Source organism: Myotis myotis, unplaced genomic scaffold (genome assembly GCF_014108235.1).
Source record: "Myotis myotis isolate mMyoMyo1 unplaced genomic scaffold, mMyoMyo1.p scaffold_m19_p_9, whole genome shotgun sequence".
Taxonomy (NCBI): Eukaryota; Metazoa; Chordata; class Mammalia; order Chiroptera; family Vespertilionidae; genus Myotis; species Myotis myotis.
This window is the reverse complement of record NW_023416401.1, coordinates 68,312,514-69,465,946: the sequence shown is the minus strand read 5'-3', so window position 1 is coordinate 69,465,946 and position 1,153,433 is coordinate 68,312,514. Positions and strand designations below refer to the sequence as shown.

Here is a 1,153,433-nt window from a genome sequence, read left to right as displayed (position 1 = left end):
GTGTGTTTGGGGGGATTTAAACTGAGACAGACATGTGACAGCACTGGTATAGTAAAAGGCAGGTTCAATTAAGAAACTCCATTTCCTATATGTTTCCAGTTTCCCATGTAGGATCAGGCTTAATCAATCTATATAGAAAACTTAGGTAGCTTCAAATCTACGTTGGGTGTTCAGATTTATTCTTTAAAAGGTAGAAAGCAAGTGCTGCTCTCAAAACTGCTCTCCCTCCAGGAGGAAAATAAAAAGGATAAAAATGAAATGCATTTAATTTCAACAAGCATGCATGTGCATGAAACTGTTCCTCAAAATAGCTGGTAAAAGACGTGTTGCTATTTTAAAGTCAGAAGGTTTGGATTTGCTTTAGGCATCTTTTAGTATGTAGGGATTTATGGTGCACTAGTTTCAGGTTAGAAAATTAGGGTTGCAAACATACTGTGGTTTCAGTGTCCTCCATCCTTTCAGAATTGTGTAGTACACAGGTACCCAGTGTGGGAGATGTGGGTGGGTTGGGAAGGTAGGAGGAAGGAATGAAGGTACCAAGAAAACAGGTCCAACTCTCTGTCTTCATTTGTAACAGACTTAAAAGCAGGCCTGCATGCTGAGCACCGCAGAAACACCAGACATTTGTTGGTGGGGGGCAGAGGGGGGGGGGCGGGGATCCTCTGGGAACACAGTCCTTGAGGGGAGAAAAGGCTTCATAAAAACAGGATGCAAACACTGTCATTTGCCCTGCCAGCAACTTCTCTCTTCATTTGCAGTTGTAGAAGGAAACATCCACCACGCTGAAGCCTCAGTCAGCTGTAAAAACAATGTGTTGTAACCTGATACTTATGTTTGTGAAAATGGAGCTGCATCCCAGACAGTCCGGATTCTGCAGTCTTGTATACAAAGCCCCCAGAGAGCCTTCTGTGACCTTGGGGGAGTGCAGACGGCTAATGAGACATCCTCACTTTCGCAATTTAATTTTTCTTCAAGAACCCAAGCCAGAGTTGGATGAGTTTCCATCCAGCTTTTGGAGGGGAAAACAAAAAATGAATTAATGAAGCTTATCAGACAGTCTTTAAAACATGTAACATCAGCCCTTTATTATGATATAATATCAGCCAACACTCGCTTCATTTTCCCTGGGAGGAATTGACTTGGAGATGCTGATCATGGGAGAAGTAGTTTGTTGTCTCACCCACACACTCAAGCAATTTAAATCTGGTCTCTGAGAGACCTGACATCATGAAGGGAAATTGTGTTCAGGTCTTCCAATCAATGAAAACATTACCTCAACACTGCTCAGCTTACACACCACCATGATTGCTCCCTTTCCCTGAAGCACCAAACTTTATGGAAGAAAAATTATTGCTTCAGTGCTCCACCACCTAATATTTTCTTAACACTAAGATCTCGTCTCACAGACACTGTTCTTTGGAAGGTCACCAAGGACCTCACCTTCTCCAACCCAATAAGCATTTTTCAGCCTTGATGGACAGCACCATTGAACACCACCTACCCACCTCTCCTATTCAGAAGCCTTGTTTTCTTGCCTTTTGTTGACATGGTGCTTCTATCTTTTCTGTGCATCCTCTCAGCTATTCCCTGTGGTTATTCTCAAAGGGTTTTTTCTTCCAACCTCCTATTCTTTATATTCATTCTCTCAACACACATCCATTCCCATATTTTCAGCCATTACCTCCCTGATAGCTGGAGGGTCAGCACAGTCTTGCCTAATGAAGTAACTTTGATGGTGGAATCCCCAGTGCCATGGTCGGCAAACTGCGGCTCGCGAGCCACATGCGGCTCTTTGGCCCCTTGAGTGTGGCTCTTCCACAAAATACCACGTGCGGGCGCGCACGTACAGTGCGATTGAAACTTCGTGGCCCATGCACAGAAGTCAGTATTTTGTGGAAGAGCCACACTCAAGGGGCCAAAGAGCTGCATGTGGCTTGCGAGCCGCAGTTTGCGGAGCCGCAGCTTGCTGACCACTGCCCCAGTGGAACATGGTGAAGCAGGACATTAAAAGGAACTTGACACCCTAGTGACTTTGTTGGAGCCACCGTATCTGTTTTGCTCTGTCCACCTCCTGATTTCTTCTACATGCTAGAATAAACCATTGTTATTGTGGGTTTTCTGTTATATGCAACAGAATCTAATTTACATAATAAAAATGGGTATAATAATGCCTTTTCATAAAGTCAGTGTAAGATTTACATGACATAATACAGGTCATGTACCCAGTTCATGTGCCTAGCCAGGCATAGCCTAGGTGGTCAAAATATTATAGATATTATTATTAGCTCTATGCCTACATTTTCAGTGTTACGGTGCATCATACTACAGAATTCCAACTATATTCAAAGCAAATCCCTTCCAAAACCAACTCCTACTCCTGATTGCCTTAGTCTTTGGTTTATGACGTGCCTAATCTCTTATTAATCAAGGTTTTGATTCTCCTCATTCTTTTCCTACTAATATTGAATCAAATGCTAAATTCTATTGATCTAATCCTTCAAATTTTCTTCAATTAATTCCCTCACTTTTATATTTTCCCTGAAAACTTCCTGGGTGAAACTTTCATTATTACCTACTCAAAATATTGCATTCATTCACTCAGTTGTTTTCCCACTTCCTGGGTGCCTTCCTACTCCTAATTATCTTACAGAAACCCTGACATGAATCTTCCAGAAACACTGCTCTGATTTTGGTAGGACTCTGATTAAAAACCAGAGTGGTTTGTCATTGCCATTGAGTTAGACAACACACTCCTCAGCCTGGCACTTGAGACCCCAACCTATCTTGCAACTCTCATCTCTACCTTCTTTTATGCCAATCAATCTAGACTCTTTGATTTTCATTTTTCCTTCCTTCCTTCCTTCCTTCCTTCCTTCCTTCCTTCCTTCCTTCCTTCCTTCCTTCCTTCCTTCCTTCCTTCCTTCCTTCCTTCCTTCCTTTTTTTCAAAGCAAAACTTTTTTAAAAGAATATGTTTGTATTGATTTTCTTTTTTAGAGAGAGGGGAAGGGAGAGGGATAGAGAGATGGAAACCTCAATGAGAGGGAAACCTGCCTCCTGCACGCCCCTCACTGGGAATCAAACTGGGGACCTCTTGGTTCATGGGTAGATGCTCAACCATTGAGCCACATTGACTGGGCCAATTTGCTTTCTTAATTCTGTTGCTTGGCTCATGTTTCACTTACCCAGAATGTCCTCTTCCTACTCCAGCCCCTACATGTCAATATCTTTGGTAACTTTTAAAGCTCCACAGCAGTACTATCATTCCTGGAAGTCCTCCTTCCTAAAGAGATGTGATTTCCCCTTTACTCTAAGCACTTTGTTCCTCTCTGATGGTGCTTGTGCTCTACTGCTTTACAGAGGTGCTTCTCAAATTCTAGGGAGCATCACAGTCACCTGGAAGACGTATGAAAATACAGGTTACTGGACCCAACTCCCACAGATTCAGCTTTAGAAGGTCTGGGGTGGGATCTGAGAATCTGCATTTCTAACTACATCTCAGGTGATGCTGATGCTGTCGGCCTGAGGACCACACATTGAGAACTGCTTTCTAGTTATGGGGACTCATTCTCCCACCACATTGTAAACTTTTTGACAATATGGCTTACTCTAATCCTTGTATTTTCTGAAGCTCTCAGCACACAGCAGATACTTAAATATTTATTTAAATGAAATTGAATAGAACAAAAGGCCAAATTTCTGCTTTTGAAGTTGGCACTGACCCTTTGGAATTATGTTACATTGTTGGCCTCCATCATCCAGAAAGAACACATTTAAGTGCTTTTGCTGAGAGCACAGCCAAACCCCTCCTGGTCTTTGCTGTCATCCTTTGGCTGGGGAAGTGGGATCACAGCCTGTGGTAGGAGAAACTTCAGGCACTGAGGGCAGTGACAGGCCAGGAACTCAGGAAAAGCAGTAGTTGAAGGGCTCTCCCAAAGGAATAAAATGACAGAAGTTCAACATTTGGGAATTTAAGTATGAAGATTGCCATGGCAAGGTAACAACAGAGTTCAAATCTCTAATCATACCTGGAGAGAGGCAGGTAAAGAGTCCCCTCCCCATACTTTCATTCCCTTTTAAGCTTTTAAATGCTTCAGAAGCAAGTCACTCTAAATTCGGGTTGTGCTTCTAATTACTCTTCTTCTTATTCTCAGAATGTTCTTTAGAACTAACATGGTTTTTACGAAAGAAAATTAATTGCAGCTTTTCTTGGTTTGGAAATGTGGGAACTGGCTATTCTGGCAAATTCATGTCCTGTTTTCCTCCTATGTGTAGATAACAGATGATTTTCTCCTTCTGCTGTCTATTCACTTATCCAGTCAGGGCATATTTTCAGGAGGGTGAAAGGAAATTTTGCATATGGGCAGTGTTGTGAAATGACAAGAAAATAAAGAACAAGTCAGCCAAAGGAGAAAAACACACACATGGCAGTCATCCCCCAAAGACCTTTGCTCTTAGCTTTCATATTTCATGTCATACGTCTCATGAAATAAATCTACAGAAAAAACGAAGGATAGATGGAGAGCTTTATAAGAAAGGATCTATATCAAATATGGATATTTCTTATTTTAAAGAGGCAAGTTTATGAAGCCCAGATGCTGCATTAAAAACATCACACCTGTGCATCATCATTTTCCAGCAGAGGCACAGATGGCACCTTTTCACATGCACCGCTGCCAACATAGTCAGTGCATTCAGTTGATTGCCCAGCCCCATCATGACTCCAAGTTTACATGGGTAGGGGCATGTTGGTTGAGTTAACCCAGAGACCCTCGGGAAACTGCATCGCATGGGGCCCTGACATTACTATTTTATAATATTTTCTTCCTTGAGGAAGCAGATAGGCTTGCCAGACCCTGACTTTTATCTACTGTTTTTGAGTAAGGTACCCCGGGGCTTCCTGCCACAGACCTACAGTGATGGAGAGAAGCGCGCTATGCCTGTAGACCTTCTGTGGAGGCTCTTGTTTGTTTAAACAACCTGATTCCTTGTTTTTTATTTTTATTTTTTATGTTCCTGGAAATTGGAGAGATGTTTATCTTTTTTTGTTCCAGTGGAGTTAAAAATTATGATGGATGTCATGAAGGGCCCACAATTTATATCCTGAGTAAAAAAACCCCACAAACAAACAAAAAAACCAGAGCGAAAATACACTGTGACCACCACCAGCATCGCCCTCACCTGGCTGTTGGAAGGGATGGCCTGGGGACAGTAGCAGAAATTCTGCTTCCTCGGGGGAAATTACTGTGGTCTTCCGGGGCAACATACCAGCCTGGAGGGCCCAGCAGAATCCCACTCAAGGAAGGCACCAGGTAACTACTAACTAGGAAGCATTTCTAAGTAAACTAAAGGGAGAATGGAATTGCTTGCCGGCCTATCTCATGTTGTCCTGCAATGTCTGCTTCACTGCGATAAAACAAAACTGGCCAGAGAGCATACCCTTGGCCCTAGGGCATGTCACAGGCTAGCATTTATTTGCCACTTTAATTCTTGCTTCCTAGGCTTACTGATTTCTCCGGCAGTGATAGGCACTTACCATTTTCAATATTTCACAACTGTGCTATCCTCTGGCTGTTAACGAAGAGCTGTCAGTCCTTTGAAAAGCACCGTATTCTCATTTCTCAGCCCTTCCTATACCCGTGCCCTTTGCGGTGTTGCTTTACAGCTTCCATGTCAAGAGGTTGAGCCTATTTCCCTGGCCTTTCGTTCTGGTTTAATCCATGTGACTTGCTTTGGCCAATGGGATATGAACACATGTGACTTGAGCAGAGGCTTGAGAAAGAGCTTCCTCGTTTCCACGGTGGTTTGGTCTGCTGTCTTCATGCGCCTGTTCCCAGTTATCCCGCTGCAGAATGAGTGACATACAGAGCAGAGCTGAGCTAATCCACTTGTTCTATGTCAGTGGTTCTCAACCTTCCTTATGCCGAGACCCTTTAATACAGTTCCTCATGTTGTGGTGACCCCCAACCATAAAATTATTTCGTTGCTACTTCATAGCTGTAATTTTGCTACTGTTATGAATCGTAATGTAAATATCTGATATGCAGGATGTATTTTCATTGTTACAAATTGAACATAATTAAAGCATAGTGATTAATCACAAAAACAATATGTAATTATATATGTGTTTTCTGATGATCTTAGGTGACCCCTGTGAAAGGGTTGTTTGACCCCCAAAGGGGTTGCAACCCACAGGTTGAGAACTGCTGATTTAGATCATTCTTTCCTAGCTGTAATCACAATCTGTACTTAGTCTATTTAGTTATTTGCTTCTTTGTTGGCTTCCTTCCTAGTTAGAATGTAAAATTGTCATAGACAAGCTCTTGATTTTCTTTTCTTTCTTTTCTTTTCTTTTCTTTTCTTTTCTTTTCTTTTCTTTCCTTTTTTCCTTATTTTCACTGATAGGTTAAAACTGGAGGACTCCTTTACACACACACACACACACACACACACACACTACATGTAATAAGTATTTGTGTGTATATGGCAATGAGTCCTTTAACTTCACATACATATGTAATACATATGCAATGTATACCTATGTGTATAATGTACCTATATATGTAATGAGTCTTTTATTTGTAATCTAACATGCATATATATATCCAATTTACTCTTCAGAATCTTGCATTACATAAAAATATAAATTAAAAATCTTTTTATAACCTCAGGTATAGGCTGACCTCATCCCTAAAGTTGTATAGTATCCCTTTGTCTGGATGTTCCATAATTTATTTAGCCAGTGTGACTTGTACTAAGACTGTTCCCATTTTTCTGATGAGGCAACAGGGACTGAGGGGGACAGTTTGCTGAAGCCAGACAATTTTGGACTTGGTGTCTGAGTCCCAGTGGGGCAGCGTGGGCCTGGCACTCTGGGGGGATATGCACAGGTGGAGGCGGGTGTGTCGGGGGTGGGGGTTCAGTTCCTGTTGCTGTTGTACTTCTTGACCTGTGGCTTTCTGTTGATGATCCTCTCTCCAACCAATCCTTCTCCCAACAGTTGAACAAGAGGATGTTTGTCAGTGGTTTTCAGAAGGCAGTGCTCACAAAACCACCTGGACGTCTTATTAACATGCAGATTGCTGGGCCCCACCCCAGAGATTCTCACACAGCAAATCTGGGCTGGGGCTGATTTCTGCATTTCAAACAAGTTCTCAGGAGGTGCTGATACTTTAAGTCTTTATTAAACCCCTACTGAATGCCAGCTACATGACAGGCATTATGGGGGGAAAATAAACACAATGCGGGGGCTTCACTCATGAAGATTTAAGAATTTAGTTGGTGAAAACTACATGTGTCACAAAAACACAAATTTTCAGTGCGAGGAAGACTGAGATAAGTGCCAAAGGGAGTCTTTAATTAGAAACAAGTTCTGGGGAAAAAAACCCACACCACTCTACTTAATGCAAATGATAGGATTTTTGGCATCTACTTATTGAATATCAATTTTGTTAATAAAACCTTCTTTCCTCGTTTTAGCTGGTGCAGAATTAGCGTTCTCCCAGAACTGATGGATGGCTGACTTGAACTTCTGCTTGCTGATCCATCACTTAGCTAAGACTGTTTCAAGAGCCACGTTGACATAAAGGGAGGCTATTTTAGGTGGGGTCCTTAGAGATGAGCCTGCGATAAGGATTCTTGTGCAGGTGATTTATTTAGGGAGAGCTCTCAGGAGGAACCTGTGACAGGGTGAGGGAAGCAGAAGAGGGCGGGGCAGGAGAGGAAGGAGGATGTGGTTTCAAACATAACCTCAGCCTGGGGCTGGTCCATCTTGAGTCAGGGGGCTGTCCTCTAGTACCCCAATATCAGTCAATCACTGATGGGATATTGCCCTTGGGGTGAGGTACCTACCTTTGGCACTTTCAGTAGAATCTTGCAGTCCAAGGGCCCCTCCATCGTGGTTCACTAGTTTCCTGACTTTCCGCCATTTCCACCTGGATTCCCAGAGTCTTTGTAAAAACACATTTTTTCTTGGTTTACTTAGCAAGCATGTATTGCCCACATAGTCTAGGCTCTAGGGTACTTGTGAGGTCCTTTTAGGACCTTAACTTCTCTGTTTCAAAGCCCGCAGTGACATCATTTGATGATGAAATGTGCCTGCTGGCAACAGGGACAACCCTGGCACTTCCTCTCCAGGGTCGCACACCTGAGATTGAGCCAGTGGAGATGTAATACTGGACTTTAGTCTGGCCTCTCCAACCTTGCTCCACACTGCAGTCGGGAGGATCTGCAATAAGGGAAGTCTGAGCACTTTACTCTCATGTGAAATCTTTAAGGTGCCCAATCACTCACCCTGTTTTGGTCTGTAAGATTCTTCATGCTCACATATCTGCTACCTCATCTCTCACCCCTCCTTAAGCTCAAGGAATGCTGACATGTCCAGGCCTTAGGCTGTTGTAGTACACTGAATAACGGCCACCCAGAGATGTTAGTCCTATCCCCAGAGACTGTTAATCTTACCTTATAAGGAAAAATGGTCTTCGCAGATGTGATCGTTAAGGGTCTTTATTTTTTTTTAATCCTCACCTGAGGATATTTTTTCATTGATTTTTAGAGAGAGTGGGAGAGGGAAAGACAGAGAGAAATATCGATGTGAGGGAAACATCGATTGGTTGCCTCCTGCACGAGCCCTAATCAGGGCCCGGGCCTGGGAGGAGCCTGCAACTGAGGTACATGCCCTTGACCGGACTAGAACCCAGGACCCTTCGGTTTGCAGACTGATGCTCTATTCACTGAATCAAACCAGCTAGGGCAAGGGTCTTAAGATAGAGATATTATCCTAGATTATCCAGGTGTGTCTTAAATGAAATCACAAGTGTATTATAAGACACGCAGAAGAGAAGGTGCTGGCTGTAAAGATGGAAGCAGAGGTTGATTTGGCCACAAGCCAAGGAGTGAGGGCAGCCATCAGAAGCTGAAAAGGACAGGTTCTTCCCTAGAGCTTCCAGAGGAAGCTTGGCTCTGTCAACACCTTGATTTCAGACTTCTAACCTTCAGAACACTGAGAGAATGAAGTTCTGTTGTTTTAAGCCACCCAATTGTGATCATTTGTTACAGCAGCCACAGAAACTTATATAGTTGTGATATCACCTCTTTCAAGAATTACCTGGCCTCCTTCTCCCACAACACATACTTTATCAGGACGATTCCTCTATTTGCAGCTCACATGCCACCTCCTCCAGGTAGCCTCCTGATCTCCTCCCACCACCTCCAGGTTCCAGTCTGTGTAGGCACTCCTCCTCTGTTTCCCACTGCTCCTCTTCCATTGCTTCTTCCCATTCCTTTGTATGACCCTTTGTAGTCAGTCTCCACGTTGGATTCTAAATCCCGTAGGGCCCTATTCATTTTTGTGGTCCCTGGGTTTGGCACAATGCTGAGTGCAAAGTGGCTTCTTGGTGAGTATTTGTTTCTTGCCACGAAGAGGAGGTAGATGCTGCCGGTCAGTGGTTAAAGGGGAGCTCTGGGGGCCTGTGAAGCCTCTCATCACTGGCCAAAACTGGCGGTACCTGAGTGGACGGCAGCTCTCTTGGCTGGGTGCCATGTGCAGGCTTGTCTGCTGTGAACCTGCTTCTCAAGCCCTCCAGCCCAGCCAGCTCTGAAGCTTTCTGGGGCCTCAGGCTTAGGGGGGCCCCTTCGGCTTTGTGTCTACAGAGCCTGTTTATTTTCTGCTCGGTTTTTAAAAATATTCTCCTCCTCTCTCCTGTCTCCTCTCCTGCCTCTCAAACAGCAGTGATGCACAACCTCAAAGGCTGCTCCCTTTTTGCCTTATTTTTAGGAGCCACATGATTTCCCTCATTATCGCCTTAGGGCTAGACGGGAGTTGGCCTGCGGCGTTTTACTCTCCTGGGGCCAAGCTGGCAGTGCAGAGCAAGTGGCAGTTCAATAAACTGGGGGTTGTGTTAGTGTCCTAGTAGTCTGGTTGCTCAGAGGAGGTAGTGGCTAAACATGGGATTTGAAAAGTAGGGATTGGCTTCAGCTAGAGTTTTTAAAATTTTTCTGCAAATTCGCTTCCCAGCTCAGACTTCCTGGACAACATTTGCAGTCAAATTAAACAGTACCTCTTAAAGCCTGACAGCTTTATATTAGCCTCCAAGGAAGGTAGATAATTATTTTTGTCTACTATTATTATTTTTAAAAAATGAAGTTTATTGGGATGACATTGGTTAATAGGATCACATAGGCTTCAGGTATACTTTTTTTTTTTTGAACACTAGGTAGAGGGTTCCAGGGTGGGGTTGGTGTTGTATTTTCTCCCCTTTATACTGTATAGAAGCCACTGTGATGTTGTTATTATGAAACCTGGACTTTGTGTGTGTGTGGGGGGGGGAGGGGGGAGCTCAATGATTTATTAACAGAGTAGCTGAATTAGTTATTTATTGCTGCGTAGAAAACGGTCCCAAAGCTTAGCAGCTTAAAACAAGCATTTATTATCTCACAAAGTTTCTGAGAACCAGGATGTGGGAGCAACATGTTCTGTTTCAGGGTCTCTCATGAAGTTGAATCAAAATGTTAGCTGGGCTATGGAATTCTTTAGAAGGGGCTGGAGCAAGCATGTCAAACTCGCGGCCCGTGGGCCACCTGCCTTGTTAATTGGCCCATGTTAGCCTTTGAGTTTGACATGTTTGGGCTGGAGCAGGGGTCCTCAAACTACGGCCCGCGGGCCACATGCGGCCCGCCGAAAACATCTATCTGGCTCGCCGGGGGTTTTTGCCGCTACTGTGTGCATAGCAATTTGTTCATAGTTTTTTTTTAAATTACAGTCTGGCCCTCCAACAGTCTGAGGGACAGTGAACTGGCCCCCTGTTTAAAAAGTTTGAGGACCCCTGGGCTGGAGGATCTGCTTCCAAAAAGGCTTATTCATAAGCTCATTGGCTAAAGGCCTCTGTTCTTTGCCACTAGACCTCCCTATGGGGCTGCTTGAGTGCCCTTAGAACATGGAAGCTGGCTTCTCCCACAGCAAGTGATCTGAGAGAAAAAAAGGGAGAAGTACAAGGCTTTTGATAACCTAGTCTGAGAAGTTACATGCTGTCACTTGTGCTGTATCTATTCTTAGGAGTGAGTCATTAAGCCCACACTTAAGGGGAAGAGAATTAGGCTTCACCTGTTAGAGGGAGTGTCAAAGGATTGCAGAGATATTTTAAACCACCCGAGTGGCTTTTCTTCAAATAGCTCCTGAGAGGGCAAACAATCATTGTTACGCTGTAGAGAAAATACCGCCTGCTATTTGAAAGTTCTGCTGAGAGGTTGTAAGACATGGAAGTCTTACATTACAATCATTGGAATAGTGAGAAAATAATAGCATTAACAGTGAAAATAACACTTATGGAGATGGGTGAGGGGGTAGTCTGCTCTCTTGGGGAATAGGGAGAAGAATTTGGGAAGGGTAGGGAATACCACTGGCTTCAGTTTAGTACCTTTAGTTTATTAATATATACAATATTAACTAGCTATCTCACTGTGCTCCTAGATCCAACAATTCAGCACCACATACCAGACAAAATCCTTGCCTTCAAGAATTCGAGACAGATGGAGCAGAGATGTCCCAGTTAAGCTGCCCCAGCCCAGCCCAGCCCAGCCCAGACAGAACCCCACCTGCATACATGCATGAGAGAGCCCAGCAGAACCACCCAGCTGAGGTCTGCTGAACCCTGCAGAAATGTGAGACATTCATATTTATTGTAGGCCACTGAGCTTGTGGGACTTCTTGTTATGCAGCAATAGTAACTGATACAAGTTTACAGTGCCATGAAAAAGACAAATATAAAGTTGAATTTTGCAATGTAATATGATACATATCACACTTGAAGATTGAATGGGGTGTTCTGAGAAGAATGAGAAGGAAGTGCTAAGTCTACCTCAGAGTGATCAGGGAAGTCAAAGACTTCAGCTGATGCCTACCTAAAGTCCTAGAGATGAGCAGGTATTTACCAGAAAGTGGTGGAGACTCAGTTTGGGGCAGAGAAAGCTTATCCTTTTCAGGTAACTGCAAGCATCATAGTAAACTAGGGAGCAGTGGCAATGGATGGGCCACAATTGTTGGCAGCCACTGGCTCATGGATAGCTTCACATGTCCTGCTAACGAGTTTGCTCCTGATCATTTTGTTGTTGTTAATCCTTACCTGAGGATATTTTAAAATTGATTTTTAGAGAGGGTATAAGGGAAGGTGGGGGAGAGAAACATCAATGTGAGAACACATAGATTGGTTGCTTCCTGCACGTGCCCCTGACTAGGGTTTGGGGATCAAACCTGCAACCCAACTATGTGCCCTTGACCGGGAATAAAAGCAAAGGAGACTGAGAAAGTGAAGCCAGAGCGTAAGAGAAGAGCCAGAGGAAAGTGGTTTCACATAAAACAAGAAGTGTCTTATGGCCAGGCTGCCACAAACTGTCAGCAGTCCCCAGCCCGCAGCCACTCTGCTCATGCTTCTCAAATCCTCTCTCGGGCTGCGGGCCTGCTGAGACCTACAGTGTTGTTGTTTTTTTGTTTGTTTGTTTTGTTTTTAATACTACTAAAGGGGAAGAATATTAGCATGTGCCCTCTCTCTCTTTTCTTTCATAATGCATTCTTGTACTGGCGCTCCCTCCTTCGCCATTTCACCCTCCCGTCCCTTTTTCCTGCTCCCTGGAATCACACTCCCAAATAAACTACTTGGACTTATGCCTTTATCTCAGGCTTTGTTTTATGAGGCACCAGCCTGTTGCACCCCCTAATTCAGCCCCTGGGGGAGGGGAAAGCATCTCCAAGGCACTCCTAAGGTTCTTCTTGGCTTGAAATCCTTGCTCTGGAATAAAGTTGTGTTGAGATAGTTTGTTGGGATCTCTTGAGCTGAGCAGTCTATTTGCATTTAAGGTGCATAAATGAAAGTTCAGTGGGCAGAGATCCAAATGGGCCATTGTCATGTCCAAATCAATAGGTATGGGAAGCAGAGTGGATTTTCAGTGGAGAGGTATAAAAGCTCCAGCCACTTAGAGAATCTATTTGGCCTAGTTTGGAGTTTTGCCCTGCATAACCATTAAGAGTATGAGCTTAGGTCTCTAGGGCTTTCTATCTCCACAGCCTCTGAAAGTTTAAAAACGCACACCATTAGCACTTGCCTCATTTTTCCTAAACTGGGTGGTTGTCACGGTTCCTTTAAAGAAGTAAGACAGTGCGTTGGAAGATAGCACTCACCTCCCACACCCCCACTCCCCCACACACCCAAGATACATCTTGTGTATACTTAAGCTGTCTCTAACACACATAATTTCTTTCTCACTCCTGAGTAATCAGTCTTTTTTATCCTCCTAGCAAAGAGAACAGTATATCTTTGTACAGAAAATATTGGAAGGAAAGGAAAATAAAAGAAAGCCCCCCCCCCCCACACACACACACCTACTCCCTGAAATTTCAGTGTAAATTCCCACAAAATAGCAACAAATAAAAGATGGCAGGGAAAAATCACAGTCTAGAACAACTGTGGGCAAACTATGGCCCGAGGGCCGGATCCAGCCCGTTTGAAATGAATAAAACTAAAAAAAAAAAAAAAAAAAAAAGACCGTACCCTTTTATGTAATGATGTTTACTTTGAATTGATATTAGTTCACACAAACACTCCATCCATGCTTTTGTTCCGGCCCTCCGGTCCAGTTTAAGAACCCATTGTGGCCCTCGAGTCAAAAAGTTTGCCCACCCCTGGTCTAGAATAAGGGTATTTGTCAAGTGTTGAGGATCCAGTTCTATTTTGAACATTTTGAAATGTTTTCTTTCAAGTTCAGTTGTTTAGGGGTTAATGATGGTGCTGAAACCCTGTTGCTTTGAACAGGAGGGATTAGTTTCATTATTTCCGGATTAAGGTCAGTCTATGGAGAGGCTGCCACAATCTGTCAGCAGTCCGCAGTTCCACACTCACTCTGCTCATGCTTCTCAAATCCTCTCTTGGGCTGCTGAGCCTTACAATTTTTCTTCGAATACCACTAACAGGGAGGAATATTAGCATGTTGCCCACTCTAAGACACAGAGAGCTCCCCCTAACCTTTGCTTTCCATAGGACTCCAAGGCCACAGAGGAGAGAGTTCCACAGGCCTGTTTGAGGTTATGGTAGATTCATTGTGAATATAGTCATACTAGAGGCCCAGTGCACGATTAAAATCGTGCGAGGAGGTGCCCCGCCGCCCACCGTGCAAGGAGGCACCCTGCAAGCAGCCGGGACCCATGCCTGACTCACAGTGTCCCCCAGCCCCCCTGCCTGTGTCCACTCCAGGACCGCCCGAGCCCCCGCGCCAGCTTGGGCAGGCCCCTCGTCTCTGTCTCTGTCTCTGCTCGGGGCCTCACCTGTGCGCACAACCTCCTCATGTCCGATCATGACCCGTTCGGCGTCCCAGCCTAATTTGCATATTCTCTCTCTCTCTCTCTCTCTCTCTCTCTCTCTCTCTCTCTCTATATATATATATATATATATATACATATATATATATATATAATTCACCCCTCTCTGTATCCACACCCTTGATAATATGACTTTGAAGTTTTTTTTCAATAAGTGGTGGAGAGTATTGCCCTGTTTTGAGTCTGAACTAGTATTGTCACTTGTTTTGGCCACTAGAAAGTGGTAGGCATGATGAGCTTAGAGGAAGTTTTGCATGCTTCCACTATCTTCCTTGGGATTTTCCTGACTTTGCCATGAGAATAAATCTAGGTTGCATTGCTGAAGAATGAGAGTCAACCGAGAGAAGAGGTGAGGGGCTTTGACCAATGGTTGGCCAACTCTTACAGGCTAAGCCGCCCAGCTGACATGCAGTTGACTAAGTAACGCGAGGAGCTCAGCCAAGACCAGAACTGCCAGCCAAGCCTAGTTCAAAATGCCAAACTGCAGAACTACAAGCTAAATAAACATTCATTGCTTTAAGTCACCATGTTTTGGGGTGGTTTGTTTCATAGTTATAGCTAACTGTTACAGAAGTTTCATAGCTTCCACCATATTTCTTAGATCATTTGCCTGGTCTGCCTTATCTTTAACAATATTGGCAGCAGTGAAAACAATAGGTAACATTAGGATAGAGTGTACAACTCATTTGGTTCTCACAATATCTAGGAAATAATTCCTATTTTAGACATGACTGACAGCAAAAACAGTGTTAATGCCCTTGACTTTTGTGACATTAGGGTAAAAGAGAGATGAACTTTAATGGTGACAAATTTAGCACATCAACTGCTACAGTTTGGTACATGGAGGTACTTGGTTGTTGATTGGTAGATTTTTTTAATGCATTTTTTTGGCTAATCCTTACTGGAGGATACTTTTCTATTGATATTTAGAGAGAGTGGAAGGGAGGGAGAGAGACAGAGAGAGAGAGAGAGAAATATCAATGTGAGAGAGACACATCTATTGGTTGCAACCAGAGCTGGGGGTCGAGCTTAAAACCAAGGTACATGCCCTTGACCAGAATTAAACCTGGGACCCTTCAGTCCATGGGCTGAAGCTCTATCCACTGAGCAAAACAGGCTAGGGCAGTTGATTGGCAGATTTAACAAAGGCATGAAACATATTTGATGTGGAAATAATGTGCTTAAACTAAGATGAAATTTAGTGAGTGCATCTTGTATGCATGTATGCAGTGAGTGAATTCTCTCATTAGAAGTGGCAAGGAACATCTGCTTCTATCTCTGATGGTGTTGATTGTGTTTTCTTTCACTTTAATTATCATGTTGGTGGCACATATGATTTACAAGGAATTTTAATGAACATTATCCTAGTAGATGTTCTTAACCATCCAGTGAAATAGGCAAGGCAAGCATCATTTTAAACATTTGCTTAGACATATATAGACTAAAGCTCAGGAAAGTATCAAGATTCCTGGTTGAATTCTCTTCCCATAGCACACCTTGCCACCCTTTAGTTCATAACTTTGTGGGAGGCAACATATTGCCTTTTACTAGAAGCTTTGTTTCTCCCACCATCGGTTGGGGAGGGTGTCATGGTGCATGAGCAGCAGAAGCTGAAACTCACCGATGAAGGTCAGTGGGCTCAGGCAATAGTTGGTATTGCTTTGCATGCAGTTCCTTGCTTACCACTGAGGGATGCCAGTTTTTAAATGCAGGCGGTAGGAATAAAGGAGCATTTCCTTGACTAAGGATGGGTCCAAATAATGCTGGGAAGGAGGTGGAAGGCAGCACATTTCCCTATGTTGGTGTTTTGGGGGAGATGCTCAGAGGCTGGCCTCTAGCTTATCAGAAAGTATTGCCTAAGGTAAGGCTTCCTCAGAAGCAAACCTTCAAGCAAGAATTTGGGAACAAATGGTTTGAGAAGAGATTCTAGGAAACATAAGTAGTGAGGTGGGAATGACACAGAGGAGAAAAGACAGTTGATAAAGACAGTGATAATCATCAGGCAAGTGATCTTGTGAGAAACTGGAGGCTGAGTCTGCTGGGGGCATTCTGGGAGACAATGTAGAACACACACCTAAAGCTATCCAACCTGGGCCCAAGCAAACTGGGTATCCGCTCACTCATCCCCATCCATCCTGGCTGAGGACTGCTTCCAGGGGTATTAAAACGTCAGCCTTTCTGCTGTTCCCAGCCCCAAGGCAGAGAAGTACAGGGTTCTTCTGTGCAACAACCTTTTGTGAGTGGAGGTAAGTGCTCAGAGGATGTGGGCCAGAGCACCAGCAGTGCCCAGCAGAAGGATTATGGTGGATGTTTTTCTTGAGTTGTTTGTGGAAAGAGGATCATGAACTCAAATCAGTAAAGCCCCTATGGCAAGAGCCTGGAGAAGCTAAGAATGGGTGTAACGGTGGGTAGGGAACATCAGCTGGTGGCACCCTGTTTGGGGGTGGAACTCTAGAATGTTCCATACTCATCCTGGAAATAACATGGGCTCTATGGTTAAATGACTATTAGATAGTTTACTTTTCTTTTGTTTCCTTGTTTCCCAAAATCTCCTACATTCTAGGAGACTGATTTGAGTTTCTAAAGCCTAGATGGAGAACCCGAGGTATATCACTAACCTACTCGAAGGTAAATTACTAAGTTGATGATTATACAAAGACCACTTAGAGCAAGAATTCCTACATCTTGGACCATGAAGTCAACACTTTCAATTCTCCTAAGAAAGTGTGACTTGATATTCATCCTTTGCACGCTGTTTCATCCTCTAAACTTGCCTCCCTGCTTGGGCCAAGGACTTTGCAAGTCTCTTCTGAACAAGGGGGAAAACTTTAAACCGGTATTGACTGAGTTGCAGAGGAGGAACCCCAGGGGCATTACTAAGTGAAAAAATATAAGTAGCTTGTACATTGTTTCATCAATCCTGGCTCCTGCTCCCCAAATGCATTCACTCTGGACATATCATTTTAGTCACCCCCAAACTTGAAGAATTCTCTGCTTAAACTTACTTCATCTGTGAGGTCTTTCCCCATCACTCTATTTTAAAATAACACCCTCTCTCCTATGTCCTCCACTGTTTATCCCCTTCATTGTTCTACATTTCTCTTTGACACTTACCATCTGATATACTTTATATTTTACTTGTTGGTTTATCTATCTCCCCCCAGCTTGAGTGTAAGTTCAATGAATGCAGGGAATTCACAGCCTCTCCAGTCCCCCTCGCCCCCCCCCCCCCCCCCCCCCACGATGCTCTCAATTCTCAGGACCTGGCATAGAAGCTCAGAAAATGTTTCACAAATTAATAAATGAATGATGAAAAGCAGGTTCACCAAGGCCTCCTGCTAAGAAGTCCAGTACATTTGTCTTTGCTGTTCTTTGTGAAGCCAAATAGTATATCCTGGAGTTTCCTGTTTGAATTGAGAGAGGCACCATCCTGAATTTATTTTTTAGGCTTCTCTATAGCTTTATACACATTGGGTTTGAATCATGCCTACATTACTTACTAGCTGGGATAACTTGTTTAACTAAAGTACTAATATCTTCTGCAAAATGGGCTATCATGCCCATTTTACAGAGTTTTTAAGAGGGTTTAATGAATCTAACTAAATAAGGCACTTAACATAGCACCCGGCATGGATTGGATGATTACAAAATATGAATTTTCTTTTCTTTCTCTTAATTTCCATTGCAATTATCAATCTACTGACAAAGCACTGAGACAAAGATTAGGGAAAGGTGGTCAAATCAGATGTGGGAAGGATGTGGAAGAAGGATAGCAGAAACGAGAATGGAAAGGCAGACAGAGGGAAGGACTCTGTTACTAGGACCCAGGGCTACATTCCCCGTCTGGTCTTTTGTAGAAGGGCCATGGAAGAGGGAGATGGAAGATTTAGCTCTTACAGTGTTCCTCCTCATTATATTTCTAATGTACTTCCGGAGTTGGCACATTATGCAGAGCTGATTCATCCCCGGGGAATATGTTCTCCTTTAGCCAAAAGGAGCTGACTGCATTAGAGCTGGAGTTGAATGAACTCAATTATCAAAGAAATATGCTTCAGAATGAATTATGTGATGGATCTTCAAGCAGAATGCCCATATCTTACCTTTCTTGTATCCAGTGTGGGATTTTAATTACTCAGACGATGAGGCGAAGGAGGTAATGGTGGTGTTGGTGAAGGTGGTGAAAGAGATGGAGGTGGAGGCAATGGTGGTGATGGCAATGGTGATGAAGGTGATAATGGTAATTGGGAAGGTAACGGTGATAAAGGTGGAGGTGGTGGAGGTGCTATTTAAGATGGAAAGGTAGCAAGAGGCAGAAGAAAGGTGAAGGTGGTGGTAGTCGAGGCAGTGATTATGGTGGAGGTACAGGTACTACAGGTAATGGTGATGCTGGTGGAAGTGTTGGTGGCAGAGACAATGATGGTGGAAAAAATGATAGTGATGTTAAGAAAATTGAAAACACATGTCCACACAAAAACTTATATATATGAGTGTTCATAGCAGCACAATTCAGAATAGCCAAAAAGCAAAAGTAATTCCAATGTCCATTGATGGATGAATGGATAAACAAAATGTGTTTTCCATATAATATTATTTGGCCATAAAAAGGAATGAAGCTCTGGTATATGTTTCAACGTGGATGAACTTGAAAACATTATGCTAAATATAAGAAGCTGGTCACAAAGGATCACATATTGTCTAATTCCATTATATGAAATGTTCAAAATAGGCAAATCTATAGAGACAGAACATAAAGTAGTGGTTGCCTACGGCTGGGGAATGTGGGATGGGAGTAATGGCTAATAGGAATCAGGTTTCTTTTTGGGATGACATTATTCTAAACTTAGATTGTACAACTCTGAGTATACTAAACACCATTGAATAATATATTTTAAATAGGTGACCTGTATCATAGGTCAAAAAGCTGTTAAAAAGTTGGGGCAGCAGTGGTGGTGGTTGTGGAGGGCTCAATTTTGGTGGGAGTATATTGGGTGGAGGAAGGAAGAGTAAGAGTTGATTGACAACTAATATTCCTAAATCTATGTAGGGCCAAGTCTGAGCACCACAGATTTTTTTCCATTCTTTTTTCTGTTTTCTGGAAAACTATATATCCTCCCACAGCCAACACTGAATCTACACACACGGATTTCTGAAAAAGATTATAAAAATCAAGCCACATTCCAACTGCCATTGAAATTGTATCTAAAGGAGACACGTTCGTTTTTTCCTTGCAGTGTCCTCAGCACACAGAATTGGCTTTTTAGGAGCAATCGGACAGGGGAGCCAGGTCTCCTCTTCCTGTGTGAGTGCAAAGTCAGATGGGGTCCATGAAAAAGTGAAAGCAGACATTTGGTGTCTATAATTTTTAATAATTTTAAACTAGCTACAAAATGTCAATCACTTCACAAACTGACAGAGGAGACAGAAGGAATTTAATATTACATGCTATAATGATATTTATCTCACAGTTTATATTTCATTCATTTATATTATTTTTTAAAGGTTTATCAGCTACTAAACATCTCAGCAATTTGGTGTGCATAGCTCTAGATTAAGCAACAGAGAACTGTACTGATAACAAATCACAGGGAAAACAGTGATTAGTAAGAGTCAGCCTTATAAAATTTACATCTCCACACTGTTTCACAGCAAGATTGCTTTCTCCAAAACACAGCCTTCAAAAGCAGAAAACAAACCCTATATTACAATCATTTGACATAGTTTCAGCCAAATGTTTATTTTGCTGGAAATGATAAAATGGTGAGTGTGTCAAATTCATCTTTTTAAAAAATTCTTTTTTTTAAAAAGGATGATGATGATTAATAAGTCTCTATATTGACAGAAAGAAAGTGACACTACTGCAGTTTTGCTGGTATAAATTAATCTTGACAGTCTCGATACTGAACATGCTTTGCTGTTTTGTTGTTGCTGTTGTTGCATGTGTGTGTGTGTTTTCATCAGTATGCTACTGTCATGGAAAGATTTTATTAAGTAGGAATCTAAACTCTATTTAGTTCTCATGCATAAATGCATAAATCACATCACTTTTAGTGCAATGCCTGTTATGTAATTCCACATTTGTCTAATCGTGAAATCATAAAGACAGATGACAGCCAGGAGGAACCAAAGACAGCAAATTTTGAGTTTCAGAGCCCAACACCCAAAGAAAGGACCGTGGCAGTAGCTCTGTGGAATGTCACAGTTTTACAAGAACAATACTCTGTATTGAAAGAATCAACAGCACATTGAGCATTCCTTAATTGTTGTCATTCAGCAAACGCCACTGAGGAGAAAAAAAGAAAAATGAAACCCAAGACATCTTACATTGGGAGTTAGAGCCACCAAATGACCACTATATACAACCTTTGGAAAGAGAGAGACTCAGAAAGAACAAAAGACAATATTTTTGGGAAGTTAATGGATGAAACAAGACAACATTTACAATGGAGATGGACTTGTGTGTGTATGTATGTAGACCTACTAGGTAATACCATGAGAAAAGCATGAAGGTGCTATCTTGCCCGACAGCATTTGGAAGAGAACACAGGTGGGCACATTTAACCGCTCCCCAGCATCTTTGTTGCACGTTGGTTGGCCTCATCAATTCTGGTTTTGTTGGAATCAGCCTGGGAAAAAGAGAAAGAAAAGAAAATTGAGGTTACCCATGAACATTTCATTCATCCTTGTAGGTCTAGTTCAAATGCCCCCTTTTGGGTGAAGGCATCTTGAAACTTCAATCAGAATTGATGATCCCTTTGTTTGTGTTCCCAGTCATTGCTTATGACTGTAAGTGGACATGGTCATAGAAACTTGATCTTAGGTCTCATGACTGTTTTCCTCACCAGAGAGTGTCCTTTTGAATACAGAGTTATATCATTTATTTTTCTCTCCTGAAATGGTACCTGATGACTTCTACGGTAGGCAGTCACAACTGTTGGATTGAGTTGGATTACTACCACTAGTGTTGTTGGGTTCAAATCATGGATAATTTATTAGTAGTGTCACTTTGAGTAAATTACTTAACATGATGGGGCCTCAGCTTTCTCATCTTTAAGCCAGGGGCAATAAAGACTACAGCTAATGAGAATGAGTGTCTACTATGTTTCATGCATCCAATTTTGGTAACATCAAGACTGACATCATCTATGAGGTGTATACAGTATTGTTATTAGCTCCTTTTTCCAAGTGAGAAAACCAGGAAGAGAAGATTTAGGCAGTTTGTCTAAAGTTGTAAGTCCCCTTAAATGGGGACACCAGAGTCAAATGCAAGCAGCCTAGAGTCTGAATCCACACTGCCTATCACTATGTTGCTCATTTTACTTCTTAGGTTTGCTGTGAGGATGAACTGCATTTATACACATAATGTGCTTAGAACAAGGTTTTGCACGAATTAAGTGCTTGATACAGCTTATCTTGCTGTTATTGTTATTTGGTGAAAATTTGGCTTGCTTTTGAGATGTCTAATAACTTTTCATCCCTATTTCTGAAGATTCACTCCTATGAGTTTGATAACTGACTTATTTAAAAATGGATACATTTACCATAATTTTGTACCTAGATAAATCTCCTCACTGCTTGAGTTAGCTTTGCTGAACAAACAGAATGAAACCCAGGGCTGCTACCAAGCTAGACCTTTAAACACCAGAAAATAAATTATTTCTAACATCACTGAGAAACATATGAGGCAGCAAGTAGAAGCAAAGACAAAGATTCCAGGAAAACTGACCTGTTTTTCTATCAATAGTATTTATTCAATGATTACTGGTTTTGCATCTACTACTGTGTTTGGTGAGTTCCAATTTCTATCAAATTGGGTCTTCTTTATTCAGTTTAATTGTGAATTCCTAGGACACTAGAGTTATCCATATTCAAATAGCAGTTTGTGAGTGGAAATATAAATATTTCTAGGTTATTCATAACTCTGAATTATCTGGCAATGATTCCCTACCATATGTTTGGATTATCAAGAGTTGACTTTCAAAACAAGTGAGAGCATTAATTTTCCTTGATTGTTTTGATCTATAGACTCATATTTTTGGCCTAGGGTTCCTAATTTGGAAAATGATATTCTCTCCTATTTTACTTGGCTCTCAAATCTTCTTTCTTCAGCTACAAATCCTATCAGAAACAATGACACTTGGATACAAAGGAAAATTACAGGCTCAGACCAATGTGCAATGCTTCTGCAGGTTGAATTAAACTATTTTTCCCAGCCTGAACTCTGAGAAAAGCTCAAATGAAAAAAAAAATTATCCATTTCAAAATAGGTAGCATTTCTGGAGGCAAATGTTCTAGGACCTTTTGCATTAAAAATGCACTAGTGAGCTTCGCATGGTGGGGCAAGAGGATAATTTGAAGTAGAGGACAAGGCCACTCTGGATATCTTTAAAGGATTTGGAAGGAGCTGGAACAGACCTGTGTTCAATGAGCATCTGAATTCCACTTAATTCTTTCTGAAACATATCAATATTCCAGCCCATATGATATCTGACACAAAGGGTACCATTTTATTATTGGTGTAACAGAAGTAGTACTTTCTCCAAAAAAATCTTGAGATAACCTTCTCTTAGGTGTCTTCCTGGTATTTGGAGAATGCCCTGTGTTTTTCTATTTATACTAGAGGCCCAATGCACAAAATTCATGTGAGGGGCTCAGCCCTCTCAGCCCCAGCTTCATCCGGAAGGTTGTCCGGAAGGTTGTTCGGCTGTCTGGTCTAATTAGCATATTTTGCTTTTATTATTATAGATGCTTTAGAACTGTGTTTATGGAATCCAGCCCACTCATCTTCATATTTCTATTTAGAAGATCCTGAACTTGCTGGCATGCCCAAGATTTGCCTTTGTGGGAAAGCCAAGATGCCCACTGGAAAGCCAGTAAGAGAATTAGAAGGCACTATTTAGCCCACCCTTCTGAACACTCTGGAAATCTCAACTTCAGACCATGGCAGATAGTTTTTAGGCCACAGCTGAGACTTGCAGAACTGGAGGCTCATTACCCATCATGGCAGTCAGTTCTGATCCCAGGTTTGAACTATTCTCTTATTATCTTTCAGATAAGAAGACCAGGTCACAAAGCAGGAAAACCCTGTTGGACCCAAGATCTTAGTTTTCAAACACCATGTTTGCTAGTTGATAGGAGAATCTGAGGAGTGCTAAGGCAGCCTCACTATATTTCACCGGGTGTGACATCTACCACTGACAACTTTATTTATTTATTTTTTTAAATATATTTTTATTGATTTCAGAGAGGAAGGGAGAGGGAGAGGGAGAGAGAGGTAGAAACATCAATGATGAGAGAGAATCATTGACCAGCTGTCTCCTGTAAGCCCCATACTGGGGATCAAGCCTGCAACCTGAGCATGTACCCTTAACGTAATCGAACCCAGGCCCCTTCAGTCTCCAGGCTGATGCTCTATCCACTGAGCCAGACTGGCTAGGGCTCACTGATAACTGTAAACTGAAGTTTGAATATAAGTTTTTCCTTGACAACAACTCCATAAAATATCTGATATAATCTTGCCCCATTTTAGTTTTCTGAAAGAATGGTGCCTTTTTAACCTTATAATAGTTTATACAAGAGTGGGCAAAAGTAGGTTTACAGTTGTGAGTTCACATAACAGTTTATTCTTGTAGTATTTATTATTGTATTACTTTCCATACAAATGACTGTAAACCTACTTTTGCCTACCTGCATATATAAATATCCTAAATTAGAAAGCAAGGTTTTTTAAAAAGGCAAAGTAATTTCTTGACAGCCCTTGGGGATATAGTGAATATTGCTTTGTTTTGAATTCCCAAAATTTCATTATTAATCCAGATGATAAGAAAGGATCATTACCGATGGAATTGAATGAAGGTTGTTGTTGGGGTCATGAGAGAATATGAGAGAGATATCATAAAATTCTCTTTACTTCTACCATGTGATTTTAATTTAATCTTAGTTATGGGAGAGACCTTTGCACAACATTTCCTATTAACAGAAATTCAAACATACATGAGAAGGTGAAAGTCTGTTAATAATTGTGAAGCCCATATAACATGTATCATTTCAGGGCCATGCTGAGTTAAAGTGGGTTCTAACTAAGTCATGTCCAGATTGTAATTAGTTGGGGTTTGGGCGGGGGGGAAGCTAGTTATTCAAAGGCAACTAGACCCCTCCCCACTTCTTAAGCAATTCAGCATTCAAGGAACAATACAAACCATAATGGCTATTTCCCATCATGACTTTGGATTAAACCATGTAGCTTCATATGTCTTTGTCCTTGTGGTAAATTGGGCCCAGAATGACAGGGTTTCCCTGAAGAATAAAGCTAGAATTGCAAAGTAGCAGAATTAAAGTGCCACTTGCCTTTCCAGGAACACTTTGCCGTGCTTCAAGTCCAATTCTATCCATAAAGGTTGACCCCTCTCTCTCAGTATAAGTTCTCCTCTGGAACGCTAATTGAGTTAGAGATACATTATCCCCCTACATCTTTGAGTGAATTGAGTCCATGAATAGAAAATGACTACTTGTTTTTTCAAACCATTTTTCTGTTGGAAGGCAGTTCAGCAATTACTTCTTAGTTTATTTTTCTGGGCCATAATGGGTTAGGTCAGTTTGTGTTAGCTCCAGTGCTTTTTGAAGCTCTCAATATCATTCTAAAATCTATTGATTTGCTCAGCCTTAAAAGCTTCAGCATATCAAAGGCTCGAAGCAATGGTAAATATGTCATGACTTGTAAAAGTAAGTAAAGCACAAGCATTTTGCAAACCAGCACTGACATTTGTGTAGCTCAATATTGATCAGGCAAAATATTATGCAGTTAGATACTTTCAGTATGGAGCCCTTAGAATACAACAAGGCAAAGTGTTTCCTTTATGTCTACTCATTCCTTTTTCCAATCAGTGGAGACTGCTGGGGTAGTAAGAAACTGAGTATTTAGCCTTATGATTCAAGAGATCTCAAAAACATCCTTCTCTGTTCATCAAAGTAGAATGACTTGTTAAAAGGAAATTCAGGGGCTCAGGTGGAAAACTTCAATATCTTCCAGGGAATAAACTTATGCATTTTAAGATCAGCCAACTAGAATTGACATACAATTATGATTAAACCTTTAATGTGTCTATTTCTTTTCTTTTGAGTTCGGGTATTTTAAGAGATTTTAAGCATTAATCAAGATTCTACTGATTGGGGAGGGTTGAAATACAAGGATATAGAAACAATGTCAGATTTATATAATGTGGAATATTAGGTTTTGGTATCCTTTTTTAAAACCTTGTGGAATATTAGGTTTTGGTGTCCTTTTTATAAAGACTTTCCAATGTTTCTTTCTCTTCCCTTCTAATCTCAAGCCCCCAGACCCACCCCTTCCCATTCTAGCCTTGCCGCTCTTCCTTAAGCCTCTTGGTGACCCTATGGGCTCAGTCATAGAGCCATATCTGGTGTCCTTGTGTGAATTCAATCTTGTCACATTATGTTCCTCACTTTGAAATCTGGACATGTTTATTGTTGGACTGGAAATGGAATCTGAGCCTTTTAGAACTATCATTAAAACTTTGGCATTTATAGCAACAAAATCTCAGATATATGCCGAAGCAATTTCTTTACTGATACAGTTCCTAGGGCACTTGAAACTAATGAGAAAATGAACAAATGGGACTACATCAAAATAAAAACTTCTGCACAGCAAAAGAAATGATCAACAAAACAACAAGAAAGCCCACTGCGTGGGAAAACATATTTGCCAACGTCATATCTGATTAAGGGCCTAATCTCCAAAATTTACAGGGAACTCATACAACTTAACAAAAAGAAGATAAACAATCCAATCAAAAATGGGCAAAGGATCTAAATAGACACCTTTCAATCCAATCAAAAATGGGCAAAGGATCTAAATAGACACCTTTCAAAAGAGGACATTCAGAAAGCCAAGAGACATATGAAAACATGCTCAAAGTCACTAATCATCTGAGAGATGCAAATCAAAACAACAATGAGGTACTATCTCACACCTGTCAGACTGGCTATCATCAACAAATCAACAAACGACAAGTGCTGATGAGGATGTGGAGAAAAAGGAACATTCGTGCACTGCTGGTGGGAATGCAGACTGGTGCAGCCACTGTGGAAGACAGTATGGAGTTTCCTCAAAAAACTAAAAATGGAACTCCCATTTGACCCCGTGATCCCACTTCTAGGAGTATATCCCAAGAAACCAGAAACACCAATCAGAAAGGTTATGTGTACCCATATGTTCATAGCAGCAAATTCACCATAGCTAAGACCTGAAAACAGCCTAAGTGCCCATCAGTAGATGAATGGATTAGAAGACTGTGGTACATCTACACGATGGAATACTATGCTGCTGTAAAAAAGAAGGAATGCTTACCATTTGCAACGGCATGGATGGAACTGGAGAGCATTATGCTAAGTGAAATAAGCCAGTCAATGAAGGAAAAATACCACATGATCTCACTCATTCATGGATAATAAAGACCATTATAAACTTATGAACAATAATAGATACAGAGGCAGAGCTGCCTCAAACTCATTGTCAAACTGCAGCGGGAAGGCCGGGGAGGGTTGGGGGGCAGGAGGGAGGGGGGTAAGAGATCAACCAAAGGACTTGTATGCATGCATGTAAGCATAACCAATGGACATAAGACACTGGGGGGTGGGGGAGGCCAGGAGATTGTCAAGGGCGGGGGGAAAAAAGGACACATATGTAATACCCTTTGTAATACTTTAAGCAATAATACAATAAAAAATAATAATAATATTTAAAAAAACAAAAAAACTTTGGCAATTATAAAAATCAAAGCTTATATTCATCTTCTGCCGAAACTAAAATAATTATTGTTTTCCTCATTTCCTGATTTTATTCCTAAATCATATCCACTGACTAGTTCCTAACCATCCTTTAAAACTCAGCTCAAGTTCAATTCTTTTTTTTTTTTTCCAGATTTTCCCATCCTCTGAACCTGGAAATCTTCCTTCATCTAACTTTCTTAGCATTTTATGCGTGGCGCTCTCAGTGAATTACATTTTCTGTGGCAGTAAATTCATCTGGAGGCTAACCGTCTTTCCTTGGCTGTGAGTTTCTTGGCAGATGGATGGTATCTTTCTCATCTTTATATGTTCTGTGATGCTGAGCACACTGCTGGAAATAGAGGTGCCCTGAGGAATATCTGCTAGATTAAATTCTATCTTCTACTTACTTATCTGTTGCTGAATTTTTGTCTACCAGTGTGTCTGAATCCAATGCCATGGTTTGAGGGTCTCATTATGCCCTTCACACTTTCTCAGTTTAGTTCAGAAGTAATGAACAATGAAAACTTGCTGACTGCCACATGCTTACCTTCTCCATGATCCTGTCGATCTGGCGATTCTGTGTATCGATTTCATTGCCCATATCCAGGGCCATATGACGGAGGTTTCCAATGATGCCGCTCACCTGCTCCAGGTTTTCATCCATTTCATTTTCTCGGGCATCATTTGTTACCCTGGGAGTGAAACAGCAATTTTTAGTGGGTAAGGATGAGAAAAAAACAAAACACCTTGAATATCAAGGATCCAAACCTTAGGAAAAAAATCTATTGACCTCTAGATATCAGTCTTATCTACCTGAAATCTCCATTCAATATGATAACATGATTTAGCTTTTATACATTAGAAAGGAATTTTTATTTATTTTATTGTATTAGAAAACAATTTTAAAATGCATTTTAAACCCTTGAATTTCCATTTTTAAAGAATTTCGATTATTAAATAGATTACCTGTTAAATTTCCACCAACACATTATTTTCTCCCTTCAAATATTTGCCCCAATTTTCATCTTTAAAAAAGAAAATTATTTTTAGTTGGGATGTTTCTTGGTCAGAGAATGAAGATGGAACTAGTTAGAAACTATATTTTTCTTTCTGAAATGTCAACCCAAATCTCCAAGAGTCAAATTCAAAATGAGAGAAAAGCTCATTGCATGAAATCAGTAAATTTCTCTGCTCATCTTCTTCCCTATTTGGGACCAACATCAATGGGAAGAGTAATGTTCATTTCAATCTGCCCCTTAATCCCACTTGCTCCCCAGAACTCCACAGGGAACTACTTGTTCAAGATGACTTTTATTTGCTCAGATTTCAATGCTATGGGTTTTTTGGTGGCATTGTGAATGGATGATTTCAAGCGAAAACAACTGTGCTAAAAGGTTTTGTTCCTGTTTGAGTGGGGAGAAATGAGTAGGTTCTCAAAGTGCCTTACCATCTTGCCATTTCTTTTTTCTATAGCTCAGCTTGAAAGTAAAAAAGCAGTGAAACAGTAACTCTTTATTGCAAATGGTAGGTACTTACTCCAGAATATTCTGACTAAATAACATTTTCCCAGTACAGATGGTGATGGGCTAAAAATGATCAGAGGGCTTAAAATCCTCCCCCCATAATAACTCCCAATGCAGACTAGCCTGCTAAGTGTTTGAAAGAAACCCAGTCCAGAGAAATGAAAGGGGGGACTTCCTAGCTTTTTTAGAAGAGAAGCTTATTTAAATGATCATCAACAGCTAAGGCATATTAGTACTTCCCATTCAGTGTTCTCAGCCCTGATTAGGCATTTTCTAAAAACCTGCAGATGCCTGGTTCCCCTTTCTAGAGCTTCTGATCCAATTGGTGTGGATTAGGTCCAGGCACTTGTATTTTTAAAAAAAATCTCCTTCAGTCATTCTAATATGCAGCCAGGACTGAGACCTCCATCTAGTTTCCCTGGGAGCAGGGAGAAATAGGAATAGAATTGCCACCTGTGAGGCTCAGGTAGATATCTAGACCTTATACCTAAGTGAGAGTGACCTGTCACTTGAACCTGGGTTACTGGTGGGCAACATTAGTGGCCTGGGTGAAGATAACTGTACAAGCAACTACCCTAGTTGCTGCTGAGTCCTGGTATAGTAGCCTATAAAAAGAGATCGTTTTGTTTTTTTCTTTGCAACACCTGGAATATTTGTTACTGTATTTGTTTTCTGGTCTCCTGAAAGCTGAGTTCTGTGTAGTTGGCAGATCTGTGTAATTTAAGATTTTTAAAAATTGATATTTAAGTTGGCTTTTGCTTCCAGATCTCAAAGGAAATGATTAATAAGAAGCCAGGTGTGCTCATTATTGTCTCTTTGCCTAGATCTGTTCCCTGACCGTTTCTCTCTGCCCCAAGAGGCTGACCTCTCTACAACGGTATCACCCAGGTTTTCTCACCTTCTGACTTCCAGAGGGCGTTGCAAATGGCCAGTGAGTGACTGGAAGGCAAGAGGAGGGAGAGGTTGGCACACCTATTGCCTGGCAGTGGCTGCATTTCTCTACCCACAGCTATCACTCTTGTTGGGTTCTGATAACAGCTCTCTTCTGTCCTGTCAGGACTCTTCCTGCTATTGCTAATCCATAAGTGCTTTACCATTACTTGTCATTAACCCTGTCCACACCTCTGTAACCAGCCTCTTTAATAAGCTCTGTTCAATTAAACTCATGGAATGAGGTGCCTGTTTGCTGCTCATGTGATCATGTGACTTGCTCTGTCTGGTGAGATTTTGGCAAATATGACACAAGCAAAGGCTTGATAAGTGCTTGTGAATTGGAGCCTGCCCCTTAAAATGCTTTCACCACCATGTAAGACTCCTGAGCTGTTCTGCTGGAGAGACGACATGAGAACAGAGGCGCTCTGCTGACATCCCCTGCCAACCCTAGCAGATGTGACAGCCGCAAACAAACGAGTAGACCATGTTGCATCATTCCACACCCAGTTGCCTATAATGAATGAACCTAGGCTCTTGAAGAAATACCCAACCAACATACAGATTCATAAGTAATAAAATGGGTGTTGTTTAAAGAACCGTTCAGTTTGGGGTTGTTTGTTACTCATAAATAGACAACTGTTACAGTGTTGGCTGTGCAAGGCTCACCTGCGGATAAAGCCACCGCTAATGGCCATCTGCTCCCGTTCGTCCACCACACGAGCAGGCTGGCTGGCCACCACTCCATCCTGATTGTTGCCCCAGGCTTTTTTGTAAGCATCACTTGACTTAAGCCTATGCAAAAAAGAGGGTGAGTGACAAGGCAAGATGGTGGAACGTCAAGCTCACAGCAACGGTTATCTCTTCAAGCCAAGAACCGAACCAAGCGAATGAGTTTTAAGTTGAGGCATTAGAGAATACCGATATATCATAATATGGACCCAAACAGTTGGCCACCACCATGCCTCAGCTACTCAGCATTTCATGTCCAATTGAGTCAATTGCAATTGTCAAGACTGTAACCTTTGCCCGCAATTTGTTCTTGTTTTGGCATGTTTTGGTAGTTTAGTTAGATTTAAGACAAGGATTAAGGTAGCTGGAGGACATTCAGTTCTATTTCAGTGACATGGTTATATTTTGAGACACAAAACACACAGGAAAACATACTGGCAGACAGACACAAAACAAGACTGCCAAGTAGAGTGTGTACATCACACCACAGCAACACACTGTCATCAAGAAAAACATACTCAACCAAGTTTTTACACACTATCATGCAGAATTCCGTTTAATTTCTCCCCCCCTCCCCACCCCCAACACATGTGCGGAACTAACCATTCCAACTCTGCATGAAGGACATAAAGGATTGGTGGTTGGCCAAGGGTGACGGTCTCTGAGTTGCCTCTAGCATGATCTGAATTAGATAATATATCGGTACTTCCAAACAGTCACCATACATCCAGAGTTGATGTACAAACCTTTGTCCACAGAGACAAAAAGTAAAAGAGGCGTAGTGAAATGAATGCAGGAAAATAGAAGAGAGAACAAGCCATCTAGCACCAAAAAGGGAAATCCCTCTACGTCTTCTTCATGCACCAGCTACAGGCATGAGTAGAAAGTGAAGCATTCTCATTTAAGCCAAACTACTCCAGAAGTTGACCATTCTCGAAAAAGGCACTAGCAGGGCAGTAATAGCCTTCATGAGGATTTGAAACGCAGTTTCAATAGCTTCTTTGTCGGGCTCAAGAGCGGGGTGGGAGTGAGTACAAACTCCTACTTCAAACTATCCTGGGATGTGGCAGGGGGAGTGGTCTGGAACTAGTGTGGCCTCCATGGGCCATATTTCACTGAGCTGCCTTGGAGAGAAACTTAAAATCCAGGCATACCTGTTGTGCCCAATAGGAACATGTGCAGCATATTTTGGTGGGTGTGTTGTTATTTAAGGCAATCAAAGATGTTTTTAGGTTCTTTGCATAGTAGAAACCACACTTTTTAGTCCAAAAAAATAAAAGAACTTCCTTTGGTCCCATTTTCACAATTTCTATTAAAGATATTTAATCCCCCACCCCCCATTTTTACTTCAGAGAACCACAGCCATCTGTAGCCCTAATATTAATATTTGCAGATTGGGGATCAAACAACCCTGGAGACAAATTAGAAAACTATACAAATGAACCCTCAGTAGCTCCCACAATCTAGCGTAGAGCCCTTAGAGCAGTCAAAATTTACTGCGCTAAAGAACCGTGGGCCCAGTGGGACAGGATGCAAAAACTAATGGAGCTTAGCATCTGGTTTTGCTTTTTTCCCCACTCCCTATCCCCTCCCTCCTCACATTAAAAGAAGTTACATGGACCTGGTGATGTTTTCTGCTATGTAAATGTCTGATATACCATCTTTGGCAAAGTCAAGAGGGTAGGAAGGTTTGCGTTTCTGAAAGAAGGCAAATCACTGCACTCACAATGCTGCACATAGACTCACATAACTGCCGTACATCTATCATAATCCTTCGAAACATGCCGAGACAGGGCGAAGCCCCCAGAGAGTCCAGGGCACCACCAGACACTGCATTGTGACACATGGTTTTTACAGCATTATTTACACACAATAGGGAACACTTCGGTCAAGCTTTGAAGCTCAGTGAGGGTCTCTTGTGCAATAAGGAATTGGTGCCAACTAATATGTGGAATTCACAGGGGCCATCATCTCATTCAAACATTAGAATACATCCTGGGGGTGGGGGCCTGCCTCCACCCTTTCTCCACACACAGTTAGTTGATGAATGGGAAAAATGTATCTTTTGGAATTATCACAAAACAGGTGTAAATCTCACCTGGTGGCAAGTAGCCACTAAAGACTATACAGTTAAATCTTGACTAACTGGAATACTTTGAAATGAGTCATTTTGGTGAATTATATAACTTTCTCCATTAACAGTGGGCCATGGAGGAAAATTTTGTTTCAGGGGTGATTGTTGATTATCAGTTGGATTCTTGAGCCACTTTCCTGTCTTTGTCTTAGGGTAGTGAACGTGATTGAATCTTTTATTGATTATGTTTTCTCTTGATGTATCTGATGGCCTTTACTCTGAAGATCAATCAACTCATTGTTTGGTCTTCTTAGATGTGGAAGTTATAGAATGGAGACTGAGTGTGAGAATCCAAACTACCTAGATTGCCCATTTTCAATCCCTGATGTGATTCCTCCCTCCCCCCGGCCCCCTCCCCCCAATTTGTTCATTTGTCTCTTTTTGCCAGAAATGGAAGGAAGCAAAAATATAAATACATCTGAGGGTTCCAGTTAGCTAGATTCCAGTTAATCAGGCTTTACTGTAAATCATTCTCTTTTTTAAAAAAGGTTTGAAATTATTTGTAAATCGAGCCCCTCCCCCTCCTAAACAGGAAGTGGGATATTTTAAATCAGCCTCAAAGTTTAAAGGATGTGAATGGTCATATAATCAGCTAGAAATGACATCGATTTCTATTCTAAAAGTTAGGACCAGGAGAGTTTGTAGGAAAAAAGGTTTCTGTTCAAAGGGAAATGGGAGGGGTGAGGGAGATCAGGTAATGGGTTTAATTTTCCAAATGCATGTTGGACAACCCACTCATGCATTTTTTCCCACTGCTAGTCAAATGAAACTATCTTCCAGAACCCTCATTTTCAGGTTCCTTCTGTTGCAAACCTTTATAACCACATGTCACATTTCTGCTACATTCCAAAAAAGCGTTGCAGAACCTTGAGAACAGTTGAATGTTTTGTGATGTTGTGCATGCAAAATCTACACATTTCAACATTTTGGCCAGTGTACAGGTAGATCTTCCAAGAGGAGGAATTTGGGAGGGATGGGTCCAATTTGGGTAAGGCTTGAGCACTTCTTGCTGAAGGACTCCTCGCCTCTGCCTTGAATATAATCGTGGCATCTCTTGTCTAATCGCTGATCAGGTTTGGCAACTGGCGGGCAGTTGAAAGGGTGAATCATTGTCACAGACTATTTTATAGAATGCTTACTTGGGCCAAATTACCTGTCTTTTGCTTCTGAAAAGTCAACCCTTGATATATGTGCATCTCCTCTCCAAATTTACCTCCAGTCTATTTTAAATCTGCAATTTTGGCTTTTGGGGTTGGGAGAAAAGAAAATTCATTGGGTGTCTCTTTCTTGAGGCTAGTCTCTGTGTCAAAGTACACTTTCTGGAAAATGTTGAAATGTTCGTCTATAAAAGTTGCTGACAGTGAAGCTTTCACTGTAGTATGCCTGATTTTTAATGCATAGACAGTAACTCCCACTAATATCATCTAGGCTATGAGATGAATGCATTGGAGACGGTATTGATCTGTTCTGCATGCCACATGCTCATCCTGCCTTTGTGCCTGGCGGGAATGAGCTTGTCAAGGCTTGGAGATGGGCCTTGGGAAACCAAAGCTTCAGGCAGGCAGGCAGCACCTACTTGTTACAGGGACACACACAAAGCCCGCAGAATTTTCCTAGGTCCGTCAAATTCTTTTCTGCTTCTTTCATGTCCTTATTGATTTGGTCCATCCCTTCCTCAATGCGTTCCAGTTGTTCTGATTAAATACAAGTATTTTATCCCCACAGAATGAAGCAGATGGAAAAGGACAAAGAAAAAAAAGACAAAACTTCAGACATTCACTTTGACATTAAAAAAAGGAAAAGAAAGAAAGAAAGAAAAACTGGACGCCACAGATTAGAGCTGGTACCCAGTACCTACTTGTTACAAGGACATATGAAAAGGCCACAGCATTTCCCTAAATCTTTTAAATTTTTCTCGGCCTCCTTCATGTCTTGGTTGATATGGTTCATGCCTTCTTCGACACGATCGAGTTGTTCTGGTTAGGACAAAGGGATGACAGTGTGGAATGAATTTTTTGGGGGGGTTTCCAACACAACATGAGAAATGACTACGTGAAACAGAATTTGAAAGAGAAAGATATTACAATGCATTGTCTGAGAGGATGCATTGCTGTCAACTGTTTCGGGCTGCCCTACACAGGCATGGGTGGAAGGAAACGAACAAAAAGAATGCTCAAAATAGTTTGCAATTCAGACATGACAGGATGGGGTAGGTAGGCCTGTTTGATTCTGAATATCCAGGAAAAAAAACACAGCGATTCACTTACTCAAATGCCAGTGAAATCCAAGAGAATGAAAAACGGTGTTATGTTAGGCATTCAGATTTAATGCTACTAGACAAAGTATTTGTTTCAACCTTAAAAATGTCTCTATCTTGATTTTAAGCATCCTCAACCAAATAAGGTTAGGAAGTAGGATCCATCTTTTTTCTTTGGGGAAAATAATAACTAAAGTGATAATTAGCAATGGTTTCCAGATCTCCCCCTCCCCGCACCAACCCCCAACCCCCCCAGCAGTGGCCATCTAGCCAAAGGCAGCACAGGGGCAGCTCTCAGTTTTGAATACTTAATTCATAGCAATTCACAGAAGATATAAAAATGGCACCATCAGCACACAATGTTACAAGTACTGGGACATTTCAATTCATCCTCTCATCCTATGACTTACTTTGCTATTAAGGCTTTGGAAGGCATTTTACATCTCTGCCCCCTGATCTCCCTTTCTCTACCATGGGGGACATGCTAGATCCCAATTGCTGGCAGAAAGCAGGGAAAATGAGTGCATGAGTCTTTGGAGGAGTGATGGATGGGAACATAGAACAGTACTGAGTCATCGCTGCCAGCAAAACTGACCTTGGTGTATGAGAGACATAGATCAATAGCCATGGAAGCGAATTGTGCTTCTAGGTTGCCAGAGTTACATACACGAACTTGGTTAATTTTTCAAAAATTGTGTCACCAAATTGAGTCAACTACAAATTCAATGAAAGGATTTTTAAAACAGCTTTTAAGACCATTACAGGAAGGCAGAAATTGGTTGTCCAATTACAAAACCTAATTATCCTTCCTTTCCTCTTTTCATCTATACTTGCATGCAAGCATGCCTATGCTTCCGGGAATAAGGGCAGGATTAGAATTAAACTGATAACTACATTTCTGGTCTATAGGCATAAATACTCACTTAAAAACAATTTCACATTAAATGGTACAGTGGAATTATCATCCTGAAAAACAAAGGTTCATTAGTGACCCAAACTGAGGAGACTGTCCATTTGGAAAACAAGAGCCTGTTGTTTTCTCTTTTGTGAGGTTGAAGAACAGAATTCAGATGATTAGGGATGTGCTGTTTCTGCTATGCTTTTCACATGACCAATAAAAACAAAATTTCAATGTTCTTCAGCATTGAATAGTTGGAAGAATAACAGTGTAGTACTGGCGACCTTTTGCTGAATAAATACAGATATAGTAAGAGGGTCTTTAAGAAAATCCTAAAAAAAAGGCCAAAAAAGAAAAAAAAAAAAGCAATTCTGTACATCCCAGAAGATTTTGTACTGTTTAAAAGAATTCATTCCAATTTCCTTTTAAAAATGCAATAAATTAGTTTGTAGGTCAAATTAACTAATAAATGAAAAGATTGATGAGGGGGAACCAATCAACATCATCAAAAGAAAAGCCATGTTAAGTTCAGATGAAAACAGGGGTACCAAGTCCCAATGGGATACTTGCTAATGGCTTCCTGGTATGCCGGGTTGAGATGAGATTGAAGGAGAGTCTGGGCTCAGAGGGAAAAAAGCCTGTTGGACTCAATTAATGACAGCTGAAGTACATACAGATTTGTATTTGCTCTTAATCAGAATATTAACTCTCTGACTCTATTTCAGGAGCCCCACTCATTGTGCCTTCTGGGGTTGGGAGATAACAGAAAAATTGGTCCACCAGCATTGGGCTTCTGAAGTAAATAATTCAAAATAAAGATAAAAACAAGTGGGTCCAAATCCATAGTCTGAGAGCTGGGTCCTGCCATGGCTGCTGGCTTGCTCGGCAAGGTCATAGCTAAGAGAGGAATCTGAAGTGCTTTCAGAAAAGTTGATTCAGAAAACTATTTTATTACTAGCTATATTGGTTGAGTATATCTTTATACACAATTGTTAAGTCAAACACTTAATTTAAAAAATATTATGGAACCATTTTCTCACAGATGATTCTAATATTAATTTTTAGGGTGTACTGAATTATATTTCTGGATATGTTAGGCGTATTGTGACTTCATAGCACACTAATACTTTCTATGAAGACATTTCTAGGGAAATGCTTGAAAATAACCGATATCCTCACTCCATTCTGAGGAGCACAGCAGCATCTCGGGAGCTGGTGCAATGTATTGTCCAGGGCTGACTGCTCCTTCCCTCCCTAAGTTTGCTTTCTGGCTTGTTTCTCTTTATTTTTGTAGCTGGGGAGGAGAATAACATTTTGGGTCAGAAGAGGTATTCCAGGAGATAACACTATTTAGATAACACTTGTTGGGGCAAGAACTTGAACTTTCTTCTGTCATGTTTGGATGACTGGTGATTTGTGATGGATCCACCGATGGCAGGATACTCAGGGATCCAAGTTTAGACATCTATTCTACTAATCTTACTTAAGTAAGGCATTATGGGGCCTTTAGAATCCTTAACCTGATCAGAAATAGTGGAAGAACAGCAAACTATCAATGCTATTGGCCAGTATGCAAGCCTTCATGAGTATATCCAGTTAGAAGATAGATGCTGCCTGTACGATTTTCATTTTGCATTGATGAGCATATGGAAACCATTTAAATAAATTTAAATAACCACATGTGGCTGCCGCATTGGACAGTTGCAGCTTTAGTCATTCATTTCATATTTGTGAGTGGACTTTAGCAAGAGGGATGTTCTCTCAAATGCTACCTTGTAGTGTCATGCACCTTTTCAGAAAGTCAGCAAGTGCTCGGAATGAGGCTTGACTTCGCCTTTACTCTTCCAGGCAGCAGTTAATAATTTTACCATTTAGAGTTGACCCCATGGGATTTCCTCAAGAGCTGCAGCTTCAGCATCAAAACAAACATAGAACCCAGCAAAGACCACCAAAAGGAACAAGAGATAAGGAAGTGAAAGGTTAAGCCATCCCACATTAGTGTTAAGGTTGTTCCATGGGAATTTCTCTTGGAGAAAAGAAAAGTCCCAGGACTCAGGACATTTCCAGGGCCGTCTGTCATGCTCCTTGGTGTCTCCTGATACCTGGGTATAAAACAAGAGTCCAGTAAGAAATATCTGAGTGCAGCCGTATAGCTGGACAACCTGGGATGGTTCTTCAGAAGGATGGCTGTTTCCAGAGACTCCTGTGCAGCTGCAGGATTGAAAGGGCCAACACCTTTGGTGTTCAGGCTTAGACAGAAGTACTAGAGCATCACTGGAGAGAAATTTTAAAGCAGTTACTGATCTAAACAACTAAACACAGCATATGCAGAATTAAAATGCACTTATGATGGCAGTGAAGACAGTTGTTGCCTTATGCTCATTTGTCATTTTAAAAGGTGCTCATCTCCTATTACAGTATAAATGGAATGTGTGAAGTACATTTAACTGAGGAATTCAGCAGTTACTGTGGTGTAGCCATATTCCTAAGAATAATATATTTTTGCATTTGTATGACAATTTCGACAATGTTTTTCTCTATATTTTTTTCATCAAAGTACAATGAACTTTGCAACTCAAGTAAGCATGCTAGTACCTTTCTCTCTTGTTGATGTCAGATGTTATATGTTATTTTCCATGTTTTTATGTCAGTGCTTTATAGTTAGGGGGGATAAGAGAAATTTTCCTACACTTTTGCCCAACCTTTCCTCCTACTGCAATGCTCCCTTTCCCATCCCTTCACATACAAATTATTAACTACAGAGTTAATAAGGTGGAACTCCTAATTACTTAAATGTGTATGTATCACCTTAGCTCTGGAAATGAGGTACCATTCTTCTATATGGGCATCTACTGCTTAATTTAAAAACAAACAAACAGTGTTTTGATGCATCCCGAGTTTCAAAGTCTGGACCACTGTTACAGAGATCAAGCCAGTAAATCTTACAATTATAGCAAATTCACTGGGGTAGTTCTGAAGACTGCCACCATCATTTCCTCAAAATACAATCCCATTAGACTCCTTTATTTGCATATATATATTTTGACAATTTGTATATCAAAATTGGGGGGGGGAGCTTTGGGGTTGATTTTCAAAAAACTTTTTTTCTTGATTTTTATGGATTGATTAGTGCATGTTTATTGAAACATTTGAATACAAGTAAATAATATAGAACGTAAGTCCTTACATGACAGCCATGAGGGTTTGCCCCTCAGATGTCCCTTTACCAGGGATCCTGCTGGGAGGAGTGTAATTAGCGGACACCTCCAGCTGCTGCACCTTTGGAATCTGCCACAGCATTTACATGGAAGCCATGCTCTTCCCAGGATGCTTCTTGCCAATGGCTGAGCACAGTGGGTTTACTAGAGCTGAGGCATTCCTGCCCAACATGAGGCTGTTCTCTGGGGAGTCTTTGCCCCTGGGCTTCACATCCACCTGGCTGAGATGTTCTCAGAGCAGAACTGCATTTGAGACCCTTCCTACCCAATCCTGATTCCTCCCTTCTCTTCTCTTGTGTCAGATCCACATCATAATCAGAAGGCTCTCCCTGCCTACTCTTCCTCCCTCTTTCCTTGACCCATCTTCCCAGAGGACCCCAAAGATACACCTTTCCTCAGACCCTGCCTGTCCACCAGCCCTGTAATTAATGATTGCAGAATATGCATTTGTTATGGTCATACCATGATTCATTTGGTTGGTCTCCCCACTGACAAAGAGTTGGGCTGTTTCCAGTTTTATATGATGACAGGTAAGGCATGTAAATTTTTCTTTATATAATTGTCAATGTACGCCTGTAGTGTACAATGCTGAGTGGAATGCTTTGGTCAAAGATGGGTGCACTTCACAATTTGAAGATATTATCAAATTACTCTTCAAACATTTGTTATTAGTCTGTAGTGCCCATCTGTAGAATGAGAGTTTTTGTTTTCCCAACATATTCACAGCATTGGTCATTATACATTTTAAATATTTGGGTCAGTCTGCTACAGAATGGTACCTCATTGTTGCTGTTGCATGAAGCATGGTTTCATATGTCTATTTGTAAACTGATGGTTTATAATTTACATCCATTTTTATTTTAGTTTTTGCTCTTTTCATTGATGATATGCAAAGGCTCTCTGATTTTAGAAAAATGCTTTATGTCTCTTACCAGCATGGCAAAATTTTTCCCAGCTTGAGCTTTATGCTAGAGTTTATTTATAGTACCCCATAAACAAAGATAAAAATATAAAACATTCTTAACAACTTACTTACAAGTGTATTTATGATCTCCAAAACACACTTGTGAATAAGTTGTTGTGAGCTTTATATTTTTATCTTTGACACCATAAAGCATTTTTGTGATTCTGAAGAATTTTCTAATTCTTTCATAAAGTATGAATAAAAATTTTCTTAAAAATTGTTTATTATGATAAGAATTCAGAATGAAATCAGGTAACTAACTTGTGGCTTAAATGAAACAAATCATCACTGTAAGACTACCCATATTGAGACAAGGAAAAAGTTTGGTATTATCCTTCTTCATTCCACCTTAGAGATGCTATACTAAAATGTTGGCCCTCTGATTTTCATTGTTTCTAGAATCCCCATAATTTTAAAAACAGGTCTAATATTTCAATTGGTTCAATTTTCCATTTTCCTATGATCTTCCCAGTTATTTAAAGCATCCCCATAATGATTTGGAAATCAAAACTGCCAGCTACTGAATTAGGATGATCAAAGGAAATGGATGGTGTGATATATATATAACGAATAATTAGAAGAAAATAAAATTTATCAAAAAGAGTGGGAATAAGGGGAATAAGAAAATTCTCACACTGTCCAAAATACTGTCATTTAAAAAATCAACCACACAAATAGTTTTTGCTTTAAAAAATCTGTTACCCTACCATATATAACAGGGAGAGTAGTGCTATTCATTTAGTCATGAGGGCCTCAACATTTCCATACATTTACCTTTACAATCTTTTCAATAGAAAAGGAAGACAAGATGATGAAAACGCTAAAATCTTCACATTCATCTATGTGTTTAACGTGTGGGAAAATGTCCACCTGTGTCTGCACAATTTTTTTAATGCACTTTATTCAGACGAGAAATTGTTCTTACTGAAGAAATCTCAACTTACCTCCTTGTTCATCCAACATAACCAAAGTCCTGATACCAGCATCTTTACTCTATATTCCAATAATGGTAGCAAAGTTGAAAAAGAGTTAGAGAGAAAAGAGAGAAAGATAAATCAGTAAAGGGGATAATTAGCTCTATTAGAAATGGAAAATGAAGAAGGTCCCAAGAAAAAGAGGGAGGAAATATGGCAAGAGTTTAGGGGCTCAGGAGGGACTCAGAGGAATGGGTTACCTATGGACTTGCTCTATCAGGGATCCTCAGGTATAAGAGGGAGATATAGTTCCATGTAGATAGGGCTTGGCACAAAATTGGAATACACATACTTAATATTATACTGGGATTTTATATTGGGAAATAAAAACACCTGCAGTTTTCATAACATCAACCACGGAAAGCTAATCTTACAAAATCTAGACTAAATCTTCTTCTCTGGCCTGATGTATCAGAAAGTCTCCATCAGCGAATTGGGTGGCGTAGGGGGGAATGCCACATGGGGAGGATGTGTAAGAATCTTGGGGGCAAGATTTTTAGGTTTATCAAAGGAAAAAATTGCTTCACAGAGGTTGAGAAATACAGCTCAGAAGGAAACTCACTCTTCTGTGAGATTTAGAAAAGGATTGGCAGATGAGGAATAAGGGTCATTCTCATAAAATAAGGATTTCAGAACAATCTAAAATAAATCTATTTCTTATTTCAGGTGAAATCCGAATTTCTTTATTCTGAAGCACAATTCTGCACTGTAATGCAGTATGAGAAAATAATTCATTCATGAGCTTTCTTGCAGTTCTTTATTACAGCTCTCAATGGAAGTAAAGACCTTCCGTTCCACCGGGTAACTGTTAATAAGTATAAAATGGCATTGCTTACAGTTTGAATGAATTGTTTTGTTTTGTTTTTCATGGAAAGCTCCTGTGTCTCCTAGAACATAATCTAAAATTAGCCATCTCTTATAGCCCCATTTATTTTCTACTGACTTATTTTAAATAAGAAAGAGAGAGATGTTAGTGGAGGTCAACAGAGGATTTTTAAAAATAGTATTTTAACAATTCAATTCTAATAGTGCTTCCAAAAATTAAATAAAACACTAAAAGTGATTTCTGTGAGCTTTTATAATTGCCCATCTCAGAGAATGGGTCCAGCTAACTCTCCCAGACACCGAAGCCTGCTTTGCTTTTAAAAATAGTTGGATAGGCTTCAGTTGTGAAATCAGGACGCAGTCTGGAGAGTGACAGCTCAGGAGGACTTCAGGGGTCAGGATCAGCACAGATTCTAGAGCCAGACTCTGCCCTGGAAACCTACTGATTTCATTTCTTAGCTGTGAGACCTCAGGCAAATGCCTTAATTGCTCTGTGCTTTAGTTCTCTCATTTGCCATATATAATAATAGTTATTACGTCATTGAGTTGTTGTGGGAATTGAATGAGTTAATATGTGGCATGTGGTAGGTTCGGGCCTGGTCTATATTTAGCATTACTGAAGTGTTTATAAAATAAATACCTTCAGAAGATGCATCTAGAGCAGGATATCTAGGCAACCTAAAAATAACATCATTACCCACTAGCATCAGAAGCTTCTAGACCACTACTTCTCACACTTAAATGTGCACATGAGTCCCCTGTTTAGGAAATACCTTGTTAAAATGTGGATCCTGATTCACTAGGACTGGAGAAAGCCTGAGATTTTTGCATTTCTAACAAGCTCACCTGTGCTGATGCTGCTGGTGTGAGGATTGAGCAGCAGGATTCCAGGCCCCAGAAGACATTTCAAAATCTCTTTCTTAAATGTGTTGTGAATGGACATTCATCTACACTAGCCTGTATTTGAATGATTTCTATGCCTTTTACTGCAAATGTTAGCCATTATGTATGATAAGAAATTTTAAAAAGCAGATGGCTTATTCAGGCATATGGATGTGACAATGCAAGTTCTGGTGAGCCGAAGAGGCATCTCAGAGCATCAACTCAAGGCTGTGCATAAGATTCTGGTTCCATTCTATTGGGGACAGTGGGTGGGAAATAGGTTAGTGATTTCAGTTTGGCCAGTTCTCATCTGTTTATACTTTTTTGATATGTTATTATACCCTTTATTTTATACTAGAGGCCCAGTGCACAAAAATTTGTGCACTCAGTGGGGGGGGGAGGGGGGGGTCCCTCAGCCCGGCCTGTGCCCATTCACAGTCCAGGACCCCTTGGGGGATTTCCACCTGTCAACTTAGGCCCACTCCCCGGGGGATCAGGCCTAAGTAAGCTTGCAGTCAGATATCCTTCTGGCAGCCAGGGAGCCCTCGGGGGATGTCCGACTAAAGGCTTAGGCCCCCAAGGTCTCGGGTCTAAACCATTAGTTGGACATTCTTAGTGCTGCCATGGAGGTGGGAGAGGCTCCTGCCACCACCACTGTGCTGGCCAGCCATGAGCCAGCTTCTGGCTGAGTGGCACTCCCCATATGGAAGTGCACTGACCACCAGGGGGCAGCTCCTACATTGAGTGTCTGCCCCCTGGTGGCCAGTGCGCATCATCGCAACCGGTCATTCTGCCGTTCAGTCAATGTGCATATTAGCCTTTTATTATTATTATATAGGATGTCCCTATTTCCCCCCTTTTGCCCCCTCTACCCAGCTCTTGCCCCCCACTTCTCTCTGGCCATCACCATCCTGTTGTCTGTGTCCATGGGTTGTGCATATATTTTCTTTGGCTAATCCCTTCTTTAAATTCACTTCTTTAAATTTGTATTTTCAGATAAGTGCTTATAACTGAACTATTACATATTTTGTATTATATCATTTAGAATTAAGATAATTTTTAATTGAACCCTTGTAAATTTTAGCACAATTTAATAAATTATGCTAGAAGCAATTAGGAGATTTTTCATGTAATGCATACACATTTCAATTAATATTTTATTTATTTTTGATTTTTTAATATTTTAATTTGAAATAATCTCATACATGTAAAAAAACCTATAAAATACTACAGCATATTATATATACCCTTCACCCAATTTCTTAGGTGTTAATAATTTAAACATAACCATAATACAACTAACAAAATTTGGAATATATTTTTCTTATAATCTCTTTAATGTTACTTAATCCATTTACTTTGTTTTTGCTAATCTTCATCCAAGGATATTTTCCCATTGAATTTTAGAGAGAGTGAAGGGAAAGGGAGAGACACATTGTTTGGTTGCCTCCTGCACATGCTTTGATAGGGACTGGGGATCAAGCCAGCAACTGTGGTACATGCCCTTGACTGGAATCGAACCTGGGACCCTTCAGTTGTGCTCTTACTCAGCCAGCAGCTAGTTATGAGACTGAGAGAGTCGCCTGGCCTTTCGGGATGTTTCTCCATCTTTAAGATAAGGGTAGCGATGCCATATAACATTGGTGATTAGTAGGTTGTTTCATTCACTCCCTTGCTCACTCATTCATTCATTCATTCACTCACTCACTCACTAAGAGTTTATTGAGCCTCCATTCTGCTCCAGGCACTAAGGATAAGAGGTAGGTAGACAAATGCATGGCTTCTCAATTGTGCTTCACAGTGAGAGACAATCTGGTCAGGTGGGAGGAGCGGGGATCCGGGAGTCAGTTACTCTGAATCTAGACTTACCTTTAAAATTTTGTTTCTAGAATCATCTATTCTGTTTCTCAGCTTTCCCAGCTTTTGATGGTAATAGCAATAGCTCCTTCACTTCCCAGACTACTCAGGAGGATAAAATGAGCTATGGAATGTAAAAGGCTTCTACAAATTCAACTCCATGGGAGACTGGTTCAAAAAGGAGTACATTAAGAAAAGGGACTTCATTTATAAAGACTCTCAATCAGTTTAGAATGAGTTGCTTTTATTTTTATTTGTTTTCTTAGATCCTTCTATTTGCGTGTGTGTGTGTGTGTGTGTGTGTGTGTGTGTGTGTGTAATTCTCAAGGCAAAAAAGGAAATATAGTATGGTGGACAGGAAGTTAGGTGCTGTGCATAATAATTCACTCTGGAATCAGGTAGACCTGAACTTTAATTTCATCTCTGCCATTTGTGTTTGTGTGACTCATGCAAGTTATGTAAGCAGTGTGTACCTCCATTTCTTCCTTGGTAAAATGGAGATCAAAATGCTGTAGTTATACACAGATTTTTGATAGCACAGGAGGTAGGTGCCTCTAACCTCGGCATTGTTCAAGGGTCAACTGTAGTCGTGAAAAGTGGCTACAGGGATTGAGTGAGATAATACATGCTTAATGACGATAGCTTTCAGCACAGTACCTGGCACATAGTAGGCTCTCAATAAATATTAGAGTGTACACGTGGCTTCACTGTTCTGCTGACAGCTTTTATCAAAATGACTGGATTGTTCTTTGCAAGAGAGAAGGGCAGGCCTGGGGGCAATATCTCAGGGGAGGCAGAACATTATTTTCTCCTCTTCCTTAGAGATTATTATGTTTTAATAGCTGAGAATGAGAGGAGGCGGTTCTATTTTTGTCTTAGTTCAATTCTTGGTTTCTATTTGAAGTTGCTGGGGTAATTGTCAAAAGCAGGGCAGTTTGAGATGTGGGGGATTTTTTTTTCCATTCCTCCCCTCTCTATGTTTCCCCCCCCTCTTTTTGCAGATGAACTAAAATCATGTTTGTGGAACATTTAAAAGTCTTTCTTTTGTCATTCTGAGATGCTTTCCCCCAAATCCAATACATGTGAGCTGAAACTAGCAGAGGCCAGGCACTCTAACTGCCAGAATTCTCAAAGACCCACGTCTGCCTGACTGGGCACAGCTTCCCAGCCTGAATTTTCCACCTTAGCAGAAAGTCTGCCCTAACACAGCCATCACTGTGGAATGCTTATTCTCTTCTTGTGCCCAATGTGTCTCAAAATATAAATTGGCATAAAAGAAAAGATGCTAAAACAGACCTGAAATGTTGGGAAGCCCCGAGGCACCACTCCAGGCTCTTGAACCAGCCTGCCTTAAAGCAGTGTGGCTTTTCCCAGGCTGAGTTTTCAGAGCCCAAGGCATTCATGTGTAGACTGCTTTTAGTGTTCGCAGAGTTAATATTTTTGTCTAGAATCAAATATTCCCTCCTTTAGGATGCACTCATGACTCTCCTACCAGAAGTAATCATTGCCTCCTCTATGCTCTTAAGGCAGGTATGACCTTGAATTTGGAGAGCTCTTTGTATAGCTCTTTTCCTGCACGACCTAAATTTTTTTCTTCTCTCTCACCCCCAGGGTTAGACATTCCATACATATTTGCTGAAATGCATCCATCAAAAGAGACAGTACCTCCAGGAGGGAAACAAGTGCTCTATCATTTGTAACCTTTTTACTTGTGTATGGCATTCAGCTCTTCTGAACTTTCCCCACTGACCGCTGTGTAACTTTACATCATCCTTAATGCTAATGTGGCTTCTACTAAAAACCAAGCCACACAACTCTGTTACATCCTCCCGTCTGTGAAAAATGGCACAGCCAGACATTCCACAGCAAGTGATACTGTTTGCCTTAGGGAGACATCATGAGCTTAGTAACCTTTCCTGTCTTTGAGACTGAATCTCAATAGGAATCCTGCTCAATTCAAATTAGATAGCATTGATGCATTTTGGGATCGTGGGCAAGATCCTGGTATTTTAATGCTAGGGTTTTCTAAATCATTTCTGCCCTTGATGAATATTTAATGCTGGTTCTCTTCAAAGAGAATTTCCTTTTTGATTGAAAAGCAGAAAATCATCTGAATAGCCAATGCCCTAGACATAAGAGGTGTTTGACATACACATAAAATAACCCAGGAGGAAGTAAGAACAAGTCAGTCTAGTCTAATCATGGCTTGCTTATCATTTTCCAAGGATGGAAAGGCTAAGAGCCTCCTATTGTTCATTGGAGGAGGGAGAGAGCTTCCATCTGTTTTGCTCCTTTGTTCTAAAGAATAACTTCATGCCTGATCAAGAAACACTTTAGGAGAAACAAACAGGTATGATTTGAGAATCTTACTTCAACCAATAGAGCTTTTAAGATTCGTTTCCCGCAGAGTAAATCGGAGCAGACACTCCTTTTTGAAAACCGGTGGACACTGTCTGAGATTTAAGACCCAAACAAGGTGTCTGCGGCCCAAACATTCTGCTGGGTGAGGGGCAGGTTCAAAGTGGTGCGTTCTGATGCATTTGCTCCCGCACATCCCATGTTTTGGGAAGTGTCTTGACATTGCACGGGTAAGCAAGTTGGAGATAGTTCTGCTACTTTAGAGATTGACTTCATTGTGCATGCATGTAAGTAAAACATTGAAAAACGAGCTTAGAGGCTGTGGTTGAAGGTGATAAAGACGTATCAGGATAATTATGTCAGCAGACCTCGGGGGTCCCTTCAGGTCAATGTCAGAGCTCACACAGAAAATGTTCCTAAGGTTTGTCCTTTCGCTTGCTCTCAGATTGAGGAACAATCAGTCTATTCCTAAAGCCTCTCCAGCACTCCTGGATGTAGGTTATCTGCCTCCTCCTTGGTCTTCAAGTATTTCTGCATGAATGGTGTTCCCAGGAGAGAGCAAACAACAACTTCTCTTCATTTAGAGAGCAAAGGCTGCTTTCCTATGCTGATGAGGACCCCTTAAGGGCCTGCCTCCCTGTGGGTGCCAATTTGTGCTACACTGTAGGCTCTGTCATTTTTTGGTGATAACAGACTTTATTAAATCCACCTCCCTGCCCTTCCCAAGTGTCCTAGGAGCTCCTAGTTATCACCTCTCCCTGCTCCTCCGGTGGCAATTCACATCTAACCATGATATTTCATTCCTAGCTAAAGCTGAAGAAATAAGGGACGATGTTGGCTCCTTTGGAGTGACAGGCAGTTGCCCTTCCTGTTAGCCTGGGAAAATTTATCTTTTTTCCCCTTTCATCTCATTGTATAAGCAATTTACAGTGGTATCAGGAGAGTTGGCTCATTTAATTATTCTGCTACAGAGCCTCCAAGATCTCTAAAAATGATAACCACACATGAATTTACACATTGCTTATCACTTTCAAACCATAGCTAAAGCAGCATCTTACTGAATAAAAACTATTAGGCTTATTTTATTTATTTAAATAAAAATAACCCACCCTATTCTTTTTCCATTTTATCTCTCCCAAAGGGCATGTTCAATTAATCCTTTTATTCTTCCTGGTTGACTGCTGCTCTCCCAAATTGGAACCAGTGAGTTTTATTGCAAATGGCCTTTTGATTCCATAATTGCTATCTGACCTATTTTACCCATTTAAGAATAGTTTTTGGGAATTCATTAACCATGCTTTGCAAATGGATGTTTAATCCAGAGTCAGGGATATAAAAAAATCTTCTATTTTTACATTATTGGTCTTAATATTTCACCCTTATTAAAGAATTATCCTTTTATTTCATGAATTTTATTTTCCCCCCTCTTATATCATGCATTTTAGTGCCTGAGTCCAAACATAAAAATTTCTGAAAATGTTATATGTATCGGGGGTACATATTTTAAAAAGTCACATATGTGGCTGAAGACAGAAGAGGATGTCAAGATTAGATGCAACTTAAAGGCATCAAAGTCATTACAAATAGTTTTTGATGCAGATCATTCCTTTGTATATTAAAAGTCACTCTGATTTGTTTTAATTGGGAGCATTTACTCAAAAATAACTGTCCATCTCTGCTTCTCAGATTGTAAAGGTAGTCCGGGCTGGGAGGTGGTACTTTGATGACTACCTGGCAACTTCAATATAGCATCTCCCTCATTATATGGCTTCCAGGTAGGCTCCGTTAACACCAGAATCAATCAGCACAGGGGAAGGCAGGAGGGCCCAGGGAAAGAATATGTCAGCCAGTGGGATCAGTTTATCATACAATATGGTCACTCCTTACCTCTTCAACCAGTTGCAGCATACGACGGGTGCTTTCGAGTGACTAAGACAAAAAAAAACAAAAACCACACATAAATATTATAAGTGCAGGATCTAGAGGTCTTGGAAAATCAGAATTACATTCTTCCCTTGAGAAACACAAAGGATTACTATTACATATTCTTTTATATTTGTAACTGAAACACAAAAGGTCTTCCCATTTCCAATCTCTTTCCTTATTATGTAGGCATTCTACATAATAAGATTCCCTAAAGCAATTACATTGCAGCTGATCTTCATACAATCAAAACCATATGAAGCTGATCTTGATATCAGACAAAGTAATCTGGAAAAGATAATTTTTCATGTGCAGGCTGCATGAAAAGTGATCTCAAATACTCAGAGGACTAACTTGACCACCCTGGAATGGGAATATTGAATTTTAAGCACAAATATAATTCTTTCATGAGTTGAGATGAATCTAACATTGAGGTTTTTGGTTTTTTTTATAAAGCCCCTAGAAACACAATTGGAAGTTCTTATCAATACAAATTAAACTGATGCCATAGGGTGAAAAAAATCAAGCATGTTTGAAATAACCAGCCCATAGGAGGCAGCTATAATAATTATCTTCATCCTCAGATAAGAAAAAAAATGAGATGGGAAGTCTGGTCCCTCAGGCACAGTGTTGTCACTTTTTTCTCAGTTCTTTTCAGACTACTAGAATCTAACAGTCAGTGTGATGTCTCAAAGCGGTGCTTTTAACTGACAAACTTATTTTGGACAAGATTCTGTAGAAACGAAGAATGTTAACTTTCCTGGAAGAGCTGTGAGCAGCCTGCTTTTCAAAATAGAATGGCTGTAAGCAGTGCATGCTAGCAAATGTTTCACATCTGGCCCTCCAGAAAAAAAAAAATGAATATATGTGATTTAAGTTTATAAAGATGAATAGCACAAAATTTACAAATAATAATAAAATGTACAATACTCTTTATTATAAATTCCACATAACCAATTGATTCTACAGAAAGCTTCTGTTGATTTGTGCCAAGCTCTGTGCCCATAACTAAGTACAGGTAGAACAAGATGGTTCTGACATGAACGCTGGTTGATATTTTCATTTACCAATGATGCAAGAGACTTCTTTGCTGAAGAGAATCATAGTTCTCAAATACTAGAAGGTTTTTTTAATCTTTCGTGGTATTCATCATGTAATAGTTGCACATGTACACATTTTTAAGTTTAATCTGCATTATTAAGATTTTCTTCCCTTTCTTAAATCTAGATAATCAACAAAACAATAAATCCATCCCTGATTTGTAGTGTTTGTAGATTCCCACAGTAGAAATACTCTCACGTGTCTGATTTCTAAGTATATCTTGGTGTCACTGATTATGAACTTGGCGAAGGTTATAGTAATGCACCATTACAGACCCCAAACATGTCAAGAACTTTGAAAGCATAGATAGTAGTCAAAAATAGTAAAATGATTAGGAAGTGATGAGTCTTGAGTATGACCTCTGATTTTAATATAATTTATTTAGTTGTCAGTTTATGCAATTCAATTTTAATACCAGCTTTCAAAGTTCCAGAAAATGTAACAATCAGCTCTCAGAATTGAGCCTGCTCCAGCAGACTAGTGGTGTGTGTGTGTGTGTGTGTGTTTATTTTAATTGAGATATTAGAATAAACCCCATCCCTCACCTCATCAGCCAGCTGGTCGGCCCTTCTCTGCATCTCCTCCAGCTCATTGCGCATATCAGCGTCTTCAGCCATGGTAATGGTGAGGGGTGGCTGGGTGCCTGGGACGGGGTGTCAGTGATGGGTTTGGCCACCCAACCTGGGAAAAAGCAGATTTTAACATGTGAGAGCTTATATGTGTATGTGCAGAAATAGACCATATAAATGCCCCACACTCTGTCTCCGTGACTCAGTCATCTTTTGAGCTGGAAGCCATATTCAAACAGGGGTCAAGAGAATTATGCTGTTTTTCCAAAAGAAGCCATAAATGCATACTTGCCAGCTTTACCATGGAGGTAGATATCTACTTACAAGTATTTTTTTAAAAATATATTTTATTGACTTTTTACAGAGAGGAAGGGAGAGAGATAGAGAGTTAGAAACATCGATGAGAGAGAAACATCGATTAGCTGCCTCCTGCACATCTCCTACTGGGGATGTGCCTGCAACCCAGGTACATGCCCTTGACCGGAATCGAACCTGGGACCTTTCAGTCCGCAGGCTGACGCTCTATCCCCTGAGCCAAACCGTTTTCGGCTGCAAGTATTTTTTGAGACACAGATCACGTAAGAGTTAGGAATGATTGGATGGAGGGAATTGGTTCTGGGTTAATATACTTTTAAACTCACATCTATTTATTTTTATTTTTAACAGTTTTATTGAAGTTTAATTGGCATACAATAAATTCCACATATTTCAAGTGTGTAATTTGAGAAGTTTTGACACACACACACACACACACACACACACACACACACGTGTGTGTGTGTGTGTGTGTGTGTGTGTGTGTGTGAATCATTACCACAATTAAGGAAATGAACATATCTATCACCCCCAACTACCTTATCCCAGGCTGAAATAACTACATATATGCTTCTGTCACTAAAAGTTAGTTTGCATTTCCAAAAATTTTATATAAATGGAGTAATGCAGTATGCACTATTTTTTGTCTCATTTCTTTCACTTAGCATCATTATTTTGAGATTCATTCATGTTGTAGCATGTATTAATAGTTCATTCTTTTTTGTTGCTGAGTAGTATTCCATTGTATGTACAGGCATTTAGAAGGCAAAAGGCAGTCTTTTTCAATTTCTGTCAGAGATTTCCCAGAGGGATTATATGGGTGTGCACAACTATTTTCCAAAGTGGGATGGGTTCTTGGCCCTGAAATGTGACCAGCCCATTTATTGGTCACTCTCTTGAAATCCTCTATGGTACAAATTACAGGTAGCCTGACTGAGCTACCGCCAAGCCAACCAGCCCACCTCCTTCCATTCCTACCTTCCTTAACCTCCCATCCTTCCTTCTGCACTTCCTTCCTTCTCAAATATATATTGTGTGTCTATAATATGCCAGCCAGGTCAGTGTTAAGCACTAAAAATATGGTGATGAATGAGGCAGGCATTCCACTGCTGTCACAGAACTACAGTCTAATCAGGAAGATGGGAGTGAAATACGGAAATTAGATTACTCAGTGTGAAGCTAATTATATTTGGGGACATTCCATGGGTACCCATGGGTCACAGCAGGCTTCCCTAAGGAAGTCATGTCCCAGGAATGGTCATAAGACAGAAGGGTTCAAGAAGATAACTACTTGGTGTGATAAAAATGTCTCTGTGAGTAGCACAATTGTAGAAGGCGTGGGCTCCAGTCTTGTGGCTGAGATGGCCCACATGTAACAGAATTTACTCTCCCTCCTCCATGGTAGATCATAGCCTTTGGAAAATGGCTGCCCAGTTGGAAATTGCATTTCTAGTCCTCAATGTAAGGAAGTCGTGCCATGTGGCTAGAGATGGTTTATGAGTTGTAATCAAAATACTGTGTGGACCTGCCAGACTAAAGCAATCAGAAGCAGCCATCCCATCTACACTCTTGCTTTCCCTTTTTGCCAGCAAAAATAGGGCCCTGGAGGATGGCCAGGCCATGACTCAGCAGTAACTTGGGTCCTATAATCCACACCTCCAAGAAACTTGATAGTTGACCAGGAAGACCTGGACCTTCCTATGAGGTGACAAGGCACTTCTGTTGTGCTACACTGCTCAAATGTGAGGGTTTTGTTTTGTTATAGCAGCTGGAGTTGCACTAACTAACAAAGGCCTAGAGGAACTTAACATGGAATAGAGGCATTGCCCAGAAATATGATTCCCTAACCAAAAAACACACTTATATTTGTCCTTCCATTGAAAACTGAAGCTGAGAGAGGAAATTAGATTTAGAGCTTTGGGGCAATACCATGTTTATCATTATTATTTTTATTATTGCTGTTATGATTTCTATGAGAAGCACTTGCAAAAATACAATGAAAACTCTTCATCAAAAAAAATCAGGAACATCCTCATTGGAAGGCAAGGAAGCCAGCGTTCACAGAGAAAGGCCCTGGATGGGAGCCTCTCCCAGGCCCACTGATCCAGCGCTTTCCTGGCAGCTCGGGTTGAATTTCTCTGGAATTTTAACCGAGAACATATTATTAGAATCTTTCACATTTATCACTCTTGTGAAGTCACTCAGACTATTCAGAATTCCTGGGTAGGAAGGATCCTAAAGTAAAACTTGTTTGGAAATGGTAGATTTCACATTCTTTTGTACCCAGCAATTCTTGGGCAGAGCATCAGATATAAAATCATAGTAAAAAAAAAAAAGAAGAAGAAGAAAGCATCAGGGCTATAGTCTACTCGTGGTATTAAAAAAAAAGGAGTAAGTTTATGTTAGGTTAGTTTTATGGGTAGTCATTTAAAACATCGACTGAGCATCATACCGTGAGCCTGCTAATTTTGCACACCTATTCTGGTCACCAGATTATGTAGTTATGATGTGATGTAGAGCTTTAAGTGCTTTGTGTTTTGCTTAAATACAGTTCTCCATTTTAGAAGTTGGGGATCTAGGAAACAGAAACTGGAAAGAATTTACACCAAATCATTCTTTGATCTTGAGATGAGCAGAAGCACAATTCCGATGTTCTCCTGAGTGACTGGGGTCTACCCTCCAGAAAGAAACGGTGGATCATGGAAACAATGATCAGACTGTGGGCTGGAACTTAGTGGAGTGGGTAAGGGCCCTGCATGTCAGAAAGTCCTACTTGGTGCTGTGGGCTCTGGCACTCAGTTGCTGGGTGACTCTGGGCAAGTCTATCACTGTCTCTGAGCTTCAGTTTTCGCAACAGGGCAAATAATACCAGTCTCACAGGCTTGTTGAGGGGAATGTATTATAGAAAGTTCTGATTTACCTTGTTTGTAAGGATGTGGGGGTTTAATATTTATAAAGACTTGCTCATTCTGGACAAGCCTGTATTCTTTGCTAAGAGTGGAACAAATCCATTATTTATTAATTAGCTTTCCTTCACTAATGGCTGGGCAGGAAGCATGCTGAGTACCCATGGAAGCCTGAAACCAGGGAAACCAGCAGAGTGCCTGAGCCTCCAGTCCCCCCTCCTGGGATTAGCACGCGGAACAAGAGTGTCTTCTCGCCCTGTTCTCCAGCTTTGCATTTTGCTGCTAGTTCCTTGGTGGAACTTCTTCCTTCAATAAACAGGTCAGGTTATTAGAAGGCAGAAGTCTGCGTGCTTTCAGACCTGTAATACTGTTGCAATTTCCCACCCTCCAGGTCTATTTGCTGATGGATGCTCCCTCACACACGCTCTCTTCTCTCTCATTCTCTCTGGTTTCATGTCTTTCCTTGGCAATCTCCTCTCAGAGTTGCTATTCTCAGATCTGAAGGACAGCTATTGGGCCCCTTGGCTTCAAGCTGCAACACCCTGTGAGGATCTGGCTGATGGGCAGTTGGGGAGATGGCAGAGAAGCCACGTGGCAAATACCTTTGTTTTTACCATTTTCATGGTTCCCCCAGAGGCCCCCACACCTTTGTCCTGCTCTAAAGTGTGGGAGTATGTCTGAGATTTGGGAGGAAGGCTGATGAGTCTGGCAGATCTCAAATGCACAGCGTTTCAAAGCTAGAAAAGCAATATCCCTTCTCCTACTAAGAATGAGGGACAGCAGGCATGGAGCACACACCTGGACCCTCTGTTGGGATGTTTACCGCTAGTGTTGGGCAACTTGTCCCACAAAACCAAAACCCAAGCATATTAACATTCTCAGAGACAGCACTTAATGGTAATTTCAGAGGCTGAAAGGATCTTAGTAATGAATGGCATTTATTATCTAGGCGATGTGGAACAGTTGACTCATATAAAGTGCATTAAACCTCCTTCCTGTGTGTTGCCCAAGCTGGGAGTGTGGCCCCAGCCAGCAAAGCCTGCTGAGTAAACGAGGAAATAAGAAGCAGAGCCACTCAAAACTATCCCCCCGGGGCTCTGATGTAAGACAATCTCCCATCCATTAAGGGCCCAACAGTATTCTATTAATTATTTCAAATCACCATTGTTCAGGGGTCTGGCCCCTAGTAGGTGTTCAATTTATGCTAATTGGCTTATTGAATGAAGGCTGAATGAACTGTTCTGACACCCCCCAGTGGCATTTAATGTTCCCACATCAGCAGTTTTCCTTGTGTGGTTTAGGGCAGTGCTTCTAAAACTTCAAGAGGCATCAGAGTCCTTGGAAACCTTGTGAGAATAGATTGCTGGGTCCCACTCCCAAAGACTTTGAGTCAGTGCTCTGATACGAGGTGAGATTCGGCATTTCTAACAAGCTCCTGGATGCTGCTGATACTGCTGGTCCATAGATCGCACGTTGAGAGGCTCCTACCTATAGGACCCCCTATCTCCTGGAATGTCAATGTGTCATCAGGTGAGATGGAGAGGTTCTGTGGTCAGATAGAGTGAGGAAACAGTGGGCTCTACTAGGAGTGCTTCAGGGAACCATGTCAAAAGCCAGCTCACTGCCTGTTTTTGTACTAGCCATGAGCAAAGGGTGGTTTTACATTTTTAAGTGGTTAAAAAGACTCAAAGAAGAATACTTCATACATGTGAAAATTATATCAAATTCCAGTTTCAGGGTCCATTGGAGCACACCCATGGCCATTGGCTTCCCTATGGTCAATGGCTCCTTTTATTTTTGGTCAATTGATTTATTTTTTTTTTTTCAATTACAGTTGACATACAGTGTTATATTAATTTTTAGTGTACAACATAGTAATCAGACATTTATATAATTTATGAGGTGGTCACCCTGAGAAGTCTAGTAGTCATCTAACTTGTCAATAGCCCCTTTCAGGCTACAATGGCAGAGTTGAGTGGTTGCAAGAGACCAACATAACCCTCCAAGCTGAAATATTTACTTTCTGGTTCTATACAGAAAATGTTTACTGATCCCTGGGCTCAATAAACTTAAACAGAAATCCTTAAAGCATTCCTTATCAGACTTTCATATCCACGAAGCATCGAGTTTTTCCTGTAGACAGACACAATGGGTAGTATTTTTTTCCCCTCTGTCTGGATTTGACTGTAGAATTCCCTTTTCATGGGGCTTTCCATGATGGAGCTTATGTTTCCTGAACCATATTGTAAAACAAGAAATGATGCATGGAGTAAAATATAAAAACAAATTTGCCTTTGATGGACTATTCCTACTTCAGGACTGCAAACCAGATCTAATCCATGTTATCAAAGGCAAGGTTCTGGGGTGCCCATACAGGCCTCACAAAGATCCCCAATTTCCATGACCAGCTGCAGACCAAGGTTCTCAGCCCCAGATGTAGCATTGGACTGTTTGCATCACACGCAGAAACATCTGAGGTCTGTCACTGTTGAGGTATGTGGTACAAAGTGAGCAGGCTTCAGCTACTCCTTGATGTCAGGCATAATCTCTAATGTTGCATCCAAATTCATTTGAGACCCACAATGAACACAGAGCAGATGGATTGCAGAGAGGACACTTTCTCCATCCTCAAGGGCCTTATTTATTTACATACTTTAGGCTTTCTCAGTGCAGAGTCTGAACTCAAATACAAGGTTAAGACCTAGGAAGAAGTGGTGAGAGTGGCTACAAGAAGTGTGTGTTTTTGATATGCCAGGTGTACAGAGGCATAGATGGCTATTTTTCTGGGAACATTGGCCTTTATCCCAAGCTCCATAGGGCAGGAAGTCTTGGGGAAGGTGTAATTCTCTCTATGTTTCACCTTTTAACTATGAAAACAAACCAGCAAACTAATCTCCAGTTCTTTTTTTCTTGTCTTTATTCTTATTTTTACTTCTCTTTTCTTCCTAAGAGGTATTATGGTGTTGTTCTTTTTATATATTCTTGTATAAAAGATTGGTTTTTTTTTGCATTTTTCTTGTTTTGGGTACAGTATTGCTATAAATTGTCTTCTATGTGTTACTGTGGCCCTATCTATAGTTTTGAAATATATTATGGCTTTTGTTATTTATTTTTAAATAGCTTTGCATTCTATTTTTAACTAGAGACCCATTGCACGAAGAGATTCGTGCAATAGGCCTTCCCTTCCCCTGGTTGCCGGCACCGGTTTTCCTCTGGCACCCGGGCCCCAGGCCTTTGCTCTGGCCGCAGTGGAGAAGCCAAACCTCTTCAGCCTTCAGTCTTTGCTCCGTGCCTGCGTATGCAAATTAACCGCCATCTTTGTTGGGCTAATTTACATACTCATCCGATTGGCTGGTGGGCGTTGTGGAGTGACACCAATTTGCATGTTTCTCTTTTATTAGTGTAGACTTCCTTTTATTAACAGTGAAGATTAGTATTGCACCTGTATACCCCATTTCACTATGTTGTTATGTTACACAAATTTGGCCAAACTCAAGGGATGGAGATATACATCTTAGACCTATCCCTTTCATCTTCAGAAAACAAGCCCAAACAACAGTACACCAGTATTATGCATCGAAGCTGTGGGAACTCTCATTTGCCTCATGACAAAGAATCTAACAATGGGGCAGTGGCCTGATTACTCTAAGTTTTCATCCTCACCTTCTAGAAGGAGCCAGCACTTGGGTGTCTGGAGGCAGGAGCTAATTATCTCTTTCCCTGACTGTAATGCTATGAGAAATGTGATCAAGGATGGGCCTAGTGCTTTATTTTCACTGAACAAAATCTCTCCTTGAAGTTAATGGAACTATAAGACCCAAAGTGCCTATTTTAAGGGAATAGTGAAGCACAGCAACAGCTGCTGACACAAGTCCCGAAAATTCCCCAAGTGCACTGGGAGCATTTTCTATTCTGAAGAATAAGAATTCGCCCCAGGTTTGTAGCAGCCTTTCTCGACTAAGAAAAATCAGCTGCATTTGTTCCAACAGTCTATGTCACATATATTTTGTTGTCAAAATTTTATGCGCAATGAAAGTCATTTATTGAGAACTAGCTATTTAATAAGAATCAAACCAGGAGCTTTATATAAAACTGGGGGTTTGTATAGAACCCCAAACCTTTGCTACTCCAAATGTGGTCACCAGACCAGCAGTGTCAGCCTCACCTGGGAGCTCAAGCTCCACTGCACACCTTGCACACCTACTGGATCAGATCACCTTGCACAAGCATCAGAAGTTTGAGAACTGCTGCTCTAAGCCACATTATCTCCACAATAAGCAGGAAAAGAATGAAATACAACTTGACTTGATAACCAACCAAAGTCACAGAGCTGGTCAGCAGAACAGGCTGAGTGTCACCCCTTGGGAGCCTGACTCTGTGCCTGTACATCCGCTACTGCACCGCAGGCCATTAGGTCACTCTGCCCACTCAACACGACCTGCAGGCTTCCAGCAGCATTTGCTTCTCAAGCAGCCTGAAAGCTCCATCGGCCATGGCTCTGAATGTCTTGCAACAGTGTCCTGTTGTAGGGGGTGGACACACTGGTTGATTTTCATGAGACAAAGTCTTTCACCCAGAAAACAAAGGGAAGATGTTTATTAGAAAATGCATCCTGGAGATTTTCCATCTTCCCCAAATAGCTGTTTGTGAAGTCTAAGACTTGATGTTTAAGATCATCAGAGTTCAAAAGGGAGAAGACACTGAGGACTTTGAGTATTGGAGACTGGACAGATTGTGCTGATACATTCTTCTTCCTCTGAGAATGAGGATAATTAAAGGGCATGTCTTAATGCTAAACTAAGGTCCAGAGCAAAGGATAATTTTAGAAGGTAACAGGTAGCAAGGTTCTGTTTATGCTTCTGTTAAAAATGGCCATTTCTTAAATATGCTGTGTCTGTGGTTGTGTTAGACCTTTAACGTGTGGGCTGGACTTAGCTTCCTGCTCTTCTGTTTGAACATTCTTGTGCATGAAATTCAACCTCCTTCTCTTTTCATAGTGGAAACTACTGGTTTTAATAATGTTCATGGTTGAATTGAAAGGTTATCTTTCAAATATGAAGACTAAATGGCTCATGAATGACTGATTTACTATCTTATATCTATGTTATGCCCATTGTCTGGTTTATGGATAAATCACAAGTGCTCACAGCAGGACTTCTCAGTAGCATGGTCTGAGGTGTCCTTGCATCTAAACCTTTTTAGTTGTCTGTTAAAATGCAGATACCCCATCACACCACCTATGGAAAGAGACCTATGAAGGTGGGACTGAAATTCACATTTTTAACAATGACCACAAGTCCTTCTTATGTCCCAGAATAGGAGGATTTGTGCACAGCATCATGTAGGGTGAAAGGGCTTTCCAAGTATCCTATAGGAAACTGGTAATCCTATGATAAAATCATCAAGAAATGCAAGCACATGGTTTTAGGAAGCTATCTTTAAAAAAGTTTTTATTGATTTTTTAGAGAGAGAGGAAGGGAGAGAGACAGAGAGATAGAAACATCACTGAGAAACATCAACGACAGGCTGCCTCCTGCACGACCCCCATAGGAGATCAAGCCCGCAACCTGGGCATGTGCCCTGACTAGGAATCAAACCAGTGGCCTTTTGGTTCCCGGGTCTATGCTCACCACTGAGCTACACCAGCCGGGCTAGGAGGCCATGTTGATCTGAGGTGGCAACCTTCTTTTCTCTCCACCATATACTTTTATTTGATGTCATAGTATGTACCATGTCAAATCGTACATACTCACTGATGTCATAGTATGTTTCATGTTAAAAACACCATGAATGCATTTCTCATAGGAAAATTAGGCTTAAGAACCATTACAAATGACAGGTATTTCAACCAGCTCACAGAAGTGTCATCATCGCCTTCAGTGTCTCCGAGGGGAGGCACTGACCACCATTAGAGCCTAATTCCTTTCAAGCTTGGTTTATTTATTTTCTAAACCACCACACCCCACCCCATTCCTAAATGGGACTTTACATTTGGATATATAAACGTATACAGTCCTGATCTAGTTCCTTTTGAGAAGGGAAGTCTGACTTCCCCAAAGAGTCCCTGGGCTATTCTGGGATTGATGACAGCATAGCTGACAGGCGGCTTTGGCTTGGTTTTTGTGTTTTAGGGACCTGGGTCCAGGGTGGCCTGGCATTTCAATGCAGCTAGCTTTGGCATCTTGTAATTACAACAGGGCAGCCAGCCACAACCAACACTGATTATGCCTAAATTCCCCCTTTTCAAAAATGCCAATGTTGCCTTTGTCTGTTTTGCAAATGTGGCCAAATGGGTATTTAGCACTGAGGTTTGTATTATGCAACAGTTCCTGATTGTTTACTTGGAGCAGAAGCAAGGAGGACTCGCTGACCAGGAGAGAGGGAAGGGCAGAACCGAACCTCAGCTCATTTACCCTGATCATAGTCAAAGCAAGCAAGTAATCGCTTCATCCACTTAGACAATATTTACTGAGTGCTACTGTGAGTGCAGCCACATCTGGCTCACAACTGGAGTGGACTGGCTGCCCCTACAGGATGGCCGGAGGGAGGGGCTTTGGCTAGAAGCCTTTTGCTTTCGGGTCTCCTCCTCCAACTTGCCTAGGAGAGAACTGATAAAAATGTTTGTATTCCAAGGTTCCTGGGAGAAGAGAGATATTGTGTTGGACTAACACTCAGCCACATGAAAAACAAGTTTTTCATTGCTCCCTAAATACATGATTCCACACAGGAGTGCATGAACAGACAGAATCCAAGACCAAGCAGAAAGACCCTCTCTTTCATTGAAACAAATGCTTTCTGAGCCCACAGACCAAGTCAACAGCGAGAGGAAAGTAGCTATATATTCAGTAGTGGATGCTGTTGTGTTCTGCTCGCATCCTGGGATCTCCTCACTGCTCCATGAGGTCTTCCCCCGTTTCTGCATACTCTACTCCTGACTTACACCCGTGATTCTCTTTGTAAGAACACCCTAGGGCCATGGTCGGCAAACTGTGGCTCGCGAGCCACATGCGGCTCTTTGGCCCCTTGAGTGTGGCTCTTCCTAATCCTTAGGAGTACCCTAATTAAGTTAATAACAGTGTATCTACCTATATAGTTTAGGTTTAAAAATTTAGCTCTCAAAAGAAATTTCAATCGTTGTACTGTTGATATTTGGCTCTGTTGACTAATGAGTTTGCTGACCACTGACCTAGGGCCACTTCTCTGATCCATGGAGCGCTGCAAGTACTTGGGTTTCTCCAGGGCAGACCCATAGCTGGCAGCTAACTGGCACAGGAGTACAGAACCCAGATTTTTTTTTTTTGGCCTTAAAGTGAGACACACCTTTGAGGTGTAATGGACACTCCAAAGGTCCTCTTGGAGTCATACCAAAGCTAGGACCTCACCCCCATTGCCCCATTGCCTGGCTTCCTCTCCATCTTGCAGTCCTACTTCTCTCTTCCCTTTTCTGTTTTTTTCCTGGGAGCACATCCTTAATAAGTCACTTGCATGCGGATCATTACCTAATTGAGTTTTGGCATTTTTTGTTGTTTTTGCCTTTCTTCTGGAACATGATGAACAAACAGCATAATAGGTAAATGAGGTTGATAACCATGACCTCTATTCTAGAAAATGTACACATGGTGAAGACACCCAAGGCCAGGTCCTCTATATCCTGGACCCATTATCTTTGTGAATAGTTTATCCAAAACCCTAGGCTCCTTGTGCCTTCATCACAATGCAAGCATAAACGCACACCAAGTTATTAATTTACTTAATCATTTAAAAATTGATTTCAGTGAACTCATGATTCATGCTTAACCTCATTCTAAGTAATAATATCTATAAAATCAGATTTTTAAATGTTATGTTTTCTTCAAATACATTAAAATAGATATACAACTGCCCTAGCCAGTTTGGCCTGTGGGCTGAAGAGCCCTGGGTTCTATTCCAGTCAAGGGCACATGCCCAGGTTGTGGGCTCGATCCCCAGTAGGATGTGCCAGAGGCAGCCAATCAATGATTCCCTCTCATCATTGATGTTTCTATCTCTCTTTCCCTTTCCCTTCCTCTCTGAAATCAATAAAAATCTACAAAAAAATAGATAACTAATAACTTTGAACAAACAAACTTTATTATCCTCTTAAATTCATTTGGTGAACCATCAAGGGTTTGTGTGTGTGCATGTGTGTGTGCGTGCGTGCGGGCGTGTGTATGTTGTTGGTCCAGGACTATGCCATTGGCCTAAGAATTAAATTTGGCTCTTCATTCTGTCAGGGTTAGGGAATTCTCTTGGCCACTGATTCTCACCTGGAGAGCTTGTTAAAACTCAGCTTGTGGTTGCAGTAAGTGATTCTGGGGTGGGGTCTGATATTTGCATTTCTAAAAAATTCTCAAGTGATTCAGGGAACACACTTTAAAAACCGTTACTCTTATCTTCTCTGGTTATGAGGTCACCTTAATACTATAATATTGTATTTTCTCTGGATAAGCCTTTTATGCAAGCTGCTTCCCAGAATCTCTGAAGGAACAGAAAGCTGGAACTTCATTGTGTTGGTAGAACAGGTTGCCCAGCTAGGATTGTAATAAACACTTGCATGGAGAGAATTCATCCTGAACTTGTTTTCCTTATTAAAAGAAATACCTAATTTCAAAGTCATGGGAGAGGAGACCTACAAATGTCATCTACTGTAACTACTGGAGGCTGCAGATACCTACTAAGTAATTACTGAGATAAGCAGCGGACAATTCGCAGCAGACTCCAAGGAACAAAGCCAACAACATGGGGAGAAAGTTGTATGAAAATAGAGTTTAGTTCAACAAAGAACCTTGAAGAGATCTGTCCAAATTTGGGTTGGAAGCCTTAGATGGTGTGAGTTCCTGTTCTTGGAAATATCCAAGGAATGGCTAGTGGCCTCTAGTGGTTGAGATTTACTAACGAGAAGGGCTCTGTGAAGGAAGTCAAGGTGTATTTATGGTGCTGATGCCACAAGTCTAGGTCCCCACATAAGAGTAGGTTCTTTGTAGCCATGGGAATTGAGATTTCCTGAGTAACTGGGGCAAATCCTTTAACACAACTCCTCAATATCCACTTCTCCCACAGGCAGATGTAGAGGTAAGAATCTTGATGGAGTTAACTCTGCCCTTTTGTCCCTTTTGGGAAAGGTTTGCTGTACAGGAAACAATGCCATCTGCTTCTTGATTTCCATTGTGGTTGGAAACAAGAAGAATATTCCCTAAGTGGACAAACTCCCAGGAACTAGCTGACTCACTTGCAAAGTCTGCTTCATAGAGGCGAGTGAACCAAAAATGCCACCCTACCATCATTTCTCAGATTCATCTAATGATCTCATATCAAGCAACGCAGGCATTCATCCTGGCCTTTATTTTCACTTTTGATGGAGATAATTCTTATTTTTTGGCCTTAGATAACAGTTCTTCTATGTCTCTCATTGAAGCAACCAGGACCTACAAACACAATTCCACTCCAAAGAAACTCATCATGCACCAACTTACTAAGTAATTATGCTACAAAACTGACAAAAACATTACTTGCTCTAGAAATGAATTCCCTGCAGGGTTTCTTAAATAGCAAAGCTGCTAGCTTACATTCTAGCATTTTATAGATCATTAAATATTTGACAAAGAGAGTGGGAACAAAAAAATTTAAAAGTCTAGCCAAAGTGTCAGGAGTCCCAGCTGATGGCAGGAGAGCTCCAATTGATGTTAAAGGGTCTCTGAAGTGATTGTGTAGGTCAACGAGAACAGAAGACTGATTTGTAAAATTGGATTTACTCAACTCTCCAGTTGCTTAAGATGAGTAACTGGTGTGACTGTAACCACCCCAGTGTATAAATCTGGCTTCTCCAGTTACTCAGTTTGGCATTTGCTATCATTAATATGGAGTGGATTTAAAAAGCACTTTGGATTAGACTTTGTGCACAGAGGGCCTGGGGAATTTTACAAACCACACAGAGAGCATGTACTGAGAACATCAGAAAGAGGGAAGCTTTCTGTGGCCAAATGGTAAGGTGATCATGCTGGATAAATTTCCTCTCATTGTGAGTGTTCTGTGTTCTTCTAACATTGAATGTGTGTTTGATCATCGGGTAGTTTCAAGGTGCAATTACAAAAAAGTGAAAACATGACTGGTAAAAATATACAGTGAATACTAGGTATATGTCAAAGATTTAACTCATTACTGAGGAAACCAACAAATGATAAAGCTAGTTCAAAGGAAATCTCTCTATATAAAAGCCTAAGTAACCATTATGTCCGAACAACTGGTCGACCAGTCACTATGACATGCACTGACCACCAGGGGACAGATACTCAATGCAGGAGCTGCTCCCTGGTGGTCAGTGTGCTCCCACAACGGGAGTGCTGCTCAGCTGGCTGACCTATCCTGGCAGCCCACCAGCCCCGGGGCAGCCACTCACTCCCTCAGTAGTCATGCAGGTCCAAACATTCACTCCATCAGTAGTCCTGCAGGTCCAATCTCCGGAGAACAGGCCAGGCACCGATGGACCAGCACTGCTGGCACAATCCTGATAGTGCCACTGGCCTCCTGGAAGTCGGCCTCAGGCACCGCAGCTGCTTCCCCTCCCTAGAAGCTCCGCAAGGAAGAAACGATATAAAAGTGGCTGCCAGGTGGCTCCCAACAACTGGCATAAATGTCAGCAGGATGGATTCGGATCCCGGCCTGGCAAGGGCACCCCACTGCCTGCCTGGAGGGCTGATCGCATCCTGGCCCCTCATCCCCTCAGGACGGGCATCAGATGCAGAGCTCATGGCTGGCAAGTGCTGTTGCTGCACCAGCATGAGCCTCTCCCAATTAGGACTGACTGGGCACGAGCCTGTGGCAGGCACAGTGGGACCGGGATAAGGCGGAGCGGCATTGGACTGCCGGTTTTAGCCCAATCCCCCACAGGCCACACTGAGGGACCCCACCTGTGCACAAATTCATGCACCGGGCCTCTAGTTCATATATAAAATAATAAAGATGTAATATGCAAATGGTCATTACACCGTGAAGTGTAACGACTGACCACATAACGACTGGATCACGGATCAGCAGGAGGGTGGGGCAGTGAGCTACGAGCAGGCAGCAGAGAGATCCAGGAGGGGGCAGGGCAGTGGGCAGACAGCTACAGGAGGGCAGTGGAGAGCTACAGGAGCGGGCAGGGCAGCAAGCTATGGGGGGTGCGGGGGGGGGGCGGGGGGGGGGCGTAGGGAGCTACAGGAGGTCAGGGCAGCAGGCGGAGAGCTACTGGAGGGCGACGCGAGCTACTGGCAAGATACTGGCGCACAGATTCATGTGCAGGGCTACTAGTATATAATAATTCTGAAATGAGATTGATAAATTAGATACAAAACTGCTTAATATTTTCTGGGACAAAAAAACCCCAACCCTATAACCTCTATAGTTATCTTTTCTACCAGACAGAAAGCACTTAAAATTTTAGCACACAAAAATCTCCAAGTTATCCAACATGTAACTTCGCAGGGTCTGGAGCCTGATCAAAAGTGAATAGTTGCAGCTCTAACTGGTTTGGCTCAGTGGATAGAGCATGGACCCACAGCCTGAAGGGTCCTGGGTTTGATTCTGGTCAAGGGCATGTACCTTGGTTGTGGGCTCAATCCCCAATAGGGGCATGCAGGAGGTACTATTTTTTCATCAATGTTTCTAATTCTCTATCACTCTACTCTCCCATCCTCTCTGTAAAATCAAGAAAAAATTTATATATATATATATATATATATATATATATATATATATATATAATTTATAATGTGAATAGTTGCAAAATAAAGAGAATTATATAATTTTTGGATGAATCCCTTAGACATGTATCCAGCCTTTTTGCTTTATTTTCAAGTTTAGGATAATTTTTCTTTTTTAAATAATATTTATTTTATTTTATTTTATATTTCCCCATCACCCTTTGGATAATTTCCTTAATAACAGAAACAGGTGAGATTTTCCCTGGACACTACGCCATGGAATTTGGTAACAGTCACCAGGCAAACTTCTGCTTTGGAAGGCTGAGTGGATATTCATGCTTCTCCTAGTGTGTTTAGTGAAGACTTAAGAAAACCTTATTTCCACGGTTATTGAATCTGAGGAGGGGACACATTAAAAATCTCGTGGGGAGCTTTAAAAAATCTACATGGCCAGGTAACAGCCCAGACCAAATCAATGAAAATCTCTGAGAATGGGTCCCAGGCAGCAGTATATTTTAAAGTTCTTCAGGTGATTCTAATATGCACCAAGACTGAGAAGCATTGTACTACTTAGAATCATATATGTGTATATGTATGTATGTATGTACATAAATGTATTTTTATGTGTGTATATATATATATATATACACATACATACAGGGTATCCCCAAAAAATATATATACACTTTAACAGCTGATAGTTCAATTTTGAAAATGAAATGTATTTTACTAAACACTGCCTTTATAATTATTCAAAATTTGAGAATATGTGTATGTGTAATGTTTTTATTTTACGGTTAACTACATTTAAAAATTTTCATTAATCATTAAATATTGCTCAAATGCCATTTTTAAAGACTGTTATGTTTGATCATGTAAAGATATTATGATTTATTTGGCTAATCTTATTCCTGGATTTTTAATTCTGTTTTCTTTTTTCTTCTTTTTTCTGTCATTATAAGTTAACTGCCATGTACATGTTTATACAAAACCTTTATCTACATCTTGGATTGTTTCCTTACAATGCATTTCTGGGAGTGGAAATTTACAGGTCAAAGAAAATAATTGTTTTTTTTTTATATATATTTTATTGATTTTTTACAGAGAGGAAGGGAGAGAGATAGAGAGTTAGAAACATCGATGAGAGAGAAACGTCGATCAGCCACCTTCTGCACATCTCCCACTGGGGATGTGCCCGCAACCCAGGTACATGCCCTTGACTGGAATCAAACCTAGGACCCTTCAGTCCGCAGGCCGATGCTCTATCCACCGAGCCAAACCGGTTTCGGCGAAAATAATTGTTTTAATGACATCTGAGATATATTACTAAAATATATACTTTCTAACTAATGATTTCATCAATTTTTATTTATAAAATATTTGTATATCCCAAGAACAGTTAAAATTTATTTCTAGTCTTTCTCAGTGGTCATTTTTATGTAACATTTTAATCTAGCTAATATATTATATAAAATGTAATAATATAAAGTGTAACATTTTAATCTAGCTTATATACATTTTAGATGTATATAAGGAAAGAGCTAAAACTAATTTGTTATTTTTCCAAACAGGCCCTTTCCTCAACATCATTTGTGGAATAATTCATAGCTTCTCCATTAGTTTGTGATGCAAAGAAGTTGACGATACAATATGTAGATTAGTTAAGTGTACTTTGTAATAGTAAAGAATCACAGAAGCACATGAGAAAGGTTGAGACTAGGAAAAACTATGTTGAGCGTATTCTTGTCATGACTTTTTTAACCACTACCATTTCCTAGAGCAGTGATGGCGAACCTTTTGAGCTCAGCGTGTCAGCATTTTGAAAAACCCTAACTTAACTCTGGTGTCGTGTCACATATAGAAATTTTTTGATATTTGCAGCCATAGTAAAACAAAGACTTATATTTTTGATATTTATTTTATATACTTAAATGCCATTTAACAAAGAAAAATCAACCAAAAAAATGAGTTCGCGTGTCACCTCTGACACGCGTGTCATAGGTTCGCCATCACTGTCCTACAGCTTTCTAGTTCTGGTTTTAACTCTCACTCACTTAAAGAACTCTTAGGTGCTGGAAAACAACTCAAAGCTCATCCTCTCTAAGATGGCTTTAATCTTTCCTCAAGCAGCTTGTAGCTTTGCCAATAACAACCCTGCCTAAATCCGTCGGTTCTACTTTAAATATTCACCTCTGTAATATTGGTTATACCCTTGCATTACCTATGAGTAAAGATTTTTCTACATAATGTCCCAGATAGACTTATTATCAATTCTGAATTAGTGGGATCCATTTTTATATAAGTATATGTTTAGTTTTTATATTATTTCCATAATTATTAAAGTCTCATAGTTCTGTGCTTAAAAGCCCTATTTAAAATCATTAAATGAAGCCTGAAGTTGTCAAAGCCACATTATCCAAGGAAAAGGAGACCAGAAATTTTAATTATGCTCAAGGAAACAGAAACATTTTCAATGAACCCAGGACACAGTTCTTCTCCCTCCTACTAAGTTTTTTAATGAGTTGTGCTCCATTAGCACTACTACTGTTTATCCGCTTTGTTGAGTCTGAGAAATTGTTATTGTGCCTCTCTGATTGCCAGGTATCATACAAACAGTAGTGATTGCGTGTTACAAAGAGGGACAGCTGACTTCAGTGAATTTCCACCCACAACCTTGAAAAGGCAGAGAAAGATGTGTGTGTGTGTGTGTGTGTTACTATTCCAGACACTGAGGGGAACTTATCCTGACTCCACCCTCTTCAACCCAGCCTGTCTTGGTTAAGGGGTTAACTTTTTACTTGAAGGATACATGCAAGGTGGTGGGCAAGAATTAAGGGTGTCATCTATGTCTAGGGGAGCCAGCATCACTTGATGGCCCTATAAGCAATCAAACTTTTAAGTGCTTTCCAGCATCAAAGAGTCCATGTGAAACCATTCTAACTTCTGAAAACCTGGCTGGTTGGTGGTCACGGTCATTACACTCACTGAAGGGCTCACTTGGACTTTGTAATCCAGAAAACTCAAATAGGCAGACTTTTAGATTTTCTCTTACCTTTCTCAAAGGCCAGCCTATGGGTTGCCCTGATACCTCTGGGGAAAGGATGCCTTGATGTCTAGAAGCCCAGTCCCTGCCATGGCTGAGCTGGAGGAAGAAGCTGAGGGTACCTTTCCTGAGGTCAGTGAGGCACAGAGCAGGCTGCCTCTGTTTTGGGAGAAGTTTCTGAGGCTTTAGGACAGCCCAGTGCTTGGAAAAAAGCTTCCAGACTCCAGGCAGGCCTGACTGGATCACACCACATTTTGGGGCCATGATTACTTCCCTTGGAAGATTCTAAATGCTTCTTCCTCCACCCCCTGCAAGTGTCTGGGCTTCCTATCCTGCTTCTTTTGCCCCCGCAGTGCTCACAGAGCAAGTAGCTCAAGATGGGGCCAATGGCTCAGCGCAAGCCCTGGCTGTATAGGAACTTCAAAGCAGGAGCCTCCTCCTCCGTTTAGAGCCCCACAAGCTCTCGGCAGAGACACACGTCTCTCCTGGCTGTGAGAACGGAGGGAAAAGGAGGTGGTCCTAGGCTGGCCTCTCCCAGGATCCAACTCTGAGCCAAGAATCTGTGTGCAGGGTGTTTCTTAGGGAGACCAGGGAGGGAGTGGAGGAAGTAGGTAAACAAAGAAGAAGCCAAGCAAACCACGCTTACACTGCAGGGAGCTCTGGAGTGTAAAACGCACCTCAAGGCTGGAGAGCTGGGATTTTAGACTCCCTCCCACATCAGTCAGTTATTGGTGAAAGCCACTGACTGTGGCAAGGGCACAAAAACTCTCAGGCATCGCTGATTGTCTGTACGGGTGATACAATCTGCCATGGTGTTACACACAGGCAGGCCTCTGTGTGGGTAGAGTCATAGGCTGCCTTTAGCAGCAGCACCTGCGGAAGCTGTGCAAGGGGCTGGTAAAAGGGACCCAAGGGGACCCCATGGGGGTCCCGCAGTGCCTGTTATAGAAACTCTCTGGGGACAGATTTTCTTGTAGCTCTGGGCTGAGCATACTCCAGAACTAGAGAGGAGCCATCTTGCCAAAAGCAGGTGGTAAGCCATCTGTGGGCTCTGTGGGAACACAAAGGCACATCCTGCTTAGGGAACACTGCCAGTCAGCAGGGTGGAAGGCCTGGCCAGGTCACCCTGAAACCTGTCTGGTCAGGCCCTTTGTGGACATCCACACCTTTTCTCCAAGGTATGTGTGTGACATGCTGATCACAGGACGTTTTTGTCATAAACTGTACATGCAGCTGTCAGACAACTCGTGTAAGTACCCCAGATACACCTTTAGAGTTACCATTGAATGACACCCAGAGAGGGATTATTCTGCAAATACAAATCACATTCTCCACCCTCATCACTCTGAGAAGTTTAACAACACCCCTTAGTCTTGCTAAATGTCCGAGACCTTCGGCTGCTCAGCCACTCATTCAAAGACACTAATAATAATAAAATGATCAGAGTGTTTAGTGTCTGCCAAAGTTGGGATCTGAAGTCAGAAAACCTGAATCCAGGGTCTTCACCACTGACCACAAAGTTAGAGTATGGTGGACATGCAGCCCTTAGCACTCAGGAATGGATTCTGGATGTGAAGAAGCCAGATTTCCCCCAGGATTTGGTTCAGGCCTGCTGGTGAGTGAATTCTAGTTTAAGAGTTAGATCCTATTTTGGTCCTCACTTACTCCTCTCACAGTTTATAGGTGAGGATTGAAATATAAGGCAAAGAAAAGTGACTTGGCCAAGATCACACAGTTCTTAGAATCCTTAGCACCTCATTCTTGGTCAATGGTCTTTCTACCCACCATATTGTCTCATTGACCTCATTCTTGGTCAATGGTCTTTCTACCCACCATATTGTCTATCTTCTTCCTTAGAAACAACAATGAAAAAGTTAACACTTACTAGATCCTTAGTATAATATGCATCAGGTGCTTTGCTAAGCACTCCATATGCATTATTTTACTTAATCCTAGTTATATGCCTATGACATAGGAATATACTGTTATCTTCTTTTTCTCTTTTTCAGATGGAGAATCTGAGCTTCAGGGAGATTTAAATATTTTGCCCAATGCTATACAGTTAGCTGTGGCCAAAACCTAAATCTCTTTTATTTTAGATTCAATTGCTTTAATTAGTGTCAAAAAATTATCCCAAACTGGGAACTAAAGCAAAAGAATGACAGTCCTTTTATACCCTACTGGATCATTGTCTAATTGGCTCACCCAATGATTATGCAATATCTAGGGGAAAGTGCTTTTGTTTGGCTTACTATTCTCTCTCTCTCTCTCTCTCTCTCTCTCTCTCTCTCTCTCAGCTTTATTGAGTCATCATTGATAGACAATAAACGAGCATTTTAACATGTATAATCTGATACATTTTGTCATATGTACATCACCATGAAACCATAACCACAATCAAGGTAAGAAATATATCCATCACCTCTAAAGTTGTTACTATTTACTCTTAATTAGAGGCCAGGTTGTCAAGTCTGATGTTACTTTATAGGAGATTGAGTATATATGGTTTTTGTCCAGTGCAGATGCAAATGATTTCTCTTTGGTAGAAAAGATAATCCCAAGTGTTACAGTTTTATTGCCTTATAGAACATTAATCAGTTTCATACTTAACTGAACAAGCTTATTTTAACATTCCTTTCCTATTATCTATATAAATCTTTGTTCCTTAATACTCTGTGGATGAGCTTGACCAGCCTACTGGTTTTCTCACTAACAGTGTAAATGAACCTTTGACATATACTCACTATATGTTGATAGAAGAATCATGTTTTAACTCTTTGGAAATTCAGCTTTGCCGATACCGAGTTTGTGGGTGTGTCTCAGAATGTGTTGATGTATCCCTGTGTCCCCAGTCTCTTCCAGAGAGCAAATCAGAGCACATATTGCCTTACCCACCTAAGGATGGTAAAGCTCTAGATGGTTCTAGAAGGTCATGGCAGCCATGTTAGAAAGCAAGTTTGTGATTCTTACTCTTTCTTACTTGGCACGTACTGGTGGAGGGCCCTGGCAAACAAGAGTAAACAGAGAAGTTGCGCCTTGAGTCTCTCCAGGTTCCTGTTGTTTCCATTCCCTCAGATTTGAGATTTCTTTTTTTCTAGCTGCACAAATATCTAAAATTTCCATAAATTCGCTTTCTAGGGGGCAGGTATTATAGGCAAACAGGCTTTTCTTGCCTGAAGTTCACTTAAGCTAGAACCTTACGGGGATTGATGAAAATGGAAGATTTCATGAATAACAAAATGGAAAGACAAAGGCACCCGGGAAAGGTTAACCTACTTTAATCACAAGTGCAAACACAGCTCCTTCAAATAAATTTCCGTGTTCTTCTTTGGAGGTAGCAGCAGGTTTATTTAACATTTTCCAAGGATTCAGATTCATGCCTATTAATCACTGCTCCCTCAGGAGCAAAGCTGATGAAAATTCGTATCTACTTACTTTTACTGTAATCCTCCAAATCCCTGTTATTTCGCTTGCCATAATATCACCTCTCAACTCTTCCCTGCCTTCTTTTTCTGGCCAGCTTCCACCTAGCCTTCCAAAGTCAGCACAAGTATCATCTCCTGGAAGATGCTGGTGGCCTGGGCCAAGGCACCCCCTGTGTGCTCTCAAATGTCTTTCCTAGTAATTCTCAACTCATGCTACACGGGCCTCTTTATGTATGGACATCCTCCTCCCCCATGCTGTGACAGGTCCTTACAGGGTACCCTTTTGGTCCCAGGGGCTAGCACACAGAGACACTGAGTAAATATTTCTGAGGACAAGAATCATAGATCACATTTCTTTAGACTATTTTTTGTTTGACTTGATGTTAGGTCTCAAACTTGAGTAGGCACTCATGTATATGGTGCTTAATCATTTCCTGGAGTTTTCAGCTTCAGTCTTCCTTTGACCATTTAAGGCAATACATTCTCAATTAATACGAACATGTTAATATATATACTGAAGAGTCCAATAGCAATTTAAGAAAACACACACACACTTAATCACTGGCCTCAGTATCATAGAAGGTGAAGTACTGAGGCTTAAGAGTAAAGATAAGCGTTGGAGAAAAGCATTAAGGTTTCCTTTACCGAGAACCTGGAGACCACTCTTGGCTGGTTAGGTGTCACTTTTGTGGGCCTGACTGTAGCCCCATGCAATGTTTACCAGGGAGCTCTGGTTCTAAGCAGATGGAAGGTGATCAAAGTCTCCCGAACATGAAATCATGCACCTGTACCACACATACCTCTACTTTTATAGTCTCAACTAACTCTTTCACGACCTGGACACAGAACAAGCTCTCTTCAAAACCGTTTGTAAATGCTGGTTGCAAAATAAGTTTTAGAAGTGGTTTTCTGAAGAAAATGAGTTCCCTAATTAAGAAACTATTGTTTCTAAGAATAACTATAGAATTAGAGATCTTGAAAAGGTCATAGAAGTGGAAGTCAGTATTTTGTTTTGCCTTCTTCAAGAAGAATGTTGATGCCCTAGCCAGTGGTCGGCAAACTTATTAGTCAACAGAGCCAAATATCAACAGTACAACGATTGAAATTTCTTTTGAGAGCCAGATTTTTTATACTTAAACTATATAGGTAGGTACATTGTTATTAACTTAATTAGGGTACTCCTAAGGCTTAGGAAGAGCTACACTCAAGGGGCCAAAGAGCCGCATGTGGCTTTCGAGCCGCAGGTTGTCGACCACGGTAGCCAGTTTGGCTCAGTAGTTAGAGTGTCGGCCGGTGGACTGAAGGGTCATGGGTTTGATTCCAGTCAAGGGCATGTACCTGGATTGCAGGCTCGATCCCTGACCAGGGCCATGCGGGAGGCAACCAATCAATGTTTCTCCCTCTCTCTGACTCTCCCTCTCCCTTCCACTCTCTGAAAATCAATGGGAAAAAATATGTTCTGGTGAGGATTAAAAAAAAAGAAGAAGGATGTTAGCTAAAGGATTGCTGGTTGGAGTGTGGTCCAGGACTCACAGCATCCTTTGGCTTCCCCAGGAAACTGGTTAGACATGCAAATTCATGAGCACCACCCTAGATCTGCTGAACTGGAGGCCCTGAGGGTGTAGCCCAGGAATTTATGTTGTAACAGGCTTTCCATGTGATTCCGATGATCAGTAGATTGAGAACATGCAGATTTAAAATTTTCCAGAGGGCCAGCTGTCCTCCTTGAAAGCAACATATTTATCTCCACAGAGTTCTCAGTAGACTAGGCTTCTAAAAATTTAGCCCATAAAAATCACCAGGATAACTTGTTAAAACACAGATTCTTGGGCTTCAACCTTAGAGATTCTAGGTTTGGTGGGGCTTACAAATTAGCATTTCTATCAAGTGGTTCTATTGGTCCCTCGACCACAATTAAAGCAATGATGACAGACATCCAGAAGCTGTGAGCTAACCCTACATGGCTACAAAGCTACACCGCATCTGGTCAGAACATCATGAAGGCTTGCTGATCACAAGGAGGTTTACCTTTTCCTTGTATGAAACCCAGCGAAATATTAGCAGCCTCTTTGCTGTTTAAAATAGCATAGAGTCCTTTACAGCAGGTTCCTTTCTGAAGCTTCAAAAGGCAAAATCTTTGTGTATTTTTTCTTTACGATCTTTTTTTGATGAGGACAATCACTTATATATCAGTATGTAGAGGCTCCTGGGTGCAGGGCTTATAACACTGCCCATCCCAGGGCTTCCCAGTGAGAGCCCCTCCCCAAGGAAGTAAATGAATGAATGAGCGAGTGAGTGGGTGAATGACTGCTATCTCACAGGAGTGCCCAACTCTCAGAGAGGCTGCATCTAAATTCTGAACGGCCTTCTTAAGCAGCAGAGCCACACCAGAAGAAAAGCATGGGCTACAAAATGAGGTGAAAATTGCCCGTGCTCACTGTTTTCCATGAGAGCAAACTGGAAAAGGGGTATAACACAAAACTGGTCAGCAGTGTGTCCATAGCCTACTCACTGAAGCTCCCCAAACCTCTGTCCTTTCATCTGTGAAGCAGAATTAACGGTACATACCTAATGCTGCTGTGAACACAGCTACTCAGTGTAGTTCACAAACGAGCAGCATAGGTATCACCTGGGAGTCTGTTAGAAATGCAAACTCTCAGGCCTCACCCAGACCGCCTGGATCATGCTATTTGGAGGTGGACTTCAGAAATCTGTGTTTGAATAAGCCCTCTGGGAGATTCTCACAAACACTAGAGTTTGAGTAACACAGAATATGAGGGCCGATAGTCGATTTTCATGGTCAAGATCTGTTTGAGGAATAAGTTTGCACTGCTTTAAATGCTGGCTCCACTACTAACCTGCTGTGTGACCTCAGGTTTGATGTTTATCCTCTCTGTGCCTCATTTTCCTCGTCTCAAAAATGATTGCTGTTGTAAGGGTTAGATGAGTCAATACATGTAAAGCAGTTAGCAGAAGGCTTGCCATGTAGAGCTCCACAGATGATACTGGTTATTTAAATATACGTAGAAACAAAGCCAATGTTATATCATCTATAATAATAAAAGCAGAATATGCAAACTAGACCGGACAGCCAAACGTCCTTCCTGACGTCCTTCTGAACAAAGCCGTGGCAGCTGCGAGGGCTGAAGGCAGGCAGCCATGGCAGCTGGCAGCAGCTGCGGTGACTTCCCCTGATTGGCCCGGTCACCTCCCACAGAGGGAGGCCAGACTACAGCTTAGGACAGTGGTCCTTAAACTATGGCCCGTGGGCCACATGCAAATACAAATATTGTATTTGTTTCTGTTTTGTTTTTTTACTTCAAAATAAGATATGTGCAGTGTGCATAGGAATTTGTTCATAGTTTTTTTTTAAACTATAGTCCGGCCCTCCAACAGTCTGAGGGACAGTGAACTGGCCCCCTGTTTAAAAAGTTTGAGGACCCCTGGCTTAGGATCTGGCTTAAGCTGTCAGAAAGACATCCCCTGAGGGCTCCTGGACTGTAGAGGGGGCAGGCTGGACTGAGGGACCCCAAACCCCATGCACAAATATTCATGCACCAGGCCTCTAGTATGTATAATAATTATCTATAATTAGTGCCTCTGGGCCATAAGATCAGGATTGATTATTTTTTCTTTTTTATACTTTACACACTTCTTTGGAAATTACTACATAAATTGCTTTAATGACCAGAAGGAACACTATCAAATTATTTGCATTGAAAAAGGGAAAGTATTAACTGTTAGATGAGGTACTGTGGTTGGCTATGGAATATTTTATGGATCCTCATGGGTCTCCCTGCATCCATGCCCTTATCCTTACAGTAAGCATACCTTTTATTGGCTTCTGTATATACATGTGTGTTTGTTCATTCCCATGCAATCAATCCCTATGGGCCTCATTACCCATGGGCATAGGCTCAGGATGATTGCCTGAATGGAGGTGTTCTCCATCCCTCCTTGATCCAGGCAACCACTAGGTGAACAAACCCAGGCTACCATCATTGATCCTGAGACAGACAATGTGGAACAGAAATAAGTCATCTTAGTTAAGGCCACTCTAGACCAACTAGCTCCCAGCTAACCCACCATCTGACCACGGAGTGAACTCAACCAAGACTGGAAAACCTGCCCAGCTGAGCTCAGCCAAATTGCTGATTTGCAGACTCAAGAGCTAAATAAATGAATGTTATCTGAAGCTACTAAGGGGGGTTATTTGTTACCTAGCAAAAGCTAACTGATATAGTGGGTATACTTTAGGAGTGCTGTAGTGCTATTATCCTGTTCTTTTCTCCACATCCAGCAGTGGAATTTCTTTTCACTCTTTTATGTTAAGCATTTTACAGACAGCTGGACTATCAGTGTGAGTAAGCAGCAGGCAGCAAGTAGAGCAGAAGCAAAGCATGCTTGGAAGGCACGTCCGTAATGAAAGGTGCTGCCTCCCCATCCTTTAATAAAAGAAGATAGGCGCAGAGGGGAAGAAAAACCTGACTTAATATAAATGCTTCATATAGCATCTCCAGAACAACCAGCAATCCTGTTCTTAGTTTGTTTCTCTGTTGAAGCTGAAATTTATTTCCAGTTTAATGTCTATCTTGGTCTGAACGGGAATGCTAAAGATGTGGGCTGGGACAGGAAGAGTGTAGTTGGTAAACAAGTGTTGTCATCCATTTCATTTAAGGATCCTGAGAGAAACTGATGTAGGGCTGGACCCACTGATCTGACCAAGTGATTATTGATGATACTACTGTCTACTCTGCTAATGGCCATCAATTAATGAGAGCCCAGATGCAAAACTAAGGTGTTCTCTGGAACTCTAAAGAGTAAGAAAGACCCTAGCCTTAGCCAGTGAGAAATTATCTATTCTTTTCTAACTTGTGGGATATATGGGTTTAAATGAGATGAATTAGCACCATGGCTAATACACAACAACCTTATTATCATTACCTGTGTTTCATACATGAAGAAACTGAGGAAAAGAAACATTGCATAGCTTCCCCCTAGATCTGAGGCCTGAGTTCCCCCCATTAACCTTTAAGATAGAACTCAACCAGGTGTCAGGACAGTGCCTGGGACATGGTAGGTGCTCAATAAATACCGTCTACCTGGCCAGGTGAGCTCTAGCAAGGATGCTGCCCCTGGGGGGTTATGAACACTCCTGGAGAATCAATATTAGTGATAAGTATTTATGTTTTCTCCTCTTCTGTTCCTATCTTTCCACTTCAAGGGACACTTTCTGGATTTCAAAGGGACCATAAAATTCTTTACAGCTTAAAAGTGGCCATTAGGTAGGAAGTTTAGGAGACTGTGTGGCAAGTGAGTTTTCCCAGAAAACGTGCAGTTTTCACTCAGGTTCTGTAGGTGAAGGGTGGTTGGGTATTGATGGACATTCTGCAGAAGGTGGGTGGTAAAATCACCACCCTCACCTGCCATTGTCACAGTGGCTTGCCTTTCTTTCTTTCTTCTGTATAAGATGTTTTAGCCAAACATCAACCTTTCGTGCGCTTATTCAGTCTTTGTTGCTAAGAAGAATCTTGCAAGTGCAATTTGGTCTCCTTCCCTCTCAATAAATAGGTCAGCCCTTTTTATCTCTTTCCTTCCATGTCCTATCCCTACCCCCACATAATGTACAGATGTGCACAGAACACACGTGCCCACTATCTTTTATTTGCTCTATACCAGGAAAATACAATATGGCACTCTGAAATAGAATGGGTCAGAACCAGCTCCGAACCACATGCCCAGTGAAACTGTTGGGATTCTGAGTTTTCCCAGCAGGCTTCAGACAGAAGTGGGGTCAATATATTCAAGTGTACGATGAGTTCCAGTGAGCGTCACTAACCACACCGATGGTCAAGGACACTCGTTCCCTGGGCTTTGAACTCACAGGTGTCGGTAATGGTATGTTTAAAATTTGAATCATGATGTGAATTAACACACCCTTATTCCTCCTCAAGTTTGGAAACAGAAAAATGCTTTTATATGGGGACGAGATGAAGCAAAGGAAAGGACATAGCTGATGATTTACAGGTGCTCTTGAACTCTCAAATTTGGATGCAATTTCAAATATGTAATAAGTCACAGCACATTACCATGAGTCTGTTTAATTATAAGTTCATTTAAAAACACGTACTGAACATATACTGTGTGGGAATTTTCAGTGTGTGTATGTGTAAAAGAGGGATAAGGTAGCACTCCTGTCACCAAGAAGTTTGCAGTTGAGTTCAGATGCAAGAATATGGATCTAGGGCCTGGCTGGTGTTGCTCAGTGGTTGAGCGTTGACCTATAAACCAGGAGGTCATAGTTCAATTCCGGGTCAGGGCACATGTTGGGTTGTGGGTTTGATCCCCAGAAGGGGGCATTCAGGAAGCAGTTGATCAGTGATTTTCTCTCATCATTGATGTTCCTATCTCTCTTTCCCTCTCCAGTCCTCTCTCTGAAATCAATAAAACATATTAAATAAAAAAGAATATGGATTTGCAAACCTAACTGCAATACTTTGAAACCCACACTGTCAGAAACAATATTTATTTTAGACTCCTAAATCCCAGTGAACATTCATCCTCCCGAAACATAATTGGATAGCATCTAAATCCTCACAATCAGAATTTTCTTTTGCATTACCAACCCCTGACACAAAAGCGAAGGAGGGTGAATTGCTTAAGTTTTGAAGAGAAAGCACGAGGATGTATTTGGTCCAGATCCTCTTACGCTGACCTTCAGTTCCAATTATTGAAAGAGGTGTCCTATCCCTTCCATCTCCCTATAATCAAAGACACGCTTCATTTTCCCAAGGACACGTTCAGAAACTGAAAACACAAGAGACAAAGTGAGAGAGAGAACTTTCTGTGGAAAGGATAGATAATGTCTGCTGGCTTTGGGGGAACCAGGAGGTTCTTTAATTTTTCCAAACACTCCAGTTCTCTTTCCCCTACCCCTGTCCCCAACTTGCCTTGTATAAGCTTGCCCAAGATTTCACAGATGTTTGCCCTACAGGGCTTCCCTACCCTGACCAGGCAAAGCCCCTTTCAAAGACTCTCCCAGTACTGGACCACTTGGTGTAGCATAGTGGTTATGAGCATGGACTCTGAAGTCAGACTGGCTCAGTTCAAATCCTGGCTCTGCCAATTCACTGGCTGTGTGCATTTAGGCAAGCTACTATGCCTCAGTTTCTTGTCAGGAAAATGAGGACAATAATAGTTCATACCTCATAGGCTTTTTGTAAAGAGTAAGTAAGTAAATATGAAAATGATTAGAACACGGCCTGATACAGAGTAAATGCTAAATAAGTGTTCACTTACTAAATAAACACTGTGGAGTGAGTTGCTCAATATGCCCCTCTCAAATCTAAGTTCCAACTTTCTGCTTTATGACATTGGGTGCATTATTGAGGCAGTAGATACCTCATACACAAGGCTGGAGTAAGGAAGGCATTACTGCTACTACTATTGTTACTATTATTGGTAGTTAACATGTATAGAATGTTTGTTCTCTGTCCAGCAATGTGTTCAAAACTTTGTAGACATTAACTAATTTAATCCTTGCAATCATGCTTAGCAATAGGTTCTCTATTGATACCCATTTCTTAGGTGAGGAAACTGAGGCTCAGAAGGAACTAAATAACCTGCCCAACATAACATAGTTTGGATGTGCTGGTTCATTCCCAGGGGATCTGAAGAGTATTCAAAGTCCTGGATCATTTGAGAAAGTTTGCACAAAAGTGACTGGGAACTAAGGCAAAGAGATCAGGTCAGAATGGTGGCTGTAAAAATGTGTCCCTCAGATTGAGCTTGAGCTTGATTATGACCTCCTTACACACACACACACACACACACACACACACACACACACACACACCTTGAGGGTGGGCTAGACTCAGTGACACACCTCCAAAGTTTAGAGTATGGAAGAGAAAAGTAACTTCACAGTAGAGAGACCTGGTGAACACCAGTCCTACCCTGGACAAGTAGTAAACTAGAACATCACCAGTGATGTCATATGACTTTGCTGTTTCCCCTGACATGAGGTGACAAGTAGGGCACTTCACTTCTGCCATATCCTTTCTAAAAAACCATAGCCCTACTGATAAGAATAACGATAGGCAAACCCCGATGGGGAGACATTCTATAGGGCCCCAAGCCAAAGCTCCTCAATAATGTCAAGGTCATGAAAGAGAAAGATGGAGAAACTGCCACAGGCCACAGGAGACGGGGGGACATAACAACTAAATGCAATGTGGTACCTGAATTGGAACCAGAAGCAGGAATAGATCACCAATGGAAAAGCTGGTGGAACCCAAATAAAAACTGGACTTTGATAATAGTAATAAACTAATGTCGATTTCCTAGTTGTGACAAATGAACCATGATAATTTAAGGTGTTAACCATGGGGGAAATTGGATGAGAGGTATACTGTCTTTGGATGAAAGGTATATCATCTTTGCAACTTTGATGCAAACCTAAAATTACTCAAAAACAAAAAGCTTAGTAAAAAATGCCCTCAGGCTCAGCTGGCATGGCTCAGTGGTTGAACACTGACCTATGAACCAAGAGGTCATGGTTCAATTCTGATCAAGGGCACATGCCTGGGTTGTGGGCTCAATCCCCAGTATAGGTCCTGCAGGGGGCAGCCGATCAGTGATTCTCTCTCATCATTGATGTTTCTATCTCTCTTCCCTCTCCCTTCCTCTCTGAAATCAATAAATATACATATATTTTAAATGCCCTCAGAAATAGAGATTTGATTGGTTTAGGATATGGCCTGGGCTTTGGAATTTTTATAAGATCCTAGGAGACTCTGATGTATTGACAAATCTTGGAAACCACTGATCTACATTCTTAAGAGCTACACAGCTGAGAAGGGCACCAGGGGCCAATTTGTTCAGGTGGTCTGTCTGAGCCACGGTTCCTTCTTGTGGTCGCAGTGCAGGGGTTCCTCCTGGGGCAGCTCTCCCTGGGAATAGGCCACATTTACTCTCAGAATCAGAATCAGATCTCTTTGGTGGGACACTCTAAAGCACTGGTTAGGTGGGCCTAATCCTAATTCCCTTTTATGTTGGCTAAATAGATATCCAGATGTAACCTTTATGGAATCAAACTAAACTGGAGTCACTTATGTCAGGGACAAAGGAGAGGGTCAACACAGGCACATAAAGGAAACTTAACCTAACCTTTTGCGAAGGTACAGCTCTTCTCAAAATTCAGAAAAGGACACCAGCCAGTCCCCAAACTCCACATCTGTTCACACCATCTCTGAACACCCTCGCTCCCCTGACTCAGCTACTCTGATCCAAATAGAGAAGAAAATCACTTGGCAACCAATCAGGTGAAAAACCCAAATAAAATATCCCTTAGTCTGTAAGCAACTCTGAACTTGTTGCTCCCATAGCCTCGAGTTTCCCGACTTGCAGGCTGAATACCTTGAAATAAACTCCTCTTGCTGCTGGTTTATTCAGAGTGCAGAGCTTGGGTGTTGACACCTTCCAGCACGCAATGAATTTATTCCTGAGAAGCTGAGTGAATGGAACACCCATAAATCAATTCCTATTTTCAGTGCATAGTGGGAGCTATTTAAAGGTGTTTTGAAGAGAACCTGTGGGCAATGAAGTTCCTCCTGTAACAGACCTCCCATGTTAGCTCATTTAATTTATTTTTAAAATTTTGGATCCAATGTTTTCTTGCAATGGGGCATTGCATAGTCTAGTCATCCCTCTTCCCTCACTCAGGAAGGTCATGGCTACTATAAAGGATGCTGGAGATGCACTGCCCAGACCCCTGTTACACTGTGCTGGCAGGTGCACCAGTTCCCCAGATGCTGGGCTTGCTCTGGCTCAGTGTATACCTGTGACTTTTCCTGACACCTGCCCGTGGTTGACAGGCCCCACTGCCACTGAGATCCCTGGGAGTTTACATGCCCGTGCACTCCAGGCTGGCCAACGACAGACAGATACAGGGCTACCTCCTTTTCTCAAGGCAGGACGAACTGTGATCCAATTTGTAGTCTGGAGCTCCTCCTGGGATCAGGCTGAGGCTGGTCCCCAACTGAGTCCACATCCTTGCTGGGATTTCCCCTGCCCCATCCTGCTTTGGTCACGTTTTTATTGGCTGACCTGCGAATCCTTCCTCAGGGAATCACTTGCACATGAATCCCACTGCAACCAGGGAATGTGACTTAAGTCAGCGTAGGGTTCTCTGATGGCCCAACCTGATGCTGCTTACCCACTGGCCACCCCTTACTAGCTAGGAGCCCCTGAGTAAGTCACATCATCTCCCCTGGTCCACATTTATTCATTCATAGCCAAACTCAGAAGCTGCAATTTCTCCTACTGGGCTCCCGGTTTCCACTCTTGCTCCACCACAATCCAGAGTGACCTTGTGAAATGATTAAAGTAGATCAAACCAATCCCCTTCTTAAAACTCTCCTCCCAGCCTGGCCAGCATGGCTCAGTGGTTGAGTGTTGACCTATGAACCAGGAGGTCACAGTTTGATTCCGGGCAGGGTACATGCCCAGGTTGCAGGTTTGATCCCCAGTGTGGGATGTGCAGGAAGCAGCCAATCAATGATTCTTTCATCATTGATGTTTCTACCTCTCTCCCTCAACGTTCTTCTCTGAAATTAATAGAAACATTAAAAAAAACAAAAACAAAACAAAACCCTCCTGCAATGCTCTTCAAACAAAAGCCAGCCTCTCCAGGCCATGCCGGTCTGGTCCTCCCTAACTTTCTGGTCTCATTTCACACCACCTTTCTCCTGTCCACTTCCCTCCAACAACATGGTCCCACTGCGTCCTACAAACACACCAACTTCGCTCCCTTGGTCCCTTCCCTTCAGGAGCTCACCTGTCATCTCCTCAGAGGCCTGCTTTGATCTCGTCTCCCATTAACACATTGCCTTAGTTTAATCTCCTGCTTAGCCTCATCCCCATCTGATATTGTTCTTGTCTGTCTTTTGGTTTGTTCGATATCTGTCTCCTCCCACTAAAATGTTATCTCCACAAAAGGAGTTCTTGCCCAACAAGTTCACCCCTGTTATCTCAGTGACTAGAGCAGCACTAAGCATGGAGTAGAATCTGCTCAGTGGATGCTCAGTTAGTACGTGGTAAATGACAGAGGAGGGAGGGAGAATTGACGGCTGCTTCAGGCTTCAGCTCTGCATGATGAGGATCCAGTGTTGAACCCACCTGCTGCCTTCTGAGCCAGGAGGCATTGCCAGGCTGCCTGTGATGCACAGAACAAAGACACCACCCTTGCCCCCTGATTGCTCCCCCAACCCAGGCAGCCTGCTCCCTTGAGGTCTGCCTCAATCCCTGTCTTTCTGGCCAAGGCCTTTGCTGCTCCTTTTTGGCTCAAGGCAGTCCAGCTTTGTCAGGGCTCAGTATGCTGAGGGCCCCGCAGTCCACACTGGCCTCCCTTGAGCTGGGTGGGCAGCCCCAGCCCTTTTGCTGGGCTCCATGAAAGCTCAGGGAGCCTTAGGGCATCCCCATTACCCCCAGCAGCTGCTTCACAGCAGTGTTTCTGTAGCTCATGTCAGGGACCCCCCAGAGTCTGAGGTGATTGCTGGCTGCACACAGTGATGGCTGACTCCACACAGTGATGAGGCCACTCGCCTCGCTCCCTGGGACACTAACTGCAAACACTGGAAGCTGAATGCTCTAGAGGCCCCTGCCTGCTCTTCCAGAGCTCTGCGGGCCTCCTCTCTTCTGGGACAATGATTGTGGATTGAGGCAATCAGGCTAGAAAAATGCCCACGGCACCAACTCAGGCTGGTGGGTGGATCTGCAAACATCAAAATTACCCAGTTCAGAAGGAGGCCAGGCCGGTGAGAAATGGTTATTATGGAGGCCTCTGATTGTGGGGCGTGGATCTAGGTGCCCTCTAGGGTCGGAGCACCTGGATAGCTGAAGGAGGTGGAACTGGGCTTTCTCCAGTGTGGGGGACGAATTCTAAGATAGCTCCTAAGGTTCCCACCCCTGGGGCCCAAGCTCTGTGTATGATCTCCTCCCCTGGAGAGTGGGTGACACCTATGAATGTGACAGGATGTGATGAGGTTATGTTATGAGAAAAGATGATGGGATTCCGCATGTGTAATTAAGGTCTCTAATTAGTTGATTTTGAGATAATCAAAAGGGAGATTCCCTGGGGTGGGCCTGACCTAATCAGGAGGGACCTGGCCCTTCTTGCAAAAATCAGTGGGGCATTTGACAAGAAACTGAAGGGGTCCGTGGCTGAGAGTCGGCCAGGAAACGGCCCTCAGTCCTTCCATGCGAGGAACTGAACTCTGCCAACAACCTGAATGAACTTGGAAGTGAACCTCAGGCTCCAGATGAGAAAACAGCCCTGCTGGCCCCTGGAGTCCAACCTGTGAGCCCCTGAGCAGAGAGCCCTGCCAGGCTGTGCCCAGACGCACAACCCATGGAAATTGTGAGACAATAAATGTGTGTTGCTTTAAGCTACTAGGTCTGCAGTAATATTGTTGCATAGCAATAGAGAGGGAATACACCTGGGTTCCAGAACGGCCCCTGTGGGTTCCCGGTGCTGCCTCTCTGAAATCCGAGGGCTTCTACCCGCCTTGTCTCCCTCTGCTCCTCTACTTCAGGAAGGCCAATGGGTATTGTGAGTAGCGTGGGGGCTCTACCTAACAAGCGCTTATTTAACAAGGTCGCAGCAGTGTCCTTACGTGTGAGTAAGAGCTTTGAGTTGGAGGCTTCCCAACATTTCTTGCAGCTCAACATTCCATGATTCCAGGATGTAGCCTCACACATGAGAGCACAGAGATGGCAGAGTAGATCAAAGCACCTAGAGTTGGGATCTAAGAAGGAATAAAAACTAGGTCTGAATGACAGATGACCCCTACTCTTCCGTCTCCATTAAAACACTGTGGATTTTGTCCCTGAGTATTTGGACCCATGGTATAAAACATACTCTCTCTGATCTTTACCGGGGCCTTTCCATCGAAGACTTCAGCCCCATTCTTTTAGTTCTTTCCATTACAGCTTTATTTTCTGTTTTGTCCTGGGAGAGCTGGAGAGAATTGGCCACTCACCGATACTGGCTTCAGAGCACCAGAGGTGGCATCGATGCTCTATTGATATTGTTGTTCAAAATGACAGTATGATGCTCATGAAGTCAGATCTATCGTCTGTAAAGTGGAGCTGTGCAGCACTGCTTTGCGTCCCACCCACTCCCTTTGATATATATGGTTTGCCACCTGGCAGCTGAAGTTCTGTGTTTACTGCTGCGGTACCTTCTCTGAGACTGTGAGAGCTGCCGCCTCCCTCCCACTCCTGTGGAACTAATTATTCCTTCTCTTGGTCCTTACCGTGTGCCACTTTATTTTAAAAATACTCACAACAGTAAATTGGGACTTCCATTTTGTTCTGATGCTTAAACACAAATCAGTGGGTTCTATTTTCATTGAGCTCACAGGTGAAATCAGCCTTAACGTCACAAGATGCCACAAAGAGATAGTTCTCTGATTCCTTCAGGAGGATACCGAGGTGGCAGAACCTGCCAAAGCACCTGACAGATGCTGGCTGGAGGAGCACAGCTCATGCATGGGTGGGTGTGAGTTGGAGGATGTTTAAGGACCCAGTGATTCAAAGATGCAGAGCTTGGAGAAAGTGGTCATAGTGCTCAGGGTATTGGGGCCTGGAGGACGTGAGGGACAACCCACTGCCCTGAGAGAGTGTTCGGACACCAAAGGGACAGAAGTTAATTCTCTGGATCCAACTTGAGAACCACAGATACAGGGACAAGAGAAACAAAGAGGAGGAGGGTTCTGGAGAAATGGTGGGGCAGGGGCTGGGCATGGTTGGGCTTTCTCTCAAGTCAGCAGAATAGACTCTCCACCTAGTTGGGGCGGTGATTACAGTGGACGGAACTTGGTCTTGACGATGGGTCTAGAATCTCAGTTCTGCCCTTTCCAAGCTGAGGGACTTAGGTAATTTACTTAACCTCCATCTTAGTTTTCTCAGCTGCAAAATAAAACTATGTTGCAGGTTGTCATGGGGGTCAAATGAGATGATATACTCCAAAACCTTAGCTTAGCGCCTGGCACATGGGTGCTGAATAAATGGTACCCAGTAGGAGCCCAGTGAACATGTGTTGGAACATATGCTGACATATATGAATGCACCAAAGCTGGAGACAGCTGTTGTGATGCTCGGAGTGTCTGGAGATGACAGTTTGCAAAATTGTAGCAGCCATTCTCGAAGCTCTACCTACATCTCCTTGACACCCACCTTTCCTGTATATTCTGAGGGCCTCTACTGCAAGCACCTACCACTCACTCACTGCCTTAGGGAGTTCTCCAATCTTGGGAGTAGGCCTGGCCTTACACAGGGCTGGGTACCAGTTTACACCTCTTAGCCACTGAAGGATGGAAGTTGGTGAATAAATAGCCCGGATTCCCTTGGGGTGGAGCAATTCAGGAGTGAGCCTCAGCAGGTGGTAACCTGCTCAAGAATGCCCCCTGTATTGGCTTCCTTCCCATCCGTGTAGCTTCCCTGCTTACCTACCAGAGCTTCCTCGGATCATCTCTCAAATAAAACAAGTGCATTTGTCCTTCTCTCAGGTCTGCTTCTGGGAGGACCCAACTAAAGGATAATTTAGAAGCCTTTAATTTCATTTGCTTTGGGAGCTCAGTAAACTGAAGCTGGTGCAGTGTCTGAAAGAGTGGACAGTTCTTCTGCCCAGGTTCTGACCTTAAGGAGTCTGCTCACTGATATCTAAAGTGAGTTGAGAAAATATACAGCTAGGATTCAGAATGTTCTTTGGAAGTGCCCAGCTAGGCAGCGGGGTGAGTCAGACATCCCCTGCTAATCTGTGGAAGAGCTAAGACGGAGGCTCTGGTGGGGCCTGCCGCAAGGCCCCAGTACCGGTGCCTGGCTTGTTATCCATGGCCCAGCAGCACAGTTGAAAAGCCTTCAGGGTTTTTTCCACTGCCTCCTCCCTTGGGCTCCCATTTCCAAAGTGCTCACTGGGCAGAGAGCTGGCAGAGAATTGTTTCTGCCATTATGGGGAGCTCTTGCAACTAGAGGACAAAACAGGGTTTGCTTAAACAGTGGGCACTTCTGCAAGGACAGAGAAAAAATTCAAATAAAGTTGTCCTCACTAAGACAAGTCCAAGTGAAATTTCATATAAAGAAACATCATCACAAAGCAGTAAGAAGCTGACGTGTGTTTTTTCCCAGTTTGAATCTAGAAAGGCTTATTCACTTTCAATATTCAAAGAAAAAAATTTCTCTTTGACTCTCCCCTGAATTTACCAGACATCTGGATCTGTGATTGCTTAGCTTGGAGAGATGCAGAGAGGTGTTCCTCTTGACCCAAGGATACCTTAAACTTAGACCCTAAGTCTCCACGTTTGGCTGGAAAAGAAATTGGAAGGCCTATGGCAGTACGGTAATGAAAACCCATCCTTAGTCCCCTGGGTTGTGGAATTTAGTGGAAGTTATGATGCACCAGGATGGACAACCAGAATCTAGTCCCCAGCCTGTGGTATGTGGAGGGGCTTTCTCTGACTTAAGCTTCCAAGATCGTTGGGGGCTGTGGTAGATTTCTTTTCTCTTTTCTCTTTTCTTTTTTCTTTTTTGCAAAAATGGCCCTAATAATTCCTCTCTCAGTATTCATAATCTTGGGTGGCCCCTCTCACACTGACTATGTGCTTGGCCATATGACTTACTTTGGCCAATGAGACAATAGCAAATGTGACCTAAATAGACTTGAAAGTGCTTACACATTGGAGAGTGCCCTCTCTTGCTGTTCTTGGATGATGAGAGACATGCGGTCTAATCACTCCTGTCACCCTAGCCGAAAGCCAGCACCAATCTCCATTCATGGACCAAGAAGACCCCAGTCAACCTATCAACTGACTGAAGAACCACCTACTGAATTCATAGAACCAGTAGCAATAAGAAATTGAATGGTAGCTATTCAAGCCACTAAGTTTTAGGGTAATAGCTAGGAAATCCGGATGCAGGTTTTTTTGTTGTATAACAAGTGATGTATTTTACTTTATACATTAAAAATATCACTATGAAAAGAGACCTATAGGCTTTATCAAACTGCCAGTAGGGTCCATTGGAAAAAGCAAAAAGCTAACTATATTCAGATTAAAATATTTTAAACTTGGTTGATTTATTTTAGTGCCTATTTGCCCAATTCTATCTCTCAAAATATTAACATAACTTATGAAGACAACTGTAGGAAAAAGTTGTGGCAAAATAACCCAGGAAACTTCTAGTTGTATCTGATTCTGGTTGTACCTGATTGTTTGGTAAGTGATCTGATAAAAATTCAGTCTCTGTATATAAGACTTTTTTTTTTTTTAAGTCACCAGCTTGTTGCATCCAAAAGAGGCACCTCAATTATGATCAAGGGGTCCTTGCCTGCTCCACCCAGAGGCCAACTCTGATCTATTTGGTCAGGGCTGTGAGTAGATCTAGGAGGAAAACAAAAAAAAAACATAAAGGAGACACTCATGTGAGACTTACTTCTAATTTAATAATACACAAAAGCTTTATTCAGGAAACCAATGTTAAAAACAAGCTCAAAACAAAAGAAAGAAAAATCAGACTCCCAAAATGCTAGAGAAAGAAGGGACTAGAGCAAGTGGAATGAGAACATGGCCTTGAACCTGAATTTTCTGGTCTAGAAAAAATATCTTGTAGCCTAACAGCTTCTTTGCGCCCACTTCCTCTTTTAGGGTCTGTGTGCCTTCCTGCAACCTGTCCTTCAATCAGATGCCAACTCTTTATGTTTACCTCCTCATTGGATCAAAAATGACTTGGCTTTCTCCTGGGTCTTTTTGGTGATTGATGGAAAGAGGAACTCCAGTCAATGAATGCAGAGGCGGGAGGCTCTCCTTTTATTCCCTCTCCTTACTTCACTCCTTTTCCCACCCCTTATTGTGTCCAATAAAATTTGTAGCAAATTCAATATTATGGTTGGCTGAGGCAAGGACTTACTGTTACACTCATATTTCCCCCCACTGGGCCACATACCAGTATGTCCTTATAAAGCCCACATGGAACACAGCCTAATAGCTATAGTAGGAACTAGATAGAAGGACGAGTTACAGGCTTAAAGGGAACTTCACCACTTAGTTAACTATCCTGTATCAATATCCTTGGTTTGGCTCTCATTTTTGAGTTCATCAGCCTAAAGAGGCCATAAGTGCCCAGCTCATCAGGATATCCGTGCATATAGCAAGGTCACGCTAAGAGGCAAAGTGAGCCAAAGGAGGAAAAACTTGGACCAGAGGACCATAATCCTCAATTTCTGCCACTGTGGGCTGTTTGGGTTTCATAGAGTCACTTTCTCTTACTGTACCCTGAAGCTATAAGTGCTCCAGGTTTTGAAATCTGAGAGAAAAATGAGAAGATAATGGGAAATCATACCTGTATTATTTAGACCAAGGTCCAATTTATGTTTCTTGCTGATACACAATAGAATCAAGTGCCAAGGTTCTAATAAAGGTACAGAGTGAGTGGGAAATCAAAATCACTGGGCCTTCAGGTGATTTAGTCTCTGCTTAAATGCCATTTCTCAGAAAGGCCTTCTCCCAGGACCCTCTCTAAGTCAGCACTCTACTCTCTTGAGGTAATTACTATCAGTGTACATGTATACATTAAAAAATAAATGTATTTTTCATCATCATATACTGTGTTTTTGTTGCTCGAATGAATTTTATTATTTCTTCAAGGTTCTTCACATACGTACACCTTAAGAGATATCAAGTAGGCATAACATGTTCTCAAAAAATTAGGGTTGGCACGCAGAAGAATTTTGAGTCAGAGATTTTGCTGGTTTTGGCACGCACTCACAAAAAGGTTGCCCACCCCTAACCGAAGGTGCTCTAGCTCTTCTGTCTTACTGAATATATCTCTGTAGCCCTTTCTCCTTTGGTGAATCCCAATGTCTAGGTATGAAGTAGGATTAGGAGTAGGAAGAGCAGGCTGATTCTGGCTGCTGGTCCCAACCTTTTTTTTCCAATCAGGCTTTAACAAAAAGCCTGATTTTCTTCTTCTTTTTATCACTTACCGCGTCTATGTATCAGTAGGTTCAAGGAGGGAGTAGCAGTGGTGATTATCTCCTTGGAATCTTTGGTAGAACCTTGACCAAGTAGTATCCTCTCTAGTCAAGTGTGGAAAATAACAGTCACCACTTAGGAGGTTGCTGTAGAAATTAAATATAACACTAGCCACAATAGACAGGAATATAATAACTAGCACATGGTCGATGCTCAAAAGTGCTCTCTTGTCTTGTAGGCCTGGATTTGCATGAAATGTCCCCAAAGCAGAATTTTAGGTCACTGCTGCAAACAGAATTCTTTTCTGTTTGCTTCAGAATTCTTTTCCAACTATGAAGTGAAATCATTCTGTAAATGTGGCTTAGGAGCGTACATTTTTCAGTTCATATAGCTAGCCGATGCAGGTTTTATATTTTATATTTATATAAATAAAGCTAAAGGCTCTGAATGACATGATACATGTAGGAGACTGACTGTGAGAAAGTCTGTGTTTGCACCTCTCTGTCTGCATATTGTATGCAGGTATAAGAACACGCATGTGCATACACAATATTTAATAAGGAACCCAACCCTCCCCCACAAACCTTAACACAAAGCTGAATACAAAATGAAGCTAACAGATGCAGCTTTAATAATGCTTCACTAAATAGCTTACGGCAAATTTATTTTTCTTAAGCTAAAGAATAGCAGGACATTTTGCTTATCATCTCTTAACTACTCGAGGGCCTTAAAAACCCAAGGCATTGAGCAAAAGGAGGCTAGTGTTTAGTTGAACAATAACCAAGCCTCTTTGGTCTCCAAATGTTATCCTGAGAACTATGAGGCCATTCCCAGAGATACTATTCAAAGGCATTTTAAAAATCCTTCCTCAAATAGAAAAATCAGAGACTATTAACACATTTTCCCATTTTATCATGCATGCTGCTCAAGCTAAAAAAGTAATGTGATTCCAAGACTTGTTGTTTCTTAAAGCAAAGTCAATATCAGAAAATGAAGCATCGAGCCCCCACGTAACCTGTAATGAGGAACATTGGAAATCTGGCAAATGGCAGATAATGACACATGATAGCAACAGTCCCTTTCTCTCTCCCAGAATGGGGCAGGTAACAGTACTTCACTAGCATCAGCTCATTTAGGTTTCATGACAAACATGTGACATATACGTGACAGCTACTTTCTTTTTTACAGATGTGAAAACTGAGGCTTGGTTCAGGTTAGGGTCATACTGTTGAAGTGGCAGAGATGAGCTAGGTATTCACCCATCTGACTCTCAATCTAGGGCTCAATGAGCTTGTCTGGATACTGAGTCACTCATACTATCATATCTGACCTGACTTTTCAGCCCAGAGGACCAAGTTCTTTGGATTTTGCCATCTCATGTTCTACATGCTAGGGGTATGCTTTCTATTAGAAAATCTCAATGGATTGTGCACACCTCACTGAAAAACTCATGGGGTAGTGGGGAACAACATGGATGTTGTAGTCGGAAAGACAAGAATTCCAAACTCTTTTAAGGTTGCCATAAAAATTAAACGAGATAATGTATGTGAAGGGCCTAGTAGGGCATACCATAGACATTCAATAAGTTAATTACTTTCTTTCTTATGGTTATAAGTAATATCTTCATTCTAAGCTGAGAAAGCAGGGTGCAGAATAACCGACCAGTGGTTTTAGACTTGGTTCAAGAGAAGAACCGGGAAAAAGAAATGCAGAATTCAATGTTTACTTGGTGATAGCTTTTTCTTAAGGCTAAATGGATCTATAAAGGAACTGTTAAACATACGTAGTTTAAAAAAGATAAATGGGACTGACTTAGCATATCAACTAGGTTTATTTTTCTCTCCTAGGCAAAGAGGCACTGGATATTTTTTGGGGAAAAAGTTGGAGATTGATGTGTTTGGAAAGCAGGGTGACTCTGGTCTCAGGGGGGCACGTAAGAGACTCTTTTTCTTACATGCTGTCATCAGTAAAGGACAGAAGCACTAATCCAAGCCTACAGGCATGAAAAATCATCTCCCAAGTTCAAAATGTGTGACTAGTTTAAATATAGGAAGTGATGTGGAGGCTGAGACCAGATGGTCATTTGCTAGAATCTACCATTTTAGCAGGAAAATAAGCTTATTCTTCAAGTATAAAATGGGCCATCTTGGAGGACAAGGTGAGGTGAGTCAGCAAAAAGTGCAAACTCTCCATTTAAGATACGAGAAATAGGCAACTTTGTGAGGAAACAAAATCAGTTCAACAACAAAACCCAAACACAGAAGTAAAGATCAGTGAATTGTTGTAAGTTTCCCCTTCGATGGATCAGAATTCAACTTTTATTGCCTAAGATGATCGAATGTATTTTTTCCAGACCAAAGAAAACAATTCATAAACCCTAGTGCAGCTGTCACTCAGCATCAATTTGGTGCAGACATGGGAATGCACTTTGAGTTCCTCTGAATGGTTGTTAAAACATTTAAAAGGAAACATTACTGGAATGTCCTTTAAACAGGATTTTCTCCCATCCCTTTTTGGGCATACAGATTTGTTCTTATCAGTTCGTCACTAGTGACGCCAACCTCCATGAGTCAGCAGGAAGAAAATCAGCTAGGATCTCCTCTGGTAACATCAAGCCATACTCTGGAAAAGATGCTGACATCTGCAGTAGAAATGGAGCTGTAGCAAGAAGAACATGGCTTTTTGGAAACATGTGAATTAATTCACATGGGACGATGAATCTAATTAATATCATACTGCCGGTTGCTAGCCTCTGACCTTTAAAACTCCTAGGCTTTAAAACTTCCTCCTCTCCTCATCCTTTGTGCTTAAAGCTGTTTTGAAATGCTATTTTGCAACACACCCTCATCCTCCAGATTTGATTAGTTTTTGAGCTGGCTACTAATATCATGTAATTCAGGTCATATGGAAATGTTACTTTTTAAGTATGTAAGGGCTCACAGATTCTATAAAAGCTTCTGTTTTCTCTTTTCTAAAGTAACAGAGGAAGGAAAAGGAGTGAGGAAATAGCAGCTAGTAAATCACTTTAATTCAGACTTAAAGTGGCTATAGGAGATGATCAAAGGGGGTACAGAAAGGAATAAAAAAAGAGTTAATTAGATGAAAAAAAGAATGATACAATGTTTAGGAAAGTTGTAGAGAAAAGTCTGTGCCAGACAGCAATGAATCTGATTGAGAAGGGTGGGAGATCCCCAAAGCACTGATGACTCAGGGCAGGGCTGTGGGGGAAAAGACAGGACTTCTTAGGGTCGACCAGAAAGAAGACTCCAGAGAGATGATGGCAAAGCAATTATTGGGGGGGGGGGGGGGGGGGAGAGAGAGAGAGAGAGAGAGAGAGAGAGAGAGAGAGAGAGAGAGAGACTTTGAGTAAGAGAGAGGCTGTGGGTGTAATTAATATTATGTTGGGGGAGGGAGTCTGGTCAGTTCCGAAAGCAGTACTAAGGCAGTGCCAGATGAGACCATCAGGGCACCGGACCTACACCTATCCGTTTTCAGCACTGATTTCCCTGACTTCTGAATGGTAGGAATACTAGAAACCATTAGTCCAGTTCTGCCATTCCACAGATGAAGAAACTGAGTTCAACAGTGGTTGAGTGACTTATTTAAAGATGGTGTAATTCCAAAACAGGAAATTACAAGCAGTTGCTTCAGCACTAGAACCAGGTCTCCTGACTCTTGATCAGCATCCTTTGCCATCACACCCTGCTGCCCAATTGAGGGAGAAAAGATGCTGCAAAAAAAAAAAAAGAAAAGAAAAAGAAAAAATCACGTCCATTCTCTGTGCCTCCTTTTACCAAAGTGAAAAATGTGAATGATGCAAGAGGTAGCACAGTATGTAGTTAAAAGCTTAGCCTCTGGAGTCAGAGTGGTTGCATTTAAATCCTGGCTCCACTCTGTGATCAGGCTCTACATAGCCTTTCTCTGCCTCAGCTTCCCTATCTGTAAAATAAAAATAATAACAGTACCCTGACTACAAGGTTGTTATGAGATTCAGTGAGCTAGTACAGGTAAAAGCTTTCAGAATTAGGGCTCGCTCTTCTCCCCCACAGGCCTACTCTGATTAGTCACTGCTTTAGATATATCTGTCCTTCTAAATCAGATTTATGGCTTACTAAATGTTACCTGATATTATATATAAACTCATACAACTATAGTTGGCATCATTCATTTAGATATCAGAAACTGCTTTGTCTTTTATATTGAGTGAAGTGCTATGAGATCCCTGAGGAAAAAATGATGTAGAAATGAGCTGCTACAATCATTACAGTAATAACAGCAATTTTGAAGAGTTCAAAGTGAAGTTGGGGATCTCTGGAAATTTCTCTTAAGTCTCTTTCCTCCTGTAGGACTAATTAAAAAAACAACAACACACACACCTCTTTGTCTACTCTTCATGTCCTAGCTTCCTCATTGCTATGCCACATCTCCTCCCTCCCTCTTAACTAGATTTGAAAAGCCCTCTGCACTCAGTATAACACCACCAGTGTGACCTCCTATAAAGCATCAAAGGTCACTACCTCCAGATTTCCCCCAGGGAGTCGCTTGAAAATCACAACGTTATCCTAAGGATGTCTTTTCTGCAAGCATTTTGGTAAAGAACAGATGAGTATAGTCCCTTGACACCTGAGAGCCAGAATTGAAATAGGAACAAGATTTATGTCTGCAATTGCCATTTCTTCCTCGACACAAAGTCATTGACTATTTTGGCTCAGCAGTTCCATCAGCATTTGGAATTCTGAAGCTCTGCTGTGAGAGTAAAAGATTAAAAGGGAAATGGGTACGGTTCAGACCTCACGCTAGCCCTTAAGAAAGGGTAATCAGCCAATGTCAGCAAGGATGGTAGGAAAAGAAATAGTATAAATGCTCATTTCACCTCTGTCTTCCCAAATTTTACTATAGTATCTAATTTTTTTTTCCAGTTTTAGCCACTTGGGGCTGTTTCTATGTATCATGATGCCTGAAACATACACAGGAAAACTGGTATATATTTTTTATCCATCCAGTCAGTGTAGCATACTCAGAAGGTACAAGAGAGTGTTATGCATAATTATTATTCAAGTGCACCTTCTGGGTACCCCTTATCACTAGATTCCTGACCTGCTTTTAAGTCTCTTTGGTAGGTGCTCATCTTGAATAATTTGTTTTAGTTAGTAATGGAAAATTGAAACTTATAATTAACTTCTGGGAAGGACATATAAGTCTATCTGCATATCCTGAAGAATGATCCTAAAAGATGCCTAAATGAGGACCGATTATTTTTTAAAATTAATTATCCCTTATGATTGCTTCCCTCTATTTCTGGAAGAATGCCAAGTTAATCCACTCTCTCAGTAACAACTCCTAGATATTAAAAAAGAGCTGATTACTTTGTTACATCAGCTTCTGCTCAGGAATCAACTTTAGAGGATAAAGTACCAAATCCTGAGCTTGGCATTCAAGGCCTTCCACAGAAGGCTCCAGCTTTTCATTCCAGCACATTCCCCTACACAAGCTTCACACTCCACCCAAATGGATGGGCATTTTTAGGGTTTGCTGACCATAACTTGGGCTTGCCTAACTTCAGCTCTGTCTATGATGTAACTTTTACTTAGCAGACCTCCTCCTCCTCTCTTTAGTTTCCAAAAGCCAGCTTAAGTCCTGCCTCCTTTCTCACATCATAGTAGTCATCTGTCCATATAAACATGAGACTTTATATCCTCCAGGGGGTTCATTTATGTATCTGGTGCTCACTGACTGATCAATAGCTTCCTGTCAGGTTGGTCCCTGCTGACAAGGGATGACATTGCAGAAACGTATCTAGCACAGAGGCTGTAAACACCAATTTTCTTATCTTTATAGCATTGCAAAGCAGTTCCATGACGTGAGAAAAATAGTTCATTCATAGTACATCATCCAAAAATCAGGTTTATCTATTTTATCCTTCATCTCTCTCAACTTATTTCTCAAATTATCTCTCATTTCTACTAATCATCAAAACCTAATGTTCTGCTAAGGCCAGTTGCTACAGGAAGAGGTTCTATTGGCAGAAACATCAATCTTTTGGTTGATAACCATCACTCCAGGCTTAACTCGAAGAGCTTAGCAATGTCTTTAGACAAGCTAATTAAGGGGCAGTTTATATTGTGTTTGTGCATGTGTGGTTGCACAAGTTTAACAAAGTAAAAATAAAATTGTGAATTCTTGGGAGATTTTATTATGGAGAGGTTAAGGAGATTATTGTTTTGTATTCTGAATGCTAAGGTGGTAGTGCAGAAAATGCCAATAAACAAAAAAGCAGGTACCATTCGAGGGTCTGCGTGAATGTTTCCTGGCATATCCCTATGTCCATCTGCCCCTGCCTCTTCTCTTCATATTGCTCAGAATTTTAAAAATTTAAAACAAGAAATCTCTTGATTTTTTTCCCCTGAATTTTATCAATAATGTAAATGTTAAATTGATGCTTCAATTATGTTTTCCTTTAATTTCTCAGTAAGCTATTCTAGAACTAGCTCGATAATTGTGCACATCGCCACTTCCTCCCAGATCTGTGCCCTTTGCCAGCTTCACTGCAGTCTTCTACCTCCGCACCCCCTCCTGCCCCCGCACTCCAGTCCTCCACTAGCAAACAAACCCAGTGGTAATTACTAATGTCCAAGCACGTAATTCCGGCAGCACTAGGCTTCTTCATTTGACGCAACTACGCAGGGAGCTGTCTGGACATGCAGCATAAAGTCGAAGCTTTCTGATAACTCCTACCCACCTTCTCTCCCCTCTTCCCATCACTAAGGCACAGTTGTTTATTTCATCTGCATACTGAAGAGTTATAAAAACGATTCCATGTAGTTATATACTGTTGAATAATAATTTTACACCCATTTATAATCACAAATCAATACATACATGGAAGCACATGGTTACTCATAAAAATAATTATAAAACACTAGGAAATAAATAGCCAAGAGAAAGTACCTTCTCTATGTGGACAGGGCATTTGAGCATTTCTAGTATACAAATAAATGGAGTTATAACTAACCAAACACAATCCAAGACCTTGAAGCTTTTCAGGAGATCATAATGGCATTTCTTCAATGCGTTGTATATGTCCTTACATAATATACTATTACTCTTATTTAACAACTACTCACATAGTACAATTTTGCTCCTGATCATTATATGCACACTTTAACTGTATAAAACAGCTGGAAATATCCCTGTGATAATTTGTGTTCACTAAGAGGCTCCAAGTCTCAGAGTAGACAATGGTTAAAGTACTTATCACCGGCCTCAGCAAAACCCCGCAGTGCTATAACAGAAACTGCAGTAGATCTGTAGGTCAGAGTAAAATTTCAGTCTAACACCATGGTCCTTTCACATTACCATGAAGGACACAGTTAGATTCTCCCAAGGAAAACCAGACTTAGTGTTGTCAAAATCAGAAACTATCACCTGAGATAACCAATGTCCATAGAAAATACTTCCACTCACTCTGAAACCATGGCCAAAGAGGTTAAATGTATATCCTCTAAGATCTGCAATATTTCTCAGAGATGTATTTTTTGGCTATGTGATTGGGTTCATGCCTACGTATAAACATGGGGGAAAAGGAAAAGGATGAGGGGTTCATTCTTAAAGTTGATTCTGCTTAGTTAAACTACCCCCATATTTTTGTCAAATAGAAATATGTATGGAGATACAGCTCTCCTATAAGCAAATCCTATTGGCATCTTCCTGTATCCCTCATTTATGCCTACCAAAGTCTATACACAGATCTACTCTGTGCTAAAACAAAAACAAACGAAAACCTTGATATTTAACTGGATAAATGAAGATTTTTTTTTTCAAAATGTGTTTATTACATATCTAAAAAAGGGAAACAGGGCCACACATAAAATTTCCATAAGTGGACTATTTATTTATTTATTTATTTATTTATTTATTTATTTATTTATTTATTTTTGAAGCTATGCAGGAACTGAGGGGATGAGAGAGCAGGTAATTGACTGCAAAGGAGTACCTGTGGGCAGGATTTATTTTTTCTTTCTTTCTTTTTACCTACTACTTCTGCTTTATTAGGGAGTCTCTGTAAGACACAGGTCTGAGAGAGGCAATTTGGCCCGCAGCCCAGCAAGCAATCTAGTGCTGCCTGGCCAGGCATCTCTGCAGTAGATGCAACACTGAGGCCGGATCGCTGTCCGCGGTGCTGAAAGGTCGAGGGACCCAGAGCCGTCCCTTGGTGTTGCTGTCCAGGGTACTGAGTGAGGTCGTCCGCAGTCCCCAAGGCAGCCCACCCCCGCCAGCTCTCCGAAGAACCCTCCCACCCAGCACGACCCGCCCGCCTCCCGCCAGCCCACAGCTGACAAGGAGCAGGCGGCATAAATCAAGTCCGTAGGGCATGGAGGCTGCTGCCGCTGCTGCTGCTGCGGCTCAGCTTGCCCGGGGCGGGAACTCCCCTTTCTGCTTTCGCCTCCTCAGCGTCCACACCCTGCCTTTCCCCCAATTCGTCCCTGGGTAATAGCGCCCTAACATCAACAGTCATACTAATAGGGTCAAAACGACAGGGTTTGTTTATTTTGGCCTACAGAAAAGAAGAAAAAAAACCCCAACAGCCTAAACATCTCTGAAAACTGCATCGCAAAATGGAAGAGAGGACCCTACTGCTGTTTCAAAAGAGTAAGTTATTATTTAGTACGTATCCTTGCGCTTCCTCCGAATCGCTCCATCAGCAGTGTCTCCGTTCATCTCTTCCCCAAGCAGCTCACCTAGAAAACACTTTAAAAAGCCCCAGGCAGGAGTCTTGCCAGACGCGCACACACGGAATACCGCACCCTAGGTGCACAAATACTTGTATTTGCCCAAGTTCACTTGGTCTGCCCAGCTACAGACCCCTGTGGGTCTGCCGCCATCCAGCCAGATCCACGACCTGGGGAGTGGGCTCCTTACCTTGGCTTCTCCCGAGGGTGGTGTTCTCCCGGACCCTGCAGGTTGCAAGTGTGGAGGAGCCACCAGGCTGGGAGAGAAGGAAAGACAGCGCCTGACCTCCCTGAGGTTTCGTCTTCAGTGCAACGTGAGCTCTGCCCTCATCAAAGATGGCCGTTCCTTTTGACGTCAGCAGCTTTTAATAGCCACCTCCTGGAGGGGCGGAGAAGCGTGTTAGGGGGAGGGCGGGGGGAGGGCCGAGCCTGGGGGCGGGAGGAGGGGAGCCGCACGGTGCCCAGCGCTAGACTCAGCTCCCCGTGCACTGTACTGCAAACCTTTGTATTTTCGTCTTTTATAAACAACCGAATGGGAGATTCTTATAAGTCCATTTTAACAGCCGGTCTCCGGACAAACACGTTTATCTCGCGGCTGGTTTTCTGATATTCTTTGTGCATGTGCTATTTATGTATGCGTATGTAATGTGTGTATATGAGATATATGTATGTACGTATGCGATATATATGTGATTATATATAAAAAATTTCCCGTGGTGAGTTGAGTCTTTGGTTGAGTCACAGAAGCGGGGCGGCGGGGCGGGTGGGGGGGGGGGGAGGTGGGCGCAGAGGAGGAGTAGAAGGCGAGGGCTGGTGGGGGGTGGGGGGTGGCGGGCGGAGGTGTGAACATTTCCACTGCAATTTCTTTTTTCTAAAAGAGAGGGTCCAAAGGGGCATTCCTGTCAACCATCACCAGCTCCAAATATGGACAGGCTACGTAGGTTGCTATTTTTATGAGTGATTTTTTTTCTTGTTATCAAAGCAGCGTCGGAGGCTTGGAGTTCGTGTTAATGTAGTCAGTAAGGGAGGGAGACTCGCGCACGTTATTTTAAAGTACGTCAGAGCAGTTATCACTGGGCGATGTCAAATGAGTTGGGGGGAGGGGGAGGGAAGAGTAGTTAACCCCAACAAAGTGTGTTTGCTGGAGTTCAAGGACGAAGAGTTGAGAGTTGTTTGCGGAGGGCAAAACAGATGAAGCTGTTTTCGGTTGAATTTGCAATCAGAACCTAGGTTTTAATGTGAGGTTTCTTAGGAATAGTCTACAGAGGCGCGTACACGCCTAATAGAACCGTCCAGACTTCCGGGGGAATGCTGAGGGCTGCGGGTGCAAGGATCGCTGGGACGCTACAAAATTCTGGTAGTTCGTTCAAACCTGGGTACTAGTCGAGGCTGGCTTGGGGACCCCCAGATGCTCAAAACAGGGCGTGGGGAGAAAGCCTACTTGCGTGGTCATATGACAGATTAAAATAATAATCATAAAGCAATAATCCTAACTGCCCTTCCTTGTTGCGCCCTAGGCGCCTAGGGAGAGGGGGTTATGCAAATAGTTCCCCTGTGGCAGCCTCTTGGATGAGTCACAGGTGTTTGGGAGGCTGCCGCGGGGTTCTCCACGGGGAGGGCGGGCTGGGAAGCGCGTGGGAGGTGGGGGACCTCGGCTGAGGAACTGCTTGTACTTTTCCGGGAAGGATGTGATTAGAAGTCGTGTCTTGCAGTGTTGAAACTTGGACTCTTTTAGGCAATGGAAAATCCTTGTCTCCACCCCTCCCTTCTCCATCCCCAACTCTCTCTCTCTCTCTCTCTCTCTCTCTCTCTCTCTCTCTCTCTCTCTCTCTCCACACACACACACACACACACACACACACACACACACACACTCACTTGCTGGCTTGAGAACCAAGCTTAGCCTTTTAATTGCTCACTATAAGAGGGAGAGAGAGTAGAGTGGGAGGGAAGGAGGGAGGGGGAGAGGGAGAGAGACAATAAGAATAAATCTCAGGAAAGGAGGAAAGCAGAGTTGTAAAAGGGTTGGGGAGGATAGAGCAAGCAGATCTATAAAAATTTAATAAAGGATGCCTTTAATTGAAATAAATAGAAGGCATTGTTTCATAAAGATTCCCTGACCCAAAGGGTATTTGAAATATTAATGTTTTCAATAATAATTAACAAATAATGTTTGAATTTTTATTAAAACTGGATTCCTAAAATAAGGCATGCTGCTGAAATTTGTTTGCTTAAATATTCATTAAACATTTAAGATTCTTAGACAATAAAGAACAAAACCTGCAAGGTCCTTAGACACGTAATGGCTAATAAAACTTCTAGTTATAGTTCTTACTTTCATTATGAAGCAAACTGGAATGGGTGAAGTGTCCAATACAATGTTACTACATCCTTTGTAGTCAGGATTTTTTCCCCCTAAAATTTGTCACTTTTTTGACATGTGGAAGCTTGGGGGGAATAAGCCTGCAGTGGGGGAGAAATAAAACATATTTATGGCCCTCAGATTGAAAGCTTTGTGAAGGAATGGAGGAGGTGGGGGATTTTCCAGAATTAAAAAAAAAGTTACTACGTCAGTGATGTATTTTCATCCTGCAGGCAAAAGATGTATGGCAGCCACCGGGGAGAACTGGCTCGGTATTCTGAGTTTTTAACTGCTGATGCCCCACACTGACATCTTTAAAAATTACAGATAAGAGGAGAGAGGCGGATTCAAAGCATCACAGAAAATACTACAGGCCTTACAGGATTATCTCATGGTGGCTGCAGCATTTTGCATCCTCCTGTGCTTGTGTTAAAAATGTGAGAGGTTCTTTATCTTGTTCTGGGAGAGGGAGCAGGCTAATTTGAGAAACATAAACATTGGATAAGTATAAGTCTACTAAGGGTGGCAAGATAGCCCTAAATCTATTCTTTAATATAATAAGTCTTTATTATATTTAATATAATGAGTCCTTCTCTTGCCTTGGAGAGAATGCTTGTTTTTAAAAAAAACAAAACCCATAGTCATTCTTGCCATTAGGGAACCAGCAGATTCATGTTATTCAGGGTCTATAAATCCCTAAATCCTACAGAGAAAGAAGGTGATGAAAAATTTGCTCAGAAATGATTCAGCTGCCTGTGAGTTATTTCTACAAAGAACCAGCATGCAGAGTAACTAATGCTTAGGAACTCATTTGATGAGTAATGAGAAAATTACCTGCTCTGCTGGATGGATATTTACACTATGCTAATTCAATCTCTGAAAGCTTTTTCTGGTATACCATGCCCCAAAGTAATATAGCTCTAGGTCCAAAATATTTAATTGGTATTTCCCAGGTAAGGTGCAAGGTTCATAGTTGAATAAATAATTACATCTTTATGAAGAAGAACAATAAAATATATAATTTGTAAAATACCGTACGATCTCTCCAAAGTCAATTTGAAAGTAGTTTAGAAAGAGCCCAACTCAGAAACCCCCTCTCCAAGGCCCTCCTTTGGAGCATGCCTGGTACCCTGTGACAATATTTCAACACTGTTAGGGCACAGGACGTGGGCAGAAGGATATAAAATTTAACAGATCAATTGTTTTGATTCCTTGGTTTGCTTTCCACATGGCTTGTTTGCCTCTTTCTCTTTATAGTTCTTCCATCCTTTACCCCAGTCCCGCCCCCATTTATTGATAATGACCTAATAGCACCCATCAAAAGCATAAATGCTTTAGATACAAACTCCCCAGGTTGTCTCTGTTCCCTGAAGCCTCTGAGGTAGGGACATATCTTGTGAGAGGTAGAACGACCACCAGGAATATTTGTTTCTGTTTCTGGCTTGTTGTGTTGAGGGGAAAAATATAAGATGGCACACCCAGAATTTTAAATAACACTTCGTTCTTTACTAAGAACTGCATGGTAGGAAGGAAGGAGAAGAGTGCTCAGCAGCCAAGTGCTTCCACATTCCTGTTCCTTAATGCATCAAATTATAGGCTTTTATACAGGAATGCATCTGAGGACCACTGTGATGCTGAGACATGCCTGTGGTCAAGTAGGAGGAAAGAACCGTGTGACATTTAGGGATAGAGGGAAGGAGGAAATAGTAGCCAAAATGAGCAAACCTCAAAAAGGCTCTTTGAAAGGGATCACAGCATTCCTTCAATAAGTCTTTTGGAATATTATTAGCTCTGTATCCTCTCTGTACCTCAGTTATCTCAGAGGTAAAATGAGGACAAGGAAACTATGAAGTAATTTAAATCACAATGTCTGTCATGATGAAATATTGGTTAAGGTAAATATATCAATTTGATGAGATTTTTAACATTCTCTAAGTAATGACGTGTGACTGCTTTAATATGGAGGGTGATTTTTGTTGTTGTTAGCTACTAACTAGATATGTATCATTTCATGGCTCTGGACCTTGGTTTCTTCATCTGCATTAACTTAGCTGCCATTTGCTGGCACTGGAATATATTGGAATTTAGGTGAAACAGAGGGGGGCATACAGAATTAGGTTAAACAACCTGACCAAGGGCACAGCTAATACATGGTATGGCTGGAATTTGAACAGCAGTGTCCAAGTTCATAATCACTATGCTTTAGTGAGGACTCTTCCAGCCCCTCAGACTCATCCCCTCTATATTAGCTAGAATTCTCCAAAGAAACAGAGCCAATAAAATTTCTCTCCCCCTCTTTTCTCTCTGAAATACAAAGAGGTTTATTATAAGGAATTGGCTCATGTGATTATGGAGACAGGCAAGTCTTAAGATCTGCAGGGTGAGTGGGCAAGCTGGAGACCCAGGAGAGCTGATGGTGGTGTCGTTCCAGTCCAAAGGCCAGCAGGCTCAAGACCCGGGAAGAGCATTTGTTTCAATTTGAATCTGAAGGAAAAAGCCAGTGTTCCAGTTTAAAGGCTGTCAGGCAAGAGGAACTTTCTCTTGCCTTGGGGAGAATCAGCCTTTTTATTCTATTTAGGCCTTTAGCTGACTGGATGAGGCCCACCATATTAGGGAGGGCAATCTGCTTTACTCACTCTACTGATTTAAATATTAACCCATCCAAAGACACCCTCACAGAAGCACCCAGAATAATTTTTGACCAAATATCTGGGCAGCTGGCCCAGTCAAGTTGACATAAAATTAACTATCACAGCTTCACATTACAGTTAACCTCTCTGCTTCAACATATTGTGGTTTGTGTATGACTTTTTTCATTAGTAGCTTTAGGGGTCCTTTGTTAATGGGATGAGTTTATAGGACACTGACCACAAGGCTTTGTTGAGGTGAATTCCAAGAGAGGGATCTATTCTGGAAACGTGGTTACCTGGAGTAAACAGAAGCATCATATTCAAAGGAAAAGAGTTCCATGTGTAATCAAGGAGGGAATTCAGAGATCAATACCTAATAAGGAGCATAAATAAGAATTGGGTCAGCAATTGCATGAAAAAATATCCGAGGGACTCAGCCAGGAGTCATAACAGAACAACCATGTTGACCACTGGTTTTGAGGGAATGATATGAGATCTTAAGTAGGAATTGATTCCAAGGGCCAACAACTCCAGCAGTGAAAACCAGGCTGAGATGGGTTGAGGTGAATAGTTCAGGATTTTGGCTGGAAATCAAGCAAGAATATCTGGGACTATTCTATTAGTGTTGGCTATGAAGGGCAGGACAGTTCTGCCAGCTAACAGGCACCAGGCTGGGCAAGGCACACTCTAATATCTCAGCAGATAGCATCAATGATTTCATGGTCCCATTCAATGAGCTTTCATCTATTTTAACCTCTGGCTTCACCTGACACTCTGTACCAATCATTCCATTTCTTATTACTCTATCAGGTGTCCTCACTTCTCTTTCTCTCTATTATTGTTGGCTCTTCATTTTCCATAGCAGATGGGTTGAAGCAGAAAAATTGTGATGCTTAGCAGGTTAAGTTAGACATTTCCCTGAGCCAACAAGCCCTCTGAGAGTTCCATATGTCCATGGAACAGGTCCTGACTGTCCACCATGAAACTTCTGTACTCTAAGCCAAAGGGAAGAGTATCGAACAGCTCATAATTATACAGCCCTGTACAGATTCTAAAGCACTGTCATACACATGATCTCATTTTATTCTCACAATTCTCTGAGGTATGTATAAAAATAATCATTATTTTAAATTCCAATTAATATGTGAACATTCTGATTAATTTTCCAGACTCCTGTACTGACCAGATACACCAAGGGAACCAATGTCCCATTCCTTCCTTCACATTGTTGCCTTAAAAGAACCTGCCCTAGCCAGTTTGGCTCAGTGGATAGAATGTCGGCCTGGGGACTGAAGGGTCCCAGGTTCAATTCTGGTCAAGGGCATGTACCTTGGTTGTGGGCACATCCCCAGTAGGGAGTGTGCAGGAGGCAGCTGGTCAATGTTTCTCTTTCATTGATGTTTCTAACTCTCTATCCCTCTCCCTTCCTCTCTGTAAAAAAATCAATAAAATATAGTTTTTTAAAAAATTGAAAGAACCTGATCCAGGCCCCTGAGTTTAACCATCACTTATATATGTATGATTGTTAATTATATATTTCCACTCCCATCTTCTCTCATGAGCTTCAGAATCATATTCCTAGCTTCTTACTAAGTACTGTCATCTGAAGGCTCAAGGCATCTCAGTTGATTTCCTCTACTCTTCTCTTCTTACATTTGCAATGAACAATCTCACTAGGAGTCCCATTTACTAAACTAGCGCTTAAAAACATCTTAGTTTCATTCTCTCTTTTTTTGGCTTCTCTTCATCTCCATACTCTCATTTCATGGTGATTTCATCCAAATCTAGAACCTCAAATAGCATCTATGTGTTAATGTATAATAATAAAAGTGTAATATGCTAATTAGACTGGACATCCTTCTGGACGTCCTTCCGGATGAAGCGGTGGCTGGGAGGGAAGCCTGTGCTGGCAGCTGGGGGAAGGAAGGCCTACTCTTGCAAGTATTTCATGCATCGGGCCTCTAGTAATCTCACACTTACATATTCAGTCCTGATTTATCTCCTGAACTCAGCTTGTATATCCAAGTTCCTACTCAATAACTGCACTGAAATATAAAGCAAATATGGATGTGCAACCTACCATATATGAAGTAGAATTTGTGGCTTTTAACTCCAAAATGGCTCCCCTTCCCAGTATTACCTACATTAGTAAATGGCAGCTAGTTCCTCAAGGGTGAAAATCTTGTCTTATTTCACTGATCTCTTTCACATGCACATCCAACCCTTAACAAAATTGCTCTATTTTCAATACATTTTTCTAAGTCTAACCACTTCTCTACCTTAGTTTAAGCCACCATTGTGTCTTATTTGGGCTATAATAGTAGCCTCTGAATTTGTCTTCTATTTCCTATTTTGCCATGTAGCTGCCACAATAATGCTTTAAAAAGACAAGTCTTCCTCAAAAATGTTTAATGGCTCTTATAACACGTAGAAATCCTTGTCTTAACCTACAAGCTCAGGCTCCTGGCCACCTCTCCAAACTCATTTCCTAATACCTACTTACCTCTGTAATGATCACGTTGGCCTGTGTTGTTAATTGTACAATCAATCTCACTCCCACCTCAGGACCTTGGCATTTTTATTAACTTTACCTGAAACATTGTTCCCCAGACTTCTCATGTCTCACTGCTACTCAAATGCTACTCTTTTCAAAGGAGTCTTCTGCAATCTAAACTAGCTAAACCTGCTCATTTCTCTTACCGGAATTACTTTTTTTCATAGAACTTTTCTCATTTTGAGATTATATATTTGTTTATATATTTTATCTATAGCTTATTCCAAAGGCAACAATTTTCAATGACATTAGCTTTTCCTTTTGGGTAAATCCTTTTCGTTTCTAAATAATATGCTGACATTGCTAATTCTTGACTTATAAAACGGACTATCATTTAACTTCCTATTATGGTAGATTGCCGGGAGCGGGTCCATCCTTGCTGTTTCAAGGGACCTGGCATATATGGCATACTGTTCTTAATATGTTTGCTCACCTTCTTGGCACTATGTGTTTTAACCAAGGTCTCTGAGAAAGGTTGTTTCCCCAGGTAGGGATTTTCCCCTGAAGTTAGGGAGGGAATAAAACCTCTTAACTAAGTGCCAGGCGGGTAATTAATCACTTTAACTATGAACAATCATGCTTAAGCTACATAATCTTTACTCCCTGGAATGGAGATAAGAAACGCCCTAACCTTTGTAATAGAGATTGATAGGATTGAATCAACTGGTATAAATACAGATGTAATAAGACAGCAAGACACAGAACTTAGAATACAGAACCAAGAGAGACAGAACCTAGGCTCAGAACCTACACAGAACGTTCTCTAGAGACAGAAGAACTTCGCTGGAGAGAACATGGCAAAAGATCCTGGACAGAAACTGGCCTCAGAACCTAGAGACAGAACCTAGCGAGAGAACATGGCAAAAGATCCTGGACTGAACCTGACTACAGAAATTGGCAAGAGAACCTGACTAGAACCTAGTGACAGAACCTGGCTGGAGAACCTAGCAAGACAACATGGACACAGAACCTGGCTGGAGATCCTAAGCAGAACTTCGCTGGAGATCCAGACCAGAACTTGGCTGGAGATCCTGGCTAGAGATCCTGGCTAGGCTGCTGATCAACTGAACGCTGTCTCTGTGTCTTTCCTTCTTCGCCGACTCCATCCACACCTTTGGGGACCCCTGGACCTGCTGGGGTGGGACCCCAGCATATGGCGCCCGAACAGGGACCCCTAGGTAAGCCCCACTCTCAGGATGGATAGGACTCCACCGTAGGAAGAGGGTGGATAGTCTTCACCGACTCCGTCCACACCTTTGGGGACCCCTGGACCTGCTGGGGTTGGACCCCAGCAGTAGATGATAATCAAGCTTTCCTATATCATTTCTTTTTCTTTGAATCATCCTTTTTAATACCAGGACTTGTTAAATAATCACTCAGCCATTAATATGATGCAGTTAAGTATTTTTCACTGATGAGTTAGTACCACATAATAAATGTTTCTTCTTTTGAATGATTTTCCACTTTCTTTGGGGAAGATTTAAGAACCTCTATAGAGGAGAAGAGGATGGTTGCTTACAAAGAAACATGAATCACACCAATATCAGACTTCTCATCAGCAAATCCAAATGGTAGAGGGCAATGGAATAAGTCTTCAAACATTGGAAGAAAAATAAATTTTAGTCTATACATTTATACCCAGCCAAAATGTTAATAAAGAATGAAGGACAAAATAAAGACATGTCCAAACATACACAGACTCAGGAGGTTTACTTTTTATGCATTCTGTCTGCAAATAAAAACATTTTCCGTGGATTGTATCTCAGCAAAGACAATAACTCACAAAAGACTCCACAAAATGTAGGGAGACAAGGAATTTAGTAAATATTAGAACTAATGTAGAATTTCTTTCCTAAAATAAAAACTAGGAAGCGAGTATGAAAATAAATCAGTTCAGCCCTTGCCGGTTTGGCTCAGTGGATAGAGCATGGGCCTGTGGACTGAAGGGACTCGGGTTTAATTCCAGTCAAGGGCATGTAACTCGGTTGCAGGCTCCTCCCCAGCCGGGCCTTGGTTGGACTGCGTGCAGGAGGCAACCAATTGATGTGTTTTCCTCACATCAATATTTCCCTCTGTCTTTCCACTCTCTCTAAAAAAATCAATGGAAAATCGTCCTTGGGTGAGGATTAAATAAATAAATAAGTTTGAATTAGAGTAGTATTTATATAATCATAATGCTGTAAATGCGATTTATTGATTTTTAAAGTTTACAGTCAAGCTGAGGATAAGCACAAAAGATAATGACCTTTACCTAATGTAATCTAAATGTTATGAGGCCTAACATATAAAAGTGGTGGTAGAATTCTCATAATGTGCTAGTTAAAAGAGGTTGCTGGGGAGGGTTCAAAATGAACAGGTGTTATTTAATGTAAATACCCCAATTTACTCATTAGACATGGTAAAGGTTTAAGAGAATTTGCATAAAGTTGATAGAAGAAACAAATAAAGTTTAATTATATTATGTGACTATAATAAAGTTATATATATTATTATAAAATTAGCCAACTGAAAACCAAAGGTTTGTGCCTTCAAATAAGAGAGAAATAGTCAATTAGATCATGTTCTAATCTTTAAAAGAGAGCTAATGCATATTACCTAAAATTGGCAAATCAAGAAATAGAAGTATACCATTTAAAATTAAAATTATAAACACCAAGAAGAACCTAAAACTGAAATGTTTAAAGATGGTCACTTTGGGGAAGGATAAAGACTAAAATGCATGATTTTATTAATTTTTTTCATGAAACTGTATTAATCTTCTAAAAAAAATAAAACAAGAAAAACATGAGAAAAAATGAATCACCAAGTAGAGAATACCAATAAAGAGATTGATATTATTTTAACAAATTGAATAGGAATGAAAGAGAGCTCAGCCAGGACTTGTGTGGGGTCAGCAAAATTGAGACATGGGGCAGCTTTGTATTTTAAGACTATTTTGCTTGTAAGTTATAGAAATCCAAATCATAATAATTTAGGCACAAAGGGAACATAATGGCTCACATAATTAAAAGTCTGGGATCAGGTCTGGCTTCAAGAAAGTTTGGATTTAGGTGTTCAAACAATGTCATTGAAAATTTATCTCTTGTCATCTATGTGTTGACTTCACTCTCAGATAGATTCCACCAGCTGTGCTCAACAGCAGAAAAAAAATGCCACTTTCCCAATAGTGGGAAATTCCTGACTACTTTTTACATTGGCCAGGACTGGGCCCTGCGCTCCTTCCATAACCAATCACTGTGGCTTGAAGGCTATTGTGCTCTAATTGGCTAGCCTGGGTCAGAACCATGATAAGTCCTATCCAAAATACATGGACTGGGAGTGGGAGAAGGAGTTCTCTCAAACAAAATTCAGAATGAGCTAAACAAGAAGGGGAATGAATTCTGAACAAGAAAAAAAAATAACAAATGCTCATTCCAGACAGTGGGCCAATTGATCAACTGAAGGTATTTAAAGCTTGTGTGGGAAGTCAGAGGCTCAGCAAGGAGCTGAGACTTGAAGGATTAACTAACCTGTGAGAGCAAGTCTGACTGCAGATGCTATTCCAACGGTGTTTCCCTATTGTGTTTCTTGCTAAAGTAGTGCTTCTCAGATTCTGATTTGGGATACCTGGGGAAAAGTTCAAGAGCCTGCATTCCTAACAAGCTATGGAAGTGATAGTGATGCTGCTGGCTCATGGACCACATTCTGATGTGGGGTTGTGCTGAAGTATCAGGACATTGCCATTCAATCATCTCCAGCTGTGGTGAATTCACCATCTTGATTGCCCTTCTCTTGAAATGGTGGGGTTGGAAGGCTCTGAGTGCCCTTAGTAGGCTCTGTCCTGCTAGCAATCACCTCTCTCGGGATAGCATGGGGATGGAGGCAGCCTTGCTAGTCAGAATAATGGACCTCCCCATTTCCCTACTCCAGGCCTGCACTGGTTTAAAGCATTGGACCAAAGGAGATTCTGGCTTGGGGTTCAGGGAATATTAGTTAGCAGGCCGATAATCACCATTTTGCTCAATAAAGAACCAGAGAGTACTCTACTTCTTGCTACTTATTTATAGCTCTTTGGCTATAAACTAGAGAGTTTTGCCAATCCCCTGATGACTGCAGTTTCATGAGTGGGCCATGCTGAGGCCAATTCAAATCAGCAGAACTGCTCAGTTGACCCACAGGTTAATGAGCCATACCAAATGGCTATTGTTATGATCCACTGAGTTTTGAAGAGGTGTATAATACTGCATTATTGTGACAATAGATTACTAAAAGATTCTGTATATAAATTTGGACAACTTTTTAATTCCCTCTAAGCCTCTGTTTCCTCTGTAAAATGCTGGTAAATTTACAGAATTATGTGAATAGTAAATGATGAGGAAGGTAAAGAACTTAACAGAATATTCCAATAAATGGCAGAATTAGGACTGCAATTTGACCTTCTACAGCTAGTCTTCAAGAAGCTTTATGGAGAAAGAAACTTTCTGGTAGAATTAAGCAATGGTGTGAGTTACAGAAGAGAGAAACATCTTGTGATTTCTGCTTGGTGTCCTATTTTATATTTTCCCTACCAACTTGTAAGTTTCATTTTTCCCTTTTTATAAACGAGGAAACCATGACTCAGAAACATTAGCTGACTTTGTCAGAATCAGACAGCTAATAGAGGAGGCCCTGGAATAAGAAACAACTTAGGTCTTTTCACCCTAATGACCTTGCTCTTTCCTCCAATAAAATCCAGTTCAAACCTTACTGTTTTTATGAAAATATTACATTCAAGACTCCTACTACAGAATAAGAAAATATATGTCACAGCCAAAATTTTCAAACGTTGTTTTTTTATTTTTTCCATTTGATTTAATATTTCTTTTTTCTTTCTAGAATGAGTCTCCCCACCGCCCCCGCCGCCCCCGCCTCCCCCGCTGCTGCCTTCAGATCCTTGTAGTTAAAATTCAAGCAGAAGGCAAGTGACTCAGCAAGTTGGATGTTAATCTTGGTGGTTTATTTATTCTTAAAGGACAAAAGATTATTTTAGCATATCTAGAAAGAAGACAATGAAAATGTTAAGATTTTTATGGGAAAAGCATCTTAGAAACACACAGCTTTTTCTTTCTTTCTTTCTTTCTTTCTTTCTTTCTTTCTTTCTTTCTTTCTTTCTTTCTTTCTTTCTTTCTTTCTTTCTTTCTTCAGGGCAGGAGAAGAGGCCCAAGCTTAGAGCAGACTTTAAATGAACCTCTCTACATATTTTTCTACTCACATGGACAAGGTATTATTTCTTCCTGCATTTAATGCCTATAGGAAATCAGGCCTAGAATAGAATTTGTCAAATTTGATCCCTTGCCTCTAAATCTTGGTCTGACTAGACATAGCATTTCTATTTTTAGTCATAGGAACAAAAGACTCAAAACCCATTGTTTCCATTTTGAACCACATGACCTGGATTTGGATGATGTATTGGTCAGAATGGGCAAGATTATACTGCAATAATAAACACCCTCATGTTCATAATGGCTTAACCTAACAAAAATTTATTATTTTTCAAGCTATTTGTCCAGTTATGATAAGCATGGACTTTCTTCATTATAATCACTGACAGATTTCTACTGATGAGACTCTAGAATGGGCTTCCACGATTGTCAGTGTTGGAAGAAAGGAGGAATCAGCCAAGCCCAGAAACTTAAATGCTTCCACTGGAAGAGACATATGTCACTCCTGCTCATATTTAATTGTGAAAATCAAGTTATCTGGCCTCTCTTACTTTATAGCAGTGGTTCTCAACCTTCCTAATGCCACAACCCTTTAATACAGTTCCTCATGTTGTGGTGACCCCCCAACCATAAAATTATTTTCGTTGCTACTTCATAACTGTAATTTTGCTACTGTTATGAATCATAATGTAAATATCTGATATGCAGGATGTATTTTCATTGTTACAAATTGAACATAATTAAAGCATAGTGATTAATCACAAAAACAATATATAATTATATATGTGTTTTCCGATGGTCTTAGGCGACCACTGTAAAAGGGTCATTTGACCCCCAAAGGGGTCGCGACCCACAGGTTGAGAACCACTGCTTCATAGGGTGGGAAAGTGGAGTCCCCAGTAGAAGTAGAACTAGAGGTTTTACAAACAGTTCTAATAACCAGCCCAGATGTACTTTCTGATGGTCAAGTATGGTCCTTGCCTCTCCTGGGCTAATGATGAAATAGGATCCTGGCCAACTCACTTTCTTCTTGGTTGACTAACTTCTTCCCTTAGAAAAAAATGCAATATCTTAGAGGTAAACATGTATAAGATGGCCATGAGACAGTCTTATGGAGATGTCAAGTTGGTAATGGAATGTATGTCTATTTATAAGTCCAAGCTAGTGCATCAGTTAGCTATTACTGTGTAACAAAGCACATCAAAAGTCAGCAGCTTAAAATAATAACTGTTTTATTAGTTTATATCTCTTCAGGTTGGTGAATTATCCTGGGCCATGCTGGTAGTCCTATTTGGTCCCACCTTTCCCAAATACTTCAGTACTTAGCTGTGAGTTGTCTATGTGGCTTTGCTTCTGGGGGTTGGTTAATTGTCAGATAGTATAATGATCTACATGCTTTTTAAATTCTTAGTGGACTGCCTTGAGCTTGCTCACATGATAGAGGGAAGGTTTCAAGATTAAGCAGATGTTTAAGCTAACAATTTCTACACCATCACTTCCCCAGCATTCTATTGACCAAAGAAAGTTATAAGACCAGTCCAGATTCAGTGGGCAGAGAAATAGACTCCACTTAATAATGGGACCTCTTGCAAAGTCACATTGCAAAGGGGTATGGACACAGAGGGCCATTACTCGGGCCATCAATGCAATTAATTGACTATAGTACAGGTTATAATTTGAGTCTTCAGCATATAGATATATAAGTGAGAACAAATAAGCTTAACTAAAGAGAAAGTGTAGATAAAGAAGAGTCTTAAGAAACTCCAGCATCTGGCCAATGAAATTGGGACCAGAAAAATGCCTTAGAAAGTGAAACAGGAAGTAGAAGTTGTAGAGCATGAATAAATGTTTCTTGGAGGGACAGCCTCATCCTATATAATAAAAGGCTAATATGAAAATAGACCGAATGGCAGAACAACTGGAACAACTGAACAATCAGTCGCTATGACATGCGTTGAACACCGGGGTGTGTGCAGAACATGGCTGGTGGCGGCAGCAGTGGGATGGTGGAGCAGTTGAACGGGGGCACCAAACCAAGGCAGGGCATGGTCGCTGTCATCGGGGTGAGCCTCTGGTGGTTACTGAAAATTCTTTGCTCCCGCACACCGAGGTCCCACCCAGCACTCTTGGTGCCATCAGCATGTGTGGGCGACAGCTGCTGGCCCCAATTGCCCCTCAGGGATTCTCCACCTCCTCCTGCTCCTAAGGGGAGATCAGGCTGGCAGCCGGCTCTTGCACCCACTGCCAGCGCTGGCCCCACTCACACCCACTGCCGGTGCCCCGCGCCAGTTCCTATCGCTTGATGCTATCAGCAGGTGCAAGCAGCGGCTGCCAGCCCTGATTGCCCCGAGGGCTTCTCCACCTACCCTTGCTCCTGAGGAGAGATTGGGGCAGCAGTTGCTACTTGCACCTGTTGATGGCACCAGTCCTGCTCACACCCACTGCCAGTGTCCAGTGCCGATCCCGATCACTTGGCTCTGTCAGCAGGTGTGAGTGGGTCTGGCACCATCAGTGCATGGGAGTGAGGCAGCAGTGGAGGGGCGGTGGGGGGGGGGGGGAGCTCAGAGGATGGCCCAAGACTTGCCCCTGTGCCCATCACAGCCTCGTGACCCACAGTTACTTTTAAGGTGCATGAATTCATGCGCTGGGCCCCTAGTACTTATATAAAGTTAATAACAAGGTATGACAACTCTACAGGTCTTTCTCAAGAGCCCATCACTGAGAATCCTTCAGAAAGATTTTAAAAAGTCAACCCTTTGGTTGGTTAAATAAGTGTTTTCAGTTTTTGAAAAAAAATAATCAAATCATATCTTTATTGTTTGTGTAATATTCCACGTGCATATTGTATTGCAAAAATGATGTTTAAAAAATGCTCACCTCAACTCTCTGGGTTGATACCTGATAATGATTTAGTTTGGTTAAAAATACTAAATGTCTTTTCTTAAGAACTTACTTTTTTATACTAATTTACATATATGTAATATAGTTACATATATTTCTGGACCAAAATTTAGAAAATGAGGTTTGAGAATAAACAAAATAAATTCTTTCTCCTTATAAACAATTTAATCACAATGGATTTTAAAAACGTTAAGTAGTTTTGAAAAACAAATATAATCTTTGTCTTCTATCCCAGCTTAAATGAACCCACAAAATGTAAAAAAGGGACTTTAGTTCTCTGCTTTAGCATACACTGTACTTTATCATAGAACAAAAGAAAATTCAAACAGAGAAATTGCTTTTTGTTATAAATTTATGCTAACAAAAGGTAAGAAGTTTCTTTTGAATAAGGCAATTGAAGAAAAAAGAAATGGAACAGTTAGAAAGAAAAGAAGACCTTGCAGGAATTTAAAGAAAGGTCAGATCAGATAGGAGTGTGCTTGCAAAACTGGAATGGGAACAAATTGGCTGGGTCAAAAAAGACCAAGTAGCTTTTAGAAAATTGGCTGTAGCAATAATCATAGCATCTAAAGTTGGTTTGGGTGATTTAGGGTTGCTGGGGAGGAGGGATGGCAAGAAAGCCCAAATCTTCTTGAAACTTATCTCATACTTTAAGAAAAGTTAAAATAGAAACAGTCCTCATATAACTTATGCAACTAAAGATTTATTATAAACTACATATTCAAGGCCTGTGAGCCTAGTCAATGACTGAACTCTTATAGAGTTGACTAAATTGTCAGGCACTTACGAGGATGCAGTACAAGGACCCTTAATTCAGATAAGAAAACTGAGGGTCAGAGTGATTAAATAATTTGCTGAAGGCTATCTAAACTAACAATAAAGGGGTACAGGGCTGGTCTGAGTTAATCACCTAAAAGTCTAAAGAGACAGGCTTGTGTTTTTGTAGATAAACCATGGGAAATTTGACCTTGTGGAAGATACAGTTGGTATGGATTTTTTTTTTTTTTTCATATTGGACAAGGCCTGTGGCCAGAAACAGTGGGAATGCCAAAGGAAGAGTTTTACAATGGGTGCCAATTTCTGTAAGGATGAGTGCAGCAGTTATTTGTTTTTTTTCCCCAATGGCCACAAATTCTTTGACACCTCTTTCATTGAGAGCTTGGGTTCTACATTGCTTCTCCTAGATCTGGGCTGGCTTGTAACTGTCATCTTAAGCACAGATTGGGGGATTGAGGAGCAAGAATAGAAGCCAGGCCCCCAGTTCAGAGGCTGTTTCTGTCATACAGAATGATGTCAGCTTGGACTGGAGGGGTGACTCTAGAAATAGAAAGAAGTAAAGAAATTCTAACTATATTTTGGAGGTAGAATTAACTGGACTTGGTTATAGAGTGGATGTGGGAAGTTGCCGGAAGCCGGTCCATCCTTGCTGCTTGACACAGTCGCTGCAGGATAGAAACATCTGCACAGCATATGTTTCAAGGGACCTGGCGTATATAGCATACTGTTCTTAATATGTTTGCTCACCTTAGCGCTGTGTGTTTTAACCAAGGTCACCTCTCAGAGAAAGGTTGTTTCCCCAGGTAGGGATTTTTCCCTGAAGTTAGGGAGGGGATGAAACTCCTTAACTAAGTGCCAGGCGGGTAGTTAATCACTTTAACTACAAACAATCATGCTTAAGCTACATAATCTTTACTCCCTGGAATGGAGATAAGAAACGCCCTAACCTTTGTAATAGAAATTGACAGGATTAAAATCAACTGGTATAAATATGGATGTAACCAGACAATAAACAGCAGAACTTCACTGGAGATCCTGACCAGAACTTGGCTAGAGATCCTGGCTAGGCTGCTGATCAACTGAACGCTGTCTCCGTGTCATTCCTTCTTCGCCGACTCCGTCCACACCTTTGGGGACCCCTGGACCCGCTGGGGTTGGACCCCGGCAGGAAGTGATGGCTTGAGCAATTAAATGTTGCTAATTTCCCTAGATGGGAAAAACTACGCATAGAAATAACAAGTCGTATTTCAGCCATGTTCCGTTTGAAATGACTGTGAGATGTGCTAATTTCTACTGGTGTTTGGATATCCAGTGGACAATTGGACCTACAAACCTGGAGCTCATGGGAGTGATCTGAGCTGGATATAGAACTTCTCTTATGATACAAAAATGAGTTTTTGCAACCTGAATTATTTTTATTTTTGACACAGCTATGCTGGCCTTTCTCCAAACCCATGAATCTCAGCGTGCTCTTGGTCTTCCCAATCACTTCAGATTTGGGCTTCTTCTTGCAAAACCAGGGTCATCTTCCTGCATCTCTGTTTTTGTACCTATGAAGATATTTTTTAGCTTTCTCCTTTTGTGAACGAAAGCAAATGCTTACCAGATTTCTGGGCTCTTAGCCACAGCATCAGAAAAAAACAAATCAAGGTCTGTAGCTTATTTAAGCACCATACATTTGCAACTTCACAGCAGCCCTGAGTACTGAGACCCAAAGTCTGAGAAAAAGGTAGTGTCTCTCATGAGTTTCGACTGTTAAGTTCTGTAACCCAATTTGGTGGATTGCATCCATTTTTCAGTCTATAAAAGCCTTAAGGAATGACTGCTCCTCCAGGTCTATTAATTAACTCCCATTGGACTGTAGTGCTGGCTGGTACCCTGCTCCAAAATTCACATTGTCCATCTCAGAATCGCCATTATTTTCCTATTAGGTCATTTCTAGTCCCTCAAACTTATTAGCCTGACCCCATTAAGTCACAGTTTTGGAAAGATACACCTGTCTAACTCCTTTCCTCAGAAATCATTTCCATAATTTCTGCAATCTTTGTAATTGGTCCTTGTCATAGAAAATAAAAAAGGCTTAAAAGAGTAGAAAAGGATGCTTTCCTCCAAGATACACCACACACCTACATGGATCATTCTGGATTCTTCCTTTAGGAATCTTAACTGTGACATGCCCCACTGATAACATGGATCATTCTGGATTCTTCCTTTAGGAATCTTAACTGTGACATGCCCCACTGATAACATGTTGAGGTAGGTTCTATACAATTGGGCAGGGGGAAGTCAGTTAGATAGTGTCAACAATTTTGTATTTTAGAAGACTAGGACAAAATTATTACCAGAGGGAAAAGTAGCATCTTTCACAAATAGCTAAGATCATAAGCTCTGGGGACAGACCAATCTGAGTATATAATCCTAGCCTGACTCTTGACTAACTATCTGACCTTGAGCACAACCATTTAATAGTTTCATAAAATGCTCTTTTTATCTAGATTGTTGCACTTCTAGCTCATCTTTGTCTTCAAGTCTTAACTGAAATGTTCCTCTGTCTGCTCTCTCACCTAGGGAAACCGTCCCCATCTCTGGCTAATAATATCCTTATTCATTCCTCTGTTACCTTCCTTGTACTCATGATATTATTTATAATTGTCTTATTTACAAAGTTTGTTTGTGTGCTTTTATATTTTTCAGTTGCTACTTTATTCCTAGCTCAGAATAGGTGCTCAATTAATGGAATGTCTGAGCAAGACCAAAATTGCCAGCCAGTCTGGTAAGAAAACTCAATCTGATTATTTGCTGTCCTCTGCTGAGCACTATTTGATAGAAATATAATGCAAGCCATTTATGTCATTTTAAATTTTCTAGTCATCACATTAAATAAGTAAAAAAATCACAGATGAAATTAATTTTATAATGTGTTCTATTTCACCCAATACATACAACACATTTTAACAAATAATAAAAATTATGAATGTAAAAATTATATTAACTTTTTTTGTAGTAAGTCTTTGAAATCTGGTATTTGATACTTAGAGTACATCTTAATTCAAATGTTAGATTTTCATAGGAAATCCCTGATCTGTATTTCAATTTCAAAAACTTTATAGTTCAAAAAGTGATTCACATACTGCTATTGTTACAAATAAGCTTAAACATTTTCCAATACTTGAATTAAGCATTTAATGTATGTTTCAATAAATTAAAAAGAAATAAAATTTAAAATTCAGTTTCTAATCGTGGTAGACACATTTCAAGTACTTAATGGTCACCAAGTGGTCGGTGGCTGGCTTGCATATTGCAGCTCTAGACATCTTTGCCAAACTTTTCTCATCGTGTTATCTTATGAAAATGTTTCAGCTTATGTTGTTCCAAAAGGAAGAAGAGGAAGGAACTTGTATACATTCACTGGTGGTGAATGCCAGATAATTTGGCAAATATTTCCTGAATAACACTTTATAATGAGCTTAAGAGGCTGGTTTCCTTGTCCCCATTTCATACATTGGGAAATGGAAAGCTGAGAGAGAGAGAGAAATTGCTGCAAACACACGGCATCTTTCTCTCTCTCCAGTGGTATCCAAAAGAGAAAAAAGTAAGCACACCTTCAGTTTTCTGCCCTGCCCTCCTCATCTCATTCTACACATGACCCCAAACACCTGAGAGCACGCTCAACTTCTTCTGCTCAGGTGCAGGCAACACAATGCAGGCTTTCTGCTTCCCACTCCTTGCAGAGCAGGGGAAGGCTGGTCACAGGTGAGGTTCTATGCCCAAGGAATAAAACTAACTTCCCTCCTTCCCCCTTGAAGGGCACTTGAAGTAGTACTCCTCTTTGAAGGTAAGAAGAGCCTTGCCTTGCCTAACAGCAAAAACTCTCCAGAAAATTAAGATCTTCCCCACTGTTCTATGGGAAAGACAATTTCTTGGGTTGGGCTGGCCTCTGGGAGTGTGGAGACCAATTGGACTTCAATCATTTGAAATCTGCATTCTTCAACTTGCACAACATTCCTTCTCTCCTCTTTTGAAGAAGATAAATTGTATGTTTAAAACAAGTTTAAGGTGACCAGTCATCATCTGTATTCATGTTCTCAGTTTCTCAAAAGAGTTCAGGTGGTAAAAATAATTTTAATGACCTTATAGTCTAAGTTTACTAGTTGCCTCTCAATATACCCTTTTCTCTCTTCCTCAGTGACAGAATACCTTATTATTTTTTAATATATTTTTTATTTTTTTCAGAGAGGAAGTAAGAGGAAGAGATGGAAACATCAATGATAAGAGAGAATGATTGATCGGCTGCCTCCTGCATACCCCCTATGTGGGATCAAGCCAGCAACCCGGGCATGTGCCCTTGACTAGAATTGAACCCAGAACCCTTCAGTCCATGGGCCTATACTCTGATGCTCTATCCACTGAGATAAACAGAATATATTATGTTTAGTTGGCACATGCCCCTCCCATGAGAACAAAGACTATACTTTTTAGCTTTACTGGCAGTTAACCATGATCATGTGACTACATTTTGGGCAATGCAGTGAAGGAAGACATGTGACATGAGGTGGATGGAGTTTCCTGAAAGAAAAAGTCTCTACCTTTCTTCACTTCTTTCTCCAATGCACAGGCTTGAATGCAGAGTTGATGGATGGAATTTTGGTAGCCAGGTTGGATCAGGTGGTAGAGGCCATACAACAAAGATAATGAAGCAGCAAGATAAAAGGAACTTGGGTACTTGGTATCATGGAGTGCCAAACCTGTCCTAAGCTATCTAAATCTAGATTCTCTTTATGCAAGTGTGTATAAACGTGTATCTTCCTTGAGTCACTATTATTTTTCATTTTTTGTCACATGCATCTGCATCTAAATTAAGTCCTAAGTGAAACACACACACATTGAAAGTAGAAGGCATTTATGGAGGTGAGACTTCTGCAATTTAAAAGGCCCAATTAATAAGACTAAACATGGACTAAAAATTAAATGGGAAGTTTGAGGCCCCACTTGCCGTGCTCACTGTTAAGAGGTAGCTGACCTCTAGGCTCATCACCCATATTTATCCAGGATGCAATATACATCCATTAGGTCCTTAGATTCAATTTTGTACCTGAGGATCTCCTTAGCATTTTCCAGAATTTTTATTATTTTATCTTTTTTCCATCTTGATTTCTTTTCTTCCCCTTGTCTCACTCTCACCCACTTTTCTGGGTTCATTTCTACATTAGATTTTCCTGTGTTATTCTTCACAGAGGTGCAGAATGGGACTAATTACCAGGGCGAGTATTTTTCTGGTTAGAGAAGGATGGCACAAGAGTTGAACAGAGAGACAAAAAGACTGGCTTCCTGGAATGTCAGAAAGTGATGTGGAATGTTGGTCTCACTATCCCAGCCTGTTTAATAATGCATAAAAGACACTTGCAAAACGTGAGTGTGTAGGAAAAAGAGCGAAAGAAGTGCCCAAATTGAAAGCAGTGGTTATCCCTTCGGGATGGGGTAGAAGATATAGTACAATTTTTTCTTCTTATATATTTTTGAATTATTTGCTGTTTTTCCCTTAGGATGAGAGTATCTTATTCTACAGTTTGAGAAATGGAAATGACAACATCTCCACAGTCAAGAGGTGCTAAAAATTATAAGGTCATAGAAGCCAAGAAATGTTAAACTTTGCCTCCATCTAAAGGCATGCACAGGCCAAGACCACACTTGAAAACCTTTGCTCCTACTGGATCTGCCCTTGGGCCTTTTAGGAGCTTCTCTTCTGTTTAGTCAATATGAAGGAGTTGTTGCTAGGTAAACAGTCGGAGGAGATCTGGGCCAGGCTGGGGCCACCTACAGACTAAATATCCACAGACTTATACCTACATACTTATGTCAGGTACTGATTCATGAACTCATTTTCACTTTATTATCACACTGTTTTCTGAGCTACCTGAAATACCCAATTCCTCTTAATGGCAGGTATTTTGCTGTTCTTTCTAAGAACCCATTTCTCTGTATGGCGTCATGGTTATTGGATTATTATTGGAGACTGACTGTATTAATACACAGAGATTACCATGCCTCTCTTTCTCCACAGCTTTGGTGAGCAACCGTCCACACTGGACCTGGGCCTCACCATGAGGTGTGTTTGATTAATGAGACAGTAGCCATCTTATTGAAAGAAAATGCTTGAAAAAGTACATTTGCATTTTTGCTTTTTCTCTTGGACCCTTGCACCATGAAGAGAATGTGTCTGAGCTAGCCTGCTGGAAGGATGTGAGAGATCCATGGAGCAGAGCCAAGTCATCCCAGCTGAGGCCATCTTAGATCAGCCAGCTGACAGCCAAGCTGGCAGCTCATAGTGGATACCTGAGCAAGCCCTGCCAAGATCAGCCAAAGCTATCCAGACTTGCTGAACTTGCTAGTGGGACCAGAGGCTGATGAAAAATAATAATTGATTGTTGTTTTATGCCACTAAGTTTTGAGGTGGCTTGTTGCATAGTAATAACCAATTGATTCAGTTGCATACTTCCTCCCTCACCTGCCCCCCTCCCACCTCCTTACCACAACCAGCTCTGCAATTTACCATTTATAGTACTATATCAGTTAGTTTTCTCTGTGTAACAAACAATCCCATTTTTTTTGGGGGGGGGGGGGCTTAAAGCACAACCATTTATACATGATTACTCATGAATCTGTGGGTCAGCTATGGGTTCTGCTGATTTGAGTTGAGCTCATCTGATCTAGTGGGTCTTGCTCATGCATTTGTCATCAACTAGGGGTTTGGAAGGTGCAAGCTGATTTATTTGGGATGATGGGGTCTCTTTTCACATGGTCACACATCATCCAGCAGGCTAGTCTGAGCTTATTCACACGATGGTCAGAGTTCCAGAAGTATGCAATGGTAGCGTGAAAGCACTTTTCAAACCTCTGTTTACATCACGTTTATTCTATCCCATTGACCAAAACAAAACATGGCCAAGCCCAGAGTCAGTATGGAATAGCACTACCAAAAGATGTAGATACAGAGGGGCATGAAAAATTAGGGCCACTAGTACAACTGATCAACCATAGCGACATCACACAAATCAGTTAGTTTTTCTGAGTCTTAGCTTCTTCCTCCAAAAAATGGAGACAGTGATAGTGATAGGTTGAGTTAACCCCTGGTACCTGTGAATGGTACCAGATATAATCGTTAAGATGAGGTCATTAGGGTGAGCCCCAATCCAATATGGCCGGTGTCCTTATAAGAAGAGGAAAACACCATGCGAAAACAGAGACACACAGGGAGAACACCATCTAATGATGAGGGCAGATATTGGCATGATACAGCTGCATGCCCATGAATGCTGAAGATTGACAGCCACAACTAGGAGCTAGGGAGAGGCAAGGAAGAATTCTATCCAGAGTCTCAGAGAGAACATTGTCCTGCCAACACCTGGATTTTAGACTTCTAACCTCCAGAACTGTGAGACAATACATTTCTGTTGTTTTAAGCCACATCATTTGTAGCCCTTTGTTACAGCAGCCCTAAGAAACTAATACCGAGTTCCATAGGACCTCTGGCATAGCTTTTTTCAAGGACCAATGAGAACAGAGACTGCTGATGGTTGGGCTCTAGCCTTATCATAGGTAATATATTCTGAGATAAAGCCAATCCCATTTCATATCGGAGGAAGCTCTGGGAGCAGGGATGAGGTTGTACAGCTGCTGCAGCATCATCAGAACTACCTCACATCTCTGGTTTTAGAGGCCTTGGGGTTTCCAAGGGAGGAAAAAGCCAGCATCCCTTGTCTTGCTGTCAGCCTCCTCCTGGTTAGTGGTCAGCTCTCCAGGCTCCTGATAGATACCTGCCTCCACGGATCCCTGAGCATGGAATGGGGCATGCCAGCAGGGCCTGGGATGTTGCCTTTTGCTGAAGGAGAAGCCCTGAGCTCTGATGGCTGGCTTTGTTCCCAAGTAGCTCTAGCTCCGGAAGACAGAGGCTAAAATTAATCTCCCTTACCTTGTGATTTCTATACTGTGTCCTTCATTCAGACTCATTTATTATACAGGGATCTTGGTCTGGGCATTGCTAGAGGCAATAGTAGCTGCTTTTGCAGCCAAACACGCTGGAGAACGGCTCTCTTCTCCTCTCTTGTAGGAAGTCTCATATCTCCCCAGGCATTTTATGGGGCTAAGAACATGAAAGTGCTCCCAGAATGCACCACCAGATTTCTCCCAGAATTCTCCCTGTTGCCTTGCAGTTCCATAACATTGCTCACTCGGTTCTCTTTGACCAGAGAGGGCTTTCCTACCTTCTCTACCTATAGTAGTGGTTCTTAAACTTGGAGAACCCTTAAAGTGTGGGTCAGAATAGAGAGAGCACAAAGCTTGAGACAAAAGACCCAAGTGTGATATTCATATGGAACACTTAATGTGTGTCTTTGAGCAAGTCACTCAACATCTCTGTACCCTAATATTACTATCAATATTATCTGGTGGAGAGAGTAACTTCATTCTTAGAATCAACTAAGACAGTGAACCTGAAAGTGCTAAATTGTGTAAGTGGCTATTCTACTTAGAAAGAAAAAAAATCATTAATTTATTCCTCCAACTAATAAATATTGGAAGCCTATTTTTACCCAGGTCTCTGCTAGGTGCTGAGAGTAAGGTAGTGAACAACATAGTTGAGGTTTCTACGCTCATAGGTCTTATATTCTAGTAGCAAAAAATAGGCATAATTGCAAATAAATAGATAATTACATGTTATAATGATTGCTAGAAAGAAAGCCAACATACCAACGAACTGGAGAATAATTGAGAAAAGCCATTTGGACTGCTTATTAAACAACATGACAGAGTTAACATCATCTGAGATTGGAAGGCTCTAGTCCTCGATGCCTGGAGTAAAAAAGTAGGCAAGTAGAAGTGTGATAGAGGAAAATGTTTTTTGTTTGTTTGTTTGCTTTACTATATTTCTATAGTATCTTCTGAATTTTCAGTAGATCTATTTGTCTTTCTGTCTTGCTACTCTCTATTCATTGGACAACTGGTATCTACTGGTATATCTTCATGGGAAAGGCAGCCACCCATTAGACAAATGTTGAGGGTCATTGAATTACAAAGGGGGCCTTCTTAAGTCTAAGGAAACAAACATTTAGAAAGCTTGTTTTGGTTGGCAAAAAGAAAAAAATAAATTTAAAAATGTTAAGCATTTCCTTTACATATTAAGAGCAACTGGAGTCTGAACACAGGGTTTCACAATAAAGCAGATGTAGAGATAATTTAGTTTATATTTAAAGAGAAGTTCAATGACAGAAGGGAGAAGATATTTTTCCACCACTAAAAGAGGGGGAGAGAGAGGAACTGAAGGACAAGTGGTCAAATATAAATATACTGGTTCATTTTAGTAGATATAAAAACCTTTTGAAATATGGTTTTAGGGACATTATTATTGAACCGCAAGCATCCATAATTGCCTGCCTCCTTATTGATGATTTTGTTAGGTGTTCATCATTACCTCACACAGTGCATGTGACTAGAGAAACTGAACTGCCCTCTGGTTACAGGGGTGGGGCTTAGTCGAAGCAAATTATGGAACTGTAATCTCAACCCTCTTGATGGCAATTGGTTCAGAAATCCAGGCTTTAACCAATCAGGATATGACATTCTCTGTCCGCTCATTTGTATTGAGTTGGTCCAATCAGACTGAAGGAAAAAACCTTTTAATACAAGTTTACAGAGAAGTTTTCTCCTCTCCCCCATTGATGATGAAGAAAGTAGGCCCCCAGTAGTATTTACAGCCAATTCCTTCCCACGTAGGAAACCAGCTTTGGCATTAGACCAACAATGTGGCTCTCAGAGTGAAGAGACAGAAGGGACTCAAGTCCCAGCTGATATTGCTGAGGTCTTGAACCAACCACCTGTAATACTAAACTTCCCGTTTTGTGATATAATTTTATTTCTTGTTTAATCAGTTAGAGTTAGGCTTCCTGTTATTAAGAGCTAAAAGCGTCCAAGATTATACAATGGTAGAAATAACCAGATTGTTTTGGAGGAGTGCCAGAACAGGGGGAAATTTTTCTCACTTTTCCTAGTAAGAACAGACCTTAGGAACATTTCAAGATTATTATAAGAGTCCGATGCCAACATGGGGAGATGAAGGCAGAAAAGACATGGGCACATGGCATGATGTAGTTAATCGTCAAGAAAGCTTATGACACTTGCTTTAGTCTGAAAATGCTTTATAAGGAATTCAGAATTTCCTGGGTGACCTAGGGGGTAGTGGACACAGGGACTTGTAAGACAGCTGAGGAAGCTGGGTTGTTACACCATTAGGGGACTTTTGCAGTAAAGGGTATGTATATTTTGTAGTAGAGCTCAGCAGGGTGGACCCCTTAGACTAAGGTTGAATGGAAATCATTGCCATGTCCCAGAGGGGAAATATAACAACCAAGACCCAAAGAGAAGGACAATTCAGTAGGGGCAGACTGTGTATTATACAGGACCCATCAGCGTTGATTAGAATTTTACCAGGTGAGGTGAGGTATACCTGAACTTGAGTTCATTGGGAATCAGCAGAGATAAGAATGTAAACTTTTTACCTATACCCAAATTACATACTAGAAAGGATGACCAGGCTGTGAAACTCATGGAGAAAGAAGATATATATATATATATATATATATATATATATATATATATATATACAGTATAGTCTTGATAGGGCATCTGGAATTGGAAGTGATTAATCATTTACCCAAATGAGACTAGATTAATCTGAAAGAGACTAAATTAAACTCATTGTGGTATATTGTAAAATTTGCCCTAATTCTTTCCCCAGGCTGTATCCATTTCCTTTGTCATGTGACCTTATAACTCCTCTTTCTAACAAGGTAGAGTCTGGGGTAAACTCTACTTCCTCACTCCAGGATCTGGAGTTGGTCGTGTGACTTGCTATAGTGAACAGAATGAAACTGAAGAAATATGTCCTTGTTCTAAGTCTACATCTCAAAGACCTGTGTGTTTCCATTTCCTTGCACTCAATGTCTGCCATCAACATGAAAACCTGCCCAGGGTTAAGAGTTGTGTGGAGGAGAGCTAAGTCACCCTGGTCATGCCAGCTGAAGTCATCTTAGATCAGCTGACAGCCCATATGTATTCATTTTCTATTGCCACTGCAACAAATTACCACAATTTTAGTGACTTAAAACAATGCACATTTATTGTTACAGATCTGGAGATCATAAGTCTAAAAGGGGTCCACAGAGCTGCATTCCTTCTGGAGACTATAGATCTTTTCCAGCTTTTAGAGGCTGCCCATATTCTTTGATTTATGGACTCTTTCTCTATCTTCAAAGCCAGCAACATAGCATCTTCTCTCCTGTGTGACCTTCTGCCAATCTATACTAATAAAAGGGTAATATGTTAATTATACTGGGAGACCTTCCAGGAGACCTTCTGGACGTCCTTCCGGACAAAGCCATGGTGGCAGGGCTGAGGCAGAGGCAGTTAGGGATGATCAGGACAGGAGGAGAGGGCAGTTGGGGGCGAGCAGGCAAACAGGGGAGGCAGTTGGGGCAATCAGGCTGGCAAGCAGAGTGGTTAAGGGTGATCAGGCAGGCAGGTGAGCTGTTAGGAGCCAGCGGTCCCGGATTGTGAGAGGGTGCAGGCCGGACTGAGGGACACCCCCCCCCCCGCACGAATTTCATGCACTGGGCCACTAGTCTTTTATAAAAGCTTGCCCAGATAATAAAAAATAATCTCTTCATCTGAAATCTGTAAATTAATTACATTTGCAAAGTTCCCTTAGCAGTGGTTCTCAACCTTCCTCATGCCACGACCCTTTAATACAGTTCCTCATGTTGTGGTGACCCCCAACCATAAAATTATTTTTGTTGCTACTTTATAACTGTAATTTTGCTACTGTTATGAATCATAATGTAAATATCTGATATACTATATGTATTTTCCGATGGTCGCGACCCACAGGTTGAGAACCGCTAAGGTAATATACTCACAGGTTCTGGGGATTAGGACATGGATATTTTTTGTTACCATTATTCTGTCTACCATTCCAGGTATATGACGAAGGTAGACCAAGATCATCAGATACAGATGTGAGAGAAATAAATGCTCATTGTTGTGTGTGACTGGGGTTTTGAGATCATCTGTGATATGGCATTGTCATATAAATTGATAACTGAAACACAGTAGAGATTGAGCTACCTTTAATAGGCAAGTTTCAAATGATATCCTCTCAGTTAAAATGAAAACTACAGTATGAGAACAAAAGAGCAAAGCAAGTTACTTTCCTTTTCTTTTTTCCTTCTACTTTTTTCATTGTAGAAAAAAATAAGAAAAATAAAAAGTACTTCTAATCATATTATTCTGAGATAATTATTATCAATATTTTTGTGCATGTCTATCCAAAAATTTTCAAATATTCAACCCTAAAAATTTCTATTCTGGGACTCTCAATTGAAGATTGACCTGAACTAAGAAATTTCTCCTCCTACCTTAAACATCTAGAAATACCAAAACAAACATATTGGAAAATAATAAGTAAAAGAAGGTCAGAGTTAGTACATTCTAAAATATTGTACTGTTTGGAAGAAGAAGATGCAGAATAAACTGAGATTTCTTTAGATTCAACGAAATTCAGAGACAGGAAAAAGAAGCAAAAGAAAATCTCCCCAATGGAATGCACCAAACCAGATGGCAGGGAGAACTCCAAACATCAATAATACAAACAGATTATGTAAAAGGCAGAGATAATCGAATTGGTTTTAAAAAATATCCACCTATCTGCTCCATCAATTTGCTACTTTCCAGAGAGGCACTGAGAGTAGCAAGACTTAGGAAGGTTAAAAACAAATGGATGGAAAAGCTTTTGATGTATCAGGCCAATACTAGAAGTCTGCTGGCATTGCACATTGCCAATATGGATATGAACAAAGTTACATATACACTGCAGTACTGTTTATACTGGAGACAATTTAAAAATAACCTAAACAGCTATAAAAATGGAAAGGATAAACAGATTATATAATCACATGATGAAATGCTATATAGCAGTTACAATGAATGAATTAGAAGCATATGAATCAGCATAGATTTTTTAAAATGTCAACTGGAAAAATAAATGAAAAAATATTACATTCAGTCTGATAACATTTGTCCATATAAAAACCCAACTCTCTATATTTCTTATATGTATGTGGCAAAATACAAAAATGTGGAGTGGGTTATATAAACCATAGTTATAACAGTCAGTTTGAGAGGGGAAAAGATGAGATGGAGAAATAGAATAAATGAGACATTAGCTTTATCTGTGATATCCTAGTTATTTTCATTAAAAATTCTGAAGGGGTTATAATTAATTAATGTTTGTTTCATCATCCTGTCTAATTTTCTGTTCTAAAAAAAAATGTTAAAGAACAGTTCCTTAAAACAAAGTGAGAGATATTCTCTGTAAGGTCTCCTTCAGTGCCAAAATTCTGATTCTACTGAAATATCTAATATATAAAGGAAAGGAAAAGAAATCCATAGTGCTTTGGAACTTGCAGAAAAATATTGAGCATTGTCTACTATAGAAAAAATTGGGAAAACCTTAAATGTCTGGAAATAAAATTGACACCTACCTTGGGGGAAAATATTAAAGAACTGTTAAATTCATGTTCTTGAAAAATAGTTCATGACATGGCAAAATGTTCACAATAAACTATCAAATTACGTAAGCAAGGTGCAAAAGTACATATACATATATTTACATATGTGCAGATAAAATTGATCTGCTTTGTGTTTGCTGGCGTTATGGGTAGTATAGCTATATTTTCTACAATAAGCATGTGTTACATTTAACTTAAATTTGTGTTTAATTAAAGGGGTTAGCCCTAGCTGGTTTGGCTCAGTGGATAGAGTGTTGGCTTGCGGACTGAAGGGTCCCAGGTTTGATTCCAGTCAGGGGCACATTCCTGGGTTGCGGGCTCAATCCTCAGAAGAGGGCTTTCAGGAGGCAACTGATCAATGATTCCCTCTCATCATTGATGTTTCTATCTCTCTCTCCCTCTCCCTGCCTCTCAGAAATCAATAAAAATGTATTTTAAAAAAAGAAGCCTTTAAAAAAATAAAAATAAAGGGGCTGCTTTCATTGCAATCATGTAAACATAAACATTATGTAGTTAAAAATAATAAAAAGACTGCCTTTTTAAAAATGTACTAAGTGGCAAGTGTTAATATTCCAGCTCATTAGAAATGATTCAGATTCGAGTGTTATTACGTCATTTTCTGCCTCTACCTTTTCACCTACGGACCCATTAGCTGTGGATTCAGGGCAGAGAAAGATAAACCGGCTGATTAAGACAGTTGATGAACCCCGATGTGGCATGTACAGTCCGCACTGCACTCACCTGCCACCAGGATAAGAAGGGTACGGGCCAGTATAGACATTTTTATCTGACAGAGATGTAGATGCTTTTGGGGACTGGTACCGCTTGGTCTCACAGAACATTGTCATCGAGACCACTGTGGGCAGCACGGCATTCGGCCCACGGAGTGCCTCCTCCTGGCTAAGCATCACTGTTTCTGGCCTCGGAATAGGCTTTTCTCAGGGATAGTCTTCCTCTTGGTTTATTTCCTGCCCCACTCAAGATTTTGACATGGGAGAAAAGAATGTTATTTTCATTCAAGGGAAACTGCTTGCTGAGTTTGATGACGCTTCAGCCATCCTGAATAGCAAGCCTGGAACGCTGAGGGCCCAGGAGGTACCGAGGTGAGGCCCCAGTGAAGTTTGGATGTAGGTGATCAACATATTTCAGACAAGAACTCAGTGTGTGGACTGACAACCTTTCTCCATCTCACAGCGCAGATGGTCCCAGGAACCAGTGAAAACAAGTGAAGAGAGGAATCCTGTCTTCTGGCACACAGGTGGCAACCTCCACGTGGTTTGCTCCATTGCTATTGATGATATTTTGGACACTGGTATGTAGATAATAAACAGTATTCAGTGTCTTCATCCTAATAAGCCAGCAGAAAACAAACAGATAACAAGCTGCATTGGGCACCACCGTGCCACTTGGAAACTGGCTTTTGCGTCAGAGGAATTGTCTGAATCACTAAGAGGTTGGCTTGTCCCAGGCTTATCACTAGTTCTAGCTCTTTAAAAACTATCAGCATTTCTTTTTGTCCTTTAGAGACTACGTTTCTTAAATTTGCATGATTCATACACAGAGGTACAGAGGACTTTTGGGATAAAACAAAGCTTGGCTGATTTGCTGCATTTCCTGCGGCCACAGCTTGGGCTGGAAATGAGACTCTGTGCCCAGGAATAGTGGAAAGGGGCACCTGTTCAGTGTCCTGCTTCGGCCTCTCAGCCAAACATCTCTGTGGATACCTGCCAGACTGTTAATTGGTGCCCTCGGAGGGTCCAGCAGCACATGCCCAGGGGCTCTGGCAATTCTTTATTTTTTTAAATATATTTTTATTGATTTCAGAGAGGAAGGGAGAGGAAGAGAGAGACAGAAACATTAATGATGAGAGGGAATCATCGATTGGCTGCCTCCCACATGCCGCCCACTGGGGACCAAGCCCGCAATCCGGACATATGCCCCTGACCAGAATCAAACCTGGGACCCCTGAGTCTGCAGGCCGATGCTCTATACACTGAGCCAAACCAGCCAGAGCTCTGGCAATTCTCAAGAAAGGACGCATTTACCACGCACCTTGTTAAGGCTGACAGCAAGGTTGTTGTTGGAACATCATTATTTCTTCCCTAAGCATTCAAATCATCTTTCTAATGGAAGACTAGATGTTTGGTCTCCTGCAACATGCTGGACTGCTCAGTATAAGTCAGGAGGCTTTATCCTTGGGCACAGATGCACATAACGTGCTGGAAACAATAACCACAAAGCAACCAATCAGTTAAGAGGCTGTCGAGTAGGGACCAATCTTGTTCTCTGTGGTTAAGTCTTAGTATGTTTCCTCAAAGATGTAGTACAGAGGCTTCTCACTGTGTGTGACCCAGAAAACATAGGTCACATCCTCTCCAGATACTTCTCCGAAGTTTCCTGGTAAGAACAACAGTTACAGTTTCTCCCTCTCTTCCCACACATCCCTTTGGGTGTCATGTGACTCACCAATTCCTGATTTCAGACTCTCCAGTATGCCTGCCCACCATGCTGAACATGGAAACTCCCTAGCCAACAGCCAGTCAATTCCAGAAACAGAGCTGTTTAGCTGACCAGAGCTGACTGCAGATACACGAGTGAGCCCAGATGACAGCAGAAGAACCATCCAGTAGACCATAACTCCAATTGCTGATTTATTGCTGAGCCAAATAAATCATTTTTTAGCCATCAAGTTGAGGGGTAATTTGTTATGCAGCAATTGCTAGCTGATATAACTTTCAAAGGAAAAAAAAAAATCCAGTGAGTCAATTACTCTTTATTCACTTGTACCTGCAGACATGGGGCCTGTTTTTCAGGGAACTTTCCTTGACCAAGAAAGCATCGAGTGCATTGTCTTGATGATCTGTTGCCTGCTTTTGTTTGGCCAAATAACTTTTTGTATTATTGTTAAACTGGCTACTTAAAAAACCTCTAAGGACCTGGCTAAAATTTAGTCCAGACATTGTCCCTGTAGCCTATTCATTTATGCCTCGAGCTCTTTCTTATTTAGCTAAGACCGAGCTACTCCTGATGTTCACTGAAGGAAATAATGAAGCAGGACGTGTCTGCCTTTCATGTCTGCAGCCCTCTCCTCTGAGAACTACCATCCTTGAGGGTGGACTGCATCCTTCTGCTGTCTTTGGATACATTCACCATGAACACGGAAACTCACTTGTTTGGTGACCCTTCAGATCAGAACTCTGTTCTCTACATTTCAAGGTAACACCTGGTTATGTAACAGATTAATTCTGCTATAATGTAGCTCCTCATAGAAAACTCAGCTCAGATTGCCTTGAGAGGAAAGGGGGTGGGGGTTTGTTTCTGTTACTGAAGGGTATCTGGCTTCACACGTGTTTTTTATTTGTTATTGTTTAAAGTATTAAAAATAGTAGTACACATGTCTCTCCCTCCCTCCCCCCCACACACACACATGGTTTTAATTAGGTTTCAAGTCTTTTTCACTCCATCAGTAATCTCTCTTTTCCTCGGCGTTGTCTTAATTTACAGGCAGTTTTCTCCATGTGGTGACAAAAATGGCCGCTGGGAGCCCAAGACTCCCACGTTTTCTGCTGAGTAAGTGCAGCCCAAAGAGACGTTTCCCTTCCCAGTAGTTTCATGAGAAGTCTGGAGGCAGATTCTCGTTGGATCTCCTTGTACATAAACTGGTAACCTGCTAGTCCCCGGTTAAGTGTGGTGTGGGAGGTGATGGTGGGGTTAACGTCACTCAATCCAGAGAGAATGAGGCTTTCGAAGTAACATTGGGTGCTGCTACTAGAAAGGAGAACAGATATGGGCAGGCAAAACCAGCAGTTACCAAGGAAGCAGGGGGTTTTCAATCTTTTTGTACATTATGGCCACCTGGGAGGACTTCTAAACAACACCTGCAGAAGTAGGGATTTATTTGGTCAGAGGTGTGGCCTGGGCATCAGTATTAGTTCAAACTCTCCAGGTGGTTCTAGAGCAGCCACGGCAGAGAATCTCAGCATTAGGGATATTAATAGTGAAGTAAGCCTTAACCCCGGGGAATGCCTTGGAGGGCCATGGGCCATGTGGGGGGCGCTGGGTCCAGGGTCCCCGCCTAACAGACTGCATCTCATAGGCAGGGACACTGGAGAAAGCTGGGAGTCAGTGTGGTGCAGTAGCTGTGGCAGCAGACTGGGGTGGGCAGACAGGAAGCTCCAATTGTCCCCCATTCTAAGTATGCTAGCTACCCCCTTCTGTGTGTACAAGCTGCCGGCCCTGATAGCTTTTAGAATTCAATTTTGAGAAATTGTTTGCTCCAGAACGCCAAAAATATCCACTATGACACCCCCAGTTACAGAATGAAAGGTATAAGGTTAGCTACCCTCTCCTCCAAGGTCAAGTGTAGAGACCCTTGGGGGGTCCCTGGCATCATTCTGCCTGATGAGCCCACATCTGACTCCCCCGTACCCATCAGAGGGGTGGGAACAACTATTTCCTTCTTTGCTACTGCAGTGTTTTCTTCCAGCTGGTTGTAGGAGGCAGATGCTCCTCATCTTGCTAGTGAGGAAAAGTTCTGGCCAATCACAAGAAGCCAACTGGAGATTGCAAATGTGGGCATGAGATGGCAAAATCTGTTTTTGGAGCTGCAAGAGACACCCCTCTCGGTGCAGAGCTGCCCCAGAAAGCTCGTTTTTCAGGCAGGCGCTAGCAGTAGCTCAGAGCCCAGGGGTGGGTGGGGGTGTCAGAAGCTGCTGGCTGCCTGGATCTCTGCACCCAGAATTCCACATCTTCCATTACCAGGGTCCAGGCCCTGAACAAACACAAGGTGGGGCTTCTCCCAGAATTTCCCTTTTGGAGAAACCAGCAGGGGAGAACGCTCAGGGACAGGCAGGGGCCGCAGTAGGCAAGGTAATGGATTAGTCCAATCCCTAACATTGATTCCTGCCCTGTCTCCCTTGACTTGGGCCTGTGACAGAGCCTCCCTGAATCTCAGTTTCCTCCTCTGTAAAATGGGGTTCGGGCTACCGGCTGAGAGTCCTCCAGGCTCTGCAAATTCTGAGGTTTTGATAAGAAAGGGTGGGGCCACTGCTTTGCTTTGGGGCCAACTGGTCTTTTGAGGCCAACGGAGTGTTGATGACCCCCCTCATTTTGTTTTAATTTTAAAATGTCTTTATTCACAATAATCACGTTGTTCATTCCTCTTTGCCCTCCTCCTCTTTGGCTTCCTGGACACAGTTCACCTTGGCACTTCCTCAGCCCAGCGAGTTGTGGCTTTCCCTCTTGTTTGCCTCATGCTATTGGTGCCTGGAGAACAAATATAAGCACCCTCATTTTTGAGAGCAAGAGACACCCCCTTTTCTTCCTGTCCTCGGCCCCCCATTATTGTCATTGTAGGAGCATACACACTGGGGAGGATGTCCGACTTGTGTGAGGGGCAGCCAAGCCAAGCCCCCATCTCCTTCCTCGGGCTTTCATTCCGGTGCATTACACACTGGGGCTTATTCTGCACTTAGCAGATATGGAGGCTGAGCTCGCTTCCTTTTTTTTTTTTTTTTTTTTTTTTTTTTTTTTTTTTTGTTCTTTTCTCCTACCCTGTCTCCCTCCTCCGGGTCCTCCCCCTTCCTTCCACTGCGACTGACTGATCCCCCAAGTCACGATGACGTGCCAGGCAGTGTGCCAAGTGCCAGGGCCCCCGACTTCATCAAGGGGTGTATTAGAAAGCTCCGCTCTGAAGGAGTCTCCAGGGGGCAGATGTGGAAATACACAAACAGGGACCACCCAGCGCCCCGAGGGCTCCCGGGGAAATGAACACCGGCTGTTTGGAAAGCCCGCAGGAGGACCCTGCCCCAGGGGATGCCTGGCGGGCGCCCCGCGCCCCTGGAACAGATTGCGGGGGGAGGAGGGTGCGGGGGAGGCACAGCTACAGCCAGCCCGCCAGCCCGCAGCCCCTCCCGGGCCACAGTGAGTCAGGATCCCCGCCTCCCAGCCCGCGTCCGCGGACGAATCAGCGACACGCAACTCACTGCGGCAGAGCCTGCCCGCCCACGCCCGCCCCGTCCCCCACTCCCGCTCCCCGCCTCCCCCCTCCTGCTCCCCACGCTCCTGCCCTCGCCTGTCGCTCGCCCGGGTCTGGCTCCCGACCTTCCGCCCTCTGCACCGAGCGCGGCGCTGGGGCCAGGCCCGGCGGTGCGGTGCCCTCCCTGCTGAAGGGAGGCGAGGGCCCAGACGCAGTGTTCCTTTGCGTCAGGAATGGTGCGCAGGGATGGGGGAGAAACAGAAATGGTGAGACATGACTCAGGGTTCTTGAAGCGGCTAAGACACAGCTGTGCAGAGAGAGGGGTGGGAGGCCAGAAACCTGGGGAGTCTCCACATCTCAAGCACAGGGGCCCTGCTCCAACCCTTAGCTTGAAATTCTGCAGGCAAGTAAGAAGTGGAGTTATAACCTACAGCTCTGCAAATATCAAACTGATGTATTCGGATGCATTCGCACCAAGCATGCGACCCAGAAAAAGGAGATAAGCTCCCCAAACCTTGAGCACCCAAAGAACACTCACTCTGCTGGGCAAGGGCCAAGGGCCTTAACCCCATGGCCTTCCTAGATGACCTTTTGGGGAAAAAAGGCTGGTTGGTGGCTGGAGGGGAATGACAAGCAGCAGCCAAAGGTTCCATCTTAGAAAGCCACCCTGAGCTCCAGGGCCTGCTGATGGGGTCACCAGGTTCCACGGGAACTCCTGCTGTCCTTCCCAAACAGGCTGGTGGTGAAGAAATGGTGCTGCCTGGGCCTCTTGAATGAAAGAGCTACCTCAAGCCCAGATGCGGGTTGTCTGAGATGGGCTTGATTTGTTCAGTAAAGCATATGACTTGGGATCTCAGAGGATGAAAGGGCCGTGGGAAGCCCTCATTGTTTCTCTTGTCCATACCAGTTCGCTTCCAGATGGGGAAAGGGCTGTCCTTCCTTCAAAGAGAAGCCCAAGTCATGCTCCTGGAACCCAAGTCAGTTGATACCGCCTACTCAGATCCCTCCAATGACTTCCCATCCCAAGGCATAACCAGGCCTAAAATCCCTTCCACAATGGGTCCCCTTATTTCCCTCCTCCCCTTCCACTTTCTCCCCTCCCTCAGGACCTTTCCACATGCTGTCCCCTGCACCTGGAACTCTCTTTCCCCAGATATTTATTTCCCTCTACTTTTCTCAAAAGACCATCGAATCCAAAATAGCATCTTGTCCATAGCACCTCTCCTCCCTTCTTTGCAAACCTATTTACTGTTTCATGTCCTCATTATGTGTTTATCATATATCTTCCCTAGAATGTGAGTTCCCTGAGGGCAAGAACTTTGTCTTTGTGGGCTGATTATAGGTGCTCAATATATATTTCTGGAAAGAATGTCAGGATAGGCCAAGGAATTTGCTCAACATCACAGTGGGTTAATGGAACCCCCAGGAGCTGAACCCCCATTACCTTGTCCTAACCCAGACATTTTCTAGTATCTCATGCTCAAGGTAGATATTTGGAAATGACCACAGGATGAAATCAGATGGACAATGGACATCAAGAAAGCTGGGCACCTTTCAAGATGCAGTTTTTAGGGTCCTCCAAAAGCCCAAATGCCCCATTATTCACATTCTGGAATGTGAATATTTATCAAAGTAGTAAGCTCCAATAGATGTTGACAGTTAGTGCATGATGTGTGCGAACCTTTGGTCTTTCCTGACATTTCTTCTTTAGTCACCTTTGAAGGCTTGGCTGGAAGCCAAGGTTTATCGTTTAGGATCTATTTACTGAAGCTCATTCTATTCATTAAGCCTGGAGATATATTTGGAGGAGTAAGTCCAGCCAACTGAACCCAGAATCAGCTCTGTATTGAGGTGTTGAAACAGGGCAATTGGTCCTTTGGGCAAAGGTAGCCATGCTAAGTGACTCATGTGGCCATTTTTTGTTCCTTTTCTTAGCAGTTATTTATTTTCTCATTTAAGTTTGAATATTATAAAGGATGTCTGAGAATTTCCATAGTGATAGTACTTTTTAAAATAGCATGATAAAAAAATAATAATTCCCAGAGTTGGAGGCAGGAAAACTGGGTTTCTGTCTTGATTGCTTTATAAACAGACTCCATGACTCTCTTTGTATTCCAGGTCCTCATTTGAACAGGTAGGACTCTACTTTCTTCCTGAGGCACTGTGGCGAGGGTCAAATGAGGTAGCATGAAATAAAGTGCTTTGTAGGTGCTATAGCTCGAGTGACAAGCATGCTGCTCTTAGAAAAATATTATGAGGGAAATTGAGAATGAAAGTTCATGTTTTGGAGGGCAGCCAGGGAGGAGGCTATTGTAGAAAATACAGTGCATTGGGGCACATTAAGAAAGGGCTTAAGAGCTAAAATGGAAAATTTACAGGTATCAAGAGTCAAGTCTGAAATGACCTAGGGACTCAGGGAAAATGTGATCAGTGAAGACACTGTGATGACTGAATCATAAGGCTGAGAGTTGGAGTGACCAGACAAATAGATGACATTTGATCAAACAGATAAAACAGAGTGGAAGGATAGAGGGAAGGGTAGGACTGGTGCTGGTTCCTATCTTCCTCTGTTCTTTCATTTAGGACTACAGATGGCTCTTCATAACCCTGGGTTCTGCATCCTTGGGTTCAAGCAACCTCAGATCAAAAATATTCCAAAAAATGCTACAATTTTTGCTGACGTGTATACTGTGTGTCTGTACTGAAAATGTATAGACATTTCCTTCTTGTCATTATTTCCGAAACAATACAATATAGCAACTATTTACATAGTGTTTACATTGATACAACACATTAGATATCATAAGTAATCTAGAGATGATTAAAAGTATACAGGAGGTGGTGTGCAGGCTATGTATAAATAGTACCTCATCTATATATATAAAAGGCTAATATGCAAAGTGTCCCCATGGGAATTCAACTGGAAGACTGGGAATTCTATTGCTTGCTATGACATGTGCTGACCACCAGGGGACGGCATGGAACAAAGGGAAGCCCTGGCTAGCAGCTGGAAGGCTCCAATTGGCTCTGATCACTGGCCAAGCATAGGGACCCTACCCGTGCATGAAATTTCGTGCACCGGGCCTCTAGTTTTATATAAGGGACTTGAGCATTCTGATTTTGGTATCCATAGAGGGTCCTGGAACCAGTCTCCAGCAGATACTGAAGAATGACTGACTTCCTGAATGCTGACCAGGTGTTAGGCATAGTCTTTTCATTGTCTCTAGGAAACTGTCCCCAGATAACTGTTGAATAGCCAAGTCCACCTTCTTATAAGTGGGCTGGTATTGGAGCATGAATTATTACCCTAATTTTATAGATGCAGAACTGCTCCCGCACCCAGCTTGGAATGTTGAGTAAAGAACTAGGTGATTTGAACCTCCTAAACACCTAGGAAAGCATGTAATTTTCTACAGCTGGAAACTTGTAGGATTTAGGGAGGCAGAAAAAAAATGTTTTTTCTAGTGCTTTGGAGATTAGGTTACATCCTACAAAGCTGAAATGGCAGAATCAGGCCAAGTGAAATATCTACTCTTTTTTTTTCTTTTTCTTAATCTCTTGGTTAAGAGATTTTTATTTTTTTTAATTTAAATGTTTATTTTTCAATTACAATGTTCTTTCACAAAATACCTACTCTTACCCTTTTATTATCAACTAGGGGTCCAGTACACAAATTCACGCACCTTAAAAGGAACTGTGGGCCGAGAGGCTGCAGTGGGCACATGGGCGGGTCTCGGCCCATCCTCCGAATCCCCGCCCAGCCCCTACCACTGCAGCCCCTAGCCCCCTGTCTGCTGGCAGCCCTGCTCCCACTGCCGCTGCTCCCATGCACTGATGGTGCTGGCCCCGCTTGCACTCGCTGACGGCATGGAGCTTTTAGGGCTGGCACCAGCAGCAGGTGCAAGTGGGGCTGGTGCTGTCGGTGGGTGGGAGCGATGGCTGCTGCCCTGATTGCCCCTCAGGAGCAAGAGGAGGTGGAGAAGCCCTCAGGGGCCATCAGAACTGGCAGAGGGTGCGAGTGGGGCCGTCGCCGGCAGCAGGTGCAAGTGCTGGGTGGGACTGTGGTGTGTGGGAGTATAGAATTTTCAGTAACCACCAGAGGCTTACCCCAATGACAGCAACTAGTACTCCACCTTGGTCTGGCGCCCCCACTGACCTGCTTTACCATCCCACCTGCTGCTGACGCCCACCATGTTCCACGTGCACCCACTGGTGGTCAGCGCACGTCATAGCGACCAGTTGTTCTGTTGTTCTGCCATTCTGTCTATTTGCATATTAGCCTTTTATTATATAGGATAACCTATTCTATGTTTTCTACCAGTTGCCTGCCTCTGGGTTGTCTGTTTTAATGAATAAGCCACTAGAGCAGTGGTTCTCAACCTTCTGGCCCTTTAAATACAGTTCCTCATGTTGTGACCCAACCATAAAATTATTTTTGTTGCTACTTCATAACTGTAATGTTGTTACTGTTATGAATCGTAATGTAAATATCTGATATGCAGGATGGTCTTAGGCGACCCCTGTGAAAGGGTGGTTCGACCGCCAAAGGGGTCGTGACCCACAGGTTGAGAACCGCTGCACTAGAAGATGGGAAATCTGTCTTCCTAGCACACCAAACACCAAGTCAGTATATAAAGAAGCTCATAGAAAGTATTCTCTAATGACAATGCATTTTCACTAACATACTAACTACAAAAATAGACTTCAATGCCTAAAGTTTTCAGTCTTCATTGAATATTCATCTGGCACTTACAATATTCTCCCTTGTTAGATGTACCTTTACCTACCTTATTTTTACATTATTTTTACTAATAGCTCTTCATAACTCTATGATGATACAAATCCTGATATTGAAACCCCTGATAAGTGGTGCCTGGAAGGGAAAAAAAAGTAATGATAACAAAACCTGGCCCCATTTGTATTGAAAATAGGGTATCAGTCAGCTAGTGTTATATGACAAATCTGTCCAAACTCAGTAGTTTCAAATAATGTGGTTTTCTTTCCTTGCTTATATATCAGTGATTGGATCATCTAAATTGGGTTCAGATGGACTTGGCTTAAAGCCGCAGAATGGGTCTATATCTGTACACAGGCCTTTTTACTTGGTACAGCAAGCCAATTTTCATGGATAACCAGAGCATAAAAGTGCGCACCCAAGCCCTAACTGGTTTGGCTCAGTGGATAGAGCGTCGGCCTGCGAACTGAAGGGTCCCAGGTTTGATTCCAGTCAAGGGCATATACCTTGGTTGCGGGCACATCCTCGGTAGGGAGTGTGCAGGAGGCAGCTGAATTGATGTTTCTCTCTCATCAATGTTTCGAACTTTCTATCCCTCTCCCTTTCTCTCTGTAAAAAATCAATAAAATATATTTTTTAAAAAAAGTGTGCACCCAACTAAGTAAGTTTATGTCAAGACTTTGTTGATTCATGCTTACTAACATTTCATAAAGCAAGTCACATTGTCTCCTTCATTATCAATGAAGAAGGGGAAAATATTCTGCCTCTAGTAGAGGAATTGAAAGGTCATGGTTACAAGGAAAGGTGAAGCACTAGTATCAAATAATGCATAAATTAGAATTTAGTTTCTGTATTTGGGATGTTCCCAGAATATGGGAATATAACTTTATTCCACCCCCTGATGTTCTAACTCATTAGAATCAGTTAATCCATGGATTAGGCTGCTCCAGCAGCAATTGGAATTATTCCCCAGTGAAGGCCTTTTGGCTGTTTATTAATTGGTAAATGCTAAATCAGACACATTGCTAGACATAGAACCAAAGAATGTTGTGTTCAAGTCCCAGTAGCACCACTTACTATAATCTGTGTGTCTTTGAGTGGTCACTGAACCTCTCTGAGCCTCCATTTCTTCATCTATAAAATGAGGGTAATAATTCATGTTTTATGTATCTCATAAGGTTATTAAAAAGGTCAAATTAAGTGAGATCATGTGTTTGAGAGTGTTCTGTGCCGGGGTCCAGCCCCAGCAGGTCCAGGGGTTCCCCATAGGTGAGGACGGAGTCAGCGAAGAAGGAATGACACGGAGACAGCGTTCAGCTGATCAGCAGCCCATCCAGGATCTCCAGCCAGGATCTCCAGCCAAGTTCTGGTCTGGATCTCCAGAGAGGTTCTGGTCCGGAGCCCCAGCCAGGTTCTGTAGCCATGCTCCCTCGCTAGGTTCTCCAGCCAGGTTCAGTCCAGGTTCTCCAGCCAGGTTCAGTAACCAGGTTCTAGTCAGGTTCTTTTGTCAATTTCTGTAGTCAGGTTCAGTCCAGGATCTTTTGCCATGTTCTCTCCAGTGAAGTTCTTCTGTCTCTCGAGAATGTTCTGTGTAGGTTCTGTGCCTAGGTTCCGTCTCTCCTGGTTCCGTATTCTAAGTTCTGTCTCTTGCTGTCTTATTGCATCTGTATTTATACCAGTTGATTCAATCCTATCAATCTCTATTACAAAGGTTAGGGCGTTTCTTATCTCCATTCCAGGGAGTAAAGATTAAGTAGCTTAAGCATGATTGTTCGTAGTTAAAGTGATTAATTACCCGCCTGGCACTTAGTTGAGAGGTTTTATTCCCTCCCTAACTTCAGGGGAAAATCCCTACCTGGGGAAACAACCTTTCTCAGAGACCTTGGTTAAAACACATAGTGCCAAGAAGGTGAGCAAACATATTAAGAACAGTATGCCATATATGCCAGGTCCCTTGAAACAGCAAGCATGGACCGGCTCCCGGCAGTTCTGCAAACTGAAAATAACTGTACATTCAGTGTAGTATTATTATTGTTAAAACCTTCTGACAGCTACTGTTTGTAATGAAGATTTTTAGAAGTCCAGGTTCTTATCTAATTTCACTGATTTAGTGACTTTCATTATTGTTATTGTGTCCCCTTAAACTTTGTTCCTGAGGTAGCCAGAACAAAGTATGCATAGTTTGAGTTGGGGGGTGGGATTGTCAAGGTGGAATTACCAGGAAAGGGCAATGGAAAGAGGTGGTAAAGTCAAGAAGAAATTCCGCCCACTTCCTGTTCTGATGAATGCCAGTTCTCCCATCAGTGGCCTTTCTAGGGTCTCAGAGCATAGGATTCTGAAGTCAACATCTTTTGTTGGTGTTTTAGCTTTTCCTCCTGGTTATTTTCCAGTTTCTGTGGAGGTTGGAACATGCTGTGGAAGCCAATGCCAACAGATACAGAATAAGGCACAACTTTGAACAGTGCCTTGTGGTTTCCTTTGCTTTGCTTTCATTTTAGCCATCAAATTCTTGATTTTCATGAATGCAGTTAAAAATACATACTTAATGCCTTAGCCGGTTTGGCTCAGTGGACAGAGCATCAGCCTGCGGACCGAAAGGTCCCAGGTTCAATTCTGGTCAAGGGCATATGCCCAGGTTGTGGGCTCGATTCCCAGTGTGAGGTGTCCAGGAGGCAGCCAATAAATGATTCTCTCATCATTGATGTTCTCTCTCTCTCTCCTTCTCCCTTCCTCTCTGAAATAAATAAAAATATATGTATTTTTAAAAAATACATACTTATTTAACAACCTTAGCAGTCTGCATTATGCATATTCATATCTGGAATGCCATCTGTTCTATCCCTTGGAGTGAGTTGGTTTCTAGGTGTACGCCATCCAACCTCATCCAGGAGGTAGCCTGGGAGTCCATATGGCTTTTGGCATTTCTCTGGCCACACCAGCACCTGGGCTCAGGCCCAGGAAGTGGTTCGAGATTAGGGATGAGCATCACACCAAATGGACTCAGGTTGGATCTTAAGTATGATCTGCCTTTTCTGGCTGTAACTGAAGGGAGAAGGAAAGACCAAGGGATATTTTTTTGTGGTTTCCCAGTGACAAAACTCATTACTGAGAGGTTTTCTCCTCAATGAAGCTATTTAAGAAAGGCCTACATCTCAGGTTTTCTAAGAAATATCCCACAATCGCACATCACATTCAAGGTAGGTTATAGGGTCAAAATGTGAACTTAAGGTAAAACAAACAAGCAAGTGAAACGAAAACTCAAACTAAACCAAAATTAATGGTGGGGCAGTGGATGGAATCAAGATTCCTTAGTTTCAATCCCAACTTGGTCTCTAACTAGCTATGAAGTCTTGATTTGTGCCTCAGTTTCCTCATCTGTGACAGGAGTGAATTGGAACAGATGCCCTTATAGGCCCACCCAGCTTTGTCATCTAAGACCTTCATGCCTTTCCTGTCCGTATTGATAAAATGAAGAGGTTAAACCATTTTTCTCCAAAGGTGCTAACTTTTTTATATCATGATTGTAATTTCTAACAAGAGTGAAATGGAATTGCACTGGGCTCACTGCAAGCCCTGGTGGCCATATGGGTTCTTTGGCAGGAATTTAGGATTAGAAGATGGAAAGGAACACAGAAGAGACATGGACCGTTTCCCATTGGCATTGAAGTGAATGTTTGGTTTAAAATGCCCCAAATAAAAATAAAACAAAGGAGTCCGCATGTTAACACTTTTCACGTAAATAATAGACAACATCTCATTAGTGAGGCCAGTCAGAGAATGCATTATTTAAAAGTGCATTTCTCACCTGTCAGGTACCATTTGGAAAGCAAATGCATGTTTCTGGCAAAGCCCCATGCCTGGTGATGTTTTTCTTAGCATAGAGGGTTTAGGAACTGGGGGAGAGACTATGCAGAGGAGGGAGTGTATCCAGAGATTAAACATGTCTGTGTTGCTCATCTTTCAAGACCACCAATTAATAACTTCAGTGACTCCAATTCTTCCAATGGAAGAATCTAGACAGCTCACTGCCACTGCTTGAGCCCAAGGATCAATGAGCATCCTCTGCACGTTGGAGTGCTTGTGCCTTTACTTCTCTTTCTCTTCTAAAGTCTTCTATCTGGTACACCACCCTCTGTTTGGCCAGCACTGATAGGAAATAACACACTGGCTTACAGGCTTTTGAATTCATAGCTTCTTTCTAGACTGAGTCTATGCCAAAAGGGTCCTTGTATACATCAGTCTGTTTGGGAGTGGAAAGATGAAAATTATGTAAGTTGGACAACTTGTGAAGTGAGTTTTTTAAAGTTACAAGTAGATGTTACTTGTGAATTTTTGCAGACCAGTAGCCTTCGTTTGCTGCTCTGTAAAACGGTGTCTCAGCATGCAAAGACACAGTGCAAGTAATTTACTTAGAAGGTGATGCCAAAAGCCCACAGAGAAGTGACGAAGTGAGACAAGGAAAGGCAGGCACGAGTCTTTGCCAGAAACCTTTTCAAACAAATGAGGCTCAATGCCACTGGGGAACTCTGAGAACCCAGATAGAGAACACATCTCAGAGCTATCCCGAGGGACTGAGGAAGCTGGAGTATTTATCTATGAGCCCCTGCCAGTCACTGGTTGAAGGCTTCCTTGGAGGGATATGAACGACCCTTTGTACTGATATTGTACTAAAGCAGAAGCACTAGAGTAAGCCCTCAGAAGTAGGCATTCAGGAAGGAGAGCATTACAGTGGTAATATCTGGAGGGATATGGGCCTGCACTTGCTACAAATGGACACCGCAAGGAGACTGCATATAACAAATAGGTAAATGTAGATTAAGGTATTAGAATACCCCACTCAAAGTTAAATAATAAAGGAGCGATACTCATTTAAAACCTTCAGGTAAAGCTTGGTCTAGGCCCGTGGTCGGCAAACTGCTGCTCGCGAGCCACATGCGGCTCTTTGGCCCCTTGAGTGTGGCTCTTTCTAAACCTTAGGAGTACCCTAATTAAGTTAATAACAATGTACCTACCTATATAGTTTAAGTTTAAAAAATTTGGCTCTCAAAAGAAATTTCAATCGTTGTACTGTTGATATTTGGCTCTGTTGACTAATGAGTTTGCCGACCACTGGTCTAGGCTCTTCAATGGTTTCTCTTCTGTATTTCTTTGCACCATTTATTATGTGTTGGCTCTTTATCAGTAGTTTCTACCTTCATGGTTACAACATAACTAACAGTAAGCAGCTCCTTGGGACTGCATTTTCTAGGTTCAACATCCAGCCAAGAAGAAAAGGTCCGCTTTCCAAATAACTGAAACAAATCCTGGAATTAAGCTTTTGGGGCTATGATTACCCTGATTAGGGTCATGTTTCCTCCTTTAAACCAATCACTGCGTCCAGGGCCTTCAAGTCTATCAAAATTCTCATCTGAGTTTTTGAAGGGTGGGGGAATGGTGACTATAATTCAAAACACGTGGCTGAGAAATTTAGCCGGTGGGTCAGGAATAGGAAGTAGTTAATACTGAGGCCCTTAAATCTAATAGCCGAGGTGTTTGATAATCTTCAGCAAAAGAGCTAAATCAATAATATTGTATTTCAGCTCCAGCTCCCTGATGTCAGAATCCAGCTGAATGTCCAGTGAGAAAGTGATTAACTGTGTGGTAAGGGGTGGGGGTAGTGGGGGAGGCAGGAAGAAAAAGTAATGGTGAAAAGCTTGGGTCCCAATAGCCACACCAGGGAGCTAAATTCAGACTGTATCTTTGACAACACTAATGCTGGGTAATATTTATTTAGCTGAGCCTAATAAGCAGAGTAAAGAGTCTCATCTCTCAAATTGGCACAGCAAGGGGCCACAGCAGCCAGGGTGCTGATAATTAACAGCGAAATGCCTGGCATGGTCTCTCCCTGCAAGCCCAAGGGATGCCTGGGACTGTTGGGCAAATTCATTTTCCTCTTGCCGGGTGCATTATGGATGGAGCTTGCTGCAGAAAATTCCTGGAGCAGCCAGCTAAGGGCAGAGCAAAATGTCTGCTCTGAGCAGGCAGGCTTGGCTGAGGAGGGCAAACCACCACTTACCTGTGATGAAAGATCACTTACATATTTTGCTTTCTCAATACCCATAAATGTAGACCAATACAGGCAAAGGGGAGTGATATTGTTTTTAGTTCACAAGTGCTGCATTTGAAACAGTAGTTGCAAAATCAAAGACTGTTAAAACTCATTGAACCCTGGAGAGTATGTAGTTCCACCATGTGAAGCCGAGTACAGATGTGTGGTTTGTCTGACCTCACAGTGAGTGCATTGTAGAGCTGATGCAAGAATTCAACACTCCTTTGCACCAGTTCAGTGTCTGAGATCTAACTTGGACTCAGATATTGTTCCCCTTTAATAGCTGAGTCATTTGGTGGAATTCATACCACAAGTCAGTAGATGATGGAAGACTCTAATCCTATTCAGCATTGTCCACAAGTAATTCTGGAAGCTCTCTCTAATGAACTAATAATAGTGGTGATGGGAATGATAGATAATAGTTATTTATCTCTCAAAATGTACCAGGCACTGTGCTAAGTAATTTACATGCATTATTATTTTGAATTTTAATCCTCATAAACTCTTTGATGTGAGTACTATTCCCGTTATATGATGGAGGAAATTGAGGTTGCAGATTTTATGGACTTGCCCAAGAACACAAAATTAGTAAATAGTGGAGCTAGGATCTCATCTCATGTGGTCTCCAAGAGCCGAGCCTACTCCTGTAACCACTACTAACTTTAACTTTTCCTTCTCACTTCTGCCAGTGTTTCAATGACTTCTGCTGGATTTTGCTTCTCCAAAAAGAGATTCTATATAATAAATGATCTGGTATTCTTTCCTTTATCTTTAACCAAAAAGATATAAGTTTTTTGTACTTTGTAGAATTGCTGTTAATGATTTTGGAGATTTGGTATTTCTTTTTAGAGGATTTCAAAACACTGTATTTGCATATTTAAAGACAGTTTTCCAAAGTGTCAGTTCAAAAGAGAGACTTATGAGGATTTGACAATGAAATAATATTCTCTTATTGCTGACTCTGAGCTTTCAGGACTGTGCAGGTTGTATCCCAGAATAAGAGCCGTGAGGGGGCATCTGACCCCACCCAAGGGATCCCCGCCAATCTTCTCATTTTCCCATCCTGATCTGCATGACTTCCAATTCTCCTTCCTCCCGTTCCTCCAGATGGCAGACATCTTTCAGCCTTCTGGCTCCTGCAACTTTTTCTGACTGAATTGAAGCCAATTCCTGAAATCGAACTTCCTCCTCTTCAAAGGGTGTGTATAGCTTCTACAAGGATGAAGCCATCTGACTCCACTGCCTGTTGTCTTCTCTCACAAATGTCCTTATGTGACCTCAGTTTTCCCCCAGCTGCTCCCCAGGGAGAGCTGACGATTGGCTTGACTTGTCTCGAGTTTTCCTGTTGGTCACTTTCTCATCTTAATTCTTGTTTCCTCAACTTCCTCCATAATATCCCACTCTTTTCTACTTTGGGGCATTATTTTAACTTAAGCAGATGGATTAACTCTGATATTTTAAACTTCAAGAAGTTTTAGCAATTACATCACCAAAGAGCAGGCTCAAGGATGACCAAGGAATTGACCGTTCATCTATAGGGTATGGGAGAAATTGCTTAGCATAGAGGAGCAATCCACTACAAAAGAATGGATGATTGAGGTAGAGAGAAGGATCATATAGAACATACCTGAGTCTAGTTTGTACTTTTTTTATGTCCTATCTTAACTTGTTAAGATCTAAATTTGCCTCTTTTCTGTCTTAAAGCAATCACTGTTTTATATGATACACTCTAAGCTTTTCCTACATTATTAATTTAAAAAATTGCCATGCTCCTGTCTCCTAGAAATTTTTAACCTATCTGAATATTTATGAGATGTATAATTGAGCATTTTTCAAAAGTATGAAGAATCAGTTAATGGGGGCTTTTACTGCTCGTTGAGATCACCTTTAAAAAAACAACACACAAATATTTATTCTGCTGAATCTTTTCTTTATCTTCAATATGAGTACTTCTTACTTTCCCTATACATAAGTGTTTATATTTTATTATTTTATTTTTATTTCTTTTATATTGAGTCTTGATGAAATCTATGAGTTATCTCTCTTCAATAAAATGTCCAAATATCACACACACCCACACACACACACACACACACACACACACACACACCATTTTGGCCAAATCTCAAAGTGTCCATTGATGCTCATACCCACAGAAATCCATTCCTCATACTTCTGTCAGACTAACAGTTCCATGAGTGACTAAATCTTACTTTCCTGATCCCTGTCACCCCCAGAATACAAAATAAAGTTCAAAGTCTTTCATGACTATTGTTCAAATTACTCTTTATTTTCATTCATCTTCTGTTCTAACAATGTTTTGTATATTCCTATTTCTTGATGCCTTTGTCAGGCTGTTCTCTTCACTTGGAATGCCTTTACCTCATCTGCACCTTGAAGAATCACATTCACCTTTCTCAGTCCCACTAATGGCACTTTCTGTGAATGTCTCCATTATCTCATCTGACATAGATGACACAAATGCAATCAGGATGCACCTCTCCTTTCTTTAACTTACAACTAACTCCCTAAGGCTTTTCTCTTTGATAGTATTTAGGAGCACGTAAATCTGCAGATTAAATAGAACATTAAAAATAATGTAAAGCTTTTTTTGAGTTTGCCTCATATTATTCATTTATTTATAAACTAGAAGCCCGATGCACAGATTTGTGCACCGGTGGGGTCCCTCGGCCTGACCTGCGCCCTCTCGCAATCCAGGACCCCTAGGGGGAAGTCAGATAGCTGGTTTTGGCCTGATTCCTGCAGGCCCGATCCAGACACGAAGGAGCCCCATCTTGTGCAATGAATATCTGTCCCTGGTGGTCAGTGCACGTCATAGTGACCAGTCACTCGGTCGTTCAGTCACTTAGGCTTTTATATATGTAGATAATAATAAGAATTTAAATTTATTGTCCAACTGTTAGATGCTACGCACTGGTCCAGCCACTGGATCAAAACAGTGAACAATGCAGATAGAGCCTCTGCTCTAATGGACCTTTTTTTCGAGTTTAAAGGGAAAGAGAGTTTATTAATGAAGCAATAAGACAAAAAGAAGGCCAAACCACAGACAGAGCAGCCCCTCCCTAGTGGTATTTACTGTACTCTGATTTACTGTACCCCATTTAATCAAGGGGTAGGGCATTCAAGAAGGGGGATGAATGTTGGAGATATTTCCAAGGAAAGGGGTGGAGACTTCTTGGAAGAGCTCCATTGGCCATATTGTGTCATTGTACGGGCTTTCTGTTTCTGATCTTGGCTGTGTGCGTGTGTTGTTTCATATGCTAATGTATTATAATATGTGTATAATAAGGCTAGGGTTACTACAAGGTGAAATTAGTCACCGTGTTGAATCAAGCTGGTCTTCTGCTGGTTCTAAGCCATAAGTCTGTTGGTCTTACTATCTGGAACTTTATATTGAGAGTAGGAAGACTAGAAATTAGTTAAACAGATATTTACAAATATTGAGTATTTAGAAGAACATTACTTCAAAAAATGAAGTAGAGAATAATTGGGGGGAGAGGAAAAGAACATTATTATTTTCTTAATTGGAATGTCAAAAAAGAATCTCTGACATTTGAATTGAAACCTTAATGGTAAGAAGGATTTGCCAGGTAAAGATGGGGGGCAGGGAGAGAGAATGTGAGGTAGAGGGTACAGCAAGTGCAAAGGTCCTGAGGTGGGAGCTTGCTAAAGCAAAAACAGGCCTGTGGGGGTTGGGAGAGATGTTCTTAGATGAGGTGAGAGAGGAGGAAGGAGTTTAGAATTTCTTTTCAATGACATAGAGATTTCTAGTTCCACAAACTCCTTGAGAACAGATATACATACCTATGTGGCCCAAAATTGTGCTTGGCAAAATAAATAAATGCTGCAAAAAAAGTTTTACAACCAAGTTATTTTGAGCATATTAAGATGCTTCTGATTATAAACTAGAAAAAAGTTGTTTCCTAGGCTATGCAATGAATGTCCAAGGTCACCTTTGGCTAAGATGAAATTTAGCCATTAAGTAACAACCTTTGAATTTCAATTTCCTCCAAGGACCATTGTGGGGACTTTTATGAGTTCCTAACAGTCCTACTTGTCCTGCAACTTCCCATTCATTCCACTTTCTTCAATTCTATTTTATTGCTAAAGTGGTTTGAAGCTTCAGGAGTTTTACAAGCTTCAATCTGCTCTTGGCTTTTTGCCTCCTGACATTCAATTTTCACACCTACTTTTATGAATTCAAGAATGGTATGAGACTGGCTTCCTCTGGTAGCATTTTTTTTTTCTTTCAACACATTTTCAAGCATTACTTATTTAGAAGGCTTTATAAAACATATATGTTCAGCTTAAAGAATAATTACAAAGCAAATACTTGTGTAACCTCTACCTAGGTTAAGAAATAAAATGATGCATTTTAGAAAGTGGAATTTTAGAACTGAAAGCAACCGTTAGGACTAAAATCACCTGGTTTGCACCCCTTTTACAGATGAAAAGCCTAAGGCTTAGAATTGGCAAGTGGTTTTATACAGGCACCCAGCAGTTGCTGACAGACAATCATGAACTCCCTATGAACCCCCATAGAGAACCGGGACCCAGTTTCTTAGACCAGGTTGTCTGGGCTTGAGATAAACATTTTCAGTCTGAATTGAGGGGAGAGGACCATTGTTTCCCTTTCTAGAAGCTCCTGATGAAGGCAACACTCAAGGTGCTTGCTTATTTCATGTTGTTGGATTTTAGCATGGGGTTCTTCCTTTTCTTTTTTATTTTTATCACCAACTTGGCTCATGTTTAGAGTTGATATTTTCTAAATATTATAAGATTCTTTATGAGTAGTGGAATCTCATAAGTGGTTTTACCTCAGTGGGTTTTATTCCAAAGACAGTTTTAGTGGGAAGGGTGGTATGTTATAATCATATCTAATCATTTCCTTAGTAGGGTTGAAATCTGGCCCTGGGTGATTCTAAATCGTTAGCCTTGTTTCTCTTTATGAGCCTAAAGACATTCAGACATTTAAAAAATGCTTTGTGAAGACCTACATACATACATACAGACATACATACATAAATTAGTTAAGTAATTAATTAATTGTAGGTGGAAAGAAGTTCCTAGTCACTGTTAAACTAAAAATAAAAGGCCAAAGTGAGAGGCAGCAAGCATTTATTTGAAATTTTAAAAATAGCTACTTGGGAAGCACTGATTCAGACAGAAGCGCAAATAGTGATACAATTAGGAGATAAAGGAAAAGGTATTTATGAGAAAAGGAAGGGGAGCAATTACATCAATAGAAGGAAGGCTTTTCTGTAGGTGCAGATAAGCTAACATAATGACAGTTATTCTCAAGAATGTTTTTTATTTTCTGTCTGGTAGCCATCAGCCTGGTAGTCATAGTATCTGCTTTTTCATTATTTCTGCCAACAGTTATTTGAGTCTTAGGCGTGGTCCAAAAGTTATTTTGCCCTGTTTTAATATTCCAAAAGCTGGAGGCCTAAGCTGTGTAAGGCTGCTCCTCTGGGATGGCAGCACTGGTTCCCTTTTAAAGGGACTCTCTTTATATTATTTTTTGCACTATTTCCTTCTTTCTTCTAAGTTTGTTATCTTTGGATCTTTTCACATAGTCAAATCAAATGAAAATTGCCATAAAGTTAGTAAAATTGCTATAAAGGTAGTGTTGGTGAGGGGAAAAGTTACAGAGTGAATGTATATTGGTTCAAGGTACTGGTGGTAATGATGGTGAAGAAGGAGGTGGTGAATAGAATGGAGGCGATGTAGGGAAATTTGCTACAAAGGAGTATGTTTCTTGGTAAACTAGTGAAATTTACCATTTCATTCTCCATGCTTCATTTGGGTTATTTCCCCCCCAAAACTGTCTTTCAGTTCACAAATCCTTTCTTCAGCTCTGTCTGTTCTGCTGTTACAATCATTCATTACTTTTTGCTTTGGCTATTGTATCTTTCAGTTCTAGAATTTCATTTTGTTCTTTAAAAAATATTTACAATCCTTGGTCATATTTTTCAACTTTAATTTTTATATAGTAAAATTTAAAGTCTGTTTCTTATATTCATATGTAAATTGCCCCCGTGGTTTACTTTTTGGTTGTCTGAAGTTTTTGATGCTTCTTTTTAATGATCTTCTATTTTTATCTGATTTTATTTAATGTAAGACATTATATTTGAAAAAATATTTGTGGAAGTTATTTCAACCTAGGTTGATGTTATATTCTCTAGAAAGAAATTTTATTTCTTTCTGTCATGTGCCTGGGACTCCAGCAATTTGAGGTCACCATAATCCATTAACAAATTGAAATTATCTGGACAACCCATATGACTCAAAGCTAAACTGTATATGAGAGCTCAGTGACTTTGATTCCAAGTTTTGTCTTCCTGGGACAGTGAGATTAACAAAATCCTTTACTGTCTCTGGGATGCATCTTCCATCTGGGCAAAAAGTGGTTCACCTCTCTGAATTTCCAACTTCCCCTGGATGCTTACTTAACAATTCTTCACTATATTATTTATTATTTTATGCTTTCAAGATGACTTTTAGTATTAATTTTTAAAATATATTTTTCCAGCTTTTTCTAATTGTTCTTAGCAATAATGCTAATCCAAATTACCTTGTCTCCCATTATTAGAGGCAGAAGTCTTGAGCTAGTGTAATTTATAAACTAGTCACATATGTATAAACTTCAGGGGCTGGTTATACACTGGCTAAGAGAACAATATCTGAACTGCCACCTCTCTCAGACATTGTCCTATTTTCTGTTCTTTGGTGATTACCTCTTTTACTCTGACAGCTACTTCCTGCCCTTCTTCTCCTAACTCCTTGCTGAGCCATGTTCACAGATGCAGAACTCTCTTAGCATTACATGACCTGAGCTAGGAGAAAAAAAAAAAAAAGATGTCTGTTAGGGAGGTTAATATGATTTGCTGAATGACCAGTAGAGAAGGTATGAGATTTCAGAAAATGTATGCCTTGGGATCCTGAAAACCAAGCCATTTTCTCTCTAAAAAATGTGAGGTTCAGCTAAAGATTCTTTTTTGTGAGGTTCAGCTAAAGATGCAACTTCCTTTAAACACATGCTTCTTATGGGTTTGAAAATTGGCATATCAATCTGTGAGTACTTGCAAAAGAGGCTTTCTTAATTTTCTTGGATTAAAATTCCTTAAACGCATGAAGAAATTTTTAAATAAACTTTTATTTAAATATAAAATAAATATGGGAACATGCACCCATAAGTGTCATAGGTCACGACCAGCACCCAGAGGCTCTTTCATGTCCCTTTCTGAGTCACTAACCCCTCAAGTGTAACTGCTATTCTGATCTCACACTCTAGATGAATCTGCTTGTTTCTGAACTTTACACATAGAATTATTTAGTATATATTCTAGTGGCTGGTTGTTTCCCTTCTGTCTCTCAACGCTATGTTTGTAGAGTGTGTTAATATCATTGAATGCAGCTGTAAATAATTCATTCTTGTTTTTTATTGTAGTCCCTTGCATAACTATACCACAATTTATTCAGTAATTGAAGACAAATTTTATAAGAGAAATTAAATAGACTATTTGAGGTTACAGAGCTAATGGATGTTTGCCTCAGCATGTACAGCTTTACTTTGCCTCCTCCCTAGTTGTAACATTTCTGAAATCCTCTAATTTCTCCCTTTTGTGTGTGTAAATTCTGAGAATATGTTTCTAGTTATAGATCCATAAGACCAGAATTTACCACCTTCACAGTTTTTGTCATATGAGCCATATCACCAGGGCTCAGTGAAGGAGAGAGAAAGCACTCTAGGTAGTTCAAGCAAAAGATGATTTAATACAGGGAAAGAAGTGCTTACAAAATGGGGGAAGAATGAAAATAAAAGGCACCAGTGGAATTTTGGTTTCAATGTCAAAGTAAATAAAACAAAACAAAACAATGGTTAGCACATTTTCTTCACTTGCTGCCTCCGTAGTCACATCATTCCCATGAGACTGTTGACTACAGAACAAATCTTTGATTCTGTCTCCTGCATGCACTCGAATCTCTCAAAGGTCATAAATCAGCTGCCTCTACTGCAGCAGGACTGCCTCCACCTTATTCTCCCTTATAAAACCCAGGCAACTTCATCTAATGGGTATAATGTAATTCACATCCAGAACCCTAACAGCCAGGGTGTCTAGAAAGTGGAATTTTAAGACTTCCAACCCCTTGGAAAGAAAACAGGAGGTTGAGAGAACCAACCCAAGAATATTCCATTTGTACTCACTTTACAAATTAAAAGTTATTTAAAACGGAGACCTTATATTTATACTATAAATGAAAATCCAGGATCATTTGCCATTAAGAGTAGGTATTTGTCAAAGTAAATGCAAGGACTTTTATTTTATTTTATTTTATTTTATTTTATTTTATTTTATTTTATTTTTTCCTTAAGTTTCCCATAGATATTTTTCCTCACTGAGAAAACAGAGTAATTTTAAAAAGGCTCTTCTCCCAGGTTATCCCCAAACTGCACTGTTTCCCCACTCTGCCGCCCTCTATCCACTTTGTGTGAGCCAAAAGCTAATATTTGCAATTAAACCATAGGTGAGGTCTGAAGTAAATCAGGCTTCTATGCAAGTCATAATCAATACTTTTTTCCCCTGGTGGAGGGATGGAGAGAACCACACAGAACCTCTTGGTCCCACCCACAGTGCACATCAATGCACTTTGGGAAATATTTTATTAGTTATAAGCACCTCAAAGGTGCTTTGATCTCCTTTTTTTCTTAAGTTCAAGGATGGACCTCACATTTCAAAAATCCAACCTGGTGTTACAAATCCAGGAAAGAAAAAAAACAGGAAAGATGACTCAGGGGATTTCAGGGAGTGAAAAAAAGACCAGCCGTCAGTGTAAAGCAGGGCCTGTTGCCTTTGCCGAGGGCGGGCTTGGGGGATCTGGGCTCTCTCCTGCAGACTGAGCCACAAACCCTGGACAAGAATTACCCATTTAACCCAATTCCATGCCTGGTGCTTTGGGTCTATCCTTCCTGTTACCAGCTGACCAAACCCTCCTCTGCCACGGGGACCATAGCTTTCTCCACTTCACCTTGCTCAGCACACCCCCTACCCTTCCATCCCCAACTCGGTTTCATTTTTCCTCAGATTAGTTACTACAAGCTTCATTACATATTACTGCCTGCCTTTCAAAAAGCTCCACGATGGTCTATTTTGTTCACAGAAGAACCTATAGCATCTAGAGCACTGCTTGTTACAAACACTCAACTCCCACTGGTTAAACAAATAAAAATTGGGTGAGTGAGCTCTCAGCCTGCTTGGCTCAGCCAGGCGAATCCCAGAGAGAAGCCCAAACCCAGCTCAGCCTCCCTTCAGACCGTACTGTGTTTCACAGAATGCCAGATGGATCGAAACTATTTACAACAGAATGCACTCAAACTTCAGACCACCTGCACTGCACAGAGGCCTTCATGCTGTTGTAAACTCAATTTTGAGATAACATTGGTAGCTTCCTCTTTTGTGTTAGAGGACGAAGAATTGGGTTGAGACCTGACTCCACCATCTTCTTGATAGCAAGTTACTTTAATTCCCTGAGTTCCCTATAAAATAGGGATGATTTACGTTTTGCTTCATTCACCACTAGTTGTATGGGTCATACAAAATTAGGCACTTATCCATGTATTTCACCACCTGAGAAGCAGTTTGTGAGGGCCTACTATGTGGAAGAACTTTAAATGTCATCTTCTCAGTGTGGTCCTTTACAATCATCTTATGTGACATTTCAGCCCCTCCCTTCTCTCTGCTCATTCTCCTTCTCTGCTTTTATTTTTTTCTCACAAGCGCTTTTATTTTTCTAACTAAATATATACTTTATTAATTTACATTATTTATTATAGGTATCAATTTAATTTTGTATTATTCATCACCCCCTACTAGGTTTAAAGCTCCATGAGAGAGATGATCAAATAATTTTCTTAGTATTTTTTTTTTCTATCCAGGGCCTGCCCCATAGTGGGCGCTTAATAAATAATGTTGAATGAATAAACATCCCATGCTCAGAATATAAGTGCTGATATAAACCAGGCTATCACATAAAACTCAAATTTATTCTTTATTAGAGAAAACTTGCTGAAGAATGTGTGTTTTGTACAGATGGGTTGTACAGAAGGGCTGGAGTTGGGCTGAGAGAACAATTAGGAGGCCAGTACATAATCCAGGCAAGAAATGACAAAGTAAATTAACTCAGTGCCTGTGATTGAAGGAAAAGGGACAGTTGGAAAATATTGGGAATATAGCATTGCAGGCCTTACATGTGAGGTGTGATGGAAAGGTAAAATCTACATCAAATCCCTAGTTTCTGGATGGTACAATTGAGTGGATGATGGTGATGTTTACTGAGATGGGGGTACTGGAGAAGGAATGGTTGTTTGAAGGAAAAGCATGGGGAGAGAATTTGTTGTCAGGTGCCTATGGGACAACAGATGTTCACCAGAAGATTGCATATATAGCTCTGGGTTTAGAAGAAAAATTTCAGCTGGGGATAAAGATTTGAGAGCCAAAACCTTAGGCTCTAAGACCAGCATGCAGAACAGGGAAAAGGGAGGGCCAAGGGGAACACTACAGTTTGGGATAAATGCAAAAAAAGAAGAGTTGAAAAGAGAACTTTGAGCGATCAGAAAAGCAGGAGAAAACCAGGGGAAATGTTTGAAAGTGGGAGAAGCCAACCACATCAGATGTCAGAAGGTATCATGCAGCACAAAGAATGAAATGTTCCCATTGGACTTGGCACATGGAGGGCCAGGTGACAGAACGGACATTCTAACTTGAAATCTGAAGATCCTCACTTGCATTCTCATCCCACCTCTCCATAGATGGAACCACTGGAGAGGCCCCATTATTCTAAAACAGAAGCCTTGTGCATGTTCCATTTGAGACCCCAGAGTTATGCACCTTGGTTGATGGAAAAGGTATTTATTTACTTAAAATATGAGACTACTATGGTTTCCTTCAGGCAAAATGCCCACAATTCCCTTACTTTATTAACGAACATGGTGTGCCTGGAAATTCTGGGTCTAGAGCCAGAAAACCTGGGCTGATCTAGCTTAAGATCTGCTTTGGTGACCTTGAACAACACATAGATTTTTTTTTTTAAATCCTCACCCAAGGATATTCCTCCATTGATTTTTAGAGAGAGTGGAAGAGAGAGGGAAAGACAGAGAGAAATATCAATGTGAGAGAAACACATTGATTGGTTGCTTCCTGCAGGAGCCCTGACCAGGGCCCAGGCCGGGAAGGAGCTTGCAATCGAGGTACGTGCTCTTGACTGAAATTGAACCCAGGACCCTTGGTCCACAGGCCGAAGCTCTATCCACTGACCAAAAACTGGCTGGGGACACATAGAATTTTTTTAAGATTTTGTTTTCCTCATCTATAAAATTATGGGGTTGTTCCCTGGGAAGATGTATCGGGGGTAGGTGAGCAATCTTTTAGCTTTAACATTGTGAATGAAAGAAATTCACAATAGATATTTATTAAAGACCCTGCAAGTATCCAATTTCTGCTGCCTTCCAACAATAATTGTGCTTTTGGACTCATTCTAATTCCTCTCTATACCCTTTCAAGCACATAGCACCTAAACAGTACACAGATCTCTGGAATGTGATCATGACTAATGCAGGAGAATATTTAAGAAGGTGGAACAAACTACAGACTCCTGTATTCCTCTGTCGTAGGCTGCTGGCTATTGTGAAACTGCTAGTGATTTATTTAGTATTCTGGTTGCACAGAAACGAGGTTAAATCATTTCATCGATACTTACGTTTCCCTTTAAAAGTAATTAGCCCAAATAAAGACAATGTTCACCAAGAGTCCTGAAAAGAAAACACAACAATAAAACCAGAAGTCTATGGGTTTTATGGTAAGATTTCTTAAAGGAAGCCAAGACAATTCTGGTATTTATGTTGTGCATTTTCCCAACTAAGATCTTATTATGTTTTGCAAACGTGATTCTAATGCCCGTGATAATTCTCCCTTTGTGACTCTTAAAGCAATGGAGCCAATGAGAATTGAAAACCCTGGTTTCTTTCCAAGGTGGTATTAAAAATGGGGTCTTTGAAGTTCATGTGTTTAACTGTAGTAGATTATTGTTCAGCTTATCTCCACTCCTTCCTCCCAACATCCAAGGGAAGTATGGACTCTCCTGCCCAACAGATATTGGCCTTGACTGCGTCTTGCTCAGGCCAATGGAATGTGGGTGGAAATGACAGTGTCACTGTTGCTTGATATCCTTCTGACATTTGACACTGTTGACTTTCACCTATTTGAAATGATGTCTTATATTGAAGGAGACAATGCATGTTTCTGCTAGTGTTTCTGGAAGCTTCTTCCTCCATTGTGAGAAGGACTTTCCCCCTAGAAACTGCTCCCTTTTCAGCCTGAGTCCCAAAGTTAGACTCATGGAGCAAAATTGCCCCAATGAACCTGCAGACTCAGAGTGGCCCCAGCCAACTTGTAGACTCTGACTCATGAAAATAAATTATTGTCATTGTAAATCTCTGCATTGCAGATTGGTGTATAATGCATCATGATTATGTCAATAGTTAATTGAAAACTGTGTCATTTATAGCATAATAACCTTCCTTGTAGATTCAATGCCCTTTGAGATGTCTCTATAACTACTCTATTCAGGGCCTAATTGACCTGGGCCAAAAATCAAGACAGAGCTGTAATTAGAGAAAAATTGGTTCACATTTTTTTAAAGCTCAGATGTCAATTTTACCTTTATAGCAGATGGCCATTTTTAAGGTCTAAATCTCAACCAAAGACAGTTTTGTCTCCTAGGGATATTTGGTTATGTTTGGATACATTTTGATTGCCATGACTCAGGATGGGGGTCCCGCCCCTGGCATTTAGTTGGTAGAGGCCAACGACACTGCTAACCACTCTACAATGCACAGCTACTCACTCCAAAGAATTATTCAGTGCCAAATGTCAACAGTGTCAAGATTGAAAAGCCCTGGCCTAAGCACATATATCTTTCTCTCAGGGTATATTAAATTTTATATTTGGATAGCAGAGCATTAAAGTTGATATCATTCATTAGGAACAAATAGGAAAACTTGGCCAAGTATATATGTCATGTCAGATAGCCTGAGAAGAAAGCATAATTCTTCTCTTATTTATTTACCCATTAAAAAATGTAAAGCAAAAGTAATTAACTGCTTCCTTTTGAGATTTAAAGACACTTTAATTGAACTTAAATGTCTCCATGAGGCTTTCTGTTTTCACCAGAAATTCAGGAGAATTCTGTACCGCTCAACATCAGAGACCTCGTGATTTACTTATTCATTTACTCTCATTCATTCAAATTATTTATGGAGTACCTGCCATGTGCCAGGCAGGCACTCTTAGGATTTCTCATTCCCAAGATGTCAGGTTTAATTTTGTGTTTGTTTTGTTTTGATTCAAACTGAGTACATAAGAGTGCATGGAAGTTCACATTTATTTTAAAGCACACAAATAGTGAATATAATCTTTCTGCTCACACTGCACCTTTGAACACCTTTTCCTATGTTAGGAGTTTGGAAAGAAAGTAGATCCTACCCCTCACTAGATATATTTGAGAAGCATATTCTCACCTTCTTTATCAGACACAACTATGTAGGACTTTGTATTAGAACCTAGTGGATTTTGGTGAAGGCTAAAGGTAGGTGCAAAAGTTTTAGTGGTAGGATTGTAAGCACAGGTTCACTTTGTAGTGTATTTTATTAAGTATAGTTCATTTCTCAGTGTATTTTATGTTAGTTTCTTTTTTATAAACAAATATTCCATATGCTTTGTTAGTAAAAGCATACCAGCAGATCTGATACCATTCGGTGAATGATGGTGATATTTAAGTAAAGAACAATGGCGACCCCAAGGGAGAACATATTAGGTTGAACCTGAAACTGATGAGCAGCAGGCTTTTGTTCTTCTGAAAGATAAGGAATTTCTGGCAGGCCCAAGGCCCAACTGGGTCCTCAAACATGTCTAACCTAGTGAAAATGTCCCCTGTTCCCACTGCGGATTCCAGAGAGGACTTGGCCAGGGCAGTCTCCAGTCAGGAAAGCTCCTCCCTCCTCACTCTCTTTGCTTTGCTCCTTTGAAGCCACAGTGAAGGACAGCCTGGTGAGCCAGGGTGTGGAGAGCTGAGAACTTGAGCAAGAAGACAGTTCAGGGCCTGACCCCTAGATCTGAAGATGCAGACAATACACAAATGTAGTACTTTCTTAGCCACAACACACTGGAATGTTCAGATCTTTTTGCTAATTCAACTTTGCTGTTTTGGATTCAATCCCAATATCTTCTTCACAGAATGCTTTTTTTGTACCCAGCCACAGAAACAGTAGAAAGCAGCTAGCAAGAAAACAATGGTTTGACATTTAAAGAGAAAATCAAGGGTCACAGTTTTTTGTTGTTTTTGTTTCTTTGAGAAAACATGGTTTCTTCAAAGAGTCCAATGGACTAGAGCAGAAATGTGTGTGGACTCTGGAACCACATTGCTCAAATCCTGATTCTTCTATTTACTCACTGTATGAGCCTGGGGATGTTCCTTCACATCTTCAATATCTCAATTTCCTCATCTATAAAACAGACGCATGTATTCACTCCACACATATGTTCTGACATGTGTCACAACTGGATTCCATATGCTGGAATGGAGCACTGAGTAAACCCAACTAAGTCTTCTGTCCTCATGGTAGAGACAGGTGATAAACAGAGTTATTTGTAACATATTTTAGATTGTGCTAAATGTCATTAAGTCAAATGAAGCAGGGTAGGAGATGGAGAGATGGGGGAAGAGATGGCTACATTACAAAGGGCAGAAAACAAAATGTATTAGAATAGATAAAACACAAGAATAATGGGAAGGAGGTGAACTACACAGTATCAGACAGAGAGAGCAGAAATGCAAATGAAAGTGTGCCCATAAGAAGTGTGCCCATCTACTGGAGTGCTGTATGAATTCCATGGAATAATATGTATAAAATAAGACCATAGAAACTATACCAGGAAGGTTAACTCTGCATGTATCATAGAATCTCAGAGATGAAAGAATGATAAAATTCTTCCCAATCTTCCCCTTATAACGCCGATATCTCTTTAAAAAAAAAGGACCATGGATCTTCTGCTTATCTGTCATGATGAGGCTGTCCTACCTCAGGAAGTAGGGCCTTGCCTCCACTGTTGGGAGGCTTTTGTGTGTGTGTGCGGAAGTTCCTCTGTCCATTGAACTTACATCCTACTCACAGGAACCAAAAAGAACCCACCTGCTGCCTCTTTGGACAATGCCTCCAACATTCGAAATAATTTTCACCTCAGCTCCATCAGCTCCTTCAAGCGTCCTTACTTGTATGGCTTCCAGATTTCTCACACTTTCATTTGATCATTTAAAAAAAAATGCAGCGCAATATGCTCAGTCTGAGACTTGAACCTCCCCCACTCAGAAGCTCCTTCTTAAAAGCAGACTCCCTAGATAAAGAAGAGCCTGTCTACTCTTCTCAGTCTGCGCCTTCCCCTTCCTGCCATCTTGCTTAGGTAGAGCCCCAGCATGCACCAACTTGAATGCACATCTATGGTGATGGATAAGAGAACTAGCTGACTGCCCAGGGCTTCCAGTTTCCTGAACCCTGGGGTGGAGAAGAAAGAAGACAGAGCAGGAAGTGTTGGGGGTGGCGGTGAGTGGAGGTGAATTCAGGAGAGATCTTTCTGCTGTTTTATTAATGAAGCATCAGATCAATAGGATCGGGATAGAACTGATGAGTCACAAGTCCTAGGCACCAATTCCTGTGAGCCAGCCAGTTGGGTTCTGCTATCCAGTCTCAGCTTCTATCCCTGGCAGCTGCCTCATAAAACAAACCATGGTTGCAAAGGTTAGAGGAAGGAGCTTTTATATGTTGTTATTTTCTGCTAGAAAATAATTTCAAGGAGAAATGTGTCCAGTGGTAGATGACTGAGGCCATGCTGTCTTTAGAGCTTACCCGCTATAGAATAGACTCTCCTTGGCATGACTTGTACAATGATGGGCACATTTCATCACTATGGAGCATAGGTTTGGCTTTTAAGCTATGCATTCAATGGAGTTGTGAAGTTCAGTATCATGTTTTTCTGATTAAATTTTTGGACAAATACACATTTTGAGCAGTAGGTAGAAACAGGACATCACAGTAAACAGTCATGTTTTGATCTGTTTATTCATTTGTTTTAGTTTCTCCATTTAAAACAAAAAATTTTAATTCTTAAATTGAATGTGGGAAGGGTGAGTGAAAGAAAGACTGAGTCACCCACCCACACAGGCCTGTAATCACAACTTCAGAGTGATTTATCTGCTTCCCTGGGCTAGTTTGTTAAAGCAGCCACGCCACCGACGTTCATAGGATGCCACTACAGAACTCAATGTACTGGAAGCTGCCAATTGGCTGAGTAACTGCTGAACCATAATGAGCCTGTTTCTCATTGGTTGATTTACTTCACTGACAGGAAGGCTAGACAAGACCAGGAATATTGTGTGGGCAGGTCCATTCCAGGACACCAGGCAGACCGACCTTGAAGCTGTCCAATCCGGGCAAGTCGCCATTTGGGGATCCTGACATCTATAAGAATTTGCAGACTCATCCTACCTGACTCACAGCTTTTGCTGTTGTGGAAAATGGATCTGCAAAATTTTACTGCCTTCTGCAGTTTGCAGACTTTTTTTTTTTTTTCCTTCTAACTCAGTGGAGGTGGGAAATTACTATTCCTTTAGTCTCTGTACCCAGGCAAGGCTTAGTCATTCCTCAGAGGCAAACTCCTGCATGAATATTTTCTTGACCACTGAAGTGCATAATAATCACTCTCTCCCCTAAATGCCTACAGCTTCAATTGTCTAGATCTGTGGGTCTCAAACATCAATGTACTGGGAACCCCCTGGACATTCAATGACAATGCAGGTTCTTATTCGGCAGGTCTGGGGGTGGGGCTGGTGGGGAAGGGCTGAGATTGCATATCTTACAAGCTTTCATGGATCCATTTCTGTGACAATGGAAATGGGCTGTCTATGACCTTGCACATTTCTCCCAATGTATCCGAAGCTTCTTGAGAATGTGTATGCCCTCTTCCTTTTTATCCCCCAACCCCAGCACCTCACACAGAGCTATGCCAACAGGCCGTGCCAATACGTATTTGCAGACTAAAGAAGCTCCTCTATGGCAGAAACTCTGTCAACTCCTCCATGAACACAGTGACTCACATATGACATAAACTGATTAATTATTAATTGAGTGAATGAATGACTTGACTATCTACGAGGCTGCTGAAAGAATAACAAGAAAGGCTAAATCTAAGAAGGATTTTTAAGTTCTGCTTGTCTCAATGAAAAAAATGGGGAAAATATCTATGTAAATTCAGACGATATAGTGCCTGGAGTTAACTGCTTAACATGCTAGTCATGTTGCATCTAACGTATGCATTGCCAAGTCATTTCTGTTCTGAAGATTTTGAAAAACATTTCCACAGTTACAGTAGGGTTTTGAGTGCCTTCGCTGATTGGCCTGCTGTGGGGGCTGAGTGGAGGTGCACAGCAGGGATAGGAAAGAGTAGCATTTTTTCTGCCAAAGCTCCTGGGGAGGTCCAGGGCGGCCAGAGAAGCAGCTAATCCTCCAACAGTGGTTTTTGACATACATTTTTAAATGACGTCTGCCTCCTTCTTTCCTACGACTGGCCCCCCACCAACATACACCCTGACACACAGACCAGTTTTTGACCTTGGCCTGGAAACCCGGCCCTCTTTCTTGCATAGCTTCATCTGCTGGGAGGTTGGGTCAGGGCCCTGGCCGCACACCTGGACCCTGACTGAATGAACAGGCTGTAGCTGTTTGTGGTAGAGGGGTAGTCATCTCCCAACACTGGGGACGGAGAACCATTGACGGCAGAAAGGTGAAATGTAGGGACGTAAGCTGGGCAGCCAAAGAGAACCAGTGAGGCTGAAGATCAAGGGAGTAAGGAGCTAACTGACCTCACACTCCGTGGGGACAACTCAGGACACTCGGTGGTTTTATAGCCCCACAAGCTTCCTCACCCGCCTGAGTAGCTCTCTCACCAGCCTGTGGTACCCCCATACCCTTTGCCTGTTCTGGAACTCCTGCCATGAGATCCATCTTTTTGCCTTAGGAAACAAATCAATGTTGAAAGGCTACTGTTAACTGTATCTTTGACATTTGGCAACTGTGGGGATGGGGGGTGGGGGTGGTAGTAGGTGTCATTGGAGTCTTCCTATGTCAGCACCCAGGCAAGCAGAGCCCTGGGTATTTTTCAGCCTCCCTCTAGCTCAGAGCTGGATTTGAGGGGAGGCCACCGCGACTAGGAAAATGTCATTGCTCTGAGCCCTGAGCCTTGCTGAGCCAGAGTCATCCTGGCTGTGGGACTGTCACAGGCCTCAGGGTCAAGGGGGAGCATCCAGATGTGTTCAGGTCAGGAGAGCAAGTCTGAAACCTGGAGCCACTTCCTGGAGGGGCAGCAAGGGCTGGCAAAACCCTAGGGTCCTCGAACCCTGCCGGTGTATATGGGCATGTCCTGAGCTGACCTGCTTGGTTACTGCACCCAGCCTCCCAGCCAGCTCTGCAGTCTGGCTGCCTTTGTTTGCGGCAGAGCTGTGTCCCCTCTGGCGCAGATGGTGTTGGTGCTCTGTGGGGGCCTGCAGAGGTGCGCAGGGCAGCCTCCAGTCTCCCTGCAGTGAGGGCGCAGGCCAGCTCTGGGATGGCTGCCAACAGCCTCTTGCAGACTGCGTCACAGCACACACCTCTGGCTTTCAGGCAAGGGAGGCGGAAGGCAGCAAAGCCGGGACTTGAAATGTCTCTGGCACTGCTTCCTCCCTCTTTCCCTGCCTCTCTGCTGTGTTATGCAGTTTCTGATTCCTCTTTCTTTCCTCCACCCTGTCCCCTCCTTTCCACGCTGCCACAATTGTGTGCTCTGATGGGTCCTCAGGCAACGTCCAAACAAAGTGACCCAAATCTTAGTGCATCCTTTCAGGACAGAGCTCTCCAGGGAGAAACAGGCTGGTTGACCTAATGACGTGCTAGGCATGCCACTGGGTGTCAGGGTGACATGATGAAAAATCAGAGTTTCCATCTAGAGACCTTTCCCTGGCACAGGACCAGCAGGTGCTCTTGGCTTGTCCAGTTCACCTTTCAGTGCTTTGATTTCCCCATCTGTAAAGAGAACCCTCACCCCTCCCTTCCCTGTTTTATCAGGTCTTGTGAGTATCAAGTGAGATAAGAGGGGGCTTCATAAGCTTTCATGTACAGGGGAATTTCCTGGGGTCTCGTCCAAATGCAGGTCCTGGTTCCACAGGTCCGGGCAGGGCCTGCTATTCTGCATTTCTACCAGGCTCTGAGGTTAATGGACACTGCTGGTGGGACCACTCCAATAGTGGGGGGCTGGTAAGTCAGAGGACAATCTAAACATCACAAGCACCAGGAAACTGGAACATTTTAATTATTTGTATTTGCTATTTTATAAAACACCCCTGCATCTTAAAAGGGTCCTTTACATTTTTAATTCACACTAATGTCATCATTTTAGGCATCTCAGGCAGCTACTAGAGAGAAAACGTGAAGGTGGGAGGAACTGATTGTCCTTTCTGTTGTCGGTGAAGCTGCCTCCTCCTTTCTTCTTCCTTTTTCTTTTCTCTCCCTCCTCCCACAGTCGACACAAAGGCAGATTGTTATTGAAACCTGTGGTCCACAGGTGGCCAAGGGTGTTGGGTCAGATAATGGACAAAAAGAGAGGCTGATCGAAAGCCACTGTTTTCTCAAGAGAAAGGGAATATGTGTGCATCAAAAGGCCTGTGCAAGAATGTTTGTAGCAGCACTACTCATACAGTCAAAGCCGGAAAGAACCTCAATGTCTAGCAGCAGTAAGATAGAATAAATAGATGGTGGTTTATCCATACAATGGAAACACTACAGAACAATAAAAAGAACAAAGTACTATAACATGCTCCCTCCTATGAGAATTTTACAGGCAAAATGATGAGAGGAAAAAAACAGACACAAGAGTATATGCTGTATGAGTCCATTTATGTGAAGTTCAAAAATGGGCAAAGCTAAGTAACAAGGTTTCTTCTTCTTCTTTTTTTTTTAATTAAATCTTTATTGTTCAGATTATTACATTTGTTCCTCTTTTTTTTCCCCCCCATAACTCCCCTCCTCCCAGTTCCCGCCCCACCCTCCGCCCTCACTCCCCACCCACTGTCTTCATCCATAGGTGCACGATTTTTGTCCAGTCTCTTCCCGCATCTCCCACACCCCTTTCCCCCCCAGGAATAGTCAGTCCATTCCCTTTCTATGTCCCTGATTCTATTATAATCAACAGTTCATTCTGTTCATCAGATTATTTATTCACTTGATTCTTAGATTCACTTGTTGATAGATGCATATTTGTTGTTCATAATTTGTATCTTTACCTTTTTCTTCCTCTTCCTCTGCTTAAAGGATACCTTTCAGCATTTCATATAATCCTGGTTTAGTGGTGATGAACTCCTTTAGCTTTTCCTTATCTGTGAAGCTCTTTATCTGACCTTCAATTCTGAATGATAGCTTTGCTGGATAAAGTAATCTTGGTTGTAGGTTCTTGGTATTCATCACTTTGAATATTTCTTGCCACTCCCTTCTGGCCTGCAAAGTTTCTGTTGAGAAATCAGCTGACAGTCGTATGGGTATTCCCTTGTAGGTAACTGAGTTTCTTTCTCTTGCTGTTTTTAAGATTCTCTCTTTATCTTTTGCTCTTGGCATTTTAATGATGATGTGTCTTGGTGTGGTCCTCTTTGGATTCCTTTTGTTTGGGGTTCTCCGCGCTTCTTGGACCTGTAAGTCCATTTCTTTCACCAGGTGGGGGAAGTTTTCTGTCATTATTTCTTCAAATAGGTTTTCAATATCTTGCTCTCTCTCATCTTCTGGCACCCCTATAATTCTGATGTTGGTACGCTTGAAGCTGTCCCAGAGGCTCCTTACACTATCCTCGCATTTTTGGATTCTTTTTTCATTCCGCCCCTCCGGTTGGGTGTTTTTTGCTTCCTCGCATTTCAAATCATTGACTTGATTCTTGCGCTCCTCTGGTCTGCTGTCGGGAGTCTGTATAATATTCGTTATTTCAGTCCGTGTATGCTTAATTTCTGGTTGTTTCCCCAATATAAGATCGAGGGTCACATTAGTTTTCTTGTAGATCTCATTAAGTTTATCGGCGGCTTCTAAACAGTTCTTGAGAGACCTTAAAAGTGTGGTTCTGAACTCTATATCTTCCATTGACAATTTTGTCCTGTTTCTTTGTCTCCGAATTTTGTTATGCTTCCTTGGTGCACCCCCTAGTGGTCTTTGTTCGCAGTCTTATAGTTAAATCTTGATTGTGTAGCTAATTCCAGGGAGGGTTTGACCTCCAGGCCAAGTGGCTATGAGAATCAGCTGTGTCAGCAGTGAGAGAACTTCTGTCCTCTAGGGAGGTGCTAATCTAGCCTTTGCCTGAGGCTATCCGGCAAATGCCTCTGTGCAGGGCTTGGGCGGGTCGGGTCGAACAGGATCAACAGGGTGGGTCGGAGAGAGCAGTTATGGCGGCTCTCAGTCCTGTCCCCAGGGGCTCTGCCTCTCTGAGTCCCAGCACCCGTTGCAAAGCTCAGAGAGAAAGCTGCACTCGCTCTGACCGAAGCCAGACAATCCCGCTTCTCCCGTTTGAGTCTGGGTCCCTAAAGACTCGCCCGGATCTGGAGCTCAGAGTCTGCAACTCCCTCCCGATTGAAAACGCCAACCGCGCCCTCCGCCGCCAGCCAGCTCCGCGCACTCGGCACCTCAGAATTTGACTTCAGCACTGCGCCTCCTCTGAGTGTCCGTATGCGTTTCTCTTTCCTCCTAGTTGTAGGACTTCCACTCAGCCAGCGTTCCTGTAGTTCTGGGTGATGTCCCTTCCGTTTTTTGGTTTCACTTTTGAAATAGTTGTTCAAAGCAGCAAACTCCGGCGTTAACCTATGCCGCCATCTTGGTTCTCCAGGTTTCTTCTTTATGAAGGGGTGGTGTTGACTAGCAATGGGCACGAAGGGGCCTTCTGGGTGTGGCCAGCTCTTTCATGTTGCTCTAAGAGCTTGTACCCCCAATTCACTGAGCTGGATTCTTAAGATTTACATAATTTACTGTATGTTTGCTATAATGCTATAAATAAAGGTTAAAGATACAAAAAAGAGAAAGCCTAGTTCTAATCGTACTCCTGAATTTTGCATTTCTGGGCCCTGCTCTCTCTTTTTTTTCTCTATCCTTTTCACGCCTTTCATAAAATGGAAGCACTGTTGGCTGTATCAGTCAACTTCCCTGATGTGTTCCCTGCTGGCTTCCCAGGTATTTTGTTAGATCAGGGAACAAAAATAGAAGCTGCCATGTCATCACTTCCCTGGGACTGCACAGAAGGCTTCAGGCTGTGTAGTTTGCCACTCACAGGGCCCCCTCTAAGTTCAATGCCTGCTCCTCTCTGCCTCAGGTGCTGTGTCCTCTGGCCACCAGAACCCCTGTTCTCTCCATGGCTCTGAGCTGCAAACCCATCCCAGCAAGTCCAGATAGGTTACACAGAACTGTTTGTAGTTCAATGCTTCTGTCCCATATCTGGCTGTCCCCAAGCAGGGCCTGAAAGTTGTGGGGAATCACTTCATTGTTATCCCAATAACACTGCCTAAAGAACCACTCCCAAACTCACTGTCTTCAAACAACAACCATTATTAGTTCTCAAGGTTATGTGTTAGCTGAGTGTTCCTTCTGCTCTGGTCCAGGCACTGCTTATCTCAGCTGGGCTCTCTTGTGAGTTGGTGGTCAGCTGGAGGGTGATTGCTCCAGGATGGTCTCACGCATGTTTGGTGGTCAGCTGCCTGTTGTCTGGAGGCATGTCCTGATTGGGTCATGAGTCTCTCATCATGTCTCCAGCAAGCTACTCCAGGTATTCACAAGGTGGTAGCTAAGGGTCTGAGAGATAAAGGTACTCGAGTGTTCTGGAGGTCAGGCTTGGGACTGGCAAACCATTCCTTCTGTTCCATTCTATCCATCAAAAGAAGTCACAGACCAGCCCATGTTCAGGGGCTGGGAAACACTCTACCTCTGGATTAGAGGAACTGCCAAATCACATTGCAATGAGTGTGCATACAGGGAGGATTAGAAAAGCAGGGCCGTTTTTTTTTTTTTTTTTTTTTTTAATAATGAATGTACATGTAGCTGGGGCATTAAGACAGTAGCACTGAGAACTGGGCCTTTTCCCTTCTGCAGAGCATCTGTGAGGTAGCAGCTGTCATCCAGGCTTCCCAGGCTTCAGCCTTCGCCCTGCCCCCCCAGTACCAATCAAACCGGTTCTCCAGCCCTCTTTATACATTAGTCCTTGGGGCTCAGCAGGCTGTTTAATTCCCCTGATCAAACAAACGTGTGCAATGTGGGTGAGCATGGAAAGAGAGCAATCTTAAATGTTTCTGCTCATGGGGAGATGTTTTGGGTCAAGTTTCCTAGAAGAGCCTGAAATGGGGATTCTTATCAAGTGATTTGTTGATGGAAGCGTCTCAAGAAAAGGGGAGGGGCTAAGGAGGTGTAGATGTGGTTTCCCCTGGAGCTGTTTTGCTTCCATCTCAGTCCATTATTGGCCCTGGCTGCCCATAGGTGAGCAGTGGCACACATTTCCATTGCTATGGCTCCCATCAGTCTTGTGCAGTTGTCTACAGGAGGATGTAGCTGTGGGCTCTTAACAGTCAACACGCAGAGCAGCTGGGAAATGGGAATGTTGTCCAGGAAGGGGGGGCGTCTACGAGGGACCCCACAGCATTTCCTGCAGAGAGGCACTATGTAGAAAGTGAATTCTGAACTCAGAACTAGAGAAAATTTAGAGGAGGCCTGATAACTGTGTTTAAAAGTTTGATGAGTTGTAATGTCATGTGGAGGAACCCATTCTGCAGGCTGATCTAAGATCCATAATTGGGACTTCCATAGAAGCAGATTTGGGCTTAGCATAAGGGGAAAACTTTGCATAATTAGAGCAATCTGAAGATAAAAAGGAATGCCTTGGGAGTAGTGAATCTCCACAAAATAGGCTCCATTTGGCAGGATGATAGCTTAGGACATTAGTTAGGTTCCGGAAAGACAGAAAGAGATGGTAGCTAGGAACCCACATCCTTGAGTCTTTGATGTTCTGGCCAGAGATTCAAGAAGGAGATGTGCAAAGGGGACATTCACTCAGGGAAAATACACTTTTTCTGTTAATACAGGTCTTCGGCCTCAATCCCCCTTTCATTACCCCCAACTCTGGCTGGCTGGACCACATGCCAACTGAGAGGTAGATGTACGGGACCTTCTTACAGTCAGAGTGAGCCCTGGTGCTCGCATAGCACCAGCTACACAGGAGAAGGGAAAGGTAGGCTCTAAAAGAAAAGCCAAGATAGACCATAAGAAGAAGGCCATTGTGTAAATCCCTCCTAAAGCAATGTCAACCCTAAAAATAAAACAGCTGGTTAATTTACCAGCAAAATGGGCTTATTCAGAGATAGTATAGAAATACAATATGGAGAAGCCAGCTATGGCAAAACCATAGGCAAGCCCAGAGAACAAAGGAGGGCTTGCTTGTATTAGGTTTTGGGAGGAAATTGGGGAGGGTTGTTTTAAACAAAAGTTCATTGGAGAAGAGCAAGAGTTCAAGGTTGTGGCGGCTTCTCATTGGCTGAAAGTGGTGGTTAGTGGGTTTTCCTGGAGCAGAGAGAGCTCTTTCTTCCTTTTCTTAAAAGCAGATGAAATTCCCATGCGATTACAGTAATGTCCTCCCTGTCAAAATGACTCTTATCTTCCCCTTCCGGCTGGTTACGCTGGCTGCACTGAGTGGGACCTGTGGGAGCTGTTCCCCTCCAGGGCTTTCTGACTCCATTTTGAGTGCAGTTTCCTTTATTTATCTTCACAGCAACAAGGTCCATACTGGCTTTGAGTCTGATTGAGATACTGCCCTCAAATATGTGGGTCTTCTCTGTGGGGCTGAAAGCGGTGGAGTTTCTCTTGCCTCCTGTCTGACTATAAAATCAATTTCACAATAAAATTGTTTTCAAAAAGAGCGTCGGCCTGTGGACTGAAGGGTCCCGGGTTCCATTCCGGTCAAGGGCACATGCCTGGGTTGCAGGCTTGATCCCCAGTAGGGGGTGTTCAGGAAGCAACCAATCAAAGATTCTCTCTCATCATTGATGTTTCTCTCTCCTCCCTCTCCCTTCCTCTCTAAAATCAATAAAAATAGATTTAAAAAAAATTTCACTGTCCAGCTGCTCCCCAAATCAACAAAATCAGAATTTCTGCAGGCAAGAGACAGCTATCAGTACTTTTTAATCGTGCCCTCCTCCCCACTCTCAGGTGATTTCATTGTTAATTAAGGTCAAAGACCATTAGGCAGTGGTTCTCAACCTTGGCTGCAATTAGAATCACCTGGGAATCTTTTTAAAATCCTGATTTCTGGGCCCCATCCTCCGGAAATTCTGTTTCTTTGTTTTGGGGTGGGACCACAACATTAGTAACAAAGAAACAGAATTTCCGGAGGATGAGGCCCAGAAATCAGGATTTTAAAAAGATTCCCAGGTGATTCTAATGTGCAGCCAAGGTTGAGAACCACTGTTCTAAGGGCAACAGTTCTCAGACTTTAGTTTACATCAGAATCACCTGGAGCCGTGGTCGGCAAACTGCAGCTCGCGAGCCACATGCGGCTCTTTGGCCCCTTGAGTGTGGCTCTTCCTAAGCCTTAGGAGTACCCTAATTAAGTTAATAACAATGTACCTACCTATATAAAGTTTAAAAAATTTGGCTCTCAAAAGAAATTTCAATCGTTGTACTGTTGATATTTGGCTCTGTTGGCTAATGAGTTTGCTGACCACTGACCTGGAGGGTTTGTTAAAACAGAATACTGTGTTCCACCCTCAGAGATGTAACCAGAGAATCAATAGATCTGGGCTGCCTGTCACTACTTGAGCCAATTGAGCAGAGACAGTGTTGATTCTTATATGAGCGTTTATTCCAATAATGCTGGCAGTATGGGAGAGTAGCAGGTCATCCACAAAAATCTCCTCTGCACCCCACCATAAGCCAACTGCTTATATTGGGTAGAAGGATGAGGATTACATTGGGAAGTAGGCAAAGGGTATGCCAAATGGACATTTTACAGGTAATTCGGGCTGGGGTTTGCAAAGGGCTGGGGGTTTGCAAAGTGGGGGTTTTCAAAGGGCTGGTGCCTCTGGTTTCTGCAACAAGGTTGTTGATTGGCCCATGATAATAGGCAGCTCCTGGATGTGGAGGATGGGCCGCATTTCCAGGTGAGCTCCCAGGTCCCACATGCAACTCCCAGCCAGGTTAGATAGACTGTACTTTCTTTCATCAGAACAAAACAATCACGGTTAACAGAGCATGATTAATATTTCTTACAATGACAGCTGGTCCCCAGTATTCTATTTCTGCCCCTATCGGAGAGTCAGATTCAATAGCTCTGGGATGGGCCTGAGAGTCTACATTTCTAACAATGCTGATGCTGCTGGTGGGAAGACCACACTTGGAGATAACTAGTTTTAGCTTCCACTGTCCCTCGTCCCATCCCACCTTTATCTTTCAGCTGGCTAGGGCCTGGGGGCTGGGAATGGTGGAGAGGAACATCAACCCGTTGGGAAGCTTGATAGGCAGTGATTAGTACCAAGTGACCTCGTTTGTGACTAGAAATACAGCTGGCTGCCGATGTAAGTGGGAGTAGGTTACTTTCTCGGTTAAATTGAAACCTTTGTTGCCGAGAAGAGAATAGTGGCTGATGAAAGTTGAATATATGTCAAAGTAAGTTGATTTAGGAGTACTTCTATAGGATAAAGATATTATTGTTTGGCTTATTTGCAAAGCAAAAATTTTCTGATCAGGAAGTAACACTATGACATGAAACACTCCACAATTAAGTAAAATGAAGTCAGTCAGGGAAAGATAACAAAAGCCATCTTACTCAACTACAGCAGCTCAGCATTATGGCAAATATTACAGTTGGTGCTAACCATTCAGCTTCTAAAAACTTTCCAAGAATGAAAATCATCCAGGGATGAAGCAGTAATAAAGGAAATCTCAAATACAATTGCAAATGTTGCATTTCCTAATTTAATAGGATAACATTTCAAAGTAAAGTCAGCATTTTATAAACATTTTGCCATAATTAGCTCTTATCCAAGTTATTAATCACTCTTTTAAAGTTCTTTGTACTTTTTATTTTCTCTTCTAGCCTTGATGATTCAGTGTCTACAATTAATATTTATTTAGATCTGAAATCATTCATTCTGTGGATAAAAAAAGGACCACATGCTAACTCAGGGAAGGTCTGCACTGGTGGCCTTGCAAACTCAAGAGACCTAAAGTAACCACAAAGGATGGTCTGAAACTAAAACCTTCCATTTAATTTTGATCTTTACTGAGCCTATAGTTTTTTGCATCTAAGATAACATATGTGAGGAATGTCACGGTAAGTTTTAACTTCCCTTTTTCCAGACCCGGCAGGGCACAACCAAATGCACCAGGGCACCTGGAGAGAGACCACAAATTCCTTCATTGTTATTGTTGTCATGTTAATTGTTGACTGTTAACTATCCTGCACCCACCTATGCAAAAACTGTGTCTATCATTTTATTTTTATCCAATCCTCCCTGCCACTTTGCTTTCTCCCGCCTCCCTAATCTATCACCAAGGGATTTCATGTAACATCTCCTCCTTTGATTGTAATGTATAAAACAAGGTGAAAAAACGCCAGTCCAGAGCACTATCTCGATACATTGCCATTCTGCTTCCCGGCAATTGTCGACAGTTTGGCTCAAATAAACTCACAAAAATTCTTTACAGGTTTGAATATTTTTTACGTTAACAATTCCTTCTTTACCAACCCAACTTAGCAGCTCTGTTACTTTTCTACCGATATTCTTTCTCTACTGTTACCAACTGAGCCTTGTTTTTTTTTTTCAGAGCAGCAAAGCGCCCAGCTGAAATCACCCTCTTTTGCAGCTGGACAGTTGGCAGTCCTGGCCAGTGAAATGTGAGGCTGCCAGGAAACCTTTCAGCAGTGGAGGGACCCAGCTCGCAGGTACCTGCTACCCTTGCCTTTCATCATCCTTCTTATCTCATCCTTCCCAACACAGATGAGAGGCCATCCCGTGGCCTCGCAGTGTTACACCTGAGGGCAAAAGCCACTTGCCAATGCTGGCAAGGTAAGAAGGAGCTTGAGATCATGCTAACGTCCTGGTTTTGTAGCATCTTGTGACATAAATAAATAACTTAATTAAAAATTCTTATTTAGACAGACCATCATGGTCCACTTTCTGATTCTTGCAGCCCAAAACAATCCCAACCTGTATATTCATTTACTTCCTTAAAGGAGCCCTTTTGCGGGCAAGAGCAGAGCAGTAACTCTCAGTCTTTAGTGTGCATCGGAGTCATCTGAAGGGCTTGTTGTAAAACAAACATCTGAGTCTCAACCCTAGATATTCTGATTCAGTACATCTGGGGAAAGCCCAGAGAACTTGTATTTTTAACAAGCTCCCAGGGGCTGTCCATGCTGCTGGCCTGGGAACCACACTTGAAAAGCCTGGCGATGGTTTCAATGTGACCCTGCCTCAAGCCAGAGCTTGGACTGGGTGACACTTCAGTGCCTGTTTCTTGAATCCCCTGGTCCTGAGCCTCTGTTACACTGGCCAGAAGGCCTGCGTGTCATCCAGATTCAGCTGCTGGGTGCCGCTGGTCAAACTGGTTGGGTAAATATTTTCAAGACGTTCTAGGTATTCAACAGTGAGTAGAAAAAATCTGTTGTTGGGTCAAACAACTTCATGACATCTTATCTTCCCCTGAAGATACCAGGCTATTTTTCTGGATCCAGTTTATATATGTAGTGAGTTTCAGGCACCAAGAACTTCCTTTTGCTGTATCTGCCTGCTGGGACTCTTTCCCAACACTTACTTGAGGGAACCACTTTTCTCTAATATCATTGAGTTTAGAAGAAGCTCCAGGTGAGCTTGTCTTATCATTCTCCTTTTGAAGACTCTCACTCTGTCTACGAACAATTGCTAACTTTTTAAAGGAGTCAGGGGAGATTAATTTTCTGCAAAAACTGATTTATGGCCATCTCTTCTGAGAGGATGGCCTGAGTCACTTTCCTTGCCTCATGCTCACTGCAGAAATTCAGTGATAAAAACCTTCCTTTACACACAGAAAATGTGTGAGCAAACTTCAAGGTCTTTCCCCTAACGCAGCAATTAATCTTGAGGTTAGATAGGAAAACCAAAAACAGTCTATTTGCAGAGCAGCAAAAAGGGACTCCCCAAAATTGGGTTTATATATATAATTAAATTATGTGTGTGTTTTCCGATGGTCTTAGGTGACCCCTGTGAAAGGGTCGTTCTACCCCCAAAGGGGTCGTGACCCACAGGTTGGAGACCCACAGGTTGAGAACTGCTGCTCTGGAGCCTTTGCCCTTCACGATCCCTGGGATTCCCCAATTAGGGATGAGGCTGACCCTGCTCCGATTATCAGGCCTGAGTGGTTTAAAATGTAAGATGATTTTGTCACTCTGCAGAACAGGACAATAACTATAAAAATAATACATCTACTGTCATTTATTGAGCATCGGTCCCTGTTTTAATGACTGAACCTTGAATTTTTAGGAAGTTATTTAGACCTCCTAATGACTTTGTATGATGAATTCAAGTATTCCTCACATTTTACAGAGGAGTAATCTGGGCAAGGAAAGGGAGCTAACTTGACCTTAATCAGAGCTATTAAAGTGGAGAAGCCAGAAGGCAGAGGTTCAGCAGGCTGACTGCAGAACTATTAACCACTGAGCAAAACAAAACAAACCAAAACAAGAGAAAACAAACAAACAAATAAACAGCCTGCCACAGAGGAGGACTAGTCTCGAAGGTCTTTTTCACTGTTAGACCTATGGAGGATGTTGGGGTGGCATGCTTATGTAAGGAGGAAGTTTTGTGGGGATCAAAATAATTTAGGTGTCTTCAACTTTGACATTAGACAAGAAGAGGTACAGGGCTCATTAAAAATGATAACATGCCTAGTTATTTATCATAATTTTATATGATATAATTATATATGCCAGTGCACATATAAATGTATAAAATAATATAATAGGTATAATTAACCATACATACTATATATGAGATATATAATACATACTGTATTGATTAGAAGGTGTTTTATAAAATGTGATATTTAACGCATGTAGTTCTTATTATAGTTTTATTACGATATTACATTTCCATCAAATTCAGCCAGTTAAAGTGTATAATTCAACAGTTTGTAATATAGTCACGGGTTTGCGCAACCATCACCACTATCTGATTCCAAAACATTTTCATCAACCCCCAAAGAAACTCCATACCCATTAGCTGTCACTCTCTATTCCTTCCTCCCTCCAGTCAGTGTCTGGTAACAACTAATCTACTTTTTGTCTCAATGGAGTCCCCTATTTTGGACATTTCATATAAATGGAGTCATATGTGATGGGCTTCTTTCACTTAGTATAACATTTTCAAGGTTTCTCCATATTTTAGAATGTATTAATATATCATTCCTCTTAATGGCCAAATAACATTGGATTGTATGGATATACCACATTTTGTTTATCTGTTAAATCACCTGATGGACATTTGGGTGGTTTCCACTTTTTGGTGATTATAAACAATGCTGCTATTAGCACTCATGAACAAGTTTTTGTATGAACATATTAAATTTACCTAGATGTGGAATTGCTGAATCATATGGTAACTATGTTTAACTTTTAAGGATCTGCCAGACTATTTTTCAGAAGTTGGCTACTTTAAAATTCCACTGGCAGTGTATGAGGGTTTCAGTTTCTCTACTCTCACTGACGTTTGTTATTGTCTATGTTTTTTTATTCTAGTCATCCATGTGAAGTGGTACCTTATGTAGTTTTGATTTGCATGTAGGTAATGACTAACGAGATTGAGCCTGTTTTCCTGTTCTATCAGACTTCTGTATATCTTCTTTGGAGCAGTGTTTTTTAGATCCTTTGTCCATTTTTAAATTGGTTTGTTTTTCCCTTTGTTGTTGACTTTAAGTGTTGTTTTTTTTTTTAAATATTTTTATTGATTTTTTACAGAGAGGAAGGGAGAGAGATAGAGAGTTAGAAACATCGATGAGAGAGAAACATTGATCAGCTGCCTCCTGCACATCTCCTACTGGGGATGTGCCCGCAACCCAGGTACATGCCCTTGACCGGAATCGAACCCGGGACCTTTCAGTCCGCAGGCCGACGCTCTATCCACTGAGCCAAACCGGTTTCGGCGACTTTAAGTGCTTTTTATGTGGTCTAGTCCCTTTTCAGATATATGATTTGCAAATATTTCCTCCAATTTATGGGTTATCTTTTTATTTTTTTCATGGTATCCTTTGAAGCTCAATAGCTTTTAATTTTGATGAGGTACAAATTATTTATTTTTTTCTTTTCTTACTTATGCTTAGTGTTATATATAAGAAATAATTGCCTAATGCAATGTCACAAGTATTTATGCTTAGGTTCTCTGCTCAGATTGTTATAATTTTATCTCTTACATGTAGATCTTGGGTCTATTTTTACTTCATTTTTACATATGATGTGAGATACAGGTTCAACTTCATTCTTTTGCACGTGGATATCCAGTGGTCTTAGCAGCATTTATTTAAACACTATTCTTTCTCCATTAAATTGTGTTGAAATCCTTGTCAAAAATCAATTGACAATAAATGTAAGAGTTTATTTCTGGGTGGATGTTATTCGATTTAGTAGTTCCTTCTATCTGCTCTGTGACAAAGCACAGGACACGGCTGCTCATTCTGCTGCCATTTTGAATCTCCTCAAGAGTTTATTTCTGGATCCTCAATTTCACTCTATGGATTTCTATCTCAATCCTTATGCCAGCCCCAAATACTCAAGAAGATTACTGTAGCTTTACGGTAGGTTTTGAAATAAAGTGTGAGTTCTCTAAATGTATTCCTCTTTTTTAAGGATTGTTTTAGCTATTCTCAGTTCCTTTCATGTTAATGAGAACTTTAATAAACTTGTCAATTTTTGATAGGGCTTGTTTTTAGTCTGTCGGTCAATTTGAGTATTGCTATCTTAACAACACAGGGTGTCCCAAGAAATAATACACTTTGAATAATTATTAATTCCAATAGGTTAGATCTAAAAAGAAAGAAACATCAATTGAGCTACCAGCTGTTAAAGAGTATATACATTTTGGGGGGATACCCTATATTAAGTCTTCCAATCCATAAATATGAGGTTTCTTTCTACTTATTTAGGTATTCTTTAAATTCTTTCAACAATATTTCATGTTTTTCAGTGTTCAAGTCTTGCATATTTTCACTTAAATTTTGTCTACATTTTTTTGGATGCTATTATAAATGGAATTATCTTCTTAATTTTAGTTTTAGTCTGTTAATTGCTGCTGTATAAAATATAATTGATTTTTAAATATATATTGATTTTCTATTCTACAACATTGGTAAACTTTTCTATTAGTTTTTCTGTGGATTCTTTAGGGTTTTCTATGTACACCTTCAAGTCATCTGCAAATAGAGATAATTTTCTTTCTTTTTTTTTTTCAATCTGAATGTCATTTGTTTGCTTGCTGTATTCCTTTGTTTCTTTGTTTTGGCCTAATTGCTCTGGCTAGAATCTCCAGTATAATGTTGAATAGAAGTAGTGAGAGTCAATCTCTCTTATAATGTTTCTGATCTTGGGGGGAAACTTTTCAGTCCTTTGTTAGTACAATGTTAGCTGTGTGCTTATTATAGATGTTCTTTATCAGATTGAGGAAGTGTTCTTCTTTCCTAGATTGTTCAATATTTTTGTAATAAAAGGGTGTAGACCACAGGGACACCTTCTCTATAGACAGAGGGTGCTCTGTGGGGGAAGAGAAAGGGGGTCTGACCTCACTGATGTGGAAACTGGCAGACCTGATTTTAAAGGTGAGAGAACTTCAGCAGTCTCTTAAACCCTTCTCACCTGCAGTTTTGAACATTGCTATTCCTTCTCTGAAATGCAGCTAGAATTTTATATAAAGCAAAGATTTGATTCTGACACTATTCTGCTTCAATTCCTTCAAGAGGTTCTCTTTGTTTCCAATATAAATCCCAAGTGCCTTAAAATAATAGTCAATGATTCTTTTTTTGCATATTCTGTCTTTTTTCTTGCCACTCTGACTTCTTGCTTCTTGAATATACCTTTCCATCAATGACTCTATAAATGTCCCCTGCTTGGAATGTTCTCCCTTCTCCACTTCCCCACCTCCCAGCTGCCTGCATCGGACAAAGATTTCTCCTCAATCTGAAGTTCTCAGCTTATCCTGAAATTTCCTCCAGGAAAGCTGACTCCTAAACTTCCAGGTGGAGGCTCCTCCCACAGGTTGCCACCTCCCTGCTTACCTGTGTACCCATCAACACTTGTGAGCTAAATTATTGCCTCTGTGAGTTCTGAGAAGGAGGTGGTGATATTTGCTATTCACCCTTGTGTATGACTGTAACACTCAAAATGGGTTCTCACTCGGCAGCATCAGCATCACCTGGGATCTTGTTAAAAGGCAAACTCTTAGGCCTCACCTCAGACCTACTAATGCAGAATATCTGGAGGGGCCCAGGAATCTGCATTCCAGAAACCCTGCAGGTGATTCTTAAATTTTGAGAAGCACTTGTATAGTCAGGTGCCTGGCTACTGGTAGACGATCAGTGAATGAATAAATTTGTAAGTCCTAAAAATACTACTAATAGACTGTAATCTTCATCAGATTACTTAGCTTCATGATTCCCATTGGTAATGCTGACCTCTCATAAGGTTTGGAGAAGCAAATGTGATGGCTTCAGAAAAAGCTCCTGCACAGCATCTGACACACAATAGTTTCTTTTTGCTTGTTTCTTCATTCTTATTTCTAATTCAGCTGACTGCTTGCCAAGGTGGTCCTCAAACCCTCAGCCTGTTTGCAGACCTAGCATTGGGCAAGTTTGGAGTATCCCTACTTATGTTCACAAATCCAAAAAAGGAATAAATAAAATGTGGTTGATAGAAGAGGGTGTTCTCTGGAGTTTGCAGGTGGCCCATCTGATCAGGAATTTGGCCAATTCTGTCAGTTGTTCAGCATATGTAGCAGGATATTGAAATATATTTTTTTTCCCAGCTTCAAGCTACAGGCTAGGTAAGGACCATCATTTTTATTTCTAAAAATATAAAATTTTGGTTATCAGTATTTCTCAATGCCAGCTATAATAATTGCATCTGATCTGTTTAATTTGGGATAATATCTCTCCTACTTTTTTGTTTTGATGTTTTTCTTAAAAGCAAAATAAGACAGGATTTAAAAATTCCTAGGGTGTTTTCTTTGACCACATCTGAAAGCATTCTAGTCTGGTTTCTAAGTTCCTAATGGTTTGAATCAAGGTCTCATTCTCCTTAAATTGTCGTGATCTTGTTGAAGAGGTTCATAATTTCCTTCACATTTATTTGAAATTGAAGGGTCAATTAAAGGCCACGCTAACCAACCCTTAAATCAACTGTATTTCTCAGAGATGTTTCAAAAGGAATTTAAGGGGGTCTAATGGTTAAAAACCCCACAATTCTTTTAAAGGCCCACTTTAATTTAGGCTGAAACCCTTGCTATATGAAAAGCGCTACAAAGAAGGGAGTGGGAACAGTAAGGTGTTTGTGTTCTTCATCAAAGGTGAAAAGAGCAAAAGCAAAGAGGTGGAAAACAATGGAGAAAAGAAATTTGTGGGAGGGTATGCTTGCATAAACTTCGGGCTCCATCAAATCTAGATCCAGCCTTAAGGCTGAGTTTTAACATGTATTTTCAAATGTCATCCTCATAGTACTTATATAATAGCTAGTATTATTTTACAGATAAGAAATTTGATGCATAAAGCTTGTAAGTAACTTGCCCCAGGTCACCTAGCTCTGACTTGTTGGAACCAGGATTCAAACATAGGCATCAAATCCCAAGCTGTGTGCCACCCGTAGGGGGTCTCTAGTCCGGGTTGCATGCATGTGGGCAGGGAAATCAAACCATGGAGGCAGAAGCCAGAGTGGCAATGTTAGCATATTTCTCTTGGCTCTTCTGTATGATTTTCTTTGCACCCACCCTAATTTCTCCAGTCCCAGAGAAGATGGGCTAGATATTTTGGGGGAAGGGAGTTACAGTAAAGTGTTAATTTCAAACAATAGGAAGCACCCAGGCTTTAGCATCAGAGTTGAGTTTTAGAATAAGGAAACGATGGGATGTAGTGGCTCAGGTTTTGCCAAGGGATGACTAGAGGTAGCAGCAATCAGGTTCATTTGTATTTGGAAGATACGAATATGCAGCTTATTATTCTAAGTGGGTAGAAGATGGATATTAGGGCTTTAACCAGGAAAGACGTTGCATCCAAGGATGGACAGACGGCTGTCAAAGGCAGTGGAACAGCTTCAAAGCTCACTACTGAGGCTCACATGGTGCCAAGGAACTGGAAGATGTGGAGGACAAACAGGCCGGGTTGGAAAAGGGGGATTCAAACATGCAACTCCAGGTGAGCCTTCAGGGCCAGCAATGCCCAGAGGCGTGTGGGCGCATTCCCAGCTGTTTCCTGTGTGGTGGTTTTATCCCCAACTAATATGCCAGCTGGCGGTTGTTTTATTTCCTTGTTGACTTTTTTTGCTGCCACCTGGGGAGTCTTAGTAACTGTAAACAAAGATTTAGAACACTAATCAAGTGTTAGGCGCCAATGTGGTTGACTCTGTGCAGGTACTAAAGTCAAGTAACCTGTGAATGAGTAGCTGGCATGGAGGAACGCCAGCCACACCGGCTGGCAGGATGGTGGGGAGCAGGAGGAGGCCATCTGTGAGTGTTGACTGCTAAGGACTCACAAAGCCCCCCCCTCCCCCAAGAATTGTCCTCAACTGATGCCTAGGAAGTTAAACCCCAGTACCCTGCCCCCCACGAGGAGAAACTTAGAGCAATGACTCACTGCACAGAGGTACAAAAGGCCAGGCCCCTTGCCTTAAGAAGGAGACAATTGTGTCAACATTGTGATTTATGCTCCAGAGCCTTTCATGAATCAGCCAAGTTTACTTGGCTTCTCCCCATATCCTGTCTGTTTTCCTGCCTTAGATGCTTTTCCTGAGAGTCCTCCCTCAACATATCATGGTTCATGATTTTCTCTGTCTTGGGCTCTGCCTCTGGGGAATCTGACCTAAGAAGGCACTGAGGGTTTTAGGTCCCCATTTCCACAGCTAATTTTGGCAGGAAGTGGGCAGAGCTTTGAGGCAAGAAGTCCCCAGTGATATGTATTTAGGGTAAAATCTCCAGCTATGTGCATAGATGGGAAATTGAGGGTAGAGGTCGAAGACAAATTATGAGGAGCAGGAGTTAGCTCCCAGGGAAAATGAATGGGTAGAGGATGGATATTAGGGCTTTAAGCAGGAAAGAACAAGTAGAATACTCAGCAAGATAGGGAGACAAACCCAGTCCAGAGCCTGGGTCAGCAAAGCCAGGGAAGAAAATACGATGACTTGTAGGATACACGGAAGTTCAGGGCTCATGTCTGGCTTAACATATTCTTGGTCTGTGAGTGCAAGACCTAGGTATTAATTGGACATGTGAATCTTAGCCAGTTAATCTTCTTTTCTAAACCTCAATTTCTTCATCTGTAAAATGGCATGCATTCAAGTAATTATAACTATTTATTAATTATGTAAATATTATTTTAAGTCATGGTGAGTAGTGGAATTTTTGCCTGCTATGTGGTAGACCTGGATTTCTACATAGGGCTCGCCTATAGATCTAGACTTGGAAAGTAAAGAAATGATAAAGTAGGGGCTGAAATAATGGCCATGAAAGGGCATGGTGATGCTTGTATTGCTGCCCATGGTTCTGATCTGAAGGCCCAGAGCCCTGAGTTGCCAGTTTTGCATCTTCAGAGCCAGTCTTAAGAGGGAGAGGGAGAGGGAGAGGGAGAGGGGGAGGGGGAGGGGGAGGGAGAGGTAGAGGGAGAGGGAGAGGGAGAGGGGGAGGGAGAGGGGAGGGGGAGGGGGAGGGGGGGGGGGGGGGGGGGGGGAGGGAGAGGGAGAGGGAGAGGCAGGGATAGCTGTAAGCCAAAAATCCTCCAGATTTGATCACCCTTCAATCAGAATTGGACCCAAGAGGGACTGTTGGGGACAGCAAGTTGGCCAGTTATTGACTTCCAAGTCTGAAATTGCAAGAGAATTTTTCTTCAGCTTGGCAGACACTACAATCACAATGCCAGAGTCTCAGTATTTAGATCGAGCTGGAAATTCCCAAAGACAAGAGCATCAGGAACTCTCAGCCACTCAAATGCTTTTTCCCTACCGTGGTTGGCAATCCGCGCCGCAGGAGCCACATGCGGCTCTTTGGCCCCTTGAGTATGGCTCTTCCACAAAATACCATGTGTGGGCGTGCACATACAGTGCGATTGAAACTTCATGGCCCATGCGCAGAAGTCGGTATTTTGTGGAAGAGCCACAATCAAGGTGCCAAAGAGCCGCATGTGGCTCGAGAGCCGCAGTTTGCCGAGCCACAGTTTGCCAAGCAGCAGTTTGCAGATCACTGCCCTAGGACAATTCCCTACTCTCTCTCTTAATACAGTGTGATATGGCCCTTACTTTAGGAACAGTTTCCAAGAAGCAGACTTTGAGATAAGAATTCACATGCAACTCAATTTATTAAGGAGGTTCTCTTGGGAAAAACTGGGTGTGAAAAACAGGACAAAGAAAGGAAGACGCCAAGCTGAGTTCCAGCCTCAGCCTGATCTCACAGAGGAGATTGGAATGTAAATTACACCTCAGATTTTGGCCTAAATCCAAAGGGGGGGGAACTGGTCTTTCATTTTCCTGCCCTAGTCAATCATTGGATAAGGTCTACTGTTAAGGACATAAAGTCCCAGGAGCTTCTGTTTCTCAGTAGCTACCCCATTGGCTCAAGTGTGGCTCTCCAAAGGGCATCACAAAAATGGATAATGAGAAGCAAAATACTTAAAAGCCAAGGAAAGGAACACTTTTCCAAAGGGATCCAAGGAAATCTGAGTGGAACACTAATGGCTGGGTTACCACACTTAAGATTAGTTTAAGGGACTGAAAGGGCTAGTCATTTCGGCAAATATGCAGCTTATTGTATATGTTTTTGTATGAAATGAGAGGGCAGAGGATTTAACATTAGAAGATGTGTTAGCCCTGGCTCTGACATATAACTTTGTGACCTTGGGTGAGATACTCAACTTCTTGGTATTATCTGAATTATCTCTAGTTATGTGAAAATACCATTCTTTTACAGACTTAATAGTAAATTAAATTTATCAGCATATTTTACTATATTCTGTACAAACTATTGTCTCTGTACTCCACTCCATTCACTTCTGTCTCTCAGGGTGTTTTCTTCTGCCTAAACTATATTCTTCAGTAGTTACTTCAGTAAAGATCTGTGGGTAATAGTCTCTTTTACTATTTTTGTTTCATCTGGAGTGAATTTATTTCCAGTCATTGATTTTGTTACTATCTTTCTTTGTGTTATTTCTTCACATTATAGGATTTTATTATTGAATGGAGGCTGAGTGCTCTCCCTGTCTCAGTCTCTCCCCCCCCCCACCTTATCTTTTAAAGTCTTACAGATTTATATTTTATCTCCTTTCCCACCACCTCCTAAGAACACTTAGTTCAAAACCAGGTCTTACATCAGTAGTTCAGGGCTTCAAACCAACACTGATATTGGAGTTATTACATATTCAGCTACCAACTCAGCAGTTAAGCCTAAGTCCAGGTTGAAAGACTTTATTTCTTACAGTTTCCTGCTACACAGCTTTATAGAAACAGTAGCTCAGACAGTGGTTTGAAAAGTTTATTTAGCCTCCTTTAATAGATGAGAAAACCTCACACTTCCTTCTCTGATTTCAAAGAGTAAGTTTGAAGAGTGAGTCATTTACTTCCATGGGACACTTGTAGTCTTGCTAGCTTATGGGAACCCAGATTTCTCCATTTGAGATTGAGTCTGCAAACTCAATTCCAGTCACTCCTTCGTGTTCACTTCCATTTCTGGCCTTCAGAGATATTTGTCTCAATTTTTAGGGTGACTATGTCATCTTAAATTTCTCTCTTTAGGTGTCTAATGTCGTATCAGTCAGCTATTGCTGCATAACATGGAATTCCTAAAAACTGAATGGCTTACTATAGTAGTCATAGATTTCCACTCACATTTCTGGGATTTGGCTGGAGTTTGACTAACTTGGGATGGGCTCAGCTGGTCAACTCTGCTTCACCCTGCAGGGAATGAGATGGGGGATTGAAAATCCTGACTTTCTAGGATAAAAAGTCTCCTCTTTGTTCCCCCACTCCCCATTAGCCAAAGAACTAGGGTACCATTGGTGAGTTGTAAATATCAATTCCCTGGGGCACAGAGCTGGGTAGAGAAGGACAGAGGGATCAACAGAGACTATCCAGCACAGGGCCCAAGGGGTGTCAGAGGCAGGTGGCCAATCATGGGAGACAGGGGGCATGGGTAAATAGAAAACCAAGATTCACAAGTCTTAAAAAGGGGTGGTCACTCAAGACAGATTTTGGAAAATCACTCTTTTGGGGCTTTTAGAAATATGCAACTCTTGGGTCAATTGGAAGATACAGAAGCAGAGGGGACATAGTATCTCCAAGTGGGAAAATCCTGTTCCCTTCAAAAGGTTGTCTTGCACTCAAAGAAAACTTGTATGCTTTGGACATTTTATTATTTAGGTCTCCTTAATCTAGTCTTTTGTACTGAAAAGAATGAGAGAAGGGCAATTTTTTTCATTCAGTGGAACCTGGAATAGCAGTGAGAAAAGCTATTGAGTTCCAGTTTGTTACTGTCAAGTTCTGTGACCTTGGAGCCTTCACTTTCCTCCTGCAGATAATGAGGAGGTTGAACCACTTGCCTTTACAACTCTCAGTATTTATGGTGTATAAATGACATTCATGGCACTTGCAGTTTTTTAAATGAAAAAATATTCAACACTGACTGCCCATGTTCTGGTCTCTTCACTGAATCACTCAAACTAATGGGAAAATATTAAAAAACAAAACTATATTTTCTATAAAGTTCTGATAGCTGCCCAAGGAAAAACATGGCTTGATGATGGTAAAATGAAAAGGCTAGACGCTTGTAAATTTAGATTTTCAACATGTATCATGATTTCCTGGCCTCCTGGACATCCCAGTAATTCTCTAGAATTATGCATAATGTGCCTCCTTCCATTTTCTAAGAAATTGTCAGTTTTAAGGTTAGAGTTTGACAATTTATTGGCTTGTCCTGTAGAAATGAACTGGGGGCATCTGGGGCTAGCGTCTTTAATGTGTGTGGTTGGGGCCATAGATGTGAAGCTGCCTCTTATTTATAGCTGAGCAAGCTTAATTGCTGCTTTTCAATCTAAATAGAAAGGCTCTGTTTACTGCTGCTTTTAATTGGAGCGAGCTGGTGAAAAAGCATGCAGGGCCTCCTCAGGAAAGGCAATTCAATGAAAAGCATTTTGTCAATAAATTATTACTGCCATCATGAAAACCTGGCACTGCATTCAAATACAAAGCCAGCAACAGCTCAGCTTCTCCTTTGATGAACCCAGCATAATGCTTTTAAATTTTCTTAATTCATTACCCTTTTCTCCTGTTTTCATAGACTATTAGAGCTGGTGAGGGCATTGTGGGTCTTTTTCATCTCTAGCCTTCACAGTAGAGAGGGAAACCTGAGTTCCCTGTGCAGTGCTAAGACATGATTGTGTCTAGAGCCACAGAAAGTAAATATCATTGGGGAAATCAGAAAGTCAAGCCCCTTTCTTTATGTGCCTGGTTGGAAGAGGATCATAGTGCACACCAGAGCTTTGTTTGGGAGTTCTCTTATTAAGCTCTTCTCAAATGTTTTCTACCAAATGCACCATTTTATCTTCAAATCCCTGGGAATTGAGTATTATAAGATAAAGATCCAAAATCACAAACCCAACCGTGTTCGATGGAAGAAAGCTGCAGAAGGAGGGTCTTTGTGTAGGAAGGCAAGGATAAATGGAGGATTGTATTTTTCAAAAATATCCATGGCACTATTTTTATTTATTTAATTTATTTATTTTTTAATCTTCACCCGAAGATATGTTCACTGACTTTGAGAGAGAGAGAGAGAGAGAGAGAGAGAGAGAGAAAACAGAAAGGTCTATTGGTTTCTCCTTTCCCGGGACGGAACCTAGGCATGACAGAATTGAACCTGATACCTTCTGGTGTATAGGATGAGGCTTCAACCAACTGAGCCACCTGGCCAGGGTGACCATGGCAATATTTTCGGGACCACATGCTCTTGCTACCCTCAATCAGCTTATTTCCCCTTCCCTTAAACCCAGACAGTGTTGATGAATGCCTTGAAGAGTGGAGTGCAACAGAAATAATTTTGAATGACCTTTGAGGTCAGGTCCTAAAAGGCACTATGTGTCCAATGTCTTTCAGGATGCTTGCTCTTAAAACACAGCCACCATATTGTGAGGGAGCCAAAGCCTTGTGGAGAGGCCCCATGTAGGTATTCCACTGAGGTCCCAGCTGACATCCAGAACTGAGTGTGAGTGAGACTTTGAGCTGCTCCCTAACAGAACCTCAGTTTTGTTCAGGTGTCCCATCTTTATGTAGCCCACAGGACTCAGACAATCCCCTCAGCTTCAGGAATAAATCTGACTGGAATGGATCTCACCCTCTTGTCTGCAATTGGTTTATGAAGTCATGTGATGCAGTTCTGGCTAATCATAAGTGATGAGAGATTATTTGGTACCTGTTTGGGGAAGTTCTGCCTTGCTCCTAAAAGTAAGCTATTCTCTCTCTCCACATTAGAATGAAGGTATGTAAATTATAATTGTTCTTGGTGAGAACCAGCCTTAAAAATGAAGCTAACCATGTGAGTAGCAAAGCCAAGAATTGCAGAGAACCTAAGCCTCAGATAATAATATTGGGATGCTAGATCAACTAACTCAGTGGTTCTCAACCTTCCTAATGCCGCGACCCTTTAATACAGTTCCTCATGTTGTGGTGACCCCCAACCATAAAATTATTTTCATTGCTACTTCATAACTGTAATTGTGCTACTGTTATGAATCGTAATGTAAATATCTGATATGCAGGATGTATTTTCATTGTTACAAATTGAACATAATTAAAGCATAGTGATTAATCACAAAAACAATATGTAATTATATATGTGTTTTCCAATGGTCTTAGGTGACCCCTGTGAAAGGGTCATTCCACCCCCAAAGGGGTCGAACGAAACCCACAGGTTGAGAACCGCTGAACTAACTCCTTATTAAATTTCCTATTAAATGAGCGTATACATTCACTCATTTAAAAAGCTACAATATTGCCCCTTATTTTAAGTTTTGCTTTTCAGGTTTCAGTTACCCACAGTCAACCATGGTCTAACAATATTAAATAAAAAATTCCAGAAATAAACAACTGAATAAAGAATTCGTAAGTTTTAAATTGCATGCCATTGAGTAGCATGATGAAATTCTGCAGCATCCCATTCTGTCCTGCTCAGGATGTGAATCACCCCTTTTTATATTGTTTCCGTGCTGGAATGCTACCAACTTATTAACCACTTAGTAGCCAGCTCAGCTATCAGATCAAGTGTCTCCGTATCACAGTGCTTGCACGCAAGTAATATAATTTTACATAATAATGGCTCCAAATTGCAAGATTAATGATGGTGGCAATTCAGATATGCCAAAGAGAAGCTGTGAAGGGCTTCCTTTAAGTAAAAAATTATTTTAAGAAATAAATAAAATTTGTATACTGAGGTTGCTAAGATCTATGATAAGAACAAATCTTGTATTCATAAAATTGTGAAGCAGGAAAAAGAAATTTGTGCTAGTTTTGGTATTGTACCTCAAACTGCAAATGCATCTTATTACATAGGCATTTTATCATCTCACATCCTTGCAAGAAGGTTGAGCATAGTACAATAAGATATTTTGAATGAGGAAGGTCATTTGCATAATTTTTATTACAGTATACTAGAGGCCCGGTGCATGAAATTCTTGCATGGGTAGGGTACCTAGGCCTGGTCGGTAATCAGGGCCTTCCAGCTGCCTGCTGGGGCCTTTCTTCTGGCTGGTCAGGGCCTCCCTTGCCCAGCTGCCGGCTGCTGGCTGGGGCCTTCCTTCATTCTGTGCTGCCCCCTGGTGGTGAGTGCATATCATAGTGAGTGATCGAACTCCCGGTCTCCCAGTCGAACTCCTGAGGGGACACTTTGCATATTAGCCTTATATAGATTGCTATAATTGTTTCATTTTATTAGTAGTTATTGTTGTTAATCTCTTACTGTGCCTAATTTATAAATTAAACTTTATCATAGAAATGTAAGTATAGGAATACCATAGTATATATAGGGTCCGGTATTATTTGTGATTTCAGGCATCCACTGGGGGTGTATTGAAAAAACTAATGGTTGCATAAAGCATCTTAGTATTTCCAAATGCCTCCAATAAAGTAAATAATTCTTACCCTCTACCTCAAAGGTAGCCAAATTTGCTTTATCTCTTCTATTTCTGTCTCCTTAGGCTACAAATGGCCAAATGGTTTCTCTCTTAGATGAGGGACCATGAGATGAACTCTGTGCAGTCTCTCCAAACCAGCCCTTCTTTTCCTCATAGCATTTTGTGTTGTCAAGATTAACTGGGATTTCTTTCATTTGCATAAGGAATCAAGAGATCAACCAAAGAACTTGTATGCATATATGCATAACCCATGGACACAGACAATAGGGTGGTGAAGGCCTGGGGCGGGGGTGGGTCAGATTAGAAGAGGTCAATTGGGGGGGGGGGGAAGGGGGTCATATATAATACTTTCAACAATAAAGATTTTTTAAAAATCATTAAATAGAAGAATTCTCATTTCACTCAAAGATGAAGGGCAATATCTCTTTGCAAACCACATGAAACACATAGGTTTGTTCTGGAAAAGTTCAGAACCCCTTCAAGGTAGAAGATTTTAAAGCCTTGAAAAAGGTATTTATTATAAATCCTATAATCCCTATTTACATAAGGGGAGATGTCCCTCTAGCTATATTTCCAGGAAACATGTTTTTTCTTAGACCAAACTCTGTCCCTGGATTCAGAGGAGTAAGGATAGGTTTTTTTGTTTCTATTCACATCTAGACTACCAGGCATCATCTAGTTTGACTCTGTGAGGGAGGAGCCTAAGCCTTGTACCCTTGATGGTGAGGGTCTGGAGGAAGGGCAAAGACAGCAGTGAGCATGGAGTGACCATCTTTCTTCAGGCACTGTATTAGGCACTATGGGTACATTACCTTAGTTGAGGCTTATGACAATCCTCTGACATTGCTACTGTTATTAGCTTTACTTTATAGACAAAGAAATGAAGATCAGGAAAGGAAAGTATTGTCAAGGGTTACACAAGAAATAAATCAGTGTAACTTCTTGAACCCTACCAAAACTTGATAATTATAGGAGAACAGCATCTTATCCATGCCCTACCCCCACAAAAACACACTTTTTTGAAATTTAAGAAAAAAAAAGAGATGATACAGAAATTTCCTCATAAACATTATAAAGCATTTTGTCTCATTTGTTTTAAATATTTTAAATAAAATGTTAAATATCTTTGACTCTCCCTCACTTTCAACCTCATGCTCACCCTTTCCACTCCTACCTCCAAGGATAAATTTCTACTATAAGTTTAGTGTTTTTCCTTCTAGCCCATTTTTTCATACATTTCAAAGACCTTTCTGGAGGTAGAAAACTTCATTCTCCTTACTGCTTCCTTCCAGGGATTTTGTGAATTCCACTCCTTAGAAAATGCCAGTGACCTGCCTGCCCCATGGTTTATGGTATTGTGCAGTGGCTTTGGTAAGACTGAAGTGGCCACCACTGCTGTGGCAGGCACAATCCTTTGTTCTCAGCTCAGGCTGGTGATTGTTCAAGGACAACTAAGAACATTGCCTGGCATTTTGTTTCCTGAGCCATAAGACAACTTAAAATGATGCCATCTAGTGTCCCAACCTTTGCCAGCAAGAGAACTGAGGCATCACCCCAAATAAAGCAAACAGATTTCTTAAAGTCTTGATTAAAATAACTTAAAACTGAAGCTTGAGATTTTGATCTTTATCACCATTAGACTGTAGGAGATACTGTAAGGGTCTTACCTGTACTTCTCTACCCTTACCTCTTCAGCGCATAGCAGCCAAGCCACCAGCTGCCAGGACCTGCGTTTCATTGCCAAGGACTGCCCTGACCTCTCAAGCTACTTTGTCCAGTGTGAGAGGCTGAATTGATGGGGAATAGTGTCCTCTGGGAGCAGCCTTCAACAAATGACTGATAAGAATTGATGTATAAATATCCTAGCTCCCTCCCTCAGGTAGGATAACAAAAAGGCATGTGTCAAACATTTCGAGAGTTTCCCAGTGGAATTAAGCTCTAGCTGCCCTGCAGGCTAGCTGGCTTGGTTATGCACACTGTACTGGCTGCTTCCCTCTATGTCTTAATCGCCCCTCCTTTATTTCCTTCACTTCCCAAGTAGCCAAGTAAACCATTTGCTTTGGAATCTTTGTCTCAAAGTCTCTTGAACTTAGAAAACTCCTCTGTGATAGATTGTAGAAAGAGCCATAAACCTTTCCCCTTCTCTATATTTGTACATCGTCATGTTATAGAGCAGCAGTTCTCAACCTGTGGGTTGCAACCCCTTTGTCGGTCGAACGACCCTTTCACAGGGGTCGCCTAAGACCATCCTGTATATCAGATACTTACATTATGATTCATAGCAGTAGCAAAATTACAGTTATGAAGTAGCAACGAAAATAATTTTATGGTTGGGGGTCACAACATGAGGAACTGTTTTAAAGGGCCAGATGGTTGAGAACCACGGTTAAAGAGAGTTCTATCAGTAAGTGGCATGGCCTTGGGTCTTGCTCTGGCCAGTAGAATATGGCGGAAGTGATGGCATGCCAGTTCCAAGCCATTGCTTCAAGGGGCCTTGGCCACTTCTGCTTTTTTCTCTCAAAAGACACATGAGCAATAATAAATGATTGCTTTTATAAGCCACTAGGTATTGTGTGATTTGTCGTGCAACATTGATCAGAAATTAACTGATCCAAGCCCCATGTCACATCCATGGGTAAGACCCTCTTGTGTGTATCTCCTGGAATCAGAGTATTGTTTTCCCTGAGGAAAAAGCATCTTCTCAGGCACAGAGAGGTTAAATGACCTTCTCAGCACTGCCCAGCAGAGTGAGGGTGCCAGTTGCTGTCAGTATCCTGGTTTATGCCTTTGCTCAGGGCCTCTGTGCTGAATCACCTTGTCTGGGTTTGCTGCTAGCTGCTGCATTTTCTCTCCTCCACGGCTGTCAGCCGGGCTGCTGGTTTTTTCCAAAGCCCTCTTTTCACAGAACTGTGAGGTAGAAGCCACTGTGCTTTCACGGATTGTGCTGATGACATATATACCTGATAGGGATGCAAGTGCCTGCAGAGCTGGTCTGAGATGGCGAGCTCACCACAAATACTGCAGCTTCTGGATGCGGGAGAATTCATGGTGCTTCAGAGCCAGCAGGATGCAGAGTAAACAGCATCGCTTAGAGTGCGTTCTGATGCTTAATCCTGGCTTTGCTTCTGGTTTCTGAAGTCCCTTTTAGCTCTAAAATGCCAGAATTTGAGGACTGAGTAGAGCTTCATGCAAATGCAAAGCCAAGCAGCCTGGGGTTAGTTGTCTAATTTAATGGAATTCTAGCAGGCTAGAACAGCAGTTCTCAAAGTGGGGTCTCTGAACCTGCCACATCAGCATCACCTGGGAACTTGTTAGAAATGCAAATTCTCAGACTCCATTCCAGACCCTCTGAATCAGAATCTCTTGGGATGGGGCCCAGCAATCTGTATTAACAAGACCTCTAAGGACTTTGAATGCAGGACCAAGTTTGAGAATGACTGATCTAGAGCTGTGTTCTTTCAAATGTGGCTCATGGCATCGGCATCATCTGAGAGCTGGTTAGAGAAGCAGCAGCTCAGCACCACCTCCCCAACCTCCTGAATCAGAGTCTGCATGTAACAAAGACCTGTAGGTAATCTGATCACATCAAAGTTGAGAAGCCCTGGGTGGATTCCTAGTCTTGATCCTTGAAGATTGTGGTTCACTAGATCTGGGGTGGGGCCCAATAATTGACACTTCTAAAGAGCTTCCAGATATTCCTGGTGGTGGAGATTTACCAAAGATCTAGACTTCAGACCAGGCTCAGAATCATGGCCATGACAGACTTTCAGGACAATCAATGTTGCTTTGAACCACTCTGGACAAGCGTGCAGGCTGTACACTGCTCAGCTCCAGGAGCCACCATTCACATAGACTACGAGTCCAAAACCTGAAACCTAAAGCTAAGTAAGATAAGAGGCAGGTGCTGGCTAATGAGTGGGCTTTAGAGGGAACTGGGTTCGAATCCTAACTCTGCCACTTACATAGTTGTGTGATCTTGGCAAATACATTTGACTCTGTGTCTCAGTTTCCTCATCTGTAAGATGGAGATGATCATACCGGCCCCACTAGATGATACACTCAATGGTCAGCATATAAAAGAAGCCCAGCAAATATGCACTCTTCCTTTCAGCCAAGGAAATAGCAAGTGTCATCAGACTCACAGGCTTCTCCTCCTCCTTCAGTCTCCTCCTGGCCAGTGGCCTAATTGCCTGGTTTGGGCAGAAGGCCAGGTGAGAACGATGGGATTTTCTTTTAAGGTTCCCGGGGGTCAGATGAAGGTGATACAGCAATAACTCAGGCTGTTTATGTTAGGAACACTTCCCAAGGCTTTGTAAAAATCAATTCATAAAAATGACCAACGGAGCCAATTTCAAACCACACTGTGGGTTCACCTACCTACTAAAGTCATAAAAGACAATAGCAGTCACTGGTCTTGCCAAAGCTCTGTGATGCCCTGGAGCCCGGAGTCACGTGGAGGCTTTGCGAGGGCACCTTGGCTGGGCAGGCAAGGGATCTGTCCTCCTCCACATAAAGGATCCAGTTAGGCCCTTTGTGTTTTTTTTTTTTTTTAAATCCTCACCTGAGGGTAATTTTCCATTGATTTTTAGAGAGAGGGGTCGGGGGCAGGAGAGAGAAACATCGATATGAGAGACATATGAATTGGTTGCCTCCCACATGTACCCTGACTAGGGGCCAGGACTGAGCCTGTAATGGAGGTATATGCTCTTGGCCTGAATTGAACTTGGGACCCTTCAGTCCATGGGCTGACATTCTGTCCACTGAGCAAAACCGGCCAGGGCCCCTTCCTGGGTTCTCCTGAGAAAAAAGACAGTCCAGGATGCTCTAAAACAAACATAAAGACCAAATTAAAGTATGTATTTGGGGTGAGGGGGAAAGTACAGAGCAGGCAGGGAGATGCTTTTAAAGCTCATTCAATACAAACCAACCAGGCCAATGTTAAGAAGGCAGATGAACCTTGATGGTACCAGAAACTAGACATCCCTAAGTTTGCTTTTTGGATTTTTAGATGAATCAAATAAATAAAAAATAGAAAGGGTCTTTTCTTTCTTTTTAAATTCAGGGCTGGTGGAATTGCTAGGAGGAGGTGGAAACGCCGCTGATTTCAGACGGGAGTTCAGCCTAAGACAGCCACTAGAGGGCCTCGGAGAGCCAGGAAAACTGCATGGTGTTTCCAGCGAGGAGCCCTGAGAGCTGTCAGGTCTGGTCTGGGTTGGTGTTTAGTATGAACCTGATCCCTGAGAACTTTCTCAGAAGGTGTTCACCTTCCCAGGAGAAAGAAGTAGTCAGCTCGGTTAGGGCAGTTAGATAACTAATTTAGCATTTTACTCACTGGTAAATGATTTTTGCATCCATGACCCTGTTCTGTCCTAGGTGTGACAGTAAAGGCGAGGGTCTAGGACTTTTATAAGAGTCTGTAACTGAAAAAAACCTAGTCTTAGGTCTCAGTGGTGGTTATGAAGGACAGGCTTGGCTACTGTGGACTTTAGTACCCCATCACTTCCATTTCTGCCCTAGTAAAAATAAAATAAAAATAAAAACAGCATTTTGCTATGCAAATACAGCTTTGAACAAAGTCCCATTGGGTAAGTAGATTGCCACATATTAATCCATCCTGTATGGAAATTTTAGTGCTATATTGACTGAGGCTTTGCAATGTATGTGGAAGCAGAAACAAAGGTGACTTCTCTATTATTGCTGAAAAACCCTTAAAGTATATAGTAAGACATGATACCTGCCAACTGATGGTTGTTGGTGTCAATTCAACACCAAAAGGGATCCCCAATTTTGGATGTGATGAAGAACGAAACTTGATTCAGTGCAAACAGCTCAGTTGTGACCTAGCACAGCTGTGAGAACAGCATGGCTATGGAACAGCTCAATAGTGTTACAGCTCAATTATGAAGCAGCTCACATGTGGAACAGCCTTATAAAGACAGAAGTCCTCACCCCTGATTGGTCCATCCTCATGCAGATAAAAACTCCAAATTCTCAAAGTTTGATTGGTCCAAAAGGCACTGTCCTGATTGGTCAGAATGGAGTTGCTCTGATTGGTCAGTGAAGATGCTGATAGGGATATAGATGTGAAGCTCCAATTGGATAGGGAAAGCTTCAGTTCTATTGATTGAAATACTATTTCAAGAACTCTTTAAGGGCTGACTCAGATGGAAGGAACACAGTGCAGGCTGGGAGGTCAGCGAGGGAGGTCACTTCACTGAGGTCCCTGAAGTGCAGTTTGTGTGAGAGCTGCGAGGCTCTGTTTTTTAACAATTTGAACCCAGTTAGCCACCAGGATCCGTTCTTAGTAGATATCTTCTTTCTCAGGGACTGCATATCATAGAAGTTTAGAAACGCACCTTTCCTGGAGAGATCTAGAAAACAGGAGCAGCTGAGTAGGAGGACATGTTAGAACATGACCTACCAAGGTATGTTCCAGCCAGAGGAATTGTGGGTCATGGGAACCGTGAGGTCAGAATGTGCACTGTTTCATCTGCCAGCACCTGCCAGGGAAGGCATTCCTCTCCCCACACGCATGCCCCTGCAGCCCTTCCAGCAAGGCATTTGGCTAAGGAGGCCCTTTACCTCCTACCCTCACTCCCACCCCACCACAGCTGGCAGCAGCTTTGTGAGTCAGGAGGATTGGGGTAGGAGAGAGGGGTTCCCTGCAGCAGGATAAGGGTCGCCCCGTTCATGGGTTCACTCTAGGAGAGCTGAGTCCCAGGTAACTTGCAAATGTGGTCTTCTCTTTGCAGAGAGCTTCTGGAAAAGCAAAGAAATAGGTTGGGTTTTAGTATGTTTCTTTGGTTGTAGGAGACATGGATAAAATAAATGAGGTGAAACTGACTGTATTAAGCAATATAATATTTCCCTTTCTGATAGAAATTTCCTAGTGAACCTCTTTTACCCCAGCCTCCCACAAATAAAAGGAGGAACATCTTCCCTGTGAGACACTCTATTGCTGTCTGGATCACTGTTGTCAGCCCCTCTGGCTCCTCTTACTCCAGGTAGTATAATCAGCTACATCAATCCCCCTTCAGGTACTGCCTTCATCTGTCACTCTTTGCTCCCTAGTTCCTATCACATCAAGTCCAAGCAACCTTCCTTGGTTTCCAGGTACAGCCCATCCCTTCTACCTGACACCCATCCTCTCCTGTCTCATCCTGCTGGTCATCTCACCGTCCAGTAAACAGATCCCATATATTGATCCCTCTGGGTGTTTGCACACACTGTTCTCCTTGCTTGGGACACCTTTGTTTCTTTCTGGCAAAGAAGCTGAACCAAAGCTACATTCCTTCCAAAGCGTCTCTTCTGATTACTTAGCCCTTATTGATTATCTCTTCCTTTGAACTCTCACATCTCCCTATAGACACTGAGGGACATAATCTAATACTGTTTGTTTGTTTTTCTCTCACTCTGTTATTTTAGGGAACTTGATTGTGGCTTGACAATTAGATGGCTAGTCCCCAGCAGGGCAACCCCATGCATACATTAGAAACCCAATTAACATTTGCCTGGTTAACTCCCATGCATCCTTCGGATCTTAGATTGAACCTCACTCCTAGGTGCAGCCTCCCCCGTTAGATCCAAATTTACAGTTTTCCCAGAAAACATATCTCTCCTACATAGTACTCCTCAAAGAGATACATTTTTATTTAATTTGTTTTATTTTATTACTCACTCCCTCAGTGTGGGCTGGGACTATGTCTGGTTTTATCTGGTGCCTAGGGCAGTGCTTGGAAGATAGTAGGAACTCTGCAAGTATTTATCTAAATGAATGAGTACTTGTTGGTTGGATGTTGAACTGGAATGTGATATGGACTTCTTGGGGAATTAGGAGAACACAGTTGAGGATGTTAATCTCCTAAGAGGTGGTACCTTTAAGCAAAGTCCTAAATAGAATCTAACAGCAGAGGCTCAGATGAGCCAAATCAACAAAATCATTTTAGGGTCATTATTAGCAACGAGTGACATATTTTCTCAAGGAATTTGTAAGTTGTAAAGTAGTATATTTTCATTGTGGAAATATATAAAATTTAGAAACTTATAAGGATGCAGAGAACAGTAACTACAAGCCCACTACTCTAACAAAGGCTTTAAAAAAAATAATATGTTCTTCTAACATTGGTTTGGTAGGCTATTATTATTATTACTAGAGGCCCGGTGCACAAAAATTCATGCACTCGGGGGGAGGGGGGTCCCTCAGCTCGGCCTGTGCCCTCTCACAGTCTGGGACCCCTCGGGAGATAATGACCTGCTGGCTTAGGCCTGCTCCCAGGTGGCAGAGGGCAGGCCCAATCCCTAGGTGCAGCCCCTGGTTGGGCTCAGAGCAGGGCCGATTGGGGAGTTGGGGCGCCGCCCCCTGTCATACACAGAGCAGGGCGTTCGGGAGGTTGTGATTCCACCCTCAGTCACGCTCAGGGTAGGGCCAATTGGGGGGTTGGGGCACCATCCCCTGTCACACTCAAGGCAGGGTCAATGGGGAGGTTGCGGCACCACCCCCTGTCATGCACACAGCAGGGCCAATCATGGGGTTGGGGCATTTCCCCCGTCACTCACAGAGAAGGGCCCATCAGGGGGATTGGGGCTCTGTACCCTGTCACGCACAGAGCAGGGCCAATCAGGGGGTTGGGGCCCTGTCACACACAGAGCAGGGCCGATCAGGGGGTTGGGGCGCCGCACCCTGTCACACACAGAGCTGCAGGGCGATCAGGGGGTTTGGACTCTGCCCCCTGTCATGCTGATCCCGGTGCCGGGAGGCCTCGCGGCTCCGCTGATCCCGGTGCTGGGAGGCATATTACCCTTTTACTATATAGGGTAGAGGCCTGGTGCATGGGTGGGTGCTGGCTGGTTTGCCCTGAAAGGTGTCCTGGATCAGGGTGGGGGTCCCCACTGGGGTGCCTGGCCAGCCTGGGTGAGGGGATGATGGCTGTTTGCAACTGGTCACACACCCTTTAGGGTGGGGGTCCCCACTGGGGTGCCTGGCCAGTCTGGGTGAGGAGCTGAGGGCTGTTTTCAGGCTGGGGGTGACTGAAGCTCCCAACCACTCCTTTTTTTCTTCTTTTTTTTTAATTCTGGGCCAGCTTTAGCTTTGAGGCTTGGCTCCAGCTCTTAGGCCTCCGCTGCTGAAAGTAGGTTTCTGGCCTTTGCTTACAATGTTGCGATCCTGCTGGCTGAAGCCCAGCAGGTTTCTGGGGTTTTGTTTAGCTTCTATGTTTGCTATATAGTTGCTTGCAGCTCAGAGGCTTGCAGCGGCAGGCGGGGAGGGGAACATTGGAGTCCTCCGTCACTGAAGCAAGCAAGCCTCATGTTAGTTTCAAGCTGCCTGGCTGCCGGCTGCCATCTTGGCTGACAGTTAATTTGCATATTGCCCTGATTAGCCAATGGGAAGCGTAGTGGTCGTACGCCAATTACCATGTTTCTCTTTTATTAGATAGATTGTCTGGGTCATATGGCTGCCCCTAGATGTAGAAAATTCTGGAAACTTGGACATTTCATTTTCTTATGCTCTAAGTATAGAAAGCAAGAAAGAGGGACAGGGAACAGCTGCAATGAAATTCCTTCACCTGCTGTGGCCAAGACTCTCAGTGCCTTGTACCCGCTTAGCTGATAGCTGGTATAGTAGTCAGCTATTACCACAGGCACATTGTATAACGAACGACCCCAAATTTTAGGGGCACATAGTAATAAGCATGTATTATCATGCTCACAGTTTTGCTGATTGGCAGGGTGACTCTGTTCCAAGTGCGTTTCATTCTCTGGAACCAGAATGGTGTGGCAGAAGCATAAGAGGAGTAAGCAGGAAGGTGTGCTGTCTCTTCAGGTGCAGCCACCACTTTTGTCCATATTTCACTGGCCAAAGCAAGCCACATGGGCCCAAAGCAAACTTTTTAATGGAAAAACCGGCAGAGTTACTCGGGGAAGGATGTAGGGATGGGGAGGTGTGAAGTATGGGACACATCCCCCTACCCCAGCTGAGTAATTTAATACATTACCTGTGGGAAGTGGTGGTGGTGCTACCAGGTTATTGTGTATCCCTGCAGAAGACAAATGTGTCTGTAACAGGCAATGGCCTACTGAAGGTCATGCCCAATCAGTGAAGTGACCACAGGGTTATAATTTTAGACCAGGTGTGAGAGAAGGGAGGGATGCAGCAGAGTAGTCCTGTAGGGAAGGCAGAGCATGTTGTACTTTGAGTCACTTGTCATAGGTGGCTTTTACTGATGGAATATATCCAATGAAAAGGCTGCTGAGGCTGTTTCCACCACATAGCCACGTGCCATTATCAGGAGCAGGCAATTCCTAGCCTCAGCCTCCTTATGTGTGCTGGAGTTTTCATACCCCAAGAATGGACCAAATTCTGCTTTACCAGCAGTAATGACTGGATATTCTCCTTTCATTTCTCAAGGAGTCTTTCCCCAGATGATAATAAGAATAGAATTATGAGACAATTCCTCATAATGGTCACAATGCCTGGATTGTTTGTTGTGCCATCATATTAATCAGAGCATCCTGGCAATCCATTTCATTCGATTCTAACACATTCACAGAGGGAAACTGCAATAGAAGCAAACTCTATTTAAGAACATAGTTGTGTCCCTGAAAAATGTGTATATACCGTTTATTTTGAAAGTGGAATTTACTTATTCATTTAATAAACATTATCAGTAGATTATTCATCTTTCTCTGAAGGCCACCTTGACAGGAAGAAGCATATATGAACTCATTTGAGAAATAAATAAATCATCTTTCCTAAGAAAATATATATGGCCGAAACCGGTTTGGCTCAGTGGATAGAGTGTCGGCCTGCGGACTGAAGGGTCCCAGGTTCGATTCCGGTCAGGGGCATGTACCTGGGTTGCAGGCATATCCCCAGTAGGAGATGTGCAGGAGGCAGCTGATCGATGTTTCTCTCTCATCGATGTTTCTAACTCTCTATCTCTCTCCCTTCCTCTCTGTAAAAAATCAATAAAATATATTAAAAAATATATATATATATGACCACATTTTTGCATACTTACCTAATGAATTTATTTTTAGCACTTGTCATCTGCCAGATTATATTGCAAGTATTTCACAAATATAAAATTCTTTAATCTTTATTATAAATGTCTGAGGTGGGTGCTATTATTTCTAATTTACAGATTGAAACTCTGAAGCACAGAATCTTCTTTTTTTAAAAAAAAATTTTAAGCACTCAAAGATCTTTGGACCCAAATAAACAAAAAAACTAAATGATCGTCATCCTGGAAGCTGAAAATTTACAGGTTTAAAAAACCAAAACCAAAACCTTCTTTGTAAATCAGGATTGTAAATATACCCTGTAAAGCATGTGCCAGACATTAGCCTCTTGCTCTCAGGTCCATTCTGCACACTCCCCTGTTCTCTTCCGCACTGCAGGGAGCTCATCTGAAAGCTGCATTTCTCAGACTTCCCAGACAATTGCCTTCTGGCTGGATTCAACCCATGGAAAGCAAGGAGAGAGGAAAGCAAAGGGAAGCCAGGGAGAAGCCAGGGCCTCTCTTTTTTAAGATGCATCATCTTTGGTAGTGGCTTTGTGTCCTCTTTTTTCAGCTCTTGTCAAATGGCCCTTCATTCTATGACATTACATGTACAAATTTAGAAAGTGGACACAAAATCATACTATGAATTATGTATTTATAGATAATATTTTATTTATTTTTTCATAGCTTCCATTGGCTATTCTTTTTTCCCCTATGATTAATTTTATTTTTTAAGTTTTATTTTATTGTTTAAAGTATTACATATAGTATTACATATGTCTCCTTTTTCCCCCATTGACCTCCCCCGGCCACCCCAACACCCCACCCATGCCCTCATGCCCCTAGTGTTTGAGCCCATTGGCTATGCTTATATGCATGCATATATGTCCTTTGGTTGATTTCTTACCCTCACCCCTCACCCCTCCCCTGCCTTCCCACTGAAGTTTGACAGTTTGTTCGATGCTTCTTTGTCTCTGTATCTATTTTTGTTCATCAGTTTATAATGTTCATTATATTCCACAAATGAGTGAGATCCTGTGATATTTATCTTTCTCTGACTTGCTTATTTTGCTTAGCATAAAGTATAAATAATATTTTAAATAGATTATAAGAATACATATTAAAATATAACTATGGTTGATGGAATGGGTCAGGAATACTACTGGGGTTTATGGCTAAAGAGGACCTGATGTACAACTGTAATGAAGATTTTACTTTTTTATAAAACAGAATGAAAGTTCATAATGCAAAGTGTTAATAGCTGTTAATTCCAGATGGTGGAAAAGGAAAGAAAAGAAAAGAAAAAAGAAAAACCACACTTTTATACATTTTTTGGGGGAAAAGAAACACACACACACACACACACACACACACACACATATTCTTACGTAAGTTTTTCCAAGAATTATTTAAATATCATAGCTATTAGTTTTCAGTTGCTACTGCAACAAATCATTGGCTTAATACACGAACTTATTGGCTTAAAACACATTTATTATCTTACAGTCTGGTGGGCAAAAGTCTGACAGGTGTCTCACTGGGTAAAAATGAAGGTGTCAACAGGACAGCAATCCTTTCTGGAGGCTCCAGAAGAAAATATGCTTCTTTGGATTTTCCAGCTTTTCGAAGCCAACCACAGCCCTTGACTTGTGGCCCCTTCCTTCGTTTTCAAAGCCAGCAGGATGAACTGTCTTTGAGCATTCTTCCATAGTCATAGTTATCTCTGCAGCTGGGAAAGGTTCTATGACTTTAAGGACTCGTGCTTAGGTTGGGCCCACCCAGATAATCCCTGATAACTCCTCATCTCAAGATCCTTAACTTAATCACACCTGCAAAGCTCCTTTTGCCATGAAGGTCACATATTCACAGGTTCTAGGAATTGGGATGTGGGCATTTGGGGGGAAAGTGCTACTATTATGGCTACCATGATAGTTTACAGTAGGAAAACATCCTTCCCTTGTAAAGTAAAGGCTTTGTAAACCCCTTGTTCATCTAGGATGCTATATTTCTGAGAACTTTTTATTCAAGTTCAAGTCCACAGCAGTGAGGGTGTTCATCTCTTGATTATGCATAGCTGATCTGGAAATTTGTTATACATTTTTATAATGGAGGACAATGAGAAATCTACAAGCCCATTAAGATGGTTTTTACCAGGATAGCTAGGCAGATCTCAAATTAAAATTATGACAGAGCTGTCTTGTAGAAGTTCCCCAATGAAAAGATAAGCATCATTTGCTCTAATCGTTGCTTTGCTATATTGCAAATTGTTTTGGCTGTAATGACAAATTAATGTGATTCTGTGGGGTATTCATTGGATTGCAGCAGTTCTGCTGAAAACAGGTCAACTTCTTGTGAATCACAATTTTGCTGAACCAGTTCGTTGTCTAGAAACTGGGTCTTGGAACTAATTATTAGAAAGTGTTAATGTTCACTGACCTAGAATAAATAAGCCTTCCTTCTTAGTAGATTAACTTTTCTTTAAGAAAAGAGCTAATGAAATTAAGAACCTCCCAGAGATCACAAATAGACATGAGCTAACAAGTAAAAACAAGAACTTGGTAAGTAATCATGAATACATTCCTGGTCAAGTCTTTCCACATTTCATTGAGCAATTGTACACCGCAAGCATACAAAGAAACAATGCATTAAAAGTTTAAGAATTTGAATTATGTAATCAACTGTCAGAAATACTTAAGCTGCTCTTTCAGTTGATCAAAGGGTAACAGCTTTTCCCCATCATTTTTCAAGCATTTGTAATGCTTTGTTTCTTTATCAGGTAGAAATTGTTCCAAAATTTAAGGTGCAAGAAAAGGGACATTTCTCTGATTTCAGAGCTCAAGTCAAATGTTGCTCATGAAGATAACAAGAAGTCTAATATCCTGTAGTTATTATTTTTTCCAGACTTTTCCTTTTTTTTTTTTTTTTTGAATAGAGGAAACCAGGACAAATGGGGTATGGCTTCTGGGCTGCCAAGATGCATATTACCCATCCCAAATTGGGCCAGTAAATTGTGGACCACTGTGTTGTCAGCACCTGCCTTCTCTAGACCTAGCTGGATACTTTGAACTTCACAACTGCCCACAAGAAAGCATTCCTTTTGTTTTGAACTAATTCCCATGTAGCCTCCCCTTTCTGGGTGCTTGCACTGTTGAGGTACAGTGTGAGATGAGTCTTCTATCCCACCATTCTGAGACAGCCAGCTCCATCCCTGGTTTGGCTTCTCTGCCTGTGAAGTTAAAGGGGAAAACCTCTTTCATTCCACAAGAACTTATTGAATGTTGTCTTAGTCTGGGTTCCCTCAAAAGCAGACCCTGAGCTAAGAATATAAGCGTAAGCCGTTTATTTGGTTGGTGACCCCAGGAAACACTAGTAGGGATGCAGGAAGTGAGACAGGAAAGAAAGGCAGCCATAAGTCAGTTACCAGTATTGGCAACTGGACCTCAAGTCCCCTGGGGGAATTCTGGGAGCCAGCGTAGAAGACCAGAGTTGACTTATAGGGTAGAGAAACTGGGTTGTATATCCACCAGTTTCCAAGGATCAGTGGATGAGGGCTGTCAGAGATTAGTTCCCATTCTGTCCAGTCTACTATGCTGAGGCCAGAGTGGCTTTCTGCTGTCTGGAAGGAAGCCCTCTGGCAAAGAGATGCAGGTATTGGCAGTTGAAAGTAGAGCAAACTCATGCTGCCATGGTAAGGCCTGAGGGCCAGTAATACAAAGTTCTAGCCTAAGTTAGGCATTGACACAGGGCTGAAGAAAAGCCAAATTTCTTCCATCAGCACATAAAGCAGAAGCAGCTATGTTTTGTTGCCTGTGTGCTCAGAATGATGCCAAGTGCTGCAGGGGAAGCAGCAGAAGTAGGAGGGAGGCCTGGTTTCTCCCAGATTTTATTCCCTATGTAGGAAGACAACTCTGACTTTACCATGCAACATAGGCAAATGGACAAAATATGATGGTGCTACTGAAAGAGGGCTTGTGTCAGAACAGCTGCAATTGATAAAAGCTACAGAAACTGTAAAGAAGAAGGAAGTTCCCCCCCACCTCCCACCAGATTTATGGCTTAGAACAGGCAGAGACCAGCTGCACCCTACATGGCAACTAATTTCATCTGATGGTGATCCCTGCTTCATTATCTGCTCATTATAATACATTAGCATACTAAATGATATAATAATCTGAAACATAAAGCCCATATAAGGACACAAAATGGCCCACAGATCACCTCTGAGAAATCTCCATTCCTTACCCAGGAAGATCCTGAATATTCCTCCTCCTTGTTGAAAACTCCACTCCCCAATGAAAGGAACCTTAATAAAGGAAGCCAATTTCATCAAAGGGGGATTTCTCTGTCTGTGGAGTAGCCCATTTTCTGTCTCACAGCTTCACTTATAAACTCACTTTCACTTTAAACTCTGCTGGCTTGTTTTTTTGAATTCTTTCCTGCGCAAAGCCAAGAACCCACAGTGGGTTGAAAACCCTCAGGTCCCTGAACTTCTGGAATGCCTGCATCACTATGGGCATTAGGGGAGGATTGGAATTCTTAGGGAAGGTAGAAAATAAGGGCAGAAACAGAGACAAAGCTCAGATAGTTGGAGGAACAGTGAGAGAGATAGCATTGAGACATAATTAATCTAGCATGTTGGTAGACAATGAACAAGCCCATTAGATTAGAGTTGATGAAACATGTTCAAGAGAAGTGAGAATCTTCAAGCTTGATTGGGTAGGGAAGGGCCAACACAGATGTTTGAAGACAAAACAAAAAAGTCTGGCCCTGACCGGTTTCGCTCAGTGGATAGAGCGTTAGCCTGCGGACTCAAGGGTCCCGGGTTCGATTCTGGTCAAGGGCATGTACCTTGGTTGCAGGCACGTCCCCAGTGGGGAGTGTGCAGTAGGCAGCTGGTCGATGTTTCTGACTCTCTATCCCTCTCCCTTCCTCTGTAAAAAATCAATAAAATATATTTTTAAAAAAAGTCTGGCATTGTTATTGCCCTAGAGATATTAGACGTTGCCTTAAACCCATAATCCCTTTTGAAAAAGTCCACCTATGCTGAAGAAGTGGCCATGTCATGGTAGATGACCCTGCTTCTGAGGCCACATCTGATTGAGAGGGACAGACACCAGACCCCAAATGGTTTTTTGGTGTTATGTTTTGTTTTTCCCCTCTGGCATTTGGACCTAGGGCACTAAGAGACTGAGTTGGTTCTCTATAGAGCCAGGGTAAGAGTTTTGTTCTCTTTGTAAGCCATAGCCATGTGCAAACATATTACACTAGAGTAAAGAATCACAGGGAATATTGAACGATAGCAAAAAAGAGAGGAAAAGTACTGAGAGTATCAGAGAAGATAGACCATGAGTCCCAGCAAGTTAAGGTGACTTTCTAATTCCCCCATGGCTATGGTGCACCTTTGGAATTTAGAGTCTTCTGTAAACTTTCCATTCAAGCTAATTTGAGTGGACTTCTCCTCCCTGGAAATCAAGGACCCTCAACTAAGGCAAATGGTACCCATTAACTTGCATATTGCCAGTGGTCGGTTTTTAAGTCCTATTGGTTGATGTCATACCTGATGATCCCCATAAGAAAGCCTTGAGACCAGAATTATGTTGCAGAGTAAGGGCTTCAGGGAGACCTTGCAGTGGTTCTCAACCTGTGGGTCGCGACCCCTTTGGCAGTCGAACGACCCTTTCACAGGGGTCGTCTAAGACCATCCTGCATATCAGATATTTACATTACAATTCATAACAGTAGCAACATTACAGTTATGAAGTAGCAACAAAAATAATTTTATGGTTGGGTCACAACATAAAAGGCCAGAAGGTTGAGAACCACTGCGAGAGAAGGAATCTTGGTGAATTTAGACTGAATCGGCGGAGCCTGTAGAGGGCGCTGCAGTGGAAGTCCCGCCATCCTCTTTCCTTACCCCCAGGCAAGGGAGCTGGGCTTTCACCCTCTGCTTAGGTGCATGTTCCTGGCAAATGGAGCTAAACTGGGCAGCATCCTTCCCCTCAAGTTGTTTACAGTCTAGGTGAGGGAGATAAGCTTGCAAACACATATAGGCGCCTAGAAAAATGGCTTCGGGGTGATGGAGAATAAGAAAAGCTACACCCAAAGGAAGTACTGTTTGAAAAGTGAGTAATTTAACATCTATATGTCATGTATTCCACCTTCCCCTCACCAACCTCCTAATATATATATATTAGAATCTCAACAACATAAGCATGGCTGATTTTCTCCCAGGAACTTTTTAAAAAAATATCTTCCAGAAAACTGAACTTCCTGAAAAATGGCTGTTGAAGAAAGGAATGTAGTAAGAACCTGGCGGGAGCCCAGTTAATACTCTGCCTTGACTCAAGAAAGAGAAGAGTAAATATCAAACCCAACGTCGATAAAACTTTGTGTGTTTTTCTTTTTCTTTTTCCCCTAAAGGCATGTTTGCTCTTTCAAGGACTAGGAACATATTGTTTAAAGTATTTTTTTGTCCAGAGATCAGGCTGCCAAGAAAGCAGCAGGCATTTGCTTGTGGTATTGGGGTTTTACCCGATGTGACCTCTATTTAGTGCAGGGATTGTGAAGGCTGGACCAGCATCCGCAAGGCTTTCAGGTGTCTTAATGGCTTAATGTTGATAAAACACAGAGCTTTCTCTTTGTAATGAGCAAATGATATGCCCTATGATATTTCATTTTTCACATATGAACAAGTAAGTTTTGATATGAGGAATTCATTATTACTAAAATTTGGCATTTGTACATTTTAAATAGCACAATCTGGGAGTTTGTTGAGAATGGTAATTCAGGATTCCAGTGAAACTTGGCTTGCAGTAAATATTTCACAGCACTTTGAAATGTGCACACAGACAGCTGGTATGAATTCTCACGGGGCCTGAGGAGCACTGAGCAGTGCATCCCTAGTGTGCATCTATAGTTTTTAATTGTTTCTATTCTTGCTTCTTAATTATTTGTCGTCATTAGTTCAAACTCATCCTAAGCTACTTTTTAAAAAATATTTGGTTTATTTTCTTATATGAAAGAATGCTATTTTAGTCTGGATTTCTGCAGAAGTAGACTCTGAGATAAGGATGTGAGTACAAGTTGTTTATCTGGGGGGTGATTTCAGAAGCCCCCGAAAGGTGAGTGGAGAAGTAAGAAAGAGAAGGCAGGAAAATCAATCCAGGGTGTCCTAATGAGCAGAATTGCTGCTGTGGGCAGCTGGGGCTCAGGCCCTGGCGGATTCTGCAGAAACTTTGTGTAACATGCCTCTGTGTCGCCCCACCTGAAAGGTGAGGACTGGGATATTTATCCTATGTTTCCCATGAGACAGTTCTTGAGGGTTGTTTCTGGAGGCATTACTCATACATCTCCAGCCTGCCCTGCAGCCACGGTTGAGCTCTCTGGGAGGCTTTCGGGGGTTGAAACAAGCCTGCCAGTGAGGGGAATCAGAAGATCTAGGCAGGGCACTGGGGATCTGATAGTGTCTGGTTTGGATGCATATTTTCCTGAACTGTATTTGGGGCCCATGGTTTTCTAATCACTTGACTGAAACACTTGTTGCATTCCAACCAGCTATAGAAGCCCATATTGCTAAGTAGTCAGGGGGAGCCTTGTGCAAGGATGTAGTCTTTAAGGGGAAACCCGGAGGATGGGAAGAAGCCAGTCCTGTGAAGAGGAGAGTGGTCTTAAAATCTTCAGCATCAGTTTTCCCATTTAAATTCTGAATGTAGAACAGGAAATGTAAATCTTGGACTGCTTGCAGAGTGATTTTTAGCAATCACATTCTCATTCAGAATAAATTTTTTTAGCTATCTCCTGCAGGATAAACTTCCAAATTTTCCATTTGCTACCATTTTACCATGCACACTCCTTTCCTCTGGTCGGTTTCTCTCTGCTCACCCGATCCCATTTTCACCAATCACTGTTTGGACAATTTTCACCCATCATCCTAGGTTTCTCTAATCCTTTTAGAGTTACAGGGAAATTATAGTTCCTTGGGGGGGGGGGGGGGAAGAGAACATCTTATTTGAGACACAGGAAACCTCAGTCTCCTTTAAAGATGGTGAGGCCAATTCAGACACCTGGGACTGGACTTACTCAAATTGTTCTGGTTATAAGCATTCCCATTTTGTCTTGCCTTCCAGCTAAAAGGTAATTCCACGTCCCTCAAATGCTAATCCTGAAGTGTGTTGTAGGATCTTAATATTCTGGGAGTAACTATGTGGCACTGAGAGGATTTTGATGCATCTGTGCAGAAGGTCTTCTCCAAAGGCCTGAGTCACATCTTTTTTCTTTTCAGCAGGGGTCCTCAAACTTTTTAAACAGGGGGCCAGTTCACTGTCCCTCAGACCGCTGGAAGGCCGGACTATAGTTTACAAAAAAACTATGAACAAATTCCTATGCACACTGCACATATCTTATTTTGAAGTGAAAAAACACAACGGGAACAAATACAATATTTGTATTTGCATGTGGCCCGCGGGCCGTAGTTTGAGGACCCCTGCTTTTCAGTGTCACACACTCCTATGGGACATGTGGCTTATTCCTGAGCATGTTCAGTAAGGAGCATAGAAAGGATACTATAAACTTTAAAGAGTTATGAAGCTCAGGTCTCATATTGTAAATGATTTCTCAAAATCCTCCAGATGGCAACGGCGTCACTTGCCATCACACAATGACAGTGTCCCCGTCCATTATACTCTCCTATCAATGGCCTCTCTGATATTTCTGACTATTAAAAAATCATTTTCTCGCCAAAACCGGTTTGGCTCAGTGGATAGAGCATCGGCCTGCGGACTGAAAGGTCCCAGGTTCGATTCCGGTCAAGGGCATGTACCTGGGTTGCGGGCACATCCCCAGTAGGAGATGTGCTGGAGGCAGCTGATCGATGTTTCTCTCTCATCGATGTTTCTAACTCTATCTCTCTCCCTTCCTCTCTGTAAAAAATCAATAAAATATATTTTTAAAAAAATCATTTTCTCCTACATGTATTTTGAGTTATTTTCTCTGCACATGACTGTTTTCTTCCTCCCAGAGATCCTTCATAATGTGTGTTCCATTTATTGTTTTTCTGTACTATTATGGATTATTTTCATCGATTTTTCTTTCCTTGCAAAGGCTTTACAATGGAAGTAGGCACCTGTAATCAGTTTGTAATTTGATATAAATTTCAATTGCCCTTTATTTATTACCTATTTTTCATATCTAGCAACACAAAATTAGCTCTTAAATGAGGTTGAATGAATAAAAAACTTAAATCATTGCTTTATAAGATCCAACCTAGTCAAACCATATGCAAACTTAAAATATGTGTTAAAGGAATTCTAGGTTTTCTGGTTTTCTTACCCTGTATCTGAAACTTTATATCATCTAAGTTGAATTTGTTTATGTGGTATTGTATAGCAAGAAAGAAAAAAAGTAGTAATACATAAGCATATCTTTATATAACTACAGCAGAGGAAAAAATTTAAAGCTATAAAACCTCTCCACCAATGGTTTGCAGCCTTTAAAAAAATGCTTACAGTGACATCAAACTTCTGGTTCCCTCACAAGGTTATTCAGACCAGTTTCATAAAGTTCCAATGGTTAAAGACAAAAAAGTACTCAGGAGCCAAATTATGGACTATTATAAGTGCTGTTCTAAAAAAAATTTGGGCCCTAACCGGTTTGGCTCAGTGGATGGAGCATCGGCCTGCAGACTGAAGGTCCCAGGTTCAATTCCGGTCAAGGGCATGTACCTTGGTTGCGGGCACATCCCCAGTGGCAGGTGTGCAGGAGGCAGCTGATCGATGTTTCTCTCTCATCGATGTTTCTAACTCTCTATCCCTCTCCCTTCCTCTCTGTAAACAATCAATAATATATATATATATATATATATATATATATATATAAAAATTTGGATAGCTTTTTGTGTCACTCATCTGATTAAGGGAACTCTACAAATAAACCATGTTAGCAACCCAAATGGGAAAAGAAAACAAGTAATATTGAACCTCCATGCCCCCTGGTGCCTATAAAGTCCTCATCCTCTACCCAACATATTTGTTTATCCGGCAAATGTGTATTTAGTTTAGCAACTGTTTCATTGACTTACTATGAATGCCAATGGTTTCATAATAATGTCATTCAGAAGGGATTTATTCCCCTTTCAACCTATAGCCCTGATAAATCACCATGGCATAAGGAGTGTTTTTCTGATTCTTCTGCAGTGGTTCCATTGCCCTAGAAGGATCTTTGAGTTGATTAACCTGAGCCATCAGCTTCCCATGTGTGACGTAGCACAAGTCCCTGTCTTCTGACTTGGAGGATAATGTCAAATTCATATTCAGGTCTAATATGATGATCCCTTTAATGTTGGATCCAAAATATAATCTTATTTGCCTTGTATAACCTCAAATGAAAGGAGATTATTGAGGCGAGTCTTGAGATACTTTCTTAGTAATTTGGTGGGCTTTTAAGGTCAATCTCTAAATGGCATGTGGTAGTTAAGGAATATTCTAAACCTCAATATCTCTAGCGTTCATTATCACCACTGCCTTCACTCAGGTCCTCTTCGTGTCCAACCTGCATAACTGCCATGGCTTATTGTTCCCCTCAGTCTCAGCCTTGCCATGTCTCCCATCTCTTCTCTCCTGCAGCTGGAGTAGCGCTTTTTCTTAAACACACACCTGATTCAGTCACTCTGTTGCTTAATTGCCTCATTGCCTTTTGCATAAAATGCAGACTCATTGTGGAATGCTAAGCCCATGCCAACTTCTCCCTTCTCCTCTCTTGTCCTGATCTTTCTATCCTACGGCCAGGTGGGATTACCTTTAATCCTGGGCAGTGTGTGTTCCCTGCTGATTCTCCACTTCCCTGTCTCTAGCTGCACCATTCCTCAGAGTGAGGCCCTGCTACATCACCTCCAGGAAGCTTGTTCTTCTCCAGGACTCTTTTATCCCAAGCAGAATACGTTTGTGTTCTACCCTGCCAGTTCCATTGCATCCTGAGCTTATCTCAAATGCTAGCACTCATCACTCCTTATTATGGTTTTCTAGTCTGCTAGTACATCCTCCCCATATCTGAAGCTTTTGGCAAGAACAGCTAGATCTTTTACATCTATAACATTGGGATGTAAAACATTGTAGCTGCCCCATGTTGCAAATGCATGATGAGTGCAGGTGCTCCAACTATGATGGGAATAAATATTGGGCACTTTAGAAAATATAAGCATGCTGCTGAGGACCGTTCTACAGAAGACTTCTTTTGAGTGAACTCTGAAGAAGTTAGGTAATGGTTGCTTTTAGTGGAAGGGCTAAAATAAGAATATGGTGATCTCTGATGGTTTTACCCTGGGTTATGTTTTGGTCTTACTTTTTATATTTTCAAAATTCTCTATAAGAAGTCATATAGGTGGTAGTTATAATCAGGAATAAAGTTTAAAAACACACACACACAATATATTGCCCAGCTGGCATGGCTCACTGGTTGAGTGTCAACCTCTGAACCAGGGGTTCAATTCCCGGTCAGAGCACATGCCCGGTTGCAGGCTTGATTCCTAGTGTGGGGTGTGCAGGTGCAGCCAATCAATGATTCTCTCTCATCATTGATGTTTCTATCTCTTTCTCCTTCTCCCTTCCTCTCCGAAATCAATAAAAATATATTTGAAAAAACCCCCAGTATGTTATATTTTGTATTACATTTACCTTTATGGCAAATGTGCAGCGCAAAAGGATGGGGGTAAAAAGATTAACAATGTTTTTCTCTCAGTTGGAAAAATAAATGATTTTATTTCTTCTTTCTTTTAATTTGTCGCTTTTCCCCTGTATGATTATGTATTCTTTTTATAAGAAATAATTTTATTTCAAATAAGTATAAAAGTTAAGTAAATTACATGTTTATTAATTTGGTTAGTCAAATAATTAAACCATCCCTATATACGAGATTACTGAATTTATTCAAATCTTACTGTCAAGTTATTTTAGTATTATTTTGAGAACTCATGGAAAACAATATAAGTATAGAATCTTTTCCTTAGTGAATAAAATATGACTCTGGAAATTGTACATATAACTGGAAACTTCATTTAGAACTTTCAGAAGTAAGTGTGTCCTTGGGGTGGGAGAAGAACCTAAGTCCAATTGTGAGTTATAGAGCTGGTTTTTAATGGAATGTAACTCTATTTCTGTTGCCAAATCTATTATTCTTTAGTACACAATACACTGGAGATTAAGAATCCACATACTAAACAAAAGATCTACCATGAAAAAGTAAAAATAGGCTTAGCCATAACTTATACAGGTGCATATTTATAGGTAGAGTATAAATGTTTGAAAAAATTGCACCAATAAAAAGGAAGAAGCCATTATTATTTTAGAATATTATTTGATTTTCTTCTTTAAAGCCAAATGCTTTGCATTTATTACAGGTTAAAACTAAACACTATTTAAATATTTATCAAACACTAAAGGTTTCTCTGAATTGCATGTAGCAAGAACTGAATAAATCCATTGTTTATGGTATTTATTGAAAAGGAGATTAGGTATATTTTTAGCCATTAAAAGTTTACTTTTGTGAGCAAAGTGAAGTTAAGTTTTTAGAGGGTCTTGGATATTGTCAATTGTCACAATCTGAAAATATGATTTACAAACTTGATCAGTAATTTTCATGTATTAGTAAATGTTATAGTAGATACTTCTAAAGGTAACTTGTATCATTCAATCTTAAGCATGAAAATGAAATCTTGAAAGCTATACAAATGCTATTACTTGAACACAGAAGTCCAATAACACTTACCTGGAAGATGAATGTATTTAGCACTTTATAGTGTGGCAGATAAGGGAGCAATTGCCTAGTATATATTATTCCATTGTCTCCTCACCACAAACCTATGAAGTAAACCTATTAATCAGGATAGGCAACCACCTATAATCTCAGTTGTTTGTAACCCACCTTGTTCACTGATGGGCAGCTCTGCACCTGTTCCATTCCCCCAGGCTGACAGAGTAGCTAGCAGCAAAGGGGAAGGGGAGCTCAGAGATTCTCCCACCTCCAATGCAAAGCTCCGGCCTGGAAATGGGGAACATCACTGCTGCTCACAACTCATTGTTGGAAACCGGTCAGCTGGCACCACCCAACCACCAGGGGCAAGGGCAAGGAGTGCAATCCTTCCGTGCGTCCAGGAGTGGTGGGAACAGGAAATACTTGGCAAACAGTACTAGTCACTGCTATCGTGTGTCCCTATGTTACACACAAGGAAGCAGAATCGGAAAGACGTCAGCCAGCCAAGCCACATAGCTAGTAAGTGTAAGATGCTCTTAAAGAGCTAGGATGGAGCCTGAAGATTCCCACTCTGCCGGGGTGCGTGTCTCAGCATTGCACAGGACTCAGGAATCTGGAGAAGGCTGTGCATAGATTAAATAAGAGTCCAGAGAGGAAATATAATTTTGAAAGGCATTTGGGGGTCAGAGGAGCTTAGCTAAAGGAGCTAAGATCTAAGTTCTAAGTTCTTACGTCTCTTCGTCTCAGGACCCCATGCTTTTTATTTACACAATTTGTCCTGAGGCAGGCAGAGATATACACTTCAAAGCGTATACACAAGCATTGTCAGAATGGGGAAATTAGCCTATGGCTGTTCAGGTGTTTGGCCAGTAAGAGGCAATAACATGTAGATTAAGATGCCCTGAGCTGTCTGGCAGACAACAATCAATTTAATGTATCCTATTCAGGTTTGGGGAAATGCCATCAGCCGTTCCCAACAGGTGACTACATGTGTGACTCAACCCTATTGAGTCCTCAAGTTCCATCAACCTTTTGATGAAACTCTTGAAATTATGACATGCTAGAATTGGCTTCCGGCACCACTCTTTATTCTTCCCTGCAGGGTTCTCACAATCTAGCTCCAGCCTCCCTTTCAACCGCATGCCCAGCTCTCTCCCCCTCACTGCCATCTTTGTGAAAGCCGCTCTGGCTTTTTCCAGCTATTCACCAACCCAGGCTCTTTCCCACTTCAGAGCCTTTGCAGGTGCTTCTTTGTGTCTAGATTGCTTTTCCATCCTTCCCCCGATCTGCTGCTTCTACTCATTCTTTAGATCGGCTGCTTCTTCAGAGAGGTCACCCCTGCCTCCCAACCTAAAACTTCACCCAGTACTTTTCCATTATAACAGTAGTCACAATGTATAATGATATTTTGTTTAATTACTATCTGCAGTGACTATGTTTTGTTCAGCAAAATTAGTAAATTCTTAATATTTATTGAATCAAATGACTGAGTAAATGACTTGTAGTCAATTTATTAATTTATTTATTTTTTTTATTTTTAATCCTCATCCAAGGATATTTTCCCACTGAGTTTTAGGGAGTGGAAGAGAGAGGGAAAGACAGAGGGAAATATCAATGTGAGAGAGAGACACTGGTTGCCTCCTGCATGAGCCCTGAGCCAACCAGGGCTCAGGCCAGGGAGGAGCCTGCAACCAAGGTACATGCCCTTGACCGGTTTTGAACCTGGGACCCTTTGGTCTGCAGGCCAATGCTCTATCCACTGAGCCAAACCTGTGAGGGCAGTCAATTTATGTTTCTCTTCTTTTAAGCTTTGCCAACAACCCCAATGCTATGGATGAAAAAACAGAGATGGGAAAACCAAAAACTATCAGAAAAGTTAGATAAAAATAAAAAATTTGGAGATCAACCGAAGGACTTGTATACATGTATATAAGCCAAACCAATGGACATGGACAACAGGGGGATGGGAGCATGAGTTTGTGTGTGGGGGGGAGGTTGGGGGTTAATGGGGGGGATGAGGACACATTTGTAATACCTTAACTAATAAAAAAACAAACAAACAAAAAAAAAAAATTGTCCTTTTTATTCTGGTAATTTATTTATTTATTTATTTATTTATTTATTTATTTATTTATTTATTTATTTAAAATATTTTTTTTGTCCAAAAGCTTGAAAAAGGCTAACCTTTTTGGATTATTGATTTTTAGAAAGAGGTCTAAAACAAGAGTTTGCTCTCTTTCAGATGATTTCAGTAGGTAGAAAGGGTATAGAAAACCACCAAACCAATGGCTGCACTTGAATCAATAAGTACATTTTACATTATTTTACAGACATTCTTACCAAATGGCTTAGACAATATCATCTGTTCTTGTTTTTTTTTTGTGCATTCCTGCTCACACATATCGAATGAAGTAAAGCCAAAGGCTTTACTAAGCAATGGAAAGAATTTTGTTGTCAGCCAGTTTCTGCTGCTGCGATTCTGAGTCCAGGACCCACAGGAAAATGTAAGGGGCTGTGCTCTCATTTGCATCACAAAACATGTGGCACATTTAGGAATGAGCGCCGCAGGGGTAATTGTAACGCTGCAGAACACATTTATCTGCTGACGTGCTGTCTAGGAACACTGTTTTTATCCTGTTAGTTCTGCCTCCCACCACACCCTCCAAAAAAAGAAAAACTCTTGCAAAGTCCTTTGCAACGAGTATTTGAGACTACTTGTGCCTTGTTTATTTCCAATCCCTTCACTTCTTCAGCATGATTGACAATTTTTTTTGCATATGGGGGTGCTGAGGTGGAGTTGAGGCTTAAATAGGAGAGCAGTGGGGTAAGGGAGCCCTTCAACGGGTGGACACGGATGAGAAGCAGCCATTGAGAAGGCTTGCCTCATACAAATAGGTATGCTGTGAGTGGCAAAAGGGAAAGCTAATAAACTCCAGTGTTACCTGACAAAAGAGGTCCATTAGCCTGGGCTCATCAAAGCCCAGTAAGACATGAACAGGAGTTTGCAGCGAAGAAAGGATTTATTTTTAGGAAGTGGTCCATACTCAGAGACACAGGTGAGTTAATGCTAAAAACCTGGCTCCCCGATGGCTTTCGGGGGATGGGTTATATATGAGAAAAATCATTAGACATGGTGACATGGAGTCAGGGTCATGGTCAGGGTTGTAGTCTCTACTGATTGATTGGCGCTAGGGTAGGGAGTCCTTGCTCAGTGCATCTGGTCCTGATGTCAGCCACGCCACTGCATTTATTGTCTGTGTTTATTTCATTATTTAATTTTTGTGAGGGAATACTTATTTCTCTTCCAACTTCTTTATGAGGGAAGCATCATATTGGGCCCTGCATGTCCTGATGACAAAAACATAACCATCTCCCAAGTTTAGAGACATAGATGGATATTTCATATCATCTTGTTAAAAAAAGTCATTAAATCTATGGAAATCAAATCATCTTTTGTGTGTTAGTTCCTCTCCAAAGACTGACTTACTGAAGATAAAAGGGAAAGACCATCATTATTAATCCCAAATAAAACATACATCACACAATGCTCAACTATTGATCTGGGATAAAAAATCTCCAGTGAGTTTCAGAATATTGATAGAATATTCAGTTCTTCCTTATTGCCCAAATAAAATATGTAACAATAACCTAAGGATCTAAAAATGTTAGCATGAGCTTATTTGACCTGAACAAACTCCCCATCTACCTTTATTTGTAAAATGTCCCCAGGATCCACTGTTAAACACAACTCCAGGAAAAAAAAAAAAGTGCCTTTTATAAATATTTAGAAAATAACAACACAGTTCAATGGACTATTTACTTCAAATTTATGTTCGTGTGTAGAGGCGTCTGAAATATCTTCTTTCTTTTCATGCCACCCTCCTTAAAAACAAACTATAGGCTGAGTGGTTCTCTTAGGCAGACTTCATGGCTACCCAGTGAATTTGTTAAATTGTGAATTCAATAAAAATTGCTAAACTAATTGCACTGGGGTTGATTCATTTGTACCAATTAGACATGACCTTATCCTGTGTGTGGGGTTGAATGCATCCTCTGTCTTGTTTATAATTTTCAATGGTTGATACCACACTTGACTCAGTTTGAAGAAACGGAAACTGCCAGTGGGATTGGTGAATTGCTTTCTCCTTTTAAGTAGCTGCTGAATCAGTCCTCATTGCTGTTCTTGCTCATTCTTTATACTTTAAGAGTGTTTTAGACAAGTTTGAAAGTCTGTAAAAGTTATTTTTCAAAGAGATTACTTGTTATGCAGAATAATCTTCAAGAAGTCACTGTCTAAAACTTTGTACCCAAACCTTGCACCCAAACGCATATCATTTGTAACAGATACTCTTGGTGCTCTACCCAGATCCCCTTTACCATCTGGCTCCTCCATTGTTCAGCTGCTGTGGTTGGTGGCTGCTTTTGGTTCAGAAGGACTGCCTTTGGCTGATGGGAGCCACCTTGCCTCTGTGAGGTTTCTGCCTCCACAAGGGGCTGACCAACGACAGCCAGCCCCTGCCCTCTGGGCAGGCAATCTCTGCGGCACATTTCATTCTCTAGAGCTTCCCATGGAACCAGGCTGAAGCTAACTTTCTCTTCTTCAAGTCCTCTCCCTTTTTTATCCTGCTTCCCTTGTGCCCTTAGAAACTTCTCCTGGGCGTACTCCCTCAGTAATGCGCTTACATAAGAGTCCCCTATCCAGGGCTCTGTTTTGGGGGAGCTCTACCTGAGGCACTGTTTTAAGTACCTAACTATTTAGACTCTAGGATAAATTGTTGGGCTTTGGAGAAAAGAAAAATAAACATTTGGTCTTCTATCCACTAGAATCACTGTGACTGGAGTTAGTAACTTTTCCCATAACAAATGAGTATTACTCTTTTTTTCTGATTATAGAAACTAGATAAAGAACATGTCTACTTGTTTAAATCACTTCACCTGATAGTCTGAAAGTGAATCTGCTTCAAGGAACTTTCATTCTTCTAATTGTCTGGTTCTGTGTCATCATTCCTGTGCTTTTTTTTTTTTCTCCTTACCTTGCAACATGAGGCTGATAGAAGGTTAAAAACAAATCACTTATTGAGCATCAACTATATGGAGGCACCAAACGAGAAGCCTTACAGATATTACTCCATTTCAGTCTCACAGTAGCTCATTAAGGAGCATATTATTATCTCTATAGATCAGTGGTTCTCAACCTTCTGGCCCATTAAATACAGTTCCTCATGTTGTGACCCAACCATAAAATTATTTTTGTTGCTATTTCATAACTGTAATGTTGTTACTGTTATGAATAGTAATGTAAATATCTGATAAGCAAGATGGTCTTAGGCGACCCCTGTGAAAGGGTCGTTCGACTGCCAAAGGGGTCGCGACCCACAGGTTGAGAACCGCTGCTATAGACGATGAAATTGAGACTCAGACACAATTTGTAGCTGATCTATCGCCATCCTGCTAGTAAATGGCAGAGTGAGGATTCAAATCCATGTCTGCTGAATGTAAAAACCACACTCTTAACCAATTCACCAAAGTGTTCACTTAAAGATAAGGACATGTTTAGAGGAGAGTATTTCCTTTTCAAGTTTATCTCTGCATATGCATTTCTGTAATACCTTGTTGGCGCCCCTTTTCCCATACTATGCACTTACCGCCAGCTTCTGTATGCTTTCCAGCCAACAGTTCCCACGATGATGACCCACCAATTCAATTCACTGGATTGCCCTTGAGCACTGGCATAGCCTTACCAGTACCCCTATAGCTTGTAGCTGTAAACTGATGTAGGAATCCAGACGCCCAGTGCCTTTGCCTGTGCTCTGCAGCTCCCCACGGAGTCTTCATAGGAAAGCTCACCCTTGTTTGATTTCTTTCACTTCCCTGTCTTGCTTTAACCCTTTATTCCTCTCTGTTCTCCCTGGGAGCATTTCCTCAACAAACCCCTTACTCTTGAATTCTTGGCTCAATCTCTCCTTCTGAGAGACTCTTAACTAAGTCAAGATATATAAAGGGGGGGAAAGAGGCAAATACTAATAAAACCACTTTAGTATTTTAGACTTCTGGGTCAGGTTGTATTTTTTTTTAATTGTTGTTTATTACAAAGTAATACAAGTTCACTGTAAAAAAGAAAATATGGGTAAACCAAACAATACAATAAAAATCAATTCATAATTCTAAGGCCTCCCCCCCAAATTACTATTTATGTGTGTGGCATATTTACAAATCTGAAATTACTATATATATACTATTTATAATGACTTTTAAAATGAAACTTTGACAGATTAGCTTTTTTATTTTTAAAAATGTATTGGGTGAAACTAAATAATAAAATTATATAGGGTTTAGAAAACAAGTCTATGATATATTATCTGTATATTGTATGTTCCCCATCCCAAGTCAAGTCTCCTTTCATCACCATTTATCTTTTTATGCCAGAAAAATTTCCTCTACAAAATCTCTTTATGCTTATGTAGAATTCTGGAGTATAATTTTTTAAAAATATATTTTATTGATTTTTTACAGAGAGGAAGGGAGAGAGATAGAGAGTTAGAAACATCAATGAGAGAGAAACTTCGATCAGCTGCCTCCTGCACACCCCCTACTGAGGATGTGCCCGCAACCAAGGTACATGCCCTTGACCAGAATCGAACCTGGGACCTTTCAGTCCACAGGCTGACACTCTATCCACTGAGCAAAACCAGCTAGGGCTGGAGTATAATTTTTTGAGGAGGTGGGACCAAGCCCACAGGTAATGTTGATGCTGCTGGTCTATGAACCACTTTTTGAATATCACTGATGGCCTTATAGGGCCACCGAAAAACTTTGACTTTGCTCTGGTTGGGTTTAGTATTAAACTCAGAGAAAAGAGAATTAATACGACTTGACATTATCACTTTCTCTCAGTTTATGTTTGCAAACAGCTGACGGTGACCACAGAACCCTGCTACCTAGAAAACTGGCATTTAGAAAGTACTCACTAGGGTGACAGCAGAAAGCTCTAGCCTCTGAAAATATACTGTGCAGATTCATTTTTTTGGTGTGTTCCTAAATGAAACCATGGGCAGGCATTCTCCCTCAATGTCAGGAGTCCCCTAATTAATTTAGGCAACAAAATATCTTATTCTCAGGAACTAGCTTGAAGGGGCTTCCCCCCGCCTCCCCCCGGCCAAATCTGGGACAATTTGAGGATCAAAATAAATAATGAGATCAAAGGATTATAACCCATTTAATAAAAATGGCAAGCATGAGTCTATGCTGATTTAAACACATAAATAGGGAAGAAGAGGAAGTTCTGCCCAGTGGTAGAGATTCAACCGAGAAATGCAGAATGATCAAATTAGAATATCATGTCATAGCAACCATCACTAGAACACTTATTTCAGGAAGGAATTATCCATAAATGCTAAAATTAGGTGGTGAGAGTTGTGGGACTAAGAGGAAATGTATGTAATTTCAAAGAATCTATCCATGTAAGTACAAAGGGAAAAAGAATAACTTTACAGTAGAGAAATAAGGTAGATACCACTTCAACCAAGGGATTAATTAAGGTTTACAAAGTTTACATCGCATATCAGCATCAGGTGCCTCTTATAAGATGAACTGAGAAACCCTGTGGTATTCCTACCTGAAATGCATCCCCTGAATCTATTCTTGAGCAAATATGAGACAATCAAAATTGAGGGACATTTTACAAAATAATTAGCCTGAATTCTTCTAATATTCCAATGTCATTAAAAACAAAGAAAGATGGATGGACTGTTTCAAGCTACAAGAGGCCAAAGAGATGTGAAAACTGAATGCAGCCCATGGTCTGGGATTTTCTTCTGCTCCATAGAATATTACTGGGACATATAGCAAAACCTGAATAAGGTCTGTGGATTAAATATGTAATTAATTCAAATATTGGTTTCCTAATTGACAATTGTAATATAGTTGTTTTATGGAAAAACATGCTGAAAGTTTACAGGTCTTCAACTGACAAATAGTTCAGAAAAAAAAGTTACACATACACATATGTATATGCAGAGACATAAAGAGAGAAAGTGGATGGTTAATATTTTGGTAATCTGGTTAAAGAATATGCAGGGTTTCTTTGTAAAAATCTTGCAATTTTTCTGTAAATCTGACATTAAGTTAAAATGAAAAAATAAACAGACCAAAAAAACCTCATAAAACAAACAAAATTGAGTTCTAATAGCTAATTTCCAGGCTCCATATTATAATATATATAAGCAACCCCAGTTCAAGCCTGCCTCAGGAGAAGATGGGCATGGTTAGCTTCTTTACTCACTCACCCAGCCTTCTCCTGGACTCACTAGCTGCCTTAAAGGCCTCCACGGGTGACAAATGAGGGAGGGGTTTAAAGGAAAGGGGTTTCATGTATACGGCTGGCAGAGTTGTACCCTGGAGGTGTGCCCTCTGGTAAGGCAGAGTCTAAAGTGGACTCTTGCTGTCAGTGGGCTTTTTGTGGATATTTTTGGAGGCCCTCCCCAGCACTCGTTGTACCTCTTGGTGTGGGTGAGCTAGCTTTTTACTCAGTAGTACACCTCTAGCTGTGGCCAGTTTTATGTCTCAGTTGGGCTGGGCCATAGAACCCAGACATTAGCTGTAGTGTTGCTGTGAAGGAATTATGTACATGCAACTACAATTAGTTGACTTTATGTAAAGGAGATTATCCTTAATAATCGGGGGGTAGAGGGGATCAGTTAAAAGGCCTTAAGAACAGAACTGAGGTTTCCCTGAGGAAGAAGAAATCCCACTTGGAAACTGCAGGGACATCTCTTGTCCAACAGTGTTTACCCTGTCCTTCCTGATGGCTTGTCCTACCAGCCCCCATAATCGTGTAAGTTAACTCCTTGCAATAAATCTCTTTATATCTATCTATCTATCTATCTATCTATCTATCTATCTATCTATCTATCTATCTATCTATCGTCTATCTATCATCTATCTATCCATCCAACCTACTGGTTCTATGTCTCTGGTGGAACCCTGACATAACTCATTTCTAAGTATGATCAGGCCCCAGGCCCAAAAGACATTTTTAAGGTTTTATGGTGGGTCTCTTAAGTTCACCCTTCTCTCTTGCCCCACATATACTTGCCTTAAGGAAAAATCACATATAATATCTAGTCATTCTCTATCATATATATTTTTATGACATCTGGAAATTTTGTCTAAAGTATGAGTATGAAGTATGAAGTAGTGTATGAATACAACTTGCACTACTTCTCAAGTGCTTAAGACCTTGGGGACAAATCCTCTAAGTTGGGGAAATGCTTATTTTGTCGCAGGCGAAAGATAAGAGAATGCGCTTTAAGATATTTGCTAGGGGCCTCAGAATCAGAATACCATAGATGTTGTCTTAGTTTGGGTCCTTACAGAAAGAACCTTGAAACAAGAATTGAGGTGTAAGTATTTGGGAGGTGATCTCAATAAAGACCAGAGGGGTGAAACGAAAGTGAGAAGACAGGGAAGAGAAGGGGGCCAAGGAAGGGTGTGCTATCTCACAAATCTCCACTGTAGGCATCTTGATCTTAGTCCTGCTGGGAGCTCTAGGAATCAGTGAGAACATGCACTTTAGAAGGCTCCCACCAGATGGCAACATACACTGGATCTGTTCAGTCACTTCTTGGGGGCTGCTTCCAGGAGACTCTCATGCCCACATACTTTGGCCCCTACTGTACACATTTAAGTGTCAGAGGCAGCCTTCCAGCATCTGCAATCAGGCCTGAGAATGCTACAACCCCGCAGAGGAGAAATGGGTGAAGCGCTGACAGTGTGCCACAGGTGTCAAAGTTTAGTTACCTCATACACATCACTTATGATGATGCAAACACTTCCCTTAATGGGCTAAAAACTCCCCTTCCCCAATATTAAACTGTTTTAATCAATTCCCAGAATTATATCTTTAGCAAACATAATGGTGGACATTTGGTACATTTTTTGACAATAATGTTATGTTTATAACTAAAATGCCATTTATTCCACTACAGTCTTAAAGGAGATCGGGGGATTTGTCCAGAATGACATGTAATTCATTGCAAAATAAAACACACCTTCTCTAGACAGCTCAGAATATTTATAGTTGTTAAAGCAAAAACAAATGTTTGGTTACAAATACTTAATTTGTGGATTGTTTTGATGGAAATATCTACCTTCTCCAAAGTTTGGTCCCTGGGCCTTGAAATGTTTAACCCAAGACGAAACCTCTGTGATTTAGTTCTTGAAAACAGCTTCCAATGCGCGAGCTTTCTCTGTAATGTTCTTCTGAAAGGGCATCATGAAGTCTTCAAAGTCCACCTCATAAGTGAATCTCTCCCTCTGCAGCTCCCTCTTCCTGATCAGCTCTGCTGTTGTGGCTTCAGGACTCCAGGTCTTAAGTGAAAAATCACCGCCAGAGCAGGTGTAAGTATGACAGCCACACGCATGCTATATCAAGATACTTTTTAATATGGTTAATTCAAAACTATCGAATTTACTTCTAAATCTATTTGAACTTGTCTTTTCCTCTTATATGGCATCAGTGGTTAGATGGGCATCACTATTTTTGGTGCTATTTGGACAACTGAAATGCTCTTTAGTTACCCCTCTGATGACCTTTGGGCCAGCTGCTGTTCATTTTTAGGATGTCAAAACCAGTAATCAATGGAATTAGAAGATCATTTGGGATTACTACCATTATGTCTTATGGAGAAATCAGAATTATTTTCATAGTAGAAGGCAGAGGGAGCTGGTGGTCTCTTTTTCAGCATGGTTTGATGGGCATTTGCAAGACCACTCTTATTCTCCAAAAATGTCTTTACCTGTTTAATTGTAGATGTTTTAGGAAGCTACTGAATAAATCTACTACTAATAATTAAGGCATTGGTGGTGTTGAGTACAAAGAAGGGTTAGGTCTAAGGTACCAAGAAAAAGTATTTATAGCACTTGTTGACTAAATGGTGATAGGGAATGATATTGACCAAAGAAGACTTTAATCTTTCAAGAAAAATTAAAATTTCAATATAGAAATTGTAATCGAGAAAACAAGATACTGGGAGTTAAACAAGTTGGACTTACTGAGTCAGCAAAAGGACACCTTTAAATAGTAACTATGAAAAATAACCTTTGGATATTTGTTTTTGTGTTCTGCATAAAAAGTCTTTGAAAAATGACATCATTAGTTTATGCCACATGATGAAAAATCTTTCCAAAGTACTTACCCTCCGTGGAGTAAATGTGATATTCACTTTCTTGGTATAGCCACTGGTAATCAATGAATTGAGATGAACCACATTATCCTTATGCATTTTCTTTTCCTCCAGTATGGTTGGTACAGTATAAATTGATGAAAGTGGTTCCTGGAAACAAGACAAAAAAAACACACAACTATTAACTCCACAAACCTATATACATTCTAATATTATTTGTTGTTCTACATCTCACTCTGAAGCTAGAAAAATAATTACTACATAAATTATAACTTGAAATGAATAGAATATTATTTTAACTTTGGATAGAGAGAGATGTTTTTTCTTAAGTCTAGTAAATTAGTAATATCAGTGGCAGATCTCATAAGTCTTCAAGATATCCATCCTTGACCTGTGGCCATTCATTGGTCAGAAAGAGGCATTCTTACTGAAATGATAATGGTGCACATAGTAGGAGCTTTAGCTGATTGATCCTCTTTCACCTCTGGTAATCCTTGTTCTTGTCATCTATGATTGTTATTCTCTACTGGCTGCCTATGATCCCTCCACTCCACCCACTTCTACCACCTACATTTGGTAACAATAAAGCATTTTCTTCTTAAATGCCATTCCTCTTTCCATTTGATAATAAAGCTTTTCCTTCTTAAATTTAATTCTTTGTCATGTGTTTGCAAGAATCTCCAGGGATCCTTCTGCTTCCCTAAAAGTTTCTAGCCTAGAAATGCACGTAACGCTTCCCTGCTCATGACAAAGCCTGATGTCTCAGAAATCCCCATAGGCAACAACCTCAACCTTTTCCTGATAGTTCAGAGGCAACTATACCACTCCAGATGAGCAGGATCAGTCAGTGTGGTATTTTAAACCTTCTAGAGTTATACTGTGTGATATCCAAGTTACAAGTGGCCTCATGTTCCAGCGCTCAGCAGTAATCATTAAAATTCCTTGGTGGGGGTGGTTTAAAATGAGTAATGAAGAGTATAAGACCAAAATGAAGGAAAATTATGCTTTACTTCATTCCTCATAAGGGTTATTCTTCTTCCTTTTTGGGCTATCTCATAAAATCTGAATAATTCAGGACTAAAATCTATATATATAAAAGCCTAATATACAAAGTATCCTTTTGTGAGTTCGACCGACCGGGAGTTCAATTGCTCACTATGATGTGTGCAGACCACCAGGGGGCAGTGCGGAACGAAGGGAGGCCCCAGCCGGCAGTCAGGGAAAGGAGGCCATGGCTGGCAGCCAGCAGCCACTAGGGATCCTCCCCATGCAGGAATTTCGTATACTGGGCTTCTAGTATATATATATATATATATATTATACAGATATGCACCTATCCAATACCAGTTTTGTTTTCAACATTCTAATTATATTTGGCTGAATCAATGTGTTTTTTGTGTGGATTCTATGTGCAACAAATATTTCTTAAACTTTTCAGTAGTAGGAATTCCCTTGCTAGATATTTCTTTAAATGTATTGCAAAATGGTGCTGAAAATATAAATTGTCTATTATTTGCCTATGTTGTGTAACAGTATGTAAATAGTACCACTGCCCCGTTCCCCAACAAGGTTTTAAGGCATTCTAGTTACTAATGGGTAATCATTGTTTTTCTTACCTCTTCTTTCTTAATTTCAGAAACTTCAGTTTTCGCTTTAATAGATGGCTTGGGTTTCAAAAGTTTTTGGCTTTCTGTTGGTTTTGGCAAGTTATCTAGCTTTTCTTTAATCAAACCAATTATTCTAGAGTCAGCATATGCCTTTGCAACATCCATGGGAGTGTGCCCTATTTGAAACAAAAATTCAGAGCTATAATAAACAAGTTAATAATAAGTAATGTAGAAAAAATCTTATCTCAGCACAGCAGCCCTAGCATGGGCTAGTAAAGGTGTTTCTAAAGCAAATGGTATGTGTAAGATCACAGAGCTAGATCAAATATTCTCAAAGGTGGCCCCAACTCTAAAATCTTATAATTGCAATTCCATTTACTGGCCAAACAATTTTTTCAAGCATGTTTCTTAAAAAGTTGATAGAAAATATTGGTAGATTACATTTTGAATATCTGATTGCTGGTTCTCATTCCAAGCAGTGACAACTTTCTGTTGTCCTCCCCTTGACATTATGTAAGGAGGTATATTCTAAAAGGTCTGGGGAAATTGATGCTCACAAGTGCTATAATCAGGTGGCTAGGATTTGTGACACCTGTAATGTCCTTGGGCAGGCCTAGCACAATACTACCCATGACTCAGAGGCAGCCTGAAGCAGCCAGAGGTTTAATGTTCTCTGTTCAAAAATAATCCCTCTCTCTCCCTCTCCCATCCTCTCTCTCTTAAATCAAAACATATATTTTTAAAAAAAGAAGTAATGGGCCCTAGCTGGTTTGGCTCAGTGGATAGAGCATCAGCCTACGGACTGAAGGGTCCCACATTCAATTCCAGTCAAGGGTGCATGCCCGGGTTGTGGGTTCAATCTCCAGTAGGGGGTGTGCAGAAGGCAGCCAATCAATGATCCTCTCTCATCATTGGTGTTTCTATCTCTCTTCCTCTCTGAAATTAAAAAAAAAAGAATGGATTCCACTATAAGAAAATGATAACTCTAAGCAAGAAGCTAAAATATTAAATCATGTGATTTTTTATTCTTCACCTGTGATATTTATAAAACAGGCCTTCTGTTTATTTTCTAGAGAGAGCCTCAATTCAGAAATGACTTTGTCTAGCTTTAGAAGGAATCCAAATCCAGAGACTGTAAACTATGCCAATTATTAGAAAACTAGAGGCCCGGTGCACGAAATTCGTGCACTGGGGGTGGGGTTCTCTCAGCCCAGCCTGCCCCTCTCACAGTCCGGGAGCCCTCAGTGGATGTCCTACTGATGGCCACAGTCTGGCAGCAGAGGCTCGGAGCAGGTGTCCCGTGTGTGTGTGTGTGTGTCCCCACTGGGGGTCTTCCTCCAGCCACATTGGAGGCTCAGAGCAGGCACTGTGTGTGTGTGTGTGTGTGTGTGTGTGTGTGTGTGTGTGTGTCTGCTGGGGGCCTGCCCCCAGCCACACCATGGAGGCTTGGAGCAGGAGCCCCTCTGTGTTGATCTCTCAGGCACCTGGCCTCCACTGCATGTTGTACTCTCCCTTGAGCTATGGCCAGGATGGGGGTGCTGCTTGCAAGCCGGGCTTTCCCGCTCCCAGATCTCCATGGCAACCGGGAGCAGGCCCAGCTGGGGGCTGCCCGCAGGCCAGGCTTGCTTTCCTGCTCCCGGATCACCATGGCAACCGGGGAGCAGGGAAAGTTTGGGGCTGCCCGCAGCCTAGGCTTGCTTTCCTGCTCCTGGATCCTCATGGTGACCGGGGAGCAGGGAAAGTTTGGGGCTGCTCGCAGGCTGGGCTTGCTTTCCTGTTCCTGGATCAGGCCCAGTTGGGGGCTGCCTGCAGGCCGGGCTTGCTTTCCTGCTCCCGGATCAGGCCCAGCTGGGGGCTGCCCTCAGGCCAGGCTTGCTTTCCTGCTCCTGGATCCTCATGGCAACCGGGGAGCAGGGAAAGTTTGGGGCTGCTCGCAGGCTGGGCTTGCTTTCCTGCTCCCGGATCAGGCCCAGCTGGGGGCTGCCTACAGGCCGCACTTTTCTACTTACCGATGGCTGGATCACTACAGTGACCCAGGCCCCAGCGGAACTTTCCTGCTCTCCAATAGTCATAGGGTCCTGGCTGGGGGCGGGGCTTAGCAGTGCGGGGCTTAGGCGGCATGGGGGTCCCGGCTGGGGGCTCAGGTGGCACACAGGGGTCCCGGATGGGGGCGGGGCTTATGCCCTGCTGCCCAGGGCTGCACATGGGGCCCAGATGGGAGCTCGCGCTGTCCTGCCCTGCCTGTAGTATAGGATAGAGGCCTGGTGCATGGGTGGGGGCTGGCTGGTTTGCCCTGGAGGGTGATCTGGATCAGGGTGGAGGTCCCGCTTGGGTGCCTGGCCAGCCTGGATGACGGGCTGATGGCTGTTTGCAGCTGGTCACACCCCCTTCAGGGTGGGGGTCTCCACTGGGGTGCCTGGCCAGTCTGGGTGAGGGCCTGAGAGCCGTTTTCAGGCTGGCGGGTGACTGAAGCTCTCAACCTCTCCTTTTTTTCTTTTTATTTTATTTCGGGATTTATTTAGCTTCTATAGCTGTCACTGGAGCTGAGAGCTAGCTCCAGCTCTGAGGGCTAAAAGCAGGTTCTGGGTCTGTTTGGCTTCTATAATTGAAACTCTGTTGCCATCACAGTAGCTCTAAGCTCTGAGGGCGAAGCTAGCTGAAAGCAGGTTTCTAGGTTTGTTTGGCTTCTATAATTGAAACTCTGTTGTCATCACTGCAGCTCTAAGCTCTGAGGCCGAAGCTGGCTGAAAGCAGGTCTCTGGAGCTTGTTTAGCTTCTATAATTGCAACATAGTTGCTTAGAGTGCAGCTCAGAGGCTGGCAGCAGCAGGCGGGGAACATTGGCTTCCTCCGTCACTGGAGCATGCAAGCCTTCTGTTCGCTTTAGCTGCCTGGCTGCCGGCTGCCATCTTGGTTGGCAGTTAATTTGCATATCGCCCTGATTAGCCAATGGGAAGGGTGTCGGGTTTATGGTCAACTTGCATGTTTCTCTTTTATTAGATAGGATGACAGTTAAACAGTGTGATAATTCAAGGTATGACTTGCACACTGGTGAAGTCCACAAACTAAAGCTTATTGGGTCACAATGAAATAAGCACAGGAGTTAAGAGTAAGTACTTGGAAATTTTTATAGCAAATTCATAGAAGAGTTTTCTGTCATTAGATCTAGTAAGACAGTTTGCACTTGTATTTTGTGGGTGTTTTTTTTCTCATTTCATTTTTCTAGTAAATCACTTTTTATTGTATTCTGCAAAACTATCAGTCCAGGAAAGATTGCAACACAAAGAATGAGCCCTTAAACACCAGTGATTTGCAAAGCACTTATGTTTCAGTGGGAAATGTGGTCCTACAAGAATAGAATCAGAAGGGGTTTGGAATTGAACATAAATTCTCATTTTCTAACCATAACCACCAATAATATGTACACCTACCTTTTCTATTTTCCAGCTGGAATTTGGCACCAATATCAAGTAGGTATTTGACAGTATCCAATCTACAGCTCTCAATGGCTCGAAATAAAGGAGTTGAGTTGTTGATTGAAAGTGCTTCTATCGCGGCTCCAGATTGAATGAGAAGTTCAACAATATCTTGTTGGCCTGCATGGCATGCAAAGTGAAGTGGAGTCCACAGGAAATTATCTGTTGCATTAACATTAGCCCTACAAGATAAGATAGATGCACAAGCTAAAAACATGGGTTGTTTCAAGCACTGGAGGCTAAAAATGCTAAGACTTCATAGTTTTATCAACTTGTTCAACTGTAAACCAAGGAAGCTCTGAGTCAAGTTAAACTCTATGTCATGATTTTCTTGGCAAGTGTTCTGCATTATCAGACACTCTTATCTTTGTGTATACCTATACATTTTGTTTAGCTTTAAAAGGCACTTCAGATCCTAGAGGTTATAATTTTGCAAAGGTTAAAATCAAGGAAAAGGAAAAACCTGAATCCAATGAAGATAAAAGCTGACAGGAAATATGAGTTATATTATTCCATTTTGAGTCTATTTCTGCATATATAGTAATAATAATGATACAATTTATCAAGTATGTAATTACTGTGCCAATAAGTGCTTTACATAACTAATTTTATCTTCAATGAATTCTGTGAGCAGAGTCCCATTAGGGCTCCATTGTAAAAATGAGAAAACTGAGGCACAAAAAGGTTAAGAAATTAACCCCAGGTTATTTAGCAATAGTAAAAGAAGGAATTAAACCCAAGTAATTGTTTTAGATTAAAAAGTTAAATGAATCTCAAAGAGAAGGTGGGGGTAGGGGGTTAGGGGTGGGTGGGAAGTGATCAACCAAAGAACTTGTATGAATATATGCATAACCCATGGACACAGACAGTAGTGTGGTGAAGGGCTAGGGTTGGGAGCAGGGCAGGCTAGAAGGGGTCAATGGGGGGGGGGAGGGTATATATGTAATATTTCAACAATAAAGTTTTAAGTTTGAAAAAGCTAAATGAAAATATCATGCTTTGAGGTTTTAAATATATTTATAAATGAACCAAGGGAAAGACTGCTTTTTTTCTGGAGAAGGGTATGAAAATGTTTTTAGTCATTATAGCCAACATCTCACTTATTAGAATTTGTTGGGATTCCCCTATACACACACACACACACACACACACACACACACACACACACACACGCAGATTAAAAAGCGACTCCACATAAAATGAATAAATTCTAGAGATCTGCTGTATAATTATAGTTAATAATACTATATCAGATAGTTAATATTTGTTAAGAGGCTAGACCTCATGTAATATTCTTACCACAATAAATTTTTTTAAGTTTAAAGTAAAATGAAAAGCAACTCCACATCAACTAGGTAAAGATCTGACACTAAATTAACTTTCCTTGTGATACCCAATCAGAACACTTCTTCTACCATCAGAGTGAAAACGTCTTGACTTTCACTTTGTGCATAGTTGTTATTGGCAAACCATCTTCATGTACATACATTCCTATGTTCCCATGAGCTTGGTTTCCCATATAATAATAAGATAGCAGTCTAGGCTTCAGGGGTGAAGCACTTTCTTGTGCTATTAAAATTCTGCAGTTGACTGTATCTTAGCTTTCCTATCACTTTCTTGAAATAGTAAGACTCATGAAAATTTAAACCTCACCCAACCAAAAACATACCCTTTTTCAAGAAGAAACTTGACCACTTCTATGTTTCCACTTGCACAAGCAGTCATTAGCGGTGTTTTGTAATAATTATCCTTCATATCCACTGGTATGCCTGATTCAAACGCCTTTTTCAGAGAAGCTAGGTCTCCTGCCTTGGTGAGAAAGTTAATATTTGAAAATATCTTCCCTGAATCATCAATGTACCAAGCAGAGTCGTCCTGAATGGGATGTTCTGGCGGATGATCCCGATTAAACCGATTGCAATCTGTGACATTCTTGTAGGTTTCAATCATGTAATATGGTGGCCCACCATCACTCCGGCGTGGAAATGCATTGTCAGGGATGACGCAGACTGGGAGGGGTAAAACGAACTTGCCTTTCTTCCCCTTTTTGGCTATTCCTTTTTTCTTTTTCTTAGGCCCATAGGATCCCAAGACATAAGTCTTGCTTAAATATCGGGTTCCCTTAAAAAAATCGTTAATGTTGACCCCTGCTCCCCGTACTTTTTCACTAAGTTGAGCGATGTAGTTCAGCTGATCCGCGGGTATGAAGTCCTGCCTCTCCTCCAGCACTAACACAAAATCTTCCTTGCTGACTGTCCCATCGCCCTTGTCCACAAACGAAAAGGCTTCCCGAAGTACAGCCTCATATTCTACTGACCAGTCATGAAGCCGAAGGGCCCAGAGTGGATTCGGATTTTTGACTCCTGGCTTGGCCAGTTTATTAGCCGTTCTCTCTGCCCGTCGTATTTCTTTGCTTGCTGCTTTGAAGCCGCTTTCCTTAGCCACAGTCCTGGCTGTTTTATGTTCTAAATTCTTCCATTTCAGGTCACATCCTAAAATGTGAAGCATCATTATTATGAATGGTTCCAAGGCACTGGCACAGCTCTAACAAATGACATTCATTCAACTGTTTTTCTAATTTCAAATGCTTAGTCAAAAGTTTGTCCCCAAATTATCATCATCATAATAAAAGGCCAATATGCAAATGGTCATCACACCTTCACGCGTCTTCACGCGTAATGACCAATCAGCAGGAGGCAGGGCTTGATGGGGGACACAAGGCTCCTCTATAATAATAAAAGGATAATATGCTAATTAGACCAGATGTCCTTGTGAATGTCATTCTGGATGTCCTTCCGGCCAGAGGGAAGCTGGTGGAAGGAAGGCATACTCTTGCATGAATTTCATGCATCAGGCCTCTAGTCTATAATAATAAAAGCATAATATGCTAATTAAACCAACTGTCCTTCTGGACGACCTTCCAGCAAAGCTGGGGTTGCAAGGGAAGCCCAGGTCCCAGGTGCCCGCTGGCGGCCGGAGCAAAGCCTGGGTCCTGGGTGCTGGAGGGAAGCCTGGGTGCCAGAGGGAAGCCGGTGCTGGCAGCCAGGGGAAGGAAGGCCTACTCTTGCATGAATTTCATGTATTGGGCCTCTAGTTCATATATAGAGATGAGCACATTTAGACTATTATAATTACAAAGTTAAGCTGTTATTTATTTTGCACTTTACTTTGGTAACTTCTAAGGGAGATATGTTTCCAATTTAGATTATCTGCCCCAAAGGATTAAGACATTAATCTCTATAGATACTATATTAGGATATTTGCTAAGGACTCTTCATGCCAAACAGGAAAAGAGTAAGGGTGACAACTGAATTTGGAAAGCTGGATTCAGGCAGCTTATGTAGGCCCTTAGGCACTCAGAATGCTGAAGGACAGCTGTTTCTTTTGAATGATTATGAATATAAATCAGTATGCAATCTTAAATGATATTTTATCTGTATACTCTGTGAAATTAATGTCATTTATATAGATCTGCTCTTTTTCAGTAAAGCCATGTGAACAACCTAACAGAAAAAAGAAGTAATTTGTTCATCAAGTCTAAAGGATTTCAGTATTATATTTGACCAAGTTATATATTAAAATTCATTTTTTTTGTTTTCTTCCTTAAAATGATGAGACCAACATTACATAAATAAATATAGTTTCTGAATTGATGGTGGTGGTGGGGCTCTACTTATTGCTACCAGGAAGGCAATGTTGTCTATAATAAGTGTCTTGAGGCATTAAAAATCCATTAAGTATATAAATGTCAGACTATGAAGTTCTTCCTAGTGTTTTGATTCTAGAAGACTCTTCGATTGCTTTGCCAAAATCACATGATTAAAAAGTTGTTGCCCAATTAGTATATCTAGCAACCAAATTGTATAGGCAGCTAACATAAAACATGCCTCTCTAACACTTTATAGTTTTATCCCTTGTCAAAAAGAAAATTAATCACTGATGCTTTTCAAGATTAATATTTCCTTTAGTATTGTCAAAAACTAAAAATTTATACTCAAGCTGAAAGTTTATTAGTGATAGAAAAAGTGTATTGAGACAATAAGGATTCTAAAATTTCTATATTGGACAGTTTTAAGAACAGTGACTTATTAGGAAGGGGTCTCAGTAGTAAAATTCCATAACATAATAATTGCATAGTAATTCTGAGTATGCTTTTTTATTTACTGAACATTTTTGCTTATTCAGGGTGTCTGGGGTTATCTACCACCTCCCATTTCACTCCTATATTCACTTCAGCACTATAGATTCAAGGATTATTAAAGCTGTTTAGCTTACTATTTTATTTTCTGTTCCCAGTTTTCTCCTAGTTAGAAACCTTTATGTGGATAAAAGACTAAGACATCTCAGCTTAAAGATCTTAAGGTAGCCCAGCCAGTGTAGCTCAATAGTTGAGCACCAACCCATGAACCAAGTGGTCACTAGTTGATTTCCAGTCAGGGTTTATGCCTGGGTTGTGGGCTTGGGGGCCTGAGGTGGGGCAGAGGGCATGCAGGAGGCAGCCAGGTGATGTTGATGTTGATTTCTCATCTGTTTCTCTCTCCCTCTCCCTTCCTCTGTTTCAAATAATAAATAAATAAATAAATAAACAAACAAACCCATTCATCTGCCCTTCATCTTCACTCTGTGAAGCCTTCCCAAAAGGTCTCTAACCCTTCCACTTGAAGATTCACTGACCCTTTGTTCTGGCCTTCCCAAAGACATGCCTTCCTCCTCTCCTCAGCACTCCTTTTAGAAAACAAATCTGAAGGTATTTTTCCTCCCCTTTTTGACCTGGGAGACTTTGTCTCCTCCTTTATGATTATAACTAAAGACCCATCCATTCCCTTTGTGACTTATGTTCCTCTGTGGGGCTGGTGCTGTAGAACATCAGCAGCCAAAGGCCCATGAAAGGGAAAATTTTCCATGGGGTAGAACTACTCCAAACTCCCTCCCGTGTCAGGACTAGGGGCAAAAGAGGAGGATATTAAGGAAGATAGTTTAACGTGGGAAGAAAGTCAGCCTTTTCAATGAAGTATAGAAGAGACTAAATCGATGTTTACTCAGAAATGAGCATTTTATTGCTAATGGTTTCTTGCTGCTCTGATGGACTTATCTAAGATGTTAAAAGCGGAAATGTAACTGGTAATTCTGCTGCTATGGAATTGAGCCCCCCTCATAGGATCTGGTGACGTGGTTGTACTTCCAAACCCGTTACAGAATTCAGAACGTTTTCAGATGTTTGTTTTAAAACTACAGTCTAGTTTTATGATTCGGCCAGGAAGATAAATCTTTTCTGCATGGCTAGGGAAGGCCTCTGGCATGGCCCAAGCTCTGACCCTTTGCTTTCTATGTGTGTGTGAACAATAGAGTATATGTTTGGTGATGTTTGTCCCAATAAAAAAGCAATAGACATGTTAAAGTTGAAGAAGCTTGTCTCAATCTGGGCAGATGTTTAGTTTTTAGAAATACACTATATTAAAAATGAAATGTCAGAATAAACTGCCGATTATAACAGATTTGAAAACAAGACTCATAAGATGGTTTATGAGGGCAAACATTGCATTTGATATGTTTTCCTTTATTTGTTAAAAGTGTTCATTATTTCGAAGGATGAAGGAGTAATCAGTTAGTACACTATTAGTTATGGCAGCACATTAGACTTATCCTATCTAATAAAAGAGAAACATGGTAATTGGCGTACGACCGCTACCCTTCCCATTGGCTAATCAGGGCGATATGCAAATTAACTGTCAGCCAAGATGGCGGCCGGCAGCCAGGCAGCTTGAAACTAACATGAGGCTTGCTTGCTTCAGTGACGGAGGACTCCAACGTTCCCTGCCTGCCGCTGCAGGCCTCTGAGCTGCAAGCAACTATGTAACAAATATAGAAGCTAAACAAAACCCCAGAAACCTGCCGGGCTTCAGCCAGCCGGATCACAACATTGTAAGTAAAGGCCAGAAACCTACTTTCAGCAGCAGAGGCCTAAGAGCTGAAGCCAAGCCTCAAAGCTAAAGCTGGCCCAGAATAAAAAAAGAAAAAAAGAAAAAAAGGAGCGGTTGGGAGCTTCAGTCACCCCCAGCCTGAAAACAGCCCTCAGCCCCTCACCCAGACTGGCCAGGCACCCCAGTGGGGACCCCCACCCTGAAGGGTGTGTGACCAGCTGCAAACAACCATCATCCCCTCACCCAGGCTGGCCAGGCACCCCAGTGGGGACCCCCACCCTGATCCAGGACACCCTCAGGGCAAACCAGCCGGCACCCACCCATGCACCAGGCCTCTATCCTATATAGTAAAAGGGTAATATGCCTCCTAGCACCAGGATCAGCGTGACAGGGGGCAGTGCCCAAACCCCCTGATTGCCCTGCGGCTCTGTGTGTGACAGGGTGCGGCGCCCCAACCCCCCCCCCCACCCACGGGCCCTGCTCTATGTGTGATGGGGTAGAGCCATAACCTCCCCATTGGCCCTGCCCTGAGTGTGAGAGTGGTGGCACCCCAAACCCCTGATCGGCCCTGCTCTGTGGGTGATAGAGGGCGGCACCCCAACCCCCTGATGGGCCCTGCTCTGTGCGTGACAGGGGGCTGTGCCCCAACCCCCTTATTGGCCCTGCTCTGTGCGTGACAGGGTACAGAGCCCCAACCCCCCTGATGGGCCCTGCTCTGTGAGTGACAGGAAGAAATGCCCCAGCCCCCTGATTGGCCCTGCTCTGTGCATGACGGGGTGGCACCGCAACCTCCCCATTGACCCTGCCTTGAGTGTGACAGGGGATGGTGCCCCAACCCCCAAATCGGCCCTACCCTGAGCATGACTGAGGGTGGAATCACAACCTCCCGATCGCCCTGCTCTGTGTATGACAGGGGGCGGCACCCCAACTCCACAATCGGCCCTGCTCTGAGCCCGACCAGGGGCTGCACCTAGGGATTGGGCCTGCCCTCTGCCACCCGGGAGCAAGCCTAAGCCAGCTGGTGGTTATCTCCCGAGGGGTCCCAGACTGCGAGAGGGCACAGGCCGGGCTGAGGGACCCCCCTCCCCCCGAGTGCACAAATTTTTGTGCACCGGGCCTCTAGTATGTAATATTAGTGACTACGTATGGAATCTCTAGGTCCCAGTGACTTCTGAAATTCTGTGCCCTTGTAAAAAAAAAAAAAAAGCAACAACCCAAAAGCACTTTCTCTGCTCTAATATAGAGTCATAGGACTTTAAGTTTTGCCTATTTCTCAGAAACTGGAAAAAAAGAAAACTACCATACAGTTCAGCAGAATGCTGTCCCATCTCTAACAAAGAATTAAAAATTTTAATGTATATTCAATTAGCATGCAATTAACAAATTGATCCATTTCTTTAAATTTAATTAGTTAATATTATCATTAGGTTATATATAACATAGTTTATAGTCCTAAGTTAACTAAGTTACTTAAAAGCTACAGAAAAAGCTAAAATAATAAATATTATTTACATTTCAAATTTTCCATGAACATTTTCAATTTATTTCATATTTCTCCCTAAAATATTTTCCTCATAATTTCAAATCATTCAGAAGTTATCATTGCACTTGACACAATAGAATATTTTTAATAAAATAATTAAGGATTAAGATTAACAGACATGGTTTCTAGTGCTTGTCCTTGCTTAGATTGATGTTCACATATATTTAAAAAAGGAGTTTAATAACTATAACCATTTTATAATAAGCTGTTGACTCATGATTAGATTTTGAACAATAACCTAAAAATATTTGGGAAAATGGGTTCTTATCACTTTTAAGACCAGACTCCTGAGTTAACAGAAAGTAGAGTAAGAAAATAAATTCAGTTTTCTTTCTATATACATGAGTGGGGTTGGGCTACTGAAAAACATAAGCAACTAACAAGTGACAGGCCCAAATTTCCTACTTATCTACAACATGGATAAACCATAAATACTTTAAGCATAAAATTGCTAGGCAAATTTTACCTCGCTGAGCTATATATTTACAGCAATCTGCAAAACCACCCATGGCAGCATAATGAAGTGGTGTGTTCCCATTCATTCCAATCAGTCCCATATCTCCATTGTAGGCATAAAGAAGCTTCAATATCTGTAAAACAGTGGATAATGTAGGGGAATAGGAATGTACATTTAGTGAATGAAGATTGTTCCTAGACCTGTGCTAGCCAATACATTATGTTAGCCACATGTGATTACTTAAAATTAAATCAAAATGAATTAAATAGAAAATAATCTTAAAAATACAGTTTCACTAGCCATATTTAAAGTACTCAAAAGCCACATGTGGCTACTGTATTGTACTCTATTATACAATACAGACATACAACATTTTTATCGTTGCCAAAATTGCTCTCAAACAACCTTGACGCAGGGGTGGGGAACCTTCTTTCTGTCAAGGGCCATTTGGATATTTATAACATTATTCAAAGGGCCATACAACATTATCAACTTAAAAATTAGCCTGCTATCTTTTGTCCGACACTTAATTAACTCATCCCTAATGCCTTGCCAGGGCCAGACGAAGTGATTTCACAGGCTGGATGTTCCCCACCCCTGGCTAGAGTTTAAGAAACTCTATATTCAGCTGGGGGACTAGCATTTTGGTAAATCTAGGCCATTTTAAAAAGCATCAGACTATGGCAAACATCATCAGAGGAGCAAATTCTTTGCCAAATTAAATTCTATTGTGATGCATATTTTATTGCAGAGAAGAGACTCAATGAAGAAACTAAGGGTAATTATGTTAAAACTCAGAGAAAATTGAGTAAAGAAATTTTTGATATAATTCAGCATTTTAAAAAATAAGGCCATCTTTGGTTCCTTTTTTTTTTTTTTTTTTTTTTTGCTGCAGTGTCAGTGTACCTATGAGATAACCTTTGCTGAAATGTCCAGATAATCAGAATAGAGTTTACAATTTAGGTGCATCATAAGATACACAACATATAATCATGGTGATAAGGGTATGTTGGCATTGTTTTCCCCACAATTAGATCATAATATATTTTGAAGATTCTAATATGTAATGGAGTGCATAAAATACAGTAGACCCAGTAGGCAAAACTTTTAAGTTGTCATAGTTAAGAATACAGAAAAAACACTACTAGTATTAGTCATGTATAAATTAGCAAGCAGATAAAATTGAAGAGCTGTATGTTTTTAAAAATAATGGTTGGTGTAAAATATAATTTTAGAATTATTCAAGGAAATCAAGATAGTAATGCAGAAAAAAACCTGCCTAATTGAACCCACATTAATATTTAAAATTTTTGAGAAAAAGGAGAGAAAATTTTTAGCAACAAATTTTAAAGCGAAGAGTAGATTATTACATCAAAAAAGCCTCCTTTGGCAGCAAAATGTGCAGCCTGATGTCTCTCGTTATCAAATGCATTCACTTCACCTCCTCTTTCCAATATCCCTCGAACCAGTTCTACCACTCCTTCTCTTGCCGATTCCATTAAAGCCGTGCGACCTGTGGCCTGGATATAAAGCAGATGAAATGCTGTTTATGTTAAACGACATATTCGATATAAATATGATCTAAATCCATTTGTCCTTAGAGTCACAGACATGCTTAGTTCTCTACATTTTTATTAGTTTCATGAAACAAATAGGAAAAATGAAGCCAGTGCAATGGGTGAATATCCAAAATGTAGAATTCTAAAGTCAGAGTGGATCACACCAGATGTTCTTGTGAGAAAAATGCAGTTCTTGCAAAGATTGTAGAGCAAAAAGGGGAAAAAATATGCTAAAATTAGATTTTAGGTGTTTTCTATTAAGAAAAAAATCTGATTTTGTCTCAAAATTACAATGAAAACATAAGAAAATTCAATACAATTAGCCAAATGAGAAGAGGGAGAAAAATTAATAAAAAATACAGCATAACTACATATTTTCTTTTCAAAAAGATAAACTTTTATTTGGATTTAGTGATACCTTGTGTATTTTCTATAATGATCTTTTAACATTTATGCATAATAAATACCAATTTTCCAAACATAATTAGGAAAGAAGCTGTAGGATTATGGTAATATAAAGGTATTGAAAGTATATAATCTTAAAGCATTTTGAATAGAAATGAACAGTCTATAAGCTAACAGAATAATTTTGCCATATCTAAATGCTGAAGTTACACTGATAAGACTCTATAATTGAAAAAAAATGAATATTTATAATCACAGGAATAGTCATACTGTGTTGATAGCATTTGGATTGGCTCCTTTTTCCAAAAGTGTCAGGCACATTTCTTTAATATCATGTGCTGCTTCGCAAGCTCTAAGGAACACCGGTTTTCCATCATAGCTACAATTGTTGACGTCTGCGCCATGTTCCAGGGCAATCAATGCACAGCGATAATGCCTCTTAGTAGGTAAAATGCAGTAAAACAAAATACCTGTAGAAAAATAGAATCACCAAAGAATACTTATGAATAGTTTCTATACATTTCAATTAGATAAAAAGGAAAGATAATTTTAAAATCCATAATTAGCTAGTTACAGTGATAGAGCAAAGGCATATCTGTCTTTGTTTTCCCTCTGAAATAAATTGAAACACCAGGATAGAAAAACCAAAAAAGAAACTCAGCTTGTGGTAGGAAACAGTCACAAGCAGGTGTGGCTGAGAGCCTTACCTTCTTCATATTCCGCAAAGCAGTTCAAAGAGAAATTACAAAGTGGGGGTAGAATATGTCCCACATGCTTCTAAGGATCCAGTAAGTATTTTTAATCATTTAAATGTTTGCTTATCCTTTAGAAACAATGTGCAGTGGGTCAAACATCAGTCTCTGGAAAATAGGATGTTAATGGCAGAGAGACTATGGTGGAATAAGCAAAACAGTTTGGCAAGTGGCAGTCAAACTGCGGGATGTGCAAGGTGAACTAGGTTCATTCATGTGGGGAAGATGAGACACTTGCTGCTGGGAGCACAGAATGGGTTCTTTAGAATCAAAGCAATATAGGGCAGTATTAATAAGGGTATGTGTGAGACAAGATTTTATATATGTTTCAAGTTTCATTTGCTACTTCTATCTTTTCCTATGTGATTTGCCATATCATTTTCTCAGACGCTCAACTTCCAGAACCTCGATAAGTTTAATATTAATTTGAATGAGCTCCAATTTTAACCTAACGGCTGTTAATATTTGCTTCAAACACTCACTTGACCTTGTTTCTATTTTCACCTTGATTAGTTTTAATTTTACAATTTTATTATTTTATTTTTCTTAATTGACCTTCCCCCATAATTTTACCATTTTAGATATTTATGCTATACAATTTCTCCACCTGTTTTCCTTGTGATTTTTCTTTTTCACACTCAAGGAGGTAAACATGTTTCATTACAGTGTTTCCCAAAGTGTATTAAACAAAACTCTAGGTAAATAAGATGACATAAGGAAAAACTATTTTATGGTCAAATATATATGGATAATGTCATCATCTTTAGTCTGTCTGACAAATGTGAAATCAACATGCCTAAATATATTTCCTCCAATGTTTCTCCAATGAATTTGACAGTGAAACCAATGTTGCATGTACCACTTATCAACATCCCAGTGATTCAATGGTCTGTGAAACACACTTTGGAAAATGATGTTCAATAGAGCTTTGAGAGGTTCTGTTTTTGTTTTGTTTTGTTTTTAGGATATGACATTTTAAATTACATTGGACCCTGGAATGCATCTGCAGTTTACTTTCTTACGTGGTGCCAGAAAGCAGTTAAATAACTCTTCCTGTCTCTGTCCTCTCCTTTCTCTTAAGCAAGTGACTGTTTGGAGAGAGTTACAAAAATACATTTTGTTCCTGTTAGAAAACATTAACATTATAAAACTGGATTCATTTCTCTACTGTGGGCTGATGATAATGGCTTTGTACTTGATGCAACTCTTTGGGACAAATGATGAAATCTACCAATTTATATTAAGCCTAGTAGTAATTTTCTTAGTGATTTTCGTGAGGTTATGTCAACTTTTGCTGGAACCTGGGGTGATCTGGGCAAGAAGCTCCGGGACCATGGTATTGAGATGGGATGAGGGAGGGGAGCAATGTGGAGGAGTGGGACTGTCTCACCTGAATAATCATAGAAATGCCATGTGTCAATTTGAAGTCCAATTATTTAAAATGACCCTAGAAAGTTGGAGTTTATGCCAGAATCCACCTTAGTCCTTCAGATTTCCAAGTATAACAAACTCCTTTTTACATCAGACTATTAAGAAGAAACAAAATCCTTCTGAAGTCCTAAGTCTAGTACTACTCCCAGTTCTAAACTGTAAAAAAGAATAAGAAATGCTCTCCCTCGTTTGGTCTAAACAATATTTCATAATGAATGATTAGGATGACAATAATATTAATGTGTGTCATTTGAAAATCCTCCATTTAGAAAAACCACCTAACAGATTAATCTAATTTTTTATATGAAAAAACTATCAGATCTGGTTTCCCTTAAGATTTACCTACACCATTTTCAAATTATAGGGAGTTGGTATTCTTAGGTGCAGGAGTAATTCACTTCTAAAGTTGGAAAGCAAAAAACTTCACTTTATTGATTTCTGGCTATAAAAAGGATTGCATCTGCTAGATAGAACGTTGGGGTTTTTACCTTTTCCTTCGTTATCAACTAGAGTCATATCCGCCTTTGCCTTGGCTAATATTTCCATGGACATTTCATGGCCCAGTTCTGCAGCCCTCATTGCCGGAGTACAGCCCATTCGGTCTTTCACATCAGGGTGGGCACCAAGGCTAAGGAGAAAGCTGACCATGTCAGTGTCATTGGAGACCGAGGCTAAGTGCAGAGCACTCTGTCCATCAATAGGATCTGTGAAATTGATTAGTTCAGGGTAACCAAGTCTGGTCAGCTTCTCTATCTGCTTCTTGTCTTTGTTCCGAACACACTGGAGACATTTGTAGATTTGCAGGTTCTCAAGTCTCTTATCTGCTAAAGCCATACTTGACCAACTTCTTGAAAATGCTTTTGTGGACCAAAGCAAATACTAAAGCAGAAACAAACAAACAAAACACACACACAAAAAAACCCATACATACAAAAACAAAACAAAACATGGAACTCAAAGTTAATTATGTCACCTTGATTTTGATTAAATAATAATATTTTAAAGCTTCTCCAAGAAGAGAGGCTGTTTCTTATTATGGAAATAATATATGGAAATATTATTACCATAATTTATTGCAACTGATTTCATGAAAATAGAAGTTACAAAATACAAAAACCTTCAACTAGTATAAAGTTAAAATATTTCAAAACTAATCTTTCATCATAATGAATACTATGTGGTTTTCCTGTTATCTCTAATTTTCCCTCCTTGATGCAAACATCCCATTTACGTATGAACAAGGTGAGGCTAATTAAATTGCCAAGGTAAGGAATTGAGCTCCCCACTATATAGCTCTGTACTAGCATGTCCCCCCAATGTAGAGACCATATGGGTTTTAGTCGTTAAAAAATGTGATAAAGAACATGCAGCGTTTTGAGATGCTCATTCTAAACAGGAATCTACTGTGCTCTGTGAAATACCAAAGAGAGATAGGCAATTCTTTTGTCATCTTATGTGACAATGAGGTAATCTTTTGAACCGAAGGGTAGGCCAGACTAGGCACTCCCAGCATGCTTTCCTCCATATTTTTTTCTGGGGTTGGAGGAACCTGTTATCATATAGGAAAACCATTCAGATGGTGCAGTGGTACTATCATGGACCAAGTCATTGTCACAGCCTCTAATTTGTCTCACTGCTTCCACAACAGCTCTTCTAGTCCAATTTCTATTCAGTCCCCAGAAAAAAAAATATTTTAAAAATGTAGATCAGATAAGATCAGACAAGTTTCCACCTCAACCTTTGGGGCTGCCCCTTTCATCTCCTGTGATCAGAATTGGTCTGCAACCCAGGCTTAGCCTGTGTGAGGGAACACTCTCCCCAGAAACAGTGAATGCCTCAAGAATATGCTAAGAGACATCAGCCAATCAGCATCCCGTGGACCATTCTGCCAGAACTGTATGGAAAGGCAGCTCTTTCTGCTAGTGGTTAAGCAGGGGGGTGTGGGCTGGGGCCGTCACAGAGAGCCTGCAGGAGAGGCTGAGCTGGATGGCAGCAGCTACATCCAGGACCCAGTTGTGCTAGGAATCACCTACCGCTTAAATGTTCAGGGTTGCATGAGCAAAAATACCCTTCCCCAACCTTATTTTGGTAGAAGCCAGTTGGCTGGGTTCCTTGTATTTGCAATGGAAAGATTCAATCTTACTACAAAATCTGAAACTGGACTCTCTTTTCCCTACCACAAACCCGCTCCCTTATCTACACTCCCTATGGCAAAGAGTGGTACCGCTGACCACTTGTTTCCTCTTTAACTGTGTCTTTCTAGGCAACCATAACATCTCCGTGGCCTGTTTCCCTCCTACCTCCCCATCCACTGCTTAGTCTCCTTTGCTGGTTCCCCCTCTTTCTGTTAGAAGCCTAGTTGTTGGAGTACCCAGGGCTAAGCCCTCAGGACCCTTCTCTATTCTCAAACACCCCTCCCTACCCCGTGATCTCATCCAATGTGATGAGATCTTTATTCCAATTTGCAGTTTCTAATTGTTCACTCAAATGTATACAGCCATCTCTGACTCTCCCCAGAGCTCCAAAATTATGTATCTACCAGTCAACTCTTCATTGTCACTTGGATATTTAATAGGCATCAAAAATGTAACACAACTCTTGCTATCACCCAGACTTCCAATAGTTCTCCTCATTTCCAATAATGACATCACTATCCATCTACCTACTCAGGTAAAAAACTAGGAGTTACGCTTTGTTCTTTCTTTCCCTCACAGATCCCCTATTATCCTGTCAACTCTCCCTCCTGACATCAACTTCCAGTGGTACTTTCCTAGGCCAGATCATTGCTATAGCTGCTAATTTGTCTCATTGCTTCCACAACAGCCCTCTATGGCTCATTCTCTATTCAGACCCAGAAACATCTTTTTAAATGTAGATCAGATAACACCAGACAAACGTCTAGCCCAACATTTTAGTATAACTCTTTTTAAACATAAAGAAAAACTGAACACCCATGTATCTACCATTGAGATCCTACCATTAATGCTTGACTTGCTTTATTGCATCTCTATCCATTGTATTTTTCTGATCCATTTCAACATAAATTGCAGACATGTTTCAGCATAGATATCCTTAATTTTTGTTTAATATTTGTTTATAGCTCTTTTTTTAACCTTTTGAATATGCAATGAAATGTATAAGTATTAAGTGTGCCATTCCGTGAGTTTTGAAAAATGGATATATCTATGTAAACCAATCTCCTCTCAAGATATAGAACATTACCTCATGCCAGAACATTCTTTCCAAACCACCTTTTAAAAAAACATTTCGCCCTAACTGGTTTGGCTCAGTGGATAGAGCGTCAGCCTGCAGACTGAAGGGTCTCAGGTTCGATTCCGGTCAAGGGCAATATACCTTGGTTGTGGGCACATCCTCAGTAGGGATTGTGCAGGAGGCAGCTGAATTGTTGTTTCTCTCTCATCAATATTTCTAACTCTCTATTCTTCTCCCTTTCTCTCTGTAAAAATCAATAAAATATATTTTAAAAAAATTTCAATATCTTTCCATTATTATCAGAAAAAACCACACACACTCTGATGACCTATTCAGGTCCCCTCTCCAGACCCTCAGACTTCACTTCAATCTCCCTTGACGTAGTGATCTCCAGCTACACTAGCCTTCTTTCTGTTTATGGAACAAAAGCTCATTCCTGTCTCTGGAATGTCTTGTTCCCTGAGCCTGGAGTGCCCTTTGCTCAGAATTTCCTTTGTTTGGCACTTTTCACCATTAAAACTGATGCCACCATGTAACTTCATTCCTTGGGTTCATTTTCTTCATAATGAAATGAAACATTTCTCTATATAACATTTCTATCAATGTGTATAGATATATTCAATTTATATATTGTGTATCTTCCCCACTAGTATGTAGCCTCCATGCAACAGCAGCTTTATAATGACCACTAGAGGCTCGGTGCATGAAATTCATGCACTTGGGGGCTGGGTGGGGGAGGGGTCCCTCAGCCAGGCCTACACCCTCTCACAGTTCAGGAGCCCTCGGGGAATGTCTGACTGATGGCTTAGCAGGGAGCGGGCCTAAGCCGTCAGTCAGACATCCTTACCACTGCCACAGAGGCAGGAGAGGCTCCCGCCACCACCACTGCACTTTCCAGCTGCACACTGACCACCAGGGGGCAGTTCCTGCATTAAGCATCTGCCCCTTGGTGGTCAGTGCATGGCATAGTGACTGGTCATTCTGCCATCTGTTCAGTTTGCATATTAGCCTTTTATTATATAGGATTACTTCTACACCAGTCAGAACCTGAGGCATATGAGGCATTCAATAAATGTTTACTCAGTAGATAACCAAAACGTTAGAAGACTGAGCAGAGAAAGGAATCAAAAACAATTCCTAGGTTTCTGGCTTGAGCAACTGGCTACCTGTACCTAAGATGGGTAGCTCAGGATGGGGTCCAGATTGGTTAGAGTGTGTAGCTGGTTGAGCTTTGAGCATGCTGAATTAGAATCCACAAGGCAATAGGATGCATAATTCAGGAGAGAAATCTAAGCCTGGTCTATGCGGAATTATGAGGTGGTTGCAGGGAAACATGAGACTGGGTGAGAGCAAAGAGGAGTTTCTTGTGACCATCAACATCAGATGTGTGCTGTTGTCTTGTCCTTCCTTTCTCCTCACTCTTCTGCCTGCTGATTATTCTTTGTGCTTCTTCCTTTCCATCATGTGACTTTTAGTTTTAATGCCCTGTTTGCTGTAGCCCCTCTCTTCCCTTCTAATCTGTTTATAATGTGTGGTGAACTAGGAAACCAGATAAGGAAGCCTATTAGAACCGTGTGTATAAATAGGCCCCCAATAAGTCCTAAACTTCCTCAGAAGTCATCTACTTGACCTCTTCTGCGTGCTTGGTGACATTTATTTTAACTACTATTTATAGCTGGTTTTATTATCAGTCAGATGCTGTTAGGTGCAGTGTCGTCATACTGTACATCCTACACAGAATAAAATATGATGTTCCCCAATAGCTTATTGATTGTACTAAATCAATGCCACCTCATTGGTGTGAACAAAGACTTCCAAATCAGTGACTTCATTGTTGTCTCTGACTGCTTCTTTGGGACGGGACAGCTCCCATCCCAAAGAATTAGCAGCATGTGGCATTATCTAATCAAGCTACCAGAATGATTCAGCAATCTGTGGACTAGTTCTGTGGTTTGTGTCCTTTCCAACTAAAATCCCAAAATGCTGGGGAGAGAACAGTGCCCTATGCACTGTCCTACACAACCAACATCCACTACTGACCAAGAGCCTCACCCCACTGAAGAAAATAAGAGAAATCCTGCCCTCTAGTGCTGGGTTCCTTGTAAATGGTGTAGCATCTTTGATCCTAGGAGAGTCGCCACATATATGCACACCCCAGCATGTTGGGTCTGAAACTCTAAATATGAAAATCTGTGTGTGTGGGCCGGGGGGATATGCAGGTGCATTTTTCCTCTGGGGGAGAGACCCATGGAGCTCATAAACTTCTCAGAGGAGTTTGTGAGATAAAGGTGTTTGTTAGAAAGAGGAATGGAGGGAGACATACTTGGAAGAGTAGAAAGAGTGTAGGAGTGGCGGTGGAGGAATCTATTTTTGTGATCTGTCCTTCTCTGCATTATAATTTATACAAACTGGTTGGACAAACGTGGACAGTTACCTAAGGAGTTTGTGCCTCAGTCTTTTCATCTGTGGAATGGGAATAACTTCACGGGGATGTGTGAAGAGGAAATGCGCTGATTTTGAAAGTACTTAGCAAAGTCTCTCAATACAGGCTCGCTATGAATAATCAAACTTCCCTGGGTCTCAACTCACCCTACCCACATTGGGGGTGTGTGTGTCTTTACTCTCCCTTTCAGTTTTAAGTCTCAGAAGAATCCAGAGGGGAGGGTGGGTAGACTCGAATTTCAAGGGAAAGATGCTAGGGCGGCTCACCTCTCAGTCCTGGGGGTGATCAGGAGCCGCGGATGTCCGACCCCGTTGGGCCGCGACTCCGTTGCGCCTCGGCCTGCAGGGGCGTACGGTGGACCCAGCTCTGGTTCCCTGCTGCCTGGCACCGGCCCCAGCCACGACCTCGGGCTCCCGGAGCCAGGCTTGGGCAGCCAGCGGTGAATGGTGTCCCTTCGGGCAGAGAAGGCGAGCAGGCGCGCGGGGCTGCAGGCAAGGGTGGGTGTGTGTCCATGGGCCCCGGGTCCGCCCAGCACGAGCGGGCGAACAGGTGAGCGCAGGGGGCGGGGCGGGAGCCACCCAGATGGGGTCGATTGTGAGCTTAGGCCACGCCAGGCGCGGTTGCCAAGGCAACCTCCCGGCTACGCGGCGGGGCGGGGCGGGGTTCGTCTCCGCCCACCCCTCCCTGCTAGTCCCGCTGAGAGCCCTTAGTCCCGCCAGGTGGCAGGGTCCCCCGCCAGGATGCCGGGAAACTGGAGGTGGGTTCAACACTCCAAACCTGGTGGACGCAGGGGTGGTGCGCCCAATGCTAAAGTCACCAGGACAGGAGTCCTCCTTTCTTTCATCCTCTTCTCCGACTTCATTAAAAATAATTTAATTAGGAGAGATCAACCAAAGGACTTGTATGAATGCATAAAGCCTAACCAATGGATGCAGACACCAGGGGTGTGAGGGCATGAGTGGGGGGGGATGAGAGTGGGGGTGGGGAGGATAAGGACATATATGTAATACCTTAATCAATAAAGAGAAAAAAATGAAAAAAATAATAATTTAATTAGAAACATAAAGGTCATATAGTAAAATAAAGTAAATAATAAAGTAATCTAAAAAGTAAAATTAAAAAGAAAGGACAATCTATACATATAAAAGGCTGAGTGACCGACTGTACGTCCATCCGACCGTCGACTGACCAACCGGACGCTATGTATGATGCGCACTGGAAATTTAAAACTAAACATTGACTCGCACATGCACAATATTTGTCCCCGTCTGACACTGGCGTCCCATTTAAATGAATTCAAAGACAGTTTCCCGTGATGCCAGCATTTGCGATGACTATTAATAAATCACAAGGACAAACTCTAGACAAAGTAGGAACATTCCTACCTGAACCCCTTTTTGGACATGGTCAGTTATATGTTGCTTTCTCTCGAGTTCGATGAGCGCGTGACGTTAAGTTGTAAATACTTCATCACAAGGGAAATCTGAAAGTGTTTTTGGTCTTAATGTGGTATACAAGGAGATATTAGAATAAGTTTAATCAATTTATCAGTCATTGTTTTTATCAATGTTGTTTTTATATCATGTTTTTGTTGTTTTTATATCATGTTGTTATTGTTTATTTATTAATCAATTTATATACCATTTTCACATACATTTTACTAATTTTCTTTCATCTCTGACACTTCTATTATAGAGAAAGGGCAAATAGCGATATTAAAATATTTCTTCTAACTAATTTCCTTTCAGTGTGCATGGATCCGTGCACCGGGCCACTAGTTATATAATAAAATGAAAAGTGAATCTACTTGTCAGAGATGAATGCTGTAGATTCTTCTACATCTACCCAGAAATTTTCTTTGCATACTCCAGGATGCATATATGCTTAAAAATATTATATACAAACTACAGGCCCGGTGCATGAAATTCGTGCACTGGGTGTGTGTGTGGGGGGGGTGTATCCCTCAGCCCAGCCTGCCCCCTCTCACATACTGGGAGCCCTCAGGCGTTGACCCCCATCACCCTCCAATCGCAGGATTGGCCCCTTGCCCTCATTTCCCCCCATCACTGGTTCTGCCCCCAGCCCAGGCCTTATGCCTCTGGCCCAGGCATCAGGCCTGGGCAGGGGACCCCCAGACCCCTCCGATTGCTGGCTCTGCCCCTTGTCCAGGCCTGATGCCTTGGCCAGAGGCGTAGGCCCCCATTACCCTCCGATCACCTGATTGGCCCCTTGCCCAGGCCTGACGCCTCCGCCAGAGGTGTCAGGCTTGGACAGGGGACCCCCATGTCCCCCCAATCACTGGCTCTAACCCCCGCCCAGGCCTGAGGCCTCTGGCCCAGGAATCATGCCTGGGCAGGGGACCCCCATCTCCCTCTGATCGCTTGCTCCACCCCCCGCCCAAGCCTGACGCCTCTGACCCAGGCTTCAGGCCTGGGCAAGGGGATCATCATATCCCCCCAATCTTCGGCTCCGCCCCCCGCCCAGGCCTGATGCCTCGGCCAGAGGAGTTGACCCTCATCACCCTCCGATCACCAATCACCGGATCGGCCCCTTGACCAGGCCTGAGGCCTCCGGCAGAGATGTCAGGCCTGGGCAGGGGACCCCCAGCTCACCGCAGTTGCAGGCTCCGCCCCTGCCCAGGCCTAACGCCTCTGGCCTAGGCATCCGGCTTGGGCAGCAGGTACCCACAGTGGCAGCAGGGGGGCCGTGATCGCGCGGGCTCCGTCCCTGCCCAGGCCTAACGCCTCTGGCTGAGGCGTCCGGCTCGGGCAGCGGGGGACCCGCAGCTGCAGCAGCCCCGCGATCGTGGGCTCCGCTTTAGGCCCAGGCAAGGGACCCCTAGCTCCCGGGACTGCCAGCTTCGACCATGCCCAGCTCCCATCGCTGGCTCCACCCCTACTTCCTGCTATCACTGGCCAGGGCGGCAAAGGCGCCTGATTCTCCGATCATGGCTGGGGGGCAGGGCAAAGGCGGCCCCCAAGCTCTTAGCTTCCCCCTGGGTTTCCGATCACTGTCAGTAGCAGGGGGCTTCTTCCTGCTTTCCCTTTCGCCTCCCTGCATTGTGCCTACATATGCAAATTAATCACCATCTTGTTGGCAGTTAACTGCCAATCTTAGTTGGCAGTTAATTTGCATATAGCCCTGATTAGCGAATGAAAAGGGTAGCGCCGTACGCCAATTACCATTTTTCTCTTTTATTAGTGTAGATGGGAACAAATATATAAAATATATCATTCTCTTTTCAGGCCTGCAAGTATGCCTTAACACCCCAACCCCCAACATACACACTTTTGGGGAGACAAATTCTTTTTTTAATCTTTTTATTTTATTATTTTTAAATTTATCTTTACTGTTGAAAGTATTGCAGATTTCCCCATTTTTCCTCATTGACCCCTCTAGCCCATAGCCTCCCTCCCCCCTCCCCCCAAGCCCTCACCCTGTTTTGTCTGTGTCCATGGGTTCTGCATATGTGCATATAAATTCTTTGGTTAATTTCTTCCCACCCACCACAACACCCTCCCTTCTCTCTGAATTCAATAGTCTGTTCCATGCTTCTACGTCTCTAAATCTATTTTGTTCATCAGCTTATTTTGTTCTTTAGATTGTACCTATGAGTGAGATCATGTGATACTTGATCATGTCTTTCTCTGACTGGCTTATTTTGCTTAGCATAATACCCTCCAGGTTCCTCCATGCTGCCTCAGGGGGTAAGAGATCCTTCTTTTTTACTGCTCCATAGTATTGGGGAGGCAAGTTCTTAAAGCTTTTATTTATTTTTTATATGGATGTAAAACATGCCTGCTTTTAAAAATAGTATGCAATAGCTTCTGAATAAAAGCAATAGTTCCCTCACTCCATTCTATTCTATTTTCTACCCAGACACTTCGTTTAAAAAAAAAATGTTAAAGACTATTTCATGAACATAGAAGAATACACTGTATTTAGCATAGGGAAGGTATGAGGGAGCAAAGCACAGACACCAGGGCTAAAGAAAATTCAGGCTGCCTCTGCTCTGGGTTCCATGTCTTTCTCCCCAAAACTGTCCTCCTTTTCTTGCCCTCAGAGGTAACCACTATTCTGAATTTTATATTTATCACTCTTCCGCCTTTTAAAAGTGTTTTTGCTTCATAGGAATGCTTCCTTAAAATATGTGTATTTCGTATTGCATGTTTTAAGAATTTATAAACATATGTATTATTTTGATGGTTCTTTTTCTTTCAACATCATATTTTTGAAATGTAACTTTATGTTTAATTATAGTTTCTTTATCTTAACAGCTGAACACTGTTCCGTTATGTTACCATTTCACAATTCCACACCCCCTTTTAAATTCTATTATCGATGGACATTTGAGATGGATATTTGCTAGTAAAAGCAGTGCTGCTATGATCATGTTTGTACATGTCTCTAGATGTACTGGTACAAGTTCAACAATTTCTCTAGGGTACATGCCTTGAAGTGAAATTTCTGGGTCATAGTTAATATCAAGATCATGTGAACAAGCTTTCCAAGTATATATAGCAATTTAGACTCTCATTAACAGTGCATGTCTTAGCTCAAACTTGGTTTTGCCACACTTTAAACTTTTTGCGTATCTAGTGGGTGTAACTTGGCATTTCGTGATTTTATTTTACATGCTCTGATTACTGATTATTAGTTTGAGAGCTTGGTTCCTCAGGGATACTTGAGTGTAACTTTATTGCAAGTCACACCATTCACCCTCAAGTACTTACCACAAAACTCTTTGATTATTTTAACAGAATCAGAAAACTATTTCTTGAATTACTGTCTCTTTGTGTAGGACAAGTCTCACATTTGAATTTGGCTTGTTGACCTAGTGGGGTTGGATAATGAAGAAACGTAAGTCATTCAGGTTACTTGGGTCTCAGTTTGTAAAATCAGGATAATATGAACTGCCCTTAGAAGCCATAAAGGAAGTAGGCATAACAATGCATGATCTCATCTCAGCTCTGGTAGACACATGTGATTGATTCTTCGGGAATGCTTCTATAGATGAATAGTTGTAACACTGTATTAGAGATTTTTCAGTGGATATTAAAGTGATGCTCTTTCTCATTCAGAGACAAAGTTGATAGCAGTGGTAGCATTGTTTAATTCTGGAGAAGGTTCCTAAAGTTGTTCGAGGATCTGGTAGATCTGGGAAGAAACACACCTAGAAGACTGAAGGGAATAGATTAACAATGTGCAAGTTATGCTTGGATGTATCAGAATTGTGGGTGCAAATATTTTGAGAAGTTGGGTAAACATTTGTTAGTTGATTGAGACCTTGGAGATAAGCAAAGCCGTCTGACTCACCCAATGTGGTTTCAGGGAAATTTACTCTCAGTTTCCTGAAAACTCTCTTCGGTGCTATGAGCAGGTAGCTGGAATGTAGCTTCACACACAATAGGTCATTACATTTCATTTCAACCTTTCGGTAGCCTATGGAGGCTAGTTATGCTGAGCTACTTAAATTTACCAACTTCCTACTAAGGAGGAAACAGCCATAACCTTGGTAAAGTTATAGAAATCCTACAAATTAGTAAACAGACACAACCTTTCCCCTCTTTCACCAAGGTTGCAAAAACACTGCAAAGTTTTTTACTTGAACTTTATTTATTTGTTTAATTTGCCCTTAGCCCTTTGGCAGTACAGTTATTCGAACTTGGGCAACACAAAGGAAGAATGGGGGTAAAGGGCAGTAATAGCCACCACTGCTTAAAACGAAGAGAAGTAACAGAAAGGTTTTTGTAGTTCTTACCAACACAAACTAGGAGACAGATAAACACATGGGCTAAATTCTCCCCCAATGATCTAACTTGTGCTTTCATCTTTATCTCGTATTAAATTACATTTTATCTTTAAACTACAACTGTGCCAAGAGTTCGTACATTTAGTACTTCTTACGTTGGCCCCAGACCTCCTGCAAAATGCTTGGTACACAATAGTAATTTTGTTGAATTGCCTCACACATCATTATAAAAATTGTCACTGAAATCCAGTAATAAATGGCATTAGCTACCAGAGCTCTTAAATAAGAATTTACTGGCCTGAAAAGTAGGCCAGAGTTTCATAACAGCAGCTATATTTCTTAATTTAAATGTGAAGATAAGTGAAATATGAATTAGTAACTGGTATAGAATGCTAGTGGCTGATGGTATATTTAATTGTGTCTTTTTAACCAAAATGTTTACTTCATCTTTGGGAAGCATCGTGGTAGTAGCTTTTCTTGCCAATACAGTGATTTTTATAAATTATTAGTGTGAAATTGGGAAAAAAATAAAATGAGTATTAAATATGCAGAAAACAGTTAATTTTGGGAAGACACGTATAAATATCATTTTAACGAACTCCGAGGGGCTCTCAGCATAAGTTGTTTGAACTGCATTTTTGTTTAATTTGTTTCATTAACTATTGTTTGTTAAAAGCACATTGCAAGTGGAGAGACTATGTTGTTATCACTATAAATGTTGTGTTGTGTTTGAGCTGTAGCTGTAACTGTGAATAAAAATATCACACCGGTCAGCCTTCATCCTAAATCATATTATTGAGATTTATGAATGACTCTATAATACATAGCTCATAAAATTAAATGATATATTTGGATATGATAGAAATTCAAAATTGTCTAATGTAGATCCAAATTAAAGAGAAGCTAGGGAAATATAGTCCAATTTCTACATTACTCAGTTGAGGAAACTGCAAGTTAAAAGATTAAGTGATTTATTCAAAGTCATGGAGTTAATTAGTGTCATATTTGGAACTAGAAAGTAGAATGGGATGTAGTAAACATATTCATTATAAGGTATAACTGTTGTAATCATTATTCTTATATTAAAAAATGAAAAAAAAATACATGGATACATGGAAATGAAATGGAGAATTGATCATTATCAATATAATTATTTCGAATGGTTAACTTATACACACAATTCATGTAAAAGTCAACATTGTAGTTTTCTTCTAAGTTAAATGAATACTAGTCCTGGTTTTCCATTGAATAGAAATTAAAAGAGAAAGCCCCCTAGTTATATTATCTAGTTGCTGCCTCTTAAAACATTTAATTTATCCAGTTAATTAGCATCTTTGGTCCTTTAGCTGTTTCCTGTAACTGTGCTGCCTAAAGTTACTTCTTTTGGTAGAGCAAGCAGCTATATGGGACAGATTTTGGTAGTGTTGTGTGGAATGTTGTTTAGGCTGACTTAGTTGAATAAAGTAGGACTTCTTAAACTGTTAATGTACAAGAATCATTGGGAGGGAGGGCCTTGGTAAAAATGCAGATTTTAAAATGCAGGGCCACAAAAATGAAATTAAGGAAACAATTTTATTTACAGTAGCAACAAAAAGAATAATACATTGGAAAATTTTGACAAAAGAAGTGCAAGGTTTGAAACTGAAAACTATAAAACATTGTTGACAGAAATTAAACAAGACCTAAATAAATGGGGAAAAAACTCCATATTATTGGGTTAGAATCCATATAATTAGAATTCATTAATCAATACAATGGATTAATATTGTTAAGACGGCAGTATTCCCCAAATATTTTTCAAAGTCCCAGGTGTCTTTTTGTAAAATTTGGCAGGCTCATCCCAAAATGAATATCGAAATGCAAGGGACTCAGAATGGCCAAAACAATCTCAAAAAAGAACAAAGTTGGAGTAGTAACACTCTAGATTTCAAAACTTACCTCGAAGTTACAGTAAACAAAAGAATGTGATAAAGGTATAATTATGGACATATTGGTCAATGGGATAGAACCAAAAGCCCAGAAATAACCAATATATGTATAATCAATTTATTTTTAATAAGGTTTCCAATTTTTTATTGGGGGGGAATTTTATTTTATTTTATAAATGCTGGAGAAACTGGATATCCATATGGAAAAGAATAAAGTTGGACCTTTACTTCACATCTTATACAAAAAATTAACTCAAAATAGTTCAAAGACCTAAATATAAAAACTAAAACTCTTAGTAAACAACATAAGATTAACTCTTTATAACCTTGGTTGGGCAATGGTTTCTTAGGTATGATACCTAAAGTAAAAGCAACCACAGAAAAAAATAGATTCATTTGTTTTAATAAAAAATTTAAAAAATTTATGCATCATAGGGCACTATCAAGAAAGTGAAAAGACAATCCATGGAATTCGAAGAAAATATTTGCAAATAAGATATCTGGTCAGGTTATAGTATCCAGATGTATAAAGACCTCCAAAACTCAACAATAAAAGACAAGTGACACAATTAAAAAAAATAGATAAAAGATTTTGATCGTCTTCTCCAAAGAAGATAAATGTTCAAGAAGCACATGAAAGGAATATCATTAGTCCTGCAGAAATGCAATCAAAATCACAATAAAACATCACTTCATACTAGGATGTCTATAATCAAAAACATGGACAAAAAGAAGTGTTGGTGAGGGTATGGAAAAGTTGGAACTGCTATGCATTGTTGATGGGAATCTAAAATGGTGCAGCCACTTTGGAAAGTTTAGCACTTTCTCAAACCCTTAAACATGGAGCTATTTATACGACCCAGCAATTTTATTCCTAGTTCTATATCTACAAACATTGAAAACATATGTGAACATTAAAATTTTCATACAACTGTTCATAATAGGCAAAAGATGGAAACAACTCAAATGTCTATCAACTCATGATTGGACAAACACAATGTGATGTACCTATAAAATAAAATGTTCAGTTATGCAAAGGAATAAGGTACTGATTCATGCTATATCATGGATAAACCTTGAAACAATTATTTTAAGTGAAAGAAGCCAGACATAAAAATCAAATCTCATATAATTTTATTTACATAAAATGTCCAGAATAGGCAAATCCATAGAGACAGTAGGTTAGTGGTTGTCTAGGGGTCAGGGAGTAGAGAATGAAGAGTGACTGCTCATGGTCCAGGGTTTTTTTTTTGTGTGTGTGTGTTTTTTTGTGTGTTTTTTTTTTTACTTTTCAATTGCAGTTGACATACAATATTACTATATTATTTTCAGGTGTACAGCAGTGATCATTAGTTTATGAAGTGATCATCCCAGTAAGTCATTTCCATCTGACACCACATATAGTGATTATAATAATATTGATTATATTCCCTCTGCTGTACCTTACATCCCCCATGACTGGTTTTATAACTGGAAGTTTGTACTCCTAAGGATTTCTTTTTGGAGGGATGAAGATATTCTGGAATTAGAAAGCGTTGATGGTTGCACAATGTCATGAATATACCAAAACCCCACTGAATTGTATACTTTAAATGGTTAAATTTGATGGTATGTGAATAATAAAAAGGCAATTCTGGAGTGTGGCCAGCATTCTTAAAGCTCCGGTTTTCTTAAAGCTCCTGGGTGATGTTATGCACCAGGTTCACAAATCACACTTGTTTAGAGTTTAGAGAACTCTTTCCAAGGTCTGGGTAGGGCACACAGCACTCTACTACTCATAATACCAGCAGTGTAGCTGTATTTTGCTGGAAAGGGGCATCCCTCTTATATTCCTATGTTTGAATAGTAACTGAACACCACATCTTGGGTCAATGTCTGATGTACATTTCTCACAAGGGACATGGACCTCCCTCCCTAAGATGGTGTGTATGTTACAAATCTTAGCATTCCACCCACCCTATCCCCTGAGGGTCAATCAGAGTGGGTTCCAGTGGAACAAACATCAGGGGTGTTACATCTGGGAAACTAGACAGTATGTTAGGAACTAAATCAAGCAGGTCCCCATCAGGGAAACAGAAACCATTCAAAGTGTTAAACACAGAGGAAAGTTTGCTAGGAATTGGTTGCATAGGTGGTAGATGAATAAGATGCCAAATGGGATAGTGAGACACCCCAGAATTTGAAACCACTAACATGCTTTGGCTGTTAAATAAAGAGGCTGTATTAACAAAATCCAAGAGCCAGGTCATACCCAGGAAATTGAAAACAGTGAGTCTGTCTCGGTGTCTGGCTGGAGCTGGAAACACAGAGGGGCACAGCTGGAGACACACACAGGTGGGAAGGAGAAGAGAAACACCCTGGCTTCTCCCATACTCCCACCCTGCACATCCCTGTGAGTTGCTATAACAAAAATACCACAGGCTCAGTGGCTTAAAATAAGAAAGTTATTTCTCACGGTTCTGCAGGCTGGGAAATTCAAGGTCATGGAGTTGGCCCATTTGGCTCCAGATGAGAGCTCTCTTCTTAGCTCCCTTCTTGCTGTTTCCTCACAAAGTAGAGAGAAAGCTCATCTCTCTCCTGCTCTTCTTTGAAGGGCACTAATTCCATTCAATTTGGCTCCACTCTTATGACTTAATCGCTTCCCAAAGGCCCCCCCCTCCAAATACCATCACATAAAGGATTAGGGAGGAAACAAACATTCAGTCCTTAGTACTCCAGGACCCAGAAGGGCCTCCCCATGGCTGAAGTTCATTGAAAGCCAGCTAACACATAGCCTGGGAAACAGCCAATGGAGATCAGCCCTCTGAAATGCACAGCCCAGAACAGGGAAAGAAGAGGAAAGGGGTGGATGGAAAATGGACCAAAGACTAGCATAAGGCCTAAGGGAAGAGTATATTTGTCATTATAAATGCCAAGGAATAGCAAAAATAACAAAACCAGAAAACCTGGTTGACAAGCTATTACCCTTCATGCTTCCCAGTTTGGGTTGCAAATTAGAATCACCTGAGAAGGTTTCTAAAATCCCCTGCCAGGCTGCACTCCAGACCAATTACATCAGAATCTCTAGGGCTGGGACCGAAGCATGAATATATATTTTTTAAAACTTCCCAGGAGATACCAATATGCAGCCAATGTTAAGAAAAAACTATTTTAGAAAAAGAGGTGAGGCAGATGATAGTTTATGTATCTTACTATTAGAAATTATATTAGAGGGCCTCCTTTTTCTATGAGCCTGGTATGACAGTAGAGAAATAACTGGAACAAGAGAGGAAAGGAAGGCAATAAGTAGGACAAACAAGAAAAATTCACCAACGGGTTTGTTTTTATGGTGAATGTAACAATTTTTTTATGTTTAAAATATATTTTTGTTGGTTTCAGAGTAAGGGAGAAATAGAAACATCAATGATGAAAGAGACTCATTGATCGGCTGCCTCCTCCCGCACACCTCTCACTGGGGATCGAGCCTGGAACCTGGGCATGTGCCCTGAGTGGGAATCAAACCTTGACTCCTGGTTCATAGGTTGACCACTGAGCCATGCAGGTTGGGAGTGAATGCAATGTTTAGAAAGATATAGAAGAAAAGCCAAGTGTTGAGTTGGCTGGCCATCATAATCAGAGCAGCAATTCAAAGGAAGTGTCTGACTAAGGGAAAGAAAATCATCAGTGTTAGGAAGTGGAAACAAGAGAAGTTAAGGTAATAAAATCAAAAGGAATTAGATCAGCTAAGACATGGCAGATAGAACCACAAAACAAGAAAAGAGGCAGAACTGGAGAGAGTGTTGCCCTCTTTTGACCATAAAAATGAGAGGATCCCAGAGCATAATAGAAAACTTAGAAGTGAGGTCCCATCAATAGACACACTATTTGTGCTGCTTCTGGTTGCCCAGGAAACAGGAATCTCTCCCTCATTCTGACAGTATAATGAGGAAAACCACATGCAAATAACATGCAAATATAGTCACAAATCATTAGCGGTAAAGTCATACCTGGTCCAGGGAGCTTCCTTAGAGAAAGACTAGATAGGAATTGGGATGAGATTTATGTGAGAGGTTGCAAGAAAATGGATTTTTTTACATGTGAAAGCCGGCAGTTGAAGACTCTGTTGAATGCTGGGTAATGAGGAATTGAGCAGGCGGCTGCTTCTCCTGTTGCCTCTTGACGCACCACAAGGGCAAGCTCACCTGGGCATGGAGAACCCAGACAGCAGGGGCTTGGCTGGCTGTCCACTCAGGAAGTGCAAACATTGAGTTTTGATGTAGAAGGAAAAATCACAACATACAAAATTCACCCTGCCCTTCTTAAAATATGTAAATGCCAATTTTTGTTTTGTTCTTACTCAGTTGTCCTGCCTCCCTAGATACTAAAAACTTCTAGTTTTGTATTTAATGCTTTAACATTTTAAAAAATATTGTGAAAGGATTATCTTTACAAATTATCTGTGATATTTGAAGATCCTTTTAAGTACGTTTCACATATTAGGAAAAAAATTTAAATACAGCATTTTACTTTTTGAAGTTTCTGTTTTAGTGATTAAAGCAGAAATTAAAGTGCTTTTATATGTTTTATAGAGTGTTTCTCAAACTTTCTTGTGCAGAAGGATAACCTGGGGATCTTGTTATAGATTCTGCATTTCTAACCAACTCCCAGGTAATTCTGTGGCTGCTGGTGTAAGGACCTCACTTTGAGGGGCAAGATTTCAATTCATTAATAGTAGTTACCAGGAAATATAAATGGTAATTTGGTAGCTAAATGTTGGCCAAATATCATATTTTTGTTTCATGAACTTTTTTCCACTAGTAGAAACAATATGTTTTTGTCAGATTTTCCCTTTGTAAATTACATAGTAATGCATAGTTATAAAAATTCATGTCCTAACCGGTTTGGCTCAGTGAATAGAGCGTCGGCCTGGGGACTGAAGTGTCTCAGGTTCAATTCCGGTCAAGGGCACACGCCTGGGTTGTGGGCTTGATCCCCAGTGGGGGGTGTGCAGGAGGCAGCCAACTGATGATTCTCTCAACATCATTGATGTTTCTATCTCTCTTTCCCTCTCCTTTCCTCCCTGAAATCAATTTAAAAAATCACTAATTACAGATATGATGGAGTAAAAGAAAAATCTATTTTTATTCTCCACCCTTCTCCTCCCTCAGTCTCTCTCCTTTGTAGATAGTAAATACTTTGTAGATAATAAACTATTTGTCTATACAAATAAAAATAAATAGAAATAGTGTAATGAATACATTGGTATTTATTGACAACTTGTATAATGCCACCACAATGCTACCTAATAAATTTACCCAAAAACTCAGCGGTTTACAATGGCCAGCATTTTGTCCTCATGCTTAGGGTCTCAGGCTGATGGCTATTGCCTCATCTTGAACAGGCTTGGCTGGCAGCTCTGGCTCAGGCTCTGCTCCGAGATAGGAACACCAGCGGGGGGCTGGGTTCAGGCTGGCTCCACAGTTCATTCTGAGCCTAAGTTGAAGGGGAAGGAGGAGCAGTTACTTGGGATGTGTCGTTTTCAAAGAGAATCACAATCACCAAGAACATTAGCCCAACATTCAGGTTCCTGTGATGTCTGCAAACCTTGTTCAAAGCAAGTTACGTGGCCAAGTCCAGAGTCAAAGCTGTTCCCTCAGCCCACCCGAAGGCCATGGGAGAAGGGTGTGTTTATAATGACATTAGAAGAAAATGAAGAATTGTGGTGAGTTTTTAGTCTATGAAGCTCCTCTTCTGTGCTCTGTTCAGTCTTCTATCCTCGGTGAAGTCAGCTGTGTTCAAGGCAAATTTTCATACATTGTCCTCTGGCTTTTCCACCAGAAAGCACTGGTGGGAAAAAAGAGGGACAAAACCCATCTCCTCTTTGACTCCACCTTGGTGATGGTCAGAGCAATGACTAACACAAGAGAATAAAAAAAATCCCCAATGGTTTCCATGTGTTCCTACCAGAACAGAGCAGAGCAATTGTTATTTAAGACAGTTTGGTGAGGTCCTTTGTTTATAGGCCAGATACATAAACATGTTGGTTTCTTCCCCAATTTGTTCTTCAGTCACATCCAAGGGGATTTTCATTAAGGAAATCCAATGCCGTTTTGTAGGTTTTTGTCTGCAAATTTAAATAAATAATCTCTATTTCAAAGCTAATTTCAACTGCCTCTAACCCAGTGGTTTTCAACCTTCCTAATGCTGCGACCTTTAATACAGTTCCTCATGTTGTGGTTACCCCCAACCATAAAATTATTTTTGTTGCTACTTCATAACTGTAATTTTGCTACTGTTATGAATCGTAATGGAAATATCTGATATGCAGGTGTATTTTCATTGTTACAAATTGAACATAATTAAAGCATAGTGATTAATCACAAAAACAATATGTAATTATATATGTGTTTTCTGATGGTCTTAGGCAACACCTGTGAAAGGGTTGTTCGACCCCCAAAGGGGTCGCGACCCACAGGTTGAGAACCGCTGCTCTAACCCTTTACTAATAAACTATTCTTTCCACCTAGATTCCAGAAGGAGGTTGTTGCTATTGTTTTTCTCCATGTTGGGGACATTTTGTCCCATGCAAAATAATCAGGGTGCATAGTAGAAGGGTGCCCCAATCTATATATGTCCTCAGCCAACTTCTGGATTCACTATAGCTGTAGTGCTCATCCATCCCCTCCACCTCAACTACACCTTTCTGCTTGCTTCTGTCCTGCACGCAGGCCCCCTGGAAGTGCCATAGGTTTAAGGCTTCCAGGAGTAACCTTCAGTGAGTGAGGAACTGGAGCCAGTGCATAGACACCCAGCTCCTACCACTCAGTGGGGCACACGATCAGAAGGCGTGAGACACCAATGACTTGCTCATACACACACACCGCCTTACCTTCCTTACCTCATGCCCCACTCTGTTATAGCACTTCCTGGGGTCACCTCCCAGATAAATACTTGTGTTCACATCCTTGCCTCAGGGTCAGTTTTTAAAGCAACTCAAACTAAAGTTAACAAGCATAAAACTCAGAGCACCTAACGCGATAAATTTATGGGCAGGTAAGAAGTGTCTGGCAGATGGCATTGCTTTGTCAGGGGTGGCAAATTAAAATAAGTAGGAACCAAATATAAAAAAAATGTGAATAGGAAGACAAACTCCCACCCAGGTGCTGGTCTGTGTTTGAAGCACAGAGGAGGGGGAGTTTGGTTCTCGGCAAGGGCAATGCCGCTGATGTCCTGGTGCCCTGGTGTCCTCTGATCTCCAATCCATTTCTCTTTCTGACTACTTCTTGGTCTGAGTGCCCCTTTCTCTGTCCAGAAGGGACAGATACGATTCTGTGCTCATTATTTCCAGAGCAGATAGATTCTCATTAGACGCATGTACCACTAAGAGCTGGTGTCAGCCACTCTCTTGTGCCCCAGATCAACTCCTCTGGCCTGCCTTTTGACAGCAGCCAGCTTGGTGACAGTGTCTCCTGACAGCACCTTCTGTCAAGGCAACACCTATCTCTTGCTCTCTGTCCTGGAGCTTCTCTTTTGCCATCTCTTAAGATGCGTATGGAATCCATTCAGCGGTTCTAAAGCATGTACAATCCTGGAAGTGCAAGGTTATGAAGACTCCCTGGGGCAACTCTTGACCAAAGGGAGAAGAAAGCGATGGGTCCTTCGGGTGGACAATTTTAAGGTATATTCTATGCAGCTTTTGAGAGCACCCCCTGGAGGATTGAGCCCCCAGTGCCCACTGTTGTTTAGCTTAATAGCTCTTTCCAGTCTTCCATTCCAGTTGTTTGGGATGGAACTGCCTAAAGTAGACTTCCTGAATACACACACTGTGTCCAGCTCAGCTTCCCGGGGAACCAAGTACTGCTTAGGTCCACAGTCCAGAATGGCAAGCTTCCCCTGTTTCTCCTTTTCCCATGGCTCTTCACATACCTGCCCAGTCCAATTACTCTTCTGACACTGTCATCGCCTCACCTTGGCTTCCAATGAACAAAGTGTGGATGCCTAAAAACTAGAGTTTTGCCACTTATTAACTACTCTTAAGGAATTAACCATTTGTAAAGATATGAACAAATGTTTAGAACCCTAATTTCTGGGCTTTCTTATTGAGTTTTGAGAACTCTGATAAGCTCATTTCTCAGCTGATGGTCCTTCTTCATTAATTTTTATCTTTCCTGGAAATGTACAGTATTTATACATATAGATTTAGATTCTGTGGGGACTCATTAATTCATAAAATATTTATTACTATTCATGACATTTGGAAAGTCACTGTTGAGAATACAGAGCAGCTGAGGTGCAGTTGTGAAAATTTAGGGATAATTTGAAGATGAAATAAGGGAAACTTTACAAATAACCAAAGCAAGTAAAATACAGAATGCAATAAGTGTGACAAGTATTGACAAGGTGTTATGGTGAAGAGAGAAATTACATCCAGTCAAAACTGTAAGATAGCAGGGCCTGCACACTGTTCCTCAGTCAGGTAGTGAAGGATGATGCTTCCCCATGCACCACACTGATACCAGCAGAGGCAATGGTCGGCTTTGCCATAATGGCAAAAACGTTCATGTTTGATTAGCTAAGGCATTTTTGAAGAAAAAATTTTCTATTTAATTCTTGAACATTTTAGTGACTCTGTATAGTTAAAGCTCCAAACGTATTTCAGCAAGTGTTAGTATTCTGCCATCGAATAGCTTGTTTATCCGCTTCACAGTTGAGCTTTTAGTTATAAAATCTATCTTTTCTGAGGTTGTAATGTCATAATATGTGCATTTTTGAAGCATTGTGACTCTTCATACCTCCTGGGTATTTCTCTTGTTTATGAGAATGTCATTGTTATTCATGTGTAGATGGCAGTTTGACCTAGAAAGAACAAAACATTAAAAATAATGATTACATAATTCATGCCATCCTTAATGAACTATGTATTGTTTTCTAAGAGCCACAGATGTTATATTACTCATAACAGTCTGTTCACATATTAGTTATGTCACACAAATAACATGTTTGTTAGCTTGACACTCTTAAGCAAATTCTGTGTGTTTCTTTAAATTGAAAAGGTTGGTATTGGGGTATGTTATTGATCTTTGTGTGTGTGTGTGTGTGTGTGTGTGTGTGTACCTATAATATGAAGAGCTAAGCTAGTTGAGGTCTAAAACAGTGATGGCGAACCTTTTGAGCTCGGCGTGTCAGCATTTTGAAAAAGCCTAACTTAACTCTGGTGCCATGTCACATATAGAAATTTTTTGATATTTGCAACCATAGTAAAACAAAGACTTATATTTTTGATATTTATTTTATATATTTAAATGCCATTTAACAAAGAAAAATCAACCAAAAAAATGAGTTCGCGTGTCATAGGTTCGCCATCACTGGTCTAAACCCTTCCTAACAGAGTGTGGGCTTCAAACCAGCAGCATCAACATCACCTACAGGCTTTTAGAAATTCCGAACCCTGGGCCCCTACCTAGAGCTACTGTCTCAGAATCTGCATTTTACCAAGATGGCCAGTGGCTCATGAGGATGTTAAAGTTTGAAAAGCTCTAATCTACTGTTTTCTACAAGTATAATTCTACAAGTTTCAAGAGCTAATTTTGACTTTAATTGCAATAATATCTGTCACATAGGGAACTCTCAAAATGCCTGGTGACTACTTGGGTTTTAGAAAGTGTAAATATATTTGAAATATTAATTTCTAGTAAAGGATTATTGCTCCTCCTCAAACAAGTTCCGTTATAGGTTTAAAAGGATCTTTAATTAAAATAGTACTTTTTCCATGTGCTGATCACTTATGTACTACTGGTTCTCAGGGCAAAGTTTTAGAACCGCTTTAATAGTCACTTATTGGATGTATTTCTTGGAGAGCAAAATAACATCTTTGTATTTGCTCAGATTATTCAGTTATGCCCAATACTATTTTTGAATTTTAAGCTACTTTTTAAAAATAATTTTTTTTCTACCCAGCAGATTGAATAAAGATTGTCATCATTACTCCGGGGGTTGGGAAGGGAAACCAGCCTGATGTAGCATTGGTCAGGATATGAATTGACTGGAACTCTTTGGAGGACACATCTACCAACTTTTCAGTGGGTGGCATACATTTGGACAGAAAAATTTCACTTCAGAAATTTACAGCTGCATTTCCATATGTTTGTGAAAGAATACGTTCTAGAATGTTTACTGAACCTTTTTATATAAACATGAAAACTGGAAATTACCTAGATATCTATCAACACTAGTAAAAAGATACATTGCTGTTCAAGATATGTAATTAGATTTAGATATTTATACAGATTACAAATACAGATTTAGATAATAGATAGATATAGATATAGATATAGATATAGATATAGATATAGATATAGATATAGATATAGATATAGATATAGATATAGATATAGATATAGATATAGATAGGTCTATGCATAAAAAGTGCTAGAAAGGATAAACACCAAGCTTTTCACAGTGGCTGCCTCTGAGAAGTGGTATGGTGGGGAAATGGAGGACATTTTACTTTTCAAGTATCTATTGTTTGATTAAAAACCAAACAGAATAAATCTATACTTTAAAAATAATTACTTTAATGGGCTAATACTTAGGGTTGACCAAGCAAAGCCACACACCATTATCATTACTGCAATCCAAAATTGAACATATGAACCTAAGTTTATAATGTGAGTAAATGGTTTGACCTAAAAATTTTTTAAGTTTTTAATTTCTAATACATTTATCTCAACCTTTTTAAGAAAACCTTCTATGGGCTACAGATTCTTAGCCCTGACCCTTGAAGAGCCTATGGTTTCATGGGAGGAGACAGGAGAATAAAGACAGCCACAACATAAAATTAGTGCTGTGCTGAGGGTATGAAGAAAACAGTATGAGCTCATAGCAGTGGTAGAGACTTATTTTGCCTGAGGTCAGCAGGAAAACCTTCACTAAAATGGAGGTATTTTAGTTTGAAACTTGTTTGTAGTTTATCTAGTAGAGAAAAGAGGACACAAATACATAAAAAAATGAATAAATAAATATCCTGCCCCTGAAAAACTGCCAGGGTGAAGGTAGGGAGGAGTGAACACTCATTGTGTGAAAATTGGAGATAAGACACAAATCATGTATTCATCAATGTCCAGCCACTGACAGGCCATATGGAATCTATTTGGCTTGTTTTAAATGTACTTTCGAATAGACAAAGCAAAACAAATTGTATTTCATTCAGCTAACTTGCTTCTTTCTGAATGAGGATCCTACCTTTTCTAGCCTGTTGTAGAAGGAACAAACTGGTTTGCATTAGTAACTCTCCTGTTGGTGTGATATGCGTGCCCAAACAGTGAGTACCAGACCAGCGTGCTCATGCTCAATTGTGTTATTGGGATGTTTTTTCCAAAATAAATTTGAGTAAATGTTGAAAAACAACAAACAATTCGAATTTTAGAAGTAAAAGAGATTTTGAGTGACGGCCAATGGGGCACCTGGGGAAGTGTTCTAACATCTGAAGCTCCAGAGATAACCTGGTGCAGGCCAGCTTGGATGCTCTGAAGGACTCCCTGACCAACTCAGGATCCACTTTCATGTAGGAACATTGCTCTGGGCTGTCCCCTTCTTTACCTTGGCTTGGCTGCTGACCCCTCGCTAGTCGCCTCTTCCATTAGACTAGACATCACGGCCCTCCCCTTGCTTCCAGATAAACCTTGCCCAGAATCAGGTCTCTGGGCACTGTTCCCCTACTCTTCATCCACGACCACAACCCCCTGACTCCTTGCTCTCCAACCTGTGCACCCTGTCTGCAGTTGTCCCTTTTATTTTTTGTTTTGTTTTGCCATTTGCATTAATAAAAAATAATATAAAATCTCATTTCCCAGTGAGCCAAGAAGATTAAAAATAAAATAAAATATGGATAATACTAGAAAATTCAGACAGTTCAGAAAGAGATGAAATGAAAAGTGAAATTCTCTCTTTTCCCTATAGATTGCTTTCCCCAAAGGGTAAGTATTAAAATTAATTTCTTGTGATGTCCTTCCAGGGGAACTAATGTGTAAATATGCTTTATTCTCTGAGTGGGGTCAACCTTGTCAATTCTATTTTCCAAGACCACCCTCAGTGGCACCCAAATTCTCAACTTACGTGCAGTTTGAAAAATACTTTCTTTAAGTAGTTTTAAGTTCCTCTCTGTTTTTGGTTACTTGCATTTCAAATTTTAATATTGTGTTTCTCCTTTTTTTTTATTAAGTTTTTGGTAAGTTACTATTATATTACTATTTTGCCCCTAGTCACTTGTCTTTCAATTTATTATCATCATCATTATTATTATTATTATTTTTTTTTTTTGCTTTAAGCCTTATTTTCTTACATTTTCTTGGGCTTATTTTGTTATTATTTTCTAATGTTTGATCTTCAGTAGTTAGTTCTTTTGTTTTTACTCTTTCCTGTTAGTTATGTAGGTAGGTAAGGCTATGTATTTTTCCATGCTTTCAGGTTTTAATGTTTATCGTTTTAATTATAATAACTTTCTAGTTACTCTGCAACTACAATTTATTACTTCTTTGATCCCAGATATTTTATGGGAGGAAAACGAAAAATTTCTAGGTAGTTGCACTTTTCTCTTCAGTTTTGGTTATTATTTTTTATATTAATTATTTTTGTGTGTATACACATCTAGAATGTTGTCTATAATATTTCTACTTTTGTTCTAATATATGGAAACATTTTGTTATGTATGAGTATATATGAGATTTTGAATATGTGAGATTAAAATATATTCTTTGTTATAAGAATTAGCATTTATATATTTTTATAATTTTAAGTTCAATTGTTGTTCAGAACTTAAAGTTCTTACACATCAATAATTATTTTTGCTTCCTAGCATTTTTATAGATTATGGTTCTATTTTTTGTTCTATGATGTTTACTGGTTACCATTTTTTGCTACATTGTTTTTTAGGAAAATTTTTGCTGTGAATTAGACTTTTCATCTTTATGTGTTTTGTCTCTTTTAAGCTTCTCTTCTCTGATATTAATATCACACTCTCAACTGCATAGTAATATTTTTCTGGTCGGGATTTTTTCGTTCTTTAAAAGTTTACCCTTTTAGTATTCCTTTACTTTATATCATCTATGTTTTATACAATATGTATTTGCTGCAGTTTACCAAATCCATGATAATATTTTTACTCATTTTAACTTTATAAATTGACATTTTTGAGTGACAGTTATATTTAGGTTCATTTCTGTCATCTTGTCATCTTTTCTGCTTTCAATATTTTGAGTTCAATTCATCGAGCCTTTAAATCTGCAAACTAATATTCTATTTTACTAGGCGTTTTTTGGATTTGGACTTCAATTTGTGGTATAGTCAGTGCTATTTAGAAAAGTTATTTAGCTTCTTCTTTGCCAGTGGCAGAGTCAGACTTATAGTAGCCTCGGGTATAGGACAAAAAAAGGCATTAATTACAGAGGAGTTTCTATGAAAATGTGCTTAAGCCAATGAATTCTACTCAAAATTCTACTCAAAAACCAATGAGAGTTTGAAGAAATCTAGCATGAAAATAGTTACGGTGAAAAAACAAACAAAATTAAAACAAAAGCAAAAAACATTTAGTTCTAAAAAAAAAAAAAAAAAGCATTATCAACATGTGTTAGAGCAGCCCAGAAGTAGTCACTAAGAATACTAAGTTATTACTGCTCAAAAGTTTATGGTTTATGGGTCAGCTGGTTGGGTCTTCTGGTCTCAGTGGGCTCCCTCATGCATCTGTGGCCAGGTGTGGGTCAGGCAGGCAGCTCTGCTGAACTCAGGTGGGCTCTCTCCTATTTTTGGGGGTCAGCTGGCTGAAGGCTGGTCTAGCATGGCCTCAGCTAGGACAGTTGGGCTCCCCTCTGTATGTGCTCTCATGCTCAAGCATTCTGACCAGGGCTTATTCCCAAGGTGCTGGCAGGACTCCAAAAGCGAGCAAAGTTTGAGATCCCTTGAGACCCAGGCTGGGAATTGGCTCACTCTCACTTCTGACATGTTCTATTGGCCTAGCCAAGTCCAAAGGTGAGCCCAGAGTCAGGAGGTGGGAAAACAGATAGTCACATTCTGATGAGAACAGTTGCAAAGAGCATGCAGGGTTGGAGAACGGAAACACTTTGGCAATCGATGTTCCATATGTTACTACTTAGAATTAAAATCCTTTTGCATCCATCTGATGCACCCCACGCTTTCTTAGGGTCTTGATCATTCTTTATTAAAAGAAAGACTATTTCATCACTAAAGAAAAGAAAAGAATGACGTCTATTGTGCAGCAATACATTTGGGGACTCTCATAATGTGCTGCCCTGTGCCTGGAGGTCAGCATTTCCACTTTAAGTTTTGAGCTTGTCTAAACTCTAGAAATACTGAAAATGTTTATATAGTAACTTAGAAACTTTCCAAGAGTTGATACTTTTAAGGCCAAAAATAATTGGACAAATTTAATATTTATTCATGTATTGGCGTTCATAAAACACTATATAATTCTAAAAAGATGGCTTTTATATAGCTGCCAATAGGTCTTATTATAGTCATGGCTATTTTCAACTATTGTTTTTTTTCTCTGAATGATTAATTATATATCTGAAATTTGTGAGCATGTAAACACAGTCCCATGAGTCCATGAAAGTTATATTATTTTTCTCAATCACACTACAAGCACTCTTTAGATAAATAAACCTGGCTATAAAGAGCATAACCCTTAGAAACAAAAAGTCTTTCCAAATATATTTGTCTAAATTTGGCAGGCCTACTTTAGAAACATACGTCGTGTTTTAAAAATCTGTGATTTGATCCTTTGTTCTTGTCATGACTAACAATAACATGAAACCATAGTGTTTCAGAGATATTATTTAGTAAAACTGCTAGAGATCAAAACTAGAGATAAAACATATCCAAAATATATGCATCATCATTTTTTCCTTATTCAGCAAACCATTCACATGTCAAGTGAAATGGGGAATTGGGACATTCTTAAATACTTTAAGAGTGCTAATTGATTGGGTTTTAGTCAGCCTTGAGATATATATTTGAGTAACAAATATATAAATAACATGTAATAAAAAGAAGGGTACAATTTCTTGCTTCAGCAAGTTATCTTCTTTGTGGTCAAATCTATTAGGTAATATTATAAAATAGAAAATTTGAAACAATTATGGTAGCTCATATTATTAAAACCAAATTTAAATAATTAGCTAACTGAGCATCTTTATTATATCCTATTTCTGTCAGTAGTCTTTAAGAAAAATTAATTAAAATGGGAATTCTATTAGCTATTTATTTATAAATGAAAAATTTTGCTCTGCTCTTATTAACACCTGGCTACTAAAGATATATTAAATTAAGTAAATAAACATAGTGAAAGAAAACTCAAACCAACAGAGACTGTAGTCTGGACAAATTATAAATAAGGATATCTATTTTCTGGCTAATATTTTGAATTGTATTTCCATATTTTATCTCATTTATTCAATACAGCAACCTATTTGTCAGTTTGGGCATGTTTTATCAAGTAAACTGTGGACTTGTGTTTCCATGACTTGCCCAAGTTCAGCCAGTCCATGCTGGACCTAGGATGCTGCCCACCCCAAAGCCCCTGTTCTCTCTACCAAGATAGCACTGACATCTGGCCCATCTGTGTACCCTTCTAGGAAGCTGAGCCATCAGTAAAGGGAAATAGAGGAAGGAATTCAAAGAACACACAATGAAACAATTTTCAGCCTTCAAAAACTGCCATAGAAAGGTGGACTTAGCTGCTAACCACACCCACCCCCCTCAGAAAATGGACCCAATTCTTTTAATTGGAGTAACGGGAAATCTCAAAAAGTAGAACATGTGGATTTCAACTCCTATATTAAACTTCACTCTGTTAATGTTAAGCTTGCATTTTATTTCATTTAAAATATGGGCCAATTTATAATATTGATAATGTTATTGGCTACAAAATTTTGTGTTCTATTATGCCTTGTGGATATATTAAATTATTGTTCAGCATATACTCACCCTCTTTATGACCTCCATGGAAGGAGTGTACTTCTTTGCCCCATTGATCTCATGTCATTTTCATTGGCCAAAGGAATGTGACCCAAAGTGACAAAATGACAGTGTGCCAACTCCAAGCCCACACCTTAAGAGTCAACACAAGTGTCGCTCTGTCTTTCTTTTGCTCCTGCCATTGCCATGAGAAGACCATGCCTCAAGTAGCTTCCAGTCCAAGGAGGATGAGGGACCTGTGGACCTGACATGGGCCGAACCTGCAGCTTGGCGCCCCGCCCAGCCATGTCCAGCCTAGATCAGCTGAATCTCAGCCAGCCCATGGTGGAATCGCTGGTGATAAGTGATTAGAAGGCTAAGACTACCAAATTAAGGTATTCACATTACTCTCCTTCAGTGAGTGGGAGCTACAGCAAGTCTTTGGGCATAAAAACAAATGCCCACGTTATATCTTTCCAAGATCATTCTTTCTTGCAGCCATGTGTAAGACAAATACTTCAAATGGGGTCTATTTCTATAGCTCCCACAGGAAAGATAAAACATCATTTCAATTTGGTGCCAGGACTTTAACCTGTAATGAGGCAATATGAGGCTCTGTGAAGAACTCAGGGTTGGAAATTTACCCAAAGAAAATAATGAGCCTTCCCGAACCTCTGGAAATATGGTTGCCACCTAGTTGGGGATTTTTGCAGAAGAACAATTACACAGTAAATGTTCTGCCATTGTTTTTTATTGTCCTTACTTTGGTCTCTCTCTTTTTTCTTTTTTTTTAAAGAATAGTTTACTAGCCCTAACCGGTTTGACTCAGTGGATAGAGCGTTGGCCTGTGGACTAAAAGACTCCAGGTTCATTCTGGTCAAGGGCATATAACTTGTTTGCAGGCACATTCCCAGTAGGGGGTGTGCAGGAGGCAGCTGATAAATGTTTCTCTCTCATCGATGTTTCTAACTCTATCCTCCTCCCTTCCTCTCTGTAAAAAATCAATAAAATATTTTTTAAAAAGAATAGTTTACTAATTTTTAGAGAAAAAGGAAGGGAGAAAAAGATCATCAATGTGAGACTGAAACGTCCATCAGCTGCTTCCTGCACGCCCTGGCCTGCAATCGGGGCCAAGTGCCCTGACTGAGAATTGAACCAGCAACCTTTCGGTGCACATGGTGATGCCCAACCAATTGAACCACACTGGCCAGAGCTACTTTGATCTCTCTTGATAGGAGCCTTCAGTTAATTGTTACATTTTCTTAAAAGTATTTGAATGGCCTTCCTAAGAATTTACAGCATGTGAGATCAAATTAATTATTGACTTGTCTTCTTTAAGACTGAAACCAAATTTGATAAATGTGCTATTAAACCTGTTATGAGTTGTTTTAAATTTATGTAAGAACTGGCAGTACTTATTTGTAGGATTTCTATGCTGGGCTCACCAATATAGAATTTTTCATTATGAAAATCTAGCTAATTACTGGGGACACCCATGGTTATTAGTGCCAAGTACAAAGGAAATGATGGCCAATAAAGATAATTCAATGGTAAAGAGCCTATGGCAGTCATATTCAATTCTGCCCACATGTTATGGTCACCTGAGAATATTTATTAAAAAACATATCAGGGCTTCACCCCTGGTGAAAAAATTATTTTTAAGAGCTTTTGTGGGTGATTTTTACTGTGCAGCCACAGTTGAGAGAGGGCATGTATATTTTATGCCAATTTTTAAAAGCCAAATAATCTGGATAATTTACCTATACAAAATGCCCCATCAAGGGTGCCATTCTTTATAGCCTAGTTATTATATCCAGGTACCACCAACAAAACAACTTTAATTTGTACATTATTATACCTATTGATTTAGAAACTAAATATTATTATTAAATTTTGCTGTTATAATATATTTATTTTTTATTATTGTTTTTAATTGTGATAAAATGCACATAGTATAAAATTTACCATCCTAATCAGTTTTAAGTGTACAGTTCAGTGTCCTTAAGTACAGTTACATTGTTGTATTACCATCACCACCATCCATTCACAGAATTCTCTTTCATTGTGCAAAACTGCATCTTTATACCCATTATATAATAACTCTCTACCACCCAACCCCAATCTCTGGCAACCACCATTCTACTTTCTGTCTCTATAAATTTGACAATTCTATGTACCTCATATAAGGGGAATCATACAGTATTTATCCTTTTCTGACTGGCTTCTTTCACACAACATCATATACTCTCAGTTTATCCATGGTGTAGCATATGCGAGAATTTCCTTCTTTTTTAAGACAATAATATTCATTGTATGCATATTCCACATTTGGTTTATCCACCTTCAATGGACATTTCTAACCTTTGGCAATTGTGATTAATGCTGCTATAAACGTGGGTGTACAAATATATCTTTGAAATATGTCTGCTTTCAATTCTTTTGGGTGTATGCCCAGAAGTAGAACTGCTGGATCATATGGTAGTTCTAGTTTTACTTTTTTGAGGAACCCCCATATTGTTTTCTATAGTGGCTGCATCATTTTACATTCCTTACCAACAGTGCAAAAGGGGTCGAATTTTTTCATGTCTTCACTAACACTTGTTATTCCTGGTGTCAATAGTAGCCATCCTAGTGAGTATAAGGTGGTATCTCACTGTGGTCTTGATTTGTATTTCCCTAATAATTAGTGATGTGGAGCATCTTTTCATGTGCTTACTAATAATTTGTATATCTTCTTTAAATAAATGTCTGTCAACTCCTTTGTCCATTTTAGGATCAGGTGTAGGGTTGTTTGTTTATTTTTAGGTTGTAAAAATTCTTTATATGTTTTGGATATTAACCTCTTATCAGATATAAGATGAACAAATATATTCTTCCATCCCTTGAGTTGCTTATTGAATCTGTTGATTGTGTTTTTTGATGCATGGTTTTTAATTGGGATGACAAGTAGTTAATCTATTTTTACTACTTTTGCCTGTACTTTTGGAGCCACATTCAAGAAATTATTGCAAAACAATCTTTTTACTTTTAGCAGAGTTTGTCTTCTAAGGCACTAAGATGATTTACAACACAAATTAGTTGGATTACCTGGATTAATTTGCTCATTCAAATCAAAGGATATTAATGAATAACATTAAAATTGGAAAACTCTGAGGTTTTATTGAAATTGTAACTTTTGGAAAAGTATTAAATTTATTTAGTTGATTACTTTGTCTGAGGTTTCTAATCAGTGATCTAGTTCATGGATCATTTCAAATTGAAACATAATGGGAACACTTTTGAAGTCTAATTCTATGCATTAGTGTCTCCTAGTTTTGCCAAACTGTCTAGTACAGTGGGTAGCAAAACGCATCTACTCAGTTGACCCTTAAAATACTAAAATATTAGCCCAGGAATGGCTATTGTTATTATTTACACTGTGTGTTCGTTTGTTCATGAGTGAACAAATTGAGATCCTGAAGGAAAAGTACTCTAAGTGATCAATACTGAATACAAAAGACATGCGCTGCTTGTAAAACAACAAAATTTCATGGGTTTAGAGGTTTGGACAGCCTGTCTGAATCACTGGGATAATTGATGCCTCTGGGATGCAGGTGTGTATATGATGTCACTCTTTAATTGTGAGCAGGTGTTGCTATAGGAACATGGGGATACATTTTGGGTCTCTAAGAAAGGTTACTTCAGGAGTCTTTCCTTCAGTTCTATAAATGCTGCTGAAAACTGTCACCTTGTCCCGTGTGTGCTCCCACATCTTGTCCCCCAATTGTTAGCAAGACATTTTGAGAGACCCTAAGAAACCCTCTGTACAAATTGCCATCGTGGCTGACCAAGTTTTGTGTTTCTAATTCTAACTCATTTTATTCTGTAGAGTTTACAGTATTTGAGACCTGAAGAAGCCTTCTAAGTCATTGGGTCCGCACCCCCTTCTTTCAAATGGAAGCTTACAAAGGCAGCAACTTGACACAAATAAACTCCCAAAGTGGGTGTGGCCAAGATCCTATCTGGACTCCCAGATCCAAAAGCTTATATATTTCAGAAATGTCACCAGAAGCAGAAACAAGAAAGGGGGGACAATAGGCATAAGTTCCGGGACTTGAGTTCCCTCCTTGTCTTGCTCTTCCTCAGCCATCCACAAAGTGAGAAAAACTAGGGCTTCTATCACTCTAGCCCCCAAGCCTAGTAACAAAGCCATGGGCCATGGGACCTTCCACGCAGAGCCCTAGGTCCACCTGAGCTGGTTCCACTGCCATCAGATACAGGACAATGAGCCTCTTCCCATTTTTTCCATTTTCAACTCTCTTTGATAAAAGGGGCTTTTCTGTGAAGATTAGGATATTCTAAGTGTTGCTGTTTCCTGTATTCACATACAATTGTATTGATAGGATTGCCAGTTTTCCAAAATGTTCAAATTCATCTGACTTTCCAAATAACAACATCCACTGGAAAATGATTGGACATCTGTGAGAGTCATCTGGGGTTGAATTAAATTTTTGATGTGCTGTGAAATTGGGTCAGGGTGCATTAGAATTATATTTTAATCGTTACGAATGTGCTAATAAGATGCTATTCTTCAGTGCAAATTGGCAACACTCCCAGACTTTGGGAAGCTTAGAAGAAATGAATTTCAAAATTTCTGATTAGCAAATATGTATAAGAAGTCAGAAAAGACAAATTAAGAATCCTCTATTAAAGTCCACCATAAAGCTGAGATTTAACTTAGGAGTTATGATCTTAAATAAGGCCTATTTACACTGAAAAGGGCAACATTGTTTAATGGTATGAGTAGCAACTAGAAAATTCATAAGGAGAGAAGATCCCTTTTCTTCTTAGAATTTGTGAGTCCAGTGAAGTCACTGTGCTTAGTCAACTATTTTCTAGATTGCTTAATAGGGCAAACATAGGACAAAGAGTTGTAGGGACTTACATTTCTATTGGATATTACAGAGAGCTTCTAAACAACAGGCTGTCCTATACAGCTTATGAGAAATGCTTAAGCAGAACCTGGACAGCCATCTTTCAGGAATATTGTAGCAGACATTTCTTAATTGGATAAGAAGTGCACTCAATCACTTTCAAGGTCCTTTTGGCTTTTAAGACTGTGCTGCTACTTTCTATAAAAGAATGCCGAAAGGAATCCTAGCTGAATCTCTCTGATAAAGAACATGTCTTAGAAATGAGTTCTCACATGACAGCATTTAGAATGTGTCAGGCCTAAACCTAGGTTTCTGGAACCCACCCACGGGACAGTCACAGCTTTTGGGTGTAGAAAGGACCTCAAGGGAGCTGCAGGAGCCAGGTGGGGCATGCTACCCCAGTGCCCTGCAGAGCCAGCAGGTGCTGTGGAGGCAGCAGTAAGGTACACACGGGAGGTTGAAGGCAAACCTCAAAGATATTCAAAGTATAAAGCAGTACTGGTTTCTTTTCTTACCGAGTCATTTTCATAGACCCTAATTATTTACATTAGGAGCTGACAGGAGGTAAGAGAGCCCTAGGACACATGGCAAAGACTGTTGCAAGAAATCTTTGTTGGGGTGCAACTGTGGCCCATCGCCCCTGAATGTTTACACAGTCAAGTGTAGCTGATTCTTAAGTATCCAAACACTTACACAAGGCAACATGTTATGTTTGATCATACCCAAGGCTTGCATGTCATGCCCCTTCATCCTTTGTCCATACTTCCCTCTCATACCCTCGCCCCTTCTTCCCTAGGATCCCTGACTTCAGACAGTGTCTCATATTCAGGACTTATTCTTTTGTCACCTCTGAATCAAAATGGACCTAAGCTGTGTCCTTACCCCTCTGGGCCTTCTAGAGAAGTCGCTGAGTAATTAAAATTTAAAGACAAAAAGAAACAAAATCTGTGTAACTCTTCCATGATATTTGCATAATAGCTAAGTTTTCTTAGAATTGAAAAGCCATTTCACAAAAGAATGCTTCTGTAATTGTAAATTCCATGCAGGTAGTTAGCAGGTAGGGGCAATAGTTTAAGGTCTGGATTATATCCCACATCCCACCAGATAAGTCACCCCCTCTACAGCTGTGTATAAATTGGGAAAATATGTAATGGTGAATTATTTTCAAATTCCTTACTACAATCTGTACTCATTCAACAAAACTTATCAGTTTCTCCTGTGAAGCAGTTATTACACTCGAACAAATGCCATGGCTAAAACATGGAAAACATAATTATGCTAAAGTTAATTCATCATTTTCTAAAAGTTTAAGTATATTTTTCTTTCTTGGGCTTTTAGTTTATTTTTTATTTTTGACACATTTTTTTCTATTTCCTTTTTCAGCTTTTTTTTATTGAAAGTTATAGTTATTTAAGGTGCATAACTTGATGTTATACTAATATATATATAGGTAAATTTGTATATATTTAAGGTATATAACTTGATGTTTTGATATACATATATATTGTGAAGTAATCATCACAAGCTAATTAACATATCTATCACCTCACATAGTTACCATTTTCTTCTTTTTTATGCAATTAGAACACAAAATCTACTAAAAGCTTAAGTACTTACTGTCTATGGGACTAAGCTAATTATTTTCCTTATTGAGTAATTTTGCTATTTTTTTGGTAAGAAGTTTATTTAAGTGTTACCTTACATACAGACTGAAACAATTTTTTCAGTTTGTTGGGAAGAAATACTTCAAAAAGTTGAGATGTCAAAAATCCACAAAGCAGTGGAGATGAAATCTGAGGACAAGGGCTTGGTTTAAGAAGTAGTAATCACAATGGCTAAAATGGAATCAATTTACCAGTTTCTTCTGTAAATTGGACAGATATTGTTCTGAGAAAAATGTGTCTATGTACTTTAAAAATATGCAATTATACCATAAAAACCCAAACGCATATTGTGGTCATTTCTCTGACAAGAACTAAGACAAAACTGATCCATTTTCTTCCACTGAACTGAAACAATGAAACAGAAACAAGATACCAGGTAATTCCAAACTAGTCCAGTTTCAGGGTTTGAAGTGTTCTTTTTAGATTACCCTGAAACTTTTTCCTTACAATCTCCACTGTTCACAGGACACTAGACTCAAAAGACAGAAAATCTCCTTTCTGCCATTTCACATGCTCAAACCTTGTTTTTTGTTCCAAGGACTGTGTTGAAAATACACTGTCCACTCGAGAACAGCTACTCTTGCCGCTTGGAGTCCAGGAAAAACAACCCATAGATGGAAGGAACACCATTTTCTCAAACTCTTCTCTTCTCCCAAGCTTTAGTCAAACTGCTAAGAGAAGAGTGAACAGAAGTTTCAACCACCCAACCTGTGTCTAACCAATGCTTGGGAGAGAAAATAACACCGGTAGGACTCCCTGATTTACTGAATAATTGGGACTTTTCAGCTGAAAACAAGAACTGTTTGTAGTCCCCATAGAGGCCGCCAAGTCCATTTTTGAAAAAAGGAAGATAGTGATCAAAAGCATTAGTTTATTTTCCTCTACTGACCTCAATCATGCATGTTACTCATATTATCTTATTCACAAAAGGAGAATTAAACTAAACATTCCACATGCTCACCTTAAAAAATATCTCTTTTACAGAAAAAAAGATACTGGTTGGTATCTTATTCATTGATGAATAAGATGTAACACTATATACAAGTTTTCTTTGTTCAATAGCAGGTATTACTCTGGAGTAGTGAATGTAGAGTTAATGGAACCAGAAGCTTATATGATTTGGGGGCCAGGATATCTTTTTAAAAAGATACCTCTCAGATGGGTAGGTCCGGTGTTCCAGCAAGTCTTCCCATGGGTCTCCTCCACTGCAGAGAGCTCCTCACTCTTTAGAAGAGAGAACCACTCTCCTTGGGCAAGAAGGCCTTTCTCTTGAGGCTGGAAAATGAACAGGAACCATCCTGGAGCTGATTCTCGCTATGTTGCCTGTGAATGGCTTCCAGAAGCATCTCCAGAATCCAGTACCCACATTCTGCCCTTGTTGAAGTCACAGTTTTTTCCCATCTCCCCTTTGAAAATATAGAGAAGGATTAAGATCAAAATACCCGTGGCTGCTATTAAGTAAACAGCATATAGGATAGCAAAAATGCCCAAAGCAAGCATGAGATCCACAATGAAAATGACCAGCTCTGCCCACATGTCTGCACTTCTCTTTATTCGCACAAGATACTTAAAAATCCCAAAAGGCACCCACCCACCAGGCAATTATGCCTTTGTAAGATGTGGGCAGCAAAAAAAAAAAAAAAAAAAAAAAAAAACCAAAGACATTTCCAGACATGCTGAAATATGTTGCAATTCTTCCAAGTATCTACCAGGAAGTCTGTACAATGAAATTTTTGATTTCCCAACTGATACAAAACAGTGGCTAAAGGTAAGGCATGGGCTATTGCTTCACCATAACTGCTCTGATGGGCAAAGCTCATGAGTGAAGGGTTTAAAACTCAAATTATAATGACTTAAAAATTCATTCAAAATTTTATTTTTCATCAGAAACCCAACTATGACAGTGTCCTACATGAGTTAATGTATCATAGCCCTCAGAGAAGTCCAGGAATTTATTTTATCCCCTAAGCGTGTAAGAGATTCACTTGGATTGTAATTTTCAAGGGGTAGGAACACACTAAAGTTATGCATTTATAATATGCAAGACTACTATAGAAATCTGATGTTTCTTGTAAAATTAAAGTGTACCAGTCTAGTATGAAAGGAAAACAAAGTCATTTCAAATATGTAGACTCAGAAAGTTTGCCTTTTTTGCATGTGTTTAAAAAGAAATTACTAGAAGATATAATCCAATAAAATATATTTATTGAAAGAATCAGACTACTTTAAATATTATCTCATAAATTCAACGCTTTGATTTTATAAAGTTGAGAAGTAACATCGTCAGGACAAGAATTCAGATTTTCTATTATAATTGCAATTAAATAAATTTTAATAAAACTAAATTTGCATACATTATTTAATAAAATAAAATGTATATTCAAAATTTCTTCAACATATTATAAAATGAAATTATTTTAGTATTAATTGGAAAAAATATGAGTTTAGTCTTTCATGACAGAGAATGTTTTCAGAGGTCACATTGAGAAAGAAACTTCTTTGTTCCCTTAAGAATTGTTTTTCATCAAAAATGCCTGTAAAATTTTCAGAGGGGTGGACAGAAATGTAACATCAGTATGAACCAATTATCCTTTTAAATTTTCTTCACTGTGATTTTACAAAAGAGAGGAATATATCCCACTTACATTTTTAGTTGTCTTTAATTTCCCATTAGAACTTCTTTTCTTTGGCTAGGATTTTGTTTTCTATTGATATTTGCATACCATGGTCTATGCTAACAGATTAAATTTACCGTGTTCAGGTATTGAGCTCTGTTGGTAAGTTTTAATAAAAATTATTTATTTTAGAAAAATAGGTGTTGATAGGAAAAGTGAGATTGAGTCATTAGAGAACAAAAGATTGAAACATAGGAAGGAATGCAGAAAGGGCTGGGCTCAGAGAAGATTATCGCAAACCTCACCCACTTTACAAGCTTAAAATTGATGTACCTCCATTGTGTGAGACCCTGGGGGCATAAATTGGGATTGTGGCTTTTCATGTCCCTCAGTATAAAAATGAAGATGATTTTAAACGTAGACTGACTTCAGGCTCAAGACCAAAAGGATCAGGGGGATTCTTTCAAAAAACACAAGAATCTTGGGTTCTTATCCTAAAATAGATTTATGTAAAAATCATTAGATCGAGAACTAGTCATAGTAGAGATCAGTGCTTTAATATATAAAGAGGTTTGCTGACATGAATTTTTATTAATGGATAGGACTTTTCTTTATGCAAATCAGATCTTAGTTATGAGCACCAAAAATCACATTCAATTCTTCATTCTAATGTCCCCAAAATATATCTCCAGTTATTTAAAATACATTTTACACCAGCAGCAACCAAGGCTTCAGTCTAATGTGAAACTATTTTGCAGTGACTCATGAAACTAAAATAAATATTTAAAATCTCTTACCTTTCAGATCATCACATCCCATCAGACTCACTATAAATCTCTCCATTTTATACCCTGTAATGACTTGGGCAGAAACATTCTGAATTAAAGGATGCTATGACTTGATTTATGTACATCTGGACTTTCAACCCAATGGCTTCCCAGCACTCTATCAATCTTTATAAGGTCCTAGAAAAGAACTGCAATGCAGTGAGTTAAAAATGAGGCCTGGATTTTTGCCAATATTAAAAGATAAGAAGCTGTGTGACTTGGCCCATGCTGTGTAGCTGGTGAAGGAGTGGTTGCACCTGGTGCTCTGCTGCTTACCCCTTAACTCAATTTTCACATCCTGAAATGATTGCTGCTGAGAAAGGTTGAGAGAAGCTTCAATGCTTGAACTTCTTTAATATATCTTTTATGATGTTAAGATGAAACTGGTAGAGTTTGCTTGAATTTTTACCCTATTAATTTACTCAAATAGGAACCTCCCTAAGCCTAATATAATATAATTCATTGTCTGATAATTGCATTATAGTTTCTAATATTAGATGACTCTTTCTTTCCATAAGGGGATTAAGCCTTCCAAACATATTAACATCAAACTTGGCCATGTGACTTGCTTTGGCCAATTAATATAAGCTAACACCATTAGCTATCTTACTGATCTCAAAAAGCTGCCAAGACTATCAAGTACTTAGAAAGAACTTTATAAAATTTATAAAGTATTGTTTTGTTATTTTATTTTTCACTTTGCTGTACAACATGATTTATTTTGTTTGATTGCAATTCTTTGAGAGGCAACAATAATTTCTTATGGTTAATGGGTTCACTTGATGAGCCCAGTTTCTTCTTGGAAGACCATTGGAGTCAAAAACAATCTGTCTTCACAAATCAGTCTTAAAATGCATGTTGAATGAGGCAAAATTTTTCAGTTTTGTTGATTATTTCTGTCAAATTTTTAATCCCAAAGTGACTTTGTTTTTACACCTGGACCTCTTTTCAAACCATAAAGACTGATTTCACAAAATTAACATTAAGATGATTAATTCATCACAGATAAAAAATAAATGTCAAGAATCCATTTTCCATGCACAAAATGATGCTTTAAAAATTCTTTGCTATTTATTAGCTGTCCATATTGTTCCCCTTTCCTTTAGCATCACTAATGTTCCTTTTGAGAGCTATTTTGAAATTTACAGAACTTTATTGCAAAGTGTCTGTTGTTTTAGTTTAGGAAGTTAAAGGTATTTCATTCTAACTCCCCTCCCCCAAAGATTACTGTGGAGTCATTCTACTATATGATATAGATATCAGATGCACTCACTCTCCTCTATTTTTAAAGACCTTTGTCCCATTGGGTATTATGAATGTGGTTAAGATGTCTTTTCAAGCCAGTTGAGAAATATCAGAAATTTATTGAGTAGATATTATTCCTTGCAATATTCCTATGAAATGGAGATGTTGGCTATAGGTTTGTTCTGGGACACATAAATTGCACACTTCAATTGAACTCAATGAGATAATGATACGTGATGGCTCAAGCTCAAACAGGAGAAATGAAGAAATGACACTGCCATTTATTGAAGCATTCAGAAGCTAGGGATATGTTTTTGTCTTGTGTTCTCTCTCACAAATATTTTCCTCAATAAAGTTCTTCCTCTTGTCATTTTGGGGTATTCTACATAGCAATAGCACCACCTATTGGCATATTCTATCTACTTTATTTGCTGTAATACCTGAAAGATATGGAGAATTAATTTAGTTTACAGCTTCACTTACCAGTTTATCACCTACTCTTGTTTTCTACTGAGTAGCTTTGTTGCGCAGCAGTTTACGGTTAGTTCAATAGCTCACCAGTGTTAAGAGGAAATTTTAAGATAAGCCATTTCTTAGTTCCTAAACTTCCTCTTATTCAAAATAAGTTGTATAAGTGCCATAAATAACAAATTTTTATTGTTCCTCTGTTACAGTATGGTGTGAATAAATGAGCCATCTTAGGAGGCACATAATGTTAACTGTTTAATAACACTGGCTAATTTACTAACCTCATTCAGTTTTATTTTCTTAACCTCAAGTATTGTTTCTGCTTGCAGAAATATACATAATAAACCTAGAGTTATGAGTTCATACTAACTTCTCGTTTGAATGGGACTAGAGTGCATTTGGTACATGTGTGCAATAGAATCTTGGGAGGACTTTAGGAATATGTTACTCCTTTAAAGATCCCATTTGCAAAAGTATGTAAATTCTGCTTTATTTCAATCTTTTTTCTGAATTGTTAAACTGATTGACCAGACAAAATATCAGTCAAGATTTTTTTGAAGTTGGATGTAAAGATCTCCAGACCAAGACTGACTTCCAAAGGAATAATTAAATTGAGTAGTAATAGTTTTACCATAGCTACCTGATGATTGGCTACATAAAAACAAATGACTCTCATGCAATAAGGGATTGATAAATATTTAAATATTTAAAACCTAAGGGAAGGGTAGAAGGAATGAGCACAAGGACTATCAAACCATAATGCGTGTAGGTCAAGGATCCATGTGTATGTGATGTACTAAGAAAGAACTCTTTGGGAAATACCCATAATGATGGGGGTAAAGCAGGATAGCAAGGATGTGCTCTTAAGTAAGGTCTCCAGCCATGGGCAAACTACAGCCCGCGGGCCAGATCCGGCCCGTTTGAAATGAATAAAACTAAAAAAAAAAAAAAAAGACCGTACCCTTTTATGTAATGATGTTTACTTTGAATTTATATCAGTTCACACAAACACTCCATCCATGCTTTTGTTCCGGCCCTCCGGTCCAGTTTAAGAACCCATTGTGGCCCTCGAGTCAAAAAGTTTGCCCACCCCTGGCTCTAGCCTCAGCCCAATCCCATGGGAGAGTTCTGGAGTAGATAAACCATGTCACAAATTTGTGTTTCTCTATCACTGGCTGTCAGTTTGTCCCTGGTTGCATAGGAGAAGACATGACTTCCCTGCCAAGGTACCTCTTACACACTAAGGTCAGTGCTCTGGACGAGGAGCAGCTGCTGGTCGTTGGTGTCTAATATTCACAGCAACTGGAAGATGGGCACTGGGGCTTATCTGGCACACCCGGGTAAAAGGCACCTGGGTGGGCTCTAAAGGTGTGCTTCCGCACTCTGTCATTTTGGTCTTACTTTCATGTTTAAATACATTCAATATTCACCATCAACCATTTATTTAACACTTCTGCTCCTGAGTTTCTTATTTTTATTCAAATCTAAGTTGACTGGACTTCATCCTCAAGGATTTCCTTTTATTTCCAAAGAATTCATGAGCATAACACCTTGTATATTTGAAATGCTTTTCTTGTCTTTACATTGAAAGGACAATTTAGGGTGTGTAAAATTCTTGAGTCCTCCTTTTTTTCTTCTCAGCAGTTTCTAAATATGACTCTAATCTTCTGGTATGGATATTTCCTAAGAGAAGTAGAGAGAAACTTTTTTTCTTGTCGGTCACTGACTTTTCCTACCTGGGATTCCCATGTGGTTTTTGTATCCTTGAACTTCTCTAATTTTATCAGGATATAGGCTGGTGTTTATAGGCAGAGTAATACTCCCCACCCACACACACAAAAGATGCCCACATTCTAATTCCTTGAACCTGTTATTTTAGATGGAAAAGGCATTTAGTAGATGTAATTAAGAACCATGAGATGATGAGATTATCCTAGATTATCCATGTGAGTCTAATTTAAACACAGGGGTCCTTAAAAAGTCAGAGAAGCTGTGAAGATGAAAACTGAATCAGAGAGAAATCTGAAGATGCTCCATTGCTGGCTTTGAAGATAGAGGAAGGGGCCCGGGGCTGTTCTGGTTGGGTGTTTTTTGCTCTGTTATATTCCAAATCAATGATTTTATTCTTGGCTTCATCTACTCTACTGTTGATTCCCTGTAAATTATTCTTCATTTCAGTTAGTGTATCCTTCATTTCTGACTGGTTCTTTTTTACGGTTTTCTTATCTTTTTTTTAAATGCTGTTGAAGTTCTCCATACTAGCAAGTTCAACTACTCTTCTGCTAAGTTCCTCAAGCATCCTTATAACCAGTATTTTGAACTCTGCTCTAGAAGATTGCTTGTCTCTACTTTGCTTAGTTTTGTGTGTTTTTTTTTCCTGAAGTTTTGTTCTGTTCTTTCATATGGGACATGTTTCTTTGTCTCCTCATTTTGGCAGACTCCCCGTGTTTGTTTCTGTGTATTAGGCAGAGCTGCCAGATCTCCCAGGCTTTGTAAAAATGGCCTAATGTGGTAGGTGTCCTTTGAGTCTGGTGACACAACCTCTTTTACCACCCAAACTGGGTACTTCAGTTTTGTGCTCCTTCCACTACCCCCACACCCACCCCCCATGTGGGCTTTGTACACTCTCCTGTTATAGCTGAGCCTTGATTGCTGTTGGCATATCAATGGGAATAATTTACCCTCAGGTCAGTCCCCTACAAGGATTGGCTGTGACCACTATGGAGGATCAGCTGTGCTGAGGCCTACCCCACAGAGCAGGACTTACTTCATCAGGGCTCTAGTGCCTGCTGAGTCTGCGCCTTGAGTGTGTAGCTGCGGAGGTGGTTGGGGCTGTTTTGATGTGGTCTGAAGCTGTCCACCAGTTGTGCTGGCTCTGGGACCTTCTGTGAGGTAAAGATCAAGGTCAGCCACCACCTGTGTTCTGCCAAGGGCCATCCAGCTTGAGCTACAAAGTGATATGCAGCTGCCTGCTAATTATACTGGGATTGGATGTGCCTATGAGAGGTTTACCTGTATAGCTGGCTGCTGCTTGTGGCAAACCTGGGGCCACTCAGAGAGAGGTATGGGGCACACTGAGGCCAGATGCTGCTAGAGAGATTTTAGGAAGTCCTAGACAGGGCAATTGTATGGAAACGGCACTAGAAACTGTTTGGGTGGGCCCTTAAATTTAGTGGGGTGGGCTCTCATGGAATCACCAGGGTGGGACAAACAGTGATAGCCAGGTTGATGGAGACGCAGATATGGCGCTCACCTGTCCTCTCTGTGGGGGAAGGGCTTCCGGAACAGTGGCCTCTGCCAGCACTTTTTTCTGGGAGAAAGCCCCCCAAACTCCTGCCCTGATGCCAGACACTTCAGTTCTTCCCCATATGTTCCTCGTGCCTTTCAAACTGCTATTCCAGTGCTGGAGCTCAGAAAGAGTGAATCAAAGTCCGTGTGTGGGCCCTTTAAAGGAACTGCCTGAGAGTTCAGCAGCTCTCTGTCTCACTCAGCCCCAATTCCCACTGGTTTTTACAGCCAGAAGTTATGGGGACTTCTCTTCCCAGCACTGGAACCCTACAGGGGGACTCATGTGGGCTGAGAACCCTCGCTCCTCAGGGGGACCTCTGCAGCCAAGATATCACTCCTGATTTTTATCTTCCACATGTGGGTGTGGGATCAGCCCATTCTGCATCTCTGCTCCTACCAGTCTCTATGTGGCTTTTTCTTTAAGTCCCTAGTTTTAGGACTTCTATTCAGCTAGACTTCAGGTGGTTCTGAATGATGGTTATCTGTAGCTTAATTGTAATTTTGATATGGTTGAGGGAGGATGCAAGTACCCTTTATCTCTAATTTTTACTTTATATTCCACTTCTAAAAAGAATTTGAGATGACATAGTTTTTAATTATATGAAATAGGTCATTATGAGTAAATATTGATAAAATGGAGGAACTGTTTTATGTTAGCAATGTTCTAGAAACTTGATATGGTATACTTGCTTCAGCAATTATGGTAAACAGGGAAACAAAACTAGACATCTCGTTTTCAGAGAAACTCTTCTAGGAGGAGTTTATATGGCTTCTTATAACAGGAACATCACAAAATGCAATAGGTGTCATTTATAAGCATGGTTTTACAGAAAATGCAGAAACACGTTTCAAATGGCCGTTTCTCATACTGACCTTCAATTAAACCCAAAGTATTAAACTGTGCTTAATGACAACTTTTCTGTGGAGAGCTAAGCTAAAGTAGCCTAAGAGACTAGTTTCTGATATATGAACTCAACATAATGAGAGAGTTTCAAGAATGTAGACTAATGAGGAATTGTCATGTTCCTGACAATTTGGGCCTCAAGTGTCTGCAAACTTACTTGCTACTGGAAGGTTTCCAAGGTCAATAGATTCAAAACTGAACTCCCTCAAATGTGCCAGAAATAAAGGTTTTTATCACTGACTGAAATGTGATCCACAATAAAGTTCATCTATAGATTACTAGGAGATAATGCAGACATATTTTTATGAAAATGAATTTCATAATAGAGAGCTCCCTGCAGAATGCAAGAGAGTCAAAGAAATGATTCCAAGGTATATTTAACCAGGTATGTCTTCTCACCTATCTAGATCATATGTTTTTTATGAGTAAAGTTTGTTCTTATATTTAAATTTATTTTTATTTACCATAATTTAATAATGAAGTCAATGAGTCCAGGACAAATGAGTAAATGAATGAATAAAGACATTGGAAGGTAGGATTTTGCTGGAGTGGGGCCATTGTTGATGGTAGAGATCTATGGAACTAGGAAGATAGATGTGTTGGCTATGTTTTTACTTTCCATCTATTCCCTGCCTTCTCTCCTCTGCTCTGTGACACAGGAAGTTGATCACTCCCAATTGCATTAGCTGCTTCTCTTGTCATCTGTCATCTGGTGTCATTGGCTTTGGCCAATGGGAAGCTCTGCCAGAGATCACTGTGAGAAAAGAGTTCAGAGCATTTCTTCCATACTCACTGTCAGCTCCGGGTTTTCAGTTCTGGAAATGTCTGAGTCCATCAATAATTGTAGCATCCATGTGGCAGCCCATCTTCCTTGGTCCCATTGGTAACATTATCATTGCCCCACATCCTTTCAAATCTATGGGTGATAGTCACTTCCTGCTCTTGCTCGTCTCTGCATGTCTCATCCTTCCTCCTTGGTTCCTTTATGCTGCCCATATTCTATAAATAGTTTCTCCACTGACCACCTGAAGAAAGTGCTGTTTCCTGCTAAGACACTGGCTAAAACAGTAGAAGCTATTTTATTGTAATTAAATATAAATTTGCAATAGATTAATTGTAACAAAGGGAAGTAGCAATGAAGTTAGATATTATTTTAAGATTATATAACTTGGTTGTCTATTTAGAAGATTAAAGTATATCTAAGAATATTTGCTTGGCCACTGTAGAGGTAAAATGTGGGTGGAAGGCTAGATTTAGGTATTGCAATGAAAAGATTAGTGGGAATAAAGATGAAAGCCAGAACTAATGTGTGTGTGTGTGTGTGTGTGTGTGTGTGTGTGAGTCAGAGTAGGTGAAGGGGCAAGAAAATCTAGATATTTGTTTTTCTGAAAAATATGATTAAATAAGTTATTGGATTTTAAGTAGATGTCAGAGTAAGAAACCATATGAACCACTTTTTAAATTCTGTAACTTGTGACAAGGGATTCAGTGGTAAATACTCAATGAGAATTGACTGGTCAGATGGTGGCTACAAAGAGTTAGTGGGTTTTCTTTCACTAGTCAAAATGTACCTGGCTTTCCCTCTCTACTTGGAGCTGCCACTACCATGCCAATCAAAACCACCATTTAGAAGAATTATGAAATAAACAATTTTTTCTTTAAAATTCTCCAACTTCATCTTTCATAGAATGATTCAATCAACAGATCAAGTTAATTGAGGGCTAGAAAGGAGAAGGGTCTTAACATGAAAACATCAGCTATTCTTTCATAGAGTCTGAATCCTTTCTGTGGGGGCAGCCAGGGGCTTCTGCTTGTAATGTTTTATTTGATTCTGAAAGTAAATATAACTAAATATTAACAATAACTAATTTTGGGTGATGACCGTATGGGTGTATGTTCCCGTGTTTTTTGTTGTTGTTGTTGTTGTTTGTTTAATCATATCCAAAACTTCTAATTTATAAAATAAAAGAATAAAAAAGAAGTCAATTATTTGGAAGTGGAAGCAGCTGGGAAAGACCATCACAGAGAAGCAGAGAAGAGCTGAGTCAGGCTGCTGACTGTGCAGAAAAGGAATGCTGTTGGGATTATGCCTGGATCCCTTTGCCGGCTAGAGCAGGGCGCCCATCACCTTTCTTTGCAAGTTTTGGCTGCAAACAGCTCACGGTTGTCCTCTTTTCTGGAGAATTTGCCTCATCCTGCAGTCCCTGAGCTGTGCTGCAGCATGGCGTCATTCAGGTGTGACACCCTTCTCAAGGCCTGAGCGAATGCTGTTGCTATGACCGTGGGCATTCTTATCTGAAATACTTTATTGTTTTCCTATACTTAACATAATGTCAATGAACTTTTTCTGGAAAAGCCCTAACCCAGTGAGTTGGGGGAGAGGGGCAGAATTAGACTTAAAGTAGTTCAAAATGATTCAAAGTAAATCCTACATCCAAAAAGGAAAATATTACTTAGTCTTACAAGATGGCCCCATCTGATCTCAATTGGCTGAGTTTCTTAATATGAAACAAACACACCTATCCCACAATTGAAATGACAACAAAAACAATGTAGAATGCCAAGAACCATGTAATAGCGTGAATCCTTTCCCCTGAAAATGGGAGCGCGACCCCTGATCACCCAGGGACAGCAGACCTGCAATCTGAATGTGAGCTGGGCCCTGCAAGTGAGGGAAGCCACGTGCACAGCACAGTAAAGGAGACGGCACGCATCTGCCAGAGACACATCTGCAGCCTGGATCACGTTACCAAGGGCAGGCCCAGTGCACCTGCCCCCCAGGAGAAGAAAAGCTGTGTCCAAAGGCTCCTCACCTTGCTGCCTGGAAAACCACAGTAGCAACCACATGCAGAAGTCCTTGCTTCTGCCCAGATTCATGCTTATTGTTATATAATTTAAAAGACTAGACCAAATTGTTGGGATTCCCAGTTCCACCATTGACTAGCTACTGTGGGTAAATTACTTAACCTCTCTGGTCCTCCATTCTCTTGAATGTAAATAGGGTTACTGGAAGGCTTCAATGAACCAATGCATTACATGAATCCATATTGGGCATATAGTCAAGGTTAGGGCCTTTTTCCTGAGCTAATGCAAGCTTGGCTTGGTCTTGATGGCAACGCCTGCTGCTCTGTTTGGCCAGCTGTCACCTTCATGTCAAAAGGAACAAGCTGTAGTGACTGCAGAGGTTCCCTAGGCAGAACGCCCCATCCTTTCACACTCACAAACATTCTAGCTTTCACATGCTGCCAACGGCCGTCACGATCCGCAAATGCAGCGTGACTAGGAGTAGAGGCTGAAAGGAGGCTACTTCTGTTTTTGTTTTTTTAAAATCCCATTCCAAATTATTTAATTTCTTAGAAACATTGTTTGAATATATGTCTCACCATTTCAGAGCTTGCAATTGCTTTTGTCCTCCACCTATATATAAAGCAGCATCATCACTAAAGCTTATCGCCAGCAGCGGTTGGAAATAATGTCTTGGAAAGAAATCCAATTCCCTTTGCTTTCTCAGCTCATTCCAAGCAGCTGCATGCTTGTTTGCCTGATATAATACATTTGGTGGCAAACAAACTGGTGGATGTTAGCTCATATAATTTCAGGATATCGTTTCATTAGTGGATCAAGTGGGGACTTGACTGTTTCCCAATTTCTCACCCATTTCCTGACCCCAAATGTATTCTTTTTCTTCATACTTACTTCTTTGCCAGAAATATTTTGACACTTCAACTTCCTAGCATAAATGAGTGATTGAACATACACATTTTCTTGCTCTCCCTCCAAAGCTCTATTAATAAAACAGTAAAACTAATTTTTAAAAAAGAATGAAACTTACGCCCTGGCCAGGTAGCTCAGTTGCTTAGAACATTGTCCCAAAATGCCAAGGTTTGGGTTTGATCCCTGATCAGGGCACATACAAGAATCAACCAATAAATGCATAAAAAGGTGGAAAAGCATTGAAAAAGCTCTCTCTCGCTCTCTCTCTCTCTCTTCCTTCTTCTTCTTCTTCTTCTTCTTCTTCTTCTTCTTCTTCTTCTTCTTCTTCTTCTTCTTCTTCTTCTTCTTCTTCTTCTTTTCTTCTTCTTTTTCTCCTTCTTCTTCTTCTTCTTCTTCTTCTTCTTCTTCTTCTTCTTCTTCTTCTTCTTCTTCTTCTTTTTCTTCTTCTTCTTCTTCTTCTTCTTCTTCTTCTTCTTCTTCTTCTTCTTCTTCTTCTTCTTCTTCTTCTTCTTCTCTCTCTTAAACCTCCTTCCCCCACACAAAACAAGCCCAGCTGGTGTGGCTCAGTGGTTGAGCATTGGCTCATGAACCATCAGGTCATGTTTCTATTTCCAGTCAGGGAACATGCCCCTGTTGCCGGCTCGATGCCCAGTGAGGGGCATGCAGGAGGCAGCCAATCAATGATTCTCTTTCATCATTGATGTTTCTACCCCTCTCTCCTTCTCTCTGAAATCAATTTTAAAAAAAAAACTTTCTAGATAGTACAAATGACAGGAAAGGCAACTATACTATAAAATATTGAAATCTGGAAAATGGCTGGATGAGAGGATCCTGACCTAGAAAACCAAAAACGTTAAATTATAAATCTGAAATAATCCAATTAACACCCCCACTAACCTCCAATAATCTCTGAAATGAGCAATATTAGGTAATCCCAAAAGTAGGTGGGAAGAAGGGGCTAAGATAGAGGATTGGTTGGAAGTCTCTTAAAGATAGTTTATTCCAAGATCCTATTGTCCACTCTATGTAGCTGGGCAATTGCCCTTTTGCATTCTGGTAAAATATAAGGATGTTAGTCTTGGAAGAGGGCAATTGAGAGGTCTCTGGATTGGCAAGGGCTCTAGGCACAATTGGGAGTGGGGTAGATATCACAGTGAAATCAATGAGGTTCAAGGCCTTCTGCTGGCATTACCAGAGCCCAGAGCAAGAGCGCCCACGTGGGCCATGGCTCCTGACCTACTGTCTCTTCTATTCCTACCCTGGTCTCTTGCCTCACTATTAAGGTCCTCAAATAAGCACTGTGTAGACCCAGCCCTCCTGTTCAAGCTCTATTAAATCCACATGAACTGCCTTCCTGGCTCATTCCTCAGTTTTGATGGGGTAGCGTGGGGAGACTTACACTGGTGGGTAGAATTAATAACCCTAAGGAAGACAGGTTGAGAGAAGAGGCCCACACAGTCTCTGGGGGCAGGTTTGAAGTGATTTGGGCAGGAATTCTGAAGCAGGATCTAGAAATGAAGGGCAGGTCCCTTTGACCTTGGGAAGGGCACTCCAGAAAAGGGCTGGAGCAGGGTTCTTTAGAGAATGTTGTCCAGGCTCAAGTAATCAACAGTCTTGTACTGAGTTTAGCATTGAAAGTCTGCAGCCCAGGGAGGTGCTCAGTCCTGGAAGAACCATGGTGGTTGGTCACCCTACCAGGCTTAAGTGTGGTACTGTGTTTGTATACCAAACTTTTCCCCCATTTAATTCCTAGAGTGCTAGCAACAAGGCCTATCTTCCAGGCAGGAAACTAGAAGTCTTCCTCTGGGGAATCTGACCTGCCCAAGAAGAAAGAACTAAAGACTTTGACATTAATGATTTCCCCAGAGAATGCCCTTGAATGCCTCTATAACAACACCCACCCACTAACTCAGAGTATCCAAGCAGCTTTTTGGGACGCAGGCTTAATTATAAGCAGATAGCCAAGGATCAGTAGGCATTGAGGAAATCCTTTGCATGAAAGATTAGGACCAAAAGAAACAGGAAAATTAAAAAAAATACCAGAAACTTTTTAGAGGGTAACATATTGCGCCAGAGGAAGAAATTTTAAAACATCTATATCAGTATCTTCAGAATCATAGAAGAATATATTCATGTACAAAAAACCAATATTACAAAGAGGAATAATAAGTAATAAGGAGATAATAAAAAGAGATTTTAGAAGTGAAGATGTGAGAACAGATAGAAAAATTCCATGGAAGTATTAAAAAATAAAATTAAGAACATCTCCACAAAAGGAAGAATATAAAGACAGAGATAAAAAGTGAGAGAGAGAGAGAGAGAGAGAGAGAGAGAGAGAGAGAGAGAGAGAGAAAGATAGAATAATAGTCCAGAAGATCTTAAAAAAAAAAAGTAAAAAATAAAGGAACTTCAGATAGAAAAATCAGGGGAGCAGAGAGAAGAAAACCATAATTCAAAATATTCTCCAGATGGGAGGGACATAAATTCACAGATTGAAATAACTCAGCACATTGAGTTATTAGGAATAAAAATATTCCTATGCCAAGACACTAGACTAGAGTAATGCCAAAGGTAGAGGATAAAAGGAAGATACTACATGAAGAAAGTCACAATTAAAGGGTAAAAGTTGAGAATGGTCCTGAACTCCTCATGACTAACACTAGAAACTATAGACAAGAAAATGCCTTCAAAATTCCAAAGGAAATTTTTTTTCGACCTACAATTCCATATCGTAGCAATGTGCCGCTTAATGGGAGAAAAGAACATTTTCAGACACACAGGGTCTCTAAAATTGTTCTTCAGGAAGTTTTTGGAGGATGTGTACTGCCAAAGTGAATAAATAAATCCAGAAAAAAAGAGATACAGGGTTTAAGAAACATAGAATCCAATAGAGGGAAGAGATAAAGGGAATCACCAGGGAGGTGTGGATTCACAAGGCACAGGACAAGTCTCCCGATGAAAGCATGCCAGAGGCTTTGGGAGAAATTTATTTGAGAAAATGAAATTCTTGGAATAATAATATATCTGAATATTTAAAGAAGAGATAAAAAGTAATTGCACAGAATTTGGATTTGAGTTGCGAGAAAAAATCCACAAAGAATTAAGGAAACAAAACAGACAATTATTAATTATAAATAAAACTAAAAGTTCGCAAGAAATGGTTTGTTTGTAATTAATTATAGTATATCACATGGATCAGTTGTGGATGGCATTCATATAATAATTATAAGTTGTTCTAACCCAAATTGGGATATGACTGTCCTAAGAGAATGGGGAGAGGGAAAATGGTGCATTTGGTGGGGGATAAGGGAGCAGGAAAATGCTGGAGAGATCATCAGTTTCCATAAAAGTGAGACAATAGATAATGCCCAAGACTAAAAATTAAGAGGGAGCAGTATGAGCACACAATTTTAAGCAAAATGTATGTCTAAAACAAAAAAAAATAGCTGTAAAAGGGTGAAAATACTTGCTTGTTGGAAGAGAACAGTGACCACAAAGTTATGGAGAACTGGTATTTTTCATAACAAATGTTGGAAAATTATTTAAATTATGTACATGTATAACTTCATAAAATTACCATCCTTAAAATAAAAGACATTTTAGGGAATTCTAAGTTATTTAGTAGCTTCCTTTTTAATGTGTATTTTTTTTTCTATTTTAAGTTTTTTATACAACAATTTAAATGTCTTTATTAAATGGATTCAGTGGTATTGATTAAAATAACTGACAGGAGACAATAGTGATCCTGTTTTAGCTTTAGGTTATATGTGTAGTTGATTAAACTGAAAGGAATCCAATAATGCAGTCTTAGCTTTTCATTGGGGAAAGTACAACATTTTTTAATGAAGTGGGAAGTTTGGTTTAATTAGCTTTGTGTTCATGAGATGAATAAACTGCGAAGTTTACTTATTTAGAAGTATAGGAAAATTAGATCTTCTAATTAATAGAATAGTCTGATTTTGTAAGTGTGGTGCATTGATTGCTAAAATGTGCTTAGTTTTTCACTTTTCCTTTATACGTTTTCTATGTAATATAATTTTGTTGCAACTTCCTTTGTTAGGTGGAGTCTATTTTTCCACCCTGGAATCGGGGTTGGCCTTGTGATTTGCTTGGCCAATGGAATGCCATGGAATTCCACACTTTCTCTTGGAAATAAACCTGACTGTTTGATTGAAAATGGGACACAATATGGATGAGAACTCAGTAGCCTTAGCCAAGGTCATGTTAAAACAACCTAGAGCCAAGCATGTGAGGGACCCTGGCTTAGGTCAGCAGAGCTGTCAACTCAACCAACTGTTGCTGTAGAGACAGGAGAAAAACCATCTGAAACCAGAACTGCCTAGCTCAGCTGAGACCTCATGAGCAATAACAAAAGTTTGTTGCATAAGCCATTAAATTTGGGGGTGGTTTGATCACAGTACTAGATAACTGGTACACTGACATACCAACTTGTACCATAAATAAATATTCAACTGCAAATAATTTTAATTTAATTAGAAAAAAATAAAAATACATCCTTAAGAAGAAATTGTCATACACTCTCCAAGCAGGGGAAATAATCCTGACAGACAAGCATTTGTTCTGCTTTCCTAAATATGCACCATCAGGAAGAACAGCCAGAGAGAGCAGAGCTGCCCTGCACTAGGAGAAAAATTGCTTTAGAGTAGGACAGAGGTTAACAAGACTAACTCCTCAATGAACAAAAGTAGAAACAATTCAGAATGGTGAGTGTCCAAGTGGGGATTCCATCAAATGACGGGGATGTTTAAGGTGTAATTTTCAATTATTTTCACTGAGCTATGTAATACCTTCACCCTCACAGCTTATGGTTCCTATGAACTTTCAGAAAAATCTATAATACTTACTCATGCTTTCATGTGACTGGACAGTATATAAGTAATTATGTTAAGGGCAGTAGTAGTAGAATATTGGGGATTAGCTATAATTGTAAGAAATATTAACCATGCTCTGTTAATTGTGATTATTTTGCTCTGATTAAAGAAAGCATATTTTGATCTAGCTGGGAGTTGTACACCTACTCTGGGGCCTGGGGTTTTAGAACTGCCTATTATCGTGCAAAGATTAACAACCTTGTTGCCCAAACCATGGAGTCCCTGAGGCGCAGGCCCCCGGCCTGCATTGTTTGTAATCTATATCCATTGTACCCATTCTTATTCCTTTTGCCTACTTCTCTAGGTAATCTTTGTCTCACCCAACACAAGCAGCTGGTTTATGAAGGGGGGAGGGGGCTGTGTGCAAAGTAGATTTTTGTGGATGACCTGCTGCTCTCCCATACTGCTGGCATTATTGGAATAAACACTTATATATGATTCAACCCTGTCTCAAGTAGTGACAGGCAGCCCAGACCCATTGGTTGTCTGGTTTCAATTATAGATTGTTGCAAATTTTGAATCCAGGTTATTAGTGGTGGGTTGGGGGTGGGGAGTTGGGGAGGTGGTGGGGTGGGAGTGAACATCATGAAAGGGTCAGTGTAAGCAGTTAGAGTTATTAATATAAGGAAGAAAGCAAAATGGAATTAAATAATTTTCATAAACTGGGAAGAGGAACCAATAACAGAACAGAATTTCCATCTAGCTTATTAGTAAACAGACCCATTAACACACTCTGGGGGACTGCCACTTGTCCCCAATGGGGACCGGAAACTTCCTTAGACATGCTGAGGAAATTCCTACTCCAGGCATTTGGGCATGTGCAATGAAAACTAGATGATGTAATGAAACTTTTGGACGTGTGCAACGGTAGTCAGGGTGACGAAATAATGGGGCAGGGCCTAGCATGGTAATAATCAGAAAGATAATTGGATTGGATGAGGGCAGGAAACCTCAATAGAATTTACTGGGGGGAACCTAAGAAATAAAATCATAATTATGAAATCAAAATGGATCAAGTTTCCTTTGCCTGAGATGACTATCAGTTGCAAAAGAAGAAAATATATGTATTTTGGTGCCTGGCTCAGTGGTTAAGCATCGACCTATGAACCAGGAGGTCACAGTTGGATTCCCTGTCAGGGCAATGCTCAGGTTTCCAGCTCCGTGCAGGAGGCAGCTGATCCATGATTCTCTCTCATCATTGATGTTTCTATCTCTTTCCTTTCTCCCTTCCTCTCTGAAGTCAATAAAAATGTATTTTTAAAAAACTATGTATTTGGGTTAACATTTCTGGAAAGTATGTTTATTTATATTGAAGAATTCCAGGGGGTAAAATAAAATCCTATTTGGGAAAATATAATGTTTTGTACATCTGAAGTATTAAATTCTATTAAAGCTCTTTTTCCCTTCATTGCACAAAAGGCAACATTGGCAGCATATTTTGTCAACATCAAATCCCGTGAACAAAGAAAGAGTGCTAAATGATATTTTCATTCATGATGCCATCTTGAATAACATGGTCTTCAAAATTTATCTAGATATTATGGGGAAATAGTAGAATGCTATGAACAACATACATTGGCGAGTAACTAGAGCTGAAGTTTCAGGTGGCAGCTGTAGCTAAAAAAGCTTTTCTGCTGCTGCCCATATCTTGATAGAACTGCAGACCTCCCACCCTCAGTTTAGCAGTTTGTGAAATTTCCCTTGCATCATTGAAATACTCTCTAAGTGGAGCTTTCTTTAAAGACCATCCAGAAGTTACAGCTGGTGTAAAATGCAGCTGATTGGTCCAAATTGCATTTATATAGAGTCCAGAGAGGGCTTTGAATGATTTACTCCAAATTGCCTTAAGTCCTATGGGTCAAGGTGGCAAGAAGAGCTGAGATCCATCAGCCTCTTTCCAAATTCTTTTTTTCATTAATTTTTAAATATGTTTTTATTGGTTTTAGAGAGGGGGGGGGAGAGGAAGAGAGACAAAAACATCAATGCTCACAGAGAATCTTTGATTGGCTGCCTCCTGCATGCCCCCTACTGTGGATTGAGTCTGCAACCCGGACATGTGCCCTGACAGGGAATCGAACCGCGACCTCCTGGTTCATAGGTTAACGATCAACCATTGAGCAACACCGGCCGGGTTTTCTTCCTCTCTCCCCGCCCCAAATTCTATCTAAAATTAGGATAACCAAATAATTTATCACCCACACTGAAACACTTTCCAGAATTAAAAAGGGTGCGAATAATAATTATACTTCAAGTAAACTGAGTCTGTTGGTTGAGGAATAAAGCTAATGGGGATACCAATGAAAGATCTACAATTCTGGAATCCTAGTCCACAGTGAATTTTCATGAAGCTACTGGCCATCATCAAGTCATTGACATTCCACTAATAACACACTGGTCAATGCTGCTCTGGTTTACAGATGCTGATTGTTATTAGTGAAACAGAAATCTTTAGGGGTGAAAAAGACAGGTTTAGGAAATTTTAGAAATTTAGAGGACCATGGAAGAAGCACAGGGCTGCAGAGCCGCAGAAGATGTATTTCCATAGAATAGGGAAACTGAAAAGCTGCAATAGGTACATTTCCATAGAATAAGGGAGCTGAAAAGAGCAAAAGGTCTATATTTACAAAATAAAAGGAGGGAGGGGAGGAAAACCCTCACACATCCCTGTGAGTTTTGACCATTGAGCTCAGAAGTTACTATAGTAACCAGTCTAAGGGAATAGTGACCAATCAGAGGGGATATCAAGGCACAAAGATCTGCAGCCTTTATAAACTGTAGGGAAAAGGAACTCAGTGGGATGCCTCCCCCTCCCCATGTGGGAGTCTGTGCTGTGAGATCCTTTCCCCTTACCCACATGGGAATATGTACTTGTTCTTCAGTAAATTTCCACCTTTGCTATACCACCTTCCATCCGTGATTTTCATTCTTCGATTCCCATGGACAAAGAACCTGGGAACCATTCTGCCCAGGGAGAACACCGCATGTTCTAGTCCAAAAATTCCGCTTTCTTAATATGTGATTGCAAGCTGTGTCAGGCTTTACCTCTGAAGTCAGTTAAATAAATATGTAATATAAATTTTTTTTATACATCTTGATTTTCTACTATTTTTTCCGTAGCAAAGCATTTTTGCCTATACTAAAACTCTACAAGATTAAGTAAGAATAAATTGTTTCTCACTTTTTTTTTTATTTCTACTTGTATACAAGCTATAGCTAGGAAATACTTTGGTTAATCCAACGACTAACCAAAGGATTTTTAAAATGTCTTTACTCTCCTCTCTGCATCTTTTGCATTCTTTTACATTGTATCTTCAAACACCTCATCTGTTTTTCTTTTATAAGCCAGAGAAAATTAAATTATTAAAGAGTCAGTTTAAAATGTCAACAGAAAAATCCTTTTCCTTCCTCTTCATTGATCTTGGGCCTTTTCAAGCCTCATTTTCCAAAAATATATTTGCATAATTCATTTCTATTATCTGGAATGAAATAAGTTGAGTTTGATACTAATATAATGTAATTTTAATAAGGAAATAAAGTCTAAAGTTGTTAGCATTACAGGAAGCTGCTATCCTTGTGACAAATGTTCTGTTCTATGATAACCCCAAACATTGTGCTAATAAGATGCATTAATCAACCAAATATTTATTGATAACCCACATGTCAGCTCACCTTATGATGCAGGGTGATGTGGCTGGTCTCACATATATAATAGTAATAATAATAATAATAATAATAATGTTTTCATTTTAACCTTTCCTTTTGCTATGACAATTATCTGTAACATATTTTTTTGTATTTCCATCCATTTTAGAGATTAACTTATTTTTTTTTTTTTAAATACATTTTATTGATTTTTTACAGAGAGGAAGGGAGAGGGATAGAGAGTCAGAAACATCGATGAGAGAGAAACATCGATCAGCTGCCTCCTGCACACTCCCCACAACGAAGGTACATGCCCTTGACTGGAATCGAACCTGGGACCTTTCAGTCCGCAGGCCAACGCTCTATCCACTGAGCCAAACCAGTCAGGGCCGAGATTAACTTATTAAGAGTTTTTTCCCTCTAGTTTTATACCTATGTGCTGGAATTATCCAGTATATCTTAAACTAAGTGGTTTGACAACTCTTCTAATACATTTCAGAGTAAAGATTTGTGCAAAATAGAACTGGATATATTTCTTTGAAAAAATATTTTCAGTTTTGGATTGCTCCCCTGGGCTTTGATGAGAGCAGGACATTTGCCTGTAATGATAATAGATAATGTCATTTCCAGTGACATCTGGGTTTGGTAACTTAAAGGAGCTAGTGGCTGCAAAGTTTCATTATATGGTTTTCACTCTCAATAAATACTTAGGGCCAAAAATAAATCAGGGTGAGCTGCAGGGAAATCAGGCATCTTATATAAAACAAAATTAAACACAGCTTCATTCACTATTGTTGTTATTAATTTTAAATGTTTAGCACAGTGTCAGTCTGAGGTCATGTTTACTTTCTTAAGGAGTAGCAAAAAAAAAATTCCACACTTTATTGAGATTTTTATTTTAATTCTTTTTGTTAGGTTTCTGACAAGATTTTATTAGATTGGAATTAGCAGCAGCACTCATTAGCACTTACCACGTATTGCCAACAGGAACAGAATGTATCATGGGCAAAGATTGTGTGTGGCGTGGGCAAGCCCTAGGAATAATATTAAGGTTAATTAATTTAACTTGGAAGTTTTGATGATTATCAGACAGATAAATCTCAGAAGACTTCCTAGGCAAGTTTGTAGGCCTCAAGGATATTCTTTTTTTTTTTTTTTATCTTTTTATTTTTTATTTTATTTTTTTTAATTAAATCTTTATTGTTCAGATTATTACATTTGTTCCTCTTTTTCCCCCCCCATAACTCCCCTCCTCCCAGTTCCCGCCCCACCCTCCGCCCTCACTCCCCACCCACTGTCCTCATCCATAGGTACACAATTTTTGTCCAGTCTCTTCCCGAATCTCCCACACCCCTTTCCCCCCCAAGAATAGTCAGTCCATTCCCTTTCTATGTCCCTGATTCTATTATAATCACCAGTTCATTCTGTTCATCAGATTATTTATTCACTTGATTCTTAGATTCACTTGTTGATAGATGCATATTTGTTGTTCATAGTTTGTATCTTTACCTTTTTCTTCCTCTTCCTCTTCTTAAAGGATACCTTTCAGCATTTCATATAATCCTGGTTTGGTGGTGATGGACTCCTTTAGCTTTTCCTTATCTGTGAAGCTCTTTATCTGACCTTCAATTCTGAATGATAGCTTTGCTGGCTAAAGTAATCTTGGTTGTAGGTTCTTGGTATTCATCACTTTGAATATTTCTTGCCACTCCCTTCTGGCCTGCAAAGTTTCTGTTGAGAAATCAGCTGACAGTCGTATGGGTATTCCCTTGTAGGTAACTGAGTTTCTTTCTCTTGCTGTTTTTAAGATTCTCTCTTTATCTTTTGCTCTTGGCATTTTAATTATGATGTGTCTTGGTGTGGTCCTCTTTGGATTCCTTTTGTTTGGGGTTCTCCGCGCTTCTTGGACCTGTAAGTCCATTTCTTTCACCAGGTGGGGGAAGTTTTCTGTCATTATTTCTTCAAATAGGTTTTCAATATCTTGCTCTCTCTCATCTTCTGGCACCCCTATAATTCTGATGTTGGTACGCTTGAAGCTGTCCCAGAGGCTCCTTACACTATCCTCGCATTTTTGGATTCTTTTTTCATTCTGCCCCTCCGGTTGGGTGTTTTTTGCTTCCTCGCATTTCAAATCATTGACTTGATTCTTGCGCTCCTCTGGTCTGCTGTCGGGAGTATGTATAATATTCGTTATTTCAGTCCGTGTATGCTTAATTTCTAGTTGGTTCCCCAACATAACATCGAGGGTCTCATTAGTTTTCTTGTAGATCTCATTAAGTTTATCGGCGGCTTCTAAACAGTTCTTGAGAGACCTTAAAAGTGTGGTTCTGGCCAAAGCCGGTTTGGCTCAGCGGATAGAGCGTCGGCCTGCGGACTGAAAGGTCCCAGGTTCGATTCCAGTCAAGGGCATGTACCTGGGTTGCAGGCACTTCCCCAATGGGGGATGTGCAGGAGGCAGCTGATCGATGTTTCTCTCTCATCGATGTTTCTAACTCTCTCTCTCCCTTCCTCTCTGTAAAAACTCAATAAAATATATTTAAAAAAAAAAAAAAAGTGTGGTTCTGAACTCTATATCTTCCATTGACAATTTTGTCCTGTTTCTTTGTCTCCGCATTTTGTTATGCTTTCTTGGTGCACCCCCTAGTGGTCTTTGTGCGCAGTCTTGTAGTTAAGCCTTGATTGTTGTAGCTAATACCAGGGAGGGTTTGACCTCCAGGCCAAGTGGCTGTGAGAATCAGCTGTGTCTGCAGTGAGAGAACTTCTGTCCTCTAGGGAGGTGCTAATCTAGCCTTTGCCTGAGGCTATCCGGCAAATGCCTCTGTGCAGGGCTTGGGCGGGGCGGGTCGCACAGGATCAACAGGGTGGGCCGGAGAGAGCAGTTATGGTGGCTCTCAGTCCTGTCCCCAGGGGCTCTGCCTCTCTGAGTCCCAGCGACCGCTGCAAGCCTCGGAGAGAAAGCTGCACTAGCTCTGACCGAAGCCAGACAGTCCCGCTTCTCCCGTTTGAGTCTGGGTCCCTAAGGACTCACCCGTATCTGGAACTCAGAGTCTGTGACTCCCTCCTGATTGAAAACGCCAATCGCGCCCTCGGCCGCCAGCCAGCTCCGCGCACTCCGCACCTCAGAATTTGACTTTAGCACTGCATCTCCTCTGAGTGTCCATATGCGTTTCTTTTTCCTCCTCGTTGTAGGACTTCCACTCAACCAGCGTTCCTGTGGTTCTGGGTGATGTCCGTTCCGTCTTTTAGTTTCACTTTTGAAGTAGTTGTTCAAGGCAGCAAACTCCAGCGTTAACCTATGCCGCCATCTTGGTTCTCCCAAGGGATATTCTATGAAGATAATCTGGGAAATTATTGTTGACAGCATGTGAAATGAGGGTTTTAAGGAACAGTATAACAGTCTGAATGAGTGTTGACAGCATTTTCCCTGGTACATCATGTCTTTTTAAATTTAAAGGAGCATTATAACTTGCAATCTAAAAATATTCAGGTGAAAACCAAAGTCTCCCTCTCTCTTAGTTCCATTATCCTGAAGTCATTCTTAACAGTACAGTATATATTATTGCAGAATCATTTTACACATGCACACAAACACATACCGAATCAGCAATGTAGATATTACTGAGGTGTGTGTTTTTTGTTTCTGTTTTTATTTTTGGTAGAGAAATGGGGATGGATAAATTACATATACATTTTCTATTTTTCAAAAATGGCTCTTTCTATTTTTTCTGCAAATTGTTTTTTTTTTTTTTTTTTTACATTTACTAGTTGTCATGAGCCTCTTCCATGTCAGTCCTTATAAATACAGTTTTACCAAAAAATCTGTATAAAATTCCCTAACATAATTGTACAATTTCAATATTGCCTGTATGATGAACATTTAGATTATTTCTAACTGTTATATTAAACCAGAATATAGTAAACTCATATATATATATATATATAGTCTAAGTATTTTTGAAAGAAAGATTACTAGATAAAGTACTGTTGGGTGGAAGAATTTTAAATGTTAATTGACAATAAGAAGTTGCAAGAGAGCATGCAAAAGTCAACAAGAGAGAGGGGACTCTTTGGGGATTTTAACCTCCCGAGATTTCGTGTACATATGATGGGGTCCATCCCCTAGCCAATCCATTATTCCCCAGGCTAGACTGACAGGCAAGCACCTGCCTTACATCACCCCAACTTCACTGCCCATGTGCTCATTTCTCCCTTTGTTCAATCCCTTCCCCCAGTGATCTGCAGGGAATGGAACGGCGGTTTGCTGGGGGGCATGAAACTGCCCAGATACCATGCTGATAATGCCTGGCCTCCCCTTTGCTCTCTTCTTATTATTAATATTAATAACTAGCTAGTTACAATCATAACACTACAATTCAATTCAATTCTGACACTGTCTACCTGTAGTAAGCATCAGACCCCCCCCCCCCCTCCCCGCAAGTTAAGGGCTCAGTCCCACAAGACTGCCCCCCCACTTCAGATACAAATCCAGATCTTTAGTACTTCTGACCACTGGCTATAAATCTGGGGTTCCCTCAACTCCCTTCTTGTGTTTGACAATTTGCTTTTGTGGCTCACAAAACCCAGGGAAGCACTTCCATTACTATTATCCATTCATTATAAAAATATACAACTCAGGAACAGCCAATGAAAATGATGCATAGGGCAAGGTATGGGGGGAGGGGTGCAGAGCTTCTATGCCCTCTTCAGGTGTGCCACTCTCCCAGGATCTCCATGTGCTCACCAACCCAGACCTTCTCCAAGTTCCTTCATTTAGGGTTTTAAATGGAAGCTTTATTACATAGGAATGATTGATCAAATCATTGATCATTGATGATTAAGTCAACCTCCAGTCCCAAGAGGGTCTGAAAGTTCCAACCCTTTAATCATACCTTGGTTCCCTTGGTAACCAGCCCCACCCTTTTGCTACCTAGGATCCCCAGCTGCCAGCCATTTATTAGCATACAAAGACACTTATCATTTCAGAGAATCCAGGGGTTTTGGGAGCTCTGTGATAGGAAATGGGATCAGAGACCCTTGTCTATGTCATATGTGTTTCATTACCATTCATTTCTAAATGTTTTGAAATTCAGCTATATTATAGCATAGGAAAGTGGGAGTCCTGAGAAGGAATCCCTGGTGAGGTGTATTCATAAGAAATACTGAAAACAAACCATTTTATTTCAGGTGTTTAAATGTAAGCGATGGCTATTATCAGTCCTCATCCCTGGAAAAGAAAAGAAGAAAACCTCTGAATGAGTGAAAGGTGACAGGTTAGTGACTCTAAGTCATTTAAACTGTTTTCTGGGAGTGTCACTTGCTCTGGATACCAATCAGACATGAAAAGTTGAGACTTGTTTCACTTTGTTGTTATTAAATAAGAGAATTAAAACCTATTTTATCAAATAATATCAGCTATTTACCTTGATTACAGTAATCTTATCTGATTTCATCTTATAAATGTCACATTGTTTTCCTTGCAATTAAAAAAAAATTTAAATCAAGTGCTGGTTGTCAGACCATTTGTTTTGAGCAGTTTATGCTATTCTTTTACATTAACTACATAGAGATAATCTAATCATAACTAATGAAATTTCAAAATTCTTTCCAGTTTTTCATACATGAGTCTTATTTTATTATTCTCAAAAACAGAACACCAGACTTGACACACACACAAACATATACAAACATATATTTCAAAGGATACTATACTTTCTATCGTATTCATTGCTTCACAAATAATTTCTATTTTAGATATGCTAAATAAATACAAATTAAATAATAAGAAGCAGAACATTGATTTATCTTTTTTATAACTTACCAGGAATTTTTAAATTTTTATCACGTTTTCACTAGTACACCTTACAAGAGCTATTCTAAAATATGGATATTTTGATATGCATTATAACATATCTATTTGTATGGAAAAATTATGTCTCATTTTTTTTCTGATGGATAAGATGGGTTTGGCTGATGATTTTAAAAATGAGGGCCGGCTTTGCCAATTAAGTCACTCAGGGTTCTGATTAGTTCTGATTTTTTATAAAAAAGAAATGTATTAAAGGCAAGTAATATCTTCAGGCATTTTAGAAAAATATTTTATTTTCAAGGCATGTAGAAATTAACACTATTTTGAGGAGGGCTTTGTCAAGTTCATTGCTAATAGAATCATTAAAATAATTTTATGATAGCTTACCATGTGTTTTGGGATATATTTAAAAAGTTCAAATAATTGAATGACATGGCTATAATTAAACTTCCTCCAATGCTGTGTACTTGTTTATGAAAATAAGATTTCACAGTTATTATATATGCAAAAAAGAACAGAAATAGAATCCATGATCAGACTCATGTCCTTATAATAATTAAATATATATGTTTTTCATAAATATTCACAAATATATGAGTTGGGAAATAGTCTCATTGATGTCATTTAGAGGTATAGTTGCAAAAAAACTTTACTTTTATTTGTAATACTTATTTATCAAAATTTGTAATTTGTAATAGACTTGTAATTTTTAAATCAATTATGAATTACCAATAATTGCAGTGTTGTTTCATTACATTTTAAAACATATCAACCTTGATGGTCATCAGCAGTAGAAAAAAAATCAATTTACTATACATATTTTTGGGGTTTTGAAGAATGTCAAATGAACTATAAAAACTTTCAAATATAAAATAAATTATTTTAGGATAAAATTCTGTAGGAGAACCATAATAAAAATTTGATTTCATGCAGTAAAATATATAATGGAAAGATGCTCTCATTGGAAAATTTCTTCTTTTTAATGAGTGATGGTAAATTTCAAAATGCCATTTGTAGTTAGATTCCTTTGGATATACTTAAAATATGATGCAACGGTGTTATTATATCATTGGATTCAATTTAAAATTTATGAGGGGATCAGTTATTTTTCAAAATTAGTTTTGAGATTTAGCAGCAAAACATTTTAAGGCCATTGTCTTGGGACGCCACTGCTAGGGAAACAGGTTTATCTGCGGGCAGCAGAAGGGCCACACAGCATCCCAGCTGCAAGTGGTAAGGATGCTTTGAAGGTAAGGATGGGCCGTGGTAGAAGTCCAGACAAATATCTCAGAAAACTCCTTTGTCATGCTGGCTGCCAGCACAGCTAACCTCTTACCTTGGTTTGCATGGCTCTTATAATACTTCAGTTCCTACAATTCCTGGCTAAGAAAAATTATGCAAAATTGTCCCTTTTGTGTCATGCTAGAGTATTCTTTAACAAGCCTGCCTGAGGTGCACCTCAGGTTCTAGGGACGTGCAGTCCACTGTAAACTTTCTGTCCTGTATCTGAGCTTGTTGCTAGGATAGCCACATGTGTGTCTACTGAGCATTGGAAATATGGTTGATGCAACTAAGAGACATAATTTTTTACTTTATATAAGTTTAATTAATTTAAATTAAGTAGCCACATGCGACTTAGCCACCATATTGGATAGAACAGCTCTAGTATAATGGACTTTAGTTTGAGTTACTATTTACTATTGACTGGGGCCCAGCCTCTCCAAAGTTAAATGTTAACTTCTAAAAGATTGATAAGTTGCAAATGAGTTCTGTCCTGTACTACAGGGCAATAAAACTGTTTTATTGCCCTATAGCGCATTAATTAACAATCTTCTTTCAATATTTCTTCTTTCGCTGACAATATGTGCTTCAATCTTTTAAAGATCTTCTTTTAATCAGCCTTACCATCCTACTTCTGTCAGTAATGGGTTTCTGCTATTAATTGAGACAAGTTCCATATATATTTGTGAGAAAGTAGTGCTTTTGAAGTTTTGAAAATTTTACTCTGATATTGCTTCAAAATTACCAATTACCATTCTTAGTCAATATCTTAATTATTAGATTGAAGGGGGAAATAGGTATCAATTTTGATAGATAACAAATTTTGACAAAATATAATACCTGTTACACCCCCCCCCCACACACACACACACATACCTATTAGTCAACTAGAAGTAGAGAAATTTGCCCTAATTTGACAAAGGATACTCCCAGAAAGATGTGATAATCACTACATGCTAGCTGTAAAAACTTTAAAGTGTATTTAGTAGAATAAATACCTAGAGTCTTATTGACCATTTATAAACCTATAGTTTTATGCAGCTTCATCTAGCTTTCCAATATTCTCACAACATATGAAAGAAGAATGACACCTGACTCTGGTCCTAAAAGCAGGGCCTGAGTGGAGGGCAGGTGGGATGGGTCTAAGGGAAAAGAGCAGAAAGGGGGACATGTGGCTGAAATTCCTTAGGACTTACCTCATTATCCTTTCACACTCAGATAGATTCCACTCTCTCATGCAAATGAACAGGACAGACTAGACCAGCGGTTCTCAACCTTCCTAATGCCGAACCCTTTAATACAGTTCCTCATGTTGTGGTGACCCCCAACCATAAAATTATTTTCGTTGCTACTTCATTACTGTAATTTTGCTACTGTTATGAATCGTAATGTAAATATCTGATATGCAGGATGTATTTTCATTGTTACAAATTGAACATAATTAAAGCATAGTGATTAATCACAAACACAATGTGTAATTATATATGTGTTTTCTGATGGTCTTAGGCGACCCCTGTGAAAGGGTCGTTCAACCCTCAAAGGGGTCGCAACCCACAGGTTGAGAACCACTAGCCTAGACAGTCCTGGAGATTTCCTAAAAATGCCTTTGCTAAGGCCAGAAAGGATACAACTCCTCCTCTGGGTCCCTGCCCCAGTCGCCTCTTCTATGGTCCCCCAACCTCACCTCAATTCTTCCCCATCTCCATCTCCATCTCCATCTCCATCTCCATCTCCATCTCCATCTCCATCTCCATCTCCATCTCCATCCTTCCTCCCACCCTTGATTCCAGGCCCTTTAGGTTAGCTGCTGCTAGTGTTATAATGCTGGCTGCTAGTTACTAACTTCCTCAGAGTGGAATTGGGCATTTCTGGGCTGAAACACTGTTCCATTAGTAAATTCAAAATATTTACATGAGAGGGTAAAGTCCTGCAGGGTTTCACCAATGCTGATTGTAGTTTATAATGTTAAAAACAAGGGAACTGCATGTGCATTACAAGCTAGTGGGAGCCTTGAGTTGTTTGGGGTTGGGAAGTTTCTTAATGATTTAATCCAACTAAATATGGAGTACAAGAGGGGCGAGGTGAGGAGGAAGAAAGAGTGTGAGATTTCATGCCAATATCGTCAACCAGTAAAGACTGTGTTTCATTTCATAGAGGAAATGAGACTTTGATTCTTTGGGGAAAGAAAAAATAGAATTTAGATAGGAAGAAGGCAGAACAAACCATCCCTCAATGGGCATCTGATTGAAAAAACCCACAGATGAAACTAGGAAAGAAAGGAAAAAGCCGCTATGTGGCTGAAGATGAGGTCCATGAGACCAAGCCCGAGGGGGCACATAGGAAATCAGAGGATTACCTGGTAAGGTTAGATACCAACCCTCATTCCTGGAGAAAGGGTTGCACATGCTGTCGGTTAAACTCTGGAGCAGGAGTCTGTACAAGCTGGATAGTAAATATTTTTGGCTTTGCAAGCCATGTGGTCTCTGTTACAACTGGTCAACTCTGTCCTTAGTGCAGGAAAGCAGCCACAGACAATGCATAAACAAATGGGCATAGCTGCATTCCAATAAAAATTTATTTGCAAAAATAGATTGTGGGCCCACAGGCTGTAATCTGCCAACCACTAGCCTAGAAGAAAAATTTTTTACAGTCACTGAGGAATAAGGAAAAGAACTCAAGATGCTCCTGAAATTGAAGACTCCAGTGAATGACGTGCAGGAGAATAATTCCCCAGGAGAAATAAATAAGAGACTTTGAGAAGAGTGATTTTCAACCTTTTTCATCTCATGGCACACATAAACTAATTACTAAAATTCTGCATCACACCAACAAATATATATTTTGCCGATCTGACAAAAAAATAGATATAATTTTTGATTCGCTCACACTGGATGGCTATTGTGTTGGCTGTTGTCATTTTTATTTGACAGTTTAAGGGAAAGAAGTCAGTGCCCCCAACTAAATAGTCAGGTATTGCATGTTTTAAAAATTCTTGTGACCCTCTAGTGAGCCTGCTGTGACATGCCAGTTGAAAATTGCTGCTGTAGAAAGTGCATATATCAAGCTTCTTAGTAGTTGAAAGATTATTCAGACCTATTGGAAGAAGATTCTTTGTGACATATCCAGAAAGCCATGATGTACCAGTATTTCTGGTGTGGAGAATGTGGTTCTCTCAGTCAAAGCAGGCCGGAGCAACGTTCCCTGAAAACTGTGGGATCAATGCTGATTTTCATGCAGGGCCTCATGATTCAGTCATTAATTATACTTTATTGATCAATTGCTCATTGGCCATTTTCTTCAGGCAGTGTTCTTACCATGACGAGATGAGGATAAATGACAACTTAACAGATTTACAAAACTTTAAAAATACCTTAAAATAAATAAAAGTTGTGTCATATGAACAGAAAATTGAAGCACAAAGACTTTTGTTTTGAGGGGCGTAAAAATCAATATACTAAAGTAAATGCTCTCTGAGGAAGAAAGTAGGTAAAGGTTCCAACCAGAATCTTTAAAAAAATGAATAAAATAATAAATGAAATCCTGGTAGAAAGCATACTTGTTTGGGGAAACTTAGGAAGCATAAGACACAAAAGCGAACAAAAAAACGGCAACAAAATCAAACAAACAGAAAAAGGTTTTAGAAGGTGAGGGCTCTACGGAAATATTGCAAATATATTCAAGCAATTCTATAAAATGTTCCAAGTGACAAAAGCCCAATGAAGCTAAATTCAGCAAAATGATGCAGTCTCATCTCTAGCAAGTCCAAGAATAAAAAAATCAAGACCTGCGGGGAGCATGGAGCAGCTTCCTCAGGAAGCAGAAAAGCAGAATTAGGAAAACTCTTCGCTGAAAGAACCACTCAAGTTGCAGTTTATTATCAAACTCAGAAAGACCTCAAGGAACTCTTGTTTATTAAAAAAAAAAAAAAAAAAAAGAGTTTGAAGTTTTGAATAATTGCATTAGGCAGCTGAACTAACTGGAGAATCAACGGAGTGAGAAGCTAAAATAAATCAGGAATGACAGATGATATATATCTGCTGGATATAATCTTTGTTAACAATAGCTGGAAAAGACTGAGGCCATTTCCCATCCACACTGAGTGATGAGGTGTCAACCAGGCAAGAGCTGGAAGAACAAATAAAGAGTATGAGATTTGCTCTCTGCGTTCAGCAAAGCTCTGCTGGAAATGAATGCAAAACCTTGCAGCACAAGGTAGGGATCCTGAAAGCACATAAAGATATGGCTCTGTGAAAGAAGCTGATTCAGGAAAAGAAAAAACGGGCAAAGAAACAGCTAAAGCAATCAGCTGCAGAGGAGATGAAAACTTACAGGCAGAGAATTCAAGAAATGGGGTGATTGGATGGGCAGGGAAGAATGACAGAAAATAAAAATATCCATAAGCAATTCCTGATATAAATAAATAAATAAATAAATAAATAAATAAATAAATAAATAAATAAATCCCATCACTGCTGAAGAACAATGCTTCAAAAACCAGAAACTCTAAAACCAAATCCAGGAAGACTTGATCCCTAAATGGCCTCAAATAAGTAAATAAATAAATCAATGGGCAAACTGCATTGTGCATTAGAATCATATCGCAGGCTTGTTGGAACGAAGATGGCTGAGCCCCAAGACTGAGTTTCTGATTCAGTAGATCTAGGGTGAAGCCTGAAAATGTGCATTTCAACCGTTCTCTGGTTATGATGATGCCACTGGTCTGAGGATCACACTAAGAACTGCATGTTAGAATTGCCTTCCAACTTTTAGACCCATTCACTCAGGATCTCTGTGTGTGGGGCACAGGTATTGCTATTTTTTTTTTTATTTTGCAGCCTCTCAGATGATTCCAACACAACCAAGGCTGAGAACTACTGCAGTGGGCCAAGGGGGTTCTCTCTACCAATTCACTGAAATTGGCAACGTATTACCTCTCATCCCTGATGATGACATTCACCTTTGATGTTTTTCTTTTCTCTTAGAGATTTGTCCAGAAATGAACCAGTCCAACGCATGGGCCTCCACCTAGTCTTAGGGAGTCCTCTGATGTATATCAGTGGAATAGTAACCGCCTCTGTGTGGATTCTGATGAAGCTTCACTGAGAAACTCAAGGAGCCACTTTGATGATAGTTCATGTCTTTAATTCTGGTGCCAGAAGCTGCCACGTCTCCTTCTACCCTCCCCACCTTTCCAGCATGATCTCACCAACAGGAGGAAGCCCATTTGGATTTCTACCTGAAGCCTGGGGAACTCACCTATTTTTTACTCTTCCTTCCACCTCTGTTTTTTGCTGTGCATTTCTTTCCAGACCTAAGTAAATTACCTTATCTTTAACCAGAATAAGAAACTTGCCTTCTGACTCTGTAAGGAAGACTTGGACATTCAAGTTTTAAAATATCCAGACTCTCTTGGTCAACAAAGAGCGTATTATCTTGTCTCAGATCAATACCTCTATCTTTACCCCCCAAACCAAACTCAAGCGGCTCTTTACCTACAGCTTTGCAAGCGCTTTTTCAGCTTCAGGTGTATTAACACCCCCTCCACACATGCATGCACATGCCTGAGCACTCACACACACATGTGCAGACACACATGCACACACCCGCACTGCTCACAGCAAAGGACAAGTCATAGGCTTCTATCAGGCTTTCGGTGTAGGACAATGAATGAACTATTTAAACATTTCACTTGACTCAAATCCTTTATTTTTCACTTTTATTGAGGTACAATTTATGTACAAGAGTAATGCACAACTCTGAAGTACAAAAATTTATGAGTTCTGACAAAATAGAATCAAATAGAACATTTGCATCATCTTAGAAAGTTCTCTTATGTCTTCTCTCAGTTAGTTCAAAAGGCAACCTCTGTCCTGATCTCCATCACCACTTATTAGTTTTGCCTGTTCTTGAACTTCATAGAAATGAAATAACACAGTGTTCTCAGTTGTGTCTGTTTTTTTGCTCAGCATAATGGTTCTGAGATTCATCCATATTGTTGTGTCTCACAAGTTTATTCTTTTATGTTCCTGAGTATTATTTCATTATTTGAATACAACAGAATTTCTCCATTTTTATGTTGATGGTCATTTGGGTTATTTTCAGATTTTGACCGTTATCAATCAAGCTTTATAAAGATTCTTGGACAAGTCCTTTTGTGGACTTATCTTCCATTTTTTGGGGGTGCACTTTGTCCCAGGAGGGCTATAGCATAACCATAATGTTAAACTTAATAAAATAATTTTTGAAGTTGATTGTGCCATTTTGCACTCCAAACAGCAATGTATGAGAGGCCCATAGCTCTACAGCATCACTGACATTTGGTGTGGGTAGTCTTTTTCATTTTAACCATTCTCGTGGGTTTCAAGTAGTAACATTTATTATTTTTGCAGAATTGTTTTTTTCAATGCATGCTGACCTGAAATTATCCATATTTCAGCCAAGTTATTTAATTCTGAAGTTTCTATTTAATTTTTTAGAAGTCTTGTACAGATGGAAATCATCTTTGAGCTGCAGCCTCTTTCTATATTATGACCTGACTCACTTATTTTTAATTATTTAGATCATGTAATTTTAAATAATTTGCAATGTTATGGAAAGAAAATAAATGCCCTGTAAATAAAAAATAATTTAACTATTTTTTCAGAAAAAGAAAGATGGGCTAGAAGAGAAATTAAAACAAAATGAAAATGTTACTTCTTCATTAGACTATTACTAAAATTGTTTTCATTTGTTACTGCTATATATGTTTTGTTTTCTTTCTGTCATTGCATTTTTATTAACTTTTGGCATGATATAAATGTAAAAACATTTTTATAGGTGTTCTGCATAACATAATTGCTCAAAATTTTTGAGAAAAATTGGTATATATAATTTATAGCAGCAATTCTCAAACTTGGGTAAAAATTCATTTTGGTAAAATACAAAGGCCCAGGCCCCCTTTCCTGATTCAAGAAACTTGAGCATGTGTATTCTTTACTAGTTTTTCAGGTGATTCTGAGACACACTCAAGTTAATAATCACTGCTCTAAAAGTATATTCCAGCATGAAAGAAAAGAACATACTAATTATAGTGCAGTTATCAGCAGTGGCCAACAGGTGGCTCACTGGATCACAGCACCATTTAGGGAAATGAGTCATTTGCATATCAAGGCATTTCCCAAGAAATAAGTACTCCAAAGAAAGACTACAGTTATTTCTGAAGAATAATTCTCTTTAATGCTTTTTAATGTATGACTCCTAACAAGTCTTCTAGACACACATGTAGAATGTGAAAATAAAAAGACTAGAATTTTTTATGTTAGCCTGCATTTCCTCTTAATAAAAATCCAGTTCTGTCAAGATAAAATGCTCTGTGCATTATACAGCACTTGACTTCAACTGAGGTCAGGAAGTGATTCACTCTGCCTGGTTTGGGCTCACAAGGATAGGTAGCCTTACAGGCTAACAGTGAGAATTACTTCAAAGATTAAAAAGCTGCCTTGTAGGCTTGGATTTAATTACAACTGATCAATTGCAGTGATTCTGGCTGCAAAGTTAGCTTGCTTTGAGTTTGCTGAAAAAGAACTTGCTTTTTGGAATTGTACGCAGTGTTCTTTTTGGGTGACAGCTAGGCCTGCATGACTGCTTCACGCAAATGCCCCACCCACACCCAGTCAAGATGACAGGGTTCAAAGCAGGCACTGATTTCCCAGACAGAGTTTCAATGCCCAATTCAACTTGGAATTGTTCCATGGTCTCACAATTTCCAAATAAAGGGCTCCAAACAAGCCTGAGGGGTATACTTTTATTCACTGATCATTGGTAAACATTTCCTGAATGCCCACTCTGTGCCAGCTAATGAGTAAGGCCTGAGAGTTAAGACACAAGAGATATCATTTAGACTTGGAGGCAGACAAGAGGTCAACATGCTCTAGTTATGTGATACTCGTCACACCTGTAAGTGATGGGGGGATGCCTATTGTTTTCACTGCCACACCCTTGTGGCCCATCACAGTGCCGAGCCCATGGCATCTACTTAATAAATATTTTCTCAATTATGAACAATGAACAGTTACATAATTCAAAGGATGGAGTACATATAACCTTTGGAGAACTTCCTTTGGGTTAGTTTCCTGCCGGGAACCAATTCCAGCATGTCATAATTTCAAGAGTTTCATCAAAAGGTTCATGAGACTTGGGGACTCAACAGAGTTGAGTCACACATGTAGTCACCTGCATCTGGGAATGGCTAAAGGCATTTCCCCAAACCTGAATAGGAAACTGATTGTGGCTGCCAGATAGTTAAAGGGCATCTTAATCTACATGTTATTGCCTCCTACTGGCCAACCACCTGAACAGCCGTAGGCTAATTCCCCCAAACTGACAATGCTTCTGTACCCTTTGAAACCCAACCCTTTGAAGTGTATTATCTCCACCTTGCCTTAGGATAAATTGTGTTAATAAAAGCAAGGGTCCTAGACAAGGAGGGAGTCTTCAGTTCCTTTAGCTAAATGTCCTCTGACCCCCAATGCCTTTCAAAATTATATCTCGTCTCCAGACCCTTTATTAGTCTCTGGATTCCTATGTCATCTATGCAGAACCTTTTCCAGATTCCTGAACCCTTCTGGATGCTGGGACAAGAACCCCGGCAGTTTCCTTTGATTATGTGTACAGAATAATCTCTACACTTGGGATTTTATAGTGAAACTGACACTTTCCTGCCCACCTTCCCTCACCACTCACTTCTAAGCTATAGGCAATTTACTAAGAACACCTAAGACTCAACACCTGAGGGCTATTTTCCTGGTCTTATATTTACCCAGTTGCTGCCAGAAGTCCCCTAAGAACAGCCTTCAAACCCTGTGACATCCAGGTGTTGGGGGATAAATGCCCCAGTGTTGTTGCTTTACCAGTGCGATAACTAAAGTTGCTTTACACCGTCTCTAAGAGTTCCTCAATGAGATAGAGTTTCTCTAATTGCCCACAGTGGTAACTGGCTAATAAACTAGAGTCTTCCCATTCTCTGCTTCACTTTCCTTTTCCCTGTTGTTGGTTCCTAGAGCAACTCTCAAAGAAAACACTCAAGTCCTTACCTTGGGGTCGACTACTGGGGGGGACTCAACTTAGCAATAAACATAAGCTGTCCACGTGCAGATAGGTGGAGGGGTGGGAGGAGTGTTGGTGATGTGCACAAACATGGAAGCATGGGGGAAATTGAGACCAAATATTGAACAATTGATGGAACATAGGCTACATGGGTTGGAAGTGATGATAAGGGATCTTGTGTGCTAATCTAAAAAAAATCTGCATTGGATAAATACCACAGGATCTCACTCATTTGTGGAATATAATGAACAACATAAGCTGATGAACAAGGACTGATCCAGAGACGGAGAGGCATTGATTGGACTGTCGGGACTTGGAGGGAAGGTAGGGGAGGGTGGGGGTAAGGGGGAAAGATCAACCAAAGGACTTATATGCAAGCATATAGGCCTAACCAATGGACATGGACAACGGGGGGGTGAGGGCATGAGCGGGGGTGGGGGGGGTGGGGGGTAGAGGGTAACGTGGGGACAAGGACACATATGTAATATCTTAATCAATAAAAAATATATTAAAAAAAATCTGCATTTTTTTTAAGGCAGTAGGGATCCACTGAAATATTTTGAAAAGGAGGGAAAGGGAACATTTTATGATCCAGCATAAAGTACAGGCAAATGCAGGTGAGGCTAAAGAGTGAATGAAATAACCCATGACAAGGGGGTACTACTTTTAGAATCTGATAAAAATTACAATCACCTCCACATAAAACTGCACATAAACACATCCACAATTTTGCAAATGAATTTACAGGTGTTCGCTGACCCACTTTAAAGCATAGCATGCATCTCCTTAAGGTTTCTAGAAGAGCAGGTAGGAAGGCCAAACACTGAGTGAGAAGACAAAGAGGATTAAGGAACGGAAGCCTTCAGAACAATCACACTGAAGTGTAGATGGGAATAAAGAGGGTAGAATAAGAAGCTGTCACTGGGACAGGAAAGTGCTCAGAACTGAGTTTTATAGGGTGTTACGGCCAAAGGTGATCCTGAGTGGGGGGGTGAAAGGATTAAGGAAAGACAGACAAGAGAATGAAAGCTGGGTCTTCGGTGGGACGCTGCTCCCTGATGAGGAGACAGCGCCGGCGCCCACAAGCCATGTCTTTATTTTATAGCAGATGACACGAGGCAAAGTAGGGGCGTGATCAAGTTGTTTACAGCATTCTCGTGAGTTCCAACCCTACTCAACTACATGCACTCGAACTCTATCACAAGGCACGTGGGGCCACGAGTTCGGACCATAGGTTCAAGCTTACAACCATAGCTGTTGGCTATAATCGTGCCGGGAGGGCCCTGCCCTCCAGCTGGGACTTGCACGCGGCAATGAGAGGACCCTGTCCTTTCATTAGTCCGAGGCTTGAACCTGGCCAAAACACTGCAGCCGCGCCCCACAACAGGGAAACAACAGAAGATACCCCTGGCTGAGCTACTTTGGATCAGTAGGAGGTGACAGAGAGCATCACTCTCTAGTTCTTCCTTTTGTCGTTCGCACAAACAAGAAAAAATGGTAGTCGTTTGTCAGGACATTTCATGACAGGACACACACCAGATGATATTTAGTTAATAAATGTATTGCTTGGTTCTAACAATGCTAGTTATTTGGTATTTTTTAAGTTAGTTTAAGTTAGTCAATATTTTAAAATAAAGAAATTTCTATATTTTCTTGAAAAAAAAAATCAAAACATGTAGGCCAACAGTCCCAACCAGTTTCCACTGTCTGAGTAGTTGTTGCCCTTGTGGATATTGTACGGGCTCCCTAATTGGCCACAGCTCTTTTACCCACTTACATTACCGGCCTGGCTTCCATAAACCTTTAAATTTTGTGGAGTTTTGTTTGTTTGTTTGTTTGTTTATTATTTTAAGAGTACGTTTATTAAGCTGGGGACAGTGAAACAAGGAAGGACTTACAATAGAAGAAGCAACAGGACAGAGCGAAGGTGGCCTGCTTTGGCTCACTGGGAAGTCAGAGAAAAGGCGACCTTTGAGGCAGGTTGGGGGGGGGGGGCGGGTTAGCCTGGGATGATTTACCACTGACCACTGCTCCTCCCGTTGTGGAGACCCTTAGAGTTTAGGAGATATTGCAAGCCTGAGAGGAAAGAAAGGCATAGATGTGCTCCCTGGAGAGAGAGTGCTAAACTTTTAAATGTTTTAAAAAATATATTTTTTATTGATTTCAGAGAGGAAGGGAGAGGGAGAGAGAGAAACATCAATGATGAGAGAGGATCACTGATCGGCTGCCTCCTGCATACCCCCTAATGTGGATCATGCCCACAACCTAGGCATGTATTCTTGACCAGATTCGAACCCTGGACCCTTTAGTCCATAGGCTGATGCTTTATCCACTAAGTCAGTGGTTCTCAACCTTCTGGCCCTTTAAATACAGTTCCTCATGGTGTGACCCAACCATAAAATTATTTTCGTTGCTACTTCATAACTGTAATGTTGCTACTCTTATGAACTGTAATGTAAATATCTGATATGCAGGATGGTCTTAGGCGACCCCTGTGAAAGGGTCATTCGACCGCCAAAGGGGTCGCGACCCACAGGTTGAGAACCGCTGCACTAAGCCAAACCAGCTACAGCCTCTTGTTCCCTTTTAATCTCCACTTCATTTTCAGACCACATAACATTGGGAGCAAGTTCACATTTTAAGGGGACTAAGAAGAATGAGGGTTAGGTAGGTAGGAATATCAACCTTTTGACCAAATAAATATCAAGATTTTCCTGTCTGTTGCAGCTCTCATCTTAGATATACTTGCACATCTGCAGGCACACCCGCACTCCCATGCACACTCAGTTAGGACTCCCTTAGTCACATTCTCTTCTCCAAGTTGGTTTAACAAGGTACAGTCCCATTTGAGGAAAGAAGCAATTGGACTCCTCATGGAATAACATCACATTCACAGTAGAAAGGAAAGAATAAAAAAAGCAAACCAGTTATTGTCCAGTTGGGATTGTTGGATACCAGATGCTCAGGCAAGTCCACAAAGAGTTTTCAAATTGTCAAGAATAATGTAGAACCTTTTCTGAAATATATCAATCTTTGTCACCAAAATATGTGTTTGTTCCAAACTAAAAACATGCCGACAGCCCTAGCTAGGAAACAAAATTTTCTTGATGGGCTCTCTTACATGTTTTCAGGTAACAACCCCAATCTTGGCAACATGGGTTCCCCCACTCCACTTGAATTTTCTTCACTAAACATGTCACTACATAACTCATTTGTTTGTTTATTATTTGTCCTATCTCCATATCTCTCCTCCACATACCCACAAGGATACAGACACCATGATATTAGACATATTGTCTATTTTGTTCACCTTTCTGTCCTCAGCAACTAACTGGTTTCTAGTATATCATCGGTGTTTAATAAATATTTGCCAAATGAATGCACACGTGATAATGGCAACTTCAAGTGTATGAATTGCAAATGAGAGTTGAGTGCAAGAACACCAATAAATAAAATAAGGATCTTGAAAAGCATTTCCAATATTCAAGGAATATCTTCACCACATTTTTTAATTATTTAGGGGAGTGCCAATATTCTATCTGCTGGATCTACAAGGAACCCTCTTAAAGGCTATTTTCATACATAAAATATATAGGTTTTCTTCCCCTTTTCAATAGAGAGTTTATTCATGCTGCCAAACTAAGCATAAAATATGATGTGCATGTCAAGTGATTAGACACTGAGGGCAGGGAGAAGATATGAAATTGTGTAGGATGAAATCCCAGCAATATCTCTTACCAGCTGTGAGATGTGCCTCACTTAGGGTAAGGCCAGGGTGAGAGGGAGAGAAAATCCAAAATGGCTGAAATAGTACATATTAATTTCTCTCTCATGTGCTCAAAGTGCCACTTCAAGGTCACAAGGGACCCAAGCTCTTCCAACTTTTTGGCTCCAGCATGCTAATGTGTAGCTTTTGTCCTCGAGTTCACCTTGTGGTCCAAGATGGCTGCCACAGCTTAAAACCATTGGAGCAGCGGTTCTCAACCTTCCTAATGCCGCGACCCTTTAATACAGTTCCTCGTGTTGTGGTGACCCCCAATTTCATTGTTACAAATTGAACATAATTAAAGCATAGTGATTAATCACAAAAACAATATGCAATTATATATGTGTTTTCCAATGGTCTTAGGCGACCCCTGTGAAAGGGTCGTTTGACCTCCAAAGGGGTCGCGACCCACAGGTTGAGAACCGCTGCATTGGAAGCTCTTCAAGGCCTAAATAAGGAAGAAAGTCAGAAGGGTCACAGTGCTTATTTCTTTGTTGTTGTTGTTGTTGTTGTTTTTTGTTAATCCTCACACCAGGATATTTTTTTTACATTGTGGCTTTTTTTAGGGAGAGTGATTTTTTTTTTTCAAGGGAGAAAAACATTGATTGGTTGCTTCCTGCACATGCTGTGACCAGGGCTGGGGATCAAACCTGCAACCCAGATACACGCCCTTGACTGGGAAACAAGCCCGAGACCATTTGGTTCTTGGCTGACACTGTCACCAGTGAGCCACACTGGCCAGGACAACAGTGCTTATTTCAAAAATACTTCTCCCCTCATACTCTCAGCTCTGTTTATGCATCTTCGAGTTCTATACTACACTTATGCTTAAATTTCATTGGCGATGCATCAGTCACATGCATACCTAGCTTCAGGAGAGGCTGAGAAAGGCAATTTTTTTTATTGAACTACATTGCCACCCAAAACGGAATTTTGGTTGTGCTGCAAGAGAAGAAATGGTGAACAGATATTGGGTGGCAACTTGTAGTCTTTGACATGCCTCAGGTAAATTCTTTATCTCTTTAAGCCTCTGTTTTCTCATCTGTGAGACAGGAGTAAAAGAATTGTCAAGAGCACTGCATAACATAATGGATATAAATTCTGTGGTACAATGCCTGACAAATAGTAAATATTTTATATAGTTGTTATTGTTATTGTTACCACCCTTGACCTCCAAGAGTGTAGCATTTTCTAGGGGAAACAAGTCAAGCATGGGAAACACATAAATGATAGTGAAATTCAGTAGAGGATGGTGTCTTTAAATCAATAGGGCAGGTGAGTATTACAGATATGAGCAGGGAGCGTGGGGTTGGAGGATTTTAGCTGTGCCCTGTGAAGAAAGCAGGATATAAAAGGAAGAGAAATTAGGTGCCCTGAAATTTCTTCAAAAGTGTTTTTTCAAAAAGCCTTTTTATGCTTGTATAGTAGTCCTCCCTTATCTGTGGGGGATAGATTGAAAGATCCTCAGAGGATGCCTAAAACCACGAATAGTACCAATCCTATATATATTATGTTTTTTTTTTCATACTTACATACACTTTACGAATTTTCGTTGGTATAACTGGGTTGCCAGCATCACCACTCTTGTGTTTGGGGGACATTATTAACTAAAATAAGGGTCCCTTGAACACAGGCACTACAATATGGTGACAATCAATCTAATAACTGAGATGGCTAATAAGTGACTAATGGTGGAATAGCATCTACATCATGGAGAGGCTGGACAAAGGGAGGTACTGTATACATCCTAGGCAGGAGGGAGTGAGTTGGTCTGAGATTTCTTCCACTACTTGGAACAGTTCAAAACTTAAAACTTACAAATTGCTTATTTCTTGAATTTCCATTTAACATTTTCAGACTTTAGTGGACTTTAGGTAGTTGAAACTGCAGAAAGTGAAACTGCAGATAAAGGGGGAGGGGAGGCTACTGTAATTCAGTTTGCTGAAGACAATTAATTAATATGTTGCCATTGATGGGAGTCACATCTTCATTCCAAGCCAGTTAGCAGCCACTCTGTGGTGGGTAGGGAGGAAAGTGCTGTTTTGCTATGTGGGTTTCTCTCTTATTTATTTCACTCTGTAGAAGGCAGGAAAAAAAAGAGACAGTGAAGAAGATTTACCCAAATGGGGAATTTCTTTATGGAAGGCAGCCAGGGGAATAACTCCTATAATTAAGAACCCATAATAAACAGCTGTGAGAGATTCTTACTCTGGTAAATGATTTACGTAGAGCTAGACCAGTGTTGCTCATGTGGTTCAGGGACCAGCAGCATCAGCATCACTGGATGGGTTGTTGGAAGTGCAGATTCTCGGGCTCCACTCCACTTCTGAATTAGAATCTACATTTTATGAGGATCCCCTGCTAATCTGTATGATCTGTTTGAGAATCACTGGTATACAACACACTCCTGCTCTCAAGAACTTAATATTTGGGGAGAAATAAAGCATAAGCCCATTAAAATGAACAAAACAGTGAATGCACAGAACATTTCAAGTGATTCCAGGAGAACAAGGGGCTTGTAATAAACCTATCTGAACATTAAAACTGTGTGCCAACCTGAGAGAATCTCATGAGGAACAGTTACTGTCTTCCTAATATCCCTTTCTTTTTCAAAAAATGGCACCATCTCCCTCTGGTAACTTCTGGCTCTCAATCCATCCACATTGTCCTCATATCATCATGAAAGAAAAGTGGTTTTTCTTAAGTCAGCCAACACTGTTCATTAACACAGGGAGGTTGTACACACCCGCTTGGAGGAGCCTGTTTTTTGAAGAATACTCATTAATTATAGGAGAATTGCCAGGTCTTTGTTGGTGGCTTCTGCTTGCTTTGTTAGCATTGTCTTCATGATGTTCTGCACCACTCCATGTCCCTGCCCCAGCTCCACATGCACATTTTGAGAACTCAAAATGTTGAATTATCACTGTTATAGATCATACCTACACTCAAAACTTACTAGTAATTCAAAGAAAGAAAGACGTCACCAGACACAGGTGAAACATTCATTTCTTGGTAAATCAGAGACTGTGAGACACAGACCCCTCAAAAGACCATCTTTCCCCTTATTTAAATGAATTTTGTTTTCATATTTAACAGAGAAGATTCTTTCTGAGCAATGTATGTGGAAACACCACTCACACATATATCCACTCCCATTTTAGGAAAGCCCACTTTATACTCTGGTAATTACAGTCTACAGTACAACTTTTCATTATTCAGCTTTCTATGACCTAGAAATCCACAAATTCCAGTTTTGTGTACAGTAAGTAATCAAGAGAGACCAGGCACATTCCATGAAAAAAATTTATAGGTAAGAACTCCTTGGTATCATTTCACCAATAAACGCCATTAGTGTGTTTACCTAGTGGTCTTGTCTTCAAATCATTACTACATTTACATGGAGACTTTGACTGAATTCATTATTTCTAGGCTAGAGGCCTGATGCTCAAATTTGTACACCAGTGGGGTCCCTTGGCCTGGCCTATGGGATTAGGCCAAAACTGGCTCTCCAACAGCCCCTGAGGGGTCCCAGATTGTGAGAGGGCTCAGGCCAGTACACAGAACTCCACTAGTGCATGATCGGGGCCCGGGAGGGACGCAGGAGTTTGGCCAGCTGGGGAGGGACCGCAGGAGGGCTCCAGGGTGCGTCCGGCCCATCTTGCTCAGTCCCAATTGGCCCGACCCCAGCAGCAAGCTAACCTACTGGTTGGAGTGTCTGCCTCCCTGGTGGTCAGTGCATGTCATAGCTACTGGTCAACCAGTCGACTCTCTGCCCCCTGGTGGTCAGTGCATGTCATAGTGAGTGGTTGAGCAGCCTTAGCATATCATTAGCATATTACAATTTGATTGGTTGAACAGATGACCGGATGACCAAACACTTAGCATAGTAGGCTTTTATTATAGAGGATATCTTTGCTAAAAAGGGAATGGTTACTGGCATGCTGTTGTTTTTTGCCCCCTAAGAAACCTGCTAGAACTCCTATAATTTTCATTTATCACTCTTAGTTTTGTTACTAATCTAACCCAGAAATCTGCAAGCTTTCTTAACACCATTCACTCCTTTTCCTTCTTTATCCAATAAATCACTATGACCTACATCCTAGATCACTTTTGAACCCATTTTTTTCATTGTCACCATAGTTCCAGCCTTTATAATCTCTCAGCTAAATGTTGTGATAAGCCAGATCTCTTGGTCTATCTGTCCACTTCTTAATCTCTTCTCCCTCCAATTTACTGTCAAAATGGTTTCCAGAGTGATCTTTCTAAAATATACATCTGTTAAGCTGTTCAGCAGCTTCAATGATTCCTGTCTGGCTAGCTCTTGCTGCACTATAAACCACCAGAGACTAAGGGTTTCAATATAACAGTAATTAATTTTTATAGCTCATGAGGCTGGATATGTGCTAATCTCGGATGGGCTTTTTAATGCATCTGAGGGTCAGTAGGGGTGCTTCTCTAGGCTAGTTTAGGTGAGGTAGCTTAGCTGGAGCAACTTTATTCCACGTGTCTCTCAATTCCCTCCTAGGACCAACCAGACTGACCTGAGCATCTCTTTATGGCAATGGTAGCAGCAGAAAAGCACAAGCTCCAATGTGCAAATCCATCCCACACCCCTGTTGGCATATGCCCCCTATTTTCCCAGAGTTAAGGGATATTAACAGGTCATGTCAAATATATATACAGGGAAAAGTAAAATTGGGGCCAATATGCAGTATATCATATCTCCTATCTCCCAAAGGACAAAACCCAGGCGTGACCCTTGTGTAGCCACTGAACATGGGAGCTTTGTGATCTCCATGTTTTCCTCCCAGGTGTTTGACTGTTCCATCCTCAGAGTCGCTCTTGTCGCTGACAAGTTGTATATGTCTAGTTCTTAGCACTCACTGTGGTAGTGTGCTTACAGCTTGGTCTTTTCAATAAGACTAGGAACTCCTTGAGAGCATTATGTCTCCTTCGCGTTCATGTCTCCTGGTTCTGAAGTTGTTTTAAAAATCTTTGTTGCACTTAATTGAATTGAGTAGAAATGAAAGTACATCTCCTAGAATCTGAACACATTTTGTGTTGTATACGATGTTCCTAGCAGTTCTGAGAAATTCAACCAGGTGTCTGAGGAGTTGAGAGGATACCTGGGAAGCAGTTTCCAGTCCCTGAGAAGTTGACTTATTAGAGAAAGGCAGCCCCACTGGTTTGAATCAGTGGTTGAGTGTCGATCTATGAACCAGGAGGTCACCATTTGATTTCTAGTCAGGACACATGCCCAGGCTTCAGGCTCGATCCCTGGTAGGGGGCATGCAGGAGGCAGCCAATCAATGATTCACTCTCATCATTGATGCTTCTATCTCTCTCTCCCTCTGCCTGAAATCAATAAAAGTGAGAAAGAAGAGACTTGGATATCAGGCAGTTTGTACGTCAGGGAACAACATAAGTTTCAATAGCAGAACTCAGGTGCAAATTGGGAACCTGCCCTAGGAAAAACATTTTCAGGGGCCTAGTACCATTCAGGAACAGGGAGGATTTCATCCTAAGCACCAGGGAATTGTGAACATTTCAAATCTCTCCTTTCTGAGATCAAAGGTGGTTCTACAGGACTCAAAGTGGAGTTAAATGACCCTATCTTCGAGAAGAGGAGGCTAGTGGAGAAAACAAACTGACCATTTTCTAGCAATTCTTAGAGCCATGGTTTTTATTAACCTTGTCACCAATAGCATATGGTCCAGTGCCAGGATATAAGATAAGAATCACAAAGTAATAAAGGTATTTGACTGTCTTCTGAATGAATCCCTGGTTGGCCTAGGGGTGAAATATTATCTATATGACATAGTTTGCCAATTCAGTGATAGAGAAAAGAGAAATAAGAAACCTACAAAGGAATACTATGCAGCTGTAAAAAAGAAGGACTTTTATCCTTTGCAACAGCATGGATGGACCTAGAGAGTATTATACTAAGTGAAATAAGCCAGTCAGAGTCTTCCCCCTCCCTTGGCCTTCACCAAACTATTGTACATGTCCATGGGTATGCATGTCTGATCTTTAGGTAATCCCTTCACCTTCTTTATCCAGACACCTTCTTTATCCATCCCCTTGGACACTGGCCATGTACCCATGCTTCTGGTTCGATTTTGTTCTCAGTTTATTTTGTTCATTATATTCCACATACTAGTAAGACCAAGGGGACGGATAAAGAAGGTGTCTGGATAAAGAGGGTGTCTGGATAAAGAAGGTGAAGGGTTTACCTAAAGATCAGACATGCATACCCATGGGCATGTACAATAGTTTGGTGAAGGCCAAGGGAGGGGGAAGACTCTGACTTCTTTCTTAACAATAGGAGATGAAAGGGACAAAAGTTTCCTTTTACTTTGATATGTCCCACTATGTGCCAGACCAGACAAGAGTCACTCCTAAGCTTCTCAAAGATGCCAGTGCCTCCCCTCAACTGTGCATGTCTTCTTGCCTTGGACAATGGCATTTCCTCCAGGCACTATGGGTTTGTGTTCTGATACTCTAGGACCATTCTGGCATGCCAGTCCTCTCTCTTCCTCTCTGTAAAAAAATCAATAAAATATATTAAAAAAATATATTTTTTTTTCAGATTCAAAAAGAGGGAGTGAAAGATAAGGGAGGAGAGGAAAGAAGAGGAAAGAAGAAGGGAGGGGTGGAAAGGAGAGGAGAGGAGAGAAGAGGAGAGGAGGCGGAAGAAGAGGAGAGAGGAAGAAAACTAGGAGGAGAGGAGAGACAGAAACAGAGAGAGAAAAGACCCACTACCCCCCACCAACCCACTGCCACCTCCTTAATATTAAAATTTTTTTAAATAAAAAATGAACCTACAATGAAAAAAAATTTCACACACACACACACACACACACACACACACACACCTCTAAAGAATTTTGATGAGATGACTTATGGTAATATGACCAGCTGGGCTTCCTGAATAATATGTACAAAAAAGAGGAAATAAATCAAAGAGCTTATCAAACTCCCTTTAAATGGTCTAACTTAATTAGTATTATAAAAATATAAAATGGAGTCTCGATAGGAGAGAGGAAAATGCCAATGCTGATAATTGCTCATAATTAAAATAAAACAAATATGGCTATTGAAATCTGCTTACTCAGTTAGTGGATGGGAAAATGGAGTGAGTACCAGATTTTCTATGGGTGAGGACTACTAGTGGCACTCAGAGTCTCTACTCACATGCAATTGGCCAGAACTCATCACATGACTGCAGCCAGCCTACAGGGAGGCAGTGGGATGTAACAAGAACAAAAAAGAGAGAACATGGATACAGGGGAGCACTTGTGGTTTTGGCCACCGGTACATTTCTATTTATCTGCCTTCAGAAATTAGGAGACCATTTCCAGAGCAGGATCATTGCAGGAATTAGCAAGCCCACGTGTATGTACATGACTGCCCCGCATCCTCCATCATGACACCTCCTCCTCTGGCCCATTCATGCGGGGCCACATGGGTTTAAGGGTATGGGGGATCAAGGAGCATAGCAACATGGTAGGGGGAGTAATTGTTTTATTCTTTTTCACTTTAATTTACAGAGGACTGCAGAAGGCCCTTTATGTGTATATACTAGGCGAAGGAATAGAAGAAAAAATGGCCAAATCCCCCTAAAACAAAGGGCTCTTTTCACAAGGCTGAGCAATCTCTCGAGTAACAAGTATTTGGAAGAATAAGGGACGCAATGAATGTGTGCTTTCTCAACATTCTTGGGCAGAGCTCCCTGAAAACAGTCTTGAGCTATTTTCAACCCTTGTTGCTTAACGTTTTTAGAACTATCACTTTGTCCCAAAGTGATGAAAAAATATTCAACAAAATAATGCAAACTATATCATCATATTTGAGTGTCAATATATTTACAGCTTCCTTCCTTAACCAATTCAAATATTAGCTTGCTCCTCCACTCCCACCAAAATTTTGAAATTAATTAAACAAGGGCAGAGAAGTTTTGGTTTAAAGAAGATACTTTACACACTCTTTTACTTTAAAAAATATTTTATTCCATAAAGTTATAATATTTGAGCATATACAAAATGTATTAGGTAATATTTTCAGATACAAATAACCAAATTCTGCCCTGGCCAGTTTGGCTCACTCTGTTTGGACTAATTAAAATGTTTGTATCATCCATATGGGGCATTCTATGAAAAATATACTTAGATTTTTACTTTATTCTTGGTAAACAAGTCAACATCTGTTATCCCAACCAGGCAAGTTTAGCCAGCCATGACACTTCACAACAAATATGTTCAGAAATATATTTATTGTGGAGGCTTTGGAGAACTGGGATAAGCAGCTGGTCGCACCTAATAAGGCTCTCCTTTTCTCTACCTACTCCCAGTAAAAAATTCTCTTTCAAAGAATCATACAGATGAACACAAAAAAGAAAATATTAAAATTATGGAAAAGTCAGGAGAGACTAAGATCACATATATAAGATTTGGCTTTCCTAGATCTGATTTAAACAGATCCATTATTTATTTGATGCAGTATTCAGCAAGATCATTGGGAGATACAAAAACCCGAATCCTTAAGAAAAGTCATTCCTTCTCTTAGGACTGACTAAGGATAAACAATTATATCATGAGACAGTGAAGGGCCTCATATTGTCTGATTGAATTTTCCTTCAGGTGGGCCTGATTAGACATGCGCTGTGTCAAAGTTTATAAAAACTAGCACATAAGCTAAATGAGGACAGGGGTTATGGTTTATTCTGGGAAGGAACACAGGAAACACAAGGGGCACCAGAACGGTTTTGGGGGTGATGGCCATGTTAGCTGCCTTGATTATGGTGATTGTTTTCTGGCGTATACCTATATCAAAATTTACTAAATTATACACTTTAAATATGGACCATTTGTTGTACATCATTTATACCTCAAATAAAGCCATGGATTTTTGAAGTGAGGTTAATCTCAGTAATAGCTAAACAACTTCCAGCAGGAGAGGTATTTGCCTTTGGTAACTCCTCTGCACCCAGGCCTCCAGAGAAAAAGCAAACTTCCTTTTGCAGATATCTAATGAGTGCTCAATACTGACCCAGGCATTGAAAATAAAGAGGACATTTTAAATATAAAGGATCATATGTTAGAATCAGAAACAAAATCCAGCTATCTGCAGAATACATAAGACAGATCTGAAACAGAATAACAGAAAAGTAGGGCAAAAGAATAAGATAGGTAATGCTGATCTTAATTGGAAATCAGAGATCACAGTCTTGCTATCTTCTAAAGTTGAAACTACAGACAAAAGTACTAGATAGGAAAGAGGTTATTTTCTGGCATGACTACATGAGGAGCTGAGGAGCTCTATGGACCTGCTCTCCAGGGAAATTGGTAAAAATTACACACACACACACACACACACACATATTTATTTATTTATTTATTTATTTATTTATTTATTTATTTATTTATTTATATTATACTAGAGGCCCGATGCATGAAATTCATGCAAGAGTAGGCCTTCTTTCCCCTGGCTGCGGCAACATCTTCCCTCTGGCACCCGGGACCCAGGCTTCCCTCACAGCCCTGGCTTTGTCTGGAAGGTCAACCAGTCTAATTAGCATATTACGCTTTTATTATTATAGATATCTTTAAAAATACATTGTAAGAGGATAGGCAAAGGTAGATTTACAGTTGTGAGTACAGGAAACAGAGTTTATTTTTGTATTATTATGTGTTACCTATTATATTATTTATTTGTATTACAACTGTACATATTATATATGTACACCAAATTTATATATATTTATATATATGTAAACATTTAATGTCTCTAGAAGTGGTAAGGGCATACAGCAAGAAATGCCTATTCAAGAAAGTTTACCAAAATTCAGTAAGAACAAGGACCATTCTCTCTTCAGAGCCTAGGTTCCTTGGGTAACAGATTGGGTGGCTGGTATATTTTAAATGATGCCCATCATTTTATTATGGATATAAAGGAGACCCTACACAAGTTTTCTGTCAGCTAAAATTATGAAGAAGGCAACTCTTTTTTTAAAAATCCTTACCTGAGAATATGTTTTTTAAATTGACTTTTAGAGAGAGAGAAAGAGAGAGAGAGGGAGAAAAAAAAACACATATGTGATGTGAGAGAAACATCAATTGGTTGCCTTCCACATATGTGCTACTTGGGATCAAACCCACAACATTTCAAACCCACAAACCATCCTGAAGTGGGGTTTGAAGTACCCTGGGCCCATTATTCTTATGAGTAATATAAATAATATCCAAATAAAGTAGACAAGTGTGTCCAATAAGACTTAAAAAGTGGAGGGTCAGCAGTGAGCAGTGTCAGGAGCACACTGGATAAAATAAGTGGGGATTAGAAAGCAGGAGGTGGGAGAACAAACTAGGGCAGGAGAGATAGGTGGTCTGGCCATAAAAATCCATAAATGAATTTCTCCATGTGCAGTGCATTTTTACTGTTTCCTACTGTGTATCTGTGTGATGGATATGTGCTCACTTGAAAGGCCTGAAATAGGCTGAAGTATGGTAAAATGTCACATGATCTCATAACTCAAATATAGGGAAAAATAAAGTAATCAATACTGGGGGGAGTTCAGATAATGTAGCAGAGGGATAAATGCCTCTGACTGGCTCAGTCTCATGGCTCAGTTTGTAGGCGTATCATCCAGTATACCAAAAAGGTTGCGGGTTCGATTCCTGGTCAAGGCACATACCTGTGTTGAGGAGAACTGGAAAGATTTTATGCTGGAAAGATTTCATGAAGAAAGTAATCATTGTATTAGGCTTTCCTATGCTCAAGAATGGGAATGAGAATATTGGAGAAAGGGGAAAAAAAGGCACCATAGACAGTGGAAGATGCATGAGCAAAGGCACGGAGGTAAGAAAGTTGAAGGCTTGCTAGAGAAAGAGCAAGCTGTTAAATTTTCAGGAGAGTGTAGTAGCACTGAGCTAAAAGTGTGATAAGCAAGGACAAGGAAGAGTTCACAGGTGACTGAGACTTTGAGGCTGGGCAATGGGGTGATAATGGAGCCTCTTAGAGCAGAACTCCTCAAGTGAAAGAATTTAGAGAAAGAAAGCAAAGGGCTAAGGACAGAAGAACACTTTAGAATAAACTCTATAAAGGTGTTTTTTTTTAAAGGCTTAAGATGAAAGTCTCTGAATCAGCAGATCCAAAAAAAAGCAATGGAGATTTTCAAGAAGTACTGGATGAAAAGAAGAGAAATTGCAAAGTGCTGACTGGCACTCCCTCAATAAGCATTCAGTCATCACCTCTGAAGTGACTGGAGCTGTGCCATGAGCTGGATATGAAGAATTATAAGCCAGAGTTCTTACATGCAGTTTATTCTAAAGCAAGAGGGATTAACAAATAAATGGGAAGGAGGAAGTGGAGGTTATTACTCTCCAAAGAAGCACTTAGAGACTCTGAGAAATAAGATGCTGAAAAGCAGGTGGATTTCTAATCTAGAAGACATTTAAGCAGGTTTCCAGACAGGAGAATAAAGCCATGATGAAGAAAAAGCTTACCATGCAAGAGAAGGGTAGGAGAAAAACAATTGATGGAGGGAGAAGAAGGGATGGTTAGCAGGACAGGAAGGCTTGGAGGGAAAGAAAGGTGGGTTAATGCAGAAATTCCTTTGGTGGAGAAAGTGAAAATGGAGAGAGCTAAAATCAAGTGACTGAAATTAATCAAGTTGGGCATCAAATCATCTTCAAAGATGGAGGAGGTGAAGAAGATGGCAGCCCAAGAGAGTGGAAAGTTTTGGCAGAGGATCTCTGAGGAATGTCTTCAAAGATTGTTCTAGATTTTAATCCATCAATCACCAAGTATTTTTGCAGCACCTAGGCTATGCCCAATGAAGTATGAGATATTATATTTCAAGCTTCCAGAGTGCTGGCAATTGCTGCCAAATTGGCAATATCAGCAAATGTTGTAAAATGTGTTCTCTATAGAAGTCACTAATACAAATAAGGCATAACTTAGGATTTAGGTCCGAGGGCACCCAACTTGCTCTCTCTTTCCAAATCATCAGCAGGTTCTGCAGGTTTACCAAAGCATTGGAAGATAGATTTGAGCATTTTAAGTCAACATTATTCATAGCACTACTTCATTGTAACCTGTATGTTGTATGCTTGACTATGAGTCCAAATCCTTAGCTTTTCATTGCAGCTTTCATAGAAATATTCATGGCTTTATACTTAATAAAATATTGTCTAATAAAAAAAAAGATGTAAAGTTATGCATGTGGAGTGTCACAGAAAGTACCATCTTAAATTGAAGTTCAAGGAATGCATGGATCCACAATTAAGATGTGTCAAAAAGAAATTGAAAAATGGGCCAGGAATTGAAAAAGGAAAAAGCATCAAGATAGAGAAAATATGTTTAGAGAAATAGTGAATTTGAAATACTTGAAGCAGGAAATTCAAGAGCAACATCCCTTTAGCATTCACTTTTATAACGTACTCTGATGTCCTCCTGAGGAAGCCTAAGGCTTTCTCTTACTTCCAGAGCATTATTGGCTAAAGTACAGGAGTGCCATGAATTCATGTCCCTAGGAGAGTCCTTCAACCAATAATGGATAGAATTTGGTCTATAAATATTTCAGATTCCTCATCCCCAGATGGGACAATTCAGAGACATGTTCTAACACATCTTTCAGCAGGATGAGCCTCAATTTCCCATAATGATAACTTCTTCATCAACAGATAATGGATTCCTTCCATTCCCTTTCTCACCTCCTTTTTGACTCATTTTCTACATTTGCTTCCCCAAAATAATGACTTGCAGTCAAATCCTTGCCTAAGGTCAGCTTCCAGTGGAACTGAGCCTAACACAGAGAAACCAAATTCCTGTGCAAAAGAGAAAAAAATAAAACTCATTAACATAGACTAGCTTCCTTATAAATCTGGTCTATATCCATTTAAACCGCCATCTACCCAATTCTCTAAAATAAATACCTAACGTTTATCTTTGATACCCCCTCTTCCTCACATCTTATATTCAAATAATCAGCAGGTTCTGAAGGTTTACCTTCTAAATATATCTTACATCTACTTCTCTTCAGCTCTGTTTGCGCAAGGTTACATGAGTCTTTATAATCTTGTTGAATGAATAAAACTAAATCTGGCCCTTTTGGTCACCATAAAAAAGAAGTTTCAAAATAAAGGTTAAGGGTCTTGGTGAAGTGAATGGGTGTCAACTTGAAATAAGCTACTTGGAAGAATGGGAAAGAGAGTAGATACAGATATTTTTGGTAAGGTTTGGAGGGAACTAACTGGATAATAGGCTGACATATTTGGCAAGTCCATAATGTAAGGTGAAGATGGAAGTCAAGGAAATAGGAACAATGCAACTAATATTAAAGATGAAGATAAAAGCTGATGAAAACATGAGATACAGTAGGGCCTTGACTTACGAGTGTCCTGACTAACGAGTTTTTTGAGACACCGGCTGTCTCTCGGCCGATTTTTTGCATTGAGTTGATAGAGTAATTTGAGTTAACGAGCTCCTTAACGAGCTCAGTCTTGGAACGAATTAAACTCGTAAGTCAAGGCCCCACTGTATAGCAAAGAAGTAAAAAAATTTTAACTAGGTCCTGAAGACTACTGTAAATATAGATCTGGGGTCTATGACAATTAAGATTTGGGAAAGGAGATAATTGCAAAGAGGTAAAACCAAGTATCTTTATAGTTAATGTATGATAACTAATGTATTATGCAAGTGAGTTTCATTTGTTTTATTTGGCATAATTCACTTAAGAAAAATTATTGTTGCTGCTCATTAACTTACATTTATTTTCAAGGATCCTGCAAATGAGCCTTTAATGAATTGCTCCAGAATCTGTCCAAACACAAAGTTGTGCTAGCTGGTCTCTTCTTGTTTTCAAAATATTAGAAAGGCAAGTACTGAGAATATTTAAGAAACCTTCCCCCCAGTATGGGAATCACAGCCATAACAAACCTAGAGCTAAAGCACAAGGAAAAAAAGTGATCTTTCAGATCTGTTACAAAGAGCACCCTTGTCTGATTATGATGGAACAGCTCATGTCACGTGGTATAACACCATCTGCTGTCCTTCATCAAATGTCCAGGTGGATTCCATTTCTGGTCTCTAGAAAGATGGTACCAATCAATAGGAAAAAGCTGTCTTTGATTATTCATCACAATCACCCCAGGGGAATTGCAATTTTTTTTTTTTTTTTGGTTTCTACTATCGTTCTTGTCAAGAGACTCGGGTTTTAATTTTAACCATGAAGTCTGCTTCTGAATTTATGAGCAATAACAATACCAATGGTTTCTTTTTCCTTGGGGTTGTTTCTTTTGGTGATAGAAAGGCCTAACTTGGAAATGTTTCTCCTATTCTTTTTCAATATCTTTTACTTAGTTTTCCAAGGAATTATTTATGCTTCCAGCAATTATGGGACTTTAAAATACTTATGTTAGTATGGTTTTAAGAGTACCTCAGATTCAGGAGTCAAATAAAATGGCTTGAGTTGAAAAACCCTCTGTTGAGAAATAAAAATTTATTTAAAAAATTTATGTTTGAGGATTTCTTCAAATGCTGATAGTATTTATATCATCTATTTTTCCAACTGCTTAAAGTTGTATGACCATCTCTATAACTTGCTAGTATCAAAAGGAAAGGAGTCCCTGTAATATCCCAATTTTTACACATTCACAGACTCTCTGTCTCTCTCCTTGGAATAGGTCCATGCTGTTTGCATATTGCATTTTGATTTAACATATTTTATAAGTTGATAAGATTCTTACCTCAGTATAAATTTACGAAGGGTGTAAGGAAAATATTGGTTTTTCTCTTCAGGCCAAATAATTACTAGTTACAAGCTAACACTTTCTTACTAGAGGTTATTTATGTTTTCAATTTTTAAAAATTCACATTGAATATTTTTGAATTTGTGAAGAAAAGAGTGACAGTTGTTCCAAAATCTCTTTCCCCACTTCTCCATTTTGATAGGTCATGTGGCCACTTGGAATAAAGGCCCTTTTTTCAGGCTCCCTTGCAGCTAAGTTTCGTCATGTGACCAAGTTCTGGGCAATATGGTATAAGCAGAGGTAGAATGTGCAACTTCTGATAAGTGCATGGTGTCTCTTTTTCAAAACTTCCTCCTTCCTCTAGGCAGCAGTGAGAGACTGGAGTGGCTGGAGCCCCAGCAGCCATGCTGGGCAATAAGATTACTTTGAGAATAGAAGCTGTGCCTAACAGGGCAGCAAGACAGCAATAGACTAGGTCTCTTTGACCATAGAGCACCATGTTAATTATGGAATGATTGAATTTTTGAATCAGAATTCTTGAATGTGAGCACAAAATAAATTTATATTTTTATAGAATTATTTGGGGATTTTCTATTATTCATAGTCTATTATATATATTTAAAAAATTAGATAGTGTTCTATTAATAAAAGATTCTAGCAGATGTTATTTCCAACCAAGATATAAGTAGTGATATGTACAATTGCAATGGAAATTTTAAAGAAAAATAGTCAGGTCTTTTTTACCCTTACATGAGGATATGTTTATTTATTATTTTTAGACAGAGACAAAGAGAGAGAGAAACATTGATGTGAGAAACATTTGTCAGTTGCATCCCATATGCACCCTGATTGGGGACTGAATCCACAACCTAGGTATGTGCCTTGACAGGGAGTCGAAATTGCAACCTTTTGGTGTATAGGACAATGTTTCAACCAACTGAGCCACCTGGCCAGGGCAGGCAAGATCTTCTTACATAAAGAAAAGACCCAAAGAGAAGAAAGTTTTGTGCATAGTTATCTTTTAAAATTTCTTTTTTAAAGATCCTCTTTAGAGTTCAATTTAATAAAATTGAACTTATATGTAACTAAGCATCAAAAAAATCTTACTTCCAACTGCTAGAACCTGTGATTTTTTGCTGAGCACTTAATCTAACAACAGAACCTGCTCTTGCTGAGGATGGGACGGGCTGGATGTGTTGAGGAATTAAAAAGCATCCCTTAACTCAAGGCCACCCCTGAACCAATGACTGAAAGATCACTTATAAACATCCCAGCTCCTTTGCCCTATCTGATGGATTAACTCAAAGGCATTTGTCTACATTGGTTCCAGTGTCTCCCACTAGGATTAAAGTCCTATCCAGAGTAGTACCAGCTTGATAACACAACCTTTATTGTCTTTCTTTTTTCCTTGCCTCCCTTCCTCATTCTTCTTTCATTGTTTTCTGAGTTCACATCCTAAATAAACTACTGCACATGAATCCCTATCTCAGAGTCTGCTTCTGGGGTACTGGAACTAAGACATAATATTTACATACCATGTGAGTGGGCAGGGGAATGATATAATAACATGACATAATTGCAAAGTAGGCCAAGGAGTGTGTTTCCTCTCTTTTTCTTTCAGTCCTCAATGGTAGAGCAGAGCAAGGCATTAACACATCCAGAAAAAAAAAAAAAAGGTTAGTAAATAATGTACTTGGAAAATACAATCTAAAACATTGGGAAGAGTATGTTCCTACATCCTTTAAATAATTAAGATGAATTGGCTCAGGGTAAAAGCAAGCTACATTAATCTCTTTAGAAAGAGTGTAAACAGGAATCATTGTACTTATTATTTTCCCCCAGTAACTAAAAAGTGTGCAGCTATATAGCAATTATTTAATAAATATTTGTTGAGTAAATGTATGTTAGAGAGAGAAATAGAGTAAAGTTAGCAGATCAGCTAATCATACTATTAGGAAAGGCAAGCTGTGGAGTTAGTGAAGAATTAGCAATACATCTATATATATAAAACCCTAATATGCAAATAGACAGAACAGCAGAACAGCCAAACAACTGGTCGCTATGATGTATGCTGACCACCAGGGGGTGTGCGTGAAACCTGGTAGGTGTCGGCAGCAGGCGGCAGAGTGTGGAACATGGTGGGTGTCGACCGTGGTGGGATGGTGGAGCAGGTGAGCGGGGGTGCCAGACCAAGGCGCGACGCTGGTCGCTGTTATCAGGGTGAGCCTCTGGTGGTTACTGAAAATTCTTTGCTACTGCTCTCCACAGTCCCCCCCGGCACTTGCACCCGCTGCTGGCGCCCAAAACAGGTCCCGATCACTAGGCGCCGTCAGTGAGTGCTAGTAGAGGTTGCTGGCCCTGATTGCCCCTGCGGGCTTCTCCACCTTGCCCTGCTTCTGAGGGGTGATCAGGGCAGCAGCCACCACTTGCACCCACTGCTGGTGCCAGCCCCAATCGCTGCAGGCAGGGGACTGGGGGCCATGGTGGGAGGGGGTGTGAGGATGAGATGAGACCTGCCCCTGTGCCCACCACAGCCTCCCGGCGCACAGTTCCTTTCAAGGTGCACAGATTCGTGCACTGGGCCCCTAGTAACCTAATAAAAGACTTCAAATTAGAGTATGAAAAAATTATAAATCAATTGCAAACCACAAGTCCATAGAAAAAATGGTCCTGAAGAATTTCACATGTTATATCTAAATGGCCAATAAAGAGTTGACAATATGTTTGACTTTGTTAGTCACCAGAGTAATGAAAACTAAAACCATAATGTAATGCCATATTTTTTTAACTGCATTGTTTTAAAATAAAAAGAGAGACAATACCAAGTATTGGCAAATATGTGGAACAACTGGGATTTCCATACCTTCTGGTGGAAAGACAAATTTTTACAACCAGTTTGAAAATTCTCTGGCAATATTTACTGAAGTTCAACATTTACATTCCCTTTGATGCAAAATTTCCACTTGTGCATATATAACCAGCTGAAGTGCATACACACATTCACCAAAAATCATGGATCAAAATACACATAGCAACAATATTGATAATAATCCCAGGCTTGGAACAACCCAGATGTGCATCTATAGAGGAATGAAAACATAAATTGTGGGGTAGTCAGGGGATTATTTTACAGTAATGAAAATGAATGAACTACAACTGCCCACACAACATGCATGACTCTCACAAAAGTAATATTAGAGGGAAAGAAGTCACATATCAAAGAGTACAAACTGTAAGGTTCCAAATTTTTCTATGCTGCTAGAAGTCAGAATGGTAGCTATTCCTGGAAGACACACTGATTTTAAAGAAGCAAGAGGGGGACTACAGTGGTGCTAGTTTTTGCAGCTATCACACAACCACCAACCAGTTTGAGGATTTTCTGGGAGGACTAACACCATTTACCTTGAAGTTTTAGTTATGGTTAATATTTATTGCAGCAAAGGTGAGAGTGCAGAATAACAGAAAAAAAGATAATAGGCAAAGACTAGGGAGGTCAAATGCAGGCTCTCTTGTCTTTCCTCTGCAAGGAATTCATGGATGCATCTTCTCCAGCTGTGAAGTGCAAGGACATGTATGAGATGCCCATGCCCAGGAAAGTCAGCTTGAGTTTTGGGGTCCAAAGTTTCTAAGTGCAGTTTATCACATGCTAGCCATACGACTAGCCATGGTGTGAATCCCAAACCAGACCTGGGGTGCACATTATGAACCTTTATATTTACTTTAACATGCTGGCAACCTGATTTATTTTGACTCATTGCTTTGGGAAAATAAACTAATATCTCTACCCAGTCACTATGTGAACATTCCAGTATTTTAGTTCTCAGAGTTGACCAGGGATCATTACCATGGCTACTGAGATAAATGAAAACTAAGTAAAACCGACCAGCTTCATTAACTCTATTCTCACTAGTAATGTTATCTTTCTGACTCTGGGACTGGTTATATGGGTATATTTATTTTGTGTTTATGTATAAATATTATACTTCAAAGTTTAAAAAAATTAGAAAGTTAGCTATCGAGAGCCATCAATTAGAGCTCAGTTGAGAAAATAAATACTTTTCCCCACATTCTTGTGAGATTACTGAAACCCTGGGAAGTTATCAAAATAACATTAGGAAACTATTAGGGGAATAACAAAAAGAGGGGTAACTCTAAATCTAAATAGATGTCAAGAGAATGAGATGGTTCATGATGTTGAGTTTTAGAATATGTTTAAGTAGGCATATAATAATAAATTTGTAAAGAATTGCATTTGGATGTTTTGGCTATTCTTTAATGTGTTTGAAGTGATCAAAATAACCAAATTTAGAAAAAAAAATTGTAATTTAGATAAATTTTAATAGGAATTTAATTAGTTGCACTAGTTGGGTTCCCCAAGAATCAGACTCTGAGCCAGAGTTTAGTGTTTGGGATGTGTATTAAAGAGTGCCATTGGGACACAACATCTAAGGACCGAAAGGGAGGAAAGTAGGAGAGGGCAGGGGGAGAAAGTGAGAGTAATGCAGACCCAATGAAGCCTTTGTCAGCCCCAGGGAGTTTGGGATCTAGAGTGGTCCTCCAGAGTTGCACCAAATTGGGCTGATGTCTGGGTCTTAATATCCCCACATTGGTCAGTCAGTCATTGTATGTGAGCTGCCCTGGGAAGAACTGTGGCCTGGGACAGGGCAGCTCTCTGTGGCTGAGGCAATCCCTGAAGGTGCTTAGAGCTGCAGGTCTTCTGCCAACCACATTCCCAGGAGCTGGCCAACAAGTTCTTGTTGGAAGGGGGAGCTGGGTGGTGCATCACAGTGTTCGCCACATCAAATTGGTGCTTTAGAATCACCCAGGGGCCTTCGAAGACCCAGATTTTACTCTAGGTAGGAATGGAATAAAGCCAGACACTTTTTTATAAATACATTTCCAACATGATTTGAATGCATAAAAGTTTGATAACTAATTTTTTTTTTTTTTTTTTTTTTTTAGATATTCACTCAAAACCCTTGTATAAAGACTCTGGCCTAGGCCTATGTCCTTTGCTTGTAGAACAACCCTCCTGCCTCAAAGTTCCTTCCTTTGATACTCACAATAACTTCATGAAAAATAGCAGAACTGACATCTGTATTTTGAAGATAAGAAAACTAGCTTAGAAAGCATAAGTGGCATGCCCAAGGTCATATAATTGCTAAATATTACTCAGGCTAAAATTTGCCCATTCCCTCTCTCTCTCTCTCTCTCTCTCTCTCTCTCATACTTAAAATTTACTATTGCATAAATCATATTGTTCTTAAAGTGAAATGAATGGCTTCATCATCCTTCGAAACTTTTCTAATGTTCCTTTAGTGGCTCTTCTTATAAAAATAAAGTTTGTCCTTGTTGTAAAAATAGACTTCCCACTATATTTTATGAAGCATGTATGATCACATGGTGCTGGCTTTGATGCTGGCAACAGCTTTTACTTTAATTCACAATACCAGATACTTAAAAGAAACTGCAATACAGTCTCATCTGTTTTCTTTTCTTTCTTTTTTTTCTTTTCTGAATAAATACTTTCTGGATATTTGTAAGATAGTTGGGTTTTCAAGAAAAAGGAGAGCTTATTAAATAGGTAACTGAGGCTTTAGGTGGCTTCATTGAGGAATGCATCCTAATATATAAAAAGCCAGGGGCTGTCACGACCGAAACAACTGGACGGTCGACCGAACAGCAGGCTGCGTGGGGCGACAAGGCCGGCAGGGGGTTAGTGAGGGATCACCAAACGACTGAACAACAGGCTGCATGGGGTGACCAGGCCAGCGTGGCGGGCCATTTAGGGGTGACCAGGCTGGCGGGGGGGCGGGGGTGCAGTTAGGGGCAAACAGGCCGGCATGGGGAGCAGTAAGGGGTGACCAGGCCAGAGGTGGGGGGGTGCAGTTAGGGGCGATCAGGCAGGCAGGCACGTGAGCAGTTAGGAGCCAGCAGTCCTGGATTGTGAGAGGGATGTTCAACATCCCCCAGGGGTCTCAGATTGGAGAGGGTGCAGGCTAGGCTGAGGGGATCCCTCCCATGCACGAATTTCATGCACCAGGCCTCTAGTTTTAAATAAAAAAGCAAATTAAAGTGAAGATGGGTGGTTTTAACTGTCAAAGAAATTTTGTTTGTTTGTTTTGTGAGCATGTGGTATCTTCTTCAAATCTGATTACCTCTCTGATTCTGTCTAAACCACTAAGTCTGTGCAAAGCAAAGAGGGGTGGCCAATAATCCCTCCAGAAGAATCCATGCTGCTCTCCAAGCTGACAGCTTTACTCAAGGACAAGTGAGCTACAGCCTTTCATCTATCACATGAACAGGGCCCAGGGACCATGACTGAGCTGTTGTAAATACAGTAATGGTGGATGAGTGTGTACTCTATTTCCCATCTTCAACCTCAATATTAAATGATGGTTTGCAAATGAATTGAGGGGTAGCCTTTATTTAGTGGTGTTGATGATGATATTTTTCTTCTTACAGAAAAAATCTGGCATAGATATTCATCAGCATACTGGGATTTCAGCGGAATAGGAATAATTATACACACTTGTGTATAAGCAACTTACACAAGCCAAAGGCCTTAATTGCTTGGCTGGCATGCCTTGTACTTTCTGAGTATATATTATATGTAAACAGTGAATATTTTCATTTTCCAAAATCTGGCATCTCATTCAAAACTCTTAAGCTTGCTTGTTCTGGAGTGAAGTTCAACCGCAATCATTTAAGGGGATTTCATACAAATTTCACTAAACCCGTGACCTTCAAGGTACATAGGTTTCCCTTTCAGAAAAGGGATAGAGCTCACTAAATTGAATAATTTACTGTTACTTAAGGCTACTGGCCCTTACAGCCCAATTCTACCAAACTTCAGCTGTTCTTTTTCACCAATAGAAATCCTCCTTTTCTGCACTGACTTGTAATGTGACCATTATTATATGAGACTAGAGGCCCAGTGCATGAATTTGTGCACCAGTGGGGTCCCTCAGCCTGGCCTGCGGGATCGGGCCAAAACCAGCTCTCCAACATCCCCTGAGGGGTCCCGGATTGCAAGAGGGCACAGGCCAGGCCAAGGGGCCGTGGAGGGACGTGGGAGGTTGGCCAGCTGGGGAGGGGCCACAGGAGGGCTCCAGGGCATGTCCAGCCCGTCTCGCTCAGTCCTTATCTGCCAGACCCCAGCAGCAAGCTAACCTACCAGTTGGAGCATCTGCCCCCTGGTGGTCAGTGCACATCATAGCGAGCGGTTGGGCAGCCTTAGCATATCATTAGCATATTACGCTTTTATTGGTTGAACCGAAGACCAGACACTTAGCATATTAGGCTTTTAAAATATATATATATTTTATTGATTTTTTTTTACAGAGAGGAAGGGAGAGGGATAGAGAGTTAGAAACATTGATGATAGAGAAACATCAATCAGCAGCTGCCTCTTGCACACCCCTACTGGGGATGTGCCCGCAACCAAGGTACATGCCCTTGACCAGAATCGAAACCGGGACCCTTCAGTTTGTAGGCTGACGCTCTATCCACTGAGCCAAACCGGTTAGGGCAGCATATTAGGCTTTTATTATATAGGATTCCTTTATAGATCTGTGTCATTTCTGACCTCTTCTGTTGATGTCTGTTTATTTTGTGTGCTGGTAACAAAATGTTTTAATTTCTATTTTCTTCAGGCCAGGGGTGGGGGGGTGGGTGGGGGAAGACTTACATGAGTATTTGTCAATATGGAAGCTATTGCTCTATTATCTTCTCCAGCACCCTCCTGGTTTTCCACATAATCATCTCTCTCATCTTTGTAGTCGCTTCTTCCTCTATCCACTCCTTTCATATTGGTGTTTGCCTGAGTTCCATGCTTTGACCATTCTCACTTGATATGGATTTCTTAACTAGATTTTCAGCTGAAATCCAACCTGGTATGCCCTCCACACTTCCTTGTTGAGCCTCAGGCTTAATCTTCTTACTGACTCCTTGACTGAGCCCCGGGGGCTTTCTCAGGCCCTATTAAAACTGCTGAGCCATACATCTTCTACTCCAAACCCATTCTTTCTCTTCCATTAACTATCTCTGCTAATAGCACTACCATCTATGAAGTAGACCCACTCAACTGCTTGTAAACCATCCCAATTAATTGTTATCCTTATCACCTACATCCATTTGGATGCAACATCCTCCTGATTCTACTTTTTTGATGCCTGTCAAATCTAGTTTCTTCTTCCCACCCTTACTTCCATTGCCACATTTGAGCCTTTGATTGTGCTTCTCAGAGATACACGAATTGCTTCCTGCCTGGAGTCTTGCTTGATTCCAATGCATTGTTGGGAGAATGATATTTTACAGATATAAAGCTAAGTAGGTCATGCTGAAACTATTGCAGTGTGTCTCCATGACCTCCATGATGGAATCTCAAGTACCAAATTTCAAGTGGCATCAAAAGTCCTTCACCATCCAACCCCTTCCTAGCTCTCCAGACACACTGACTCTGCCCCAGTTTATCTGGCTACTGTATTGGACAATGTAGCATGGAATAGTTCCATTATCACAGAAAGTTCTGTTGGACAGCACTGGTTTAGGAAATGCTCAGTAAGTGTTGGTAAGTTAAAAACATGAATTACCTTTTAATTGAAATTTTTATTGGGGTGGTAATAGATTCACATGTAATTGTAAAAAATAATAGAGAGATGAGTCTACCCCTTTATCTAGTTTTTCCCATTTTCTTGCAAACCTATAGTACAGCGGTTCTCAACCTGTGGGTCTTGACCCCTTTTGGGGTCGAATGACCCCTTTCACAGGGGTCGCCTAAGACCATCGGAAAACACATATACAATTACAAATTTTTTTGTGATTAATCACTATGCTTTAATTATGTTCAATTTGTAACAATGAAAATACATCCTGCATATCAGATATTTACATTACAATTCATAATAGTAGAAAATTACAGTTATGAAGTAGCAACGAAAATAATTTTATGGTTGGGGGTCACCACAACATGAGGAACTGTATTAAAGGGTCGCGGCATTAGGAAGGTTGAGAACCTTCCTAATATTGACATTGATTGATACAATTCACTAACATTATTCAGATAGCTCTGGTTTTACTTGTACTCCTTTCTCTGTATATGTATATTTAGTAAATCATAAGAATATGTTCATGCATTCACCACCATAGTCAAGATACTGACATCAAGACATTTCCATAAGCAGAAGAATCCCTCTTTTGCCCTTTCAAAGTCATACCCACTTCCTTCTGTATCTTTCACCCATTCCCTTAACCCTGTAACCACAAATCTATTCTGCATTCTAAAATGTTGTCATTTAAGCCCGGCCAGCATGGCTCAGGGGTTGAGCATCAACCTATGAACCAGAAGGTCACGGTTCGATACCTGGTCAGGGCATATGCTCAGGTTGCAGTGTGGGTGTGCAGGAGGCAGCTAATCAATGATTCTCTCCCATTATTGATATTTCTATCTCTCTCCCTCTCCCTTCTTCTCTGAAATCAATAAAAATATATTAAAAAATAAAAATAAAATTTTGTCATTTCAAAAATGTTATATAAATGGTATAAAACACTATGTAACCTCCAGGATTGCATTTTCCCCCCTCAGTATAATTCTCTGGAGACTCATGCAGGTTAATGCATGTATCAATAATCTGTTTCTTTTTGTTGCTTTTATTATTCCATGCTATGTGTGTCCAGAGTTTGTTTAACCATGCACCTCTTGAAGAATAGCTAGACTGTTTCCAGACTTTGGCTATTATAAATGAAGCTGCTATGACCATTCTTACACAGGTTTCTGCATGTGACTTTTCATTTCTCTGTGATAAATGCCCAGGAGAGCAATTATCAGGTCATATGGTAATTGCATATTAAGTTTTATAAGAAATTTACCAAACTGTTTTCCAAAATGGCTGTACCATTATTTATACCCACCAGCAACATATGAATTATATGGTTTCTCCTCATATTCACCAGAATTTTGTGTTGTCACTGTTTTTTATTTTAGTCAGTCTGACAGGTACATGGTGATATTTCATTGTAGTTTTAATTTAAATTTTCCTAATGTCTAATAACATTGAACATTTTTCCTCTACTTACTTGCCATTGGTATATCTTCTTCAGTGAAATGTCTGTTCTTGTCTCTTGACCATTTTATAATTGGATTTTAAAATTCTAATTGTTCATTTTGTTAACTGTTGAGTTTTGAATATTCTTTATATATTCTAGATGTAAAAAAATATGCTTTGCAAACATTATCCCCACAGTCTCTGTGTTGGCTCTTTAATAGGGTGCCTGTGCCACTAGCAGACTCCTGTCTCTCCAGGACAGAATCTTGCTGATTTTCACAGCCAGATATTGAGAGCTCACTCTTCCCAGGAGGAAGCCCCCTGCAGCTGAGGTATCCCTCCAGAACCTCAGCTGCCCACCTTTGGGAGTGGGGCCAGCCCTTTTCATGTCTCCACCCTTCTTACCAGTCTAGATGTGGCTTCTTCTGTAGATTCTTCCTTATAAGTCTTCTCTTCAGCTAGTAATTAGTTTAATTCCAGTTTGGTCCTGGGAGGAAGTTTCATTTGTTCTGCTGCCATGTTGGATCTTTTATGTTTTTTTCTAAGAGTTTCATACTTTTACTTCAGGTCCATGATCCATTTTGAGTTAATTTTTGTAACACTCAGCTTGTTTTTGCAACCATAACCACTATCAATCTCCAGAACTTTTTGCTTATCCCAAACTGAATCTCTGTACCAATTAAACAATAATTTCCATTCCCCTTACTTCTCTTGGCCCCTGGTAAACACTATTCTACTTTCTGTCTCCATGAATTTGCCTATTCTATATATCTTATATAAGTGAAACCACACAATATTCGTTCTTTTGAGTTTAGCTTACTTAGCATAATGTGCCTCCACATTGTAGTATTTATCAGAATCTCATTTTTAAGGCTGAATAATATTCTATTGTCTATATAAACTATATTTTATTTATCCATTCATCTGTCAATGAACCTTTGGATTGTTTCAAACTGTTGACGGCTTTAAACAAAGCTGCTGTAATTATTAGTGTGAAAATATCAGTTTAATTCCCACTTTCAATTCTTTAATTATATACTAACAAGTAGAACTGCTGGGTCCTATGGTAATTCTATGTTTAATTTTTTGTAGAATTGCCATACTATTTCCATAGTGACTAAACCATTTTACATTCTCACTGGCAGTACACAAGGATTCTAATTTCTCCACATTTTTGCCAAACACTTCTCTTTTCATATATACAACTCCATCCCAATGGGTGTGGGGTGACATCTCACTGTGGTTTTGATTTGCATTTCCCTGATTAGTGATACTGACCATGTTTTCATGTGCTTTTTGGCCATCTGCATATATTCTTTGGACAACTGTTTATTCTAGTTCTTTGCTCATTTTTAGATTGGATTGTTTGTTTTTTGTTGTTGTTAAATTTTAGGAATTCTTTATATATTCTGCATATCAACCCCTTATCAGATATCATTTGCAAATATTTCTTTCATTTTGTGAGGTTTCTTTTCACTCTGTTGATTGTATCCTTTGCACAGATTTTAATTTTTATGTAGTCCAATTTACCTATTTTTTCTTTTGTTCTCTGTGATTAGGGCATCATAAACAGGAAATCATTGCTGTATTCAACCTCATGATGATTTTGCCCTGTTTTCTTCTAAGATTTTTATAGTTTTAGCACTTATGTTTCTTTTACCCATGTAAAATTAACTCCTGTATTTGGAGTACGGTAAGGTCCAACTTCATTCTTTTATAAATGGATATCCAGTTTTCCCAACAACATTTGGGAAATGTTCTTTATATCTTGGCACCCCTGTAAAAAATCATTTGACATATATGTGAGAATTTTTTTTATGGGCTCTCTATTTTGTTCCATTGGTTTTTATGTCTGTCTTTATGCCAGTAACACATATTTGTTTGTTTGTTTAATATATTTTTATTGATTTCAGAGGGGAAGGGAGAAAGAAACATCAATAATGAGAGAGAATCATTGATTAGCTGCCTTCAGCACACCCCATACTGGGGATTCAGCCAGCAACCCAGGCATGTGCTCTGACCGGGAATCAAACCATGACCTCCTGGTTCATAGGTCGATGCTTAACCACTGAACCATGCTGGCCAGGCCCAGTAACACATGTTTTGATTACTGTAGGTTTGTAGTAAGTTTGAAATCAGGAAATTTGAGTCCTTCAGCTTTGTTCTTTTTGAAAATGGTTTTGGCTATTTGGGTCCTTATGAGATGCCTTATGAATTTCATGATAGTTTTTTTTCCTGTTTCTGCAAAGAAGCCCACAAAACAAAAAAAAACCAAGAAAATGCACACACAAACCCCCACATCTTTAGATTATTATGGATTGCATTGGTAGTACTGACATCTTAATAATACCAAGTCTTTCAGTTCATGAACAGGGGAAGTCTTTTAATTTGTGTATGTCTTCTTGAATTCCTTTCAACAGAGTTTTGTACTTTTCAGTATATAAGTCTTTCACCCCTTTGTTAAATTAATTCCTAAGTATTTTATTATTTTTATATTATTTAAGATGAAATTATTTACCTGATTTCTTTTTTGGGTTTTTCATTGTTAGTGTATAGAAATACAACTGATTTTTGTGTGTTAAATTTATTCCTGCAATCTTGTTGAATTCATCTATTCTAACTTTTTTTTTTTTTTTAATGTGGAATCCTTAGGGGCTTCTACATACAAAATCACATTTTCTGCAAAGAGAGATTTCTGCATCTCCAGTTTGCTTACCTTTATTTCTTTTTCTTGTCTAATTATTCTCACTAGAACGTCCAATGCTGTGTAGAACAGGAGTGACAAAAGTGGGGATCCTCACCTTGTTCCTGATCTTAGAGAAAAAGATCTCAGTCATTCACTATTGAGTATGATGTTAGTTGTGGGAAGGTTCATTTTTATATATCCAATATTTTTAGCGCCATTTGTTGAAAAAGCTAGTCTTTGTCCATTGAATTGTTATTTTCTTACCTTTGTTAACATCAGTTGATTATATTTTATGAGTCCATTTCTAGGTTCTCTATTCAGTTTCATTGATCTGTGTGCCTATTCCTCTGCAAATAGCACTTTTTTTTTTCTTCCTTTTTGTTTATTTTTATTTTATTTTTTTAATTAAATCTTTATTGTTCAGATTATTACATTTGTTCCTCTTTTTTCCCCCCATAACTTCCCTCCTCCCAGTTCCCGCCCCACCCTCTGCCCTCACTCCCCACCCACTGTCCTCTTCCATAGGTGCACGATTTTTGTCCAGTCTCTTCCCGCATCTCCCACACCCCTTTCCCCACCAAGAATAGTCAGTCCATTCCCTTTCTATGTCCCTGATTCTATTATGATCACCAGATTATTTGTTCACTTGATTCTTCGATTCACTTGTTGATAGATGCATGTTTGTTGTTCATAATTTGTATCTTTACCTTTTTCTTCTTCTTCCTCTTCTTAAAGGATACCTTTCAGCATTTCATATAATCCTGGTTTGGTGGTGATGAACTCCTTTAGCTTTTCCTTATCTGTGAAGCTCTTTATCTGACCTTCAGTTCTGAATGATAGCTTTGCTGGATAAAGTAATCTTGGTTGTAGGTTCTTGGTATTCATCACTTTGAATATTTCTTGCCACTCCCTTCTGGCCTGCAAAGTTTCTGTTGAGAAATCAGCTGACAGTCGTATGGGTATTCCCTTGTAGGTAACTGGGTTTCTTTCTCTTGCTGCTTTTAAGATTCTCTCTTTGTCTTTTGCGCTTGGCATTTTAATTATGATGTGTCTTGGTGTGGTCCTCTTTGGATTCCTTTTGTTTGGGGTTCTCTGCGCTTCCTGGACCTGTAAGTCTATTTCTTTCACCAGGTGGGGGAAGTTTTCTGTCATTATTTCTTCAAATAGGTTTTCAATATCTTGCTCTCTCTCATCTTCTGGCACCCCTATAATTCTGATGTTGGTACGCTTGAAGCTGTCCCAGAGGCTCCTTACATTATCTTCGTATTTTCGGATTCTTTTTTCATTTTGCTTTTCCAGTTGGGTGTTTTTTGCTTCTTTGTGTTTTGAATCTTTGACTTGATTCTTGCGCTCCTCTCGTCTGCTGTTGGGTGTCTGTATAATATTCTTTATTTCAGTCAGTGTATGCTTAATTTCTAGTTGGTTCTTTATCATAACATCGAGGGTCTCATTAGATTTCTTGAGGATCTCACTACATTTATCGGCGGCCTCACCAGTCTTTTCGAGGGCCTTACTAAGTTTATCGGCAGCGTCTAGACAGTTCTTGAGAGACCTTAAAAGTGTGGTTTTGAGCTCTATATCTTCCATTTCTGACATTTGCATCCTGTTTCTTTGTCTCCGCATTTTTTTATCTTTTCTTGGTGCACCCCCTAGTGGTCTTTGTGCGCAGTCTTGTAGTTAAGCCTTGATTGTTGTCGGCAATACCGGGGGTGATTTGACCTCCAGGCTCACTGGCTATGAGAGTCCGCTGTGTCTGCAGTGGGAGAGCTTCTGTGCTGGATCTCTAGGGCGGTGCTAATCTAGCCTTTGCCTGAGGCTATCCAGCAAATGGCGCTGCGCAGGGCTTGGGCGGGGCGGGTCCCTGGGGATCTACAGGGCAGGCCGGAGTGGCCAGTTATGGCTGCTCTCAGTCCCGTCCCTAGGGGCTCTGCCTCTCAGAGTCCCAGCAACCGCTGCAAACCTCGGAGAGAAAGCTGCCTTCGAGTTCTGACCGAAGCCAGACAGTCCCGCTTCTCCCGTTTGAGTCTGGGTCCCTAGAGACTCGCCCGGATCTGGAGCTCAGAGTCTGAAACTCCCTCCCGATTGAAAACAACAACCGCGCCCTCCGCCGCCAGCCCGCTCCGTGCGCGCACTCCGCACCTGAGTATTTCACTTCAGCACTGCGGCTCCTCTGAGTCTGGGTATGATATTCTCTTTCCTCCTAGTTGTAGAATTTCCACTCAGCCAGCCTTCCTGTGGTTCTGGATGATGTCTGTTCTGTCCTTTAGTTATATCTCTGAAGTGGTTGTTCCAGGCAGCAATCTCCGGCGTTAACCTATGCCGCCATCTTGGTTTCTCTCCATTTTTTCTTGATTATTATAGCTGTAGAAGTCTTACTATTGGAAAGAGTAATTCTTCCTACCTTATTCTTCTTTGCCAAATTATCTAGCTATTCTAGAGCCCATGCCTTTCCATATAAGTGCTCCAATAAATTTGACTGGAATTTTTATAGAAATTTTAGTAAACATTTAGTTAACTTTGGGGGAAATTGCTATTTTATTATACTTAGTCTTCTAATTCATGAAAAGTATGTCTCTCCATTTCAGGTCTTCTTTGATTTATTTAGTTGTTATCTTATAATTTTCAACATATAGATCATGTACATGTTCCATTAACTGTATACCTAAATATTTCATATTGTTTGGAGCAAATGTAAGTGGTATTGTGTTTTACATTTTATTTTCTGAATGTATAGATCTTGTATTCTACAAGCTTCCTCAATTATTTAGTTTTAGGAATTAAAACTATTTTTTGTAGACATTTTAGCATTTTTTATGTAGACAATAATGTCATTTACAAACAGAGACAGTTTTATTTACTCCTTTTCAATCAAATATATTTTATTTGTTTTTCTTGCTTCATTGCACTGGCTAGAATTTCTAATACTATGTTGAATAAGGTATTGGAAACAGACATGCTAGCCTTGTTCCACATCCTAAAGGAAGAGCATTCAGTCTTTCACTGTTAAGTTTTATGTTAGCTGGGGTTTTTTTTAGACCTTTAAGTCAAATTTTATAATTCCCCCCTATTATTTTCTTGCTGAGAGTTTTAAATCAGAGACATATTAGATTTGTCATGATTTTTTTTCTGCATAAATTGATATAATCCTATTCTTCTTTCTGAGTTTATTAATATGGTAGATTATACTAACTGATTTTTTAAATATTAAACCAGCCCTGTGTTACTGGGGTAAACTTCACATGAGCATCATGTATAATTCTTTTTATACACTGTAAGATTTAGTTTGGTAAATCTTTTTTGAAGATTTTTGCATCTAGGTTCAAAAGACATATTTGCCTGTAGTTTTCTCTTCCCCTATTGTGCTTGTTTAGTGTTACTATCGGGGTAATACCAGCCTGATAAAATAAGTTAGAAAGTATTCCTCTTCTATTTTCTAGGGGAGATTGTGTAAAAGAGGCAAACTCGGGAGCTCCTGGGTGAAATCTCAAATTGGTCCCTGTACAAGGAGGGAAAGGAGAGACCAAAGAAAGATGCTGACAAATCCATTGACTGGTGTCAATGTTAATAAGCAAGGGAGCTTACATACGAGGCTTGTCTTGGGCAGTCACAAGGTCACAAGACATATCGATCTCTGTACACACCCTCCCGAATCTTAAAAGTGTATCTAGAGGCCTTAACTGGGTCCAGATGGTCTCAATAATACGTTACTCTTTCAAGGTTGCATCTTTGAAACTGGCTCCTACTGTGGGAACGATGGGCAGAGGGTACACTCTAAGGACAAGGTAGGGGAAAAGGGGTCTCCAGTTACCCAGATCCAGCTTATGGATCAACAGGGGGTCATGCCCTCTCCATGACCTCCTCCAACAACTCCCAATTGCTGATTACAGGTTATTTTCCCATTTTAAATCTCTGAGCCATGGAGAAAGTCTATTACTTATTTAAAAGTAAAGTTTTTGAATCCCTCTAACAAACCAGTCCTGTTTTGTGTGTTCAAAAGTGATATATTCAATAAATGTATTAGCATGGTAGACAAAGTAATGTATTGCCCAGATCCCTCTTAAGTGAAAGACCAGTCTCTCCAGCTGCAGGGATAAGTGCCTTTGGCTGTTCTCTCCTTCAGGGATTGCCTCAGCTTCAGAGAGCTGCCTTGTCTCAAGTTCATAACCTTCCAAGGCACCTCCTGCAATGACTGATATTAATGTAAAAAGGACTGGATGACTCAAACTATCCCGGAACAACTCTGAAGGGTCACTGTAGCTCCAGAACTCCCTGGAGGGATAGTGGCCAAGACTGTCATTGGCCTGCATCATAGCTGAACTCCTACCACTGCCCACTCTGGCTTCCTGTATCTCCTACACACAGATGTTGATCCTTAGTTACCATCCTGCCTGGTAAACTCTCAAGAAATTACATTATATAAAAAGAAAACCCTTATGACTTAGTGTAATGTAATATTTACAGAAATAGTCTTATTACTCATTTATAATGTTTACCTTGCCTAAATCATAAGTGAATTTGAGGCAACTAACAATAATCATAGTATTTAACCAGTAGGAACAACCACACAAACATAAGCTTTATAACAGTAAAGATATTTTAAGTGATTAGAGCTCAGTATTCCAAAGCAAAATTTTAATTGATACCAATCAATCACAAATAAGCAACACCTCTATAAAGTATTTTCTGGCTTTGCATCTGTGCCAGCACACATAAAAGAAAGTAAAAAATAGAAAATATTTATGCAAATAAAGGTGAGGATGATGTGGTGGGTTTTAGGGCTACTTGTGTGGCTTAGAGAATAAAAGGATGGATTTAAAGACTCCTATTCCTTTAACCAGAAAACAGCATACAATGTACCAGGATATATTTTTCCTTTATATGTAGGAATATTGAGGGAGAAAAGTAATCATTTGTTTATCATATGATTCCTGTTTTCATATGACAGCTACTACACTGAGGGCACTGAGTGAATGGAAAACAAACAAGAGGGAAGTGATATATATTTATAAAAAATATATATATTTCCATTAGTTAGAAAGCAGTTTAGAGTTCCTGAGTATAATAGAGTACCAATAGATACAAACTCTTATTTTTAATCTACTATACAGGTATGGGACCAGACACCCTATCATAACTAGTTCATGAGGGTGCTGTTTGGCATCTGAGGACAGACAAGGGTGTGATTTTCTGTTCCAAGGTTGAAACTCATGACTGGTGTTGTGAGTGTCTCTCTTTCTCTCTCTCGCTTGTAACATAGACAGTGAATACTCTTGACAATTCCAGAGCCTTTGGAGCTTTGGGGGTTGGGAAGAGAGTGAATAACTGGGGGATTTAAGATGAATCACAAGATACTGCAAATCTCAGCTCAAACATCACTCATCAGAAAGACCTGTCAACCCTTGGGACATAATCACTCTGCTCGCATCAGTCTTCTTAGGTGGGCAAACCCAGTCTTAACCACTCCAAGTGCTACAGATTGACCCTTTGATGTCTAGTTTTAGTTTTTGTCCCAGATCAGGAAAGGCAGGGAAACAAGCCAAAGCAAATTGGTTTTGATTTGAGTAGAGGCTCAACTAGCAACTACTGATAGTTTGCTAGTCACCTAGCAAAGGGAGTATAGAGAGGTCAAGGAACCCATATTCCCTTAGGCCTCCAATTCCATCAGTACCCAGTTTGTGCTGGGTGCCCAGAGCCAAGCCCTACTGAGATTCCTCCCAGGGCGAGCACAGCAACCCCGGGGGTGGGCTGTGCGGGGGGAGGGGAGGGAGGGGAGATACCTGAGCTTGTTAGCAGCCACACCTTCTGTGGGCAGGTGGGGCCTCTGTGAATGCCAGAGGCGTTTCTGGGCTGGCTGATTGAAGGATGGCTCCTGGGAGGTCACAGTGTGGGGGGCTCCAGAGTCTTGCCTCTCAGCAGTGGTGGCAGGACCAGGAGCGTCACATCACACGGGAGCTAGTTGGGCTAGAATATCAGGCCCCAGGTCGGACCAACTGAAATCTAACCTGCATGTTCATTCGCCGGCACATTGAAGTTTGAGAAACGCGGTTCTGGGCGGAAGAAGCGCTACGGTAGAGGAAACATCTGCCTCTCAGCCCCGCCCCCTCCCATTCTGAGCTCTGCTCTGAGCAAAGCTCGCCCTGCATTGGTCCTGCACAAAATTTCTGCAAAACCAGAGCGTGTGGGGAGGGGGCGTGCAGGAGCTGCCCCCTCCGGGGAGGGCAGAGGATGGTGCGATTGGATGGGCGAAAGGAGGCTCTCTCCTGCCCCGGCTCCGCGGTGAGTAGACACTCCCCCGACCCTCCCCCGACACCTCTCCACCCCCACCCCCCGCAGCTGCTCCCGCCTGCCTCCCGCCGGCTGCCACGAAAACCCGGAATAGCTGCGTGAGCTCACGGAAAGTCCTCCGAGGGGCGACGCCGGGCAGCTGGGCATGCTCAGTAGCTGGGGGAGGCTGGGGTGGAGAGTAGAAAGCTTTGGATCTGCTCCCCCCACCTCCCAACGGCCTCCCGCACCCTTTGCCCCCAGCCCGTAGTAGTTGCCCAGCGTGCGCCCGTGGACACCGGGAACATGGCGCTCCCAGCCCTGTAGCAGCCCGGGCGGGGAAGGGGATGAGGCACCGCCGCTTCGCTGATAGCCAGCCGCCAGGTAGGCAGGCGCGCCCTGAGGGGCTGCCCGGGTGGATCTGGGCACGGGGAGGGGCGCTTGCGGGGATGTGCATGGCTGAGACCGGGGGCATCTTGCTTTGCCGCGAGAGGATGCGAAGCGGACATCTGTGACAGCGCGCGATTGTGCATCTCCTAGGAGATGTCAAGGGCTGGGGATCCGCTGGCGATCGGGGACCGCCCCCCGCCCCTCTCACACACACCCATGCGCTACCATCCAGACTGGGCTCTCCACGGATCGAATAAAGGATAGTTCCTTTTTGCTGGCTGGTAGGGCTTGGAGGGGAACCCCGGATCCAGTCTTGGTAGTGCGCTGGTCCCCGGACCACTGGCAAGCCCAGTAGCAGTTCTTTGTGTATACAGCCGTGCATGCCCGCCCAGGGGTGCCACGGTGCCTGCATCTCCCAGGGAGTGTTGGACATACTGCCAGGGCAGGATTCCCTTATGGCTTTTGTCTCTTGGCAGGTGTGGACTGCAAGATGCAATGGCTGAGCCTTTATGGGGCTGTGTTTTTCTTTGTTACTCGCGCTGGAGTGTGTGTGTGCGTGGTGGGTTGTAATGGAGAGAGAGAACTTCTGCTCATGGCACGCGTGTGGGCAGAGCATGGAAGAGGATCTCGGTGCCAAACTCTTGTCAAAATTGAGTTCTCTGTGGGCCTCCTGGAGGGTAAACTTGAAAAGTCCAGAGAGAGTGCCCAGTTTGGAGAAGCGTGTTAGCTCTTCTTGAACCCATGCGTGTATATCTGAAGCTTTAAACCTGGGGCAAAGTGAATTCAACATTAGATATCAATTAAAGGGATTTGAAGGACTGGGGGGGGGGGGCTATCAGTGGTGGGCACTTTTAGGCCAAATTAATAAAGAAAAAGAAGTTGACACAACGCCAGAGGAAAGTGTCATAGTTAATAGTTGCTGATAGCTTAGAAGGCTGAATGCACTTCGGGGGCAGTCAGGAAACCTGGCATTCCACAGGGTCTTAGGTAACTCACAGAACCTCTCAGCGCATCCTTTTCTCTGCTGGGGTCTGGTGACATGTAGACACTCTCACCTGAGTCCAGAGGGCTAGATGCTCTTCACAAGCCCTTACCACACTAGAACCTATGAAACTGACACCCCATAATAACAGCCCTGTCACCTTATAGTGGTATATCTGTTATATTCAGCAGTATAACCCAGAGATGGAAATCAATTTAGATTTAGAATATGCTTTTTTTTTTCTTTATAATTTAAAGGATGGCCATCTTTGACTACAAAGTTGAGAGACACTTCTCGCCATACATACAGTATCTATTTTATGGTCTCCTTAGGTAGCAAAAATGAGTCAGTATCATCAAAATGAAATGGGGAATGCTTAAGGAAATTAAACTCATAAATGTCCAATCTGATGATACCTTGACTTGGAATACATATGTGCAAAGCAGATGGAAACAGTACAAGTTGATGACAAGTTCATGGATAGTATTGGTATTAGAATAAAATGTTTCTGTCCCTGTGTGAATGGGTAGAGAATGACTGTACTAGGTCTCTGCAGTTTGTCATTTTGTAAATAAAAGTGAGTTTTAATTGCAGTCATTGAAAACACAGTTTGGCACTGCCTCTCCTTCACCGTGTCAGAGTTTGCTGAACTACTGCAGGTGTGAGAGGCAGGTGTGCTAGGGTGTGGTTTCATCTTGCTAATGAGGCACAGCTGAGTTTGAGCTCTGACTCTCTCGTATTTAGATTTGTGATCTGGGGCAGGCTATTTAACTTTCCCCAGCCTCAGGTTCCTCATCTGTAAAAGAAGGTAGGGAGACTTTAGATAAGTAAGACTTATCTAAATGTATGTGCGTGTGGTGTGTGTGTTACTCATGATATGAACTACCAAGAAAACAGTGGTGACCGTTAAGAGAGGAAGGGAAATGGATGTTATTTAACCTATACTAGGTACCTTGTATCATGCTAGTCTGGTTCAAATATGCAATCTCGTTTAATCTTGCCAATTATATTAGTTTCCTAGGGCTGCCATAACAAATTACCAAAAACGAAGTGGCTTAAAACAAAAACATATTCTCTCACTGTTCTGGAGGCTAGAAGTCCATAATTCAGTGGTTCTCAACCTTCCTAATGCCGCGACCCTTTAATACAGTCCCTCGTGTTGTGGTGACCCCCAACCATAAAATTATTTTCGTGGCTACTTCATAACTGTAATTTTGCTACTGTTATGATTCGTAATGTAAATATCTGATATGCAGGATGTATTTTCATTGTTACAAATTGAACATAATTAAAGCATAGTGATTAATCACAAAAACAATATGTAATTATATATGTGTTTTTCGATGGTCTTAGGCAACCCCTGTGAAAGGTTTGTTCGACCCCCAAAGGGGTCGCGACCCACAGGTTGAGAACCGCCGCCATAATTCAAGGTGCAGCCAAGGCTGTGTGCCCTCTGAAGCCCCTATGGGAGGGCCTTTCTTGCCTCTTCTGGCTTCAGATAGCCCCAGGTGTTCCCTGCCTTGCACCCGCATAACTCCAATCTGTGTTTTTATCTTCACATGGCGGAGCTCCCCCTTTTTATAAAGATACCATTCATATTGGACGAAGGGTCCACCCTAATTCAGTATGACTTCATCTTAACTTCATCACATCTGCAAAGATCCTGTTTTCAAATAAGATCACATTCATAGGTTCTGGTTGGACATGAATTTTGGGGGGACACTATTCAGCCCAGTATGACAACATCCCTAAGATCTGTGTTGGATGACTACTTTATGCTACCCCACCAACACAATGCAAACAAACCAGAAATCTAAATTAAACAGCAAAAATAACAACAGAAACAAAAATACCCCAATATTTAAAAAATATATTTTATTGAATTTTTACAGAGAGGAGAGGAGAGGAGTAGAGAGTTAGAAACATGGATGAGAGAGAAACATCCATCAGTTGCCTCCTGCACACTCCCTACTGGGGGTGTGCCTGCAACCAAGGTACATGCCCTTGACTGGAATCGAGCCTGGGACTCTTCAGTCCGCAGGCTGATAGTCTATCCACTGAGCCAAACAGGTTAGGGCCAAAATTACCCCAATTTTAACACCTTTCTACTCTTTCTTATCCTGGTAAATGGCACTTCTGTTCATGGAGATGCTTTAGCCAGAAACTCAAAAATCATCTTTGATACCTCCATTCCCTTTGTCTTCCACACCCAAAACCATCACACAGTCTGAAACGTCCTGTCTTTCTATTCATATCTCTGAATATATCTTGATAGATTCTTCTTTCCATCCCTACCACCACCACCATCAAACTTCAAGTCCTCATCTCTCCTCTGGATTATTTGTATAGTTTTCTAACAAGACCCCTGGTTCCTTGCTTGGCCCCTCCGATACTTTATCTGTTAATAGAGAGGCTCATGTCAGTCCCTATATAAAATACATCCACTTTCCTCGGACAAATTCCAGAGACCCTCAGAGTCTTGGGTACTTGGCCTACTTGGGTATCTCTTCCTCTTGCTGCTGCCTTCCTGTTCTGCTGTCTGTTTCTTGGATATCCCAGGCACTTGCCCCCTATACTTTGCAATTCAAGCTGTACTCATCCCTTGGGCCTCTTTGATCTCCCTTCCCCATAACCCAAATCTCTCATCGCCCTGCTGCTTTTCTTCCATAGCACTTATTTTTCTATTTATTTGTTTGGCTATTTAATGTCTGTAAGCTCTGTGATGGCAGTTTATTTTGTATCTTACATGTAGAAGATGTTTAATAAATGTTTGGTGAATGAATGAAGGAATGAATACTCTTCCTCATAGCCATTTTTTTTCTGGGCCATTTTAAAGTTCTGATATTTTAGAAAATTTTAAATTTACTATGTTGTATTAAAAGAGCAATTAAGAACCTCATTATGACTTCAAAAGAGCAGTATTCTTGGCTTTAACAAAAGCATCTACTAAGAATTGGTTTTAAGTGAGCAGTTAATAACTGAGTCCAAATATTTTCTAGCAATTGAGGATTTTGTAAAAATATATCAGTCAATCAACAAATATTACAGAAATATTTTGTTGGACATTTATATTTGCCATGGTAGGCCCTAGGAAGACAATGGTGAACTAGACTTTTAGCCTTTTAAAGATTAATAAGTAATAATAATTAATAATCAATAACATTATTTATTAAACTTCTGTTATATCCCAGGTTCTCATTAGTCCCTATCCCTACTTATTGCTATAGATAGCCCTCCAATGTTTCTCAACACAGAGTCTAATAAGATGCACAACAAATATTTGATGAATTGATAATTAGTAGATACTATTATCCTGATATTTTAAAATAGAAAACATGTTTATCTGGGGAAGAGAATCTGCTCATATATATAAGGCCATGCAATTGCTTTCTGAATGTATCTAAGTGGGACCTGTTCTGTTTTAAAAGTCATCCTACCTATTGTCTCTGGGCTTAAAATAAGAGACAGATTGCTGCTTGTATGAGAACATGTTCCTGGTGTCAAAATTCTTAGTAACCAGCTGAATTGTTTGACTTGTCCTGTTTAATCCAAGTGAGAAGTGACAATGTTTCTCATTCAGAGCTCTTTTTGGCAGTTTTGAATAGCAAGACTGAGTGCCTGAGGGCAGTGAATGTGGTTCAACACAGGAACACAGGTTACATTTGGGATTTCTAGGGTGTCCTCAATTTCATGTCATTTTATTTTTTGCATAAGAGGTGATTTTTAAAAACAAAAAAAAATTGCTTAATGCATACGGTTATGTATAACTTTTTACCTAAGTAATGAAAAATCAGACATTGTGTCTTGATTTTGTTTAAAAGCGATAGATACACAATTGAATAAGTTAAAACCTAGAGAAACTAATAAGATATTTTAGTAAGGTAATGGTTATGTAATACATGTTAAAAAACAATGGCTACCCAAAATGCCAGCATTTACCAACTAAAAAATACAATAGAAAATGGTTCTGTCCGTGAATCCACAAAAATATAAATTACCTAGGAAACATAGTAAATGTACATAAAACACTGGGGACTGATAAGAAATATCTAAAGACTTAGGAAACTATACAATTTTACACAGACACATAAAATAAGAAACAAACAAATGAAAATATACCTTATTCTTAGGTAGAAAGATGAAAATGATGAACTGGTTATTTCTCCATGATTAATTAGTTTTATTGAATTGGAATTTGGGAAAACTTGAAAAAATGATTTTAAAATTTGTCTGGAAAAATAACTATATGACAGAAGTCAAGAAAATTTTGCAAAAGAATATATATGGAGTGGGTAAGTAATCTTTCCAGAAATTAAAAAAAAATGATTTGATCATCAAGCTATAATAATAGCAGTATAGTGCTGGTGTAAGAATCAATACATAGCTCAATGGAATAGAATAGCCTGGAAATAGGCTCAGATAGTTTTTGGGTAAAGAAATGTGATGGAAAAGGCATTTTGAAATAAAGAGTATTTGATAAGAGTCAAGGAAATTGGCTAAGTATGTAGAAAACATTCAACTAAGAACTTCTTTTTTTTTTATTGCTTAAAGTAATACAAAGGGTATTACATATGTGTCAATTTTTTCCCCCCGCCCTAGACAGTCCCCTAGCCTCCCCTATCCCCCAGTGTCTTATGTCCATTGGTTATGCTTATATGCATGCATACAAGTCCTTTGGTTGATCTCTTACCCCCCTACCTCCTGTCCCCCAATGCTCCCCGGCCTTCCCGCTGCAGTTTGACAATCTGTTTGAGGCAGCTCTGCCTCTGTATCTATTATTGTTCAAAAGTTTATAATGGTCTCTATTATCCATGAATGAGTGAGATCATGTGGTATTTTTCCTTCATTGACTGGCTTATTTCACTTAGCATAATGCTCTCCAGATCCATCCATGCCGTTGCAAATGAAAAGAGTTCCTTCCTTTTTAGAGCAGCATAGTATTCCATCATGTAGATGTACCACAGTTTTCTAATCCATTCATCTACTGATGGGCACTTAGGCTGTTTCCAGATCTTAGCTATGGTGAATTGTGCTGCTATGAACATAGGGGTGCATATATCCTTTCTGATTGATGTTTCTGGTTTCTTGGGATATATTCCTAGAAGAGGGATCACAGGGTCAAATGGGAGTTCCATTTTCAGTTTTTTGAGGAAACTCCATACTGTCTTCCATAGTGGCTGCACCAGTCTGCATTCCCACCAGCAGTGCACAAGTGTTCTTTTTTCTCCACATCCTGCCCGAACCAATATGCTCAATTAATATTTGACAAAGGAGGCAAGAACATACAATGGAGCCAAGATAGTCTCTTCAATAAATGGTGTTGGGAAAATTGGACAGATATATGCAAGAAAATGAAACTAGACCACCAACTTACACCATACACAAAAATAAACTCAAAATGGATAAAGGACTTAAATGTACGGCAGGAAACCATAAAAATTCTAGAAGAATCCAAAGGCAACAAAATCTCAGACATATGCCGAAGCAATTTCTTCACTGATACAGCTCCTAGGGCACTTGAAACTAAAGAGAAAATGAACAAATGGGACTACTTCAAAATAAAAAGCTTCTGCACAGCAAAAGAAACCATCAACAAAACAACGAGAAAACCCACTGTGTGGGAAAACATATTTGCCAAAGTCATATCTGATAAGGGCCTAATCTCCAAAATTTATAGGGAACTCATACAACTTAAGAAAAGGAAGATAAACAATCCAATCAAAAAATGGGCAAAGGACCTAAATAGACACCTTTCAAAAGAGGACATTCAGAAAGCCAAGAGACATATGAAAACATGCTCAAAGTCACTAATCATCCGAGAGATGCAAATCAAAACAACAATGAGGTACCATCTCACACCTGTCAGACTGGCTATCATCAACAAATCAACAAACGACAGGTGCTGGAGAGGATGTGGAGAAAAAGAACTTCTAATTACATGACTCCCTAAATCAGTGGTTCTCAACCCATAGGTCGCGACCCCTTTGGGGGTCGAATGTCCCTTTCACAGGGGTCACCTAAGACCATCAGAAAACACGTATATAATTACATATGGTTTTTGTGATTATTCACTATGCTTTAATTATGTTCAATTTGTAACAATGAAATTGGGAGTCACCACAACATGAGGAACTGTATTAAAGGGTTGAGGCATTAGGAAGGTTGAGAACCACTGCCCTAGACTGTTCCAAATAAATTGGAACATTCGCCTGCCAAGCAAGAAACAAGGGTAGAAGGAGATATTTAACCATTTCGGGGAAGGGCTTTTTAATATAAAGTTAATGAAAAGAATCACAAAGCAAAAGATAGATTTAAAGATATTTCAAACCTTTTCATGTAGAAAAATATAATTTAAAGCAGAAAACAGTCATGGAGAAAAGTACTGACACCACGAATGACAGAACAGATAGTGTAATAGTTACACTGAACTCTTGCATATTAGTAAGCAGAAAATAACATCCTAATAGAGTTGTTTAAATATCTGAGTAAGTAATTTAAAAGGGAGAAATAAAAAGGCTCATACACATATTTAATAAATATTCCTATTATTAATCACAGAAATGCAAATTAAAACAAAAGTGAGATACTATGCTTCACGTATTAAACAGTGTGTGTGTGTGTGTGTGTGTGTGTGTGTGTGTGTGTGTATAAAATAGTAAGGTACTGGCAAGGATGCAGTGAGAAGGATATTCTCATTAGTACTGGTAGGAGACATACATGATACAACTTTCATGAAAAACAGTTTGAAAATATTTGTGAGAGGCTTTTAAAGTTCAAGTTATTTGACACAACTATTTATCTGGTTTTTTAAAAAATCCAGAGAGAGAGAGAGAGAGAGAGAGAGAGAGACCAGTTGCCTTCCACATGTGCACCCTGTTCTGAATCAAACCTTTCAGTGCACAGGACAACATCCAACCTACTGAGCCACTCAGGTCAGGCTATTTCTCTGGCTTTTAATTTTACTTTTATTTTAGTCTTTGCAGATACAGACAAATTTTATTTATATAATTTGCATAACAGAAACAATAAACTTATGTAACTAAAAATTGGGGGCTGGTTAAAAGTATTCTAAGGTTTCCAAATGATAGACTATTACATAGATGTTGAAATTGATCATTTTGAATATTATGTAATGACGTGGAACAACATTTTAAGTGAAAATAACCAAATGCACGACTGCATTTCAAAATGTGTTTTGTGAAGTGGAAATATCACACAGACATATAAAAACTGGAACCCAAACAAAGTTAAGCAATAGCTGGGTGGTAGGAATATGGATTACTTGTTTTATCCCGTGCCAAATTTTTCAAAATTTAGTCAATGATAACATATTGTTTTATGAAACAGAATAAAACCCCACTATTTTACAAATATGGCAGTGATACACATTCAGGTTGTAATTATTCATTTACGTAACCAACGCTCATTGATTATCTCATGTCAGGGGCTCTGCCAAGTATATCAGCATGAACTTCAGTTTGCATGCAAATGAAAGAAACTGTCTACTAGTATTTTCAGAAAAGAGAATAACTAGAAGGTTGGTTATCAGGTAGCTAATAGAATTGTCAGGATTGAGGGAGATGGGGCAAAAACAATAACAACCATCACCAAAAGACAGGCTCAGAAGCTAAGCAGAACCTAGCCTGTTCCCTGATCTAGATATCAGGAACTAGAGAAATGGCCAAGAACAGCCTACTCAGGGCTGGGCCACAGTCCTCTGGTGGTTATACTTTGGGGCTTGCTCACCATACCCAACCCACTTGGCATCAGAAAGGGGAGGGCACCTTGGTTAGCAGGCCTACTGCCCCTTTTACAATAAAAGAAGCAAGCAAGGTGGGATGGGTGCTAAACAACCCCAACCAGATGAAAACAAAAAGACAAAAATGGTCATTACCCAGAACTTGGAGGTGCACAGGACTGAGTAGCAGCCATCTGTCCCTCCCCTGTAGTGGGAGCAACCACTGAGATGTAGAACACAGATAACACAGAGTTTGAGGTACACGGGACCCCATAGTGCCCCACACAGGAGAAGTTGTTTGCTCCTGGGGTCAGCATGTCATGAGGAAGGTGGCTTTTCAGATCTTCCTGTATGGGCAGGGTTGCAGGGTTTTGGAAGGGGAGATCCCGTTCTCAGGTGAGGCAAGAGCCAATGAACAGATTACGGGGGGGTGGGGGTGGCGGGGGCGGGGAGGAACTGTTTAGCACAAGTAAGAGGTATAGTTTGGAAATAACTGGGGCACTCACGCAAGGTTAGGTTTCTTTTTATTCAGAATTAGCTGACATTTAGCAGGTCCTATAGCAATGTCTGAGTTTAGTCCACCGAGAACACTGGGCTCTTGGTTTAAATAACTGTTGGTCCATAATACTGAAAAATCATCCATGGGCCAGTGTGTATTCTTCCTATAGTTTTCATCCTAAGTAGAAAATATCTGTGGCTAGCCAGGTAATTTAATGCGCAGGTTCGGGTTGCTTTGATAACTGTTTATAAACTTTTCCCAGAGGAGAGAAAACTTGCAAAGGGAAGGGAAAAGGGTAATTATTCTCCTGTTGCACTAAAAACAGAACAGAGAAAATCTTAAGTTACTAAGAGGGGGCCTTGCCGTGGACACTGCATGATAAGGAGCTGAGCTGGGCTACACCCTTCTGTACCTAAGAGCCCCCGTGCCACCTCGGCCCCCTCTGGGTCCTGCTCCACATGCCCAGGACCTTGGACTTCCAAGCTTATAAGGCTCATGGGCCCAAGTAGGGCTGAGGAAAGACTGATAATGGGAGTTTGGACTTACAGATGTTGTAGTCTACACGCAAGTCCCGGAGGCCAGGGTAGAAGGAGCAAGAGGTTGGCTTTCCTTATTTTGTCACGTCTGAAATTCAAGAGTTCTATATTTAAACCTGGCTTCTGGGTTGTTATGAAGGCATATTTGTTAGGCTAGGCACATGGGTCATACTTAATAGTTGTAGCTTGGATTATCATATTTAAATATCTAAGATATATAATAATCAGGACTCCATTTGTGTTCCATTTGTGCTCTTGCCTCCTCGGGTGTTAGAATCAGGCCTGCGTGGGTGGCTGTTTTAGAAAGGCAGCACTCAGTTGTTCACACACACAGACACACGCACTTTAGCTGCTTGTGCAACAGCAATGCCGATTATAAGGAAAGTAGGCTACACTGACATTATAGCTAGCATATTGAACAAGATGTGTTAAGCCCCCCTCCACCTATTTGACCTCTGTATCTTAATTAGTCTTCATAGAGCTCTATAAAATAGGTCATTCAAGGCAATATATCATGCAGGCTAACCAGGGTAACAAAGAGCAATCAAATCCTGGCTCATCTGAATCCCATTGTCCATCAACACTGTGCCTTATGGCAATTCAGTAGGTGAGAAGGGAAGCTTTGTTTGGAGTCCTTTCAACCTTCAATAATTTAAAAATTGCTGGATTAATCAACCCACCTTGACTCTCAAATCCTCTGATTCAGCGTTTCTCTTCATGCAAATTTCCTCATGAAAGGGAAAGTAAATGCATTGACTGCTTGGCTGTGTTCGGTATTATGATTAACTGAATGATCAAAGCCAAAAATCAATATTCGGGGGCTTGTATAAGAAACAAATTTAACTTTCTCTTTAAAACAGATGTCAGTTGTAGGAATGCTTCTGCCAGTTTTCAAAGGCATTGCCATCTGTGCCATTGGTGATGAAAGTAAATTGGCAACGGAGAGTATCTTTGTTTTTCCTTAAAACACTGTTTCATCCCCCAGGCCTCCATTACTCCATTGTCAGGATGATTTTATGCAAACATTATTGGTTCCATCACTCATATAACACATTTTGGGGGAGAGGGGGGGCAAGGGCTCACTCACACATTAGGTCCCAAATATAAGATCTATGATAGATAGATTCAAAAGCTGTTAGCCTCACTTTTCAATTCAAATTCACATTCAAGGTTGACACACTATTTTAGAAACTCTTAGTTATTTTCTGGGTGGAACTTGATCCCTTTCTTCTAAGCGTGGTCATTTGATTTACCCAAATGGATGTGCATAAAACACTGACTTTCTAGCTAATTGTTCTTACTGTCAACTGAGTTGCTCCCTTTCCTGATTTAGCTCCACTGCAATTTACTGACCCAGGGAGAGAACTTCCTGGAAGAGAAGAGTAGAAATGTATGCTTCATTTATTTAAAAGAGAGATTCTTCCCCCAAAGTAAGAACAGTTACTATGTGGGTATGACTTAATCTCTAAATATATAAACACTGATGGAAGAGGGGGATAAAGAAAAAAAAAATGCACCTTACAGAAACTGAATGTAGAGCGATCCTCATCTGTATGGTTTTTAGAAGAATGTTGTTGCTTCTCTAGATTTTAGAGACATAGAAACAAATAGTAAACAGAATTTTCCAATACTATTTGAATCACAGCTGTTCATAACCTGAGTTAAGTAGTGGTTTGTTTTACACTTTCTGAGAGTTTTTAAGATAAGAGCTACTTCCAAATTGTGTCCTATTTTCTTACTGCTCCAGGTAGACTCCACTCTCCCTTGTCCTCACAGCCACGCGCTCCCTAAATCTCATCAACTTAAAACTTTCTCACATGTGCCCTTCCCTGTACCCACTGCCATTCCTCTTAGCATCTCTCAATTAGACCTTGTGTCAACTTACCACCTGTTCTCTTTGTCTTCATTCCAACCCCAAAATGAACATCTGATCATCTGATTATCACCCTCTCATTGAAAAGTTCCTACCCAGATACCATCTCCCCCCCAAAAAAATATTCTTCATGGTTCTGGGTTATCCCCCTTAAAGCATTCATCACGGTGTTTGGCAGATGTTTCTTATTTAACTCCCTTCTTGTACTAGACTCCCTTCTTCTACAGCAGGTATCTTGTATCTTGGTCTTTGTGTTCCCAGTACCTAGCTTTATGCATACACATGCCAGGTCTTTAATGAATGTTTGTGGAAGAATGGATGTTACCTAAGCTAAAAAATGAGCCCATCCCTAGCCAGGTAGCTCAGTTGGCTAGAGCATCATTTTGAAAAACCAAGGTTGTGGGTTTGATTCCTGTTCAGGGCAAATATAAAAATCAACCAATGAATGCATAAATAATGGAACAACAAATCGATGTCTCTCTCTCACTCTCTAATCATAAATAAAAACTTAAAGAAAATGAGCCCAGATGTCAAAGGAAAAGGCCATCGTTTAAAATTCTGGAATGGGAACTATCAGTGATCTAACCTATTTCCTTAGAAAATAAGTTGCACACTAATGTTCATTTTCTACATTATATAAGGAAAGACATGGCAGGGAAAATGCATGCTCTCTGTTCCTGGCTAGAGAAAAAAAAAAATCTAAATATTAGGTAGGGGTATAATGTAGCTATTCTAAGTACACTAAAAAGAGAGAAAGTAATGATGCAAACTATAAGCTCAGAGCAGGTTTTCAAAAAATAGAGTATATAAACTGAGCTTCTTAAAAAAAACTTTAAGAATACATAGTTGATTACTAGATGCAACTTACACCTGGTGCTCTGTTGTCCCACACCTGATATGAATGTGCTTGGTTGGTGGTGTGACCCTTGCTTGAACATCAGCTGAGTTTTATCCTGAAGTTGGGGTTTTATTCAGTTCTGTTCAAGTCTTTGGCACCCTTGCTTCCATAGTAACAGATGCTCTAAAAAATGAAAAACAAAACAAAACAAAACAAAAAGGTGGGAAGGCTTGGGAGGGAAATGAATCAAAGTAAGTGGTTTAAGAAAGGGGTCCCACAATGTAGGACCCAGGGTCTCTTCAGGCTTTTGGTCGTATGAATTTTGGCAGGATTCTCAGAGAAGATTCTAGGATGATAACTGGGAGGATCTTTTTAAAGGCAATTTATAGATTATATGAAAGACATTACTGTGTTTTCTTTAGCTTTGATTCCTGAGGTGGGTACCTATATCGGCATATTAGCCGTCTATACTGGTTGAAAGAAACACTTGCCATCTAGATTCCGCTAACAGCCAGGAATCAAGTAACAACAACTGGAGACTTCTATCTATGAAATATAGTCAAGATATCTTGTCGAAACTGGAAGGTGTAAAACACTGAGTTTTAGTAGGTACTAACATTTGCCGGTGCTAATTAGAGTTTCCAGTCTTGTGGCCTGGATGTTTCTGTTTGCCATGCAGAGTGTGAAATTTCCCTTAAAAATCCAGATTGTGGACATCTCTTTAAAAAAATCATATACACAAATAAAAATTTGACAACACTGACCACGTTTCCTCATGACAACCATCCACTTTGGCTAAGTAGCAGCTGCTGCCACCATAGGCAGGTAATAGAGTTTCACTTTGCCACAATCCACACCACTCCCTGCTGTCTATCATTGGCCCATTTTACATATTTATGTTACCCTCTTAGTCCTTGAAGTCTTTTCAATTTGTAACCTCTACATTAGAGGAGAGGCTTGCTCTTTAGTTTTGGATCATTTTATTCTTATATATTGTTCCTTCTTAATCTACCATTTTCTGAAAATGAGTCAGTTTGTTTAAATATAATAAATAATTTAAAATATAGAGTTTGGGAATATTCGGTGAGAATATTTTCATAGTTCGGCTTCAGTAACTAAAATTTAAAATATTTTTTCAACATTAGATGATTATGAAGAATTTCCTCTTGTGTTTCATTTGAATTAAACTGAAATAGAATAAGAAACCAAAGGGTCTTGAGTTTGCTGGAGGTAGAAATGATTAGAAGTGAAAAGTATGCTATCATATTTCATATGACATTATCATCTGGAAAGTATAAAACATTCAGAATGCAAATATGCCCACAGAAGTGAAGTAGAACCTTATAAATGACATGCATTCTATAGAATGGCTGGCAAAATCTCAAAATCAATATTGGAGTCACCCAGGGCGACTGAGAATAATGATATCACTGTACCTTACTAAAATTAATGAAAAACAAATGAGATAGAAAATTCCAGAGTTGTCCCTAGAGTTTTTATTTCTTGAGCTAGAAGAGTGAGAGATCTTAGGAAGTGGTTCCCCCCTGCCTTTTTTTTTTCAGACCTCAGTTTTATTTGAAACACGGAGTATAGCCCACCCAGTGAAGGGAGCTGTGTTTTTCTCTCTCTCTACACATACCAGGGTATGCAATGACTATAGATCTCACTGTAAAACAGAAAATATTTTTGGTCCTAAGTAAATCACTTAACTGGTAAGATTAAAATCAAGATAATTGGATCTGTCTACTAAGGTGGTATCTGCTTGCTTTTGCTTTGTCCTTTGATAGGCCAGATAAGAAAAATAGGAAACATATTACAATGAGCATTCCCAAGTAATCATTCATTCAACAGACATTCACTGGCACTATGTTGTTTGTTTGGGTTGGCACTTACTCATGTGGAGGCACATTGAAAAACATAGATAAAAACCTCTCCTATGCAAGGAGAGACAGATAATAAATAATAAACATAATAAGTCAGTATATAGAATGTAAGAAGGTGATCTGTACTTTGTAAAAGTAGAATGGCTCATCAGGGAGATCAGAAGTGCTGAGATGATGGCAGGAAAAGCTCAGTTTGAAATAGGGAGGGGAGTGGTCAGGATATGCCTCACTAAGAAGGTGGTATTTGAAGGAGGGAAGGGAACTACCTGTGTTAGAAATACCCTGTGATAGCAATGAGAGAGCATCACAGGCAGAGAACCCAGTGCAAAGGCTTCAAGGTAGAACACCTGGCTATTTGATGAGGTACAAGGAGCAAAGTGAATGAGGGGGCTGCAGAAGGAGGCAAGGTTAGGGGGCTGAGCGATCAGTCAGAAACAGTAGAGAGAAATAAACACCTTGGCCTCTCCTTTGAGCAAGAGGGAGAGATTTGAGAAGAGGACAGGATCTGACAGAGTTCCTAGGAGTCACTTTAGCTTCTCTATTAAGAAGGGGAAAGTATGAAAGCAGGAGACTGATCAGGAAGACATTGCAATAATTTAGATAAGAGATGATGATGGTGATGATGATGATGATGATGAGAGAGAGAGAGAGGGGTGGTGATAGTAAATCAAGGCTCACTCCAAGCTTTTTGGCCTGAGCAACTAGAAGAGAGAAATTACCTTCAGCTAAGGAAGGGAAGATATTGGGAAAAGTAAGTTTCTAGGGGGTAAATCAGCAGTTTAGTTTGGACATTAGAGATTCCAGTGGCTGTCTACTTGCAGTGGAGATGTTGAGTAACTGTATACTGGCAGTTGGAAGTCAGTAAACATCTGGGCGGACACTAACGGGGCTTGCTATATCCATAACTGTTGTTCCCTTAGCATGTTCCTGCAAAACTCTTCAGAAGTTGCAAAAAAATCCCACCTTTTGCTAAATAACTGCGTGCATTAACTGGACCCTATGTTAGTGTAGATAAGGACACCCTATGTCCAATGGGTAAAAGGGCATTGAGCCTGAGTAAGTTGCACTCAAAGTCATTTCCAAATGAATAAGATAATATAACCGCAGGTGCTGAACTGGAGCCTTAGATAATTAAGCATGCAGCTGTTAAATGCAGCTAATGTTGAAAAATAGGACAGAAGTAAGGCTACAATTGACCTTGTGATGAAACAGAAAGGATAAAATATTCCCCAGGAGTAAGTCATTTGCCCATGTGATGCAATTTCATGCTTTTAGGGCACTGGTGAGCCAGTTGATACGCCATCCCCTCCAAGGCATTAATGGAACTCTGTGTCCCAAATACAGCAGTCCTTTAAATATCATCATTTCATTTAATAGTATTTCATTATAATATTGATTAGGAAAAAGATCGATTCCCATCTGGGGCCACTGTCCATTTTGGTTTCCTCTGGGGATCTTGAGTTCCTCCCACATCTCAAAGATGCACGTGAGGTGGATTGGTATGTCCTCCCACATCTCAAAAATGCACGATGGGTGAAATGGTATGTCCTCCCACATCTCAAAGATGCACGTGAGGTGGATTGGTATGTCTAAATTGTCCCAGTCTGAGTGAGTGTGGGTATGTGCATGAGTGCCCCCTGCAATGGAAGGCTTCCTGTCCAAGGTGGGTCCCATCTTGTGAGCTAAGCTGCTGAGTTAGGCTCCAATCACTGGCCACCTACCACTCTGAACTACAATCTGCAGGTTGGAAAATAATGATCTTACTTGTTTTTATTACTTTTTTTTCTTAAGTGTTCATATAGCTCCATTTATTTCAGTGTTTAAATTACAAATGTTTTGAGTCATTTTTAGAAGTTTGGTGATGGTTTTGTGACCATAAATATGTTGTAGGAACTTAACTCATGTTTATATTAATTTGCCTATGATAAAATTGGTTTCACTTATTACACTTAAGATGGAGTCTCCAAAAACATATAGATGACTAGAGGCCCAGTGCATGAACTTTGTACACTGGGGAGGGGGGCTCCCTCAGTCCAGCCTGCACCCTCTCCAATCTAGGAACCCTCAGGGGATGTCCAACTGCCAGTTTAGGCCCGATCCCTAAACTGGCAGTCGAACATCCCTCTCATAATCTGGAACTGCTGGCTCCCAACCACTCGCCTGCCTGCCTGCCTGATTGCCCCTAACCACTTCTTCCTGCCAGCCTAATCACCCTCCAACCACTCCCCTGCCAGCTTGATCGATCCCTAACTGCTCCGCTGCCAGCCCGATTGCCCCCAACTGCCCTCCCCTGCTGGCCTGGTTGCCCCCAACTGCCCTCCCCTGCTGGCCTGGTTGCCCCTAACTGCCCTCCCTTGCAGGCCTGGTCTCCCCTAACTGCCCTCCCCTGCTGGCCTGATTGCCCACAACTGCCCTCCCCTGCTGGTCATCTTGTGGTGGCCATCTTGTGTGAGGGTGTAATGGTCAATTTGCATATCACCTATTTATTATATAAGATGTTAAGTGAGCACTTACTGTAATGTGGCTCCTGCTATGACCATTTTTAGGTGTAGATACTAGAAAGTAGGGAAAGTTGGAGAAAACATAATAAAAGTTATATCTATTGGCATGGATAATAAAATGATTTTAATGAGTTCAAGCCTGCTAGAAACCCCAAACTAAAAATAGTTTTCAATGGAGAAAGAAGAGTGCATAATATGTCTGATGAGAGCAGAGAGACAAGTCTTAGTTATATTTATATCTGTGAATACAGTAAATGTTAGTGAATTTTAACATTGGATGTCAAAATGTACTTGATCAGCAAGAAGTAAGGAATGGATATTGGACAGGCAGTTAGCAGCCTGCAGTGAGATTTAAAAAATAACCCAGATGGTTCCCTTGATGAGAATGTATGAGTAGGATAGTAGGGAAAGTGTTTTAAAATTGGCCATCTGTTTCAAAGAATTGCGGAGCAAGAAGGAGATACAAAGCAGAGGAGGTCATATCAAGATTGCCAGTAAGTTATTTAGGCTTAGCAGGCCCCAAATCATTGTGCTCTTAAAATAATAAGCCTAGCATTTGAGAGATGGGTTTAAGAAAGGAATCATTAATGATATTGCAAGGAGCCCTCTAGACAAACGGATTTTCCATACCAGACAACACCTTGGATACGGGAGTTTCCCACCTGGAATGCCAGAAAGATGTAGAGAATCCTTTCAAAATTTCTGGTGTTCCTAAAGGAATGAAGAGAAGAAATTTGGGAAGAGATATTAGAGTGAGAATAAGAGTGGTCTTGAGTGTCTTTGAATCATCAACACTGAACCCTTTTTTTACCATCTTGATTGCTCTAATTGTTGAACCTGAGAGTTATAGTTTTGCTCTTCCTTAGTCAGGACTTCAGGGCTCACTATTCAATCCTTTTATATTCAGGACCTAAGTATTGTAAAACTTCAAAGAACATCGTTCACATAGTGTAGTTGAGAGAACCGATGATTGATAATCTGGTCCATGTGAATGTTGCCTTCTGGAATGCTATAGTCCACAGCCTGAATGGCCTTCTGCAGTGATTCTGTTTGCATTGTCATTGATTCGGTCCAAACTTTGTGAAATGGATCACCATGCTGTGTTTTCTTTTCTCCTTCTCCCTTCTGACTGTCAGAGGCTTGAGAGAAGAAGCTAGATTTTATGTATTTATAATAAAACATCTCACATGATGCCCTTCACTGAGTTGCTCAATAAATCTTTACAAAATAAATGAGTGAATAATAATGCTGGAACTTGCTGAGACTTAACTGTGTGTTAGCCTCTGTATAAATTATTTTATCTGTGTATGTCCCTTATCCAAACAGTAACTCCATAGAGGTACACATTGCCTTCATTTCTCCTTTCAGGATGTGGAGATGGTGAATAGAAGGTGCATGAGTGGAAACACTGAGTGAAAATAATTCTTTCAAGAATTTTGGTGTGAAGAACTCAAAGAGTTAAGAATAGAAGGTATAACTGAAATAGGATGTTTGGTCAGGGGGAGAGAATTTTATATAAAGACTAGAGGCCCAGTGCATGGATTCGTGCACCAGTGGGGTCCCTCAGCCTGGCCTGTGGGAATTGGGCCAAAACTGGCTTTCTGACATCCCCTGAGGGGTCCTGGATTGCAAGAGGGCAGTTCTTGGGTGATGCACCCCAGAATCGGGCTCCCTCCTCTCTGGTTCCGGTGTGTCACCCAAGAACCGCAGCTGCCAAGTCACCGCAGATTGGCAGCTCCTGCATTGGGCATCTGCCTTCTGGTGGTCAGCGCACATCATAGCTACTGGCTGGTTGGCCGGTTGCTTAGGCTTTTATATATATAGATGGATGGGCTTGGGCATGTTTAAAAGTTGATGGGAAGGATGCAGTTATGAGAAGGAGATGGAACGTGTAGTTGAGAGAACTGATGATTGATAATCATGTAGAGATGAACCCAGAGGACAGAAACATGGAAGAATAGGCAGGAGCCTGTTCTGGAACAAGAGTAAAGGAGAGGATGGGATGGATTCAGGAAAAATTGGTGTTGGAAACCTAAAAGTTTTTGTCTGAAGCCTTTTCATTTTATCTTTAAAGAAGGAGGCAAAGTCATCTGTTTACTTTGAGGAGGAAGGTTGTAGTTTTCCTGCAATGATGATGGGCATTTTTAAGGAGAGTGGAGAAGGTATGACATTATCTCTGCAGAGATTTAGAGAGACCGAGTCAGTCGATTAGAGACCCTAGCATTTCTAGGTACTTCTATCAGTTTATATTAATGAAATCATAGCTGCAAATTAAAGTCTGAGTACTAAAAAATAAATTTGGCCTAATTTAATTAGAATATAAAATAAGAGTGCCTTCTGTACATAAGGGAAATTTGAATTTAAAGAAAGTAGGCTTTTTTTTCTCTTGATTTCTACCTCTTGGTTCATTTTGATGAAAGTTGGCATTAGGAAGAGGATATACTGAGTGCATTCTGTAAGCTAAAGTTGTATTTGTAGCCAGATGCTTTGGAAAGTAGAGAGTGAGTGTCTTCAATGGGATTCTTTTGCTTGAAAGAGACTAAACTTGAAGAGATCCAACTTGAAGTATACAAGAAAACTAGGAATTTATTGACCTGTTGAGCTAAAAAGTCCAGAAATACAACTGGGTCAGGAGCTCAAAAATGTTATCATGGTGCCATTTCTTCCACATGTCTCAGCTCTACATATTTCTCTGTGGGCTTCATTTTCAGAAAGGTTCTTCTACTTTTCTGGACAGATGTCCTTCCTCACCACCTCCTCACTCTGCCACTCTAGGTTTATATCCTACTGATTTCAAAATCGAGTAGAAAATACTCAGGGATTCAAGAATTCCAACAAAAGTCTTAGGAAAGAATTTCAGTAGCTCAGGTATTACTTTTATGGGTCACATGACAGTGCCCATTCCTTGTCTTAGTAGTCTAGCCTGTTGAATGTTCTTATTGCTCTTTGAGTCCAAACCCCTTCCTGGTGTCATAGTCAGAGTGGACTTAACTTTCTCTCAAATCACCCGGACAAGAGTTGGGGGAGAGAGGATTCACACAGATTATCACAAGCAGGAGCAATAGATGTAATCATGAAAAAAAATTTTTCTTAGAGTGGATAACAGTAAAATTGCCTGATGTAATTATAGTATTCTCTACCAAGTTTTCTGGCCCAGTGAAATTTCTCTGGTCACATAGTTTTGGCAACCCTAATTTATTGGACTGTTTGTATGTGAAAATACCTATTTTTCCTAGGAATGAATTAGCAGCTTCCAAAGACACTATACATAGATTCTTTTTCATCATCCTCTTGTGATCGCCACTTTTTATCTTTGTGTCCTAATTTTGCCATTGTACGGCTGCTTCTATTTTGGAACCTTGGTAGGAAATAGATTTGTGTGGACATACTGATTTAGCATGAAATTAAAATGAAAAATCATTAGCATATTTAGAACATCACGTAATGGGAAGAAAATCAGTGATAATTGCCACCTAAATGTTTCTCTGGGAATGAACTTATGTGGATCAGTGGGGACATACTGTCATACCAAACTAACATGAAAAGCATACGTCCAATCTCTCAACTTCTCCTAATATTGTCCTTCTTTGGCTTTCCCATGCAGAGTATGATTTCTCATGATTTAAGTAATTTGGTATCATGTTCCCTGTATAATTTCATGTTTTGTTAGGTCAGGTCAACTTTTGGACAGGAAAAATACTTTTAGTAATTACTGTTATTTTGGCTCTTATTTAGTTTAAGTGATGTCCAATACCTTTGTTTGTATTATTTCTAGTCTTATCTGCCAGTCTATGTTTTATTTGAACAATATACACCTATCAATTTGTTTGAGGTTGGATGTTCATGAGTTCTTAAGAAAGTGGCATACTTAGACTTCTGTTTAATGATTGCCTTCAGACCCTTGGAAACCATAATGTTTCCATTCTTTTTCATGGAATATTATCAGATATATACTTTATGATAATTTCATCTGTCCATTAAGAGATTAAATACTAGTGACTTTAGGAACATCAGTGTCTCTGTGCACCTGTTCAGGTATATTTGCTTTCCCTGATATGTTGTGGGCTATTCGTTCTTGCAGATATGCCCCTTCCTATAAGACTCTGTCCCATGAGCTGCTGTTCTCATGTTAATGGATTGACAATCCTAGATGGTATACCTGTATTTTTCTGTGTATAAGACACCCCCCACTTTTCCAACCCCAAATTAATAAATCAATATTTTAAACATTTTGCTGATTTTCCTCTTAAGGCTTTTTTGGCATCTTAAGGAGTTGTTCTTCCTACTGTCTGATCATACAGTCAGTGGGAGGAGGTCCAAATTGTCTCTTTGCAGCTTTATTTCCATGCTCTTTTGCATAGCTGATCACATTTAGTTTGAATTTTTCAGAGTAAGACGATCGCTTACTGGTATTTACCTTTTTATTTTTTGACATCTTTATGGGCTCAGAATGCTCCAGTTCCTGTTACATCTGCACACTCTCCACCTCCACTTCCAATTACGGCATCAGCTGATGTCAGTAACAATAGGCAGCTATGCACCCGCGTGGCTCCTCCTAGGCTGACTTCCATGTATAAGACGCCCTTGATTTTCAGTCTAAAGATTTTAGAAAAAAAAGTGTCTTATACGTGTAAAAATATGGTGTTTGCTTTCCCTGATATGGTGTGGGTCATTGATTCTTGCCTCCTCCTATAAGATTCTGTTCCACAAACTGCTGTTCCCATGTTAATGGATTGACAATCCTAGATCCCTCTCTTTCCCTTCCTTTTTTTTAAAAAAAATATATTTTACTGATTTTTTACAGAGAGGAAGGGAGAAGGATAGAGTGTTAGAAACATCGATGAGCGAGAAACATCAATCAGCTGCCTTCTGCACACCCCCCACCGGGGATGTGCCCGCAACCAAGGTACATGCCCTTGACCGGAATCGAACCTGGAACCTTTCAGTCTGCAGGCCGACGCTCTATCCACTGAGCCAAACCAGTTAGGGCTCCTTCCCTTCCTTTGACCTCCTTTGGGTTCCCTTCTTGAAAAATCTGTATATCCCTCCACTTCCTCCTCCAGAAAAGATTTAAGTCTTCCTTTCCTTCCAGGAAAACTAATATTTTTCCCCAGAATAATTTTACCTCCAGACCAAAAGGCAGAAAAAGCAAAATTGAATTTGAAGGAAGTGTTTATTCTGAATTTTATTTTTTTCCCAAATAAGTTCAGTCTTCTTTGATTTTTACAACAGAAGCTGAATATTTGTCTTGGAAATGGCAACTGGATTTTATGTGACAAACATAGCTGCTGACCCCAGCTGCTCCAAGACCCGGGAGCCTGCTTGTGTCTGGCCTTCACTTGGTTTGACCTCATTAATTCAGAATTAATAGCTTTGGAATTTGATATAATTCATATGGTTTAACCTGGTGTATAACTCTGTGTGAGCCATGACAGTTAAATAAGAAAAACCTCATTATTACAGAGGCAGTTTGTGTAGTGGGTAAGATGTTGGATTCCAATCCTGTCTGGACCATTATTAGCTGTACAAATTGGTCAAATTTATTAGTTACCCTGAGCAATGATTTCCTAAGCATTAAAAAATAATCATACTCATAGGTTCCTCATTAGGGTTGCTGTGGGTAGTTACCAGCATCCCAAATTCAAAATGTGACTCTGGTTTATTTTCTACACATTTTTCACCATCTGAAATTACCTTGTTCATTTATCTATTTTTTTAAAAATTATCTTTCTCCACCAATAAAACATCTTCTTCACAAGATCAGGGACCTTGTCTATTTTGTTCAACTCTCTGTCTCCCCAGCCTGGAAGAGAACCTGGCACATATAAGGGATGTGCTAAATGAACTAATGAATAAATCATACTTAGCACAGAACAAGACCCTCAGTAGGCACTCAGTAAATGCACATTATTTTATTTGCTAACACCCAAGGCTGTTTTATGTGTGGTCTTGAAAGTCTTTCATTTGGATCATTTTTTTTTTATTGTACAGATTTAAAATCATGGAAATGAAGTTTGAAGCTAGTGGTTTTGAGATTCCACTTCTACCACAAAGGGTTATTATGTTGAATGCTTTATTTGTATATTCTTAAACTCATAGTTTACCATGATTTTGCTTCAGTAAAAGAAATACCAGAGAAGCCAGGAGATGTGCTCAGTCATAAGCAGGTACAGGATGAGAGTTCAGTTGTCCTATCTGCTGTCATTTTTCCCTTGCTGCATGTCTATGTAGTGGCAGTTATAGTGGAATAATGAAACCAGTAATGGTCATGGTGGTCCACCTTTATTTCACTCTTAATATGGCAGATATGCTCACAGTAACACCATAGGTTAGTACTATGGTAATCCCCATACTTCAGATGGTGAAACGGAGGCTTTAGAGAAATTGCTGCACAAGGCCCCTCTGCCACTTCTGAGCTCAGTGAAATCTCTTCAGAGCCTGTCCTCATAACCACAAAGCAATATTGACTGTACACCGCCAATCTCTTGTAATTCAGAACTTCATTAAATCCGACTGCCCTTCACACTCCAGTTACTCAGAACCAGTGAGGGCCACTGCAGTGTGACTTTGGAGCTCCCTGCATGTTGTCCTTGTAAGAGCAGTCTTCACAGTGTCTTATGAGAAGCTATGTGTCTGGCTCAAGGAAGGGAACACCAGAGAAGCAGCTTGTTGGGTTGAGTTGTTTGCGAGTCAGGCAGGAATTATCCTCTGGCATGTGAAATAGAGCTTATTGGCTCTTATTCTCCCTTGTGGAAGTTGGTGGGGCATATTTTTAAAAAGTTTTTTTTTTTTAACATATTTTTATTGATTTCAGAGAGGAAGGGAGAAGGAGAGATAGGTAGGAACGTCAACAATGACAGAATCATTGATTGGCTGCCTCCTGAACGCCCCACACTGGGGATTGAGCCTGCAACTGGGGCATGTGCCCTGACTGGGAATTGAACCTTCTGGTTCATAGGTCAATGCTCTACCACTGAGCCACGCTGGCCAGCTTGGTGAGAATAATTTAAAATTTATTAAGTTTATTGGGGCAACATTGGTTAATAACATTATATCAGTTTCAAGTGTACAATTCTATAATACATCATACTGTGTGCTCACCACCCAAAGTCTAGCCTCCTGCCACCACATATTTGACCACTTTTACTCTCTTCAGCTTTAATTATCATTTCAGTAAGCAGAGAAAGGAAAATTTTCAAATAATAGAAGCAGAAGGAATTGCTACAGTAGACTTTTAATCATAATAAGGACTTATGTTTGAATCACTAGGGGCCACAGTAAGAACAAATAATTCAGGGCGCAGAGAATTATAACAGAAACGGGACCATTACAAAATTATGCCTGCACAGTTACTTGACATGTGATAGTAACTCCTGTTCCATGTCAGAGCTGGGGAGGGTCTGGCTTCAGGGATGGAGCCATGAGTATGGTCTACACCTGAGTGTATGAATTTCCAGAGCAGCTCTAGGAGCGAGAGCTGGCTCAGTAACATCACCTGGACCCCAACGGTATCTTTTTTCCCAAGAAACTTCAAGCACTCCACAGTGCATTTTAGTTATCACTCCTTGCGTTCCTGAGGAATGGTGAAGAGTATTCATAGTGTTGTTTTCAATGCAAATATTAAATCAGATTTATATGGCTAGCAGTATAGATAGCAAAGTAACACACAACTTCCAGGTGGACATCCTCACATCATTGCTGATGCCTACCCAGGTGCTCAAAATGGATTTTTAGGTGATTCTGGCTCCAAGAGTGATTCAGAATAGTGAGATGCTGAATGGGAAGACATTCTAGTAAGAACTTATATTTTTACTTTTTATATATTCCTAAAGAATGACATGATAACCAGCTTTGACTCAATAAATCCAAAAGAACCCTTTAACAAAGTAAACTAAAAATTCAAACTGATAAATCAATAGAGTGGTTTTAGTTGGCAACATTTTTTCTCTTTCTCAATGATTTATAAAATAACTAGAATCCCGGTGAATGAAATTCGTGCACTCAATGATTTATAAAATAACTGGAGGCCCGGCAAATGAAATTCGTGCACTTGGCGGGGGGGTGGGAGGTGGGCGGTTCCCTCAGCCTGGTCTGCACCCTCTCGAAGTCCAGGAGCCCTTAGGGGATGTCTGACTCAGGGTGCAGGCCTGAGCCAGCAGTCAGACATTCTTAGAGCTGATGTGGAGGCAGGAAAGGTTCCTGCCACTGCCACCACGCTTGCCAGCCATGAGCCCAGCTTCTGGCGGAGGGGCGCTCCCCCTGTGGGAGCACACTAACCACCAGGGGGCAGCTCCTGTGTTGAGTGTCTGCCCCTTGGTGGTCAGTGCATGTCACAGTGACTGGTTGTTCTACCGTTCAGCCAATTTGCATATTAGTCTTTTATTATATAGGATGGTGCATCTTGCAGTTCCTGGTATCTTAAATTCAATGAAATATAGTAATATTAACCACAAGCAATTTTTGAAGGTATGCTAAGCACTGTGTTAAGTCCTTTATAGTGATTATATCATTTATTTATTTTTTTTACAGAAATCCCCCCTTATCTTCAGGGGATACATTCCAAGTCCCACAATGGATGTCTGAAATCATAGATAGCACCAACCCCTATATATACTGTTTTTATATATATAGACTTCACTTTAATTTATAAATTACACAGTAAGAGATTAACAACAACAATAATAAAATAGAACAACTGTAACAATAAACTACAATAAAAGTTATGTAAGTGGCGTTGGACCACTATTAAGTAAAATAAAGGTTACTTGAACACAAGCACTGCAATACCACAACAGTCATTCAGATAACTGAGATGGCTACTGAGTGAGTCATGGGCAGGCGTTGTGTACAGTGTGGATACATTGGACAAAGGGATGATTTCACCTCCTGGGATGGGACAGGTGGGATTTCATCATGATACTCAGAATGGTGTATAATTTTAAATGTGTGAATTGTTTATTTCTGGAAGTTTTCATTTAATATTTGCTCAAGGCCACTGTACCTCAAGGGTAACCTACATCCTGACCTATATCAGCATTAACTAAAATTGGAATCATAAGGGAAATCCTCATTTGGCCTTGCTCCTTTTGCTCAGTATTTCATTTGTGAGATTCTTTTGTGTGTTAATATGTAGTAGTTAATTCATTCTCATTGCTATGTAGTAGAGTAGCCCCTCACTTATTTGTGGAGGATAGATGCCAAGATCCCCAATGGATGTCCGAAACTGCAGATAGTTCCAGAGCCTATATATGCTATGTTTCTTTATCTATCTATCTATCTATCTATCTATCTATCTATCTATCTATCTATCTATCTCCTTTGGGGATTTCTTTGTCTACCCATGTTTGATCTCACTGACATATATAGATATTGAGTCGTTCAGTGGCTGCTCCCTGAGTAGCAGTGGCTCCTCGGGCTGTGGTTGCTCCTTGGGCGGTTGTGGTAGCAGCTGCTCCTCTGTTGGTAGCAGGTCCTCTGATGGGTGCTGTTCACAGCTGTTGTGGCTCTTCTGGCTGGTGGAGGGAGGCTTCACACACAGCAGCTGTTCCTCAGACAGAGTGTGTGGTGATCAGGAGGCCGCTGTTGCTTGGATCTGCTTTCTGTGGGGAGAAGCAGGGCTCCTCTGAGTTCACGTAGTCGCGCTGCTTGAGAGCTGTTGTTGCCAGGTTAGTAGCTGGTCTCTGGATGCCGGTAACAGCCACTCAAGATGGCACGGTCTCCGCGGCTGAGCCGGCGCACCTGGAGAGGTTTCAGCCTCAGCCTCTAACCGTTCCCTTTTTCTAGGAGTTCTCTGTCTTTCCTGGCTGCAGACTGTCTCTCAGCTGAATCTCCTCTGCTTATTCGGGCTGTATGTTACCCGTTTCAGCTGCTCGCCCTTATCTGCTCCGGGACAAGGCACCAACACGTCCCTCTAAACCTCTGCCATTTTCTTCCTCTCTATCTATCTATATCTACCTGATAGTTTAATTTATAAATTAGGTACAATAAGAATGAACAACAATAACTAATAATAAAATAGAACAATATACTGTAAGGAATGTGAATGTGGTCTCTCTCTTTCTCTCTGGTAGCCAATATGATAACCTAGAGGGCTACTAAGTGACTAACGGGTGGGTAGAGTATACAGCATGGAGACTCTGGACAAAGGATGATTCACATCCCGGATAAGATGGAGAGGGACAGCACGGGATTTCATCACGCTACTCAGCATGGCATGAAATTTAAAACTATGGATTGTTTATTTCTGGAATTTTAAAAATTAATTTATTTTTTAATCTGAATTTATTGGGGTAACATTGGTTAATAAAATTATGTAGGATTCAGGTGTACAGTTCCTGATATAATAGAGCCATAATAAAAGCTAACATATTTTGATGACTCTATGCCAGGACCTGGTCTAAGAATTTCTTATTTATAAACAAACAAACTAACAAAATGTGAGATCAGTGCTATAATTGCTATAATTTATCCCTGTTATGAAGGTAAGGAAACAGACTGATGGAGATGAAGTCACCTTTTCCACAGTCACCAAGAGGGAAACTGGTGAATCCAGTGTTTGAATGAAGCATTCTGACTCCTTACCCCATGGAGGGTGGGATGTGCAGACGGGATGAAGGATGGCTAGAGGAAGTGCAGTCACTTTTTCCATCACCCACTTCATGTTGTTTCACCAGCTGTGTGAGCATATGTTAACTTTTATACTTTTGAAGGGTTCTTAAACATAATATTTTAAAATTACATGTATTCAGGTGTTGGACTGTATAATGTAAATACATAGATAGACATGATCGGCTGAGTGTCTAGTCATAGAGACCAACTTGGATGACTGAAGCATGGCCCTTAGGTCCTGGGGGGCCCTCCAGCCTCACCATCATGCAGTCTGCACCACTGGTCAGAGTACCACCACTCCCTTTTCCTTTCTCATTCCACATTGTTAGACTTGATAGGTAAATATTACAAACTAGAGGCCCGGTGCACAAAATTCATGCATGGGTAGGGTCCCTAGGCCAGGCTGGGGTCAATCTGTGGGGCAACCGAGGGGGCGATCAGGGGGTCCCTGCTGGCACCTGCCTTGGCCATCCTGGTGCTGCCTGCTCACTGGCCCTGCCCCCTGCCACTGCCATGGGTTACCTCCCTCTGTGGTGTGACCAGTGGGGCAATTGGGGGCCCCCCCGCTCACACCTGCCTTGGCTGGCCGGGGGCCTGAGGGCTTAGGGCAGCTTTTGCATTGAGTGTCTGCCCCCTGGTGGTCAGTGTGCATCATAGTGACCGGTTGTTCTGCTGGTCATTCTGCCTTTTGGTCAATTTACATATTAGGCTTTTATTATATAGGATAGTTTTCTCTATGCCAGAATTGGACTGGCCCACATGGTAATTTTGCACTGGACCATTCTTTATTAGTAAAATGAACCCCAAAAAGCTTTTCTTCCTTCCTTCCTTTTCCTTTCAATTCTAGGAACACATTACTTTTTGGGGGAAGATGGATAGGGAACAAGAGAGAATGATATAAATATCTACATATAAATAATATAGATGTATAGATATGTTTAGCTAGATATTGAAATACAGATTTATTTGTAAAGAGGGGATCATTGGTCAGCATACTATAAATAATCTGGTGCTCATTTTACTCAATTTAAATATTCCACAGTCATTAAAGAGATATTCAAGTAATGCTTAGGCAGCACAGAATATATGAAAATTTGCAGCAAATCATGCAATCTATATAAACTGTTAGGCTGCTTCCTTTGCTGATGTGGCCACCAGATGTGTCCACCAGATGTGTCCTTAGTGAGCTGACTACCATGGTGTTTTCCATATCACTAGAGTTATTTGAAGACTTGCTTCATGAATGTCTGAATGTATATATGTATATAAATGTGTGTGTATATAGTAAAACTTAACTTTGCAAATCTTTTATTTGCCTATGTGAAAAAATGGGGAAACCTGACTTTGCAAGTTCTTATTAGTCTATGTTAAGAAATGGATTACCCATTGCGGTAGTAGCATGTAGAATACTTTTTCAGTTGTTGTTAATCCTCACAAGGATATTTTTTCCATTGATTTTTAGAGAGCAGAAGGGAGAAAGGCAGAGAGGGAGGGAGAGAGACAGAGACAGAGAGAGAGAGAGAGAGAGAGAGAGAGAGAGAGAGAGATCAATGTGTGAGAGACAGAGAGATTTGTTGCCTCCTGCATGCTCCCCAACCAGGGTTGGGGATGGGACCTGCAACCCAAGTACATGACCTTGACCAGGAATCAAACTCATGACCCATCGGTGTGCGAGTAGATGCTATAACCACCGAGAAATACTGGCCAGGGCACAAGTAGAGTACATTTTGCAAGTAGATAATTTTAACAGCTACTGGTCAAAGCATAATTTCAAATTTGGTATCACAGTATTGGAATTATATTTTTATTTATATTTTCTTATTTTTTCTTTTTATTTAATTTATTGGGGTGACACTGGTGAACAAAAGTATACAGGTTTCAGGTGAACAATTCTACAACATATCATTTGTACACTATATTGTGTGTTCACCAGACCAAGTCAAATCTCCTTCTATCAGCATTTATCCCCCCTATCCTCCTCCACCTCCCCCCACTGTATCTCCTACATGAGGTTCATGAGTTTTTTCTCTCTTTTTTCTTTTTGGTCAATATCTCTATCCCCTCCAGCCCCCCAACTCCCACTGAGAGCTGTTAGCCTGCTCTCTATCAGTCTATCTCTGTCTCTTGTTGGTTTAATAGATTCCATATATGAGTGAAATCATATGCTACTTGTCTTTCTCTGACTGGCCTATTTCACTTGCCATAATGATCTCCAGGTCCATGATTTCATAAGATTTCTTTCTTTTTTTAACAGCTTAGTAGTATTCCATTGTGTAAATGTATCACAGATTTCCTGTTCACTCATCTACTGATGGGCACTTGGGCTATTTCCATATGTTGGCTAATGTAAAATAACACTACAATGAACATAGGGGTACATATATTCTTTTGAATTAGTGTTTTGAGTTTCTTTAGATAAATTCCCAGAAGTAGGATTGCTGGGCCATTAGGCAGTTCCATTTTAAATATTTTTAGGTAACTCCATACTGCTTTCCAGAGTGGCTGCACCAATCTGCATTTCCAACAACAGTGTATGAAGGTTCCCTTTTCTCCACATCTTCGTCAACATTTGTTTTTTGTACATTTATTGATGATAGCCATTCTGACAGATGTGAAATGATATCTCATAGTCTATTCAATAAATGGTGTTGGTAAAATTGGATAGATATGTGAAAAAATGAAACTAGATCACCTTCTTACACGATATACAAGAATAAAGTCAAAATAGATTAAAGACTTAAATGTTAGACTCAAAACTATAAAAATTTTAGAAGAAAACACAGGCAGTAAAATCTTGGACATTTCTCATAGCAATATTTTTTCCAATATATCTCCTTGGGCAAGGGAAAAAAACGGAAAAAAAAAACACCCAAAAAAACAAATGGGACTACATCAAACTAAAAAATTTTTGCACAGCAAAGAAAACCATCAACAAAAAGAAAAGACAACCCACTGAATGAGAGAACACACTCACCAATACATTTGATAAGGAGTTACTATCCAAAATTTATAAAGAATTTTTGTAACTCAACACCAAAAAACAATCACTCCAATTAAAAAATGGGTAAAAGTCTTGAATAGATACTTCTTCAAAGAGGACATATGAGAAGATGCTCAATATCTCTAATCATCAGTGCAATGCAGAGTTGGAATTATAAATTGTAGTGTCTGGAGATGTCAAGAAAACAAAGATCTGCTAAATTAACTGTAGTTACATGCTGCCTTTGCCAGATTCTTGGTTTGCCTTGCTGATATGTGTCTTTCTAAAGGAGCAGCTGTCAACTTGGCTACATGCTGGAGTCCCCTGGGGGGCTTTAAAAATACTGATGTCTGGACCCCATTCCAAGTGATCCTGGTTTATGATTCTGAGGTAGGGCTTCAATATCAGGATTTTTGAAAGCCCTCAATGTACAGTGGAGGTTGAAGACCACTGACCAAAAGGTGGTGGAAGCTTCTCTGACCCTGGACTTAACTCTGCTCAAGAAGGGTAAGGTAGTCAAATAAAGCCAGCGAGTCTTGGGAGGAAGCGTCTGTTATTTGAGCATTGGAAGGCAGAGCTGCAGTGTTAGGAAAATGTGTGCAGAATGGAAAGTCAGAGGAAAGATAAATAGGACCACATGGCCAGAGCCCTTCCAAAGTTTGACAACTTAAAAGGATGAGGAGGCTCCCTCAGAACAAATTTCTGACCTGGCAGCCTTTCAAGCAGTTTTTTCCAAAGGGTGCTTTCTGTTCCAGGTGTGGTATGCATTATGATATTAGATAGCCGACAGATAAACTTTAAAAAAAATTCTCACCCAACGACTTTTTGAAAAACTAAATTTAGAAAGAGAGGAAGGGGGAGAGAGAGAGAGAGAGAAAGACAGAAACATGGATGTGAGAGAGAAACATCGATCGGTTGCTTCCCATATGCACCACTGCCAGAGACTGAACACACAATCTAGGTATGTGATCTGACCAGGATCAAACCCATAACCTTTTGATGTGTGGAATGATGCTCTAACCAACTGGGCCATCTGGCCAGGGCACTGACAGATAAACTTTTACACATTGTTAGCAATGATGCAATTATCTAAACATATAAGAGGCACATTAAACTTGTGTTTTCATGAATTTATATTTAATAGGTGAGAATAACTTTAAAAATGAGTCAATTTGAAATTGGTTTAAATAAAATTAAAAATTAATGATTGTACAGGTGCTATGTGACAGAAATAAGGGATGTAGGATATTAATAAAATGTAAGATGTTTGAGAAACATTAGTCCAGTAGAGACAATGCATCTTAAAACATGAAATAACAGCGTGAACACTCCAGAGCTCAGGTTTTCAAATGTGAAGTGACCAAAAATCAGTGTCAAAAGCATTCTAGGGACCTTCGAGTGCACTTTCAGCTGGCTCAAAGACTGGGAAGAGCCTGGACTTCAGCAGTACAAAAACAACAGCAAACAAGCTTGAAGAAATGATGTTCTCAGTGAAACACACACACACACACAAGAAAGGATTACCCTACTTCTAAAGAGACAAATGATAGAAGATAGAGGTAACAGAAGAAGTCAAAACTATTCAAGTCAAAACTGTTAAATTTAAAACTATTCATGTCTGATTTTTCAGCAAGTAGAATGAACTAGAACCCAATCTAAGTCCAACATGGATTAGACAAAGACAAGATCCAACTATATACCCAATTAAATTCCTGATGGGAGGAAAGAAATATTTGCCTGCAAGATCATTTAGTTGTCTCAGCTGTTACTTTTCTTTCTAAAAACAGTGATATTTGTGGCCTCAAGCTCTTATTATCTCTTTTTTAATTTTTTTAAACAAAGGGTGATCCCCCAAATCTGGAATCTGAGTCATCATCATATGAGGCTACCAAAAATATAACAGTTTTTGATTGCCTCAACAGAAAAGTAGTATCAATTGTTCAGCAAAATTACCTGGCCATTTTTCATGGTTAGTTTACCACCCCAGAATCTCTGATTTGGTAGATCTGGTGTGCAGCCCTGAATCTCTGTTTTTATGTAAGAATCGTAGGTGTATCTGGTACATACTTAAAGGTTTAGAACAGAGGTGGAGAATGTCTGGCCCACAAAATCATTTGGTCTGGACCTTCCAAAGCATTAGGGTTGAGTTAATTAAATTTTTGACCAAATATAGCAGGCTAATTTTTAAGGATATAATTTGTATATCCCACAAATGATGCTATAAATATCCAAATGGCCCTTGGCAAAAAAAAAAAAAAAAAAAGTTCCCTACCCCTAATTTAGAATATTGCTTGAGAACTTGGAGGTGATGGAGGTGGTCAGAGCACAAATCTTCCTCCTGGGAACATTTTTAAAACAAATTATTATAAATAATTTAGTCACATACAAGGTCCAAAGAGTAATATAATGAATGATCATATACCCACCACCCGGCATATGAAATAATATAACACTAATTTTAGTTGAAATCATTTTGTGCATTTATCCCCAAATTGCTTTGTCTTCTATCCCCTAGAGATAATTACTCATGTAAGTTTTTAATTATTTGCTTTATTGAGATAGAATTAATATTTTATACAAGTAAAATACACAATTTAGTGATATTGACAGGGTTGTACATCCATCACCACAAGCAGTTTTAGAACATTCACATCACTCTAAACATAAATATAATAATTATTAGCAGTCATTCCTTTATTCCCCACCCCACCAAACTTTTACATCCTAGGCAACCACCAGTCTACTTTCTGTCTGTATGAATTTACCTATTTTGGGCATTCCATATAAATAGGATCACACAATCTATGGTCCTTTGTGATTAACCTTTTTCACTTAGCATAATGTTTTTAAGGTATATCCATGTTATAGCATCTATCAGTATTAAATTCTTTTTGTGATCAAATAATACTCCATTGTATTTTGATTATTCATTTATTAGTTAATGGACATTGGGTTGTTTCCACTTTTTGGCTATTGTGAATAATGCTTCTTCTATGAAAACATGACTACAAATTTTTATGTGAACATAGGTTTTCCATTCTCCTTGGTATATACCTAGAAGTGGAATTGTTAGATCATTTGCACTCTATGTTTAAGTTTTTGAAGAAATGCACCTTTTTGCATTCCCACCACAGTTCCAATTTCTCCATGTTCTTGTCACTTTTTGTTATGATCTATTTGATTCTAGCCATCCTAGTGGGTGTGAAGTGGCATCTCATTGTGTTTTTGATTTTTATGTCACTGATGACTAAAAATATGGAGCATCTCTTCATGTGCTTATTGGACATTTGTATGTCTTCTTTGGAAAAATGTATACTTATTTTTAAATTGGGCATTTGGGAATTCTTATAACTCATTTATTTTAAAAATAAAAGATATGGATATACATATATAAGAGTAATATATCCTATATAATAAAAGGCTAATATGCAAATGGACTGAATGGCAGAACAACTGGTCGCTGTGATATGCACTGACCACCAGGGGGCAGAGGCTCAATGCAGGAGCTGCCCCCTGGTGGTCAGTGTGCTCCCACTGGGGGAGCACTGCTCAGCCAGAAGTTGGGCTCATGGCTGACGAGCGCAGCGGCAGTGGCAAGAGCCTCTCCTGCCTCTGCTGCAGTGCTAAGGATGTCCAACTGACGGCTTGAGGAGTGGGCCTAAGCCATCAGTCAGACATCCCTTGAGGGCTCCTGGACTGTGAGAGGGTGCATGCCGGGCTGAGGGACACCCCCTCCCCCCAAGTGCATGAATTTCATGCAGCAGGCCTCTAATGTATATATATTACATATATATATATATATTCTGGATCCCAGACCATTATCAGATACATGATTTTCAAGTATTTTTTCCCATTTTACAGATTATCTTTTCATTCTCTTATAGTGTCCTTTGCACATAAGTTTTTAAATTTGATGAAGTCAATTTATCTATATTTTTCTTTGGTTGCTTGTGCTTTAGTTGTTGTATCCAAAAAATTATTGTCAAATAGCCTGAGGTCAAGAAGATTTACCCTTTATGTTTTCTTCCAAGGGTTTTATAATTTTCACTCTTACATTTAAGTTTTTGACCCATTTTTTAGTTAAATTTTATATATATAGTGAGAGGTGGTGGAGGTCAAAAATTCTTTTGCATGTAGATATCTAGTCATCTGGCATCATTTGTTGAAGGTACTATTCTTTTCCCCATTGAACTATCTTAGCATCTATATGTTCAACAAAACTGAAATCAGGATCTCAAAGAGAGACCTGTCCTCCTGTGTTATTGCAGCATTATTCACAGTAGCAAATGTATGGAAACCTAAATGTCCACCAACAGATGAATGGATAAAAACAATACGTTATTTATGTACAATGGAATATTATTCCACCTTAAAAGATAAGGAAATCCTGCCATTTGCTACAACATAGACAAACTTGGAAGACATTATGCTATTTGAAATAAGCTAGACATAGAAGAATGAATACTTCATGATCCCACTTATATCAGGAATCTAAAATAGTGAGGGAGAGGGAGACTCGGGGAGGTGTTGGTCAAAGGATATAGAGTTTCATGCATGATAAATAAGTCCTAGGGATATACTGTATTGCATGGTACATAGAGTTAACACTACTCTATTATATCTACTTAAGAATTAAAGAGGGTAGATGTTATGCTAAATGTTATTTTTAAAAAAGAGGGAGGGCACTTTTAGAGGTGATGGTTAAGATTATGGCATTATATATGATGATGATTTCACAGGTGTGTACTTATGATCACGAGACATACCTTAAAAATATACACCCTTTTCTGTATGCAAGCCATGTCTCAATAAAAAAAATATTGGACATGTCAAAACATAAAAGTTTTAATTAAAAAATGAACTGAACATAGAGGTCTGTGTTTTTCTCTGGACTCTCATTTTACTTTCATTGATGTATATGTCTATCTTCCGTGCCTGATTGTAAAGATTACTGGGACGCTGGCTTACTGCATCTACATGGCTGACCTCTGAGATTCAGCAAGTCTGAGAAGGCTCTCAGAAATCTGCATTTATGTGTATAAGTGCCACCATGTGACTGTGCAGTCAAGATAGTGCTTCTCAAACTTCTGTGAACATATGACTCACTAGGACTCTTGTTAAATGCAAAATCTGATTCAGCAGGTCTGGCTTAGGGTCTGAGATTCTGCATTTCTAACAAGTTCCCTGGCGGTGATGATGCTGCTGATCCCCAGACCACACTTATTAGTGACAAGGGCCTAGGCGGTTCCCCACAACAGGGAGGGCCGATAAAGGCAGCGTTAGCTTAATTGTATATATAAATTCTTTCCCATATTAGTCTTTGCCTTTATTTACTTTAACACTACCAAAATGATGAACTTATCCAGTTGGTATATGGTGCCCTTATATGTCAGGTTTGGGGGATGGTTTTAAAGGCTTCAGGATTTTAATTGTGGGTTGCACAGAAAAACAAAACAAAACAGGTGGAGTTAGGACTATTTAATTGAGAAAGGGACTTTTTGGTTCCTGGACAACTTACTAACTATAATGTTTCCATTTATTTTAATTCTTCTTCCTGAAGATGTCTATGGGAAGGTTATTTTTCTCTTATATGTGGTACATTAATGCCAATATAGAAATTGCATCATGTTTTGCTTAAAAATTGGTTTAAATAAATCACAGGTTCTAGATTACATCAATTTTTCCAATATCCACTTGGTCTGCCTTAATTTCAGAAGCTAGAGGCCCAGTGCATGAATTTGTGCACTCAGGGAGGTCCCTCGGCCTGGCCTGTGCCCTCTCACAGACCAGGAGCCCTTGGGGGATGTCTGACTAATGGCTTAGGCCTGCTCCCCTCTGTGGGAGGCAACCCATGGGCCAGCCTCACTCCCTGATTGTCCCTCTACCACCACCACTCACCACCTTCCCCTGATCGATGTCCCTTCCCTCTACCCTCTGGCACCTGCCTTGGCTTGCCTGGCGCCCCTGCTCACCAGCCCCACCCCCCACCGACTGGTCATTCTGCCATTTGGTTAATTTGCACATTAGGCTTTTATTATATAGGATTATGTTTTAATTAGTTGAATGGATGACCGGATCACCAGATGACGGAACACTTACCATATTAGGCTTTTATTATAGGATGGTCTATTTTGAAGGCCATGTGTTATGTTCAGAATCTCCCTAATGTGTTTTCCTTTCTTACTGTTTGCCATAAGTCATCTAAATTGTTTGGATGTGGAATATATCCATTTTCACGGAAAGGGGCATTGCTCCTTTCCTCTCTCAGGAAAGCTGCTGTTGCTTAAGTACTTTGGTGAGCCTTACACTTTACAGTCCTCAAATGTGTGCTGGGCCGTGACCTTGCATATCATTCCATGCTATCTGGGCTTGGTGTCGTAAGTGGTTATTGATTTCCTGGTAAAGGGGTTTTGTAGTTTCTGGCAACTGCTGCTATTAATTCTGGATGTCAATTTCCAGTGAACTCACATTTTTAAAATGAGCATTTCTTGTGCAGTGTTTGCTTTCAGAACAGTGACAATGTTCTAAGTTAAAAGACTTGATCCTTTTGTTTGTCTTTGTCCCTCATTATTCTCTAAATGTTTTAGGAAGCTTTGGTGCTCTTTAAATAATAGTGTCCTAGGGTCACTGGTGATTTCCTGATTTGAACTCTTTTGGGGGGGGGGATGGGCTCTGTATTTAACTTTAAAGTTATTAAATTATTTAATTTTTTGAATAGGACACATTTATATGGTTCAAAAATTAAAACATACAATAATGTGCCGTTAAGGCTTCTTTCTCTGCCCCCATTTATGAAACTACTCCCCCCCCCACATATGTAACCCATGCTAATAACTTCTGGGATGCCCTTCCAGATGCTAACAATGCATATAAAAGATATGTGTATACATTAGTTGCATCCCCATATATACAGCGACGCCTGCATTAAGCATTGTTTATATGACACTGCAGAGCCCCTTGGCCTCACTTGTCTCTTCAGTCACTGAAATGACCGCCAGCTCTTTCTGGCCTCCAACCATCATCTCACAAGTCCAGCCTAGTGCCACCCCATGTTATGCATGAGCCATATGCATTTTGCCTTCTTTGTTTATATCCAAAGCATGGGACTCCATGAGACCCTCCTGAATGCACACACCCAGAATAGGAGCAATTAATGTCCCCCACACAAGGCTAATCTTTGACCGGTGAGAAGCAAGTGGCAGTTAAAAAATTCTTCTCCCAGCCTGACCGTCCTAAGAAGCATTTCTTACGGTTTCTCAGAGAATGGCCCCAGGAGATCAAGAGAAATCAGTCACCCTAGTAGTGACTGGCACTGTAAGCATTTTCGTATTGGCTCCATTTGCTTCCCTGTTTTAGCTCCTCGCCCCTCACTCGTGCTTGCTGAGATCCACTCCCTGGTAAAGTAGCAAGCAGCACACAAACATTTTCCTCAGGGCGTCCTTCTTCACAGCATTTTGGTGGCCTTCAGTTTGAGTTACTTTTATGTGTGGAATTAATTTTAAGTTATCTCAAGGGCTTCAGAATTGAGATGCTTTAATTTATACTGGCCTCTCCTACAACTAGTCTGAAATAATTAGGTTTTATTATAATCAAATGTTGAATTATAAATCTTGCCAATATCACATTTAATTTAAAGGTATTTGAAATCATGGTGGGGATAGAGATTTTTTTTCTAGCTGGCAGACATAGTTTTTCTGGATATATATATATATATATATATATATATATATATATATATATCCATCCATCTATTTTGTTCTTGGGGAACTGAATTTCATAGAAATTTCTCAAATGATTAAGAGCCTCTTTAGGAAGCTTCATCTAAAAAGTTGCTATTTTAAGTACAGAATATTGGATCTTACTATCATGTAAATGAAATGGGCCTGACAGTTGATCTCTAAGAGGGGGGAGCAAAAACAAGACTTCTGGAATGCATCCCACCCATTCCCAGTGCTGCAGGGAAGCCAGGAAGGTTGAGGACAGACCCCACTGCTTTTGGTAAATAGGGAATCAGAATCAACCCTATTGTTAGAGAAATATCAAGGGACCGTGGGAGTGGGTGATACAGAAGGAGATGCCGCAGTAAAAGCTCTGCTTTTGTGGAGCTTGATGATAAAAGGGAGGAAAAGTGGAGGAATGATGAGACAGGGTTTTGGAGAAAATAAAAAATGTTATTTATAACCTAAAAGGAAGTTGAGTGTGTCAGTGCTTGGACTTGTAGCGGGTTGTGTCCCATTGGAAGCTGCCCCTTGGTAGCTGCAGATGGTGGCACTCTTCTTCAGTACAAGTTTAGACACATTCATTTCCCCCCTTTCCTCTTAGCCTTGACTGGATTTGAGACCAACTCTGAATTAGGAGTTTATTCTCAGAGGTACTCTCTCCTCTTTCCCTCTTCTTTAATCCAAGATCAGACTATAATGTTACTCGTCAAAGGTGGCTTATTTTAGTGACCCTCTTCCCTTTATGTAACGTTCCCACCCAAACCTTCTGCCCTCCCACTCCCTCGTGCCCTGGAATAGGCTTCTCTCTCCCCTTTCTTCCTCTTCCCACACTTCACCTCAACCTAAAAACGTATCTTTCCCGGGGCCTCTTTTGCACCATTTGCTCTGTGACAGGCAAACAAATTTGATTATTTGTTTTGTGGACTATGCTGTGGCTTAATCATGGCAGGATCTGCTTTGTCTCTTCACCTCGGTTCTCAATGGCAGAAATTTCCAGTGCAAGCGCAGAACTAGTAGAGAAAGTTTGGGGGCACAGTTAGCTTTGCCTCCGCAAGAGGCAGGCTCTTTTAGCTCTCGTGGGGGAGCAGTTGGGGAGTTGGAGTGGAAAGCTGTGCCGGGGAAGGAAGTTCCTTAAGTTAGATTCTCTGACAGCTGCCTCCTCAACTTCTTCAATCTGATGCTTATTCATCTGCTTGTGTCCTGGGTATGGAGAGGACACCCCCCTTTCCTGATTTGCATCAGCATCCTATTGCAAACCCATGCAATACGATTAGGATTAGGGGGGAATCAGTCTTATTGGTGTCATTCCCGGAGCAGTTTTTTTTTTTTTAATTTAGACATCTGTTTATTTTGTTTTAAAATTAAATCTTTATTGTTCAGATTATTACAGTTGTTCCTCTTTTTTCCCCCCATAACTCCCCTCCACCCAGTTCCCACCCCATCCTCTGCCCATAACTCCCCCCACCCCCACTGTCCTCATCCATAGGTGTACGATTTTTGTCCAGTCTCTTCCCGCACCCCCCACACCCCTTTCCCCCCGAGAATAGTCAGTCCACTCTCTTTCTATGCCCCTGATTCTATTATATTCACCAGTTTATTGTTTATCAGATTATTTATTCACTTGATTTTTAGATTCATTTGTTGATAGCTTTTGACTGATGCCAGCCCATATGGTCCTCAGCCGTGACTTTGTAACGTCTCTGGGGATTAAGGGAGAGGGGATGCTGTATTTCAGCCTGTCCTGGAGCCTCAGCAAGAAGTTCAGGAGACAGCTCCTTGGCTTTCCTGGAGGATTCCTGGTCTTTTCAGTCTTTGCCTCACCACCATATGTGGGGCCAGGAGAGGGGGTTCAGGCATGGTGCCTGCACTATCATGAACCCTGCTTATCCAAGGGAGGTCAAGCCTGCGATGCTCTTGAAGTCACCTTTAATATTAATTCCTAATGATGGCAAGAGTAAAGACTGCATATGCAATGTTTTAGGATAAACAGAAAAAAAATGGCGTAATGGAAGCTTTTTTCATTCCTGGTGGAAGACTTAGAAATCAAGTGAGTCTTTAAACTTAGAGTGTAAGTGCTCACACCTTCAAGGGCCTACTGTTTCACTTTGAGTTGTGAGGGCATCTGGTGTGTATTGCAAATGGAAGAGCAGTTTGATAGCCATCTGTCCCCAAGAAACGCAGCTCTGCCAGCAAGATGAAGCCAAAATGACACCTGCTTGGACCAAGAGTTGTGAATTAGTCATAACTTTCGACACATAGAGTGCTCCCTAAAGAAAGCAGCACGCCAAGCAGAGATTTTACAGAAATGTTCATTTGTACTTGAGTAACCAAGACCTTGCCTTCATACTTCTACAAATAATTGATCCGTTTCGCCTAAATTGCATACCGTGGGCTTTTAATACTCTAGGCCCGTGGTCGGCAAACTGCGGCTCTCGAGCCACATGCGGCTCTTTGGCCCCTTGAGTGTGGCTCTTCCTAAACCTTAGGAGTACCCTAATTAAGTTAATAACAATGTACCTACCTATATAATTTAAGTTTAAAAAATTTGGCTCTCAAAAGAAATTTCAGTCGTACTGTTGATATTTGACTCTGTTGACTAATGAGTTTGCCGACCACTGCTCTAGGCTAAAAAATGCTCTTACAGCCTTCAGTGGCCTTATTTTACCAGATGCATTCCATCCTGGTGATCACATTCTAGTAGAGTCATCTTTGTGAATAGACCAAGGAGAATCCTGAAGACTGGGTTCGGGTCTTTATTCACCTGCACATCCTTTTACATCCTAAGTGTGTGCTTGCTGGTTATTAAAAGCTCGGAGACCCTTGCTGGCTGGCTCAAGGTAAGTTACCCCTCTGATTCAACTGCTCTTCTCACTGCTTGCAGTGATGGGATACTTCTGGAATAAAGCTGAGTCTTGGTGCCTCTTTAATATGTAACACAAGAAGAATAAGAAAAGAGACTTTCAATGATGGATAGAGGCATGCGTAAATTGTCCCAAATATCTAGTTTCCACAAAGGTGAAAGCATGACAGTGGCTTAGATATGAGCAGATCATAAGAGAAGCAGATCACACATGTTTTGTGTGATGCCTTTTATTTTTTTGCAAGGTGAAGGTTTATTTTTGTGCTGCAGCTGCCAGACAATACCTTTTAACATAGGCCACTTTACCTTCATTTCTCATGTTTCCCTCCCCCATTTTGCCCATATTTGCCCCTCTGGGATTTTAACACAACTGAAGGGGGTTAGCAGTTTAGGATTTGGATGGTCATGTGGAATAATTTCACCTTGACCTTGATTTAAAGTTTGTCTGGGTTAGTAATGACTAGAGCATGTGTCCTGACAAGCTTGTTGGAAATCTGTCAGGGTGAGGTTTCTGTAAAAAGAACAGGTGTCTATTGTGACAAACTGCTCACCAGTGATGGATCCTTGCCTTGTTGTTGGACTCACTTTTTCTGTGGTTGCTTGATTGACATCCCTCTGTAATCCTTCATTTGATACATCTCAGAGTTTCTGTGTGTTAGCATCAAAGTCATTGCTACAGCCCTGTAACTAAATATATTAGCCATTACTGGTATAAGATCATAGCCAGTGGAGGCGATGCTTCCTTTAATGTATGTCTGTTTAGTGAAAACAAAGTGAATGTTGTAGTTTTCTTTCCCGTAAATGGCACTGGCTTTGATTTGTGTTTGTACACACACACACACACACACACACACACACACACACACACACGTGTGGTAGAGCCAACTAATTTCCGGCCATTATTAAAAAATGATATACACACAATTGAACAATTTCATTTTAAGAAGTATACTTTACTTCATTTTACTATTATTTATGCTCTTGTGGTTATTTAAATCCATTGTATGTATGTGGAAAATACTATATGATGTTGTGTTACTGGACATCTATTCACAAATCTATTTTAGCAAAATCTATTTTTTGGAGGGGTAGCCAGTGTTAAACATATACTAGCACACCACTGTAAATGTACACACATGCAAGCACACAAACACACACACACATACACATACACATACACACACATCTGCTTATATATGCAAATCCTTCTCATAGCCATGAAGAGTAGGTGTCAATTTTTTATAGATGAAGAAACTAAAACTTAGTTTAAATAATTTCCAAGGGATTGCATTCATGATTCACTTCTCCTAAGTCTCAAAAATTTAAACTAAGAAGTAAGCTTATGGGCAATATTTAGGAAAGACTAAAGCTGTACTGAAATAGAAATAGAAATCAGAGATTTGAAGTAAGTAAGAGACTCTCACAGAGAGCTGTGTGGGAACCTAGGGAGTTGGCATTCCAGATAGAGGGTACAACCTGTGCAAAGGCCTGAAGGTGGGATCATGCTTGCCATTTCTGAGCACAGGAGGGGTACTAGTAAGGCTGGAGTAGAGAATGGGAGGGGGAGAATTTGAAGAGATGAGAGATACAAGGCCAGATGACTAATTGCCTTTATGAAACCAGGCAAGTAACTAACTGTCCTTTCTGTGGCTTGTGTGCCATATTTATATGGTTACAGTAAACTGATGGTAATATATGTGAATTCACTGTAAATAATTGTTAGTAAAACTAAACCATCACTATGGCTCCATCAATGCTCTTTTTGTTTTGACTTAAAAATTATTCTTCTTTAGAATTTGTTCTTGCCACCTGCAGCTGCATGATGAATGATTAGGAAATACTTAAATATACCCCTCAGAAGTACCTATTAGCCTATTTAAAACCTACATAAAATCCACAGTGTAATGCAACTTAAATTCATCTGGAATTACTAGGTTTATCTTCAGTTATCTTACTGACAAAGTGGTAGAATCCCAACAGAACCCTCATTTTCACTTTTCATGTGGCCGGTCTCATGGATCACAAAAGACAAAAAATATATTGAAATATATTCTGTGTTTTGAAAATCCAGGTCTTTTTATTTTTACCAGTCATTCATTACCCATAAAATAGGTTACCAAGTCCCCATATCCACATATAGATTACATAGGTATATCATAGAATATCATAATAATAAAAGGCCAAGGGGCATCACGAGTGAAACAACCAAATGACCAGTCACCATGAGGTGCATGGAGCACCTCTTGGGCCCTCCCTGACGGCCCACAGGCTCCGATCAGCAAGGCAGGCAGGGTAGCAGGCGGGTGGGTGCAGCGAGGTGGGCATGGCTACAAGCGCAGCTGCCAGCATGATGGGTGGATGAGCGGGTCGAGAGTGCCCCCAGGCAGTGGGCAGGTAGGTGGGGCTGCAAGCAAGGTGAGGCTCGAGCAGGTGGGCGGGGCCACACAATTTCACAGGCTGGGCCTCTAGTTATTAGATAAAGGTATAATATAAACATAATGGGCTTCTATGGCTTTGGCAATGTTCTGTTTCTTCTTACATGAGTGTGTTAAATTTATTAAAATTGAATAGGCTTTATAGTTATACTAGCGGCCCGGTGCACAAGAATTTGTGCACTCAGGGGAGGGGGTCCCTCAGCCCGGCCTGTGCCCTCTCGGGGGATGATCACCTGCTGGCTTAGGCCTGCTCCCCGGGGGATTGGACCTAACCTCCTGGCAATCAGACAGCCCTCTGGCAGCCCGGCAGCCCTCAGGGGCTGTCCACTTGCCAGCGGGGAGCAGACCTAAACTGCAGTCAGACATCCTTAGTGCTGCTGAGGAGGCAGGAGAGGCTCCCACCACTACCGCTGTACTGGCAGCCATCAGCCTGGCTTGTGGCTGAGCAGAGCTCCCTGATGTGGGAATGCACTGACCACCAGAGAGCAGCTCCTGCATTGAGCATCTGCCCCCTGGTGGTCAGTGTGTGTCATAGTGACCAGTCATTCCCAGTCCTTCTGCTGTTAGGGTCAGTTTGCATATTACCCTTTTACTATATAGGATAGAGGCCTGGTGCACAGGTGGGGCCAGCTGGTTTGCCCTGAAAGGTGTCCCGGATCAGGGTGGGGGTCCCACTTGGGTGCCTGGCCAGCCTGGGTGAGGGCCTGATGGCTGTTTGCAGCTGGTCACACCCCCTTCAGGGTGGGGGTCCCCACTGGGGTGTCTGGCAGCATGGATGAGGGGCTGATGGCTGTTTTCAGGCTGGCCACACCCCCTTCAGGGTGGGGGTCCCCACTGGGGTGCCTGGCCAGTCTGGGTGAGGGGCTGAGGGCCATTTTCAGGCTGGCCTGCAACTGAAGCTCCCAACCTCTCCCTTTTTTTTTTAATTCTGGGATTTATTTATTTTCTATAATTGAAACTCTGTTGCCGTCACTGGCGCTCCCAGCTCTGAGGCCAAGGTTTGCTGAAAGCAGGTATCTGGGGTTTGTTTAGCTTCTATAACTGAAACATTGTTGCTTCCAGAGCTCAGAGCTGGGCCGCGGCAGGCGGGGAGCCTTGGCTTCCTCCATCACTGGAGCAAGCAAGCCTCATGTTCGCTTCAGCTGCATGGCTGCCAGCCGCCATCTTGGTTGTCAGTTAATTTGCATATCTCACTGATTAGCCAATGGGAAGCATAGTGGAGGTACGGTTAATTACCCTTTTTGTCTTTTATTAGATAGGATTTTGCTAATTTTTCTGTGTGTGTGTTATACTGTAATTTTAAGAAAATGTTTCTTAGAATGAGTAGGTTTCAACAGAAGGGAAATTTTTTCTCTAGTGAAGTAAGGAAGTAAGACACAAAATGAGATGAGGCTAGAGTTAAAATAAATATGGCATGTGTGTGTCACAGAGAGGGGTTGGATCATTCTACAACATGTAGGTGTTCACTGAGTACTTACGTGTCCCAGCTAGAAGATGCTATGGGCTGGGACCCTAAAATCACTCACAATCTACTTCTCCCTTGCCTGCCTCTTTCATCAAAGTTAGAAAGCTCAAATACTCATTTTCTGAGCCTCCCTTCCAGCTGTGTATGACAATCTGAATTTGTTGAGTGGAAAAGCCTTTAAAAGAGATAGATTCAGTGGACATACTCACTAATCCTTCTGTCTTTTTCCTTCTTTTTTCCTTATCCTGCTGGACCCAGAAGCAGGTCAGTGATCTTTCAACCATGATAGGACAAGCATTAGGACAAAGGCCTACATACTAAGAATGGAAGATGGCCCTGGCTGGGTAGGGCAGCTGGTTAGAGGTTTGTCCCGATACACCAAGGTTGTGGGTTCCATCCCTGGTCAGGGCACATACAAGAATCATCCATTGAATGCATGAATAAGTGGGACAAAAAAATCAGTGTTCTCTCTCTCTCCCTCCCTCCTTTTCTTTCTCTCTCTACCTCACTCCCTGCTTTTTTCTCTATGCCTCCCTCCCTCCTTCTCTCTCTCTTTCTCTCAAACATCAATAAAGAAAAGTTAAAAAAAAGGATGGGCAGATGGGAAGAATAAAGTACTATGGATCTGTGCTTCTTATTGGCTGGGGTGTTTGACAGGCAGGTTGGGTAGGTCAGGGATGTGTGGGTCAGAACATTCTAGGACACTATCCTGACCTCGAGGCTGCCTAAAAAATTGCCCTTTGGAAAATACTGACACCATCATCCAAGACATACTACTTTAACAGTTAAGTATTTCTTTTGACATACTGGACATATTCTTGTGAGTGACACATGATCAAATAAACCAGTTTTGTTGATTGCCAACTTTTTCAAAGTTAATTTTTACTGATTCAAATACTTTTCTCCTCACAGGTCTATTTAGTTTTATTCTCTTCAGATGTTAATCTTATGTCATACTAGTCTTGGAGCAATTTTCTATACAATGAAACATTTTCAACATTTCCATATCTGCAGAGAATACATTTTATCTTTACTTAGAGATTTGATAATTTTCCAAGAAAATACTCTCAGAGGGAAATGGAGAGACTGGGAAAGAATTTGATAAACTTGAAAGCTGACAAAACAGACATTGTGATTCTTTCAGTTGAGCTAGCACATTTTATCACAGCCATTTTGAAGCTGTGATATTAAAATTCTTTGCTCACTGTCACTTGTCATCAAACTTTTTTTCTGTTTGCATTTTCTTGTTGCATTTGTGATCATACAAATCATATATTACTGTACTAACACAGAGTGATAATTTAAATAACACAAATATGTTTATATGTTAATTTGCCAAATTTGAAGAGAAAAATTGGTTCAATCTATTTAATTATTATGGGTGAATTTTTATATCCTTTCCTCAAATGATTTATTAAAGTCAGGAATTCTCATAATGATCATAGGATACAGACTGAAAAATATCTAGGGATTGTGATATTTAGTTAAAGCTATAACTTGGTATGTTTCTTGAAAGCCAGAAATACAATGAAAGATAAAGTGAAGCGAATATGATATTAAAACTTACTGAAGTTATTGGACAGGGGTTACTACACTGAAATAAAGAAAATACTTTTTATTTGAAATGAAACTGCATTTAGTTTAATTTAACATGAATTTAATCAAGTTATTTCTGTGTTTGTCAGTAAAGACTAAGAGAGGTTAGTAAAGGAGGATTGTGAAATTCCAAGCGATGGTGTGGCTATGTCTTTTCTCTCTTCATTTTCTCTCTTGCTTTTTGCATATGGTCCTGCCTTCTACTTCACAGAGAATGCAGTCCATCTGTGACTTGCATCTCTCCTTCCCTCCCTCCCATATGGAGGCTCATATATTTATAATATATTTATAACACCTTACTGTAAGCTGTGAGCTCTTAATCTCATCCACTCCCACCTGCTCTTGGACTTTGCATCTCCAGGTGAGCTTCATATTTTGCCGGTCTATGCAAAGTATTTTTTCTTGCCTTCTAATCCTTAATCCACAGGTCGTCGGCCAATGCCTTTCCCCTTGAACAACTGCTCTCTCAAGAAGTTTTCTTCCAGACATTTTGAAGTGCTCATGTATTCTTCCATTCTTTCTCTAGCGTAGGACAAGGTTTATCTCATTCTCCCTTCTCCCAGAACTCCACTAATAGTAAAGTTCTTACTAAAATAAATAAATAAACAAATAAATAAAATAAAAATTCAACAAGTTCATTTTAACCCTCAGTTCACCTGATCTCTGAAGACTCTCTATCACGCCTTTTGGACTTTCTCTCCCCTCATTTCCTTGTAGTTTTCTTCACTCCGTTTAAGGAGATTTTTCTTTGCTTTTGTCCAGGAGTGATTCTTTCCCTCTATAATTGCATCCAGTGCCATGGCTCTCACAATGATCTCTGCAATAGTTATCACTGAATCTGTGTCTTCTAACTATAATCTCTCCCTTCAGCGTCAAGGCTGTATTTCCAACTTGTCTCCATCTGGGTGATATCTTAAAAATACACCCCAAACTAAATTTACCTTCCGCCCTCTCTCATCCTCGAAGCCAGTTTCCCATCCCCACTCCTGCATCTCAGCAGTGGCAGTCCCAAAGCAAAAAAATTAAACTAGTTACTGAATCCTCCTGTAAAAATACAAGAGCATCAGAAATATCCTTTAATTAAAATTTAAACCAGGAAAAATCTGTATTATCTGTATGTTTGGTTAAACCTGAGATTCCTGTGATTGGTTATTGAGAGGACACTGGCATCTGCTATTTCATTTCATTGTTTACCTTTCTTTGGTGAGACTTAAATTATGATTTTATTGTAGAACTGTAGTTGATTGATGTACCCCATTTCTTGCCAAAGTCCTACATTATAAATAATTTGATTCATGCATTGAAGGGCAATTGATATAGTTAGAATAATTTTACAGATGGAGGATTCTTAGCATAATTAAATCTATTAAACTAGGAGATGAAAGCTGTTTTGGCCTTCGGGATCTTTGAGAGTGTCATGTTAAATGAGACCCAACCATCTGAATGTTTCTAACTCTTTTCTTTCTTACAGAGAGTTATAATGTTGAATTATAAATTAAAAATTGAGTCCTAGAGTTAATACATTTAGACTTGATGTAGAATATGTATGTGTGTGTGTGTGTTTATATATATATATATATATATATATATATATATATATATATATGAAATAAATATCATTAGACATTATTTAAACACATTGTCCTAAAACATACACTAGTAGGAAAAAACAAAATAGACTCCTTCCTTTAGAGTAAAGTTAACCCTTGAGTGTTTTACTTATAGGCAGGAATGGAAGAAGGACCTGGTGCCTGAGTCCATACTTCAGATGGGCACTGGGGGGACTTGGATATATTTGCATATGTTAATGATACTTTACTTGAATATATTACTTAGTGCCTCTTACATCAATACTGTGATTTGTCCCATTTTCACAGTTTGGCAAAAAGAAAAAAGTAGACAGCCATGCCTACCCTCTTTAGCATCAGAAGTGCTTAATGATGTGGTTGGGGGCCTCCTTTGAGACAATGTAGTTATCATAGCAGTTAGCGCACTGTAATTCAGTGTCCCCTTAAGAGAATTCTTGTATGTACATAGGGGGAAAATAACAAAGGTGCCAGATGAAAAGAGAATTCTTCAGTATTGGAGTATAGCTGCAATTTAGACCCAATATTTTATCTGAAAGAAATGAATGTGATAATACTTTGTACTTAAAGAAAAACAAAGAATTCCTCTGTAGTTATAGCATTTATCCTTGTGGGAAATGACAGTTGTATGAATTTGGGAAATTATTTTGTGGGGGGAAATGAGGCCATGGGACTCCATACATGCAAAAGCACCACTCAACTTTTGTTGAATCACAAACTAACAAAGGCTTCACCCAGTTGTAGTGAAATGTGATAACATATGAGTGTGTGATGCAGTTTTTGAATTTTCTCAAATATATGTTTTAGGTGTATTTTATATTAAGTAAAAGGCACAGATCTAAATTTTATAGTTCTATGGATTTTCACACATATATAGCTACTAGAGGCCTGGTGCATGAAATTCATGCACTCGGTGGGGGGTCCCTCAGCCAGGCCTGCACCCTCTCACAGTCCGGGAGCCCTTGGGGAATGTCTGACTGATGGCTTAGGCCTGTGTGGGGAGCGGGCCTAAGTTGGCAGTCGGACATCCTTAGCACTGCCGCGGAGGCAGGAGTGGCTCCCACCACTGCCACTGTGCTCACCAGCCATGAGCCTGGCTTCTGGCTGAGTGGCACTCCCCCTGTGGGAGTGCACTGACCACCAGGGGACAGCTCCTGCATTGAGTGTCTGCCCCCAGGTGGTCAGTGAACATAATAGCGACCAGTCAGTCAATTTGCATATTAGCCTTTTATTATATAGGATGAATACCTACATCCCAATCAAGATGGGGCATTATTACCCTGCAATATTATTTATGCCTCATGCTAGTCCTTTACCACCACTCCCAAGGCAATCACCAATCTGATTTCTGTCAACATTCATTAGTTTGTCCTGTTTTAGAAAGTATATACAGCCATGATTATTACTATGCCTCTGAGGTTTATTGGTGTTTATTGCCAGTAGTTCCTTCCTTTTTTCTCTGAGTAGTATCTCATTGTATGAATATACCATAATTTATTTTATCCGTTCATTTGTTGAAGAACATTTGGGCTATTTTTGCTCTTTTTATTATTATGAATAAAGCTTCATCTTTGTTTCTTTTAGGTAAAAGTGGTGATACCACTTTATATTCCCACCAGCAACATGTGAGATGTCCAGCTGCTCTACATCCTCCCTATAATTCAAGAAATAAACAATTCGTATGTTTTAAATTGTGTGCCACTCTGAGTAGCATGATGAAATTTCTCACTGTCCTGCTCCGCTTTGCCAGGGATGTGAATCATCCCTTTGTCCAGTAGCTTCCTTCTGTACACACTACCAGCTCATTAGTCACTTAGAAACCAACCTGGTTATCAGATTAACTGTCTCAGTATTGCAGTGCTTATGTTCAAGTAACTCTTATTTAACTTAATAATGACCCCAAAGTACAAGAGTAATGATGGTGCCCTAACCGGTTTGGCTCAGTGGATACAGCATTGGCCTGTGGACTGAAAGATCCCAGGTTCGATTCCGGTCAAGGGCATGTACCTTGGTTGCAGGCACATCCCCAGTAGGAGGTGTGCAGGAGGCAGCTGATCGATGTTTCTCTTTCATCGATGTTTCTAACTCTCTATCCCTCTCCCTTCCTCTCTGTAAAAATTCAATAAAATATATATATTTTTTAAAAAAGAGTAATGATGGTGGCAATTCCGATATTCCAAAGAGAAGCCATTAGTGTTTCTTTTAGGTGAAATGGTGTGTATGTATAGGACAAAAACATACTATATATAGTGTACTATGGGGACTCTGTAGTGCAAGAGTAATGATGGTGGCAATTCCAATGTTCCAAAGAGAAGCCATAAGTGCTTCCTTTAGGTGAAAAGGTATGTATGTATAGGACAAAACATGGTATATACTAGTATAGGGCTCAGTACTCTCCATGGTTTCAGACATCTACTGGTGGTCTTGGCACATATTCCCCATGGATAAGGGAGGATTACTATAGTAACATCTCTATTGTCACTCCTGGCATCTACTAATTGGCTCTTACCTCCCTCTGCCCTTGCTTGCCACATACTTTTACCTTCTTTTCTTTCTCTGTCCTTTTCATTGCTTCCCAACCACAGTACGCCAATGTGTAATATTCGGACCTGGGCTTTTTCACTTATGAAACCATTTATGAGAAGTGTGACCTCCAGACAAATGAGAGAAGACAGGGAGATGTAATTTACCAGACTCACATGCACTGACTAAGGCTTATCACAAAGAGTTTAAAGAGAAACAATAGGGTTTAAAGAGAATCAGTGCAAGGAAAAGCCCCTTTCTATTATCATTCAGGTGGGTTATGGTGTACTCCCCTGAGCTTTGGGGTGGGTTGTATTCTTTGGGCAAAGCCAGCTCATCTCCTAGACAGATTTCTTGGGTGGTCTTCCATACCTTTTTGAATTCACCACAGCCCTTGTTTGATTTTGAAGGGAGGGGAACCTGATTGCTCAGCATGCTGAGTTACCTATCTTAGTTTGAGGGTTTTTTTTTTTTTTTTTTTTTTTTTTTTTTTTTATAGACACCTGGGGAGTCAGTATAGGCTATGCCTCAGTTTTCCCATGGAATTTTCAGGAAGTTGGGATATTTGTCCAACACTTGCTTGGTTGAGGGCCGCTCTTGGGGTATTAACTCCCTGGTGTGTCCAGCCTGCCTTGCACACAGGCTGAGCACTTCTCCTTGACCCTTGAGCCAAGGGGAGCATATGAGGAAAATCTCTGCTGCTGTCCCCAGGGTGGGCCCAGGGGATATGCATGGGCACTGACAGCATCTGTTTCATTGTTTCTCAAACACCAATGCACATTCACCACATTCACCAGGTACAGAGACAAATGTCTGAAAAGTAATAGTTCTGATTTATTAATTTTCAATGAGAAACATAACCACCAAGAATCCCAAGTATGTGTGAGCTGACAGTGATAGCCTCTCTTTGTGGTCATATCCCAGTGAGAAGCCAGCTTATCTTCACAAGGAGTTTGGGGCTTTCAGAACGGGCGACATGAGCTTTTTGGCTGATGTTATTGAGCTCTGTAGACCAATGGCATCCATCTGTAAGGGGGGATATTTCTTTATGGGGATGGGCTGGCACTCCTGCTAAACCCTTTCTTGGATTTGATTTTTTTCTTTTATAGATATCTTGCTATCATTCTTCTCCTTATACACAATGCAGTTCCTTAGCCACGAGCATTATATTTATAATCATAATCCAATTAAACCTCTCTTGGTCACCTTAATTTAGTTTGGAGGGTCACCAGTAATCTCTTAGTCACAGCTCCAGATGGACACTCTTATTGGTTGCCTTTGGATTTTTAAAAAATTATTTCCTTACCTGAGGTTGAATTTAACTGAGATTCTCTTAAAACTGAGATTCTTTACTGTTAACTTCATGTTGCTTCCTGCAAACCGATAAAACTCAGAGAATTATTGAAGAACAAGTGAGCAATAATTTGTTAAGAAACAAAAAAAAAAAGCATTGCCGCAGCAGATAGGGCATCAGCCTGTGGACCAAAGGGTCCCAGGTTCGATTTCAGTCAAGGGCATGTACCTTGGTTGCAGGCTCCTCCCTGACCTGGGCCCTGGTCAGAGCTCCTGTGCAGGAGGCAACCAATTCATGTGTTTCTCTCACATCGATGTTTCTCTCTCTTTTCCTCTCTCTTCCACGCTCCCTAAAAATCAATGGAAAAATATCCTCAGGTGAGGATTAACAACAACAAAAAAGTCATTGATACCTGCTCATTCCTGACGCTCTGCTATAGAGGAAAGGACCCTGGAGTACATTAGGTTGAACAACATGAAACTGGCAACATTCAACCACTTTGACCTATAAAATGTCCATTTTATGTTTTCAGCTGACATAAAGATAATCTCCCCTTTTAAAAAGTGAGTCAAGATGTTTCCATTATAGCTGTATGGCTTTCAGGCAAATCCTCCCACCTCTGGGTTTTGTTACTACTCATCTGTAAAATGGGTTTGGCTGAAAAAATTCTAAGAAGCTTTTCAAGAATAACTCTCTGGTTATATGACCCTTAAAGGAGACAAGAAGGCTCTCAGAAGTCATTGCTTGGACTGCCACAAGAAATCTTGTTTCAAGAATGTTTGTTCCTTCTTGTTGACATCTTGCTTTCTTATATCTACAATCTCATAGGGAAAAAGTGTGTTCCTAGGTATATGTTTATACTTAGGAGTGCTCCTTGTTCTTTTCCTAATCTTTTTCTAATCTCTTTCCATGTTGTCTTACCCTTAAGACAGCTTTTGTCTGAGTTGTCTGTTCCCATGGCAGCCTTAAATCACAGGGGGCGATCTCTGCTGTTTATCTATCCTTGACAATTTGCTTTTCCATTTACACTAATATCAGAGCCCTCTCTGGCAATGAGGATGCCTTCTCCAGGGCCCTTGTTCCCTGGAGGACCTCACTTTTAACAACTCTTCCACCTCATTGTGGCCCAAAATCCATTGATCTTACCACCTTTTCAATGTCCCTCATTCCTTCATGTCCTCATTTGCCCTCTGTTTCAACTGAGATTCTAGTCTCCCTAATTATAATTGCTCTCTTGCCTATTCTTTGCACAAATGGCCCCTTTCTTGTTCCTATTCACTTGGCAAAAGTGTACCTCTGATTGCATTCAACTCTTCACTCACTTGTTGCCTGCACGCACCCAGCAAAACACAGCTGGAGAAAAATATACTATCATGCTGGCTAGTTTCACTTTACATTCATGACCACAACCACTCATGGGTCCAAGAGCTGCCAGACAGTCTGCTTATATTTCCTGAGTCCATTAAGTCTCCTGTTCTCTTACATAACCATTTCATGCCTTCTCCCCTCTTCTCTCTCATCCTAACTTATAGCTGATGTTCTACTTTTTTTTTTTTTAAATTTAGACATCTGTTTATTTTTTTAAAATTAAATCTTGATTGTTCAGATTATTACATTTGTTCCTCTTTTTCCCTCCCATAACTCCCCTCTTCCCAGTTCCCACCCCACCCTCCGCCCTCACTGCCCACCCACTGTCCTCATCCACAGGTGCACGATTTTTGTCCAGTCTCTTCCCGCATCTCCCACACCCCTTTCCCCCCCAAGAATAGTCAGTCCATTCCCTTTCTATGTCCCTGATTCTATTATAATCACCAGTTCATTCTGTACATCAGATTATTTATTCACTTGATTCTTAGATTCACTTGTTGATAGATGCATATTTGTTGTTCATAATTTGTATCTTTACCTTTTTCTTCCTCTTCCTCTTCTTAAAGGATACCTTTCAGCATTTCATATAATACTGGTTTGGTGGTGATGAACTCCTTTAGTTTTTCCTTATCTGTGAAGCTCTTTATCTGACCTTCAATTCTGAATGATAGCTTTGCTGGATAAAGTAATCTTGGTTGTAGGTTCTTGGTATTCATCACTTTGAATATTTCTTGCCACTCTCTTCTGGCTTGCAAAGTTTCTGTTGAGAAATCTGCTGACAGTCGTATGGGTATTCCCTTGTAGGTAACTGAGTTTCTTTCTCTTGCTGCTTTTAAGATTCTCTCTTTGTCTTTTGCGCTTGGCATTTTAATAATGATGTGTCTTGGTGTGGTCCTATTTGGATTCCTTTTGTTTGGGGTTCTCTGCACTTCCTGAACTTGTAAGTCTATTTCTTTCACCAGGTAGGGGAAGTTTTCTGTCATTATTTCTTCAAATAGGTTTTCAATATCTTGCTCTCTCTCATCTTCTGGCACCCCTATAATTCTGATGTTGGTACGCTTGAAGCTGTCCCAGAGGCTCCTTACACTATCTTTGTATTTTCGGATTCTTTTTTCATTTTGCTTTTCCGGTTGGGTGTTTTTTGCTTCTTCGCTTTTCAAATCTTTGACTTGATTCTTGCACTCCTCTGATCTGCTGTTGGGTGTCTGTATAATATTCTTTTTTAAATATATTTTTTTTATTGATTTTTTACAGAGAGGAAGGGAGAGAGATAGAGAGTCAGAAACATCGATGAGAGAGAAACATCGATCAGCTGCCTCCCGCACATCTCCCACTGGGGATATGCCCGCAACCCAGGTACATGCCCTTGACCGGAATCGAACCTGGGACCTTTCAGTCCACAGGCCGATGCTCTATCCACTGAGCCAAACCGGTTTCGGCTGTATAATATTCTTTATTTCTGTCAGTATATGCTTAATTTCTAGTTGGTTCTTTATCACAACATCAAGGGTCTCATTAGATTTCTTGTAGATCTCATTAAGTTTATTGGCAGTTTCTAGAAAATTATTGAAAGACCTTAAAAGTGCGGTTTTGAGCTCTATATCCTCCATTTCTGTTATATTTCTTTGTCTCCACATTTTTTATGCTTTCTTGGTGCATCCCCTTGTGGTCTTTGTGCGCAGTCTTGTTGTAGTTAAGCCTTGATTGTTGTCGGTAATACTGGGGGTGATTGGACCTCCAGGCCAACTGGCTATGAGAATCAGCTGTGTCTGCAGTGGAAGAACTTCTGTGCTGGATCTCTAGGGCGGTGCTAATCTAGCCTTTGCCTAAGGCTATCCTGAAAATGCCTCTGTGCAGGGCTTGGGCGGGGCGGTTCCCGGGGGATCTACAGGGCAGGGGGGAGGGAGCAGTTATGGCTGCTCTCAGTCTCGTCCCCAGGGGCTCTGCCTCTCAGAGTCCCAGCAACCGCTGGCAAACCTCAGAGAGAAAGCTGCCTTCGAGTTCCGACCGGAGCCAGACAGTCCCGTTTGAGTCTGGATCCCTAGAGACTCGCCCGGATCTGGAGCTCAAAGTTTGAGACTCCCTCCCGATTGAAACAGACAACTGCACCCTCCGCCGCCAGCCCGCTCCGCGCACTCCGCACCTTAGTATTTTACTTCAGCACTGCGCCTCCTCTGAGTCTCGGTATGCTATTCTCTTTCTTCCTAGTTGTAGAACTTCCACTCAGCCAGCCTTCCTGTGGTTCTGGATGATGTCCAATCCGTCTTTTAGTTGTACTTTTGAAGTGGTTGTTTGAGGCAGCAAACTCCAGCATTAACCTATGCCGCCATCTTGGTTTCTCCGACCTATAGCTGATGTTCTTGTTTCCTGTTTCATGAAGACAAGAGAAGCCATCAGAATAGAATACCCCAACGCTCCTCACCATCACACTACTCATCTTGCATCTATAACCATGTTCTCTGCCTTTGTTCCTTTTTCTCAGGATGAACTGTCTATGATCCTCCTAAGGTCCCAGGGTTAAACCTACTTCTTAGGAAGTAGAGCGCCATTCTTTCTGGCCTGCTCTAGTAACTTTCCCACCCATCCTGGTTTACATCACACACATACACTCTCATTTTTTTAAGAAATAAATTATTTTTAAAAAGGGAATTCTCTTGACTTGGACCCTCTGGCTACTCCCCTTTAGAGTAAAACTCCTCAGTAGAATTATTCATACATTTCTGCAGGATCACATCATCCCACAATCTCCTGGTTCTACATTCCTCCACTAGCTACTACTGATTTCTTTGTACCATACTCAGCTTTTCAAGAGCTTCTTCCTCTAGAAATATGTCTTCTCCATACCAAAGGTTATGTCTCATGGGGAATGGCTGGTTAGTGGTTTAAAACAGACGAAGAGCAGAGAAAAAGCAGCCAAACATTTAGAGAAGGGGGAAGCCGTTCCATTTCATCATCTTTGTGTGAAGCATTTCAATTTACTCTGTACCTTAGATATGCTTTCTAGCCCACAGCTGAGCTAAAGGTACATTAAGTCTGTGTAACCAGGCTTGAAGGAAAGCTTGGAGACCATGTGTTCTTTTAAATCACTTTTGCTTGCAATTGTCAGATTCAATTTTAAGGGAAGAGTTTAGAGCATCATTGAAGTATAGCAGAGAAGGAGAGCTAGAGCCAAATCTGATAAAGGGTGTCAAAGTCTTCACCCTGTGGCAAAGAAGTATTTTTAGTGCTGATAGCTAAGGGGCAGAGCATGTCACAGGGCCACCTGCGTACTTATGCAGACTGGCAGGGATGGAGAGGAACTGTTAGAACTCTGCCTTGTATTTTGGTGGCATGTTTTATTCCACAAGCAGACTTTACAGATAATGTTCCCTCCACTGATTGTGAAATAGGGACACTTTAGCACCACACACTTGGAAGCATGTCCTGCTTCGATGTCAATTCATTTATGCCGTGGGTCATCATGTCCCATATGCCTGTATGTTCACTTATCTACTGAATGTTAATTGAGCTAGATTTACTATGTTGTACTTCTGATGAGTCGGAAGTTCAGGCCTAATAAATTATAGCTCTGCTTTCATGCTGTGTTAAGAGGGATGCTTGTCATTGGATTATTTTGAAAATGTTTAAAAATTATAGTTAGGGAGAATTCTGAGAAGGTGTCAGCAGTTTGGGAGGTTTAGTTTATTTTCTTTTAAAACCCTCTTGCAAAAAGAGGACAATTAGGTGGCAAGACTGAAAAACGATGGACATGTTTAGAACAAAACTAGGTGACAAGGCACCCTTGAATCCCAAATATAAATAAGCAGGACAGGGCAAGCCCCTCATCCCCACAAGACCTGCCTAATACCCATCACTGGCAGGAAGAAAAGAGAGGGAAGCCAGGTTGTGGCTAAAGGATGAGAGAATAGGGAAATCTGAAACTAACCAACAGGTGCTCAGTGGAATGCTCAAATATTGCCTGGAAATATGCATTCCTCCTTTATTCATTAAAAAAAAACACCTTTATTGATTGTCTATACTTTGCCAGTTTGAATTTTACAGATGAGAGAGACCTTATCAAACAAGATGAAAAAGGTCTGTCCACTCCTATGTTTATTTTTATGTAGAGCTTTATGTACTAAAAGAAAAAACATATAGACAAATAATTCAGTTTCAGAGGCATATGTGTGCTAGAGAAAATAAAGGAGGGCAACAGGAAGGAATAGGTGACTAGGGTTAGGAAATTTTGTTATTACAGAATAAATAAATAAATCTGAGTAAACAGGTGTGTGTGTCTTAGGGGAACCATTTAATAAATAAAGTGATTGGGATAATTTTTGCTATGGTCTGAATGTTTGTGTCCCTCCCAAACTTCATATGTTGAAATTCTAATAAGCATCAATGATGGTGTTAGTAGGTAGGGTCTTTGGAAAGTTCCTAAACCATGAGGGGGAAGCCCTCATGAATGGGACTGGTGCCTTTAGAAAAGAGGCTCCAGAGAGATGCCTTGGCCTTCCCACCCTGTGAGGGCACATTGAGAAGGTGCCAGCTTGTAAACCAGGAACCTCGCCAAAATGTGACCCTGCTGTGATACCTTGACCTTGGGCTTCCCAACCTCCAGAACTGGGAGCAATAGTTTCCATTGTTTATGAGCTACGAAGTCTGTGGTATTTTGTTACAGCAGCCCAAATGGATTAAGATAACTTCTTTGATTATTTGATGCAATATTGAAAATTATTTACTTAAATAGGTTAATCATTCTGCGTTGAGATCCTGGTATTTACATTTTTTCTTCATGTAATACCAAAGGCTGCCTCCATCGAAGATAAGAATGAATAATTTGGGTGACACAACTATCCCTGGCCAAACAAAAATGATATTTATTATTTCCAAAACAGGAGATCAAGAGGGGTTTCCAAGACCTTGCAGTGGTTTAATCTTGCCTTTGGGGATTCAGTCCTGCTTCCCTCAATGTGTTGATTAAGGTGGCTGCCATGGTTCTCACATAGCCATGTCATAATGTAGGAAGGGAAAGCCATCAGTCTCTTCTCTCTCTCATCTTTCTCTCTTAAAAGATAAAATTGTATTGAAGTGTACATACTGAAAGGTGTACCTATCGTAAGTGAACAGCTTGATATATTTTCACAAACTAAATGCACTTGACATCTAGCAGCCAGATCAAGTAGCAGGATATAATTAGCACCCAAGAAGTCTCTCATAGTTCCCTTTTTCTTAACTACCTTCTCCAAGTGTGACTAGTTGTATAATTTTAAATTTCTAACACCAGAGGTTAATTTTCTCTGTTTTGAATTTTTAAGTGAACCACATACTATGTACTGTCTTGTGTTGACTCCTTTATTGGTGAGATTAACAGCCAGTTTGTGTGTGTGTACTTGCAAATTATTTGCATTGCTTTATAGTATTCTATTATCCATCCTTGAATAAGAACCAGTTTGGGGTAATTGAGACATATGGCCAGCTCCTATTTGCAGCAGGACCTGGGGAAAAAATAGCCAATGATGTGCCATTAAAGCTCTCTGTATGAGGATTCAGGTAGTGGGGCTGATTTATATAGCATTTGCCAGTTTCCCTGGTGTAAATACTCCTGCCTTGGCCAATTTAAGGTATCAATGTTATAGCACCAGCTAGCAAAGCAGCTCTCCTAAACTAGTACCAGTGGGTTCAGGATACCACTAACTCTCATTTTTGCCTTTTGTACTTGAGGTTTGGCTCTTCCAGAAAAGAAGAGGATGGGGGAAGGGTAGAGAAGATTGTTCTATAGACAGAGTTTCTGCATCAACTATTGAGCTATTGCAATTGATAAATTAATACACTACCATTCTAATCTATTGATTTTTGGTAAAATTTTGACTATTAATAAAAATTGGCTTTTAGAGTGTATTAGTTATGCTACACCAGACTTATGCTGTATTAATAAATAACCCCAAATTACAGCAGCTTAACAGTTTATTTCTCATTCATGTTATGTCCACTGTAGCTCAAGCATCTCTCCTGTTCAGTGTTCTCAATGCAATGACTTAGCAGCCCAGAATGCTTCTGGGTTATGACTCCTCATTTCAACACTAAGGCTCCAGGGTCTTTGCTGAAGCAAAGGAAAGAAGATAGGATTTTTTCAAGGATTTATAGGAGCTTCAGCTCAGAAGTGACTTGTCACTTCTACTTATTGGCCAGAACTAGTTACTTGGTCCCTCTGCCACAGAGACCACCCACTCAGTCATTGATATTTTTTTATTATTATTGATTTCAGAGAGAGAAGAAGGAGGTAGAGAGAGAAAAAACAAACACATAGATTTGCTACTCCATCCACCCATGCAATCATTGATTGATTCTTGCATGTGCCCCAATCAGGGATGGAATCTGCCACCTTGGCATATTGGGATGTTGCCATAACCAACTGAACTACCCAGCCAGGGCACCATTTTTTTTTTATTTTTAAAAGGCTCATTCATTTCTACACATTTCTATCCTTGCATGTATCTGAACTATTCTAGAAAATAACTGACACCTATACTCAAAGAATTGTCCACTAGTAATGCATTTTCTCAGAAAATAAAGGAAACTCTTTATTGAGCAATAATGGGATTAAGCCTAATTAAAACTATTTTCTGTATGTGAATTAATTGGACTTTGCTTTCAGTATGCATAATGCTTTAAGCATAATGCTTATTTTGCAAATACCATGCTTAACCTAAGTAAGAGTCATCAATAGATGCTAAAACCACTGGGTTAAAGTTTGTTGGGACAGAGGATATTCACACAGTCTTAAAAGGTCACCTGTAGCCCTAGCCAGTTTGGCTCAGTGGATAGAGCCTTGGCCTATAGATGAAGGGTCCTAGTTTGATTTTCTTCAAGGTCACATACCTCAAGGGCACATACTTGGGTCGTGTGTGGCAGGCAACCAATCTCTCTCTCTCTCTCCCTCTCTCCTTCCCTTTCCTTTCCACTCTCTCTAAAAATTAATGGAAAAATATCCTTGGGTGAGGATTAACAACAACATCAAAAAAGGTCAACTGCAGATTATTTATTACTGACGAAAGGGAAAAGATACCATTAAAATGGGGAGATTTGGAAGACATTGCCTTTTTCAAATTTAATATTGCCAATAATGGAACAAATTGAAACCATGTGCTTCATAAGATGAATTGAGAAAGGATGTAATGTCATCTCCACATTATTTCTGACAAAACTGTTAAATCTGAAGGCAATTGTGAGAAAAAATTGGGCAAACCAAATTGAGTACCATCCTTGAAAAAACTCAGCTGTCCTCTTAAATGTCAATGTCATGAAAGCGAACATAGTGTCCTGGATCAAAGGAACCACAGGAACCATGATGACTAGTGCAGGGTGGTACTGCACTGAACCCTGAAAAATAAAATCAAGCTCTAAAGGACAATATTGGGACAACTTGGAGACTTTGATTATAGACCATATATTAGAAAACAATATTGTATCAGTGTTAAATTTCCAAGATGCACAATCAGTATAGTGTGGTCATGTGGTAGAATGTTTTTATGAGAAATTTGCTGAATACTTATGAGTGAAATGTCATATTTGCAAGTAACTTTCGAAAGATTCCAAAAATGTCTATGCATATATTACATACACATATATGTGTAAGTATCTGTATAATTATGTAACATAAAGAATGATATAAAGAAAGCAAATGTGGCAAAATGTTAAATTTTGAACGTAAGTGAAGATTACATGGACATGAATCTTCTCTTGCAACTTTTCAATAGTTTTGAAATGTTTCAATAAAAAGTTGGGAAAAACTGTACATTCCACTTATTCTGCAGTTTCACAGCTTCATTCTATAATATTCTTGCAAAATGCCCATCTTATTGTGATCAATTTCATGGCATTGATTAATACATATATTTGCCTAGTGATCAGGTAAGAATTGAACTTTTAGAGGAAGGATTCTTAGCAACCACCACCTTACCCTAAAGGTGTCTGAAACGAGGGAAAGATCCCACCCAGAAGCAGAGAAGACCTTCTGTGGGTGGGTTTAATATGGCATCATGCCTGGAATGTGATGAGAAACAATGATGAGGCTAAGTTCCCCCCTTATCATTTCTATCAGTTCAGATCAGCCTGCAATATTACCTGAAACTGGGGGGAAACATCTTCGTCTAATTCTTGAATGACACTAGTGGCACTTCATATGCTTATAGTATAAGGAGAACTCCTTAGCATGATTGGGAGTGCTAAATGAATGAGCTGTCTTTTTAGAACAGGCCCTGTAATTTCATGGGAGGAGTAGCAATGTCAGATGAACTTCAAAAAGAAGCTGAATTCAGATAAATATGCATTTTCTCTAAAACATCAAAAATGTTGAAATTCTGTGCTGGGAACTTCTGGAACACTTTCTGGCCATTCTGTCAGGAGTAGGTTGATGGATTTGTGGAAGCAATATTGACACTTAGTATGCATGTTATGAATCCAAATCCAAATGGGAGCACAGCAAATATGTGTGGGATAGTTTTGCTCAGAGTTGAAAACCAGAGCCATTTTGTTGGTTATTCACAGAATGGATTGTTGATCAAACTAATCATTCAACTCTCAGTAATGGGGATTCTGGTGAGCGGCATGGAGAAATACATGATAATGTTTTAGGATGTTTTCATTATTTTTTTTCATTGTGCTAAAAGTCTAGAATGAGCTTTTTAAGCTTCTCTCTTTTTTCTTTTTCTTTTTGGTTTTACTTTTTGAAACATAAAAAATGAATTTGTCATTGTTTGCAGTAAATATGCCTCAGGTGGCTTGAACACTGTCTGCCAAGCTTCTCACTGAAACCACATGGTAAGGGCATCCAGGCTGTTTGATTGAATTAGATATTTAAATACCTTTCATTCAAGTCCTGGAAAAAATGAGGGTAGGGGAACACCTGTCTGTAGGGGGCAACTTATTAAAGTATAAAGCTGTATACTTACCTAAAAGTTTTTATTTGGCTAAAAGGCTCATAGATGGCTTTTGAATAGAGAATGAGGTGGTTGATCTATATTATGACCTGAATGTAACCTTAGACTTAGAGCTAAAAATGGTCCCCTGGGGTCTTATATGATCCTCTTTTCAATGACTTAACATTCTGTCACCAGGCATCATTGTCTTCCAGCCTCCATGAAATCATTCCCAGCTGCGTTTGGGTAAACATTGTAAAGGCACTACTGTGGGTTTAACCAAGGATCTATGCACAGGACCAGAAGCACCTCCTTTCTTGACCTTGTACAATGGACAGCATCTATGCATCTATGCAATAGACAGGTGTAGTGTTGTATAGAGCAGAGCTACTCAAAATTCAGTTCACAGTCCAGTGGCATCATCTTTACCTGGAAGGTTGTTAGAGATGCTAAGTTATGGGCCCCACCTACTGTGTCAAGTTCTCTTAAGCTGGGGCCCAGGAATGTGTGTTATAAAAAGCTCTCTCAAATAATTTGGTTAAGTCTAACAACCGTAGGCTTCCAACAGGTGTGAGGCAGCAGACAGATAGCTGAACACTTCTCCAAAGATAATCATGACAATCTGTTCACTCTGCCAAAGAAAAGTTGTTTCCCAAAATGCAAAGGGATGAGCACACTTATCTATAAGATATGACTTAGAAATAGCGTCTTAGAAAATGTAAATGTGCTACAAAGTAATTTCCTTAAAACATGGTGTTATTATCAGATATTTAGCAGTGAAAAGAGATAGTAAAATAAAGAGTCAAAGCTAGATTTTGCAGCATCTTGCATAACTCCTATACTCTTTCAATTATTTTTAATGATTTCAGAGAGGGATAGAGAGAGAGATAGAAACATCAATGATGAGAGAGAATCATTGATCAGCTGCCTCCTGCATACCCCCTACTGGGGATCAAGTCTGAAACCCTGTCATGTGCCCTCATCAGTAATTGAACCATGACCTCCTGGTTCATAGGTCAATGCTCAACCACTGACCCACTCTGGGTAGGCCCTTTTGATTTATTTTTTTCAGGGTTTTCCTGTTATAGGACATAGTGTTAGTGAAATCTTTCTCATTTGAATTTTTTTCTATAATGAATGCTTGCTTGTTTTCTCATTAAGAGTTCTTAGAAGCTAAGCAAAGATTACCTTCGTGAGTAACTCCTCAAGGGATTGTGTTGTGACGGGAGTCACAAAGGGTTTGGTCCCTTTGGAAAGCAGATATAGAATTAAACTCAATGATCCCTGGGACCTGGTTCTATATTGAAAAAACTATTGCTACCTTTCTTTTCCTTAGATGTGACCTCCAGGCAAAAGACAAAGTGGACAGTTCATGCAGAAGGGGGCTGTGGACTGGACTGGGGCATTTCTTGTCCTTATTAGAGCAGGGGTTTCTCTTGTCTGGTTGGAACACATTTCATTTTAATAAGCTGATATGTTCATTTTAGTTCAGTGTATGCGAAGCCCTGAATTGTAGCATGGGCTGATCTTTGTGGTATAAATACTCTCACCAAGGGGCCAGTTTCAAGCTACCAATGTGAGGTCAGTGGAGTGAAGCTGGGACAGTCAGCCTCACTATGCTACGCCAGCTCACACTGCCTAGAGTCCTATGAGATTAAATAAAGTAGAAATTGTGCTGTCGCTTAGTGGACATGGATAGAAGGAAGGGGTCATTGTTGATGCACAGGCTTGCCATTGGGGAAGGAGACAGATCTATTTGTCTTCAGTAGGTGAGCAATATTCTTGTGTCTGACCCTATTCCTTTCCAAGTGAATGTGTTGGCCCCTGTGTTTGTGTTAACAGTATGATGATTTCACCACAAAACATAAGGCCAGGAAGGATATTACACCTCACGTTTGGGATACATGACTTAGCAACATTCTTATTTCCAGCTAGTATAACCAAAATATTATCATTCCCACATACAGACAGTGTACAAATTATTAATGAGATACTTTACTTTTTTGACCCAAATCTTTGAAATTTGTGTGCATTTTACATTTAACAGCACATCTCCCATCTCAATTCAAACTACCCACTTTTCAAGTACTCATTGGCCACATGGGGTTAGTATTCTGGGCAGTATAGTCTAGGAATGTCCCTGTGTTTGACTTACTGTTTACTGTATTTGGGGACATGCATCAGTTGCTCTCCAAGTAAACCACACAAATTAATTCTACCCAGTATGTCAAGGAACCAAATACATAGTTCAAGTTTTAACCCAACTGATGCTTTCTTTCCTCAACTAGATTATGTTCCTTTGATTTCTCAGGACATAAAACTTGGGGCAAGCTATCTTCTGCTTATTTTACAGAAATATTTTGTTTATAGATATTTTGACAACTTTAATATTTTAAGTGTCTTTGACAATGTATTTGCTGCTGTTTTTGTTATCTATCAGAAAAGAGTTTTACTAGTAAAAATTGGGTTCTGATATATTCTCTTTTCTTTTTTAAATTGAGATATATTTGATATATTTGATATATTTGATATATTTAACATACTAGTTTCAGATATACAACATAGTGACTTGATACCTGTATGTCTCAGTTACAATTTTTTTCTTGTGATGAGAACTTTTAAGATCTACTTTCTTAGCAATTTTCAAGCACACAATACAATGGTATTAACTATGGCCACCAGGCTGTATATTGCATTACCCACTTTTTCTTTCTTTCTTCACCCACCAAATATTTCTTGAACACCCTTGGCCAGGCACAGTTATAGGCCCTGTGGCCCTTCAGTGAAGAGACAAAGGCTCTATCTTCATAGAGTTTACATTTTGATGGAAAAGGTCAACAGTATACAGAACAGCATATAAATATTTACAAATGCCATGAAGAACAGGTTTTTTAAAATGACTTTATTGATTGATTGATTGATTGATTAATCTCAGAGAGAGGAAGTGAGAGGGAGAGATAGAAACATCAATGATGAGAGAGAATCATCAATCAACTGCCTCCTGCATGCCCCCTACTGGGGATGGAGACAGCAACCAGGGCATGTACCCAACCAGGAATCGAACCTGACCTCCTGGTTCATAGGTTGATGCTCAACCACTGAGCTACACCAGCCTGGCATGACTTTATTTATTTTTTTTTTAGAGCAGTTTTAGATTTACAGCAAAATTAAGAGGAAGGTACCAGAGATTGTGCATATATCCCTGCACATGCACAATCTCCCCATTATCAGTATCTCCTACCAGAGTGGTACAATTGTTGCAATGGGTAAACCTACATCAGTACATCATAATCACCCAAAGTCCGTAGTTTACATCAAGAAAAACAGGTACTTAACAAATATTTTCACAATGTGTTATCAAGCTTTATCTTACTTTAATCAAATCTAATACCATATGCAAAAATAAATAAGTTGGATTGTGGTTATTTAAAATTCTCTTTTAAAAAAGAATTTCTCACTTTTCAGCTCAAGGCTCCTCTCATTATAGAGAGCCTTGATTTAGATTCTTTCTTTGAACTAATTTACAGGGGACTTCTGGGGATATAGCTATACTGTGAAATGAGTTACAGTGAGTCTGGTTAGCAGGATATCTGCATTAGCGTATGTTGCCTCCCCGGGTGCCTAGTTGATGGACAGCTCACACATCATACTTCCCCGCGGGCTGTCAGATGCATGGGGGAATCACTGTTTGTGCCTCCAATTGGTGTAAACTTTAAAGACCTTAGAAAAGTTGCTGGCAGCAGGGTGGGTCAAAGACTTTACATTTATTGGAGTTGCTAATGTGAACAAGGCTCTGCTTTCTGTGTTTGTTAAGGTCGTCTTATTCATTGGATGAACTGTGAAAGCATTTAATAATTTAAAGACAATATTTTCACAGCATAATTGACTTTTGAGACACTACAGAAAACATGTTAACTTGAAGCAAAGGTACTTGCGAAGGCTTTACTGCAGCTGATTGCATATGCAGGGTATTTCCGGGGTTATAATATATTATGTGAGGAAGATGATCTCAGTAGGGTTTAACTGACTAAGTATAAAATAGTGTTTTATTACAAAATAATTGACTTTCATGGGTGTGGGTATTTAATTTGGCTATTAGAATCATGCTAATGTAACTGTAATTGAAAATATTATATTAACTTTTTAAACATCTTTAACACATCAGATTGGGTCAGTGCTTGAGATCATACATTTTGTTTTCACCGATTTAATTTTCTGGGATATATTGCTTCCTGAAACTTCTGAAGCCATTTCCCAGTAGACAAAGGTGGTTATTGAGTCCCTTACTATGCATCTAATTTCTTAATTTTCAATGTGAATACAATAGAACTGATGGTGGCTATCTTAAGCAAAAAAAATTATTGGAAAGATAGTGGAACTAAGAGAATTGATAGACGTGTTAAGTCTCAGGCTTTGCAAATAGGCAGGAGCCAAGGACATTCTAGGGGCAACTTAGGTTGGGGGTCCCTTGAAGCAGAGCCTGAAACGGAAATTCTTCTGCAGATGACTTACTGAGGGAATGTTCTCTGGAGAAAGATGTAAGGATGTGAGAGTTACAGGATAGGGCAGGAAATGGAGTCAAGCAAAAATAAAGGTTCAAGTGAAATTTAGCCTCAGCTTGATTCCACCAGGAGTTCTAGAATTTAAATATCATTAGAGCGTTTTTCCATCTTCATTCAAAGGGCCAGGCTTTTGTGCTCCTGTATCTGTATGGACTGCCTCTGGATGGAGATAAGCCTCCAGTCAGTGATGTCCTGCTAAAGTGGCTTTTTTGGGGGAGGGAGTTACCAGCTCTATAGCATTTGCCAACTTCCATGGTGTAAATACTCCCCCATCATGGGCTCTTTCAAGCTACCAATGTGAAGTGACTGGAAGTGGAGTTGGGAAGAAATTTCACAGTAAGTTCGAATGAGCTAGTAGGAGCTGGTTCCAGGAAATCACTGCTTCCAGGCATCCCCTGGAGAGGGGGAGTCCTGTCTGTTGAGGGCAGTTCTTTGGAAAAAAGGGCCACCTGTAAACTGTTATCAGACAAAACTCACAGCAACTGGGAATAGGTACCCTGTCCCATGAACAAAGATCTGGGAACTATCTACTAGAGGCCGATGTGACATAGAGAACGTGGCGAGCATCACACAGTAGGAACAGGACTGTCAGCAGGCAGGCTCCCCCCGAGGAAGCCATCACTAACTGCTGTTGTATCACTCACTCAATATGTGGAGTCCTTGAGAAGGTATATGTTGGTCCTGCCTAAGTTACATACCTGCCCTTGGTCGTACCAGGAAGGTGTGAGGAAAGCTTTAGTCCACTGTGCTTCGGTCGTAGAAAGGAAGCACGAACTCTACAAGACCATATAAAATTTTGTTATGCCACAAAAGGACCTAAGGAACTCTTACTGATGGGAAGTATGGGCACTATAGCATTGTCAATAAACGAACATCCAGCCTAAGAAAAAGCCTTATAAGAATATATTTGAGCCAAACTGATGACAATTGCTGGGAAGTTTTACAGCTTATTTTATATATTAGAATCAAAGGAGGAGACGTAATGGGTGGTACATGAAATCATTGGTGGTAGATTAAGGGGGTGGCAGAAAACAAAGCAGGGAAATTTCTGAGATTGGATAAAAAGTTAAACAGAGAGACACATACTTCTTTTACATTCATGGGTACAAGATAATTAACATGTACAGCATGGAGCCAATGGTATGAGGGAACAAGATAACAAAGAAGGGTTCTGTGATCTTGTGGTGCTCCTACATTCCTAAGATATGTTATCTTAGATGCAATAAGACAAAAGAAAGGCTCACTTTTGAGGTAAAGATTGGCCTTTGTCAAGGAAGCTACAGGCCTTGGATGTGACTACCCACATGACTCACTTTTAGTTAGGAAGTTTTAATTTCAGGCCATCCTACGTGATTACTTTGTCTCTGAGTGTATAAGGCCCACCATGGTGGCCTCCCTTGAGCTTGTCAGGTTTAGTATGTGGCCCCTTTTTCATCCACTGCATCAATGGCAATTGTAACAAAAGGAACTAACATTTATTTTTACTTAATGCCAGTAGTTACTTGCCAGCAACTGTAGCTACTCTATATACTGTGGCAGAAACTGTTGTTTGCTTCCCCACCAACCTTTGTCCAAAACTTCCTCCTTGGTGGCAGACTCCTAATACCATTAAAGAAGCTAAAATATGCCAGATGTCAGTTTTCCCAAGATCCTTTGCACATAAGACATAGGCACATGACCCAATTCTGGCCAATGGGTCCTGAGGAAAGGTTTTTTGGGAAATGAGCCTTCTGTGGAAAGAGTTAGCTTGCTTATAAAATCAGGAAAACTCCAGCACCTTTTCTTCCTGCTCTGAATGAAGTCATGTCAGAACATGATGCTTGGAACTATGGTAGACATTTTGTGATAGTGAGAGGAAAGCCAAGAAAATCCCAGAAAATCTTACTTGCAGCCCTGATGTTGTACTATTAGATGAACTTGAAACCACCTGCTTGTGGTGTCATTATTACACGAGACTTTAAACACTTCTATTATTTATTCTCCTTTTATATGGGGGTTCAGTTATTTGATATACTTATTTTATGTTATTTCATGTCACAGTATCCTGTAAGGGGGTATGTTTTCATTTTCATTTCCTATGTAGAGAAGCTGAAGCAAAAGTCATTAAGTGACTTGACAGGTATGACAAAGTTCAGACTTTTAGTTCTGACTCCAGAGGCTGAGATTTTTTCTCTATACCAGACTACTTTCTTAAATATTAGCATTTCCTGTTGACTGTATTCTATATGATATGAACCTCTCAGTTCTTCTTGCTTTGTCACTGGTTACTGGTTACCATGAAACCTGAGTTATCCAGGAATCAGTCTTGTAGAACTATCAGGCCAACAGTGAGGATCACATCTCTTTAGGAACAAAACCATCCCTGACAATAAAGAAACAACCTATAAATATCAAATTGCATTAGAAGAGCTTCAAACGAGTTTTGGCAGCGACTTTCAACTCAGCTGTGATCCAGGCAAGAGAAATGCTAATTCATAGAAGAGAGTTTTAGGTTTTAGAGTAAGGAGGCCTTCACTGCTCAGTACTTCCCAGAATTCATGGTTAAAATGAGGAAGTTTTGTTACTTGGTGGGAAAGCTCTCACTTTTATAGAAAACCCAATACACCAGAATGGCAAACTACTCTATTAATCTAGCAATAAGTAACCTTTCTATACCTGAACACGAATTTATTAACTGCTGTCCTCTCTTCTTTGATTTTTGATCTTGGTTATGTCTTCATTGCAGACTTAAAAAGTCCCCTTTCCTTGTCTATGGTAGTCAAGATAATTTAGGTGGGAACCAGAGCAGCAGATATTCCCTCTGAACACAAACCCAAATGTAGTATAAAAATGTTTAGATAACATATTGCTGATGACAGTTGTTAACATAAAAATGAAAACGCATTGGAGAAAGCATTGCCAGACATATGACTGAAATATCTGTGGCTAGAACTTGAGTTACATAGAGAAGGGATTCAATGACTGAAATGAATTTTAGGTGCTACTCGCACACCAGCTGATAGTTCAGTACCTGCCCCTACTCTACACACCCTAAGGTTATGACATGACTCCTTTTTCATCACATCCACATTTTCTGCCTTCAGGAAAGTTTGTAAGAATCTAACTTTTCTTCAATCTTTTTCTTGTTCATTTCACTTGAATCCATGGTGAGATTAAACTGAAACAATATTCTGAGACTTTGAGATTTGACTATGGAATTTTCCTTTCTGATTTTATGTTGCATCCCCCATGAACTATTGATGGGTGGAAAAGATAAAAGACTATGAGCATATCTATCTTTTAGGCATTATGCTAGGTGGATCAGAGTAAGGGGAACCTAAAAACCACAGAGCCCTCCTCTTTGGCCATACAAAAGATTGAGATGGCAATCAATCCTGTATTTTATTTTTGTTGATGAGTAAACTGGTACAAAGAGGTGAGGTAACCTGTCCAAGGACACATTATGGCCCAAGTACTTATCTCTCTGGTCCTTCTCCCATAGCAATCTCTTCTACAACAGTCTTCAAATAGCACTGTAACAGAGGGAAATGCTGGCTCTCTCTAACACTGTCTTAATTCTAGCCTGCATTTCTCTGGGGCCTTCAGGGGAACAGCTCCTGCTAGAGATATGCTAATTATTACAAGAATTTTGCTTGAGTCTTGAACATTTGGCAAAGATTCGCAGGAGCCTGAGACTGGACTAATGTCAGAAGGTGTCATGGGACTGGGGAGGTGGAGGAGACAAAGAGATTTAGAGATTCTGTACTCTTCCTGCAATTTCTACTGGTGCCTAGGATTCACAAAGTTCCTGCCCTGCCCTACCCATTGTTTCTTCTCTTGACAAAACAAGCCAGAATTCTGGGCTCTCTTAAGATTGATTTTTGGAAGCTCTGAGGCTAGTCCCCCACCTTCTCAAACTGGCGCATTCTTTACCAATAAACTGTTTCTTACTCCAAACTCTGACTTTCATTGGCTTTTAGAAGCGTTAGGCACACAAATCTTGAATCAGTAATAGTACCTATTTGGGACCTTTTTTTTCAATAGGCCTTGGCAAACTATGAAAAATATGATATGCTCTTCATGATTTTTAAATTGGGGTTTCCTTTTATGGAGGGTCACTTTTCATGAAATGATCCAGTGATCCAGTTAAGAGAAGCAGATAAGTGTGTGTGTGTGTGTGTGTGTGTGTGTGTGTGTGTGTGTGTAATGGCTTTACTTGGTAAAATAGTGGATAACTCTGTTAATTGACACCCAGATATTAAATATATATGTATCATATATATATGTATCATATACATATCATATATATATATATATATATATATATATATATATATATATACATACATACATCCCACGTTCAAAGGCTGTTAAATTGCATTGTTTACCCATATCTTCAGAAAAAAATCACTTCTACTGTTGTGATAAACAACCCGCTTCCCTATTTACAATGGTCTGGCCCTCTAGCAACTTCAGTGTGAAATTATAGCTAATTTGCCTACAAATGTCAGGTGGTCATAATAATCTGGCCACTCAGTGTGTGTGTGTGTATATACACATATATATGCTTCTCTGTGAAACTAGGCAGCATGTAAACTACTGCATTCTTGCTTGGCAAAATTAAAGGAATTTATCAGACAAGGGTTGGCAAAACTAGGTTTATAGTTGTAATACCAATTAATAAGTAATACAAGAATAAACTCTGTGTTTCATGTACTCACAACTGTAAACCTTCTTTTGCCCACCACTTACATTTCCTGGTCTGTCATACATCAATACTGACATATCCACCAATGATACATTATGCTCAAGTAACATGACCTTTCTCTGATTATAAGAAATATTACCTGAGGGCTATGTATAGAATAAAAAAAAACAAATCCAAAAATTTTTGTCTGGGTGTTGCACACTTTTTTTTTAATTAATATATTTTTATTGATTTCAGAGAGGAAGGAAGAAGGAGAGAGAGACAGAAACATCAATGATGAGAGAGAATCATTGACCGGCTGCCTCCTGAAAAGCCCCCTACTGGGGATCGAGCCCACAAACCAGGCACGTGCCCTTGACTGGAATTGAACCCGGGACCCTTCAGTCTCCGGGCCGATGCTCTATCCACTGAGCCAAACCAGGCAGGGCATGGGTGTTGCACTTTTATATTTTATAAATATAATTGACTAGAGGCCCGGTGCACAAAAATTTGTGCACTCGGGGGAAGGGGGTCCTTCAGCCCGGCCTGTGCCCTCTCCCAGTCTGGGACCCCTCAGGGGATGACCACCTGCTGGCTTAGGCCTGCTCCCGGGGGGATTGGGCCTAAGATGGCAATCAGACATCCCTCTGGCAGCCCGGCAACCCTTGGGGGATTTCCACTTGCCAGCGGGGAGCAGGCCTAAACTGCAGTTAGACATCCTTAGTGCTGCTGAGGAGGTAGGAGAGGCTCCCACTACCACCGCTGTACTGCCGGCCATCAGCCTGGCTTGTGGCTGAGCAGAGTTCCCCCATGTGGGAGTGCACTGACCACCAGAGGGCAGCTCCTGCATTGAGCGTCTGCCCCCTGGTGGTCAGTGTGTGTCATAGTGACCAGTCATTCCCAGTCTTTCTGCTGTTAGGGTCAGTTTGCATATTACCCTTATACTATATAGGATAGAGGCCTGGTGCACGGGTGGAGGCCGGCTGGTTTGCCCTGAAGGGTGTCTTGGATCAGGGTGGGGGTCCTGCTTGGGTGTCTGGCAGCGTGGATGAGGGGCTGATGGCTGTTTGCAGCTGGTCACACCCCCTTCAGGGGTGGGGTCCTGCTTGGGTGCCTGGCCAGCCTGGATGAGGGATGATGGCTGTTTGCAGCTGGTCACACCCCCTTCAGGGTGGGCATTCCCACTGGGGTGCCTGGCCAGCCTGGATGAGGGGATGATGGCTGTTTGCAGCTGGTCACACCCCCTTCATGGTGGGGGTCCCCACTGGGGTGCCTGGCCAGTCTGGGTGAGGGGCTGAGGGCCGTTTTCAGGCTGGTGGGTGACTGAAGCTCCCAACCTCTCCTTTTTTTCTTTTTTTTCCCCCTGGGATTTATTTACCTTCTATGGCTGTCACTGGAACTGAGAGCTGGCTTTAGCTCTGAGGCTTGGCTCCAGCTCTGAGACCTCGGCTGCTGAAAGCAGGTATCTGGGTTTGTTTGGGTTCTATAATTGTAACACTGTTGTGGTCCTGCTCGCTCCAGCTCTGACAGCTGAAAGCATGTTTCTGGGGTTTAACTTCTATAATTGCAACATAGTTATTTAGAGTGCAAGCTCAGAGGCCGGCAACGGCAGGCGAGGAATCTTGGCTTCCTCTATCACTTGAGCAAGCAAGCCTCCTGTTTGCTTCAGCTGCCTGGCTGCTGGCTGCCATCGTGGTTGGCAGTTAATTTGTATATCTCGCTGATTAGCCAATGGGAAGGGTAGCGAAGTTATGGCTAATTATCATGTTTCTCTATTATTAGATATGATTATTTGCTTTCCCATTGTAATAATAGGGTATTGCTGTGTAACACACTATACCTCAAAAATTAGTGATTTAAAACAAGCAGCATTAATTTCGCTCACTGGTCTTCAGGTTGTCTGGGCAGCTATGTAGATCTAGGCTGTGCTTGGTTGTTTTTAGCTGTTGGCTCTTATTGTGTGAGGTCAGCTGGAGATCAGCTTGGGTTTGGCTGGTTTAGGATACCCTTTGCTAGGATGTTGGGATGACTGGGGTCTCTTTCCATATAATGTATCATATTCCAGAAGACTAGTCAGTGTTTTCTCATGGGGGTGGCAGGGTTCTGGAAGCTACAAGGGTTTGTTGTTTTTTAATCCTCACCCAAGGATATTTTTCCACTGATTTTTAGAGAGAGTGGAAGGAAGAGGGAGAGACAGAGATGGAGAAACATTGATATGAGAGAGACACATCTATTGGTTGCCTCCCATATACTCCCTGACCAGGGCCGGGAGATTGAGGCTAAAACCCATGTACTTGCCCATGACTGGAATCACACCCAGGACCCTTCAGTCAGTGGTCTGATGCTCTCTCCACTGAGCCAAACCCACTAGGGCTACAAGGCTTTTTTAAACCCAGAACTGGCTCAGTGTTGCTTCTACTCCATTCAGTTAGCCAAAGCAAGTATATATACAAGCCAGAATCAAGGGATGAGGAAACAGACTCTACCTCCTGATGAGAAGAGCTGCATTGTCATTGCTAAGGGCTTGGATACAGGGAGTGGTGGAAAAGTGGTGGTTATTTTGCAGTTCTCCACATGCTGATTCCCCATGTTGAATCAGGCAACAATTTTTATCTGTTCTGTGGCTAACATATTTTTTAATTCACCCAACTCTCACTACCACTAACCCAAGCCACTATGTCACCTGATTGACTACCGTAGCTCCCTAACTTATCTACCTACTAGTAAATCCATTCTTGGTCATCTCTAATCTGTTCTCTATACAACAGGCATAGAGATCCTTAAAAAAATAGAAATCATCTCTTTTCACTTCTCACTCTTAGAATAAGTCTATACTCTCTTCTGTACCTGAAATGTCCCACAGTGATCTGACTTCTGCCCAGCACTAGCCTTACCTGCTTTCTGTAAAGTCCTGGAGTGTATCAAGCCCATTTTGCCTCAGGGACTTTGTAATTTCTGGACCCTCTTCCTGGTATATTCTTTTTCCAACTTTCATATTATTTATTTCTTCTCATACAACCACTTCTCGCAGAGGGTCCTTAACCACCTATGTCAGGTAGGACTCTACCTTCTTATCATATTGCTTTGCATACTTAATTATACTGTATGGTTTTTAGTTTACAGTTTATTGCCTATCTCACCAGAATGTGTGCCTTAAAAAATCGAAGATAGTATGTGATTATGCATGCCATTATACATAGTAGTCACTTAATTATTGTTTGTTGATCTCCTACAGAGCAGGCTTCTAAATAAAATGTTTACTAAATAACAAAACTGAGGAATATTTATAACCTTTTGTGTATTTATTTTCCACATTCTTATGGCCATATTCTCAGTTACACATAATAAATATTGATCGTGACAAATAATCTTTTATTATGGAAATGGAATCAGGATGGTCTAAAGAACTAAAAGTTGATGCATCTGATGCTCCATATCTTGTGAAGCCATTTACAAAAGAAATATATAATATGTTTCTCAATTAATACAATGCAAGTAAACACTTTCAGAAAGGGGTCTTTTCCAGATAAAGGCCCCAGTACTCAGAGCCTCATTTCCCAATTGGAGAAGAGAGCTCTCTGAAATTGAATTTTATTCATGCTTGAGAGAGAAATGAAATCTCTCCATCATGAAAAATTGGTATCAGGTGCTTTTGATTTCCTTTTATCAGCTGCTAATCAGAAGGGATGAGAGGAGAGAAGCAAGCTAATGAAGAAGCCAGTCATTTCATAGGCGGTTGTATTGTGGGAAGCTTTGTGATTGTTAACTAGATGATGGCCTTGGGAAATACATCGTGAGAGGGAGAAATGGAAGGGGAAGTGGTATATTGCAAATCTCCCTAGGTGGATTACATCTAAATGTGTTTATGCTAAAATGTTTTCAGTCATAAGAAATAGGTTTTGAACAAGAGACATCTGGTGTTTTGAAGATGCTAGAGGACCTTTTTCCTTATAGGTCTGCTGTATATTAGTAATGATTTGTATCTATACATTAGTAATTATATATCTCTTAACATGAATAGTTTAGAGACATGGCGATGTACATTTGTAATTTGAAAGGCTGCCGAAAAGCTGCAGTACCTTTGGGGAGAACTCCTTCCTTTCAGAGTCGTTAGAAGTCAGGGAAGCTTGACACTCAGTTTCCCAGCCTCCTTTGCAGCTAGGGCACAGGCTTGGGCAATCAGATAAAAGTACCCTGGACTATGATGTAAAGAAGCAGAGCACAAGAGAAGCTGTTTTATTGGTAGACCTAAGTATTTGGAAGTTGGGGGTCATAGGATCAATAGAAACTAAAATGGTGGTGGCTTGTTAAGCTATGTGACAACACAAATATGTCCTCATGGACAGACTGGGTGGAATTCTAGTCATGGCCCATTTTAGCCTTCCTTGCCTCTCCCTGGTTCTTTTTCCAGGGTTCCCAGCAGTGCTGAGTTACCTACTACCCTTCCAATAAATCCTTTTACTCTTCAATAAGCAAGGTCACTTTTTGTTGCTTACAGAGAAGAACCATGACTAACTCAATCTTATAGAAAATGCTAATCATTCAGTGAGTAGTTCTATGTCCTCAAAAATATACAGCCCCTTAAATGATTAGCATAATCATATGTTAATGTTGCCCAGCACCATGCAAATAATGAGATTCTTATTTAGGAGGATTTAAAAGTTTTGTTACATTGGTTTCCCAATTCTTTCATTAAAGTTAGAACTAATTTTTTTTCTTTTTTTTTTAAATTAAATCTTTATTGTTCAGATTATTACATTTGTTCCTCTTTTTTGCCCCCATAACTCCCCTCCTCCCAGTTCCCGCCCCACCCTCCGCCCTCACTCCCCACCCACTGTCCTCATCCATAGGTGCACGATTTTTGTCCAGTCTCTTCCCGCATCTCCCACACCCCTTTCCCCCCCAAGAATAGTCAGTCCATTCCCTTTCTATGTCCTTGATTCTATTATAATCACCAGTTCATTCTGTTCATCAGATTATTTATTCACTTGATTCTTAGATTCACTTGTTGATAGATGCATATTTGTTGTTCATAATTTGTATCTTTACCTTTTTCTTCTTCTTCCTCTTCTTAAAGGATACCTTTCTGCATTTCATATAATCCTGGTTTGGTGGTGATGAACTCCTTTAGCTTTTCCTTATCTGTGAAGCTCTTTATCTGACCTTCAATTCTGAATGATAGCTTTGCTGGATAAAGTAATCTTGGTTGTAGGTTCTTGGTATTCATCACTTTGAATATTTCTTGCCACTCCCTTCTGGCCTGCAAAGTTTCTGTTGAGAAATCAGCTGACAGTCGTATGGGTATTCCCTTGTAGGTAACTGACTGTCTTTCTCTTGCTGCTTTTAAGATTCTCTCTTTGTCTTTTGCTCTTGGCATTTTAATTATGATGTGTCTTGGTGTGATTCTCTTTGGATTCCTTTTGTTTGGGGTTCTCTGCGCTTCTTGGACCTGTAAGTCTATTTCTTTCACCAGGTAGGGGAAGTTTTCTGTCATTATTTCTTCAAATAGGTTTTCAATATCTTGCTCTCTCTCATCTTCTGGCACCCCTATAATTCTGATGTTGGTATGCTTGAAGCTGTCCCAGAGGCTCTTTACACTATCTTCATATTTTCGGATTCTTTTTTTCATTTTGCTTTTCCGGTTGGGTGTTTTTTGCTTCTTTGCATTTCAAATCTTTGACTTGATTCTTGCGCTCCTCTGGTCTGCTGTTGGGAGTCTGTATAGTATTCTTTATTTCAGTCGGTGTATGCTTAATTTCTAGTTGGTTCTTTATCACAACATCGAGGGTCTCATTAGATTTCTTGAGGATCTCATTAAGTTTATCGGCGGCTTCTAGACAGTTCTTGAGAGACCTTAAAAGTGTGGTTCTGAACTCTATATCTTCCATTGACAATTTTGTCCTGTTTCTTTGTCTGCATTTTGTTATGCTTTCTTGGTGCACCCCCTAGTGGTCTTTGTGCGCAGTCTTGTAGTTAAGCCTTGATTGTTGTAGCTAATACTAGGGGGGATTTGACCTCCAGGCCAAGTGGCTGTGAGAATCAGCTGTGTCTGCAGTGAGAGAACTTCTGTCCTCTAGGGAGGTGCTAATCTGGCGTTTACCTGAGGCTATCGGGCAAATGCCTCTGTGCAGGGCTTGGGCGGGGCAGGTGGGTCGCACTGGATCAAACAGGGCAGCTGGAGCAAGCAGTTATTGCTGCTCTCAGTTCCGTCCCTAGGGGCTCTGCCTCTCTGAGTCCCAGCAACCACTGCAAACCTCAGAAAGAAAGCTGCACTCGCTCCTACCGAAGCCAGACAGTCCTGCTTCTCCCGTTTGAGTCTGGGTCCCTAAAGACTCGCCCGTATCTGGAGCTCAGAGTCTGCGACTCCCTCCCGATTGAAAACGCCAACTGCGCCCTCAGCCACCAGCCCGTGCCCTCAGCCACCAGCCTGCTCCGCATGCACTCCGCACCTCAGTATTTGACTTCAGCACTGCGCCTCCTCTGAGTGTCGGTATGCGTTTCTCTTTCCTCCTAGTTGTAGGACTTCCACTCAGCCAGCGTTCCTGTGGTTCTGGGTGATGTCCGTCCGTCTTTTAGTTTCACTTTTGAAATGGTTTTTTGAGGCAGCAAACTCCGGCGTTAACCTATGCCACCATCTTGGTTCTCCAGAACTAATTTTTGAACTAGGTTCTCTTTAGTCAATGTTATGCTTTACTCTGTCTTTTAAAAAATGATGTCATTTTAAAAAAGATATGGCTTTATTAAATGGAATTAGTCTATTTAATAATTTTCTACTAGCATGATTATTCTCACTGTATGTTTTGGGGGTGTAACAGGGAGTCAAACAATTGCTATGGCCACCAAGAAAGTAATTCCCTCTGGTAGACAGTGTGGGCAGAAACTGATAAAGGTTAATGTGTTAAATAAGTGAAGATCTGTGTGGCTCAACAATTATTTGTTTATCTAAAATATTTTATTGGATAGTTGCTGAAAGCCAGGAATTGTAAAGCACTGGAGAGTCATAACTAAATAATGTTTGAGTAATTCTTTAATAAATACAGCTCTCACCCGGCCCGGTGGCTCAGGGTTGAGCATCGACCCATGAACGAAAAGGTCACAGTTCAATTCTCGGTCCAGGCACATGCCCTGGTTGCAGTTGTGGGCTCAATCCCCAGTAGAGGGTGTGCAGGAGGCAGCTGATCGAGATCAATGATTCTCATCATTGATGTTTCTATCTCTCTCTTCCACTCCCTTCTTCTCTCTGAAATCAATAAAAACCTTTAAAAAAGAAAAGAAATACAGCTCTTAAGAGCTTATAGTCTAGGACAATGGCACTCCAAGTATGGTCCATGAACCTGTGCCAATCTGCTGACTGTTTGTTACTGGTCAACAGTGGACTAAGCGACTTGTGCAGAACACCTGTCATTCCTCACATGGCTTAGTCCAGCTGATGTTTCTCTAGTTTAAGGGTTTGTTTTGTTTTTTGAGAAAGTGACTTAATTTACACCTTTGTGGAAGTTCTTTATCTTGTCACTGATCATAACAAATACTTTGTATTATTAGGTACTTTGTAATTTAAAATGGAACAGCAAAATATGACCTCACATTAGCATTCATTTCAAAGCAAACATTTAAATTACTTATTTTAGAGCCCTCATTTATGATCTTCTTCCCAGAAGTGAACTCCGGACATGTGTTAGCATATACAAACTGTTCTAGATCTTGTCAGGTTTGCGAAAACATCAAAGATAACCATGGTCATCAAGATTTTTCAGCCTCAGAAGAAGGAAAAGACATGAAAACAATTGTATACATTCAAATGCCAAAAATGGTTGAAAACTCCAGAGTGTTTTTAATGAGAATTAAAGCTCTGTCTGTACTCTATTTTAAATAAATATTCGATCAGTTAACTGTTATATTATTCATCTCAGTTTTATATATGTGTGTGTGAGTTAATAGATCTCAATAAATCTTTAAAAGTCATTTCCCCCTGATGAAGGGAGAATTAAAAGGTATTTGTAGATAAGAATAATCATAATGATAATAAAATTAGATGTTCGATTTTTTGTGAATAGCTAAGGGGTTATTTCCTAATATTTTTAATCATTCATTCAAATAAAGCACCAGATCTAAAAACTAAAAATGTTTTGATCACAGTTAAACTAGAGACAGCCAAAATTAACCTGCAGTATTGGAGGACAGAAGAGGAGTTATTTGTGGCAGGGATAGTGGCAGGGAGAGGGCATGAGAGAAACTTCCAGGTGCTGGAAATGTTCTAGGCCTGGGCTATCTAATATGGCAGCTACCAGTCACTGTTGCTACTTAAATGTAAATTAAAATAAATACAATTAAAAATTAAGTTCCTCATTTGTACTAGCTACATTTGTCATGCTCAGTGACACTGGTGAATAAATTGGGTAGTGTATAATTATATTATCCTGTGGAACCTTTCCATCATGGCAGAGTCCTATTGGCTGGTGCCATGTTACATCATGGTCTGGGTTGTAACTGAGTGTACAGATATGTCAATATTCATTGTGTGGTACACTTAAGATTTGTGTACTTATCGTAGTAAGTTATTTGTCAACTTGAAAGGTATATAAAGAAAAATTAGATATTTGGTTCTGTCTGCTTTTCTTCTTCAGCTAAAGGGATGTCTGTGTCTCTTTTGGGCACTGGGAAGCCTGGGCAGGGACTTAGTCAATAAAAAGAAGATGTATTCTGAGACCTGTACCGCCATGGCAGAGTTGGCCCTCCATGGGGCAGATGTCAAAAGTGTGTGGGGAAGGGCAGGGCAAGGCAGGGGCTGCCTCGAGTCCACCAGCCAAAAGGGGGTGCCAGGGACGCCAAGTAAAATAATAATGTCAGTCTTTGGAAGATCATTACCAGAGAAGGGAAGATTTATTCTCTACGTGGGAGATCAGAAAGTTTTGGAAATACTTTTTATTCATGTTGGGTTTGCTCTCGTCATTTTAAAACCTTGCTCCTGCTTAATGCAGGTGATCTCTTTATCACTGATTTCTGGGGCGGGGACAGAAGCTGGGAAAAGCCAGTGAGAAAACAATATACTCTATTAAACTATATTCAGTTTCTTTTTTCTTATGGTTTTTAGATTGACAGATCCCCCTACGTTTCCCCCCTCATATTTTTCAGGTTTGGAGGATTTTAGCAGAGTTAACTAATGTTTTAGTCTTGATCGATGCAAGGCCTATTACACAAATGCAGTCCAGGGACCAGCAGCATGGATTTCACCCAGAGCTTGTTATCAGGCCCCGCCCCGCACCCACAAAGCCAGCACCTGCCTTTGAAAAGATTTGTGTGCACCTTGCAGCTAGAGGAGTGCTGATATAGGATCTAAAATTAATGGATGTATATACTATAGGGCACTCAGAACACTGCATAACTACACTAACTAATGAGACTGATTATTTTGTTGCCCAGGATCCCAGATGAATTATAGATATTAGATTGGCCATCTATTGTCTGATAAATGTAACAGCTGTAGAGGGCGGTCTCCTTCTTTTGGGATTTTGCATCTCACAAAGAAACCAAGTTCCCAAGGTTGAAGTCCATTTTCTTATAACTGCATGCAGGCTGTCAAATGTATTTTATATTAAAAGTGAAAATTGCTTTTTGATGTTGTGTCACTCAGAGTGAAAAATGACATATAAAAAGATAAGTGTACCATTTTAAGACTTTGACTAAGGCAATGGCAATTTAATAAGATGGCAATTTAATAAGAAATAACTTGGTATTGACAGCTTTCAATTAATCTCTGTAAGAAGAAAAGAATGAATAGTCCCGAATGTCAGATAATTAATGTTACTTATAGTTAGCTTTGTAAGGTATGTTCTGCTTACTTTTGACTGGGGATGACTTTATTTTAAATCAAATACTGAGCCCCTAGCTGGTTTGCCTCAGTGGCTAGTATCGGCCTAGGGACTGAAGGGTCCCAGGTTCGATTCCGGTCAAGGGCACATGCCTGGGTTGCAGGCTCAGTGCAACCGATCAATGATTCTCTCTCATCATTGATGTTTCTATCTCTCTTTCTCTCTCTCTCCTCCATCCTCTCTGAAATCAATACAAATATATTTTTAAAAAATAAATAAACCAAATACTGAGGACATACTCTGATAACCTGACCTGGAAGGAACAAAGAGCCTGTCTAGCTTCCACTTTATTCCCATCAACCTGCTATTGAAACTTCTTCAGCAGCTCACCCATAGGCAAATAAATTGTGCATTCCCAGAAAGGCCTCTCAAAATAGCTGCAATGAGCTGATTTTGCTCAAATCACAGATGCGTGGAAAGTAAAACTTGATACTGAGAGTTATGTGGGAAAGAAATGAGAACTAATGCTGGGTGCCATGGATGTGCAACTCATTAAACCCAAAGGCAAGATGGAGATAACTTTGAGTGTGTTTGGAACACCATCCAAGAAGGTCATTCCACCACACTAGCTCATACGTATAAAGGAGCTCGGCTGTGGTGTTGCCTGTTTTCAGGGACATAGTGAAAATTCTCTGCCAGTCTTTTATCCAATCAATAACCTACTATGTACACATTTAGTAATCCAGCATGACGTTGATGATTTTTCCCCCAAATTTAATGTGTTAATATTTTATCCATTCATTGAACATGTTTTATATTTATTGATACTTCAGAGAGATAGATAGATGATAGATAGATAGATAGACAGATAGATAAGCATTGATCAGTTGCATCAGTTGCGTTTCACAGATGCTCCTACCAAGGATCTACCTGGCAACTTGGGTGTGAGCCCTGATCAGAAATTGAACCCGTCACTTTTTGTTGTACCAGATGACGCTCCAACCAACACTGTCAGGGCTCATTGGACATATTTTAAATGTTCACAAAGAACTATATACTGGAGATGTTAATGCATAGAGAAGTCCTTGATTTAAATGAGCTTATATGGTGCAGCTTTTATATAAAGAGCACAGGCCACGTGGCCGATTGAATGAGCTAAAGCAAAATTATTTAGAAAAAGCCATATCACTTTCTCAATTTTTTTTGTTTCTATTTAATAAACTCTAATGTTTCAGAACACCTAAAGATGTATGTATTAAATTCCTGTGAGTGCTGTAACCAATTACCACAGACTTGGTGGCTAAAAACAGTGGAAGTTGGTGTTCTCACAGTTCTGAAGGCCAGAAATGTGAATCAGTATCAAGAGGCTGAAATTAAGGCGTCAGCAGGGCACACCCCCTCCTGAGGTTCTAGGGGAGGATTTGTTCCCTACCTCTTCCAGCTTCTGGTGGCTGCCAGCATTCCTTGACTTGTGCCTACATCACCCCAGTCTTCAAGGCCAGCATCTTCAAATCTCTCTCTTCACATCACCTTCTCCTCTGGGTGTTTAATCTCTCTGTCTATCTCTCTTAGTAAGGACACATGCCATGGCATTTACAACCACCTGGCTAATTCAGGATAACCTCCCCATCTCAAGATCCTTAACCTGATCACATCTGCAAAGTATCTTCCATATAAGGTAACATTCGCAGGTGCCAGGAATGAGAATGTAGATATCTTTTAGGGGCCATTTCTCAGCCTACCACCGACTTCAAGGAATCAAGGCATTACCCTTTAAAATGTTACTTATTCTTTAAAAATAGATATTGTAGCTAACACATCCTCCCACAAAGGATCATGGACCTTACCCAACATCAAGTTTACTAATTAATGAAGAATCTGATGAAAACATAAGCACAATCTCAGCATCCCAACACCTGTGGGCCATGAACCTCTGATGCAACTTCCTAAAACTCCCTTTTTTGCCCTGGAATGCATTTTGGCTTAGGAATAAGCAACAAATGCTACCTAAAGGTGTGACACAAGTTAGTTCAGGTGAAGCCATTTAGATTTAGGGCTTCTCATGTTTTTATATTTTATTAATCACACAGGTGGAGAGCGAGTCTATATGTTCATTCCCAGCAAGCTGTATCTGGTAAGTCCATAAATTCCAGGTCAATTGTATAAAGTCATCAAGGCAGACCAGAAGAAAACTGCTAGAACCTTAGATGAGAAGTTCCTGGGTTATCTTGCCGCTAATGAGTCCCATCCCAGTGTTTACAAAGGAGGTCTGGTCTTGTCAAGGTCAGTACTTCCTTGGGGATGCCCTAAAGAGGGAGGGAGAAAGGAAGGTTTGACCCAGGGTTAATTCTCTTTTTTCCACAAGTGAATTATGTTTTAGTTTTAGAGAGCATTTATTTAACACTATATCCAGATATTAGTGGCACTTTTGAAACCTTATTCTGTAGAAATGAAGTGCATAAATAAATCTATAAAAATAAAATTATTTCCTTCAATCCATTGTGAAATGACTGTGTGTGTGTGTGTGTGTGTGTGTGTGTGTGTGTTTCTACAACAGGCGTATAGAACAAACAGAGATGAAAGGAAACTATATAACAGCATAATGTCTGCTGTTTGAACAGAGCTTGGTATATTTGCTTATACTGAAGATGCCTCAGGGACTTCAGCTAAGAGAATGATCATCAGTGTGTGTAATTTATTTATGGGATATTTAGATGCCTTTATTGCACGAGATTGAAAACAATTAAATCCTACTTCTATCTGATGAATGAAAGAGTGACTTGAATAGAATAATGGGGCTCCTACTTTTATTAAATGGGCAGACCTGCCTTGGTTTCACAGTTAACCTTTGTTACAAGACAATAATCAAAGTAAGATGGCTTTCTCTTTCGCTTTTTATTTATTTGGCTTTTGCATGGAAGAAACAGTGTATACTTGGCACCTGATATTTCCAGTGCCATCTGTCTGTTGGTTTCCTTGCTGTGAACAGATCCACAGCCTCATGTGGGTGTGGGGAGGAAATCATTATTCGAATCTTTTCTAAGAAGGTCAACTCTGTGTGGCTTCTGAATGCCCTTGGGGCATGAAGGTTGGATGACACATTGCTTTATTCGGCTCTCCTTGCTCTGTGCCTTAAGAAGACCTGCTCATCATAGGGCCATTGCTGCCCTCCAACCTCCCTTTATATCTTTTAAAGGTAGGATTTAAAGTAAGGGCAAAAGGACAGAATCTCCAAGTGGCTACTTCTAATGTTGGCCTGACATTTTTCAAAGTACTGCTTTCAGGAAAGGAAAGAGGGAGGATTTTTTTTTCTTTGCTGGATCTTTGGGATCCTACTTAGTGTTACCTGAAGTGCGTATACTACTATCAAAGATGTCATACAAGATCTTAGGAGATACCCAGGTGTTAACTAGTAGCCTTATCACTACCCCAGCAAAGACCTTCACCCTTAGCACTGTGCTTATGATAGAGCCTGGTGTTTTGTAGGGCATGTTAGGGTTTTTAAAGCAATTTTATAGATATTATCACATTTTCTCCTCCAGAATAACCCTCTGAAGTAGACGGGCCAGACATTAATCTTGAATTTATAGATGAGAAAATTGAGGCTAAGAGAGGTCAAGTAACTTGCTCTAAGTCCTGTCATTCTTTTTTTTTTTTCTTTTTTAAAATATATTTTATTGATTTTTTACAGAGAGGAAGGGAGAGAGATAGAGAGTTAGAAACATCGATGCGAGAGAAACATCGATCAGCTGCCTCCTGCACATCCCCCACTGGGGAAGTGCCCACAACCCAGGTACATGCCCTTGACCGGAATCGAACCTGGGACCTTTCAGTCTGGAGGCCGATGCTCTATCCACTGAGCCAAACCGGTTTCGGCAATCCTATCATTCTTAATCGACAGAGTGGAGCTAGAGTTCATTGCTCCAGAAGCTTAATTCTTATTGTCAGCTGAGATAGACACACATTCCTTCAGGGACCTCCTGGGTAATATAATTGAGTAAGCTTGGGAGGGGGAAGGAAAGAGTGGTGGGTTCAGAGGTGATCTAACAAAGTGTGAACAATTTTTAAGGTATTGTGTTGTCAGTCTTTTTTTCCCTCTGTCTCTGCTTCCCTCCTTCCATTCTCTGTCAGTAAGACTGGAACCCTACTGGGTCTCAAGGAGCCATACATTTGTCACTGCTATCTTTCAACTTTGCAGACAGTTTGAAAGATAAGTAAAGTTGCAGACAATTTGAAAGATAAAGAAAGATAAAGAAAGATAAAGGGTAGTTTAGCAGGGGACCTTGCATAAATAAGGTTAACTAGAGGCCAATTGGGGGTAGCATTTGGCAGTGCAGTCTGTGATAGATATGTCCAAGGAGACCTGGGCAAGATCTGGAATGGTCAGTCGAAGGCCTTGTGTTGATTCCATTGCAAAAGGGTGAACCATACTGGGACGTGAGAGACCATCTAGTGAAACTCTCATTTTCAAGCATTTTAGGGAGTGTAGGTGTTACAGCACTTAACTACTTCTGCAATAATGCTGCATAAAACACACCACCCCTCAGTAGCTTATTTCAATAAATGTTTATGGCTCATGAGTCTTACATCAGCCAGGGCACAGCTCTGCATCTCTGCTGATCTTGGCTTGTCTGGGCTCACTTATATATCTGCTCTTGGCAGACAGTTGGCTGATCTAGTCTGGCCCTGGCTGGGGAGACTGGGACAACTCTGTGCAGCTCCCTTTGTCTCACCCTCCAGCAGGCTAACCCAGGCATATCCTCAAGAGTACAGCGGCAGAGCAAGAGCAGAAGAGGAAACAGACAAGGTCTCCAAAGACCTAGCCTTGGAGTAGTAAGCCACTGTTCTGTTGGACAAAGCACATCACATGGGGTGGAGAAATATACCTCACCTTTTTGTGAGCAACTCCAAAAATCACATGGCAAGAGGTATGGGTAGGAGGATAGTAATTACTAAATATGAGAGGCAGTCATGCGCTTGCACTGGTCGGTACTCAGCTGAATATGTTCTACAAATCTCTGGAGTTTGTCTTCTCTTTTTCTCTCTCTGCCTCCCCCTCCCTGTCCCCTACCCCCTCTCCTCTCCCTCGCTGGTACTCTATCCTGACAACTCCAGCTGCTTTGGTCTCTCAGCTCAGTCTATACAACTCAGGACATCTGTTGATTCTCTCCTGGGGTCCCCTCTCCTGTATAAAAGCCTAGAAAACTCCCTCTTGAGCCTCAGTTTTCTTATGTGAGAAAAATCAAAGTACCTAGAGCCAGTCAGTAGGGTTGTTTTGGAAGAATGATGTATCTATACAGCAGAGGAATATAAATGTAAATTCCATTTTCCTTATATAGTATTATATATTATATAATTTCCTCAAGATTAATTTTGAGAAATGGCAGTTCACTCACCAATCCTGAGTCCACCCCTGGAAGGCTCATTTCTCCCATTCGTTGTTCCATGGCTCCCGGATTTTATAGTGTCTTCTCACCAGCTGTGCTTGCCCCAGGCTGGTTAGCTCTACGCTTTCTTCATTTCTACAATACACTTGTCATTCTAAGGGGATATTTGCTAGCAGACTTTACTAAAGATTCACAGAGAGAAATTGTAGCAGACAATGAGAGAAAACTTTAAATTCAGTGTTAGTTATTAACATTTGTACCTGCACCAGAAATCCTCAGCCACAGGGGAGTTCTCTCTGGCTGTGTGCTGTCTTGTTGGACTTGTCTTGGCCAGGTCCTGGGATTCTCTCCCACTCCTACCTTCTGCCCTCTAGTTTGTCTCTCTGTGTCCCTTCTTCTCTCATCATCCTTTTTCTGATCTATCCAGTTGCTTACTTACTATTCCCAAATTTCTTTTACTCTTTCATAGAGGCCAGACTAGCTGTCTGCCTTATCCCTGCTTTACCTTTGGCCTACTTTTGCATAAATAGGCATTAAGTGTAGTGCTTCTGTTAAAAAAATATCTAAAACTTTCTCCAGGTTTCCATCTTTCCTAATACAAATACAACAAACAACAACAACAAACACACACACAAAATAACACTGTCATATGCTTTGTGATTACATGTTTCTTATAATATATCTGAGATCAATTTCATGGTCAGGGATGCCCTCAGTAGTGTTAAAGGGAGACATTCCCCTGTTACAATAGGAAATCTAATAGAAGCTTTCTAACCAACCTGTTTGTCCATGGTGGTCTTTGGAAGGATTTCCATTTTTGTTAAAAGGAGAACCATCCTCATGTAAATGACTCTACTTTAGTAAGTCATTCAAAATCTGTTTGATAAAACCAGTGTAGGAATTCTTGGTGCAAACAGTTTTGCTTTCGCCTCTTTTACCACAGTGGTGTGTGTAAAAAGGGGCAATTCTGATGAAGTGGGTGGGAAACTTCCTGTAGTCTCGCCAGTCTTTCAAACAGGCCATCAGATTAATAACAATGATAGGCAATGTCATATTCGCCATCTCAACATCAATGCCCATTGCCTTCACAACTTTGATCCTAGTACGTAAGCATATATTCATTTGTTTAGTTGCTTGCAAACCATCTTCTTTACTAAACTGTTACTTTTGTGAGGCTAAAGGATATGTTTGATTCATGTACAATTCAATTGTCTGTGCTGAACCCAATGTCTGCCCTTTTAAGCACTTGATAAGTGTTTATTGTTGAATCTAGTTCCGAGAAAGTATGTTCTTTTAAACACAAAGTAAAGCCCAGTAAAATACAACCAAAGGATTATGTTTATCAGCCAGTACCAATATTATTACTGAGTAAGAGGTAGAAGATGTCTCTTTCAAATTATACTACTGTTCTAGGGTTATTAATAAGTAAAGCTGGTAAGTTATGTCTTTATGCATCTCTTTTTAAATAAGAGAGCATTAAAAAGCTTTGAGCTGACTGGAAGAAAATGTGTTCACACAGAAGTGTGTTATGAGAGATGTGGGTGTGAGTGTGCATGGAAGGAGGAGGACATGAGAGAAGTCACTGATAGATGAGCCCCTGAACTCAGAACAACCTTGTGTAGGTGGCTGTGTAGGAGAGGAGAAGTGTGTGGGTACATATGTACCAAGTAGCATTATATGGTCTATTGGAGGAGTTAGATCTACAAGAGAGCCTATGTGAGTTTATATCACCAAGACTTGGATTAATACTTATGTTAGTATAAGCACAGAGGATACATGTAGACTGAAAATATCAACCATGTCTTCGGTGCTGGGATACTGAGTGAGGTGGGGTTTTTTTGTTTGTTTGTTTTATTTTTTTCTACTTTGTGCTTCATAAGTTTTTCTATTTTTTCTTACAATGAACAATATATAATCAGAGAGATTTTAAAGGCATAGCTTTTGTCATGTATATTTGGTGAAAACTATTTGTTTTGCAACCTCATAGAATGCAAATTAAAAGCTACTCTAAGAAGCACACACTGTAAGTATTGCTGAGCTGTCAGGTCAATTTGACAGCCTTAAGGCTTGCAATGTTTTATTGATGTTAGGGTACATAAGCTAATTTAAAAATAAATACTTTTACTTAAAAATTTCTAGAAAAGTATTTTTTAAATTTTTTGCACAGCACCAATTTTTTGTCTAGAGGTTTTATGGCTTATGAACTTGCAACTTTCTATTTGACCTAATGACTCTATAGATATTTTTAATGAGCTCATTTGACTATGGAGAAAATCCTTATATGTCAATTTTTAATGTAAATGAAACACATTATAAAGACTAATAATTAGCTGATTATAAAATTATGCTATTAATTTTGACATTTTGCAGTCATTTCAAGCTCTATATTATTGTGTTTTATTTTCCATGGTGCTGAATATATATGTGTTTCATCATTTGCTTGGGATGTTTACAGCTTAATGGATTTTATTGTGGCATACATTAGTGTCCCAACAATTTTTCTACCTGCAAAATAATTGAGTTATAAATGAGACAATTTCCAATGATATATTCCTCTGCACTGCAAAGTCTCTGCTTTAAAACTGACATATTTAAAAACTAAAAACCCAACTAGGTGGTTTCAACTTTTGTATTGCTAATATAACTTCTATAAAATTCTTTTCAGAAAAAATGATGTAATCTATTATATCTGAAATCTCATTCTTTTCTTCTTTGATTACTGTCATTCCTAAGATCTTGAAATCATACAGCAAATCATAGATTTACAATACCCAATATGGGAACCAGATATGGCTATGGAGAACATGAAATGTGGTTACTCCAAATTGAGATGTGCTGTAAGCATTAAATACACACCGGATTTCAAAGATCTATTATGGAAAAATTTCATTCTCAATGAATCAGAATATTTCATTGGTACATGTTTCTATTATATTTTGGCTACATTGGGTTAAGTAAAATATTTTATTAAAGTTAATTTTACCTCTTTTTACCTTTTTAATGCAGCTATTAGAAAATTTTAAATTACATATGTGACTGATATTGGCGATTCACATTTATATTGCACCGTTGGTCAGTGCTGCTTTAGAGCTTGCTTCTTGTTCAAGGAGATTTGTTCTACCCAAATTTGTTGATGAATGAAGCCCTCATTCCTTGTATACAACATCAAGACTTGACAAATTAGTATCCACCAGACTCTGCCATGATGTCAGTGTCCACTGGACCTCATCAAGGTATTTCTTGCTGTGTATTGTAGGACAGTAACTTTCCTTGTCCTGACCTTTGGGTTTTGTTTTCGGGGAATATTTCCTATCAACTATTGACACACATAAATCCCAGTTACTTTTTAGTGGGTGAAGCTGTGTCCTTATTGTGCCATGCCAGCACAGCCAAGGGTTCCGTGAGCCTGAGGAGGGGTGGTGAAGGATTAAAGAAAAGACAGACAAAGAGAATATAGCTGGGGCTTGGTGGATCTCCTGTGCCTGGATGAGGCCACAGAGAAGGATCCCACCAGCAAGCTGAGGCTTTATTTTATAATCAGAGAAAAACAAGGTAGTGGTCAACATAGTTACAGTGTTCTTGTGAGTTTCACTTGTTTTGGAATCTCCCACAGCCCATTAGCTACCCAGGAAGGATCTGGGAGGCAGCCACAAAGTCAAGCTTAATTATGCTAAGAGGGCTCTGCCCGCTAAGCTGGGACTTGTTTGTGGCTCTGCCACAAGTCAATCCGAGGCTTAACTCTAGAGACGCTCCCTACACTTATATAATAGATCAAGGATTAGCACAGAAAGCCAGATGACAGGAATGAGAAGTCAGCAATCAAGAGCTTAATGAAATAGACAATCACTTGCTTGGGCTAACAGTGGTTGCTGGTGTCTGCAGTTTATTTTTTTTTTAAATATATTTTATTGATTTTTTACAGAGAGGAAGGGAGAGGGATAGAGAGTTAGAAACATTGATGAGAGAGAAGCATCGATCAGCTGCCTCCTGCACACCCCCCTACTGGGGATGTGCCTGCAACCAAGGTACATGCCCTTGACTGGAGTCGAACCTGGGACCCTTTAGTCTCCAGGCCAACGCTCTATCCAGTCAGCCAAACCAGCCAGGGCGCAGTTTAATGTGGATGTGCATGTATATTCATCCCTAGGGATTCGGCGTGTCATGTTGGAACACACTCCCATCATCATATATTTTCCAGATTTCTTTAAGACCTTTTACCTTTTACTAAGAATGAATCTTCAGAGCCTACAATTCTTTTAAGCATGCACATATTTTTACTTTTTTTGTTAAAGGTTTGTGATGCAGAATGAAATAATAAATACATAAATTGAAAGCATGGGCTCGATATTCTTAAATTTCTTATGTAACAAAGGTGATTATAAAGTATAGGTCTCTATAGAAGAAGTGTCTCTTTTTCATTTTTTCCAAAAACATAGCAGTACAGTGCCAGTTATAAATTGAAGTAACCTTCCTTGTGGTAATTTTACTGATGAAAGTTGTTATTTTATTTTAAAACTAAAGGCCCAGTGCACGAATTCATGCACCAGTGGGGTCCCTCAGTCTGGCCTGCGGGATCGGGCTGAAACCAGCTCTCTGACATCCTTTGAGGGGTCCCGGATTGCAAGAGGATGCAGGCCAGGCCGAGGGATCTCACTGGTGCATGATCGGGGCCAGAGAGGGACTCAGGAGTTTGGCCAGCCAGGGAGGGACTGTGGGAGGGCTCCAGGGCATGTCGGGCTGTCTCACTTAGTCCTGATCTGCCAGATCCCAACAGTAAGCTAACCTATTGGTCAGAGCGTCTGCCTCCTGGTGGTCAGTGCACATCATAGCAAGTGGTTGAGTGGCCTTAGCAAATCATTAGCATACTAGAAGCCCTGTGCACAAAAATTTGTGCACTGGCGGGGGGGTGGGGGTCCCTCAGCCCAACCTGTGCCCTCTCACAGTCTGGGACCCCTCGGGAGATAACCACCTCCTGGCTTAGGCCCGCTCCCCTGGTGGCAGATGGCACGCCCGATCCCGCGGTGTCTGCCCCGTCTCCCACAGTTGCAGATGGCAGGCCCGGATCCCAAGCTGGGTTGGGCAGCCGCTCAGATAGTGCTGCCGCCTGCCCCTCCCGCCCCGCCGCACACACCACAGGCCCGGATCCCACACTGGGCTGGGCGGAGGCTTGGGATTGCGCTGCCGCCCACCCCGGGCCACACACGGCAGGCCAGGATCTTGTGCTGGGGCGGCCAGCAGCTAGGGATCACGCTGCTGCCAGCCCCAGGCAGTGTGGCGCAGCAGGATTTGCCTGCAGTATGCAAATTAGCCACCATCTTTGTTGGCAGTTAATTTGCATATCACGCTGATTAGCCAATGGGAGGCATAGTGAAGGTATGGTCAATTACCATGTTTGTCTATTATTAGATAGGATTATGCTTTGATTGGTTGAATGGATGACCATATGACTGGACACATATTAGGCTTTTATTATATAGGATAATAATTATAAAAGGGTCAAATTCATTTGTAGTAGTTTTATTGGAGTTACGAACTATTAATAGCTTTTATTTATTTTAATTGATAAGTTGTCACATATTTTAATCTTCACTATGTTAATAATTATTTAAGTCTGCTATGATATATGTGTCACTATTTTACATGTACATTATTTTGACTGTGTTTGAAAGAATGTTATTAGTGTTTGAAACTTCAAATCTCTTTCTATAGCCATATATGTATGTATGTGAAAGGAATAGTATAAAGGATTTCCACATTTTCTCTAACAATGGTTGAAGCTAGATTTATACTGCTTTTTTTATAAAAGAAATGTTTCATCTTTAAAGGGATTTCATCAAACATTTAGCAGCACTTGACAATATAGGGAGTCTAGCATGAACTCAATAAGCTTAAAATGCTCTAAAAACATCATTTTAGTTATTTATTAGGTCTCCCATGGGTATTTTCACCGCTGTCCTGAGCCACAGGTTTCCAGCTCAGGTGGTTTGGGTATAATATGAGTTTACCAAGTAAAATATATAACTGTCCTTTCATATGCCCCTTTAATAAATCCACTAAAAAAAGTTAATGAGCCTCAAAGTACAAAGTGAGATAGAAAGATCATATTTCTTTCTCTTTCTAAAACGTGTGGCTGTTTTGTAGAAGTCACACATTAGGTGGCACAGGGATAAGGCAGGTGACATAAGTGGCTGCCACATAATGAGTTGGGATTATGAAAAAGTAAACAGCTCATGCCCTTTATATGTCATTTAAGAATCCTATTTGGTAGCAAGTAAGACAGACTAAAAGTAAGAGTGTTTTCGGAAAATGGCTTTTTTCTTTCCTATAAAAGATGACTTTAGGCAGAAAGTCTCAGGCCATAGTGGTGACTTCATGGCCATCAGAGATACAGGATTTATACACTACATAGCAGATCACCATAGTGTCATAAACAAGAAGAATGTACTAGTACTCATAGGTCTACATACAAGCTGGGAGAATTTTCTGATCTTGCCTGGTGTTTCATCATTCTCTAGCTTGAAATATTCCATGTATCAGGGAAGGTTTCTGAGAGAGTAAACCCTCAGGGCCAGTTGAGGTCTAGGTTCAGAACTGATACTCTGTCACTTCTGCCACATTCTCTTGGCCAAGTCAAGTCCTAAGGCCAGCTCATATTAAAAGGATTGGAAAACAGGCTCCACATCTTGATATTACAAACTGCATCAATAAAACAAGGTAGCTTAGAAAATTAGGCCACAGCAAGTCTACCACAATTTTCTTCTACTTGAAGAGAGGATGGATGCATGCCTTCTTTCTTACCTCAGGATGACTGCTGTAACTCCAGCCAGCACCTTGAATTTCCAGGCAAGAAGCATTAGAAAGGGAGAAGGCAGATAGGGGTCATGTCTACCCTCTGACCTATCTAATGAGCTTTCCTTAAAGTCTCACTGAAACACGTATGCTTATATATTACTGACCACTCCTGGAAATGAGAGAATAGGAAGTCTAGCCTTATATCTGAAACCTTGTGCCCAAAAAAAGTCAATTTCTGATGCTCTGGAATCCAATGGTGAGTCAATAACCAACAGTATCAGACATACTAACCACAGGACCCAACTTCTATTTTACTTTAATTATTGGACAGTGTTATCAAACATCCTGACTTTTCAAAATACTCCACAAATACAGAAATGTTATATGAAACCTCCTGTATTTTATATATTAGCGCCTAATTCAAACACTTTTAAAATTTATTTTTAATATTATTAATTAATTTATATTTAACATACCTTTATTATTGAAAGTATTACAGATTTCTCTCCGCCCCCCCCCCCCCCCCGGCCTCCTTCCCAGGCTTTCGCCACACTATCATCTGTGTCCATTGGTTATGCATATCCTATATAATAAAGAGCTAATATGCTAATTAGACCAAACAGCAGAACGTCCATCCGGATGACCTTCCGGATGAAACCAGGGCTGCGAGGGCCGAGCCCCTTGCACGAATTTCATGCATTGGGCCTCTAGTCTATATATATATAAAAGCCTAAGTGACCTTTACGACCAGTCGGTATGACATGCACTGACCACCAGGGGGCAGATGCTCAACACAGGAGCTGTCCCCTAGTGGTCAGTTCACTCCCACAGCTAACCTCTGTATCTGGCCAACCTCCCGCAGTCCCTCCCTCAGGCCGGCCCGATCGCTGGCCAGGCTGAGGGACCCCACCTGTGTACGAATTTGTGCACTGGGCCTCTACTATGCATATAAATTCTTTGGTTAATCTCTTCCTGCCCCCCTGCTGTTCCCTCTGAGATTCTTCAATCTGTTGCATGCTTTTGTTCATCAGTTTATTTTGTTCATTAGATTCCACATATAAGTGAGATCATATGATACTTGTCTTTCTCTCACTGGTTTATTTTGCTTAGCATAATACTCTTTAGGTCCCTCTATACTACCTCAAAGGGGTAAAAGATCCTTTTTTTACTGCTGCATAGTATTCCATGGTGTAAATGTATCACATCCTTTTCATCTACTCATCTACTGATGGGCACTTGGGCTGCTTCCAGATCTTAGCTATTGTAAATAACGCTACTATATATTTAATAGTTATTTTGAAATAATTTTAGACCTATAGAGAATTTTGCAAAAATAGTATAGTACCCGCACAGTCTTTGTCCGTAATGTTAACATTTTACATAACCATATAAAATGATCAAAAATAGGACTTTAAAAATGTATAAGGCTATAAACCAGGAGTTGGCAAGCTTTTTCTGTAAAGGGCCAATAGTAACTATTTTAGGTGATTGTCACTACTACTTAACTCTATCATTGAAGCACAAAAACAGTCACAGACAACATATAAACACAGGAGAGTATCAGTGTTTCAATAAACTTTATATACAAAAATAGGTGACTGGCCATATATGACCCATGAGCTGTAATTTGCCAATTCATAATATAAACTAAGTGAAAGGCCTTACTTGGTTTTATCAGTTTTCCCATTAGTTCCTTTTCTGTTTAATCCAAGATCCCAAATTTCATTGAATTGTCATGTCCCCTTAGTCACCCCCAGTCTAAGACAGTTACTCATTCTTTTCTTATCTTTCCTGAACTTGATGCTTTTGGAGTGTATTAGTCAGTTATTGTGTAGAATATCCTTGAATTTTGATTTGTCTAATGCTTTCTCATGATTAAATTGTGACAATGCACAAATACAGCTGTATATGCATGAGTTAGTCTACATACATATCTGGGAGCTAGATATGCTCTTTGCTACTGGGATATCATTGATTTTAGGCTTGTTTCCTAACTCTGACTGCTAAACAAACCTAAAATCAATGACACCCCAGTAGCAAAGAGCATACCTAGCTCCCAGATTGAGATTTCTAAATCCCATTCCCTAATGAAAGGAACCAGGGCTCCTTGGAGGCATAGTTGATTCCGTGGCTGGGACAGGGAAAATATGAATTGCCCAGAATATTTATGTTGTCAGAAAGTAAGATAGCACTCACAAAAAGAACAAGAGTGTGTCTAAAGGACACGTGAACCCATCTGAAAGAGTTCCCAATGGCCAAAACTGAGGCAAGTTGAGCAACAAAATATGTAATGAGTTTTGGATTATAACCCCTAGAATAAAATAAATATCCCCAATACTTGAAAGAATTCCAACTAAATACATGGAATTAAATAAATTCCAATGAAAGAATGGGAGGAAATAAAAAATATCATTAGACAAATGCCGCCGTAATAATTGTTACAGACACAATCCACTGAAGGTTGCTAAAACCAGTGGGCTAAGGTTTGTGGGGAACAAGATATTTACATCCTCTGAAGAGTTTGTGGGAAGGACCAAGTTGCACACCAAGGCTGGCTTCCGCCATCACCACGCTTGGGATTGGGCCAGCAAAAGGCCCAAGGGACCCCAAGATCCTGCTTTGCCTGCCAGCTGTCTGCTACACTCAGTCCCTGAAAGAGCCTCTGCTAGTGCTCGAGTTGCATGAGGAAGTTTCTCAGTGAGTCACCAGGTAGGGGTGAGTGGTTTTTAAGAGGTTGATGCAGGTTCCAACTTGGTGCCAGTGCTGGGTCTGAGGCCACTCAGCAAAAGTCCCCGGGAACACCAAGTCTAGTTGCCATCCATCAGGTGTCCACAGGGGAGTTGATGGGGTGGGGTCTCAGGCAGTTATCAAGGTGAGGCCAGCAGAGTTTATCTGACCCAAACAGACCAAGATTTGGCCCTGTGACAGGAGGGATCTGCACCAGTCTGGCATGCAAGGGAAAAATGGTCCCATCCTAGAGCCACACAACTCAGTCTGTCCCAGATTCTGCCCAGAATTTCTCCACAGGTAGGGGCCACCAGCAGTTGGGAGGATGGGGCTTCTTGGAGCCTGGAAAGTAGGTTTAGTGGATCTCAATTTTACAGGAAAGTGAGGTGACTGGCCCGCCCCACAGCCACACAACTCAGTTACTGACACCACTGAGTCTGCTTGGACCTCTGCTTCCTCGTTCAGACAGCTGACTCCCCAACAACTGTGTGAGCTCCACAGGAAAGGATGACAGGGAGACCAGAGGGTGGGGCTAATGCAGTCCCCCAGGCTGATGCCACATGAAGAGGAGTGCTCTACCTAAGAAAGATGGTGTCTGCGATGTGGGAGAGGGACTCAGCACAGGGATCTTGTGGCTGACCCTTCAGCTCTCTCTCCAGCACCACAAACTCCCTTATCTTCTCAAACGATTCTAGTCCACTCTGCCTTTCCTCTGCCAGAGCCCAGGGTGAGTGGCTGTGAATAAGATTTTGTGTGCTGGCCTTTTAAGAGGGTGCTTGTGTCTCTAGCCAACTCCCATCTCTCCCTGATAGACGGAATTCCCACTGATTGCACAGCCAGGTGTTATGTGGGCACCTCTTTCTAACTCTGGTGCTCTGGGCTGGGGAGCCTGGCAAGGAGTTGAGACCCCACGCTCCTCAGGGGGAACCTCTGCAGCAGAGATAGCCCTTCAGAATCTCAACTGCCTCCTGTGGGTGCAGGGCCAGCCCTTGTTGCATCTCTGCCCTTCCTACCAGTCTTGATTTGACTTCCTCTGTAAATCCTTGATTATAAGGCTTGTTTTCATCTAGTAGTCAGTTGGTTATTCAGATTGATTATTGTATATTTTAGTGGTAATTCCAGTATTGTTCTTGGAGATGAGGGTAGCTTCCATTTACTCCACCACTACCTTTGATCTCAAATTTTTCCTCATTCTTTAATAAATAAATATAAAGATGGTATTAAAAGGTTCCATTTCTTAAACAATCAAAGCAAGGAAGTTTAATTTCTCCTTGTTTTTTTTTTTAATACATTTTTTATTGATTTCAGATAGGAAGGGAGAGGGAGAGAGAGATAAAAACACCAATGATGAGAGAGAATCCTTGATCGGCTGCCTCCCGCACACTCCTTGGCCGGAATCAAACCTGGGACCTTTCAGTCTATAGGCCGATGCTCTATCAACTGAACCAAACCAGCTAGGGCTCCTTGTTTTAATGATACCTTCAGAATGGTATGTTCAAACCTTGTTCACTTTGTAAACAAACTTTTTGTGAATCTTTGCAACTACAGTTTAGCATATTTAACATGTTGATATGACCATGTTGCAAGGCTTAAGAGGCTTTATAAAAGTCTGACTTCCTCCGTACACATTATAGCTGAAGCTGCAGGGTATGGAGCAAGTCCTTGTGCATGAGGCTGGATCAGTGAAGACATGAGGGAGGGGCGTTAGAGAACACCTGGAAGCTATTGCTACTTTGGGATGACTAGCAAAACTGAACTGTAATGGAAATTGACTTCACAACACATAAATATGTCCCACTAATTAGAGATCCAGAAACACCTCTAACTTAAGTTTTCTTTCAGCTAGAGCCCCAGAATAGCTGTAGCCACCCCAACTCCACGCAACACCTAGAAAGCATGATGTAGAAAGTTGGAATGCAGAGACAGCTGTCTTAACCAGTTGTTGTTAAAATATCTTACATTTTCCCATATCTTAAAAATATATAACCGTGTGAACATTTTGTAAGGTCCTGCCCAACGTTGATGCCCGTGAACACGTGAGTGGCTTCATGATACATTTATCTCTGCTCCTTAACATGCAGGAAAAATATCAGAAGCAAAGTCAATGAGGACATTGATGACAAATCAGTAGCTGAGTGTTGGCAATTCAAAGAGACCCTGAAATCTTACACTTGAGAGAAGATTCTCAAATTTGCAAATAATCCTTAAAAAGATCATACTCCAGGACCAAAAACTTTAATAAACCTTTAAGCTATGAATTAATTTTTTTTTAGTCAATCAGGCCAGCTTTTTCTTGAAAGAGGCCTGTGCAGGTTAGGGAGCCTAGGTTCTGTGGTTCATTCATTTGTTTATAATTCAGGTTCTGTTACTAATTTTTATCTACCTGAGCCCATGGACTTGATGTTCAGACCCCCACTTAGGAATCTTTGCTTTAAAGAGGGGAGTGATTATAAGAATGGACTCCATGGTAGCCCCTCCTCTCTCTGTCTGTCTTTCTCTCTTCCCCTGTCTCCCCACCATTCCTTTAGCTCCCCCTCTGTCTTTGGAAATCTAAGCTCAGCAGGATCAGCATGGACAGGTACAGATTCATTGAAGTGAAGATTAGAGACACTTCATGTTCCAGAGATATCATCACCAGGTTTAGAGCAGTTATCTTTTACTGGTTTCTGTACCAGATTAACTTTAAGTTAATTTCTGTATAACTCAAACACGTAGGAATTAAAATAACTTTTCTGAACCTAAATGTTGTGTCGTGATTCAGAGTTTCTGAAGTTCTTACACACACATCATCTCACTTAATCCTTTAAAAATTGGGTGGGTATGTGCTATCATGTGAGTACATGCTGTTGTCACCTTGGGTTCACAATGAGGAAGCTCAGATACAGAATGGTTTAGTCAATCAAGTTTAAAAAGCAAGTACATACCAATAGAGTTAGAACCTGGGGCAGCTAGCAAATAAAAATTTTAAGTGCCTTTTCTATTCAACCAGAAAACCAGTATATCCACACTTAATTGTTCACTTGGTTTTTCAATACAAGGAACAGTTACTCCTAAAATGTAAGCCAATATGTTACAAACTGCTCTTCCGGATGAAAAGAGCATTAATGTGAGAGCATTACCACTAGTTTACCATCCCAAAAGGCTAAATTCTTTCTTTGTCTCAAGGGGAATGTCTCATAGAGGCATGATAGCTAAACAGGGTATTTTCCTGTAGGAAGAGGTGAGATTCTTTTTAAAAATCAAGTTTCATTATTATTTGAAAAGAAAAACAAAATAGTTCTCAACCCATATGCTAGGAAATCCACAGACAGCAAGTTCGGTAGGTTCCTAAGAAGGTTCCCTAGAGAGAATTCACTGTCGTCGACAAGTGCATAAATAATTACTGCAAAATGAAGTCCCATGTGTCACAGTTATCTTGTTCCGAATGGATCCATTTTGAGTGGATTAGGGTTTCGACTGCCCCAAAGTTATTTATTCAAATTTTTAGTGTTTCTGTGATGTTGCTTTCTCCCATGGAAGCAGAACATACCTTATTCCAACCCTGAGGACAGAGGAAGGGATGCTGAGCTCTGGCTGTAAATATTTTATTATAGAGAGAGACAAAGATCACAGAGGGGCAGGCAAGTAGCAGGAAACAAATGTGATGTTGTTTCCAATTCCTCGGAGGAGGTTTATATTAAACTGTCTCTGACGGCTTGTTCTCTGCTTGGCTTTTACTCTGTCAAACCTGGTAATGAAACCCTTTGTGTATCTAGGGTTTGCCTATCAGAAGCGGAGCACAGCCTCTGGCTGAGGGTCTAGAATTTCCCACATTGTAAAGTATACACAAAGAGAAAGCTATTATAAAAACGGCACAGCGCTGAAGTAGTATTTTCAAGAAAGATGGTCCATATTAATTTCTTTTTGAAAGATTCCATTTTAGTAAGAATAATAAAAAGGTTAAAAGCTAAATTGTGTATTAGGTCTTCTCCATAAAACTCATTTTTCCTCCTCTTACCCGCATTATGTCAGGGTTGTTGGAAGACTTTAACCTAGACAGTTCAGCATCTGTCATGATTTTATACCCATTCTGGAGTTCATTTGGCCAGAACTCAATATTAATGAGGCCATGGACAGAGCCTATTCTGAGAGAGAGAGAGAGAGAGAGAGAGAGAGAGAGAGAGAGAGAGAGAAGTTTTGTTTTTCTAACATAATAACGCAGACCACATATCAAACCTATCATTCACAAATTTGCATCTCTGAGTACAAAGGGAAGTGGATAAAAGGGTGAATATGCAACAAACATTTTAAGATTGCATGACTGATGGGCCCCATTTCATCCTGGGTCTATAACTCCTTAAAATGTATCTGCATCAGATGTTCATCCTTGAATGTGTGTGTGTGGGGGAAATGTGTGTCGGGTCTAAACCAGTGGTTTCCAACATGGGACACACACCCTATAGGGGGGCAATTTGATTTTTAAGGGGGGCAATTCGAGAATGAGTTATTAACAGTGAATTTTTTGCATTTCTTATTATTCTAGGGGCCTCATATACAGTATATAAATATATATTGTGGCATATTTAAGCATTTCTGTTCTCTATTATATGTTTTGAAACTTAATTTGCTATTTTTTCATATCACTTCATATTATTATTATTTTTTAATAATTTCTTCCTCAGTACTTCAACTGTCCTTTTGTTCTTTTATTTCTCTCTTTCATGGATGCCATGTTCTTTGAAAGCTTAGACCAAGTTAATGGCCTTTTAGGCTTCCTCCACATGAATAGAGTTCACTTTTTGAATAATAAGAATTATATGTCACAGGCTGGGGAAGGGGGCAGGACATCAGGACTTTAGAGATGCTTAGGTGGGGCATGACCAATAAAAGGTTGGGAAACACTGGTCCAAACTATTTGTACTTTATGGTTGATGGTAACTCTCTGTTCTGTCGTACATAGTAGAATCTTAGAGTTTTTTAGTAATTTACCAGTGAGCCCAGTAATATATGCATATCTCAGAGTCAGGTGCCATTTGTAATGAAGTTCTTGTTTTTCTGTTTAAGCTGATGATCAAGGTGTCCAGTATTGAGGGGCTGGTTTATCAGAGAATCTATGGGGAAAAAATGTACAAAATGGCATAGACTTATGTATGAAGAAGTTAGTTGTGTTTCTTTGATAGGGATATCTCTGTTCTTATAACACACAAATCACAGCTCCAGAGATGCTTATTTTGCTGGTAAGTCAAAATGTGGGTGAAGTATAATTTTTTCAAATTATGCACAGGTGACAGGTCATGCTTTTAGGTTTTAAGAGTTAAACCAGTTATCTAAAGTGCTCCTTGGGTTGCTTTGTAATTAATAAAAACAAGAGCCTACATTTTATACTATTCGTTATTGGCCAGGAACTTTACATAGGCCATTTTCACTTTATCTCCAAATAGTGTGCCTCTCCAGTTTTCAGATGAATTGCCCCAAACCATTAAGCTAGTATAAGTTGGAGCCACATCTGTCAATTCTAAATCTAACCCCTTTTTCATAAAGGTTAGAAATATTAAATATTGTTAACATTACATATGAAATTCAATTGGCATTTGCACCTCATATTAAGATGTACTTTATTAATAGATTAAGAATGGTATAGCTATTATCTGAACACAGCCTCCTGAATACTCAGATTGCTATATTTTAAGTCAGTAGTGGCAATGAGGTTCTATCAGAGATATGTAGATAATGGTTTCTTAGTGGAATGTTTAAAGAGAAAGAAATTTGACAAGAGAGTTTTAATGATGATCTAGATAGATATTAAAGTAAGTTGATGGCATTTGATTTATTATTAACTTGGTTATTTATAGAATAAATAGAAAATTAAAAGTAATGCTAATTCTTGCAAAATAAACTCAAACAAATATTGGTTAATTCTATATAAAGTGTAATAATAGTGTTATTAATAAAATATAAAAATAAGATGCATTCATTTCATTTTGTTTTTCTGGATCAAGATTATTTTTGTAAAATGTATTAAATTATGTTATTGTTATGCAGTAGACCCATATGGCTACATCAATCTTGAAATTGTATTTCTTGACAAGGTGACTTCTCTTCTGATATTCTGAAATATATGAAGAGACTATCATAGGACTTTAAAAGAAAAGTATGTCTATATTTTAGCTGATTTGGAACTAAGTTTTTATTTTGTTTCCAATTATAGTTGACATCCAATATTATATTAGTTTCAGGTTTATAGTATAGTGGTTAGACATTTATAACTTACAAAGTGATGCCCCCAATAAGTCTTGTACCCACCTGACACCATACATCGTTATTACAATGTTACTGACTATATTGTCCATTCTGTACTTTCCATCCCAGTGACTATTTTGTAAGTGCAAATTTGTACTTCTTAGTGCCTTCACCTTTTTCACACATCCCCCCATCTGGCAACCCATTTTGAACTAAATTAAAAGCGCATAAGACTGAGCTTTCAGAATCACTCTCCTAAGATTTCTTGTTACGTACACACGACGTTGCGTGTAAGCAAGTCCTACTGATCTTAGCAATGGTAGTTTGACACATAGGACAGGCTTTTAAGAAGGTGATTTACTAACAAGTTCCTTTCCATGAACTACAAATAAATCGAGGTTAAATATAACCACTTTGCCATACTGAGAAGTAAACTTAATGGGAAAATCTTTGCAAACACTTTAAAACACAAATCTGCTTTAAAATTAGAATTCCCATGGAACTCTTAAATATTTTTAAATGCACTAGAAAGTAGATACTTAAAGTGTAAAGCCTTCACTTTTTATGTCACAGAGTATTGGCATTTTTGCAGAAAATGCCAGTCTGCTAAGTGTGTACATTGTGCCTACAGTTAACCGATGCATATAATAAAATAAAAGCAGGTATTTCTTATTATGATCTAAGGAGAAAAATGGAACTGTCTCCTGGGAGCAGTTTGAGTTTTCCCATAGTGAATAGGTGGACTATAAACCTATAATTATTTTCGGGAAAGTTTCTGTGCACTTGTCTGAAAATTGGATGAGCAATGATTAATATCAGGAAGAAGAAAAGAACTAGGACCTGGAATGTGTCCTTTTAATAGGTTAGGAGAAAATAAGTGCTTTCAATTCTTGGACCTTTTATAAACCCATAAAATCTGGATTTAGTCTCTTTCTACCCTATCCATAGTATTTGTTATTTACTCATTTAAATAGTAGTGCTGTGCTGAACTAGAAGCAAAGTTGGGAACTTATGGATCTACATATAACCTTGATTCAGCCAATGTGCATACAGTCTATCTTTATTATTTACTAGAGGCCCGATGCACGAAATTCATGCAAGAGTAGGCCTTCCTTCTCCTGGCTGCCGGCAGAGGCTTCCCTCTGGCACCCAGGACCCAGGCTTCCCTCACAGCCCCGGCTTCATCTGGAAGGTCGTCCAGAAGGACATCTAGTCTAATTAGCATATTATACTTTTATTATTCTAGATGGATTTTTATTTGCAAATTCACCTTCTCAGGTTATTTGCATGCCTGTGCTTTTTGTTGGTGATTCTGCTGTTTGAAATGGCTCCCTAGCCTAGTGCTGAAGGGTTGCCTAGTGTTCTAACTGAAAGGAGGCTGTGGTGTGCCTTACAGAGAGAATATATGTCTTAGATAAGTTTCATTCAGGCATGCATTATAGTGCTGTTGGCTGTGAGTTGAATGTTAATGAATCAACAATATATTAAATAAGGTGTCTTTCAAAAGAAACACATATAAAACCACAAACCAAGGTTATATATTAGTCCATTGATAGAAATTTAGGGGCCAGAGACGAGCAGAAACTTAATCCCAGTTTCCCCTAAAAGCAGTGGCTCAGTGTTTTTGGCAACCATAGAACATAGCTACTGCAGACAATGAGACGTGACTGTATTAAACATGTGTGACTGCAAGTCAGTGGACTAGGCCCCAGAGATTCAGGGACCAAGAGAACAGTTCCCATCCCCATGGGGCTCCCCATGTTGGAGACATGGACTCGCTGTGGGACAACTGGAGAAAGATGCAGGCAAGGTGCTGAGGAGAGTCTCACACTGCCTGGCTGTGGTCAGGTAATGATATACAGAGCAGTAGCTGGACGCCAGAGGAAGTGATAGAGACAGTTTGGAAAGGATGTACAGCATGCAGGAGAATGTGCTGTAAATGAGGTCATATGTTTATTTTTAAACTGAGCATAATGTTGGCGGGGTTCTGACTCATGGAGGTACCATGTTGTTACAGAAATACACTGTGGCAAAATGCTTCCACCTCTTGCCAAAATGGACACGGGGGAAAAATGAAGAACACTGAAGAGCTCCACCGAAGAGTTGCACAACACAAATAGTAGCCACACTCCTCTGGAGTCCGATTCATCCACAGCCATCGTAAAAAGGTAGGGGAATAAATTATGCTATCGTTTTGCCTTTTAAAATTTTATTGTAAAGTTTGCATATATACCACAGTGGAATAGTATTCGACCATAAAAAAGAAAGAAACTTGTCTGTTTATGACATTGATGGACCTTAAGAGCATTATGCTAAGTAAAATAAGTCAGACTGAGAAACACAAATACCATATGATCTCACTTAAATGTGGAATCTAAAAAAAAATAATAACATTTTTAAAAACTGAACTCATAGATAACAGAGAACAGATTGGTGGATGCCAGAGGCAGGGGAGGGCATAAGGGGTGGGCCAAATGGCTAAAGGGGGTCAAAAGTTACAAACTTCATAAAGTGAAGTATTTCCTGGTATGTAATATACAGTATGGTGACCATCTATAATAATCTATAATAATAAAAGCATAATATGTTAATTAGACCAGACAGCAGAACGACCTTCTGGACGTCCTTCTGGGTGAAGCCGCTGAGACGGAGGCCGAGGCTGAGACGGTTAGGGGCAATCAGGAAGGCAGGCAGAGTGGTTAGGGGCAATCAGGAAGGCAGGTGAGCAGTTAGGGGCAGTTAGGCAGGCAGGTGAGTGGTTAGGAGCCAGCTGTCCCGTATTGCGAGAGGGATGTCTGACTTCCGATTTAGGCCCGATCCTGGGACTAAACCGGCAGTTGGGCATCCCCTGAGGGGTTCTGGATTGCAAGAAGATGCAGACCAGGCTGAGGGACACCCTCCACCCCCCATACATGAATTTCATGCACCAGGCCTCTAGTAGTTAATAATAGCAGGCTGTGTATTTGGAGGTTGCTAAGAGAGTGTATCTTAAAAGTTGTCATCACAAGAAAAAAGAGTTGTAACTATGTGTGGTGAGGGATGTTAACTAGACTTATTGTGATTACTTCACAGTATATACAAATATCAAATCGTTATGTCATACATCTGAAACAAATATAATGTTATATGTCAATTATATCTCAATAAAAAAAGAAAAATATGCAATAGCAAACAAGCAGAAAAATACATTTATTTATTCAACAAATATTTATTGGGTGACTTCTATGTGCCTGCAAATTGTTCTAAGCACTAGGGATATGAGAGTGAACAAAAAAAAGGCAAGGTTGTGGCCTTGAAGGAGCTGACAGTCTAGTGGAAGGAGAAGAGTAAGTAAATAAATGCCAAAAAATTGGAAATCCATGCAGACATTAATAAAGTTTATTAACATGGTGTACAGATAATGAGATAGTGGGTGATTGGGGCTACTTTAGTTCAGGGGTCAGAGAAAGCCACTCAGATAATTTTGAGCTGAGAGTTGAATGATGAAGAAGAGCCAGCTGAGTCAAGGTGTGAAGATCGGACACTTTATGTGCCATGAACCAGGATCTGGATGGATATGTTCAAGGCTCAAAAAGCAGACCTGTATTGCTTTGAGATGGGATTTGCAGAAGCATGAGGTAGGAGATGACATTGGCGAGCCCTTGAGATGTGAAGTTCATTTGACTTCAAAGGAGATAGAACCCTTGGAGAGGCATTAGCTGCCGCCTACCTAGGAGATAATGCAGTTGGCTTAGGGACGTGTCGTTGGGGATAGATGGATTTCGAATATATTTTGCATCTACTTCAGGTAGGTTAAACTAGATAACTGCCAATGCTTTCTATGAATCCCCAACATAATTCTGATTGTCATATGATATGTATGCTGTTCATTTGTGTGTCAATATACAATACTCAAATGGTAATTTACTTTGCTGTTTGAAAGAACAGCTTATGGTGTATATGTTTGTGGCCTTGCTTTTGAAACTTAGAGGGGGTTGATGTCAAATTGTGAAAAGAAATAAAATTATTCCCTGAAACCTCGTGTTCTAGGCAAGTTGTCTTATAACACCTGGCAACTGGAGCCTTCCAGAAGCTGTTGCAACTCCTCTCCTCCTCATTGCCTGGTTTCTCACTTCTGAGAACATTGTTGCCCAGAAGAGGAGAGGTAGGCAGTGTGAAGGGTGTTCTTCCTGATAAGAAACCTGTGAGTAAGTATTTCAAGGACTAGAGCAGTGGTTCTCAACTTTCTGGCCCTTTAAATACAGTTCCTCATGTTGTGACCCAACCATAAAATTATTTTCGTTGCTACTTCATAACTGTAATGTTGCTACTGTTATGAATCATAATGTAAATATCTGATATGAGGATGGTCGTTCGACCTCCAAAGGGGTCGCGACCCACAGGTTGAGAACCGCTGGGCTAGAGGTTTAGACTTTAAGACTGAAACTTTATATTGGATTATTCCTAGGTGGGACATTGAGGGAAAAACTAAAATACTACTTAAAATTGGTGTTTTAAAAAGACAAGAATATGTGGATTTAACAATGTTGGCCAGAGAAACTAATCCCCCCCACAGTGAGGGCTTCCTATGCTGAAGTATGTGCCCATTGTACAAGAGGAGGGGTCAGAGGATAAGGAATTAGGTGATGACCTTAGCAGGTCGCACCAAGATTTTAATAATCCAGCAACCTTTGTTGGAACATAAAACAACCACAATGTTTTTGTTCAGAAAAATTTTCATAACTCAGCCAAACAACATTTTAAGAGCCCTGCTTTCCAGTTCTGACAACTTTCTGAAATAGCTGTAAATTGGGGTGCTATACCAACCCTCCCTCCCTTTACCCCAGGCCCTATAAAAAGGCTTTGGTTGTCAGAAACCAGCCTCAGTGCAGCGATTCTACAGTGTCAGGCAATTGAAAAACATGTAAAGCTGTGATAAAGGCAAAGGATAAAGAATAAGGTACATCAGGAAAAAGCAAGTCTGGCAAACATCAGAGAGGACTGAGGCTTGCTGGTACAGCTCCCAGGGTCCTTTCTCCATCACACACTTCATTTTCTGGTCACGAACCACCGAAATACATGTGCGACACCTTCGTCTCAGGGGAGCCAAGGCTCAAGCTCACTGAGGGGCATTTTATATCTCACAGCTCCAGTAGCTAAAAGCAGGCTTTGTGAATAGGTAAACAGGTTCAAACCATCAATCCATATAGTTTCAATAAACAGTGTAGACAAGCTGGTGCAGGATGCCTCTGGGGGGATTTGGGACTTTTAACAGCATATTGTAAATCACTAGCTGGTGCATTTCACTTCTGTCTTGGCCAAGAATCAATACCGTGGTTCCAGGTGCCCTTTAAGGTAAGCACAGAGGTACCCAAGATCAACTGCAATTTAACCCTCTCTTCACATATTCAGAGAATTGAGCCATGTGAATACATATGAGAAGACCTAAAAATGTTGTACCATATTCTTGATTGGTCTTGTCATATACTAGGTTGGATACAACCTTTTGATTAGCTGGGGAGATCATTAAAAGGCTAGGAAGAAGTAATTTGACTCTGGGGCAACAAGGATAAAATAAAACAGAAAGAGTAGTAGTGTCGTAGGTTGGATTCCATACAATCAGATGGTAAGACAAAATATTTGAATATTATTTGGAAGTTAATGCCAGTATGCTTTTGTAGGGAGTGGAGATGTGAGATGGAAAAAGAGAGGAGATAGAAAAGGTGCATTGTCACTGCTGTAACCAAGAGGAGCATAACAACTCCCAGGTATTTGTCATCTACCATATATGTAGACCAAGGGGACTCCAGCAACCAGGGGAAGCTCTTAGGCAAAGAGTCCTGAGTATTTGCCATTGGAAGCCACCATCAGGTCAGCATGCACAGAAATTATAAATTCCAAGGGGATATGGGTGCAACACCTGTAGTTTCTGCTATAAGAAGTGTTACAACAACAATGCTGATAATCAAGATCATGTCCCTAGAGCTGTTGTTTATTGAGTAACTGTAAGCCATGTGCTATACTAAATGCTTATGTGCATTTTATCATTTAATTCTTACTTGTTGAGCATTCACTCTATGCCAAGTTGAGGGAGGTGGGGATATATATCTTATCACTACAGTCCTGCAGCATATCCTATTCTAGTCTTCAGTTTATAGATGAGCAGATAAGGTCAAGCAAGGTTATCCTATTTCTCTGGAATAACACATATAGGAAACAGAATTGGGATTCAAGCTCTGGTGTGCCTCCAAAATCATCCCTTGGGCATCATTGTAACCCTTAATTAAGTAATTAATTATTGATATTTATTCTGATTGAAGAGTTGGCAGTTGCTACTTATATTTTTTTCCCTATTCTCAAGGAGCTCACACATTTGTGGAAGAGAAAGACAGGAAAATGTGTAGTGATGTAAGGGCTATAATGGAAGTATGCTATACTAGTAGCTGTCAGTAGAATCAAGAAAGGGATGATTAGTTGGTGCTGCCTAACAAGGTAACACCATGACTTAGTGGCTCAAAACAATAAGCATTATTGCTTATGAGTCATGGGTTAAATTGAGAAGGTCTCATCTGGCCAGGTTTTTGACAGATCTTAGCCAGGTTCACTCATTCATTTGCAATCAGCAGAACATTGGCTGGAGGACTGAATAGTCTACATGATTAGACATAGCTAAGCTCATTTCTCCAGCAGGCTCAGTTCTCCAGCAGACTAGGTTTCTTCACACAGTGGCCAAAGAAGGTTTAAGAGAGTGAACTAGCCTTAGACAGTTTGGCTCAGTGGATAGAACGTCGGTCTGAGGATTGAAGGGTCCCAGGTTTGATTCCATCAAGAGCACATACCTGGGTTGCTGGCTCAATCCGGGCCCTGGTTGGGGCACATGTGGAAGGCAATCAATCTATGTGTCTTTCTCACATTGAAGTTTCTCTCTGTCTCTCCCCCTCCCTTCCACTCTCTCTAAAAATCAATGGGAAAATATCCTCCAATGAGGATTAACGAGAGAGAGAGAGAGAGAGAGAGAGAGAGAGAGAGAGGAGAGAACAAAAGTGTGCAAGCTTCTTGAGGCCTAAGCTTAGAACAATTACTTCTGCAGCATTATATAGGCAAAGGAAATCACAGGACTACCTGGAAATAGATTCTCCACCTCTAGGTGAGAGGAGCTTCAGGGTCACATTTCAGAAGGACATTGAGCAAGAAAAGGAAGATCTAGGTTGCAGTCTACCAAGAATAGAAACATCCAGATTAAAGTTCATGGGGTGAGTAGGTGTTCCCGAGCCAGAAAAAGTAGAAAGCCATGTAAGGCAAGAAAGAAGTATGTTCAAACACAGAAACATAATGTCCCATAATGCTGTCAGGTGACTTGGCAATTAAGGCACATAGTGGTGAGGGAAAGAGAAGGGTCAAGCACCATGAGATAACAAGAAATATATAAAACTAGAGGCCTGGTGCACAAAATTCATGCATGGGCCTCAGCCCAGCCTGCACCCTCTCGAAATCCAGGACCCCTCGGGGGATGTACGACTGCTGGTTTAGGCCCAATCCCTGTGGGCCTAAACCGATAGTTGGACATCCCTCTCGCAATCCGAGACCGCTGACTCCTAACTGCTTGCCTGCCTGCCTGATCACCCCTAACCACTCACCTGCCTGCCTGACCACCCCTAACCACTTGCCTGCCTGATCACCCTTAACCGCTCGCCTGCCTGCCTGATCGCCCCTAACTACTCGCCTGCCTGCCTGATCGCCCCTAATTGCCTCTGCCTCAGCCCCTGCTGATGCGGCTTCATCCAGAAGGATGGCCATAATGACATCCGGAAGGTCTTTGGCTCTGGTATAATTAGCATATTATGCTTTTATTATTATAAATGTACAAGAATTCAGGAAAATAAATGTTAACTTGCAGGCAGAATAATATGCTTATGAAAAGGTGATAAGCAAATGGAAAGATAAATGAGCGAATGGTTGGGTGGACAGATTACTGTACCAGTATGGTTAAGATTTTTCTCTTATGAAAGGATTTGTAGGATTTCATAAAGGAAAAGAGGGAAGAGAGATGGAGGGGAGGGATGGAAGAAGGAACTACTCTGGAGAAAAAAGTGAGTTTAAGAGGCAGAGCAGCATTGAGCAGACCGTCAAACTACAGTGGGAACCCTGGGGAAGGTTGGAGGGGGGGCGTTGGAGATCAACCGAAGGACTTGTATGCATGCATATGAGAATAACCAAAGGACACAAGACACTGGGGGGTGGGGGAGGCCGGGGAATGTCAAGGGGGGGAAAAAGGAGACATGTGTAATACTCTTTGTAATACTTTAAGAAATAAAAATAAATAAATAAATGTATTTTTCATCATCAAAAAAAAAAAAAAAAGAGTGGGTCTAAATGCAAGGATTTCAGCCTCTGTGTTGGTGGCTTCAGGAAGGTAATGCAAAGGTGCAGATTACGTGATTAAGATCTTTCTGTGTGAGGCACCTTCCGTGAACAGGCTAAACATAGTGAGTGGGTTTCTGTGGGAACCTACCAAGGATTTTTGCATTATGGTCCCATACTGAAATTCCAAGGCTCTGGACTCTCACAAGACCAAGTTTATGGGGCAGGTTTTTATTTGGGTCTGTGCACATGCAATTCCATCGGGATGTGTATGTGAAATGGTAATTTTCAGTTTATGGATTATTTTCACTCTGAGACTGAATTGTGTGAATTAAATAGGAGCCTTATTGTACAGATTTCCTAAGTGACTTTTACTGTTCTCCTGGCCCTGCGTTTGAAGTATGATGTGCTCCCAGGTCACCAGGTGCAGCAGATTTTAGTCTGAGGCTGAACAGACTGACATTAGCATCTCCGGCTCCCTGGAGGCAAAATGGGAACTTGACTGCAGAAATAAATGCTGGCAAGACCCGAGAATGGAGAACCCGGGCCCAAATAGCCACTGTTGTTGGAAATGTTGGTGACTCTTTGTTCGCTATTTCTAAAAAGTGAGATAAAGATGGCACTTTTTAAAGAGGTAAAGTAAACAAACAAAAACACATAGCTAAAGGTAAATAAAAGTTAAAGCCAATAGCAAAGATACAAAATCCAGTGAACACTTTCTAGGAACCTAATCATTGATTAGTTTATTAGTTCTTCTTTGGAGAGCATATGCCTTCCCATTCCATTTCCCTACCTCCCCTCCAAAGATAACCATTATCCTAAGTTTGTGTCAATTCCTGGCTTAAAAAAGAAGCAAACATGAACATGTTATTAATTTTTGCTTCCTTTTGAGCTTTATGATAATGATCTCATATTCATATAGTTTGCAGATTTGCTCATTTCACTGAACACTTATGTGTCTAAAGTTCACCTATGTTTCTACATATAGCTGTAGTTCATGTTTCAGCTAAATAATATCCCATTGTGTGACTATATCACAATTTATTTATTCTCCTGTAAATAGACATTTCTATCGTTTCCATTTTCTGTATTATGAAAATACTATGATCATTTGTTTTTATATCTCCCGGTGCCCGTGCAGCTGTTTTTCAGGTTTACATAGACAGAAAGGGGTTGCTAGGATATGAGATAGGCAGGTGACCAATCATCCCAGTTTTCCTAGATCTGAGGAGTTTCCTAGTTTCCAAGATATTTAGTGCTGAGCAGTCACCATAAATAAGTGTGTGCTCAACTCTTTCCCAAAGACTTGGTAGCAATTTACACTCCCAACTAGCAGTAGGTGGGAATTCCCCTTGAGAGCCATTCTCCCTGTGCATGGCGTTCTCAATATCTGAATTTTTGCCACTCAATTGAGTGTGAAATGGTATCTCACCACGACTTGAGTTCCCTGGTTGCTAATGAGGTTCTGTATCTCTTCGTGTTTTGTTCTCCTTTTGTGTTATCTTGCCTGTGAAATAGCTTCTGTGTCGTCTTTCTGTTGGGTTGTTTTGTCAGGCACATCGTATGCACCTCTCATGCTCCCCTGGCATCACCGGCACCTAGAACAGGGCTTGTCAACAGTAGCACTAATGACGTTTTGGACGGAGTAATTTTTTGTGTGGGGACTATCCTGTGCATCATAGTATGTTTAGCATTATCTTTGGTTTCTACTCACTACTTGCCAGTAGCTTCTCCAGTTGTGACAACAAAAAAATATCTTTATTCATATGTCGCCCTGGGGGACAAAATTGTACCTGGTTGAGAGCTGCTGACAAAGATCCTTAGCAGCTTGTCCTGTGAGAGAGAGCAGTAAAGCAAATGCATTCCCTCTCCGTGTTTCTCTCTGATGGCCCATTCCAAAGTGTATGTCCCTGTACAGCAGTGGTTCTCAACCTTGGCTGCACATTAGAATCACCTGGGAATCTTTTTCAAATCCTGATTTCTGGGCCTCATCCTCTGGAAATTCTGTTGTTGTTTTTTTGTTTCTAATGTTGTGGCCCCACCCCATAACAAAGAAACAGAATTTCCGGAGGATGAGGCCCAGAAATCAGGATTTGAAAAATATTCCCAGGTGATTCTAATGTGCAGCCAAGGTTGAGAACCACTGCTGTACAGCATGCCTAGAGGTGTCCCATGTCATTTAGCAGATGCATTTGATGGCCTACTGACTGTGTTTCTTCATGTCTTAGGCAATGCTGTGGTCAAGATAGTAACACATCACCTTGTTTTGCTTTCTGTCCTTCCCTGCCTCATTTCCTTTCTTGTCTTTCTCCAACCTTAAGATTGCATATTCTAGTTAAAGCATTAGCACTTAATGCTTGCCTCCGGGTCCGTTTCCTAGGGAAACTGAGCTAAAAGAAATGGTTGTAGAAAGGATACCCTGTGGATTTTGGAACTGATTTACTAACCTGTCTGAAAGCGGTAGTGACCACAGTGTGTACATGCATGCACGTGAATGGGTGGTAAATTGGAATGAAACAGCATCACAATTATTTAAGCTCTCACCTGTAGTAAATTGAGATATGACTTAAGTGGAAGGTCAGGTGCTGGGAGATCTAGTAGCTGCAGTTTACAATGAATATAAACTATGAATATAAATGATCATTGCAATGATGATTGGGGAGTAGGGTGACTACTCTCCTCCTTTCTTTTGACCTACAACAAAAAAGTTAGGTGGAGGGTAGTTAATTGCCAACTTCAGGCCTGCTCTGAAAGCCAGAGGTCATCTGTGGCAGCTTTTTATTTAAATTGAGGTAACAGGGGTTTACAGCGTTCAGATGTACAACATTATCATTTGACATTTGTGCTTTCCAACAAAAGGTGGTAGTTTCCATCCATCACCATACTCTATGGCAGCTTTGAAAGAGATGTGTCTCTGGTCATTGCAGGGCAGACTGTGATGAAATCCAGGCCCAGGATCCACTTTAAGGTTGGCAGAGCTGCAAAGGAGACCGCACAGCTTTCTAAGGTCTCCGATGTCAAACTCATGGCCCTGACAAGGATGCTGAGACCTAGGTTGAGTTCATGGGCTCAATGATATTGAGAACCTTGAGTTCCTAAATTCCCCTAAACCATCTTAGAAGACAGGAGCAATGCTTTCTCCCCTGACAGAGGAACAGCCTCCCTCACCTGATGGCTTAAGAGCAGGTGCCTCATAAGATGATTCTTATTCTCCTTAAGACATTTTCTGCTACTCCCAATTGCTCCAAAAGAAGTATCTAGCAGAAGAAATATCATATCAGCCCTTGTCCAGGAAGAAGTTGCTTACCCATTGAAAAATGGAAGTACCTGGCTGATATGTGCCATCAGAGCCCACATGAGAGTGGACTTGGAATGTATTTGGGGGAAGGCAAAATATACTAAAGATGGGTCAGAGATGATTTATTGATACAGGGGCCCTCACTCATAAGTCAAGATTCAATCGATTTGTCAATGACACTTGATAGTTTTTTAGGATGGTTATTTGAAGCCTGTATGCTTTGATAACCCATAGCAAATGGAGAAGACAATTCCACAACTTCTTTGACACAGCCTTGAAAAAGGGGTCAGATGGCCTAGGGAAGAGAGTTAGAATGGATGTTAGGATGGTTTTAGGTACAATCTCAGAACCTATCACTTGAGTATGTGCCTAACTGACTGTGAAGGCCCAGAGGACATTTCATTCCTCAAAACAGTAAAGTGTTCTCTGGAGAGGGCTGTTGGCTCCTTTGAAAAACTAAAGGCTGTCATCAGTAGATGTTTAGAGATGCTGGGAGTTGAGCTTCCTGGTATTGCTGGAGCTTCCTAGTATTGCTACTCAGAGACTGAGTAGTAGCACTACTGTTAGTGATAAAGCAGACTTTACTACCATAATCGGTAGCAAATTTAAAGTGCCACTCAGGGTTCCCTGGAGTACAAAGATCAACAATGGCTCAGAGAGCCTGGAAATCTTTGCAACAAAATAATTGTATGGCTGATTGGGATGCTGCACAATTTGAATAATCAGAAGAGAAAAAAAATCCGGAAAATATGACCATGGAATATCCTTGTCCCTTCCCACGTTCCCACATCTAACTCACTTCACAGATGGCAAAGGAATCATGACAGTCAGCTCATGTTCATCTTTATTCCATTTTTAGTAATTTTTACACTTTATACATTATTATTTTGTATTTATCTGCTACTTATAAGACACGAAGTACCATGATGTAGAAGCCAGTTTGTTAACTTTTATTATTGGTGATGTTTTTCCTTGTGTGGTAGCTAATGCTTGATTATATATGTGGGAATCCTTAGGGCCTAAATTGGGGATGTTTTTATGGAGAGTATTGCTTTGTTTCCTATAAATAGAGTCAGGGGTAACTTTCACCTTCTTTCAAAGTTCCATTCCAGGTCCTGTCTCTCAGGCTTGCTTAATTGCCCTGCCTTACTTTGGGAAGGGTCTAAGGCCAGGTCTCTGGATTAGTGTTGTTATCGCCACGTTCCCTTAGGTCTCTCCTGCCTTTTGCATTAGTTTATTCTCTCAATGGGTTCTCCGGTTCCATTTCTCTCTCATGTATTTTGGTGGGTCAAGGGATGTTCAGATAGTTCCTTGACAATCTAGTGACCTCATTTTTCATTTTAAAAATGTATCCGGGATATATTTGTATTTTAGCATAAGGAATCTTCAGATTATCTAGACTGCATAATATCAAAATGAAGTCACTTTGGCTCCCTCCTAACATCTTTGGCAGCATGAAAATTACTAAATGCAGTTAGAAACTGCCCAGTGCACCAATCATAATGGAATTGGGTTTGGTCCAGGAAGTATTTAATTGAACAGATCAGAAGGACTGCTTTTCTCACTGTCAAATATCCTGCTCACATGGTTAATAGATTTTATCAGAATGCTGAGCCTGTGGGTGCATATCCTGAGTGAAGTTTCCCCAGTGAAGCAAGCTCAGCTGGCTCTTCTTTCCATGCATTTCCTCTTGGACATTTAACGCTGAGACTCAACATATGCTGAGCTGTCCCTCTTACTTCAGCCTTTTATTGGAAGCAGGCTAGTCTATAGTACTTTTTAGAACAATCTCCTCATATTTCATACTTTGAGATCTAAAAAGACAACTTCTTAACAAACACTCTCATCTTTGGTATTGCCAAGTTCCTGTATTTTCAATGAGAGAAATGTGAATGAACTTGACTGACAAGTCATGGCGTTCTCATGCCCACAGAGACCAAGCAGTATAAAAAGCAGTACGTGGTGGTGGGAACTGTGTAAACAGGGAAAGCTATGCCTTTCGAAATGCAGTGGCACTTAACCCAAGTCTGTTATTTCTTGATGGGAATGTAGCGCAGGTTGACTAGATGTCTAATTTTTTTAAAGAGAAACTAGAAAGCTGGATTTTTTGATATTATATCTGCCATTTTTTAAACATTGATTTATTTAAAATAAACAAAAATATTCAAGCAACAAAGAACCCGATTGTGTAATGAATCAAAAAACATTTGTAGGCAACCTGCAAACTTAATTTACCCTGCAGACAGGTTCAAATAAACGACATGTAGCTTGCGATTGATGAGTTTCAGAAAGTAAATCCTATCTGCATGGCAATTTGATTATTGTGTGTCAAAGAAAATAACTTTTATGTCTTATTTTTGCTTTTGCTTTCTGGGTTTTTTGCTTGGTGTTTTTTTTCTCCTTAGTAAAACTTACAAGCCTAATGGATACTATATTGACTAAAGCTACAGGCACAGCAAAGATTCTGTGTGTGTAACATGGAAACAACTTAGACTCTCAACAAAACTACGCTATGACTCATCCATAGACCCCCTAGGTTTATATCCAAGAAAAATTAGTGCATAACGAATCTATTTATAACAATCCCAAACTGAAAAAACGCCAAATGTTCAACAACAAAAGAATGATAAACAAATATTGGTTTATTCATTCACTGGAATACCTGCAACAATAAAGAGAGCACACTATTGATACAACACCATGGATGAATCTCACAGACATTATGTTGAGCCAAAGAAGCCAGACACATAAAAGTATGTATGTGTGACTCCATTTGCATGGCATTCAAGAATAGACAAAACTATATTATGGTTTGAAAACTGGAAAAAATACTAGTTTATGGTGCTAGAACTCTAGAGGGTGCACAGAAGATTTATAGGGTGTGGGCAGTGGTCTGTCTCAGGAGGCAGGGGGTGGTTTGATGGCTGTAAACAGTGCAGTGGGGATTTCTGAATTCTATGTGCAATAAATAGTACATAAATAACTCAATGGGCAGCCATGGTTGGTACAGTGAGTTTGAAGCTCAGGGATGACCTCTGAGCAACTTAAAGGAGGTTTCCAAGCATCCCTGTTATCACAGGTGTGAGAGAACTGGGAGCTTGAAAGTTGGTTCTTCCCATTCTTCCCCAGCATGCAATGTCTCCATGGCAAATACACATGTGTATGGAGATGAAGGCATTCTGCTTCCTCTTTCTGGCTGGCATGATAGTCCAATTTATTCAAGTCTTCCAGGTTCTCCACGTATGAAATAGGAGTTCTTTTAACTATCATAGACATGTAGAGCTTTTTAGAAACCCTAAAAACTTGAAAGAGTGGAGCTTTGGGGAGCTTTACTGTTTATACTGGTCCCATACCTTTCCCTGCAGTATCCCAATCTCTGCACATTAAAAAAAAATCATAGCAGACAAACCTTTTCCCCTTCATTTACATAGATATTTCTTTAAAGTTCTCTAAATAGACTTAGGGGAGGAAAATAGGTACCACAATCTGTTTCTCTGCTACTTCTCATGCCCCAGGACAAGTGCAGCCCCAACAGGAAGCAACTGGGATGGACCATCAGAGATCCCAGCCTGTTTGGCACCTGTTCTTCATGGCAGAATGTGGGCCAAGGAGAAAGTGTCTGCAGTGGAAACCAAAGGAGTAACTGAAGAAGTGGAAGCATGTGCTGAGCCCTTAAGCCTGTAAAGGCTTTTAAGGATACAGTCAAGACTGTGCATTCCAAACACGTGTAGGTGGTCCTAGTTGCTTATTGCAGCTTCTTGCTTACGTGGCATGAAATATGAGAGCCTGCGCTCTGGTTGAAATACAGGGGACACAGAGAAGGCTGTTGTGTTGTCACAGCCCACGGCTGACACTCTCACCTCTTCCTAATGGCTTTGTTCCTAATGGAAGGTTTTAGTCCTGTCCTCCCAATAGTGCTCAAAACATAAAACTACTCAGAATCTCTAGAGAGCACTTACCTTGCTCATCTATACCTTAAGAAAAGATAGGGAAAATTAGAAGATGGTTTCGTGTCAACTTCCAATTATTTTATGTGTGTGTTTTAAAGGCACATTAAATTTCATGACAGTAACCTTCATGGGAAGTTTGGCATTTTATTTTATGAAATTTTCATTTGGCAGAATCAAATGTACCTGACCTGGGAGTCAGGTGACCTCAGTCATATTTGGCTGCCTCCCTTTCAGGCTGCAATGCAGTGTTGAGCTCCCTTCTTAATGTTTCCGAGTACAGAGTGAAGCAAAGTGAAAACACCTCCTCTGCTTATTCCTAAAAAAGTGGAAAGTGTGATGTCAGTGGAAAGTCTGATCATTATTACCCCTGTGCTTAGGAAGCATAGCAAATGTCATGTCTGCAAACATTTCTTGGATGAAGTTCTTTTTGATTTTTGCAACTAGTGTTTTCATTTCTATTGGAAAGGGAAGTGAATGTCTTCAGGTATGGAAGGATAACTAAAGAGCATGGATTTTAATGGGGGAAGAGGAGATATACAGCTTCTCTTTCTGGCTGCCCAAATGGCACTAAAATCCATGGAGTTGTTTTATTTCTAAAATAGAAATTAGTACCTACCACCACGATTTACTTAAGAGGAGAGTTGTAAACATCAAAAGAAATCATATGTGAAAGGCTGTAGAAGTAGAAAGTGGGGACATGCAGCTAGGGTTTAGACAATTTTTTTCTTCTCTTCTTAGAAAGGTTTATAAGCAATCTGTTGACGTTCAGAAAAGATTAATCAAGCCACTTATCCAACTCGCCATACTATTTGATTTGATATCTTCTTTTATGAATCCAGATAATAGAGTAAGTAGCAAAGGCATTGCGCATGTCAATTGATTACAGTGGTCAAACAGTTCTCACCCCATGGGCTATTGTCAAGCACTTGGAAACGCTTGATGGCCAATGTTTAATTGTATCAATGTTGGCTATCACTTGTAAAAACATAATTTATTGTTCAAACCAGGATTAGTTTGAGAATAAATGAGAGAGCTATTAATATTTATTCCCAGAAAAGTAGGACTGTTCTGGGCCAACAAATATTGTTTAAAAGCTTCCCTTTTAAGTCAACTCATAATTATGTCTAATATGCTTTAAGCACTAAGCTAAGTGTGAGAAAGATTTTAAAAACCCACAATCAAACTAAGTGTATACCATGGTTCTAGTCTTCAAGAAGCCATTGTCTATATGGCAAGAGAAAGCTTATGAAATTCAATGATGCAAAAATAACAAATGAAAGGCATCATGTTAGCAAGTGTTGGATTGAGTGGGGTAGAAGTTAGGAGACTTAGGCATGAATGTGAAGACTCAGACAACCCTGAGTCTCTGAGGAACTTTTCTGGGAGGGGAAGACTTTCACTGGTTGGGGAAGACGGGTGGAGAAAGCAGGCTGGGAGGCATTGCAGGCAAACAGAATAGCCTGGATAAACACAAAAATAGCTGGCTTTCCATGGCTGTGTATAAAAGGCAGAGGGAAGAGGGCTATAAAGGAATTTTTAAAAGATAACATCTATTCTTTCAACAAATATTTATTGAGCACCTCTAATATTATAGGCAGTGTCCTAAATGCTAGGGATTTAGCAGTGAACCAAGCAAAATCCTCACCCTTGTGGGGCATATCTAAAATCTGCATCTCACCCTAGCTGGTTTGGCTCAGTGGATAGATTGTTGGCCTGCAGACTGAAGGGTCCTGGGTTCAATTCCAGTCAAGGGCACATGCATGGGTTGCAGCTCAATCCCCAGTGGGGGAGCGACCAATCAATGATATTCTCTCATCATTGATGTTTCTATCTCTCTCTCCCTCTCCATTCTTCTCTGAAATCAATAAAAATATATTTTAAAAATAAATAAAATCTGCATCTCTTCCATGTGAACTTTTAGATGGCAAGACTTCTTTTGACAAGAAGGGGAATTCTACTTAAGAAGGAAACAGAATGACTCAGCTCATTTTTTGTTAAAACAATAAGGGAAATCCAGCAATTAAGCTAACTGGTCTTCTAAACCAAGATCTGAGAAATGGAGAAGGGTTGATCAAGCATCCATCCATTCATTCAACGAACATTTGTTATGAACCTACTAGGTGTCTGGCACAGTGTTATGAGCTGGAGGTACCCCAAAAGAAACAGAGGAAACTCCCTGCTCTGAGGAGATATTCATGTGATGAAATTGGGTCTCCCATATTATATATCTTGAGCAAAGAAATGAATATTGTTAAAGAATAAAGGTTCTTCAAGCACCTCTTTATATATTCACTTGATTCATACAGAGCAGATAAGGGGAAAGCAGTTATTTCCCTATAATACAATTTTTTTTTTCTCTGATTATTTCTGTGTGGGCCCAAGTCTTTGCTTTTGCAAATTTAATAGATGCCTATGGCAATTGGGAATCATCAGTAAACAAAACAAAATCTGTCTCCCACATGTCTGTTGCAGAGGGTATGAGACCATTGTGCCATGGGAGGTCTCATTGGGAATGTGTGAGATGGTAACCTGACCATGAGGTTACCCCCCACCCAATGCTTCTGCTTCTGACAGGACAGTATATTTATAACATTGTACTGTAGAGCTAATGTCATTGTATAAAAAAGAAATAACCGTGCTATTCCCAGGATTCTGGAGCACACATCAAAAGCACAGAAACACAGATTGTTAGTCCTAGTCCTCAGAGGTTCTGATTCTGCGGTAGGGTCGGGAATTTGTAATTTTAAAAATCCTAGGGGATGCCTATGTGAAAAGTCCAGAAGCTACATGAGGAGACCCACTGCATTATTCTTTAAATATGTGGCAGTTATGTAACTATGAAATAGGCTGATCTTATATATGTAAATTATATTTATGAAGGAGGCCATTGTATTCCAGGAACTGTCTATGACTGGGTTGCCCAATATGACAGCCACTAGCCACATGAGGCTCTTTAAAAAAAATATATATATATATATTTTATTGATTTTTTACAGAGAGGAAAGGAGAGGGATAGAGAGCTAGAAACATCGATGAGAGAGAAACATCAATTAGCTGCCTCCTGCACACTCCCTACTGGGGATGTACCTGCAACCAAGGTACATGCCCTTGACCGGAATCGAACCTGGGACCCTTCAGTCCACCGGCCGACGCTCTATCCACTGAGCCAAAGCAGTTAGGGCCACATGTGGCTCTTGAAATGTGGCTAGTGCCATCGGTCCAAATAAAAATATTTTGGATCTTTTACATTAAATAAAATATATTAAAATTAATGTCACCTGATTTGTTTTTAGTTTTAAATTTGAATGAGCATATGTGGCTTGCATTATATTTCTACTGGACAACACTGGTCTATAGAGTTTTTTTAAATGTATGTGCTGAGGGTTTGGGTATCTTTTATTTCTTTTTTTTTTTTTTTTTTTTTTAGAGGTTGTGGTTTCAATCCCTGGTCAGGGCATATGTAAGAATCAACCAATGAATGCATGAATAAGTGTAATAACAAATTGACATCTCTCTCTCTTTCGCCCCTTCCCTCTCTCTTCCTCTCTAAAAATCAACAAATTAACTTTTTAGAAAATTTACCAGCAGAGAAAAAGTAGATATTTTGCTTTCTATGTAAATGATGGTATACGTTTTAACTATGCCCTTTTTATTCAGTTTGTTTTGAATAATAGTTCGCAAGAAAATATTAGCTAGAAAGACTCTTTCAATGGATGCTTGACCATCTCCAGACCTGAACTGCTATAGCTGATGGATCAGTTTCTCTAGAGTTTTTTTTTTTTTTTTTTAGTTCCTTGGAATTGCTAAGATATGCTGTCCTTCAGGAGCTAAGGCTAGAAAGCCATTGAATTTCCCTCCTCTGGATGCATTTGGACCCTGTTTGCAATACACATAAATCTGATACAGATGGTTGTATATCTAAGCTTCAGAGAATATATACATGACCTTGGTGGAGAGAAAGACTTAAAACAGGACACATAAAGTAATAGAAATAATGCAAATATATCTAAATTGGACTAATTAAAAATTGAGTACATGTGTTCATCAAAAGCATGATTAAGATATTGTAAGAAAATCATAGTGTATGAAAATATTTGCATACATATATATTCAACAAGGAACTTTTATCTAGAATTTACAAATAACTCCATCAAATGAGTAAGGAAAAGGGAGATAATGCAATGGGAAAATGGACAAGGGTCTTGAGCAGCTACTTCACAAAAGAGAATATCCAAATGGCCAATGCATGTGAAAGAGGCTCAGACGCATTAGTTATGAGAGAAATGCAAAATAAAACCACACCCCCTCTTAGGGATCTAGCCTGCAACCCAGGCATGTGCCCTGACTGGAAATCAAACTGGTGACCTCTCAGTGCATGCTCTGACACTCAACCAGTGAGCCACACTGGCCAGGCTCAGTTCATCTTATTTATTTTAAATTCCTCATTAAACATATATCACTGCAAATAAATAATGTAACCACTGAATTATAGAACTTTAAAGTTTAAATAGTGCATTCTATATGCAATTAGATATCATGTAGCTAATAGATCTTTCATGATTTAACCTGTCCTGAAACACATAAAAAATACAGGTTCTTGATGTCAGGCATGGTCTATACATGATGGGATTTGAAATATCAATGATCCCAAATATTTGACAATCATAAATTTATACAACAGTCATCTAGTTATTTGCATTAGATTAAAACTATACATTATATAGAGGCATTACTTTAGAAAATATAATTTGTTCATTACAGCTGATTCAAAATCCTTCATGAGTGAGTGCACTGATATATTCTTCATAGGAAGTTGGTCCTAATGTATCTACACTAATAAAAGAGAAACATGGTAATTGGCGTACAACCGCTACCCTTTTCATTGGCTAATCAGCGAGATATGCAAATTAACTGTCAGCCAAGATGGCAGGCGGGAGCCAGGCAGCTTGAAACTAACATGAGGCTTGGTTGCCTCAGTGATGGAGGAACCAACGTTCCCCGCCTGCGGCTGCAGGCCTCTGAGCGGGCAGTTTAAGAAACTCTGTAACAAATACCGCCAGACTTCAGCCAGCAGATTCGCAACAGTGTAAGCAAAGGCCAGAAACCTACTTTCAGGCGGAGGTCTAAGAGCTGGAGCCAAGCCTCAAGGTAAAGCTGGCCCAGAATAAAAAAGAAAAAAAAGAAAAAAAGGAGCAGTTGGGAGCTTCAGTCACCCCCAGCCTGAAAACAGCCCTCAGCCCCTCACCCAGACTGGCCAGGCACCCCAGTGGGGACCCCCACCCTGAAGGATGTGTGACCAGCTGCTAACAGTCATCATCCCCTCACCCAGGCTGGCCAGGCACCCCAGTGGGGACCCCCACCCTGAAGGGTGTGTGACCAGCTGCAAACAGCCATCATCCCCTCACCCAGGCTGGCCAGGCACCCCAGTGGGGACCCCCACCCTGATCCAGGACACCCTTCAGGGCAAACCAGCCAGCCCCACCCATGCACCAGGCCTCTACCCTATATAGCAAAAGGGTAATATGCCTACCAGCACTAGGATCAGCAGAGCCATGAGGCCTCGCGGCACCGGGATAAGCGTGACAGGGGGCAGCGCCCAAACCCCCTGATGGCCCTGCGGCTCTGTGTGTGACAGGGGGCGGGGCCACAACCTCCCTATCCACCCTGCTCTGTTCATGACAGAGGAAGGCGCCCCAACCCCCTGATCAGCCCTGCTCTGTGCCTGATAGGGGGGAGCTCCCCAACCCCCCCCGCCCCCACGGGCCCTGCTCTGTGTGTGACTGGGTAGAGCTATAACCTCCCCATCGGCCCTGCCCTGAGTGTGAGAGTGGCGGTGCCCCAACCCCCTGATGGGCCCTGCTCTGTGCGTGACGGGGTGGCGCCGCAACCTCCCCATCGACCCTGCCTTGAGTGTGACAGGGGACGGTGCCCCAACCCCCCAATCTGCCCTACCCTGATCGTGACTGAGGGTGGCATCACAACCTCCCAATCTCCCTGCTCTGTGCATGACAGGGGGCGACGCCCCAACTCCCCAATTGGCCCTGCTCTGAGCCCGACCAGGGGCTGCACCTAGGGATTGGGCCTGCCCTCTGCCACCCGGGAGCAGGCCTAAGCCAGCAGGTCGTTATCTCCCGAGGGGTCCCAGACTGTGAGAGGGCACAGGCCGGGCTGAGGGACCCCCCCTCCCCCCTGAGTGCACAAATTTTTGTGCACTGGGCCTCTAGTATTTTTATAAAGTACTAATGAGCTAAAAGTTATATGACTGAAAAGTTATGTGACTGATTTATTCAAATGCATTTTTTGGTTTTAGTTTATAAGTGTATGATTGCATTGTGGTAACATATTATCTACACATGACTACTTTGAAATGCTACATTACTGACAAGTTTCCATAATTTAATGTGTTATATGGCCCTTTGAGTTAGAAATGACTGTAATGAACTGTTCTTTGGCTTTATTAAGATTGCACATTGAAGACTGAGAGAGAGAGAGAGAGAGAGAGAGAGAGAGAGAGAGAGAGAGAGAGAGAGAGAGGCGCACACAGACAAGGAGAGAGGAAAAGATGGAAATGGAGGGGTAAAGGAGAGATTGAAAGATAATGGAATAGAGAGAAAGAGAGAGAAATGACTACGTCCTCATTTCTACATTGATTTCCTCATTCAGGAGAATTAAAAAGTCAAATCAATCTCCTTGCCATACTATTTCAGAGCATCACTTGCAGAGCATTAAAGTTTTATCTCACTCTTAGATTATCAAGAATAATGTTAGATTTACGAAGAATGAGGCTTTTATTCCTTTTCTGAAAAAGGAATATCAATTACCTTCACAAATGGTCAATTACACTCTCTCCTTATAAAGGACTCATTTGTCATTCATGAGACCAGATGTTAATTCTCTCAAATTGCATGGTGCATTGACTAAGGTAGAAATATGTTATGGGATTGATCTCCGATTTGCTGGTAAGGGAGGAAGTAGCATTGCTTCTGTTAGTAAACCTATGAGACAGACTTTTGGGGGGTGTGTGTGTGTGTGTGTTGGAGTGTTGGGGGGAGAGGGAGAAAGTATTTCCTTTTTTTTTTTTTTTTATGAAGAACTAATCAGGTGTCTGCCAGGTTCACACAGTTGCTAAGTTGGTATTGACCCCTGGAAAACTCACACTCTCTCTAGGATAACAACCAGGCTCCCAGTTTCAGAGCTCTGTCAATACCACACACGCCTAAATCTTTCCAAATGCCATAATTACACATTTCCAATGTTTTAATATATATTTTACAACTACGTAAAAAGGCATCATGAGTTCATAAGAACTAAGATTATGATTAATTCTCAATGTTTTTTAGGCCCCTCCTCAAAACAACTATATAAATGAAGTTAAATCAGCTACTTTAAAAAATCACTGAGTTGGAGTCCCTTAGTTACCAAATACCTTCATTTTAGTCATATTATATGGAAGTGTATCCATGGAATAAAACAGCCTAACTTCCAATTGAAATAAAATTATGATCGACTCTTAATAGGTAAATCCCTACCCAGGTCTAGCTGGTTTGTCTCAGTGGATAGAGTGTCAGCCTGTGGACTGAAGGATCCTGGGTTGGATTACAGTCAAGGGCATATACCCGGGTTGTGGACTCAACCTCCAGTAGGGGGTGTGCAGGAGGTAGCTGATCAATGATTGTCTTTCATCATTGATGTTTCTATCTCTCTCTCCCTCTTCCTTCCTCTCTGAAATAAATAAAAATATTTTTTAAAAGAAAGAAAATAGTGCCTTAAAAAAAATGCCTACCCATACAGTGGCAACTTGGTGTCTTTATATTTCTGAATCATGTTCTAGAACTGTATTTCCCTTTTATTGTGGAAGATGTTATCCAAACAAGTAATTTAAGAAGGGGAATGCAACAATGATCTTTAACTTCCTGGTTGTTTTCACACAAGGAATGTGGCTTTGGTATTATTTTTACTTTAATGTCAAGTTAGGTGTAATACTAGGGAAAACAGGTCCTGTTATCTGGCAGTTTCATTTTACACTAGAGGCCCGGTACACAACATTCATGCACCTGGGGGAGGGGAGTCCCTCAGCCTGGCCTGCTCCCTCTCACAGTCCAGGACCCCTCGGGGGATTTCTGACTGCCACAAAGGCGTGAGAGGCTCCCACCACCGCCACTGTGCTCGCCAGCCATGAGCCTGGCTTCTGGCTGAGCAGCGCTCCCCCTGTGGGAGTGCACTGACCACCAGGGGGCAGCTCATGCATCAGTGCGCATCATAGTGACTGATCATTCTGCTGTTTAGTTGATTTGCATATTAGCCTTTTATTCTATAGGACTAGAGGCCCGATGCACAAAATTCGTACAAGGGGCTCAGACCTTACAGCCATCGTGGCTTGCCTCAGCCCTTGCAGCGGCAGCTTTATTCAGAAGGCCATCCGACTGTCCAGTCTAATTAGCATATTATGCTTTTATTATTATAGATGATATTTTTTAAATATGCTCAAGAACTCTAGTAGAATGAATGATTACTAAATATTACTTTCCTGCGAGGATATATAATAGAGTTTGAACAATGAGCGATACATGGGCATGGGCAGGTTCAGTGATTTCTTTGCACATGAACTTAAACTTGATTGTGTATAGCAATATTGGCTTAGCAATCTTAGAGGCTTTTAGAGGGAAGGATTAGCAGCCCCATTTTAAGGGAAGGCACAATTGGGATTTGGGATCACCTTTCAAATCTTTTGAAAAAAAGTATTGTTTTCAAAGATAAAAACTAATGACCCCAAATTAAAGTGTTTATATAAATAAAATAAAATGTCTTAAAATGAAGACTGAATATGAGGTTCTGTTAAGAATCTTGTCATGAAATGAGCAAAATTCTTTGGATATGAAGACTATAAGAGGACCTGTTCTGTGCATATACTTGTGGTTTCATTTTTTTCCTTTCCTTGTAAATAATAGAATGAGATTTGTGACTTAATTTGTGAATCTTAATTATTAAAATTAGATGATCTTTTATAACTTAGTGTGACCAGAAATCTGTGGTGTCTTCACAAATTTTTGTCCAGAACAGGAAAGGAGATCCATGTAAAAGAACCTATCTTTGCAGTGGTTATAGAAAATTATGTGGTTTCCCATTTAAACCCTACCAAATGCGGCCATTCAATCAACATGCTACTGATTGGATGGGTGCTTGAGAGATGATCATAAGTCCTTTTCTGTCCATGCAGTCTATGATGTTGGTGACAGAGTTCCCTGAGGCCTTTTGGAGGACTTGTAACTCCAAGGACAGTATCTCTTCTCTACACCCACTCTTCCTTTCCTCACCTTTGCCACCACCGTCTGAGTGCATGTTCCCCAGTTCGTTGTAACTCTTTGGGTTTTCCCTTGGTGACTCAGGTTCCCCTGTATTTGAAACATCTACAAGTTCGTTTCTTCTTAGGCATGTCTGAGCGTATGTTCCTGTGAGGCAGCTGTAGGGCACACAAATGCTGTTAATGCCCTGCTTGTATCCCTGTGGCTTTTTTCTGGATACAACGCCCCTAGGTGGGGGGCTGACAGAAGTGGGGAAGAACTAATACCCCTGGGAGCATCTCTCGGCCAAGGATGGATAAGAGTTGATGGATTAATACTGCAGCTTCCTAGCTCCTGGGTGAGATGTAGGGGACAGGGGTGTGAGACAATGCTGAAGCAACTTTTTCTTTGTCTTCCAGGGGTCCTTAGCAGGACTGACACCCAGTTGCCCACAGCAGTAACTTGCACATAAACTCAGCTTCCTTGGTGGCCTCCCTTTCCCTGAGTCATTATCCTGCTCCCCTTGCTTCCTGGGACTACCTTGCATATAAACTACTTACACTCAAATCCTTATCCTAGAGGCTTCCTCCTGGGGGAACCCAACCTCAAAAACCTATTTCTCATTTCAAAGATAATATGATATGTCATATCAACCTTGTATTTTATTCCACCATCTGAGCAGCCACCGCAAACGGCCAGGGGCTGCTTTAGACCTGCTATTATCAGCCTGCCCTCCACAGGACTCTGGCTGCCATCAGCGTTCCTCCTTCCATGAGCACAGCTCGGCTGTGTCTTTCTGACCAGGGTCACACTACTGACAAACTTCTATCAACTGACCAAGTGTTTCACTTATAAATAGCCTCCTATTTATATGATACTATGGCTGACTCACTGGGCCAAGAGGACAGTTTATGGAGGGTGGAATCAGATGTGCTATTTCAAAGATCTAGTATAGAGAACGTTGTGCTCAAATAAAGGGGGGGGGGGACATTTGCATAGAAAGACCCCTGTAAGCTCTTACAGCCCACAGGCCTAGAAATGGCCTAGAAGCTCAGATGTGTTCTAGTTATCTCTACACATGACTATACTTATGCACATATTCATGTGTGTGCATAGAAATACCCAAGAGAGATTTGGCTGTTTAAACTATCGTCACCCTAAGTCCCAATGTATTTCAAGCCCAAAAGGAACAATCATGGGATACAAGGGATCCAAAGGTCATTTTGGATAAAGACTTAGAACCTGAACAATCAGTTTATCTAGTGCAAGTTACCAAAGATAGCTTCTGCAAGCCAGCTTGCAGGCTGCCCCTTGCTTGTCGGAAGCTTCACTGCTAGGTTCCAAATCAGGAACCGCTTGAAGCATGAAGCTGGGGAAAGGCCTAATTGTTGGTTGGATGAAGTTGCAAGGGAGGTTACAGAACCCAAGAGAGAGAGAGAGATAGACAGATATAGACACAAAGGAAGGAGAGGGCTAAAGAAAGAGAAACAATTAAGAGTCTGTTTAAAATCAACTGAATGTCCATCTGCTATTGAACTTCATGGTAACACCGATTACAGGTCATTGGTGTTTGCCTGAGTGGCTAACCAGGCTGACCCCAGGATGCAGGGAAGCAGAGGACTGGCGAGTTTCTTCTGCATCCCGACTTCCTCCTCGTTCTGAAGCGGGGCGTGAGGCCTGGGATGTGGCAGACAGAACCCCCCGCGGCTTCCGCAGAGGAGGGTGTCTACAGAGCAGTGACACCTCCTGACTCAGAAGACAAATGAAGCAGCACCTGAGAGGAGGGATATGCAACGATAGCCCTTCATTATAAGAAGCAAAGGCAACACAGGCTCCTGGGAACAGTGGGGAATATCACTTGGGTATCAAAGAAGTAGTGAGTCTGCGGGAACTATTTTCTAAGGATTCAGTAGCACATCTTCAGTGAAGGGACTGAGTCTGCGCTTTCACTACACCTGCAGGGATGGGGCGTGTCTTCCATGGACACAGCGGTACTTGATACCCACTTGAGACTGGCATCACTTGGCAATCATCATTGTGTAGGACTGACTAGGAAAATGGTTAAAATTTAGATAGCATTCGTATTTGCCCGGCAAAGTTGCTTTCAGATGATAACACTTTTAATATTGACCCTTGGTAGTTATTTGCTGATGAGGAAACTGAGGCAAGACGATCCAGGGAAGAAACCCCAACCGTGAGAGCCCGGTGCCCGCCTGGATAGAGGAGCTGCCAGCAGAACTGGGGACGCCCTGAGGGAGGGTTGGTTACCAATCGAGTAAACACAGGCATCTTCTCTCTGTTCCTAAAAGACTTGGAATCATCTCAGTTCTCTTCTGAAGAAGCTGCTCAAGTTCAAAGAGAATGTGCTATCATGTCCTAAATGCTACAAAGTGCGCGCGCATGTGCACGCGTGTGTGTATGTGTGTGTGTGGGGGGGGGGGGGGGGGGACAAAATTTTAAGCAAGACATTTCCCTCTGGCTCTTCCTGAGCTCTCAGAAGTCTAGTTTGGAAGCAGGAAGCCAGCAAAGTCTGCCCTCTGCCAGCTCTACATTCTTTCCCCTCCCATACCCTTGGTTCCCACCATGGCTGTGCTTCCACCTCCCCAAAGACACCAACTTCGTCTCCCCTTGGTGTCTGTTTAAATATTTGGAACACCCTGATCCAAGTCCCTGCTGTCCCAGCACCCCAGATCCACATACCCCATCTCAGCTCAGACTTCACTGATCCAACCCTTGGTTTCAGAACAGATTCTCTCTCTCTCTCTCTCTCTCTCTCTCTCTCTCTCTCTCTCTCTCTCTCTCTCACACACACACACACATTCACACACACACAAACACACACACACACTCACACACACACTCATAGGCACATACTTATCCCTCCCAGGCTTCTCTTCATCCAAGCACTCATCACTCTACTTCAATCATATAATTATTTGTTTGACTGCTCATGAGGACAAAGACCCTATTATGTGTATCAAGATATTCTAAGTCCTGGGTGCATGGTAGAAGCAGCATAAATGTTTGTTGAATGGATAAGTGGCCCATCTAAGTGACCCAGAAAATATATTTGGCCACATCTGGAGCCAGTTTGCTGCATTTGAAATTAATCGCCATACACTTATATGTCTAGCCCTAGGCCTTTGAAAAACATGAAACCTGGGGAAATTCTAACCCGATGACTCTCCTGCGTAGCCCGCGGTTAATGCGGATGACATAAAGTAACATTTTCAGCAACGGAGGAAATCAGAATTTAAAATGGCATGGTGAAATCGGGAGTGTCAGAATAAAGTCAATGAAGAAAAGCACAAGGAACTGAGAAACAGTTTGTGAGATGGCAAATGATAACCCGCAGGTAGAAGTGCCATTCGATACCATCCAGTAGGGATGACGTGACTGAAGCTTCCAGGGAAAATATGTAGACTTGCTGTGTGCAGGAGCTGGGCTCTGAGCACCACCCGCACACACTGAGCCTTTCCGCTGCTTCCGGCTGCCAGCTGTTGCAGCTCCGGGGCTGGTGGCTCTCTTTTCCACGCTGAGCAAAGCCGTACAGCCTGGGGACAGGATAGCCTGGCGGTTCCGGTGAATTCACATCCCCAGGAGTAGCTCTCCACCCACGGATCTCTCAGCGGGGGACAGACAGCCCCTTCACCCCTTAGGTGAAATCATTCTGAGGCACATTTTACTCTTTTCCTGAGTTGAGGATGGAGCCTCAGTCGCATGCCATTTTAACTGGTTAACTAACTCAGCCCTAATGATCTATCTTCCCCTGCACATAACACTCCCTACTTCCCTAATAGTGGTCCCTGTACTTCCCCGGTAAACTCCTTGCACCTAATCCTTGCCTCAAGGGCAATCTCTAATTTCAAGCATGCATCAGTCAGGGCACAGGTAAGAGAGAATTCACTTCAAGTGGTTCAGGAAGACACTTCAGTGCAAGGAAGGGTTAAGGAAGCCAGCAATGGATAGTGAGGCCCCCAGGGACTGGCAACAGCATGAAGCTGTTATTGTCCCTAGGCCTTAAGGGACAAGGAGTGCAAGTGTTTTGTTCAGGCACTGTGATCCTGGAGGAATACAGCTACTTACACAGGCGAAGTGCCAAAGCAGGAAGGAAGAAGGATAAAAATACCCCAACTTGTGTCTCCTCCTGCCCTCCTGTCATCCACCAGTGTCTCCCCCAGGGCCAGACCCATCCAGACACCAGTCACTAAGGGAGTCTGGCCAAGTGGTCCACAAGGGTCAGCCTCCTAGGACAGAGAAGGGCAGATATCGGATTTGGTAGAGCACACAGAGAATAAACAGCTCACATGGTAGTCCTACTTATCACATTTGCAGGGGTTCTCAACATGTGGGTCGAGACCCCTTTGGGGGTCGAATGACCCTTTCACAGGGGTCGCCTAAGACCGTTGGAAAACACATATATAATTACATATTGTTTTTGTGATTAATCACTATGCTTTAATTATGTTCAATTTGTAACAATGAAATTGCGGGTCACCACAACATGAGGAACTGTATTAAAGGGTCGCGGCATTAGGAAGGTTGAGAACCACTGCATTAGAGTGTCGGCTCCTGCTGATACCATGTCAGATTCTGAGTTCTATTACTGAAGAACTAAAGGGGCCTTTCTTAGCCACTATAGAGCTGACTTAAAAGTTAAGGCATTAAGCCCTGGCTGGTGTGGCTCAGTTGGTTGGAGTGTTGCCCCATACACCAAAAGGTGGCGGGTTCATTTCCCAATCAGGGCCCATACCTAGTTTGTGGGTTTGATCCCCAGCCCTGGTCAGGAGGCAACCAATCGATGTTTCTCTCTCTCTCTCTCTCTCTCTCTCTCTCTCTCTCTCTCTCTCTCTCTCTCTCTCCCTGCCTCTCTCTCTCTCTCTTTCTCCTTCTCTCTCTTTTGCTCTTATAATCATTGAACATGTCCTTGGTAAGGTTTAAAAAAATTGGTTAAACTCAGTGGTTCTCAACCTTCTGGCCCTTTAAATACAGTTCCTCATGTTGTGACCCCAACCATAAAATCATTTTCGTTGCTACCTCATAACTGTAATTTTGCTACCGTTATGAATCGTAATGTAAATATCTGATATGCAGGATGGTCTTAGGCGACCCCTGTGAAAGGGTTGCTCGACCACCAAAGGGATCGCGACCCACAGGTTGAGAACCGCTGGGTTAAAGCATTAAGACCCATTAAGGAAAAATCAAGGCTCATTTAGAAAAAAAAAAAAAATCTGAAAGATCAATTAATATTGTCCATTGCATGTAGCAATAGTTTGCTAATCAAAGAAATGGGTTCCAACGTAATAGATTTTTTAATCGAAAACTTCAGGGGTAAGATGGAAGTAACTCAGGCAGAATGGGGCTGCACTTCAGAGCATAGATGGTACAATTGATAGGAGAAATGTTCAGTAAGTAAGTAGAAGCAGAAGGAGCGTTAACAGCCGGCCTTTACTGAGCACTTACTATGTGCCAGACACTATGTGAGGAGCACCATAAGCATTACCTCTTGAAGTTCCCAAAACAGCCCAATTGCATGGACATTATTGTCTCCTTTGAGTTGACTTGCTAGGGCTGCCGTATCAAAGTATCACAAACTGGGTGGGTGTCTTAAACAACAGAGATTTATTGTCTTAAGTTCTGGGGCCCAGAATTCTCTGAGATGAAGGTGTCAGCAGGGTTGGTTCCCTTTGAGAGCTGGGAGGGAAAAGCTGTCCCAGGACTGTGGTGGTTGCCTGGTAATCTTTGACATTCCTTGGCTTCTAGTTCCCTTTCTTCCTCTTTACTTGGTGTTTGCTCTGTATGTGTGTTTGTGTCCAAATTTCTATTTTCTGGGACACCAGTTGTATTGTATTAGGGCCCACACTACTAACCCCATTTTAATTGATTACATCTGTAACAACCTTATTTCCAAGTAAGGTCATATTCTGAGGCACTGGGATTAGGTCTTCCAACATATAAATTTTTGGGGGGGGACACAATTGAACCCATAATACCATTGTCAGATGAGAAAATGGTGTCAGCAAGAATTTAAGTAGCGTAAAAGTTGCCCAACTAGAATTTTTTCCTTTATTTTTATTGTTGATGCTATTAAACGCTATCCAGTGTGCTGTAAAGCCACATTTGTCAGAAGCATGAGGCCAGTGTTAGGGAGAGGCCAGGACAGAGTCAGATTGAGATTAGAGATATTAGGACCAAGCTGTCCCCAAGGAGGAGAGAGATCAGATGCAGGGCTGGAGGGAAGTATGTGTCTGCAGAGCCTGAGAAGGAAGGAAAAAGTCAAGTTAAACCCTCTGTACAGCAGCTCTTCCAAGAGAGAGGGTTGTCTGTCATGGCATGCATGCTCCCCACCCCTCCCCATCCCAAATGTCCCCAAATTGCCATCAGGTCTGGTTTATAGTCAGGAAAAGAAAACAACTACCTATTTACTGGAAAATGGGGAAACTTCATACTTTAAGAGGCTTAAAAAACTAATACCTGCTTGAAGAGACACTGGACATGCACATTTGGTCATCAGTTTTTGATAGGGATGGAGAACAGTGGTGTATTTATAGGAAGCAACAGAGGCCATTTGGGATGCTGAGTGAATGTCCCTGGGAGGGGGGAGAAGAGGGTCAGCATATTGCTTAGCAAACCTATATGCCCAGATGATTCATAAAAAAATAAAACTGACACGTTGCCAATAGCTCCCTTTCTGCACATTTCCAACCCTTGGGTGCTGCCCTTCCTGGGAGCCTTCCATGCCCCCATGACTTCCATATCTTCAGTGCCTTCTGATTTAGTCGGAGTAGGCAAATCACTGTAATGAACAGCTTCAAAACTCCCATTGGCTTGACGCAATAGGTGTTGGTTTAGCCTTCATTTCCTAGTCGCACACAGGAGTTCTGGTCCAACAGCCTCTGTATACTCACTCGGGAACCAGAATCCTTAGAGACTGTCCCAGGCTCACGTAACTGGTACAAGTGGCAAAGCTGTGACCCAAACCCAGGCAGTCTATTTCCAGGGAGTAAATGTACACTTAACAATCTGCAGACCCTGGCTCCAGCCTCTCTGTAAGGGTAGCTGCCTAACTTCTATTACAAAAAAAAAATCTAAATTCCCTGTGGCCTGGGACAGTAAAAGTGTATTTCTCACTGATATCACAATCCATTGTGAATGGTCCTGGTTGGCAGCCTTCCTCATGCTCTATGGGGACCTGGGCTGCTTCTGTCTTGAAGTCTACTTGTTTTTCTATCTAACATATGAGGGAAAAGAGAGAGCTGAGAATCACTCAGGGGAATTTTATGGGTCATGCCTGGAAGTGAGATAAATCAATTATCACCCATATTTTATTGGCCTGAACCTAATCGCATGACCAACCCTAACTGCAAGCGTGGCTGAGAAGTGGAATCTAAGGGTGTGCCCAAGAGAAAAAGGAAACAGCTTCTGTCACAACTGAAAATCTCAGAGCAGACATGTCAAAAAAAACAAACAAAACATAGGTGGAACATAGACCCCCTACGTTCCACAGTATCTGGTAAGGAACCTTTATTTGGTCCCCATTAATGGAAACTAGATTTCAGCTACAAACACAGGCAGCTTTGCTTTCTGAAGTTTCCGAGAAATAAAAATGATCGTCAACATGAATGAGTTCGTTTATGGGCACTTTATTCTCAAGAGAATGGCAAATTGAGGCCTCTGTGTAAAAATATAATTATTCACAGAGTGTGGAAACAGAATGGGAGGCAGGAGCCTAAATTGTAGCATGAGTTATTTTTGGTTAAATAGAAGTTTGAGAGAAAATGTGACTATTTGAACAGAATTCCTCAGTAGGTTTGGGAAAGCTCTAGACGTTTCTAAGAACAATGTAGGATAAAATCAGCCCCTAAAAGGAAGACTATCAGCTTTGCTGTTAGCGCTCAAGTCCTGTGGTTGCAATTTACTTACGAATGGAGTTTTAAATGCTGCACCCTAATGTCTGGCATGGAGGTGTAAATATCAGCCCTGCAGGAGCTTCCACAGAATCCATAAAGCTACCTCCTAGAGCTTGAAGGCAGTTGGGAATTTTTACTTAATCCACAGATCCTTCCTCTACAACATTATCTTCACAATGGCTGAGGAGCTGTGCAGGAGATGGTAACCATCTCGTTGCCTCCTGCAAAGGGAGTATGTTGCGATAGAATTCCTTTCTTAAACCTGTTTATGAACATGAGGGACCTCAAGAACATAATGTGGCGCAGACTGTGGGACTCAGCTCCGTGTGTTTCCTGCTTTTTCAGGACCTTGGGTCCTCAAGTTTGTTCAAGTTTGAATTCCCCAGACTAATAAGACTATGGACATTTTCAGTTCAATGTCTGTGCCTTTGGGCCACTGCTCTATGCATGACGTTTGAGTTCTGGGATTTGTAGTTTTTCTGCATCAGTAAATGCCTTGGGAGGAAATGAAGCTCAGAATGTCACCTTATGTACATCCTTCTCTCCAACATCCTGGCCTCCCTAGTGCTGGCTGCTTTCGTAGCCTTCTGGTGCCTGTGAACATAATTTTGAAAAAAATTGTTAAGCTTTACTAGTGTTTTAGGTGGAAGAGTTTGTAGTTTACCCTTTCTAGAAATGCAAATTCAAAAAAAAAGAGTAGATTTTAATAGTGGAATTCTAACCACAGGGAAAGGTCAATGGTAAAAGGTCAATGGCAAGTTTCCAAGGGAAACTTACCTGGAATTTTCAAATCACGCCCTGTCGATGCCCAGTAATTCTGTTTATCTGCCCAGCCATCCTGGCTTCAATTTCCTCATGTACCATTAAAAGAAATCCACATAATAAAACTCTATAAACCTTTAAAAAAAAGCAATAGAATAGTTAGATACTACATGATTTATTCTAAAATATTTATTATGTACCATTAGTATGCTAGCAAAATACAATATGCATATTGGTTATTAAAATTAAACACCGCCAGCTTTCTTTGATCTTGGAAAATTTTAGGTCTGGCATTTCTAAGCATTAGGCCTTGGTAACAAAGAAGGGGGTGGAATCTTCACTCTGCTAATTTACCGCCTGTGTAACCATGTCCATTACTTCATTCCACTGTGTCTTAGATATCTTTTTAGTAGCCTAGCCCAGCCAGTGTAGCTCAGTGGTTGAGTGTTGACCTATGAACCAAGAGGCCATGATTTGATTCCAGGTCAGGGCACATGCCAGGGTTGCAGGCCTATTCCCATTGTGGTGGGTTCAAGAGGCAGCTGACCAATGATTCTCTCTCATCATTGATGTTTCTGTCTCTTCCCCCTTCTCCCTTCCTCTCTGACATCAATAAAAATATATTAAAAAATAAATAAGCCCTAGCCGGTTTGACTCAGTGAATAGAGCATCCACTTGTGGGCGTAAGGGTCCCGGGTTCGATTCCAGTCAAGGGCATGTATCTCTGTTGCAGGCTCAACACTGATATTTCTCTCTGTCTTTCCCTCTCTCTTCCACTCTCTCTAAAAATAAATGGAAAATATCCTCAGGCAAGGATATAAATAAATAAATAAATAAATAAATAAATAAATAAAATGCCAAAATGGTATTAACCTTTAGAAGCCTACGTGTGGTCACACAGCCCTGCCTGATGCTGTCATGTCTAAGACTGCCCACTCCCAAACATTCAAACTGGAACTAGGGAGAAGAGTCCCAGCCTGAACCTCTCAGTCCTCTACTCTGCCATCCCTTCCTGTAAGGCTGAGTGCCCGGCTGGGGTTGGAGTTCAGAAACCAAGGCAGGAACATGAAGCATGTTATTAGAATGCCAAGGCACATGAGATTTGTCTGAGGAGAGAGTTTAAGTGCTGCGCAAAACCTGAACTTCATATTGATTAAAGTAGAATATATTACTAAATGAAAGGCAATATTCTTTATGATTAAAAAAAAAGTGCCCCTCCCCCTTGGAAAAAAATATCATTTTGATGTGTCCCTAAGGATGTGGCTCTCAGTTTGTTTAGGAAGGTATATTTGTTTCCTCTGTCTTCAGATATTCTTCAGTGGTAAAATGTTAGAGTCCCTGAAACATTTGCCACCCATTCTTTAATTTTATTGCTAGAATATCAGCTGTGCATTGAGTACCTAAAATTTGCACTGGCTCAGTTGGAGTATCATCTTCCCTCACACCAAATGGTCATGGGTTTGATTGCTAGTCAGGGCACCTACCCAGGTTGCAGGTTTGATCTCCAGTCCAGTACGGGTGCATATGGGAGGCCAGTCGGAATGTGTATGGGAGGCAACCGATTGATGTTTTTCTCTCACATCAATGTTTCTCTCTCCCTCTTTCTCTCCCTTCTTCTCTCTCTAAAATCAATAAAAAAATAAAATTTTATCAGCTGAAAGTAAATACATCTGCAATACATAAAATATAAAAGTAACATAATATATAAATATTTTGAATATTACCAAATATTATAAAGCTGTGAAAAAAATTGTGAGAGTAATTAACATCTTTTTTTGCCTCCTGGGAAATGAATCTTCACCAATTAGCATGATTTTATTTGCAACGGAAAGACTGTGTTTCATATATATGTCTCTGTGTATACTGATCTACCCTTTCAATCATCTCCAAAAGGCTTTCTTTTATTTGTTGCTTTTGAAAGAATTTTCATATTGAAAAGAAAGGTAAGAATTTAGAACACGTCCTTTTCTTCTTCAACCTCTCCTGCCCAACCATGTTTTCCTTTTCTTTCATGCTTATAGAAAAATGATGTCAGTAATGTTCACACACTTCCCAGAAAAAGGATCTATTGGATACTCTCCTATTTTTCTTTCTGGGGAGACAGTAATCACAGTCTATTAGGTCCTTCAACATTGACAAATTATAAAATTTTTAAATTATCACGTGTGGTATTTTAGTCACATAAAAGATGTGGATTAACCCAATTTTCAATAATTCATATGTTGCTTAAAGCAGTTATTTGTTTCATTGTCTTGCTTTACTAATTTATACTTAAAGCTGTGTTGCAAGGAAGTGTTATAGAATTGGAAAATAAACATTGCTCATAGCAAGTTGTCATCAAATAGCCTTGTGACTAACAAAATAAGCAGCAAGACACATGGTATCGGTTGACTCATTTGTTCATTACTCACAAATATTTTGGATGGTTGTATAGGTGTTTTCTTCTTTAAAAGCATTTCTTCCTCTGGTAAATTTTATTTTACTGGTAAAATGTGAACTGAATAATGTAAACAGAATGGGGAAGAAATGAATGTTGGGAATGATGAATTATTGACCTGTTGAGTGTTGTATCCATTCATTTATTCAATATTATATTGAAATGGTGAACAGATATTTAAAAGCACCTACTATGTGCCATGCCGTATGCTAAGCACCATTGGTCCTATTTGCTCATTCAATTTCAAATAGAATCTTTTGTCATTGCCAAGTGTCACAGCCCCTCATTTTTGTCATTCTTGCATCAGAAAACAGTGGCCTCATGCATCTTTGGATGTTCAGCTAGGCTGTTTTGATTCCTCCCTCTCTGTATTTCATTTTTTGTCACCTGTATTCAGTTTCACTTAAGAATCTCCCAGGATCTCCATATCCTGGATCATGCTCAATTTGAGGAAACATATTTGATTAATTTAGTGCTTACAATTTTTAAATGTATCCTTTTCTTCCAGGAACTGGAGTTCCTACTTAGGAAGAAGTATGTGGGGATAGTGTAAGTGCCACCCCTCTTCCAGGTCCTCAGTGCCGTTACTGGTGAATGCTGCCTGCCAAAAGCTCACAGCTGGCCCCTTCTCTGAAGAATTACGCTCAGCCAATGGAAGCATCTCCCCCAAGATGCTACACTCACAGGCAATGATTGACACTGGAGTACAACAAGTTGATCCCCTTGTTGGGAGGCAACTAATGCTCCAGGGCTCTCCCTGGAATAGGCTGAGACCAGACTCCAGCTGAACCCACATCCTTGCTGTGCTCCTAGCCCTGCTTACGCTGCTGCCCCGAGAGCATTCCCTCAGTAAATCATAATTAGCCCAACTCCTGTGCCAGGCTCTGCTTCTGCTTCTAGGAACCCAACCGATAACAGCAAGAATGATGCTGGGTTTTTCCACCCTCTGTCTGCCAGACTAGAATGTCCTAGCTTCTTCCACATGACCTTCCTCATATTCAAATATCAGACTCAATTAGAGTCAATGCCAAAGCAGACTCAGCAGCAATACCCAGTGAGGGAGAACCTGAAACAGGGGCATGTAAGAAAAAGCAATTCTTTTTTACTTCTTCTTCTCCTCTTACTCCTCCTCCTCCTCCTCCTCCTTATTAATCTTCACCTGAGGTTATTTTTCCCATTGCTTTTTAGAGAGAGTTGAAAGGAGGGATGGAGGGAGAGAGGGAGAGAGGAACATCAATGTGAGAGAGACACATCAATTGGTTGCCTCCGGTACACACCCCAACCAGTGCCAGGAATTGAACCTGCAGCCAAGGTAGGTGTCCTTGACGGGGGATCAAACCTGTGACTCTTTGGTGCCAAGGCTGATGTTCTAACCACTGAACCATTCGAGCCAGGGTGAAAAAGCAATCCTTTTAGAATTAATCCTCAGGTTCACTAACTCTAGGAGCCATGGAGTCTCGAGGTGTTTGTTTGGAAGGAAGGAAGGTTCAGTTCCACACACATGTGTTAAATCTATGTCTCTTAGTGAACAGACTTTCTCAGGTTTAGGTTAGCTCAGGAAAAAGGGTGAGAAGTCACGGTTAGAATTGTGGGTCTCAGGAATATCTAAACATAGTGACCATGGTGAAAGCAGACTTAGAGCTAGTCCTGCCCATCAGGAGCTGCGGGCTTTGTGCAACTCCTCAGCAAGACCTCGCCTTCCTTATTCTATTGCTGCTGCCCCACTTCCTGCCCGTTTTGAAGCTTTTCTTCCATTTTCCAATTGACCTGGGGCCACTATGCTATGCAGGTCCTACTATAGCACAACAAATCTTACAGCATTACTTGGGTCCTATTTGCATGCTAACTATCAGAATCTCCCAGATTTCTGACTCCAAACCCATGTCTCCAGTTTAGCCCAGTTTAACTTTTCTCACCAGATTTGAAGTTACTAATTGGCCAGCTTATAGATAGACAGCACAGGGGTCAGTAGGCCTCCCAGCAGTGCCTGGGGTTGGTGGGGGAACTCACACAGTAAACAACAATTAGGTGCCCATTCAGTAGGACTGAGAGTGGAGGCAAATTGCCCAGAAGGGATCTATGGGCAGAGATGTCCCATAAATTTGTAACACACTTTGCTGATGGGTAAGTAGGAGCCAGACAGGAGTTTTTAACTTGATTATTGTAAGAGCAGATATTTGGGAAAGTGGGGAGGCAGATAAAGTGCCATTAAATCAATCAGGGAAATTGTAGGGGAGTAATTTTCACTATTATTGACCTCCTCTCAGATAACCTATAATTCCCAGCCTTTAGAGAGCCACTAGTTCTCTGTAGTGTGTTAGCCACGAGCCCCATGTAGTTATTGACGGTTACTAAAATTAATTCAAATGAAATAGAATTAAAGATTCAGTGCCTCAGTCTCACTGACACATTTTGATGCTCTATAGCCATATGTGGCTCATGGCTCTTCCACTGACAGCTCGGATAGCGCATATATATATATCTATATATATATATATATATAGATATATATATTCTATATCTATATCTATATCTATATATATATCTATATATATCTATATATATATATATATATCTATATCTATATCTATATATATATATATATGTATATATATATATATATATATATCATCGGAGAAGGTCCTATTGAGCAGAGTTTTTATAAAAGGTTATTGTTTTTATTTAAGGGAGGGATTTGAGAGGCTCATTTCTTTGGAGTTCTTTTTCTCTTTTCCAATAAATATGATAATAAACACACTTTGCGTCTCTTTCCTGGAAACACGTTATGGACGTGGTGCCAGATTCCTTCCATCTGTTGTCACAGGAAGGACAACTGGGATTTTGTAGTTATTTTAAATGCAATAAGATGTCCAATGCAGTGAAAACACTCTGTGTCCATCTGTGTTAGAATTTTCTTCTTGCCCAGGTAGTTATCCCTTTTGTGTGGGGAGTGGCTCTGCACAGAGGTAAACAGATAGAGAAAGGGAGTGGACATTATCCTCATGGGTCGCTGGAATCAGTACTCAAAGAGCAAGTGTTCCAGAGACAAGACATGGATGCTGCTAATCTCTCAAGGCATGAACCAGAACCTCTGGCACAGTCCCTATTGGCAGCCCAGATTTAAGGGGTGCAGAATTTTAATCTGCATCTGAATAGGAGGAGTGACACAAATTGTAGCCAAGTTTACTCTATCGTATCCAGTGCCTGGCCAACAAGGAGAATATGATAGCATGGTTAAGAATGTGGAAGACTAGCTCTGTAACTGGTTAGCTGTGAGGCTTTCACTTCTTCGTCTCCTCATCTAAAAACTAAAAATAGTGATAATATGTATTACTGTCTCATGGAGTTGTGCTAACGGTAAATATGATAAGCAACACAACCTACAGATACAGATACAGATATGCATGCTAAGTACTAAAAAATGTTTGCTGTTATCTGTACTTGATATTTTAGAGAGAGAAAGGGAGAGAGAAACATTGATGGGAGAGAAACATTGATTGCCTCTTGCACACCTCCACTGGGGATCAAGCCTGCTATCCAGGCATGTGCCCTGACTAGGAATTGAACTGGCAACCTTTCAGCGCATGGGAAAACACCCAACACACTGAGCCACACTGGCTGGCTGGACTATCTGTAGTTTTGTAAAGTTCCTCTGAGCCCTAGCCAGTTTGTGTCAGTGAATAAAGCATTAGCCTGTGGACCAAAGGGGCCTGGGTTTGATTCAGGTCAAGGGCATGTACCCTGGTTGCAAGCTACTCCCCGGCTCAGACTGGGGTTGCGGGGCACTTACAGGAAGCAGCCAATCAATGTGTTTCTCTCACATCGATATTTCTGTCTTTCACTCTTTAAAAATCACTGGAAAAACATCCTCGGGTAAAGATTAAAGTTTATCTGAGGTTATGGTGGGGACTGGGAAGGGGATATGATATTCAGGAGTAAGCAGCCTCTTGGAGAATAAAAAAAATGAGTCTCACTGATTAGGCAACATAGTCCATAATCCAAAACTTACCATTTCCCGCTAGGTTTTGCTTTTGCTGAAGAGATTTTCTCAAAATGCCCATAGTATGGAAGACCGATGCATGTCCTCTCATTCCTTCTCCTTACTCTTACTGGGCTTCTGTTTGCCATTAGTAGCTTCCTGTGGAAAGTTAGGATGCTGTGTCATACTTGTTTCAGTACAGAGGATGGCAAACTTCAAGTATATGACTCAAGTTATTCTCTCTAAAGGGACACATGTGCATAAGTGTATTGTCTCTGTTAAATTATATTGGATTACTTTTCATTTGTGTTATTCTAAGAAATAGTGCTGAACTCTACTTTTTCTCTTCCTCCTTAGCTCATTTATAAATAAAGCACTTTCTTAGCAAGTTAGTTAAAGGTTAAGATGCTGTAATATAGAGTCTCAAACATAAAATGTGTTCAACAAAATAGATATTTATTTCTCTCTTCTTAATAGCCTAGGCATGGATGTAAGCTCTCCTCCGCCACATAATTCAGGAATCCAATCTGAGAGCCATCCTTAAGATTGGTTTCTAACATTCTTCTAATGCTCACCATTTCCAAGCAGTGGGAAGAAATCCAGGGCAAGCATCTCTACATCTTGAAGATGACCTAGAAGTTATACACATACTTTTATTAATCATTTAGTCACATGGCCACAGGAAGTAGTAAGGAGAATTATAGTTTCTAGCCAAGCATTCATATGGCTACAAAGAAGGGATCTGAGGGTGGTTTTGATTGGAAGGGGGGACGTGGGGACACAATTGTAGACCACATTTGTTGCTGCTCAGTAAGATAACTCAACCTTTGAATAACTGACACACAATGATGACTATTCAGTCAGTTGTTCTTCCACACCTTTCAAGTTGTACCATAAAGATGTGCCTCCCATGTGCCGGGGTTCTTATTCCAGCATCTAGAAGGGTTCAGCAATGGTTAGAAGGCTGGGTGTAACTTAAAGAGTCCTCAGAGAGGAAGCATAATTTTGAAAGGTATTTGGGGGTCTGAGGAGCTTAGCTAAAAGGAACTAAGATCTCTTCGGCTCAGGACCCCATCCTTTTTATTAACACAAATTGTCCTGAGGCGAGGTAGAGATATACACTTCAAAGAGGTACGGTTTCATTTACAGAGTCAGAATAGGGAGAATTAGCCTATGGCTGTTCAGGTGTTTGGCCAGTAGGAGGCAATAACATGTAGATTAAGATGCCCTGAGCTGTTTGGCAGCAAACAATCATCCCTTTTCAGGTTTGAGGAAATGCCATCAGCCATTCCCAACAGGTGACAACATATGTGACTCAGCCCTTGTTGAGTCCCCAAGTTCCATCAACCTTTTGATGAAACTCTTGCAATTATGACATGCTGGAATTGGCTTCTGGCACCCATGCCCATTTTTTAAGAGATTCTTTAATAAAATAATTTGACATTTATGGGTCAGTGCTCTGTCTCAGTGAATATTTGTCTGATTTTAAACGTCCTTTAGCCATGTATTTATGAGGCTACGATACATAACATGAAGCTGGAAGCTACATACCATTTTTTATCAACAATAACTATCATCCATGCATGATTATTGCCGTTGGCACTGCCCCGGATACTAGATGATAACTGTAGAAGAACATGGGAGAAATAATTAAAAAGAATAGCAGCAACAACAGCAAATACTCCCTTTGTTCTTTTGAGAATGAAATTATATTCCCTGAGATTTAAAGATTCCTAGACAAGTTCCATTGTCTGACCAAAACGTTTGTTTCTGGATAGGTTATGCCATAATAGTGACAATTTCCAAACACTTTTAATATACATCTTATTGATTTTCAAAGTCCCAAAGCATCAAAGAATCACAGGATTTTAGAGCTGAATCAGGTCTTGGAAAACCACCGGAGGGTGAAGAATCCCTTGTGGTCACTTGGCCCAAGTACAAAAGAGGGTGTCAATGCACTGAACTATTTGGAGAGACAAGGGGAAATGCTGAGCTTCTTTAAGTTTGGATTAAAGTGTTGCACGTTGGTTGGGATCTACAGATTTTCTCTTCCAAGCATTGCTCAGATGGCATAATTCAGTTCCAGAGAGGAGTCTTCAGTCCAAGTCAAGAGTTCCGACATGTTGTCCGGTGACCTTGATGGAAGGTACTTTTCTGCCTGCGTCTGACCTACTTATAAATTCTCTGATCATAGGATAAAGTACAAAGTCATTTGTATCTGCCTTTTTGCAATCAGCATGACAATTGTGAAGTTTATTAAACTTTTCTTGATAGTTCCTTCTCATTTGCCATATAGCATTCCATTGTAGGAAAATACCACAATTTATTTATGCATTCTATTGCGGAGGGGCACATGGATAACTCCCAGTTTGGACTCTTGAACAAGTAGGCAATGAAAGAGAAGTCATATAAAAGAGAAGACATGCAAAGCAATGGCTTAAATGCTTTTTTTTATTCAAAAAGCTCTCCTCTTCTACTAAAGGAATATATTTTAAACTGACCCTCTCAGTGGTATTGTAGGTTGCCTACCTTTACTTCAGAGCTCAGAGAAAGCCCGCTGGATAAGGTTCCAGAGTGCAGCTCTGCCTTACATTTGAAAAGGGAAGGGCAGTCTTTGCTGAGTTTATGTATTTCAGAATTCAGACATTATAGAAAGTAGGAACAATAAGCCTCTTTTCCATTTTAAAAGAGCCAGAAATGCCACCATTCTCCAACAAACCTACTCAAATTAATAAATTGGAGAGGAAATGCATTTTGGCATTTTTTTAAAAGATTTGAATTTCAAAAGGTTATTATTATGCATAACTGAGAGAGGGAAATGACAATGCTATTTAAATAACCCTCACTAGAACTTCACTCTAAGTCAGTGGTTCCCAACCTTCCTGATGCCGCCACCCTTTAATACAGTTCCTCATGTTGTGGTGACCCCCAATTTCATTGTTACAAATTGAACATAATTAAAGCATAGTGATTAATCACAAAACAACATGTAATTAAAGATGTGTTTTCCGATGGTCTTAGGCGACCCCTGTGAAAGGGTCGTTCGACCCCCAAAGGGGTCGCGACCCACAGGTTGAGAACCGCTGCTCTAAGTACATTTTAGACACAGTTTCAAAATGCAGACAGAAATTAGAAGTTACTATCTGGTCAATATTTCCTTCCAACCTCACATAGGAGGTTGCTTCATAGTAACACACAGCTTCTCTAGACTAAAATCAAGGTTTGGTGAAAACAAAACATTGCCTCAAACCACTGATCTTACCATTGCACTGGTTTTTTTTGCTGTGTTTTTCTTCTTCGAGTAATTTAAATTTTAAAGAAGCAAAACATCTGATATCCTATATCACAATAAAATCAATCTTCTAAGGAAGACCAAATTTGCTTTTTGAAAGCAATGGTAAAAGAGGGAAATGATCCAGGCTTTCTGAAAGCCAAATTGCCAGTATTTAAACATTTTAAACGTATACACTGTTACAGGCTGAACTGTACCCCTAATTCATATATTGACGTTCTAACTGCCCATACCTTAGAGTGTGACTGTATTTGATGATAGCCTTTAGGGGTATTTAAGTTAAAATGAGGTCATTAATGTGGATCTTACTCCATATGGTTGGTGTCATTATAAGAAGAAGGCATTCAGCACACAGACAGGTACAAAGGGAAGGCCACGTGAAGACAGAAGATGGCCATCTACGAGCCAAGGGGAGAGGCCTCAGAAAAAACTAACCCTACTGGCACCTTGATCTCAGACTGTGAGCCTCTAGAACTGTGAGGAAATAAATTCCAGCTATATAAGCCACCCAGCTTGTGGTACTTTTATGTGGCAGCCCTAACAAATATATACATATGCTTTTCACCACATGATTTCCATGCCGTCTGACATTCTATGCCACAGAACTGCTCATATTTATGCAGAATGATGCATTCACCAGGACTCTCACTGTGTGTTGTTTTTAAGAGTAAAAAAACACCCTCTTAAATGTTCATTAGTAAAGGATTCAATAAAGGAATTATAGTACATTATATTTTTAAAATGCTAATGCTTTTAAAAAGCAAGTATTGCCCTAGCTGGGTGGCTCAGTTGGTTGGAGCATTGCCCGGTACACTAGAAGGTTTCAGGTTTGATTCCCCGTCAGGGCACATACCTAGGTTGTGGGTTTGATCTCTGGTTGGGGCGCTTATGAGAGGTGGCAGATCAATGTTTTCCTCTCACATTTATATTTCTCTCTTTCTCTAAAAATCAATCAAAACATATCCTCAGGATTTTTCTTTTTCTTTTTTTTTTTTTTTGAAGAAAAAAGGTATTGATATGTGTTGTAATATGGAAGATAGCCAAGGTGTTTTGTGTTTGTGTGTGGTTTTTATTTCTATTTTTAAACAGCTAAAATAGGTTAAATGACACAAAAATTTAATCCCATACAGTTTACATAGTGTTGTCATGTTTATGTATGCATACACAAACAGGGAAAGGTCCAGGTCTGGGGTTTTGCAGTGAGAACCGGTGTGATATTCTGTATGCTTCTTTGTTGTTTGAACTGCCCACACTCATGTTCATGCATCACTTCTGTAATTGTGAAATAGTATTCTTTTAGCAGAGTGGTTACACAAGGGGCTGTGGAGAATGTAAGAACGGAGGGATTCTAGGGTTCAAAAGTGGCCTCCCCGAGGAAGTGGCATCTGATCTAAGACCAGAAGGGAAACTTAGAGTGAGGGTTGCGATAAGAGGGGGCACTGGTCCAAGGGGAGGCAGAAGTTGGAGGGACAGAGGGCCTTTAAGGTAATGGAGGTGACTAAGGACATAAAGCTTAATGAGGGGAGAGGAAGTGAAGTAGTTAGAGAGGTATGCAAGGAGTGTACTCAGGGAGCCCTGTGAGCTGTGATAAGGAGTTTGTTTTTAAGGTCAATGAGAAGTCATAGTAAAGGCTTAGGAGAGAGAGAGCAGTATGCAATCATATTCACATTTTAGGAAGATTAGCGTGCCTGGAGGGTGGAGGGCTACTGGAAGGGGGGCAAGTTTAGTTGAAGGAATACTTAGCTAAAAGACTTTGTAGTGAAGAACGATGGTGGTGGCACAGTAGTGACAGTGGGTGTGGTAGACATAATAGTAGCCCCCTCCAGATGTCTGTGTCCTAATTACTAAAGTCTGTGAATATGTTAGGTGACATTGCAAAGGGGGATTAGGATTGCAGGAGGATTTATAGGTGCTAATAAACTGACTTTGCGATAGGGAAATTATACAAATTGGGCACCGTGTACTCACAAGTGTCCTGAAAAGTAGATGAGCCAAACAGAAGAGGAGGGTTAGGCAGAGATGTGTATAAGGAACCATAGTGATGCTGGCTTTGAAAGTGGAGGAAGGGTCCAAAGCCAAGGAATGCAGGTGGCCTCTAGAAACTGGAAAAGGTGAGGATTGGGTTCTCCCTTAGAGCCTCTGGGGAGCTATGCTGATGACTTGATATTCACCCAGTGAGAGCCGTGACAGACTTCTGAACTTTAGAATGTATAATAATAAAAGGGAAATATGGTAATTAAACCACACAGCCGAATGACCTTCTGGAGGTCCAGACGTCCTTCCTGACAAAGCTGGGGCCCGAGGGAAACCAGCCCGGGTCCCGGGTGCCTGCCAGCGAATGGAGGAGGGAAGCCCGGCTCCTGGGTGCCAGAGGGAAGCTGGTGCTGGCAGCCAGGGTAAGGAAGGTCTACTCTTGCATGAATTTTCATGCATAGGGCCTCTAGTTGTACTGTAATAAATTATGTTGTCTACACAGCTACATTTGTCGTAATTTGTTACAGCAGCAGTAGGAAACTAATACAGTGGGAATTCTGACATATAGATGTAGTGGACATTTGAGGAGCAGAATGGACAGGAATTGGCAGTGATTGGGTTTGCAGAATCATAGAGAAGGTGAAGTCAAAGTGGAGTCCCAGAATTGGCTTCAGCAATTTGATGCAACATGGCCTTTACAGTAAGATTGAGATATCTAGAGAAAGAACAGGTGGAACAAGTAGGAAGATCATGATTCAATTTTTGCAGATGCTGAGTTTCAAAAGTGGAAAGAATCCAAGAAGAGACCAATCTGAAGCTCAGGAGAGGAGTCTGGGCTGTATCTCCATATCTGGGTCATTGGCATGAGGAGGAACTAAACTTGTGCTATAGGATAAGGCCTGGTGAAGTAGGACTGTTTGTAACATTTAACACATTTTTATTCAATTGTTTTTTAAATTTATTTTTATTGTTGAGAGTATTATAGATGTCTCCTATTTCCCCATCTTAACCCTCCTTCAACCAGCTCCCACCCCATCCCAGATCTTCACCACACTATTGTCTGTGTCCATGGGCTATGCTAATCTATACTAATAAAGAGCTAATATGCTAATGGTCGGGACGCTGTAACAGGTAACAACCAGACCCTTTAGCATATTAGTTGGGGTGTTGCTCTGGAGATGGGGCGTAAGCGGGGAGGCGCCCGGAGGAGGTGGGACCATCCCGTGCTGGGGAGGCAGGGGTGAGAGCCCATAGCACCCCCCTCACCAGTCCTTCGCCACCTACTGCTGGCACCAGTCCTTCGCCACCTACCGCGGCCCACCTGCCAGGGGAAGGAGCACAGTGCAGCAGGCATAAATATGTAAAACAACAAATAATCTCTCTTTTCTCTCTCTCTCTCTCTCTCTCTCTCTCTCTCTCTCTCTCTCTCTCTCTCTCCCGCCCCCACCCTCCTTCCCTTCCTCTTTCTCTCTAAAACCAATAAATGAAAATTTTTTTAAAAAAAAGAAGCAATGAAGCAAGGAGTCAAGATTGAAGGCTGAGTTCAAATCCAAAGGATAGAAATCAGAAGCCAGAGACAAATACACAATAGGAGAAAAGGGCTCTAGCTGTTGAGAAGACAGGTGCAGCTGGATCACAAATGTGTGCCATACAAATGGGGACCGGGTACAAGAGTGACCTTTACTGGTCCATCATGCTTTGAAGCAGGTTTTCTGGAGTGGGAAACACCTGGTTCGAACCAGTGACTAACCCAGGGGTGGGCAAACTTTTTGACTCGAGGACCACAATGGGTTCTTAAACTGGACCGGAGGGCCGGAACAAAAGCATGGATGGAGTGTTTGTGTGAACTAATACAAATTCAAAGTAAACATCATTACATAAAAGGGAACGGTCTTTTTTTTTTTTTAGTTTTATTCATTTCAAACGGGCCGGATCCGGCCTGCGGGCCGTAGTTTGCCCACGGCTGGACTAACCCATGGGTGATGTTCAGGGGCCATAAAGGGAAACCAGGTCATTTACATCTTTTTGGATATGATGACATTATTTTTCTTAGAAAACAACTTTATTTTTAGGTTATATTATGAACCGATCTGAGGTGTTTAATGTTTTCCTCTGAATCCCAAATGTGTGATGTATCCTGTATAATAAAGAGGTAATATGCAAATTGACTGTCATGCCCTTGCACAAAATAGCCACCCTCATGTGGTCAAAGATGGCCGTCCCCATGTGGTCACAAGATGACTGCCACAAGATGGCCGGCAGGGGAGGGCAGTTGTGGGCAATCAGGCTATCAGGGAAGGGCAGTTGGGGAGGACCAGGCTTGCAGGGGAGGGCAGTTAGGGGTGACCGGGCCAGCAGGGGAGGGCAGTTGGGGGCAATAGGGCCAGCAGGGGAGCAGTTAGGTATTGATCAGGTTGGCAGGGGAGTGGTTGGGGGGTGATCAGCCTGGCAGGCAGAAGCAGTTAGGAGCAATCAGGCAGGTAGGCAGGCGAGAGGTTGGGAGCCAGCAGTCCCGGATTGTGAGAGGGATGTTCGACTGCTGGTTTAGGGATCGGGCCTAAACCGGCAGTTGGACATCCCCTGAGGGGGTCCCAGATTGGAGAGGGTGCAGGCTGGGCTGAGGGACAACGCCCCCCCCCAACCCCCAGTGCACGAATTTTGTGCACCAAGCCTCTAGTATTATATATTACCTAAAAGCAACATAACTAAAAGCCTGGTGAATTTTTGTTCCTGATTCTGAGACTATGATAGATGTATATCTGAGCAATGACATCTCAACAAGGAGGCAGTGTGGTTGGTGCCATCCCCACTGCAGTACAGTTCCTCAGAGTTATCTTTCTTCTACCAATGACAGGCCTATCATTAAGCCTAAATTATCTGAATACAAGAAGGTATTTCAGAAGTACTTAAATATCCATTATTACATTTACCACGTCCTTCGAAATAGATCTGAGGGTAAGAAAAGAAAAATCTCCTCATGAGGGAGTCAGTGAGAAAAGAATCACTCCTGAGATGTACATTAAAGGCACCATTTTTAATTCTGTGCTCATATTCTAAGAAGCCAGCTGTCCAGCTAGCTGAAAACTTTACTAGTCTAGTAATTGCATCTAGACTATAGAAGTAATTATAAGGCTTGCAAGTGTACCCCTAAGTTGTTGTCAGTGCCAAAGCTTAGTGATTTGAAGGTGAGAGGGAATATGAACAAAAAGATTGTCTACTAGACTAGCTCCAGCTCTGTTCATCTGGTCTCTGTCCCATCCCATCCTAAACATGGCCCCTCTCTGCCAAATATTTCCTCCCATGCACTCAAAGCTCCTGAAGTATGTCAACCTAAGAAACATCTAAACCTGTAGATAATTTTTATGTTTATTTGAGCCAAATTGATGGCATACTTTGGGTAACAAGATCTCAAATGCTCTGGAGAGTAACTGGTATGCAGTTTCTTTTATGCATCTGAAATTAAAGAGGTGACATAAGGAAGATTACATGAAGGTGGGAGAACACAAGGTGGGATAGAATTACAGGTTAATTAAGATTATAGACTCCCTTGCCCTGGCCGGTTTGGCTCAGTGGATAGAGCGTCAGACTGCAGACTGAAGGGTCCCATGTTCGATTGTGGTCAAGGGCACATGCCTTGGTTGCAGGCTCCTCCAGGCCCTGGTTGGAGGCAACCAATTGATGTGTTTTTCTCACATTGATTTTCTCTTTGTCTCTCCCTCTCTTTTCCACTCTCTCTAAAAATCAATGGAAAAATATCCCTGGGTGAGGAATAAAAAAAAAAAGATTATAGACTCTTTTGAGGTTGTCCACTTTAGGAGAGATCTGAAAAGAGACATTTTCAAAGATGTGTTAACCTGGAGGCACAGAAACAATGGACACCATTTACTTGAGGCAAAGATAAGTCCTTACTAAAGAAGTTATACCTACGGCATGGCTGCCACATAATGGCCTGCCCAGTTGGGAATTTATTATTAGATCACCCCAGGAGGTTACTTTCCAGAGAAACCCATTTTTTACCCATGAGTATATCCTTATTCTCATTAGTATTATTATAAACTGTGCTCAACATAAAATTCACCATTGAACCATTTTTAAGTGTGCAGTTCAATGGCTTAAGTATACATACATTGTTGTGCAACCATCACCACCATCCATCTTCAGAACCTTTTCATTTTCCCAAACTGAAACTCATTGAACAGTAAGTCCCCACTTCTTCCTCCTTCCAGCCTCTGGCAATACCATTCTCCTTTCTGTCTCTGTGACTCAGCTGAGTTACACCACTCCATGAATTTGACTACTTTAGATACTTCATATAAGTAGAATCATACAATATTTGTCCCTTTGTGTCTGATTATTTTACTTAGCATAGTATCTTAAAGACTCATCCATGTTGTAGCATGTGTCCCAGATAATTTTTTGATAATTTCGAGTACACTGGAAAGCTAATACCTTTGAATTTATATACCGTAGCCCAAACTCCATTCAAAATCCCTGATGAGCATGCCAACACTGGGAAAAGTACAGATATTTTCCATCAGTGTATCACTGCTCTTACTAACTATTCCAACACTATAAATTAATAAGGAATGCCAGAAGTCTTAAAAATATGTAGTTACCAGGCATTTATATAAGAAGGTAGCCTTTGAGCAAGAAAGTTGAAAATGGAATTCAGAGTCCTGAAATTGACTTCTTGAGGAGAAAAAAAAATGCTAGTGGCTATTTTCCGGGCCAGTAAGCATGTTGCAGTCAGGAGGAGTTTTAATATCTACCTGAAAACCACTTCATTTTCTGTGTAAACATGAAGAACGTTCTTATCAGTTCTCCCCCCACATGCTTGTGATGGTGAATATTATGTGTCAACTTGACTGGCTAAGGGATGCCCAGATAGCTGCTAAACATTATTACTGTGTGTATCTGTGAGGATGTTTCTAGAAGAGACTGGCATTTGATTTGGTGAACTGAATAAAGCAGATGACACTCCCCATCATGGGTGGGCATCCTCTGATTCCTTGGAGGGCCCAAATAGAACAAAAAGAGAAAGGAAAGATGAATTTGCTCTCTCCCTGCTTGAACTGAGACATCCGTCCTCTGCCCTTGGACTTTGATGCTCCTGGTTCTCATGTTTTCAGACTCAGAACCAAACTGACACCATTACCCCTGATTCTCAGAACTATGGTCTCAGCTGAATTAACTACTATCTTTTCTGGTTCTCCAGATGGTAGATGGCAGATCATGGGACATCTTGGCCAACATAACCACATTAGCCAATTCCTATACTAAGTCCTGTTGGCTGTGTTTCTTGGGAGAACCCTGATTTATACAATGCTTATCCCATAAGCTGAGGACCTGTGGCTAGGAGACATTCTAGAGAGTCGAGAAATAGGGGACATTTGTTTATGTTTTACCTGTCATATGCAGTTTCTTTCCATGCCTCCATCTGCTCATCCAATTATAAATCCCTTTCAGTGGATTTAGCTGCCACAGAATTAGGTAAGTTTGAAAACACTCGAAACCTATAGCAAGTAATATAGAATAGAACAAGGGTGAAAAGGGTACAGGATTAGAAATCTACCCATTATTCTAATGAACCTTAATGAACATTCAGACTTTCAACTGCCACTTCTCACCAAAATGGGCTAGTGCCATTTGGAAGCTGCAATCATCATCTGAACATCAATCTATTGGGTGGATTTTTAGTTTTATTTGAATATATTAGTATTCTGATGTATGTTAATTTTAACAAGTGCTTTGCTTTCAATTGATTTGAAAATATTTTAGGACATAAAATACCACAGATGGTTTACAAAACAAGTGTAAGAAATCTTGTGGTTCCCTGACCTGCCCGTGATAACTCCAAGTTCTGCTTTCCAGAAGCCACCATATGTTTTTTCAGTTTGGGCCCTTTTTTTCCCCATTTTTTTACATATGGGCCCAAGTATATGTACACAGCTATATAAAATGTAGGACTCTCCATCCTTTTATTTTCTGCTGCAATAGATAGAATTTAGCTTTATTAATGTTATCTGTCCACTTTCTCTATTTTTTCAATATAATTCTTTTGGCTATTTTTGGTTATAGCAGTAAATGGTCCTTATGTTTTGTGATTTTTGTCACTGCTTACTGATGAGCCAAGAATTATATTATGATTATCTTGTCTTTCTATTCCAGTTTTTGGTTTTCTCAAAGTTTGTCTTTCTCTTTTTGTTGTAATGGGCTTCTTTAGAATAATCTTTTTTTTTTTTTTTAAGAGCTTACATCTTGCAAGGTGACATTCGTTTTGTTGTTCATCTTCAAATTGCCTGCTGCTTTGTGCTATCACACAGGCTCTAGAAGCCCCCTACCCATCCACCCAACCAGCCTACCTGTGCATCCCAGGCTGGTTCCAAGTACATGATTATTGATTTTGCCTAAAATTCACTGGAAGTGAATGTAATCTCATACTGATGATGAAATTTAACAGTCATACCAGCCCTTAAGAATCAAGTCTGGAGTTAGGTGAAATTCATTGGGGGTAGTCTAGGGAGGCGGGATAAAGAAAAGCAGGGAAATCTCTGAGATTGGATAAGAAGTAAAGCTGATAGGCACATAACTCTTCTACATTGGTGGGTACAGGATAGTTAACAACTAGCATTTACAGCACATAGAGATGGTTTGCAGAGAACAAGATAACAATGAGGGATTCTGTGCTCTGGTGGGAGATTCTGCCCCAGGAGGCTGACTTCCAAAGGTATGTTATTTTAGATGCAATATGACAATAGGCTCAGTTAAGTAGAGATCAACCTTTGTCAAGGAAAGTACTGGCCTAGGACATGACTACCGGCCATGACTCGCTTTTAGTTAGGAAGTTTTCATTTCAGACCATGTGGTTAGTTTAGGTCTCTGAGTGTGTAAGGCTGCCATGCTGGCCTGCCCTGAGCTTGTCAGGGTTAGTATGTGGCCCCTTTTCCATCCACACTATCAAATGGTTCTGGAGGGTCTGCTGGAACTCAGGAGCGGGATGAGGTATTCCATGCCCTGGGTTTGTATGGATGCTAAACAGCAAGGGTCTTCTGTGTTACAGGTTCTCCTCTAGCCTTCCCTGCTCAGTGACAGAGGTCTACTGAGTCTCAGAAAAACGGTCAACATGTCCAGAGAGACACGACAGGAGCCAAGAAACCTCCAGAATCTCACAGTTCCCTTGTTCGAGCCAACCTGTATTTCTAGGGGAGCAAGGTTTTCTAGGAAGGGCAGGGATGTGTCCAAGAGAGAAGACAGACGCAGGGCAGCAACATGTCACCCAGTGATGAAGAGCAGGTACTTGGAGGTTCTGAGTGTCCGGCTTTGCCAGTGTCTAACCCGGGCTCTGAGCTTCTGTGAAATGGAGATATGATAGTAACACCTCTTGTGCAGAAAAGAGTTGACACAGCCGGCCCGGGACTGCTAGCTAAGAAACACCTATTTGCTTGGTGGGCCCTTGGCTGGCATCGGGGAACTTGGGGTTAGGAGGGGAGGGCTCCCATCATTCCCTGATAAGAATGGCTCACTGAGGCTGAACAGTTTCTGCAGACTGTACAGTTTATGCTGAACCCCTGCTTTCCTTCTGGAGTCGGAAGTTTTGGCACAGACCAGGCAGACAGTGCCTATGTGACACGTCCCCAGTTAAGTCATCAGCACCTAGCCCAGTGATGGCGAACCTATGACACGCGTGTCAGAGGTGACATGCGAACTCATTTTTTTGGTTGATTTTTCTTTGTTAAATGGCATTTACATACATAAAATAAATATCAAAAATATAAGTCTTTGTTTTACCACGGTTGCAAATAGCAAAAAATTTCTATATGTGACACGGCACCAGAGTTAAGTTCGGGTTTTTCAAAATGCTGACACGCCGAGCTCAAAAGATTCGCCATCACGGACCTAGCCTCTATGAGCTTCCCTGGCAGACCTCATTCCACACGTGCTATCACCATTCAGGGCTGGAGGCATTAGTCCCGTCCCGTGTGAGTCCACGGGAGAGAACCCTTGCGAGCTGTGCCTGCCTCCCTCCAGACTCGTCCCACACACCCTTTCCCATCACCGGTTTTGCTCTCTGTCCTTTCACTGTAATAAATCACAGCCATGAACATGACCATACGCTGGGTCCTGTGAGTTCTCTGAGCAAATGAAACCTGGGTGGTGTTGGGGACCCCAAATCAAGGGCTGTGGTGAATTTTCAGTGAGGTCATACACACTGGACATTTCACACCATGAAGTGAGGTCATACACACTGGACATTTCGCACCATGAAGTGAGGTCATACACACTGGACATTTCGCACCATGAAGTGAGGTCATACACACTGGACATTTTGCACCATGAAGTGAGGTCATACACACTGGACATTTTGCACCATGCCAGGAAGAGGCAGAGTCACATCAGAGAGAAGGAAGCATCCCCCAAGCAGGTCTTCACTGCCCTGCAATGTGTCCCTCTGCCCTGCGGAGCTAAAAAGCACCAGGACTTTGTCCACCTTTCCCCTGAGTGTGGGGTCCTCACTGCTCTCAGAGTAATGGCCATCCCTGGGGGCTGCCACTACAGCGTGGAGAGTCTCTCTCTGCATTTAGTGTGAGCTTCACAGGATTGTTGCTGTAGGAGTTGGAACTGTTGTATATTTTCCTTTTCACTTGCTTCCTCTATAACTCTTTAACTCAAACTTATTGGACTGTTGAACGGTATTTGTTAGCATTTAGGTTTCAGGTGGATAGGATCACAGAATGCAACATAGGTAAATTAATTCAGCTGTGGGTTTCCTCACTACAAGTGTCTTATTGAAAAACAAGATCAATATTAATTCATTAATATTTTCTTTTTTATACTCTCACTTGAATGGCATAGCAACCACTGGGAAATTCATAATCAGGAAGGGGACAGTAAGGCATTTCTGTTCTGGCTCTAAAATCACTTGGCTTAGCATTTTCAGTGCTTGCTCGGGTATGAATGCGTGCAAAAGAACTCTTCTAAAATGATTTTTCTAAATTGTTGTTTTAAAAACGATGGTCATAAAGTTTACTTAAATGTCAAGTGGACTCAGCCAACACATGACCAAATTATATTTTCCAATGTATTTTTATTTTCACTAAATACACGGAGAGATGGTATACAGAGCCACTTGCTTATTTGGTATAATTTCCTGGCCACTAAAAACATTGCAGGCCCTCAACCACCGTGACAGGAGTGTAATAGCCAAGACTCTTCTGAGGTAACAGGATTGTATAACAGCTAATATAACCACTGGATTGGACGTTGTTACTTGACACTGTGAAGCAGCAAAAACAAAGAGAAAAATGGGATAATAATCAGGTTTTTGCATTCTTCCGACAGTTAGCTTTTTCCCATGCAACAATTTACTCCAAAGTATAATGACCTAAAGCAAAGCCACTTATTTGTGCCCTGATTCTGTAGGTCGGTACTTTGAGTCCAGCTCGTCTGGGTGGCTCTTCTGCTGGTTTGCGTGGGCTACTAGTGGCCAGCTGCTGCCCCCCGGGCTGGTGGCTGCTGGCCTGACGGGTGCCGGGCCACATGGTCTGTCATCTCCCACAGGATGACCTGTCTCTCATGCTGGCAATGGCTCCCAGAGCAGCAGGAGGGAAAGCCCCCAAGTGCAAGCACGTTTCATCCTAGTGTCACTGTGGTTTCAGTTGTCCCATGGGCTACAGCAAGTTACATGCCCTGAAAACCCAACTTTCATTATTTTGTAGCTGGTATATAGAGGAACTACTGAAAAGATGTAACTCTGGACAAATTAATCATTTCTCTGTGGTCTTCTGCTGGCAACAGATAAACAGCTGCCTCTTTTCTGTTTGCCTTCCTCAGGTCTTTGCATCATGTTTGGAAAGAAAAAGAAAAAGATTGAAATATCTGGTCCGTCCAACTTTGAACACAGGGTTCACACAGGGTTTGACCCACAGGAACAGAAATTCACCGGCCTGCCGCAGCAGTGGCATAGTCTGTTGGCAGACACGGCCAACAGGCCGAAGCCCATGGTGGACCCGTCATGCATCACACCCATCCAGCTGGCTCCCATGAAGGTATGACGAGGATTTGGCTTTAAGTTGACTTAAGAAGCAGGTTGTCACTTGATGAAGTGTCTCATCTTTAAAGGCAAAGTATAAGATGCCTACGCAGTGTATTTGTTTTTAAATATCCACAGATTAGCCATAATTATTTTTCAATGATTATAATGCTCACCACTTACTGTAAATTGCAGCACATGCAAAGGATCCTCAGCTTTTACATGTGAGATTTTTTTTTTAAATCAGACACATAAAATACAATCACAATATCGGAAATGTTTATTGCACTTCAAGTGATGTTTGCTAATCTTTATATTGAAGAATATTACCCACCCCTTCTGGCAATAACTTTTGATTAAACATTATATTAGACAATCTTTTGTTGTTTTGCATTTGCCCTCGGAATGTTTGAAATCTTATATAAAATTTAGTATTAATGTATTTTAAAATAAATAATTTCATACATATGCATATATACACACATATACAGGTTTTATATATGTAATCATATATATTTACACATGTATGCATGCATATATGTTCAAATTTGTTGCTATACTCTAAGAAACAGCTATTTTAAATAAAAGTGAATCTTTTGAGTCATGGAATAAGATATAATTACCCTAAAGAAATTGCTAGTAGATTTTTGGCAAGAAATTGTCAGGAAAATAATTGTGTTAAAGCAGAACTCAGATCCAATAAATTTCAGGTACACTAAGTTTCTACAGAGAAAATTCAGCCATTGCAGTTTTCTTCTATACCTCAGAATAAGAATTCCATAGATCATCAAGTAATTGCCCCAAAAGCTCCCTAGGGTAGTTAAACATTTCTGAATTTTTCATTATGCTATCCCAACAGATCAGATTCTATTCTATATCTCTTGCTCATTATATTAGTAGACATCTGAGCAACATGAATACCTTATTCTATGTTAACATGAATATTAACTAGATGGTATTTAAATGATAGGCAAATCAAAAGTGGATGCATTCTTTTAAAGGATGCAAAGTAGGATCATAGTTAATAAATTATGGGACAAGCTTATTTATAAGGTGTCATCTGAGCTGACTAAATTAGAATTGCAATTCCGTTATTTGTGCATCATCTTGGTCATTTTGCTCTGGTATTGAATATGTGAGTATGTTCTACCTAAAGATCAATGCAGAGTCTTCTGATTCTGTATCTTGTAAATTTCATTTTCTGATAGGGTTTTGAAACTTTTTAAGCCAGATAAATGTAAAATATACAAAGATGGATATTTGAAAAGATAAATCTTTAGGAACAAAAGGACCTTCCATTTTAAACAGGTATTGATTGAGAGTTAATAGAAACTGACTAATTAACCAACTCTACTGGTTAATAATAGGAAATATCTTACTATTTGAGCATGTCACCCCTCTCCCCCCAAGAGAAGGCTCATGCTTAATTAATGACCACATAATAGGGTGGGCCACATATGAAAAGAAGTAGGGATTGGAGAGAATTTCCTTTTTTGGTTTCATTAGTTTTCCCATATCCCAAGTTTTTATAAAAACTAGAAAATGGAGTGTTCAGTATACCCAGAAAAGTCCTCTGCTCTTGGTCATCATGATAAAGGGAAAATGCCCAAATAACTACCTTGAGTACAGTTATCATTTGATGAGGAACATTCTAGAAGGATAGAACATTCTAGAGTCTTAGGGTAACATTCTAGCTGAAGGCCCAGGATAAGTGCTCTCTTTTAGAGAGCATGTTTATTATTGGGTGAGGACAGGGTATCATTTATTTTACCATAGTTTTTCACTTGTCCAGGCCATAACAGGTCCTGGCGAGCAGTGAAGGAGGAAGCTCAGTGATAATCCATAGTGCTCAGTGGACGTAGTACTTAAAAGGACCACTTAGCTCATTTTTTCCATCTTCTGGATGAGCTGGCTTATTATCCTCTATGACAGAATTTAAAAGCCCCACTGAGAGTTGGAGCAAGGTTTGCTAAGTGCTGAGTTCCTGAGCCCCATGATGCTCTTACTCACTTATCGCTTTCTACCCCTAATGCCAAATGTGTGAGCATCCAGTCTGTATGACATGAAAATATTTGTTATAGATGCTTAAATGCCATCTGGGGGATGACTGGAAAATACATCTTGAGTATAGATCCAGTCCTGTATTTCTGCAAATGGGACTTCAGACACAGTTTTTACCTGTGGGAAAAAAAAATAAAACCAAAAAAGAAATGACAAACAATGGTCAACTAGGTTGAAATTCCCCCCAGAAAGAGTAGAGTTACTCAAATGCTTTTAACTGTACCATATACTCTCACCAAACTTCTTCAGACTGGTCCTCTGTCTCTCTCCAAATCCCATGAGTGCAGTTAGCACTGTTGGCAGCTCTTGGACACATTGGTGGTTCCAGAGAATCCTATTGACTCGACCAGCCTCTTAGAAAAGGGAAAGTAAAATGTTTAAGGGGCCAAACTATACCATGTAGATTGGATGATCCCACTGTTTGGAAGTGTCTTCTCTGGAGAAATTGTCCAAGTCACTGAGAATTACATATTATAGACCATGCAGAATATATATATCAGAAGCTAGAACAATCATTGAAATAAGAAGCTATGAATTAATCAACAGAAAGGAGTATACACATAGAATTGTGCAGATTTAAAGCCATTTTGGCACAGTTATTTAAGTTAGGTAGAACCAACAATTCTAATTTGGTCCAGTTGTCCTTATTTAAAAGGAACAAGGAGCTCTGGATGGTTTTGCTCAGTGGATAGAGCGTCGGCCTGTGGACTGAAGGGTCCCAGGTTAAATTCCGGTCAAGGGCATATACCTTGGTTGCGGACACATCCCCAGTAGGGCGTGTACAGGAGGCAGCTGGTCGTTGTTTATCTCATCGATGTTTCCAACTCCCTATCTCTCTCCCTTCCTCTCTGTAAAAAAATCAATAAAATATATTTTTTAAAAATAAAATAAAATGAAAGGAACAAGGAAAAATGAGACAAGAGATCATGACATAAAAGCAGTCAATGGAAGAAGGGTACAATGCCTTATGTCTTGGCCAAATGCCAGTTTTCCAATATTTGTGAGCTTCAGACAGGCTGGTTCTGAATGGAAATCTGCGATTGCAACCAACTCTCTCTTCTATATTGACTTGGGTTTTCAGCTGTTCCTATTCAGAATTTTCTTTAAATTGCATGTCATATGACTTTATTTTGTAGTTGTGGAGGACTCAGGGCCTTCTGCAGAGTCTTTCATTATGCGCGTGATCCACAGTTTTCTCAAGTGAAGTAGGCAGAACATTTAAACAGGAAGTGTCAATGAAAGTGTGCACCAAGAAGCAAATGAGTAAATGCCCAAATGCGTGCTGCTCACCTGTCTCCAGGGTGGCCTGGCCGCTCCTTGGGCTGATGGTATGTGAAGTTAAACAGCAAACCTCCAGATCACAAGCTTCTCTCCCGACTTCTGTTGGTTTCTCCCTGAGTGGCCTGTCCTGACCTCCTATCAGCTGAACTTGTCAAATGAGGATGGTGGTGCTTTGATAACTGAAAAATTCTATATAAAAGGAGATGATACTGTTAGGAGTGCCTTATTTGCCCCAGCGCTTCTCCACTGGCAGGGGTGACCTAACTGAAAATAACCCTTCTAAATCAAAAGAAAAAGCATGCGGCTCTCTCTGTGACTCCCACACATGTGTGGAACTTGAAAGATTTAATTTTACTCTCATTTAGCATCTTATAGAAATTGGGGCACTAAGATGGCCACTGTAGGCTTCTTTGTGGCACTGTCAAATCCTAGAATTTTTGTCATTTTTGTCTTGTATTAGTAAATATAAGCATTATATTGTTGCCTCTGTATAAACTAGTGAGAAGGCAATTCATCAATACTTTGATCACTTTCAAGCAGCACATCACTGTCCAAGTGTTTGAATGCTCCTGCTATTACCAATAACATTAAAACTTCCATGAAAAAAAAAACTGTGCCTGAGATGGCATGAACCTAAGCATTTTCTATCATCACATAATCCACTTCCTTTTGAGAATCTTTGTATTAGTTTTTCATTGCTGCATAACAAATTACCACAAACCTCATGGCTTAAAGGAATATGCATTTATTATCTCACAGTTTCCCTGAGTCTGGAGTGGAGGCTGGCTTAACTGGGTCCCTCTGTTCAAGGGCTCCCAGACTGCCATCAGCTGGGCTGCACTGCCCTCTGGAGGCGTGACTGGGGAAGCATCCACTTCCCAGTTCCTCTAGGCTGTGGGCGGAATTCACTTCCTCTCTGTGGAACTCAGAGTAGCTTGCTTCTTCAAGGCCACGGGAGAGCAAGAGCCACTCTGCTTGGAGTCTTATGTATTCACCATAACAGAATCACAAAATGATATCCCAGTACTGATGCTGTATCATGTAGAACATAGCCAGCCATGGGAGTGACAGCCCATCACCTCTGCCATGTCCTATTGGTTAGATTAGAAGCAAGCACAGGTCCTGCCCTTGCTAATAGAAAGGGGATTACTCAAAGCTGGGAGCACCAGCAGGGGGCGTCACCCTAGGGCTTGTCCATTCTGCTCCCCATTGTCTCTCCCACACGCAAGATACATCAACCCTAGGCTCCCTGAGTGTCATCCCATGAGGGCAAAGGTGGGGAACTTCTGGCCTGCAGGCCATATAAGGCTCACGAAATCATTTGGTCTGGCCCTGCCAAGGCAACTGCGGTGAAACTTGAAATTCAATAAATCTAGGAGCTTTTATCATAGCAACATATATTTATATTAAGTGAATGATGTTATAAATATCTAAACAGTCCTTGGCAGAGAAAGAAAAAAAAAAAGGGTCCCACCCTTGCATTAGGGCAGTGGTTCTCAACCTTGGCTGCACATTAGAATCACCTGGGAATCTTTTTCAAATCCTGATTTCTGGGCCTCATCCTCCAGAAATTCTGTTTCTTTGTTACTAATGTTGTGGCCCCACCTCCATAACAAAGAAACAGAATTTCCGGAGGATGAGGCCCAGAAATCAGGATTTGAAAAAGATTCCCAGGTGATTCTAATGTGCAGCCAAGGTTGAGAACCACTACGTTAGGGCATCATCATAAAGTAAAATTGGGGTCAGGTGTGGATAAAGGGCTTGTGTGTGATCTACCAATCACAGCTGCTGGGGCACAGTTACTCTCCAGCTGTGGACCTGTGTGAAACTACAGTGCTGAGCATCTGCCTCCAGCCCTCCCAACATGAGATGGTAGGGCAGACATAGGGTAATAGTTGCAGACACTCCAGTCAAAACAGGGGAAATGAAAGGTAAAAAGGAGTCGCCGGTCCAGAGCCCTTGTGAAACCCAGGCTGGCGAATGTTGCGAGCCCCTCAATTAGGAGTCAAGGCTCAGGAATAACCTCTGTGGTTCAGGCTCCATCCTCTGGATTCTTGGTTCTGCTCTTCTTTTTCATGAAAGGTAGCCTGTGTTCGCAGCAGAGTGGTGCTACCGGCCTGCTTTCCATTGCCGGGAGAACTTGAGGGGTCTGAGAGCCTCCTTATGTTTTGTAATATCTGTCCCTTGCAGTCCAAGCTAGCAAAGTTTCTATTTAACCAACTTCTCAGTGACTTTGTAAACCTTGTGTGGACTTCACCGTGGTTCACTCCGTTAGGCAAGAGCAATAGCCACTGATGTGTTTCAGATAAACCCTCTGTCCTTGGCCTCCTGCTGAGATGCCCCTCAGCTCCCTAGAGCAAGGGTGGGCAACCTTTTTGTGAGTGCGTGCCAAAACCAGCAAAATCTCTGACTCAAAATTCTTCTGCGTGCCAACCCTAATTTTTTGAGAACATGTTACACCTTTTTGGTATCTCTCTTAAGGTGTACCTTGTGAAGAACCTTGAAGAAATAATAACATTTATTTGAGCGACAAAAACACAGTATATGATGATGAAAATTACATTTATTTTTTAATGTATACATGTACACTGATAGTCCGACAGAAAACTTTATGACTCCATTTGATATTATCAGTGGGACTTTTGCTGCTGCATCACTGATGACAGAGATTTTACATCAGGTTTATATTTCGTGACCTTCAGAGATATGCACGAGCTACTACTTTCATCCGTCAGGCTACTCCTATTACTAGACTTAACAAAATTCATCACTGAGAACAAAGATTCACAATTGTAAATGAAAGATAATACGAGAGGGTTTCTTGTGCCAGCAAAAGTTACTGGCGTGCCAGGTTTGGCACGTGTGCCAGGGGTCGCCCACCCCTGCCCTAGAGGTTCTCTGGATGCACTGAGATCTGTGAGGTACACCCTTCATTCCTTACAGGCCTCTGTGTGATGGCCTTATCTGAACTTTGGTCTTTCTGAGTTTTAGCATCTGTACCTTCACACCCGTGGAACATGCTTTCCTGAGAGGCAGCTCTTCATTTTTGCATCTTTGCCATCTGGAGAAGCTCAGAATTTTTTGAGACATGAGATTCTGGTTTCTTTTTTTTAAATTGTAAGTTCTTCCTTCAATTAATCTCTCTCCTCCTGCAATTACTGTAAGCAGTAAGAACCAGGCAGCGCCTGCCACGCTTTTCCTGGAAATCTCCTTAGATATGTGGACATGTTTATCACTTCCAGTTTCTGCTTTCCACAGAACTCCAGGAGACAATTCTGCCAAACTTTCTGCCACCACAGAGCAAGGACCCCCTTCCTCCACTTACCAATAACATGTTCCTCATTTGCTTCTGAGCCTCACCATCGGCATCCTCAAAGTCCAGATTTCTACTAAGAGTCTGCTCATGGCAATTATGACTTTCTCTACCATGTTCCTCCAAATTCCTTCAGCCTCTACTCACTTCCTGGTTACAAACACTCCTGTGTTATGAACCGCATGTGTCTTTCCAAAATTCATATGTTGAAGCCCCAACCCCCGTGTGACTACACTTGGAGATGGGCCTTTAAGAGGCAATTAAGGTTAAACAAGGTCATAAAGCTGGAGCCCTAACCCTATAGGACTGATGTCCTTACAAGAAGAGGAAGAGACACCAGGGGCAGGCGGTCACAGAGAAAAGATCGTGTGAGGACATGGCAAGAAGACGGTCATCTGTAAGGCAAGGAAGAGAGGTCCTAGAAGAAACAACCCCACTGACATCTTAATCTTGGACTTCCACCTTCCAGACTATAAGAAATAAATCTCTGTTGTTAAGCCACCCAGTGCAGTAGCCATAGCCAGCTAATGCACATGTGTTTAGGTATTTGTTACAGCAGCACCCCACTTCCAGGTACCAAAATGCTTAACAAGTTACCATAAATTCAACAAATTATAACAACACACATTGTAGTTTTCAGAGGTCAGGAGTCAAGCACAGTTTAGCTGCATTCTCTGCTCAGACTCTCACAAGGCTGAGAACAAGCTGTCAGCTGAGCTGCCTTCCATCTGAGGGCTCAACTGGAGAAGAGTTGGCTTCGAAGCTCATTTAGGTTATTGGCAGAATTAACTTCCATGTGGCTTTGAGGGAATCGAGTACTGAGACCAGGAAGGAAGGGAGGTCAAGAAAGGGTGTGTTAATGAACAGTAACTGCTGTGGGCAGCTGGTGCCCAGCTCTGGTGTGAATGCCCTAAGGGACTTTGTAGAACGCACCTCAGACTTGTCCCAGGAGGGAAGCCAGGGCATCTGTCACTTCCCATCCCTCACTGGCTGCAGGTTGCTCCCAGGAATTAATTTCTTGGTAAAATCCACCTGCCCCACCTTTGACCAAGCATTCCCCAGCAGCTAGAAAACACTTTAAGGTAGAGAGAATCAGAAAACCTTCAGCAGGGACAGGCACTAGCTGCAGGTGACCTCCAGAGTGGGCTGAGGGGATACAGGTACAGCATCAATAGAAACTCCTATCAGTGTAGCAGCAGCTTTCGTTTTGTCATCAAATATTGATTGTGAACCTACTACATTCCAGGCAATGAAGCTATAGAGGAAAACGATGTTTGGACCCATCTCTACAGAGCACACAAGCTAGTGGGGGAGAGGGATTTGTACAGACCAACAAAATATAATAAACTAGAGACCCAGTGCACGAAATTTATGCACTTGGGGGGTGCCCCTCAGCCCAGCCTACGCCCTCTCGCAGTCTGGGAGCCCTCGGGGGATGTCCTACTGATGGCTTAGCCCTGCCCCCCATGGGGAGCGAGCCTAAGCCATCAGTCAGACATCCTTAGCACTGCCATGGAGGTAGGAGAAGCTCCTGCCACCGCCACTGCGCTTGCCAGCCTTGAGCCCGGCTTCTGGCTGGGCAGTGCTTCCCCTGTGGGAGCGCACTGACCACCAAGGAGAAGCTCCTGCATTGAGCATCTTCCCCCTTGTGGTCAGTGTGTGTCATAGCGACCAGTCATTCCACTGTTTGGTCTATTTGCTTATTAGCCTTTTATTATATAGGATGTTACAATAGAATAGAGAACACAATTGAATATATAAGCACTTTGTTGTGAAAGCTTTGAGAGCGGAATGGCTACACTTCTTAGAAAATTTAGAGAAGGTATAACTTTGGATTTTAACACATTGTATGCGGGAAACGTATTTATACGTTTTACATATTTATACGTTCTACATATTTATACGTTCTACCAGTGTAGTAGAGTGCGGAACACGTATTAATACGTTTTTTAGACTAGCGGTAGAATGCGGATGACATATAAATACGTAAACTAAAGTTATCGTAATTTTACTGAACGTTGCCATTTGCGCAAAAAATTAGCAAAAATGGCCCACGCCACCTATAAGCGCGCGATAAAAACTACCTGCAAACAATGTGTTAAAAGAATGCAGTCTTATTTTCATACCTGATGTAAGGATACCCCGAGATCAGGAAATAATTGTACCCAGAGACAGTGACAGTGTCTTGCTTAAAAGCCCTCTGGACCCACACTCTCCAAGATCAATCTCAAATTGTGGTTCTTCTTCCTGTTCCAGATATTGGACCTTGTGCAAGTTACTCAACCTCTGCCTGCTTACTTCCTAGTCTGTTTAAAGTGGATATAATAGTACTACTCATAGGGCTGGTGTGAGGACTAAACAGCCTAATACATGTACAATATTCGTGGGCAATACAGTTTTTAAAAATGAAACAAACCTGATGATCGCAAATACAAAGTATAATAAAAATGGCCTTTTTTAGGACGAGAACAATGTTTTGGGTTTGCTTTCTCTCACAATATAACAAAGACTGTATGTGGATGTCTCAATCTATACATATAAAAGCCTAAATGACCAGCCGACTGGCCAATCGGCTGACCGGCTGGTAGCTATGATGAGCACTGACCACCAGGAGGCAGACACTCTACACAGGAGGGGAAACCACAGGCATGGAAACATGGAACAGACTGATAAATCTCAGAGGGAAGGGGGGAGGGGGAGGGTCGGGATGGGGGAGGGGGAGAGCTGGGAGAGATTAACCAAAGATCTTCTATGCATACAGAGGCCTGGTGCACAGATTCATGCACCGGTGGGGTCCCTTGGCCTGGCCTGTGGGGATCGGGCCAAAACCAGCTCTCTGACATCCCTCGAGGGTGCAGGCCAGGCCAAGGGACCCCTAGTTGTATAATAACTCTCAAAGTTATATAAAATGTGAGTTCTCAAAGTTGGGTCTCTGAGAGCAGCAGAGACCAGCAAACACCGCAGATCTCTTGCACTCAGGGGTGCTTTCATGTGTAAGTTTCCTCAGGGCAGGTTTCCAATGATTTCCTTCACCTCAGACCTGCAGGATGCTGCAGGCCATTCCTTCCACCATGAAACAGGTGCCAGAGGAATGGCCCCTCCGTCAGCAGCGCCTGTGACATTGGCAGCCCACCCCTCCCTGCCTCCTCATCTTTGCTAGATCTGCGAGCTGTTAGGCTGAGAAGCCCCATCTGCTGGAAACCCCAAGCCAACTTCCCTTCCTGAAGGCTGCAGGGGTGGGAAGTGGGTGTTTTGTGTGTTTTTTTTACAAAAAACAACGCAAAGGAGAGATGCACATAGAAACAGGTTTCTTCAAAACTGCAATGTAGGGCAGGGAACCGGAGAAGGAGCAAAGTATAATAATACCTTCTCCCAAAATGAAACTCTCTGGTATGTTCAACAAATATTTTTATCCATAGAGGCAAATGTGCTCCTTTGGGAAATTATTTGTAATAATCTTTAAATTTTAAAGTATCTTTTAAAAATCTTTACCCGAGGACATGTTTTCATAACCTTTAATTATTTTCAGTGTGTAAGAGTAATACTTAAAATATAGGAAACTATATTTTAAAAGGAAGATCAATCGAATCTCCACTGTCCTCTGTTGATTTTTTTAAAATATGTTTTTATTGATTTGAGATAGAGAGGATGGGAGAGAGATAGAGAGATAGAAACATCGATGAGAGAGAACCATCCATCTGCTGCCTCCTGCATGCCCCCTACTGAGGATCAAGCCCACAACCCAAGCATGTGCCCTGACCAGGAATGAACCAGTGACCTCTTGGTTCATGGGTCGATGCTCAAAAAACTGAGCCAGCCTAGCCAGGCTCCACTGTTGAATTTTGATGTACTTTCTTCCATTATTTAAACACTCACAAACACACACACACACACACACACACACACACACACCCCACACATACACGAAGAGAAGAGCAAGATTGATTACGATGTCTGTACAGTTTTTATTTCATTTTTTTCACCTAATGCTATAGTTCCCAAACTTTCTTGGTTCAAAGCACCCATTGTCTCAGTATTCATCACAGCCCCTCCTAGGAAAAAAGGAATAGTTAACCTTTACATTTATTAAGTAGTTCAATCCAAACAATTTAATAAATATTTAACAATTATACACATAAATTGAGATTTTAAATTTTTGTCATTTTTAAAAAAAATCCTAATAAAATAAGCACATCTGTTGGGCACTGCACACCTTCTTCAGCCTTGGAGCCAGGTTGGGTAACACACCCTCATTTCCTGTTCCACATTGATTTTTACACAGAACTTTTTTTGTCATGACAACTGCCAAATGCTTCATTCACTGATGTCATTAAAAGGCAAGTGGTGCAATTGAATGTAGAAATTTGAAATACCTTGAGCTGGTGATTTACAAGTTATCTGACAGAGGTTAGCTATTGCTGTTTCCTTCAAAAATTGAAATTACTCTGCCACCCCCTGTGCATTCCCTGTGCATTCCTCTGGGGCACCTGGGCTTACAGTTTGAGAACCATGAACCTACATGTTGTCACATTGCCTGCAACATTGTTTTAGTGGCAACATTAGGACAGATGTGCTATGATTTGAAAACCCTTTATGGTTGGGAATTTTATTGATTAATAGTTCATTTTTTTATTGATAAATTCAGTATCTTCAAAGGGTAAGAAGTTCCATTCCTTTATGTAAAAATGGGATTTTGAATGCACAATTGCTGCCCATTGTTATTTGGCCTGTTTATATTTCCATCTTGCAGTTTGAGAGCCTAGTTCGCCAGTGGCACCTATGGTCTTGAATGCTGATTCCACCATCCCATCTTCATGGTTTCGATTCACTTTTAAGAACAATGAGCCTAAAACAGGAAAACATTTTTAGCCCATCAGCTATGCTTCAAGTTTCCAAGCGAATGAATAAAAACAAAGCTGAGGAATTGACAAGACTGTAAATTAGCAACAACTAAAGAGAAATTAACCTAGAACACACACACACAAAATGCAGACAGTTAAAAATAGTCAATTTCCAGCCCATCCAGTGTTGCTAAGTGGTTGAGTGTTGACCCATGAACCATGAGGTCAGGGTTCGGTCAGGGTTCGGTCAGGGCACATGGCTGGGTTCGATCCCCAGTGTGGGGCTTGCAGGAGGCAGCCAATCAGTAATTCTCTCTCTTCCCTAATGTTTCTATCTCTCTCTCCCTTTTCCTTCCTCTCTTTGAAATCAATAAAAAGATATTTTTTTAAAATAGCCAACTTCTAAAAACTCTTATTTTTTGATAATTTTCCACTGCAAACCTGGGCTCTGTACCATCCCTTACCCCACTGGTGAGCTTGGCTCTGCAAGGGAAGACATCAGTGTTTTCTTGCATGGTTCCCTTTCTGCCTTCTGCATTCCTTTTAAAGAGACCCACATTCACTATCTGTTCTTCCATTTCAGGCCACTTTGTCTCCACAAATGCCTGCCATGGGCCAAGCCCAGTGCCCTGTGCTGGGGGCACAGCAGTGAATAACTGAGGCCTGAGGCCTTCCTTCCGGGAACATTTACTGGGGAGGGAAAGTAAATGTAGATGTGACCCGGAGTTATCAGTGTGGAGGGTTATGAAGGGGAAAATAAAGGTATGGTGGGACAGCGGCGAGTCCTTGTTAACATTTCTGCTCTCAGTACCCACCTAGTTGTCATGACAAAACTTCCTGCCATGTTCACTGCACTGAAAGGTGTCGGTTTCATTCCATTTCATCCTTGGACAATGAGTAAACAACTGCATCAGAAGAAAGGTGGCTGACGTAACGGAGAATCAAGAACTGAGGCATTATGAACAAAAATAGATACAGAGGCAGAGCTGCCTCAAACAGACTGTCAAACTGCAGTGGGAAGGCTGGGGAGGGGAGGGGGGCAGAAGGGGGGCGAGGTAAGCAACTGAAGGACTTGTATGCATGCATATAAGCATAACCAATGGACATAAGACACTGTGAGGTAGGGGAGGCCAGGGGATTGTCAAGGGTGGGGGAAAAAAGGAGACATATGTAATACCCTTTGTAATACTTTAAGCAATAAAACTAAAAAAAAAGAAGAAGAAGAAGAAAAAAGAACTGAGACAGTTTGACAACTGGTGGGGAATGTTGGTAATCTCTGTCAAACTCAGGGAGGGAGGTACAGGATGGCGTTCCTCAGTGACTGAATGGCTGCCCAGTAGGAGGGGCATTTAGGATTCCTTCTAGGAGTCCCCTGGAAGGAAAAATAGCAAGGGCTGTGCAGAGAAAGCACACACAGGCCGCAGTACTGTGGAGAACATGAAGCTGTGTGTTCTCTAGCAATCGAAGGGACTGACTTGGAAAGCATTGGGATCCTCTCATTAGGGATATTCCAATATTGACCCAATTACACATAAAAGGCACCTGGACACAGTAGGTGGGGCAGGAGTAAAAGCCAAGAAGGGCTGGAGTAGAGAAGTGGGTCAGGGTTTTGTTGCCTGAGTGGTTGAGGACACCCATGAGAGGTGGGAGTATTGGAGGGAGTGGGATGGGGGTTGAGGTATGAGAAGTGTGGCCATGGTTTGGCAGTTGTGTCTCCTTCAAGGAGAAGTCAGGAAAGAATGAAATTGGTTTTCAATTATATCTTGCCAAGTCCTAGATGACATGCAAGATTATTAAGGTTGAATATAGCTATGCTTTTTTTCTCCCAAACTTTTTTTCTCCTTCTTCTTTCCTCTCTGGTCTATCAAAGGTGAAACAATAAAGAATAGAGTCTACCTTCTATAATTCTGCTCAAAGTTTTCGTCCTGAAACATATGCTATGTCATGAATATATTCATTTATCTAAGCTTTCTTTAATTTGCATGTGTGTTCTTCTTATAGAACTGTGCCTGTCACCAGGCAGGTACTCAATAAATATTTGATGATTGTACTCATTCAAATCCACTCCAGCCCATAATCGTTTGTCATGTATATTAACATATGTCTCAGCAATAACCCTGGGTAGGGGAATATTAACATAGAAAATACTGTGGCCACATTGAGCAAAGCTGTGCTTCTTCAATCTGATTATAATGTGGCAGGCGGATAAAACTGGGGTTTCCTGATGTTTTTTATACATGTATATAAAGTAACTTTAAACTTTATGCAATAGGCATCTACTTCATTCATTAAGCCATACAGTATTTGCTATATTATCTACTGCTTCGTCTGGTGTTTTATTGACTTGTTCCTTCATTCTTGATAGTGTCAAGCCTTGTGCTTACGATAGAGTATTCTGCCATCTAGTGGGCTTGAGGCCACATTACAAGCATACTCATCTTTTATACAGTGGGTTTACTTCTCATTACATTAATACTAGAGGCCCAGTGCCCAGATTCGTGCACTGGTGGGGTCCCTCAGCCTGGCCTGCCCCCTCTTGCAATCTGTGGCCTGCCTCCTCTTGCAATCTGGGGGTATGTCAGACTGCTGGTTTTGGCTGATCCCCAAGGGGTGTAGCAGTGCGGGAAGTGGCAGGCAGCCAGGGAGGAGCCCAAGCCAGGGCCAAGTGCTGCTCCCGCTCATCCCGGCCCCACTGTACCTGCTACTGCCACCCACCACTCCGTAGCACTGCCACAGAGGCAGGAGAGTCTCATGCTGCTACAGCTGTGCTTGCCAGCTGCGAGCCCAGCTTCTGACTGGGTGGTGCTCCTGCAGTGAGAGCACACTGACCACCAGAAGGCAGCTCCTGTGTTGAGTGTCTGCCCCCTGGTGGTCAGTGCATGTCATAGTGACTGATTGACAGGTCATTTGGCCATTCGGTTGCTTAGGCTTTTACATATATATATATATATATATATATATATAGAGAGAGAGAGAGAGAGAGAGAGAGAGAGAGAGAGAGAGAGAGAGAGAGAGAGACTAGAGGCCCAGTGCACGAAATTCATGCACAGGTACGGTACCTAGCGGCTGCCACTGCTGGCTGCTGGCCAGGGCCTTCCTTCGTTCTACGCCACCGCCCTGGTGGCCAGCACACGTCATAGTGAGCCATCAAACTCCCCATCAGTCGAACTCCCAAGGGGACACTTTGCATATTAGGCTTTTATATATATAGATTAGCTCAACTGAAGAAAAATAGTGGCATAGATTTTTAAGATTTGACATTTTCTTTCATGGTGGTTTTTCAATTTTGGGACACAATTTATATGTTTAAATTTCTCTTTGATGCTTTATCACTAAAACATTAAATTTTTCACTTTTTTTTTCCTGATTTGGTAAAAAAGCCCATCTCATCCTTTCAAACTGAGTAAATCTGAGGCTGTTTCCTCATTTTTTTAAGTAAGGCTTTAACTGTATCAGCTATTTCTAATGCCATCCCACAGAAAAATCATCTGAGAAGAATTACTTAAAAATACAGATTTCCAGGGCTCAATTCCCCAGAGTTGATTCAGTGTCTTTGAGAACTACCTATACTCATAGTACTGCACTAATAGGTTTCTTTCCCTTGGTTTCAGCTTTAAATTCTGGCTTTGTCAAGAAAAATGCAAAGGTGCCACCTAGCGTCCCTGAATGGTTCGTGCAGCCTCACTTACAATTAACTAAATGGATGGTGGGTGGTGCCACATCAGATAAGAACATATTGAAGCTTTAACTTGTCAGTGTTTCCAGTAATAAATGCAATCAAATTTGCATTTAATTAGGGAAGCCGCTGCCGTGGTGAGAGAAGCAAATGTTAACCATCAGCTCACTTGGAATAATTGGTTTGATCTCCCTTTTGATTTATGACTTGACCTTTTCCTGAACTCGGTTATGTCCTCTCAGCCTTGCGTCTGAATCACACACAATTGCAGTAGTTTGGCTTTTTGCAGTTGTCTATATTTTCACACAATTCTAGGAAGACCCAAGTAAAGAAATGAAAGAAAAGACTTTTGCAGAGAAAAATGATCATTTCTAACCCCTTCCCATTTCCACTGGCAATAAGCAACAGACTGTTAAGGAATTCAACGATATTCCACCTCCACCCACCATCCACCACCCACCTGGACTTCTATCCTTAGCTTCTGACTGCCCACAGAAAGCCAGGCCGTCAGGCTCCCGAGGAAGGAGGCATGCTTTTCTTGGGTCCCGGGCCTTGTTTGGGCGCTGCACCCCAGCCTATCACCTACTGTACCGGAGACCTCGATTCCCACAGTGCCGGCCACAGGCCACATTGTGCTAAGCGCAGAAGACCCAGGAAGCATATTGTTCATGGATCCCCAAGAAATAACCCAGAGGACTGGCTGTGAAAGTCATGGGTTTATCAGGACATTCATGCACACAGGGGTTGACCCGCTGACACTGCTCTTTTGCGCCACCAAACCTTTCCCACTAGGAGGTTTTATAGAGCACAGAGAACAGAGAAAAGGGGGCACGCAGGGGCAGGGGATGGGCCCCTGTGCAAGCTGTGTGAGATCAAAACACTGGCTGATTACATCCGGGCTCACAGCTACAAGCAATTTCTCTTTGGCCCTTCTTAGACAAAGTTGCTGGCTAGGTGCCCAGGGTCTCACATTCTGCTTACAGGTGGCCTTCCCTAGATTCCCACAGGGTGGGAGGGGACTTGGAGCATGGGAAGTGGTCCCCATCCCCGTTTACCACACAGGCCAGCAGCTGCAACATCCCCGGGAGCATGTAAGATGCAGAATCTCAGGCCCAACCCAGACATGCTGAATCAGGCGCTTAACAAGACAAAGAGGATATGCATGTGCACACTGACGTTTAAGACACACCGTCCTAGTGAACACAAGGTTTAACTCTGATGTCCTTCCCAATGGGCTGCTTTCCCTTGCTGGGTGCCCAAGAGGGTAAACTAGTCCGGGAAGATGGGCCCCAGGCAGATCTGGCTTTGGCATCAGAACCTGTCACATGATTTGGGCTCACTCCTTAATCTCTCTCCATCTCTGGCTCCTGGCTGGAATATGGGAACTATTGATACTAACTTCAGGGAGATGTTGTGGGCTGACATATGTAAAGCACCCAGCATGGTGCCTGCCTCATAGACTGTCCTTGGTTAATATTAGTTCCTTTCTCTACCCACTCCCTCCAGGTAAAAGCATGGTTGAGTATAGTTTCAGCCTTGCTTGGTGTGGTGATTTTTAAAACTGTCCCTACTGTTTTGTGGACACTTCTCCTGCCAGAGGTGTCCTTGACTTGGGCAGGGCTTCTGATTCCCCCATAACCAGGAGAACATGGAAGAAGTATCCTGCGGACCCTCAAAACTGGGTGAGGAATGGCCAGGCAGCTTCCTTTCGCCTGGCTCTCCAGGATGCTCGCTCTGGGGAAAGCCCCACTGTGTAAAGAGCCACCATACTGCGGAGGCCTTGTGTAGGTAGGTGCTTGGTGGACAGCCCAGCTGAGCTCCCAGCCAACAGTCACCATCAACTACCAGCCCCGCGTGTGAGCTTTGGGAATGTCCAGTCCCTTGTGCCTGCAGCCCTAGCCAACATGAGACTACAATTGTGGACAACTGCCGACCTCTTCCCAAAGACCTGACCCTGGGGGGAAGGGAGGGGTGGGGAGGCTCATTGATGCAGCAACAGTACCTGAAACACACTTTGGTATTCTTTCACTTAATTCCTTCAACAAAGGACCTAGGCCAGGAGTCAACATACTATCCTTACCTGCCAAATCTAGCCTGCCATCTGCTTTTTGTGTTTGTTTAATAGACTATTTTTAGAGCTGTTTTAGGTTTTCAGCAAAATTGAGAAGGTACAGAGATTTCTCATATACCCTCACATATACACAGCCTTCCCCACTATCAACATCCCCCACAATCTATAAAGCTACACTGACACATTATTACCACACAAGCCCATAGTTTACATTAGAGTTCACACTTGGTGGTGTATATTCTATGGATTCTGACAAATGTACAACGACACATACAGTCTAGTTTCACATCCCTAAATATCCTCTGTGCTCCACCTATTCATTCCTCCCTCTTCCCTAAACCCTGCTGACCACTGATCCTTTTACCATCTCTATAGATTTGCCTTTTCCAGAATCCTATATAATAAAAGCCCAGCGACCGAAACAGTGGAACAGACCATAATGACCAGAGACCAGAACAACTGTGGCCCCTCACCCCTGCTGGCCCTGCCCCCCAGCAGGGACTCCCCACCCCGATCAAAGGTGTGGCTGTCCTGCAAACCGCCTGCCAGCCCCTCGCCCCGGCCAGCCCCACCCACCAGCAGGGACCTCCACCCCTATTCAGGGCCCCCATCAGGGCAGGCTGGCCAGCCCCCACCTGTGCACTGGGCCTTTAGCCTATATAATAGAAGGGTAATATGCAAATTGACCCTAACGGCAGAATGACAAGAACAACCACTCGTCCAGTCACTATGAGGTGCACTGACCACCTCTTGGTCCCTTCCCCCAGTTGTCAGGCTCCGATTGCCCAATGGCAAGTGGGGAACTGGGGTGGGTGGTCGGGGGGGGGGGGGGCAGGGCTGGCAAGTGGGTGGAACGACCAACCTCTCAGTTCCTCCCTCCAGCCAGCAGGCTCCAATCACTCAATGGTGAATGGGGAATTGGGGGTGGGTGGCAGCGAGGGGGCGGGGGGCCAATTGCGGGCAGCCAGGGAAGATGACCCTGATTGCAGTCAAGGCCTAGGGACCTTACCTGTGCACAAATTTCATGCGCCAGGCCTCTAGTATCTTATAATTAAAGAGTTCAGTATGTAGCCCTTTCAGATGAGCTTCTTTCACTTAATAATGTGCATTTAAGTTTCCCCCATATTTTTCCTGGCTTGATAACTCATTTATATTTTTGGCACTGAATGATGTTCCACTGTCTGGATGTGCCACTGTTTATCCAGTCACCTACTGAAGGACACCTGGGCTGTTTCCAAGTTTTGGTAATTATAAATAAAGCTGCTGCAAATATTCACGTGCAGGTTTTTGTGTGGCCATAAGTCTTAAACTCATATGGGTAACCTGCTGCATCAGATGGCCAAAGTATGTTTCGTTTTTTAAAAAACTGCCAAAGTGTCTTCCAAAGTGCCTGCACCATTTTGCATTCTCCCCAACCCACCACCACCACAGTGAGTGAGAGTTCCTATTGCTCCACATCCTCATCAGCATTTGGTGATGTCAGTGTTTTGGAATCCATTCCAATGGGTGTGTAGTAGTATCTCATTGTTGTTTTAATTTGCAATTCCCTGATGACATATAATGTTGTGCATCTTTTCATATGTTTATTTACCATCTGCATATCTTCTTCACTGAGGTGTTTGTTAAGATCTTTTGCAAATATTTTCTTCCAGGTTGTGGCTGGTCTTCTCATTCTCTTGACAGTGTCTTTCACAGATCAGAGGCTTTTAATTTTAATGAAGTTCAGCTTATCCATTATTTTTTTCATGGATGGAGCCTTTTGTGTTGTATTTCATAAGTCATCTCCATACTCCAGGTTCTCTAGACTTTTCCCTATGTTATCTTCTAGGAGTTTTATGGTTTTGCATTTTACATTTAGGTCTACAATACATTTTGAGTTCATTTTCGTGAAAGATATAAGGTTTGTTTCTAGATTTATTTATTTATATTTTGCATATGGATGACCAATTGTTCCAGCACCTTTTGTTGAAGTGGCTAATTTTTCTTCTTCGTACTGTCCATTGTCAAAGATCAGTTGACTGTATTTATGGGGGTCTGTTTCTGGGCTCCCTAATTTGTTCCAGTGATGTATTTCTCCACATTTTTGCCAATATTACACTGTATTGATCACGATAGCTCTACAAAAAGTCTTGGGGCTGGGTAGTGTCAATCCTTTGACTTTCTTCTTCTTCAAATTCTGTTGCTATTCTGGGTCTTTTGCCTCTCCAAATAAACTTCAGAATCATTTACCAATATTCACAAAATAACTTGCTGGGATTTTTATTAGAATTGCATTGAGTCTATAGATCAGGCTTGGAAGAACATCTTGACAATACTGAGTCTATCTCTGAGCGTGGGCTATCTCTCCATTTATTTGTTCTTTTTATGTTTCTTTCATCAGAGTTTTATAGTTTTCCTCATACATATCTAATACCTATTTTGTTAGATTTATACTTAAGTATTTAATATAAGAGAATGTTAATGTAAATGGTATTGTGTTTCTCATTTCAAATGCCACTTGTTCATTGCTGGAATATAGGAAAGTGACTTCTGTATATTAACTATATACCATGCAACTTGGGAGAGTTTGGGGTTGATTCTTTTGGATTGTATGCACAGATAATTATGTCATCTGGAAATGAAGACAGTTTTATTTTTTTCATTCCCCATCAGTGTACCTTTTGTTTACTTTTCTTGTCTTATTGTCATACTTGACTTCCAATAAGATATTGGAAAGCAGTGGTAAGAAGGGACAACCTTGCCTTGTTTCTGATCTTAGCAGGAAAGCATCTAGTTTCTCACCATCAAGTGTGATGTTAAGTGGAAGTTTTCTGTAGATGCTGTTTATCCAGTTGAGGAAGATCCCCTCTATGCCTCATTTGCTGAGAGTTTTTATTCTGAATGGGTGTTGGATTTTGTCAAGTGCTTTTTCTGCAACTACTTGATACGATTGTATGATTTTTCTTAATTAACCTGTTCATGTGATGGATTACATTCATTGATTTTCTAATAGTGAACCAGCCTTTAAGGCGCTGTCCTTCAAAGACGAGTTACAGGAACTGGTCGTTGGAAGCAGAGCACACAGGAGTCCGGGTAGAAATGCCTGGGAACTGTACAAGAGACCCAGTGGATCCAAGAAGATTACCAGCAATGTCTGCTACAAAGACTGAAGGGGCGATTACCAGACCAAAGGGAAATAGCCTAGGATCTTATAAATATGCCAGCACTTTATATCTACCTATTTGTAGTTCAAATATCAGGCATATTTTTTGTGTTCTGTCCAGGTAAATATAATAAATATATGATGCTAGCAGAATTCTGCAAGCACACTGCACCATGCAAGCTGGCTCTCCAGTCAGGGAATAGCAAAACAACACCCCACTTGCAGAAGTTTTGTTTGAGAAAGCAGGAATAATCGACAGCATAGGCCTCGTGTGTGAAGCTGCATTGCAAATCTACCTGGGGCAGCATATAAGGGAAGTGTCTAATAATAGTCTGAATATCTGCTGGCACAGGCTAATTCTTCCATTCCTTTGGTATCCTCCACAGTGGCTGGCCTGATCTGAATACAGTCAATGTAGAAACAGTTGTAGAGTTTATGAGACCGCTGTACATACTAGGTTTGCTGTATAGCAGGGTGCCGATTTCACCCTGTAATAAGATGACTTTTATTATAACCCTAAGCAACTGCAGTTGCTTTTGTCTATCTCCAACACAAGGGGGCAGACTCGAGTCTTTTTGAAATTTGTGATTCTTACACAACAACGGCTATGACTAATTTTTAAAGCAAGCAAAACAAAGAAACAAAACCTACTACACTTGGCTACCTCAAAGGAACATTGCCATCTGATATTTTACTTCTTCCATCATCATGTACTAATTACAAACCTTCTGTGGACTGGATTTAAATGTGTTAGTATCCATCTGTCCTATCTGTTTCTTTCTACTCCATTTGGGACAATTTTGGAGGATTCATTTGAATTTTAAACAGGAAGATATACTATCCGTGTCAAAGATCCATTGGCTAATCTAGGGCTACAGCTTCCACATTCCTAGAATAAAAAATGTGCCAAAATTAGTCATGTTTTAATGTGTTCTTGTTTTGTTAGTGTGAAATCTTTCAGTGGCCAAATGCAGAAAAGCCCTGACGTCCCTGCCTCTGGTGGCTTTGACCGCTGGTGGCGAAGGGCTGGCTTCGGAGTTCATGGACCTCGGCTAGTTTGCCCAGGGTGATTCCCTCACCATAAACACCTTCTCGCCATGCAGAAGGATAGGAATGGTTTGCATCGTGCCTGCTCGGCCCCTTGTGGTGTCTTAACCTGGAAAATATCAGATGTTTTCACACATAGGCTTTGGGCTTGGATATGTGGCCACCTACACAGGGTTAATGTGCTTCTCTGATTCTCTTCAGTCTGGAAGGAGGTGGCATTAGCTCAGCTGCTTAGGGTGGCACGAGAGGGCTCCAATGCAGGTGACCTCTCCATTTGACTCATTCTCAGGGCTCATACTGTACCTGAAAGCCAAGTAATCAGCTGGCAAATGACAGCCACTGTCCGGGCCTGGGGAAGTGAAGGCGTCTCTGCATTACCATGGAGATCAGGGAGAGCAGAATCCCTCCTGCCCACCAGCACCTAGAGGTGGCCAGGACCCAGTTACACAAAGCCTGGGTCCGGCTATAGAGGGAAGCTCTTCTCAGGTCCTGGGAAGGGAACGGAATCCATACTTTCTGGACAGTGGCTGTAACATGGTGAAGAAGAAGCATCGAGTTTGCTAATGCTGTAGATGTTTCGCTTTATTCTTCATCACACTGCATATCCTCCATTGTTGGCGTTTTCCCTCCCTGCTTTCTCACTCTCATTTCTATTACCCGTGGCATCAGATGAAGGAGTCGCAGCTGGACAGTGTAATTTATTAGGGTTGTCAGAACCCATCCAGCACAGGTAATGGAACACAGCGGACGTGGACCTGTCCAGCGATACAGATTTCATCTGAATGATTCAAACAGTCTTTCTGTAGCTTCCTGCATGTGAATTCGTTTTAGAGCCCCCCATTAATCTTGCTTTCATAAGAAAATATGTGCACATTACCCACATTTCTCCTTTTAAAAATACCCTGTCAGGGTTTGCAGAGAAGATATTTGATATTTAAAATATTTTTCCTCTGATTTTGAAAACGAGATTGAAAATCTAGGAAAAGGAACTTGGCCGGTGTGGCTCAGCGGTTGAGTGTCGACCCAGAGGTGTCTGGTTTGAGTCTTGGTCAGGGCACATGCCTGGGTTATGGGTTCAATTCCCAGTAGGGGGCATGCAGGAGGGAGCTGATCAATGATGTTCCTCTCTTATTATGTTCTTCTCTTACCGATGTTTCTATCTCTCCCTCTCCTTTCCTTCCTCTCTAAAATTCAATAAAAACATATGAAAAATCTAGTAAAAGGACATGACTTGGGATGAAGAGTGTCTGAATGCCTCCTCCTCATAGGAACAACAGAACTGTCTGATCAGTTCACATCCTTGGCACTTCCACACTGTCTCCCAGGACTGCTGGGCCGTCCTCTGAGATCAGGCTTCCTCTCGTCTAAAGCATTCGTGGAAAGCTCTTTACTTTTCATTTCTATTTCCAATAGTTTCAATTTTATGGAAAAGTTGTAAGTACCATATAAAGAACTCTGTCCTGAATCTGGTGAGATTATGTTGTTACCCAGGGCTCCATCACTTCCAAACACCATAGTGTGTGTTTCCTACTAAAGAGGAGCAACTTCTGTATAGCCCCATGTCACCCCTAGATCAGGACATCAGCAATGAGACCAATAGGCCAGTAAGGTTCTGCAGTGTCCCAGCAGCGGCCTAACAGCTAAGGCTCCAACGGAAAGCACTGGTTGTGTATACTTGCCATGTCTCTTTGGTCCCCTTAAGTCTGGATTTGGTCCTCAGACTTACTTTGTCTTTCTTGACCTTGGCACTTCCACAGAGTGCAGGCCAGTCATTGAGTTGAACGTCCCTCATTTGGTTTTGTCTGCTGCTTCCTCATAACTGGGTTCAGGTGATGCATCTTTATAAGCCTCTCAGAGGGTCAGTTTCGATGTGCCCCATTGCTGGTGGCGCACACTGTGATCACTCATCAAAGGTGGTGCCTGCCAGTCTTCTCCACTGTAATTAATAATAATTATTATTGGAGGGGGAGGTAGTTTGAGAATATGAAATATAGTTCTTCATTTTTAAAACATGCATGAGCAAAATTTAGTTAATTTTCTTAACAGGCTTGGCTTTTTAAGCTTTTTATTCCTGATGCATGTTGAGGGAAGTGAACGCTTGGTGTCTCTGTGTTTCTTATTCTCTCAGGCTGCAGGCCCTACTTGCCCTCACTTCCACTGTTTAAAAGTTTTGACATTTAACATATATAGAGAAAGATGCACAAGTCATAAATGAACAGCCCAACAAGTTTCACAAATGGAACACTCTGTGTTAAAAAAAAAATCGCCACAGTATTACCCCACTCTAGCAGATGCCCATTTTGTGTCCACTTCTGTTCTCAGTCACCCCCAAAGGTAACACAATCTATCATAGTTCTGGCCAGTTTCTGAACTTTAATGGAATGGTACAAAATCTGCTCTATTGGGCCTGACTTCTTTCAGTCAACATTATGGTTATAAGATTCATCCTATCAGCATCACTCTATACAATTGTCACTGTTGTCTTTCCCAAGCCGCCAACCAGATTTGGGGTCTTTTATTCCTTTGTTTGTTCAACAAACAGCTACAGAGCATCCAGAACATTAGGCAGAGACTAGCAGTGATGAACACACCTTGGACCATCTGGCCTGTCTACAGTCTCTCCACTTGTAACTCAATGGGGAAGCAACAGTGGTTGTCCACGCTGTATCTGGCACTGTCCCAGGTGCTGACACATACCCTGTCTCACTTGATCCTCCCTCCAGTCAATCTAGGAATACATCATTATGTGTATAATACAGTCAAGGAGTCTGATGCTTAGACAGGGGCTTCTGCAGTTTGTATCTGGCCATAGAATTAATAGGTGGCAGAGCAAACACTTAAACCTACATCCATCTGTGTGTGAGGCCCCTATAGCAGTCACACAGATGCCCTGTTTCATGTGCTCTGGATGCTCCTCAGTCTACCTGCAGCACTGGTGGACTGATTCCATGCTCTGTGTCCAAGGCCTTCCTCTGACATGACAGGTCAGCCCAGAAATGCCAAGGTATTAACTCCCCCAGAGACAATCCTTAACCAACAGGGAAAGGAAGTTGCTGGGTGAATACGTTCACTTCTCTGTCCCTCAGGGGGATAATTCTGATGTGCATTTTGTGTGCATCCACAGAGGGCCCTGCTGGACTGAGCCCTGGTGCCCCACAGGGCTCAGCTCATTAATGCACCCATGTTGGATTTCTCCCATTTCCATTGCACTTTCCTAAATCTCACATGGTTTCCTGGAATCTCCTCCCAAATAAAGAACCTGCACTACATCCTTCCTTGGGGTCTGTTTTCAGGAGAAACCAAATTAGGACACACCTGTTCTCGCTGCAGTTCCCTGTGATGGGATGCCTAATGCTTACAAACAGCATACATTCCAGATTATACCCCAGTGGTTAGCTGTATGAACGCTGAGTGTCCTCCCTCCCACAGAATGCCTGGCCTTCAGCACTCAGTGCCCCATGGAGGAGAAGTACAGTGTCCAGACATCCAATCACCTTGTTCTCTTCTCTCCAACAGGGTGCCTAAGGAGAGAGGAGGAAAGGGTGGAGTTTGGTGTGTGGGTGGCAAAGAGGCTGAGTGATCAGATCCGAGAGACTCACACAGTAGGAGGATCATCAGAGGTCCCAAGTTTGGATGCAACAGTTTTGAATAGGGATTTATAACTGTTTAATAGCAAAAGCTTTGAATCTAAAGAAACCTGGCTTCAAACTTGTTCCTCCACCTAAACTAGCTGTGTGACTTTGACTGTGTTGCTTACCCCCTTCCATATGTCAGTTTTCTCATGTCCTGTGGTGGTGATAATCTTGCCAATTCTATAGGGTTGTTGAGTAGATTAAATTTGAAAATTTTATCTCAGGAGATAGATCATTTTTAAGAATTTAGCAATGTGCCATAACTGGTTTGGCTCAGTGGATAGAGCATCAGCCTACGGACTGAAGGGTCCCAGGTTCGATTCCAGTCAAGGGCATGTACCTTGGTTGTGGGCACATCCCCAGTAGGAGGTGTGCAGGAGGCAGCTGATTGATGTTTCTCTCTCATCAATGTTTCTAACTCTCTATCTCTCTCCCTTCCTCTCTGTAAAAAATCAATAAAATATATTTTTTAAAAATAAATAAAAAGTTAAAAAGGATCAAAAATTAAAAAAAATAATTTAGCAATGTGAATGTGCTGGTAAGACATGGACTCTGTAGTCACATGGCGTGGGTTCAGATACATGGCTTTTCTACTTACTGTCTCAGGCCTCAGCTTCTATATCTGTAAAATGGGGATAATGAGAATTCAGGCCTCATAGAGTTGTTAGGAAGATTACACATAGAAAAACAGAGAGCGGGGAAGGAGAGAGGGAGAGAAAACTTTAAATAGTGGATAGCAGATCAAAAGCACGATGTTATCCATAAATCTAGGAAAAGCAACTTGAATCTGAAGCTGTTTGGAGACAGGGCAGGCGCAGTCATGGATTATGGGTCCAGACAGTTTGGACTAACTAACATGTAGGAGGGACATTAGCTGACCAAGAAGAAAAATGCGAAAAGATAGACCTGAATTTTCCCCTAGGCAGAAGCCCTGGGTGAGTTGGAAACCAGGCAGGGAGAGGTCAAAACTCTTAGATGTCAGGAGGTGCTGATTCTCTAATTAAAGTAGTACAGAATGTAAGGCCTTGGGGAATGAGACCATGTACGTAGGAGGGATTCGCAGAGGCAGGAGGAAGAAAACAGAGGAGATAGAGTTGAATAGACATAAAACAAGATGTGTTCCTCTTCCCCACCAGGTAAACCTAGCTGCTGCTTATATGTCCTTCCTCCCCCCCTGGAAGCACTTCCCAGGAGAGAACATACGTTGCATCTCTCCCTAAGAGCTCCATCTACCCAGAAAGCTATCATGTTATTAGACAGGTAGCTTAGAGGAGGTTTGGCTGCTTCTCTGTCTAGAGGCAGCTGTGATATGCCCTCTGCAGGCCTCCGTGCCATGCCTACCAGCTTGCTATGCTCTAAGATGCTTCTGTATTGAAAGTTGTCCCACCCAGTTTCCTGGGTTTTGTGCCAAGACAAAATGGGGCAAAATAAATCAACTTGGCTTTCCCATCAAAGGCACCTCTGTCTCAACCATCTGTGATGTAGAGGGACAGGGATTAAAATGCATGACTGATGATACATGTTTTTGTTTCATTTGCTTGCTTTTCGTTTTGTTGTGATGTTTTCTGGTTAAAGACTAGATGAATTAAATGTATGTATTTTTGCCTGCACAAGCTCTATTCTGTATACACTCAGGCAAGATGAAGTCCGTGGGTTAAGTTCAAATTATTCCCTAAGAGGAAACCTGACTTTGGTTGATAAAGAGGGTCCCTTCTGTATCTTGCTCAGATGTTGTGGTCACATTTGACCGATTTTGAGTAGCTCTGAAACTCAGCTCTGTCAATATTGAATGTAAACCAAGATTTTTACTAGCTACCAATCTATCATGGAAAAGTCCTGCAGTGCAATATGATAAGCATAGAATGAAATACAAAAGGAACCTTTAGATTCTCAGGACCTGATTGGCAAATCAGCCTAAATCTCTATCCATAAATGTGATGGTGGGTGAGGATCTATACTAGGCACATCTCAGACACCAAAAGGGCTCTTCTCCACCTGAATACAATGGGGCCAGTCACAGGCAATGTTATTCTTTAGATTGTACATTAGGGAAGTTAGGAGCAAGGGTTCTGAATTCAGACATTCTTGGAATTTTATCCTGACTGTATTAGTCAACTATGGTGGCAAATATGCTGCATAACAAACAACCCCTAAAAATGTCGTGTAATATTTTTCTTGCTCATGGGTCTGCAGGTTGGTAGGGTCACTCTTTTTCAATCTTCAGGACAGCTGAAGTTGGCTTCAGGTTTTAGGTTGGGTTCAAGTCTCTTCTAGATGCCGCTTAGGATGATTCTTGAATGAGCAAGTGCCCAGAGCAGGCTCTTTTCAGGGAAGATGGCAAGAACTCAGAGGACCAAGCCAAACAATGCAAGCACATAAGAGCTTTTGCTGTGTATGTTCACCAACTTTCCAATAGCCAAAGTAAGACACATGTCCAACTCAAAGTCAATGGATCAAGGTTTATATGCCACATACTCTCTGAGAAGCACAAAAGTCACATGCAAAGGCTTGAATTTATAATCATCACAGGGAAGGGGGTTAAGAATTGAAGCAATCATTTATTCTACTACAACCACTAACAACCTACAGAACCTTAGACAATCATTGTAATTCTCTTTTCTCATTTGTAAAATGAGGCATAATAATACTTGGCTCCTGGAACTGTTGGGAAGATTAAAAGAGTTAGAGGATAGCACACAGTGGGTGATTAAAGAGTCACTTGATTGTTTTGGGGCCCCTTTCATCCTAATTTCTTTTTCCCTGACATCCCATCAGTAGCAGTACCTCCCTCCCCAAATTCCTTAATTATTTTGCTTGGCCTCCTCTCACTTCCATGAGTGATTCAAATTATTATACTTGCACATGAAGTTAGGGCAATGTGAATATCTTTGCAGACTCTCTTTTGTCGTCAGACTATGAGAAAGATTAATTGAGATCCAAGTATGAGCTTTTTGGTTGTGAGGCCCCATTTATAAATGAGGCCTCATACAATACACACCTCCACTTTACCCTCCAGCTTAAATATAAGGCAGAGCTCTGAAAGCTGATATTGACCCGGCCTACTGCAGGGAGGATAACTTCCACACACTTAACACCTGCCAGTACTGGGTCAGAGTGGGGCCGCTGACCTCTAGAAGTGAAGTTCTGGGTTCTTGTCACATGGAAGTAGAAGAATACATAAGTCAGGTAGAAGAATGCATAAGCCATACAAGAATATACTAGAAAGACTGTGGGGGGGGGGGGGAGGAAGCAATTACCCTTGAGCCATGCCTGTGCCCTAACTTTTCTCCTTCCTCCCTTATCAGGTAAGTCATTGTCCCTGTTCCCTGTCACATGCAGACAAGTGAGTAGGGGAGATAAGAGAGGACAAAAGCATTATTCCAGTGAAGACCCTTCATGGGAACAAGAGGACAGGGGAGAAGTAGTTTCCCTGATGATCTGTTTTACAAATAAGGAAGGTTAGTTCCTTTCTGGGAACTTTCTAGCCAGTGGAGAAATCGGTAGGTTTAGAGTCAGTGGTCTGGTCTCCTATCAATAAAGGATCAAGTTATCTATTATCACAAGTAAGGTTGTGTAACAAAGCACTTCAAAGTTAAAGAGTTTAAAACCCAGCCCAAACTACAAAACAGCACTGAAGGAAACTTCAAGAGGACATAAATAAATGGAAAGACATCCAGTGTTAGTGGATTGAAAGACTTATTTATAGATTTATTTACATATTCAATTCAATCCATATCAATATCTCAATGATGTTTATTTGCAGACGTAGAAAAATCCATCCTCAAATTCATATAAAATCTCAAGGGACATCAAGTAGCCAAGACATTCTTCAAAAAGAACAAAGTTGGAGGATTCATACTTCCTGATTTCAAAATTTACTACAATAATAATAACTAAACCAATATGGAGTTGGCATGATAAACATCTAGACAGAATCTAGAGCCCAAAACAAACTAGCATATGTGATCAGGTGATTTCTGACAAGGGTTCCAAGACCATTCATTGGGGAAAGGATAACACTTTCAACAAATGGTGCTGGAGAAACTGGGTGATATACATTGCAAAAGAATGAATTTGCACCCTTCCCTTATTACAATATACATAGGAATGAACTCAATTTGAATCAAGACCTAAATATAAAAGCTAAAACTATAAAACTCAGAAGAAAACGTAGGGAGGACACTTTGTAACATTAGATTTGGTAATGATTTCTTGGATATGACACTCAAACCGTAGACACCAAAAAAAGAAAAATCAATAAATTGAACTTTGTCAAAATTTAAAAATTTGTGTATCAAAGAACACTACCAAGAGAATGGAAGTCCAAGCCACAGAAGGGAGGGAATATTTTCAAATCAAATATCTGATAAGGTGTTAATATCCAGAACTCCTACAATTCAACAGCATAAATCAACAACTCAATTCAGCAATAGGCAAGGGACTTGAATAGACATTCTCCAAAGAAGATATATAAGTAAGTGCTTGAAAAACTGCCCAACATCACTAGTCACTGGGGAAATGCAAATGCAAATCAAAACCACTATGAGATCCCACTTCACATCCATTGGGATAGCTATTATTTTAAAACATTATTATAGTGGGAAATAAATGTTCCAGTGATGTGGTGAAGTTGGAACCCTCGTGCACTGCTGATGGGAATGTACTCTGATGCAGCTGCTGTGGAAAACAGTTTTGTGGTTCCTTAAAAGTTAAACAGACTTGCCGTATGACCCAGGATTCCACTTATGGCTATGCACTCAAAATAATTGAAAGCAGGGATTCAGATACTTGAACACCAGTGTTCACAGTAGTGTTAATCACAATAACCAAAAGGTAATCAACAGATGACAGGAAAAAATATGGATGAACTTTGAAAACATTATGCTAAGTGAAAGAAGCCAGACACAGGGACAAATATTATATGATTCCACTTACATAAGGGACCAAGAAGAGGCAAATTCACAGAGACAGAAAGTAAATTAGTGGTTCCTAGAAAATGGGGGGTGGTGGAGGGAGAGTTATTTTTAATGGGTACTGTTTCTGTTTGAGACTATGAAAATGTTCTGGAAATACATAATGGTGATGGTTGCACAACAGTGTGAATGTACCTAATGCCACTGAATTATATATTTAAACGTAGTTAAAATGGTTAATGGTATGTAATACCTTACCATGATATTTTTTAATAGCTCTTAAAACAGTAAGCACTTGTTGTTCCTCAAAATTCTGCAAATTTAGGCTGCGCTCAGCTGGCATGTCTTCCAGTCTCATCTGGACTCACTCATGCCTGTATGTATACTCAACTGCTGAGAGGGCCGGAGGCAGGCTGGGCAAGGATGGCCTCAGCTGGGCTCACCCGGATCTGCTCCACGAGTGTGTCATCATTCCCCAAGCCAGCCCCGGCTTGTTCGCATGGCAGCTGGGCAGGGTCAAAGCTGCACCACCTCTAGAGTTGGGGGGTCAAATAGGCACGACATCACTTTGTGTGCATTCTCTTGGCCAGAGCAAGTCCTGTGGTCAAAGCCACACAAACAACTGAAATTTGCTTAAGCAAACTGATATTTAATGGCTAAATTAAAAAAAAAATTAAGTGATGATAGGAAACTTTGCATAATTACTAAAATGCCCATTTATAGAGACGATAAATAGAACCAAACGTCTAACCACAAGGCTATGTCAGTTTAAAATAAGTTTAGCCATAAAGAAAATCTAAAACGAACTCAAAGATAAGGCTTGGCCATACCCCTGCTTGTATTTCATGCTGACGCATCCTTTATGGGCAAAAGCAGATGGAGGGTTTAATGATTAGCACAATTCAGGAGCAGCCTGCCACCCACGACTCATCTCTAGTGAGTTTCCACTCACATAATGTCCCTTGCTCTTCCCACAGCAAGGATTCCCACTGCCCACCACAGGCACACAAGCCTTTCACCCTCCAGCTGGCAGCTTCACCTGCGCTGGTACCAAGGGGCCCAGGTTCTAGCTCTTTATGTCTCCTTTCTTCTGCATCTCCCTGCTCTAGCCTGGGTGGAGGAGAGGGGTGCATAGATGAAGTGGGCTCCTTAATCTAGGACGGTCAGCAGCCCTGGCTTATCTCAGATCCTGCAGCTGGCCAGCCCAAGCTTGTTCATCTGGGAGGAGCAGGGGACAGAGAGGGTGGCAATTAGCAAGGCTTCTTGCAGACCAGACAAAGAATGGCTATAAGGTCATTTCTGCCACTTTCTTTTGTGTATGCAGGCCATCCCAGGTTCAAGATTCTACTACCTCCCAATACAAAGACCTACTAAATCATGTGGCATGGCAAGGGGGAGTAATTGTGCCTATTCCACAGGCAATCTATCACAGAGACTAATACCAAACTGCATTGCTTGGCCCCTATGTCAGTGGTCGGCGAACTGCGGCTCGCAAGCCACATGCGGTTCTTTGGCCCCTTGAGTGTGGCCATGAAGTTTCAATCGCACTGTACGTGCACGCCCGCATGTGGTATTTTGTGGATGAGCCACACTCAGGGGCCGCAGTTTGCCGACCACTGCCCTATGTAATACATTTTAGTGAATGTGCCTTCTTTTACTCCCTGCATGAGTTTATATCTCACCCTGAACTATGGAAAAATACATTTGTTCATACATGGTCAGCTCTACGGATACCCTAAAATCAAGCTGGGATGACCAGTTCCATTCAAAGGTCTCGGTGCTCTGTCTCAGGCGTTAGGTGCTCAATATCATTTTTTCTACCAGCACATTATCAGTGCATGTCGGGTTCATATCTCAAATTGCTCCTTGGTATCTCTGAAGCTGCTGTGGATGTCCTGGGCTCCATGGCCATAGCCAGTTATGAAGAATTAGCCTGGGCATACTTGATGGAAATACTAAGATAAAGTGTGCCCCTGCTTATTCTCTTTTATTTCTGGTCTGCTTTCGAATTCTGGATCCACTATAATCGTTATTATGATATATTCGTTAAGGTACTTCCAGCTGCTACATCTCAGTAAATAAGCTCAACAAAATACCTGGTAGGAGTGTATTTCTCAATCACTACACAGCCAATGTGGGTTTTCGCTGGGCCCTGGCATCCCCTTAGCACTGAGAGTATCCTGCTAGATCTTATCCATCCTGCTAGAGAGAAGAAAAGGGATTCTTTGTAACTTTGTCCAGGAACGTGATGCACATCTCATCCTGCTCAAATCCCATGGGTGAGAATTGGTCCTGTGGTCCATCTAGACGCAAGAGTTCTGGGAAATGTGGCTTCTGGCTGGGGGTGGGGGAGTGGGGAGAGCACAGACCTTTGGTGGTCACCTCATAGCATATTGCCACATTGAGTAAAAGTACTGATATCTATGCCCCATAGGGGAAGAGAAGGAAACCCTGTTTTAGTTCATTTTTATTTTTTATTGTACAATGTATCAGTGTTTAGAAAAGGTATATTGGTTACCTCTTGTGTCACATTTTTTAGACTCACCTTTTTCACTCTGGCCATTGCTGAGGCAACTGCTACTCACCTCAGTCTCACCATTTGCCTCTGCTTTGGGGCAGGGCAATCTCTTTACTGCCACCCTCTGGGACACCTGTGGGTGTCCCTCAGCCATTCTGAGGCAGGGGGTTGGAGGCAGGTTGATAACTACGTCCATGTTCATTCCCTTGAGCTCTGAGACTCATTCTTCACAGCTTTTCAAAACACTGAGCCCTGATTGTCCACAGATAATCAGCTGGATAATTCCCCCTTGAACAGGCTTCCCTCCTTCCTGCTGCACCCTCATCCCTGTTCCTGGACCTCACTTTCCAAAATATACTACTCACATGCAGGCCATTGTCTTGCTCTGCTTTGAGGAACCCAGGCTAGGTCAGATGAATATGGCACATGGAAAGCTTGGAGAATAATATGAAATGCTATTTATTAACTACCCAAGTTAAGAAACATATTGTGGACTCTTGTCTCATGTATCTCAGAGATCTCCCTGCGCTTAGAAATGATTTTTTGTTTGACTAAATGAGTAAATTAATGAGTGGAAATACTAATGCAGACATCATTGTTCCCTAGACACTGAACCGAGAAACAGCCAGCAAACAGTAGCTAAATTTCCAACTACGGCATTCGCAGTCTCCAATGGACTTTTAACGCAAACATAAAATACTTTGGTCAAACTGCCTTGAGTTGACTTCAGCCTGGACACCTCACATCCCAAGCAACAAGAACCAGGGCTATGAACTGCCCACATTTGCTTTGCCCAGTTAACAGTAAATAGAAAGTCGCCTTCAGGGATTGTCCATCTATGGAACTGACCAATACTAGTAAATGTGCTGAATTCTCTGCACTTTAAGAAGCAGAGAAAATGGCAAACACTAGAACATTTTCCAATTAACTTAACGAGGAAATCTTGATTTCGAGGAAATTTAGAAAACCTTTCTTAAATACATCCTACTTTTTTTGTAATTTGCGTAGAACATAATAATTTTAGTTAGTAAAGGAGTTGGTTTCTTTAGATTCCACATAATTGACATGATTATGCGATTTATTTAAAAGGGTCTTAATGGTTAGAAATCCACACCACCACCTCCACTCTGAGATATCCTGCCCTAAGTCTCATATTTTCCTGGAATATGTGATTCTCAATTATTCACCCAATTCATCCCACCCCCTATGGTTACCAAAAAAAGTGGTATGTAGAACATGGAAAGAAAACAGAAGATCTGAGGTCTTTGGGTTTTAAAAAAGCCAGCCACCAGTAAGTCTTTCTTCCCATAAGGATCCAAGCATATCAAGTGTGTTCGTTTGCTGTGATTATGTTCCCAGCTGTTTCCAGCCACATTCTTTCCTAAAAACAAGGGAATTCGTTGCCCGCAAACAGGGCAAGAGTTTAGATAAATTGTTAAAAGCAGATACTTTCTGAGAGAGTCCTGGTTTATTCTCGAGTCATGGGACTAATTTAGCTTATTGACCTCCTGGCAAGTGTTTACCCAGAAAGACAAAATGAAACACATTCTGGAGGATGGTGGAAGATACTGTTTTTGAAAAAGAAATGTGAGGTCTTATTAGGGCAAAGCTGTTAATTACACACTCCGTTATTGTCAAGGTTGATACAGCCTGTGAGAGCAGAGGCATTTTTTCATCTCTTCCTGGGAACAAGGGGAGACAGCTGTTCTTAGGGACTGATCCATTATAGCTTATCACCAGCCGACAGCCCGAGGAAGGAGCGCCATGAAATATGTCCACTGTCACCGGGAGCCAGAACAGATGCCGAGCCAGTCCATGCACAATGGAAAGACAGTGAGAACCGTGGCGTCCAACTCAGATAGATTGGGTTACATTGATTCTTTGTAGTGCCTGGCTGTTCTGCAGCATGAAATTCACTGATCCTCTTGCAGTTATTCTATTATTGATCTCTATAAAACTGCACAATCTTGCTTTAATAAGCATCCGATACTGACAGTAATAAATAGTGGTTCTTACATTTTGAAGCCTGGTTAAACTATGTTGTAAAATTTTGCACGTTTAGATTTCATGAATACCGGTCTGCCACTTCTGGTTCCTTAAAGGGGAGGCCACGCCAGAGAAACAAATATTGCCTCCGCTCTCCTTTAACTGGTCTTCCTGATTAAATAAGGCTATTAGACCCTTCTTTTTAAAAACCCAGGGGGTGGGGCATGTCAACAATTTATGTCTAATAAACACTTACATCATGCAAGCCCCTTCTTCCTAACACTGACTTAATGGTTTTCATTGCAAGAGGGAATGGCATGTGCTTCTTAAGAGTGATCCATTTATACTGTCAGTAAACATTTCAAACACTAAAAAGGAGATTCAAGAAAAACCATGCCTCAGTACACTATGCTTTGGTTTCTTTGATTTTTTTAAAATTATAGATAAAATTTTCTTCTTTTCAAATGCCTGCAACCACACCTCCCTCCTATGGTACTTGGGTTTTACTCATGAATAATTCTGAGATTCAGAGCTTCACAGTAAGATCATGATGGTACAGAAGCAGGAGTTCCAACATGGTGAAATCTGTTACAGTCTTCATTTGGGTTAAACATAATAAATATTACACCTTCATAGGAAACAGGAAACTTAAACAGTATGGCTCCCAACAGCCAACTATAACATCATATAATATTAACATAATATGTATCTATATATTCAACACTGTATGTACATATTAAAATATATTTAACACTATACTCTTTCTATATATAAAATATAAAATCCCACTATACTGAAAAAGCAATCTCAGTCTAACATTTTCATTATGAAAGTAATCCTGATTGTAGAAATTCTGGGAAATACAATAACCCTATTAAGTTAACAGTGACCAGCAGACAAGCTGGGTTGTTGCCTGGGAGCTTGTTTGAGATCCAGAACCTCAGGCCCCCTCCTGAGACCAATTGGATTAGAATCTGCCTTCAACAGAATCTCCAGGTAATTTGTTTGCACATTAAAGTTTGAAAAGTACCTGTCTAAAATATAAATCACCCTAATCTCCCCACTTAGAGATGACTACTTACAATATTTTACTGCATTTCTATTAACCTTTATATATATATATATATATGGTTTCAATACTGAGACTCTAACTTTGTTAATATTTGTGACTCAGACTTTACATTTTTAAAAAGATAACAGAGTGTTGATCATGATTTGAAACTATTTCATTGTTTTAGATCTAATGAGTAGTATTGAATATATATTAACAGTTGTAATTATTTTGAAGTACATCTGTTTAGATTTAAGACATTTGTATCTAAAATTACTAATAATCATTTTTAAAGTCTTCTACATCAATTATCCTTTTACATTCAAAATATGAAGGTGAGATTTATTTCTTCTACATGTTGCTTGCAACTTCTTTTTTTACCTAAATTATTATCAGCCTAATTTAAAAGTAAATTTTACCCATAAAATTGTTAAATAATTACCATTTATTAGTACTTACTGTATGCCAAGAATCATGCCTGCTTTTCACACAAATTATTTCATTGAATCATCAAAATAATGCTATGAGATAAGGGTTTGTTCTTACCATTTTATGTATTAAGAAACCAAGGCTTTAAAACATTAAGTAAGTTGCTCAATATCATATTGCTATGAGCCTAAGATTCAAAACAAAGATAACAAATATTACATTGTTTTTTAAAAATGTTTTTTCCCCTCAGTGGATAGTCTTTATTTTTTTTTTCTTAATAGCATTTAGTTCATAACAATACTAATATTTCTTCTTCCACATTATAAATATAAAGAATTTATATTTATAAATATAAACAAGTATAAAGAATTCTATTTATGAAGTTTACCACTATAATTTTGTATATGAACTCAACATACTTCTCTGGATGGTGGGAATGCAGACTGATGCAGCCATTATGGAAAACAGTATGGTGTATCCTCAAAAAACTAAATGTGGAACTGCCATTTGACTAATCTCACTTCTAGGATTATATTCTAAGAAACATGAAACACCAATCAGAAAGAATGTATGCACCCCTATGTTCATAGCAACGCAATTTACAATAGCTAAGATCTGGAAACAGCCCAAGTGCAGTAGATGAATGGATAAAAAAGCTGTGGTATATTTACACCATGAAATGCTATGCAGCAGTAAAAAAGAAGGCTCTCTTACCCTTTGAGACAGCATGGAAGGACCTGGAGTAATTATGCTAAGTGAAATAAGCCAGACAGAGAAATGCAAGCATTACATGATCTCACTCATATACAGAATCAAATGAACAAAATAAACTAACAAACAAAATAGATCCAGAGTCATAGAAGTATGGAACAAACTGTTGAATCTCAGAGGGAAGGGGGGAGTGGGTGAGTGGATGGGTGAGTGGGAAGAGATCAACAAACAAACTTATATGCATATATATGCACTAGGGGCCCAGTGCACAAATTTGTGCACCTTGAAAGGAACTATGGGCCACTGTGGGCACAGGGACGGGTCTTGGCCAGTCCTCTGTGCCCCTTCCCAGCCCCTCCTGCCATGGCCCCCAGTCCTCTGTCTGTTGGTAGCCCTGCTCCTGCTGCCACCGCTCCCATGCGCTGTTGGCACTGGCTCTGCTAGCACCTGCTGACAGTGGTCATTGACCCATTTTTGATGGGCTATGATATCACACATCAAACCTTTGCATTGCCAACTGGTGCTAATTTCTTTAGCTCAAGAGCCTGAAGAGAACCTTGGGAAGAAAGCTAGACTGGGAGAAAGTGGACTTGGGTTTCAATCCCAGGTCTGTGTCATACCAGTTGGCAAAGTCAACTGAGTCAGTTTTGCTCAGTAAAAGGAGAAGATGACCTAGATGATCTCTAGATTCCTTCTACCATTAAGATACTGGAAATGATTCTGTGGTCCTAGACCTGAATATTTCACGTATGCAGAGGTGGGAAACATGAAGGTAGACAGAAAAGATTAATTGAAATGCTAAGACAGATAGCATTTAGAGAAATGATTTTTCCCCCCTAGGATATAGACCCAAAGATAACATTAAATATGAAAAATTCTAATATAGTTAACTATTATTTGGCAAGTTCAGAGTCGGTCTGGATAATATTTTTTGTAGAAGGATTTTTTCAAATAGTCTGATAATTCAGAAGATACTTAAAGATGTTGGCATACCTTACAGTCATTGTTCATGTGGCCCATCAGTTAACACAGATGCCTGGGATGAAAAATGCCAGAAAGCTGCCATGAATTTCTTATGTCATTTTCTTTGCGTAACCTGCCTATTGTTCATAAGAGAGAATAAGAATATGCACAGGGTAATTTCTATCCAGAATTCTGGCTAAAAAGACTTTTAGATGATATGCTGTGATATAAACAAACTGATGCTATTTTCTTAAAAATCCCTGCAAATAATAGCGAAGAGGAGACCAACCGTTTAAAACCACAGAGAGTAACAGTACATATGTCTAAGAGGGTTTGGAGAACATCCTGAGCAAATAGAAAGAGAGGTTGTAAACAGGTAAAATACACCTGAAATGCAATAGGAAGCTGCTCAAATAGATATGATATTTTTGAGGGTGAATTATTAGCATTCATATTTAATGCATTAAAAGATGCCCATTTCATCTTTTCCCCTTCCTGGGCTGCTCACTCTTCCCTATTCACATTTATTATTCCTCTACATTTATCTGTTGGGGTGAGCATGAAACATTGCTGCTCTGAGAAAATGATGTTATAGTTGGCTGTTGGGAGCCATACTGTTTAACGGTTTCCTGTTTCCTATGAAGGTGTAATATTTATTATGTTTAACCAAAATGAAGACTGTATCAGATTTCACCATGTTGGAACTCCTGCTTCTGTATTGTTTGTTAGTTTATTTTGTTCATTTGATTCCATATATGAGATCATGTAATGCTTGTATTTCTCTGTCTGGCTTATTTCACTTAGCATAATTACTCCAGGTCCTTCCATGCTGTCTCAAAGGGTAAGAGAGCCTTCTTTTTCACTGCTGCATATCATTCCATGGTGTAAATATACCACAGCTTTTTTATCCATTCATCTACTGATGGGCACTTGGGCTGTTTCCAGATCTTAGCTATTGTAAATTGCGTTGCTATGAACATAGGGGTGCATACATTCTTTCTGATTGGTGTTTCGTGTTTCTTAGAATATATTATTAGAAGTGAGAGTACTTGGTCAAAGCAGCACACACACACACACACACACACACACACACACACACACACATACACATACACACATACATATACCACTGTCTGGGGAAGGCTCCAACAGAATATCACTAACTTTGGCAATCAGCCAATCAATTTATACCCTCCCATATACAACCACAACATATATAATGGGACACTATTCAGTGATAAAAAGTAATCATGAAAAAATATGCCATTAATTCACAGAAAAACCTGGATAAACCTTAAATGCCTTATGCTAAGTGAAAGAAGACAGACCAAAAGTCTCCAGAGTGTGTAATTTCATTCATATAATATTCCAGAAGAGGCAAAACAACAAGGATGCAAAAAAAGACCAGTGATACCAAGGGTTTTAGAAGGTAGTGTCTGACTAAGGGAAGCTCAGGAGATTTGAGGTTAGCAGGGGAACTAATCTGTATGGCACTGTAATGGTGAATACATGATGCTTTGTATTTGTCAATACCCCCAGAACTTTCCAGCACAAAGAGCGCACTGATGCATGCATTTTTTAAGTCGACCAGAAGATCAGAGGATCCCAGGATGGAATGCAGACTGTGACCGCCCCCCCCCCCCCCCAAAAAAAAATAAAAATCTAACTATTACCTATATCTGACTGACATAATATCATTCAAGGGAGTGTGGGGGAAAAGTAACTTTGGTAAACAGTGCTTTGAATGGAAACTGTAAGACTAAAGTAAAAAAGAACTCTATATAAGAACTATACTCTGGCTGGCGGTTGTTTCCCATGCTGGTATGGGTCAATATTCTGAAGCTGCTGTACATGTATACTGGGATTGAATAAGTAAATGAATAACAGGTGGTGAGATCCAGGTTTTTCACTGTCAGAACCGGGGGGAGGGGCAGTTACAGATAAGGGGAAAGCTAGAATGAACCATGCGGTACTAGACTAGGTTCAGAGACAATAGTATAAATTCATGTTTAGCTTAATATAGACACAGATAGGTAGATATAACTATAGAAGTGTGCATTTACCTGTGTAAGTATACATGTATACATTTCCTCATCATGTGCATGAGAGGGCCAGGGAGCTATGACACACCCGGCATCCAGATTCTAGTTTCTAATATCATTCTCCAATTACAAGGCTCCTTGGGATAATGGCTGATTTTAGGGCAAAGCAGGGACAATACAAGTTAAGCCTTGAGAATATTAGAGTGCCAGAAAGTAAGAAATATTCAAAAAAAAAAGAAAGAAAAGGATGGGGGACTTGTCAAAGTGACATAGCAGCCAGCCTTAGAGAATTCTCAATAACCAAAGATGGAACCATTTGAGCAACAACACAAGTAACATAGCATTGGCTTATAACCCAAAATATAAGATAAGTATCCATGATTCCATTCATATTAATACAAATACATGATTGAATAAATAAGCAAATATGGAGAATAGATAAGACCCTTGTGCATAAGAATTCAAAATACCTTCCTCTTAAGGGCTTGGCTCCTCTTCCCTTGAGTATGGGCTGCACTGTCTTACTTCCAAAGAGTGAAATATGGAAAGGGCGTGGGATAATGTAACTTCACAGTATGGAAAACTGGCAGACACTACCTCAGCCAGGTGATCAAGGTCAGCATCATCAGTGATAAGTCATGTTGGTGCTGTGTACCCTGGATATGATGTAATGAAACTGGTTCATTACTTTGTGGTCTTCCTCCTCAAAACCAATAACCCCTGTGTAATCATGAGCAAAACTTCCGACACCCTCAATTGAGGGACATTCTGCAAAATACCTGACCAGTACTTCTTAAAACTGTCAAGGTCATCAAAAACACGGCAAGTCTGAAATTTTGTCACAGACCAAAGGAGACATGACAAATATATGTAATGACATGTACTGGGCAGGACCCTAGAACACTAGGAAAAAGGTGAATGAAATCTGCATCAATTGTGGAGTTTAGTTAATAGCAATGCAAGGTATTAGCAATGGGGAAACTGGGTGAAGGATGTGAGAACTCTATCCTCTTTGCAACTACTCTGTTAATCTAAAACTATTCAAAAATTAAAAGTTTATTCAAAGGAAAATGGTAGAGACCAAAAGTATTAGTCCAGGGCTAATTTGGAGAATGGGACAAGACCTTGTCTTTCACTATATATCCATAGTGAAATGGATATATATGTCCATTTCAGAGAGGAAGGGAGAGGGAGAGAGAGATAGAAACATCAATGATGAGAAATTATCTTTGATCTGCTGCCTCCTGCATGCCCCACACTGGGGATCAAGCATGCAATCGTATGTGCCCTGACTGGGAATTGACCGTGACCTCCTGGTTCATAGGTCGATGCTCAACCACTGAGCCATACCAGCTGGGCCATTATGTATAGTTTTATAAGCACTGATCTAGGAAAACATTTTCTGGATAATTTTGGCTCTTTCCCCAGTTTAAAATCTTCTTTCTATTGTACTGACTGAGATGGTGTTGAACTCCTTGCTATTTGCTCAAAGACATTTTTATCTTAAAATCCTGGAAGTCTGAAGTCACGACACTTTGTTCTTTGTTCTTTTGTCCACCCCCACAATATTTTGCTGCAAACCTTGTCATCATCAAGGTGCAGCCCACTGGCTTTGTAAGTGGTTTGTGACTTCCTTCTGTTCCTGGGATTCCGGTTCTATTTAGGTCCATTAAAGGAAGCATGTGGGCTTCACAATTTGTCACCAAGATTCAGGTACACCTACCTCATTACCAAGCCCCCAAAATTCAGGGATAATGCTACACAGAATTGTGGCCATAACAAGTATTGCAGTTATCCTATCTAATAAAAGAGAAACATGGTAATTGGCGTATGACCGCTACCCTTCCCATTGGCTAATCAGCAAGATATGCAAATTAACTGCCAGCCAAGATGGTGGCCGGCAGCCAGGCAGCTTGAAACTAACATGAGGCTTGCTTGCTTCAGTGACGGAGGACTCCAACGTTCCCCGCCTGCCTTGCAGGCCTCTGAGCCTGCAGTTTAAGAAACATTGTAATGAATATAGAAGCTAAATAAAACCCCAGAAACCAGATTTCAGTGAGCCAGGATCTCAGAGCTGGAGTTGATACAGAGTTTCGATTATAGAACCGAAACAAACCAGATACCTGCTTTCAGGAGCGGAGGCCTAAGAGCTGGAGCCTCAGAGCTGAAGCTGGCCCAGAATAAAAAAAGAAAAAGAAAAAAAGGAGCGGTTGGGAGCTTCCGTCACCCGCCAGCCTGAAAACAGCCCTCAGCCCCTCATCCAGGCTGGCCAGGCACCCCAGTGGGGACCCCCACCCTGATCCAGGACACCCTTCAGGGCAAACCAGCCGGCCCCACCCATGCACCAGGCCTCTATCCTATATAGTAAAAGGGTAATATGCCTCCCAGCACCAGGATCAGCGGAGCCGAGAGGCCTCCCAGCACCAGGATCAGCGTGACAGGGAGCAGCCCCCAAATCCCCTGATCGCCCTGTGGCTCTGTGTATGACAGGGGGTGGGGCCACAACCTCCCTATCAGCCCTGCTCTGTTCGTGACAGGGGAAGGCGCCCCAACCTCCTGATCAGCCCTGCTCTGTGCCTGATACGGGGGAGCTCCCAAACCCCCGATTGCCTTGTGGCTCTGTGTGTGACAGGGTGCGGCGCCCCAACCCCCCCCCCCAATGGGCCCTGCTCTGTGTGTGACGGGGTAGAGCCATAACCTCCCCATAGGCCCTGCCTTGAGTGTGACAGTGGCAACGCCCCAACCCCCTGATCGGCCCTGCTCTGTGGGTGATACAGGGCAGTGCCCCACCCCCACCCCCTCACGGCCCCTACTCTGTGTGTGATGGGGTAGATAGAGCCATAACCTCCCCATCGGCCCTGCACTGAGTGTGACAGTGGCAGCGCCCCAACCCCCTGATTGGCCCTGCTCTGTGGGTGATAGAGGGCGGCGCCCCAACCCCCTGATCCGCGCTGCTCTGTGTGTGACAGGGGGCAGTGCCCCAACTCCCCTATTGCCCCTACTCTGTGAGTGACAGGGGGGAGCTCCTCAACCCCCTGATGGGCCCTGCTCTGTGCGTGACAGGGGGGAGCTCCCCAACCCCCTGATGGGCCCTGCTCTGTGCGTGACAGGGGGGAGCTCCCCAACCACCTGATCAACCCTGCTCTGTGCGTGGCAGGGTATAGAGCCCCAACCCCCCTGATGGGCCCTGCTCTGTGCTTTACAGTGGGCAGCACCCCAACCCCCTGAGCGGCCCTGCTCTGTGCGTGACAGGGGGTGGTGCCACAACCTCCCTATCGACCCTGCCTTGAGTGTGACAGGGGGCGGTGCCCCAACCCCACAATTGGCCCTACCCTGAGCATGACTGAGGGTGGCATTGCAACCTCCCAATCCGCCCTGCTCTGTGCATGACAGGGGGTGGTGCCCCAACTCCCCAATCGGCTCTGCTCTGAGCCCGACCAAGGGCTGCACCTAGGGATTGGGCCTGCCCTCTGCCACCCGGGAGCAGGCCTAAGCCAGCAGGTCGTTATCTCCTGAGGGGTCCCAGACTGCGAGAGGGCACAGGCCAGGCTGAGGGGCCCCCCTTCCCCCCCCAAGTGCACAAATTTTTGTGCTCCGGGCCTCTAGTCTAATCTAATAAAAGAGAAACATGCAAATTGACCATAACTCCACTACACCCACAAGCCACACCCACAAGCCAATCAGGAGCAAATATGCAAATTAGCCCAGCTAAGATGGTGGCAGCCACAGAGCTGGAGTGAGCAGGAAGCTTGGGTTGCCCCGGTGATGGAGGAAGCCAAGCTTCCCGCCTGCCCTGCCGGCCCTGAGCTCCACTCAAGGCTACAAAGTTTCAATTATAGAAGATAAATAAATCCCAGATACCTGCTTCCCTCCGCTCAAGGAGGTGCTGAAAAAAAAAAAAAAGAAAAATGGAGGGGCTGGGAGCTTGGGTCACCGGAGGCCGTGGCCAGCCTGCAAACAGCCATCAGCCCCTCACCCAGGCTGGCCAGGCACCCCAGTGGGGACGCCCACCCTGAAGGGGAGCAGGCCTAAGCCAGCAGGTGGACATCCCCCGAGGGGTCCCAGACTGCGAGAGGCTGGGCTGAGGAACCCCCCCAAGTGCACAAATTTTTGTGCTCTGGGCCTCTAGTATACTTAATAAAACATCACATTTGATCATGAATTAAATCACATGAGTGATTTTCACGCTGCTCCCTGTTTACAGTTCAGAAAGTTCCGTTTTCTTCTAGAAAATCGAATAACTTCAATTGTTATGCGTCTCCCACGAAAAGGTAAAAAATAAAAAGTTCAAAATTTCTGGGTGTGCTAATATTCAAGTAACAATGTTTACTGGGTTTGCAAATAATCTGGATAATGAATATAAAAACATAATAAAACTCATTTTACAACCAAACAATTATAGACTGTTAAAATTATAACACCAGCTTTTTGTTAGGTGGTTAGGGTTGATTATTTAAGCGGAGGGATTGCCCATGAACTGGTAAATAAGATAATGCTAGCCAAAAATAGTCTCCTAAATGGCTTTCTTTTCCATTTTCCCCTTCATTCTTATTGTTGGCACTATTGCAAATGTCCTCATTTCCCCCCAACTTGCCCCCCTCCATGAAATGGTTTTTGATGTTTAATTGATCTTTCTGTTGAGATAGGTAAGGAAAGTTTTACAATTTGAGATTATTATTTAAATATTTTATTTCATCACTGAAGTCAATCAACAGTTTTTTTGGTTTTTAATTTTTTAAGTTTTTTTGTTGGTTTGTTTTGTTGGTCCTCACCTGAGGATATTTTTCCATTGATTTTTAGGGAGAGTGGAAGAGAGAGGGAAAGACAGAGAAACATGGATGTGAGAGAAACACAGACTGGTTGCCTCCTGCATGCGCCTGGACTAAGGCCCTGGCCCGGCAGGAGCCTGAAACCAAAGTATGTGCCCTTGACTGGAATCAAACCCGGGATCCTTTGGTCCGGAGGCCAAAGCTCTATCCACGGAGTCAAACCGGCTAGGGCTTTAAATCATTTTTAATGAAACGTTCCTCTGGGGTCTGTTTTCCTCTGGTTTAAATTGGATGGGGTGGCATGGGATTCCGCCACCAATTGTTTGCTTTAAACAGTATTCCCTTTATTTTTCCCAGACAATCGTTCGAGGAAACAAACCCTGCCAGGAATCCTCCATCAACGGCCTCCTGGAGGATTTCGACAACATCTCGGTGACCCGCTCCAACTCCCTAAGGAAGGAGAGCCCGCCCACCCCGGACCAGGGCGCCGCGGGCCATGGCCCAGGCCACCGGGAAGAGAACGGCTTCATCACCTTCTCACAGTATTCCAGCGAATCCGACACCACCGCCGACTACTCCACCGACAGGTACCGCGACAAGAGTCTCTATGGAGACGATCTGGATCCGTTTTATAAAGGCAGCCATGCGGCCAAGCAGAATGGGCACGTGATGAAAATGAAGCACGGGGAAGCCTACTATTCTGACATGAAGCCTCTGAAATCCGACCTGGCCCGGTTCCCCATCGATTATCACACACACTTGGACTCACTGAGCAAACCCAGTGACTACAGTGACCTCAAGTGGGAGTACCAGAGAGCCTCGAGCAGCTCGCCTCTGGATTACCCGTTCCAATTCACGCCTTCCAGAACTGCAGGGACCGGCGGCTGCTCCAAGGAGAGCCTGGCCTACAGCGAGAGCGAATGGGGGCCCAGCCTGGATGACTACGACCGGAGGCCGAAGTCATCGTACCTGAATCAGACCAGCCCGCAGCCCGCCATGCGGCAGAGGTCCAGGTCGGGCTCGGGGCTCCAGGAACCGATGATGCCCTTCGGAGCAAGTGCATTTAAAACCCACCCCCAGGGACACTCGTACAACTCCTACACCTACCCTCGTTTGTCCGAGCCCACAATGTGCATTGCCAAGGTAACGTCCTCTGCCTCCTTGCCTCCAGAGTGAGGGACCCTCCACCAAGGTGGTGAGAGCACCGCCTTCTTATATAGTCAGATTCTCAAGTGCTGGGTTGCCTTGTAAGTGAGAATCCATATGGAAATTCTGATTTCCATCCCCCAGCCCCGAGAGCCGAAAATTTAGGGCAAGACACGTTTATTCATTAAAGTAAAGGTCTGTGGGGAATCGTCTATGGGGTTTCTAGTTAAAAGGCAAAAAATCGTGTTTATTTGAAAGAGAACCTAGTACAACATGAGCACATTGCATTTATCGTAACGTCTCTGTGAAGGAGTATATGATTGTAGATCGTTAGATGGAATAATACAGTGGTTCCTGCATTCTGAAAAAAATGTATGTGGCTCTGCTGAAAAGGAAAAAAAAAATCAGGATAATGCGGTAAGTTTTTAGTAAAGTTAATTTTATTCCACCTGAGGGACAATTCTTCATTTGAGAGTATGTTCTTTCTATTATTGTTGTCTTGAAATATCTTTTTTTGTTTGTTTTAAATTTGGGGATGATAGATAGAAGCTGGTTGCTGGGCCTTTTTCTGTGCTTTTTATTTTCTTTTGTTTTGTTGTAACTCCTTTGTTGGTTAGAAAGTAAGTTTAAATGTCAGCTGCTGCAAATTCTCTTTGAAATTTGGGGACCACTGTTGTAGCAGTTCCTGAACCTGAACGTACTCACTTGGAAAAATACCTTGGAGAGTGTGCAAGTGGTTTATTTTCCCATGGTAGCTTAGAAATGCTTTTGCTACCTCAGCTGTATGGCGAAGTGAAAATGGGGCATTTGGTGGTGGGCTGTGGATTCCATAGAGGTCTCAGACTAGTTGAGAGGGACATGACTTCTAGTAGCGTGATCATGTATGCTGTACCAAATGCTCTCTCTTCAGCAGCTTGATGGGAGGCGAGCCCTTGGGGGATGTCCCCTTAGGGGATGTCCGACTGCTTGTTTTATTGATTGTAGATAGTCAATATTTATCTTTGCTTACTATTTCTCATAAACCCAACCCAATGTGTTGAAGTCATTTAGGGACATGCTAGTAGTGACTTTAACCATACTTTAGAGAGAGAAAAAGAAACAACAACAGAAAAAACTCTCACTTTAGTTTCCAATACATAAAATGAGAAACAAAGAACTGAAATATATACATCTAGTTAAAATTTAAATATTGAGAATGTTTTTCATCTCATTATGTGAGTTATTTGAACTCCCATGATCAAGGTATCATGACTGCCTTTACTTCTTATGTTCTTACCAGGGCAATTGTTGGAAAAGAGGTCTTTCTAATTGACCAACACAGAAAGCTCATACACATGATGTATGAGATAGTTTATTAGATTTCCTGTGCATATCACTCACCTGAGGGAACCCCTTTGTAGTTCTAGAGTGAAATAAGGGAATCAACACATTCCATACCTGAACCTGGTAATGTCCGCAGGTTTTGAACAGCAGTGGTTACTTTATGTAACAGTAAAGAATGTTTTTCAGCTTCACTGAGGTATAATTGACAAAATTTAAAGATAATTAATATTTACAACATGATGATTTGATATATGTAAACATTGTGAAATTATTCTCTTCCGACATAATTAAGACATCCATCACCTTACATACTTACTTTTATCAGGGGGCGAACATTTAAGTTCTAATCTCTTTGCAGATTTAATTACACAGTAGAATTCTATCATCATCATGTTATACATTAGGTCCTCAGACCTCATTCATCTTATTACTAAAGATTTGTACCCTTTACCAACTTCTCCTTCCTCACCCTTGTCTCTGACAATCACTTTTCTATTCTCTGTTTTGATTTCTACCTTTTTTTTAAAAAAGATTCTACATATAAGTAATATTTCACTTATCACAATGTCTGGCTGGTACTCTCATTTATTGCAAATGGCAGAATTATTTCTTCTCTTTTAAGGCTGAATAATATTCTATTGTATATATATTTTCTTGATCCACATTTTATTGAACCATTCATCTGTTTATGGACACATGACTTGTTTCCATACCTTGACTATTGTTAATAGTGCATTGGTCATGGGGGTATAGTTATCTCTTCCACATAAAGATGGTGTTTCCTTTGAATATATATCCAGAAGTGGTAGTTTTATTTTTAATTTCTTGAAAACCTTTATTCTAGTTCCCATAGTGGCTGTACCAGTTTACATTCCCATCAATAGTTACAATGGTACTTTCCCCCCACATCCTTGCTAGCATTTTAAATCTCTTGTCTATGTGATAATGGCTATTCTAACAACTGAAAGATATCTCATTGTGGTTTTGATTTATAGTTTCCTGATGATTCTGGTATTTGTCATTAGTGATGAAGAGCACCTTTTTATGTATCTGTTGGAGATGTGTATGTCTTCTTTAGAAAAATGTCTATTCAGATTCTTTGCCCATTTTTTTTAAGTTGGGTTATTTGTGGGTTTTGTGGTATGTGTGTTTTTCTAGCTGATTGTTTGAATTACTTGTATATTTTGGATACAAATATCAGATATTTGTATCAGATATTTGGTTTTATCTTTATCAGGTATGTGGTTTACAAATACTTTCTCCCATTCCATAGGTTGCCTTTTCATTTTTGTTGGTAGTTTCCTCTGCAGAGCAAAACTTTTTTAGTTTAATTTAGTCCCAGTTTATTTTTGCTTTTGTTGCCTTTTCCTTTGGTGCTAAATCCAAAAAGTTATTGCCAAGACCAATGTTGAGAAGCTTGTCCCCTGTGTTTTCTTGTAGGAGCTTTATGATTTCAGGTCTTACATTCAAGTCTTTAACCCATTTTTAGTTGATGTTGTGTAGGTTATAAGATTAGGGTCCAGTTTTATTTATTTTTTTTACACAGGGCTAATCAGTTTTCCCAGCATTATTTATTGAACAGACTATTTTTTCCCCATTGCATATTCTTATATCCTTTATCATAAATTAATTGACCATATTTCTGGGCTCTCTATTTATTACACTGATCTATGTGTCTGTTTTTATGCCAACTATACTGTTTTGATTATTCTTACTTTGTAATATAGTTTGAAATCAAGAAATGTGACACCTCCAGTTCTTTCTCAGGATTATTTTGGCTATTTTGGATCAAATATGATTTGTGTATGTGTGTGTGTGCGGGGGGGCGGGGGGGGTTCATGTTCACATTTCCAATAATAAGAAAAAGCACAAATCTCATGTAAATCTCCAGATAGAGCAAAAATGAGGTGTGTGTGGGCGTGTATTTGACATGAGTTTGACAACATTTGGCCAAATTGAAAAAAAATACTGTTAACCCACAATTTAAAAAAAAACACACAAAACCCTCCTCCAGTATGTTCTACCTACCTAATTTTTCTATTAATGTAACAGGAATCGAGGATGTTATGACATCCGTAGATATTGGCATACATCTTCCTATTTTTGAGTGATTTGCTGGGGCTTAAGCAAAAATTAAGAAAATATAAAACTAGCTCTGGCTGGATGGCTCAGCATCACCCTGTGCACCAAAAGTTTGCAGGTTCGATTCTGGGTCAGGGCACATATCCAGGCTGTGAGTTCAAACCCCAATCAGGGCACCTACAGGAGGCAACCAATCAATGTTTCTCTCTCTCTCATCCCCTCTTTCTCTCAAATCAATAAAAAAAAAACAAACCCGCATATCCTTATATGCATAACTCATGGACACAGACAATAATGAGCTGAAAGACTATGAGGGGTTGAGACAGGGTGGAGGGAGGCAAAGAGGGAAAAGTGAGGGACATCTGTAATAGAATCAACAATAAGAAAAAGCACAACATATCCTCCGGTGAGGATTTACAAAGGAAATATGAAGCCACACAAAAGCCATGTAGTACCATTCAGCCCTCAGAACTATCAAAAGGGCCACATGTGGAGGGAGAACACTTTCCACCCTCCCCTGCAGGCAAGTCTGCCTCATAGGGAGGGAAAATGGCTGGAGATATTGTCCACATGCATTTGTTTTTGCTCATTCTGATGCTCTCCAGGCACCAAGCAGCTGCCGGCTAGAGTGTCTTGTCTGGCTCAGCACATCCATTTGCTGCTCTGTCTCCATTTGAAGCCCCCAACAAAATCACAGCTCTGCCAGTTCTGAGCACTCTCTGTGCTGCCTTGCACCACGCAGCCCTATGAAGCAGGCTCTCTTGCCCTCTTCATCCAGATGAGGCTTTGAGAGGCTCAACAACAGCTGGGTCAGTCAGCTCAGAGCAGAGCTGGGACCCAGCTTTCTAGGCTCAGCCCCTTCACCCACATTGGCTACATCCCTGAATGGCATAGGAATAGCGTCTGTGGGCACCACGCCTCACAGGCTCCTTTTGACACCTGCAGCAATGAGGTTCCCTTGGGTTGCATCGTCCTGTCTTACTCTATAGCGGGATTTCTCAATCTCGACACTATGCACGTTTAGGGCCTGATAATTCTTTGTTGTGGGGGGCTGTCCTGGGCACAGTAGGGTGTTTAGTAGCATCCCTCACTTGTAATAGCCAAAATGTCTCCAGACACTGCCGAATGTCCCAGGGGGGCAGGCGGAGCAAACGCAGCCCTAGTTGAGAACAACTGTTCTATGGCTCCTGCTTCTCCAGGACTTTTTGGCAGCTAAGGCTCCCAGAGTTTGAGTCCTGATATTGAACCTTATAACTGGGTGGATAAACTGCTTGCCTGTGCCTCTACTTCTTTATCTATACAATGGGGATAAAGAGCATCCCTGTCTTATCATGCGTGCGAGGGTTAAGTCAGTAATGCACAGAGCCTATGTGCATCAGTCTATGTGTGCAGTAGGTGGATGGATGGCGGCTGTGATGTGCTGCTGAGGGTGACTCCATGCTAGCACTGTGCTAAGCATCCTGTAGACAGTAACCAAGTTAGAAGAACTTAAGCTCATCTCTTTTACCATCAAAAAGCTGAGACAGTCCAGCGGTGTTGCTCAGTAACTGAGCATCGTTCTATGATCCAGGAGGTCACAGGTTTATTCATTTCTTTAAATTACTAGGGTTTGCCTATTTGTAGAGACCATAAGCCTCTTGTCTGAACTCTCTCGGAGTGAGCTTGCCGTATGTTTTGTAAGGCAGGGAAGGGCATGACTCTTCCAACTCTGTGTCATAAGGTGTAAATTCCTATGTGCCTAAGTAGGAATCCAATGTCATGGTGTGGGAGACTGGCTTGCAAAAAACACTAAATATGGTGAATGACTTTCTGCTCTATGCAGTTTGGAAATCCAGCAATTGCCTGACCATCCGGAACTTCACTTACTTCCTAAGCATCCTGCATCAGGGTCTTCAGTAGATGCCTTAAAGCATTAGCCCACCCCCCCCCACCACCACTCCCCCCCCGCCCCCCCCCCCCCCCCCCCCACACACACACACCGCTAGGTCCAGAACAATCCAGCCACGGCCTCCCTGTCACTGGTACAGAAGGCCACAGTGACAAATAGATGCTGAAGCAGGATTTTCCCCCCTTTCTTTTCTTTCTCCCCCCTCCCCCCACCAACCCGATTTTTCCAGCCTTGGCATAAAATGGTCAAATGATGTTCTACTGCAGAATTCAATTTCACAGTTCAGTTAGGTCCTTGATTACACTGCCAAATTCAGATTAATGTGCATTTAACTAACATGGATCAGGGGAATTCTGGCTGACAGCCAGCTGTAATCAGAGCTATTGATAGCTGTGTGGAGTTTTATGCCCTGTCCACCGCTGGTGAAATTGATTGATTAAATGAATTCATTGCTATAATTACGTTTAATTTTGATACATCACAAGCCTGTGTCTGACCCTACCCTTGGAGAGATCGTGTGCATTGTGGAAGGGTAGTTTGGCAGCGCTGTTAACTGGGAATTATTTACTTCCATGTAAAACAGCCTTTGGTTTTTGTTTTTGTCCTTCTTACTTTTTGATTGGGTTTGAATAGATCCATGAAAAAGCACAGTTCTTTAAGAATTCATTTATATGGTATACTAAAAGGCCCCAGGAAACTAAACAATGAATGGATGTCATTAGCCATTTCAGAGAGAAAGGAAACCAAGACTGCTTGCGCATTCTTTCAGCATTTTAAAAGGTCCCTGTAGGGAGAATTCCTTCTCGGAAGGTATCCGATTTTCAATGACAATTAGTGGCCTTGGAACAGCAGCTAAGCAGTTAAGCAGCCTGGGTGATAATTTGCCCAAATGATCCAGCCTTCTCTTAGCACATCTTGCCATATGGAAACCCCTCTCAGAAGTATGCAGACCATGGGCTCATTTCTCTGAAGTTACTTTATCACCAAACTGCAGGGCTGCTCTCTTCGAAGGCATGGGGAATAGACTTCCTAGTCTCTCTTCATTGTTTTCAGTCCTGCGCAGCAGATTCCCACCCCTGCTCTGGTTCCTGTGCCTTTGCAATAGGTCTTCAAAGGTAAATTACTTGCTTAGATCTTTTGGAAATGGTTTGGGGTGCAGATGGTGGGAGGTCCATTGGATTCGTTTATGAAATATCTGTACCTTTTGCTCATCCAAGTCCACTGCATTGTGGAATTCATCCCCACATCTCTCTCACAATACTATAGGCCTGCTCATATGGACTCCACATATACTCCATTTTTTTCTTGAATATACTACAGGTTGTAGAAAAAGTTGCATAGTTCAAGCTTTATACCTTCGCAAGTCTTTCTTACATGCACGGATGTGTGTGTATGTGCAAGACAGTATCAATGGACAAATTCATCCTTTATGTTTCACTCACTTTCAAATATTGGATATCATGGGAAAGACCATTTAGAGCAGGACAATTAAATAATTCTAACAGTTTAAGAACCATGTAAGAGCCAGGAAGCCTTGCTACAAAAGAAAGCTTGGGCTTTCTTTTTTGGAAGAATCCACAGAAGAATGTTTGGACATTATTGTAGCTGAACATAGCATTCTGCCCTGGCCAAAGCAGAAACGAAAGCGGTGGATTATACACATAGAGGACCATTTCAGTTTGCTCTGATGATTATTCTTTTTGTATATTTTGAGCTTATTTCTCTAAGCCAAGACTGTTTAAAAACAAACAAACAAAAAAAACCCACAACACTCAGGGTCTCTTCATCCTGGGAGCACACATATGGCTTTCCCTTCCTCTCCACGCCCCCTCCCCCGCCCCCCACCCACCACTGCATGTTACCATTAGCTTTCCTCACTCCCAAGCTGTAAGGGCCCTTCCTTTACCTCCATAACTTGTTCCCTAAGCCCATTTCTTGTATAAATTACTTATTCTACCTCTGTAAGGTACCCAATAAATGTTCTCTTGCAAAACAAAACAAAACAAAAAATCAAACAACTTAATTTTTCTTACATCTCCCTCCTCCCTCCTCCATCATTTTCTGGCCCAGTTGTTGCATTCTGCTCCAGGCTTCTTAGACATCTGGGCCCCAGTGAAACACCCTAACAGGCTTTAGTCCTGTAGTTGTCACTCCACTCTGCGCCCACCTCTGTCCTGTCCCTCTCCACTTTCTGATCGTATCAAAGGCCCAGGTCCTAAAGTAGCACTGTCTGGATTTGAATTCTAACTCTACTTAGCTTTGAGAACTTTGCAGGGCCTACTTAAACCCATCGTGCCTCAGTTTTCTCATCTGTGAAACGGAACAATTATGGGGCCCATCTCATTGTGTAACTTGAGGTTTAAATGCAACCATGTACATAAAGTGCTTGGAACAACTCCTGGAACATGGAAAGCACTCAGCAAATGTCAAGTATCATTATCATCGATAGAATTCTATCCATCCTGCAAGAATAGACTTCTAATAGAGAATTTGGTTTATGGAAGGGGCCCAATAAAAGACCCCTGCAACTTACTAAAGAGGGAGTGTCCAGCCGTGAATATACACATCGAGGAAGTGACAGCTAATGGTAGAAGTGCCAAGGCAGGGAAGAAAGCATGTCAGTATTCCAAGCACGTGGGACATCTAGATACCCTCCCACTGGGAGGAAAGGACTGACCTGAGCAAAAGAACGGGGTGGTGTATGTAATCTTAGGGCTATAGGGCCACGTGCCTTGTATTACTTGGGAGCAGTTTCCCCTCCCTGAGCCTCAGTTTTGTCAACAATAACATGGAATAAATTGTTCCTGCTTGATGGTCAGAGTAAAAAGGAATGAGGCCTGCCACAAATGTGCTAGCCAGCAATACTTGCCATCATGAATCCCACATTTGGGTCATCAAGACCCAACTGAAGACATGGGTCAGCGACATGGTGACCACGAAAAGGGTCACTCATGCATTTCTCCTTCACAAAGTCAGCTGTTTACCCACCATCTCCTTGAATGGATGAAAGCCAGCAGGGAAGATCACATGTTCCTGCAGTCTAGACAAGCAGTCTATTGTCCTTTGATGAGCACACCTCAAGTTTGGTTCAAAAAATTGTCTCTTGTGATAGTGGTTGCTTCTCATCCATCGCTTTTCAAGACTCTGCAGCAGGCATGAAACACAATAGCACTGTTTTGTCTCACAGACCTAATTTCAAAGACATTTAGCTCCCAGCGAATGACTCTGCATTCTGTCTGACTAAAAAGTGTCCCATTCACGCAGATAGGAGTCTCTTCTTTATGCCACATGCCTGCTGTTAACCTAGATCCTGACAATGCTGCTGATGCTCAGTAAAGAAGAAAGGCGGCCCAGTGCAGTGTGGAGTAGTGTTTGTGATTCCTAAAGGATGCAATTTCTTTATTTTTTTTAAAAAATATTTTTATTGATACATATATCAATATATATATTTTGTATATCTATATCTATATATATACACACACACACACATTTAGAGAGAGGAAGGGAGAAGTGAGACAGATAGAAACATTGATGTGAGAGAAACATTGACCAGCTGCCTCCCATACACCCCCTACTGGGGATTAAGCCTGCAACTTCGGCATGTGCCCCTAATCAGGAATCTAACCAGCAGCCTAGTGGTATACTGGCTGATGTTCAACCACTGAGCAACACCGGCCAGGCCAATTTCTTTAATTTTAATATATCTTGCCCTGGCCAGGTGGGTCAGTTGGTTGGAGTATTGTTCTATACACAGAAAAGTTGCCGGTTAGGTTCCCAGTCAGGGCACATGCCTAGGTTGCCGGTTCAATCCTCAGCCCTGGTTGGGGCATGTGTGGGAGGAAACTAATTGATGTTTCTCTCTTCTTCTCCTTCTTCTTCTTCTTCTTCTTCTTCTTCTTCTTCTTCTTCTTCTTCTTCTTCTTCTTCTTCTTCTTCTTCTTCTTCTAAATATCAATAAATATGTCCTCAAGTGAGGCTTTAAAAACATATATATATATATATATATATATATATATATATATATATGTATGTATTATAAGTGATCCAGACTTGTGGGGAATGAATTCACTTTTGCTTAAAGTAGAGGAAGAAATCTCCCAAGGAGACACTAGAAGATGATGGCATTTGATGGTTCCCAGGACAACTTTTCAAAATAAAAGTAATACACCCCTCTTCCGTTCACACACTTGCCTGTGACTAGCCTAGGCTTGGCTAATCTCAAGCTTAGTTTGTAGAAAGAACCCAATTATTTATTTTATACTAAAATTTTATTTCCCCTACAGTCATCACATATATGCACCAGTTTTCCTTGTGTATGGCCAAAATCCAGGGACTTAGAAAAAAATCAGCTTGCTTTTGAATATAGCATTTTAATTATAATACAACATTTCATATATTGTAATTAAAGGAACCTCTGTGATTGTTTTGAGGGTTAATGTATAAGAATATATATCACTAGTACCTTGTACATCTTCAATAAGTGCTAGCTATTTTATTAATATTGTAATTACTATTTACTTTTTCTTTCATTCCCATTGCTGTGCTGAGCACTTTATATAATACCACCACCTAGAATATATTGATGTGTATTCAATACTTCAGAGTTCACCTACGGAAGTAGGAATTATTCTTATTACTACCATCTTACAGATGAGAAAACTGAAGTACAGGGAATTTAAATAACTTGCATAATGTCACACAACTTCTAAATGGCAGGAAAAAGATTTCGAGCCCAGGGTGTGTTTTCTTAAACACTCGGATGCTCTAGGTTGCCCCAGTTAAGCCTCATAAAAGCCCTGTGAGGGAGATATTATGATCCCCATTTTACAAATGAGGAAACTGAAGCTCAGAGAGACTAAGATTTGACTAAAGCCATCAGAGTCAGAATTCAGCCCTAACATGTATGTCCCTTAAAAGCATGTGTTCTCTCTGCTCTGCAGTCAGGACAGGACATGGCTTAGCAGCTCCCTGGACTCTGCTGCTGGGTGGGAGGCTGTCTGAGAGCAGGACTCACCTGCGAGGGTGTTCTCCAGGCAGGGAAGGCTGCATTACCAGCTGTGCATCAGGGTGGTACTGTTGTGTGGGGTCATGAACGGAAGAACTGAGAATGGTGCTATGGTAGCAATTTTTAAAAAAATATTTTTATTGGTTTCAGAGAAGAAAAAAGAGGGAGAGAGAGATAGAAACATCAATGATGAAAGAGAATCATTGATTGCCTGCCTCCTACACACCCCAGACTGGGGATCGAGCCTGCAACCTGGGCATGTGCCCTGACCAGGAATCGAGCCGTGACTTCCTGGTTCATAGTTGACGCTCAAACCCTGAGCCATGCCAGCCAGGCCATGGTAGCAATTTTAAGGAGCCCACTGTGTGCAGATCTTGCTCCCTGATTTGTGGAATAGGCTTCTAGTCATGCTGTGTGATGGCACAGGAGCTTGGGACATCAGCCTTTCTCCAGATGACCACCATGCTACCAGATCCAGTGAGCAACATGCCCCAGTCTACTTGACTTCTCAGTAGCAGTCAGCATGCTTCATTACTCTTTTCTTCTCAAAATACTTCCCTCCCTTGGCTCCAGGGCACCCTAGTCCCTTACTTTCTTTCCTATGTCACTGGCCACTCCTTCTCCTGATCTTTCTGAACGTTGGAGTCCTTGGACCTTCTCTTACACATTCAACAACATGGTTTGTAATGCCAACTAAATACTGATCAGATTCATGTCTTTAGTGGCAACACTTTTCTGAACTCAGGCATGTCTAAGTCACCTAAGTGACATCTCCACATGGATGCTTACTTAATAACTCTCTCAAACTTAACATGATCCTAACATAACTCTGTTTCCCTCCATGTATTAGGTATCTATTGCTGCGTAACAAACTATCCCCAAATGTAATGGCTTAAAGCAACAATAAGCTCTTCTTATTTCACATACTCTTTGTGCACCAGGTCTCCATGGCTAGGTTAGCTGGGTGATTTTTGTCCTGAGGTTGGAATCAAGATGTCAACCAGGGCTGCAGTCACCTGAGGCTAGACTGGAGCTGGAGGATCACTTCCAAGATGACTCACATGGCTGCTGGCAGGAGGCCTCAGTCTACCTGGTTCTTGGCAGGAGACTTTGCCACTTAGACCTCTCAATAGGATTCTTGAGTGTTCTCATGACATGCCAGCTAGAGAAAGCCAGAGCAAGTGACCCAAGAGAAAAGGTCAAGAAACCATGTGACTTTTTTGGCCTCAGAAGGCACTTACTACCATTCCCATCATATTCTGGGATGACACCAGGATATAAATGTCAGGAGACAGGGATCATTGGGAGCCATCATGGAGACTGATTACCACACCCCCAAACCTATTCCTGTCCCTGTGCTTCTCAAATCATTAAATGGCCTGTTTTTCAGGCCAAAGTCCTGGGAGTCATCCCTGATTCTTTTCTTTCAGATTCTAATTCAATCCATAGCAACTCCTGTCAGCTCTTTCTTCAGACTTACGCTGGATCCCACCTCTCTTCACCCCTTCTATAGGACCTACCCTAATCTTAGCCCACATTGACTAGCTTACTGCAGTCAATTGCTGTTTCCACTCCTACCACCAAAGTCTCTTCTCCAGCATCCAGAGTCAAGATCATGCTGCTCCTCTCTGCTCTGCAACCTCCAGTGGCTCCCACCTAGCTCAGAAAATTGGCCAGCATCCTTTCCATGGTCTTCTGGCTCTTGGCTACTTCTCTGTTATTCTTCCAAACTGTCTCCCTCTCCACTTCAGGAGAGCCTCCATGTTGTTCCTCGAGACTACATGTGCCTCAGAAATCCTACTTATGCTCCTCCTTCGGGCTGGATCGCGCCCCCCCGCCCCCACACACATTCGTGGGGCTTGTTCCTTCACTTCAACCAGTTTCTGCTTGAATGGCACCCCTCAGGGAAGAAAGCACTTTCCTGTCCAATATGGCACCTCATTCCTCTCAACCTTCTCACTCTGCTTTATTTTTCTTCATATCACTTATCACGACTGGACCACATACTGTTTATGTATTGGTTTACTTATTAATTGTCTCCTTCTCTAGAATATAAGCTCCAGGAGAGCAGAAATACCATGCATTTTTATTATAACTGGACCTTCTCAATGTACCTGCAATAATGCCTAGCTCATCATAGTTGCTGGAATAAATGAATCAATGAATGTACTGACTGGGAGCAATTAATCCATCTAGAAGAGTGCCACCCAATAGAACTTCCTGCAGTGATGGAAATCTATCTGTGCTGCTGATGCAGTGACTGTTAAAAAATGCTTAAAATGTAGCTAATATGACTAGGAAATTGAATTTTTATCTTAATTTCATTTCATTTATATTGATTTTAATTAAATAGCCACATGTGGTCAGTAGCCACCATATTAAAGTAGACCTAGATCTTTGGGGTGGATGCGGTGAGGAGGTATGTAAATGTTATTCCATGTACATCCCAGTAGAGTGGTGAAGACTTTCTGAGGCACTGTGTTAAGAAGGAGCCTGAGGTCCCATCAACAAACCTTTGAGCATCTTCTATGTATCTGGCACTGTGTTGTCACCAGGATCTTACAGAAAGAGTTCATTGATCACTTTCTGCCCTGAGCCATGAGGTGATCGCAGTATGATGTGGTATATTTCCCATCCCCTCATCTCAATCACTCCACGGGTGACTAGAGCTCCTTCTGATCCCCGAAACAGGGTGATTGCTGGAACCTATACTTAGTGTCATACAAGCCTCTCTCTGGCTTTCCCTACCCCTGCTGTGTCTGTCCTCCCCATTCTCCTGCAAATTCCCTTAATCCACTCTTCAAATCAGACTGGAATGTTCTTTGCTGTTGTCTCTTTGAGGGCTGACCAAATTTCTCTTTCACGCACAACTCCCTGCAAACTTTGGTTATTCTCAACTCTATTGTACTTATTTAGTGAGAACATTGCATATGTTTAGCTTAATGCTATACACTAGCCTCCCTTATCCATGGTTTTACTTTCTGTGGTTTCAGTTGTCAACCACTGCCTGAAAATATTTAATGGAAAATTCCAGAGGTAAACAACTTATAAATTTTAAGTTGAACACTATTCTGAGTAGTATGATGAAATCTCATGCCATCCCACTCTGTCCCACCAGGGACATGAATCATCTCTCTGTCCAGTGTCTCCAGGCTGTATATTCCGCTGCTCCCATTAGTCACTTAGTAGCTGTCCTGGTTATCAGATCAACTGTCTCAATATCACAGTGCTTATGTCCAAGTAACCTTTACTTTACTTAGTAAGGAACCCAAAGTGCAAGAGTAGTGATGCTGCAGTTTGAATATACCAAAGAGAAGCTGTAAATTTTTTTTTTAAGTAAAATGGTATGTATGTATGTATGTATAGGAGAAAACAGTAAATGTTGTGGTCTGTACTATCCAGGGCTTTAGGCATGTATCCTTGGAATGTGAGGGGAGACTACAATATAAAAGCTTTCAATAAGGAGCCATGTTTTCCCTTTTATATACATGCTAGGTTATGTATGTGAATAGTATATAGTACCCTTTAGTATGGGAATTCAGGAAGGGGTGTGTGTGTGTGTGTGTGTGTGTGTGTGTGTGTGTGTGTGTACAGAGAGAGATATTTTAAGGGATTGGTTTATGTTATTGTGACGGCTGGAAAGTCTATCTTGTTGACTGGTTGGCAGGCTAGAAATTCTGGTGGGAATTGATGTAGTTTTGGGTCCAAGGGCCATCTAGATAAAAAAATCCCTCCTCTTTGGGTGACCTCAAACTTTTCTCTTAAAGCCTTCAGTTGATCAGATGCAGCCCATCCACTTAAGGAGAGTAATCTGTTTTACTCAGTCTACTGATTTAAATGTTAATCACATCTTAGATTACCTTTACTGTAACATTGAGGCTGGTGTTTGACCAAGCAGCTGGGTACTATAGCCTAGCCAAGCTCAAACATAAAATTAACCATCATACTTTTTATAAAACTTGGTTATAAAAATTCATCTTTTATTGGTATTTTCCTCTCTCCTGTCTCACTTCATAACTCCAGAGATCGTGTCCCACTCGCTACTTGCATTCCAATCCTGTCCTCAGAGTCTGCTTCTGGGGAATTTGATAGGGAAAGGGAAAGAAAGAGGCTCGATGGGGGGATTGGAAGTCAGATAAAAGGTGGGAGCAGGGATGATCGGGGCCTTGAAAGGTAAGCCTCACCCATGACCAGGTGTGCAGTGGCGCTCTTCATTCAGACCAGCTGTGTGTTAGCTCCCTAACCACTGGTTGTGGCATTCAGATGTAACAGGCGGATATTCTCCATCCCTGTCTGTCTCCCCAGGTGGATTACGATCGAGCACAGATGGTTCTCAGCCCTCCACTGTCAGGGTCCGACACCTACCCCAGGGGCCCCGCCAAACTACCTCAAAGTCAAAGCAAAGCGGGCTATTCCTCAAGCAGCCACCAGTACCCATCTGGGTACCACAAAGCCACCCTGTACCACCACCCCTCCCTACAGACCAGCTCACAGTACATCTCCACCGCTTCTTACCTGAGCTCTCTCAGCATCTCATCCAGCACCTACCCCCCACCCAGCTGGGGCTCCTCCTCAGACCAGCAGCCCTCTAGGGTGTCCCACGAACAGTTTCGGGCTGCCCTGCAACTGGTGGTCAGCCCAGGAGACCCCAGGGAGTACTTGGACAACTTTATCAAAATCGGGGAAGGGTCGACCGGCATCGTGTGCATCGCCACCGAGAAACACACAGGGAAACAAGTTGCAGTGAAGAAAATGGACCTTCGAAAGCAGCAGAGGCGAGAGCTGCTTTTTAATGAGGTAGATGGCATGTCCAGATCATCCTTTCTCACTTACATAACACTTATTTCCCATTTCAAAAATAGTACATGTACATGTTAGGACATTAGAAAACAGTGAAAATATAAAGTAAAATAATAACGTCCCCCATAATCCTTCCCTCTGGTCTCTTTCTATGCACGTATGGCTGCTACCTTTAGGAGGTACTTCGTGTGTATAAGCCACTGTGCCAAGCATTGATCTGGTGTGATTCTCCCAACTCTGTGAAACAGAAAGATGTCATCACCATAGCAACAAGGAAATCTGGACTCACATTAGTTAAATGGCTAGCCCACAGTCATACAGCAGGTTGATGTCAGATTCTAAAGCCTCATGCTACTCTATGTAGGTAGATAGACACTGAGTGGCCAGATTATTATGACCACCCCATCAGTACAATGAAGTGAATTAGTTATTCAAATAATAATAATAATAATAATAATAATAATAAAACCTTGAGAATATTTGCTTAGGAAGTTTTCAATATTCAGTAATTTTGGAAGTGTCAATGAAGTACTGATGGGGTGGTCATAATTTGGCCACTCAGTGTATATTTTACATTCCATGTTCTTTGGAGCCAATTTTTTTTTACACCACAATAAACAAAGGTGAGTTTAACAATGGACTAACTATCACTCCTTAGGAACTTTAAAACGTTTTTTCCTAACTGTAGGGATAATGATTTTTTCCTATAGAATATACAGAAAATATATTTTTAAAAGCCTCATAATTCTACAACCAATAAATATTCCATGCTAATATTTCAGTATTTTCTTTCTATATTTTTTTCTACTTAGATAAATGGTATATCATTTCCAGAGCGTTTGAACCAATTTGGACTTCACCAATAATCCTGTTTTACCCTCACTAGCATTGGATGCTATCTTGTTATCTCTGTTAATCTGATAGACATGAATAAATCTTACTGCTTTAACATGTTATTACTAGTGAAGCTGAGTCTATTTTTAAATTTTTACAGTCCATATTTATATTTTTATATTGACTTGATGGCCTTTGCACCATTTTCAATTAGAGTGGTAGCACTTGTCCTACTGATTTGTAAGAAATCTTGATACATTAAGAAATTAACCCTTTCTATCTATTTGTTGCACCTATTTTTTCACTTTCTTATTTTATCTTTTAAACTTGCTTATCACTTGAGAGCTCCCAAATGTACATAGGTAGGAAAAATGAACACTTGTGTCCAGGGACAAAACATTTTGGAGTGTTTAATGATTTTATAGGGAGTCTTGAAGAGAGAGATGAGCTTTTGTAGATGAGAAATCTAAGTCTTAAAGATATCAAGTCAGGATTCCAATGTTAGATAACATGTCAGTCTTTAGCAAAGAATGTACCACCTACACATAGCTCTCAGAACAATAAACAGACACTATAAACAGGCAATCAGCTGCGACTTTGGAGTCTTCAGTGGTGGCTCATGTGAAGCCACCAGCACCCCACAGATCTCCAGCTCCCAAGGTGTTCATTTCCTTCCCATGCTCTGAGCCTCACAGACAAGCACCAGGTGAGTCGGCTTCACCTTCTTCCCAGTCCACAATTCCTGATTTTTGAAATGTATTTCTTGCAATGCTGGAACAGACAGGGCAAATACGATTTCATATAAACAACTCTATAATTTATTATTCAATGCTAATTCCAAAAATGTCACCGGAAGCAGCCACAGGGCAGCAATTCCTGGAAGCTTTCTCCAGCAAACAAATTCTAGTTAGCCTTTTGATGCCTAAGCCATATTTGTTTTTACCTTCAAGATCCATCCTCTATATTCAGCCCAATCCTCTCTCAAATTCAACCCAGACCTTCTCCCAAGAAGTGAAGTTTGGCCCAGCCGGTGTGGCTCAGTGGTTGAGTGTGGACTTATGAACCAAGAGGTCATGGTCCCCGGTCAGGGCACAAGCCGAGGTTGTGGGCTCAATCCCCAGTAGGGAACATGCAAGAGGCAGCCGATCAATGATTCTCATTATTGATATTCCTCTCTCTCCCTTCCTCTCTGAAATCAATAAAAATATATTTAAAAAAAATTTTTAAGTTGTTATCAAGTGGCCCCACCCCTAGTAACTGTTTACTTCATTCACTTGTGAGACGCACCATTTACTCACTTAGCCATGAGTTAGTGATACTTTACCAGGTTAACCAACCATAGGATATGGACGGTTCCTTCCAAAGGAGATCCTTAGGGATATCTTACCACATCCCCCCAGAACAGGCAGCTCAGCCTCCTCTGTGGATGCAACCTTTGTCCTGGTTCTGCCTATTCTCACTCCTTATTCTCCCTAACCCCCCGCCCCCCAATGCCTGGTTGACTTTCCATTTTCTCTAAATTTGCTGACTTGATTGCCTTTATTTCTAATAGCAACTCTCAATCTATTGTACTCACAGCACAAATGTCACCCTAAGCGAACTGGAAGCCACATTTTACTGTCACAAGTCAAAAAGTCTCTTTCCATTTGCCCAGGTTGTTATAATGCGGGATTACCACCATGACAATGTGGTTGACATGTACAACAGCTATCTTGTCAGTGACGAGCTCTGGGTGGTCATGGAATTTCTAGAAGGTGGTGCCTTGACAGACATCGTCACTCATACCAGGTAAGTTTTTTTATTATTATTATTATCCAGGCAAGCAATGCAAGATATTTGTTATTCTCCTCCAGGGTGAAGCCACAATGACTATCCTATGAACTCTTCATAAATTTTAAGCACTTTGAAATCAAGATCATGACTACCCTCTTCCTCTATATTCCCCAGGTGCCTATTATAATATCCTGTATATATAGTTCATTCATTCAATTAACACTCTCCTTTTCCTCCAGAAGTTCATTAATACCCATTGATTTTAAAAATCACCAAGCTGCCGAGAATGAAGTTTTGGTGACTAATAGTAGAATTTTACATTTCTACATAGATATCTAAAACTAAGTTCCATTCTCCTGAGTTGTCATGCCATTGCTAGGTGTTGATACACCAAGCGTACCTGGAGAAGGAAGGGGAGGTGGGAGATCAAAGTTTTATGTCATAATAGCAAACCTATATAACACAGAAAATTTCTTCAATTCTGTTTTTAAAGAGTCTTGCAAGTAGTTAATTACCATTGTAATTACCTGCTATGTACTTCCCTGATATGACAGTTGTGGTCATTTCATCAAGTGTTTATCCATCATTTTAATGTATCGGGCTGTTTCCGATATGCTGGTATACAAAAGACACAAAGAATAAGGCTGAGAACCATTCCCTCAAGGAAGTCACAGATTAGAAACAAATACTTTACTACCTGTGCAGAATTAGAAAGATGTATGTAGACAGCATAGAAGAATTCCTGACTGTCTCTATCAGGGAGTATCAATAAAGATTTCTAAAAAAACCCAAAAAACAAAAAAAGGGGGGGATATCTGAGATGGGTTTTGAGAGATAAATAGTTCACTAAGACAGAAAGTGGGAGAAAAAGGACATTGAAGTCAGAAGAAAGAGTATATGCTAAGGCAGTGCTTCTCAAATTTTAATATGCAAACCACCTGAGGATCGTATTAAACGACAGACCCTGATTCAGTGTGGAGAGAAGTAATGCTCTGCATTCTATAAAGCTCCCAGGCGATGCCCAAGCTGTTCATTCATGTACCGCATTTGGAGAAGCGATGTTCTAAGGAACAGATAAAAAATGTTACATTTGGGAAACTTTAAGTTTAGTCTTGCTGGTAAGTAAAGTGCCAAAGTGTTAAGAGGATAGTCATGAAGGAGAGGCATTGGATATAAGCTAATTTCACTGAAATGGCACCCAAATCATTAGTGAATCCAGATGAAAACAAAAGGGGGAATGCAAACAAGCATTGGGAAACCCTGTGAAGAAAATATATGCTACTGTTTCTCCATTAAAATGAGGTAAAATTTCGATTATGATGTCTGCAGTTCTCTGGCTGCAGTAGACCATCTCAAAACCAAAGGACACTGAAGCTTTTCCACCAACATTTCAGTGGGCAGACTCTACAGTATAGCCATTGACATGCCCATCCACAAAATACATAAGATCATCTTAATTTGCAGAAACAAATATACTGAAGTGACCTAAGAACAAGACAGATGTGACTTACATATAAAACAACTAGAGGCCCAGTGCACGAAATTAGTGTACGGGGGGCCGGGGGGCCGGGGGGCGAGGGAAGGGGTCCATCATCCCAGATTGCGAGAGGGGACATGCCAAGCAAAGGGACCCCACCAGTGCAACAGTACACAATCGGGGCCGGGGAGGGACATGGGAGGTTGGCTAGCCTCCCATGGGAGGGACCGTGGGAGGGCTCCGGGGTGTGTCTGGTCCATCTTGCTCAGTCCCAATAGCTGGACCCCAGCAGCAAGCTAACCTACTGGTCAGAGCATCTGCCCCCTGATGGTCAGTGCACATCATAGCGACTGATCAACCGGTTGACTGTCTGCCCCTGGTGGTTAGTGTAGGTCATAGCAAGCAGTTGAGCGGCCTTAGCATTTCATTAGCATATTATGTTTTGATTGGTTGAATAGCTGACCAGACAACTGGACACTTAGCATATTGGGCTTTTATTAAATAGGATTAATAAAAAATATATCTAAAAGAGAGGCTTTCTTTCTTGCCCTAGGGATCTTCCGATGGCGATCCATGTCTCTAGAGTTCTCCCTTGGTTAAGGTTCTTTTCAATCCCTATTTTGTATCAAATGAAAAAACTCAGATACATTCTGTCAAGGAAGTCCCAGGTTAGAAATAACTACCTCATAGCACCCGTGCAATCTCCTCTGAAACCAGACACCTTCTTCAGAGGGGGACAGCCATGATATGTGGGAGCACAGGTCTGGTGCTGTGCTTGCCTTTCTCATTCCCATGGCCCATCTATTACAGGATCATTCATTCACACTCAATTGTTAGGAACTAACTTAGCAGGTTCAATGTCCTTGACAGAAGGACCTGGAGCATAAGAAACCTCCAGTTCCCGGAGGAAGATGAGGGAGGGCTAGTGAGAGGCAGGGCGAGTCTCATAGATCCAAAGGCCACTTTGCCTGAGTCCAGCCTTGGTGAGAACCATGGTTGTTCCCATTTCCAAGGTAAGTAAAAATAGACCCAAGGATATTAAAGGACTTGCTCAAGGTCACCTAGCAGATACACCTGGAACCTTGGTGCTATTCAGTGCACTCCCTCTGCAGGACCCAGGAGGTTTGGCAATACCTAAGGAATTACCTAGAGGTGCACATGGTAGTGTATTTGCAGTAATGACCCAAAAACCAGCAAATGGGGGTCTCTTGCCCTTGGCTTATATTTGGCCCCTGGCATCCTGGTACCCAGCCTTAGGTTCTGCAAATCAGATGCCAACGACTTCATTTTCTTTGCCTATAGGTTTTTCAGGCATGGGCTGGTTCACTAGAACTCAAGAGAGCTGCCTCTTTTGATCATGTCAAGGATGTTCTTAAATCTGTCCTTGTTCCTTAAATGTTGTTTCCTTTTTAGAATGAATGAAGAACAGATCGCTACTGTGTGTCTGTCGGTTCTGAGAGCTCTCTCCTACCTTCACAACCAAGGAGTCATTCACAGGGACATAAAGAGTGACTCCATCCTCCTGACAAGCGATGGGCGGGTAAGATCTTCCTGTTTGGCCCCTCCATGCTTTGCCTTGTCACTTTGCCTGTCTTAGGTATTGTTCTCCTATGAACACTTCTTATAACACTAATTTTTTAGTCACAAGTCGCCCACTGCCCTTCCCAGAAGGCTTACAAAAAGGAAATTACCATCCTCTGTGTCATCCTGTTAGTCAGAATTACCTGTGACTTGAATTTGATGGATAGTTTTTCACCTTAACAATGAGTATAGAAACTATAGAATTTTTTTTCCATGCTCCTGTTTTTGTTGGCAGAGACCTTTTGTAGGGCTTTGTCCACCCTATTTCATGACTATGCGTGTTTGCAGTATCCATCAGAATTCCTGCAAGAAACAGACGTCAAACTGCAGTGGACAATTTGAGTGGAGCATTTGATAAGGTGTGGGCAGATGCAGAAAAGTGAGGGATGAGAAAAGCGCATGAGGATTAGTGTGGTGCTCAAGAATGGAGCACCACTCTTATCGGAAGGGGTGAGGTGGGAACTGGTTACTAGAACCTGGAAATAGAGGTTGTTGTGTGAAGAGGGATGCATGGCAGGAGTCTGATCTTTGGTGGAAGCCAGACCACAGGGAACCTGCCGGATGGGAGCTGGGGTACAAGGACCCCAACCTCCCTCTGTTCCTAATGTTCAGTCTCCTGTTGGTGCTACCTATTGGCAAAAGCAAATCAGAGGTCATCCATGCAGTCAACACAGGTTGGCCTCCCAGGGCTCAGAGAAGGTAGGAGAATAGTTCTAGAAGGACACGTGGAAGATTATTCATCACACTAGCATCTCTCCAGCCCCAGATTTCTGCATTTCTCATCACTGCAACCTACTCAAGGGATACTGGTGAAACGCACCAGCTCACCATGGTACAAATGAACACAGAATTCCACAGCCAAGAAAAGAATGAGTTGATATTCCAAGGAAGGCTGAAATGGAAGTTTCGAGGTATAGATTTCCACTATTTAGGTCCTTTTAACCTCCCTGAAACTTCCACCAGAGGTAATAGTTCTGGGATGAATGTCCCTTAATAACCTGTCTGTTAAAACCCAGCAAGCTTAGCCATGTGGAAAACATTCATGTCACATGAGAATTTGCCCATGAATGGTCAGAGGGACACTAGTAAGTCAAGGCCCCACTGTAATTCCAAGTCAGCGTATGAGCTGACCTCAATTGGGACAGCTCATCTCTGCACCAAAAGTGGCATCAGCTGAGCTCACTTTTTATTTGTGACCAGTCTGCAGTTGACAGCTTCACGCATTTGCTTGGCGCTTGGCTGGTACTCAGCCAGGGCAGTGGAGGTAACGGCTTGGCATCACTCATCTCCCAGTAGACTAGGCCAGCCCTATTCATGTGCTGCCTGTGGCAAGGTTCCCAAGAGCAGCACGACAGGCAGGCCCAATGCACACACGAGTTTGAACCCTCCACTTGCATCATGTTTGCTAATGTCTCTTTAGTCAAAGTAAGTCACACAGTCAAGCCTAGACGTAAGGGTTGGGAGATGTTCAATGCCATTAACCCTTAGAGAAATGCAGATGAAAACTAGAAGATACCACCACACATTTATAAAGATGGCTACAGTAAAAAATAGCGACAACTCCGCCTACTTATACATGGCTGGTGGGAATGTAACATGGCACAGCCACTCTCAAAAACATTTGGCACTACCTTTCAAAACTAATGGTGGACTTGTCATGTGACATACACTTCAGAGCAATGTAAACTTATTTCTTCACATAAACTTGCACACAAATGTTTGCAGCATTTTTATTCAAAATAACCCCCACCAAGAAACTGCCCAAATGTCCTTGAAAGGGTGAATGGTTAAACAGACTGTAGTATATCTGTACTATAGAATACCACTCAGCAAAAAAAAAAAAAAAAAAAAAAAAAAAGGAATGAGTAAATGGATACTTGATGAACCTCAAGGAAATTATGCTGAGTGGGAAAAAAAGCCAATCTAAAGGATACACACTGCATAATTTCATGTATGTGACCTTCATGAAATAACATAATTATAGAAATGTACATCAAATTAGCAGTTGCCAGGGTTTAGGGATTAGGAGTATGTGACTCTACAGGGGCCGCACCAGGGAGTCTTATGGTTTTGGTACAGTTGGATACTTGATTGTAGTCATGATTATGCAAGGCTACAATGTAATAAAATTATGGAATATATAAACACATACATATACTACATACACTCATGAGTTCAGATATAATTGATGAAATCTGAATAAGCTCTAGGGACTGTACCAACATCAATTTCTTGGTGTTGATATTGAGCTATCTATAATAATAAAATCATAATTTGCTAATTAGACTGGATGTCCTTCCGGATGACCTTCCGGATGAAGCCAGGGCCGCAAGGGAAACCCAGGTCCCGGGTGCCAGAAGGAATCCAGTGCCGGCAGCCAGGGGAAGGAAGGCCTACTTTTGCACGAATTTCATGCATCGGGCCTCTAGTAGTTGTATAAGATACTAACATTAGGGAGGGTTGGGTGCACATTTCTTTGCTACCTTCTAATTATCCTATATAATAAAGAGGTAATATGCAAATTGACCATCACTCTAACACACAAGCTGACCGCCCCCATGTGGTCAAAGATGGCCTGCAGGGGAAAGCAGTTGTGGGCAACCAGGCCAGCAGGGGAGGGCAGTAGGGGGCAACCAGGCCTGCAGAGGAGGGAAGTTAGGGGTGACCAAGCCTGCAGGGGAGGGCAGTTGGGGGTGACCAGGCTGGAAGGGGAGGGCAGTGGGGGGGACCAGGCTTGCAGGGGAGGGCAGTTAGGGGTGACCGGGTCAGCAAGGGAGGGCAGTTGGGGGCGATTAGGCTGGCAGAGGAGCAGTTAGGCATCGATCAGGCTTGCAGGGGAGTGGTTAGGGCAGGGGTGGGCAAACTTTTTGACTCGAGGGCCACAATGGGTTCTTAAACTGGAATGGAGGGCCAGAACAAAAGCATGGATGGAGTGTTTGTGAACCAATATAAATGCAAAGTAAACATCATTACATAAAAGGGTACGGTCTTTTTTTTTTTTTTAGTTTTATTCATTTCAAACGGGCCGGATCCAGCCCGCGGGCCATAGTTTGCCCACGGCTGGGTTAGGGGGTGATCAGGCTGGCAGGAAGAAGCAATTAGGGGCAATCAAGCAGGCAGGCAAGAGAGCGGTTGGGAGCCAGCAGTCCTGGATTGTGAGAGGGATGTCCTCCTGGCCCCACAAGGATCAGGCCTAAACGGGCAATCAGATATTCCCCAAGGGGTCCCAGATTGAAGAAGGTGCAGGCTAGGTTGAGGGACCCCCCCCCCCAGTGCATGAATTTCATGCACTGGGCCTCTATTTTCAAAAAAATAAAATAAAATAAATAAAGACAGTGAAATTGTTCAGATTTAAAAGGATAAATTCTTTTTAGCCTCTTCAGAGATCTGAAGGGAAATTATTTGCTATCAACTGTAAGTAAATCATTCACTATTTTTCCATGGCAGAAATAATATCTAGTGAATTACTAATTTGTCTTAAGCAAGGGGAATGTGGTGTTTGGGGTTTTATGGGGGAAATAAATAGCATGTCACAGAGTGGTTTCAAGAATTACATGAAGTAATTTGTGTAAAACCATCAGAAGTAAGGGAGAGGGCAGTCCCCACCCCACCCTTGCAATTAAGCGTTGAGTAAATTCATCCATAATCTGCCCTTGGCTTGGGACTTGCATTTGAGAGATGATACTCAAGGGCCACTAGACAGTGAGTGATTAACTTTTATCAAATTCATTGGCTGGAATGAAATTCAAACCTATCAAGGCCAGTGCACCTATTGAAAAGGGACACACACAAGTGATTATGGTCTTTTTTTTTTAACTATGAATTGATGGCCACAATTTAAAAATTGGGAGGTTTCCTATGAAATTTCAGATTCCTGTCTTCCCTACAAACAAAGTATCTGACAACAGAGCTTGAATTCTCCGTGGCGGTGACGGAGGTGGCGTGATGAGGGTGAGCACTTGAAGCAGACACTGCGGGTCCCCCACCCATGACTTCCTATGTCAGTGCTCACTAGCTCCACCTCCAAATGCCACCTGCATCTCTTTCCCTGGCCTCCATTATCTGCTTTTCTACCTCAAAGCAGGCTGGAAATTCCAGGGAATTAACATCAACACTCCCAGGAACAGCCCAGACATGGATGATGGGAGTTGGTTTATAAAAACCACAGGCCTTGCCTTTGGATGGAATAGCTCTGAGGCACATGTCCTCCACCATCTCCCAGACTTCCTCAGCAGGATTGAGATTTAATTCACACTGTGGTAACTTGCTTGGTAATGACTTAACCCTTGACTGACTGCCTTTCCTTCCCTGCTGTACTTCTCCATTTCACCACTAGTGTCCCCTGTACCTCCCCAGCACTGAATCCTTGACTTGGGGTGTGTTTTGTGGGAACCCAAATTAACATAATGTCCAGAGACAATGCACCATGTCTGCATGCTCTCTCCCACAGGATTTGAAGGGAGGGAAAGGGATAGGTAAGGGGCATAGACTGGCAACCAGCACTTTATGACTGCCCCACGCCCTCTTAACTACACCCCTGACAATCAGCTGGAAGTCAGTGTCTCTTTACCAAGGCGTGTACCCCTGTTGTCCACTGTCTCCACATGGGCCATTTAATTCATTGATATTATTTGCCTGGCTCCCTTAGACATTTGAGTTTTTTGTCTCTCAAATAACTAGAATTGTATAATTAGAGGAAGACCTGATGGTTATTTCCCAAATGATCTTCTTAAAGAGATTTGGGCATGTTAAATCACTTTTTTAAAAAAATACATTTATTCTGTATTTTAACTTGCATCTGTCATAATTACTGGTGTTCCTTATTTGTGTAGATACAAGTTACTGACTAGTGTCCTTCCATCCTGAAAAGCTCACTTAGTATTTCGTGTAGGGCTGGTTGTGTAGTAACAAATTAAATGCATGCCTTTCCAATACTCTGATGTATACCCAACCTCTGGCTGTGCCCCCTTCCCTGCCACTCCAAAGAGGTTACTTTTCCTAATGCAGGAAGCACAGCAGGAGAAGTCAGGAGACTCGGGTTTGAGTCTTTAATGCTGTTGTGCAGTATCGGGCAAGTTTCTACTGCTCTCTGCGCTCTGTCAAATGGCAGAGGGACTGGGTGAGGCCCCGTGCTGTTCCAGCTTAGCCACTGTGCTGCCCTCCCTCTCTTCTTGGGGTTGGCAGCTGAAGAAGTGGGCCTTAAGCTGGGGGCATCATCATCGGTCTGGCCCCTTCTGTTACCTCTCTGTTCCTCTGTCCCTGGGTCATTGCTCTTCTTAAAATGGTTCTCAAACTTTAGTGAACACCCAAACCTCTGGGCCCCACCTCCTGAGATTCTAATTCAGTCATCTTGGGTGGTACCCAAGAATCTGCATCTCTAACACATTTCCAGGGGGTGCTGACGCTGCACACTGGGTACCATTGCATTATATGAAGCCCTCAGGAGCCAGGCTCCATGCAAAAGCATCCATGCAAAAACCTGGAGCAGATGCAAATTTTTAAAAAAATTTATTTATTAAATGTATTGGGATGACATTGGTCAACATGAACCTATGCAAAATCCTGGAGCAGATGCAAAAAAAAAATTAATTTATTTATTAAATGTATTGGGGTGACAGTGGTCAACATGAATATATAGGTTTCAGGTGTGGGTTTCTATGTTATAAGATGTGTATATTGCACCATGTACCCACCACCCAAAATCAGATCTTCTCCTATCACCATATAAGTGAAATCATATAGCTCTCAGCTTTTTCTGACTGACTTATTTCACTTAGCATAATGTTATCAAGATCCATTCCTGTTGTTGCAAATGGTGCTATTTCATCCTTCCTCGTGGCTGAGCAGTATTCCATTGTGTATATGTACCTCATCTTCTTTATCCAGTCCTCTATCGCAGGGTGCTTTGGCTGTTTCCATCTCTTGGCCACCGTGAATAATCCTGCAATGAACATAGGGATGCATATATCTTTGTAAATACACACCTGATTTCGAGTTTTTTGGGTATATACCCAGGAGAGGGATTGCTGGGTCATATGGTAGCTCTGGTCTTCATTTTTTGAGGAATTGCCAGGCTGCTTTCCATAGTGGTTGTATAATCTACATTCCCATCAGCAGTGAATGAGGGCTCTCATTTTTTCACAACCTCCCCAGCACTTGTTGTTGCTTGTCTTGTTGATAATGGGCAGTCTAACTGGTGTGAGATGGTATCTCATTGTAGTTTTGATTTGTATTTCTCTAATTGCCAGTGAGTTGAACATTTTTTTCATATATCTATTGGCTGTTCATACGTCTTCTTGAGAGAGGTGTATTTTTAGGTCCTCTGCCCACTTTTTGATTGGGTTGTTTGCTTTTTGGTGTTGTTTTATGAGTTCTTTATATATTTTGGAAATTGAAAGCTTTGCTGGAGCTACTGTTTGCAAATATCATCTCCCTGTTGGCTGCCTCTGTTTTGTTTCTTTGTACAAAAACTAATTCAAAATGGATCAAAGACCCAAAGCAATAAGTTACATAGAAGAAAATATAGGTACCAAACTTATGGACCTTGGTCATAGAGAACATTTTATGAACTTGACCCCAAAGGCAAAGGCAGTAAAGGCAAATATAAATGAAGGGAACTGTATCTTCTGCACCACAAGAACTGTGTATGCAATTTACAGAATGTGGGTTTACCTTCTGTTGTAAACCTGTAGCTATCTTGTGAATAGGCTCTTTTGCCCCACCTTCCATATTTTTGTGGGGCCTCTGATTCCCAGCCAGGACACATGGAGATGGATAGGATCTCAGGTTTAAACAGCAGCTTTCTCTGAGCTCTAAGCTCTAGTTCGATGTCTGGCCCCCATGGAATAAGCTCCATCTCCTCCTTTTAGGGGGCAGACAGTGTGCTAGTTACAGTTCTCTTAGCCTAACTGCATTAGTGGGACTAAGATGGTTTCTTAGGTAGACACATTGTACAATAAAATGAGGCTCAGCTTAGAGTCTATGCGATTTGCTTTTAAGATCTGCTTACAATGCCTTATTATAGTCATTAGTTGAGTTCTCATTATCTACTTGCAGATTTATTTGGACGAATGTTGTGTGTAATTATGTTCTTTTAGAAAATTTTCTCTTTTATGTACTTGGATGAGTAAAAAAAAAAATTATGCAGAAGCACTTACACTCCTACAACAGAACAGGCCTAGCTTTCCAAGTGCCGAGTTTCTATTTCTCATCTTACATTTTGTCAGGGAGATAATTACTAGTCTGGCAGGTTTGGGGTCCCTTTTTATGTCCGGAAAGAGAAAACCACTCTAGAGATAGTGACATTAAAGACTGCCAATACCAAAATGCAAATGCATTCACCTCCTTAATTATGTCGATCTCTTAAATTTACAGGCAAATAAAATGTATTGGCCAAATTGTTCCTCCTCTTCCATCTGTGTAGTAGGGTTACAAATTTACTTATTCTCAAGCTTTGGAAATAACTGCACACACAGGCACACACACAATTATAATTTCATTGATTTAAAAAACTAACCTAGACTTCTAAACAAAACTCCATGTACTAGATTTTTTTAAAAAATCTTTTAAATTTCAATCAGTTAGGCTTGGTATGCTTAAATATTTAAATTGCCTATCAAAGTTCACCCACATTATTATAAGGTTTAAGTGCTACCTTTAAAACCTCAGTCTTTAAAACCACCTACTATCTCTTCACTCCTAGAACCCCCATCTTTCTCAAGTTAGTTCTGGGAGAATTAGGGACAAATGTGGATTATGGGACCTCAGGGTGAAGTAGATAGACTATCTTCTTGTTCCACTCTGGTCCCTGCCTTGACAAAACTGGCCTATTCTGCTACCTGGAAAAGTGACCACTGAGGATTAACAGGTTCCATCAACTGCTGGGCTTTTCAAGCGAGTGCCTCTGTTGTACCTCACAACTCCAGCCTCCTGCCACAAGACTTGAAAGCCATCCTTGGAACTGCCTCCTCATGTCAACCATAGACTTGAGCTGGGCACTTCCCTATTCCCTCACAGATTTGGTGGAGCTTCTGGATTCTTGCACACTACACAAAGATCCTCTCCTTTGTTTCTGTGGGGGTGTATGCTATTCAGATATTTAATGACCAAAACAGCTGCCTTAAATAAGTTAATGATAATTTCATGGGAACTGGTAACATTGCTTCAGATTCACTTCCACCCACTCGCTTCATGGAGGTCATATTGGGCATAGCCAAGGCTGCTGTTCAACTAGCATTCACTAGTATATTTATATTCATTATTAAAATATTGCAATATTTTCATGCTTATTGGTTAAAGTCCACCGTTTCAAGCCATTGGAGTATCTGACCCCCTTTGCCTCATTAAGTATAGTAATGCTCCAAGATAACTTCAGGATACCATTTAACTTTATGTCTAGATTCTGATTGGTCTAGACGAAGATGGTTAGTAAATACTTTGAATATTGCCTCTGAAGACAGATGCATGTGGCTTCTCCTCTTCCTTCTTTGTGTGGGGATTTACACTATTCAGACAGATCTGAAGCCCACCATCATCTGTTGGAGTGGTGGGAAGTGGTGTATAATAAAGAGTTGAGGCCTGACATAATCAAATTGCTGCTCTTTTGTTCTCTTCTGCAAATCATCCCAGGCTAAAAGGGATGATTTAAAAAAGTAGTAATTTTTACTTCTCTGAATTGTAGACTCTTTTTAAAACAGGGCAACATGGATTATAGACCAACTGCTGTGGCCCAGAGCTCTCTTCTTCATACCACAGGGAAATCTGTGTTTGGCTCTTGATGTATCAAAGCAATTGATAAAATCATCTCTCCACTAAACCAGCTTTCTCTAGCACGTATCTGAAGTAATCTAATCTCCTTCCACTCCAAACCACACCACACTGACATTGGCCTGATTAAGGAGAAGGTCATGAATAAGGAAATGGAAGAAGAAAAAAACATATTAATAATTTCCAAAACATTACCCTAATTCATCTGTGATTTAACTTTGATTATAGAAACAGCTGTCTTCAATAAGTAAATCAATGATAATAGAGCACCAATGTGTCTATTATATGACCTGCTATCATATATATGTGTGTGGGTGTGTCAATATAAAATCAAATCTATCTAGTAGCATGTGTTTTTAGTATCTACTACATTCTCAGCTCTTGAGGCTTCACAAGTGAAAGGCAGAGCTGTTGCCCTTGAGGAATATCTTTTCTATCCAGAGGGACAAAAATCAGCATCAGAAAACAATTCAAGATTGAGTGCTGAGTTCTCTCAGATTTGGAAAGGGAGAGATCAATATAGGCTCCTGAGAACAATTTTGGGGCAAGTGGACTTTTAGGTATGCATAAGGATTGAATATGCTTTCTCACTAAGATGAGGAAAGAGCAAAAATATCTCCTCTCACCAATCCTTTTTAACATCATATTAGAAGTACTAGCTAATGCAATAAGACAAGAAAAAATAAATGTGTATACACATTCACAGCTAATAGCTTAATTTTGAAAATGAAATGCATTTTAATAAACACTGCCTTTATAATTATTCAAAATGTGTATAAACACTTTTTTTGGACACCCTATATATGCAGATTTGGAAAAAAGAAATAAAATTAATTTTGTTCATAGGTGATGAAAACCCAAAAGAATCAACAAGAAAAAACCCTGAAACTAATAAACAATTATGTCAAGGTTTCAGGATATATGGTTAATATACAGAAGTCACTTTCCTATATTCTAGCAATGAATAAGTGGAATTTGAAATTTAAAAACAAACAATGCTATTTGCATACTTAGGTATAAATCTAACAAAATATATACTTGCTCTATATGTACAAAACTGATTAATGAAATCAAAGAACAAATCAATGGAGAGATATTCCATGTTTGTGGTTAGGAAGAGTCAATATTGTCAAGTTGCAGCTCTTCCCAACTTAATCTATAAATTCAATGCAATCCCAGTCAAAATACCAGCAGTTATTTTATGATATTCACAAACAAATTTGAAGGTTTATACAGAGAGACAAAAGATCAATACAATATATAGCAAACAAATATTGAAGAATAAGAACAAAAATCTCAAGACTAACACTACCCACCTTCAGGGACAATGCCACACTGTCAACTTTCTAGGTGGTATTGGCAAAAGAACACATAAATAGACCAATGGAACAAAATAAAGGGCCCAGAAATATGCCCAAAAAATTATATTCAGCTAATTTTTGACAAGAGAGTAAAGGCAATACAATGAAGGAAAGATGGTCTTTTCAACAAATGGTGTGGAAAAACTGGATATGCACATGCAAAAATTAAATCTAGACACAGGTGTTATAGCCTTCACCAAAATTAACCCCATATGAAAACATAAACTAGATGAAGTATAGGTTTAGAATGGAGGAGAGAGATCTGCATTAAGCATGGGAGGCAAAAGTGTGTCCAGCGAAAGTATGTAAAAAGAGAAGAGGTGAGAGTTTGGACCTGAACCCTAGGTAGCCCAATATTTAAGGTGTAGGCAGCAGATGTAGAGCCAGAGAAAAGGCTGATGTGCACATTGGTAACTTTGTCATGAACAAAGGAGGAAAACAAAAAGAAAAGGGGAGCCAATATTTAAAGCATCCTCTGTAAATTAGGTCTTACGATAATTCACATACAGAAATCAGTTTGGTTATTTGAATCTCTCATGCTACTGTAGAAAGCTAAATGTGTTCAATGCAAAAGAATCTTACCTGCAGCAACAGTTTGTACAAAACTCTCACTGAGGATAGCAATTTACTTAAACTTCATCTGTTACATTGAAGTTGTGTGTTTGAATTTTAACGAATTTGTTGCTTTTAGTATATTTAATGTGTCATTTTTTTTGGTTTCATTATTTTATGAAAGATATAAGCAGCAGGAGTTTAAAGATTTAAACTCTCATGGTGGGGCCATGAGAGTTTTTCTACTAAAATGTCTCATGCTTTCCCAATAAAAGGGTCTGACAACCCCTCTGCCAAAAGTGTTCCCAGGGCCTATTAATGAGACTGTTTTGTTTTCAGTGTGAAAGTTTCTATATATTTCTACTTCTCTGAGCCAGTATTTTTAAGCTTGTTGCTTTCTTTTCCTTTCCAGATAAAGTTATCTGACTTTGGTTTCTGTGCTCAAGTTTCCAAAGAGGTACCGAAGAGGAAATCATTGGTTGGCACTCCCTACTGGATGGCACCTGAAGTGATTTCTAGGCTACCTTATGGGACGGAGGTAAGGGGATGGCATCGATTGAGAGAAGCAGGGCTTGGATAGGCTCAGGGATATAGTAGCTCTGAGGGTGTTAATGACCAGAGGCAATCAGGGTGATGACCTTTGATTCTACACGAGACCCCCATTCACTGGACTTGTTACAGAGTAGGTTGTGGCATAGAGAATGACCAGCACTGAGAATATTGCCACAACACAGACCAAGAGGAGTTTATTGAGATCCTACCATGGACACTGGCAGAAATTGATTCAAACTCTGACCCCACCCTCGGTGGCAGGCAGACACAGAGCAAGGTAACGCAACTAGAAAAGTGGCCGGATACACACACAGATGAGCAGGTGTGATGATTCAATGGCTAGAGGATCAGAGAAAGCTCCACAAAATGGAGGTAATAATTGGATGAACAATAATGTTTTCTCGTTGAAAAAAATCGCATAGGAATATGACATTTCAAAATATGGCACAATTTCTCTTTCCTCTGGAATGGAAACAATTGCTCATTATTTCTTAAGGGATCAGGCTTAGCCACATGACAACAGGGGACCTTCTGGAGAGGGACTAGTATGAGTAGAAGCTCTGGAGCATGCAAGGGAACACACACAGCAAGGAGCTCAGTCCTGGGCTGGCTGTGTTCCCACATGTTATGGTGCAGAAGGTGATCCTAAGAGAGGAGAAGGGTAGAAGAAGTGGCGTGGCTCATGGGCTGAGGCGATCGGCATAAGCTAAGGTGGGCTCTGCTCTCTTTCCCTGTTTGCTTGCCCTTGGATGAGCATTCAGCTTATTTTTCTCACTGTGGTCCCAAGAGCATAAATTCTCATTGAAGGTCACTGCAAAGGTGCAAACAAGAATGCAGCTCCCTGATAAGCGGTGTGATGAGGCTGTAACAGGGATTTATGGCACAGCTAGGGCTCCCCATTGTCCTGGCTCCCCATTCTTTACTCAGAAAAAATCGCTTGTCATAGCCTCCTTTTCTTTTCTCCATTTCCTGAAAATGGTTTTATAAAACAGGGCTTTGTGCCTGCTGCTTCAAGATGATAAGATGCAAAAGAAAGAACCCCAAAGTGTATGTGTGGGGGAGAACTATTTTTTAAAATCAAATCAATACAAGAATTAGAATATATTGTGTTGTGCAATGTAGCTTTTTGCAGTTTGTTATGAATATGTCCAAAACTCTTATTTTTTTTACAGTTTAAATGTAACTTTCCTCTCTATGTTCAGAACAAAACTTTGCATGTTCTTTTCGCCTGCCCTGGTAGACAGTTAACCACCAAAGTCAATGGGGTAAAGAAATAAAGTTCAAAGCCTCAGAATGTTAGGACACTCACGTGTACCTAATTATCAGAGTCTTCACTGAATCTGAAAAGCATGGGAGGGTGGGGCTAAGGGGGAAAGATCAACCAAAGGACTTGTATGCATGCATATAAACATAAGCAATGGATACTGACACCGGGGGATGAGGGCATGAGTGGAGGGGCGGGGGGGACAATGGGAGGATAAGGACACATTTGTAATATCTTAATCAATAAAGGGGGGGGGGAGCAAATGAAGTCTGTTAGCAAATACTTGGTAACAGTGATTCAGCCAGTGAGTCTGTGTTGGAAATGTTGGGATATTATAAAAAAACACATAGACTGGGCAGTGGTTGAGTGTTGACCTATGAACCAGAAGGTCACAGTTAGATTCCTGTTTAGGGCACAAGCCTGGGCTGCAGCTCAATCCCTAGTGTGGGGCATGCAGGAGGCAGCTGATCAATGATTCTTTCTCATCATTCATGTTTCTATCTCTCTCTCCCTATCCCTTCCTCTCTGAAATTAATAAAAATATATTTTTAAAAAACCACATTAATTTATGAATAAATATAAATCTATTTGGTTCCCTGGACACATCCAACATTGCAAAACATTCTCCTTGCCTGAAATAACTGGTGGGTTGTACCTAACAGGTGGACATCTGGTCTCTGGGGATCATGGTGATAGAAATGATTGATGGCGAGCCCCCCTACTTCAACGAGCCTCCCCTGCAGGCAATGCGGAGGATCCGGGACAGTTTACCTCCTCGAGTGAAGGACCTACACAAGGTGAGAGGCGGCATCTGTTGCTGAAGTTCAAAATCGTTCTTGGCTTTCTCAGTCTCCCTGATGTTGCAAAGACTGGCACATCACCTTCAGGAGTAGATCCTGGTTTATGGGCAGGGACTTTCCATTAGAGTCACTTGGATCCAAATATCTGCTCTCCCTGTTCACTCACTAGCCAAGGGATTCAGCTTCTCCATCTCTGAAGTTCATTTGTAAAGTGGGGCAAGGTTGGTTCCTCTCTCATGGGATTGGCTAGAAGAGGAAACTCAATAGTCCCTCCTTGAGCTCCAGCTACATGCCGGGGACTGTTCTAATTGCTGGGGATATCACAGTGCACAACCCCAGACGTCCTGACTCTCACAGAGCTTGTGTTCTAGTTGGGAAGCCAGATAAACTATATACAAACAAATGGATGAACAAAATAATTTCAGAGATTGGTACCTGCCATGAAGCAAATAAAGCACTGTGATGTGATGGAGTGTGCGGGTGAGGGCACTGGGAGCTCGTTTAGGTTAAAGAGTGAAAGCGGCCCTTTCTGGGGAGGGATCACCCAAACTGGAAAGAAGGAGCAAACCAAGCAAAGGTCTGGGAGAAACATGTCCCAGGCAGAGAGACAAGTGCAAAGTCCCAAGCCGAGATGGAAAGCTTCTATGCTGAGAAAGTGAGCAAAGAGAAAAGATAGTGTCAGAGAGGTAGGCAGGGCTGTACCATGCAGGGCAATGAAGTTCATGGTCAAGGGATGATGTAGTCTTCTTTTCTGTTTTCCAAGCAGGGCCACGCTCAGGAAAAATGATGCTAAGTTGAAGAACCATCACTGAGGTGGCCACCAGTGGGGGCAGGGCTTTCTGAGAGGGTCATTCCACAGCACCAGTACTCTAAACACTGACCCCACAGGCACCTCCCCTCCCATCTCCCTCGCAGCAAAAAGACGGGGGGATGGAGCTGCCTTGTAGGGAGACTAGGAGACTAGTTTGTAATGATAGCATCTCCTCTTCCCTGTCCCCTAAATCTTAGGGAAGAGCCCCAATAGAACTACTCATATACGTTGTGAAGACGAGGCAAAAAGAAAAAAAAAAAGGAGACTGAATTGAACAGGAGGTTGAAACTCTTCATGCATTGGGCTAAGTTTAAATAATGAAATGTGGTTAAAACGGTATGGCATCAAAATAGCCCACACCCACTATAAACGAGTGTGATGTTCTCCAAATTCAAGTATAAGAGCAGCTGTAGTCCAACTGGTCAAAACCTGGAAACTGCCACAGGCCATTTCCCAAATGGACACATAATATGTGGTGTGTGAATACCAGACGGCAATGAGAAGGATAGGACTTTTGCTGCACAGGGCTGAGTCTCACAGACACAATGAAGAATGAAAGAAGCCAGACAGAAAAGTTGACAGTCTATAACTATATGACTCCATTTCTGTAAGGACAAATGCAGGTGAAATTAATTCGTGCCATTGGAGGTCAGGATGGTGGTGAACCTCTGCAGGGAAATGGGTGTTGATGGGAAAGGGGCTTACGGTAGCCTCCTAAAATGAGCAATGTTCTATATTTGTATCGAGATGGAGAGTAAATAGGCGTAAATATATGTTTAAAAAACTGTACTGTGAAATATATACTTGATGTTTACACACGTGAATGTATGTAAGCTGTTCCTCAAAATTAAATGGAAAAAAACTCAAGGGGAAAAATGCTATCCTCATGAAATATCCTTGCAGGAACTTGTTTCTCTTCACAAAAGGGGATTTCACAAAGATCTGATGGTTGTAGTTGTTAGAAAAATAAAACTAGTCTGTGTTTATACCAACTTCATCCAACAAGTATGACCAGCACTGCACATAGTAAGCACTTATAACAACTGCTGTTGCCACTCTTACTGTTATATTTTTATTTAGTAAGTAAATTGTCATTCTTCATTGCATTGCCATTCATTCCTATTATTTCAAACTTGAAGAAGGTAAGGAAAACATCATGTGTTAATAACGGCAATACCTGCTTTTGCTTTCACAACATCTTTCTCCTCAAGCTGATTTTCTGGAATTTGATGATTTTTCTGGGAATTCACTGGGAAACCATTTCAGGGGAAGTGGGTGGGCTCTCTGTGTCAGCCCTCAGGATGGTGTCACTGTTTTCACAGGTTTCTTCCGTGCTCCGGGGATTCCTGGACCTGATGCTGGTGAGGGAGCCCTCTCAGAGAGCCACAGCCCAGGAACTCCTTGGACATCCATTCTTGAAACTGGCAGGTCCGCCTTCTTGCATCGTTCCCCTCATGAGACAGTACAGGCATCACTGAGCAGAGGATCCATACAGGCGACAAAGCCAGAGGAGGACATGAGAATAATTCAGGAGAACATGAGGCAACCACAGAACATGCAAAGGCCTGTGCATTCTAAGCAGCTGATCGGTGGGACAGTGTGATGACCAGCAGGGTTTAACAGACCAGGGCATCTTCTTGTGTCTTAATCGGCATCTCTCCACTGACAGCTGGCATGCTCATTGGGAACACGGCTTTCATAAGTCATCATTATATTTTTCAGCCCTTCATCCAGCAAATCAGAAGGATTCAGTACAAACTCTGTTATGACACATCCTAGCCACATGCAGGGTAACACATAGGATTTTCTATATTGAAAGAATACTTTTCTGGCAAAAAAAAAAAAGGAAGGAAAACAAAAAGCACTTTTTTCTTAATGGTAGCAGTGTAATGTATTTTGCAATGAATTTGTAATTTTTCTGTACGATAGTTTTGATAATTTATAGTACTTTGATGTCGCGTAGCCATTGTATCAGTTGAAGTAATACTTGTTTACTAGCAAGAGTTTGAACAAAGCCTTTCCTACTTTTTTATCCCTTTCAGAGAACCAACGATTCTTAGGAACTTTGAATACTGAATGACTCTCAATCACCGTCAGCTTTAGTAGAATATCTTTCTTATCTTAACAAGTGTCTTATGTGATGGAAGAAGCACTAAGAGTGATGGTGATGGTGGTGCGCATTTCATTTATCCAACCAAAAATAATAAGATTTGAGCCACAGGAGACCACCAAACTACTCTTTGGGATAAAGCTAAAGGTTTGGAAAAATCACATTTCCCTTTAAGGCTGTTAGTCACAAACCAGTGTTTGCCCAACAGGTATTTCCCCCGTGCCCTGTCTCAAATGAGTATGACATCCCCTTGTGGCCAAATTTCCCTCCCAAGGAACAATTTCAGTGCTAGGATCATTGACTGGGACCCCCATGTTGAAGGTTTCAGTAAGGCCGTGAGATTTCCAGTCTCACAAAGGGAAAGGAGCTAGAACAGGGCAGGATGTTTGGTTTCGTTTGTCACTGTTTGAAAACTCTGTATGCTAGCACACCAAACTCTTGTCTGCATTTACCTTCGTCCCGCAGTGTTGATCGCTGTTGTTCATGTATCGTGCTGGAAGCTGAACTGACTCTAGAGGGTGAATTAGGAAGGGTGGGACCTGACTTCAGTGGTGACCATGTTATAATGTGTTTCTGACATAGGAGAGTTGTGCTGCTGACTAGGTCTCCTCAAATGTTGATAGCAGTGAATGACTACTACATTTTGTGTTGCTTGTTGGATGAATTTGCATGTTAACTGTAGGCCAATGTAGATTTGCCTTTAAAACTCTGGAAGAGCTACATAGTCATCATTAGTTTCCATCAATTATGCATCAGACAAAAGCCATTTGTTACCAAACTGGAAAACCAGAGGTTTTTCCTAATGACTTCACATACTGTAACAAATACGAATTTAAATTTGTGAAAATTCTCTGGTTGCTCTAAGCATAATTAAGATTTTTTTGTAATTAATAGGTTGCTAATTATTTATTATAGTTAAAAGGGAAAAAAGGCATAAAATGACTTTCTACTGATTAGATTTTCAGTCTTCCCCAAAACTGGAAATGCCTAACCATAAATAGAATCTGTAATTTTATTTCATAAAACTCAAAAGTCAATGTTTTATGTAAAATATTAAGATATTAATATAAATATGTAAGAATAAAAACAATCTAAATTCAGAAAATGGCAGTCCTAAAAATTCATGGAACAGATTGTATTAATTTAGGCAGGACTATGTAGTAGAAAGAAAAGAAAAAGAAAATCTCTTTTTTAACCAGGACAAATATTAAAACCATTGCAGAAAATAGTGGATTTTGGATTCCAAACATTTTGACAGTGTACTGGAAATTTTTCTGTAATTTTCTTATCACTGGGTATTTTTTAAACTACTTGTTGGGTTTACCGAAAGCTACTGTAGCTTAAGGTTTTGTGAGCACTAACTATTGGCAGAAACTGCACTTGCAAATAAAAATAAATGTTTGCCTTTTTTCTCATTGTTATTAGAAACTACTGATTTTCCCAAGTTTGTTTTCTTGAGTAATCAAGAATGGTTTCATTATGATCTTGGGGAATGCAACTGAGTTGGTATAAAGTTATGTGTAACATCATGATGACATAAGCCAAAGACAAATATTCCCATCCCAGAGGTTACAAAGAATGTAAAACTATGTTGTAGATACCACTATTGAGGAAAAATAATTATTAAATTCTTGAAGACAAGTTCAAGGAAAGTCAGATTCATAGCTAAAGACACCCACTTCATTTCCCTATTCCAAAGATGCTGAACTGATCTAAAGGCTTTTACCAACAACAACAACAACAACAACACATAAAGAGGAGATTTTTTGCATTAAAGAAGGTGTGGTGAGAGGTCTCTAAAAACCTGGAAGGGGGTTTCCCCCTCTCCTTCTTGATTGGGTGACAAAGGAGACATTAACATTTAAAACATGAAGTTGAGAGGGACACTCATCTATAAAGAGTTGATTTCTCATCTAGAAATTTCAGAAGGTGAAAACCCTCAGGGAACAGCCTGAGATAGCATGATGAGAAAGGAGGTAGTATGCCAGGGAAGAAAAAGATGGAGGTAACTTTCCCCAGGCAGGTCCTCAAAGCCATTGCAGGGCATGGAAGGAGACATCAGCTTCCTTTGGTGGTGATGGGCCATGGAAAAAGAACAGGGAACATGGCAACTCATTTAGCTAAGCAATGAGATGCCCAACCTAGATAATGCATTGGAGGTATACACCATGCAGGGAACTAAAGGGAGGTATGGCTGCTTTTCTGCAGGGTGAAGACATCAGGGTAGAGCTGAAACTGATTCTAAAAACTACATGTACCATCTTCATCAAGACCACTCTAAATGACAGAGGATTCAGGCTGACACAAATGAGATGCACACATCTTCTCTTCTTCCAACAGCATCTCCAAAGCAACCAGATGGGTTACCAGAACCTTCCTTCCCAACTGCTCCCTATAATTTTAAGCCATGTGTTAGTATGGGACCCCATGATTTGGAGAAGGGACTTGGAAAGTAGAAAGGGTAATAAGAGCACATATCCTGTTTCCTGCCCCTACCTATCCACTGCTACCTCCTTATCTTTTTCTGATACAAGTTTAGCCCAAGCAAAGGAGAGGGGATTTATTTTAAATTAGAATGAAATTATTTTTTAAAATATATTTTTATTGATTTCAGAGAGGGAGAGAGAAACATCAATGATGAGAGAGAATCATCAATTGGCTGCCTCCAACATACTCCCCTTCCCCCCACTGAAGATCGAGCCTGCAACCCGGGCATGTGCCCAGACCATGATCTCCTGGTTTATAGGTCGATGCTCAACCACTGAGCCATGCTGGCCAGGCATGAAATAATTTTTTAATGGATTAGACAGAATCATGAGTTATGGTTGTTACTCATTACCCACTGGAAGAACACACTTAATAGAAATTACTGGAAAAATAAAATTATTCCATGAAGTTAAGAACTCAAGGAGTTCAGTCAGACTCCTTGCTCAAACTGTTTTTTGTGTTGTTGTTTTTTTTAAAAAAGAGTACTTTGTCATCAAAGAAATGTAATGTGATTCCAGAGAAAAGATAGGTTTGTTCTTAAGTAGGTACAAAATGTACAAATAGAAGCATCTGTGAAAGTGATATAACATCGTACAAATTCAAATTGTGCAGTGAAGTTGGTCAACTTGAGCCTGAAAATGTGTGCATTCTGGAGTTATATTTCCACTCAAATTAATATATCACCTTAATGTAAGTTCTGCCAAAAAGAGAACCAAAGATTTTGACACAAATAATTTATTTGGGAGATGATCCCAGGAAGCTCACTCAGCATGGCAGAGTGGAGAAATCACAAAGAGGAGAGGGAAATTTTTGGGGAAAAATGTTTTAATGAATGGGTTACCACAACGGGTGACTAGGGCTCCCACTGGAGACCTGCTGGGAGAGACATGCTGGATATTTGTCCACCATCTCCCATCCCTCATTGACTGAGAGGTGCTCCCACAGCCTCAACTCCCAGAGCTTCCATCTCGACCTGTACCTGGCAGTTTGCTCCCTCTAATGAAGAGGGAGAGGCATGGGAAGCCGTGGGCATATACAGAAACCGTCACCAGTGACTTTCAGGAAGGGCTGAGATGGGACCCTAACAACATCTCCTACATAAATAAACTTGGTGAAGGACAAAAAGAGGACTCAGGAAAAGAAGAATTACTGATTTCTGGATCAAAATGTACTGCTTTCTTAGCAAAGCTGTTCCTTATCTTGAAGTTTGCTCAGGTAGCAAATGTTTTAAAAATCATGCCTCATCATTGTCAGCATTTAATAAAATGTAAAGCTAGAAAGGACTTCAAGGGCTTATATGATCCATCTTAAATGCACTAACCACGGTTCCCAGTATTAATCATAATACCTGAACACACACACACACACACACACACACACACATTTTGGTTACATGTGGGCAGGGATGTTTACCTAATTTGTTCACTGATATGTCCCTAGCACCCATACCAGGGTCTAGAAAGCACATGCTTAGTACTAACAAATACTTGTTATCTCATTTGTCATATGAACCCTTGTGAGTCTGTCCCAGCAGGAACCTGAAAGGTATGGTCACTTTAAATGACAACTGAGGCAGCCTATAAGCCTGGAGCTCTGAGCCTAATTCCCACCCTAGGCCTTCTTGCCTGTCTGAAGCCTATGGACCATTCTAAGAAAATGGTTTTAAATGCATCAAGTAAAACATGCCAGCTTACAAAGGAAACCAATTAAGGTACAGTTATCAAAATGTTTTAATGTTATGGTTATCAAGCATTAAATAACAATATCTTGGGAAGATCTACCATAATTTCAAAGTAAGGAGTATAAATGACTTTGAGATATCACCAACCAGTGTAATGTAATGATTTCTGTGCATTCTACAGTGGTTTGGTGCCTGTGTTCAGAACTGAGAGAATGCTACCTTCTGTAGGAGTTTAGTAAAAACCAAAGGTGTGATTTTTTCCCATCCAAGTGCATGGACTTCTCCACCTAAGTAGTTTTCTGGCTGGGGGTGGGGAGAAATCCCTGCACATAAACACTCTAAAATCAAAATAAACTGACACAGAAAACTGAATACCAGATTGAAAACCTTTGTGCCAGTCCCATTGGGTCTTTCTTGTGCTTGTATGGCAGGTAAAGTCGGAATAGATGTGTTAAGAATTACGCTAGAAAAATGTCATCAATAATATCTTTTATAGAGCATTTCCAGTGCACCAGGCAATGTGCTAGGGGCTTAATGCCCTGTCATGAATCTGCAAATAACGTTGTAGCCATGGGCATATGAGCTCTATTATCTGATGAGAATATGAGCACAGAGAAGCCCAATAATTTGGCTAATAGCAAAGGATTTAAAAAATATATTTTTTATTGATTTCAGAGAGAAAGGGAGAGAGAGATTGGCTGCCTCCTGCATGCCCCCCACTGGGGATCGAGCCCACAACTGGGCATGTGCTTTGACTGGGAATCAAACCGTGACCTCCTTGTTCATTGGGCGACAGTCAACCCCTGAGCCACACAGGCCGAGCATTAACCAGTTTTCATATTGTTATACAAAATTACCTGGGGAGGGTAATAAACTACAGAGATTCTCACTCAGTCCGGGATGATGTCCTAGAAGTGATGTTTCTTTTTTGGTGGCCCCTGGGATGATGCTGACGCAGGCTGCTAGCAAACTGCACTTTGACACTGACTTAAAGCTGCGCCTGCCTCTTTCTGAGGTGTTTCCTTCAGGGAAGTGTTTGTGCCCGGCGCCAGCCTGGAAGACCTGCAGGTAAAACACCCCAGCGCACCCACACAGCAGGCTGCCTCCACCCCATGCTGCAGCTCATCCCCACCATCTCCCTTCCCATCCTCCACCTTTCTCCGCTGCCTCCCACACCCACGCGGCTTTGCCACCTCTTTGTTCATGGAAAGATTGGGCAATTGGCTAGATGACAGTGGTCATAGTTTAGACTGGAGAACAAAGTCTCCCTTGGCCCCTGAGAAAGCCTCCAGGAAGTTATTTCCCAAGTATAGGGGAACCCTGCAAAGAACCTCACTCAGAATTTAACTGAAACTCATGCTCCCCAATAGAACTTGCAAAAGGTCCCTCCAGCCGGGCAGACCAGCAACCTGACCCAATATCCTTTTGTGCCCAGAGGCATTTGTGTTTAAAACTCCAGTAAAAAATGTAAATGACTGTTAAAGGGATTATTGAGCATTTGTGGTTTGTCCGTTTTCTCTCATCTTTGAGCTTAGGGAGCAACACAGCGAGAGGAGCTACAGCCTCGGCTTGTTCCTGGTATAGTAGCAGCTGTGAAATGCAAAACAGCGACTCTGGCCATGAAAGGACCCAGGACTGAGACGTGGGGGTTGATTCAGTGCCTCTGGACTCCTGGCCTTCCTGCCAGAGATCACTGCCCCTGCCCAAACAGCAGCCTCCCACACCAATTTTGTTTAGTTGATAATGAAGATGAAGACATGGCTGAGAGAAATAAAGTGAGGAGCGAAGAAATCTGGCTGAACCTGAGACCTCATCATATACAGCTAGTTAGAAAAAGATGATGTGATTAATAACAATGATAGTCATAGTACTACGGCTTTTATGCATACTGCATGTTGCAGGTGGAAAAATCAGTCTTAAGTTTGAGATCTAAGATATTTGGATAAGATATTTGGATCCTAGCCTGGCTGGTGTTGCTCAGTGGTTGAGCATCGACCCATGAACCAGGAGGTCACGGTTTGATTCTCAGTCAGGGCAAATGCCCCGATTGTGGGCTTGATCCCCAGTAGGAGGCGTGCAGGAGACAGCCGGTCAATGATTCTCTCTCATCATTGATGTCTCTATCCCTCTCTCCCTCTCCCTCTCTCTGAAATCAATTTAAAAAATAAAGAATAAATAAAATTTGGATCCTAGAAAGATTTAATTAATCAGCTTAGACATAGGGATGTGGCCAAATGACAACTTTCTGAAAAGAGCCAGGTCACTATGTTCTTTTTAGAATGACCTGCGTGTTTGTTGTTTTCTTGTCAATCCTCCAGTATAGACTCTAAGTTGTCAAGTTTACTACTGTATACCCAACACTTAGCCTGCACTCACTCAGTGGGTGCTCAAAAACCGTTGAATAAATGAGTAAATGACTATCAAAACTAATAGAGTCCTATGTTTTGTGAAAGTAAATTTTAAAAAACCACACAAATTTACTGTTGTGAATTAAATATGGAATTTCCAGATGTATGGCTCAAATTTCTGAAAGTTTTCCTGAAGGGGTTACAGAAATTAAGATTAACTTATTGGTACATCTAAGTGTCCATTTGTCCCAAAAATCCTTGGATGATTCCATTAAGTAATGAAGTTTGTAAAAAATTAAAAAAAAAAAGAATGCATGGGATGCTAAAAAGGAAAGGGCTTGTCAAGTTTGGGGCAGGGGGTAATTTGATCACAGATGACAGCAGAATGGAGTAACCCAAGGCATTAAAGGCAGCTCCCTTTCCCTGTGAAACGTGCAACTTTTATGAGAACTTGGGGCTTTTTTCTCACTGATACCAGACAGACACTGAAGAAAGTTGATTCAGAGGGAAAGACTGAGGTTGAAAGACCAGAAACACATGGGTTACAACAGCAACTGGCTGATGTTTATGAAGATTTGCTGGGATCCTGGACTTCTAAGGATGCACAACTGCCAGCAGTTGATGGCTGGAGGGGATGGACTCGTGCTGCCTCTTACGTGGTGGAGACTGCATGGGGGAGGGGGATGTCCACCTTAACATCAGAAGATAGACTTCCTCTTCCCCCACTTAGATCTTCTGAAAAATGATTACTTAGGAAATGAGGGAAATTCAAATAATGATGTCTCAATAAATTACATTTTACTTCAAATAAAACTTCATCTAGGCTACCATGTTCAGTCCTGCTTTTTAATATATTTTTTTGTTGATTTCAGAGAGAAAGGGAGAGGGAGAGAGAGATAGAAACACCAATGATGAGAGAGAATCATCAATAGGCTGCCTCCTGCACATCCCCTACTGGGGATCAAGCCTGCAACCTGGGCATGTGCCCTGAGCAGGAATAGTACTGGTGACCTCTTGGTTTCTGGGTCAATGCTCAACTGTTGAGCCACACCCAGCTGGGCCAGTCTAGCTTTTTATCCAAAGTGAAATACCAAACTCAAGACCAAGAAGCATCAGAGGCAATATCAGACCAATTGTTAAGAGATGTCATCATTAAAATGATGTATAATTGCCAAAGAAATTCATGTTCTGCCACTTGGAAAGGCCCACATCCCCTCCGATGCCTCCTGCCCATCCTTTGCTTTTCCTCCTGCAGAAATGAATACCCCGTCTTCATCATTGCCCTCCCCCCTCTGGATGCCAAAGAAAAAATTTTAGGTTTGTCTTCTTGTTTCAATAAAGCAGCCAAACTTTAGACTGTAGTGTTTTAATTCATTCTGAAAAACAAACTCACATGGATTGATTGATTCTTCAGGTCCCCTTAGTTGGACCTGGCACACTGTGAAGTCCAAACAGCTCTGCAGAGTGGCATTGACCAGGTGCTTGTGCTGCGAAGTCACTGGGTGCAAGTAGCAGTGGAACATTCCCAAAACAATCACTAGACATGCAGAATGCCAGCCAGAAGCATGGGTCACTTTCAGGGGTCTTGCCGCAGGGAGCATGAGGTTGTATTTCGTGTGCATTGACAATTGTGTAGGGTAAGCCAGCTGTGTTCAAGGGACCAAAGCACCCCCATTCCTCTGAACCTAAAGGGGTGTCCTCCCAAAGGGAGTGTCTTTCTAATCTGTAAAGTTTGGGGCCAGATACCCCTCTGACTTTTATGTGTTGCTCCTTCAAGAGTCAAAGCCAAGCCACCATGAGCATGAAAGCTGGCTGACCCCCTCTATTCCCATTCCCCAGCATAGAGAGAAGAACTGCCACTCACCTCCTGCATCCAAAAGAATCCCTCCATCCCTGGGTTTAAGCATGGACGCTGGCCAAGCAAGCCTGGGATACCCAGGACTGCCGGATTGTAGCTATGTTGGTGTATCCCATGTACAAGGTGGTAAAGTGCTTTTGTGTCTCTATCTGATCCAGGTGGGGCACAAGGGTTTGGGGCTGCCTGCCTAATGGCCCCTAGCCCATGTGTTTATATTGGGACCGGTCCCTAGGGATCTGCACCTGGTTGGCAGTCATTTTGTGGTGGATGTGGTAAATCACCAGCGTTACCACAATGACGAGACCCAAGATGAGCCCCAAAATCAGGGGCAAGGTTTCCTCCAACTGTTCCTGTTCATCCACCTGGCATTTATGCTCTGAAATGGAAAAGAAGAAGAAAAGCAGTGAGCTCCTATCCAAAGGCACTAAATCATACATCAAAAATCATACAAAATTTAAAGGCAATGGAGATGAAAATCTCCTTCAAAGAAACTTTGGGAAGACCTATGGGGTGTGTGTGTGTGTGTTTTCAGAAACAATATTTCCCCAACCAACCCTAAGGCTGAATCACAATATTTTTGCATAATATAAAATAAAAATACACCAATTAAATAAGGCAACATTCAGTTATCGAATTCTGGGCAATGTCAACAATATTCAGATGAATGTTTCAATTTTCAGAGTGTCAGAAACAACTACTATCATTTTTATTATTGGTTTGATTGTATAACTTTTTCTTGAAGTATAATGTACACATAGAGAATTGTACACAAATATACAGCTTTAAAAAGTCTAAAAGTACCAAGTGTTGGCAACTATATGAAGCATTTGGAACTGTCATACATCATTGGTGGAAAATGGTACAAACACTTTGTAAAACTGTTTAATGGTTTCTAATCAAGACCAAGAAACCTTCCAGACACAAAAGAGTACATATTGTGTGATGCCATTTATATGACATTAAGAACAGGTAAAACTAATCTATGGTGATTAAAATAATAAAAGTGCTTATATCTGGCAAACAGGACACAAGGGAACTTTCAAATGTGATGGAAATATTCTCTTTCTTGATCTAGGTGAGAGTCACCTGGTTGCAAGTACAGATAAAAATGCATTTTATTAAATACTTTAGATTTGTGCATTTGAATATATGTACATATAGTAAATTTTTAAAAGAAAGTGCAGAGCTTAATGAATTTTCACAAATGAATACCCCATGTAACCAGCACCTAGATCAAAAAAGAAAATGTTACCAGCACACACGGTGATTCAATCTTACTCTCTTAAAATTCAAAAGTTTCATATTCCCAGGTCTCCATTTTCACATAGAACCAGAAAAGCAATTTTGGGGAAACCTGGTGGTCAGAAACTGAGTAGAGGTGACCAGAAGTGCATTCCTAGCAAGCAGTGCATGTTTACTTGAGCTCCTTTGCTCCTTGTGGGTAACGAGTGGCCTTTCACCAAACTTATGAGCCACAACTGGATAAAACAAGCTTTAGATATCTGTTTATAAAGGCCAAGTTCTTAAGTAAAAATGACCCAGTGAGTGCTTATTGCGCAATTACTATGTGCCAGGATGCTCCAGAATCCCTGTTGATACAGTCCTCTCTCTCAACTCACCCGAGACCAATAAAAAGAATCTGGAAAAATCACAGGCAAATATGCAGTTTTCTAAAAGCTCATACTTATCATGCCTGGTTCCTAAATTAATTTTCAGTCCTAAGTACAAAGATTGTCTCTTTTAATCTCCATAACAATCCTATTTTATCTTTGAAGAGAACAATGAACAGAAATGAAATCCCTGGAGTAGGGATTTTGTTAACAAGAAAGGTTGTTTTCCTCACTAAAACACACTGCTGTGCGTGTTATGTTAACACAGATTATGGGGTTTGCTCAATTTCCATGTGCTGGCTGCAAACTCATACTTTGATATTCCTGACAAACCCCCTTCAACCACACCTGAGTTTATATTAATGAGGGACTTTGGGAAGGCCCCTCGGTCACCTAAGGATGGTGGGGCGGGGGTGGGGGGGGCGGAGAGGGGGCGGTGTGCTGGTTGCCAGGAGAACCAGCCCTGTGATTAAAGTGTTGAAACTTTTGGATCCCAAACCCTGATTTCTGGGAGGGGAGAGGCCCTAAAGCAGTGGTTCTCAACCTTCTGGCCCTTTAAATACAGTTCCTCATGTTGTGACCCAACCATAAAATTATTTTCGTTGCTACTTCATAACTGTAATGCTACTACTGTTATGAATCGTAATGTAAATATCTGATATGCAGGATGGTCTTAGGCGACGCCTGTGAAAAGGTTGTTCGACCGCCAAAGGGGTCGCGACCCACAGGTTGAGAACCGGTGCCCTAGAGATTGAGTTCAATCACCAATGGCCCGTGATATAATCAGTCCTGCCTCTGCAATGATACCTCAATAAAATCCCACAAGAACTGGTTTATAGAGCTTTTGGTTGGTGGACACAAGGATATGTAGGGAGAATGGCACACTCAGAGAGGGCATGTGCCCTGACCTTTTATAAATGGGTGATCTAATAGAGTTCTGAGAGCCACTCTAACAAATTTTTCAGACCTGAGGAGAAGGAGGAAACCTCCAATATATAGCAGGTTGGTCAGATTGCTGTCTGAAGGGGGGAGTGGGTAGTCTTGTAAGGCTGAGTTCTTAACCTGTGGGATCTGATCGTATCTCCAGGTGGATCATGTCAGAATTGAGTGGAATTGTAGGACCCCCAGTTAGTGTCAGAAAATTGCTTCGGAAAAAAAAATGGTTGGGGAAAAACCACTAATATTGGATTTGGTGTCAGAATCGTAGTGCCAGATATATTATTCTTAAATAGATAATAATTTTGGTGTAGTTATGAGAAATAACATTTTATATCCCATCTTTTTTCCAGAGGAGAAAAGCACAATGTATTTTGGCATGAATACATTGCCAAATTAAATTACTATTGTGTTTTTTGTTTTTCTTTTCTTTTTTAAAAATTTTATTTCAGGGAGAGGACAAGAGAGCTAGAAACATCAATGATGATAATCATTGATCAGCTGCCTCCTGCATGCCCCCCACTGGAGACTGAGCCCCCAACCAGGGAAGTGCCCTGACCTGGAATCGAACCATGACCTCCTGATTCATGGGTCAATAGTCAACCAATGAGCCACACCAGCCAGGTTGTGTTTTATTTCTTAACAAAGTTTTTGGTTGCGTTAGGGGAAAAAAAACTGAACTAAACACAGCACAGGAAGTGGTTTATAAAGGGAGTATTAAACTATGGACATTTCAAAAATAATCATGGGAAAATAAGAGGATGTCAAAAAGTGTCATGAAAAATACTGAATCCCCCCATCCTTACCCATCTCCTTCCACTAAGAGGTCAAATAAAGGGGAATTCCTGAGCCTGCTATCCCTTATCCACCATTCCAAAACCCACAAAGTTCTGGAAAACAAAAGTACTTTGTTATCACTCATTCACATTTTTCATCGCAAGATACAGATATGTTAATATATTTGATTACAGGGGGCTGCAATCAGAGTCTGGGGTCTTCTTAATACAATGGTCTCTCTTATACATGGGGATATGATATATATATATATATATATATATATATATATATATATATATATATATATATATTCTCCACAATTTTAGACATTCACTGAGGGTCTTGGAACATATATATATGTACCAGAGGCCCGGTGCACCAATTCATACATGGGTGGGGTCCAGCCAGCCAGATTGGGGCTGATCAGGCTGGGCTGGCCAGGAGAAGAGGCCATGGGAAGTTGGTGGGCCGGCCCTGCCCCTTGGTCAAACTCCCAGTCAAACTTCCGGTTGAGGGAACAATTTGAATATTAGCCTTTTATTATATAGGATAATGGTTTTTTCCCTCTAAACACATACCTATAATAAACTGATTTATAAATTAGGCATAGTAAGAGATTAACCACAATAATTAAAAATAGAACAATTATAACAATATACTGTACTAAAGGTTATGTGAATGTGGTCTCCTTTCAAAATACCTTATTATAATGTACTCACCCTTCTTCATGCGATGATGTGGATGATACAATGACTGAGTGTTGAGATGAAGTAAGGTGAAAGACGTGGGCTATAAGGATTACTTGAACACAGGGCTCTGTGATATGCAATAGTCAATGTGATAACCTGAATAGCTACTAAGTGACTAATGGCAGATAATGTAGATATGTTGGACAAAGGGCTGATTCACAGACCAGGTGGGATAAAGTAGGACAGCAAGATAGTTCACCATGCTGCTCAGAGCATTGCACAATTAAAAATTTATGAATTGTTTATTTCTGGAATTTTCCATTTGTATATTTAGACCATGGTTGACCATAGGTAACTGAAATTGTGGAAAGCAAAATCACAGTATATGTTTTCCTAAAATCTACAATATTCTGAAAATTGTCAAAGATTTTAGATGAGAGATTGTGAACCCATAAAGGACTCCCATTTCCCTTTTAGGCTTCAGCCAGTGTTTTCAAACTGCCTCTAACCCATAGGGAAAAAATTTTATATTACAAGTCAAAACTGATGTATCCTATATAATAAAAGGCTAATATGCAAATCGACCCTACGGCAGAACGACTGGTCGCTATGATGCACACTGACCACCAGGGGGCAGACGCTCAATGCAAGAGCTGCCCCCTGGTGGTCAGTGTGCTCCCACAGGGGGGAGCACTGCTCAGCCAGAAGCTGGGCTCACAGCTGGCGAGCGCAGAGGCGGTGGCTGACGGCTCCCGGACTGCAAGAGGGCATAGGCCAGGCTGAGGGACCCCACCCCGAGTGCACGAATTCCGTGCACCAGGCCTCTAGTACATATATAACTAAAACCAGAATTTTACAAAACAATAGTTATCCTTACTTTGTGCTTCAAATAATTTTATACCCTACTCTATTCTCTTTTATTTAAAACAGTGCTGGCACCCAGCCAGCGTGGCTCAGTGCTTGAGCATTGACCTATGAACCAGGAGGTCAGAGGTTGATTCCTGGTCAGGGCATATGCCTGGATTGGGGGGTTTATTCCCCAGTAGGGGCATGCGGGAGGCAGCTGATCAATGATTCTCTCTCATCACTGATGTTTCTATCTCTCCCTCTCTGAAATCAATAAACAAACAAACAAAATAAATAAACAGTGCTGGTCATGACCTACTAAATGGAATTTTCCATTTAATATATTTAGACCATGGATGACCATAGGTTGTAATCATTTTTTGTACTAGTTTGATGAAACTGTAACACCCTTCTTAGAATAATGCTTATAAATGCATAAAAATAAAATATTTAAGGTTATACAAGAAACAGATTATATTGAAATGCAGCTATCAACATATTTTTAAATAATTGGAAAGACAATACTATAGGTACTTTTTGTTAATACGCATGTATGCTGGCTGTGATTTACAAAGTAGTGAGAAGCATAATTATTTGCAAGATCTGTACAAACTACTGTGAGATGAAAATACGATATCTATTTATGACAATGTCACAGGTACTACTGACACTTCTGTGGGTTGTTACCTTCATTTATAATAGAAGGAAATCTTAAATGTTAATTATGCCTCTGTGTGTCAGGAATAGGGCAAGCACAAGAAAGATATGTGTAAACTCTATCCCACCAGCCTGTAAGTTCCCCCAGGCCAGGGTAAGTTTATATCTCCCAGTAATAAGGTATAGCAGATACGGACCATGTCTCGTCCCCTTGGCATTCACCATTGCCACACATTCCCACGAGTTTTGACTACCAGGCGGTTAGACGACTCAGAGTCAATGCCTGTCCCTCCACCCCAGCAGTCACTGGAGAGATTGTTGGCAAGCTGAATTCGTGAGTTTTTATCATGGCTTCTAATATTCCTAGCAGCATGATTGGGAGATGCCACCTAATCTGTGTTTTACCCCGATGGAGTGCATGGGAGTTGGCAGGTAAATGCTGGCCCCCTTCCTTCTTTACCCTTCCCCTCCCAGCTCAGGTGGGATACATGAGGTGGGTCCTATAGCCTCTCCCAGAGGTTCCAGCAGCGTGACCCCAGGTGCCCACAGTAGTAATCTACTCACTGATGGACCTGTGCAGCTGCCTTGCCTTCCTATCTCACTTCTCCAATCCCCTGCCAGTGCTTTCCAGAACCACCTCCTAAGTAAACCACTTGCCCTTACACACTCCCTTGGAATCTGCTTCTGGGGAACCCACACCAAAGCACTGTGTCCCAGTACAGTGCCAGGAACACTAAGGCCAGCAACGTGGCCCTACATCGGGCTCCATATTCCAACCTTCAGCGCAGTTCTCAGTAGTGTTACTATAATAACAGAAATATCTCTCAGATGCTTATACAGGAGTCCCTGAGGAGCAACTACCCAGGGTGACCTGTTTCTTGACTGGGAGGTGCCACACATCCCCCGGGATGAGCATCAGCAAACCCTCGCTGGGTTGGTGGCATGGCAGCTAGCCACGGGGCACCTACTGGGGGTGGCATACAGAGAAAGGTAAGGCTCCTTTATTTCCACTAGAACACAAGCTGTTTTTCCCATAGCTCTGGGTAAAATACAGACCAGGTGGCATCTCCCATTCATGATGTCAGCAGCAACGACAAAAAGCTCATGAGTCCAAGGTACCCGGTGACCTTTCTAAAGGTGCCTTCTGCCTCCCCATGTTGGTTATAGTTGCTGAGCAGAAGCAGCGGAGGCTCTCGGAGGCTAAGAGCACAGGACCTGATACCCAAAGACAGGTTCTGGCCTCAGCCCCAGCAGCCAGGCGGAGTGCAGCATTCACCAATAATTTCACTTCTCCCAGCCTCAGTTTCTCCACTGTAAATGGGGGGGGGGGGGGGGCGGGGCGGCGGGAAGGGGGGGTGTCTCAGTACCTTCTTTACGGGTTGGTTTGCTTGTTTTTTTTTCTCCTCAAAAGAGAATTAAAAAGGAACCAGCCTATATGGGGTACCGTGTAAATGCCTGTGAAACCTGAATTTTTAATAAAGAGGAATAGAGGTACGCTTTGTGTTGCATTATGTTTCTTCTGTCATTATGCATGAAAGTTGCCTTTAGTTCAAGCCATTACAATGCTCAGGCGGATCTCCCCTCCCAGTGCCGCATCCCCCACCCCATCACATACGGGAACCTCCTGGGGCCCTCAAAGGGACACACAAGGAATTAACTGTGGGAGGACAAATTAATCCACCCCAACTGAACAACAGGGGTGCCTTGAACTGCTGGGAGGTAGATGGCACACGAAGTGTATTTGTTATGGAAATGAGTCAATGTGGCTGCCGCATATTGGCCCCTGGGTGGTTTATTTCCCACCGAAGACTGAGATCCATTAGCTGAAAAACCCGCTGGTGCCAAACTCAAATTTTTACACATCCAATTCTTTTTAAAACAGCCCAAACAAGCAGATTTTTAGCCATTTAGAGCCTACCTGCTTCGCATAATAAACCTCAACCAACAGCTGTTACCCATTGATAAGCTAGGGCCTTGTAGCTATATGGCTTGGAGCCTCTTCGCTGCCCCTCAGAGCTCTCCGACCCAGAGACTCCTCACTGTGCTACCCAGTGACAGACATCACCTAGGCACGGTAACCCCCTCTCCAACACTCCTCCCCCTCTGGATGGTGGTCCTTAGGTACCTCCCTCTGGTCAGTCTCATGCTGTGAGGAGCTTCCCTTCTCATGCAACCATGTCCAAGCACCAGTAAAGCTTGTGTGTTACTGCCTCCCATGGTTGTATATTTCCCACAGTACTTCACAGGCCTGGAGCATGGCGGGGTGGGGGGTGGGGTAGGGTCTAGAAACGGAGCACCATGGGCCCTGCCCCAGACCTACTGAGCCGGACTCTGCATGCTAGCAAGATCACTGCAGTTGTACACCTTGCAGCAGATTCGTGTGCGCACTGCAGCTGTAGACCCTGCTGGGCTCAGAGACTTTCGCTGGGGATTGGTGTAGTAACCAAGCTCAGTGCTCCAAAGGGATTTGTGTGATAAAGATGTCAACCCACATTTGGGCTGAGAAAAGCCTCTGCGAGTGTCCACTAATCCACTTCACTGTCCCTTCCTTGTTTTTCTCAGTCTAAGCAGGCAGGTGTGAAATTGCAGGCTGCCAGGTATGCCCCCCTTACACAGGAAAGAGGTTCTTAATTGGAAACCCTGATGCTGTGGGTCTTGCGCACACATGACCAACTGCATGTACACACCCTGCAGTGAGCATACAGATATATGACCAGATTAACCCCCCCACACACACACACACACACACAAACACACACAGGCACACTCCATTCACACTCACACAGCCATCCACAACATGGCCAGGGCCTCCTGAGGGTCTATTCTGGGGAATGGGGACCAAATAAAATGGTCTCTTACAAAACACAGCAGGAGTCTGAGAGGCTCTGGCAAGGAGGAGCCAGGAACAAAAGAGCCCTTACCATACAAAGGCACATCGATCCAGTGAGTGACTCTGAATGGGCCTTGCCTGCTCCCTAAGCTACAAGGCTTAAACCCCAGGGCACCATACAGAAGGGGACATCCTAATTATTACCCAAAGAAGCCTGGTGAGACAGGTGCAATTTTCTTGTGCTTAATATATCTGCATTTAGGAAGTTATATGGGCTTAGGTACAAACACTCCAAGACTGTCACGCCCATCTAGGAACTGGAAGTGAATAAGAAACTGCTTTTCAAACAAAAGATGTCATTAAGTCCATGCCATGAACTTTAGCAGTTTTTAGCAAAGTAGCTCTGGTCCTTATTCAGAATTCAGTTACTCTGACATTGTACACAATTCTAAAAATCTAAACTGAGATTTGATTTCTCAGTGCATGGATGATAATAAGCAACAACTTAGAATTAGCCCAGAGTGGGTAAGGGCAAGGTTTTGGTAAAAAACTAGTAAAAGCAGCAACTACAGCACCAGTAGTAGCAAGAAGTAATGAAGTGCCTAAGAACAGCTGACCAGTAAAAAAACAAAAGGCAATAAAGACTATTGAAAGGACCCATATAAACTCAAAAGCAACTATGTTAGGGACCCTGGGACTGATACTACACAATCCAATATTTTCAGAATAAATTCCTGATCATCAATAATCACAAATCCAATTACATTTAATTATTTTTAATATTTTCAGTTTAAGACAGACATTATTACATGTATAAATAATTCTGTAATCAAACAGATTTTTTTTTTAAAAAAAGTTAAGGTCTTGACACAGAGTTTAGTTTCAATTTTGAAGAAAATACATTAAAAAGGAATAGGCCATCCTTCTGTGAGAACCGTTAAGTGTGGCGCTGCTTTACTAAATCAATTAGATTCTGACTTGCCTGGCATGGAAGCATTTGGAAGTCTCTATTAATTGAGTGCACAGCTTCAGAATATCAATTCAGCCAAAGTTAGCTGGGCATCTGCAATGTGCCAAGCACTGTATTAGGTGCTAAACATACGAAGATGAAAAAGAAGCAGGCCCTTCTCTCAAGAACATAGGAATTCTCAAATGCCTTCTAAATGATCATGTGGTGGTCGGGGGGAGGGGGTGGATCAATTCAGTTTGGTTTGAGTGGGAGGTGCATTTTATGAAAACTGGATTCCTTGGGAAATGACAGTGATTTGTGTGTGACACAGATGGGGACTCCCTAATATCCTGAACATTGGAATAACTGTATTCACCTGGGGAGCCCCAGCCCCAAAAAAGTCATCCATAAAGCGATCAGAATCTCTCCCCATTTGTTAACCACAAGGAGTCAACAGAATATGTACCTGTCTTTAACAACCTCCCCAAAAAAAGAGACAGAGAACAAATGAATTGAAGAATTCACTTGCCCTACATTTGCCCAGTGTAAATTGTGGCTAGACTTGGACAAATTGCAGAATGGTGAGCTCTCTTCATGCCCTGCCTCTGCTGGGAGGCAGAGAACCATGGGAATGGAGATGCCTGAGTGCCCGATGCCCTCTCAGGGGCTAACACAGACGGAGAAGCACATTTCCTCTACAACCCAGAGTGAGCAGGTCTGGGACCCAGGCCTCCCTGGAGCCATGTGGGTATCCCTCCCACATAGTGAGTGCAGGATGGAGGCAGGTCTTCATAATTCTCTTTCTGTGGTCTCCATGCAACCTACACACACACACACACACCCTATTGCATTCTAGCCACACATAAACTTGGACTCATAGTAGTAGAAACTACAGCTGGAAGTGTCGGAGAGAACAATGAGAAACTGAGGCCACAGAAGCAAAGGCCCTTCTCTAACTTATGGCTCTCTGGGTAGCTACCTGAGATTTTTAGCTGCTTTTTGATTGAAAGATTTAAACCAAAAATTGTATATATTTTTTCAAGCTGATTTTCTTACCTCTCTCCCTACCAATGTTCCCCTTTTGGCAAAGGAAAGGAGGAAGGGAAAGGTAAAGAAATAAAGGAAGGGCGAGAAGAATGAAGTGAAGGAGGAAGGGAGAGAGGGAAGAAAAAAGAAAAAGACATTGAAGAAAGTTGGTATGATGCAGTTTACAGCCTTTTGCCTTAGAAAAACATAACAGAAGGAGATACTAGTAGTGTCATGTCAGCCTAGAGGAAAGCCACGCTGCAGCCTGGGACCCTCGGCAGGTCCCCTTCCACATCCATCCTGATGCCAGCCTTCTCTTACCTCCTCTCTTTCTCCTCCCATTACCACCCCCACAACCTACCTTCACTGAAGACAAAATCAGAGATGATATCAAAGGGCTGGATGTGGACTGCAGACAGGATCATGGTGACTGTCTTCTGCGGATCGCTGGAGGTTAGTGAAATGGTCTGCTGAGCCTGACACTCATAGGACTTTCCGGCTGGTGTGACCAAGGCAGAGAGGCGATGTGAGTTGGCTGTGTGCTTCCCAGCTGCGGGGAAGACCAAAGCAGTGGTTAGGCCTCTCTGGCTGGCAGAACCCTCCTGGCTCCTAACCTCCCCAGCCAGGGAAATGGCTCTTGCCTGTCAGCTCCAGACCTTGTCCAACCCTCTGTGCAGCCAGGCAGTGTCACCTCGCCAGAGCTGGGGCTGTGCCTGCGGCATCAGGTGGTGTCAAAAGACAAATGCACCCATTCCTTCATGAGCAGGAGCTCCCTAAACATTCATTTGGAACTTGGGAAAGTTTTGGAATTCCTTTTTAGAAAAGGAGCATGATACCTAAAAACCCAACCCTTTTTACTCTATAAAACCTAACAACGCAGATCCCAAAGACCCAGAACAGTGACTCGGTTTTCCACATTTCACACTGGTCCCCAAAGAATAAAGTATCTTCCTCACAAAGCAGGATTTCTTGTGTCCTGGGCAGACACCCTGGGAAAATGCTTGAATGTGAATTTTTATGAACATAAAAAAATGCCTTTTTTTTTAGTGTGATGATAAAGGGGGAGAGAAGGGAAAGATGACATATATATTCCTTCACGTGATCAGTACAAATCTTTTCTCAGCCCAGGTGCTCAGGTAATCGAAGGCCTCATTATGAATAGATTAGACAACTGAGAAAACCAATCAATACATTTAAATGTGGTCTTTGACAGTGCCTGCAAGTACAAACGTTGCTACTTGAGGAATGGACATTCCTCTGGCCACGATATTTTTGGAGAATCTGGGTGAGTTGTTAAAATGATGGGCAGAAACAGCTCATAAATTAGGCCACGGTTCAGAATGCACTCTGGGGTGGCTTCAGTGGAGGACTGCAGACGGCCGGGCGTGGGAGCCCTGCCGCCCTGCGCAAAAAGATACCGAAGGTATCAGATCCTGACGGGAGCCATACTGCCCCCTTCAAGTTTCAGCGCATGAGAAGGAAAACCCGGGAGCAGAACATTGCGCAGCTTTGTCCTTCCCTGCGCCCCTCTGAAGGACAGATCCTAAGGGGTCGCCCCGAGGCAGCCAGGGGAGGTCAGGCCCTCAGACGGTTCAGAATGCCCTCAGGGGTGCCTGGTTGGCCCTCAGCCCGGATTCCTGGCGCATGTACAGGCCTGAGGTCAGGAGGACCCACTGGCGCTTGCTCTTTCTCTGCGCTGGAGAGCACGCCTGGGAGCGCAAAGCCAGGATCGGTTTCCAGAACATTTCCGAATTTCCTGAGGAATCTGGCCTCCGTGCCTGTGCTTCTGCGGTGTCCGCGCTCCCCCAGGCTCCCTCCCCAGCCCCGCTGACCTCTACTCACCGGTGACTGCGTCTTTAAAATGGGTCTTCTCCGAGGAGTCGTAGACAAACTGGACCTTGCTCAGCCTCCACGTCGCCTCAGGGCCCTTGGAGGTGTTGTGACCTTCCTGCCAGCGGAGAAGGCGCGCATCAATGGCCCCTGCGGCTTCTGGGCGGAGAATCTGAGGGGCGGCCCCTGCCCGCACCCTCCCGGGAAAGTCTGCGCCCCCCTGGGCTCCCAGTTACCTTTACAAACAGCAGTTTGAGCGAGTACGCGCGATCCACCCAGAACACCTGCAGCTCCGACTCGTTGTGGCCACAGCGGCCCTTCACCTCAGCTCCCCGGGTCAGTGAGATTTCAGCCTGTTCCGTGATCAGCTGGGAACACAGACGCCCCGCACCCCCTCAGCGCGCCCGGCCCCAGTGGGGGCTGTAAAGGGCGGCGCGTCCGTACTCCAGGTTGCACGCCTGGGCTCTCCTTTGCGCGCGTGATCCCAGGTCTGGGAACATGCGGTTAGATGCTCTACGTGCAGACCCCGCCGTTAGGGAAGCAGAAAGAGGGGGTTACTTTCAAAGCAGGCAGAGCGAGCAGAAGGCGTTACAAGCCGGAACCCCCATGCAGCATTCGGGAGCAGCCTGCAGGGGCCAAGGGGGCAAGGCAGGCGACCCAGGCCTTCATAGGGCATGGAGGGTGGGTGCCCTTCGCCCCTGGAGCCCTAGGAGCAAGCTGGGAAGGAAAAGGTTCCTTACATCGACATAATTGCTGGCCCACACATCATAAGGGACAATAAATTTGGCTGCAAACTCTGCCATGAGACAGGTCGTCCCATTTTCCCGCACCACAAATATATCTTTTTCAGGGTTAGTGGAAAGGCCTGAGAGATTTTCCACTTCTTGTTCTGCCGTGACTCGAGCCATTGTATCTGCGGGGGGAAAAAATCCTGTGGGTTCCAGGCTCCGTGGTTGGAGATCCTGGTCTGCGGGCTCGGGGGTGACAAAGTTCCCAACGACTGCTGTGCGATCTGTGAGCCTTTTCTCTAACCTAGTGCCAACAAATTCAAGCCCATTGCTGTTAATTAATAATAAAAATAAAATTAAAAATGAAGCCTTTACTCATTTATAGCCATACTGGCTTTTTTTTTTTTTTTATCTTGGGATTTTAAACCAAATCTTTCTTACCAATGCTCTGACCCCACGAACAGGCCGGTACAGCACTCTCTGTGATATGGCATACAGGTGTGTGGCTCTCTGGGGAATTCCTAGCAGGGAAGCCCTCTGCCCCCTCCTTCCACTCCTATCTTCACCTCCACTCCTTCTAAAATACCACGCAAAATGTTATGGGCCACATCTTAAGCTGCGGACTTTATTTACTATGCTGGCCCTATTCTCTGCAAAGAATGTACTCGGCGCTCGCGATCGCCAAAACGTTACTCACGGAACAGCATTAGGAGAACTCGAAGTCTATTCAAGCTGAGAACGGCTCTTCCTCGGAGATCCATGGTTGCCTTGCAGCGAATGAGGCCAGATGTGCTGCAGCAGAGGCCGTCCGAGAGGGAATCCCTTAAAGTCGCGTCTGGAGTGAGCTGGGGTGAGCCAGTGGCGGGGGCGCCGAGAGGGAGGAGGGATGGAGCGCAGCGCGTGCTCTGCAAGCTCTGGGGAGGACTTGGTGTCGGATGCCGCACCCGACCGGCGCAGGCTGAACAGGATTCTGCTCACTGCAGGGGAATGAACAGCGCGGCGAGGGAGCTGTCCAGGGCTGCGAGTGCTGAAAGGAATATGTAGTGTTGCAGGAGTAATTGTGGCTTGGATTGTGCAAAGGGCCAATGAGATTGGGGGCGGGGGTTGAAATTCTCTCTGAGTCTGTTTCCTGTTCGGCAGTTCCATCCGCAAAGATGATTCTGTCCTGAGAAACTTAATGGATTTATTTGATATCCTTACCGAAAACAGTTAGTAGGTGGTGTAGCTATTACAATCACATCACTGTAGTCCTGGCTTCTGAAAATGCATCTGGCTCCTGAAAGAAAATAGTAGAGCACAAATTGTTGCTGCTTTAGGACTGGAGGAGTAGGCAGTAAGTAAGAGGGAAGGAAAATGCTATGGCAACCGTTTCCTGCATTGGGAGACATCTCCTTCTCTTCCCTGCTTGCAATGAGCTCATGGGTTTAAAGTTAAATTGATGCCTCCCCAAACAAGGCTGTCAGTTAATGCAGTATATCCATAGGGCATACTTCCCGTGAGTTCTGCTGTCTGGTTGCATGAGCACTCTGAACTCTAGGGTCATTTACTTACCCTCATTCATTATATTGTATTTACTCTGCCCAGAGAAATGTAAGTGAACCTGAAGTTTGTGGAGGGTTACTTAGGGTCTCTTAGAACAGTAATGTTTCATAGTTACATAAACAAACAACTACAAACACACACACACACTGATATGACTCTTCAGCATCTAGTGGAGCAGAAATAGAAATACTACTGAGCTAACCTTTTTTCTCTCTGTAAATCAGAATCAGAATACAGTTATTTCAGCAACAGACATGCAGTCCTCATCAATTGTAGTGATCTCCAAATATTTTATTTCTTAGAGGGTTTCATTATGTGAATAATCAGTAATATAAGGTCATAAAATAATGATATAAAGGACCATTGTCAAATTTGATACTCCTACAGCTTTAGAAGGCAAGTAAGGGAAGACATACCTTATTATGGTTGTATATATCCTAAAACTAAGGCTCAGATAAATTAAATGACCTTCCTAAATGTCACATGGTCAGTTAGAATTAAAATAGAAAAATCACATGCTTTGACTTTGTAGGGATCATCTTTATTTTTTCTTATATAATACTTTGACTCCAAAATATACCATATTTTTATTTCAGTAAAAATCTTTACTCAGGGACCAAATAACAAGCTGAAATATAAACTCTATCATTAATTCACATTCCTGAAATGTATAGAATGCTGTTTTAAATAAATAAATATTTTGATATAATATTTTCTCTATAATGTCTATATGATTATTTTCTCAAACCTATTCCTCTATTAATAATTAGATACACATTTTTACAGCTTTATTGATATTTTTTAACTCTTTAAAGTACTCTCTTGTGTCAACAAAGAAATTATTTATGCAAGATATGAAGAAAGCCATTTTCAAAGGAATCACCATCTGATATATAAATCAGCTACAATAATTTAACATCTTTATTTTACATCTGTATTTTGATATTTCAGCCAAACATTTTTCAAGAACTTTTCATAAATTATTATATATAAAATAATTGAGGCAAATTGTGATTGATATAAAATCAATTATCATCAGTTGAGAGTGGAAGCTATAAAATGTATATACCTTACAACTTGTCATGTTAGCACTCTGTCATGTTAGCAATTATTATTTTCCTGTAGTTCTGTAAAAACTAGAAAACAATGAGACATATGTAATGAAGCCATTATATTTTCTCTGGCTCTCTCTTTCTCTTCCTCCAGTACTTTAACGAGAAAAGAAATAAATAGATTTCAGTTCAGTTTTCACTATTTTTTATTGTATGGACTTTAGTGTTCCTCATCTTAAAAAATGGCATAATAGCTTATGAGATGGCTGGATAGGCTAGGTGAGCCATCGAATACAAAGCATTCAAAATGAAAGACAAATCAATTTAGCCTGTCAATATTAACTGAATACCTACTACCTACATTATGCTTTGAAAACCTACAGATAAATAAGTACTATTATACAAGGAAGAGAGATATCTGTAAAAGATTATGACAGTTTCTCTTGTAAAACATTATTATAGATATCCTCACTTTATAAGTTGTTAAAAGATCAACTGAATTAATTGATGACTATCTGTTTTAAAAAATAAAATATTAGATGGGAAGTAGCAGTGGTCATTAATGTTAAATTATTTAGCTGATTTATATATCAATGGTGATTCCTTTGAAAATAGTTTCCTTCATATCTGACATAAATAATTTCTTTGTTGACACAAGAGAGTACTTTAAAGAGTTAAAAGAAAAAAAATCAAAGCAACGTTAACCCTTTCTTCCTGGGAGTCTTCAAACCTAATTAATTGACCTTTTAGGTGCTTAATCTTAAACATAGCTAACAATTACCCAATATTTTATTCATTTTATTCCTAGTGATTCTTATGCTGCGATGGGAATTAAATCATTCTACCTACAACTTTCAGCTACACCAATCACACAACTTTCTAATCATCCTTTTGAAAAAAAACAAAACAACAAACTTCAGTTATTTAAATTACCAAAGAGGTGATAAAGGAGCAAAACTTACCATTAAATTATATTTTAAAATAGTAAAAAAGTGTTTCAGAATTTGCTTCATTCTTCATTTCTGGGGCAGGAAAGTATGAGAAACTGATATAAACATGTACATTCATGTGGATGATGGCCGTGTCAGTTTTCATCATTGCTGCTGATGAAATATCAGAGGTGAGTATGACCAAGCAAGTTGGCTTTTGAATCTCCTCTAGAGCCTCTAAGTCACAGCGGTTCTCAACCTGTGGGTCACGACCCCTTTGGCGGTCGAATGACCCTTTCACAGGGGTCGCCTAAGACTATCCTGCATATCAGACATTTACATTACGATTCATAACAGTAGCAACATTACAGTTATGAAGTAGCAATGAAAATAATTTTATGGTTGGGTCACAACATGAGGAACTGTATTTAAAGGGCCAGAAGGTTGAGAACCACTGCAAGACCTTTGAAGGGTTCTCTTCAATTCATGTACTTATTGAATTAGACTTTGTGAATCTCATACCATTCAGTGATTGCTTCTTTATATAAGTGGGGAAAAGTTCCCTGAGTGTGTAAAACTTCAATTTGGATGAGGGAAAAGAAGAAGGTATATGAAGATATGGGTTTGCCTGGCACAAGGTGTACAGCGGTGTTTAGGGAAAGAAAATGTAAGACAGCTAACCCTGGGTGGGATGGAATCAACCAATGAAGGCCACTTGGAGAAGGTGGCCTGAGCACTCTGAGCTCCAGGGGCACCTACTTACCCTTGAAAGAAGTGGGAATATTGTCCTGGTGTGAAAAACAAGGAAGGACAATGCAGATGGAAGAAATATATGTTAAATAAGAGAGTCAGTGCAAAAATGTAACTCTTTATCCTTCCATATTTATCCCATAATACGTTATAGACTACATAACCCCTACTTAACCCATTTATTTGACAATTTACCTACATATGTTTATAAGATTCAAAAGGGTAAATCTAGGCTTTGTTGCAGTTGAAATTTGGCTTGTTGATATTTCAGTCCACAGTGAAATATAAAAATGCATCTGTCCCCACTGTCCCCATTAACACCATCAAGCACACACGTGCGTGTGTGCGGGTTATCTGAAGTTATCTGCACACACACACACACACACACACACACAGAGGGAGGGAGGGAGGAAGGGAGAAAGACTGAGAGAATGAAAGAATATGGAAGCATGCATGGATAACAGAAGAAGGGATAATTTACACTGGACGAGATGCACACAGCTGTTAGGCCAAAATTACTACTTAACAAAACATTTTCTTGTGTTCTGCTTATCACTGAACAATTATTTCATTTAATTTAATCACTGCCTTTGAAACCCTTTCTAGGATAGAAACCCTTTTGGGATAGGAACTGAAAAGTAATAAGTGTATGCAATAATATTTTGTGCATAAATTGCCAAACGCTGGAATATTTGGAAAGATTCAAAAAGCTGATTGCAAAGTGCTAAAATATTTGGAAAGAATCAGAAAATGGAGTTTGGGCCTCCAATACACTCAGCTCATATGTCCTTGATGAAATTTCCCTCATCCTTTCATTTCACTGGCCTCTCCTGCACCCACTTTAATGAAACAAGAGCTGTTTCTGCAATAAGGGTAACAGCAGAGGAAACAAGATGCCAGAAAATATTCCTTTCATTGGCAAAGAGTGTTTATCTTAAATTCTTAGAAAATGTCCTTTCGTGAGTTCATTTAGAATAAATGCCTTCACATGCTGGAATGAAGTGCACTATGTCCAGGTAACAAACCCTGAATAAGCAGGTGGTGAGGCCAGGCCATCACTCCCAAAAAGTTCAATAGTAAAGAAATGAGTTCTCTCTGTCAATCTAGGAATTAGTTTACTGTTCTGATCAGTTTTAAGCTGGTTACCACTAGCTTCAATGTGTAAATTTTTAGGCCATGGAGTCCCATCCTTTCTGCTTTCTTCGCAGGGAGGAAAGTGTTAATTCAGGGCAGAATACCTTTCTGTAAAATAAAAGAGCCAATTGAGAATTTTAAAAAAAAATATTTAAGAAGTATTTTCTTTAAGAAATAACAACTACCTCAATGGGCCTTAGGCTAAGGGAGGCTGTGGCTCATTTAAAATAGTTTGCTACTTGAATTCTGAGGTAATGAAATTCCTTAAAATCTTTTTATGATGTGATACAGGGGTCCCTAGTCCCCAGTTAACTACTCCTTTAATTATCTATTTGAAGTTATCTGCATGTTCACTTAAAGATGTGTTGGAACTAAGGAAAATTGATATTAATTACCCTGGGCGAGGGGGCAGGAGAGAGAGTGGGGTAGCCGGTTTGTTGTGCTTCAAAGGAAGCTTTGCAGGTGCACAGTTGAGGTCCTGAGACGCCCCTGGGTGTTGTGATATTGTAAGCTTGGTTTGTTTCTATGACTGTTTTTGTGACAACATTGCAAGACGCGCCCCCCGCTCCCCCCCCATGAACAGGAAGGGGGAAAGTCTTCAGCATTGGAAAGGGGCTGGCATGGTAACTTAGGGAGCAATATGTTAGTTATGCCTTTATTACTCCACTAGCAACAACTTCTGGGAGGAGTGGCTTCAACATGCCTTTCCTAAAGGATCCCTCCAGGACTACATGTCATACCAGGCATGACCTTAGCTGGGCAGTGTTCTGAGCAATTCCTTTAGTGGGGAGGGGGCAGTGCTGGGAATTCCATTGTTAAAGTGTAGTAGCTCCATGTGCAAGAAGTATTCGCTGGTCAGGATCCACGGCCTGCGGCCTGCGGCGGCGTTACCTTGGGTGGCACCTCGGCAGGTGGGCCTGCTTGCACAGGGCTAGGAGCTTGGAGGGGCGCTGGGGCCGCGGACTCCAGGCCTGCAATTTTCCGCGGGAGCGAATGGAGCTGCGAGACGACCTCAGCCGGGGAAGCCTTCCATGCCTGGCGCCAGGGTGGTCTCGGCGGCACATTCGCGCAGCTGCTCGGGGTTTCGAGGTGGCAGAGCAAACCCCTGCCCTGTTGCAAAGAGGAGGTCCACACCGGCGCCGACGCGGGAAAGGCGGGTCAATCCCGAGGGTGCTGGGTTGATTAAGTTCTGGCTACAGCGACAGGGGCTTTTAAGGACCAGAAAAAGGAGGAAGAAAGCCCCTGGCAGAGCCTTTCTTTGGGGCGCCCACGCCCAGGAAGTCCCCGCAAACCCTGCTTGGGGGCGGGGAGAGTAGGCGTGTGATCCCGCCTCTCCTGACCTCCAGCCTTTTCGGGTCCTGCTCCCGCCCTAAGAAAAGTCAGGCAACTTGGGGTGGGGCTATAGGGTGTTAAACAAGAGAGAGGGAGGAGACCGGTTACAGAGGCATCGCTATCGCTTCTCTCCTTCCCTCTCTCTTTTTCTAGTTTAAACAGCCAGTGCTGTATCACAAGGAAAGGAAATGACCCCGAAGTCTCCAGCGGCCCAGTTTCCAGGACCACAGTCGGGGGGATGCTGCGCTGCAGGCCCAGGGCCTCGCGGGGATCCTGGCCACCAGTGGGTCCTTGGACACCTCCTCCCGGACCCGCGCGAGGTTTTCCAGGAGAATAGGTTCAAGTGAGGCTGAGACCCGAGGCTCAGGGCGCGCCGGCCGCTCCGAGCGCGCGGCCGGGACGAGGCGGCCCCCGCTGGCGGGGTTGGCAGGAGCTCGGGATCTGCGCGGGTTCGGACCCGGGAACCCGGGAACCGGCGGTGAGGAGGTGGACGGACTCTCGGGGCCCCTTCGTAAAGGTCCCTGCTGCCCAGCGAAGCTCTGGCAGGAAGAAGGGGGACTGAAACCTACCCGACGCGGTCTGGCCTTCACGAGGCCCAGGGCCGGGGTTCGGGTTTGGTTTTGATTTTTAATCTGGGAGTTGGGGACTGCAGCGGAGGACATTATGTACCCTAAGTTAAGTCGCAACTGGAAGGAAACCCCAATCATCTATCTTAATGGGGGTCTCCAGCGACAAATAAACGATCCATCTCTCAGCGCCAAGTCCACAGACGCTCACCCCAGGCCCAGGCCTGCACACCGCCGCCCCCTCCGGGGAGCCCCCTTAGGTTGCCTCTCTCGGCTGCCCTGGGTGGCCTGTCCCCGCCTCTTCCCGCCTCTCCCAGGGATTCTAGGCCAGGTAAGGAAGGACTCGGGGAGGCCCCACACCTGAAACACCGTGGAGACCCTCCTGATAGTCTCTTCAAAATAAAACGAACACTAAGTCTCAAAATAAGGAAATGAAAGCACGACATCCAGATTTTTCCTTGGCCACTCCATGTCATCTTTAATTCAAAAGCAAATTCGTGGGTGCCCCAGCCTTGCCCATTCCTGTGAGAGCCCCCAGATCCCTGCCTCCCCAGGTTTGTCTGGGGAGCTGCGCCTCGCCTGGCAGCCCTGGTGGCATCTGTGTGTGGCCTCGCGATCCAAACCTATTTCTTCCCCAATTCTCCCGGGGCCCGTTCTCTTTTTTTGTTTGTTTGTTTTGTTATTTTTTTCCCCTTTTCTTTCAGTTGTCAGCCAAACAGCTCTGTCTGTAGAGGTTGTGGCCACCGCCTCGCCCACAGCCTCTGGACTCAGCAACCCAAGTCAGACAGGCCTTGGGGTCCGGGAGACCAAAGCCACTGGGAGCGATGCACCGCCCGCCCCCTGCCCCCCGGAGGTCGGGGGCCTCGCTGGCTGCCACTGCGCCGCATTCCCGGGGGCCTTGGTGGAGGAGCACAGATGGGGGACGCCTCCGGCGGGCACTGTGGGCCAGCTGATGGATCGTCTCATTTCCAGACTTGATGGGCCGGAACCTGGGCTGGCGGGAGGTGGGGGAAGGGGAGCGCATTGCCCTGTGCGGGGGGCGGGGTGGGCTGGGGGCTCTGGGGGCTGAGTTTTGTCTGTGGGGTGGTGGGCGGCGGTATACATATCACTAAGGAAGGCCCGGGATACCCCACTTCCACTAAGGCGCAGTTATCCCTTTCCCGTGCTCTGTTCCGGGCACCGCGCTGCGTCTCTATCTCGGTCCCGGATAACGGGGGGCTGCGTGCTGCGGGTCCCCGGGCTCCCGGCAGCGCACCGCCTCCTCTTCCCGGGGCTGCGGCGTCCTGCCCTGCCGCGCGGCGCTGTGGGCAGCCTTTCCTGGGGAGGCTGAGAGGACAGGGCTCGGCCTCCACGTGCCTGGGCGGGGGTGGAGGGAAGGGTGAAAGCCGCAGTGCAGGGAGCAAAAAGCCTCCATTCTGGGTGCATCTAAGGTCCGATCCTCGCGGGCAGGGAACATGAGGAAGTCAGCGGGGCTGGAGTTGAGAACCCCAGTGGCGGTGAAGGATGTTGTAGAAAAGTGGGTGGAAAATGCACATTGAAACGCTTGCATCTTGCTGTGCGACCCTCCCGCGTGGCCAAGAAAGCCAGGAGGTCCTGGGGAGGGCTAAGTAGCTTGTCCCTGTCTGGCACCTCAGGCGGGAGTGGGAGGGGGAGAGGAGCCCAGGGACAGCAGGAGGCTGGGCTTGGATGAGAGGACAGCTGACTGGAGAAGGTGGGGTCACTGGGGATCCTGCTTCTGGGTCATAACTGTGAGTTTTTTCTTTTCTTTCAGCTCCTGAAGTTTTCTCAGCAACTGAACTCCCACTCTGCTCCAGGCATTCACCCTGGCCTGGACCTGGGAGGACGCTCAGGGGATCAGGTCTGTGATATCTGGAAACCCAATCTTTACACCTGGGCCAAGCACCCCAACCCCTTCCCACACTCATCCCACTGCTGGGAAAGTCACCACTCTCTAGGGAGTCAAGACAGCGTCCCATGGGTCAGGGCATCTAGACCAAGTGTGGTCCTTGGACAGGAGCACACCTTCTCTTGGATCCTACAGAACCTGAGGGCACACGCAGCGTACTGAATCAGAATCTGCATTTAAAATGGTTCTCCTGGGGTGTGCCTCTACTTTGGAGAAGCCCTGGCCTAATTTAGAGAGCCTAACCTTAGCCACTGCCGACTTGTCCCACTGTGCATTTCCCAGCCTCATCTTCATCATCTATCAAATGGAAGTTGTATTGGAGGTCCTAGGGAACCTCTTATCACACCTGGACCCACTTCACACCAATGACATTAGAATCTCCAGTTGGTGCAGCCCAGGCATCAGTACATTTTTTAAGTGTCCATAGGTGATTCTGACAGCAACCAGGAATAACTAATGGAGAAATAGCCACTTTTACAGATGAGCTCAGATACCACCTGAGCGGTATGCAAGAGAGTGGTATAAAGGTTAAGGCCTCTGGGCCCTGTGGACTGATTCAGTCCGGCTTCAGCAGGTGTGGCCTTGACCAGCTAACAACCTTGCTGGCTCAGTTTCCTTATCTGTAAAATGAAGTTAATAATAATGCCTAGCACATAGGGTGTGGTGCAGACTTAGAGTCAAACATTTAGAATAAAATTTAAGAAATGTTAACTTATAAGGTCAAGTTCCTCAATCTTTCCTTTTAAGCCATAATGGGAAACTACTTATTATCTCACTTCCCTTCCAATCTGCCCCACATTTCAGGGCACAACAGCGTAATCTTGCTTCAATATTTAAACCTATTTAAAAAAAAACACATTTTATACATGATAACTAATAGTTTAAATCATTTAGCAATTTAGTAAACCTGATTGATCCTCAGAGAAAGTTGATTTCTCTACCTCCAATTATTGTATTCCCAGTCCACCTGTTTTAGAAGCATGAATGAAATGTGCTTCCAGTTCTGTGTCTCCCACCACAGCCACTGAATAAAAATCCTGGAGGGCTTGTTCAGAGACAGATGGCAGGACCCCACCCAGAGGTCCTGATTCTGTAGGGTTTGGGGAGGGGCCTAGCAATTGCATATCTAACACCCACCCACACCCACCCCCTTCCAATAATACTGTTGTTTCTGGTCAGAAGGGATCACAGTTTGAGAATCACAATGCTAAATGAATGGTCTGCTTTTGTAGAAATCTCAACAGCAGCACTATCCAATAGAAATATAATTCAAACGACAATTATAAGTTTAACTATTCTGGTAGACACATTTTATTTTTTTATTTATTTTAATTGTAATATATTTGACATGTAACATTATGTAAATTTAAGAGGTATAAGATGTTGATTTGCTACACTTATATATTGTAGCATGATTGCCATTGTAGTGATAGTTAGCACCTCTATTATGTCACATAATTATAATTTCTTTTTTGTGGTGGGAATGATTAAAATATAGTCTCTGGATCTGAAAACTCTATGGTAGATGTGCTTCTCACAGTCTAGTAGTTAACCCAAGTGCTGATAAAGGCTGCACATTTCTTCCTTCCAGGAAGATGAAATTGGAAATAGACCTTGAGAACAGATATTGCTCATTTTTATGTGGCTATAATAATACAGTTCACACATCTCCAGCTATATGTTTATAACATTATACCGTGGTTAATTTTCTGTTTTCCCTGCTAGTTTAAGGACAACTCTGTATTAAATTTATACATCTCCCCAGCACCTATCAAAAGGTCTGAAACATCTTTGTTACTTCCAGGAGTCTCTATTGTCCACCATGTGCATGAAATTAAAATACTTTGCATTCATAATATTTTATAAGGATTTATACATTATTAGTGGTTGAGGAACATTATATAAACAAACATTTATGGGTATTTATCACATACTGTTCTAAATAGATCAATAAGACACTAGGTATTTTTCTGTCTTTATACCTCGATCCTTGCCATTTCTTCTACTGGGAATGCCCTTCTCTCTCCCTCTGCATCCCCATGACTCCATCACTCACCTCCATCCAGTCTGTCTTCAAATATCACTTTATCAATGAGGTTTTCCCAGGACACCCTCTTTCCAGTGCTATCCTCTCTGTCCCCACAGCTATACTCCCCCATCCTTCTTCCTAGTTTGATTCTTTCCCTTATAACATATAACTTTTTAACCTTCTGTATTTCATCAAATCTAAGGTGTTGCATAATTGAGACACACCATTATTTTATGTATTACTAAGAAAGGAAAAATGCTGCCAATTAAGCTATGGTATGTCATTTATTAAAACTCATTCTGACTTCAGGGTATTAAAGTGAAAGACAAACAAACAATAAACACCTTAGGTGGCATAGAATCAACCCAATATAGTACTGCAAAATGCATTCATTTATATTATTTATTATCTGGCCTAATTTCAGTAGAACAAAGATTTCAATCTTCCTTTTTATTTATTGATTTGAGAGATAGAGGAAAAGAGAGAGAGAGATTTGTTGTTCCACTTATTTATGCATTCATTGGTTGATTCTTGTATATGTACCCTGATTGGGGATCAAACCCACAACCTTGCTATATAAAGACGATGCACAAACCAACTGAGCTACCAGGTAGGGCTCTAGTTTGACTTTTTAAAAGAGTCAGAATTTTTTGAAGTATCAGGGAAAGGGCAGTAAGGGGCTTTTAATTTCCTGGACACCGCTTTCTGAGGTCTGAATAAAATAGAGTTTAGAAGTTTTATGTAGCTTTATAAATACTTAAAACAGGAAAGTAACCACTTTTTTGGTGCCTAAGCTTGACCTCTTGTTCTTAGCGGAGCCTGGTGTAGAACAAATGTAGTGTATTTGTTCTCTTTCAGTCCTGTCATGGGATGAGGTCAAGAAGGAGTTAAATGTGCTTTTGAGCCCTAACTGGTTTGGCTCAGTGGATAGAGCCTCGGCCTGTGGACCGAAAGGTCCCAGGTTCAATTCCAGTAAATGTACCTTGGTTGCGGGCACATCCCTAGTGGGAGGTGTGCAGGAAGCAGCTGATCGGTGTGTCTCTCTTATCGATGTTTCTAACTCTCTATCCCTCTCTCTTCCTCTCTGTAAAAAATCAATAAAATCTATTTTTGTAAAAAATGTGCTTTTGACAAAAGGCCAAAGCATTGCAAAAAGTTAATGTTCTGAGAATCAAAGGCCTTTAGGCCAAACTAAAGTTATGGAGCTAATTTTAAAGACTGATTTAGAATTACAGAGTGACATAGCTGGAAAGAGCCACAGAGGAGAATTTCTCCAGTCCAATTCTTGTTCCACGGAGGAGATTGAGGCCTGGAGGGATGAGGTGCTGGGATACATCTTGCCTGCTTCCAGTTTTTACATCCCCACCAGTAAAAATGAAAACAGGGCCTGAGAACGTGTTGCCCTCTTGGCAAGACTCAGCCTCCCTTTCCTATTCCTCAACACTCACAGCTTCACCACCAGCACGCCCCTGGAAACCATGGAGCCAATCCTCATGTGCCCTTTATCCCTGCCTATGCCAGGCACTCCAGGGCCCCGCCCCCAGGTCCTCCTAATACAGCTCTGAAAAATCCCTTACTGACATCATCTCCCATCCCTCCCATCCCTCCCATCTTCTGAAACTCATGATCAGTCCTCAGCAAATTTCCTTAAACCCTCATCTTCCCTGAACATTTCCCTCACCTGTTTGCTCTAACTCTGATCTGGATCTCATATGAAAACACTCCTTTCTGTGCACTCTCAAGAAGGAGCTGTTATCTCCCAAAATCCTGACGCTGGGTCTGAAGTCTGGTGTGTGTCCTCTTTGCTTCTCATTGCTCTTTCTAGACTATTCACTTCTGTACCCTCCCTAAGGCCCCTACTGCCCCAGCTTTGAATTTGATGTCACCAGATTGTAACTCCACTCCTCTTCCTGATATTACCATGCACTGTTGCCGAATCCCAAACCTGGAGCATGTCTCATCTCTGAATATGTTAGCTACTGATTCACTCTCACTCTCTGTCATTCCTACTTATTCATGGTGGTTTCTGTATCCATGGAGATGACTCTCTAACACCATAGCCTCTAACTCATCAAGCTCCTCTCCACTAACGGTCTCATCTGGCATCCTATGTCAGACACTTAATCCATGGTCCAATTTCCTTCCAGTCACTGCTCCATTTCTCTGCTACTCTTCTTAGCACGACTCTTAGAAATAATTCTCTACACTCATTATCTCCGCATTCTCTCTTCCCATTCTCTTGAATCCACTTCATTTTTATTCCCACAGTCCATGCAAGCTGGTCTTGTTGGGGCATGACAGTCTTTTGATGAGTCAACTTGGTTAGGCGAAGGTAGTACATACAACAGTAATTTAAGTGTTCCCGTGGAGATGTTTTGTAGATATGATTGCGGTCCAGAATCAATTTAAGCAAGGGAGACATTTTAGGTGATGAAGGGCCTCATCCAATCAGCTGAAGGCTTTAAGGCTTCTCTACAGAAAAAAAATCTGCCTGTGGAAACATGCTTCAGCCCCTGCCTGTGAGTGACAGCCTGTCTTTCCCAGGAGCCTTTCAAGTTCAGACAACCTAGCTAACCCCGACCCTTGCAGAAGCCAATTCCTCACAACAAATCTCTTAAGATATGTCTCCTTCTGCCTAACATATGTTTCTTTCTGTTCTGTTTGAACCCTAACTGACACATGAGGTTTTTCATAATTTCCAAGTTGCCAAATTCCATGGCAAATCCTTAGGTCTTACGTAACCTATCAGCAGAATTTGACACATTCTTAAGCACTTTCAGAATACTGCACTTCCTGGTGACTCATGGATCACTGACTGTTTCACAGTTCCCTTTGATGATTCCTCCTCAAATGTCCTAAATTTTAAGTTGGAATGCCCAGTCCTCAAACCTCTTCTCTTCTCTTTCCACACTCAGTTGGTTATATTAGTCAGTTTTGTTTCTTTAAATGAAATGTATATGTTGATGATCTCAAAGGTTCACCACAAGTAAATCAACTGCCTAGTCAACATCTCCACTGAAATCTATACTAATAAAAGGGTAATATGCCAAATTGATTGGGTCAACCAGACATCTTCTGGAAGTCTGACTTCCTTCTGGACAGTTAGGAGGTGACCAGGCCAGCAGGGGGGGCAGTTAGGGGGTAACCAGGCTGGTAGGGGGGCAGTTAGGGGGCAACCAGGCCAGCAGGGGGCACTTAGTGGGTGACCAGGCAGGCAGGGGACCAGTTAGGGGGCGATCAGGCCGCAAAGCAGAGGCAGTTAGGGGCAATCAGGCAGGCAAGCATTTAGGAGCCAGCGGTCCCGGATTGCAAGAGGGATGTCCGACTGCTGGTTTAGGCCCCTGCAGGATGTGGCCTAAACAGGCAGTCAGACAGCCCCCAAGGGGTCCCGGATTGGAGAGGGTGCAGGCCAGGCTGAGGGGCCCCCTCCCCCGTGCACAAATTTCATGCACCGGGCCTCTAGTATGTATGTAAAGGCATTTCAAGCTGGACATGTCCATGATAGTTAATTTTATGTGTCTACTTGGCAAGGATATGGTGCCCAGATATTTGGTCAAACATCAAATTAAATGTTGTGAGGTATTTTTTATTTAGATGTGAGCAATATATAATTCATTAGATTTTGAATAAAGCAGATTACCCTTCATAATGTGGGTGGGCCTTATCCAATCACTTGAAGGCCATCAGAGAAAAGAGACTGAGCTTTCTCCCCTGAGAAGGAGGGGATTCTGCCTCCTGACTGTCTTCAGTCTTGAGCTATAGGATCAGCTCTTCCTTGGATCTCCAGCCTGCTGGCACGCCCTGACAATATCATGTGAGTCAATTCCTTAAAATAAATCTCTCTATATATACACACTCTATTGGTTCTGTTTCTCTGGAGAACCCTAATACAATGTCCCAAACCAAAAATTCTAATTTTTTCCTCTGTCCCCTCTCCCTAAAACCTTATTCCTCTCAACCTTCCCCAATACAATTAGCAGCAACTCCAGTTGTTCAGACCAAAAGCTTCTAAACCACCAGTGACTTCTCCAGTTCCCTTCTACCCCACATCCAATTCATCAGCCAATGCTGCCATCTCTCCCTTTAAACCAGACTCCTGACCTGACCATTTCTCATCATGGTTGTTGCTATCTCTCTGGTCTATGCCACCATTACCTCTCATCTAGATAAACAAACAAACAAACAAACAAACCTCCTAGTTAGTCTCCTGTTTCTGCCTTGGCCTTTCTTTATGGTATCAAGAGTGATTCCATAGTATAGGTATGACCATGTCACTCACTCTTCAAAACTCTGAAGTAGCCATTTAATTCAGATGAAAAAGCCAAACCCATAAGGATCTATATGATGTGTCCACTATTACCTCCACTATGGTCACCTTCACCCCCTCACTTACCTCCCATTCTGGACATTTTCCTGCCGCAGGCCTTTTGCTCTTGCTCCCTCTTCTGGAAATGCTCATCAATAAGAATTAAGTTTGGTTGTGAGAGATGGAAAACCCAACACAACTGTGGCTGAAGGAGACAGCAGAGTATTTCTCTCAAAGGAAAGTCCAGGGGTCATGGGTCCAGGACAGGTAGGCTATTCCCTGGTCTCAGAGACTCAGACTTCTCCACTTGGAAAGGCCTTCATTCTCAATGACCCTTCATGGTCCAACTAGCAGGAAAGAGCAAAATGCACAGGAAGAGGTGGGTCAAAGAGACAATTGTGTTTTTTTTGTTGTTTTGTTTTGTTTTTTTGTGTGTTTTGTTTTTTTTTTGAGAGAGGGGGGGAAGGGAGGGGAAGAGACAGAGAGAGAGAGAGAGAGAAGCATCGATGTGAGAGAGACACATCAATTAGCCCCTCCCCCCCAACACATGGCCTGAGCCCACAACCAAGGCACATCCCCCTGACCGGAGTTGAACCCAGAACCTCTTAGTCTGAGGGCCAACTCTCCATCCATTGAGCCAAACCAGCCAGGGTGACAACTGTTGTCTTTTAAAAGTCCTCTAAAGCATCTATGGGACACTTCCCCTGACATTCCATTGACCAGAACATAGTTGCATGATTACACCGTGCTTCAAGGAAACCTAGGAAATGTAGTATTTCCTCTGAGATGCCATGAACCTTACTGAAATTAAGAAGTTCTATTCTTGAAGAAGATGGAGGGAAGGGTATTGGGAGAAATGCCAGAAGTCTCTGTCTCGGTATCTGTTAGAAAGACAAAGATGCCTAGTGTGGCTTGTATAGAGAGGCATGAAATTATATTTGAGAGACTAGGTTGCCAAAATTTCCTCCCATTCTTGTACACTTATGTCACTCCTTCAATCGCAAGGCAGGTCCAGCCAGGTTGCAGTGGCTTGGTGGTTGAACATCGACCTATAAACCAGGAGGTCACAGTTGGATTCCTGGTGAGGACACATGCCTGGGTTTCAGATTTGATCCCCAGTAGAGGACGTGTAGGAGGTAGTGGATCAATTCTTTATAATCATTGTTGTTTCTCTCTCTCTCTCTCTCTCTCTCTCTCTCTCTCTCTCTCTCTCTCTCTCCTTCCTTCCTCTCTGAAATCAATATCTCTATCTCTATCTATCTCTATCTCTATATATCTAATCTATATCTCTATTTATCTATATATCAATATCTGTATCTACATAAGATTATATATAAAGGTGAGAGATAGAAAGATACCGGTCTATGTTCCCTCTCTCCGAGTCTGGGCTGGCTTTGTGACTTGCTTTGACAACAGAATAGGTGAAATAATGAATAAGTTTGACTTAAGCTTTAAGAATACTGGCAGCTTCCCTTGCTTTCTTCTTGAGATTCAGCTGCCAGGAAAATAAGCTTGAAATTGATCATTAAATGCCCAGAGACTAGCTCGGCCAGCATGGCTCAGTGGTGAGCATTGACCTATGAACCAAGAGGTCATGATTTGATTACCAGTCAGGTCACATGCCTGGGTTTCTAGCTTGATCCCCAATAGGGGTCATGCAGGAGGCAGCCAATCTATGGTTCTTTCTCATCATTGATGTTTCTATCTCTCCCTCTCCCTTCCTCTCTGAAATCAATAAATAATGTATTTTTTTTTAAATGCCCAGAGACCAGGTAGAGAGGGAGAAGCCCAGGCAGCCATCCCAGTTGAGCTACCAGACATGTGAGTAAAGCCATGTTGGACATTTCAGCCCCATTTGGGTTGACATTAGCCAATACCAAACAGAGCAGTGAAACTTGTCAGCTGTTCTCCCTCTGAATATTATGAGAAATAATAAATGCTCTTGCTATGAGCACTAAGTTTGGGGATTGTTATGCAACAATAGATAACTGAAATAGTAGGGGCCAGATCATGTGACGCTTCACGCTCAGGAAAGGATTTTGGCTTTTATTTTACTTTAAAGGAAGCATTAGAGGATTTTAAGCAGATTAGTTACATGATACAATTTATACTTAAAGAGAGTCACTGTGCTACTGTGTGGAGAAAGGGTCGTAGTGGCTCAAGAGTAGATGGAAATGAAAGCAGGAGCGTATTACAATTGTCAAAGTGAGACATGACAGTGGCCACAACCATGGGGATTATCCCAGCAGCAGTTTAGAAGTTGTTCCATTCCAGTAAGAGAGGAAGAGCCTATAATACTTACTTATAGATTACACCCAGGGGATGAGAGAAAAAGTAATGAAAGATTATTCTAGAATTTTCACCTTAGGCCGGAGAGATGGTAAATACCATTAGTAACTGAAATATGAAGGAGCAGGTAAAAACCCAGGAATTCTGTGTTGAATGACTTAAGTTTGCTGTACCTATTATGTATCTAAAGGCAGTGTTAAGTGAAGATTGGTGAGGAGGAATTGCTGGACATACAAATTTTTGAGTCTGATTATGAAGGATCCTTCTTGCTACTTCAAGGCTGAGCATCTGTGCCCTGCCCCTTAGTGCAGTGTCCACTTTTTCATAGAAATGCAAATTATTAGTGATCCCAAATATTGGAATTTCACATTGAGAAGTAAATTTAGAAAAGCATCTTGTCCTTGAAACAGTCCCGTGGCGTTCTTGGCACCTGGCACGCACATGCACCGGACCTGGGATGATTAATGGGCAAGATTGTTCATGACCCACTTATGGGCTGTTTCTTCCATTATAAACTGTTTGAAATCTGGAAGGCTGCCTGGATTCCATTTCCACTGGAAACATTACCATAATTTTACTTTTTTAAGTCAACCAACCAACCAACCAAACAAAACAAAACACAAAAAGATGCCACTCAGCCATGTCTCTAGAGTTTTTGTTGTTATTAAAATATAGCACAGATTATGGCATCTGTATATGCTATGTTTTCTGTCCTATTAAATAAAATATATGAGATGGGAAATGAAGATCCAGAACTGGTTAGCTCTCACTGGTTTTGGTGATCAACTTTGATCACTCAAGAGTCACTTATAAATTATTCATGACTTTTATTGATGTTGTCTACATTTCTCATTGTATAGCTTCCAGACTAGAGGATAAGCAGTGAAAGAGAAAAAAAGGGGGCAAATACTAATTGATATTTATTTTTTTAAATATATTTTTTATTGATTTCAGAGGGAGGGAGGAAAGGGGGAGATAGAGAGATCAATGATGAGAGAAAATCATTGATTAGCTGCCTTCTGCACACCCCCTACTGGGGATCAAGTCCACAACTCAGGCATGTGCCCTGACCAGGAATCAAACCAGACCTCCTGATTCATAGGTTGATGCTCATCACTGAGCCATGCCGGCCAGGCAATTAATACTTTTTTTTTCTGATTGACTAATGCAGGGGTGGGCAAACTTTTTGACCGAGGGCCACAATGGGTTCTTAAACTGGACCGGAGGGCCGGAACAAAAGCATGGATGGAGTGTTTGTGTGAACTAATATAAATTCAAAGTAAACATCATTACATAAAAGGGTACGGTCTTTGTTTTCAATAGTTTTATTCATTTCAGATGGGCCGGATCTGGCCTGCGAGCCGTAGTTTGCCCACGGCTGAACTAATGCATTAAGCAAATATCCAGACTCATCTTGTTGCCTGACATTGAGGAGTTAGCTGTCTAATAGGGAAGACAATACACATACATGAACATTTGGCATACTCTGGCAGCGGTGAGTTCAACTTATTTCTTTTAATCAAAATAAGTCTCTTCCCCCGATACCACTAACTGTCCAAGGTAGAGAGGAAGGAAGCCCAGTGCAGCAGACACTCGTGGTGCCCCACCCTTCTCTCCTGTCCTCTGCAGTTTTGGGGCGCGGTCTGATTCATGCTTCCTGACTCAAGCACTTTGGCTTCTTCCCGAAGGGTTTCTCAGTGGCAGGAGCTTGCTCAGCCCTTGTTATGCTGGGGAGTTACTGCTCTCAACAGCAACCCTCACCAAAGAAAGGAAAAAGCCAGAGGATAAATACCCCTTTGAGCCTTTGAACCCTAGCTGGTTTTGCTCAGTGGATGGAGCATAGGCCTGCAGACTGAAGGGTCCCAGGTTTGATTCCCAGTCAAGGGCATGTACCTTGGTTGCAGGCTCAACCCCAGACCCTGGTTGGGGCACGTATGGGGGGCAATACAGAGAGAGAAACGTCTCTCTCACATTAACGTTTCTCTCTCTGTGTCTCTCCCCCTCCCTTCCACTATCTCTAGAAATCAATGGAAAAAAATACCCCTAGGTGAGGATTAACAAACAAACAAACAAAAAAATACCCCATTGATCTCACCCAGGGACAATCCAGAGGTGAGAGCTACACTGTCCCCGGAGTCCCCAGCAGGACTGAGCCCCAGTTGTCCATGGCAGTAACATCGCCCCATAAGTACACCTTTATTTCTCTGCCCTCTGAATCCCTCTCTATGTTGCCTGGAGTCACCTCCCAAATAGAGTACTAGTCTGCTCTTTGGAGGACACACATTGAGATGTCCAGCGTCACTTCTTCCCCTGCTTTCGGACTATTCAATGCCACTGTGAGGGCCTGGGGAGTGGGGAGCCTCCCACCCCCAGTCACAGAGGCCCCTGCAGCTGTTCCTGTCCCAGCAGCATGGGCTGGGCTCCAAGGCAGCACCTTACTCCTAAGAAAGGCTGTAACAGTCAGGCAGTCTTCCCATCGGAGGTTCTGCCGCTGCCCAGAGCCCCTCAAAGCCTGTGTCCTGGAGGGCCCTTTATTGCTTCTCTCCTGAAGCGGGAGAGCTGGGTTCTCACCACCTGGCTCCTCAACTTGGGGCCTACCCATTCCCTTCTCTTCTGTTTACTCAGTGGGTGAGATTGAGAGCCAGCAAACTTCCTCTGCAAAGGGCAAGATGGTCAATACTTCTGACTTCGTGGGTTGGACAGTCTCTGCCTGGTTTAACCCTACTGTTGTCACATGAAAGCAGTCATAGATCAGATGTAAATGGATGGGTGTGGCCTAGTCCCAATACATCTTTATAGACACTGGAGTTTACATTTTATGAGTCAATAAAGTTTTCTTTCCATTTTCCACCAATTACTTAGAAATACAAAAACTATTCTAGCCACCTGGGCTATACAAAAACAGGTAGCAGGTCGGACTTGGCCAGTGGGCCATAATTTGCTAATTCCTAGACTAGACTTTTGAAAGCAAAGTCCTGTTTAGATATTATTATGCTGCTAAACTCCATTTTGATTGGTATTACTTAAATAAAATCTAAATAATGTTAGGAACGTGTTGGATGTACTAGTTCCAACGTGTCATTGACAAATAAATCCTTCTAGGGCAGGGACAATATCCCTTTGCATTTTCCTCAACACACCTCAGGGGGTGGTATGCACAACTTAATTAATAATAGCACCCAAAGCAAAAAGCTGATTATGTGTTCCTTACTGTGCTATGTGCTGTGGGGCTCACTCAATCACTTCCTCATTTGAAGAAGCAATGATAAAACCCACACTAACAGGTTGCCATGATAAGTAAATGACATTGTGTCTGTGATAGTGCTCTGTTAACTGTAATGGTAAAATGTCAGCTGGTATTGTGATCATGGTTTTTAGGTATAAAATATCATCATATTAGGTATAAAATATGATGATCTGTGTCATAGCGCAGTGCTTTTGTGGAGAAGAGACATTTGGAAACTAGAGCATAAATGGGTCCTATCCTTTAATCGTCTGCTGTGGGGCTTTGCGGAAACTTTAAGAGGGGGGGTGGGGTCTCAAAATTTTCCAGGATGAAGTAGCGTGGGGACTATTTCTTGTCCCAAGTTTCCAAGAAAGTAATGTGAGTAAGTAGTATCATTTATAGATAGGTGCAGCCACCTATTTGTTTTTCTTTTAACATAAAAGCAATGATGTTACTATTTTTAACCATCCCCTGGCACCCTCCCTTAATATTTTTTCATTATTCTAACCTATGAAGCAGAACGCTTTTTATGAAATATTAAAGACGGTGGCTCATAAAAATTCATCCCAGAGGCACTACGCAGAAGTTATTATGACATTAAAGATGAAATTATTAAAGTTTGTGCTTGGGATTCTGTTAAATGCCAAGCATAAATGAAAAGTAGAAACACGTGGTCTTCTGATAGACTTACAGAAGTGATGGAGAAGCTATTGAGGGGTTCGGAAGAGGCATCCATAAGACCACCTCAACACTAAAATAATATAGGACCTTCCCTCATCACTCTTCATGATCACACTTCATGTTGATGGTACACATCCTTCAGTATCTTTTGGCCATTGCGATAGTCAGACTGCTTCGAAAGAATGCTAACACCAATAAAGATTTGTTTTCCTTAAGCTGGAAGAGACTGGGTTATTTTTAATTGGCAAGATATTTTTCCTTCTTAATAAAGGAGAATGCAGGATTTGTGTATCATATAAAGTTGTAATAGAAAATAAAATACAACTATGTGTTGTATATCTTAATCCTATTACAATGGCTTCTTTTGGGGGAGATAAGATGTCTAAATACTAAAAGTAATCTGGGATAAAGAAAAAATTGGCTCTGGATAGAACACTGAAATAGAAGTATTTATGGTAGTACAGGAGGATGAAAAGCCAGAGAAGAAATAATCAGAAAAATGGGAAAACAATGAGTAGCTCTCAGAAGCAAAGAAAGGAGTGATAGATTCAGCCAGGTGCTCCACAGATACATGAGCTCACCTGAGCTCCAGGAAGAGCCATTGGATCTGAGGAGGAGACATTTGGAATCTTTGAAGATTAGCAATCCATGCCCTGGCTGGTGTGACTTGGTGGTTAAAGCATCAACCCAAGCACTGAAGAACTTCGGGTTCTTTTCCCCGTCAAGGTCACGCGTACCTGGGTTGCAGGCTCGAGCCCTGTTTGGGAGGCAACCAATAGATGCGTCTCTCTCACATCAATGTTTCTCTCTCTCTCTCTCTCCTTCCCTCCCATCACCCCCTTCCCTCCCTCCACCCCCTCCCTCCCTCCCTCTCTCCATCTCTCCCTCCCACTATCTATAAAAATCAATGGAAAAAATATCCTCCAGTGAGGATTAAAAAATAAAAAGATTGACAATTTAACTGTGGTGCTATTTTAATAACCATAATTTTTCATGGGATGCTGGTGCTGAAAGATATTTAGTCTAACTCCATTATCTTACAGAGAAGGACATTTGGATGGAGCCAGAGAAATTTCACAGAAGCCAATTCAAACTTGTCAGTATGAGCAAAGAAAAACAAGTGTTTCTACACTTGGGAGTCAACCAAATTAGCCTGTTTTGCATCATTTGGGAGGAAAAATGTTTCGGGGGCATGAATAAGCCCCTTTTGAAAGCGATGAAGTGATTACTTATGAAAAAGGCAAAAAGGTGACTGGAAAGCATCCTTGGGAGGAAATACTCTGACAGGTGATTAAGTGTTTTAACTTTTTATTAGAGAAGTTGGAAGTTTAATTTCATTATTGATGAGAACATACTCTTCTCTGCTTTGTTCAGAGGAACACAGAATCAGTTTGTACAAGCATATACAACAATTCAGTTGGTATTTGGTGTCCCAGAATCAGTAATCTGATTGGTTTCGAGACTACCGGCTTTCCTTGCGCTCCTCTCAGCTTTAGCAGCCAGCCGGCTCAATTCCCAGCGGAACACTTTTCATGCGCTGTCTGCAACACCACTACAGCGGGCTGAAAGACCATGCAGATTAACACTGTAGCAAATTGTTTGGATATTTTAACAGACATAAAAAGGTTATTTCCTGATATGAAATTCTGAAAATCTGCATAAATATTTTTGTGTAAAATTAAATTAGTTATGTATTTTTTTTCTGAAACTAGAAGTTAAAGTATCAAGAATGCCCACATAATTCATATACACATATATATAGACTTTTTTTGTTATGCTAAAAGTCTTGAGAGTCAAATTATATTCTGTGCCATACATTTATTTAACCAGTATTGATTTGGCGGTAGGTTAACTGTGTCTGTATGGATAAGTCTTAACTGGTGCTTGTGTATCATGCAAACATAGTTCTAGTAGTCCTGTTTACTAATCTTGTCATGTGGCAATACTTAGATGATCTGCTCTATAACAGTGTCAATTAGGAGTATAAATACTTTATACATGGTCACATTTACAAACGTTTGCCAATACCACTTCACAATCTTGAAGGTGGAATAGTGAATTATAAGAGCTGGAATCGGCTGAAACAATTCCTAGAAAGCAATGTCAGGTGTAAACTTTCTTAGATGTGCCTACCAGAGTTTTCCTTTGAGCACTGATGAGCTTTGGCACAGGTATACTGCTCTATTTTTCTAATAATTTCCACAACTTTCACAGGAAATTAGCTTCTTATGGCATGGTAGAGACATGGCACTTACTGATGAGGTAACTTAGATGTAGAAAAATTCCGCAAAATTATTTGTCTAGCCGATCATCACTTCTGCTGATGAATTTGTCGACAGAGTTTTGTTTTTCTCTCTAGTGCATGCAGTTGCAGTTAAATTGCTAATGCACTATTTTTGCTGCAGCTCAAACATGTCCTAATGCATCACGAAGCAGAGTTGTTAACACCAGGCTCACTTACTTGTGATGGTATTTTGATAGCGAACATGTTTAAGTTGTATTGTCAATGGTTAAACTCTGCCTTACTGGAATGGTAATTTTGGTGGGTTTGTAGCTACTTTTGGTTGGCCAAGGAAATTCAATATGTGAACTAGAAGTATATAAGTCGGTGGTTTCGGGTAACAGCTTGTCTATACATGAAGGGGACAAACACAAAAGACGACTTTCTTCCATGGGCTTTGTGTTTAGATGTTTGGGGGTGAGCTTTTGATGTTGTGGGTTTTGCTGCCTCAGTTTGTGTTCTGGAGTTTCACACAACTGTTGCTGGTCTGCAGTCCATCTCGGCTTCCAATTTCACCATCTGCTGCATCTCCTTCGCCTGTAACATCAGAAACATGGCCTTACATGTGGAAATCGTCTCCCGAAGGCATAGACCATCCCTGGCCTCTCTTCTCCTGTAAATCTGATGCTGTGAGTGGTCTATGAACCATCAGTGTCAGCATCGCCTGAGATCACCTGAGGAAGGCAGAATCATGGATTCTACCCCAGACCTACTGAGTCGGCATCTGCATCTTAATAGGATCCCCAGGATATTTTTATATTCATTAAAGCTTGAGAAGAATTAGTCTACACAGTGCCAGGAAAACCATTTGAAAAGAGGTTGAGCCAGTCACTTGTTATTTAGACTGTGTTGCCTCCAAATGTTTGTTTGCTTTAGTTTCTACAGATTGACATGTTGCCTTGACTGTGCATAGATTATTCGATCACTTTTACAATAAGTATTGCTTATGCATGATTTATTCACAAATAGCCTGAAATTTAATTAAAAGTCCTTCCCTTGGAATCTAACTGATGGAGAAGTTTAGGTGGGAGGATATTGGTTTGGCTGGAGTATCCTGCAAACAGAATGTTCCAGGAGTATGTAGGGTACTTGGAATTCTATTGTCCAAAATCTATCCCTACAACTCTCATTTCTCTGGGATAATTAATTTTTTACCAGTTACCCCAGGAAGCAGGCCATGGTGAGCTCAATCTCATGAATTAAGACTGTCACTAAGAGAACCAGCTGATTTGGGAGGTAGAAAGAAGTCAGATGGGGGCAAGGTTCTGGTGACAAATAATTGATTGGCAATACAAGGAAAAACAATTGGTCCATTTCCATCCATGTATCTTTTGGAGGATTAAAGTTCCCCTCTTCTCTTTTAGTGACACACCACTTTGAAACAAAAGACTTTTAAGAATGGAATCATGGATATATAAAGATATAACTCAGAGGAGGATATTTGAAGTTCTTGATGTTACTATTGATGTCTACTTAGATATTACATATACAAGAAAGTCAGTAGGAGGTTTGGTCAACTCTACAGATCATATTAGGAGTATGTAAATGTACCAAATAAAGTCCTGTATAAAATTAGTTTAACCCATGAGCCATACAGTGATTTTCTATTCTTATTTTTATGTTAAATTAAAATTTCATTTTGGTGAGGATGACTATAACAACACCAAAGAATTATATATTTCTGGTTACATTTGGGATGGATGGTTTCCTCTGCCCAGATATTTTTTATGCTTACAGTATAATAATACTCTAATAGAGAAATGAAGAAATGAAGAAAATATACAAACATGAAACTATGACAAATGGTATTCATAAAAGATGATAGAGAGACATTATCAGTACTAAAAATTAAATATGTTATATTTAGTAAATAGTAATAAAGGATTTCCTATGCTCCTCCCCCTTTAGCATTTAAAGACAAATTGAACACAGTTGAGAAGGAAGAACCATATGGCATTAAAAGATTATTCCAAGAGCAAAGTTCTCATATGAGCAGGGTGACCATTTATTCCCATTTGCCTGGGACAATCCCAGCTTATTTCTATAGTGCTGGCAATTATGAACAGCACCCCTCTTTTATTCTCAAAACTATCCTGGCTCAAACAATCAATTATTTGGTCACCTTACTTATGAAGGGTGATTAAGGTCTTTGGCAGACTGGATCTAGCAGAAAGCATGACAAGAGCCATTGCAGAATGCCATCATATAATGTTCCTGCACACAGACCATAGCTCTCTGTCATTAAAACCACCGATGAACTTTTAGTGGGGTGCTTTAAAAATTAACTCCAGTCATTGTAGTGTTTGTGAAACATCTGAGTCCATGGCCAGGCTTAGTTGTGGTTGGTCCAAGTGATAATGGTTCTTGCTGCCTGGGTATGTCTTCATTACCATGACTTGAGTTTCCCAGTCTGTGATAGGAAATGCTGCTAAAACTCCATCAGAAATAATTCTCTAAAGATTTGGGGCATTTCAGTTTGAATATTACATTAGAAATCCAAGCATGAAAGAATCAAGCTTTGATATCCAAACCCTTGAAATAATAATTCGTTTCTGACCAGGATTCCAGGATGCAAATCATAAATGGAATCTACCCCGAGAATGCTGACGTAGTTGAGAAGGAAAGCAACAACTCGCTGATCAGAATTTCAGGCCTACCTTGAGTTTGGGACACTGCGTGACAGGATTTCAAAAGCTGTTTGTACAAAAATAGTCATGTCAAAATTGAGTCATACATACAAAACAAAGAAAATAAATGAATACTGAAGTGAACTTGAGAAATGAATGCAAAAAAAACCATATACAGAAAAGCAAAAGGCTAAGAATAAAACATGTATACAACCATCAGTGACACTTTCCCCCCCGAGTTGATCTCAACGTAAAAAACAAAAAACAAAATAAACGACCGATGCCTGTTAGCCTGGACTGTGCCTCTCCTCTGTAGCAGTGAGAGGGGGGCTCTCCCTCCAGCGAGATCCCTCACGTCTCCCTATAAAATGTTAGGAATGATGACAAAAACCAACTCTTAAAACTTGGGTGTGAAAGGCATGAAGCTGTTAGTGTTTGAAATGGTACATGTCAAGATGGGGATGTGATGCTGTGTGGTTGGCAGGTCTATGGGGAAACTTAAACAGAACTATGGAGTTTTATTAGTAAATGAATGACTGGCTGACCAAATAGGCAAGGCCTTTAGGTGGCTTTAAAAAGGACATATGAGTTAGGATCCAGAATCAGGACAAAAATATACTAAAACTTGTTTGTTTCTGCCAGTGCCCTCCACATGGGTCTGCCTAACTGAACAGACCCACTTCATGCTTTGCTTTGGGGGAATGGGAGACTTTAAAGGAGCAGGGTCCCAGGGAAGCAGTAAGAAACCTGATAGGGAGGTATTATGGGAGAATGCTAAAATGAATCTGTCTTTGGCTTAGAGACAGAAAGGTCTTGGGGTTTAACAATGGTTTGGGAGATTAATAGGAAAGTTTGTGGGGACAAACTTATCTGGAGGCAGGAACTGTTTTCTGCCAGTGAAATGATTAATTGATTACAGAGGGATCTGTCCTACATGGTTCCAGACCTTGTCTTACAAAAGGAAAAAACGAAGTCACTGTTTGTACCTTCCCCACTGTTTCTGTGAGAGTGCTGTAACATACTGACTAACTGAATTGAGGGCAAAAGATATATACTAGAAAGATCTGATTGACTTTGTTATAGAATAGGCCACCACGTATGTATAGCAAAGCTTAACACAGAAATTTAAGTCCAAATTCCACATCTGTCAGACGCATCAATATATCTTGAATTTCTTTTCACTGAATTTAATTCAATCTCTATCAAACCTCAAGCCTCTTCATGTTCTGCATTTCCCTAAGTCTCAGTGACTCAAAGTTTCATTTGTAGGTGGTAGACATTACTTATAACATATTAAAAGGCATTATATGAATTTTTGGAACAAAAAACCACTATCCTCCCAGTATGATCCAATCAACACAGTTACTACTAATCCAATAATTTAATGCCAGAACTGTGGTATGGTTAGAATTATCCATGTCTTAGGATAAAACTCCAAGTGTTTTTTTTTAATGTACCTTATTTAGCACTGAAACTAAAAAACACTAGGTAATTGTATTCCCTAGCTCTGAAAAACACCATTATTATAGTGACGAGTAATTTTTAGCACATTTACAGTCTTTAGTCAAACTTGTTGCTAAGCAACATAATCATTTCTAAGTCGTTTCTTAATTTAGTTAGCTGAAACATAACCGTGCCTTACCTTCATTGTGCCTTCCTCTAAGGCATCCTTATCCCCACCCAGACCCGATCACTAACGTAGATTCTGATGTTTTGGAAATGGTGGCTTTACCTTTATTCATAGCCCCATTTCCCCAGGGAACATTTCCTGAGAAGTGCTTTAAGAGCAAAAACATAAACCAGGTAATTTGTACCAGAACTTGATGTATCTATGAGTTGGTCAAATGACTTGGACCCATGGGACAATAAACATTGATTGTCCCCCGTGGGGGTCTGTGGACTGTTCATGAAAAGAAGCATTTAGCTGAAAAGGAAATGTGAAACATAACTCAGAAGTATGGTCACGAATCAACCATCTGTCCCCCAAAAGTAAAGAACCTGAAACAAGATGATGAATTTATTTGTTATCCAATTGCAATGTACAATAAAACCAGATTTTATGGTTTTGTTTTACTTTCTCAAAAATATATTTTTTAGCGTAATCCTACATAAGGGTTCTTCAATGGGAGTTATTGGCTCTGAAAAAAAATATAACTTAACTAGGATTGCTTTACTGATTAGAGGAATCAGGAAAGAGCAAGGCAGTGAAAGTAATTTCATCTTTCAAGTTTCTAGACAGAAGGGAACTATCTAGAAATAATAACTTCCAAACAAGCTACACCTAAAGAGTAGAGTTTGAACTGAGACAAATTTAAATTGCTATTGAGGGTCCTCTTGCATTAGAAGCTAGAGGTATTTCTATCAAATTGAAATGAAACTGTGGATGGCTGATGGGCTGGGGCCTGTATGGGATGGATCCCATCTGTACCATGCTTACACATACATGTCTCTAGGTGCTGGGCATATGCCTGATGGCCTAACTCAGTGGTCGGCAAACCACGGCTCGCGAGCCACATGGGGCTCTTTGGCCCCTTGAGTGTGGCTCTTCCACAAAATACCACGTGCGGGTGCGCACATACAGTGCGAAGTTGACTTAAAACTTTAAGTAAAGTTTACTAAATTAATTTTAGGGAATGTTGTGGAGTGGAAGAAGATGTAGTATCGAGGGTTGAGAAAGGTATGTTGAGATGGTTTGGACATATAGAGAGGATGAACGAAAGGAGATAGACGAAACAAGTATACAAGACAAGTGTGGATGGGAGAGTTGGAAGGGGTCGACCTCAGAGAACGTACCTCAATCAGATTGAGGACGTTTTTAGCAAAGGCAAGTTTAGGAGTACCCTAATTAACTTAATAACAAGGTACCTACCTATATAGTTAAGTTTAAAATATTTGGCTCTCAAAAGAAATTTCAATCCTTGTACTGTTGATATTTGGCTCTGTTGACTATTGAGTTTGCCGACCACTGGCCTAACTGAACGGTTGGATTTTGGATAACTTTTTATTCACATGTGCTTCTCCATTTAGTGTTTTGCCTTGCTGGAAAGAAGCACCAAGACTATGGCAACTACTCAGATCAAGTGGTTTCCAGAGTTGTGGTGGCTCATGCCTTTAGGTCCTACCTGTAAGCCCTAGGGAGGCTTTCTAACTGCATTTTTAGGTGGAGGTAGACAATAGGTGGTTTCTCTCATTTGCTTTTAAACATAACATCACTTGCCTCTAGGTTGCAAATGATAAACATATAAATGAAAATAGAGAAACCATTTGTGACCTCTCCTTTTTCCTCCTCTCAGTAATGTCATTCTGAGAACCCCCATAAACTATTTAAATGATGACTTTTGATTCTTTTTTTTTTTCCCACAGCCACATTCCTCTTCCGCTTCAAAAAAGAATGCTTTTTGCTCTAGTTGGATGGGACCAGGAAAACACAGTAAGAGGCACCGCTTTTTTCTAGCCACCTTTCCACGCCACTACCAGACACAAGCATTAGCAGAGTGGTCCTTGTAGGCCATGTGGTCTGTGCCTTCCAAAGCTGGCTGGCTGCCTAGGTCTTTTTACACTTTTTAGGTGAAATACCTGCTCATTCTGCTTCTCTAGGAATTCGAGGTGTTCAAGCTGGACTTTTTTCAACTGATCCATTTCTTTGGACTGTTTCATTGCGAGCTGCAAAACAAAACAAAAAAACAAACACAGTTCTGATAAACTTTTCATTGTTTGTAAATGAGAAATGACTTGCAATTTTACAATTAAAGTGAGAGAGATGATAAGTTTTTAAAAATTAGTCTGAAAATGGGGAAAGTTTAGACCCAAAATTCTTACTGGGGAAATCTCTCCTGCTAAAATCTGAGAAAATAATATTGCATTTTCTATATAAAGTGGTTCCAAATAATTACCTTAAGGACTTTAGAGAATGATCATTTTGAGAATGATCATTTTAGCTTTCAGGATACAGAGAAGCTAGAATGTTTAATGTACAGAAAAATAAAATTAAGCAAATTAGCTACAAGTCTGATATTTAAGCATGAGTTATTGTTTATAGTTTTTTAGGGAAGAATGCCAAGACAATTATAAAATACTTACTCTCTTTCTTTCTTCCAGAAACTTTTTAGTGTTGCTGCTGTTTAACTCCCTGACTCGCCTAAAAGTAATAGGTACAAATAACAGTTGGTATGACCTCGACTTGGATTAAGTAAGAAAGAGTTATATTCCATTTAATTGTCTGGGTAGAACCATCACTTCCTTTTCCTGATTTTTATTGTGAAATTTTGAAACATGAAATGAACAGAGAAAAATATAAAACAAAATGCATACCCATCACTCAGATTAGTCAATATTAATGTTCTGTCATGTTTGCTTCATATTTTGAAAGAAAATAGTGTGACAGATATCACCAAAGCCCCCTTTGTGTTCTTTCTGATTCCCTTCCATTCCTTCCTCTCCCTCCACACATTACCACTCTGCTGATGTTGTTATGGACCTTGTCCAACAAGCTCCCAGGTGCTGCCACTGCTGCCAGTGTATATTATTTTGTATGTTTCCAATTTACCTAAATGGTAAATATCTGGTTTCTCTGTATAACTTATCTCTTAGCCTTGTTTTAGAGACATGGCTGTTTCAGGCTCTTCCATTATTTTCATCTGCTATATGGACATTTCTCATTTATGAATAGACTATAATATTTCCATTTTGCCATTAATAAATAGTAGGTTCTTTCCAAACAATGAAGCTACAATGATCTGGTGCATCAGGCCTTGCAATGCTTGGCACACTAAGCATCTGTTGACCGAAGAAGTGAACAAAGTGTAAGGCATATCTGCTTGTGCGTGCAGCTAAGGCTTCCCTAGATACTCAGACTTGCAGGTTGGAAGGGTATGAACAACTTCTTCTTTCAAAGCAGTGGCCCCAATGTGCACTCCCATTCATACCGTCTGGAGGCTACTCTTCTCCATGTCTTCACCCACGGGTGGTCCCATCACACATTTGCTTTTTTGTCAGTTTGTTGGTTTTGTGAAATGGCATCATGCTGCTGCTTTCACCTGCAGCTCTCTGATTACCGGTGAGGTGGAGTGCTCTTCACGACTGAACAGACCTTGAACTGACTGAATTTCTGTAATAGCTAGAGGTTGATTCGGGTTTTCTTCTTTTCCAGTCAGTTTTGATAGTTCTATTTTTTCTAGGCATTTGTCCATTTCTTGTTTTCAGATTCATTGGCAGTATTATTTATAGTACTTGTTTTTCAAAACTATTGATTATATCTGCAGCTATCTACCCTTTTTATTCTAATGTTACTAATCTGTGCTTTCACTCTATTCCTCTTGCTGGAGGTTTACTGACTTAATGATTTTTTTCCAAATAATAAGCTTTTGCTTCGCAGAGACTATCTATAGCCTCTTAATCTCTTTTTCAATACTTCCTGCTTTTTAATTTATTATTTCTTCCCATCAGAATTTTTTGGGTTCATTCTGTTTTTATAATTTTATATCCTCTTTATTTGAGTGTCTAGTTCAATAATTTTCATTTCTTTAAAAAATTTATACATCTAGGCTATAATTTTCACTCTAAATATTAATTTTGCTACCTTCTTTTTTTTGTGGTGAGAACATTTAAGACCTACTCCCTTAGCAACTTTCAAGTATATAATTCAGTACTGTTAACTACAGTCACCATGCTAGACATAGGTCCCCAGAACGTATTCACCTTATAACTGGAAGCTTTTAATCTTTTAACCCACATCACCCCATTTCCCCCACTCCTCAGCCCCTGGCAACCACCATTCTACTGTTTCTATGAGTTTGGCATTTTTTAGATTCCACATGTAAATGCGATCATAAGAGTATTTGTCTTTCTCCGTCTGCCTTATTTCACTAAACATTATATCCTCAAGGTCTACCCATGCTGTTGCAAATTTGCAGGATTTCCATCTTTTTAATGGCTAAATTACACACACACACACACACACACACACACACACACACACACGTTGATGGACACTTAGGTTGTTTCTATGTCTTGGCTACTGAGAATAAGGCTATAAAGAACATAAAGGTACAGATATCTCCTTCCAGATAGTGGCTTCATTTCCTTTGTATATATAACCAGAAGTGGGGTTGCTGGATCATATGGTAGTTCTCTTTTTCATTTTTTTGAGGAACCTCCAAACTCTTTTCCATAGTGGCTGGCTGTACAGTTGACATTCCTACCAAGGGTACACAGTTCACTTTGCTCCACATGCTTGCCAATACTTACTTGATTTATTGATGACAGCCATTCTAATATGTGTGAGGTGATATTTCATTGTGGTTTTCATTTGTATCTCCCTGATGATTAGTGATATTGAGCACCTTTTCATGTACCTGCTGATCATTTGTATGTCTTCTTTGGAAAAATTATCTTAGGTCCTCTGTCCATTTTTAATTGAATTATTATTATTTTGCTATTGAGTTGCATGAGTTCCTTATATATTTTGGATAATAACACCTTACTGGATATATGGCTTACAAGTATTTTCTTCCATTATGTAGGGCTTCATTTTTGTGATTGTTTTCTTTTGCTGTGCACATTAGCTTCCTTTTGCACATTAATAAATTGTGTTCCCATTGTCATTCAGTTATAAATATTGTGTAATTTCTGTTGAGATGTCTCCTTTAACCCAAGAATAAAAGTTGTTTTCAGCTTCTATATGTCTTTCTTAGCTCTCTGACTATAAAATTTTTAATTTTAATTTAGTTCTTTACATATCCACTTTATTAAGCTACTAAAAATTGAAATTACAAATTCATAACCAGAGAGCTAAGGGAGACATGTAGAAGATAACCAAATGGCACAGAAAAATGGTTCTAGCAAAAACCAGCCATTTCCAGGTGTTTTAGAACTATCTAGATACAAAGTTATAATAAATAAGTATATTAAGTCAGAATTAGAATATTAAATAAAAAACTTTGCTAATTAGGTTACCAGTAACTCAGAATGTAAGATAATTTAAGAACTGGGATTTAAGTGCTATTAATTCCCTCTTTGGGTAACATGGCTGCAGGCACACTACACATTGTAGGTTTGGTTCCAGACCACAGCAATAAAGTGAGGATCACAATAGAGAAAGTCGTAATCTTTTTTGGTGGAGGGCCTTGCCTTCAATTTTTAAAACATGCAACATTTATGAAGCAAAATAAAGTGAAGCACGGTGTGCTGATGTCTTAACACAGAAGTACAAAGGCCAGACACCCTTGGCTCAAAGAGATAAAACCATGTTGCAATATAACTCTAGAGCTTGGGATTGGGCTGAAGAGGTATTCTAGTGGAGAGCATATCCCTGCTCAGCCCCATGCCTGGCCCCTTCTTGCTTCCCCCACTCCCCTTCTCTGAAGATCCCTTCCTCTGTATATCACAGGCATCCAAATTCCTGTCTTGGTCTCTGTTTCTAGAAAACCCAACCTCAGAGAAGGACTTAGGGGGCTTTTTGAGATGATCCTTGTTGTCAATGACAATGTGAGTAAATCAAGGGAAGACAACAGTCCCCCTACATGCTGCTATTCAGAACCGCCCCACCCAGCATGGGCTTGCACCTGAGCAGGTGAGATGCTAGCAGGAGGGCCCACTGGAACATGGGAAGGATATTTTGCCATGTTTCATAAATGAGCACACATATATTGAAAGTAAACTGATTTTACTGGTGGTAGTAAGCAATCAGAAGATGACTGTTCTGTAGTAGTAATACATCTTCATAGCAGTTATAATAGCAGAAGTCTTAGCCAAAACTCACAAGGGTTTTAATATCTCAGATGTGCCTATGTGTGTGCAGGCATACATAAATGTTAAGCCTATGCTATATTCCCGCCGACAGCATTCTCACTTACCTTTCCCGTTCTGCTTTGTTCTTGATAGATTTGTCTTGGCTGATGGCTTTGCTATTTTCCATAGAAATCTTAGCCTGGTGTGCTCTCATTTCCTTGCTTTCCCTATGTATTAAAAATAAACAAATAGGGAGGGAGAGAATGGGGGTTAGTGTTTAATGGCTACGGAGGTTCAGTGGGAGAAGATGAAAAAGTTCTGGAGCTGGATGGTGGTGATGGTGGCACAACAGTGTGAATGCACTTAATGCTACACACTTAAGAGTGGTTAAAATGGTAAGTTTTCTGTTATAGGACTTTAACTAAAATAGAAAAACTTAAAAACAAACAAAAATATTCCACATGTAACCAGGACTAGGTTCACTCTTTTTCCTTCATTATTGAGCTCTTGGAGTTGTTTTATGTCCCATGAAAAGGGGTGAAGGAGCTCCAATTCGTGATCACACTTCTCCCTGAGGACAGTGGGACACCTCTTGGTGAAGTAACAGTGATTGGATGAGAAGAGATACTATGTCCATAAAATACAAGAATTTTCCAGCTTTGCCCCACATTTTTGGGGATCAGATTGCCTTGGGGAGAGAGAGAATGTCCCCACTCTCACAAGGGACCTTCCTGTTTTCTGACAGCCTGTGGGAATGAAGGGAGCCAAATGGTTTCAAATAAGCACAGGAAGTAGGAAAACAGGACGTTTACAGGCGAATGGCCACTGTGTGTGCGAATGCACGTACATGCAGGACAAAGACTCATATCTTCATATTATTAATGTGTACATTAAAGGCATGCAATTTAGAATATAAAAATGAATATCATTAGCAAAGATTCTTTTTCTGGAACCTATGCACAGCTCCTTGAAGCGCTACCTGGAAACTTGTCACCAGGAAGTCGGGTTACCTGAGCTGTGTTTGCTCAGCAAAAGGCATGGTAAACAACCCAAGTGTTCATGAAAGGATGAATGAAAAAAGATGATGTGATTTATCTATATCTATCTATCTACCTACCTATCTATCCATCATCTATCTATCTATCAATTGATATATAAATCAGCCATAAAAATGAAATATCACTATTAGCAACTAAATGGATGGATCTTGAGTATTATGCTAAATGAAATTAAGTCAGAAAAAAAGGACAGAAACCATGTGAATTCACTCATATGCAGACTATCAAACAAAAAGTAACAAAGAAAATAACAAAACAAGCAAAAACAAACTCATAGATACAGACAACAGAACGGTGGTTACCAGAGGGAAGGGGGGTGGGTGGAGGGTGAATTGGGAAAAGGAGCCAAATATATGGTAACTGAGGGAACTAGACTTCATGAAGAGCACGCATAGAGTATACAGATGTTGAGTTATAACCTATATAATGTTATTAACCAATGTTACCTCAAAAAATTTAATTTTTTTAAAAGGAAAGGACAACCTGTAACAGGTTCTTCAGTTGCAGACCTTAGGGCTACAGAGGCAGGAATAGGGCTACAAACTCCTGGGGCCCAGAAAATGGCTCTTTGTAAACCGACCATTTCTTTATTCATTCATTCAATACTGATCAGTATCCAAACACTGCTGTCAGCAGTTAGGATTAATTAACCGAGAACAATAGCGGTGATGGTGAAAAAGAAACACAAACACAGGGTACTTGAGAACAAATTTAAATGCTGCTGTTGCTTTGAAAAACGGCCCTATCACAGATTTAATTTTTAAAGTAAATTAGTAACTAGGAATGGTCTCTTCAAATGACTTCCTAAGTAATGCAAGAATTAATTTTTTTTCTTTTCTTTTGAATGGTTCCTACTGTTGTGGGGTACAATTTTTTTTTTTTTTAGTCAACTACAAAAATCTTTATTTAACTACAAGGAAGATTAGAAAAGAGTGCCATATTCCAGAAGTGTCTTTGAATAGGGTACACACCTAAAACCTGGTATTGCTGCAATGGCCCAAGGCAGACCGATGAATAGACCTTTCTGTATACAGAATTGAGAGGATTTGCAAGGGAAAAAAGAAAAGACAACTTCTAATCCTATACAAAGAGATAGAGTACAGTTGATCTCTGAACAACATGGAATTAAGGGTGCCGACCCCTGTGCTATCCACATATAACTTTGACTCCCCGAAATTTAACTACCAATAGACTGAAAGCCTTACTCATAATATAAACAGTCGGTTAACATATATTTTGCATGCTAATTGTATTTTATACTGTATTCTTACAATCAAGTAAGCCAGAGAAAAGAAAATGTTATTAAGAAAGTCAGAAGTAAAAGAAAATACATTTACACTACTGTATGAATTTATTGAAAAAAACAGGTATAAGTGACCCATACAGTTCAAACCATGTTGTTTAAAGATCACCTGTATTGTAAAATGGTTAGGGTACAGAACATTAATCCACAGGCCCTTATTTGGTTGCCTCAAATGAGGATTGGAAACTATGGCAAAAATACTTCATGCTCTTATGGACGTATCTACCCCTCCAAAATAAGGTGGGGAATTTCATATAACTTATACATTTAGCATTTTTAAAGTTTCTTGTTTGATTTGTTTGTATAATGCCTCTCTCTCCTCCTCTTCCATGTGTATCAACAGGCCCTAACTGTGGCATGGGGTGGGCACTGAGAGAGAAGCAAGTACGCTGCAACAGAGCTGTGATCACAAGAAGTAACTGGCATAAATGTTCTTGGTGTGTGTATGTGTGTGTGTGTTGGGGGGAAGGGGTCTAGCTTATCATTTGTAGGTAGTTGACATGTAATATTCAATTTGCTGAAGCATGGAGAGACCAAAATAAACTCATCCTTAATTGCTGTTTCGTGATTAGGACTATCTTTCTAAAACTCCTAATAATGCAACAGGAGGGACTCTTCACCGTCAGCCACGGAGAGATCAGTCCACTGTTAGCCACGGAGAGATCAGTCCACTGTTAGCCACGGAGAGATCAGTCCACTGTTAGCCACGGAGAGATCAGTCCACTGTTAGCCACGGAGAGATCAGTCCACTGTTAGCCACGGAGAGATCAGTCCACTGTTAGCCACGGAGAGATCAGTCCACTGTTAGCCACGGAGAGATCAGTCCTAGCCTCTCTAGGGGCTTTGCTGGTTGGTCTTTACCTCCTTCTCTTTCTTCTCTTCCTCAGAGACTCCACGTCACTTCCAAAGGCCACTTTGGCGGCGGCAGTGCTCTTCTGGGCTGGATGCTCTTTGTCCTGTCACACCGTTTACTATGGATCACACACTACTTGTCATTTGACTTAGATTCTCATGTGCGTGTTCATATCATAACCCGTGTAAGACCTTGGATGGCAGAGGCCATTTTTTAGAGTATCTCGCTCACATCAGTCCTATGATATGACATACATGAAAGCTCCATAGTACAAGTCAGGTTGATTTTGCCTACTACCTCAACTCACACGTGCAAAATTGGTGTTCTTTCAACACCAGGAGCTCACGCTGGAGATGGCTAGCTCTCCTACCTGTCGTGGGACAGCTTCAGCTGCTGGGTTTGCTGTTCGTGGGCGTTGATCAGGAGCTTCCTCAGCAGCTCACACTGCTGGCTGAGGTGCAGGTCCCGGATTTCCTGCTCCTCGGCGCTGTGGGTGTTGATCATTTCTGACCACTCCTTCGTGTGCTGTGCCACAATCTCTTTGACCTATGTAGGACAGAGGGGAGGGAGCCACCTGGAATTCTCAGATTTCAGGTATGAACAGCAAGCACAATAGGATTCATGCATTTCAGATCCCTCCCACCAGTTTACTTGGTAAGTCAGTGGACACCTATGACCTGCAAAAAATAGGTACCAATCAATGGGAATTAGGACGTCATTGCTTATTTTTAAAAAAAATCAATCACTTTGGCTCTAACTACTTAACGATGACCCATTATTTCACTGCCTAACTTTGCCTATGCTGCTTTACCAGGCCTGTCAGAATCCCCTTCATCACCTCGTGCTTTTCCAGGTTCATGCCACCAGGCCACAGGTCTGAAATGAGGGGGCGGGTTCTCTTATTCCTGGATCATGACTTACTGTGTCCACCCTGCGTCAATGCTCTTTGTAATGTGTTTTACAGCTCCCCTCAGCAAGAGCCAGGGTCCATTTCCCCACCTCCTTGAATCTGGCTGACCTTGTCACGTGCTTTAGTCCTGAGCCAGTAGCAAATGTGATGCAAGAGAGGCTTGAAAAGTGCTCTATCTGGAACCCCAAGGCTGCCCTGTGACTGAACCTGTGCTCCCTGCTGGAAGGTGAGAGGTCATGTAGGAAAAAGCAAGCAGCTGTCAGCTCACCAGCAGGTCTCTGAGGGAGGCCACCAATCCAGCTCGCTGTAGACACATGAGCCGAAATCAGTAGAAAAACCATCCAGTTGAGTATGGCAGCAGAAGCTAACTGGTAGTGGCCAAGGTTTCTACTTTCCTATTTATGCAAAGCATCTAAAAATCCTGGCATGTTGTACGGGCATTAATTCTCAGACATTCCAGTTAAGGAGAATAAGAGAGAATGGGGAACAACTTTCAAAGACACACAGTTTACTGCTTCTATGGAGTTCATGGCAGAACAGACACAGAATAAACAGCAGCAGAGAGAACTTCAGCTCCACCCGTGTGGCTGGCTGTGTGTACAGCAGGGTCACGGGGCTGGATGACAGAACTGCATGCAGACATGGAGGCTGGCTGGTTTGACCAAGTGCCATTGTTGGAAGCTTTCCTTAAGAAGGTTTTTTGTTTGTTTGTTTGTTTGTTTCTGTTTTCATTAACCATTATCACTGGATTAATTATTTATGTTCTTGACTGGAACTTAGCATTCACTTCTCCAAATCGCCACAAATTTAATTCAGGTCTCCCAAGCTCATATTTTCTTGTGTCTTTGAGGAAATATGGGTAATTAGGCTTATCTCTTGGAATATAAACTATTGATTTTTTCTTATCACAAACTTCCACAGCAAAGTTAGGATGGAGTATCAGAGTTACTCAATCCCTTAGTGAAACGGTTTTCTGCCATATGTTTATTGTTACTCCCGTAGGGAAGCATATTCTGTATTTTATACAGTATTTCCTTTTAGTGTATTCATTTATTGTTTAGCTTGATGCCTGAGCCAGAAAACAAACCTTGTTAGCATATTTCTACAGATGAAGGAAAACATGTTCCATGAAATGGCTTTTCTCTTACCCAGTAAGTCTGGGGCCTGGTCCCTTTCCAGTCCCAGGATAATGTTATTTCTGATTTATGCTGTATACCTTGAAAAAAAATCACAAAGTATCTTCTGCAAGTTGCTGCTGTAAAAATAGGCATTTTCTTACCTTAGATTTGTGATCTGATGTCAATGTCTGAATTTTAATTTCTGTTTCTTTTTTCATTTCAAGACAATTATTTCCCCTGAAAATGGAAAATCGCAAATGCGTGCCAGACGTTAGATATTTTCCCATTCCCATGGGCCTTTGCTACAAAGCTTGCTGATGAAGCCAGTTTGTTCATCAGATATGGGCTGCCATGGCTCATTGGGCAACATCAATTTTTCTCGTAATAGATGCATACCTTACACAATTCTATATCGTGATTACTCAATTCAACCACTACACAAAGAGACACTTCAGACCTAACAATTATGTCATTGTTAAGGGTCTGTGGTCAGAGTTTCCATTTTGGTTCCTGCTTTTCCTTGAGCTATTTTTCATTCAATAAAATATTATTTGGGATAAAAACTGGGAAATAGGCCCTCAGCTTTTGAAGTGAATAGTTAATTCTGTCATTTTGGTTGTAAAGCCAGATTTCTGTCTTTGACACATGCCAGTAAGGGAGAAAATAACATTTCTTGGCATATTACGGTGATTTGTGCTTCTTATTCTATTGTGATCAGAAAATATATACCAGGAAATTGCCCAGCAACCATTACTGTTTATTTTAGTGATTATTTTTCCCTTTGAAATATCCATATCATTGCTGAAACCAGAACATGTTCTGACTTTCTTTCTTCAGCATAGATGCTCTGCAGCCTAAGTCAGAAAGTGGCATTGTATTATTCACTGAGTGTGTCTCTGGGAGAAGCATTATTCTAAAAATGCTAGGTATCTCATCAAATCTATTATTTCTTAAAGGCTGGCACTGAGTATGTTTCTCCTCTTGTCTATTATTCAGTAAGCTTGCAGCATTAGATAAACATTCCCCTGACTTAATCCTGGAGTCAAAATCTTTCATAGTAAATGCAAAGATCGGTTTCATTCAAGTTTTCTCTGTGACACAAGGTAAACGTTCTTGAAATCTTAAAAATCAAAAACTGCACTTTTGAGTGCATCAACCTTATTCTTTATTTTCTGGCTATGCAAAATTATTTCTGTAGTTTCAAATCTTCTCAGCTTTATCTTGTCCTTCCTCCCCACCCCCCATTCACCTCCAAGATACTTGAGTGGAAAACACATGAGAGACACAGTTATTCTGTCGTTAACCAACAGCTGTAGAACTCGAACAAAGCTCATCTTTCCTACTTTAATTATTCCTTTCAGCTGTACGAGTCTCTTATTTTCCAGGAATAATTTTTTTAAAATATATTTTTATTGATATCAGAGGAAGCAGGAGAGAGAGATAGAAACATCAATGATAAGAATCATTGATCAGCTGCCTCTTGCATGCCCCCTCCTGGGGATTGAGCCCACAACCTGGGCATGTGGCCTGCAAGGGAATCAAACCATGAGTTCCTGGTTCATGGGTTGATGCTCAACCACTGAGCAACATCGGTCGAGCCAGGAATAATTTTTAATGATGGAAACAGAGCTAGGATAAAGTTCCTCCTTGGCCTAAACAGGCAGCTAAACTATGGAAAAGACAACATATAAAAAGGCAAAGGCTTCTAGAAGGAAATAAACATCATTACCCCTTCTTCTTCATTGCCTTCTCTAGGATTTTCTCATGGGTTGACTTCTCTTTGTCATACTGTGCCACAATTTTGTCAACTTGCGTGCAGTGTAGCTTCTGCATGGTGCTGTGCTCCTGAACAAGAAGGATTGGCAGTTACTAGTTGGACTCAGTGCAGCTGATACACTGTACCCCATGTGTCGCTGGCATCATTTTCACCAGCTTTCCCAGAGAATTGATTTGGAAATCAAGGAGTGATTGAGTCTGGGAACTGGAAGAACTTCCAATGTCCCATGCAACATATAGCAGTCTTTTGTACAGGCGTATCCGCAACAAGGACGTCTCTAGCCTCAGTCGAATGAACATGCCCACCTCAAAAGACAGCTCTGCCCACCACTGGGCAGCACGAACCATCCCGAAGTCCTTTCTCCTGCACATTTATGTCTCCACAGAATTTCCACCCATTCATCTTCGTTCTGCTATCTGAGATAGTCTATTGTCCCTTCCCTACATTGGTCCTCAAATACCCAAGTTCAGTTGCCACATTTCTTTTTTTTAATTATTATTCATTACAGTATAGTTAACATACAATATTATGTTAGTTTTGGATATACAATAGAGTGATTTGACATTTATATACTTTATGAAATTACTACCGTGATAAGTCTAGTAACCATGTGTCACCATACAAAGTTATTACAATATTATTGACTATTTCAGGAGCCATATTTCTTCTCATTTATACGCTAAATATAACTATTCATCATTTGATAATGGCACATTTGGGAAGGTCTTAAAAATCATCATTACAAATGAGAATTGGCTACATAATTGTTTGTTTTTTGTGTTTTTTAAAATCCTATATAATAAAAGGCTAATATGCAAATAGACCCAACGGCAGAATGACCAGTCACTATGACATGCACTGACCCACCAGGAGGGAGACTTTCAATGCAGGAGCTTCCCCCTGGTGGTCAGTGTGCTCCCACAGGGGAAGTGCCACTCAGCCAGAAGCACCACTGATAGGGAGCACAGTAGCAGTGGCAGGAGCCTCTATTGCCTCCATGGCAATGCTAATGACCCCTTGGAGGATGTCCGCCTGTTGGCTTAGGCCTGCTCCCCAGGGAGTGAACTGCCCCCAAGGGCTCCCGGACTGCGAGAGGGTGCAGGCCGGGCGAGGGACCGCCCCCGCCCCCCACCACCACAGTGCATGAATTTTGTGCACCGGGCCTCTAATATATATACATATATACATATATACATATATATGTATGTATTATTTCAGAGAGAAAAAAAACATCAATGATGAGAGAGAATCATTGATTGGCTGCCTCCTGTATACTCCACACTGGGGATTGAACCTGCAACCCGGGCATTTGCCATGACCAGGAATTGAACCATGACCTCCTGATTCATAGGTCAATGCTCAGTCACTGAGCCATGCCGGCTGGGACTTAGTTGTGACTGTCAGCTGATTTCAAATCTCTTTTCACCAGCATTCTTGAGGATGACAGTGCCCAGGAGCTCTGATCTTCAGCCTTACAGATATTTAGCCTATTTCCCCTCTGCTTCATTCAATCACTGAAATTGAGTTTGCAACACTTTGAAAATAAGTATTGCTCTATAAACATTCTTTCCTTCTCATAATTTTCCCACAGCCAGTGACTTATCTGAAATCAGATTTCCTTAGTTGCTCAGCCTCCCGAACCTAGAGGAAATCAGTACAATAAATAATATCCAACTCTAAAATGATACTTGGTATAATATGCTAGTCTTACTCTTGAGAAACTTAGAGAAATAAAATGGCATTTGAGACTGAAATGGATAGAGGTTGTTCAGGCTTTATAACCATGCTCACAGTCATGTCTCCTTTTGCTTATTTTTTTAAGTGAGTGACTTAATTAAATATATGATTTTATTCCTAAGGTAGGCTTGACTTAAAGCAAAACTAATTTATGAACATCTCTAAAAGTTTTGATAGAATATAAATGTGGAAAGGATTTTTAACTTTACCAAGATTTCCTTAATTTCCCAGCCCTGTTAGTAAATTAATGCAAAACTTGATCTACCATTTGTTTATGCATGTATTCTTCAGAAATGCATTGGTACATAAGGTCCCTGCATTGTTTTCTGGTGGATAAACACCTTTGGAAGAAGTCATGGAGAGAATGGTGCTGGATGGGGGAAAGTTCTCAGAACAGGTATTGGCAATGGAGACAATCCAGGTAGTTCAAGGGGATGTTATCTTGCTGTGGATTTGGGGGGTCAAGGAGTTACATGTAATGGTGTCTTGCTTAATTTGTTGTTGGAACAGCAAATAAATCCAGCCATATTATCAATATGTGTGCACTGATACGTTATACATACATTTCACTTAGGGTTTCCTGCAACATGGCATTGGGTTAAGGATTTGGGTTCTTAAGTCACAAATCCTGGGACAAGTCACCTACCCTCTCAGTCTGTTCATCTTTTAACTGGGACAGTGATACCTATTTTATAGGGTTGTTAGGATTAAAAGTAAATATAATATTGCCCAGCTGGTGTGGCTCAGAGGTTGAGCATCTAGCAAATGGTTGGTAGACTGCAAAAAGGGCCACATTTATTCCCCCTCTGTATCCATCCCCCTTTGAAATGTGACCTTGTGACTCTTACTGTCAAGAGACAGAGTCAAATTCTTTGAATCTGGGCCAGCCTATGACTTGCATTAGCCAGGAGAATGAGATGGACTTCCTGGTGTGCCAGTTCTGAGTTGCAGCCTCAAGAAACCCTGTCTGCTTCTGCTTGGTCTCTAGGGACCCTTGCCCCCCTGGACAAGCCTGGACTCCCTGCTAGATTATGAGAGACCACATAGAGCATTGAGGAAGGAGCTCAGCAGAGGTCTTCCTAAGTCAGCCAGCCCTCCGTCCCAAATCGGCCCACCGCCCACCACCAGCCGAACTGGCAGTAACGGCTGATGCACGAATGAACCCAGCTGACACCAGGAGACTCATCCCGCTGATCCAGCCCAAACTGGTGACCCAAAAAATTTTGAGCTAAATTAATGGTTGTTGTTTTAAGTCTATATTCACATATATCTTTCATCGTAGAAGTTGCTTCAGATAAGATGGTGGAAAATGTTAGAAAGTATTACAGACTGAAAAATTACCGAAAGTCTACAGACAGGAAAGTCTAATTATTTGAAAATAATTATTTGCAAAGCCCCATGGCCAATTCAAGTAGATGAAAAGCACTTTAGTTTTAACAACATTAACTAGTTGTATTACTCTGGACAAAGGACTCACCTTTCTGAATTTCATTTTATTCATGTCTAAAATGCAGATAGTATTATGGGATAATATGAGGATTTGAGAATATATGTAAAATGTGTGACACAAAAGTGGCATTAAATAGATGTTAATATTGTTAGTAGTAGTAGTTTTCTATAAAAAATTACAGAATTCAGAGTTCATAAATTACTCTGCCAAAGCAAGCTGAATAAGAGGGGGGCCTCTGTTAATTTAATGTGGGAGAAGCTTACAAGTGTATGATAAGCTTATAATCATACACTTGTAACTTGAACTTCTGCAGTACATGCAGATATGAAAACCAACCCATGAAGTGCATTCCCCTGCTCCGAAATGCTTCTGAAAAGCGTTCTAAAAAGCAACAAACTACACTCATTTTACTGTGGCAATTTAGCTCTGTAACTTTAAAGCCTTCCTCCAAAGAATGCACACTAAACTGTTTAAAAAAAGTCCACTTAGGTGAGATTTAGGCACTTAAAATCTTCCTTTAGGTTTTGTTTTATATTAATGTGGAACTCCCAGAACCTCAAGGTTGTCTTCTGCAAAAAACAAACAAACAAACAAAAAAAACCACAAACAAAAAAATACAAAAAAAAAAACCACCCCAAAACAAAACAACAACAACAAAAAACTCTTATCCGGTTTGCTGGTTATTAAATAATATGAATATTTCCCTAACAACAGCTTGAAGAAACTGAAAGGAATGATACACAATGACATCTAAGGTGGAGAAAAAGAGCCACTAAAGCCACCTCTAAATTATTTCACAGAAAAATAATTTTTCAACTGTTATAGACTAAGTATTTATCCTTCCCCCCTCAAGTCCAGATGTTGAATCCTTAAACCTCAATGCGACAGAATTTGGAGATAGGGGGTGATTAGGCCATGAGGGTGGAGCCCCCATGAATGGGATTAGTGCCCTTATAAGAAGAAACAGGAGAGAGAAGACAGCCCACTCCACCACATGAGGACCCAACAGGAGATCATCTGAAAACAGAAAGGGGACTCTCATCAGATACTGAATCTGCTGCACCTTGATATTGGACTTCCAGCCTCCAGGACTGTGAGAAATAAATGTTTGTGGTCTGAGCCACCTGGTCTGTGGTAGCTTGTTACAGCAGCCCAAGCTCAGACACCATTTTGTCACTTTTCTGACTAAGCAGATAGGTCTGAGTCCATTTAAACTTAAAGGTTTAGATAAGAAATCAGCAGACAACTCTGCTCAATATTATGTAGGTCAAGTTCTAAAGAATTAAGAAACATCCTTCCTTAGTAGCCAGTATATTGACACTGTCTAAACTGGAAATTTTCATAACATCCCATGTGTGCCACTCCATTTGCTTCAATGAGGGGAACTTATTTACTTATTAGAGTATCTAATATCTTACAGAATTATGCAGTTCTAGACTCAGATGATTTGGGTTCAAATACTGGCTCTGCTCCTCCCTAACTCTGGGACATTAGTTCAATTCCTTAATCTCTCTAATCCTTAATTTCCTCACTTGTAAAATGGGGACTTAAATAGAAGTTTACCTTATAGGGTAGAGAGTAATAAATAGATAATACATGTAAAGTGCTGAGCATAGCATCTGGAAAATACTGAGCATGCGAGAATTCTAGCTGCCATTATTGGTGTTATGGTTACTATTAGTCACAGTATATTTTCTGGTCATGCCTCAAAGAAATAATCAATGAGGATGAGGCCAAACACTTTGTTTTCAAATAGCCCAAAAGCCACTGAAATGCCTGACTCAACGACAGAGATCCAATTTAAATGGAGAGAAAAATCCGCTGAATGATGCCTTGCCATATGGGTACTAACTGCATTCCTAATAATTAAGGCCATTCAGGTTGCATTCTCTCTTATTTCCTTTTCTGTTTGATTTCCATATTTCAGGTTGTTGTCAATGACCAACAAAGCTAAAAACACCACTTTAAATAGCTTTGTCTCCAAATAGTCCCAAACTCAATAAAAATCTGTAGCAAGTGGGGATGCAGGGCTTTAGTTTAAAAGATCTCAGAGGTCCTTTTAAGAAATTAAGTTTCTCTTGCTCTCACTGCCTTTTTGGAAGAGGCGGACATTATCCTCCCAGCGACAACAGCTGTGATGGGCCCTACTAGGAAAGGGGGTATTCCGCTTTCTGCCTTTCTCTGTGGGCAGAGACTGGAGAGCAGGAAGGTGCTATGGAGTTTTTCAACTCAGGCGAGAATTACTCATGCCACCTCTTGCTGCTCTCTTCAACTTGCAACTCGCTCTTATAATTTCTATCACTGTCAAAAGACCTCTTTGCATGGATAGAAAGGAAAGAGAACTATATTTCAGACGTAGGTCATCTTACAGAGTTTACATAATAGGGGGAACGTGAGAAGAGCTCCCCCTCTAGGGCTCTTGGTGAGAAGTTGAGTGCCTGCCAGCATCTCCCTCCATGCTCTGTTTCTGCAAACTATTTGCCAACAACCCAGGAAATTTTGGTACCTAGAGTTAAGATTGTGAGCTGGTCTTCAATAGTTAGGCTATGGCCCACTAGTTTAGACAAAGTCATTTCATGAAACAATTTTTAAATGGGTGAAGCTCTGGGATGCCTTTGAAATAACTGTTAAAAAGATAGGTTCCAAATCAGTGACAACAGATCCCAAAGGGATTCTATGTTTTAATTTCATTTCTGACCAGTTAAAATGCACAAATGCTGTCCAGTTGGCTGGTAGTGGTTTCTAAGCAGTGTTCTTGGCTGTGAAGAATTCATTGTTCCATAACACAAAAAAAGTGGCTTTAGGGTTTCATCAGAGAGCTAACAGAAAAAACCCAAACAGGCAAACAAAACTACCCCAAAATATGTATGTACACACAAACTGTACCTTTGCATGCTTCTTCTTTAAAGAATTTAGCTCCTTCTGCTGTTTCTTTAAATGCTTCAAGTAAGCCTGTGACAGAAATAAAGAGGGTCCAAAGTAGGTTTCTGTAGCCACAATGATTACATTGGTGAGAAACGAAGATATACTGATTTCACCAATATGCATAATATGAGAGTCCTTGGAAAATGACCAAGCAATTTTACCTTCATCTGCTTTAAATCTTCTATCCTCACTTGAGGGATAAGTTCAATACCTTAAAAAGAAAAGATTAGACACTGTGTATATTAAAAGTTAGAGAGAATAACTGATGATAGAAAATTCAGTTTTAAAATCTCATCTAAAAGTTTTGAAACAGCTTTACATGTAATGTTATGAATATAAACATTTGAATTTCTTATTACAAATAAATTAACTAGACACAACTGAAATGCTTATTGTCTTAGGTCGGGTTTCCTAGGAGCAGAGCCTAGGACTGGGATTTGAGTGAGCGTGATTTATTGTGGAAAGGCTCTTGGGAGAAAGCCCTAGAGAGAAGCAGGACAGGACAGAGGAAGAAGCCAGGGGATGTTTCCAGCCTGATCCTACAGGTAGCTGCTGAGCATAAATGGCCCTCCAGCCTTTTTCTACCTTCAGGTAAGTAAACTGGGCTCTTGCAACTCCATTTTCATCAGAAGAGGCCTTCAGAGCACTTACAAAACCTTCCAGGCATTTCCAGGCAAAACTCCCACGGTAAGCACAACTCTCCAGGGAGAAACATGCAGCTGTGATCTGCTATCAGCCAATACCCCCAGTGGGGGCGGGGGGGTGGGAGAAGGAAGAGGAGGTGTCAACCCCATGCAGGAAATCTGACCAGGCCCAATGGCATCTATTACAGTTACGCCTATCTTTGCATTTCAAGGCATACCATATCAGTCAATTACTTCTCAACTCTATCCTACCTTCATCATCATCAAAGAATAAAATATTTTTTCAGCTTCTTTTTTGTTTTTTACCACATTTAATTTTAGTATGTAAGCAAAATGCTATTGAGCACAGCAAAGCCTTTAAAATCCAGGAAATAATGAAATCAAACCATTGTATACCAGGATGCTGTCTGGAGGACCTGGAATAATATACTAAGTCATTTTACTCTCTGAGTGATGGTAGGCCAGGGTCGCCACAGCAACCAAAGTTGTAGAAGAATCCCCCAACATGTTCCATCCGGCTTCTAATTTTCATCGTAGGCAAACAAAATGAATGTGCACCCTGTAGCATAATTGATTTAAAATCCCAAAGACTCGGTGTGAGATATTCAAGAAAGATAGGCATCACGTTCTAGGCCAGGGGTGGGCAAACTTTTTGACTCGAGGGCCACAATGGGTTCTTAAACTGGACCGGAGGGCCGGAACAAAAGCATGGATGGAGTGTTTGTGTGAACTAACATAAATTCAAAGTAAACGTCATTACATAAAAGGGTACGGTCTTCTTTTTCAATACTTTTATTCATTTCAAAAGGGCCGGATCCGGCCCGCGGGCCGTAGTTTGCCCACGGCTGTTCTAGGCTCTTGTTTTTAGTTTTATTCATTTTAATCAGATGTGCACATCCAGTGTGAGGGTGGTAAGACTGAAAAGGAGAATCATGGCTGAGATTAAATCAGTCTGTGATCTGTAACATTTTATGATACGGGTGTCAAGGGAATATGAGGCTGCTCTCCTATCTCTTAAGTCTGAGGTCTCAAGCTAATGCTCTGCTTTATTGTGGATAGTTAAGAGGCAGCATAGGGCATAGGAGTGAATCTTGGAAGGTAAGTGTCTATTGTGGGGTATCCAGAGAGAGGGGGGAAGCATTCATGAAATTTAGCGTGTAAAAGTGCTTCCCTAAAAGGACAGTGAATTAAACATCTTCTATTACTATGGGAATTGTGCTCAGTGTAACTAAGGTGCAGGGGGTCTAGCAGATGAAACATAAATGTTGACTCTCTATTAAATAATCAGGGAAATTAAGCAGTTTGCCCAATCCACAAGAAAACATTCTGCTCTTGAGTTTTATGGGACAATGAAAATTGACAAAATTAACAATTCTAAATACCCTCATAAAATACTTTTTAAAAGGAGTCTAAAAGTTCCAGAATAGATAAGGAGCCCAAACAACATTCCTTTACCTTTCTTGGCTTCCATGCCGGACCCCAGGGCGGCCGTGGTGGTTGGTCTGAGCTCCGAGCTGCTCTGCGGGGTCACATTTGTTTTGGCAGTGTTGGCCTTTCCTTTCTTGTCGTTCTTAGACGTGTCGCTGGGCACATCAGCTATGTCACTCTGGAACAGAAGTGTTTATATTATCCCAAGTGAATGCCAGCTCAAGTTCAACTGCCTTGCACATTCTCTATTTTACCGAGTCCAGTCTGTGCCACTTAACTTCTCCCCTGCAACTGTCTCATAGTTGGGTCTTTTCCTGGCAGGAGGAAACATTACAAGGTTTCCTCAGGCTTGAGGCAAAAGAAGAAGCCAAGGAAAGAAGATCCAATTCCTTTATAAGCAGAGTATACCTTCTCTTTTGCTAGCTCTGGAGAGATTGTTGCTTACACTCTAAACTGAGTGTGCCTTAAAATCAAAGAAACAAACAACACATCTGTGCACTGACATGGGAGAAGGTTGGATATAAGACTGTTAAAAAATAACAAAATAATCCATGCCACTTTCATTAATTTACTGAGTTGGGTTGGTTGGTATTTCAATGTATCACAAAAATCACAAAAGCATCGTGTGTGTGTGTGTGTGTGTGTGTGTGTGTGTGTGTGTGTGTGTGTGTTTATTGATTTCAGAGAGGAAGGGAGGAATAGAGAGATAGAAACATCAATGACGAGAGAAAATAACTGATCCACTGCCTCCTACTGAGGATAGAACTGCAACCAGGGTATGTGTCCTGACTGGGAATTGAACTGTGACTTCCTGGTTCATGGTCAACCTATGATCACTGAGCCACATCAGCAAGGCAAAGCATTCTATATTTTAAACAATGGATTTTTATTTTCAATTTGTTTCTAATGGAGAAAGGGTCCCCAGATGTGAGTTAAGCCATGATGAAGAAGTGCGATTTTGAGATGGTGGTCACATTTTATGAAATACAAGTGGCCCGGAGCACAAAATTTGTGCACGGGGGAGGGGGTGTTCCTCAGCCTGGCCTGCACCCTCTCCAATCTCGGACCCCTCAAAGGATGTCCGACTGCCGGTTTACAGGGATTGGGCCTAAACCGGCAGTCGGACATCCCTCTCTCAATCTGGGACTGCTGGCTCCTAACCGCTCACCTGACTGCCTGCCTGCCTGATTGCCCCTAACCACTCTGCCTGCTGGCGTGCTCACCCCCAATTGCCCCCTGCCGCTGGCCTGCTTGCCCCCAAATGCTCCCCCGCCAGCCTGATCACCCGCAACTGCCCCCCTGCTGGCCTGCTCACTCCAAACTGCCCCCCGTCCTGATCACCTCCAACTTACCCCCACTGATGGTCTGCTTGCCCCCAACTGGCTCCCCTGCTGGTCTGATTACCCCCAACGGCTCTGCTCTCCACCAGCCTGATCACCCACAACTGCCCTCCCCTCTTGGCCTCTAATCACCTCTACTTAGGCCCTGCCACTATGGCTTTGTCCAGAAGAACGTCCGGGAGGTCTCCTGGAAGGTCTCCCAGTCTAATTAGCATATTATCCTTTTATTAGTATAGATAGAGGCCTGGTGCACAGGTGGGGGCTGGCTGGTTTGCCCTGAAGGGTGTCCTGGATCAGGGTGGGGGTTCCCTTGGGGCGTGGGGAGGACTGGGCAAGGGGCCTGCGGTGGTTTGCAGGCTGGCCACGCCCCCATGGGGTGAGGGGGTGTGGCCAGCCTGGGTGAGGGGCTGATGGCTGTTGGCACGCTGGCCACACCCCTTTCAGGATGGGGGTCCCCACTGGGGTGCCTGGCCAGCCTGGGTGAGGGGCTGATGGCTGCTTGCAGGCTGGCCAAGACCCCCAGTGGGGCCCTTCATCCCATGGGTGCGTGGTCAGCCTGGGTGAGGGGTTGAGGGCTTTTTGCAGGCTGGCCACACCCCCTTAGGTGTAGGGGTCCCTGCTGGGGTGCCTGACCAGCCTGGGTGAGTGGCTGATGGCTGTTTGCCAGCTGGCCACAGCTCTGGGCAACCCAGGCTCCCAGACCCTCCTTGAGCAGAGGCCACAGTGGCTGGAAGCAGGTATCTGGAATTTATTTATCTTCTATAATTGAAACTTTATAGCCTTGAGCAGAGCCCACAGCCAGCCAGGGCAGGCGGGAAGCTTGGCTTCCTCCATCGCCAGGGGCAACCCAAGCCTCCTCTTCGCTCCAGGTCCATGGCCGCTGCCTTCTTGGTTGGGTTTATTTGCATACTCACTCTTGATTGGCTGGTGGGCATGGCTTGTGGGTGTAGCAGAGGTATGGTAAATTTGCATGTTTCTCTTTTATTAGGTAAGATGCTACCCTCTCACTGACCTTTGAAACATTTTGGTGAATTGATAAATTCCATTTCAAAAACCTTCTTTGAACTTGTTATAGTAATTTATCACTTTGTCTTGCTCTTTTAATCACTGTTGGTCAACTAAACTTCCCCACTTGCTGTCTTTAATTGACTATTGCTACTTACGGTTTCAATGCCCATAGCTCTCATTTGGTCTGCTCTTTTTTCCGTAATTGAAAGAAACTTCTTTGGATCTGATAAAGCATCCACAATATCTGGGGAATAAATAGAACACTGAGCTGTTAATTCTGTTTTACTAAAAAATCCAAGAAAATGCAGCTAATACACTATTCAGAATCCTGGACTCACATTGTGCCCTCTAAGTTCCTTCTCCTAGGACATAAAACAAGTTCATTAAGCAGAGCTATTTGCTGAAAGCAAGAAATAAGTAAGGCCAGATGATTTTCCCTTTGGTTCTCCCCAAATACAGCAGGCAGTACATTGCCTGAGGTTCCTGACTATTTACTTGTGTGACCATGAGCAAGTCAATTAATGTCCCCAGATTTAGTTTCTTAATCTGTAAATTAAAACTGATACTACCCACCCTGCAGGATATGGTGAGAATTCAGTGAGATGATGAATATCAAAAGTACTTGAAGCATAGTAGATGCCACTGGCACGAAGCTGATTTTTAGATAGAGAACACTAATGCATATGTAAAGCCAATTTTGTCCCATGGTAGATAAGCTGAAATATTTCTCCAGTGTTGTTTCAACAATACAGTAAAATTCCATCTTTTATATAAATAACATCATTTGAAGAGTTCCAAGTACTTTCAAATAGAATTTCATATAATTTTGCATAATTTGTTAATACCGTAGAAGGAATGATTATTCTTGTTACCTTAAAACAGTACATAATTTACAAATTTTAAAAGATTATGTTTATCAATTTCCCCCTAGCAGAATCACTTTCCTAATTACATTCATAAGATAAATTTTCTCAGTTAAAATTTTTCTTTTCCCTTTTATAACAGAAAACGTTGTTTTAATAATATAATAAAAATAATATGTTTTAACTATTCAAATATATCACGTGAACAGTGAAGATCTCCTCTCCTGCCAATTCTGTGCTCAGTGGGTAACTGCCACTACCCATCTCTTGTGTTCTTATTCTTTTCAGAACTCCATATGGATTTATAGTATTCTCCACCTATTTTTTTTTTATTTTTAAACTTCACATATCTTAGAAACACTTCCATATCAGCAATACATAAATGCTACATTGTTGCTATTTTTTAAAATATGCTTCTATTGATTTTTTAATAAGTCAATAAAAGAGAGAGAGAGAGAGAGAGAGGGAGAGAGATCAATCAGTTGCTTCTTGCATGCATCTGACCAGGGGTCTAACCCACAATCTGGGGATGTGCCCGGACCAGGAATTGAACCAGCGACCTTTCAGTGCACGGGTGATGCTCACACCGGGCAAGATAAACTACATGATTTTTTAAGGGCTGCTTACATAGTCCATTTTCTGAGTAGCTATAATACCTTTCTAATCCACTTACCTGGCCCACAGCACCCTCTCCCCAGCTTCTTTTATGTCTCTCACATCTTCTACTATATGCTGTCGCTTCTAATAGGCTTCTTTTATTTATTTATTTTTTTAATAAAACACAGGGGAAGGAGGAAGGAAGAAGTCTTTACTCTGGATTTGGGGACTGAAAAATCCTCGTGGCTTTTTGAACCAGCAATCAGGTTTTAAAAGTTTAGGACTACTTGCAGAAAATCTTTCCCACAGAGCAGCATGCATTACTACAATCAAACAACAAAATAACCCCCAATTCCCCAAGTCAAACTCTGATGTGTTCCAGTATAGAAATCACAGCTGTACTTAGAGCCACACGTACAAGCATGCACACATTTCTGAGCCTGGCTCTGGCAATAGCATAATGATGGGCATCCTGAAAGAATGCTATGAGGCAGGTAGTATTAGTATGTTTTCGCTTTAGAGGCGGGGAAATGAGAGGTTTGAGAGGTTCTGTCACTGTCCCAAAGTCACCTGGCCAGTAGTGGAGTCAGTGTTTGAACTGTGGGTTAATTTGATGCAATTGCTCTGCTGTACTGTGTTCATTTCGCTGAACAGACTCTGAGAATACTGAAAATCTTTGTTCTTGGCTTAGTTGGAGTTTATAAAATGTTAATGTATTTATGTTTAAACAAAATCCTGTGACTTGGTCCAGCTTCACATTCCTCCCATTGGTCACCTCGGGAAAACCAAAGGTGGTCTTCTGTGGAATGAGGACTAAGATCTTTTTTGGGGAAATTGAACTCTCTTGTGGATTTGGAAGAAACTCCAGGCACGTTGAGAGTTGAGTTCGATTTAAATCTTTTAGTGATACCAGTCAATATCAATGTTTCAATATTATGTTTCCCTCCCCTTTGAATGATGGTGTAAAATATATCCTTCACAAACATATTTGACAAACTGATAAAAAACATGAAATTATGTTTAAAAATAAGAAAGAACCTTGAAAAGAATCTAACCTGCCCTTTCACTTTTAGTACGAACCCTGAGGCTACCAGGGTTGGCAGCACTGGAGGAACAGGTTTTCTTAAGCCAGTGGTAAAATATTTTATAATCTTGTAATTTGGGGCCACATATATATGTATACTGAAGACCTGATGCACGAAATTCGTGCAAGAGTAGGCCTTCCTTCCCCCGGCTGCTGGCACCGGCTTCCCTCTGGCACCTGGGACCCGGGCTTCCCTCGCAGGCCCGACTTCCTCCGGTCTAATTAGAATATTACACTTTTATTATTATAGATATAGATGTAGATATATACATATATGGATAAAATATATAGATATATGAATATAGATACCATATTCTGAACCCAAATGTTTAATTTACCTCCAAATCCATCAGGCACATATGTTTTAAGCACAATATTGCAGAAAATTGTTGGCAGTGATAATGGTTTATTTCCCTCATTCCGAAGGGATATGTGTCGATAGCCGGCTTGGAGGCCATCCAGTGGGAGAATCCTCTGGCCGATGAGCCTGTTGTTGTCATCGTACACTGCTATCCTCAAGACTGCCAGGTCAGGGAGGATTACCTGCAAATGAAGAATGGTACTTTTCACTGAGTTTAGGAAAGCAGCTCCCAAGAACCACGATTCTAGGAATGAGGATCACATCCACACTGCTCTTCAAGGCCCCTTTATGGTTGAAAATGGACCCATGATCAATCTGCATTCCTAGAGTATGCTGTATAAGCCACAGCGCCCAAGCCATTGAGAAAGGCAATGGGGCAAGTTTCCTGGAAATCACCTCAATGAAAATTTTGGATGGAATGGATGTGAAAGATCACTAGCCCAATCCCTGTCATCTTTCCCAATCCCCAACCATTGAAATGGTTGAAGGAGGCCCTGATAAATAAGTGACTTTCCTTCATCTCAGAGGTAGTCAGCGATAATTGGGCCTGGCTATCGGGACTCTTGACGTCTAATCTGGTGGTCTGTCTGCTACCTGGGCTGCTTCTGGCATCTAATTCTGCCTGTTCTTAAGAATGTAGAGGGGGAGCGGGGGGGGGGGGGGGCAGCAAAAAAAAAAAAAGAATGTAGAAAGTGTCTCTGAAGAAAAGCTTTATGTATAAAATGTAATTTATATATAAATTTGAAGTCTCCCTTTTTTCTTGCATTCCTCAATTTTTAACACATTTCAGGATATTAAGTAGAGTAAGATGGGACAGCTAGAAACATTAACATAGAACCAAGACATCTACTCTTGCCATTCCCAAACTGAATAAATGGACATAAAACCTGAGCTCAGAGAACAGAAACCCTATTCAGATACAAAATAGCAACATTACAAAAGAAAACCCAATGTTTTTTAAAATATATATATATATATTTATTGATTTCAGAGAGAAAGGAAGAGGGAGAATGAGATGGAATCATTAATGATCAGCAGCTTCTTGCATGTCCCCTACTGGGATTCAAGCCTGCAACCTGGGCATTGAATCGTGACCTCCTGGTTCATAGGCTGATGCCCAACCCCTGAGCCACAACTGTCAGGCTGTTTTTTATCAGGAGTGCCTTTTAATTACTAGTAGCTAAGAGCAATCCAGGATATCTGGACTGATTTGAGTACAATGTCTAAAGTTAGATGATATATTGATTGCCTATTTCTGCCTAGGGGTGATCATTTTATTCCAACTCTAATAAGATGAAAAGGCAAAAAGCTAAAATTCAGCCAACTTCAGTCACTCTATTGTTCCTCATGTGATGAATGGAGGTTTATTACCTGTGAGATTACTGCAAAGAATAAAAACAATAACACAGAAAAGGAAACAAAGTGTTTAATATCAATCTACACTAATAAAAGAGAAACATGGTAATTGGCGTACGACCGCTACCCTTCCCATTGGCTAATCAGCGAGATATGCAAATTAACTGTCAGCCAAGATGGCGGCGGGCAGCCAGGCAGCTGAGAACAGGAGGCTTGGTTGCTCCAGCAATGGAGGAAGCCAAGGTTCCCCGTCTGCAGCTGCGGGGCTCTGAGCTCCTGAAGCAACAACTCCAAAAGTTACAATGTTTCAATTATAGAAGCTAAAAGATGGCAGTTAATTTGCATACTCAGGCTCCAAGCAGAGCGAAGCCAAACAGCCCTGAAGCGGCAGGGCAGAGAGGCCTCAGGACCCTGGGATCAGGGGAGCCGAGAGGCCTCAGGACCCTGGGATCAGTGGAGCCGAGAGGCCTCAGGACCCTGGGATCAGGGGAGCCGAGAGGCCTCAGGACCCTGGGATCAGCGGAGCCGAGAGGCCTCAGGACCCTGGGATCAGCGGAGCCGAGAGGCCTCAGGACCCTGGGATCAGCGGAGCCGAGAGGCCTCAGGACCCTGGGATCAGCGGAGCCGAGAGGCCTCAGGACCCTGGGATCAGGGGAGCCGAGAGGCCTCAGGACCCTGGGATCAGGGGAGCCGAGAGGCCTCAGGACCCTGGGATCAGGGGAGCCGAGAGGCCTCAGGACCCTGGGATCAGGGGAGCCGAGAGGCCTCAGGACCCTGGGATCAGGGGAGCCGAGAGGCCTCAGGACCCTGGGATCAGGGGAGCCGAGAGGCCTCAGGACCCTGGGATCAGTGGAGCCGAGAGGCCTCAGGACCCTGGGATCAGGGGAGCCGAGAGGCCTCCCGGCCCGGGATCAGCGGAGCCGAGAGGCCCCCCCAGCCCTGAGATCAGCGGAGCCTCGAGGCCTCAGGACCCCTGGATCAGCGGAGCCAAGAGGCGTCCTAGCCCCAGGATCAGCGGAGCCAAGAGGCGTCCTGGCCCCTGGGTCAGCGGAGCAGCGAGGCCTCCCAGCACCGGGATCAGTGTGACAGGGGGCAGCAACCAAACCCCTGATCGTCCTGCGGGCTCTGGGTGTGACAGGGTGCAGAGCCCCAACCCTCTGATCGGCCCTGCTCTGTGTATGACACGGGGGAGCTTCCCAACCCCCTGATGGGCCCTGCTCTGTGTGTGTGACAGGGGGTGGCGCCGCAACCTCCCTATCGACCCTGCATTGAGTGTGACAGGGGGTGGTGCCCCAACCCCCCAATCGGCCCTACCCTGAGCGTGAATGAGAGTGGCATCGCAACCTCCTGATCCGCCCTGCTCTGTGCATGACAGGGGGCGGTGCCCCAACTCCCCAGTTGGCTCTGCTCTGAGCCTGACCAGGGGCTGCACCTAGGGATTAGGCCTGCCCTCTGCCACCCGGGAGCAGGCCTAATCCAGCAGGTCATTATCTCCCGAGGGGTCCCAGACTGCGAGAGGGCACAGGCCGGGCTGAAGGACCTCCTCTCCCCACCCTGAGTGCACAAATTTTTGTGCACCGGGCCTCTAGTAATAGATAATTTAACTTCAGTATCCAGAATTGGCATTTGTTTCTGGGGCCAGTAATCTATGTATATAAAAGCCTAAGTGACAGGCCAACAGGCTGGTAGCTATGGCATGCACTGACCACCAGGGGGCAGATGCTCAATGCAGGAGCAGAAGCCACAGGCATGGAAACATGGAATAGAGTGATGACTCTCAGAGGGAAGGTGGGGAAGGTGAGAAGAAATTAACCAAAGATCTTGTATGCATACTAGAGGCCTGGTGCACGGATTCGTGCACGGTGGGGTCCCTCGGCCTGGTCTGTGCCCTCTTGCAATTCAGAACCCTCTGGGGGATGTCGGAGAGCTGGTTTCGGCCCGATCTCCACAGGCCAGGCCGGGGGCCCCACTGGTGCACAAATCCGTGCACCAGGCCTCTAGTATCACATATAAAAACCAAGTTTGGTATCTCCATACTCATGAAAACAAAAAGCCTCTGCAGTGAAAGTTCTGAATTTTTAGAACTATGTATCAGGATTACTCATTATGACAAAGAACACTGGCCCAAAGGACAACAGACCCGGCTATAACAAATTGAAAAAAAAAACAGGGAAGAGAGAAAGATCACAGATGTGTATGCAATTTATCCCTCACTCACAGCAGTAGAGCAAGTGATAGTGCGGGGTTTGCATGATAATGGTATTCACATCACAGGGAGAACCTAAATCCCCAAATAACCTGTTTCATTGTCCCTACATCAATCTCCCCTAAACAGCTTTCTGTAAATGAGATGGTCCATTCTGAGGTGAATAATCCCTATGCAATTAAGACAAGAAACCGATTATCTGTGCTGCATGACACACAAATGGAGCAGAAACACCTGGAAATGCTGTGCCTAGAGAAGAAGCAAGAAACCATTTTGGTCAGGATAACAGAAAAAGTGAGAGAAACAGACATTCTTAAAGACGACACAGCTAATGAATGAATTTTTCAATACGTTTTCATTTGACAAGAGAGAAACAAACTGAAAAACAATTACAAGGTTAAAAACTTAATCATAAGAGAATAGCTACGGTTGTTCTTAGGATCAAATTATAGTATTAAAAAAACACCCAAAGTACACAAAGTAGCACATGAAGCACAGACCTGCAGGTAGCAACAGGTATCACATTCTCTGGAGACACAGGACAATACCAACTGCCCCATTTGAAGACATTTATTGGCCTTAATTATAGTGAAACACTACTTGCCCTCCTGGCTAAAGGAACAGTGTAAGTTACCAGCTGCTGCTAGGGCAGGGAAGAACTCTCCCATGTACAATGGTGTCCACAAGCAAGGATGCATTCTCAGCAGATTGCACACCTGGGGCCCAGGCATTGCCACATAGGAGATGGGCTCCTCCAAGAAGCAAAGAAGAGCCAAAAGAAGGATGGGGACAAACAGAAACAATAATCATGACAGCTACAGCACTAACCCATGAGGAGAAGGAAAAAAAAAAGACATTTTGGGTTGAATAATTGTTCTTCTATCATGCAGTGTCTATGCATGAAAACATGGCTCCTAAGGGAGCATAGTGAGTGGCACATTGAAAACGTCCTACCTTCCGAAATACGAATGATTCTTCATTGTAAACTGGATTGAGCCCGTTGTTCATCACCATGCGAGTTCGGAATTCCTTACGTATAGTGTCAGTGGGCAACCCATACATATCCACTTCTACATATGTGCCAATTTTCTTATCTGATAAGAACTGACCTGATATGACCTATAGCAATAGGACAAGAGAGAGGAGTAAAGTCTGTGTAATCATCAGAAGCAAAGAATAATCAAGAAGTAATAATCTCTCTGTTCAACTTTAGAAATTTCAATTATTTATGGAAAGAAGGGCTTCACTCCTTATTAAACAAAAACACTATTAAGCAACTACTCTATGCAAAAAACTATTCTAGGCAGAGGTACTACCCTGGAAAACTGCCTAGAAAAAGAACAAGGGAAATATATATACAAATCACATAATACAAAGAAATAGTGTCCAAGTATCTTCATCTCATCTAAGCGCCCACACCTATGAAAGGAAGTGATGGGTTTAAATGCCCTAAGATCACTTCATAGCTCCAAAATGCTGCCTTACCATACTTTTACTGAATTCTTTTAAAAGTCTTGAAAAGACACACACAGGAAGAAAAGGAATGCCTGTATTCTTTATTGATATTGACACCAGTCAGCTACGTGTTATATATTTGTAAAGACCAGCATTTAATTCTGTTTATTATTATAAAGCTATGGAAAGATGATTTTCCATTTACTTTCTAAATGACTATAGCCATTTATCAGTTTTTTTTCATATTACCCATTATGTAATAATTTTGAAACCGGTTTTTGAGGTATAACTGACATACAATCAACTACATATTTAAAGTGCACCATGATATCAGTTTTGACAAATGAGCACACCTGGGAAACTATTACCACAATTAAGACAACAAACATTTCCATCACCCCCCAAGGTTCCTTTGTGCCCCTTAGCAATCCCTCCCTCCAGCTCTGTCCCCCGGAAACTACTAATTTACTATTTGGTCATTATACCTTAGTTCGTATTTTCTAGAAATTTGTAGAAATGGAATAATACAGTGGGTATTTATGTTCAATTTAGCACAAAGTAAAGAGAGTTTACTTTTTGAGCAGAAAGTAAAGAGAGTTTGCATATATCTCCCATCCTGACACACGCAACCTTCTGTGTTATGGATATTTCTCATCAGAGTGGTACATTTGTTGCATCAATAAACACTGACACACCATTATCACCTAAAGTTCATAGTTTACATTACATTTTCACTCTCGATGTTGGATATTCTATGGATTTGATCAAATGTAACATGATGTGTTCCGCTATTGCAGTGCCATATAGAACAGTTTCACTGCCCTAAAATCCTCTGTGCTCTGCCTATTCCTCCCCCCCACCTCCCCACCCCTCAACACATGGCAACCACCGTTTTGCTTTTTTTCAGGACATCATATAGTTGAAATATACAGTATGCAGCCTTTTAGATTGGCTTCTTCCATTAGTAATGTGTGTTTGTTTCCTTCATGTGTTTTCATGACTCAATAGCTCATTTCCTTTTAGCACTGATTAATAGTTCATTGTCTGGACCACAGGTTTGTTTTGTGTGTTTTTTGTTTTTTTTCATTCCCATACTGAAGGATATCTTGGCTGCTTCCAAATTTTGGCAATTATGAATAAAACTTCTACAAACATCCCTGTGTAGCTTTTTCTTTTTTGACATATTTTTCAATTCATTGAGTAACTACCAAGGAGCATGATTGCTGGATCGCATGATAAAAGCATGTTTAGTTGTGTAAGCAACACCAAACTGCCTTCCAAAGTTGTGGATTCCATTTTGCATTCCCACCAACAATGAATTCGAGTTTCTGTTGCTCCATATCCTCTATTAGGTACTTTTTTATCTCTTGAATTTCACTAAACATAGCTAGTACTTTTACTAGCTGGAAAAAAAAATGTATCTCTTAAGAAAAAAAGGGGGAATTTCAAGTCAAATTTGAGAGCAACACATGGATCTTAACCCTTGACATTAAACATTTCAAATGTGACTTCTTGAGACTTTTCCAGGACCACCTACCTACACATTTATACTGTGCTGTCAAGAGCAGGCACCTTACCTGCACTGAGCAAGTGGCTGCTATCACCCCGTCAACAGGAGTTTCAGAGAAAGGATCAAATGTTCGATCGGGCCGTCTCATGAAATCTGGTTTGAGAAGGTACCTGATGGGACAAAAGCACAGAAGGAATGTATTTTATCAGTTGCATTTACAAACTCTAAAACACTAACTCCTCAGCACACTCAATCCTTCTTTTCCCCATCTCTAGCTTGGGAGCTATGCTTTTAGGCAGATCTAGAGAACATTCCTAAGGATTGAAAAGAATAACCCTGAATAACCCTAAAGAGGAGCAGAGAAGAAGGAATGTTCTCTAGATTCTAGGACCAGGGACACCTAGGACTTCCTGCTGCCACAATTTTCTCTCGGACTTGCTTATGCCATGGACCCCTCCACATACTTGCCCTTATGTGCACAAAATAAAATGGAATGAAAAGCCAATTAAATAAGCTAGAGTTACCAAAACATAGAAAATACATGATATTCTACTTTATTATGTTTTAACTATTGTATTAAATTACGAGATGTAATGGAAAGTTTGATAATTACCATAACTCAAGGTACTACTAAGCATAAAAATAATCTGAAGATCTGTGACAACAGTAATGTTAGAAAATAGCTGTCATTTACATTGGTGACAGAGTCACAGGTGCCACTGATATTACTGTGAGTCGCTGCCTGGGTTAATAATCAAAGGAAATCTGAAATTTCAGTTACAGGTGTGGGGAAATAAAGATGTAATTCTTTCTCTATTTCTAGCCAGGGTAACTAGGTGAGAAAATGAAATAAAAGGTATCCAGATTGGAAAGCAGTAAAACTACGTCTTTTCACAGATGACAAGATCAGGGATATAGAATCTACCAAAGGAATCTACTAAGAACTAGTAAATGAGCTCTTGATAATTTGTGAACAAGGAGCCCTTTGTTTCCATTTTGCATTAGTTCCTGAAAATAAAAAATTAGTTCCATTTTGCAATAGTTCCTGAAAGCTGGTCCTGCCTGATGTTTTCTGACACAGGACATGCATTTGGCACCAGTCTGCATGGTGGACACAGGCACAGGCCTAAGTCCATGGCAAGTGGAGGGTGATTCAGGCAATAGGGCCGTCTGCCCTGTGGAGGTGCCCGGGCAGAGAACCACGTGGCAGGAAGAAGAGGTGGCAGTGTGCACGCTGAACCCAACAGCTGCGGAAACATTTCATCTTGACTGGCTGTTTTTTGTGATGACAAGCAGATATTCAACCAGAGAGGCCAAGAACTTTCTGAGAGTCCATTACAGACGGGATGATACTCCATTGGGTTAGTTTAGAGTTCTGTGGGCAGCAGTTTGGGGTTATTTGCCTTTAGTGCTGCTTGGGGAAAGATGCATGGAGAAAAAAATGGCCACACAGTGTTTTTCAACTCTGTAGAATTTTAACTTTACATTTTCATTTAATCTTTCACCATTTTAGTGGAATTAACATTTCCTATTTTATACTTGCTTCATTGATTTTAGAGTGCTATTTATGACATGCAAACAAATGAAGAGAAGATAAAGCTTTTCTCCTACCTGAATTAAATGCAACTTGCCACCCATCATGTCATCATATATTAAATAAAATTTATTCCTTTATTTGTCCCAGGTAAAATACACATCTTTTAAAAAAATATATTTTTATTGATTTCAGAGAGGAAGGGAAAGGGAGAGATAGAAATATCAATGATGAGAATCATTGATTGGCTGCCTCCTGCATGCCCCCTGCTGGGGGTCAAGCCCGCAACCCAGGCATGTGCCCTTGACTGGAATCAAACCTGGGACCCTTTAGTCTGCAGGCGGATGCTCTGTCCATTGAGCCAAACCAGCTAGGGTTAAATACACATCTTTTTTTAAAATATATTTTTATTGATTTCAAAGAGGAAGGAAAAGGGAGGAGAGAAACATCAATGATGAGAGAACCATTGATCATCTGCCTCCTGCATGCCCTCTACTGGGGATTTAGCCTGCAACCCAGGCATGTGCCCTTGACCAGAATAGAACCTGGGACCCTTCAGTCCGCAGGCTGATCCACTGAGCCAAACCGGCTAGGGCTAAATACACATCTTTCATGTCCAGTTAATGTCCAAATGAGCAGGGATCACTGTCTGTCCTAACTATATCAATTTCTACTATTGAATTTAAAATGAGAAAGTTAAACTCTAGAGTGTGTATGACAAACTGCCTAACTTGTGGTTAAATTAAAAAAACACACACACCTGTAAAACTGGAGATGAAGAATGTATATTTGCAAATGTAATCTATCCAGGGATTTCATTTGTTTCCATCCCATCCCTCAAACCCAGCTTAAGTTCAGCAGTCTCTAATTAAAAATGACATGGTTTCATTATGGCTGTGGTATGGAGAGCCAGAACACAGTGACAACAGTTTAAATCACATTACTCACCCGCACGATCCATTATACTCAAATTTTCCCTGATTCAATTGCATCGCTAAATCTGTCAAGAGACAAAAATAATTTAGCATCTCATCTCCCCAGACAAAGCAGACCTTGATGGGGTGATTTTACACAATGGAAACCAGATCCCGATCCTAGGCCGAAAGGTCTTTTTAATACCGCAAGGTCCTACTGTGTCTGTGTAAACACACAATTCTCACTATGTTGAAATGACCTTGTGTTTAATTTAAATTAAACATATAATGTGTTTTCATAGAGATCATGCTAGCATTGCTTTAAAATTTGAATTTAGGTAGAGTTGAGAGTACAGATGTCCAACATGATAGAGTTGAAGAGGATATGCCTTATGACCCCAGAGGAAGGTTTCCCTGGAAATACCCAGTAGGTTGTGAGTAAATATAAAACTCCATTAAAAAATAAACTAGGTAAGTATCATGTAAAAATCAGTGACTTCAGGAGAATTCTTCTAGCGGGGTCTACACAGGCAGGGCATGGCGTATGGTTTTTCTCTTGTGAGCAGACACAATCTTCATTCTTTCTTTTCAACAGCAAAAAAAATGGGTCAACTGATGAAAAATTTCCTTCTTCAAAATGTTGTGGTTAAACCTAACATTACAGAATAAAACATAAGCTGACCTACTGAATAAACTGCCTTAGGATCATTTCATCCATACAATGGACCCTTTGATAAGTGAGAATATAACATTGTTTTTAGGAAATAAGATTATTTTGTCTCTGCTAGAAACACTCTCAGATTGTCCTGGCACCTGGTCATGGTTTAGTGTAGCAAGGACTGGACTGATGGGCATGCTGCATGACTCCAACTTCCAGTCACTGAGGAGATTCTACCAAAGGGTGGGAAATAGAGTCAGGTCACATTCATGCCAAATGGACGGAAGTCAAAGGACCGTCAATCAGTCCAGACAATAGAAAACACAGTGAAGAGAGATTCTCAAAGTGTGGCAAGCAGATTAGAGAATGAACATGCCCCAAATTGGGAAACATGGGAGGTGCCCTCATATAGCAAAGAACTGAACAAGAAAGCATTGTTGTGCTTTGTTTTACCAATAGTAAGGCCATGCTGTGGAATTAAGCACAAAAAAGAGAATAGGTTTTGTGACATATTTTTCATCTGTTTTAGGTAAGCATCTAGAGCCCATTGCTTTTCTATTTCTAACCTTAAAATTGTGATCCTAGGCTCATCAGCAAACCTCAAAAAACATTAAAATTTGTTTATGCATTTATAGAAGTTCTCTCCTCTCTTTCCAGGAGAGGTGAAATCATATATTTGAAACCTGCCTTTGAGTACACATTGAAGGAATGAATTATACATTATACCTCTAAGAACATACAGCTATTTACACACCATGTCAGCAGTCTACCCCATAATATCATGCACTTTGATGGTGAGGTGCCACGGTGTCATCGATAGCTGCTGAGTGTTAACAGTGGGAAGGTACTTTCCAAAGGAAAAATGAGTCCTAGTAACTATACAAAGATACTTAAATTCTTCACATTTAATTCTTTTTCTGGAAATGAAGATAAATTTGATCCAAGAGAAAAATTAGAAATATTATGGAATAGGGGAAAATGTTTAGCAGAGTAATCATGACATTTACAAAAGGAAATTCCATTTAAATCAAAATATTTTATCTTCTGTCATTGTTTTGTTGCTCTATTTTGAGTTTTTATTTTCTCACCATTACATAAATTCAACACATTGTTTTGCCATATGTCTGCTTCCTTTAAAAAATGCCCACAGCCAAGTGATGGCAACTGTTGGCACCACCCTGTCAGAGGGTTCTCCTGGAATTCGAGGTCACTGGACATCAGCTTTTACCTGGGGTTTGATAGTTCAGGGAAACCATCTGGCAGCCAGCGTTCCAGAAAATCTGAGGCATGTAATTACTGGAATCCACTCGGCCTCCCTTGGGGTAAATGCGACTCATTTGCCTTTTGTTATAACTGTGTAACTTATTAAGGAAAACGGAAACAAAGCTTATTCCGGCAGCAATAAATAAACAACAAAGAACCAAAACAACAAGGTCTAGATCAATAATGACAAACAAACAGAGAGCAAATTTCACATTTGTAAATGATGTTTCAGAGAAAAACCAGCTTGCTTTGTGGATTAAGAAAACAATTCACATTTGGGCACTGGGGTCTTTCACACATAATGTTTTATTATCTCTACAACCACAATTATGCATCAGCCACTTATCTACTTTAGAGATCCCCGTCAAACCAAAGGTGCACCAACCGCTCATTCCATAAGGATACTTCACAAATTCAATCGCATGTGTCTTCAAGTAGCCTAGACCGACTGACTCGTTAAAAGAAGACATGTTATAATGAATGTTGCGTTCTGTAAAGAAAAGCAAAGATGCACTCAGAAACCCTCAAAGAAGGACAGACAAGCAATAAATATAATTACACCCTGAACCATGAGACTTTGCAGGCAGACATTCCATTATCATATCAGTAACTCTTACTTTCATTAACATCCTATGGATAGACAGCTGACTTAAAAAAAAAAAGGGGGGGGATGAATTAAATGTGGAGTCATTAAGCAAATTATATGTACACAATTGCCACACACAGCCACCCATGAAATATGTATATTGGATGATGATGATAATGATGATGATGGCTTCTTTAGCCCAGAAATAATTAGGAAATATTGTAAAATACTTTACACATTTTTGGAGACGATCTTTTGATGAAAAGAGGTTTTATGAAGTATATTTAATGCAAGAGGATATGCTCTTTGAGTGTTAACAAGTCCAGTCCCTCAGAGCCACCTTGTGGCAGACGTAGGGAATGACAACACAAATGCCACCACATGCCAAGGACATGTGGTCTGTGAAACAAAAATAAGGTGAGGTGGAGCAGGCCACATACCCAGAAAAGGAAATGGCAACAAGTCAGAGCACAGCTCATCCGTGTAACAACAGCAAAGCAGACAAAAAAGGCAGTAGCATTTAACCTTTGGTGTTACCTTCAGCCACATGGAAACCTTGAAACTTTACCGGCTGTGCATAGTTGATCATTGTGGACAAATACGGGTGGATATTAGTGGTAGCACCTACATATTTATAAGATGCCATCCATGCCTGCTCATCTTCTACGGTAACCAGGCCCTATGAGCACAGTGAAGGGAACATACATGTTGGTGACTTCAGGACTCACAGGGATATGCTACAGACTTCCTCACTGACAATAATTTACACACACACACACACACACACACACACGCACACACACACACACACACACAGAAAATAAAGACTCTCTCCTGGCTCAATTACAATAAAGCAAGCATGCCACACTCGTGGCCGGCAGGCCGCATGCCTCATTTAAATAAGGCGTGTTAATATACGTTGTAGTTCCAAATAACCCAAAAGGATTATCTTACATTTTTAGGACATTTATTAGATTTTCAAAAGGACTTTAAAATATTCAATAAACTATATTGAGGTTCACAGCAATACTATAAAATATACATAGCAGGTATTAATTATTCTTATTTTCATGACTGGAGGCACAAAGTCAAAACAGTGGCTCCCCAAAGTCAGTGTTCAGCAGGACCACCTGGAGGGCTTTTTAAAACACAAACACTCTTGGGCCCCACCCTCAAGAGTTTCTGATGAAATGAATCTAGGTGGAGGCCCAAGAATTTACATTTCTAACTGGCTTCCAAGCTCCTCTGGGGGTCCTACTTTGCTTAACACTGCTCTAGGATTTAAGCAACATACATAGTAGTTTATGGTTTTTGTTTTTTAAAAAAGCTTATTCTTAATGTAATCTAATAACCTACTACACAGGACACTGTCGTATTAAAATACTGAAATTGTATTATTTTGCATAGAGAAAAAATATTTTAGTTTATTTCTTGGTAAATCAGAAAAAAAAACCAAAAGCCAAAAACCAATGCTTTCAAAAGTGAGCAACGTTTTGTTGAGAATTTTGAAAAGCTAAATTTCCTGCACAGATTGCTACAGGCAGATAAACTGCTTAGGCACATGAATCAGCTCTTTAGTTTTTTTAAAAAAATGGGCTTATCTGATGACTTGACATTCTAAATCATCAAACTGATTTCACAACTAAAAGCCTCAGATAAAAATCAAATAATATAAGTTATTGGTGTGTTTATTTAAATCATTTTTTTTGTATGTGCCAACCCTCCAAATAGGGCAGAGGCCAGTCTGATTTTTTCTTGTGTGTTTAATAATAAGTAACACCAGTATCCTGTGTTCGACACTGGGCTGAACTCCTGCTTGCAATGTCATTATTACATGCACTATGCATTAATCACATGTAGGAGACATTAGAGTCCTACCCACTGACCACCTGAGAAGACTGAGGCCTTGAGGGTTAAAATAACTCAGTCACAGCTACTTAGTTCATAAAAAGCAGTGATCAAAGGCCAACCTGTCCATTGTTTATCCCAATACCTTATGATATTCTAGTACAAGAGAATTTCACAAAATCTTGGGAGAGGATTAGGATCAGACTCATCCATAATTAGTCCAAATTTAATATCTTAAAATCTTCTTACACAGTAAGAAGACAGGGTCTTACTCCAATCTGATAGGAACCCATAGATAACAAGACAGTATTGTCTAAAGCTCTGAAGTGTGGGAATTAAATTACAAGGCAAATTTCTGCCCGTGACTGCCATGTCTCACTATTGTAATAAACCATATACATGTACTAAATAAGATTGCTTTGGTATCAGGAGGAACTCTGAAGAAGGTAAAATAAACTAAAAATAGAACTTTCCTTTCCTTACAATAAAGTCAATATCTAATAATGTCAAATGAGCTTCCAGAATGTGTGCAATATGAAATTAACAATTTCTCAGAAGGCCAGTGTAGCCAGAATGAAGATTTCCTTTCTATTTCACTACAGTATGTACTTGCTGACCAATTATTATTAGGTCATTTGTATTTTCAAAGCCAATGTGTTGATGATCATGTACTCCTGTTGTAGGAATGACACCTCTAATCCAGCTAAGAAAATGCACTAAACACTTATTTTTTTGGAAAATCATCTTATGCATCTGCCCTACTTTTGTGATTTCATTGGGATGTAATCATTTCACTGCTGTGATTATTTCTTTCTATTAAAGACTCTTAAAATTAGATGCATCAAAAGCATGTAAATATTATACCCATAAACTGTAAGCTGGACATTCCATGGGGCAGGGGGAAGAAAGAGCAATAACACGTAGAACATCATGTTCAATATTAGGAGGCCACATATTGTGTCTCGTAATGAAAACAAAATGCACCAGGAAATTATTTTCTTACCTTTTTGTTGTTTTCATGTTCAAGGTCATCAGAAACCTAAATGAAAGAAAGAAAATGATTTGTTTACGTCTCTAAAGAGCAAAATTCCAAATTTGCCAGCTATACATATGCCCATATTTAAATAAATATGGGTAAACTTGTTATTCTACTTATTTGTTAAGATGGGAATTTATCAATGACATATAGCCATGGACAAGAGCAGGTACTGAAAAAATACTGTTTCATAGAGCATAAAAACTCATTCTAATGCTGTCTCCCTCCTTTGCTGACGGTTTTCACCTATTTAGATCCTTCCTAATGGTAATTTAGTTAGTGATTTAGTCGTGGGGCTTGGGAAATAATCAGTGTGGTCACCTCCCCTGACATGTAAAGGGCACTAAGCATGAAAAATCATTCTTCAGCATTCAACATTCATGTCTGTATACTGATAAAGGCTTTATGTAGTAAAGCAGCATAAGGTAAGCACTGAGTGTTCGCAGGGACCCAATAGTCTAAGAGCAGTTGAAATTCTCTATCAGAAAAGATAAGGTATAATAGCAGTATTCCTTCAGTTTTGCTCAGCAGACAGATACCCTCCCATTTTCCTACAGCCAAATGTACCTATCAATTACCTGCATTTCCATCCACTGTCTTCAATAGTTAAGAATCTTTGCTCCAATCAAAGACCACACCTTCAAGTCACCATGATCCCACAGGCAGTTAGCCCCTCTCTCCCCTACAAGACTTAATCTCCCCTCTCTACTTGCACCATTTCCAACAGTTGGCAAACTCCAGCTCATTCATCTTAAAAATAATACCCCCTAGACTCCCCAGGCTACCTTTAACCAGCAGCCCATTTCTTACTCCTCTTTATAGCAAAGCTACTCAAAAGTATAGTTTCTACTCATTCATACCTACTCTAATGGCCCCCACCACTGCATTGAAACTTCATTTTTCCAGATCGGCACTGTTCCCAATCCAGTGGACACTCTTGAGTCTGCTTAGTTATTCAACAGAATCATCAAAATCAATCACTTTGCCAGGTGCTAGGAGGCTGGGGAGCAGTTTGTTGGTCAAAGGATATAAACTTCTAGTTATAAGATGAATACGATCCAAGAATTGAATGTACAGCAGTGACAATAGTTAACAGAATTGTTTTATATACTTGAAAGGTCCTGCAAGAGCAGATCTTAAATGTTCTCACCACATGAATGAAAAGGTAATTATGTGAGGTGATGGATGCGCTAACTAACCTTAAACTTACACAACACAAGGTGGGGCAAAAGTAGGTTTATACTTGTGAGTACATAAAACACAGTTTATTCTTATATTACTGCATTATTTTCCATATGAACAACTGTAAACTTCTTATGCCCCGCCATGTATTATGTCCATTATAGCTCAATAAAGCTAGGGAAAAAGATCAATCACTCGGTCTTTCTCTCAACACTGTTCTCTTGGGTTCCTTGTTCTCATTGCCTGGGTTCACGCCCACTTCTCTGGCTATGCTTTACTATTCTTTACTGGCCCCTCTTCTGTGAGTCTCCTTTCAATAGGACCTCCATTTATGCCTCTTTCCATGAAGCATCTAAATTATTTCCACGGTTTCAATAATATCTTCTAAACTGCAAATTTATCTCTCTAGCCCAACCTCTCTTCCAGTTCTAGATACAAGTGATGATGTTGCTAGTGATGATGATAATGACAATGGTGAAGATGATCCTAAGACTTTTATAGACGTTTCAATGTGCCAGGCACCATTCTACATTCTTTACATATATTAAACCAATTCACTCTTCATCATGGGCCAATTATGACCTTCATTTTTCACATGAAGAAACCAAGTCACTGAGAGATTAAAGAATTTACCAAGGTTATACAGTTAGGAAATAAACCCAGGGTCAGATGTAAATGCTATGTAAACACCTAGAAGGCACCTTAAGTATCTCACAGGCCTCAAACAGCCTGTCTTACTTGAAACTCCTGAATTCTTTCTCTTCCAGTCTTCCCCAAGGTTTACCCAAGTCCTCAAACACAAATCTTAAAGAGTCATCTTGCTTTTCCACTCCCACATCTCTCTCACTTCCCCACATTCAATCCATCAGCAAGATGAGTCATTTTTGCTTCCTCAATAGATCCTGAACCACTCAATCCTCTGTACTTACTCTCCCGTTAAACTCTCAGAGGTCTGGCCTTGTATGACAGCCTAGCCTACCTGCTCTTCCTGCATGCCCTCTGGCTTCCTTCTAAACTCCTCTCCATATGGTAACCATAGTGATTTTAAAAAGCTCCTACTAGGTTACACTGCGCTCTCCTTTAAATATTCTCATTGGCTTCACATTTCACCTAAATTAACATCTGAGTTTCTCACGATGGCCTCCCAAATCCTGCATCATCTAGTTCGCACCTGCATGTGCAATCTCATCTTGTTTCACTCTACCCCTCACTCAGTTCACTCTGGTTACACTGTCTTGGTTGTTACTCTTGTGGTCCCTCTGCAAATAAAGTTATTTTTCTATTTCTGTGCATGTCTGGTTCCTCTTTACCCTCTGGGTTCTGGTTTCCTTATTCCCTCCATATTAGTCTCACTTTTAGTTTCATAATAGCACTTTTCACAAATTATAATCATATAATTGACTGTTTACTTATTTTTTGTCTATTTCCCACTCTCTTCCTATAAACTCCTAACAGACTATACCCTCTATGAGGGCAGAGACTAAGTGTGTTTTTACCTTTCTGGGTTGTTATAGCCTATACTGTGCCTGGCACATAGTAGGTACACAAAAAGTATTTTTCTTGCTGAGTGGTTGGCTAGATGGGAATATTTTTATGATTACTCTACATTAGTAGGGAGATGAGCTATCTATCTAGTAGAGCTGGTTTTTGTAATGAGGGCTTGCTTGTGATGATCAGGGATCATTTTCCTAATGATTTCAACAGGCTCACCTTTGCCACTAGGATGCTGCTGTTATTGTCTCCGTATTTAGTGTGCTGCAGGAATTTTTAAAACATGTGATACCTGACTATTTAGTTGGGGGCACTGCCCTTTTTTCCTTTAGATTGTCAAATAAAGAATGACAATAGCCAACCCAACATCAGCCATCTGGTTGATCAAAATTACACAATACCTATTTTTTTGCCAGCTCAAAACAATACATATATATATATATATATATATATATATATATATATATATATATATATATATATATATCTATGCTGCAGAATTTTAGTTAATTAGTTCCTGTGTGCCATGAGATGAAAAAGGTTGAAAATCACTGACCTACAACAATGCAACAAATGAAAGTGTTTAAAGGATACTGGGTAGCAGTCAATACTAGGGATGGCTAAAGAGTAATTTAAATGTCTTTCCTAACTTAATATTATGTGTATCCTGAGTTCAGATAGTAATCTGGCCACCGGATTTAGAAGAGGAATTATAGGCTACTTTAGTCTCTTGTGTTGGTTACATTTCTAAAATTGTATAAGTAACAGCTGCTGCCTCTTGAGAACTATGAAATAAAGGGGATACCAAAATGCTGACCTTCTTGACACTATTTGCAACAACTTCCTTGTGACCCAAGTCATCAAGTTCACTTCCAAATTTGTATTCAGGATGAGCTTCTTCCTCTTGGTCAACTGCATGAAAGACAAAAGAAATATCCATGAAGCCAAATTACCACCAACCAATCAGACCTTCTTTGTCATCTTGGGGGGAACATGAGCTCTTTTAGAGGAGAAGGAAGCTAAAAGCAAATGAGAACATTGAAATATGCAATTTTTTTCAAATAAAACTCTCACTAAACTCTTAACAAGGAGCATATCTTGTTATTTGTTCTTTCTCTTGCATCTAGCATGGTATTGGACATGATTAATTCTTAATAATGTATTCTTAAGTGAATGATGATTTCCATCCCGTACACTAACCCTAAAAGTGAAAGCCTCAACACCTCAAGAATACCTGTAACTCATAAAAATTATATTTTGGTCTTTCATGAGATCTAGAGAAAAAAAGAAGATACAAGAAGAGGAAAATACATTTGATAATTTTGAAAAAGGAGACAAAAATGTCCACAAGTTATTATGTGACAGAAAAAAGAAAGAAAGAAACAAGACGAGCTTGGAAGGGCTGAATTGCTCCTGTAGGCCACTTGTCAAACCTGGCTAAGGTTTCAAAGGCTCTGAAGTCATTTCTCAGGCTCATTCTAGGGGAGGAGCTAGAAGTGGGGGCTAAATAAAGTGGGAGCACTCAGTCCATGGCCCAGGCTGTAAAAGGAGGCACGGACCCATTGGGTCCATGGCCCAGGAAAGTGACAAGAACTCTGGTACCCACCCAAGTCCATTAGTGGAAAAAAGAATCACTCATTGGAAAAAAATTTGATTAAATTTTAACAGAAATAATCACGAGGGATAGTATAGATGTAGGGAAGTAACTGAGAGGATAGAATAATCCACTTGAATTTCTCTTTAACCCATTGTATGCCATAAGCGTCTGTACAGATCTTCCCCAAACGCCATGAGCATCTATAAAAAAAAAAAAATGTTTTCCCTAAGTGGCAGCCCTTTAAAATCATTTTTCGTGAGTATTTTCAGCTGAAAATATTCAAGAACACCCGAATTGTGAGTAATATATTTATTTTTATAATATTCATTGTGAATTGATTTTTTTAAATTAAATTCAAAATATCGTAGCATGTGGGCATAGTTTCCGTTTTGGATGCGTGGTAGTTAACTGGTTAAAGACTTAGGAATGTCTCACATGCTGGTGTGAGATCTGGATTCCCATGATTCCCTGAAAAGAATTTGCTTAAAATCTAGCCAGAATCCTTGAGGGACCCGTATTGTAAAACAACAGTGAAAAAATTTCTGAGTATGGCCTCACAAGGGAGGTTAGCAGACCCATAACAATTAGAGCTATTTTTCAAAAGCATGTTTAAAATGTTAAAAGCAAAAGGCAAGAACAGGAGTAAATGTAAAACGATTGCACTGATTCAAAGATGCATTTCCCACCCCCACAACATTTTAATATAACTGACATTGCAATGTTTCCTTCAATTGATGGTATTTTAAAATTCATAGAAAGCATTTTTCTTTCTTAGTCCAAATAAAATAGTGGTGTCTTTTAACTGATGTTATATTGGATTTGGAATTTGAGAGACTGCTTAAAGCAAGGTACTATTTCTGGCATGGGATGAAGATGAGGCCATAGAGACACACCCTCCTCTTGTGGAACTGATCTTCTAGTAAGGGGATATTCTCGAGGCAGATGATTAAAATTAAAACAAAACAAAAAACAGTAGGTCATATAGGCTTTGGGCAGGAAAAAGAGAATTTGAAGAGCTAGACTAGGTCTTAATCTAGTCCAGTATCTTCATTTTACAGAAGAAGAAATAGATTCAGATATATGATTTGAGTTGTGAAGCCACAGAGTAAGATGTGGATTAGATTTCTCCAGATTCTTAGCACAATGGTCTTAATGTGACACTAGGTTCCCATGACCCACTGTCTATAACAAACGATTTTGAAACTTCCCACTATCACTATTAAATTTCCATTTCATGTATCTCTAGTTGAACTTGCCTGGCCAGATATAAACTACTTGAATTCAGGGGTATGTTTCATACAAGTAGAGATTTAATAACTACTTTAAAAGAGTTGTATGAATGAATGTTATCATCTCTTGAGTGTGCAAATATGTACAGCCATGTATAGTTCTGATATTCCCCACTGCTTGTCTCACAGTCCTGGGAGTCATGTGTCCTTCTGAATCTAAATCAGGCTAACAAATAGGCACATGCTTGGACTGAGAGCCTTTGCTATTTTCTACAGCCTCCAGGCAGCCTGCCCTCTGGAACTATGCTTGGTTTCCTCTTGCCTGCTGTGTCCAAGTGTTTAAATTAGAGACTCTAGTCATTTGGGTATAGTAAGATCATACTGTGAGGTCAGGGTAATGACAGCCAACTGGTAGACCGACTATGACTATATATTACTGAGGGAACCTAAGAATCAAATATATAACTGGTAAAGCAGAAACCTCTATGCCTTTAAAGAGAAATTCAAATGAATCATTTTATCCTTTCAGTTACTTTCCTACATCTATACTATCCCTCATGATTATTTCTGTTAAAATTTAATCAATCTCAAGCATATTTTGAAATAACATGGGAGCCACTAGAGGCATATTTTTGTCTATAAGAATAATTAACATATTCATAAAAGTTGGGAAAGTACCCTTAAGGGTGATAAGTGGAATCACACTGATCGTCATTTTAGATTAATGTGTGTGTTCAAAAAACCTCACATCTATGACTTTCATCAGTTATATTCTTTCTCCTTAAAATTTTTTTAACAACCATTTTGCATATTTGAGTTTTCTTTGTATTCCTGTATATTAGAAGGGCAGAATTGTAAGGTACAAAAGGAGATAAGGCAATTCTAGAATCGAATCTCAGTCCCACTGCTTACCAGCTATGGAATCATGTCAAAGTGTTGATGTAACATCGATAGTTATTTTTTTGTCTTGTTAGTTTATTCCATTATTCTGCAGTTTGTTTTACTGGATTATAGTATCTAGTAATGCCTTCATGTTTTTGAATACCATCTATGAAGTGTAAGCTAAGAAACTGTTTTTATCTAAGAGTCATCTTTTCGAATTTTGGAAGTATTTTACTGAACTTTTGAACATAGCTCTTTCAATATTTTATTCTTAAATCTTGTTTAGGTTTATTATTTGCAAAAACTTTGAAATAATATAGTAGACATTACAGTAGACTATTTTCCAAAGACAGCTACTGTAACATCTGCCTTCCCACCTGCTCTTCTACAATGTGACCTTCCTGCGCACCCACCTCCTGGAACCTGGGTGGGCACTAAGTCTGATTTGATGTATAGCATAGAGAGGAAGTAATGACGTCCCAGGTCCAGGTGTAGCTTTTAAATAGTTTAGCAGCTTCTGTTTTCTGCTTCTTGGAAAACAAAACAAAACAAAAAAACAGGACCACTGTGCTGTGAGAAGCCCAAACCACATGGAGAGGCCACATGGGGGTGCTTGGTTCAGCAGGCCCAACAGAGCTCCCAGCAGACACAGCTGCCAGCCATGTGAGTGAGCCATCTTAGACAACTGGCCCAACTGAACCTTCTGATGACTTCAGCCCCAGATGTCATCTGTGGGCAACTGCATGAGAAACCTTAGGGAGAACTATCAACCTGAGCCCAGATGACCCACAGAACTGAGGAGATAATAGTGTTGTTTTACGCCTCTAAATTTTGTGGTGATGTGTTACATAGTAATAGGTAAGCATAGCAGGCACTGATTAAATAATATCAGATATCTTTGGCCTTCTAGATCTCCCCTGCCATATAAAGCATATAAAAGTAAGTCATCCTGACTTTTCTCTGGGAGTGAAATTGAACCCACTGTTTGCATGTGTAACATAGACCACAGTTAGAAGTCTTTACTTACTAAGGGGTTATGAATAAGATTAGTTAATTCTTATATCTTTCAAGTTTTTACCTATAATATCAAACTTTCCTACTCTTGTATTTCAGATATTTACATAACAAGTATATAAACATATAACAAGTATATGTTTATTTGATATACTAGAGGCCCGGTGCACAAAATTCATAAATGCGGGGAGCGGAGAGAGGTCCCTCAGCCCGGCCTGCACCCTCTTGAAGTCCGGGAGTCCTTGGGGAATGTTTGACTGACGGCTTAGACTCACTCATTGGGAGCGGGCCTAAGCTGTCAGTCGGATATCCTTAGCATGTCCACGGAGGCATGAGAGGCTCCTGACACCACCACTGTGCCCGCCAGCCATGAGCTTGGCTTCTGGCTGAGAGGGGCTCCCCTTGTGGGAGCACACTGACCACCAGGGGGTAGCTCCTGCATTGAGCAGGATGGGGCCAAAACTGGCTCTCCAAAATCCCCTGAGGGGTCCCGGATTGTAAGAGGGAGCAGGCTAAGGGACCCCACCGGTGCACAATCGGGTCCGGGGAGAGACTCTGGAGGTTGGCCAGCCGGGAAGGGACTGCGGGAGGGCTTCAGGGCATGCCCGGCCCATCTCACTCAGTCCCCATTGGCCGGACCCCAGCAGCAAGCTAACCTATCAGTTGGAGCATCTGCCCCCTGGTGGTCAGTGCATGTCACAGGGAAAGGTTGAGAGGGCTTAGCATATCATTAGCATATTATGCTTTGATTGGTTTAATGGATGACCAGATGACCGGATGACCGGACACTTAGCATATTAGGCTTTTATTACATAGGATAAGTATTTCTAAATTATTTAGCCCAAAGCCACTCTCTAAATCCAAGGCACTGTCTAACCAACAGATACACAGTGCAAGTCCAAATTATTTCGTTAATCAGTTCTCATGCTACATAATGAACAAATAACTTTCTAAACAGCCCACACCTCTCAAGAGGCCCATTAAAACTACATTATGGTTGTTCCCATACGGCCAAAGTAAAGCAGAAGCTAATAGCAAATATTCAAATATGTTAAGCAAGGCTGCCTTTGCTAAAATTATCTACCTGCTCAGATCCAGTGAGCTGGTTATTCTAAGGAATTCGAATTTTAAAACTGGCTTTGAGTTTCCAGTTCATTTTGTGTGTGCACAGAAACCAATCATTTACTTGTGGCTCTTTGCTCACATTCCTGTCCTTTTAACTTGCCTTATTACTATCATCATTAACAAGTTTCTGTGTTTGTTTATAGGAAGGACTGCAAATAGCCTTTTACTCCAACCCCTGCCTCTGATAGCAAGGGCTTTAAAGAGTCTCTGGCTGTGAATTTCTGCTGAACAGCTGAGTGAATTGCACAATAGGAAGGGAGATGACTAAGTAACTAAAATCTGGTGCCCAAGAAAATGGAAAGTAACACTATTTGGAAAAATACCCCAAAATACCAAAAGATGAAGTTTGGTGCATGAACATAGACCTGACTATTAAGAATTAAAATGTCACATTATATAAAAGAATCCACTGAGACAAATTCAATTTTTAATTTAAAAAGTACTTTTGTGACATGACATGTAAATGAAAAACAACAACACACAACTTACCACTTTCTATTTCCTCCTCATTATCATCCTCTAAGATGCTAACTGGAGCAGCAGATTCTCCAGCTTCCATCATGCTTTTCAAAGCTTCGAGCTGTTCTAGAAGGAGAAGGTGCTGGATGTTAAATCACTTATAGAGCCTAGGATTTAAGATTCACACTGAAAAGGAAATAAAAGGGAAAGAAACGCATTGTCTAGGCTCTTCTGGGCTATGCTCCTAAGGCCTCTGTCTCAACCAGTCCTGGTGGATGACCTTAAGGAACATACAACAGTCAGACTCTACACACATGATGAAGAACATGGGTGAACTGCCCACTTTTCAGAGGCGTGAGAGCGGGGCTCAGTCATTGTGAAGGATTCCTTTTAAGTCTTAATAACAAAAGCCCATGATTGGAGGACAATTCAGGTGAAGTGACAGAAAAGAAACATGCACATTGAAGAATGACCAAACTCCAGGAAAGAGTATTTGCCACTGCTATAACCAGAGTTATTACCCTAATACATAAAAACCCTCAGTAAGTCCGTAAGATAAAGACAAAATAATTTTAAAAATGGAAAAAAAGGAGAAATCATAAATGATGATAAAGAAGCTAGTTTTCAAAGACATATAAATAAAAAATTGAAGTATCATTTTCTTCTAGTGTTGAGTACCCAGACTATAAAAATGGCCAACAGCGAGCATTAAGAATAGGGCTTGGAAACAGGCTGTCTTGCATATTATAGTGAGAGTATAACTAGGTACAACTTTTCTGAAAGACAAGATATATCACAGTATAAAATGTGTCTGTGCTTTGACCAACTGACTATAACTGTACAAACTGATTCCAAGGAGAAGGCTGCACAAATGTACAAAATGAGTATTCAGGCATGTTTATCATTGTTGTTTTCATAGTAATGAAAAATCCATCAACTTGGGACTGGTGAAAGGATCGCATATACCACAATAAATTCTGCATTGTGTTTCATACTAGTACATTAAAATTAAAGTCAGTATGTAGATTTACCTTCTACTAAATGTAAATATACTTGGTTGAATTAAAAATAATTTTTGAAATGAGTACACTTCACATGATCCTAGTTTTGTTAAAATGTATGCATATGTCTAAACATGCATGTATGTATGCATGCATCTATAGTATATGTATATATGTGTAAAATATATAATATAGTGCTATTTTATTAGTTTCTTATACTTTTTTGTTGTCTTCACTTTCCAATAGCATCATTGCTTTTGTAATAAAAGAAACCTATAATTAATACAATTAAAATGTTAATTTAGACTACCTATGGAAAAAACACAATGCAACCATACAATATTTGATGCTACTAATATATTGAACTAAGAGATTTGTTGAAAGATAATATTCTAGGAAAATACAGGGGGAGATATCTTTGTAAAATCATTTCTCTTTACCTCTTTACATTCACGCACACATATACATTCACACTTTCACATTTACCTAGGATCCCTAGATATGTATGTATCACATGAGCAAAGTGCAAGGAAAACTTTTCAAAAGGAGTTTAGAGCATATAAAATGACAAAATGCTAGTTCCTTATATTTTGATAAATTTGAAAATGCCTCTTCCGCTTTCTTCTTATTTCTCCTTGGGACCCCTTCAAATTCTGTTATATGAATATGCTTTTCCCACTGCAGAAACGAACTGATGCAGAAACTAAACTTAAATGAAAATGTGGCAACTTAAATGAAAATATGTAACATCACAACTACACCCCCCCCCCCCCCAATCCATGGTTTTAAAACATATTGCATCCTAAACAGCTGAATTGTTGAAACACACAAGGTGTGTATGCACCCATCATAGATGCATGTATTTGACTTACTTTGTTCAACCTCAGGTTTCAGCCGTTTATTTTTGATGAGTATTTTTCTTTTGAGGTCATTGGGGGATGGCAAGGGCCTGCCTGGTTCAAGCTACAGAAAAACAGAAAAGGCTGAATTAGTGATGGGTTGTGCTTCTCCATTCTCATTCCCAGCTCAGAATGATCAGAGGCCTGTGAATTATAGCACTCATATCCACTAGATGGCAGTCAGCACAGTTTTATGATTTCCTTCCCCAATCCCAGTTAACCCACCATATCCAACTTTGTCTTAGACTACTGTGGCAAACTTGACCTCCACACCACCTCCAGGGTATGCAGAGCTGCCCCACCTTCTCCCATGGAGCTGGGTCTGACCTGGGGTGATGTCAGGGAAGGAATTCCTGCCCAAATTCAGGCTTCACCCTTTTTAAATATCTGGTTAAGTGCAAAGAATCATTGTGGCCACTTAGGTCAGAATTGGCTTTCCCAACCATAAGGTCTCCCCCGGTCCCTCCAAGTGTTGGATGGCACAGTAAGCCTCTCTTCTCAGTCTTACCCAACCTCTACACTTGGGACTATAGTTTTGTGGGTTCCATAAGGGTAACAAGAACGGAGTGGTCTTAATTACTGAAATCTGACCTCTATTATGGTTTCATTTGCTTGGATTTATGTCTGCAAAGGAAGTTCCCTTTCTTCTAGTATTACCTCTAATCCATGTAACTTAGTCATCCATTCCCCCATCCATCCATCTATATAACCACCCACCCACCCACTAACCACCCACTCTTATCCATCCATTCAGGCATCCATTCATTTTCAAAACTAATTTTCATACTACTTAATATGCAAGGCACTATGCATTCCTATGTCTGTGTTTCCTCAAATGAAACACTTTGCTAAAATTCTGCTTTTGGGAAGCCTGTTGTAAACTGGTCCACTCCACAGCACTCTCTCTTGAACCTGGATATCTCCGATAAATATTCCACACATCATAGGCCACCTTCTTTTTACTTATGTTGTTACATTTGTGTCCTGTGTCCTACACCCCCACCGAACCCCACCATCGGAAGCTTTTTGATTCAGGGAGCAAGTCTTATTCCCATTTCCATTACCTATGCTTCTCATAACACCTTTGAGGCGTGTGCATATAACTCCACAGAGAACACACTGGTCTTTCCCCCAAAGCAAGCACCTTAGCCCAACTGGAAAATAAAATAAACAGAGGGCCTAGGTGACAAAAAAGTGAGATAAAAAATCAGGGATATTTCTTAGCTTGAATCAGTTTGAGACTAGGGTTAATGCCCCGGTAGTTTATTTGGGAGGCTGCCCCAGGACACTCCAAGAGGAGTAGGAAAGTGATAAAAAGGAGACAGGCAGCCAATCAAGAGTGTGTTCTCAGACAAGTTATCACTCTGGGTGACTGGACAGCGACCCTGCTGGGGAACCCTGGGGAATGGTGGGAAACATGTGCTCGGAGTTATCCCTTCTGAAGAGTGAGGGAGCATGGGGTGGGGGTGTTAATTCTCTGGCACTTCTGGCCTTTCACCCGTATACAGAGCAGGCTCTGGTGACCAGAGCTCTCCCTGGGAGAAAAGCTGCAGACTGGAAGTCAGCTGAAAAGCAAGCCAGTATGCAGAGAAATAGGACACAGCTCATGGACATGCACAGGGCGCCTGGAGCTGTGACTTCAGTAAACTGAAGAGAATCAGGGGGTGGGTGCAAAGGATACAATATCCTTGTCTCCTGCATATTTTTTCTGCTCCCGTAGATCGCTTCTGAAAAAAAACTCATTGTTCAACCACTGGATGTGTTTGCTCACAGGTAACATGAAGCACTTTCCCTCATGTCAGCCATTGTCATGTTCTACTGCCACCTCATGCTACCATGTCTGGGCCCATCAGCTGCTTGTCAAGAGTGGGGCATTTGACCCAGTAATCCCACTTCTATGAATATATCCAAAGAAATCAGAAATACCATTCAGAAAGGATATATGCATCCCTATGTTCATAGCAGCACAATTTACAATAGCTAAGATTTGGAAACAGCCTAAGTGCCTATCAGCAGATGAGTGGATTAAAAAACTGTGGTACACATCTACACAATGGAATACTAAACTGCTGTAAAAAAGAAGGAGGTTTTACCATTTGCAACAGCATGGATGAACCTGGAGAGCATTATGCTAAGCGAAATAATCCAGTCGGAGAAAGATAAATATCACATGATCTCACTCATTATGTGGGATATAATGAACAACATAAACCGATGAACAAAAATAGATCCAGAGACAGAGAAGCATCAAACAGACCATCAAACCTTAGAGGGAAGGCAGGGGAGTGTTAAGGGTGGGGGTGGGGGTGGTAAGAGATCAACAAAAGGACTTGTATGAATGCATATTAGCATAACCAATGGACACAGATACTGGGACGGTGGGGGCTTATCCTGGGGGGTGGGAGTGGCCAGGGAGGGGTCGATGGGGGAAAAAGAAGACATATGTAATACTTTAAACAATAAAAAAAGAAAAAAAAGAATGGAGCAAACTTTTACTACTGTGCTTCGTTTTATACTTTGTCCATTAGCTGTCTTGCTACTCATAAGATCTGTGACAGTGGATTTTAACTACAGGGGTTATGGATCTTTGTAAAAGTGTGATAAACTCTTGGGATGTTTATATTAAAAAAATTGTATGCAATTACAATGAGTTCACAGACCCTACAAAACCCTTGGATGGTCCACAGGTTAACAATTCTTTGTTTGATGAAGAAATTAGCAGGTATAAAAATGAAACGCAAAAGAAGTACATAAAACATTGTCCAAGTATTTATTTTGGAGTTGAGAACTTGAACTTCAGTCTTCTATGACTTCAATCTGTGAACTTCCCGTAGCAACAGGTTCCCAAGGGTGCTGAACCCTGGGTGCACATTTGATTCACCTAAAGAGCTTTTTTTTAAAAAAAACCACCATGCTCAGGCCCGACCTGGATCAATTAAATGAGGATCTCTGAGTGGGGCCCTGGCAAAGGTATTTTTAGCAGTTCCCCAGGTGGTCCTAACAGAAAACTAGAGTTGAGAATGACTGCTGAGTCTAGACCCTTGGCCAGTGGGCACTTTATGAAATTTCAGGACCGAGATCACAGAAACCAAAAGATCCCCAAGATCTGAATTAAATGGAAGCCAAGGTTCATGTTTCTTTCTACACATCTCTCTAAAGCACAATGAAAGCTTTCTGTACCAACAAATTTAAAAAAAAATGAAGATCTTCAGCATTAGTCCGTCAGAACTACTTGACCCCTTAGAAATGAATTTCAAAACAAATTCATTCATGTTAGAAATATGGTTAGCTAAAAATACATACTGGATGTGATTCAAGTGCTTGTTTCAACAGGAGATCCCCAAATAGATCTTCGCAATATTTGGACATCTTGTACTGTTGATATTTGCTGAAAAGAAAGAAATGGCATGTGTGAATTCAAACATCCATTAACTGTCCAAGAAGAAGAAACACTCATTCCTAGGCAATTAAAAACTTCCACTCTACAAAATGCATGACTGTCCGCTTGATGTGCACATAAAAGGTACTGTTATATACCACAAACTTTAACCAGTGTCTTGAAAAAAAAAAAAGAAGATTCCACCCCTGCACTAAGAGCCGAAAAACAGAATTAAAAAAATGTCTCTCAAATTCATGAAGTCTGATTTCAAATATATTGCCAAGTCTTCCAACTCAATGTAACTTTGGGCGTGGTGCCCTGATATTTGCCCTTTTGTTTACAGAAAGCATCTCTAGAACACATTAAGATGACTTAGTTTTGTTTATTTATTTTTTTGGAGGTGAGGAGCAGTAGTAGATTGGGATTTTCTTTCATTTTAGCTTTTGTTTTTATTTTAATCACAAAAGACTGATTATGTGTTGCATAAGACCAAACAAACTATTTGATTATTTAAAAAGATATAGAGCTGGAGTGGAGATGGGGATTAGGAAACAACCCTTAGAGATTTGGAGTAGGATGCACCACTATACCTGCAGTGATTTTCAAAGGAGAGAATTACAGGATATTCAGATGTGACAAATGCCGTTTCCTTGATGGCTTGAATAACATCCTTTGAAAATAAAAGAGTGTTAATGAGAGAGAAGAGCAAAAATTAAGGCACCTGGAACCAACCAGAGACTATTAATTTGAGCTTTTCAGAAAGTCAATTCTGGCAATTCAGGTCCTGAGAACCCATTTACCTTGATACCTCTACAGGTTGAATTCCCCACAGACAGACCCAGATGAAGTTAAGGGTTAGTGATAATCTTTTTCACAACCATCTTTTCCTTCTCCAAAACTATGGTGCTATTAACAGAAGACAGTTCACCTACATGGCAGGCTAGTTCCTGGATCAATAATCTGCCTAGACAGGTTCTGAGGTCACCTGGTGGAATGGTGAGCTTTGGGCACAGCGATTTTCACAACAGATCACTATTCTGCTCCTTTCGCCTTGAGAAGAAATGCGATGATAACAATCTATGAACTGCTGGAAGTCTTTATTGATTTTCTCTGCATCTGGGAATCAGTCTGTGGCTACATTTCATTAATTTGCTGAAGACTCCTGTGAACTGATGTGACATTTACAGTATCCCTTGTTCCGTATTAGCCTGGTGAAGGGGAGGGAGGAGTTAAGCAGCATTCGAGGTTAAACAGGGAGGTGCTCTGGATGCCACTCTCTGAACTGAGGGCTTCGTCACTTAAAACTACTTTGAAAGAGCTGAGCATGTCCCCACCATGATCTCTGGTAACAGATGGCTGCCTCACTCTCTGCTTAGCTTCAGAAAGCATGGCTGCAAACCAATGCTTCTACAAGCAGAGCATCATATTCAGTAAAAATCCCCAACTTCAGTAACCACAGGGCAAGTCCCAACACTTAGTTAATTGGAAAAATCTATAATAATAAAAGGATAATATGCTAATTAGACCGGACATTTTCCGGATGTCCTTCCAGACATCCTTCCTAATGAAGCCAGGGCTGAGGGAAGCCAGCCCAGGTCCCAGGTGCCTGTGGGCGGCTTGAGGGAAGACAACCCGGGCCCCGGGTGCCTGTGGGTGGCCAGAGAAGGGAAACAGTCTGGGTCCTAAGTACCTGCCAGCGGCTGGAGGAGGGAAGCCAGCCAGGGCCACAGGTGCCTGCCGGCAGTCGTAGGAGGGAAGCTCAGGTCCCAGGTGCTAGAGGGAAGCTGGTGCAAGCAGCTCAGGTCCTGGGTGCTGGAGGGAAGCCGGTGCCGGCAGCTGGGGGAGGGAAGGCCTACTCTTGCATGAATTTCGTGCATCGGGCCTCTAGTATTATATAATAGTTATCTGGGGAAGTCCATTTGAAATGAAAATGCCCTAGGTTGGATAATCCTGGAGTATTTTATTGAGTACCCTTATGACCTAGGTGGTCCTTTAGTTATTTTGGCTTAAAGGTTCTTCCCAGGTGAACTGCCTGCAACCTTGACTGTCCACTTGAGCTGGCCAAAGAATTACGCCTTGAGGAAAATCCTGGCTCTATCCATGGGTCCTCCTTTGCTCACCTCCAAGCAGATGGGGTAGGGCCTTCTTTTAAGCTAAGCTTCCTTTCTAGGGTCCTTATTTCTTAAAGGGTCATCAACCCTTCATGTCTGTGCAGACCCATGGCTTCCCACTTGAATATGCTCTTGGTACTTCTCAGGGAGCATATGGCTGAATTCATTGCTGCTCAAAACTCACCAACCCTTGGCTAAGAGAAATGACATGCATGGAGTGCTAGGCATCTGTTTTTAAAAACACCCCTGGTAATTTTCCACAAGTAGGCAGGGTTGACAACCACTGCTCCAGATGTTGCAATAACTATTCTGAGTTACAACAAAATGACAGAGAGCCATGAACCTGACATATTGGCCAACCACAGAATTACAGTTTTACTTGTCTTTTGGCAGGATATCACTGGAACATAGTGAGGAACACTCTAAGACAAGCATGTCAAACTCAAAGGCTAAGATGGGCCAAATAAACAAGGCTTAAGTTTATGTGGGCCACAAAAAACCAAAAGCTTCAATTTTCATAGAAATGTAGGTTTATTTTGATAGAGACATGCTGAATAGAAAGGGCTGAAATAAATGAGTAATTGTTAACATAAAATAATAGAACATAAATTAATAGAATATTAATATTAATATTTTTTCTTGAACATTAACTTACCAGACACTGAATAACTGCACAAATTAATAAGCGTAATGCAAATAAATCTATTTTTCTTATTCTCCAAAAGCGAAATATTTCCTATTGCGCACACCAAACAAGTCTTGGCAATCAGCTGCTAAAATATTTGCTGTAAGTATTAGTGAAGAGAAATGGTACGCCTGCGCTTAAGGTGCGTAAGGGAAATGAAGGCAACACAATTACAGTAATCAGTCATTAGCGAACGTTGTAGTTCATTATTAATAATTATGTTAACAGGATATTATAAAAATTAAGTTACAAAATTTTTATTAAAGCATTTCTTACATACCGTTATATTGGCTGGGTCGCAAAAATATTTGTTGTGGGGTGGCCCATGGGCCGTGAGCTTGACATGCTTGCTCTAAGAAACCCATCTTCAAATCATACATAGAGGTCACCAAAAGGCCATTTTGAGATGCCTATTTTTAAACCTTAGATTTCCCTCTACGAGATTCTCGGGGGGAAATCTCACCTATGGTGTCAGGACTGGGAATAAGTGTGCTTCTTTGGATCCACTGCTCTGTCTGTATTTTGCAAGTCCTGTAAATTATCATGTTGTTCTCCTTCCACTGAATTCTAGAAAGTTTGGAGCCCAATTTGTGGTATGATTTTAGTTTATAGAACTTCCTGACAAGCATTTAAAAACTCTGATCTCACTATCTTATTTTCTTACCCTTTTAGACACTATTTATAATCCATTTTGTTTTCTGTATTCTATTTATCTTTTTATGCCACTTTGAAGTTCTTCAGGAATAATGCAAAGTAAGCAAGCAAAAAAAAAAAAAAAAAAAAAGGAAGAATAGATAAAATCAAAGACTTTTTAAGTTAAGTAGAACCAGGGAAACTCTGCCAGAGAAACCTCATTCTAAGCACTGTCAGCATTTGAAAACAGGAAACGTAACATGAAAGAGACACTAAGTGGAAAAAACATTTTTCTTGTTTCTCCTCAAAACTGGAAGAAAGGAATATGAAGGTAAAATGCTTGAGAAAACAATATTTTGTTGTTTGTTTCCAAGTTACTTATTTCCACAAGAAACAGGAAAGGCTACAGCTAGGCAATTTTAAAACTTACCTTAAAAAGGATATCTGTACACATTGCTTTTCCATGAGTGATTATTGGTTCTTGGTCTTCACCTTTTCCATCCCAACAGTCAAGTTCGACACATCTAGGAACATAGTGAAATTACAATATTGGACCCTACTAATAAAACAGTGTGTGTAAAAATTAAAAGACGCCGAAATAACTTGTTTTCTTATAGAAGTAGAAAATGGAATGAATTGACAGGATTATTTCATGGAGTATGCAAGTTAAAATCACATTATTCTCCTTATCAGTTTGGTGTTAACAAAAAAGGACTGAGATTAAAAGACACTTCAGAGTGATAACTGGTTGCAGTGCAGTTCTGTATGAAATTCTAGTTCTGGCAAAGCTACTATAAAAGACAATTTGGGGACAACTGGGGAAATTTGAATATGGGCTGTATTTTAGTTGATGTTAAAAGAATAATGTTTAAATTTTGTTAGGTGGGATGATGCTGCTTTGACTATAAGAGAAAATGTTCTCATTATTTAAGCAGCTCATACTCAAGTATTCAGAGACAGAAATTCTGATACTATTAATTTCTGTTAAAATATTTCCATACTAAAAAAAAAAAAAAAAAAAAAAAAAAGCAAGTTAAGGAAATAAGATATTGGCTATTGAGAACCAAGAAAAAAATCATAATTTCTTATTTTTCACTTTTAGCATTTTTATCATATTTTAAGCCCCAAACATTTGCCAATTTCTATAAGAGAAAAATAATTTTCAATAATCTTTATTCTCAGAGTATGAAATTTTAGAACGTTAACATTAATGTTAAATTTGCAAATGCCTGTGACCAACTGGAAACAGCATGACTTCCTAAAACATGTATTTTTGGGGGGATAAATTTACAGTAGAAAATATCTGTTGACCCACAGGATGACTCTAGACCAGCCGTGGGCAAACTACGGCCCGTGGGCCGGATCCGGCCTGTTTGAAATGAATAAAACTATTGAAAAAAAAGACCGTACCCTTTTATGTAATGATGTTTACTTGGAATTTATATTAGTTCACACAAACACTCCATCCATGCTTTTGTTCCGGCCCTCCGGTCCAGTTTAAGAACCCATTGTGGCCCTCGAGTCAAAAAGTTTGCCCACCCCTGCTAGACCTTTGTGGAACAGATATTGTGCTCCCTTTCCCGAGGTTAAATGACCACCATATCCATTTAAGAGAAGGACCAATGTCCATTTCACTTTGAGTACTTCTTCTGTTGTTTCAGAGAAAAGTAAAAGGGTGTCATATACAAATGCAGCTGTCCTGAGTGTCTGACCTGCAGCCAGCCAGGAGAACCTGTCTGTACATTTCTACCGAAGACTTCCCGCCGAACTGTCGGCCAGTGAGATAGGTGTTGTGGGAAGAACTGATGAAGTAGTGAGCCAGAGGATGGTCCATTTCTTGGTAAAGTTCTAAACGATCTAGGAAGACGGGGGCGTTTTCATCTGACATCAGATATCTGCAAAATCCATCACTGGATATAAGGCCTAGGGGAGAGAAGAATATCTTACAGACGTGTGGCTTTGCCAAACACACATCTTACATGTTACTCATGGAAGATGAAGCAGCTCAACAGGAGTAAAACCTTCCTCACAATCTCTTTCTCACGAACCTTCATTATTCAGTTCTTGAACAAAATAACACAGTTGCACATTATAAGTAACCTAGTGCATTGCACAAAGAGGTGGTGTCCTGCTTCTATGTGCACGGTGGCAGGGCACACAGTCCCCCGAGTTCAGAGGCACAGCTCCAGGAGATGTGGTGACCAGGGGCCAAGGGGACCTCAGTCTCTTTCTGCCTCTGCCACTCACTCATGATGCTCTGGGGTCTCGGCTTCCTCTCTGTCAAATGGGGAAGTACTGGCTACCCTTCTTTCCAGGACTGTCAGGAATGGTACATGAGAATATGAATAGGAGGCGCTCTAAAAAACTGGAAGGCATTCAACTATAAGGCAGTGTTGTTCTCACCAGGCTGGAGAAGGCCTCTCTGGATTTAAACAATTTAGTTTCCCATTTTATCTAAAAGGCAGGATATGGAACTAGTGAGAAGGGTTTGCAATTGTCTTTGAAATGTGGCCCCAAGAGCCTCTGTTCCTTTCAGTCACGCCTTTCGACACGGGGACAGGACCCCTGGTAACTACAGGAGTGGCGATCAATATTTCTGCGTCTTCTCCTATCCTATCTACCATTGACAGCTTCAGCTTTTTGTGTTTATTTAAGCATTTGAAAGTAACAAAGTGATTTTGAGCTTACTGAGAAGCTTTGCCAGATCTTAACATTTGATCTTATTTGCTCTATATTTTTTAACGAAATACATGATTATGGATGCCTTCGTGGTGCCTTGTGTGCCGCCCCCCTCAGTTCCATTCAATTTCATCTTTCTACTCCAATGTATACATCTACTACCCTAGTTTTTGTGTTTAACACTGCCAAGATGGTTTTGCAACTTTACTACAAATGCATTTATCCAAACAATAGGGAGTTTTAAATGTTTAAAAATGTATATGAAAGATATCCCACGCTTTGCTTTTGCAACTTGCTAGTTTTACTCTATATTTTCTTAGGATTTTTCCAGTTAATGTAGTAGTTCTTGTTCATTTATTTTTCACTGAATAATGTATAGTATGTACAGTAGTCCATATATAAATATGCCACAATTTATTGTTCATTATTCTGTTGATGAATATATACATTATTTCTAATTAGGATTAAAAATTCAACCATAAAAGTGTGCCCCCACCTCCTGGGCACATATATTTATTCTAAGAGCAAGACCTCTTCAAAGCATTGGGATAAATGCAGTGATAGAAAAAACACACAAGCCCCACCTTCATAAAACTCATATAGTATGGGCATGCGAACAAATATATTAACAAATAAATAAAAGTATAATATAATGTCAAGAAAGTGCTAGAAGGAAATAGAAACCAGGTAATGAAAGTGATTAAGCATGACCAAGATGCTGTGTTAGATATGTGGCCAAAAAAAGCTATTCTGAGGAGGTCATGTTTATGCATGGGGAGCAAGCCACATGCACACCTGGCAGAAGGTTCAGCAAGTGCAAAGACCTTTGCAGGAGTGTATGACAAAGGGAAAAGTTGGTGGAAATGAGGTTGCAGAGACAGCCAAAGGCTACCTCAGTTGGACTAAGTACTTTGGAATTTCATTCCAAGTGTGCTGAAGAGTCTTTGGAGGGTTTTGAAGAGTGAAATAACATGATCAGATTTGGTTTAGAAAGATTTACTCTGGCCACTGTGTGGAACATAAATTGTAGGGCACTGAGTAGAAAGGAGAAGACTGGTTACAAGTCAACTGGCATTGTCCAGGGAGAGATGATGTAGGCTCAGAAAGTCTGGTAAATGTGTAGATGAAGAGAACTTATTTGTTTGGAACTTATTTTGCATACAGAACTTGCAGATCCCGCTGATAATTTAGAAATGATATGAAAGAACAAAACAAGTTGAGGATGATTCCAAGAGTTTTGGCTTGAAGAGCTGGGTGAATAATAGTACCAGTTTCTAGGCCGGGAAAGGAACAGGTCTGCGGATGAGAAGAACTAAAACATGATGGATGTGTATCTTTGAAATGCCCATGTAACATTCAAGTGGAGAGTTCTACTACAGGCCGATAGACAGTAGGAGTGGGGAGTTTAATCAGAAAGTCATGTGTGTGTAGAAGAAACTTAAAGCCATTGGGGTGGCTGAGCTCTTCGAAAGAGTGAGTGTAAATGAGCAGAGATCCAGGGACTGAACTTGGACCACTCTAATGTCAGAGCTGGGAAAGAGAAAACCTCTAGGGTCCGTACATGGAAGTGGAGAGGCTGAGCGGTAGGGGAGGTCTACTTTCACTGTACTACTGCCAAAATATTCATCACGATGGCTGTTTGTACCAATTTATGTCCCCAACAGAAATTTATTCAGAATGCCTTTTGTACCACATTCTCAGCCATACTTGATGATAATGACAGATTTTAAAATTTCCATCATCAGTGAAATGATGAAACTGTGCTTTTCTGATGTGTCAATGATAATCTCATAGATGTTTAGGGCCTGAAAGGACTTTAGGAAGAATCAGCGACACACCTCTATCACAACATCTATCATACTACTGAGGAACTGCTCTTTCTTCAGCAGATCCCAACTGCCTTATTCAGCTTTGAATTCCCAGCATCCAGCACGGAGCTTGGTACCAAGTCAACCCTTCACAGACTTTAAGGAGTGAAGGTGGGGGGAGAAAAACTAGTCAAATGACTGCATGAACGCCACCATCTTATAAGCAGGAAAACCAAGGTCCAGAAATATTGTTCCTTGCTCAATTTCACACAGTAAAATCGAGCCACTCTCCTTTTCACTGTAATAAAATGCAAGGTAGAATAAATTACAATTCTCAGAGTATTAATAAGAGAGGTAAGTCATGAAGCAGTCTTGCTGAATATAGGTATTTGAGGCCCTTGCAGCGAGTATAAATATAGGACTACAACCAAGGGAAAACTCAAGTGGACTTGGAAAAATATCAGGGATGAGATCACACATCATGATGGGCCAGACATGCATATAAACAGGTTCTATGTGGGTCCAGAGAATATGTGAACCTTTTGGCCACGTTCACTGAGACACACAATCAAATGAATCCCTGTTCTAAAGAGGAGGAAACTGTAGCCATGATACTCATGAGCACATGGGATGAACAGAACTTGAACCTAGATCTCCCTTCTCTCCATTGAGACAAGGCCGGAAGCACTAGCCCAGGTATCTCAATTGCTCCCTGTCCAGTTATATTACCATCAACCCTCCCCTTATTTGCAGGGTTTTCTCACTGCTATCGAACCAATCTGAAATTTTCTCTCCACGCCTTTCCTTTGTCAAATATTGGAATGGACAACACGTTGTTTCTAAAGTTTTATTGAAGGGGGCAAAAGTTCAAAATCCCCACCAACTTGCTAAATTGATTCCTACTAAAGGTCAAATGAAGGGTGAGAAGGCTTCTCAAATAATGTATTCAATTCCTAGGCTTGGCAAAACAAAAGGGAGAAAAAGAAGGTGTAAATTTTTATAGGAAATTGAATTCTTTTCAAAGATTTGCAAGAGAGATTGTATTTGGCATTTTTACATGTAAGTATTACGTAATACAAGCATTATACAATATAAGAAAGAACATGGGGGAATACCACTGTAATGTGTTGCATATATTCTTGCTTTTGTTAAATAAAGAAAACTCTTTTTTTTTCACTTTTATTACCTTTTTTCTTCAAGTCTTCATCAGGCTCATACATCTCAATGATCTGCATTGCCCTTTTAGCATCATAAAATGGGAATAAAATTTCATTGAGTCGAGGATCTCGTTGATGCTATGATGAGAAAATAACTCCATTTAGGTTAACATTTCTCGCCTTTATGGTGTTACACAATTCAAGCATGTAATATCTAAAACAATATATATTTACAATGTCATATTTATAGTTACAAAGATAGGATTTTACCGTCTTCCTGTCTTTCTCCCTAAAATATACTTTAAAAAACTCCAAATTTGGAAGTACTTGACTGGTTCCCCTCACTGAACTAAATCAAATCAAATCCTTCAAAGTGCTCAATTTTGGAGAATACAGAAATTGGTTTTCCTTCAGAAACTGAAGGCTATGTAATATGCTGTGCATGTCAGCTGTACTGTCCATTTGTTCCTATCCCACAAGTAAGACATTTGGCATAAATGCCTATAAAAAGTGAGGTAAAAAATTTTTTAAAGAAAAGAAAATAATGAAAGCACAAATAAAAAAAAAACACTCCAAAGTAGTTCAAATAGATAATATACTACTTAAAGTGTCAAAACAAAAGCAATAATGAAATCCCCTAAGACAGGCAAATATCATTTCATTTTTAAATCAATAAAAGATTTCATGGGCACTCTGAAAACTTTGTTTTCTTGAGGAAATATTCATCAAAATGAACCAATTTTAGTGATGATGAAAATTAATCAGCACAAGGATATTTACAAGCTATAAACAATATGAAAATATGTATTTAAATATCAGTAGTTCAGAAAGTCTATGAAATCTAACTCAGTTTGGCCTGAGGACATTGTCTGGGCAGAGACTAAGGTACTTAGGAGGGTGGTGATGTCATGCTTTTCCAGTCGCCACTTGGATGCTCGTGGTGGGACATGGGGCACCAGGAGCAATGCTGTTCCCGCAGTCTGTCATTCTACCTTCACAGCAGTGATGAAACAAGTTCAAATCACTGACTCAGCTATAATCCTGTGTGGATGTGTGTGTCTGTGGGTGTGTCTGTGTGTCTGTCTGCCTGTCTGTACTAGTATATTTCTGGAGGCAGCGTGCCCATTAAATTTCCTTATTGTTCTCTGCGACCCCTGGTCATCCACCAAATAAATAAATAAATAAAGCAAACTTCAATGGAATAATGGCAGGCAAGCAGATGGGAGCCAAACCTGCTCAATAGGTAGGACTTTGGCAACAACTCTTTACCCAAATATATGCACAGACTTTGGAAAAGCACTATTGGAAAGTGCTAAGGTAGCTAAGAAACAATGGTTACAAGTTCATGTGGCTTTCCCTTCCCCATTTATTTTGAAGTGATAATTTGAAAAGGGGGTTGCACAGAATGAATGCCTTCGGCCAACAGGACATTTGCTGTACTTTCCTAAAGTACTTGTAGCCTAGCTTGTCCCGGTCCTCCCATCTCCCCTACCGAGTTAAGGGATCGATATCTTTTTTGTCAATTTATCCCAATGAAGCATGCTTCTGCTGCCACCTAAGGAATCACAGCTCACAACAGCTCGCATCATGCATGTGCAAGAGCAGACACTGTCACATCAAAAACAGGCCTTGAGACCACAGAGAAGGAAAGTCACGGGTGTGCAGGGAGACTGTGAGGTGGGCCGTGGAGTGCCAGGCAGGGAAGGCATGGGACCCCTGGTTTAAGAAATGGATGCCGTCATGCAAGTCTACGGCTCGCTATTCTAGGAAATGACAAGCACCACCCTCTGGTGATAATACATTGTTTAAAAGACAAACCAACAAACGAAGAAGAAACTCTCTCTAGGCACATTCCTTCTCCTGCCCATCTCTGTAAATAACCCCATGAAAGAAGATGGATGCCGTTTTAGGTAAAAGGTCCTTTTAGGCCCCACTGTAGTTATCTGCAAGGCTGGCCACTATATTTCTCTCCCTTACTAAAATTAAGTCTTTTGATTTAAAGATATGCTCAATGGTAAATATTCTGCACTCATGGAGATGATGGGGCAAATCCATATAAATTACAGAGTGAAAGGAAGAAGAGATTCAACTAAAGGGGAGAGAAGAGAGAGAGTTAGGGAGAGGAGAGGGAATCTTATGTGCTGTTTACATACACATGCACATATTCTAATGCGGTGTTACCAATAGTGTGATCTGTGAATGGCAACAATGGTACCACCCTCAGCTGGGAGTTTGTTAGAAATGCGAATTCTGGGGCCCCGCCCAGTCCCACCAAATCTGATTCTGGGGGGAGGGAGGACCTGTGAATCTGTTTTTTAACAAACCTTCCAGGTGATTCTGATGGGCTTCAATTTAAGATGTAAAGGTATACCTTTTAACATAATGGGATATCATTTTTTAAAAAGTACCTAAGTTCTACTAGGATAGAAGAATGCTAAATGTTGGAGAGGTCCTCCCAATTAAACCCCATTACAATTTTGTCCCAGGGCATAATTACTAGCACATCCTGCCTACCAGGAAAACCAAGTCCTAAGATGGATATATCATCATCCCCTACTCTACATTACTTGCAAATAATAAAAAAGAGACAGGGAATTGCATTTGTTTTTGCAGCTGCTCCATCAGATGAACATAAACTGTTGCTTTCCCTAAAATCTCCACCTTTCAGAAAGGAAGTACGGATCAATGTGGAGAATCCAAAGGCAAGGAACAAATGCTAAGACTTGCATTAGAGTCACAAAACTATCATTTTTAGATGAAAAAAGAAAACAAAGAGGAGGAAGCTCATTTCTCGGTGATCTCAGAGTAATGAAGTCGCAGAAGAGTCCCATGGGGACATAAGCCCAGGGAGACAAATGCTTCACAGCTCTAAGGGACAGACTATTGGTTTTCAGTTGGGGCTCAGTGAAGCAGGATATCCAGGACATTCACCCCAGGATGCCCAGAGCCTTGCAAAATGAGATCCTAAACAGCTTCCAAAAAATAGGTCATAGAAGGTGCCCAAGTGAATGAAGCATAAATGGACATGGCTTCATCACTATGTCCTTGTTCTTCTTCCTGAGAAAAAGCATCACTGGCTTCAATCCAAGCAGCACTGGGAGATAGATGTTGACGTAAACACAATTCAAAAGAGACATAAAGGAAATAAAGAAATAACTGACAAGAGTAGCTTACTTGTAAGACTATATAACTCCTTCTCTCTCTTTGCCTATACAGTAAAGAATAAAGAGCCCAGCCAGTGTGGCTCAGTGGTTGAGCCTTGACCTATGAACCAGGGGGTCATGTTTCGATTTCTGGTCAGGGCACATGCCTAGGTTGCAGGATCGGTCCCTAGTTGGGGGTTGTGCAGGAGGCAGCCCATCAATGGTTCTCTCTCTCCCTCTCCCTTCCTCTCTGAAATCAATTATATGTATGTAAAATAAAGATAGTGTAAATGGAAAGAGATAAGAGAGCTTGGGTCCTTTCTTACATTCCTTCAACTGAAAAACAAATAAAAAATAAAATTTAAAAATCAGGTTTAGCCCTAATATGATGACATAATGTGTTTAACGCAGGGGAAAGATTACCAGACACAAGAAAATAAAGCTAATTTCTTCTTATTATGAAGGCATAAGGTCTTTTTCTTCTCTTTCTTATTTTAATCTTTCTCTCCTGCTCTCCCTGCATCTCTCAATTCTGCAGACCCTCAGTTGTTATCAACTTCATCAGAAGTAAAATAAAGGATGAAGGTAAAACCAAAATCAATTTAGCTTCTCATTAGGCTAAATCTTCACAGGGAGAGGTGAAAATAACAGGCGCCCGGAGATCTTAATTAGCGCACCCACATCCAGAGAGCCCAGTTGACAGCAGTATCTGACCAGGTGGCAGCTCCTAATAAGTGCCACCCCAGCTCTCCTAGAAGCTAGTTTGCTAGTTCCATAATATAGGCAGAGGAAGTTTTCTTCAGTCTACTGGAAAGGAATAAGAAACATAGCTGTGGCCTGGCCAGTGTTGCTCAGTGGTCGAGTGTTGACCTATGAACCAGAAAGTCAAGGTTCGATTCCTGGTCAGGACACATGCTTGGGTTGTAGGCTCCATCCCCAGTAAGGGGCATGCAGAAGGCAGCCAATCAATGATTCTCTCTTATTGATGTCTCTCTCTCTCTCTCTCTCTCTCTCCCTTCCTTCCTCCCTCCCTCTCTCTCACCCTTCCTCTCTGAAATCAATTAAAAAAAATTTAGGCCTGAGTGGTGGATTTCCACGACAAAATTCATTGTGGCCAGTGACAGAAGGTATATGCTGCTCTCACATTTTTCCCATTCACACAAGGCATTCCAAGGAGGGGCCCAGGTAATTCACTGGGACAGTGCTTCACAAAATTTACCTGCAGGCAAAGCACCCCGGAATCCTGTTAAATGCAGATTCCAATTCCTCAGGACTAGGTGAGGCCCGAGAGTCTGCATTTCTAACAACCTCCCAGAGGATGCCTAAGCTGCATCCACAGACTACACTTGCGGGAGCTATAAACAAGGAGGTACTGAGAAATGGGTGAGGAGCAGGTAAAGCTATTGGGGAAAAGCTAGTAAGTGTCGAATGGCATGGATAGGCAAAAGGTGGTACAAGCCCCTACATAGCAACGAAGGCAATAAATGAAGGATTGTTTCTCCTCCCCTCCCATATTAATATACTTACAGAAAATCTGATGTGAAGAGTAAAGAGATTTACAAGCTGGAAGGTGGTGAGAGGCAGGATGGGCTTTTCTAATAAAATGGAACTTTCCCCTATTCTAATTGGTTAATGCTGGTGTTCATGTCTATTGATTTTTGCTTTCTCGATCATGTCTCCGGTTACCTTTCTAAACTCTCTCATTTAATCAAAGAGTTTTGCAGCTGATAGTCTGCAATATTCAGGGTACACAATCAACAGTAAGAGTAGGACCTAGTCCTTTCATGTTCATGGGACTCATTTATTTTTCCTTGTCTTACTGCATGATCCAGGACTTCTAATACAATATCAAATTCTGGCTTGTTGAGACTGAGGCTAAGGCATTTTGAAAATGTTTAGCTCTAAGCTTTTGGACTCATAGACCCTTACATTCCAATGCCTGCTTCGTTCTGGAGTGAAGCCTGCCTCCTTTCACTGTGGGTTTGGAAGGAGATCTACCTAAGGGATGCTTTTGATTTTATAGAGATGAGAGAGGCAACTCAGAAGGGGACGGTGAAGGAGGAGGCAGAACGTTCCCTAAGCTTGACCAAGCTTCTTCAAGGCGACATTCAGTTCTCCCAGTTGAGTCACTAGGATAGAAAAGGAAGAGATTCACGGCAAACACTGATTAAAAATAAAGGCTTTACAATTTCCTGGACTGTCTTGTAGTCTCCATGACCTCAAGAAATCAGTATAAAATCACACTGATTCCATCAGCCCCACCCCCACAGTAAAGGTGCTTCCTTACTGTTAATGAGAAGCCAAATAGAAGGAAATGACCACTGAGAGCTACTGGCCACTGCAACAGTGACGGATAAAAGCTTACCAAGTCACACGTATTTAAGAAAGAATTTGGATGACAGAGCAAAGAAAGTATGGATGATCATAGCTTTTAAAAGTTAAATGTTATCTACTTAGCCTTATAGGAATGACAAGAGTGATTACTGGGTAGGCCTACAAAAACAATCCATAAAAGGAAAGGCATGAAATAGGAACCCATGAAGGCAGCACCTATCCTCAGACTCAGAATTGCGCAGTGAAATGCACCTTTAATAAAAGGCTGGGTGCCAGCTTCACCCCCATGCCCACAAGAGGCCTTTCGTTAGAAAGTGCCTAATTGATGGTGTGGTCGACTTTCTCCTCTCCACTGAAGTGTTTTCCCCTTTTAGTAGAAAGCATGCTTCCTGCCCATCTCACCAGGATTTAAGATGATCAAACACCCCAACTGCATGAGGAAACTGAGGGACATAGAACAATATATATATTTTTTAAAACAGAGGAGGGAGAAGGGGTTAAAGAAATAAAGGAAAGCAATTTAACTTACGAGCAATGGTGGCAGAAGAATGTGGATAATATCTGGGTAAAGATTCCGAACACAGTATTCACGTGAGAAAAAATGGTGGAGTGCAAAAGCTTAAACTGTTTTCAAGCAAAATGAATATCATATTATACTGAAAGGCTTATGTGAATGTGGGCCTCTGTGTTCATCTATGGGGTACCTTCTCTTTCCTGTATCAGTGCTGTTAGGCTCTGGTAACCGTTTCTCCTAACGTGCAACCCCACATATTGGAAGTCACTGAGCCCTGGCAGGGAAAGAAGAAGGAAGCCCTTCTGCAAAGATGTGATTTCTCTCTGTAAATTGGCAAGTCACAGCCTGCCTGTTGTCTTTTTTGAGGCAATACCTCATGTCTGGCATGATACTGACTTTTCTAACATTTTTCCCTTTATATGGCACAATGGTTAACATAAATTGTTTGAAAATGAAAATATATTGTCCATTTCTCACTTAAACTCTTATTATTCAAGTGTTGGGGGAAAAGTGAATTTTCCTTTTTGTATTTTGCAAGAGCTTCTGCGGGTTTCACTGAAGAGGAAACATTTTTATTTGTCCTTGGAGGGGGGGGGGGGGAGGAAGTTAATTTGAATTGGAATGAAAGTTGCAACCTTTACTTGTCCTACCATATATTTTTTATTCGGCTTAAGCAAATTCTGTCCACCAGTGTTGGTGGTTAAGTGAATCATGTTCTAAAATTAGCCCTGAGAATGTTATAAAAATAAAAAGTAAAAATTTAACCTGTAATCCAGTTGACCTAATATGTACTATATTTTCACCCAGGAAATATAATTGTGCTTGTCAAAATATTCTATTTTGAATCTACAAACTTTTCTTACATGCAATCCATTAAAAGACAAAAATCAAGCTTCCCAGTTCCATGCAAAGATATAAGAAAAAGTTAGCAATGGGGAATCCAACTATATAGTGTGGCAAAGTAAATCCATTCTCTTTCTATTTAATGAGATCAATAGGAAAAACAAAAAAACATAGTACCTTCAATATTGTCTTGCAAAAAAACATAGACACACTTAATTAAATCAATATATCATAAAAAAGTTACACGCACACACAGAGCAATACATCACAGCAAGAAACCAACAAAAAAGCAGTGTGCAAAGCCAACGTGTGGGAAGTGCATGGACACACAAGGGCAGCGGCTGATTTTTGCACCTGGTAAAGCCATAATGAAAAGATCAGCAGGTCAAAAGCAAAGCGAATGAGGGCGAATGATGCGGGCATGCAATGAGGACGCTGGAGGAGGCAAGCCACTGCACACAGACTATATGGAGTTAATGTATGAAAAAGCTTACTTCATTTAGAAAGCTCACTAATTGGTCTACCGTTAAATAATCAGTTTTGTCTCCATTGCTGAAAAGAAATGTATTAGAAAAAGTAAGTTTTTGTATTTGATGCTACAGTATGTACGATTTACATGTTGACAATTATTGATGATAATTCTAAACTTATTTTCTAACCCTGAAGTAGTGGTGCATTCTTAAAATGGCCAGAGACAATGAAAAAAAACCCCAAAACAACAACAAAAACCCCCACAACAACAAAGGAAAAGAAACACTCCCACTAGCTCACAGGAAATTCTGCAATTCTTCTCTAGCATTATCAAAAGACATTATTTTTAAAAAAAAGCAACAACATGTAAGTCATCCATTTGAGATAACTGGAATGAATGAACTTTTCAACAACATAATAACATTCCAAATCAAATCTAGTTAGTTCACATAACAGGTTAATACCTAAAGGAGCAGGTTAAAATTGTAGGCAGTTAGTAAAGCCAATGCAAAGGGGGAAAAAAAAGTTCCAGGTGCTGCCATTAATTTACGTAAAATCTTTAAAAAAAATCAGTAAACTTTTACACAGATAAACTTGGGGGTGAAAATAGAATTCTCACTAGATATCCCTAGATGCTATCAACACACTATCATAAAATAGGATGACAATAAAACTTTCAAAAATCTAAAAGGACAAGGATAATCCTGATGGGACACTTTCTCATAAATGGAACTTACTTACATTTTTTTAAAAAGATCCTCTATATCTGTCCGAGGACAAATCTTTTGTGTCAGTTCATAGAACTTTTCATAAGTAAATGCTGCAGGCTCGATTTCATCATTCTGTAAAGAAGAAAAGTATGTCATAAATCATGGGATATATTTTCTCCTCGGAGGGGAAGAATCTACAGGATTGACCACTTAGGATCCCTGGGCCTCCATCTCTGATTGTTGCTGACAGAAGCCAGAGGCCAACCTCCAGCTGCGGCCAGGCCATCGTCAGAAAGGGCCCGTGGAACTGAGCAGTTCTAGTTACCAGGGGGCCAGCTTGTGTGGCAGACCTCGGCCACAGCTGGGCCTGCTCTAGGAAACACCCCAGAGAACAAATATCAAGAAACATTTCCTTCTTCTCTGCTTGAGGGAGAAGCACAAGAGCCTGACTAAAGGTTGCTGAATAAATCAAGCCTGGAGTTTACTTCTGCGTATGTTGTGAATTTTCCTAAGACCGCAGGAAGAGGCTCAGGACAACCCTATAAGATTTTGCTTTTCATACTGAAATTTATAGTTCAAATAGGAATTTTTAAAAGCAGCAACAGGCTTAAATCTTTCTTGCAGTCAATAAATTAATTGCAGTTCTTTTAAATCTGAAGGGCCATGAACACAAATGGTTTGCGGGGGAAGAGGTGCTTCATAAAACACCGGCCAGCCGTCTAGAAGAACTGAATTTATTAGTCAATTACTCATGCCAACACTGCGCTTGATCGAGGCAATGCTGATGGCGTTCTCTAAAATAAACTTTCCACAGACTGTGCAAGAGCCATTTCCCCTCCTTAATAAAGTGGACAACAACACTTTGAAGTACACTCTCTGAATTTGAAAGCACTGAGGTTAAAATGAGCAGAAAACAAAAGCAAGGAAGGAAAATGAAGGGAAAAGGAAAAGGAGTCTATGGACTGCATCTAATTCTCAATCTAATGGAGATTTTTTTAAATATATATATATGTATGTAATCTGGCTTATTACATATGAGAACAGAAATAAGGAAAATGGTTTTAGGAACACATTATTAAATAAATGAATACCTTATGTTAAGTGAAATAAGTCAGAAAAAGATGAATACTATATCATTTCACTAGCAAACAAAATAAACAAACAAAACAGAAACAAACTCATAGATACAGAGAATAAACTGATGGTTTGCCAGATGGGAGAGTTGGACAGAAAAGGAAGAGTTTCAGAATTACAAACAGGTAGTTACAAAACAGCAACAAAATATAAAGTACAGCATTGGGAATAGAGTCAATAATATTGTAATAAATGTGTCTGGTGCCATGTGGGTACTGGACTTATTGGGGGAATCACCTCATAAGTTATATAAATGTCTAACCATTATGCTGTACACCCGAAATATAATACTGAATGTCAAGTATAAATGAAAAATAAAATAAATTAATTCATACCTTTCCGCTGGGAAGACCTAACTCCTTGAGTGCTTGAAAGATCACCTTTTCTGTCTTCCCCGATGCAAAGGTTCTAGTAATACTAGAGCAGAAAAGAAAAAAAATCAAGGCATTGTTAATTCTGTTTTCTCTGATGCAAAGCTCCAAGTAACACCAGGGATGGTGGGATGGAGGGAGAAGGACAAGGAGAATAAAATTACTTCCCATTTCTAGGTGTGGTTTACTTTCCACACCAGCTCCTGCAGTGCCCTGTGGTGACCAGCTGATTGTGCTGGTGAGGTAACTGGATTCTACGACAGGCTGACACCCCTGCGTGCCTGTGAATACCACAGGCTCTGGGGGATACATACCTTTGGACAAAAATAATGACTCATGTTGACACTGCCAAATTACTCTCTTAGGAAGGAAGAGGGCATGTAGCAGATGGACGATAGCTGTAGAAAAACACCGTGTGTTGACCTCATCTGGGCTTGGGGAAAAGAAGTGGGCCCCTCAGAACTCAGCCCATGCCTGTGAATGCCCTGGCCCTGGTGTCACACTGACTACAGCCGACATGCTCTATCAGCCGTATTTTTTCATGTGTTTGTTTTCTGAGCTAAGCATCCTTGAGCTACTCTGAAACGTCAGCTGCCTCAACGATTGCAGTTTGTTATGTAAGTGATAGGTGTGGGGGAGAGGAGAGGCAGGGGAACAATTATTCCATGTTTCAACAGAATCTTGGCACTACCTCTAGACATGTTATTTTTGAATAATGGTGCAGCCTTTTTAAAATTAAATTTATTGGGGTGACATTGGATAATATGTTCATATAGATTTCAGGTGTGGGTTTCTGTGTTCCAAGAGCTGTATATTGCACTGTGTGCCCAGCCTTTGAACTAGTAGGGTGTGCACTAAGACTAGTACAATGGATGCCACCTCAATGAGCACATTTTCTAATGATGATAAAGATAGAAGAAAAGAGACTCCCTAGGATTAATACATTGGTGACCCTCGGAATGAACGCTACTGAGGAGATGACTTGGTGCCCTGGAATCCACACTGGCTCTGAGCCATGCCTTAGCTGCCCAAGGAGCCTCCATTCACTCCCTGCTTGCTAATTGTCACCATAATAATTTTAACTGTAAATCAGAAGTCCAGCCTCCACTTAAGATAGAGCGTGCTTTCATCTGAGAAGCTTATCTTTAGAACGCCTTGCCTGTGAGCACAAGAGAGTTTGTAGCAGTGCCTCCCTGGTCCCAACCTTGCCCTGTACTCCACCATTCACATTAAGTGGAAGGCCAGCTCCAAATGTAAACAGCGCCACCAGTTAATCCTGATGAGTGGGAGACAGCACCACTTTAACCGTAGAGTACAACTTCCCAAAATAGAATGGGAAGACCTGACTTTAAGTAAATGAATTATTATGTGTTCATTCAAAGCTTTATTGTTTCACACTTGGTCCAAGAATACTTCAAGAGGTATATTTTTAGGAGTGCTTGAGACAACCGTATTCAAATGTAGGGAGGCCTATGAATTCCCTTTAACAAATCTACAGACATGGAAGGGCTTAAGTGTTAGACATCAAGTATGAGGATTTCTACTGTAGAGGGCGCTATTTCCACATTCTCTCACTTCTCTAGAGTTCATGGAATTTATATACTTTAACTTGGGCTGAGAAGTAATCTATCTGACCTTTATAATAAAGGTGTAAAGTAGCTCTTCCCTGTGTATTTTTTTTTTAAAGAATGTGTTAATGGGAGAGCTACAGGCCCCCAGGCAGGATTTGCAATGTCTGGCACTTGTAATGAGGAGGAAACTCTTTGCATAGCAATCTCAGGGTATCTCAGCTAACCAGAGCTTCTGTTAGGTCTGGATAGGCCTGACAAAGGAGATGAAAACTGATTGACATGGTCATGAATGTAGCAGGGACAGGGCTGAGCCTTTCTGATAAAACAAAACCTGGATGTTAGGTAAGGGCTCACGCAAGGAGGAAGGAAAGAGTGTATAGAAACAGAATTTTTTGGCCAGGACTTGGTGAAGTGCCAAGAAATGAAAAGCAGATGCCCAGCTGGTGTGGCTCAGTTGGTTGAGCGTCATCCCATGCACCAAAAGGTGGCGGGTTCGATTGATTCCCAGTCGGGGTATGTACCTAGGTTGTGGGTTAGATCCTGCATTAGGGTGCGAACAGGAGGTAACCAATGAAGTTCGTTCTCTCTCTCTCTCTCTCTCTCTCTCTCTCTCTCTCTCTCTCTCTCTCAAAAATCAATAAAAAATACTTATTTTTTAAAAAAGAAAGTAGAAAAAGAACATCTCATGGGATTAGGAAGGTCCAAGCATTTGTAGGAGATAGAAAACTTGAGAGAGAAATTAGGGTGTCTAGTGCCAGGACAGAGGGAAATAAACAGGAATATATTAGTGAGGGCAAAGTCATGCCCAGTAACATGACTGCGCTGGAGATAATAAAGGCAAGAAGTGGCATATGGACAGAGGGTCTCATTCTCAGGCCACCTTTCCATGAGGGGCCTTGGGCTGGCCAACCTCATCACAGATCTGCTCACCTCATTCCATAAAAGAGAGCAAACCCAGGGTGGAAAGTGGGAGAAAGCAAGTGAACAGAACCATTCCCTGGGGCAGTGCCTTTATTCCCTTTGCTGCAGGCAGCTTTCAGAATCATTCTAGGCCTTAAATGTACTCGCTAGGGGTAAAGGGGTTGTGGTGTGAAGGTGAATTCTTTGAGTTTCCAGTTGCCTCAGAGGCCCAGCAGAAGGCCATTTACCCAGAGTCCTGAGAGAAACACACTTATCACAGGCGGGACCATTTTAGACACCAAACTAGGCATTCCATGGAAACATGAATATAAAGGACTATGATTGAGTCAGCTTTGACAGGCAGCCTCATGCCTACAGAGTACAGCTTAGTGCTTCATAACAAACAGGTGCTCAGTGAGATTTTATTGAATCAAAATAAATCACTTCCCCAAAGGGAATGCCATAAAAGCAAATACCCTTAAGTGGCGCCCAGTCCTACTAGAATCCTGGTTACATTCCCAGGGACCTTACAGGTGACTAAGACACCAATGTTCCTAGAAACGAAGGGAGTCTCACTCTTTCCTTGTCCTCAAAGGGTCCACAATCTATCCAACAGTTTAACACCATCTTCAGGGAGGACTCCTGAAATGCAGCCCTAGCAGAGCCGGACCCTCTCCGTGGGCAGGCTGGGCCGTGGGGACATGGGTGGATTATGTCGAAGACGGGCGGCCACGACCACACATGAGGGTCTCGGCCTTCTTTAACACAGCTGTCCCCTTCCCGACTCCCTCCAGGAGTGCCCACACTACTAGCTGGCTACCCTTTCCCAACTCTCCAGCCACTGCTTCCAACTCCAGGTGACAGAGAATAGGAGATGGCAAAAGAAAACAGCGCCCCCTCCAAAGCTTTGGTCAGAGTGGGAAAACAAGCTGAGTGTGTCTGTCAGCGTGAGAGAAAAGCAGACTGCATGAGATATTATACACAGAAAGAGAAGAGAAGGGAGGGATAAAGTGTTTCTCTCTTTCTTCATTCATCACCCCTGAAACTTCCTGGCTATTACATGTTGATTAGTGCTGAAGAGCAGCGCCGTTCCCAAGCTGTGCACTAAGTGTGAAGGCAGGCCCCTGTAACATTGTGCACACATACCAATACACTAATAGTTTCCATTTTAAAAACGCCAGAATGATAGTGATGAAACGACTTTTTAAAAGTGTTTACTCTTCATAGCCATTAAAACATTCAGAACAATTTCCCCTAGCCCTTGGCGGCTCATCCACCAGGAGATTTATCCGCTTTTTTCTGGCGTGGTATCAACTCTCCATCAACTCCAACCAACTGCCCCCGAATCACAGATGTCCACTGTCAAACACCTGTTAATACTGGCAGCCACCAAAGAGCTCATGTCCAAGAGAGCTACAGAACATGACAAAACATCTCGGCTATTTCTACAAAAAAGGTAATTTCCTATGTGAACATGCTAGATAAAGATCTTTGGAATCAGAAAAAGCTTCCAAGCGTATAACAGCAATGTGATTAGTAGGATGCATGCAAATGAAACCAGAACTGCTGGTTACAAGGGCTCTGATCACAATTTATGTGTTTCATACTTTGTCCATTTCCTGAACCTTATCTGGGAAGAAAATGCAGGAGAGTAAGATATGTAAAAACCGATCCAACTTATATTTCTTTTCTTGACTCTGCTATCTATGTTCTCTGAGTTGGGACTTACTACTTCCATACTAATTTTAAATAAAAAGTCACTATATATTTGCAAGTAGCTGGAGAATGCTGAGATACATTAAAATAATTGTCCTGCTATCGCTCAAAAGAAGAAGGAGTTGTAAATAAAATAAGGGTCAGTGTACAGTGTCTTTGCCAATAACCATCAGTCAAGGATGCTCACAGGACTTTTTATTAACTGTACAGGAGGCATCACATTGACTTGGTAGTAAACTATTAAATAAAAATCAGGGAATCCTACATGTAGCTGTGTAAAGCCTACAACCAATGCTTGAGGCATATAACACTGTAAACCCTCAATAAAAGGTTAAGTAAAAGGAACACTGTCCATGGTCTTTTTCTTTTTTTAAGAGAGAGTTCAAGGGAGAGAGAATGGGAAGAGAGAGAGAGAGAGAGAGAGAGAGAGAGAGAGAGAGAGAAAACACACTCATTGGTTGCTTTCTGCACGAGCAGGACTGGGCTGGGGCTAGAGCCTATAACCCAGGTACATACCCTTGACTGGGAATCGAACCCTTGACACTTTGGTATTCAGGCCAACCAATGCTCTAACCACTTAGCAACACCAGCAAGGGCTGTGTCTATGGTCTCTTTGATGATTTGTATGCTTTTCATTTTCTCATTGATATTTCAGTTGTGTCACATGGATACTTTAGTGCATGACTGTTATAATACATGTAATTAAGAAAAATGATGACCTCTAGGACAATTCTGTTTAATCTGAAAAGAATATGTTGAGAAAGTATGAAGATACTAGTACTCTCATAGTGATGCAGAATGGAAGCTTCCCAGCAGAATGAAGTGTCTGGGCAGAGGAAGGCCTAGAGGAGTCAGAAATGGCCAAGTGTGATCATCAGGCCACTGGGAATATGCCTAACTGAAATGCTGTGCCGGTGGTGACTCCCCTGTAATTCTGGGTTTTACTTGTTGTTGTTGGTTGATTGGTTTCTTTGATAACATGGTGTCCAGAGAAGACATACAAGTGAACCTGAGTCTGGAGATTCCTAGAAGAGCAGGTTGGTATCTGGGGAGCTTGTTTTGGTTGAAGGTTGGGGGCTTAGATTGATGTGTCCAAATATACTCCTGGCCTCACGTGCACAGCAGAGGTTCTGGGGCCAGCCCAACTTCTGGAATTTCCATGAGGTGCTTACCAAAACACCAGCCAAAATGATACCAGAGAGTTTAGTAGAGAATTTCCACGCCTACCATCATAAGAGCTTCCAACTGCGCTCACGGTGGCAAGAAGACAGAGCCGCCCCCTGCCCTGGGCACCGGAGGACCTGCAAAGCCTAGAATGAGAGGCCCTATCCAGAGGCATCCCTTTCCTGAGACAAAGTCCATACTCTGCCACTGCAGGTGCACAATAAACACTTCTTTAATTTTAGCCTGTTGTTGCTAAACTTTACCTGAGGGCACACAGGTGAAATGCATTAAATCTTTAAAACCCATCTATTTGAAGATTTTAAAAATTAATGTTATGTTTCAGATGTTCTTTGACTTATCAAAGTGCAGTAGATGTTGCCATCTGGTTGGAGGAAAAATGCAACTTTTTGTTCATAAAAGGATTTTTACAAACTGAACCTGGCATTTGCTGAAGTGATTCAAGCTCAGCCTCCAGAATGTTTTTGAGTGAAAGCAGTGAACAAGTACTTGGAGGGCTCTCTCTTCGCTCTGGTGTGACGAGGGTGGACACAGGATACGGAAGGACATGCAGAAAGGAGAGACTTACCTCCTCACTGGAATTTTGCCATTTGTGTTGGTCATAAATGCCAATTTCATCCAGCTGGAAAACAACAGGACAGCGCTGTCTTAACGTTTCTTAGGAGGAACAGCTTCAGTCAGGATAAAAGCACTTTACAAGACCGCTCATTCAAACACAACATTTAGTTTGAAAACCAGAGACAATCATGCACTGCGACATGACTTTAGGGTTGTCTGATTTAGCAAATAAAAATAGGGGACTTGGAGTTAAATTTGAATTTCAGACAAACAACAAATGGTTCCTCACTATTAAGTATTGACCAAATGTGCATGGGACATACTTAAACTTAAAAATTTATTTGTTAAAATCTACCACTTGGTATCCCTCTGGGATTTGGATACAGTGAGTTGGACTAAGGCCTGTTTTCTGAATTTCAAAAATACCTCTGGATCCCTGATGGTGTGCTAAACAGCCCATGGGTTCAGTGGTGCTCTTCCAAGTGCTTCTCTTGGCCACGCTCCCCATTTCTCCGTCTCATAAAACAGAGGCTCAGGCCCCAGCAGCGCCCAACTATGGCCCCGGGCACAGGGAGCTATGTATCAGCACACTCAGTCTGGGGACACAGAAGCCAGTGCCCACAGCCCAGAGGACACTCGGGGCATCAACCATTCTGTTCATAGTTCTGGGGCTGTGGGTTTATCATGAGCACCCTGCCAGGTGGCATGATGAGTATAGGTGTGTATTGGTCAACTTCTTCTCCAAGGTCAGGAGCATGGGGGTGGGGAAAGGCTAGTAAGACATTGCCTGGCCACATACGAAGCCTCATTTTCTACTCTGACCCTTTGCTTGATAACAGCCAAGAACAAAGAGGGAAGCAAATGAAACTCACTGTTTCTTGAGGCAGGTCATTGGACTGACGTTGTTGGCCCTGAAGTTGTGTATGATGGATCTCAGGCCGTCTACCCATTGCTAAAAGAAAAGGAAGTGTTCTTGGTGAATAGATCTGCTGAGCTAAGCATGGTTTTGATTAGATAGCCTGTATCCACTTTGTGCAATAATAACATACATTCTTCTTTTATCCCCTTCCTGCCACACAGCCATCTTCATTTTGCATGCTCATTTTTTGTTCATTTTTTAAATTAATGTATTAATTTTTAGAGATAGAGGGAGGGAGGGAGAGATAAAGAGAGAACCATCTATTTGTTGTTTCACTTATTTTTTATGTACTCAATGGTTAATCCTTGTATGTGTCCTGATGGGGGATCGAACCCGCAACATTGGCATACTGGGACAATGTTCTAAGAAACTGAGCTACCTGGCCAGGGCCTGCTCATTTTTTATTCTTTAATAAACAGCTTTCACTCTTTCCGAAAAGATAAATGTGGCATCCACAGTGTCATTAAGCACCGGGTTGTCATGAGGTATGCTGCTCTCTGATTGACTTGTCAAGTCTTCTATTTGCAGTCTGTTTAAATATAAGCCCCTTTTCAATCACTGGCAAGTGTAACAATTTCTAAGCAACATTGCACAATACAAGATGACAATCTTTATCTATTCCCATTCTAGACAAAGAATGCTTCAGGGGTTCATCAACTCTACTGTGTGGTACTATTTCATTCTAAGAGTTTGTTACAGTGCAGCCGGAGTTGCTCAGTGGTTAAGCATCAACTTATGACCAGGAGGTCACAGTTCGATTCCTGGTCAGAACACTTGCCCGGGTTGCGGGCTAGATCCCCAGTGGGAAGTGTGCAGGAGGCAGCCAATCAATGATTCTCTCTTGTCACTGATGTTTCTACCTCTCTCTCCCTCTCTCTTCCTCTCTGCAATTGATAAAAATATTTTCTTTTAAAATATTTTTCATATCTTACTGTCTGTATTTTTTAGCAAAGCCTTAAAAAGTCAACTATGTACTAAGTGCCTGGGTACCCACAGGAGGCAGCGATGTGCTCACATAACTTCTGTCTAAGGGCTTGGACCTCAGCCTTAGTTCACAGCTATCACCCCATGGATCTAAAGGGAAAAATGAAGGAAGATTGTGCACGGCAGGCAGTGAAGGAATGTGGGTCTTTAAAGGACATTTTAATAGAAAAGGCTAGCCTGTATGTTAAGGCCAACTCTGTCCTGGGGCCCATTAACTGTGCCAATGAATGCCAAACCAAGATGCTAACAAGAGTCCCACTCTCGGCAAAGTGCTTCATACCAAATCAACACTGGAGGTGAAAAGAGAACTGGGCTCCCACACAAGCCGGTAGCTTACCTTTCTAGTCTGCCTGCTGAAGCTTTGTGCTGGGCAGGGGAATAGATTGGAATAGATAGTACTATGGATGTACATTCTTCCTGCTCCCTCCAGTATGGTAGCCACTAGCCACACATGCCTGTATAAATCTGAACTGAATAAAAATAAAATTCAGGGCCTCCACTGCACTTGTCCCATTTCAAGTGCTCAAAAGCCAACACTGGGCTAGTGCCTACCATATTGGACAGTGCAAATGCAGGACATTCCGATCACCACAGAAGGATCTACTGCACGTTTTGACACGTCAAATGATTTAGTCACTGTGAGGGCCAGAGGCCATGACTGAGTTCTGTAAGTGTGTGTGTGGTTTTAATTTTAATTGTGGTAAAATATACATAAAAGTTATCATTTCGACCATTTTTAAGTGAATAATTCAGTGGCATTCGTGATATACATTGTGGTGCAACCCTCTCCACCTTCTATCTCCAGAACTCTTTTCATCTTGAAAATCTGAAACTCTGTCCTCTGCAGCCAATAAACAACAACTCCACATTTTCTTCTCCCCCTAGTCCGGTAACCACCATTCTACTGTCTCTATGGATTTACCTCCTATAGGTGGAAGCATATAGTATCTGTCTGTTTGTGATTGGCTTACGTCACTTAGCATAATGTCCCCGTGGTTCATCCATGAAGCACCCTTCCTTTTAAAGGCTGAGTATCATTGCATGGTATGTATATACCACATTTGGTTTATTCCCTCATTTTTCGGGCACTTGGGTTGTTTCCATCTGTTGGCCATTGCAAATAATACTGCTGTGAATGTGAACATAGGTGTGCACATATCTCTTTAAGTTCTTGTTTTCAATTCTTTTGGATATATAGTCAGAAATGGACTTGCTGGGTTATGTGGTAATTCTATTTTTTATTTTTTGAGGGATCACCATACTATTTTCAATGGTAACCGTACCATCTAACAATCCCCACCACAAATGCACAAAGGTTTCAATTTCTCCACCTCCCCACTGACATTTGTATTGTTGTTCTGTTTTTATTTTTTTAAGAGTAGCTATTCCAAAGGATGTGAATCTGAGTTTTTGCTTTTCTCTTTGTGCTCCAATCATACCTAACGACTTTCTGAGGGAGGACTTAAGAGCTCTAAGAGGTAAATTTCCTTTCACACGTAGAAAAGGCCATTTTCTGAGGACTGTGAATAGCACTGAAAGCCTCAGAAAGCATGGTAAGTGAAGTCAGGATTCTGAGGCAGGAGGAAGAAATGAAATAGGAGCATTAAAGAAATGCCTCAATTATTTTCATCATCAGACTTCCCTTCCTCTGTCAGGCTAAATATGTGACTACAACTCCCCGGGGACTATCAAATATCCTGTTATTGGCCCAACAGACCACAGGCTCATACAGAGTTTCCCAAGAGGAGACAGAAAAAGCACAAATAATTCGTTTGGCATTAACTGGGGAGCATTTTCTTAACCTGGAGGCTTGGTATGTGTTCCAAAACACAAAACAAAGTCCATGGTTTCCTAGGACAGAAAAGTGGATAATGTCTGAGACTGTTCACTGTTTTTTTATTTTTTTTCCTGATTGTTCTAATTTAGTTGTTTCTAGAAATAGATTGCAGAAATGCGAGGCTTTAAGGAGGCTTCAATAACTTCCACCCATCTTCTGAAAATACGGTGCTGGTGAAGAATTTTTTTAAATTTTTTATAATTGATTTCAGAGAGGAAGGGAGAAGAAGAGTGGAACAGAAACATCAATGATGAGCAAGAATCATTGATTGGCTGCCTCGTGCACGCCCCCTGCTGAGGATCGAACCTGCAACCTGGGCATGTGCCCTGACTCAGAACCAAACCGTGACCTCCTTGTTCATAGGTCGATGCTCAACCCCTGAGCCACACTGGCTGGGTAAGAATCTTGTCTATTGTGGTGGAAAGGTCCCCGAGAGTGACCTTTAGAGGTCATATCTCCAGTGACAGCACCCATGCTTCAGTTAGTAGGAAATGCCAGGAATCCTCACAAGCCCTAATGTGCCCTGGGAAGATGGTTGCTGCTTCTTTACCTTTATGAAGATGAAAGTGAGGTTAAGGGCCTGGCCCGAGGTGATGGACCTGCTAGCTCGGGGCCCAGAGGCAATCAGAATGCTGTAGGCTGCCCTTCACACTGGGGATATTTTCACTCAATGTCTGTTCACACCTTTCTCCCTGTCAGACCTTTTTTTCTCTCTATTATCTTTCAGGTAATGTACACTTAGCATAGCCAGGCCAAATGGCCATAGGAAATATGGTAAGCATTTAACTTTTTGCTTTGTTTTGTGTTTAACATAAAATAGATGAAATGCCAGCAGGTGTCAGTAGAGCCTGGGAGTTCAGTTGGCAAGTTGTGCCAGGAGTAAACTAGATGCATATCCACTTCTTTGAAAGCTCCCAGATTAAGAGAAGAAAAAAAATAAAGTGACTTAGATGCACTGGCTCCGTGGTGACACACTCATAATATGATTCATATGACACTGGGTGGCTTCTCCCTGGTCCTCCATCCTGCGTGGGCACAGGCAGCCTGGATACTGGGGCCCAGCCCACCAGAACCATTCAGTTCTGGTGCCCGCGTCGGCAGTTTCTGCACTTGTAATTGTTACTGTTATCTCACTGTAATATTTTCCAATTTTGTTTAAATTAACTTAAAGCCTATGTCAGCCATTCTAAGGAGAAGGAAAAAAGGCCCTTCAAAGGACTCCCGAGGGCTTGTGCTGGGCCACTTGGGTGTAAAAGAGTGAGGAACAGGAACTGTCTCGCATTTGCCCCTGGGAACCTTTGACCTCTCCCCTTGCACTCCTTAAACTTATTTTCATCATTTTCCAGGCAAATGGCTGGGCCACAGACTTACCTATGTCCTTTGCCCTCAGAACAGTAGGACTGTCATAGACAAAAAGAATCCCCTTCCCATTAAAATAAATGTATATAATGAGAGATTAAAAAAAAGCTAACCTGAAAAATATAAGAACTTACACAGTGTATAGATCTTAATTTTTTCCCTCTTAAAAACATTAGGTTTTTTTTTTTTTAAGGGTTATAAAAGCAACACTATGTCCCCTTACAGAAAAATGCAAAGCAAAAAAAAAAAAGCATAAAGCAAAAAGTAAACATCACCCCAAATCCCATTAGCAAGTCCTCACTGAACTCGGTGGATTGGTTCTGCAACTTTAAGTGAAAGGACACCTAACAAAACCAGTTTTACCACAGGCTAATTGATACAAATAAGAGTTAAAGTCCCCACGGCATCTCATCAACATTATAACATGAGGACATTGAACAAAATGTCCTGTTATTCAAGGTCCTGCTGTACTGATATTAAGAGATAGCCACTGACATTTTGTCCGTTTAGTCTTGTTCTACACACAGAGATTTGTCCTTTTAAAATAACTATTATTATCATTATTATACAAGTCAGTACCACTTCAACTCAATCTTATCTCTAGATTTTGTTCCAGAAGCATTCTTTTTAGTCTTTAGCTAAAAAAGCATATTGTCAAAGCAAAAATGACACAGACCCCGTGACGCTCTCCAAGTTTGCTAAGTCATTTTCTCCAAAGGGATAAACTCAGTAGCACCCTCCCTAACCTTTTAGTGTCTGGCCCTTTGTTTTCAATGGCGGCCTCTTAACTAAGTGCTCAAAAGTTTAACTAGAGACTTGCCACTTAGGGGACATGCAGCATCAGAATCACCTGGGAATTATTAAAATGCCAATTATCAGGCTCCACCTATTAAATCTGTGTTAGGGCCTGGAACAGAAATCTGTGTTTAAATGAGCTTTGCAAGTGATTCGTTTGCGAATTCGCTAAAAGAAGCTCTGTTCTTACCATTTGCAACAGCATGGATGGACCTGGAGAGCATTATGCTAAGTGAAATAAGCTAGTTGGAGAAAGATAAATATCACATGATCTCATTTATTTGTGGAATATAATGAACAACATAAACTGATGAACAAAAATAGATCCAGAGAAATAGACATAGAAGCATCAAACAGACCATCAACCTCAGAGGGAAGGTGGGGCGGTGGGGGGACGGGGGTGCGAGAAGAGATCAACCAAAGGACTTGTATGCATGCATGCATATAAGCATAACCAATGGACACAGACAGTAGAGGGTGGCAAGGGCATGTACTGGGGGATGGGAGCAGCCAGGGAGAGGTCAATGGGGAAAAAGGAGACAAATGTAATACTTTCAACAATAATAAATTTAAAAAAAAAAGAATCTCTGTTCTAAATCCATGTCACTCAAAGAGGTGGCTCCTAGACCAATAACATCCACATGACCTAGTAGCTGGTTAGAAATGCAGAATCTCAGGTCTCATCCCAGACTCACTGGATCAGAATGTGCATTTAATAAGATCGCTGGTGATTCGTGTGCACACTCCATTTGAGGAGCCCAGGTCTAGAAGATGGAGTCCCTCCAATTTGAAGCATCTCCTTTCATTGCCCACCTAGGAAGATCCAAGTCTGGTTTCTCAGGAAGGTGAAGGTTTCCTACAGTGCCTTCAGTTGGAATATGCAATTCTAGTAAGGACCCACAGTTCCTGATTCGCTCTTCGCTTTTGTCATGTCCCTCCCTCCTATGCTGAACAAATCTGCATTCACTAGAATGGAATGCCTGACCTGCACATTTAGGGGACTGAAGTTGAACTGCTTGAATGTGAAAATTATGAATGGATGGGGCCATCTGCAATATTTTTTTAAAATATATTTTATTGATTTTTTACAGAGAGGAAGGGAGAGGGATAGAGAGCTAGAAACATCGATGAGAGAGAAACATCGATCAGCTGCCTCCTGCACACCCCCCAATGGGATGTGCCCGCAACCAAGGTACATGCCCTTGACTGGAATCGAACCTGGGACCTTGATGTCCGCAGGCTGACGCTCTATCCACTGAGCCAAACCGGTCAGGGCGCCATCTGCAATATTTAGAACATAGGAACTTTTTGGCACCTAGAACCCATAAACCTTGATCCTTGCAAGGTTATTATTATTATTATTTGGTTTCTGTTTAAGTAAGTGTGGGTAAGAAAAAGTCAGGACATATCTCAATTGGCTATGCTTAGGATGCCTAATTGCTCTAACAATTAAATAGTTTTCATCTGCTCAAACAGCATAAACCAGGGATTTATAGAATTTGAAATATAGCCTTCGATCCATTTGAACTGAGTTCTGGTAAGACTGAAGGCCTTCAAAAAGGGAAATAAGACCTATTTCCTTGAACTTGGGACAAACTATGAAACTTTCAAGTAAGATATCCAGTGTCTAAACACTGCAATAAGACAAGATTTGCAACATTTCACAAATCTCCAGGTGAATAATATTTAGTGGAATAACTACATCTTTATAGTAAACTAGAGGCCCGGTGCATGAATTCATGTACATTGAAAGGAAATTAATTAGAAGAAATATTTTAGAGGTCAGGGAGGGACTGTGGGAGGTTGGTTCCAGGGCATGTCTGGCCTGTCTCACCCAGTCTCCATCGGGGCCAATTGGGGCCGGACAGCCGGGACCACAGGAAGTTGGCTGGCTGGCCAATGAGGGACCCTCAGGAGGGCTCCAGGGCATGTCTGGCCCATCTCACCCAGTCTGGATTGGCCGGACCCCAGCAGCAAGCTAACCTACCAGTTGTAGTGTCTGCCCCCTTGTGGTCAGTGTGCATTCATAGTGACTAGTCGAACGGTTGACCAATCGGTTGGACACTTAGCATAGTAGGCCTTTTTCATTTATATAGACAGCTAGTTTTAGGAAGGCATTAAGCTTTTGCACTAAACTGTGAGCATTTGCCACTGAATATAGGCAGTGGCTCGGATTTTAGAGTAAAGACACTGTAGGATGCCCAGCTGGTATGGCTCAGTGGTTGAGAGTCTACCCATGAACCAAGAGGTCACTGGTTCAATTCCCAGTCAGGGCACATGCCCAGGTTTCAGGATCAATCACCAGTGAAGGGAGTGAAAGAGGCAGACAACTGATGATGTTTCTCTCTCATCAATGTTTCTATCTATCCCTCTCCCTTCCTCTCTCTCTAAAAATCAATGAAAAAAATTTTTTTAAAAAAAAGACACTATAGGGAGAACCCAAGATGTTTTCTCTTATGAGCCTATATAAGCAAAGTGAATGAAATCATTTCAGTTCAGTTAGGATAAGGTATTAGTTGATATTAAGTTGTTAATATTTAATTTTGAAGGGAGGCCAAAGGGAAGACACTTCCAGCTGGTGCAGTGTGAAAAGGAAACCGTGGACAGCACTCAGAGACAAGATTAGTAGTTCCCAGAGCCTGCTGTACATCAGAATCCCCTGTGGAGTTTAGAAGACATTTCAGAAGCCTGACTCCACCCCTGGAAATTCACATTAAAATATGAGAGTGGTTGGACCATCAATCTACTTTTTAGACACTGCAGATAATTCTAACATGAATCTATGACTGTGGACCTCTGAAGTAGACCACATACACTAAATTTAGTTTACCCCAGTATTTTTGAAACTCTAATGTGCATTTGGATCACTTGGGGATTATATTAAAGTGCTGATTCACATGCAATAGGTCTAGTGTCTGCATTGGAGAGTCTGTCTTTTTTAAAATACATTTTTATTTATTTCAGAGAAGGAGGGAGAGGAAGAAAGAGATAGAAACATCAATGATGAGAGAAAATCATTGATCGGCCTCCTGCATGCCCCACATTGGGGATTGAGCCGACAATTCGGGCATGTGCCCTGATTGATCTGGAATCGAACCATGACCTCCTGCTTCATAGGTCGACACTCAACCACTGGGCCACATTGGCCGGGCCAGAGATTCTGTATTTTTTACAAGCTTTCAAGAGATGCCATGCAGGCATGTGGGCTTGTCTTTTGTGCCTTGTTCACGCAAGGGTAGCAGGGCTTGTGTGTTATCTCTAGACACTGCGTATCTTCAGTACTACTCAGAAGTCCACCAATGAAACAGCAGTTCTGCTCTTCACTATGCCAGCTATTCTCAAGTGGTTCCTGGATCAGCAGCATGAGCATCACACAGGAGTGTATTAGAAATACCAATTCCCAGGCCCCACCCCAAACCTACAGGATTGGACATTCTGGGGATGGCTCAGCAGCCTGCAATTGAACAGGCCCTCCAGTTGACTCTCCTGCAGCATTCACTGAGTTATGCTGGTACTCGAGCATCTGTCGCTAATCGGAGATAAAGATAATTGAAGAGGGTATAGAGGTAGCCACTGGAGAAAAGACTTGTCTGGTTTTGTTTTTAATCAATTTTATTGAGGTATAATTTATATATAATGAATGGGCCATGAGCTTTTGAGTCAAACTTTTCATATACTCACTAACCACCCTTAGGGTGAGTAATACCAATTGAGACACATTAAATTTTAGATTTTCATTCCCCGTTTGGATTAAAATTCACACACACACACACACACACACACACACACACACACACACACACGCGCGCGCACGCGCGCACATCATTGTTGTGTTAACCTATTTTAGAGAAAGTTCTACGCATTATAAAAGCAATGCTGGCAGCCATTGGGAGGCTGGCTCAAAGGAAGTTTCTGGAGCCACAGAAAACCCAGGAGCTGGTGATGTTGCAGGATCTCACCAGGCAGCAGGAGATGGCCCTGCAGAAGCCTGTTAGAGGTAACAGCTCCCCCTGTTTCAGGAAAGGTAAGCGCAAAATCAGGCCAGGCCAGGACTGGGCTTCCTGGGAGAACACTCACTCAATAATTTGGTACAGAAATAAGACAGAGGTCTCAGAACAAGACAGGTCTCAGGATAAGACGGAAGTCTCAAAACAAGAACTAGAGGACCCATTAAGAACACTAGTCACTTGCGCCAACAATGTGCAGTGATGAGGCCTGAGCACAAGGCTGGAGCTCACACCACAGCAGGAGTACCTGGAGGCTGAGTGCCATCCTAGTGTCTCAGTCCCATGGCTTTTGGCCCAGGTCTGAGGCAGGGCCCAAGGATTCTAAAACCCCAGACGTCAAAGCAGGAGAGTGGAGATTTAGCCAGGACTTGACAACACACAGTACCATTTTGTCCTTTCATCTAGGATGCTAAATCCATTCTAAAATTAAATGGGAGCAGATCTAGCAACAGACCAGTTTTTGCATCATGTTAGGAAGAAAATATAAAAACAACTTTTCTCTTTCATTTCAACTACCTTTTCGTGGCTCTACGCAGGAGAGAGAGAAGTGCAGGTAGAATGTCAGTCTCACAAGGTATCATGTCAGTGTGGCAACCCCCTCATAGCCCTGGGACGGAAGGCAAACAGGCAGCCAATGACAGCGTTCACAGTGAGAACAAATCAGGCAAAGAAACCTGGAAGTCCCCATAACTGCTACTCCAGAAGAGGAAAGTGAGAGATACCATGATGAAGAATTTCACACATAATAAAGGAGCTAAGCATGCAACCCTAGACAAATCCAATTGTGAGACCCAGGATGAAACATTTAATTAAGGAGTGTATGATAATGAATGACCCACAGCAAGCTACCCAAGCTCGTGGTCAACAACGATAGGGATTTGGCAAAAAAAAGAAAAAGAAAAAAATAGGAAAAAAAAAGAATATCAATACAGAGACAAGCCCATAGTAATCTTAAAAGCCCTTGGGAAGTCAATAATAATTTTCATAAAATTTTAAAATCTGAAAGAGAGCAACTGGGACTTTTATTTTCTCTTGACATAGCCTGAGTGTCTTCCAGAAAATACACATTTTTCACCTACTGTTCTCTGTCCACAGAGTAAAGCTGAAGAAGGTTAAAGAAGGAATGTAGTAAGCATCATCTGATTCTTAAATTACCTTCAGAGCATGGCAAATGAGTACTTGGACAGGAAATAAGCTGCCATATATGAGTATGTGAGGCTGTGTTTCAAAGATAGATTTGGATGGGGCTGGATAATATTTATACTTTCCTAGTCAAAATTAGTTTAGTCACTCACAGACAGTCAAAACAGTCTGCCAGCCTGGCTGGTTATCTTGACAACACTGGGTAGTTATGTCAAAAAGGATTTCTAAATAGTTAGAAGAAAGGAGAGGACACTGTGCCTGTCATCACTCAGAAATGGAATGTCCAGTTCCCATACCAGATCTGTTTCTGTTCATTACTATTTCTAAGAGATAATTTTTGCACTGCCCAAGGCACATTTGGCAAGATATTCTGTAACTGTGTTCCATTGGACCTACAGAATCTTGTCCCAAATAACTACATCTCCTTCCAGATATCTACTCTGATCAGCATACTGTTGAAGGATGTGCCACCCAAAAATATGACTCTTGGACACAGAATTATTTTCAGCTCAAGGCATCTGAATTCCTGAAATCCCTTAACTGCATAAAAAACAGAGCCTCCCTAAGAACTCAATTATCTGGCCCTTGGCTGGGTAGCTTAACTCAGTTGGTTAGAGCATCGTCCTATATGCCAAGGTTCAGGTTCAATCCCTGGTCAGGGCACATGCAAGAATCAGCCAATGAATACATCAATACTAGTAAGTGGAACAAAAAATGGATGTTTCTCTCTCTCTCTTTCCCTTCCTCTCTCTAAAATCAATTTTAAAAAACACACAAACTCAATTATCTTAAAATTCCATTCCCCACCACCACCCCCGGACCAACTTTAATCTTCTCTACTGGAAGATAAAAAGTTGGCACCACACCCAAATAGAAAATGACACAAAACTATCATATCTACTATCTCTTCTCTCATATCTACTATCTCGTCTCTCATATCTATCTCTTCTCCTAAGGGTCCATTAATCTTCCCTAAAAATCATTTGCTCTCCCATAAGTGGCCTTTTGCTCCTCTTTCCCCTATTAAGATGCTACATAAACTCAAATGTCACTGCTCCTTTGGGTAGTCAGTTCTTTCTGTAATGCCCCCATGCATGTAAACAAAAATGAGTTAAATTAATAAAAAATAATAAATTTTTATGCTTTTTCTCTTGTCTGCTGTCAGTTTATATTGCAGACCCAGCCGAAGGAATCATACACACAAAGGACATTCAGAATACATTCATGCCTATGTTCACTAGTGCCTACTGACTTTAAATAACAATATGTGATGTTCTTTAGTGCCTCAGAGTTCACAGAGCAGCTCCATTTCTACAAATCCCAGAAATCATTCAAAAAGAAAATGAGGCGTTTTGTTTACTTTACGTAACACTTATTTGGCATCCATTGAAAAACTCTAAAATAACTGAAGAAATTTAAGATCTTGAGAAAATCAAGAGCATCACCCTATGCCAGTCAGAAACCACCAGTTTTGTGAGGATGCATTTTTTGTCTCAACTGTCAAATTTGCAAAATCTTGGTGGGTAAAACATGAATGAACAACCACTGAGTTGAAAAATATTCATGAAGTTGTTTCTTTGGCTGATGCCTGTGCTTATAATCTCTGAGGTCCCAATCCTCCTGACAATGCTGGCAAATTAAGTCATGCAGAAATGAACAGCATTTCCACATGCAGACAAATGCTACCTGCTGAGGCGCTGAGACAGATACAATCAATCAAGGGGCCAACTCCTGCCCAGGTAGCATCAACCTGTTTATTAGCTCAGGCACATCAATCTATATGTAATCCTATAAGCTGAATAGGACTTAATATGAGTTGCTAAAAAAGAATCTAAGCCACTGGATTTGTTTCATTATCTAACTTTCCACCATTTATGGAAAAGTCCCCCCACTTTCCTGTGCGCCCCCAAAAAGGGAAGGGCGAGGGAAGGAAGAAATATGGCAGCAGGAAAACAGAGACAATAAAAATAATGTTTATGGGGAAGATGATAAATGAATGCCTAGATTCCATTTTGATCCATCTGGAAAAATACTGGGCTGAAGAATGCCTCCATGATGTCATTTGCTGACTTTTTCCTGTAAAATAGTCATTCTAAAAGATTTTCATTTGTGTCCCTTCAATAGATCAAAATAAAAATGAATAAAGTTTGTGGAATAGCTGACTAGCCTCCCCCACCCTCTGCTGAAGTTGATATGGAATAGTGACATTTCTCAGAGTGCTACCTACCATAGAGAAACCTATAAGCTTTCTGATCCTTATGTGACCAGGGAACCCCTTTAAATGTGGACTTTTTTTGAGGAATCCATTATGCTACCCATCAATTTAGAAAGTGCTGTTCTTCCCAAGTCTTACATCTCCCACAGATAACAATTTATCTATATAAAACCCTAATATGCAAATCAACTGAATGGCAGAATGACTTGTTGCTATGATGTACACTGACCACCAGGGGGCAGACGCTGAATATAGGTGCTGCCCCCAGCCCACAGGCCCTGACAGGTGGCGGCAGTGGGGAGTGGGGCAGGAGAGCGGGTGGCACCAGGCCAAGACGGGTGCCAGCGGGTGGGGGCCTTCGATCATCCTGCTGCTTGCCCCACAGATTGGCCCTGATCACCGGCCAGGCCTAAGGACCCTACCTATGCAAGAATTTCATGCACCGGGCCTCTAGTATTAAATATTTATCTTAAAAAGTATAGTCAGGTTGCACAATGTTATAGGTGGAAATGGCTGCCCCCCAACCTGAGAGTGGCAGCATAGGGTGGTGGTAGAATTCAGGATCTGGAGTAGATCCAAGGCCCAGGTTCAAAACACCAACTCTGCCACTTACTGGCTGTGTGACCTTGGACAAGTTACTCAACCTCTCTAGGCCAATTTCTTCCTCTGTAAAATGAGGATAATCATACCCATCCCATAAAATTGTTGTGAGACTTAAATGAGAATACATGCCAAGTGTTTTGAGCAGGGTCTGCTATTCAATATAAACTAAAAAAAAACAAAAAACTTCATTGCTGCTGCTCTTGTTATTATGATTATTAGGGATCAGCAAACCTTTTCTTTAAAAAAATTTTTTTAATGTTTTTATTGATTTCAGAGGGAGGAAAGGAGGAGAGAGAGATAGAAACATCAATGATGAGGGAGAATTATTGATCAGCTGCCTCCTGCACATCCCCTACTGGAGATCAAGTCCGAAACCTTAGCATGTGCTCTGACAAGGGAATCGAACCTTGACCTCCTGATTTTGGGGTCGACGCACAACCAACTGAGCCACACAGGCAGGGCAATAAACCTTTTCTATAAAGGACCAGGTAATAAACATTTCAGGCTCTGGAGGCCACATGTGGTTCTATGTTGGTCAGTTTTTATGTCTTATTTTGTTTTCACAACCCTTTCAAATATAAAAGCCATTCCTAGTTCACTGGTCATACAGAATCAGCTGAGGGCTGGTCTGGCCCATGGGCTGCAGTTTTCCAGCCCTTGATTGTAAGATTATTAAATTATTTGCTCCAGATCATAGTGCTTGGAGGCAACAGAGTGTCATCGCAGGTGAGGTGCCCCCCTTTTAAAATTATAACCCCAAGATTAGAAAGCATAAAAACAGGTGCAGGCCTACGTTACGCATATCATGTTCTCGATGGCAGTTTTTGCTAGCAGTAAAAACTGGCACTTTGTGGTACATGGAGAAGCAATTTAAAGCTAGTGACATTTTCCTCTCCCAGGGACCAAAAGGTGAAACCCAAACTTCATATTATGTTTCTGGTGCAATTAGAGTAATTTGTTTTGCATTCCCTTGGTGGAGTCATTTGATAACACTTGCAATTAGGGCAAATGAGCTGCTCTGGGCTGAGCCCAGAACCTAGTGTCTGCATAGGAAACCTGTCAAATTCATGAAACACAACAGTGAGAGGGTAAGAGAGGCCCAGCAATGGAAACATGTCCTTGGTGAAGACCACAGCATCGTGAACAGAAGTGCCCAGGAGGCTGGAAGTTTTCCCAAGAAGCATGAGCTGGTAACACCAGAAAATCAACCTCAAAGGTTGTGGGGATTTATAATTACACTGAGCCCAAGAAAAAAAAAAATTAAAGACCAAGGAAATGCACACGAAGGAATTTTTTCAATTATAAAATACGGTATATTAAACTCTATAAACAGCATGAGCCTAACTGTGCATAAAAGAAAATGGTATGTGCATTAAAAAAGACACATTAAGGTGGTTGGAGTTTGGGGGAAGCTTAATAGACACATTGCTAAACGGGCACAGGGCTTCCTTTAGACGAGGAACAGCATGTTTTTAGAACTAGGTAGAGGTGGTGGTTCTGCAACAGTGTGATTTACCAGATGGCACTGAACTGTTCATTTTAACACGGTTCATTTTATGATTGTGCATTTTACTTCAGTTAAAAAACACTTCAAAAATGTTTTTCACTTCAGTTAAAAAACACACAGAAGGAGGGGCAATGCTCTCTAGAAGGGGTTTATGTTCTTCTTTTTCCTCCTCTGTACTTTCTGGAATGTAGAGGACGGACATGCTCCCCTGTGAGCAATACTCAATGTGCATTTGGAACACATCAATAAAGAGTAAAAATGCATGGTCCGTGCAAAAGCTGACAGTGACTTTGCCAGGATGCTCAGTGCTGCTGCAGGCCAGGGCGCTAAGGCATAGCTCCAGGCTTCTTTCTCGTTTTGATCCTCTCACTATTCCAAGGAACCCTCACTGGTGTTGATGACAAAACTCCCTGAAAACAACAGCTCCAGTTTCCTGAACATGCATTTTGACAAGGTGCTTTACTTTTAGGTAAGTCCAGTGCTAAGAAAAATTGCAGTTGAAATCCATATTCAAATACTTTAGTAGAGGGTTCCAAAGGAAAACAGATAGCTGCTTTCAGAATGCTAAGAGATGCAGAACACAGGGTCGTACAGACCAGGGATGTGCAGACCAGGGCAGGCCCCACAGACAAGCACTGAGGGCCCCCCGGTAGCCAGTGATCGCCTTTGCTCTGTATGATTCCCAGGAGGCCCCATGACATACACATTCCTCATAGGAAATATTTAAACAAATTCATTGTCCCTTCCCCTCTTGTCCCAAAGTAGCCAGGTCCTCAAGTTCTTCTAACTGTATCATCATAATCCTAGGTAATGAAATTTAAAATCTGGTTTCTACCTTTACTTCGTCTCTAACCTCACCCAGAAACAACCTCTCTTGATTCCTCCTTGGGTAACTAGATGAAGCCAAGGACAACTAACTAATTTTCTTGTATTTTGTCTCAGAACCTCTCAAACTTTAATGTGCAAAACAAGAACCTACGGATCTTGTTCAAGTGCAGATTCAGATTCAACAGGTGTGGGTAGGGCCTGAGACCCTGCACTTCTAGCAAGTCCCTGGTGATGATGAAGCTGCTGATCCAGACTACACTTTGAGAAGCAGTGCTCCCACCCACGTGTTATTAACTATACTAGAGGCCCGGTGCACGAATTCATGCATGGGTGGGGCTCCTCAGGGTGGCCTGTGGGGATCGGGCCGAAACCTGCAGTCCAACGGCGCCTGCAGCTCCTACCTGCCGCTCCCACTCATCCCAGCCCCACTGTGCCTGCTGTGGGCTCTCGCCCAATCAGTCCCGATTGGAAGAGGCTCGCGCTGCCATAGCAGCACTCACCAGCCATGAGTCCTGGGTCTGGCGCCCTCCCAAGGTGAGTGGCCTGAGGGATCGGGCTGAAACAGGCTCTATGACATCTCCTGAGGGGTCCAGAATTGTGAAAGGGTGCAGACCAGGCTAAGGGACCCCACCGGTGCATGATTGGGCAGGGGAGGGACCACAGGAGGGCTCCAGGGTGTGCCCGGCCCTGTCTCGCCCAGTCCCTATCGGGGTCAGCTGGCTGGGGAGGGACCACTGGAGGGCTCCAGGAAGTGTCTGGCCCATCTCGCTCAGTCCTGATCCGCTGGACTCCAGCAGCAAGTTCCTACCGGTTGGAACGTCTGTCTCCTGGTGGTCAGTGCATGTCATAGTGAGCAGTTGAGTGGCCTGAGCATATCATTAGCATATTATGCTTTGATTGGTTGAACAGTCGACCATTCACCAGACAACCGGACACTTAGCATATTAGGCTTTTATTTTATAGGATGTCAATCTTCTCAGAATGTAAAGATTGTGGTGCATCCCTCCCACACTGCAGGTCAGACCTCTGTTACCTCTCTAGAATCTTTAGGGCAGATTCCACAAGCATTGTGACTTGGCACTCAAAGCAGGCCACAATTTTAGCCTAATTTGCCAATTTCTCAATGTTTACACTAGTCTTCTCACTGGACCCAACACTGTGAGGTCAACATTCCTCTGCTTTCAAATCTCTGCATGTGTCCTAACTCCCATCGGCACAGCCTTCTCTCTTCTGGTGGACTGTGCACCATAGACATCACCATAATGTGACCAGCAGGCCCTCCTGCTCCTGGGTACAATGTCCTGCTTCTTTGATGGAAATATCTCCCTCCTTTCTCCAACCAGAGAGCCTCCTATCCCAGTAGATGGGCAACTGGCCTGAGGGATGGTGATGGGACTCCCATTAGGCTAACCTGGGACTTTCATCAAGTGTCTTGTCAAAGCAAGTCCCATGTGCTCTCCTGGGCATTCAGAACTTTTTTTTGCAAAAAGATTCCTTAAGTCTTACAGGAGAAAGTAACATCAACAGACACTTGGTACAACTCCCTTCTTTTGCTATTGGGGGATTAAAAGGCCCATATAGTGAAAATGATTTGTCCAAGTTTAGAATTCATCAAAAAATAACTCTTGGATGAAGAACTAAAGGAAATTAAAAAAGGAAGAAACAGGTATTTTGTTTAAAATGACAATGAGGTGAACACATTAAGTAGATATTAGCATTCACCTTAGTAAAGTGCATTCATACTCTATACTGGCTGATCCACAGGCAGGCTTGTCATTTGGCACACAAGTATTTAAGAGACGAATATATCTATCAACCTTTTCATATCAGGAGATTTCATGTAAAAAATCCAGATCTCCAGTATCTCATGGAAAAAGCACTGCTACCACCAAGTTAGCAACCTGAGGTGCATGTTCACATAGCTGGAAAATCGGCTGGAAGTAAGTGGATGTTATTCTCCCTCTACCCTGGGCCACGCACCCCCATGGTTATGTCTATGGGTATGGACACTCAACTCACTCAGTCTACACAGCCTCCTTCTTGTCTTCTCCTGTCACTTTTTCATATTCACATCATCTACCTGCAGGCATCTGAGTTCCCAACTTCTGGTCTAAAGGAATGACAGCTTTTGGTGCTACAAAGATAAAGAAATAATTTCAGAATTCAGAGAGTGCCTGCCACCATGGATGAGACACTGAAGTACTAGATTCTGGGACAGATGGTGTTGCAAGAGTAGGTTGAGAACCAAGGCAGCAAGAGAGATGAAAGGTGGTTGTGGGAGGCCAAGGAGACAAGTTTCACCCACTCCACAGACTCACTGATGAACACAGCCCTCCCAAGACAGAGAGTTGGATGGTCTCTCCATTCAAGCCAGCAAATAAACATATGAACCACGTTATCTCTATTTGGCAAGAAAACACCTGGGTGGGCCAGTGTTTATGAACTTATGAACTCACAACCACTCCTCTGCTTTGATTCATAGCTCTGTCCTTCATAAAGAAAGTGTTTTATGACCCCTCACTGATTTTTTTCACACGAATTCAGAACATTTGAAAGGAAACCAAAATGAAACAAGAAAATGTTAACTTTCAGACTTGGAAACACACACACACACACACACACACACACACACACACACACACTATTAACACACGTACACCATCCCAAACTTGAGCCTCCAAAAAACTGAGGGCTATTGGGGATGGGATGAGAGATGGGAAATTCAGATTTATATTCAGCTAATTAGCATCTAGCAGGCATTGGCTCAGGGGAGCCAGGGCAGCAGATGGGGAAGTTACTGTAAGTTCTTCAAGGCTTCTGCCAGGGAAGCAGGATATAAACGCTCCTACTGACCTTTTTTGCAGGGCAATGGTTCTCAAACTTGAGTGTGCATGGAACAAACCTATCTCTAGAGTCATGGAAACATTCTTTTAAATAGTGCTTTTTGTGTTTTTACTTAGTGAATTCTAATCAACGGCTAGGCTGGTGAAATATACAGGTCTAGAGATTTCCCTGTATGCTGCAGTCAATCAATTTGGTAAAAATTTGTTTTGGGCCCTAACTGGTTTAGCTCAGTGGATAGTGCATCAGCCTGCGGACTGAAAGGTCCCAGGTTCAATTCCGGTCAAGGGCATGTACCTTGGTTGCGGACACATCCCCAGTAGGAAGTGTGCAGGAGGCAGCTGATCGATGTTTCTCTCTCATCGATGTTTCTAACTCTCTATCCCTCTCTCTTCCTCTCTGTAAAAAATCAATAAAATATATTTTTAAAAAATTTGTTTTGGTTCAAAATTGTTGTGCTATTTGGACTAAATCCATTTGTATGCTAAGGCAATGGGACTCAAACTTCATCCAGCATCAGAATTACCTGGGTGAATAACCTGCTAGTTAACACAGATTACTGGACTCCACCCCTAGAATTTCAGATTCGTGAGGTTCCACACCCAGAATATCAGATTCATCAGGCTCTCCCCTCAGAATTTCAGATTTTCCCAAAATGCCAGCAGAGAGAATTTGCCTCTTTAAGAAGCTTTTGGTGAGGCCTCTGGTCTGATCTCCTTGAGTAGCTGCATGCTTGACTATGCGCAGAGGAATTGGTTGAGGAGAGGAAGGCTCTGCAGGGTGTTAGCAAAGCCAGTAGGAGGGATTGACTAAATAGTGAACCTGATTATTTTTCTTTTCTTTTTAAAATATAGTTTATTTCAGAAAGGAAGGGAAAGGGAAAGAGAGAGATAAACATCAATGATAAGAGAATCATTGATGGGCAGCCTCCTGCATGCCCCCTACTGGGGTTCGAGCCCATAACCCAGGCATCTGGCATGACCGGGGATCAAACCCTGAACTCCTGGTTCATCGGTCAATGCTCATCCACTGAGCCATGATGGCCAGGCATGAACTTAATTGTTTTTCAACAAAACAAAGAATAAATCCCTTCTCCAAGAACCATTACAGTAAGCCTTTCACTCAATAGCAAAGCGATTTTGACATTCAGCCCAATATACTAAAGTAAGAATTCATTATCTGTAATAAACTACCCGACTTTATCTTTCTTGTATACAAAAAGAACACACAACATTTTTGTAATTTAATTTCTATAGTAGTTATTCATGCACTTAAGTGATGACTTACTTGGTTACAAAGCATAATTATACAGTTTCCCAAATATTTAAAACCTGCATAAAGTAGAATGAGGAGTCTGGAAATCGCCTAAACTCAATTCAAACCTTTGCATTTTGATACTCTTATTGGCAGCTTATTTTTGTCATCAAAAGGAAATGCAACTTGGTATAAAATAACAGACTTATTTGCGGATATTGTAAATGAGCATTACATTTCAGGCTTATGGACTGTGACTGATTCCAGCTTGCTGTGCAGGGCCAGCTGTAACTTCATGAAAAACATCTGAACCCCTTTTAGCTCCCCAGAGACCGAAACTGTCAAAGCGAGTTGCATTCTGAGATAGAACAAATACATGGGAGAAACTGAGTTGCTTTTCTAACTAAAGGAAGTTAACATGTTCACTATTATTTGCACAGTTTATGGTAACAGAGGGCAAAGAGATAAGCATGGGCCCAGAAAAAAAAAAAAAGCTACATCACAGCTTACAAAAAAATTGGAAAATGCCTTTTCTTGTGGCTGCTTTTATTCATAGGTGTTTTAAGCCACATGACCAATGAGACTCAGCTATTCCCCACAGGCACAATGTGTTTGAGGAAAAAGTGCCAGCAATTTGTTAGCAAGTCCCTTTAACAGAGGGTTTAAGGAGAGGAAATGAGAGCTAAGTTTTGTAACTGAAGTGACAGGAAGAATTTAGGTAAGCAGAAAATAATGATCTAAATTGGAAAGAGGCCAAGACACCAGGGTTAAAGCCTCCAGTCTTGTCCTGGTTCTCAGCAGCTGTCCCACTGCATCCTGAAAACTGACTCTAAAAATAACACCGTGGAATCCCAGGCCTTTCTGACTGTCGCTAACTCACATGTTCTCATTCTTCTTGTCCAAAGATCACCTTCTTAGCTTTCTGAGAGCTAAGCTGTAAAAAACTTGAGGTGTACAGCACTAAGGGTTATACATATTCATCACCTGGGTTAGAATTTGTTGACTCAGTCAACATAAAGAGCTCAATAAAACAGGTATCCATTAAGCACTTATTAAATGTTGAGCATTGACCGTTCTCGATGTTGGGGATGAAGCAAGTGACAAAAACATTGCTCTCCGTCATGTGGAGGGAAGAAGACAACGGATAAGTATATGGTATATAACAGTGGTCAAAGCTATGAAGAAAAATAAAGCAGGATAAGGAGTTAGGAAGTGCTGGGAGTGGGGAAGGTGGGGAGATGGGGAGTTCCCACTAAAGTGATATTCAGCAGAGTTCTGAGAAAATGTGAGGGAGAAAACATACTGGGGAAAGAGTATGTACCAGGCAAAAGGAACAGCACGTGCAAAGTCCCTGAGGTTAGAAGGAAATACAAGGAGGAAAAGGGAGATAAAGATAGAAGGGAAAAGAAATAAGAATCACTTCTTGCAAGGCCTCATTAGCTGTGGAGGGTTTTGAGCAGTGGAGTGATGTGATCTGGATTACATTTTAATAACATGGCTCCAGCTGCTGTTTTGAGACTAGACTTAAAGAGTCAGGCCACGGTCAGGGGAGAAATAATACTTGCTGGATTGTGCTCATGGCGGTGGTGAAAAGCAGCTAGATTCTAGCCCTGGCTGGTTTGGCTCGGTGGATAGAGCATTGGCTTGTGGACTGAAGGGTACTGGGTTTGATTCTGATCAAGGGCACATGCCTAGGTTGCGGGCTCGATCCCCAGTGGGGGGCATACTGGAGGCAGCCGATCAATGATTCTCTCTCATCGCTGATGTTTCTATCTCTCTCTCCCTCTCCCTTCCTCTCTGAAATCAATAAAAATATATTTAAAAAAAAATACAGGTACGTTTGAAAACCAGGAAGTGGGCAAGGTTATCCACATACATGTGTACATACTGAAAAAATTTTCAGTATCTTCATCAAGTGTCCATCAACCAATAGGGCATGCTCTAATATGGCCTATCTAGTTTGGATAGTGAGATTTATACTTATACATCACATGTTAATAAAATATAAAATTTCTAGGAACAGTTCCCAGGAACTGAAACTTTTCATTTCTTCAATAAGAGCAGGCTTACAGAGTATTGAGTTTGAAATGAAAATCCAATACAGAATTATTTTATAGTCCTTACTTTTTTGGCTAGCTAATCTTAAATTTCAGTGGAATTGACACTAGAAAAAAATCTTATCTTTAAGTATATACCCCCTGCCTCCAACATACATACATATACTACCGACTCATGAGTACAGATTTCAGAATATGGTTCCTAAACAAATGTACCAAGACTGATCGCAATCAAACCAGGGAAGGCATGAAAGTTATGGGATTTACTGAATGGAGCCATCTTCCCAGGATGGGACTGGCTTTGGGCATGATTGGAGTGCATAGCATCATGTGAAAATCAGAAGGCCTACTTTTAGGCTGTACTTTGGCCAACCCTGCTGTGTAGTCTTACATAAGTTCTTTTAACCCTTTGACTTCATCTCCTCATCTGAAAAATGAAGAGTTCCATTTCCAGCTCTAAAGTTCTGTGGCTCTGTGATCATACAGCTAACACATGAGAAAGACAGTGCAGGGAGCACTTTCCATGTAATAAACACAATCCTAAGAGCAGAGATTTGGGTATTATTCCTACTTCATCGTCCAAGAAAATGAAGCACAGAGGCAAAATGTGTGTCTAAGTCACACAGCTGAAGAGCAAGGTTTAGAGCCCAGTTAACCTGGTCCCAAAACCCATATTCTTATGCTTATATCTAGTCATACTGGTTTTTTTTTGTAATATGACGAGTTGACAAAAGCCAGGAAACAGGTCTACAGAAGTGTCATTTTGCAAAATTTCAGGTGGCTAAATATCTGGATGTGAGTAACAAGCCTTTTTTCGTGGTTGTCAGCATGGACTTCTAGGACTGAATGTTGCTATGGCAAATAGCAACTAAAAAGGCCTCCACAGCACAGATGCAGGCATGAACTACAAGTAGCAGGAACAATGTTTGTTTAGATCAGCAGGGTTCCAGAAACCATTCAGACTAAGTGTCGATCTGAGCAAAATAATAAAAGAACCTGAAGGCACTGCAAAACCTATTCTCCCAAAGCAGGGGACCTGGAACAACAGCACCACGCCAGCAAAACCACCACAAGCCAAGGCTCTGAGGTCACATGGAGCATCCATTCCTGCTCCAAAGATAAGAGGCCAGCCAGGAGCGTCTCAGAACCCACTGCACTTAGGAGTCACACGAAGATTCTGGATCAATGCGCCTGGTGGGCTTGCGACTTTACTGGGGTGAAGCCCCTGCTGCTGGGCTGTGGCCCACACTCAGAATCTGCAGAACTCAACTCTGCCACCAATTAACGCTGGGTCCAGGGTTAAGTCTTCTAATTTCAGTTTCCTCCAATAATCTTACGTACATTCCCTTCTTGTTCAACACTTTGATGTTTCTAATGATGGCCTTTATCATTCCTCTCTGAACTGAGTCTCTGCTTGTAATATTAACAGGAAAATGAGATGCCTCCTGCATCCCCCAAACCCAGGTCTCAGTAATGGGATAGCAAAGGCTTAGGCCTCTTCACACACATAGAAAGATAATGGGAGCTTTGTTCAGGGGTAAAACACCTTGAAAACAAATAACTTGCAGAAAAGTAACTTAAATTTGAAGCTGTCTATTTCATTAACCAAAATCTCTTTGACACACTCGCTTGCCAGGGCAATGACATGCTGACTATGGAGTTAAAAGATGGGTCATAACCCAATAGTTTAATAACTTATTGGGGATAAGCCTAGATATCTTAAACAACCACACCTGCACTGCCCATCATGGTAGCCACTAGCCATGTGTAGCTACTAAGCACTTGAAATGTAGCTAATTTGAAAACACACATTACATTCCAAAGATTTAGTATTAACAGAAGAATGTAAGATATGTCATTAATAATTTTTTTTATCAATTTCATGTTAAAATGATACTAGGTTGGATGTACTGAGTTAAATAAATTATTTCATTGAAATTAACTTCACTGTTCCTTTTTTACTGGAGTTGTTAGATACAATTAAAAAATTTTTTTTATTGATTTCCAAGAGAGGAAGGGAGAGGGAGAGAGACAGAAACATTAGTGATGAGGGAGAATCATTGATTGGCTGCCTCCTGCACACTCCCTACTGGGGATTAAGCCCACAACCCAGGCATGTGCTCTGACCAGGAATGGAACTGTGACCTCCTGGGGTCACAGGTCGATGCTCAACCACTGAGCCATGCTGGACGAGCACTGCTAAACAAAGGTAAATGTAATCTGTTGCCCGCATTACAGTTCTACTAGGCAGTGCTGATCTAGGTCCTGTCTACTCACACTGTGGTTCTCAGCCAGCAGCATCCTCATCAACTAGGAGAGCGCATTACGAAGGGAGAATTTTGTCCCCACCTCAGACCTAATGAATCAAAATACGCATTTTAACAAAATCCCAGGTGATTCCTGTGCACATGCCAGTTTGAGGCGTCAGGCTGGTATTTCCTGCAGGAGGTATCTGGGTTGTTGATGTACATGAGCGGCATGCTCAACGGGTATTGTGCTTTGCTAATTTTCTATAGCAATATTCCAGCAGGGCAATGGAAACAGTTTTTAAAAATGGAAATATTTAAAAAATATATATAAAAATTATATTATACATAAAATAGTCCCTGTATCACATATATACGTATGGGGGGAGGGAAGGAGGCTGGTTCACTGGGGCTACCTTAGTTACGTCTGGATTTTCGGCCACCATGTAAGTGAAACTGATGTTCACCAGGTCTGTACCGCTGCAGACACAAACTATCCGCCCTTCCAGATCATTTTCTGATTTTCCAACAGCTTCGAGAGCAGCCAGGATTTTGGGGTCCTGTATAGAAATGTACAAATAAGAGGAAATGTGTTAGATCACAGAGCATGGAGGACACAGGTATAAAGAAGTTACATTTGACTAAAATATATATATACACACACATACATACATACATATGGGCAAATGTGTGTGTTTTCTCTAACAGAAATGCATTATTCTGAAACTTGTCACAGTAAAAGCTACTAATACCACACAACTCATTTGGTAAGAAAGGTACTAGAATGTCATTGATGTAGAAAACCAGGTGTGAGGGTCTTTATGAAGGACCTGGAATATGGCAACGGGAGGAAAGGCTCTGACGGGCACTTGACTGCGTCCACAGAGACCATGGGGGTCTCTCCCCAAGGGACAGCCATTGAGGTTTCATACAAATAAGCACAGCAGTGCCAGGACCAGCAAGCCGAGTTATTCAAACATGAGATTGAGTCCTTTAGCCTGGACACAGAGAGGAGTGTGCTCCTCTCCAGAAGCACAGCATCCTCGTTCAGAATGAAGACTGTGCAAGTAAATACAATTAGCAAATAAAATAGTGTCTTTAAAGTCCTTGAAAGGAACTCAGTAGGAAGCACCAATGTAGCTAAGCAGAAATGTTAACTAACACAAAAGAGGATAGCTTTACAAAAAAACAAGTTTAGAACATCATTTTGTTTTGAATATCTAAAAACCTGCAGGGCTCTTATGGAGAAGTGAATAAACACTGTGCTAGAATGTTCTCGAAAAAAAAAGTATTTTAAATTCCTAGTACCACTGTGCAAACAATTTCTTATTCAAACAAATCAGTCGCTGTGAAGACGGCTGATTTATGCACTCTGCCATTTTTTTTCCCATCTCTCAGAGGCCAACCGATCCTTCAAGGTGAGGCAAGGTCCGCACGCACAAGTGCACACATGTGGGACTACCAACACCATTTAAATTTCCACGTCAACCACAGGGCAGTAGTGACTCACTCACTGCTTGCTGAAACAGGGTGGGGGACTTGCAAGTAATTTATTTGGTGTTGATATCATGCCAGGGGCTTTGCTTTTAAGGGTTAATAACATTTCTCATATAACTAACACAATCCAAGTCACCCAACGGTTATAGATGAGAAGATTTCTAAACTGTCTGTTCTTAATTCCCAGTTGGTGATTTGGGGGCAGTAACGGGGGGCAGTGTGAGGTTAAACAGTCAGGAGACCATTTCCATTCGAAGTAAGTCTGCATTTAGAAGACGAGCAAACACCAATCACAGGTACCTTCGGTGTGGCTCCCAACCGAATGCTGTTGATGAGGGAGCATTCTAGCACTTGTCCTTCCTGAAAAGAGGGAACAGAGTACAGCAGTGAGCCTAAATTATGCTAGCTAGACCTATGGCACAGACAGGGTGAAGACAATGCTGATTAGAGTTAGGTAGAAGAGGAAGTAAACAAGAGCAATAATAATTTGTAGCAAACACTCTTTTTCACACACACACACACACACACACACAGGAATGCAACTCTGAATATTTATAAAATATTTACAAAATGCTGTTGCTTTTTTACATATAAAGTGACAAATTTCATTGTATCATTAAATATATGGGTGTATATGAAATATTAAGTGGGAATAATGCTAACTTATATATAACTCCAATGCTACTTTTGTTAAATGCAGCTCAAAGGTTCAGTAAATGTGTCCACTGTGCCATGCACCGAGTTAAGCCCCGCGATGTGACCAGCTGAACGTGTTCTTCATGCACCGTTGAGATTTCAGCTTGAACAGCTTTTTCTGGGAAACCTTTCTAATTCCCACGATTAAATCAGACCTGCCTGTCTTAAGCTCTTGTAGCAGCCTGACCTTTCCTTTCACAACACTCAATGACTTGTACCTTTTTTTTTAATGCCTGACTTTGCTCCTAGCCTGGAATCTATGAGGGCTAGGATGATGGCCTGATCGTCACTGTATTCCCAATGCCTAGCACTGGAATCAAATTCTAAAAATCCTGAATGAATGAATAAACATGGGTCCATACCCTCAAGACGTACTTGTGTACTCATTGAGAAATAAAATGATTTCACCCAGAGAGCAGGAAAGAACAACTTGGTGTTCCCGGGCCATACCTTGCCTTCGCTTTTCCAGGTCAGAAAGAAGCCAAATTCATCCACTTTGAAGAGGCAGTTGGGTTCAAACACAAAAGATTCCTGTTAAAAAGAAAGAAAGATGTTGATCTGCATGACTGACACTATTTTGAATCTAATAAAAATGCAAGTGTCTTTTAGCTTCTAAACCAGGGAAAATGAGAAATCGCCCTTTTGTATCTTAACCACATTTCTTATAATATTATGGAATGGTTTCATTCACATTTGTATCGAGATGACAGACTGATCCATTCCATGAAGCATCCTGCTCTATAGAAACTTTAGGAACAAAATATACTCATGTCCTGAAGGTCACAGGGAAGAAAGTTTCTCTAAGGCCTTGGAAGAAGAGCTCCCAGAAGGAAGGACTCCCTGGTTCTAGCCCATGTTCCCCCACACACCAGAAGGCTCACTGCCGTACCCAATATAATGTCAAAAATCAGGAGATAATTTTTTTGAAAGTCATTTTTTTTCTTTTGGGTCTACACAATTCAGTATTCAGATGTCTACTCAGAAAACTGCCAAGATTTTTGCTGTTATATCCAACCTCGTTTGGTGTCCTGTAAATTAGGACTTGAGCAGCAAGCACTGTGAGCTCCTCACAGGGTAGTCCTAGGACCAGCAACATCAACATCACCTGGGAGCTCGAGTGAACGGTAGAAAGGACTTCAGAGGGACTGAATCAGTCTTTGGAGTGGGGCTAAGAAATCTCTTCCAACAAGTCCTGCAGGTGATTTTTGATGCACAATAACGTTTGAAAACCAGTGCTGTGGACTTTGACATCAGAAATTCTGGTGAATACTACAGAATCAAAATTTAAATCAAGAAAGAATGCTAGCCAAATGCAAGGGTCCCAGAGCAGCGATGTTGTACTTGCCAAAGGACTCCTGGTCTTTGGCAAGAAATCACCATTGTACTCAAGAACAGGAAAATACTTTGTCAATGAGAGAAAAAGGGTGTTCAGGTAGTGAACCCAGATGCCCTCTTGACTTCTGTCTGGATTATACCAAGAATTGGCAACCATGTGTCAACAAATCCACACAATCTTCTCATAATCTAAAAAAACTTGTCCTTGCCATGGCTGATGTGGCTCAGTTGGTTGAGTGCTGTCCCATGAACAGAGAGGTCTCCAGTTCGATTTCTGGTAAGGGCACATGCCCAGGCTGCAGGCTCTATCCCCAGTGGGGGGCATGTAGAAGGCAGCCAATCTATGTTTCTCTCTATCATTGATGTTTTTCTCTCTTTCCTTCTCCTTTCCTTTCTCCCTAAAGCAATAAAAACATATTAAAGAATAAAAAAATAAGAAAAAACTTGTCCTAAATTATTACAACTCCAGCAATAAGGAACCTGTCTGGCAAACACAGATCAAGGCAGTGTCTTGAAACAGAGAGTACTTATAGGATTAAGATTTTTAAAGGCAAGCAGACTCTTAGCTTCACCTGTTAAAACATATCTTTCTAAATTCCAGGGAAGCAGCAAAATGCCTCAAGGTAAAACCAATGTCAAGGCTATGGGCTATCATACAGTGACAGAATTTAGAGTCCTGTAAGCCATAAACAAAGCCAGCCTTCCCATTTGTTTGGGTGGCTTTCTGACAGATGAAGAATTATCATACATATTTCTGTACCAGGCACAGCTAGGCACTGCAGTCATAGCAATGAATAAGATAAAGGAAGGGGCATGGTATGCCCTTGGTCTTTGGAATCCAAACCCATTTCTGATATTTATTTCATTTATTTTCTTCTAGAAAGACCCTTTCTAAATCTCAGAATCCTTGTCCAATAAATGGAAGTATTTACACCTGCCTTTCAGGCTTGTTATGGGAATTCAATGAGATGGTAAATGTACTTAATACATAGTTACAATTCAGCAAGGGGTAGCAAATTACTAACAGTATGAAATTGCCAATATGTGATGTTTTTGATCCACACAGTGGATCTTTTGGATGGCTCAATTTCTTAGGCAAGGCTTGACCCAGAAGTTGACCCTTTAGGTGGGTCATAGAGAACGAGTAGAGGTAGTCCAGGTAAAGCAGGAGGCCATGCTGAGGGAGCAGCCTTTGTAAAGACATGCAGGCTTGTCCTGACACTGAGGACTTCTAAGGAGTTGGTGTTTTTAGAACATATCAAGGGAGTGTCAGGGGGTGAGTCTGGGCACATAAATACTAGACCAGGAGGGTTCTGACCACCATGTAAAAGCTATTAATATTAACCCAAAAGGCCATAGGGAGTCTTATATCATTGCTGGTTAAGAAATGAGAACTATCAACTGATTGAACTATGAGAATTAACATATTTTAGGATACTTCCCATGCACTATTCTAACAGTGCCCAATGTTTGAAAGTATGTCCTGAATTCGTATTTACAAAGTAAGATCACAATGTATCAGCTACCATCATTATTAATTTATGTGTACCCTATCCAATTCCAAATTACGACTTGAAATGATCCATGAAATATATACAATGAACAAGAATGGGTTCCCAACTTATTTTGAGGTAGAACTTTCAGTTTCTTGGCCACTTTAACTGAAATAATGAATAATGATTTTTTTCTTTCTTCCTCTTTCAGTAACGCAATACCCAAAGAGCATATCAACACCACCTTGTAATTTTGATTCCTAACATCCCACTCTTGGACCATATCATATGATCCTTCCAGCACATCGCTTGACAGTCCTCATTTTCCATTATCTGACTTCTTTGATGCTTCCTATTCATTAACCCTCCCAATCTCTTACTTACCATTAGACCTCTCTTTTTACTTCTGTCCCTGTCTAGTTTATTTCCATGATCCAATAGTACAATCACTTCCTCACAAATACCCTCAACTCCTCTGCTTCATTTTCTGTTTTGTTGGCCAAAAAACTAAGAGTCTATCCTATCCATATTTTATCACTGAACGTGATAAAGAAAATAAAAAAAAAAAACTGGATTGTCTGGATTTAGTTTAAATTCAAGATTACAGCATAGGGAATATATTCAATAATATTGTAATGACTATGTATGGTGTCAAGAGAGTACTAGACTTACCAGGGAGATTACTTCATAAGTTATATAAATGCCTAAGCACTGTGCTGTACACCTGAAACTAATATAATTTTGAATGTCAGCTATAATTAAAAAATAAAATAATAATTAATTTGGAAAATTACAAGCTTCAAATGGATAGTCAACAATGACTTTCTACTTTTAACTCTTTCTGAAGAGGTTCCTTACTCTTTGAAAGGACTAATTCACTGCAGCTAATTACTATGGTTTACTGAGTAAAGGAAACCCATCAGATGAGAACTTTTCTCCTTCTTCCTTCCTAATGAAGCATGCTTTCTGCCAACAAAAGTTAATCCTTCCACTTCTGCTCCAGGTTCAATCCTCTTCCAGATTCCATCCTCTTTCACCCACAAAAAAATGTCAGTCCTTTATCACCACCCAACACACATCATTTTTTTCTATTAGGTAATTTCTGACAGTACACAAATATGTTCTAGCTATTCCCACTTCATCCTTCATTTACTACCTCATGTCTCCAATCCATGTTAGGGCATAAGATCTTGAAAAAGATGTGTCTATATCCCCTGTTTCCATTACCTCTCTTCTATACCATCTTTGACCAATTCCATCTGTCTTCCATTTCCTGTAAAACTTCTCTGGCCAAGTTCACCATGACTTTCTCAAAGCCAAATGCAATACACACTTTTCTTACCTCATTTGATCTCTAAGCAGTTGACTATTCCCTTCTTCTTGAAACACTCCAATCTTGTCATCCTGATTGTGTTCCACTCCTTTAATCTTCTTTCCTTCTCTACCCAACTGCTATATGTTCCCTAGGATTTGGTTCTGGGAATTCTCATTTCTACTGTGCTTCTACTTTCATTTGACCTCATGGGATTTGTTGATGACTCCCAAATTTATAATACAAACCAAGTCCTCTCCAAGTTCAAAATTCAGACAGCTAATTCTCTATATGACATCTCTACCCAGATGTTTCAAAATTAATATGTTCATAACTGAAGTATTTATTCCTCTCTCTCTCTCCAAGCCTCTCTATCACAAGACTTTCTTAGCTTAATACATATCACTAGTATCTACCCATTTATTGAAACTAAGTCATCCTTGACTTCCTTCATCATCCCTTTACACTTCCAGTAACAAGTCTATCTTCACAGTAGTTTTCATATGTATTTTATTCCATCTCTACCATCACTACCACCTTGGTGCAAACTATCATTCTCTCTCCCATGTATTGATCTTACTACGTACATTCTTTCCACAGCAGCCAGATTGATTCTTTAAACTTTTAGTCAGTTCATTAAAACCATGCAAATAATTCCCCTCATCCTATCTAATAATAGACAAACATGGTAATTAACCATACCTCCGACACGCTTCCCATTGGCTAATCAGGGCGATATGCAAATTAACTGCCAACCAAGATGGCGGCCGGCAGCCAGGCAGCTGAAGCGAACAGGAGGCTTGCTTGCTGGTGCTGGGCTCTGAGCTTGCACTCTAAGAAACAATGTTGCAATTATAGAAGCTAAACAAACCCCATGCTTTTAGCCAGCCTGCCGAGCTGGAGTTGCAACAGTGTTTCAATTATAGAAGCCAAACAAACCAGATACCTGCTTTCAGCAGCCGAGGTCTCAGAGCTGGAGCTGAGCCTCAGAGCTAAAGCCGGCTCTCAGTTCCAGTGACAGCCATAGAAGGTAAATAAATTCCAGAATAAAAAAAAAGAAAAAAAGGAGAGGTTGGGAGCTTCAGGCACCCGCCAGCCTGAAAACAGCCCTCAGCCCCTCACCCAGACTGGCCAGGCACCCCAGTGGGGACCCCTAACCTGAAGGGAGTGTGACCAGCTGCAAACAGCCATCATCCCCTCATCCAGGCTGGCCAGGCACCCCAGTGGGGACCCCCACCCTGAAGGGGGTGTGACCAACTGCAAACAGCCATCATCCCCTCATCCAGGCTGGCCAGGCACCCGAGTGGGGACCCCAACCCTGAAGGGGTGTGACCAGCTGCAAACAGCCATGATCCCCTCATCCAGGCTGGCCAGGCACCCAAGAGGGACCCCCACCCTGATCCAGGACACCCTTCAGGGCAAACCAGCCAGCCCCCACCAGTGCATCAAGTCTCTATCCTATATAGTAAAAGGGTAATATGCTTCCCAGCACCAGGATCAGCAGAGCAGCGAGGTCTCACTGTCCCTGTGTCAAGTGGAGCCACGAGGCCTCCCAGCACTGGGATCAGCGGAGCCGTGAGGCCTCCTGGCCCCTGGAGCAGCGTGACAGGGGTCAGCGCCCAAACCCCATAATTGCCCTGAGGCTCTGTGTGTGACAGGGGGCGGGACCACAACCTCCCTATCTGCCCTGCTCTGTTCGTGACAGGGGAAGGCGCCCCAACCCCTGATCGGCCCTGCTCTGTGCCTGATAGGGGGGAGCTCCCCAACCCCCTGATCGGCCCTGCTCTGTGTGTGACAGGGTGTAGCGCCCCAACCCCCCCACGGGCCCTGCTCTGTGTGTGACGGGGTGGAGCCGCAACCTCCCCATCGGCCCTGCCCTGAGTGTGACAGAGGGGAGTGCCCTAACTCCCTGACCAGCCCTGCTCTGTGGGTGACAGCGGGCGGTGCCCCAACTCCCCTATCAGCCCTACTCTGTGCGTGACGGGGGAGCTCCCCAACCCTCTTATCGGCCCTGCTCTGTGCATGACAGGGGGTAGTTCCCCAACCCCTTGATTAGCCCTGCTCTGTGTGTGACAGGGTAAGGAGCCCCAACCCCCTGATGGGCCCTGCTCTGTGCATGACAGGGGGCAGCGCCCCAACCCCCTGATTGGCCCTGCTCTGTTCGTGACAGGGGGTGGCGCTGCAACCTTCCCATCGACCCTGCCTTGAGTATGACAGGGTCAGCGCCCCAACTCCCCAATTGGCCCTACCCTGAGCGTGACTGGGGGTGGCATCACAACCTCCCCATCCGCCCTGCTCTTTGCATGACAGGGGGTGGCGCCCCAACTCCCCAATCGGCCCTGCTCTGAGCCTGACCAGGGGCTGCACCTAGGGATTGGGCCTGCCCTCTGCCACCCGGAAGCGGGCCTAAGCCAGCAGGTCGTTATCTCCCGAGGGGTCCCAGACTGTGAGAGGGCACAGGCTGGGCTGAGGGACACCCCCTGTACCCTCCAGTGCACAAATTTTTGTGCACCGGGCCTCTAGTATTTAGATAAAACCCCAACTCCTTTCCATGGCCTGAAAGGTCCTTTATGATATAGCTGCTAGAGAGCTTATCTGATTCTGCTTTCTGATCTTTGTTCACTACAATCATCAGAACCCTTCTCTTTGAACTTCTCAAGTTCTTTCTAGCCTCAAGGCTTTTACACTTGCAGTTCTGCCAGTCCAGAAGTCTCTTCCCAGTGCCGTTAGCATTAGCTGGCTCCTCTTCACCCTATTGGTCATGCCTCAAGTATCCCCCCTCAAAAGAGCTTTTTTTGACCTCCTCAATAGGTCTCTCATCGTATTCTCTATTATATTATCCTGATTATGTCCTTCCTTGCACTGAACAGTCTTTAATTATTTTATTTCTTTGTTTACTGATGTATCACTTGACTCACACACTAGAGTATAACCCCTTTAAGGGGCACAGTCCTTGAAACTTTCTGGTACACATTTGTGTTCCAAGCACCTAGCCTGTCAAAGGCACATTGAAACTAAATTCATGCACTGAGAAATGAAATGAATTTAAAAAAAAAAAAATTCATACCAGGCCAGTATGTAAAACATAAGCAAGAAGTTACTCAAGTCCATGGGGTTGTACCAGGCCCAAAACCCATCAGGGTCAGTCCTTGGAGGGCTGGCAAGCACAGATACACACATACAAAAACAATTTGTTGAGGTTCTCTTCTGGGAGGAAGGTGCACCAGTTTCAAATTCATACGAGTTTATCTTAGAGGTTGGGTATGGCTCTGAGGCACCTCCTGGGAATCCTTACTGGACCAGGAACACTGTTTGAATACATTACAAAGAAGTAATTTTTGACATGGGATAAGAACTCTGGGCAAGGAGATGAAAAATAAGGCAAAATAGCAAAGTAAGGAAAGGGTAAAAGAAGCTTTCAGAAATGCTTGTCGTAAGGCCCCACACAGTGAAAATAGGATGTCAATTCAGCTCTAGGTTTTCTAGCAACAAAAGCAAAAAGGGAAAAGATACTATTACCAGGTGCCCATATAGTTCATAGAGGAAACAGATCAGATGTTAGGAGGGGCAATTGCCAGAAAAGAAATTCCCCAGTGAGACCTTTAAGAAGTTCTGAGCAATTCTCCGTGCAAGGTTTCCAACAAAGCCCACCATGAGCTTGTCAACTGTGACTGGAATATTCTCAGACCAAATGTGTTCAAACTACCCATGAAAATCAGAGAGCAAATCTGAGGGTCTGTGCCAATCAGCTGCAAGGAGCTGAAACACAACCTGTTTAGGTTTCCCTCCACCCCCACTAACAAACAGAAGGACCTGACTCTCTGGTGAGCAAAGACACAGAGTCTCTATTCTTTTTGTGTGTTTTCCTTTACCTAACAGCAGTTTTAAATTTCACACAGATACCTACCGACCACAACTTGGGCTGTGGCCCAGTGACCATGCTGAGGCAATAAGTCCCCTTGTCTGGAAATCTTCTTCCAGACTTGGCAGGGCAAGGGAGAGCATAAAAGGGAGCGGGCTCCTTTTCCTTTGCAAATCTGTGTTTTCCATGAACAAACGGTAACTGAACCCTCTGGTAAGGAACTTCTTCCAGGGGGCTCAGAATTTCAGTTCTCAGATGACTCAGTGAAAATTTGTCACAGTCACACTTTAGAGCTTACGGTCTATCTAGTTCACTCATCCAGCCCAACCTACCTTTCCTCAGGCCACTGGGACAAAGGAGATGAAAGGGACAGGTACTCCTTTGGTGAAACTATAGACAAGTTGGGGGTCAGGGGAGCATTTTGTTTGAGAGAGACTAGAAAACTCACTTTTTCTGGAATCACTGTAGCTAGAAGGTACTTGTGCCTCCAGGGTCCCTGTGCTGAGGGGCCTGGGCCACTATGGGCTTCCTGAGACACTTGCCCTAACACGTGCTACTTCAACACTCTTCAGCATCACAATCTATCTTTCAAAGATCCAAGCTCCTTTCAAAATGACAGACTACATTTTCCCCCTTTATTTCAACTTTAAAAGACATTTGGTTAAATAAAATTGAGTCCCGTTTCTTGTTATAAGGAATGGCAGAGAACCTGGCAAGCAGAATATGCTGACAGAAGACAAGGAAAGTATTTGGGTGGGGTTTCTAGATGATAGGTAATTGATTTCATTTTTTTGATTTGTGGTTATTTCTTACCCTTTCTCTACCACCGTCACCCACATTCATTGTGAATGACTTTATTTTTCTACAGCATCATCAAACAGGGGATAGCCAAGCCTAACAACCAGCTAGGGACAGGGATTTTGGACTAGCTAGTAAACGCATTAACTGCACTTTGTTTAAACGCTAGCTGTTGAGAGGCTCCTTTGTGCTTGTGACTGCCTGAGTAGATCAGGACGTAGACGGGAGTGAAATGCTTGAGGAGTTTCACAGTCCATCACAACACTCCTGCTTTCTGAGAAATAGGATCCTCCAAGGGACACCAGGTCCAGACCTTGTGGTTTATAGTTCCTGGGCTCGAATGCCAGCCTCCTCACCAGGCATCTGCTGGAGAACCTCACCAAGCTTCCTTTTTCCCATTTTAAACTAGGAAAACTGATGCCAACCTCACAGGCTATCAAAATGATCACAACTGAGGTCCCCAGGCCTCAGTACTGGGGACAAGGTCAATGCTGAGGAAGTTGAATAGTTACAAGAAAACATCCCAATTATTATTTGAGGGGTATTGTGCCAGGCATTTCACAAACACTAAATCTCATGGTAGCCCTGCAAGATTTTGGACCAGATCGGCACCGTCCAGTAGATTTTTCAGGATGATGTAACTATGCCAGATGGGTGCAGCCCAACATGGTAGCTATGAGAGCCCCATGGGGCTGATGATGCACTTGAAATGTGCCTAATGCAACAGATGGGGTGCATTTTTAATTTTCATTCATTTCACTTTAATAGTCACATGTGGTTAGTCATTACTGTATTGGACAAGGCAGTTTTAGGGATTAAAATTTTTTTGAAGGAGAGTAAATTCTTTAAAGCCATAGTTGATAAGGAACAGACCTGGGATTCAAACAGGTTTCTCTGACACCAAAGCCTGTGTCTGTTCTACTCTGTCAACCTTGACAGATCCGGTTCCCCTCCGCCTATCACCAACGGATTTTGGGATTGTCAGTAAATGAACACTGCTTTGGCAGGCCCCATCTCTGGGTAAACATGGGGCTCCTTTCCTGGTTTGATAAGAATTGAGTGGAAGAGAAAAGGACCTTGTGAAGGTTGGAGAGAGACAAGTGAAGTCTCAGTTAGGAAAAGGCCCCAGGGGTTTTATCAAGTCTCAGTAACATTATAAACCACTCCCACCAAACCAGACGTGTCTGGTGTGGCCTCAGGACTGGGCAGGCAGGTGGTGTCTGGGAGACAGTTAACCTACAGATCCCAGAGCTCCTGCTTCCATCAGATCCTGGAAGCTAACAGCCCAAGAGGTGCCTCGTGGCCTATTTATTTCAGCTCTTCATTCCAGAGGAATTGGCTAAACTCTGTTTAGCAGAACCTTTTGGATTCTTTACACAAACTTTCCAGTCCGAATAGCAACATTTTTTTCAAGTTAAAACTAAAGCCCTTGGTGATGACACTCTGCCGTCAGGATGATTTATGGACTGCTGTAACAGATGGGCGCAGGTCCTGAAGTTGCTTTTCCCCTCATGGGTATGGTTTCCCCTTGGGAGGATCCAGAATGTTCATTCCATTTGTCAATCTCCCTTCTATTTACAGACCCCCGTGAGATGACTGACACAGGGCTTCTCAGCTGTCCTTCTGAAGAGGAGCAGAAGGGCACTGGCCATGGCCGTGGCCATGACCTTGGTATCCTGGACCCTCCTTATTCGCTATTTACCTTGTGAAGAAACTTGCACACAACACAGAAGCACTTGCAACTTTTGCATCCCTTTCTTTTGCCTTTCATTCTTTGAACAGAGGTCCTTATTGGGTTAAGCTATAAACCCAATTTAATATAGACCCCCCCTCCCCCCCTATAATGCTCAACCAGAACCCACAAGGGATTCTAGTTCTAGATCTAGCTTCCTGAAGAGCAATGCCAAAGGTCTGCTTCTGAACCACTGCACCAGCTGTTACCAGCCAACGGGCACAGTGTTTACTAAGTGCCAGGCAGGGCTCTGAGCACTCTGTACACATTAACTTACCAACCTCCCAACACCCCTGTGAGGGGGGTACTATTATTCTTCCCATTTCACAGAGAAGGCCATCGAGGCATGGGAATGAAGGCCTCACCCAGTACTGTGTAGCTGATGGGGCAGTGCTGGGATTGTTCTCTACACTGAAGTGCACATTTGAGTCACACCTGCTCTGAGACCATAAATGACACAGTGACATTGTGAGGCAGTGGGCCCAGGAGCTGCCTGGCAGTCACGTCTGAAGAAGGCTTTGCTGTTCTTGTCACTGGATGCCAGTAACCATCACTAGGATTAGAAGGGCTTCGGGATGTTTTAGCTCTAATTGCTGCATTTCTGGAGGATTCCCTCCAATGCGCAGACTGTCTTAGTTACTGGGTTGTTAGGAGTGGTGTTTTTCACTACCTCATACACTGTGTCAGAATTTTTTCTCAGATCTTAGGGCTAAGAAAAGGTGTTTTTCCTGATCTGTCGTTTTCCTTGCAACCTGACAGACACTGCAAGTCCCCAAACTGTTTCTCGTGCCTACACTGCTTTGCTACCAAGATCACAAGTGGCCAATCTGCAGCTCATTTATTTCCACTTATGGGACATTCTTGCTACCCACAGAGGGGCTGCCTGTCCATCTTGCCTGTAATTTGATGTGCTTTCATCTTTTTTTCTCCTTTCAGTCTATATCCCTGTGCTATTCATTTTATCTAATAATACATACTTCTGCATTACAGCTCCCTGTGGGCTGTGGAAGAAACACTTATAAATAAGCACAAAAACCATTTCATAAACCCAAGAAACTATTGGGTGTTCTCCAATAGTTTCAGGGTCAGGCAGACCTGATCCAGATGTGACTGGTTACTTACCAGCTTATTTGAGCTTATTTCTTCATTCCAAAAGCAGGAATAACAACATCAACAATAATACCGATCTCACAGGTTACCTCTGGGCATGAGAGTGCTTGATGCATAATATGAACCCAAGAAACTATTAATTATTAATATAATAACACAGTAATAGTAATTATGACGAATGTTGCTAGTATTAATCATCCAAGAAACAAGTGAGAAAAATACCACCATCCCTACCTTACAGATGATGAAACTGACCCTAACTGAGGTGACCAAGTCACCCAAGAGGACACATAATAAGTGGCAGAGCCACATGGACACTGCAGCAGAAAGAACATTTCTGTTACATGGATGCTTGTGATGAGCATTGGTGCCACTGTACACTGATTACTTCTGGTCTAGAATGCAAACTGGAGAGTCTGTGCATAAGGGAGACCCATAGATTATAAATTACTATTGCATTAGACTCGCTAAAAGTTTGGGGAGGTCTGGTTGTGCCTATTCTTCTCTGCCCAGGCCAGCCTCAGTCTGTACATCAGGCACCGGGGAGCCATCAGAACAGCTTAGCCTCTTCCTTCTTCATGGGCATGGTGAGCCTGAGCATAGCAAGCAGTAGTGACCCGAGGAGGTAATCTCTGAGTTGCCTGCTCTGCCCTGAACCTCCCTGACATGGCAGATCACTCTCTGAGGGTGAGGGGACAATCAAGTGAGTCATTCAGCAACTTTTATAGTTGCTAGGCCCACTGTTCATCTTGAGTTCTAAATGCCAGAGAAACAGAAATGACAATGTCTGCTCTCAATCACCAACCAGGAGCATTTAAAGCTCTCATTTCAGCCATGACTGTGAGGTACAGAGAACCCTTATTCTGGTATCAAGTGGAAAGTTTAAATCCACTCATTTCATTCTATTCTCAGCTCAGAAATACAGAATATTAACTTTCCAAGAGGCCTGGCTTGGAAGAGTCTACTGAAAAGCAGCAACAAGAGCAAAGCACATCAGCTTTCCCGATTTTTCAGGCTTTATTTTAAAAGCAACCGAAAGTGGGCCTGATGGCGCTTCTTATTAACAACTTCTCTGACACATCCTTGGCTGTGTGGGAATGTGGTCAGCTCAACAAGGCTTTGGATTTGGGGGAGGAAGGAAGTGCGAGGGCGAGCCACCTGAGAGAGTCAAACTTTATGCTTCCAATGGCTTAGTTTATGGTCATCAATAGTTATGAATTCCCACTTTCTCTTTTACTTCCAGATAAAGACCTTAAATCATTGGGACTTAACTTTTAAAGTCTGCCAGTGTGAGATGCCAAACTCAGTGGCTGTCTCTTTGTCCCTCTCCTATCAGGACATTCTGAGGCCAGCCCTAGCTGCTCAGATTCTGAGAGGACTCCTGTGTTGTAGCAAAATATTGGGACAGGCTCCCTGATACTTGCCATAAGCACTTGAAGAAATTATTCCTAAGATATTTGGCAACTACCTCTCAGCTTAAAGAAAGAAGAACACAGTCAACAAAACATGCCATTAGGAGTTTGTGGTCACTCAAAGTAACTTTCTTGGACAGGAAAACTCATGTTAGTGAAAAGAGTTGCTTTAGCAACTAAAATAAGGAAAAATTAAAGAAGACTAGCGTACTCAGAGCCAGGGAGAAAAAGAAATGTCTTTGTAACAAATATTAAAAATAGATGTCACCTCCTTCCCCTTTCCTTCCCCATACCACCCCAACAATTCTCTGCTTGAGCAAACTTGAATCAGGCTTTTCCAAATATTCTTCCCAATTAGACCTCAACTTTTGGGGTTCAGTGTCTGTCTTTGCAATCAATGCCAAATGATAGCAAGAATCCTGCAAAGTTGGTTTAGCCAGAATCCCCCATCCTCAATATCTGATCACCCCTGATATCTGATCGGGTTCTTCAACCTTCACCATCTCCCAGGTGGGATTTAATCTGCCTTCAGCAAAAAACTGTGAGGCTGGTTTAGCCAAAATCTCCCCTTAACCTTGATGTTTCCTCTTAGTAATTTTCCATCCATTGGCCCCCATCACTCCTTAGCTATAAGTCCCCTTTCCTGGTTGTATTCCGAGTTGAGCTCAACCTCTCTCCCCTTCTGCAAAACCCCACTATAGCAGTCTCCTGGATCCAGCCTTACCATTTTTAAACAAGTGTCATAAATAACATTTTCTTTAACATCCCTTCCCCTCCAAATTCTAAGGACAACAGGAGATGTGCTTTGCAAGTGTGCTTGAAACATGGCAAAGCTGGTAAGTCCTTCTTGTCAGTAAAGCACTTCTAATAGAAGCACAATTCATTCCAGAATATTAAATTTCACTGAGCATGTGATTAGACATATGGTGACACAGAAGACATACAGTAATTGAAGAGGCAGGTCAAGAAAAGAATGTTTTAAGCTATTGCTACATGGAGATGACAGACCATGTTGAATAGAGTTGCTAAAAAGAAAGGAATCACAATGACTTCCATGGACTTTTCCTTGGATATATGCATTTCCACTTAAATAATTCAGCATTTAAAAATGCTTTTCTTCACACTAGCTGTGTGATATGTCATTCCCTTCCTACTTTGTCTTCTTATATAGCTTACATTTAGGCCTCAAAGATATACCATTCCCACTGGCTCTTAGGGCCAATTCTGGCTCTAGCCCTTTTTATTGTGTCTAAACGAAGTAGAGCAATGACTGGGACATTCCCTCAAGAACGACTGCTTCCTTCTAGAAAATTTTGCAGTGAGTGCAGGGTTGGCCTCAGAAAATTGCAGTCCCAAAGACCTAGCATGTGACCATCCTACAAGGGGCTGGGATGGAGTGGTGGGGGAGGTGGATTAGAGAGGGATGCTGCATCAGTTGCGTCATCAAAGAACAGACATTGAGACAGACTTGGAAGTGCAAGAGATTCATCAGGGGCTATGCCTGTGAAAGAGAAAGGGGAGAGGAAGCAGGAGGAGGAAGGAGAGCCTTCAAAGCATCAGGCAGGACTAAAACCTGTGAAAGGAGAGCAGGGAGGAAACAGGATCGGGTAGGAAGGGTCTCAGGCTGCAGTACATCTCTACCAGGTGGAGATGGGTGCCCCAGAGCAAGGCCTGTTCACCAGAGGAGCCTCAAATGGCGCAAGGAAGGATCAGCTCCAATAGCTCTGCCATGGTACTCATTTGCTGGGTTCTGAAGAAGCTGTGGCTGGAGGCAGTCCACTAACCATACTCTAGTGGCAGGTTTCTCTTCGAAGATTTAAGTGCCACACCTCCATGGCTGCTAACCCTTCTCCAGGTCGCCAAAAAGGACCTCCAGGTCCAGTTCCTCAGTACCCTTAAAATTCCTTAGAGATTAGGGACCATTTAAATAACAATAAATTTGAGTCCAAGATATATAACTAAGGATTTGCTAGATCACTGTACCTATTGAGAGATAAATGAATATCTTGCTAGGGATATAGCAGTAAATAAAAACAAAGTCTTGACTCTCATGTCTTATATTCTAGAAAGGGATTTTGACAAGGAACAGAAAACAAGTAATACATCATAAATTGATCAATGTGAATATGAACATCTAAAAAGGTAAGGAGAATATGTGGGTGGATATGTGTACACACAGATTTTTTTAAGTGAGATGATCATGAAGGCCTCTTGGATGAAGTGACTTTGAGCAGAACCGGATGAGGTGAGGCACTGAACCATGAGAACTGAGGATATATGGGGAAAAGCAGTCCAGGGAGGAACTGCAAGTGCAAAGGCTCTGAGGTGGAGTGTGTCTGGTATTTTCAGGGAACACTAATAGGAAAGTGAAGTGAAAGGTCATGTAGGGACTTGTAAGGGGGGCGAGGGGGGGGAAGGGGGACTAGAAAAGAGATAGGAAGCCACTGAAAGTTTAATCCAGAAAAAAAAAAATCCACCTCACTTATCCCTCACAATGGCCCTGCAAGGTAGGTATTATCACTCCAATTTTTCAGACAAGAAGGTTTTGCCTTGTGTTTCATTTAAGACTGGTTCATGATTCCATCTCTTGAGTAGCAAAGACAAAACTAAACCAATTTTGGCTTAACCCCAAATCCGTGCCCTTAACCAACTATGTGTATTTCAAACTCTTCCAGAAAGAGCTCTCTGGAATAGATTTTACTCTAAATACCACTTAGCACAAAACCCCTTTCTTTATTTGTAAATAATATCCCGGCAACTTGACTTTGGTGAGCAAAAATGAGGCTCCTTTTTATACCTCCCAAAGTTTAGAGGACCACTCACCCTTTTAGGTACTTGAGAGAAGAAAACCCACAGCAGAAGAGCAGTGGAGATGCCAGCAAGACAGTCCTTAGGACAATGCTCTAGTAGAAAGAGTATGTCATCCTCGATACCTTGGCAACGATACTGGCTCAGGCCATGCACCTCATTCCATGTTTTGGACAAGGCACCATTTCAGAGCAATTTCTTACTATTTATGGTGTTCAGAGCAAGCGGTTCAAAAACCATGTGCTTCTTATTAATTTATCAGAATCAATATTAAGCATTAAAAAACAGGCTTCCCTGCTGAGAATATTTTATATATTTTTCCATTGACTGAAAGAATATTATGTTCCTTTCACATAGTACATTTTACTTATTCTTTTAAAAATAGAGACTAAAAAAGTACTGGTTAATATGTTTCTATCCTTAAAGGCTGATTTTTATTCATCAAAAAGTAGAGGTCTTAGTGTTCTTAGGGACACTTATTTGCTTATGGATACTTATGGAAAAATAGGTGAAAAATAATTTTTTTCCATCGTCATTTCACCAAGACAATCAAATTAAGAACACCTGAATGTAATAGCATAATAATTATGATCTAAGACAGATAAAGTAAGTGAGTGACTAAAAGACCTAACCAGGTCTTTAAACAGCTCTTGCTTCCATTACTAAACTCTAGAAAAAAATATTAAAATTATATATAGGTATATTTCCCACATCCTATATATTTTTTTAAAAAAATGTTTCTTTGTGTAGGGGAGGAGACTTTTTCCTTGAACCTCTTAGGGTCCCTGATTGGGTCTAAAAATTAAACTGACAAACACAGATTAGCAAAAGACAAAACAAAACAAACTTATTTAAAGTTTTTCTTAACATGGAAGCCCTCCTAAAGAAAGAAAGACTAAAGAAACAGACCTGAGTATTTTATGTGACATTTGACGAAGAGTGGACAGTGAAGAAATATGACAGGGCAAGGAGTATGAGGTAAGTGCGGCAAACTAAGGGAGACTTTGCAAGAACTATTTGTTCAGATTCTTCATGGGTGCTTTTGTCTTCAGAGCGAAGGATGCTTTTCCCTCTAGGTATGGGAGGGCATCTCTCAAATGAGGGTTTTATGACCTGTTTCAGGGAAGAAGGACAGGGGGAAGGTCAGCATGACCTTCCTGCTTTTGCTGTTTTCTTAGTCACCTTCAGCTTATAATATGCAATATGCCAAGGTACCATATTCTTGGGTCCTGTGACCTGAACGCCATCCTTTGGACATGGTAGCCATTCTGAGTCATAATCACATAATAGCTGTTATTCATCACGTATGTTCTCTTTATCACTACATCAGTTCTGGAGCCTGGCTCCACTGATTACTATTATCTTGGAGAGTTGGCAATTCCTTAACTGATTTAAACTTCTCTTTCCTCATCTGTATAATGTGGAAATTATCTCATTTAATCCTTGCAATCACCTGAGGATTTAAAGGGATTATTGATGTTAAGTGCTTAGCACTGTGCCTGGCACATTAAGACTAAGTAAAGATCTCTTTAAAATCTAGTATGTTTGACTCCTCTGGAAAAAGAAAAGTCTCTTATTGATCAGTTCTTTCCCCCTGTTATCTGTATTGCCTGTTTGCGGGAGATTTAAAAACTTGAAATAGATTTAGTTATTTTTCCTTCTCAGGAAGCCTAGAACTCCTCACCTTGCTCTATGCCTAATGGTTCTCAAGCTGTATCATCAGAATCACACAGAGGCCCTAAACACAGGGACTGTTGGAGCCCACCGCCAGAGTTTCCCTTCAGTGGGGCTGGGGCAGGGCCTGAGAACTGTGCATGTCTAACAAGGTCTCAAGTGCTGCTGATGCTGCTGGTCGGGACCACACTGAGAACCACTGCAGGCTGGCTAGTAGGAATCTTTCTGCTTAGCCTGTGACCAGCCATGGATTCAACCATTTTAAGTCTTGATTCATATGAGGCTTTGAAGAAACAATATTTGTATGGCATTTGCACAGTAACCATTTGCACAGCACCTAGTCGTGCTCATAGTGGCAGATATTTCTATTGTAAGCACTACAAAGCACCCTCTCTAAAAACAACCCAAACCAGTAACAACAAAAAATATTTCCTCATAATTTTTAGGAACAGGGAATTCACTCCCATGAAGTTGAGGTTAAAGAAATGCAATTTTATTACTCCAGAAGGGACTGCAAAAGTGATTCACTTTAAAATATGCTGCATATGGCATTGGACTGCTCATTTGTTCACACTTGAATGAATTCTATTAATTTACTGGCTAGACTGCATGCATCAGCAGAGTACATTCCCAAAGAAAATGCATAGACAGATGAAGCCAGGATGTCCTTTGGGCCCCTTCACCATGAGCCTGAGATCGGCCAGGCTGCACTCCAGCAACCCTAAGTAAAAGGATGCCCTAACCACTGTGCTCCTGTGCACCCACAGCCACAGACATGGCTTGAAGGAATTAATGTTGAGCATTTTCCTATTTACTCTTCAGGTTGAAAAGAAGCCATAGGGAACCAGCACTGTCATGTTAGCCGTTGAATTCTAACTCAGTTCTTTAGCATAGCACAGTAATATTTCAGAGACTTACATTGCTCCTTAGCTAGTTCCTTATATTTTAATTTGATTTATTGACTCATTATATACACACCTTATTTCTGCTTTGTGTTGTATTGTTTTGTTCCCTCAAGCTTCTTCGGAACCTAAAGCCACCCCGGATTTCCTTCTCTAATGGCCTAGTGGATGCATCTCACGTCTCGCCATGAATAAGCAGTCCTTCCTATGCCCTTGAATAGCATCTGTCTCAAGTATTAGAGTTTTCCATAAGACTGACCCAGACACTATTTCATGGGTGAAATGCTTCTATTCCTCCAAGGAATATAGTTATCTTCTACCCTTGTGAAGAAATGAGGAAAACAAACTCAAAGAAACTTCACAGAGGGCAAAAACATCAAAATGAGAAGATAAGCAGAGACACACTGAAGTGGAGCATCTTAGAAAAGAAAAGAAAGACAAGAGTGATGGCTTATGCAGCAAAAGCTGATACAATTTTAAAGAAAGGGGAAAAAGGGAGGATGACTAAACTAAAAATACAATCATACATTTGTAAGAGAAAGTGATTAGCTAGAAGTAATTACTTGAATCTGAAAGTATCATCATCACCATCAAAACTAATTTGTTATTCATTTTTGTGTAACATTATTTGTCTTTTAAGGTAGATGTGTGCAAACTATGGCCTGTAGGTCAAATCAAATTGGCACCTGTTTTTGAAATTTTTACTAGAATACAGCCCCTTCATTCATTTATGGATTGTCTATATTTTGTGGCTGCTTTTGTGCTACAAAGATAAAGTTGAGTATATGAGAAAGAGACTATGTAGCTCACAAAGATTTGTCTTTTACAAAAAAGTATGTTGACTCCTGTTCTAAGCCTTTTCAACATGAGATGATCAATGACATAAAAAGAGCCTTAGACAACTGTGATTTATTGCAAAGAGGGCCACAATCCTCTATCCCTTCTGTACCTACAACCCTTGCATTGTGACGTTGCAGCTCCTCCCACCAAGAAGTGGAGTACATACCCCTACTCCTTGAGCCTGGCTGGCTTTGTGACTTGCTTTGGCCTACAGAATGCAGCAGTAGCTTGGGCTTACCGAAGAGAATAAACCCAGCCTGCTTGCAGGAGGATGACAGACAAGTTGGGGTGGAGATGAGACCATCCTGCTAAGGCTATCCTAACTCAGCCTCCAGTCAGCCCAGCAAACACCTGAGCCCCGCTGAGTCCAACCCATATTACTGACCCACATAAATGGTTTCTGTCTTGAACCACTGAAGGGGATTAGACCATACCACCCAAAATATGCCACTTTGGCATATGAATTATTCGAAGCTAAAGGCAACTGAGAATCAACAGATACAGAAAGAAGCTTTTTCAGAGCTTCCCTTGTGTGAGTAAAGCAGAAACTTCTGAGACATGAGGCCGTCCATGAATTCCCTTTCCAGGAGTTTTACAGCCTTGCAGAAGGCTGAAGTCAGCTCCAAGATGAATCTGCTCTACTTAGCACCCTGTGGTGCATGTATCATCTAACACGTTTCCACTTCTCCAATCAAGGCACAGCTTTCTTTGCATCAAGGGCAGAGTCTCTTCTTCTACTCACCCTCAGAGAGGCTGATGGTGATGGAGGGCAGGTCAGTAAACTCTCTGATTTGAAATCACTCTTCTAAGGAGTAAAGGAGCAAATGTGCTCTAGGAAGCTCTGTAGCAAGAACCCAGGTTATCCTGGACATCTATTAATCTGCCCCTCACTCTGAGTTAAGGCATGGGATGAAAAGGGGGAGAAATTAAAAGCCTTTTACTGGCAGAAACTTTAGGATTATGATTATTAGTGCTAAGAGTTGACTGATAATAGGTTTTCAACAGTGATGAGATATTGGCTGAACATTTTGCAGAACAGACATGGTCTCAACTGTGATGAAATATTTGCTCTGAAGAGGTATTCTCACTGGGTGCCTCATACACTCCTCCTGGGAGCCTCTGGCACAGACATACTGTCCGCATTTGAGGGGAGAAGGATGCTCTCTCAGACGGGTGGAAGGACTAGCTCAAGGTCATAATTTGCAAATGTCAGGGTCAAGGCTGCAAACAAAGTCTTTTAGTTTCAAATCAACTTACTTTCTGGAACTTTCCAAATGATACAGACCATTCCTTAACTGCCTGATTCTTGGATGACAATGAACTCTAGGCTTTCGGGGTTTGAGAGTATTGATAACATTGTCAGTACTGTCGTTTTAAAGGCTGGCCTGAGTGTTTTTGCTAAACCCTGGTTGATGCTACCTCTTGCAACTTTGGATTGTTTCAGCATTCAGACCAACTGATTAAGTACCCAGGTGCCTAGTCACAGCTTTTCATATTGTGTGAGGAAGAGTCACATGGCTATGATGATAAGAAAGGTAACTGAAGGCAAATGAATGAGAAATCATATAATCCTTAGGTGAAAAAATACTCTCATACCCACCCACTTTAACATCTGCTCTTTTATAGCACTGAGATGTTAAGAAAGTTGTCTATGGAGCTAGAGCCAGTAAGAGGAAGGAATATGACTCCAGCTGACCTTCTCTAACTTCCTGGTGTCTCCAACCACACTCTCACATCTCCCGCATGCACTTGGCCCACACCCCCAGAAACGGTTCTCCACACAGCTACCAACACAACTGCCTCCAGATGTAAATTAGATCGTGTTAGTCCCGGTTGGGAAGTCACTTCCCATAAAAATCAGAAAGAAAGATCCAAACTCCTTTTTCTGGTTCTACACTACTGATTCTCGCACTTGAATGTGCACAGTAGTTCTTCGAAGGACTTATTCAACATATTGCTGGCCCATCTGAAGAGCTACTGATCCATCTCTAAGAATTTGCATTTCTAATAAAGTTCCAAGTGATGCTGGCTTGGGGAGCACACTTTGAGAACTGCTGCTTTATATGATGAGGCATCTGCCTACTCAGACTTCTGTTCTTATCAGGCGCCCACACACAATGCCCACTTCAACCAGGATGCCAACAGTGGCCCTGGGAGAGGAGGACTGAGAGAGGAGGAACATGCATCCATTTGTTCATCCTTTTGGATAATTTAGTATGTTTTTCAACTCCCTTTTTGCTCATTTTTAACTAAATCTTACATGATTTCTTTTTGTAAAATATGTTTTTATTGATTTTTTTTTTTTTTTTTTTTTTTAGGAAAGAGAGGGGAAGCGAGAGGGAGAGAGAGAAACATAAATGAGAAACATCAATTGGCTGCCTCCTGCACAGTTCCTACTGGGGATCAAACCCGAAACCCAAGCATGTGCCCTGACCAGGAATCAAACCAGCAACCTCTTGGTGTATTAGATAATGCTCAACCAAGTGAGCCACACTAGCTGGGCAATCTCCGGTGATTTCTATTACATGCAAAATATTTGTTCATTACTACAGAAAACATGACGATAAACACCATTCTTTCAGGAAGAGGATGCACATAGGGCATCCGTCAATGTACTTCTTCTCTGGCATTCCCTAGTTGGTTTTGCAATTGGCAATTTTTCTGTCTGAATAATAAACAAAAGCCTATTTCATGCACCATCAACTGTATCAACATTACCTCCCACTGAGAAAATCAACCCTCTGCTTTTTCCTCCAGTCTCTAAGCCCTCATATTGTCCAACATCTGTCTGCACCCTTACTTTACACAAAATTAATAACTTCTTCATTCTCTTTTGACAACAATAATTAAATGCTTTGCCAACTTTTAGGTTGATTCTAGAAGTTGAAAGACAAACATTATTATCATGATTATTACCATTATGATGACTATGTAAGTATCCTTCTCTGTAAATGCAAGTAATGTGCTACAACTCCACTTTCTACTCTTTGAGCCCAATATCCTGACCCTGTCAATACAATTCAGTTTAAGTTACCCAAAACTTGGGAACAAGACAGGCAGCTGGCTGTATATTCTTTCAATGTCATACAAGAGTACTATCTAGAGACCAGCTCAAGAATGACTTCTTCCTATGATAATACACCTATTTGGCTTACTATTTACCATTGTTTGGCCCAGCTTCTTTGAAGTCAGGTAGGTAAGCTGCAGCGTTTTTTGTTCTATAGTGATGCATGGGATTTGTATCTGGTAGAAGAGATAACCCCAGAGGTTACAACTTACTGGCCCCTTAGAGCAGTGACCAGTTTGGGATCCAGTTGATAATACTTGTTTGCTCTCCTTTCCTGACTATATTCAAACTCTTTTCCTCCAACGCGCTTAGAACTAACTCGATCATCATGCTGCTGTCCTCAATGCAGAGTTAAATACATCTTTAAGTCAAAATACTTTCTCTGAGGGTTGTGTTTTTCGTCTTTTGCAGATTATGTTTGAGAATTCCTTGCTTCACTGATGAGCAGCCGGGGTGTGTAGGCTGCTGGGGCCTTTTGGAGCTTTACCACGTGAAGCCAAACTGCTCTGAGATTTCAAAACCACCTTGGAAATTCGGCCTGTCCACTAGCCTGGCTTTAGGTGTGTACTGATCCTGCACTTTAATCCTGGCTTTTACAACTGCCATAACTGTTGCTGTTTTTCTGGTGGCAGTTGTATGCACCGACTGGCCCATTTATGTCCATGTTGGAGAGGGGGTGGTGGGTGGGAGGAGCTAAAAGTCAAGTCTCTACCAGAAAAAGGTACTCCATCTGGGCAGCTTGCTCAAATGCATTAAAGTCCCATGGGTGAGAAAAAGGGGTGGCCCAAGCTGGGATCTATGATGTGGGGATGGTGGGGGCAGTGATGGCCCAGGTGAATCATCTATAAAACATAAAAATCTCTGGTCCAGCTGCCACTAAGAAATGACTGATGGAATTGTAGTTGAAATTTCAGTTCAACTAAGTGAACTGAAAACTGTTTCTTTGGGGGGAGGGGGAAGGATAGTATTTACAAATCTGGTTGTACAGTAGCTTGAGCTTATTGTCTAGAACTGTGCTGTCCAATTAGATAGCCACCAGCCACAGGTAAGTGTCAACTGAAATTAAACAAAATGAAGAACTCAATGCCTCAGTCCCACTAGCCACATTTCAAGTGCTGAACAGCCACACTGGTAACGGGCAGCACAAATACAGACCACATCCATCACTAAGTTCTTACAGTGATCACTGTTCTCTAGGACAGCAGCATTCTTAAAGATACAGTTCTTTTAAATTTTGCCCTTCAAAGTTATACAAAAGGGAAGGAGGTCTCTGGAATCTAGATGGGAGAATTTGAGGTAAAAAAGGAGCCAAACTGCTCAGGATGACAAGGGACTAGAATTTTCCATCTTTTGTCTTTGGATTGAAAGGGAGAGTTGTTTTGTTTTTAATATATGAAAAGAGGCATATGGGAAAGATGAAAATGGTAAATTGGAAAAGGACTCTGGGAGAGAGATTAAAAAAGAAAAGAAACAAGAACATACCTCTTGCTGGGGGAGTGGGGCAAAAGACGACAGAAAATAAGACACACTTTGGCAAGGCTGACTAATGAAATTTATTCAGCATAATCTCAGACATTTCATCTGAACATGTCCTGGTGTGTGTTGCTACCACCCAATGTCCTTGTTCCTGGGACACGATGATATAATGGGTTTAGGAAGAGAAACAAACTAGAACTTGGTACACAGAGGTAAAAAGGCACTGAGGATATGCCTAATCACCAAGATTGTAAACACCCAGGAATTCCGGGAAGGACTGGGAAGGCCCTGAGTAGCCAGGAGCGGGGGTCTTCAGCCCTTTGCTATGGATATAAAAGGAAAGTCAGGAGACCAGTTGAGTTAGAGACATTTGGGTTGCATGTGCTTTAGAAAGCACTGCTGTTTCTGTTCTCTGCAATAGAAAAACCTCTATTTAAAAGATTTTATAACAGGCATCGCTTAGAAACAAAATGTATTTGCATTTAAGTAACTTCTAAGTCAAGCAATGTGAGATTAAAAAAAAATTTAGAAGTGGCATGGGAATACAGTTAGAGGCTATAATGCAGGCTAGATTCTGCAGTTTCTGAAATTTTGGGCTACTTCAAAAAAAATACCCCAGTAATGCAGAAATAATAAAATAATGCTTAAATACAGTTGCACTGATCACATTTATTCATTTATTGACTAGATAATATATAATTTTAAAACCATGGCTAGTATTTTTTTCTGACCTAGTGAGCGCTCACCCACCTCTCTGCCCTCTTTAAACTAATCAGTGGAACATCATTTCATATTTATCTGATCCTTCAGGCCATCGTGAGAATTGTCATATGATGCTGAACCCACTTATGTCCCTTCACATAAGTGGTCCTTTTGCTATGACACTTTAAGAAGCTGAGGTTTTGTTTTCCCTAATTCTTGTTCCTCCCATTTGCTGTCAGCTGTCATTTCTCACTGCTATTCATATAAAACTTGTAAAAACAAACCTTCTCTGCTTATATTTGATGCCTTGAATATTTTAATGGCCATGGCTCCAAAAAACTGAATCTTATAGGACTTGGAAATAAAAAAATAAATGGCTGTAGTCCACTTGAAATACTATTTGGCTTTCTGGTTTCATATTCTATATAATAAAAAGCTAATATGCAAATTTACTAAATAGTGGAACGACCAGTTGCTATGATTCGCTCTGACCACCAGAGGGCATACACTCAATGTAGGAGCTGCCCCCTGGTGGTCAGTGCGCTCCCCCAGGGGGAGTGCTGTTCAGCCAGAAGCCCTGAGCCAGCCTCTCCCACCTCTGCGGCAGCGCTAAGGATGTCTGACTGCCAGCTTAAGCTGTCAGTCGGACATCCCCCGAGGGCTCCTAGACTGCGAAAGGGTGCAGGTCAGGCTGAGGGAACCCCACTGACCCCTGAGTGTACAAATTTCGTGCACTGGACCTCCAGTGTTGTTATAAAGAGACATATTTACTTTATGAAGTTTACATTTTTTGTTTAAAATCCTAGTAAAATAGCACTTAAGAAAGTTGAAAGCTTAGCTAGATGTATTTAATGCTTATTCATGATTTTTTTGCTCCTAGCTTTACCTCATTTTCAGAGGAACCTGGAAAAAAAGCAAATGCCTTTTGAAGAGCAAGTAATCAGCATTTTCCAAATGTGAGCGAGTTGTGAAGAATTAATAATCAAAGAAAATCATCACAAGAAATAAAAAAAAAAAGATTCCATGATGACAAACTTCCAGTTCATCAAATCACATTTTGCTTTACCAAAAGAGCACATTTTCCTCTAATATGTTTCTGCTTATCTGATAGCAGTAGAGATACTCAAGCGGTGATTGTATCACTCTAAAATGACCTGCACTGAGTAACTGGAAGTCACATAGTATTTTTTAGTTATCCTATAGTTTTCCAGAGCCTAGGAAACTGCCTTAGAAACCACAAATCTTTGGAGACACTCTAGCAGATTCAGGGAGAGATGTCTCTCACCAGCTCATAATGAAGGGCAATGGACATCATCTTGGTGACACTGGTCCCCAATGCACACCTGGCTTAACTGGGAGAAAGATTTACAGATGCATCTAAGCTAGTCCTTGGCCCTCTTTGCCAGGTTGTGTAAAGTGGATAAAAGCAGTCAACTGCGATAAGCTGACTTTGTATTAGAATTGAACACTAGTTGATACTAATAATTTTTTACTTCAAAAATAAAAGTGTCAGATGGTTTACCTTAATATTTTGACTCTGTTGAGGTGCAGATCCCCACCCAGTCTCAAGGATTACCAAATCCTCTCACCATTTCAATTATCAAAAAAAATGAACAAATAAATCAGATTGAGTTGGAATCAATTGTATCTAAAATCCCTTTGAATAGTAGACATCTACAGTGAATTTAGCAGCTGTAGGCATTCTGCTAGTCCCTGGAGAGAGATAACTAAAACATGAACCTTGACTTCAAGAAAATCAGAATATGGTAGGAGAGACAAAATCATTAAACACGAATGCAGTACTACATGTGCAAGGGGAGGTTAGTAGTAGCACAAAGGAGTTACCATTCTGATTGAATGTGTCAAGGAAGATATTAAAGAGATGGAGAATTCTCGTCTGGGTTCTGAAGGATAAGTAGGAGTTCATTAGTAAAACAAAAAGGAACAAGTTTATTTCAGAAAGAGAGAGGAGCAAATATAAAACATGTAATAGAATAGTTTATTGGGAGAATTATAAGTGTATTTTTTTACAAATATATTTTATTGATTTTTTACAGAGAGGAAGGGAGAGAGATAAAGAGTTAGAAACATCGATGAGAGAGAAACATCGATCAGCTGCCTCTTGCACATCTCCTACTGGGGATGTGCCTGCAACCCAAGTACATGCCCTTGACTGGAATCGAACCCGGGACCTTTCAGTCCGCAGGCCGACGCTCTATCCACTGAGCCAAACCGGTTTTGGCTATAAGTGTATTTTTATGGCTAAAGCAGAGAGTGTGTGTAAGAAATTGGTAGGAAATGAAGCTGTATGGAAAGCCTTATATTTCATTCTGACCAGTTTCCTTTATCCTACAATAGAGTTTCATTATAGATATTTTCAAAAGGTTATTCTATAATCACAACTATGAAAAGGGGGAGGGGGGGAGAGTAAAGGAAAAATTCCAAAGAATTAACAATGGTTATATCCACGTGGTGTAATGCTACTTTCTGTTTCTTCCTATACTAGTAGAAGAATGTAATTAGCTGTCCTTTCTGAGAAACAGTAAAGTTTCAGTTATACAAAGAGCTGTCGCTCAACATTTTAATTCAATACAAGGAATAGCCCATCCTTTGCCTTTCTCAATTTTGTTTACTTACAAAGAAACTATGGTATAAATATAGAGAGTATTATGAAACACATTTTGGAAAAACCAAGTCAATAAGTACTGAGTCACATCAGCCCACAGACTTTAAGCAAAGGCCTGACAATCTGAACCTCTGGGAGGGCCACCACCTAACTCACAATTGATTTTGAAAGGAACCAACTCTGACTATAAATAAAGTCTTCAGACGTTTTCCATTTCACTTGACCTTAAAGGCAACACAGTTTCACCACATGCCCTTCTCCAATTCACCTCAGATTCAAGTACAATCTAAGAAAAACAAGGCATTTATAAGGCCAATGAGGCTTCAACTACCTCCTCAACCTTCTGAACAGATGGGTGGTCCCAAGGCCCTGCTCCATAAAAAGCTTGCAGCCACTCGCCACCTTGCAGGAACAGTAAGTGGCAGAAGCAGAGGTATACAAAGCTTCGGTCCAACTGTTCTACGTAAATGAAACCAGCAGAACAAATGACGAGCACAAAGTCCAATCACTATTACATTTATAACAAATAGAACGTTTTATGTGGAAAGCCTGCCAAAAGCACTTCACTATGCAAAGACTGTTACTACATGAAAGCCATCTGTAAATTGAAGATAATAATAGCAACAACCTTATAAGGTTGTTGTGAGGAATTAAACAATATACATACAATGTTTTAGAAGGCTGTCTGGCACACAGTGAGATCTCAGTAATTTATAGGATCATTATCATCACACCTGGCACATGGCAAGTGCTCAATAAATACAGTATCATTATCATTATTATATTTCATAACTTGCCTCTTTCCAACTATTCCAACTTATAAATCTCAAAGATGCTCTTACTTTGTCAGAGACTATTTACTTAATACTGTAATTAAAATGAAATAATTATAAGAATGTTTTGAGAGGAAAGATTAATAAACCCTCTTTACCTCTTCATATCTGTCAAAAATTGCTCCTTCTTGCATAAAGGAAGGAACTTCCTTCTGCCAGTTAAATTCATAAGGTTTGGCCATGATTATATTCAAGACCTAAAAATAAAAAAAAAAAGAATATCTCATTAGTATACAAATTGAAAAACAAGTGAAGATCAAAGGTTAATCGCTTTATATTTGTGTGTTTGCAAAGCTTTCCTTCATACATGTGGAATAAGCCCATAAATTGTCTTTGTTCTTTCTTCTTCCCTACATCTGACTCTATTTCTCTTCTCTTTGTCTCTAAACCTGGATAAATAATATCATTAAGAAATACCAGAGGTGCCTGGCCAGCATGGCTCAGCGGTTGAGCGTAGAACTATGAATCAGGAGGTCACGGTTCGATTCCCAGTCAGGGCACATGTCCAGGTTTCTGGCTCGATCCCCAGGGGGAGGCACACAGGAGGCAGCATGATTGATGATTCCCTCTCATCATTGATGTTTCTCTCTCTCTCCCTCTCTCTTCCTCTCTGAAATCAATAAAAATACATTTTAAAAAAGGGGGAGAAATACCAGAGGTAATCATTTGGGAAGCTTCCCCTCTCTCTTCAGATCATATAAAATAATAAGGTCACATTATCAGATGGCACCAGATAAGACAAAGGAACCACACCCCTGAACCTATATGTAGGTTTAGGGCTGCTGCAAAGCTTACACTAGACCCTGAAGGTGCCTGCATGGGCAGGAGGAGTCCACAGGATGATGGAGCACAGAATCAGGTGGGAATGGTTGGAATTTTTTACTGCCCTTGGTGAAGCCTCCCTCACTTCTTCCTCACTTGGGCCACTCAGGAACCAACAGAAAGTCTGCTGTCTATAAAAGATTGAGATGACTTTGAAAGAGAGCCCAGGCATGGTTCAGGGTGGCTGCCTGCACCTAGAAAAGCGGGGTGTTCATTTTATCCACCTTTCTGAGCACCATGTACTGTGGTGTACATTCAATAGCTAAAAGCAGGACATTTTAAATGTAAAGGTGAGCACCCACCAAGAAGCGTCAAACACTTAAGCAATGCCAAAGACATAGGACATACACGCCAAACACAGTTAGTATGGGAACTTACCCAAGGAAACAGAGTTAACAGGACAAACAGCTTTGGCTTAAGTATGGCTGATACCCTCCAAGGGAGGAGAGAGTACATTCTGTTCCCAAAACATAATTAACTACAACTTTTAGGAATTTAGTAAAAGATGGTTGAGTTCAAACTTTTAGTAGAGTTATAAAGAATTTTTTAAATTTAAATATTTTTTAATGTAAAACTTTTAAAATAATTATAAAGAATATTAAAAATATGAATTATAAAGAGAACTCACATGAAGGTGAGTCAAGGAATTCTCAAGAAATGTAACACAAAAAGAAACAGGAGGCATGGCTGAAAAACGTAGAGGAATGGAAAACGGAAACAGAAGGTTTAACAACCATATATTTTTATATCTCTATTTCTATCTCTATCTATTCTTTCCCCAGCTACCCCATACACATATAACAATCCCCAAATCCAATCATGATTAGGTCATAAAGGAAATGTCAGTATTTTTGAAAAGGCAGAAATTACAATCACCATACTTATTGACCCAAACTAGGCAAACTTATAAATTAATGACAGTAAGTGCATAAAATCTGTACATATAGAAAAAAAAACATAATCTTACACAGATACTTCTAAATAACTCTTAAATTCAGCAGACTAGTCAAAGCAACAATTATAAACTATGTAGAAACAGTGTATATCAAAACCTAGATATGTAGCATACAACCAAAACATAGTAAAAGAATGATCAGTATAAATGAATTGTTTTCAGAATTATTTTTATATTTAAAAAATTGGCAAGTATTGGGAGAAAGTGAGATAGAGAGAGATGGGGGCAGAAGGATGATAATAAGGAAGCATACATACAATATTCACAGTGAAATGTGGGATGGAGTTACAAAGAGGAAAAGATGAAAACAGTATGAGAATACTATGCATAACTTGAATCAAAATATTTGAAAACCTAAATAATGTGGAAGGTTTACAAAATTTAAAGAAAAAAAAAATGGCTCAGAAAATGAGAAGAATACTTAAACAGACCACAGACCTAGGAATCAATTGAAAAAAATAATAAAATATTAGGCCCATACATTTTACAGGCAAGTTTTATCAAATCTTCAAGGAAAAGATAAATCCTGTGTACCTACACTTTTTCCAGGACATAAAAACAAGTAAAGCTAGTACCCCCCTCATTCCACAAGCCCCATTACCAAATCCCAACAATGACACCCTAAGGGGGTTCATAAGAAACGCACCAACCCTAGAGTTCATTATCACTTACAGAGAAGAAAATTCTAGCGAAAACATGAACAAATCTATTCCAGAGAGTTGTCAAAAGAATAATGTGAAATGTTTCAACACTGAAAACAAATCGATGTGATTCACTTCCTAAAGAGCTTAAGGAGAAAAATCTACTGTATGCATATCCTGGCACACACTACAAGGTACGGTACACTTGAATGTGAAAGGTCTCTAACACATACCATTAAGTGAGAACAGGAAGCCACAGAATGATATGAAACATGAACAGTGTGATACCATTTACTTAAAAACATAGCTATAGAATGCTATGAACAGTTTAATACCATTTATGTAAACACAAACACACAAGACAAATGTTTATATTTCTCCAGGTATATACATATAAGTAAATTATTTAAAAGTTTGGAAAGAACCTTCCCAATTTATGACCTGCTTAATTTTGGGGAGGAATTAAAGATTGGGGCTGAAAATCAAGGTATATTTACTGTTATCTTCTGTGTTGAACATTTTTATTATGGGAATATATTCTTGCATTATATGTGCTCATGTAAATAAAAAAAAATGAAAATTTAAAAAAAGAGCCGAAACCGGTTTGGCTCAGTGGATAGAGCGTCGGCCTGCGGACTGAAAGGTCTCAGGTTCGATTCCGGTCAAGGGCATGTACCTGGGTTGCGGGCACATCCCCAGTGGGAGATGTGCAGGAGGCAGCTGATCGATGTTTCTCTCTCATCGATGTTTCTAACTCTCTATCTCTCTCCCTTCCTTTCTGTAAAAAAGCAATAAAATATATTAAAAAAAAAAATAAAAATAAAAAAAAAATAAAAAAAGAAAAAAACAGTTGAAGTCATACAGATAGGTGTATGCAAACAATGTAAAGCAGATGAAGAATATATTAGGTCATGTTTAATGGTAGCTTTCTCACAACAGCCACTATTGCTGTTTGAGAAGGAATTTCTCCATTACTCATTACTAATCAGGCTAAACACTGGTGAAAGCATAAAAGACATTCTAACCAGGCCAGCTAAGATGGTAAGCAGCCCTCCATTAATCAGCACCGAAGCCTTCCAGGTACAGCCAAGAAGATGGACCAGAATGCAGAGAGTGGGAGAAGGGGCAGGTGCTTTTCCCCAGTCCATCCCATCATGTGAGATTGATCCATGTCTTTCTCTCTCCCATAATGACTATAACTGGGTCTCTCTTCCTATCTTTCTGTCCCTCTGTTCCTCTCAGTTTGTTTTTCTTTGTGTCCTTCCATTTCATTTCTCAGTGTTTGTCTAAGAATGAATCTCTCTCTCTCTCTTTCTCTCTCTCTCTCTCTCTCTCTCTCTCTCTCTCTCTCTCTCTCTCTCCATCTAAGGCAACTTAGAAGCAAGCTATTAGTGCAATGATGTGCATTCATGACTTCTATGCCATAAAACAGATCTACAGATAAAAACAGAATTGCAAGACTCTCCCTGGCTGTCATGGATGTGTTGTTCAGAATTAACCAACTGCAGGCGTCCAAGTGTGAACAGATGAAAAAAGACAGATGATAGAAACAAGGCAGCGGTCTCCCTGGTTGACCAGACCGTGGAGAAGGGTGGGCGAAACACCTCTCTTCTGCAGACCTTTGTGTGTTCTCACTCCTGCCAGCTGTGCCTTTCAATATTGCTGTTTGGTTTTATGTTAAGGGGAATAGCAAGCAACAAGACACTTCTGATATAAAAAAAAAGGTCAGGTCAAAAATGAAAATGAAGAAAAAGCTTATATCAACTTGCATCATCTTTCACTGGTTTAACTCTGGGTTCCCCAGGATCCTTTCAGCAAAAGAACACATCAATCCTCAGGGGGTGATGTTTCTCAGACTTCACTACTATCCTTAGTACTAATATAATCATCTCTACCTTGGGTACCAATTTCATTATAATGGTCTCATTATGTGAAGGATTTGGTGGGGGCTAATGGGAAAAGGAGATATTTTTGACCTTAATCTCTAAAGGCACCTGCACTGGAGGCAGGTGCTCTTTTTATGGCTTACCTTCTCAGAGCTTCTGGGGCTCTGAACAGGTATGAGGCATTTTTGCAAAATGACATTGGAGTATCCTGCATTTTTTCCAGCTACAAAATGGGAGCTGTTCCTTGAAGTGTCTCTGAAATACTTCTTACGACCTGTCCTCAGGGGCAGCAGTTGGGTTATTTGATATAGATGGTACAACTATGACTGAACAGACTAGAAAAGGCTGACCCAGTCAATTGTGTTTAGCAGTAGTTTGAGCCAGGTAATTGATTTTTAAATGGTAACAAATGAAGGTACATGTTGTAGACCAACAGATTCCAGAGAAAGTTAAAGGGACAGTTACTTCTTTTAAAAGGCATAAAGGAGGGAACTGGTCACTCTATAAATACATTATTTTGCAATTATCTCAAAGCCCCACCCACAGCTAACTAATACAAAAGCGCTATTACTGGGCCATGCCAAAGGTTCCTCTTCCCAAATTCTCTGGCTTGCCTTCTAAGGCCTCACTTGCAAGATACTTCAAGGTTCAATTGCCTCCTCCACCAAGAACACCACCTCCCCATATACAGACCACAAGAAAGGGCCCTCCTTCTTCAGGAACACGGGAAGTAAAGGAGGATTTACACAAAGAAGGGATGTGTAACTAGTTGCCCTGTACAGAGCAAACACCTCAAACAGCTACTGGAAGCAGGCCAGTGCACTTTTCAATAGTCTTATTGTTTTTAAATTCTTATGCAACTGGAACGGATTAGCTATGGCACTGGCTACAAAGGAAAATCCCTGGACTGTGGAGCTTGGCAAGGAGGGGATCACACAGGAGGTGGGGGTCTAGGAGGTCTTGTTTTACAGCATTGGCAAAACCCTCCTTCTAAAGAAGATGACAAGAAACTGAAGGAGTTAGGAGGAGGACAACAAGGGAGCTCAGGTAGGCTGTTGGGAACCAAATACGCACATCATCTGTAAAAAAGGCCTTCCTTGCATCCATTCAGCTGACATGACCCAAGGAAGAACAGCTCTCTGTCTGTTGGCCTACTGTGCCATGCACCTTTAAATCCTCTGGGTAGTCTCTAAGATTTACCACACCACCTATCCCAGATATGCTGGTTCAATTATGGAGTCAACTCTGCCTTCCTAGGCCAGCTGGATCAATCTTTGGCCAAGAATGTTGTGTTTCTGGACATATGTCTCATGTTTTGGTAGAGAACTGACAGAGGGAAGTCCATGAAGTCAGGTGTATTTAAGATCCTGAGTAAGATAGATTGAATGATGGCCCCCTAAAGATACCCATATCCGGATCTCTGAGTATTACCTAATATGGCAAAAAAGAAATTTGGAGATGTGATTAATGGCTATCATCAACAAATCAACAAATGACAAGTGCTGGTGGGGATGCAGAGAAAAAGGAACGCTCGTACACTGCTAGTGGGAATGCAGGCTGGTGCAGGCACTGTGGAGAACAGTATCGTGTTTCCTCAAAAAACTAAAAATGGAACTCCTATTTGACTCACGTCTAGGAATATATCCCAAGAAGCTAGAAACACCAATCAGAAAGGATATATGCACCCCTATGTTCATAGCAGCACAATTTACAATAGCTAAGATTTGGAAACAGCCTAAGTGCGCATCAGCAGATGAGTCGATTAAAATACTGTGGTACATTTATACAATGGAATACTAGGCTGCTGTAAAAAGGAACTTCTACCATTTGCAACAGCATGGATGGACCTGGAGAGCATTATGCTAAGCGAAATAAGTCAGTTGGAGAAAGATAAATATCACATGATCTCACTCATTTATGGAATATAATGAACGACATAAACTGATGAACAAAAACAGATCTAGAGACAGAGAAGTATTGATCAGACGGTCAAACCTCAGGGGGAAGGCAGGGGTGGATGGGAGTAAGAGGGAGAGATCCACCAAAGGACTTGTATTCATGCATATAAGCATAACCAATGGACACAGACACCAGGGGGGTGAGGGCATGAGCGGGGGTGGGGGGTAGATGGGGGGATAAGGACACATATGTAATACCTTAATCAATAAAGAAAATTTAAAAAAAGAGTTTTGAGATGCGGAGGTTATCTTGGATCATCCTTGTGGGCCCTAAATGCAATCCCATGTGTCCTTTAAAAAGGGAGACAGAGGGTGATTTGACACAGACAGAAGTGGAATAGGCAATGTGACCACTAAGGAAAAATTGGAGTGATGCGGCCACCAGAAGCTGGAAGAGGCCAAGACTGGATTCTTCCATCCAGCCTGGAGGGAGCATGGCCCTGCAGACACCTTGATATCAGAGTTTTGGTCTCTAGAACTGGGAGCAAATACGTTTCTGTTGTTTTCAGCTACTACTCTGTGGCATTTTTTTTTTTATAGCTGGCCAGGGAAATGAAGACATTGGGCCTATTGAAGCTGGGCATCTTCCTAAAAGGCCCAGCAAGTTACAAGATCAATCTGAAAAGGTGCAGGCACAGCACTGAAGGGATGGGCATCCAACATACATTTTTTTCAATTGAATCCAAGAAAGACAGCGTGTTACCTAATTTTCTTTAGGTACAGGATAGAATGTCATCTAGAAATGAATTCTGATAATTCCTGTCCTACTCCAAAGCCCCTCTGAAGAGTAAAGATATTTCTACAGTATATCATTCCCCAGGATCCAGATGTCTTCTAACAGTTTTGTCCCTCAGCAATGAATACAAACTTTAAATAAACTTCGCAGCTTCCTCAAGCCAACAAAGGCATTCTCCACTTTCTGTTTCTATTTGTGAAGAAATGAGTTTGTTTACAAAAGCATTTGCTTCCACTTGATAACATATAACATTCAAGTGATAGATGTATACATTTTCTTAAGAGTATCTTTTATCTTTTACTTTCAACCTCATGACAAAAACAGTTGCATAAAGAATTAATCCCTTCCCTATCCAACCATACAAATCCCGTTAAACCAAATAACCCAGGACCTCGTATGACCCCACGATGAGAACAGCCAAGGTTGTTTTTCAGAACAGCGTTGAGATAAAAATTTCCACTGACGAAAAGTCAATTAGTTGACTCTATCAAGCAGATTTCAATGTCTTGCTCTTCAATCTTTAAATAAGATATCCTTATATTTCTAAAAACAGATGGACAGCTAGATCAGATCATCCAGGGCTTTTAAATAAATGGCTTTACTTCAAGCAAAAATCTAATTTGACACTGATCTATTGCACCATTAATGACAGTTTTTCCCATTTGCTAAAAATACCTCAATTTTCATCAAGCTATTAAATAACCTTTTCAAAAAATATATAAAAGGTTCAAGATGGAGAAAATGATAATAGGCAATGCTACTGAGGGTGGGGCAAGGGCATTCTTGTATACTTTGGTAGAAAATAATTTTGCAATACATTCCCATAGCCTTGAAATGTTCACACTTTTGATCTAGTTATTTCTACTGGTAGGATTTAACCTAAATAAATGCATAGACAATCTATGTAGTACAAAGATACTTACTGTTATGCTATTTATAGTAGAAAAAATATTGTCCTAATATGAGCATCACTAAGCAATTGGTTAAATATGCTATAGTATTTAAATATTCTGTGCCCGTTAAAAATAATGCTTTCAATGAATAGTTATTTGCTGAACAGCAACCTTAGAAGTGTTTCTAAAAATATTCACAACTCTTGTGAAGCAAATGCTCTGAACATATTAGTAAGCAAGTAAAAAATTATATGCAAGAATGATCCAAATTTTTCTGTTATATACACATTTCTTATACACACATGCATGCACACATATACACACATTTTTTAACAGGGGGGAAAGGCTAGCAAAACATATACCAAAATATAAGCAATAGTCAATTATATCTCACCAACAGAATTTTAGGTGATTTTTATTTTCTTTAATACTTTCTGTATTTTAAAAGATTCATAGTGATTTTAATTTTTATATTCAAGAAAAATTTCTCTAAAGTAAAGAGATGACATTAAAAATCTTATTTTATTTTTCTTCGCATAAATCAATTTTTAAATAATGTCCATATTTTCCACTACAATTCCTGGCAAGGATATGCAGCAGGAAGAGACTAATAAAGCTGTAAACCGTTCCCCTTTTCCTTTCAAGATTTAAAATCTTGACTGTACATCGGGAGCCTTCACACACACTGATTCTTAGGAAGGAGTTACTTCATAACACTGCCTGGAACTTTGGTATTAACTCTGAAACCTCTCCTATACTTATATTTGGGGAATAAACAGATTTAGGTGGTGCAGGAGTTAGTTTTTTATGAGTTCTGAATTACAAAAAACACACAAAAAAAAAACCCAAAAAAATAACCTAAGGCCTTTGCCATGACAAATCTATTAAATGTATCCTAAATGTTCAATAAGTATATTTATTTATCAATGCAGCACCTCCTGATTTAAAATAATTTCCTGGCATTTTTAAAAAACACAAACTGAATAGGAATAACATGAAAACAGCAAACATCTCATCTTTGTCTCTCTCCATCTCAACAGTCATCATAATTAGGAGGCAAATGTAACTTAAAAGTACAAAATTACAAAATAGATGAGTGAAATTATTAATGTGAATTGACTTTATTAGAATCTGATGAGGTATGCAGTTTCCCAAGAAAAGAACTGATTTATTTGAAAAGATTGTTCAGATGTTGGTTGTTTGTCTTCAGCAATTGCCTTGGGAATGGCACCTCAATGTATATGCCAGCTCTCCAACATCCTCTTGAACACATCAAATGGCTGACATTGTATTAAAAGTAGTTGTTGATGGCCCTGGCTAGGTGGCTCAGTTTGTTGAACATCCTCCCTCATACCAAAAGGCCATGGGTTTGATTCCCAGTCATATACCTAGGTTGTAAGTTTGATCCTTGGACAACGCTTTTATAGGAGGCAACCCATCTCTCTCTCTCTCTCTCTCTCTCTCTCTCTCTCTCTCTCTCTCTCTCTCTCTCTCTCCTCTCTAAAATCAATAAACATATCCTCAGGTGAGGCTAAAAAAAAATAGTTGTCTGTGATTGGGGTTTTCTGGCCTGACAATGCCTCGCAGAGACCCAGGTTTAAGGAGCCACACTGGTGGACAGAGGTTGAGAGCAGCAGGGGCCTGTCTTCCTCTCCATGAGGCCTTTTGAGGTATCTTTCTTATTTCTAAAAGTTCAGTAAGTCCCTGGATTAATAGTCGTTTGATCTTTCATAAATAGAAAATACATTTGCACATTAATGACTTTTATAGTAGTGAATGACAGACTGCTAAAAAGAAATTTGTGTGTGATCGAATGCAAGGTAAATCAGTGTTTAGAATATGAAAATATATAGTGTGTGTGGTAGAAACCTGGAGAAATATGTAATTTAACTGGGCTTTTCTCTGGCTTCATGTAACAACAAACCTTTTTTTTAGTAAGTTATTTTTTCTTATTATAAAATTCTGCAAAGTAAAGGCAACTTATTTCTTTTATACCTCTCAAATAAAGAACTTGTTTGCACTGACATAGGGGACACACCAAACAGCAGAAGGTATTTATTACTACTGAGTATGTAAGATAAACAGTTAACTTCAACAGCCCTGAGAAATACAAAAGTCCCAGGAAATAAGACAATTAGGCAAACCTGGAATACTTATATACAAAGGAATGGATTTTTTCTTTCTAGCAAAAGTAGAAGAATTTGCCACTGTTGTCAAGACCAGAACTAACAGACTATATGGGGAATGCATACAGTTTACCATAAACAGAAACAATTCTCCCTGAGTAGTAGGCATTAGCCCTACACAATAAGGTTTGGAAGAGTTTTCTCACTCCCACAATAAGGATTCTGGTAAGGTCTGGGGAAATAGAAAACAAAATGGCAATGGGACGTATTAAGTGTGTACTGTTTTCAGTGGAGCTCATAAATAGATTATACAAAGAACTGTCTCTTCTCTCTTGGACATTGTTTCACAGTGTTCTTAATTGTGTAGCTAAGACAGATGTCTGTGGCTTTGTTGCTGGAGAGCCCAGGGGTTCCAGGGTGGGAACTATTACAATGGGGTTTGCTTCTTTACTGGCACACCCTTTGAACTATTGAGGGTAAAATCTGGATAGCCAATGTGGGGAAAGAACAGAGAAAATTTAGGCCCCATGGACATGATCAACAGTTCTCAAAGTGTGGTACCCAGACAGCAAACATCATCTGGAAACTTATTAAAAATGCAAAAAAAAATCAGGCCCTACCTAGATCTTTGAATCAGAAAAATCTAGAGTGGGGCCCAGAGATCTATGGTGTATCCAGCTGGCCAGGTGATTCTGATGTGAGCTAAAGTTTGAAAAAAAATCCCTTGGATCAAGTCTTCATCAAAATGAAAAAGCCAAAACAATAAGAAGAAGGAAAAAGGGTCTTTTGACCTTCAACTATAGCCCAGGCCAGTTCACCAGGGAAAGCGAATTGCAAGTTAGTTGGAACTAAACCTCAGGTAAGTAATGAAGACAGTCCATTTGTCTAGAATTAGCAATTCTCTCAGGGAGGCCTTGGAAAATCAAGGATATGGAGAAATATCAAGAAAGTAAACAAAGGGTGACATAACCAAACAGTCAACACAACATCTATTTAATCTACAATGTAGACATTGCAGTCACCTAACAAGAAACTTTAAGCACTTCCTTCTTTTGAACCAAACCTTTATGGTCCCTGATAAGTATAAGCCATGGGTGCTAGTATTTCTCCTAAGAACTCAGAAGAGATTGGGTAAATAAAGACCAACAAACATAGTCTTTAAGCAGCTGCCATTTACAAAAGGGCCACAGAAAAAGATCATGTTAAAAAATGAAGGTTCTAGAAGAAACATGCCCTTGGCTACACTGAAAAACAGCAGCAGCTCAAAAGACACTCAAAAAATATCACTTCCATTTACATTCTACTCTCTGGATTTGTCATCAGACTTGACTCATTGCCCCAAATAACACTGAGCATTTTGCATATTTACCTTTCCTTCTTATTCCTGAACCTTTCTTTTAAATGTGGTTAGTTCTGGTTATCCTGTGGGTATCAGCAAGAGAAACTGGGTAGACACCTCTCCTGTGTTTTCATTGGAGCATCCTGTAATTCCTCATTGTAGAACATACCATTCTGCATTGTAAACAGTTGCTTATCTGTATCTTTACTACAGGAGGAACTCTGAGAAGGCCAGCCTCCTTGGTTATTATAGGGTCTATGATACAGTGGGCACTCAGTAAACAATGAATGAATGATAGCATGAATGAATGAATGAGTGAATGAATATTTTATTGTATGGAGGAGCTCTCAACCAAGCCTAAAACAACCAAAGACAATAAACTCTTCAGCAGTTACCAAAATGCACATGTGGGTAGCATTTTTTGTGTGTACCGCTCTCCCCTCCAGGATGTTGAAAGCTGTTCCCAGCTCAGACCCTGCTGCCTGCCTCCTGGTGCCTGGCTGGAACCCAGTCTATAAAACAAGTTTCCACTCTTCACTGGGTTCTTCAGCCCAGTGGGGCCTATGAATAACTTCTTGGCTGTACATCCCACTTCGATCTGCTATGCCCAGCCTTTAGCTCAGACCTCTGACCACTGAATCAGAACTGCTCAGACTGGTACCTGGGTCCTGAGTTGGGGCCACACTCTAGACATGTCCTTAGGAGTATGTGGTTTTCTTATCCAAAGAGATGGCCTATTTTTTTAAAATACATTTTTATTGATTTTAGAGAGAAGAAGAGAGAAGGGGAGAGAGATAGAAACAGCAATGATGAGAGAGAATCATTGATCAGCTGCCTCCCGTATGCCCCACACTGGGGACTGAGCCCGAAACCCTGGCATGTGCCTTTACCTGGAATCGAACCATGACCTCCTGGTTCATGGGTCAATGCTCAACCACTGACTCACACCAGCGGGGTGAGATGGCCTCTTTAAAGAAGGCTCCCTGGGCTATTCATAAGGTCCTCCTCTTTTATATGCCCAGTCTCCCATACTTTGCCCTTCCTTTGCCCTTGGAGTGGCTCTCCCACAATTATCAGGCAAAATATCATCAACACGAATCATAAATGTCAAGAGAGAATGCTCTCTTTAGAGGCCTGATTTTGCCTTAATTATATTAATATTTCAAAGGGAAGATTTTTATTTTATCTTTGCTTGAATAATCTATCTGATGTTGCCTCAGGCATGCGTATGGAATAAGTCTGAGGAATGCAAGATGTGACTTCAGAAAACAGGGAAACTGCTTTGGACTAGGAGCAGGCACAAATTCAAGGGCTTGAAGAATTCTCTATTTTAAAAACTACTTTCTTATTAAAATAAACATACATAGACAATGGGCTCTTAAATTTAATCAAGATTCCTGATATTTAAACATTCTCCAAGCAATTTTATAAACAGGTCTCTGCTATTATTATACAGGAGTCACAAGATGAGGATAAAGTGTAAGACCATGCATGGTTACTGGAACTGAGTCCAAACCTTAAAAGGAGAAAACAATTTTTTTTTTTTTTTAGATTTTGAGCTAAGAGGTATCCAAAGTTAACAGCTTTTATATGTTCACACACACAAGGGTACCATATGACCGATAATAACCTGTGGTCAAAGAGAAGTAGCTTAACTAAACCTCAAATCTCACACACATTCAATTACCTCTTCACCTGTATGTTCAAAATGTTTCATTTCCGTTTTTTAAAAGCTTAAAGGAAGGAGAGAAATGGAACTAACAAAATAGAGATAGTGAGAAAAAATTACATGGAATTTAAGGTTTTAGGAGGTTGATCTTATTTTTTACTAGAGGCCCAATGCAGGAAATTCGTGCAAGGGGCTCAGCCCTCGCAGCTGCAGCGGCTTGCCTTGGCCCTCGAGCCCGGCTTTGTCTGGAAAGTGGTCTGGAAGGACATCTGGTTTAATTAGCATATTATGCTTTTATTATTATAGATATTCATGTAAATTACTTTTTTTGTTTGTTGTTTTTCTAAATATATGTTCATTGAATTTATTGGGGTTGCACTGGTTAATAAAATTATATAGGTTTTCAAGTGTACAGTTCTACAATACATTATCTGTATATTGTATTGTGGTTTAAGCCAATTCTTTTTTTTTAAAAAAAGCCCAACCCTTTTTTCTGCTTTGTTTTTTTTATTATGCAAAAAAATACAATTAGTTTGAGGGGGAAAAAACAAAATCCTTCATCTCGATTTATATATAAAAGAAGTGTTAACTTGCCAGTTTTTCTTTTTTTTATTTTTCCAGGTGTAGCATCATATAATTAACCGTTATTTCCAATGAGGCAGAAAACTTCCTGCGTGCATTGGTTTATGTAAGTGTGAGCGCACATAAAAACTAGGTGTACATATTAGAATATGTTCTGTCTTTGGCTCTGTCAGACTGACCAGCAGGAGATTGAACATTTCATCTGTTTCACCATCATTCCCCTAAGAAATACTATCACCAATGTTCAGACAATTTGAAATAGGTCTTCTAATGTGACATTAGAAAATTGAATTCGAATGATCCAAATTTTATGGTTCTATAAGTAGTTTGGCCACACCTTAAAAATGGGTCTGACTTTAATTATATATTACATCTGTTCCTCAATTAATATTAAATTAATATGACCTGTACAGCCTGCTGGAATGGAAACAGCAGGGCAATCAGAGATGGATGACCTGGATTCCAGGCCCAGCTCTGTTCCAACTACTTGTGTGACCTTCAGGAAGCCCCTTAAGCTCTTGGAGGCTTAGTTTCCTTGTCTGTAAAAATTGGAGGTTGGAACAGTCATTTTTCTAATCCCTTCCAGCTCTGATCAGTTTGATTAAACATTATTTAAGCTCCAAATAAACATAGATGTTATTTAAGAACCATATATATCCTTCCTGAAATGTGTTTTACCTCCTAAAATGAAATCCACCTTCAATGGGCTCCAAGTAAGATGAAAAACAATGCAGTACTATTGTGCATTGAAGAGCAAATGACAGGGTAATGACACAGTGACATTTCTAGGACAGGTCTCCAGCATCAAAGCAGACTTTCAAGATGCCAAATGCTTGCCCAATTCTGGTAAGGTCAACAGCCTTCAAATAATTGTTCCTTTCATACAAAGTGTGTGTTTACTGGATTATTTTGAAATGTGTTTGCTTCTATAGACACTGAAAAACATCCCTCACTCTAATAAGGCCCAGAGGCGATGGGAAGGATATCAGAGGTCAGAGAAGTCGGATGTGAAGTGGTTCCCAAGAGTGCCAGTCGGATTTTACTTTAGCAAATGTCTCTAACTTTTAATTCAAGCTAGATCACAAGGGTGGGGAAAAGAGCAAAACAGAACTTCTTGAACTAAGTTCCCTGGCCCTATGTTAGACGAGCTTTTGGTTCCCTCAAGTATTGACACTAATAAGCCAAGTTACTGAAAACTGTTTTGGGTCCTTGCATCTGCAATCAATTATTTTGTTCCTTATGGGGTAAAGTCTGACGCATTCTAAAATGCTACAAGATTGCAGGCAAGCTTCAAAGACACCAGAGAGAAGTCAACAGCCTGACCTGGAGACTAGCAGGATGACATTCTCATTAGGCGAGAGAGGCAGGGCTTCCTGCGGTAACGAAAAATAAGTGGTTGCTATCACCACGCGGCAGTAAATGCAGATGTTCGGGGCTATTTACCACTGACCCACCAAGCCTCCCACAGCTCTCACAATAAGAGCACCCAACCTCTATGTAATGGCTTACATGTCCCCAAGTATTTTCACACACTCTAAGTTACAAATCATACTCCAGCTGCAAAATGTGAAAAGCAGACTCTCTCAAATTATGGTAGAACTAGAACTTAAACCTTTTGACTTTAAATTCTCACTGTGTGACCTTGGTTCTCATGATGAAAGTTCCTTAAATTCAGTAAAAGCCTTTGAAGATATTGCCTCTCACCAAGATGAGGGAAAGTTGTCTTTTCCTGGGATTGTCTTGAAGCTGCTTTAAAGAGAGGGAGTTAAACCGAATATAAGGATTGTCTCCATAAAGGAGATGCCTCTATTACTATCACTATTTAAGTGCCTACTTCAAACTCTCCTGAGGACAGACATCCTTGCTCCCTCAGCTTCAAAATCAGAAAATATTTTATATTATACCCCCCCAAAAAATGAATTCAAGGTTTATTTATTTCTTTAAAATGCTATCCTAAAAGAAATTTCCTATTAAGAAGATCACTGTGTCTTTAATTTTTAGCTTTTTTTTTTTTTTAAAGTATTCTCAATGTGATAGAGGAAACTTAGTTTTATCAAAACATCAGGATGTAGCCAATTGGTCCAGGACATTAGTTGGCCCACCATGCTATTTTGGAACATCTCTGGTGGGCATTTCAACAAAATTAATGCGGTTGCCTATATTTAACTCTGATGAAATCACAAGTGTGAGTAAGCCATTATATATATATATATATATATATATATATATATATATATATATATATATATATATATATTTTTGTTCTTCCCTAATTGAAACTAATACCCAAGGTAAAATGGGAAAGAAACTGGATTCAATTATGATCACTGCTTGAATGATAAGTTAAATTGGGTTTTGTGAACAAAACATCTCATAACGTTTTAAAGAGAGAAAGGATTATAATTAAGATATATTTTGACCACTTATGTCATACCATCCCATGGGCCAATTATCTTTAAATGAAAAATGCCAGCTTTGCTCAATAGTATCATTTCTTAACTACTGACTCACTGTTAATGTCTTAAAATATGGAATCTACCTCAAATATTCTGTCCAAAATGATTTGATTTTTTGAGTAGCTGGACCTTTTAGTCTTCAAACTCAATGTTCTTTTCTTATTCCTGATCTTTCCTAACTTCTTTAGAGTTAACTCCTACCTTCACCCTATACTCTATTGATCCTCTTTCCACATGTGTCTGTTTATCCCCTTTTGTTATCCATCCTTTTTGTTCTTGGCAGTCTCCTAGTGTGGCAATCCTACGGTATCACCACGTTCTCTCTTCTCCAGAACCCCACTCCTCACCTCCACTGCTGTCCCTTCTAGCACTTCAGATGTCCAAATATGCCCTGAGCTGAGATCACTGATACAAAATGACTGCCTGGAAGAATGGGTCAAAGTATTAAGTTTCATGTCAAAGTGATTTTCACGGAGGTTAAAAAATAAACACAACAAAAAACTAGAGGACAACAAGCCTTGATTTTTATATGAAAAACATTTGAACTTCTGGTGAACTCCAACCATCATGAGCTAATGGTGAAGAGGTAGTTGTTTAAACCTTAACCAACTTAAACAATTTAATGCAGTCTTGGGGGGGGGGACATCTATCAAGGAATTTAACCGTCTCAGCAAACTAGTTTAGATCCCATCATTGCTTTAAAATATGTTGTACACCTTTGTGACACAATTTTAAGAAAGCGTATTTATGAAGTAGAAAGCTGGTAAAGAAAGTAACATCATTTAAGCAACAATTAATAAAAGAAGTTTCCTAGGATTTTAGAGTTAACCTGAGCTCTTCCTGTAACTGGGTAGGAACAGAGGCCAAGAACTGGTGAACTGGGCACAGTTCACAACCCCATTGGTGGAGCTGTGACAGAACCATAACCTTGAGCTACCTGTCCAATACCCATCCCATCTCCATTCTCACTCATGGCATGCAGTGAACATCACTCACATAGAAGAAATGATAACAGACATTCTGTGTTCATTCGGAGGAAAAACCATGCAAAAAAAATTAGTGGTCTTTGGGGTATAGCTTTTAAATCAACACAAACAAAACAATTACTTACTTTACAATGAAAATTACAATTTTTAAATTTCAGAGCTGATGCTTCCAGTCACTTAAGGATTTAGATGGTCTATTCTTAGAGGTTATAAAGGCATTGTTGCCCTGGATGAGATGGTATAGTAAATGCTCTTCTAATGTCTTTTCAGAAAATAAAGCTGGGCAAGTCCATCTCTAGGGAGGACCTAACAGCCTGTTTCCAAATCTTCTTACCCAAAGAAGTGTAAACACTCTTTCAACTTCAAGTATGCAGTGACATGGATTTTGATATTTATTTGGTTTAATATTATTGATTAAAATTCAATTGATAAACAGTTAGATGCAGAGTGATTGATTGCTTGGGGAATGCCTACCCAATTTTGCCTTGGCAAATAGTCTTGGAGCTAATAAAGAGCATAACTTTCTACTCCTTAAACAGACTTCATCTTGTCTTTGATTCCTGTACTAGAAAGAGATAAGTCAGCAAGGAGTCCACAAGAGGCAGTTTAGAAAACAATGATTCACACTGACTACACTTAAGACTTTTTTCCACCCTAATCTAGACTCAACGAAAAATATTATGAAGTCAACTTTATGGGCTTCAGAGTTTGGTCATTTGGGGTCATCTATATGCCAGGCTCTGGGAACCAAAGAATTTCAGTTTCAGGATACCAGCCAACATTTTAATTTGGGGAAGTTGAAGTCTGTTTGTCAAACATTCATCACTTTAATTTTATAAACTAGATACAGAATCCTCGTTCAACAGCTGTCATAACCATTGCATACCACTTTGCCACTAAACAGCTGTTATGTGCCACCCACAAATGATATTTTTAATCTTAAATACTTGAAACTTATGGGTGAAACTTCCTATACTAACTTCTTTTAACAGCATGGAGACTAATAGAGTTATCAAGTCAGCAGGCACCTCAGCAGCAGTTAAACGACACTGTGCAAAGGGAAAACATGTTTTGAAAACTCTGTGTCTGTTCCTCAGTTTAAGTTATGAAAATTACTGTTGTTTGGCTTAAGGGAAAGAAAAACACCAGAGATCTGGAGAAATGAGAGATAAGATAAAACTATGAAATGCAGATAAATCACACATTCTTTCATTCAAGAAAGTTCCCATCACTCCTGCAGTTTATATCACAAAGTAATTTTATTAAGGTTTTATGGAAAGGTCACTGTTGCATTTCTGTAATATTAAAATCTCTCTTAGCATACAGAAATCCCCCATGAGCCTGAGATATTAGTTCAAGACTAAGTTTATGAAGGTTTTGGCAAGACTCAATATTAACTTTCTCCAAACATTACAACCATTTTCAAATCAGATAAGCAGCGGGATATAAAACTGTGGCTCATAAAAATACAATCAGGAAAATGGCATCATTGCATATTAGTTCTTAGAGATTAACTTTAAATATACTTTAAAATTGTGAGGCAGCTTATCAAAACGGTTCATTCTGTTTGCCCTTTCATTTCTCAAAGGAATTAGACAGAAACATGGTTAGGGTCTGTGTAGCCTGTATGGAAGTAAATTGATATTTTGAAGACAATTTCCAGTTCAAGTGCCAATCACAACTTTAGTTATCTTCATAATCCCTTCTGTCTCCTAATTCCTTCATCTATGAGTTGAGTGATGATTAAGCAGAAAAAAAGTATGTATGTCTGTACCTGAGATCGCCGAGTCACCCATCTTAAATTTTCTAACTCACGTATTCCAGGACAAGTGTAAAGTTTACCTGATATAATCAGGTAGCAGAAACCTGTTACTTTGCAATGTGTCACATGACTGCCATGTTTGTTTGTTTTTTTAAATTAAATGTTCACTAATTAGAAACATGTTGGAAAATTTCACCTGGTGGGTGAAAAGCACAACTTGAAGTTTATAGGGCACCCACAGCCTCACCACACCCCTGTAAATAGAGTCATTCTTACACTCACAGACTAGAGACCTAGCAAGAGATGGAAGATGTGGCTCTGCCCACAACCCTTGTGTCTAGGAAGATGCCATGGAAAACTTCCTAGTGGTATGACCATGTAGATCCCAGGAGATGGAAAGTCTATACCCAGATGCTAATGGCTCCTGAAAATTACCTCCCACTGGCCCTCCTTCCCTTATTCTGTTCTCTGCAGTTTTTAATAATTGATTAGAATTCTCTCTACATGATTTGATGACTCATGATGACCTCTTTGTCATGGTCTTAAAACCTTTAACTCCCACTCAATTTTGTGGTTGTGTTTTACCCTAGATGTAGTGGTTCAAGGTACATTCCTAGTTCTCTGCAAAGCAGTATATTACATCCCAAAGCATAAAGAACTGGCATTTCCTCTGGGCCTCGTGGAATAAAATGCTGGTTCTCAACTATTCTTAGGTAATGAACACAAAGGCTTTAAGCCTCAGGGTTGGATGCTAAGAATACAAAACCAGAAGCTAACCGCCACCTCCCAAATTTAACTCAGTTTCCCCCACCAGAGCCATAGCAGTCTCCTCACATGCCAGACAAGGATTCATTTCTATCACAAAGTGGGAAGGTTCTTGGATAGGGGCGTACCCCAAATGCGTTTATAAGCTAATTATAAGTTTACCCTACTTGATGACTGATAAGCCCAACTGTAGGCATTTTTACTATATATATATATATATATATATATATATATATATATATATATATGGAAAAAAACAGAACACTAAGCTTTCGGCTAATTTGAAATATTCATCAACACACATGTCTACACAGGATACCTTACGATTATGTAAGACACATGGACACAGTCTAGTGGACAAAAGTATGCTCAGAGTGGAAAGGACTAATTTCAAGATCTGTTTCAACCAATTACTATAAAACCAGAGAACAACAGAAATTATATTTCAAGGAGTTTCCCCATCTAAAAATGGATACACCTATAATATATTTGAAGGATACTCTCAAGGTTGAAGGTTTGTTCCATTTCACAATAGACACTGATGTTATTAGCAGCTGCTGAACATTCTAACCTCAGCTAACCTCTAGATGTCCTATGAATTCTGTAATAGGAGGAATGCATTATGCAAAAGAGGGCAAGGAATAGGCTTTACTTACTGAGGGCCCCAGCAAGTCAAAATGCTAATTCAATATTTCCTCTGACTGAACAATGCACACAACAGCCCGATATTAGTCATGTAAAACCAATAACTCAGCTATAACCAAATTATCCTGGAAGTAAATGAATGTGCTCATAAAAATGCTGGTTTGACTTGGTTAAAATAATGCTATTATGAATTGAGTACAACTATATTTCTAAAACCCTAAAAATTTCTATATTGTTTACACTTACTACAATATCTTACCTTTGTAATATGTTTTAAAAAATATATACCTACCAAACAAATACAGAAAGTTTTTTGCTTTTGATGGTTTTCTTTATGGAAAATGAATTTGTGAAAAAGAAAATATACTTGTGCAGTTGCTTTTCCATGCAGGAAAATCAATGCTCACCTCTCTGCATTGCCCCATGGCCTATGACATCAAAGCCACTTTAAGTTACACAACTGCTTATTACAGTTAACTGGGTTTTCCCAAAGCTCCTAGATAACAAAGCTATCTAGACTTGATATAAAAACTGATATTTTGAAAACATAAGTTATAATAAAAGCAACACATAAATATGGCACTTGTTTTTAAAAGGATTATATCTAGTAAACTATCAGCAAAAACTATATAATCTATTTTTCTTAGTTCTATTTCTCTATTTCTGATGGAAGAAGGTATTTCTACACATGTTCAAATATCACAATGTGTATTTTTATAGGTAGTAATGATTTGATAAAACAAAGTCTATCTTGGAAGTAGATTTTTCATAGGAGGGAACAAAGTGAGAAACCCGTTTAATGTTGGAGGAAAGGGAAAAGAAAGATCATAAACCAGAGACACAGATTTCTTCCCTCTCCCATCTCTCTCCCTAACTCCGTATAATTCTTGCTGCCACTGATACTTTTTCCTTTACTTACATGACTTCCCATCTCTCTCAGCCAGTCTATGCAATGCACTCTAAGGCCCTACATGATCTAAACATGAACCTCGCTCCTCCCATCTCTTAGTCCTTTCCCATGCTTGCTAGACTCCAACCACATGGACTTTCCTTCTGTTTCTCACAGAGGCCATTCATAATTCTGCCTCAGGGCTTTTGCATATGCCAGCCCCCTATTTTGTACTGCTCTTCCCTAAACTTCTTCATGACTTTCTACCTGTAGATCACTGTTCACATCACCACATCTGAGAGGACCCTTTGTGCCACTCATTACAAAATAGATACCACCACCACTAGCACAGGCATCTCTCTTCTAGCTGCTGTTCTATTTTTCTACTTAAAACACATCAATATCTGATATCTAATATCTTATACATTTTGTTTATATTCGTTTTCTATAGCCCTCCACAGCCTACTAGTGTTTTTTCTGCTTTGTCTCTGTCACATAAAACATGTGTGACACAAAGTTGTGTAGAATGAATGAATGCCTCATCATTCTTCTCGCTTGTCTGCAATGATGAGTCCATGCATGCCAGTGGTCTGATGTGTTGGTGACTCAGGATAAAGAACAATTAAACAGAGCATTCACATTTACAATACAAAGGGAATGAACTAAGAACCAAATGGTAAATTAGCCTCTCCTTCTTCCCCAATAGATTAGGTATTAGTTATTTCATTTGCTAGACTGGACACTATGTAGATAGAATTCAGTAGTGAATAAGGCACAGGGCCCACACTAAAGGAGTCAAATCCTGCATGAGGAGCAGAAGAGCACAAAAATAATTCAACACAGCTGTATAATACTTTACAAGAGAGATGAAATGTGACCTGCGATGTCTGAGAGGTTGGAAGACTGTATGTGATCAGCAGTGAACAATCAAGCCACCATTTTCTACAAAAAATATAAACCACTTCCCTCCTCCCACACATCCTTATCTATTAGAAGACCAGGCTCTGGCCACGAAAAGGCTGAAGATGGAAATTCATGGTGTCTTTGAATAGACTAACTCTCAAAGGCCCAAATGGATTTTCTTAAAGAGTAAATAAGTGAGCTATAACTCTGTTATTTGAGACAAATGTATAATATCTAATGAACAGAAATCTTTACCTTTTATCCTCCTTTGTGTCCTTCCTTGGTAGGGTCCATATAACTAGTTCTAGCCAATGAGCTCTGACTAAATAGGAGGTAGGACCCTTCTGGGCTGAAACATATGCTGCTCCTTTCCAGACACCTTAGACTATTTGCTAACATGGCTACAAAGCCTTCCCCTCCTTATATCATGCCCCTTTGCAATGTGACCCTACAGCTTCTCCACAAAGATGGAGAGACAATTTCTCCACATGAATCTTGAATCTGAGTCTGGGAATGTGACTTGCTTTGAAGTCATGTGTCCAAATCAGATGCAGGAGAAACACTTGAACACTGGGACTTTCTTTCTTTGCTTCTCTTTGGAACCCTGAGGCCACCATGTCAAAAAGGCTGGGAAAACCTAATGAAAGATGACAGGCCACTCAGAGAGAAGCTTCTAAGACAGTCATTCTGGCTGAGGCCCCAAATACATGCCTAAAAGCCATCCTAGATCACCCAGTCCTCACCATACCTGGTTAGTAAAACCATCCATCCAGAATACAGAACTGTGAGAAATAAAACACAATTTTTTTTTTAATCCACAAAAATTTGGGGTTGTTTGTTACACAGCAAAAACTAACTGGTACACCAGCTAAAGTAAGGATGACTGGGATGAGAGTTTTCTATATGGCCCTGGTGAGTAAGTGGGCATTCTGATTGTTATGTAAATGATGCTATTCAGGAGGATTAAGGAGATCCAGGGAAGAGTAAAGGAAATCCCATCCCGAAAATAAAAAATAATAAGGGAGCAATTAGAAACTAGCAAAGCAATCCATGGTGTGAGTATGGGAATATATTGAAAGCAAGGCCTTTAAAACTGTAATATCAGTTTTCTGGATGCTGCTAATTATCATAAACACACGTCTGTCCATTTGACTGTGAGCAACCTGACACAGAAAGGTTTATTTCTTATTTGTCTTTGAATCTCCCCCACCTACTTCTCCAAACCCTCTGCCCAGCAGAGACTTGTATTTTATTTTAATAGGTGATCAGAGAAATTTTGATGAAGGTGTGAATAACAGGATGAGAAAATAAATGATTTGATGATTATGCCAGTGATAACAAAGTTGTGTCTATACTTTATTACATATCTCTTTTGATGTCAGGCTTTGCTTTCTTCAAAATTATTCTTATTTATGGCTCCTATTCTGCTTTGAGGAATAAGTAAAGACAAGGTTATGTGATAGATAACCATTACGACAGGCATCTGGATTTTATAGTAGCATTTTATAGCAGGACTGTACACTAGCTATTTCACAACATGTAGCTGTATTTTTTACTTCTGGGTGTTTTACTTTCTGTTTAACTCAGATAGGTGATGTTGTTTGTAAATTTATATTGAGATAAATAGTCATGTAATACTCATCGAAATGTTAGCATGTATTTAATGTTTTAATACCTAACTTTTTTTAAATTAAACTAAATAAAAAAGAACATTAGCCTTTAACCAGAGCCAGTTTTCCCCAAAACCTAAAATTTAATTCATTACCGATTTAATTTTGCAAAATCATTTACCTCCATATTTCAAACTAAATATAGACAATCAATTTAAATATAAGAACCTACAATTCCAGAGCAAATTTGGGCAATAAAACATTTTATGATACACATGAACCATTTTAGAATTCAGTTGTGTTATGTATCTATTTAGCTTCACAGTTCAGCTGCATTACTTTGAAACTCTCCTGATGTTTTCATTCCAACATTTTACTCTAATTTCCATATATTATTTTGAATGTGTTAATATGCCTAGCTTACAGACCTGGCTCCTAGAAAATCAAATACTGCTCCAAAATCTCATTTCACATGCATAATAATACTTGCATAATATTTCACAGATTGTTAATAGCCACATTTTTAAGTGCTTAACTTTATTTCCAATACTGTTTTCTAAAATGTTTTCTCATCTCTAATCTGTGTAAATACTTTGTGCCATAGGTGCTCTTGTTGTGTCTGTTTTGAAGATAAGGTAATGAAGGCCTTGAGCAATGAAATCATTTCTTCAAAGTCACAAAGCTATTCAATGACATAGCTAATATGTGAATGAAGACAGCCTCATCTCAGAGTTGGTCCACTTAACTTTTCAAAGTCTGCTTTTTTCAAACAATTAAAGAATGGTGAAGTTTCTAAGAAAGTCTGAAGTATGCTTTAATATGAGAAATTAATTCCAGAGAAACTTTCAAAACAGCATCTATTAAAAATGGTATGCCTCTTTCTCTTTTGGTGTCATGGAGCAGATGTTTTCTTGCCCTGAGCTAACAGTCTCCTTCCTGTCTCCTTCCTTTGCTGAGCCATTACACAAGGAGGCCTCCAGGTGTTGTAATTCGGAACATGCATTCAGCACACAGAACCACATTTCTGATACACCACCGTCCGCTGGGATTCACAATGGATTTAATAGCCGAATTTACTGCAGCTTGCTCAGTGAGATCTGTGTCTATCGCCAATACAATGATCTCCTCTTAGATACAAATTTCATGAAAGATGGGGCCAAAGATAAGAAGAGCCAATGAAGAACAGACTGGGCTCACTGTACACAAAGAATAAGTCACAAACACGGGTACTTTGGAACCTTAAAAATCCAAGCAGGGAGGCATAAATCTCCTCATCATTTTCCTTCCTAAGGAGAATACTTTTCTGGTTGCTAACTCCACCTAATAGGAGATTAGAAATACACTGAAATTATGACAGACTCCCACCACCCCTGCCCATTTCATCTTCCAGGTCAAAGACAGGAGCGAACATACTTGCCCTTTCTTCGCCTGGTCTTCCTGCCGCCTCTTCCCAACCTGCAAATCCAATGCTAAGAGCCTAGTTTTGGTCCTTTACTAACCTAACCATCCAACTGCCCTGGGAAACGGGAGGTGTAACCAAATGGTTTTAAGCCTGAAAAATCAATGAATCTGCATCCTGGGGGCTAGAAAGTCAGTAGCACACGCAGATAAAACTTCCCAGGGGGCATGACCTAACCAGCAAATTCATCTTTCCTCCCAGAAACTCCACAGCCCCCCTCTTCCACTCAGAGGGCTCATTTTTGTGTACCTTGGTTCCTTCTGGCTCCTAGCAACCAAACATCAGTCCCCATATCAGCTTATTATAAGTGTCTTGGCTTTACCATCTGCCAAATACGAAAGGGGTTAGCTGGCCAGCAGCCAGGCTGTTTATAGTGGGAAACATGGAACACCCTACACCTCCAACAACAGGGTGGGGTAGAGTCAACTGACAAAGCCACATGATGGAACAGTACAAGGCAATCAAATGTGATGGTTTCAGAGGTTTTCAAAACACAGGTAAATACTGGTATTATTCTTTATATAAAAAGGTAGAATGTAATACATGATTCCAGCTACTCAATGAAATGCATAGAAACAAAATTCAGGAAAGCATTCAAATGTTCGCCAGTGGTTTCATTTAGATGAAGGTTTCCTACTGATGTTTTTCCTTTTGTAATTTATGGACTTTCTACATTTTTCAAATAATCATTTCTCACTTGGATTTTTTAAAAAGTACTCCAATCTTCATAAAAGATCGAAATGATGATGAGCACTTAGGAAGTTGCTTATTAAGTCAATCATGCATCCCTCTGAAGTACCCTTCACATTTCAAAGTTCAACTGACTTTCTTGCTAGTAGTCATATTTCTCTGTATTTTATTCACCATTCTGCCTAAAATGAACCCCCTGTCCTACCTATCTCCCCATCTTACAATCTTGTCTGCCCTTTGAAGTCTGGCTCAAATATCATTTCCCCCTGGAAGTTCTGTCTCTCTTCCCTTGAACCCCAGAGCACTTCATACATAGCTCTCCAAGGCAATGCCCTTTCCTTCTAGCACTATAATTACTTCAAGCTCATGTTCAAACCTGAAAGAAATGTTCGATGCATGGGAATCTGAATTCATCTTTGTAGATCCTACACAATATCTTACACAAAGGAAGCATTCAATCAATACTTACAGATAAAGAGATACAGATGAAACATACAGGTAAAGGAATACATTAGTGAGCTACTCAATTTTTGATTTATTTTGTAATCTGTCCTTAGAGATTTTAGCTTTATCTAGACCAGGGATGGGCAAACTTTTTGACTCTAGGGCCACAATGGGTTCTTAAACTGGACCGGAGGGCCGGAACAAAAGCATGGATGGAGTGTTTGTGTGAACTAATATAAATTCAAAGTAAACATCATCACATAAAAGGGTACGGTCTTTTTTTTTTTTTTAGTTTTATTCATTTCAAACGGGCCGGATCCGGCACGCAGGCCATAGTTTGCCCACGGCTGATCTAGACAAATGGGATACCTCACATTTGGGTGCCCACAGTTTCATAAATTAGTAGCCATCTGGCTTTATAGAGGCTGTGCAGCATACAACATATCCTCGTTACTTATGCAACTACCAAGAATAAAAATCTAATAAAAATTTTAACAAAGTACTAGATGGGAAATTCCATGAGGGCAGAACCTGTGAGGCTTTCTTATTTTTGTGTCCTCCTAGCACACAAGTTCTCGATACACATTTATTAAACAATAAAGAAAGGAAGAGTGAATGAACAGGCATTGCATGGGAGAGATGGCCCTTTTCAGTCATGGCGGGTACGGATGATGTTCATTTTACATGTCAGCTATCATTGGGACCCACAGCGATTACTCGTTAGATGGCACTGGAACAGCCGCTCATATCTGCTAGTCATGAGATTCTTTGCAGCTCTCTTAAGCTGTACCTTGGAAGCTATGACATCTACCCTATAAGTCCTTGTTAGGGTGACATTAGGTAAGTGGAGGCTGAGCACAGTGCCCAGCAATGAGTAAAGCATGTCAACAAAGGCAGCTATAACTCTTGTGAGAGAGCCTGTTGGAATAATCATGAATTAATTAGTAAGCAGGCATCTTTGCTTGAAACTTTCCTAAAATGCAATTTTGCAACTTTATAAGTAAACATATCTTCTGTGCTTCTCTTAAGTAAAACTACTTGAAAACGAAGAAGCAATGTGCACCCTCATGCACCATGCTATTCTTATAAATCAAATCCTGCTTGGAAATCTTGCGAAGAAAACATCAATACCAACCGTTTTTCAAATTGACTATAATGAAATACACTAGTATGAGAATGGCAAACACCTTCCTTGATTTATGGAGCAATTTAAGTTTATGGGAGAAGGTGATTGGCGTGTATTAAAGTTTTACAGTTCCCAAGCAACACCCCCCGCCCCCAACCCCTCTTGAGTTGATAATGGAGTTGTAACTGGGAGATTCCATACAACTGGAATTCTGCCTGCTCTGACTTTCAAGCAAGTTTGTGTTCTCAGTGTCAATATCTCCTAGAAAACAAGATGGAAACCTCTGTTGAGCAGCTTGTGAGATTTAACTGAGCAAAACTAGCATAAGAAAACAGGCATGCTGTGGTGGCTGTATGTGGTTCTATACCAGAACAGTCCTACCCTTCCGGATTAGTTTATCTTAAGGAAAATCACATACACATAGCAAAACTTTCGGAAAAGAGGTAGGTGTTTTTTTTTTAAATTAAATAATCAAGAGTTTTAATTTATTGTTTCAAAAGAATAAAGAAACTAATGAGTGAATGTACAGGCACGATATGGGTGAGATGACCCGTGTGGCCCTTGAGGTGAGGATTTTAGGCTCCGTTCATTTTAGATAAGAAGGCTGTCCCATCCGGCTGCCGTGTTTCAGTGATTCGGCATCAGCCAATGAACCAGGAGGTTATGGTTCGATTCCGGTCAACGCACATGCCCGAGTTGCAGGCTCGATCCCCAGTGTGGGGTGTGCAGGAGGCAGCCAATTGATGATTCTCTCTCATCATTGATGTTTATTTTTTAAAAAATATATTTTTATTGATTTCAGATAAGAAGGAAGAGGGAGAGAGAAATAGAAACATCAATGCCTGGCACAAGAACAGACACTGATGTTTCTCTCTTTTTCCCTCTCCCTTCTTTTCTTAAATCAATAAAAATATATTTAAGAAAAAAAGAAAAGAAGAAGGCTTCCCCAGGTCATCTGTTCTGGCATTGGGGGCCCTGTGGCAATTATTCCCCTTCTCCTCCTCCTCGGCAGTGAATGCTGCTGCTCTAGAGGAAGTGATTCTCCTGAGACTCACAGGGGAACTGGTCTTTCCACAGAAGGAACCTCCCAGACCTCATCAACCTTGGAGCGTCCAGCCAGCAGCCGCCCTTGATCTCTGGTGTAAGGCTAACAGTTGATTCACTAGGAATTAGACTATTGGGGGGAATTTGTAATCAAGGTCAGATGGCTCTACAGGGTGTGTCTTTCACCTGTTTCTGCCCTAACTATAAACTGCATCAGGGAAACTGCACCGGCAGAGGCCTCAGTACTGCTACATTCTCAGGAAAAGAAACAAAGGTGTTCTTTTTAGAAAATCAATTCGCTCGTAAACCAAAACAGCCAAGTTCTCTTTTCTTGTGCTTTGCTTGGATCTGTTTGGCTTATCTATGGAAACAACCTGTGCTTTGCAAAAATTGGGCTCAATAGTCATTCAATATTATGTTGCTAAGTACTAATCCTTTCAGGTGAAACATGTTTATTCTGTATAAAGGCTGGAATTTTACACAATTTTAGGTACAGCCAGTGACTAACATAGAGGGGATCCATTTCTTCTCATGCGTGGAAGAAAGAGGATGGTCACACACAGGATCAGCTTGAGAAGCTGGCTTCCAGGAGCCCGGCCCAGGGCTTCTTTACCCAGCATCCCGATCACCAGGGACACTGGTGAAGTGACAGGTCCTAAACACCGATCTGGGCTGGTGACTGAAACTGAACATGTTTACTTTTTCAAAAAATCCTCAATCAAGGGAAGGAGAATGTAGGGAGGGAGAGAGGAAAAGAGGGAGAGAGGGAGGGTGGAAGGGAGAGAGAGAGAGAGAGAGAGAGAGAGAGAAAGAGAGAGAGAGAGAGAGAGAAATATGGACATGAGAGAGACACATCAATTGGTTGCCTCCCAGTTGCATCCAAATCAGGGATGGGGATTGAACCTGCATCTGAGGTACGTGCCCTTCACTGGGAATTGGTCTGAGGGCCAACTCTAACCACTGAGCCAAACAAGCCAGGGCAAAACTGAATATTTCTAACAAGCTACCCAGGTGATCTTGATGCTGCTGGTCCAAGGACCATATTTTAAGTAGCACAGAATTAACCAGGCTTTGAATCTTACTTTCTGAATTGCTTCTTATCAAAAGACTAGACTGCAGCAGTGAGTGAGAGGCAGGAATAATGTATGTGATATGATAGGAGGAAAGAGCAGGGTGTTGGAATGAAACAGTCAGGCTGGAGTTTCAACTCTACCATTTAATAGCCACATGGCCTTGGGAGATGTCTGAAGAACAGATATACACAGTTTTCAATTCAATGCTTTGTAAATGAAACAAATGATCCCTATCTCACAAAGCACGAGACAATGGAAAATATAAACATGTTTATGGAGACTTGATTCTAATAGGGACTCATGACCTATTGGCTCCTGACAGATCAAAAAATCCATGCACTCCTCCTCTTCCGAGGTCCATACCTGGCTTCACTTACCTGCCTTCTTTGTACTAGGTACAGCTGTGTAACTGCCTATGAATGAGAATGGTAGAGATGTGCGCCATATCTGGAAACGACCCATAAAACCCTTCCACACACATTCATTCCTTTATGCAATCTCCCCCTTTTAGGTGGACATCATCCCCAGGGGGGACTTGGAAGATACATGTTAAGGATGACATCAGCTTGGACCCTGAATAACTGGAAACACATGGCAGCCCCACCAACAACTTCACCTGCCCAGTATTGTTTGATGAGCAAAACATAAACATGTACCATATTTCAGCCATTATATATTTGTGGCCCTCTTTGTATTGCAGCTACCTTACCTATGCAATACTTTTCCCCATCCTCTTCCCTACTTCCCTACTGTGTTCTTCCCTGAGATAGCCCTATATGTACCCTAGATGGCAGTGTCTTGGTTAAAAGCATAAACTTTGAAATGAGAACAGCAAGGTCCAAGTTCATCTCTATCCTTTCCTTATTCAGCACTGCATGACTATGCATAATAAATTCCCCAACCTCACTTTCCTCAATGTGGAGGAAATAATCATTCCATTGCTCACCTGTTGGGAAGGTCACATGAGATAATGCCTGTTAAACAATTAGCACCTTACCTGAATTCTAGTGGCCTCTTATGAACATGGTCCCATTTGATAAGATGCCAATTGCATCCTTCCCACCAGACAATACTCTTTCATAAGGAATATCATAAATCATTGTTCATGTGGTTGTCAAAACCAGTATTACCCACTGTAAACTTCCCAAGAGCCTCCACTGCCTTCAGGGAGTTCATAATTGGAAAATTATTTTTCAAAAATCTTAGGCACAGTTATATGGCCCTTAGACTTAAATAAACAAAAAATATAAAACTAAAAGGTGAAGGAAGAAAAGGATCAAATAATTAGCACCGATGTTTCAAATTTTCCATAAGGCAGGTGTTTTACCATTTGAAAACCTGGACTGTATGAAAAAAGCAAGACCCTTAGATAATGAGGGATACTTATACGCTATGTTTACTTGCTCTCTTGAGCCAGGGGAAAAATCATAAAAGGGAACACAGTTTCTGTTGCCCGGGATTCCAGAAACAAAGGTTAGGAAAAAAGTACAAGGCATGATTTTCATAGGACAAATGATATTTTTCTCTTGAATGCTAGGTTACGTTCAAGATAGAATTTCCCATTATAAAAACACATTACCCAAGGTTAATGGGAAATACTTTGCTGTTCCCAACCAGACACATGAAAATATGCGCGCGCGGCCACACACACACACACACACACACACACACACACACACACACACACTCTTTCAACCATGTGTTTATGTATATAACAATGCAACAAGGTCAGAATCTGATATTTGGGGGGTAAAAGACATGTTCAGTCTTAATACCTACTGAGAGGGCAGGCATTATGCTGGAGAATATGAGCCTCATTCCTTTCACTGGACTCCTGCATGTCCTTCTCCTTCTAATGGCAAATGCTAGGGATTAGCGCTGCTCTTCTTAAGAGGCTGTGTGCATGAAGGTTTATGGGAAGAATCTGCCACAAGTAGCAGGAACTAAAGAATCTAGAGCATTCTAAATGAAAGCCCCATGGGCCAGAAGTCCATGGAAACCATCCACATCTGTTCCTCTAACATTTAACTTGCCCTTCCCTCTCTGTGGGAACCATAAAATGCTGGCCTGGAGCAGGGACTGTGAAATTCATATTTTATACTCTAAATGCAACTCTTTCCCTTTTAACTCTTCTTTCATGTCCATCCAATCAATTATGAAGTCCTGTTGATTCTACCCCCTGGATCTTCCTCAAATCTGCCCCCTACCCTCCACCACCCTTCTCTGTCACCCTTTTTCTAGGCTGCAGCAAAACATCCTATGTAATCTTTCTGCTGTAATCTATTCTCTACCCTTCCCTCTATTCTCTATATAGAAGTTCACCTATCTTCTAAAATGCAAGTTTTATCATGTCACTTGATTAAAACCCTTCAAGACAGCTTAACAATGATCTACACAGCTTAACAATGATCTACATCAGCGGTCGCCAACCTTTCAGACCTGACGGGCCACAAGTGTTCAGCGGACCACCAGTTGGCAACTGCTGCTCCAAAGGTTTCCTTAAACCAGCAGTCTCCAACCTTTCAGACCTCATGGACCACCAGTTGGCGGCCACTGATCTACATAATCTGTCTCCCACATCGTACTTTTTATCATTTACACACACACACACACACACACACACACACACACACACACACACATACTTCCCAACAACGATGACCAATACTGTATATGATGTAGCATCTGAAAAGAACATGCTTACACCCACCTCTTCCCTCTTCCTCACTTGGCTAATATCCTACCCATCATTTATGACTTAACATGATGTCTCTGATGCCAGGAAGTTTTCTCTGACTCACAACTCAGCCAGATGACCCTCATTTAAGATTCCCTGCTTCTCCCATCTGACTGGTAGACTCCAGTACATACAAGTATGGGCCCTCCTGTCAGACTGCCTAGATTTAAATCCCAGCTGCACTTCTAGAGCTGTGTGTTCTTCAGCAAGTCTAACCTGTCTGTGCCTCAATCTCCATTTGTACAATGGAGATAATCATGGTACCTACTTCAACAGGACTGTGCTGAGGATTAAATGAGTTAAAATAGAAATGGATTAGATGAGATTCCGACATCTAATCATTGCTCAATAAATACTAGGCAGGAGTAATGAGGTGGTAGAACTATTCTATGTTCCATCTGTAGATCATGAAACTTGATTGTATGCTTTATAAAAATAGTCATTATCCCTCCTGCATGGTACTTGACCCATGTGACACATTCAATACACTGTTCTTTAATAAATATATATAACTGAGGATTCAAACCAATCAAAGATTTCCATCTCTCTAAAGGGTTTCAGACTGCTCTAAATTACATGGGTACATTTCCTCCCATGTAACTTTAAAGTCTTTTATACACACACACACACAACAGATAAACAGATATCTAGATATACAGATATACAAAATATATATATATATATATATATATATACACACACACATATATATACACACATATATATATACACATATATATACACATATAGATACACAGATATATAGATATATGGATATAGATATAGACATAGATAGATATAGTATCTGCTGTATATCAGACACTGTGCTAGATATCCAGAGAGGCAAAATGAAATGAGAAAAATAATTCCTATAAGCAGACTCACAGGTAAGGCAAGTTAACTGCTACCAGAGAACACACTATGAAGGTCTTTCCATTGGGCCAAAAAACAAGCTGACCTTGCCTGATATCAGCCAAGACCATGTTTTATTTTAAAGGCATGCTCACTGTAAATGTGTCACACCTACTCACCCTCAGGAGTGGAACACTCTCCAAAACTATTTGACTAAGGGCTCCAAGGTCAAAGCTCCTGCAGCTTAATTTGCTTTGCACAGGAGGCCTGACATAATGAAATGTACTTAGAAAGTGCTAAGACAGTGTTGTCCAGACTTACATTTCAGGTGGGAGTGAGAGGACATGGCGGGGAGCTGACAGTCTCTGTTGGAGACCCTGCAGCCCTCTGTCAGAACTTCATGGCGAGAACCACGATAGCATGTAAACCATCAGTAATGCCCACCTTGGATTTCTGATTGCCAATCAACATCCTCATTGGCAGAGCATTTTTTAAAAATATATTTTATTGAAATTTTACAGAGAGGAAGGGAGAGGAATAGAGAGTTGGAAACATCGATGAGAGAGAAATATCAATCAGCTGCACATCCTATTGGGGATGTGCCTGCAATCCAGGTATATGCCCTTGACCGGAATCGAACCCGGGACCCTTCAGTCCGCAGGCCAACGCTCTATCCACTGAGCCAAACTGGTCATGGTTAGCAGAGCATTTTTTAATGTCAACTACACACCTATAATGTTTTAGGTGTAAAGCCCTGACCTGATTTAATTACATCAAATTATTTTCAAATGACATAGAACCTAGTGACAAGGAAGTTTTGTTATGAAGAAGGTTTTCATACATCAGGTTAAAACATGTCCCTCTAAAATCCAGTAATCACATACTCTAAAGGCCCCGACTAATGTAGGTAGCCTGGACATTAAATGTGACTCCGCTCCAGGCATGGTGCTGTAAAGAATTTCACTCTATTAGCATTTCGGCAACCCTTCTTGGAAGAAACTCAGTGTTTCTAATTAGTCATCTCACTGGTCCACAAACATTTTATGCAGAATTTGTTCTTTCCTCATACCTCTCATTTGCTCAGAAATGATTGACGGAGGTAAGTGATTTGGATAAGCTGGCATCATCTTCATTATAGATGCACATAATGATACACACACACACACACACACACACACACACACACACACACACACACACAAAATAGCGCTGACAGAATCAATGTCTCCTAAATTACATCAAGCTTAAATGCAAAGGAAAAGCTAAAACTTAGTGGTTGAAAGCATAGACTTTGCTACCAGATAGCCCTGGATTCAAGTATTGAATCTTAGGGAACTACCTAGTTTCTCTCAACCTCAGCTTTCTAACCTGTAAAGTGTTGATAATAAAATATCTACCTGATAAGGTTGTGAAACAATGAATGTGATATGCAGGATGTCTGGGGTAGAGTACAGAGCAAGCACCTTGGTTTCCTCACCTCCAGCTGTTGAGCTGAGCCTAAGAAAGTGTTCTGCTGGCCCTACTTTCCAAGTGAGACAGAAAATGGACAAACACGAAACTCAAGAAAGGAGATGGGCGTGAGTCCTCACACTGGATGAATCCAAAGCTGATTAATTTCATTCCACCCATTAAGACCTTTAGGCAGCTGAAACTGGATGATGGAACCTTATCTCTTTTTCTTAGTTGTTGGCTAGTAGTGCTTTCTCCTACTGTAATTGATAAGCCAATGAATCATCGAAATATGCTGAAATCTGTCTGGAAGAAAGGCTGTCTGTGAAAGAGCCAAAAAGGACTCCACTTCTTGAAATAAAAACTTAAGTAGCCTTCACTGGCCTTTCAGTTTTAATCTGGCATCAAACAACAATTCTTTTAAAAAGCATTTCATCTTTTGGAAAACTCACTGAGGTGGGATGAAGAGGCACTTGTACATTCTAGGTTCTTGGTCTAAATATTAGAATGGAAAAAGTTCCATTTCTTAAGATTTGTCTAATTGTCCTGCTCCTATTCAAGAATTATAATTAGGCTATATAACCTGATTCATTGTCAATAAGGTACACCTTCTTTGAAGTCACCCAGGAAAGGGAAGACATTTACCTTCTTTTTTTTTTTCAAATGAGTTGGTTTAATTCCAAGCAGCACAGAATTCAGAAGAGAACAAAGATGGAAGAACACACTTTGGCAGGATTCTGAGCTGGGTTTCCTCTGACCTCACAGAGAAGGTTGAAATGGCAGAGCGAGAAAAACTAAAGAGAAGATGAGCCACTGCATGAATATTATTCTTAAAAACAAAACAAAACAGTTTATTGATTTTTTTTTTGAGAAAGGAAGTGGGAGGCAGAGAGTGAGGAAAACATCAATGTGAGAGGGTAACATCAATCAGTGGCCTCCTGCGTGCCCCCCATCAAGGATCAAGCCCACAACTCGGGCATGTGGCCTGACTGGGAATCAAACCAGCAAGCTTGTGGAGACAGAATGATGCCCAACCAACTGAGCCACACCAGCCAAGGCACAATTGCTTATTCTTTTTAAAAAAAAATATATATATATTATTGATTTTTTACAGAGAAATAAGGATGGAGAAAGGGCTTGACTACAAACAGGCAGCAGAAATTAATTTTTTGGAGTCCTAGAACTGATCTGTACCCTAGTATCAGAGGTTACATGACTTCATGCATTTGTCAAACCTCATGTAACTCAAACCCAAAACATGAATTTTACTGTCTGTGAACTTAAACATAAATTTTCAAACAGAAAACATGCAATTCTCTGTTTAGTGAGGCCTAATCTTATCGCTTATTTTAAATTGTGGACAAATGAACACAAAGATATTTCATTAATAAAAATCTGAGAACTGATTTTTCCCACCTCTATTGAGGTATAACTGACAGATAAAATTGTATTTATTTAAAGTGTGCAATATGATATTTTGATCTATGTATACATTGTGAAGTAATTGTCACAATAGCTAATTAACATAAATTAACATAAATATCACCTCACAATTAACTTTTTTTGTGGTGAGAACACTTAAGATCTATTCTCAGGAAATTTCAGGTAGATAAGACAGTATTATTAACTATAGTTACCATGCTGTACATTTGATCTCCAGAACTTATTCATCCTATACAGCTGAAACACTGTACACTAACATCTTCCCATTTTCCCCACATATCAGCCCCATTCTACTCTCTGTTTTTATGAGTTCAACTTTTTAAAATTCCACATATAACTGAAATCATGCAGTATGTGTCTTTCTGTGTTTGGCTTATTTCACTTAGCATAATGTCCTGTAGGTTCATCCATGTTGTTGTAAATGGCAGGATTTCCTTCTTTTTTTTAAGGCTGCATAATATTTCATTCTCTATATATATGTTTATAGATGTGTGTGTGTGTATTATACATATATATTACACATATATTATCTAATCTAATAATAGACAAACATGGTAATTGACCATACCTCCACTACGCTTCCCATTGGCTAATCAGCAGAATATGCAAATTAATCCAAATAAGATGGCAGATGGCAGCCACGCAGCTGAAGTGAGCAGGAGGCTTGCTTGCTCCAGTGATGGAGGAAGCCAAGGTTCCCCGCCTTCTGTGGCCCGGCTCTGAGCTCCACTCTAAGCAACAAAGTTGCAAGTATAGAAGCTAAAGAAACCCCAGAAACCTGCTTTCAGCAGGCCCTGGCCTCGGAGCTGGAGCGGCAACAAAGTTTCAATTATAGAAGGTAAATAAATCCCAGAATAAAAAAAGAAAAAAGAAAAAAAGGAGAGGCTGGGAGCATTCGTCCTCAGCTTGGTCAGCCTGAAAACAGCCCTTAGCCCCTCATCCAGACTGGCCAGGCACCCCAGTGGGGACCCCACCATGAAGGGGGTGTGACTAGCTGCAAACAACCATCAGCCCCTCACCCAGACTGGCCAGGCATCCCAGTGGGGACCCCACCATGAAGGGGGTGTGACTAGCTGCAAACAACCATCAGCCCCTCACCCAGGCTGGCCAGGCACCCAAGCAGGACCCCACCCTGATCCGGGACACCATTCAGGGCAAACCAGCTGGCCCCCACCTGGGCACCAGGCCTCTATCCTATATAGTAAAAGGGTAATATGCAAACTGACCCTAACAGCAGAAGGACTGGGAATGACTGGTCACTATGACACACACTGACCACCAGGGGGCAGATGCTCAATGCAGGAGCTGCCCTCTGGTGGTCAGTGAGCTCCCACATGGGAGAGCTCTGCTCAGCCACAAGCCAGGCTGATGGCTGCCTTTACAGCGGTGGTGGTGGGAGCCTCTCCCGCCTCCTCAACAGCGCTAAGGATGTCTGACTGCAGTTTAGGTCTGCTCCCCACTGGCAAGTGGACATCCCCTGAGGGCTGCCAGGCTGCCAGAGGGATGTCTGATTGCCATCTTAGGCCCAATCCCCAGAGGAGCAGGCCTAAGCCAGCAGGTGGTCATCCCCTGAGGGGTCCCAGACTGTGAGAGGGCACAGGCTAGGCTGAGGGATACCCCCCAAGTGCATAAATTTTGGTGCACCAGGCCTCTAGTCCTATATAATAAAAACCTGATATGCGCAGTGTCCAGTCATCCAGTCAGCTGTTGAACCAATCAAAGCATAATATGCTAATGAATGCTAAGGCCACTCAACCATGGGCTATGACGTGCACTGACCACTGGGGGCAGACATTCCAACCGGTAGGTTAGTTTGTTGCTGGGGTCCAGCCATTCGGAACTGAGAGAGATGGGCCAGACATGCTCTGGAGCCCTCCCACAGTCCCTTCCTGGCTGGCCAACCTCTCACATCCCTCCCCTCTCCTGACTGTGCACTGGTGGGGTCCCTTGGCCTGGCCTGCACTCTCTCCCAATCCGGGACCCCTCAGGGGATGTCAAAGAGCAGCTTTCGACCTAATGACATAAAGACCAGTCCTTATGATGTGCACTGATCACCAAGGGGCAGACGCTCAATGCAGGAGCTACCCCCTGGTGGTCAGTGCACTCCCACAGGGGGAGCGCTGCTCAGCCAGAAGCCAGCTCACAGCTGGCGAGTGCAGTGGCAGTGGGGGGAACTTCTCCCACCTCCACAGCAGCACCTAAACCGTCAGTTAGACATCCCCCGAGGACTCCCGGACTGCAAGAGGGTTCAGGCCGAGCTGGACCCCACTGGTGCACAATCAGGGCAGAATAGGGACGCAGGAGGTTGGCTAGCCAGGGAGGACCTCTAGTATATATAAAATGTCAAATTTTCTTTACTCATCAGTCATCAGACATTTAGGTTGTTTTTATACCTTGACTATTATGAATAATGCTGAAATGAACACAGATATTATTTTGATATGTTGATTTCATTTCCTTTGGTTATTACCCAAAAATGGGATTCCTGAATCACATAGTAGTTCTATTTTTAATTTACTGAGGAACAAGAGAACAGATTTTTAAAAACTGTAGTATATGATGTGGATTGTCTCTGTACTCTATTCCACCTTTCCTCTGTTGGGGAGGCCAGAAAGTTAAATGTTAAATTTCCAAGACTTCTTTGCAGCTGGGTTCCAATTAGAACTGGAACAGATTAGAAGCACTTAAATATCTGAAAGGCAGTAGCCATCTTCCTGCTTTTACTGCTTCCTCCAGTAAGCAAGGTTTGAAAGACAAAGACTTTAGAGAGGGCTTCTGGCAGTAGTGGTGTGCCCTTGAACTTAAAAATCCAGTGGTGGCCACACCATTGCTCATTCTCTAGCCTTTTAGATCACGTTGTAAGAACCCAATGCCCTGTATTATATCTTTTCTAGCTGAAAAACCTAGTGTGGTTTTTTTCCTGCCTTGATCTTGGTTGACATAAAAGCCAGTTTACTTATAAAATGGGCCCCTGTCATGGTGCCTAAAGCCAGGATTATTTGGAAGTTTCATAAAAGTGCCATTTAAATTCAGCAATCCATGGCCAAAGTAAGCTACCTTGTGTTTTCTAGATTTTTTTCCAGTACCACTCAGTCTTTGCACACTGTGTTGGAATGATGATGTGTGTTAGCTTAACACGTTATCTCTTACATGTGACAGCTCTAGGCAGATATCCCATAGTACCAAACCTAGCAGAAGACTTCATTTCCTAGATATCTCAAATAAAGTCTCAGAATTGAGCTTGATAATGCTGGTTGGTCATATCCAGGTATTCTGTCCAATCCATCCCCCCAGCTCTAGGAGGTCACTCCCATTACTAACAAATGAAGGCATGACATAAAATCCTTTACCTACTGACAACTGTCAGCATGTTCTTCAAATGTGTTCTGTTCATTACTTATAAATTTTAAGTGTATTTTTCCTTCTCTGTTAACAATGAACCACATTGCTGCAGACTTGTTTAGAAAGAAAGAAAGAAAGAAAGAAAGAAAGAAAGAAAGAAAGAAAGAAAAAGAGAAACAAAGAAAGAAGCTTCCCATGGGGCTTGGCAAACATAGCCCGCAATTCTATTAGAAATAAGTCTGATTTTGGATGGCCTAGGGACAGAGCTCCCTGCATTGCTACACCTCTTGGAAAGATAGTTGAGTGATTTTAATATGGGCACCCACCTTGCTCAAATGCTAAAACAAGGACAGGATTTTGGACAAGGTATATAATGTAAATGCATCAGTGAGGATAAAGGTCATGAATGCACGGTTGAAAATGCCTTGCACCAAAGGTGCACAGTACATTCATATTAAGGGAATGAATGATGAACAAGTATTTGGGGCTTTATAGGAGTAAACAAGGTTGGTCTGAGTAAATGAGATGGTTTCTTTATCTCTAAAGTAGGGGTTGCCCATGGCAGTGGAGTTTGGTTGTTTTTGTTGCTTAACACCATTCCTCCTTTTACTAATGAGAGTACCCTAATGGTCATCTTGAAATCCTCTCCTCTCTGGAACTCAGTTGCTGAGGTTCCAGTGATACTGACTGCAGAGTGAACCTTGTGATCTGGGCTATGATCTCCTATTGGTAGGGATAGAATGCTCTTGGTTCAGAAGTGGACAGAATACTGGAACTAACCAACTGGGATTAACAAGCTCAATTCTGAGACTTATTTGAAATACCTGGGATGTTGAGTCTTTCTTTCTTCTGCTAGGTTTGATACCATGGCGTATCATCCTAGAACTATCAATGACTAACAAGTGAAGCCAGAGAACTATCCAAACATAGTAGAAGACATGCCAGAAACCAAATACAATCAGACCTAGAGAGCACTTCTCAGCCATGTGAACCCAAAAGCAATCTTTTTTGTCCTTAAAACTCCTTAAGAGACTATCTTAGTTAATTGTATTGTTTATTTATTTTGGTCATGAAAACAGCCTTTACTGAAGCATTAATCTTTGGCCCACATGCATATTTTTTGTGCATATTTTCATGTTTCTGCAGCAGATGTTCTTTAGTTTTCATGAGATTCTTGAGTTGTATTCCCTCAAAAAGTCAAGAATTGCTTTTCTAGAGAGAAATAGTACCTCAAAATTGATTTTAAATGACCCTTTTGGTACATTCTTATTTTTACAAATTTAAAAAAAAATCTTGACAAATTTCTACTTCTAAATATAAAAAGTAGATATGGAGTAGTCATTGAAGAGATAAAAGGAAGTAATTAACCATAGAAATAAGAGTTTTAACATCCTTCTTGCTATAGGAAGTCTTAATTGTTAGAGACACCACCCCAATCATAACAAACATACTGAATGGCACCTAAACCATAGTTTATATATAAGTGCATGAGGATGATTTATAAGTTGATATGTCATAGTTAATAACATGTCTTACTTGGGGGATATTTAATTTTGAAACACTTAGTCATTTTAATGTGGCAATTTTCAAATCTTATTTTTGAGCCAGTAACATTTTTTCAGAACTCACATATATTTTGAAAAGGCCGGAAATATCTTGGAACCTAGGAACTGTGACTAGAATGCCTAAAGGCCAGAATGGTTAAAAGGATTATTTTAAAAAGTCGCTACATAAGAAGATGCACACAGTATGCTGTGCTCCATTTCCATCTACTTTATTCTAAATCTTCCTGTTTGTAAAATCAGAAGTTGTCTCGTCCTGCCCCACAGGGACCACAGCAGGCTGGGTCCTCTTTATTCTTAATGTTCAAACTTCTACTGCTGGAATTAATGGGTCCCTAACTAATTGATCCCTTTTAAGAGAAAATTCTGCAATTTAATGTTAATCTAACTTATAATTTGTTGTAATTTAATCATAATCTTCTAATTTATAATTTTATTGAGACTGATACAGACATATAAACATAGCAATGAATCAAAACAAAATGAAATAAAAAACAAAACCAGTCACCAACCAACACGCTGCCCATCCTCCATTGTAGAGAAGAGGGCCAGATACCAGAAAAATAAGTTTAAAAATATTCTCAAATAATATTCCAGACTGAGATGGCAGCTTAAAAAGAGGGGAAAAAAAATAAAAAGGAATAAAAAAGTGAAAGTGTTAAGTAATTTTCTTGAATGAAGAATGTGAATAAAAGGCTTAAAATCCTCAAATAGGTAATATATGAAATGAAAACAGCAGTTACCAACTATTAGAATAAAATTAGTACAGAGAAAACTTAGAGGAAATAAATATATTCCTGGATTTGACTATGGAAGTTGCGGGTGGAACCAAGTACTAGTTGATAGTCATATAATTACTATTATGAAACTAAAGGAAAGCTGGCATTAGGGTCTTAACATCTTTACCCAGAGAAGGTCTTCTCAGATTTTAACCAGTAAATGAGTTACCAGAAGTTTTAGAAATAAATGCAGATTCTGATTCAGTACATGGGGGCAAGGCCAGAGATTTTGCAAGTCTCACAGATCGTAAGGTAATGCTGATATTCACTTTGTGTAGCAAGGCTCTGGGTTTCAGTATTTTTTACAGATTCCCCTTCCATTTGAATCAGCTTGCCAACATATATATTGTCACATTTCAAATAGTGTTAAAAGTTCATATTATAGCTCTGTCCAGTGTTGCACAATGGCTAGAGCGTCAGCCTGTGCACCAAAGAGTTGCAGGTTCGATTGCTGGCTCTAGTCAGGGTCAGGGCACATGCAGGAGGTAACCAGTCGATGAGATTCACTTCTCTTCTCCCTCTTCTCTCTTCTCTCTTCTCTCTCTCTCTCTCTCTCTCTCTCTCTCTCTCTCTCTCTCTCTCTTCCCTTCCACTCTCTAAAAATGGATGGAAAAAATATCCTTGGGTGAAGATTTTAAAAAGTTCATATTGTAGAGGTGATTTTCCTTCATTACAGGTAAAAAGAACACTTCTTGACTTCCTTTTTACCAAGAATTATTTTTGGGACAGTGGTCTTTACTCCCAAGGATCTGGCCTCAGTAAGTCCAGGGCAGCACTCAAGAACTTGCATTTCTAACAAGTGCCCAGGGGGGAAGATGCTGCTGGCCCAGGGACCATGCTTGCTGACCCAATGCTTTGGTGCATCTCTCAAGAGTCCTGCTGAAAAAATAATTGATGCCAACAGAATGTTCTAGCATCAGAGAGAACCATCAGATGTTGGGGATTCAGAAGACCTGAGATTAATCTTTCCCAAGGCCCTCATTTGAGAGGCGAAAAGCTTGGGTCAGAGTGACTGGGTGTTTTGCCGGGGACCACAGATCTGGCTACAGAAGCAAAATGAGGACCAGAGCTCTGTTCCTCTGTAGCTACCTCAGGAGCCTCACCCTATGCCACGTTACTGTCTCATCATCTTTTACAAATAGCCTGAATCACTTACTTACGGATCGCTAATGACCCAGCACTAAAACACATTTTGGCCCTAACAGTCTTTCTCTATTTAGACATAATCTCCTAGAAAGTGTTTCTCAGTGTGGCCCCAGGGCCTCCTCTATTGGAATCATAACGGGGCTGTGCTTGCTCAAAGATTTAGATTCTTACAGTTGTCCCCAAAATACTAAATTTGACTCTCTTGGGCTAGCCCCTGGGAGTCTGCACTTTGACAAGCATCCCTATGGGTTTCATAAACAGGTCAATAAAATGATGGTTCTCAAGCTTGGCAACACATGTGAATCTGAGAGGAGGGGAGGGGATAAAATTCCCCATATTCAGGCTGCATGCACAGTTACTCGGGGAATCTCTGGAGATGTGGCTCAGGCACCAGTTGTCAAAGCTCCCTGGTGATTCCTATGTGCAGCCAAGAATGGGAAACAGTACTTCAGACTTCCACATACTTCCATTTTTCTATCCAATAAAGGGATGAAAACGTCCCTGGACAAAATGATACTTTGATTTAATGAATATAGAAATTTGGTCACCTAGAATACCAACGGTATGAGAGCAGTTGGCTTTGACAGCTGCAACCTGATCCAGGGAAACCAACCACTTCTATTCCAGAAAATAAGCACTGAAGAACGTTCTGAATCCCTGTGAGAAGGGTCCTTCTGAGGCGGGGATTCTGGCTTACCCAGAGAATTAGAAATTCTTGTCATTTCCATCTGGTCACTCCTGGCAGTTACGAAGTAAGGGTTTCTTTAAGAAAATAATTTTTATGCATTCTCTGGTCGAGTTATGAAATAATAAATGCTTCCCTGCAAATGAGCAGATTGATTTAATAATAATGGCAGGTTATGGCAGCCCACATTAGTTCCCAGGGCTCTTTAAGGAGTCAACAGGAGAAACTGTGGGAAGACAGAATGCCTACAAAGTAGAGTGTCTGAAATTTATCTCTTTAGACTTCAAAGTTTAGAACACTAATGGGGTGGATTTCTGAATGTCTGCCAAGGATATTCTACCCAGTGAATTTCTTGAGTGTGTCTGTATTCTGAATAAGCAATCTAGTCTTTTCTCCATGATCAAAAGTTGTCAGTTTAGTTCACAAAGAGATTAAGCTTTTATTTAAAAACTAGAGACCCTGTGCACAAATTCGTGCGCAGGTGGGGGGTCCCTCAGCCTGGTCAGCAATCGAGGCCTATCGGGGGGCTGGTAGGCCATAGGGAGGGACCCCAGGAGGTCGGCCGGCTGGGGGAAGGGGCTGAAGGAGGTTGGCTTGCTGAGGGAGGTTGGCTGTGGGAGCACACTGACCACCAGGGGCAGCTCCTGCGTTGAACGTCTGCCCCCTGGTAGTCAGTGCACATCATAGCGAATGGTAGTTCTGGTCCTAATGGTCACTTAGGCTTTTATATGTAGACTTGAGGCCCGGTACACAAAAATTTGTGCACTCGGGGGGAGGGGTGGTCCCTCAGCCCGGCCTGTGCCCTCTCACAGTCTGGGACCCCTCAGGGGATGACCACCTGCTGGCTTAGGCCTGCTCCCCAGGGGATTGGGCCTAAGATGGCAATCAGACATCCCTCTGGCATCCCAGCAGCCCTCGGGGGGTGTCCACTTGCCAGTGGGGAGCAGACCTAAACTGCAGTCAGACATCCTTAGTGCTGCTGAGGAGGCAGGAGAGGCTCCCACCACCACCGCTGTACTGGCAGCCATCAACCTGGCTTGTGGCTGAGCAGAGCTCCTCCCATGTGAGAGCGCCCTGACCACCAGAGGGCAGCTCCTGCATTGAGCATCTGCCCCCTGGTGGTCAGTGTGTGTCATAGTGACCAGTCATTCCCAGTCCTTCTGCTGTTAGGGTCAGTTTGCATATTACCCTTTTACTATATAGGATAGAGGCCTGGTACACAGGTGTGGGCCAGCTGGTTTGCCCTGAAGGGTGTCCTGGATCAGGGTGGGGGTCCCACTTGGGTGCCTGGCCAGCCTGGATGAGGGGCTGATGGCTGTTTGCAGCTGGTCGCACCCCCTTCAGGGTGGGGTTCCCCACTGGGGTGCCTGGCCAGCCTGGGTGAGGGGATGATGGCTGTTTGCAGCTGGTCGCACCCCCTTCAGGGTGGGGGTCCCCACCGGGGTGCCTGGCCAGTCTGGGTGAGGGGCTGAGGGCCATTTTCAGGCTGGCGGGTGACTGAAGCTCCCAACCTTTCCTTTTTTTCTTTTTGGATTTATTTACCTTCTATGGCTTCACTGGAGCTGAGAGCCACCTTTAGCTCTGAGGCTCGGCTCCAGCTTGAGGCCTCTGCTGCTGAAAGCAGGTATCTGGATTTGTCTGGCTTCTATAATTGAAACACTGTTGCAACTCCAGCTCTGAGGCCCGGATGGCTGAAAGCAGGTTTCTGGGGTTTGTTTAGCTTCTATAATTGCAACATTGTTTCTTAGAATGCAGCTCAGAGGCTGGCAGTGGCAGGCAGGGAACGTTGGCTTCCTCCATCACTGGAGCAAGCAAGACTCCTGTTCGCATCAGCTGCCTGGCTGCTGGCCACCATCGTGGTTGGCAGTTAATTTGCATATCACCCTGATTAGCCAATGGGAAGGGTAGCAAAGTTATGGTTAATTACCATGTTTCTCTATTATTAGATAGGATAAGTTTCTAAAGACTTTAGAAACTTGCATGTAAATGGAGGTAGGATTGTGATTTTATATATGTGACATTGATTAATGACTATCTAATTAAAAGTAAGCTTGGTGAAACTTCTGTTTGGGCAAAGATTTATCGCTTTTCTCTTTCTTTTGCAACCCACCAATCATCCCTTTATCGCTTTTCTCTTTCTTTTGCAACCCACCAATCATCCCTTAGTGCAACACATTATGATTCCTGCATCAGACTCAAGCAGCTCTCTCCATTCCCATCCTGGACCCTGAATTTCAGCAGAAACACCTTTAAAGGCGATTGTAGTGAGGACAAGGGAATTTATTTGTCAGAAAAAACCTGCCAGGCACCTGTGGAAGAAGCCATCCCAACAGCCCTAATCTATGGCTGGTTCCCAACTTGTGTCTTCATCTAATCAGCATGTCTCCAATATTATTGTCCTATAATTATTGGGGATATTTGGAACTGAATCAATAGGTCTGGGATCCTGAGATTCTGCATTTCTAAGTGCCCAGGGGATACTAATGCTACAGGTCCATGGAGCACACTTTCAATAGCAAGGAACAAGATACTATGCTTGGTGGAAAAGGAAACAATGATGGGAAAAGACTATGTCCCCTGCCCACATCTGCTAAGTATCAGTGGTAATGGTCAATTCTGGGGAGCCATTGAGCCCACAACTCCCTTCTCTTAGAATTATTATCAGACCCTAATTCACAGGGTATCAGTGGCACCCTGTGCCAGGACCTTGACCCTGGCCAGAGCTGACTGAATCAAGGATGGACATGTACTCAATGCTGAGCCAATCAGCTTCTTCTGCTCTTGAAAGTTTAGGATTGAACTTCAGAGATGCCAGTCATGAGTTTCTTGAATGAGGGGATATAAATATCTGGGGTAGTCAATGTAATCCCTGTGGAAAGAGTAATAGGGACACAGAAAAGCAACACTGGTGAGCAAAGGTAGGAGACCACCTGAAAATCGGTTGCCTCCTGGATCTTTGGAAACCTTCAGTTCATATTTGCAGATCCTACCCTTCTTATCCCAAAATTCCTGAAAACAGCCCTGTATCCTTTCAATAAATTCCCTTCTTCTTGCTTAAACAAATTCCAATGCAAAGGGAATGCAGTTTCACTTTATATCATCGAATACATTGACATGTCAGCCCAAAATTTCTAGAAAACATCCAGGCTCTGTCCCAGAGGTCAGGATCTTAGAGGAAAAAATAGTTCATCTATATCCAGCAGTGGCGGGCAGCTTCCTGGGGCTAACTGTGAACAATTCTGGGATCTTCTGCAAGTCATTAAAAAGGGGCCTTCATTTCCTCCTGGAATGTCAGACAGGGTCAACTCTTCAAACTCTTCCAATAATTAAGACTGTTTACTTCAATCTACTTCCTTCCTTCCCATGTCCTTCAACCTTGTTATCCTTACATGTCAAGTATAAAGGAACCCTGCTTAGTCTTCCATCCCTCCTCCCTCTGCAGGCGATCCCCACCGCACCCCATGGGAGACAAGTGACTGGCCCACAGAAGGCATCTAGGATGTGGTAGCTATGATTTTTATAAATCCCTCTCTCTACTCACTCACTTTCCTGAACACTTTATGATCCTCCCAACCCTGCCTTATCACACTCTTACTTATTATGATCATTGCAGATATCTCCAATCTTCTACCTTTTTAAAAATTTAGTGATTCTCCTCAGATGGCACCAGCTCTTGGATTCCTATCTACCATGAAGACCATTCCTTCCTCTAACCACCTCATCTGACCCATTCGTTTAATTATAGAAGGCATCCTCCCCCAATTTCCCTAACCACTGCCACATCCCATCTTTTATGACATGTATCAGACTTGACCCAGGTGGAATTCACCTAGATAATGCTAATTTATGCCAAATGAGACATTACAGGTAGATGACCTGGCAAAGATGAGCCTGTAATTTTCTGTCTCCCTGAGACAAGGCCAGAATCTAAATTTCATTTTTGTCCTAAGATTTCAGATATAGCCTCATGCCACTTTGCATTAATGAAGTTTCCACTTTTTCATCTATTGATGGATACAGAAGTACACAACCAGTCTATTTTCATTAAAGATGTGTCCTTGGACATGTCTTCCACGTCCACAGGGAAAACTTTCATTCACCTCATATTAACAACTCAGAAAATCACTACTGAGTATGACAAGGTAAACATCTCATTATCTTTTATATATGGTATCAATTATACACTCAAACTCAAGTGGGAGAATAAATATGTTCTAACCACAATAAAAATGTAATATAGCCACTAAGAATTTAAATTCTTAGATATTTTTAATTGATTCCTCTCAAATGATCTATTTCAAAGTCATTGGAACTATGCTCATGAAGAATACTCAATGCCATCAAAAAGCACTCACAATATAATGTTGCAGTAAACAACAGAATACATATACACAATATGTGTCCAAAGTTTTAAAATATAGTTTATGTATGTGTCTGAAAATACTAGAAATAAATACAGCAAAATATTGTTAATACTTATGCATGAATGATAGGATTACAGTACGTATTGCACCTCTTCTTTTTTTAATATATTTTATTGATTTTTTACAGAAAGGGAGAGAGATAGAGAGTTTGAAAAATCGATGAGAGAGAAGCATTGATCAGCTGCCTCTTGCACACCCCCCACTGAGGATGTGCCTGCAACCAAGGTACATGCCCTTGACCAGAATCGAACCTGGTACCCTTGAGTCTGCAGGCTGACTCTCTATCCACTGAGCCAGACCAGCTAGGGCTGCACCTCTTCTTTTAATAAACCTTTTCAATGCACATGAACATTTATAATCAGAGAAAAAGTTAAAAAAAAAAGATATATACACACAGACATTTCCCCTCCTATTGCTTCTTCTATCTTAGGCCCTTCCTTGTTTGATTGTCCCCAGCTTTAATAAACATCCTCTAAAAAGAAAAAGAAAAAGAAAAGTCACAGGCATGAGTCTACAGGAACTGAATATGGCTATTGAGGACAGGACATTGTGGACATCACTCATTCATAGGGTTATCAGGAGTAGGAGCCAACTCAAAGGCACATAACACACATTCAACAAATTAAAATGATTCAGGCATTTCGTTTGTTCTGACTGAACTGAGGGAAGCCCTGGTCATCACGTTACTGTGACTTGATCACATGCTTCTTCTATGATGTGTTAGAAATGATGCCGAGTGGAGGAAGAACACTGCATTCTTTCCAAGTGCCTTACATTGAGAGGACTAGGTAAGGAATCGACTGTAGGGCTGATGCAAAGGTGATGATACTTGTCTTTTGGACTAATAATACATTTGGGTTGGGAGAAGAAAAATGATGGCTTTAATGCTTTCATGTAACTTCTCTTGATTTTTTAAAATTTCTAAACACATTACTTCCTATCTTCTAAGGCAATGTATTCTTTCCTAAGAAAGCCCTGTTAGAACATGTTTAAATATTTATTTTATTTCTTCAAGTATTTTTATTTGGAAATTACAGAAAATGATCAAAATTATGTGAATAATAATTCCATTATTATCTTTCTCTGAAAATGTATAAAACAAGAACATGAAGTCACTTCCTTCCACACTTCTAATCAGACATCTGAGACAATGCTACCAGTTATTATATATGCATTAGAGACCAGTGCACGAATTCATGTACTGGTGGAGTCCAAGATTGGGATAGGGGGGTGATCAGAGGCCAGACCGGCTGGAGGGGGGCACCGATTGGGGCCCGGATCAGGCTGGTTGGCTGCCGCAGTGCGCATCATAGCCACCAGTTGCTGGTCATTCTGGTTATTCTGCTGTTCCAGTCACTGGGCTTTTATATATATAGACTAGAGGTCTGGTGCACAAAAAATTGTGCACTCGGGGGAGAGGGGGCGCCCCTCAGCACGGCCTGTGCCCTCTCACAGTCTGGGACCCCTCGGGAGATAACGACCTGCTGGCATAGGCCTGCTCCTGGGTGGCAGAGGGCAGGCCCGATCCCTAGGTGCAGCCCCTGGTCAGGCTCAAAGCAGGGCCGATAGGGGAGTTGGGGCACCTTCCCTTGTCAAGCACAGAGCAGGGCAGATTGGGAGGTTGCGATGCCACCCTCAGTCATGCTCAGGGTAGGGCCGATTGGGGGGTTGGGGCACCGCCCCCTGTCACACTCAAGGCAGGGTAGATGGGGAGGTTGCGGCGCCACCCCCTGTCATGCACAGAGCAGGGCCCATCAGGGGGTTTGGGCCCCGTACCCTGTCATGCACAGAGCAGGGCCCATCAGGGGGTTGGGGAGCTCCCCCTGTCACACACAGAGCAGGGCCAATCAGGGGGGTTGGGGCTCCATACCCGGTCACACACAGAGCAGGGTCAATCAGGGGGTTGGGGAGCTCCCCCCTGTCACGCACTGAGCAGGGCCAATCAGGGGTTTGGGGCTCCATACCCTGTCATGCACAGAGCAGGGCCAATCAGGGGGTTGGGACACTGCCCCCTGTCACGCACAGAGCAGGGCCCATCAGGGGGGTTGGAGCTCCGCCCTCTATCACCCACAGAGCAGGGCCGATCAGGGGGTTGGGGTACCGCCACTGTCACACTCATGGCAGGGCCGATGGGGAGGTTATGGCTCTACCCCATCACACACAGAGCAGGGCCCGTGGGGGGGCGGGGGGCGCCGCACCCTGTCACACACAGAGCTGCAGGGCGATCAGGGGGTTGGGGAGCTCCCTCCTATCAGGCACAGAGCAGGGCTGATCAGGGGGTTGGGGCGCCTTCCCCTGTCACGAGCAGAGCAGAGTGGATAGGGAGGTTGTGGCCCCGCCCCCTATCACACACAGAGCCGCAGGGCGATCAGGGGGTTTGGGCGCTGCCCCCTGTCACGCTGATCCCAGTGCTGGGAGGCCTCTCGGCTCTGCTGATCCCGGTGCTGGGAGGCCTCGCGGCTTCGCTGATCCCGTTGCTGGGAGGCATATTACCCTTTTACTATATAGGATAGAGGCCTGGTGCATGGGTGGGGCTGGCTGGTTTGCCCTGAAGGGTGTCCTGGATCAGGGTAGGGGTCCCCACTGGGGTGCTTGGCCAGTTTTGGTGAGGGGATGATGGCTGTTTGCAGCTGGTCACTCACCCTTCAGGGTGGGGGTCCCCACTGGGGTGCCTGGCCAGTCTGGGTGAGGGGCTGAGGGCTGTTTTCAGGCCGACTGAAGCTCCCAACTGCTCCTTTTTTTCTTTTTTTTTCTTTTTATTCTGGGCCAGGTTTAGCTCTGGCTCCAGCTCTGAGCCTCTGCTGCTGAAAGCAGGTATCCGGTTTGTTTAGGTTCTATAATTGAAACAATGTATAACTCCAGCTCTGAGATCCTGGCCAGCTAAAAGCAGGTTTCTGGGGTTTTGTTTAGCTTCTATATTTGTTACAATGTTTCTTAAACTGCAAGCTCAGAGGCCGGCATGGCAGGCGGGGAACGTTGGAGTCCTCTGTCACTGAAGCAAGCAAGCCTCATGTTCGCTTCCAGCTGCCTGGCTGCCGGCTGCCATCTTGGCTGGCAGTTAATTTACATATCACCCTGATTAGCCAATGGGAAGGGTAGCGATCGTATGCTAATTACCATGTTTCTCTTTTATTAGATAGGATATGTTCATGTGTATACATGAATACTTATATCACATATGTATGGCAGCATATGTATGTATATGATTATACTAGTAAAAATAGACATACAAATATATATGCTTTTTAAAAAATAAAATGACATTAAACCTTACATAGCTCTTTGCAGTTTGCATATTTCAGAACACAAAACAAATTTATCAAAGGGAGCCATTGAATTCAACAGCATACACCTTTTCAAATTCAATATTGCCAAATTACCCAAACCAAAATATTCTATACACAGGTCAACCACTTAAAAACTTTCTTTAAAAGAATATGATTATTTTTGTTATTATGAAAGCGATAACAATTAAAATTAAAACCACCCAGGAGCGACAGGTGGGAGGGGGGATGTCTTAAAAGTAAATGGTGGGTTGTTTTTTTCCTTAAACTGGGAGTGATTAAGAGTGTTTATCATTTTGTTATTCCTCATGCTTTTCATATGTCTTACAAATAGCCTTTTGAAACTGCTGAAGAGTTTAGAAAACAAAAATAATTTCTAAAAGATATGAACATTAAAAAACAAAAAGCTTTCTTTTCCCAATGTGCCTAGTCCACCTCCACAATAGTATAAGCAAAGCGATCATTTCTGCTTTCAGTCCTCTAGCATGTATGTCCATCTTCCCAGAGCAAGAGGTGTTCAATAGAATAGAGTGTGAGCCACATAGCTAAGTTAAAATTTTCTTGTACTCACTTTAAAAACAAGGAAAACAGCCCTAGCCAGTTTAGCTCAGTGGATAGAGACTCAGCCTGAAGGCCAAAGGGTCCCGGGTTCGATTCCGTCAAGGGCACGTACCTTGGTTAAAAGTTCCTCCCTGGCCCAGACCCTGTCAGGGCTGGTGCAGGAGGCAACCAATGGATGTGTTTCACATCGATGTGTCTCTCTGTCTTTCCCTCTCTCTTCCACTCTCTCTAAAAATCAATGGAAAAATATCCTCAGGTGAGGATTAACGACAACAAAAAGAAAACAAAATGGCAAAATTAATCTTAGCAATATATGTTATTTAACCAAATATATCCAAAGTATTATCAGTTCAACATGCAATCAATATAAAAATTGTTGAGATATTCTACATTCTTTTTTTTATACTGTCTTTGAAATCTGGTGTATACCTCACACTCAGCACATCTCAATGTGAAAGGGCCATGTTTCAACTGCTCAAAAGCCACACATGGCCAGGGCCTACTGAATGGCAACATGCACCTCTAGATAACATGCTCAAATGAGAGATTAGGGTCCCTTTATTTTCCTTCACCACGTTTCCTCCTCCTGTCTCCCAACTTTTCTCCAGAAAACAGTTACTTTTACACTGTCAACGTTTTACCATGTATACCTTGTTCTGAGCTATAACTTTTCTACACACTGATATTGTAAATTGGAAAACGAGTGACCTTTACAATATGAAAATTGAATAATTATTTTCTGCAACAAGTGGTGTGTCTGAATGCAGACAGCAGGCCATATAACACAGCCACATAATCAGTGCGACTCAAGAACTGCAGAAAGAAAAACTGGGGAGGGCCCTATGTAAACATTGCAATTTTATCTGCTCACTGAGAATATTCTGTTTTATCACATTATCTGTAACAGAACTTTCATTTGCTTTTAGGATATTAGAGTTCTCTAAAATACCTATCCTAATTTCGACAGCTTTTTTGTTAAAAAAAAAAAGTGTTTTTTTCAAAAAAACTATTGTCTTGAATAATTTTTTTTAACTATATTCCTTGGTTTATTTTATTTACCTGACCTTGGGACATATCATTCCCTCTTTGGCTTTGCTGCATTAATTCTGCTAGGATTGATCTGGGAGTGATCAAATGTTTTCATTCTTATTTTAGTTCTTTCTTGTTTTAAAATGCTGGGACAGAATTGCGGGTTCAAATTAGTTTCGCTGCAACCCATGAAGGCATTGTTATCTTTGTCTTCTAGAAATCATCTTTGTGGTAAACTTCTTGTCCTACTCTGATTTCTGGAATCTTTAGCATCTGCTTCTTACCCTTGGTGTTCTGAAATATCATGAAAATGTGTTTAGTTATGGTCTATTCATATGCTTATTCTTACCTATTCTACTTTACACTCACAGAGTCCTAGTGGTCTGAAACCTTGGAGAATTTAAAGAGTGTGTGTGGTTATTTCCTCCACTTCTTTTTCATTTTTTTTTTCTTTCTCGATCCTCTATGAGAAGATGTAGGACAATCCTCTAATGTCTCACCTTTTCACTCATATATCCCAACTCTTTCTTCTTTGCTCTGTTTTTCTCCAAGGCCCCCTTTTCTCTGACTTCTCAGACAGCCAAAGCAGCCCAGCCTCGGTCTTCCTGTTGTTTCTTCTATGCCTTTCTTTGTTTCACTGTCCTAAGTACATTTTTGCTGCCACCATAGACCCAATACCCTTTGGCTCAGTGCTATACAGCTCTTCCTTTTGGATAGCCCCATATCCCCATCCCCCATCCCTTTTCCTTAAATAAATTTAATTTTTTCTTTACTCACCGTCTGAGATGGCTATTCAGCCTGCCCACGCACCACCCACCGACTTTAACCTTTCAGTTATGACTTAGTCATAATGGCTACATTGAAACAGCTCTGGAATCAATTCAATATTACAGAACTTTGTGGAAGCAAAACTGATTTTACTTACATTTAAAATTTAAACAAATCAATCAGTGAATTAACGTATTTTTTTCATATTATTCCCATCAATACCATTTTAAGATAGCCTACAAAAGCAAAGGCATTTAAAATTGTGTAGGTACCTCCATTCTTTCTGATGATGGTTGTCTATGACAAATAAAGAGCAAGATGTTAAGTGCCCTGTTTCCAGAAAGAGAATAAATACCACCTCAGAGGGGAGGACAAGAATCCTAAGATACATAGTGAGAACGACAATGGTCTCTGGGTGCCTACTTAATTGCTTTTCTCTCAAACTAGTATCAGAGTCATATTTGTAAAAAGTTACCCAGTAACTGTTCTCTGATTCTGAGTTCACCACCGCCTTGCCAGGAAATCTTGCTCTAGTGTGCGATCATCCCTGATCAGAACATAGACTTGTCTACAAAGTGCAGTTTCTTTCCTGTTGCTTCCATGTCACTCTTTCCTCAAACTTTGTTAATGGGCACACTAAGGGTCCCAGCATCTAAACCAGTGGTTCTCAACCTTCTGGCCCTTTGTATACAATTCCTCATGTTGTGACCCAACCGTAAAATTTTCATTGCTACTTCATAACTGTAATGTTGCTACTGTTATGAATCGTAATGTAAATATCTGATATGCAGGATGGTCTTAGGTGACCCCTGTGAAAGGGTCATTCGACCGCCAAAGGGGTCGCGACCCACAGGTTGAGAACCACTGAAAGTCTCCAAAACTCAAATCCTTCTGAAGAAGTCCATTCTCAGGTGATTACACATGCATATTACACAACATTTACATAAAAATGTGAATAATGTTATTTAATTTTCCAAGTCAGATGGAAAACACTGCTCACACTGGAGCTACTTAAAAAGATATGCCGCCCAGGGGAATCCACTGCACGTTGTTAAATACCTGTAATGAAATGTAACAGCCACCAAAACAAGGCCAGATGCCTCAGCAGATGGTGCAAGCTGTCCACCCAACATCCTTTCTCCTGATTTCAGTGGGTGATGAAAATGAACTACAACTGAAATATACTTGCTAAAAATACTTCCTTCTTGAGGCTTCCTTATAATGAGGGGTAGAATTGTGACCCTGTTTAGTCTAATGAGAAGCCTGTTGAGATTTGGGGGGTTAGCCTGTTTAATATACATAGCTTTTGCTTTCTGCTGGGAGCATGCATGTGATACCTGGAGGTGTTGTGTTGATCTTGTAACCATAAGGCAATAGCATCAGGATGAGGCTTATCAACTCAAGATAGCGGAAAATAAATGTGAACAGAGACTTGATCCCTAAGGGAATGACTTAGCTCTTGAACCAGCCCTAGACTACCTATCACTGAACTTCTTGTTATGTGGGACAAATATGAACCTTTGTATTTAAATACTTTTTGGTTCCGAACTCATTTCTGACTAATATACTGGCAATACCTAAACTTTAGTGGCCCCTCCTGTCATCTGTAGACTAGGATTTTAATACTTGACCAAAATGGAGATGACTGTGTCCTCTACAAAACTTCTTTTAAATCTTAGATATAGGCCCATTACCCCTTACCAAACCTCTTGAGGTCTGATATGTTTCATATCCAGAAGGGTAGTATGGAGTACATATGGTACATTATGCAATAGCCCCACAGATCTACGCATCGCCCTTTAGTCCAGGGGTTAACAAACTATGGCCAGTGGGCCAAGTCCAGCCTGCAACGTATTTCTGTAAATAAAGTTTTATTGGAACACAGTCGCGCTTTCATTTACATACCGTCTATGGCTGCTTTCGTGCTAACTACAATGGCAGAGTTGAGTAGTTATCAAAGAGACAGTATGATCCATAAAACCTAAAATATTTACTATCTGGTCTTGTATAGAAAAAGTTTTCTGATCACTAGCAAATACACTAGCATTTATGCAGTGACACCTATGGCTATTCACTCTAAGTGGGATAAATAAAGACTTTATATAATCTCCTATTGGTTCAGGCACAATTTTGCCACTCAAATGATGCCAAAGTTAAGGGAAAACTAAGTTTTCAAAACTTTAATGCTTTCAGAATTATGGAAAAAGGGACTGAGGATCTGTAGTGGAGAGGAGAGAGGGGCAGGTCATCACGCTAAAGTAATCTACCATGGAGTGTTCAACTCACTGACTAGTCCTTTAATGTCTGAAAGCCCAGAGGCTTACAAAATCCTGTTGATGGAGGACCCTAAGAAACAAAGAGGCAGCATACTGCAGTGGAAAGAACACTGCCTGATAAGTAAGAATGACTTCTAACCCTACTTTCTGCTGACCTTGCTTTTCTCTGATTCTCTGCATTCAAATCTGTCTAATGAGACCAAAGTATTACCAGCTCTGCCTGGGGCCACAGAAGGATGGTGAGATTATTTGTGAAAGTGCTATGTACATGGCAAGGAACAACTCACCCATGCAGTGTGTATATTATTTATTTATTTATTTATTTATTCAAAATAGCAGACGATTTTTATGTAAATGAGAGAGAAAACAAAACAGCAGTCATGAGGAAACTCAACGAGATACAAGAACACTCAAAAGGCAGTTCAATGAGCTCAGGAATAAAATTAATGAACAGAAGGAGAACTTTACCAAAGATATAAAAACTATACAAAGAACCAAACGAGTTCTGGAGCTAAAGAACTCAATAAATGGGATGCAGAATGGATATATTAATAACTGATAGACAATGAAAACTTGTGGCAATGTCAAGACTGCCTATCACTGCCATTTTAGTCATCAGTCTGACAAGATATGCAGACATAAGGGAACTTCACTTAAAAATGCAAATATAAAACAATAAATTATAAATTCAAATATTTCTTTAGTTTAAGTATTTAGAAAATGTACAACTGCTCAGCAAGACATTTTATAAAAACTGAAATAAAAGGCTGTAAGTAAAGTAGCAATTAAGAATGTTCTTTCATGTAGAAAGATGACAAAAGTTTTCACTTAAGCATAGAAATTAATCCTTTTGATAATATAAGTTCATTTAATTCATAAAAATTAGGAATTCTCAAAGTAGGAACCTGCAAGTTTTCTATTGCATACAAATCTGTTATTAGGATTTCCAACACAAGGTGTCTCCAGGAAGGGCCTCTTATTAGTCGTCTGTCTTGCTGTTTCTGAAATAAGAAGTTCGGTGCTGATTTCTGTAAGCTGCTTCTTAGAACTGTAAAAATTGCCCGACTTGTTCTAATCGGTATGCTACATCCGGTCTTGCACATTGTCCAATCCTCTCTAGACGCTGTTCTTCACGGTGTTTTGCCCTATTTACTTCAATTTGTCTTCTGATTCTTATTAGTTCTTGTTTCTACCACTCTGCTCTAATTGTCATTTCTTCACATTGCTTTTGAAGTACTTTGAATTCTATCTCCTGCTGAACTGTATTTTCTTCAGGCCAACGCACACATTTTGAAGCTGCTATAAGCTCATCCATCATTCTTCTGTTTTAACATTCTAGTCTCAATTTCCATTTCTTTTATACTTGGGTTTAAAACTCTGGGGAAACTGAGCTCTTCATTGAAATTTCTTTTTGGCATATTTAAGGGTTCCTGAAGTCTGGTTATCTCTTTTTCTAAATCACCCTTTTGCTTCATTACTTCATGCAAGCTCTGTTGCAGAGATAAGATTAAATCAATGTGTTTGACGCTTCCTTTTCATGCTGAGATTGTCTTCTGCTTTCATCTAATTCCTTCTTTAACTCTTGTATTTTATATTGTGAACACATATGATGATGTGATTCAACCTTCAGTAAAGCCTCTGTTGTAGGTAGTTTTCTTTGGGTATCAGCCAGTTCTCCTTGAAGTTGTCTCACAACTGCCTTACTCCCTCTTACAGTCTTCAATGCCGTAACTTGTGTTCTAACGGTGTTTTCAACTTTAGGGTTCATTTCAATTGCTTTACTAGACTGCCCTTCTTTTTTTTTTTAACTGCACCATACTTTTTATATAACAGATCAGCTTTTTGTCTCTTCTCTTTTTCTTCTTTGAAGTTAAATCTATCAGAATCTTCATTCTCCTCAATAGGAAGCTGCTGCTTATCACTTTGTTCACTGTTGCTTTGCTGTCTCACTCCAACACTGTCATCATCAGCACCATCATACATGTTTCCTGACACTTCCCTCTTACTACTTGTCTTCTCCTTCTTTTCTTCAATGGGTTCAAATGGCTGGGAGACTCTTCATCTTCTCCTGGTATTCTTTTCCACAAGGATCCTGATCTTACACGCCAACTCATATTTCACACAAGTACATGGGCCTGCAAAGACATTATGTCATGACCCTGCTAACAGGGTCATCCCCTCAAGCCGGTGACAAAGGCGACAAAGGCGACGTTTGCTCTCACAGCTGGATCCCCAGTTCAGTCTCCACAAGCGAGAAAGGATGTGATGGAAGAAAATGGCCATCTCTCCTTCCTTCTCCTCCAGTGTGTATATTATTGAGTAAATTATATCTACTTCATTATCCATGCAGACATAAATATATATTTTACTAGAGATCATGTTTTTTTAATTATTAGCTTTCCTACTTTTACTGAATAGTGTTTTATTGAAGAAATGTCAAAATTTCTTTGGCCCTCCAAAATGTAAAGTATTCCTGATGATATTTCTTAATTCTAAAACTAGGAATTTAATATTATGCTTTTAATATTTTGCTGTTCTATGCATAATTGGTGTCATATGGACCATATTTTTCAGGGACCTTCTCTGAATAGCCATTGGACCACTTCTAGCAAATATCCAAAAATTTCAAGGGGATTTTACCATATTCATGTTTTATTACAATATAAGTATTAGAGAAAATCATGTAAATTTGACAGGTTTTTAAATAAGACTTTTATTAATATTTTTATCCTTAAAAATTTCAAAAATTAGATTTTTCTAATCTAAGGCTTTTTGAAATCAGAGAATCTATACAGTTAAAATACTGACTTAATTTTAAAAAAAAAAAAAAAAAAAGATGATCTTGTTGGCTGTATTGCTCCAAGTGCTCAGTCTTCACACTCTTGTGTATATAATTCAGACTGAAAATATTTATACTTTAATAATGATTTCCAGAAATTGGTAAGATTCTCTTAAAACTTAGCTCTCTTTGAATAAATACAGACTAATCTGTATTTATTTATCATACAGTCTAAATGTTACAGTCTAAATTTTGGAGAAGTCCTTTTATTAGATTGGACAGCAATTCCTGTCATCACTGAAATGTATCTGGTACAGATGCTCCTCTACCAAGAAATGGGTTAGATTTTAAAAGGCTGTTGACCAGCCCCTTTGTTCTCCAGTCCAAGGGACCACAAACAGCATCTCCTGGCGCTGGGCAAACTGAACATGCTTTTGTTTTAATGTGGTTTTGTTTGCACTCGTGAGAGCCACTCAGGTGAGCCTATTTTTCAAGCATGTCCCGCTAAAGGTCCTTCCTCAGAAGAGAAACTCAGCAGATCTAGTTTGCCCCAGAGACCGTCAATGGGTAAGGCTATGTTTCAAGGCATGTGCACATTTTGAATCTCCAGAGAAGTGCACATGGGCAACTACCAAGGTACCCAAATATGGTCATAAAATCACCTCTCAGTTTGAGCTTATTGATTCAGAGCGGCTTTAAATGAGCAGACTTCATGCCCACCTCATTTAAGCTTTATCATCCAAAAAAAAAAAAGGCCAAACAAAATAAGTAAAAACAAAGCCAGAAGTCTGAACACCTAAAGGAAATTAATTCTGAAAATTAATGCCATCTGGGGAGCATAAGAACAAAGAAAAGGCCACTGTCATGAAACACTGATGCTGAGTTAATGAATAACAGGACAGAAAAAGAACTGAGATGAATTTTCATGGGGCTAGCAGGGGTGGGCAAACTTTTTGACTCGAGGGCCACAATGGGTTCTTAAACTGGACCGGAGGGCTGGAACAAAAGCATGGATGGAGTGTTTGTGTGAACTAATATAAATTCAAAGTAAACATCATTACATAAAAGGGTACGGTCTTTTTTTTTTTTTAGTTTTATTCATTTCAAACGGGCCGGATGCGGCCCGCGGGCCGTAGTTTGCCCACGGCTGGGCTAGAGTGTGGATGAAGGGCAGAAGAAACTGGCCTCCTTGAGGCTTTCGGGGTGGGTTTAGTATGTGCACAACTCAGACTGAAATTATTTATACAGTAATAATAATTTCTAGAAACTGATAGGATTCTCTTAAAATTTAATTCTCTTCAATAATTAGATTAGTCTATAGTTTTATTTATCACACTGCCTACATGCTTCACAGGCAAATTTTATCAGCTCAGAGCAGGAGGCCTAACCTAGGAGAATAAGGAAGGTGAGCAGTGGTGAAAGCAGTGGACAGGGAAACAGAGAAAAGAGTTAGTCAGTGATTGAATGAAGAAAGAAGACTAAGTGTGACCTAAGCTAGTATAACAGATTGCAGTCGGACCCCTTTCCCTGCTGGAAATATCCACAGGACAGAGAAAAGCAAGGATGGAAACCGCTGTTGGTTACTGACTCAAGAACATCTATCACAATATTGCTTGGGTTGCAATGCATCTGATTTGAGATGAATCAAAATTAGTCTGGACCAGTGGTTCTCAAACTTGGCCGTATATTGGAATAGCCCAACAAGCTTCAGTAAAATACTGATGCCTGGACCCCATGACAGAAAGTCCAAATCCAAGGTTCTGGGTGAGATATAAGCATCAGTATTTTCTAAAGTGCACACCATCATGTTAAATCATAGCCAAAGTTGGGAACAGCTTGGGATGGTTTTGTTCCAACTTTTATGTGTATTAAACTAAAATGCAGATTTTTTAAAAATATATTTTTATTGATTTTAGAGAGGAAGAGAGAGAGAGAGATGGAAACATCAATGATGAAAGAGAATCATTGACTGGCTGCCTCCTGCATGCCCCCTACTAGGGATTGAGCCAGCAGCCCAGGCATGTGCCCTTGACCGGAATTGAACCTGGGACACTTCAGTGCACAGAATGACACTCTAACCACTAAGCAAAACCAGCTAGGGCTATAATGTAGATTTCTGATTGACTAGATCTAGGATACAACACAAGATTCAGCAGGTCTAACAAGCTCCCAGATGATTCTGTTACTGCTGCTCCCTGACCACACTTTGAGTAGCCAGGGCCTAGTCATGCACTGTCTCATTCAACAGCTACCAGCCACATGTGGCTGCTGAGCACTTGAAATGTGAGTAGTGTGACTGAGAAATCAAAATTTTAATTTAATTTAAATTTAAAATCTGAAACGTGATTTGATTATTGGAAGACATGTAATTATACACAAAGCAATCTGGGTATGTGCATATTTTTTCAATTGTGACTTATGAGATCTACATACAATCTGTATTCATGTTTGTATATCTCATGTATCCATATATCTGATAAAAACTTAGCTTCTGAATTGAAATGTGGTAAAAGCATAAAAGACAGACTTCATTTCAAAGACTCAGTGTGAAATAAAGAACATAAAATATCTCATTGTCAATTTTTGTGTATTGTTTGCATGTTGAAATGATAATCCAGAAATATTGGGCTAAATAAAATGTATTGTTAAAATTAACTTCAACTATTTTCTCTTTTTTTAATGTAGCTACTAGAAAAATTTAAATTATATATGTAGCTAGACTTACATTTCTTTTGGACAGCATTGGTCAAAATCAAAGGCAATTGAGGTTTTCCTGTTACATGTTGTTAACAATTGGTCTGATGTGTGTGTATGTGACCCAAATCTAGCTGATGAGAACCTAAGGGGAAGCTATAAGAAGCCTTTGAGAAAGAGATTATACATTAATAATAAGAGAAAGCTACATTTAAAAACAAAAGTACTCTGCATCCTTTCCTCCTCTTTTGTTCCAGCTGCATTTAAATGAAACTAGGAGTGAACAAAACCCATAGAGCTTTGGCAGCTATTTTACCACCATGAGGAAACGAGACCCCTGAGGCTTTGATGCCCCTTTGAGTTGCAAATCAACACAGGGCCCTCCACCTCTGAATTTCTTTTTAGATAAAAAATTATAATAAATTCCCTTGTGGTTTAAACCAGAGCTTCATATATGTTACTGTACATATGTTTCCTGGGGATACTGTTAAAATGCAGATTCCTTTCCAGCAAGTCTAGGGCGGGACCTGAAATTCTGAATTTCTAACAAGCTCCCAGGTGATATCTATGTAGTTGATACAAGGACTGCACTTTCATTAGCAAGGGCTCAAACCCAAATTAGATACTCTAGTATTTGCTGATGAAAGCATTCTTAGTGGACACAGACAGCAATGCCAACCTCTGCCCAATAACAACAGCTCCATTTGCACACTGGCTGGCATTATGATCATTACTGACCAACTGTGGACCCAGGACATTGGGACGTGTCCCTTTCCAAAAAGATAATAGCTATTATGGGAGCAAGAAGGTAAAAAGCAAGGGCTCAGTGGTGATATGACTTTGGAAGATGCTGGGGTAAAAGAAGGTAAGCCACATCTCTCTACTAGTGGACTTTGCATGCACAGTTACAACTATGGTAGTTCATGCTTCAATTGTGAAAATACTGTTAATTACACAGTTGATTACAAAATGAATTCTTTTCACAGAGAACCTTATTGGAGTAATAGGCCATGGAAGATATTTTGTGAAATGCTGCTTTATTTAGATCATGAGTGAATAGAAAACATCAAGGCCTACAAGCCTCGATGCCTGAGAAAATGTAGTTTATGTGGTGCTAAATATAAGAAGCACGGAGCCTGGGGTGAAGAAATTTAGATTCAAACTACTCACCTTGTAGCACACATCACATTCCAGTTATGGGAGGACGGGCATGCCCTATACGTGGCGAGCTGAGTTCTTCACCCATAAGACAGGAGAAGAATGTCTGCCTACATCACAGAAGTATGGTCAAGATAATATGTGCTCACACTTTTCAAAAGGACACTTGGATGTGAAACAGAGTCAAAACTTTACCCACACACTAGAGGCCCAGTACACGAAATTCATGCATTGTGTGCTCAGCCCTCGCAGCCCCGGCCAGCCCTCACAGCCCCGGCTTTGTCCGGAAGGTTGTCTGGAAGGATGTCCGGAAGGTTGTTTGGCTGTTTGGTCTAATTAGCATATTAGATGTTTATTATATAGGATATATTTTTTTCTTACAACAAATACATCATGGAGTAGAATATATAATTTGCATGTAGTCTAAAGCTAATAACTGGGAGAAAATCTTGGCTTCGTGAATATTGTGGGGAACTCATCCACTTTCCTCTGCTCTTAAGAGTCCTTCATAGAAAAGCTGTGCATGATTGGAAGTGCTTTAAAGCCAAAGAGCTCTTGGAGTCTGAGGAAAGCTGTTGGTCCCATTTGGCAAGTGCAGGCTAGCTACTCAGCAGGTCTCCCCACAGGGCATTCATCCCACGGATGGCCACCACTTTCCAGAGTTTGCATTTTTATGACATTTTAGCCAGAGTTCATGAGGCTTTGAGGAACTGATTTATATTTTTTTAAAGCCCAAGACACTGAAGGATTTATTAAAAATGTATTGGTTTGATACTGTTTAATATTATGTAAGTTTCATGTGTACAATTCTACAATACATCAACATCTGTATATTGCGTTGTGTGCTCAGCACCCAAAGTCTAGTCTTCAGTCACCATATATTTGACCCCCTTTATCCTCTTCAAAAAAATATGGAATGCTTCACGAATTTGTGTGTCATCCCTGAGCACTGGCCATGCTAATCTTTGTATCATTCCAATTTTAGTATATGTGTTGCTGAAGTGAGCATGAAAGGATTTTTTAAGTGACAAAACAATAATTTATAGTAAAAAGAATTGTAATAATTCTTAGGTGAATCATATTCTTTGACCATTGAAATTATTTGCTTTTTAGAGACTATGGTATACATGAAGAAACTATTCTTTTGTGAGTAGTACTGGTGATAATCTGTCAGTAATATCTGCTTCTGTTTTTTATACTTCAGTAATTGACATCCCTACCTTCTAATGTCTTTAACTAAAACTTTAAATGTTATTCCTTTGCTCAAAAAATATTTACCTGGTTCTTTCAATGTTGCTATGTGCTGAGAACAGAAATATGAGGTAGACGTGGTCCTGTCTTGTGCAGAGGTTAAAAAACAAGTGAGAAATAAAGCATGTATTTGAATAATAGCAAGTTAAGTCAGTGTCATTAAAACCTTATGAAAGTACATGAATTATTTCTGGTTCAGGGTATGTAGTAGGCAGAATAATAGCTGCCTAAGGATTCCCACTTCCTGAAACCCAGAATCTGCAAATACATTATGTTACATGGCAAAGAGAAATGAAGGTTGCAAATGCCATTAAGACTGTTAATCAGTTGATTAGCAATCAGTGGACCCAATGTAATCACAAAGGTCCTTCAGTGGGGAAGAAGGAGGCAGAAGAGGAAGAAATAGAAATGACACTGTGAGAAAGGCTCCATGGGACAAGGATGGTTTTGAAGATGGGAGGGGGTCACAAGCCTAGGAGCACAGGTGACCCCTAGAAGCTGGAAACGGCAATGAAATAGTCTCCTCAGAAAGGAAGGCAGCCCTGCCAATACCTTGCCTTTAGCCTAGTGAGACCCATTTCTGACTTCTGACCTCCAGAGCTGTAAGATAATACATTTGTCTGTTATAAGCCACTAACTTGTGTTATTTTCTACAGCAGCAATAACAATTTAATATAGGGGATCAGAAAAACTTTGTGAAGGAATAAGCCTAGAAGTTGGTCCTTAAAGAATTGGAAGACATAGCTGTAATTCTCAATAAATTAAAAATAAATAAGTAGTTCTCAACATGTTAAAGGATCTGCTAGGTGAGATTTATTTTTCCATCCAATTAAACAAAAAACAGAAAAATAAATAATGCAAACTCTTTATACAATTTTTACTAACTTAGTCTAACATAAAAGACAGGTCTTTTTATATTCTAATGATATATACAAGAGATGCCAAAATTAATCATTTGAAAAATATGTACTGCTCTGAAAGCATCAAGTGATTACCACATTTTATTCCCCATCTTACAAATTATCCCTTTATCCCACCCATAGCAAAAAACTATTCAAGTTAACATGGTGTATTAAAAGTTTTCCAAATTTGGTATTAATTCCAAGCAATTCAGAAAGCTTCAAAGTCCAGAGGAATTAGATGGCTTCAAAGATTAAAAAAAAAGCAAATGTCAATCATATAAAGAGCTGCCAGTGTTCAAGTAAACATAATTCTACATAGGTTTTTATTAGAGTACAAACACACACACACATATATACATACTCTGATGGGCAAAAGTTGTGAGTATGCAAAACTCCATTCTTGTTTTGTTTATTAGTTAATTATTGTATAATTTTTATTATTATTACCCTACTTTTACTTACCCCTGCATATACATGTATAATATAACACAGACATTTTCTGAATATCTATATATATAAAAGGCTAAGCAACCGTCTGACTGGCCAGTAGGTATGACGCCACTGACCACCAGGGGGCAGATGCCCAGTGCAGGAGCTGCTGACGCACCCCAGAACCAGAGAGGAGGGAGCCCAATTCCTTGCAGGGCCCATAGGATTCCTTCGGCAGTGGGTTATGTTGTTCCTGGGGCATTGTTGGCCCTGAATCTGCTTTACTGCACACTTGCATTTGCATTCCACACCCTGTATGACAGCAACTTTGCAGAGTGCCCTCTCACACTCTGGGATCCCTTGGGGGATGTCGGAGAGCCATTTTCGGCCCGATCCCTGGAGGCCAGGCCAAGGAACCCCACCTGCCGGAGGGTCCCCACTCACTCCGCAGATGCCCTTTGAGCTGGCAGTGCCTGGCTGGGGAGGGACCTCAGGAGGTTGGCTCCAGGGCATGTCCAGCCCATCTCACCCACTCCCGCCCGGCCGGCCACCTTCTAATTACTTTCCTTTCAATGTGCATGAATCCGTGCACCAGGCCACTAGTATGTATATATTTACATATATACATGCACATACATATAGGTACAGTAACAGATAGAGATACAGAGATGATATAATACATATGTAATATAGACATTTATCTTAAGTTTTATAATTAGTAGAGCTAATGGGTCATGGATGAAATCAAAAACATTGTCCACAATCCTTTTCTGTCTTAGAAGAACTCCTGCACTGATTCAGCTTGACTATAATGAAAACTGTATTTTGCTGCTGTAAGCCAATGTCTTGTATAACAAAGAGTTTTCAGTATTTTTTTAAAGAATGAATGAAAAATATTCCTGTGTAATTTCTATTGAGAGGAAATGGAAGCTGCATTAACAACATGCTTCCCAGTGTATCTCGGCCCACAAATATTGGACAGCAGTGCAAAGTTTAGGAGTAGAAACACGATCAAGAGCCTGCAGTCCCTGCCTCCTTGGCAACTCCAGAGAGCCTGGGTGTGTTTTATCATAATCGCTCTACTGGGCTGCCCAAAGCCCCTCCAGGGCAAGATAGAGGGAACAGGTTCAACAAGTAAATATCAAAGGTAATTATTCAGAGTATACCATATGCAAAAAACTTATCAATCCAGTGCCATTAGCAAACATTCAACAAAACAAGGCAACTGTCTGGCATGATTAGCAACAGAATGGTGTCTGAGTGGGGGATGGGAGGCCACAAGCCAGGGAAGTTCTAAAGCTCAGTTTCTACAGAATGGGAGGGGATACAGAAAAAGTTATTTTCCACTGCACTTGCAGAAGGTTGTGTTATTACTAAAAAAAAAAAGTTTACACAGTGTCTACAATATCTTAGGTGCTATGGTACACATGCAAAAGTTCTAAAAATTGTGCATACCTCTAACCTCATAAATTACTTTAAAGTACTTAATGTCGACTCAAGCTTACATGATGACCACTGAAGTGCACAGAGACTTGCTTAGAGTTGTTTCTAAAACACGCTTTTCAGTGCTGGCCCGTGTGGTTCAGTGGTTTGGAGCATCAACCCATACACCAAAAAGTTGAGGGTTTGATTCTTGGTCAGATTGTGGGCTTGATCCCCAGTCAGACTGCGTACAGGAAGTAACTGATAAATGTTTCTCTCTATCTCTCTCCCTCTCCTCTCTCTCTCTCAAATCAATAAAAAAAATAAAATAAAATAATAAAATACACTTTTCAGTCTCTCTTCACCTGGGATCTAGAGAACTTGGGGCAAAGGGGCAGGAGTTGATGAGCTAAGATGTAAAAGTTACATTTCATACTAACTTATCATTAAAATATAGAATTTTCTTCAATTATGGACATAGACAAAAAACCTACAATCATATTAGCAGGATCTGTGTTTCTGTCACCAATGGAAACCACAGAAATATTAATCTCATGTCACTGTTGTTGAAGTATCTTGTAATGCTGCATGGTCTCCTCACTCCTGTGAAAGCATAGGAGCTAACAGCCCTGCTACTAGATAGTATTATGCTATGTATTAAAGATGAGTACATATTACTATATCACAATGTATAATATTTTGATAGCTGTAATACACTATAAATGTTTTCCTTGGTGATCTTATGTATTGCATTTTATGCATTAATCAGCATTATTCTGCAAAGGATCCTCTAGGTTTCCCCAGATGCTAAATGAGTCCATGACACAAAAATATTAAGACCACCTTGAGCTAGAACAACTTGTCAATTTACTCAATCAATTTCAAATTCAGTCAAACTGAATGACTGAATGACTGAGATCATATAGGAAAGGAGAAGGCAATTCAAAGTATTTTCCCTTTAACTCATGTATTCCTCATGCGGCAGACAGCAGAGTAAACAAGACCTTCAAAACACCAGAGCAGGTCATGTGGGAGAAACAAGGAAGAAGAAAGTAATGCTGTCCTCAAGGAGCTCAAAAGCCTCGCAGAAAAAAATAACCTCAAAGATTCCGGTACACAGACAATGTCACTACAAGGTTATTGTTTAATTAAAGAACTGACATTTGCAATTGACCATCATTGAAAATTGTTAGCTAGGGGAGACTTCAGATACTCTTTAGAAAACCAATCTGGTAGAGCAGTTTGTAACGTGGGTTGGAGGGAGGTTGAGATTATCAGGGAGATACTTAAAATAACTCCAACCAGAGATACAATGGGTTGATGGAGTGAAGTGCGAAGAGGGAAACTGAATGGTGCAGAGCTATGTGTTTTACTTTTTGGTTTTTGCTTTTTAAAATATTTTTTTATTGATTTCATTGAGGAAGGGAGAGGGAGAGAGATAAAAACATCGATGATGAGAGAGAATCATTGATCAGCTGCCTCCTGCACACCCCCTACTGGGGATCTAGCCTGCAAACGGGGCATGTACCCTGGCTGAGAATCAAATCATGACCTCCTGGTTCATAGGTCAATGCTCAACCATTGAGCACACTGGCCGGGCAAAAGGGAACTTCTTTTAAAGAACAAATTTAAGCGTTTCAGCAAAACAGCAACAACAAATTAACTTCACCTGAACACTCCTTCCTCTATTGATCATCAAGTAAATATAGTAGAGTCCCGAGTAGAGTGCAAAATTTGTTTTTCTAATAGGAACTTAAGATTTATCATTTGATGTTTCAATCACATGTAGATTGAAATTATACCAGGCATGTGGCCAGTATTACCTATTCTTTTTTCTTCAGGAGTTAAAACTATCACTTGATTTTCATCTCCAGAATTAAGTTTCTAAAGAAACATTCTCAGCTGGATTCATAATTCTGATAAAAGCTAGTTGTCAGATTACATTTTTTTCATGACTAAATTTTTGTCCTTACTTGCAGAACTAAATTGATGTAGAGTTCAAGTTTCTCAAAAATATTTTGGAAATGTCATTATGTTCTCTGTGACATTATATGGCATTCTTTAACAGCTTTTTAATTGAATTCAATTTGCAATGGGGAATGAAACCTAATTCTCTTTGGGGTTTCTGGAAGATGTGGGAAAGTTCATCTGAGTAAAGAAAGAGAAATGATTCATGACTAAGAGGCAGTAATATTGCAGAATCCCATTCCTAAGAGCTCACACAGACACCTCAAGATTAGGGGTCACAGACAAGACATCATTGCTCACAAGGGACAACTCCTCTCCTAAACATGACAATGAACTGATCACTCAATACTAGCTGTGGCTAAAACAACCTCTGAATGCCCAGGATACATGGAGAGATTTGAGTCCTTAATAATATAAAATAATATTTACAGAGAGCTGACTATGTTCCAGCCACAGTTCTTATGTTTTACATAAGTAAGCTCAATTAAGCTTCGCAACAACCCCTGAGATGTTCATTAATTAATAATAATTCCCATTTTACAGATGAGAGAGCGGAGGCACCACATCACTAGCCTGAGGTCACACAGCTAGGAAGTGGCATGTCTGGGATCTGAACCCATGTACTCTGGCTCTAAGGCATCCCTTTAATAATTGCCTCACCTTCATATCCAAGTTCTGAAAAACTAATATTCCAAGAAAGCTGAAGTAAAAAACAAAAGCGATCAAAGCACTACAATTTTTTTTTTTAAAGTACGGACACAAAATTGCTAATTCAAACCATTTTAGAGAAGTCATAAAAGGCCTTGGGAATTAATCTGCTTCAGCCCCCTGTTGGCTAATGCCTCCCTAAACTGTTCCTTCACAAACACATGTTGGAGGACTGGCTGTATTATAAGCACATGAAATTTCCAAATGCATCTAACAACTGTGGAGAATCACAAAATCACGCAGGACCCCCACTGAAGTCATTTATTGACAGGAATCTTGCCTCTTCCTAAGAGAAATTTCTTCTGGGTTAATTTGAACAGCAATGAAGAACAGCTCAGCCTCATTCCTTTTAAGTAAAATACTTCAAATTTTTAATTTTATCATTGTCCTCTCTTGGTTCACCAAGCCAATTTCTTTAACTGTTCTTTCTAGAATTTCTATCCTGCTAACAATCTTGTTTTTTGTTTGTTTGTTTTTTAAATATATTTTTATTTCATAGAGGAAGGGATAGGGAGAGAGAGATAGAAACATCAATGATGAGAGAGAATCATTGATTGGCTGCCTTCTGCATGCCCCCTAGTGGGGATCGAGCCCACAGTCCAGGCATGTGCCCTTGGCCAGAATAGAATCTGGAAACCTTCCATCCACAGGCCTATGCTCTATCCACTGAGCAAAACCAGCTAGGGCTAACAATCTTGTTTGTACTTCTTTGAACCTCCTAACAATTTTTCTATGCCCCTTTTTAGGTTTTGCAGATAAAATACAGGGCACCCAGTTAAATTTGATTTTCAGATCAACTGCAAATAATGTTTTAGTATAAATATGTACCATGCATAAGTATGTCCCAAATATTACATAGGACATACTTATACTAAGAAATGACTAGCTAATAATGATCCAAAATTCAAATGTGACTGGTGACCCTGTATTTTTATTTGCTAAAGCTTACTATTTTCTCTCTTTTAAATTTGTCTAAACCACAATCAATCTTCCAATTCAGCTGTCTCAAACCTGAGCATGCAACAGAATCAACTAGAGGTTTATTAAAACATAGACTCCAAGTCATCCTCCCACCCCCTAGTTTCTGATTCAGTGGGTCTGGCTTGATGCTTGCAAATCCACATTTCCAATAGTAGGTGCCAGGTGATACTGATGCTGCCGGCCTGGAGACCGCATTTGGAGAACGAGTACTATCTCTAATCCCCAGATTTAGGTGAGCATAGGGAAGGAGCACCTCCAAATCTGTAGAAGCCCCAACTAACTTGTACAAACCCAGAGGACAGCATGAGAATCTCATCTATGCCCACTCGACACCCAAGTCCCCTTCCCTGAACCAGATTAGGAAATCAGAAAATATTTGACTTAAGGTCCAGCCACTGTTCATATTGGATTAGATTCCCCAAGATGGAAAGGACCTCTTTAAGCTTCAAATGAATTCTTGTCCCGAGGCAAGCTTGTCAAAGGACCCATGAGCCAGCCCTTTGTTTTCACGTGCCCCTAAGATAATTAATTTTCCCCTTGTCCCCAAGGAAGAGCCTGGAAGGGGCTCCATCCCAATTTCCATTCCGAAAAGCAGATCTCCTCATAATGACTATTTCTGTTGTATTCTCTGACCTTTCTCAAACCTATGAACCATGGTGAATCTTCCAGGCCCAAGAGTCTGACCAAATAACTGCCCTGTCCCCAGGCATACTATTTGGTACAAGAGCCTGTGGCAGATTGCTTTGATGCTTCCAATTAATAGTCTCCCTGAATCCTTTGCCTTCGTCCTGTGTTTTTGAAGTTTCTTCCCATTCTGGCTCTGGGGTTGGTGCTGGGACTTGTTTTGGCCAACAAATGAAGCAGAAGTGACATGTACCAGTTCCAAGCGTAGACTTCAGAAGCCTTGCCCGCTTCTGTTTCTTCTCTTGGAACCTAGCTCAGCTGACATGAACAAACACAGGCTGACCTGAGGTAGCATGAGAGACCATGTGGAACAGACCTGAGACACCCAACTGGGGTCATCCAAGATCGGCTAGTCCCCATGGGACCCATTAGCTGAACACAAACACATGAGTAAGCCCAAATGACCCTAGTCCACACCAGTAAAAATGCCCAGCTGGCCCATGAATTTGTGACCAAAATTAAATGTTTATTGTTATAAGCCAAGGTTCTAGGGTGATGATTATGCAGCATTATTGTGGCCATGGATAACTGATAAAGTGCCTGGCATTCTGGTCATGCCTCTGCTGGACTCTCTGATTCCAATAACTCTGTCAAGACTTCTCCCTGCCTGGCTCCTACCAAGGCCTGCTCTCTAGGGAAGGATTATCCTCACTCTGGCCTGTCGAGGGTCTGCCCTTGCCTCAAAGCCTTCCACTTCCATTGGTGCTCTGAGCATAGCCCTTGAATGCATCTGCTGATTCATTGCACAACTGTCCTGAATTAGACAATCATATTCAGCGTGGTCAACACTAAGCACAGTTCTTTCATTTCCTTCTCTTTTATGTTTGGCCAATTTTGTTTCCCATTCTGCTCTGGCTGACTGGTGTTTCTTAAGGGTGTGTGTGTGTGTGTGTGTGTGTGTGTGTGTGTGTGTGCGCGCGCGCTCGCCATGAGATGAACAAATGAATGACTGATATACTAATTTGCCAATGCCTGCTTCTCAAATAAGAAATGCAAAGAAGGGGCGTGAAAGGGCAAGATAAATGGGACCCAGGGAAGAGAGGCAACAGTATTTACCTGACTCATAAAAGCATTGCTGGCATCAACAAAATCAGAGAAGCCTTCCCCATTCAAGTGAACAGTTTCTTCGCAGCTAAACAATAAAGTTAACCCCACCAGAAAGTTTTTCCTACTTATTTTTATTTACTTCTTATTTTGCTTATATTTCAAAGAAAACTAAACCTAAATATTCCTTCCACAGGCATTATCTTTCATTCTACAACTTTAAGAAAGAAGGAATATGAAGGAAGGAATGTAACTGATTCAATGGGCTAGATAAGATTTTTGTGACTCAATTCAATTCTTTGCTACCATGGGGAAGCATGGTAAGGAAGTTCTGATGTGTACCACAGCCCCTCAAAGCAGGCAAGAAAAGTATAACCTAAGTAGCTAAGGTTGTTGGACTGAACTCAAATGTTTGTCTCCCCTCCCTTCCTCTCTCCTTTTCCCCATACATTTCCCTGATCCTCCCAATGAAGTGAAAGTAAAGGAATAAAGAAGAGAACTGACTGATGATTAAAGAGGCCAGAAGGAGTCAAGAGCAAACAAAATTAGAAGATAGAGACTAAAAGGATGAGATCAGAGCAGAGGAAGTTGCAATTCAGAATGGGAGGAGGGAGTCGCAGTGGGCATGGCTTGAGCTGCCTGGTACAGACGGTAGGAGGTACAATCGAGCTTAGACATGGCACAGAGATTTTAGAAGGTTACATAAAAGGCAAACGCTGAAAGACTGAGGATATAAAGTTTTTGACAAGGAACTAGTGCCACAGAGAGAATGGAGGGGAAAACTGAGCAAAAGGGGACCAGAGGGAATTAGCATGGTGAAGGAAAACATGAGACATACTTAACAATCAGTACTAGGCAGCCATTAAAAATCCAGTTTGTAATGAATATATACCAGCATGGGAAAACCATCATGAGATAAAATGTAAAAAAATAACAAAGAACATGCACCGATATTTGACAATGTAAGAATGAGAGGACTGTTTAGAGATGTGGGAATGAAAGAATGTTCTAGAGAAGGACAATGGATTGAACAATACCAACTTACATGGCAGGGGAGGCAAGAGAGACAGAGAGACAGAAGGAATAAGAAATAGAGGTTCAAGAATGCTACAGAAACTAACATAGGCCACTAGCAGAAGAACTTTATATAGTAATGTAATTACTAAAAATATCAACTTTTTTTTATATGAGTTAAATTCATATTCATTAAATAAGTCAATAACTAATGCCCAAAATTATCCCAGTACTAGAGAGCGGGCATATACTTTAAATTTATAGTCATAACCAGGATCAGATTTGAAAACAGAAATGGTTACAGTGGTTGCTTTTAAAGAATCGGATGTGTGAGTGTACAGGAACTGACCCATTTCAGCGTGTCTTTTTCACTATTTCGGTTGTTTTGCATATTACATTATTCAATAAAAACATAACTAAAATGTTATACTTCCCTGACTAAGTAATTATTAAGCATAGATCACCCAGTTGGCAATCCAGGGGCAGAGGAAGGCTTTTTTTTTATAGATAAATCAGAAAGTCCCTCAAATATAATCTGATTATCCTCAAGCACCATCATAGATAGAATAGAAAACTGCACTAAACGCCTCAGTAATGAGGAGCTGCTGTCGATTTCCACTTTCTTCTTATGCCTTGGAAAGTTAAGGAGGCAGCAACCACCCAGGAATGTGGTGTTACCCAGCCTCAGTGTCAGCTGGAGAGAGGACTGGAATGTAAGATCAAACTGGGAAATGAAAGGCTGTGCAGTTTCCCAGCGCTCCTGCTCTGAGCTGGGAGACGACCAAGCCTACATCAGATGCGGTGTCCCAAGAAGGTGCCCAGTCCACCTCCCCCTCGACAGCACACGTGCAGCAGCCCGCATCCACCAACCTGGCAGGCCCCAAGCTCTGAGCACATGGCCACTTGTGCTGCTAGAAACCATCTCCGTGGGCCAGGAGTGCTCGTTCTGAAGACACAGCAGAATGCTTTCAGGGGGGAATGGTGAAATAATATGTGCTGGTGGTACATCCTCAGACCCCGAGTTCCTCCTGCAACTTCCTCACCCTACACCTCCCAGTATCACCATTCTAACCGGGCCGTTCTCATGCTCTGCCCTGGACCACTCCACAAGGCTCACTGCTGTGCAAGCTCAGGTTCCTTCTTTTCAAGGCCCCAGTCCCTGCTTCCAGCCCTGCAATCCAGCCATTCGGCCTGTGCACCACCCCTTTCATGCTTGTCTGTTTCTCTCCTGATGAAAAACTTTCTTTGGCTCATCACTGTCCACAATCATGTGTCCCCAAGAGTGTCCCAAGCAATACTAATGTCTCCATGAATGCTTATAAAAATACTAAGAAATCAAAGGGAAATAAAGGATTCCATGGAAGAACCGTTTGGCAAACACTGCATAGTGTAACTCCCACTGGGAGAGTCACAATCTACATTAGAATGCTCTGGGGTCTGGGAATCCCTGGTAAAGAAAAGCGTCTATAGCTCTTTCTGATTCAGCGGTCCACTTCTGCATAAAACATCTATTAACACTGCTTAAAAGTCCTCTTTTGTTGAGCCAACTTTGGCCACACTACTGGTTTGTGTTCCCAGGAACCATGGTCTGTCTAGTATAGTGCTTCTCAAAAGAGTGGGAGGGGATGGCTTGTGCAAACCCAGACTGCTGAGCCTCATCTCAGAGATTCTGCGATTCTGAGATTCAACAAACTCTGGGGATGCTGCTGGTCCCTCAACACCACCACCAGAAACAGGCTCCCAAGAAAAACATCCAAAACTCCTTAGCACAGTATTCAGGGTCTTTCTTATTTTAATCAGGCCTTCTTCACTCTCCTTTTCTCCCATACCTTTACTTTGGTTGTCTAAGGTTGCAGCCCAAAGAACTACCTCCTTTTCCCTATATCCTCATTGTCCTCCCTAGCTTCCATTATCTCCCTCGGCCAAACCCTTCTATCTCCAAGATCTGGGACGAACAGATGCCTGGCTGGCTTGTCTTTACCTTCTTTAAACACTTTAGAAATTCTATCCTGAGTCGTAATTGCTTATGTGCATTGCTTATCTTTACTGTAGCCTGGGAGCTGTAGGAAGTCATTCTGTGTCTGACTTATGTTCATAGATGACAATATCTGCTTTATAAATATTAAGAATGCTTTATAAATATTAAGGGCTCAATAAACATTTGATAAGTAAATGTATGTATGGCTAGCAGTGCAGCTGATATGAATTGGAGAAGATCCTTATTATCTCTAAATTGCAAGACAGATATGCAAACCCATTTTGGTTTGTGAACTCTGCTAAATTCAAATTCAATTCAATGACTATCTAGTAAGTGCCTCTGAGGGCTTGGAAATTAGGCTGCCCAGAATGGTTGTGCAGTTTGTTTACAGGAGTAGTTGTATATGGTGGTCCAAATCAGAAAATGAGAAAGTGATCCTTAACAACACAAAGCTTGCCGAAGCCGGTTTGGCTCAGTGGATAGAGCGTCGGCTTGCGGACTGAGGGGTCCCAGGTTCGATTCCGGTCAAGGGCATGTACTTGGGTTGCGGGCATATCCCCAGTGGGAGATGTGCAGGAGGCAGCTGATCGATGTTTCTCTCTCATCGATGTTTCTAACTCTCTATCTCTCTCTCCCTTCCTCTCTGTAAAAAATCAATAAAATATATTTAAAAAAAAACAAAACACAAAGCTAACAAAGTCTGAGGTGTGTGTGTGTGTGTGTGTGTGTGTGTGTGTGTGTGTATTATAGGTCATTTAAACATACACATACCTGTATATGCCTTGACCTGGGAAATGGTTAGATGGATGTATATACAAGTAAAAAAATATTGAATTATAATGTATGCATTTTCCAGTGTGTAAGTTATACTCCAATAAATAAAACACAGTGGAGAAACATGAGGAAAAATAATGCATATTATACAGAAAGACCATGTTTTATACATCTTATTGATCTTTTGTCATTCATTCTCTCTTAAGACCATAAGAATGTAGGAGAGTGACCCATTATTCTACAATCTGTATTTCTGTGACACAGCAAATGTATCATTCGGGAGTCATTTAGGGAAGTTAGTAGAATAAAAATTATGAACTAGGTATCATGATGATATATGAGGGGTGATAGATACAAATCAGAGGAATATGTATGTTGTTGGGTCAGTAACATACATTTCAATTGTCCTTTCCCAGGAGAGAAAGGACCATGTTCTTTTGTTTCTTCCAGGCCAAGTTTTATCCAAAATCATATAACCTAAACCACCTTTGGAGGAAAAAGAATTCAGCCGTTGATATCATCTGAATTGTTAGTTTCCATAGAAACACTTGTAGAATGCTCCAGCTAGTCTGGACTAAGTGCCTCTCCCATGAATTCAAAATGAGTCCAGGAAAACCCTGACACCACCCAGTCCTGTCTGTTGCAAAAGGACAGAAGAGAACTTAAGTCAGCATCTGTTACCATTATCAAAAGAGCTGTCTCCATTACAGACACACAAATGAAAGATTAAACACTGCCTTGTCCAATTAGCCTAAACCCTAGGCTGTTACCTGCAAGACTCCCATAAAAAGGTTCCTGAGATTCATATTTGAAAAAAATACACAAAAGCCCAAACCAAGAGAAAAGGCCCAGGCACTAGAAAAGGAACCCTGTGTCCTATCAATTCATATCATTACATAATTACCAGCAGCCTGTAGTTCTTTATGTGGGAAATTGATTCTCCCTTACTCTGACAGGGGACAGCAACAACAATGTCAGGCGTGGGAAGGAGGCACAGACCAATATATCATTTAAACGTTCTTAGTTTTATCCAGCATACCTGCTCACCATAACCAGGCTCTCCTGTGCAAATACCAAGACATCAAGAGCTGTTCACCCTTTTCCATCTCATGGAACACAAAAACTAATTGCCAAAATTCTGTGGCACACCAAAAAATATTTTTTGCTGATCTGACCAAAAAAATGGTATAATTTTGATTCACTCACACTGGAGAGCTATTGTTTGCTGTTGTGTCTTTTTTTAATTGACAACCTAAGAGAAATAAGGTCAGTGCCCCTAACTAAATAGTCAAGTATTACATGTTTTAAAAATTCTTGCAGGCCCTAGCCAGTTTGTCTCAGTGGATAGAGCATTGGCTCTTGGGCTAAAGTGTCCCGGGTTCGATTCTGGTCAAGGGCATGTACCTCAGATGCAGGCTGGATCCCCAGCCCCGGTTGGGAGTGCATGTGGGAGGCAACCAATTGATGTGTCTTTCTCACATTAATGTTTCTCTCTCTGTGTTTATCCAACTCCCTTCCACTCTTTATAAAAACCAATGGAAAAATATCCTCGTGTGAGGATTAATAAAAAAAATTTTAAAAAAGAAAAATATCTTAAAAAAATTATTGTAGCACACCAGTTGAAAATCGCTGACCTATGATATAAGAAGTCAGGAGAGAGATTACCCTTAAGGAAGAGATAGTGACTTGACAGGGCTTATAAGGGGACGGACTCCTGAGGTGTTGGGAAAGCCTTGCTTTTTCCAGGTTGCGTTCACGTCACTAAAATCCAATGAGCTGTACACATATGATTTGTGCACTTTAACTATATGTTAGTCATACTCTAATAAAGAGATTTTATAAACAAATAAATAACAGACAAACCAGGCATCTAGGCAACAGAGTTATTTTGCTGGGGACAGATAAAGGCAATCACAGTCTTTGCAGTTTCCTGCTGAACTAAACCAGAAAGGTAAGTTAATAATAAGATCCAGACCACTAGTGAAAAAGGCCAAAAACAGTGAGTGCGGAGTCTAAATTACATTCATTCTTCTTCAATAAAAGTGTGTGCATGAAGCATGTCTAGCCTGAGCCTTTCTTACCCACTGAATGATGTAAACCAACTGGTGTTTGTAGGAGGCATTTATGGGCTTATCTGCCCAACAACCTGCCTCTACATCTGGGAACTTTGCCAGCCAAGGATAATTGGTCCTGAATAAACCCCAGGCTCAGTGTTACACCATTCTTTGTCTTCACAAGGAGTTTTGAAAATAGACTTGGGAGAGTGGTCTTTTTGGATGCCTGAGGCTAAAACATGTATAGTTTGTTGGCTTTTGGAAGTCATGTTTCCACTAAAGGGAGGAGTCTGGTATATTGAAATTGAGTTGGTTTATATCAATTGCAGTCAAAGGGTCTTAGACGCTATTATATATTTTTTCTGTAAAAATGGATCAATACATTTTAATATTTATGGCCTAACAGAAGCAAAGGTGAGGTCAAGACCCTTGGCTTTTTTTTTTTTTATCTCAAGTGATATCTTTGCTATCCAACTTCAGGCACCCATGCCCATGGACATTGGCTTGACCTTGAAATCACCAGCAACTGTATTCCATTGAAAATCATGTACAAACATCCCTTCCTTGCCCAATCATCTGTTATCCTCTCTATATCTATTGACCTTCCTATTGTGAATTTGATGATCATCTTTCTGCTCTCATTAACCATATTATAACTTCAAGTCCATCAACTGCTAATCTCACTGAGACCTACCATCATCCATGATAATGTCCTAGATGATCTCACATGGTACCAAATCTTTAAATGACTCTACCACTCTCTCATTATCCATCATGGTCCCTAGGCCTCCCTTCCCTTCTTACCCATCCTAAATTCCATTGTTCATCATGCTTTATAAGCACTCATTGCCTCACCCTCTCTCCATCATATTCACTTTGTCAATCCCCCACATGGTTGCACCTAATTCTCTTTCTACTAAGACACTGTAGTCATGGCATTGAACTAGGCTAGAGAAAGACTCACAGCCAAACTGACCAGTCTTCACATTAAACTAATGACCACAAATTTCATATGAACACGAATCCTTCCTTAGTACGTTTACTTTTCAACTCTCTAAAACAATTATTTCATATGGTCTCTTCAAACCTCTAGTCTGTCTTCCCTATCTTCCCTATGCACCTTTTTTTTTTTTTAATGATAATACTGCCTCTAACCCACTTCTTAGAAGTGTCAACATAAATCCACGTCAGTTCTTCATCTCTGTCTCTCTCCTCAGACCACTCCAATTAGAATTCTCCCTTCTTGACAAGGTCCTCAGTGACCTCCCTATTGTGAAATTTGGTAGTCATCTTTCTGCTCTCATTAACTATCTTAACAGTTTTGACTCAGTTAACCAGGTTTTCCTTCCTGAAGCATTCTCTTCTCTTGGCGATAGCAATTCCACTCTCTCCTTATTTTTCTTTTTTGTTTTTTAAATGTTTTTATTGATTTCAGAGAGAGGATGGGAGAGGGAGAGATAGAAATATCAATGATGAGAAAGAATCATCAATCAGCTGTCTCCTGCATGCCCCCTACTGGGGATCGAGCCCACAACGTAGGCATGTGTCCTAACCAGAATTGCACCATGACCTCCTGGTTCATAGGTGTATGCTCAAACATGGAGCCACACTAGCCGGGATCCTTATTTTTCTTGGTCTCACTAGTTACTTGTCCTCAATCATGATCTCTTTTGCTGCATTTAACTTCTGCATGTTGGAGTGATCTGGGTATCTTCTCTGTGCATTCTCTCTTCCTGGGTGAACTGCTTTAGTCTCAAGTTTTAAAATGCCACCTATATTTCCATTATACACTTTTCCATCCCTAGCTCTCATATATCCAACTGTTCCAGACTCATATACCCAACTTCTTACTTGACATTTACACTTGAATACTTACTAAGCATATTAAACTTTAAAGTTTAAAGCAGAACACTTGATTTTTTTCCCCTCTCGTCTTCCCATGTTTCCCCACCTAGTTTTTCCTATATCAGTATATTTCTCACCCATTATCCAACCTGGCACCCTACGAGTCATCTTTAATGCCTCCTTTTCCCTTACTATCATATCCATATTCATATGCCACTGGCATGGCTTTCAAAATAGTTTCCAAATCTGCCTACTTCTCTTCAGCACCAACACTGGCAATCGGGTTTAAGCCACCATAGTCCTTTTTTCCTGGGTTCATCCAATAACCTCTTAACTGGCTTATCTGCTTTCAATCTTATTTTCATCTCAACACCCTCAATTCATTCCCTCTTGCAAAAGTTATTTCCTAAATCATAAATCAAATCATGCCTATCAGTAACTTCCCATTCCTTAAAAGATAGAAATACCAAAAATAAAAACCTCCTTACTAGATCCAAAGAGGATCACCATCTGGCTGCTGCCTACCTCTCTGACTCCTACCATTCCCTCCCTATTGCCAACAGTTATTGGAACAGCACTTGCTGTTCCCTCTGCCTTGAAAGTTTTGACCCTTAATTCTTCATATAGCTGGCTCTTTTTTTATCATCTGACCACATTCCTGAATATATATCCAAAGGAATCACCTCCCCCACCCAAATCAGCCTTTATCATATAATCTCATTTTATTTTTTTAATGCTTATCACTAGGTGAAATTATCTTGTTCTTTCATTTGTTTACTTGTTTACTATATATCTTCCTTTACTAGAAAATATTCCTTTATAAGATCAGGGATATATCTTTTCACTGCTTTCTTCCAAGTGCTTAGAATAATGCCTGCTTCATGGTAAACAATAAATATTTGCTGAACAAATGAATAAATCACAGACATAAAATACAAAAAAAATGACCACATAGAACACACTAATGAAGAGGGAACTATAAAGTTTTCCTGGGTCAGCATCATCATTTAATATTTACTAGTAAACCTGTAAAATCTGACATTTGAAACTCATTTCTGAATTTTTGAAACAAAAGTAAAATAAAATACAGTTTTACTCACTCCAAGTAGACTATAATTTGGTAAAGAAGCAAAACAAAATCTGGTTCCATTTTAGCATCACCAGCCTTTGACAATGTAAATCACTGTCTCTAGCACTCTTGAGGCAGGAACGATATCTGGGAAATAATAAATCCTTTGATGCTAAAACCAAAGAAGTTGCTTTTACTAAGTTATACCCAGTATTAAATCCAAATTAACATACAACAAACACATTTTTATCTCAGCTTGATCTTTTAAACAATCAGAGAGTAAACACCAAACAGGATTTTAGCAGCAAGTTCTGCATGGCCAGATTAGACACTTCCAACTACTTTTGAGACTGTTATTCTCTTGTTCTTACTTTTGTTTTTTCTAGAACTTGTAGAGTATACATAAAACGTTTACCCACTTTTCAAACACTCTGGTTGATGTGAATACATGATCCCTTCTTTACTCCTTTGCATTGCATCCAGGATTGAACAAGACCCACTAATTTTACCCAACTATAGCTACTATAGCTCACCTACTAGAAAGTAAGTGAAGGATCTATTTCCTCACCTCTTAAGTCTGGGCTGGCCTGTTGCTTGGTTAATAGAGTGTGGCAGAAATGGTGGTGGGTGCTTCTTCTTTCTTTCTTTCTTCTTTTCTTTCCTCCTCCTCCTCCTCCTCCTCCTCCTCCTCCTCCTCCTCCTCCTCCTCCTCCTCCTCCTCCTCCTCCTCCTCCTCCTCCTCCTCCTCCTCCTCCTCCTCCTCCTCCTCCTCCTCCTCCTCCTCCTCCTCCTCCTCCTCCTCCTCCTCCTCCTCCTCCTCCTCCTCCTCCTCCTCCTCCTCCTCCTCCTCCTCCTCCTCCTCCTCCTCCTCCTCCTCCTCCTCCTCCTCCTCCTCCTCCTCCTCCTCCTCCTCCTCCTTCTTCTTCTTCTTCTTCTTCTCTCTTCTTCTTCTTCTTCTTCTCTTCTTCTTCTTCTTCTTCTTCTCTCTTCTTCTTCTTCTCTTCTTCTTCTTCTTCTTCTTCTTCTTCTTCTTCTCCTTCTTCTTCTTTTTCTTTCTTTCTTCCCTTCTCCTTCTCCTTCTTCTTCTCCTTCTTCTTCTTTTTCTTTCTTTCTTCCCTTCTCCTTCTCCTTCTCCTTCTCCTTCTCCTTCTCCTTCTCCTTCTCCTTCTCCTTCTCCTTCTCCTTCTCCTTCTCCTTCTCCTTCTCCTTCTCCTTCTCCTTCTCCTTCTCCTTCTCTCTCTCTCTCTCTCTCTCTCTCTCTCTCTCTCTCTCTCTCTCTCTCTCTCTTTCTGTCTCTCAGTACTTTGTTACTGCCATGTGAACAAGCCCAAACTAACCTGCTGGAAGTCAAAAGGAACATGGAGGAGAAATGAGCCATTCCAGCTAAGGCCATTCTAAATGAGCCAGCTATAAATATGTTCAGCAGTTGACACACATATGTGAGCACAATGGAGATCAATAGGACTTCCCAGGAAAGGTCGGTCTAAATTGCCAACCCACTAAATTGTGAGCTTAATAAACGGTTGTTGTTTTAAGCCACAACATTTTTTGGGAGAGTTATTACGCAGCAAAAGCTACCTGATACAACTAAGGCAATAATGTCTTTACCATTCACAATATACAGATTCCTCTCCAACTTTTCCTTATCCTTTGTGGCTCTGAACTTTGACCCACTTTTCTGGGTTGATTCCTATTCTATCTATTCTGGCCTTTATCCCTATGCTGCCTGTTATAAGCTCAATTGTGTCTCCCCCAAATTTTATATGTTAAAGCCTTAACCCCCAATAACTTTAGAACATTGTTGTATTTCGAGATAGGGCCTTTAAAGAGGTGGACCTTCATCCAATCTGAATGGTGTCCTTATAAGAAGAGAGACTTTGGACACACAAACAGACACAAGGGATATGCGAGCACAGAGAAAAGGCCAAGTGAGGAAACAATAAAAAAATGGCCATCACAAGCCAAGAAGAAAAGCCTTAGGCAAGACAATAAAATCAGGGATATATCTTGTTCACTGCTTAATTCCAAGTACTTATAAAAATGCCTGATACATGGTAGCCACTAACCATATGACACCTTGATCTTGGACTTCTAGCCTCCAGAACTGTGAGAAATTAAATTTCTGCTGTTTAAATCACACAGTCTGTGATACTTTGCTATGGCAGCTCTAGCTGAATAATATACTGCTTGTGAAAAAAAAAAATTTGCAGTAGTTTCCAGCTTTTCCCCCTGATAATCGCTCTGATAATTTCTTTCTTAATTTCAAATTTTTTTAAACACAAATAATTCATATTTATTTTTTTAATTACTGTATTAAAGATATCAAATGAAGTAAAAAAAAATAAGCTCAATGCTTTTGGAGGAAAATATAAAATTAAATAAGGAGGTGAGCCCTAACCGGTTTGGCTCAGTGGATAGAGCATCGGCCTGCGGACTCAAGGGTCCCAGGTTCAATTCCGGCCAAGGGCATGCACCTTGGTTGCGGGCACATACCCAATGGGGAGTGTGCAGGAGGCAGCTGATCGATGTCTCTCTCTCATCGATGTTTCTAACTCTCTATCCCTCTCCCCTTCTCTCTTTAAAAAAATCAATAAAATATATTTAAAAAATTAAAAAAAAAAAAATAAGGAGGTGAAACTTCAGCCATCCCGAGAGGGAATCCCTATTAACATGTGCTGTCTCCTCACATGTGCTTTAGTTCCTGACTTCGCTGCTGCATGTTAACCTCCAAAAGGCAATGAGCACAAGCAGACACAAGAGCCCTTTCGCTGGTTACACAGCGTCCTAAAACCCACCCTTTGTTTGCAGAATTTCTGAGTCTGTTTTAGTGGCTGAAAATGGCAGATAGTCACCCTTCTAAATGACTTGAAAGCACACATCCAAGTAGAGGAGTTCCTTGCTGTACCTGCTGCATGGGATTTTACTGTTGCTAGTCTTTCTGCTCACATTGGGAAACAAAGTCTCACAGTGGATGCACTAGAGACACAGTAGATGCACTAGGTTGTAATCTGGAAATCTGACAAAGAGCTGATCTATGGAACAACCATGAAGCACCACTCCTTTGGTATATGTAGTAAAAGTAATGGCTACCATTAACTGAGCACTTATTATGTATCAGGCACTCTCTCTAAGAGCATGGGGTTTGGGTTGGTGGTATTGGTGGTCTGTTTGTTTTTATCAGATGAGAACTGTATCCTCACAGCAATGCTCTGAGCTCCTGCCAAACCCTGAAAACCAAGTTATTCTGATCACAATCACAGGTGAGCAAATCTCTTCATAACCTTGGGTTTGGCAAATAACAATGAAAGCAAGAGCAACAACAACAACCAAAAAATTGGTAAGGTCAACATCATCAAAATTAAAAACTTTTGTGTATCAAAAGACATTATCAAGAAAGTGAAGAAGAAACCTACAGAATGGGAGAAAGTATCTATAAGTGATATATCTGATAAACACCACGTACCCAGGATATGTAAGGAAATTTTGTAATGTAGTAACAAAAAGGCAATCAACCCACTTCAAAAAAATGAGTAAAGGACTTGAATATACATGACAGAAAAGGAAGCATACAAATGTCTACAACCACATGAAATGATGAGCAAGATCCTTCGTCATCAGGGAGTGCAAATCAGAATCATATGTGATAGCATTTCACACCCAGTAGGATGGTTACAATAAACAGAAAATAAGGATGTGGAGGCAAGGATGTGGAGGAACTGGAACTCTCATATATCGCTGGTGGGAATGAAAAATGGTGCAGCTACTATGGAAAACAGTTTTGCAATTCTTCAAAAATTTTAAACACAGGATTACTATATAACCCAGCAATTCCATTCCTAGGTATATACCCAAACAATTGAAAAGGACTCAAATACATATATACACATGTCCACAGCAGCACTATTCACAATAGCCAAAAGATGGAAACAGCCCAAATGTCCATTACTGGATGAATGGATAAACAAATTGTGGGATATACATACAATGAACATTATTATTCAGCTATAAAAATAAATGAAGTACTGAAACATACTATAGCATGGATGAATTTTATAAACATTATGGCTAGTGAAAGAAGCCAGACACAAAAGATCAAATATTCTATGATTCCATTTATATGAAATATCCTAATTAGGTAAATATATAGAAACAGAAGTCAGACTGGTGATTGCCAGGGGCTAGAGATGGGGGAAGTGGGGAGGGAGCAACTGCTAACTGGTATGATGCAAATATTTTGGAACTAAATAGAGGTGATGGTTGCATAAGTCTGTAAATGTACTACATTGTTCATTTTAAAATGGTTAATTTTTGTTATGTGAATTTCACTTCAATTAAAAAAAAGAAAACAAGCAGAAGAAAGGATAAAAGATACAGCAGGCAAAGTTGCCTGGGTTTTTAAGTAAGACTGGAGCCCTGGGGAATGGCAGAAATGAGCACCAGGGGAGTCACTGTGCTGGTGAACGTGGGTGGCAGGAAGAAGTAGAAATAGCGTCAACACATGCAGAGCAGGCGGTTTGATACAGGGATGGTCTTCCTTAGAGAACAGCAGCAGCTGTGTGTAGGCCAGAATCCTCAGAAATGTCACTTTGTAAAGTGCTAGGGGGCAGAGCACCATTAGGTAGAAGGTCCTTAAAGTGAGGACAGTGTGGTATCTGGAACCCCTCAGTGCCAGGCCTTTGCAGACCCTTTACTGCTTTACATCTGTATAGACAAAGAGCAGGAAGCTCCCGAGTTGAACAAAGAGGCAAGTTAACCAGAAATTAGTTCTGAGCATCATGAATGTCCACGGGAAAGGGAAATGGGAGTGAACATACTGGATACTTACAAGACAGATCCTATAAATGCACTATCTCCTTGTAAATACTTCCAAAAACCAATGAAATACTTCCTACCACGCCATAATGCATCCAGAAAGGTGAGAAATTATAAGTCACTAGGAACATCATTGGTTTTTCAAGAAACTTCTAATTGATTGAGGGAAGTATGTTTGACATCTATTTTTCTTTTTCTTTTTTTAATTTTTATTTATTTCAGAGAAGTCGGGAGAGAGAAAAATAGAAATATCAATGATGAGAAAATCATTGATCAGCTGCCTCCTACACGCCCCCTACTGGGGATCAAGCCCACAACCCAGGCATGTGCCCTGACCAGGAATGGGACAGTGACTGCCTGGGTCTTTGGTCAATGCTCAACCACTGGGTTTTCTATTTTTCTATTAGCTCAATAGAAGCTCTTTAACATATCTCCAAAGATAAAATATCCAAATTCTAGACCTCTGTATTATTATTTGAGGAGTATAAACATACTACTCTGCATCAGTTTCTTGCTGCTTATGTTTTATGAGTTTTGCCTTCTGCCAGCTACCTGAACGCTAACTGTAAAACCACACATCCTCCCGCCATATGGGAAGGGTCAGTGGATCATGTCAGCTCTTTCACCACAGAGGGACTGAGGTCCTCTTCAAACTGCTTTCTTCCTGATTTTGTGACACTTGATTCTTCCCACAGACCACAAATATGGCCAGGAATGAAGCAGCTGATCTTCAAGGTGGTTATGGCCCAAGGTCACTGGCTGGCTTCTCTCCTGGGAGGGTTAATTTTAGTCTTCAGGCCTCAGCAGCTGCCCTTCCCCACCTGAGGACAGTCAAGACCAGATGCTGCTCCTCTTTTATTTCCAAAAAATAAATCAAAACTTCTCAAATGCAACACTGTCCACCGGCTTTCGACAGTTTATTGATAAATAAAAAGAAAAGAAAGTCAACAGAGAGCTAAACTGAATTTGTGCATTTCTTTTCCTTCCCTCTTACAGACACAGACCAAACAAACAAACATTTCCATTGCGGATGAAAAAAATCCCTATTTTAGGTCTGGAAAGGATTCAGGGTGCCCGAGTCAAAATGGGAGAGAATGAAACATGTGAGAGGATGAGAAATTCTGTCTTTAGAATAAGAAGTTCTTGCTGTCACAATCACAAGGGCCCTGGGGAAATGACACAAAAGCAATTTTCTACCATAATGACTTCAACAGTAGCGTATTCACAAGCTACATGTGAAAAGCCCAGTCGAAGAAACTAAGAAATATAAGGGAAACAACTAAAATGTCCTATATTGGACTGCTAGTCCTTTGCTAGTTTCTTCAAATCTTTTGGGAAACAAGCAAGAACAAATAACATCATGAACACATACTTTTAAAAGTTTGTGTTGAAACATTTTTTAGACTAAAAAATAGCATGCCTTAAGTGTCTACTAGGGTAGAAAATGATCATTCCTCCCCACCAATATATCTCAGTGTATACTTTCCTTCTCTAACATTTTATTTAAAAATGAAGTTGGTAGTTTTTACAGCCAACAAACATATTCTTACTGCTTCGCTTTTTTGAATATCTAACCATTGATCCATTCTTTATCTAACCATCAGCTCTTTTTTAAACGGATTTCATAGTAAATAAGTTGCAGAATTCAATAACTTCATTACATGTTAATCCTTTCTAGTTGAAGGTTGTGACTTTGCAAGAGGAAAGAGGGAGAAAAAAAAGTGAAAGTTCATTATGCACCTAGTGTCAAGGCCCCAGCTAAGGAAAAGACAGGATTCTGGCAAAAGATAAAAATGTTCCTATGAAAATCAGAAAGAAAAGGAGTTGGCAGAATGCTGCCTTAGCAAATGCTAGAAAAGTTATCTTTCAAGAGTCATGGTGTTGGTCCTATACCTTTCCTCCTCCTTCTAATCACTTTTGGAAAAGCTCAGTTGGCCATTCATTGCCTAAGCAGAAGATTCAGATCTCCTTAAGGGCCCAGTCTAGCAAGAAGAGAGACTCAATGTGCAGAAGTTTGTCCAGGAAGGAATGGTGAGTCCTGGCTAGAGCATTCCCAAAATGGCTAAAGAGGGCAAGATGTGTATCGCAGTGACAGTGTAGACAATCCCTGTGGCAGAAGATATTTCCAACTTTCTCTTCCTACAGTGTGACTTTAACACTTCTTCCACTGAGAGGTGGGCTTTTTAGTATCCTCCCCTTGAAAGTGGGCAGGCTTGTTACTCACCTGTAACCAAATAATGATGGAAAGGATGCAGTATGACTTCCAAGGTCAAGTCATAAATGATGCTGCTTCTACCTTGTTGACCGGAACAATCACACTGGAGCCACACAGCAGTTCAGTTGCACCGAGGCTGCCATGCTGTGAGGAAGCCCACAGCAGGCCATGAAGAGAGACCCCATGGAGAAGTCTTAAGACTGTGTTGAGAGAGAGAGAGAGAGAGAGAGAGAGAGAGAGAGAGAGAGAGAGAGAGAAAGAAGCCAGCCGTGAGCTGCTCGAGGCTTGTGCTCCCTCGGCCTTAGATGCCAACTGAATACAACTGCCCCAAGCCAGAACTGCCCAACAGCGATCTTGCAGACCCTTGACTCACAGAAGAAGTGAGAGGTGAAGGGTGACTGCTGTTGTTTCAAGCTACTACGTTTTAGAGTGATTTCTTACACAATCATAAATAACTAAAAAAGACCCCAACATATAACTAGATCGGATCCTGATGCTACTTCACTTCATATACTGCAAAACCAGAGTCTTTGAACCTGGTATCAATCTAGCTATTAACTACCTTTTTTATTGTATATTTTGCACTCCAGCCCTCATCAAGTTTACAAGCAAGTACCCCAACTTTTCTTAGAACCTCCTCCCCCAACATGCATTACATACAGATATATTTTTTCTATTGCCTAAGATGCCCTCTTTCCTCTTTGAGATCTTTCCACATTTTACCCTTCACTGAAGACCCACTTTCTTCCAATAAATGACCCTCGAATCTGCACTCCTGAGAGTTCCCAGTGACTTAGCTGCCAAACCTAATCACTTTAATCTTAATTCATGCAGACAGGGTATTAAGTTCAAATTACAAGCAGTAATGGCTCATCAAGGACAGATGAGCTCATTGTCTTTGAACAGCAGTGCTGTTTCATTTCTTTACTGAGTAGAGTCACCAGGCTGGGAGATTCAGGAGATTCAGGAACAAAGCCTTAACTCAAAGGAAGTAAGCCTCCTACCAGAGTTTCTCTATAACATTCTGAAGTGGCACCGTCCACTATAGTGCCACTAGCCAAATGTGGCTCCTGAGCACATGAAATATGGTTAGTCTGAATTGCTGTCATAAATATAAAATACACACCAGAAAGATGTAAAAGAAAAATGTAAAATCTCACTGATAACATTGAAATGATAATAATTAGGTATGCTAAGCTAAATATACTATTAACATTAATTTCAACTGTGATCTTAGGCCTCCCAGCCTCCAGCTCAGGGTGATATAAAAACCTATTTGTTTACTTTCTTTTATCGATATATTTTTTATTGTTGATATTATTATAGATATTATTATAGCTATCCCACCCCCCTCTTAGCCCTCTCCTCCCATCCTCTACCCTCCCCCAAGTCTTCACTACCCTATTGCCCATGTCCATGGGCAATGCATATAAGTATATAAGTTCTTTGGTTTATCTCTTCTCATCCCCTCAACCCCACATCAAGGTATGTCATTCTGTTCCATGCCTCCATGTTTCAGGCCTTATTTTATTGGTCAATTCATTTTGTTCATTAGATTCCACAAATAAGTGAGATCATGTGATATTCGTCTTTCTCAGATTGGCTTATTTCACTTAGCATAACGTTTCCAGGTCCATCCATGCTTTTTACTTTTTTAATGAAGCTACAAGAAAATTATATATATATATATATATATATATATATATATATATATATATATATAATTTATTGATTTCAGAGAGGAAGGGAGAGAGAGAGAGAAACATCAATGATGAGAGAGAATTATTGATTGGCTGCCACCTGCACACCCCGCTACTGGGGAATTGAGCCTGAAACCTGGGCATGTGCCCTTGACTGTAATCAAACCCAGGACCTTTAAGTCCAAAGGCTATGCTCTATCCACTGAGCCAAACCAGCTAGGGCTACAAGAAAATTTTAAATTGGACATACTGCTCACATATTTCTACAGGATCATACTTTTGTTCTATACTGAATTGAAGGTGCCCAATGAAACACTATATATTTCCCTGAAAAGTTTGTGAAAATACTTTCAAAGGCCAAGGGGAAACTTTAGAAAATAAAGTATTAAAAGATGGTTCAAAGAGATGAAAATGAAAAATAACAGAGTGAGTACGTATGTTTCTAGCAAGACTAATTGCCCATCATGCAATCAGACAATAACCTTGCCTCTTTTTCATGGCACTGAAATAATTACCCATAATGATATTCATTTAAGGAAAGCTTTGGAATTTCAGATATTATTTATTTTTACTCTAACAAATACACAATTCTACTCACGGAAAATAACCTGGGTGTCTCTCAAACTCGAAACACTTTAAGACTCGGATATTTGAAGCAGCAGCTCATTACCTTCTCAGGGGGAGAAGATGAATTCATAGAGCTTCTGAGAGTGCTAAACTTGCACCTGGAAATGGTCTAACATGGCAATTTTCAAACGGTGTGCAGCAAGAGACACACCAGTGTGCCTCAAGAATTTTTAAAACATACAATATCTGACTGTTTAGTCAGGGCACGCACCTCTTTTCACTTAGATTGTCAAATACAAAAATGACAACAACCAGCACAACCATAGCCATCCAGGGTGAATGGATCAAAATGATACCTATTGGTTTTTGTCAGATCAGCCCCCCAAAAATATTTTTTGGTGTGCCACAGAATTTTAGTAATTAGTTTTTCTGAATTGTGAGATGAAAAGGGTTCAAAATCGCTGGTGTAAGAGATGAAAATGTGCCTATAGGAGGTGAGGATGTGAGTGAAATGGCATGGGGCTAGGTAGAGCAGACACTCCCGTGTCCTGTCCAGATGCCACTGGGTCCCTTTTAACTGTCCTGTGTGCTCACATCCCAGCTTAGGCATGCTTTGTTTCTAAGAGATGGTACTAGCAAGTTTTTTAAGGGGACACCCTTCAACAGTGGGAACTACTTTCACTTGCAGATGCAGAGTCAAGGGCTCCCAAGTTTACAGCCCCTCTTCGTGGTGTCAGAATTGAAAAGCCTACCCCCTTACCTTGAGCAGAAGAAACAGACTTCCAGGAGCAATTATGCTCCAAAGCTGCCCCAGGGATCAGCCTGAGGCAGGGACTGTGCTCAAGGAATCCCTCTGCTTGGATTTTCCCCTTTCCCTTTCCATCTGCAACTCACTAGTTTCTCCCAGGAGCCCTGCCTTAATGAAACACTCATGCAGAGATCCGCATCTCGGGTCTGCTTCTGGGGAGCTCAACCCAAGACTCCTGTCATCATGAATGGGCTCTAAGGAGGCGCGAAGCCTGATTATTGTTCCGTGTATAAGAGTTTCTAGAACATATCACAATTTAAAGCAACTGCACTCTTCACAGTTTAGTAAGAAGAATCTTTTTTGCTAAAGACCATTGTAGTAGCCCAAAACCTAGGTCTCCGATCTAGAAAAACGATGCTAATGCTGGCACAACATATATATCTCTAGGTTGAGAATCATCAAGCTGGTGTGTAAGGCTCCAAAGCAGAGGTAAAAACAAAGAGGAGTCAACATGAAAGTTTGGTGAGTGTTATACCTGACAGTCATGTTATAAATTCTGTTCATAATCAATCCTTAATAAAAACAATTCAAAATAATTCAGAAAGGAAAAAAGAGACACCAATAGTAGGTAAATTTTTCAAAAGAATAATACATCTTCCAAACTGAACTACAGGAGAGAAGTATCAGGGTTGTTTTCTTTATTTGCATGAAACTTGAAGACAGCCTTTGGTTTGATCAGGTTAATAAATTCCTCTTTACCAAGTCATTCTGAAGCCAGACATAAGGGTGAGAAGAATTCATCCCCAAATATTCATTTTGTTCTCAATATAAATATTTTTCTCTTTTAGGAGTTTATTGCCTAACACTGATAAAAAGTTAAGTTGAATGACACATAAATAAGCAAGATCCAAAATACACATTTTGCCATTACAGGAATTAAAATATATTCTGAATGCCTATTATAGATGAAACTAGGAAACTAGAGGCCCGGTGCACGGATTCGTGCATGATGGGGTCCCTCAGGGTGGCCTTCGGGGATCGGGCTCCAGCTCTCACCCCCAGGCTTGCAGCCCCACCTGGTACCCCGCCTTGGCCTGGCACTGCCCGCTCACCTGTTCCAACATCCCACTGCACTCCCACTGTCGTCAGGACCCATTGGGGCCAGCAGTGCCTCCACTGCTGCCCACTGCCAGCACCGCGTCTCCAACACCCTCCATGTTCCGTGCCACCCCTTGGTGGTCAGCGCACATCATAGTGAGAGGTACTCCCGGTCAAACTCCCAGTCGAACAACCACCCGAGGGGACAATTTGCATAGTAGGCTTTTATTATATAGGATAGTCCTAAAAAAAAATACCATTTGGAACTAATGCACAATCCACTGTTGGAATCATGAGGAAATAAAACAGGTGTTCAAGACACAACCAGAAAAGTGCTTCGGTCTAGATGTTTCCAATTATGAGTATGAGAAGACATTATAAAAAAAATCAGATTTCAGTTCAATATTTAAAAATCTCTAAAATACAAGCTATTCAATAACACAGCATTGCTAGAGAAGAATGTTTTTGTCTTTAGGAGAGGACAGTGAGAAATATAGGAGAATTCTTTCTTTGGGAGGAGGCTTAAGACTGACACAAAGATGACAAAGATGACAACAACCTGGTGACTTGTGGGGCACCAGATCCAATCAGGTCCCATTAGCTCTGGGGAGCCAAGAGAAGCCCACAGACTGTTAGCCGTTCCAGGACCTGATGTCACCCAAAGTCTTTGTAAAATCAAATACGTGACATTTATTCCACTTAATATACAATCAACTTCTAAGCTCTGGTGGTTGGGTTTTATTTGTTTTTTGGACTTTTGAATCAAGTGTTTATTTTCACTAAGCTCACAATTCTTAATAGGAATCATTCCTAATACAGCCGATGAAGAATTACCTATTTGTAAGGGTAGTACAACTATTATGCAGAGAAAGTGCACAGTCCAGAAAAATGTAACAAAAAAGACTAAAAAGGAGAGGTCACATCTATACTGATTTAGAGTCCCTAAAGAATTCTTCAGCTCCCTTCTTACCCCCAACTCTGGTTTGCCTGCTAAAACATGGTTTATGAATCATCCTTGGGGAATGGGAAAGTATAGTGCACTTGACTAAAAATAGGTAGGAGCATTCGATAATAAATCTACTCTCTTGATATGCTTGTGTCACCATTAAATGCTGATCACTAAGGGAAGTGTGATCCTTTCTGCCCCTCACAGAAAGGCTGGAAGAAAATCAGCCCCAGGCCCTGCCAGAAGGTAATGGAGTGTCTGACTTGACATGCACACGACCAAGAAAATAACACTGATTTTAAATGCCTGGGACCTGAAGCTCACCTGTCGGAATGAACAGTGAGGTTGCTGGTGATCTTTTCCATGTGATAACTATAAAATGACTGCTTGTCCCTTGAAGTAAGAAATGATACATAGTCCATTTTTTTTATTTACAACAGCAATTAGAAAATAGCAATTTGATAAAAGGATCAGATAAAAACCATCTCTCATATTCATTATGATTCTGGCTCCAGCATTAAGCAATGGCAAGTTATAGGTTATAAATAAAAATTGGCCAGATAAAGATATTTGTTTCTCATTTTAGCATTTCTTCAAAGGTTTGTAAAATGGGACTTCTGAGGGACACTGGGAGAATTTATTTACATCTTTCCACAGATAGTTTCCACAAAGTGGAGAGTGAATTCTAGCTGACAAAGAGCATGGCGGTGATTTTTCACATCTGTGGGAATCTTCATAAACATATCTGCACAGGATTGAAAACAAGTCACACATTTCGCCTCAGAAAGAATTGCAGAGACCAGTAACATAAATAAAATGTAGGCAATATTATGAGATAGCAAGTTGAAATCTAGTAAAAGGTGACATGCCCTAGGTTGGTGGAATGAATAAACTGGAATCTAGAAAATGCCAGGAGAGCAATCCTCCATCACATGAAGGAAAATGTCTGTGAATCCGTTTTGAGAAGTACTTCACATGGTACATCAGCCTGAAAGTTCTAGAACCCAGCAACTAGCACCTCTTTACCACAGTGTGCAGAATACTCACCAGACGGCTCTGGACCAACTGCAAGTGATGTCTGCTCAGTCAAGCTCCCAGCGCCGTCTTCTGTGAAGCAAGCAGACACAGACCAGAGAAACATCAATGTATAGAACTTCTCAAAATCTCATGGAAAGAAACATCCCTTTGCATTTCAAAATCAGAATCTATAACTTTAAAGAATACATCAGAAAGACACATTAATAAATTAGTGACATTTCTAAATAGATGACAAAAACATAGTCATTAAATCAGTAATATTGTGCTATACCCAGCCTATAGCATTTACACACCCTGTCTACTAAGCTGCTGATCTACAATTTACCTTCTTAACCTATCAGAATAATTAAGTAGCCATTGAAGGACATCGTTATTAAAAATCTTCTAAAATTGATAGAATGATCTTTTCCTGATTAACAGTAAAATGCTCTCAGATGACCTGTAATTGTAAGAAACAGTTTGTCCTTTCAAAGAAGAGCAGTGCTGAAAAGGAAAGATTTACAATGAATTGCATCTATCTACCAGGAGTCATATTCTATGTTTATTTCTGTATTATCTTTTATAAGTTGTTTATGCGGACTTTGGATTTGACATTGGATTTCTGGTTGACTGACATTTAGATTTCAAGATCTTTCTAAGATGGGGTGCAGGGGGAATTCTAGAATGTGTCTGAAGTACATAGAAGAGGAAGCCAATTTGCATCTGGGAAGGTAGAAGCAGATAAAATCGCAATTGAGACATGGGAAGGTGATGTCTATAAAACTTGAATTGGGTTTGTGAAAATCATTATCTATGTATGGATATGTCTACAGTAAGATCCCAGAAAGAATGGTACCTCCCTACCTTTCAAGACAATGCAATTAAAAAGAAAAAAAGTGAACCTAAGACTATGTAGAACAGTGGCTCTCAACCTTCCTAATGCCATGACCCTTTAATACAGTTCCTCATGTTGTGGTGACCTCCAACCATAAAATTAATTTCGTTGCTACTTCATAACTGTAATTTTGCTACTGTTATGAATCGTAATGTAAATATCTGATATGCAGGATGTATTTTCATTGTTACAAATTGAACATAATTAAAGCATAGTGATTAATCACAAAAACAATATGTAATTATATACGTGTTTTCCGATGGTCTTAGGCGACCCCTATGAAAGGGTCGTTTGACCCCCAAAGGGGTCGCAACCCTCAGGTTGAGGACCTGATGTAGAAAGATATGGAAAAAAATTCTCAGGTCATCATATTATTTTTTTTAAAAAAACTCAAGTAGTATATAAATATGTATACTATGACCCCATTGTGCTAAAATAAATCTCACTAATCTAAATAGACAAGAACACTGTTATTTATATATGCAAAAATGTATCAGATAACAAGAAACTCTTAGGTGCGGCTGTCTCTCAAGAACTTATATTTCAGGAACATAAAAAAGGGTCTTTGCATCTTAACCTAACATTTAAACATTCTGGAATATTTTACTGTGAAATTGTAAATTGAAATTGAAAAAAAAATCCAGTTAATCCCAAAGTTTCTATAGAAAGGAATGTTACGTTTTACATATACAAAATTAGAGAATATACCGTAAAGCAGCATATGCACTTATGTTACTGATTTAGTGAATATTTACTAAGCCCAGGCTCTAAGCATGGATTGCATCATATTTATTTTAATCCACAGAAAAACTCTAAAGTATATGTACTGTGATTGTTCCCATTTCATAGCAGTCGGGTGAGTTTTCAAGATACACAAAGAGCTGGCATTCAAACCCAGACATCCTGGCCCATGATTAGCCTCCATGACTTTGCCTCTGCCATGGCATTTATCATGTTTTCAATATTACATTTATATTTGTAATAATGTATTAATATAAGACTTTAAATTCCATGAACACAAGGATTATTTGTGTATTAAAAACCATTATGTACATCTCCCAGCACCTAGTATAATGCCTAGCACATAGTAAGTGCTCAATAAATCTTTTTTGAAGGGATTAATAATTAAGTGGGCACCCTTTCCCACCCCCTCACCTTACCCTCTGCCCCCCACCAGAGCTGGGAAGTTGAACTACATAACTGTTTTATGCTTCTTGGGGCTGTGAAACAAGCTGAATTCAAAAAAAGCCCACTGATTAATGACCCTGCCAAACCATACTCCTCATTTTGAGAAACTACTTGTTGTCCAAGTCTTTCTGCAACTAGAGACTTAAAGACTGGACACATATTTTCCCTTTTCTTCTCTAATTCTCTAGTGACTATCCCACATAAAACTGATGCATTTTTCCATAAACCTTTCTAATTCTGTGCATGACTGAAAGATGGCAACATTTGAAAAAGCCAATCTTTGAGAAGTGAAGCAGTATAAACAGTTTGTCATGAACTATTTAGCTACTGGCATACACTACCCGTGGTCGGCAAACTGCGGCTCGCGAGCCACATGCAGCTCTTTGGCCCCTTGAGTGTGGCTCTTCCTAAGCCTTAGGAGTACCCTAATTAAGTTATTAACAATGTACCTACTTAAACTATATAGTTTAAGTTTAAAAAATTTGGCTCTCAAAAGAAATTTCAATGGTTGTACTGTTTTTATTTGGCTCTGTTGACTAATGAGTTTGCCGACCACTGCCCCTAGGCAAACTACTCTGACTTACTGTTGTAGTCATATGTGAATCGAGGCTTCAATCTAAATTTTCATTCTATTATTACTCTTAAGTGTTGAAGGGTATAAATAGGGTCTTTGATAAAGGAGAGATTGAATGAGTGAGGATGGAGGTCTTTGTGTCTGTGCATAGGTCTCTGTGAATCTCTGTGAGTGTTTATGTGTCCCTGTGTATAACACTCAAAAGAGGAAAGATATTTTTCTATGACAGAGAAGAAAACCGAATAAATAGATAAAATCCCCAAATCCCCAATCCTATTAGTTTTGGTATTATCAAAAGCTGTTTTTTATTCAACAAGGATGTGGAGATTATTCAATCAGGAAAGACAGTCTACTCAAGAAATGGTGCTGGGAAAACTGGATAGGTACATGCAAAGGAATAATGGTGGACTCCTACTTCACAGCACACACAAAATAGCTCAAAATTGATCATATAGCTAAATGTAAGAGTTAAAACTAACAAGGTCCCTTGTTAGAACAGGGGCAGATAGAACAACCCAGCTTTGACCTGGCCCAGCTGCATTGTGTAGACCAGGAAATTATGTAGCCCAGAGTGGTGATGGAGAGGAGTCTGGGGGAGAGGTTGGGGGTGGGGTGTTCATCATCCAGATCCAGAAAAAAAATTATAAAAGAGAAAAAACGTAGGAGCTAAAACTATAAAAGTCTCAGGAGTAAGTACAAGTACAGTTGACAGATGTGTTGGGGCACTGGCCACCCACATAATTGAAAATCCGAGTATGACTTAAGTTGGCTCTCCACATACCAGCTTCCCTATTACAGATGGAAAATACAGTTGATCCTTGAACAATGTATATTTAGGACCCTTGAAAGATTCAGGTCCTAAATCTGCATTGTTCAAGGGTCAACTATAAATACTTGAGACCCTGGGTTAGGCAATGGTTTCATAGATATCACCCCAAAAAACACAAACAACAAAAAAAAATATAAAGTGGACTTCAGCAAATTAAAAATTTTGTGCTTCCACGGTCACCATTAAGAAAGTGAAAACACAACCCACAAAATGGGAGATGTTTTTGCAAATCCTATACATATTCTCTCTCCATGTACCATTCTAAAATATCTGTATTTTACATAGAAGCTGCGCCATTAATAATAAACTGTAAAATATCTCCCCATGGACCATCAGAGGGAATGTGTGCCACTGCAGGAAACAACGTGATGGTAGATAGTGAAATGGCCACATCACGTTGTTTCCTGCAGTCACACCCTTGCAGCCTGCAATGTCCCATCAAGAGATGGGACTGTTTCTCCATCCTTTGAACCTGGGCTTGACCACGTGACTTGCTTTGTAGTTGAGACACAGCAGAGGCTGAAAAGCCTTGTACATGGGGACCTGCCCTCTTGACATTCTTGCAAACTTGAGACGACCATGTGAACCAAAATAAATGGTTATTGATTTAGGCCACCACGATTTGAAGAGGTTCATCATGCTGTACAAATTCACAGACATAAGTGTTCTCTCACATTGTGTTTGTTTGCAAAACAATAATTTTTATGTTCAGTAGTAAATCAGAGTGAAATGACCTCTGCTTTGGTTCAGTCTTGCCCAATTATTCTTCACTTGAAAAAAGAGTCTCAATGTTAAATTTTTTTTGGTAGGGTATTAGTGCTTGTCCTTTTGTGTGTGATATATACAGGGTGTGGAAAAAGTGGGTTTACAGCTGTGAGTATATGAAACACAGAGTTTATTCTTGTATTATTATTATTATTATTTATCAATTACTGTATTATTTTCCATACGAACAACAGTACAAGCCCCTGTATACTGCATGTACATTAGCACTTAACTTCTATTTATGAAAAATAGCATCATTTTTCTATTGAATTAAGTATATCACAGTAAGTATAGTTATTTATGATTATTTACCATAGCAATGTTACTATCTTACCAGAGTTATTTACCAGATAGATCTTATATGTAAATAAATATATTTAACTGGAAAATATGAATGATAAATTCAGGTGAAAGACAGATTTGGTTAAGTTCATAAAAGTGGCTCCTGGATAACCCAAGTTTAGAACCCAGTGGTCAGCAAACTGCGACTCGGCAAACTGCAGCGCACGAGCCACATGCGGCTCTTTGGCCCCTTGAGTGTGGCTCTTCCACAAAATACCGGCTCTTCCACAAAATACTGACTTCTGCGCATGGGCCACAAAGTTTCAGTTGCACTGTACATGTGTGCCCGCACATGGTATTTTGTGGAAGAGCCACACTCAAAGGGCCAAAGAGCCGCATGTGGCTCGCGAGCCGCGGTTTGCTGACCATGGGACTAGACAATGCTTCTCAAACTTGAACACGCATACAGATCACCAAGGTATCTGGCTGAAATGTGGATTCTGTTTGAAAGAGGTCTGACGTGGGAAGAAGACTCTGCTTCTCTAATTATCCCTGAGCTGATGTTGATGCTGCTGGTTCCAGAGCAGCTCTGAGAAGCAAGCACGGGAGAAAGTCAAACATCTGGCAATCCGTTAAAGCCGAGGGCAATCATGTACCAGCTGAGTGGTCTCGAGCACCTGGCTTCACCTCTCTGAAACCACATCTCATCTGTGAAAGGCAGGTGATGAGAGGACCCATCTCAGACTCCTGGGACAGGGTGAAATGCGATGGGACACGCAAGGCACACAGGACACTACCAGCCATCAGGAAGGACTCGATTTCCACTTTGTTCTCCCTCATAGTTAATGACTTCCAAAGCAGTCCTGCAACAGAATTGCAGGTTAACAAAAGGGAAAGAGCTGGGCCACAAGGACCTTATGTTAGCTCAGATGGCACCATGTCACAACATTAAAAGTCATAGGATCTCAGAATCTTATTTCACCAATGCAATCACATTTGATGATCTCACATACGGTGTGAATATGTTTATGTCTCCCCAATGTCACTCAACAAATAGTTAGAGCGGATGCTGTGTGTTAGACACTGTTCTGGCTCTGAGGATATGACAGTGAACAAAGCAAATAAAACTGAGTCCTTGCCAAGCCCACACCCTCCAGTCCTCTCAGTCTCCCAAACGGCTCACATGTTCTCACCCCTCCAGGCTGCTCTGAAGGAGAGGCTGCGGAGGGCCGCATCTGGCCACTGTATGCTTACATGTCCCCATGGCCATCTTTTAAAGTTTGAGCTGGTATTAACATTTGTTAATGGGAGATTTCATATACATCTCTGCAACCCCAGCTTCCCTTGAAAATCTGGGTGACTTAGCAACGTGGACCTAGAGTGCTGCAGATAAGCCAGCGACAGCTGAGGCAGATGTCCCCTCTGAGCTGAGTGCTTCAGCTCCCCACAGCCCCCACCCTCCTGGGTGTCCCAGTTCCCCTGAGACAATTCCCTCACCTATATTCTGCTCTCCCCATATTCTCCTTCCCCACCACTGAGTTAGTGAGCCCTAAGTGAACGGCACAGTCGCCAGTACTTATAAACATGGAAGTGGATTCTACCTTCTGATTCCAAGGATTTTTTTCCTTGACCATAATGCAATAACTCTCTCCCAGGAGAGCAATTTAACCATTTATTTGCCTTTCCTAAGTCTAAAGCTGTCAATTTGAGAATCTAAATCTGCCCAGAAAATTCACAGCTCCTGTACCTGCCACTCCTGTGGCTAACTGGCTCTAAGATGCACAATGGGGAGCTCTTTGTAGGAGCTTCTTATGAATTATTTTATGGATTTTTTTCTCTAAGTAATGGTGATGGCTTTGCAATTACACACCTATATTCTTTTGCCTGGTGTTCTATGGCTGCACAAAAAACTGCCACAAAATCCGTGGCATGAAACAACTCACATGTGTTACCTCTTAGTACTGTAGGTCTTGGTTTGGTACCACTGCTGGGTTCTGTCCAGTGACTCACAAGGCTAAAATGAAGGTGTCTGCTAGCCCTCCTTGCTTTCTGGAGGCTTCGAGGAATTATCCCCTTCCAAGGCTATTGGCCGGTTTTACTTCCTTGTGGTCAAAGAGTCAAAGGGTTAAGGACATGTTTCCTTGCTGGCTGGCCTCTGAGGACCACTCCCAGGTCCTAGATGCCATCCACACTCATTGCCACAAGCTCCCACCATCCTCAAGTGATGGAGACTCTCCCTTGTATGGAATCACTCTCTCTGTCTCTCTCTTTGGTCCTGTTTAGGGGCTGATCTGATTAGAACAGCCCCACCCAAGATAAGTTCTCATTCTTAAAGTCAATTGGCCACCCAAGGTACTGGTAACCTAACTACAGAAGTGACATCCCATCAGTCACAGTGCTGGGGTTATACAGGGTGTGTACACTAGGGGGCGGGAGTCTTGGACCATCTTCGAGTTCTGCCTAGAATACCTAGTAACTGCCAGTGTGCACTTGTCATCTGCGTGCATTTCTCTTCTCAGGCTGGGAACCAAGGCCATGTCACAAGAAAAGTTAACTGGCTAGTAGGAAGGATAAACAGAAGTTAAAACCAGGGAGTTTATTTGTAACAATTCTCCTGTCCATCACTAAAGTAGTTAATTTTAATCTACCTCTAAGAATGCATGTACTCCACCAAATTCCAAATCTATATGAACTTTTTCTCTCCTTTAACTTATACCGAACCTTATCAGCCTGGATGTCTAGAAAACTGACATTCTAGAAAGAGGGAGAGGAGATGAAAAACAAACATATAGCTATTACCCAGAAAGACAAATGAAGTGTATTTAATGACAAGTATCCAAATAACAGCAGGGGCTGAAATTTTTTAGTTACATTATATTTTCTAATGTTTAAAATTACACTATATTTCCTAAATTCAATCCATTGAAATGCTTTTTCGTTAGTTATTTGGAAGTTACGTAAAGGGAATACATACATAATCACACTAATATGTAAAGGGGAGGGTAAATATAATTAAAAGCATACTTAATACATCCACAGGCACATGGCATATTAAGATGTGTTTAGCAGAAAAATAAAATGAAACTGTTTAAGAAATCTCCCAAAAATGTTTGGTTAGAGAGCAAAACAGTCTGACGGTTTGGAAGAAGCAAAGTAAATAATAAAAATAATAACAATAATAACAATCGCCAATTAATGAGAAATTACTATGTCCGTATTAAATCTCACCAAACTCGATAGGTGGAAATGTTTTACAGATGAGGATGCTGAGGCACAGAGTGGTTACATAACTTATCCAGAGACATAAGGCAAGTAAACAAAGGAACATGACTTTACACTTGATTATCTGGGTCCAGGACCCTTCTTCTTAACTGCATCTGCCCGTGCATCCACCTGTGCTTCCACCCTGTGAAAGAGGCGTGCTTTCTCCACCGATTATATAGTATAAGGTGGTAGCCGAGTGCCTGTGCATTCTACTCAAATAGATCTGGCTCTCGTCCAAGGCCAAGAAGGGAGTGGGATGCTGCAGCCTGGCCAAGGCTGTTTCTATAATTTGCATAAAGACACCCTATATACCAGCAGCAGCTTTGTCCAAGGAAGCCTAAATTATCTTTAAAAAATAATCCAGGTATTCCTCTAACCCCTGTGTCTTTATTTAGAAGGGGAGAAAAAAACACAATTGATCCTTATTTCTTTTTTTTTTACACCTTTTCCATGGTCCTACATTTTGAAATTGAGAGATTATGAAAAGATCGGAACAAAGCAAAAGCTAACACTAGAAGCAAAGAAGGAAAACCACAGATTCCCTTTCCTATTGTAGAGAAGAAAGTGAGCCTTCCTCAAGGTCATAAGAAAAGACAAATCTGTAGTTCAATAACTGTAAACCTTTTTCATTAACTCCACCCAGCCAAAGTGGGGGCAGCATGGTACTGGGGTGTCACCAGCCACCAGTAGCATAGATAGCAAGAAACCCAAGCTTAGCAATGATAGTAATAGGTCACTGGAGTTGGAGATGGGGTGAGTGAGGAACACAGTATTACATCCTGACATTTGCAATACGGACACACTTGCTTTCAATGACTCATTGCGACAACAAGGTTGGACAAGCCTACGTGTCAAGTGACATTTACTCAGCGATCGTTCCTGGTCGTTCAAGGCATGACCAAGGACTGTGACCATGCCAGGGCTTTCTGCGTGAAGAGGGTGACCATGCCAGGGCTTTCTGCGTGAAGAGGGTGACCATGCCAGGGCTTTCTGCGTGAAGAGGGTGACCATGCCAGGGCTTTCTGCATGAAGAGGGTGACCATGCCAGGGCTTTCTGCGTGAAGAGGGTGACCATGCCAGGGCTTTCTGCGTGAAGAGGGTGACCATGCCAGGGCTTTCTGCGTGAAGAGGGTGACCATGCCAGGGCTTTCTGCGTGAAGAGGTGAGAGGCTCCAACTATACTTTAATCAGCCCTCTTCATGTTCTTCTGTGGTTCAATTTCAGCTCCAGTGTTCCAGTGGTCACTGAGCAGAAAGCACAAACTTATACATTTATTTTCTCAGAAAAACCTCCCTTGAATCTGATGTTTTGATTCCCCTGTTTGGGATCTTGGTTTTTACAAAGTTTTATAAAACTACATACTTTGACTTAAAATTGCCATGCACTGCAGCCAGAGTGCTTACACTTGCTTGAGATCAGACATAAGCCTCAAGGTCCTTGATTGCCCATAGTAGTCAGTGATCCCTCAGAACATGAAAGCAGGGTCTTAGTTTCAGCAACCTGGATATATGCCAACCCAGGTAATTATCCTCTGCCTACCTAATTTCCCCAGGCAATTTTAATTGAAAATGGTATTAACCTGTACTTCAGTTTTAATCTGCTCTGACTTAAATGTCCCTGTGTCCCTCTTCTTGCCTCCATCCTAAGCTAGCTGAGAATGTTTCTTTTTGAAGCTTAAGCTGGAAAAAAAATTGTTTCTGAATCTCCCAAGGGGGAAAATATCAGATAAATATGAGCCATTTAATTAGTATCAAATCAAGGTACTGAATACCATTGGCAGTGGTTGCAAGACGCCCTCCTTGTTGCCTAACCTTATGAAAAGTTTCTTTTGTAGGCAGAAACACAGAGGTTTTCTTGCTGAAAAACTGACCAAAAAAATGGGAGGGGTTAAGGGTGGAGAGGGAGAAGGATACTGAGAGGATTTCCCTCTCCTGAAATAATTTTAAAAGGTTCTGTGCCCTTGTTCATTTCCAAATAACCTGATTTAGAGTTAGCAGAACAAAATGCACAATTTAACACAGGCATGCCCGAAATTCAATGGAAATGCAAGGGAAATGTGCATGTTGAATACTTCCAACGTAACATGCAATTACAACGAAAGCCACTCATGTAACTGAGTTACATATGGAATGTAAACTTTCCAGTAGCACCAGTATAAAAGTACAAAAGAAACATAGAATATTACTAAGCAATAAAAACGATAGAACTGCTGCTAACGCAACAAACTAGATGGCTCTCAAGGGAATTTTGATGAGTGAAAAGAGCTAATCTCAACAAGTTACACACTATATGATTCTATGTATATAGGATCTTGAAATGACCCAAGTATACAGATGGATAACAGATGAGTAATTCTCAGGAGTTAGGGAGGTGAGAGAAGGAGGGAGGTGGCATGGGGGACTCTTGTGATGGCATTCTATATTTTGACTATGGTGATCATAAGAATCTATACAGGTGATTCATTGCAAAATTAATAACGAATCACTATTAAAGAGACTTCTGGTATCTTCTAAGAAATAATACTTAACAAGAGTTTCAATAGCTACATATTTTTAAATATACTTTTATTGATTTCAGAGAGAAAGGGAGGAGAGATAGAAACACCAATGATGAGAGAGAATCATTGATTGGCTGTCTGCTGCATGCCCCCCACCAGGCATCAATCCCGCAACCTGAGCATGTGCCCTGACCAGGAATCGAACCATGACCTCCTGGTTCATATGTCGACATTTAAACCCTGAGCCACCCTGGCTGGGCCCAAGAGCTGTATTATATAGTCTGGAATCAAGGATTATACTTTTTAACTATTCTTGAACCTTTGTAACTTTTTATATTCTCTCTTTCACTTTCTCATTTCTCTATGGTGGTTAGAAGTAGAACCGTATATAAAAGTCTAAGCGACTAAAGGACTGAAGGCCCAAAGAACCAATCCCTATGATGTGCACTGACCACCAGGGGACAGATGCTCAACGCACAGGGTCAGGCTCCCCCACCTGGATCAGGCCTGCAGGGATCAGGCTTCCTCCTGTCTGGTTTCGGCCTGATAAAGGCCGAAACCTGCTATGTGACATACCCCGAGGGGTCCCAGATTGAGAGAGGGTGCAGGCCAGGCCGAGGGACCCCACTGGTGCACGGATCCATGCACCAGGCCTCTAGTTATTAAAATAAAGAGGCTCCTTTGGGAGCAGTGGTTGCTCTTCAGAACCATTTGAGACTCAATGTTCCTCCACAGACAGTTATGAAGGAGAAAGGAACAAGTGATAAGTACATGATAGCAGCTTTGAGAAAATACATAAAAATGAGGCCAAATCTCTTGGCACTCTGAAAAGTAAAGCAGGAGCAGACCTGGTTCTCAGACCAGGTCTAACAAGAAGCCCTGGGCTCACTCTCAAGAGACCAGCGCAATCTCCATCCCCCATAGGAAGTGGGAACAGATGAGAAAACTATTCCCAAATGGAGCCTTAGGGAGTATAAAGAGAGTGGGTTTTGGAATGAGAGAGACCTATCTCTGAGAATACAGTCAATTAACCTCTCTTGGACCTAGTTTCCTTGTTTGCAAAGCAGCAAAATTATCTCCCTCACTCTTTGTTGTGAAGTTAAATGGAATAATACATGAAAAGTGCCTATCACATTCCTGCAATCTGGAGTGGGTGTTCAATTACAGTCTTCTCCCACTCCTTATTTCTGCACTCAAATAATCAAGCATGCAGAGAAAATGATCCGCGCAAATTAAACTAAGAGTAGTAACATCAGAAACTCAAGAGCTATTGCTCTAGAGAAATGCCAGAGAGACAAACATTTCATCTTAATCTGTTGTGATTCACATCTAATCTGCTGGTAGGAAGCTGGTTTCATGATCAATCTTGGTATATGTCACCCTTGAGACAGCTGCAGAAAGACAGGTACACCTACGGTGAATGACCCAAAGTAGTCTAGAAAAATGAAGACAAGTGGTTTCACTATGACTTTTTTTAAAGAACCATTACATATTTGCATTCTTATAAAATATCAAATTTATCTTCCAGTCAGCAAGTAAGGATAGGAAAAGGAGTATGGTACAGCTTACATGAACCCATCAATGTCTGAAGTTCTCTTGGTATGAATTATGTAACTTTGATAGTGGTATTTACATTTGTCAGATATTTTTTTTGGCCACAGCCAACTGGTCAACTCCTTAGTAGTCAGCCCTTCCTCCCAATCCCACACAACCACTGATCTGTTTAATGTTCCTATAATACTGTCCTAAGTGTGTGAAGTCATACATCATGTAGCTTTTTGACTTTGATTCTGGCTTCTTTCACTTCGCATAGTACATTTTGTGACCTATCTCTATTGATCAATAACTCATCTCTTTTAACTACTAAGTAGTATTTCACTGTATGGATGTACCACAGTTTTTTGTTGTTGTTGTTGTTTTTTTCATTTCTCAGTTGAAGGACATCTGGTTGTTTCTAGTTTCTGATGACTATAAATATTAGTGTACAGATTTTGGTGTGTACATAAGTTTTCATTTCCTAGGAGTGGGATTGCTGGGTTATATGTTAAGTGTATCTTTAATATTTCATCCAAAGTGGCTGCAGCATTTGGCATTCCCAAGAGCAATAAATGAGAATTCCAGTTGCTCTGCATCTTCTCACTGGAACAATCAGTAATTTTTCTTATTTTTATTTTAGCCAATCTAATGGAAAATTGTAATATCTTATTGTGATTTTAAAATTATGAATCTTAAAGATCTATCAGATTTCAGAGTAATACTTATTTATACCTTTAAGTTAATAAAATATTGTTTTCCTTTTAGAGATATTTCAACAAGTCCAGACAGCTAAGTAAGTTCATAGTTATAACACGCAGGAGATCTTCTGATTCTAGAAGTAATGTTCCTTCTACAAGTTTGCATGTATGTATGTATCTGATACCTATAAATCATAATAATACACCAACAATAATAATAATAATAATAGATTCCAACTTAAAAATAGGTAATAACTCTCTAATACATTATTTCCATTAATGTAAAAATAAATTATTGATAATTCAAACATATATACAGTTGTCTATTTACTACATACACACACATATTTCATTATAAAATGCAGTTTGTCAAGCATATTGATAGTTTAAATTTGATCACAAAAGGAGGAGTATCTAATATTTTAGAAAAATTATACTCAATATTATACCAGCAATATGACATATTCACTGTTTCTATTTTTTTAAAAAAACTTAAGATATGGTTTAGAATTTTTAGCATGTCTACTTTTTACCATTCTGTTGTAATATTTACTTATCTTCTAATGCCAAGATTAATTTTATGCATTCCTTCTCTATGTGCATATGTGGAACAGGAAATTAAATGTCTTCCATGAAAAATAGCTGTTTTTCTCATTCAATAAACATTTTCACAATTTTAGCAAGCTCGAGAGAGGTGGTTTCTATTTTAGATAGTGGCCTCAGGAGGGGTCTCTTTAATTAAGTAACATATAAACAAAGACCCGAGGGAAGTGAGGGAGTAAGTCTTGTGAAGATCTGGAAAGAGAGGATTACAGGAAGAGGGAATAGCGGGTGCAAAGGCCCTGAGGGGGCATGTGTTTTACCAGGTTGAAGAGATCAGTGTGGCTGGAGCTCAGCAGAGTTCACTAGGAGAGGAACTCAGAAAAAGAGAGGCAGATCATGTCGACATTGACTGAATCTAATTCTGTTATATGGGAAGCGATTAGAGCACTTGAAGTAGTAGTTACATAGTCTGACCTAAGATTAAAAAGAATCCTTTGCTACATGGTGAACCAACTGTAGCAGGTCAAGAGAGAAGCAGAGAAACCAATTAACAGGCTACTACAAGAATACAGATGAGTGATGATGGTGGCTTGATTTAAAAAAAAAATATATTGATTTCAGAGAGGAAGGGAGAGGGAGAGAGAGATAAAAACATTAAGGATGTGAGATAATCACTGATCAGCTGCCTTCTGCATGCCCCACACCAGGAATTAAACCTGGTTCGTAGGTCAATGCTCAACCACTGAGCCATGCCAGCCAGGCAGATAGACGGTGGCTTGATTGATGCGGGAAACAGCTGACATGGGGGGAAGTGGTAGGATTCCGTACATATTCTAAACATAGAGGCAATAGGATAGGCTGATGGGCTCCATGTGGAATGTAAGAAAAAGAAATGATGTCAAATTTGAAAACTAGCATCATAAAGGTTAAAGAAACAAAATCTGAAAAACAATGAATAGTTTCATTCCAACATGGATCTTTAAGAAACTGAACCACCGTACTGTAATTGCACTTTCCGCAAGCTGGCATTCAATTTTTGAGAGTCAAGTGAAGACAGGAAAGTGAGACTGCCATTTCCAATAACTACCTTTTGGAACACTTGCTGCCATCAGTCACTGTGGGCATGTCATTGAGAATTCTGAATAAAGATTAAAGTCAGAATGCCATTCTTTCTCTTCTACTCTTCATGATTTTTAGGTAATATATTCCATCTCAGCTATTGTAGCTATTAGACAGGAATGATCCAGATGAATGGATTGACAACAGATAAACAAGATGACTGAAATGTAAATAGATGAAGATTGATGCAGTAGAGAGTATAAACCAGGATGCAAGGAGAGATAAAACTCAAAATAGTAAATTATAATTTCAGGTTTCATATACTCTATCAATTGTCTGAAACAATAAAATCTGAACAACCTGGGGCTTAGAGTATAATTTTTTTTTTCATTTCTCTTAAAAGTTAAGAATACTGTCAAGATGAAAACCACTTGTTATGGAGATTACCTAAAGATTCAAGACTGAGAGTAATAATTTTAAAGAAATTCAAGACAGTTTTGAAGGATTAGAGAGATGAAAATTGTAAATGGCACTGCACAATTTCCTCCTACATTTCAGTGTCCTACCATCTAAGACCCAAGGGTGAGAAAAGCAGTCAGTGTCAGGCTAACATGTTCCTCAGGGTTCCATAAGTGATGGGGATGCAGAAAAAGCCAGTTTGGAGTCAAATACTCAGAATATTGTCCTTTAGGTTTTTTCTCATTACCTTACATGTGGTGTTTCCACACCTTACTAGTATTTAATAAATTAGTATTGAAAGAAAGAAAGGGAAGGAAAGGAGGAAGGGAGGGGAAGGGAAGGAGGAAGGGAGGGGAAGGAGGAAGGGAGGGGAAGGAGGAAGGGAGGGGAAGGAGGAAGGGAAGGGAAGGGAAGGGAAGGGAAGGGAAGGGAAGGGAAGGGAAGGGAAGGGAAGGGAAGGGAAGGGAAGGGAAGGGGAGCATTCCACCGCTGTTACCCCAGGAAAACCTTAGGATGGGAATTTATACATTGGGCAGAGGAGGAAGGTAACCACATCTCTATTTTTGCAATCAAGGCAGACCCAATGTACTTCCCTAGTTATAACTCTGGGGGGTTGTAAAAGTGACTTGGTGTTACAATCCTAAAACCTATAGAATTAAAAGAAACAGACAAAAAAAGAGAGTAGAAACTATTTTGGAATTTCTTAAGAAATTGAAAGTATTGCAACATTTAGGCCCTAGACTGTTTGGCTCAGTAGATGGAGCATCCGCCTGCAGACGGAAGGGTCCCCGGTTCAATTCCGGTCACAGGCACATGCCTGGGTTGCAGGCTCGATCTCCAGTGAGGGTGTGCAGGAGGCAGCCGATCAATGAGTCTCTCTCATCATTGATGTTTTTCTCTCTCTCTCCCTCTCCATTCCTCTCTGATATCAATAGAAATATATTTTTAAAAAATCAAATAAAGTACTGCAACATTTAGTAATACTTATTCAGAGTCCAACAGGTAATATACACCCCTGCCCCACCCTACACCACATGAGTATATAGACCAGCCGTGGGCAAACTACGGCCCGCGGGCCGGATCCAGCCCGTTTGAAATGAATAAAACTAAAAAAAAAAAAAAAAAAAAAGACCGTACCCTTTTATGTAATGATGTTTACTTTGAATTTATATTAGTTCACACAAACACTCCATCCATGCTTTTGTTCCGGCCCTCCGGTCCAGTTTAAGAACCCATTGTGGCCCTCGAGTCAAAAACTTTGCCCACTCCTGGTATAGACAAATCAGACCTAAGCCCCTTTGAAATCCTATGTTCTCCTGCGAAATGATACATGATGCCCCTCTCAGAGGATTTACCAAAGGTTGAATGAGGGTTAATACAAAGCCTTATACTACTTCTGTAGATGGCCTTCAAAGAAGAGGAATACAATGTTAAATCAAAATTCGGGAACACAGTAATATGCTGGTGAAAGAATTCACAGGCCGTCCTTCAATTCCAATTTATCGACACGCCATCCCCTCTATTTGCCATGATTTGAGTGCAGTGTTAATCATTCCCGTCTCTGGAGCTGAGATAATCTAAGGACAAATGAGTGACCAAAAATATCCCATTAATATGACTACTCAGCCACATCGCAGTATTCATCCTAAGTTGAAAACCATAACTCTATTTAATAGCACAAAGCCCTCCATTTATTTGCATCTTACGAGCAATCATTCATGAGACTGAAGCAGCTGGCTTAATCATCTTTCCCTTATTGAATTTACCATTCTCTCTCACATTAGTTCTGCTGTAGAAACAGGACCACAGTTCCCTTTCAGTAACTTCTGACAACTTAGAATCAGAAAGAATACATTTACTTTGCTGACTCCCTGTATTCAACAAAGAAAGAGAACCAGTAAACGTAATACCATTTAATTGATGCAAACCTACCTTCTCTTTCTTCCATTGTTACAGCAACATGTTGACCAAAAGTGCACTCTGTGTTTTTCCCTTTGTTTCAATATTATTTTACTGTGTTTGTTTCAAGAGGGGAAGAATGTGTTTTAGAGACAAATACCCCTGCCTTTTAGATAATAGTTGCCAAATGTTGACCTAGAACAACATTAAGAAAAATCTTAATATAAACGATGTAAAAATTTTGACACTATACCCGGGAGAATTAACATGTTTTCCATGAGAACACAGTTAACTTGCAAGATCAGGGTCTCTTTTGCTGAGAAAGGGCAACAGAACTCAGGTCAGGGAGCTACCCTAAGCTAGTACAAGTCTGTTTAGTTTCTGTTTTGAGACAGGGAAATTGAATGATTTAAACCTCCTCTAGGAAATTCCTAGAAGGATACCAGTGCAGTTTAGACCACTACTATCCTATAGAACAGGGGTGGGCAACCCCTGGCACGCGTGCCAAACATGGCATGTGAAACCCTCTCTTATAATCTTCCATTTACAATTTTTTTCTTAATACCGACTTTTTTATTTTTCAGATAAATTCAGTGTAGGTGCATCTTAGATAAATAATTTTTCATAACAAGTTATCTTAAAGACCATAGACATGGATTGACGAGAGAGGGGAAGAGTAATTTCTATGGCTCTGCCTTAACTTTCCCTGCCTTCCTAGATCCGACCAGTGTTTTGGTTTCATCCACATACGTTTGTGAATCTTTGTTCTCAGTGATGAATTTTGTTAAGTCTCGTAATAGGAGTAGCCTGTCGGATGAAAGTAGTAGCTCGTGCATATCTCTGAAGGTCACGAAATATAAACCTGATGTAAAACCTCTGTCATCAGTGATGCAGCAGCAAAAGTCCCACTGATAATATCAAATGGAGTCATAAAGTTTTCTGTCGGACTATCAGTGTACATGCGTACATTAAAAAATAAATGTATTTTTCATCATCATATACTGTGTTTTTGTCGCTCAAATGAATTTTATTATTTCTTCTAGGTTCTTCACATACGTACACCTTAAGAGATATCAAGTAGGCGTAACATGTTCTCAAAAAATTAGGGTTGGCACGCAGAAGAATTTTGAGTCAGAGATTTTGCTGGTTTTGGCACGCACTCACAAAAAGGTTGCCCATCCCTGCTATAAAAGTAAACTGTGAGACACTGTGTAATTTAAATTTCTTTTAGTTGCCACACTGGAAAGGTAAAAACAGGTCTAATTAATTTTAATAGTATGTATTCTTTAACCCAATAATCTAAAATATTATCATTTTAAGTATTCCATATACAAAAATTATTAATAAGGTAATTTACTTATTTCAATATTAAGCCTTCAAATTCCAGTGTATATTTTACACTGCATAGCCACCCGTGGTGAGTGGCTCCCATACTGGGCAACACAGGTCCTGGGGCAAGTCCTAGAGAGAACTGATTAGGGTCCTCAATGAGTTGTCAGTGGGCAATAGCAAACTCTGCTCAAGGTGATCGGAAGAAAAATAATTGAAGAGGTGCATGCAGTCCTTGGCCTGAAAGCAGGTAGGAATTCTGTACGCTTTTCTAATCATCAGACCCTAACTCTCCTCTAATCATTACAGTCGCAGGTATTTCACCCGTTACCTCTATGTGCCAAAAGCTCTGCAAGTAAACATTCTGTCACATTTGTGAAAAAATGTTAATTTGTTAATTTACAGTTGTCCTACTATTCTGAGCATCTTGCTTTCTTCATACCTTGTATTCTCTACAACCTACATTCTTTGTTGCTATATCCAATTGATGAAATTCAAGTTTAAATTCAATTCAGAACGCCAGCTCTCACCTGGATATCTAATCATGACTATTACGCCAGATTACCTTTCTAAAATAACTCCTCCACTTACTGAAAACCTATCTACCGAACATTTTGCTAGATCTTTCATGAACATCATCTCCAGCTCACCAAACGTAGACATTATTACCCTCATGACAGTAAACTGATGCTTGAATAGGTTTATAACCTAGGAAGGTCACAGGAGTAGCTCTGTGTAGTCCTCACCTCTATGACTTTCTACAACCCTTCTTTGCCTTTGTTTAATAATAACAGCCAAAGTCCTTTTATTATTAAAGCGCCCACACCAATGCGAGCAGCTTTGCATAGGCTGAATTCTGAACACCAGGTCCTACTTCATTCCTCTGGGAACAGAAAGCAGCAACAAATAAGAACCATCTGTCACTATTGAGCTTGACTGAAGAAGCAAAACAAACTTTTCTCCACCTAAAGTCCAAGATAAAGAAATTCACTGAGTACAACCCACATTACATAATCCTCCCACCCAGGTGTCCACTTACATGCCCAATAGTTGTTTTCATTGCTAATTAGAGGTCAACCCTAATAATAAGGCCTTCCTCTTCCATTCTCTGGGCACTGTGGTCCCCAAAGTCATTAGTGCAAACTTGTTTCAATTGCTTTTGATTCTGTCGGCACACAGATTTCTCTGTAGGGAGCAGGAGCTATTCCAAGCTCTTGTTCCCTTTCCATAGACTGTTGCTAAGGAGAAGAGAGTCCTGCCACTGTAATTACTACCTGAAATTCTTCTGTAATCTCTACCAGCACTTCCTTTAACATCAAGGGCCCCTTACTGCTCAAAACTATAATCTTGGTTTGCGCACCTCTGAGCAAGACTCAGCAGCTTCCATTTGAATTCATAAACATCTGGTGCCCTCTACTACAACTGCAAATTCAGTTACTTGAGGGGCCTCCAAGCTTCAAGATAACTAGATCCAGGAAGAGAAGTAGCAGCGCAGATATTCTCAAACCAGACTGAGAAAACAACAGACTTCCTCCTTCGCCATAGCTCTCCATTTCATCCAATTCTGGGAAGATAGCTGGTCAGCAGTCTTGTCGGTAAGAAAAAGGTTTTCCAGCCCTGGCCGGCTTGGTTCAATGGATAGAGCGTTGGCTTGCGGACTGAAGGGTCCCAGGTTCGATTCCGGCCAAGGGCACATGCCTGGGTTACGGGCTTGTTCCCTAGTGGGGGATGTGCAGGAGGCAGCCAATCAATGATTCTCTCTCATCATTGATGTTTCTATCTCTCTCCTTCTCCCTTCTTCTCTAAAGTCAATAAAGAAATATATTTTTTTTAAAAAAAGGGAAAAAAAAGAAAAAGTTTTTCCAAATCACAAAAATGTTCAGGTTAACCTTACTTCTACACTCTCCTTTTTTAAAAGCATTCAACCTCACCCCCAGGTATAGCTTTGCCACAGAGTCAAGCAAGACACATCCTAAAGCAAGCTAAGATCTGGCTCCTCAAACCAGCAGCCTCAACACCAGCTGGAAGCTTGTTAGAAATACAGCATCTACATTTTCACATGATCCCAGGTGACTGGTATCCACTTTTTAGTGTGAGAACCTGAATCAAACCTGATTTATTACATCATAAACAAGCAGTCAATTAATACAAATTAAAATTGTTCATGTAATTTTAATCATGCTAGGAATTGTTGGGGTCTGTTTTTAACCTGGAACTGGACTGAGAATAAAATGGTTTTCAGAGAAAAAACAACTTTATTATTTTATCTTTTAAGTATATTTTTATTGACTTCATAGAGGAAGGGAGAGGGAAAGAGAGATAGAAACATTAATGATAAGAGAGAACTATTGATCCGTTGCCTCCTGCATGCCCCACAGGGGACCAATCCTGCAACCCGGGTATATTCCCTGACCGGGAATCCAACTGTGACCTCCTGATTCATAGGTCAACACTCAACCACGGAGCCATATCTGCAGGGGAAAAAACAACTTTCTTAATGTGGTCCTAGAATCCTGCCATATCTTCACTTACTGACGTGAAAGTTTATACTCTGAGACCTGGAATGTGTACCGAGAGACATTCACTACTAAAAGCTACTTGCAAATGAGCTTGAGGACAATGAATTAAGTAACTGCCTAGCAAGCAAGCAAACGTGTTCTCATAATTAATAAGCCCTATGAATTTTCCTTTTATAATCACTGCAAACTCTATTAGAATGACTTATGAGAGATAGTTTTATCATATAACTACATCAATTTGAAATGAAGTAAGGAAATGAGAAAATCTGTGGATCTTAAAGCAAAATGAGAATGTTTTATAGAAAAATTTAGTCAATATTTCCAGAGTTCACTCTTTAGCAGTTTTGTACTGGAGATAGATTTATAAAATGTAAACATTTTAATAACAATGCCTCTGTGTTGATTAGACAAAAAAAGTCATTTTGGAGTCACTTTATCATGAACAACACTCTTCATCTTGTTGTTTCAATGAATAAGTGAGAATCATTCGCTCTAATGTAAAAAATTTTATTTTACTCCACAATCCTACTGAAGGCAGTTATTTCTTTTACTTATCATCATTCAGTTGTTTAAAAACCTGAAGAAATATCAATAACAATGAACAAACATAAAAACAGTAATATATAATTTCCACTTTTGTTTAAAAAAAGGCAATTTATGCTTAAGGACACTATTTTCCACACTTTAAAGAAGACATGATTTTGCTTTTTGAAAATTTTAATATTCTGATTATTAAAGGTCTATGACTGAGGAAACCCATAATATAGATGAAGAGATGACAATATTCAAACAGAGACTGTTGCCCAACTGGTGTGCTTGACTGTTGACCCATGAACCAAGAGATCACAGTTCGATTCCTGGTCAGAGCACATGCCCGGGTTGCAAGCTCGATCCCCAGTGTGAGGCATACAGGAGGCAGCTGATCAATGATTCTCATCATTGATGTTTCTATCCCTCTCTCCCTCTCCTTTCCTCTCTCTGAAATCAATAAATAATAAATAAATAAATAAATAAAACATATTAAAAAGAGAATATCAATAATATCAGCAATCAAATGACCAAACACTACCTTGAAGTTAAAGTTGCAAGTTTTTCAAGCAGCAAACAAAATTCCCAAGGTCACAGTACATTTTCATCTTTTGTCTATTACATATTTTATATGACTTTAGAATTCTATTTTTCGTGATGGATGCCTGTCATTCTTGAAAGAAGGAGGAGGAGGAGGAGGAGGAAGAGGAGGAGGAGGGGGAGAAAAGCAGATACATTCCCCATTCCTTTTTGTTCAAAAATAAAAGATTTGGACAAAGCCAAAATCCCAAACATATTCTGGTTCTATTTCCTCTTTGATATCCCAGTGAGCTTCCTGTTGAAAACCACCACCTCATTTTTCAGTAGCTGCCCTTTTATCATTCTGGACAAACAATGGATAGAAGTTGCTTCTTGTTGCGGCTGCTACAAGCAAGTCAGCCAGTCCCTAGGAGAGGAAACAGAATGATGATCCCCGCAGTCCTTCAGACCCACCAAGCTGGCTCAGTGAACCACAGCAAGACAGGTGGCCAGAATGTGAAGCCCAGAAGACAGGGACCATGCTTGTAGAATCGCCAGAGTCTGGCATGGTCCTCTCTGGTTCTGGAACCTCCAGGACCTCCCCTGGTAGCATCTCCTGTAACTGCTACACAGCGGCCCATGTGCTCCTTTGCAGCCTAAGCTGGAGACCTGCTCTGCCTCCTTCTCAGCCCAAGTGCTCAAAGGAGGGCAAGACTGTTGGAACAGAAAAGCCATGGGCAGTGCCTTTGTCTGGGTGATGCCGCTTCTCCTACATCAGAAGTGCATCACTCGCAGCCTCCACAGTCTGTAATGCAACGAGCTAACTGAGCAAACCTTCCCTGAGAACAGAATAAGAAAGTTGGTTGCATGAATCATTTTGCTACAAATTTTAAAAAAAGCAAAACAAACAAACAAAAAAACCTCAGCTGCAATACACTGAGGGATAACTGTGGGAAAAGCAGCTCAACTGTAAATGTCACAGTGACACTGGGAATGCCCACCAGGCACTGCCACTTGAAGATTGTGTGTGGGGCATGGCAAGTGAGAAGAGCCAGTGTAGCAGAGAAACACTCAAAAGCCTGCCGTGCCAGAAAAAAGGACACAGCAGGCCCAGGTGCAAGACTGAGGTGATGGGAAGAGTTAAGGCCAAATGATGCTATGAAGAGAGAAGGGGAGGCAGAGAGCCACTGTCATGAATAGGAATTGAGAGGCAGGGCCCTCAGAACCAAGATAAATCCAGAGCTGTGGACTTAGGCAGGAACGTGGAGCCAAGCCTGGATGAGGCTGCTGGGCTGGGTGCACACACGATTGTCCTAATAGAGCAACAGACAGCTAGTCCTCCTTTCAAGAAACTCTAGAATTCCAATCAGTCAGCATCATCCTCCTGCTTCCATTCTCTGCCTCGGATATCTGTTCTCCACTCAGAAGGCAGGACTATTTGAATTGTGAATTCCAATCCATGGGCATCATTTCCCTGCTTCTATTCTCTCCCCCAAATTGTCTGTTCTCCACTCAGGAGGTAGGACCATTCTTTTTAAAACATAAATCTGATCGTGTCACTCCTTTGCTCAGCATTCTGAATTCTGAATTCCAATTGGTCAGCATCATATCCCTGTTTCTATTCACTGCCTCCCACAGTCTGTTCTCCACCTAGAAAGCAGGATTATTCCTTTTAAAACATAAATCTGATCATGACACTCCTCTGCTCAGAATTCTCCAATAGATTCCTGATACACTCTGAATACAACCCAAAGTCCTTAACCCAGGCCCTGGATACTCTACTTATCTCATTTCCTTGATTTTCACCATCCAGTCCAGCCTTTGTGCTTTTCTGCAAACCCCCTTCACAGGCTCCTTTTCTAGGGTTCTTGCACTTGTTGTCCCTGCTGTCTTGGCTGCCTAGGTAACTCTCTTACTTCATTCAGGTCTCTGCTCCAATGTCACTTCAGAAAGATCTCTACCAACCTGTCTAAATTGGCAGCTCCAACTTCTGTCCCTCTTCATCCCTTCAGCCTTAGCATTCAACCATCCCACACTCGCTCATGGTTTCTCCTGCAAGTGCTTATGATTCTTTACCTAAGAGCCTCCCTGCCCCAGGAGCTGTGCTCATCCTTGCACAGAAGGGCATACCAGCCATGGCCTAGAGACAGCCTTCAACCAAAGCCAGATGGGAGTTGGTAGATAATAACCAATCTCTGCATCCTTCTTCAGGACACTATTAAGCCCTGTTCTACACTGCCTTCCAGAGGTCCCCAGTGGACTGGGTCCCTGGTGGCACACAGTGGTAACCTCCTTCATAACACACCTTTTATTAGCTTCCTTCATTTCTTTGTCTCACTACCTGACTCTCCTGCCAGTATTTCCTGGGTTCGACTCCCCAGTAATCTTTCTTATGGGATCTGCTTTGGAGGGACTTCAAATTAAGATACCACCCACCCCTTCTCCTTACACAGTGCCCAGAACATAGTAGGTGTTCAATATGTATTTGTTGAATGAATGAATGAACTGCCATAGTTAGCCTTCACCTTAGCAATGCTGCTAATCAAAAAGCATTTGTGTGTCATCTGAAAATTTGCTTGACAAACAAACAATTAGCCCTTGTTTCAGCTAGAACATAGACTCTGAAAATGGCTTGGAATCTATACAATTTCCTTTTGAGCAACAGTGTTACTTATGAGAGCTATTCCTCTTCTGAGATTACAGAATGGGTCCTTATCTAGAAATACAATGCCCCCCCCAAAAATATGTAAACACATTTTAATAATTTTAATTCCAATGGGTTAAATCTGAAAAGAAAGAAATATCAACTGAGCTATCAGAAAAAAAGTGTGTATACATTTTGGGGGGATACCCTATATATTTCTTCTCTTAAAAGTCAATGGATATGTGCCCCTAACATGTAAAGAATGAGCATGAGAGTACCATTAAAAGTCACTCCTGAGCTGTCCATATGCAAAATCCATGCACCTCTGTGGCTTCCCTAGAAGCTCTAAAGTCAAAAACTGGGGCCAGCACTTAGGATTAGGACCAGCTACATAATTTGGTTCGCAGACAAAAACAAAACACTAAAAACATGGGGCCCCTTGTTATTAAAAATTTCAAGACGGTGACAGCAGAATGTTAAACCAAATTCAGAGTCCTTCTGAGTCCAGGGCCCTATGTAACTGCACAGGGCACATGTCCAAAAAGCTGGCTCCACTGAGACCCCATCAGGAAAAAACTATCAGAGCTCTCCTAAGATCGCTCCCTTGCATTGATTATTCTCAGAGATGATTGATTATTTTATCTTAGGTTAAGCCACCACAGGACTATACAACAGGTTCACAGCAGAGAGGCCCGTGGGCAGCTCTTCAGAGCAGTTCGCTCACATCACCTTCAGACCTCCCAAACGCCCACAGAATCAGCATGGCGCACAGCTCCCTGTGGTCTTCTCAGTGGCTCAAAATGTTGACCACTCCAGGGTTGCAATTACTCTGTTGAGTCCCACAGGTTAAACACACAATTATATGAGAAGGAAGGAGGGGGGGGAGGGAGGAGTGGAGAGAGGGAGGGAGGGAGGAAGGGAGGGAGGGAGAGAGGGAGAGACTGCTTTTAGATGCCAGAGGACACAAAGGTCTCAAATTAATTTCAAGAAAATCCATTCAGGTATTCAGGCTCATCGCTCAGGGGTCTGCTGGGGGTGTTGCTAAAAGGTCAGAGGTTTGGCAGAAAAATGAAAGGGGAACAATATGCGATTGTCCTACCTAAGCATCAGGACATGTATATTTGAGGGAACATACAGATGGAGGTGATGCCAGGACACAGCAATGACTAACTACAGCAGGCCTGTACAAATACAGCCAAGATGGGAAAATGGTTTAATGATGCTTATTCCTCTGGGATGCGTAATATGTTTTAGGGGGAGAAGGAGGAGCAGTCTGCTAATGTGTATGTAGATCCCCTGAAGGGATGTGTTTTCAAGCAGGAAGGGCCATGGAACCTTTGACTGGTCAGGCAATTGGTAGGGCTAGGGATGGTTCAATAGGACAGGCTTTGAGAAATGCAAACTTAGACTGTATTTAAAATCTAATTGACCACCAACCTATTTCCTGATAAGCCAGGTTATTTGTTTTACTATACAGAATCCTAAGGTTTCTTTTTCTTTTATTCCTGCTATAAAATGCAAAAGAAATGACTGTCTCTGTTTGAGATGTTAGCAGAATTTCATTTCGCAGAATTTCATTTCATGAAAAATTACTCTACTGAATGAACCTCTGCATGGTATATGATATTGTACCATGGGGACTTCTGGAATCATACAGCACTTTAAAGTGTATCATGGGGCATCGGGGGGGAGTAGTCAAACACTTCTTGGTTAAAATCCTGGTTCTGTTCTGTTCAGGTTGTGTGAATTTGGGCATTCATTTCCTTGGGCTGCAGTGTCTTTTGATGGTAAAAGGAGAGAATACCCACCTCTCAGGGGTACTGTGAGGGAGAAATTAGATAATGATAAGTGTGCCCATAATGGTCAATGTTCTTAAATACATCATGTTCAAACAAAATTCCAGAAGACCTACCACAAACTCCAAAGAACCCCTCTGAATAACAAAGGCCTTCCTTTGGCCCAAAAGCAGTGGTTCTCAACTGGGTGTGATTTCGCACCTCAGAGGATATTTGGCAATGTCTGGAGACATTTCTAGTTGTCACAATTGGGGGGAACAGGGGTTCCACTGGCATCTGTTATGTAGAATCCAGAAATGCTGCTAAACATCCTACAATGCACTGGACAGTCCCCCACAAGGAAGAAATATCCAGCACTACTATCCAGTAGTGCCAAGGTGGAGAAACCCACGGTTAAAGGACTAATGTGGTCTGAACCCTTCGACCTCTGAACACATCTAGTCCTCTCCCACCACCCTGTCCATATTGCGGAATGGTGTCCATGCTGTTCCTTGCACATGACGACCCACTCCCACAAGTCACTGTTCCCTGTGCCCAGAATGTTCTTCATGTAGAAATCCACAGGGCTCATTGTTTCACCGCCGTCAGGTCTCTGCCAATCGCCTTATTTTAAGTTGCAATTCTCCTCACTCCTGCCCAGCATTCTCTGTTCCCCCGTTTTCTCCATAGGATTTATCATTGTCTGGCACACTTGTCATTTTACTTGCTTTTTATCTTCTTCCATCCTTTGTATGTAAGCTTCATGAAGGTGGGGGCTTTTGTCTGATTTATTCACATTATGGGCCTGACACATAGCAGGCACTCAATAAACATTTGCTGGAATGAATGAATGAATGAATATTACCTTGTAGATGTGCCTGACCTGTGGCTGGGAGAAAACTTCTGGTTTGAGTGTAAAAAAGTATGTATTTAGCTTTATTACTAAGATGATATTTACAACATGTTTTGGATCAAAATAGAGAGAGCTATAAGAATAAGTCTCAAATGATCTCCATCAAACTATCATAAAAAATGCAGAGAGGGTCTCAACCCTCACCCTAGTAACTTCTTTTAGTTTCAATTCATACATGTGACAGAGTAAACTACTGGGTGATGTTTGTCTATGGTAACTCTAGTTATCCGAGCTAAAATTAAATCAGTGTGTGTCATTGGAAAAACACAACTATATTTATGGAAGGTAAAGGGACAGAATTTCTACTTAAAAATCAGGACAGTTCTAGAAACTGCAGAGTAAACATTTTTATTAAATTTATTGGAGTGACCTTGGTTAATGAGATTATAGGTTTCAAGTATACATTGCTATGATGCATGATCTGCATATTTACCTGTGTGCCCACTACCCAAAGTCAAAATCATCTTCTGTCACCATATAGTTGACCTCCTTTACCCTTTACTACCCCCCTTCCCTCTGTAACCACTATACTGTTGTCTGTTGCTATGAACTTTGTTTTTCTTGTTTGTTCATTTGTTGCTTTCAGTGTTATGTCCCACATGTGAGTGGAATCATCTGATTCTTAACTTTTTTTGTCTAACTTACTTCGCTTAGCATGATATTCTCAAGGTCCATCCATATTGTCACAAATGGCAGCATGCTCAACTTTAAATCAAAACTAGAAACACCAATCAGAAAAGATATATGCACCCCTATGTTCATAGCAGCACAATTTACCATAGCTAAGATTTGGAAACAGCCTAAGTGCCCATCAGCAGATGAGTGGATTAAAAAACTGTGGTACATCTACATAATGGAATACTATGCTGCTGTAACAAAGAAGGAATTTGCAACAGCATGGATGGAACTGGAGAGCATTATGCTAAGCAAAATAAACCAGTCAGAAATATAAACATCACATGATCTCACTCATTTGTGGAATATAATGAACAACATAAACTGATGAACAAAACCAGATCCAGAGACAGAGAAGCATCCATCAGACCGTCAAACCTCAGAGGGAAGGTAGGGGAGGGTGGGGGTAAGGGGGAGAGATCAACCAAAGGACTTGTATGCATGCATATAAGCCTAACCAATGGACACAGACACCAGGGGGGGTGAGGGCATGAGTGGGGGAGGGGGGGGGCAATGGGGGGATAAGGACACATATGTAATACCTTCATCAACAAATAAAAATAAAATTTAAATAAAAGAAATGTTCTAAAAAATAAAAAACTACAACGACATACCACCTAACACTTGTTAGAATGGCTATTATCAACAAGGCAAGTAATAAGTGTTGGAGAGGCTGTGGAGTAAAAGGAACCACCATTCACTGCTGGTGGGAATGTAAACCAATACAGTTACTATGGAAAACAGTCTAGAGGTTCCTCAGAAAATTAAGAATAGAGTTACCATATGACACAGCAACCCCTCTTCCGGGTATCTACCTGAAAATTTTGAAAACATTTCTTCATAAAGATATATGCACACCTATGTTCATTGCAGAATTATTCACAGCAACCAAAGTGTCCTTTCACAGAGCACTGGATAAAGAAGATGTGATACATAGATACAATGGAATACTACTCAGCCACAAGAACAGATAAACTTTTTTTTTTTAATTTCCAGAATCTCCAATCAGTAACATTTCAAGGTTCTATCAAGTAGTCAGTGAATCCATAACCAGCAATGATTACACACAGGGTCTGAGGGGAAAATATAAAACAAAATATATGTCCTGCCCGGCTAGTGTGGCTCAATGGTTGAGCTTTGACCCATGAACCAGGAGGTCACACTTCAATTACTGGTCAGGGCACATGCCCGGGTTGTGGGCTCAAGCCCCAGTAGGTAGTGTGCAGGAGGCAGCCAATCAATGATTCTCATCATTGGTATTTCTACCTCTCTCTCATTCTCCCTTCCTCTCTCTGAAGTCAATAAAATTATATTATTAAAAAAAGAGAAAAGAAAAAGAACATGTCCTTGCCCTCAGAGAGTTTACAGTCTGGAATGTCTGGTATTTGTCCCTTCTTCTCTCTGAAGTCAATAAAATTATATTATTAAAAAAAAAAAGAAAAGAAAAAGAACATGTCCTTGCCCTCAGAGAGTTTACAGTCTGGAATGTCTGGTATTTGTGCTGCTGAACTAAACGAAAGTACAATGAGACAACAGAAGGCAGACTCGCTTCAGGGTTAAAAGAGGAACACAGAAAGTTTAATTGGGGACCTTGGCAGCTAAGGGAAAGGGAGTTGGAGCAATAAGTGGCCCTGCTGTTTCCTGCAGAGTCGTCATGGGGAGAGTATGGCTGTGTTTTGCAAGTGGCCAGTCTTCCCCTCTGACCAGAGTAAAGATCACCTATAAGGAAGTGGCAGAAAGCAAGTAAGGGAGGCACTGAGGCCACAGCACAAAGGTCTGAGTGCCTGCTGCATCTGGCTGCGGATCAATTCTAAAGGACACGCTGACACACAAAGCTCAGAGGCAGCAGTGATGGTTTTATTTCTCTGGGCTATCCTGGCCCTCCCCCGGAGTGGCTGGGAGGAAAGGAACTCATTAGGTAAACAGGTTGGGAAGAGAGGCATAAGTTAACTATAATTCCAGCTGGAAGGACGCTGGCCATAAAAGAAGAGAACAGATCTGTGCAGAGAGGGCCCGAAGCATCCCCTGGGAAGCAGGAGAGAGGTCGCTGCTAACTCCCCTGAGTTTCCCACACCGAGAAGGCTCATAAATGGTCAGACAGGAAGGCCAGAAAAGTGAGTTCAGTGGAAGCCATGACCTCAGGGACTATTCAGGCCACTTCGCAAAATAACAATGCCCATTTTTATTCAGTTTATCAGTTGGTTTCAGGGAAGTGGAATCAAAGCTACAAGATTATTTTCCACAGATGTTAGGGTGGCCCTTTCCTGAACACAGCTTCACCCCAATCAAAAGTCCTTTAAAAATCAGGTGGCAGTTTATTGGTTGTGCTGGCAGAGCCTAATCTGCCATTACCAGAACAAAACAATAAGAACCGGTTATAACAAATACTATTTTTTAAAAACTTACTTTTGACTCACCTCATTAGTGGACATTAGTAAAATGTGAAGTTGGAAACCAATATCATATGACATAGCTTTAAGATTCATTAAATTTGACTTTTTAAAAAGAGGCACCTGTGGTCAATGGACAATAAGAGTCCACCCATCACCCTTATGTGAGCCTTCATTTATGTGATAGATATTTACTGGGTTGCTACTCCATCTCAGGTACTATTCAAGGTGCTTGGGGCGCATCAGTAAACAAAACCACCACCACACCCCCATCATGATGCATACGTTCTAGAGAGGAGAGACAGAATAAACATTAAACCCAACTGATAGTTAAATTATATAATAAGTTGAAAGGTGGTACATACTATGGAAAAAGAAAAAAAGTAGGAAACAGGATAGAGGTTGACAAGAAGAGAAGGTTGATAGTTAAGCAAAAACGTGAAGGAGGTGAGGGAATTAGCCAGGAAGATTCGTGGCAGAAGGAAGAGGTTGACTGAGAGAGGAAAGAACCGAGCAAAGACCCTCAGCTGACAGCATGCCTGTGTGTTCAAGGAGCAGCCAGGAAGCCAGTACGAGCAGAGGGAGGTAGAGATAGTAGGTGGCCAGGCCACACAGGCCTGGGAGGCCACAGTCAAGACTCTGGCTTGCCCAGGAGTCAGATGAGGACCCGCTGGAGGATTCCGGGCAGGGAGGGACAGGGTCTGACTAATGCTTCACAGGTCACCCTGGTTGCTGAGTGAGAAGGGACAACCCTGGAAGAAAAGAGATCAGTAATCCACGCGAAGGAGAACGTGGCTCAGACCAGGGTGGCAGCCGTAAAAGAGATAAAAGAAATGTGGGTACTTTCTGAAGGCAGAGAAGGCAGAGCAGACAGGATTTACCATCATTCTGTGTGTGGGTGGAAAGAAAGGTAAGAAGTCAAGGGTGATTTTTAAGAACAGGACAGAGTAACATGCTCTTGATAAATTTCAATATAAATTCCCCAAAATCTTTAGAAAAGGTTATCAGTCAAACACCGAAGTTTCAATTTTGCACCTTCTATTTAATAGAGGACTCCATCTCAGCAAGTTTGTCCACAAAGAAGCGAAGTGTTCACGGCCAGCAGGTTTCACCTATGTGCAGTTCTGAGCTGTGTGCAACAGGGTGAGCATTACGTAAGTTAACACTTGTGACTGTCAAGATCCTGTTTTTTCTAATGAAACCAGGGCCCAGAGGAGTGTGTCATACATATACAACAATTAAAAAGAAAAAGTATTTTACAGCCCATAAGTCAGTCCACAGTGGCAATGTTTTATTTCTTTAAAAGTCAGCTAGTTGTATAAAAATGTTGTTTCCTAGCCAAAACCGGTTTGGCTCAGTGGATAGAGCATCGGCCTGCGGACTGAAAGGTCCCAGGTTCGATTCCGGTCAAGGGCATGTACCTGGGTTGCGGGCACATCCCCAGTAGGAGATGTGCAGGAGGCAGCTGATCGATGTTCCTCTCTCATTGATGTTTCTAACTCTCTATCCCTCTCCCCTCCTCTCTGTAAAAAAATCAATAAAATATATTAAAAAAAATGTTGTTTCCTAATCATAAAAATCAGGGAGGTTTTCTGAAGAGGGATGCTAGATTTCCACCCTCAAATGCTTTCTTTTAATACGAATTTAAATTTCAAAACATAACAGAACACCGATGGTCATAGAAAGTTATCCATCTGAATCATTTTCAGAACTAAAGGAACTATGACAGCTTCTCAAATACAGCACATTCAATTATATGGTTTCCACCACACTGGTGGGGCAGGGTGGGGGGGTCTCACCTAGAACTTTTTCTAAGGCAAGAACATTCACATAAAAGATCACCCTGGTTCATTCTGAGCCAAATAAAGCAAGGAAAAAAGATAGTTGAAATTAAGCCAAGAAAGAAGATAAAGGGTGTTGATCCCTTTTCCATTGCCACAGTACCGGATGGCAGAAGGTGCCCAGAATGTAAGATTCACTGCATGGAATAGGATGCCTTCTACCTTCAATTTCCCTACTCCTTTGAAAGTTCCCATATTCTAGTACATTAAATTGCTTTAGATTTTTAAAATTAACTCTGCCTCTTTTTAAAAGAAACGCAGGAAAACAAAATCTATTCTTGCAAAAATGACAGAATAGTTCGTGTTGAAGCAGATTCCTCAGTTTAATATAGTTATGACAGAGCAATAATTTCACAGATTAATCTACATATATCTAGATAGAAAAACCACAGGTATAAATATATTTGGATGAACCATATGAAATTATTAATATTCAACCATTTTGACTAACAAAATCATCTATTTCATGTGGTATAGCCTAAGACTTATCAGTAACATATCAGGATGTCCAATTGAAATTAAGATGTTTCTCAATACCCTACAAGAATGAAAAAGTCAGTCTTTTTTCTCTCATTCAATTCATATACAACTTTAAATAACCATGTATATTTCCAAAAACCATACTAAGCACTTAAAACATTATATTCTACAACTGCAAATAAAGTAATTTAAAAGTGATAAATTAGATTAGACCAACACTCTTATCTAAATGAGTATATCAGGCTTGATGATTCCTTTACATATTATTCCAAAACTTAATTTTAAAATTCTAGCACATCTTTGTTCTGTCTTACCTGTGGTCACGGGAAAGAATTCCTACCTCCTCTGGGGTATCACAGCCCTTTCCCCATGCTACCTACTATGCCTTGTTTTAGAATTGCCTCCCTATCAGGTTCTGGAGGTACCACACCAGCCCATCAGTATTTATCCTGCATGGCACTGACTTAATAGGGGAGAGAGTGTGGCCAAGGAGAACGCTTCCTACCATAGCACTGACAGAGAGGGATGCAACAACCCAATCTGGTCACCCCGTTGCTCAGGTTATCTGGGCCAGGACCCACACCCCACAGCACATTTTCATGGGATGGGAGAGCCCCCAGCTCCACTGGCCTGGGAGAGACACTTGGCTACAAAGTAGAGAAAACTTGTGAGCCACTCGTGTTGGGACAACATCCTTCAAGGGCAGGAGAGGCTTTGACCATGATCTTTAGTAGCCACTGCAGACCCCCAGGTTTTGCTCTGGGTCCCTGAAGAAAGCCGTGTTGGGTCTTGAAGTCCCCACTGAGTAAAAGCTTCAGGTCCCACGAAGCACATTCTTACTTGTGAATAAGATTTGAAATGAGCAATTATATGTTGACTCAATCTGAGTTGTTTTGTTTTTCTTTTTCTGCTGTGTCTCTTTGGACTTTTTTTTAAATTGTAAATTTATTGAGGTAACACTGATGAATAACATTATGTAAGTTTTACATATACAACATTATAATTTACATGCTCACCACCAAAATTATTTCCCTTCTATTACCATATATTTGACGCCCTTTACTCGATCTGCCCTACCCCCTCCCTCCTTCCTCTCTGGTAATCACCATTTTGTCATTTGTATCTATGAGCTTGATTTTGTTTTTTTCATTTGTTACTTTTTTGTTTTGTATTTTGTATTTTTCTTTCTCATGTACCCCCAATCTCTCCCTCCTGATGACATGTAAGAGCACAGAGAGGACACAGGTGAGACAGCTGCCTAAGAACCACCACGCAGGTCATGGTAGAGGGGCTGGGGTTTTAGCACCAAGTGACCAACTAGTCTGGTGTGAGGACTGACAACCCCATGTCCCAGGTACCTCTCCATCCTGGACACACTGGGCCAGCTGGTCTCAGGCTAGGACAGGCCAATCCCCTGCCTTTCATCTCTACCTCTGCCAGAAGCTTCTGTCACCTGTTGTTATGGTCAAACCAGTACACCCCCAACTATGCACTCAGTAAATACTGCAGAGGCACCAATGTGGGTTAGGCCTAAAGATGATTGAGCCTTCACTTTTAGACAAAAAAAGGAAGCACAAGCCTCTCTTGGGCACTTTGACCAGGCCCAGCTAAGTAAAGAGTCCAGGTGACTGACATCATAAGGGTGAGAAGGAAGCCTTAACCTGTTCACCGAGCTCAAAGATAAAGAAGAATCAAACCTTTAACAGGGCACTTTTTATTGCTGTAGAACTATTCTAGCTAATCATCAATGCATTTACACAAAATGTATTTTTTGAACGTTTACCCTGGGCCAGGCTATGAGTGAGACGCTGTGGGGGAAAAAAACAACAAAACAGACCAAGACCATCCTCCCCCCCCGGCCCCCACGCCACCATTGTTCTCATGCCTGATCTTAAAATCGATTACTTACTCTGCCATTCCTTTCCTCAAAATCATTTCAGAAAGTGAGTCCAAGATCTGAGAGTAATTTTCAAGCCCTATTCCTACTAATATTGATCTTAATTTCCTTTCTTTAGAAAAAAATAAAATTGATGAATGGGCACCTTTTTGAGATACTCTATTACTATTCTTCTAAGAAACTCTATAGAACAACTATTATTTGTCTCATTTTTTGTTGTTGTTGTTATGAACAGAATGTTTGTGTTCCCCCCAAATTCATATATTGAAGCTTTAATCCCCAAGGTGAGTGTATTTGGGAGTGAGACTTCAGGGAGGTAAATAAGGGTTAATAAGGTCACGCGATAGGATTAATGTCCTTAAAAAGAGAAAGAGACTCAGGATCTCTGTCCCTCTTCACACACCAAGAGAAGGTGAGAAAACAGACAAGGTGACTGTCTGCAAACCAGAAACAGGGCCTTCATCAGACAGTGAATCTGCTGGCTCCGTGGTCCTGGACTTCCCAGCCTCCAGAAATGTGAGAAATAAATGTCATTTAAGCCACTCAGTCTATGTTACTTAGTCAGAGTAGCCCAAATAACTGAAGCAGAGACCCAGAAGGTGTAGTGGGAAAACATATAGCCAAATACTCCTCAAGGAAATCCTTGATTGCTGGGCATCATCAAGATTTACTCTGAGACACACCTTGAATGGGGATCAATATGGCGAGAGAAGACAATGCTCATCACTCTGAGTCTCCTAGGACAGACGCCCATGACACTGGCAGTCTGCTTACAGAAATGAAGTGGGTCAGTACCAGTGTTCCTGAAAAGACTAATATCATGAACACAATGTCAATACGGGCGAGCTGCACACAGTGTATGAAGCCAAAGGTGTGTGATGGCCCTTGATAAAGGCAACCATTAAGACCTCTCTAGTGGCCACATCCTGATTAGCTGTTCCAAGGTTGATCAAGGTCATAATTTCCAAAGAACTTTCCCCAGTAACACAATCAGGCACAACATATGGGCCTTGCAGCTTAACTGCCTCATTCACACTGGATTTATCATCTCCATGAGTCTCACCCTAGAATTTGGCAAGCCCATATCTGAATAACAAGTTCAAGGACATTTGTTCAATTATTGCTCAAGTGCTTAAATAATTTTGTGAGAACAATGGTTTCCAGGGTATGCAAGCAACAGCTGATCCAGATAGAATCGAATTACAAAATCCCTCTCAATGAGATAACTTAGCAAATCTATAGTATTTTTTTTCCCCTGTAGAATTTGCACTTGGAATCCTTGTATGGGTAAGAAAGAGGATGAATATGCCCTGACCGGTTTGGCTCAGCGGATAGAGCGTCGGCTTGTGGACTCAAGGGTGCCAGGTTCAATTCGTCAAGGGCATGTACCTTGGTTGCGGGCACATCCCCAGTGGGGAGTGTGAAGGAGGCAGTGATCGATGTTTCTAACTCTCTATCCCTCTCTCTTCCTCTCTGTAAAAAATCAATAAAATGTATTTTTTTTAAAAAAAGAAAGAGGATGAATACAATCTTCAGCCAAGGAATCAGTTAACGACACTGAAGTGAGCTGTGCAGTCCTCAAGGCTACAGTGACTGCAATCTTTCCTTCAGTTTAGCAAGAGTGCCCATCTTTGTGTTAAAGGCAGCAATTATATTAGAAATTAGACTTTTGCACTGTGCAGAAGGGGATTTTTCCCTTGGAGCACTACTCATGCTAAATTGGGTTTAGGCAAGAGGTAGCCCAAAGCACTGACTTCATCAGGCTTTCATCCCTACAGCAATCCCACACAATCACACCTCACAAACCCCCTCGTTTGCAGAATTCAAACAGTAACACCAGTTTCCTAATGGAAAAGTCTGCATCAAAGAGGCTGGTTCCACTTGTGAGATTTACATCTCTGAACAATTAGTACTAGCGCTCAGGAGAAGAACGCTTTCAACAGTACCAGAGATTATTTTATGTCATAATCCACAGTGATGCCAAGACACAGAGAGGTTTTTATGATGATGAGTATTTGTCCCACAAGATTATTAGGACAACACATGCTTCTGCTCAGAACCCTCTAGTTCACTTACCCTGATGCAAAATGAGGGATTTCAGCACAGAAATTTCAGGGCACGTGCTGAGTTGTGTCAAACATTTAGGAGTGTTACCTTCCTACATAAGGCGCTGGAGCACAGCCCACACTCCTGCCATATAGGGAATGCTATATTCCTATGTTCACCAATCATTCTTACATGTGCGTCTCCCCACATTTTCCTCATTCTCACTAGAGAAGAAACTGTGTTGGGTGGTGATGTGCTTTATTTATTTATTTTTTATCTAAGGCAAGTAACTTCAGAATTTTCAAGCTGAAGGGAACCTGAGATTCTCTATTCCAAACCCTAACATTGGCGAAGGAGACCCTGAGGTGCAAAGACTTGAAAACAAGCAAGCCTCAAATAAAATGCTCCTTCACAACTACTTTATCTCATTTGCTAAAGCAAGCATGCACTCAAAGAGACTAAAATGCCCTTGATTCTAGACCAGGGGTGGGCAAACTTTTTGACTCGAGGGCCACAATGGGTTCTCAAACTGGACCGGAGGGCCGGAACAAAAGCATGGATGGAGTGTTTGTGTGAACTAATATAAATTCAAAGTAAACATCATTACATAAAAGGGTACAGTCTTTTTTTTTTCTCAATAGTTTTATTCATTTCAAACGGGCTGGATCCGGCCCGCGGGCCGTAGTTTGCCCACGGCTGTTCTAGACTGTAAACATTTGACACATCTAGTTCTATATCAAGTGGAGAAAAACTCATCTCCTACCTCAAGTGAAAAATCTGGGCAAATGTGCATTAGTTTTCTACTGCTCCTACACCAAAACCCACAAACCTAGTGGCTCAAAGCAAGACAAGTTCATGAGCTTCAAGTTTTATAGGTCAGAAGTAAGTGTGTCTCACCAGGCTAAAATCGAAGTGTCCACAGGGCTGTGTTTCTTTCTGGAGGGTCTAGGGGAAAATCTGTCTCCTGTCAGTCCCACTTTCTACAGGCTACTCACATTCCCTGGCTCACAGCTCCCTTCTTCCAACTTCAGTAATTAGAAGTCCGTCCCACGTTCCTTTCATGCTTTGCATTTCTCCTGCCATTTTTTCTAACATCCCAGCTCTCTCTCCCCCCACTGCCCCCCTCCATGTTCTCTCTTTTTGACAACAATCAGTTAAAGTTCTCCACTTCTAAGGTCTCATTGACTAGATTGGGCCCACCCAGATTATCCGGAATAATCTACTCACTTCAAGGTCCACAATCTTAATCACATCTGCAATCTCCATTCTACCATGGAAGATAACAGTAACATGTTCTAGAAACTAGAACTTGGATATCTTTAGGGAGCTATTATTCTGCTTAGCAGACCTGCCCACCATTCCGATCCTCACCTCATTAAATGGCCCACAATCCATTGGATGACAAGACAGAAACCTGGGAGATATGCCAGGATCAATCCATCTATTTACAGCAGGGGTCCTCAACTACGGCCCGCGGACCACATGCAAATACAAATATTGTATTTGTTCCCGTTTTTTTACTTCAAAATAAGGTATGTGCAGTGTGCATAGGAATTTGTTCATAGTTTTTTTTAAAACTATAGTCCGGCCCTCCAACGGTCTGAGGGACAGTGAACTGGCCCCCTGTTTAAAAAGTTTGAGGACCCCTGATTTACAGTATACTCCACATCCAGTCAGAGGCTAAATCCCATCTACTCTTAACACTTACCCTGTCATGAACTGACTTGCTTCTCTATAATCCCTGCTACATCAAGGTTGAGGCCTTCCTAGAATTCTTCACCTAGAATTCTTCTGGCACAAGCCTCAATTTTTTTCAGTTATTCACACTGTCCTTCTGAGGCCATGTGTTTCAAGTAAGGTGTGCTCCAGCTCCAGTCCCAGGGGACGAGTCTTGATCAGTCTAAGCTAGTTATGGTGACCCACTTACCCTTTGCCAGTCACTTTTCAACATGAGGGGAACACAGCATCCTTAATAAGTGCATTGTACTAACCAATACAGAAGTCACTTTACACTGAGCATTCTTGTTAGGTCACGTAAGTCAAATTAAGTTGAGGGTTTGTTACTTGCTGCTAAAAATATCCTAAATGGCACATGGGTCATTAAAACGACTGCATAATTCTACTCACTGTTATACTTGCTCCAAGTCTCCCATCACCTCCAACTTCCATGCTACATTCTTTCTGTTTTCTACTTAGAAACAGAATAGCATTCCAAAGCCACCAATCTGACCAGGTGTTCCTCTACTCAAAATGCTTCAGGGACATCCCATTACCCATAACTGCAATTCTCAAACATCTGTACTTATGCCTCTTTAGAAGAATCCAGAAAAACTATGAAATCAAAAGTCAATTTTAAGGAAATAAGTTAATTTTTTTCAGCATACATTCAAAAGAGTTGTTAAAGATATAATTTTTGGCATGTTGCAATGCTGATATTTTCAGTAAAACAGCTGTTATATCACTCTTAAATATATCCACAAGAATCTAAATACCAGAGTGATTTGATACCCATAATTATCCATTTAAAGACACTATAAATAAGCTCTTCTTTAACATTTATGTTTTATCTATGCCCTTCTCCTATTTCTATTTTATTTGTCCTGCAAAATTTTATCCTAATGCATATATTTTTATGATTCAAAGTATTTCATTGATTGGCCTATCATACATCCCTATATACATAAAAATATGCATATAATTCAGATTTTTAAGTTTTAACTTACTTTAAATTTAGCCCCTAAGGGTGAAATAATTTCTCCTGAGTTATACAATATTTACTAGTAAACAATTAAGAAAAACCACATACACATAATAAAATTTGGGCCAATAATTATTAAATATAAGAAATAAAACTTTAAAACAGATCTCTTGATAAGATCAACAGGTCTTTTAAAGATTAACCCATGCATCTATGGATGAATATTCTTTAGTGCTAAAATAATAAAGGTTTAACATCAATTTCATATATTTCTACACTGATCAGTTCTTTTGGCTTACATAAGTAGATTAGTGTATAAGAGTTTAGCTGTAGCTACATGGCACAAATCTCTGGACTCCTTTTGAGTTTTAGGCCATCAAAGACAGTGGTTCATCATCAAAATTATTTTAATTAGTTATCAACCGATGATCCAAATATGTCTTCAATTTTGGTCCAAGCAAAGTGTCCTTTTGTTTAACACTTAGAATGTTTTTACATAACAGGACATTGTATCATATTAAGATTCTGGAAAGATAAAATGAATGCCTTCCTTCTTTAAAAAGGGAGAAGGAAGAGCCAATGCATTGTGAGGCGGCTCAATTTTAGGGAAGAGTATATATCCATATACTGAAGCTGAAAAACTGGAAACTTACTCCTTTAAAGAAGAGTCTCTGAGCCCCGGCATGTCCCCCACCAGAATACCTTCATTCATGCCCAAGATATACCTAAAGCCATGCTGAAAACAGCTGACCTATAGGATAAAATCAAAATCTCTTTGCATAAAACAGAATGCCTTTCATGATTTGATGCAGGCTCGGGTTCCATTTCCCACGTGTATACCATTCCACCCTTCTCCACACCAGCTTGAGAAAGCTGATTTACGTACCCTGGTTCTAAGTTGGTTTTCAAGAGGAACATGTGTCAGAAAGACTTCCTTCCTTTGCTACACTTTGACCCCTAGCCTGCTGCTATTTTATTTATTTTGTTATAAGAATTTATTTGAACCAAACTGACGACATACATCGGGAGCAAAGTCTCAAATGTTCCCTAGCCTGCTGCTATTTTAGACACGAGAGATGAGTCACTGAAATTTATACCGGCACCTTGTCCCTGCTCAGCCCGGTCCGAGGGACTCGGCTTGCTGTACAACATAAATTAGCAGCAGCAGTGCAAATAGTCATCATGCCTTTTGGATAAAATTCTGTACAACAAACCACTCAATCATGTATTTCATCCCCACGCTCTAGGGACACTTTTCAACAATTCCGGCATTTCATATATAAAGATGAGGCTCTTCTATCCCTCTGCTCTCCTGTCCCTCAAATAACTGCTCTTTCTGGAGCTTTCCCTGATTTCCCCTCCCCATTCCAGGTACAGAATGACTCACTCTCCACCTTTACACCATGTCGCTGTTTCTTCTACTGGATATTTTTTGCACAGTCTGCTTGGTGTCATGATGACGTGTGTGTAAGACTTGTCTCCCTGTCTCCACGGCTGTCACATCCATTGGTTCCATCCTCATTTGATCCTGGCCACCCCTTCTTGACCATCTCTCTTCGCCTCACCACCAGTTCATCCCTCTTGCTCCCTACATGATCTTTCTTCCTTAGTTTCTTTCACTTGTACCCTCCTCCGCCACTGTTCAGCACAGGGTTCTCATGGCTCAATATCAGAGGCCTCGGTCTAGGCTGAGTGACCTGACACTAAAATCAAATGATAATTACCTTTTTCTCAAGTTGGAGGGGAAACAAGTGAAAACAATTTCCTCATGTTAGGGTTTCTATAATTTTTCTTAAAAGTTTGCGACTTGGGGACAACTATTGTTCAATATTTTGAAAATGTCAACAGATTTGTAAAATTAATTACCCCCATCCCAAAAAAAAGTTTAGCACTTAACTATTACCAATGGCCAGAAAATGGTAAAAGTAAACAAATATTAAGGAAAGACACAGAAATCAATCACTTATATGTAATTTAAGTGTTTTGTGTTCAGGATCATAGGTTAGAATATTATATTACGTATAGAATTATATCTTGTATTTTACTAGCAAAATTGATGTTGTGCTATATGACATAATAAAACATGTCCACATTTCTGTGTTTGTATACATACACAGCTGTGTGTATAATGTTAATATATGTATATTAAGTGTAAACACAAAATTATATTTTTATTTGTCTGGCATCGCAACATGTAAAAATGGCCTAGTAGAAACTCTAAGGCAATGCTGGTGTGAATGCAAAATACTCCAATCATTTAAAAAACCAATTTGGTAATTTCTGATGCAGCTGAGCATGCATATGACCCAGCTATCTCATTCTTAGGTATTTACTCAAGAGAATTAAAAAGATATGTCTACACAAAGACTTACATACAAATATTCATAGCAACTTCGATAGCCTGAAAGTGGAAAAAATATACATGTCCATCAATAGGTAAATAAACTGTGATATATCCATACAATTAATTAACACTCAGCAACTTTTTTAAAAACATTGTAGGGGACTCAGAGATGCAACAAGGCTCCAGCAATGACGGTGTCTGAGAAACGTTGGACTCTCTGTGGCTGTTCAACCTTCTGTGACTGTTTAACTCTCTGTAGCCTCAGGCTTGGCAGAAAAGATAAATGTCATGCCCCCAGAAAGGAGGTTAATGAATGTATAGTGTGGATAACTGCCTGATGTAATCTGTTAACTTAAAAATGCATTGTTCTTTCTGGTGGTCTACGTGACTACTCACGATATGGTTTTACTATTAACTGCCTATAAAAAGGAGAGCCTGGCCATGGCCAGGTGGCTCAGCTAGTGAGAGCATAGTCCTCCTGTGCACCAAAAAGGCTGCAGTTTCAGTTCCAAGACAGGGCACATACCTAGGTTGTGGGTTTGATTCCCAGTCAGAAAAGTACTGGAATCAACCTATTGATGTTTCTCTCTCTCTCTCTCTCTCTCTCTCTCTCTCTCTCTCTCTTTCTCTCTCTCTCTCTCAAAAAAATTAATAAACATGTCCTTGGATGAGAATCAAAAAAAGAGAGAGAGAGAGAGCGCAAATGGGAGGGATGTGAATAATTTCCAGCCAGCCACCACTGGCAGTGCAGCTGCTTTGCCTGTGTATGTAAGTTTCTCCTATTCAAGCTCTTATGGATTTAAATAAGGCTACCTGTCAGTTCTTTAGAAATGATCCTGACTTTTGGAACTTTTCCCCCAACAACTACTTACATACATAACAACATGGAGGAATCTCAAAAACATTATGCTGAAAGAAAAAAGCTAGCAAAAGAATACATGATTGCTATTGTAAGAGATCCTGGAATAAGTCAAAAAAAGTATCTATAGAGACAGAAAGCTGACTAGTGGTTGTCTGGACCAAGGGGTTGGGAGAGATGAATTGCAAAGGGGCTTTCTGAGCTTTTAATATCTCCAGAATACTTCATGGTGTGTTCTGTTTTGTTTTTTTGTTTTTTTTGCTTTTGTTGCTGCTTATTATTATTAAATGTTTACTTTTACTGTACATTTCATTTCCTTTTTGTTAAACTTTCATTTACATTTCATGTCCTTTTTGTTTTTAAAGTATTTATAGATTAAACAGTACATTAGACATGTACTGTATATAAGAAAGGTTAAAATGGAATCATTTGGGGGTCTGGAATGGATTCATTCAATTTGCATTATTTCTAATGCGAAAAAATGATTCAATTTTCAAACAGCCTCCGGAATGAATTAAGTTCAAGAACAGAGGTTCCACTGTATTTTTTTTTAATATATTTTATTGATTTTTTACAGAGAGGAAGGGAGAGAGATAGAGAGTTAGAAACATCGATGAGAGAGAAACATCGATCAGCTGCCTCCTGCACATCTCCCACTGGGGATGTGCCCGCAACCCAGGTACATGCCCTTGACCGGAATCAAACCCGGGACCCCTCAGTCCACAGGCCGACGCTCTATCCACTGAGCCAAACCGGTTTCGGCTCCACTGTATTTTTTTAAGTGGCCCAATGTACTTTACATCAAATTTGGAGACAATGTTAGGGATTTCTGATTTGCCATGGATACAGGCTTATGTGATAGATAAGAAATGTACTTCAATAACTTTACAGGGTACAAAGGGGGGAAGGAATAGAACTTTGTCTTTCATATGGAGTAAGTTGGTAATTTATTTTAAAGATTTCAATGAGTTGAAACATTAGCACTTATTGAAACAGCCATAATTTTATAAATGGGGAAAAAAATTGGTGAGTTCCAGGAATGAGATTTCCATTTAGTTTGCTACAGCCTAAGCTTTAAGCCCTGTAGGTAGACAGTTCAACTAAGAACTATTTCTTCCTGATGCCAATCCACCAATGATTATTTCTGAGGTAAGACAAGATGACTTTGTACAGTTTATTAGAACTGAAAACAGTACAGGAACATAGTTTATTGGAAGTGACATCCCTGGAGACTGGGGCTAGTGAATGCATAAGTTGATCTACAAAGAAGACAAAGAAGAGTTAAGCCTTCTCCTCAGCCCCCTAGTGTAACAATGCACCAATGGTTCTGAAACCTGATCGTGCATAAAAATCTCCCGGAGAGCTTGTTAGAACAAAGATTTCTGGGCTGCATCCAAGATCTTCATATCCAGTAGGTCTGAAGTGTGACCTGGTAATTTGCATTTGCAGCAAATTCCCCGGTGATATTGATTTGCTTGTCTATGGACCACACTTTAAAAACCACTGCTCTATACCCTGGTCTTCTAAACCAGTGGTCGGCAAACTGCAGCTCGCGAGCCACATGTGGCCCCTTGAGTGTGGCCACGAAGTTTCAATCGCACTGTACGTTCGCGCCCACACGTGGTATTTTGTGGAAGAGCCACAGTCAAGGGGCCGCAGTTTGACGACCACTGTAATCTAGACCAATACCCGGGATGCCTTTCCCATTAATTAAATGAAGTGAAGTCTAATTAATTTATTTCACCAGCTACACTATCAGCATTAGCAACAATAAGAAAGGTCAAAAGAAAAAATTTCATGATCCTTGGAAAAGATGGACAAATCGTGTCTGTTTCCGATGCCTTTGTGTATGGATGAGGTTTTCTCAGTCCATAGGTTACTAAGTAGCTTCTGCACTTCTGGCATTGATTTTGTCACTCTCTTATGAATAACAGTGGATAGTATACTAGGTTTCGCCAATAAATGACAGTGTCACAAGTTCAAAACATACACAATTTTCTATTGTCATATTAAAAATACAAAGATAAGAGAATTGTGAGAGAAAGACAAAAGGGTGAAAATAAGGAGACATGAAGAAGTGGAGAAACAAAGAAGAAAAACACAAAATACAATAGCATCAGAAACTCCACAGGGGAAAAGAATTAGGGTTTGAGGGATTCGTTGTTAAAGGGCCAAGGAGGGAAGAAATGACTTCATGAATAGGAAGTTTATTCTACGAATAAAAAGAAACCACAATGTAAAAAGGACTGAAATATAAAATAAGGTAGGTAAAATAACAACAAAACACAGATATAAAGCCAACCCAAAAGAGAAGGGAGGGCTGTTTAGTTTTTAAATTATTAAATATAACATTCAGAAAACAAGATATCAAAAGTAGTCTTCCCTTTAAAATAGCTATATGGTATGCCAAGTTTTTTCATAGCATATCACTACTAAAAGATACAAATACGAAAAACAAAAAAGAAAAGAAAACAAGATATAATGATTTGTGAGGAGGAGGGAGGGAAAGGATCAATTTTAAAAATATCTCCATTCTCATTGTACATCTGAAACTAATATAATATTGTCTGTGAACTATAATTTTAAATGTAATTTTAAAAATTAAATATATATATTTTTTTCCAATCTTATTTGTTGGATAAATATTCAACTCCAGGTTTGTAGAAATCAATTGCAATTGTCTAAAACTTCAGAGGTTGTAGCATGAAGGGGTCAGAATGTCACTGTGGGAAGGGGATAGATTTATGGTGTGGTAGCAGGAATAATGCTCCCCCAAAATTATCTATATCCTAATCCCTGGAACCTGTGATATGTTACCTTTCATGGAAGAAAGGGCTTTGGAGACATGCTTAAAATCAAGGATCTGGAGATGGGAAGATGGGTGAGCCCAATGTCATCCCAAGGGTTCTTATAAAATGAAAGAAGGAGGCAGCAGAATCAAAGGAGATATGACCACGCAAACAGAGATCAGAGTGATGCACACCTGAGCTCCAGAATTTGGGCAGCATCCAGAAGATGGACAAGGCAAAGAACAGAGGCTCCCTGAGAGTCCCCAGAAAAGCACAGCCATGCTGAGGCATTTTAGATTTCTGACCTCCAAACCTGCAAGATGGTAAATTTGTGTGTTTTATGCCACTAAGTTTATGGCAATTTGTTACAGTAGCAATGGAAACTAATGTAGGGATGTGGGAGAGGCTGGATTGGACTTGGAGAGCATATGCCTCTTCTAATGGGGAAAACCAGAGTCCAGGTTTTGCTGGACCTCCCAGTTTGTTAGGAGAGGTGGAAAGTATGTTTGCATAAAATTGGCAACTAGTGGCACTGTGCGGGGCAAGGTAGGACTCCAACATGGCTGCTCCTTATTTTCTTTGTTGGGTAGTTCCAATCATGTGATGTGTCTAGAGTAAGGACAAAGGCTGGATTGACCATTAGCGCAGACTTTGTGGCACAGTCCTCTACTCCAGACCACTGACTACAGACCACATCCAAGCTTGCAGAGGCTGAAAGCTCAGCTGTTCACAGAACTCCATGTCTCTGGCCCTGATGTATTGAAAGCAATGCGTGGTCCATTTTCTACCCCCAAGTCATTCAGAAGCTGAACTTCAATGTGTTCAATTTTTCTTCCATTCTAGATAATCAATGGGGCCAACATGCTTTATAGCCATTCTGGAAAATGAAATTATGTTCGAAATACAATTTGTTCTTCACAGACGAAGGAATTATTCAAGTGCTAAATGTTAAGACTATTACCGAAACATGGACAGATAGATGGTAATGACTTTTTAAAATGAAGGGAAAAAGAAACATAAAACTCTAAATTAGTTTGCCTTAAAGTAATCCTCTGTTAATTCTATTCTTAGAGCAAGTTGATAGAAGAAGGGGAAAATAAAGTTAGTAACGTTTGTAGAGACAAGTGGCCTCTCTTAATATTCAGGCCATTAGCAGGCAATATTTATTGAGTGAAGGCTCTCTAAAAGCACTAAACACTAAGCACTAAACACAAAGCACTGAATGCCAGACAGGGTTCTGGAACAGAGTAATTTATAATATCACTATGAGGATGAGGCTAATTTACAAAATAATTAGAGAGTGATTACCAGTTGTTATCTGCACAGAAGAACAATGCCAAAATGTAAGTTAATGTGATATGTACTCAAGAAAGGGAGAGATGGGCAGCAGAGAGTTGACTGACAGCTGTCAGAAAAGCTTTGAGATGGTTGGGTGTAATGCTGAACCTTCACGGATAGGTAGAACTTATGCAGAAAAAGGATTAGATATTCTACTCAAAGGAAATTGCTCAGCGACTCCTGTCATAGAATCTTAAATTTTTAACTGAAGCTGAGAATATAATAAAAACTGCATAAACTGTAGTCCTTTGTTATAAGATGAATTTACAACAAATGCAAGCAAGTCTGCAAATTATGGGATAAGATAATTCATATTTCTCTATGATCAGGGCTTAAAACTGTAAGAGAGAAAAATAGTTTCCCATAATTCTCTACTTTATGTTACACAATTTTATATCAGAAGATGAAATGACTGACTGTGTACAGGTCTCATACTGTTGTAATCCAGTGGAAAGCTGCTTCTTTATAACCTAAATATTTTTCATAAAACATGGTTCTCTGAGTTATTTTATCATAACTGACTTCACAAGTGTTAGCAAAAACTACTCTGTCCTTTCATCTCTGAGAAAAGCAAGTATAAATTAAGTATGAAAAACAGTAAGAGAGGAAATACTCGCGTAGAATTTTTTTCTAGCCTGTAGGTAGTTAACTATATATCTTTTTTATTTTCGTAATCCTCACCCAAGGACATTATCATTGATTTTTATAGAGAGGGGAAGAAAGGGAGGGAGGAAAGAATGGAGGAAAGAAGAGAGGGAGGGAGGAAAGAGGAGAGTGAGAGGAGGAGGAGGAGAGAGAGGAGGAGAGAGAGGAGAGAGAGAGAGAGAGAGAGAGAGAGAGAGAGATCACTTCCCACATGGGCTGACTAGGGCCTGGGATGGAACCAGCAAACAAGGTATGTGTCCTGACTTGGAATCGAACCTGCGACCTTTCAGTGTACAGGACAATGTTCCTACCAATGGAGCCACTGGCCAGGGTGATTAACTATATGTCTTCTTGTCCTTAAAAAATAAAGCCAATATATGGTTTGAAATTTTGACTAGAAAACTGTTGAAGATTTGTTCAGTTTGATTCTAAAGGTCATAGATTGTGAGCTGCTGGATATTTCCTTGATTCCTTTATGAGCAAGAAAACATAACTTTCTACTAAATGATGTACCTTAAAAAACAAAAACAAACACTATAAAATCTTCATGCAGTATCTGGAAAAAGATTATAAAAGAAGCTTCTGAGCACCTACCATATAATCTCTCTGAGTTATTCTGCATGGATTTTTCCCACTGAATAGAACTGAATAAACCCACTGTTTATAATTCAACATTCACTGGAAAAACAAAGGACATCTATATGTCAGTAACAACTGAAGGAGCTGAGTGGGTTTTCAGAAGATGAGTCTAATCTCCTTTAAAGTGATTAGTGAAAGCAAGCAAATAAAAAAAAAGGGAGTTTTATGGCACTTTCTTTTTCTCCTTCTTCTTCTTCTTCTTTTTAAATATATTTTATTGATTTTTCACAGTAAGGAAGGGAGAGAGACAGAGAGTCAGAAACATCGATGAGGGAGAAACATCGATCAGCTGCCTCCTGCACATCTCCCACTGGGGATGTGCCCGCAACCCAGGCACATGCCCTTGACCAGAATCGAACCTGGGACCCTTCAGTCCACAGGCCGACGCTCTATCCACTGAGCCAAACCGGCTTTGGCGGCACTTTCAAAAAATGAGCACTTTATAGTCCCTAAACAACTTGAGGAACTCAGTTCCTTCTGACCAGACCCTTTCTGCTGTGCTACTTTCTGGTTAGTTATTTAAAAACTGCTTCTTTGTGACCAAAGGCTTGTTTGGCCATTTTACTTCCTAGTTGCAGGTCATGCTGGAAGTCTGGCATTTCAAGCAAGTGGCTGTCTGGGTAGTGGGGTGTGCTGACTGGATAGTGGGGTGTCACACAGAGCTCTGTATCCATATCAGGGCCGATCCAAGTCAATCTAGTCCAGTGATGGCGAACCTTTTGAGCTCGGCATGTCAGCATTTTGAAAAACCCTAACTTAACTCTGGTGCCGTGTCACATATATAATTTTTTTTTATATTTGCAATCATAGTAAAACAAAGACTCATATTTTTGATATTTATTTTATATATTCAAATGTCATTTAACAAAGAAAAATCAACCACAAAAATGAGTTCGCATGTCAGAGGTGTCAGAGGTTCGCCATCACTGATCTAGTCCTTTGTGAAGTACTTGAGGATAAAATTGACCCAAACATGGAATGTCAGAAATTAAGGTTATCACAGGAACAGAGCTTTCTGTTCCTGAAGAAGTATTATGGACATTTCAAGCTAAATTATGAGGTGAATACATCCTCAAATATCTTCACAGAAAACCCTGTCCTGAAATAGGGATTTCCCCCCTCTATATCCAGAGACACTAGGTGCGTCAGCCCAAAGAACTTCTTAAAGCAGGATTACCCCCACGTCTCTGCATTTCTGCTTATGTGATCTCACCAACCATCTTGTAAAATATTATAAGAGTCAATCAAGTCATTGGCAAGTCATCTGGGCCAAGTAAAAACCAGATCATCTAAGTTACTGTGGTAAAAAAAAAAAAAAAAAAAAAAAAAATTCAATTTTGTCAGAAACAAGAACACTAGGATTTAGCCCAGAATAAATATTAGCTTGTTAGAAAGTGCTGTAAAATATGTGGTTCCAACTATGAAAGTAACTTGCACAAAATGAAATTGGTCACAGTGTAGTTTGAAGAAAGAAACTGATCATAAATCACTTATCTGTGGTCATGAGTCCTCTTTTGAGGAGAAGCACAGGGCTGGGAAGGGGCATCAGGGGACCTTATCAGGTGATGGTGATGTCCTATATCTTGCTGGGGACTCGTTTACAGAGGTGCACCCATCTGTCAAAACTCAACTTAAGTACAATTACAGATGTGTGCATTTCACTCTATGTAAATTTCGTATGCAAAACTGTCAGGCAATATTGAACTTTCCACTAAATGTACCTTTAAAAATCACTATAAAATTTCCATGTAGTATCTGGAGAAAGACTGTAAAAGAAGCTTCTGAAAACCTACCATGTAATCTCTCCCACGCTGAGTTACACTATACGGATTTTTCTCACTGAACAGAACTGAATAAAACCATTGCTTATAATTCATTATTCATTGGAAAAGCAAATGGCATCTATAACAAATGACTGTTGAAGGAGCTGTGTGGGTTTCAGCATGCTTATTAATAATAGCATGCTGAAATATGCAAACTGATGCCTGGGGTTTATTTTAAAATGCATCAAAAATAAGATGGTGAGAGATGGGCAAAGGGATAAGTGGACGGACAGGCATGTAAAGAAGTAAAGTGTTAATGGTGGAATCTAGATGGTGAATATACCGTTTTTCACTGTAAAACTCTTTCAAATTACCATATACATCATATTTTCATTAAAATGTTTTGGGAAGCCCTGGCCAGTGTTTCTCAGTGGTTAGAGCATCAGCCTGGGCTCTAAAGGATTGAGGGTTTGATTCCAGGTCAAGAGCACTTACTGGATTGCAGGTCAGATCCTCACTCCCCCTCCCCCTATTGGGACTCCTGTGGGCAGCAACTGATTGACATGTCTCTGTTCTCTCTCTCTCTCTCTCTCTCTCTCTCTCTCTCTCTCCTCTCCACCTCCCTTCAACTCTCTCTAGAATCAATGGAAAAAAATATCCTCACTCCTCAAGTGAGGATTAAAAAAATAAAAAATTGGGGGGAAGCAAATATGATGGGAAGGGAATTACTGATGAGTTCAGAATATCACAGCACTGACCACTGACCATGTTCTTCTCTTTAGGAGCTCACACGGTGTCCAGGACCCTGGCAGAATATTTAAGTTGAAAACCCAAAGCACAGATCTAACAAGCTGATACATGGAAGGCTTTAAAAAAAAATCAACCGCCTCAAACTGGTTGATTATGTTGGAAAATTGTGTATTGAGAGGGAAAAAAGTAGCTCCCCACAGATAAAGTTTCTATATTTAAATTCACAGTGAGCTTAAGTGGGGCACCTGCAAGCCAGGTTAAGCAGAAGATGCTGTTAGATACTCAGGTGCAAGACCCAAATTAAAGCCAACACACATCACAGGCTTCTGATGGGTAGAAAGTGCCGGCAGAGGGAAGGAGTGGAGGAGGCCTTGGTATTTGTGGCAATGCAAGGAGGAATGTACTGAGAGGCAAGGGCAGGGCTTCCAATGATGATGAGTCCCAGAAAAGGGCAGCAGTGGAAACTTGTCAGAGGCCACAATACCGCACGTTCATTCCAGAGAAAACAGCAGGTGACACATCGTCAGTTACATCATCTGTGAAGGAGCCAGTGACACCAGCTAGTGAGTTCACTTCAGTCACAGCCTCGGTCATTTGCGTTGCAAACTGACTGCTTGGTATTGACTAGATAATGTCCATTAAGTTATAAATAATAGCCTGAGCAGCTATTGATATTGTATTGCTCCTCACTAGTCAAAGTGTGGTCCCCAAACCGGCAGCATGGGAGCCTGTGAAAAATGCAGAATCCCAGGCCTCATCTCAAACCCTGCTGTGCTAGAATCTGCCATTTAACCAAATCACAAGTGTTTCACATACACACGAATGAGTGAGACGCAGTGGAGTGATCTTACAAGTCTGCAGACCGGAGCTCAGTAACTTGTCTTCTCAATAGCAGCTTTGACTTCAGACTCAGAGGAGAGGTATTGATTGGTAAACAGGTGAGCAACACCTTGTCCCCTGTGAGCGCCTTCCCCTGACAACTGCTTCCTCTTTGCAAAGCCTCAGTCCTAGCTTCTACCTATGGGAGAGACCTGCCTCTAGCCCTGAGGGCCTGGAAAGTCTGTTACAATAAAACATGGTTGACCCTGTTTTTGAGCATTTGTCAAAGTTTCATATTCTTCAATGTGTCTAGAAATACTCCATATACCTGAGGAGAGTGGATCACTTTGCATGCAATTGCTCTTTAATGTAAAAAGCATACAAAATGTTTTCTCCGACAGGTAACTATCAAAAGAGTTCTGAGACCACTGTCCTCAATTCGGCTGTAAGACAGAGCTAGTGAAAGGTCTTCACTCCCCCTTAAAAATAGCTGCAGAATATTGCATTCTATTCAAGTACACATCTGTCTAAAGTAAGTTTATTTTAATGCTCATATTTGTTTACTTGCCATTATAATAAAGACTGTTTTATGCTCAAATAGCTATGGCTAGTCATGGTTCACACAGAAATAAATGTTTTATCTTTGCTTTCATACTTGTGTTTATTTTTAAAGATACTAAGACATTCCTGAAAAACAAAGTATACAAACTGGAACTGCTTTTCTAAAGCCATCCAATGCCAATTATTCTGTACCGACTGCAACGTCCACACTCCAGCATCACATATTTGTCTATGCATATGTGCAATTACATGAAAAATGATTTTTACAAATATCATTACCAAATACACTAACTTTCTAAATTATTAATTTCCACTCTCTTATTTCAGAAAGCAATTCTCCATAATGTCTAATTAACTTTCCAAGACAATGCATAAGTAACATTTCCAAGACAATAATTACAAGGTATATTTTCATTCTCACTTATTTAGGAAGAGACTTCTAAATATAATCATTTTTCCCATCTTATATAGTTGAATCCAAAAAAATGGCAATCAAAACATAAAACATGTAATATGTCCCATATTTTTTGCTAATTATGAAAAACAAAAAACTGAATTTGTTTTTGTAATAATTCATGCATGATGGAAAAATATTTAACACTCTGTGCTGAACTGCATCACATTTAAGTATTCATAAAAAGTATATTCAAGAAATTGGTTAATTTTTTAATAGTTTTTTTAGAGTAGTTTTAGCTTAGCAGCAAAACTGGGCAGAAGGTATAGAGATGTCTCATTTACCCCCCATGTACATGGTTAATTTTTAAAATATGGAGGTCCTAAATAACATACACACAAAAATCCTACCAATCAAATCACACTGATAAATACCACATTGAAAACTCCGTTTGAGTTGCAATTAGGTTTAGGGAAATTTTATAAACAGACATTAAAATAAATCTGAAACAAATTAATGCCAGAACCACAACACAATGATAGTGTTTAATATACTTTGTTGTCTTAATTTTGTCTTCTCACTTATTAAAATATCTAAAGAAACAAATCAACAATAAATAAGACCATCTTCATGAAATGTTTGAGTGAGCCAAGAAATTTAAAGACACAGAAATATTTTCTTTTTTCTCACAACCCCTTCTGGAATCACAACAATAAAATTGCAATAGCCCTAATATAGGCTATTAAAACCATAAGCGACTCCCCTTGTGAATCCTCACTTGCACTCATAAAGCCATTTTTCAGTATGCTCTCTTACCTGAAATGAAGTGAGTATGACTTGAACTTCACCCAGTCAGAAACAGACTCTTGAGAGTATGCCCGAGGCAGGCTGCGAAGTGCAGGGGCAATCCTTGTTCCTGGATAAGCTCTCTCTTTCCCGAAGGCAAGGAGCAGGGAGAGGCTCAGGACGCACAAGCCACACGGTGTAAGGAGCCTGGTCCTCTCCCTCGGAGTCCCCACCCCCCTCAGCCACAAAGACAGAGGTTGGGCCAGCAGGGCCCACAGCCACAACTCAGTACCCAAAGGGGCAGAGACAGAGTCTCCTCACCATTCTCAGCAGAACCCCAACGATAAGCAAGTGCTTTTCACAAGCATCTTGCCAGGGAATGAGTAAGAGGTCCCACACATCACAGGAAAACACCACTTGGTCACAGGCTGGGGTTTACTTACAATTTGAAGCTGACACCTAAACTGGCCCTTAAAACAAATCTTGGGGTTTTCTATAGTGAAGGCCACAAAAATTTCAGGATAAAACCCTAAAGGAAAGCAAAACTGATTGCCCACGAGTCAGGAAATGAACAGAAACGTGCAAGCTGTTGAGAATCTTTGTCTCAACTTCCCAGTCTGGCTACCACCTTATGCCTATTTTCCTCCTTTATCATACCTTCAGGGTTCACCAAGGGATACAGAATTTCGTTAAGCTTAGTAGTATTGATATAAGGAAAAATAAATAAGAACTAATATCTATAGTGATATCTGGAGATGACCTCCCTTGCATGGATAGCAAAAGGTGAAGACTTTTGTACTACAACTGTATCTCAAGAGGACTTTAATTCTACATCCAATTAAGACACACACACACACACACACACACACACACACACACACACACACATTCCCCAATTTATCTATCCATCCATGAGCTACTGCGTGACAAATAAAAACCAGCATTTTCCAAAACGTGCCAGCTAATGTAAAATGTATTGCAAAACAAAATTCCAGGTAAAGTTTTAGGATGGTCAACTTACACTAATGTCCACAGAATCCTATACTGCAGGATTTCTCTGTTTTTAAAATGCTAATATTCATCATCAACCTATTAAACGTTAATACTTCATGCATTGTTTCCCAAACTTACTTAATCACAGAATCCTTTATTTGAACAGCATCCAGAGGGAATTGTATTTCATGAGGCAGATTTGGGAAATGCTGATAACTCTAGATTCCACTTGCCAATTTTTAATCAACAAACCTGACATTATGAAGTGTTTCTCAAAGCACTCAGAAAAGCCATTAAATTATTAGGCATCCCATCTATCCCAACTTGCACTGATATCGCTGAAATTCCAGTGTGGTCCATATCCAGATCACTCAATATTAGAAAGCTAACCCTGTTTTCCAAATGGAAGCATGTGGAAAGGAAACATACAGGTACTTAATGAACATTTACTATATCCCTCGCATTGTGCTACAAAAACGACGGCATGGTTTCTATCCTCAAGAAGCTGGTCATTTTGTTTTGAACCTCTGCGGGTGGTAAGAGTGGGCATGCGGCTGCATTGTGGTGTCCTCAAAAGTTGAATGTCGGCCTTCAGAGATCAACATTCAGGCAATGTATTTCACAGAGTGGGCACTTCAGCCCAGATACAGACACCAAGCCAGAGTAGCCACTAAAAGCACCTCCCAACGCATCCATAAGTGCACATTTCAACCAGTTTTACACAGGGAGAAACTCAGTCATGGGCCTCCTATAAATCATGAGTAAAACCTGTCTCGCCTCAAACACTTCCAGTTTATCCCAAGTCCTCATGTCCTGTTATCCCTGTACCTCCCCAGTGACCCCCAGACAGTCTATACTTCTCATTTATATGAATAAGCTGGTTTTCAGGATAGAACCAGGATAGACTGGTAATTCACAGCTGGTCCACCGAGATCATTAAGTCAACATTGAGCCTCACCCACCTCGACTACTTCACACAAGTTATTTTTCCAAATATGTCCCTTTAAAGATAGAAAGCCTTCTAAAACAATGCATCTTCCTTTAAATCTTCTAATATGAAGATGTTTAATATAATTAATATCTTTAGTTCATAAATGTACGTATAATTTTATTCAGTAGAATCTATAATATTCGATTGAAGAGACTACTAAAATATGTTGAGAAACATATTTTACTTAAAAAAAAAAATGATTCAGGAGACATGGAATGGTATGATGTTGAGCAAGCAGCTTAATTCCCAAAGTCTTATATTCCCAAGGAGCAATAAAATGTCATATGAGATAATGATGATGTCACAGGGTTGCATGAGAATCAGAAGAGAAAAATACAAACTACAAAGCTCTGGAAAGCTGTGCTTTGGTTCTTTCAGCCACTGTGAACTAAGAGCCCGCCATGTGACAAAACCTAGAGCTCCACAGTCACTGCTCACCGTGAAGAACATGCACCTGTTCTCATTATCATGAGTGGGTATAGGCTTGGATGCCTTCAAAATTAACTGTGAAAGTAACATGTTTATTTAAAAAGTTCAGACCACAGAAGGCATTAAAATGAAAAGTACTCCATCTTTCATACTAATTACGACCACTGCTGCGTTTGGTTTACATTTGCCCGCAATGGCTATTTTAGATGACTCATATTCACAAGACGGCTTCCTTCTTATGAATGAGTTTATTATGGTTGCATTACAGTTTCTAATAAGCAGGTGGTTCATCTTAATGCTATTATTTCATTTTGTTAGGCAGGCTTCCTGGTTTGATATTTTCTTTTTTTCTGGTTTTGGCAACATAATTAATTTGAATATAAAATGGAAGCCAAACAATTATGGTATGTAGAATGTAATGAAAATGTTATCAATCTTCTCACCACAAACACACAAAATGGGAACTCTGTGAGGGGATGGACGCGTTAACTAACCTCACTGCCATAACCATTTTGCAATACATACATATACAAATCAGCATGCGTACCTTAAACTTACATAATGCTACATAGTAATTAAATCTCAACAAAGCTGAAAAATAAGTACAGCTACAGCAACTATAGAAAATGTTACAAAGCTTGATAATACAAAAATAGTAATACCACCAAGAGATTGGAGAAGATGGAAGTATGAATGTACTGCTTTAAAAAATTTTTTGTATCTAAGAGCCAATAGATACTATCTAAAGTTATAAATCAATAAACAAACATGTATTATTATTCACATTTGTAATAATTCATTACCACAAAAAGTAAAAACAAACAAACCTCAAATATAGAAAATAAACAGAGAGACCATGGAGGATCTTGCATAATCTAATAAACAAAAAAAACATCCAACTAGGAAGGAGTGCTCCTGGGAGGCCTGCCTGTGCCTCAGCCTCTGTTCCAGGACAGCTCAGCCTTAGCCTTGCAAAGCCTCCACCTGCTGGCTCGGAGAGAAACAGGTTTCATTTCCTGGGATCTGCTCCAAATATCTGCAAATTTGGCAGACATTCTTCAGAGTCGGGGCTTTAGCCTTTCCTACTTTTAGTAAATAATTTTTTCTCCCACTTTCAGTCATTTATTTCTCTCTCCGCAGTTTCAGGGAAGAGAACAGACACATTTACTCTAATTCCTTTTTTTGTTTGTTTATGTCTATTTTTTATTGTTGACAGTATTATAGCTGTCTCTCGTTTACCCCCTTCCTTCACCCCGTCCTCCCAGCCCCTACCCAGCTGCCCAGGTCTTCACCACCCGATTGCCGGTGTCCATGGACTATGCATATGCGTATGTAAATTCTTTGGTTTATCTCTTCTCGTCCCTTTAACAGAAGCCGCTGCCTCCCAACTTGCTTATATTATTTTCTATATTCTTTAGTTTCTCTGTCTCTCCACTGCCTCCCACTAACTGCCTCTTCCCTTTCTGTTCTCCTGGCGCTAATATCAGTGGTGCTGAGCCAATCTGCACTGCCTGCAACACACAACTGTGCGCATCCCTCCCCATCTCCAGTCACGGTGGGAAGGTTTTTCACCACAGAACCTGGACGGCAGGACAAACCAAGCTCCTTCCCCCTTCCCCTTCTCAGAGCCAGGGGTCGAACACTCACCAGCACAGCACTGACAGGTCTGTGGATTTAAAAATCAGTTTATTAGAACTGTGTGTAAAGGAAGGATATAAACATTTTTACTGAGAGTGAGAAAAGGCTTCTACAGTCAGGGACCTTCAGATCTGCAGGCTTCACATCTGCGGATTCAACCATCAAAGACAGAAAATATTCAGGGGGAAAAAATCCCAGGAAGTTCCCAAAAGCAAAACTTGAATTTGCCACAAGTGGAGCACCATGCTAAAGCCACTCAAATGAAATAATGGCAGCCATACAGGGGTGTTGCCATATGCAAATATAGGTTATATGCCAATACTATACACCAATTTATATAAGGGATTTGGGTATCTGCAGGGGTCCTATAACCAGTCCCTTGTGAATACCAAGAATCAACTGTATTTTAGCTTTTTTTAAAAAAATTAGTTGGTACAGACAGCTTTATTATATATTTGATACTGCCAGATAAGCAACCTCAACAGGATACACCAACATTACGATAAACACAGCAGTTTCTCAAATAACATTGTTTTACTCAATGCCATTTGCTTATAACGTTAATGAGATGCCATAAGAACTTAAGTCTATATCATTAGCCTTTGGTAAAATTGTGTTGTGTTTTTTTTAATGTATCATTTTGCTTAAAGTCACTGAATGGGTTAGCTTTACTAATTCCTTTAATATACTTAAAAAGTATATAGCATCTTTTACCATAGTAGCTCTAAATAGTATATTGACTCATATTGTTTGATTCTCATTACCTACCAATTTAATAAAGTATCAGCATATTCATTTACTATGGCATGATACACAAGATGACTTTTAGGTTCAGCCAAATCTGCCTCCTCCCCTGCTCCTTCCTTTTCCCCCTCCCAAAACACACAAAATCACATTTTTGCTTCCTTTTTTCCCCCTAAAAAGCTTATAGATGAAAGACCAAAGTAATTATTTAATAGTTCCCTTGATCTTTCTAACTTTACTAGAGATGTATTTTTTAATGTATTTTTATTGATTTGAGAGAGCAAGAGAGATCATCAGAAGCCTCCTCCACAATCCCTACTACGGCTCAAGCCCACAACCCGGGCATGTACCCTGACCGGGAATCTAACTGTGACCTCCTGGTTTCTAGGTCGACCCTCAACCACTGAGCCACGCTGGCCAGGCCTCGAGATGGACTTTAATACTGACAACCCAGTCAGTACACACAGGGTCCAGTCAATCTTGTTTCAGGGAAAAAAGGCCAAATAAGTAGAGAACATTATTTTAAAGCATAATGACAACCTAACCAACGTGGCCAATTCAGTCCACCTGATTGTCCGCATAGTGAATCATGAAATAAAAAGATTTGACAAAAACAAAAAAAGAACACTCTGTGAAGAAATAAACCAAAACAATTAATTATCATATGAACTAATATACTCACCAATGTTCCTCTAATTCTTCATGCTAGCTGTGTTCAACATCTTTTACTGTTATCATTATTAACATGAATTCTATCATCCATAATATTGAATCATATTTTATTAAAATTATCAGTACAATGTGAGAAAGTTACTTAGCTTTAAAGTCAGAACAGAATCCACAGAACAATAAAAATGCTTCCTTAGTTATTTTGTCCAAATATTTCATTCTACTCCAACATAAAAAAAAAAATACCCTACATGATATAAGTAATGGTGAATTTTATTCAAGAGAGATCATTTCATTTTTGTCTCGCCATTTAAAGTCAATAAAATAAAATTCATTACACGAACCATCTCGAAGATATTCTAGATATTAAACACACATGTGTTGGCATCAAAGCTGTTAGGTTTTGGACAAGTTACCTAATCTCTCTATAGCTCCATTTCCTCATCTCTAGAATGGAAACAAAAATACCTTCCTCACAGGGTTACTGAAAAGGTTTAAATGGAAAATCTACATAAAACACTTAACATATCATTTGGTTACATACTAAGTACTCAGTAAACCGGGAAAACGTATTGTCACTATCTGGTACTGCTGCTTTTGCACAGCAAGTCAATCAATCCCTCAGACAGCAGCCTTGGAATCACAGAAGTTTAGAGCGGAGCTTCTCTAACTTTCACATGCACACAATCACCTAGCCCAGCGGTCGGCAAACTCATTAGCTAACAGAGCCAAATATCAACAGTACAACGATTGAAATTTCTTTTGGGAGCCAAATTTTTTAAACTTAAATTATATAGGTAGGTACATTGTTATTAACTTAATTAGGGTACTCCTAAACTGGCCTTTGCTAAAAACGTCCTCAATCTGATTGAGATACGTTCGCTGAGGTCGACCCCTTCCAACTCTCCCATCCACACTCCTCTTGCACACTTGTTTCGTCTATCTCCTTTCGTTCAATCGCACTGTACGTGCGCACCCACACGTGGTATTTTCTGGAAGAGCCACACTCAAGGGGTCAAAGAGCCGCATGTGGCTCACGAGCCGCAATTTGCCGACCACTGACCTAGGGATTGTGTTAAAAAAAAAAAAAAAAATGCAGGCTGAGATCCAGGAGGTTTGCTGTGGGCCTGAGACTCTGTAGCCCTAACAAGCTCAAAGGTGATGCCTATGCTGTTCGTCCGGAGACCACACTTTGAGTATTAAGGATCTGGACCACCTGGGTATCCCCCTCCCCCCCACCACCCTCCACACAAACACTCACATACCCGGGCATAGTTAACTAAAATTCCAACACTGAGTCCACAATCCAACATTACCTTCCCTGTAAAAACAGATCTCTTCCTTAAAGATGGCAAAAGCTAGGAACGACTCAGGATAACTGCTAAATATAGAATACAATTATAAGAAAGGCAAGGGACTGCTTAACCTGGGGAAAGAACTTGGGTTTCGGAATCAGACAGGCCTGGGTTCGAGCCCTCACCCCATTACATAAAGCTATTAATGTGGCTCTAGATTAATTACAGATCTTACTAAACTTCAGCTTTCTTATTTGTAAGACGGAGATAATAGTATCTTTCTAAAAGTATAAGATACTTCAAATAACAGCTGTCTGGAAAATAATATCTGTATTATATAGCCTGACACGCAGTAGGTGCTAAGGACACGTGGGCTGCCTTCCTGCTCCAGACTGCATTGTTTTAATTACTTGTTAATGTAACTGGAGTTTCTTTCTGCTTTCACTTAGCTTGGGCCCTTCTTCTCTAGCAAACTATCTGTTTCTATTAACTCTTTTTCATGCTATTTCAAGCTGCCAGCATTAGTAATTTCCCTAGAGAAAGAACCTATTTCCTAGCATGTTCTACTAATCCTCAAGACCTAAAGTCTGGGGGAAAAATGATCTGTTTTCCACATGGTTTCTCTCTCTTCTAAATCCTTGCAGGCTCGCTCTTTCTCCTTGCACAGACACAAAAAAGGAAAGGAACAGGAGTCATTGCCACCTTTTTCTCTGTCTCCACAAGAGCTGGAACTGCCTTTTTCAGTCAGGGAAACTGTTATGGTGGGAAACCAGGCAAGAACTCCGAGATAACGCTCTGTATTCTTTCTTAGTTTCAAAAACTGAAATTGGTTCTATTTCTTAAGGAAGCTATAAAAATGCAGGTGTGCACTCGTGCGCACACACACAAACACACACCAGTTGTGTTGTGCTTTCCTGTCACCAAGCAGAAATGTTATAAGGCCAAGAACATCAGATGTCCAATTTAACTGTAGTCTCATTGATTCGACACGTTATTTACTGAGTACTTGCCATGCGCCCAGGGCTGTTCAGATGCCAGGTGTACACTTGTGAGTAAACAGACACGGTTCACCCGGGAGGACCTAACTATCCCAACACCTTCATTAATCTAATTTCTGAAATCATGACACACTTCCAGAGCTAGTCTGGTTTCTAAAACCTAGCCCAGGGCAGAGAAGGACAAATTAGCCACAGCAAAACTGTTACAGACCAGTCCTAGGCTCAACTTATGAAAGAGATGAAATGCACCATGGCACCACTAGACGAAACCTGCACATAAAGGTGGTCTCTATTATGCCACCAAACAATGGCCGATCTAGCCCACCACACTGTTGGCTGGAAGGAGTGGCGGTCCCTTGGAGACGAGATCCTACAGCACCTTTAGTGTGGACAGATATTCACATGTCCTCCCGCAAACCACCCACCCCTTCTCCCTATTCAGGAGCAGCTAAACAGGCCCCAGATCCATGGAAAGCTTTCTGGCACACTGAACCACAAACGGTTGTAATTTTCACCAGCCACACAAGACACATTTAATATCTTGCTGCCTATGTGCAGCTAAAATACTTCATAGTAATATTTAATATTTAGCTATAATACTTAAAAGTAGAAATTGGAATGCTGAGCAAGATAAAGCCAGCTTCATTCACCATCTTTAAGTCTGTTATTACTTTTGTCACGCTGAGCTCACTCCATTACAAGTCTCACTGGTAAGAAGAGGCACTGTGGATAGAATCATCATGATAAAGAATTCATATCATGTAAAAAGCATCAGAAAAATACAATCCGAATAGGTGGAAATTATGCGGTCAGATAATCAGTAAGATCTTCAGATGCAGATTAATTTATTGTTCACATTGATGAGGCTTAATTATGTCCATGAATTGCTTTTACAGAGGCCTCTACATGACAAGAAAACACACTAGGTCTCATCATTTATGTTAAAGTGGGAAATGAAAAGACACCTTTTACTTTTCACACCATAATCAAAATATAATAATCATAGAGGGTGCATATAAAAAGAGAATGCCATCTTGGTCAAAGGGAACATTGTTCCCAGTGATCTCCAACAGGTACTTGAAAGAGGCTTAAAACTCTCTGATATTTCGATCCAATAGATATGTGTCAAGAATGAAACAAGATGATTTTCTGGGTAGTTTGGTTTAAAATTCAGGGGTAACCACATCTTCTACAGATAACTTTGGTAAAAATTACCCACAATCCTTTCCACAAAGCAATCTGAAGGGGTCTTCTAGCAACTAGATGAATAATTTAGGGTTAATAATTCGGACAATCGCTTTACTTGGATTGGCTAAACTAACAGGCCTGAATTAATTTCAACATGCCTCTGCTTCCCTTTCCCTAAGATAATTCTGAAGAGAGTACATCTTCGTATTTTAGACAAGTGACTCCCAGCGTGTAGGAGCCACTGTTAATGCTAAACTGCAAGGTGATTTTAGATGCTATACAGACAAAGCCTGGAATAACACAGAAGGAATCTTTTTCTTTCTCTTTCTCTTTCTCTTTCTCTCTCTTTCTCTCAAGGGCAAAGAAAGGGCCCTGACTCAGGGTTTGAGGCAGGGATTGTTATCTACTCAGGATTGAATGGACACTATTTTTTTAACTTTTATTGGCTATCTCTACTATTTGTAGCACATGATAGTTTTATATTTAATGTTTTCTTTTTAAATACATTTATTTGGGTAAAAAAAAAAAAGTGAAAAACGTTAAATAATAATAGAAGTGGAATATATCCATGGCAAAAACTATGAAGATGATATCTGAATGGCTGATACTTGGGAAACACTGTAGTATAGCAATTAAAACAGTCTGGGTTTATCACTAGCTTCACAATTAACCTTGCTGTGTGAATTTAGTCAAGTTACTTAAGATCTCCACGCCTCACCTTCCTCATTGGTAAAATAGAGATAATGACAGCATCTACTTCAAAGGGTTATTGTGAGGATAAAGGGGTTATTACAGGTAAATATTAAAATGGTACCTGGCTTATGGCAAGAATTCGAGGGGTCCCAGATTGTGAGAGGGTGTAGGTCAGGCTGAGGGATCCCACTGGTGCACAAATATGTGCACCGGGCCTCCAGTATTTTATAACTATATCTAGGTAAATAATGATCTATTGAAACTTGATCCTTTGGCCTGGGAATTATGAGGTAAGTTAGGGAGATTTTTTTTCACAGGCCCTTGTATAAGAGAAAAGAAAAGCTCCTTGTTGTTCTTTAAATTAAAATTTGAGGCAGCCAATTGAGGCTTGTTTAAAACGCATGGGATGCTCTAGAAGCCAGAAATACAAGTGCCCTGTTCTGGATTCCACTATAGTTTCCTTTCCTCTCTCCCTACAGATCCCAATATTTCATTATTAAGACTTAAAAATTAGACTGCCATTCCTTATCCATATGACACCAGTCAAAATGTATCTACAATGAGATACAGGATTCCTCCAAAATTTTAACATTCTACTTGATTTATGCAGCATCCCAAGAATCACAGTTTTCTTGAATATCACTCCAGTAAAATACTTTTTGTTTAAATTATAGTCACTTTACATGCAATAACATTTTTCTTTTCAAATATATGCCATTAATTTATTTTCTTTATTACTTTATGTAAAAACTTCCACCAATAAATGTATTAATTTTAATATTTAAGAAAAATACATTCAAAAGTGCAATGCTGGCCCTAGCTGGTTTGGCTCAATGGATAGAGCATCAGCCTGCGGACTGAAGGGTCTTTGGTTCAATTCCAGTCAAGGGCAAGTACCTGGGTTGTGGGCTCATTCGCCAGTGGGGTACTTGCAGGAGGCAGCCGATCAATGATTCTCTCTCATCACTGATGTTTCTCTCTCCTCCCTCTCCCTTCCTCTCTGACATCAATACAAATTTTTTTAAAACTGCAATGCTGAATAAAAAAGATAACAGTGGGTACCCTTATCTTTTCCTGATTTTAAAGGAAGTATTTCTATTGTTTACAATATCAAGTAATGTTTTGTTTACATTTTTTAATAGATAACTTTTTAAAGATCTTTATTGTTAAAAGTATTATACATGGCCACATTTTCCCCCCTTAATAGATAAATTTAATCATGTTAAGAAAATTCCCTTCTATTTCCAATCTGCTTAGCAGCAGTTCTCAACCAGTGGGTCACGACCCCTTTGGCGGTCAAACGGCCCTTTCACAGGGGCCACCTAAGACCATCACGCATATCAGATATTTACATTATGATTCATAACAGTAGCACCATTACAGTTATGAAGTAGCAACAAAAATTATTTTATGGTTGGGTCACAACATGAGGAACTGTATTTAAAGGGCCAGAAGGTTGAGAACCACTGGCTTAGAGGATGATCATCCATCAGTTCATGCTTTTGTCAAATATCTTTTCTGCATCTACTTAGATGATCATATGGTTTTTATTCTTTAATCTGTTAATGTGGTAAATTACCCTTGAAGATTTTCTAACATGAAGCCAGCTTTGTATTCCTGGGATAAACTCAACTTGATTATGATACATTATATTTTTTACACTCAGTTGTATTATTTTGATAATATGTTATTTAGGATTCTTACCTCTATGTTCTTGAGTGAAATGGGCCTGTAATTTTTTCTTTCTTTTTTAAAATATTTATTGTTGAAAGTATTACAGATGTCCCCTTTTTTCTCCCATTGACCCCTTATAGCCCACCCCTGCCCACGCCCCAGGCCTTCACCACCCTATTGTCTGTGTCCATGGGTTATGCATATATGCATACAAGTTCTTTGGTTGATCTCTTTTTAAAAATCTGCTTAAATATCACTATCATCTGAATTTTTATGTCTTCCCAATAATCATGAAATCCTAACCCACAAAGAAGAGAATACTGGCCCTCAGGAAGAGGATGAGTGTCCTTAAAAGAGCCCCTTCTCACGTGAGGACACAAGGGACTGTCTATGACCTGGAAGCGGCCGTCACCTGACCATGCTGGCACCCAGGCCTCAGACATCCAGCCTCCAGAACTGGGAGAAAAAAAGTCTGCTGGTCATAAGCCACCTAGTCTTTGGTATTTCATGATAGTAGCCCCAACAAATAAAGCAAATGGGCATCACTTATTTATCTTTTGCTTCATATGATTTTCTCTGCTTTGGCTTCTAGGGAAATTCCTCCCTTTGTTCATGTAGCTCAGTGTGACTCCTGAGAGTGAACCACACAATGCAGTGGGAAAGTTACTCTCTGTTAATGCCATGTGCCTCTTCACTCTCTTTCAGATAAATGGGCATGTTGGACTAAAATGGGGAAGGACAGAGAACACTGCTCTGTGGCAAATACAGCTTCCTGAACAATGAACTGGAGTTGTCCCATTTAATCCCACAAGTTATCAACCCCACTAGAACCCAGCTAGACTTTTTTTTACAAGAAGAAGAAGAAAAAGAAAAGAGAGGGGGAAAAAGAAACAACTCTGTTAACTGATGTGAAGGAAAATGGTTAACAATGAAATTAATGCTGATTGCAAATGTAACCTTCAAGATGCGCAGAGCCAGTAACCCCTCGAAGAAAAGATATTACAATCTGGTTGCTTCTGAATGTCAAATGTACCAGCAAGGAACTGCTATGTAAATTGCCAGGGCAGGCTCTGAACTAAGAGTCCAAAGTTAATTTTTTAAAGCAAAGTCATTGTTCTAATCCAGTGGTCGGCAAACCGCGGCTTGCGAGCCACATGCGGCTCTTTGGCCCCTTGAGTGTGGCTCTTCCACAAAATACCACGTGCGGGCGTGCACGTACAGGAAACGTTGTGGAGTGAAAGATGTAGTGTCGAGGATTGAGAAAGGTATGATGAGATGGTTTGGACACATAGAGAGGATGAACGAAAGGAGATAGACGAAACAAGTATACAAGACGAGTGTGGATGGGAGAGTTGGAAGGGGTCGACCTCAGCGAACATACCTCAATCAGATTGAGGACGTTTTTAGCAAAGGCCAGCTTAGGAGTACCCTAATTAACTTAATAGCAAGGTACCTACCTATATAGTTTAAGTTTAAAAAATTTGGTTCTCAAAAGAAATTTCAGTCATTGTACTATTGATATTTGGCTCTGTTGACTAATGAGTTTGCCGACCGCTGTTCTAATTCCTAATTCTGTGAAAATTAGACCTTTACTTCTCTCATTTCCTAAATGACCATGTACTCATACCTACAGAGGCAGTTCTTCAGCCTGACTTTGCTACAGGACCACAGCACCAGGTGCCTGGGTGCAAACCTCAGGTCTGTGGAACCTTGGCATGTCACGTAACCTTCTGGTACCTATGTTGTGCCATCTAAGAATATGATTATGGTAGCACCTACCTCACAGGTTTGTTGAGAACTGTACTCGGCATATGGTTAGTGTCATGTCATGTTAAGGCTAGGTATTATCAGTAATGGTCATATGTGACCTTAACATGCCTTCTTGTTTATACTGAGATAGGTGTTGCCATATGCCTATCTTATGGAAGAAATCAGGGAGTGCCCAGCTCTGAATTTCTTTTCCATGAACTTCCATCCTGTTTAAGTCACTGTTATCTTTTAACCTTTTCCTGTTATAAACAGTCAACACTAACCCTAACTGATACATCAAACAAATAGGGCTCCTCAGAACACACTCTGAGGAATCCCTGACCTTAGAGCTTCCTAGACGTCTCATTAGTACCATAAACCCAGTTTTGAAAAATTATTTTTTCTATAGTAAAGCATTACCTTTATTTAGATATAAAGAAACAGTGACCTAATTTGCTGTTCTCCACGAACAGTGACGAACATGCACTTACCTAAACACCCACCTTGCTTGTGGGGCTTTAGTTGATTATAATAACCATTTCCTGATGAATAACAAAGAGGCAACTATTAGAAAGTGAAACTACTGAGTGCATTCTATGTTCTTATGCCCCCTCCCCCTTACAGCATAATTCAGTGTATGAAAATGTACCTGGTTTCCCATTTTCACTTTTCCTTGTGGCTCATCTTTAAACATCCAATTATAAAGAAATTTATTTGTTTAGGCTTTTTCCTCACGGAAATCCAGAAATTAAATTGTTTTGCCAACAAGGCCAGGAAAACAAAACAGTTGTGTTGTGGCTGAGCCATAAGGCTCACATCATAAACACAAGCAGAGCCTGCACAGCTTTGCTCTCACAAAGCCATTTGGGAGAAGATTTTCATGGCAGCAGCTGAAATGTTTCTACCAAAACAACACCTACACTTTGCTAGAGTTATTTTCAGAGGAGAAGGTTTCCCCTACTGCTATTTAAATTGTTAAAATGTGGAGTTAAAAGCATAGGCACACATGAGCCTGGGGCTGCAACCCTGGAGGGAGAACATAGAGGCCACATCTTGGCTAGAGAACTTCAGGCAGACCACTTAACCTCACTCACCTCAGGTCCTCACCACAGATGGGAATCTCAGTGCCTTAGCACTGTGGCTACACGATATGTGCTCCAAAAATGAAAGCTGTATTAATTCCTATCCAATGAAATATGAAACATCATGACTACTGGGAGGATCCTATATAATAAAAGCCTAATATGCTAAGTGACTAGTCGTCTGTTCAACCAATCAAAGCATAATATGCTAATGATATGCTAAGGCCACTCAACGGCTTGCTGTGATGTTCACTGGCCACCAGGGGTAGACAGTCAACTGGTTGACCAGTCACTATGATGTGCACTGACCACCAGGAGGTAGATGCTCAATGCTGGAGCTGCCCCAGCCCGCAGGCCCCAGGCCAGCCAAGGCGGGTGCCAGAGGGGGGCCCCCCCAACCTCCTGCTGGTCACCCTGCAGAGGGAGGCGACCAGCAGAGGCAGTGGGGGGTGGGGCCAGCGTGTAGGTGATACCAGGCCGGCCAAGGCGGGTGCCCCCCATGTTCACCCAACCAGTTGCCACACAAATCGGCCATGATCACCAGCCAGGCCTAGGGACCCTACCTGTGTATGAATTTTGTGCATTGGGCCTCTAGTTATGATATAAGAACCATGGGTAAGCTATTTTTAAAGATACCACGTATACATTCATGTAAAAGTACAAATGTGCTTAATAGCCTATATCAGTGGTCGGCAATCTCATTAGTCAACAGAGCCAAATATCAACAGTACAACGACTGAAATTTCTTTTGAGAGCCGAATTTTTTAAACTTAAACTATATAGGTAGGTACATTTGCTGGAGTCCAACCCCAGCAGGTCCAGGGGTCCCCAAAGGTGTGGACGGAGTCGGCGAAGAAGGAATGACATGGAGGCAGCCTTCGGGTGATCATCATAGCCAGGTTCCTCTAGCCAGGATCTCCAGCCAGGTTCTGTAGCCATGTTCTCTCGCTAGGTTCTCCAGCCAGCTTCTCCAGCCAGGTTCTCCAGCCAGGTTCAGTCGCCAGGTTCTGTGGCCAGGTTCTTCAACCAGGTTCTGTTTAGTTTCTCCAGCCAAGTTCTGTAGCCAGGTTCTGTCCAGGATCTTTTGCCATGTTCTCTCCAGCAAAGTTCTTCTGTCTCTAGGTTCTGTGTGTAGGTTCTGTCTCTCTTGGTTCTGTCTTCTAAGTTCTGTCTTCTAAGTTCTGTCTTCTAACTTCTGTGTTCTAAGTCCTGTCTTCTAAGTTCTGTCTCTGGCTGTCTTGTTACATCTGTATTTATACCAGTTGATTCAATCCTATCAATCTCTATTCCAAAGGTTAGGGCGTTTCTTATCTCCATTCCAAGGAGTAAAGATTATGTAGCTTAAGCATGATTGTTCATAGTTAAAGTGATTAATTACCCGCCTGGCACTTAGTTAAGAGGTTTTATTCCCTCCCTAAATTCAGGGGAAAATCCCTACCTGGGGAAACAACCTTTCTCAGAGACCTTGGTTAAAACACATAGTGCCAAGAAGGTGAGCAAACATATTAAGAACAGTATGCCATATATGCCAGGTCCCTTGAAACAGCAAGGATGGACCGGCTCCCGGCATACATTGTTATTAACTTAATTAGGGTACTCCTAAGGCTTAGGAAGAGCCACACTCAAGGGGCCAAAGAGCCGCATGTGCCTCGTGAGCTGCAGTTTGCCGGCCACTGGCCTATATGTAGAAGCAAAAGAACCATATTTACCTACAGACCACTTACGCTACATTTGTTCCACTCTCTAGGGCAGGGTCATGGGCCGGAAGTCAGTAAAAACTCTAAATAGCTCAACTAGACATTATAAAGTCCATTTACTGAAACCTCTACTAGTATACTGCATCTGTTAATAATGATAACTAATATTGTTGAGCATTCACCAGGAACTAGGCACCAAATGACATACTTCTCCTGGATTAAGTATTTACCTTTCACAACTGTACACTTGGAGACGTGTGGACTCTTTGATGCGATGACCAGACCCCACTTCGGGGCTGAAAAGCTTATTCCTCTGATCTTGCAAGTGCTGCAGGCAGAATGCAGGAAACTGCCCTCAGCTGAGAAAGCTGCTTCACCCAAGTTCACGCACCTTTCCTGGGCAGCTACCCTCAATGGTCAAAATCAGTGACTAAAGGCCCAACCTGCTTTAGAGCTCCCCGTGGGGTTGCCTAAGGCTCTTGTTAAGATTGTATCACAGCTCAACTTCTCCCTCTGCCCAACCCCACCAAACCCAAATCCTTCTCTTCCCCTCCATAGATGCTGATCTTAGTAGACAACATTGGTACTATAATTGTATTCATTGAGTCTCAGAGAGGTTAAGAAACATGCCCAGAATTTGGGACCCAAGCATTCTGATGCCAGAGGTCAGGCTCCAAATCACTCTGCTCTAATGCTCAGTAAAGTTTGTAATTTTATGTCCAATAAAATAAACTGGGTAACCTTGTTGTTGTCCTCACAGTAGATTGCAAGAAGCAAATTAGAAGGTGAAAAACAGTTGCAGAATCAGGCAACCTCAATAAACTGTTATCAAAGACAACCAGAAAACAGAAGCTACTCTAGATCTTCCAAACTACTGACTGGTTATAGAGTGATGGAATGGCTGAGAGGCCACAAGGGGAACAGGGAGGCAGCCCAGAGACTAGCAACTGTGGAAAATTAGCTTGCCTGGGCAGGAGGGATAATGGAAGAAAGTGATGTGGCCGGAGACTGGGGCCTTGGACAAGACTAGAACAGCACAGGCTGCTATGGAGAAAAGAGAAGTCAGGCAGGAGCAGAAGCTATGGAAGAGATGCAGCTCCTTCAAGGGATACCAAGAAAAGCAGAGAGAGGCAGGGAGAGATACCTTTATATCTCCCTGGAATACCAAAGGGCAAGGGAGCATGAGAAACGTAGTTCCCTGCAGCACAGAATAGACCTCCGAACAAGTCTGTGTTTGAGCAGCCCAAAAATACAGCTGCTCAACTGACAATGAGGAAGGTTAAACAAACACTCTAAAAATAAAAATGAAAAAGCAAGAATTAAAAGGCATATTTTTCAAAACTTAGTTTATTAGCAAGTATTCCTGCATATTCCAGCAGTCCCTAAGCAAATAAAAACAGTAATAATGTCTTTCACTTACATGGTTCTTTACAATGCACATTGCTATATTACTGCTCAATTCAATAACTGATATCTGAAAGGAAGTTTCAATTATTTTCTGTTTAGTAAATCAGGATAATATATATATATGCTCTAGAAGTAGTCCCATCATAAAAAGTGAGGGAGTGGCAAGAAATACTCAAAGTGATGGAAAGCAAGGACCTACAACCAAGATTACTCTACCCAGCAAAGGTATCACTTACAATGAAGATCAGATAAGGAGTTTACCAGACAAGAAAAAGCTAAGGGAGTTCATCACCACCAAAGCAGTATTACATGAAATGTTAAAAGGTTATTCAAGAAGAAGAAGGAGGAGGAGGAAGAGGAGGAGGAGGGGGAGGAGGAGACAAGATCAAGAATAGGAACAATAAAATAGCAATAAATACATATATATCAACAATTGAATCTAAAAATAAATAAACAAGCAGAACAGAAACAGACTCATACATACAGAGAACATTTTTATGGCTGCCAGATGGGAGAGGTGTTGCAGGGAAGGGATTAATAAGTACAAATCAGTCATAGCCCATGGACACAGATAATAGATAGGTGAAGTGGAGGGGGGCAAAAGGGGGAAAATGGGGGACATCTGCAATACTCTCAACAATAAAATAAAATTTTAAAAAGTGAGTTTATTTGATAAGAGTTTAGCAGAATTTCATAGTCAAAATTTTATTTATGGAGAACAAATTGTTCCCCACCATGGTCAGCTACATAAGGTGTTAATGTAGTTCTTATTCTGGAAGGCCAGATCTGCCGTCATGATTGTATCTGCTGTTTGACAAAGTAGGAGCAAGAACACAAATTCTGGCCCTCTACTCAGGAGCCCTCTGCTGACTTCCCTTATGGGGCAGAAATTTTTGGAAGTAGGCAGGAAGGGGACAGAGGAGAGAAAAACAGGAGACATTATAGTCCCTCCAGAAGGAATGTGATTTGTTCACATATAAAGACTGTAAATGTGTTTCAGTCTTTTCCATGTTCCCACCTCAACAAAGCTTCTCTCAAGTAATTAAAACCCAAATGGCTTGAGATAGGACCTGAGTTCGAGGCTTAGCTTTGCTTCTAAATATCTGTGTGGATTTATGCTAACCAATTAACCTCTCTGGGCCTCTATTTCCTCATTTCCAACATGATGCTACTAGAACTGCCTGATATCCACAATCCTTTAATCCCTGAAATGATTCAATAGAAAGATAAGGAAAATCCAGATGAACTCTCTCTCACTTAACACTGCCCTGACATCTATTTGAGAGACTGCTTAGCAGAATTAAAAGTACAGCCTGTGGCCATTGTGTAGAGAAAAGGTTTGACCTCATCCCTTGCTCAGTTGACTGTGATCTCATCCAGCAATTCTCAAATTGGGTTCAAGGGTAGTCTGATTGCAAAAAGAGCTTCCCTATATCTATATCCTCTGCCATGTAACCTTGTAGTGCCCTCCCACTCTGGGACCAGCCATGTGACTTCCTTTGGCCAAAGAGATATTAGCAAACATGATACAAGCAAATGCACTTAAAGTGCATGTACTATTATGGGCTTTAAACTAACAGCTGGTTTAGCATGCTTCAGAATGAGAGGCATATATATATCAGAGACCAATCATCCCAGTCTTCCTAGCTAAGGCCAATAGGCAGCTGAGCCCTCAGACAAATGAATGAACCCAGCTAAGATCAGAAGAGATATCTGTCCAACTCACAACTGACCACAAACACATCAGTGAGATCAGCTGAAATCAGCCAAGTCCAAATCAAGGTCAGCTGAACCCTGCCCCCTGAAACTTGTAAGCTAAATAAGTTTTTATCATTGTATTCCACTGAGGTTTTGTAGTTGCTTGTTATGCAACATTATTGTGGTACTAGATAACTGATACACATTCCCTGGAACACTAGCTCTCAGCCAGACTATAATGACTATATCCAGACAAAGGTTCCTTAGCAGGGAAACAAGTTTGTGACATGCTGCTTGCCTTAAATTTATCTTAGAAGTTCACAACACACATACTGCTTTTAAGGCTCTAAGAAGTCCCACAGTAATGAAATCTATTTAACTTTATTTAACTCATGTTTCCCCAACCTCTTTACCAAAGATGTAAACAGTTAATGAGTCCTTCAAAAACAAAATAAACAAAACAACCTTAAAAGCACTTTGAAATCACAAAAGCTTATATTGTTTATAACCAAAGTGTAATTAGAAATAAAGGAAAATGTCCCACAAATATCTGAAACCCATACATAATCTTAGTCTAATTTCATCATTCTCAGCTATTAAAATGTTAACAAAAGCCTAATGCTGACTTGGCCTCCTTAACATTCTTCAGTCTCCCACAATGCCAGCTCCTTATCATAGTTCACAGCCTGTGATGATCAGGGCCCTGAATCTTTCTCCAGTTCCCCTCCTACCACTTATTCTCTCCTCTGTTGCAGGTGTACATGCTATCCCTGCTGAAGTACTTCCAGCTCCATCAAATGGGCCATGAGCCAGTGCTCTGTAACTCCCTAGCATTGAGTCCTATTTCATGTGAACTTGAATTATGTAGCTTTGAAATAATGTGACATAAAAGAGTTAATATGATCTCACATTAATTTGAATTGATGTTAAAATTCTTCAAGAATTGTTTTGAGGCTGGCTGGGTAGAGGGACCTCTAAGCTCTCTTTACAGTTTGGCCACAGGGTGGTGCCATATTAGTTGCTAAAGGGAAACGAATACCCACCATCTTCTGTCAGAATTATTCTTGAATTATGGGAGTTCTGAACTTGCAAGGGCTTCAGAAACACAATCATCATGTAAAATGTGACCTCTAGAACATAGAATTTATTCTGCTAGGAACTCCAACCCATCCCCACTCAGAAGCCCAAACACAGAGTTCACCCAGCTAATCCAGTGGTCGGCAAACTCATTAGTCAACAGAGCCAAATATCAACAGTACAAGCATTGAAATTTCTTTTGAGAGCCAAATTTTTTAAACTTAAACTATATAGTTTAAGTAGGTACATTGTTATTAACTTAATTAGGGTACTCCTAAGGCTTAGGAAGAGCCACACTCAAGGGGCCAAAGAGTCGCACCTGGCTCGCGAGCCGCATTTTGCCGACCACGGAGCTAATCAATTCATCTGTCATGTGTCAGCTGAGAGACAGTTCTTCCTGGAAACTCTTCCTGAATACCCCCAAAACAGGTGGCAAGATTCTCCTGTGATAGAGATGACCTATTGTAACATTTCCCACTGTAAATGCCTGTTACTTGATCTCCTTCATGGGGGAGGAATCCTAGCTTATTCTATCCTGAATCCAGAGCCCAATATAATGCCTGGTTCATAGCCAATGGTCAGTGAATAGCAGATGGAGTGGTGTGTGGGTGGATGGGTGGGTGCGTGGATGGATAGATGGGAAAATGACCAAGCAGGTTGGGCCAATGAACGGTGTATTCTCTCTTTACCCTCTCCCCGCCCAACCTCAAGAAAACATAGTGACACCCTTTAGACAAAAGAAAAAACACAAGAAAGAGCCTTGATAATGATATCAGCTGGATATGAGTTTAGAATTAATGTAGACCCACATTTTTTGTAGTGAGGACTCTTGTCAAAAATATAAAAGACAATGAGGATCGGAAAAAGTAGGACACAGTAGTGTCTTTCTTTTGCTAATAACAGAAAATCTGCTGAAAATACATCCTTTGGGGGGGGGAGGGGCGATAAACTAACTAATTTTTTTAAGTGAAGGATTCACTCCAGGAACTGTACTAGGTTATGACTATAACCTCTTCAATGTAGCAAAAAAAAAAAAAAAAATGTAGGAAGGGTTTTCTCTCGAGCTCCAGGGGGTTGGATTTCCTGCTTCCCATCACAAAATTCACTGGAGAAATATTTTTTGTTTCTCATTTGCTTTCACCCTGCACACCAAGTTCACTATCATTTTTAAAGATATATACTTTTTATTGATTTGAGAGAAGAAGGGAAAGAAAGAGATAGAAACATTAGTGCTGAGAGAGAATCATTGATTGGCTGCCTCGTGCAGGCCTCCCATTGGGAGATGGAGCCTGCAACCCAGGCATGTGCCCTGACCAGGAATGGAACAGTGACCTCCTGGTTCATAGGTTAATGCTCAACCACTGAGCCACACCAGCCGGACCAAGTTCACTATCTTGATTACCCAGGAGTTGTCTTCTTTAAGGGAGACAGAATATGTGCAAATACAGATAAGATATTTTAAAATCAAAAAGGCCTTGTCTCTGATGGTTCTTCTCACATGTCTTCTGACCCCAGATCCCACATCCAATATACCTCTGGCACTTTTAGGCAGAGCTAGGAAAATAGATGTGCCATTGATGAGAACATCCTGCCAACGCACACCATGCCATAGCCTCAGGGAATATCACATGGATGATCGTTTAACTATGTATGTGTACAGTCTTGTCCTCTAGGCTTTAATTTTATTTGACCTTTCTTTTGACCCCGTAGACACTGTATTTGAAAACAAGGGCTGCACAGTATTTTCAGAAGCTAGAAAAATCTGAAACAATTTTCTATGGATTGTTTTAACCCTAAAGTTAAGCAAAGTCATCATCTGCCGCTGATATTTTTCAGGTGCTGTATCTCCCAGCTGGCTGACCTTCCTATAAAAACCCTACCTAAAATATAAATAAGAATCTGGCCACTCAGCTGCGCCATCCACAAACTACATCAATGGTGGCAACAGAGAACACCGTGGTTGGTTCTCCCAAATCTCAGCCTGAAAGATGTGGGAACAGCCCCGATTCTTGGAGCAGCTTTATCCTTGGGAAGCTTGTTAAACTTTGAAGAATTCATTTCTGCCTCCTACAGCCTGTTTTTCTGCATGCATTCTTTCGAGACATCTGCACCCCCTGGGAAGAGATAAAAGTGATACCACATAAAACGAAAAGCAAATGTCAGAGGGATTTCTCAAGTAAATGCTCCCAAATAAAGAATCATTTCTTCACTTTTGTTCTTCCCTCTCTCATTAAGCCCCCTGCAGAGTCACATTCCTCAAGGTTGCTTATTTATAAAAAGCGCCCACCAGGTAACCAAATGAAGATTCCTTTTGCGGAAGGGAGCCTGGCAGCTCTTCCCCGAGGCCATCCTCACCAGGACTCCCACAAGGCACCGCTGCATCCACCCTGCGTTTCTTGCCAATGCTATTCCTTACTTGGCCATGAATAGTTACAGGCAGCCCCAGCAATTTCTGCACCCTGTATAGTATAATCTCCTAAAATATCAGCTGAGAGCTCAGGGGCCAAATTTTTAAATAGCATCCAATTAATAATCGTAGTAATAATGAAAGAATTGCCAAACTGCTATGTGAATTCTGAAGCCCAAAGTGGAAGCTCAGCTAAATGAAGCCAAACTCTTCTTCAACACACTCTCCCCCCTCTACCACCCCTACCCCCATCACTTTATAAAGGTTCCTTTAGCAATGGAAATTTCTGGAACGTGATCATTCAAAATGTGAGCATGTAATATTTCAGGTCCTATTCACTTATTCAAGATTTACTGAGCGCTGATTGTCCCTGGATATAAAGTTAAAAATTACTAGCAGCTGATCCCAAGGAAGTCACAATTCCACTCAAAAAAAAAAAAAAAAATCTTCTCGCGTAATTGGTTCATCAGCTCTAGAAATGTTACTGAGTTCTTGGCACTGTTCCAGGCACTGAGGATATCACAGTGAACAATATAGACAGAACCCCCTGCTCTCATGCAGCTTCCATGCTGGAGGAGTACAGAGACAACATGTAAGTTAGTCAATGGTCTGGATACTAGAAGCTACCAAAGGCTCTAAAGGAAAAGGGTAAACTAGGGAAGGATCAGGAGTATAAGTCGGGATGGCAGTGTTAAACGGGAGGTAAAGGAAAGCACCAACTGGCAAACATGAGAAGGAGGTGAGAGAACAAGTCCGACAGATACTGGAAAGAAGAGCTTTCCAGGCAAAGGGAGAACAGGCAAAGGCCCTGGGGGAGACACGCCCAGTGTGTATGAGGAACAGCAGTTGGCAAGAGTGACCAGCATGGAGTGAACAAGGGAGAGTAGTAACAGATGAACTCAGAGATAAAGAGGACTGGATGGTGCCAAGCCCTGCAGGCTCTTGTAAGAGCTTCAACTTATATTCTGAATGAGATGGGAAGCCATTGGAGGCTAGGGGCAGAGAGACCTGGCCTGACATATTAAAAGGATCATTCAGGCTGCTGTGTTGAGGACAGACTATAGGCGGGCGAGGACAGAAGCAGGGAGACCAGCTGGAAGGCTACAGCAGAATCCAGGTGAAGGAGGATGGTGAGTGGACCAGAGGCAATGATGAAGGAATGCAAACTGTTTAAATTTGGGATCTGTTTTAAATGTAGAACAAATAGAATTTACTGATGAACTGCATGTCAGTACTTGAAGGTAGAAGTTCTTTTTTTTTTCTTTTTTTTTAGTTTTCCTACTTAAAATGCCCAGTAAAGTTCCAAATTTGTGTTCACTGGGTTTATTTATTTAATCCAACAGATGTTGATGATTTGCTAATTTACATCTCTAGCTTTTATCTTCCAACTGACCCCCAATTATCTGCCATTGCTTCTAAGATATTTTGTTCCTCTGGCCCACTCAACCTCAGCATGACCATCCATTCCCAACCTGGGTATTGGTGACCGTGGAACTAATTTTCCATTCACCCAGGTTCAATAACCCTCTGTTTCCTGCTTCTCTGTCTTCCCCACTGTAAATAAACCCAGACATGAAACTCTACCAGTTCTTCCTCTGAACCCTATTTTGTATACTTCTCTCCTCCTCACTTTCAATCTTCTCCCCTCTGATGCCAACCACAACAATCTCCCAGGCGGTCTCACTGGCTCCAATCTCTCCATCAAACCACTTCGCCAACTGCCATCACAATAATGTTCTGCTGTGACTTTCCCTATTTTCAGTCATTCAGTCCTTACTCCCTGGACTCCAAGGGTCTCACCTAATGGCTTGTTTTGCTCTTTACTCTCTAAACTTCCATCCCTACCTGCAGGCATCCACTGCCTCTGGGGTGTGAAAGGGCATTCTCGTTCAGTCTCTCACCTGCCTTTCACACATGGGCCTTTCCTAAATCTACTCACCCACAGAGACTCAGTACAGTTCCATCACCTCTGTACAAACACTCCTGACTACTCCAGCCCCTATGCAGGTCCGACCTGGCCCTCTTTATATGACCTTTCATTAGGACCTCATGCCATACTTCTTGGGTAGGTATAAACTTCAAGGTCATACACCAACTTGTACTCATTTTTACACTCTTCTTTGAGACATATATAGAGTATTCCAAACATATTTACGGAATTAAATTATTTCTGTTAAATGAATGAATTGAAACATATTGCCCTCCACCTTAATTTTAATCTCTGAAAGTGGAGAACTGAAAAACCCTAGACTCAAAGGATATACAATCTTCTAATAAAACAGTCTCAGTCATTTTTTACTCTCTGTTTCTCTTCTGCCACTTTGATTCTTCTACTAACTTTGTTTTTAGATAGTTGCCACAGAAGAACTGGACAAAAAGTTATGGCTGGGGTTATCTCAGGAAGATTTTGCTGACAGGCTCATCATATTCCAAGCTATAATCCAACTGATCTCTTACTTACAGTCAAACAGGACACTGGCTTTGTGAGAGTGAATAGTAATGGAATGGGCAGTTCTGGCTCACGGTCACAAAGTTTGGCCATCATTGAGATCTCTGGGGATAGATCTGGGGCCACATGAAGAAAAATAAGTTGGCTTTTATTTGGACATTCGTGGTCCATCTGCAGGAGTTCCTGCTACATCTCAGAAATTACCATGCAGCCTCCACTAGGATGTTCTCATTTACTTATTTATTTTTGTTAATCTTCACCTGAGGATATTATTTCCATTGATTTTTAGAGAGAGTAGAAGAGAGGGAGGGAAAGAGGAAGGGAGAGGGAGGGAGGGAAGGAGAGAGAGAGAGAGAGAGAGAGAGAGAGAGAGAGAGAGAGAGAAACATCAGTGTGAGACAGACACATCTATTGCTTGCCTTCTACACACACCCAGACCAGAGGTTCTAACTTGCAACCCATGTACATGCCCTTAACTGGGAATCAAACCCATGACCCTTCAGTGTGCGGATCCATACTCTAAGCACTGAACCACACCAGCCAAGGCTCCACCATTATGTTAATAAGACCTCACTGACTCTTCATCCCTATTGCAGGGAGGCTTTCTGAGATATTATGTCCATACTAGAGGTCTGATGCACGAAATTCAAGCAAGGGGCTTGGCCCTCACAGCCCTGGTTATCTCGGCCCTCACAGGCCCGGCTACCTCACGGCCCTGCAGCCCTGCCCCCCACCCACTGGTCATTCTGGAAGGTCGTTCCAGAAGGTCGTTCCACTGTCCAGTCTAATTAGCATATTAACTATTATATAGGATAGTCCCCAAAACAGGCTACTCTTAATTAATCAAGATAAAGATTCTCTCCCCTTGATTCTTACTTCTTCAAGGCAAGCACCTCCAATTTTTAATTCATGCAAACAGCAAATATTTGCCAGTACCAAACATAAGCCATGCACAGCCACCGCCACCTGCAGAATACTGACACCTTCCTTTGCCTTCTAGAAAGTATAGTGGGAGGCAGATAGCAATCAAGGAGCCATCTATATATATAAAAGCCTAAGCGACCAAATGACCGAACAAACAACTGGTTGACCAGTTGCTATGACAAACACTGACTACCAGAGGGCTGATGCTCAATTCAGGAGCTGCCCCCTGGTGGTCAGTGTGCTCCCACAGCCAACCTCCTGTGCCTGGCCAACTTCCCACACCCGGTCAACTTCCTATGGTCCCTCCTTCCAACCAGCCAACCTCCCAAGGTCCCTTCCACTGGCCAACCAACCTCCCATGGTCCCTCCCCCAGCCAGCTGATCGGCCCCTATTGGGGGGCCAGCCAGTCAACCTCCCGAGGTCCCTCCCCACCGGCAAGCCAACATCCCAGGCCCCTCCCCCCAACCAGCCCCACCTCTCAACCCCCGATTGGCCCTGATCATCAGCAAGGCCAAGGGACCCCAAATGCACAAATTCGTGTACCTGGCCTCTAGTGTATGATTAATGTGATAAAAGAAAGGAAGATGGAACAGGGGATGAACTTAATCCAAAGGGTTCCACGCTCCTCCGCTGAAGTGATACTTAAGCTAAGATCTGAAGAGTTAGTTGTAAGTTAAATGACACATGATGAGAAGAGAACCTTCTTGTCACAGGGACATGGAAGGACAGGACAAGGGCTGAAGGAGCCAGGGCTACACTGCAATAACTTAAAAATAATCATAAAGCTGGTGAATAAGGGAGAAATGGCTAAGAATTTAGAAGGCATAAGTAGGTCAAACAGAGCTTTGTGAGAAGTGGAAAGGAAAAAATCTCTAGCGTCCAAGGAATGGGCAGGCTCTGAGAGTTGCTTTACATAATCTTCAGTGCACTAATGTTTTCTACTCATCTGATATTACCTCCTCTAACCACAGTTCTTTTGAAATAAGCAACTCAACTCCTCAAAGGAAATCCTTAGTAGTATAAGACTTGGTCCTCTCAAGCACAGGTAGGTGGGCAAAGTGCCTCAACCACAAGGGCCCTCTGCAAGTTAACTAGTAGGAGTATCTCTTAGGAGCATTTGAACTTGGAGCATTAAGAGACACAAAAGCTATAGCCCATTAGTGATGAACACTGCACTAAAAAGTTTCCATGAATATAGTGATGTGGAGGAACATGTTGATTATATTGACCCATGTGCAAAAAACAAACAAACCCAAAACAATGGCCCTGGATCGACAGAATGCAGTTGGAGTGGCCACCTGGAATTTTTGAGCCCTGGCCTTGAGAGTACTTGCAACTTTGCTCTTGCACATTTGTAATGCTCCATCTTCTGAACACAGTCCCAATGCTGTGAGAAACCCAATCCACTTGGAGACGGGAGACAGGGAAGAGAACTGAGATGCTTTAGTTAACATCCTGGCTGAACGCCCACACCACATCCAACATCAACTGCCCATGATGTGAGTCATTTTGAGCATTCCAGCTCATCTGAACACCCAGATAACTGCAGCCCCAGCCAACACCAAGTGGAATAGAAGAACTGCCCATCTGAGCCCAGTCAGCCTACAGCCTCCTAAGCGATGATAAATTGTTGTTGTTGTTTTAAGCCAATAAGTTTTAGGGTATTTTATTACAAAGCAAAAAATAATTAAAACAGAAATAGAGCAAGGTAGCAAATAAGAATAAAGCATTACCTGACAGTCACCAACCGCTCTGCCTTTTCTTGACAGATCTAACTAGCGTTTATGTGCACACAATACTGTTTATTTCTCTAATTCTTAAAATATTTATCATAATTATTTGTTTGAACTTCTACTTTCCCAATGCCATTGTGATTTCCTTGAAAGCAATGATCAAATACTATTCATTATCGACTCTATGGTGCTTAGCAAAGTGCCTCAATCACAAGGGCCCTCTGCAAATATGTACAGAACGAGTGCTTTCTGTTGCTATAGTGCCTTATCCTAAGCAGCCTGGAATGCTTTTCACACCAGCTCTTTTTAAAAATTTCAAAAATGGATTATAACCCAGAAGAGGGATGAGAAATATAAAGAATTAGGAGGAAAAGACTTACTTATCTAAAACTAGAATACATAGGAGAAATCTCTGAAATTTTCAGATAGATGGATCTATTTCACCCTTGTGTTTCTCTGAATTACATGATCCATCTTATAGAGTCAAATACAATATAACTGACTGCATACATGGTCATAATAAGGCAGAGCTTCTAATTTTTAATTCACTACTCAAACAGAGCTATCCATAGACTAGCCTAAGGCACCCCTCCAAAGATGTCTTCTGTTATAAGTACCCCTTGTTTTGTTCATGCTTCCTACATGCTGAGTGTCTTTAGGGCTCAAGTACAATTTATACCTCATTATCTTATATCTTCATAATGTCTCTAGCTATCTCATCTCATCCCAGTCTGTTTAGAAAGATGGTGTCTCAGTCAGGGTCCCAGCAGGAAACAGATGGAGTGCTCACAGGAGGCCACTGGGGGAGTTTAATGAGGGATTAGTCACCAGGTTGGGAAGGGTTTAGGGAAGGCAGCCAGGGAATGTGAAGTGCACTCAGCCTGAAGGGGCAAAGGGAAGGAGCAAGGAACACCGGGAAAGTTGCTGTGGCCAAAGGAGAAGGTCTCCCAATAGACTCTGTTGCTTCCAGGGGGTGGGCAACAGAGGCAAGGGCCAGCCTGGAGGAATAAACAGGCTGCCCTCATGGTCAGCCTCCCAATGCCTGACTCCATCCAGGAGCCAGGAGCAAAGCAGCCCACCAATGCAGCTCTGAATGCCCAGCCTGTGGAACAACAGCAGGCTAGAAAGAGTAGATAGAGCGTGGATCTGGAGGGACAAATGGAACAACTAACACCTTGCTTGCGGGCCCCTCGTTGCCATACTATTACACTAGATATACAAATGGAGAGAGGAGTTAAGGCCCAGAGTTTGCCAGAATCACAATGTTTGGTAGCGCTCCACTTACACCCATTTCCATTTCCTCTGAGCAGGCAGACCTTGTCCCTCCACATTCCCTGTGCAGTCAATCCCCAGGCACACAAAGAAGCCCGACTCTAGGAACCGAGACTCTCCGTCTGTGGGCTTTTCTGCAACAAGTGCCGAGGACCCAGAGCTCCCGGAGAGGCCCACACACAGGGACAGAGTTGGGAAATGCACAGCCCAGCTCCTCACACCTCCAGTGGACCAGCCTGAAGCATATTCTACAGTCTCCAAAAGACAGTGCCCCAGCAACAGGGGCCTCAGTGGCTCAAGGTGGAAGCTGCATGTCAGCACACCCTTTATTGGCTGCCTTTCCTTCTTCATTTCACCTCCCCAAGCCCTTACTGGTGCTTCCTGGGACCATCTCTTAAGTTAGCAACTTGCACTCCAACCCTTATCTCCAGCCAGCTTTGGGAGAAGCCAACCTAAGACAATGCATGAAAAATATCACCTACGTCTGAAAAATAAACTCATCGTAAAGAGCCTGCATGTGCCTGCACCTGTGTAGTATAAGCCTTGTCTACAATTTTTACTCACCAAAGTACACATGTACTGAACTTGGAGTAACAAAATTTGACTTCTAGTCTCCGACTTGGCTTTGGACTAGCTCTATGAACTTCAGCAAATAACCACCTCCCCAGGACTCAATTTTCTTATCTGTCCAATGAACTTGGATAAAAGAATTACTAGATTTTTTGCCCTGCTGTAAAGTTTGCTAAAAATTTTCAGTAGTAAAAGGGACATAAATCATGCCCAATACTTATACTGACACAAAACGCCATTCTTAGGAGTATTTTTTTTTTAACTTAGATAATACAGGAAAAGCAAAAAGCTCTTTTCTATCTTCCTAAAGAAAAGAACTTTTAGAAAGTAAGAATTTAATCTGTCAACCAAATGACTATTAGAAATTATTTTAAATCAAATTTCTGGGATTTGATAACATACATACAATCAATTATTTTAAAACTCATAAATCTTGTGTAAATATTTATGGATTACCTTCTTAATCTACTATATAGGATATAGCAATAAAAAAATCAAGCTGGGTATTTCTCATAAATTGATACTTCAAGAGACCCGGTTTGTCGTTCTGGTTCTGCCATAACTTCATGTCTCCTGGGCAAATAATTTCACTTCCTCATTCCCCAAACTCAGCAGCACCTCCAAGAGAGATGGATCTAGGGTAGCCGTGGGCAAACTACGGCCCTCGGGCCGGATCCAGCCCGTTTGAAATGAATAAAACTAAAAAAGAAAAGACCGTACCCTTTTATGTAATGATGTTTACTTTGAATTTATATTAGTTCACACAAACACTCCATCCATGCTTTTGTTCCGGCCCTCCGGTCCAGTTTAAGAACCCATTGTGGCCCTCGAGTCAAAAAGTTTGCCCACCCCTGATCTAGGGCATTCCAGAAACAATGATCAACTGAGGAATTAAAGAATGGCCCAAGCCTTAGTTTTATTAAACAGAAAAAAAGGAGTGGGAGGGTTGCATTATCTATGTCATCTTGACAACCTTTTCCTCCTCTAATATTCCCTCTTGAAATGAAACAGAATAGAGTCACCTACAATTCTACAGCTCAAAATGATTATATTCCTCTTCTGAAAGCTACTGTCTCTGCCAAGAGCAGCCATCTACAGCAGTGCTTACCTACTCCATGGCAGGAGCCACTGGAAACTGAATTTTCATAAACTGATTTTTTAAAAATATTTTAATTGATTTCAGGGAGGGAGGGATAGAAATATTAATGATAAGAGAGAATTATTGATCGGCTGCCTCCTGCACACCCCCTACTGGGAATCCAGCCCGCACCCTGGGCATGTGCCCTGGCCGGGAATCGAACTGTGACCTCCTAGTTCATGGGTCGACACACAACCACTGAGCCATGCCTGCCAGGACCAAACTGAGCTTTAAAAAAAAAATCAGCGCTGGACACCCAGTGCCATGGAAGACATGAGGCCCATGTTCCTAGCTCTCGTATTTACAACAATGGCAAAAAGCATACCAACCACCAGTCATAAACAAGACCATTCTGACAGGTGATCAGGACCTCATTTCAGTAATATATGGAAACTCATGACAAGCAAACAAAAACGTTCTGGAAGGAGGGTGGGAGAGAGCAGAGGAGAATATGGAAAGGGAACAGTGATTAAAAGCGATCACATTCATAACAAATGCACCATGTGAAATAAAATGAAAAACCTGAAAGTAACAATGAGCCTCTTGGAAGGATTATTTGGGACTCTATGGCTCTTCCTACTTTGTCTCTTAGGCACGAAGAATTCAAGAGTATGTGACCGTTGGAAACAGGAGAAGCAGGATGAGAAGCAAAGGAAAGCTCTAATTTTGTATCTTTGTGGCATACTATGTAAGCAATGGTTTCTTTCCAATTTCCTCTAACAGCTGTTTCTCTGTGATATTTCATCTGAGTCTCAGGGCCCAGAGGGAGCAAGAAAGAAGAAAGGGAGGTTATACAATGCCACTTACTAAAAAGTTAGATATTAAATTATAACAATGGCAAATCTGAACAAAGTTATAAATGCCAATTTATTATTTAAACTCAAATTATAAAATTGTTAACAAATATTAAATTATCAGGAAGGAAAATATTAAATTACTTTGGACATGGAAGCATGACTAGCTAGAATCTACCTACTGGTCTGTATCAGTGGGTCTCAAGATTGGATGCAAAATAGAATTAGCAAAGAAACCTTTAGACATTCTGAAACATAGGACATACAGAAAACCAGTGACATTAACATGGCTGGGGGTTGCCAAGGTGATGCCTATGCGCAGACAAGTTGGAGAACTGGTCTACATTATGCTAACTTAATGTTATTGTGGTTTTGGGCAAAAGATGGTGCCTGAGCCAGTCCCCCACTTCCCTAAAACCCTCCCTGCCCTGGTCCTCACAGGTGGACATCTGGGACACACAGCTCATCTCCCCACTACTTGCGTGCCTGAGGCTGCCACTCTATACCCTAAAGCCCCCCTGGAATTAGATACTGATGCCTGCTAAAGGGCTTAAGCAACAAAGAAGCCTGTGGAAGAACCACCAAATTAAAACTGAAGCTACCACATAACTACATACTTTCCTTAGGCAACCTCTTCATACAAAGGCAGAAATAATTCATTCTCATCATTTTCTAAGGAAAGGGCATTTCGGAAGAAAATCCTATTTTTCCCCTCAAGGACAGAAATACCAATAAGGGAAGATTTCTTCACTAAAGAATGGGTGTTAGCCTTTAGATAAAGTTAAAGATTTCATGATTAAAAGACACTCGCTGAATTAAAACAAACTGGTCCAAATCTACTGTCAATTCCTTTCTCCCCAATTTTTTCTTAGAAAAATGGATCTCTTTCGGAAAACTAAGTACAATCGTGACAAATTATACTTTCAGTTTTCATGCATTAAAAACTAAGAAAAATCAGACATCAAGTGTCCTATATAAAAATTATAATTTGTTTTGCTTAAACTAGTAGCAGTTCACTTCAAGACTGTTTTAGTAGAAAATGCTTATTATTTTGGGGTTTTTTTTTTGCAGATATGGATTAAAAATGCATTTTCCAGAGGGGAGAGGCATTCTATTAAGACAGCCTTTAGTTTGGGATTCCCTCTGAGGCATACATACCTCAGCCATATGAGAGCAGTAAAAACAACCCCAAAGTGACAGGATGCTCAGGGGGTCCATTTGAGAGGTGTATCTTGTAGGTGGCTATGCTGCTTTCCTATTGAACTACCTTTAGACATGACCAGCAAGGAATTTCATCCTGGTTTCAATCTCAGAGGTGAAAGATGCCCAGACCAGGGTGAACTAAGTCTTGAATGAGCTACTAAATAAAACTGACATATTTTTTGAAACAACCGTGAATTTAAAAGGTTAATTTGAGCCACTCAATGTTAAGAGAGAGAAGGCACAGAACTAGCAAAATATATACATATATTACAAATAAAAAGTATGTGTATGCCTTTTTTTAAAACAGTTCTAATCGATTTATGTATGTATGTATGTATGTATGTATGTATGTATTTTGGTGGAGCTCATGCAAGAACAGCACCTAGAACTGTGCCAGGCTCAATAAATTGTTGTCAAATGAATGAAATATAACCTAAAGAAACAGAGAGGAAAAAACGGTCTTGGAGATCTAGCTCAGTGGTTTCCAATTATGTTCTTGGTAAAACTGACAGGTATCCAGGGGAGGCAGGGAGCTGACTACTACTGTATATGCTGGGCTTTCACATGAATAAAAGTTACTTTGCTACTTAAGAGAAAATCTACTACTGCTGATCTATTCCAATATCCCTGGTAAATAATAACCAGAGACCCAGAGTAGTGAAACAACAAAAGAAAAGTCAGACACAACTAGACCTCAGGTTCAGAGAGAAATATTAGCATATACTGTCAATCCTCATTTTTTGAAAATTCCCATATTTGCAAATTCACCCACTCACCAACATTTATTTGAAATTGCAAAATCAACAAGGTGGCATCTTAGCAGTTTTTGGCAAACATGCACAGAGAAGCACATGTTCCCAGCTGAAGTAGAACAAGGTTTTGCTTTGTGTTCTTGTTTCAGCTCTTATACTGTAAATGAGTACCCTTTGCACAATCTATTTAGTGCCACGATTATCACAATTTGGTGTTTTTTTGCACCGTGACTTCACTCTTTAAAATGGCCCCCAAGCACAATGCTGAAGTGCCATCTAGTGCTCCCAAGCACAGGGAAGTTGTGATGTGCCTTACAGAGAAAACATGTGTCAGATAAGTTACTTTCAGGCATGCGGTTATAGTGCTGTTGGCAAGAGTTCACGTTAACAATGCTTATTAAATAAGATGCATCTTTAAAACTGAAAAACACATAAAGCAAAGTTACATACTGATCAATTGATGAAATTGTTGTTACCAGAGGCTCACAGGAACCTGACCCAGCATTTCCACTAGGAGCAATGGCTCAGTATTCACTATGTCAGTGTTCACAGAGACCTTGCTGAACATAACCACTGTGAATGATGAGATGAACTATACACAATTTATGCTCTTTAGTGTGTTGTTATTGAGGGCCTTGAAAAATGGCTACTACCACTCTTGAACCAGACACCAGTAAATACCTTAAACAAAAATGCCTCCCCACACACCCTGAGCATCTTGGTGTTTCTCAAAGCCAATGACATGAGCTTTACCAATTCTATTGGGATCTCAGAGCTTTTCATTTATTTGAAAATATTTTAGTGTTATGGGATTGTTATTAAATTTGATAGCCATGGTTTCAGCGAAGGAAACATTTGAGAAGTCATCTACTCTAAGAATTAATCACCTGAGTTCTATGGACCAGTAAGAGGTCTACAGATATAATCAGAGGGTCCATAAACTTGGATGGGAAAAATAATTCCGTGATTATTTTCACCAACCTCTAACTGAAGTGTGGCATCCAATTATAAATATAAATCACATATCACCATAGCATTAATAGCACCTGAGACTTGGTTTTCAATGAAAATTCCAGATAATTTCATACCATATTATAATTATTGAAATACTGTAAAAATATCATTTGTGAGCATCAATAATTCAAAATTACAAGTTAAGTTATCTAATGTGTTAAAAAGATGTCCATATTTTATCATGTTATAAATTTATTTCCTATTTATCTATCTGTACTTCAATATCATGGTTTCCTTTGTAGTCCTGTGTATTTTATTTTATGTATTAAAAAAGCTACTTAGAGAAGGGTTCACAGAGGCATTATTGGATTGTCTAAAGGGTCCATAAGAACCCCAAAGTACTTCTTTCATCCCAATAATAAAGAAACATGACCTAGAGAAGGAGGGCAGCTTTTGAGGTCCCACCACCAGTTAGAAGCAAACACAGGCCTGAAGTCTCATACCACCCAACATGGGCCTCTGTGTGCTACACAGAGCTGCTTAACTATTAAATCGTAATCATATAAACAGGAGCACCTCATCCTCCAAAGCTTGGCCAATGGGTAAGTGAACCCTGAGATTAAATAACATCAGCGTGAAGAGAGAAGCATGTATCCTTGGGGAGGGGGGGGGTGTGGCGGTGAGGGAGGGGAGGAGGGGGGATATAATGAAGGTTTTACAATGCACACATGAGTCCCTCATAGCCTCCCCAAGATTCAGATTCCATACTTTGGGGAATTACGGTTGCCCTACTACACATGGAGGGGAATCACCATGGTGAAGAACCAAAGTCTCTGATGGGTCTGTGTGTCACTCAGGTATGTTGACACAGAACAGAGGTGCAGAAACACACTTCTCTCCATTACTTGCATCACCCATCAAGCATTTCACATCACACACCAACTGATGGGGAATATAGGACATTTTGGGGGGCGGGGGCTAGCAATCTGAATCTGTGCCAGTAACCTGCCTTCTAATACACACTCTTGCTAGCCAATAACTAACTCCATTGATGCCTGTCCTGCCTTGCAGAACCTGTTTCCCAGAATACTCCCATTTTACAGAGGCCATAAACCATAAACCATACACAATCCCCAAAGAGGGTTATCTGCGCTGGCACCAGGCTAGTCCTTCTGTGTATAATCTCACGTCCCTGTCCCAACACATGGGGCTTTTCTCAAAGCCCACGAAAAGTCTGGAAGCCTGCCGTATTTGGGGGACAAAGAAACCAAAGGGTATAAAGGGAAAGGGAAAGCTTCCTCCATATTCACTCACTCAGGATTTGGAAACAGACTCCCCTGAGTCACTGTACTAGTACATTTGAAAATAGAGGGTTTTTCCTGAATCTCTGGGTACTCCTTGTGTGTATTTTCCAGTCGCCTGGTAATTCTGTAATACAACCACAAAAATCAACTGTTATACACCAAGCATGCTAAGTTCTTCTCTGCCTCCTAACCCAGTCCCCTCTCTCTCCCTGCCAAAACTCTTCTCATCTGTTAATAATACGTTACATGTCATCTTCTTCCTCTTTTTCTGCCAGGTAATTTTCTTTCTCTCAAGACTAGACTGTGAGCTTTATGAAGATGGGAAGGGGAAGATCACTGAATAGAGGAAAGGAGTTGAGCATCTATTGTGTACAAAAAAGATAAATGACAGTAAGATTAATGTTTATTGAGCATTTAATATGTAGTATGCACTGTTTGAAGCAATTTGCATATATTATCTCATTGATCTTCCAAACAGCTGGTAGGTAAAATTATAACCCTAATAAGAAAACCAAGGCACAGTAAGGCTAAACAAGTTGCCCAAGGTCACATGAACAGGAAGTGGTAAAGCTGGGATCTAAATGCAGGCACTCTGTATTTAGGCTAAGTATGCCTTTAACCACTGACTGCACTGGAAGGAATAAATCTCATCCTTTTCATTCCATAGGTTTGTTACAGGTCACAGAGATTAGGTGAGGACCCAGGTAAAATTGGAGTTCAGAGCTGAACTTCCGGGGAACTGCCTGAGTCTAGGTTTAGTTTAGATTTTAGCTTGGAGGCAGGGATAGGCTGACTGATCAATCAAATGATTGGTCAACAGACCAATAGAAAGATTAATAGATAGATAAAATAGAACTGATCATTCTCAGGTGTCCCTGCACAAAGCAGATCTAGCTCACAGCAGAAAGCTAGTTATTGCTCCTTGAGCCATAAAGAAATGTCAAGACATGCTATTAATACAACCCCTGAGTGTCCTCTAATGTAATGTAATTTCACACGATACTGTTAGGTGCCAACCAGGAGGTCCACAGTTGAAGGAAAGGCAAGAGGTGTAGGAAGGCTGCCCTCTACCCAGGAAACCCACAAAGATTCCTTTTCAATGAAGAATTGACTTCCTTTTCAGGCTCAATGAGCCCTCCTCTATTTTGAATACAATGATCTGTGTTCATCCAGAAAAACAAGGCCAAAGTTAATTTCTTACTGACCTGATTCACTTCAATTTATCCTACTAAGAAAATGAATATTTCTTTCCAAACAGTTGCCATTGTGCAAAGTCAACAAGAAAATTTCCAACCTTCTACATGAGAGGTCAGATCCGTTTGTTCCTGACCTAGGGAACTAAACCATCACGTACAAACATCATTCATGGGTTTCATGGGAAAGCAATCTAAACACAGAAAACATCTGCTGGGATACTCTTTCAATAACTTTATGGGGGAAACTCTTGCAGTGACATTACCCTCTGTTTTCTGTAGCTTGAAACTGCTTTCTCCTTTGAAAGGTATTCATTTGCTATAGACTGGCTAACAGACACATCAACTAAAATAAATTACCTTTTAAATTCACAAAAGGAAGACATTGTGAAGTAGGCATTCATCTTCCTCCCACCAAATGAATTGCGTTGTCATGCAAATTAGGTGTAAGACTTAGTGTTGGTTTAAAGCGGGTGCTAGTTAGTTGCAGTCTTCACAAATGTACACCATTTCCCTTCCTAATCGCAAGTCTAAGACCCACTCTCAGCGGTTTCTGGGTAGCTGCCTTAACTAGGGCTGGCAGGGAAGTCATCTATCTACATACCACATTAACAACTCACAAAGATCAATGAAAGGTCACACCTCTCTAGGAGCCAGACTCCCAAAGACACTGCAGCTCAGCTCTCTGACTCACAACCCTGGCTGCATTTTCAGAGCAGCAACTCTGGTAAAAGAAACTTAATCTGTTTCCAAGCTTGTTGTTAAATATGTAGTTTATATTAAAAATACAATACCCAGAGAATGTCAAAATGAGCCAAAAACAACAAACTAGATAGACCAAGAAGAAACCCAGAGGCTAAACTTGGAAGCAGAAGCAAGAAACAGGCATCTATATATATGACTAGAAAATTACTATCTCAACTTGCTTTTGGAACTGCTTTCCTTCTTTCTTTGGGATCTAGCTCCATGAAAGGTAAATGAATTAGGAAACTATGCCATTAAGATAGTAAGGGGGCTAAAAGAGAGCTTCGGACATATATTTTATGTTTAAAATGTTACAATAATGAAGTTCAAATGCTGATGTGAACAGGTTCAATTTTCTTGAACATCTGGCTGCATAGGATGGAAGGCAGCTACACATGCTGAGAACCCACCTCCAACAGCCAAATCTCAGTGTTGCTCTCCACCCACAGAGTATCTCCAGGTGTAAGCAGGTATACACAGGGTGCCTTCTCAATGCTCTTTAGTTTGGGCTCCATCTGATGCATATCCTAAATGAGACAAGGAAGCCAGTGCAGGGTGTGATATCAAGCAAGTTATCATCATGGGCAACACAAGGAACTCTGGGAGTTGAGGAAGACACACCTCCCCAGTTCTCACACCCAAAAGGCAAGGGAGCTGGGGCACTTGTATACTGATTTCTACTTTATTGAGAGGGGAAGGGAACAGTGACTTCACAGCCCATACGTGGGCAGAGCAGGTGGCCAGAAAAAGCCTTCACTCAGGTAAGGAGACACACATACAAGCAGCTGGAGGTTGGGGGAAAAATGATCAGAGCCAAAGCAGAGACTTGAAGAGATATCTGCATATCTATGTTCACAGTATTATTCACAAGAGCCAAGAGGTGGACGCTAGCCAAATTGTGTGGGTGGATAAATTTATAAACAAAATGTAGTATATGCATAGAATGGAATGCTGTTCAGTCTGAAAAAGGAAGGAAACTCTACAACATAAATGAACCTTGGGGATATTATGTTAAGTAAAATAAGCCAGTCACCAGAGGACAGATATCATATGACTGCATTTATATGAGGAACCCAGAGTAGTCAATTTCATAGAGACAGAATAGAATGGTGGTTGCCAAGGGACTAAGGGGGAGGAGGAATGAAAGTTATTGTTTAATGGGTTTAGAGTTTCAGTTTTGCAAATGCAGAAGCTCTGGACATGAATGGGGGTGGTTGCACAACAATGTGAATATACTTAATGCCACTGAACCATACATTAAAAATGGACTAGTGGTGCCCTGACCATTGTGGCTCAGTTGGTTGGAGCACTACCCATAAACAAAAAGGTCACAGTTATGATCATACCTAGGGCACACACCTAGATTGCGGATTCAGATTTATCCCAGTCAGCACTTATGGGAGGCAACCAGGGGATGTTTCTCTCTCTCTCCCTTCCTCTCTCTCAAATCAAAAAAAAAATTTAAAGATAAACTGGTGGTTGCCATAGGGGAGGGAACTTGGGGGATTGGGTGAAAGAGGTAAAGGGATTAAGTACAAATTGGTAATTACAGAATAGTCATGGGGATGTAAAGTACAGCATAGGGATGGTGCCAGGTGAGTACTTGAAATATCAGAGGGAACACTCTGTAAAGCATATGATTGTTTAACCATTATCCTATATACATGAAACTAATCTACACTAATAATAGACAAACATGCAAATTGACCATAATTTCGCTATGCCTTAAGCCACGCCAACCAGCCAATTAGAGCGGTTATATGCAAATTAACCCAACCAAGATGGAGGTTAATTTGCATATACCGGCTGAGAGCGAAGACTGAAGACACCGTGGAAGTGAAGCGCTACAGAAGGAAGCAAAGTAGAGGCGGTGGAGACAGGAACAGAGCCAAGGCTGCGGAGGTGGGAGGCGGGAGGGGAAACCCAGTCGGGCGGCTGGGAGCAGGAGGGGAAACCCAGCCACATTGGCTGGGAGCAGGAGGGGAAACCCAGCCACGGCGGCTGGGAGCGGGAGTGAAGCCCGCCTCAGCGGGTTTCGCTCCCTTCTCTGCTTCTATCCAGCCTCAGGAAGCCCTATTCTTGCAGGAATCTTCCTGCAACGGGCCTCTAGTACTAAAAAATACTGAAAGTACTGAAGCCCTAGCTGGTGTGGCTCAGTTGATTGGAGTGTCATCCCGTACAAGGAAAGGTGGCAGGTTCAATTTCCGGTCAGGGCACATATCCTGGTTGCAGGTTCCATCCCCAGTGGGGGTGCATTTGGGTGGCAACCAATCAATGTTTCTCTCTCACATTGATGTTTATCTTTCCTATTCTCTTTTTTTCTCTCTCTTCCTCTCTCTAAAATCAATTTTAAAACAATTTTTAAAAGAAAGTACACTGTAGCCGAAACCGGTTTGGCTCAGTGGATAGAGCGTCGGCCTGTGGACTGGAGGGTCTCAGGTTCGATTCCGGTCAAGGGCATGTACCTGGGTTGCGGGCACATCCCCAATAGGAGATGTGCAGGAGGCAGCTGATCGATGTTTCTCTCTCATCGATGTTTCTAACTCTCTGTCTCTCTCCCTTCCTCTCTGTGAAAAATCAATAAAATATATTTAAAAAAAAAGAAAGTACACTGTAATTGAAAAAAAACATACAAAAATAGTTATAATTTTATGTTGTGTATTTTACCACAATTTTTTTAAAAGGATGGTATGGGCAGGGCACCTAAAGGGTTTACTCTAATAATCCCCTCAAAGACCTACCTCAAAGATCTTTAAAGAGATCAGATAAAGTAAAAAATGCCAAGGACAACCATCAAGAGAAATTTAGGGAAGAGGACTATTATAGTTATCCACTTTATTCTGATTATAAGATGAATACTAGTATGTGATCACAGATGAAAATTTAGAAGATACATGAGATTAAAAAGAAGAAAATCTAAGTGATCTATTATCTCACTGCCGGCTGGCTCTCTCAGGATGCACAGCATGGAGAAGGAAGTGCAGAAATCACGCGTCCAAAATCGCACAGCTCCCAACCTCAGCTACTGGCGGGCTTGTTCGGTTGGCAGAATTGGGCCGCTGGCTCCTCTGGATTACACTGTCCTCACAGGTAAACAGCAGGCTTGTGCTAATGTCTCTGAACACCTTGTTACTCAACTATGGTGCACGAACCATCAGCACTTCCTGGGAGCTTTTGAGAAGTCCACCCTGGACTTGCTAAATCAGAATCTGCAGGTTAACCCGAATGCTAACACCACCCTCCTACTTCTGACCATGAGTTCTCAAAAGGGTTAGAAGCTGCTAAATCTCTAGTGCCTCAGTGTTAAAATGTCCACTTCCTCTCGCACTAAACAATCCCCCTGTCCAGCTTGAAATGAGGTAATCCAGGACCTGGCATGAAGCAGATGCTAGAGTATGTGCCAATATTGTCAGAATTACATAGAAGGAAGGTGACAGCAACTTAGAAATGTTTCTTCTAAAATAACAAATTGTATTTTATTTTGCTGGAATAGGAAAAAACATATCCGAAGGCAAGCAAAAAAAAAAAAAAAATGGTTTTCTCCCGAGACTGAATGTTTCTTCTGTAATAGAGTTCAATATTCTTAGACTTCTTTTCAGACCTTAAAAAACAAGCAAATGAAATGACATGTTGAAACTTGCACTGACCCTCCTGCATTTCCAAGACTGCTTGCTGGTTTGTTGTGCTTAATGTCTTTTTCCTTCGTTTCATACCAACTATGTAAGCAACAAATAGGACTTTGTTAGCTTGTGCAATGATGCAATTATAAATGCATTAGCCCTCTCACCCACAATATGAATCTGGTTTCAGAAACGAAAAATAAAATCCGCCATGAAAGTGATATGCTACCACAGTACTGAGCTCTTTAAATTTGGGGGACTGCTACCTACTTGGAACTCTGAAAATAATGGAGGAAAGAGAGAAGGGGTACAGGGCAAGGAAAACAAATTGAGCGATGAATTAGCCATATAACATTTTTAATCCTGTCAACAGCCTTAACACATTTTATTCTTTGATCTAGTAATTCTGCTTCTAGGAATTTATGCAAAAAAAAAATGCTCATCTTCAGTTAATAATAGTCCTCACTGCCTTGCTTCTAATAGCAATTTAAAAAAAAATAAACTAGCTTATGCTACTGAACTAGTTAAATAAATCTCATTCATTCATATAAAAGTAGAGTATGCCAAACACAGAATGTTTTTAGAAATGTTTAATGATACAGAAAATGTTCATGCTATATATTTTTTAACTTAAAAATGCAAGTTAAAGATGAATGGAAAATATAATTATATATTTAAAGTCTCTACAGTGTAGACAGACTATTTTATAATCCAAAAATTGCATGTTAAACAATGAGATTGAGTTTTGGACCTGTGTAAATGATTGGTGTTATTTTAATACTAATAAGAAATGTTGATTTATAGGTGAGTAAAATAGGATATGTGTACATGTCTATGTACCAATACAAAAATACATATTATAAAGTAAAAAGATGTCTTTCAACAAAAGGCAAGTTACAAAAGAGTGTGAGAACTACAACTCCTTACTATCTTTATTTTTACACACACAAAACAGACCTTTTTTGTCCTCTCTCCTGATCTTAATTTTCTTCCCAGTGCTCACCACCATTGAATATATAGCAACATGGTTACTCCGTATCTCCCCCCAGTAAAACAAAATAAACTTCAGGAAAAGGGGGAGTTGCCCTGTCCTAATGCCTCACACAGTACCGTGCACATCACAAATAAGAAACAAATATGACCTGAGAAATAAATGAAGGACTGAATATAAGCATATGAGCGTATGTGTACAGAAATAGACACAAGACACTAGAAGGTATTCCCAAAATTATTAATAGTAGTTAAGGCTGGGTAATAAAAATACACATGCTTTTATTTTCTTCTTTATGCTGCCTATAGTCTTTAAATTTTACACATAAAGTTCTTCTAAAAAGAATAAAAGGTATAACCCCTTTTTACCTATGCAAATGTGTGCATGTGTATGCATGTATTTCACATGTATACTTGGTTATCTAATGAGAATATCCGTTATTCCCCAAATTGCCAAGTGATATAATGAAAAAATGAAAGACTAACAAGTGGTTTAAAAAACAACACACACTTTCTTTAAGTCACATACTGAGCATATTAATTCAGATAGAATAATCCTTAATAAACTGGTCCTTATTTCATTAAAAAATATGTATTTTATTTTTATGAATTATATGTTGTATTTGCAATTACAGTGGAAAACAACAATTTCATAGATATCACAATATTGTTTTATAGATGACCTATCGTTTTTGTGTGTTTTTTTATTGTAAAACTGCAATTGCTCCAGAAGACAGCAAAACTGGATCACAGTGTTCTCACTGGTCTGAAAGCAGAATTGGCATCAAGAGACACACCTGGAGACTGGATCAAATCAAGAGCATCAGGCCACTCATATAGCATCCCTTGAAATAAATTAATGGGGCGGCCTTAACATTACAAAGCACTTATTCAGGGATGTAACGTATTTCCTGACCAATCTTCAATGTTTCTATTTTATATTCCTGTAAGAATTTAATATTCCTTAACAAATAATTTAAAAATACAATTCTAGATATATAAGATTTGTCAATACCAAGGATAATTTTTTTCAACTAGCAACAAAATGGAAGTTCATATAAACAGATGACACATGCACATAAAGGTTTCTGTGTGAAGCAGAATGTCATAGTAATGATGTGCTTCAAACCCAGGACCAGCAATACTTCATCTTAGGAAAGAGCTCAGGAAGTTTGTGAATTGATCATAACACCAAAACCCCTTTCTGCCCTTCAGTCCTTGAGACTCTACATAAGCCCTCAGCCTTTTTTCTCTTACCCTTGTTTGCTTCTTAAAATATTTCCTTTCATTCACTATCCATAAATATCAAGTGACTATTCTATGAAACAAGTGTTGTCTTTGTTTATTTGGCTTAATCCCACTGAGATATTTAACTCTACAAAAAGTATGATTTAGTAATGGAGAATATTTTCTTTAGTCAAGAGATTGGCAAACTATTGCCCATGGCCAAGTCCACCTTCCGTCTTCTGTTTTTATACAGCCTGTGAGCTAAGATTGAATTTACATATTTAAACGGTTGAAAATAATCAAAAGAAGAAGAATATTTCATGACATGACAATTATATGAAATCCAAATTTGGGTGTGCATGAATAGAGTTTTGTTGGGACACGGCCATGTCCTTTTATCCAGGTATTGTCTATGGCTATTTGTACTACAACACCAATAGTTGCAATAGAGTGTAGAACCCACAAAATAAAAAATACCTTCTAGGCTGGCTGGCATGGCTCAGTGGTTGAACATCAGCCTATGAACCAGGAGGTCACAGTTCGATTCCCGGTCAGAACACATACCCCGGTTACAGGCTCAATCCCCAGTGGGTCATGCAGGAGACAGCTGATCAATGATTCTCTCTCATCATTTATGTTTCTCTCTCCCTCTCCTTTCCTCTCTGAAATCAATAAAAGTATTTTTTTTAAATACCTTCTAGTCTTTTGCAGAAAAAGTGTGCCAACTTCTGCTCTAGTCCATATGATAGCAATGCATGACATAGATTGTAAAGTCCTGTATTATAATGCTTTATGTATACTACCTGAATGAAATGGGTTAATTTACATAGAAAAAAAATCTGTATATCATTTGTGTATCAGCATCTAGCTACCTACCTGCTTACCTATCTACCTTTGTAAAAATTTGGAGGAAAGATATGGAAAAATTCAGTAGTCCCCCCTTATCCACAGGGGATACATTCCAAGACTCCCAGTGGATGCCTGAAACTCTGAATAGAACCAAACCCTACAAGTACTATGGTTTTTTTCCTATACATACATACATGCCTAGGATACAGTTTAATTTTTAAATTAGTTACAGTAAGAGATTAACAATGATAACTAATAATAAAATACAACAGTTATAACACTACTAGAGGCCCAGTGCATGAAAATTTATGCACTGGAGGGGGGCGTCCCTCAGCCTGGCCTGCCCCCTCTCACAGTCTGGGAGTCCTCAGGGGTGGGAGGCGACCCAGGGATCAGGGGAAGGCGATGCCCCCATCACACCTCTGGTGCTGCCACTGCCGGCAGCGCAAGCCTTGGCCAGCCCTGGTTACCTGAGCCTCGAGTGGTCCTGGGTGGCTGGGCAGCTAACATCCGAGGCTTGCCTGTGCCTCAGGCCGGCCCTGGGTGAATGGAGGGCTGAGGGTGGGTCTAGCCACACTGTGCGCCTGCCACTCCCCAGCTGGGCTGAAAGGACTGGGGGACTCCGGCGGGGCTGAGGGGACTGGACACCACTATCTTGTGGCTATGGACGCCGCCATCTTTGTGACAGTGTGAAGGTCAATTTGCATATTCCATCTTTATTAGATAGGATACCATAATAAAGTTAAGTGAATGTGGTTTCTCTTTCAAAATACTGTACTGTACTCACCTTTTCACTTAAAGAAAGCACATTACAGCTTCTCTTTGACATATTGGAATTGCCAACATCACTGCTCTTGTACTTCGGGGCCATTATTAAGTAAAATCGGGGTTACCAGCACAAGCCCTGCGATACTAAGACTAGTTAATCTGATGACTAAGAGGAGACACTAAGTAACCAACAGGCAGGGAACGTATACAGCACAAATACACTGGCAAAGGGAAGATTTATTACACCTGGCTGGGATAGAGCAAGACCATGTGAGATTTCATCATGCTACTTAGGTGCATAATTTAACACTTGTTAATTGTTTATTTCTGGAAAATTCCATTTAATATTTTCAGACTGTGGTTGACCCTAGTTAACTGAAACCTCAGAAAGCAAAACTGCAGGAGACAAGGAGAATTACTGTACTCACCAAACTGCTAATGATGGTTACCTCTAGAGCAGAACGTGAGATTGAAGAGAAAGGGTGGAACTGAATAAAATCATTGCTTTTTACTCACTACACTGCTTTATTCCAACAAGCAGGGACTACTTTTGTGTTAAAATAACAAAGGAAACAAAATTCAAGAGGAACTTTCACATTCCAAATATTGACCTTTCAGAACAAGATAAAATTAAACATTTGAAATGTCAAAAAAAAATTGGACTTCCAAGAATTTCTTAACAGCATGATCATTCAGAATTGACAGCAAAGGGCATCTTTCACCATAAAAAAAAATGTGAAATGTCACCCAGTTATGTCATATTAACAGAAAAAAAAGCTGTATGTAGTAAAGTATTTTTAAAGTACACAGAATATGAAAAGGCAAGCATTGTTCAGAAACTAAGGATTAAAAGATAATGAATAATAAACATTCTGAGATACTGTACTTCACTGAATTACCTATAAAGACAAAAAAAAAAAATCTCAATATCTTCGATTTCCTTCTTTCTTCTCACTCAAAAGGATTGGTTGAAACCAAGTCACTAGACGTTTAAATAAGAAATAGTGATCCACAACTTTTGGGTTGAAAGAATATCCATTTACCCAGCATGTACTGTATGGAACATAAGACTTGTGTAGCCATATGCTCAACAGTTTGATTGCTTCTTACTTTTAAATAGACAATAAAGTCTTCCAGAGACCAGACAGTACATCCAGACAGGGACATGATACGGGAGGGCCTCTCTAAACCACCACATTTATAATTCAATTCCTGCACATTTTTAAATGCTGGCTTTTAAACTGCAAGTCCAATGGTCCCTTTAACTGTACTTAGATGCACAATAATTGACAGCTGATTACAACAAGTGGTCTCAAGAGTAAAGTATTACAGCTAATGGTCTGTAAATGCTTTAGTCTCCAAACTTGGGCCAAAATTAAAGCAAGCAAAATTGGGCCTTTCCTTAAATGCATTTGATTTTTAATTCCTGGATGATATAACGTCACTCCAAATAAATCTCTCTGTTTCTAACGTCTAAAACACTGCATATTTAAATCAAGAGTAAACACCGAATGCCTCTCTGTTTGCTTATGAAATGCAATGTAATATGACAATTTCTAAGTATTCACATCTTGAAAAGGAACAGAAGTTAATTTAAAGCAATAGAGCGAAAACACCCAACTATCCAATGATAGAATATTCCTGGAATGTCATAGGCCTTCATGATTTAAAAACATGCAACTATGTAAGCCATATTCAAAACAAAATTATGTAGGAAGTAATCAGAATACAATGTTAAGAGAAAAAAAAGCAGGATAAAAATTGTAGGCCCAAGACAATCCTAATTTTATTTTAAAAATATAATATATGTTACGTGTGATATATTATAACATTAAGTCATAGTGATTATTTTTGTGGGTGGTATAACAATAGTTATCTTAATTTTTACATTTCCCTGAATTTTCAATTATCTACAATAAGCATCATTTTTACAATTAGAATACATTTTTATAAAAATGTTTTATTTATCTCTATTCCTGTTGGCATATATCAAATTACCACTAAAAATTCATCTAGGCAGTTTATCCACAACTAGAGAAACCAAAGAATGTACTTCATGTTTAATTTTATCTTCAAGTGCAAACATTGGCAAAAAAAGAAATATTTCAATAAATAATAATTCTAAACAAAAGTCCTGGGGAAAGCAAAGTAGACAGAAATGCTGAGGATAATAATTAAAACTGAAAACTATAATATTTATAACTATTATCCTCAAGATTTAGACCTTGCAATGTCAGGAATACACCTCAAATATGATCAACTTAATGTAAATAACTGGGGCAACTGAAATGATTAACATAATTACAAACATCACTTTTTAAGACTGATGTCCTTCTCCTACACTTGTCAGAACTGCCTGTGTTGGATACATTTTCACCCAAACTCTGCATTCCAGGGCAGTTTCCACTGAAGATTCACTTTGCCTTTCATGGGAAAACCACACAGCTCTCCCTAAAGAATCTCAGAATATTCCAGTAGCACGCTTTATAGCAATGTGCTCAATCACTAGTTCTAAGAAACTGTAAACAAGCCACTTCCTATACTTCCACCAGACACGGCTGGTCCAGCGGCTTTGGGAACAAACATCGTGAGGAACACTGCTGAAGATAAAGGGAAGAGACACGGCAGGTCCGAAACTGTTCCAGGACGGATGAGTGACGGGGCAAAAAAACAGGGAGCAGGTGGGGCAGCATGGAAGAGTTCAGAACCCCTTGAAGAAGCCAGGAGAGAAGACTGATCATTGCGGATGATTGTTACCAAGAGAAAAAACAAACCTAAAAACAGCAAAGGGCAGTTAAGAAAAGAGGGAAGTGGGGGAAATAGAGAGCTGCAAAGTGCCAGATGAGGGCCTATGGAAGTTGAAGAGGCATCTATCCACTCCTTGAGAGAATGCCAAGTGCTCGCTGGACACTGTGGGGAACCCAAAAAAGCAGCTGATGAAACACAGGCAGGCAGGGTCTCTGATGATGGGTGGATGAATCAGCACCCAAAGAAAAGCTGTGAGAGCTTCCAGAGAGGCCCAAAAAGCAAGAGAGGGTATGAAAGGCGTGATCACCATGAGGTGAGGGTCCGGGGTTATAAAGGCTTCGGGGGTGGGGGGAGGGCAGTATTGGAGCTGAGAGCAGTGAGGGGTTCACACAGGTGAGGAACAGTGCTAGTCAGGGGGGCACACAGGAGCAAGGAGCACATGCACAGTAAAGGAACAGCCCATTCTGTTTAGGGTGCATGCAGTCAGGAGCAGGCAGCTAAGGTAAGAAAGGAAATGGAGGCATGACCTGCAGGAGCCTGATGCCCAATTAAGGAATTTCAACTTTATGCACCAGGCAATGGAAAATGATCAGAGCGGTGTCTGCAGAAGATGGGTGAATGCAGGTGAGCTTGGGTCAAAGGGAAGGCAGGGGAATGTGGAGGAACGAGCTAGGAGGCAAATAAAATTCTGCAGGTAAGAAGCAATATTGACCCTGAAAATGGAACCAAGGGGCTAGAGATGAAACCGATCTGAGAACTGGAATGGGGAGCAACTGGCAATTAATTACTCGCTCAATGGAGAGACAGAAAGAGATGATGAGAGGTTGCAGAGAGATGGGGACATTATAAAAGAGCATGCCAAGAGAGTTCAGATGAGCCAGGCCAGCATGGCTCACTGGTTGAGCATCATGGTTTAATTCCTGGTCAGGGCATATGCCCGAGTGGTGGGTTTGATCCCCAGTCAGGGGCTTGCTGTAGGAGGCAGCGGATCAACGATTCTCTTTCATCACTGATACTTCTATCTCTCTCTCTCTCTCCCTTCCTCTCTGAAATCAACAAAAATATATATTTAAAAAAAGAAAAAAGAGAGTTCAGATGAAAGGGATTTAAATAAGATATTTGCTGAGGGCCTCAAATCCTTCCCAAGCCCTTCTAACCCCCTCCCTCTTTTAATCTACCATGACTGCATCGATCGATAATGGAGGCTGCACACATGCACACAGTAGGCACTCGGGAAAGCACTGTGCTTAGCTTACTCACTTCCCTAATGCACATCAGCCTTCACAGAAGACTAGCACGAGGGCATCCTTAGGGCACCACCCACTGCTCTGCTGCTGGGGCAGAATAATGAGCACAGATGCCAGCGGCAGACAGCCTTCCAAAGCAGATTGCTAAGGGAAAGGGAGCTGCCAGGTCATGTGTCTGCCAGGCGGCATCACCCCACTCTCCACTGTGTCTGCAAACACACCCTGGGCTTCTTAGAGGTACGTCATCTGATCTCCCTAATAGGCTGTCATGTGCTGAAAGATTAAGAAAAAGAATTCTCACATTGCCTAAGGCAGCAGCATGCTTTGTGTGTTTAAAAAATGGGTTCAGTGGCAAAGAAATCTCAGGAAACCTTACAACAAGGGCTCTAAAACTTACTACACTGAGTAAACACTAGCAGATGGATGCCAAGGAATCTTTAATTATCTTCAACTCATTATGCACACATTAACCTTGACAAATTAATAAAGGTGAACTAATAAACTTGTGAGCTTACATAATTTAAATAGTTCCAAATCACAGAAAAAATATATACATACATAGAAAGATGTTGATAAAAGCATTTAAATGGGCTCTTTTCATCCTTCTTGAAACTATAGGGTACCCGTAAAAGAGCGAGGAGGTTTGGCTTTTTTTCGCTTTCTCTTTTTACTCTGTAAAGCAGACTCGGATAGGTTCCAAGCTATTAAACTATTTGTGATGTACAAGTCATCATCATAATTGGGGGCACACTTTCTTTTGACCTTTTCAAAACTTTCATTTCCCAAATGTGACAGATAAGAAGTGCTTTTATAGCACCAATAATGATTTTTTCCTATGGGAACTTGCCAATTATAAGTTGAAAACGAAGGAAAGACCATACTGGATATACATTTAGAATCTCAGTGCACCCAAAAATATAGCTGAAATACTTAAGAATCATGCTTAGAGGGTAATTCAGGTGAGTTCACAATCTAACCTAGAGAAACGCAGATTAAAACAGTTCTAGGGCAAGTATTTACTCCCCTTAGCACCTTACATAATCCTGCCCATAAAATGTTCTCAGTAAACAGTGACTGAGTGTTCAAAAATTGCATCTGCAACTATTAGACTGAATCTAAGCTTTTAAATATTAATAAAAGTTAGAAATTTAATACATGATAACACACACACACAACCTACAAAAAAGTTAAGCACCAAGTTCTTACCAACTCACCAGACCTCAGATACCTTGAGGACTGTCTTATTGTTCTCATGTTCTTAGCCCCTAGCATGATGCTTAGTACACAAAGGCCTTAATAAGTGACACTTAACTGAAACTTCTCAGATACAAGAATATGTTTCAGTAAAGAATATGTGCAACTTCCTCGCTCTTCTCTAACGATGTCACCCTTCACGGGAACTTGACTTTACCTTTCATTTGACTTATACACACTAAAGTTAAATTCACTCATTCGTTCACTTGTTCATCCAGTCAGTGGATATGTACTGATTTCTTGTTAGGTGTCAGGCATTGTTCTAGCCCCCCACTACCTAACTTAGTAGCCACCAGGTACATGTCGTTAGTGAGCATGTGAAATGTGGCCAGTCCAAACTGAGATGTACTTATGTGTAAATTACCCACCAGATTTCCCACACTTAATTTGGAAAAAAAAAGGATATAAAAATATGTCATTGATAATTTTACATAGATTGCATGCAGAAAGAATATTTTAGATATGATGGGTTCAGAGCATTATTAATGTTAATTTGACCTTTTTCTTTTTATTAAATTTTTTTGGTGTTGACAATATTGATTTGACCTTTTTCTTTTTGCTCTTTTAATATGCTACTAGCAAATATGGTATATGATTACCAAGACTTGAGACAAAGCCCTATTTTTGAGGGCCTGATATTCTACTGGAAGAAATCCATGGTAAACAAAGAAATAAATAATAAGCAATGTTATTAACTTCAGATCATGAAAATCATGTGAAGAAAATAAAGCGAGGTAAAAGGAAAGCGAAGGACCAAAAAGGAATATTTTAGGGAGGGTGGCCATGGAAGTCTTTTCTGGGGAGGGGACATCTGAGCAGGAAACATAATGATAAGAAGAGGAAGTTATAGAAAGATCGGGGGAGGGGGACCTGGACAGGGAGAAAGAACGGCAAGTGCAAAGGCCCTGACATGGGAATAAGGTGTGCGAGCTGGAACAACAGCAAGAAGACCAGGTGTCTGGAGCACAGTATGAATAATGGGGAGGAGGTCAGAAGGCAGAAAGGCACCAGAGTATGGAAGTCCTGGTGAGAAGTTTGACCCTATAAATTCCATGTAATTCATGTTAAAATTCCTTTGGGATTTTTCACGGACATTGACAAGCTGTTTCTTTAGATTTTAAAGGGGCCAAGAATAACCATAACATTGACCTACCAAATACCAAAAGTTACTATGAAGTTGTAGTCAGGGATGAGATGAGATGAGATAAGTGCCCCTTGCCCTATTCTTAGCACTGTGGTACTGACTTCAGGATAGATGAAACAAAACTAATGGAGTATAACTGAGCAGCCCAAATGATCCAGGCATCTAAATTTTTAAAATATTCAATAATACTGTGTGTATGTACATGGAAATATGTGATTGTATATGTAATAGATATACACATATCTCATACATATACACATATGTATAAGGGACACATACATGAGGCAAGAGTATCCTATATAATAAAGAGGTAATATGCAAATTGACCCTCACACTCTCACACAAGATGCCCCCATATGGTCTCAAGATGGCCACCACAAGATGGCTGGCAGGGGAGGGCAGTTAGGGGTGACCAGGCCTGCAGGGGAGGGATGTTGGAGGCAACCAGGCTCGCAGCGGAGGGCAGTTGGAGGCAACCAGGCCATTTAGGCCTGGCAGTCAGACATCCCCTGAGGGGCCCCAGATTGGAGAGGGTACAGGCTGGGCTGAGGGACATCCCCCCCCCCCAGTGCACGAATTTCGTGCACCAGGCCTCTAGTAAAACTATAAATGGGAAAGAAAAATAGCACCCTAAGGAGAAGGAGTTACTTCTGGGGAGTGAGAGAACCAGAATGAGGGGAATTGGCACTAACATACTCATAATTTTTAATTCTCTTTCATAAAAGATTTAAAGTCACGCACACAAGTGGCACACAACATCAGTAATGCTGATTTTATAATTAGAAGTGAAGAATAACACAAATTGTATCTGTATGCACATTTTTAATCATAAATATGTGTGTTTTCTAACAGGGGTTGGAAATGGACAAAAAACAGTAGTGATTGTTATAGAGTGTTCCAAACTTCTGTAACATTACTTTAAAAGTGGTATTTAATATTTAGTAAAGAAAACATATTATAAATCAGGAAAAAAAATTTCAAGCCTAAAATTACACTTAAAGTGTGTAATTTGGAATCAACTGTATTAGTGAACAGCAACATGTTGCCCACAAGCATTCACCAGAATTAAAGAGAATCAAACCTGCTAATAATTCAAATAAAAAATTTGTATTTTAGTTATTTTATAAGCAGTTTTTTAAAGTTTCCTATTATTCATAGAGCACTGAGTTGAAGTCATCCTTATTATCAAATAAAACACAATTTGGGGAGAGTTGAATATGTATTACACCTGTAAATACCTTATGTACCCAAATGAACAAATTTGTTCAAACCTCATTTTCTTTGAGAGCCATCAACACTTTGTTGTTACGATTTATTACTTGAATATTTTAAAAATGGATAAGCCTTGGCCAGCATGCTCGGTGGTTAGAGCTCAGCCCACGCACCAAAGAGCATGTACCTGGGTTGCAGGTTCAATCCCCAACCCTGGTTGGGGCACATGTGGGAGGCATCCAATCCATATGTCTCTCTCACATTGATGTTTCTCTATCTCCCTCTTTCTCTCTCCCCTCTCCTTTACTCCCTTCCACTCACTCTAAAAATCAATGGAAAAAATGTCCTCAGGTGAGGATTAACAAAAAAATAAAATAAATAAAAAATGGATAAAATCAGATTTATAAAAATTTTAAAATAGTTTGTAGGCTCATGGTCTCAGCATAGGAATTAACCCTTAGAATAAAGTTCACTGCTTAAAATAAGAAATTAAATAGAGGGGGGAAGGAATACAAAATAAAGCCCTTTACCTTTGGTCAAGCAAAATAAGTACCACAAAAGACACTATGCACACTATCTGCAAGTATGAGAGTAAGGGCGAAGAGGTAGTGTGGCCAGTTATTGTGTAAAGTTCACAGTCATCGGGTGGATTCATTGCTGAACATTAGCAACAAAGGCTGGTGTCCCTGCTCACGTTCTCCAGGCAACAGAACTAACTATGCACAGGCCCTTAAATGTGAGGTTGGTCAAGGCCATCAGGAGGAAACGTATCCTTTTACAGCAGTGTGCTTGGACAGAAAGAAATGTCATTACTCAGGCATCTCAGGAAGCTATGCTCGTTCTCCCTGGGTGCCACAACAACAGTTCCAGAAAGCTGCCTTTAACTGGAGAAGCGGGCGGTTAAAACAAGCTGGGAGGATTCCTGGTGACATCAGCCAAAGACCCTGCCCAAGATGAGACCCAGACAGGGCCACCCAGGGCTGTGAAAATCTCCCCTGGCCTCCACTCTAAGCTGTTTCTCTCCTTGATGCACAAACAGAACATGATATTCTCCCCACCCAGGTTCATCTCACATCAGTCATCACTCATTTCCTTGCTGAATAGTAGAAGGGAAAGGGGAAGCCTGAGAGTTTGGAACAAGATTCCACTTTAGTATTTAACACCTGCTCCTCATGCATCGAGCTCAGACAAACCACCATCACCATCCTGCTGGACTCGATATTCATCCTCACCTCCAGATGACACAGGTCAAATCTTAAGCAAAAGTCACACTGTGGGCTTGATTCAGGTCCTCCCTGTTCTACCCTGCTGCATGCCACACGATGCCAGTCCATACTCCTGACTTCCTTTTTTTTTATGGCATTCTATTAACAAGGAAAGTCAACGACTAGAATTCCACCTTAATGCAATATTGATAATGACCCAGGGGCATGGAATCAAGCATTCTGAATCAAATGGATGTTTAAATATGGGTGGTATTATTTTATCCATTTGATGTATTAGAGTTAGCCATTTAGCAACCTAAGTTATTAGAACACAAACAAAATTTAGTATTTTCACAATGCTGGCAATTAAAAAAACCAATCATCCACAAAGGTACTAAAGTGTCTAATAATATGTGATTTCCCCCAAAAAAACATCTATTCCTTCTATTTCCTAACTAAAATAAAGCTGTTTATTTGGATACCCCAGGTAAAACAAATCTGAAAAAGTAATAAAATTACACACTTTACTTGGAAGACAACAACCTTACTATGGAGAGGACACACACTGCCTGCCCTCTGCACAATCAGAGGTGGAGTTCCCTTCCCCAACGGCCAGGGAGGTCCTCAAACAGTGTCCCTGGTGGGCTGCCAGGGTGCTGTGTTGCTATCTAGACAAGCATTCTGGGAGCTGCCCGTGAGCCAAGGCAGCAGAGGATTCCGACTCCGAAACATTTCAGGCATTTTAATTTTATTACAGTTTCAGCTATGTAAGCACAGGCCTCAGAAAAAAAAAGAAAACTTGATTACCAACCTTCATGAAGGGGACTTCATGAATCCATTACTTTTTCTTCTAAGTATAAGCCTTCAGACAGTACTTGCACAGGACCACCACTTCCCACCCACGACCCCCTCCCCACTGCATTTCAAACCTTATAATATCTCATTTTAGCAGACATGAGATTCTTCAGTAGTCATTTCCTTCAGTGAGGCCTGTCTTGGTGGAAAAAGAAAAACCTGATACTTAGCACAGTGAGAAGCAGAATTTAAAAAAAGAGGGGGGGGGGAAGGAAATTGTTATAATTACAGTGAGAGCTTTTGCATGCAAATTCTGTTTTCCTTGGGGGGAATTTGCATACCTCTGTGGAAGGAATCCCCATGCTAAAAGTACACATTAAGCTTTTCAGCTGTAGTCTAAAAGCGATATACTTGCCCAGGAATTGCATAGGGAAACCATCTATGAATACATTCCAGGCCATGTCCAAATAATGCTGTTTATTTAAGAAAAGGACTTCACAAATGTGGTATATAATATTTAAAAGGTAAACCATCTATGCTGGAAGAATTGAGGGTTATCCGTCAGGCCGAGACAACCAGTGAAGAGTAGGGCATTTGTTTCATCTGGTCTCCAAAACTTTTCTAAACTCTGGTTCATAAAGATAAATACATTTACAAGATGAATACATTTCTCCTCAAATTCTGAACATCCAACTAGAGAACAAAAAATTCTCAATTGTTAAATGCTACGATCCAATGATATTTTTGTGATAAAAGAAATGAAGAATGGTGAAGGGACCATCCAAAATGAAGATCCATTTGGATCATTTGGTTTAAATTTGAGGCAATAAGTGTCTGCCCTTAATTGTTGAAAAGTATTCTATATAATAAAGAGGTAATATGCATATTGACCATCATTCCAACACACAAGATGGCCACCCCCAGGTGGACGAAAGATGGCCGCCAAAAGATGGCCAGCAGGGAAAGGCAGCTGTGGGCGATCAGGCCAGCAGGGGAGGGCAGTTGGGAGGGACCAGGCCTGCAGGGAGGGACATTGGGGGTGACCAGGCTGGCAGGCAGAAGCAGTTAGGGGCAATCAAGCAAGCAGGCAGGCAAGCAGTTGGGAGCCAGCAGTCCTGGATTGTGAGAGGGATCCCAGATTGGAGAGGGTGCAGGCTGGGCTGAGGGACACACACACACACCCAACCCCTACCCCTGTGCACGAATTTCGTGCACCAGGCCTCTAGTTTTAGATAATCAGTCATGAAGGAATGGTGCTAGCAATGCTTCCCATTGGTGGGCTTTAAGAAACATTAGGTTCACATTTCTACTTCACAGCGGAAAAATACTTTGGGAAAACAATAAACTATTATGGATCAAAATAATCATTTCTGTCTGAAAGAAAACTAAATCTATGACAGCTACTTGAAGCAGGCCATTCTTCTCAAGAGGCTATTTTTACAATACAATACATAATTTTTTTTTTTAATTTTCATTGATTTTAGAGAAAGGAAGGAAGGGGGAGAGAGACAGAGGCAGAGAAACTGATTTTTCTGTTCCACTTATTAGTATTTATGCATTCATTGGTTGATTCTTATATGTGCCCTGAACAGGGATGGAACCTGCAACCTTGACTTATCACAATGATGCTCTAACCAACTGAGGGACCCGACCAGGGCTTATAAATAAAACTATTTTTAAATGAACTGCCCACCAACAGGAGAAAATTGGCCATTTGCATTAAAAGCAGCCTATCTTTGTCAGGCCTTTCCCAAGCAAACAAGTTAGCAGTGGATTGGGGAACTCTGAATCCAGGAGCTTTAGCAGCAGTTGTCCAAAGTGAAGGTTTGTGTGTGGATGGCAGGAACAAAATGAGTACAAACATTTTATAACCCAGAACCTTTCGAGATGACCACCACCGGCTACAATGATCTGCCACCTGGGTTACGCCCCAGCTTTATATCCAGAACCTTTATAAATGGGACACTTTGAAAAATAACAAGGAGGACAAGCAATTTTTGGAAAAGTGCAAAATGTTCACAATATGTTAAGTGGAAAAAGCATGAGATCTCGATTTTACAAAACAAACAAAAACAAAATGCATCTGCATTGCCATCTGCAATACGCTCCGGTGCCATGTTAGCAGGTGCGCTGCCAGAACAAATCTGGGACCAGCAGTCCTGCCAGGGCTGTGCTGACATTCCTCCTGGATGGGGATAGTCCCGGGTGGGGACAGTCCCCAGGAGGACTGGCACTAAGGAGGGCATCTGTGACAAAGCTGAATCTAACATTTTTCAACCTGGCATTTGCCAAACACATTTTTTTCCCAGGAACACCTACTAACATTCTTACTATCTCCCCTTGGAAAAAATCTGTCGAACACAATGACCAATGGCTTAATGAACACAGGTGGATCCAGAGAAAATGATACTAAAATAGCAACAGCGGTGGCCTGCACATCATGGAATTTAAAATTCTAATAACAAATCACATTTATTACTTTCATCATTTGGGGAAAAAATGCAATGCTTTGGGATGATGGAAGTGCCACGCTGTCCCACTGTCTTTATTTCAAACCATTCATCGATGAAAAGTACATTCGGTACTTTAAATGCCAATATACTAATTTGGAGAGAAGTAGAAAGATTTGGCAGTCTGTAGACTGCCACGTGTAGGCTAGCTACAAAAGAGATGTGGTCAGCTTAAATACCATTCTCAGATTTCTGGTGTCCTATGAAAATAAATGAAACCAGGAGTCCAGCCCTGGCAGACGATGAAGAACCTTTCTGCCTCTCTAATTTCCTGTTTATACTCTCAGATGCCAACCATTACTTGCAGGCTTTTCGAGAAATTTTAAATATGTAGAGTTAGTCTAAATAATGTCCAATCTCTTTATTCCCCCCACATGCAATATACTGTGCAAACCGAGGAGAAATCATAGTTTGAGGGACATTTCTATGTCTGAAACAACAATGCCTATATCAATGGGAAGATGTTCAAATCCCATGTTTTAAAGAACCAAGTTTTACTGAAATAAATGCTAATTAGTATACATGTTCTTCTCAATTAAATATATACTTTACATACCTTCAACTGTAATCAGTACTTCAAAATAAATAAATAAAAAAACAATTGCAAACAAAATAGTTGAAAGTAGCCTTAATGCTGCATTCATTTTCTTTCTTCCTTTTTTTTTCCTTTTTATTGAATTTATTGGGGAGACAATTGGTAACAAAATCGTACAGGTTTCAGGTGCACAATTCTACAACACATCATCTGTATACTCTATGCTAGGTTTCAAATGTTGTACAAATTAACACACTGCAAAAATAGTTGAGTGCTGTGAAATATCCATTTATTAACAACAGAAGAGCTGCTAAGCTTCTCTGTGAAAACTTGTCCAAAAAACTTGAGAATACTGGATGCACAGAGCATAAAAGCTGGAAGAGGTGATCCTGCCCCTCCACACCCATCACTCACAACACTGACACCTCACTGGTTAAGTGGCCCACTGGTCACACTGCTGGTTAGGGTCACATAAAGCCAGGTGACAATTTCCAGAAGACCAAGGCTTTGGAGTCATAACTGGAAACTCCCGGAGCTACTTAAGACAATGACTGCAGCTCGGCCCTGGCAAGAACAAAGAGATAATATTTATGTGAGAATGAACTTACTCCATCTGTGCCTGGCACACAAAGCTTCCCCTTCACTGTATTAGGCTTGCACTTGAACTTGTTCTGCCTGTTTTCCAAATAACTTTTGGCTGATGCCAGAAAAAAACCTCCTGTTATTTTATCTGAACCCAGCTTTCATAATTTGATAAGCACTAGAATGCATGCATTGTGTGTGTGTCAGGGGAGCGGGGGGCTGGAGGGTCAAATGTTTATTAAATCAAGAAGCGATCATTTTAACCCATTTTTAAACGTCATTTTATTTCCCATAATTATGCATTCAGACACCACATGAATTCCCTATAAGTGAAAATGGTAAGATTTTCTTTCCAACTACTATCAGTGGCTATATACTATAATTTTGATTGTTTATTGTTCTGTCTTCCCCACTAGAATGTAAGGTGCTACTTGAGTTTTTATCCTTTTTTTATTCACTTATGAAGCTCGAGCTCCTAAAACAGTGCCATGCCTGAGGTAGGTATGTAACCAAGACTTGTTAAATGAGTGAATGCTAGTACATGCACCTCTGTAGCCTATTCTTTTTTATTTGCAAACGATCATGATCATTTTCACATAAATAAATACACCTCTAACACAAAGGGACAGAGACAAGTTTGGCCATGAGTGGGAGAGAGTTGAAGCTGGGTAATGGTTTATGGGGATTCTTTATACTGTTCTTCCTACTTCTGTGTATATTTGAATTTTCTATAATAAAAAAATTCTAATATACATTTTCTTAATTATTTCTTAATAACTACATAGTCTTACTCTATCATAACCAGTTAACCAATGCCATGCTGAAGGATACTTGGGTTCCATCTTTTTCTTTATTACAGACTAGAGGCCCGGTGCACAAAAATTTGTGCACTCGGGGGGGAGGGGGGCCCCTCAGCCCGGCCTGTGCCCTCTCGCAGTCTGGGACCCCTCGGGAGATAACGACCTGCTGGCTTAGGCCTGCTCCCGGGTGGCAGAGGTCAGGCCTAATCCCTAGGTGCAGCCCCTGGTCGGGCTCAGAGCAGGGCCGATTGGGGAATTGGGGCGCCGTCCCCTGTGATGCACAGAGCAGGGCGGATTGGGAGGTTGCGACTCCACCCTTAGTCACGCTCAGGGTAGGGCTGATTGGGGGGTTGGGGCACCAGCCCCTGTCACACTCAAGGCAGGGTCGATGGGGAGGTTGCGGCGCCACAGCCCTGTCACGCACAAAGCAGGGCCAATCAGGGTGTTTGGGAGCTCCCCCCGTCACGCACAGAGCAGGGCCCATCAGGGGGTTGGGAAGCTCCACCCTGTCATACACAGAGCAGGGCCCATCAGGGGGTTGGGGAGCTCCCCCCTGTCACGCACAGAGCAGGGCCCATCAGGGGGTTGGGGCGCCACCCTCTATCACCCACAGAGCAGGGCCGATAAAGGGGTTGGGGCTCCGCCACTGTCACACTCAGGGCAGGGCCGATGGGGAGGTTATGGCTCTACCCTATCATACACAGAGCAGGGCCCGTGGGGTGGGGGGGTTGGGGCGCCGCACCCTGTCACACACAGAGCCGCAGGGCGATCAGGAGGTTGGGGAGCTCCCCACTGTCATGCACAGAGCAGGGCAGATCAGGGGGTTGGGGCACCGCCCTCTACCACCCACAGAGCAGGGCCAATCAAGGGGTTGGGGCTCCGCCACTGTCACACTCAGGGCAGGGCCGATGGGGAGGTTATGGCTCTACCCTATCACACACAGACCAGGGCCCGTGGAGTGGGGGTTTGGGGCGCTGCCCTCTATCACCCACAGAGCAGTGCTGATCAGGGGGTTGGGGCGCCGCCACTCTCACACTCAGGGCAGGGCCGATGGGGAGGTTATGGCTCTACCCCGTCACACACAGAGCAGGGCCTGTGGGGTTGGGGGGTTGGGGCGCCGCACCCTGTCACACACAGAGCCGCAGGGCGATCAGGAGGTTGGGGAGCTGCCCCCTATCAGGCACAGAGCAGGGCTGATCAGGGGGTTGGGGCGCCTTCCCCTGTCAGGAACAGAGCAGGGCCAATAGGGAGGTTGTGGCCCCGCCCCCTGTCACACACAGAGCCACAGGGCCATCAGGGGGTTTGGGCGCTGCCCCCTGTCACACTGATCCCGGTGCAGGGAGGCCTTGCAGCTCTGCTGATCCCGGTGCTGGGAGGTATATTACCCTTTTACTATATAGAACAGAGGCCTGGTGCATGGGTGGGGGCTGGCTGGTTTGCCCTGAAGGGTGTCCAGGATCAGGGTGGGGGTCCCCACTGGGGTGCCTGGCCAGCCTGGATGAGGGGATGATGGCTGTTTGCAGCTGGTCACACACCCTTCAGGGTGGGGGTCCCCACTGGGGTGCCTGGCCAGTCTGGGTGAGGGGCTGAGGGCTGTTTTCAGGCTGGGACTGAAGCTCCCAACTGCTCCTTTTTTTTTTTTTTTTTTTTTTTTATTCTGAGCCAGCTTTTGCTCTGAGGCTCCAGCTCTTAGGCCTCCACTCCTGAAAGCAGGTATCTGGTTTGTTTAGGTTCTACAATCGAAACTCTGTATCAACTCTAGGTCTGAGATCCTGGCTAGCTGAAAGCTGGTTTCTGGGGTTTTGTTTAGCTTCTATATTCGTTACTATGTTTCAAACTGCCAGCTCAGAGGCCTGCAGTGGCAGGCGGGGAACATTGGAGTCCTCCGTCACTGAAGCAAGCAAGCCTCATGTTAGTTTCAAGCTGCCTGGCTGCCGGCCGCCATCTTGACTGGCAGTTAATTTGCATATTGCCCTGATTAGCCAATGGGAAGGGTAGCAGTCGTACGCCAATTACCATGTTTCTCTTTTATTAGATAGGATGGTGCTGGAATATTATGTAACTATCTGACTATAACCTTAAAATAAATTACTAGAGATAGAAGTTTTCACATTTAAAATCTCACACATACCCCCTGACCAGTTTGGCTCAGTGGCTAGAGCATTGGCCTGTGGACTGAAGACTCCCAGGTTTGATTCCGGTCAAGGGCATGTACCTTGGTTGCTGGCACATCCCCACTGGCGGGTGTGCAGGAGGCAGCTGATCAATGTTTCTCTCTCATGGATGTTTCTAACTCTCTATCCCTCTCACTTCCACTCTGTAAAAAATCAATAAAATATATTTAAAAATAAATAAATAAATAAAATCTCACACATACTGCCCATCTTCCCTTCCGAAATTCTGAACCAGCGTACTCTCCCATTAGTGCAGTGGTTCCCAAACTTTCTTTGGCCATGCCCCATCTAAGCACCTCTAAAATCCTGATACCCGCCCTGTGACATATAATTCTTATTATTTAAAAAGTGAACTCCTGCCCTAACCGGTTTGGCTCAGTGGATAGAGCGTCGGCCTGTGGACTGAAAGGTCGCAGGTTCGATTCCGGTCAAGGGCATGTACCTTGGTTGCGGGCACATCCCCAGTGGGAGGTGTGCAGGAGGCAGCTGATCAATGTTTCTCTCCCATTGATGTTTCTAGCTCTCTGTCCCTCTCCCTTCCTCTCTGTAAAAAATCAATGAAATATATTTAAAAAAAAATAAAAAGTGAACTCCTGTTCACGTGGAAGAAGCCTAAAAGGTCATTAACGTGGTCTAAACAAGCTTCCAAAGGAACATGGCATCCAGGAAAGAGAAAATTAAAAGAATGAAAGGGCAATTGGAGTACTGAGGGAGAAATCACTAAGAAATTGCTTAAAAAGTAATAATAATATGAAGTGATATAAAAAAATAGCAAATAAAGTTTCAAAACATATAATAGAGAACTGAAATGCATAGATATGTCACAATATATATTTATATACTGTATATGAAGCCCCTACCATAAGAAATGCAAAAAATTCACTGTTAATAACTCATTCTTGAATTGCCCCCCTTAAAAATCAAATTGACCCCCTATGTTGGGAACACGCCCCACGTTGGGAACCATTGCATTAGTGTATTAAAGCCGTGCTTTTCAGAGAGCGGCCCACAGTGACACTGACCGCACCTGTCCACTCTTGGGTCCTAATGGGGGAGGCTCAGACACTGAGAGCAAACGTAGAAACTTTTATGGGAATTCGACAGAGTAATTTTATATCTGATGAACATTTTACAGAAATACAGTTGAGATTTCATTTTGTGTATTTTCTTTTTCTGGTTATTTATTTTTACTGTATTTGACAATATATCAATCAAAACACAGATTGGGGGAAAAACAGTCCTTCACCAGTTTGAGAACTATGTTATAGTACTCCCTTCCCCACACCATCACCAATTGTAGAGATTTGTTTTTGTTTTCTTTTCATCATTTTGGTTATTGAGCTATACCATTGTTGGTTTAATCTGCACTTTTTTTATTGATTTCAGAGAGGAAGGGAGAGGGAGAGATAGAAACGTCAATGATGAGAAAGAATCATTGATCGACTGCCTCCTGCACGCCCCTACTGGGGATGGAGCTCGGGCACATGCCCTGAACAGGAATCCAACTGTGACCTCCTGGTTCATAAGCCAACTCAACCACTTAGCCACTCCAGCTGGGCTCATTCGCGCGTTTGATTGTTAGTAGGATTGCACATACTTTTAACATGTTTGCTGGCCCCATTTTTATTATTTTATGAGTTACCTATTTGTATTTTCTCCCATAATTCTATTAAGATTTTCATGTTGTTGATAAAAGTATAAGAGGTACTTGTAAAACCTCTTTGTACATTAGGAATATCAGCTCTTTGTTTGTCATATGTTATGCAAATATTTCCCCAGAATAATGTCCTTTAAATAAGTTCATATGGCATTCCACTTCACTAAAATAAAATAATAAGAGATTTAAAATGATTTATGTACTTTAAAATTTTAAATTCTTGCCTTCATGATTTCAACTTAGAGATGCCTTTCCCACCACATGTTTGTAAAATATCCATCCATATACTTTACTCATACTTTTATAGCTTACCCTGTTACATTTACAATTTTTATCCCCTAGAATTATTTTTGTATGAGGTGTTTGGTATGGATTCTGCTTTATTTTTCCAGATGACTAGGCAGGTGTCCCAACACCTTTTACTGAATAATTCATCTTTTTCCTTCCAATTTGGAATGCCAACCTTATCACATACTAAATTACCTTACATACTTATCTAAAAATAGACTCTCTATATTTTACTCATTGATGTATTCTTGTACCATTACAACTGTTCAATCATCACTGACATATTATTCTTTGATATTTGCAATGTCAAGTACCTGAGATAAATATTTCTTATAATTCTGGTTTTATAGGTTCATTCTTCCAGATGGACTTCAGAATCATGTTGGCAAGTTCCCCAGTTTGATAGGGATTGTACTGTGTTTGTAGTTTAACTGAGCAAAACTGATATTTTTGTATTACTTTCCAAAAACGAGAGTATTGCTCTCCACAAAGTTGCAACTTATTTTATGCCCTATGATTAAATTGTATAGCTTTCCTCACTTAGTTCCTACACATGTCTAGGTAAGATACTCCCATCTTTTGTATGATTGTCTATCATTATTACAAGTAAAATCTCTTTTTAATAATATTTTCTGACATTAATGTTGGTAGTTAAGTCATTGTGTAGTTTTACTTATTTATTGTATAGCTAAACAGCAATACTAGTCAACAATCAGTTTTGAGGTGAGTGTAAACATACTTTGTTAATTCCATTCATACTCTCAAAGCAAGCACTTGTTTCATGTATTTCAAAATATTACTGCATTTAAAAATTAATCCTATATAATAAAAGCCTAATATGCTAAGTGTCCGGTCGTCTGGTCGACTGTTCAACCAATCAAAGTGTAATATGTTAATGATATGTTAAGGCCACTCAACCACTCACTATGACATGCACCGACCACTAGGGGGCAGAGGCTTCGACTGGTAGGTTAGCTTGCTGCTGGGGTCCGATCAGGACTGAGCAAGATGAGCCAGGCATGCCCTGGAGCCCTCTCATGGTCCCTCCCCAGCTGGCCAACCTCCCGTGTCCCTCCCTCCCCAGCCCCGATTGTGCACCAGCGGGGTCCCTCGGCCTTGCCTACACCCTCTCGCAATCTGAGACCCCCCGGGGGATGTTGGAGAGCTAGTTTCAGCCAGATGGCAGAACAACTGTCACTATGATGTGCACTGACCATCAGGGGGCAGACACTCATCGCAGGAGCTGCCCCTGGTGGTCAGTGCGCGCCCACAGGGGGAGTGCCACTCAGCCAGATGCTGGGCTCACGGGTGGTGAGCACAGCAATTGTGGCAGGAGCCTCTCCTGCCTCCACGGCAGAGCTAGGGATGTCCAACTGATGGCTTAGTCGTCAGTTGGACATCCCCCGAGGGCTCTCAGACTGTGAGAGGGTGCAGGCCAGATGAGGGACACCCTGAGTACACAAATTTCGTGCACCGGGCCTCTAGTATTATACAAAAATATGGACTTCCTTCAAGTGACATAAACTCTACTAGAGTATATAAAACACATACACATGCATATATTATTATATAAGAGACAACCTGGGAGGTCTTTAAAAGGGATAAGAGTTAAAATTTACTATAAGAGAAAACAGAAGGCATTTTACAAAAGGTTATAAATCTTCATGAAAAGGTAGTATTTACTTTGAGCACACAATGGCAGAATATGAAAAGATTACAGGCATAAGATTCTATGAAGAGAGGGAAAAAACAACAACATATGATCAAAGGCAAAAGGAGGAAAAGCCCCAAGTTTGGTTGGAGCACAGGGAATGCTAAAGAGGGATTAGAATAAACATAAATCGATCATTCTGGGGCAAAATGAACTTGCTTCCTGTTTCGTAGAAAATGGGGAACAATGGGAGCTATGCTTTAGGGAGGCGAATCAGGGCACAGTTACTCTTGTAACTCAGCAACCGTGCTATAAGGAAGCCTAAGCAGTCTGTGCACAGCCCACCTGGGGGTAAACTGAGGTTCCTGGCCCTTAGATCCCAGCTGACAGCTGGGACCAACTTGGCAGGCACGCGAGTGAAACATCTCAGAAGTGAACCTTGTGGTATGCCGTCAAGACCCTCTGGCTGATGCCACAAGGAGCAAAGACAAGCCTCTCTGCTCTACCTGCCCTCACTGCAGATTCAAGACTACTGTGGTTTTGAGCACTCAGACTTGGAGTGGTGCGTTGCATAGCAATAGTTACTAGGACAGAGACCAATTTAGAGACTCTCACAATAGTTCAGATCAATAGGATCAAGAAACAACTTGAAAAGCAGCTGTGAGAATGGGAAGAAGGGTTAGATAGCTTGAAGATACAATCAATAGGAAGATTGCAGTCTAAAATGTAAATTTTAATTTAGTCCCTTAGTTATTTCTGTAAGAATTAATTAGATAGAAATGATTATTTACTGATATTTGGAACTGCACATTGTGGTAGATTAGAATATTTCAAAGCCAACAGTTCTTCCCTCTCACTACCCACCCCCACACCTCTCACTTTCCTGCCACATTGCTATCAAGCTTGAACATTTGATTTGCTTTATCAATGGTATGTGAGTTGAAACGACGGTGGGTCAGCTCCAAGTAAAGGCCTTAAGAGACACTAAAGGTTTCTGGTCAGTCCTTACACTTCTGCCATCGCAGAAGAATATGCCCCATGCAAATATCAGGAGAGAGACAGACATAGGGAGTAACCCTGACCCCAGCCCACAGCTGGGAGCCAAGCCCAGTGGAGCACAGCCAAGGTAAATCACATCCTAGCTAACCTCCAGACACACAAAGGAGAAATACCTATGATTATAAATAATACAAGTCATAAGCCATTGTAATAAATAAATTACTTCTTGTATGGCACTGGTTTGTTATTCAGAAACCATTATATCTGACAAATATATTTACTAATATTTGGGAACTGCCCACCATCTCATCACACATGTGAATGATCATAATCCCAATTATCAATACTTTGAGATGCCTCTCATTTAGAGAAACACAGTATAGATAGATACAGACACTGGTATTTTAAATGCTTGCATTGGGTCAATTAGGTGATGTAGGTTTCTGCAGATAGAACCAAACGAGAATGTTTTCATATATGATGCAGTTTTTTTCTCATCCTTGACTTCTTACTACAACCACCCTCACTGGATGGGGCTTCTCTGGTACAAAGAAGTACATGTGGCCAAACTAGAGACACAAAAGACAAGGCGCTGGGATCCAGCACACAGCAGCTGTTCTCAAGTACGGTCCCAAGACCACTTGAGGGGCACCATGGTCTCACAGTGACACTAAGGCAAATGAGCACTTGTCTTTCTCACTCTTATTCTTTCCCAAGTTGGAGCTCTTCACAGGCCTCATCATGTTTGATCTCAACAGACTACAGAAGCAAATAGGAGAATCCAGACCTGTCTATTAAGTCGGAAATTAAAGAACTGCAAAAATATAAAACAGCACCACTCTCTTCACCAAACGTATTTTAAAAATACAGTGATTTTTCATTAAAAATGTTTTTATATTAACATGTAATGGGTTTATTATTAGTATTTAAAATCAATAAGCATTTTTAAATGTCTCCATCTTCCTTTCGAATATGGCAAATATGTATGATATAGGCTACATACATGGAAGCTGTTCAGGACCCTGAATAATGTTTCAGAGTATAAAGGAGCCTGAGACCAAAAAGTTCAAGATATACTCTATTTGATGGCATAGATTACACAATCAATATGTTAAAATTAAACAAGTACACTGGAAGAACAGACTTTAAAAAAGTGGAGGCAATGGGGGCGAAGTTGTGGGGTTCCTACAAGAACAAGTCCTCAACTTAAATATTATCACCTCATAGCTTAGATAAAAGTGACAATCATGTGGCTCCTTTGTGCAAACCTTTTACCTTGTTCATAATCGTCTTCCTGAATAGTGCCTGGAAACGGCAGGAGAGATTAAATCATCTGTCACAAGCTACACAGTGTAGACACTAAAAATGTATATTTTGCTCAAGTTGTTACATATCACTTGAAAGATGCTCTTTCATTATTAAAGGGGAAAAAATGGAGGTATGCTAAGTCAACAAAAACAATCTATTAACATAAATATTTATGTGTTTATTAAGTATTTTCCCACCACAGGACTCAAAACATTTCAAATATATGGCATACAAAAAACCTCTGTTAGTAACCTCACAAGCATAGAGGCTATTTCTACATTTTAAAAAAGGAAAATGTTATTAGTTAATACATAGTAAACAGAAACATTAAATCCCTAATACCTCACTCTGCCAAGCAATCATTTACACGTCAAGCCCAACGCAAAGGGTTCTCTGGACCTACAACATGGAGACTTTTGAATGAGCACCACATACTTTCTTCCTCTGTTTTAATCCAAGATGACTTCATAGCATCCTTTCCACCTTCACTGTTTGCCTATATAGCCTACATGAAACCCTTACACCTGGAAGTGAAAATTAGTCACTAAATTTGGGTACTCCGAAACCACAATCTTCATTAAAAAGTCACTCAAAATGCTGAATCTCCATTTTACAAAATTGACAAATTGTTTTTCTAATAAGACATCAAGCTCTCTTCTAATTCTTAGGTCTATCTGTAAGCAATATGGAGCAATATAGGGAAATATGTGTCCTAGCTTCTTCAATAGCTTCATCATAACTATGTTTAACACATGATACTGTGCAGTAGCTACTATGCAGAGGAAGATTCCAGATAATGAGCAACTAAAAAAAGAAAATGGTCAGCAAAGAATTGATAAGAAAAAATGGTAACATTTACATAGCTAAATGAGAGTGTATATAAGGCTAATATCAGCTTCTGTAACAAATAGATCCAAAAAAATATATAAAGGCTGAACACATAGAAATTTATTTCTTCCTCTCATGCTCACATAATTTATACCTTTTCTTCTATTGTACAGAGTTATTAGTGGGAAAAACTGCACATATGATCATCAAATATCTTCTATGCAGAAACACGTAGGTAGGCCTGGTTAGTGAAGAGATCTTCTTCATGCAACAATTTAGACCCAGGTTTCTTCAATCCTGTCTCCTGATTATCCACTACACTTCACAATCACATGCATCTAACAAGAGGGACAAAAAAGATAGAGCATGGGGTTTAGGAGAGGTGTCCCAGATTTGACACAGATGGTCACACAGCTGCTGTGTGCACCACAGTAGGGAAGCAGTACACGGGAAGAACAGACAATATGCTTAAACACCATGTAAAACAATATGGCACAGTCTGCTTGTTCTAGAAAACAAACAAAACAGGCCGGTCAACCTAGCCGCTAAAAATCAGAAATGTGATTGTTCACAGGCAATGGTGTTGATTAGAATCTGAGCAGAAGAAACAACCTCTATCAAAAAAAAAAAAAAAAAAAAAAAAGACTTGTTTCATCACTAAGCCAAAGTGGGATGTTTGTAATTCTGAGATATGCGGGGTTTTTTAATAAAGGTTAATGAAAGGATTTATTTCCTTAAAAGAATGTCAGGATGTCTTACTTGTGTTATGACTAATTTCATGAATCACTGATATCTGCTTCTCTTGATGGTCTTTAATTATGCTGTCATTATTACTCCATGTAGAAAAAAATGTTAGTTGGAATAGGTGAAGCTAGTTTGGGCTCCTAACATATGCAGAAAAGCTGTTTTCCTTAGCATTTCTCCTTTCTTCTCAACAGTCGACTCTGTTACACCTACCACCAAAGTCACTGGCCCTGACCACCACAACTAGCTCTGCACAGGGCCACCAGTGCTGCTGCGTGCAGCAGACAGACAGAATTCTAAGCCATCAATCACTCCAGAGGGACAATTCCAGATTTGGCAGTCCTTAAGTCCTGTGCTCATGCTAGCTGGCACAAGTCAGGAAAAACACAAAAGTGGGCATTTCTGTTTCAGCAATTAAAAGAAACAAGGGCACTCTCACCCACCCAGTTTCATACAATGATGGGTTTCCCCCAATTTGGGAAAAATACTCAGATGCTGGGCAACCCAATTGGTGACAAATGTCTACGGCAGACATGACAAAATGTTAACCTCCTGATTCTTGGGTTGATGCTCAACCACTGAGCCACACCATCCAGGTTATGATGACCCATTTTTAATGGCAAACAAATTAATAACCTTTTACAAGTTGTGCTTTAACTACTGTTAAGAAAATACATTATGTCAAGAAGCTCCTCTTAATTCAGTAACATTTTATATTCATGTACATTTCTTCAGAACAGCGGCAGCTACAGATAATTGTCAAATAGTCATATACATACACAAGGAACGTGAACCATCCTTGGTACTACCATGGGCTCCAAGAGCTCTTACAATATCCCACAGTCTCCTGGGCTCTGTGGCCAACACAGGTTAGGAGCTGTCTTTTAAATACCGTGTCTCTAAATGTCCATCCGATATGTGACAATATGTTACAGAGATGTGGGTCATTGTCCACAAGAGAGTCTTTAGATTAGAGTTAGAGAAATGAGAAAAAGCATCTTTCATAATGTTTGAAGTCAGATTTTTCAATGTATATCTGGCAGCAGATGGACAATAATTACTTATGCTGCAGCTAAGCCCAATTATCATTTTAGATTCAAGGATCAAGGTCTAACTATTCCTATTTCCCATAACTCTTATTTTCACCAAGTCCTTTCCTATCATCATTTCATCAAAAAGTATCCTCACTCTCTGCCTGTGATTAACTTATGTGTTTCTGTATCATCTTTGAAGCCAGTATCTGAAGAAATAATTTGAGGAAAAAATATATAACAAGCCTTTACTTAGTCACTTTGCAGTCATTTCCCTGTAATTCATCTGCATACAACAGATTTTTTCAAGTCCATTTCTGAAACAGATTAGCAGTTTGATGTCTCTATTTTCAAATATACTCTCATAGTACTAATGTCCAAATGCTGAGTTTACACTGGTGTTTCAACTTATCTTAGATAGCCAAATATTCCACCTTAGCTTAAACTCCTCTATTTCCAATTCAGAGATTAGAAAGCATGTTTGTTTTTCATGCTAGATTCCCAATGATCTAGTCTAATTCTCCTTTTTTGCCATCAAGAGGTAGGTGAAGTTTTATTAGTAATATATGGGTAGCTAGCTTGGGAGCTGTGTCAGAGAGGAGAACTGATCTATTCCTAGGCTGGATGTGCCCTTGAGCTGGACAAGGTCACTGACAGCTGGAGATGAACAGTCACTTTTGTGACGCTGACAGAAGAATAAAGAAAGACCCCATCACCATCACATTATAAAATGGGGAAGAAATGTTCCTACACCATAAATTCTCTGCCCAGAAATAGTCTAAGAGCTCAAATCTTACAATCTGAGAGGAGACCAAAGGGAAACATTGGAGGCTAGTGACACAAGGTCACATTTGACCTCTGTGATCTTGGAACATCACAGAATCTCAGAGGAGATCCTGTAGCACTTGTGCCCAGAACTTCCCCCACTGTGTAGGCCCTGCTCTGGTCACCATGCTGTCATCAGAATAAAGATCCCCAAGCACACCTTTCAGAGTAAAATTTATTAGGTGAAAATAAAACAACTGCTGGGCTCGGAGCGCCCATGAAATTTAGAAACATCCTAAAGAGCCCAGATAGATTACAAAAAATGCCATAAACCGAAGAATGCTCATAACTTTGTTACAGCTAATAAAGTATCAAGCAAATCACAATTCACACTATGAAAACAAATCTCACAGAAAGAAAAAAAAAAAAAAAGGAAGATATGACAACTTTTACTGGCCAGACCATATTCTACTTCCCAACTCTGTGGGTTTCCTAGAATGATGTCACCCACTGAAAAAAAGAGGACCATATTTCATCAAGATAAGCTGAAATTAATCTATTTCAATAACAAGAGTAGCTACTGAGAGACATCCACTTATTACACATCACATGTAGACTGCTGTAGACATCAAACACTTGCTCACAAGAGTCATTCTTTAAAAAGCCTGGCAAATCCAATGCTGAATTTAGGAAGCTGAATATGAGATTTTAAATCAACCACAATGGCAGGCATTAGCAGCATAAAACTTGCTTCCAGATTAAAGGTCTGAGTTGCAATTTAATCAAGATAACTCAATTTTTGAAAGTCACAAATTAATTTTAAAAAGCACATACGCCTACCTTTTTAAGGAAGATCACATTTCAGGATTCCAGATCACAGAGAACCTGTCGTCTCCTGTGGGGGGAAAAAGAAGAAAGGCTATCTACTAATAACAGAGTCACAAAGGTGAACTTTAAAGACCTGCCAAAATTTCCTCATGTCATGGTTTCATGTACAATATTAAACAATGGAAAACTTTCAAGTAAGAATTAACATATTTATTTCTATCTAAATTATATATTTTGAAGAATTTTATTCCAATTATTTGATTTCTAAGGAGCTAATGGGTAAAAGCAAATGGAAATGTATAAAAGTAAAAGGGAATTTTTCAAAACTAGCATTGAAATATTTCCCTCACATCTATTCCAATGACTATACGCAAATGTTTTGTTTTATTCCATGAAATAAATGTATAAATGAAGAAATAAGTGTATAGAACTCCACTCCTATTTCTATTTCCCAGTGGAAAAATGAAGTAAAGTGGTTGTAATAGACTGTGTAGGTAACAATTATAAGCTGATGTCTCCTGTTGAATTTTCTTTTATTGTCCAAGCTAATAAGCCACATATATGGGCTCTATTTTTCTTAGCTAATACTTTTAGATCAAGAAAAATATATAAAGAAAAGTAAATCAAAATAGGATCTATCTGATTTTATTTTACTTTTATTATTTTCAATAAATAATTGACATAAAACCTGCTAGTCACACACAAACACTAAATGCAATTTTTCTATTCAAAATTATGTGTTGGTATAGATTAAAATGTCCTAATATTTTAATTTTCTATACTCAAGCCCAAAGAAGGAAATAAATGATTTAGTTTTATACAAGTTAATCATCTACTATTAAAATCATTTCTGTTCAATCTAATTAAAATGACCAATGGAATAATGTCCACAAGAATATAATCCTGACTCTGACCCTGGCATGCAAGGTTTCACGTGAAAATTAATTTAACTTCCAATGGAGATAATGATGTGTAGATTCAGAAACAATGGCCAGATTTCTAACCCCAAAAAAGCTCCAAGGACATGAAATGACTACCAGTGCATAAATTAAAGGAATGTAGACGCACACACATCAAAAGGGGACTCCTAGATTAGCTGGTGGTTGCTTCAGTTACCACCTTCTTTTCAGACAATAAAGACCCTTGGTAAACTCTAAGATCTTCTCCCAACACCTTACTGAAAGGAGTGTGAATCCTGCACCCACATCCATACCTGCATATAGCCAAGGTTGAGTACAGCCCTTCTTGGCCACATTTAGCTCCAGAACCTCTTTCTTTTGAAGCAACACCAATTCTCCACGTGGACTCCCCCAAACAAGCCAGTATCGGGAGCCATTTTTTCTCCTGCTTTTCTTCACTTGAGCTATTAGCCAGCATTGCTTGGGCTCTCACTGCCAATACAGTACAGTTAGGGTCAGTAATAGCTGTCTATTCTATTTCTGAAATTTCAGAGGCAGGTCAACTCTGCTAACAAAAGAAAGGCAAGAGAGACTGATGACTGATAAGAGACATGGGTCAACAGTCACACACGGAGCCAAATCATAATCAATGGCATAGCAACAACTGGAATAGAGCTTAAAGCTCGCAGATTTTCAGTTCATAAACGGGCCATCCACAAATAATAAAGCTAGGATTTGCTTCAAAACAATGCAGTTGGGGTTGTTGATGGGTAACAGATGAAACAAAGTGCCCATGGTTTTGTTATAGTTTAATGATGGCTGTGTGATGGCTTAGTAATGCTATCTGAAGGTTTAATGATGGATATATAAAGGCTCACTGTAATATTCACTATACTTTTGTTACATTTAAAATTTTCCAAAAAGTTAAAAGATGGTCATTAAGTACCACACGAGGAAAAATGAACAGCGAGCAGTTATGGTTTTATAAATGAAGTAATAATGGCCTTGAAGCTTCCTTCCAGTACTTCACAAGCCAAATAAGAGGTATATATTTAACTGCAATAAAGCATTGTTTTATGTCAAGTACCTTTGCTTTGAATTAAGTGATATCAACACAGAAATATTGGTTATCTCATGCTTGTTGAATATTGTAGATAGTTAAATATGCCTTTGATTAATATAAGCAGGGAAATTGATAACCTATAATTAATATCAATGTGATCAATTTCATGAGCAAAAACTTTCTAAACAAGAGGTCTGCGAGGGGACCATTAAAAAATAGTCTTTCTTGCCCTGACCGGTATTGCTCAGTGGATAGAGCGTCGGCCTGTGGACTCAAGGGTCCCAGGTTCGATTCTGGTTAAGGGCATGTACCTTGGTTGTGGGCACATCCCCAGTAAGGAATGTGCAGGAGGCAGCTGGTCGATGTTTCTCTCTCATCGATGTTTCTAACTCTCTACCCCTCTCCCTTCCTCTCTGTAAAAAAATCAATAAAATATATATATTTTTTAAAAATAGTCTTTCTTAGTGCAAAATTTGGGGTCACAAGTAAAAACTATCAGATTTACAACCCACTTGAGCTCCCTGAGTCTTCTACTGCTGTGAAACAGCCAAAAGATGGGCACTTGATAGATGATACCACTAATCTGGCTAGAATTTGAAAGAGACTAGAAGAGATCACCTGAGGCTTGAACTCAGCTTTCACAACAAAGAAAAGTCACACACCAAGTAAAATCATTCTCATAGCCTAGGAATTTGACTGATTGACCCACTCCTGGAAATCTGACCTTGAACATGGTTTAAGGAAAGACCCTGGTGAATCTGTGCAAGCCTTCCTCGAAGTGAACCAGGGGCAAGAACAAACTTGGGTTCCCTCTGAATAGAATATGCACAAGACGGTTGAATCCTAACATGAGATTTGATGATGACAAAAAACAAATGTAGTTGATGGTTTTCTGTTTTCTTATTTTAGTTTTCCTGACCTAAAACAATCTGTTTCCTTTCTAATAAAAAGGAAAAAAACAATACCCAATTATGAAAAGGGCATTTGTCTGACTTAATGGATAAGCACATAAAACCTGGGAAAGAGAGTATAATAGGAAAGCCAGAGCAACTCGGCCTTATGAGGCAGGCTTCCAAATTTATCTGCAAAAAGATCAAGGGTCAAAGAAGGGAATGTGTGGGTAATAATTATGAACAAGTTGCATGATGGAGGTCAGCTAAACAAAATTCACTTGTTTTCAATTTGAAAATCACAGTTCGAGCAATTTACTACATGAGCTAAAAGAAGCTTTCAGTAGCTAACATCCATACTCATCCATGAATTTTTATTCATTCAGCCATATTTTGTAGTCTAGTTTTATTAAATTGGGAAAATGGTACATTATAAGGTAGTAGGCATTTAATAAATATTTGTCAAATAAATGAATGAATGAGGTGGCAACTACTACTTACCAAATCATGAAATCTAAGGCTACTAGAAATGATAAAAATAAAATCCCCATATAAGCAGTCATGACTATTTGCCTAATATTCACAGTCTTGGTTTTCTTCTGGGTAGCAATATGTCAGGTTAAAATGGTTAGTTCTCCAGACTCCCTTGCAGCTAGCATGGCCATGTGATGCAAGCGAGAGATCCTTGAGATAGTTTATTCTCATACTATGAACATATCCCCTTTCCTCTTTCCTGAGAATAGCTATTAGGAGGTGCAGAGTTATATCATAACCATGACGACAGAAGACAAACAACAGAGGGAAAGGAAGAGGGAGCCTGGTTCTTTGGTGGCATCCCTGAGATGCTACACTTGCCCAAAATGTTTGGATTACTAAACTTGCATTTCATGTTAGTAGTGACAAGCTTCTGTGAGTTTAGGCTACTGCTTTCCATAAATCCACAGCCAAAAATATTCTAACAAACAGCAGATATAATTTATCCCCCCTCCCCCCGCCCTGTTCCCTAGCTGTGTTCTCAGAAACCACTGCTATTTCCACTAACTCTGATGCTCCACATAACTGTCCAATAACAGTTATGTAATCATCACTGACTTCATCAACAGTTTCCACTTGTCAAGAGGATGCCTCACACTAAAAGGCCAACCGCTTAAGGGAGAGCAGCTATCAGGAAAACCGTAAGAAACAACAAGCCACTCATCATTCCACCACTACACTCTCCTGTTAGGGACACAAAAGAAAATGATGACCAAAAAAAAGAGAGCAAAACTATACCACAGTGATTAAAAAATGAAGAATCTTCTAACTTAAGAGTTTTCAAAAACTGTATGACTCACAAAGAAAATATTTAGAGGTATGGCTAAAATAAGCATCAGAAATGAAACATCTCTAAGAAAACAAGAATAGACTGATACCTCTCAGGGCTGTCATGTTTCCGATGCACCTACTTTGTGGTAATACAGGGCCTCGGCAATGCATCTTCTGTGGAACTTAAAACTCCACAGTCATTGCCCTGGCTGGGTGTCTCAGCTGTCTGCAGTGTCGTCCCATACACCAAAAGGTTGGAGGTTCAATACCCAGTTGATACATATAACGTAAGGCAAACAATAGGTGTTTCTCTCTCACACCCATGTTTCTCTCTCTCCCTTTCTCTCTTCCTAAAAAAAAAAAAATTAATAAAAACATACCTCTAGCAAAAATTAAAATAATAATAACTCTTAAATAATTATACAGTCATTTCTCTCGTATATGAACTCTCCGATAGAATATAAACTTCCAGAGCTGATGAAAGCTGGCATGTAACAAGTACTGACAAATGCTGAATAAATGAATGCATGAGCAAAACATACAGATTACTTTTCTAAGAGACTTGATGAAAAGTATTCAATCCTCAAAAAAAATCTGGAAGCATCCTTTCTGGAAATATCATGAGATGTATGAACTGTTCAACTGACCCACCATGACATATTTAATTGTCAACTGTCTATAGAAAGAAAAGACCTACACTAATGAAGTGGCTATCATAAGCTAGCTGATGTGTTAGGCACTTTACACCTAGTATTTAATTAATCTTCACAACTAGAATCTCCCTTACAGATGAGGACAAGTTCAGAGGGAGCTAAGGACCTCACCGAAGGTCATATATCTAGTAAAAGGCAGGCACAATATTGAAACCCAGGAAGGTCAGCTCTCACTTTTCTACTTTACCATGCTGCTTCCTCACTTTCGTCTTTACTCAAATATTGCTTTTAAGTTGTACATGTACATTATCTGAAAAACACTCACTAGAACCTTCATATTATGGATGCAAAAGTATCTGCAGAGTCAGGGTCCACTGTAACATCAAGCACAATTACTGTTTGGCCATGTAAGAAACCAGATATTTCACATGATACAGATAGTGGCCTTCTCTAGCTCATCTTACAGCTGTAAAATATGGCAGATTCTACATGCCTACAGCATGTAAAAAAAAAAAATTAAAAGCTACCACATATTTGTATGACTTAGAAATGATACAAAATAAACTTAAGAGCTTATAGTTCCAGTTTCTCTCAGAAATCAATAGCCCCCTCCCTGTGCATAACACACACAAGCCCTAGGGCTTTCATGCCTTGCTTACGGAGTGGATGGCACTGTGGAATAGCTTTGCTCTCTGTTGTCTGTCTTGGAAACCGGTGGATGGGTGGGCTTACAAACAAAACCCACTGCTTCTATGCATAGGAGATAGCAGATCTACTGAAGCAATTTAAAATAATAGACTCATTTGAACCAAAAGCCGAGAGGGGGGGAGGGAGGACCTACAAAGAAAAATAAAAACAAATGCATTTTGCAATAGAATCCTCACACTTTTCTATTGAATAAATAATACCTCTTTGAAGTTGATGAAAAGCTTAGTGAAAATATTTATCCAGTAAACAATTTAATGAAATAAACAGCTATGACTCCAAAGAAATCTAATTTAACAACTTCATAAATTCTCATGGAGAAGAAATAGATTCACCACCTCCGAAACATTTGGCTATTATTTGTATGCAATATGTGCAGTTTTTAATGCACTTGCAAAGATGGAAACGTTAGCCTCAGGGTTTTAGCCTAAACATTAGCCTCTTTGTTCTGTCATTTCAGGTTAACTTGTCCAGCGAATTTTAAACAATACTGAAAATGTGTTAGAAGCCAAACTTATTTGGGGATAGCTTTGTGATAAAGCATGTTTCCATTTTTTTTCTCTCTTTCTATTAGTTATCTTTTATTTTTAAATTTCCCATACATAGATCTTTGGTGGAAAATAACATGATTTAGTATAAAGACATTAAGTATTTTCCCATAATATGGCTGAATTATCTCTAAGAAAATAAACATATACTTTTTTATTTTTTTATTATTTTTAACTAACCCATTTCAATACTTTCCCATTATACAGGAGAAAAATAGTATTCTCAATTATATCACACCATAGCACTCACAGTTATTCTTCTCTAAAGTTATTTTTCAAAGTGTTCGCTCTTCACCTAAGGCTAATGATTTTAAAAGATGGCTTCAAAATGAAAGAAACAGAATAAAGATAGTTTTACAAAGACAGTACCTGATAATACTTAAAGTAGAACTTTATACAAAACTTTTCCTTTTAAATCTATGGCTCAAAGCTCCAAGCTTTCTAACCTTAGGACTCCTTCATGAATGCGTACCTTACTTAAAGTATGCCCCCCAAAACAGGCCAAAAACATTTACATTCCTCCTTGCATTTGACTCCTCAATTAGACAGACACTGTCCCATTGAGAAAATAAAATACTGAGGTCTACATGAAATTATCTGCCATAGGCAGTTCCAGGGCTAGAACTAAAAACAGGCTTAAGTGTTTAAATACCTCTTTTCTTATGCAATAGCTCACTTTCCTTATTTCTCTTTCTGCATTTTAAAGTAATTCTTAACAACTGACTAAGGCTCAAAAAAATTACACAAAAATCTACTCTACAAATAAAGTTATATTTAGCAGATTTCTGATTATACTGGACACAATCTTGGTACAGCTTCCTACATAAAAAGGCTAGCCATGAAAGGGAATTCTCCTTAGTCTTTAACAGAAAAATAAGGGAGCTGATTAAATATAGATCAAAGGAAGTTCTGCCATGAAAAAAAAAACACACACAATTTTTTATAACTCATAGAAATAAATGTAACAATAAACAAAAAGCAATCTGGTGTTTTTCATTCTTGCCTGTAATGTTATCTATTTATGATTAGACTAACAGTACTTTTGCTGCTTTCTTTGTGCTTTTCAGATATTCCCCAATATTTTTAGCATGATCATGTATTACTTTTATAAACTCCAAAGTTATTTTTTAAATCTTAGACATTACTGAGATATAAGCACCTTTTTATTCACATAAATCACTATTGTGTAGTAAGTAATACATGTTAATATATTTTGAAAATTATTGATAAATAACTTTAGTCAAAATTAAATTTATAACATTGAAATGTCTTCTTATACTATCACCTATCGATTCTAATACAAAATCATTAAATGTTTTAAGGTTATTTTCTACTTTAAAATAAACTAACCAGTAAACTGATACATACATTTTATATTCATTTGTATCTGCTCCAAAAGTTAGGAAAAGTTCATGTTTCTTGTTCCAAACCATCCTCCTTTATCTGTGCTATTTATTCTTTGCCAACTCTTAAAATATGTTTGAGGTAACTCCATCATATGTCATTGCTTTCTCTGACAGCTATATCAGGACTATAAATGTATACTTATGTGTGTATATGTACATCATATAAACATATTCACATATACATATATACTTATATATACACATATTATATATAAAATTTATATATGATACGCACTCTTTAGAGATTTCCACCAGAGATGACTATCAACCCAGTTTCGGGTTTTATCCACCTTTGCCAACATGACCAACTTTCATTTCATTTTTTTCATTTAAGTGACCAACTGTTTAACCAAATTAAGTAAAGAGTATTGTACATTAGAAACCTCAATTCTCTTATTATATTTGGTCATCCTTACTTTCCCCAGAGACCACTATCATGTAATCACCATAAGTTGATTCATTAAACATGTATTTTGTACTTAGTATTTCTCGTTACTGTGATGAGAGATTACAGTGTGGTAGTTCACAAGTTATAAATGTTGGTGAAAGTATAACACTTTACTATGCATCGTGCTATTGAGCCAATAATTGCAAGTTTCTCTTAAGTAGAAAGGGAAGTCTGTTATTGTTTCGATTTTCCAGCTAAAGTCTCAGTGATAAAGACAATAGGAGATGAGTTTCTTTCACATGACCTCAGGACTTGCTACACATGGCCAACCCGTCCAGAGGTCACCTCTGCAGTCCATGTATGAGCAGAACTTGCATTGCAGAAGACGCTTCTTCAAAGAGAATTCCCAGGAGAAAAGACTGGTTTCCTTTCCTTCCCTATCAGCTCAAAACAACTGCCTAAAACAACCCTTCATACCTTGGGACTCTCTGTAACCAGAGAGGCTGTTATTCTATTCCCTGGCTAGTTGCTAGTCTCCTGCAGAACCTCATAACCTGCTCAGTGGGGCGTGTGCAAGGTTGGAACCCTCAAGCCTGTTGGATGCTGCCTGCAATAGTAGAGCAAGGCAACTGAGCCTCAGTAAACGTGGAAATAGGCTACACTTCAGTTTAAGGGTGCTAATGTGAGTTTTCCTGGAGATCAAATGGACACCATGGAGGACAGTGAGGTTGTAGTGATCCTGAAAGGTCTCCACCCAAGTGGGCTGCCTGGACAGCCGAGACACTCCGGTGATATACCACCAAAGGATAGGAGTTGAAGGTCATGAGTGGTTACCCAAGATCTGCACTGTATACATCCAATAATGGCATGGTGTCAATGACCCAGCATGGGATCACCAAAGAACTCATCAGGGTGTGTATGAAAAAGAACTGCCCATGAAACATGCCCACCAGCTGAGCACAGCAGCCTTGACCTCTTTTCTGCCCCTGCCGATTCTGGAGGGGCCAGAGACGCTGGGTAGGAGGAGGAGCAGAGAGAAGAGTTAAACTAGAAATGAACTGATCACCAAGCCTTGGGTCAGGCCAGAGAATGGAAAAGAGGAGAACCTATAAACTGGACAGGAAAACTAAAGTTTAACTTATACTGTACCAGTTTTCCTAATATTTGAAAATTAGATTGTTTCAGTACTTTAAAATGACTCAAAAGCTATGGGATCTGCCAAAAATATCATCCAAAGCAAAAGTGGGAGAAGAATCAAGCTATTTTCTGTTGTGTCTTACTAAAAGTGACTCTTCCAACAAACTAGTTACACCAATAAGTATCCAACCCATACAAGATTATTTTTGTACAGTTAAATCAGAAAGAAAACTGAGAAGATATAGCAAATCAAAATGATAATTTGATATACCTGCTAAAACTTTAACTTCTGCTAAAACTTAAGGTATAATAATAATAGTTTTTTTAACCAAAGAATTTTTATGCATATATGCATAACCCATGGACACAGACAATACGGTGGTGAAGGCTTGGGGTTGGGTGTGGGGGCAGGCTAGAAGGGGTCAATGGGGGAAAGGGGAGACATATGTAATACTTTCAACAATAAAGATTTAAATAAAAATTTAAAAAATAATTTTAAAAAGCAAAATACACTACCCACACTCTACAAAGAGAAACACTTTAAATAGAAACACAAAAATAGGTTGGAAGAAAGTAAAAAGTTATACAACACATGCAAACAATAAGCAAAAAATAGCCGAATTAATATAAGACAAATAGACTTCAACACAAGAAGTATTACCAGAGACAAAAAGGAACACTTCATGATGATAAAAGTGTAAAACTGAAAGAATTATACAAGCCTAAGCTCTTCACTTAAGAGATAATAAGCAAAATGAGACGGATGACTTGCTCAAGGACACTTTGTCAACTAAGAGAATCTCCAGCTACAAGTCTCTTCTCCCAAATCCCTTTTTCTTTTAATTTATTTTTATTGTTAAAAGTATTACAGATGTTCCCTTGTTTCCCCCATTGACACCCTCCACCCTGCTCTCACCCTTTCCCGAGGTCTTCGCCAAACTTAGCCTTTTTCATACAACCAGTGCCTCAAATCTGAGCTCATTCAACACAAAACTACCAGCCTACATGGTCAAAACCATAAACTTCCCAAATAAAAAGTACCTAGTGGGATGCCTGACCTTTATTGGGCACTTGAAAAATGTTGGTTTCCTTCCCAAGACATGTAAGAAAACTTTTAAAAGGTATTTTCCCTGTGTGGGATCCTCAGGCATAAAGCATGTCCTTTTCAATCTAGATAAAATGAGTTTCTGATGATCACTTCTTACACGTCAGCTCTGCCCAACTCTTTGCATGTTCATTTGTTCTAAGTGAGTAAAGCAGACAGGGTAAAAAATTTCAATGATAACTGAATTTATATCACCTCTTACTCTCCAAATGAGTCATGCAATGGACACCTTTCATAACATTCCTCCAAAAAAAAGTATGAACATATCATTTTGTTCAAAGGAAAAGACACATTCCTCCAGATGTTGTGGTTATAATAATCAAAGAGTCACAGCCTCGGTAATGCAAGCCCAACCTTCAGTTTTCCTAAGGATTCTTCAGAAAGTGAACTCTTTCTTGTGGGTAAGTTTGTGCTATATAAAGCCAAATTCCTATATAAAATGTTGACATATCTTAACAATTTTCTGGAGCTTTTAAAAATATAATTTTTATTGATTTCAGAGAGGAAGGGAGAGGGAGAGAAAGATAGAAACATCAATGATGAGAAAGAATCATTGATCGGCTGCCTCCTGCATGCCCCACACTGGGGATCGAACCCTCGACCCGAGCATATGCCCTGACCAGGAATCGAAGCATGGCCTCCTGGTTCATAGATCGACGCTCAACCACTGAGCCATGCCTGCCAGGCATTTTCTGGATTATTTTTATTACTTTATTGGGATGTTATAGGAATAGGTACTTAGAATCACACTGGGCTTTATGTTTTCAGAGTCTAGTCAAGTCTCCTAAATTAAAAGTTATAGTCAAGGTCAATGTATGTTCAACCCAGAAAAGTGGGTGTCAGAAAGGTAGATAGATGTCTTCTGTCCACCTCACATAACCACATGAAATTTAAGAGCAAGACAAAACTTGACAATTAATGTTTAAAACAACGCACTGCTTAACTACCAATTTTAGAAAGCGCAGAATGCATACAAATCCAAATGAGCATATAGAAAACCATGAAAAAAAAAGTAAAAATAACATCATATGATTAGTGTCCCAATCTAACATATTCATTTTAGGACACATTCAAGCAACTATTCTTTGTTAGCTACTATACAAATCTGATTTAAAAACTGAGAGTGTGTTATAATTGCTTAAAAGAACCAAATGGCTTAAATTTAGTTTATTCAAATAAATTCAAATGAATTCATGAGGTCATTGAAATTCCATGCAAATACATAGAGGCATCTCATTGCTTTGACCACAATTCTATGATGTAACTATATCAGGTTCTGGGTAGAGTATTTTAAACAAAATATACAGTATCACATCTAAACTAGCAAATTTCTTTGTGCTTTTAGGAGATAGAACCATCCTGTTTAAAAAGCACCAAAACAAGCAAAATACTACAATGCACTTAATGAAAGTCCACAGAATTTATATTCCACACAAAAGAATATCAGAGAAAAAAAATCACTAACTACCTAAAAACATATTAATATATTTCCTGAACTGCTTAAAAGTTAAGTTAGAAGTTAAAAGTTAAGAAAAAATAACCAAAACCATTTTTATTTTAACAGATTTACTCCAGGACTGAGATAGATAGCAGAGAAATTCAAAATGTACACATTACTTATCAAATTATAAATTAGATGGTGATTCAAGTTCATAATTACGGAAATGATTTAAGCTCATTAACGTGAAGTGTTTCAACTCCTCAAAGAGGGATGTAACTCACATAGGTGGGGAGAGAGGGAGAGAGGGAGAAAGGGAGAGACTTCTTCTCTGAAGGTTTGTCACTACCTGAAGGTTGGAAGCCCAGATTCACCAGCACTGTTTCCTTGCATCAGATTCCTTCTGCAATGCAATGGCTGCTTTCACGTCTGGGAGGAAACGGGAAGGAATTTCTCTTGAGATATTCTGGACCAGAAACCCTGTTTAGAAGTGAGGTATGCCTTCCAGGTGATGTATGCCTGCACCTCCAAAACAAAGCTAGAAGAGCCTTGGTTTGGTAAAACGTGGAACACTTCTAGGTTTTTAAAAGGCACTGGCTGCTCTCAATGGAGAAGTGGGTTCCTCCTGGTTCTCCATCTTAATGTAAAACCAGTTGGTCTGCCATGCTTATAAATTCAAGCTGAGAAAACAAAACTTAACATGCGACGGAATGGATCAGACAGCCTGATTCAAGCAGAGTCACTTTCAGGAGAGGTATCAATACCCATATCATCCTCGCTTTTAAATTTCCTCCTTTCCCTCTGGTAGGCGCACAAGAAATCTCTGCATGTTACTTATGACAGATGGGAGAGGAACTTTAACCAGTTACTTTGAAATTCTTTCAAAGGGAATGAAAAATGGACAGAATGAGGCCGGACTTAAGACTCTCAGAGGACCTCAAAGGTCCAAAAAGACTAAATAAAAGGAAATATTCTCTGACTGTATTTCTAACATGCAATTGTGAAGTATTTTCTCATCAGCTACAATAATTAACCTATAATCATTTTAAATGTTGTCTCCATTCAAATTTGAATAATGACATCTCTGATAATTAACATACTTAGCCAGCACATTTTCAACACAAAGTTAAAGAAATTTGCTACATAAAAAAAGATGCCAATTGTGAAGAAGGAACCTCTTAAACATGACTGACACTCCAAGCTTGGGGAGGACGGCACAATGAAGACTGTCAACACCACTATTTTCATCAGGTTCAACTGACATCATGAATAAAATGCTCCCTCCTACCTCAGGAAGTAAAAGATGATCTTAAAAACAATATTCAGCAAAATATATCCCTTCAATTAATTAATTATTCTCTTGCTTTCTCTCTTTGGCACTGACATATTCACACATCATTTTGAAAATGAAATGCTATAAGAAAATAAATACAAAGCATTTTTACGTTACCCAGAGTCCCACTTAATAAAATAATCTGATTAAATGCTTTTTTGCTCTATAGATCTAGCCATGTTTGAAATAAGGAAATGTCTCTGAATCAGAGTGCTAACACACCGTAAGAAAAATAAGCATACCTTGAGTAAAATCGAACTCATAAAGAGAAAAAAACAGCATGGGAGTGTGCCCACCAGGAATAAATGGTAAACTAATCTTTAGGAAAACGTCTCCTCTGGTTCTAGTATACTAAAAAGTATCAGAATTTCTGTTAGCAAAAATAATGAATATAGAGTTTTCAAATTACTGATCATCTTTCCAAATTGATCACTGTGCTACATCCTGGTGACCAGTGTAAATAATCATGGAATACTTTTTTCCTCTGTAATAAGTCTGCAGATGGCTTCAATTTATTAAGCATGGCACATCTTCTGCTTATTCATCAGATTGCTTTCCTAATTTGCCCAGTCTGCAGAATTGCAATAATGGCATTTAACTATTCATTCATTTAAGACACATTGATTTAGTTTCTAATATGCACCAGATTCATCCCTTCCCTAAGAAAGTCATATGTGGCTAAAATTTGCCAATCCTACAGGAGGGCCAAGGTGAGAAACCCAATCTGGAGGTGAAGTCAAGGAAGGCTTTGTGAAGAAGATGGCAGCTGTGCGCAGTCTGTAAAGGCCTGTAGGACTCAGCCAGCTGAAGAAGATTGAGTGCAAACTCAGCAAAGGCACTGTGGCCACAGACTTTATGTTCTTGGAATTGTAATATAGCTTAGTGTAGGTCAGTGATGGCGAACCTTTTGAGCTCGGCGTGTCAGCATTTTGAAAAACCCTAACTTAACTCTGGTGCCGTGTCACATATAGAAATTTTTTGATATTTGCAACCATAGTAAAACAAAGACTTATATTTTTGATATTTATTTTATATATTTAAATGCCATTTAACAAAGAAAAATCAACCAAAAAAATGAGTTCGCTTGTCATCTCTGATTCGCTATCACTGGTGTAGGTGATGCAGATAAAGATATTAAAATTTCATTGTACAGGTCCAGCTGTATTTGGCAAATTAGGGGAACTGAATTAAGTCCTGAAGCATTTTAGAAGTGATGCTATAATATGATTTCTTTTCTGCAAATTACTTTAGCTGAGTATAAAGAATGAAGTAAAGGGGCAAAGACATAAGCTTATAAAATAGTTGTTTATTTGTCTATATCTTCTGTAAACCCCTGAGGGCAAGAGCCCTCACTGGATCACTATTACAGTACCTTATACTCACTTAGTAACAAACAGAATACATGAATGTTAGAATAAATGAGAAAGAAGCACAATAGGGAAACTGATTGAAGGGTACTGGAACAATCAAGGCATGAAACACAGAGAACATAAACGTGGACAGTGTCAGGCAACAGGAATGAAGAGGAGTGGACAGAAATGCAAGATACTAATGGATAAATGCAATAGATTGGCGACCTGTTTCATGAAAATTTAGAACCCAAGATGAGACATAGATTTGGAGCAAAGTTGAGGACTTCTGTTTTGGACACAATGATTTGACCATACCCATAGGACTTGAACATTAAGATCTCCAGCAGACAACTGGCTAGAACTGGAGCTCGGACAAAGGGTCAGGAATATAGAAGCAACAGTAAATAGGTGGTTGTACAAATGATAGAAGTGGATGAGTCATCTCATGCAGAAAGAGACTGTAGAGTGAGAAAGTCAAGAACAATGTTGAGACCTCCAAAAAATACCATTTTAATGACTGGGTGGTGGACAAGAAGTTACGAAGCTCTGCTTCTAACATATGACAATTGTATAGAATGTAGAATGAACAAGCAAGCTCTTACAATTTTTGCTGTTAAGGTTAACAGCAAAAATGAATTAACCTAGTGCAATTCCTTCAGATTGGAGAAGAGATATGACTTCCCCAGAGCCACTGAGTCAGGGAATTTGCACAGCAGCAGTTTGATAATAGGTAGGGTCTTGGTTTCTTAACACCATAAAATTTGAGGGTAAGAAGAGATGAACTCTGATATTACTTTTAGCACTAAGAGTTTATGATTCTAATCAAGTTTCATTGCTTGTTCATTCAGGACAAGTATACAAACCAAACAAAGCAGTCTTCACCTTTTCAAACAACAAGATGAAGAAAAAGAGAGAATAAATGAGCCTGAAATCTCAGAGTCTTACTGCCATGCTAAACAAATGGGGAAACACAGCTTGTTCGTTCCTACTCAGTGATGCTAATGATTCAGTTAAATTGACTTCTTTGAATGAAAATTACTGTTAATAACTTTAATTTCCTCCTAGTCTCACCCCCTAGGTACCTGACATTTTAGATAAAATATTTTCATAAAATATTAAAAGCAAAGGCATGATATCTTGGGTATCTCTACTCCTTGTTGCAGACTTTACTAATCCCTTCTGTCTATAACCTACACTTATAGTTCTTCCAGAAATACATAAAGTATTTATGTGTTCTATGCAATTCCAAAGAAACACAATCCATTCCAAATAACCTGAAAAAAAAAAATTCAGTTACTCTAAGATCCACCACAAATATTACTGATACCAGCCATGTCGCATTATAGAACATTCCCAACTTCAATTTAAATATAAGCATTTGTGACTGCAGATTTTTTTGTTGTTTGTTTGTGTGGTTGTTGCTTTTTTGTCCACAAAACCAAACCATAGGCTTTCCTCCCTGAATTGACCTCTCATCCATGCACACCTCTCCTTCAGAATGGCAGTTGGGTAGATCCTGCCATTTGCCTCCCCAGATCTATTCACCATCCTTCTCCATCCCTCCTCCTCTGCCTTGCCCTCTGGCTTTTGTCTGGGTTCAACTAATGGAACTTATCAGCCAGAGGTTAGGGGACAAGAGGCGAGGGAGGTAGGCCTACTTATTCCCCTGTTGTGTCGCTGCAGAGCCATTACAGGTTGTGCCCCTCTGCTCTACAAAAGGACACAGCTCTCTGGGACTGCCCTTCTTGCCTCCCCATGGCTGCTATGTCCCTGCTCAGCACTCATCCCAGTTGTGTTCCGTACACATGTCCACGCCTCCTAAAGGATCCCTTTATTAAGTCCTTCTCAAAGGACCTGGTTAACACATGCCATCTGCTCCCCAGCAGAGACCTGAATGACACAGGGTTAGAGTGACCAGGTGGGCCCTCCACTGTGGCTTTCAGAGATTTTCAAAGGCAGTCATCTGTAAACAGTAGAACACGAGAGCACTTCCATGAGCAAAACCTAGTATAGACTTTCCTGAATATGCAAGGTTTCCATGCCAAGAAAATATGACTGGATCCTACCATATTTCCACAATTCACAGTATGCTATAAAAATAAATATGCAGAAGGCATACAATCAGAATCTAAATATCATTGCCAAACCAAAATTTTTTCTTAAAAATGGATGTCTGGAGAAACAGATGAAAGAAGCAAATCAATCTTTGAAAACAGAAACAATATTTTACTTCCTGCTAGTTATCCATATCAAGATTTGCTAGAGATGATTCCAAGTCTTTCAAGGGATGTTGTGAAGTTCTAAAAATAAACTAATAATTCATTTCATCTTATTGATAACAACTATAGTTATTAAAGTTGTCACTTCTGAAAATAGTTGGAAGTGAGTGACCTAGATTTTCTGTATTTTCCTCTGTATCTCTCTAAATGAAAATACAGTGTAGTTTCCAATTTATATAGTCCTTTGTCTGTATAACATTTCTAAATATCATGGAAATAAACTTCAGGTATCTATTAAAACTCAATAAGACAACATTATCTCTGAACCTGCTAATTCTCTAAGTAGAAGGTGAAAGAGATTTTAAATAATTAAGTATTTGAAAGTCAAAAGCTATAAATATACCTGGATAGAATTTTTAGCAATGAAATTAACTTGAGTTTCCCAGGTCATTATTAACCTCTGCTGGCTGTGCAGACTAAGCCTCAGTCCTTCAACCATATATTCAAGGGTACTTGTGACATATCCCGGGTGTGTAGGGCCTTCATTTTCACAGCTGACCAAATTGATTAGAATACAGATTTCCAACTTTGATTCTACAAGATCTCTCTTTGTTAAGCAGTTTTTAAATTAGCCTTTTAACTGGTAAATTCTTTTTGATTAAGTACTGTATTTTCAAAGAATTTGAAGGAGAAAGACTATTTCTAAAGTCACTTCCTGGTGTACTGTTTATAAGTGAAATCTGACTAAATCAGTGAAGCAATATAACAATGTGGGCATGCTTCAACTGGAGGATATGTTCATAATTTGAGGTTCAATGAGATAGAAATTTCATGGGGAACTTCTCTAAAGGCAATTTGGCAGTGCTCTCTCAAAATGTAAAAAGTGCATATACTTTTGACCAAAGAGTTCCATTTCTATGTATTAAGCTACAAGGAATTCTCACGCAGATGAACAAAGATCTATGTGCAAAAAATTCCAATCTTTCAGTTTGCAACACTGAAAACAGGGGAATGGTTGAATAAAGTACAGTGCATCAATACTACCAAATTTTATGTAATGTTAGAAAGAAAAAGATAAGTAGTATACTGACATGAGATCTCTATAACATAGACTTAAGCAGACAAAGCAAGTTCCAGAAAAATGCATACAGTAGGATCCAGTTTATATAATAAGGGGTGTATATATACTTATATATGTAAATGCATAGAAAAAGAAGAGGGAAGAGGCGCTCTAAGCTGTTGCCAATGGTTATATCTGGGAATGGGTGTAGGTGGGAAAGAGCATTTTACATTTTGCTTCTGCATTTTTGCATTATCATTTCAACTTGAACATATTAATGTATCACATACATCAATTTGTAAAGCAATTAAAATTTTAAATTAATAGAAATTCTAGGGGCCTTTGGTGATTTGTGCAGTGAGAGAAACCCATCCAAACCCCATCTGGCAAGGAATTTCACTCTTACTTGATCCAATGGGACCTCTTATTTAAGAGCCAAAGGAAAGCCTGCTGTTAAGTAACTGCACATTGACACTCTAAGCTGCAGAAACAGATCTACATTCTACATGGCCAAGACAAATACAACAACTACAAAATAGCAATGGGGACATTCCCTGACTGGTTAGACTTCAAATAAGTGACACAGGCAAGAGACCCTCCATGTCCCCATAAATGAAGTCCCCCATTTCTCCATGCTTAGGTGTTCCTATTTTAAATGGGCACAACAAAATAGAAGAGAAAGCCAAGTTCTGTCCCCCTCCCCCGCCCTCAACTTTGTATATCTGCTAACATCTTAGAAAAATGAAGGAGGGGACAAACAGGCAGAAATGCAGCATCTGAAACTTATGTGCACTGGAAATAAATGGCCACAGCAACCTTTGTAAGAAATTAAATAGGAGAGGAAAATCGCATGAACAAAGAAGACACCGTGCTTACTTAAAGATGAAACCACTGACATTGTCTATTACACAGTGTTTCAAGCACTTATAGTTGACAAAGGGTTCAAAATAGGAGCTCATGAGCCAAAGGCGTTCCATAACCGTCTTTTGTTTGGCCGGCCACCCCATGGGCTGACACATTTGTTTTTATTTTAATTATTTCTAACCATTTTAAAAGAAGATCTCGCACTGACAATAAATAAATCATGTGCCTCTTGCAAATGTAGAGAGGGTGGCAACCCTGAGCCACATGCCCACCCGGCAGAAACCTGGCAGACCTGCAGGGAGCTACTCCCTAGGAAGGGGCATGGCTGAGCGCCCCATGCCCACAGCAGCCCCCACCACTCGCTGAGCTCTCTGATACCTGGGCAGCTGCATGTTGCTTACCTGGCCCTTCAAGAAATCAGAGTATGCTACACCCTGATCGGTACCGTGAGGAATCTCATCAGGTAAAAGCTGGCCCTCCAGAAAACAAAGGCTTTCTTAGGCTCCCCCAGAGCAGCATTTAGTAACCTTCCTCGCTCAGACTTCTGGCCCATGCACCTGCAGCAACAAAAGCACCTAGAATTAGATGAGGACTCGGGGCTTTATCCTCAACGGCCTATTTCAATTCCTTTCACAGCAGGCTTGCCAGAAGCATCTCAGTCATATCTCAGCCCAGTGACTTTAAATAATGGTCACAAAAACATTTTATTGTAACAAACGTTTCAGCATCACGTATTTGGGTGGCGGGTAACATAGTATAGTGGTTTCAAGTTGGAGTTCTGGGGTCGATCTGCCTGGGTTTGAACCCTCTCCCTAACTTTAACTCCCTGACTTTCCCAAGCCTCAGTTTCCCCAAGTGTAAGATAGAGATACCATTATTAACCACCAAAACATTTTGTTGGGAGTATTAAAGGGTGTGTTCAACAGCTGTCTGTTGTTTTGTCACTGTTGGTGCTATGACTGTACAAAGCAGAGAATGTGAGTGTCCCGTTGAAGCCCAGGGAACACAAGAGCCATGAAGCCTCCTCCTAAACATCAGAGATCCCCAAATTATTCTAGTGGATGACTCTCTCCTTCCAGGCCTGAATGGCTTAAGGTGGCCTTTCGAAAAAGCCTATCTGGGAGACACAGATGCTCTGGGGATAGCATCTGGCCCACTGAGTTATATTTCAAAACCCCACAGTCACAGAATTTTGAGACAGGGATGAGTTAATGTTAGGTCCCTCTGCACGGGGACAGGCAAGTCCAGAAGATCTGGCACTTCAGAGTGGCTCTAAAAGGTGACTGAACCTTCTGTATTGCCCAAGGACTAGAGCAATGATGGCGAACCTATGACACGCGTGTCACCTCTGACATGCGAACCCATTTTTTGGGGGTTGATTTTTCTTTGTTAAATGGCATTTAAATATATAAAATAAATATCAAAAATATAAGTCTTTGTTTTACTATGGTTGCAAATATCAAAAAATTTCTGTATGTGACACGGCACCAGAGTTAAATTAGGGTTTTTCAAAATGCTGACACGCCGAGCTCAAAAGGTTCGCTATCACTGGACTACAGCAAGTGTCCCTTATGAGAAGTTTTATAGGCATTGACTCAGCCTGCTTCATATGGCATTTGTCCCCATGGAGGAGGAGAATGGGAGGGTGAGCAGTGATATGAGTAGTATTAGCAGAAGAACTAATAGCAGTTGTAGCAACAGCAGCAGTAACACAATACCCAGCATCATTCATAGGGCCAGGCACTTTTTGCCCTATTGGGTTATTCTCATTTTACAGCTGGGGCACCTGAATCTTGTAGTGGATGCCCAGAGTTACACAGGGAATACACAACATAGTCAGGATTCAAGCTCAGGTCTGGCCTGATTCCAACACCTGCAGTTCTCAGCAACATCGCACTGCTGGGTAGGGATATGGCTGAGCTGCCTTGCACAGCAGGCCCACAGAGCAATCCCCCACTTTTCCACCCAGCTGCCTCCAAGAGGAAGTGTGTCTAGAGCAGTTGTCCTTTACCTCAAGTGGGTTACAAACCTCCTTTCAATCTGGTGAATCCTATGGACTCTGGTCAGCTTAATTTTTAAATGCATAAAATCAAGTACAAAGGAAGCCAATTATACTGATGTATCAAAATAATCTTTAAAACTGGACAGGAGAGAAATATATATGCTTCTTTTTGAACCCATTAAATGTCAAGATCAACAGCAATTCTAATACCTGTCCTATTATCTGAAAGTAAGTGAAAATAAAGATGCAATTCACTTGCCAGCTATATTCATGAACCCGCCAAACTCCTGAGGTGAAGAACTCCTGTTCTGAGGGAAAGAATGAGATGTCAAGCTGCTGGTCTGTGATCTCTTCCCTCTGGATGAGCTGCTTAACATTAATTATTTTGAGTTCTTTTCTTCCCCCTGTTCTAAGGACACTTCTTCGTTTGTGTCTGGGAGCCAAAAACACCCTTGAATTGTTCAGGAGAAAAGAATACTTTAAGAAGGGCAATGTATCTTAAAGAGATGATATTCCTGGCCCATGGGTGGCTCAGTAGCTAGAGGTGGAATTTCCCAGTCCTCAGCACACCAAAGGATCATGGGAGAAGAGCTGTGAAGGAGACTCCCAATCAAGGGCATAAGATAACACTATCTTGAGGTCACATGGGTGACCTTCTCTTGGAAGGTTTTACAGGTAGCAGGCAAGAGAGGTGTTCAGTGAAAAACCTTCTCCAGATTGATGTCCCTTTCAACTATTTTGATTCCACAAAGAAAAGGAAAGAGAAAGTAGATGGGGTTCATGCAGAGAAAATAAAAACTCCGCTGGTCATTCATCCTCTTGTACATAAGGATCTCCTGGCTACAGTTGGGACCATAGGGCATCCATCACTGCTTTCATCTCCTTTATAAACTTGGGCTCCACCTTCAGCATGTGAAAAGCATCCAAAGGCACGCGCTTCCAGCCAGCCTTTTAGAAAATGGGATTTGGGGGTGCTTGTTTCAACCAAGTGAAATAGGCCTTGGGAAGAAAAGTGACCCTGAGGGTGATTTTTTGAAAGCAGCCTTATTTCCAATACAATGCAAACTTCTCACTCACCTAATCAATAATGCATTTACTTCCACTGGGGGGGGGGGGGGGGAATAAACTCATTTTTATATTTGGTTAAAGAACTACAATCTCTGAATGTGCAAAACCTTTATATCATTCTATGTATAACTAGATAAATAATACTACACCTTGAGGAAGTATTTCTCCTTTAAGGGAGAGGCTTTATCAAAAGAAAACCTATGAAACAGAAAAACAACTACTCAGGAATGTAAGAAAGACCTGCACAAGGTTATTATATTTCCTGGATATTACAAGGAAGTAGAAATGCAGGATGGATAGTACTGAGAATGAAGCAGTGTCCTCGCAAACACAGTTAACATTTGCACACCAACGGCAAAACCACAGAAAGTCCCTGCTGCCTACTCACAGCCATGAAAAAAAAAAAGCTCTATGTAGGTGGATATCTTTTTGACAGCCACTAATAAGGCCTACATTATGAAGTTCACATTATGAAGTGAAAAGCAACTATTTTAGAAACTTCAGTCTGGACTTGAAATACCAACTGTGATCATTAAAGCGGCTCCATTAGTCCTTGACCTCGTTTTGCATATCAAACGCAAAAGTTCTGGGTTTTATAGGATTCACTGTGGTTAACAGTTTGTTAAAAACCCGAGTCTGCAGAGCGAATAAACATGATCTTTCAGACTTTAAAAGTGTCACAAAGAAGATAATTTAGTCACAATCTGCTAAATAATGTTAAGCTTCAAGAATGCTTTTGCTTTCCCCAAAATATTTGAGTTCACTATTAAAGGCATTTGTGGAGAACATGAGAAATACATAATCTTCTTTCCCAGGACTCTATTACCTAAGGGCTGTGATCCAAAATGATTACATTTATTTTCAACCTAAGATTTTAACATTTAAAAATTAAATGAACTTGGCAGCCAATTATTAATGTGGTTTTAAATAATCCAGAAAAGGTATTCCTTAATTCTGATATTTGAGTTTGTAGGCTACATCTGAAAGTTTGAGGATGAAAATGCAGCAGACACAATATCAAGAAGTAAGTTCACTTATAATCACATCCTTTCACAAGTTAGCATAGCTATGTGATCAGTTCCAGGAAAACAACAGAGCAGCACTGAAGCTTAACTTCACTTCAACTGTAACGAGGAGAGAGGGTGGGTTAGGGGTGAATATGAGGCAAGTACTTAGTCATCATTTCAATTCTTAATAAATCAAACCCCCAAATGGATTCAGCGGTATCCTAGGAAAGTACCATGATCGTTTGGATTGCCGAATATAACTGCTCCCTGTTGCCAAAATCAGCAGTATACATTAATCTAAAAACAGTTGGATATGTTCTTGGGAAAGACAGAATATCGGCGCTACGGGTACTGCCTAGGTCTCTGCCTGGGGATGAAACAGACCAAAGAGATGATTCAGACGTTTAAAAACCCATTTCTGCAAAACCTTTCCAGTAACCCTTAATACTTTTAAACTTCCATATTTCACTACCTCATAAGACAAGAAAAAAAAAACAAACAAAAAAAAAAAAAAACCTCAAGATTCCAGGGCATTCAAGTAGTGTCACATCACTCCCATTTTCAGGCATACAAATATAAAACTTAGAAAAGAGTGTTTCAGAACAAAGCTCTTCTGTGTGGGTGTGCATTTGTAAAATAAAGGCAGCATTATCCCGACAGTTATAAATGTGTACCCAGTGATCAAATGGAGTCCTAGAAATTCTGTTTTGACAGTCACTTGTAGAATAGCATTTTCACCAGTGATTAATTCAGAGCTGGGTAATGATATCATCAAAGCGAAATCAAAACTACTTGCGGATGGCTGAGCAATAATATAGTTGGAGGTAAGGGTAATCGCTAATCTAATACAGGGTACCTTTAGATGTGTGATAATATATTACATGCAAAGGGTTACTCATTTGGGCAGCAAAAGTCTCAGGTACCTAAACATGACAATTTAAAAAATGCTATTCCATTTAAAAAGTAGATTTTTATGAAAACAGGTGTTCTCCCAAGATGGCAATCATTTATTAAACTTCTACAGTTCAAAAGAAAGATGACATACTGGATTAAAACGCCAGCTGAAAAACTATGTAAGACCGTCCTATGAAAAACACGGCATTCTAGATTACATAACCGGGATAATGGAGATTAAAGCACAGCCCCTGCCCAGCTAGATTTTTTATTCTTTTGCATGATTCTATAACTGAGGCCAGTGAAGTTTGAAGAGTTCATAATTTAGGTTCTCAATTAAAACACATATTTTTTAATCCAACAGTTCTGAAAAAACTAAAAAGATAAAGTTAAAATTTTATACACACACACACATACACGCACAATTTTTCTTTCTGAAGAACACAATTCCCTAGACACTTTCTTGATCTCCTGGAAGATACCCTGGTAAAGTCACCAGTTGCTTTTCTTGGTCCTGTTTACTCGAGGAAACTGATTTTTCTTTAAAGGGGAAACTCAGTTCTAATTTAACATTATACAGCTACCTATGTTTGAGTGACATTGCCAACCATACAGATTTACTAGTGGCTATCTCCACATAATGTATAGACTTCCATGTATCACATTTATGGTGAAAAATAAACGTTTCAGCCAAAACTAAATTTCAAACACTTACTTGAGAACAATAGCAAGAGGGTGTTGTTTTTTTGTTTTGTTGTTTTTTATTGAGGGCCATCTCTTAAATACATGCATATTTATGGAAATATAATGGGCATTTGCATTTTTCTTTAAAAATTCTAGTTTTCTTGATTCTAGATAAAGTACTTAGAAACTGGCGAATTCCATATTTCCATACTTCTTTGTAGACGCCTACGAAGTCTACAGTCAGAAGTACTGTACTACATAGATAGAGTAATTAGGTAAGGAAAAGGCAACTTTAAAATTCTGAAAATAAGACCACCTTTATTCTCCATCACTGGTATGTCAAACACTCCCCCCAACGTGGGCTGGCCTGGCGGTGTTGTTTTAAGTGGAACTGGTCAGGCATCTATTATTTTCCCAGAAGAGGTAAGAAGATCCACACGCGTATACAATTACATGCGTTGCACGGTGCCAACTATTTCCAACCAAAATAATCATATACACGTCGGGCTGGGCTATTTCTAGTCAGAAGCGGTGAACGTCTGGACAGAGTCTGGGGGAACCCAGAAGGCGAGGATTACGGGGGCAGGGGGTGTCATCGGGGAACCCCGGGCCCCCGCGCGCACCGGACGCCTGGCACCCTGCACCTGCACAGACTCCCGGCCAGGGCATCCGGGTGCGCGCGCGCGACCGGGACGCATCCGCCGGGACCCAAGCAGCCCGGCGGGCCCGGGCGGGCGCATCCTCCGGCGGGACCCGAAATGCCTTCTCCTACCTGTCACTTCGCCTGGAGCTGCTGCCGGGGATGCGGCCGCCGCCGCCGCCTGGAGCCCCCGAGTGTGCGCGCGCGAGGGTGCGCGCGTGTGTCTCCGCGATCTTGGCGGTGCGGCTCACTTACCGCTCCCGGCGCCACCGCCCCCTCCCCCCGAAGGAGCGGCCGCCAAGCCCCCTCCCGGCTCTCCCGGCCCCGCCCTCCCGCCGGCCCCCGCCCCTCCTCCAGCCTCCCCGCCTCCCCGTCTCCCCGCCTCCGAGGCGCGCGGTCCTCACCTCCGCGTCGGGCGGGGGTCTCGGCGGGCTCCTCGGCGAAGCCGAGGGCGGGCAGCGCCGGCTCTCTCTGCCCGCCTGCCCGCCTGCCCGCCGGGCTGGGCGCTTCCCTGGCTCCCGGCCCCTCCGCCCGCCGGTGCCCGCCGCACCCGCCTCCTCAGCCCCCGAGTCTCCCTCCTTGTTCTCGCCTCCCGGCTCCGGAGCCCGAGCAGTCGCCTCGCAGACCCAACCTGCCCAGGCTACGGAGCATGCCCAGTGCGGCGCGCCCGGGCTGGGCTGGGGGTGGGCAGGGGCCGGGCTGGCCGCCGGGCCGCCGCGAGCCCGCGGGCTGCGAGGGGGCGCCGGGCGGGCCCGGGGGAGCAGCCTGGAGGCCCCGGCCAGCCTCCAGGGACGGGTAGCGGGGAGAGTTGGGAGATGGTGGGTGGGGCGCCTGGGGAAGCCGCCCAGCTGCCCGCTCCTCTGGGGTCTCCCCGGCAGCCCCCGCGGACCCAGCTTCGCAGCACGGGCCCCTGCCCGGAGTCGAGTAGGTATAGGTGTCGCGGGACACAGAACCTTGTGGCAAGTGGCACCCTCTCCTCGGGAGACCCACAGCCTCCAGTGGGCCATGGGGTGGGGGTGGGAGTAAAGAGTGGAGGGGTGTCAGGAGTGGCGAAACTGGTATCCCAAAACCACTCGTGGGGGTAGGGGAAGTGTTTCTTTATGTTGTTGATAAATAAAGCGCTTACATCGGCACTGTTCTAAACGCTTTTTATTCTTGTAATCCTTAAAACAGTCTTCCAAAACACTAGTACTACTGTTCTCTCTCTCTCTCTCTCTCTCTCTCTCTCTCTCTCTCTCTCTCTCTCTCTCTCTCTCTCTCCCTCCCTCGAGGCTTAAATTGAGCTACAGAGAGATGAAGTGGTTCCAAAAAGTCTTCCCTCAAGTGCAACCTCAGAGCATAACGCCCCCCAACACACACACATTTTGGTCCCTGGATGCTCGGGCGCTGCTCTAGTCTAGCCAGTTCTTGGGTCCCCCCCTGCCCTACAGCTGCCCCCAGGTGACTCCGAATCGCCCTGATATTCAGACCCAAATAGTGTTGGGTCTAGCGTCACCCGCTTTGTGTGGACCCACCCAACGTGTGGCTGCCGGATTCCCGGGAGGGATCCCTGCTCCCCTCCCAGCCACTCCGCCTCCTCCTCCCGGCTGGCGGCCACCAAAACCCGGAGACGTGGCACCTGCGCATTGGGGACTGGGGCCATGCTCGCAGCTGCACTGGGCATGCTCAGCCGCCTGAGCAGGTCCAGCTGCCCAGGAGGAAAGAATGAGTCTGGCCACTCCTGCATGTGGGGAATGGATGGGCAATGTGTGCGCCAACAACAGTCCAGGTTCCAAAGGTACAGAGACAATTGTAAATGCAAAAGACTCACATCCTGGACTTTTCCAGGCAAGGCAAAGGAGGGGATCAAAAGTTTACCAACAGGACAGTCTTCACCAAAAGGGGGCTGAGGTCAGCCCGATGACAACTCCCCAGCTAAAAGCTGCAATTTTAGCTGAGCCCTGAAATGAAGTTCCTAAGTGGCTGAGCCTGTCTGCTGTGAGCAAGCCAAGAAAAATAGCCCTAAACCAAGTTCCCCTGCCAGGCTGGGAAGGAAAGAAAGATCTCGGGGAAAGGCTGGTGGCTCCTCGCTGTTCACGGGGGGGGGGGGGGGGGGGGGGGGGGGGGGGGGCGGGGGGAGCCTGCAAGATGTGATGATGTTGAGTGATGACTCCAGGCTGTTATGGCAGCTCTTCTCAAACCATTATGTGCATGCAAATCTGCATTTTATCTTGTTAAAGTGCACATTTTGGTTCAGCAGGTCTGAGGTGAGACTTGAGATCCAGATTCGGCATTTCTAAGCTCCCATGTCATGCCAAGGTTGCCGGTTGTCAGATCAGACTTGCAGTAGCAGGAGTGTAGGGCAGCGTTGTAGGCCTGTTTTCTATTGGATATGCAAGGCGACCATAGTTTCCAAAGGCTAAGCGATTTGCCCCAGGTCACACCGCCAGGAAGCAGTGTAGCTAGTTTCACACCCAGCTCTGCAGGACTTCCGGGGTATTTTCCTGTGCTCTCCCAGCCCCATAGACAGATGAGCTAGCCTTTGCTGTATAAAAACCACGCCGAAACCTACTGGCCTAAAACAACAACTATGCGTTAGCTCACAATTCTGTGAATCGGCGATTTGGACCGATACAGCGGAGCAGTTCTGCTTTTTTCTGCTGGGCCCACTCATGCAGTGGCAGACACGTGGGGCTTGGAGCCTCATCCCTAAAGTCAGGATGACAGGGTGTTCTCTCCGCATGGCTTCTTCATACGGTGTGCTCCCGGTTCCCAGCAGCGAGGGAAGCCAAGCCCCAATTGAAAGTAGCATTTCATAGCTCCTTTTGCTAATGTCCTATTGGCCAAAGACAGCTACATGGCCACGTTCAGATTCAAAGCATGAAAAAATAATAAACTTCACTTTTTTATGAGAGGAATAGCAAGGTGGGTTGCCCCCTCCAATCTAACACTTGTATAAAACAAGCCCTCCTGGCCTAGAGTTCACTCAAATTCCTGTAGATATAGCCTAGCTTTAATTTTGCAAATTGGTGAGCCAAGTCACAGCACTCTTTTGCTGTTCTTGTTGGGCCTTCAATCTAATACTGAATTTATTAAGGAATCTCAACTCAGCGGGGTATAAACATTAAAGAGTTCAATTTTTTTCAAAATGCGAATTTCAATTAGATTCTGCTAAAGTTCCATTTCCCTCCCTTTAATGACATCTTAGGCAATCATTTGACAGACAGTTTGGAACCTTCCAGGCACTATTCTTTGTCAAGGATACTGAGGTAAACACCAGAGGCAAATCATTGCCTCCACAAAGCTTGGATACTATCAGAGGAGACAGACGATGAATAGCATATTAAAAGTACGTAACGTAGATTAATGTTAAGAACTGTGGTACAAGGGAAAGCGAAAGCCTTCCCGAGGTGCAACATCTGAGTGGATTCCTGATAGAGAGAGAGAGGCGAATACATGAATATGTGGGGAAGTGTTTCCAGCAGAGGGAACAGTAAAAGCCATGACAAGAATGTACTTGGCATGTTCAAGAAACAAACAGAGGCCAGAGTGGCAGAGAAAGGCAGAGAGTGGGTGGAATTTGGATTCCAGAGCAGCCAGACCATGTAAGACCACCTAAAGGACATTGAGCTTTTGTCGAAGTGTGACATGAGCCCACTGGGAGATGAGATGTTGAGCCGAGTGGGGGGCTGATCTGATCGATGGTTCAGAAAGCTCGAATTGAGAATGCCGGTAGGATATACAGCCAGCCAACATGAAAAGATGCTCCACATCACTAATGATTAGAGAAATGGAAATTAAAACTACAATGAGATAGCACCTCACGCCTGTCAGAATGGCTATCTTCAATAAATCAGCAAACAACAAGTGTTGGCAAGAATGTGGAGAAAAGGGAACCCTGGTACATTGTTGGTGGGAATGTAAACTAGTGAAACTACTAAGTATGGAGGTTCCTCAAAATATTAAAAATAGAACTACTATATGACCCACCAATTACACTTCTGAGTATTTATCCAAAGGAATACAAAACACTAATTTCAAAAAATGCATGCACCCACATATTCACTGCAGCATTAGTTACAATAGGGAAGCAACCTAGGTTGTCCATTGATAGACAAGTGGATGAAGAAGATATGGTATATACATATAATGGACTACTACTCAGCCATAAAAAAATATATTTTCATTTGCAACAATGTGGGTGGACCTAGAAGGTATTACGCTAAGTGAAATAAGTCAAAGAAAGACAAATACCACATGATTTTGTAAATATGGGGAATCTAAAAAAACAAAATAAATGAACAAACAAAACAGAAACAATCTCATAAATACAGAGAACAAATAGATGCTCAACCGATGGGAGGAGAGTTGGGGGCATGGGTGAAAAAGATGAAAAGGATTAAGAAGTACAAATTGCCAGTTCTAAAAAACAGCCCCAGAGATATAAAATACAGCATAGGGAATATAGTCGATAATATTGTAATAACTATGATATCAGATGGATATTAGACTTACCAGGGTGATTATTTGGTAAGGTATATGAGTGTCTAATCACTATGTTTGATACCTGAAACTAATATAATATTGTGTGTCAACTATAATAAAAAAATAAATGTAAAAAAATAGAATGCCTGTAGGGGCAAGAGTACAAAAATATTAATAAGATATAGCAGTCATTTCACTTGGCCTACTTTATAATATTCAATATTAAAACTCAGACTATGTTAAATCTTTAACTTCAAGCTCAATTTAAATTTCATCTTCTCGCTGTCCTCATCGCAGGCTCCAGCTGGATCCCTTGCCACTTGAAGAGGAAGGCTGGTGGCTCAGATTGTGGCACTTAAAGAATTTCTCTCCTGCCCCCTGCTTTTCAAGTACTTGTTCCCCCAGCATGTTGGGCAGGAAGAAGGAAAAGACCAGTGTCTCTACACTTGACCTGTGACCATCCTTGTCATCTCTCAGTTCACTGTATCTGCATCTCTGGCCAAGACACCACCAACACTGCAGCAGGTGTCCCAGTGCCAGCTCTCTGCCATTGATGATGTAAGTGGGGCACTGGGAGGGTTAGTCTGGAACTCACATCCCTCACCTCTGCTCCTTTTATTCCAAGTACATGGCTCTCTACATGGTGGTCCAGCCCAGGGCATCTTATTACTGGAGTTCCCACGTCAGGCTGGCCACCCACAAGCAAGTTAAGTCCAGCAACCTTCCACGGTGTCCACTGGAAGCACAGAGAAAATTGCCCAACCCAGCAAGGCTAAAGGATTGGTAGGGAAGGAGGCAGGTGAATGGAGTTGTTTCTGCCATGAGGAGGATACCTAGATCCAAGTATGGAGGCTTTCCCCACTGTGTATCCCTGAACCCCTCTCTGTGCTCAGCCACCGGCTCTAGTTATCAATTCCGGGGCAGCATCTTGTCCTGGGAATTAACATTCACCACAGCAAAGGCCAAAGCCAACCATCAATGCACACAGTTCCTTATTTGGTTTTTATAATGTCTTAATTGTTATTGTTGCTTTATATGAAGGGAGGGTAGCAACGATGAGAACCTTTAGTAAATAGTCACAACTGTATTGGCAAAAAGATCACGTTGTATTCTTTGTAGAGAAAGAGCAGTGCATCTCTTGTTCTGAATTGAAGTGATGCATTAATCACAGCCTCTACCTCGCTCTTAACGTGCTGTCCTTTGTAAATGAAAAGATCACCACTGGCCCATTTGTACAGTTTGCCTCAATTAGGGACACACATCTTTGAAGAGTGGGCAGTGCATGGACCAGCCTGACAAGGGCTGTCTTGGCCCCAGGGTATCTCCTCCCTAACCTTTGTCTTGTTTCACTGTGTGCCCTGCTGAGGCATTAAAACATGTCAGAGGCCATGAGAACCGAAGAAAATGATAATGCAGAAAATTGCCCAAGGATTGAGTTTATGTGACATACAATGGCAATCAAAACACACCACGCACACACACATACACAACATTAAACTTTTGTTAAATCAATTGTGGATTGGAGTGTAAAAGGAGAATAGAAAGAAAATAGAGAAAAGAGTTTAGCATCATTTCAAACAACTTGGTCTAGGAATAGAATTTTCTGTGTGTGAGCCAAGCTTATAGGATGTGATTAGACTGCAGAGATTCAAATATGCTGTAATGATGATGGTGATGGTGATGATGATGATGGTGGTGGTGGTGGTGGTGGTGGTGGTAGTTGAGGTATAACATGCATACCATAAAGGATGAAAATCTTAAGTGAGAAATTTTCACTTATATAAAAACCTATCTGATCACCACCCTGGATCAAGATATAACACATTTTCAGCAAACCACAAAAACTCCTTTATCTTCCTTCCCAATTACTACCCCTCACACACACCACCACCACCACCACCATGACTGATAATCACTATTCAAACACCATAGAAGTGATTTCTCTGTTTTTGAACTTCATATAAATGAAATCATGCAGAATGTGTTGTTTTGTGTCTGGCTTCTTTTCTCCATCATTATCTCTGTGAGATTCAATCATGTTGTAGCATGTACCTTTAGTTTATTCTTTGTATTGTTGTATAGTCTATCAATGTATGAATATCCTATTCTGTTTGTCCAGTCTATTGATGGTCTTTGAAAACCGGTCCCATACTCATACCACTTCTCTGTTTATTCCCTATTATGAGTTCAATATAATATACTAAGTACTCAATACTTATGCTAATGGGTTGTCCTGTGAATATTAAGGCTATTCTGTGTCATAGTAAAATGAATTGCTAAGTGTTTTATGCAAAAAAAGCACAACTAAAATTATATCATATTTCTGGATGAAATATAAAGGATTTTTCTCAAATAAGTCAAAGGAAAATTACGTTTTTGTTTTTTTTTCTGATGCCGAAACATTTGTAATCATTTCCTTGAAGTGTGAGGAATAAGTGCTGTTAGGTTTCAATTAGAAAGCCTCGACGCTGGATGTCAGCACTTAACCTACGGGGTATGATTTACAAATGAGTGCCCTGTTCCTACTTACCTGATGTTTGTGACAAGATTGCATAAAATGAAATGAGAGCATATGGAAACTATACACACTACTTCATGAGGCTGCTAAAGTGCTGGCTAATTGCATGGTTTTATGTTTCTCTCCATTTTTTAAATGTGAACAAATCCGTTTTGTAAATACAACGACTCGCTCCTACCATCTCTGTTATGCCATAACAAGATTAGAGAAGTACATTAACTTACAATATAAATATCAATTGCACATTCAATGTTCTTTTCTTTCCTTCACTGACTCCATGGGGTTGGAATCACAACACAAGTACAATTCAGTCAAATGTACTGTTCCTTTGTGTCCCAGAAAGCCCAGATTCTTCCCCCACACACACAGAAAATAAATTTCTTTGATCCTCCCTTTTTAGTCATTTCTGCCTGGCCAAGGTAAAAATAATGGATTTTTACAATTCTCCACCAAGAAGTGATTTGGGGAATCATGTGATCCAATCACTCTAACTAATTGATAAACATCTAAGTCTCAAACGACATGCTGGGACCCCCACTTCCATTTCAGACATTGTAGGCACATCAGTTCAACAAAATGTAGTCACAGAACAAAGAAGACAAGATTAATTAAATAACAAAAGAACTCTATAAAACCTAGAATTTACCTCTTAGTCAAACACTTGTTTTCTATTTGTGTTGTATAGGTGTTTCCTCCACGCGATTTCCTTTTCTAGACTTCATAAAAAGAGCTGGCAAATGTGCTAGCATTTAATCAATGAGAAAGCTGAGCTTCTGGCACCATATGAGCTTCTGATACTAGGTAGAGTCCTGTCTAGCACGTAGGCAGAGCTACCACTGGTTGTCCAGTGCACAGGGACGCCCAGCTGTGGGGCAAGTGGTGGCTGAGATGTGCCCCTTGCCAAGCCTTCTGCCTGGCACTGGACTGTATCTGCCCCAAAGAAAGGGTACCTTTTTATTAACTTGCACAAAATCATAGCGTAGGCTTGACCACACTTCCCTCTCATATATAATATTCTGTTAATCTATAATAATAAAAGCATAATATGCTAATTAGACCAGGCATCCTTCTGGATGACCTTCTGGACAAAGCTGGGGCTGCAAGAGAAACCTGGGTCCTGGGCACCAGAGGGAAGCTGGTGCTGGCAGCCAGGGGAAGGAAGGCCTACTCTTGCACGAATTTCATGCATCGGGCCTCTAGTTATAGAAGATTTGCAGACAAATAATTAACATCAAAGCATCTGTGTGATACTTATGCTGCCCCCCACCTCCCCAACTTTTTAAATAATGTCAATGCCACCAGAAATGAGTGTGTCCATCTTGGCTGGTTCACACAAGATTTATTTGATCTCAACTTTGTGGCAATGTGAGAGGTAGTAGCAAGTGCCAATGCACACGTTCATTGCACACTGCTGCCTGTGTCTTGTCTGCTAACATCTCATTGCCACAAGCAAGTCACTGGGTTGGGCCCAGTGTTTAGGAACAGGGCAGGTGACCTGCCCACAGGGGTAGGGTGCTGCAGAGGCTGTGGTGAATAAATGAGGCCATCATTATCATCTATCATTCTGTATTATTTTACTTCACATTCTCTGAGAGGAAGGATCATCTCTTATTTAACTTCTAATCCCCAGGGCTCAATATGGTGCTTGGAACACTGCTGAGGTAATAATAAATGTTTGCTGAACTAAAAATGAATGGCCCTGCAATCCAATGAGTGGCTCAAACCAGAGCCAGTGAGTCATTTTTTACGTCTTCCGCTGCCTCACATTACACCTCGAGCAGTCATAAAGTAGTATTGATTGACTGTGTTTTATAAATAACTCTTAAGTCATCCTTCGTTACATTCAAGACTCAACTTTTCTAACCCCTGCAGGAGGAATTAAGCCTCTTATGCTTCCCCAAAGCACCTTGTACATTTCTATTTCATAGCACTTGCTTCATTGTTTTAGAGATATCTGTTTGTCTGTTTCACCTTAAAGAATGTGAAACTCTGGAGGACAAAATCAGAATCCTAATGCATGTTTTTCTTGCAAAATAAATAACAGTACATATTTTAAAATAGGTAAGTCACACACAAGATACAAAATTCAAAAGGTATACAGTGAAAAGTAAGGACTGTCTCCCAGCCCCAAGCATTCCAGTGCCGCACTAAGAGGATATCATTATATTCCTGTGCCTTTTTTATCTTTACCATACCAACTTCCATACATATATTTTTTCTTCTTAGACGTTATTATGCTCTTAAATTTAATCTATTTGGGAAAGATACCAATACATGTAGATCAGCCTCAATTTTTTTAATAGTTTCAGATCATTCCATTGTATGGATGTGCCGTAATTTATATCTGTAGGTCTACTTACTATACCTTACTATAAGCAATGATAAAAGTATATATCCACTTCCTTCCCATTCCTCTTCTTCCTCTTCACCATCCAAAATTTTCATTGCTTACATTATTTTATTTAGTGTTTATGTTTGTAGCTTTAAATGCATCTTCACTTCTATTATTTACCTCATTTGGATTATAATATCTTTGACACCTGGCTATGAAAGTTATCAGCATACTTGCACTCCTTTCAAAATTTTCTCCTCCTTCCTTTCCTGAATGGTACTTATAGCATTCCTATATTTTCAGGATTTGACTGATATTTGATTTAGTTTTCATCTTACTATTAAATGGATTCACTGGTAGTCCATTATCTCTATTTTCTTCATTCATAAGTTGGTTTGCTGATATTTGGCCTAACAATTTCTTTTTAAAAGAATTATGAGACCTATATTACCTATTGATTACATGTCAAGATGCCTATTAGTTCACCTATACTTAAATGGATGTTTGGCTTTATATAAAATTCTTGGTTTACCTTTTCTTCCCTTGAGGACTTTGTAGGCCTTGCTTCTAGGATCTACCATTGCTGTGATGAAGCCTGAGAGCAACATAATGTTTTGATTTTTTTTCCTGAAAGGTGATTAATTTTTATACCCAGATGTCCAAAGGATTCTTTCTTTATCTTAGAAGTAAAATAATATTACTACAACATTTTTGTGTCAATGGTGAGAGATAGCAGGCCTTTTTAAGTTTGGATTCAAGGTTAATATGTCTGGAACATATTTTGTTCTTTATATCTTTAAATGATATCTTTAAATATTTTATGTTCTATTATTTATGTTCTCTATTTTAAAGATGAGTTATATGTGCATTAGATGAGTTATATACATTGCCTCGCTTGGTCTTCTATATATAACTTTTTTTTATCTTTCTTAACTCTGTTCTTTTACATTGTTTTGCGCACTTTTCTTTTTTTAAATTTATCTTTATTGTAGAAAGTATTCCAGATGTCTCCTTCTCCCTCCCCCCATATACCTCTTCTAACCCACTTCCTTCCCCTCCCCAGGTCTTCCCTTTACTTTTCTCTTTCCAGGGGCTATGCATATATGCATATAAATTCATTGGTTAGTCTCTTTCTACTCCTGGAATATGTCAGTCTGTTGCATGCTTCAATGTCTCTGGATCTTTTTTATTCATCACTTTATTTTGTTCATTAGACTCCACATATAAGTGAGATCATGTGATACTTGTTTTCTCTGACTGGCTTATTTTCCTGCTCACTTTACTTAATTCCATCTTCCATGTCTGCTACTGTGTTATTCAGCAAGAGATCTTTCTCTTTGTGCTTCTCAGCATGACCTTTATATTTGAGATTTTATTGTTCTCTTCCTTTCTTACCCTTATCTATGCTAACTTATCTCTTTGTTATGTCTCATGACATCCTCTTTGAGGTCTTTGGGAAATAGGTTTGCATTTCCTTCTTTCTAGCCCATAAAAGCACAGCTTCAGGGTTACTCTGAAGGCAGGGTCTCTTCACTCTACTGCAGTGAGAGACTTTTTCTTACAAATATGCAGTATATGTGTGAATCAGATTGGCCTTGACTCTTTGGAAACAAATGTGGCCCAGGGAAACTCTCACTATCAGCTGATAATCCTCCTTCCTCTTGTTGTTCAAAACAAAATCACGTGTAAATTATATCTCAATTTTTTAAAAAATCCCCCCAGGGTGGTCCATCTGCTTTGGAGAACTCTGTCTTACACCTACTGCTTTGGGGTGTCTTCTCTCAGCATTTTCCTATTTGATCTTCATTGAAAGTGGCAGCTCTTCGTTACATATTTGTTAAGGCTTATGAATTAAATTTCCCTTTGTTTCAGGGGGATTTGCAAGTAGAAAGACATACAGCATTTCCTTTACTAGGAAATTTAAAATAGGAAAAGAACAGCAATACTTTCAATCATCTAACCCTTTCTCTTTGAATCTCCAAGGTCTAGTGTGGTATGGACTTAATAAATATTTGCTAAAATACAAGGTAAGAAGGGAAGATTATTAGTTTCCCATTGCTACTGTAACAATTTACTTATAAACTCAGTGGTTTACAAGAAAATAAATTTATTATCCCATAGTTCTGTAGGTAGGAGTTCAAAATGAGCTTCACTGGGCTAAAATCAAGGAGCCAGCTGGGTGGCCTTCTCCTGTGGATGTGCTAGCGGAGAATCCACTTCCTGCTACTCCTTCCTTCCAGAGGCCATCACATTCCTTGGCTAATGGTTCCCTTTCTCCATTGTCAAAGCAGCAGCAGAGGGTCAAACACTTTTCACATGGCATCACTCTGACCTTCTTTTCTTTCTCCCCTTCCAACTTTTAAGAAAATTTATGACTACATTGAACCCTTTTAGATAATCTAGGACAATCTTCCTTATCTCAAAATCCTTAATTCAACTATATCTGCAAAGTCCCTTTTGCCATGTAAGGAGATGTATTTATAAATTCTGGGGATTGTGAAGTGTACTTATTGGTGGGATAAAGGGAATTATTATTGATAGATCCTCCCTTCCCCCAACTGGTGGATGGGGTATGACGTAACCTGCAGCCCAGAAATACCTGAGTGACTAACCAAGTACCTTATATGGACTATACATTGGACCACCAATCCACACCTGCCAAATACCCTAAGCCCTTGTCCTATATGGACAATGCAGTAAACCACCAATCAGTGTGCGCCGAGTACAGTAAGCCCTCCACCCCTTCCCATTCCGCCCCTCAAAAGGCGTGCCCACCCTGCACGTGTTGCTGTCTTCCCCTTCTGAGGCAGCCCGGCAGGTGCTTTTCCTCTAATAAAGCCTGTAGTCCTGGTTTTAAGCCTCCGTCTGATCTTTCAATTATGCCTACCACAGAGGGAGAAAGGAAGTGACAAAAAAAAGTAAGTTACCTGTTTTTATGCAAATTTAATTTTAAACTGCAATAGTGAGGTTATATTTTATATTCATAAGGTTTTTAATTTTTCACAATGCTTGGCTCCTCTGTGAGATAAATTAAAATTTTGTGCCTTACAGAGTGAGGTTGAAAATGATATTTTGAATCATATAAAGAGAAATTTGATTAATCCTGTATTTAAGAAGAATAAAATGTTATTTAAAACATATTATTTGAAAAGTCTTAAAATATTTCCTAAATGTACTGGGTGGCAATGTAGTAAATAGTCTAAGAAGTCAAATATAAATATTAATATAAAATTAACTGTAAATATAAAATAGTATACATAGTTGAAATATGAAATGTGAAATTAAATATGTTGTACAGTAGATAGAAAGGCAGATAGATATAAACATTACACTGAGAATAAATAAGGAATGATTTCAAATTTCTGATGATGAAAGAGGTATTTCTAAACTTGTCTTTTAAAATCTGAATTTATTATGGGAAATAAAATGAAACATGGGAAATGGTACATAGAGACTGTACAAAAAATATTAACATAGGTGGCATTCAGAAATTATATAAATGAAAACATTTAGAACAGTGATGGCGAACCTATGACATGCGTGTCACCTCTGACACGCGAACTCATTTTTTCGGTTGATTTTTCTTTGTTAAATGGCATTTAAGTATATAAAATAAATATCAAAAATATAAATCTTTGTTTTACTATGGTTGCAAATATCAAAAAATTTCTATATGTGACACGGCACCAGAGTTAATTTAGGGATTTTCAAAATGCTGACATGCCGAGCTCAAAAGGTTCGCCATCACTGATCTAGAACCTAGTTGTAAAATATTTAAAGAGATGGACAACTGTGTACAACTGAATTTAATTTTCTGACACCTTAAAAATAAAGAAATTCATTAATTTTAAAAGGAGAATAAAAAATAGTTCTGGGAATCACCAGATTAATATAGATTACTGAAAATCCCAAGGCAACCCATTTCTTTGAAACTGTTAACAGCATGTGGGAAAGGTTTTTATTTTTGTTTCCATACTATTTGAAATGTCAATAGCTTCTGTGCTGCTTTCCTAAGATGGCCCTGTTGCTCCCAGCCCCAACAGGCAGATCTGGAAGCTTGAAATGGCACCTGGGAGAGACAGTCTCTATTGCCCACTGCTCCTTTCTATTTTTAAAACCACAGTGATGTTTCTCCAAAGAAGCATGACTCTAGTTTTATCTGCTCAATGGCCTGAGCAGCTTTGGGCACATTTTTCTTTTGCCTACTTTAATGTCATTTCCATGAGGGCAGAACAACTCTTTTTCAGTGAGCCAGACCCAACTGATTATGGACATTAAGGCGGGGTTGAGTCAGCCTTTGGGCTAAATTCAGAAAAATAAGGAATAAATAAAAGCAGTAATGAGTCAAGTAGAATTAAAGGCAGGTAGAGAGGAGGGACTCACAAGTACAATGGAGCTGCAGTTTGGGTAAATTTTGGTAATGACCATCAAGGTGGCTTCTCTCACTCCTTCTGTTGATATGAGAAAACACACACACACACACACACACACACACACACACACACACACAGTGGTTCTTTATTAAATGCCCTGACTAATGTAGAGCTCTGTGGAGACTGTACAGAGTATGCCTCAATAAGATTTTATCCTCAAGGGAAACTTCATCTACATTTAACATGACTTGCCTTATTTTTCTTCTTGTAATCTAGTGCAGAGGATCGCAGTGTATTTTCTCCATATACCCAACCTTTTCTCCCAGCGTGCCTCACTGTAAGCTCCACAGGGACCGCTGGCAAGGCGGTCTCCTAGGATGCTAAGCCCACAGGGTGTTTACAGCCACCCCATTCTGTTGAGGGTTTCTCAAGGAATGGCCCCCTCCTCTCTTGCCTGCCCTTCCACATTCTTCCAGGCCTTTCTCTTTTTTTCATGTAGCTAGAGGCTGCTGCTGGGTGGTTCTAAAGGCAGGTTCACTTGGACCTCTTTCTAGCTGAGTGACCTGAAACTCAGTGTTCTCCAGAGAAACAGAATATATATATATATGGGATTATAAGGAATTGACTCATATAATTCTAGAGACTGAAATGTCCCCAGATCTGCAGTCAGTAAGCTGGAGACCCAGGAGAGTTAGTGAGTAGTCCCAGCCTGAGTCCAAAGGCCTGAGGATCAGCAGAGCTGATGGTCTAAGTTCCCGTCTGAAAGCAAGCATCCCTGAGATTCCAGCTGATGTTTTAGTCTGAATATGAAAACCAGAAAAGACCAATGTCCTAGCTCAGGCAATGGGGCAGCAGTGCTCTCCTAGTCAACCTTTTTGTTCTCGTCAGGTTTTCAGCTGGATTCTGCCCACCTATGTTAGGGTGGGCAGTCTGCTTTACTCAGTCTACTGATTCAGATGTTAATATCATCCAGAAACAGCCTCACAGGTACACTCAGAATAATGTTTGGACAAATATCTGGACATCACATGGCCCATCACTAGTGCTTAGCCCAGTACCTGACACATTGACTGATTAAGGAGAAGAAAGAGAAAAAAAGAAATCATTGGGATCTTCTGTTGTTAATTAGTATGCACTGTGCTTTTTCACTTCTTACCTGTGAGAGAAAGGAGAGGAGGCTCTTGTCCCAAATCAAGTTAAGGAAAGGAAGATGCTCTTGGAAGACCTTTCCTAAAGATTTAGGTTTACCCATTAGAAGGGGAGATTGGCATCTTAGTGGGCAACAGCTGGGCCACAAACCTGTAGGCTGACTTTGTGCTATTGCAGCTAAGTAAGGTTTGGGGAGGAGGTTCTTGGGAGAGCTTGAGATGTAGCCCTAGAGTTTGGGAGACTGAGTGAGCATCAAGTGTAGTGTCTGCTTCTCACAGGGAGGTAGATATCAATGACAAGAACTAGGGTGGGGTGGGAGGACTGTGGTGTAGCACACTGTTGAGAACATGGAGGCAGCTTCACCAGTTCTCAGTTCCCTACTTTGAGAACCCACACAGAAGGGCCTCAGCAATACCCATGACGCTGCATGAAGAAGCATGAAGGATGGAAAGGAAGCAACCAAATGGCCACTTCAGGCACCACAATGCCCAACTGAGTGAAGTGGCTAGGGACAAAGGGAGACTTGGCTTCTGCTCTCCAAGGGGTCCTCAGTGGGGCAGAGGCAGAAAGATAATAAACGTTACCCCACGAACTACACAGCACCATCCTAGTGGAGATCAGCTCCGTGCACCCTGCCTGCGCACACTCCCACCTATAGACAGCCAGGTACACATTCCATTTCTCCTGTTTCCTCATCTTCCCTAGAAGCTGAAAGATTTGAAATCTAGGCGGGGGAGGAAATATTCCCTCACAAAAACTAATCATTTCCTCTCCTCCACTTCAGGCTGCTCATGTGAGAAGAGAAATAAAAGCACTGACTGTACTGTTTCTCTCTAAGTCTCCCAGTCAGGAACCAAGAAGGTTCTCTTTAAACTAGGTTTAAAATGAATCCAATTAAAAATGGAGCTTTAAATTGGACCAGTCTGAATTTTTCTTAAATAATGAGGTGTATCACTACTGATGACTAATACTTACTTCTCTCCTTCTGGGCACATAAAAAAGCTGCATTTATTATCCCTACAAGAGTCAGGCAGAGCCGTGTTTTAATTCTGGCCAATGAACTATGAGCAAAAGTGACCTGTGTCATTTCCAGCCTGAGAAAGTGAAAATCCTTAGAGACCCTAAAGTTGTCTTCTTATGCTATGGCCCCTGAAAGACACAGATTAGATTAAACAGTTGTAAGATGTAAGAAGGCTGAATCTCTGAGTAACCTCTTAGAAGAGTGATGCCCTAGAGTTCTGCTGGACCAACAGCAGATTTTCCATTAAGAAGGAGAAACCTTTACTGGGATCACTGGGTTTCCTGGTTAAGTTGTAACTATAGGATAACTGAACCTATCCTGACTAATGTAGAAGTTGATACTGGAAGTGGGGTGCTGCTGGAGCAACTACATAACTCATTTGGTAGAGGCTTATCAAATGGTGGACAATGAAATGTATGTATCAGAGTCTGGAAAGACAGTGACGCATATATGCAGGAGCAAAATATTTGTTAAAATGGTTGTCAGAGGTAGCTCAGGGTTAGATTAGATTTCTATCACTGCTGTAACAAATTACCTCAAATTTAGACTAACACAACACAAATTCATTATATCAAAGTCCTGTGGGTCACAAGTCCTACACAAGCAATCTCATCAGGCTGTAATCAAGACGACAGCGGGAGGCATTTCTTTCTGGAGGCTCCAGGAGAGAATCCAGTTCTTTGCAAGTGTAGGAATGAGGTTTACTTTTTCTTGCTGACTGTGAACTAAGAGTTGTTTCCAGCATCTAGAGTTCCTCATACTCCTTGACTTGTGACTCCTTCCTCCATCACCAAAGCCCAGAAGGGCAGTATAGTCCTCATGTTGAATCTCTCTGACTCACTCTTCTGCCTCCCTCTTTCACTTTTAAAGACTCACATGATTCGATTGGGGCCCCTACATAATGCTGAATAATTTCCCTAATGTAAGGTCCAGGATTAAAAACCCTATTTCATCTGCAACCTTGATTTCCCTTTGCCATGTGAAATAACATATTCACAGGTTCCTACGATTAGGATGTGGACATATTTCACAGTCGTTAGTCTGCCTAAGGGAGGCATTTGAACCTAATAGACCTGAGCTCTAAGGGTAGAGATTGGAAAACAGCCAATTGCTATTGGCTGCATTTGACAAAGGTGTTACAAGAGAGAGATGAGCTCAGAAAATATTTGCCAACTCGCAAATAGTGTCTCTTCGTTCCCCCGTTGTTGTCCCTCGGGTCGGGACAGAAATGAGAGAAAATAGAGAGATTCCAAAATTCAGAGCCTTGAATGTTTGCAAAAGCCCTGTGCACTCAGTCTTCAAAGCAAGAGATGGGATCTAAGAAAAAAAAAAAGTTAGTTAATAAAATACCAGGATAAGCTTCCAATTGATGAAATGACCCAGAGGCAAGGCGAAGATTAAGGGTAAAACTTTTCAGTTGGATAACATGACTCAAAGAAAGATAAAAGTAAGTGTGTTGCCTTCTTACTAAAACCCTGTTTCTTCAATATAGGCCCTACGGAGTTGAAGAGGAGGCGTGACATGGAGTTAGTAGGTGAAATAAGCTTAGGAATCATAACCAAGAAAGACCTTGATTGTGCACATCAATAACATGGAACTGATTGCAGGCAAATACATTTTTGGAAGAAATGTATTACTAAGAAAACATAAATTTGATTGCTTCTGATATAATGTAACCTTTAAACCCCTAAGGAGAGTCTTTTCTCAAATGCCAATCTCAAACGTGGCTGAAAAGGTTGATGAAATAGCAAGAAGCTCCAGAGGTCAGAACCCATGGCTGCAGATCCCACGGACAGGTTTGCTGATCAGGGAACATTCTCTCTCCAAGGCAGGGCTGGGACAAGGGTGAGGGAAGTGAGCTACTTGCTTCAGGCACCAAATTTAGAGGACTACCATAAAACTCAGCAATCAGGATGACTAATGTTTTAATGAAATATTTAAGAAAATAAAAATGAATGCAAAGAAACCCATGATAAATAATATATCAAAAATTTTAATTAAGGCAGGATCCACGGGCCAAGATTCAGTGAGATGAGCAAGGCACTGGCTCTCAGAGTTGTGCAAGCTTAAGCCTCTCCTGTTGGAAGCCAGCTGTTGAGATGTTGGAGCCACAGTGTGAATACAGGTTCCTGAGTCACCACTGGGACCTCTGCTGCCCTGGAGAGCCACTAGATCCTCAACAGAGTGCATGAGTGAAGGATACACACCTTTTATATTCTAAGCTACTGAGACTTTAACGTTAATTCATCACTTAGTGGCTGAGCAGCCTCACCAAGCTTATCCTGACTAATCCGAAAGTGGCCAGGAAGTTTTAGAATCTTTCTGGTGCCACCATGAGTAAGGGGAGCAAATTAACTCAGAACATTTGAAGTTGCAAGTGAGAAAAATGGAAATAATTTCTTGTTTGTATTCCTCCTATTTGAGACCATTCAGTTACCTGTATATATTTCTAAAAGATTTGGAGGAAAAACTTTATGAAATTGAATAGGTGCACTTTTTGTACAAGGTTTTAAAAATATAGTGATGGTAATGGCTTCTCTACCTTTCTGTTAAGATCAAGTGAAGAAATACAGTGGTTGCTGGCTGGTGTGGCTCAGCAATTGAGCATCTACCCATGAACCAAGAGGTTAATGGTTTGATTCCCTGTGAGAGCACATGCCTCGGTTCCAGGCTCAATCCCAGGCAGTGGGTGTGCAGGAGGCAGCCAATCGATGTTGATGTTTCTCTCTCATTGATGTTTCTATCTCTCCTTCTCCCTTCCCCTCTCTCCAAAATCAATAAAAATATATTTTTTTAAATGAAAAACAGTGGTACTGAAAAAATAATATGGAATTTAGAAAATGCTTTTATCTTGTGAACCTACAAATATGGTAAAATTTCTTTGTAAAAAAATTAAATGAGGTTTTGCCTTTTAATTATTATAAAGTGAACTACTCTCTTTAAGAATTTTAGTTTGAGCAAAGTGATGACTAGTGAAGCCCAACGTATTACTTCATGCTGAGTTGATTGAGAAGCAAGCAGAGAAAGGATGATTTTCGCAGTTTCTCATCACTTTTTATTTTATAGGTAATTATCACTTGTGCTTCAATAATTAGTTATTAGCCTCAGTGTGAAATTAACCCCTATCATCATCATGGAATTCAATCCATAGGTGTAACTCACTTTACTCAGTGATATTTTCCTAATGTGGTATAAAATGTGAATATTTTTACTGTCAAATCAAATTTGTTGATGTTTCAAAGCTATTTTATCCATCTCTTATTCATCTTCATGTGGTAGCATCTTTTAAAGTTAATAACTTTCTCTGGCCCCTGGCTGACCTTCTAAGGAGTTAAGAATCTAAATAAACATTTAAATGTTCTAGGAGAGATCACCTTTAATCATTATGTAGTAGAATCACTGATCACTGCTTATTATTATTATTATTATTATTATTATTAGTTTTCATTTTTGTATATCCACAAACTTCTTAAGAACCTCTAGTACTTAGATTCCCAGAAACAGAAACATTGGTTAGTCCCTAAATATTGGGATAGCTGCCAATGCAACTATTTTATAAGTCTCTGAATTCAAAAGGGAAAAGCTTCAGTAAAGAGTTGGTTTCTCATGAAAACACTTTTCTAGTAGTTTGTTGTCTCAGAAGATCTACAACGTAGAAGGTTTCAGGAAAAAATAATGTTTTGCTCTTCAAAAAAAGACAGGAAGAGACAATTTACAGAGAAAATAAACAATGGAAAAATGTTTGGCGTCACTTGTGGTATTAGGTAATATAAAAAAATTTAAGGCCTGGCTGTTGTGACTCAGTTAGTTGAGCATCATCCTATGCACCTAAGGGTCCTGGTTCAATTCCCAGTCAGGCCACATACCCGACAATTACCTGTCGGGGTATGTTGGGAGGCAGCCTACCCATGTTTCTCTCTCACATCAATCTTTCTTTCTTTCTCTTGCTCTCTCTCTCAAATAAATAAATAAATAAATAAATACAATTTAAAAAAATCTAAAACAAGATAATATCTTTCACTCATTGAATTGATAAAGATACTCTTAAATGACCATACTTTGTGGATAAAACAGAAACTCTCTAACCTGGTTGGTAGAAGTATAAATTTTCCTGAAAATAATCTGCAATATTTATATACTCTATCACGTAAGTTAACTTATAGTAGTATCTTTAAATATATGATTAGCCACAAGGACAATGAGTTATATATTAAAGTATTACTGTTAATGAATAATGAGTTCTGAAAAATAGAAAACTGAGATCCATGTAAGTACCCAACAGCAGAAACATGGTTTTATGCATTTAAAGTACTAGGGTTCTTTGAAAAAGGTGTGCTTTTCATGACTCTGATCTGGATTTACTTCCAAGCTGCTAAACCTTGGGCAAAATACTTGGTCCCTATGAATACTGGTGTCTTACCAGTATTGAGAATTGAAAATTGAGAACAATAACACCTAAGATTCACAGATGTTGTACAACAAAGGCCTTCTTACAAGAAAACTAGAAACCTGATGCACAAAATTCATGCAAGAATAGGTCTTCCTTCCCCAAGCTGCCGCACCAGCTTCCCTCTGGCACCCAGACCCAGGTTCCCCTCTGGCCACTGGTAGGCACCGGGGACTGGGGCTTCCCTCGCAGCCCCAGCTTCATCTGGAAGGTCATTCGGAAGGGCATCTGGTCTAATTAGCATATTACACTTTTATTATTATAGATGCTCTCCATTACTGACTTTTAAGAAGCAGGCATATTTTATTTATTTATTTACTTATTTCCTCTCTCCTTTTAAAATTGATTTTTAATTATAGTTGACATATGATATTATGTTAGTTTCAGGTATACAATATAATGTTCCAACATTTAGATACCTTACCAAGTCATCACCACAATGTCTAGTAACCATCTGTCACCATACATATTTTTATGCTCTAGAGCTATACTGTCCAATATAGTAGTTATTAACCACATGTAACTATTTAGATTAAATTTATTAAAAGTGCATAAAATTTAAAATTTAGTACCTTATTGTACTAGCCACATTTCAAGCACTTGGTAGCCACATGAGCAAAAATATTAGACAAAATGGATATAGAACATTTCATTATCTCAGAAAGTTTTTTTTAAAATTGCACTATTCTAGATCCTTATTGTATTTAAAATAGAATAGCTCATTGAAAATACCAAGATGAGAAAGCAGTAGATGTTAAGCATGCTTCCAATGTGGACATATGCCCTTACCACACATTTTTATGCATATATGCTTTGATGATATACTTTGACTTCTAAAAATTATTTCTGGAATTGAGTTAGGAAAAAATAGTAGGTTCAATTATAGCAGCAGAACAATCATGTATAAGCACCAAGTCATAAACGTGTTTATGAAACTTTTATTGCTTGTTAGTGGAGTTTCATCATTTGTCTTAAGTTATAGTAAACATGGTCATCTCTTCATTTTTCCATTTTTCAATCAATTATTTAAGAATTTATTGCAGAATTACTCAACCTACCTAGCTTAAAATATCTGACTAAGTTCATACTGGACAAATAACACTGCTTAAGCAATTTTCTGAAGTCAGTTCCCCAATTAATATAGAATGATTGTGTTGCTTCAGTGAATAGACTCCATACAATGAGAAAGGTTTATAAGTGATAAGGAAAATTAGTGTTGTTTATATCTGGATGCTTTCTTCCATGTGATTGACACAGAACGTATTATGTTGTTTTACTTTTCTGTGAAGTACCTTTCCCCAAATATCTAAGATATGAAAGAATACCATGATAATTCAATCCTTGATTTTACTTTTCTTATGGGTATATCAGATTGAAATTACACTTTTATAATTTTTATAAAGTTTTAAATAAATTTTTATAAAGTTTACTTTAAATTTTTCAAAGTAAATAAAAATAATAAAACTCTGAAGACTAAAATTTGAAAATAAAGATTCATGTCTGGAAAACCCTCACATTATTCTTTCTTTCCTGATTTTTTTCAAATATATGAAGTAGGACAGGAAATGGGTGTTATGAGAACATATCTTTATTTTCTTTATTTTTAGCTAATATCATTATCATTTTATTATTTATTTTTCGAATTCAACCAGATAATTCCCCAGTCACAGGCAGAACACGTTTAGATATATATATATATATAAGTAAAACGAGTGAGATTTGGTTCTTTTACTATCTATGTATGCAAGCGTATTTCATCACCTCCCCCTGAGATCCACACTAACAACACTCCTGGACTTGGGTCTGGGGTGTCTTCCCTTCCCTTTGCCCACTCTCATCTTGCCCATACTTCCATGTCCAGATCCATCTCCAGGTCTTCCATAGAACGGGAAGCCACTTAATTTGGCTTTACAGACTCACTTACCAGTGTTTGAATCCCACTCAGGCTTTTTTAGACTGAAGATCTGGAGAATGACTTCGATCCCTGGAGCCTCACTTAGTCATCTGTAACAGGGGGATAATAAAAGCACCTCATTCGGGGATTGTTTTGAGGACTAAATGAGAAATCAAGTCCTCAGCATGGTTCCTGGCACTTACAAGAACTAAATCATAGCTTTAATGGTCGGCCTTTCTTCAAGGCTTATTTCTACCAGGTTACCATTTTGCTACTACTGACTTGGCTTCCCAGAGATCCTGGTTCTGGGAAACAGGTGTGCTGACAGTGTGTGAACTATTATGCACACTAGACAGGTCTACCTCTTGTGATATTCTTCTGAGTTTGAGAGCTATTAGTCAGTCCTTTGCGGCTGATCTATTGCATGCACCCGCAAAACTGAGTTTCTGAAAATGCACACGTAGGACTAAATGGAATGACCAAATAAGATGCTTTGCTAGCACAGCAGTGATCAGCTTCCCTAGAAAAACCCACTCTTTTGAGCTCCTTTAGCTTCAAGCAACAAAAGAGCCAGACAGTTTTGTGATTCATTTATATCCATCATCCTGTATGCTCAGTGTCTTCCATACACTGATTTTCATCATAAGAATGCATCTATATTTACCTTTAGTCATTTTGCTTTTCAATGCTTTATATCCCTTCATCACAGAAATAACCCAAACAAAACAATCTCAATCAACAAAATCATACCCATCGAGGTTAAAAAAAAAAAAAAAGGCACCTAGAAGCATTATCCACGCTAAATGCCCCAGATGAAACTGTGGCCCCAAATTTACCCTCCTGTGTCCTTTCCTGTCTCCTCAGCCATCTTTCTACCTGGTGCTCATGCTTTCTCTACTTTTCCTCCACCCTCATCAAAGATTGCTTTAAGGAGGGAAAAATTCAATAACCTCATTCGCATTAAGATGTAAATTAGTAATTCCCGGCAAGGCTTAATAGGGTCTCTCCTATGGGGAATTTATATTTTAATGTGAACCAAAGGACCACATCTATAAAAGTATAATTTCAGGAAGCAGAAAGTTACACAGAAAAGGTCACTCAAGGAGGCTGTAGGCATTCCTGAGCCTACATATGTGTTAGATTCTGAGCCGTGAAGTACAGTAAGGTCTGTGAGGAACAGCCAGGAGCTGAGGGCCAGGCAGCACATCATGGATGTTACTCTATGATCCAGGACAAAGTGGGAGGTGAAACATGGCATGGCAAGGCTAAGTGGCAGGTGCCAATCAGTAGTCCAGCTCCTCCAGGGGTCAGTATAGGAGAGACCCAGCCAGGAAAGCCAGTGGGACTCCTGGTAGAGAGAAGGGGTGTTTGGCAACAGGCCATATGCAGACCTGCAGGCAAGAAGACAGCAGTGTTTTGCTCTTTCCCAGGGTTGCTTTGGTTATCCAGGGTCGTTTTGAGGTTCTATATACATTTTAGAATTGTTTGTTCTATTTCTGTGAACAATTCCATGACATTTTAAATAGTGATAACATTGAATCTATAGATCCTACAACTGGCCTTATCGTCTTTCCACCTGAGTCTATTATTTCACATGGCCTCAAAGTAGTTGCCATTAGCTAAAGAGAAAGACTGGGGGCTAGGACACAAACAGGAAACAGATTTGAGATCTATGTTGAGGATCAGAACTATGTAATAATGTGAGTGTCCTAAATTTCTGAAGGAGTTACATTGCCAAAGAAACTGTGAGCCAGGACAGAAAAAGTTTGGATGGTTTGAACTGTAAAACAACCCTTCATTAAAATGTAAGTTACATGGAAACAAGGACCTTTTTCACTAGAAGGTAAGATACCGGAAAAGAATAATCTGTTTTCTCTGTGTTGTTGAACCACTGTACCCAGTGCACAGGGCCTCACAAAGAGTAGAAGCTTAGTAAGTATACGTTGGGAAAAACAGAACAAAATAATGTAACCCTCAGAGACCTGAAAGTAGCACCAACTAGAATGTGGCAGTGAAAGCTTTGTATCTCCAAGGGAGGTAACTACTCAGGCACCTTGAATATGGCCATGGAGGTTTCTGGGAAAGAAAAAACTCCCTGGGGGCAGACTTGGGGAAATGGGAAACATAGACAAGGGGGTTGCTCCCAGAGAGCAGAATCGGGGTCTATCAAGGCACACGCCCACTCTCACGGTACTTGTGGGGGGAGGCTGTTCGAAATGCCTGCTTAGCAGAATCTCATAGTTGTTATGTGTGTGCCTCCCAGTATTCCCTTGTATGAATAGGAGGTGTATTGGTGTCTGCAAGATCATTGTGTTGTGCGTGTGGTGGGAGTTTGCAGGTGAGTTGTCTCTTTAGATAATAGGTCCTTGGACTTTGAGGAGCCACATCTGGATGGAGTGGTCCTAGCATGGAGCTAGATGTAGTGATTGGATGGACCTTTGATTTGTCTCCCATGGGGAAGGAATATGTCCTTGTGTAAGAAGAAAAACAAATTAAATATCTGAGTGGAGAAAAAAGTGATTAGACAGAATGTGCAAAGGCATGGAAGTTTCCAAAGCATGGCTTGTATGAGGAACTACAAGTGCACAGAGTTAAGGTCGTGTGAAACAAAGCTGGGGAGGCAAAAAGAAGCTCTTGTAAACCATGATAAGAATTTGGATTTTATCTCCAAAGCAAAGGTGGGGGGTGGGGCATCTGAGGACTTTGAAGTCAGGAAAAAGCAATCAGATTAGAGCCCTGAAGACATAACTATGATGTGGTTTTGAGCGTGGATTGGAGTTAGGCCACTGAGGTCTTGGGAAGAGCAATGAGTGGCTGCTGGCTGTGACCCAGGAAGGAAATAATGGTGGGTGAGCTGGTGTGAAGTGGGAGTCAATAGCTATTAATCCCTCCCTTCCAGCTTCTCCTGTCTACTAACTCCCTGCCACGTTCCATGTGCTGCTAAGCATAAAGTAAGGACTCAAAACCTTCTTGTACAATGAATCGTTGTCACTGTACAAAATCTGCAAATTCCAGCACAAACTTAGTCCATTGAACAGAAATTCCATAGAGATACATTACTTCTGTGTTTGGATTGACCCAGGATACTACTTAAGGTAGACTATTTGCTATAACAACAACAACAACAGCAACAACCCACTAAAATTTCAGTGTTTTAACTCAATAGAGGCTATTTCTTAAAAAGAGAGCCACCATTCCCTGGGTATTGATGTCCTCTACTGGATCCTTCGCACTTGGCTGGCATATGAGGAAGAAAAACAACAGACAATATTTACCTGTTCTTTACTCCCTTCGCCCAGAAGTGACCCACATCATTCTGTTCACATTCCATTGGTAAGAACCAATCACAGGGCTCCACCTAATTGCCAGGGGGCTGGGGGAGTGTCGTGTGCCTAAAAAGAAGAGTAGAACATTAGACATTGATGAGCCAAAGCAGTCTTGGCTCCTGAATGACACTCACTTAACATTTATATTATAGTGTAATATTTAATTAAACATTTAATATTGAATGTAATATTTAGTTGAATGTAATATTTAATTAAATCCCATATTTCTTTTATGTTGAATGTTTTGTATTGAAATAGTTGCAGTAAAGAGGGGGAAAGATACTTGTTTTCTGAATATTAATGATTTGCCTTCCTACAGTTATAAAAGCCACTATGACTACATGTAAAATTAAATCTGAATCAAGCATTTCTCCTTGTTTAACATTGTCTTCTACTCTCAATCATGTGATGGATGATGTTCAATAATATCATGTAAATATATTATAAACAATTGCCAAGTGAAATTAAAAATCTTGCAAAAGATGCTAGATTTTATGTCAATAAATGTGATATTTATAAACTTCTTGAAGCACCTGTCCCCACCCCAAGTCACAGGAATAACAAGTGAAGATGAGAAATGAGGGTTTGAATCAAATATGTACTTTAGAGGTGAGCAGTTTAAATATCAAACGTTATGAGGAGCCACTGTGAAAACTGACGAAGCCCTCAATCTAAAAACAAAACAAAACAAAAAAGCCTTTTTATGATCTTACTGCAAAAGTCAGATGTGGCTTAAAGAATGCTGTAGCACACTTAATTCTTTATAACTACACATGCACAAAAGTCAGAATTTATTTTCTATCTGTTCTAACACCGTGTATAAAACTCCGTTTTAACCTAAGTTTAAAAATTTATTTTAATGATTTTTCCCCTTTCCTTTCTCAGGCTTATCTCACTATCCAACCCTTTCTTCCCTGTGAAAATGTAGTCACTATGTTAAGTGGAATTAAGTTTTTCAGGACCAAATAAATTCCAATATCAAGATCCTCCTGTCATGGAAAAACATCGGGTTTGGGCTTGGATGGAATGAGCTATCAAGAGATAAAATATAAACACTATCCAACAGAACTTTCTGTGATGATAGAAATGCCCTACATCTGGTCTTTTCAACATGGAAACCACTAACCCCATGAGACTAGTGATGGGTGCTGGCCTGTTGACTGAGTAGCAGAGGGTAAGTCACAACTAACCTTGCTTGAAATTATCCTACAAAATAGGTAAATATGCAAATCAATACACAAATGCTCTGGTATGTTATTATGTATTGCAAGGAAAGCAATAGAATAGGCTCAGGTTCAGAGAGTGGAGGATGGTTAGGGGAGCCAGGCTGGAAGCCAAGGTAGGGACCAAGATTACCCTTCCATGGGTCAACCAGCCGACCTACAGGCTTCTTTATGACTCCTTCAGTGTATGGAGGTATTTAATATCCTGCTCAAGTATGTTAACATATTCCCCACAGTGGTTGTTATTATGAAATGTCAGAATATATACCAACTGTAAAGTGCTATACAATCCTTAGTTAGATTTTAGTCATTTGCTATTATCCTGGAGTGTGCTGTTAAAAGATTCTTCTCCTTGAATTTCTTTAGACTTTTACTTTTATCATTGAGTTTGAAATATTTTCTAATATCCACTGTGATCCTTTTTTTTTAATTATGGGTTATTTATAAGTCTGTTATTTAATGTCCCAATATTTGAAGTTTTTCTGGCTATCTTATATTATTAAGCTAATTCTATCATGACCAGAGAACATACTCTGCAGGATTTCAATCACTTGAAATATATAGAATATTTTTTTATGCCCCAACATTTGGTCTATCTTGATGAACCTACTGCTTGTACTTGAAAAGAATGTGCATTTTTCAATTATTAGGTAAAATGTTCATAAATATCAATTCATTATAGTTGACACAGTCTGTTCAGTTTTAGAAAAAAAAGTAAATGCCCAATCATTTGGGGAATATAAAGTGAATATAATAAATTCATATATAAGACAATTTTATTCCTAAGTACTCATGAACAATTTTACTCTGTAGGCATACTCAAACTTGGAAAGTTCTCTCACCAGCTCAACATTGCTCACTGCATTTTTCCTTCAGACAATTTGCTGAGTAGATGAGAACGACTGACAGTTATTGATGCAGAACTTTATAAAACTCACGAAGAAGTTATTTATCATCAGAACTTACGAAGCATCGGAACACTTTAAACCTCCGCTTTCCAAGTATTTTCCTGAAGGGCTTTGCAAAGCTAGAGTGACTCATGAATCTGGAAATGATTACATTTTGCTCTTCTTCATCATTGAAGGCACGACATTGAAACAGCTAATTTCTCCAAAAGAATGAGAAGCTCAAGGGTCTGAGCAGTCCATCTTTTACCACTACTACTGTTCAGACATGAGCTATTGCTTTCATGTAAGCCTGATGTGCAAGGTTCAGTATAAACAAAAAATCAGGAAACATTTATTTAAAAACAAATGAATTTTAATGTGATTGGTGCACTGGGTTTTCAGCTGTAAGCAATAGAAATTAATTGTCTTATTTGAGTTGTAAAAACATACGGGAGAAGTAGGTGGCTCACACAAAAGGAGGAAGGATAAATAATTGGGACTTGAAAATGGACAGGAAACAGGGTTAGTCCAAGTCTGAAAACTATTCCTTCAAATGGTAGTTGCATTGGCCTGAAGGAGCTGCTACATTTCTTTTTGTCTTTGCAAACTTCATGAAAAGTCTTAGGGAGGTGTATCTGATTAACCAAGCCTGCTCACAAATCCGACACCATATAAAGCTACCATATAAAGGTGTGAAAAATGTTTGTCTGGCTTTTTTCAGCCTCTAAAAAAGATTAGACTCTACATTTCACCAAGTGTTATGCAGTAGGAAATACCTCCCAAATAGGAAAAGGATTCAGAGGATAGCCTGAAAAGAAAGAAATGCCCGCTAAATAATCCTTTCTGTCTTTATAATCGAATATATTCACACCATAAGACAAAGGGAGGGCTTTTCTGTTTTGCTTATTTATTTGTCTTATGTTTTGATTTGTCAAGAGCAGTAGCTAGCTATTCAATATCCTGTTTATCTGCACACTGGCTTGGGGAATCAGAACTGGGTTTAATACTGGATTTGTTATGAACTAGCTGTGTGATCTTGGTCAAGTCACTCTTTCCTTGAGCCTCAGTTCCCTCACCTGTAAATGAGGAAATTGGAGAAGATGAACCCTAAATCATCTATCAAGAATCAAAATCTTTATTGGCATTATCCAATAGCACTTTGTGTGATGATGTGAACGTTGTACCCCTGGCCTGTCCAACAGAAGCCACTAGCCCCATGAGGCTACAAAGCACTTAAAATGTGGCTGGTGTGACTGAGAAACTGAATCTTCAATTCTACCTAATTTGAATGTATTTAAATTTAAGTAGTCTCATGTGACTAGAGACTACCACATCAGACTGTTCAACTCTAAATGATAAACCCTGGAAAAGCAGGGGCCACATTCATTTTGCGGACTTACTTACTCTTAGAGCCCATTACAGTGACTGGCTGAACATGTGGCAGGTTGTAAGCCTTCTTTAATTATTTATTGGGCCACAAAAGTGCTAGGCGCTGGACATCCAAATGTGAACTCAATAGAAATGAATCATTGTTCTCATGATGCTTACATTCTACTGGGAAAAAAATGCATAATGAAAATATGAGTACAACGTTAGTGTGTTAGGATGTGATAAGAATTAAGGGAGAAAACTAAATCAAGAGTCAGATCAGGAGTGTGACAGCTGGGGCAGAAGGTTTGTGATTTAAACATGGAGATCATGATAGGGGCATAAATAGAATGTTGGGAACCAGCTAGAACTGTAAGAAATATTAATCATGCTCTGTTAACCGTGATTGTTTTATTCTGATTGAAGAAGGCACATTCTAACTTGGCTGGCAGCTGCACTCAGGGCCTGGGAGCTCACCTGCAAGTTCAGCCCTTCCTCCCCATAACAGGAGCTGCCTATTATCATGGAAAGATTAACAACTTTGTTTCAGAAACCTGAATTGTCAGTCCTTTGAAGATCCCCAGTCCTTGCAGATCACTAACCCCTTTGAAGATCCCCAGCCCTTCTGCATACCTGCAGGCTTTTGCAAATCTCCAGCCTGCTTACCTATTAAATGCCCATTTGACATACCCTTTGGCTATTTCTCCATGTAATTCTTTGTACTTCTACCAATATAAGCAGCTGGTTTATGGTGGGTTGCAGAGCAGATTTTTGTGGGTGACCTGCTGCTCTCCCATACTGCTGGCAGAATTGGAATAAACACTCATATATGATTCAACCCCGTCTTTGATTAATTGGCTCAAGTAATTAATTGGCTCAAGTAATTAACAGGACCCAACGATTGTCCAGTTACAATCAGGCAATCAGGGGATATTTGAGTAAGGCTTGCTAAGGCATGGAAGTTAGCCATGCAGATATCTAGGAAGGAATATTCTACTAGTAAGCAAATCCCCCCAGGTGAGATCATGCCTGGAATGTTCCAGAAACTACAAAATGCCAGCTTGGCTTTGTGTTGGGAGGGGACAAATGGAGGGAGACAAATAAGGAGGTAAAAAGAGAAATGTGGTATATGTGGAGTGGAGAGGTGGTAAAGAGTTGGGTTTTTTTTTGTTTTTTTTTTTTTTTGTTTTTTTTTTAAAGAGGGATGGGAATTATTGGAGGGTTTTGAATAGGGGACAGTGACATGATCTTTGGCTGCCCTGTTAAGAGTGCTGTGGGCTAAGGGCAGATGTAGAAGGACTATGTAGAGAGATATTTCAATAATCCAGGCAAAAGGTGATGGTGACCTGGACCACAAATGAGCACATTTCTGGTTTTTTAGAGGTAATGGCAACAGCATTAGCTAATGGATTGGCCACGGGCCATAAGGAGAAGAGATGAGGCAAAGATGACTGAAATTATTTTGGCCTGGGCACTACATTAATGGAGTGGCTATTCAGTGAGCTGGGAAGGATTGGGGAAGGGCCTGTGGGAGAATAGACCAGTTCTATTTGGCATCTGTGAAGTCCAAATCCAGAATGAAGACTGAATGTGGCCTCTGAATCTTCCAGCCCCCGTGACACAGGAGTCTGTCCTTACAGCAGAGGTATAACTACCCACCTTATGGGAACCAGAAAAGCATGGTGATCTGCAGGAAGGGGTCATCTGCTACTTTGTCCAGATGTGGAGATTGTCCTGGCACCTCCCTTTACCCCAGGCCCTTAGCTGCTTGTGACTGCCCATTTCCCAAAGAGCAAAGCTTCCAGTTGTGCTGGCCACTGTTTATTCTGCCTGCAGGAAGCTGTCTAGACATCGTCTTTCACTCCTTGCTAATAGAGTTTTGCTTTTTCTTTTTTTTTTAATTTAATTTTAAGGTGTTGAATAGATTGACTACCTGGTGTCCATTCCCCAAGGTACTTACATTTCCAGACTAGACACCATTACAAAATTTTAGCAAAAGAGACTTTTCAAAATATGTACATCCTGGGGACAAAACATTGGCTATTATTAGTACGTTTCAAATTAAATTTGGGTTTATTTTACATAAGTTTGTTTCAAACTGAAAAGATATGACATAGAAAATAAATATAACCTTGAAATACATAGACACTTGGGTTAAAAAAATGATAGAGTTTCTTTTTTTCCCTCTTTATCCTTTGAAAAGATTTTTTAGATTTTTGAAATCTTTCATTTATAAAAATCTGGGAGCCTGGCATTTGCTCTGTCTTGTGGTGGTGCCAAGAAAACAAAATAACGTGTTTGCCATGTGATAGGACAGAAGTTCTCTTTAATTTCCTAGGAGAGCATAAACTTGGAGAATTTGAAGCCAACAGAAAGGAACTGGATAGGAAAACCCCAAGAATGGCTGCAGGCCTGCCAAGCTTTCTCTGGGGAGGCATTTGCAGAAGAAGGACTGCATTGTTTGGCCAAAAGGCTACACAAGACAGCTCCCTACTCCCCCACCATGAGTTCCTGGCCGGGGTTCCAGATTTGCTTCTGGGTACTAAATGTACCCATGTTTCTTTTGTCATGAGTGGGGACCCTGGCTAGCCCTTAGCTTCTCTCACAGCCCCTCTCTGGATCTGTGATTGCTTGTAACTTCAGTGTCCCTCCTAAACGCCTTCTATGTAGAGAGGGTTTGTTTATCCAGCCATGGGGTTGGAGTCCCCATTGAAGCAATCTGTGTTTACTGGCATATCTGGTCTCTCTCACTGTTGGTGGACACCGTTGGTGCCTGGCTTAGATCCCTCTTACCATCCTGTACACTCAACCCTGTGGTGAGAGGTGCTGATAATGGCTCATAGCTACACTCTTCTCTGAGTATTGCCCTGGACTAATGGGAGTCACCTAGACTTGGAGATGCCTGGCAAGTTAACTCCTGCCCTCAAGTGGTCAATGACTAGTCAGAGGGTATAAAACTCATCCCCTTTGCCCCAGTCAGACATTCTGCAATGCAACTTATGCTCCAGAGCCCTCGCAGAAGTATAACTACCCACCTTATGGGACCTCACAGGTCAGATTAAGGCTACCTTTCTTGCATCCACATCATTATTCGGTTCCTTTCACTTCTCTATCCTACTTCCTGCTCTCTGACAGGCATCTGCTGAGAGCACTCCCTTGACACGTTGTGTGCACACGCAGCCCTGGCTCAGCCCTGATCCTAGGGAACCCAAGACAGTGGTCTCCTGGTCCCAGAGTGAGGAGCATCTGCTATGACATCTTACTGAAGGCGGGGAGACCTTGCTCTTTTTGTTTTGTCAAGCAAATTCCCTTGATGTGTACAAATGCCACAGAGAGTAAGTTGACCGATGACTATTGGCAACTGTTTGTTGTGCCTCAAAAAAAGGCTAGCTGAGCCCTGGATGGTAGTTCAGTGGTTAGAGCTTAAGCCTCCGCACTGAAGAGCCTTGGCTTTGATTCCTGGTCAAGGGCAGGTAGCTGGGTTATAGTTCACTCCCCAACCCCAGTTGGGGCAGGTCAGGAGGCAACCAGTTGGTGATGTATCTCTCTCACAACTATGTTTCTCTCCCCTCTCCCTTCCTCCCTCTCTTCCACTTTCTTGCACTACTTGGTATTTTATGTTTAAATTATCAAGCTATAAAAAAAAACCCCCAAAAAACCACAAAACCTAGATGCTGTCTTAGTGGCTTTTGGAGGTTAAAATATCCCTTAAATACCAGTGTCACAGGGAATAAGATTATTTTTAAGAGAGTCATATAAATTCAAGGTAGACTGCTGCCAGGTTAAAGGAAGACCTACCCTGCTGTGGGTAGGAAGGCCTGCACTTTTACACCTCTTGAGGTTTCTGTCTAGTGTCTCGGCACCATTGACCTGATGCAAGGCGAGATTCCAGCTCTGATGACTAGCACAGTCTCAAATGTGGGTTAGTCCTCATTGGTGCAGGTCTTTTTGCAACAGAAAAGAGAGACACAGTTTGCATTTGATGGACTTTGCTAAAATTTCAAAAAGCATTCTTTATAAATTCACAAAATGTTCTCTGCGGTTTTACTATAAATGTGGTCTTTTGTTTATTGCAAAATAGAACACCCACTTATATAACTGAAACAAATGAAAACCGCATTACTGGAAGTTTTGTGTTTAGTGGTTGTATATAACCATTCAGGGATAAACAAAATTGTGTCTTTTAAATGAGGTTACATAGAGACATGATGGATATCCCTTCTATAATGTAAAAAAAAGAATATTTATATGAGTTATGTTGGGCCAGAGTACCTTTGTGTATAATTTTTTTAAAATATATTTTATTGATTTTTTACAGAGAGGAAGGGAGAGAGAGAGTTAGAAACATCGATGAGAGAGAAACATCGATCAGCTGCCTCCTGCACATCTCCTACTGGGGATGTGCCTGCAACCCAAGTACATGCCCTTGACCGGAATTGAACCTGGGACCTTTCAGGCCGCAAGCCAACGATCTATCCACTGAGCCAAACCGGTTTCGGCCCTTTGTGTATAATTTATATATATATACTAGATGTTCACCTTATGGGTTGACATGGTCTTACAATGGTGTTAAAATTCCCATAGATCTTGAATAGGTCACTCATAGGGATAAACACATGCACACATGCCCAGATCTATTTCATGGCTTTTTTTAAAAAAAAGATTTTTTAAAATTGATTTTTAGAGAGAGAAAAGGAGAAGGAGAGTGAGAGAAACACCACGGAGTGGGGATCAAGCCTGCAACCTGGTCATTGAGCCAGCAACCCTTCAGTGCATGGGATGACGCCCAACCAGTGGGGCCACACTGGCCAAGGCCTATTTCACATGTTAAAGTGCTACATTCTAAAAACAAGAAGGAAATAGCCATTGCATAATCTTTGCTATTCCTACACCCCTCCCAAAAGAGAAGGTAGTAGTTGCTAACTCTATCGAATTCAAATTAACGTAATGGGCACACAATTTCAAAATGTACATTTTGCACTTTTGTTTATACTGGAAGAGAAGTGCCAGATTCCTGTGCTGATCTCTTTATCTGGACTCTTTTACTTTTCCCAAACCTGCTCCCCTTCAGCTTCTCTCCCATGAGTTAAAAATCTTGTCTCCCCAGGATCTCTGATTGGAGGTCACTGCCTTCAAGAAGTCTTCCTTGAATTTCATTCACTAGAGTGTCTAAGTTAGGAGTCTTGCCTTTGTACTCTTGTGATGCCCTGCCGCCCCCCCATCTCAGCACTTACAACTCATCCTCAGTTTATCTGTCTTTCCTCCCTGGAAGACTGGGCCCCTTGAAGAGTTTTAAGGAAATCCTGCTTGCTACAGTGTCCTCAGGACCCAACACAATTATTAAAGGATTTAATCGTCAAATGAGTGAATTCTTATTAGGAGATTGTATTGGATTTTTATACTACTTAGCCATAAGAAAGGATGAAATATTGCCCCAAAATACCCATCCTTAAATTCCTTTATACAGTCCTATCCTTAAAAACCTAAAGGCCTCAGTAGCTTTCTCTTTAAAATTTTATTCACTTTTTACATATCGACAAGCACTCAAACTGTCTTGTGATACAGGAGAACATAAGATGAGTGTTCTGTATCCTGTCATAGATGAAATATGGTTCCTGCCCTGAGATACATGGCACATGTCCAAGTGGACCGCCCACGAAATGATGGCAGGAACATCCAACTTTCTAAGGCTTTTATCCCTGCCTATCAACATTTATCCACTGGCTGTGGAGAAGCCAATGTTTAATTGGAAACACTAAGACATAAGAAAGAGGCAGTGAAACAGGGACAGAGGTTTCTTTTTTCAAAATCACAGAAAGAATTAGGCGAAGAGAAGGGGAAGGGAGGGAAATTCTCGGGCTTCCCTTTGTTAAGTATCTTCCTCTGCTCATCTACATTGTTGGTTTTCAATAGTAGCATTGTTTTTTTTGTCTGGACAAGTAGAACAAAGTGCCAGCCAAAAAAAAAAAAAAAAAGAAGCAAACTTTGAACATTGAGAAAAATCACTTAAAAGCTGATTCCACCTAGAGATATGAAGCCATAACCTTACCAATCCATGTAGAGCCCCAGGGTCAAAACTTTGAATGAACAGTCAAGAATTGTACCATTAATATTTCTGCCCTCTTCCCTTCTACCATGAATGTATAAGACAATTTATGGACAGCACCCAACAGAGGGCCACTTAAAGTTTTAAGCATCAATCGAGTAGACAAAGCTTTATAATCTATTCTTACAGAACAGAATTCTAAAAATTAATGTTCTATGGTTCTAATTTAAATGAAAGAATTTCACCATTTGGTTCCAGGAAAATGAACATTTTAATGTAATTCTCAAAGAGTTTATAAAGTGCAGGAAGACAATTCAGTGCCAGAAGAACGTGACACAATGAGAATACCAGCTTGAGCAACAGCACCATTATCTAATAAAAAGCATAATGAAAGCATGCTATAGGATACTAATTGTTACCTGCCGATAATTTAGGCTTCTGCAAGTTATTTTATCAAGCATGCATTTTACTTGTGAGCTGTTTTCTCCTTGTCAGGTTCTCTGAATTAATTCAATGCCTCCTTCATGAACATATCTCATGGTTCAGAAGGTCATGCCCATTTGGCTCAGTAGCTTGCATTTACTTGGTTGTAGATTCTCAGTATAACAACAGCTAACAGGTTATTTTCAAGCAGTGGGCTAAGTATATGGGAATTATTCAATTTTATTCTTATCATAAAAGTACTTTCAGAATTCCCATTTTATGAGAAAACTGCTTATTTCAGAGGACAAGCAGCTTGCCTAAGGTCTTGCACTTAGTACATAACAGAGTAAATTTTGAAAACAAAAGATCTGTCTCCAAAACCTGTGACCTTTATCACAGGGACACACTGTCTCACACACATTGCTTTATTTAATGTGCATAGTATTAGTCAATTCTAGTTTATTTACAACAATTGGGGATTACTCCCAAAGATAGTAATCCTAATATTATCATTTTCCTTTGTTTGGTATCTCATAGATGCTCTGTTCTGAGATAGTGGAAACTGTATGTGGTTTAAGGTTTTTGCTTTAAAATTGCCATTTACTCATCACCTATTATGCTAGGGACTATCCCAATTATCTATAAATTGGTATGTATCAAACTAACTCGGTCTTAGTGTCCAAAAACAACAACAACCATTTACTATCTGTATGTCTCCTGGTTCTGGGGTTGACTGGGTTCAGCAGGGCGGTTTTTGATTCCAGCTTCTCAGGCAGATGTGGTTGCAGCCTGACATGGTTGGCCAATTAGGCTGAGGACATGGCTGGACTCATCTTGACAATTTCATCACTTGCATACCTGGTGCCTGGGCTAGGAAGAAATAAACAGCTGTGGACTGGAGTGGAGGGGTCTTTATCTTTCTCTGTTTCAGTGTGGTCCCTCCAGCATGGCAACCTGAAGTAGCCAGACCTCTTTGATGCTGTTCAGGGCTCCAAAAGTGTATGACCTGAGGGAGCCTTAAGAGTCATGCAGTCACCTCGACCACATTCTATTTATTGGAAGGGAGTCACTGAGGCCAGTCCATCTTTGAGGGAGGGGAATCAGTTTTCATCTCACAGCAGGAAGAGTGACAAAAAATTTGCAGACATGTTTTTTTTTAAAAAAATATATATTTTTTTTGATTTTTTTACAGAGAGGAAGGGAGAGGGATAGAGAGATAGAAACATCAATGAGAGAGAAACATTGATCAGCTGCCTCCTGCACACCCCCTACTGGGGATGTGCCTGCAACCAAGGTACATGCCCTTGACGGGAATCGAACCTGGGTCCCTTCAGTCCACAGGTCGACGCTCTATCCACTGAGCCAAACCAGTTAGGGCGCAGACATGTTTTAAAACCTTCATAGGTACAATCATAAACTCTTTGCATACTTACCTTATTGAATTGTCAACTTATCAATGCAAAGTAGACATTATTTTCATAGTATAGAGGAAGAATCAGACACCCAAATAGGAAGTGACAAAACTCAGATTCAAACCCACACTTGCATGAATCCACATCACAATCCCATTCTCTCATCTGTGGCACTCTAGTATCTTAGCCCCTCACCCTCCCCCCCCTTCCAAAAAGAGGTTTCCAACAGAATTAAAACACAAAATTTAGAAATAAAAAGGAGGACCATTTAAGGAGAGTAGAATAATTCAATAGCACCAATTATTCATTTACTCTGGAAAGGGGGGGACAAATGGGTAAAGGGGGTCAAGTATATGGTAACAGATGGAAACTAGACTTTTGGTAGTGAGCACATAATATACAGATATCAAATTATAATGGAGCACACCTGAAATTTAGATAATGTTATTAACTGATGTTATGTGAAGAAAGATAAATTAATTAATTTTTAAATATTTGCTGAGAGAATAGAACTTGAACGTTTCCCCCACCCTCAATAAATATGTGAAGTAATGGATGTGTTAATAAACTAGATGGGTGGTGGGGGGAATCCTTTTACAATGTGTATGTATATCAAATCACCACATGTACACGTTAGATATTTTATCTTTTTATTTGTCAATTATACCTCAACAAAGCTGAAAAGAAACATTAATTAAAAAACATTAGTACTGATTCAAATACTACAATATCAACAGTCACCAATTAAGAGCATAAAAGATATAGTCAGAAAAGCTGTATTTTCTCTCCTACATGGACATAATACAACTTAGATAATAAAACCAAATATCCAAAATCTTTAAAATATATGCAAGTTTCAGGATTAACTTCATTTAAGGAAACTCAATACTGACAGGTAGAACAGAAAGTCATGAGAAAATTAAGAGGTAGTTAAAACATTTATAATTCCTAGCTTTCTGTCATTACGGGCTCCAAGCCTGTAAAAATAATGGAACTTCCTTCAGAATCAAATAACAACTGGAATTAGTACAATCAGGGAAGAATCAGGAAGCTAGGGCCTCAGGTCCAAAACATAACCAGATTGGATGTTTCTTTGTGAAGCCTCAGAGGTATAATTTAAAAATTACTGAGTTAATTTGCTTTTCTATAACAAATGGTCCCTGAAAATGATGGTGTAATTTATCACCCAGGCATGAGGATGAAAGGCTCCTGGTGGGTAGCCAGGCCTTGTCTGGTCTCATAAATTCTGCCATTGTGAGATTTCCTCCATCCCTGGCGAGTTTATAGACACAGTACATTTCCATGTTATCACCTTTCATTTCCAGTTCTGGCAATTCAAGCTTTTTTATTAAAAAGAAATCAAAACAAACATAAAAGCCAATAAATATGCTGCAATAAAAACTCATAAAGAATCCAGACATAGAGGAAGTTAGTATCTGTTGTTGCTGGCCATTTCCTTCTCATCCCAACTCCACTTAAAATAGCCTTCGTTCATACACACTAATCAACAAACGACAGTGAGTAAATAAAGGTATTTTGTTTCAAAAAGGCATTGGTCACTTAAGAGATCAAAACTTCAAAATAAGACAATGAGCTCTGATGCCAAACTATCCAGTACCACTGAAAAAATGGAAGATACATTTGGGGGCCCAAAGAGTTTTTCCAGAAACTTCTCTGGGATTGTGAAAGAGTGGGCTTCGCAAATTGACCAAGGTATGGGGCTCACTAGATATTTATAAAATAATGATCCCTCTTCATTGATTCATTCATCCTTTTATATAATTACCTTTCATCTATTCAACCAACACTTGGGATTAATTCTTATTCCACCTTTTCCTAGTTGAATAAATTTGGTTATTACTTAACCACATTATGCGTCAGTTTTCTCTTCTATAAAATGGGGATAATAATAGTATTTACCTCGAAGGGTTATAGTGCGGGTTAATTAAGTTAATACCCATAAAGCTCTCAGACTTGTGCCTGATATCTGGCGATAAGAGTTATGAACACATATTAATTAATGACTACTGACACACCTCATTTTATTGCACTCCACTTTATCGAACTGAACAGATGTTATGTTTTTTTTGTGTGTTTTTTGTTGTTGTTGTTGTTGTTGTTTTTTTTACAAATTGATGGCAAGACCCTCCAACAGCAAAAAGATTATAACTTGCTTTACTGTGATACTCACTTTATTGTGGTGGTCAGGAACCAAACCTGCAGTATCTGTGAGGAATGCCTGTGCTATGTGCCAATGACCCTGCTAAGCACTAAGTACATAAAGAAGGAAAACAATGATATTGAACTCAAATGTTTTCCAGTCTGGTGGGGACACAGTCATGCTGACAATGACAAGAAGTGCTTTATCCGGATAAAGGTTAAGACTGGAAGCAAGGAAACCATGTAGGCATTGATTGTAAGAATCAAAGAGAAATGCTACAGGTCTGAACTGAAGCGATGGATAAGAAAGTGAGGGCTTTGTGGGGTAGAGAAGAGGTTAAATGCATCAGCTTTTTAGAAAGTAGAATAATGAAACATGGAAATTCATTGGATATAGGAAGTAAAATAGATGAAGGCCTAGGGCAGCTGTTCTCAACTTTGGGTCACGACCCCTTTGGAGGTCGAACGACCCTTTCACAGGGGTCGCCTAAGACCATCGGAAAACACATATATAATTACATATTCTTTTTGTGATTAATCTCTATGCTTTAATTATGTTCAGTTTGTAACAATGAAATTGGAGGTCACCAAAACATGAGGAACTGTATTAAAGGGTCGCAGCATTAGGAAGGTTGAGAACCACTGCCTAGACTAGAGAGTGGCTCTTCGCGGCTACTTTGGCAATTGAGTAGATGATGATTGCTTCCCATAGATGCAAATAAAAGAGGAAGAGGGGAGAGAAGTTCAATTGTGGACACTTTGTGACTGAGGTGGAGATGTTACTAAGGAATTGGATTTGTGGGTCTGAGAAGGTTAAGGTTGATGACTGAGATTGGGAATTGTCAGCTGATAGGCAGGAAAGGAAACCATTGAACCACGTGAGGTTGCCTAAGGACATGTCCCTCCTTTACCAGGTATATTAACTTTCTCATTTTTGTTGTTGTTGTTAATCCTCACCTGGGATATTTTTTCCATTGATTTTTTAGAGAGTGGAAGGGAGAGAGGTGAGGAGAGAGAGAGGTAGAAGGAGAAACATCAATGAGAGACACATTAATTGGTTGCCTTCCACAGATGCCCCAATGAGGGCCAGGGATCAAACCTGCAGAACCTGCAACACAGGCATGTTCCCTTGACTGGAAATCAAACCCACGACCCTTCAGTGCATGGGCCATGCTCTAACCACAGCTACCTATGTCATTTTAATTACTATAACAACCCTGTAAGTTCAAGGTATTAGTTAGAACATGGTTTCAGGCATGTGTGACTGAGACCCAAAACAAGACTGGCTTAAAGGAGATACATATTTATTTCTCTCTCATGTAAAATTCTGAGCTGGGTGTAGAGACATTGCTCTAGGTATGATGCTCCATGGTATGAGGGATCCAGGGTCCTTCTCTTTGGTTGTTCTACCAAACGTAGACTCACTTCCATGCCTTTATCCAGCCAGCAGAAAGGGGAGAAGAGGGACAGAAGAACATACCCATTCCCTTAAAGCCATGACCTGAAAGTGAGTATGTCACTTACACTTTGGGCCCATTGTTAAGAATTTAGTCTGTGTCAATGCATAGTTCCAAGGAAGGCAAGCCTTTGTTCTGAGTGGTCCTTGTAGCACTGTCTATAGCAGCTATATTGGAAATAACGCTCATGTTCTTGATAGCGGACACTATGCTGGGGATATTGTATAGCTGTACAAAGGAATAAGGAATAATTCTATAAACTTATGGGGAATCACTGGGATGAGTGGAAAAAAGCATAGTCAGCAGCAGTATGCTAGCATTTATCTAAGAAGTAAAAGGCATATAAACACACATATACATTTGCTATTATGAAAATATTAGAAAATGAATTGTGCTGTTTAAAAATTAGCATCCTAGAGAGGAAGGACAGGAACAGGATGGAAGAGACTAGAATAGAGGCCGACTTGTTTGAATATATTGTGCTGATTTGGTAGCTTGTAAATACTTAAATAATAATAAAAGAAAATTACAATTAAAAACACAATTCTTAAAAATCAAAAAAAATGTACAATAAGTAAATCTGATTATAAATTCATTTGGTTGCCAACCCTCTTCCTTTGAGTGACTTTAAACCACAGGAATTTGATAGTATATCTCAAGTGTACTGTACCTTATGGACAAAAACAAAACTGTCATAAAATTTTTTTCAGTAATCACACATTTGTGGTGGTGTTGATATTGTTGAGAACAGTGGAATAAAGCAATGGATGACATTGCTGAATATCCTTGAGAACCAGTTTGGTTTCTTTTAAAAGATGAAAACTAAAGGAGGCATAAACATGTAAAAATTAGTAAGACCAAAAAGTCTATAGTCTTGAATTTCAATTAGAAAATTCATTATGAATTTTCTTTAAAAAAAAAAATAGATGGACACATGCATGCAAATGTTTTCTAGATATCCCCATTGAAAAGGTCTGGATACACTGATGAACTCAGTAACATAAGCAAGCACCCCTTATGCCAGAGTGTTAGCTCTCAATGCCACCGCTTCAGTAATGGCACCAGGAATGTGGCTGGTTCTGGGTCAAGGGAATATCTATGATGTGCCTGGAACCAGGAAGCCATCAAAGTCACTAAGTACACGTCGAAGGTCTCAGGAGTGAGTGAACTCTAAGAGTCACTGACCAAAAATGGGAAATCCAGACCATTAATTCAGCTAGAAACTGGAATGGATTGAAACACATCAGTTAGTTCCAACTCCAAAGCAAATAGCAGAATTAAACAACTCTTTGGTCATCTTTGGAAAAGACTAGGGATTAAATTATTGTTTTGAAAACAAATTAACGTGTACTGTATTTCAGGTTTCTGAATAGTTGGTTAAAGGAAGTTTTACTTTTTAAATGTGTTTTGGTAATATTAAGAATAAATAATAGAATCAGAATACTGATATTTTGCAATTCCTAAAAATTGTATACATATCGATCTAGGCAATGATCATTAATACCTGTTAACAAATGGAGAGGAAGTAATAGAATTAGAATACTGACATTTTGCAATTCCTAAATATTGTATACATATTGATCTAGGCCAGCGGTTCTCAACCTGTGGGTTGCGACCCCTTTGGGGGTCGAACGACCCTTTCACAGGGGTCGCCTAAGACCATGGGAAAACACATATATAATTACATATTTTTTTGTGATTTATCACTATGGTTTAATTATGTTTAATTTGTAACAATGAAAATACATCCTGCATATCAGATATTTACATTACGATTCATAACAGTAGCAAAATTACAGTTATGAAGTAACAACGAAAATAATTTTATGGTTGGGGGTCACCACAACATGAGGAACTGTATTAAAGGGTCACACATTGGGAAGGTTGAGAACCACTGATCTAGGCAATGATCATTAATACCTACTAACATAAAAAAAGCTTCCTAATTGAAGTGCATACTACCATTGTGAAAAACTATTTTTAATAACCCAAACCTATTTTTTAAAATATATATTTTAATTGATTTCAGAGAGGAAGGGAGAGGGATAGAGAGGTGAAACATCAATGATGAGAGAGAATCATTGATTGGCTGCCTCCCGCACACTCCCCACTGGGGATCGAGCCCATTACCCAGACATGTGCCCTGACCTGGAATCAAACCATGATCTTCTGATTTATAGGTTGATGCTTAACCACTGAGCCACGCTGGCCGGACACACCTATTTTTATTCAGCCTTTAGATTTAACTATAAATTCTTAGGAAATACAGTGAACAAAGGAACATACTAAACAACATCTAGATGATACTGATCATCAGAATCAAGACTATGGGAAACCAAGCAGGAGAAAATACATGGTTTATTTAATAAATATTTCAAGGACAAAAAACAAGGACAAATAATTTCAAGGAGTAGATTATATCTGTCAAATACAATATATAAACTTTATCTGGATCTTGATTTAAACAAAGAACTTAGAAAGCACTAAGGGAAAGTCAAACATTGATGAATATTGGAAGATATGAACTATTATTACTTTTTAAGTGTGATACATTGTAGAAAGTCCTTATCTTTTAGAAATACATATGACATTTATGAATAAAGTGACATAATGGATGGTGTTTCTGGGATTGGCTTCAAAATAATATGGTGGCATTGGCATGAGGGATTCAAACAAAACCAGATTTGTCATGAGGTAATAATTGTTGAAACTCCGATAGGTGCCCAAGGTCTTTAAACTCTTTCCAATTTTTTAATGTATGTTTTAAATTTTTCAATATTAAAAATTTTAATTGATTTCTATGGAAGATAGAAAGAATGGATATTGGCAGGAAACCAGCAGTTTCTACTGCAATATATGTAATAATTCAAATCCATTTTATAAATGAAGAAAATGTGACTTAGGAAAGAGAAATTGATGTCATCCTAGGTTGGCAGACTTAGGAAAAGTGGCAAAGAAGGAGATGAGGGCCAGTGGGCAGGCCAGGAGAGCATAGTGCCACAGACACTGTGAGAGGGGATTTGGAAAAGAAGAATCCCTGTGCTCATAAAAATGTAATGATTTTTTTTAAAAAAAGTAAGTTGATTAATCAAGCATTTATTAACCTATTGTTAAAGCTCCCTGACCACAGCCCCTCAGAACACACCTAGAGTCAAACAAGGTGAGATTTACTTAGCCTGATGCAGCAGAGAACATGCCCTGAGGGGCTGTGGGGCCTCTTAGGAAGGGGGAGCTGGGAGGGGCTTCTTATGGGTCTTGGGTTCATGTTGGATGATTCTAGGAGGGTTTAAGGAAACCAGAGATCGTTCTGAGTGGATGTTGTCCAAGCAGGGAGGTCTGAATAATTTATCTCTAGGAAGCAGGAAGTTTAAAGCAGACCTAGTCAGAGGGGCCATGGTTAATCATTTTTGTGGGTGCCAAGTGGCCTTGCCTCTGTTCTGTTTATATGTGTGAGCTTGGTTTATGTTCAGTGAGAAACATCATTCCCTGAGCGTCAGGAGGGCCATTTTTTCCTTTCTTAGTGCTTCTATGTCAAGCTTTCTGCTGGGGTTGCAAACCTGGGTAGCAAGGCTCCAGCCCCCGCCCGCTGCCGAGGGTAGATTCAAGGCCAATCAGATGGGGACATCTTGGCATCTCACACATTGAGCAAACTTTATTTTTAACTTTGTTCTTTAAGAAGAGCACACATAGGCATCTAAAATTATAAGGGGGGAAGAAAGGAGACAAAAATGACTCCCAAATGGTGTGAGCAAGCATAAATTTAACAGCCATAAAGTGGATTGAAAATGACATCATCAATTAACCAGGAAAGTCCCAAGTAGCGAGGATAGACAACCCATTAAATAAAAAACCAAAATGAGTCTCATTAACGATTACAGCAATCTTCTAGATAGTTTTAGAAACCATTGAAAGAAATCCAGGTTGCATGTTTCTAAATCACTTCACACCATTAACTTTACATAAAGAGCAGCGCCTTGGAGAAATAAATGAAGCAGTTCACCTGGCACCGAGAGCAAGATCATTCAAGAAAATCACCACTTGGAAGCAAGAACCTGAGTTGCTTTTGCATTTATATTTTGCTATTGGCCATAGCAAACCATTTCAGCTGAAAGAAGAGAAAGTAAAGTAATTCAAATCACTTCCCTTGAAATGGTAAGTTGGTAAAGTTGCTGGGCGGTTCTATCTTCTTAAGTAGAAATGGTTTGCAAATCACTTTTTGGTCTCTACTTCTTGGTATTTAGAAAAGTCATTTTGGAATGAAACTTTTGTCCATGGATGTGAACATGATTCTAGAAGCTCCAGGTCTAGAAAAGAGAGCCCCCCCCCCTTTTTTTTCAATTTGTTACTGCAGTGTTGTCCCTGTGGTAAACTCTGGCTAATTCTAATGGGAGAGGAAGCAAGGTCCTTTCTAAGGAGTAGTTGCTGAGCTCAAGAGTCCATGACATAGGAGTCCCTAAGGCAGGGGCTGGAGAGAAGAGAGGAGAAACATGAGAAAAAAAGAGGAGAGATACTGGATAAAAAGGCGTAGGGGAGAAATGGACAGAAGATAGGAAAAATGAACTAAGATGGGGTACCTTTATGTGCCACTCATTTTACTCTGCACTTCAGACCTGCTAACCCATTCACTCTCTCAAAATCCCCTAAATTCGTTAGATATATGGCTTATAATTTAGAGGAAATAGAGACAGAGGCTAAGTAACTTGTTCATTCAGTATATAGCTAAGGTTATTGGAGTCCAGAGCTTGTATTGTCTGAAGGATGGGAGTCATGTTTTAATTACTTCTCGTTAATAACCTGGGATTGCAAACTCAGACTCCCGAAAGGAACCAAGTAGGTAACATGAAGATGTGTTTGATTTCGAGGTTAGGAACTATGGCCAAATGAACAATGTTTGTCCCAACTAAAGGCATTCTATTAAAAATAAATATATACTGTGTTGGCTTCACAAAACCTTTTTTGGTGCCCTCTGGCAGAACTTTAGCTTAATACCTGTGGTTAACACTGCTAATCCTATGTCTATTTTAGGTCATTCCTACTCTTCAATACTTTCCCTTCCAATCATTTCCTTCTTTGTCAATCTCTCCTGCTTCTTACCCCCAAAGGTTCATTCTCAATTAGGAAAGTTCTTTTTATTTCTTTTAATCCATCAGAATGCTTGGGTCAAATAAAATTCTCTCTGCTTTCTTTGTTCACTCTACCAACACAAACAATAGATTTTAAATCGTTGCAATGAAAGACCAGTTCATTCAGAATCTGAATATGGAAAAAAAAAATTGGAAATGTACAAATCTACTACTGTGATTTTACCCTGAAAAAAAATTAAGGGCCAGAGATCACATGGCTTTCTCAAATTCATATGTTTCCCAAGTCAGTTAGCTTTTTACGGACATATTCATATGTTAAAACAAAGCATTCTGTTCTTCCTGCAGAACAGTTTCTTCTATCCTTTAGTCAGATAACAGAAAATCCTTCTTGTTTCATTAATTTTAATTTGTAATCTTCTAATTTCTTTTAAGATCATAAAACCTGCTCAGTTCACTTAGTGCAGTGTCCACAACCTTTGATGAATACCCGACAAGTATGTGAACAAACCCAGGCTAGCTTGCTAGAGGAAGAGCAATCACATGGAAGAGAGCTGAGGCCACCCCACACCAGTCTTCAGCCAGGCAACCCCCCAACATTGAGAGAGCCAAACCAAAACTGCAAGTATTACCAGCTCACCTGATGACTTGTGAAATAATGCATGCTTATTGTTTAAGATACTAAATGTTGGGGTGGATTGTTATACAGCAGTAGCTAACTGATACATGCCTTAATTTAGGGACTGGTGGTACAAGTTCCATGTAGAAAACTGCCATAGTTTCCACCAACTCCTCAATTGGTTTTAGAAAATGGTTAATTTTGAATTTGGCTTCCAAACAAAACTCTAAATTGCTTTGTTGCTGTTTTAAATTTCAGGACTTCTTGCCTGCCTGACTGATTGATGGTTTACCTCTGTGTAAAGTGATAATATGAAGAAATGTTGGTTGCTAGGGCAAGGTGTGGCAATTTGCTGAATACCATTAAACATAAAACCTACCTGGCTGTTAATATATTGATGGATAACAGTGGATTGTTACTTAAAAAAAATACCTGTAATTTCACTAAAACAACTCTTAATTTCTTCATGTGTTTCTTTTTAAAAAATATATATTTTATTGATTTTTTTTACAGAGAGAAAGGGAGAGAGATAGAGAGTTATAAACATATATTAGCTGCCTCCTGCACACCCTCTACTGGGGATGTGCCCACAACCAAGGTACATGCCCTTGACCGGAATCGAACCTGGGACCCTTCAGTCCTCAGGCAGACGCTCTATCTACTGAGCCAATCGGTTAGGGCTCTTCATGTGTTTCAAGTCTCTTTATAAGGAATCCAAAAGTTCTGAAAGAATGGGCCCAGATTATAAAGTGCAATATGTGTTATTATTCTGAAACATACATTCTCAATGGGGGCATACTGCCCCAAAGGGAAGAAAATTGGTTCTTGGGGGTCTGAAGGATGGGAGTCATGTTTTAATTACTTCTCATTAATAACCTGGGAGTGCAAACTCAGATTTCTGTAAAACAAAAAAAAACTTAGATGTTGTAGTGACTTGTGGCCCTTCAAAGAGCTGCAGTAAGTAAACAGATAATATATAAAAAAAAACAGATTAGTATAAAAAAGTCTAAAACGTCTCCTTAGGGGAGGCAATAATGAAAAAAGTTGAGAAATACTGCCCTAAGGAGAAGTCAGTACCAAATTGTCATGGCCAGTAATTCTTTCATCATGTCTTTTTACATTGTTTATTTTTCCTCTTATTTTATATCCTTTAATGCTTCTGGATTTGAATTTCCATTTTCACTTTTTTTTTTTCCATTTCTATTTTTACTCAAAATAAAACCCATCTGTCCTCATTTCTTGAGTAACTTCCAGAGTAGAATCATTACTCATATTTTCATCATTGTCACCATCATCAATTATTTACTTTTTTGTAAGGTGCCACTAGCAAACACTCTCTGGTTAAATATATTCCATCTGCCACAGAGTTCTCTACCCCTGTTACCATGGAGTCCTCTAAGATACAAGTCCCTTACACCTGCCTGGTTTTGCAGCAGGTGTTAGAGAAAATGGCTGATTAGTGTACTTAGACAAGGAGGTAAGAGCATTTTCATATTGTGGTCTACTGGGAAGGCAAAGATTCCCAGTAGGGTAGAACTTTGGCCTTTCCCAATACCTTTACCCATTCCTCCCCTGGAGAAAGGCTCAACTAAAAGGCGAGTTAAGAAGAAGGTGAGTATGCTTGGCTCATGTCTCCCAGTGCCTTACTAATTTCTCCCTTGAAGCAAAGACTCAGTTAATAGGTGAGTTCAGAAGAAGGTGAGTATGCTTGGCTCAGGTCCTGCCCTGTGGGATCTGCCTGCCAGCAAAGAGCACTTGTTTTCATCTCTTGCACAATGTAAGTTTTTTAGGATCATGCCCACATGGGGGAGGCTGGTGTTTCCCCAAGTATCTGTAACTCATGTGTAAGTTCTAGTCAAAGAAATCGTATTGAATAGTAGCTAGAAGACACTCTCTTGAACTAGTATTTTTCAGTCATAATAGTTAAATTTTGATCTCTATTAGACTGATTCCTGCATTTATCAGTGAATTCCAAATCAGGGTCAGTAAAAAGACAGCGGTTAGACAGTTTAAATTTCCATAGGATATTTCCTTGGAAGAAGTTTTCTTATAGTTTAGATAACTTTCTCAGGTCCAATTCCTATACACAGCCCTTCATTTAGACCATAGAATGCCTGGATCCCATGATTTGCAGCACCTATATGTCTGACCCACATCCCATGAAAAGTTAAATGCGTGATGGATTTATTAGGATTGTCACAAATGAGTCAGGCATGATAATCACCTGACTAAATACTTTTGTAGTCTTTATGATGTGAGAGTCAAGCATTCTTAAAAGGAGAAGTCTGTATCATCTTCTTTTATCTGAGATGCAAAGCTCTCATATATTTAGTCAATAAATATGCAGCACAAATAGCAAACACTCTGCACTTACTATTCTGCACTCTTGCAGCAAGGGATGATGGGAAGACACATTTCTAAATTATGAGACCTAAACAGGCTTCTGCTGGGCAATTTCAGGAAAGACTTTTTTTTCACGAAAAGAAGTATAACCCTGTCTGGTATTTCCTTTTCCTGACAACTATAGACATGATCCCTGGAAGCACAGCAGCCATGCTGCACCCATGAATATAATAATAATAATAATAATAATAATAATAATAATAATAATAATAATAGAATGAAATCAATAATGACTTAAGCATCTTGAAGAAGGAGAGTAGAAAGAGCCAAACTTCCTATTGGCAATGAAAACAATACAAATCAAAGCTACTACGTGTCTACCTCCAGGTTCTTTTTAACTCTGAGAGAGGGAAAGAAATTTTCATTTATTAAGGCTCTGCTAGTCATGTCTTTGTCACTTGCAGTCATATGTTTTCCTAACATATAATGTGCAACATTGGATAAGATATACTTTCTACTCTGAAGCTGCTCATGGAGTCACCTTAATGTAGGGGAAAAGCATTATGATAAAGGTAAATACAGGAAATATACAAATAGAAAATGGACCACTAATTTAGTCTAGTATGGGCTTTTTGGTATAGTTCAATCCAAGATAAAACCTGAAAATAAAAAGAAGTTAGTTAAGGTTAAGGGGACTAGAGGCACATCTAGAAACAACAGTAATATGACAACAGAGTTAGAAGGCGGGGGTGAGGGGAGGAAGGAGTAAAGCCACATGAGGATAAAGAGTGAACTAAGGACAAAATTTAAATCTAATTAAACCTGCACACACACACACACACACACACACACACACACACACACACACACACCCAGCCCTGCCTGACAGAGTAGTTAAAATGACATCCTACTTATTCTATGGTGGCAGAACTACCATCCATTATAAATAAGGGGTTATGTTTAATAATTGTTTATTTCCTACTGATCTTTCCTACTGGTCAAGAAATACACCGCCTCACACATACTGAAATTTTTTTGTGATGATTCCACATAAAAATCTCATAAACTTTCCTTAATCCCTGCTGGGGATAGTTCAGAAACCAGGCTTTGTCTCAGATGCTTAACCATAAATATCCTCCTTTAAAAACATGTTTTGCACTCATGTCTGTGTTATATCTTCTTTGAAGGCCTCCACCTCTTTATGCTTTCATCAGGGTCCAGTGCTCCCTCTGCCTTTAAGGATAGCTGAGTGAATCAGCAGCCTTGTGGAGGGTACCAGTAACTGGACATTCATGCCTGAAGGAGAGAAGGAAGAAGCTCAGAGTGACCTGGTGAGCTGAGCCATGCAACCCCACAGCTAGGGCTGTCTGGGAGGACCTCCTCGGCTTGATGGTTCTCCTTTCAAGAGTCACTCTGTCAGTGACCACAAATATTATCTTCTACCTGACCACGATAGCTTACCCAACTTCCCCAGAACTCAGTGGCTTAAAACCATCACTGCTCATGAAGCTCATAATATGGCAGGTCAGTTCTTGGTTCAGGTTTGGCTTTTCTGCATTGGCCTTGGTCATGCATTTATGGTCTGCAAGTGGGTTGGGATTCGTTGCATTTTCGATGATCATGGTTACAGTTTGGTAAACTGGGGGCCTCTCTCAACATGTTCTCTCACCCTCCACTGGTTTACATGATATCTTAGGTTCCAAAAGTAACAAGCGAGCAAGCTCCAGTGTGTAGGCATTTTCCAAGTCTCTGCTTTTGTCAAGTTTGCTACCTGTCCCAAGGTCATATTCAAGGTAGTGTCATTCCCCCTTTTAATGGGAGAAACAACAAAGGCACATTGCAAAGTGTATGGATATAAGGAGGGGTATCATTTATGGCCATATTTGGCAACCAGCCCATCACAGCTGCATGTTAAAATCTACTGTTGGTGATGCCTGATGCCTAGGCAGCACACCGCACCAATTATAACTGAATTTCTGGAGTGGGACTTGGCACAGTCTTTATTTTTTATTTCTTCTTAATTTTATTTTGTTGCCAATGATCTAAGGCTCTATCTCCAGGTCTGGAGCACCAGTTTCGAAGAAGAGAGTTAGGCTCCCTGAGAAACTAACTTTATAGTTGATAAATTTTGCAATAATTCAAGACTTTTTGATATGCAACCACAATTTTGGTCCAGCTTACTTAGCAAGTCAATTCATTTAAAACAGTAAAAACTGATTGGCCTTTGTAGATCAGGTTTCTTCCAACTTTAGTGTGCATCAGAATCACCTAGACTCCTAGCGGGCTTGTTGAAACTCCTTGATGAACCCCACCCCAGGAGATTCTGAATGAATAGGTCAGGATGGGGCCAAGAATGGCATTTCTGAGAAATTCGCAGGTGATGCTGAAGCTACTGATTGGAAATGACATGGTGAGAAAGCACTCATGGACACATTGCCTCAATTAAATATGTTGTACAACCAGCTTGGTCTCAGTGCCCTATAGAAGGGCTGTGCTTATAACGGTGAGCTGAAGTGACTTTTGCAATAGTTCTTAGAATATTTTACACCAGAGCATTTAGACACAATCACTGTCATGGGGGAAGAGTCCTCTGCTGGGACAAGAGACTGTTCCAATTGCCCAAGACTTTTAGAGTACCTCTACAGGACACTCACTTGGCTAACAATTCAGTTACCTGCCTTCCCTCCCAACTTCTTATTAAATGATCAGAAAAGATGAGGATTTGGAGTAGCTACAGCAAAGAAGCCTGAAATCGTCAGTGCCCAACAATGGAAGTCTGAGACTTTACAATGAATTCATTCATCCTGTTAACAATTCTCAATCAGAACCCACAAAAGGTCTCAGATGAATCCCTGGGGAGTCTATGAACCCAACCCTCCACCAATGGGGAAGTAGTAATAATAGAGAAAAACCACTTGCACTTTTGCAGATAAGAGCAAATGCTTTTTCAGTGAAGTATGTGCAGCTCAAGCCTTGGTTGTGAGGCACAAAGCTCTGGTTTATCCTGATAATTCAATGGAAAATGAAGGGGCTCTTATCAGTTCTCGCCAGAAAATTATTTCTATTATTTAATATAATCACACATCTATTTATAAAATACACACTCCAACTCAGTATTCCCACCTAATTCTAGGTACCATGATTTCACCATTTTGTTAGATACACAGCCTACACTTGATGGAAATCTCCCAAGAGGAGAAGGATGGTTTTATGTAACATGGGAGATATTACTTGATCTTCTGTTTTTCTGCTCCTAGTGACAGTCCTAGCTTTGCCAGAGTTTGACACCTCAACTCTAACCTTAATCTAACCAACACTCAGCCTGGGCCACAGAGGAGGTTTCAAACTACCTTTTAGCCCCCCACCCCTCATCATATTTTCTCCACGGGGTCCCTGCTTTTCCTTACCCCATGTGCCCTGAATCTCCTGTGTTTGTTTCTCTCTGTGGTCAGTAGGGACACTCTCTTACACTTCTTTTTTGAGACTGAGGTCCTACAGCAGAGATGTATGGGCCCCAATTAATGTGGTTATTTCAGTTTTACCACGTGGCTCTCCCCTTCCTTGAGCATTTAGTAATGCCCCAGGGGCCCCATTAAAGTACACATTCCCACCACCACCACAGCTGTTATTAGGGAACAATGATTTCTTACTGGTCCCCATGCTTTATGTTGCATTAATGAGCTAAGTCTAGGAGTTAATGATTATTGTTCTCATTTGACAGATGAGGAAACTGAAGCACAAAGAGATGCCAAGATTTTCAAATTTTCTGTGTACACAGCCACTGACCCTAGGCCCACTGCCTTTTTCTCTATTCAGGACCCGTGAGGATAAGTTGTGGTCTTAGCCTCTTCCTCAATTAGGGAGCCTTTCCTCTCAAGATCCTTGAAGGTGTCCTGAAGGAGTGGTGGTGTGGTTTATGGAAACTTGTCAACAAGCTCAGTTGGAGGAGGAAATATTTCTTTAAAGGCAAAGGATATGGAAACCAGAGGAGATGGTAACACAGACAGAGCTCTACACCATACTCTACAGCAGGGTTCCGAAATCCTCAAGTCTGCACAAGGCCAATCAGCTGCTGCTCCGTACTTTAACTGGTACCCCTGGGATGTTCCTAAATGTACATGGAAGGAGAGAGCTATATGGTAAAACTAAAATAATCACCTTAATTGAGGCTCCCACCAAGGGTCAGAAGCCTGTTCTGCTCTTCCTCTGGGCATTTTTATATATCCTTGCACTTCTCCTTTGAACACTTCACCGGCCTTTTCTGGACACTTTGTCATATGTAGTAACTGGGACACAATAACGTCACCTCATTCCCAAGTCTTTAAGGTTAGAGCGAAAGAATGACAGATCCAGTTCCCAGGCACAGCATCCCCAAGTAAGGCCAAGCTGAGCCCAATTAAATTTTTCCCCTTTCTGCAGCCCTGGCTCCCTTCTTACACCATTCATCTTTGCACACCATCTCCCTTCCCCGCCTTGGCAAAATTCTCAAATAGTATTTATGTATTTTTTAGCCATGAAGTTACAATCTAGATATAATTTAAATTATTTTCTTCATGATTACACTGGTTCACATATATATTAGGAGAAGGTATTAGATGCCAGAGATGGTAATGAGGGTAGGGTAAAGGGTGAGGGGAATTAGCCTACTTACTCCTTCTCATTGTCATATCTAAACCCCAGGTCTGACACCACCAGACATCCATCCCACTGTGGTATTTTATTCAAAAAATGCCAGTCTAATAAAATGTGAGTAACTCTGGAATTAAGCCAAACAATTAATAATATTAATTTTATTTACTCCACACACTTGGTAAGTGGCTCTGTGTGGAATAACCATTTGTAGGGGGAATAAACAAACGAATTCATTGTGGGAGAATAAATAAACAAATATGAGCCACATTAACATGTTTATTTTAAGCCAGTCAACTTGGAGCTATTAGGAGTTTCATAGAAGCTACTCTGCACATAATAAAACATTGAGACTGAGACAATGGTTTAAATGGGCTTTCCAGTACAAAACTGAGTCAGTTTCTCAAAAGAAAGAGAGAGATGCAATAATTTGGAAGATCTGACTTCACCATACCTTTCTAGGATTTCAGATTCTGTATTTTTTCTTTTTTTTTTTTTTTAAAAAAGTCTTTATTGTTGAAAGTGTTACATATGTCCCCTTTTCCCCCCATTGATCTCTCCCAGCCTGCCCCTGCCTCCCAGCCCAGGCCTTCACCCCCTTATTGTCTGTGTCCATTGGTTATGCTTATATGCATACAAGTTCTTTGGTTGACCTCTTAACCCCACATATCCCCCCTCACCCACCCTCCTCTGCCTTCCCTCTGAGGCTTGACTGTCTGTTCCATGCTCTTTCGTCCAAAGCAAAACTTAGATGTGACCAATTTGAAAATGTGACTTTAAAATTTCGTAACCTTTTAAAATATGTTTACTCTAATAATATTTATTTATACCTAGAGATTTAGTTCATTTACACTTATTGTCATTACTGATATATTTGAAGTTATTCCATTTAATTTTTGCCTTTTTAGTTGACCCATTTTTAAAATATTTCATTTTGTTCTCCTTTCTTATCTTGATTTGAATTAATTTTCATCTAATTTAAACTTTTTATTTACTAATTTTCTCTTTACAAAAAAAATGATTAATATTCTTTTCTTTCTTTTTTTTTACCCTGTAAAATTTTATATGCTAACTGACATAATCAGAGACTGTTCATTTCAGAATGAATATGAACACACTTATCTACCTCCTAAACAATATATTGCAATGATTTTAAGATACTTTAACCCTAATAATCCACCCAAGTTATATGGTTTGTTGTCCAGGATTTGAGATCTGCCTTGAATTTTGTACTTTCTTTTATTGTTTACACTGAGAATATTTTTGACTTTTGCATATTATTTCCTCTCTCACATGCATATTATTTCCTCTCTCACAAAATATCTTCTTGTATCTCAAAATTACCTTCTAGAATCATTTGCTTTCTTCCTAAAGCACATTCTTTAGGAGATCTTTACAGTGGAACTGTGAGTAAACTTGCTTACTTTTGTATAAGTCCCTCTTTGTCATAAGTATACACACTGAGTGGCCAGATTATTATGACCACCTGACATTTGTAGGCAAATTAGCTATAATTTTGCGCTGAAGTTGCTAGAGGGCCAGACCATTATAAATAGGGAATCAGGTTGTTTACTACAACAGTAGAAGTGATTTTTTTCTGAAGATATGGGTAAACAATGCGATTTAGCAGCCTTTGAACGTGGGATATATATGAACGTGAGTGGCCAGAGTATATTGACCACCCCATCAGTACTTCGTTGGGCCACCTTTTGCCTTCAATACTGCGGCGACTCTTCTTGGCATTGACTACAAGAAATGTTGAAAGGTGATGCGAGGAATCTGACACCATGCCTGATGAATAGCACTGTCCAGTTCTGTGAGATTTGATGGTTGTGGAACCAGCTGCCTGATGGCTTTTTTAACTTCGTCCCACAAATGCTCAATTGGATTGAGATCTGGTGATTTTGGGGGCTACCTAAGCAAGGTAAAGTCTCCCTCATGTTCTTGAAACCACTCCTGCACAATACGAGCACCGTGGCATGGCGCATTGTCTTGTTGGAAGAAGCCATCTCCATTGGGATATGCCATCAACATGACAGGATGAACTTGATCAGCAATGATACTTAGGTATGTTGTGCTATTCAGACGTTGTTCCACATGAATTAAAGGAAAATCATGCCCGGAAAACATGCCCCAAACCATAACACTGCCCCCACCAGCTTGAAGGGTTGTACTCATGCATGTGGGGTGCATGCTTTCATGCTGTTTCCGCCAAATTCTCACTTTGCCGTCTGCATGATGCAACTGGAAACATGATTGATCGGACCACATGACTTTTTTCCAGTGCTCGACTATCCAATCCTTGTGTTCTGTGTGAATTGGAGAAGTTTTATCTTGGTAACTGCAGACAGCAAAGGTGTTCGAACAGGCCTTCGGCTTCCATATCCCATACGATGCAGTGTACGACTAATTTGCCTACAAACGTCAGGTGGTCATAATAATCTGGCTACTCACGTTCAAATATATCCCACGTTCAAAGGCTGTTAAATTGCATTGTTTACCCATATCTTCAGAAAAAAAATCACTTCTACTGTCGTGGTAAACAACCTGCTTCCCTATTTATAATGGTCTGGCCCTCTAGCAACTTCAGCGTGAAATTATAGCTAATTTGCCTACAAATGTCAGGTGGTCATAATAATCTGGCCACTCAGTGTGTAATGAATATATGTAAAGTATAATATCAAAACTAACACCTACCCAGTTAGCTTTTTTAGTTTTTGTCTGGAAAATGTCTATATTTTCCCCTCATTCTTGAAAGTTATTTTTTTTTTTACACTGTGTATAGAATTCTAGGTTGACCAATACCTGTTTCTCTCTTTCATTAGAAGAGATTGACTGTCAATCTAAATTTTATTCCTTGTAGGTAATATGCCTTTTCTTTGTGATTCCTTTTAGGATCTTTCTTCCTTTACCTGCTAAAATATGTTTAGGTGCCAGAAGTTTCTTGCACTTCATGAAATTTGATCAGTTTTGGAAAATGGTAGCCATTATCTTCAAATATTGCCTCTCCCCCATTCTTGGTTTTCTCCTTCTGAAGCTAAGTAGATATGTGCTGGGACTTATTTTTCTGTCCACACCTCTTTCATAATTTTCATCTTTTACTCTGCGAGTTTCATTTTAACCCCTAGAGTGCTGGGGAGCGTGATCGTGCTCCTCCTGTCTTTCGCCAAAAATGCCGGGAGCTCTATCAAAGCTTCGAAATGGTGTCCAGTTCTAAGTCTGCTTTTATTAGTGATGATGATATTGCTAAATATGTCAATGTAGTAAAGGTTTCCTTAAGTTTTTGAATATGTAACTTCATTTACTTGCGATAATTTTTTTCCTAAACTGCTGTAAAATCAGCAAAAATGCCTTGGCAATTTTAGCATAGTTCCTAGGATATTGGTTGGCACTCAAAGGGTTAAAAAATTTCTTCACATCTATATGATTCTTTAGCTGTGTCTAATCTTCTGTTTAATCCATTAGAGTTCAGATTACTTTAAAAATCTGCCCAAGAAACATTACTAGTCTCTTGTTTCTTTGTTGTTAGCTCAGTATAGTTTTGGATTTTTATAAACAACGTTAAACAAATGTATTTCCTATTTCATATGTGTGAATGTAAACACCTGGTGTTCTTGTAGGTCTTATTCTGGTGACCACTCATCCTGCTTTGTCCATTCATTTAAACCAAAGATGTGGGATTCTGCTCCCTTCCATTAAGTTAAAGACCTCTTCACCCACAGTACAAGTCTACCTGGTTAACCTTGCCATCTGCGGGGCAAGAAGACAGAATAGAGAGAGAGTATGGGAGGTTTCCTCAGATAGACCCTGCTGGTGTCCGTGACACATAAAGACAGAAAGCCTGGTGCCTGTCATGACCAGGCTGAGGAGGGAAAGAGCAGACAGGAGCACCAGCTAGTCCTAAGGTTAGCCAGGTGCTTAAAGAGAGAAAATAGAGGTGAAGTTTTTGGGACACAGCAACGGGGCCCACTAGTGAAACAGGCCCAGTAAAGCCCAGTTGAATAGTTGATATTGCTCCTTCGGGGAGAAGCAAATGAGGAGTGTGTGTTGGGGGGGGAGGGAGAGGAGAGGTGAAGTTTTGGCAGAAGTGACCTACAGAAGACACCTTTGGCTTTCCACATCACAGTCTCTTGGCTCTTTGCTGATTTCAGCTGCAGCTGTTGTAGGTGGTTCTGTGTGAGCTCAGCCACCTTGCTGACAACATTGCATCTGAAGCAAGTTGTGTCTTAGGCTTTCTGCCTCGGAGCCTTGGCTGAAGCTTCGGGAAGCTGTCCGGCCTTCCAGCAAGGTGGTAGCACCCAACCCACAGGCAGGTGCATCTGGCAGCGAATCTGGGTGGTTTTTTTATAGAAAGCTTCAGTGACTGTGTCTTTGGGTCATTTCTTCTAGGCTGTTGTTATTCCCTAAAGAGTGTCTTCTACTCTCCTGCCATTTGGTAGTTGAAGTGGGGAGAAGGCAAAGTTCTCTATATTAATATGAGTCTTTAAAATTTCATATTTTCAATTGGGAATTAGACACAATGATTACAAAGATCTTTCATGTCCTCAACAATTTTCACAAAACCCACCCATGGCCAGAACAAGTAGTTACTGAGAATGTTCTAGGTAGAAGTTACAGGGTTAGTCTCTATTTCTGTGCATAACACCAGGAGATAGTCACCAATTTTGTGTAGCTTAGCTCATCCAGTGGAAAAGCAACACATTTATTATAATCATGGTGGAGGGAAGAATAGTTTAAATTAAACCCAAATATATGTGGAAACATCTTAGTAACTTATTCCCTAGCATCAAAATTAATTATCAACTGGGCTGCTATTTAAAAAAACATTTTTTATTTTGAAAATATTAAAATGCTCAGGAAATAGCATGATACATTTATGTATATATCCTTCACTTAAATCCACCAATTAACATTTTGTGACATTTACTTCCATTCTCTGTCTCTCTGTCTCACTTTGTATCTCTCTGCTATCTATCTATCTGTCTACCTATGTGTTCAAATATACACATACATACAGAGTGCCCCCCAAAAATGTATACACACTTTAACAGCTGAAAATTCACTTGATTTTCTTTCTTTTCAGGTTTAACTCATTGGAATTAATAATTTATGATAAGTGTGTATACATTTGATGAACTATCTGAGAGTAAGTTACTGACATAACATTTTTGCCTAAATACTTCTGCATATATTTTCCCAGACAAGTATATTTTCTTGCATATCTGCAGTATAATAATCAAAATCGGGAAATTTAACATTGACACAATATTATTATCTAACATACAATACATATTCAAAATTTTTCAATTGTCTCTTCTGAATATCTTTAACAGTAATACTTTTCCCCACCCAAGTTATATTATGGGACCAGGTATTTTATTTCATTGTTATATCGTTTTAGTCTCCTTCAATTTGAGATCGCTAACTTGTTTTTTAAATCTCTCATGACATTGATATTTTTGAAGAGTGCAGGCCAATTTTTTAGATAGTCTTTTGACATTAAAAATAGCTTTTAAAATAGCTGACCTTAGAATTGGTAGTACTTCAAATCTACAGACATGGTCACAGTTTCTTTAGAATAAGTCAGTTCTTGATGTGAATTTTGCAAAACTCCCTCATCTCTTTGCCTTCAAAGTACTCCTTACTATATGGATATATATACAGTTCAATTAGGAGAAAATAAATTAACTTAGGGCTTTGAGACACTCCGGGATATAATTGGGGTCAATCCTACAGTGCCACAAAGCTGTGGGTAGGGATCAATGGTCTAACATAAAACACAGACCACACGGATTTCAACACTTTTGGCAGATGGATTATCTTAATAACCTTTCCTAAGAAGCCACACATCTGGAAATTAAACTTAAGGTAAACATAAAATTAAAATCATATCAAGAATGTGATTTTTTAATGCTAAAATCCAAAAATACTTGCTCTCAGGCTTAGGGAATGAGATTGGTGATTCTATACCCTTTGCACGAACAATGATATATGGTAACCTACTTTTTATATGATTTCCCTTTAGAACTCAAATCCCAGTTACGATGAAGAAAAAGGATATTACTTATTTTTAAAAAGTGCCAATATCCAAAGGACAGAAGGGAAGTTCCATTTATATATAGCAGTCCAGCTCCCTGAGCTTTGCCACTGGGTACGATCCAGTTGAACCAAAGCTCAATTGCAATGCCATTGAGGAACGATCTACAGAAGGATCTTGCCCTTAAGGGTTTTGATTTCCAGAACAAAATTAAAGACAAACATGAAACCAAATGGATAAGGGAGGCGAAGAGCTGCCAGTGGTGCTTAATCTCTGGGCTCCTACAGGTTAATGGAGCGGGAAGCAGGATTGCTGGAGTTGGGGGAACAGGTAAGTTATATTTATTCTATAAGCCTTGAAGTGTGGAATTTTCTTATGTGTTCTGTGTAAATGTAGCATAATGTGATCAGAAAAAATCAGGCATCCTTTCCTATCTTTGAGTAGTATCAAGCTCCAAAGTAATTTTTTTTTCAGACACAGGTGATGTGTAAACATTTTCAATATTTTTATCCGACTGCTGAACCCATTGTACTCTCTTAATTAATTACATTATAATAATTGCATTATGATTATATCTAATTCCAGGACATTTCTGCTTTGTTCTAAAACTATATTGATGACTCAAGGCTCTGCATTGAATACCACAGAACTTGTTTCAATTGCTGGTACTAATGTCAGCAACTGAATTATCAAAGTGTATGTCAGATTCAGAGAAATGGAAACGCTCTCAATAATATGCACAGCATTCCAGATCAAAGAAGGGAAGGAGACTGCTGTGCAGAGACATTTCTCTGGGAACATCATTATTGATTTTGGGCTGAAGCCCTGGGAAGATGCTATATATATGTTTGTAGAATGTGTAATTTAACATGAATAAGTGTCATAAAAAGGGAATCACAAAGTTGTATTTAGCTTGAGATGTTTTTATGAATCTTTTTTACCCTTTCTTTTATTGTGGAGTTGGCTGCCTAATAGGAAGATAACACTGGTGTTTTTCTAGCTTTTATTTAAATGAAAAGAGTGACATCATTCATGATAATTTAACATTTTTGATGTGTGACACATGTGGATACAGTGCACTGAAGTAAGTGACTGTGGTCACATAAGTGAATAATTCATTTGCTTATCTCATTCTTGCCCTTCCCTTTATAGTTGCAAGGGGATTGTGAAAACTAAAATACAATTTTTTATCTTGTGGATTGTGTCCTTGAGTTATAAAAATACAATGATCTATAAAATACTCCTGGTTTGTCTGTTTGAATGGAAGAACAAAGACAAGGGAGGGGCTGAAATTACCTTTTATCTTGAGAGGTTGGGAGATGAAACTCAGAAAAGTTGAAGGGTGTCAGATATATTGCAATGACAGCATCAGTAATAGGAACTCCTTCCTTTACTTCCCATTAAATATTCTTCTAGTTTTATTTTTGGATCCACTTTTCTTCCTGTTTTTAGCAGCAGCATATAACTCAGAATAAGCTTTTCCATGAGGTTTGCAACTGGAGCTTTAGGAAGGTGTCTATGCACTAAAATCCAAAAGACTGACACCCTGGAAAGGGTGTGCGATCCTAAATTAAGAGTAGGGAAAGGATTTGGAGGATGGAGGGAACATTTAAAAGATGTTTTCCAACCTTTTTTACTTTGAGGACTCACCTTGGTTTGTTAAAATGCTTTCTTGCTAATTCTCTTCTTCTTTTCTCACTAATCTGTCCTTTTTTCTATCCACTACATAATAATTATGTTGATACCATTAGTGAGACTACACACCGGTTCCCTGGTGAAAGAGATGGGCCTGTTGGGAACTGCATGGAGATTGTTGTGGCTGGTACCCAGTAGAGAATGCTAATGAAAAATGAAATTAAAGATCCCACTTCAAGACCCTTTATTCCATAGGCCAGGGGTTGGCAAACCACAGTCCACTGGCCAAATCCTGCCCTTGCCTTTTTTATTTTTTTTTTGTAAGTAAAAGTTTATTGGAACACAGCCACATCCATTTATTTACATATTGTCTGTGGCTGCTTTCAGGGTACAAGGGCAAATTTGAGTAGTGATGACAGAGACCATATGGCCTGCAAAGCCTAAAATATTTATTATGTGGCCCATTTCAGACAACATTTGCTGACCCCTGCTAAAAGCCAAAACCTTATTTCTCAAAGGGTGGTCCCAGACCAGCAGACTCAGCATCACCTAGGAACTTGTCAGAATGCAAAAGTGTCCAACCCCATCCCGGGCACAAAGACTAAAAGTAAAAGAATCTGGGGTGGGGCCCACAATCTGTGTCTAAACAAACCCTTTGGGTAATTCTGATGCCTGCTTAGGTTTGAGATTCCCTTGGGCCAGACTGGGGCAGGGTGTAATTGACTTGTATTATGGAAGTTCATTTGGACAGATCAGAGATGATTTTCATATAGAATGAATTTCCTGTCGATCTATTTGATAATAACTACTATTAGATACTATTGTATAATAACAAAAAATGAGCAGTTTGGTAACATTTTGAAGATCAGGGTGGTCTTCAAAGGTGTTTTCAGCTTGAAAATGCTACTTTAGGACGCACAATGCCTCTGGATAGGAGGCACGTGTCTATGTGTTTGTGTGTATTTAATACATTTCTTTCAAGAAAGACAAATATCCTTATGGTGTATTTAGTAGAAGAATATACAAATTCGCTTTTTATATATCCTTAATGCAACCCTGTTAGATCCTGCTTTAAGCAAACATTGTATTTGAAAATGTAGACTAGATAAATTAGTCCAGGGGCCCAAGATATTCAACAAGTAACTCAACTTGAAATAGTAACCTCCCTGCTTTCACCAAAATAGGATTCCACTGACAACAATCCATTGCAAGTCATGTTTTCAGAACATTCCTGTTGTTTTCAGTAAGGCCTGCCTGCAGGCTGGCCCATTCATAACTGGCAAGTGCATGCTTGAATATAAACTGGCAAGTAATAAACAGTGCCCTACTGCCCATCATAAAGATAGAGCATGCTGACTCCTTCGTGGTATGTAGAATAGGGCCAAAACAGAACCCTGGCCTTGGGAATTGGGCCTGTAGCCTGCTGACGCTGAGTCTTCAGATTCCTTTCTGCAGATTGCTGCCCTTGAACTTAAGCCTGTTCTAGGATGTCCAGAACTATCACAGGAGAAGCCAGATCAGCATAGGTCAGATCCCTGTGGCTTTTGGCTATTTGGGGATTTCTGCGGCACTTAGAATCTTGCCCAGTAGGTTGCTATTGGTCCAGTTTGGCCTGGGACAATATTTGGGCTGGCACAGCCTGCTAACTGCTGTCCTCACCCACCAAATATACACATGCACACACACACACACACACACACACACACACACACACATACACAGATTACTAAGCTATTTCTACCTGTTAAGGGCCTTTGGGGGCATGCACCCCTCTCCCCCACTGGCTTGCCACTTGAGCATAGCGATTCATACACTCGCAGAGAGGTCTGCTCTAAGGAGGAATGATTCAGGAAGAGGCCCACATAGGCTCTGCGCAGGTGTGTATTGGTACCTAGGGTGTGTCCACAAGATGTGGGCTCTAGGTAGGCCTGACCTCTTGGCCTAGACTTCTTGCTCCCTAGGGAACAGAACCATTGGAGGAAGGCTGGAGTAGGCTCTCTGACACGTGGGGCTCTGGACAGGGGCTTGGGTTGGCCAAGGCTAAGAGTGGTTTTAGACAGCATTTTTCAACCTTCTTACGTTGACATTTGGGGACAGATAATTCTTTGTTGTGGGGCTGTCCTGTGCATTATAGGATATGTGGTGGCATCCCCAACCTTTACACACTAGATGCCCATTGCACCCCAGTTGTGATAACCAAAAATGTCTCCAGATAATGTCTGGAATATTTGGCCAAAAGCCCCCTGGAGGTCAGGCTTTCCCTAGATGAGAACCATTGTTCTAAACTGAATACCACATGGTCTCAGCATGTGTAGGTCTCTGGTTGACTCGGATTTCCTTTCCTGGGCTTTTAAAACAAGAATGAATGCAAGGTGGGACAGCTTCTTTGCATTATATCCTGTATCATCATTGCACAAAATGGTAGTGCCTAACCCTGTGAGAGTTTGTTCATATCGCAATGGAAGGTGAAGTCAGAAATCTGCTCTCAAATTTTATCAGGTTGATATTAGGGCCAAATCCATCATGCAGGTGGCCACTATTTCAGAACCAAATATCCAAGAAACTTGCCATCTCATGAATTGATTCTATCAAATGCAAAAAATGAAGCCATAGACTTCATTGTTTCCATTGAAACATAGACTTTGATTCCACTAATTCAGAATTACATCTATTTGGTGTTATAAATCCAAAGTCAGGAACAGAACGCAAATGTTCAAAATAGAAATGCTCTCCATCAACATAAGTCAAAAATAAGGGACAGAAAGTTGAATTCCAGTTTCAGCAGGTGGCTAACACACAGGGACTAGAGTCCATATGAAATCATGTTTCTCAAATTCCCCCAAATAAAATAATAAAAAAATAATTAACAAGGAACCTGCTTATTCCAAACCAATTACAATTATTGAGTTTTGCTTATCTTTTTGCTTTTATTTTTCTTGTGTGAATGTGCATATTAAAGAAGAAATTTAAAAGAAAAATAAAGAAGAAATTCAGTTTCAATTAGGCAGGAAAGTACAAGAAATTACATAGCAGATTAATTAACAAATTACAGCCTGTGGGCCAAATCCAGGTATCTCCCTGCTTTGTAAACAAAGTTTTATTAAGACACAGTATGCTCATTTATTTAGATATTGTCTATGGCTGCTTTCATAATACAAGAGCTGACTAGAGTAGCTGCAATCAACTGAGACTCTATGGCCTACAAAACTGAAAAATATCTGTCCTTTTCAAATGAAATATAATTTTACCCCTAATACAGGAGATATAGGGAAGTGGGGTGTCACTCAGAGGACCTCCCAATATTTAAATGCATGCTTACATTACTTAAATCTTTTGTCTTTCTTCCTGACTGTACACTTAAGTGTTCATTTATGTTGATGAGGGTTGTAGTAGTTATTTTGGATAACTTTCATGTCATAATGTGAGTGATCTGATTTTTTTCTTAAATCCTCATCCAAGGACAAGCTTAGAGAGAGGAAGGGAGAGAGAAAGACACACACACACAGAGATATTGATGTGAGAGAGAAACATTAGTTGATTGCCTTCCATACATGCCCTAACTGGGATCAAACCCACAACCCAGGAATGATTGCTGACTGGGAATGGAACCTGCAACCTTCCGGTGCACAATCCAATGCTCAATTAACTGAGCCGCCCTGGCCAGGCTAAGTAACCTGATTTTTGCTTTGGCTACTTGGGACCAACCCATTGGTTGAGGGGGAGGAAATTGTATTTCTCAGTGGATAAATCCAAGTTCTTTACAGCCTAGCTAATTGTCATGGGGGGAACTTGGTTAAATTTATCATTGTATTCTGATAAAATTATCTCAAATCCAATTATACCTTCTTAAATGATGTGTCAAAAGTGTATCAAGCATTGAAATAGACTTTGGAATAAGCAATTCTCTTTCTTTTTCTTAAAAGCTCTCCTGATAGTTTGCTCACATTTCCTACTTAGTACCAAGAAGTACTTTCCAATGCGTTCTTTGGTGTGCTCCTGTGGAAGGAGAGCAGGCGGCTATTTTGAGGCCTACCATTTGTCCTTTATTTCATGGCACTTTTATATTCTGACTTTTCTTTCAGATTAGGGACAGTCAGCAATAGACTTCCTTATGGTGCCCCTGTGTGCTTGTGTTTGTCTCAAATTATCTGTAATAATTGCTGAATATTGTACTTGAGAGGATTGAAAAAGTGTAGAAAACACTTAAGAATTTTAAGAAATCTTGGGACTCCAATCTACTTGATAAGGTAGGTTATCTAACTCTTATATATCATAGTCATATGGCTCTAGTGTACTTATTATTATACTAGAAGCCCACCTGTGCTCGCAGCTCCACCCACCTGTGCCGGACTTTGGTTGTTATGGCATTAGGGCCACAGGCCTTTTATAATATAGATTTATCACACTATTAGTATTATACTATATAATATAATATAATATTAAGTAACCTTAATGTATATATATATATATATATATATATATATATATATATATATATAGTGTGTGTGTGTGTGTGTGTGTGTGTGTGTGTATGGATATAAACTCTATGTGTTTGTAGGTGTGTGAAGGTATATTTATGTCATACAGCGTGTGGGAAGCAATGATCTACAAACAAAAATGAGAGCAAGACCTTAAAGCAGGAAACTGCTTGTCAAGGTCAGATGTCTCTTGATGTAACTGAACTTGTTTTTACTGACTTTGCTACCTTTGTGCAGCTTAGTCAATGCTGATTATGTAAAATGATGTCATTTTTATTTCCCTTCTAGAGAAAGAACCTCCCTCAGACATAACTTCTTCACCTTGTATGTTTACCCCTTCCCCACACCCACACTATGGGCTGCATGCGCAAAGAATTACATCTTGATCATCTTTGTATTCCTCAGAGGAGTGTCTGTGACAAAGAATATTTATTGAGTGAAAGAAATAATAAAGAAATTTGCTTTTAGGCCATTTATTTCAGAAAGGGAGCCTAAGGGAACAGTGGATACTGTTCTATGCTGATATAACTGACCCAGTCTCTGATAATAACATGTAACAGAGGTCATGGAATTTTGTAACTGGAGAAGAAACTTAGGTCAAAACAGTCCAATGATCTCAGTTGGCTGTTGAGAAGTGTGAGGCTCAGAGAGGAAAGGAGAAATAAACATTTGTATGGCACCAGCCATATAAGTGTATGCTGCATCAGCGCTTTGTAGATATCCTTCGTAGCAACCTTTTGCATGCTCATTATTCCCTATGAGAAATAGGAGCATATTATGAGAAATCATGGTGTGACAGACTTCAAGGGACGGCCTCAAGTTCACAGAGCCTGGGTGGAGCTGTTCTGCTGAGCTTCAAAGCCATGTTTACATCCTCACACCCTGTCCAGGCAGCCCCTAAGTATGAGAATTTTGCATTGCCTCATATTAACTTAAAACCACATAATGCCTAACTAGCCACTTACGAGAAATACAAAGATAGAGAAATATGTTACAAGATATCTGGAAAAGTCCTATAGAGCAAATGACCCTGTTTCTTTAATAAATAAATGGCATAAAATATGTATGGGACTATTATATAATAAGGGACTTAAGATACATAATAACCAAATGCAACCTATGGGACTTTAGAACCTGACTTATGAACCAAGAAAAAATTCAAGAGAATGGGGGAGAAATTGAACATGAACTGGCATTAATGGGTAACAATGACTATTGTGAATTCTTTTTGGTATGAAACTACTGGTATTATTTTGGTTATGTTTAAAATATCCTTATGTGTTAGAGATTCATACTTAAGTAATTATGGGTAAAAAATATGATGTTTGAGATATACTTTAAAATGCTCCAGGTATATTCACAAACTATTTGTGCAATTAAAAATTATGTGTTATTTTTTATGAAAGTTTTCATACCCAGAGCCATTAACTTGACCTGGCTCTAAGGTCAGATATCAGTTTCTCTCTGAAGTCTGAGGCAATATTAAAATTCCCCTTATATGTTTACTATGACTTTATGTTGAAATAAAAGCAATTTTTGTAAAATAAAAAGTATATGCAGACTGACAAGCTCAGGCATAATTGAAACACTCCATCCCTCTCCTGGAAGGAGACCATCATTGTGGGGTCAGGATGGTCCATGCTCCCTGCAAACCTTTTAAGGTCACCTGACATATCTCACTTGGAGGCATCTCTCTCTTTTTTTTTAAAAATATATATTTTATTGATTTTTTACAGAGAGGAAGGGAGAGAGATAGAGAGTTAGAAACATCGATGAGAGAGAAACATCGATCAGCTGCCTCCTGCACATCTCCTACTGGGGATATGCCCGCAACCCAGGTTCATGTCCTTGACCGGAATCGAACCTGGGACCTTTCAGCCCGCAGGCCGACGCTCTATCCACTGAGCCAAACCGGTTTCGGCTTGGAGGCATCTCTTCAAAACAAAGCAACATCATCTCTATCTTACAGATTTGGGGTTAGAAGTTCTGAAGTGAGCGAAACCGAAAGGCAAAATGGGAGCTATTTTTTTTTTTTTTTGAGTATTTTTGAAAGGCCTTCTTTGCACAGCTGAGCATGTGAGAATTCACTGCTCATTCAACCAAATGCTGCCTGCAGCCCCTAAGAATCCACATTTCTTTTTTGATACTCCTTTTGGAGAGTCAGTGGAGGAAGAAAGGAAAGAAAGGCTCACCTCCTGCTGGCTGCCCTTAAAGCTCCTCTAGCTGATCAGCTCCGGGCTGGAATTTAAAGAGAGGCGGGAGTTAGGAAAAGGAGGCAAGACCTTCTAAGGCAGAGGTTCTCAACCTGTGGGTCGCGACCCCTTTGGGGGTCGAACGACCCTTTCACAGGGGTCACCTAGGACCAACGGAAAACACATATATAATTACATATTGTTTTTGTGATTAATCACTATGCTTTAATTATGTTCAATTTGTGACAATGAAATTGGGGGTCACCACAACATGAGGAACTGCATTAAAGGGTCGCGGCATTAGGAAGGTTGAGAACCACTGTTCTAAGGCCTCCACAGTTTGAGGGGAGAAATTTCTCTTTCAGGGTAAAGAAAGGGAATGCCCAGCCCTGCCAGTGTGGCTCTGTGTTTGTGCATCGACCTATGAACTAGGAGGTCAGAGTTTAATTCCCAGTCATGGCACATGCCCCAGTTGCAGGCTCGATCCCCAGTGGGGCGCGTGCAGGGGGCAGCTGATCAATGATTCTCTCATCATCGATGTTTCTGTCTCTCTCTCCCTCTCCTTTCCTCTCTCTGAAATCAATAAAAACGTACTAAAATTTTAAAAAAACATATGCAGATTCTAATGAGCAGGTCTGAGGTAGGCCTGAGATTCTGCATTTCTAACAAGTTCCCAGGGTATGTGAGGATGGGCTGCTGCTGGTCCCTGGACCACACTATGAGTAGTGGTCACATGGTCACTTTTAGAAGTGGGATAGAACTTCACTTGTGTGCCTCTTTCTAGGGCGAGGTCTTTATTATACGTCATTTATGAAAAATAGTCTATTAGCCTATGGGAGCATTGAGAGTGAGTCTCATAAAGATGTAGTGTTGAATAACTGGTGACTATAGAACCCAAATAAATGATAAACCTTCAGAAAGGATTAGAGGAAGAAGTGTTGACTAGAGTTGGAAGATGAACATTTATTATGCTCTGGGCTTTCTTTGATATATTTTTCTCATTTAAGCCTTACAAAAACTCTCTGAGGAGAGCATTATTGTTCCCTTTTTATAATAACAAGAAACTAAACTACAAGCTTACAACCATCCAAAGCCGAGTGTGGGAAATTCTACAGGAAAAATGACCTCAATCTTAAACAAATAAATGGGATGAAAAGAGGAGGGGCAGGAACTGTCACAGATGAAAAGAGACTTAAGAGACAGATTGAATAAAAATGCAATACCAGGATCTTGTTTGAAATTTGATTACACACACACACATACACACACATACACATACACCATAAGTACATATTTTTAGTCTTTTGCTAAAATTGTTCATCAGCTGAATATTAGTTCTTAAAAAATTGTTGCTAATTTTATTAGCTGTGGTAATGTTATAGTAATTATACTATAGAGTTCTTATCAGTCAGAGACCAATTACTAAAATTATAACCTGTGAGCATTTGCTTTAAAATACTCCACAATTTTTTTAAGTGGAGGTAGGGGAAAAGTAGAAGGAACAATAATTTATCAACAGAATGTTGATAAATATTACTTTTAAAAACTTCATTATGACACAAGTTTAGCTTTAGAGAAAATTTGTGCTATTTTTAGCACAGAGGTCCTGAATACATATTGCCTTGCATCCCCTAATTATAAAATCCTATATAATAAAGAGGTAATATGCAAATTAACCCTCATCCCCTCACAAGATGGCTGCCTATGCCCAAGCTGGCAGGGGGGTTAGTGAGGGAGGACCAAACGACTGAACAAGCAGGCTGTGTGGAGCGATGAGGCTGGCGGGGGGGGGGGGGCAGTTGGGGGTGACCAGGCCTGCAGGGGGGCAGTAAGAGGCAACCAGGCCGGTTGGGGGGCAGTTAGGAATGACCAGGCCAGCAGGGGCACAGTTGGGGGTGACCAGGTTGGCAGGGGGGGCAGTTAGGGTTGACAAGGCTGGCAGAGGCGGGGGGCAGTTAGGGGTGGCCAGGCAGGCAGGCAGGTGAGTGATTAGGAGCCAGCAGTCCAGGGTTGTGTGAGGGGTGTCTGACTGCCGGTTTAGGCCAGAATCGGGCCTAAACTGGCAGTTGGAGATCCCCCGAGGGGTCCCAGATTGGAGAGGGTGCAGGCTGGGCTGAGAGGACCCCCCTCCCATGAGCGAATTTCATGCACCAGGCTTCTAGTCTTATATAACTATGGTACAGTGATCAAAACCAGAAAATTAACACTGATATGACACTATTCTAATTTCTCCTCTTCCCTTCCTCCTCCACTAATGCCCTTTTTCTACTGCAGAATCCAACTCAGAGTCCCACATTATATCTGTTACGTCACCTTAGTCTTTCTTAATCTATGACAGTCCGTTAGCCTGTTCTGTCTTTCATGCCCTTGACACATTTAAAGAGTACTGGTCAGTTGTTTTGTAGATTATAAGTTGGTTTTGACTGATGTTTTCTCATGATTAGACTGAGGTCATTTTGATAATTATTAAAGCTGGGTGATGTATACCTAGGTTTCTATTATACTGATATCTTTGTTTTGGGGGCATGTTTGAAAATTTCTATAGTAGAAGTCAAATAATAAAACAAACAAAACAAAATAAAAGAAAACTCATAGAAACAGAGATCAAAGGACTGGTGACCAGAGGTGTGGGGGTGGGAAGACAGGTAAAAAGGATAAAAGGGGAATATTGTCAATAATATTGTGGTAAGTTTGCATGGTGACAGATGCTTATTAGAATTAGTGGGGTGCTCACTTTCTAAGGCATAAAAATGCCAAATCACTATGTTGTACACCTGAACCTAATATAACTAATATAGTATTGCATACCAACTATACTAAAAAACAACAACAACAAAAAACACACAAAAAAACAAACAACAACAGTTAGGCAGGGTGAGGTTATTTAACTTTTTAAATTTGATTTATTTAGTTACTAACTGAGAAGATCTTAGATAAGAACTCATATTAGTTTGACTAAAAAAAATCTGTGACCTTTACATTCAAAAAGTATGATACAGAATAAATTATATTTAGTTATTGAGGTAGTATTCATGCGTGAGCCCTTCAGAGTTTTTTTTTTTCTGATCTGAGAGTAATTAATTAAGCCCCAATTTATGAGTACATACCAATTAATGGATATATGAGGTCAAGGATGAATTGTCTGATAGGATGACTTAGTATGCAGGACAAACTAAAACCCACAAAAGTTAGTTAAAATAAATACTGAATATATGTTGGAAAGGTGGATCATGGAGTTCAAAGTAAGAATAGCAGGCTTCTCATGGGAAAAAAAATGGAATAAAGAAAACTAAAGACATTCATCTCTTTCTATATGCCTCTCTTTATAAATGTTGTTCTTCCTCTCTGGAGACACATGAAACATAATTTTCTGCTTCTGTCTGTGTGCCTGCTTCATTGTCCTGCATCTCTGAGTAATCATTCTTCATTTCATATTGCCATAAAGTAGTAAATGGCTGCTTTATCTTGAGTCTATATGACCTTTGATGCGGAGATTATTACCAAGTGATACTCAGCTTCTAGGCTTCTTCATTCAAAACCCTGTCATATAATTCAATTTTCCCATCTTAAATGACTATGCCAGCCCAATGAGCTGAGGGGTAGGGACATATGGTAGCCATAGTATCAGGAGCCTATTCCTTCATCAATAGCTATAAGGTGGGGTGAGAAGAGGGTGAAGTTAGGTAAAGCTAAGAAGAAGCAGGCAAAGTAGTACCTCAGTTCCATAGAACTGACCATTAATAAGTTTTGTTCATTTTGTAAGTGATTCTAATCCCCGGAAGAGGTTACAATTGCTGATTCCTGTTGCAGAGGGGAAAAATAACCTACTATCACTAGATGATGTGTTACTTGAAAGACCCAGGATTTTATACTAAGGATTAAGCGTAGAACTAAGTTCTTTGGGTAGGTTGTCACTATCCTTGCTCAGGAGAAGATCAGAAGCTAGTAGAAGATACAGATGTATAAATTAAAGAGGACAATACCATGTAATTTATGCTGCAATGGAAGCATATACAAGGTTTATAGGTATAACATAGATAAAGTAATTAGCTATATCTGGGGAGGGTAGGACAAGAAAGTCTTCAGAATGAGGGGAGCAGCTGAGCTAGAATTTGAAGACCAAGTTTGGAGGTGAAATGCTTTCCTAAGATGAGTCTTCTTGAAAGATTGGTCTTCGGTTCACTATCTTGAATCTGTAAAAGACAGCCAAGAGATAACCCTCTTCTGTTGGATTAGAGGGCTCAGTCATTCAGTGTGCTCCTGTTTTCTGCTGGCTTAGCTGTTAATGACTAAGTTATGGGCATTTATATGTGTTCTGCTTTCCTGATTGCTGAGGTATTTGAAATTTACCCCCATTAATTAGTCCTTTTCTTTGACTTTTTAAAAATATATATTTTTATTGATTTCAGAAAGAGGAAAGGAGAGGGAGAGAGAGATAGAAACTTCAATGATAAGAGAGGATAATTGATTGGCTGCCTCCTACACGTCCCCTACTGGGGATCAAGCCCACAACCCTGGCATGTGCCCTGACCTGGAATTGAACCATGACCTCCTGGTTCATGGGTTGACACTCAACCACTGAACCACACCGGCCGGGCTTTCTTTGACTTCTTAAAAATATGTACAAAGTTTGTTCAGTGACAAAGCATTCTTGGAAGGCAACACATATTGTCCAGTGTAGGGCCACTGTGAACAGGTTATCTGAGCATCCTCTACATTTGCAGTGAAGAGTTAGGCAGCCTGAGTTGACAAAGACCCGCTGATGATCTGATCTCTCTCTTGCTTACATTGTGAAATCTAAACTTGTAGAGTGGGAACAACTTTTTTCATAATTAGGTAGTTTCATCAACTATCTTGGTCTTAGCAAAACAAATACAAGAAGAAGATTGCTGGGTACAGAAAAGTGAAATGAGCATTGAATTCTAAGAACTAGTGTGTTTGACATGAATCTTTCATTTGTGTCTCAAAACATCCATCTTACCTAGCAGGTTGTTGCATTTCCGAGTGGAAGATAGATATGGTTACTTACCTGGTGTGTTATGGGGAGGAGATGTGTACATATATCCAGGGTTGGGCAAAAGTAAGTTTACAGTTATGCATAAACACAGAGTTTATTCTTGCATTATTATTTAAGAACTAGAGGTCTGGTACATGAATTCTTGCACCAGTGGGGTCCCTCGGCCTGGCCTGAGGGATTGGGCTGAAATTGGCTCTAGGACATCCCCTGAGGGGTCCTGGATTTCAAGAGGGCACAGGCCAGTCCGAGGGACCCCACCAGTGCATGATCAGGGCCAGGGAGGGATGCGGGAGGTTGGTCAGCCGGGGAGGGACCGCAGTAGGGCTCCAGGGTGTGTCTGGCCCATCTCACTCATTCCCGATCAGCTGGATCCCTGCAGCAAGCTCACCTACCAGTTGGAGCGTCTTCCCCGTGGTGGTCAGTGCACATCAGAGCAAGCGGTTGAGTGGTCTTAGAATATCATTAGCATATTACACTTTGATTGGTTGAACGGACGACCAGACAACCAGACACTTAGCATATTAGGCTTTTATTTTATAGAATTATTGTATTATTTTCCGTATGAACAACTGTAAACCTACTTTTGCTCGACCCTGCATATACATCTATCTACTGCCCTTATTGGCAACCTAGTATAGCCAGAAGTCACAATATTTTGAGTAACAATATGGGTAAAACACAGCTGGGTTGATTACAGAATAATGTAATGGCCACACACTATCTCCCCTACCATATGCACAAGCAATGCCAGAAAATTGCTAAACAAATAAGTCAAATTGAAAATGGGCGTGTCTGTTTACTGTTCTAGGTTCCATGGGCCATCCGGACAAACAATATAAGGAAATCCATTAGAAGGAAATTTCTGACACATTCAAACATTGTAACTTGTCTTTGGGAAGCCTAAAAGAAGGGCACAGCAGAACCAGTTCCTACTTGGACAGGAATTTGTTTATTCTGCTTATTTGACATCAGAGCCGAGGGCCCTAATGGTTTTGAAAGGCTCTAAGTGTTTCTTTGTTTCTGTACACTTGGGTTGGGCCAGTTTTTGCAAAGGAGGTTTTGCAGATAGCACAAGATTTTCGTCTCATTTTTAAGGACCTTTCAAATTTCTGGGAAATCATTCCTTAAATCATGTCTTTTCTAAAACGCTGTTTGTGTCATGGGAAGAAAAGGCATTATTTAAGTTATAACCATTCAGAATCCCTGCTGTGTGAAGATAGGATGGTTGTGTTGTGGAGTGGGAAAGAGGTGTGAGGTGTAAGCATGAAAAGAAATAAACAGGAAAGGAGTAACCCTTATCTTCAAAAATGCCTGTGCTCCAGTGGGGAGACAGGTATGTACCTAAGTCACGCATAGGACTGTCACCAGGGAAAGGCAGAGAGAGGGCAAGGTGTGAAACCCAGCTGTTCAGCAGAATCACACATAGGAATATCAGTAGCAAGAACAGTGCATTTTGACCTTTCACTCCAGGGTCATGGTTGAGCACAGAGAACCTTCTCCAGTCTGAGTGTAAATCATGCAAGTGGAGGGTCCAGTCATCCCTACGTCCCTTCAGTATTGTCAGCAAAGGGAGAGCCTTCTGACTTAGGGCACGGGACAGCCCCTTGTCTGTGACGATGGGAGGATGTCCAAGGTGTTCTGCTAAGTAATGATTGAGCTGGGATTTTAAGAAATCTACATCTGATTGATTTCCAATCCTATAGCTTGGGTCTTGGCACAAACACAAATCAGCAAGGCATTTACCCTCTGACAAATATTGGCAAAATAAGAGACTTGCAATCAGTCGTTTCCAAACTCTTATACATCTTTCAAATAAAATATTACTAAAACCCAAAGTAGGAAACAAATCAAAATAAAACTGCTTTGGCTGAGGTCTGAGTGGGAGGCAGAGCCCTGGCCTCCTTCTCATTGCAGAGGAGTCCTGAGTGTTCCATTGCATTATTGTCCAGCAAATACTCCCCAGCGCCTACCCCTTCCATGGGAGAGTATACTCTCCCACCCCATTGGTCTTGTGTTTGCCTTGTGTGACTTGCTTTGGCCAATGGAATAGAAGCAGACATGACATTATTCACATTCAAATGAGCTTCTGTAATCAAGATGGCTTGGCATCTGCACCACTGCCTCTGCTGTAAAAAAAAAAAAAAAAAAAAAAAAAGTGTGTTCCAGGTAGTCAGTGCTCCTTTAGCCTGGAAGGAAAGACAGATGGAACATGTGTATTTTTTTTTTTTTAAATGTATTTTTATTGATTTCAGAGAGGAAGGGAGAGGGAGAGAGAAAATGAAACATCAATGATGAGAGAGAATCACTGATTGGCTGCCTCCTTCACACCTCCTACTGGGGATCAAGCCTACAACCTGAACATGTGCCCTTGACTGGAATTGAACCCGGGATCCTTCAGTCCGCAGGCCAATGCTCTATCCACTGAACCAAACCGACTAGGGCAGAACATGTGTATTTTATTCTTAGCCTGGAGCAAACCTCCATGGCAAATCTGCAGACCCACAGGTGAGCAATAAAGGTTTGCTTTTGAAGGCCAGTGAGATTTGGGGGATGCTTGTTATACAACCTAATCATAGCAAAGGTCATCTGCCAGTAATGTAAGGTTCCAAAACATATTCTGAGAAATTACGTCTTTCAGAGCATAGATCTAATTGGTGGAGAATAGTAAGAATCTAAAACACTAAATCAAAAATACAATAATATCCCACATTTATTCCACTGATAGTTCCAGGTAATTGAGTAGTTCTGCTGCTTACATGCCCATTGTTGCTGTTTCCCAGCCTCATTCTCCAGCATCCAGCACAATCTGTGAGCTTCCTTATGTCACTCAGATGGTTTATTCTTTTAATGAATCATAAAGAGTTGGTTTCTGTTGCTTATAACCACAGATCCCTAACTGATACATAGGTAACCAGTTTTGTGTCTATATATTTTTATTGAGAGATGAGAAAGGCTGGTCATATTAGCTCATCTAATTGGCAGTGTCTCTCCTGCAAAGTTTGGAAGCTAGTACTGGATGTGATTGGTGCTCTGCCTGTATCTCCATTACCAGGCCTTTTGCCCTCTCCCAGCTGCGGTGAGAGCTCATGGCAATGGATCACAGCTGTCTCTTTTCCAGAGCTTTGCTCTGGGCCCGATAGGAGTGGCCCCACCCCGCCCACTCGCATATCCTGCAGCCTGTGACAGTGACTGGCCCTCGGAGACAGGAGGCCAGCCCCTTGCCTCGGTGATGCTGTTCACGCTCCAGAGCTCCTGTGGGATCAGGCTGATGCTGAATTCCAGCTGAGTCCATACCCTTGCTCAGCTCTCTCCTCTCCTCCATACCATGACCCTCAGAACCCCTTTTCCTGAGAGCTGTTCCTCCACAAACCATAGGTTCCCGAATCCGTGTCTCAGACTCTGATGATAGGGAAGTAAAACCAAGACACTTTCCCTTCCAAACTTCAACTCCTCATTTTCTGTTAGTCTCGCTGCCTCTGTGGCCACAGTAATGTTTATGGTTGATTAAGAATTCATTTTACAGTGAAATTTTCAGGGCAAAATGGGGTGGGGGACCAGAGAGGCCACACAAAGTGATGGATGTCTCCTTCATTATTCTGTTTGGTTCTTTTTATTTATTTTTCAATTACAGTTGACATACGCTTTATGTTAATTTCAGGTGTGCAACATACTAATTCTCGCCTTTAGCATTCTGATGGCAGCATGTAGGTGGCTGTCCCCAAGGAAGGGTGGCATTTGGGAAGGTAGGTGCAGAGCTGAGGAATGGTCTGCTTATTTAGTGGCAGTTCTACTTCAGCACAGCTGAAAACGGTTCAGTCATTGGGGGCTTTACCCTTTGAGGCCGAGAGGCTCCATCCAAGGGGCTTCTGTTATCCTGCCTCTGTGGGCTCTAATTTTCTCAAATGTGTTCCAGAAACCAGGCCCAGACCAGAAAGGGACCCTCTACATTTTCCTGCCATTTCCCAGAAACACTTATTGAGCACTTACTACAGATCCCGTATTATCCCAAGAACGTTACACTAACTCAGTGGTTCTCAACATTCCTAATGCCATGACCCTTTAATACAGTTCCTCCTGTTGTGGTGACTCCCAATTTAATTGTTACAAATTGAACATAATTAAAGCATAGTGATTAATCACAAAACAATATGTAATTATATATGTGTTTTCCGATGGTCTTAGGCGACCCCTGTGAAAGGGTCGTTCGACCCCCAAAGGGGTCGCGACCCACAGGTTGAGAACCGCTGCACTAACTTGAACCTTCTCACACATTGTATTATCCCTACTTCCCAAATGAGGGAGGAAGCACAGGGAGGTTAAACAACTTGGAGGTCACACAGCTGGGAGATGGCTGATGCAGCTTTGGAACCAGGTGGAGTGCCTCATGTGCCTTCAAAGTCCAGCCCTTAATCTTATCAGGGCTTCCTCACCTGGCAAGTCCATACAGAATTCAGGGGGGCTCTTTTACAGGAATGGAAAAAACATTCCATTTTGTAGTAATTTTAACTGAATTGAAGCACTTCCTTCCATTGTGAATGTAGGCAATAACCCAGAGCAGTGTTCGCAGGATCTGTAACTTTGCCATCTGGAGACATCACAGCTACTTTCTTATCACATGAAAGTCATGGCTGCTCTTTGTAAATATGGTCTACATTCTTGACTACTTATTAATTACATGTTGTTGTTTAAAATACAAATCATAAATTGGTTTTCAAACTATTTTAACTGTGTCTCAATACGTTGTTTTCTTTTGGAATTCTATGTTTTGTTATGCATTTAAAACATTATTCTGAACGAAGTACTGATTCATTCATTAAATGAAAATCCAGTCTTAAAGGAACTCATATTGTATGATTCCATTTATAGGAAACATCCAGAATAAGCAAATCTATAGAGAGAGCAAATTAGTGGTTGCCAGGGGCTGGGAGAGGGGGAGAATGGGGGTGACTACTAATGGATATGAGTTTTCTTTTGGGGATGATAAAAATGCTTTAAGATTAGATTCTGAAGATTATTGCATGACTCTGTAAATATACTCAAAACTATTGAATTGTACATTTTAAATGCACGAACTTTATGTTATGGAAATTATATGCACAGACTTTAAGGTATGGAAATTACACCTCAATAAAACTGTTAAAACTACAATGTTATTCTGAATAGGGGTTCACAGGCTTCCTTAGACTGCTAGTGGGTCCAAAGGCACAAACACGAGGTTTAGAACCCCTGCCTCTGGTTTTGCTTGATAAATAGTATGCGTATAAGTTTATTTATTTATTTTAAAGATTTTTTAAAAATATATTTTATTGATTTTTTACGGAGAGGAAGGGAGAGGGATAGAGAGTTAGAAGCATCAATGAGAAAGAAACATCGATCAGCTGCCTCCTGCACATCCCCAGTCGGAATCAAACCTGCGACCTTTCAGTCCACAGGCTGACGCTCTATCCACTGAGCCAAACCAGTCAGGGCGACAAGTTCTGATTTAAATTAAAAAATAGAAAAGGAACGATTAACTATTGTGAGTTATGTAACTGAATTTACATATATATAAAAACAATCCAATAGAACCAAATCAATAAAAAAAATATTAGAAAAAAAATCTCCCGGGTCACGTTAGAGGACCAGAGGGACAAAACAAAAGGAGGGGCTTGGAGTCCATGATTCTGGGGTATCAAATTCCCTTCCCCATTTCCAGTGAAGGCTGCTGATCCTCAGTAAAGCCTGGGGGCAAGACACAGCAACTCCCTTTCCTTTCCAGCCTGCCCCTCGCCCCACAAAGGTGCCTCTGTTGAGTGCAAAGAACTTTCTCTTCTGCCCCTACATGGAATCATTATCTTTGCTGGCAAACAGTTTGCTTTTGTAGCTTGTTTTTTAGGACAGTGGTGGTGAGCCCTGAGTGGAACATAATAGTTTGCTTGGTGCTTTTGCTTCACGCAGCTCCCCCTGGAATTACCCTCTGTCCTCTTCCTTACCCCTTAAGGCCCAGCAGGGGTCTCGCCTCTTCCAGGAAGTCCTCCAAGACTTCTCTGATGACCAAGTTCAGCCTGCCTCTCTCTCCCAGCTCATCGGTGCCCCACTGCTTAGCACTGAAATAGATGCTGCTGGTGCCCTGCCTGAGTTCCACTGCAGCTTTGGCCAGCACCTTCTATACACCCACATATCCTCTTATCTCAGGCACCTGCCACACTATTGGCCTAAAGGTCTTCCTTGCCCAGAGAAGGGTGCACAGCATGTCTGTCCTCAGCTTGGATGGGCCAGGGATTTAATGAGCCCAGGAGTAGTCTGCAACAAATGAAGGGCATGAGTTAGTGGGTAGATACCCTGTTTTCCTAGCACTTCAGGGTGATTATTCTGTGGTGTGTTCCCAGAAGGATTGAGCCACAGGTGTCCAAGGGGTAACCTGCTCATTAGTGCATTCTTTATTACCTTTCCTTCATTGCCTGTCTCAATTCACCACTCCTCACTTGTGCTTGTTAAAATCATCTCCCATGTAAACTATTTGCACTCAGGTTCTTGTCCCAGGGTTTGACTTAGGGGGATCCCAGCTTCGGTGGGCATGCATGAGATATGGCTATAAAGACATATCATGGACGTTTAAGCATGGTGGACAGCAGAGGGACTCATTGAGTAACAAACCCAGGGCCAAGCAGATCCATTGAGATACAGGCTCCTTATCCACGTGTCCCTCTAACTCTGCCATTGCTCAAACATTTTTGGAACTCCTCTTTTTGAACTGCCTTCAGTGCCCACAGAATACTTGATTCAGATGGCCAGAAATTCCCATGCCTGTGCATTAAGCAAATTGTTTTAATCTGACAAAAACTCATTCAGGCCAAGTCTAAAAAGGTAGATGGATTCAGGAAGGTGACAGAACTCTTTCCTCCTCTGGATCAAAAATAGCTCCAAGGGGGAATTTCAAGTATGTGTTATCTATTTCACAACAGCCATAGCTGTAAACAACCCAAATGTCCCTCAAGTGATGAATAGGTAAGCACACAGTGGACTATTATTCAGCCCTAAACAAGAACACTGGTGCATGCTATAACATGGATGAACATTACAAATGTTCTGTCAGGTGAACGAACTCAGACACAAAAGATCATTCATAGTATGATTCTATTTATATAAAACATCCAAATCAGACAAATCCATAGAGAAAGAAAGCAGATTAGTGAATGCCAGGGGGTGGGCGGAAGTGAGAATAGGGCAATATTAGTGAGTATTCGGTTATGAAAATTGTATTTGGTGCTGGAGTAACAAAAGTGTCTTGGAACTAGATGGTCATATAATACAGCGGGGCCTTGACTTACAAGTTTAATTCGTTCCGAGACCGAGCTCGTTAAGGAGCTAGTTAACTCAAAGTACTCTATCAACTCAATGCAAAAAATCAGCCGAGAGACAGCTGCTATCTCAAAAAACTCGTTAGTCGGGACACTCATAAGTCAAGGCCCCACTGTATTGCAAATGCCTCTGACTTGTATACTTTTTTAAAAAATATATATTTTATTGATTTTTTTACAGAGAGGAAGGGAGAGGGATAGAGAGTTAGAAACATCGATGAGAGAGAAACATCAATCAGCTGCCTCCTGCACATCCCCTACTGGGGATGTGCCAGCAACCAAGGTACATGCCCTTGATCGGAATCGAACCTGGAACCCTTGAGTCTGCAGGCGGACACTCTATCCACTGAGCCAAACCAGTTAGGGTGACTGACTTGTATACTTTAACATGGTTAATTTTATTTTGCATAGATGTTACCTCACTTGAAAAACAATGTACTAAAGTATGCCTGGCTGAAATGGTGAAGTCCTTCTCTCCTTTTCTTGGGGGAAGGGGCAGTGTTCTAACTATTTAGCAACCGTAATGCGTCCCAGCCGTGGTGCTGGAGAGAAATATGGAGCAGGCTCAGGGTGGCCGGTCTTCTGTGGCTGGACCAGAGGGGCCTGGGCAGTTGAGCCATGGAGGGCAGTGTGGGGAGCCAGACAGGGGTTGTTTACCACCTGCTAGGGTAGTATTTCAAGATCATGACAACTGGACAGCCTTCCTGAAATATAGGCCTGAGCATCAGTTCTACCCACAGGGGACTATTAGATTGACCTTTGTGTTAGCCCAGTGGAGTCTTTATCTCAGAGCAATTCTTCCTAGCAGCCCCATGGTCCAATGTGAGGGCGTGGCTACAGCCTGGCTGTGCCTAGGGAGGGGCGGGGCTAGCACTAGTGCTCACCTGGCAGCCTCCAGCGCCTGATGCCATAGGACAGATACTTTAGAGCAGGATGCTTATCTCCCTCCATCCTCATCCCCTTCCTGCAGGCTGGGAAAGTCCATAATTTAAAACCCAATGGACACAGGTAGGAGGCTGGGTTCTAGATTCTTGCTACTCAAGGAGTAATTTGGGACTATCAACCTGGGATCACCCAGGAGCTTGTCAGAAATGCAGAAAGCTGGAACCCACCCCAGCCCTGCTGAAGCAGGACCCCCGGGGTGATTTCTATGCACATCACAACTTCAGAAGCTCAGCTTTCCAAAACAAGCCCTTAGGACTGTTTACTATTTTGACTCAAAAATATAGGCTTTTGTCTCCCTCTCTTGCAACTCTCCTACGGCCATGATTTGGAAAGAACATGTCTTAGATCTCTTTGGATACTGTCCAGGGATTTTCTGGACAGAACCAAAAGCAGCTCATAAAACGCCCATCATTTCTTTCAAATCTCTTCTTTCTCCTTAGAAATTCATGTGCATTTTGCACTCTTTTCCATGATATAGTGATGTTGACTTTCACATAAAATTGTTTGCTTTTTACTTGCAAAATCTTTAAATAAAATTGAGGCTTCATGGAAACACAGCATTCCTTTATTCCCTGTGGCTTTGCATCTATCTCCCAGCATCTTGTGCAGGCTGAGGACTGAAAAACAGATGTAAAGTGAGCCAGGAAGTTAGTGATTCAATAGGGAAGCCACTGGCCATTACAGGCTCCAGTTAATAGGGTAAATGCAGGGATGAAGAAATGTGATTAGAAGAGAAGACCTTTCTTTGAATTCTTGACTCTGGGTACTGACCACAGAATAGAAACAAAAATCATGTGAAGTCTTCAACTAAAGCAGGTGGGGTTTAGCCCGGCCAGTGTTGCTCAGTGGTTGAGCATCAAACTATGAACCAGGAGGTCACGGTTTGATTCCTGGTCAGGGCACATGCCCTGGTTGTGGGCTCAATCCCCAAATATGGGGTGTGCAGGAGGCAGCCAATGCATGAATTCTCTCTCATCATTGATGTTCCTATCTCTCTTCCTTCCTCTCTGAAATTATATATATCAGGCAGGATTTAGAATAGCTCCATAAAAGATTTCTGGACTCAGTGACTATCCTAGATTGTGTTCCCTAGAAGCAGAACCGGAGACAAGGATTTGGGTGTGTGGGATTTGGGGCCTCTCAGGAGAAGTGGAGTGAAAGAAGCAAGATGGAACTGGGAGCTGAGCAAGGATGTGTCCTTAGGAAAGCCTAGGCGTGGCCTGATTCACAGGAAACTCTAGAGCAGTGGTTCTCAACCTTCCTAATGCCGCCACCCTTTAATACAGTTCCTCATGTTGTGGTGACCCCCAACCATAACATTATTTTCGTTGCTACTTCATAACTGTAATTTTGCTACTGCTATGAATCGTAATGTAAATATCTGATATGCAGGATGTATTTTCATTGTTACAAATTGAACATAATTAAATCATAGTGATTAATCACAAAAACAATATGTAATTATATATGTGTTTTCCGATGGTCTTAGGCAACCCCTGTGAAAGGGTCGTTCAACCCCCAAAGGGGTCTCGACCCACAGGTTGAGAACCGCTGCTCTAGAGCATGAATTAAGCCACAGAGTTGTCTCACCTTGAGGCCAGAGTCCTTGGCATTGTACTCCAATGTGAGCCAGTCATTGCCTAGGGGCTGCTCCCCGAGTGGCTGGTGTATCTGGGTCATGTGATTCCTGTTCATCCCAGGGCGATTCTCTCTGTTAGCAGGAATTCTCCTAGTAGTCCAGTAAGGAGATGTAGGTGGACTACAGCAGTGCCCACTATGGCCTCCATGAAGGTAGCTAATTGACATTCCCATAATGCTGTTCTTCCACTTAGAGATTGTACTTTGTTGGATTTAATGTCTTTAATATGTACTGATGTTGTTTTCTTTTCTAAATTGTTGCTGGACATGAGCGCTGTGGACAGCCATTGGTTTCTGCTCTTGAAAACAAAATTCTCAAAGGATCCTGGTAGTTTTCACCCAATGCCTGGCTCACTTGTCACCTCATTCAGGTGAAGTTCCTGAGGTGGTTTCCTTCCTTCCCACGTTTGATTTCCATGTGGTCTTGCCCTGGCCACACCCATCAGTTCAGGGAAGCTTTTTCCTGAACACAGAGTCCCAAGGAAATAACAAAAGGGCAGCCCCGGTCTTATCGCTCTAGCTGATTATTTAAACAGCTGCCAGAGAGCTGCAGCTGCCTTGGCAAGAGTCCACAGTAAGGAAGGGAGTAAACCATCTAATGGCAATCACTATAGTTACCACTCAGAGAGGCACCCTGAGTGTTGAGTGGCCTGTAGAGGTGGAGATTGCAATAGTCTTGCAATAACGTCGAGTGATCGGGAACTGGGGAAGAGGGCCTACTTTCAGACTGCAAAATCCGGAAATGCTTTAATTAGTGCATACATTAATCGGGGTTCTGAGGTCAAAATTGTCTCCAGGCAAGCGCACTGCTTTTCTTTACTCTTTTCACTTATTTCCCACCCTTTCTACTCTCCGCACCCTTTCTACTCTCCCAGGCTCAGAATGCAGGCACCGTAATTGGTTGTCCATGTTCTATGACTGGAATTTGAAACAGTCTAAGAAGACGTCAGGAGTTCAGAAATAATTCCTGAGAATTTACAGTAAAACTTACTCCAAATGCAACCATGTTATTTTTTATTGCTTCAAGAACTCACTCTAAGGATAAACAGTGTGTCTGTTAAGTATGTAGAGGTAGTTTTTTAGAAAGAAAAGCCTTATAGTGATTTCCAGTTTCTTTGCTACGCTGATTGATAACACTTGACCAGGGAGTTCTTTTTTAATGGAATCTCTTAGGAGATTACTGCATCAGGATATATTTTGGGAAGCCTTGGACTATGTATTAGTCTGGGTTCTCCATAGAAGCAGAACCAATGGGAGACAGACAGATATTAGTAGATAAATATGGACTATATGGAGTTGGCTTCTACAGTTGAATTTGCTAAAAAATTCTGGATCTGAGTTGGCAGCTGGACCCAGGAGAGCTGATGATTCCATTCTGAGTCCAAGGGCCTGTGAACCAGAAAATTCAATGATTCCAGTGCAAATCCAAGCCCAAAGGCAGAAGAAGACCAATGTCCCAGCTGGAAGACAGTCAGGCAAAGAGAGAGAATTCTTTCACTCAGCCTTCTATTCTAGTCTGGCCCACCTTCATTGGGCAGAGAGCAATCTGCTTTACTGCCCTTAATCTCATCCAGAAATGCCCTCAGATGCCTTGGAATAATGTTGAACAAAATATCTGGTTGACACGTAAAATTAACCATCATAGATCTATCCCAGTCTCCCTCAGGTTCTGGTACCCCAGGTCTGATCCTGGTCAGCTCTGTCCTCTGTGGACATGAAAATCTACCTGTTGGGGGCCACAGTGTATTCATCTGTGAAATGGAAAGTTAGAATAAGATAATCTTTGAGATTCCAACTATATGACTTAAGATTCCTTTATAAAATTCATAAAAATGCAGTTATAATCATATTGGAACTTTCTTTGGGATCTAAGGGTGTGACCTTGGTTCATATCTGGAATTGTGTGCATTTATAATGAAAAGTGATGGAACTGTGGTAGCAGAGAAAATAGGTTCCTATCAATAACTGTAATTTTAAGACAAGCAAAACACTATATTCCTAAACTTCCCCTAAAAACTATAAGTGGATAAAAAAATATAGGTGGGCACTTTGGGGCAGCACTTCTGGGAAAAATTCCTTTAGCAGGAGAAAAAGAGCTAGAGTGAACCCCAACTCCCTCCCCTTTCTCCTGCTCCTTCCCTGGAACAGGGATGTAATATTCCAAGCTCCAGCTGCCATTGGGAACCATGAAGATGTCTTGAGATTGGAAACCATACACTAGGATGGCAGAGCAGAATAACAGAAAGAACTTGGGTTTCATCTTCTATACTTGCCCTGAATATCCACCTCTGAACTTCTTTTATATGTTGGAGAAATGAATGCCTACCTTGTTTAAGTCGCTGTTGTTTTGCAAGTCTTTAATAGGAGCGGAATTCAGTTCTGTACTGATGACACCAGAGAGAAAGCCTAGCTTCTGCTTTGCCCAATGCAGTCTTTCTCAGGCTTCGGCAGGCTTCGGGGGTGGGGGCGGGGGTGGGGGGGGGGGTGGGGGGGTGATGGTTAAAACACAGATTGCTGGGTGTGCCCCTGGAGTCTCTGATTAAGTGAGTCTGAGGTGGATCAGGTCATTTGCCTAACAAGGGTCCCGGCGATGCTGATGCTGCTGGTCCAGGGCCCACATGTGGAGAACCATGTCTCAGAACATCTCCAGTGCATCTGGGCAGAGGGACAGAAACCTTCGCCCCTTGACAAGGCAGTGTCACAACCAGATCATAGGGCGTCAGCAAATGCTGCCTCACCAAACACCTTTAACTTTTTCTCCCAAACTCAGGATGAATGGCATCCTGGGATGTTTCATTTAAACGCAGAGGAAGTGACGGGTCCTGAGCTCTTTCTCTGAGCGCAAAGTGCTGGGAAGCTGGAGCTGAGGAGGCATTCGGCTGTGAGAAATGAGCAGAAAGAGGCTCTCTGCAAGGCTGTGTTGCAGTTTCCAATGAGGGGTGTTACTGTTTCTGTTGGCCCCCCGAGCCCGCCCCCCCCCCCCATGTCTATCAGTGCTTCTAACAGTCGCAGATGCTCTCTGTACTGATATCAGGATCCAGAGGGACGTGTTTTTTCCTAAAGAGAGCTGAAGAAGATAAACAATCAGGCCACTTTAGCCCAGTGCTTTGGAAAGTCACCTCAAGATGGATCCAGTCTGAGGAAATGTCACTTTCCCACGTCTCCTCAGGCAGCTCTGTTTCCTCAAAAGAACAGTGTGTCTGAGAGGGTTTCCTTCTCCCTCTGCTCCAGTTCCCAGGGACAACAGGAAACGCAGTAACCTGTGCACAGGAGTCCGTCAGAATGAGCGGTGGGCTGCGGGCGGGGGCTCAGAGTAGCCTGTGTCTCTGAGAATCGCTCCCCAGGCTCAGCATCGCACCAGCGTGTGCCACCAGCTCCTTCACAGCAATGAGCAGGGAAGTCCTGGGCTTCCAGACTGTGGTTTTGTGTCCAGGTTTTTAAAGAGAAAGAGAAATGTAAGCACAGGCAGATTCAGGCCTCAGAGAACCCTCAGTCCCTCCAGTCCACGTGCCCATCCACCTGTCCCAGGAGCCCCACTTCCTCAGCCCCGGGCAGAACTCATCTGCCCAGGTCTGAGCTCTGTGTACCAACTTGCTTTCACTCTTTTATCTTTGGTCACTTGGCCAAGATAGGAGCTCAATAAAAGTTTGTGGCCCAAATGGGTGGCAAATGTGCAATGAGTATGAATCGGCAAAGACAGCTAAGATAGCCCAGGGTCAGCAACTGAGGGCATCTTTATTTCCTTCTTTCCTTCTATTCTCCTTTTTCCTCCTTCCTTTATGGGAGCTCCAAGTCAAAACTTTATAATCTTGGACAAATCTTGGGTTCTGTTTGATGGTGGTATAGCCAATACTGCAATCATGAGAACATTTCTATCACCCCAAAATGCCCCTCATGCCCCTTTCCAGTCACTTGTCCCCCACCCCAGCCCCAGAGGAAATTGCTGTTCTGATCTTTATCACCATTGATTAAATTTCCCTGTTTTTGAATTTCACATAAATGCCCAGCTTCTTTCGCTTGGCACAGTGTTTTTGAGATTCAGATGGCATCTTTCTTAACCTTCTTAAAAATCAAGTTACCTGACCCCGAGTCCCTGTGACTGCACATTCATCTGAGTCAGTGTTGGGGTCCTCACACTCAGCCTCAACTACAAGGTCACGGCAAACCTGGAGTAGGGAGGTGGGGGGGCTGCAGGCACAGAAACTTTGGGGAGGCCCCTCCTTCCCTCATTCACCTCTGATTGGCCCATTGAGCCTGCACGGTGCCTGGAAACAGACCACTGGGCTCATCATGCTCTCAGGCAGCAGTTCTCAACCTGTGGGTCGAGACCCCTTTGGGGGTCGAACGACCCTTTCACAGGGGTCACCTAAGACCATCGGAAAAGTCATATATAATTACATATTGTTTTTGTGATTAATCACTATGCTTTAATTATGTTCAATTTGTAACAATGAAATTGGGGGTCACCACAACATGAGGAACTGTATTAAAGGGTCTCGGCATTAGGAAGGTTGAGAACCACTGCTCTCAGGGACTTCTCTCTGATGAGGCCCAGGCCCACAGGGCCTAGAGAATGCCTGGGGGTTCTGCCCCTCCTCAAGGCTTCATCTTGGATTCTCAGAACTGGGGGCCTCCAGACCTTCGTCAGCTCCCATTCTAGGGTAATTTCTTCCCTCTTTTCCATCTCCCTAACCCCCCCTCCCCAACCCCAAACCCCAGGAATCTGCCTTGGTGTGCCCACCCCTGCTCTTTACAAAAATCAGGAATGAGGTTGTTTCCTTCCAGCAGTTTCTCTGTAGCTTGGCCTGGGACAAAGGGATCCCTGGGAATAGTACTGCAGGGCTCCACTTCAGCAGCCCTTGGGCCATTCAGCAAAATCTTCAAAGTGAACCATTGACTTTGGTAAATAAAGTCACTCCCTTATAAGCTATTTAATTCCTGTTTCTTTATACTCCTCTGGAAAAAAAATTTAAAAACCCAACATAGAACCTCCTTTTAAGCTAAGTACCTACCTTTAAGCATGATTAAACCAGCACCAGAACCACAGAATGTTTGTGCGAAAAATGCACAACCGTGCTGATTTGCCTTACTTTAAATTAAGGCCACAAATCCCAGATGGGTCTGGAATCTTTTATTAGGATGTTCCATTCCTTGATTTCCAAAATAACGCCTCCACATCTTCTTTTCTCTCCTCAAACCTTTCCCCAATGCTCTCTCCACCTCCAAACGCACATACATCTTACTATTCCCAAACCTGCAAGGCCCCGGCACCACATTCTCAGCCTCCCCTCCTGTCCCTGAGGAGGCCCAGCATCCTCTGCTTCCCATGTCCTCTCCCCTTTCTTAAGGAATTAGCATCCCCTCTCTCTCCTGCATCTCCAATTTCTCCCTCTTCACCGGATTATTCACTTCAGCACAGGAACATCCTCTCATTTATTTCATCTTAAACAAACAAGGTCTCCTGGAACCACTGTATTAGTTTCCCAGGGCTGCTGTAACAAAGGCCCACAAACTGAGTGGCTTAAAACAACAGAAATGTATTCTCTCACAGTTCTGGAGGTTACAGGTCTGAAATCAAGGTGTTGGCAGGGCTGTGCGCCCTCCAGAGGATGCTCTGGGGGAGCTTCCTTCCTTGCTTCTTCCAGTTCCCAGTAGCCCCAGGTGTTTTTTGGCTGTGGCTGTATAACTCCAACCCCTGCCTCTGATTCCTCATGGCATTCTCCCCTGTGTGTCTCTGTCTCTTGTCTCTTTTCCTTTTCTTATAAAGACACCAATCAGGCCTGGAGTAGGGGCTTTATTGAATGTGTAGTAGCATCATGTCTAAAAAGCAATATACATACCTTAATAAGAAATATTTTATCGTTAAAAATGTTAAGCCTGGTGAAAAAAAAAAATGGTGCCAATAGACTTGCTGGATGCAGGGCTGCCACAAACCATCAATAAACATAATATCTGTGAAGGGCAATAAAGCAGTAAAACACAATAAAGTGCAAAAGAACAAGGTATGCTTGTATGCAAAGGGTGTGGACACCGGGGAGGCTGTAGTATTGAGACCTCTAATGTAATTAATCCACCCAATGTGGTATCCCCAGAACTTTGCTATACAGAAGGCACAGAATCCACATCTTGTTTAATGAATGAATGGCTTATTCTTCCATAAAGAACAAAGAAAAAAAATTCTTAAAGTTACTCTGGCACAAACACTACAACTCAAACTAATGATTCTTAACTGAGGATTTCTAGATTGACTTCAGAGAGTTAGAGAAGCTCTGAAATAGTATGTAAAATAGCAAAAGTTGTCATTACTGGCAAGCAGCAGCCCAGGCCCACCCTCCCTTGGCTGGTGCCATGGTGCAGTACACACAACTGTATGCAGCAGCTCTGGGCACGCACACTTAGGTGGATTTTGAGGCTTCTGTCTTTAGTGTAGTTTACTGGCTTTTCTAGGACTGTGTCTGGGTGTTTGGATTCCCCCATTCATTCGCTTCAGTGTGGATTCTCACAAACCCTCACTTATTTCTCGCCATGTCTATTAGAGGAAGAAAGTGGAGATTCATTCCGTTGGAAAACACCCAGCCTCCTAAGGCAACTTCTTCCCAACTTCTACCTGGAAATCTATCTGCATCTGCTGTAAGCCTTGGGGGAAATGATCCTTTAGGCCCTGGACATAGATCAATTTGCCTCATTCTGAGGAGGCAGCTTAGGACCAATGCCAACCCCAGATGAATTACCAAGGCAGACACAAGGAAGTTACTGTAGGTAGCACCAATTGAACAAGATGGCACCCATCGGTTCCCTAACTACCCCATCTGTTGTAAACATTTCTTCACATGCAAAAAGTCTCTAGAATCCTTTTAGGACCAACATATCTCATTCCTAGGGAGGTGGTTTATAACCTATCTCTGTGGACCTCTTAAATGATGTAAAGGGATTGTCTTCTCATTTATACTATGTTGTTGAAAACATCTATTCATGTAGCTCTTTAAAGTTTCAAAGGGAAAGAAATCCAAGCTGTGATAATGGTGCAAACATTGCTGTTTCAGTGAATGTAACTATACTAGAGTCCCAGTGCACCAATACGTGCACCGGTGGGGTCCCTCGGCCTGGCCTGCGCCCTCTTGCAATCCAGGATCTCTCAGGGGATGTCAGATAGCCTGTTTCAGCCTGATCCCCACAGGCCCAATCCAGACAGGAGGGAGCCCAATCCTGTGAGTTGAGTGTCTGTCCCCTGGTGGTCAGTGTGCATCATAGCAACCGATCGACCGGTCGTATGGTCATTCGGTCACTTAGGCTTTTACATAGATAGATGTCTGTCTTTTCATGCAGTTTAAAAATCTCAAATTATATCATAGCATATTTCTTTCAAAATATTTTTTAATTTGTTTGGACACTAATTTCTTTTAAGCACAAATAATCATATCACAAGAAAATGTAAATAAATAGAAGGCAAGAAAAAGTAACATCAGCGATAAACATACCAGCTAGACTGACCATCTGATTTTTATAGTAAGGGTACCCTTACAATTCAAAAGTAGAGCTTTTCTATGAAACCTTTTATAAGCCTAAGAGGCATAAAGCAAAGAAGCGATTATCTTGGGACACATCTTGCTGAAAAATGCCCATAATAAATTGAGGTAAAGCACAGATGCTCACAGGCACAGTTCAAAGCTGTGGTGGCTTGATGCTGAGATGCTGAGTGTGATGCCTGGGGAATGGGTCTCTCTCAGTGCTCACAGCACACATGCTTCCATCGCTGCAACAGAAATGCTAAAGACGATTTTCATCTTTTTTTCATAAAAGCAAGACTCCTCTTCAGATTTCTTTCTGGTTAGGGAAAACAGGTACTAATGTAGGCCTTTCATAAAAGTGAAATGGGCCTAACATGAACTTTCAGAAAGCAGGGGATACCTGTATTAAGTATAGCATTCAGCTTCAGAGAGGAACATTTTTCTAAATGGTTTTACTGCCTCTGAGTTCATCCTCGCCCTAAGATAATTATGGCTATGTGGTTATTCAGGACGAATCCTGGAAGCTACTGAGGAGATCTGTTAAAAATGCTAAATGAAGCAGCAAATCATGAACTGATTCTCCAGGGTCACGTGGTGGATAATGTGTTTATGGAAGACTTTTCATGAAGGAGGACTACAGTGTTGCTAAGATGTGACTTCAAAGACATGGCCACTCTATTAAAGTTTCCAATGCTAATCCTAGGATTATCAACCTAAACCCTTTAGATTATGGTAAGCATACTTGAATGCCCTGTCTGGAATTCTAATGTTGCTGATTATTGTAATGTGTTAGAGACCTAACTCAGAGAGTGCTCTGGAGTTAGGGAAGAAACATCAGGTATCTTTGAACCACTACCTCACACCATACACAAAAACTAACTCAAAGTGTATGAAAAACTTAAATGCAAGACCTGAAACCATAAAGCTCCTGGAAGAAGATATGTGTTAAGTTTTGTTATATACATCATTGTGTTTTTTGTTTTTGTTTTTTTTACTTTGACACCAAATGCAAAGGCAACAGAAGCAAAAATAAACAAGTGGGGCTACATCAAACTAAAAAGCTTCTGTACAGCAAAAGAAACCATCAATAAAATGAAAAGGCAACCTACAGAATGGGAGGAAATATTTGCAAATAATATATCTTATAAGTGGTTAATATCCAAAATATACTATAAAGAACTCACACAACTCAATGGCAAAACAAACAAACTAACCCCCCCCAAAATCCAATTAAAAAATGGGTGAAGGATATGAATGGACCCCTCCTCCCCCCAGGAGAAGATATTTAAATGGCCATAAGCATGGAAAGATGCTCAACTAATCATCAGGTAAATGCAAATGACAGATCACTTTATACCTATTAGAATGGCTATCATAAAATAAAAGAGAGAGAGAGAGAGAGAGAGAGAGAGAGAGAGAGAGAGAGAGAGAGAGAGAGAAAGAGAGAGAGAGAGAGAGAGAGAAAGTGCTGGTAAGGATGTGGAAAAAAGGGAATGTAAATTGCTGTAGCTACTATGTAAACAGTATGCAGATTCCTCAAAACATTAAAAATAGAACCACCATATAATCCAGAAATACCATGTATTTATCTGAAGAAAACAAAAACACTAATCCAAAAAGATATATTCACCCTCATGTTCATTGCAGCAATTTTTACAAAAGCCAAGATATGGAATAGATAAAGGAGTTGTGATGTGCATTTATTTAGCTATAAGAAAGAATGCAATCCTTACACCTGACACTAATACAAAATAATATTGAATGTAAACTCTAACTAAAAAAAAAAAAGAATAAAATCTTGTTGTTTGTGACAACATGGATGGACCTGAAGGGCATTATGCTAAGTGAAATAAGTCAGAGAAAGAAAAATGCCATATGATTTCATTTATATGTAGAATCTGACAAACAACAACAAAACAAACAAAACAGAAAACAACCAAGCTCACAGATACAGAGAACAAATTTGTGGTTACAGCAGCAAGGGTGAGGGAGGATGGATGAAATGGGTGAAGGGGGTCAAAAGGTACAAACTTCCTGTTATAAAAATAAATAAATCATGGGGTTAGAATGTCCAGCATGGTGACTACAGTATACTTAGTAATAATATATTGTCTATTTGAAAGTTGCTAAGAGAGTAAATCTTAAAAGTTCTTACGACAAGAAAAAAACATTCTGTAACCATGTGTGGTGATGAGTATTAACTAGACTTACTGTGGTGATCATTTTGTAATGCATAAAAATATCAAATTATTAGGTTGTATGCCCCAAACTAATACAATAGTGTATGCCAATGACAGCTCAATAAAAAAAATAAATTATCAGGTTTTTATTTCATGGTTCACTTCTGAAAAGAGCCATAAACAGTACAGAAAATATTGATAGACTTTGTCCCAGTAAAAGCTTCATCTTTATTTTGCCTTTCCAGAATTACAGCTTATTATCAGCAACAATCCATGTGACTCAATCTTTAATAGAAATACTTGATCTGATAGCTATGCTATTTTATGAGATAATTTTTCCAAGTGACATAAAGTAATTAAAAATTATCACAGAAAATCTATCCTTCCAGTTAATCTTTCCTCTTCAAAACTCAGAACAATTTTCTGGACAACTTATTTCTAAACCATGCCAGCAGCCATCACAGGCAGATTCATAGAGATTTGGAGTTGGTGACCTTTTTTTTGTAAAGGGCCTGATAGTGAATATTTTGGCTTTGCCATTTGGTTTCTGTCTTAACTATAGAAATCTACCTTTGTAGTTCCAGAGCAGCTGTGAATAATACCTAAAGGAGAGGATGATGTTTTTTGCTTTATTTATAAAAACTGGGGCAGTCTGTAGGCCTGAGGCCATAGCTGTAAATAATTATTTCACAGCCCTCCAAGCAAATAGCCAGTGTTGGTGGGTCTTTGTGGGAGAGAGGGTCAGAAAATATCAAGATTGGAGAAGACAAAGGTAAAAATTTTTGGGGAAAAGTGAAGCCCCAAAACAAAAACAACCAACACACACACACACACACACACACAAACACACGTGCCAAAGTTATGCTGGTTTTAAGAGAAAAACAGTGGTTTTGCAAACTTATTTTTTAAGTCAAGGGAATATAATTTTTTCCCAAAATAAGCATTTATAGGAAATCTTAGTGTACATAAAAGAGATAAAAAAGAAGTTGCTATATTTGAAAAAGGGGATCTGACTGTTCATCTCTTTTAGCCTCTCAGCAACCTCCTAATGTATTTCTGGAAAGTTCTGGGATTGCTTAAGTGGAATTTAAAACCCACTGCTTCAGAAAAGACACCTTGCTCTAATTAGGATTAAAAGATTTATAAATAAAAATTCAGGACACCTAGTTAAATTTGAATTTCAGATCAACAACATGTACTTTTTTATTTTATTTTTTTACCCTAAGCATGTCATACACAATATTTGGACCACAGATATACTAAAATGTTACTTGTTGTTAATTTGAAATTCAAATTTAACTGGGCATACTGCCTTTAACTGGCAACCCTACCTCTGCTTCTTTAACTTTTCAATGTCACAATTTTCTGTAAAATGGGGAAAATCATACCTATATAATAGCATTGTGTGGTCTTTTTAAAAAAAAAACACAAAAAAACCTTAATATTTGTAAGAAATGAGTTTTTGGCACATAGTGAATGCTATATTACTACTTGTTAACTATTACCTATTGTTATATTACTAGCTCATTAGCTATTATTAATGTGGTGTTGGTTCTAAGTGGTTGTAATAACACTCACTGACTGAATTATTTGTCATATGTTGAAGCCCTAACCGAAGATGTAACTGTATGTGGAATTAAGGTCTTGAAAGGGTAATTAAGGTTAAGTAAAGTTATAAGGGTGAGACCCAAATGCAATATGACTGGTGCTCATATAAGAAAAGGGAGAAAGAGAAAAGGCCATGTGAGGACACACTGAGGTGGCGGCAATTTACAAACCAAGGGGAGAGGCCTCAAGAGAAACCAAGGCTGCTGACACCTTGAACTTGGATTCTTAATCTCCAGAACTGTGAGAAATTGGATTTCTGTTGTGTAAACCATCCAATCTGTGGTCCTTTGTTATTACCCTAGTAAACTAATACAGTCATCATCCACATGACTTTAAAAATATATTTCCATTGGCTGCTTCAAAAATTGAGATATTATTTAAAATGAGTTTGACATTATATTTTAGTAAACTGATCTGGTGAGTCCTTTTATGAAACACTAGGGGCCCAGTGCCTGAATTCGTGCACCTTGAAAGGAACTGTGTGCTGCGAGGCTACGGTAGGCACAGGAGTGGGTCTTGGCCCATTCTTCATGACCCTGCCCAGCCCCTCCCACCGCCACCACACCAAGTGATCAGGACCAGCACTGGGCACTGGCAGTGGGTGAGAGTGGTGGCTCTGGTGCCAGCTGCAGGTGTGTGTGGGGTTGGCATTGGCAGCAGGTGCAGGCACTGGCAGCGGGTGTGAGCGCTGGGCCAGATCTTGGTGTGCGGGAGCAAAGAATTTTCAGTAACCACCAGAGGCTCGTCCTGATGACAGTGACCAGTGCCCCTCCTTGGTCTGGTGCCCTGCTCACCTGCTCCAACATCCCACCGCAGCCAACACCTGCCATTTTTCACACATGCCCCCTGGTGGTCAGCATACGTCATAGCGACCTATTGTTCCATCCTTTGGTCTATTTGCATATTAGCCTTTTATTATATAAGATGCTCTAAAATAGTCCTCATTTTTGTACTCTTTTTCAATTTTTTCAAATTTTTTTAATCCTCACCAGAGGATATTTTTTTCCATTGCTTTTTCAGAGAGAGTGGAAGGAAGGGAGGGAGAGAGAGAAACATGAATGTGAGAGAGAGACACGCCTGAACCAGGGGCAGGGAGTGAACCCGCAACCAGGTACGTGCCCTTGACTGGGAATCAAACCTGTGACCTTTCAGTGTACAGCCTGACACTCCAACCACTTAGCTACACCAGCCAGGGCCATCTTTGTACTTTATAAAGTCTTGTTCTTTGATGTTTGTAACTCATGTGAAGTTTATTTTTATAATTGTCCTGTTTAATAAATGTTCCAATAGTTGAAAGTAAAGTGTCCTGAAGAAGTGAGGCTTTGGCCAAATGCAGCACAATTCTCATCCACCAATAAGTAACTTTGGTTTGCCTCTTAACATTCTATTACTTCAAATTTTCTTTTTCTCGCCTTTCTCCTCTCCTGTCACTAGGTTGAATAAACTAGATGAAGAGTAGGTGTTTACTTTTAGTGCTTGCGGTATTCATTCTTTCATTAGGCCAGAAAGTGAAAGACAAAAAACTTACCAACATTCATTGCAAAGGACCCATGACAGCATCTTGGAATTGACTCTCAGTGTTGTTGAATGTGTTCTTGTGGCATATTTCACATCTAGTTGACTTACTAGTAAATCCTTTTTATTGGTTTGCAGACTCTTTGAGGTCTACATAATCTCTTATGTTCTACAAAAATACAGATTCGCTCCCTAATATCCAGGATTTGCTTCAAAGTAATGAGGGAGTGAGAGGGAGTAAAACAAGATGAATAGTGAGATGATTGCTGCAGCTACATGATAGATACATTGGGCATTATTGTGACATGCTGTTTACTTTGGATATGTTCAAAAATGTCCATAGTGTGGTAGATTTCCAATTCTTAACTCCATGAAGTAATAGATGTGAATGTGCCTGCCCTGTGCTGTTTGGGCATTCCTCCCACTCTCCTAGGCATAGTGTGCATCCCCTCAGATATTGGACTTGGCCCAAGGACATTCTTTGACCAATGGAATGTGAGTGGACTTGACATAGGGTATCCAAGCAGGGTCTTTAAACGTGCTTGCATGGCTTGCCTTGGCCTCTTACGTTCCCACCCTCTGCTGTGAGGAGAGGACACCCTGGGTAGTTGCTGCTCCTTCAATCGTGATTCCTGGAAAGAATGTAGAGCAGATAAGAACTTGATTCACAACTTGGGCTCCAGCCCAGCTCCACTCGGCTCAGCCAAAAATGGGTCAAGCCATAGTCCACCAGCAGACCTGTGGCAATAAAATAAATGTTTGCTCTTTTAAGCCGAGATTTTGGAATTGTTTGTTATGTAGCATTATTGTCAAAGACCTAACATAAATATTTTTAATAAAAAATAGTGTTGAAAATCTATTCTATGTTAAGAATTGTATGTTATGTAATTAGTTGGTGTGGTTAAATTTGATCTAAGTTATTTAGCTGGTTTCTTTTGTAGAGTTCACCAACTTCCATGTAAAAAATTTTAAAGCTAGTCACTGATTCCACCCTGGGCCCCTCGGGCCCTGCCTTATCCACAGTAATTGAAAGGGGTGACTTGGGACTTTTCCTCTGGCTGCTTTAAAGGCCAGCATACCCTCAAGCCCTGTTTAAGGGCAGACAGAATGCAGTGGAAATTCTCATTGGAATTCAAGGGCAGGAACCAGGGACTCGCTGATCCTTAAGAAAATAAGATTGAAATTGGAACCAAGCTTCTGAGGCTTTGGAGAAAGCCCTTAAACCAGCGGTTCTCAACCTGTGGGTCGAGACCCCTTTGGCGGTCGAACAACCCTTTCACAGGGGTCGCCTAAGACCATCCTGCATATCAGATATTTACATTATGATTCATAACAGTAACAACATTACAGTTATGAAGTAGCAACAAAAACAACTTTATGGTTGGGTCACCACAACATGAGGAACTGTATTTAAAGGGCCAGAAGGTTGAGAGCTACTGCCTTAAACAGAAAAGGAGAGAAGCAGGTGCTCTAGGTGGGGAGCTAATAGAACGATTAGCAACTGTTCCCATCACAGCTGCAGATGACTCAGTGCTGGACTAAGGGGCCAAGCGGAGGCGGGGGTGGTGGGGGGATAGACAGCAGCTGTGATATTATTTCATTACACACGGAATGGATGTGACTAAGGAGAATACTCATACCCAGTGTTTCAAATGAGGGAACATTTAGGCTTTATATTCTACCACCTGCAAAGTGGGTCTCAAGCCACCAGGGAAAGAGAAAAATAAAGGGACAGCACCCCCTCTCTTTGCCCACCTCACCCTTCTAGGATGTCTTTTCCTGGCAGAAACAAGTAACAAAAGGCAGGTCTCTGCGGGGAGAGGCATGGCTGGGAGCTCTTCCACAACCAGCCTGCCTTTCCTCTTCTTCAAATTTGGGGCCAAATTTCTGTTACTTTACAATTAGGTATCTGGATTTTTGTTTAACCTTGTTCTCCCTTGGTTTCAAGGATGGGGAACAGCACCTGCGAAGCCAGCCTAACATTTTCCCGAAACAAAGAGCGCTCTGGATAGATTCCTGTTCCCCAAAGCAACATATCTTTCTCACCCACCAAAAACACAATCCAGTCAGAAAAACAAAGTAAAGGGCACAGGGGAGTCTAGATCATTTTGTGAAAGGATGGCAGAAAGGCAATTTTGATTACATTTCTTCTATATGTCATGCACTCAGGAAAGGTGGAGTAAAAACATTATGAGACATTTAAACAATGAAGCGGGTTCCACTGGGCTCTCACTATAACAGCCCCGAGTCTGTCCATGTAGAACATGGGCCGAGCCTCTCAGTGCCCACCCTGCTGCTCACTGCCATAGTCTGGTTAAAAATCCAAATTCCCCCAAATTGCATCTCGTTGGTCTATGTTATCCAAGGGGCCACACAGGCTGCTGTAGTGCCAACCGATGGGCACCTTTGGGTCAGGATGGGTGCAATAAGCCATGGTCTCGGGGAGAGGGTCCTGAGGGATGTCTGTGAGGCTGTCAGCAGGGACCTGTCCCCTGGAAGTCACATTCTCCAAGACTGGCCGAGGAAGCTGATTTCCATATGCTCTGCACAGGAACTTTCAGGAGACTTTCCAATCAGAAGGGTCAGTCAAGCCAGCAGTTGCAGTCTGTCTGCAAAATGGTAGCGCCAGCAGAAGGTACAAGGATGAGTCTCCTCGATCAGATTGCAAACACAAGCACCTGTGGCCAACTGGCTGAAAAGGAAGCCATATTTGAAGCACTTTGGTCAGAGTCCACAGACGGCCATGTAGGTTCTGTTTTAAATTTTAGAATAATTTTCTAAATTGTTCAGAATACCACCATAAGCAGAAGTGTGAAGTTCTTTTGGAGCACTTGGGTGGATTCCACTTCTGGCTGCCAACACAGGAGGGCCAAGGCCTCCCACTGCTTGACCTCTACAGTTAGGAATGAAATTGCTCCGAAATATAGTTCACACAGCACATGAGACCTGTCTGGACTGCCCATGTCAAATCTCTAAAGGGCATTTCCCTCAGAGTCAAGATGGCAGGGTCTCAATTTCCTAATCTGTATGGGGTGGTTAGCAGTAAAAGTTCCACCTAGATAAAAAAAACAATTTTAAAAATTAAGGATTGTAAAGGATAAAAAAACAAACAGGTAAGTCCATAGAGTTATAAAAATATGAGATTTTATGGGATTTGCACCCCCCCCCCCCGGGGGGGAGTCCTTTTGGGAAGGCAAGATTTTCCTGCAAAGGTAATTTGCTAAATTGGAATTTCAAGGGCCTGGAAAAAGGGTGGCCCCAACAATTCGTTAGATAGTATCATATACCTAAATCTACCAGTTCCACCTTTACTAATGGCCAAGTCTGTTCTTCTGACTGAAAAGCCCACCAGGATGCTGGTTATCTTAAGAAAATCAACAGCTCCACCAGCATACCTTGGTCTGCTCCACAACAAAACCTTGCATACTGACTTCCTTTGAGTCTGGCAAACATTTCTTAAGCACACACTCTATGCCAGATATGAATCAGAGCTACTTGGGCTTGAAAGTCAGGGGTGACTCTCAATGATCTTTCCTTTTTGGCTCAGGGTAGCCTCCTAACAAAGTCTGTTGGAATACAAATGAGTCAGATAATGTCTCATCTAACTGTAGGCAAGAGAGGAGATGGTGCAGAAAGCAAGCACGGTCTTAAGTGTAGGGGGTGTTTCTCTGTTCTGTCATCAGCCAACGCTGCTTCCTACTGACGACCCCTTAGTGGTCCTCAGAGTGTAGGTAACAGTGTCAACCCAGCTCTTCCCAAGCTCTCTGCTTGGCCTGAGTTTGACGGCACTTGTAGGTGAGTGCCTCTGACAATTGGAGAAATAAGAATTCATTTTATGAGGTTTTGCCAAATCTTTCATGGCCATTGCTTGAACATCCCACAAAAGTTCATTCTCTGAGTAGATAACCTATTCACAGTGACAGTTACAGCTGAAATGAAAGAAACTTTATCCCCTGACTTCAAATATTGAAGCCTAAACCACCATAAAGTAGGACTAGTCTGCCCCACAAGTCTGATTAATAGAATAAATCAGATGTGCTCTTTGTTTTGTGTAGCTGTCAGTTATCATTGGCAAGAATGACTGAAGGTGGGGGTGGGTAGCCAGGAAAGCCAGAGCAAGTTCAACCTAATGCTGATTCCTGCCTCTCCTTTGCGTCATCATTTTGAATTCTCGCCCCACCAGACCTCTCACAACAGATGCTAATAAGTAGTCATACTGGACAGATCTTTCTTTTCACTGTCTTTCATTGCCTCTGCCTTTTTCCTTGTTCCATGGCAAAACGGGGCATGTGAAGGAGAGAAGATGCAGCTAGAGACATATATAATTCAGAGCCTTTGACAAGAGTTGCTGGAATTACATGACTCTATCCTAATGATGTCCCTCCTGGGCTCCGACTTTTAGGCTTTCCACAAATTTATCATCTTAAAAATTCCCATGGATTATAAAAACCAAAGGGCCTGATCCCAAAGCTTAACATTGTTTCCAGCGCCAGCAGAAGACTTAAAGGATTAGATCACGAGGAGCCCAGAGAGGACTGTTTCTGTCTTAAGTGGGTGAATAACAGCTTCAAATTTGGCTGGGGCTCTCTTGCTGGAAAATTTCCCCCTTTCTCATCATTGTCAAAGGGCTACAGCATTATTGGTTCTTACAACAACACTCTGACCTTTGGGCTCAAGGTGAAGGTTGGGAGTGGTCAAAATTATTATTGTTTTATACACATATCACCACTTTATGTTAGCATTTTTCAGGGTCCTATTTCTTATCCTTTTTTTGATGTGTTCCCAGAGAATTGGGGAAAAGATGGGATCCCGCTCCTCAATATGTTTTCAATATGGGGATCATAGATATTTTCTATGACATGGCTTCAATCCAAAACAAAGTTTTGCTTGGATAACATTCGCTTCTATTTATCAAGTGCTTATCTAGGGTCAGGCATTGTGTTAACATGTTCTGGTTAGGGTCCAGTGCAAAGCACATAGTACACTCAAAAGGGGTAGATGAAGGGTGTGTAGTGAAAGGACAATTTGGGGAAACCTACAGGGGAAGTTGCCCTGCCAGCAACAGCCTTACCGTATATTGCCTTGAAGGAGGTGGGGTTTTAGGGCTAGTACGGGTTCTAGGAGACGGTCGCTAGACAGGAGAACTTGGTAACTGCTCTGGTCTTTCAGGCTCCTGGATGTGCTTCCCATTGGTCAAATCCAACAGAAGCCAGAGGACAAGGGAGCAGGTGGTCATTAGAGATCAGCTTCTTGGGACACAGAGCTGAGCTAGGCTGAATCTCAGATTCACTTCATTGTTATCATCACTGTTTGGCAGAGAAGCAGAGAGGCTCAATAACCCACCTAGGGTCCACCAGGTAGGAAGTTGTTGAAGTGGGATTTGAATCCAGAGTCTCTTTCTAGAACCTGAACTCCTAGTTAGCATACCATCCTGCCATCGGTTATGTCTGGGCACAAAATACTTAAATAATTCCAGAGTTCCTCTAGATCAGCACTCTTCTGCTTATCACTCTCAACAATTATACATTTATCTGCAAAACTACCAGTCCTATCAACAGACTCTGTGTTCCAGGAGGTCACAGCCTTTATGTCTATTTAGTACAGGTCTGGCTTTCCTAACACAGGGCACATAGTAGACACCCAGTCAGCATTTTCTCTGATGAATGAAAAAATGAATGAATGAATTTATGGAGAACCTCCCACGGGCCAGGTTCTGGGCCAGATACTGCCTTGCTCCTTTCTTGAGGGTGTCTTTCAGTAACAGTTCTCTTCACTTGCCTCCAGGAACCATCTTTTCTTCAAGTAGAAAGCCCACTTCTCAATTCTTCCAGCTGGCCTGGGCAGGAATTTTGAGTTTCAGGCCATGCCCTTGAGATGGTGGAGTTAAAGGTTCCAGGAAGCACTGCAGTCTCTCCTCCCATCCTCTGCTCACCCTTTCTGCTCACTTTGGGCAGCTTCTTCCTCTCAGGGATGAGCAAACAGTTCCTCCTGCCGCTGCCTCTAGGGAAGAGAGCACGTGAGCCCTAGATTTCTGTGTTTAATTTGCTGCTATCTTTGTTTTCTGCCTCTTCCTTCCCATAGTTCTTTTTCTCAACCTCAAATTTGCAGCTGAAAAGTGATGCTCTCTGGAGTAGGCTAGGCCATATCTGGTCTTTATTTTTCCCATTTATCCAAACTGGGAAAACCCCAGCTTATTGAGCATTTGGGCTTCATTAACCAAGACTTGCATGCAATTGATTGTCTTTATGGAAAAGCCCGGCCAGGGCAGTACAGCACGTTTCCAGGGGCTGATTTATCTTCCATAGATCAGAACATTTGAGGCATAGACATCAAATCACTCACTTCCATTGGCATCCTGCAATGGAAAAAGAAGAAATCAATAATGTGATTCTCTCCCCTCACCTTGAGATTTAAGGAAATATCGCAATTCTTTCACACATCCTGGGTTATTGATGGTTTTCTACGAGTTCTCAGGGAAGAAAATACCTTGGCCTTTGTTTTGAGAGAAACAGCTCAATGTGTATAGGAGAGCTGAAAACTGTGTGTGTGTGTGTGTGTGTGTGTGTGTGAATACTGAGGGGACATCTTCAAAGGTTATTTGGTCCATTTTTCTGTCTCCAGCCACTGCACATCATCCAAGATAAATATATGTATTTTTTGAAATATTAAAGTGTTCTAAAACTTTCTTGCAAAATGCATGATGAACTGGCTTTTTAGACTCTTTGTCTAAGAACTTAATATGGTTAAAATATAATTTTAATATAATTTTTCTTATGGAATTTTCTAATATACACAAAATAGAATGAATAGTAGTACAATGAGCTCCCGTCTACTCATCACTCACATTCAATAATTACCAAGATTTTGCTAAACTTGTGTTCTTTATTTCTTTCTACTTTTTAAAAGTTTTATTGTAAAATTATTCTGAAGCAAATCCAAGATAGGCCAGTTTATGCCTATATACTGAGTATGCATCTGTAAAAACCATGACCATAGGCTTCCAAAACAATAATAATTAAAAACAAATAATGACAACAACCATTACATTGCTGAACAATGATCTTGCACCAGGAACTTTGCATATTGTTTCAGTAAGACCATACTTATGACAAGAAGCTGAAGTCCACCATTAAAAGCAGGATTTCTGCATAAATATCTCCTTTAATCAAGATAAAAAAAGGTGGTCAGTTTGAACCCAAGGTAGTGAAAGTAGGAAAAGGAAATTGTTAACATTAGGGTCTTCCCAAGCTGCCATGTGTATCTCTGACAAATTGGTAGCAAGAGAAATCTCTGTCCCCCTTGTTGATGTTCTATCTTTTAAATTCCCACATATGTCCTACTCCTGTGCAGCTGCTGGAGGGGCTGAGACCTCTGAGGTAGGCAGTCAGAGAGTCATTAGGTCAATTTGCTTCCGAAGCTCACTTTTTAACAATATGCTGTTACAACACCATTCCTTAGGCTTGTTTTGTGGGATTGGGAACTCTATCTTTCTGTGTGGTTGTTTTTTTCCCCAATCTCATCCCTCTGATGCTGGGGAATTCCATTTAAAGAGGGCTGCAGCAAATAGTGAAATACAAGAGACTCTATCTACCCTATTTCTGTGGTTCCCATAAGGGAGTGTGGATCCTTGAGATACTTAGAGGTGAATGCAGCTTGGAAATGGAGATGGAGGTGGAGATGGCTCCACAGGCAGAACTTATGACCTTAGACCTGTACCCATGAGCCAAGAACCAGCTGCAACACAGAACAGGTTCAAGTGGGCTCTATCTCAACAGGAAGGGACGACTGCTATTCTCTCTACACAGATATCATTCTACTCAGTCTGCAAATCAGTTTCTTTTATGCTTTCTTGTGGTCCAAACAGGCGGCTCCAATCCAAGTGCCTTAAGTGGACGAGCTAGCAGTAGTCCTCAACCTGTGGGTCGCGACCCCTTTGGCGGTCAAACAACCCTTCCACAGGGGTCGCCCAAGTCCATCCTGCATATCAGATATTTACATTACCATTAGTAACCGTAGCAACATTACAGCTATGAAGTAGCAAAAAAATAATTTTATGGTTGGGGGTCACAACATGAGGAACTGTATTTAAAGGGCCAGAAGGTTGAGAACCACTGAGCTAGAGTCTCTGTGTTCTGTTGTCAATGTGTTAGGGGAAAAGATGCACTTGTCCCATGACAGACTTTGCAGCAGGTGTCCGTGCTTTGTTCAGCCAATTGTGACCAAAGAGAAGAGACGAAAAGGGCTGCACAGGTTGCCCCTGGAGTTGGGGAAACAGTTCTCTGAGAAAGGATTTTAATTTATTTTTTAAAAACATGTTTTTATTGAGTTTTAGAGAGAGAGGGAGAGGAATAGAGAGATAGAAACATCGATGAGAGAAAAACATCATGGATCTGCTGCCTCCGGCAATCCCCCTCCCCGTATTGGGAATTGAACCTGAGCCCAAACCCAGGCAAGTGCCCTCACTGGGAATTGAACCGGCAACCTCTTGGTTCTTGGGTCAACATCCAACCACTGAGCTACACACTGGCTAGACTTTAGCCAGAGAAAGGATTTTTCAGATGGTCAAGCATTCCGAAAAGGTGTCTATTATATCTAGTACAATCACTACAGCATTCTATGGGGAAAACATTTCTATTCCCATTTTACAGATAGGTTAGTTGAGGCTTAGAAAAGTATTTTGCCTAAGATAATATGTCTAGAGGATGTAAACTCGGGTCCACATAACTAGTCTATATTATTTTCATTGTAATGTTAATTTATTTCTTCAGTAATTATTCCTTCAATTCCAGACACCTGAGCAGTTCCTGAACATATATATATTTCAGAGAGGAAGGGAGAGGGATAGAGAGATAGAGACATCAATGATGAGAGAGAATCATTGATTGGCTGCCTCCTGCATGCCCTCCACTGGGGATCGAGCCATCAACCGGGGCATGTGCCCTTGACTGGATTCGAACCTGGGACCTACAGTCCACAGGCCGACACTCTATCCACTGAGCCAAACCGGGTAGGGCCTGAGCAGTTTCTTATTTATAACCTTTATCTTATTAGAAAATAAGCTTGACTACTTCTATGTTTCAATGTAGGAACCACAAAAATCAATTTAAGTATTACATTTCAGCTATGCCTCTATGGATGGGTCCCCAAGGATGCGAGAAGTCAGATTTTCTATATCATGGGATCAGAAAACTTTTTTTTGGAAAGGACTGGATAGTAAATATTTTAGACATTGTGGGCCACCTGGTATCTGTTACAACTTCTCAGTCCTGTCATTTTAGTGTGAAATTCCCAAAGCAGAAAAGCTACACGTTACATAGACAATATATAAGTTAGTGAGCATGGCTGTGATCCAATAAAGCCTTTTTATGGATGAAACTTGAATTTTATATAGTCTTTATGTTACAAAATACTATTCTTATTTTCATTTTATTCAACTACTTAACAATATGAAAACCATTCTTAGCTCACAGCCATACAAAGACAGGTGGCAGGACACATTTGATACATGAGCCACAGTTTGCCAACTTCTGATTTACATTATTGTCTTTCTGATATGTATGTATTCATTCTATAAACATTGAGAAGATACCAGCTATATATTGGGTATTGTGGTGGGCACTGCGTGTATGATGGAAACATATCCAGACCTTGCTTCCCCATTAGTGGGAAGGCAATATCAATCAAATAATCACACCAAAAATTACAATAGTGATAAAGGCCATTAAAGAAAAGATAAAGGATAATAAAGATTTTCTTCAAAAACAAAAACAACAAAGATAAAGGAACTTTGAATATGCATTGCTACATAAGGGTGTGGGTAAGAAAAAGCTCCTACATATTGAGGTAATACTTTCTAGTCTCTCCCATGAGCTCCACAGCTGAAATTAATATTGCTGACTGCCTCCCATCACATGGGCTCCTTGATGGTTGTGTCTGGCCAGCCTTACCCACCGTTGCATCCATGTGGATTCTCATTGAGATGAGCCATCCTACATTTGTTTCCATTTTATTTTACCTCATTTCAAACAAGCTATCTTTTAAATTTGTCCAGGATCATAGTGAATTTTAGTCTGGTTTCTTGAGCCCTTAGCAACTCCATCTAGTTTCGTTTTGCTTGCTTTTTAAATCCTTATTAATCCTCAGTTCTTTCAGTTGGGAAACTGATAAAGATATTCTAGGCTCAGAATAAAATTTCCTTCCCTCCTGGGTGCATGGCTCTGCCATACTCCTATGAATCTAAAAATTGTTTATTACATTTTCTTTCTTCAAAAAATCAGTAAATACTTCACTCAGTTGGCACTAGTGCAATGCCAGCTTAAACAAATGGGCCAGAATATCCCAGGGTACAGTGCTAAGATGTAAGACATATACCTTTCCAAAACATCCAGGTACTTGATGCAGAATATGTCATAGAAATGACTGAAACTCATTTAATCTCAAAAATCTCAGAGTCATAGTTGTAAATATTTGTCTTAGAGTCAGAAAACATAAATTCAGACTTTAGCCTGGCGACCTGGCAGCTAGGTGACTAGGAGCCCTTCTAGGTTTCAGTTTCTTCAGACAGAACAGGTGGGCTACAAGGCTTCTGCTACAGAATTATGAGCTCGATGCTTGCCGAATTCTCCTCTCATTAAATGGGAGCATCTAATGACTTCGTTGATAATACATGTAGCGGAGGAATTTGATTGGCTGATTTGCATTTCCATGACTGCTTGTAACATTCTGGGTGAAGGCCCCAGAGAACATCAGTAAAAGGCAGACAATGAAATTTACTTTGGCTATTGCACTGGTCACACAGTGAGGTAGGTTTTTTTTAAATGGTTGAAAATTCTTTGATATTCCTCTGGTTGAGAGGTGAAATCTAATTTCCTCCCCTTGAATTTGGGTGGGCTTGTGTCTCTTTTGTAATCAACAGAATGCAGTAGAAGCAATGCCACGGGACTTCTGAGGCAACATCAGTTCCTCTGGATTCTCAGGGAACTCGCTGTGGGGAAGCTAGAAGTTAGGCACCATGTAAGAAAACCAGCCACCCTGGGACTCCCTACCATGCTGGGGAAGTAATTGTCAGAAGTTCAGTCATCAGCCCCAGCTGGGCCCAGCTGATAGCCTGCACCACCTGCCAGCCAGCTGAGTGAACATCTTGAGTGCCCAGCCAGGTTGAGCCTGCAGATGTCTGTACCCCAGCCAACATCTGATTGCAACTGCATGAGAGACCCTGAGATAATTTCTATGTTGGTCCATTTCCCAATTTCTAACCCACAAAACCAACAGCAAAAACAAACAAACAACTGAAGTTGTGATGTTTAGAGGATAATTTGTTATGTAGCAATATGCCAGCAAAAACAAGCAAAACATACAGTAATAGCAAGTGACTATTACTGTAACAATACCAACCAGGGTAGTTGGTAAAGTTGTTGATGGTGCTGGTGAAACAACACAGCTTTTAGGTGTTAGATTTACACATATTGATAGTGACTTATTGGTATTACTGGGGCAGAATCAAATGAGAAGCATAATGGAAGCAATGGATGGAGATTGAAGCCTTGGTTGCCTCCCATTTCCATTGGGATGTGGAGATAATGTTTCAAGTGCAGCATTGAATCTCTCAGACATATAACCATGAGTGTTTAACATTGTCATGCAAGGTCTGGTTCTATTTCTTTACATTATCTATGAAGCACAGACCACACCCGAACCCTAACCACCACTTTAAACATCTGGAAATATTGAGGGATCTCTACAGGAGTCTTCAAATGTTTTTATTTGATCTTTAAGTAAACAGTTTATTGAATTATAATATATAGTCCAGAAAAGTGCACTAAGCATGGATTGGTGAACTTTTTACAAGTAGAAAATACGTGGGGAATGAGAGCCCAGGTCTGAAAACAGAACATTTCCAGCCCTCCAGCAGTCCCCTTGTACCTTCTTCCAGTCACTACCCAACCTTCAAAGGTGACCACCATTCTAACTTCTAACACTATACTATAGATTACGTTGGCCTGCGTGAAAATTTCTATAAAGAGAATCATGTATTGTTTTCTTTTGGCTTCTTTTGCTTAATATTATGGTGGTGGTATTTGTGCATGTGGTTAGATGTACTTCAGGTTTATTCATTCTCATCGAAGTATAGCATTCCATTATGCCAGTACCATAATTTTTTATCCATTCTTCTACTGATGGTCTCAATTGACTTATAATATTTTATTCAGCTTAATGAAGAATTTGCAGCTCTAGTTGGAATCATTCCACTGAAGAGCTTGAGCATCTAATGCGGTAGCTTTGTTGGATTAAGTGCTTAGTATGATGTCATTGAAGATCTCCCACTATGAAGACACATTGAATGGCAATCACTGTCTTTGATGAATCTTTTTATTGGTCAAAAAATGCAGAGTTGGTTCTCTTTCTACTATGATAATGACCCTGGGTGAATCATTTGAAGTCATTTGAACCTCAGTATTAATTAAAATACTCTTCTAAAAATGTGTTCCTGTTGAGGGTAAATGTATGATAAGGAAAACATTGAGCTAAGGAAATCATTGAACTCGTGAGATTTAACAGGAACATCCAAATCAAATTTTTGAATTATAGTTTGCAGTTTTGTGGGCTTGTGAAGGTAAATTCATATTAGTTTCAGAAACTGTCTTGAGGCAACTCTCTTTATGTGAAAATATCAAGTGACACTAGACTCATATTAGGAAATAAAATGCATGCAATTCACACCCGTTTGAAAAAAAGCAAGATCATTAACACTTTCCAACAGCAATGATGACTGCAATAAACAAAGGAAATCTGATATCAACAAGGGTTTAGGGCAGGAACAGACTGTGATGTCTGGCCACAACTTAGACCTCCTTCTGACTGTTCTTTTGTATGAAATTTGGGGATTTTGTATCAAACCTAATGATTCTTTCCACATGATTCTTTTTTTTCCCTGAGTGCTGCACTTTATTTATTTATTTATTTATTTATTTATTTATTATTGTTTAAAGTATTACAAATAGTAGTGCACATGTCTCCTTCCCCCCCACCCATTGACCTCCCCTACTCCCTGGTACATTCCCTCAACCCCACCAACACCACAGTGTCTTTAGACTCCTTAACGCACACCTTTGTGCAGTGCTATTTTAAGAAGAATTTTACCCCGGCAACTTTTAATTAATCCAGCATCAACTCTACATGTTGCCACAAGGTGAATTCATTCCTTTAGAAGTTAGTTTATTAAAACCCAGACATTGTTTCTTGCTTGGTTCCCTTTTTAATTCGGGGGGCAATTTTTATTTTATTTTATTTATTTATTTTTTTAAATATATTTTTTATTGATTAAGATATTACATATGTGTCCTTGTCCCCAAGTTACCCTCTACCCCCCCCCCCCCCCCCCCGCTCATGCCCTCACCCCCCCCGTTGTCCATGTCCATTGATTAGGCCTATATGCTTGCATATAAGTCCTTTGGTTGATCTTTCCCCCTTACCCCCACCCTCCCCTACCTTCCCTCCAAGTCCCGACAGTCCAATCAATGCCTCTCCGTCTCTGGATCAGTCCTTGTTCATCAGCTTATGTTGTTCATTATATTCCACAAATGAGTGAGATCATGTGGTATTTATCCGCTCTCCAGTTCCATCCATGCTGTGGCAAATGGTAAGAGTTCCTTTTTCTTCTTCCTCTTCCCAAAGAATACCTTTCAGCATTCCAGACAATGCTGGTTTGGTGGTGATGAACTCCCTTAGCTTTTTCTTATCCGTGAAGCTCTTTATCTGACCTTCTATTCTGAATGATAGCTTTGCTGGATAAAGCAATCTTGGTTGCAGGTTCTTGCCATTCATCACTTTGAATATTTCTTGCCAGTCTCTTCTGGCCTGCATGGTTTCTGTTGAGAAATCAGCTGACAGTCGCATGGGTACTCCCCTGCAGGTAACTGACTGTCTTTCTCTTGCTGCTTTTAAGATTCTCTCTTTATCTTTTGCTCTTGGCATTTTAATTATGATGTGTCTTGGTGTGGTCCTCCCTGGATTCCCCTTGTCTGGGGTTCTCCACGCTTCCTGGACTTGTAAGTCCATTTCTTTCACCAGGTAGGGGAAGTTTTCTGTCATTATTTCTTCAAAAAGGTTTTCAATATCTTGCCCTCTCTCTCCTTCTGGTACCCCTATAATTCTGATGTTGGCACGCTCGAAGCTGTCCCAGAGGTTCCTTACACTATCTTCATATTTTTGGAATCTCTTTTCTTTTTTCTTTTTCGGTTGGGTATTGTTTGTTTCTTTGTATTTCAAATCTTTGACTTGATTCTTGGGATCCTCTTGTCTGCTGCTGGATCTCTGTAAATTATTCTTTATTTCAGTCAGTGTCTGCTTAATTTCTAGTTGGTCCTTTTTCATGTCCTCCATGGTCTCACTATACTTATTGAGGGATTCATTAAATTTATCAGTGGTTTCCATAAAATTCTTGAAAAACCTTATAAATGTGGCCTTGAACTCTATATCCAATCGTTTGCTTTCCTCCATTTCTGCCATTTGTGACCTGTTTCTTTGTCTCCGCATTTTGGCAGCTTCCCTGTGTTGATAGAGTGGCCCTGTGCGCCAGGTGTCCTGTAGGGCCCAGTATCTCAGCCTCCCCAGTTACCTGGGGTGGACACTCTTGGTGCACTCTTGGTGCCTTGGTTGTTGTAGAATCACTGGGAGGAATTGACCTCCAGGCCAATTGGCTGTGAGAATCAGCTGTGTCTAAAGTGGGAGAACTTCTGTGCTGAAGACACCCTTCTGGGGCAAGACTTGCTTCAGTGGGGCTTTGGTGCTCACTGAGTCTGCTCCCTGAGTGTGTCCCTTATGGATCTGAGGAGTTGCCGTCTGGATGGTCCCCCTCTGACCACTGGGTACAGTGGCTCCTGGATCTAAGGAGGTGCTAATTCAGCCTCTGCCTGAGACCACACAGCAGGAGCCACGAAGAGGCTCAGCTGTGAAGCAATGCAAGCCGCTGCGGGGCCTTGGGCCTTCTCTTGGAAGTTCCGGGTCTGCCTGGCTAGGCTGCAGTTAGGTACATTCACATGCAAAAGCCTCTGCCGCAGCCTGGGTGGGGCGGGGTCTCAGGGAATCAAAGGGCGGAGAAAGCAGCTATGGCCGATTCTCCGCCCGGAGTCGCGCGTCTCAGTGTCCCGGTAACGGCTGCAAGCACCTCTGAGGGAAAGCCGCCCTCAAGTTCGCCCGCTGCCGGACAGACCAGCCTCTCCCCGTATGAGTCCTGGGTCCCCAGAGACTTCCCGGAACCGGAGTTCAGAGCCTTCGGGAGCTTGTGATTCCAAAAAGACAGCTGCGTCCTCAGGCGCCACCCCCTTTCCTCGCGCGCGCGAGCCGCCGTACCTCTGCACTTCACCTCCGCAGCGCCTCTGGCTCTCAGCATGCTTTTCTTTCCTTCTAGTTGTAGAATTTACACTCAGCCAGCCTTCCTGTTGTTATGGATGATGTTTGCTCAGTCCTTTGCGGTAATTTTCAATTGTTGTGTGAAGCGACAATTTCCCGGTGTTTACCTATGCCGCCATCTTAGTTTTTCTCCGGCAATTTTTATTAATTGGGGTAATATTAACTGCTGTAACAAATAAGCCATAAACTATCAGTGGTTGAACATCAGAGACATTTATTCCTTGCTCCCATGACAGTCTACCATAGAGGTTGGGCCTTCCAGGTGACATTCAGGAGTTTGATTTTCTTTCATTTTGTGTTTTTGCCTCCCTGAATCCTCAGTGTCCTTTGCAATTTAGATGGCCAATATGAACAGAGGAAATAGAGAAGCACTTCTGTCTGGAAAGAACACACATCACTTATATTCACTGGGTGGGAACTAATCACATTGGTCCTGCCTAGATGCAAGGGCTTCTGGGAAATGTAGTCTCTTGCTGGGCTTTCCAGTTAAGCACAATATCACAGAGTAGGGAGCACACAGTTTAATGGAGAGCTATACAGGCTGTGCTGGATATTACATTGCATCTTATTTTACAGGAACATGGTTGGATTATAAGTATATTATGAGGATCTAAGGCTTCAAAATTGTGTGTGCAAGAAAATATATAATTTTATTTCCTATTACCTGAAATATTTGCATTTTGAAGCTCTATCCTGCAGCAGGACCATTTGCCTGGAGGTCTTTAAGGTATTCCCTTCCCAGAATTGATGCCAGTTCTAGATATAATTACTCAGATGTTGAAGAGCAGGACAGGAACCTTTCCTTCAGCTCTAGCTATTTCTGTTCTCAGAGCATGCTAATTTTTCTACATCTTACTACAAATGAATCCTCTAGAAAAGAGGTATTGAGGTAGTAGGGTGCTGTTCCCCTTCACTCTGAGATCCCATGTCCCTCTCAAGCACTACTCTCCTAATTCTAACTTCAAATGGAGGAGTTTAGCTAGAAATCTTAACAAGAAAAATCTTTCTTTCTGACCAACATGTTTTCTTTAAACCAAAATCTTCCTCCTTTTCACCCCTCCCCCCAGAAGTATAGACTATTCCTCAGATATGCAAGGTGTATATAACTGCTTCCAGACCTTTGCACTTTTGATCAGTTAGGGATTCCCAGCACTTAAAACTTGGGACATAGTCAGCACTCAATAAATGTTTGTGAAATTAATTACCTTCAAGACAGATGATATAATCCAAAATTTACAGAAGGGAATACTGTGACTTAGGAAGGAAGAGAAACCTGCAAAATTTCTAAAGCTACTACATGGGAGGGACAAGATTTTAACCCAGGCAATCAGTCTACATTCACATTTATTAAAAAATAAATATATATTTATGTATATTCTGTTTTCTCCTGCAGTACATTAAAAGAGCCTTGCACTTGGAATATAAAAACTCCCTCACTTACTCAATTTGACTTTTGAGAAATAATTTCATCTCACAACGTCTCAATTTCCTCATCTACAGAGTGAAATAGTGATATATCTCTCCCAGGTGATTGGGAGGTTTAGATAGTAATGAATTGAGTGCTGAAAAGGTAGGTAATTCTGTTAGTTATCTGTGGTTGCAACAATACACAACACTGTAACTGATAGCCACACAAATGCAGGGATATGCAACAATAAATTGATTGCTCTTACATTTGGTTTCAGCTGGCAGCTCTACTGACTTTGACTGGACTCATTTACGTATCTGGGGTTACTCTTAGTGTCAGCTGATCTAGACTGGCCTTGGCAGGGATGACTGGATGATTAAGCTCTGCTCCATTTATGTCTCATCCATTAGCCTGAAAATGTTGTATTGGGGATAACAGATGCACAAGAGAGCAGTGGAAACACATAAATTCTCTGAAGCCAAGGTTTGGAAGTAGAAGACCATCACTTCTATTGTATTCTGTTAACCGAAGCAAGTCACTCAGCCTAGTCCAGATTTAAGGACTGGGAGAATTGGCTTTTGTCTCTTTAGTAGAAGGAATTACAAAGTCACAGCGAAGGACATGGATATAGAGAGGGAAAATAATTGGGCCATTAACACGTTCAGTCTTTCACAGTAATCAATAAATTTTAGTTCAAGCTGAGACGCATTGGGGCATATTAAAGCCTGGGATCCACTTAACAATTCCTCTGGAACTAATCTTATCAACTTATTTTAGCCTCTTTCTCTCCTATCCCATAGGACGGATCTCTAGCTACCCCCTGGAAAAGGGAAAGGGGGGTGAACACCTCTCAGTGGAGAAGGGCTGCTTTCTAACTAGAGACAGTCCCCTACTGCCCAAATGTCCCAAACAAATAGATTATCCATGTGTTTCTCACTCTCCCCTTTCCCGCAGTGAAAGGGAATTCACTCTCTTGTATCTAAGTAAGGTTTAAGCATTTCTATATTTAGAGGGACAGGAAAAAATCCATAAGCATAGAGATCTAGGTCAGCTACAAAGCTCTTCTTGTCCTCCACAGGGGGCACCATCTCAGGTATGGTGGGCACACCCTGGGTGTTCTCATGGGCCAGGCTCACTTCCTGACCTTTACGCTGGCTCTGAAGACTAAGATGGGGTTAGGTGAAGTCTGAAGCCGTGGTATGGATAAGAGACAGGAGGGACTTCACTCTGGGCTCTTGTTTGTTCTCTCAGGACTCTTTTGAAATAAAACATACCCCACATTGCAAGGCTGATTTCCTTTCGAAATCCCCACCTGGTCTGTCTGTAGGATTTGTAATCCTTCTGGCAATATCACTATGACTTTTTCTTTTCTTCTTTTTTTCGTGAACCAATTGCTCTGGCCCTGTTTGCTTAAAGAGCATTTGCCTCTACATATTCTGGGTTTCATTACGAAGGTTTTCTTACTTCACTTGATTTCCCTAATAGCCTTTAGTTTGGTGGGTGAATGGTCTTGATTTATAGCCCACCCCCAAAATATCATTCCACACACCCTGGCTTCCATTGGAACATCTTCCTGCTTGGTAGAACTTGACCACCCCCCCCCCTTTTTTTTTAACAGACTCCACTGTGTAATTTATAAAGGTGTGTCTTTCTGTGCATGTTTTGTTATAATATACAATGGGAAATTTCTCTTTCCATTAAGTTTATGTCTAAAATATTACTTTTATTCCCAACAAAATATCCCACTGTACATATGGACAGAAATTTATTTGACCAAGCCTTTTCGTTGAGCACCTAGATGTTTTCTGATTTGTCATAAACAAAGGAGAAAGTGGCAGGTATCATATTTCCACAACAGATTCTTACAGATGAGCTACTGCTAACTGCATTAGATTCTTCTACCGTGCCCGCCGCAGAATTGAAAAGCTATTATAATAGACACACCTGATTATTATCCCAGAACTGAGACTCTTCCTAACCTCTCTAGACCACAATCCGCTACACAGGGGAGTCTTGAAAACCTATATATATATGAAGAGAGGTGGGAGCTCGCCAGTCTGTTTCTATTCATTAGGATTTTAAGAAATTGTACCTCATTTGAACCCCATGACAGTGTTATGAAGGAGAGAAAGTGCTGCTATCACCATCTTTGAGAAGGGGTTCCTGAGACGATAAGTGCTTGTTCAGTCCACATTTCTATTCAGTGGTGGGGTCTGTGCTCGATCTCAGGCTTTCTGATTACCAGGATTGACTTTTGGCTTTTCTTCTGCTATATTATTCAGACACTTATTTGCAACAACAATAATAGTAACAGGCAACTTTTATTTGGTTTTTATTATATGCTAGACTGTGCTCTCAGTGCTTCACATGTTAATTTATAAGTAGTGGGTGTTATCATCATTATTATTTTTTATAATTTTGCAGTTACATTTGACATACAATATTATGTTAGTTTCAGGTGTACAACACAGTGAGTAGACATTTAAATATCTTACAAAGAGATCACCCCAATAAGTCTAGTACCCATCTGACACCATACAGGGTTTTCACAATGTTATCCCTGTGACTGTTTTTGTAACTGGAAATTTGTACTTCTTAATCCCTTCCCCTTTTTTTTACGCATCCCTCACCCCCCCTCCTATTTTTTCACTGTTATCTCCATTTTACTGAGGTGGCAATTGAGAGAGATAAATCAATTTGCCAAGGTTACATGGCTGATGAGTAAAAGCGCTGTCATTTAAACTCAATCAAGAGCCCAAGCTCATAACCACCAGGATACATGGGTAAATATTGACTGGTAATACTCTAACTTAATTTAGCCACAAAGTCAACCAGAAACCTTACCTATTTATATTATTGCTATGTTAAATCCTACCAAATTTATCTTCTTTTTTCATAATTCTCCTGGGAACACACACACAGAATTAGAATGTTACTTGACCTGCCTCTAGATTACAACCTAAAGAATGTCCTTATTAAAGCAAAGTGATTCCTTTTGGTAATCCTTTTCTCCCGAAACAAATCCCTTTGGTGCCAAACCCCTTTCAGTTATTATCTTCAGATAGAAATGATGAGTTAATTGCTCAGTTGGATTTTATTTTTATTTCTTTAAAATATCATTTATTGTTTTCTTTTGATTGTAAAAGACAGTATACATGTACTGAAAAAAGGGAAAACAGAAAAGTATGGAAATGAACTAAAATCGTCTGCGGCCCAAAGATAACCATTGTTAGCATTTCTTTCCTACATTCTTCCACACATCTGTCCTCCATACAATTAGATCATACCATATGTCTATTTTGTACATGAACACTCCTGCGTTTTATTAACTATAATGTGACTTCTAACTGCATAATATTCTATGTAGTTATTTCATTAACACACTTAGATGAGCATCCCTTTATATACATATGTGTTTCATTCCTGATCTCTTTAGAAACAATTCCTAGAAGTGGCATTGCTGGGTCTAAGGCAGCCGTGGGCAAACTACGGCCCGCGGGCCAGATCCGGCCCGTTTGAAATGAATAAAACTAAAAATAAAAAAGACCGTACCCTTTTATGTAATGATGTTTACTTTGAATTTATATTAGTTCACACAAACACTCCATCCATGCTTTTGTTCCGGCCCTCCGGTCCAGTTTAAGAACCTATTGTGGCCCTCGAGTCAAAAAGTTTGCCCACCCCTGGTCTAAGGTGTATGATTTTAGGCTCTTGATAATAGCTGTCAAATTCTTTAGAAACACGTCCTATGAGGATTTAAAGGGACTGCCTAAATCCTTTTTGAGCCTGTTTCTGCAAAGAAGGCCCACAGCTGCTTTGCCCTTTGCTGATCTCCATCTGGCCGTTCTAAGCCATGAGGGTGACATAGCAGTGGCTGTGGGACCACTTACATCCAAGTCCCCATGGACAGACAGACTCATTTCTGCTCCCTCTGAGGTTGTTATTGATCTCATTCCACAAGGAGAAAAGGAGGTAGACCTATTGGGAAGTGAGCTTCTTCCTGCAGGCTGTGGCAGTCAAACCCTTTGGTCCCCCAGCCCCCTGGCCCAGGACTTTGGAAGCGGTCAGATGAGGCTATCATCTCTGATTCCATCAGGGCCACACAGTGAGCCTGTGATTTTCCCGAGGACATTTTTCTCCCACTTCAGCTTTTCAACAAGTTCAGAAACACCTGCATAATTAGTTCTTCTAAGAACCTGCATCACAAAAGCTCTGCTAAAATGAAAGCTGGGAGTAAAGATTGCAAGGTAAATGAAAAGCCCAATCTTAAATTGTCTGCTCACGGAAATTTTTATCGATAGGCTGGATGCTAGATGGTAAGACACAATGTCTGCCTTTAAGGAGGTCTCAGATTGGAAGAGAAGGCAGATAATTAGGCCAATATGGAGAGTAACTGGAACATGTGCAATAAGCAGAATGTTATCAAGGACCTTTCCGGCTGTCTTTGAATGATGGACAGAAGATGAATACTACACAGCAACTGAAGGACCAGCTTCGCCCCTCCAACCACCTTCTCATCCCTCTCCGACTGCCAGCTTATAGAAAGGGAGCAGTAAAATTGTCTGGAGACTTTGGGATTGAGTTTCCAGCTAGAAAGCCACTCCTTTCTGTAGATGATGGGGAAGGGGACACTCTTCCTTCCTCCCAGCCAAGTGAGAAGGGCTGGCAAGACTGGTCACCTGAAGACAGAGGGACCCACGCTCTGTGCCGCACTCTCTGCGCACTTGTTCCGCTCACTGGGCCTTTTGAGCAGGTTCCAGCAATTGGTGAGAGATGGGAGGGGAAGAGGAGCAGCCACACCTCCACCTGGACACAGGGAAGGTTCTGGAGTTTCTAGGTGGGCCAGTTGTACAATGGGGTACGATCTGGAGCCATCTTTCTGTTACCCCAATCACTAGGGAGGCAGAGAGATAGCCACAGAAGCTTTCTAGTACATATCCCCTGGGGGGCTGAAGATGAGGTGTGTCTAATGAGGTCCCCATCTTCACGGGTGCCCCTCCAGGAAGTCAGCATTTGGACACCACTCATCGGGCAGGATCACAGCAGCACCACTTAAGAGACCCTCCCTGCCCCCACTTCCCTGGAGTCTGGATCATGGGCCAAATCCTCAGCAATTCTAAATGACTGAGCAAGAATGGCTCATCTGAACTATACATCCCTATGTCTTGTCCAACGCAGTGGCTGGAGACATTGTCTACTCCACAGATACCCAGATAATGGTAGAGTTTGGTTTTTGGGAAGACTTTTGCCTGAAGAGACAACTGGTGTCAGGTCATACACTGGAAATGCTTTCCTCTTTGTCTCAAATGCCAGTGACCTCAGGACCAAGTCCTTGCTCCAAGGTAGCAATCGGCTCATCTAGAAACCTCACCCTTCACTCCCGTTAAGTGGTTTCTGCCCTTCCAATTATGCTATTTGACAATTTCTTTCATTTTTATAAACTGCTTCAGGCCACTTTGTAAGTGTAGAGGCAAATTTTAGTTTTGTGTGTGTATATGTGTGTCCCAGTGTGAGATGTGAGGAGTCACACACTGACTGTGCCCCTTAAATTTGGGCCAAAGGGGATGTGCCTTCCAAATAAACAAATGACTGAAGCTGACAGCGGATGGGTAAACATGACTCTGATCAGTGGATTTGTGATAACTGGCTTTCCCAGAACAATACCCAGGAGAATCAGCAGAAGCTGCCTGGGCATTCTGCATGGCCTTTTTCTTGTTTGCCTGGCTTTGGAAACAGTGTCATTTCTGCTGCATTCTATTGATTACAAGGAAGTCATCAGGATTGGCTGATTCAAGTGGAAGGGCAAAGAACCAACCTTTTGATGGGAAGAATCCCCCAAAATTTGTGTTTTAAAACCACTACTAGCATTACTGGATCAGAGATGTTTCAGGAGGTATCTGGTCTGCAAGATTTATGTGACTATTTGGGGAACCTATTGCAGAGGAGTTTGACGGCACACCTAAACAGGACTGGGACTTAAAGACTTGAATCTACACCAAAGAAGCTTCCTCCACTCTCCTTTGGTCTACACTTTCTGTAAAGCTAATTGAGACAATGGTTTCCCTACATCTGTCATTTAATATTAGGAAGTTTTGAGTCCATGTTTCTGTGGGGAATAGTTTGGATAATAGACCAAAGTCTTATTCACTTAAATAAATTTGGAAAGCATTTTGAATGTTTTTATAAATAATTTAAGGAGGCTGAGAAGTCAGTGGATATCCAGATGGAGAGATATTCAGTAGATATTTGAATACGGGTCTGGAACCCAGGAGGCAAGGCAGACCTAGAAACGGAGACTTGGGAATCCTAAACAGGTGTGTGATAGTTCAGTTTGGATAAAGGACCCAGTGAAAAGTATAGAGTGAGAATAAGAAAAAAAACAAGTGGAGAGTTCTGAGGAGTGCTGAAATTTAGAGATGGAGGGAAACATAAAGATTCTGGGGGAAAATAGTGAGCAGGATAGTCAAAGGGATCTGCGGGGAGAGGACCAAGAGGCCAGTGGAAAAGGAGATATCAACAAGGGAGTGGCAGGCCACGGCAAACCGTGCAGCCAAGTCAAGAAATCCAAGGGCAGGAACATCATGGGTTAAGTAACTCATCCACTGGTACTGTGGATTGTTCAGGAGCATTTTCGTTGGTCTCATGAGACTAGAAACCATTTGCTTTTCATCTGTTTGGTCTGGGGAGAAGTCAGACTGGAGAAGGTGGAGGCATAAATGGGATATGAGAAAGCAAAGAGAGCTAAGGAGCTTGGCTAGGAAGGCAAGCAGAGAGGAAGGACTCGTGGGAGAAGTTGTGGGATGGAATGAATAAGTTTTGTTGTGAAGATTTGAAAGAATTTAAAGACAGTGGCTCACAGCGAAGAGACCCTAGAAGAAATGACAGACAGTGGAATTAACTTTGAGGCAAAGGTTATAAGGAGGGAGGAGGGGCTAGTTGAAAGAAGGGGTATAAGAATTCACCTCGGCCTTGAAGACATCACACTAAGTGAAAGAAGCCAGACCCCAAAAGCCACATATTATGTTGTATTATTCTATTTATACAAAATGTTTGGAATAGGCAAATCCATAAAGGCAAAAATAGATTAGTGATTATCATGGGCTGTGAGAGGGGAGGTTTGGGGGGGTAATCTTAATGGTTTTGAATGATTGTTAGTTTTTGTGTTTTGAAATTAGATAGTAGTGACGGTTACACAATTTTGTGAATATACTAAAAATCACTGCATTACATACCTTTAAAGGTGAATTGTATGGTATGTGATTTACATCTCAATTTTAAAAAAATTAACAAGAAAAAAGAAATGCACCTTGAGGGGGAGGAGAGATATCATAATCTCTGAGGCAGGAACACCTGCCTTGGGAAGAATACGAATGCCATGTTACCAGTTGGCAGGGGGTTAACACTGGCTACACAATTTGGAAGACCCAATGAAAATCAAAATGTGGGACCCTGTGTTAACAAAATTTAAGAATCTCAAGACAGTGAAAACAGCATTAAACCAAGCATGGGGCCCTAAGTGACTACACAGGCCACACACCTATGAAGGTGGCACTGCAGGAGGGAAAGTTCACCAGATGGATTTTCTCATAGAAATAGAAAGTGTGAGTAGGTAGTAGAATAGTTGAAGTGAGAGGATAGGTGGATATTTGGAGTTGAATGCGCATTACTCAACAGGGATGAAAGTCTGGCAGTGGTCAGAGACCTGAGTTTGTAGCAATATGGTTGTGATTTTTCACTATTGTATCTCAAAGACTAGTTATAGGTCTTAAAAGAGCTAGAATGGTAGGAATGAGGTTTTTCTAGGCAAATGGTATTGAATATCAAAAGAACAACCAAATGAAAGTTAATAGTTAAATTAATTGGAATTATTAGATCCTTGAGAATAGGTTAGGAAAATTGCCATGCATAGAAGGTGCTCATATAACTTCCCAAAGTAAAATGGCCTATGAGGCAAGGTCTAAATGAAGTACATGTACAAAAAAATGAGGAGAAAGAAAAGAAAGTTGAAAGATTGTGGACTGAGATAAGGTTTGGGAATTTAAGGTGTTAGGTGTGGATTCTGGGTTTTGAAAAATCCCAGATGCACCTCTGTTAAGTCAAGGCTGCTTGAAATTGATACTGATTTGATTCACAGAACATCAAGCCTCAAAACATTTTAATCTTCAGACCTAATTGGGGTAAAGTTATTCTCCTTCATAGAAGGAATGTCCTAACTATATACAGCAAATTGGGTGTTGATAGATGCTGCTACATATGGTGTGACAGATGGGACAAGTCGGGGAACATGTTTCTCCCTTGTGACAGAAGTGTTTTCTCCTGAAGGCTTTGCTCCTTTATGGATATAGCTGTGCTTCTCACAGTTCTCACCTCCTTCCCCCTCTACTACAGAGAAAGAGTGTCCCCGGCATACCACTCAGAGGGATATGAGGAACCTGACCAATGTACAACTGTCCAGAGAACCACAAAACCCTCTCCACTCTAATTTCTTTATATAAATTCCTCATAAAAGTTTATGAGTGCTCAAACCATGAGAGTATACACCATGGAGACAATACAGAATGCCTATGTGCCATTCCAGTCAGGAAGGTACTGACCTGATTTCTAACAGTGAAAGCTGGTTTCTCCTGTTTTGTATATTACAAATGAAATCATGCACTGTGTATACTTCTGCATTTGTCTTCTTCTGTTCAACATCATGTTTATGAAGTTTATATCTATACTGTTACATTAACTCAAGCTCATTCATCTTCTTTGCTGTATAATACTTCATTGTAAGAATATAGTATAACTTATTTATCTATCTTACTGTTGATGGACATTGGAGTTGCTTCTAGTTTGGGGCTACTGTGAATAGTATTGTCTTACACTTGTGGCTTATTTAACATAAAATTTGCATTTCTATTGTGTCTACATTTAGAGTTAAAATTGATGGTCCTAGGATATATATATATATATATATATATATATATATATATATATATTCAAGTTTACCTGACATGGCTAAAGAAGTTTCCAAAATCATTGTAGTAATTTTCATTCTCACCAGCAGTGTTTGAGAGTCCCAATTGCTCCACATCTTTGCCAACATGAGTATTGTCTTTTTTAAATTTAGTTACTCTTTTGGGTTTTGGAGTAGCTCATGTTATTCTTTTCTATTTGAATTTAACATGTATTTATTAAATAGCATCAGTGGGACTAGTGCTGGATTCTGAAGGACACTCCACTGGCATAAGGGACAGAAGAGAGGTTCATTGTTTGTATACCTTAGCTGTGGGAAGGAAGCTGAAGCCATGGCCTGAACACTATCAGGACTCTCTTGGTCTTTCCTTTCTGCTTTTCTCTGAGGTTAGTCACATTCTTTCCTACTGAAGGCAGGCTTCTTCGCTTGGCTAGGCACAAGGGCAATGGCAGAACTGGGCTTAGTCCAAGAACAAGGAAGGAGAAAAGTAGCTCTTTATCATCAGTTCCAATGATAAAAACCCTGGAGAAGTATTCTTACTAGAATGGTTTGGTTTGTGTGCTCATCTCTGAACTGGCTTTGGAGGTGAATTGGACAGGAAGATGGCAGATAAGTTTCTGTGAGTTACACTACCCAGGTCACTGATTTGCAGAATTGTCAATAAGTAAAATATTGTTGCTTTAAGCCACTTAAATGAAATTAAATTAAAATAACTTAAATTAAATAGCTGGTGATTTGTCACAGAAATCTGGAAAGATGTATTCTCTTTTTAAAAATTCACAAGATGTAAAAATACTGGGCCTATATTCCTACTTGACAACAATTGGACTTGAGTGACTCTACCTCTCTTAGATGAGCACTGTAAAATCCAATTTGCTACAATTCCCAGAGCTCCCTATGGTCTTCTACCTGGCCTAATTTACTCATTTGCATGACCTGACTGGCCTCTACCAGCATACTAGTTTGCAACTTTAGGTTAAGTAGTGGGAATATTGGGGGGTGGGTGGGGCAATAGAATGACTTGAGTGTAGAGGCTGGAGATTAAGAGACTAAAGCAGGGGTGGGCAAACTTTTTGACTCGAGGGCCACAATGGGTTCTTAAACTGGACTGGAGGGCCGGAACAAAAGCATGGATGGAGTGTTTGTGTGAACTAATATAAATTCAAAGTAAACATCATTACATAAAAGGGTACGGTCTTTTTTTTTTTATTAGTTTTATTCATTTCAAACGGGCCGGATCCAGCCCGCGGGCCGTAGTTTGCCCACAGCTGGACTAAAGGTTAATAGAAAAATTTTATTACAAGGGAATTAAGAAAGCATTACAACTATAAAGTATCAGAAGATCTTGATATCAGAATAGTTATTCATAATGTCCCTGGCTAGTTTGGCTCAGTGGATAGAGCGTCGGCCTGCAGACTGAAGGGTCCCAGATTCGATTCTGGCCAAGGGCATATGCCCAGGTTGTAGGCTCAATCCCCAGTTGGGGGTGTGCAGGAGGCAGCCGATCAATGATTCTCTCTCATCATTGATGTTTCTATCTCTCTTTCCCTCTCCCTTTCTGTCTGAAATCAATAAAAATATATTAAAAAAAGAATAGTTACTCATAATGAAAATAGAGAAATTCGTCAAATGACTTACAAAGGTAGAATGATGTGTTTGGTTTATATGCAAAAACAACTGCTCCTTAAGAAAACTATTACAGTATAGCCTAAAATTAATAACATCACCCCTAATGATGAATAAATTGTTTAAGGTAGAAAATTCAGTCGATCACTCAGGATCACAGGGTCTTTTGTTTTAGTAAACACAGGGTGTTGAGTATTTCATCTGTTGCTGTGTAATAAGTAACCCTAACATTAGTGTCTGGAAACAACCATAAGCATTTTCTTATTCTCTCTCCTGGTTCTGAGGGTTAACTGGGTTCAGTGTGGCAGGATGTCTCCTAGGGTTACTGTCAGAGTGTGGTGGGGGCTGGAGTAATTGGAGGGTTTCCTGGGGCATATGTCTGGCAGTTGATGCTGGTGGCCTGGAGTGCAGCTGGCCTTGTCAGCTGGAACACCTACATGTGGTCATCCCATATGGCGTGGTCTTCCTCACAGTATGGCAACTAGATTTCAAGAATAAACATCCCAAGAGACCAAAACAGAGGTAAATATAATTTTTGTAAACCATTCTTGGAAGTCTCATGTTGTCACTTCCTTCATACTCTGTTGGTCAAGGTGGTCACAAAAGGTCTGCAGAGGTTCAAGGGGAGAGGACATAGTTCTGTCACTTGATGGGAGGAATGTCATGGTCACACCGTAAGAAGAACATCTGAAATGGGAGTGGCTGGCCATCTTTGGACAATATAATCTGCCACACACACACACACAGAAACAATTCAAAAATAGATATAATTCCTCTTTCTTCTTATTTTGGTGTGTTTCTAAGAACTGACAAGATCATGAACCTGAGAATGAAGGTTTGTTATCAGTACAATCTAACTTATGAGGTTTGTGATTCTGAACAGAAGTGACTTTTTTTCCCAGGAATAAGAAGGTAAACTCAGAATCATAGAATTACTGTAGTGTACCAGGCACATTCGTTTGACTTCAGACAAAATTGAATTTAATGCATTCCAAGGAGATTATTATTTGCTAATCAACTTTCCCAGAACTTACCCACACAAGGAGGCTCCTCTATGAAATCTCTTGGTTGTGTTTTCCAAAGAATTCAGGACCTTAAAGTATTTTTAATATTATCAGTATTGGTAGTTCCCTTGTCATAAGATCTCATGGTATTGCTGAAACCTAGGTATGAATCTGAAGTAAGCAAACACATTTTTATCAACCCCCATGGACTGAAAAATATACTTCAAACCAAATACAGCTTTTCATTGCCTTAAATGTTTCTCTTTCTGTTTCAGAAATATTTTAATACTAAATATTCCAGGATCTACTAACTTCAAGGCCACAGCAATAATTTAGACCATGCTGCTTTAATGGGAGAATCTTGTTTACAAAAAGAGTATATAAAAAAAATTATCAGACTTTAATATATAAACATGATCAAAGCAAAGAAGCTCATCTTGTGTCATCCATCCTCTGGATATTAACTGTAACCCATGTGGGCTTACCACTGAGCCGCCTCCCCTCCTCCCCTCCTGTTCCTGTGTTACCATTAATCAGAGGGCTCCACAGAACCTGGTTTGAAAGTCACTGGCTGCTTAGAATTCTGAGAAGATTAGCAAGAATGATTAGGAGGAAGCATTTGAAGCACTCTTGGCATAACATTACCATTACTGTCATTATCATTATTGCCATCATCTTTAGAAAGCACTAAAAACCTAAATGTTCCTAAGTGCTCTGTGAAAGGTCAGGTATAGAGTTAGCTAAGTAGTTACTTCATTCTAAGAAGAGACCCCCAAACAAAGCACAGGATGAAATAATTTCTCAAATTAATGAAGTCAATATTTTTTTACCCATTCTATCCAAAGTACTTATTTTGGCCCAGACAACAGTTCTGAGAGAATGGAATGGATTTGGAAATGGCTGGTTTCCAATCTATTTTAAAACAGAAGAGAAAAAGGCAGGGGCTTGGAGAGACTGATGGACAGTTCCTCTTTGTTAGAAGTTGAACTTCTTGTCTTAGGCATTGGTTACTCTTCAGATAGATTTGAGCAGTCCACCACAGGTGCCTGTAAACTTTGGTTTAACCATGGTCTTCTAGTCCAAAATCTTATTAAAATGCAAATTCTGACTCAGTAGATCTGGGTAGAGACAACAGTCTATGTTGCTAACTAGCCCACAGATAATATTTACAGACCACACTTAGATATAAAGGGTCTAGAGAAACATCCTTATTGTGTTTGAATGTGTGGGTTTACATCTACCTGGATGAGAAAGGGGATAATTGAGAATTTGTAGTTAATCAACTGGAAGGAATGACAAATGCTATCTACTTCTTTATGCTTAGTTGTGGCTAGGTAAGACTATTTGTTATGGATGCTGGTAAAGAAATTGAAGATATTTTTTATTATATTTATGTGATCAGGGGCGGGGCAGCCTGGGGGAGGGGCTGTGGGCCAATGGGGGTAGGACGGCCGATCAGGGCAGGACCGGCCAGGGGGAAGGGCTTCGGGAGCTTGGCCGGCTGGCCCCACTGCCTGATTGGGCGGTTCGCTAGCCGCAGTGGGCATCATAGCAACTAGTTGTTCAGGTCATTACAGTGTTCTGGTTGCTGGCTTTATATATATATATATATATATATATATATATATATATATATATATATTCTAATAAAAGATAAACACAAGGTGTGCAAATTGACCACACCTCCCCTACACCCCAAGCCATGCCCACCAGCCAATCAGAGCGACTATATGCAAATTAACCCAACCAAGATGGCAGCCATGGAGCTGTAGTAAGCAGGAGGCTTGGTTGCCCCGGTGATGGAGGAAGCCAAGCTTCCCGCCTGCCCTGGCTGGCTGTGGGCTCTGCTCAAGGCAACAAAGTTTCAATTATAGGAGATAAATAAATCCCAGATACCTGCTTCCAGCCAGCCTCCACTGGGAGCTTGGGTGGCTGGGGGCTGTGGCCAGCCTGCAAACAGCCATCAGCCCTTCACCCAGGATGGCCACACCCTCATGGGGTAAGGGTCCCCGCTGGAGGGTTTGGCCAGCCTGCAAACAGCCATTAGCTCCTCACCCAGACTGGCCAGGCATCCCAGCAAGATCCCTCCCCCCACACCCTGGAGGGGGTGTGGCAAGCCTGAAAACAGCTCTCAGCCCCTCACTCAGGCTGGCCAGGCATCCCAGCGGGGACCCCCACCCTGATCTGGGACACCCTTCAGGGCAAACCAGCTGGCCCCACCCATGCACCAGACCTCTATCCTATATAATAAAAGGGTAATATGCAAATTGACCCTAACAGCAGAACGACTGGGAATCACTGGTCACTATGACACACACTGACCACCAGGGGGCAGACGCTCAATGTAGGAGCTGCCCCCTGTTGGTCAGTGCGCTCCCACAGGGGGAGCTCTGCTCAGCCACAAGCTAGGCTGATGGCTGCCAGTACAGCGGTGGTGGTGGGAACCTCTCCCGCCTGCTCAGCAGTGCTAAGGTTGTCCGACTGCAGCTTAGACCTGCTCCCCACTGGCAAGTGGACATCCCCCGAGGGCTCCCAGGCTGCCAGAGGAATATCTGAGTGCCAGCTTAGGCCCAATCCCCTAGGGAGTGGGCCTAAGCCAGCAGGTGGTCATCCCCTGAGGGGTTCCAGACTGTGAGAGGGCACAGGCCAGGCTGAGGGTCCCCCCCCCCCCCCCCCCCCCCGCTGAGTGCACAAATTTTTGTGCACCGGGCCTCTAATATAGATAGATAGATGATAGATAGATAGATAGATAGATAGATAGATAGATAGATAGATAGATATAGATAGATAGATATAGATAGATAGATAGATGTACATTTTATATATACACATATATGTATATATAAAACATTATTCATTCAGCAAGAATATACTATTTATACTTCCTCACTAGAATAATGTAGAACAAATTTCACATTATTTGACCTTTGAAAAGAAACGTATGTAAAGTAACTACACACTTTAGTTCCTTCATTCATTAAATCAAGAAGTACTTATTGTGTGTCTATTGATTGTATCTCAGTCATTGGAAGAGAAACAAGATAATGTCCCTACCCTAGGATGAGGGATGATGATTCAGAGTCTAGAACAAGAGACACACATACATTCCTGAATAATGTGGCAATTTCTATAATAGGCATCTTTATTGAAATTCTTTAAAGGAAGAGTCTTGACTCATTATCAAGCTTGAGAAGGCATTTCTGTTTACAAACTTATTATTGGAACTTTCAACAATGCAGGTGAAAAATGAGAAAGAATTCTTGTCCTGGCAAGCATATGACTCCAACAGATGGCTGCTTTCTTGATAGAGGAGACTGTCTAACACTGAGAAGTCAGAATTCCTGTTATGTTAAATAGCTTAAGTAACCAAAATGAAACCACCAATTTGACAACCTGCCAGATTGAATCTCTTGTGAAAACTGACTTTTCTTTTTAAACAGTGTCCTTTCTCTCTTTCTGAGGCCCTCTACTCACTATGTGAGTCTGGTCTGTGGCCATTAGCTATGTTTTTACTCTCTTGCGTGGGCAATGGCTGCTGTGAAAAGTCTTGAAAGCAATTACAGATTTTGTCCCCATAATAGCATGTTTTCCCTAATGAATTCCTGGCAAGTTTCTGTCTTCCTCTAATATTCTTAGATCAATAACCAGAAAGTTTATCAAACTCCTCAAAACTGTGGTCCCACCTATAGAATCCTTGTGAAAGTAACAACAAAAAAAGTACCTTCTCTAGGCAATTGAGTTACAAAGACAACATCCCTTCTGCCGAGCTGTAGCCCTGTGTTGTGACTCAGGGCTTAATTTCATCCTCCATTACCCTATTGGGAGGGGCACAGACTGCACAAGCCCATGTAGAAATCTGAAATTTCCTCCTCTTAGATATCTTTCCCCTGTATTGCACACCAAGTTGGATAAATGGCAGTCTGTTCTGTACTCCAGATAGTTGGTTAATGCTCTCAGGGGACCAGGCATTTCAGGCACTGTTTAGCTAATCAATAAAGTAGGAAGAGACTAACTGAAGCTCAATTAAGCTTATAACAGCCACCAGCACAGCAAACCTACAATGAGGCCGAGGGGTGAAGAGCATGTTTCCAAGAGCTGATACCTGGTTCCTTGGAATTTGTCACTCATTCCTGAGAGAGGATGATTTAGGGTGTCCCAGCTCAGCCTCTGTCATCTTTATAACCCTAATTTGCACTCAGGGTACATGGGAAAGAAATCTCCAACACTCTATGTCTTGCCTATAGAAACTACACCATTTCCCAAGACCACTTCGGTGGACTGGCACTAGCTGAGTCAGGAAGCTTTCGTATTTTTCCAGGAAACAGAACATAAATGAAAAAACAAATTTGGAAAATGGCTTATCTAGATGATCTGTGTCCTTTTCAACCATGACTGCCTTTAAGAATTGGCACAGGCTGGTTGGGTACTGACTTGTCTCCAGATTTAATTTTCATTGTCTCATTTAATATTGACAGTGATACTGGGAAGTAGGACACCTTGTTCCTGTTTTATAGTTGAGGAAATGGTTTAATAAAAACAAAGTAACTTATCCAAATTCAAACTGCCTGTTAAATTACAGGACTGAGATTTACACCAAGTTCTTGATGACAAGTTCTGTTTTCTTAACCACACAGTGTGGCTTTGAATATAATACTTGACCAGGAGAGTTCTAGACCCAGTATAAGAGCCAAAACCTATCCAAAATGTGGAACTTGACCAAAGCAAATGTGACCAGGGAATCAATTTTATTGATATATACGCATTGCCTCTCCCCCTTCCAAGGCATCCATTGTTTGCGTGCTTAGATTCCAGGTCTTTCTTTGTGATTTTTGAAGAAGCAGATAGGAAGAATTGGAAGAAACCAATTTGGTTAAATAGTTGCTGTGATATACAGGACTATGCAGGACCTCAAGAACTAGATGAGGAAGACAAGTGTGTCATATTATGTGATAAAATTTATCTCGACCTTTGATACCTCTTTGAGTCTTCTTGGAAGATTTTAAAATTAATTTACTTTCTTTAATGAAGAATTTGTATTTCTCTGGAATGGGATCATGTACCAAGATTGGTCACGAGGTGGCCCAATTATCTCTGGGATCTACAGCAAATAAGGACTCAAAGCTGCTGAGGATTTCGACCCTATCTATCAGTTTACTTCTATTATTTACTTCCCTGCATTCCATACCTCTAGGTTCCAGGTTTGGCTACAAGACAACAGGGTCACTTTGCTCTATGGTTTCTTCAGAAACAATATTTCCAAGGATTTTTGCCCTATTCTCTGGTCCATTGAAAAAATAACTTACCACGACAGTGATTGACTTTTTTTCTTATAAGGCATCAGACAACTGAGTAAGAAGCAATATTTAAACCAAAGAAACCCCAAGTTACCACCTACTGCCAATTTCTTACAGTAGGTCCATGTCTGTGAATGTGCCTATAAGTTCCTGTGCACAGATCACAACTGCAGATCTGGACCAAGGATGGTGTTCTGTGCAGAACAGCCTGCGTGGGAGCAGGTGCCCAAGACAACAAGGATAAATTGAGGCAGAGCACAGATGGGATGGAAAAACCTTATGGTAACTGCTCACAAGTCATTACTTGAACATCTTAAATGAGGCATTTTGAATGCCGTCACCAAGGTCATTAGCTGTGTCTGGGGCAAAGGCTTATTTTTAAAGTTTGACATGGCCCAAGGAATGCTTTGTTCCTAATATAGAGCACTTGTCCTGAGAGGTTCCAAGTCTTCAGCATCTGCCACCACCCACCCCGTGATTCGCAGCAGGCCAAAGGTCACATGTGGTGAAGTCCCAGAGCCCGGCAGCTCTACAAGGCCTGGGAGAGAGGCTGTTTGGAGGATTATTTAGAAAGAAAACCAGCTTTTAAAAAAGACATCTTGGTTATTAGATTTTGGATTCTATTTTGGTCAGTATTCACTTTTTTCCCCTTCCCATGGTGGCTAAAGAGTACTCCCTGGCCCTTTTGAGATTGGGGTTGGCCATGTGACTTGCTTTAGCCAATGAAATATTCTCATGCATGAGGCAGACAGAAGCCTTAACTGAACTTGTGCAGGTCAGCTTGGCTCTTTCACTCTGGATCTGCAGCGAAACGAGCTTCTGCTAGGTAGTCGCTGCTCCTAGAAAAGCAAACCTGAATGCAATCCACAGCCTAGCTAAGCAGAGACCTCCAGCTGAGCCCAGCCTACACTAGCCAACCCCTGTGATTGTGATATTAATGCTTGGTGTTATCAGCTATTTGGATATTTGTTACATAGCATTATTGTAATAGCTGACTACTACATGGAGTTAAGGACTTGTACTTTTTTTCTGCATGGGTGGACATATATATATATATATATATATATATATATATATATATATATATAAACTGACATGATAGGGTTAAAACTCATTTTACACGAAGGTATAGAAAGAGAGCTTCAATTAGGTTCAATCTGGAGACAACTGAAAAGAGTGATTTGTGTGTTAACCTCTAACAAAGACGACAGCTTCCCCCAAGGTGAGCCTGAGGAGAGTCAGAATTAGCAGATACCTGAGTGGCAGAAGGGTATTTAAATTAATTTTCTCCCATAGCCTGAAGAGTTCATGGAAATCCTCTTGTGCACAGATACTACTTTTAAAAAATGTCTAACAAGTGTTTAATTTAGGTTAAAATTTTTAACATATGTTACATTTAAGTTGACAAATTTATCTTAGATCTTAAGATGTTCAGCTTCTCTTGAAAGAAAACTCAGAATGTCAAAAAATATTGAGGCCCCATTTCTATTTGAGAATAAATACAGGAGCTGAATATTGGTTCTCTCTGGAATGAGTGTGTACTTTTCAGCTTGCTAAAGTTTTTGCCACGTTCTATTACTCATTTTCTGCTGCCTCATCTGTTTTTGTTACTTGCCCTATTCTTGTAGGCACTGAGATTTCTAACATCTACTAACTCACAACCATCGCCCTATTTTAAAGAAAGGCCCAAGTGCTTAGCTCAGAGTAGATGCTCAGTAGGATGACTATACATCAGTTTTGCCCAGGGCAGTCTTGATTGATGCCCATTGTCTTAAGCTAATTTATCAATTTGCATGAAGAAACAATATGGTCCTCTCTGGCAAATACTGGCTTTCAGCTGGAACCACAGGAGTACTTGGCCTCTCCATATGGTCTGGGTTTGCTCACAGCATGGTGGCCTCTGGTAGTTAGACATATGGTGGCTCAGCAAGTCCCAGGATACAAGGCAGAAACTGTGTCACCTTGTTTGACCTGGCTTTGAAAGTCATGCAGCATCACTGCCATCTCATTCTCTCAGTCACAATGCTGCCCAGATACCATCTAGTGCTGAATGCCTAGGCGGTTAGTAGCAAAGAGGAGACTGGAGCCACATCTGCTTATTCCACCCAATGTTTATTCTCCCATTCTAAGAAGCCCTATCTGTCTCCATTCTCAACCCTATTATTTTTTACCTCCCTAATCTAATAACATAAAATGTGATCACCTATGTATTCTAAGAGGGCTAACCCATGAACGGTCTTCAGAAGGCCTTACAAACACTTGGAAATCTGTACAAAATCTGTTTTTTCAGTTGTGTATTAGTCAGAGTTCTCTGTTGCATAAATAAATTAAGAATTTACTAAGGACATTAGCTAGCTAGCTCCTGGCATCCCTGAAAGGGTCTGAGAATCAGGCTTGGCAGCAAGAAACCACCCCAAAGTCAACTGCTCCAGGGAAGACCCTGCTGCCTGTAGGACAGAGTCACTGCACCTCCCCCAGCTGCCATGGAGCACGATGTGCCAGAACCTTCGTCCTCCACTGTGCCTGAAACCTGTGTCTTCGCCTCCGTCCCAGCCAGAAGGGACCTGTACAGTGGCTGCTTCCCGAAGTCTTGTGCATGTTTACTGGGATGGTTGATCTTAGGCCATGTGTCGGGGGCTTTTTTCCCCACTGTGGACAGTGAATTTCTAGTGTCTCCTTCAGAATATGCAGATTAAAAAGGCGAAAAAAGCCTCAAGCATAAGAACAGTGTTTAGAAGGTGCTGAGAAGGCAAAAAGCACAAACAAGTCGACTATGTGAGTGTGTGCATATGTGTACTTTTCTAACTTATGGGTTCCTAGTTTTAATCAGATCTTCAAAGAGCTCCCTAATCCCCACATATTAATTACAAATCATTGTCACATGGACTTCTCTTATACAAACATGAGTCTATGTGTTTGAGTCCATTTGTATATTTGAGTCCATTATATTTTACAGAATTGAGGACTGTGAGGTCCAATATCCACATAGCTCTATTCCAGTAATAAAACCAATTAGTAAAAACAAGATAGATATTAGAATGGTAATTTTGTTCCATTGCTAAACCTGTTTTGTGTCTCTCTTTGGTATGATGGTAAAGTATAAAGTGTACCAAAACCTGGATTAACAAATAGTTATTTTAATAGATTTGTTTCACTGCTACTTCGAGAATAGAATAGCAAAAACAAAAGAAAACAAAAATCACAAGAAAATTCAATAAGGATTTCTTCCAAAAATATACTTTCAGGGGTGGCTTAGAGTAAAAACACATTCAGTTCAGTTTTCTATAATTTCCAATGCTTGAGGAATGACAAAATTCTTTGTAGACTCAATAAATGCTCAACTATTTTTAAAAGTCCATTTTCCTCACCATTTAGGGATGGTAGGGACACAGACTAAAGCATTTTGGAGGATCCCACACAACATTTAAATTAGAACTTAAAGGAATTTCTGATCTGAGGCACTGAGAGGAGAGTTTTATGCGAGATCAGCAAGCTCATGGCAGAGACTGAACTGGAACTGAGGCTTTCTCATTCCCAACCTGGCGTCCTCTCCTCTGAAATGCCCTCAGGGAGCCTCGTAACACAAATCGCGTTTCAGTTGGCTACAGCCGTGTAACAAACCACCCAACAAATTCAGAGGCCCCACACAAAACCCATTTGCTAAGGCTGACATTGCAGGTTGGCTGGGTGGTTCTGCTGCTTTGGTCCAGCTCTACCACCTGGGCTGGGCTCAGTCACGCATCCGAGGTCAGCTGCTAATTGGCTAAGTAGCTAAGCTAGTCTTGGTTGGGCTCCATCACACAAATGGTGCTTCAGCTGAGAAAAGGAAGCCAGCTCTGCTTAATGAGGTGTCTCATCTCCCAGCAGGGTAGCACGGGCCTATTTTTATTGTGATGCCAGGGTTCCAAAAGATAGAAGTTTAGGAACTGGAAAAACAGAGTCATCTCACTCTATCAGCCAAGGCCCTTCATAAGGCCAGCCCAGATTCAAGGGTGGGAAAGAGACATCCCTCTTGATGGAAGGATCTATAGTCATATTACAAAAATACAGAGGCTGTGAAGAGTGACTGTCATTTAAAAATCTACCTCGGGTTATTCAAGCTTTATTGATTATCATCCCTTGTTTCTGGCCCAGTGCTCAATAAGCACTGGGGATACAAGAACAAAAATAAACTGATTTCTTTCTTAGTGAAATATATCACATAACCAAAACATCTGTTTCTCTGGCAATTTTGTAACTCGGGGTCAGGTTTTACATCATTATCCTGAAGCCATTAGTCCTTTAACTTGATATTACAACTGCTATAAAAAAGATCACATAAGAAATTCAGGAATAACTTTATGTGCATAAATTAAAATTGGCTTGGGTGAGAATAATTGACTTCTCAGAGGTCTGGTCAATAGGGAACTGTCAGGCTAGATGAGTTTTTACACATGTCAGAGAGAAATTGGAGCTCAAATGCTAATTTTAGCTTACAAGGATATCATACATACATTTGACAACCTGAAGGTCTTTAGATAATGGGGAGAGTATTTGCCCTTGCAATCTGATATTTTTCTATCTAATTGCTATTTCAGCTGAGATATATGAGTGTTCCCAAATAAAAAATAAGCCACTTAATTTTTAGGCTTTGATTGGCTACTTTTTCATGTTATTGATAGTAATATTTTTATGTTGTCCAGATACAGGACCGAGCCTAGGCAGCATCAAAGGGTTTCTTTAGGAAAACAGTTTTAATTATGGTATTTTTGAAAATACATTTTATTGATCCTTTACAGAGAGGAAGGGAGAGGGATAGAGAGTTAGAAAAATCCATGAGAGAGAAACATCGATCAGCTGCCTCCTGCACATCCCTACTGGGGATGTGCCCGCAACCCAGGTATATGCCCTTGACGGGAATCAAATCTGGGACTCTTCAGTCCACAGGCCTACACTCGAGCCACTGAGCCAAACTGGTCAGGGCTAATTATGGTATTCTTTTTTATTGACTTGAGAGAGAGAGGAAAGGAGAGAGAAAGAGAAAGAAAGAGAGAAACATTGATCTGAGAGAGAAACATTAATTGGCTGCCTCCCAAATGCACCTGGACAAGGGATTGAGTCCGAAACCTGGCCATGTGTCCTGACTGGGAATTGAACTGGTGACTTTTCAGTGCATGGGACCGATGGTCAACCAACTGAGCCACACTGGCCAGGGCAGGAAAATGGTTTTAAATTTTCACAGTATACTCAGTGGAAATTGAATAACTTTCCTGCAGAGAACAACTAAAATGCCAGATAAAATGAAACCCAAATTTTTTTCTTAATGGTAATGATGATAAGATAGTGAGTAATTACCACACCAAAATCTAAGGGAAAGCTGGAATCCAGGGAAATAAGCAGAGCGCCGAGGCCAATTTTACCCTGAGAATATCTATCTATTTAGGCAAATGTGAACTTCAGTTTTGATGGGCTCACTGGATGAGGCATATTAAAATTAAAGTCTAAAAGTCCATTCAAATGAGAGAGTTTAATGTTAAAATAAAGGAAAGCTAGAAGTAGTTCTAATGCTATATTTATTATAGAGCAAAAATTTTTTTTTGGATTCTCAGCTGGAGGTAAAATAGTCCTAATGAGGATGTGTGGCGAGCTGGCATGGCCATGGTATACTCAGCCCCAGGGCGCCTTAGGTACTGTGCCAGCTCAGCCAGGTTTGGTGAGCCCGAGTGGGGGTGGTGAAGGATGGAGAAAAGACAGACAAGAGAAGAAAGCTGGGTCTGGGTGGGACGCTGCCCTCTCTGATGGATAGAGACAGCACCACGGACCACAAGCCGTGTCTTTATGTTATAGCCGGATTCCACGAGGCAAAGTAAGGGCGTGGTCACAATGTTTACAATGTTCTCGTGGGTTTCAATCCTACTCAATTACATGCACCTGAACTCTATCAAGCC

At 40.9% G+C, this 1,153,433-nt stretch overlaps 5 protein-coding genes and 1 non-coding gene across 12 annotated transcripts; 1 reads left to right on the top strand and 5 right to left on the bottom strand.

The window, feature by feature from the left end:
• Nucleotides 1-19,708: 19,708 nt before the first annotated feature.
• Nucleotides 19,709-98,772, bottom strand: SNAP25 (synaptosome associated protein 25). 2 transcript variants are annotated; one of them, XM_036323386.1, is made up of 8 exons: nucleotides 98,631-98,772; nucleotides 50,271-50,406; nucleotides 48,589-48,630; nucleotides 40,750-40,798; nucleotides 34,327-34,444; nucleotides 30,272-30,397; nucleotides 27,697-27,841; nucleotides 19,709-20,986 (listed from the first exon to the last, which is right to left on the bottom strand). In XM_036323386.1, exons 2-8 carry the CDS (start codon nucleotides 50,340-50,342, stop codon nucleotides 20,918-20,920), a joined length of 621 nt encoding a protein of 206 aa, XP_036179279.1. In that variant the 5' UTR covers nucleotides 50,343-50,406; nucleotides 98,631-98,772; the 3' UTR covers nucleotides 19,709-20,917. The 2 variants fall into 2 exon arrangements, with proteins under 2 accessions (XP_036179279.1, XP_036179277.1); XM_036323384.1 differs by lacking the exon at nucleotides 34,327-34,444 and adding an exon at nucleotides 34,045-34,162.
• Nucleotides 98,773-222,536: 123,764 nt separating this feature from the next.
• Nucleotides 222,537-247,060, bottom strand: ANKEF1 (ankyrin repeat and EF-hand domain containing 1). Its single transcript, XM_036322908.1, has 10 exons — nucleotides 246,803-247,060; nucleotides 241,369-241,759; nucleotides 238,968-239,167; nucleotides 238,104-238,253; nucleotides 236,743-236,866; nucleotides 230,482-231,304; nucleotides 228,768-228,994; nucleotides 225,347-225,513; nucleotides 223,743-223,880; nucleotides 222,537-222,915 (listed from the first exon to the last, which is right to left on the bottom strand). Exons 2-10 carry the CDS (start codon nucleotides 241,712-241,714, stop codon nucleotides 222,757-222,759), a joined length of 2,334 nt encoding a protein of 777 aa, XP_036178801.1. The 5' UTR covers nucleotides 241,715-241,759; nucleotides 246,803-247,060; the 3' UTR covers nucleotides 222,537-222,756.
• Nucleotides 247,061-352,171: 105,111 nt separating this feature from the next.
• PAK5 (p21 (RAC1) activated kinase 5) lies at nucleotides 352,172-593,957 on the top strand. Of its 2 annotated transcripts, none has more exons than XM_036323648.1 (10): nucleotides 352,172-352,400; nucleotides 456,772-456,922; nucleotides 509,809-510,023; nucleotides 554,811-555,596; nucleotides 570,203-570,694; nucleotides 573,186-573,319; nucleotides 576,195-576,321; nucleotides 587,454-587,579; nucleotides 589,520-589,654; nucleotides 591,791-593,957. In XM_036323648.1, exons 3-10 carry the CDS (start codon nucleotides 509,820-509,822, stop codon nucleotides 591,944-591,946), a joined length of 2,160 nt encoding a protein of 719 aa, XP_036179541.1. In that variant the 5' UTR covers nucleotides 352,172-352,400; nucleotides 456,772-456,922; nucleotides 509,809-509,819; the 3' UTR covers nucleotides 591,947-593,957. The 2 variants fall into 2 exon arrangements, with proteins under 2 accessions (XP_036179541.1, XP_036179540.1); XM_036323647.1 differs by lacking the exon at nucleotides 352,172-352,400 and adding an exon at nucleotides 435,718-435,763.
• A 6,495-nt stretch (nucleotides 593,958-600,452) lies between these two features.
• LAMP5 (lysosomal associated membrane protein family member 5) lies at nucleotides 600,453-615,139 on the bottom strand. The gene is made up of 6 exons (XM_036322931.1): nucleotides 614,528-615,139; nucleotides 613,843-614,015; nucleotides 613,339-613,470; nucleotides 613,115-613,220; nucleotides 611,634-611,822; nucleotides 600,453-601,328 (listed from the first exon to the last, which is right to left on the bottom strand). The coding sequence occupies exons 1-6, from the start codon at nucleotides 614,589-614,591 to the stop codon at nucleotides 601,150-601,152; spliced, it is 843 nt and encodes a 280-aa protein (XP_036178824.1). The 5' UTR covers nucleotides 614,592-615,139; the 3' UTR covers nucleotides 600,453-601,149.
• A 21,708-nt stretch (nucleotides 615,140-636,847) lies between these two features.
• Nucleotides 636,848-1,019,207, bottom strand: PLCB4 (phospholipase C beta 4). Of its 5 annotated transcripts, none has more exons than XM_036322572.1 (40): nucleotides 1,018,944-1,019,207; nucleotides 993,892-993,946; nucleotides 870,262-870,321; nucleotides 776,677-776,775; nucleotides 749,047-749,127; nucleotides 748,201-748,260; nucleotides 746,820-746,963; nucleotides 722,681-722,760; nucleotides 721,819-721,872; nucleotides 715,846-715,927; nucleotides 714,408-714,508; nucleotides 713,690-713,747; nucleotides 706,391-706,499; nucleotides 702,430-702,640; nucleotides 701,148-701,241; nucleotides 697,879-697,958; nucleotides 697,213-697,297; nucleotides 693,883-693,973; nucleotides 692,040-692,135; nucleotides 686,521-686,615; nucleotides 682,998-683,033; nucleotides 680,684-680,825; nucleotides 679,966-680,050; nucleotides 679,526-679,650; nucleotides 677,674-677,725; nucleotides 675,259-675,361; nucleotides 673,181-673,345; nucleotides 668,642-668,846; nucleotides 665,915-666,003; nucleotides 663,439-663,589; nucleotides 661,501-661,550; nucleotides 661,301-661,366; nucleotides 655,180-655,295; nucleotides 653,612-653,687; nucleotides 651,793-651,968; nucleotides 648,334-648,435; nucleotides 644,561-644,618; nucleotides 644,057-644,143; nucleotides 640,511-640,547; nucleotides 636,848-638,390 (listed from the first exon to the last, which is right to left on the bottom strand). In XM_036322572.1, exons 4-40 carry the CDS (start codon nucleotides 776,758-776,760, stop codon nucleotides 638,302-638,304), a joined length of 3,615 nt encoding a protein of 1,204 aa, XP_036178465.1. In that variant the 5' UTR covers nucleotides 776,761-776,775; nucleotides 870,262-870,321; nucleotides 993,892-993,946; nucleotides 1,018,944-1,019,207; the 3' UTR covers nucleotides 636,848-638,301. The 5 variants fall into 5 exon arrangements, with proteins under 5 accessions (XP_036178465.1, XP_036178467.1, XP_036178469.1 ...); XM_036322574.1 differs by lacking the exon at nucleotides 1,018,944-1,019,207 and adding an exon at nucleotides 1,018,672-1,018,806; XM_036322576.1 differs by lacking the exon at nucleotides 993,892-993,946.
• Nucleotides 839,911-840,014, bottom strand: LOC118663851. Its single transcript, XR_004970159.1, has one exon. It is a non-coding gene; the product is annotated as a U6 spliceosomal RNA (small nuclear RNA).
• Nucleotides 1,019,208-1,153,433: the final 134,226 nt, after the last annotated feature.

Excerpts from the sequence above, each read along its gene's own strand:
- SNAP25 (XM_036323386.1), bottom strand. The coding sequence starts at position 50,342 with ATGGCTGAAGACGCTGATATGCGCAATGAGCTGGAGGAGATGCAGAGA. Across the intron at positions 48,631-50,270 it reads CCGACCAGCTGGCTGATGAG|TCACTCGAAAGCACCCGTCG; the intron begins GTGAGGGATGGG and ends TTTTTGTCTTAG. Across the intron at positions 40,799-48,588 it reads TGCTGCAACTGGTTGAAGAG|AGTAAAGATGCTGGTATCAG; the intron begins GTAAGGAGTGAC and ends ATTGGAATATAG.
- LAMP5 (XM_036322931.1), bottom strand. The coding sequence starts at position 614,591 with ATGGATCTCCGAGGAAGAGCCGTTCTCAGCTTGAATAGACTTCGAGTT. Across the intron at positions 611,823-613,114 it reads TTTTAAAGACGCAGTCACCG|CTGGGAAGCACACAGCCAAC; the intron begins GTGAGTAGAGGT and ends TCTTCCCCGCAG. Across the intron at positions 601,329-611,633 it reads TGATTTTGTCTTCAGTGAAG|AGCATAAATGCCAGGTGGAT; the intron begins GTAGGTTGTGGG and ends TTTCCATTTCAG.
- PLCB4 (XM_036322572.1), bottom strand. The coding sequence starts at position 776,760 with ATGGCCAAACCTTATGAATTTAACTGGCAGAAGGAAGTTCCTTCCTTT. Across the intron at positions 693,974-697,212 it reads AAGCACTTGAATCACATCCA|CTTGAACCAGGCAGGCCCTT; the intron begins GTATGTATTTTT and ends GTTTTTCTGTAG. Across the intron at positions 661,551-663,438 it reads CGGCATGGAAGCCAAGAAAG|GTATTGAACTTATCCCTCAA; the intron begins GTAAAGGAATGT and ends TTTCTTTTTAAG.
- ANKEF1 (XM_036322908.1), bottom strand. The coding sequence starts at position 241,714 with ATGGCTTTAGCAGATAAGAGACTTGAGAACCTGCAAATCTACAAATGT. Across the intron at positions 239,168-241,368 it reads AGTTGATAACGAAGGAAAAG|GTATTTTGTTTTACTGCATT; the intron begins GTAAAAACCCCA and ends ATTTTTCTACAG. Across the intron at positions 223,881-225,346 it reads CTGAAATTAAGAAAGAAGAG|GAACCACTTTCATCAATTTA; the intron begins GTAAGAAAAACA and ends TCTTGTTTCCAG.
- PAK5 (XM_036323648.1), top strand. The coding sequence starts at position 509,820 with ATGTTTGGAAAGAAAAAGAAAAAGATTGAAATATCTGGTCCGTCCAAC. Across the intron at positions 510,024-554,810 it reads TCCAGCTGGCTCCCATGAAG|ACAATCGTTCGAGGAAACAA; the intron begins GTATGACGAGGA and ends TATTTTTCCCAG. Across the intron at positions 573,320-576,194 it reads GACATCGTCACTCATACCAG|AATGAATGAAGAACAGATCG; the intron begins GTAAGTTTTTTT and ends TTTCCTTTTTAG.